The following is a 1,153,433-nucleotide window of genomic DNA, read 5'->3' as shown; positions in this document are numbered from 1 at the left end:
ACTACAGACTGCAGTGAACACAACTGAATCAAACAGAGGTTTCTTGAAGGTCAAGCTATACCATGATGAGAAACTATAACTACCAAGTTACCTGGGAATTCAAGATCACCTTGAGTTCTGTAAACTTTCAACCATAAAGTTCAGTCTCTTCAGTACTAGAGGACAAGCAAAGTTCAGGAGTCCAACTATAAACCTTGGATGTGTTTGCTCTCTTAAATCACTTCTGTCACATTATATTTACTTTTGACTAACTGCTGCCCTCCAGATTCCAGCCTGAAGTGGGAAAGGAAAAATGGTGCTGAAGAAAAGATGACTGATTTCCAGAAGTAATGCAACCTGATTGCTACATTCATGCTGACAGCTGACCTGAAATGAGCTCAGAAATATCAGATTCCAAATTGCCCTGAACTTCATTGGTGACAGACCAGGAGATCCAGACTCCCTGAAAGAGTGAACAGGATTCTGTCCTGTATCAGATATTACCAACTGATCTGTCAGATATGTTTAGAAGTCTTGTATCACCTATGTAACTCAGTCTGGAGAACAGACATAGTAGACCTGAGATCAAAAAAATCAACATTGTGATTAGCAACTATGAAACTGATCTAATGCTTATAACAATTTTGTTTTAACGTGGTCTGGTCAGATATGTCGTTATCTCAACCCTTTTAGCCCCATGTTGGGCACCAAAAGGATTGTTGTGGTTTAACCCATCTGGCAGCTCAGCACCACACAGCTTTTTGATCACTGTTCCCCACCCACCCTGTGGGATGGGGAAGAGAAACAAAATAAAACAAAAAAAAAAAGTGAAAACCTTTGGGTTGAGATAAAGACAGTTTATTAGAACATAAAATATTGGATGTTAATAACAATAATAGTACTACTAATAATAATATGTACAAATCACGTGATGTACAATGCAATTGCTCACAACCCACTGGCTGATGCCCAGCCTGTCTCTGAGCAGTGGTCCCCCCTACCCTGGCCAGCTACTTCGTATTAAGTGTTCAGCATGATGTCCTATGGTATGGAATATCCCTTTGGCCAGTTTGGGCCAGCTGTCCTGGCTCTGTCCCATCCCAGCTGCTTGTGCACCCCCAGCCTCCTCACTGGCAAGGCAGCATGAAAAGCTGAAAAGTCCTTGGCTTAGTGTAAGCACTGCTCTGCAACAATTAAAATATCAGCATATTATCAACATTATTCTCATCCTGAATTCCAAACACAGCACCATACCAGCTGATAGGAGGAAAATTAACACTATCCTAGCTGAAACCAGAACACTTGCCTAAGAAAAAAAAATGCAATATTATTTTCTGTTTTCATATGACTTTTCACTGCTGATAGTTATAAATAAATAAATAAATAGTTTGGCTTGCAAACGTATAAATTTATAAACTAAACAAAATCCCTGAGAAATTACTGAACATGAATAAATTATCATAAATCATACCTAGAGCATTCAGCTACTATGATAACAGCACTTACATTCTCCAGGCATTATAAATGCATATGCATTATACATAAATCACAGAAGATAGAGTAATATTTTTCTCTTTATTTTGGTCTATAATTAGACTGTCACAAAATTCTCACTGACAAACTGATTGTAATTGTAACTATCCTGTTTAGAAGAAGTGTGTGGAAACAGACTCTCTTCCCCTTTTGAAGGAAAACAAAAAAAAAAAAAAACAAAAAACAAACAAACAAAAAAAGACAAATAAATAAACAAGCCCCAAAAACAAAACAAACAAAACTAACAACAATAACAAAGAAAAACAAGACAAAACAAAACTGTTCATAGTTTGGAGCATTTCCTAGGCAATTTTGAGTAAGAATGGTAATTAAGAAAAGTTAAACTCTATCTGGATCTATTAGAAATAACGTCAATTGAATCATGATTATGAAAATACATTAGCAATGCTGGTGTAATCCTAATATAATATTACACCATTCAATAACCTGTCATTTTTTCAATTACTGCAATCTTTACTTTCTGCAGGTTTTTTTTTGTTTGGTTTTGGTTTTGGTTTAGGCTTTATATCTAACAAATGCCTTCTAGGTTGATTTATTTTCTTTAAATTTCTCAAGATTTCATTGCAATTTGTCTACCCTTCCTTTGCATAAATTTCATTTGGGGTTAATTTATTCACAATTTTTAAAAATCTAAGCCTAGTTTTAAGATTCATTTATTAGAAATAATGTTTAAAATTTGAGGGAAAGAGAATTGAGAGGTGGGGTGCTTTAATTAAATGTAACCCACAAATTAGAACTTGCAAACACATTTTCCAAGATAATGAGAGTGGTGTTTTTTGTTTTTAGTTTTCCTCCTGGATCTATACAAAACTTCTTCTACTGCTCACAATCATTTCAGCTCACCACCTGGTTGCATTCCTACATCTCTCTCCAACAAAATACTGATATTCCAAGTCCAATTATTTTGCTTTGGTAAGATTCACTTTTCTGTTTCTTTAGGGAAATGGACAGGTTATGTGTGCAGCAAAGTGAAAACTGCCAAAGACAATCTCTCTGAGGCCTACTACTGTGCTGCAGTCACATCATGTTCTTTTCTGGAAAAGTTCCTGGAAATATCAGAAGGAATAAGAGGAAAAATAAGAGGAAAGACATCAGCAAGATCTTGAAGAACTTACAAGGTAGAGTTTTTCCAACAACGAATAATAACAATATCATATTATTGTCAAGGAAAGAACTATGTAAATCAAATGCTGTATCAATGGAGAAATTCTAATGTGGTATCAGGCTTCTAGACATGCTCAATATCAAGACTTCAATTCAGAAACTGTGCAGTTTGGCCTAAATCTGCAACATTGGACCCTACCACAATTTATGTGTTATTTTCAGAAGAAGATTGAGGTTAATGCTGAGTTCTTTTGGAAAACAAAAACAACAACAAACAAGTCCAAGTATTTGCAGGAGCCTAAATATAGTCAAATAGTATGGAATGCTTACACAGCTAATGCAAGTAACCTGATTACCTGTCAACAGGGAGATTATAAAAAAAAAGAAAGAGAGAGAGAGAGAGAGAGAGAGAGAGAGAGAAGTGAACAGGGGAAAAATGGGCTATGGTTTATACTCAGAAAGGAAAATTCAGACAGACCACAAAGAATTTGGTAAAGAAATAGTGGAAGTAATGCTTTCCATTAGTGATAAAATTCTGTAGATAATTTTATTTCCTGAAGCTGCAGTGGTTATCCCTTTGATCTCCCTGCTTCCTGATACACATTTGAGTAACTTCTGTTGCAGGTATTTTCTGGAACTACAATGACTTTATAGAAATTTTATACTGAAAACTACAAAGCACTGATGGATAAGGCAGATTGAATACTGGTTATTTTGCCATCTGGTGGCTTAAATTAAGAAATTGTGAATAAGAGATGATCTTAGCAGATTTTAAGCTTTGTTTTCATTTTTGAAATAAGTCATGCAAAGGATACAAATAAATGTAGTTAAATTCTGAAATAAAACCTTCATTTGAAATTAAAGTGTATGAATAAAACAATGTAAGAAACTTTCAAACCTGCTTTCCTCATATTTTCAGAGAAAACCACATAATGAATATGATTTGGCTGACCTAAAACTGCATTTTCCAGTTAAGATAAATAATTTTATAAAAGAAATATATGTTATTTTAAGAAACACATACACTTGGGCAGTAGATGTGGAAGTTGTTGAGTTCAGTGGCTTAAGGAATCATTTTTCAATTTTTTGACTACCAATATTTTGAGTATCAATATCAGTTAGTGTTGATGGAGAGTTTTGGAACTCATATTCTGCACTGGAAATACTATTGCTCAGCATTTCCTAATCAAAATTTGTTAGAATTCTATGTCAAAAAAAAAAAAAAAAAGAAAAAAAAAAAAGTATATTTTATTCACCTTAAGGATTAAAACAAAACTAGAAATTCAGGTTTTGACTCCTTGATTTTTCTTCCAATTTGTGTATAGTATAATGAAACAACAAAAAATCTCAATAACCATAAGATACATATCTCGCTTATAGAAACACAAGCTGAATGGAATGTTGCATAAATGAGGACAAGAGTAGCAAGAAATAATTTATCACTTAGTTCAGCTCACTCCCTTTTCAAAAGTTTCTAAATAAATAAAAGTCACATCTTTCAGGCTGATCTGTATTTGAAATTACTGAATGTCTTCTCTTCTTTGGTTCAGTAACTCTGTAGGCATGTTACTATACTTTAAATGGTAGCAACCATTTATTTAATACTTTGTCTAATGAATTTGTATGTAGTAGAACTTTATTACCTTTTTCCTTGTAGAACACAGGTCCCAAAACATGCTTAAAACTATGATTGAATTAAAAACAAACAAATAAAAACTGTTTTCCAAAAGAGTATATTTTAGATTCATTAAGATTTAACACGCACTGAAAATCTGACTCAAAAAAGACTGAAGAACTGAATTTTCCAAGTGAGTTACCATCAGTCATTCATATAATTTAATTATTAAACATTGAATCAGGCATCAATATCAGTCTGTACAGGTTTCTTAGAAGGGCTCTAGGAGCTGCCTAAGACCCCAAAAACAAAACAAAACAATAACAACAACAACAAAATTGATTATGTTTGATAACTATTTTCTCATTTTGTCTTTTAGCAAAGTAAATATATATTTTAAAAATTAAGATTAATATTTTGATATATTTGTAAATATTTATGTTTGTAAAGACATTTTTTCAAATGAGTTTTTAAATCCATGATCGCACATCCATCTAAAAATTTATGTATGGATTAGGTCAAAAATTAGGCCAATAGAGCAAGTGAGCATATTTCCATGCTCAACTAGGCTATTAAGAGCAAAAAACTATTCAAGGATTTGCTGTTTCTGTATGGCTTTCTACTTTGAAATAGTTTTCATTTTTCTTACAGAGAACTTAGAACTGAAATAAAAAAGTTATAGGTAAAAAGCTAAAAATATACAGAACAACAATACAATATAGATGTATAGATAAAGGTGCATTGTTCCTTAGAAATATAAAGTAAGTTAAGTAAAAAAAAAAAAAAAAAAAAAAAAAAAAAAAAAAAAAAAAGGTTAGATTGTGGTCTTTGGAGTTTTATGCTTCAATTTTCCTAGTCTTTTGGTCCTATGCTTTCCTTTATCACTGATGACAGGAAAACAATCGTTTTTCCTCCCACCTCCACTATTAAATAGCCATTGCCTAAATTATCATCTCCCACAGTAAATCAGACTTTGTGGTTCCTGTAACATTTGTCTAAAGAAATGTTTACCTTCCTCTGTTGGAAGCTAAAAACCTAAAGCCAAATCTTATCCTGTTTCTCAGTAAACAGAGGATGGTGGACATGGTAGACTGCTATGAGCCCCTCTCTAGAGCAGAAGGCTCTGGAGACTGCATGATGGGAAAATACTCTGGAACATGACTTGTTCAGACAAGGGCCAATAAGTGGCTTCTGCCAAGAGATGGAAATTTCTAGGCAAGCAACAAATGCCCTCCTTACATTTAAAGATCCTTAAGGTCTTCTTTTCCACATATAGCTGCACTGTACCGTCTGATGAAGCATATGGCTCTATTTAGGATCGTTCCCTACCAAGACGAAGATACTCGCTCAAGCAGAAAAGGGGTTTGACAGGTGTATTTGAGAATGAAAACCTTCGAGAGGGTAGATGGCAGAGAACAGACAAAGTGGAAATACTTTTTTCATGCTATATTCAATTCTCTTCCTCCAGCTCTTCTGGTACTTTGTCACAATCTCTTTCTTTGATACTACTGGAGCTCTACCTAGATAAATGTAAATGGGAAGCAAGAGTTCAGACAATGTGATTTATACCCTACTAGGTTCACTTGCCTGAGATTGACTTACCCTACATACGGAAGACAGGAAAGTGAAGATTAACACAGATTAATGAAGGCTAGTTTATAAAATGCCTTACCATGAGGTCAAATGCAGAGTATATATACTTTTAGAGTGGCACATGCAGATTACCTTGATTTATATTAAAGATGCTTTTCCTTGATTCCTTGTTAAAGATGCAAGAATGCATTTTCACAGTAAAACTTGTACCACATTAAGAAAGAAAGAAAGAAAGAAAGAAAGAAAGAAAGAAAGAAGGAAGGAAGGAAGGAAGGAAGGAAGGAAGGAAGGAAGGAAGGAAGGAAGGAAGGAAGGAAGGAAGGAAGGAAGGAAGGAAGGAAGGAAGGAAGGAAGGAAGGAAGGAAGGAAGGAAGGAAGGAAGGAAGGAAGGAAGGAAGGAAGAAAGAAGGGCAACACTCATCCCACAGGTAAAACCCCAAAAGTCTGGAATTTTTGGTAAGATGTTGGACTTGTATACTTTTCTCATTAGCACAAATTCTTTACTGGAATAGGCATTAAGAAAAAATCTTTCTGAATCCATGGGACAAGAGTTGAGTTTCTCCATTAAGTGACTGATATACACAATTAAGATGCGCTATTAAAATCTGTCTCATAATGTCTATACATAAGGAAAAAAATGCTCAAATTTTATCCATTCAGTTGATATTAAAACATTATATAAAATAACAACATTTTTTGAAAGAACATCAGACTCAAAATTGGATAAATTTTGTCCATGATGCTGCCTTCTTGAAGAACTACCATGCCACTTGGCTCATCTCTGGCATTTCTGAATGCATATTTTGAAAGGCTATTCACACTTCTTCATTGTTAAAAAGAGATGCAGAAACAACTATTTTATGTTAGTAGAATGAACAGAACTTGGTTTTCTCATTGCTTCTGTCCCTACATTCTCCTAAGCATTTTCCTCTAAGCCAACTTTGTTTCCTCATATACCTCTGAGCCAACTTCATTTCCTCATATACCAACTTCACAAGTTTTTCCTCATCTCTCATCTCCTCATCTCTTCCTTAACAAACATGTTCATCTTGATAAGCAAGTGTGAGGTATATGCTTGGGCTAACTTAGAGTTGTGAATCAACTTCTGAGATGGACAGTATGCATGTGCTACTTTTTTGGCTATTCTCCCTTAAACTTGACTAGAGTTTGAAGTAAACTAGTTCTGAAGGAAAACTCATCATAGCTATTTTTTTATTCCTGTCTCTTGGACAAACATGTTCAAACACCAACAGATTCAATATTTTTTCTAGGTGACAGGGTGCTGTAGGGGGAGAAGAGAAAATCATGTTATTTGCCTCTTTCACTCTGCCATAAAAACTCATTTCCTTAAAAAGCAAAAACAAAACAAAAAAAAAACAACAAACAAAATCAGGTTAAAATGCACGCAAACTCATATTTTCTAAATGAAGAAAAAAATAAATAAATAAAAAATCAAACCTCCAGACTATCTCTAAATCACCAAGTAAATCGTGAATGCTGGTCTATTTCATTTATTTATTTATTTACTTATTTATTTTGTTAGTGTGCTAATGATGCCTACATGTTGTGTAGCAAAAGTTCATTAGAAATGCTATCGTGTACACAGCTCATGCCTCTTCTCTGATAAACTCCTTAATACCATTTGGGGCTCAGAACAGTTTTTATAACAGACTGATTATGGCTTTAGCAGAATCAAGATTTGAAAAGTATGTAAATGAGTTATTTAAGTCAGAAGTCTTTTACCTATGGAAAAACAACTATTAAATTGATACATTTGTTAGAAAATGGGTAAGCAAGTAACTCAAGTTTCACAATCTCCAGTTTAATGGGACTACTGAGTTTACAAAAGGCAGTACTTCCATGCTTATAGAAACACATTCAATAGTTGCAATCTTTCTCTTGAGGTATTACAGTTAAGTAATCAGATATGCCATAATTTATGGCAGCAGCAGTTGAAAGCAGGCTACCCACCTGGCCATAAAAGCCAAACTGCTTGTTTTTCCTGTCAGCCAGAGGGTTTTACTATTTTTCTTCTAATCTGTTTCAAATATGTTTACCAGGTTATCAAAAGAGAGCATTGATTTTAAGCGTAACTAACATAACTTGAGCTTCCTCCTACTGACAGCTAGAAGCAGCAGGCTTTGTTCAACAGAATTGCCCTGCCTGGGAGCTGACTTAGAACACAGGAAAGCATCTCACATGCAGAGACAAAGCTTCAGTGGGTTTGCATATTGTTCATCTCAAAAATGAGACACGTGGAAAGAAAAGGTACTCTGTACAGACAAGCAGTTTTGGCTCTGTTCATCTCACTCACCACCCTCTCATGCTACAGCATAGTGGCTGACTTGTCAAAACTAACTGTGTGTATCCATTCAGAAAGCCAAGATCCATAGGAATTTAATTTAGACACTGAGAGCACATGAATGATATACAAATCCCCATCTTCAAAGAGAGATTTTTACTATTTTCTATTTGCAAAGATCCCTTTGCAGAACTACTAATAACATTACTTGCCTATGTTTTTATGTTGCTTCCTAATCACAATAAAAGTATCATTCTTGAATTGTATCATATCGAAAAAAAATGAGTTATTGCCATTCGGTAAAATCATATCACTAGATATAATTGTCACAGGAAGCTTCTGGACAGAATGCAATCAGCATAGAAATAAATTTTTGTTTTCAGACACACTAAGTCCTAATCTGCCTCTAATCTTAAAAGAGAAAAAATAACAAACAATTTTACTGCTGAAAGTACAATCCAATGATAAAACCAAAAGTGGCAATTTGATGATTTCATTCCTCTGCTTTGAATTAATATTCAAAGAAAAAATCTCATTTTCAATTCTTTTCTCATTCACCTAGACCTACCTAGCATGGTAGTTGTCCTGTTGTAGGGCAGAGCATAACACAAGGCATAAAGAGTACATGAATTCATTTGCATCATAATGAAACATGGTAGTTAGAAGGGGAGAACTTTGCAACTTAAGATACGACTCCTTTCCTTAAATATTAATGCATAGAGTTTTGTTAATATTAGTCCAGCTTTAGTAACAGAAGGAAAGAACTTAATGGTGTTACCATTATAGGCACAGACCCGCAGTTTATTTCATGCTGGGCCTTCAGAATCAATCACTGTGCATTAATCATGAGTCCATAAAAACCTGGCAGTCAGAGAGCACTTAAATCAACTTCATCATGTTTTTTGCATATAGTAACTTGTTTGCACAGGTGTTGTAAACCCAAGTAGCTAAAATGAAAATGTGAGTGTCATGAGTGCAATATTTCACTCACTAGAACACTTAGTAAGTACAGCAGTACATTTCAATGAAATACACAGAACATTCATTAAGGAATTTTATGAAGTTTTCCTTCTCTATTCAGAGCACTTGTAGTTTTCACACGTAGGAAAATGTCAAAACAAAATAGTTACATAAAATAATTAAATCCACTAAAGTTTGAACCAAACCAAAGTTTGAATCTCAGTATTAAATTGCTTAGAAACTGATCTCAAAATACTTCAAACACCAACAACAAAAACTTTATCAAAGGTCAAGAATTTCTTGAATGCTAGGAAGAAAACAGGAATTTCCCAATCTCCTAATATTTAATTCACTTCAGCAGTACCATTACTTGACTCCTATTTTTGGCAGAGCTACAGAGCTAATACCAAATTACCTTCATATCTTAATGTCAGGAGTTTTAGTTGAAATTTGGGCAGTGTGCAAAGGAAATGTAGAAGTTCATGAATATGAGAGATAACCAGAATTTTGAATGCAAGTGGAACAGATTACTTTCTCCAGTAATCTGGAAAAGTAATTCATTTCCAGAATTTCATTTCATTTCATTTCTCTTCATTTCCAGAAAGGTTACAGGACACTGAAAATAAATTGTTTTCTTTGAAAAATAAAATAATAATAATAATAAAAAATTAGAAGTGCTATAAAATCTGAGGCAGGTCTGAAAAATAAAGAAAGTGATTATACAGGAAAAAAAAAACAAACATATCAGCAACATTTTGTTTGTTTCCATCAACTCTGTACATTATAGAGAAGAATTATGTGATAGGCAGAATAATATGATATTGGATATTTTCAGCATATGTAGAAATTCAAATATAGTTTCTGATTTATAGGGTAAATATTTTAAATCTCTGCTAATGCCTCTAGAGTAGAATGATCCTAATACTCTGAGGCACCTAATAGTCTTTGCAATACCCTGTAACTTATATCAGAAGCACAGAAGTATTAGCATAATTTGTAAGAAAGTACAATATTTGTTTATTTTTAAAATCAAGGGAGATGCATTTTTGCAAGAAGCATAGATTGAAAGGTTTATTTGGTTTATTTTATTTTGTATGAGATGCTAAACAGAAATGAGGAGAGGAAGAAAGAAGGACAAGAAGGAGAAGGAGAAGAAGAAAGAAGAGGCACAAAAATTCAGTTAGCTCCTCAAACTGAAAGGAAAAGAAAAGAAAACAAAAGCCACAATGGCCAACAGAAGGGATTGAAACCTTGCAGAGAATTTTTTACAATTTTGCCTGCTCTGCACATTGCCTGGTTGTTTGGCACAATCTTGCGCTTGCCATTCCTCATCTGTCACTCATCCTTTCTTGCTTAAACTTCACTCGGTTTTTCTTTCTTTTCCCACATTACTTAATATGTAATTTATTATATCCTAAATAAATATAAAGAAATAAATACACATTTCATGGCACCAATTTTCCACTGCGTCTCAGGCATTCCTCCAGGAAGAAAATGATAAATGCCTAGTTTAGTGGAGTTCTTTTTCAGAAGAAGAAGAAGAAGAAAAAAAAAAAAAAAAAAAGGTATGTATTAAAGAACCATTCAGAGATGTTTCCAAAGTCTGGAGTCTTTTCACTATTCCACTATTCTCCTTTTTCCTATAGTTAATAGTTATAGAAAACTGGCCAAATGCCTAAACAGAAGCTGAGCCATTGAAAATTTGAATTCATTTATTACTGCTGTACTCTTAAATTCCCTTCATGACCTCATGAAACCTGTCATCATGTGAATATTATGCTGTTCATTTCATATAATTACCATATGTTAGGCTGCTTCTCCAAATGCCTGATGTGAAAGTTCTCTTGAGTTTAGTTATGAAGCTTGTTTATCTTAAATATTAATATTCCTTTTGTATTGTGCTTCACATTTTCTAAATGCTGGGTATTTAAAATCAAATATGCAGAAAGCCCTTGAGGGTTGTATGGGATGAGACACATACACAAATAAGAGACTAAATCCAGGCTTTCAATCTGTTTAGCAGTTCAGGCAGTTAACAAAACAGTGACTGTTTTTACCGAATTCAAAACTTATCTACAGTTCTCTCAAAGTGAGAAATAAATTTGTATCTGACATAAACGTCTTTGTAGAAGAAATTTACAGAGACATCCTTGAATATAAGTATTTAATATACACCTTTGTGTAATGTCTTGATTATATAACATAGCACAGTAGATTAGTTAAACATCTACAAGGCAGATATTAGTCTAATTATTTTTGATATAAATTGTTGAATACTGATGCTTGCTCATATTCACCTAAACTTTGAATGACAGCAGATTCCCCCTTTCCCCCTTCCCCCCCTCCCGGATGTGTGCCATCAAAGTATCGATACCTAAACCATTTCATATATAAATGAACTGCTCTGGAATAGACAATAGATGAATTTCTGTATGTCTGATTTTTTTCTATTCTTAGATGCAAAATCTTTTAACTAGAGATATCAACAAACACACTGGAGATGTGCAAGCGTTACAATAAATCTATATCTTTCAGAAAACAGATGCAGCTATTTAAATTGGGCACATGTTCAGAGTCTGTAGGCTAGAACCTACATAATTCAGTTCCACAGAGCTCAGCAACAAACTAAAGGTTATCTCCCATGACTGGAGCAAGCTGAGACATTATTTGTGAGATCAACTACTATAATAAAAAATCAAGCATACTGCTGCTAATTAGGTAGCACATTTTCCAGTGGGTTAACATCTCCAAAGTAAGAAAGTGTCTTTAAAAATCTTTGTATATACAGACACATTATGATATTTGAAGTAATTGTGAGCTACTTATAATTAACTATGATTGTCTCTTTCCATCCTACTCACAAAATTCTCAGGACAAAGAGGCAATAGAAATGACATTTCTCACAGATTTATTTTCACTGATTGCTGTAATAACTAATTAATATCAAAGGTATTTACAGATGATTGACTCTCCCTCAGGAAAAATAATAACAACAGACATATACATGCACACTCACAGAAATACATACAGTTCTATTTGCAGAATTTTCCAACTGCCTCTTAGATATAAAATACCTTATCTTAAAAATATCTACTTATGCTTCTGGTAAGGATAGGATCGGTACTTTTTTTTTTTTTTTTTTTTAGGGGACCCCAAAGTAAAGTGCAGTTTGACACGCAATCTAAATCAGAAAAAATTTAAATAATATTCACTTCATAAGATGATTCAGCTTACATTTAAAAATAATTAATGGTAATTTCTAACTTCTTTATTTCTCATATAGGAGAAACAGGAGCATATGGTGAAAGAAGTTGTTTCTGAGACATTTCCAGAATGATATCACCATCCCAAGAGATGTGAAAAAATTGTTATTTAAAATGCACACCCTAGGACCATAGATATTATGCACGCACTTCAAATCTCTTATTGCACATGGAAAGAAGATTCAATTCTAAATATTCAGTGTACACTTGCAGACACAATGGATACCAGAGGAAAGTTAAAGGAAGAGAGGAGTTTACCAAGGATTTCTAATATATAACTACATTGAACTTAGGGGAAAAAAAAAAAAAAAAAGAGAGAGAGAGAGAGAAACAGAGAAAGAAACCAGAATATAGAGGCACAAGAAAAGTAGATTTGGATTGCCAATGGAATAGAAATGATGAACACTCTTCAGTATCAAGGTGCACATAGGGAGGCAACTGTAAAACATCTAACTCTTAATCATTTTATGCAATGACATTTCTATGGAAAGCATTATAATTCTGGCATTCAAAAATGTAGGACTCCAAAGCAGCTAACTGATTTTTGAAAATATCGATTTGTTAGTGACTTGGGCGTGCTACTGCAGCCTTAAATATATAGAGAGCAGCATAATTAGTTTGTTAAACCTTAAGAATTCTCCATTTTCCCCACCCAGACTGAATAATGGCATGGACATCCCAGATAAATTTTAACTGACTATATTGTAAAAAGTTTAACAAAAAATAAAGAATGTAACCCTCCAGGCTGCTAGAAGATAGCGATAACAAAGTACACTTATTTGGGCTCTAGATGCAATTGATTGAGATAAAATGGAGCCTGAATAGGTAATAAATTCAAAATGCAAGGTAGGAAGAAAAATTCCTACCTCAGGAAAAATAAATAAATAAATAAATAAATAAATAAATAAAATAAATAAAAAAGGTTTTCTCTACCTTTGCCTGCAACTTGTGAGCACTTTGTATTTTTTTCTATAAATTTGATGGTCCACTCAGCCACCCATGAACTGGAAGATTTTCTGATCCATTGAATCTAAGAGAAATATGATGGGTCATTTCTGTTATACTACATTGGCATTTGCACAGATTGCCATATTGTCTGAAAAGGTCATGAGCCTATTTAAACATAGAGATTTATTTCCCCTAAGTTCAATTAGATCTGGTGCAAGGCCTATACTGGCACAGTAAATGTAACTTCATTGAAAAAGAAAGCAGAAGAACATTGAATCCTAAACCACTTGCTGAATAAATATAAGCAAATAAAATGTAAATGCACTTCAGAAAAGACAGGGGAACTATATGACCAGTACTTACCATGAGTTTAATTTAAGTTACTTTTTAAATTTCTAATTTTCTCTTTTAAAGAAAAAAGTGTGATCATGAAATATAAGATCAATAGCTACTTACTTACTTACTTATTTATTTATTTATTTTGCTACTACTCTTTTGAGTCATTTCATGATACGCCATTTGACTTCGTATATTTGTCTTTTTGCACTTTAATACTGATGTTCTTCATTCCCATTCTATTCTTTCCTCTGCCTCTACCTCAATACTCTTCAGAAGTAACATGGGTGAGACATTGGCAGAGGACAAGCCTCCTCCATTTTTGTTTATCATCAGTTTGAGTTTCTGCTTCTTACACAAGGCATGATTATTTTGCTTGGATTCACGGTACAACTGGGAAATGGTTTGGTTTTTTTTGTTTTTTTTTTTTTTTCTACAGCATATAAATGCACAATTTTAATAAAACTTCCCTTTTTGAATAAACATGTAAGCAAAACCTTGAAAAGCATCTTAATTCACATTTTCTAAAGAACTTTTTACTTTAAGAAAATGGACAGTTTACCAAACCGTTTGAAGTTACTGCTTTAAGATAGCCCAAAATGAGGGTAGTATCTCCCCTCATCACAGCACTAATTTATCAGCTACAGGAGGAATTATAGTTGCTTGAATTCTAGCACAGACAGAGCCCTGGCTGGCAACTTATATGTAATGCGCTATTCAGATGGTATTTCAGCTGATGAGAGCACGTCTGACCACAAGATCAGAAGATTCACAAGAAAACATGTACAAGAATGGTACTGGTGGTTTATTTCTATTATCACTTCCCTCTGAGGCCAAAGAAATAGGTGTTAAAACAGGTCTACAGTATAAATGGCAGATGTCATTGTCTAAAATGAAAACAAAAACTTTTGGTGAGTGTAATGAAATATAAACATTTGAGGACAGTGACCAAAAGAATGCATAATAAAGTACCCTATATCTTAGCAAACCTAATGCCTTTTTTCATTCCTATGCAAAATTATTTGATGTGTCTATTACTCTCTCTGGTGTAAATAAACTTTACAGTCAGAATCTTCTCTAAAACAACAATTACTGTAGACCAGCATGACATGGAAGTCTTTTGACAGATCTGGTCTCATAATAACTGTGGGAGACAAAGTTTTACTTTTGGTGGCACATACACTAGGTTAAACCAAATTACCATATTCCTGGGCTGAAAAGAATATTTGGTTTCATTTGTTCAATATAAATAATCCCTGAAAAAAATATACAGCAAATTGTGGCTTTTAATAAGGAAACATACCAAATGTAATTTAATATTTATCTCCATATTTTAAAGTGACTTTTAAAGAAAAAGCCAGTAGCATGAGGAAACTGCATATACAGCTCATATTGGCTGCTGCTATTATTTACTTAATATTACACTTGTTGTCAGGAAGAAAAATATTCCCAGACATGCCCCATGTATCAGTGACTTCAAATCAAGGTACTAACTTTCCCCAATGACACATTGGTTGATAAAAGCCTGAACTCTCATGAGGGCAACACGGATGCAATTCTACACGCTGGTTTCTTGGTGACAGTGCTTTCTTACAGACTTCCTTTTTGCCTGCCCTCAGCTTCTTATTTCTAGGCCTGTACTGACCTTAAAGATGAGCCAGCACAAGAGCGAATTTCCATGCCAGGGCATATCCATGATTATTTTATGTCTGGTATTTCACTACTTCATTTTACTGAGTACTATACAGTGTACTTGTATGCCCTATATAAAAATATAAATATGGAAATATAGAGCATACAAGATATGCTTGCATAAATTAAGTGGCTGTGCAGTAACAGCTACCAGCACCATTGCTGAGAGAAAGGTACGTAGTATGGCTTTGTAGACTGTTAAGAGTACAGATGTTGAACTCACAATTTAAGAGAGGCAACAAAATTACAGGGATGCTGAAGGTAGCTCTGCCTGGGGTAAAGGAATTGGTGGTAACTGCTAGCCAACAGTAGTATCAGCTAGAACAAGTATAATAATACATGAAGATAACCCAGGACCCAAGAATGCTCAGATCATTCAAAAGAATCTTTACAACTTCCCAAGATAAAATTTTTCACTGTCACTAAAGCCTACAAAATCAGGTTTGCATTTTGATATACTTGACCCTATTAGAATTATTATACTTGACCCTATTAAAATACTATAATTTCCTCAACAAACTATTATGTTTGAAAGCACTGCTGAGTAATATGAAAGATAAATTTAAGCATTCATCTTGCTCTTTCTATGGTGAATGTAGAGCAGTCTAAAATGAATGGACTAGTAGATAATATACTCATGTAGAAGATGCAAGACAAGCTGTAGTGGTTTTACCCTGCCAGGCAGCCAAGCTCCACTGCAGCCATCCTCTTACTTCCCCTCCTCAAAGGAAAAGGAGGAGAATATACAATGGAAAAGGCTCAAGGATTAGATAAGGACAGGGAGATCATCCACATCATCACATGCAAAATAGACTCATTGAAGGGAGATTAATATAATTTATTGCCTTTTATTAACAAACTTGAGCAGTGAGAAACCAAAAACAAAAAAAAACACCTTTCCCCCATCCACCCTATTCTCCATCCTCTCCCCAAGTGCTGCAGGGGGACAGCCTGTTCAACCACAGGCCATGGAGGAACATCTGCTGTAGCACCAGGAGCACCTCTTGCCCTCCGATTTCATTTTCTAGTTTCAACTAGGGCCTCCACTGTCTGTTTAAAACTTTAATTAAGCTGTATGCCAAGCAGTGTTTTCTAATAATGAAACATCAGAGGGCCATCTTCCTTTCCAGAGTCCTCTTTCTGTATGTCATTGTCAGGAATTTTCCTAGCACTCTATTTTCTATGCATGTGTCAAGATTAATAAAGCTGCTATTATTACTACCACTAAATTATATAAATTTCCCAACTATAAAAAAATAAAATCAAAACACCCATTCCACCTATATCTTTGATTAGATATAAGATATTCTGATTACCTGCAGCCTCACTTTCTCAATTGTTTCAACCACATTCCTGACTGTCATATTAGAACCAGAAATCAATTTGTTCTGAAATTGAATTTAAACAGAAAGCTCTTGTTTTGCACTGAGAACATAATAATGAAAGTATATTCTCCAACATGAACACACATAAATGTTATAATGCTAACATGCATTTAATGTAATTTGAGGGCTCTTCGTGTATCTCTCTGAATTCTTTATGATTATGGACAGATAAATGAAAGGTACCTGAGAAAAATGTTGCAGCAGAGCAAATGGGGTGATGAATGAAGACAAAACACTGTCTAAAGAAACAAGAAACCCAGCATGTGTTTAGATACTACTGCCAAGGATTCTGTACATAGATGGCCCCAAAGCTAGACAAATTATTACCTTACTTTCTGGTGAAAAATGTCAAGAAATATTAAAAATAGAATAAAACAGAAACTTAGCTGAAATTTTCAATGGATATTTTGGATTTTATTGAGCATCTCAAATACTGAATTGCAGAAGATTTTCAAGAGCCCTGCACTAAAGAGTTCCTTTAGTAAGTAAAATCTGAAAATAACGGAAAGGAGATTTAAGAATTGTTCTAGCCATATAATGTGCTAGACATAATATTCACTTCCTGTTTGTACCACTGTAAACCACACAGAACTTGGCCAAAACAAACTCCTTCCTGGGATCTGCTTTTCTATTTCTTTAGTCTAATGAACTGTCTAGAACTTGAAATCCTAAATTTTACTTTTCATTTCAGTGATAATAAAATAAACCATTTTACCACACACACACACAAGAACAGTTCAAATTCAAAATAGGACTGTCTAAGCATTTTTTAATCCTTGCCTCTACATCCTTTTCTCAAGGGAGTGATTCTTATTATTTCATATGCTAATACTGAATATGTCCATTTCATCTGACAGTAGAAATAATTAGCAGAGCAAAACTATTTATCCTAGAACATACAATATAGCATGTGGAATGTAATCTGTTTATTCTGCAAATAAAGCACATTTAAATTAAAATGGAATTAAAAGATCAACAAAATAAGAGATGGTTGAAGCAAAGAAGATGGCGTAGCCAGGTGCAAACAGTTGGAACAACCAAAGGAAAATAACAAATGAAAAAGAGAAAACAACTGAAGACTGAAGCATATATTCAGGAAAAAATAAAAAATAAAAACAAACAAAAAAAAGACACAAATAAACATTGCCGAAAATTAATATTGACGAACTGCTGAAATGAAACTTGATCAAGACTACAAAAGTAACCAAATATATTTCTATTTATAAACAATAAACATTATTCACATTTTTTCTTGTTCATAAAATACTCAGAATTACTCCTGTAGGAAATCATTGAAGTATAGATTCCTGTAAAGGACTGTGAAATCTAAGAGCAAATCTAATTTTCCCTTCACTCAAAACAACTGGAAATTAAATATTGCAACTATAAATATGAATTATTATAAGTATAGCTGCTCAAAATAAAACAAGAACCAATCCTAAACTAGTTTATGCACCATTGAGTTAAAGCTAACATAATAACTGAAAGCAATAATACAGAATGTATTAGTCAATATCCAGGTAATTTCTAATGTTAAGAAAGTTTTATCAAACCCCACAATCTCTGTTTTTAAGTGTACAAGATTGGAAAGTGAATTTGAGTTAGCAAACATTTTTGCACTGTAGCTTAAAATGCCTTAAGCCAGCCCTATGTGTAAGGGTTGTTTTGCAATCACCTGCATGGCAATATTGCCCAAGCTGCCTTCCTCTTTTAAGGAGGTCCTTTGTCCATATAGCAATGCAGCAATCTGAGCCTCATCTCCTGAATGAAGATTTATAGCTAAAGATATAATTTCTCTATTCCTCCTCTATACTCTCCAAATGTAAAGATAGTAATTTTGAAGTAGTATGAAGGTAATGGCAGTAGCTCACAAGTAACAAGAAGAATAAGCTTGTTTTTTTTTTGTCACCTAACTGATTGGATGACTGTTTTTTTTTCCTTCCCCTTCTAGATCCCAAGCATGCACAGCCTAGTGCCATTAGACAGTCTAATTAGCCTGACTTCCCTTTGACTGCAGCATTTTGCCCATGTTTTGCTCCCAGATACTGAATCTGATCCTGGGTTTTCTATTGTTTATTTTTCTTTCTTTTATTTGTTCTCTCCCATTTCTCAGTAATTCTTCCACCATCCTCTCCTGTAAATTAGTGCCAAGATCATGTGCAAGCAAAAAAATCAGAATAAAATGCAAAATTGCATACTTAGAAAGTATTCTTTTTAATCGTGAGAGCTGCAGAGGAGCATGCATGCTTGATTCCTTTGTCAGGAATTCTGTGCATATGAATAAATAGCAAATTTTTAGACCTTAATGTGGTCCCTTCTGTTTGGAACAAACAGTTGAGAAGAACTCTGTCTCTTCCAGAGACTGAATGTTCTATGGACCTGTATTAAGAAAATCTAAGAAATATTGGATTACATATCTGTGCGTATGAAAGATAATAAGCCATTCATATAGAAATATCTTAGGTCTAGGTAATGTTATTATGTAATTTGTACTACTCAATTTAAGTCTATAAAACATATATGTAACTAAATTTGATCCTAACTGTGCCAGATTATCAGTTTTGGAAATGAAAATATAGCTTCCTTGCCATAGAACTTTTGGGCTTTCCACAGTAACATAAAATTTCCTTTCTTCTGAGTTCTGCAACAAGACCCCTCGCTACAAGAAGGACATCGAGGTGCTTGAGCGGGTCCAAAGAAGGGCGACGAAGCTGGTGAGGGGCCTGGAGAGCAAGTCCTATGAGGAGCGGCTGAAGGAGCTGGGCTTGTTCAGCCTAGAGAAGAGGAAGCTCAGGGGTGACCTTATTGCTCTGTATAAGTACATTAAAGGAGGCTGTAGTGAGGTGGGGGTTGGCCTGTTCTCCCATGTGCCTGGTGACAGGACGAGGGGGAATGGGCTAAAGTTACGTCAGGGGAGTTTTAGGTTAGATGTTAGGAAGAATTTCTTTACTGAAAGGGTTGTGAGGCACTGGAACGGGCTGCCCAGGGAGGTGGTGGAGTCACCATCCCTGGAAGTCTTCAAAAGACGCTTAGATGTAGAGCTTAGGGATATGGTTTAGTGGGGACTGTTAGTGTTAGGTTAGAGGTTGGACTCGATGATCTTGAGGTCTCTTCCAACCTAGAAATTCTGTGATTCTGTGACTGAGGGGAGAGAAAAGTTAATGATGCCATAAAAAGAAGTGACTGGCTTCAACAAAAGGAACGAAAGCTCCTATAATACCAGCACATTTCCTGCCACAGTACTTCACTGAAGTATTATCAGAAATTATATGGAATGTTACATAATTCATGTTTGAACAAATTAAATTATAAACTTGCACAGGGTTTACAATGCTTAACTTTCCCAAGCAACAACAAATAACCACTTAAATGATACTTTATGGCAATCTGAAAACACAAGTGAGACCTTAGTTAACTTAGCATCTAGTACAAATAGTAGCAGCAAGAGGAAAAGGACAAAGTTCTCTTCAAACACATTTTTTCATTTCACAAAACACAGAAAAAGCAAAAAGGAAAACAAAGAGCATGAAGTTTAAATCCTATCAGAAATAAAAACGTGTCTCATTTGATACAGAGAATCTTTTATTTTCCCTAACTAGAAGGGAATAATTACAATGATCAAAGGAGACCAAGAATCTACACAAAATATTTACACTTGGCTACTTAACCAGTCACAACAGCAATTTTGCCAGATTTTTTTTTTTTTCCAGAGACCACAGTTTTTATATATATATATATATTTTTTTTTTTTTGCCATTTTTGTTCAAAGAATTATGGGCCACTGCCTACACAGGGAGAAGAGTGGATTGGGTTAAATAATTAGTTGAGTGTCATGGCATCATCCTGAATTTAATTATCTGCTCTGCCTAAGACTTCCATTAGGGTCTTGAGCAAGATTACATCCAACTAATGTCCAGGTTTTTGTTTACCTGTGTTACACAGTTAATCAGATGAACTGGGAACAAAAAGCAGGAATATTGACTTTCAATCTCCTGTTCTCCCCAGACAAACTCCCAACTTAACAAAAGAAGAAATTGTTTGAATCACAGGATGTATTGCAATGTTTCTCATGTTTCCCATTTTTCTTCCTTGCAAAGGAGACAAAATACTAAAGGTAGCTGTTGTTCTCCAGTAGAAGGACTATTTCCCCAATCATGATATCTCCTTTGCTTATCCGTATTTTAGCAATCTAGTGTTTTTTTTGTTGTTGTTGTTTTTTGTTTTTTTTGTTTGTTTGTTTTTCTGAAGCTTCATTTTTTTTTCTAGATTCTCTACGCAGGTTTTTTGTTTCTCACAAATTTCCTCTCCTCTCCGCTCCTCTCCTTTCCAAACACACTATTTTGTACTTTCTTTGCTAAAACTAACCTAAAACTAATTCTAAAACTAATTAACAGGGTGTCTGGTAGCCTCACAGAGTGGGCAAAGAATATCTAAGGCCTTTAGCATTTAATTATTTGAACTTTTGAATGGAAATTCTCTTTCAGGAATTATCTTGGTCCAGATGTAACTTCCTCTTTTTATTGTTCTGTCATTTCTTGACACTCAGGTCTTAGTAGCTTCCTGTTCTGTTAGTTAAATATTATCTTCAGAATAATATTTGTCATTATATCACATTCTCATTTTCTCATTTTTATATTGTGTGTATGTGTGTGCACCAGCAAAAGATTCTTTTCCTTCCTGTGCCTATATTACAAAAAAAAAAAAAAAAAAAAAAAAAAAAAAAAAAAAAAGTCATTTACCCCACTGGCATCTTTCTTTTTAGTGTAACAATGCTTAGAAACTTCATTTGAAATTTGCAGCTAAGAATTTAAACAGTTGAGTGAGAAAATTAAAAAATAGCCCAAATAAGTGAAGTGATATGCTCATGCTGCCACCAACATATGACTAAAAGTAATCATTATAAATATCAGCCATATAATCGGTTCTGTGCTCATTTCTCAAGACATGTTTTGGAAACAATGCTACCCCACTTTTTGTGCATAGGGAAGCTTTTTAAAAAATGCTTTTTAAAGTACTTTTGAATTAATAGATAATTTGTAGTGAAATGCCAGCCTTCATGTGGAGATTGCCAGCACTGTAACCACTTACTCTGTCCAGATAAATAACGTCAGTATACCACTGTCTTCAGTAGTGTTTAGGTGACTGAAACATGTTAGTACTAGATTTTCAAAGCTGGCAGTGCAGTGCCTACTTAAATCATAAGAGCTTGTACTGCAGGTATCCACAACCTTTTGTTTCATGCCAATTACTGCATGAATGATTTAGTTTATTTTAGGACTTAAAAACAGCTAAAATTCCTTTTTTACATTTTGCATGAATACACATGAACTTTATAAGGTCTAAGGGTGCAGTCACTGGATAAATGTTTAAAGCTCCTCTTATTGTTTTGCAGCTGGTGCCTTTTTCTGAAGGATATTTCCTGTGCTGCAGACTCTGAATAAAAGCATTTCATTTTAAGAATGCAATTAGAAACACATCTGTTGTTCTAGGACCTTTATATTGAGCAAGTCCTCTGTAAACCAGGCAGGAAGATTTTTTAAAACCCATTTTCAGCATACATAATCTCTCTGTCTTCCACCACCTTATTATATTAGAAAACACAATTAAGCATCAAGCTTCCCGTTTTGATCCCATAACATATAAGACCTGGCAACTGACATCTCATTCACTTCACTAGACTTCGAACACAAACAAAACAATTCTTTTTCAGGTGATTTATTTCTCTGGACCTTCAAAAAAACACCACCATATAAGGAGCCTGGGGCCAGGTAGTGGGACCTAGAGTCCTATCCTTCTTCACGGAGTTTCAAATGAATCATAGACTAACTTGCAGCTTCACTTTTAGCCCAAGGAGTCTCAAGCCCTGCCAGTCTTTTCACAAGCAAATGCAAGCTTTAGCTGAGGGCGGGGCTGATTTCAAACTTGCTCTCTTCCTTTATTCCACTACTGGGCAGAGCATTTCCATATCAGTTAAACTCAGAAATTAGTAACTAAATTAGAAAGATGAGTATGAAAAACTTCCTAACCTCATAACCCTTAAATGTTTCCCACTAAGACAGTAAAACTGAGCATATAATCGAGTGGACATACTCCTGATCCAGTAACACAAGCCAAGTTCAAAAGATTAACTGTTTGAAAAAGAACATACGAGACTGAAACTTGGGCACTGTTCTGCACATGAGGTTCTTGCAAGCCAAATTACAAGGTAGGAAGAAGATAAGTAATCTGAGTCTTCGTGTTCTATCATCTTCAGTTTAATACACTATTGAATATAATAGTGTGTCTTTAACTTCTCTTCATGCTGGTCAAAAACCACAACACTGAGAATAAAAATGAACAAACATATGGGTAGCTACAGAGTTATTTTCACTCCTAATACAGAACCATTAACTATGTTCACTCTCGTGACTCCTTAGGTACCTCCCCAGATAAACAATGGATTCCCCAAACATAAGAAACTAGCTTACTGATCAGCACACTGATGAGCTTAGGAGTTTCCTTGCTCGGCAATGCACCCAGAAAAAAAAAAAATATATCACTAAGACTATTTATCCTTAATTCAGTCCTTAAAAGTCTAACATTAGAGCAATTTCTCTGAGAAAGTAGTGCTCCTGGTACATTTGATTAGAGATTCTGATTTAGAAAGGGGTGCCCATGAAGTCAGATATTTTAGCTTAGAAAATTAGCATAGAAAATTTTAGCATTAGAAAATGAACATGCTATCTAGGCATGAGAAAATAAAAGAGCTCTAGGGATCTGGGCCAAATCTCTCATTTTTACACTCATAAAGGCTATTCAATTCACACCTAGTAGAACATTCTCTTGCACACCAAGGAAGGATTTCCTTCTGTTACTGGTTTGATGCTTTAGATATTAGTGGTTCACTCTCAGATTTTGTAAAAGACAGCTTCTTAAACTCTGAAGGCCTCCAAATGTACATGGTTTAGTGGATAGTCACAGGGTTAATTATTCTTTGCAAGGTGCCATGCTTATAAGGGCTCTCTAACAGTGTCTCTTAATCAGCTTTGCATTGGCACCTGACTAAAAATATCTAGAGGATAGAGTTAATCACTACTAAATACCCTTCAAAGAACTTAAAGAAAATATTTTTGCTTGTTATTAAAAAAAAAAAAAAAATCTTAACATAGTATCAGGTATTTTTATTCACATTTTTTTCTTCTAATTCAAATAATTCAAATAAACATGTATGCATAGAGTTTTCATTAGACTATTTAAACCAGAAATTTGGAATGTAGAATATTCTACATATATACATAGAATATCTACATGTAGATATATATAATATCAGCAGAATCTCCTGCTGATATTTCTCCAAATCAAAGTAGTGACTTTGTGGATACACTGCTCCTTATATTTAGAAATAAAATAATTCTTTAATAATTTGCTAACTTTTTAAAGAAAGTCCATAAAAGTCTACATTACTGTAGTGATGGTGAATAGCTATGCAACGAATATCATTATTAATTGCAATATTTTAAATATTTTATTTATGTTGTATGGCAATGTGTATTAGGATATTCATGATTTTTAATTGTAGGTTCTGACACTCATATGATGCAACATATAATAAGGGTATAAATTTTTTCAGGTAAAAAAAAAATCTTTCCTTCTCAAAGTACTTCTTGCAGTTAAATCCTCTTCCAGGTGAGAAGTTCATGTGCTTACCTTGAGCCTGCAACAGTAATTTGTTCTAATATTTTCTTGATTCAAACTTCTCTCACACTGATGTTCTTACAGTCTTACTTCTTACCATTTCAGTACCTCATTGTTCTTTGGTTTGTGTTATCCAGAACATTGTTATATATTACAAAACTTCAAATACCACTTACAGATACAATTACTGCTTTCTTCCCTCATCAGTTCTTTCCTTTCTCACACTAGCCAGTGTTGTCATTGTTTAGCGTTTGAAATGTCTCTCTTAAAGCAGGCTCAGTTTTTAAGTGACTTCAAATACAGGACCATTGTCAAATTTCATTGTTGGCCTATGGTCCAGAAAATAAAAGAAGGAACTGATCTGTTAATTGAATGGAACTTGTGTGAAGATAAATGTTTCCCTTGTTAGCCTGTGTCTCCTGAAGTGCTTGAATGAGAGAATGGGAGCCACCAGAGTACCTTGGCTCGTGACTATAAATTACAGCAGATGATACACTGTTTTCAAAAGGTCTTCAGCTATCCAGCAAATAGTAGTGCAGGAGAAAGCCCTTTGCAGGGTGAACTCCTTAGCATTACAAAAGTAGTTGTAAGTTTAATTAGTCCTATTCACTCTCCCAGACACCTTCTTATGAGCAACATTACCTACATGCCTAAGTCTTCAGACGAAAAATGGTTTAGGTAAATAAGTATGCACTATGCACTTTTTCTTTTAAAACAGACACACAGACTCGAAGACCTAAAAAAAATATGTTTAATAATGTGCTGGGAAAAAAAAAAAAAAAGTACTCTTACCTTTTGACCAATAAAAATTAATTAAAAAATAAAAAATGAGTAGGAGTTGTCACAAATTAAATAACTCTTTTAGTAAAGCAAGTAATTTTTTGCCATTTTGAATATGAAAAGAGAGTTTATATAGAGTCAGTGAAAACAGATTTTTATATTCCGCCAAGTGTAAATTTTGCAAAGGTAAGTGTGTTATATTTGGCATTAATCCACAATTTTATCCACACATCATCAACATAGATGAGCTGAGGTTCTAAAAATCTATCCCTGGAGCTCTGGCACAAAGCATGGCTCATTGCCTCTTTACTTGACTTATCAGTTTACTGCTGGCACTGTATAATTTATCTGTGGTAAGTACTGTTGCATAGTAGTGAACTTTAGGATCCATCTCTGCTTTGGAGATCTCACTAAGTTAGAAGTAACACTTTTCTTTCCTACAGTCACTATACTATATAGTAATAAAAAGCTTTGGTTTACTACATGAAAAACAGATTTGAGAATTCTGACTCTCCTGTTTCCAGGTATGTGTTTGGAAAATCATGTTATTCGTCTGTGACAGGAAAAGGATAATCATGTTTTCCTTAAAGAGATGATTAAATTCTGTGAAGGTGTATTCACAGCACAGACAGATTAGCAGTATCAGTCTCTATTCAGTCATCATTTACTTTTCTTTACTTATCCTTTATTTCAAAGATGAAGCAAACATTGTTATTAGATGTTTGTACTAACATGCAAGTACCACAGATAGATGTGGATTTTAATTATCACAACATATGATTGTTTTCAACTGCATCTATGGATTCATCATCTGAGTTAGCACACCACTGTGATGTAGCTTAGAGAAGCAATCAAAATGCAAGCAACTGCCACCAGATCTGATGGCAGTATGCAGCTTTGAGGTTACCACTCATCAAAACACTTATTTTCTTTTTTGCCTTGTTCTATGTGGAAATGTTTACTTCTAAAGAACCTCTTAAAATAATAACAACTTGCTTGCTTCTGATGCTCTTAGATCAATTAAAATTTCCAGAGGAGTCTCAGAAGAATGCTTTTCAGAACCTGCTGTCCTGGGATGTGTGATTCAAATTGCCTCAATTACTTGGAATTGAAGGAAAGTCTCAGAACTTCCTTTTTGGTCCAATTGCCTAGTTAGTTGCCTAGTTTCTATAAAGAAATTCAAACACTTCAGAAAAGTTTTAACTAGAAGTATAACCATTAGAAGCAAAGGCCTCTAACTATTTCACATACTGGATAGCATTTCCCCCTCACACGTTTTTCTGAGATTAAGCTGCCAATCCTCTTCTTTGACTTGTTTTTCTATCCCTTAGATATAAATAGATCACTGTAGACTTCCACAGAGGCAGAAAATCATCCACCTGTATGTAATTACACCACGGAAACCCTGAAACTCAACAGAACTAAGAGACTTCATTGTTTTGTACCCTTCTTCCATGTACAAAGTTAGCCTTTCTGAAGGCTTCTTTTCCTCATTTCACTAAAGGTACAGGTCTTTTTCCTTGGGACAAATGATATTACTGTATTATCGTTCTGATCCTAGTAGGTTTTCAGTCAGCTACAGCCTTAACCGAATCACTAATCTATCTTCCACAAAATCTTCAAGCTTCCTTTCTTGTTTAGCAGTTCTTTACAGTGAGTAAGTGTAGTAAGCTGGCACACAGCTGGTAACATCTCCATTTAACCCATGTAAGTGGATCCCATGCTTTTGTAAATGAGATCATTATTGTGATATAGTGTCTGGCTTCAATGTTTTCATTGTTCTGGAGGTTAATCATAGTTCTTATTGAAGTAATAAAACTATGTACAGCTTGCTTGCTTTTTGCTGTTCATTCTGTCAGTCATCTATCTACCTATTTAACTTGAAAGCCTAGAGTCTTTGTTTCCTTTTTCATCACATAGTTTTAGTTTCTTTACTCCTGTTCTGCAAATTTCTGTGCTTTACTTACCTAGAAAGATGAGGCTGCAGTTCTTTACTGTCTAGATTGTATAACTAACTAATGTAGATTCTTTACTTTTCATTTTTCATGACGGGCTTACATATGTGTACATAACTGCTAAATATTTCCTGTATCATAAGGCAAAGAACATCCTGACTTTGGAAAATGGCCTCATACAGAGCAGAAAGCTATTGATTTCCATCACTGTGGGATAGCAGCTATTTCATTTGTTCTTAGGCATAAGAAGCATGGAAATAGAATTTATTAGTGCTAGGAATGTATCCATCTTTCCAAAAAACATTTCATTATAAGTCTGGTAAGCAATTTTAACCCAGATTTACCATTGCTTTAAATATAAACCCATTTTGATAGTGTTGTTCAATGTTACATATTCCTAAATTAAGAAATTAATAGAAATTATGATTATAGAAGTTTATAACTTGCAAAAACATCAAATATGCTATTTTTCTATGTTATTCTATTCTTAGGTCACTGATGGTTAGTTTATCAATCATTTTTCTTGGATTTCAAATTTTATTAAGAGCCAGTCATAGAACTCTTAGCTCAATATGAGTAACAAAATTTTAAAAAATAATCCTCCATTTCTTGTGCTTGCATCTTTTAAACACGTCTGGACATATTATGGACATTTATTTTTCAATTTGAGCAATGGAAGGTGAGGCAAACAGTGCATGGGACCTGGATAAGGTCCCATGTGCCTTGTCATATTTAGATTTCCTGATGAGAAACAACTGTACACACTTTGTGTTTAATACCCTCATTTCCACAAGGGAACATGAATTCATTTGAGGTTCATGTTTGTTATCAACTGAAGAAAAAAAAAAAAAAGGTGTATATATATATATATATATATATATACACATATACACATATATGTATATTTTGGTAATGACAGAAGTGTTCTTGATGACTGTGGCTGCAAAATCAAAGTGCTATTTCTGCTTCTGCATTGGGAGAATGTAAAGAAGAGTTCATAACTCAATTTTCAGGCTCATAACTCATTTAATCAGATTTCTCTGATTGGATATGTGGCTGTGACTTTGGGGTCTAAACAGCCACAAGAAATCATATTAAAAAAAAAAAAAAAAAAAAAAAAAAAAAAAGGTATTTTAGGAATTCTGGTTCTTAGAAGGAAATTCTTATTTCACTAAATTTAATGGCAAAATTCTCTCTGACCAGGACATTGAACAGGACTTCTCTGGGGGCCTTTACTATGTGGGGTCTCTGTTCTAAGTGTTAAATCACATATCCTGCTTTATTAAATATATAGATTCACATATTTTGTATAAATATAAGATGTATTTATATATATACTAAGCTATGTTTGTTTGGAAGGTGAAATTCACATTGTCCCTTCATTAGGCATTCATTCCTTGCAGCAGTTTATTTGCAAAATCCAATCAGAAACACATCTGTCATTTCCAGATACCTTTTCCTGTAAGCGATCATAAACTAAATCATTCCACAGTAATTTACCCACTCCTGTTCCCCTCATCACCAACATTCAGTCTAAAGCAGAAAATGCCTTATTAATTCCACAGCAGTATATTTTTTTCCTTTCTTTTAAAACTATGTCAATCACACTGAAATTGTGAATATAAAGCATTTGGGAAAAAAAAAAAAAATAAAAAATAAAAAAAGTCCAGCTGGATAAACGTGTTTGTGAACAGAGAAGCATCAAATATAGTGCTTCAGAAAATCCTATCAACACCTAAAATCATGCAGAAGCCAAATCAAAGATCACAGAAATCTCTGATTTTTGATAAAAACAATTCCAGAAAGAATCTCTAATTGCCACAAAAAAGTCTAAATGTGTGAACAAGAAAAAATGACAAAACATATATGTGCATCTTTTAAAATGGCATGGGGCATGACCAGCCCAGAAGCATTCCTGGAAGTGCAGAAAACACTTACAGATGTGTAAAAATGTTGACAGAAGACTGAGGGACATTGTTTAGACATACAGGTTTCCATTCAGTAGGCTCTCCCTTTCTTTTTGGACTTTGTTACCTGACCAGCCTGGTTTATGATCTGAATATTATTGCATTTTTATCTTAAATAGGATTAGCATGTTCTTCTAATGAAATGAGACTTTGTGTATTTCACATGTGAAAAAACAAACAAACACTTTTTTATTAGGAAAAATTAGGAAAATTAAAGATAGAGATGTCTTGGGATGTGCAGTTATTCTAGATGCAGATACCATGGAGGAAAAGCACAATAGAACACAGAGATTCAGAGAACAGCACACACATTTAAGAGTTACAGGGGTGTCCTGGTTTCAGTTAGGACAAGCACGATGTAAAGATAATTAGAGTGTGCTTCTCATACTAACTTCAATCAGAAAATTGTCACATTATACCATGTTTAAGTTCCACTTATGAGCTCAATAAAGTATTCTCTTCAGGAGGTAGGCAATTCAAAATTCAAAGGCATATGGAAGAAAGCATCAATAGCGGTGACCAACCAGCAACATAGTAGCCAGTTAGTGATAAAATCACACTGCTTTTTTCATCTGCCCCTGCAATCTGTTTCTAATTTGATTAATTGCCAGCAGTAAGTTAAGTCAGCAGTTACATTTCTATATGCATTGGTAAGGTAATCATCATTCTGTCCCCCATTTCGAATGAGCTGGAATTTAGTAGCCATATATAGTCTAGAGATGCTCCATGAGGGATGGTTTTTTTTAATATATTTTTTTATTTACTTATTTTTTTAGATTGCTACCATAGTTTTAGGTCAAAGGGAATCTGATATATACTACCTATAAGGGGTATATTAGCTATAAGGGGTAGAGGCTGTTTGGAGAGAGTATTAATTTGTCACCAACCACAGAGAAATTTATTTTGTTTCCACACCCAATCATTCAGCACTCAGTGAAGAAAGACAAGGAAATGAAATCTTCACACAGAGAAATTTTGAAAAGGTTAGATTTTGAACTTCCTATTGCCTGAGAAGAATGTATTGATATTTGGGCATTTAGTATTCCAAAAATTCAAGGTGCATTTGGTGGGTAGCATAAATATCTGCATTTTAAAATGGAAAAACTGAAGCACAGGACTGCTCATAGAAAAATCAAGAATCCTAATATAGGTGTGTATCCTACCTACAAAATCAGGTAGTTTGTTAATTCAAACAAAATTTTAGTTAATGGGTAATGATTTCTTATTTCTTTGATTAGAACTGTAAGACTGAGAAGTGATAAAGTGCAATGTTTTTGTTTGTTTGTTTTGTTTTGTGTTTGTTTGTTTGTTTTTAGTTTGATTGACTGGTTTGTATCAAGGGATTAACAAACACACGAGCAAGGAATAAGGATATTTTGTTAATAATTTGTTCAGAAGTTAAAAAAAATGTATTAAAAAATCTTTCAAGCTGTTATTTATTATTTGGAAATAGTGATTAGATAAGGATATTATGATCACCTTTCATAATGGAAAGGAAAGAAACTCAGCTTCAATGATATAAAAATAAATGTTTTTTTTTAATTTATTCAATATGAACCAACCCTTTACCTCATTGTCTCACACTGCTGATCTACTTAAGTTTTGCTAAAATGGTTCAGTTTTGTGATAAATCAGTTTAAAATAGTTGTATACAAACTTCTTGAGTAATAACAATGTGATATTTATAATACCCAATTGCAAAACTATACTTCAGTTATTCTTTTAAATTGACTAAAAAAGAACTATTTTTTGATTGAAATATCCCCTTTTCATCTAGCTTCTCCAGAAGGACAGTTTTGATTTACACAATTCCAGAATATGTGATACCTGTTTAACTATGTTTATGAAATAGATTATAGCCTCATGAAGGACTGGACTTGGTGGAAACAAGAATAATAAAGATTACGTTACATTAGGCTTCATTTAAATTATTAGGATAAGATTGAGATAATAATCTCAACTAATGTATCTTTACTTTTGTTAAGCTTCTAAAACTGCCATGTACGGTATAGCATTTGCAAGACACTGATACCATTTTCATTCCTTGCTAAGGAAAATAGTTTGGTAACACACTTATGAAGAAAAACCAGAGAGAAAGTGGACATGTGAAGGTCCTTTTCAAGACTTTATATACCTTCATAGCCATCTTTTTTTTTTTTTGATTTTATAAATTGAAGTGCTTTGGGGTCTTTATAATGAGTACCACATTCAATAAATAGCTTTTTAATACTATTTGACTTTTCATACTAAGCATTTAAGATGAGAAGGATTTTGTCTGTGAGCTAGAGAGGTATCTTCAGACACATGAACTGGTGTTATGTAGTATTGCCAGAAGCAGGATCAAACTTTGAAATGTTACTCATCATTCTTAACCTGGAAGCTTTGCTGCTTGCTATTTAGGAAATTCTGGTAAAAGATTGAGTTAGTGATCTAGGGTTTCACAGGTTAGAACAATATCTGAGTCAGAAGTCATTGAATTTTTCAAAAACTGTTATTTTTCTTTTTTGTTTGCAGGCACCCAGGCTCACACAGGTATGCATGCAGTATACATATAACTGTAGGTATGCACATGCAGTTAAACTTCCATCTAATCTCTACTCTCATAGCTTGAATATAGAAGCTGTATCTCCGTGTGTTACAAACTACCTGTGTTTTACTATTTCTGTCCTTATTTTTTTCCCCTCTTAATTAAGTACTGGATTTTACAGGTTTCTTAACGATGGTTCCTAGTACTGATTCTGAATAGAATTTCCACTTTCCGCCATCCTTAGTTGGTTCCATGCTGCTGATAGTAATCGGACATTTCTCTCATCTCAGAGCCTATTTTGTTCACCTCCCAGAAGAGTGGCCATACCTCATGAGAGGCTTTAATAGTCCCTCTGCCTGTGTCTCTTTCTTTCCCCTACCAACTGTTGATATCTCTGAACTTTAGTGTTATTTGAAGTTTTTCCACAACTAATACTTCATACTAACTAGCATCCCAGTCACAATGCATGTCCATAGGGGAGTACTGAAAGAACATATTTTTATTTTTAAAATACTCTGCATATCTCAGATATAAAATCACTTTACCAATAAATAAATAAATAAATAAATCTATTTCTGTCCTTCAAATCTCGAGGGAGCAAAATATGACAAAATCACTCCCAAATACTTAGGCTCAAACAAAGATGAAATGAATACACATATATACTGTCTCTCTTTTCCAGTTAATGAACAGATATCTATAGAACCACTCACTGATTTCAACATCAGGCTTTTTATTGTGGCAGAAGTGTATGGACCCTGGGGCATTCTGAATCTGTCAAAACTCCTAAGCACTTTAGTCTCCAAAGGCGGCTTTGAAAGCCCATCACTCTCTCTTGCATAGACAAAGACTTAGGGCCACTAATATAAATAATATATCAAAACTATGCAAAAGAAGAATATGCCAAGAGACAAGACAAGCAGAAGTATATTCGAGATGTTATTATATCATCACACAAAGGCCTAAGGCTCTCTGAAGGATGTTGTTTTGTTTTATTATGATACTTTGTCAAAAAAAAAAAAAAAAGTCATTCAATTAGAACTGATATTCATCCACATATATAAATGAGCATGTAGTACACTGTGTCAGCTCTATGAACAAAATTACAAGGAATCCACGTAGATTCCTATTTGGTTTTATTTTCCTCTAAGATGATGAAATTTTTCATCTTACCATATAAACCTTTATCAGGATCCTGATTTTGTATTATGAGTAATATGTTTCTGCTAGCTGATTAGATAAAACCCATACAACTTAGGAAACTTGAAAGGACTACAGATGATGTCCATCCTCCAGACCCCTTCAATATTTCCTCATAACTTAATGCAGTTCCAAGCCTTACAAAAACAGTTCTTCATGGTTTGGCACTTTTTCAGTCTCAAATGAAAGCTAGCAGCCAAAATATTTTCTACTGTTTGCATTTTAATGTTTGGCTTGAAAAGCAAACAAACAAAAACAAACAAACAAAAACCCTTTCCTTTTTATTTAAGCTTAAGAGATTTAAAAATTCAGGCCACCATTCATTTTCTCCAAATTCACTTCTCCATTCTCATCCAATATAATTAAAATGGTTCCTTTTCAATTCTTTTCCTTGGAAATCTCTAAGAGAAGATTTCTGATTCTGCAAAGATGGCAAAGCTAGCCCATCCTCCCATGCAACATATGTCTCTGTAAGATCCTACAGTCAAAAAATCCTTTCCTTGCCTGCCAAGCCAGGCATCATCACCAAGGGGTGGAGTTTTCTTTTGTTTTCATTTCAGCTGAATTAGACATATCTAGTAATTTTTTTCCAAGTTCTTCCAGAAGCTACAAGAAAGCTAAGTGGGCTAAAAAAATTCCTGGAGGGGTTTTGAAGATGAAATAATCTTTTTTGTTTGTTTCTTTATTTGTTTTGGACTGGTAGATATAAGACAAACACATGAGCTAGTAGAAATACTCAACTCCCTGTAATCAGCATTCACTATGGTTTTACTCTCCTCATTCTCTCAACTATTATTTGTTGCACTCCTTGGTATTTCTTTTCTCTTAGCTTTGGTCTTGACTTTACTTTCTTCTCAACCTCTTCTTATATTTGCTTATGCAAATTAAATTATACATTAAGATGGAAGGAGTGCTAAACAGGTTAAGGGGACAGTGTTTCAATATTACAGAGTATTGTACACAATTACATGTTGTGGTTGTCCTTGTAGACAGAAAAGTATGCACCTGGAAAACAGCATCATGATAAAAAACCACCACAGAGAAAAAAATAAAAATTCTGAACAAAACTGTATGTATTTATGTGTGTTGCCTACAGTGAAAATCAGGAGAAACCTCTGTGTCACATGTCTAACAAGTCTAAAACCATGTGAACAGTCCACTCTAAATATTTCTAATTTCACTGCATACATATTGATATAACTGAATATACAATTAATGACCACCAAAATCTCATGTGACATTTGGCTACTGTGTACCACTCTTCCCGTGTTTGTAAGACTGGCACATAATTAATGTTTTCATACAATTTAGAACCTGTTTGAGTCACATTCTCTAAAATCTAAGGCTTTTACTATGTTGTAAGTATAGCTTAGTATGTGAACTAAAGTATTTCTGATTACAGAATAGGTGACGTATTTGTCTCAACAGAAAACTGAATTGATAACTTCTACTAATTAGGAAAAGCAGGATTTTGTGTTTTAGAAAATATAACTTTCTCAAGAAATTTGGCATAGAATGTATCCAATATATACTATGTCATTCTCACTACAAGGGAGTTCTTAGACTCTCATCTCCTATCTCAAGTTGAACCAAACTCACTATTATCTCTGAAAATTATAACTGACTGAAGTAAGTGTCCACTAACCATGTCAGCTTTCACAGTTTCCTTCAAAATATCCCTGTCATTCTGCCTTTATTGCATTTGTAGAGAAGTATACCAGCATTGGTTTATGTGACAGACTTCTTGGTAACAGACTGAATTAAATCACCTTTCAAAATATGCTATGCATCCTAAAGATTTCCTAACCCTACCACGTTAAAATCCTTGAAGTAAGGTATGGAGAAATAATTGTGTAATCTCTTCTTACCAACCTCCAGTGAAAGATATTCTACTACCCAGTAGAATATTTTAGCTGAACAACTCTTGCAGTTAGAAAGTTCTCCTTAATATCCAACTATAATCCTCTTAACTGCAAAGCAAGCTAATTAACCAGCTATTTAACCACTCTTCATCCAAAAACATTTAATAATTCATATTTTACAGCCTGAGATACGTATCAGGGTAAGAATACTAAACAGGGCAGTGGGATGTATTACTGCTTATAGTAAAGACAAATGTCACTTAAGCCAATTTCACTTGAGTATTTTATCTCTTAAGATTTATATGCTTCAGACTGACAACAGTTCTGCTGTAAGCCATGCTGTGTGAGATGCAGTATTAATTTATGTAGAGAACGTGTATATGACAATAGTTATACATTGAATATACAGTTCTGACTATCCAATTAACTACAAGACACATTATACAATACTTATTTATACAAAAATGAGTGATAGTTGAGATTAGCTGAGTTCCCCTTCTTTTCAACAGGAAGAAATGGGGAGATGGGATTAACTTCCATTAAAGACTTTCATTAAAGACCTTACTAGGAGCATAATCTTCAATAAGCAAGAATATATAAATTCTTCTATGACTAAATTAAGCATAAGAAAAAAAGTACTCAGGAGGGTCAGCAGCTGAACAAGAAATAGATTCAGAAGCAGGTTTTGAGCTGTCAGTTCAACAGCAACAGAGAGTGCCAGAAAACAGATGCTGCTTTCATGGTTTGGTATCCTTAGCCCACATTACCCAAACTTGTGTCACTGACCTTGTGACTTTACAAAGTGCCAGTAAATGCTCACAAAACTTTGCATTCTCAAATGTGAAGTACATCTACAATCTAGGCATCTACAATCACACACAATTTGTTAGCTGAGAGTGTTGTACACCATCATCAACTCAGTAATTATAGTCATAAGTGTGAATATCTGAAATAAGGTGAATGCTAAAATTTTTACAGTGTTGTGGGAAGGAAGAAAATCTCATTTATGATGTTTGCTTATGGCCAAAGGTAGTTCCACATCTGCACTAAATCTCAGGAGACATCCAGGAGGAAAGTAAATGTTCAAATTCAGCTTGGAACTTTTTTGTCCTTTTGAATCTGCTTTCCATAACCATTGATATTGCTTCTTCTCACTGGCCCAGCCCTGCAAAGGTTTATGTACAAGTTCACCTTTACACATGTGAATAGCACCATCAAATTAGTACTTTCAATGCTACACTCACCTGTGTTACAAAGCTGAGCAGGACTGAGCCATAACAATGTGAATAATATAAATAAATAAATAAATAAATAAATGTAATATTGCTATCTTTAGCATGGAATTAAACATTACTTTTGTGATGTACACCCAGACTACCTATGCCTCATTACTTTCTGAAAAAAAAATATATATATATAAAAAAATTACCATAGCTTTTTACAACTCGAGAAAAAACTGAAATAGACTATCATTGTTTATTCAAATGATATAAATAAAAAAAAAAAAATCTATAACCACATAAAGAGTTTGAAGAAAGTGAAAGAAAATAAGTACTATTTATTTTATTGTGAAAAATGAGTATGTTCTAGGAAATGATCAGATAGCAGTTTCAAAGGCAGTACTTCAAAGAAAATACTTTTTCATGCTTCACACTTACTAGTTATTTGCAGAGCACTTTGTCATAAAAGTTCAATAATAGGTTCAAAGGTTATCTCTGGTTTTGACTATTAAACATAACAGTGTGGATGCAATTTCTATATCCTAAAATTTTTACACCATTAATTCCAGAGAACTGAGTTAGTATTCCAAGGGAAGAATCGCTCACATGTATATTTTACCTTTTTTTTTTACTTTATTCTTTGTTCATCTGCTACTGAAAAATGTCACAGAGAGGATATCCAGACAGACTTTTAATCTGGTCTGTATGATTAATTCTCATATTCTAATATTTACATTTCTCACACCTGCTTAACAAGTTAAGTAATCTAAGTCCATGAACAGGTCACAAACACTATTAATCTTAGTCACACGGCATAGTGGTCTTTTGATGTTTCTTTTTTTATTGCATAAACACTTAAAAGGCCAATCTCTCAGACAATCAAGTGTCCTGGCTATACTAATATTAAAAACAACGTCTAATAAAACACACTACAGATAAGATGTAGTATGAGATGTCAACCATTAGTGACGGTTGACAACCCTACTGATCAATACCAATAACTCTATTTGAGTATAGAAATAATAGTTTAAAAGCAGAGTTAAATACTCTAATTTATAAATTCTAGTTGACGTTAATCTCAGCTGTTGGTATACAGCATTTCAGAAATTGTGTTCCACAAGAATTAAAAAAATATAATTTTTTTCCTGTTGTCTTAAAAGTTTTATTTACATCCAATTTATATGAGATTTATAACTTCAAGAATGTTCAATGACTTCTATGCAGTTTGTATGACCATTTTGTTACTACTACTTGCCTTCCATGGGCAATTGACCTTCTTTGCTAAAATGCAGATCAGGTTAGGATTAGTACACTACTATGTGGTCAGTATAGTAATTCCTATGTGAGAAATGAAAATAGTAGATAGAGTAAAAGAAACATAATAATTCTAACTAGTTTATTACACTTAAAATATTACAAACACCAAAAAGTATTTTGAATATTATAACTTCAGTCCATATACAGACAACTGGGAAGCACACAGTAATGCAGTCTTTTAACTCAGGTTGGAAAATATCAAACTTTTTAAAATGCCTTTTTTTTTTTTTTTTTTTTTCCAATTTCAGTCAGCTCCATCTAATCACAGTGGCTTTTAAACACTTGAAAATTTTAGTACAGAAAACTAATTAAGGTCATTACCCCAAACATCACATACAATATCCTACATTTGATATTACATGTGTATCTTGTGTATTACATTATTTTAATTTATATAATATATATTAGATATTATTTATCTAGTATATTATATTCTAATATATGTTTTCTATATATAACTTTTTTACTTTAAAGCCCACCATATACTTGCACTTGAATGAAAGAATAAAATCTAATTAGAAACAGAGTTAGAGCAATGACACATTCAGTTGACTACTAACAGTTATGGCATTAAATCAATCAGAAAATATATCTGAAATTGTTTTTAGACTTGGAAATAGCATGGTCAATTCAAACAGTACTGATGCATAATATTACTGGTTCTTGTTTGTTTGTTTGTTTTAAAAAGTACTCATTATACTTGCATATGCTGAAGCTTAAATGAATAAATATAGGATTTCAGGTGAACAAATTATCCTTGAGGAGAAGGAAAGATTTCATTAGTCTTACATGTCAGTATGTGCACCTTAACTTCTACTTATATATAAGCAGTTGACTTAATTTGAGGCTTCCTCTCTGGTGTGAATTTAATAACTTGTGAAAAAAGGGTTTCCTTTCTTCTCAGTTCCTGGTCAGTAGGACAAACTGCACTTTGCTTAGTGTAAATAAGACAACACATCAAATATTTCTATTTTATTATTACAGATGATCGATGAATTTGCATTTTCTTCTCTGAAATCATTCTGCAGTTTGTCACTGTTTAGGTCAGAGCAATGTTCATGGATGAATCAGATGGAAAAGATACATGAAACTCAAAAGGGTACCTAGGGTACCTAACTGTGGCTCATTTTTATCACTTTGGAAATTATTTGAAATTTTATCACTGTTGTGAGTTCTGAAAACAAAGAAGCTACCATATGGCTGCATAAAGTTGTAAATGTTGATTTATGGCACTCACCCTAGGCAGTAGCATACTCAACAAAAAATAAAGAAGGAAAAAAAAAAAGTGAATAAAAAACACACTGTCATCCTGTCATCCACTAATGGACATACCACAGCTTAATCGAAATTGTTAAAAACTGTATGTCTTCCTCATTTTTGCTACTGTCCTGAAAAACGCTTGCTCTTCACTAAGGAAAGAATGTATGATCCTTTATTTTGGCATAACTACCACGTTTGCAGTGCACAGTGTTCTTTCTTAAATGTCTACGCCTTTCAGTTCTATACTATTGAAATCTGACATGTTTTATTGGTCAGGATGTACTTGGTCAAGTTCTTTAAAAGTTACTATTTATAAAATTCTAATACATTTGAGAAAATGTCTCAATTTGATATTTAAAAAATGCCATTTGTTCTGATAAAATCTCCAGTGTCAATTTCTTCCATAAGAATAACAGAGTAATAGAGTAAAGTATTTTCGCACAAATATGTCATGGTCATGTTTTATTTTTACAGACCTGTGCAATATCAAAAGTGTCCTTCCTTCGTAAATAAATGAGTTCATATTACTTTTTTTTTTTTTTTCCCTTGCCTTTTTAGTGTAACAGTGTCATCAGATGCTAATAGTGACCATAAGATATCACTATCCTATACCCTGGGTATCAGCTCTGTGACACATCTCCACATCTCATTCAAACCATTACATAAATTAATACGATTTTTATCTGGGTAACAGTAAAGCTGTTGAATCTGCTTCACCAGCATGATTTCTCTCTTGATTTCAACATTCAACAATGCTTGTGTGTTTTTGAACTTGTGTTTTTAATTCTGCTTGTCTCTATGTTCTCTCAAAAACTCTGGACAGCAATCACTTTCCATATGAAGGCTACATGATACACAGGTCATGCCTGGAGAGGTGTACTTCAATAATTCTTCCCATGTAACTTTGCATTTTTAGGTGAAGATCTAGGCAAATCAGCTACACATAACCTGAAGGGTTTCCACCCGCACAAAAAACAAAAAAGCATAAAATAAGTAGAAATGGCAAGTTGTTGTTTATATGTCATCAACATGACAGAGGAGAAAAATATGGTTAATTGCACAGATATCTATCAGTTGTGCATAGATAAAAATCATACTTAAAGAGTTGGGAAACACAGATATTAAATGGTATTTGCTCTTCCCTTCCTTTTCATTTCTTGAAGTGCATGCCTAATAGTCTGTTATTTAGCATTCAGGATAAAGGAAAAGATAAGAAATCTTGGCCATGGATGACATTGAAGAGTACTGAGAAGATTTGTTGGTCACAAAGGTGATCTTCCTTTAAAGACATAATAAAATGTTGCAGATGTCCTGCTATATTTAGTACTGAGGAATCACTTTAAAAAATAAAAAAATAAAAAAAATAATAATAATCAAGTAATAAAGGAAGCAAGGAAGATTATTTGTTGGACTGTAACACCAGAGAGAGTGTTGCAAATTAATCACAAGGGAAACCTAATTTTCCCAAGGGCTTCACTGAAAAGTTAGCATTCTTTGCTATTTGTTAAGTTCTGAGAACTTGGTGAGGAAATCTCATTAGAATCCATATAATGAACCTTACATGATTGCATTTTCATTTACTGTCACTCAGAAGATTACTGTCAAACTCACAGTATTTCCAGTATAATCAGAAATGGGAGAAGGCTGAAACAGAACCTTATTTTTGAGATTAGTCTAAATCTCTCAAACTCATTTGTGCTCAAGAAGCTAAAGCTCATTCTCAGAAGGGAGACTGCATCTACCTGCTACATTTGTGAGCAGATGAAATTTCTTTCTAGACACTCTCTGAACAAATCAAAAGCAATAAGACTGTACAATGTCTTTCAGTGAAAATGTACTAATACTAATACGGCTGGTGACAGACAAATTATATTAGGTTACTCTGAGCACTGTGCCGATGCTGCTGGCTTAGGTCATTTTCTGGTAACTCAGAACATGAGTTCAGCAAATATTTCTCTGCACAAAACACAAGGAGTAAGAATAATTTACTTATTTCTTAAAGATGATGAAATATGTTATTGTATTTTTCAAAATGATTCTTACGCTGTATTTAGGTACTTCAGAAAATTTTACACTTAATCACGACTGTCCTTTGCTGCAGTCTATATTTTCTTTGTTTATCACACATTTAAGATAGTAGACATGCACTACCACCTGCCATCTCTACCATAGAATCATAGAATCATGGTCCCTACAACACCAGTTTAGTGACAAGCTATTCTCTGAGTAAAGGAGTGTTCTTGATGAGTACTTTTAACTGGCCACCTTCCAGATGTTAACGATGCTGCTACTCTCTATAGCATTATATACCTCTTGCGATTTATATTGAATTTATAAGAACAAGGACAAGAGTTTCAGAATTAAAGCAGCTTTGAAATCTCTAACATAAGTGTATATCAAGATGAGTGCATTGTGGCTAAGCATCTCATCCAGAATTTGTGAATAAATTTTAGGAGTAACAGATGTTTGAATAAGCCAAAACTCTGAATCTCTAACAATAGTATGATGACTAAACAGCAATGCTTTGACTGAACATTTTTTTCATAAAGTGGCCAGTTGGAAATGGAGAAGGAAAAAATAAAATGAAAGAATGACTACTGAGAAAAAGCCAATTTCAGTTATGACTGATAAACATTCATCTTCATTGACATGAGTTTGATGGCTGTACCTTAATTTGCTCACATTTACCCTCTGCTGTAGTGCTTTGTTTCCTCAGATGAAAAAAACATTTTAGAGGATATATGTCATTGTTTCCCATATTTCACCATTTACTGACATTCTTGACACTGAACATTTATGTTGCCAGATAGATGAATTTATAAGACTTCAAAGAAATCTACATTATCTAGAGGGAAAGCTTTTAACAGCTCTGTTTGCTGCTTCTCTCTATCTAATAATGGATATGTTCAAGTTTGAGTAGAAGTTTGAAGAAAACATGTAATGTGACAATGCTGCCTGCTATCAACAATATTCTATACTGTACTTATCCTGCAGGAGGGAAAAATAAAAAAATAAAAAAAAAAAATCTAAAGCAAATCAGACTAAATGTGATATAATTTTTCATATCAAATTTACTTATTTAACTGCAAAGTTTACCAGTGTCTTTGTAAATAGCATGACCTAAACTAACATTCTCATGATTTACACAAACTTAGATTGCAGTCCTGCCAATTCCTATTTCTGTATATATAATTTTTAATCTATTTGAGTCCTTGGATGACAGAGATCTTATGCCTGAGGGTACAATGATGGTGATTCTCACATTCAGTACTGAGCCAGGACCCAAGGCTATTAAACAAAACAGCACGACTGCAAGAGACTCACAAAATCTTTAAAAGACGGCCACTATTCCTGATGACTTTACAAGATTTAGATTTCAAACAGTCACAGGGGACATATTTGAAGGAGGATATATTGCATTAGTGAATCACTCTGCTTTTTTGTGTTTTACAACGTTGGATTCCATATCTAAATTAAAGTTAATTAGCTGAATCCATGGACCTGGCGCATATTTGAACTCAAGTCTTTATAAAGCAAAGTTGTTTGTTTGTTTTATATACAACAGATAATTATTTGTAGTACTCATAGCCCAGGAAGTTATATGAACTAAAATTGCAAGTTAGTCCAAAATGAGATTAGGAAAATTCATAGAAAAAAACATTCTCTGTGGTTCCCTATTGACTATTAAAGATATTAGTCCAGTTACAGATCAAGATGAGGTCTCCAGCCAGGAATAGTACATCAGAGGAAATATCACATCAAATACATCCTGTTCACAAGAACTGGTCCCCACTAGGGACCACAGTAAGAAACACATTATAAGACAATGTAGATCTTTGATCTAAATATAATTACACAATATTTTAAATTCCAAAATGAATGTTCTTTCTCTCTTTATGCAAGTGTACGTTTAATCATGCTGTTTTTCTTCAATATTAGGAAACTGATCCAGTGATTATCAGATACTCAGAAATGAGGATTAACAGTTTTCATGCCATATTCTATCCACTTCAGTTCATAAGGCTTAAGAATCACTTATCATTCAGAAAGTGGGGTTTCTTTGTTACAGAAAGTCAATGTCACTTGGTGGAATTCATCCTGAGAGAAATTCATCCAAGCACACATTTAAAGCTTCAGGACTAAAAATGACACTGAAATCTATGAAAAAATTACCAATACCTAATTAAGTTTACAGTATAGGAGAGCACACTAGCACATACACGGGCCTGCCTCTGAGTTCACAAGGGAGCAGGAGGACTAGGTTGCCTCCCAAGGGAAGACAAGCTGGGTGCCAAGGGTGTATAGGGTCAGCTATATAGTTACACAGAAGAGATATCTACTTCTTAGGGTAAATATTAGAATATAGGCAATTCTGAAACTACCAAAAACAGTTTAAAAATTGTTCTTAAAGAAGAAACTGCTTCTAAGTGAAGAACCAAGTCAGGAAATGTTTAAATTGTTTGTTAAAATCACATGCTGGTCAGAAACAGTCAGCAGATTCATAAAATTAATATATTCTAATTGTAATTAAACACTGAATTGATTCTTATATCCAGAGATTCTCCTGGTTCTGGGGAATAAATCTTTTTTCCCCTTTCTAACGTTCATGCTGTTATAAGAAATGATCCTTCTTTTAGGTGCTTCCTTGCAGTTTTGTTCCTCTCTCTTAAACAAGACAAACTGAGGTATGTAAAGAAAATATCTGTGTATTCATTTTAGCACTGATGTTCTCTCAAAAATTTCTGGGAGAATGGTCCTTTCAGGTAAGCAATAAAAAGAACAATAGAATTTTAGATCAGAGGTTATGACCCCAACACTCAGATCATTAACTATCATTTGCCCTTAAATAGTATTGCATACACACAAAATTAAAATCTGTATTTTTACATCAAAAATTATCAACATGATGCATCTCATCTGAAACTTTGCTCTAAGGGTACGCTCTCCCATGTAAAACAATTTTTGTAATACCTTTCTTATTCCCACAAATGTATCTCTCTCTGTAAATTAAAATGAAAGATGTTATGCTTAATTCAAGAGAAATCTAAATGAGTATAAATTGTGATTCTTCATTTCAAAAGGTTTGAAGTTTACTTTGACTTCTTAGAAAGAAATAGTAGTACAGCAGGTTTTGAATCCAAAGAGGAAATACTGACAAGGACTGAAACGCTTGAGTGGGAAAACTAGAATATGAAGAGCCCAAAAATAAGGAAAGGAAAACGAATCCTAGAAGTACAATAAATATATTAGAATACAAAATCAAAGAGAAGTTTATTAAGAAGACAGAATGAGATTCAGTGAAGTGAACTTTTCCATTACCACGCACACCATTAGCACATCACCAGTGCACCACTGAAGACTGTCCTTGCAACAGAACCTGTTTACTGATGTAGCTTTCTGGAGAGGAATGCATTTCTTACAGAATACAGATAATGTTTTAGAGGCATCAGAAATGGTAGATACATTTTACTACTGCTTCAAACTTCTATAATGGTTCAATTCATCCATCCCTACATTAAAAAAAAATAAAATTAAAAAATTTAAAAAAAAATACAGAGATTGGTGGATCTGCTAGAACTGGCTGTCAGAAAAAAAAAAAAAAAAAAAAAAAAAAAAAAAAAAAAAAAAACTGTGTTTTGATTATAAATAGGACGAGCGTACTAAATTCAGGAAAAATTCAGGATGATGTAGTAAAAATTGAAACCTGAGTAGGAGTGACAGCTTGACTTTGAAGCTTTAACATTTTAACAATCTATATTATAGCAATCTTCATTAGCCATTATTGTTGCTTGCTTGGAGTTAGAACAGGATCATAACTAGGACATGCCTGCACTGCACAAAGATCCTTCAGAAAGTGCTGACCCAGGCTTCTATGTCCACACACAGGGGTAGCTCTTTCACTGAGAACATGAGTCCAAGGCCAGCACTCTCTGTCTTTGCAATAAGCATAGACTTTGGCTCAGCAAGGCAACATAACCACAGAAGAGGAAGTACTGTTCCTGTTCAACAGTTCTTGATTTGGGAGTGACAGAACTCAACAGCCATAGACCAAGTCTGAGTAAGCACCAGACAGGAATCTGGAAGTAGAAATCCATGCGAAGGACTCTCTGCAAGAACTAACTGTTGTTTGTACACAGTTTTGCACTTTTCTTTCAGCACATTATCTGTTTGGATTTTTTTGCACAGAAAATGGGGCATTTTCCATTGTTTAAAGTAGCGTGAAAAATGGTATGAACGCATGTCTTCTGTTTTCACTTGCAGTGGACTACAACAGCTCTGAAAACAAATGCTTGGAAGTTTTGTGGGAAGTATCTAATTATACTTGAAATTAAAGCTCTGGGAAGTCTTAAATGTGTAAGTATTTTGGGGGGTTTAGAGCTTTTCTCCTAGCTCTCTGAGAAAAAAAAAAAAAGTTTTCTAATATGTTTTCTAAAACTAATATGTCTTCTTGTCAAAGAAGAGATGTACATGTAGAGCTTAAAAACATATTACACTAAGAATTTAAGAACTTTATGAGGATCTTTGGTACAAGCTGAAAAATCTCTGCTAAGGAGACTATCACTGGAATATGGATGTGTTTTGCAGAAACAGCTTTCTGCAAAACTACTTTGTTCAATGTACTTATTGGACAAAATATATTAGGCATTCCTACAGTCATGTGTTGGTGGCAAAACAACACATCACTGAGCGCGTTAGTCCCAACTGTAAATCACTACTGCATGAGTAAATAGTAAAAAACAGTATACAGAAGAGTTCATCTGTACCAGTTGTAGCTTTTTTCTTCATGAGAATATTTTGTTAATAAAATATACATTCATGCAGTGTATTTACAAATTTGGCTACATAATGATTAGTAGCCTATAGATTCTATTCTTTACCAAATGAAAATCTTTGTTAAATACAAAATTGAATGAAAGAACTTGTACAACAAATGAGGAAGCAGCAGAATTGACTTCTATGCCAGGAACAAACTGTGGGACTTATCAAATTTATCTGTAAGTTACACTGGACTCTCTTTCTTTTATCATTTGCCAATGCCAGAATATATTATAAAACCTTCAGAACCTCTTGAATAAAGCAAGTATCATTTTCTACTTAATCGGCAGTTCCTATTCAAAAGATATAATAAAACATCAGGAAGCAAGAGGTCTGACAGCTAAAAATGTACCCACTGTTTTATGTTATGTTGGACACAAAATTTAGTGTATGCATAAATGCACAAATGAATGCCCAAAATACTGTACTACCTGTTTAGTCATCTGAAACTAATACAGTTATACACATGTATTAGAAAGGAAATAGCTCCTTGTGTGCTCAGTTGTCTGTTCTGAGATTTGTCACAAAAGAAAGCATCTTTCACTGAGTACAGACTAGGAAATGGATTTGCAAGTAGAATTTTTTAAGTCCCTCATCAAATATATATTGATAATTTAAATGACACTCCATTTTGCTATATTTCTGTGATATCCAGATCCTTTTAGAGAAACTAATAGTCCCTTCTTTTACCTTTACTTTATCAGAAGGGCAGAATAAATGTCAAACAGCACTTTCAACCCTCCGATCCTTTGGTTAGTCTTTAGATATGTAGACACTGGTACATGTCAAGAAGTTCAAACAGAATAATTAGCTATCATTGTAACTATTATTTAGATAATCTTTGCATTGCATTAGCACAACTCCCAGTTAGGTCTCAGGGATCTCTGTTAGAAAAAGCAGAATTAGTGCATGCACCATTGCCTACTCCAATCCTTTTAGGCTCCATCAGCAGAACTTTCTTCAAGGTAGTTTTTCTATCTCTGCAGTCAAGTATGGCATTAACTTCTCCTCACACTGTGTGTAGTACCAACGGGGTTCAGCTAGTACCAACTGGGATTATTTCCCTCTAGTACAAACTCAAATTGGAAGCTGACTGAGTTTGACAACTTGGCTCTCCATTGTGCTAAAATCCATGCTTGGCAACTTCAGGTTTTAAGTAAGTGGGCTGCATTTGAAGCCTAGACAAAAAGGACCCAATTTCCTGTCTACTACCCATCCATGAATTCATCTGAAATCTGTCATTTTACAACCTCTTATGTTAACTGTCATTAATTAATGGGAGAAATTGGGATATGAGCCATATTAGAATAAAAATTTTCTCCTAATGTTAGCTCAATATTAAGTCAATTTACAGTGTTTTGCTTTTCAAGCAATTTGTCTACAGTCAGTCAATATTTGACAAACGTCCAGTTCTCTGTAGCACTGCTTTTAGAATTTACCTGTTTTAAAGACAGAGACTCTTCCTTCATTCTGTACACTTCCCATTGCTTTCAGCTTTGTTAGGCAAGGAGGTATGTTAAGTAACACTCTTATTCTATGACCCTCTATACAGCATAGGCTTCGATCTAATTAATGATAATAGGCAACTGCCAGGATCAGATAATTGAATCTAAATTTGGTACAGTCCCCAGATAGTCTTTGCAGCCTGCCATTGTTTCTGTAATGGACTGAGGCAGCATTGGGTCTCCTCAGCTCAGAAGTGCAGAGATATTTTGAGTTTTGCAGCTTTTACTGTCAGAGATGATTAGGTGCCAGTACAGCTAGAGAGGAGGATAGAAGACAAACAGATTTTTTTCCTGCAAATAAAAGTCAGAAACTACTGTGCAGCTGATATCTGCAACTGATTAAAGGAATAGATGTAAGAATTTAAAATATTTTTATAATCTTTGTAAATAACAACTTTTTTTTTTTTTTTTTTTTAATTACTCATCTTATGATGCTTGGGTTTTCTAACCCTTGGTGAGGGAGAAAAGAAGAATAGTAAAACTTTACAATCTCTAATCAGTTAATACTCCAGAGAAGTTTAGGCCTGTGTTTGGTCAGCCAGAATGGCTGAACAGGCAACAGCTGCTCATCTGTGTTGGGAGTCTCAGGACAGATTTAATTAACTTTTTTTTTCTTCCTAATTGCTTCTGGACTACCTACTGTGTCATCTCAACAATGAAATTTTTCTCTTCAAGCAGACCATAATGTAAAAAGTCTGTGAATAACAACTTCATATGTATAATGAAATAATTATTTTTTTATGAAATTAAGGAAGCATTTATTTGTTTAATGAGGAATTCCTTTTCCCTCGATTTAATAGGTATGGGAAATGATTAGAAAAGGATACAGGAAAAAATATGGTGTTAACTTTGTTGTGCGACTTTTTTAGAAGAATACCTATTAGCATACTATCTATTTGCCCAGAGATATGACTGGTATTTAAAGATTACTTTCCCTTTAGTCCCTTTTAAATCTTTTTTCCTCCTTTTATTTTTTTTAAATCATAGAATCATAGAATATCCTGAGTTGGAAGGGACCCTTAAGGATCATCAAGTCCAACTCTTGACACCTCACAGGTCTACCCAAAAGTTCAGACCATGTGACTAAGTGCACAGTCCAATCTCTTCTTAAATTCAGACAGTCCAATCTCTTCTTAAATTCAGACAGGCATAAAAAATCCTTTTTTACTTTTTTTTTCACCTTTTTCTTCTGTTCACCCTTAGTGTTCTGTTCCATTTCTCTCCCCTCTTCTCTCTTGTTTCTTTCCCTCTCTCCTCCTCTTCCCCCATCTCTTTTTTCGGCTTTTTGTTCCTCTCCTTTTGTTCTTCTCCCTCTGTGACTAGCCCATAAAAACTGCAAATTTTCCTGTGTATTCATCTTCCTTAAGATCTTTAAGAAACAAACAAGTTTTTGTTTGTTTGTTTTAAGAAGTAAGCACCCACCTGAGATAAAATTACAAATAAATAACTTTAATTAAGACTTTCTTTTTAGAATAACAGAACATTACGATATCTGCAGTAAGGGAACACATTCAAAACAAACTCTCACATAGTTGTAAAGAATGGAAAGATTATGCACCTGGTAGTAACACACAGATAAGGTACGGAGGGAAAAACAAATTGTGAATATTATGTCACAAAAAATATTCTTTTGTTCTGAAAGTAACAGAAATGGGTATGTTATTCACAAAGCCACTAGTGTGAATTATCTGCCACATATTTTAGGAAACATTTTTTCTATTTTTTTTTTTTTTTTGCTAGATACAGCCAATTTCATATATATGAGTATATATGTATATTCACTATATATATATATATAGTGTAAACAAATAGATAACCTCTGATTTGTTTGGCTTTTCCAGAACCAAATAACGAAAAGACACCAAGAATGCTGCTGGCTGTTTCTAAGAATTCCTACTATTTTTTTTTTTTTTTTTTGATTATATCATTTGTGGTTGATTTTAAATGTTATCTTAACTCACATTTCTGGAACAGAACTATTCAGTGTTATATACAAATAACATACAGGAATACTGAAAAGCAAAGAGGGTGTTGTGTACTTATGTCTCATATTTTGCAAATTTTGCAAATATATATCACAGTCTAAACAAATTTAGTTCTTCAACTGAATAGTACCATTAAAGAGGAAGATATCACTGTTATTAAACTGGGAGTCTGTATGATTGTGTTTGGGAATATTTGCTTATATTCAATGTTTTTGGGTGCTAACAAAACAAAAATCTTGGAATAACAATGACGCTGAAATGAAAGGAAATAAGGCTGTGTGACAGCACTCTCCAAAGCTACTTGTGATCTCTGGCTATTTAAATACTGAAGTTATTAGAGACAAAATCAACATAATAGGAATATTTTTTTATTTCATGGATAAGGGATAATTTTGAAAGGACAAAGAATGTTCTTACTAATGGAAAAAACTGTCCTACTCATCAAAAATCTGTCTTGGGGATTACTACACATAACGCACATGGAATATGAAAGGAGGATGGAAATCGTAAGATACAGCTAAGCAGCTGTAAATCTGACATCATTTTATTAGGTCATATATGATATGGGAGACCTTTTTTGTCAGGAAAGAGAAAGGATAGGAAGAAGAAAGAGAATTAAATATATAGATATATATTCACCTATTGAAAAAGGAACCACTGTTTTGATAATATTATTTTTATTTTATTTAAAAATTTCAGAGCCCAGTAGATGGATGAAGAGAAAATTACTCCCACCCTTAGGGTATCTGGAGCTGATTTAGCTGTGGTGGAAGACAGAGCAACTACATGAAATACTTTATTTTGCAGTTCATTTCTGAAGTGCAGCCATGCTATAATATCTTTCTATACCAACATGTTCCTGTCAACACTCTCTCACTCAGGTTGCCAGAGTGGGTGGGCGTATTGCCAATGCAGTCAGCTCTGAATCCCTTGAAAGCCTTTATGCCCTCTGGAGGGGGGGACAATCTGTACTTTGATAATGTGATATTAACATTGCTGCAGTTACAAAAAGAGCTGCAGAAAATACTTTAATCTCCACAATGACATCCCACATTTTTCTTTGGGCAGTAGACACCATTTTATGCACCCCACTGTCATGGGTCTACAGCTCCTCTTTGTGGATGACAACAGTGGCTGCAGCAGAAATAGTTAGTGGTTTTCCAGCATTTTGCCTTGGCACCCATTCAGCTTGCACCTCTGTTTAACACTGTGAGCAACCCAGAGTCTGTGTTCAGTGTTGAATTTAATCAGGGACATGGCTTTTACCTTCCATGCACTTATTACACTTCCAGAGGGCCCAAATACTTAAGCTTCTTCCAGAAACTGTGTGTGGTCCTTGTGGGTAGTTGGTAACAAAAATATTCCTTTGTGATCTGTTTGTTCCTTGTCTTTAAAAAAATATCCAGAAGAGCAAGAATAAGCATATACTGCATATTCATTCATTCAAATAAAAAAAAAAAAAAAAGGCAGAAAAAAGTTGTGTTAAACAGTGTACTTAGTATATTTCACAGTCCAATGGATGCCATTTGTAGAATATTTATATGTCAAATGCACTTGCAATCAGGAATGGCATTTTATACATTCCTCACATAAAGAAAGGAACAAATTTCTCAGAAATTTTCACAGCACAGCTTCCAGTCACACTTACTCAGGGTTCTTCTGTTATTTTATCCAGACAATACAACACAGTGCTTATTTCTGACTTTCTTTTTTTTTTCAATAGCACTCTACACTCTGTATGAATAGTTACTTTGCATCTATCTTTCATCTGGTACTAATCCAATATCGCTAATGTCATTAGTGCCTGTCATGTAATTTTTTAGTCTGTTAAGAAATAGAATTAGAAATGAACATATGTGCAGAAACATTCAGAAGTGGAAGGTTTTGTCTCAGTGAAAAGGTCAAATACTTGTAAATCTTTGTCAGAATTGAAGCAGCACAAATGCACTGCAGTGTCAGTGGTCCAGAAATACAGTGTTTAATGACTCGGGAACGAGACCAAGGTTGTTCTTGAGCCTCAACAGTGGAAAAAAAAAGCTGTAGTAGCTTGTTATAATTTATAACAATATATATATTATATATGAATAAAAAAATGTTCATAATCAACAATGTAGCTAACACATGATTCAGGTGTCCTGAGTAGGAAATAAAGGTAAAGCTTCTTACTGTACATTGAGGCTTCAACATACAGACTGGTACAAGGTAAATCGGCAAAAAGGTGCAGGAAAAATTTAAAAGGGGGAATTCTACTCTGAGTATGGGAAATGACTATCCTCATCATGCCTGCATTATTATTCAGATTCAATACATGTAGTGATGGTGAATGTTCACTTTTTTTTTTTTTTTTTGACATATTTTGAGATTCTTATTAGAGAGGTTTCTCTATGATGAGATGTTTCTCTATGATTAGAGATGATTCTCTATCATCTAAATGTATGATAATCAACATTTAGGTCTTTAATCTCCAAATAATTTTAGCTTCTGCAAATAATAAAGAATATAATTAAGTAATTTGTCCAAGACAGAAAAATGGAAAGAATGTTATAGCATGTACTCTTACCTATCTTTACATATCTGTACTTAGACCAATAGATTATAATAAAGCATGTGTAAAATAATTTGTGGAGTTAACATCACTGACATGGCATATCATCACAATCAGTAGTTTCATATTCTATTTTATATTCCATATTCATAAATGAATTGATAGAAATAATTTTAAATGATACTTTTTAAATGGCAAAGCACAGCAATAAATTTAACTATCTTGTTTCATCTGGTTAGCAACTGACTGGAGACTAATTATTCCTTATTGGTTTACATTTAAATTGTACAATTGTTGTTAATCTAACTACTGAAAATCTTTGCTATGTTTTCTATACTATGATTTATACCTCTCTCTGAAATATCTGGCAAAAATCACCCAGACAAGACAAATGGTTTACCTTACTTATGAACAGCTAAGCATTTTTGCTTTTAAAATTTAAGATGTCAAAACTCCACAGAGACTGTATTTCTGAAACTGGCCTCCTACCATTCAGTGACTACATCTAGTGTAGAAACATTCCACAAGCTTAAATTTTCTCTACCTTTACAGAGTGCAAAGGTTGCAAAAAGATTGTAAAGATCTCAGCCCATATCTTAAGAAGCAATGATCCTCTGTAGAATTAGGGGTCATTAGAGAACAATTAAAAATTAAGATAATATGTTTTCTGTATAATGGACAAACTATAAGGAATGTCTAAGAACACAGAATGGTTTACAGAAGTTATATAGCTTATATATAATATAGTTATATACTGATTCTCTCTTCTTACTTTTGTCTTAGAACAAAAGAATCACAGAATCATAGAATATCTGAGTTGGAAGGGACCCACAAGGTCAAGTCCAACTCCTGGGTCCCCAAAGGACCACCCAAAAACTCAGACCAAAAAAAGAGTAACAGCTATTCAATAAAAATGCAGTAACGAGGTGTAAGTATTGTATATAATGTGTAATTTATCCTGTATGATTGCTACAAAAAATAAGCAATGCCATCAACTGAATACATTTTTAGAAAGGAATGGCTATACTTGTGTGGAAAGAGGTATTAAACTTACATCTGTTGCTGTTTACTAACAATATTAAAACTTGTGCTTCTCAATTTAAATTCATGAACTAACTAGTAGATGGACAAGACAAAACAAAACAAAGCAAAGCAAAACAAAAAACAAACTATCCAACTAGGACATGCCCTAGCAATTTTGTTTCACATCTATGTTATAACATACCAATGTTGTGTTTTCAACACCAGTATGCTTGGGATTCTACTTTTATTCATTAGATGACTTCAAGCGTGATCTACGGTAGTAAATCCTATTCTCAAAGTAAGTATGAAAAATACTTCCTGTTGGAAATTGCAGTACAAATACCCAAATATATATATATATATATATATATATATATATATATATATGTTCATAATATACATATACATATTTTAGTCTCAGTCATAATTTCTGTCTTGGAAATCTGACATCTCTTTTGGCAGTGGAGAGTTGATGGTGGAAATTTCCAAAAATGTTCACCATCAGCATAGCACTGCTAACTTAGACAATGAAAATTTAACCATCTGGACTCCAAAATGTTGAAACATTTTATTTCAAGTGAAAGTACAAATATTTTGACATGCTAAAGTCACTTATCTTTACTGTTTTCTTTATTTTTTTTTGCTGCTTCCCGTTAAGGACAGTGTAGTCAGAGCATTTATCACATAGAACTTTGTTTATGGTTTGTAAACTAATTTTGGTAAGTTTTTGGTTTTCATTGCTTTTTTTTTTTTTTGTCACTAATACCTCCTCATCCGACATGAGGGGAAACAGTATTCTTCTATTGGTTATACAAAAAGTAACAAACAGAAGCAATCCATGAACATACATCATATACATTTTACAAAAGAAAAGTGTTCACAGACACATTTTTCCTTCTTATGTAATGCAATTCTTCAGTGTCCCATTGTCTTCCTAGATTGTAAGGGACATACAGAGGTGTTTATATTAATCCATGGTAAACTGATTAAAATACAATTGTTTCTTTCTATCATTTATTTGCCAGTTCTATACGGCTAATTTGTTAAAGGCAGAAATAGTATCTTTGGGTATATTTGCAAAATATCTAGAGAAATTAATGAAAAAATTATTATATTATCATAGAATAAAATACAATAAATGAGTTTTCAATAATATTATTGAGAATTTATTTAACGTTCTTGGAAAATAGATCTGAAATTGTTTTGGTATCCAAGAAAAGTCTTGTGAAAGAAAAAATGTGAAAAAAAGCTTTGAAAAATGAAATCTGCTTTTCTCAATTTTTCATATTTCAGAGTTGCTTAGTTCAACTCAATGTATGTTCATACATTGCATGCCTATGAGCAAACCTGCACTCAATACAGAATTTATAATGAAGAATCCTTCACTGCAAGATATCCTAGAAATCTTAGACCATCTGGTTTCACAACAAACTTGTAGCTGATTATCTGCTTAAGAATTAATTAGGAACACATGTTAACTGTTGTGATAGCAGAATTGTTGACATTTGTCTTATATGTCTTTTGAAAAGCAATCATTGTCCAAAACAGATTCCAAAATAGGATGAAGTAATGAAATAAGAGGCTTTCTTCATTGGAATTAAGATGTATTCTCCTTGTCTGAGAATGATCCTTAAAAGCATTATGTTGTAGTTTTCAGTGACTCAGGTATCAAAAATATGGCATTCATATTTTTCCCTTTCCCTTATCAGTGGCATCTCTCCTCAACATGACAAACATAATATACCTAACTGTAACTGACACCATAAATAAGGAAGAAAAACAAAGTAGCAGAATGTAAACTAGAAAACTCAATGAGACTCAGCTGCTAAAGGATCACTAAAATATATTTTTATTTTCTTGTTGCAGTTAAATCTCTTTTCACTTTTTCACATAGAATAAATGCTTGCAGTACTTATATAATTGCCCTTAGAAATATATCAAATATGGAATTCTCTAAAAATGACTTCTTCTATTAAAAGTTATTTGTTATCTCCCACCATAATTTGACTCTTTAAAGAAATGACTGAGTGGAGATTGTATTAGTACTAATAATAAATTATTGTGACAGTAGATGATCAGACATCAGCTGGACTATTGTAACCGGCCATTTTCATATTCCTAGGCACTGTGTAAAAGAAAAGTAAAATGCCTGAACTTAGACTATCATTCAATTGCTACTTTTTGTTAATCTTCATAAAAAACGTATCTCAGTTGTACTGAATTATCTTTTGAAACTGGTAGAAAAATAAAATGTTTAAACTCTCTCCTCTACAAAATTTCTTGTTAATCTTCAAATAGATTCAGCTATATGATAACATTTGTGCATTCTGGGGTGAGAAATGTTAAATGCTGAAAACGTTGGCTACTTATGACATGCATTAGAAAGAAGAATGCTAGCATTTTATTGAAGCCTATATAGACAGTAACACACAAGGCAGGACAACGGAGAATCAAATTTTCTTTTGGTGGGCAGGGATGGAAAAGGGAAAAAAAAATCATCCTAAATTATGGTTACTTAAGCAGTATTTACAGCCCCAATCAATAAACCTACTCTGCAAAGAAATTTTCTACCAGTATATTTTATAGTCAAGGACAGGAGAAAGCTCATAATAATATACATATATGTAAATGTACATACACAAATTTATATTCACTTAATTCATATTTATATGGATATAAATCCACATTCAATATGGATTTATACACTTAAATCAGCTATATTAGCCGATCAGCTATAGGATTTATATCAGCTTCAGCTAAACCAGCTATATGTTTTAAATATCCTTATTTTTCCTACTTAAACAAGAATAATTGTACCATCATAAAATCAATTCCTTCGTAATGCCTACTCTTTGTATAATAAGTTGTCACAATTTAGCTATGTTTTTATAGTTAAAGCCACAGTTTTACAGACCTCAGCTGTAATGTGTAGGATGCCTTAAACTGCCAAAATCTACATTAATTACATTTATAAGATAATGAATAAACTTTGATCTGATAAAATATCATAAATGCTTACAAACATGGAAATGACTAAACATGATATAGACAGATGGAGATATAGATATATATGCCAAGGAACACCAGTATTAATAGCCTTGCACATCAGGAAAAAATAAAATCACTTAAGTAATTCTGACATATTATAGGCTTACACAATAGTTGGTATAAAAGACATTTGCCATTTTAAATAGATCTCAGAATGACCGTTAGTACTGTCTTTCTCCTGGTATATTAAAACAATTAGCTATGTTCTCTCTGGCAAGAAAGATAATATTGTCATGTCAAGGAATCCATTTAGAAGAGTTCCTCTATCTGATTTGTCATAACACAGCATTAGTGTTTTGCCTGGAAAAGTTATGGAGAGGGGAAGGGAAGGGAAGGGAAGGGAAGGGAAGGGAAGGGAAGGGAAGGGAAGGGAAGGGAAGGGAAGGGAAGGGAAGGGAAGGGAAGGGAAGGGAAGGGAAGGGAAGGGAAGGGAAGGGAAGGGAAGGGAAGGGAAGGGAAGGGAAGGGAAGGGAAGGGAAGGGAAGGGAAGGGAAGGGAAGGGAAGGGAAGGGAAGGGAAGGGAAGGGAAGGGAAGGGAAGGGAAGGGAAGGGAAGGGAAGGGAAGAAGTTATACTTAAATTCTCATAAGTGCAAGTCCATTATTGTAAAATTATATTTCCCTTTCACCATCTTCCATCAAGTTGAGGGTATTTTAATCTGCAGTGTAGATTAAGGCACTTCTTGCTTTTTAACTGCCATTACCCAGTTTATGATCATGATTATTGTTGGAAGATGCTATAATTATAAAGATTAATTAGTAGTCAGAGCAAGAGAAGCACATATCTTACATTAGAAATTCAGAGGACTTGATAGGTCAGGCAAGAATATGATAATGTATTTTTTCATCATTAGGAACCTTTGTGCTGGCATGTAAAAATGGTAATAAATCATTCCTCTTCTTCAGAACATCTTTCTTAAGTTTGTAAAAACTCTTTAAGTGCTAATTAGGTAAGAACCCGTCAAAAATCAAATTAGGAACAATTAACACTCATTGCCTTGGATAAGGAAAAATAAAAGAAGGAAACATACTTGGCAGCATGGAGACTTTTGTTGAGGTGTTTTATGTGAAGTTAGTATACATCAAAGTACTTTAATGCATAAGAACTCAAAAATCCAAAAGCATAGTTTTCCCTTTGTATAAATTAATCCTTATTCAAGCAGAGACCAGAAGTTCTTATGAAGAATAGCTATATTTTTTATTGTATGTCATTATTATTAGAAACAACAATCTCCTGAGTAAGCTCAAACTTTTGGCAGTATTATACAGCTATAATTTACTACATGGTCTTGTCACAATTCTCACATCAGTGATCCCTAATACAATTTCTCTGTTTATATTTTCTTTTCCAATTACCTTCCATTTCCTATGCTACTTTGTGGGTTGATATTCTCTCTTAAATAAATCGCATTTCAAATACTTAGCTTTGTTAAAAAGAGACTACAGAACATTTCATTTGGAAAACCATATTGTTTTGGAAGCTGTTCTGTGTCATCAAGTGTATCATCACTTACACTTTCTGTATGTTGTGCAGAACCATATATCATGTAAAGCGCCCATTCAGCATTTTATAGCTTTCATTTGCAGGCTCTTGTCAGCCTGAAGTTCTCAGAATTCTTTCTTCAAGTTCCTATGTCTTCTAAATATAATCAAGTCATCCAAATTAATTAACATCTATAGGAATTTCATGTCCTCTACAATTTTTCTAAGAAACTATTGAAGTATTGAGAGTGTTTGAAGCCTCCCTTCAGTTAAGCAGTTGAACAGAAGTCCAAAGGACAGATGAAAGCTGTCTTCATTTTATAATCATTTACCAGGGGTTCAAGGCATTCTCACTTCAAAGTCCCAGAACTGGAAATCACTCATTCCCTGAACTATCTAACAAGCAGACCAAGGAATCACCTACATAAAGAATGGGATACATATACTTAAGGTCAAGTACATATATGGGAGTTGATCAAAATTTTACAATTTCTGTTTCTGAGAAGTTCAAATATAAAGGTTTATTTCAATGTGAAATAAAGGAATTTAAAGCTGTTCATCAAAACCAAACATAATTCTTTCCCAAGCCCCACCATCATAAATTGAATTTACAATGAAGCAGAGCCTGAAGCCAACTGTAGCTTCTATCTATCTTTGACAGTGACCGCTGACTGTCATTGCATCAGAATCTTCAGAGTCTGCAAATGAGACAAATTTCCCTGATAAATGCACCTGTGAAGGCAACTTTAAATTTGTTAGTCTTCAAAGAGTGTTAGTCTCACAAAGGCTGTTAGTGTTCAAAAGGTGAATCTGAGCAATGGAATGTAGCCTCACTCACTGTCCCATCCCCAAATCTTTTTAACAATGAGAAAATAAGTAAGAATAATATTAGCTTTCTTCCTAAGAACAGTTACCTTTCTTAACTGTTAACTCACAGGATTAGAGAGATCAACTATTCAGATAATATATTTTCAGTTTATGATATTTTGTTATGAAGACAAGAAATTTGCATGAGAAAAAAAAAAAAAAAAAAAAAGAAGGGTTGGATCAACAAACTAGAGTAAGATGCCACATCACATTATTTTAGAACAGCTAATGCATTCTAAAAAATAATAAATAAATAAATAAATATAGACTTTTAGTACTCTTTCTCTTTTCATTTTACGTTTCATTAGAATCCAAAGCATAGATTCCAAAGCTTAGGTTAAGAGTAGATTCAGTACTTTAGGTTATTGTATTGTTATAGCTTCAAGATAACATTTATTCTACTTAGGCTAAGAGATTTTTTACTCAGTTTAAGAATACACTCCCAAATTATGAGTTCTCGATTTCATATAACAGCCTAAATATTGGAGGACTGAATTTTTGTAGACTAGAAAAAAAAGACTTGTTGGTGCTTGAAACAAATCCAAACTACCATAGGAATTTCCTACCCCAAGTTTTCAATAATAATTGCTTGTCACCAGGATGGGATTTCAATACAGCTGTACTATATATATCCAGTTTTACCATTTCTCAGGGGGAATTAATTTCTGGGTTCATTTTGTGAGTTTATATAGAAGAAATATAGTTGAATGGATACAGAAAGTTGTCAATCATGCAAGTTCTGACAAAGCAAAAGGTGCAAATTACACTGTGTATTTGTGTGTATTAAATCATCAGTATTATAGAGCTGGAAATAATTGTGTGTTAGCTGTCAAGGTCCATTCTTAAGTTTAGACAAGAGATAACTGAGAAGAACAACCAGTCCGGTATCACTCAAGCTACTTCAGACTAAAATCACAGATTTACCATCTTGACTAGTAGCAATGTCCATTGGAACAGTAGATAACAGTATTTATTGCCAGATTGCACATACTACAGGTTGTTAACCTTGGGACTATGATGCTGTCTATAAATTTGTCTGGGAATAGATATTACAAAGGGGATGATACAGAAATATTTTGTGTATGTGAAATGGCAACTCTATGTCAGCAGCCTCAAAAAAGAAAAGTTTGTTTTATTGCTACCCTCTTTTTTGATAAGTGAAACATCTGCAAATTAGCATAACATGAATAAGATACTCTACATATAAGCAGATTTCAACTTTATGAAGAAGGCTATATCAGATTGTCTAAGCACAAAGACCTGTAGCTGCTGAGACACTATGTTCCTTGTGGAATTACTTGGCAAATCATTTTTCTCCTACTCCTGCTACACCTTGCAAAAGATCACCACTACATATCAAGCCAATGAACAAGATAAAGTCCAATGTTATCACTTCTAATATTTTTGTAAATAGAGGCAATTACCATCAAAACTGCAGAAAACAGTCATCTGTTGGACACATATACTTGCTGAATACTTTCTAGCTTGAGAAAAAAAGCAAACGGACATGAAAAACTAGCTTTATTTTAGTTCCCTTCAGGGAAAGACATTTTAATATAATTAAATGAAGAAATACTATTCTCATATAGATCTAAATTGAGCGAAGTTTGTCAACTAAACAGGCAAACTGTACCTTGAAGAACTGTTGTGCTTTAACCTGGTGGACAGCTCAGCAGCACACAACCTTTCACTCACTCCCCATCCCAGTGGGATGGGGGAGAGAATCAGGAGGAAAAAAAATAAGATCTCATAGGCTGAGATAAAGACAGCTTACTAGGACAGAAAAGGAAGAAAAATAATAATAGTAACGATGGTAATGATGATGATGATAGAATCTACAAAGTAAGTGATGTACAATACAATTGCTCACCACCCACTGACTGACTCCCATCCCATTCCCAACCAACACCCCACATAACCAGCCACCCCATCTTCATTATTCAGCACAATGCCACATGGTGTGGGACATCCCTTCTGCCAGTGTAGGCCAGCTGACCTGGTTCTGTTCTCTCCCAGAAAGTGTGCACCCCCAGCCTCCTTTCTTGCAGGTCAGAGTGAGAAGCTGTAAAGGCCTTGGCCCTTTGTAATCACTGTTCTGCAACAACTGAAACATCAGTATGCTATCAGCATTATTCTCACCCTAAAACCAAAACACAGCCCTGTATCATCTGCTAGGAGGAAAATTAACTCTATCCAAGCCGAAATCAAGACAAGAACCTAAACAAAGAGAAACTAAGTCAGATCCACTGAAATGTTATTACTCTACAGCTAGATGAATTACATAGTTCATTTTATCTGCAGCCTTTATTAAGAATTAAGTAGTATTATACATGTATTGTGGACTACCAATAGAGCTGTCTATGTTACTGATCTAATGAATTGATTATCTAATGAAGGCATAGACTTACAAGTACAGTGGGAGATCATAGCCTGCAGTTTTCACTCTAACTACCTATTCTGAAACACTAAGCAGTTTTACTTCTATATTGACCTATTCTAGTCACAGCTACCAAAAATACTCGTATCTGAGGTCATGACAAAACTTGGGAAGCTTTGGGAACTGCCCAAGATACTATGATTTCATTATACCATAGTAGAATGATTGCCTATTATAAACTGAAATTAAATTCAGACTTCCACTACAGAAGCCCAAGCATTAGTCTTGAGTGTCATAGGACAAATAGTACTGAGAGGTCAGCAGCAGACTGACATAACTATATTGCATACGATTATAAAACAGTGTTTCAGAGTAGCCTGCTTCAGACAAGACTGATCATGAATTTTGGTTTTCTTTTATAAACATGCCACATTTGAGAGTTCTGATGCATATTTTAGCAATGATCTAGACTGAATAAATGACTTTCCTTTCAAAAGAAATGTACTGACTTACACTGTTGGCAAAAACTTGTGGCCTCTTCAGTAAAGAACTAAAAAACCCTTGAGGTTCTGACATAGACTGTGCTTAGAAAAAAGTCAACATGCAGTGTAAAGCTCATACTTTCTCATATCAGTCTCTCGACTCTCTCGCCAATCTTTTCTTCCTTTTTTTTTTTTTCCCCAACATGTCTAAATGTCTGCATTCCAAATGCAATCAATTTTTATACTATATTAGACACTGACTACACTCAGATCACTCAGATTTTATTGGCTATTTGCAAAGGATTTTGCAAGAGGAAAAGAGACTTCTGAGGAGATAGAGAGGATGTAAAGGTAACAGCCAGAATACATAACATTTTGGGACTATAAACAAGTATCAATAGGTATTAATTAAAGTGTTTTTTTTTGTTGTTGTTTGTTTGTTTGTTTATTTGTTTGTTTTCCCTTTGGTTTCATTTTGTTTGTTTGTTTGTTTCTGGGACCAGACAGAAACAAAGACTGACTTCTGCAAATGACAGTTTTACAGGTTTGCAAATTCTAAGCAAAACTTTCTACACTTGTGTAAACCTTGACATTTCCCAATATCACCTTTGATCATTGACACTGAAGTAATCCTGAAATGAACACAACAATTAACATTGCTTTAATCACTATTATAAACCTCCTGAGAGCAGTCACTGCAATAAAATTGGCATATTAAAGATATGAAAAAATAATTGCAGGTGCAACTAAACATGATTAATGATCAGACAACAGCTTCCACATGAAAAGAATATTAAATAGTGTTGTACTGTTGTCAGAAGCAAGATTATTAATGTGTTGGTTTGTTTATTTGAATAAAGCACAGGGCAAGAGGACAGATAATATTCGTAGACACCAAGCACTATTTGTGCACTGTTTTATAAAGTTTGTTTTCCACACAATTAAAACCATGCTGGATACATGCAATGCATGATAGGGAGTATCTGAGATTCTGTGATGCAGTTTACATATGAACTTTAATATACTATACAATTTCCTTTATGGAAATAAAGATCCAGCAAACTTTGGGTAGAAATTACATACTAGCACATACTAGCTTCAGGACTGAATACAATGTTGAATCCTTGTTATCTGAGTCTGGGTTATTTTAGTCTGGGTTATCTGAGTCCTTCCCTGCTTGTTTTCCTAACTATTAACATTGTTACTTGATATTGGAACAAAAATCAAGTCTGAATAATATGTTTAAAACTTTTGACTAAGCACACGGAATTTTAGCACTCTCTTTAGACTACTAACATGCAAAAGGATAAAAATAGATTCATCACACATTTTCATGCTGATACTTTCTCAGATACTTTCTCTTCATTCTGGGTCATACAATTTTGACATTGAAAAGTTGTATTGGGGTCTTTTTTCCTTTCAGTCTACCTCTCTTTTTTTGGCCTGTAGCTCTCCTGCAAGCACAAATCTCCTTAATGCAACCTAATATTCAAAAAAATGTTGTCAAGATCAAGGGGAAAATATAGGTGGATTAAAGCAATATAAAGACCAGTGGAATTTACATTATCGCTTGACTGTCTTAACTTTTTATCTTGCAAAACCAAAATCAAATATAATTTTCATTAATATTCTTCTTCTTCCTTTTTTTTTTTTTTAATTTGATTCCTTTTGGCTCTGAATCTATATTAGTCTTAGTCACTGTATAACCTACAGTAGCAATATGAGAGGTTATGATATGAATATTATTTCACAGAGCAAAGTTAACAAACACTAATTGAATCCCATATAAATCACACATGCATGCATGTGTTTTGAATATGTAAATTATTGTGCCTTACAACTTGCAAAACTTTGAAGAAATACATGCAGCTTTTATCTTAGAAATAAACATGGCTAAAAACTTTGATGAATGAGAATAAACTACTGAATTGGAACAACATGGAACATACTATGATACGGTGGACAACAAAAACATTTTTTTCAGAAGTTAATCTTAATTAAAAATGTACTCTAAATAAATGTACTCTAAATCTATTAAAGGATTTAGAATATTTGCTTTAATTGTATAAAGAATTATGAATATGTCTAAATGTTGGATAAGGACATAACCATCATTCAATGCAAAATTCAAAAATACATGTATTTCTGTGTAGTGGGTAAGACAATGTTAGCATATTTATTTTAAAAAATGCAGTTTCACAAAGCTATTATTATTATTATACATCTACTGGCTTAATCTAGTTCCTACACAACCTCTTCAACAAGATTTGAAAAGACCCTCACCTATACTGAGCATGCAGGTATAGCAACGAGAAGAGAACTTGTCATGAAGAGAAAACATTAGTTTACATATGTTAGTGCATTTTAAACCAGACTTTATTTATTATTATTTTGAGTTATATATAACATAACAACTGAAAACTGTACTATGGTGATGGATTTTTCTACTTTTTCACAGTATCTACAATGAAATGAACAAATGTAGGCTGATTCAAATGATTTTTCTAAATCAAGATGCATGCTGTGGAAGATTAAAGAACTTAATGAGAAATAGGAAATTAAATTATTTCTACCAAAACTCATGTATTTCCTCTTCAACTATGACACTTGATAACATTTTATTTTATTTTATTTTATTTTCAAAGAAAAATGGTGTTGATGAGTATTTTTTATGGAGTTACCATCACTTGCTACTAAAAACAGACTTAAATAGAGAAGGTAGAGCTAAAACACAGATTAAATTTTTAATTTAGCTTCAGATTTGCAATTTTATTACTATATTAATTTTTAATTTACATAAAAAAATAATGCGGCACAGGACTGACAACTTTATATACTCTATACATTCTTCACAGATGCTAAAACAATCACTACATTCTGTGATCCACTGTCTTTTCCTTTACACTGTCAGTCATGTGCTTTGGGACATCAGCCCCCATAACTGCAAAGCTGTGAACTTTGTTATACTCAGAATATTGCATTGAGAGGATAGGTGTGAAGTGTGGTCTTTATTAGAGAAGAACCACACGCATATAAATATATACACAAAAAAATATAGATGGAACTTCAAAAATGGAACGTTAAATATATATGTATATTGGTACTATCTACTTTGTCTGTGGGACACATTTGGAAAGGTGTCACATTTGTCACATTGGAATGGTGACAAATTTGGAAGCTTAATTGACTAGCATGAAGCAGAGGATATTTAATTTATTTATTGGTTGGTTGGTATATTTTTGTTGTTCACAGTATTGTCAACTTCCTCTAAAAAGGCAAAAAATTGGGTCAGATGAAATATGAGGGAAAGTGCTGTTTCTTTTGGGAGTAGCTAAGCTACTAGGAAGACTAAGAAGAGTTTCAGAGACACAGGATTATCATACACAAAGAATGAAAAGCTGACATGAAGAAGGGTGCAAGTCTGCAGCTCATGAGTGAGACAAAGACTTTTGGAGAGAGACAACAGACAGGTGATGAAAAGGAATTTCCTAATGTATTCTGCAGTAGTTGTGGCAACTCAGGAAGTCAGATCTGGCTGAAAACAAGTTTCAAATCAAGGACCTGATTTGAAAGAGTGCATGATATAAAGGGAAAGTTATTTCTTTACCTTTGTTTCTTCTTTATTTTTGTCTTAACCTAGTCAGTTTGAGGTTTTTGTTTGGTTGGTTGTTTTTTATTCAAATGTTAATGCTAATAAGCATTTGCTTTAGAATAAAAGTTCTTTTTGCCTTGTGGTCTCATCAGAGCAAACCTATTTTCTTATATCATCCCGTCTAGAATTACACCCATTACTATGAGTCCTAACAAACCTTGAGAGAACTGTACAAGTACAGTTGTAGAATTTTTCACCTTCTCTCATAGTTAAGTGTTTTGATCAATTTCATTTCTTTTTCTTTTTCTTATTTATTTAATTTATTTATTTTATCAGTTTTAATTATGTGGTCATCTATTTGACAAATTTTATCCAGCAGTTCATAAATGACCATCAAAATCATGTTGTATAGCTTCATAATAATTATGACTTGTCAACTAGTTTAATTTGAATTGGTGACTATGTCAAAGAAAATGTTTGGGTTTTTAATAACATCCCATCTATAATCCATTAATGATATTCCTAATAACATAAAAATATGTACCCCTGTGTTAATGATATTATTATTATTATAGGAAAGGTAGATCAGGTCTTATAGTGTTTTGAAACACGAAAGATAATCCTGGTCTTACAAAATACACTAGTGGAAATAATTTCACTAAAGGAATTAAAAAGGCCACGGATGCATGCCTTGGGAACAAACTTGCTTGCTTTCATGGAAGCAACCATAAAATGCCAAACAGTATGTTGCTAAATTTGTTTCCGGTTTTGGAAGCCCCTTGCAATGTAATGAGTCTGAACCAGTTTTTTGTTGTTGTTTTTTTTTTTTTTTTTCTTTTTTCTTTTTTCTTTTTTTCCAACCAACAATCATTTTCAACTACTTTTGCTAAGTTTTGCAACTTCATTCAAAGAAGCCAGATTGTTCTGGTCAAAAGTGTCATCCACACTTTATTAGTGGAATGGAAACAATGTAAAGGCTTTTACATATAATAGGCACCCAGAGAGAGGATGTACATTTACCCATAACATTTACATAGATAGATTGTAAGCATAGTAAACAGCCACAGGAGGGAGGGAGAGAATAACAATTACTCTAATTGAGAGGGATAGATTGTAATTAACATTAAATACTACACAAAGTGAGATTTCTGTGGTAAGAATGACATATGAGAGTTATATAAGACACATTGGCTTTTTTGAGAGACAAGGTAGTGAGAAAAACAGGATATTTTACATCAGCAGAAGTAGTTCCATAGACTAATGAAGTTGTAAGAATAAATCTGCTTTCCACAAAAGCCAGAATGACTTATTTTTGGTGAGCCTTCCTTTTGTGTCATTTTCAGTTCACAGAATCACAGAACTTCTATGTTGGAAGAGACCTCAAGATCATTGAGTCCCACCCCGACCTAACACTAACAGTCCTCCACTAAACCATATCACTAAGCTCTACATTTAAACATCTTTTAAAGACCTCCAGGGATGGTTACTCCACCACTTCCCTGGGCAGCCTGTTCCAGTGCCTAACAACCCTTTTGGTAAAGAAGTTCTTCCTAAGATCCAATCTAAAACTCCCCTGGCGCAACTTTAGCCCATTCCCCCTCGTCCTGTCACCAGGCACGTGGGAGAACAGGCCAACCCCCACCTCACTACAGCCTCCTTTAAGGTACCTGTAGAGAGCAATAAGATTGCCCCTGAGCCTCCTCTTCTTCAGACTGAACAAGCTCTTTCAGCCACTCCTCATAAGACTTGTTCTCCAGACCCCTCAACAGCTTGGACTTGCTCGAGCACCTCCATGTCCTTCTTGTAGTGAGGGGCCCGAAACTGAACACAGTACTCGAGGTGCAGCCTCACCAGAGCCGAGTACAGGGGAACGATCACTTCCCTAGCCCTGCTGGCCACAATGCTTCTTATACAAGACAGGATGCCGTTGGCCTTCTTGGCCACCTGAGCACACTGCTGGCTCATATTCAGCCGACTATCAACCAGTACTCCCAGGCCCTTCTCTTCCAGGCAGCTTTCCAACTACTCATCTTCCAGCCTGTAGCTCTGCTTGGGGTCGTTGCGCCCCAGGTGCGGGACCCGGCACTTGGCCTTGTTGAACTTCATGCAGTTGACCTCAGTCCATCGGTCCAGCCTATCCAGATCCTCCTGCAGAGCCTTCCTACCCTCGAGCAGGTCCAACACACGCACCTAACATCTGCAAACTTACTGAGAGTGCACTCGATGCCCTCATCCAGATCATCGATAAAGATATTAAAGAGGACTGGCCTCAGTACCGAGCCCTGGGGGATGCCACTAGTGACCGGCCTCCAACTGGATTTGAATCCATTCACCACAACTCTTTGGGCCCGGCTATCCAGCCAGTTTCTAACCCAATGAAACGTGCGCCAGTCCAATCCAAGAGCAGCCAGTTTCTTGAGGAGAATGTTGTGGGAAATGGTGTCAAAAGCCTTACTGAAGTCAAGGTAGACCACATCCACAGCCTTTCCCTCATTCACCAAGTACGTCACTTTGTCATAGAAGGAGATCAGGTTCGTCAAGTAGGACCTGCCTTTCATAAACCCATGCTGACTGGGCCTGATCGCCTGCTTGCCCTGCAAGTGCCGCGTGATGACTCTCAAGATAATCTGCTCCATGAGCTTCCCTGGCACTGAGGTCAAACTGACAGGCCTATAGTTCCCCGGGTCTGCCCTCTGGCCCTTCTTGTAGATGGGCGTCACGTTTGCTAGCCGCCAGTCAACTGGGACCTCCCGCGATAGCCAGGACTGCCGATAAATGATGGAAAGCGGCTTGGCCAGCTCCTCTGCCAGTTCTCTCAGTAAAGTATAGAAGTTAGGAAATAAAAACTAGCTGACATTACAAACAATAGTTGGAGAGAAAGAGAATGGAGAAGAAAATCCAACACTAGAACCCTAAAGTAGGTGATTTTTTTTTTTTTTGGTTACTTATTATTGATCACACTGTGAAAGCCCATCGTCTTATCATTAATATATATGAGGTAATAGGCATATTCTTCCACAGAAAATTGGATTTCTGAAAACACAGAAAACATAGGAAGAATTGAGCTTCACAAAATTAAGGGTGAAAAAGATATGACTTCTCATCAACAGCATGATTTATCACTTTATCCATGAAGGCTGATAAGTTGAAAAGTGCAGACTAGATCTCAGAAAATGATATTTACAATGATAGTGTTGTTGTATAATATTAAACTCCTTCCATGCTTTACTAAATTAGTAAATTGAATCAATTTTCTTCCGATAGACTTTTTTTCTGAAGTTGTGTATGAGAGAAATTAAATTTTGTCACTGATCTGAGGTAGCCTTCTGCAATGAACTCTTGTTTAACAGTACTCTTTTCACTACCTGAATATCTAGCCACGATATTTGTCTGGGATTGCAGTCCTTGTTGCTTTGTTTACTACCATTTGATGTATAACACAGTTGGTATCAGAATAAGTTAGGTAATTAGCATGCAAGCAGAAAGGAAAATCTGATCTATTTGCCAGTGCTTATAATTACAGGCTTTTCTCAACAAAATCTGGAACACTAAAGTATAAAACAAATGCAAGATTAAAACAATGTATTTATTTAGACTAGAAATATATTTAGCAAGTATGTATATATCATAGTTCTCTTTTCTATTTTAATGCATTTATGCACAAGGCCAACAAATGCAGAAAATACTCCATAAGAGAAGACAAGGCCCTGCCTTCATTACATCATAGGTTCACCCTGAAAAGTTCATGGAGTTTTTTTTAAATGTGTACTTGGATTACTCAAGGTAGAGCCATTTCCCATTAAAGCAAGTAAAACCATCTTAGGAATACAGTTCACGCAACCCCAGCAACACCCCAAAAGCAACCTCCTTTACATCTAAACTCTTATTAATATGAATTAAATGTGAACTAGATCCAAAATCAAAGCTAACTTGAATTAAGTCTTTCATTAAACATAACAGGATTTTTTTGGGACTGGATTTTCATTATTTCAATATCCTGAAATGCATATCCATAGCTAAGAGTATAAACAAAAATATGGGAACATGTAATCTTATTGAGGTTAATAAACCATCATCATTTGATTAAATAGTGTGTTATTGACAAATTCCCATTCACAAAAATCTGCTTTCTTTTGACTATTTAACTAAAATTAGGCTGTTATACTTCTGTGGCTATGGATGGAGATATAAATTCTTTTTTCATTAAAAAAATAATAATAAAAAAAAAAAACACTATGAAAACTGATAAATAACAATAAAAATAGTAAGGAAAGGGGCTTTAAAAGTGGAAGGAAATATAGACATTTTTGATTGTATTCAAATTTTCACCTATAGTACTCAATATAGATGCATACAGATGACGTCATTGAATAACAGAGGTAGACAGAGAGAGAAAATTCTAATGGGAAATCAGAAAAGAATGCCAATTCAGTCTATGCAAGAACCTTTCTTTCACCTCTGTGAGGACTCTAAAAATCCTAGACACAACACTTGGATGGTATCACTAATCTCTAAAGCTGCACATTTAGACTTTTTTTTTTTTTTTTCGGTTATTACATATATATACACATAAAAGAGCATCTATAATGTCCTATTTTTATTTTTTCTTTGTAAGGCGTACAATGACTGTTGTGAAAAAGCAGACAAAAAAGAAAGCAAAAACCTGTTTTTCCTATAGTTGCTCACTGTCATTGACGGTATGCGTAATGGATCCACACCTTGCTCTAAATGTTGTGTCCTATGTATGCCTGTGTTGAGCAAATCTGAAGATGCCAGCGTAGTACAATTTCTTTTTGGTGGTGGTGTGTTTTTTTTTGTTTGTTTGTTTGTTTTTTGTTTGTTTGTTTTTAATCTTCTGGATTTCTAATACTACTATTCCTCTTCAAAGTATTATTGCCAGATAGCCTAAGCTTCTGCATCCATTACACTTTAACTCAGTGATGAAAGCAGTTTATCTCAAGCAAAGTGCTCGTGTATAGCTTTGCACATAATGCTAAGAAAAGGTTAATGATATCTAATACTGACAACTCACAGACAATCACAAATACAATTTTTTAAAATTCAACTGAAGAAATGTTATAACTAGCAATGTTATAACTATAACATTATTTTCATCTTCAGGCGTTTGCTTGCTAGGCGATTCTGGATTCCCTTCTTAAAAAATAAAAATAAAAAATAAAAATGCTGTCAGTCTTTGGTAATTAAGAGCTGATTAATCACATTTGTTGCAACTGATTTTGCTGATTTTCCTCTGTTGAAATGAATCTTGCCTTTAACTAATGGATGATAGTGATGATAACAGAGGACGTTTTAATCACTAAACACTAGTGATAGATGATTTGCTTGTTTAATTGAATTGTTACTTGACTGCATATTATCTTTGAGGGTACTGTGATTTGAATTTAAAGGCAGAAGGCATATTGTAAGGTAAGGTGAAAAATATGTTTATTTGTTGGAATTGTCGCTAAGTCAGAAACTACTGACTTTATTTTCTAATTGCATTTGGAAAACTGAGCATCAGATACTGGAAAATAGAGCATATTTCTGGAGATATTTTTCTCCTCTTGCTTCTCTGGAGGTTTATACATAAAAAGATGGAGAAAAAAAAAGAATATTTGGGTACTGACAGTGTTTTCTAATTGAAATACTTCTATTGCACAGCTACATAGTTGATTAAGCAGGTTTATAAATTCCTTTGTGCAATGCTTTAAAAAATGTAAGCGTTATGGAAGAATTATTGTCTTCTATGTTCTTTATTAAGATTTCTATTACCTGTTGGTTGTGTTCTTTAATAGGCTTTCAAAGCACATTCAAATCTTAAGTCGGAGTCATTACTATTTTTGCCTAATTTGAAGAAGTTAATAAACTTATTTAAGAGAAAATCAAAGGGGGACAGAAAATAAATCTATCCTTACAACTGCACAATAATTAAACATCTCTATTAAAGAATGTAGGAAATATGGAGGAAATGCAACAGCTATAAAGAAACTGAACTATGAAATAGATAATATACTATTGTGAAAAATTATACTTTTTCTTTCTCTAAGATTCCATAAGTTTGGATAACTGTAACTGATAAGCCAGATATTTTATGAGGCTAATTAATAGGACCTATAGAAAGAAACAGAGTTAGGGTACCCATAAATGAACAATATACAAGTAATATTTGTCATGATGTTAAGAGATCATAAATCTTCTCATAAATCATCTTGTCTCATAAATCTTCTGCAGTTCCTTAAAATAATTGGAAAAAAAAATATTATACGGACAAATTATATTTTTTTAAACAAACAAACAAACAAATAAAAAACACTTTTTGTAATTTTAGTGAACTTCTGATATGATCGTCATTACCAAAGAGAAAAACAGGAATTACAGAATAACACTAAATTATCTGTTCTCACAGTGAAGGTCACTAGTGACCTTCCATAGGATTTATATCACTCAGTGCACACATGCACATGTGAAAAAAAGCTGTGAATAATAGTGACAGAATTTGCTGATAATCTTAATTTATTTGGTAGAGACAGAATCTGAATATGAAGAACTGCAGATTTTCCTTAAAATACCCAGTGATTAAGTTATAAAATGTCAATGTGAAAATTGAATGTAGTTATGTGCAAAGTATCCCTTGCTCCACTCAATCAATTTTAAGTTTACACACATAGCAGGGGCTCACAGCCTATTACCATTCAAGAATAAGACCTTTGAGTTAGAATAAGTAGTTCTATCAAAATACCAGTTCAATAGCAGCCAGAAGAATAAACCGAATCCTACAAATTATTGGAAAAGAAATAGAAAATAAAATAAGATGATCTTTGTGCTGCTGTTGAAATAGATGGACTCCGTGGAATACCAGTAACTTTTCCTTTTCTCTCTCAAGAAAGATACAGTAAAGCCAGAAAGGATTTAGAAAAGGACACCAAGGATGAGAAAAAAGTATAAAGCATGTTCTATGTGGGAAATGATCAAATAAATTAGGATGAAAAATTCATGAAGAAGGAAGAAGACCACAGAAAGCTATTTAATGATGAGAGACCTGGAGAGCTGAACAGTTATAATGAACCATCACTCCCTTCACTACGAGAGGGGTCTTCTCACTTGTCTCTTTGTTAAATATTTTTGTATTCTTTTAGCAATGTATGCTTAAACATGTAAGCATAAACATACTTTGTATATTCTACTATCTAAGCCTTCATACCACTGGGGTTTCAGCTTGTGAGCTGAATATTTCTAGAGGTATATTAAAGAAGTTTGCTGATGACAGACTATAGCTTTTCCTTTTTCTATCAGAAATCCCAGAACACTTATTCCCTGGACAACAGCTAATACTACTTTTAGGATATTTTTTTCCTGACTAGTACATAAAAAGAAAGAAAAAGATGTATTTTGTCCTGTTTCTTGTTATATTATGCCATCAAGGAATAGACTAGCCTTAAAGGGGGGAGAGGATGGGCAGAGGCCAATGGGATGAGGTTCAACATAGCTAAGTGCCAGGTCCTGTACTTTGTCCATGACAATCCCATGCAGCACTACAGGCTTGGGGCAGAGTGGCTGGAAAGCTATGCAGTGGAAAGGGACCTGGAGGTTGATGCTCACCTGAGCATGAGCCAGCAGTGTGCCCAGGTGGCCAACAAGGTCAACAGCATCCAGGCTTGTATCAGTAATAGTGTAGCCAGCAGGACCAAGGAGGTGATCATCCCCCTGTACTCTGCTCTGGTGAGGCTGCACCTTGAGTAGTGTGTTCAGTTTTGGGCCCCTCAGTACAAGAAGGACATTGAGGCTTTAGAGCATGACCAGAGAATGGCTACAAAGCTGGTGAAGGCTCTGGAACGTAAGTCCTATGAGGAACACCTGAGGGAACTGGGTTTGTCAGTCTGGAGAAGAGGAGGCTCAGGGTAGACCTTATTGCTCTCTACAGACACCTGAAAGAAAGTTGTGTGGAGCTGGGGGTTGGCATCTTCTTGCAGACAGAACTAGAGGGAATGACCTCAAGTTGTGCCAGGTTGTTCAGGTTGTAAATTAGGAGACATTTATTCTCAGAAAGAGTAAACAGGCATTGGAACAGGTTGCCCAGGGAGGCAGTGGAGTCACCATCCCTGGGGTTGTTTAAACGATGATTAGGGACATGGATTAGTGGGTGATATTGGTGGTAGGGGGATGGTTGGACCAGATGATCTTGGAGGTCTTTTCTAATCTTTATGATTCTATGATTCTAACGTGTTGCAGAAACAGTATAATTTTTCCACAGAAGGCTAGCTAGAAATATAAGAACAAGGAAATATGTGTAAGAAAAAAGTGTGAGAGAGATAATAGCTGCAGTTTTAGAAAACTGTCCTAGAGGGAGGATTAATGTCTAGAAATAAAATTCAAGAACATTTGATTTTGTTTGTTTGTTTTTTACTGGCCTTATGAAGACTTCTAGAGGGTTTTTGTTTTCCTTTTTCCAGATCTTCAAACAGTGTCTTTGTTCTAATTACATTCCTTAGTCTGATGGGTAAGGAAAGTAGAGTTGAGGATCTAAGTTAGTTGCAAGTAACATAGAAAGACCTCTTCATACATGTGATGTAAGAGGAGGAGAAGCATGGCAACCTGTAGCCCTAGCCTCTCAGTTATCTCTTTATATATGCATACAACTTTGTGAATGTAAAAAAATGCTTTCCTTGTTTCTCTTGCTGCAAATGGAAAAATAAACAAACAAAACCTCAGTAAGTCATTAACAGTTTACTTGCTCTTTTCTGACCACATTTTGGTATTCATTATATTTCTTTGGAAAGGTATCTCAAGACTTGCAATTTTAGCGGTCACTGGAAATTTTTGTTCTGTTTGGTTTTGGAGTAAGTGAAGGCAGATCCTATATCTAAGAGGTAGCTCTAAACACAGATGGTATTTAGAAGTTATCATTCATGATGTAGATAAAGAATGCGCAAATATTTTAATCTCTTCTGAAAAGTCCAGTCAGTCCTTTCAGCTCTGAGAAGGTATTCAGTCTCTTCAGAGTTCTGTTTTTATTCCTCTTTTTTTTTTTCCAGTTTTCTCCAATGCCAGTCTTAGAGGATCTGCCTGATTATTGTGTGATATACCTAAAGATGTTGTAAAAGGCATCCCATGCACCACAAAGGCAAACTACATTCATTTTTCTAAATTCTTCTGACAAAGAGGGGAATAGGCAGAGTAAAAATCTTATTTGGCGTGTTGTCCTAAAATGTAGCTTTGCTGACTCACAAAGGATATTTTGGTACAGATATCTGTACTCCACAGAACTGTGATTTATAAGGCTCTTGGAATTGCTGAGAATATAAATGAATTTGAAATGCTGTGTAAGCAAACTTTAAGTCCAAGCAGTCTTCATGATCTAAACATTACAGTTGCATCATCATTCCCAGAGTGGTCACTTGCTGCTGTATTTTCAGCTTTGACTAAGTTTTAGGGTTTTCTACAGTAAGTAATAGTATGTTATAGTACTTACATTTATGACACTGGGAATTAATTTCTTAATAGAGTTAATTCCCCAGGCTTATTATTTGTTGATATTATATTAAATTTATTAGAATTTATTTAAAAAAATATTCAGAGTTTAAAGCTTTGTGAGTATTCTTTCAAGCCTATCAAAGACAGAGCAAAGCAGATGTCTTCTGATTTAGGGAATGGAGAGAATAGTGACATTATTGTTTTAAGGGACAGCAGGATAGTGCTCCTCTTTTCCCCCATCTTCTTTAGCTGACAGTCCATTTCAGCAACCACAGATACCTGAGATCCAGTCTAATAGACAGCATGTCTGCACGTACTGCTATTTTTATCTGTCTATCAGGGGCTAAATCTACGCTAATCCTGACCGTAGAACTGGAAATGGGATTTGGTCAGGAGAATTCAGTCAATTAAATTACTAGCTAGGGCTCACTGAAGTTGCTCTGCTACTAACTAGGACTGACTACTTTTCAAAAGCACAAGGTAGGGCAGAAATTATCTTTGTTTTTCAGCTTAAAAGTCTGAGGTATTTGAGGATTTTCTTCTTAAATATATGTGTATACATATATATATATATAAAGACTTTCTAAAAGCAGCTGTAAGCAATGTAGAAGAAAGGGAATAAATAGATTTAGTATTTGGTATAATACCTTAGTGCAAAATATGTTCTAAATGCCTTAGTTCTAAAATACGCACTTAAAGTGCCAACTACTACAAATATTTAGCAAAGATTTGCTTGAATCAGAATCCTTGTTCTAAATACATCTAGGAAGCCAGAATTCAGATCTGAAATTAATACTGGTGTTCTCACAAGGATGAGAAAAGCAACTAGAAGACAAAACCATTTGTTTTAAACATGTAGATGCATCAGGGTTTAAATGAATATACATTGCGTTGTGCTAATGCATTTTAATAAAATGCACATATATATTTGCAGAGATGCTTTAGAAAAAGTGGTGGTATATTGGCATATGTATTACCTTAAGAGTCTTACATTAATGTAAAATCTTACAATGAGTTACTACAAATACAAAGACTTGACACTGATGCTGGGGGGGGGGGGGGGGGGGAGCCTTTAATAGATAGTAAAAGATAAATCCCAATGGAATTTCCTGTTGTCATGGAAGAACAATCCCACAATTGAAATGAATATTTTACAAGAAGGGTTACTCCACTCTAAATTAGTAATGCTTTTAATATGGAGGATAATCTTGGATACTGTGTCTATGTCAATATGGATTTTCCATTTTCAACACAAGAAAATATTTTCTTCTAATTAATTTAGGGAATACCTCATTTGAAATTTTATATTGAGTTGTCTGTGTTTACAGAAATAGAGGACATAGGAGGAAGAAGAAAGAGGTGAACCTTGTAAATAGGTTCACTGTTTAAATTCACACTGCTGCCATTTAAGATTTGTACAAAACTGGAAATGGTTGCCTGGCTAAAGATGCATGCCATCCTTCTTCTGTGAATTGTTTAGGAGTTTATAAAAGATCTAACATCATGGCACTGCAACTTCTAAGTGTTATTCTCCTGTTAATACAGATAAAATAATATGATAAAAGGAAGTCTAAGTGCTCTAGACACTAAATGTTAACTTGAAGTAGACTATTAATTTTATTAGTATTCTGTATGGAGGAGAGGTTCATTGAATGGGATCATCCAGCAGATCCAAACACATACTGGAGTCTTAAATATCCAAAATGGCACAAAGCTACCCATAACCTCCTTAGTTTCTGTGCTAATTTTGGGAAAGCAGTATAACTGAATTCTCATCAGTTATATGACTGATTTAGCATATCAAAAAGCCGAATAAATTCTAATGCCTTTTGAGGCTGTTGAAGGCTAAAACATCTAAGAAATTCTGTTTGATAATTTTAGAAAAAGCTTCCAAACTTTGACTGTACAAAAAAGACAAAGCTTTACAAGATCTACCTATTGCAGACGTGTTATACTTAGACCATTGCCTGGGGGAGGAAAGAAAGAATATTAAAGGTTTCTTTGTTAAAACCTTTTTGAAAACTTTGCCATTTCATTCTTTTATTTTAAACTCATTTTTGGGAAGCTTACACAGATAAGGATATCTTGAAATCATACTAGGTATGAAGCGATTCCACTAACAGCTGACTGTGTTGAGGCCATTAAATCCTTGTTCATCTATGTACATCATAATCCTTGTACATCTATGACAAGGGATGTCCTGTTGACCAGGAAATTAGTAAATTGATGTGAAATTAAAGGTAATTAGTCACCACACTTTCACAAACCCTCTGAAAATGTTTTAAAAGCATCCAGCAGCTGTTGACTAATAAAGACAAATAGTGTAGTTGCTGGAGAATGTTTTAAGTGCTACTAACAAAAACGTTAGCACTCTGTGAAAAGGAATACATGACAGCAGCAAGATCAGAAAAGATGGTGCTGAGGAAAAGGAGTCATGGAAACATGGGTATCAGATGTGCGAATCTGAGCAAGTACCTGCCACAGACCACAGCCTGAGTTTCTCCAGAGTAGCTATACATACTGACCAGCTAAGCTCATGTGAGAGCTTTTTCCCTCTTGTTAGTATCTTGCTAGGTGTACTAGACTATTTGACACACATGACTCTTCCCCATCTTCACCCCTCTTGGAAAACAACAAACAAAACAACAACAACAAACAAAATAATGCTGCTCTATTCTTTGGCATTGATTAGAATAGTCCTTCAATTGAAAGGCTGTCTAGGATAGCAGTATTCTTTATCTTGATAGAGACTGTTTATTATTGTCTTGTGTGAATTCCTAAGGATCATTCTATGGACAATATTGCATGTTAGCTGAAGAAGGAATATAATGTTTATAGAACAAGTGTTACCACTGCTGCTTTAATTTACAGTTTAGTTTTGTTTTCTTCTTTCCTTGCATGTGCTACCAGCATGTTTGTATCAAGAATACAAGCTCCCAGGATAAACAGCTAATTAAAGAAAACTTGACATCCCTCTCCAAATCCCAAATAAAAACAATTCTTACCATAGGCTTATGCTGCTTTGCATGTAATTAGATCTTTAACTTCATTGTTATTACATTTTCTTGGCGATTCTCATGATCCTAGGTTCAGATCCTCCTGAATTTTGCAGAGATTCCTTGTCAGAACTCACTGTTATGTAAGAATCAAATCAAATCCAAACACCTCTCTGTATTGAAGAATATTGGATTTAAATATTTAGTTGGGCTTTGAGGCCTTTGATACCACCATGTATCACTTCAATTAGTGTTATAATTAGTGTTATAAGTCTTAGTTAAAATAACTTATTTCAGCTGACGTGAATTGGAAAGAATTGTGTAAAAGTGTTGGGTTTTATTACAAAGGGAGATCTGAGAATGTACACACTCCAAAAACAGTTTTTGCACTTATGAGATGAAAGTTCTGTGATTATACTTGGTCACTTTAATGGAATAAAAGTACATAGAATAAGATTTCTGGCTTTCTACCAGTGCATGTGTGTGTGAGCAATCATCCAGTGCAAACTGGTCTGATACTGGCAATCGTGAAAGAATTCAGAATCTTGTTTGAAGGCAGGGTTCTTTTTGAAATTCTAAGAAACAAACATTTATCAGGTGTCTTGCCCTACAGCTCCTTTTAATTCCCATACTCATGGAAATTCCCTAATCACTTTATTGTGATATATGATATATGATTATATGATTATGATATATGACAACAGTCATATTATGTTCCAGCAAAATCCTGGTCAGAGTGTCAATCAAAATATGCTCATGTTGTGGCTGCTAGTACTTCTATTAATTATATGGGAAACTATGAAGAAATTTGCTTCTAAAATATAGGTGGGAGGTTTTTTTTGTTTGTTTCATTTTGTCTTCAGCAGATGACAGTACTTCTCTGGAGAAAACATTCTAATGCGTGTTCAGACTCAGTCTCTCATACAGAGAAAATTAAATATCTATCTGCTTTCTATAGTGAGCAGTTATTTAAATATATATATGTATATATATATATATATATATAATATATATATATATATATATATATATATATATGTATTATATATATATATATATATACACACATATTCACTCCCCTGCAATAGCTCCTTCAGGGACTGGAAAGTTAGGTGTATTACGATACTGATACACTACCTTCCAATTTTCACATTTAGCAAAAGGGTTATATGCAGTCAGCGACTGGCAGTCAGAAAAGCTAAATCTAATTTTCCGAGATTTCTTGTAAAACTATTTTGAGCCTTTATGCAAACTGATTTATGAAACTGAATTAAGCAACCTGAGTGTTAGTTCAAGCAGGAAGCTTCTACTGAGAGAAGGAAGACTGGACAGGGAAAAGACGGAGAAGATTGAAATTTTAATTTTAAAAAGCTTTAGCGACCCCCAGTATTCAAGAATTGTTCTCTGCCTTGATAACGTTGTCCTCCTAAACCTGAGAGCAATGCTGCAGGAGGTGGATGTTACTCTTCCTTTCTCCAAGGTTTACTTTGCTCACACTTGAGTGTCTGCTTTGAAAAGTCCAGCTATGAGAAGGACAGTTGGTAATTTGGCCACCAATAAGATAAAAAGTAATAACAGGAAGTGGGAAAGAAATGGGACTGTATAATAGATTCCATTCTGATATTCACTGTTCTTCACAAGACATTCAGGATACGGAAGCCATGACAGATCTGGTGTTCTCTAGCTGTGTCTGTGACTAACTGAAGTCAATCTTGTAGCACTAAAGGGTAGTATAGCCACATGATCGTATGCTTTATATCCAATGAATACACACCATGCTGAGTAGTGTGTTTTTTTTTTCTGGTTATGAGTTCCTTCTTTCTTTTCAGATAAATTCCCTAAAAAATGAGCTTCCTGTTCTGTAAGGCTTAACTTACACTTTAAAAATATGTTTGCATTTTTACTGTGAGGCAGAATAAACAAAAATATTCAGTAAATCTGTGAAGTATTTACAGTGAAATAGAAAATTATGAAATTTTATTGAATGTTTAAATTCTGATTCAAAGGAAGTACTACCCACTGTTACTACCTAAGCCATATCTTAGAAGTTTGAAGTTCTTCAGCATGAATCACGGTCTTCTGCCTTAAAGGATAAAGGACTTTTTTTTTTCCTAACAGTAATAACAAATGTCTGTATGGAGTAGCTATAATTTATATATATAGCCACTCTGCTTGCTACCTATCCATACAATATGAAATTGAAATATTGTTAGTTAAAAGCTAACTTTTTTTTTTTCTTTTTACAAATTGCTTCTACCAACCATCTTTGGAGAAGAGAGATCATCCTTTTTATTGCTGAAAATCTTTCTGTGGAAATATAGTCTTGATTAGAAAAGGGCACTTCCTGATTCAATGTGCACATACCTTTCATGAAAACAGTTGTACTCATTTATAAATAGTAATATGGAGCTTTAAATAGCAATTTGTTTTCTGAATGCCTCCTCGTTTATTTGGATACACATGCTGTCTTTGACTTGTTCTTTTTTTTGTTTGTTTGTTTGTTTGTTTATCTAGTATTAATGAATGAAAGGAAAAGGTCTGTGGGTTTATCTGAAGCAATGATGAACTATGGAAGAGAGAGGATTAGAGAGACCTTCCGTTGTTATAATATTTATTTTGTTTTGAAGTGTTGGGAAGAAGCTCAGCAGATCATATAGCCCTCAGTTCCCCAGACAAACATTTCTTTTAATATTCAGGACAAAGGCTTGTTTGTTTTGCAGAGAAGGACTTAGAGGTTCTGGAGGACAAAAGGCTCAACATGAGCCAGCAGTGTCCACTGATGGCCTAGAAGGCCAACTGCATCCTGGGCTGAATCAAAAGAGGTGTGACCAGCAGGTCAAGGGGGGTGATTGTCACCCCTCTACTCTGCCCTTGTGAGGCCCCACCTAGCTGCATACAGGTTTGGGGCCTGCAACACAAGAAAGCTGTGGACCTGTTAGAGAGAGTCCAGAGGAGAGCTAAAAAGATGATCAGAGGGCTGGAGCACCTCTCCAATGAAGAAAAGCTGAGAGAGCTGGGCTTGTTCAACCTGGAGAAGAGAAGGCTCTAGAGAGACCTCATTGCAGTCTTTCAATACTAAAATACCTATAAAAAGGATGGGGGAGGACTCTATAGGAGGAAATTCTTCACTGTAAGGGTATGAGGCACTGCACCAGGTTGCCAAGAGAAGTTGTGGATGCCCCATCCCTGGAGGTATTCAAGGCTGAGCTGGATGGGGCCTTGGCCAACCTGATCTAGTTGGTGGCATCCCTGCCTATGGCTGAGGACTTGGAACTAGATGATCTTTAAGGTCCCTTCCAATCCACGCCATTCTATAATTAACATCTTTAAACTTTCCAGTGATGGAAATTTCTTAGGCCACCTTATTGCCACTTGATAATGGAGAATTTATTATTGTAAAAAACAATTATTGTAAAAAGAATCTGCATTATCCTCTTCTCCCCTTCTATTCCCCTGCAGCCTGTGGTAGACAGTTCACCTTTCCCAGCACAGAAAATAACATTTTATTTTATTTTTTTCTAGGAGTTGTTCTACTGTATTAATATCATCTTAGTTACCAGGCATCCTTCACCATTGTCTACTACCTGACCAGTTAACACAACTACTACTAATGAAGGGTATTTAGCAGCAGTTAAGAGCAATTTCTGATTTGCTATTAGACAAATTTTGTGTAAAAAGCACTCTGATCATATGTACGGTGTTTGAGCCTATGATAGAACTCAGAAAGCATAGTTAGTAGTAGTTACAAATGAATGATCAATGGTTGATGGTGATCATTTCATCTATCCACTTGTGACGCTACATAACTAAATGCAGCATTTTAAGACCAGATTTTTAAATCATGTGTTACTTATTAACGAGAAATTCAGATTTTTTAAATTTTCCATTAAATGACCTCCACAGAAGTTTGTCTACCTTACACTACTTTTGAGTATACATTTTAGGTACAATGAAAACTGATATCCTGAAATTAGAAGGAAGTCTAAAAGCACTGAGAATAAAATCAATTTCTGGGCTGGTTTGTATGGTAGATATATTTCTCAGAACACTTAAAACCTTGATCACAGATCATGACTTTCAAAGAAAATAATTAAAATAAAGTACAAAATGGCAATGGGATTTTCATGAAACTTAATATTTTTTATCATATGGACCAAAAAAACAAGATATTATTAAGACAGTAAATCATTCAGTTGTCAGAATTTTGAAGATGTATATCCAACCTTCTCATCTGTTTAATGTGTGCATGACTACGTACTTCTATTTTTCTGCTTTTCTGAATGCATTTCTTGTATATCTTTTGCTCTTAAGGCTCACCATTTGTAAAAGCACAGTGCAGTTATTCAGATGACAGATTGGTCTGAATCCAGACTCTGTTTTGCCAAAAGGATGCCCAAGTTCTGTATTTCTGTTGTCAATCCTATATCACTCTTTCAAGCTCTCCAGAAAGAAGAAAATAAAATAAAATAAAATAAAATAAAATAAAATAAAATAAAATAAAATAAAATAAAATAAAATAAAATAAAATAAAATAAAATAAACAACACACAAAGACACACTTAAAGGATGCAAACACTAACTATAAAGTCAGTAAGGAAATGATAGAAAATAACAGAATCAAAGTCACGTATATTCAGTCTTCATAAGATAGCATTGTTACCAACTACATATTCAAGTCTTTGAGGAAACGATACTTGAAGACAGCAGAAAATATGTGACCTTGAGATTCAACATGTAAAAGCAGGGATGCTGGCAGATTATCTATAAGGGCCCTTGATCTGGAAATTAACTTTCTTATCAACTAATTGGTCTAGGATTCATTTTTTAGAAATCTATGCCTTATAAAGTCTGTCTTTTGTCTTCCAGTTCGTATAAGAGAAACTGAAGAAATGATCAGATAAACTCAATATATTTATATTAAGATTTTATATTCTATGCATTCAAAATTTTGAACATATAACAATAGTTTTCTTCTAAAAACGGGAAAAAACATTAATTTTAATAAACTAATGTTAATACTATTATGTAGATATTCATTACAAAATTAACGTCCTTTATTTTGTTGTATTTGTTTTCTTTGTATTTGCTTGTAAATTTCAAAAAACAAGCTTATATGCAGGAATAATTACTGAAAAAGACCTATACAATCTATTATTCTGGAACAACAGCTTTATAAAAAATGTGTTTTACCAGAAAATAGCTTATGAAACGTCTGTTTCTCCACTTGGACAACAGAAACATGATATACTGGCTATTTCAAATATATAAGCATTATGTGATTAAATGCTTATTTATAGCAATAAAGTATATAGGTTAATTTTAGTACAATTTAATCTTAATTCACTTCAATTTTTGTCTATCTTCCCTAAGTTTTTTCACCCAATTAATGTTATTTTTTATTTATAAATTGCAGTAGCATACAATACGTATATATTTCAATACACAAAATATAAACCTAAAAATCATTTTTGACAGATAATTTTTTTTTTTAAAAAGTTATTTTTGGCAATAATTATTTTGTAGACCTAACTTTTGTCCACAACCTCAGAAAAGCTTGTCACTGACCTCAAGGCAAAGATGAGGTTAAGTAGTGATTCTGCTAACAATTAATGCCAGAACAAGTAGCTTTGAATATTTCAAATGATACAAAAATAAAAAAATCTGGTGATCAAATACAATGAATATTAACTTTCCTCTTCAACTGCAATAACCAGGATAATGTTAGCTCTGTGCTGGCTTTGCCATTTAACTTTGACTCATAAGAGACAGCTCTCACTGGCTTTGGAAGAATTTGAGCAGGAATATTTCTTTACAGATAAGAGTTCTTAGCTAATTACTCTGGAACATTTTTATTGTCTTATAGAATTTCTGCAATGAGTTTGCTTCTATTTTAAGTGGAAGAGGTTATTAAGATTTGCAGAAATGTTGGACTGTGGAACATTGTGATGAGTTGATCAGGATTTTGATTAAACTCTTATGACTTAAGGTGGAGACTGTATGCTGAGCTCAGTGCACTACACACTTTGCACTAACACACTAGCATGACCTTTAAACTGTCCATGCATCACTCAGTATAAAAGCAGCTCCAGATGCATGAATAGGGGAAGATCCGTTAACATCCAGATTAGAAAACAAATCCTGTCTTCTACTTAGTTTTAATATCTTCTTTACAGATAAACCTTCTCCCAGGGAGTGCTGGATCAGTTTTCAAGATTTCTCTCTTACTTTTAACATAAGATTTGAATCCTGTGTCTATTAAACATCTATGCCTAAAGAGCTGCCACAACAATAAACCTCCCTGAGATTCTGATGTAGGGTGATGAAGACTCTCTAAGGAGTATTACTGTTTCAGTTCCATTTCAGTTTCTCTGTCACCTGCAAAATCTTCAAGCACTTGGGATGTTTTCTCATGAATGCATTAATTGTGCAAGACCAAGTACATCACTCCTTTTAAGCCTGTTCTTCCTGCCACACTATTGCAAGATGCGTTTTCTTCTACTTTGCTATGTTTGACGCATTCCATTTACATACTATTTTAATTTACATTACAGGCTAAAGATTTTTTTTTTCTTTTATTGCCTACGTGTTTTCTCAAAATCATGGTATCTACTATTGTGCACCTCTTTGCAGTTGAATGTAAAACATTTCTGGCTGACAGTTCTCATCTTCTGCTCATGACTCTTATGAAGAATTTCTCTGAGGTAACAGACCTATTGCATTCTGTTGGTGCTTGAAAAATTTGTTAGCAATCAGCAAGTTAGTATTGCATGGTTTTCTCCTTTGCATAACACAACAAATGGTTTCAGCTTTGTGATTTTTTTTTTCAATGTACAGCTCCCCAGGCTTTGCAAGGAGGCAGCAGCAGAAGAGGAGGAGGAACTTGAGGCAGCAGTGCCTTCTGGGGTGACAAAAAAAAGGAGGAAAATTCCTAGCTTTTTTTTTGTTTGGTTAAGCATGTAACTGGAGGATTGCGCTACCTTCCAAAAAAAATTTTAACCAGTCTGAATTTTATCAGAGACTATCTAGTTTACTCATGAAATACAGCAAAAAAGTGTAGAAGAAACAGACAAAACAATTTAAGAAGAGATATGTCTCCTCTTTATGTTGTTCATAAATCAGCTATTGCATTATCTGGAGGTGTTTGCAGGCTGATTTTTGTTTAACCTTGCCTTTAGGTCTTCCTTGATACTCTTTTTAAAGAGAATCTTTGTAGGAAGTACAGCAGTTCCACAGGTACTTCACTATGAGTTAATAAGAAGCTTGCTTTGTGTTTTATTTTGCTTCATTAGCAGAAACTTCATATAATGCAATTCAGCCTCATTTATTTAACAGCCTTGATGGAAAATAAGTAGCTCTTTGGATAAACTGTCAAGAGAAAGGGGTTGGCTGATTTTGAAGGATGCAAGCCAGTTAGTATTACCCTTCAGTGCCATCTGGTCTGGAAAACTAGCCAAAATACGGTCTGCCAAACTCCTGGAATTCAGATAGGAATCCCTGATCTGAGGAAACACAAGAGATTTCATTGTCCTCCACACTTTCAGAAAACTATTGCACAATGATGACAGTTGTGCAACTTGCTTGTGTAACCCCTTCACTTCTGAAAGGGTTTCATTTTGTAAAGATATAATGTACCTGTGTAAACAGGGCACAGGTGGACTATATTGTTAGAATAGAAAAAGCCAGTACATTGGCTTTTAAGAAAAAATTATCTCATGCTCAGAGTACTAACAAAGGAGAGTGACAGAGAACACATCATCACCAGCTGTCCCAGATAAATATTTTACACCCATAGTAGTACTATGTTAATATTGATGATATATTGATATTTTCCACTTTTGCTATATAAATTAATGAACTACTGGAACAAACAGCCAGAAGGAGTGGGATGATTTGTTACTCAGTAGCTTCCCCAATTTACTGTCTTCCCAAGGCTATACGTTATCAAGAATAACAAATGGAATTCATATGGCTCCTTCATTAGCATGCATTAGCTGTATCACAGTGTGCCTCATGGTTTATTAGGGTCAGTTCAGGAGAACCTCCATATCTTCAAACAATCTTTCTCTTCCATAAAGAAAAATAAAAAAGAATTAGGATATCTTTAAGGAAAAATCTTTTCAGTCTGTTTTTAGTCTTTTGTTAAGTTGTAGAAGAATTGACAAAAGTATATAATTTGATTATATACATTTTATTATATAAAATATATATATACTTTTGTTGCCAATCTTTATTAAACAGGTTCACCCTATTAAACTTGTATTTTCTAATTATTTTGTTTAGAAATGTACTAGATGATTAGCTGTATCACTTTTTAGTCAAAAGAAGTTTCCTGACTTCTAGAAGTTGCACTCTGTTCTTCCTGTTTACAGTGTCAATAGGGGTCATTGTTCTCAGTCTATTTAAATATATTCCATAGAACACAGTCAAGTTTGTCATATCGTGCTCTGCACAGAAACATCACAAAATGGGCCTTAGCTCAGTTCATAATCTAACCTAGGCAAAAGGTGGAGAAAGACAATCCCCCATTTTGCCAAAAGTTTTATACAGCTCAGCGTCACCTCAGGAAAGAAGACTTTCACTTGTAGCACTGTTAATCACTTAGGAGAAAAATAGTGAACAAAACAATAATGCTTTTTACCCCTAAATGGTCAAATATGATCTTGAGTTTTCTTTGTTGGTGGTGGTTTGCCTTTTTCTCCACTGACCAATCAAATTGCTAATATTTAGCTAGGAGGAAAACAAAGAAAACCTTATATTTAGCCTCTCTCAGACATGAGATTGAAGAACAAATGATGCTTTTACTGGCTTAATGGCTGAGCTACCTGTGAAGAAAGAACCATAAGTATGCAATCAAGCCAGGCAATCCAGCATAGTTTAGCTATTGGGTTGTTTTTACTGTTTTTATAGACAGCTAATGGCTGATGAAGATTTTTAATCATAAATGTTACCACATAATTTGATGTCTGTGGACAGTGTATTTGATTTCTTTATATTCTAGAGACTTTTCCTATTCTACTGAACATTTTTGGAGCTCATTAGCACATTGCTGTAGATATGATTACACTTTCAGTTGGCACAGCATTTTTCTGTTGATTGCAGGGTGGTAAATGGCTCCCTTCAGTGCCTTTCTCTCTCATCTGGAGCACAGAGCCTAACTGCTGTGACCACTTATGTGACAAATTTGGCAGATGCAAGATCCCAGATGGAAAGCTCTCAAATCTGTATTTTCAGTGTAGCATCTGGGTATTTGATTGGCTTCCTGGCTGACTTCTTGTAAGATCTCATGGTCATCTTCTACACATTTCAGTTATAATAGCTGCAGTGAGAGTTGTGGAGCTGGGTAATACTGGACTGGGTAATACTATAGACTGGACTTCCAAATTTGCATAATCTATTTAGGCTGTAACTTAAATAAATAAACTACCTTACAACATGATATTGATCAGTGAGCTAGTTAAACTTCTGCTTCATTGCTTGAAAGTGAATGTTTAATGAGGAGGTGGAGCATTTGCCCATCAGTTAGGAGTCAGATTTTAGTCTCTATTCTGTGACAGTCCAGAGAATTAATAATTTTAAAATACATTGACATAGAATGAAAGATACTAAGTAGGTGCAAGGAATTATATTATTACAAATATTCCTGAACTTTCCATAGACCTGTTCAATTGCAAGTGATGTTTTATGTTACCTTTCTCATGAGCTAAAAGGTGCCATTTGTTTTTCCGTTGTCCATCAGCTGGCAAATAAGATACTGAATATACTAATATTTTAACTAAGCTAGGACAAAACATTAGAATAAGCAAAGGAATTTCAAATGGATATTCAGTAATCTTTAAATCCTGTTATTTTGTTTGTGACAAACTAGTTTGTGTTCTTTTAAAATACAGTATATGTCTAGAAAGCAGTTCCTTTCAGATCCTTCAAAAAAAAAAAAAATCTCTACACAGACAATGAATTAAAATTTGTGTTCAATATCATAATACTACCTAACAATAATAATCACAATAAGGTGTCACGATAATACTATAGAATACCTCCTCAATGAAACACTCATTAAGTTCAAAAACCATGAACGGACACATAGTACACCATCTGTAGCTCATCCAAACTGGACAAAGTTTTCATGCACTTCACGCAGTATCTTCTCTTGTTAAATAAAAAAACTACTAGTATCAGTAACTGTAAAAGAGCATCTAATAAATATTATTCCTTTATTTCCAAAGTTTGAACATCCTTTTCTTTTGCTATTTAGAAGAATACAATTATTTTTTAAGTATGTTGTAATGGTATTCTGAGCATGATCATTAATAAACATAACAAGTAATTTAAACAGCATCAAACACAGTGATGGAAGTCCTGATTCCTCATATGATACAATATAAGTAATTCAGTAAGGGGCAAACTTCAGGATGCATTCTGGATTCAGAACAAGTATAACTGCCTTCAACTACCTTCATATATATATATATACAATTTGAAGATCCAGCAAGTGTTGATATTAAAATGCATAAACTTCCTCCTTTGGAACATGTCACAGCAGAACTGTGAAAGTTACAGAACTGTCACATTAGTTCAAGCAAGGCTTCAGGCTGAAGTTTTTGTCAAGTGTTCAATTGCATGTGTGCCTTCCAGGGAAATGAGACCTCTCGCTCTTTCCAGTTGTTACATAGGGTTCTCAAACCACAACCACTGGGGTGCCAACGACTGAACTGTGATGACTACTCCTAAATGACTTTGTCTCTTTCCAGTAGGTTTCTGTTTTGCCTTTACAGTAGTCAGGATGACAAGGATGCAAATAAAAAAAATCCTTCCTCACCGTGAATTGCTACTGCTGTCCATAATGTCAGACTACTTTATCTTATAATATGATTAGGCCCTGCATAACTTATGGGGTTTATGCTTATTTCAATAGCAGCAGTATTTTTCAAAACACTTAAAATTTTACTTCTCTCTTCTGGATTTATAAGTAGTACCACAAAAAAAAAAAAAAAAAAAAAAAAAAAAAAAAAAAACATGAAACTATTTAGCAGGGAGTGCTGTAGCCAAGATTTTTATATATATATACAAAATAAGAAATATGTATAGAGATAAAATTTGCAAACTTGTGAAGATTTACCCATAATAGGCTTCCACAAACTGTCATGTAGAGATTAAAAAAAAAAGCAACAACACAACCTCAAATGCTTAACTGGAGGAGTAAGAAGGCCCACAAAAATTAGCTTGCAGTAAGCAATGTAAGCATTATCTAGTCAGCAATGCTGAACAAATCACTAATCAATTTAGAACCATTTGTTACCGCTATAAACTATCAAAATCAGTAACTGACTGATGCTGAGGATAATTTCAGATAGATTACTGCTGTTGAATTAATTTTCAAGGCTTGATTTATTCTCACCAAACATAATGTAGTTAAACTCTCATTTCTCTTCATCTTGCCCTCCTGGTGGTACTAAAGGTAAGAAAGCTTATGCAACAGTCACATGAGTTTAAAAAATATTCAATTTATTGTCATGTTTTTTCCTTTATTTGAAAGGTACTTGGGGGATGACAACATTTTTGTTGGTTTGCAGTGTGTTTTAAGTGGACAGTTTGTACAAACTATGAACCAACCAGAGTCATGCTAGGGTGTAATGTACACTGTGCTCTTAAGAAAACAGAAAACTGTGTAGGAATCAACGTTTATTCATTACTTGATATTTCAACCAAATTAAGTATTCTAGGCTGTGTCAGAATCTGGCACCTCATACAGTGATAGAAATCCACAACAATTTCACTTAAACTAAACATTTTTTCAGAGTTATGTTGGTATCAGTGTTTAGTGCCTTCTCATGATCAAGCTGTTTTATTACATTTTTAGATATTTAATACTATCCTTGTCATTCAGTGGTTGACTATCTTGCATTAATTGCACCTGCTAAATTTTGGCAGTTATCTATCTGTGGTATTGTATTAAAGGCTACTGTGCTGCTGAAAGTTTGCAGGTGAGATGTAAAACTGAAGTCTTATCACTCTTGTCTGTAAAGATCTTATGAAGTTGTTTTGCAAGAATAATATGTTACCATCAGTTTCTTGTATAAACTGCAGTTAGCTTAATTACATTCTGCCTTCCTAAATTCCTTCTGTTGTGTCATTTTGATAAGACATTTTTCACTTTCTCTCCTAAAACTGTTGTGTAATATTGCTTTATGCTGTTAAACATCTGTTGTATTCCACCCCAGTGGTGTCTGATTCACTGGTAGGTGAAGTGACTGCTGTGTGCTTGGTATATAAAACACTTTGTTATCCTTTGGGATAAATATAAATGCAGAGTGTTGTAACAAATCTGTAGTCACCAAGGACTTTATGGTTGTCACTACGCTGCAAGTTAGCAACTGGGAACATCACAAGCAGCAGTGATGGAACACTAGAATGTTTTTAAATTTGATGCATCTGACTCTAAGCTAGAAGAATTCTTAGAAATAGGAATTATGACACACAGTGGAACAGCTGTTACCCATCTCTTAGCAGAAACTGCAAGATTTCCTGACAATGCTGATTCCTACTTTTCTCCTGACACAAAATTACTCTAGAGGCATCCTAAGAGAAAGAATGTGTCTTGGAGACCATGGGACAAAAAAGTCTAAATCTACCTTTAGTGCACTCAAAATTTCCATAAGCCAACTGGAGATGGGGGAAGTGGTATACCCCGGAGAGCTCCACTTGGAAGCATCACATTTTACATAATTGCCACAAGAAGGTGGCTCAGTGTTGTTAGTTATCTTGGTAACAGAATGCAAATACATTACAAGAGAGTTATTTGCCTTAGATTTTTGCACATACTTCTTTTGAGAATTTCTCCAGAACTCTCTGCTTTAATGCTTAGTATTGTCCCTCAGAAGACAGAAAAGAACCATTTCTCCACTCAGAGGACTTGGCACAAACATTCCTCCAAGATTGGCCAATTGTTGTTCATTTGTTATTTACTTCTGTCTGTTTGCATTTCTTTCTCAAGTGCCTATGAACAAAAGTGAAAATAAACCTTTTTGATCAGATTATAGCTGTTTTTTCAGTGAAGTGTTTATCAGACAACACTATAAAATAACTTCAGTATTCCTGATTAATCTGAAAAATTATCCTTGACTCAAAACAGACTTGAAAGCAAAGACATTTATCTTTTGTTTCAGTGAAAGATAAATCTATATAAAGTCTACTAATTATTAAGGAGTATAGTTCATAAAATTCTACTGCTGCCCATTGAAATTTGGAGCAGTCTTGCTGCTGATGTGTTTCAATTATAAATGAAAAGCTCAATTTCAGCTGCTTGAATAAACATTCTATCTTTCTTAAACCGAATCATAAATTCATTTCACTGTAGCTGCAGCCTTTTGTAGCCTACAGTTCAGTGCTGGTAAATCTATGTATACACACAATATACTTGTGGCTGTATAAAATAACGCATGAGAAGGAAACCAAAGAAAAAAGTGACTGCTTAAGCAAGTACTAGAATGCCAATGATATCAGGTCCCCTTATTAATATTAAGATGAGTAAATGGCTAGTAATATGTTGATTAAAGCAGCTCAGAAGATGCCCTATTGAACTCTTGGGATAATAAATGCCAGAAAAACTACTCATAAATATAGGGAATTTGTGAGATAAAGGGAGGCAGAAGCAGTGACTTAATATGTTACTTTTTTCCTGACTTTTAAGGCAAAGCAGAAGAACTAAATGTATCATATTTATTATAAAAGCCATTTTTTTCTTTGTCTAGTACAATAAAATGGTGCATTTAATATATACCATGATATAGTATGCTACAAATGTATAATACATCAAGGAGAATGTAGACACAGTACCCTGCTGAAAGCATAATACTTTTGATTTAAGAATATGTTTGTTCTCTGTAGTGTTCTGAGGAAAAAAAAAAAAAAAAAAAAAAAAGATTCCTGTACTTAGCAAGTTTATTTCATTTTTTTCCTTTATGTTAAGCTCTCTTTTTTCATTCTCTTTAAGAGAACATCTGACAGACAGCATGCTAAATTGATCCTTATGTTATTGTGCTTCAGTCAGCATAACAGGATGGTAATTTATTGATTAAACCTTCAAAAGGAGTTTGTTTGGAAGCTCTCATGATTTGGAAATGGGTTATTTGAACCATTTGGACCTCATAAGTCTCTCTAAGGTAGAAACCTAGTGTTAACTTGTTATCCTTTAAGATATCCAGTCCTTTCCTGCAGAAAACACAACAAGGAGTTGCTCTCATTGTCTCCCTCATTTTTGGTGGTTCTCACTGAACCTGATTGTGGCTACTGTTATAGCAATAGCATGATCAACATTAAGTAAGCTCTGTAGCCTAGAGAATCATACAGGAAATAAAACCTTTATGTTTAGATGATTTGAATTTATACATAATATTAATACACCTTGGTATGTTTGTTATAATCAGTTATGAGCAACATTTTATCATTTCTATTTTTGGCTTCTAGATTAACCTCCTAGATTAATTCCTCAGTTAAAATAATACTATTTTTCTCTCCCCTTGCAGGCCCTCTATCCTGTATTTTAAGTTTCTCTCTATGTATACATATACACATATTTTGCCAGGTTTTGACTTTTACAGTTTTTATGAAAGCAGTTCTTACATATGCAATATGCCCTATCTGCACTAATATACATAAAATTAGCTAATAGCTTATTGTTCTAGCTTTGTTTCAGAACAGTTTTGTGAGAGACATACCTTTAAAAAAAATCCCAAACCCCATTTCCTTTTTTCTTCCTCATATCATGTTTGTTCTGAGGTTCCTAAGAATTAAGTGTCTTTCCATATTTATCTTTTTAATATTAAAACTAGTAGGGCTTATTAGGATGGCTGTGAAATTAAATCACAGTTGATAATAAAAATGGGTATAATTCATTAGTAAAGAAAACAAAAGATGTTATTCCAAAGGTCAGAATTCATAATGTAAAATTATTGGTGTGTGAATTCATGGAAAATTGGCTAACATACTTTGTGATGCAAGGCTATGACTTCAGGCTACAATACTTAGTCAAAGGCAATTTTTCAAAGTCATGCTCTAGCTGGTACTTTGTTTTTAATAAATGTATCTAAGCAAGATAAGTAATTAATGTTCTTAGAATTTAGTTGAGAGATGGGGCTACTGAGATTTTTACCTACAAATGCAGAACAATAAATTATTCAGAAGACGATTATTTTTTATATATTCTTCCTCCAACTGATTTTAAAGTTTTGAGCTCCTGAGGAAATGATTTAGATCAGCATCAGGTGTAGTAAAAAATAAGTTGCCTACTAATATTAAGAGGCTGAAAGTTTTGATTTGGTATATTCCAAAAACTTTTAGCTTAAGTCAAGAAATAATTCATATTTTCTTAAAATTGAGAACAGTGGAATTCTCATTATTTTGAGCAATTTGCCAGATTTATGATTCATACAAAAGCCTACATTATCCAGGTCCTATCTTACTTCCCTGTGAAACATCTCATGTTTCTAAACTATTTCTCTGCATCTTTTGCATCTTCATCCAAGAAAATCTCCCATTGATCTAGAATCATGCCAGTGCTCCTCCCATCACTTGATTACCTTCATATCTCAGATTTTGAATATGCACAATTTCTATTTGCAAGGGCTGAATGCTGATGATCATCTTTTTGGAGATGTATTTGTGAGAGCCTCTCTGCCCTTTTGTAAATGATGTTAAGAAATTCACTGCTCCTTTACCAGTAGTAAGCTTTCCTGAGTTTGCTGGTATTTGTTGTTGTTTCCCCCTCCACCAATCCCCTCTTACTCCCCCCCACCCCTACGTATACTGGTGTTCCTCCTGCCAACACATTTGAAAATGAACATAGATGCAAAGAAGCAACATCAACTCACTAGAGAAACAAACTTTCAGTTAGATGAAAGAAATCTCCTTTGAATAGTTTCCCAACACATTTCCACCTTATGACTTAAGTTAAAGTTTCATTTTAAGTGTGAAGTAATTGCCTAAGGTAACTAGGAAAATTAAACAAATATTCACATTTTAAAGAAAAATGTACAGCATTGAAGAGGTTTCCAGGGTAGGGTGTAACTGCATTACCTGAGCATTCACCAGGTATCCAACCTTAGATGTTACTGTACTAGGGGAACCTGGTGTGCTGACTCTAAGGAATAATATAGAGTGTAGAGCAGAGTGGAGACACCATGGCTAGGCTCTGTGACAAGAGAACTCGATTGTTCTTGTGCACTCCGAGACCAATAAATGGAACATTTGCTACCCTGACCTGTAATGTTTTTTGACAAAATGTCGTACTCTAGTGAACTTTTGCTCATTATAATATTAGAATATCAAAACACCTCCATCCCAAAAGCTACCCACCTCCAAGGTGCAGCCACCCCTCAATGACAACGTGCTCTGAATTTCTCAGAGCCTATACCTTTGAACAAAGGTGAGAAAACTTTTCACATATCACAACTAAGATATGCTTGACTAGAGTCAAAGTTCTACCTAAAAAATAGAAAATAATATAAATTGGCTTAAGAGACAGGGGATGTCAGGAAAGATGCCATCCTGACTTCTGGGATCAGTCGACGGGCTGAGCTTCTCTTCCTCTCCACCATTGGGACACTTCTGGGTGAGATTTGAACACTTGGTTATACCAGGTGTCCTCATGGAAACTTAAGAATCTCTATAGAATCTGTGTGCCTTTTAACATGTTAATTTCTAGGCTGTGCACCTGTGTATTTCATGCATGCTAGCTTGCTTTTGTGGAGTAAATTATTGTCAGCAATCCAAAGAACCTATCTACCTGTTGCTGTAATAAATTGCATTTAATTGCATTGTTCCTAGCCATAATAGTTCTCACTGAACACGACTAGAGTGAGGGCATGTTACATTGTTGGTGAATCCGTGACCGTAATAGTTACCCTGAATCCAGACAGACCCGTAACAGTTAATTGGCTACATCCCTTAACACAAAAGTAACTAGTAAAAAAATAGTGGTGACTATGAAGAGATTCCTGAGGGCAAGCAAATGGGAAACACAAACATTACAAGTCCATCCCTGCAATGATGGAACTGGAAACTTTCACATATTTTGACACTCAAAGCCTTATGCATCAGCCACCTTTGTAGCTGTAAGTAGGTAGGGAGTCACCATTCTCCAGCATGGGATTTGCAAGGAATTGGATTGTTACAAATAATGATGATCAACCAGAAGATAAACAATAACAAGCAGGCTTAATGAATCTTGAAATGTTTCCATCAGCACCAAGGCTTTGCCCACTGGCACAGCACCCCGGATCTGTTGTTTTTCTTGTGCCAAATTGGAATTCACTCCTTAATTACTTTTCCCCCTCAGTCATCTTTATAATCCATTTTACTATCCAAAAATTAAAATTTAGTTCATCACCAAAAGAGTCATTCAGTTTTAATTTACTTTGGAGATAGTCAGACACATTTTTAAGAATTACATTTCTTCCCATTAAAAAATCCATACGCATATACAAACCACACAAAAAGAATCAAGGTTGTATTACTATGCATGTTTGAGACTGAAAACTGTACATTACAAATGCTTAGGACCTGGTGTCAGTCAGAGACAAAAGTGATGCCATGTGCAGCTAAATGCAGTGGGCTAGCAGCAGCATGCTCTGATGGGTTGTGATGTTTAGTTAGGAAGAAAGACCAAAAGACCCAAGAGTGAAGAGATGGAGATGGGTGAAAGAGCTGGGAAACAGCATATGGGGATGTTGGGGATGCAGGGAGAACTGCTTTGTTAGTGCTTTTGGACTCCTAATCTTCCTTCAGATGAGCTCACTGGCTTCATCAATTTAGTAAGCAAAAAAATCACCAGCTACCAATAAGAGAATTAATAGAAAACACAGAATGCTAAAAATTGCTGCCTATAAGTATGCACATCACTACTTTATGCTTTGCAATGTCTGTAGAACTAGAATTATTATAAATCTATCTATTTGCAATAAATACATAAAAATATGTGGAGACTGGAAGAAATCAAAAATTCCTTTACAGCTTTGGAGACTGGGTAAGCATCCAGCAAATAAATAGCATGGTAAGACCTTCATTAAATATTCCGCACTGAATCTCAAATCACTTGAAAGGAATTTGAGATCTCTCACTAAATTTATAGAATAATTCAGGCTAGAAGAAACCTTGTTAAGTCATCTAGTTCAACCTCCAGCTCAAAGCGGGGTCAGCTATGACATAAGACCACATTTCTTGGTGTTTTATCCAGTCCAGCCTTGAAAGTCCTGAAGGAAGGAGGCTGCACAACCTCTGGACAACCTGTTGCAGCATTCTCACTGTCCACACAGTTAAAGTTTCTCCTTAAGTGTGAGGTTCAGACTGGCTTTAAATTCCCACAGGCTGTCTCTCATCCTTCCATCATGCACTTGTGTACAGCCTAGCTCCATCTTAACTTCAAAACAACCTTTGAAAAAAAATCTCATTCATAGAACTTCACATAAAACCTCGGTTTATGACTTTTGTAAGGATGGGGAAAGATTCTTAAGACCTGTGATCCTGAGATACAGAAGAGCATAGCACAAGAACAGAATGCTGAAAAATATTGGAATAATAAAAATGAAGTGACTAAATGCACCAGTTACAGTTTAACATACATGTTTCTTCTTTGAGTTAAGTTTCAAGTTGGAAAACATAAATCTTCAAGAGTTAAAAAGTGATAAAGAAAATGTAATTAGACCCTTTGACTGTTCCTCTTTAAGTGTTTATTCAATGCCATATTAATCTGAGGATCAAACATCTTCCAAAGGAGGAACATTTTTTTCCTGTTAATTCCACAATCTTTGTTCAAGATACAACTGAGTTCTAGAAATGAAACCTGCAAAAGTTCAATTAATTCGTGGTAAGGGGAATTAACTGAGTAGTTAATAAGAATGGAATTATAAAACAGAAGGCAAGTAGATGCTATCTCTCATGAAGAACAGATCTGATTGCAAAGATTAGATTTTCTCAGATTATAGACTTCCATTTAGAGTACTTGGCACATTTGTTGCTTAAGCAGTAAGGTTTAGCAGTAAGGGATCTAATGCCAGAAAACCAACTGCAATAAAACATATTGGCTTTTACATAGTTAAAGAAAAACTTTCATGAATTACAAAAAATAGAAAATTATGATTTTGTCTCTCCAAAGAATGTGTTATTCTATTTCTTCACTCCTCTGCAATATGATAAAAGACTCTGTGACAGCACAGCAGCAACAAGAACTCCCTGAACAGTTGGGAACTTGCATTGAAGTAACATCTCACTATGTTCTCAGTCCCAGCATCAATGCCTGTTGCTATTCCTCACACACGCTGTACTTTTAAACAGGGTATACGAATATTTGTGTAACCTTGCATTTACTTAATACCTGCTTGGATAAGGTAGATCAACCATGCACTTTTCAAACTAATGTTTTTTTCTTAGTGGTAACGCAAATACTTCTCAGTTATGTCAACTACTGATTATGTGTTTATATTTTTATTTACTTATCTTTATATATGTTACCATTAAGAGTTAACATTATCCTAAACTTATACCTTTCAAACTGTAAAGATGTGAATTTTTTTTTTCATTTACAGATCAACATTCTTCAGAAGAATTTAAAGCTATTTATAACTTATGCTAAATTAGCAAAACCCATTGATGTAGTTTTCTTCACTCTACAGAAGATTAAATTTTGATATCAGTATGTCAACATACTGATAACATAACAGAACATACAGAATAGGCCTAGATATGTTAGCATTACCTCTAACTAAAGTTTAAACAAATTTTATGTAGAGAGTTACTCGTTGTAGAAGTAGCAAATGACACTGAATACAGTACAATTCACAAGTTATCTAAGTCTCTAATCTCCAGAATTTTCTTCAGACAAAGTATTTTAGAAAGGAATCGGTAAAAGGACAACACTGATTAACTTCATGAATAGCTGGAAATAAACAGAATTATAATCTTTCAGAAAGCCTAAATTAAGTACTGTCAAAACAAACCAGCTCTAGCTTGTCGCAACCAGCTTCAATAATATGCATCTTACTGCCTTTCTCCCCTTGTTACATATGTATATTCACTTGCTATACACACATCCATTTTGTCACTCTAATACAATAACAAGGAAGCAAGCCCTGAATGCCTCAAAGTGTTCAAAACGAGCCACAGAAAAGCATTAATATTAAAGATATAGTATTAAAATAAATTAAAATGAATGTAGCTCATAATCTGTTAGTTAATAAAAGTACTAAGTGAAATCTTTTTTTTTTTTTCTACTTCAGACAATGACTTCACTGATCTATGCACTGCTGAACTGTTAAACTGAAACGCTATGTCACCAAACCAGACACATGGCTATCAGGCAAAAAACATTTATCTCAAGTCACAATGTAATCTATGATTTGCGTGGGATCACATTCATGATGATTAACAACTGTAGCTGCAAACAGGAAATGTTATTTTCCTGACAGGTAATGGAAATGCACTCTTCAACGCATGAGTCTTCCTTTGAAATAGGAAGATCTCATTCCAGAAATGTATAGTTTGGCTGACAATTACACTTTTGACATTAACAACTTTGTTTCAGGTAAAAGAAGGGTAAATTGCCTGTTCTCAATACAAAGTCATCGCAAAGAACTGAATTACAAGAACATTCTATGCAGGGAAGGAATGAAGTTCTGTATTTTAGTAAAGCTTGAATTCATCGGTGGGAACCATGAACTCCTGCGCTGTAATCTGTTTTATTGCTGTGATGTTGAGCAGATCCGTAAAACTATGCCTTTTTTCAGATTTCCAGTTAGAAAAAAATTAGTTTGTCCAAATTGCACACCATCCTCATTAAGAAATGAATTGGAATAGCATGTCTAGAACACAGATTTCCAGTATAAGGCTTAATTAGAAAAAGAGTTATCTTGCAATAAATTAACCAAACTGGGTAAGATATATAACACTTATATAAAATGAAGTCATTGAAAGAGCAATGACTACAAAGAAAGTGATTTAAAATTATTAAACGAGAAAGTGACAAAATTAAGACAGCATCCTTAACTCTTTCCTTTTTCTTCATATACATACATATATATATATCTCCAATATATATATATCTCCAATATATATATATATATATATATATATATCCAATATATATATATCTCCAATAAAGGACAGCCAGCTATTTTTACAATGAATCCTTCCTTTCACAAGTGTGTAAACTGGATAACACAGAATATTCATCGTGTGGCTCCATTACTAAATTGTTGTTTGCCACCCAGACTTTGCAAAACAAGAATTTTAATCACTTCAATTATTTCCTTTTTTTTTTCCTATTGCTAAAAGCAAAACTAAAAAAAGATAACTGTATCTTTAAGTACCCTGAGAGAGTTAAATTATATCAGTGTATGCTCATGTTAACTATTCCCACTTTTGTATCTGAAATATAAGATTGTAGCTGTTTTTAATGTACTCCTAAACGTCATGCGCTTAAATGTTAAAGCAGCAATTCTCTTCCTCTGTAAAGAAGATGGGAAAATGCATTTTTGTAAATCACTTGCAATTTAGTTAGATTAAATTTTCCTTTATTCGTGTAGTTAACCAGTACTTCAAGTATTTATTCTGGGACAAATAGAGGCATACTGAGGAAAAAAATAGGAGAGAGTATAGGAAAGAAAGGAGACAAGCAACTAGAAAAAAAATATCTATCTGCTGGATTATGGTCTGTCACATTTTTCTCCCCGTTTCTCTTCTTACAGAAAAACAGTTCTTACAGTTCTAGTTACATGGTGTACTACCTACATGTATTACATCTAAACAGTATAGATTACACTTAGCTTTATCTCTGTTAGCATGATATATTTGGCCCTAGAGTAAGCACCATACAGATGAACAAATAATAGGGATACTTTACACTAAGCAAGCATAAGTCTTTTGACATTCAAAAGTGAAAGTTCATTTTCAATTGACAGTTACTGTCAGTTCTTTCTAAATGTATATATGATCTACAGAGTCCAATAGAAACAATTATTAGGCTTAGTACACAAATTATTTGGTGAAATGATCATGTATATACACAAAGTCCAGAATCAGTGTCAAATTTAACTGTTCTGTTTGTAGTTCTGTTGTTTCTGGACTTTTCAATATATTAATTCAAATAATCTAGTTCAAATCAATTTTTGGTGCTGTTTCATTTAGACTATTTGAGAACATAAATTTAAATTTATGTCTTTTTACTACACAGCAGTCAGAAGCACAACTGTTTAAGGACTGTATTATACAGATGGGAATAATAAACACTGGAACACTAGGTCTAGTGATGAAAAAAAGAAGAATCATCATTTTAGCTTGACCAGAAGGTATAATGAGAAATAAAGTGTAAAAATAGAAATAAAGTGTAAATTTCTGTGTATATGCTTCAAAAATATTTTGACAAGTGAAATTTCCTTTACGGATTTATTATCCTTATCACACTTACAATGATAGCCTTTAGAAAACAAAGCTCTTTAAAACCAGCACACTTACTTCTCAGCTGTTCCAATGTGCCAAGTTTTCCAACATAATTATTCACATAATTCATTAGTTATTCACAAATAAATGATTGATGGAAACTGAGAACAAAATATAAAAAATTATAATAAAAATATGTGGTAAATTGTGTTAAAAGTAAATAAAATTTGAAAACTGGCTTGCTTTATTATCGTCCTGCCAAGTGACAAGTGACTTCTAAATATTTGTATTTAGTACCCACTCAAAACAGGAATGCAGTTATTTGGTAATTTCAGTTACAGAAGGTTTTTTTTTTTTTTTTTTTTTTTTTTTTTTTTTTTTAAATGTGAGGTATAAGAATTAACAACACCTTAAAAAGATCAAGCATATGAGGGATATGAGCATGGATCTTCAAAGAAAGTAAGCACATATAGCACATTTTCTATATTGACTATTTTAGACTCTGGTTCATTCAAGAAGTCTACAGCAGACTTAAAATTATCTACTGAAGCCAAAAGGATTCATGAGGTGTTTCATCTTAGGGAACTGTGTAGTGTCCAGTGAAAAAAGACATTCTGGGGGAAACTGCAGACATTCTCAGCTGTTCATCCACATATTATAATATTTTATTCATCAATATGAGTCTAATACCTTAACAAGAGTTTCCAAAAAACTCATTTAAGTAAAGCTTTGAAACCAGTAGCTAGAAGATTGTTCTGCCATTTTTAGGGTTGCAAGGCTGTTTTCCTTTTTTTCTGGGAGGATTTCAGAAGACAAAGTGATACAGAAAAAAGATATGGATGAGAATCTCCAGTCTTAATAAAATTAAGATTAGCATTACACAAACTGTTTACATGATTAGCAGTAGATTCCATTCATTTTCTGCTTTGTTGAACCACTTGTCAAATAAGAATCTCTTCAACAGAAAATTCTTTCTTTCTTAGAGTGTATTGAATCTGCAGCCAGTATATTACTTGTATTATAATACATCTAAGCTAAAAAAAAAAAAAAAAAAAAAAAAAAACACCAAAAAGCTGCTTTAAAGATGATTTCTTCTAAAGTACTTCATAATTTCTAATGTACTAATCTAGTGTGAAATACACCTGCTCTGATTTTTCCAGCATGTTATATATTTTTTCCTGTGTAAAGAAGGGAGAAAAATACAAGGACAAGCTGTGATATGCTTCAAGACTGCTTTAATTAATGCAAGCCCATAATTCTCCTCAGTCTCCATCATTCTACACCAATTCTCTTCCTTCTTTTCCCCTTCAGAAAAGATGGAAAAGAAACTTTGTCTTTGCCTCCTTCCTTCACTTGGAAGCTCACAGCTTGACTGAGTAGACACACATTTGTTAAGGAAAGGACAAAATAACAAGGGTAGAGAATGCAGTGCAGAATCATGTGATTTTAGGAGCTGGGCCTCTTGACTGTGATATAAATTGTGACTTCACTCATTTCTCTCAGATCAGAGACTATTTATATTAATTCAATCCAGTCCATCAAACTAGCACAGTACTTTCCTGACTGCTGCAAATGCTGTAGGGAAGACTTTGATGCTCAATGCAAAATGTCGTAAAGCAAATTTAACTTCATCAGCCACGACTGCTATTGGGGCATTCAATTTTTTTTTTTGTTTGTGTTTTTATTTCCAGCCCCACAATTCAGGAATAGAACAGCACAAAGGATGTTTAGGCTTGTGTAATAATCTTTAAGTTAGAAGTGGTTTACATATGATCAAGCCACCTGTTTTCCTGTTAGTATATCGTGGTAACAACTGTACTGAAAAATGAATGCTGTGAAGTTGTCAAGAAGACAACTGAAGATAGCTATTTCTGTCTTCAAGAAAGGCAACAAGATATTTATATTTCTCTTAATATATTAAGGTACTACACAATTATATTCTCTCAATTCTCCATAATTATAATTCTCCCAATAATTACAATGTATTAAGATATTCTCTTAATATCTTAAGATATCTATATTTCTCTTCACTCAGCTTTTTCTGTTTCAGCACCTTTTGACTTTATAGCCACCTGGTTATTACCATCAGTTTTTAAATGTATTCTGAATTCATTTCTGTCATAGACATCTAAGTTTAAGAACTGGAGCCCTCTGTAAACAAGGCCGTTACTTTTGGGTAGTGCTCAATGCTGAAAAGCAGCTCAAAGAACATTGCCTTTTTTTTAAAAAAAAAAAAAAAAAAAAAAATCGTGCTTGAGCTGGCAGAGTTGACCTGTCTGGCACACACTAAACTGTAAGGAAAGGGAAACTGTATCAAGTTAAGAGCAAGCTTTAGGCAGCTAATACAGAAAGCACTTTCTGCCTGCCTGGCCAAGAAAAGAAACAAAAAATCTATCATAGATAGCTTGTGAAGTTTCACGAATTTTAAATAGACATCTTACTCCATAGTGACTTAAAACACTGAGGAACTCTTCTCACTATTTTCCATTTGCTTCAGACACAGCAACTTTGAACTACATGCCCAAAGTCAGTTTTGATAAGCAAAGCGTCATCTTTAAGGTAAGAGAAACTTTTTTCTTAAAGTGAGCTCCCTTGGCCCTTGATTTCAGACAGTGGTTCAAACTAGCCTCCTAGGCTAACTTCTCAAAAAGAGAAAGTGCAGGATGAAGCAGCAGTCTCTACAATTGCTTGGGAAAGTAAGTGCAGTTAGAGTTTTAAGCAAACCAAAAGCCATTAATATACAGGGACTAATCCAGGTCTCCTCAAATGAGTTTTTCTTTGGCTTTACTGGGATACAGTGCAAACTCAGCTTTATGAAGAGTTTGGAGAAGGCCCAAACACTTTTTTTTTAACTGAAGGATTTCATAAACAGAACTTTTATCCTAGGCTGGCTATTTCAATAGAACTTTATTATAAGACTTTCTGTGCTGAAGATAGTCCCTAAATGTATAATCCCTGCTGAGCCAGCTGGTTAGGGGAAGCTGCCACCCTGTCTGTAGTTCTCAGCAGGCATACAATTTAAACACTGGGGAGTTTAGGTACTCTCTGTAACGCTAAGCTTTCTGCTCCCAAAGAGCTTAGAAGTGTAAAGCCAGAGCATGTTAACATGTCTTCTGTTAATACCGCACTTGGGTGTGCTTGAATTCCATAAAAAGAATTTATATTTTACTTTTCCTCTTGTTTTCCCTTCAAAAATGCACAAGTAAATCCCTGTGAATATAAAAGAGCCTATTTTTCATAGGCAGAGACCCATGAATAAAATACAGTTTAAAGGAAATTTCAGAAGACACACTGCCAGAAGTTGCCAGAATACTTCAGAGAGAAATCAAGCAACTCTTTACTTATTGTTCAGTCAGCTGTTTATAAAAACACCTTCCCTTTTTCAAAAATTATCTACGTAGAGACATAGTAGGAAATTATAAAATTTTATTACTAAATTAGGAAGAAACTATCAGGAATTACCATGGGGTATTTACTACTTTATCACTGGATAACACAGTAGTGCCACTGTGACTAAATGTGTTATTCCTACAGTTTTCAATAAAGTAAACATAGTACTTTGGTAGTGTTAAAACACATTACTCCTTTGACCAGAGATCACTCCTTTAACAAGATTTTTGGTATTTGTTTCCTCTTTTATTAGTAGGGCAAGTATATATTTAAATGTGGGATTCTAAAATGAAATTATACTCTTTAATTTGTAATATAATTAAGAGCAGCCCTTTTTAGCCACAGACCTTTTCAATGGTAAAATATAGCTCTTGTCCCACCACAGTTTCCAAACTAGAATTTAATTATCAGAATAACTACCACATTTTGTTCTTTTACACTCTGTATCCACAGTGTCCATTGATTTCAGACTGAACTAGGGTCCTGGACATTGAGAAGAATAAAACCGATATTCTTAGTTAAGAGTAGCTTTAAGTTTTCTCAGGTTAGCTCAGTAGCAAAGGAATCAGTGAATGCTGCTTGAGGCAGGAGGTTGCAAGTGAGATCTGCCATTCTCTTATTGCTTATTAAAAAATGTATTGGTATATGCTGTATAGAACAAACTACATGGGCTAAATACAAGAATTCAAAGTTTAGGTGTCAGGATGCACAGACCTCTGTGATAGCCATAGAGGTTCTCTCCACTGCCAGTGAGTGCCTCCTGCCAAGGCATGGGCAGATAGATTGGGCAAGGAGATGCAAAATACAGGTGCTGTTGACCTTGAACTTACAAATGCTGTATGACAGCTCCTTATCCCTCGTCAGGATTTTGTCATGTGAAAACAGGATTAACTTCTGCTTAATTCCCAAGGTACCCCCCCTTGGAGACAGATACTGATATTCTTTCCTTCAAAGAACTGAGCAAGCGTACCTGCTTCTTTCCACCCTCACTCCAACTGCAACCAGATTAGGAAGAGAAAGAAGATATTTTCAGGAAGTGGTATTTTCCTTTATGCATTAGATTAATGGACAGAATACAGGCTGAGGAAACAGAAGCCCAGACTTCTGGTTGGGAAGGTCAAAACACAATATACCACCTTTGATGACACCACTGTAAGTATCAAAGACCTAGTAATTAGGCTGCACTGTTGTGCACCAAGGGATTTATCAGCACTCTTTCGGAAATCTGGTTTTCTTCATTCATTACTGTAAAAAGAGACTATAAAAGCAGGCATAGTTTTGTAACCTATCAAATAGAAGCAGGTTGTTTAGCTAACATCACAGTTCACAGCTGAAGAGTTTCAGAGTGCCAGACCTAATGCAGACAGTGGCTAAACTGATGGGCAATAACTTCAAGCCACATTAGTTTGATTGATCCTGATCATCCTGCAACATGCTTAGTATCAGAAAAAGTTAAGATTCAGATTTGCTTTAAAAACTTGAGTTTAAATTTATGTTTACTTCTTCCAAACACTTCCAAATCTGAGTTTAGGATTTCAGCAGCCCATTATTTGCTATTATAAGAGTTCATCTATACTTTTCATTTTGGAAGCAGATATAGTTGTTTGCCCCTGTTCTAGATTTCTGAACAGACACATTCAAATAATGTGTTGATAGGCATGCTAGGGGCAAAATTTATTGTGTTATAGAAAGGAGAAAATGATTACCTTCACTAAAGCAGGAGGATTTGAATAAAGACTAGCATAAACTCTACCAATTTTGTTTGTTCACAACTAAAGAAGATTACCAGTTCTTATATATTGTAGATCCTGGTGTAAGATGATTATTAGCTGAAGACCTGCATGATTTAAAAAAAAAAGAATACAAATAGCAACTTTGCCAAATAATATTACAAAATACCATTATTGTACTTGCACTTTTGGGTACTTTTAATTAAAAATGAATGGAATTACAATTTGATTTCAGAAGACAGTCAATAAAAAATGGATGGTCACCTAGTAGAAGTTTCAAACATTAGCAACTCCAGAGAAAGTGATACAATAACAATTTATGGTTTACTGGAATCTTTGTATTATTTGTTGTAGACTTTTAAAACAAAGGGAACATCAGCAATTCAGTTGAGCAAGGAGGTACTGAAGTTACTGCTGTATGTGTTAAATACAGGGAAATGCAGTGGGATTACCTGGAATTTGATAGGGAGTAAAAATATGATGTGGTTATTCTTCCAGAATGACAAGAAACAAGATTTACCTAAGTATGAGATCCTATCAGGGATTACTAAGGGGCTGTTTCAGTGGAAATAAAGTTTGAAGCTTCAGTGCAGATAAAAGCTTTGACCCAAAGGGACTCTTTACAGGATAGTTAACCACTTACATGCCATGTTCCATATACCATGTTCCAAGTAATTTTAGAGGAAAACCAGCCATTTCTTGTTGAGTTAAACCAAATCATGCAGTAGTAAGTATAAACAAGTCTACTACTTTTTGGTTTTGCTTTTTTCCTTTCCTGTACATCCTGCTATCCCACCATTCGCTTAATTTCTATGACTATTTGTATACTGCACTAAATGAGGTTAAATTTGGTTTGCTCACAATTTGAAATGCTTTCTAGCACTGCAAAATTATAAACTGTGGAATTTATATTCCACAAATTTATTTAAAAATTCTTTAGTAAGTGTGAGCGATCAATACAAATACAATTGGAATGAAGGGAGAACCTCAATTAGATTGTAGTACAGTATTTTTATCCTTTAATTAGCAACTAAAGAAACATTACCACACATACAGCTAAGCCAATACACAGGGCTGAGGGGAAAAAAATATACCATGCAGAATGGGAAGATTCAACTTTGCAAACCGTTTTCGGTACTAACTTTAGAAATTTGCCTATCAATAAACAGCAACCCCGGATTTAAGAGATGTTTAGAAACAAACTGTCACCAAATGCACTACCAAATTCATTACCATGAATGCACTGTTTAGTTTGAGAAAATCCTTTCTTCCCTACTTTTCCTCACAATAATCTTCTTCCTCCTGAGCACAGAAATCCTGTGCTGCATGCTTTGTACGGGTCTTGGGAAGCTGACCAATTCTACAGACAGGCTTTGGAACCAAGGGGGACAGAAAAGGTCAAGTGACACCAGAAGGATCAGAGGAACCTAAGAACACTACTGTCCTCACACAGGTGCAAGAGAAAGTCAGGGAAAGGGATTTTTCACAGTCAGCTTATCCTACCACATCGTCCTACCACAAAGATATTGAGTTGGGTACAGAAGTGGGATGACAATATCATAACAGTCTTTACCAAATAAAGAAAAACACAGTTTGGGAAAGACATAATGAGAATGGCATACTTACAACACTGAGTCCTATGCAGGTTACCAAACTCAGATGCTATCTGCACTGGCAGAAATATGACAACCTAATAGCAGACATTAGAAGTAATAGGTCAAGTCTGATTTTTTCTTTCCCCTTAGAAAGGCTGAATAAAGGTGAAATTAATGCCATTTATATACCACAATCTATTTTCACCTTACTCTTCCTAAAAAGACTTAAATTAAAAAGCACAAATTCACAGAATCACTTAAACTTGGTCAAACCTAGATTTTTTTTTTCTGCATGTATAGAAACGTATAAGATATACATAGAAAATTCTGCAAAAGTGTTCTCTTTTGTTCAAAATGTTCAAAAAGTATTACTGCATAAACATCACATTTTTCCATATTACACTGTGATATTGTGACATACCAGTAATAAAAAAAGCCTACTGAAATCTCATAGTAGACTCAGTAGGAGTAAATACTTAAATCCAAACTGCTGAGTAATGGAGTCCACACACTTAAAAATCAATGAGAGCTCAGAACCTAAGGAAACAGCCCTTAAAAGACAGCTATGCAGACAGCTATCCAAATTGTTTTGGAAGAGAAAGCCCAGAAAATAGGACTGGTTTACGAATAAAATATAGAAGAACTCCAGGATGAAATTTAAATTTAAGCTAGTCTGTTCCACAATGGATATTAAGCTATCCAGAAATATTCTTAGATAGGCATTTTGGGGGAAATAAATATCATTAATATGACCTGGCGTTAACCAATTTTATATAGAATATGGAATAGAATTTCTCCTTAAAGTAAAATTTAAGCAAATGTCACAAGAATACACGTTCAGGTGAGCTATGTAAGTCCTCTGTCAGATTTGCCTTTTGGAACGGTCTTAGTATTTTTAAATAGCTATAACAATAAGGCTATGGGAACAGATGAAGCATCATGTTACCTGCATGGGACACATCACCAGATTTAGTTTACATTAGGGGTGTACTTTTCAAGGAAATCCCTATCATTCTCATTTAGTACACTTTGGTTCATGTCACAGAGCAGCCCAGGAACACGAAAACAGGATTCTTGTTTTAAAGTACTGAAATAGGGTTGTACCCAATCTAATGCACTGCACCTACTAATGGTCATTGAACTACTTTGAGACAAAAAAATCCTCCTACCTCAATAAGAACCAGAACAAAATGAGAATGCTGTAGTTAAGTTTCAAGCACAAATTTCTGCTGCCTACAGACTGACTCCTTATGAGCAACAGAGCTTGCTAATGAAGACAAAGCCTTTTTTTATTATTCAGGAGGCTTGCATTTCTTACTTAGCTAAGGAGGTAGACCATATAATGGGTTGGTTTAGAACAATTCTCTAATATAAAGGCTTAAAAGAATAAAGTCAAGTACTATGACTACACATAAATTGCAAAATAGAACTTTTAGTCGATAGTAGCATCAAAATAAGCCACGAGTAGCTTCCTCTAACAATATTAAAACTTAAAACAAATCAAGTATTAATACTTTACTGTCCAAAAATATAAAGTCAAATATTTTGTAATTTTACATCTTTGCAGCCATTAAGTGTACCATTAACTGCCATTTAACATTTTGCTTTTTGTGCTCTTAACAGCCAGTAGTAACACAGATTTAATTTTGCAGTAATCAATGCAATCCTAGGCTTATACTTCAAAATATATATTAGAGTGCAATAAAAACATAACTTTAAAGCACTCTCACATATTCCTTCCAACCTAAGTTTAAAGGAAGACTCTAGAAGATGTATTTCTCATATGAATTATAGCAACATTGACAACATAAATACACAAACTAATATTTTTTTTCAAGGTATTTAATCCAAAATTTTCTGTTTCTTCATATAAAATGAGAATCATCACAATTTAGACATGTGGATGTCTAAAGTACCTAAGAAAAAGCAGGTGCAAAAGGAACCTTGCAAATGGATTTCATGAAGAAGTTATAATGGAATTTCAAAAATGCATGCAACAATTTATTATTGAATTGAAGCTGAGACTAATAGCTACACTTGGGTAGATCACACTTGACTGAGGTAAAGCCTCACTTCTATACACGTGTTAAAAATCAGAAAGAATCAAATAGATACCACCAAATTGCATCAATCTAGGCTTAAGTGGACCATAACATGAATTTCATGGATTTACCCTTTAATAAACTAAGCTTTGACAATATTTCTGCTAACATCAGGAAGAAGAGGGGCTCCTGATAAATGTAAGATACTATTTTTAGCTCTGCTATTAATTTGCTATGCAACCTTAGTAGGTCTTTTCATCTGCATCACCAAGATTCTGGTGAAAGCATGCAATGGACACAAAAATGGTTTAGTTGCAAAACATTACTTTTCCTTTCTCCTATGTTTTTAGGCCTGGTGCATGGATATAGCATACCCCAGCCCCCAGTAGTGCTAATATCGTGATTACTACTAAAATTCCTCTTACTGGTTAAACACCATGCTTTAAGAGTGAGAGAAGAGCAAACCACAGAAAAAGAAAGCAACACAGAGATCGATGTTTATTCATAAACCTTCACCCTTCAGAGAAACCTCAAGGCCTGATAGGGTATTTCCTGACCTTAGCTGCTGCTGATTGGCAAGATCTGCCTATAGTTCTTCACTCTGGTCCATCACACTGGCTCTGCTTTAGGTGCTCTGATGTCCATTCTTCCTTGTTACAGTATTTATGACAGTCAAACCCAGTCCATTATAGGATTTTCCCACTTATCTAGTGCTTGTTATAAAAGATGGATCCATCATGCCAGAACAGATCAGCACACACACCATGTACTAATAAGGGAGTAGAGCAGTAGTTGGACTGATTGCAGAGGGGAGGGAAAGAAGAGCTGTTGCCATGGAATCACTACTTAGAGGACCTAAAATTATTTTATCTTGGGTACCTTAATCACCAACTTTAATCTTTGCAATGAAGCAGAAGTAGCCCCTCCTGTTCCAAGTGAATGAATGCCAGACTTTCTCCAAAACAATTAGTGGAGAAATGACTTTCTCCTTAGTGCTGCAAATTTATATAGAGGTAGACAGTTGCTATGTAAAATATCCTGATTCCATGGCAACTTGGAAAGTCTTTATAGGTGAGGACCACTGGTTTACCCAATTTGAAACTCAGCTTTATCCTTCTGCCCAGCGATCCTCACCACAACTGCAAGTTGTGAAGCATTTTTTTGTGCCTCACACTTTGCCAATTTACATTGCATTGTAAAACACAAGTTGCTGATGCAGAATCCCCCTTTTTTTTTTCCTCAAAAAGTTCAAATTCAAGAAGAAAGTCAATATTTTTATACTTTTACATATATCAACTGTGGAGCCAAAGTGGAAACCTGCAGAAAAACTTTTCCCCACTGATTTGTTCAGGGAGAATGGCAGTTTACTGATTAGCTAAATTCACCATTACACATCCATTTTTTCTTTAAGTCATCTGTCAAATACAGGAGAATAGAAAATATAAGTCTAATACTTCTGCTGTTGTTCTTCTCAGATACCTGGGCACATCATTCCACATTACACTCAAATCTTACACTACAAAATTCTCTTATCTCTCTCATTACTCTAACCAGCTTTTATCGGATTAAGGATGCCCAGCCTACTTTACTCCATCTTTCGTGTGGAGATCTTACCTGTGAAGGTCGTGTGTTACAGTATTATTTCAGTATTTAAGTACAGGTCCTGAATCTGAGTTTTATCCCTTAAGTCAGAGACATATCATTTACACACCTAATTTCCTGGTCATACTTTCAACATACATTGATCCATAATGAGAAGGGGCAGTCCTTCTCTGATGGGGTACTTCTTACCTCAGTTGAGCAATTCCATCTCCTGATAGCAAGATGATAGCTCCTACATCTTCTGCACTAATGCCCATTGCAGTCAATAAGCAAGGATGGTAAGGAACAGCTTGAAGCTTCCAGATTCTGCTCTCACTGCAATGAATATGACTTGAAGTCAAGTGGTGGAAAGGCAGTTTCAATGTAAGATGTTCACATAACACAACTAACATATGTTATGCCAGCAGAGAATTGATTGGCATAGCCTCTGCCACTTTTCTTCTGTCCTGACATTTCAGCTGACAATTTTTGAATGTTGAACACTGGAGCAGTTCTAAATAAAGCTCACACATTCACATAAAGGAACTGTGACAAACTCATTGTAATTGCAATAATGAGTCATTATCCATGTATAGATTAATTGCAGTATTGCACTTATACATGTAATGTATCTGCATGCACAGAGCAAAAGTTTTGCCACAGGTCCCGCAGTCCAGGTTGGCAAGCATCTGGGAAAGCAAATAGCTTCCACAGAAACACCGGAGAAACTTCATTTTCTGTTACACAGGATTTTGGCAACTCCCTTTGATAACAATTTGATAGCAATAAGCACTTATATGACTATCAGTTCTTCTTGAATGCAAGGGATTCTCCAGAGGATTTCTCACAAGAGTTGTCTGAATTTATCAGTGCTAAATATATAGCGTTGTTCTTCACTTTCCAAATTCGTATCCACATGGAGTGACTACTAGGTTGATCTGACTGCAACTGAATGTTGTTTGTAAATCACCAATCTTTGCTTGCAGAAATATGCAAGCCAAATCTTTATCCATTAGAGCCATGCAGAATACCCTGAGGAGGCTGGACACTACCAGCACTGCTATTCTGCCTCCCACTGCAGCACTCCAGAGCTTATATCCACAGCCTACAAGAGCGTTTTTATTTTCATTTCAGCCACCTTATGCTTAGTCTGTGACAGCTTTCCTCCGTGTCCCGAAGCTCGCTGGAGCCCGCTCTGCGAGGCAGGGAGCGGCCATCGCCTGACAACGGCCGGGAACCTCTAACGGTCGCCGAGCGACCGTTAGAGGGCGCGCGCACGTCCCGCCTTTCACAACCATAAAGAAAATCGCGGTGGTGGAAAGACATCTCTCCTATTACCACACACACACACCTCCCGCAGCTATTTTCTTTTAATTTTACAGATGTGTTTGTCCAAACCACAGAAATTCTTGACAGCCGTTGGTCTGTGTCCCTAAATACTTGATTTCCATCCTTCCATTTTGCTCCAACTACAGCCTTTTGCCATTAAGTTTTGCCACAAGAAGAACAAGAAAATCACAATAATAAATATTGGTCACATAGCCAGAACATTTATAATTGACTATTTTCAAGTGATGCAGCTTCACCTATCTTACTGAAGTGTGGAACAAAAGACTTCCTTATTGTTAATGCAACCCTTCAGGCCAAAGGTTCTCTCTCATGTATGCCAATAAAATCTCATTAGGGAGTAAAACCAGGACCGCACTTCTTCCAACTTCTCTCTCCTCCAAGGGAGTTTCAGAGGCTTTTATTTTTCAAGCAAGCTTCCCACACAGCCTCTTGAAAATAAGGGATGAATCAACATCCAGAAGTTCAGTCTGTTGTACCACATTAACGTTGTTGAAAGCTGATATATTGATCACAATTCAATCACTTCAAGAAGAGAAACATTATGTGCTCTCTATGAGCCAACAAGCACGAACATTAAAAAAAACTCCTTAAAAAGGAAAAATCCTCTCCCAACATTTTTTCTACCCCTGGTAGAAACCCAAAGCAAATAAAACTATGTTGAAAACTGAAAGTAGCTCAAGAAGAGAATCTCAGTCATAACTTGCAATTTTTGAGGATCAGAAAAATTAAGGCTGCTTATGACATCACCAGGTTTCCTAGCTCTGGTTACTAAGAATTAAGTGCTGATTTCTGTCTCTGTTCTGCACCTGACAGGCAGGAAAAAGTGGCCTAGAGATAACACTGGTGTCAGTAGGTAGCTCAGCACCCAGGCATCCTCCCTGCAGAGGATGTCTGTTGGAGAAGCATCAGCATTGGGCACCACCATAGGGTGCAGTGCCATCACACAGAAACCTTCAGAACACAAACAAAAAGCAATGCCATTACAGAGGAGCCTCCACTGGAAAATCCATTGGCATATTGCTCTGAAGGAAACACTGCACAAAGAAACACTAAAGTGAAGAGTAGAATTCCTTTTTTTAAAAAAAAAAAATATATATATATATATATATATATGTAAATTATTCAATGTTATTAAAATGCAGGCATTTAATAAGTCAGATTTTAAACCAAGCTTTCATTCAATGATTAGTATTAAAGTGGCTTAATCATCTTTATAATTTACACCCTCTTAGCAGTGTCTTTCATTGTGATATCATCAAAAAAAGGGGAAAATCATGTAATAAATCTTCATATAATCACATTGAGCCTCAAATCTTGAAAATGACTCACAGTCACCAAAATCTGGAGATCAATTTAGACAAGTTACTTAGTGAATGATACAGTCCTTAGTCATAATCTATAGATACATCTAGTCTCTAGCATAGCCAGTCAACCCCCTATTTGATGGAATGATATCTGGTAACCTTTCACAACATTTGATTGCTCACATGAACAGAAAAAAAGTCCAGATACTCATTTTCCTGTCTTCCTCCTTCTGCCATCGTTGCTGCACATAACAACAAATTGACTTATTATTTGTGGCATAAGAGGCTGGTTTTAATGTGTGTAATACCATAATTAATAAAAATTAATTAATAAAAATACATACTTTCAGACATCTCAATAGCCATAGCTATAATTTTACTGGGATAAATTGAGTAGTAAAAAATCCTTCCAGTAAATTAATTTTACAGGTGTTTTGTTGAATGTTCTAATGAGACATTTTATTAATAAGAATATTACCATACTTAAAAGCAAGCACTAAATAAAAACGAGCTCACAGCTGTTTAAAAAACAGCTGCAATTATAGACACAGTGAAATAACCACTCTTTCTTCATCTTTTTTTTGTGGGCTGCTTTTAGGTTCTTTGCCTCTCCTCAGGTGTTATAGTTGATTACTATACGTATCTATAACATGAAAAGCACCTTCTGAATTCAGCTTTAGATCTCACAGTAAATATATAAATGCTTCTCTGAAACAGTCTGCCATGTGATCCCTCCAAAATTCTGAACTGATTCATATTGCAACTTGATTCATTGTGTGTATCTACACAAATCCCTTCATAGTGAGGAAAAGTATATTAGTTATGCTTACAGTAAATTAAGTAATATGAGAGGAATTCATGGAAATGGTTTATAAAAGGAAAAGACAAGTGTATCAAGACAAGTGTATCATTGGAGTCTGGAGAATCTTTGCCTGTGACTCTTTTGGAAGTCTGCTTCTAAGTTTAATCATCTCCCCCACTTCTACTAGTGGGAATGTAAATCAGAAAATGCAACAGTGAGAACTGTTAGGTTCAATCTCTTCCAATACCCTAACTGTACTTGCAATTTAGCATTCATTCCAAATTAGGATTTTTAATATTTTTAACTGAATTTATTGGATTTGTACCTGTTACTCTGGAGAGAACTGCAATATCTTTATACATGGTAGGTTACTGAGGTTATATGCTCCATTCCACCTTAACACATCACCTTCCCCTCGTGCTTCCCCTGAAAAAGCCTGCCTCAGAGTTTGAGCAAAATACGTATTTCACTGGCAATGTGAACGCGGCTCACCTGTACTGCTCACCAGTTTCACTTCCAGGCACATTCTTAAAACAAAATGTAAATCTGTCACTGCATTTCATAGAGTAAAATTAGGCTGTGCACACGAGTTTGCTCAAAGACTGTCTCCAGATATCACAACTTTCCATGTTGCTCATTATTGTAGGTGTACATGAGTTGCTGAGCTGGCCCTGCACATGAAAACTGAGGTACAAAACTGAGGTAAATCTATGACTTACCACAAACACCAACTAATCAACACTGTGTAAGATCAAACTGCAAATCCAGAGCTCTCCTTTCATTCACTCCTAGGGTATTTATCTTCTTAGATTTGAGACCTTAAAATCCCTTTTGATAGGGACATAAACACAAAGCCTTGAGGTAGATGCACTTAGTCACTATTTGAGCATACTGGATAACTAGCACTCAAATTGCATCCCTGTAAATTAAAATTCTCTCCAAGATCAGCTTATCTCATTAATTCAGGTAAAACTAACTCACATCCAGAAAATGTAACAGCAGCATCTGATCAAGGAATCAGAGTTGGTTTGTGTTTTTTTGTTTTTTTGTTTTTTTTTCCAGTTTTCTTATAATAAGACTGCAGATAGATAATAGTTCTGCTTTACCCCTCCTGTTCCATAAAGCATTTCATCATTGCTCTTAAACAAGTCTGAGTTGATTAAAAGGTTGCACTATGAGGTCATCAGGAATATTTGTGAGAAAATAACTGCTTGATAAGTCTTTATGATGAGTTATAGGACAGAAGTTAATCTTCCATCTTTTGCATAGCTTTGAGGACATTGCATTCATGCACAAAATAACATTACTTGCAGGCTTCGCCAGCAAGTCTGGTGACACCGCAATGGACAACATCACACAAACAGTAACAAGTGAGCCAATAAAAAGCTATGTGTACAGCCTCTATTAAAAAGATAAAAAGAATGGGTGGAAAGGACCATGCATGAGGCATTGTCTTTTTTTAAAGAAAAATATATATATATATATATTATTTTATTTTGTAGCCATTCATGGGAAATAAAGCACCAAGTAAACAAGAAAAAACGAATTTGGTGATGCACAGTTTATATACAAATCCTGTGTCTGGATTCTTCCCAGACTTTGGGAAAAATTAGTTAATATAAAAAAAAACATATGTGTTATTAAGTAGTACCTTAGGCACTATCATACTACACTTGTTAGAACGCACATGGTTGTTGGCATGCAGTGAAGCAAAGAAAGCAATACGCTGTGGACTTCAGCAGTGGTATCTCTGGAACAGCACAAGGCTAAGTTGCAAGCACTGGCACTGATGCAGCTGGTCTTCAGTTTTCAGTTTATTCAGTATGCCTTTCCTCTGGAATATTAAATACATTAAGTATTTTGTCTGATGCAGTACTGGACTCCTCTTAGGCCAATAATAAGCTGGAAACATTCTGAGTTAAATCAGGTCCCATCTCACCTATCTTCCCCATTGCATAAGCATTTTTTCCTGTGTCCCCCACCTGAAGTTGATCAACCCTTGATGTTCCAGCACATTAGATAGAAGGCTCAAGTAATTTAATAGCATGACCTGAAAATTAAAGCTTGAAGGCAAAGCATTTTTCATCCAGCCATTAGCTAAGGATGGAATTTATTCACCTCATCTCTCCTGCATATATTTAACTCCTTTGTTAACATCACCAGCTAGAACTGCTGCTATGGGAAGATACCATCAGCAGTCCCTAGACCACAGGGTCTTGAGTTATGTTTTACAAAAACATCTGACAGCTCCAGCAACACCACTCATCTCTTGGCTGCCCACAAGCAGTGAGGACAGAGCTGGGGTACAGCACAGGGCTGGGGGCCTCCAGTACCACACATGGCTACCAGTGCCCTGCCACTCACACTGTTTTGGCCTTCAACAGCCCCTGGTGCTGCAGCCCCATCAGGCTTTGGAGCTCTTTCAACTGGCTTTTTTACAGCAGCATTCAGTATGTTGGTCTGCTGTGTAAGGCTAGTTCCCATACTATCTACTTGCTGTAGGTAAGTTGCATATTAATACTAAAAATAAGACTTTGTATGTGTTGTTAGTTTCAGCTGTATTGACCCAAAGATAAGAACTTTCTGAATTAATGGTAACTACTTTTAACAGCCTTATCTTTTTATATTTTTAATAAACATTTTTGTTCTGTTGAATCACATGTTGAAACGAGACTACAGTTTCACTGTGTTTTACAAAATTCTCAAATCACAGTTCTCAGTTCTAGCCTTTGATATCTTTCACTACTGTATTTTAGAAAAATACTTTATATACCATTTCTGAAATTTCATGTCTCAGTGACAGGTAATTTACCTTTTGTTTTAAGCTCACGACTGTAGAAAGTACAAGCAGTTTTGGTCTTCCTGTCTGTTGCTTTCGTGTTCATTTATTTTCCAAAACTTCAAGGTTTGTTTGTGTTGTTTTTTTTTTGTTGTTTTTGTTTTTGTTTGTTTTGTTTTGTTTTGCTTGTTTTTGAAGTGGGTGGCGGCACTAAACAGCTTTATCTCTGTTCCATGCTGCATTTTCTTGCAATGACAGTGGTGAGCTACTGCATGGCTCTCTCCACTGAGAGTTCTCATTCTATAAGACACATAAATGGCATTCCTTGTCAGTAAACCAAAATAATCTCTCATTTGTTGGGTTTTTCTTTCTATCTGCTGCCAGCTAAATGCATGGGGCTTAGTCAGTTTTAATGCATTTGCCATATCCAAAGTGTTTGTCAGCTGACAATTGCATCTAGGAACTGCCTGTGCAAATCAAACTTCCTAGCTGTCCTACATAGACTTTCTATACAGTTATACAGTTGAGACCTGCTTTATTCCATTCATATGCCCTAGAAATTCAGAGGGTTTCTAATATCAGAGCCTAACATGATACTATCCAAGGCTCTCTCTGATAAAGAAGCCTGAACCAGAATGTTTTTTCCCCACACACAGAAAGACATCTTCAACACAGTTAATGGCAACTCTGATCCACACTAAGCTAAGTTTTCTATCTGCCTTGAAAAAAAAAGTCCTGATTTCATGACTCTAATGAAGTTGATGGGAATTTTGCCACAGCTTTGGTTGGGCCAGGGTTTTATTTTTATTAATAGAGGTCTGTTTTAGCATTGTCTTCTCTATTCTGCCTCCTATATTTAGCATATCACAAATTCAAAATGCTTCAAAGCCCCACAGAAGCCTTATCAAAAAGAGACACCTTATGAAATCTCAGGTTACAAACAATGTCAGTAGCATACCTGCAAAACTCAATTTCTGTGCTTGCCCAATGTTTAAACTCCTTCAAACTCAGCTGTTACATTAGCCCTTTTAATCAGAGCTGTTTTTCATTTTGCAGTGTAAATACCAACTCTCAGTTCCCTCAACCACCCAACTCAGAGCCATCCAGAGAGAACAAGAAAGGAAATATAAAGCACAATGAAGATGCAAAGACAGGAATAGGAAAAAGAAAAAGGGTTTCAATTATGCAATACAATCAAGAGCACCTGTGCTGGAATTCATTAACTCCATTGAGCAGGCAGCTGCATATTTGCAACATCCTGATGAGGCAAGGGAAAAAAAAGAACAGATCACTGACTGTACAGATTGGAAAACATAACAAAACATTTAAAATACCTTTTTTTTTTTACTCAGACATTTGATTATCCTGTTCCCCTCTCAGAATGGCTGATTTCCTGTATTTGTGCATATAAGTCTGTGTAGTTCATTTTATAGGTTTCTTCAGTATAAATACAAAAGAACAATGAAATAATATTCTCCAAAAAGTACAGTTCATACTAGTGTTTCTGTAAAGTTAAATACTTGAAGCAATGCTGAACACCTGTCTTCTGAAGTTAATCAATTGAGAGACCATTCTGACTAGCCTAATATGGCTGATAATTGTGGTTTAATTTTCACCCTGGTATAAGTTCTTACCTATAAGAATTTATATTCTTATTTTCCCTGCTGCAGGTTTGTGTTTTATGCTAGGTGGGTAAGTCTATAACCCTTGAAACTTTCCCTTGTACCTCTGTAATCACTTTTGGCTGTGGAGAAAAGTCCATATTCCCGATTCATACACCTGTGGCAATTAAGGGACATTAGGTGGATCTTGACCTCACTGGCTTCTTTTGGCCTCTGCTAACAGTGATCACATAGGTTATTTTCAAGTGCTTATTGGACTTTTCAAGGGGAAATTCTGAAAAAGCAGATCACAAATGTCTCCTATGTGCAACTGCTCTGATGCTGTGGGAGGACTGTAATGCTGCCTCAGATTATATTCAATTCTACTCATGTTGCTTAATGAATGAGGTGTGTGAGGAGTCTGGATTCAAACAACGGCCTCTGCAAAGCTGGAACATCACAAGATTCCCATGAACAGATTTCCTCAGGTTTGGCAAGGGAAGACAGATGCATGCTGTTAGTTATACTTCAGTGGGATCTTCCAGTAGTATCTTTAAAAATGGAAGACTTTAGCAAGAATCCATTGTGCACCAAGTTTTTGATCTCTTACTAAAATATGAACAAGGCAAGCAAGAAGAACTGACAGTATTTGGTCTGTGCGTCTGTCTGCCTGGATGTAGTGTCACACTTTGCGTTATGATTTGTGTTCTCCTTTATATTCTGGAGACTAATTCATCTATCTTGAGTACTCCTTCTGTTCCACTTGAAGTGCAATGGAAGTGACTAGACATCCAGAATTCCTGATACTGAATTCACATCTCATATCTGAGTGTCAAAAATCTCTATTGAGTTGAATCAATTAATATTGAATTTGTATAACTGAGAAGAAAATTAGGATTTGACCTCTTTTCCTCAGTTTTACTATAATATCATGCTTACTAATGTAACATACTGTACAAAAGAATTCTAAAACAGAAGAACACTATTAATAGAACAGCTGAAACTGAGTTTCAAGCATTGAAATACTACCAGACAATATATTTCCTTAGAAGTTGGTCTAGGCATAATTCCTTTCCTCAAAATTTCTTTATTCTCCTACTTCATTCATTACTTTAATGAAATAACACTTGCCTGTCCTTTAGAAAAGGATTCACATTTCTTATATATTTATTTTTAAAGACAAGCATATGATTAAGATGGCTTTATTAGCACATTTGAGGTCAATGACCTCATTAGATAAGTAATTTCCAATGAAAGAGCCTACTACAAGTTATTCTACTAAGACAAATATAGCATTGAACAGATGACAAAGAACAGCTAGTGGCAAATTGGAAGGTAAATAAAAGATGAGCATAGCAGCATCCACCAACCATTTGTTACATGATGGCTATGACTAAACAAACATAACAGAAGTTCCACGTCTTGAGCAACTTGTTTCATATAGATTATTTATACCTACCTCACCTGAAAAATATCATAATGCATTGTGGGACACCAAGGAAGTTTAGGAGATGTCAAGGACATGTTAAGAGACTACTTTTGGGATCCCTGAAGGGATGTGTCTGAGCTGGTACATTTGCCTGGATCCAAAAGCAACCAGCCTGTATTAGCGTGACACTGTACCTAAGGTGGCAGACCCAGTCTTTCTGTGAGGCTAATTAGCATGATCATACTGCTTCCAGTTTCAAAGCATGTTCAATCATCTCTTTGATATCTCACTGTACAGGCATAATATGTAGTTCAGTGCTAGTCACCCACTTTTGCTCAAATTGTCAGTTGATAGCCCTCTTTTGGTGCTAAATATATAACCAAAGCCTGCCCTTCCTTAAGGAAACAAAGACATCCCTCCTTTATATCAGATTAGACAGAACACTTCCAAGGATCCTCAGCCTGTCTGATTCAATCCCAGTTCTCTATCTTCAAGGAATTTACTACTCCTACATAAAAACTCTAATTAATGATATAGATGTGCCTATATACTGACTTTTCTTGCCTGCTTGAGAATCTTCATGCTTGAGGATGTATGACCATCAGAAATAGAAGAAAATATTCTGGGCCACAATTTAGAAGTGATTTTTATCAAATTCTATCTTGTTTTCCTTATTTCTAAATAGAGAACTTTCTGCTGGAAAGTCTGACAGATTGGTAGGGTCCAATGAGGGATCTCATTTTAACCTTGATCATCTGACTGTCAAAGTCACCTTCCACTAGTAAAAAAAAAAGATTAATAGGTCACAGAAAACATTTTAGTATCCAAGGTATCTTGACTGTCTATTAATAGAATAGTTCAGTTGAAAGGTCCACTTGAAAGGGAACTTTAAAGATTGTCTAGTCCAAACTGCCTGACTTCTTCGGTGCTAACCAAAAGGTAAGGAATGCTATGAGGGCATTGTCCAACTGCCTCTTGAACACCAACAGGCAGGGGACATCAACCACCTTCCAGGAAGCCTGTTCCAGTGTCTGACCACCCTCAAGGTAAGTACATTTTTCCCAGCATCTGGTCTGACCCTCCCCTTGTGCAGCTGTGTGCTATTCCTCACATCCTGCCATCAGTTCTCAGGGAGCAGAGACTAGCACCTGCCTCTCAGGAGGCTGCAGAAAGCAATGAGGTCACTCACAGCCTCCTTTGCTCCAGGCTGGACAACCTAAATGTCCTCAACCTCTCCTCACAGCACATGCCTACAAGCCCTTTTACCAGCTTTGTTGCCCTCCTCTGGGAACCTTCAGGTACTTTAACATCTTTTTTATGTTTTTGAACCCAGAACTGCACACAATATCCAAGGTGAGGCTGCACCAATACTAAATACAGTGGGAGAATCACCTCTTTTGACCAGCTGGCAATGGCATGTTTAACATGTGTTAAAACACTGTTTGTCCTCCTGGCTGCCAGGGCACACTGCTGGCTCATGCTGAGTCTGCTGCCAAGCAGCACCCCCAGGTCCCTTCCTGCTGAGCTGCTCACCAGCCACTCAGCTCCCGGTGTGTGCCTGTAATCAGCATTACTCCATTCCAGGGGCAGCACCCAGCATCAACCTTGGTTGAACTTCATGCCATTGCCAATTGCCCAATGATATATTCAATAAAATACTAGCCCCAGCATTTGCAATAGTTTGCCAAGCAGTTGCTGGATGCTTTACATTTCTGATTTGTTGGTGACACCAGAAGCTTCAATGAGCATCTTTAGCCTTGTTAAGTCTGATTGAGTGAGCATCTCTTCCATAATTTATCAAAATGTTTGCAAAAAGTTGATATAGTACATTTGATTTCCAAGGTGTTAGCTTTGAAAATTTAAGGGTAAAAAGGCCATGCTATCATGGGGTAAAGAGGACATTTTCCCTCATGAATTGATAACTGACAAAGGTAGAAAATTTGTGGCAAGCATTAAAATGCCCACAGAAATCTGCATCGGGACCTCTGCTTTTTAAAGTTTAAGACAGTAAAAAAAAAATCAGTGAACTACAAAGAATAACAGAAATATCTCAAAACACTAAGTGACTTTGTGATAAAATGGCAGATAAAATCCAATGCAAAATGAGTGTTTATGAAGAAAGTACTGTTCTGAGGAAAATATATACAGTGATAGCTCTAAATCTACTGATACTCAGAAAAGTGATTAGGGAGGCATGGACAACTCTTTGAAAGTATCATTCAATATTCATTTGTGGTCAAAAGAAAATTGAATGTTGATACTTACTAGAAAAGAAACTGAGAGCAAAAAGAAGATGACACTACATGTATATAAATCCCTTCAGTACTGTTTATTACAAGTCCTGTGTAAGTTTGCTACCTCTTAAAGGCAATTTTGAAAGAAACTATAAAATATACACAAAAAACAGCAAGAATGGCCAAAGAAAGAGAATGACATTGACTTGAGGCAAACCAGAGATATTAGGATTCTTTACTTTGGAAGAGAGATGCAAAAAGATGTGTATGACATGGAGAAGTTGCATTGGGAATAATTACTCACTGTCCCTTAACACAAAAGAACTGGCAGGTGCCTCATTAAGTTACCAGCATCTCATTTAAAATAACCAAAGGATTTTTTTCATATCGCACAAAACTGCACAGTAGAGCTGTGTGCTGTAATATGCTATAGTGTAAAATATACATGAGTTTAAAAAACAAAACTAGTCAAATTCATGAAGCACAGATCAACAGCCCCTTTGTTGTTTTCCAGGTTGCATTCATCCAGTCTCATCCTCATAAGTGTTCAACCTAGTTTTAGCCCAAAGGAGATTATAGTCTCCACTGAAACGTTCATTCTGTGTCACAAATCTGTCAAGGACTGTATTCAATGCTCTGAAAAATCAATTTCATGCATAAATTTTGAGAAGTTTTTCTTGTTAGAAACTAACGCACAACAGCAGTCTCTTTAGGCTAACTTTGAATCTTATTCTCTAACAGGACCTAGAATGCTTACAGAAAAATCCTCTGCTGTTCTTCTCTCCAAAGTGTCATGCATGTTAACTGCATGACGTGTTAATCAGTAGGTGTCAACCTGGGACAATTAAGAGCCTTAAGTGCAACTTTCATTCATTTTATACCAAGCTACACACACACTTGCATTACATAATAAAGACTAAGGCTACAATGTCAATAATTCAAAAGCTGCCAGAATAAGTCCTCATTCTATAACCTTCACTGGTCCCTCTCTAAATATGCTTTATGGTAAAGTCTTGATTACATAGTTGTACATGTATATTTTTTCCACAGAACTCTCACCAGGACTGTGATATGACATGATGTTCCTTAGGCTTGAAAACCAAAGGAATTAAAACAGTGTATTCACAGCAACTCCTGACACTTAGTATTTTCAGCATATCAGAGTTATCTGTGATATCACCAGCATTACAGTCTTCAGATTCCTGCTCTTCCTGACTAAGCATCTGGGACATGAGCAAGGGGCTGCACTGCTATTCATTCTTATTGTCAGCACTGTCTCCTCTGGGAGATTTAGTATGGAATTGTAATTGCATGGCAATAATCTATGAAGAGATGGATATACTTAATATAAATGGATATTTTTATACCAGTTTCAGCTCCTAAACACTAAGATGCATCTGCTGCACCTTTCAAAAATAAACACATTTCAAATGACCACCTTTCAAAATAAACACATTTGAGCAAGCTGTCATGAAATAACAAAAGAAATCCGTGACACAAAGGTGACTAAGCTAAACTTCATCTGCTTGCTGAAAAGTCAATGTGGTCAGCTGTTTTGAAAGAAATGATTGAAGAAGTGTTATCCTGGCAGATAGATCTTTGCTATAGAAAAGTCTCAGCCTTAGCATATGAAGTTTGACAGTGCTCTATGCACACAAATTTTGGATGATAGCATTAATTTTACATAATAAATGTAAATGCATACAACCAGTAATGCCTAAAAAGCAAGAAGCTAAACTATTTTATTGACTTAAGATTCCAACATATGGCAGTTTTACTACAACATGACACTTGGAAAAAGTTAGTATTCTTTCTATGGAAGCTAGTTGGAAATCTATGTGACAAAAAGCAATGAGGACAATGATTTTATATAATACAAAACACTGATTATAAATTAGTATAAATTAGTATTTTATTTCATGTAAAGACATATTCTTATGGTATTTTTTATTCTGATTATACTTCCTCCTCTGCTCAAACTAGTACATTTAAATACTTTATATACCTAAGTATACTTAAAACATTTACAGATGTTCAGAATACCTGCAAGTACAGATACTAATTCCAACTCTGGTGACACTGATAGCCATGTTTTCTCAGGAACTTCTGTCCTTTAAGAATACTTACAAAGAGGAATACAGCCTAAGAGAATGCAAACTATCACAGATAATCACTGGCCAATGCTCTGCTGTTTGCAGTGTGTGTTAGAACATGTTTTACCTAACCTTTTACCTGCCCTAGCATATAAGTAATAGGATGAAGTGGTTCCTTACTTTCATTTCCTGGTTTTCATACCTGTATATGTGGAATCCCAAGGAATTTTAATTGAAAACATGCTGTATATAGTAAGAAACTCTTTAGAATTTTAGAAAATTCCCTCAAGCTGAGGAATGATCACTATATAAAGGGGAACTATCTTTCGTGTGGCTCTTGTGACTTAATGTTATTATATACTCTAAATTCTCCCTGCTGATACTGGTACTCATATGATCTCTGAAACTTGTTTACAGTACCATAACTAAAAATAAAACATCAAAGAATAAAATAGCCTATAACTGCCAATGGCTAGAAGATAAGTTAGAATAACAACAGCCATGACTCACTATGTCTACATGTAAGGTTCTCCAACTCAATTTCATCACAATTTATATATTTTTGATATTTATTTATTTTTTTTACAAACTTTAATTTTTGTGACCTAAACATTAAACCCAAATCAAAAATCCAGAAGTACTCACCACACTGAACCTTATCACACATTCACACTGGGCAACAGTCAATGGCACTATAGGGAGGATAGAGAAATGGTGGAGTGGGCAGGGAAGTAGAGGATATGGGCTCACATCCTACTTCCTTCTTCTGGAGCAATTAACAAGTATGTGTTTATCAATCAGTGAATAGGAGACTTTGACCATCCCACAAGGCAATGTCCCCCACAAAACATCCGTTTTTCAACTGCAGGTTGAATGAAGGCTGCATTTTGCAGTTCAATTTATATGAGACATTGTAGTGGCTGTTAAAACAGTTAACTGCACTCTTGGATTACACTCTTATTAGAAAAACCATGAGTCTTCAAATACATTAGGTGACAATGCAGTCACTTTTCTCATGCTTTAGGGTCAGAGGAGGAAAAAAGCCTTTCCCACAGCTGTCAGATATAATGCTCTTATAAATGTCCTCCATTCCTTACAGGGCCCATAGGCCACATGCAAAGCTTTCCCACCCCATGCATCTTCAGTTGAAAAAGCTTTATTCATCAGGTTTATTACTTAAAGGACTGTAAACACAAATGCTAAGCTATGAACAAGTCCATATGAGGGTGGTGAGACAATAGTGAGCATTTATCAATTAAGGAGTTTTAACAAGTTAAACATTGTGATGAAGAGAAAGTGCCATCTAGTGAAAGCAGTAACTTAAATAATAAAAAGTGAAGTTCAATGTTATCAGTTTCTAGATGTGTGAAAATAGCCAGTGTTTCATTAATACAATGTCTCAATCACAGCAAGCTAATTATTAAAGTCTTCCAAATTTGAGTACACTCCATGGTGTGTTTTTTTTTTCCCCAGTTTTAGAAACAGATACACATTGTAAACCCATTTTATTCTTAAAGCAAAACATGAGCAAATTGTGCTGGAAGTGCTGTGGTTTCTCTATAAGCTACTTTTCCTTCTGGAAAGTATGAGGCAGAGTGCAACCTCTGAGCCACTATGCAGGACTGAACTGCTTAAAGTCAAGCAGTCCACAGACTTCTCAGAAAAATGAGGGAAATTACCTTGAGGTCATATCTGTTTCTATTCTACCCTCTCTTCAGCTCATCTGGTCTGAATAAATTCATGGAGACAAACTGCATAGGATATTAATCTCTGAAATCATTAATGCTCAGAATCATTGCTTTTAGTCTATTGCCCACTGGTAAATAAAGATTCCCAAATAAATCATTGGAAGGCAATCTGGAGTAATTAAACCTCAGATTAAAAAGGTAACCTGAGACACATTAAACCACTAGGTAAATCAAAGATTACCTTTTGATTTTCAAGCATCAAGGAATGAAAAAATTTGCCTTAGATTCATGATACAGAAGTTTTTCAAAGGACTTCACTGTAAATGTGTACTTTTATATAGATTTTTTTTTTTTTTTTCAGATTGAAGCTGAAGCACAACGCTCAAATCCAGAGTCCTTCAGTCCTTCATCCTGGGCTCCTGACAGAAGTTTCACAATGCTTAACTCTAACTATCACCCTGCTTTCTAATGGTAATGCTTCTCTCTGCCCCTTCTGCTACAAAGAGGTGGGAAAACATTTCAATGTCACTGTGAGTGTTGTGAATGTCACCTCATTGTGAAACATGAAACAGGCTGTGAAAATATGTTCATTATTTATTGAACTGCTAACAATGTGCTCAGCATTGAACAGGATATTAAGTCAAGCCTTCCCCAAACTGCTTGTAACTGAAATAGCCAATGTATGTTTATAAATCCCCACTCCTGATACATATACAAACCTCCCAACAGCAGAGTTAATATACCAAAAATTACTTATAATCTCCATTTCAGATCTTCCTACTAATCACCCTTCTGGAAATTTCAAATTGAACTTGACCACCTGAGCTACTGTATTCCTCATCTCTGAAGATACACTGCATAACTTGATACTCGGAGTGACAAATTTACTTTCTCCCTGTGAAACATTGAGGGAAAAATCTGAAAAGTGCAAAACGCTGACATCTTTTGATAACTTGCTCTGGCCTTTTATTATTTACTCTATATTAAACAGTGTAGTATTTATACTACCAACTTTTTCATTAGAATAGCAGTTATAATTACTCTGGGTTTTACAACTGTTATCTGCAAGTTCTCATGATAAACATTATCAAGGCCATATCCCTTTACTTGACAAAAAGAAGCTCCCTTCCTGTTAATTTATTTACTTGGGGTTTGGAAGAACTTGAACAGCAGAGTAAGCACTGTAAGCAAATAAGTTATTAAAAGCATATTAGGAATGATTTAGAATGGTTCCACAAACTGGAACCTGTAATGGGAAAGATTAGAGGATGACCCCTATGAAGAACAGTGCAGAGCAAGGAAGAGTGGAGATATCCCAAGATATTTCTGTTAGTACATCCCAGAGCACACACATCCCCTGGCACCTCAGAGCAATGCTACAGGACTGGTGCCAAGACTGCTCATTTATTAATTTATTCTACCTGCAAAAGGACATGAAGAATCTGACACTTTGGGGTTAGTGATTTATTTAAATTCTTCCTTACTTCTATCTTCATTTTATTTTGTTTCCTCTTAACATTACTTTTGAATGAGATCAAAATATGCTTAATCATTAAAAAGTACCTGACACTTTCTGTAAAAGCAGTAATATTTGCTTTTGTTGTAGCTTCTGCTGTAGAAAGAGTAGAGTTAGAAGCAATAAATATTGAAGCTCAAGGAGAAAGGCTGGGGATTAATTTGAATGATTTCTACACACAATAGAGTTTCAGTACATAACACCCATCTTTCAATATGTTTAATACAATGCAGCTGGTATTAATTCTTACTTGCTGTAGCATATATTGCTAATTAAACAGTTCTGTCCTGCTCTAATTTCTGTTTAGTTGCTTGCATATATTTCCTTATTTTGTGCTGGCACATTGAATTGGTGATTTGTCCCCTTGATGTAAGCAGAATTGAAAGAGGCAATAGCTGAACACAAGCTGCATTGGGAAAGTGTTGGGGAAAGGATGGCCTACCATCAGCAGGAGCACCCAGGCATCTTGTCTGCCAGATGGGGCATATGCTTCCTCAAACCCAGACCTGACCTGTTCTATACCATATCATATCTTTACATTAGGTAAGCCACACCATCTTGTTACTTGAGCTACCTTCATAAATATGCCATCTCTGCCTGCTGGGGTAAGGATCTAATAATTCATTAGGAGTTAGGACACATCTTTCATACACATGCTTAAAATCTTAAACTGTTTATCTGCTGAGACACCTAGGAGTAGGTGTGGTTTTACACTTTGAGCAACTGTGGTCCTGTGGCTGTACTTTAGGATGTCAATAAATTTGGCTTGGTTTAAAGCCCAGTCAGATGTCAATGGAGGAATTCTCATCTATGGTAGATAATTTCATTACAATATCACTTAAAAATTGAATACATAATTTTAAAATGACAGTAAAATGTTTTTCTATGTATTTCTGTAATATATATAATCTACATTCCATAAGAGTAGTGTCCATGCTTTCTATATGCACTTTCTTGATAATGAAAAGTCACTGAACTCTCACTATTTATACAGCATATTTGAAGAGTTATTTTTGGAGGAATGAAAATATAAGCTAATGAGTTGAAAAGATGAGTTTCTCTGTGTTGTTTTGGGAAGACCAGTGCCTGTGGGTTGGTTTCATAATGCTTTCACAAAATTCCTGAAAAATCAGTTATTAGAAAACAATTTAAAAAAAAAAAATATTTACCTTCTCTGTTGAGCAATCACTTCATAAATCACCTCAGATCACACCAGTAGCATCAGTCTGCCCATGTAAAGCAACACAACTGATTCAGGCTGACAAGACACCACACCTAGCCATGTATTAATTGCATGGAGGTGAAAGAACAAAAACATTTCTCAAAAGATGATAAAGGAATGCACAGACAGAATCACCACTTGTCACAGCCATGGTCTTCTGATACTTCCAACATCGAGCTGCTAATTGCATGGCCCTTCATTTATGAAGCTAGACCTTTCTTTATAGGCTGGAGTCGCAAAGGAGAGACTGAAAAAAAATCTCCCTGCTTCCAGTTTGATTTGCTTCAGTGAGGCGGCCCCAGCCAAAGCTTACTGTGCATTTTGTACTGCTTCAAAACCCATTCTGGATATACTTCAATGAGACTTCAGTCAGTGCAAAGGCCTTACAGAAGTTCTCTGCACACAGGAAACTTGCATGCTGTACAAACATACTCTAAACTTATAGCAAAAAACACAAGTATTTGATTTAAAAGTTTAACATCAGCAATCTGAAGGTTGAGAGCTCTTCTTTGAACTCAAGTGACTCATGTGAATTACTTTGTGCTTCTAAGTCACATCACAGCTTTTTGCAAATGGTTTCACATGATTGTTTACTGTCAGGTGAGTACAAGTGACTCAAATATAGGCTCGCATGTGAAGATGGAGACATGCAATGAGGATCTGTAATTTAATTTTTTGGCAAACAAGCATTACGCCTATTTAGCTTAGTTTCAGTAATTCAGGATAGAGGCAAGGTGAGACACCAATGAGCAGTACTGGTGTGTCAGGATGGCGATTCTCAAGTCAATCATTCTGATCACAAATAACTTGCTAAAAGTCAACAAGTTACCTAATATGCTGTCAGAATGCACTGATGCTAGTCTGACACCAAGAAAACTACATCTGAACATTTTATGTTAAAAAATGAAAGGAATTTCATCTGCATATCAGTTTACCTCATCACTCAAGGCTTTTAATGAGTTTCCTTTTATTAAGTGCTCCTTTACTCAGGAGTACTGGGGTGCTTGACACAAGCTAAGCCCTTTAGCCTTTTGTCTCCTGAGGTTGGCAGCCTTTGTGTTGTGTTGTCCACAGCACTGTAGCATCTGAGTTTAATAACCACTGAACACATCACCCTTACAGACTAGGAAAATAAATGAAGGAATACCAAGATTAAAGTGATCTGGGTTCAAAGTCCAGAAAGTTATAGCAGGGTTGGGACCTCAAGCACAGATCTACAAGCCAAAAAAATGTTTTTTGAAATTCAGGCAGTAAGGGTGTGTGGAAGCAGACAGTAATAAAAATAAAGCTGGCACTCCTTGCATCTAATCGCTTGTTTTAACTTCTAAGCACCATATCAAAAACCTTAGTGCATTCATCCCATACAATTACAAGGTGCAATACCTACTTAAATATTTTAAGGATAACTAAAAACACCAGGGCATCTGTAGCTTGAACTTCCCTTGGCACTTGTTGTAAAGAATTAGATTCTTAGCTAGCTTTGAAAACATTTGATAAGGTGATGGTTTGGCTTAAAGTTTACATTGGTGGTTGCTTCCTTTTCCTCCTTATTCATAGCTAATTAAATGCATGCTTAAAAACATTTTTCACAATAGCTTGGAACTCAGAGCAGTAAAATTATTTCCAATAATAATACATAAGTAAAGGAACTCTCAGCAGTGGCCTAAGATATTCTGCACATTTGTAATAAAGACTGCAGCAACCAAAAACCCATGAACTCCTGCAGGATAATGCATGCTTGAAATCTGCCTAATAAGAGTCAAACACATAAGTAATGCACAAATGCAATAATGCTGTTCTGATTTATGCATTGATTTTGGAACAGATTTTTAGTTGTCTGCTTGCTGTTTTTCCCTAGTAGATACCTGTATGCATACCATAGGTGTGATATTTTAGTATGAATGTGGAATAGTAATTTTAAGTTACTCTTCACGTACCATCCTGCTTCACTGCTTCAAGATGTCTTTTCAACAGTGTTTCTATCAGTGAAACTGCTAGAATGTACTACCTACTCAAGTATTATGACAGACAGGGTAATACAAGTAAGATAAATATAAACAATATTAATAAAAAGGAAAGACACATTAACACAGTAAGAATAATTCACTTGCAAGTGTGGATGAACATCAAAATCTTTGAAACACTGCCAGTCTTTTCCTAGAACAAGGGGAGGGTTTTATAGATAGAAAAGCCTTTCTCTAATTACTTTCCCTTCCAATTGTTCAGATATATCTTATTTCTAATACTCTATGAAATCGTGATTTACAGAGGAAGACAGTTTATCAAGTACCACAAAGAACATTTACTTATATTTCTCATTACAAATTTGAGGTTTTCAAATCATTTATCTGGACATAATTAGGCAGAGCAATATGCAAAAAACATTCTCAAACCCCCAAATGCACCTGTCTTCCTTTCATTGCACATTTTGAGTGATTGAAACTGAATTTTATAAATGCTACTTAAACTATACATGTCCATAGCATGCAGTTATTGCTTTAACAGGAAAAATGCACCCTTTCTACTAGGCAAAGGTTTCTAGCTGGAGTAGCATTAGCAGGCATCATTAGGACACTACTAGGTACAGCTGAGTAAGCTTTGCCTCAGTTATGTCATCCATCTCCCAGCCATTAAAAGTAACATTGTAAGCTGTTACGTAGTTGTCATATCAGGAGGAAGTCCTATTCTGCTTTAATTAAAATTTTCTGGCAATGGATAAAGACATGGAATGGAAATAATTAAGCCCATATAAGTTATTCTCTTTTGCTCTTAAATCATTATTCAAGAGGAAAACCTCTAAAGTTTTATCCTTCACTGTGCCTTTTTTCTGAGACTATTTTCTCAGGTTCCTGCCATTTATTAATGTGTTGATTCATTTTAGCAGGATTAATATCTCAGGGGGGTCATATTTCATTTCTGTTGAATTTCCAACATGCAGAAGCTGTTTCAGAGAATCCTTACCAAATAGTTACAGATGAACTATCTTTGGAGATCAGTGTGATGTATTTAAAATTGAAGGCAGCTGCAATGCACAGATTTAGGTTAAATGGCTTGGCAACTGCCCAGCCAGCCAGCCATTTGGAAGATTTTCAGTCACAAGTGGTATGAATAAGCTGTCCAAGAGTACTCAAGGCCAGAGCCAGCAACTTTGAAACCCAGTACCCCCTTTTAAGGCAGATGAAGCAAAAATGGAGCCCAGAACCCTCTGTTAAGCTCTCGCTACGCTCTGCTGAGGCTCTCAGAAAGGCATCTGGAACCATAGAAGGAGCAGTGAGAAGACTTAACTCAGTCACAAACCCGTTAGCTTCTTATTGCCAGTTCATCAGAAAATGCTGAGAGTCAAAAGAAAACTGGCATTATTCAGATAGGGAAGCAGCATTTGCGTCCCTTCTGCCTTCTCTTCTTCCCACTCTCCACCCCTCCCCCCCTTCTTTAAATGCCTAAGTGTTCTTGAAGGTAGAAGGTAAGCCAGCCCCTTTTTATTTAAAACTTTTTTTTTTTTTTTGCTGGACTACACTAATGAAGTGGGGAAGCAGCTTTTTCCTCTCCACATACTGGTATTCGCTGTCAGCTTCCTCACTTCCATGCTTCATTATCTGAAAACAAGCCTACTCTATAATTATGTAAGAAATAACATTGCAACACCACAGCAAGCTTGTAGCAAAGCAAAACAAAGAGGGAAGTAGATTAATTTTGGAACTAGACTGGTTTCATTCACTTGCAAGAACTACAAGTGTCCTTCAGGTGATGCCTGGCATCCAGCTGGGGGCACACCTCCAGGTGGGTTTACCAGGATCTCATCACAGAATCATCTAGGTTGGAAGAGACCTCCAAGATCACCAAGTCCAACCTCTGAACTAACACTAACAAGCCCTCCACTAAACCATATCACTAAACTCTATATCTAAACATCTTTTAAAAGACCTCTAGGGATGGTGACTCCACCACTTCCCTGGGCAGCCTATTCCAATGCCTAACAACCCTTTCAGTAAAGAAGTTCTTCCTAAGATCCACCTTAAACCTCCCCAGGCCTTCCTCTGCCATCCATCTCCTACAACCAGTCTGTCCTTTCTGTTCCCATTTTCATCCATCACAGTGTCCCAAATCTTACAGATGCAGGGCTATACAGGAGGAAGACGCCAGGAGATAAAGGCAAGAGACACTTTCCACCTGCCCTGAAGTTCTGGTTGTTTGGCAAAAAATAAAATGCAGACTAAGTAATGAGTGACTTGTTTGACAGCCTAGCGGTTAGTGTGACTTGCTATCCTGAGTTCAATTCAAACCCTTGCTGCAGTTTAAATTCAGGACAGAATAATATGCCAGTCACTTGCACCAACTTGACACTGTGTGCACAAAATGGATATAATTGATACACATTTGTTGTTTTGGATTTATTCTGGAGTGAAAGTGAGTAATATCTGAATTGCAACTGCAAAACACCTGTTCAAGCACTGACTGAAATTGATTCAGCATTATATAAATTAGCAAGGCCTGTGTTACCTTGTAGCCTGGCTACATAGCTTGCACATAACTGAGATCTCCTTTCACCTTTGATTTCAGGGGACCCCTTCCAACATTACAGTAGAAGGGCCAGGAAAAGAACAAAGCTCCTAGGATGAGTCACTTCTCCAATGCCCTGGGGCATCAGCCCAGCACGTGCAGTTTCATTTGCCCCCTTCCTTGTATGCACGGATCCTAAGCATGTTTCTGCTACACATGAAATTGAGTGTATTTTTGCATCAAAACCTCTCTGTGAAGCTGAAAAGGAGCTCATTTTCAGCTCATTCCTCTGCCAAGCAAGCTATTGCTCAGCTATGTGCCAAGAAAATACTTGATTACTTTAGAGACTATATTGTTCAGGGAATCTGATTAACAGAGGTGCATGGCTATAGTTGCATTCTCCCCATCTACTTGCAGAACTTCTAAATTCAAAGTTTTACTTGACAACCCTAATTAAGAGTACATTAATTTAACAAGCACAACCCATGAGACATTATAGCACTGAAGCTAAAAGGTTTGAGATTACAGTAACAAATGTTTTAGCTATGTACAGTTTTTCATCTTGCATGGTATCAGTGTTCTACAAACTAGTGCATAGAAGAACTACACAGGCATTCTTAGCTAAGAGTGTAAGGGTGGAAAGCAAAAGTTTGGGCCAAAGATAACTCTGCAAGTACTGCTGTTGTGAAAAGTTCTGCTGAGTCCTTGAATAATGCAGCTACCTCAGAAGCAACAGCTGCTTTTTCTGTTTACAAATAATTCATTCAATAAACCTTTATTTTACGACTGTCTACCCAAATATTTATAAAATACTTTGCATATTATCTGACGGAATATTTCATGCAAGCAGCACCACTACATTATCTTGCAAAAATTAATCTGTGTACTTGTGTAATTTAATTATTAATGTGCTGTTCCTGTTTTGAATAAGTGATTTAAACTTCTTAAATTGTAGACTCGTGAGCAAGGAATAATACACTTCCTGGCAGCCTATTTTTTTCCTTCTCAAGTACACTTGTCCCAAAATTTTGAGTAAACATCTATTTGATTTCATTAAATAAGGGATTTTTTCCTCATTTTAACCCTACTTCAAACACATGCTACTTTATATCTTTGTTTGAAAGCATTTTTAAAGGTATTAATGGCAGGAGATATGCACCTCCAGCCACATTTTTCACCTACATCTTCCCCTAAAAATAAAAACTTTTCTTTAGGGGATTATTGCCAGTGTAACATGGGTGTTAGAAGCAAGCTAATCCTTTCAGTTAGAATGCTTATTTTTCACAGAGGGCATGTTAGGAAGAATGTTTAAAATAATGTTCTTTATTTATGCATCCCCTTGCTTCTCCAAGCCACTAAAAGCCTTTCGGAAGCCAGATTACAAGTCCCCACGCGTTTTCTCTTAAAAATAATATGCCTCCAGCCTATGTTCTTGTTAGTTTACTCTCTCACTTGGATCCAGAGTGAAAGCTCTACCCTCTGATCACCCTGGCTAGCAACCTGCATCAGGGCTGCACATCTCCAGCTCCAGGTGCTTCCCCCTACTCCCCTTTGCCAGCCACAGGGCGAAGGGATAATCTCAGCTCATAAGGATGGCTGCACTGAGGTGTATTGACCTCCAAAGCAATAAAACAAAAGTATGTTTTGCAGCATGTGCAGACTGCTAACATCATTCATTAGAATTCTTCTCAGCTGTGTTAGTCCAGAGTTTTAGCTACTAATTCAGGTTAACAGCTCTCCAGCTTTTGAGAGAGGCAGTAAACAAGAAGATGGAATTCAGCAGGCATTTGAGAGGAATCATTGGAAGAAGGAAGGTATGAGGCAGAGCACAACTTAAGTTAACTTTTTGTCATATACAAACTTGCTTTATTAAACTTTTAACTTGTCAAGATCTCAGCTGAAACGCTTGTAAAGTCCAGCGCCTCAGTGCAACTAATGTTCTTGACATTTTATACATTATATGAGGAGCTTCAGGTGTAAAATGCATTGTAGACAAAAGACTTCCTTGTCTCTGAAAGAAACTCATAAAATGGTTGAATTGTCAGAAAAGTGACAGCCAGGAAGAGACAAGAATGCAAATGGATTTAGAGCTGTGAGAGCTCCTGAAGGACACAGAGTTAAGTAGCAGCCTGGAAGAATCTGAATTTACATCCTCCTCTCCAGAATTCTCTCACCTGTAGTTGTGCCATACAGTCTGCAACGCCATCAGAAAGCAAAAGGCTTGAACTGAGTTAAAAACTCAGTCAAAGTAGGAAAATAGAAACTATTGACATACAACACTTAATAACCCAGCTCAGAGATATTAAGTTCAGGGTAAACTGAAGTGTACTTCTTTGTACCATCTTTGAATCTTTTGACATGCTTATTTACTCCAAGCAAAATTCAATCAATATTTATGCTTGCATATTAAATAAAATCCAGTGACATACCTGATAGCCATAGATACTAAGAAAAAGTATTCCCTTATAAAGTAAAGCTAAATAACCCTTATCATCTACTCCCTAATACATTAATATATTTGTTTGCTTTTTCACATTTGTTCTGCCTGCTTTGATACCTAGGCACCCCAAATGAAACAGAGCCACCTGGATTCCTCTGTGGTACAGCATATACATCCATTGACTGGGGCCTCTCTAGTCTTCAGTTGTCCTATACTATGCTCAGAATCTCCTATTCAAGGCATACAATACATTGTTGTATCTCTTTAATCTTTCCCAGAACACACAGTAGGTTCTCTGCTGAACCAAACACCCCTTGCTTTTGGCAAGGACACCAAAATTCTGCTCACACTTCAATTAGCAGCCATGCAACCTTTCCCATCATTCCTTCAAGCTTCACCGTGTTCACAGTACTTCACAAAGAAGAATACATCAGTACAAACTTTACCTCATTCAAATAAACACAAGAAAAATAGCTTCTATTGACATAATACATTTCTAAAAAGCTCTCCAAGCAGTTAGCTTAAATAGGGGCTACTGACTATGACACAGCTCCACAGGAGCACAACCCTCCCCATCACATCAGCATTGGTTTCAAGTTGCAACAGCATAGTGGTGTGACCAAAATCATCTGGAGAAGGAGTATTTTTTTGAAAATCATGCATGTACTTGTTACATCTCTGCAGGAACCTGCTCATTTCCCCCTCAGAGAGAACACAAGAAGACTAAGCTTCAAAATCAGAAGATTAAAGTCAAGCGGTGAAAAATACCCCTTCAAAATCAGCTACATAAGCTTGCCAGCTAATCCAGGTATGATTGAGCTTCACAAGTAGAGACTGCCACTGCATTTTCCTCCATTATTAGAAGTTGCAGAGTACCTCTCCCTTCCCTCACCAATTCCTTAAGCTTTAGTTAAATTAAATTTATCTAGATTTAGGATTACCCTAGCAAAATAACGATAGCAACAAAAATAATTTCTTACCTCATCCACAAGCAGCAAGAACAGTCACCAATGAAGGGAGGCCTGCAGTACCCAGTACAGCTTTACCCTCCCTGAACAGCAGAGCCCGATGACAACCCCCAGAACTATGACCCAAAGGAGACCCAGGCCCGCAGGCGGGGAGGCAGGGAGCCAGGTGGGGCTGCTCAATCTGTTGAGGCAATGAGTGGTCACAGCATGCCTCAGGTGTGTGCAGCAGGTGGGGAGTGTGGGGAGAGCTCTAAAAGCTGGATTCATAGGAAGTCTTTTATTTTCTTCTAGGGAAGTTTCAGAAGGTATTGGGGAGTTTTTTGTTGTTGCTGGTCTTTTTTTGTGTGTTACTGTAGAGAGCTAGAGAGTTCTTCTATTCACTTTTTTAATTTAATGCAGCTTGTATGTTTTTGTATCATTATTATGGGTTGAAGTATTCAAAGTTTGGCTTTTGAATTCTTAGTACTCAAAGTCTTACGCTCAAAGCACTTTTATTTTCCTTGTTCTGGCTTTATCTGATGCTTCATGAGAACTGAACGTCTACATAGGACACCTCCAATTCTCAATATTTAACTGTGTACATGTATATAGTAGTAAACAAATGTCAGAAGACAACATGTTTTATAATTCTGTCAATAGAGATAAACACTTCTAGAGTCAAACATAAACTTTACTAGAAATGAGGACTGCTTCAAGCAGAGTGCTGTTGTGTCATCTATATCACTTAAACTGCTTGTGTATTCTGTGCTAAGCAGAAGTGTACAAAGCAGCAAGATTATTGATAGTCCAATTAATTTATATGCATGCATATACATGTACTGATGCATGTGTATAATATGTGAAGTGTCATTTTATGAAGTTACTTTATTAAACAGCAGATAGTGAATTTGAAGGAATTGTGATATGTGCAAGGGTTGGGAGGGGAAAAAAGCAACACACACTTGCAGTCTTAAGTTCAGGCTTTTAAATCTACAATCAAGTATCAAAATAAAAGCTACCTTTTTTTTCCCAGTTGGTGAAAAGCCATAAACATACAGAAAAATCAATGTAAGGAGCAGGTGTTCAGGTACTGTTCTTAAGCACTGCTAATACACTTTCAAGTACACTTTTTCCACTCATAAAACGGTGATCCTACTGTGCCAGCCATGTTAGCTGCACAGGCTAATTCTGCTGTTGTTAAGACAAGAAATGTAATTTAGCCAGGCATGATGAGCTTCTGTCGGCTTAAATTGAACTGCCTACTTATTGTGTGTCCCTGCACTTCAGAGAGTAAAGAACTGCAAAAGCAAATTGCTGAACTCTTTGGATACTTGTTCAAGCCAGATGGAGACCCACTTTGTATCCTTATGTAAGAAGGACATAAATGATTATTTGGTGATCTTTTTTGTCCTTTGACTCTCCCTCATTTACTGAGATTAGGACAGGATATTGAGCAAATACCCTAGGTTTTTTTTTTTATGGTCAGAAATCTGCAGGTGCTAATCTACTTTACCACCCTTTTAGTATTCTTGTGCAACAATGATAGATTGAAAAAATAAATTTCATAGTGCAATACTGATGTAGCAACCTCTTTCTGATGTTATCACTTAAATCATCTCTTCCTCTATCTGAAACTATCCTTGCAATGTTCATTTTCAATGCTTGTTTTTGTTTCCAGCAAATCTTGGCTATTACATGAAGATACATGATAGGATCAATGTGAAAGCTTTGTTTTTGCAACTCTACATGTGTTCTTCCACTCGCATTTGCTCTGTCAGTGCAGTATGGCATGCTTTTGTTAATAACCCCTGAGCAGATACTGGTAGCTCATTCTGTTTTACTCTAACAAAATTCCCTGCACAGGATGGTATGATTTTTTTTTTTCCTAAAAAAATAAAAAAAATGAAATATAAACAAGTTTCTGTGGTTCTCCTGGAGTTTTGCTTCCACATAGACTATCACAGATGTTGTTTCTTTTCATCACTGGCTTTTAGTACTGTACCCCATGACATTCAATAATGTTACCCAGTAAAAAGGTAATAAAACTGGTATTAACCTCAGAGACCACTGAAGAATAGAGTTAACCAAGTAGGGGTCAATGACACTGATTATTTCTCAACAGTTTACCTCAGGATCAAAAGTAATAAAACAAAACAGTGATTTGAGTGGGTTAGAAAGACCTGTGTAATATAGTGCAATAGCAAAAGGTTTATGCCTTTTTTTTCTTTAAGATTGCAGCTGTCACTTCCTCACTGAGCTACCCGTTGCATCTAAAGTGTATGTACCTCTCCTCAGCACTATATTTATGTATTTGAAGTTTGATTACCTGTTCTCCAAAATTCAGTGATGAATTAGACAAATAAATATTATATTTAAAATAAATTCATAATTATTTTTAAACGTTAAATATAAAATGGTTTTGTGCCACCTAAATTGTTAATGAGTTTTACTGACATTGGAAGTAGTATTTGTAAACAGTTCTTGATATGTTTTTGGGCTGACGATGTGTCTCATTCACTTTGTCTTTTTGTTGTTGCTGCATGGACTTCTTAGGAAACATCAGTATTTACAACATTTCTGACTACATGCAAGGTCTGATTTGATTAAGATAAGAAAAATTTCTCCGGAGTCTACAGGGATTATATTTTACATGTATGCAACTTTTCCAGTATACATATTAGTATTTTCAGTGGGAACACTGAATACTATGATGAAGAAACTGTAGCTTAAAACAAATAGGAAAAAAGAAACTTGTTGTGGAAAATTTTGGAAAATTACTAGTCTGATTACACAGAATTGTAAAATTCTTTTTTTTTTTCTTTAAACTTGAGGACTGTTTCTTGTAAAATAGAAAAATAAAAAGGGAAAAACTTAACATAAATAAGTGCCAGTTTATGACCTGTTCCTTTCTCAGGACTCTGTTTTAGTTACCTCAGGAAACCTCAAATACTTGAGCTGACATGAGAGCAGAGGCAGACAATATCTGACCCTGCAGTATGCCAAACTGCTTTGAGTGCATAGCATTAGGTGAACAGATCACCTGCATCGCAGAAGGAGATGTGCAGTGACAAACGTTATGCCTTTTCTCTGTATATGCCTTTTAACTTGGAGTCCTGCCACTGTGAAGAGGTCTTGGCTATACATGGTGTGTTCCCTTCTTAAAGTGCGCTTCCTGGATGCTTTTATGTACTGTTCAAGAGCTTTCTGATATGCAGTAATACCTCCCCATATCTGTGCTAGAAGTACTTTTTAACTGAAAAAGTATTTTTCCAGACCTGGTGATTTTGCAGGTCCCACAAATTATTTACACCCATGATCCCACCTCTACTCTCTGCATAAAGCAGTGCTTCTTTCTCAAGCCCATAAGAAATTTTTATTGTTTTACATGAAGTCTCAGATGTTGTTGTTGGTTTTTTTTTGTTGTTGTTGTCCATTCGGTTGTTTGTTTTTGTCTTTAGAAAGCCTTACTGTCTGATTCCAGTGCTTTCAGATCAGAAGACTGAAGTCACTCCTCCAGACTAATTTAGCTTTGTGGTCCAGAATAAATCATTCTGTTTCATACAAGTGTGGCTGAAGGAATTTCTTTCTTTCCAAACACTCTGAGTAAAGGCCATTAATTTACCATCTATCTGCCTTTGGGTACTGATTCTTTTTAGTGATCTAGGTAGACCAGTAAATTTATTTATTTTTTTGCCCTCAGCTATAGCGTTTTTTTCTTGGTCCCAGAGTCCAACAGAACTGCCATCAGTTGTTCTCCCAAGTTTGAAAAATTGGTATGCCCCACTAAAATGTCTCTGTATCCTCCACTGTTTTACCTGCACAAATCCATTCTGCTGCAAAGGTCTGAATCAGTTGCTTTGTAGAGCTTGTACTCTACAGCTGAAAGTTGAGGATTTCCAAAAAACATCTATCTTTCAGCATTTTAGGATAGGTTTCTCTTATCTCTTGGACAGTTTCTACAGCTTTAGCTGTTGCTTTTGTCTTCCAGCTTCACCATAAACTCCTGCTTGATTTTTGTTGCCCTTTAATGATGAATTCCTAGAACTGGCTTTTTTCTGGGGTAATGTCGTGGCAGGAGGAGGGATATATTACACCCAGAAACATCAACTTATTAATCTTTCTGTTACATATGGCTACATGGTTAAAGAAGATGTTCTTACTGTGTGATGCACCAGAACCCACCTGAGCTCCAAACTTGATCTAAACTATCTCAATGTCATTGACAGAGCCTTTACTACTGGATTTTTTTTTTACATATTTTTTTTTTCTGGTGATTCCACCTGAGATAGTTTTACACTATTCTACTCTAACTCGTATGACCATGATAAGCTTATAACTTGTGCCAGACAAGAGACAGGTCTATGTACTGTCTAAAATTGGCACTACATGTGTTCCCAGCATATGGTACAGCTAGAGTGACTGACACATGATGTGTGCTGAAAAAGCACGCTAGATAAACACCTTCCTGTTTCCTGCTGTCATATGACATGCAGAAGAAAATGGGAGGATATATAAGACTCCTGTACAATCTGTTGCCATCAGCATGGATAATGTAACTTGCTTAGACCAACAAGACACCTTTGTAGTGCTTTATTTTTTTTTGGCAAGCAAGACCATACTACTCAAGTCATATCTGATATTTTAGTGTCACACACAGTGAAATAGCAGTTGCTACTTTGAAATGATCTGCTTGGGTTTGGGGTTGCAGATTTCAAATCAGGATACAGTTAACAAGGAAGTCTGAAGAACAAAAGGCCTCCCTAGGAAGAGGCTTGTCACCCACTAGTTTCTTGAGCAGTGAAAAACAGTTTAACAGAAATCTGCTAACTACTTGAACGTTCATTGAAAAAGAGGTTTTAGAGACAAATTTTTATTTTGTGTGGTCAAAAGTTATATAAGGAGGTAACAAGCTGTCATGCCCAATAATAAGTCTAAGAAGAAGAAAAGAAAAGAGAAAAAAAAATAAAGTGCATGCTTCTTTTTTTTATTATAGCCTACCCCATTTGTTTCACTTTTGTCCTCAAAATCATCAAAACAAGGAGATTGTTATGGAGGTGCTACGTGTGCTAGCCAGAGTGCTTCTGGGGGCAATTTATGTCATGCTCTGAGTAGTAATATATTCAGTAATCTAGAAGGTTTATAAAAAGCTTCTGCTCTACTTTTGTCTGGAAAACCAAAGAGGATGTTGAGTGAAAACTTCTGGTCTCTAATAATGTGAGCACTGATGGACTGCATGTTGAGGAAACATTTTATATAATAAATCCAGATAATTTCTACCTGACATAATAGCACTGAAGTGGCATTTGTGCAAGAAATCTACTTCTGAAATTCCACAAAATTATTCTTCAGAGAACAAGATGCTTTTCAAACTGGTGAGAAAAAGTCCCTTCAGTCTCTTTTTTTTTTTAGGTTTTAAAGCCATAGCATTATTTCTAAAGGCTTGTTTCAAGAGTACTGTATTTTTATTTTGTAGCTTTACTGGTATCTATGTTAATTCACTGAGCAAAGAAAAAGTAGTATGTTTTCTGGAGCAGAAAGAGAAGGCAAGAAATAGACTGCTTTTAATTCTGCTTGCCATAGTGGTGAGGAAAAGTGCTTAGGAAGATTACATATCAAAATGAGGTTAGAAGAACAGTAGCAATTTTATTTGAAATGTTTCATGTTTACTGTGAGTTGCCTTACTTAACATGACGGTACTGAAAATGAGAAGTAAATCTGATGAACGGGATAGTAAATTACTCAGGTAATATATGTAATATATGTAGGTAATAATACCCAATAAACAACAAAGTGTCATCACAGTAGAAAAATAGTGAAACAACTATTTGATCACTAGATAAAAATCATGTTAGTCCGTCATTCACTCTGTTTTGGTGATGGGAAAACCAATCTTTATCCTATAGTCTTTACTCCTGAAAAATGACTTATTTCAAAGAGCACAAAAGTGACTTGAAACTGCAGTGAGGGTTAATTAAATACTCAGTTTTTCATATTGTCTAGATCTTTCAGCACTGCTTGAATTACCTGCTGACACTTATTGTAAGTGGTTAATGTAGTTCTTGCTTTTGTTTGACCGCTGTGGTGCCATTATAATATCATACATATTTGGAACACATGAATTAATACTTAGATGTATGAAATGGTACATGCATAAGTCCTAGTTTAATTATTATAACCTATAATTGCCAAGAGTACCTCTTTTTTTTTCCCCCCAGATATTTTATTAGCTTGTATAACAATCAGTATGGAATGAAAAGCCATTTAAATAGCCCTAGCATTCAAGGTTTTAGTTATTTGACCATAAATTCAGCCTTCTGAGTGGAACACTGAGAGATATATTGATAATTTTTGGAAGGAGAGCTGCTCATGGAATAGTACTCAGTGTTTTCAACCTGAGAACAGAACTGCTGATGATAAGCTGGAGTTGGAAATGTTCACTAGCAAGCATACTGTCTGCAGTGTAATGCAAGAATAGACTGACAAATTTCCCTTAGTCAACTAATTAACCATGAGTAAATTGTCTAACAAACACATCAGTTTGCAACCAGAGAAGTACTGATTTATTTTTTTTTTACAAGTAATCTGTTTAATTGTTATCTAAATGTTAATCTATAAAAATAACTCCAAGAACAGTCATCCTGAAAAACAGTTTTGAAGTGTAGCTGAGGATAAAAATTGCCCTTAACAGCAAATCAGCAATTAAAGGGAAAATTTAGTCTTCACACTATAGAAGTGTTAATTTCATTGTCATTCTGATGTGATTGGACACTAATGTCATGGAGAAATGGCTATCCCGTGACTTGACTGCAGAATTTCAATATTGTTGAATTACAGCTCTTCTGGATTAGATTAAAAATCCATTCATCATAAAAAAAACATATCTTTCCAACTGACAGCAAATCAGAAAATAGTGTCCAAAAAAGTTTGTAGCAATACTTTTCTACAGTACCCTTCCAGACTTAATAATTTGCATCTTGCATCAGTGTTTTTGCAAATATTAATCATGGAGACCATTTCAGGTATCAACCTTTAAATGTGTGGTATACTTAAAAATTTTCAGGACTCAGTAATATTTTCAAGGAAAGCAATAGGGATGTAAATACTCCAGCAGTGATTAACAGGGCTTTTCCCTCATCATTTATAAGACTTCTTTCCATAACATGTCTTAACTTGGGAAATGATTAAGAATAGATATTTCAGAAATCTCTTCTACTGCATAAGCGTATTACAGCCCATCAGTGAGGATGGGAAGGTACATGGAAATGCATTTTAAAATCTTTAATGTATTTTGCTTGTATTAGTAGTGACACCATAGAGGACTTACAGTAATGATTTTCATCAGCTCTTCCAAATGTTTTTCAGTACAAGGCTGTATGGGCAGCTCTTTATTTAAAGTAGACTACAGAAAGATTCTGTTTCAGTGAAGTGTTTTTGTGTTTTTGTGTTTGTTTGTTTTTGTTTTCCAAAAATGCAGTTGTGTCAAAGCTGATAATTTATAATTAAGTTATTTGAATCAAACTCTCACCAGAAGAGACAGTTTTGGACACTTGTCACATCACAGCCAGTACTGTGCAGTACTAGGTTAAAGGTTGGACTAGATGACTTTAGAGGCTTTTTTCTACCTGGATGATTCCATGATTCTATTGCTCAAACTGAGTTCTGTCAAGATATGAATCCAAATGTGGCATATGCTAAGTATTGCTTGAATTCTTTGTAGGGAGTAAATATCTACATGGTTATAGTAGTGGCTATATAAGGGTACAGATAAAGCAGGATCTGCATGCAGAGGTAATACATTCTACTCAAATAGTTTATTTGGAAAATTTAAATGGGTATTTTGGGCGTACATGATATGTGTGGGAGCAAGTCCATCATGTCTTTTATGTTGTCACATGCAAACAGTTGTGATTTCTAAAGATCATTAAGGGAAATAAGTTCTTTATCAATTTATTCAAACTATGTGTTCAAGTCTGCCAAAAGCAGAAACTCTATGCTTATTTAATCACAATGAGATTTTTCTTATCAGCATAATCAACTGTAATCAAAATTAGAGCTATATATTTTAAAAGCATATTCAACCAAATAAGCAGTTTTACTTATGTAAAACTTATGTTCATATGGATACACAGACATTCAGATTATTTTGCTTCTATCTTAGCTCAGTTCTTGATGCTAAAACTCCGTAAAGCCATTTTCTTTTGAAGACTTACATTTTAGCTCCCTTGCACGTTTCATATTAAGTTGTATATAGCTCATGGGGTGACTTCAATTCAAACTTCAACAGTTGGTACCAAAAAATGCAGAAAAAGGTTTCTATAGGCTGGAGTAGTCAAACACTTCTCAAAGCCATTTCAAATATTTCCATGCTTCATTTCAGCAAGTAATTCAAACTACTCAATTTCTGTCTTTGCACAGTTGATATTTAGTGGCGGATATAATTGCCTCTGAAAACTACCTCCTTTGCCACATTCAGATGGCAATATAAAGGTTTGTAAAACACATCCTGAAATGGTGATGCCTCTTGGATGCTGCTTAAAATGCAATCATCATGAAATAGGTACTTAGTCAAACAGCATCTGGAATGTTCTTTTCCATTTTGAACATTTTGAGAGACATTAGCAGAGAAGAAATTCAGGAAAGAGCAGTTGCAGATGATTACATATCAGGAGGAATAAAATTATAACATACAAAAATGTTTTAAACTTGCCCAAATGAAGAAGCTCTGATGAATTTGATAACTGTAGTGGGACTATTTGTCCCTTCTAAGCCTCCTTTCAGTAGTGGGAGTTCAGGAAGGATTCTCAGAATCAGAATTTCTTGCCTTGACAAACCCTGGAAGGAAAGATTTTGCACAGCCTTTGAACTCTGGGACTGTACTAGAAAAGAAAATGAAGCTCTTGGAAAGACCTTGAAGAAAATGCCCTCCAGACAGATCAGGATGGCATGCAGGAAGAGATCTTTAGACAGTGAAAGGGTAAGTTTGCTTTGGAGTTCAGGAGCAAGACATATCATGGATTCCCATGGCTGAAGAGCACTCCTGGCCAGGAGATGAGGGTGCCATGTTGAGGCATTATCCTTGACAACTACCAGCCCCTCTCTGTTCAAGGGAGGAAGGAAGAGATGTTAGTGAGGTAGTGATGTGGCAGAAAGCCAGAAGGATGACATGTCCCACCCTCACTTCTGTTCAGATGGGAGTGGAGAGCTCTAAAAAAGTTCCTGGAGGGCCTAGAGTTCACCTGGGGTAAGGACGTCTCTGAAGAAAAGGTAGGCTCTTAGAGCAACAGACATTTAAGTTGATGCCTGCAGCAGAGAATTTCATTGCTGTGTACTTGTTCTGCTATTTGGAAGAAGTGATATTTTTGTATCCAGATAGATTGTGAGTCACCTGAAATCAAACTGTCAAAGCAGCCAAGAGAAAAATCATGGTTCATGAGAGGCTGAAGGAGGAACCCTTGATCTGCCAGGATGCAGAGTGCTTTTGAACAAGAATCTACAAATTGTTATTTATCTGCATACCAAATTAAAAACGACTACTTGACTTCTATTGATGTTAAAGTAAGGGTAATGTTATGGAAGAATTACAAGCAATGAAAAGAAAATAAGTCTTAATATTGAAAGCTAGGAAATGTAAGTATCACTAGAGTAATTGATGTGTATTGCATCAAATGATTCACTAAAATAACACTGGACAAGGCTTTGAAAATAGGCCTGCATTAATGGGAAGATGAAATAAATGATCCAACAACAACAGTTTCTCTACCAAGCTCCTCATGGCATAAACTATTGATATATCTGTACGCATCTTTGCAATTCATCCAGAGTATTCTTTGCCAAACTAAAATAAGGGGCTCAATGCATCTTCTGTAGTATTTTAAGCGGATTTATTAGTACTTCTGGAAATATCTCCTGTGTACTTCTGGAAATATCTCCCATTCTTTTGAAAAGCTTATTGTGCCATGAGAAAAAATAAAAATAAAAACTGAGAATTTACCACAAGTCTACAAGTCTTCATTACTTGATTTAAGTTTCTGAGTGTGTAAAGATGCTAAAGCAGATTATTTTACTCAGTAAATAACGCACGTTCCAAACTGTATTGTTACTGTGATATTTTAACCACTAGTACAAGCTCAGTGCCGATTATTGTTATTATTATTATTATTACATTATGAAAAATTTCCCAGTATCCTGAAATTAGGCTCATATGAGAATAGGGCTTCTGTGGCTGCTCAGGTGAAGTGAGGGGTGAATTGTTGCTAAACCTGTGAATGGCATTGCAGTGCCATCTGTGCTAGAGCCAAAGACATCAGATACTCACAAGAAAACATTTTTACTTAATTATTGAGCAGTGTCTGAATCCTACTTTAAGAAAGATTAAGTTTAAAAATATTTAAAACAATTCGTTTTTAACATCTCAGTCAGTAAAATAATACAAAATAATATCTAAAGGAAAAAAAGCTAGGCGTACTTCACTGCCACCCACAAACAGAAGGAAAGAGGATAATCATGATGTGTAATTAGTAGCAAGAAGAGAAATATACTCATTACCTTCACAAAATGTAAAAGGAAGTCCTGATTAGGATTTATAATTAGTGCTTTTCAAACAGAGATCTGTGAATCCTACTTATTTTATGCTAAAATATTCTGCTTGGTCTTAACTCTTCAGTTTGTTCTTGATTTACTTCCATCTTTCTATCTGAAAAATAACTGCTAGCTAAAGATGCATTAAATATTTTTTAATTAATTCTCCATATCAATATTCTCTAGATTTGCCACTGGAATGTTAGGAAATTGTGGAAAAAAGAATTCACAAGATAATCTTTGATGAATTAGATTCAGCAGATAAAACATTCCCTAAACTTTTTAAAATAACATTGTATTTTGCTATGCTTTCTTTTCCTTTTCCTTTAGTTTCTTCAAAACTACAACTTTAGTTATCCTAATGATAAATATAATGAAATAGAGAGATTTGATTATACTGGTGTTAACACACGGGAAAGCATTCTCAACTTTGAAAGGAAATACAGAAACAAACTATATTCGTCTATAATTCCATTTTTCTTTTGAACAGTGACTTGAAAACAAGTCAGAAGTTGGATTTATTCTGTTTATATAGGTTTATTCAGTTTATATATCCTTCAGGCAGAATGGTGACTGCAAATTGCCATGGTAATGATGCAAAAGGAGCCATTAAGACCTGTCTTACATGTGGGTGCACTTTTGGTCTCAGGTCAGTCCTATGACATGAATTCTGCTGTAGCATGAAGGTGGACAGACCCTTCTTCTCATGACTGCATTTTCTCTCCAGCTCTTCAACATAACAAGGAATTAAATTCACTTCTGGAAGAAATCAGTGGGCCTTCGTGGCAGATGTATGAAATTCCAAGGATGAAAAATGTAACTAAGTATTTTATTATTGCTTAAAACAATAATCATAAAATCTTTGGATAATCTGACCTTAAAATCCTTGGAAAACCAGATGATGCCAAGGGGTTCTCATGCCATCACAGAATGATCCCTTGCCGCAGTCAAAATCTAAGTGAAAAGTCCCTAGGCTTGGAGCTTAGCACATGTCAGACTTATGATCTGAGTAACTACTGTAATTCCTTTTCCTGTTTTCTTAAGTAAATATGCAAGCTAATTTAATGGTAAGATATGTTCAGATGTAAGTTTAGTTTGATACTTTCTCCTTTCTCACCTAAACAATCATAATAGGAAATAAGTCAACAGTTATTCCAAGCACATATTACATCTTTCTGGGTATGAATAAAAATCTCCTTTTGACTGATATTGGTGGCTTGGAGAAACATCACCAGCAGTAACAGAACATGAAAGCATATAAGCAGTGTAAGGTCATTTACACACAGAAGTCCAAGTTCTTTCCAAGTAGCAGTTTCCTGAGAAAATCTGCAAGATTACTACAAAATTGACAGTTCTTATGCTCCTTTCTTCGTTTCCACAAGTCCAGAGTGATTTTGTAGCTTTCAGTATTATACAGCTGGAGGTCTATTTTTTTATACTTTTTTAAATTTATTTTTTCCCCCACCAGGCAGTTTTCTAGGTATTGTTTTTGCTCTTAGAGTTCTATTTTACTGGTAATTGTAATGGTTTAACATTCTGTATAATTTAGTGGAAATAATTATTAAAGCACCTCAAGTTAACCATATGCACAAAAGCTGGCAGGATGAAGCTCAAATGATAATGCAAAAGAGTGTTGATGGGGATTATCTACAGTTCGAAGGCATAATATCTTGCGCTGCTTTCCACAAGGGGTATCTGTTCTGACTTTTTGCAAATTTTAAGATGTGTCCACTGTATGCATCATACCTCTCAACTGATTCCTAATGGAAACGTTACTGTTGGGTTTGTCGGAGTTGGTTGTTTAAGCAGAGCCTAATGGCTTTGGAATAATTTATATTTTAACATCAAGCATTGTGCAAATAGGAGGAGAATAACGTACAAATACTGTATTTGCAATAGTGATGGATCAAAAAGGAACAATGTGTCTGAAATTTAAGATTTGAATCTGAAAGAGGATTAGTAATGTTTTTGAAAGAATTGGTGTATGGTTTGGGGGAGTTCAACCAAAAAAAAAAAAAAATGTTGCAAAAGTTTGGACAGTTGATATTGGTGATGCTAGTCTTCACATAAGTGAAGAAGAGAGGTTTCCTCCCTGAGTTATGGTTCTTTGGTATCTCTTTCTGAGCCAGTAAATAAAATGGAACAAACTGGCTTCTGGTACCCTAAAATTCAGTCCTTCCATGCTTTGAAGTCATTATGTAATTTTATCAGTTATTCATTTCCATTCGTATTATGACCATTAATCTTTCCTTTCATACTTTTTTTAGCAAGTAAAATTATAATGTATGCACCAGAGTCATTGGTGCAGAATCCACTAAGCTCCTGAAGGCACATCCTCTCAGTCCATGCAAAATTGATTTATTATGCTGTATTTCACATGGAAAATTTACACTATAATTGACCTGTAATAGATTGCTTTTGATAAATGCTTCAACGTACAGTGGAAATTGAATGTAAATTTGAGATTACCTTAGGGTTCTAACTGGAGTTTTCCCAAATGGAAAGACTAAAAGAAAAATGTCACTTGCAAATTTGTTCTAAATCTGCAGTTTGTAAACCTATGTCTGAAATGGGGAACGTGGAACTAGAAAATGCAGCAATGCATCAGGATCAGACCATTCTTTTCCTCGAGACCTATTGTCAGTCTAGTTTGCAGATCCAGCTGCAAGGAATTTTACAGTACTTTTCAAGAAATCATTCCATTCACCACTCAGCAACTTTTTTCCAGTATCAGAAAAAGCAGTTGCCCCAATCACATTTCATTTACTTAGCCAAAGATTGAGATTTCCTGATGATGGGTTGTTATGGTCACCATTTGACATTGCAGATGGCTAGGGCTAATGTTTAGAATATTAGTTGTATACTGATAAATACAGTCTTTGCTCTGGAATTACCATTGGTATGCCTATTGTAAAGACAGGCAACTTTGTGCAGGAAATTATGCTTGTATTTCTCTTTCTTCCTTTTTGGTCAAGAGGCCAGTAGGAATAAATGCAGCTAGTTACATGCAAAAGTAAATGAAGATCAGGTGTGATATATCTCTTTTATCCAGGATGAAGTTTTTCTTATTTTATTGGTGGTGTCTTACCCATGACAATAAGCAGCTTTACAAATTGACAAATTTATCATTTTGACATGCAATTTTCTGTGCAATGTTGTTTTACAAAGTTGCAGTTAAGCTGTGAGGATATTTCTATTTGGAAATATAAACTGATTATGAAATTGTGCAGATTTTTACACTACATTCAAATTTTTCTCTCAAACTCTAACCTTGGTCTGTTGTACTGAGGTGTCTGGATTTCTGGTGCCTGATAATATTAAGTGGTTACGAATTGGAGCAAAAGTCATGGTGCTGTGAAAATACTGTGATTTAGTCCATCTTTGAACAAAAGTACGGAAGCTCAGATGCATGAAATGTTTTCTCCAAAATGAAGCTATGAATTTAAAACTTGGTAACACTTTGGCCATGGAACAGCAGAGTTATAAAAGTGATGTCTATGCAGTGAGCAGGAGAAGAGGAATGAAATGGATGAAATGGGGGCCTGCCTAACCAAACCTGTGAAAACACAAGACAGATTTAAAAATCAGTGGTGAAATATGACATATACAATTTTCCTTATAGATGCTTAAAATTGAATAACACTTTTAGAACAGTTTTACAGGGATCTAGACGTTTTACTTTTCAGAAAGAATCATTTCAGGAAAGCTTAAGCTATTTGTGTATAACTTAAGGTATTAGAGTCAATAGAGACCGTTTGTGACCAAGCTTGTAACTCTCCTCAGGTCAGTTTGCTCTGAACAAAATTCACTGAAATAAGTGCACATTGTGCTATAAAGAGGAAATTGGATTTGTGAAAATAGACATGAAACGGCAAAATAAGTTAACTAGCTATTATGGATTATTAGCTGAAGCAGCTTCAGCTTATGCTGACTACTTTCCAGTGGCACTTCAGTGAAATGGATTTTTGTTCTGTACCCCTTTTTCTTGGGAAGCTGGGGCTGAAGTGGTCCTGTGGGCTGAGTCAAGCTCCTGGTGAACTTGCAGAAGGAAAACTGGGTGAAACAACTTGTCATAATGGCAAGAAGTCTAAGGGAAAAGCTGAAACAAGAGAAAAGGGTATAATAGATGCATGACCCCAGGTAGTTGTGGGTGCAGATGTTCAAAGTGGTGCCATCCATTTGATCTCCATCCCTTTGTGGAAGATGAAAGGTAAGGGTTCAGTTTAAAATGCAGTGTAGGTTCTAATGATTGACAATGCTATTATGGGTGACTTATTTGCAAGCCATGCAAAACCAGTAGTGTTCTTATGCTAGGTAGTCCTAATGTTCATAAAAATAGTGGGCAAGTGTTAACACTGTTTTCAACCTCTAACTGAAGTTTAAAATAAATTGCTCTGTGGATGAACAGAGGACTCAATTCTCTTGGGCTGTCAACATAGCACCCTTCCAAAGTATAAAATTCACTTACGCAGAAAGAAAACAAAGAAATCCAATAGCTGTAAGACCTGATAAAGTACTAGCTAAAATGGGAGACCCAGAGGAGTGCAAGGATGATTTAGTGTGAAAAATATCATTCTCACATAGTAGTGCATCATGTCAATGCTGTTACTGCCAAGGTAAAAAGAAGTAAACAGGTAAGAACGTTTTAAAAAGAATAAAACAAATTACCCAATCCGAGAACCAATCTTCTCTTCATTCTTTTTGGTAGAGCAGCTTTGATATAAAATCAAGGTTCAGAATAGGCTGATGTAAGGTCAGAACTATTTACTAGCCTAGATGACTTCATGTATCTGCACCTGATGCAGATATGGTTGAAAAACAAGCTAGAGAAAATTCCACCTATCTAGGATAATACCAGGTTGGCTTTATGCATATTATCAGTAGTGGTAGAGGAAGCACAAAAGGAATGCATAGTTCAAGTTAGAAAACATAGTGAACCGTGTTTTCCTTTGTGTTAAAGCAAATAACCTAGTTTACTAACATGAAGGTAGTTCCCTAGTACAATTGCATTTCAGTCTGGGCCAGAAAGGGAAGGACTACCAGACAGAGTCCTAGGGCATGGAAAGCCGTGGACCTTCACCTTCTGTTTCTTATTTCTGATGCATCTGAGGTCTGGTAAGGTTGTAGCTTACAATCATGAATACATCCGCTGTCATTAATCTGTTAACCTTCAGAGCCAAAGCAGAAATGATCTAATTCTAACATATCTGTGAAAGGGTATAAAGGAGCTTAAACTTAGAAACCAAGGTTAATGTCCAACAAACTGATGAAATAAACTGAGTATCCTTGAAAAGTAATTCACTTAAATGGTTTTATGCCCTCAATCCTGTCAACATCTGCCTTATTCAAAATGGATAAAAATATTGGACAAGTTCCGTTCATTTAGTACAATAAATACTAGTCCTGCAGTGATTTATGGAGCAAATAATTTAAAAACTGACTTTCTGGTATTGCAGCATTGTAGTCAAAAGGAATTTACATTGATAGTGGATTCAGTCTTAAATGGTTTGAAAGCATTTCAAAGAGCAAAACGATGAAATGGCTTTCCTGAATGCCATTTAGATCCTTATCTTTCCACTTCCACCTTTCTCTAAAACATGATGAAATTTACTTTAAGTTTGGATAGCTATAGCAAATATTTCCTTGCCTGTCGTCACTTTTTGTCTTTAGTCAGCACCATTTATCCTTTCTGTTGGTCTGACCAGTTTCTTCAAGCCTGATAACAGAACAAAAAGTTCAGCTCTATGAATATAAAAATATGAATTTATGTTAATCTGTTTAGGAACCTATTTTAGGCAACTAAGTTTAAAATTTGATTTAATCTTTTTCCTTTAAGGCCTAATTCAGATATCAGTTGTTTGCTGGAATTGTACTGACCTCATATCTCTCAAATTAGATCACAATCAGACTAGTCAGCCTCTGAAAAGAAAAGTTTTATTTCCTTGTACATAGGATTCAAATTGTTGCAGTACCACAAATGAAGAATAACTGGATTTAAAAAGAATGATTGGAATGTTAAGTAATGCCAACACCAAAAATTTTCAGTCATGGATAATATCTTCAGCAGCAGTTTGGCCTTGTGTTAGCTAATCCCTGCATAGCTTTGTAATTTTGTTAATGTATGACTACACCAGCATTTAGAGGACTAATTCTTAGCTGAAATCCTGTTTGTATCTGAGCTGTACACCTGGGAACAACCCAAACTCACTCTCTGGTGGTAACTTAGTGTTCTTCCACTGGCTATTCTTATTGTCCTGAGGTGACTAACAAATTAAAAGCATAACAGTCTAGACAAAGACTGAATGACTTTGTTTGTACATGCTTGGTTGTTTGGATGTCTGACTTGTGAATCACAGAATCACAGAATTTCTAGGTTGGAAGAGACCTCAAGATCATCGAGTCCAACCTCTAACCTAACACTAACAGTCCCCACTAAACCATATCCCTAAGCTCTACATCTAAACGTCTTTTGAAGACTTCCAGGGATGGTGACTCCACCACCTCCCTGGGCAGCCTGTTCCAGTGCCTAACAACCCTTTCAGTAAAGAAGTTCTTCCTAACATCTAACCTAAAACTCCCCTGGCGCAACTTTAGCCCATTCCCCCTCGTCCTGTCACCAGGCACGTGGGAGAACAGGCCAACCCCCACCTCACTACAGCCTCCTTTAAGGTATCTGTAGAGAGCGATAAGGTCGCCCCTGAGCCTCCTCTTCTCCAGGCTGAACAAGCCCAGCTCCTTCAGCCGCTCCTCGTAGGACTTGTTCTCCAGGCCCCTCACCAGCTTTGTCGCCCTTCTTTGGACCCGCTCAAGCACCTCGATGTCCTTCTTGTAGCGAGGGGCCCAAAACTGAACACAGTACTCGAGGTGCGGCCTCACCAGAGCCGAGTACAGGGGGACGATCACCTTCGTAGCCCTGCTCGTCACAGTTTCTGATACAAGCCAGGATGCCGTTGGCCTTCTTGGCCACCTGAGCACACTGCTGGCTCATATTCAGCCGACTGTCCACCATCACTCCCAGGTCCTTCTCTGCCTGGCAGCTCTCCAACCACTCATCTCCCAGCCTGTAGCTCTGCTTGGGGTTATTGCGCCCCAGGTGCAGGACCCGGCACTTGGCCTTGTTAAACTTCATGCAGTTGACCTCAGCCCATCGGTGCAGCCTATCCAGATCCTCCTGCAGAGCCTTCCTACCCTCGAGCAGATCGAGACACACGCCTAACTTGGTGTCATCTACCAACTTACTGAGGGTGCACTCAATGCCCTCGTCCAGATCATTGATGAAGATGTTAAAGAGGACCGGCCCCAGCACCGAGCCCTGGGGGACGCCACTAGTGACTGGCCTCCAACTGGACTTGACTCCATTTACCACAACTCTTTGGGCCCGGCTATCCAGCCAGTTTCTAACCCAACGAAGCGTGCGCCAGTCCAAGCCAAGAGCAGCCAGTTTCTTGAGGAGAATGCTGTGGGAGACGGTGTCAAAAGCCTTGCTGAAGTCAAGGTAGACCACATCCACAGCCTTTCCCTCGTCCACCCAGCGCGTCACTTTGTCATAGAAGGAGATCAGGTTCGTCAAGCAGGATCTGCCTTCCATAAACCCATGCTGACTGGGCCTGATCGCCTGCTTGCCCTTCAAGTGCCGCATGAATGAAGATTTTTGGTTTCCAGAACACTTAATAGAAATTTGCATGTGTATATGTATTTCCCCCAATATATAATCTTAATAACAGGTGTTCGAAATTTATTTGTTAGAACATATGTTTCAGTTCTACAAAGTCATAGAGTTGCATTCAGTTTAGGTGTACACCGCTGACATTGTGCGTAAGGCAGAATTAATGCAGATAGGTTGGATTGTGCTGTCAAATTAAGGACTGGTCAAATGCTGCATTAAATATTAAAGTTTAATCCTTCCTAAAGTAAGCTAGTCAGCTGTGTCTATAAAATTCATCCACTTTTATGACTGTCCCTTCCATCTATTGACTCATTATTTTTTCACTATGATAACCAGAAGTTAATTCACTCAAGTGATCAGTCAAGATCTTTGTGAGCTGAGCATATCATATTTTAGGAAGGGAGATTCCTGGAGACTATATGCTCATTTGTAAAGGAAACAAGCTTTACATATTTCAAAGTCCAATTTCCATATCCAAAACTAGCTAACTCGAAGAAATGTTCTTACTATTTATGGATCGTGTGTGTGTATGTATATTTATGTGACTGTTATGTGACATGCGGCCTTTAAATTGTAGATTGTACCCAGTACACACCAACCTGAATTTCAAACATTGTCAGGATTCACTGACCACTAAAATAAATAAATAAATAAATAATCTGAAATTGAGGTTATAGTTCAGTGTTTCCTAATATATTTGGTGTAATATTTTGGGAATACATGATCTCCCTCTGAGCTCTGACCAATAAGGCTTTCAGAGAACTGATGATTTAAGACTTGACCTAAAAAGTCCTATCTTTCTATAAGGTTTAGTGGTGTGCTATATTACACAAAAGTACAATTTTCAATAATTACATCTGCTGTAGCGTAGTTCATAAGTAGATATAATAGCATTACTTTTAGTTCTTCCATCCTTGCATGCTTCACTGTGCATCAGCAAGCATGCAATGACACTTCTCTTTGTATAAAGTTATTTTCAGCCAGAGAGCAGAGGACTTCTGAAAGGTATCACTCTTTAAGGTGGAGAGGTCAGCCAGATCCTTGATAGAAGAAAGGTAAAAAAAAAGGATGAAGGGAAACTTCAGAATAGATTTTTTCCACTTAAAAGTAGACTAAGCCAAAGCTTTATAGTATCAGTAGTCACTGTTCTTGAAAAGGTAAAGTTAAAATGGAACATGCACCTACAGCACTAATATAGTTTCTGGAGGGTTAAGAATGTGTTCTGTGGGGAAAGCCTTCCCTGAAGTTGTGAATACTTCTGTAATGGCATACATATTTTTGGTTTCAATGTGCACTGCTTTTTGTCAAAAGCAGTATTCAGCCAACAGTCTTCTAGGAAGTTCTCAAATGTTTACATGACTGAAATGCAGAGGTCTTTATCTTTCCTTATGACAGGTTGGTTGAATTAGTGACAGAGTTTGAGTCTCCTCTGTTCTATTGCAACATTCAGTGAACCACAGTGATCTATGAAGATGATACAAAAGACCTAGTCACAATTTTCGTTACTGAATGTTATTTTCTTTGGCTCATCTTCCACAAAACAGCAACATAGAGAAGCTGCTGTTGGACATAAAAATCCAAGTTTCTAACAACAACAGCAACAACAACAAAAATCAACAAAACAATTCAATGTGTGGGGGGTAAAAACTTGCACAGGTCATCATAAAATGTGAGGTCATAAAAGGTCAATCATAAACCTTAATCATAAAAACATTAAGGCTGGAAAAGACCTCCAAGATCATCTGGTCCAACTGTCCAACTGGTCCTCATACCACCATCATTACCCACTAAACCATCCTATTGCTACTTATCTATTTGAAAATCTATTTGATGATATTTATAATAATGTGTCCTAATAGCAGTTGTGATAGTGGGGAAGGACAATTATTAAGTCTTAGTGAATATCCAGAAACAGCTGATAAGCAATGGATGAAGAATCCTAATTACTTTAAGGTGCCCGTTTGTACAGACTAAAATTTATTGAGATGATGTTTAGGGTGATTAAAAAAAATAATGTAATAGTGCAAGTCTACATACTACAAATATATCAAGATTTATTTGGCATTTAACCAGAAAGTTCTGTTTTAAAAAGTTGTAAATATCTCATGTAACTGTTAATATTCACTGACAGTCAAGGCCCATTTTAATAGTAAATGAAACTGGTATTGGCTAGTGCAGACGCAAATGAGGTTCCAATCAGTTCTTCCACTCATGGGCATTATCTTATTCTGCAACTATATGGCATCCAGGTTTTGATTTTCTTTCCTTTCCTTTCTATGTTCTGGGTGACATTAGGGTTTAAGCAGTTAAAATTCAAGTTAGGTGGACTCTATACCAATTTTGGAAAGGTAAAAGCTATCCAGCATTAAGAGTTTTTTGTTTTTGTTTTTGTGGTGGAGGTGTTTTTTGTGTGTTTTTTTTTTTTGTGTTTTTAGTTTTGTTTTGAAGTTCACATTAAAAATACTATCAATATTAGCTAATTGCCAAGAATGATAGTGATAAACAGAGAACATATAATTTTTCCTTTATCTTTACAGGCCTTTGGAAGTTGTGAAAATGTATTGGTTATGCAGCAAGGTGAGAAAATGATGATAAAGTTAATTCAGCTGGCATATTTTGGTAAAGAGAAGGAGGGGATTCTGAAGCTATATGGGAAAACCTATGTGCTTTATTACCCCCACTACTCCTCCCCCCTACAATAAAAAAAAAAAAAAAAAGGAGGAAACATATAAGAATCCAGAAAAATGCAAGAATGGAAATTGGCCTCAGATAAGGGTCAGAAAAATGCAACAGTGGCAAATAAATTCTGCAGGCTAATGCTAGCATTATAACACTCTTGCATTGGCCATGTTTTGTGAATTAATACTGAAGTCACTGAGACTCCTCATAGATAAGGAGAGTTGCATGGGTTAGACTTGTTAGGTTCAAGTACTGAAAGAATCTGCTTTAAATCAAAAGGGCATAGATGATATAAGTTGTGCATCCCATCTAGTTTGTCCTTAAAGGGGGTGGGTAGTAGAACCACTATAAAGGAAATCAAACACAGAAATACAAGTTTAGTGATGTTAGATTTTGCAGGAGCATATCCCCCAATATTTATGGTTCCACACAGCTGTTTCTCACTGTGGCACCACAGAGTATGCTCTGCAGCACTGCCTGACACCACACACTGACAAATTAGACTCTTCCTGAACACTTGCCTCTAAAAGACTGTGCGAAACACATTCTCAAAGACTAGTGACTTTTATAAGCTGCAGTGTTGCTAAGGAAATTGGTCACTTTGAATTGTAGTATGAAAAATATGTCCCACATCTCAGTTAGAATGTCTTATTACACTGCTAAGCTATAGTCAACTCATTTCTTTTTTTCTTCAACTGATCTTGAAGCAATCAGCATGCCATACAAGTCAAAGTGATTTTGGGGTTCACAGAATATGGACATGTCAAATGCTCTTGTTCCATAAAGGACTACAAAGATGGAGATTGCAGTGCACTGTAGTAAGCCTGTAGTGAAAGCAGAAACTTATCCAAGATATTTTCTCATTTTGCAAGATTGACTTGATTGTTCTTTTCTTCAGAAAAGCTGTTCAGGAAATGGCATTGCCTTTAAGATATCAGATATGCAATGTACTTAATGCATTTTTTGTTCCTTTATTTGTAATAGAAAAACACTCTTCTCTTCTTTTTTCAGAACCTTAGCCTTAATATATTCTACTGAGTTTTCCGTTTGAAGACTTTATATATTTTTCTTATCTCAGTATTCATTGGGCTTTATCTGTCTATAGTAATCTTTGTCAATTTTAACTTAAAATTCAAAAATGTTCACATAAAGCACTACACAATAGAGCATTATGACAAACTGTAGTTTCCTCAAAACTCATAATATACAACTGTAGTTCACTTCCAAAACTTACTTTAGAATAATTATCTTTTTATTAAGGAAGATGAGTTACATGCAGGCACCCAAGTTAATGTTCTTTTTTTTTCTTTAATGATATTTCTTGGAAGAAAAATATAAACATAAAAATAAAAATAAACAGAACTAATATTGCTTATACTTAAAGCCTAGCCATAGGCTGAACACCCTTGTGACAGGCAGAGCACTGGCATTGGGCTAAAAAGTACACATGTCAAAGAAAAGAAGACTAGGATTTAAAAACAACAACAAAAACAAACAAACAAACAATGAAAAACAAGAAACTGCAAATGTTGTATCTACATGATCAAGGTATAATTTTCTCTGAATGCATAGTATGATGTCCCATGCATGGAATAACTAACTATACTATATATTTTCCAAGTGAGGTTCATTCTTTCTAACTTTGTATTTTTACTGTCTCCATCTGTACTTTCTGTTAGAGAAGAAAGAAATAGGCACATTCAGGGTGTGGTTCATCTCATTTGAAAGTAGACTTCTAAAATGTTATAGGAATTGCTCTCTAAATATATTTAGATTCTGTTTCCTTTAAAATAAATAAATAAATAGATAGATAAGCCCCTTTATACTGACTCCAAATAGGGACATCTACAGTATAAATGTTTCATTGTTCATTTTTCTTTACCATCTCAAGTTAAATACCAGAACTCACCTAATATATGGTGAAGAGTGGGCTACAACTAGAACATCTCAGGGAATGTATGTTGTTTGGTCAATACCAGCACATGCCCCTCTACTGAAGGAGGCAGCACCTTCATTAAAGCTCAATAGAAGGGTTTCTGGGAGACTAAAAAGCCTGACAGCTGTTTTTATGTGAAATTTGACTATGTAGTAATACCAAGAAGTGAGTAGGGTAGGAGGGAAGAGTTTTGCAACCAAACTCTTTTGTGGAGGCAATAACAGTTCCAGGTTAAAAAAATAAATAGAAATAAAATACACATATATATATTTTGTAATTATTGTTTTGGGAACAGGACAATACCTCCCACTCTTCTGCAGTGTTATGACTTTTAACACATCTTGAATAGAGAACACCTGTCAGTCCTTTCTTGTTCTTCAGCACATGAGCTAATGTAGTAATTATGCTTAAACACAGAAATTATTGATGCTGAAAAAGACAGGTACTCAAGTTAAAGACCAGAACTAACCATATTTTAATTTGGCTACTCTGTAGGTATGCATTATAATATAATCTCTGATCATATAATTATCATCCAGTTTTTTGAAGAAACCCATCACACTCATGGGAAAGAGGCACCATACTCATTGGATAAGCATCTATTTAATGTAGTCTTTTAATCTTGCTGTCCGAATCCTTCATTCATTCTAATTCTCATTCTTAGTTACTATCTAACAGGACATTTTACTTACTGCTTATTCCAATTCTAGAGAACAACTAGAACTTTTGAACAACTTGAAAACTTTCCAGCTGCTGTTGATTTAATTTCTATTTATCTGTTCTTTCAATGTTCTTGTGAATATTATAGTAGAAATTCAAATATGACCTGTCCTTTGAAAGATATAGGCAACAACAAAACACGTAGGAAAAAGCTCGTGAAACACTTTCCAGACTTTTCCAAAATTTGACACCTAAAGTGGATGAAACATGTAACTTGCAAATTTAGAACAGGAATCTTGTCATGCAGTAGGTGAATAGATGCTCTGCTGCTCATGTAACTATTTTTCTTTTGAAAGAACCACTAAAGCCTGTGAATAAGGCTTATTTTAAACAGGCAGAAACTTTACCTGATGTTTAATGTCAATTTTGCTTTAGAGAATAAATATCTGTATTGCCTTGCCTAGCTTTTATCAAATTTATTCCTTGAAATACATTGTTGATCTAATAAGCATTTTCATTCCCAGTTAATTGAAGTTACAACCTTTGTTACAGATGAGCATTCTCCTTTCAATGAAAACCATATGTAAGAGGGCTAAGCCTTCAACCTTGGCATACTTCAGTGCATCTGTATTCTTTATCCTCCCTTGACTGTTCTCCTGGGACTGTCAATTCCCTCAAAGGGAAAAATAGGTTCTCCCAGATTAAGTCTTCACCAAGCCTCCCTGTCAACCCACTGCCTCCTACCAAGCTTCGTACAGCCATGAGAAAAAAACTTCTATAGGAGAAAAGGAGATACTGTGTAGAGCTTTATTGCTTCTTTTTTTTTTTTTTCAATTCATTTTTTCTCTTCCTTGCCATAGACCCATGTGTTAGAAACTTATATAAATGAATATTAATCCATTTTTGCAGGTGATATTTAAGTCTTCTCATAATTACCATTTTTTGTTAGTAAATTTTAAGTGTTTGGCTGACTACATAAAAGGGGTACAAAAATTATTTTTAAGATAATTCTTGTAAATAGATTTTTAAAATATTGTTTATCTAGTTGCTTTTCTCCATCCTTACTTGGATATACTTTGAAAAAAAAAGGGGGGGGGGGGCATATTATGTGATTGAGAAAGACTAACTAAAAATACTAAGCAATTATGAGGAAATTAGATATCTAAATGAGGGTAAAAAGCTTATAAAATGAAAACTAAAATGTTTGTTTTTATTTGGATTTATTTTGAAGGCTGTTTGCCATATGCATTAAATTTTTTCTAAAATTTTTCACAAAAATGGAGTTTCTGGAATAATCTATCATGAGTGACAACTAACTAGAGGTTTTTTAATTTTCAATCCTGGTTGAGTTGAGGCAAATTTCCTTATTGTTTTCAACTCCTCTGTTCTTCGTACATGCACAGAAGATGAACAGTTTCCAGTAAAGCTAGCTGAGTTCTGTTTAATCTGAATTTTGAAGTGTCCTTACAAAAAATAAATAAAATTGAACTGTTTAAAAGTGGGAGGTTTTGTATGTTTTTGTTACTTAATTGAAACCATTATCTTTTTCATTCTTTTCACATTTTTCCATGTGATAAACTAATTTTGAAAATTTAAAGAATTAATGAAATTAGAACAGTATGGGTAGAAACTGAAAATAAAAAGCAGCAGAGAAGAAATTAAATTTAGTCAAACTAAATCAATTAAATCAAAAAGGATTAGGGAAGGAATGGAAAAACAAATGTGAAAACTTTGTGAAATGTGAAATAACAAACACTTTCTGTCTTGGAAGTGTTTAATATATAATTACGTATTTGACTTCTAAGCAGCTTTTCAAAAAGGATTGGCCATTTTAAGAGGTAAAACATTTCTATTTGAAAATCTTTATCTGATCTTTACCTGCTATAGAGTATCCATGATTTAATCTGTCTACCAGTTATGTCACCATTTCAACAATGTTTTTGCATTGCTTATTGGAAATGAAGTGTTCATTCAGATTGCAAATTTGCGGAGGAAAAAAATAAAATTGAGTTAAATCTTAAGATTTTTCTCATTGAAATTCTGCTTTCACATTTTTGACATGTATCCTGTATCTTCTGTATTTTAGTTGAACTAAAAGCTATATATTCATAAATGAATAGATCAGCATCAGAAAGTAAACTGTTACATTACTGCATTCCTGGTGTGACAACTCATGACACTTTTAAAGGACAAGCATAATGGCACTGCTCAAACAGGGTGTAACAAATGTTGTATGGAATTGATGCCCACTCGTTTTTCAACCTAACAGGAAGAATGCCAAATGAGGAAAAGGTGCAAGTCTGGTGGCAGCAATGGGTCAGCCACGGGGTCAACCATATCCTTCAGAGTCAGAGGCACCTCTAGCAAGTTCTGCATCTAGAAAGCTCCTCCTGTTGCAATAGGTGGGAACAGAGTATGTCTAATTAGCTACCCATTTGCTTATCAAAAGCAAATGGTAATTGAAGCAGTTTATATGATAATGTATTTGCTTCTCTGAACTCTACCTGCTTAGAACAGGGATGGTTGAGGTAAGGATACTCATGAACAATTAATAACTTAGGAGAGAGAAATATTGTTCACTGAACTACTATTTTTCATTTTATTCCTGTAACTAAGTTGCCCTTATTTCTGATGGCAAATACCAGACTCTTCTGGATGTTCTGCATGCTAAAAGGAGTTACTAAAACTGTCAAACTCCCTATGTTATCTTGTGCCATCACGTTTTCTCTTGGTTTTAGGGTCCTCTGCAATAGAAACCCAGAAAAGCAATAATTAAAATTCCAAAGGGAATTAGAATTCCTATCACTTCTTATATACAGATAAAAGGCTACTGTAACGTCTCCTAATGTGTCTAGTGTAGGTGAAGGTTTTTCTACTATTCCCATATAATTTATCCAGAGAAAAATGCCTAGTTCTTTTTCTTTTCCTGTTTGTGTTATATAACAAAAGAGACATAGGCAGTCCTTGATTCTGTACTTCAAATGAAGTTGAAATAAATAAATAATGATTTATGCATTTAGTTCAATTAAAGTCTTGTTATAATACCTCCGGATATTCCTAACCCTTACCTAAAACCTGGGTTGTGCTAGCTTGGCCTGGCGTTTGATGTGGAGTAACATGACATCTGGCTTGGCAGCACCAGAAGAGCTGAGAGCTCAGGGCAGGACAGAGCCTGTAAGGTCTCTGATGTCTCTGTATGGTTCTGCTCCCCTTGCACTACTGAAATACCATGGTAGAGCTTTATAGCTCTTCTTTACATCAAAATATGATTCTGTTCACAGCACTTAAAAATGAAGACTATGTCAAGTATTTTGCCTGTTTCATTTACTCCATATAATGCAGAGCATGTGTTTACATTTTATGTCTGGTTTTGACAGAAGTTTTGGCTTAAATCTTGTTTGTTTTTTAATAAGTGTGCTTGAGATAGACACAGTTTTACACTGTTTGACATAATGTACTGTGTAGGACAGAATATAGTTATATGTTTGCAAGTAGTGTTTGATACAAAATCAGGATGGTAGTTACTTATGCCCACTTTTTTTTTTTCTTCCATACTAGTCAGTACAAGAATCAGCCCCTATATCTTCTGCAAGAATATGCAAGGTTAATCACACTTAAAATACCTAAACAGGCCATTGATTGTTATATCTAATGTAAAATGATTAAATATTAACATAAAGCCAGTAACACAGTCGGATGCCCAGGTTCCCACCCTGATGTAAGCTAGAAAGGAAGGGGAAAGCAGCAAAAGAAGAAAAATATCAGGAGTGAATGTAGAATATGGCAGAATTATTATTATTATTATTATTATTTTCCATAAAAAGCTGAGCATACAGTTCATGTTGCGTATTAAATACTTGATAGAAAAGCTTATTTTTGGTTATTGGAAGTACAATTTCCCAAGTGATGGGAGAACGTCTGGATTGACCTCAGTCTTTTGGGAATCACTGCATTTTCATGTAAGTAAAAATGCTTAGATGGCTTTTTTTGAGTGGAAATTTTTTAGGCAATGTTCCTTTTGCCTTATGAACTATGTTAAAACAATGATGTGGTTAGACTGTGCAGATGACAGAGCTGGTCTTCTGCACACTTTCCTTCTGCCTTAGAGGAAATCATTTAATTTTCTTGATCTTCTGAGTGGAAATCGTTTGAGTTTCTTGAGTTTCTGAGTCTACCTCTACAAGACTACTCCTTCAGAACTCTTGAAAAGCATACTTTTCTCCTGGGGGAACTGCTGGATCCAATTTGATTTTATTTTATAGCAAGTGAGTCAATGACAGTAGATTAGAATATTTTATTTATTTTTCCCCAGTAAATCACTGGTTTCTCTTATTTCCTTTCTCTCTAGTCATCTCAAATATCCAACATTCTTTTATGTTCAGAATTTCCTACAGAGGTAAGGCATGGGCATGCAAATATCCTGAGATGGATGAGGGAGAGGAACCATGGTGTTTCTCACTCTGGATGATGAGATGATTCACTAGATGATTCATTTGTTCCTTCTTATCTTCTATGAAAATAGCCCTGATCTATCTTTCCCTTTCCCTTTCCCTTTCCCTTTCCCTTTCCCTTTCCCTTTCCCTTTCCCTTTCCCTTTCCCTTTCCCTTTCCCTTTCCCTTTCCCTTTCCCTTTCCCTTTCCCTTTCCCTTTCCCTTTCCCTTTCCCTTTCCCTTTCCCTTTCCCTTTCCTTTCCCTTTCCCTTTCCCTTTCCCTTTCCCTTTCCCTTTCCCTTTCCCTTTCCCTTTCCCTCTCTTTCTTTTTTATTCTCTTTTCAGCACTTAAGCCAAAACATGTGGTTGCCATGCAAATATGAGATGTCACCAGATTTGTTTTGACTTTTGTACTTTCTTTAGTTCAGTTGACATAATCAAACTGCTAAATAAATGACTTCTGGAACTAACCATGTTGCAGCTGTTTGCATAAGGCACTCCAATAATGCACCTCATTACAGGGCTTATAGTAAGGTAGCTGCTCTCAGGTCCTTCTCAGTTGGAGGAATGTGATATAATTCTGTGCCTTACTGGCTAAAGCTCCTTGCTACAATCTAGATGGCCTTGCTGTGCTCACATCCTCACTTCAAGCCTATCCTAACCCAAGATTGCTGCTGCTCGTTGTTTCTTTATTCTGTCTCCGTTTTCTCCTTGGACAGCAGGTTCCTCCTGCTGACAGCTGTAGCAGTAGTCATGGTAAGACTGAGTTTCTAGGTCTGTTGGTATTACCCATATTGATTAATTTTGGAAGAATGGTGGAGAAATACCTGGTTGACTATGGTCAGAGCTGACAATTTTGGTTGATAGCATTTACTCAGGATTCCCACTGTGCCTCTCTTGCAGTGCACATCCACCTCTTTAAGTGAGGCCAGGGAATGGCAACAAATGGCTTTGAAAATATACTTGCACATGTATTGTGCAGCATTCTGTATTAATTTCTGGTAGTATGCCGTATTGTGGAAACATAGGACCTGTGCAACCTCAACAATCCAACTAGTAATACAAGTAGTGCAACAGAGACTTTGTAGTTGGCATTCTTCTGCATAGCACAATTTGTCTCATCGGATCTGTTCTGAGTAAAACCTTGTTGGCAGATACAGTTCTTACCATTGACTTTTATGCTGTAAATCAGTCTAGCTGTCACTTCATGTAGTTTTGACCTTTAGTTTGAGCACTAGTTAAGTGTTAGTTTATTTTATCTGTAAACATGGAATATTTATTTATACACCACTTCATGTACACAATTTGGTGTTTAAATGTTTAGCCAACATTAGCCATGTCTTTAAAATATATTTTTAAACTCATAAATAAAGGTAAATATTGTAGAACTAATTCTGTGCCATCATGCATGTCTCTGATAATGGTGAAAGGGTAAGAGCAATTTTTATCATCAGACAAGCCACAAAATCATTAATGTTCTGTATCATTCTGGGTATGATTTATGAGGGGGAGAGAAGTGCACCAGGCAGATTTTTCATTTTTTTCCTGCTTTGTCTTAACTGTGTTGCAATGAGGCAATGTGGTTGTATTATCAAGTGTAAGAGAATTTTTCACATACTGTGTTGTACATATGAGATCTCTCATTATTTAGATGTGATTGTACCATTTGGATTCATACTGATATTATATTATTCTAACAGTAGTCCTATTAGAACAGAAGGGGAGAAGAGGGCAGAAATAAATCCTTACAGTGTGCCTGAATTCTGAAGTTATGGTAGTAAATATGTGAAAATGAAAACAGAGATTGAGTTGTTCTTTTATGGAAACTACTCCTGGGTTTAGTTCACAGGTGTTCTCTCCTGCTAAAGCTTCATGGAACATGGGGTTAATGCTCTGTACAGCTGTGAGGTTCCCTTAGAGGAATACAGAGATACAGAGCAGTCCTATATGGATTGGAACATTTCATACCATCTTGTACATGACTGAACTGATGGGCAAATGTATCCACATTCCCACTGCTGTCTAGCCTCATGACCTCTTCTCATCTCCCTTTTACTGCACCAAAATGAAATCTTTTGTGTTGCTGTAATCTTTCAGTAAATCCAAATCAGTTTGAAAAAAAGTGTCAAGAAAATGATGCATAGCATGCACAACTCATAGTCAAGAAACAAAAGCATACTTCCATGTTTTTAGTTCTCTAAAGAGTAATAAATGTCACTTGGAACACAGATAATATTTATAGTGACATAAAACTAGAGCAAAATGTCCTGAAATTTCATTTTTAAATTGACACATATTGTATCCTTCTTAGGAAGCAAATACAAATCTTTGCTTTCATCTCCCTCCATTGTATTTCAGTGAGACAACCTTGCTGTGATTCAAGACACCACAGCTCTTTGCCAGAGTCAAAAAACTACTGCAACAGTCATCTGTTTAGGAATGGGAGGGGCTGAAAGGCACACTTAGTGCTTACTTCCATTCAAACTTTTGTTTCTTCCTCTAACTCATATGTAAAAATTGCACTGATTGCAGTTCACAAATTAAATAAGCTCACAAGCTGTTTATAGATCAAATATAGACCGCCACATTTGTATGATCTTTCTTTGCTCTTATAGACTTTGTGATCTTTGTTAGTGACCTGGAAACCTAGCCAACATTGTAAAAAGGAAGTTTACTTGCACAGAAATGTCAAGTAAGTGGAAATGATGAAGCTTGCACAAAGCTTGTGAAAGTCATCTAAGCTGTTGCTGAAAAGGTTTGAAGGGATGACTGGCCTATTCTTTCTCAATGAGTTCACAACCCTCTAGTGGCCATCTATTACAAATATGCAGGTTCACTGAAAACTGGAAAATCCTATTGTTTGGGTCAAATATGGAAATTGTTACTGTTAGAGACTACAATTTTTTAGTTATTCCATTCATTCACGTTTTTTAGGGGTTTTAATATCTACTTCTTTGAAGCTGTTAGGCTGAATCAGTTCACATCAGCTCCTCAGATCCAACTTTTTTTTTTATTTAAACAAATGGATTAGAAGACCTAGATATTCTACCTTATACTAAACTGCACGTGCTGTAATTATGATGATAATTGGCTGTATATCCCCACTTTACAGTAGGCATTGAACAGCAGATGGTGGCTTGATGTCTCATTTTTCAAAAATATTATAGTTTACATTCACTAGTGTGCTGTAGAGTATCATCATAAATAATTACCACTAAAGGAGCTGGCAAATTAAAAACATGTATTATGACATGCATTTCAATAGAAGTTGCAATGGTTCCTACCTATTCGGAGAAAACTTGCAAGGTGCTGTAGAGTACTTTGAAACAGACGAAACAGACGTTACATATTAATAATTGCTTGTGTAATACTTCTGTCTGCCTGTTTCTAGACTGTATTTTGCCTGTGACTTGCCTGTGTGATATACTGCATCTGCATACACATTACAGTGCATCTTTATTTCTGGGCTTTTAGTTGCAGGATTTAAATCATTCTTTAAGGTTTATTCATTTGGCTTTGTCTTTTAATTGTATGCTCTTATATTTAATTAGGCTTTTTGTGGCATCTGCTCCAGTAGTGCTATATAAATGTTATGATTCATACATTTATGAATCATAAATATTTTGTTCCAGCAAAAACCAACACACAAAGCTGCCAACACCTACACATAACTAGCGGAGTTATAAGATGCCTAAAGCTGAAAGTGTTGTATTTTTTTTTTCCAGATTTTGTGAAACAAAGTTAGAAAACAGTGCACCTATTACTAATTCTCATTATACCACTCAATTTGTTTTTAACATTAATATAGTAACTATTTGAAGATCTGGTATATTGTTTTCCTTTTGAACTTGTAGAACTATAATTTCCTCCTTCAAGTAGGTTAGGAATAAACTTTTTTTGGAAATGATAGTGGCTGACTTCCAGATAACTAAGTATGGTTTATTTGCCTGACTGATACCGTTCCTTTCTAGGACTTTAAAGTTCACAGGTAGCTTCTTGTTGTTATGTGGCAGCTTGTTGTGATACCTGACTTCTTTCCCTAATTTTGCTGGGAAGTGCCAGGCAAACAACAGGGAAGACACCCAATGATTATCACTCTATCATTCCATATAATCTCTAACATTTAAAAATTGACATTCATGGTGTTTCTCATATATCCACGTAAGCTGCTATGCCCATACAGTAAGAAAATCAGATAATAGATGTGAGTACTAAAAAGACTATTATTTGACATGGACCTTCATCTGACTCTGACTATTCACCTGCTTTAAAAGACATCTTCTAATCATTGCTCAACTCATTGGCAGACATAGTTTCATTTTCATGATTCCCTAGTTTTTAATTCATGCTATCACACTAAACACAATAAATGTTCTAATCTTTATGGTTATTGTTCAAAATTTATCTGCAAAAGCTTCTTATAGACTAGGAATTAGAATACAGCATAAAACACACTGCCACAGATCAAACAGGATTGAATCCCTGAAGTCCTCAAATGTCTATGACAAGCATAAAGGTATGCCTATGGAAAATGCACTGGGCAAGCATAGTAGCTGGATGTGTAATGTGTGTATTCTGTAACCATCTTTAATTATTCAATTAAATTGTCCAGCGTCTCTCTGAACCCATGTAAATATTTAGCAACCCCAGCACACTTTGGTATAGAGTACTAAAGTTCAACATTCAAGTGTGTGACAAATCACCTCCTTTTTTGTGTTTTTGAATTTTCTCCCTATCTGATATCTTCTAATTCTTGCAATGTAAAAGGCTATTTTCATTGCATTCTTATCCACACTTTCCATGCCCTTTATACTTCATAGTATATCTCATCTCCAGTCTTCTGTCTTCTAAAATGCATATGCTTGTAAGTTCAACTTGTGGATGTCATACCATATCTCTTTCTTAATTTTTTTAGTTCTTTAGATCAGATGCCAAAACTAAACAACCAATTTGCTATGTTAGACAGAAACACATAGAAGCATAACTGGAGGATCATTACTTCAAAAAAATTAATAGCTGTTTTTGACCCAATAAAATAATAATTACGATAGAATTTATGAAAGCGTTTTAGCAGGGGAAAAATGTCATAGGGAAACTGAATTAAGCTATGCTTTCTTTCACCTAAAGAACACGTTAAGGTATTCATACTGGCCCTTTGTAGAGCTGTTTGTGTATTTTTTGGTCTGCTTAAAGATATCTAATACTCCTAATTCTGGAGATGGTGTGCTAACTGTTGGTCTCCACAGCTGGTCATGTTAATAGGGCTGAACTAAGCTATTAATTCTTTGAGAGGGTCACTACCTTAGGCTTGATGCTTGGCTATGCATTTGCTAGCATGCATGTCCATATTAACTTCCCAAATAATAGGTTTAACAATACTGAGGTGTAATATATGAATTGCTGTATACCCCAAATGAATCTCTAGCTGCCTTAACAGATTCCTGGAACTGATAATGCAATGTCTTTTCTGGGAGTATCTGAGAGAAAGGGTGACCCTTAGAAAGGAAAACTAATTAACTCATGGATAAAGCTTCATGCTGTTATACACCTCTGCAAAATTTTGCTTCTAAATGTTCAAGGAAGGTTACAAGCAGAACTGGTACTAGAAGGGGTGGCAAAGATGACCAAGAAGGTAAAGCTTATTTCACAGAAGACATCTGACAGATTGGCTTGTTTAGTCTGGGAAAATGAAAGATGAGGAGGAACTGATTCTCTTTATCAACTCATGAGGAAAATAAACAGAGGAGAAAAGCACTACTGAGTTTAAAGAACAATGTTGGTGTAAGAAAAAACTCTCTGTGAATAAATCTAGGATGGAAAGTAGAAGGTTTCTGATTTTCATAGACACAGCATTCTTAAATAGATTTGATTTTAATTAGAAACAGTAAAGACAAAGTCCAAGTCATTTTTAATAAGACTGTAATAGTTTATGAAAGACTTACTTATGACTGCAGATGATCAGGTAAAAGATTTAAAGATTTCCTGTTTGATATTCTTAGTTCAGCTTCTGACCTTTTTCCAAGTCTCTTAAGACTTAATTCTCAGAAATGCTAAAAAAAAAAAAAAAAAAAAAAAAAAAATCAGATTGGGTTAATCCTGTTTGTTCTTCTGTAACAGTCCTTTCACCTGTATAATAGCTGTGCTACCTAAAGTTGAATGAGTACATGCAACCCTAAGGAAAATTTTAAAATATCAGTTAAAATTAAAAACTCATCCGTTTTTGTTTGTTTGATTGATTTTTTTATTTTATTTTTTGACATAACGAAGGAATGTCAGGTTTCCAAGGTTAATTAACCTGTAATAGATATAGGCAGCTAAACTGATAAGGGTTTTTTTTGAAAATCTTCTTATAATGCAGAGGTAAGTCTAAACCATCACCTAACCTTCTTCCTGCTGGGGCTCTTTGGATACTTTGAAACTTGTCTTGGAAATTCTGCTAGCACAGTGCACAGCTGAGGAGCACACAGAAATTATTTATTAATGAATACTTATAGTGAGCAGTCGGTAGTAGCATACCACCGGGTTAAACACTTGCAACCTCACAGGGCAGGCAGTTACCAGCCAGGAGGGAGAGGGTCTTCTCTGTTGCTCAAAGTGCTGCTGGATTGCTGTGTCCAACTGAACACACTTTTTCCTAGGCTTTTCTATCTTTTCATATCGATGCTCTTCTCTCAAGCCCTTGAGTCACTAAGTATTGCCATCTGTGCTTCTGTTCTTTGCTATCTTGCATAGAGTTAGCTTTTGTTCCTTCTCACAGCTCAATGACCATTTTGTCAGTAAACCTAAGCCAAGGTCAGAAAGCTGTGTTTTAGAAAAGGCAGGTTTTAGATCACACACAGCTGAATCCTCAGGCTGAGTTATAGTAGTATCAGCTCTGAATGATCAAAATGTCTATAGATTCAGCACAAAGTGTAAGAAACCGCACTCCTCCAGAATCTGTAGTACTATCCCATTCTGAAGATGCTCAGAGTAAAATCTAATTTTCTTTCTCCATCTCCCTCACTGTAATTGTAATCTACAGACTAAAGAAACAGAAGCTTTTCAGTTACTTCATTGCAGTTTTGCTGTATAAGTAGATTCCATTGTGTGTGCATGTTAGGAACAGAAACCTTTCTGATGGGAATTATTATTTTGCTTAATTATAAATATACAAATATAACACGTGACAGAACAATAAACTACCTGGGTAGGGAAAAGATTACATTTGCATCATTAAAAAAATAATAATAAAAAAAATGTAGTTTAGAGTTCACTGTAGTCTTAGAAGTGCCATCCATCCAGACATTTTAATTTTTTTCTAAAATGGACAATTGCATTATTTAGGAGTTGTTTTTCCATATGACAATAGCAATCAGTGTTGTTTGCAGAACAGTGATGCCCATACACTTAACTTCTTATTTATTTATTTTTTTTTTGTTTGATGGTTACCCCTTTCACATCTGTGGATATCAGGAAAGTAATTTAAGTGGTAGAAAGTTTGACAGCAGCATATTTGGCCTTGGCCTTGGGCTTATGTTTACTATAAACAGAGACAGCTTGGGCTTTAAGCATAAGTTATATTTATTTTAGTTTTTGTACTGCTTTGATTTTGGTAAAGTTGCCATTTGAAGTAATAGCTCTCCTTTCTTTTTATAAATGATCCCTTTGAAAGAAGCATGAGGTTACTCCAAATGGGAGTTTAAAGGTTCTTAACTGAGATTAGACTTTTGAACCTTGAATGTTCATCAGAAACAATGTACTCCATTTTGGATTGACAATATTATTATGCATTAAAAAAGAATAATAATGGTTGGGCAAAAATTCTGTGCTTTTAAATATAAAACCCATTTTTATTAGGAAAGTGTTGACTGATCTGCAGGCTCAAATAAGGAGCAGTGTGTGCCTAGTCTAACTTGCCAATATGGAGTGGTCAAATTAATTTACTTTTTACATGTGGCTTATAACTCCTGAAACAGATCACTGCATGTTAATTTGTGCAATTGCACACAATTGCACTTCTATTGCAAAGTAATAAGTAATGTCATAAATAATGATCTCCCTCTGTGGTGTTCTTCCTGGTAGATGTAAAGAAGATAGGTAGATATATTGAACTCATTGCTACATTTGATGTTAGGATACTTAATGGATCAGAGAGTTTTGCAAGATTTCTCTAGTCATGACATGACATCAGCAGAGTCCCTTCCTTCATTTCAGATCATGGTAATTTCCATGTCTTCAGATTTGCTACAGCTTTGCATGAACAAGATCACTAGAACTATGAATATTAACAATTTCACATGAACAAACTTATTTAAAGGGAAAACTCTGATCTGCATCAGTGCATCAGCATATTTTTGGATAAGTTTCTCCCCTCACCTTCCCCCCCCCCCCAATTTACTTATTTACTAACAGTTTTGTGTTTGTTTTTTTTTTTTTTTTCCTCATCTGAAATTTATTGTACTGGCACTAAGTAGATTTACATCCTTTTCTGTTCAAAACTGACATTCTCTTTTGTCCTCAGGACAAAAGCCATTTTCTTAACAGGTGTCTTAATGCTTGGGGAATGTCAAAAGACATTTAATGAGAAATCGCCTGTTTGAGAAGGGATGTCATGTTTCCAGGCATGATTGAAAGCCCCCCGCCCTCCCCATACACACTTCTTTGTCCCTGATATCTTATTTTTCTGCCACTCTCACAGCTTCATGTTAGTCACACGCTGCTAGACACAACCATATTCATCAAACAGACTATTTTAAGCTATTATCCAGCAGTTTATATTGTCCAAACTTGTCATAAACTTCTTAGATATTTTTACTTCTTCTCACTATAATGAACAAAATGGTAACAAAGCTTACTGGGACTATAGCCATAGAAAGAAATCTTGCATACTCGATGAGAAAGCTTAGAGGATTACAAATAACAGTTGTAGCAGCAGAGCTTGAATATTTAAAGTTGCAGAGAAGTTGTACTCCCAGTTCTCTCAAACCATACCTTGCTGTATATTCCCATTGGTTATATTAGCATCTACACACTGCATATTTCCACAGTGCTAGCTGGCAATTGCAGAAGGCATTTCATTGAAAAACTCCACCATTTTAGATACAAAAGTTAGAGGAAATCTTGGACAGAGGCTACATCAGTTCATATATGTGCACATAGGCACTTGGTGCATGCAGCAGTAAGTACTGCCTACTTTACTTGCAGATAGAATTTCTTAAAAACAGCTAGATATCCTTTAACGATAACAGTCCAAAATGGACCCACTAGTTATCTATAAAATTCAATCACAACCTGTTTACTTTACAATTTATATGAAACAAGAACAAACCTTTAGACTCATAGACTTGTACAGGTTTGGTCAAATGACCATTGCATCTGAAGCTTCTTCAGAAGAGCTTCTTGTTGATGTTACATGCCTAGGCTATAATAAAGCACCTCTGCTTATAGCCTTGCCTTTTAATATTTGATATAACTTGGCTCAATTTATGAGTTACTTCCCACAGCATGCTTCATCTTGAAATGGGAAGTTCGTGACGATCCCATGACATCCCACTGATCTGATGTACTTTTACACTGAGGGACAGAGGACCTAATCTGCATTAAGGATGACTGTGGAAGACTGATTATCAGCAACAGTGATCAGCAGGAAAAATGATTATGATTAATTCAAATGCCAGCTCCTGATAAAGTGCTTGTAAGAAACCGAAAATACTCTTGTTTAGAAGACAGTACTAAAAAATGTCTTTCCAGACACCTAGATTTGATTCTAATCAGATTGTAATGTGTTTGTCACTATTATAAACTAATTTTTTTAACCAAGTTGTTACTAGCTATTAAAATTTAGGCATTTTTCTTGCTTTTTGTGAGTCTGCAGTGAGCATGCAGAAGATAGCAGAAGAAGAAGATTCAGAGCTTACTTCCATGTTATCCTCCCTGTTTGCTTTGATGTTACTAGCACAGAGTCCTACAGCTTTTTCTCTTAGGTGTAATGGTAGATACAAAAGTAAGTAAACTATAGGGTCTGGTATAAACTTGAATGACACCTCTTTTTGTTGTTGTTGTTGTTTTGTCTTGTTTTTCTGAAGAAATGTGTGAACTCCATTACCAATGTTTATCTTATGCTACTGATTCTTGTGTTTATTTTCCAGTTGCATGAGATATTGAGATTGATCGGTTCACCTAAGTTAATTCAGCAAATCTGTGACAGGTTGGAAAACAGAAGCCAATGGTACTCTTCCATGGCTGCTAGGTAAAAAGAGTTGACGTAATGTGATGTTTATGAGTGTCCTAAAGAATTTGCGTCTGGTCTTGCTGTTTGTTTTTTAAATACCTACTAATTTTCATAAAAGAAAAATGGGCATAAATAATGTAATTAAAAATAATGGTATGTTAATCTTCTATCCCTAAGCTTCCATTTAATTGCTTGAAGGGTGATGGGTTTGGATCTGATACTTACTTACTAGGGATGATTGCTTAGCCACTTACCATATTAATATTGACAGATGTCCCAGAGGGATAATAAGTGAAAGCATATCAGTGGTTTGCAGTCATTTAATGTTAGCATATAATGCTACTTAATACATGTTGACTTCTACATTTAGCTTCTCTGGTGAACAGAAGAACAGCATGAGAGACTTTTGCAGAGTTATTTTCATCAAATAAATGTAAAATGACATGGAAATAAACTTGCTTTCTAAAATGACAAATTTAATATTTTATTCCACTAATGTGAGGGAAAAATTGTAACATTAAACTCTTTTACCAGTTGCATTTACAAAATAGATGACTCAACATGGTTTTTTAAAAGCTTTTGAATACTCATTATGATAGGAATTGTGTTCTAAAAGGCTATACAAAATTCAGAGAATTAGGGGGACACGAGTTTTTCAACAAAATTTCCCTCCTAAAATTTCATGGGGAAAGGAAAGAAGCAAAGATTAATAAACTCATTCATTCTACCCCTAGAGGGTGTGTTGTATTGTTCCATGATACATTTTATAGCCTTTCCTCATCTAGATATGAAAATGTTGAGTGATTAATCTGTACAACTGCCCTCGAGTGATTCTCTCATTCTCAAATGTGTGAGAAATTTTCAGTACTTAGTTTTGAATGTCAAGTAAATGCAAATATGTTATTATTAATAGTTAAAAAAAGAGGGGCTGTTTAATTATTTTTAAGGATTGTGAAATGGTATGAAAACAAATACTGTGCAGGTTCATGTTTCTACCACAGTTTTTAATGCAGTTCACCTGACATGCAAGCAGTAAGAATTTAATTATCTGTCTTAACACTGTTAACAACTCTTTCCATGTAGCAATGGCTAAATTAACATGAATTATCCTGAAAGGTATCTGGGAGTTTGATATTTATATGGCTTTTCTTTGATTCATATCAGATCTGCAAAAACATAGCTAACAATGTTTAGAGAAATCGGCTTGTTGCCAGACGAGTGTCGTCACCACTATACCCTTGTTGCAGAGTTTTAAAAATATTCTTTATCCCACAGTAGTGATAGCAGTTGACATAATTATTCAGGATTAGCAAATGGATTTGCTTTTGCTTTTTTAAAACATACGCCTGTTCTGTTTCCTGTCATTCCTGGTTTGGCTGATGTTCATCCATTACCTTTGAGAAGGGCACAGACTTTCAGCAAGGGGAAGCTACTCTGGTTTGCTGTATCTTTCTTGCAGATTAAAGAATCAGTACACCTGCATAGTAAATAATGGTCTGCTCTTATTCACTACGGTTCTTCATCTGTTGCTACAGAATACAGCAGTGACTCTGGAGTATCCATGAGTCATTTCCTGCCACTGCCTTGAGGAAATCTGTATCAAATGAAGTAGTACACTGAGCCGTATATCAAACTGTGATTGAACAGAGCAGAGTAAGTGCACTGAAGGTGTCTGTAGAGGAAATAGCAGGAGGGGTTGGGTTGAAACAGGTCAATGTGTGAACAAATTATTCAGCAAATGAAGCCTTTTGTTTTGTTTCAATGTAGAGCACCACTGTGGACTGGAGCCCCAACACAGTGAGCACAGAGAGGAGTATGGATAGAGGTCAGTTATTACAGGGAGGAATAACTTGATTGTTTGTTATTGGAAAAGAGCAAACTGTAAAACAATTACAGATTTTATTCATTAATTCAAAATATAATTTGATATAAATCAATCCCAGAAGAAAAACTCTGTGGGCAGTGAGTGACTGCTTATTAAATCAGGATGAGTGGGAAATAGCTACATGCTTCAAGCTAAGTATTGTTGTGTCATATAAGCCCCTGACGTCTGCCAGAAGTTTTGAGGACCTTTTTTTATCAGGAACAACAGAAAGAAATGACAGTTTTAGAGAGAATATACAAGCATAGACATCCTCGTAACACCCTGTTGTCCTCCGTCTGAAGGAAAAAATTCTGACTGAAAAAAAAAAAAAGAAGAAGAAGAAAAAGCACAAAGGGAGCAACTTCTTTAGAAGCACTTTTCCGTCTGAAAGAAGGTGGCTGATTTTCTCATGAAGCTGAAGAGGTCCCCAAGGGATTAGGATGTGTTCCACAGAGAGACTTAGATCTGTTTTTATGAGGACTAATCACTAGGGATACTTTTAGCTGGGTGGTAGTCAGAAAATAAGAAGAATCACAATTTCTATATAGAAACTCATATTCTTAACAAAGTGATCTTCAGTTTTATGCTGTGGTAAAGGAACATATTGGTGCAAACTGTTTACAGTGTTAAAAGGGAAAAGAACATCACAGATGTTAAGATGCACTAGTTAGAGTTCTCCTAATTTTCTGCAACTTGTATATTCAAGAATAGGCTGACGGACTATTAAGACTTAGTGATTAGTTAAAAATTGAAGTCCATTCATAATTAAAGGTATCAGTATGCACAGTCAATCCTCTTTTCCATTTCTGCTGTCAAGCTGCTCAGTCTTGGGATTTTTTATTCATTACCATCTATGGATAATTGCACATTTTGGAAAATGTCCAAATATCTGTTTTCTTATGGTTTTACCGTTATGTCTTTCAGTGGTATGATCAGCATACAGCCCTGAAAGTCTTCGACCAACAGATTTTGCAGTCTCCTAAACAAACTGGCCAGGGAAGATTGAGTTCAACTCGATCAGTAACAATTAAATTTACTTGTTTTTTAAAGGATAGAAAGAAAAATGATGGAAATGTGTGTCAAAGTTGGTTTTGTATTTATTCCTGTCATTTTGTTCATTTGTCTAATTTAATGCTTTGTGTGTGATGGCTTTCTTGGAATGTGCAGAAACGTATGAAATGCTTGAAGGTGGTGTTCCTCCTGTAAGTAGCTAATAAATTAATAGGTGTGATTTTAAGTTTGGCATCAATAAAGCAATAGGCTCTGGGAAGATGGCTACTATTTTACAGCAAAAGTATTAACTTAAGCTGCCCTCATGTCAGTATCTCAAAGAAAAGGAAAACTGTTCTTGGGCAGCAACAGTCAAGCAGCGTTCTGGAAGAGGTGGCTTTAAATTTTTTTTTTTTTTTTCAGGAAATGTATAGAAGTAATTGGACCTTGCAGGTGTATTGCATTAAATTAAATGAGTAATAATGCAAACAATTCTGTAAGACTGATATTAAAAAAAAAAAAAAAAAAAAAAAACAGCTCCTTTTTCACTGTTCTTCCTCACTTTGAACATGAAACAGCAAGATTAAGACAGAAATATTTCTATTTCTTCAAGTATAATATGTGACTGTGATAATCCTACTGAAGATTAACTTCGTTTTCAATGTTCCTCAATGCCAATCATGAAGGAACACTCAATCAGAAGTGCTATAGCATTTTTTAAAAGACTTTGGAAGATTCTGATTGTGTTAAATCTGGTCTGGCTGGCAATAACAGACTTGATGTGAAGATAGCTCCTCTGCTTAGTTGTGTTTTCTCAGAATTCATTACTGTCTTTTAAAAGATTTATTTTCCACAGTTATTTCACTCTGTTGTACCCAAGCATACAAGGGGAAAAAAAAAAAGAAAAAAAAAAAAGAATATCCCAAGTTGGAAGGTGCCCACAAAGATGACCAAGTCCAACTCCTGGCTCCACACAGGGCTACCCAAAAATCAGACCACATGTCCAAATGCTTCATGAACTCCAGCAGGCTTGGTGCTGTGACCCCTTCCTTGGGGAGCTAGTTCCAGTGCCCAGCCACAAATGAGGAAAAGTAAGAAAAATAGCATATAGGCAACCAATACCCTTGGTTGCCAACCCTTCATATTACTTATTTATTATATCTTACAAAAGAGATTTTGATAGCTTCTGGATCTTTTACCCTTCATACTGATCCAACGTGCATCATTACCATCAGAAAGCCAGCAGGAGAAAGCAAAGTGAATGTAATTGTATAACATTCTTTAAAGCACAAAGGCAGGAACATATGATTTTTTAAATTACATAATTTACAGATATTAATGGCTAAGATTAAAAAAACAAAAAAAAACAAACAAAAAAAAACACTAGAGTGTTTAATCCTGCATTAAAATCAGTTTAAAGCTTGGCAGCAGTTCAGTAAAGCATCTGAATGTATGCTTAACTACTTATTTTCAATTTTATGTCTTGCCTTGTTTTAGGCATATTTAGTTTGAATTGTGAAATGTGTCACTTGCTGGATGATTAAGATAAAAAGGAAGAACGTATGTCCCAGGGACTTGGTTATCACTCTTGACACTATTAGTTTAATTCCCAGATATAGCAGAAAAAGGCTTCACTCTCTCCTTTTTTTTTTTTTTTTTTTTTTTTTTTTTTTTTGGTAGAAAATGTCCAGGTGACCAAAAAGAAACAACAACAACAACAAAACACATACGTTTGTGTCCCTGACAAAATGTCTGGATGTCTGGGGCTATACTACTAGAATAAATAGTTCTTATTAATAACACCTTTCTTCAAACAAGAAAATTTGCCTTCAGTACATCAAGGGTTAGGTGAGAAGAAGAATTTGGGGATTATCTGTCCTGTTTCACAAGTGCAAAATTTTCTTTATTTAGGCTGAATCCTTAACTTTGTTAATTTTTTTCTCTGATCACTGATGGTCTCCCTAGCATGAACATACTCTTGCATGTGCTGCTCTTGAACTAGCTTTTCCTACATTTATGTTTCTGTTATGTTCAGGTGAAAAAGAAAAGGGTTGGTTGTTGTCTCTCCTTAAAATTTCTGGTGTGCTACGTCAGTCAGTTTGATTAACCTTTGGGTTGGGAGTTAACTTCATACCTGATGATTATTTTGATAGTTCCAATGCTGCCATTTGTTCTCACGTCACAGAAATAGAATAGAGAAAATGTGCCTTCAGTTTATTCATAATTAAACACCTAGCTGCCTGTCTGGTGTCTAGCTGTTAAGCTTCAAAATCTAGAGATGTAGTCAAGTAAATTACAATAACAATATATTTTTAATTCAAATCTCTCTCTCTCTTTTTTTTTTTTTTTCCTTTTAGTAGACTCCTCATTAATTTGCCATCCCTTGCGGAGTAAAATCTACCACAGGTTTTCCCTTGGCTTCTGACATACTTTCCTGGAAACACGGCTCTTTGGTAAATATGAAATTTTTGAGGAATGCTACTCAAAAGCCAAACAGTTGTCTCTATCCAAAAAGTTACAATCTGTACCCAAAAACTTGGAATAGCACTCCTTCAGACTGCTTCACTTCAATTTAGGCTGACCTTGGTCCTCTCTGTCAGCTGATTTCACTTACATGAACACTTATGTGAGTCAGTAAGGCTCTGAGCCAGCATTCTGTTAATTACAAATGGTAACAAAAATGGAAAAGACTTATTTTATCTGTAGAACAGTCAATAATTGCAGACAATGTCTTCTGCCTTGTTTTTCTTTTTTTCTCCTATTCTCTGGAACCATTTTGGACCATATCAACTTGGTCTTGCTATACAATTCCAAAAGGTATGAAATACATTCCTTTATAGCCGTTTCCTAGACAACATTTACAGATTTCTAGCACTGCCTCTGCCTCTCCTTACTTAAGTAACTTTGTTTGTTTTGAAGTGAGTAGTTTAACAAATGGTTTCACGTGAAGAAAACAATTTCAAGGTAAATGTGGTAAGTGGTACTAACTAAAGAGAAACACAATTAAATTGACATATTTCTTTTAATACTGACAAATGATGTTCTGAGGAAAAAAGTTCCCAGTGAAAACTTACTAACAAATTTTGGCTTGTACAAAATATTTTGGGAAATATGAAATACATTATTTTGCTCAATCTGAGATGCCATTATTCCAGTAAATTCAGCAGGTCCTTTTTCCCCCCACTACTTTCTCAATTGCTTTCAAAGTGTTTTTGTGTTTGTTTTTCTTTTAACTGGTAGAAAGTGATACTAAAGGTGATACTACTAATAGCAATAATGGATTAGAAAGCAAATTGCCTATCCCAGGAAAGAAACAGTAACTGTCCATTGTACAGATGTATAAAGTGCATGTAAATTCTTAATCTAAAATGCTTTAATGTGCAGTTCAAAGTTCATGTGAGTGAACTCTTAAGTTTCTACATGTTTTCCTATTAAGATGCTTGAAACTTTTATGAATATATTTTTTTTTCAATCAAAAGGAGTTAAACTGTGCCTAAGAAAGACTGAGAAAACAAGTAGAAACCCTTCTGGTGTAATGGATAGATACATAAGTGTGGTGTGGTGACAAACTGAGAATATTAAGTGAACAGAAATGACACTTGTGTTGTAAAGATGTACTGTATTAGATACAGGCAATTTCATTCAAACAGCTTCATTCCATTGCTTATGTTTAAAACAGCAGATTAAATAGAAACATTCAAGGTTATCAAGTCTCAGTTGTTTTACATGTAATGTTCTTGTGGAATACAAGTAATAGATGTAACAGGAGACACACCAGGAGAAATCAGAGTTTGTAAGCTGTAGCTTTCATGCTGCATGACATTTCTTTCTGTGTTGTCTGTGTTGAATTTGGGCATAAGAGTTGCAGTCTCATTACTTTCAGACTTATTTCACATTACATCATCACAGGAATTTGGACTTTTCACATGACTGATCAGGAAAGTTAAAAATCGTTAAAAAAAAAAAAAAAGAATATGACTTCATCACTGAAAAAAACACCCAGAAATTCTTTTTCCAGTGAACCATGTATCGTTTTGCTAGCTAACAATGAATGACTGTTCAATTTAAAAAAAAAAAAAAAGGCAGCATAATGTTTTTGCATTGTTGGATTAAAGGAGCAGAAGCACAGACATTGTGTTATGGAGCATGAAGTGCTGAGAAGAATATTTAGATGATTTAAAAAAGAAAAAAAAAGAAAAAAGAAAAAAAGAAAAAAAGGTAGGAATGGAATAGCCTCGTTGCTTTGTAATGCATTCATGGAACACTGCTCTTTGCCGTGCTTTAACAGAGCACCTGTTAGTGGCTTTATTTTCATGCAGCAAGAAACCAGACTATCTTTTGGATAATATGGAATACGGGATATACAGTGTATACTTCCAAGGAAGTTATATCTTCTGGCATGAAAACTACTACTAAATGCAGTTGCACTGCCAGTATGTTTGTGAGCTGACTATTAATTCTATGCACTAGAAAATAGATTTAGGAAGCACATTATACTAATTAGATCTCATTTTCATATTGCTCTTAACAAAAATTTGAGGTTTACACTGTCTACGGTAATATCTTTTGATACACAATAATTTCTCCAAGTTTATTAACTGGAAACATTAATTTGAAGATTTAAACAGACTGAGAAAGCAAAACTATTTATGACGCAGGTAAGTACATTTGTAAAATATTTTTTTAAAAAAATAAGATGAAAAAGGAATCAACATCCCCATTAAATTATATTAGACTTTTTTTGTACAGTTTCAAACACCTTGAAAATTATTCATAAAAGCCAATTAAAAGGTAGCCTGTTGGCTCAGCAGGGATTCATATATCCCTTCAACACAATCCTCACTGAGGTATGATGAAATGGGGTGAAGGTAAAGAAATAGTGAGTTTCCAAACTTAAAAGTGACAAAGTATCTGGTTACTCCTTGCAGCAATTGAAGGGGAAAAATCAATTATAATGTCTCTGTATCTAAAAATGCAGCTCATACCTCTGCATGGTGTATGATCATCAGAGCTGAGCAGATGAGAGAGCAAAGAGGGAACGGGAGACTGAGGAAGTGATCACCAGCGGATACATTAGAAATTTTGTGAGCTGAAAGCAATTTCATTTGGAAACGAAGAAAGAAAAATATTTTGATGTTAATCCATTCATGCTTCAGCAGTCAGGACCACCTGCTTTGTAGCTTATTTACTGAGAGCAAGTAATTTTTTTATGCCTTATTCTTATCTCTCATCATGCTGAAGTAAGTTGGAAATGAATCCAGTAAAATCAGTCCAGATGTATTTATTTAAGATTAGTGTAAATATCAGTCCCTTATATTCAGTGATATTTGTGTGACACAAACCTGTAGGATTTATGACTTTCTTACAGATATCCTTTAATTCTTTGGACAGGATGCATACGTGCCATTGAGAAATTCTGCAGTTCCTTAAGTACTTGCAAGTGGCTTTATTCCTGGCTACATCCTCTTCTAAGAGGGGAGTCAGCACTTTGCCTTCCTTTCCTGAGGGGGATATATTCATTGTAGACAAACTCATGATTGTAAGAAGTATTTGTTTTCAGTTCTGGATGAAAGGGTCTTGGCTCTTACTGTTTCCCAGCCAGGTCAGTCTGTCCAATTAGAGTAGAAAGCAAAAGGCTTGCCCCAATAATCATACCCACTCTTTGCCTATGAACACTGCAAGCATTGACTGCAAATGAATGACAGCACTTCTGCTCTCTCTGTACCATGGGCAATTATGCTTTGCTGCAGCAGCATTTGGACATCTAATACTCTTTAAGTCCCTCTGCAGAAAGCATGGGCACTTCATACAGAAAATTCAAGGGATGCCATTCTCTGATGGTCAGACAAGGCAGAAGCAGTTATTTTAGAGATCGACACCTAACCGGTTTAAGAAATGCTTCATTTCAAGCATGACACTAAATTAGTAGAAGATCCTGAAGTGCTGAATAGGATGTCTAGCCACTAGGTCTTGTTCATGTCATTTTGGCAATGTTTCTTTATGACTATCACCCTGCCTATGTTCCTCTGAAAGATAGTTTGTCTCCCCTTTTCAGGCTTATTCACCTCTCACCTGCAAAACAAAAAGCTTCAGTTACCTTCAGAAATATAACTCAGAGAAATCCATTTTCTCTGTGAAAAAAGACAGCTAAGCCACAGCCATTAAAAGGTTGAATACAAGGCAGCAGAACTACAGCTCTGAAGAACCAGAAGCCTTCTTGAAATACTGTGCTTGTGGTGAAACTGCTGCAAATGGCTATTTTCCCGTTGACTTAATTGGTACTTCACCCAACCAGAGCAGGATCTTTTCTTTCATATTTTTCTGTTCAGTCACTAGGAAAAGACTCCATTAGCTGCTATGATGTATACCAAACCGTTAGTCAATGAACAGAATCTAGCAATTTGTTCAGTCCAACTAGTTGAGGCAAAATCAGACAAAACCTTTAGTCCCCTTTGGTGCTGTGACTAAGCTGCAGATAGAGCTGTCAATAGAAAAGGACTCAAACAGTGTATTTGACTTAATATTTTGGACTCCATTGCTACGGCCAGAACTGAAAACACAAAACTCAAAAGGCAGCTCACCTCCCCAGTCTCTCCTGGGCTAAGACATATCTTCCAATAACATGCTTAGAAGAATTTGAGTTTTACAACCTTTCTTTTTTCCACAAAGTTTGCGATTTTTATGTTACAGAAAAAGGTTTTGGTTGGCATATGATTATATTGTATAACATTGTTCAGACAAGGTATTGACCCATCTATAGCAATGGTAAAACACCTTTTTAGAGTGAAATGAGGATGAAAAAATACAATCTTAAAGCGAAAGTATGATATAAGACAGTCTTTGCTTGATGCTTCCACTGAAAAAAAGTCGGGCTGAGGACTTCCACAAGAAACAGTACTTTTAACGGAACCAGATACCTGAAAGCAATGTGAAAAAGCTGTATCTAAAGTATGTCCACCAGGATTCCTTCTGGTATTCCTTCACTCTAGCTGATAATAAATAAATAAATAAATAAATAACAACAAACACCTAAATTATAGAACAGAAAGTGCCAGAAATGATATGTGTATTTATCTTTAAGTGAGATTTCTGGTTTTAAAAGCTTCAGAGAAGCAAGGTCTTCATTCAAGATCAATTACTGTACTGTAGCTTGAAGCTATATTGTGCTACACAGCTTGGCATTTAGTGTAAAGACTGGATAGAGATCCTCTAAAATAAGATGCTTACTTGATCGTGGCTTCTGAATCATTTGAGTTTTTCCTGTAACAACTTCCTAGCTTATACTTGTCACAGGGGAAAAAATAACTTAAACTGTAAACACTAACAGCTGTGTGTGTGGGGTGAATGTCCAAAATTAAACTGTTGAACTCTCAAGCAGAGACTGATGCTCGCTGGCTGCAAGTGGTATGGGCTATTTGTAAATTTTGAGAACACCGGATCTAAAGAAAAGTGACATGCCCTGAATCCTCCATTTAACAAAGACATGAGACAGAGCTGTCAATTAGGAGGCTGCTCACACGTTGCACTTTCTCATACAGATTAATCAGCTTGTGAAAATGGGGGCTTGGCATTCTTTAAACAAGAGCAGGTGGTGGAAAATAAGAGTTCCATAAATTAAGTGGTTTCTGTAGAAGATAACCTACAAAGAAGGTAAAGATCCTGGCTGGAGGAACAATCCTGGAAGTCGGGGAAGATCCTGAAAATCAGAGAGCTGTATGGAGACAAATGCCAAGGGCCACGCAGGGATGATGGCTGGTGGTGCCTGCGATAGGCGACTCTGTGCAGCGGTGCAGCAGGAGCTGACATGATTTTCTGCCTGACCATCCTGGGTCAGCAGTGATCTCCCTGCGGGGAAGCCCAGACCTAGTAAGCAGGGAAAGAGCGTGAGTGCACGAGATCAGCAAGGAGAAAAAATACTGTTGGTTCTTAAATACACCCCAGTATCCAGCTCTCTTATGGACAGTGTTTTACACTATACCATCCATAATGTAAGTGGGGTCAAAACTGGGATGCTGATAGTTCAGGTAGCCTTGATATCAGGGCACTGGGGGGCCCTCTAGCTGAGCCGCACGTGTGCATGAGCACTACAGCACTGATAGCTGTCGTTCTTGTGGGTGGCAGGTGCACAGCTTACCAGCTTGTTGGGGTCTATTCAGCTTGGTGGAGGATTTAAGATGCTGGTAATCATGATGCTTCTGGAGCCACAAGTGCAGGTGCTGGGCATTTAAATCAGGTCATCTATTCTGCATAGAAAGTAATGACAAATGAACTCTGGACTCTAAGATAATGAAAGAAAGCAAAGCAGGATGAAACCAGTGCATTGAAGTCATCCATATTAGTAAGCACATAAATATTTTAGTCTTCAATTTCCTTGATGTTATTTGGATTTGTGTCCATTGTTGCTTTCTCAGGAGGTAAACTCATGTTTCCTCATGTGGCCAACATAATTCCTCAAAATACGACTGAAACTGAGAGGAACTCATATTCTGAATTTATCCACAGGACTAGACTTTGTTGATTACACACACAAATTTAAGCATGGAAAGGAGAAACAGGGAAAATCTGGAGGGATAGATGAAATTCCACAATATCCACATCAGGAGACTGAGTAGAAATAACCTGAATAAATTCAAGTTTTAATTAAAAAAAAAAAAAAAAAGGAAAAAAAGGATGACAGAAAGGAAGGAAGGAGAGAAGAAGAAAAACAAAAAAGAGTAAGAATAGGTTACACAGAGGAACATGCTGGTGCAAGGCAGGCATGCTGTCTTAAATTAGACAACAAATACAGGGAGGGGTTGTGTGAGCTCTAAGTCCTTTTTAGGACTTAAAAAAAAAAAAAGTGCACTTTTTTGTGGCTTAGCACAGTTTTGCTGTATATGAAGAAACAAGCTTTAATCATTTAATGCTCATCAATGCTTTATTGACTTTTTTTTTTTTCCTAATATTTGGTTCTCTTTGTTGTACACTAAATTTTTACTGTAGGGTTGCTTAGAAGTGATGGTAATGTTGATCTGTAAGCACTTAGCTGTTAAAACAAACAAACAAACAAAAAACATCTGGTTGGCATTTTTGGAGGCTTACAGATTTTATATTATAAGAAAAATACAGAATTGTTTGTTTGAAAAATGTGCTTGGAATTGCGTTAGGATTTGTAAAATTCAAAAGCAGAAGATCTGTTAAAACGTGGACTGGTCGAACACAATGGTTGCTGTTTAGGTGTCTGCCAGCATGTGCCCGTGCACATAGCTCTGCAGAGTGATCCCAAGATCGTTCTCCCGAACCTCTCCAAGATTATTGCAGAGAAAGCAACTATTAAACCATTTATGGTGGAAGCAAGGCAATTTAACAGTGAGTTCTCTAATGGTTCCTCTTAATATTTTTCTGCACCTCAGAGACTAGGGATTTGTGTGTATTGCCTTCAGGGAGGATTATTCAATTTTTGGGATGCTAACATGCATCACAATTTTTTTTATTTTTTATTTTTTCTTCCCATTGAGTTATAGGAAGATCAGCGTCCCCATTCTTAGAAAGGAGGGCAATCTGTTTAAATAATAAGCAGTGGGAAATTAGTTTATGACTCAAAATCAAGTTTGGAATCTGTGCTAGTGAGCCAAAAGCTGATTAGATATATCCTTAACAGGAAGTATTGCCATAGAAACTGAAGGAATCTTTTCTAGCTGTTAGAAGCACAGAGATAGGACTTATTTTAATTGTTTGTGCTTTTTTATTATTATAAAATCCTTGCAGTTTCAGCAGAAGCAATATTTATAATCCCCTGAGATTTATGCCTTTAGTTTAAACGTCATCCTTCATGATGTACTAACCTCTATAAACTTCCCTGGCCTGCGGAAGCATTCTAACTTCAATCCACTACTTCATCATAATAAAACTTATTTCAAGGTACATTAGGCTTCTCCAGCCAGAGCTCTAATATGATATGTTTGTTTCCAAAACAAAACAAAACAAAACTGACAGCGATGGGAGGGACCTCTCTTTCTCTCTTTCATTCAGCAGTCAGTGAGCTGAGACTGTGATGTCCCAAAATCTCTAGTTTGTTTCTTAGTTATTAACTGTGCTCTGCCTTGCCCTCTGCATTAAGTGAACTGAAAGAGTAGGAACAAAGCGTAGTTCACGTAGTTTTAGGGGCAAACCTGATGTCAGAAAAATATCTCAAGAAAAAACAATTCAAACAATATGAAAAAGGTAGCAGGGCAAAAACACCTGGTACTTTCTAGTTACTCTCTTGGTAACTGCATACACGGCAGACTTTTCAAAGGAGTTAAATATATATATGTGTATATATAACAAAGGAGTTGATCATCTCCCTTCTGTTTTTCCCCATATATTATTTTGTCTAAAAGCTAATCTGTCTCTGCTCTTCAGTCAATTCCCTAAGTCTGTAAATGAACAGTATATTGTTAACTTGTGGACTTGGAGTACAGTCCTCAAAGACCAACTTTTTATTTTTCCTGAGAATCTCTTTTAAAATAAAATAAAATAAAATAAAATAAAATAAAATAAAATAAAATAAAATATGGACCAGATCCTAATCTTAATTTTATATAGTATTATGGTATAAAGAAGATATCTTCTAGTGAGACTCTAGAATTTTGTTAAATTATATAGTAATTTTGAAGAGATATTTATCCTGAAATTGTTGGAAACACATTCCGTTATTTGAGAAAATTGAGGAAAATTAGCTTTTCAAAAATGTTTATTTTTAAAGTTTTTACCTGAAAATGTGTGTACATATTAATTGTACATTTGCAAGTTATCTGCAAATGTACTGCTGATAACAAATGCTGGCACAAATTCAAATTTGCATAAAGAAGAATTGGAATATACAGTTTTTAATCCATTGTGTATCTGACCAAAATATATGAGCTGCAAATACTGAGATGTCTTAAAGTGTCTTGCTGTGTGCACATTAAATTAACAAATAGTCATGTAAAGTCAACTACAAAATTTGTTTTTTAACATACACAAAAGATACACTTTGTGTTTCACCTATGCAACTGAAAAAGCAGGTTTTAAATTGCTCCAAAATAGCATTGAAAACTATGTTTTTTTGTTTGACAATTAGTCTATCTTGCATGGCCTTTTTGAATGCTTGCTCTGTAAATTCTATACAATAGCCAAAACTAGATTTCTGAAGCAGGAGATTTACATTCAGAATTTGACCCTGGATGCACTGGTTTACAGTGGCTTTGGCATACTTTGAGTACAGAAGTTAAGTCAGTCGATCGGGAAGAATTTCAAAGACATAGAAGACTACATTGGATACCATTCTGACACAATCACTTTTCTGATCCAAAATGACACGTTTAAGAGTGAAATGAAATGAGGACATTTGGTAGATGAATATAAACGAGTAGAAGTAACTGTTCACTACAATGCTACACGGTGTCATTTTCTGAACAGAACAATAAAACCATACATTAAAGGACCCCTTATAGCATGAATGTTAAATAGCTTCTTTAGTTAGGAAAACTGTCTTATCTTTCAGTTCTATGAGATCTAAACTGAATGCTCCTACCTGCCTGGATAACCTGTCTGTAGTAATAGAAAGTTGTGTACTTTCCCAAGAACCATGAATAAACTTCATTGTCTATGACACATGGGTGAAAGATAAAATGCCAAGAATATGGCTTAATTAGACAGCAAATCTATTAATCCAATTTATCAGAAAACTTCCAGGCATTATTTTATACACTGCAAGTATGGTCCACCTTTCAGGAAGATAATGTCAGCCTATTTTTGGATCCTTCACTTCTATCACATGTAGATATAAGAGACAGGGAAAGTGTTCTTACCTCCTTGCTGTGTCAGAGATAAGCAATCTCAACTCATTTCTCAAATTTTTCTGCTTAGTTCATTACCAATTTTAGCTCCAGGAGATAGTTCCTCATGAAATAAATACACGTGCACAAGAAAGTTCCATCTATTAAATTACAGAAACTCAAACCTAACCATTTGGCCAGCTGCCTTAGACCCGTGACTTGCTGAGAAAGAAAACAAAATAAGAAAAAAATAAAAGGATGTCCCTGCTATGTTGGCAGTAAGTAAATAATCTCTTTCCAATCTCTACGTTATTTCTCTTTTTTGTTCTTCCCTGTTACAAGAGATAAGGGGCAGCATGCCTAAGAGCTAAGGCAGAGTTTCTTGTCAGTCCATTATTTAGTTCTTAATTTTAAGTGGTTGGCACAGCAGAAACCATTAAAAGAGGCACTTCTCTTTTCTGCATGCTTCCATGAGGGTTTCTGAAGAGTTACATTTTATATGTCAATAAAAATGGAAAAGGAATTTTAAAATAAAAAGTTTGCTTTTCACAACTATGTGACTTCTCATTTGATGAAACACTTTGTTCTGGAAGAAAATGGTACACATGTAACTCGTAAACTGCATCAGGTGAAATACTATTGAAAATATGATTTTGTTTCTCAGAACAAAAGCTGTCGGCTTATGATGTTATTGGTATCTCACAGTAATAGAGGAGTAGGAGGTAAAATGTTCCATAGTCACCTTCTTAAAGAAGTTGCCACCAAGCCACCCCTGTGAGCTATGTAGAAGATTGATCACTATGTGTAACACCTTCCTATTCCATGAAATACAATCTCCTGTGTGCTTCAAAAGGGAAACACAGACATATGCCTACCCAAATCCTATAGCCATTCACCTCCATTCACTTTAACTGAACACTTACACGTGTTGGTCTCAGCTCTCTGCATTGACAAGAAAACTCCTTTCAGCTATGAACATGAAGCTATGAGTGGTTTCTGAAAAGCCTGCATCTTTGCTGGGCTCCTTCTTCAAAACCCATCCCACTTTAATTGTTGCCCTTTTCTTCTCCAGCCCTGCGCAGCGTTCCAAAGATTTGTCTTTCAGCTTCCTAAAGAGGCAGAAGGAGGCTTCTCTATTTCCCTCTTTTTTTTCCCTGTGGTGAGATAAACTTGAGCGGCAGCCAGTTGGGGGGATTAAAATGGGAAGGGAATAATTTCAGATCAAATATTTAGCTGATATCTCTTCTCCTAGATTATCAGCAGGAGGTGTGAATACGTGTTTCTGGGTAAGTCACTGTTCCGCAAACCCTTTGCTTTTGATTGCAAAGCGACTTTAAATTTTTTTATAGCGTGTCACTGCTAGCAACTACACTTCAAAACAGTCTGGGAATGACTGACTATTAGAAACACTGATAAAATACTCGCTGTTTCTACATCTATGCTAAAAAAATATGGTAAACTTGCCTCTTTGCCACTTTGGCGGGATGGTACAAGCCGCACAGTGTACTGAGGCACGCTGCTGGCCATGGGTCGCTCTCTTCGTGTCCCCAGCCACCGGGGGAGCCCGGCAGGGCGACCTTGGGCGGCACCTCGGGCTCCGCTCCCTGCCGTGCCCGTCTCTCACCGGGCACCTGAGGCGGGCGAGGCCGAGCCCCTGGCGCCCGAAGCGGCGGCCCATCGGTGCGGCGTGCATCGCCTCGCCGCCGTCTCCAAAACATGGCGCTAATGGCCAGGACAGGCCGCGCCGCGCCGCGCCGGGGACGGAGGTACGGGGCCGGGGGTGTAAGCGGGTCGTGTCCGCCGCCCGCTGGTGCCTGGAGGCAGGAGAGCAGCCGGTGGCTTAAGGCGGCCTTGCTCTGGGTATTCTGGGGTGTGAACCTCTGGTAGACTCTGTCCTGTGGGTGCGTGGAGCTGGGACCCGAACCTGCTGGTTTAGTCAGCAGGAGGCAGCCCTGTGGGGGGTCAAAACGTGCGCCTTTTGTCAGCCAAAAACCGACACTGCTGGGATGTCCCTGCAAACCACCACAGCCAGAGGCTAAGACCTTGGGCTCCATAATACAAGATAATTACAGTGTCAAACACAATAATTCACACTTTGAAGATAAGGAGATGGAGATTGTAATGGAAGTTTCCACTGTTGTAACCTTCTTGGGCATGTAGGAGCAAGGGGTAAAACTCCTTACAATGTTAACAGTGTGTTATACAAGTGTTTGTGGTGGCATTTGTGAGGACTAAATGTGATAGGATACAGAGTAAATGTGTTTATCAGGGCAAGGAGTGGAGTTTTGTATGTACACGCACATGGTACCAATGTCTGTTCCCATTGTCTGGCAGGATGAGTTTATAAGGTGTATGTGTTAAGGTTGCCATGGCGGTAAATTAGAGATAACAATGGATTTGGATTCAAGCAGTTCTAAAATAATTTGTTTCACAGAGGTGAAGGGTGGAATGTTTTGGGTAAAAATAGCAGGGTTTCAGTAGTGGTGTCCCCAGACCGTGGAGGGGGAGTGTGGGCATTATAACTGGTGTGAACAGCCACAGCTTGTTCCAGCCAAGGTTTCCCAAAATCAGAGGAGCACATGGAGCTGTTCAAATGTGTCTCAGAAAGGGTGATAGCTGTTGGGGTCAGGAGACAAAGGAACAGATCTGAGGATGTGATGTATGGAAGGAAAGATGTAAGGAGACCTGAAGAAATTTTGGAAGAAAAGAAGAAGTAGAGGAGACAGGGAAGGGGATATTGTTATGCATACAGCTAGAAAAGACCCTTTTGAAAGTGGGTGCTTCATACCAGAGGCAGGTACCTCTGAGGGGGCTGCAGTTCCTATGCTAGGGCAGGGATATCACAGGGAGCAGGGATGCTCCCAAAGGGAATGTGGCCTGTAGGTAAGCCATACTGGAACAGGTACAGCACTGAAAGGACTGTAGCCCATGTGGGAGAAAGGAAGCAAGGAGCAGTGGAGGAACAGGGTAAGAAACGTGAAGGAATAAAAGAAGCACTGAGCCCAATCTGCTGTTTCACCTTTGTCTCACCAATGGAGCTGGGAGCATCTGAGTTTTATATACTCTTGAAACCAAGAGATACTGACACTAGAAAGGGGAAGAAGAGTTTCCCTAGTGTTTTTTAACTTGTTTGTTGTCTTTTCCCCCCTTTTTGGTATCTAAATCAATCCTTAGATATTTCTGTTAATTAACAATAAATTAAGTGAAATTTCCTTAGTCATGACTGGCCATGTCTAATTGTCTGAACTCTCTAAGACCGAGTTCATCTGTGACTCTGTAGAGAAGCACTGGAGAATGTTGAAGTGGGAAACCTGGGCATGTATCCCAGATCATGGATCAAAGTTTCTGCATATACTGGCCTGAGTAGACAAGTTGTGGCACAGTGCCTGTTGTGCTGTCTTGCAGTGAATGTGACCCCTGTGGGAAGCAACTGATGTACAAACTGGCCATGCTTTGAATGCCTATCTCAGGATTAATAACTTTCATTGAGGAATGGTCATTTCTCTCCACTGAGTCTGAATAGCTAATGCTGTTTTAAACATTTCCCCTTGAGCTGTATGAGGAGATCAGATGAATCTCACTCTAGGAGCAGTAACTTGCATTTCTATGTCTGTTATACACACAGCTATCAAGGAGTAGAGCAAATTTCAGCTGTTTTCCTGCCATTGGTGAATAAAGGTTTTATACATGGATTGAGAAACCTTTGACAGGTCAGAAACCCTATTCTGAGACCATCAATAAGAATTTCGCAAATGACTTGAATCAAGTCCATGTGAAAACAGAAGTTATGATACTTGCTTATGCTGTGGAGTGTTCTGAGGTTTAAGATACTCAGAGGAGGCTTGTTCGTATACATAGTTCTTGTGTAGCAGGTAAAATCCTGACTGTGCTGTAATCAATGGGAGTTTTATTTTTCTTAAATAGGGCCAGGATTTCACCTTGAGGTCAAAGGGATTACTTACAGGGTATAAAGTGAATTACATGAGTAAACATAGGGAGCACTAAAATCAAATTTATTAATGGTGTCTTAGAGTACTTTATGAATTGATTTGGGGTCGCTAGACTCTAGTTACTACAGAGCTTATTTTATCACATCAGTTAGCAGGTCCACAGAGTGGTCTAACACTGAGACTAAAGGTATATTTAGGAGATTTCTTTATTCTACTGTAGGCTCTTAAATTGCCTATAACATTGAAGTTGCACAAAATGCTTTTTTTCCCTCAGTTCACTTTAAAAAAAAAAAAAAAAGCAGATGACTGAAACAGGTAAAACTGGGATTCTGTGTTTCAGGTATGTGAGACTTAGCTTGCTTGTATTTCCACATACTATCTATGAATACTTCATATTTTAGAAACGTGCCCACACTCCATAATTGTCATTATGTTTCACAGGCAAAATTAATTTGCAAAATTTGTGTTCTTTTATAACTCATTTAGGAGGTGAAGTATAGTTTGTAGAATAAGTAATAAAGGTTTCCCGGGGAGGTGGCATGACCCCACAAAAATGAATCATGACTTCTGTTTGTATGCTGAAATATGGTGGAGTTAACCCTGCATGGCTGCATTATGAGAGCAAAATGCGATATAGTGACTCTAAAATGGCTGCAGATCTGAAATAACTTCAGGTTAATCATCTGTACATGAGAATAACTGCAGTCATACTGATTATGAACTGTATCAGATAATTAGGATTAAAAAGCATCTGATTGGTGATAAGTGAATGTTTTGTTTGGTTTCTGATTACCATCTGATCCAGGTGCACTAGCTAGGCCCAGTAAGTCTTTCCCTGTGCTGATACTAGAGCAGCAATAACCTCTGCTATCTTTCCCTGCACTTTCCTTCCCTTCCCTCCCCTTTTGTTCCACTCCAGCTTCCTGTGCCATGGCTCCTTTCTTGTAGTCAGCTTGCTCTTTCATCCCTCAGCCTCGATTTTATGGAGAGGCATTCAGCTAGATACAGAAAGGGAAGGCACAAATGAGGTAAAAAACAAAGCCCACAAATGGTGGCTTCCTGCAACTGCCTTATTCATGTTATTAGTGTCTTCCATATTAATGAAAACTTGGTTGCCAGCAGTAGAGATGATTAACAGAGACCAAGTGAAGCATGTTTCAAGAGGAGATTTCAGACTTACGGCAAACTACAAGCTTGTGTGTCAATGTCAATTTACCTAATACAGTTTTAGGCCGCACAGTAAAGTGGATTAAGGAACTCTGCCATCAACAAACACTCTGGCAACTTCACAATCTGTCAGCAATTTTTGTGTCTCAGCTGAGCTGAAAATAAAGGAATTGACGGTAAATCAATAGTGTTCAATTGTCATATGCAATAGTGTATAATGGTAACACTTAACAGCCAATGTGTTTATGATAGTCCTCTGCTTGGAGAGAGGCACAGAATTCCTTCCTAGAAATAGATTGTCTCTGGGTCTGACAATTAAACTGTTCCTTTCCTGCTGATTTCCCAATATGCGTGGGAAAGGGATCTCCATCTAGTACTATATTGAAATCTCAAACATAGATGTAACCATCTGCAGGATCTCCAGTACATTTCTAGATACTATTACTAGTCTGTAAGAACATGTAAACAGATTTACAGTTCATTCATCTTTGGAAACAGTTGCAGCAGGATGTACTCTTACCTAAAGCACTGATCCTTTCTGAGACTACATTTTGGTTTGATTTTTTTTTTCTTCCTTTTGATCTTTATCTTCCTGAATGGTGTAAACTGTTTTCTTCATCAGTTCAGAAATGGCTTAAGATAACACCTTTCAGCCCAGAAAAGATGGTAGTAATGTGTTATTTGCCTGACCATATGTCTGCAGTCTGATATGTCATTTGGAAAGCAGAGCTGGAGTTTTACTTTGTGTTCCATCCTTAACTTTCAAATGTTAAATGTTGTAGCTTATGCTCCACAGTAAACAAATTTAGGCTGAGAATCTAGAGAGAAATTTTCTTTTATACCATGAACTTATACACTTAACTCTTAACAAAAAATACCTTGGGCCTAAGGCCTTTTTGCTTTTCTTTAGGTTACCAACAAGATTTCTTTATTCTTTCTTCCTACAATTTTGGTTACAGCAACATCGACAGAGTAAACTTCTTGGTACTTCTTATTTGTCATTTAGCCTTTCAATCCACTTGTGGCAATGGTCTTGCAGGTTTCCATGGGGGGCACAATAACTGCACCTATAGTTCTAGTGACTTTAGTGATGTAAGTCCTGACTAAGTCTCACCTGCCTCTTCGAGATGATTTAAATACTTTATCTCCTATTATCAGATAAATGATGCATTCTTCCACATATGCCTGTGTATATATGCACAAGTATCCATAATGTTCTTATTTATCTTGTATCTTTTTCAGGTCATCAAAATACCCAACACTGGCCTGGGATGATCAAGTTATTCCAGGCTCTTGGAGATGAAGCATCTCTTCCTAGTCTGTCAGTTATACTTTGGGAGAGTCCATACAGTGAGTGTAGGCTGTGGTCTTGCAAAAGCACTTCACTAGGGTTATAGCTGACATTCATGGTAGGAAGTGTGCCTACCTGGTATGACTTTAAAGGAACATCAATTTTTATTTTTTTATGAAAAGTAACTAGTATGTTTCTATTGCTATTAAATGTGCCACACTGACAGCTAAGGAACCTCATTGCATTAGGCAATTACACACAGAATGATCTTTGCAATTACATTTTTTTTTTTTTAATTATTATTTTTCTGGAGTACTGTAGAGGTGACGAAGCTGTGCAAAAAAAAAAAAACAAAAACAAAAACAAAAAAACAAAACACCTTTCTCCACCTTTTCTTCAGCTTCCACTTTAATCAAACTGCAACAAATCTTATTATCTTATTTAACTGGCATAACTGTAATCACCTGTGTGAAGATATTCCCTTCTACTTTTTGCTTTTTTTGAGTGACAGAAAATACAGTGAAGACAAAGTGGCCTTCACTGGCACACTGAGCATATCATGAAAATGTGTCAAAGATGTTTCTGTATATCTTGACTGAAATTTATATGGATACCAAATTTTTTATTGCCCTAGTTCGTTGTGTTACCTGAATCAATTTATTGTAGTTTTTCTGAGATATAAATTCACTGAATTCACACTTGAGTACTAACACTTCCTATGCAAGCTTTTATATATATACATCAGATAAGAATGTACAGCCTCCAATTTCTCATCTCTTCCATTACAACACTGCACTCCATGATTTTTCTTCCTTTCCTCTCACTACTGTATACTTGATTTGTCTTTTTGCTTCCTGTCTTGAAAGGGGATTTATATTGATGGACCACAAACTCAAATGGGCATTTACATAACATTCTATGATCAGTCTTTTTTTAGTGGCAAATTACATGTCTTCCTTTCAGAATACTTTTGCTAGATTTTTAGTTGTATTTGCTCCTTTGTCCAGTTTATCCTCAGCTTCTCATAAGCACTGAAGGGGAAAACCTAATGAGTTTTCCTTTTCTGAGTTGCCTGTGTGGTATACAGAGCACAGAAATAAGACATAGTGTTACCATTACTATGTTTTTCTAGAATGTTAGCATCTCAATTTTCTCACCTGCTTTCAAAGATAACTGAATATGTTGGGCTCCATTTCCCTAATTGTATTTTACTTGTAAAGCTCTAATGAACACGAACAATTGCATGCATCATGTGGTAAACGACATAGCACAATCACTGTAACACATTGTGCAAAAGATTTCTTTTTTTTTTTTTTTTTTGCTTCGAGTTGCTTTGTACCAATTCACTTGACAAACAGGATGTCTCTAAAATTTGCTTACTGTGATCCCTGATTTAGTGCTGTCTCGAGCTGGTTATCTAGGGTGCTGAGTCACACCACACAAGAGTCTCTGCTGATAGGATCCTGATTCATAAAATCATTGACCTTATGACTCACAAGTCTTTCTCTGCTTGAGAAACTGTCACATGCCAATGTCTGAAAGTTAAATCATATCTTATTTTTAAATTTTTAGTCCCTTGATAAAATGCTTACCCTAACTTTTAGCTATTCATTTGTGCTGTTGAACTTAAATCAATGATAACTTAAAGTAAGTGAACCTTAAATTCGGGAATTGCTTAATAATTTCTTGTTAATACATTCAAAATTATTTTTAGTAGTTTCATCTTAGGGAAAAAAGTCACTTTATATATGTACACATCATATATCCTTTTGTAATAAAACTCAGACATTTATCCCTTCTGATGAGTTTCCATTTACTGGTGTTCAAATTAGCATATGTGACTGTATTTCCTTGGTGACATCCTTGATTTAACTTTGAATTTTCTTTATAAATAGGAGAAATATACGTATTATGATGTCAATACCTTATGTCCTTCACTATTAACAACTGTACCACATGAAGTGAGGGGCAGTCCAATGGGATGTCCCATTGCCATTGATGTGAACGCAGGGATTATTAACTGCGCTCTTGTTTAGCACTCCATACATTCAAGTTACAGGGGATTTTTCTGGAAGCCTGAGCAGAATTATCTGGTTTAAGAAAACAGGTATGGCATCTTTGTAGGCAAGATGGAGATTGAGAGATAATTATGTATTTATTAATAAATACAAAACAAAACTGAAATACCATATAGTATTCTCCCATCAAGGAAAAGCAGAATGACCTGTAGATGCTAGACATTGTTTAATGTACTATTCAAAGGTATTTAAATATTATTAGAACAAGGACAGTTAAGGAATCTGTGTAAAATAAAACAAAAAATATGCACATTTGAATAGTCTTATGTTCCTATTTTTTTAAATACCCAAATGAGCTAAGGCTACTATGTATGTATTCTGTCTATTAAAATTTTATGTGTTATGTTTCTAAGTCCCTCCTGGATTCTTGCTTTCATACAAGTTTTCTTGTAGGAACTTGCTTGCCTATAAATATACAAGTGTGTTTCTATTAAAAGAAAAAAAAAAAAAAAAAAAAAGAAAGAAAAATCTAGTTGAAATGGTGTACTTTGCTTCTGTACTACTGGCACCGAAAAGCAATTTCTCTCCCAAACAATACTGAGTAATCTTCATTTACAATGTATATAAAAGTTAATTGTCACTGCTGAAGGCAGTGGTATCACTTTCAAAGTTCATAATTCTAAAAATGCTCTTTGAGCAGACTAACACTGCAGGTAAAGTTTAAGGGGCTTCTCAGTGTGTGATAAATCCGGGTGCAGATTATCTTGCTTACTGCAAAGAACATAAAGGAAAGCATGCAAAGCATGCTGTATAATAGCTATTGAATGCAACATTAGGAATACTTTCATTTGCCTGCTCCTCTAGGTGTTTGGGACTTCTTTATATTTGAATATGTATTCCTATATTTATTCTCTTGTGTTCTTTTATAATAATCAGTAGTTCAGTCTTTCCTAACTGTGGCTGGTTTGAGCACTGGCTTGAGCTTTATTTGCTAGTTATCTGTCTATACTTTGGGGTGATGACATTGTTGAGTCAGCATGGCAATAAATTGCAAAGAAAGTCTCTGCAAATGCATGGTTCTTGCATGTCTCACCAGCGCTTACATACTTGAGTGACTACAGCCGAATGCCCTTCCTTAGTCATTTTGAAATCCCCATCCCATCTCTTACATAATTCTAGTCCAAGCTACTTCTAATTCTTAAGGTTTTGAGTAATTTCTTTGAAGCAATGGCATGAGAATAGCAATGATTCACTCTCCGATAAGCCCAAGCAACAGCAGAAGCTTGCCAAGTTAGAGAATTAAATGTTCAAGATCAGTGACAGTGCAATGTAGAGACTTTCTTTGTGAAAGAGAGAAACACGATTCAAAGAGCTCATATTTCAGCAGTTGACTAAGCTGAAGATGCTACTTGTCACTGAATGTATATTTCCTTGTGGTCTGTAAGGGCTTTATTTTAGAAGTTCTGTAAAGGTGCATGGAATTTTCAGTCTTTCATTCAGAGACGCAGTTAGAAGTACACAAGTCCCTAGACATTTTTTTTTTCATATTTGCCTTTATAGTCTGACCTTTGTAAAGCTGAATAAAATGCATAGGTAAACATTGCGACATGGGAAACATTCCTTCCTAGCTCAGTGCCTTAAAAGCAGAACCATAACATATTTTGCCTGCTTTTTCTATTCCTGTGATTTGAGTTCTCTTTTACCATGTTCCAGCTTCATTCCAACTTCAATGGAAGGGGTCTGTGCTTCCATTATTTAAACTGTTCTGCAGCTTACAAACTGGGGAAATAGTGTGGTCCTTTGAAGTACTCTGCTGGAGAACATCAAGTTAAAATCTCCTGTTTGTCTTGTGAAGACTCAAAATATTATGATGCACTGTGATTCATGTCTCTACTTTTTCTCTTTAAGAGAAAATAACCTTTGAAGAAGACCTTGCAATCTGAATTCTGAGTAAAGGAAAAAAAAAATAATGCAAATGCTTAGACAGGAAGAAAAATTGAGACCTTTTTTGCCCACCATCTTCACATCTACACTTCCCTATTTTTTCTCATTGATCAATTCCTCTCAAATGTTTTGAACTTTCTCAGCTGGTTTTAGATTAGCCACTTGCCATAGATGCTATAAAGCATCCATATTTGTCAGTTCAGGGCACAAGGTGGGGTCATGTGCCAGGGTTTTGATAATATTTTTCATGTAACTATTGCATAATACCCAATTTGTGTTAAAATTACATATTACAAATAAATATTAATGGATTTTTTTCATGTAAGTAATAATGGCAACAGTAACTCTCCCAAAAAGTCTGAAATACTATTAGAGATTGTACCAAACTGAAATAATTAGGAGTATTACTTAAGCTCTAAGAACTGTTGAGTTCTTTTGTCAAGTAAGTCAAATTTTAAAGTATAAACCATTCTGCAACATTTCATCCTGGAATTAGCTACATCTCTGGAAATAAGCATGTCACTATAATACAGGATTTATTGCCTTGTGTGATAGGTTTTCTTTGAAATTCCGTGCAGTAGAAGAGTTATTAGCTATTTTTAGATTCTTTAACTGTAATCACAAATTATTACCCACATGTAATAATGGTGGGTGTGTGAAGATTTATGAAAATAGCAGTATATGAAACTGCTATTCATTTGAATGCTATTGAAGTCTGTTGCTAATAACCATATAATTTCTTCCTAATCATACAAGAAAAAAAATAGAAGATGACCCTAAGTAAGTGACTGGTAAACCTGGAAATAACCTGGAAATAATACACAATACAGCTCCCCTGCTAAGTTCATTTTATTCTATTGATTGTGAAAGAATGAGTAAATAAGAAATAAATAAAACCCCAAAGGGTTAGAGATACCAGCACTTGAAGCAGAACTCTTTGAACTCTATTACAATTTCACAAAATGTGAAAAGTACTCAAGGGATATAATTTACATATCAGTGACAACCAACACTGCTTTTATGTGGTACACCAAAGTAACATGAAACTTAGATGTGAAAACTTGCAAAAGCAAGAATAATATATCATGCAGGGGTTTTAGAGGAATGCAGAAGACATCAGCATATTTCACCAGGTTGATATAATTATATAAATAAAGCCAAGTTTTTGATATAACTTATGAAAAGTTACAAGCTATTGTGCTAAGTGGACAGGACCTGTTGTTGTAACCCTTGAATAACTAAATGTCAGATTACCTGCACTAAGACTTGACCTTCTAATACAATCTATTTCTCTTGCACATTGTGAAACACTTGAGTTATTTTGGCTATAAAAAAAGATCCTTTTTTTTTTTTTTTTTGTATGAATCAGACCTACTAAAATCTGTCAGTACAAACTGAGTAAAATCTTCCAGGTTATAAAGTGAGATATGTTAAAAATAGGAAAGAATGATGTGAATTGTGGAAATATACATACATTTTATGTTAGATATGAAATATAGGACTAATGGATTGAAGCTGAAAGGGGGAAAAACAGGAGCACTACATGCTTTTGCCCAACTGTGTTGAAGAGCATTCAGTGTATTCATCTCAGGTACTATAAGTAAAGCTTAAAAAAGGTTCTTATTCATAAGGAGCTATATTCATAAGAACTTTAATTCTGGAAGGACTAGATTATAGGGAAATGCTGAATACATACTGGCTATTGAGGATTTATTATTATTATTATTATTATTATTATTATTATTATTATTATTATTATTATTATTATTATTATTATTTTACTAAGGATTTTTGCCTTGGCTTGAAAAGATAAGAGCTCATTAAAAGGTTGGTTAGGAAACTACTTCAAACCAGTATTTAATAGATAACTGGTATTCCTTTTTGCTTTAAGCATGTCCCTTTTAACAATGTGTACATCAGGGCATCTTTTCCCCAAGTAAAAGACTTTCTTTTTCAAATTAAGTTCCTATTTTAATTACTGCTTGAATACTACATTAATCAATCATGCAATACAGTTCATAGTTGACTTTAAAGGAATATGTAATTTGATCAATAAAGCCCTTGTGCCCACATATGGTGCTTTCAATTCTTCTATTTTATGCACTTTTTTAGCATGCTCTCCTACTATTTTTTGTTAAAGTAATTATTGTGGCCTTTTAAATATATTTTAATGATGTAGATCTTTGTGCAGGGCCTTTGTGTATATTTGGTGGGTGAGCGAAAGGTAGCTTAATGGATGATAAGCAAAAAGAGAATGGCATGTTACACTTCATTAGCTGTCATATTATTTCCCAGCGGAAGGGGATTGTTTAAATGCTGATGTGAGAAATAAGGGCTTCAAGAAGAGGAAGAGTTCTGGCATTGATTTCGATGAGTAGGATAGGGTCTGAAGTTACTTGTCGAAATGTTCCATCAAATTACTCATCAGGAAATAAGAGGTAAAAGGAAAATACTTTAGTATTTAACATGATTATTTTAAAAAAGCAACAAAAAAATCCCATTAGATCAAGTTTTGGATATGTTTCTATTATGAAATATTTTGAATGTGGAAGTAGGGAATGCATGTGGATAAAGCAGTCTTACGGAACTTACCTGAGCACTGATATGTGATCACATGCCAGCAGGTCACTACAACCATTCTTGATGTGGCTCCAGCATACTGCCAAGCACGCTACAGAACCCTTTCCTGGCTAGGGGAAGGGGATTGCAGCAGAGGGCACATAGCCACCTAACCCTGGAGGATGGGGTTGCTGGCAGAGGCAGTCTATTCTGATCTTGCAACAGTTCTGGATTTAATTAACTAGTACAGATATAGCCTGCAAGAATCAGAGATCCAATATACAGGATTTTACATAGGGAATTTCCCTGATCCATAGATCATTTAGGGCTCATAGAAGGGTGTCAGTCTGTTTTTAAAGAGTGATGCTTCTGCTAATATTTCTCTGGTTTCTGTGGTGCCTTAATAGAACTGGAGAACTTTCCATCAAGAAAAATTGCTGAGCTTGAGCCTACTGAGTTGTTACAATATTCCTTGCCTTCCACTCATACTTTAATAATAAAAAAGTGACAGTGCTGATGGTAAACCCTAAAAACCTTACTCAGCACACCTTTATATTACATACTTCCACTAAAGAGCAATGAGCACTAGTAATATGCAGTAAGTGCTGGCAAGGGTGCAGCAGGCTAAATGCCAGTTTATTTGACTAAGGAACTAAGCCTCAAATCAATTAAAACTCAATTGTTCCCTGCTATCCTTCTGCATTTTTTACACTTTAAATTCTTTGCTGATTTCCAGTCAACTCTAAGCTTACTCTTTCCTGTTCATAAAAGATGGTGATTGAAATAGTCTTGTCTGAAAAATAGAATAGAAAGGGAGAAATTGGGAAGGAGGCAGGTGCTCCTCATGGTTGTTCTTTGTTTTGGAAAGAATGGTCATCTCACAGGCTTTTGTTGGAGTCCCTTTACTTTTTCTTCAGCAATATATATTATTTTGTTCTTCATACCTCTACCAGCTCTCACATCAAGCAACACCAAGGAAGTAAGGAAGGTTGTGTGTATTGCACAGGTTTTGTATATGTCATTGTATTTGTGCACACACATTAGCTTAGCCCATGGACTCTGAAGCCTTCCGAGCCTTCTACAAACTCCTTAGTCTTCCAGACACCCAAGAAACTACCCCTACACTGTGTATTCTGTAGGCCAAGGGCACTCCTGACAAGTCATTTTTTCCCTTTTTTCTCTGTAAAGTAACGTGCTTGAGTGCATTGTTTGAAATTCCTCCAATTGTTTGTCAGTGTCTATACTTTGGGGTCAGAAATCCTCTTACGTATATTTTATATTACTTATCTTCTTACGCAGTCTAAACTTTGGGTATATTATCTCAATTTTTATATGCACTTGTATGCTTTTGATTGTACAACAGGATATACAGAATATAAATAATTAAAATTAAACATTTAACTATATGGAAATCTGCTGTTAATACTTGTCTGCCTATGGAGTTTTATGGTGTACTTAGATGGTGTCTGTAGATAATTTATGCTCTGTCTTAAGAAGAACTGCTCTATTCTGCAAAAATTAACTTGTTCTTAATTTGAATGTTATTTTATAGTATTTCTGCTTAAAAGTAAAGTGACAGCATTTTTCCTCTGTTCATAACTAAAAAAATAAAAAATAAAAAATAGCCATGGAAGGATAGCTATAGGAACCAAAGGAAAGCTGAAGTCTTTTTTTTTTTCCTTTTTTTTTTTTTCTTTAGTTATTTTTTTTTTGCATGCCGGCAATACTTTCTTATATGAAACCTTCTGATGAGGCCAACTGACCTTCAGTGTTGTTTTACCTAAGTGGAATTTGCAAAATATTCATAATAATTCCCTAATTGTAAAATGTAGGATGTCTTATCTAACTTGAAGTTTTTTATTCCAAATGATTTGGTAAGTCATCAAGAACTCTAAATAGAGTCACCTAAATTTAGACGCATTGTGTAAAATAAAGCAGTTAGAGCAAAAAATTCATGCAACTTCAAAATATGTCATACCATACAGAGAAATATTTATTAAAAAACAACTTCCATTCACAAAGCAGATCTGAAGGAAGGAAGAAAAACTATTCACCCCTGAGAAGAAAAAAAGCCTGTAGAAATAGGTTGTGTGAATTGAACACTTCAGTGAGGAAAAAGCCTTCCATTTAATTGTCTATAAAGTAGCCACTACAATTGGTCTCATTCTGAATTTCTAAGTACCACGAACTGTTCAGAGCACCAAAGGCAGTGCCAGCGAAGCACTCAAATTTCAGTTGCCTATTTTATAGCAAAAGATACCCTCACCACTGGGCATTTTCTTGTCCGAGTTCATCTCCTGAATGAGGCTTAAGGGAAAAACAATGTTTAAACGTAAGTAATTGAACTTATTTTTAACATAATCTTTTCTGAATTTGTTTATAGTTTAAACAATTTTGCATTATTTATACCATCCAACTTGAACTCCCAAGTACTTCCAAATAAATTGTGTATCTGCGTTCTTATTTTTATAGATAAATATTGGTTAGCATACTGATTTTTTCTTATTTTGTTGCAAAGTGCTATATTGTGGGAAGAACTAGAAACTGTATAATCCTATGCCGTGAAAACCAAACCATTAGATTGAATAGAATGAAAATAGAAATCTGTCATTATGTAACACTCTTCAAATGTGTGAGCTCTTAATCACTGGCATTATAAATATCATTAGGAATCATCAGAATTGACTAAGTTTCAAAGCTCTGAATAATCAAATGAGAAATAAAAATAAATGAGGAAGTCAGTGGTCCTAATCCATGCTATCACTCACTATTCCTAGTTGGCTGAGAATGCAGAGTGGATTACTTCCAGATTTTATTAGCTATTTTTGCTTGGATTTTTTTTTTTTTTTTTTTAGCACAAGTTGTTTCCTGAAGAATATCTGTATAATCCTTTGTAATTAAAGGTTATAAGCTAGACAATAGAGTGTTATGGGGTTAGAACAGCAGTGTATGAGATGTGTTTTATTTGTTGCTGTGCCTGAAATCTTCAAGATTCCTTTTTATTTGAGTAAGAATGGCTAATTTTTTAAATTATATTTTCTGAATACTTAGTATTTTCTGACCTTGAGCAGAGAGATCATGGTCAGAAGCTGCTTAGATGTTTAGATAAGGAATGACTTGAATATCCTTTGATTTGCTTTACCCATGACCAGTAACACTTAAGCAATCCAGACTGAGCAGAGAGGCAGGATGACCTAATAGATCTCTTCCATCTCTTACTCCTATGGTTCTTCTATTTCATAATAAAATACATTAAAAATAGATTTGCATAACAGACTGGAACAGCTCCAAGCCAGCCATTTCAATCTCTCAGGAACATAATAAATATGTAATTTAAATACTGCCTAAAAATATATTTACTGATCTGTCTGCATTTATTCTTCCATTGGAGATTACAAAATGCATATTTAACAAAGAACTCTCCCTAAATAATGTCAAAATCTGTCTTCATTGACTGACATCATAGGGCTCATAGGAAAGACTGAGGCTTTGTCCTTCGAGCAAATTGCTCGTGCTTTATTTTTGAATCAGATCTTAAGAGCAACTTTTCAAAGTAGCACTAGCTTCAAGTTGCTGACGAATTTCAACAGGAATCTCTTTGACCATATTCCCCTGCTTTACTTTGAAAAATGCATTAATTATTTAAAATTGTTTTAACTATTTTGCTAGTGTCAGATACAAGTAGTTTATCGAACAAAAATCAACCTCAAAAAACATGTACTACCTTTTGAAAAGCAAGCTGGTCAAATCTCCACCTAAATCCCATCCTTGATGAAACAAAAGCTCAGCTATGTACCATGGCTGCATCCCCTAGAGGAGGAACTAACCTGCCTCAAGGAGCAGTGAAAGGAACAGATGCATTTCTACAATGCCTAGAGGACAGGTCCACCCCCTGGTGGGTGCCTGCCTGCCAGCGTGGTATCTTTGTCGCAAGCCCTCCACCTGACTCATTGCTTCCATGGGATATTCTCATGAATAGTGTTTGCATTCCCTTGTTTACTTACCTTTGCTTTAGAGCTGTTTAATTACCCTTTGTCCAGTACCAACTGTGCTGAGGCTTTATTTGACAAGAGTTGCAGCCCATTCTTCAGCTCAGAGTCATTGGAGACTGGGATACGTCAGAACCCAAATAATATACATTAAGTCATGTAGGGGCTGGGGGGTTGTGTCTCTGTATGATACTTTATCACATGAAGATGGGTTGAATGAATAGTACTAAGTGATTCAGGCTCAGCATTGGTTGCCTCTGCTGATTTTGAACTGATTTTTGGAAGGATTACCTGTACATTCCTATAGTGAGTTCTCCATCTGTAGTTACCAGGTGGATCTCTTGGCTTACGTTTGGCTTCATTGTCTCCTTATGCTCATATGAGCTCCTCATTTTATCTATTTGTTTTCTATCAATTTTGAGAGAAAAAGAAACATCCTAATAACCAAGCTTAAGTAGTTGAACCACTATTGGAAATACTAGGAGCAGAGGTAAAAAATGTAAGGTAAAAACTCTAAATGATGCATTTTCTCAGTCGATTAGAAAAAAATAAAGAGAAGAGGAAAATTTAGTGAAGGAGACTTGGGGTTTGTATTAGAATGCATTTGGAATAATAAACAGGGCTGTCTGGTACAGTTAAAGCAGGATATTGCCTAGCAGGGAATGAGGTCCACAGGATGCTCTCTAGTGATGAAGCAGTGTGAGTTATGTACATCACATTGTATCATACCATGTGTATTGCTTGGTTTAGTCCTTTCTGGACAGAAAGAACAATGTCTTTTGTAGATATTAGTTTCATGTTGCTTTTAAGCATCATGTTTTAAATGAATTAAGTTTTGGGGAGTAAAAGTAGGGACTTCAAAATTCCTGTGAGGAAAGCTTATTCAGATGAGGATTTTGCCTTGTCTTACCATGTTGATTATTTCTGTTCACCTGGTTGTACACAAGTAAAACTGTAATTGTGATGGCCAGATAACACTTAGCAGAAATAAACTGAGGACATTGTGCTTCCTGAATTGTCTAAATGCTTGAAATACTATACTTCCTACCACCACAGAACAGCTTGCACTGTATCTTTTTTTCCTTTAAGTTTTCTCTTAAACTACAAGGTCTTAAAAACTACTAGGTCTTCTCTTAAACTACAAGTCAGTGACCAGAAATCCTAGGGGAAGCTTCATTCTTGACCAATGTCAGATTTTAGAAATAATGTATGTGTTTATGGGTAAATATAAGAAGGGCTAATAGGTCTTCTACAGATAAGTGTAGTAGCCATAAAAATATGCAACAGGATCTGAATTATTTCTAGGGGGCTGTAAAATCTATTGCACACAGTAAAGTAATGTCATAAGTTCTGAATATCTTAAGCAATTAAGTACTCTTGAGTAGACCTGATTGAAAAATACAAGATTTTTCTCACACTTCTAGAGGAAATGTGATCTTGTATTTCACAAAAAAATAAGGAAATATGGGTGAAAATAAGAGGAACTTTAAAAAGAATTTAAAAAGTTACACGTCGACAAAACTGTCCCATCATAAACATTTGCGTTGCACACCTTTCTGTCATTCTGTCTGGCTTGTTCTCTTGTGATGGACAAATAGATACCGGCACTCACTCCTTACCTAACGGTTGAGGAACTTAGTAAAGAGTTCTTTTTGTTGAAAAGACCAACTCTGTAACTTTGTCTTTATGTTCTTCCAAAAATATGATGGCAGCTAAAAGAAAAAGAATTGGAAATAGAAAAGGAATGAAGGCTAATCCTCAATTTAGCAGCATGAATTAAAAAGATCACTTTCAAGGCCTGTTACTTTCATTGCAAAGATCTGAATGGCAGTCTCTTCCCCAGTGTGACCCTTGTTATCGTTGAATAAAGGAGTGTGGTCTTTTTCTTTCTTTTTTTTCTTAAAGAAAAAGAAGCAGAAATGGAAGCTTCAGTAAAGTCATCAAAGAGCATGCTGTTCTCATACAAACCAGAAGAAAAAGATCTCTTCATACAAATCTCTCTGAAGAAGAAATTAGGATTTCAACAGCGGCTATGGGCTACGGTTTCTATCAGGCTAATCAACTTAGTGAAATGTTCTACTGAAGGATGTTTTTAAATGATGTATTTCTATATAAATACAAGGTTTTCTGTTTCTTTCTACTTTCTTCCTCGTTGTATTTCATGAAATACTCTGAGACAGCCTACATACGTTGGTTTTGTGTCCATGGCCAACTGCAGGTTTCAGAGTAGCAGCTGGCTGCCGCCGGACTCTCCTTCCCTCCTCGGTGTCAGGGACCTCCTGCTCCCCGAGAGCGGTGGCAGCGGCTGCGCTCAGGATGCTTTCAGGATCACTTTGATTGTTCAGATGCTCTGTGGTGTTCCAAGTCCTATCAGCTGATCTTACATTTCCGTTCCGTGTTACTTGAGGACACTGTCAATTTCCTCCTGTTCCCCAAGATTTAATTTCCATGTTACATATTTGTCACCAAATAAATGCCATTGCAAAGCATTTCTGTGGAAATCCTTAGTTTAGTGAAAAGTAGGAAAGAAGCACGGAAAGAGATTTCCCCAGATAGCTAAGGCAATAAAAATAGTATGTATCTCTTTAAAGAGTTTCATTCTGGATTCCAATAAAACTGACAAATTCATCTTTCTCCCCTCATTTCTTTTTTTCCTTTTTTAAACTTTAATAAAGGGTTATGGCAGTGTGGTTTCAAATAATATCAGAGGATCTAATTATTTTTAAGAATCCTGAAATACTTCTAAGCTGTACTTTATTGCATTCAATTTCAAATCACATTTAATTATTATCCCCTAAATAAAAGGAAGGAATGAAAAATTATGAAGTCTGCATAGAGTGAGTGTATCTATTTGAATTTACTCCCTAAACCTTGAGCTGCTAATTTGATTATGAATTGAAACATTTGTAGGGACTACTAATTCCAGTGCAATCGTCATTTCAAATACCCTGACTTCTCTGATAACTTTTTGCACTCTGTGAGATTCCCCTGGAATTTTTTTTTTTTTTAACTTTTTAACAAAGGGAGGAGTCCTTTCTGACCTCATCAGATCTTGACTATTCTGTTAACAAGAAAACAGATGAGAAAGCTGAAATCACAACTACGCCTCCTCTGGCTGAATTTCTAGGAAACCTTAGTTTGGTGCAGGGCTGGGGAAGTACTATGTGGCAGAAAGGGAACCATATTATTAGCTGGACCATTTCTATGTGCTTCCGAGTACTTGAAATTGAATTAGTTGTTCTGCTTCTCTGTAAATGCTTTGGGACTTTCCAGCTTGGTTTGACTGAATTTGAAGGAGTGATTTTTCTTTTCTTCCTCTTGTAGATCAATATTCTCTTTTTCCACTGTATTTTTTTAACCTCTCCCTGCCTTCCTCCCATACCATGCTTGAAACTGTTTGCTGAGTGGGTAAAATGGATGGCTGGGGTGGAAATATTCAAGAGCTGCACACCAAGATACAATGGGCTTTTGTACTGGCTATTAAAAGCCAAGGGAATAACTGGAAAAATTGAATCAGAGATGAATGGGAAAACAAATAAACTGACAGGTGCATATAATTGAATTATGTTGTAGCTCAGTTCTCCAGCACAGATTCATTGGTGTCCTAAGAACCTTATGCTACTAAGATCCCCCAGAAAGTTAGGATACTTTGGAATCTGCTTAGAATACCATGAGATCTTATTACACTTGTAGCCTGTGATGATGTTTTACAAAGGATGTACAACATGGCAGGTAGACACTGTTCTTTTTTTTCAGTGCAGCAGACACTGCCTACAGTAGAATAGGGTTACTTTTCCTGTGTAATTGTTCTGTTATGAAAAGCATGGATTTTAGTTTGTGGATACATGGAAAAGGTTATTTGGTTACTGGTATTCTTGAGTCTGCCTCAAAGAATTTAATTAAAAATTAATTTTAGTTACATTTTTCATAAGCAGACTTTCACATCTAAAGATATTAAAGATGGGCCTTGGTTCAAGCTGTAAAGAATCCCGCAACTATCTTTATCTGCTGGTATTGGTGCCACTCTGCTTTGAACAGAAAATAACATTGGCCGATAGAGCAACAAATGTTGGCCTGCAATACTTGAGCCTGCATTGTCAATGTAAAGAGCTGTTACAACCACAAACTATGTTAGATGATGCAAGTACTGGTGTATTCAGGAGCCTTGAATAACCAAGGTAAATAACCACACTCCAAAGTGAGGATAGGCCTCTAGCATTCATGTGAAATATCCCTGCTGTTTCGGACTGCAGCTTCAGTGCTTGCTTCCAGCAGTATTATTTTGATTATGGCTTAATGGAAATGAAACTAATGAAACTGTTTTTAATGGGAAGGAAGGGGCTGCCTTGTATTCTTTTCAAAAAGTGAGTAGTCTCTTGCGGATGCTATCTTCATTTACCTCCAACAGTTCAATTAATCTTAATTAGACTTGTGTATTAGATTTCTCTGTATGTTTATTTAGCTCTGAAGCTTTTAGGGTGCTTCTGTCCAAACAGACTGAAAAAGTGCAATCAAATGATGTAGGGAAGAGAAAAACAAAGACTGTTTCAGCAGGATGTAGGCAATATGTGATTCTAGAGATTCATTTTGCCTTTAAGTCTTCATTTCTTACAAACCAGACAAAATGCCTCCTTGAAGTCACTCTGTGATCAGAGGCAACGCAGAGAATATATTAGTCTCAGTATCTCCATGACAGCGCCTGTATTAAAAATGGATGGACAGCTTCCGAATAGCCATTGTTTGCCGTCACTACAGATAGGATTCGGCTAATGAAACAGCTAATTAGATTTTTGTAATCCTGTCGTCATTGTTTGAGAGGTGACATTTCGCTTGAATTTCTCATGTGGATCTCTTTAGCCTAGGAAGGAATACGCTCCTCTGGCCAATTTGGCTCTTGTCACTTTGCTGGAATGGCAGTTCCCTCTGTTGGTGTAATGAAATTACTGCCTTCCCAAACACAACTATGTCACTCGACATTTAAATAAAAAAAGAATAGGAAAATGACTATCCGATTAGTCAAACAGGCCTGTGTTCAAAATCCATTTCAGAAATCAAATAGTAGAATTGGATTGAGTTCATAATGGAAGAATTACTTAGGTATTATTACAAACTGTATTACATATTCATCGACTTGCTGAATGTGCATGGATTTGCCAGGCGTTCCGTGCTCCCCACTCCTCACTTTTATCCTGTGCAGATGCAGTGAAGGGGATAACAACCAAGTTTAAAGCAGTCTAAATTAAGGAGTGATTAAGACAAGTTTGGGTGGATGCTGAATGTTAATCTTACAGGCCACATTCTTCTGCAACTCTCACTGATAGCTCTGACTTCAGCAGTGCATTGTGATGAGACTAATTTATATGAGAATGTAGTCCGTGAAGCTTAACTGAGTTGTGTGTGTGTGTGTTGTTTTTTTTTTTTTAAAGCCTCCTTGCTAATAGTATTTCTGCTAGTATTGATTTCTAATGGGATTTGGGAGCTTTATTCCCTTAGAGATTCTTATAAAATCCTTGCAATTAGAGAAATAAAATTACACTGACCAGGGAAGCTGTATTAATTGTTAATTCAGTATAGTTTGACCCAGATCATCTGTGTTTCTGCCTGGGTGGTCCCCTGCCATCTCTGGGGCTTTGAGTTCTGTCCACAAGAAGCCCAAAATTTTGTTCAGAAAAGTCTTAATCTTAGAAGAATCTTAAAAGAATCCCTGTTTGTTACATTAACAAAACAAAACAAACCAACCAACCAAACAAAAAACACCATGGATAACACGTTACTAACCTTCAGGGGAGTTATAGGTTGTTGAACGGCTTTGTGATGTTAAGCACATTCTCCAGAGTAACTCAAAAAGTGTTTATATGAATCTATATGGCTCTTGACCTGTATTACTGACTAAGCTATTTTGGATTGCTTGATAAAATACCTTGTCTGCTGCTGGTCTATTAACATTAACATTATTTAATGTTAGGCCCATTCAGTTTAGTTACGTAAGTGATATATTGCAAAGCCCTTCTTTTCTCTAGCACTTCTAAATGCAGAATCCTACTGAATTAATGAATGCATTATAACATATATATTAAGGATTATATAACATATATGTTAAATATTACATATAACATATATATTAAGGAATGCATAAATTGTATCATAACATCTCCAATGCAGGATATGCCATCTCCATGATGTTCTTAGGCAAACTTCATTAAACAAAGTCTTGAGCCAAGTCAAAGGCCAGGCTGGATCAGAAATTGGATCTCCTTGCTCAGCTCCAGCTGATAGCGAGTCCTCCTTATATGTTACTCATCATGGTATGCATCCGACAATTTTGACTCCCAAGTTTTTCCTTTAATCACAAGATACGTGATTTCCAGGAACTTGAGCCTAATCTTGGAGAAGGGGTACAACTGCCTTCCAATGCCTTCCATTCTCACTTTAAGTGAGAAGACAGGTATTCTGCAATCATATATGAACCATATAATTAGTCCACTTTATTCAAGAAAAAAAAAAAAAAAAGGCTAATTGCAAAGGACATTCAGAAAGCGTTTTTCAACCAGCTTACAATAGATTTTATTTCTGTAAAATTTAATCAAATTTGAGTTCTATTTTTCATGATTTTTTTCTATTGTAATTCCTTATGTGTATTTAAAACTCATGTGGATAACTGTTTTGGTTTCTTCAGATGCTGTCATCCACATTTTGTGTAGCTGTGATGTTCTGCTTTCAGAATACATCTGAAATGGACTAAATTACATGGGTTGTTACCACTTTCACATCATTGTTGGAAACCTGCTGCTCTTTTGCATAGATCTCTAAATGTTTGAACATTGTACTTAGAATACATATGTCTATAAGGGATCATTTCATGCCTTTGATTTTTTCTTGTAAATTGCCCAGAGGAATTTTGGGGAAAACAAACAAACAAACAAAAAACTTCTGTAAATAAAACAATATTTACTTTTACATGGGAATCTGGCAACTTCTAGTCATAAACATCTAGTGGTTATTTCAAAGAACAGTTCTTCTTTAGGCACTGACATTTGGTTTTATTTTGTTTTTTAATTTCTTCCCTAAAAATAAGAATGGCTCAAATAGAGCAAGATGAATTTAGACCTGTTCTTACCTAAAGGGCTTATAATTAGCATGTGTGGGTCACGTCAAGGTTTCAAGGACGCTGAAAAGGGCCAAGTCTCCATATTTTTATGGGGATGTTGGTTGATTCTTTAATTATGGATATTTTTCTGCTAGGAAATAGAAGAAAAAATAATTTCACATTCTTCTTGAGTTTTCATGTATAAATGAGTTTGGTCACTACAGTCCTTAGTAACATAATTGTAACTTAAAACTCTGAGTCATCTAGTCCTACTGCCTAGCTGTTCGTTATTAGTGATAATTGCATAAAAAGGAAGTTGTTCATCTTCTCCTGCTGCTTATTCTCCACTGGAAAGTATAATCCTTTGTTTGTGGACAGCACAATTAGCTGCTTTGGAGATCATAATTATTTCATACCTGGGGCTTATGAGAAACAGGAGGAAAGGATGCTCTTAAGCCTTGTGTGAAAATACTGAATTTGTTTATACATGTAGTTACTCTTAAGTTTCTGAAGTTTTGATTGCCTATGAAACATGGGAACGTCTACAAAAGATGTTCATCTATGCACTTCACAATGTGTGAATGAATGGGTTACTGCAATACATGTATGGAGGAGTGCTGGTTTAGTCATAGTATACAAGGGAAAACAGCAATAATGAAAAGAAAAAAAAAATGGTAGAATGGTAACACAAGGTGTAGCACAAAAGTATGTACCCAAACAGTTTATTATCTGTTAATGGCAGTAGATCTGACTGGCAGAGAACAGATTAAATCTTACAAAGTACCTCATGAAACTAATACGAGCTAGCCTGACAATTTTGGGAAAAGAGAACCAAACCCCTGACCAAGTGCTGGTGGTGTTTTGTTGTTTTGTTTTTCTTCCCCTCTCATAACAATTGTCCTTAATTACAATAAGTGTTGACACTGTATTCTTGGCCACATTTTCAGTGTAAATGTGATGGTGTGCAGGTATGTTTTTTCTCCTAATACAAATTCAAAAAAAATTTACATGATCCAAAAGGCAGGGATATGTATTTTAAAACTTCTAATTTACCTAATGTATCTAAACTGAGAGGGATATTAAGCTACATAAGTTACACTTTCAGTTCAGTTAGGGCATATTTTAGTATCCCAGCTCATACTGACTGTGTGCATTCTGGCAGACAGCAGCTAATGCTGATTCTAACCCTGAAAGAAAGAGACAAGTGTGTTCAGAGACTGGAATCTGCCAAAGTTAAAAGGCAAATCATTTAAAAACTTTTTGATTCGGTTTAATTTCAACTTTACTGCTTTTGAAAACTCTTTGGTGACTTTGGTGCCAGGGATGAAATTTTATTTCTGTAGGCCCAACACATTGTGAAAGAGCAATTTTATTCTACTTTGATTCCTTCATTATCAGAAAAATAACCTCCTAAATTGCAGCTTTTCCATCAGGGATAGTAATTTGTGAAGAATACAGCTCAGTTTTAAGCCTTGAGCTGAGCTGCTGGTGACTAGACAGGAAAAAAAAAAAAAAAAAAGTTCTCCACTGAAGCTATGCATATGTGATATGCAGTTGCTGGAATGATTAATGTTCAACCTTTTCTTAAGAGTCACTTTAAAGTAGATAAACATTCAAATGACAGTTAAATACATCAATTAAACCATATGTCTAAATAGATTTAATAGACGCTGACACGTCTTTCAGAAACCAAAGTCAGTGTGCTAAACATAGCAGTTTGGTCTAAGAAAACAGTCCAAAAGTTAGTACTACTTCAGAGAAGAAACTTGACTAAAATCTGGTTGTGAAATGAACTTGTATCATCACTTCCACTGAGGTGCTTATGGGAGCATTTCATCCCTTAATTTAAAACAAGTAGTTTAGGAATCCAGATCGTTCAATATTGTGAATTCTCACTGCAGTGGCATAACAGAGGAAAAAGTAGCCTTGAGAGTTTTGGGTTTATGGTGTGGAGTCTGCAGCTGGGACACCTAGGATTAAAGAAACCATTGCCCTTATCACCAACTTCAGAAACTCAGCAAATTCTGAGTGATTGCTGAAGTGATTAATTTCCAACAATAATGTGTGCTCACATAAACAAATGCCCCCAGCTTCAATCACAAATGATAGTTGTCATAAAATGACATTCTTGTGAGACCTGCTAGAGGCCCAGTCACCAAAACTGTACCAGCTGATATTCTGTGTGCTCCAGCTATTTGCTTCAGTTGCCTGTTCCCCTGCCAGAATGCCTTTCAAAGGAAAGGACTTTCTGTTCTTATTCTATATTCCACAAAAAATACCACAGGGATATTTTCCAAAACTTATTTTCTTAGTAGTAAATTATTTAAAGGTACCTTGAAGGTATAATTTAGGGTGAGTTTAAAAAAAAATAAAAAAAAAATCTCATCTTGTAGAGTATCGTAGCTGGTTATTTTTCACCTAAATCTATTTATTTTTGCTCAGAGCTCTCAGTTACCTGTTAAAGTGCTTCCTGAAAATATCGCCTTCCATTCCATTGATGTACTCATTGGTCAGAGTATCTTGGAGGCACAACTGGCTGTTTACTAAGCACCTTTTAAAGACAGACAGATGGCTGAATAACTGGCTTTCTGGAAATAGACTTTATCTAGTTCTGGTAGGGAAAGGCTTTTTTTTATTTTTTTATTTTTTTTTAAAGCCTGTTTTGCTTTGCATCTCAGCAGAGGAAGCTGCAGTTAGATGTAATTTCTAACAGGTTAGGCCCTCTGTATTGGGCTGCATTTCACAAAATGTAAAACTTCAGCTGAACAATGTGGTCTGTTTGAAAGTGATCATTCACTGAAGCTGTGTAGCTGGGTACAGCACATAAGTGTGAATTAGGTTTGGGGCTTCTGGAGAAAAGCAGATAATGGTGCTTTTAGAATAACTAAGGGCACCTAATACAGTGCAAACATTCGGCAAAGCAGAAAGAGCCCCGTGGGACAGTCCATGGGAACAGCTGTGTTTTACCATGGTAAAAACAGGCAGCTCATTTTGTTGCTAATATTCATTGAAAATAAATACTGTGAGGGACAGAAAATGGTTTACCAAGTAAACAGACTGTGGAAGAAAGCTGCTTTCTTTTCTTGCTTACAATGTGATGTGTTGGACATCTCTTTAAATCCTATCAGGATAGAAGTCTTTTTTTTTTTTTTTTTTTTTTTTTTTTCTTTAATAAAGGAACTGTCCTTATATTGTGTAATTTGGCTCAACAGTGACTGTGATTTCAGACACTTTGTCTTAAAGGAATGTGTCTTGTCTGTAAAATGGGTATGATAGAAGTGATACAGAGATATATACTACTAAAAAAAATACTATTCAGAACTTTTTGTAAAAACCTACTGTATAGTTGTTTAATGTTAAATGTGATTATGATAACATAATGAAAATCAGTGCCTACCAGGGGAGAGAGAAAACTTAAGCACAGACTCATTCACAAGTATGAACTCTCTTGCTTGCACATTGAGTGAACATTGCCCTCTGCTGATTGTGAGGAGAAAAAAATGCTAAAAATCTGGAAAAATACAGCTGAGACAAAACTTTCAGATAAGGTAAACTAGAATAATTCTGTTGCTGCTTATTGACATATCTGAGGCTCTGACTGTGATGTGTTTGCTTGCTCCAGATTGTTAAAAGTGTGTGATTAAATGTTTGAAGAGATGTTTGTGAAGTCTTTGTATATACTTGTATTTGTATAAATTAAACCTTTTGAATAATCTAAGAGATGCCAATATCAATGCATTTTTCAGCCTAAGATGACAGTAGGTCTTGTACTCTCATCCATCAATTTGATTCTAAAAATGAATGGCTTTTGATGAGACTGGAAACCTGGAGAAAAAACAAAGAGAACAAGAATTGTCGGTACATTGCAGAGTATTTGCCTACCTGTGGTGACTGCATAAAGACAGAGAAAGACATGACAAGAGCAGTAGCAGTGAGGGGTATCTGTTGGAGCACCTCTGGGGCAGTCCCAGTAATAACCGATTATCCGAGACCTCCTGGTGCTGCTGCCCTCACTGGGTTCAGGCCACTCAAAAAGAGGGTGCTTTTGCTCTGTTGAGTGGGAAGGAGACAAGAACCAGAGACTAGGGGAAATTCTCTAAAGAAGGAGAGGAGCAAAATGTCTTTCAAAAATATTTTGGTGTGATTATTTTTCGGTGTCTGACATAATATTGGAGAAAGCAACAAAAGGCTCAGTAGCACATTGTACAGTCATACTTCCTGAAGCTAAGCCTGGAAGACCTTGAAAAACATGTCTGGCTAAAAGACCAGAGCTATCCTGGTTAATTTTCTTGATGAATGGAGGCACCTGTTCTAACACCCCCAAGCAGATAGCTATCAGGTGTTTTAGAGAGACACTTGCTTTTCAAAAAGATTAAAAAGAAGACTTGGCAATGCAAGGAATGCACATGGTCTTTTTCCTCTGTTCTCAAACATCACCACAATATTTTGAAATGCATAATGGAAGATGAAAGATAGAAGTGTGAGGTTTTGGGCTTTCCTGAATGTTTTTTTTTTTGTTGTTCTGTTTTTCCACTTTTTAAAAATGTTTTGAGATAGGTTTAAATTTAAATAAGTTGTATTTATTATTGGTGGGCTCTTTCACTTCAATATGTTGTTTGTAAGTTTTTCTTATTACTAGTTTTTAAAGGATTATCAAGGATATAGTCATTCTGTCCAAAATCCAAATAGATATACAAATATTTATTGATCGTTTTAAAAATGCTGTACACACATGAGGGTTACGTACATTTAAAAATGAAGAAGAAGCTTCTCACCATGAACCTCTGTATTGATTGTATACTAATTACTGTTTAAAAAAAACAAACAAACAAACAAAAAAAAAACAGAAGCAAACTAAAACAAAAACAAACCAACAAACAACAACAAAAACATACATACACACAACACCAGGCTGATATAAGGATTGCCAGATCTCAGCCTGAAAGTGTTCTCTGATTTCATGTGTGAAATGGACTATTTAAGTTAGAAATATTTAATATAGTATATATAGCATTTCTAATGTGTGTTTGTATATATATATTCACTATATATATATATAGGAATACGTTACTATTTCTAAAATCAGAGACTTTCCTTTAATCTTTTCAGAATTGTTTTGGTCCGTCACTGCATGGAGCACTGCAGTAATTTGCTTTGCTGATTAATGTGTGTGTCCGTGATTCCAGAGGGACAACTTGCTGCATAACTCTCCAGCTGATCTTCACTGCTAACTTTCCAGCTCTTTTTCTTTGCCAGAAATAGGAATTAGAAGTAACACTTAAGAAACAGTAACTGCACTCCTGCAGGCTGGAATTCATTGGTGGTAGCGTTGGTCTATTGCATCTCCTTCTGAATTGTGGAGGACAAAAATTAGTGTGTCATTTCTGTGACCTGCTGACTGGAAGCTCTTGTGAGCAGAGGAATTTCTAAACATCTCAAAAATACAGTCAAAGGCTGTTTGTCTTTGACAGCAATCTTCTTTTTTTTTTTTCTTTTTCCTTTTTTTTTTTTTTTAACATTACCTCATGTTACTAAGTGCTTATTATAGGATTTTAAATATATATATTCATTTTTTTTTTTTTTTTTTGAGTTGGGACATACTATAACACTTTGGTGAGTAATTTCTTTTTAGTTCTAGCATGATGCTGACCTGTCAAATAGGTGTTTGATTTGCTCCATACATTTCCTGAGGCCTTTGTGTCATTAGGTTTATTCTTTCCAGTTTTCTCAAGTGCTGAAGAATTCAAATAAGGCAATGTGCAAAAGCTTTTGTTGAGATGATATGTAAAAATCAATATTTAGTCAGTCATCTTTGTCTTATAGTTGTAGATAATGCCTAAACAACATTTCACAATGACAAAGGGAGTAAGGAACTATTACTCAGTCCTTTCCTGTTACTGATTCAGGCTAACAAGTGTTCTGTTCAGGACAGAAAAATGCCCTGGGATGGATCTGAGAGTGCTTAGCAAATGTCACTGCAATTCTGAAGATGCTTTTGCCACCTGCTTTATGTTAGCTTCTGCCAAGAATACCGACAGAGTGGGCTTAACACATGAGGTACATCTTAGAGCTCAGTTCAATGAGAAAAAACACCAACACATAACAGCAAATGAAGCAACATTGGATCCTTTCTAGGCTATTATGATGTACTCTTCTATCTGATATGTTTCCTGGGTTTGCTTGCTTTCTTAGGACTTTTAGAAAATGCTTTTGGCTCCATTCAGTAGCTGTTTTGTTCTTTCTGTTGCTTTTATTTATTTATTTATTATTTTTTATTTTTATTTTTTTCTCCAGATATTACTTAGCTTTCTTTTTTCAACAGAGGAATAAACGTCCAGAGCATCAACTAAAATATATGAGGAGGAAAAAAAAGCAGTTAATGCATTTTAGGCTTATGTCTCAGAGGAAAACATTCTAGTAAATCTCCTATTTGAATCTAAAATTATATTCATCTTACTGTGTTTCTGTTTTAATATGAAGGCATAAAAATAAATGGCTAGTTTATGGAAATTTGCATCAAGCAAGTGTTGTGCATAGGTTAAATATGGTTTATAAGTGTTTTATAGTATAGATATTTTAATGACTGGACTATATCTCGATCCAGGTTTCTTTCCACAATGCCAGTACCGGGGATGGTAATGTGAATGGAAGAGGTCTGGGGGAAAGGCCTTTGTGTCAGACTGGCATAGTTGGTTCTTCAATGCTTGCTTCTGCTGCTCCTTGTTGCAGCAGGTGCAGGAGGATGTGTAAGATGTATTTTGAGCACTTGTAGAAAGGACTGTATTTGCTACTTCTAGCTGTTGTCAAAATCTGTGTATATCCCAAATAGTCAGATGAATTTGTTAAAAAATAAATGTATTTTCACTGGTTCAGTAGGGGTTTAAACTTTGAATTCAACCCTTAATCATTCACTTTATTCAACCATTATTATAAGCATATTGGCTTATACATGGGTAAATATGTAAACATTGATGCCTAGTTTGGTCACAGTGATCAAAAAACTGCTGTTACATGCAGTATATCACATAGAGGAAAGAGTATTAATGCATTGAACTGCAGGGGAATTTTGTAGAGGCCAAATATGTAAATTTAAAAATTGGGAAGGATTCTAGGAAGAAATGACATAGGGTTTCTTAGAACTAATAACTTTAGCAGTACATTGTGTCTATATTGCATCTACAGAACAAAATATCTGCAAATGTAATTTGCTGTTGCCTAGCCATGATTTTTCTATTCATTCTTCTTTGGACTTTAACTGTTGTAAAGTTTCAGTCTGTGTTAGAGAGAATTAGTCAATATTGGAGCTCTGTGCAGGCTGCTTGTTAATACTTTGCGCGTTTTCAAATTTTTTGAGACACATAGAGGGAGGGTCATTTTATAGCTTGCCTGGGGAATCAAAGGCTAGTGCCTTATTCAGGGTTTTTTGTTCTATTTAGAAGAAAGCAAATACTGTTGTGCTGATGGAATAACAGTTTGCTATCAATGTGCTTGTGAATATCCTATTCTAGGAGAATTAAATCAAACTGTATTTTATTAAAAAAAAAAAAAAAAAAAAAAAAGAATTGAAACTAGGCACTGCCACTTAAAACCTAGTTCACCTTACCCACTGTGAAATGGATGTAAGAATAAATCATGGGCAAAGGAATTGTTATTTTCATTGCACATCTTGACTGTTCCTGCCACTACTGTGTGATTACCAGACATATCAAAAAGACTTAGTGTCTTTTGTACTGATACAAAGAGCTGGAAAGAGTTTGGATTTGGAGAGGAAGGATATGCTGAATATGTAATAGCAATGTTTTTTGCTAGGTTTTATGAGAAGGAACATATCCTACATGAGTTTATAGTCTAAAACTAAACATTATACAAGAGGAAAAAAGATATTTATAAACTTACGAACAGAGCAAGACTGTTTAAAAATGAGTCTATGCTGCAACATGTACTAAGAGTATTGTTAATGAACAGCACATAATGTAGTAAACCAATACAGTTTGTACTCTAATATTATGGTAGTGAAAATGCTGTAAGTATCAAAACAAATTTAACATAAAACTCAATTTATTGCCCAAGAGTAAATCTTATTTCAAAGGAGCTATGCTGATACTCATATCTCCATAAGTACAGGACAAATAAAAAATTTTCTCAGATTTCAGACCTGTCCGTTTGTACTTTCACATATTCCCTTTGAGAGATTCATTTGTTTTGCTGCTGCTCACACTTCTGTGTGCTGTCTTTTCCTGCTACAACATGAAACTGTGTTTGTACTGGAGGCATAGGGAGACAGAAAAGATTACTTAGTCTACAGGATTATTAAAGATCTTCCAAAATGAAGTTCTATTTTAATACCATGAACAAAAACAGTCACCCTAACTAGACTATCCTTTTCACTAATTGGGAGGAGGAGAGGGGTTGCTGCTAAATCAGTGATGAAATTTTACTAATTTTCAATCCCTTTATAGGTTGCTGCAATGGCAGATTGACTTGTGTCTGTGTTTTGAAAAATAGTATCACAAATGTGTCACAGAACTGATCTTGTGTGGTGGAGATGCTGTTAGATCCCTTCCAGAAGCTGACCAACTATATCAGGAACTTTTGTTACCATATAGATCATTAGAAAACTAGAAGAAGGAAGGAAAGGGAGGGAGAGGGGGAATCACTGGTGAGAGAAGCCACCTAAAACCCCTACCTATTGCTAATATTGCCAACTCATTTGGTAATTTTTTTGGGGGTGTTTCTTTTCAGACTCTGAATAATTGTATCTTTTAATTGTATTAAAACAGCTTTTTAAAATTGTTACTTGAATTACCATGCTCAGACAAATGTGAAAACCTTTAACATCCTGGCACAGCCACGGGGTTATCTGGATAGAAATACATGTATGTAGCATGTGAACAACAACCTGAAATCTTTTAAGACCATGTGTGAGAGTTATTTCAACCTCCTTCTTCTATGTTGCAACCACTTGCTTTCATGCCCAGCCTCTAACAGTTCCACTTTTTCAGAGCGCATCACTCTAAGTTTGTTCAGAACTTTTGCTTTCTTTTCTTTAAGAGAAATCTGGAAAATGCTCCCAAACTTGTGACTCTGGCTTTTGCATCATTATTTTGATCACTTCCACACTTTACCCACCACAACTTTATCGAGATGTTCTTGCAATGTTGTCAAAAGTTGTGGGGGGAGTTGCCACTTATGGTACAGCCTTTTTATATGTATTTTGTAGAAATCATTTGGTTCTCACTGCCATTGGTGTAAACCAGCAAAATGGTATATTAAACCACTTCATCACAATCAGATTGCAATTTGTTCACGTAAAAAAAAAAAAAAACAACAAAAACATATCGTTCTATACTTGTATCCTCACGCTTTCATTCCACAGTATCAATGGAAGTTTTCCAAGATCAGCAGTTTCAGGAGAGTTATAATAAGCCTAGAAAGAACAAATCTGTGCACTGCTGTAGCTAAGTCATATGCATTGAGAAGACCTAGTGTGAAAAAAGGAAAGAACGTTACCTAAAGTCAAAATATTAGTAAATCTAATTTATTAGAGTGATAGAGAGAGGAAAAATTCATCTTATGCAGAAAAAAAAATAGTATTTCTAAATTAATATATTTATCGTTTGGTGCATTTTTTGTTTTTTGTATTCAAATGATTGCTTAAATTCATATTGCTTTACAGAGTTTTGGTCCAAATTCCTGGACATACTGATTTCTTATGCAGCTGTGCACACAGTGATCTCAACAGAAGTTTAGCTGTGCTGAGGACTGAGTAAAGTTCTAAAAAAAAAAAAAAAAAAAGACCTTCTAAATATTGATACAGTACAGATATGCTAAAAATGATTCACAATAGTAGATTCAATGCACCTAATAAAAGCATAAGGCAGTCTGAAACTATGAAATACATCTGTTGTCCAGGAAACATTTTATCACACGTGTTTACAAATGCAGAACATGCAGTGTTGTAGGGCAGGAGAACAGAGCAGATATACCTTCATTTCTAAGGAATATCACAAAAGATCTGTCAATTTAGATAAGCTTTGCAGAGATTGCATCAACTCCTAAGGGCATATGAACTGCTGATGGCCATCATTTACTCTTGTAAGCTTATTTGCTGCATTTTCAAAAGTTCTGTATACATGAAATTCTATTTTTCCATCCCTATCCATACAGACATAATAATGTCAACACTATTGCGCTGTTTGTAAAAATGTGCAAGTGCGAACACAGGATTCTGAAATTTCTGTGAGTAACTTTGAGCTCATTGGCAATTCTGCAAACTAGAAGTTGTATTTCTTTGAGATCTGTTTGAGCTCTCTGAAGTATACAGCAAACTAGAAAGCAATAAAGAAAAAGATCAGATTGTATGCTTTGTATTTCATAGAGTCATAGATCACAGCCTTACAGAATGGCTTGTGTTGGAGGGGACCATCTAACTCCAACCCCTCTGCCATAAGCAGGGATGGTACCCACTAGACCAAGGTGGCCAAGGCCCCACCCAGCCTGGCCTCCAGAGATGGGGCATCCACAACTTCTCTGGGCAACCTGTTCCAGTGCCTCACTACCCTTACAGTGAAGAATTTCCTCTTAACATCTAATCTAAATCTCTCCTATTTTAGTTTAAGGCCATTTCCCCTTGTCCTATCATTATTTACCCAAGCAAAGAGTCCTTCTCTATCCTTTTTATAGGACCCGTTTAAGTATTGAAAGGCCCCAGTGAGGTCTCCAGGTTGAATAAGCCCAGCTCTCTCAGCCTTTCTTCATAGGAGAGGTGCTCCAGCCCTCTGATCATCTTTGTAGCTCTCCTCTGGACTCACTCTAACAGGTCCACCCACATCTTTCTAGTGCTGGGGTCACAAAATCTTTTGAACTTTTCTGAAATAACTTCTACTATATAAAAATGTTTTGAGGAAAAACAAAACACTTACTGAACTCTGAAGTGATGTTGTAAGAATGAATTAAATGTTCTTTCAAACAGTAAGTGTGTTGGACATTAAGTGCTAGGCTCGATGTCTTTGGATAATAGTTGGATGCTTTCTTGATCTTACCTGAATGCTTTCTAAACTGGATCATGAAAATTAGTTCCGCACTATTTGTTTCCATTGAAACAGTAATTTTAGAACAGCTGGCCTTATATAGTATTTTACATGCTAGTGGAAACGTGAATAGAGCAAATGTCTAATTTCTGCTATGATTAAATAGGTGTTCTTTAGTGTAGAAAAACTTCATCTTTGTGTGGAAAAAAAAAAAAAAAAGTAGTAGCTGTATCACTGAGACAAATGATAGACTTGAGAAAACACATTCCGTGTAGTTACTGGCTTACTATATAACTAAGGAGTAACACAGGTTTTACCTCCGTTATTCATTTAGCTCAAAGCAGGTTCGTATGCACTACAAAGTATTATTACTTGTCAACCACTCTTTCTCTCATTATTGTTCATCGATCAAATGAATGATATATGGTATATATATCATTCATTTATATCATATATATATGATCAGATAGAGCACACTGTTTTGAACTACTCCTGGATATTGCAGATTTAGGAGGCCACATGCAGTCTACTTTTTTCTTATAGTGCCACTTCTCATCTGCAAAGCCATTCAAATTAGATGTACTTTAATGGCAGTTTCTTTGTATTTGTTGATTCCAACTCTCCCTTGGTAAAAATATTCCTATCAATAAATTTCTGGACACTCGAAAACTGCCCCCGTATACTCAAGTGATTTCTTCCAAACTTTACTTTTGTTTATTGCTGCATGGCTCAGTGTTTTACTGATGTCTTCAAAGAGACTTCAAAAATGGATACATTCTCATCTCTTAAGTCTAGGACAGGTATTCTGTTAAGAAAGCATTGTTTCTGATCAAAACCCAAATAAAATAAAAAGCAGGTGACACACCTTGGTATGTATGATTTTAGAATATTCCAATGTTTTAGCATTATTACAGTTTTCAACACTTATCTTTGTCTCCTTTTAGCTATAGAAAAGATAGCAACTGGCGATAATGCCATAGTATTGTGAATTTCACTTTCTGTGGTTTTGCTACAGGTTGGATGAGGAATGCACTTTTGGCTATGGTCCCTACTTGTGCTTTGGTTCTCAGCACAGAGCTTTCCTGGAGTATTCAGGTGGAACTTAGTTAAAAGATGCAGTACATAATAATGAGAATCCAGGAAAACCCTTGCAATTGCTCAGAATGTAGCTGCTGAATCTTTAGCTTTCTGAATGAAACTCTTTCATTCTACAGATCTGCTTCTTCTATGTAACACTAATTAACAAACGTAGACACTGTATTACTTGAACAGTAATTTGAAAACCTGTCATTTCTAGAGACTTACCTTTCTTTGAAAAGAAAAGAGATGCAATCTTATATGTTTTTGATTTATCAGGAGTCTGCTTGAGTGATGGTCTTTTGACACACCATTCAATTTTTTTTTTTTTCTTTGTAAACATTCTCAATCACTTCCAGTCATATTGAATCACTGATATTCTTCTCTTCTCTTCTCTTCTCTTCTCTTCTCTTCTCTTCTCTTCTCTTCTCTTCTCTTCTCTTCTCTTCTCTTCTCTTCTCTTCTCTTCTCTTCTCTTCTCTTCTCTTCTCTTCTCTTCTCTTCTCTTCTCTTCTCTTCTCTTCTCTTCTCTTCTCTTCTCTTCTCTTCTCTTCTCTTCTCTTCTCTTTTTTTTGGTGATTTGGAGAATAAGAATGTGACTTGTGATCTAACTAACTTTCAGAAAAGTCTGGGAAGTGACACTGGATCGGTTAGATCTTCTGAAGTGATTCACCTACTATGTTTGTTTGTAGATTGTCACCTGTCTTTTTAGTTGCTTTTTAGCTCTGTAAATTTGACGTGCTTGCACTCTGACACAAAAGAATTACATTTACTCAAAAGAAATAAAATAATAATCCTTTTATAATGCTATAAACAAGATCAGTAGTAGCAGTTAAACAAAGCAAATGGGCACTGTAGCATTCAGTTATTTCATTGACCATCATAGAAAAGTCATTTCTGTAGAAGAGTTAACATGCTTTAAAAGACTTTACTAAACTTAATGAATAAGTATGTTTCACTTAAACTTGCCTTACATGGCACTGATTATAGAACTGATTTGTAGATCTAAGTGGAAAAAAATATTAAAATTTATTTCTCTTTATTTTTTTTTCCACATTCCTTGTATACCTTTGCCAGGTTTCTGAAACTATTTAGAACAGCTAAAGATAAAATTAAAAAGCTTCTGTTTAAAAAAATCAAAACAAACTAGATGATGTGCAATTATGTTGCGTGAAAAACATATCACAATGCAGCTACTGGAGAATCTATAAATATATGCAAATCTTTCAGCTTGTTCTCATAATTCTTGTAATTATAGTTGTGTTAGATGAGTGTATATTCTAAGAGCAATCTAAGTATGTATAAGTCACTGTCCTGGTTTGCTCTGTAAGTAGGAAGTCCAGTTTCTAAAAAAATAAATACATAAATATATTGGTGAGAGGGACTGCTTTTTTCCATTTTTTTCCCTGTTTTATCCTACTTATAAAACCATTCGATCACTGACTTGTTACAACAACCTGAAGGTGCATTGCTGTCATTATTCAATACAGGCAAACAAATAGAAGCCTTTTTGTAATTGTTAAATATGAACTCAAGAGTATTTAAAATATTTACTGTATTACCGCATGTAGATATCAAGTATAATACTCCTTTTCATTGGGTTGGATATTTGCTTTAATCTACCTTACAAATTCAGAACCTGCAAATATATGTATCTACTAGGAGAAAATTATCATATCTTTGCTTTTTTGCTTAATCCACAAGGCTGGGAATTTATTGCTTTTATCTGAAGAGACAGGTTTCTAGCTTTAACTTTGGAGGTTTCATATTCAAAGAAAGGCCAGGACAGCAGCTGTTACACTAAGAAAAGTTAATCCAGTGTACCAACCATGGTGGGCATTTTATCCTAAGGATGATCTTGAGTGGACACAAAAGGCTCACATTTCCCTGAGGAAGCAGAGTTGACTGGAACACATTTACAATTCTAACCTACTATTTTCATTTTCTGAAACAGTCTTACCAAAACACAATAACGATTTTTTGCTACACTTATGAGAAAAATTCCTTGCTTCCCTACCCTAATGAGGTGACCTTTGTATTGATGCATCTGTTTCTTTGCTTGGTAATGTATACCTGACCTTCTGAGAATTACCACCAAGTATGTGGCTGTTATGAACAGACATAAGTTAGATGTGGAAGAACTACCTCTTATTAGCTCCAGTCCAACAGCTTGAAATAGGATACACCAACAGCTGAGAAAGTTTGTAGCGGTAGATGTTGGTTCATAACTAAAATGATTTAATTATTGCATTTCACTAATTAAACATTTGTATTCCACAGAAGAGGGGATATTGTTATGAATATATTTAGAGGGAAACAGAAATGGGATATCTACTGTGACAGAACCTGATGTGTGAGTAATGAGTTGTCTGCAAAAGTGTTGAGTCATAAATCTAAAAAACAGAAAAGGAAAACAATTGGAGGATCCACAACTGTTTTACAATCATAGGTTGGATCAGAAATAGCCAACAGCAGTGCTGTCACCTGCTAATATCTCACCTTCTTATATGGGTCTTAATTTCAAGAGCACAGAGTGTCAAAAACAGCAGTCTTACAGCTCTCTGCTAAGAACTAACTTTAATGTTTGCTTGTTAGCAGTGGAGAATTTACAATTTTAAGCCTTACAGATTTATTTTTTTTTTAAGAGAACGCTATATTTGAGATGGTTTGATGAGGCCCTTCTAAAAATTCTGCTTTGCAGAGGTGGCTAGAACCAGTTACTGAATACCAAGTAATTCTTCTAAGCACTTTGGGCAAAGAGGAAATCAAGGTTAAACTAAAATTATGTTCAAGAAGTCTCAGCTGTTTCACACAGTAGCCACAGTAAGAAATGATTACATTTCCAATGATGTTTCCCTATCTAGAATGATATTCCATTTAGGGAATTTGTTCTACTGCCAGTTGTGGTTTAAACAGTGTTGAGTAGAAGCTGGGGAATAACAACAAGAAGGTTACTATCTTTATTTGAATTCTACCTCTATTTCAATAACTTGACCTACAATGTTGAAGTGTTTGGGCTGAAATAGTTGCAAAACACCTCTGAAAATCTTGTCCTCTAGACTACTTTCATACTCTCACAGATGAATAACCTTATCTAGGAAGTTTCAATAAAAGTTTGTAATATGTGTGCTTGCTTGACAGTATGTTGCAAAATTACTAGTGATGGTACAAAATCCTCAGTAATTCTAACAGATTTAGCTCAGTTTTCTTTTCCTGTTGTATTTTTAAGTTTGACCCTAAATATATGCACTTCTAAAACACGTTGGTGATGCATGATACAATTGTGCCATTAACTCAAATGGACTTAGGAGTACAACTGTAAAAAGGCAAGGCATTGTATGTGTTGAAAACAATTTCAGGAAAGCTGAAGACAACCAAAGTGCACATAAGCTCTTACTGTATTGTTGCTGTGTCATTCAAGGGAAAGCATGTTTTCTATATTTGAAATCAAACTGCCTTGAAATTTTCTGTCAAAACAAAGTTTCACAAGGTAGTGCCTTTGTTAAATGTGAAATGCTTTCCCTACCACCAGTTTGAACTTTCACAAAACAGAAAGGTTCTAAGGAAAACTCTTCTGTATTCCTAGCAAAGTTGCATAATGGAGATTGTAACAAGAATTTCATCTTCAGGATCCGAATGATGTGTTCCTGGTAAACTTAAAGAAATATGGTGGTCAGATTTAACAACCTCCAAAGATTGAGTATATACTGTGGGAATGACTTAACTTTGATGTCAGTCACACTGAAAAAGAAATCTGTGTTATCTGAATGACATTTTTTTTCTATAAACATCTTATTTGTTATTTAAATTCAGCTTTGAGTTAAAACATGAAAAAAAAAAAAAAGAATGTAATGGTCATTCTTTTTACTGATTCTTTAAGGGTAAGGCATTTGCACAACAGTTTATTTTTTTTAATGAGTACTCTAAACTAACCTAAAAATATAAATTTCTTGAAGTAGTTTGTTTAGTTACTTAAGTCTGAGGTGTTCGTTTTGAGATAGCACAGGTGTTATATAGATAATGGCGTGCATTGTGTAGTCAAAAGCTGTGTTACCAAAAAGTCACTGATAACTTTTTAAAATCTAAGCATGAGCTCATGGTGTCTTGCATTAGAAAATTAAATAATCCAGCACACTTAATGCTATTTTCAGAAAAATCTGATTTTGATTAATTTAAGCTTTAATATTTATATGCAATATAGTATTCTTGAAGTCATGTTGATAGGAGAACTGTCTTTCAGAAAAGGACAAAATCATGGAAGGTTTAATAAATAGGATTACAGCTTTTTGGAAATCAGACTGCCATCATGCACCTCACTGAGATATATGAGTGAAAGAAAAATGCAAAATATATTTTGATATGACTGACACAAATAGAGTGAGGTAAACAGTTGCAATTGTGATAGTTGCTATGGCAGCAAGTTCAAAAATTTCGTTATGTGGTGTCATTAATATGAAAAATAGATTTGTCTCAAAGCTGGCTGGGGCAGACAGTCATTTCCTTGCAATAGAACTGTATTTGTATAAAATATCTATTTAGCTAAATATAATTATGGTAGAATGAATAGGAAATACGTAAGCCGAATGTAACTCATACAAACCTCACAGGGGTGTTCATATCATGACATCCTTATTTTGTTGAACATCTCTTCCTTAGTCCATATCAAATATATGATTCTATTGAGCAGAGAAAAATTGGGTGATACATCATTAATGTTTTGAAGGTGCTCTGAACTGCAAAAGCAGTTCAGAGGATAAGTGAAATGAGACTGAGTAGAGAATAGAAGTCTGAGTCTTGACTGTGGCTTTTGTGCAAATACCAAATATACAATATATATAAATCCTTGCTGAGTTTTATATAATTTCTATTTGTACAACTTTCTTATCACACAGCCATACCCTGGTTGCAGTTTGACAAAGATTGCTCTCTATGGTCATTCTCCTATTATGTCAAATTAGAGATAGACTTCAAGACTCTCAGCTGTAACCTGGTTGTTATCCATCGCTCACTTCTATAATATCAATTGTTTTCTCTAGTCATCCAAGGATCTAATACTGCTTCCCATGTCAGTGAGATTTAACAGTTTATAACAGATAATGAAAATTGCACAACTTTAAACCTTTCTTGGCCAACATGTCTACAAAATCTAAAAGAATAAGGCCATTAGTGCACTGAGATTCATTTCTTCTGTTGACCAGTCTTGTCTTGACATCTCTTGTTTCTTCTCTTGTACTGAAATTGCAAATATTTTGTGTAAGGAATGCTACTTTTTATATTGTAGTTGCATAATTCTGTTATATAGGAAGTGTAATGAGGGTTGCACATGCCCAATAAAGCAAATTGCATATGACTTAAAAATGTTATATGTATAATGATTATTGATATCAAATGAAGCTATTATAAGCCTCTGATGCCAAATTATCAGAAGATTAAGAAATTCTTAAAGAAGAGGACATAGTTTTCCAGGATTGCTTCACCAGTGAAACCTAGATTTACTTGCCAAAACAGTTTGTAGATTATCACATAGACTTTTTTAGGATATAACAAAGCAAAAAAAAAAAAAAAAAAAAAAAAAACCAAAAAAAAACCAGAATGCTTGCTAGAGGAGAAAGCTTGCTTGCTTCTTTAATTGGAAGTATGGATTTCTTCTGATAAAGAAACCAAACATTAACTTGATGCTAATAGCATGAGTTTTGTTAGTTCCGAATACACGTATAAATACTCGAAATGTCAGAAACCTGGATAATGCAATAAGATTTATTGGTACAACACAATTCTTTAACATAAAGATATTATGTATGCAATTACAGTTGTAGTGATCATACTTATTCTAGTTTGTTAATGAGCCAGTAAAATCAAGTTTAAATATTTTTCTATATACAAATTTAAAAGTTTAATGTTTTCAGTAACAGAAACCTAGTGTTCTTAAGAACATGAAATTGATAGAAGCAATAAAATATGGTGATTATAGAACTGGAGTGTTCCTTCTGTAGCTTTAATTGTATAAATTAAACATCAAAAAGATGAACATATAAAAACCTTGCACTGCAACTTCACATGATGTTCATCTTCATCCTCATCTGATGATACAAATAGTGCTAAAATGTTGAGTATTATAGTTTCCAGGCTCACAGGTTTTAATATGTAAAGTCTCACAAATCCCTGCTGTGGAAAGGAGGTAAGAGTAAGAGTATCTACTTTAATAGTAAGAGTATCTACTTTTATAGGTAGGTAATTTTACAGTTAGACAGAGAGAGAGGTGTGCTTGTCTGTGCCTTTGAAGGAAAAAGTAGCTGAGGTCAATCATCTGGAACCTCAGTAGCTAATTACTAGTCCATCTTCTGTGTAACTCCTGCGAAAATGATGGCCAGCCTATTTTATATAGGTTACTTAATTCCTTATAAATGACCTTAATGTCTTTGCTTTTCTTCCAATAGCTGCAGACAATTAAAATTGAAGGACTAAGTGTATTTTGAAGGACCCACTGACCTGTGGGAGAGTTGATTAAATATTTAAAATAAAAGATCTTTAATTTTGTGATTGAGTTAGAGGTGCTTTTGTTAGGAAAGAGTAAAGTGGAAAGATGGATCCCACTCCATCTCCCAGTTCAATTTTACAATTAGAAAGTTACAATTATAATACCCATCATTTTGATTTCTGGGCAAATACAAAGCGTTTAGAACAAGAAGAGGTCATTCATATTTTTTGTAGCTGAACAGCCATTGATACCTTCAGTGTATGTGAGAGGAATTGACTTCTGTGATCTAGACCTATGCTTATTTAATCACATAACACATATCTTTAGTATCATGACATGAAAAAAAAAAAAAAAAAAAAAAAAAAAAGAATTTAATTAAAATTTAAATTATAATAAAGCTTGGTATTAATTAAAACAAGCTACCTCATCTTTCCAGAAATGTCATCCATAAAAATGTCTCTTAGTGAAGACAAATGAGGAAAAGTATCTGACAAAACTCTGGGGGTAGCTAAGTCACAAGAATTATAAGTCATACCTATTGCTGTCCCATACCCATTTCAAAGTCTATAAACACTTCATCTGAAGATCTGGCAGCCCTTATGCAAGTAGCTCTTGGGACCCATAAAGAAAAGCCTTTTAGAAGAATGGTTAAATTGATTGTTAAATATTAAATATCTACCTGTAGGATGGACTCCTAAGTGCCACTGGGCTTTGAGAGATTTAATGTTGGTTCTTTCTGAATGCTTGTGTTTCTTTCTTACTCAGATCATAGGCAGCCCTTCATCTGTTCTACTTCCTCCTCAGTGGATGGCCAAAGGGTATGGCAAAGTCAGTTAGCAGACAGATGCATTGAAATTCCACCAATTATTAGTGAAAATCACTCGATAAGTTCTCCTTGCAGTGGTTGGCATATTGTTTTCCATTTTGAGACTGTTAAGTAAACTGTGACAGAATTAATAACAAGTACATAATATCTCTTTTTTTTTTTTTTTTTTTTCTTCATTATGAAAGCACATTTAATCTCGCTTTCTATCATGCGTATTTAGGAATTCTTTGGACTACCTAGAGTGGATAATACTAAAATAATTAACAATATAGAGAATGTTTCCTGCTGAGTGAAATCACATTTCGTGCTTCAGAAATAAAGCATTAAGACTAGCAAATGTGAACTGCTTGTCACAACACAAGATAATGATATGTAGTCACTTTGTGGAGAATCTGTAGCCCTTCCATAGGATTCTGTCACGGAGAGCAGTCATTCTCCCTCCTGGGTGACCTCTGGCCAGATTTACCTCAGCAAAGTAGAAGGTGTGGTCTCTGCAGTGGGTCTTCATCCTTTCACTGAAAGTGAGAGAATGCTGCTTTGCCCTTTTACCTTCCTCTTCTCTCTTTCTTAGGAAAGGTAAAAGAAAAACCTTGGGGATCGTAAACAGTAATAATCACCCACAGAGAGATTCTCTGAGGAAGAGAAATGTGAGAAGCAGTAATGGTAGGAAAAAGGCAGACAAATGGATCAGTGTAAACTAGCTTTAAATGTGCAGGTGACTTACGCAAGGAAGATAATGGTTCTCTTGTATACTTCTGTGAAAAAAACATACATAGAGTGGTACATTTCTCTCTCATGTGGCCTTAAGGCCATTCATTCCCATTCAGAATTACTAAAGTTAAGCTATTTCACAAGGAAATTATAAAAGTTGACATAAGTATGAAGAAATATAATTAAAGGTGAAATTGTAGCCAGGCTGGCAGTGACGGCTGATGAGGTGATAACTGTATACACGTGTCAGGGTACAGACTTGAATAAGGGCATTTTTATTGTAACAAATTAAAAAATCAGTATGAAAAGAAGAATTAAACTAGAAAGGAAAATTCTGGTAACTGAAGCTTATATAAAATGTTTTGGCAAATGGCAAATTTGGCATTTGGTACGTTTTAGCTAGATTCGTAAATAAAATGTAGAGCAGCAGGAAGTCTGGCACTGAAAAGGAAGTGGTTTGCATAAGCTAGATTGCCTTTTTCATCTTTTGAGTATTTAGTTCTATTTTTTGCTTGAACTGGCTAGTTGGGACAGGCTCTGATTATTTCTATTTTTGCTCATGTGATTTTAACTTTGACCATCTCTAAGCTGTGTCAGCGGAAGCAACACCGACAAAGAAATTCTGTCTTTTGAGCTGTATTTTTAGATCCTGAATGATCAAATGAGAACTGAGCTTTTCCACAGCTTTTCAATATAGCAGCTGGGCCTGTTTCAATGTTGCCTTTTAAACTGCTCACTGCAGATAGAAGAGTGCAAGGCCTGAGCATGGGGATTAGCCATGCAAACCGCCGTCTGATGGCTGGGGCATTCATCCATTGCTAGCTGGATGCACAACACTCCCATGGTGTCCTCAGTAGGCAGCCTCCTACTTACGGTCAGGAGGCATGACAGGTTTAAAGTGTATTTCCCAGCAAATATATGATAGATCAGAAGACTGTTATACTCTGAGTACTGCCTAGAGACATGTATTTTACTAGAAGTAAATATCTATGTAGAAATTATCTGCTGTCACTACTTGCTCCAGTCTTGTCAGCTCTCACACATTAAGTAGTGCAAATAAATAATTAAAATGATAATATGAAGGCTTTTTACTTATAGTTTCCTATGACAAATAATAACAATTCAGAAAAATAAAATAAATAAAAAAATACAACCACTACACTTTTTACTTTATTACAATTTTGTCTTGGCTTGTACTGTATAGAGCAGATGTTCCTTGGTTGAAACATTCAGGTCCTGACCACCTGTATACAGATAACTTTGTGTGCCTAGAAACCTGCAGGAATACTTGGACAAATGCCATTGGTGAGAGGAGGTGGAATATTTTATGTGTGAAAGATTCTGAAATGTGTACTTGATACTGTCTGGTCACATAAAAGGAAACTCAATTTCGTTATCATCTATAAAAGTCTCAGAGGACTTTTCACAACATACAGAGATACTCCTTCTAGCATATCATCTAACAGCTCTAAATTCAGAGGAATATTATTTTTCTACTCTTCTCTTTGTAGTTCTGGTTGCATAGAGCACTGTAGTAATCATGTGTGATATAGCTGGTTCTTGTTCATTTATTACGTTCCACTTTGGTAGCATAGTGCTATATTCAGGAGGAGGTTTTTTTTAATCCATGTCTTGACACGTAGCAAACATTCGAGTGTCTCTGAAGATAAGTGCCTGAAGGGTTGTTTTGTTTGTTTGCTTGCTTGCTTTTTGTTTTTGTTTTTCACTTTTCTAGAATATCCTTAGACTCAGGCAGCCCCACAGGTGAGCAAGCAGAAAAACAGGCAGAGTGCTATTTGCAGCCTTTCTGCATTTCATCAGAATTCATCAAAAACAATCTCTTTCTGCAAAATGCTTCAGTTTGGCATATGAGTGTTTTATGACAAAAGCACAGTTTTGTCAGAAAAATCCTGTTTAGCTCTATTCATTATATAATGCGATAGAGATGAACCAGATGCATTTCAGGCTACTAATCACAGAGCATGACTGACTTTCCATTTCCTCTCTATCATCTTTCTCTTAATTGCTGTTATACGATACCAAGATGGGAGCAACAAAGTCTGCAGACTACATTGTAACTTTTTATACTGGTTTATATTGGTTATATTTATGCTATCAAAATTAGCATCTATTTACTTAACACTCATGTGGAACACCATTTTCTGAGCTAATGTTGCTGGTGTGTGCTTTGCAGACAGCATTTGCACATCACTTAATACTTCAGATGAACCCCTATGCTTCCAAAGTACATACGAAAAATTATGCATTTTTGAAGTTAAGGCTCTGGTCAGGGCAGTATTTAAATATAGTGTTAATCAAAATGAAATTTGGTTTGTGACTACAGATGGATGAATGTACAGAAATCTCTTCTTGAATTAATGACTGAACACTGAATAGCTAAAGAAAAGTACACTCTTCCAAGAATAGATCTTAAATTGTGTACTGAACTTGATAAATAAGACAGTTTTGACCAGATATGTAAGTGCCTAGTCAGAATAACTGAATGAAATAAACATACTTGCTTTAATATTTAATATTAATTATTGGGAAAACATTATTTAATAAAATTGGTCCAACATGAAATGTAACAATGAAGAAGTCTCATACTGAAATACTCTGACTTTTTTTTTTTTTAGTCTTATAGCTTTCTGTGTTGATGCTGTTTTCTTTTTTTTTTTTTTTTGGATGACTATTTGTTAAAAAAAATAAATATGAAGACTTCATGAAAACTAAAAATTTCAAGAAAACAGATCAGAAACTTTCTAAGGCTGAGGGAAAGAAATCATCTTTTTGTCTTATTCTGGAGGTGTATCCCTCCTTAACAAGTAATTGTGTGATTAGAACAATTGTGACGGATACAAGAAACTGCAGTTCAATTTATCACTTTGCCTGGATTCATTATCACTTCTGCAAATGATTTAGTCACCTTGAAGCACAGCACTATTATTATATACCTCTCAAGTAAAGTATACAGAAAAATGTATGTAAAGAGCTATTATATATATATATATTTTTAAGATAGAAAGTTGTCCAGCTGGTGCAAAGGAAATACTTAATAAAACCTGAGGGCAACTTCACACAATCACTGCTCTGAATAACTTTCAGCCAGTACCACACAAGAAACAATAAATGAAGTTTCCCTAGTGTTGTTATATCTAAAGAAACTGCGAAAAGTAGTATACAGAGGAATTGCACTCTGAAATTTGATAAATTGCTAGAAGTCAAGAGGTCTGACTAACATATATTCCTTCAATCTAAAGCCTAGTTTTTGTTTTATGTACCAAGAAACAATAAAAAGTGCTTCTCCTCCTGGTCTCTTGCTGATTTGTTAGTGATTCAAAGAAAGAGCTGAATTTGTGAGGTCATTTTTTTTTTCCTTAGCCCTGAATTACCAGTGGGTAAAACATAAAGAAAAAGAAGGGGGGATAAATAGGCACATATGACTTCATTAAGGCTTGTTTTCTTTCTTTGTTCAGGTTGGAACATAAGTTTACCTCTAACTCTTGTCTGAGTCATGAAGAATGGAGAAACAGAAGAGGTTTTATAAGCAGACGGTACCTACTCTTACTACTGGACTTTATGGTATGGCTTCCATCTTTAATTTATATTTTATGGTAAAAGCAAACAAAGGTTGTGGTGGTAATAAATCAAAGGTATTTCCATTTCCCACTTTTTTTTTCTTTTTTTCTTTTTTTCTTTTTTCTTTTTTTTATTTTTTTCTTTTTTTTTCTTTTTTTTCTGGCTGTTCACTTGTATTTCTTTTCCACGTCTAATTTTGTAATTGGAAAACTCAAAACTCAAAAAGTTAGAACTTGGTTATACTAATGAAAGATATGATGAAAAGTGGTAGGTTAGTTACCTAATATATGCCTATAGAAAATATATTAGATGATAGACAAGAGTTGAAGAATATATATACAAGAAGAATATATACACAGTACTTAGCCATTAAGATAGTGGAGTATTTTCTATTAGTGTTCTGCCTTTGAAACTTGTATATGCATTAATGTGCATATATTGCTCAATAACAGGAATAAAGTGTTTAAAATATCTAGAAAGAAATGAGATAATGTGGTGAATTACAGACCTCTTAAATTCATGCTGCATCTCTGGTTCTCTGCCTCATCTGGAAACGCAAGAGGAAAAAATAAATTATTTTATATCCATGAGTGGAAAAGTTCATTAAACTTCAGGCTTCCTGGGAAACAGTTTAGTATTGATTGTGGTTACAACTGGAGGGCTAAGAACTGGAAGGCCTGGCTTCTGTATTAAATTCTAACACAAATTTGCTCTGTGACCCTGGGCAAGCGAATTACCTTAATACATAGAACAGCTCAAATCTAGTCAGTTTTTTTTTTTTCCGTCAGTCACTTAAACTGAAATGAAGAGAATTTAATTTCTTGATCTCTTGAGTATATGTACATCTGTCTAATGTGGATGAGAATTGATATTGCTGGCTTGTCTCTTTGAAAGTTGATTTTACTTGCTAAGAGTCTAAATATGGCTACAGATATTAGTGTAAAGCCTAAGGCACAAGGGTGCCATCACTGGGTACTTGAGACTGAACACTGCATTCTTTAAAGTCTTGACTGTAATCAGTTTTCTAAGTTAGGATGTTGATACAGAGTTTGTGCCCTTTTCAGAAGTGACTATAGTTAGCTTAACAAAATTCTCCTGAAGCCAGCTACAATCTCTCTAAAGTGTTGCAAACATTTTAGCTGTGGCAAAAATTTTCTTGATCTGTTTTTGGATTGTGGGTTTGTTGTTGTTGGTTTGGTTTGTTTTTTGGTTGGTTTTCTTGACTCCTGAGTGCTGTAAATACTGTCCCATTCGCCTACTGAAATAACTGTTGCTGAGGGATTCCTTTACATCAGAGATGACATATATTCATGCATATTATCAATATAGCTAGTGATAGTTTAAGCCGTGGTTTATAGCACAAGATTCTGCAGTATATAAATAATAGCTTTTGAGAAAGCTTGTTTGTGCTGTCCTTTGTAAATTCTTTTCATGATTTCATCCAATTTCTTGGTAGACGTTGTGTGCACATATATGAAATCTCTACAGATCAAACAGGGCTTTCACTGCATCTCTTTTTAAAATCCCCAAACAATAAGCATGTAAAAACTACTGATATAGCAACACAGAAAATTTGTTATATTGAAGCACTTTCCCTTATTTTCTGATATCAGAAAAATGAATGAGAATCGTATCTTACACTGTGATGGAAATTTGAGTATTTGTCTCATGATGACAGCCAACATCTTTGCTATTTATTATGCAGGAAACATAAGCAACATCGTGTACATGAAAGGTTTTGTGCTGTATTATTCCATTTCATAAGAAATATATCGGCCATACTATTCCAGAAAAAAAAAAAAAAGAAATAGATCACAGAATCACACAGAATCACAGAATCTCTAGGTTGGAAGAGACCTCAAGATCATCGAGTCCAACCTCTGACCTAACACTAACAGTCCCCACTAAACCATATCCCTAAGTTCTACATCTAAACGTCTTTTGAAGACTTCCAGGGATGGTGACTCAACCACCTCCCTGGGCAGCCTGTTCCAATGCTGGAATATAATCCATTAAACACACATCTAGTTATGCAGTTGTGATTACTGTATAAGGTTTGCTTATTAACTCCTAGTGACCAAATAAGCTATTCATATGTATGTATATATACCATCCCTGGAAGTCTTCAAAAGACGTTTAGATGTAGAGCTTAGGGATATGGTTTAGTGGGGACTGTTAGTGTTAGGTCAGAGGTTGGACTCAATGATCTTGAGGTCTCTTCCAACCTAGAAATTCTGTGATTCTGTGATTCTATATCTAGAGAGATTTTGAAATGTATAGCAAGAAAATATTTTCTGTTGTTATAGAGCTAATAAATGAATCATAAAAATATTAATATAAAATTTCTTTCATTCTTAGTTACAGTCCTCTGGAAATCAAGCTGATATTTATGAGACAGGGTTTTTAGGACCTGGGGAGTGTTGCAAAGACAAAGGTATATATATCTTTTTTTGTTATGAAGTACAGAACCCTGAAAACAGCTACCTTTGCTATTTTCTGGTCAATACCACAAAATTAATAACCATTTAAAACATTAAATATCCAGTGCTACTGAAGCTACTGCAAACTCTACCAATGATTGTAATGGAGCTGAAATTTCATCTCAAATGCCCAACTTTCAAGTCCTTATATAGTCTCATGTTAGCTCAGTTTTCAAAGGAAGACCTTGATGGTGGTTCTTTCCTTACACGTCAGTCCACAAGATGAATGCAAGCAAAGATTTTTTATCCTCCCTACACTTGTAGCAAGCACTATTAAGCTATTAATAGAAAAGCTTCCCAGCATTTGTAATTCATGTAATTCATGTGCATTGTTTTTGGAGATATCTCAATAGCATGCAGATTATATGCATAAGCACTATTTGACACTCAAGTCACCTCCCAAGACCTAAAGTATCTGTAAAGTTTGAAGAAATTCCAATGTTTATCTAAATTCTACTGCTGAGGAGTTTCTCATGTAAATTTGCAGTAATGCAATTGAGATTCAGTGTATCTGGAGATGGGTGGTGTTAAACTTAGCTTCTTCTTGTGTTCATTGTTCAGTCTTCAGTAAAGCCCAGTTTGGCCTTAAAGAGTTACATAGGATTGGAATTTTGGTTAGGTTTTATCTATTGCTACAGCTTCGATTAACCACTGTTTTTAATGAGAAAGAATGCTGACAGAATGCTACTTCAGATTATATTCAATTCATTTGTTTTTCTTTACATTTAAAAGGAACATTTCATTCGTTTTAGAAATCTTATTGGTTCTCTTTATTTGATTCTCCAGGCTATACATTCAATGCAAAATTGTATGTAATGTTCAGTAACATTCGTGAGGTGGCTGTTAAACTGCCTTAAGTGTACCCTTCTGTAAAGATACTCATCATTTCACTGCATCTTTTTCTTTAAGAGTTCATTGCATAGCTGCTTTCACACTGAGGCAGTGTTTCACATAGTGCTTGACTACAGTTCAATCTTTCAGTTCCCATCATCTTTAGTTGAACTAGTACAATTCAGTTGTGCATCCATCATTACATATTCAACTATCCCATTTTAGTTCATTTCCTTTTATCTTGGATTCCCAAGTCTTTTTCTCTGCAGTCTCTATCCATCTGCCTTGGGTCCAAATCAATTTCAACAGCTCTGAATGGAAATGATGGCCTGAGGTTGCAGGTTGCTTTCTTTCAACAGTCCCTTTCTACATTTATCTGTTGATTTCACATTAAACAACAGCCACAATATATAGTCTTAATGTATGTACCTATCACTTTGTGTTATTTTGTTGAAAGTTTGAAAGTGCCCACTGTTTATGTTACCCATATCACTAAGATTCTCTCTTAATTTCACAGAATTATTTTGCAGTAGTTTCAGTGCAATTCCCCTCTTGTAGGCTCACGTTCCGTCACTTCAGATTTAATTAAATTTATGATTGAAGCAGGTATAATTTATTTAGCTATATCTTTAAGGTAAATTTTACCATACTCATTTTCTATACTGGTACATTTTCTCAGGTTTCAAGCCATTTAATCTTTGATTATATTTTTTTCTAGTTTAAGTCTTAGTGTCGAGTAGCATCATTTCATATGTTTTCAGAGGTGATTAACTGTTACTGTGGATTCAGTTTCTATCTTTCACTGAAAAGACTCAAGATCAGTAACTGTTTATCTTTTTCAGTTTATTTTTTCATAGCTGTAGTTAGTTCTACAATTACTTCTAAGTTTTTTGTTTTTGTTTTTGTTTTTTTTTCCCTAAATAGCTTTATAGGTAACATGATGAGCTTTATTCTTCAAAGTGTTCTTGGCAACACTGGAATTCATTTGCAGCTTAGGTTTTCCTTTTGCTTGCTCTGTGGACCAGATCCACTCTTTGGTAAGGGAATGTAATTCCATAGGTTTATACAATAAAGAACAAAGTGTACATACAATCCACAGTACATTATAACCAGGTATTTTAAAGATTCCTTTATTATTTTTTTTTTAATGAAAAAACTCATTCATGTTATTCTATCTAACTTCATGTCTTACAACATAAATGCCTCTGGGGAGAGATTAATTCTTGCTTGAAGGGCAAGTACTTGAATATTAATTTTATGACTGTAAGGGGATTTTTGGGGTTCTGCTGAAATGAAGCTTTCAGTAATAATATTTTGTGAAATTTTATAATTTTTACAATCTTAAACTACATCATTTTAATGTAATGGTTTTGTACTGCTGAGTTCAACAGCATAGCATCATTAGTTCAAATTAAGATAGTTCTCACTAATGAAGCATGAAATATCCACCAGCCAGACTGCAGTTATTAACAGCTTAGCTTTCTATACTTTTTTCCAAATATGCCAGCTTGCTATGTTTTACTCTTTTTGCATTAATTGTATTTATCAAAACATAGATAGGCCTGTAGATAAGACAAACTCATTCTGTATTGAAAGTAGAATCCAAAAGCAAAATTATGTGTTCTTTTACATTACCCACATTTGTGAAAAGTCATGTTAAATGCTGTAGAAAAATTTTGTACTTATGTGAATTGATTTTCCTATTATATTTCAGGTTAACCAACTATAGTATAGCAATTTTACTTAAGGAATGGAATTATACAGTTGTAGGTAGGAAAGCATTGTCAAAAGATTGTACAATGAAGCGAATAGGCCAGTCTTTAATTTACGAAGAGATTACCTTGTGCAAAATTTCAAGTGCTGTAAGATGAATGCATGTATCAGTATTTTAAGGAAAGGGTGTGTGTGTGAACTTTATTTAAAAATAGTGAACATGACATAAAAGAAATTCTCTCAGCCACATTGACTGAAGAATGGAGCTAATGAGTATATGTGCTGAAACAAACTCATGGTCCATGCCCAAATGCAGCTCAAGTGCTCATTAACATGAGAGAAAGCAGGACAAAACCCAGAAAATTCTTTCAACGTATACAGTCTTACACAACATAATTGCTTTTCTTATACATAAAGTTTAGTCAAGTTGGATTTTTTTTTTTTATACAAAAATTGTTGCAATAAAGTCAAAATAAACAGCACCAGTTATTAAAATAGGCTGATCACCTGCAAAAGTGGGTCTGAGTAAAGTATTTATGTGCCTGGAGCAAGTAAAATTGTTGTGTTGCTGCTTGGTTCTTTGGGTTGTATTTTTACCACATTTCTTAGACAGGTGTGTAAGCAACAACTTAGTAGAAAATAAAGACATCAAGTTAGTAAAGAACGAATGTGTCATAGCAGAAAAGTTCATGCCCTTCAAGGGCAACAATTTCTCATTAGCCTGATCTGTAATTTGATGAAAATTTGAACATACTGAATTAATCATGTTTTTTCAAGCAGACTTTTCTATTTTGGATTTTCAGTTTCTCATAAATTTTACACTGGGCCTGACCAAATTCCCACAATGAGAGTAGTGGTCAATAACAGTACTCATTGTCTCAATGGTACCCAAAAATCAAAGACATGAGCCTGCATTTCTTCTTCTGTTCTTTGCTGTAAAGAAAAGGCTGCCCCTGCTCAAACTGTATCTGGCTGAAACTAATGAATACAGGTCTCCAGACCCCCAAATAAAACTGGAATTAGTAAAACTGCAGAATTTAGAATTTCAGTCCTAACCGTACACATTAAGAAAACTCTCACAAAAGTGTTGTTTTAAGCAACACTTCTCAAATGATGACTCTATCCTTATCCTGTTTTTTTTGCTATTACAAAACTTTAATGTGAAGTCTTACTTTCCTATCATTTATTTTTGATTATAATTTGATGAGGAAAATGTCAACAAAATTAAGTCAAATCAAGGTACTTTTCCCAGGAGGAGCAGATATATATCAAACACCTGTTATTTTTATTACTGTTTCTTATAGCAAGAAGGTGAATTTCTCTTCTAGAAAGTCTCACACATCATGTTTTCTTGACCAAACAACTCTGTGGTACATAGTAGCAATGATATTTAGGAGTGTGCAAACTTTGTTTAAAGATGGACTGTGGGTAGCACCCTGATAGCTGTTATGCTGGTTAGGAGTAGGAGCAGAAATTTAGTAGAAGGAGAATGCATTAATTCCCACCCCTGCTGCTGATCAGCCTGCCATCTTTTATTCCCATAGGTGATATTTATAAAAGAAAATGTAGCAGTGTTAATGTTTCTAAAAGTACTTTAACTGTCAGCATATTTGAAGGCAGTTACTCCATCTGTTCCCATTAATTCAATTTGTTTTTAACTTCATATTTCTGAAATACTTCTGTATGTATACTTTTAACGATTATAATACTATACAGGAACGCGGTTTAGAGAATAGATGTTACATTTTATGTTAAGTGGCAAACGTAAAATTCTAGCAGTTTGCAAGAGTACTGCTGTCATCTTTAACAATGCTTTAGACTAAAGCCACATAAAATATCCTTACCGAATGTCAAATGTTATATAAACAGTGTGAGTTTTGTTGATACAGTTAAAAAACAGGTTATATATTCACCACTGGGAGAGGTTGTACAGCTGCCAAATATTGCTTGTCATATTTAACTCACAGACCTGACTTTCAGAAACAGTGAAATGTCACTATCTTGTTATCTGATACCAGGAAATAGAGATGGCAAAGCATTTGTCTGCTATTCTTTCTTCTTAAGTACTGACAAGCAGCTTTTTCCTCTTAAGTTCTGCATATTCTTCCTACAGCTCCCCAACAGTGTTCTATTACTATTTTATTTTCTTAAACATCTGCATAGGAAAAGCATTGCCTTTCTTTACATAATTACCTATGATGGTTGAAAAAAAGTCTTTTTCATCATTTTAAGAATGCTTTGTTGACCTGCACCCATAATCCTGGCTGGAGTTAAGGAGAAGTGGAACTAACTTCTTTACCTACGCTACTCCACTGAATGTTCACGTTGTGCTGTTGCCCAAAGATATCTACCACAACCGAGATGCAGTCATGCCAAATGCTGTACAAGTCTTATAGTAGTTATGATGCTTCTCATAAGAACTTGGCAAAAAAATCTTACAGTACTGAGGAGATTACAGGCAATACTACTCCAGCTATAGGAAAGGGAGATACACTTTTCCCTAAAGAAACTATTTGTTTAATATCATAAAACATGTGCCCAAGGTCTTAATATTGAGAGAACTTGAGTGAAAATATGATGCAATAAAAGTAGAAAGTCAGTTGTAGGAAAGAAAGGAACAGGCTTCTATTCTCCAGCAGAAAACACTGAGATGTGAAATTAGTTTGCATTTTTTGGTTCACTTTTGTTAGTGAAATGCAAGATTCATTTAACAAGCTCCTTCTGAAACTTGAAGGTTTAGCAAAGAGTTACACTAATAAAAGAAGAAAGAAAAGCCTCTCTCCAACCATCATGGTGTCCTATTATTAACCTTCTTTCCTAAGCTGTCACTTTACTGGATGAAAGTACATAACAGGAGAAATGAAACCTACAGATGTATTGTGCACACGGTGATACTGCTGGATTATTTATAGAACTGATGATTCAATTAGGAGGACATTTTTCTGTCTCAGGTGTGAAAATCCATGCAAGTTGAAAGGAAGCCTTAAAAATAGTAATGGGTGCAATTAAATTTGGAATACGTCAGATAATCATGCCATTTTTCAATAATGAATTAATTAGTATAGTAATACTTTTCATAAGCACTGTCTAACTGCTTTTCTCTGAGGATCTCAGAATGATACAAACAGTATTTAATTAGGCCTCTAAACACCTATTTCATGTAATCATTGTCTTTCTCTACTTATAGGAAAGTGAGGTAGCAGGAGGTAAAGTGATATTCCTGCTAACACACTGAGAAGACCAAAGCATGGATTTGTTTTCTTGTTAGAACAGAATATATTTTAATTAGTAAAGTTTAGTTAAAGATAGGAAAACATAAGTACTTAAGAATTCAGTTTCCATCGTAGAATAGATGATGCATCTTCAGGAAAAAAAAAAAAAAAGGACAAAAGGGGAGGGGAGGGGAGGGGAGGGGAGAAAAAATGTCTTTCAGGCTTCTGGCAGGCATTTTAAGCTGAACAGCCCTAAAACTAATAACCACAAAACCCAGCTTTATTCTCAGTGGAAGCCACTAAGCACTTTGCCTCATCTATAAAACTTATTCATCTAATAATTTCTGAAGACCATCTTATTCTCCGCACCTGAAAAGATGGTACCTTTTTCTTAATAAGAGGAAGAGGCCATTATTTATGTGATCTTTTTCTTTCTCCTGTTTGTGGTGGTTTTACCCAGCTGGGCAGCTGAACTCCAGCACAACTGCTCTCACTCCCCCTCCTCAAAGGAACAGGGGGAGAAAATAAAATGGAAAGGGCTCAAGGGTTGAAATAAGGATGAGATCACTTGCCAGTTATCGTCCCAGGCAAAACAGACACAATGGAAGATTAGTATAATTTATTGCCTATCACTAGCAGACAAGAAATAAAAGCAAAAACCACCTTCTGTTCCCAGCTACCCTCTTCTACCTCCGCCCCCTCAGAGGCACCGGGGGAATGGGGTCTTCGGTCAGTCCCTAATACATCATCTCCGCTGCTCCTTTATGGTCACTCTCTGTCCCTGCTCCACATGGGGTCCCTCCCACGGGATGCCATCCTTCCCAAACAGATCCTGCAGGGGCTGATCAAAGGCAGCAGCACTTCAAGAACTGCTCCCACATGGCTCTGTACCACGGGGTCCATCCCCCAGGGGGTCCCCCACGGGTGGCAGCTCCCCCCAGACCCCCTGCTCCTGCATGGTCTCCTCTCCACGGGCTGCAGCTCCGGCCCAGGGCCTGCTCTTTCGGGGGCTCTCCATGGGCCACAGCCTCCACCAGGCCACATCCACCTGGTTGTCCGGGGGCTTCTCCACGGGCTGCAGCATGGAGACCTGCTCCATGTGGGACCCATGGGCTGCAAGGTGACAGCCTGCTCCACCGGGGGCCTCTCCACAGACTGCAGGGGAACTGCTGCTCTGTGCCTGGAGCACCTCCTGCCCTCCTGATACACTGACCATAGGGTCTGCACGGCTGCTTTTCTTTACGTTTTCTCACTCCTCTCTCCCAGCTGCTATCCCACATCAGCTCCCCACACACCCCTTTTCTTCAGTGTGCTCTCCCTGAGGCCCACCCAGCGTTGTTCCCTGGCTCAGCTCTGGCCAGCAACAGGTCACTTTCAGAGCTGGCTGGAGCTGGCTCTGGCCTGAAATGGCGACAGCTGCTGGGCTCTGCACAGAGGCCATCCGGCAGCCTCCCTGCTACCAAACCCTTGCCACGTAAACCCAATACAATGTTGGCTTGGCATGTATCTGAATACTGATGACTTTGAAAATACAGCTAGCTAATTTAAATATGATGAAAAAAGAAGCCAAAATTCAACGGCTGGTCAAGTATAGGAGCGGCAAATACCCTTTAGTCATAAACCAGGTATTTTTATATCAGTTGTAGGAAGCGTATTGTATTTGCTTAGCATTGATAACAACATACAATCAGTTAAGTTTCCATTATAGTTTCTCACAAGCCCAGTAAATTTAGCCACTCATGCATTAGCAAGGTAATCATCCCGTGGAAGAACAAAGCCTTAAATCTGGGTGCACATATCACTGTTATGCAGGACGACTAATTAAGACAACTTATTTCCTAATTAGCAAGGAGATTCTGGCTAGTGTCTTTGTCTGACACATTATTACAACTTGATTTTTGTTCGTTCATCACCAAGATCAGCAGTCCTCAAAGAAATTTCATTCTTATGCTTCAGAATTTGTTTCTATTATTCGTTTTACTTCACTTCTTTGTGAACTCTGGGAGTCCTATGGTAAATATAACATAAGCATAGTTGTAAAACGAAATAATCCTTGTCTACACAGAATATTTTCTATTTTTTATCAGAAATATTTTTTTTTCTAGTTATTCGTCTTTACCATATGTGTCCTTATAAGAAGAGACCTACAAAAAAAATGTGCATGTAATTCTCAATGCTCCAATCAAAGTGAATGTAGCTGCATAGCAAAAAAAAAAAAAAAAATAAAAATTATATACATATAATAAATAATATAATATATATATTAAATATATATATATATAATATATATAAATATTTAATATATATTAATATATATATTAAATAATATATAATATATATACATATATTGTTGCTGTTGTTGTTTTAGAAAAACACCTATACAAGTGCTAAATTTTAGGTATACTGATGTGTTCTGGTTATGAGAAAGTATGTAGGTTCTCCTGCCTGATAATTCAATCAATGCTCAGTTATCTGGTACTTACCTGTATTCCAAGACTTTTTTTTTTTAAGGAAATCTGGATGCCTCACAGTATTTTCAACATCTTCAACATTTAAGTACTGCGGTATCTCAAAAAAAAAATAAAGGTTATCTTCCTTTGCTTCTGTCATTTCTCCTGCCATTTAAAAATGGCATTGAAAATGGCAATTAAAACCACAAATAGGACTTAAATAGAAGAAATTCAAATACTTCAGTCTAGACAGTCTTACTATTTTTCTAGCTAATGCCAATTTAGTGTTACATAAATCCAAATGACAAGGAATGACATTTTAAGGGCATGTTTTATGCAGTCGGCAATTTTCCTCATCATAGTTTATCTACTTATTTTTTCCATCTAAAATAAATCCAAACATGGCTTCAGTTATTTTAAGATTTTTAGTTTATCATGAATAATTTTCAGTTTAAATTGCCTGGATAATTGAAATAGTCCATAATATTATTAACCCATTGAACCTTTTCAACAGCTTATTTACACAAATTTAACTGTAGGTGGTAATAATGTTGATAAAAATGCAAGGTGAGTTTATCCTGAATTTCTTAAAATCATTTGTTAATGTTTCAGTCCAGTACATAGATATAGGGTCTAACATTTTTACTGTGACTATTAGTTTTGCAAAAAACAGGAGGAGAAGGGAAAAAAATATATTGATGGCACCAGAAGGTTAATTTATAAAAATTGCAAAATGAACTAAAGGCAGGAAATAAATGTAACAATGATCAGGGGAATCGAAAGCCTGCCTTACAAAAGTAGCATAAAAGAGTATGATTTAAAGAATGATACATCCAATTGCTCTGTTTAAATATGTGAGTAAACTGTGAGGCACACAAAAAATTGGTCCTTTAAACAGATGGACAATGTTGAAGGAAGGGCACATGGATAAAATTGACCATAAGGCTGAAAATTAGGTGATTAATGATCAGAGTAACAAATTTCTTGAAAAGTCTTTGATTCAGATTGCCGAGATCAAAACCACAAAAAGTAGTAACCTACAAAAATCTGAAAATGATGGCAAGACATCATTGCCCATGATCACAGTATGCCATGTCTGTTAAATCTTTTGACATTTCCAGATCTCATTTTCTTAGTGATTAATGTGAAATGCTATGTTTGCATTTCATTAGATAAAGCTAAGGGCATGGGAATCTTTACAATTCTTATTTTACCTATAAAACAACTACAGTGAAAATGAAAACATTGAAATATCCTTAGAAAACAGCCAAGGATTTGGACTTCCAGACTGGAGTAATTATACATTTTGGTTAACATAAAGTTAAAAAAAAATAAAATCTCAGAGGCATATGTGTATGGAAGTGAAAATCCTGAGTTTTCTTAATAAGGAAGTGTTCATAGGAAATTCAAATACTGAACAGCATCAGCAAACCTTCTGTCAGTAGGGGATATAAAATGCAATACATTTTAATTATAACATCTAGTAATTTACATCAGTGAAAGTTAAAGCCAAATGGATCAGATTCCTATGTCTTTTTCGTTTGTTTATTTAAAAAAAAAAAAAAAATAGAATTATGCCTTTAAAAGTTCAGAAGCATTTGATGGACCTGTAAATGCAGTAGATTAAGATGTGGATTTAGAAGCAACATCACCTACCACTCATCCTTATGGAATTGCAAGCACCACACTGCCTGTTTGCTTTAACTTAAGAAACAGGATACAAGCTGTATAGATTCAGATGAACCACCTGCTGGATCATAAGAGAGGTTAACAGAGAAAAGGGTTTGACAACTACTTGTTCCAGAGACAGCAAATTAAAAGTTGAGATAATAGAAAAGGGAAAACTTAGGCAATAGCTCATGCTCATACTTTCAAACTTTCAAACAAGATGTGATATACAGAAATATAAGTTCTGAATGAAATATTTTTAAAAAGGAAGAGTGACAAACAGAAAGTCTTGGTAATGAATCTCCTACTGAATGTCATTAAAATCAAACTAAGACTCTGCTAAAGGACAGAAAGAATAACAAAAAAGCAATTAAATTAAGCTTTGTTCTCATTAAGGTCCCATAATTACACTTTCAAGATGAAATGTATTATGTGTGAGGGTCAAGCCATTTTATCTGAAACATTTTATCATCCAGATTTCTGTCACTGAAACTATTTTAAGGAAAGTCAGACTGCTTGTCTTAAATGTTAACAAGAGACAAACACAAATCCACCTGGAAGTGAACCAAAAAGGCCAAAATTCTTAGCACAGCTCCTTTCAAAAGGTTTTGCTGCCAAATTTATTTATTTTTTTTACCCTACAGTGGTGAATTTTGTTTGCATCCATTAAATTTGCAACAAAGACTGGAAGGAAAAATACAGGCAAGGGGAAAAAGAGGTTCAGAATTTACCTTGATGCTAATTTCAATGATCATGAAAGTAATGCTCCCACAATCACACTGCATTTGAAATCGTGAAAAAGAAAACCATTGAACCTCTTGAATAGATTTTGCTGAATGGAAAATTCTGTTCAAGGAGGTTTGGTGAAAATGGTTAGAAATTACTGAAAGTACGTTTCAAACTTGGTTTAAAGTTCAGGAATTGATCATCTTCAGAAAAGTCACTTTTATTTTGTCATACAAATTTTTATCATTGTTTGTTTGAAATGAGAACACAGAGAAGAGATACTCTAGTAGTATAAAGGTGTGCTCCTGAATTTTTTGTTTAATGGTTCAGTTCTAAATAAATAAGACACTAAAATATGCAGCTTGTATTTTATTTATCACATTATAGAAGATCTGTGTTTACCTCCACAGTCTTATTATCCTATCAGTACAACAGTGAGATGGCAGAAGAAGGAATTTTAAAATAGCAATTTCTGTTATCAAAGTATTTACAGTAAAATATTATTAGTTTCATGAGCTTGACTCCTTTTCAGTGATACAAGTGAAATTAACTCCTTGCACTAGAGTACATCATGCAGACAAACAATAAAGGACAGGAATGTCTAATCGCCACGGGGGGGGCATTTTTCACAGAACAACTCTTCCATCTCTGACCTCTCCAGTCCTGATTCTTAGAGGAACATTGGCAAAATACTCCCAGAAGATGAACCTGGGAAATAAAGCTTATAATTCTGGATACTAAACATTTTTATTTCAATAGAATTACATCAGTTTTTATATTCCATTACAATTCTTTTTCTGATCCATCTCTGTTATGTGAACTCTGAGAGCTCTTTTCTCTCTATTCTAGATGAGTTTTTCTCTCTATTCTACATGAGTTAATGATGAGTTAACTTATCTCCCTGTTAATATGGCCCTCTTTTCTAGTGTTGTTATCTACTCATCCCTTTCATTATATAACTTAACAAAATTAGTAAAGAACAATAGTGGCCTATTCTCTATGAAGTCTGTATTCTTCGCATTCCTGTCAGACCTGAGGTAAAGACCTTGGAAGCTTTTTTGACCCAATTGTATGGATGAGTCTAATAAGAAATAAAATTTCTCCTGGAAGATCTTGCCTCTTGTATCCTTACACCACTCTGGTTGCAAGAGTATGACTGTAACAGTTCAAATTAACATAACTCAAAAAAAAATTGGATTTGTTTTATGCCTTATTACTATTGTAATTATAGCAATGCAATGAAAATATTGAAATCAACTGTTACTGTAAGATTTTCAGTTTTTATTTTTATTTATTACATGTGCTCAAAACATATTATGCAATATTGAGTCTTTGGATTAATATTCCTCTTGTTGATGCCACTGAGACATTCATTTTAGTTCTGAAGTGTTCTTTCTGATTCATAGAAGAGTATGAACAGAAAAAAGGCCAACGCAAAATATTATTTAATACCAGAATCATTTTGATAATTTAATAGAATTATAGGTCCTGATGCCATCTCAGTCTGCTCTATCTAGTCCACATCTACTTGCCCTGCCCCACGACAGCCTGAGGTCTTTCCATGTCACCCTGACAGAGATTTATCTAACCTGTTCTTAAAATCCTTCATGTTGGAGATTGCAGTCCTTTTGTATATCTAACCTTTTGCTTTGCACATTTTGCACCGAGAAAAAAATTAATGTGTATCTAGACATTTCTTTCTAGTTGTACTTCTAAAATAAATATTGTATTTGTATTTTTCTAAAATAAATATAATCTAAAATAAATGCAATCTATTTCTAAAAGATATCCTCAGATTTTCCAAGAAGTCTGTAAAAAGTTTGGTATGACTATGTCAGTGCAATTTTATACAAAAACAAGTCACCAATGGATATATTTTAAGCTGTTGCAAACCATTTCAGATTTATTTTTTAAAACTTATTTTTAGTTCAAATCACTTTTTATAGTTTTACTTAAACATAGTCCCACCAAACATCATACAGCCCAACTGGAAGGAAAGTGAATTGCAATTGCAAAAACGGGGAGTAAGTAAACGGAGATCAAGTTTCCTGGTTTCAAAGGCAATACCAATATTTCATATCACTATATGAACCTGAGATATTATTATTATTATTAGACCTATTAATGAAGTGCATTAGGAGTTATCTAGATACATATATTCCTGAGAAAGACTTAGTACTATTCAGTCACATTGTTACCATGCATCCATCTTCTTTTTATATACAGCATCAATCTGGAATTCTGCCTCTTTTATGATTAGCTACCTGCATAACTTTTGTTACAGAGCACTCTAAGTAACCGGGCTACACAATTTTCTCCAACAGAGTCTGATAATGCTTGTTTATTTTGTTAGCTGCCCATTCCTATATTAGATTTTGTTACTATTATTTATTTTTATTTTTATTTTATTCTTAAGACAACTTGATTATTTCTTAATATAGTATAAATAGAATTCTCATATAATATGTCAGGCTATGCAGAAAGAGAGACAGAAAGAGATGGCATGACTGAAAAATAGAAAGTAATATAATAATGAAAATGAGAATAAAAGTATAAATAAGGATAATAAAAAGAGGATTAGTCTCTTCTATCATTGTGGCACCACTGATATTTGCATGAAGCCATCTACTGTTTCCACACAAATCATTCCATCTTTCACAGATTAAAATAATATTTTAGATTAAATGGCTTTGGCTTATTACAATATCACACAATGTGGAAATACTTAGACTAGAAAAAAAAAAAAAAAAAAAAAACAGACAGATGGCTCAGTAAATTAATCTATAAGCAGCAACAGAGCATAAGGTTAGTTGCTGACATTGACTGAATGTTGTGGAAGAGGGTAGCAATATGACAGTATTAATTAGTAGCAAACATATGAAGGTGAAAAAGGATAGTGTAAAAGAGAATGAAATGGGTGAGGAACCCATCATTTAAAATGAAGCTGGAATTTCACATTTGAGATTTATAATTGTACTTAAACTTCCACATAGTTTTTTAACGTTTTGATTAAAAGCTCTGGTTAAACACATAATGAAAATAGGAACACATCTCCAGTATTAGTGACTCCAATTCTTGACTCCAATTTAGAATTCAGATTAATTTTGAGAGTGCTCTGATTTATTTATTTATTTGTTCGTTTGTTTTGCTGTAAACATAATGCAGTAAAATATGTATTATTTAGAAAATAGGTCATATGATGTTACAAGGAAATTTATTGTTCTGAAAAAGGTATTCCCACATTCTTCCACATTTCTGGGCAAATACTCCTCTCCCAGTGTTTACAGTTGGAGTAGACTTCTGGGAAATATATTAGTATGACCATGGAACTGGGGGTGATCCAAACACTATACCTTTCTATTTGTGGTGACTGTATCTCATGTTCCAAGCTATATAGCAATGCATCTTTGCTTTCTAGCACCTGAAGTCAAAATCATCCTAGCTATTTAAGCTCTGTCATTACTACAGCTGTAAAAATGATGGTAGATATTTTTTGTGTGTTTTAAATAAACTAAACCAAATGGACTGACTTTTCTGGACCTGTATAAAATCATGCTATCTGAACACCAGGCTAAGAATATTTTAATTTATTTTTCTCTTGTGTATATGAGCTTGCTGAACATGATTTTGAAAAATACTTAGCACGTCTGTAGTAGTAAGTATCACTTTCAATTGAACCTATGTGTTTTAAGCTCTTCTGATGGAGGAACAAGTGTCAAAAAAAACCCTACAACAACAGAATATAGGCTCTGTATGATTTTTTTTTCTCTATGTGATTTAAAAAAAAAAATCTTTCAAAGTTCTGCCAGCCTTTTATTCCATGTTAATACACTTATAGATATCAGAAATACATGTTACAACAGTATGTACATGGCATGTTTCCATGAGGGAATGGAACCAATGTACATATGGGTGTGTCATCTATTTATTTTCTTACTCCTAAACAATATATATTTTCCAAATATATTTTGATAATGCTGATATGTAAACCTCCATCTTTTCCTGTTAGGTTTATTAACTGTGAAAGAAGTGAACAGGCTTGATGCAGCTACACTGATGACAAATACTTAAACCATTAACTTGCTGCTAAATTGGAAGTCTCTGCTATTTTTAAGGAATCCTATGTGTTATTTTCTTATTGAGATTTGTATCTTGGATTTAGAGTTTCCTGTTATACCCCGTTGATGAGATACCTAAGAAGAGTTGCACAGAGAAAGTGATCCTGGGTAAAAAATGTTCTTTCATATAAACAATGGTACTTTTTTCAGCTTTTTGTTTGTTTGTTTGCTTGTTTGTTTTTGCTTTGGCTTTAAAATTTGAGTATTACCCTGAAAACTTTAGGTTCACTTTTACTGGGTATGATAATCATTGTAGTGATTTCATTAATGATTTCAGCTTGCTTTTCCTGGTTTTGCTCTTAGTTTAAAAATATCCATGCAACCCCAACAATAGAGATGACACAGATGTGGAGGTAGCCTCCTGTAACATCCTTGAGCACTGAATTGAAATATTTGCAATAATATTGGTCTCTGTGAAATTTAAAATTAAGAGCACTTTATTGCAGCTCCTTTAAATAGTCCGCCTTGCAGACTGGAATGATTTTTAAATTAACATTCATATTCTGAATGTGATTGTGTAAAAAACAGAGGGTGCTTAGAAGAACAGTAGAAATGATTATTTTATGACTCTTTATAATGGATTCTTCATTGAATTAAGTAAGTTAAACTTTGGAGAAATATTTTTTCAGCAGTTACTCTGAGTGCATGATGCAGGCTACTAAAACTTTGCTCACTTATAATAATGCATTTCAAAAGGTCTAGTGCTTAAGTCACCATTTAAATGCTGCCTTGAGTCTTTCTATCTAGAGAGCAACTTTGTCTGTGACTTGAGTCCACAGCTCATGAATAAAGCATGCCATGTATGTGAAGGTTTGTAGGGCTGCAAGTCAACTGGGAAACTCAATCTTTCTTTGATAAAAACATTTTGTTTTTGCAAAAGTGCTGGAACAAGAGCCCTGCAGTTGGAGACTTCATTTTATTCTTTTCATTTTATTCAAAAGGCAGTGTGAGTTTTCCTCATATTGTGCTGCCACTCTGCCCCTGTCCTAACCTCAACAAAATGAACTCCTGGGAGATGGGGTTAGAAGGACAGAAGTACAAATTTTATTCTACGGAGATATTCTGTTGCCTTCACCAAATGAGTTATCTCTTAGTGTTGTTTGGGACAGACAGACTTTCTGATTGGGAAATTGTTGGGACTGGAGTGAAGGAAAGGAAAATCCTTAATTTTATGTATTTTCATACTCTCCTTAAGGTGTAAAACAAGTAAACAGCCCCAACACTTTATATTCCCAAACAGCTTCTCTAATTCTCCAGTATAGTGAAATTTCAGGAATAGTATTATTAAAGAATAATTCTAGAACAGTAAGTCACAAAGAAGATGTGGCAGTATTGCACAAGGAAGCCTTGTCCATAGGGCAGATAGCGCAGCCTATATAGAACTCTGAGATATACATGTATGAAGCACAGATAGAATTAGAAAGTTTCAGGACTGCAAAATAATACTGGAGTAACTTGGATTTGACTTGTAATCAGTAAACATATTTCTAAATTGTTTTGCCAGAGTTTGTGGCATATGGACCTGTATGACAGCTTTGGGCATCTCTCTGTTAAGGTTTTGAACTCTTGACCATTTGCATATTATCAGTCAAAATTTTTCCTCATACTTTCAAGGTTGCATTTCTTACATTACATGTTAATTTTCTGAAAACTTAATACCAGGCAAGTTTACTAGCTAAAGATGAGACTGAAGCTGTAATTCAGAATGTAATATCAAAGAATAGCCATGGTGGTTCATAGTAGAGTCTGATTCAGCAATAACATTAGTTCAAGTAATGAACAGTCACATATGTGGATACATTATAAGAAAGGGATGATAAAACTCTTATATATCTTATATAAATCAATATGGCCCAGTCAGTTTCAAACTTTTGAACTGGAAATAACTTTTTTGTCATTCAGTTATTTTTTGAACTCATATATTCTCCCTTTCAAGCAGGAAAATATTCCTGGCTCAATGTAATAAAAGATCTCAAATTTTTATCCAAATAATGAATTATCTTGCTTTATATCTGGTTTAAAAAGTAAACATTCCCTCATCTGTTTCCTAATGACAGTTGACATCACTTTTCTTCATTAATAGCCTAGTTATTATTTCTAATGGGTAAACTAAAAAAAAAAAAAGTCAAATACCTTGCCGAATAATAACATCTTTGACGTCAGATGAAGAATTCTGCCAGCAAGTTTGGTTTGCTGAATGGGAAAAATTATCCCTTGAGTTGTCTTGATAGACAGCTATCTTAAGTGCTCCTCTTTGAAAATTTCACTCTTTTCAGAGATAACTGTCTATCTAAATTAAATGAAACTGTAAATAATATTTTCTTACGTATACTTACCAAGTCAACAAGGGTGAAATTTGTCAGAAAGTTTAAAAATGCAGTTGTCTTCTGCTTTAATCATACTGTACCTCACTGTCTTTAATTCCAGGTGACATGTTTTGAGTGTATATGCTCACACATTTTTCATTAGCCCATTTCTGTTTCTATACATTCTATTACTTTCAAGTTAAAAAGATTTTTCTCTTCAAAAAATAGAAGCAAGAAAGTAATTTCTCAGCCTCATCTGAGATTTACAGAGACCAAGATTGACCATAGGAAAGCAAATGCTTGGATCTTTTACTGTTTGTCAGCTCTTTTATTTAAAAAAAAAAAAAAAAAAAAAAAAAAGGGGGGGAAAGTAAAAGTATGTTTAATTCTGTTTATACGATAGAGATTTTAATGCAAATATAATGCTTGAAAAGACTAAAGCATTTGACACTAGCTCATCAGAGATTTAAAATTTTCAATTTGCTTATTCATTTTTTCTCAGCTGGCACTTCAGTTTAATTCTGTGCCCTTAAATCCAACTTTAAAGTCTCAGAAGAATTTGGCATGGTCCATGGATCAGACAGACATGAGAGGAATCAATTTGCAGCAGAGGCTAGAGAGTATTTAGGAGATGAGAAGGGAAGGAGATGATGGACTGTGGGACGTGTTCCACCAAAAAATGTTTGATGCTGAAACTCAGGTCCTAGAATGGTGTGTTTCTAAAAAGAAAGTCATTTATAAAAGAAGGGATTGAAGGCATAGCAGTGGTTGGATGCTGATATTAAGCATACAGAATGAATGATACATCATGGTTCTGAAAAAATAATATATGCCTCCATGTGCTGGGGTACTTTTCATTACCTAGTGATTGTTAAACATTTTAAAAGAGAATCTGGCTTCAGTAATTACATATGGGGAAGCTTATGCATATCTTTGCACATTTCTAGTTTTATTTAGAAAAATATACCAAATTTAATATTTTACAGTACACTTTTGACCTAAAAGGATATTAGATAAAAACATCACCATGAGAGAGCGTCCCTTGGGATGGTTTACATGAATGTGCAATGCGTTGCTTGCTTATACCCACAGAAGTATATTTAGAAAGCAAAGAGTTACTGTGTTGAAACAAAATCAGGCCATTATGTTTTTTGTTTTGTTTTCTTTTGTTTTGTTTCATAGCTGTTAAATTTCAGGTAGCATAAAGGAGATGAAAGGAGATGAAAATAAACAAACATCCTGGTGTTTCAAAAAGACATCAGCAAAAAATTGTGGCACATTCTAGCCTGAGTCATGGCTGAATCTGCAGCTCTAGGAGAGGGTATGGAAAGCTATGTCTGGGGATGTGAATGCCAAAAGCAATAGCTGCTTGTATATTCCTGAAGAAGAGCTGTGCTGTCTTTCAGTTCAAAGTGTTTGTAGACATTTCACAGCTGTCAGTCCTATTCAAGTATTGCTGCCAGAACATGAGAAAGAGTAAGAAACTGCTTATGGCTAAACCACACAGACCCTATTTTTTATGTGCTTACATAGCTGGTCATCTACCTGACATACTGAATTATCTGTCAGGGGTTAGTATTGTACATAACAGTTGGCTACCTGCATGTTAGAATGAGTGTAATAGTCTTTTAACATTAATAATAGCCCATATTTGGAACCCTGTTTCAAGTTGTATCCTATTATTTCATTAATGTTTTCCAAATGCATTTTTAAAGCTTTTCTACATAAATCTCATTGAGAACTAACACATTCTTTTTTTGTTTCCCTGACCCCCTAAATCACACCCTTGGGTTGGAAAGAATTAGGCATTGTTTACATTATTGCTGAAAATCTTTTATAAATTCATTCCTTTAAATGGTTGTAGTTAGCAATGTTTACCTCATAAAACAAATGCTTTGTATCCTCTGAAGACTAATTTACCCATAAATACACACATTCCCCAAGCCTAATGTGCATAGTTCTCTGTGCACTAAGACAGTATGCAGTATAAATAAGCATGTCTCAGTAAAACTGAATTTCTAGTTCTAAAAATTGTTTATAACCTTGACTTTCAAAACTCTATATGACTTTACAGAGATAATCCCTACAGATAAAAACTATTACCTTTGCTTTTTCTTTTCCTTTTATCTTGCTTCAAAATACTCTAAGTTTTAAAAAAGGCCTTCAGGTTTTTGTATAAATGGAAGAAGACACAGACGCTCACGCACGTATACATGCACATACGCACTTTGATTTTTCGTGGACTCTCCTCAAGAATCTGATTTGCTAAAGCCCTTAAGGTTTATCTCAAAAGTGCACTGAACACATTCCAAGGATCAAAAGACCTGGGTTCTGAATGTTGTTTTTTTCCACTTCCACTATTTCAAACAAGAGCAAGTATTCTCCTGTAATAGACTCAGCGCCAGTCCTGGTTCTTACCAGCTATTTCAAGGGCAGCTGGTCATCTGTAGCCTAACTGTTCTTTATCAGTGATTTGTGCTAAACTGAGCAATTAAACATCCTCCTCTTTTTTTTTCTAGAAAATATATGAACACAATATATTTCTTTTTCTTGAATCTGCTTGGCATTATCATCTTCATCAGATTTATATTATTAAATTAGAAAAACATATAAAAGAGTGGCAGTAATCTAGTTCATTACTGATGAGCCTAACAGGATCTGTGATCTTTGAATACAGTCTTGTTTTAGAAAAATATCTAATCTATTTCAGACTAGGCCTGTTATTTTATTATTTGTCAAAGTGTTGGTAAATTCTGTTACTTGTAAATAATTGTTTGGTATACTTGATCCAATTTACTAAATTATTTTTCAAATTCCTCAGTAAGTTTTCCTTTTCCTATTCTTTGATATGAGGAGACACAGAATAATGAGATATACGAAGGATTTACTGCCAGTTGTTCATTATGACTTCTGATGGGATCCTGTATTAGTCAAGTTTTTCTCTCTTTTCTTATGATATCATCAAAAACTCTTGACTGATTTAGGAGCTGGTAATACATCCATTCCCAATTACATTCCATTATCCAAAACACATTGATAGTAAAAAGGCCTTCTCCAAAATTACCAGCATCACCTTGATTTCTGCAGATGTTATTTAACAGTGATTGTACTTTTCCAGTTTTATTGTAGAACAAATTGCTTGTGATCTTTGATGACATGCAGCAGGTAATGCAGCTGCATTTATAACACAGCCTAAGGAAATAGATTGAATACTTGAAGCAATAAATCGCACTTTGATCTCTGTAAGAAGGATAATGTCAACTCTTTTTCTCTCCTTCTTTTCTTCATCTATCAATGAGAATTTATAAATGCAATGATTTGAAAGGCAGTTTAAATTAGGAAAGGAAATAGAGAAAAAGGCAGGTGGCAGGCAACAATGCATCAGAATTGGCAAATACAGTAAATAGACTATTACTGTAATAAACATTGTGAAAGCTCCAATGTAATGAATATTTTGGACCATACTAGCTTTGCTTTTACTTTTGAGATTATCCCAGGTGAGTCTATTACATGATTTTGCAGTAGCATTCGGGAAATAACCAACCATTTATCTGAGGAAGTAGTGACTGGTTTCTAATGTTTGTACAATGGATTTTCCTCTGCACATTTTATCTAACTGTTGCAGGGGATACTGAAGAAAGAGCCAATTGCAAAAATGAGGGATATGTAGTTAGCAAACCAGTGCCACTGACAAGCAGCTGCAATGTAGCTCGGCTTCAGTATTTGGGAGAGCTGCATGATCAGTAGATCAGTCCACTGGCAACTGGATGTTAGCAGCAGAGACAGAATCATGGTAAACATGTTCTCAGAGTGGAAATGCTAATTGACATGGAGGCTTGAATTACACTCTCGGTTTCCTACTATAAACCTCCAGCAGAGCTTTGAAAGTGCCCTTCACTGAGGACAGTATGCTGTGCAAAGGATAATTGGCAGATAATGCAACCAAAGCTGGAAATGTAAAAGCCAATCCATTATAAATGTCTCAATGATCATTCTTGATCACTCTAAGTAAATCAAGCAAAATTAAATGTTTCTACATCATTTTGTTAGCAGTTTTAAGATAATATTTTGTTGATGATCACTTTTCTATTCAATTTTACACTTGTTCAAATTAAGCCCTGACAATTAAGAATGGATAGGTGACAGTGCAGTGCAGTCTCTCCTGTCCTTGTCTTGAAGCATTGTGGGAACCACCCAGCGCTCAGGGAGTGATGTCAGAATAACACCTTGCTCTCAGGAGGAATCCTCTCTTAGGAGGTATTTGTTTTGCTCATTTTTAAACATTATCATACATAGATTCATAGAATCATTAAGACTGGAAAAGATCTCTGAGATCATCTGGTCCAACCATCATCCTGCTACCAATGTCACCCACTAAACCATGTCCCTAAGCACCGGGTCCAACCTTTCCTTAAACACCCCCAGGGACAGTGACTCCACCACTTCCCTGGGCAATTCTGTTCAAATGCCTAACCACTCTTTCTGAGAAGAAATGTCTCCTAATTTCCAACCCGAACATCCCCTGGCACAACTTGAGGCCATTGCCGCTAGTCCCATCACTGGTTATTTGTGAGACTGCCACTAGTCCCATCACTGGTTATTTGTGAGATTGTCCCATCACTGGTTATTTTTGCTCCTACAAGGAGCAGCTGAAGGAGCTGGAGAAGAGGAGGCTCAGGGGCGACCTTATCACTCTCTACAGATACCTTAAAGGAGGCTGTAGTGAGGTGGGGCCTGTTCTCCCACGTGCCTGGTGACAGGACGAGGGGGAATGAGCTTAAGTTGCGCCAGGGGAGTTTTAGGTTAGATGTTAGGAAGAACTTCTTTACTGAAAGGGTTGTTAGGCACTGGAACAGGCTGCCCAGGGAGGTGGTGGAGTCACCATCCCTGGAAGTCTTCAAAAGACGTTTAGATGTAGAGCTTAGGGATATGGTTTAGTGGGGACTGTTAGTGTTAGGTTAGAGGTTGGACTCGATGATCTTGAGGTCTCTTCCAACCTAGAAATTCTGTGATTCTGTGATTCTGTGAAGAGGCTGATCCCAACTTCCCCCAACTTCCTTTCAGGTAGTTATAGAGAGCAATAAGGTCTCAAAGCTGTTTTTTTTTTTTGTTTGTTTGTTTGTTTTTTTTATGTGTGTGATTTTGTTTGTTTGTTTCACCTACAGATTAGACAAAAAATGAATGGATTTTCAAACAAAATATAGAGTGATCAGAACTTGGAAGTCAGTGAGCATCAGGAGCATCTTTCAATAATTCCTTTGTTAAAATGTTTAAAAGAAATGATGAAAAGAAATGATAGAATCTCACAGCACATCTGAAATGCATTATCTGGTTATAGGAACTCAGGTAGTTCAAGAAGAATCTAATGTCATCTACCTCATTGCATATTATATTCAGTAAAGACTGAATATATTAATGATACTTTGAACTGTTATACCCTTTTTGTAGATTTTTCTTTTTCATTGTAAATGGACTATATGAAGATAAAAATCAACAAACTCATTATGATATTCAGACATTCTTTTTCCAAGGACCATCCTTAATTTGATTTAGCAGTGTGATTTAAGCCACCAAATAACTTAAAGATGTGTTATTTAAATATGCAGGACAAGTGAAACAATTTGTGTTACTTTTCTAAAACATGAGCTTTTACAGATACTTGAGATGACAATTTGTACTGCAATCCTTATAACTTAATTAAAGAATAAAGCAAAGGAATTAATTTCTAGAGTGGGTTTGATCTCACTTCACATTAGCTTTCTCTGGTTAAGGTTCCTCATTCTCAGTTAATCATCTAAGTTCCTAATACATTCAACAGAAATATGGTCAATATAATTTATGGAACTTAGGGAATGACTCTTCTGAACAAATGTATGCATCTAGTTTAGTATCAGATGAGCTGCTATCACAAAGTTAACTTCTGTAATGACAAGGTTTTGCCCATAAGACCCTTGGAGTACCAAGCATCTCTAAAGGAGAAAAAAATAGGTAAGACCATGTTCTAATAACAAGGGTCCTGTGCTCCAGGTGTTACTTTTGTATGTTGTTTTCCTGAGGTTTGGCTTTTTTGAAAAGAAGCCAGATGATAGGGTTCAGTCATGACCTTGTATCAAGATGGCCTCATTATGTTGCTGTACATGTTGATTAGGTTAACAGCCTTGTAAGTGTCTTGAGATAGATTTGTCTCAGTATGCAGAAACCCACAGAAAAACAAAACAAAACAAAACAAAACAACGTCAGCAATTGGCAGCTCATACATTAGACACTGAATGTATTGGCTGGTTAATTTTACAGTTCAAAACTCATGTTAAATATATAAAAGGTCATAGGTGGCCTAGCTACAGCACATCATAATTCAGGGAGTTAAGTATGGAGAGCCCCTATATTTATATATATGTATATGTGTATATATATATATATATATATATTATACAAAATATATAGCCCATTATATATATGTGTGTATATATATATATAGTGTGTGTGTATTTACCGTCGTTACTGTCTTTAGAATAAACAAGGCAGGTTCATCAATCTCGTATCTAATATTTATGCGGTGTCTGTTATCTTATTGAGATTTATAAACATTTAATCCACTCTATGTATTTTACTGTTAGGTAACTGACACACAGAGAAGATAAACTGACTTTCCTAAAGATTTAAGAATTATTCAGAAGTAGATCTCAATGACAGTTACCTATCTGAATGTCTTTGAGGATCTGGGCCTCACCATTTCATTGCTTCTAATTCTCTGCTCTAGCATTACTATAACGTTATGTGATTGCTGCCACATGCCTGCCACTCTTGACTGTTACTTCCTTAATAACAACAGAGATGTGCTTCATCTTCACAGTTTGTTATTAGATATACACTAGGGCTACTTTGCCACTTGAGCAATTGCTGTTGAATTCTGAAGTGTCTTTTCGGGTGAGGTACAGATAATTATCTGCTAAATAGGAACCTCTAAAGAGAAATAACCAACCTCTCCAAATTTCCAAGAGTGCTGTGAAGCTGTTAATGGAACCACTGCTTCTGTCAGTTATGATATTGGACTTAAACTTGGAGCGAAGAATACATTGCCATCTTAATGTAGTGCCATACACTTTCATATATGGCACAGCTTGATATAAAATGAGGAGAGGAGCAGTGTGAGACCTGCTGAACAAGCTGCTAAGAGAGAAGTGTGCAATGTCAGGTGGGAAAAGCACTTTCAAGCCAAGAAAAGCACTGTAATGTATCATGTTACGAAGTGGCTGCTTCTTCGCACATACAGCTATGTTGTTACACCATTACAATCAGTAGAGAAGAAGGAAAAGAATATTCATGGTCTAGTTTTTCATGTTTTTGTGCAACTAGTATGGAAAGCATAACGTGTAGCAGATAAATAATTCAAAACAAAGCAGAATTTAAGAAGAGTTTCAAACTGGAATGATTACAGCTGAAGTGGATGAAAGAGTGTGAAATCATAATCATTACTATATTTTCTCTCATTTCAATATTATTATTTATGGGACTTTCTCATTGCAGTCATCTAAAACCTGTACGTTTGTAGTTGATAGAATATTATGCTCAGAAGACACTCAGAGAATCTTGATTCACCAGAAGTTTCAATTTATAACTGTCAGTCTGCAGATATTTACAAATTATCTATTCAATCTTTTTCCTTTCTCTTCAACATTTCCAAGAACTGTGTCACTAGTATCCAATCACCTTGTGGAGTTTAATGTTTTCTAGGTTTGATTATCTCACCAAAGTAAACTCAATCAAATAAACATTAGGAACATTTTGAAGCAATTTTCCTAGAAATATTTTCAGTTGTGAAAAATTAAGGAAGGAAAAATGAAGGGAAAAAAAAAAAAAAAAAAAGGTCCATCAAGATTTTCATTTTCTTCTTTAAAACTGTTCAGTATTTTGAGACTGAAGTAGGAAAGATGGATTCATATGGCCAACTATAGCTTTTTGAGGAGACTCAGTAATAGCATATGTATATTCATAAGGAAAAACATTCATTTAGTTCATCAGGAGGAGGGTAATCACCTTAGTATGCAGATTTTTGCAAAATCTTGTTCAGTCACAAATTAACATCATCTATATATAGCTCAGATATGATAAATCCACTGAGCTTACACATATCCATTTGTGTAACATTTGAGAAAAAAAAAAAAAAAAGAACCTGCAACAGGCAGTTCAACAAAAGGAGTATATCCACATATATTTGACTAATAGAGATGCCAAATCACCAACAGTATTTCTGGTGAAAAATATTTTAGTATTACTTCTGATTGCTGTAGAAATTAGTTTAACAAATCTGTATACTTTCAGTGTAGTTTTCAATTAAAATCTCTAAAACCAACTTTCAAATGTATTTTTAATCTCAGTATACTTCAGATTTGAGAGATTGTACTTCTGAGAATAGTTAGGAAATATAAAATCTAAATTCAGTTTTGAAAATGGACTTCTATTTGTATAAAGAGACATTTTCTTACGGTTCAGTACAGTCTCACTTTATGACCTCACAAGTGACCTGCTAAAGCATTTTCTCACTTTCTTGGGTGGATATTATTGTAGTGACAATTGTGAATACACACATTAGAAGCACTTTTAAAAAACTGCTTAGATTCTCTAAATGCCTTTGAAAAATCAGTATATACAATTTATGTTAACACCATTTGTTCAAAATTTCAGGTCCAAAGAACAATGCATAGTTGTGCATTGCATATTTTATGTTTTAATAGATTTTCATTATGAAGATGTAGGCTTTTTACTGTAGTCATTGCCTGAAAAAAGAGTAATGATAGCTAAGAAAAATGGTAGCCTTGAGTAACATGGTCATTCCAGTGCCATTCATTTCTCTAGTGGGTGATTTTAAATACAAAATTCTGGACCAGACCATCAGCTGATAAAATTAGCTCCACTAATTGATGCTTTGAGCCAGGATGTGTTAGGGATTGCTCCGAATGACAACAGGCAAGAGGTTCACTAATGTGCAAAGGCATTGAGGCATTTTGCCTTCCCCTTCCACATATGAACCTTTCATAAGAATATGAGAATGGTGATAATATTATGAAAAATCTTGTTTTATTGCCAGTGTTTGCAATCAAAGTCATGTCTTACTCTCCCTTTATTGGCTACTGCACAAAAATGTAATAAAGGAAATAGATCTTATAGAGCAAACTGATCACATATGTGTCTAACTTTAGCTGGGTGAGCAGGAGCGTCAGCTTGAAAGAAAATTACTTTTATGTTTAAAATCAAGATCTCCTTCTATGCCTGTACTTGTGGCTCACAATGGAGATAATTTAGTAACTCTGAAGGTACTGAACCCTTTAAAATATTGCAAATTGCAGTCAGTAAATTGTGTTCATTATTTACTCACATAACTGTTTTAGTGTTTCATAACACTAAAGAACAAGACACAAAAGCCCTTAGAACTATTTCATTATCTTAGTACATGAATTCTAAAAAGGTCTACAGATTTTTAATGATGACTTAGGTATTTTTGAGAAGCAACTAGATAGGAGCGTGTAATTCAATAAAATATCTGTGGATGGTGAAAAAGGAGGGCAAATGAAGAAAGAAAAAACATATTTAATCTAAATTGCTCATAGGACTTTTTATGCCATCTGTCAAATACGACTGGTGTCATTTGACTGATGCAAATTGCTGTTGATTTCCTGGATCTGATAGATCTCTTAGGCCCTGAACAATCAAAGCTTTCTATATTTATTTATTTATTTATTTATTTATTTATTTATTTTTACGTGGACTTTTTCTTTTCAATTGTCCTTTAAGGAAGGTTTATGAAGTCATACTTTTGATTATCTCACAATAATGGCTGCAGTTAAGGAGTACATTCACAGAAGATGAGAAGGAACTGTCTTGACAGAAATAATTTTACTTCTGGAAATAAGGCCCAATCTGTACAATACATATTGTTGTCAGTAAAAAATTCAATTTCTCATCAGACTAAATGAAAGCATTTGATAGAATTTTTGTATCAATATAATAAACAGTAACTCCTTGGAGGAAGGAAAATCTAAATAAGTTAACAGAATTCATGGACCTAATATAGCCTTTTAAGAATGTGTGATAAAAAGGATCTTGAAAGCCATCTCCAGAAGCAAACTCCAATATTTAGGACTCTAAAAAATGTCCTGAAGGGGTGTTCACAACCTGATGTTACACTGTCTAGATTTAATCCATAATGGACCACATCATATCCAGCTGTAGTAGTTAATATTCAATAGACTAGCAAATATACAAGCACTAGACTGGATTGCTAACATCTGTTGGCTGTTTCTGTCAGAAGGCTGGATATTGCTCATTCCTATTTGAAGCTATGTGAAAGGAGAAGCCAGTTGAAGCACTGGTGAAAGCATTCCTTCTGGAGGAAAGTCATGAACAAGTCTGGTCTGTTAACCTGCAGAACTTGGGAGTTAAATGAACAAGTATACACAAAAATGTAGGATGTTTGAGGACATAGGAGCTTTAATCTATAAATCTGGCTAAGCTTGCTACAAAAGAAGAGTAACTTGGAGGTCACATTGTAACAGTCACTCTCATGATCTATAAAATATCAATAGGAGTCTGTCAACTGACTTTGTTGAATTTTGGATAGGGTCCCAGTTCAACAATAGCCTCTTATCTGCTGAAATACACAAGCTTGCAAAAGTTGCTGTGAAGCATCACCTTCTGTACATAGATTCTGTAAATTTATAGTAGCCATATTTCAGCCATTTATAGTAGATCTTAAAGGTAATGGCTGAAAAATTTTCCAGTGTACCTAAGTCAAAAAGCCCTGCAGATCAAAATAAGAATTTCAGTAGAAAATCAGAGCTCCAGAAGGAAAGTTGGCCATTTCAATAGGAATCAGCAGAGACAGAGTTAAGTACAGTTGATGTTGCTATGTGAAACATCAATGCATGACATTTCACAGCAGTTAGCGCGCCCAGATGCCCCCAGAGCCCAGCTCGTTCCTCCTCCATTCTCCACTGCACTTTGAACAGTAAGACACCGCTAACAGGCAGCTAGCCCATGTGCTTTTGAGCCACTTTGCAGTAAAAGAGAGCAACACATGAGCTGGACTTTTGTCAAATCCTTTCTGGAAATCTGAACATGACATGTCCATTGAATCCCATTTTTTGTCTCCTACGGTAGTCTTGTCTTCAAAGAAACCCAACCACATGGTGAAGCCTGCCTTTCCTTTCTTAAAGGCCATCAGTCTTTCCTCACGCTGTGTATTTCTAAGTGTTTTTCCTGTTTTGATCTCTGAGAAAGACTTTGTAAGACACTTCCTGCCAGTGAAGTTTAACGAGATTCTCAGGTATGTTCCGACTCTTTTGTTAATCCATGGTTTCATGATAACTACCTGAACCTACTGAACTTCAACTAAGACATCTTGCAAAAGTAATATGTGCAGAAGCTTCCTGTGACTGGTCATATATCTCAGCTCACCATGAGTAAATAATAATGACTTCCTCTTACATGAGCACCTTTTAACCCCTACAATCCCAAAGGTTTTAAACTGTTGTCCAGATTCTGCAGTCATTTAAGTCTCAATAGAGAGAGCACAAAGTCCTACTCCCACAGATGGGTAACTTCAAACATCTCAAAATCATAGACAGGGTAAAATTTTTGTGGTACAAAGTAGCATAAAATAACTAGTTAGGAATAAATTTATATTGCCCTCATTTTAGAAATTTCAAATGCAATTTGTTCAGCAAATTGAAAGTTATCACTAAAGTTAGAGTTTGGCTGAAAAGTAGAAGATTCCAACATTTACACTGAATCCCAGTAGTTCTTGAATGACAATGCATTTTAAATGTAGTCTTTGAACTTATTTTTCTGTATTTCCTATATTTCATAAATATATGATCAGTGAATACTCAAAGACTGTCCTCTACTACTGAATTATGTTGCTATGTCAGAGCAATTACATGTTCTTGTGGAATCTCCTATTCAGATACCATCAAGGCCAAACCCTTGTTAGCCTTTAAGACTGTCATCAGTGTTGAATATTGTTTGATCATGTTATTCTTTCATGACAGCATAAGAACAATACTAGTGGTGAAATTTTCTCCTTATTGCTTTTTTTTTCTTATTATCTTTTTTCCTTATTGCCTTTTTTTTTTTTTTTTTTTTTTTGGTTTTGCTTCTCTTCTCTTCAGTCAGAAAACAAATATTCTCCTTGTGGAATTAAGGCAAAATCAGAATTTAAACTGGGAGATTGTTGAGCAATGTGAGTCCATTTCATTTCCTTCAAATAATATAAGCAAGTGCATATTCTATGCCAGCATTTTATAGTTTGTAAGAGCAATATTATCTCTTAGAGATATTTCATAGAAAACTAAGTAAAGCTATATTGCTGCTGACACTTCATTGCAACTGAAACAACATTCTTCTGTGAGATAGGAAGCACCCAACTGCCATCATTACTGGTAGAGCTAGATGAACTATTTGTAATGAATAGTTTGACAGTTATAGCTCCCTACTGTCTTTGGAATTTATCAGTAAATAGAACACAGTATCATTGTCTTTATTCACTGTAATTAGTACAATTATCAAAGAAATATTGATTTGAATTTCTGTTATTGATTAAGTCACTTAGGGTACACCGTATTGCTTCTGTTCTATGAATGAGCAAATGGGATTCTTTGGTGAAGGTGTAACTAACGGCAATACAGAATACAAACTGTTTATTCATGCACAAATGTCCTTGTTTGTAGGCAAATACAGGCACTTTGAATAATAGTACTGAGAAAAATTTGCACTCTTTCCCCAGATGACTGTTTGCACAACTGTAACATATGGTTGATAGCTACTCAGGTGACTGAGGAGAAAGTTGTAAAAAGACTTAACTGAATGACAAGTTAAGTTTCAGCTATTACAGCATGGGGTGGAGAAACCTCGGTTCAGTTCTGTTTAGTGCCCTCTGTGTCCATGTAAACTTTCAGCATCTACAACATCTTTTACTTAGAATGAAAAAATACAAATAAGCCAATCCAAACAACTCATATCCAACTGTTCAATTAACAAATATAACAAAACAAGTTTTCCTTGACAAAAATAGGGCTAGTCAAAAACTACAGTTCCTGCAATTATAACCCAAGACGTAGGACAAGACCTAGTAGTATTTATTTCTCAATCCATCAAGTTGCAGCATGATGGCTGCATGGAAAACTATATACAGGGAAAAGCAAATATTAGCCTGTGTAGAAGTGTAGAAACACTTTTTCTTTTTTTTTTTTTTTTTCTTTGACGGAAATGACAAGGCTTTGCCTTAGAAAACTGGTATTGGTGAGGTATGTCCATGTGGAGAACTGCATTGTCTGCTTGTTTTCTTTTTGCCTCTATACCAACATAATTTTATTATCATGGTGCTTAACCTGCTTTCAGTTTCATTCCAAGTCTTCCCTATAAGCTGAGGTTTTCATGTAACAAAGCTTCTACATCAAGATCTCTAGTGATGTTGGTATGGAATTCAAAAAGACAGTGGAAGGATGTGTCCTGCCCTCTTTCTACATATTCTTTTTAACTAGTACCTAAATGAGGATACTATCTGATACCTGTCATCACAGAATAATAGTCATTTGCTGTTGAAATTTATCATTTAGGCTATACAGATCTGCATTTTGAATTCTTACAAGTACATCCTTTGAATTCACACATTTGTGGCTATTGGAAATGCTGTAACACATCTGGAACGTGACTATCACTTACTGCTTCATCATATCACCTTAGCATATGCATATTTCACATTTACATTAGCACATTACTTCATGTTTTGCCCTGGCTTGATTGACATTCAGCATACTAAATTACCTCAGTTCTTGAATATCTTTAACTGATTATAGCCTTGAGACACCCTCTGATAAATGGCTGTGTTCTAATTTTCAGAAGCAAACACTCTGATAATCAAAGGAACCTTCTGTTTATGCACTTCTCATCTGGCAGTATCACTGAACTGCTTTTAAATTAGTCTGGGAGCTTTAAAATTTATAGGCTTATAAATACTATTATCTAGTTTCATGTTTGAAGTTATAAATCCTTTTTATTCCATGTCACTTATTTTGTTTTAAGTTTATTCAGATTTCCATATCATGTGATTGGCTTCTATTCCAAGACAATTCATAGCCTGGAGAAAACCCTTTTAATACAATTTTTAGAAAGATCTAATTATGACAGTAAGATCCAGCTAGTAACCAGTTATAAGAGCCATAAATCATCTTTCTCAGGATGATGAGTTGATGTAAAGACTATAAAGCATTATAGAGTAGTGCATTCCCTGAAAGCCTCTCTATATATCAGCCATCTATTTCTGAGGTGCAGCATAGATTTTAGGGCAGACCAAAACAAGATTTTTACAGTCAGTTGGCAGAGAAGTTTTAAGAAGCAACTACCAGAAGCAACTAGTGGTTACAAGGATGTTACATTTTATTTATCATTTAGGGCATGAAACTTGCCCATGAATTCTGATCACTGTTTGGAAGATCCTTGAGTGTAGTTGATTACTCTGCTAATTTTAATTTTAATTTTAATTTTAATTTTAATTTTAATTTTAATTTTAATTTTAATTTTAATTTTAATTAATTCCTATTACAAATAAACAATACTTTACATTAACTGTATTTTACCATTTCTATAGGCACCATGTTGTGTGTTTGGAAAAAGCACAAACTAAAGAGTAATGTCGAATCTGAAAATACATTTCCAAAGAAATTACAGGGAGATAGAAGTTTTAAAAGGTAAAGAAAGCATAATCTTGAATCTTCTGCATGGTAAGAGTTGTAAAAATTAATTAACAGAAATCATGCTTGGATATCTCTTCAAGTCACCACCTTCTGGAACTGGGTGTTCTGAAGTTCTTGAACTGCTTAGCCAAGGCTTCTTGTGAGCTACTTCTGGGGCAGTCTGTTTCAAAAACTTTTTTGAAGAACCCTTGGAAAATTTAAATAAATAGTCTACAGAGGACACAGGAGTGCTAGGGGAAAAAAAAAAAAAAAAAAAAAAGTCAAGAATTTTTAGTTTGAAATTTGTATTTGCTCTTCATCATGACAGAGTCAAATCATTCCCAGGTGTGAAAGTAAATCCCTTTTGTTATTACTTGTTATTCAACTTCATATTTAATGACACTTATCCAGCAGGTGCAGGATACATCAGTTTAGGTTTTTACATCGGTATGGAAATTAAAAAAAAAAAAAGTAAAAATGATAAGACTATAAGGGAATAAAAAACATTGAAAAAAGCTAGTAAGAGTTTAACATCTTCAGCATCACAAAGAAAAATAGTGCAGCAAAAGCTGTTCTCTCCATGGTCTTTCCTTTCAAGCAGCAATAATGATATGTTAAAAATCAGGTAGTATGGTGTCATGATCTGAATAGTTACAAGGCCTGTGCACGTGTAGAGATGACAACAGTGAACTTATGTAATTCTGTTCCACACAAGGACACAGAGGCTTTATTTTCAAAGATTTCTATTTGTTGCAGATTACCACAAATCGACAGTAACATGTATGTAGATAACAAACTATTATAGATATTACCAGAAAGCAAATATATATATGTAGATACTGAATGAATACCATTGACTAATAGAGGCAATTAGAGGTAGTAGGGAAGCAATTAGATGTAGTAAAACTCAGTAATATAGCAGCAAATATAGATTACTATTATAGGTTCAACAAATTTATCGATACTCCAGCAGTGAATATACTTATTATGGTTAAACAAACTTATTGATACTGTAACAATGAAAATACTTATGATAGTTCATGCTTATCAAGATAATGTTTATGACAGATTATGTATATATGTATATATTTCATTAAATTACCAATACCAAGTGCATCACACTGATCCCAGAAGTGGAGGTCAAACCAACCTCAGAAAGGTCTAATTATGAAAACTGGTCTCAGAAGAGATAGATCTCCAGAAGTGGGCCCAGCAGTGGAACCAAATAAATAACAAGCAAGGTCTCATTTCAAAAATGATCCATGTCAAGTTTGCAGTCAGCCAGGCAGCACTAGTGAGGTTTCAATTTGTTTAGGAAATGTGGTAAGAGAAAAAAAAAGAATCTTGCAGCACTGGAAGTTGTCAGAGACAGGAGTGCCATTATGGATCATAAATGAGTCATTTTTTTATCATAGAGACATAAAAAGATGTAGGACACCACCTTTTAGCAGCCAATAGATGCTGTTAATTTCTGTTTCAGCTGAAACAATCAATAGACGATGATGTTTCCTATTCTCTCAGAAAAAAAATAATTTCTTTTCCAGGCTATTTTCTCCTTCTCAGATGATAAGTTGCTGTTACAGTTCCTTAGTTTTGCCCTTACTGATGGTACTTTTAAGATGTCTCCAGTTCTTAGGTACTCAACTGCACTTCAGAGAGGCCAGCTGCACATTTCAAGGAAGCTGCTGGTCTAGTTCTCAGACTGGCAGGTATTTTCCTCTGACAGTGTTTCAGCAGGCATTTTCTGTCAGTATTTTTCCTGTTGTAGCCAGATCAGCTTTATGGCTGCTTCCATTACATGGAGAAACAGAATAATATTTGTCAATCTATGAATCTAGTAACAGTTGAATTTGACTCTTTTTTTTTTTTTTAAGAAGAAGAAATCATACAAATTTGATTTCCAAATAGGAGTGAATGAAAAGAGCAAATTAGCAAATTAGGCTGTAACTTTGTTACTTTCAAAGCATGTGTGGTCCTGTCACATTAACCTTTACCTCTGCCATATGACTAAATGTTTGATTTTGATTTTCATCTCATGTAATCTTATACACTTGTAGCAGCTTTCATCTGTGGAATTAGGGAGTGATTTACGTATGTTAGAAAGCCAAATTTCACTATGCCTCATGAAGCTCAGTATCAGAAGTTCATTACTGTAGCAATACAAATGATGATGCTTTCATCAAGCAGTATTTCTGGAAGATCCTTGTTTAATTTAAGCTAGCAATTACTACTTTCTTTACAAACCACAAACAAGGCCTTGTTCTTGTGAAACAAATCTCAGCTTCATGATCCTTATTGACTTGTATATAATTCGAGATTAGATTTTCAGTGTTAGAAAAATTACGTAGTTTGTTGGTTTATTCTGACTATTTTGCAAAGCACTTGTAGAATCATTTTTAAATGGAGCTTGAAGGGTGTGATGCCAGTTGGCCTAACTTTTATGAGTTTACGGTTAAAATGAAACATGAAATATTTCAGCATACCACAGTAGAGTGCCATTCGGGGATAACTAAACTAATTCTAAAGAAAGACTGGAAGGTATTGTCTAAAAAGCAGTGTAAAAATGTTACTGTCAGTGTATATGATCTGTTTCTGTATTAAGACAGATTAAGTGCTTTTCTTGAGGTCATCTAATCCCTGCCCAAAGCAAAGCAGAACTAATTATTGTCTTGTTTTGATATGAACAGTCTGTCCTTAGGAACACCATGCGTATTTTAAAAATCTCAAAAATATTGCAGGATAAAACAAAAGCATTTAATCGGTTTCATTCATCTACACCCTCAAAAGCAGCTCATGTTGTACCATATGCTTGTAAATGCAACACAATTGGGCTAGAGCTGGACATTTAAAATGTGTTTCCTTTTTTCTCTGCTCAAACTCAAATAGATCTCAAAGTGATTTACAAAGCTGAATAAGCTGATTTTTTTTTTTTTTTGTGTGTGTGTTTGTTTGTTTTTCTGAAAGTGATAAAAAACCTGAGGCTTAGATACCTTAGAGTGACTTGCTAAATTTCAAAGAGCTTATGACCTTGCTAGTCAGTCATGGAATTACAATAGAAGCCAAGATCACTGGCACCCAGAAATTGCCACTAGGCTATTCCTTTCAGTAAGGCATGTGGTGGAATAAAAACATTATGGAACCACTGAATACAGAATTACCAGTTCAGAGAAAAAGCAAAAATATTAGGTCACCTAGTCTGTCCTCCAACTAACATGGGATTTTTTAATTTTTCAGTATTTTGTAGAGTATGACATCAACTGTTGATCTTCTCAAATGACAAACATTTGAAATAAACAGAGCAGTGTTTGTGATATGAATGCACCACACAAATACACTCTTTTTGACACTAAAATTCAGAAGGAAGACAAATTAATTTAGTGATTTCCTTTTTCAATCACAAACTACTGTCCTCTCAGATTATAGTTTTTATAGTTTGTAGATGAACTGAAATCCCAGGTACTTTACAACAATTACTGGAAGTTGCTCTTGGTTTTGCTGAATTCTCTCTTATTTCAGTTGTTACTTTTCACAGATGACACTTTCTGTTATGTCCCCAGAGCCTGGCTTTTATACTTTTGTGTTGAAAACAATAACAAAATAAATAAATAGTCACCAATCTTAGTTTCAGATAAAATGTCTTCCTCCTTCTGAACACTTTTGAATGAATTTGCATTTTCAATGATATCCAAGGTCCTATGACTCCCTTTACAGGTTTTTTTGCCTTCTTACCCCCAGCAATTCTGACAGCCTAGGAAGAAGGGAAGCTCAGATTTCAGCCCAGTAATTTGAAGTGTTAATTAGGGAATAGTTCTGTGCCCTTTTCTCCCATATTTTCTGTTAGGATGGTCTAGGAGAGTATAATTTCACATCATTTTTGTTTTTATTACATTTGTTAGTTATTGTGATTAAAGATCACAGGATCACAGCATGGCTGCTGTTGGAAGGGACCTCTGAAGATCATCTGGTCCAACCCCCAGACGAGCAGGATCACCTAGAGCACATTGAGCAGGATGTCATCCAGGCGGGTTTTCAATTTTTACAGAGAGGGAGACTCCACAACCTCTCTGGGGAACCTGTTCCAGTGAACTGTCACCCTCACAGTAAAGTGTTTTCTCATATTCAGATGGAACTTCCCGTGGTTCAGTCTGTGTCTTGTCCTGTTGCAGGGCACCACTGAAAAAAGTTAGGCCCCATCCTCTTGACACCTTCTCTTCAGATACTTATTATACACATCAATAAGATCCGTTCTCGGTCTTCTCCAGCTCTCTCAGCCTCTCACAGAACAGATACTCCAGTCCCCTAGTAGCCCTCTTATGGACTTGCTCCAGTAGTTCCCTGTCCCTCTTGTACCGGGAGCCCAGAACTGGACACAATACTCCAGGTGTGGCCTCTCCAGGGCTGAGTAGAGGGGGAGGATCACCTCCCTTGGCCAGAAAGCAGTACTCTTCCAAATGCACCCCAGGATACCATTGGCCTTCTTGGCCACAAGAGCACATGAAAATGTTGTTGCACATGTACAAAACTGAATACTGTCCTACTATAAAAAATAATTTCTGGTTGATTGGTAAGATATCAGAATCTCTGAATTGTTTTCTTTCCATGTTTATGTTGATTAAACAAAGATTTTAGCCACAATTCTTGATTTATTATTTTGCAACTCAGGCAACTTTTAATACCTGAGTCTTCTGGAGCACAAGTGCATATGCAGCCCTAGTAATTATACCTTATTTTATTTTATTTTAGTCTATTTCAGGAAGTCCATTATCCTGAAGTTCCTGTGGCAAGCAGTTGGTATAACAGCACAGCTGGTACCTCTCACATTGAATACTATGGCTTAGGTTAAACACTTTATTTTCTTTTTCTTTTTTTATTCCTGTGCTAAGTAGGTCAAAACAGGAGTTTGTAGAACAAATTAAATCAATTTCACACTTAGAAGAGATTTCCAAACAACCGTAACCATTTATTTCTGCCTTTCCACTTAGCAGAAATGAAATTGTGTAGCTTGCTTTCTATCATTTTTTTAAGCATTCTGGGAAGCCCAGATCTGGCAGCCTCTGTGAAAGATTCCATCTGCTTTGTTTCTTTTTTTTTTTTTTTTTTTTTTCCCTAGCAGAGACTTTCTTAATCCAACTGTATTTTATATTGGGAAATTATTTTAGGTTCTACCTTCAGTGCATGCATTGGCTTAGTCTCCTGTGTCTTCAACACAGAGTTGTTATTCTTTACATCTTTAGTATATAGTATATTTACAGTTTTCTTTTTTTTTTTTTTTTCTTCTTTTTTTCTTTGTGTTTCTGGTTGATATATTCTTGTACCATTAGGGATAAATATGTATTAGCTGTAATGAACTCTCATGTGTTTTTCTTAATAATATAAATAAACCTAAATATTACATTAAAATTTCCACTAAAAACCCCTGTTTGCATCAGTATACATGACTTGGATTAATCTGAGGAAGCAGTAGGGCTACAACATGCAAACCTTGAAGGGTTGCCTTAGAAAAATAAAATAGTAGAGTAGAGAGTGAGCTACCAATAGTGTGTAAAGTTTCTTTCCTTCTCTGAGAATGGTCAAAAAAGATCGAAAAAAAAAAAAAAAGAAGAAGAAAAAAAATCCAGACCAACAGTATATTTGAAATACTCCCTAAATTCTACTTGAAGGTAAGGTATCAGACTTATTTTTTTTGGGAAACAAAGATTTTTTCAACTTTACTCAGGTTGTAAGGTGACTTTTGCCAGCCTCAACAGCTCCTAAGCAAAACTGCAGTTCATGGTACATAGATAAAGCTGAAAATTTTCCTTTCCAAAATATCGTCTGGGTGTGAAAAATGAAAGAGTAACCTTAGCAGCTGTGTATGCAAGGATCCAATACGCTTACAGAAGGGTAAATTCTCAAGTTTTTTGCTGTGAGCATAATTCATCACTGGTGTGCATTTAAAGCCAGCCTCACCTCTCCATACAGTGAATTTTCTAGGCAGCCTAAGGATCTGAATTCAGAAATAGCAGCTTGAGTTGTGATTTCCTCTCTTGAAATGTGTTTGCTTTTCTATTGGAAAAGAAAGGAGTAAAAACTACCAGAAAAAACAACACTAGAGAGAAAAAAAAATCGTAATTATCATAACCATATTCATACCATCCAGTGTCCCCCACATATTAATTTTTCAGTCTAATCTTAAGTCACCAAAGCAACTGAGTATGATATAGCTGAGTATGATATAGATGATTTTCCCTACTATGCCACAATTAGGAAAAGAAACTGCATGGAACCATTTACTCCTGGCCCTCTGGATGAAATCACAAAGAATCACAATGACTTACCACATAGCAGCCTGTACGTGTTTGACTAGTATCTGTATTCCTCTCAGTGAAACAAATGACCCTCCCAATTATTTTCTTAGCTTCTGACTTGAACCCATCAACACTCAGTAACCAAGAGCCAAAAATACTCTGACTGTGAGTGAATGTTGTCAAAGCTGTCAGTCAATGACAAAAGGCACCATAGAAAAGTCCCAGGTACATAGTGCAATATAACCAAACAGAGTAAGTGGAGAGTATAGTCATTCAAGAAGACTTTTTGACACAATGACCCATAGTATCCATTTTCTTATGTAGTTTTTAATTTTTTTTTTAAGTGTGTAGAGCTTCTATCTCATGTTTAGGGAGCACAAGTCATTTCCAAAGTGTCTGTAGCACATGCAGCTTTCAGAGGCAAAAATGCTGAGTGTTTGTCTTCTGCAATTCACACTGCAAACAGAAAAAAACCCCTGAAATCTCTGTAGGATAAAAACGGTTTCTTGTATTCCCTTCCCCCACAGCATTTTTTCCCAGTAGGGTGTATATTGCTGTGCTTCACTGCCCACTGACACTTCCAAGGAAACTATGAATTCTAAGCACAGAAAAGCAAATGTTCAGGAAACTCTGGATAGCGTATTCATACCATACTGTTTTCCTAGTAGCCCAGAGACTGCAAATCACTGCTCAGAAAATAGCTAAGTCTCCTTTTAATGCTTTTAGTTATGAGATGAGGATTTGGCTGGGATTTAGCTGGGCAGTGAAGAGCCTGATCTGCAAATATGCAGATTTTTAATTTGTGGCAGGACTGTACTTCTACATGCTCTTCAATGCTTCTTTTTTTTTTTTTTTTTTTTTTTCCTTTCATTCTGTCACATTCTTTAACTAAAGAAAATGTAGCAAGAAAGTGTATATATCATCTTCATTATTTGTATACTGTTATTTTTGTGTGTTGAACACTAAATTCACTAACTTTTCCTATGTCTCATTATCAATTACTAGTGTTCACATTGTATATGAACGTGAACATCTGGAGTAATAACACTTGGCTTGCTGCCACAATTTTCTGTCTGTTGGTTGTCAGAGGTTGAAGTCAGAGAGAAAAGCCCACCAAGACCACTGCAATTATGCCTTTTTCACTGCTTCTACTATCTTATGACCCATTTACCCAGAATGGATCGCTAGAAGTGAAATAGCCTCTAAAAGATAAGTGAAAAGAAGCTTGAAGCAAACAGTTTAATATTTACCAACTCTAAGGACACACCTTTAGAAGAAAATGTAAATACCCTTGAGCACTTAAATGGATAACTACCACGGAATTCTTCAGTGCAATATTTTAGGGAATGACAATCATAGTTAAAGGAGGGAAAGATGTAAGAAGAAATGTACTCTGAATTGCACAAGAGTAGTCTCTTATTGGAAAAAGATCTCTTGTTGCTGAAAACTGCTAAAGAATGAAGCGATGTCTATGAAGAAGTAGTGAAAAGTTCATTGAGTTTTATATTAAAGAGAAAAAGCCTTTAATAAAATGTTCTGATGAATACAGTGAAAGAAATATGGATTTCATATAATCTAATATATTTATAAGCTTCAGAATTCTTAGAGGTTATAAATTAATTACAGAGATTCTACTTCAATTGTGCAAAATATTTTGTTTTGTTTTGTTTTGTTCTCTTCTGCAGGTTGTCAGTCAAAATATAGGAAATATTCTGAATTTTAAATAAGGATAAAATAAATACCCATTCTTTTCTACATGATAGCTCTTCACTCTCTCTCCATATCATTAGCCTGGAAGACGACAGGAAGATAAAAAGAAAAATAGCTCAACAATCAGGTGATCTTAAGTAGTATAATGTTCTAATTTTTGAGAGAGTCAACTGACCATGAAAAGGCAAATTGCATTGAACTGCTTCTACTACTTTCTGATTACAGTTATGTAAAAGTCACTAGGGCTCTTCTGAAAATCTGGGAAGCAGATCTTGAAATGTCAGCAGCTGTAATTTTACATACACTTGATGATCTTGAGCCTGCACTGGGGTAACACAGGGAAGCGTTGAAGTGTTTAGTTCAGAATTCTGCATATAGCTGCAGGAACATGTCCTGAAGGAGACCTTTGGATTACTGAAGTCTTGTCTTCAAGTTGCAAGGTGGAATTTGGACTAAATTTTTCAAATATTGTAAACTTCTAGTTTACCTTATTCGGACTTACTAGCTTTGCTTATTTTTTTCCTTCCAAGGTTAGGATACATTCTTACAATATTTGTAGAAAGCAAGATGCTTCACTAAATACAGTGGACATGAAGGCATCTCATCTTTGGTAGTACATTCAAAGCCATCATATAAAGAAAAGCAGCTAAGCACTCAGATTGCCAACAGCTTTGCCTGCTCTGCAGGCAATAATATTTTGTGACAGGCACTATCTTTAGAATACTTTGTCCTGGAAGCTCAAATAGCTCTCTGATTTCTTTGTAGGCAGCAATACTACTGTACATGACTTTAGTGAACTTATCTCTCTTGAGAAATATTATTGGAAATGAGAACAATTCTTGCTGTGATTGGAGAAGTTTGCAGAATACATGCAGTAGTCTGACATCTGTGGTTGCACTTTGGCCCTAATTTATATTTAACACCTTTGAGCTTATTTTTAAATGGTTCTTTTAAAAGGTTTGGTAAAAATGGTTTGTATCAAATGGCTGTAACAGAAATATTCTCTTTAAAGTCTATTTTATTCTTTTTAAAACTTACATGTTTGAAACTTGCATTTGGGTCACTTCTGTGTTTGTGTGTGTGTGTTCATATATGTGTTTCTGTGTATGAAGCACGGGCATGCGTGGACATCCTAGCAAGCACACATCTTTATATAAGCATTGTGTTAGAATCAGCCTTTAATTTCATACCGTAGAAGCAATGAAATAGCTCATTCCATTTGAAAGGCTTTTGAGATCTTTAGAGATAAGGAAGTAAAATATTTAATAGAATTACACAGATCCATGGCCTCAGTAATTGGCTTTTATTGCCATAAAACGATCCTTTTTCAAAACAGAGAAAGAAAGAGGGTAAAAGGCAAATGTATTATCGTCAGCCTCAGAAAAACCATTTTAGTTCAGCATAGAACAATGATTATATATGAATAAACATGATGGGATTTTTTTACTATGTGAAAATGTGATGTATAGAACCAGGGAACCTTGGACAATGTAACGTGGGGATGCCATAGTTTACCTCTAGTAACCAGATAGCCTCACATTAAATTACATAACCTTTTCCTGATTGAGTAAATAGTGTTCAAAGGCCTTATTAACACAATAACAAAACATAATTAAATTGTTAGTATTATAGAAAAGTTGTCTTTTAAGATGTTATGCTAAGAATATTGATAGTAAACCTCCAATATGATACAAAGGAAACTGCATATCATAGTTGTCATTTTAGTGGATTGAGGGGGGCAAATTAGAAAAAAATGTGGCATCTGATTGATTCTACTTTCACAGCTCTCTCCTTTCTGTGAAAACTGTTCTTTAAAGCAACCTGCTCCTTTGCTTTTCTCGTGCAGACAGCAAAGACAGCAAATTTACAAGTATACTAGCAAAAAGACAGAAAAATCAGACTTCATACATTCAGATAATGTCCTTTCAGAGGATCAAAAAAATTATCATTGAAAGGGAGCACTCTTAATATATACATTGTCAGGTCCAATTACAGCTGCTACTATTTCAGAGTGTGATTTATAGCCTTGATAAGCACTTAAATTGCTTGATAAAAGGTGACATCAACATAGCTGCAACAGCAATGTTTTCTTTTTGTTTCTCATCTTCATGTTGCTACAAAATATATTTACAATTTTGCTTCTTTCTTCTTCATATGATTGTAAACACCTCCTCCTCCTTTTTTTTCCTTCTTTTTTCATTTTTTCATTCTTTCACTTTTCTATTTACATGGCAAATATATCTCTATTTCTATTGGCATAAGTATTCCATAAATATTAACATTGCCAGAGAATGGTATTTTTCAGCAATGTACATGAACAGAACTCCTTAACAAAACAAACCAGTAAGTCTGCTTCTTCTCTCTCTGCTACCAATGCTATTATTTAGGGAGCTAGAAATAGGGTGCTATAAGTTTGTCCTGTTCAGTTTTGTCAGATTACATAATAAGGAAGTTTAAGTGCTACCATACGTGATGAGGAACCAAGACAGAAATATCTAACAGGAAACACAGCTATTGTGATTCCTTAGAAAAGATACCAGCAAGTAGAAGGTACTTCACATTGTCATTGCTTTCTGTGGTTGAGAAGTAATACTTAGAGTTACATATTGATTGTGTAGCTCTGAGTTAAAGGCCAAGACCATTAAAGTAGTATGAGTGAAGAACAGTTAATAGCAGAAGTAGGTATATCCACCGTATGCATGAAGAGAATGGACATGTCAACATCTGAGCTGGCAAGCTGCATCACATGGAAGTTACAAAAAAAAATAAAAAAAATCAAGGAAATCAACCAGAAATCAATATTTCTAACTAGAAGTGATATCCATGCTATGAGGCTGATGAATCCAGGACGATTTATAATCAGTGTTTCTGACCATGATCTGAAGAGTTGCTCTGAGCAAGAAAGGTAACCATTCACGTGGTATTTCTTGTCCTTGGAGATTTTACATTTACTTTTCCTTCCTCTGTCTTCTGTGTTTTTATTTACTACTTTCATAATCATGGAAAACTTTGAAGGCTTGAGTCAGCAGCAACACATAATCATTGGTTGTTGAGAAACTATGTAAGTGCATTTATATGAGTAAAGATATGAGTAAAATTATGATCTTTCCTGACCTGTTACATGCAGTCTTTTAAATATTTTTCTTAATCTGTTGGAATACTGTAATTGTATTATAGATTAGACTAAAGTATCAGCACTGCATATACTATTTTAAAAAATTCTTTCATATTGCTAAAATACTTTTTATTCTTAAGCCAAAATAATTGCCTGCTCCTACAGTTTGGTAATTTCTAAATGTGTTCACTTTAGAAGATGAAATAACACTAAACTCTTTCAGATATGTCTCATGCATGCAGGTACAATTCTGGATTTGGCTTTTGAACATATCTTTTCATGTCTTTTCAATTTCTAATGGCTATTTACCTGGGTAGGTACCTCCCTAAATGTGTAGACAGCATGGACTTAACTGAGGTCATCCTGTATTCCATTTACTATAATTTAAATTAATATCCTATCAAAATTTTAATTTTATCAGCATAGATTTAACCTGTATTTTAGGGTAAAATGTCCTACCAACTAAGTATTTTAAAATAAAATGTGTTTTACAGTTCTTTATTCTGTTGAACTTAATGCTAAGAAAAAAAATAAATATATATAATCCTCAGAGATACATTTCAGCCATGAAGATTAGATGAGAGTTTATCCTTTTTTTTTCTGCCATTAGTAGTGCTGGTAAAATGCTATTTTTCACCTTGTGACCGTTTTAATTGTTGAATCATTCAGGTTGGAAAAGACCTCTAAGATCATCTAGTCCAACCTTTAACCTAGTACTGATAAGTCCACCACTAAACCATGCTACAAAGTTCCAAATCTACACATTCCTTGAAGATCTTCTGGAATGTTGACTCATCACTTCTCTGAGCAGTTTATTCCTATGCCACACAACCCTTTCAGTAAATAATTTTCTCCTAATATTCAACCTAAATTGCCCCTGGCACAACATGAGGCCATTTCTCCTCGTCTTATCATTTAGAAAGTGATACAGTCACAACTTAAAGGTCACAAGCAATTCTTACATTGTAGACCTTCCCAAAACACCCAACATGTGGTAACATGTTCAAACATTTAGAAAGTGTTTGGGGCTCCAACATGGGTTATCTGCTGATGTCACAACAGAAAGCAGTTGATTATGTCATAGAACCCGACTTCCACTCATGATATAATAGCACTGTGAGTGTGGCCTTGCTGAATTCCAGTAAAATGAGATGCAAGGATGAAATACAGTCTCTTGCAGGGCTTGTATAACATAACTTTTTAGTTCTGTTGCATAAATTTCCATTTTCATGGCTCAGGAATTCTCATGGCTCACTGAATTCTGTTTCTTATTCTGTCATGTTTCAGTCATGATATTATTTATCTTCTTCATAACGTAATTTATGTTGTGTTGATGGTTCTGGACAGTAATTTCCTGTCAGCTCATCTTTTCTTTTTCTTGATTGTATTAGTCTTGTTTCTATCTACTCTTTCTTCACAGATTACATTTTTCAAATCTTAATCCTGTTTATCTCCTCCAAACAATTACTACATTTTATTGATAAAGATTTTGAAACATAAAGCTATAATACTTCACATGAAACCTACTTAGTATTGCATGGAAAAGCATAATTACCTTGTTTATTTTGTGAGTGATGTTACTGTTACCATATCCTATTACAGTATTTTGCTTTTTTTTTTTTTTCATCCACAATCCCATTTTAGACTTAAGAAATTTGTCATGTGCTATGATCTTCAGTTTTTCATAAGAGTGCTAGTAAATTTGGTTTTCTTTCTTCTCTCTCTGTTTTAAATTCTTATTTAAAACTATTTCCGTCAAAGATAAAATAAGAAATATCTGGTTAAGAATTCTAGATTTAGAATACTGCCTGAGAATCACAGAACAAAGATTAGTCCAAGATAAGACTTGCAGTTGAATTCAGTAGTATTAAAATCCTAACAATGATTTCATTTCTCATTTGTTCTGTCATTTGGTTCCTTGTCTGATTCTAAACTCTTCCCAAAGTCTTTATTCTTTTTAATCTTACTTGTAATACAAATACCAAGAGATGGCTGAAACTCCAAGAATTGAAATCTAACTTATCTGGTGTCAATTATATGGAAGAAAATTGATTTCCTTTATTCCTCTCTGGTCTTCATTTCCTACTGTCTATTATTGGGCAACTTTCTTGCTAGGACTTGTCTGGGCTATGAACTGGACATATGCGCAGAGTATGGGTGTAGTTTAAAATTAGTAGTATGTATTGATACAAACATACTTGTTTCACAAAGTTGCAGTCATTCTCTTATTAATGAAATAATGCTCCGTTGCATACAGTAACCAGAGCTGAAATGTTGCAGATTTATTGAAATACATATCTCCTGGTAGCCTTTCCAAGAATTTGCTGAGTTATGTCATTTTTTCCCCTAAGTTAATCTTGTTTTTCAGTTAGTCATCACTGCTGTACTGAAACAAAAGAGGGACAAATTTGCCTCTGGCCATCTTATCTCTGTATGTCAAAACTGTAAACTTTGCCTGCTAATGGTGTTGAGCTACTTATCCAATTCATATACAAAGATTGTATGGAAAATACAGTAATATAAGATGCACTCCCCTGATGCTTCCTGTGTGTACAACCATGGTACCCAGCCTCACAAAAGAAACATTTATTTTTATGAGATTTCAATAACAGATATTTTGGGGCGGAGTTGTTTAGATCTAAGCTCGGAAGTTTAGAAGGCAATTTATGATAGGGAAACTGCTCAGTTTCAGAAATTTCACATTTTCAGCCTGGAGGTACATTGAATTCAAAGGAATGTGCATATAAAAAGCACTGGCAAATCTCCGCAAATCTCCTTCTCTATGGAAGGTGGGCTGTGAGTGAAAAAAAAAGCTGTTCAATCAGAAATGGAATCTCATTGCGATAAAATCATAGAATTATGCAATCATTTAGGTTGGAAAAGACTTTCAAGATCATTGAGTCAAACCATCAACCTGACCTACCCAAGTCCCAACACTAAATCATGTCCCTAAGTGCCACATCTCCTAAATACCTCAAGGGATGGGGACCCCATCACTTTCCTGGACAGCCTGTTCCAATGTTTGACCACCCTCTCTGTGGAGAAATAACTTGATGGGTCCAAAAGCTCTGTTGTATCTCTGTCCCGTTATAGGAATGTATCCGGGTGTAGGATGTTTGGAGCACTGCACACTTAGATCTCAGAGACCAACAAGAGGGTTGGTTAGACCAACAGGATGTGGGGTGACACAGGAGTGTGTACAGCTGAAGTTAAACACAAGCATCTGGTAGGGTTGATAATAAAAAGAGAGAGGAAGTCGTGGTCTCTTTGTATCTGATAGATTTTTTCATTGACTTCATGAAGTCAAAATTACACTTAGATTTCTTTAATATAGACTTTTCTTTCAGGAATGTAATATGTTCACAAAATCTATTTTCATAGTTTATTCTCACCCATAGTTTTATTATAGTTTAAAGAAAAAAAAATAGTTATTTTGTTCTTCTTCAGGCATCAGTATTTTACTTTGTTAGCAGGGCTCCATCAATTGTACATCAGTGTAAGGTAATGCTGATCTCTACAAAAAGCTGTAGCAAACTGCTCCTCTCCTTCCCCAGCACCTCAACTTAACTGTAGGATTAAGATTAGTAAGAGTTAAACCTTGGTGGTTATGAGGCTTAAATTCAGATAGTTTGGGTTTCTGCCCATCACTTGGAGGTCAGAGCTGCATTACAAGCAACTATTGACACCCAGAGGTGGTATCAACATTGCTGGGGGGCAATCAGCACTATATACGTAACAGCTCAATTTGCCCTCTGCTACACTCCTGGCATATTCTTTTTAAAACCTTCTTTCATAGATCTTAGTTTTCCAAATATTTCTTTATGCTCCAAGTGTTATTCTTGCGAGTAATGAGAGGCTCAATGTTATCTTGTTCACAGGATTGGGTCATATCCATTAGCACAGGACAAAAATGACTGAATGTCAGGGAGGCAGGATATGGAGTGGCCTTTCAATGAATATTCATAATGCAATTTATCTGAAAGACAGCTATAGCGTTTACTGAGCAGATAATAATGGCAAAAATCTTTATTTTTTACAACTGAAAAGTTTATGAAGGACTGGAAAGTTTAAGATATCATTTTATTATTTACAAATAGATTCTTTTTTGACAAAAAAAAAAAAAAATTAAAAAATAAAGGCATTTCACCAGTGTGAAAGGCTTCAACATTCCATCCTGAAAAGCTTGAGAAGAAAAAGATAAAAAGAAAATCAAATAAATTAAGAAATGGTGTTCAGTTAGAAATAACACAGTTAAAAACACAAGATATTTTGGAAATATGAAGTAGCTTTCCAGTGTTTTATAGCAGTATTTTTATATTTCTTCTAGTCACAATTGGGAAAAAAAAAAAAAAAAAAGTGTTTTCTCCTAGATATGTGCATCTCTTGAAATATATATTACACAGGAGGACAAAATCAAAGTCACTGTGGTACAAAACAGCTGGAAGCAAGTAAAGCCTTTTAACAAAGTTAACCTAAGACTCATTTTTTAAAAAAAAAATGCAGTTGTTAACCTCACTGTCAAGATTTTTCCTACAAAAAATATCCACCTGACAGGGGGTGGGGGATGGATAGCAGCTAAATATTACTTCTCCTGATCTGCTCAGAACTCAAAACTGATTCAAACTGCACGTGGAGTTATTCAATACAAAATCATTCTTTTTCCTTCATCCTCTTTTCTCATGCCTTATTGATACTTGATTGTTTACACATCCTGTCTTCTCTTCAAGACTATAAAACCCCATAGCCAAGAATTAATATTTGCTTTGTGTCTAGGGAAATCTTCCTGATCTAGCTAATGCTTCTGGTCACTGCAGAAAAATAAAAGATAAATATTAAGTAATAATTGTTTTATTCATATGGACAATCGCATGACAGAAAAGGGAAACAGAGACTGCAACAGAGACTGCAACACTCCCCCATCTATAAGATGAATGATTTAAAGCTCTGTATTCTAATTCTTCTTGAAATGACAGAAAAATGTCAAGACAGGAAATAGACAAATGAGTAGTAAATCAGGAGGAGGGCTAAGAGGGAAGATACAACATCAAATAATTTAAAATTAACCATTTTAAATTCTACTTCTTTTTGATTTAGCATGACCTTTAAATCTGTTAATAAAATGACAGTATCTCTGAGAGTGTTGATGTTAGTTTAATATCCCTTATGACAGTAAAAAATGGACTGAGGCTATGGGCTATGTCATTTGCTGGTGAATTAGATAAATCTTAAAGTTTATTTTCTGACTGTATACTTAGCTTTTGCAGCTACCCCTAAGACATTAATCTATCGAAAAGGAGAAGATATCATCTTTCAGGAGAAACATGTCATAAATATTTTGATAAAGTATTTATAATCCTCAAAAACAGATGGCTGTTCCATAAAGATTGCCAGCTGAGAAGGTTTGCTGACAGAAACATGTTAAACAACTGCTTTTTTTTTTTTTTTTTTTTTTTTTTTGTGGAAAGGGCTTGCACCACAAAATCAGATGCATTATTCTATTAATCAATCACAGCTGGGTGATTTTTGACAGCTGGAGCATGCTAGACCTAATTTGATTGACTTGCACTTTTTCTGATTAATAAATTCTGCATAAGGGCAAACCTGATGAAGATGGTATAAAAACAGATCACTTGCACAAAGTATAGGTGGGATGAAGGGAAAGAAAATAATTTGACATGGGCAGATAAAGGAAAATCCATAGGACTGTGTTCATACATACAAAAATTAGTTCTGTTTTGTCTGAGATGCTAATAAGACAGCATTTAAAATTTCAGGTATAAATTCCCCCAAAGAATACATGTTAGATAAGCAGGGTATTTTATATAAGATTTCACATAGGCTTTGAATCTTTTCTGTGTGTATTAAGAACCTTTTTGATGGAAATCAAAAGTAAGAGAAACATATGGCAAGGCAGGGCTCAGTATAAAATGTCATATCACTGCATTCATTCCCATGATCAACAAGATCATGTAGTCTAGAGCACAGAAAGATACTGAGAGTGAGAAACATAAATCAGAAGAACAGTAACTGACATATATTCTCTTCCTTGTGTGATACTCGACAGTGAAAGTCTTGCCATTTGAGAATATTGGTGTTTCCACAGCTAAACAGTCTCAGATGTCACCTTGGAAGATCCTCACATTTGTCTTTGACATTCATCTCCCTAAGGTGTTTGTTGTCTCTTCTGGGTGCATTGGAGGCTATTCGACCACTGAATATTGATGAGTTGTATGAAAAAAATCATAGAATCATAGAATCATAGAATCATAGAATATCCTGAGTTGGAAGAGACCCTTAAGGATCATCAAGTCCAACTCTTGACACCGCACAGGTCTACCCAAAAGTTCAGACCATGTGACTAAGTGCACAGTCCAATCTCTTCTTAAATTCAGTCAGGCTCAGTGCAGTGACCACTTCCCTGGGGAGCCTGTTCCAGTGTGCAACCACCCTCTCTGTGAAGAACCCCCTCCTGATGTCAAGCCTAAATTTCCCCTGCCTCAGCTTAACCCCGTTCCCGCGGGTCCTGTCGCTGGTGTTAATGGAGAAAAGGTCTCCTGCCTCTCGACACCCCCTTACGAGGAAGTTGTAGACTGCGATGAGGTCTCCCCTCAGCCTCCTCTTCTCCAGGCTGAACAGGCCCAGTGCCCTCAGCCGTTCCTTGTACGTCTTCCCCTCCAGGCCTTTCACCATCTTCGTAGCCCTCCTCTGGACACTCTCCAACAGTTTCATGTCCTTTTTATACTGTGGTGCCCAGAACTGCACACAGTACTCGAGGTGGGGCCGCACCAGCGCAGAGTACAGCGGGACAATCACCTCCCTTGACCTACTAGTGATGCCGTGCTTGATGCACCCCAGGACACGGTTGGCCCTCCTGGCTGCCAGGGCACACTGCTGGCTCATATTCAACTTGCTGTCTACCACGACCCCCAGATCCCTCTCTTCTAGGCTGCTCTCCAGCGTCTCATCGCCCAGACTGTACATGCAGCCAGGGTTTCCCCGTCCCAGGTTCAGGACCCAGCACTTGCTCTTATTGAACTTCATGCGGTTGGTGATCGCCCAGCTCTCCAACCTATCCAGATCCCTCTGCAAGGCCTTTCCACCTTCAACAGAGTCCACAACTCCTCCAAAAAAAATAACCAGAAGTACTTTGTCCACATTGGTAACTTCCATGATACATTGTATCATTGCTGTTAATCTTGGTCAAGCAATGTTATAATTGGAAACCTTTTAATTATTGCATCACTGAAGATGAACAGGACTATAGCGCTAACATTCAAACAGCAAAGACATTCAGAACTGTAGTAAGACATGTTGGTACCTAAGTCTCGTCTCCCTCCCCCTTAAGAGTCTGAGGCATTTTCATTCTTTCACTATGAGAGAGAGGAAATGTAAATGTGGTAAACCAACTTCTCTTGATCTCATCTTGATATAGTTGTGGTCATGCCTGAGACTGTTGCTTTGAAGAAGATTGGTAAAATAAATTTCACTGTGTTCCAACAACAAATTTTCTCTGGGCCTCGATGGGACTGCCTTGTATATGACTAAAGAGCTCTGTGCTTATAGGAAAATATATTTTACCAAGTATTGCATAACTATAGAACATTTTTGCTTTTTAGATAAGAAAAGAATGCAACTAAGTAACAATAACCAAATACTTCAGGGAGACTTCTTTGCCAAGCAATCTCTGAATGCAGTAAAGACAATACTGTTTTTGGTTTTGGAAAAGAAAAAAGTGGTCCTACAAAATTCTTGTGGTTGATATGTCCTGAAAATATTTTAATTTTTGGTAATTTTTTGACTAATCAAAAATATGACTAAGGTTTGAGACCTTTCAAATGACTTTGTTGTTGTGGAAAGAAAAACATGTTTTAGAAAACATTGCTAAAACCATTAAGATTACTTATCTTTCTTGTTTCCTGCAGGGTATCTTTTAGCTGCAACATTATAAATATTTGAAGTTCCTAATTATAAAAGAATGAAATCATTTTAATTAATGAAAAATGAAATTAACTAAAAGGTATTCATGACCCCTCCATAATGTTAGATAAGCAGACATTCTTTGGTTCCCATTCTTAATTTCTACCTCTCTCAGTATGCAAAAATGATTTTTTTCCCTGTTATGTGTGTGGGATTCTTCCTGCTTTTTACATCTCAGAAAATTCAAAGATTACTAAGTCAGATTTAAAGTATTATTGCCTCCTGGCACTTCTACATTTAGAAACAAACCTGGAAAGTATTGGATATTGTTACATGTAAAAATGAAGCTCCTGAAGCATTTGAAGTCAAAGCTCAGTTTGATCCATTGCTGTACTAGGCTAGAGTGCAAATATTCAGGGGAAAAAGTATTATCTATATATATTCATAATTCTTTACTTTGTCTCCATCATTTAAGATAAACCCTCAGGGGAGTCAGTTATTTGAACACATTAGCAAGCTAATGCCATAGGCAAGAGTTACAGTATTACCCAATGGAGCTCATCCTGATCCCAGGGAAGTTAAAAGGTATTTGGACATGAGCTCCCATAGAAACAGCAGCCAGTACGATATTTGAGATTCCTGCAATAAACCAAGGAAAAATGCAAAACCTGTTTCTGCATGCTTGTCTTTTACAAATATAGCAGATAAATCTTAAGAGCTGCTTTATATACTCAAATATTTACATAAAGTTAGTCTATTGTTTCTATAGATGTTGATGTAAGCATACTGAAAATAAATTATTTGAGGCACATAAAAGAACTCCAATCCCCGAAAAAATAAAGAAAATCATGATTTTCTGTATTAGAAATGCATGGAACTGATATGAATGGACTTAGGTTAGCATAAGAAGACCATATCTGTTGTCAAATACTAGCATGTCAAGACCTTGATTGATTCATTGTCAAGAAGCAGTTTTATATTTTTTGACATTTTTGATATGGATATAGGGAACTCTGGGTCCTATTAACTCCATGTTTGCTTTATATTGAAAGCTCTTTTAAAGCTGTACAAGGTTTTTGAAGGAGTGGAAGGATGCTCTAAGTAAAGAAGAAAGGGGAATAATGTCTGTGATGTGAGAGCTTTGCCTTTCATTCACCTGTGTTTTTTCTTGTTGTAAACAGAATCACAGAATCACAGAATCACAGAATCACAGAATCTCTAGGTTGGAAGAGACCTCGAGATCATCGAGTCCAACCTCTGACCTAACACTAACAGTCCCCACTAAACCATATCCCTAAGTTCTACATCTAAACGTCTTTTGAAGACTTCCAGGGATGGTGACTCAACCACCTCCCTGGGCAGCCTGTTCCAATGTCTAACAACCCTTTCAGTAAAGAAATTCTTCCTAACATCTAACCTAAAACTCCCCTGGCGCAACTTTAGCCCATTCCCCCTCGTCCTGTCACCAGGCACATGGGAGAACAGGCCAACCCCCATCTCGCTAGAGCCTCCTTTAATATACTTATACAGAGTGATAAGGTCACCCCTGAGCCTCCTTTTCTCTAGGCTGAACAAGCCCAGCTCCTTCAGCCGCTCCTCATAGGACTTGCTCTCCAGGCCCCTCACCAGCTTCGTCGCCCTTCTCTGGACCCGCTCAAGCACCTCGATGTCCTTCTTGTAGCGAGGGGCCCAGAACTGAACACAGTACTCGAGGTGCGGCCTCACCAGAGCCGAGTACAGGGGGACGATCACCTCCCTAGCCCTGCTGGTCACAGTGTTTCTGATACAAGCCAGGATGCCGTTGGCCTTCTTGGCCACCTGAGCACACTGCTGGCTCATATTCAGCCGACTGTCCACCATCACTCCCAGGTCCTTCTCTGCCTGGCAGCTCTCCAGCCATTCCTCTCCCAGCCTGTAGCTCTTCTTGGGGTTATTGCGCCCCAGGTGCAGGACCCGGCACTTGGCCTTGTTAAACTTCATACAGTTGACCTCAGCCCATCGGTCCAGCCTATCCAGATCCTCCTGCAGAGCCTTCCTACCCTCAAGCAGATCGACACACGCACCTAGCTTGGTGTCATCTGCAAACTTACTGAGGGTGCACTCAATGCCCTCATCCAGATCATTGATGAAGATGTTAAAGAGGACTGGCCCCAGCACCGAGCCCTGGGGGACGCCACTAGTGACTGGCCTCCAACTGGACTTGGCTCCATTTACCACAACTCTCTGGGCCCGGCTATCCAGCCAGTTTCTAACCCAACGAAGCGTGCGCCAGTCCAAGCCAAGAGCAGCCAGACGCCAGTCCAAGCCAAGAGCAGCCAGGCCAAACATCCTTCCCATTATCACAAGACCATTTTACTTTGCCTTTAGTTTTCACAACTTAGTCCATCACTAGTATCATCCCTCAGTTTGAGTGATGGATGGCCTGTGCATGGTGCTTATTGAGTGCTGTACATTTTACACAGGTCATGTCAATTAGGACTATGATGATTATAATATTTGACACTTACAATGGACTTAATGTATAGGAACATGAAATCAAGATAGCCAAATACCTACCTGTACATCAGTATTCAGCAAGGGAACAGGAAGTCATGTTATTCTCATGGGTTTTAGTTTCTTCTATCTTCTTAAAGCAAGGATATTTAGTACAATTTATTGGAAGTCACTGCTTTAAAATTATTGTTTGTTCTTAATTATGTTTTTATTCTCTGCTTATCTAGCAATCTACAGATATAGAGGATTTTTCTTTGTCTCTGTAAATATGTGATGACTCAATGTATGAGTAATGCTTTTACTGTGATTTTGGCATGATAATGTCTAATTTCTGAATCACTTGTTTAATGTAAGATAGGCCTTAGGATAAATTAATTATATGAATATATTAGTATCTAGCTGCCTTAGGTAAGGATTACAGACACAAATTTGATCCTATTGTAGTCAGAGTTTGGGCCTGAATTCAGAGTTACATGGTGTTATAAGAGAAAACACAAATATACATTATTAACCTCTGTGTTTTGCTAGTGTATTCCAAAGAGAAGTGAGACTAATACTTGATTGTCTTCACACCTTAATATCCTGTTTTACAAGTGTAAGTGGGAAATGATCAAGGATAATAAAAAAAAAAAAAAAAAAAAAAAAAAAGGAAAAATATAACTGCATCAGATATATGATGTAGGAATGGTTGAGAGATTAAATAGCAGTAAACCAGTGGGTTGAGTACTCTTACTTTCATTTTAATAGGCACGTGAAAATAAAATGTGATGGGTAAATTTATCCCAAATGTGCACTAGGAGGCAGAGATTTTTCAATCAGACTCTGGGAATCATAAATGCAGCTGTTTGCCTTTTGTTCTTTAGCTTGTAGCATAAATGGAGTGACCCTTTGTCTTGTCTCAATGCAATTCAGTTTTACTTTCCCTGATGCCCATACAGTCAGTCATGACCGATAAGCAATACCATATTGTTACGTTTCGCAGACAACACCACAGGAATTAAGAAATTACTCCTAAGATTGTCCTAAATTGTAATAATAGAGATAGTCTCAAGAAAATTCAGAACTTACTTCACAGTTCATTGAACCACCTATTGAGATAATGTTAAATGTTGCAACAATGGCTATTAATAAAATTATATAAATTGCTGTATCTGCTGTTTGGTCAATCCTCTTGAAAAACTTAAAATGCATCTACATTGGATTTGTGATTAATTTGATTTTTAATGTAATAATGAAAACTACTGTTACTATTGTTATTATAGCCTTGAAGACAGTCTCAGCTATCTTTTGGTTGTCTTTTCAGTTTGACTCTAATTTTGGTCTATTATTTTGTTATTAATTACTTGAAAAAGAGAACACTTCCATGGCTAAACTCATTCTCAGAGGTGGGTTCAACTTCCTGAATGAGTGATAGAGAAAATATTAAAACTTCAGTAATTATTGTTATGACATAACGTTCTAACACAAATTTTTAATCTTTATTTCTTGAATAACAGACTTATTTTATCTTTACTCATCAAAACTATAATGGCAATTGAACTCTTGAAGATTAAGCAAGAGATTTCTTAATCTCTTGAATTAATCCCATTATTTCTGCAAATACCCTATATAATTTTAAATTATTTATACCTTCTCTTTTTATTATTGTTCTTCAGATCTCATAAACCGTTACTGTCCATCTTATAGCTTTAACCATGCTAATTTGTACTTGGTTATCACTTTTCCTTCCTCGAGTTTTCAGATTTGTTTTGGTAGAATTAAAAAAAAAAAAAAGTGCAATATATAGAGCACAGTCATTGATTGCCTTCCAAGTAAATATGTATCATCATTAGTATGGCTTATGAAAATTAAATAGGTGTATATGGACGGAGGTGATTTATATTAATAGATTAATGCACAGAGCTGTAAAAAGCAATAACAAGATGAAATTAAGAACAGGAAATTATAGAATGAATGTCAAGAAAATATATGGTCATAGCAAGCTATATGTTCGTATGCAGACAGAATTGCTGTACACTATCATTTGAATCAACTGACAGTGTAGTAGAATAGTATTAAATAATATGTTGAACAGAGTAACTTCATTGTCAAAGGAAGATGACACAAGGGATAGGCCATTCAGGTCTCTTATCTATGCAGTTCACTGCCTGAAAATGAATAATTTTCTCACGGCAAAAGACTTCTAATCCACATACCAGGTTCAAATCATCTCTGGTTTAAGCAACAATAATTTAACAGAATGTTTCTTAAGCAAAAATTTATCTCTTCATCTTAAATGATTAAAAAATAATCAAAATTATAGTTCAAGCATAATTCAGCTGTAATAGTAATGCCAACAAGGATGTCTTGAATTATGAGCAAATCCTATCAAACAAGGATGTATTTACCTTGGATTAAAATGGGATATAATACATAACAGTGACTCTAGGACATCTTCTAGATGCACTGTTTCAGACAAATGCCAGCAAACAAAGATATGATCTTATTGCTGCATATAATGTATATCAGATGAGATAGTGAATATCACACCTTTCTACCATGTGCAATTTTTTAAATATTCTTACTTTTTATTCCTGCATTGGAGGTGGACAAATTACTACATTACTCTTTAGAAAAGCCTGCTACCACTGACAGGGAAAAATATTTCCTGCAGCCAGCTGGCATCTTGTACAAAGCTGTATGAGTGCATACTCTTTCTTCCTTTGGAGTATGAGAGAATATAATAGTGTTCAGGCACTAATTAACTCATTTAAACCTTGCCTTTTTTTTTTTTTTTTTTTTTCTTCTTTATGACCCAGGGGCCCTCTTCTAGATAAAAATAATCACAGAGAAATAACAATTTCAAAGATTTAGAAAAATGATCGGATATTCAGACAACCTCTGGTACCAACACTTGCACAAGCATGTGCCTGTGTGAGTGATGAATACAATGGAAAAACTCTCTGTTATGACAGTCATTAGCAGGAAAGTATGTAGTATTAACAATAAAGTGTTTTTTTTTTTCGTTTTTTTTTTTTTCTTCTGCAGTTATAGAGAGAAATATGCATGTTTTTTCCTTTGGTAAGAAGAGAGTTTTCTTAAATGTGTTTCCCCTGTAGAACAACTCAGCAATCCATGTATAAGTAACCAGACAATGCCAGAGGGAGGGTTATTTTTTTTATATTTTTTTTTAAATAAAAGAAGTTTAAAAGTAGGTTTAAGGAAATGCATTCCATTTGGGAAATAAATAAATAATAATAATCAAGTCCCAAGCCAGAAACCTAATGATTGGGCAAAAAATTGACCTGCACATGTGAAATATTACCATGATATTACTACTAGCCACACAGATGAAAAAAGTGCCTCAAGCTGGAAGGTAAAGCAAGTGTACCTAGAACTCACAGGAGGACTGATTGTGGGTGCTTGGCTTTTACCATTCAGCATATAAGTAGCATGGAAATTTTACATTTTTAAGATAAACTGATCTGAAAAGCTGTTATTGATCATCATTGTATTTATAGGAAACAAAATTTCCCAAAGTCTGGTTAGCAGTTTTCAGTGCTCTCATTTGCTCATGTGTTTTTCAGCCCTGGCAGTAAAAGCAGTGGCTTCACAGAAGCCCCAGTATTCACCCTAAGTGACTGTCCTCTTAAAGAGGAGTGGTAGTTTATCCAAGGTACCAAAATGTTCTGTTCTGTGCTGCTCCCCAGTGAATATGTTCCTTCACAAATGTGGTTATTATTTAAACCACACATTACTTTTAAAAAGGCAATGTTCTTAGGGAGAAGAAATATTTCACTGCATTTCCTGAGATACTTAAAAGAAAAAAAAAAAGAAAAAAAAAATCAGGTTTTCAGGAACAAATGCTCTTTTTTGGATTTAGAGCAATTATATTTGTGATAGCCACCTTCAAGAAGGAGCAGATAAGCACTTGGAACAACAATAGTAAAAATATGATAGATACTGCACTCTGCAAAACTTTCCCAAACTGCAAAAAGTCAAGCAGCCTCTACCCCTGACACATGCTCTCAGGTCTCAGGGTCGAGTTAGAAGACCTTTCCTACAAACATCTGGGACAATGCAAAGCACTGACCACAAGTTTGCCAATACACTGACATTTCAGCTAGTCAAGGGGTGAGCCTGTTATTTTTAAAACTCTTGTAGTGACGGTATCAGTTCTTCCACTGTGAGCTGAGCCAGGTATGGTTGTAAAACAAAGCCAGAGCCTGATTTCTCAGCTTTTTGTATTATTTTTGTGTTAAATTCAGAAAAAGCAAAAAATGATGGGGTTTGTCCAGACAACCATCAGGAACTTTGTGAGCATTTTTGTGCATTACTGATTTTCCCAGTAATGGTCTTCTATTAATCTAGTTGATTAGATCAAAATTAGATAAGCCCATCTTACTGAGACTTTACGTGTGAGTGTTGGTTTCATGTAAGTTATCTATCTGTATAAACACCTAATACTTCTTTATGCATTGCTATCTTTCCAGATCTTTGCATAGTAGTTTTTTCTTTGATACTAATGGTATCTACAATCAAACAACTATAATGGAAGTTATATGAAATACTTCTAACCTATTTACTTGGTAATCTTAACACCATCCTGGGGGTACTCACTATTTTGTCTTGAATAGGCTCTGTAAATTCCTTACATGCATGTATAATATACCAGGAAAATGGTTTTGTTATTCAGTATTTTCTGTCTTTCAATCCTGAAATGGTTCTCCCATTCTTTTCTTGGAAATCTACCCAGTCTATTTGCAATACTTTTCTACTTTAATTTTAAGCTGGAATGGAAAATGGCTTGCATCTGTAGCAGAAGCCAAAACTGCAGCTAAGACTACTGTGTCTTATGAAAGCAGATTCATTTTAGATGAGTTTCTAGTGAATGCAAACCCACCTAGAATAAAAGGAAAGGATTTTATAATCAACAGTGGAAATGTTGATGAAGTGCTAACCAAAATGTGATCTCTTCAACCCTCAAGCATTCAGGTTACTTTCATTGGCATTAGCAGGATTTTTGTTCACACATTAAGGAAAAACAAGTCTATAGAGCATTAGCAGCCATTATTACATATTAGTCCAAAATGAATAGTAATAGAAACTAAAGCTACCTTATGCTTTCCTTTCCCACAAGTGGTGTACAATCATTGGTAGTAAACACAGAATAATACAGGAATGACCATTCACAACCTTATTCAAACGGTTAGTTTTGTATGTTAGCATGCTTGTTTCTCTGGTGAGATAAGCTTAGTCTGTTCTGATGATCCTATTCTGTAGCCTTATTATTGTCAAGATTTCTGCAAATGTTCCATCATACCAAATATGCATTTTTGAATTTTGAAAAAGTTGCCTTTGTTGCAGCCAGGGCTGTAAATCCAACATTTATATGTCACCTCCTATCTTTTCTACAAAGCAGTTTCTACCTTTGTTAATGCACAAGGAATTTATATCCACAAAACAGAATCATGGGACTTGTATGTTCCTAGAGTATGAGGGCTAGAACTGGTTTTATTATCTACAGGAGATAGATATAGTTCAGAGATCTTCTGAAACATCCATGTACATAGTTTACCTTAGTGCAAGAGATGATTAAAAAGAGTATAAAGAAAAGAAAAAAAAAAAAAAAAAAAAAAAACTTGCATAAGAAAAAAATCTACAGCGGTTTTAAAATCTCCATGGAAACAGAAATTGTGATCATTCAGACCTTTAGAAATGATGAACGTTTCAGTGTTTCAAGCTTTGGCCTTAATTCCAGCTGAATCTTTATGCTGTCCTAATTTTGAGATCTAGGTTGTTCACAAGTGAGTGAAATTCATCACCATGAAATCTGTCTTAGAAGACCTTTTTCTTTTGGCTTCCTTTATAACATACTGTGGCAGGCAGGTAAGGGAAGTGCAAAATAGAGAGTGGTCTCATACAGACCTCTCGATGTTCTGACATTATCTTGTCTCCAGACAAAATCTGCATCCTAGAATGAAGGATTGAATAGATACATTATGCAGTTGCTTATTGGTGTGCCATCTCTGAAGTGGTAATGCTAAAGAAAACATTCAATTCCTCCTAATGATCATTTTCTCCTGGGGAGGATATCTACTCGTACAGGAATATTTCCAGCCGTACCCTGCAAGGTAAATGAAATATCATCACACACACAGAGCTGAATCTCAGGTCAGGTGTGGTTCAAGTAACTAAATTTAACGCTGTTGTTATTGTATAGTTCTTATGTGCCTTTAAAGATAGAAGCTGGGTCTCAGGGCTTGTGGTGAAGGGCAGTAGCAACAGAGTGAACATCAGGTAGCCTGTGACAGGATTACTGTGATGAGCCACCTCTGTTGGCAGGCTCAGCATGGGAGCCCCAAAGCAAACAGACACAGAAGGTAGGGAACAGCTTAGTTCCTTTTGAATGACTAGTATGAATAATCACTAGAAGTGATTTTTTTAGATAAACGTGTGTGTCTACAGAATCTGAAACAAACTTTGCAGGATCTAACAAACAGCTTAGAAATATTTACCTGACTTGAGGAAAAGATACGTTTTAAGTGGCTTTGTTTCGGTAAGTGACTTGGTGACGTAAGTGGCCAGACATAGCTATCTTAAACACTGAGAATTTGACAGTTTACAGATTTTCCCCCAATTAATCAAGCAGACTGTTGTTCACCAAAAAATATATCTTAATCTGCTTTCAGTATTAAAAAACTGCTAAGAATTTTTCCCGTGAAAAAAGGTCCAGTTTCTCTAATATCATTCTTTAGCACAATCTAATACTAGAATGATATTATTATTATTATTATTATTACTATTATTATTATTTACTCATCTAAAAGTAGGATTTTGGTCTCAGTTGATCACATATCCTCCAGTTACAATCTGTACGATAGATGGATGTTTCTACATGATGACTTGTCACACTGTACAGAAGATGCAATACAGTGTCTCTGGTGTGCTTGTTCCCTCCTTTGACTGGATGGGATCCAGATGATCTGTTACATGTTTTTCTGCCTTTGACTTCCTTACATTAAAGATAATCAATGCCATCTAGAGTGCTCAGTTTTGTATACAGTTAAGCATGTATCTTTCCAGTTCCAGCTTTCTTTATTAAAGATGTGGTACAGTGCTGCTTGATGCTGTTTATTTACCTGAAAAGGTTCAGGCAAAAGAAGAGCATAATTTAATTAAAAAACAAGATATCGTTTTTTGGAACAACAAGGTTATTCTCATAGATAATGAGTGAATATCTGTATTGCATTTATACATTGATTCAAGTTGCGTAGTCTTCTAAAAATTTTAAAGCTTTCCCTCAACCAGATGAAGAGTCTTATCTGTCTGTCTCTTTGATATGAATAGTTACAACAAATTGTCTTTCACAACGGGTATGCATTCAAGCACTGCAGGAACGGGAAGGAAAGCTTGCAGAACCCTGTGGGCATCGCAAAAGATTTTAGTAAAATATTATAAATTATACAGTCACTAGAACTGTGTGAAATACTCTGAATCTCTAGCGAAATCAAAGTGAACATTGGGTATCAGAATTAATGATTTTTGTGAGCATCCTGGGCTCATTAACACAAAATCAGATCATTAGCAGGAATTTCTGACTCCTTGCCTATCCTCCTTATCTTCTTTGAGAGGCACTTGTCTTCTCTTCCCAGCAATCCAAGTGACACTTACAGGCTTTTGTGGTGTTCTTTTAGTTGTTGTTGTTTTTAATGGGGAAATTACTGGAGCTAACTTAGGAGGTCGTTGGCCCTAGGAAATACTCTGTGGAATATTGCACTCTCAATCCTTTCCAGCCAAAGTGATAGTATTGTAATTTAGGATGGCAAACAAAGTGTGAGCCACAAGTAGTCTGGAAAAGTATTCAACTGAACTGTTTAGCCTTGCAGAGAAAGGTGATAAATGCATGCTCGTTATGTGTGTTACTCTGTTAAAAACTACTTTTCTGCTTTATAGGATGGTATCAGGTACAGTGAAGCCTAAACCAAATGTTTTCTGTAAGTAAACAGAGAGAAAAAAAAAAAGAAAAAATCCTTTGCTAAGTCCAAAGATCAAAATATACTGATTTTGATTTTTTTAAAATATAACTATCATAGAAAATAAATGTGAAAATTAATAATGAAAATTAATTTCTCATTTCACTTCCAATATGTAAAAAAAAAGAAAATAAATACTAATACCGATACAGAAAATAAATGGAGGATTTTAGAAAATTCCAAGAGATTAGGGTTTCGTCTTTTTTTTTTTTTTTTTTATGACCATTAAATAATAAATAAGCCTCTTAACATGAAAAAAGAAAAAAAAAAAGAACTTTTGCATGTTTTTCCTCTGTATTCTCTGTTTAAGCTCTTCTTGAAATCAAGTTTAGGAGATTTATTACTAACAGGTTCATGAGAACTTTTGTCTCATGACAAAAAAAAAAAAAAAAAAAGAGAGAGAGAGAGAAATGTGAACACAAAGCATTTTCACTGTCTGCTTTTCACAGCTGATGTCCTCTGGTTCCATAACTTTATTTGCCTGAAAGTCCCTGTTGACCAGGTTTCACGCTGTGGTTTGCTTGAAAATTATGGAATATTCACACTCTGAGTGTGACTCTAGAGACTTGTATTTTTGTGCACGCACTCATATCCACTGCAAAGAAAAACCTCCACTGACTCTAGTAATAAATCACCATATTACAACCATCAGGGCATTTAATTTACAACTCAAATCAATTGGGACTTGCTGATGCTAGACAGTAATATACTGTCAGTTTAAAAACCTGGATATTGCAGCTCAATGCGGATGGGCTGCCAGTCAACAGAGTGACAAAGCGACAATTTATGGTTTGTAAAAATACAGCAGATAAATTGCAAGAAAAATGCACTGACTTCAGCAGCATAGTGTGTGCAATATGTTTGTGCTGAAAGGACTGGGAAAGGTGGGAAAAAAATACCTCTATGAAACTGAAATATTTTATTCTCTTTAATATATGCTGCTTTAAAGGATCTGTTTACTGATTGAGACATATAAAGAAAAGTAGTAAAACAAAATGTATATGCTGGATATTGTCCTTTGAACAATAGGAACACCTGGATAGTCACCTGATGTAAATGGATGTAGCTTCACTAGAGCTCACCTGAGCTGTATGTAGGGGTGTGGGAAAGGAATTTGCAGGTGGCTTCACACTATTTCACACATCCCTGAATTAGAGATAATGAGGAAACAAGCTGTAGAAACAAAAACTTGAGCAAGGTTGAGATAAAGTATATTTGCTACAGTGTTAAAGATGAGCTTTGGGCAGTGGCTGGCTGGCTCCAGGCGCGTGTCTGAGGGTCTCTAACCAATTGTATGATAAGTTTGGGCACGTGGACAGCGCGTGGGGCTACGTGGGGGAAAAGTATATGTAGTAGTGAAAAGGGGCAATAAGTGTCTCCTGTTCAAGAGCCATCGTGAGTCTGTGTCTTGCATCCCTTCATAAGAGTACTAAGCACAATGCAGAGGGTGCAGATGGATGTAGTTCATGTTGCAGCCTGCTGCTATTTCAAGAAAATAGCTAGGGGTTTATAAGAAGCAGGATAATTCTTCTTAGTGGTAAAGAAACATGAAGAAAACAAGAGAAACAGATCTGTACCTAGACAAAGGCTTAATATCTTAAATGTCATACGGTCAAAAAGAGGAAAAATCCTTTTGCACTCTTGAAAATGTTTTTCATCTTGAATTGAAAGAAAAAATGTACATACGGCTGCTACTTCCAGTGTACCTCAGTTTTGGACAGGAGCTCCATATAACTTTTGGTTTTCTGACCTTGTTTTTTTGTTGTTGGCATTATTGGCAGGGTTTTTATTTGTTTATTTATTTTATTTTTAAGTGTGTCTGGAAATGTAAAAATAGTTTTAAAATAGCTGTAAATTTTCTCTACCTCAGCACTGGCCAGGCCTGAACAAATGGCTTCAGCCATTAGATGGCTGAATCACATCACTGCATGTGATTTATTTTCATGAGATTTGCTGCCTTTTCCCTCCTTACAAACAATTTTGAAATAAAAGAATTGATTTGCTTGTGCATTTATGACAAGGTGAAATGTTGAAAATAATAATGCGTATGGCATGCAAATTATGAATTATCATGTATAGTGAATATGCATAAACCATTCTTTAACCTAATTTGTAGGAAACTGATTTTTTTAAGTAATCTGTAAATAGGAAAAGGAGGCAAATTTGTCAAATACCACTTAATTGGTGTATTTTTAAACAATGAACAATCTAGTTAGTTAGAAAAATCAGCAACCAGAGTTTATATAGAGTCATTTTACATTACCTCTTGGAGTATACATAATTCACATCCTAAACACATATTCAGCTGCATTGTACATTTTTAGTGCTGTTCTGGTCTATTGCGTACTGTAATTAATGTGCATTTTCTTTTTTTGATTGAATTCGACTGCCTTCAAAAGCTATTAGAATATCAAGTCCCCTACTACACTCTCCAAACAAAAGAATATTAAAAAGCACATTAAACGATTCTTGCTGTACACCACCTCACTGTAACTCAATCTTGACCCTCAGTGTTATTTAGTTTCTAAATTAGAATAGGAGGGTTGTTATTTTGTACTCATATTTTTTCAAGAGTTAGCCATTATCCTGAAATTCTCAAGTCTGATGACAAGAAACATGACTTTTTTTTCATGTGAGTTATTTCTGATAAGACTGGTCGTCATAGAAAAGTCACCATATAGCTGTTAGAAGTGGCACAGGGAATTATGTAAGTGGCATAGAAGTGGAATTATATGAACTCTCTTAATCCAGGACTATTGTCATCATTTACGCATTGGGACACAGTAAACTATTTAGCTGTTATTTATTCAAAATATACTTTTTTTTTTTTTTTTTTTCCTGGAGAAGTTATAAATCCTCTAGATATTTGAACCATAATCCTAACTGCATAAGTAAGTAACACGGGGCTCATGAAATTTAAGTAAATGCTTAACAGTCTCACAGTGACTCCAAGCAAAATGAAAAAATTCTGTGTCATCTGACTACTTCTAAGTGCAGTGGACATTTTTCCATCATGAGATGGATTGTAATTGATGGCATTTTTCAATAACAGATAAAAGGACCTTTATTCTTCAAAGACTTACCTAGGTGGAAGTCATATTAAATATGTAATCCAGAAGCTCTTGAGGTCCAATAATTCTGTTTTAAATCTTATAACTCTTTTTAAAACATTCAGTATTCGCCAAATTCCAAATTAAATTCTAATACGTATTCTGCCTAGACACAGTCTCGCATTTCTACTGAAGCCAATTCTTGCTGAGAAAAAAAAAAATGCTGATTTGTATTTTTGAATGCTTGCATATTTCGTTTTTTAATATATATATTCTGTTTTATTTCAGAGGGAAAAAACACATTCAGTAAATTCACATGAATCAGGGATACCTGAAACACAGACTGAAGTGTTTTTTTCTTTCTCTGATTTTTCTTATTCAGCTAAGTGAAGGTTTCTACCAGATGTAGCTGAACATAGTCATTAAGAGTTAGGGTTTTAAAAAAAAAAATCCAGTTTCACATCAATACTGGTCCTTTCTATTGTGAAATTACTTTTTCTACCTCATTTAGTGTTAGAAACTTGGCAATCATTACACACTTTTATTTTTAACTTCATTTTTGATAGATGCATGTGTGAAAAACTTCTTGAAAATTACAAAGATGGTTTTGCTGCTTACTCTGTAGTAAGCTGCTGCTTTTTGGTTTGCAGGAGGAAACTGAAATAATACAACAAACTACAAAACTTTCAGTAACTTACAAATGAATTCTCAAGAGCAGCTGACAGGTGCGTCTGTGCCAGTGATACATTTGCACTGTAGTGCATTTGTGCCAGCAGCCTAGCAGTGACAGCCTTTGAGGAATCAAGATTCCAGCTCAGAATGCCACAGCCTTGCTAGGGTTTGCAAGCATTTGTCCCAACCTGTGCAGGACATTATGTGCGCAGCTGAGCCCTTCTAGGGATCAGCCAAGCCCACCTAGTAGTAATGAGCTCATTAAGGGACACTATAAAGGAAGCTTGAGGAAATGGAAGGTTTTCCCTCCCTCCTTGTTTAGCAGCTGCTTTTTGTAAGACTGTATCCAGGAATTACTGCAGAAGCTGTACTGCACAAAAGGACGTAAGTTTTTTGCTTATAAAGCCTTGGTGAAAAGCATGGTGTGTGGTTTATCTGTTCTGAACTTCTATTGTGAACTGGTAGATAAGGGCTTTTGCTTATTTTCATCATAAGAATAGTAAGGCAGAAAAGAAACATAATTAGTGGATCAACTGGGGCTGTACCAGGGGGAGCAGTGGCAAGGCCGGAGGATAAGGTAAAGGCCCAGCTGAAGTGCATCTACACCAATGCACGCAGCATGGGTAACAAACAGGAGGAGCTGGAAGCCATCGTGCAGCGGGCAGGCTACGACTTGGTTGCCATCACGGAAACGTGGTGGGACCAGTCTCATGACTGGAGTGCTGCGATGCCTGGCTATAGGCTCTTCAGAAGGGACAGGCAGCATGGAAGGGGTGGCGGTGTGGCTCTCTATATTAGAGAGTCTTTCGATGTTGTAGAACTCGAGGCTAGGAATGACAAGATCGAGTCCCTTTGGGTTAGGATCGGCAGGGACAACAAGGCTAGTGTCCTGGTCGGGGTCTGCTATAGACCGCCGAACCAGGATGAGGAGACGAATGAGGAGTTCTACAGGCAGCTGACAGAAGTTGCGAAATCGTCGGCGCTTGTACTCGTGGGGGACTTCAACTTCCCAGACATATCCTGGAAGCACAACACAGCCCAGAGGAAGCAGTCTAGGAGGTTTCTGGAGAAAGTGGAAGATAGCTTCCTGACGCAGCTGATTAGTGAACCTACCAGGGGTGGTGCCCTGCTAGACCTTCTCTTCACAAACAGAGAAGGACTGGTGGAGGATGTGATTGTCGGGAACAGTCTTGGGCAGAGTGACCACGAAATGGTGGAGTTCTCTATTCTTGGCGGGGCCAGGAAGGGAACCAGTAAAACCACTGTATTGGACTTTCGGAGGGCTGACTTTAGGCTGCTCAGGACACTGGTTGGTGGAGTCCCATGGGAGGCGGTTCTGAAGGGCAGAGGGGTTCAGGAAGGCTGGGTGCTATTCAAGAGGCAAATCCTAATGGCACAGGAGCGGTCTATCCCCATGTGCCCAAAGATGAGCCACCGGGGAAGACGACCAGCCTGGCTCAACAGAGAATTGTGGCTTGAGCTTAGGAGGAAAAAGAGGGTTTATAATCTTTGGAAAATTGGGCAGGCCACTAGGGAGGACTATAAGGATGTAGCGAGGCTGTGCAGGGACAAAATTAGGAAGGCCAAAGCTCATCTGGAGCTCAAGCTGGCTACTGCCGTTAAAGATAACAAAAAACGCTTTTATAAATACATCAACACAAAAAGGAGGACTAAGGAGAATCTCCATCCTTTACTGGATGCGGGGGGAAACTTAGTTACAAGAGATGAGGAAAAGGCGGAGGTGCTCAATGCCTTCTTTGCCTCAGTCTTTAGTGGTAAAACCGGTTGCTCTCTGGATACCCAGTACCCAGAACTGGTGGAAGGGGACGGGGAGCAGGATGTGGCCCTCACCATCCACGAAGAACTGGTTGGTGACCTGCTACGGCACTTGGATGTGCACAAGTCGATGGGGCCGGATGGGATCCACCCAAGAGTACTGAGAGAACTGGCAGAGGAGCTGGCCAAGCCCCTATCCATCATTTATCAGCAGTCCTGGCTATCGGGGGAGGTCCCAGCTGACTGGCGGCTAGCAAATGTGACGCCCATCTACAAGAAGGGCCGGAGGGCAGACCCGGGGAACTACAGGCCGGTCAGTTTGACCTCAGTACCAGGGAAGCTCATGGAGCAGATCCTCTTGGGAGTCATCATGCGGCACTTGAAGGGCAAGCAGGCGATCAGGCCCAGTCAGCATGGGTTTATGGAAGGCAGATCCTGCTTGACGAACCTGATCTCCTTCTACGACAAAGTGACGCGCTGGGTGGACGAGGGAAAGGCTGTGGATGTGGTCTACCTTGACTTCAGCAAGGCTTTTGACACCGTTTCCCACAGCATTCTCCTCAAGAAACTCGCTGCTCTTGGCTTGGACTGGCGCACGCTTCGTTGGGTTAGAAACTGGCTGGATAGCCGGGCCCAGAGAGTTGTGGTAAATGGAGCCAAGTCCAGTTGGAGGCCAGTCACTAGTGGCGTCCCCCAGGGCTCGGTGCTGGGGCCGGTCCTCTTTAACATCTTCATCAATGATCTGGATGAGGGCATTGAGTGCACCCTCAGTAAGTTTGCAGATGACACCAAGCTAGGTGCGTGTGTCGATCTGCTTGAGGGTAGGAAGGCTCTGCAGGAGGATCTGGATAGGCTGCACCGATGGGCTGAGGTCAACTGTATGAAGTTTAACAAGGCCAAGTGCCGGGTCCTGCACCTGGGGCGCAATAACCCCAAGAAGAGCTACAGGCTGGGAGAGGAATGGCTGGAGAGCTGCCAGGCAGAGAAGGACCTGGGAGTGATGGTGGACAGTCGGCTGAATATGAGCCAGCAGTGTGCTCAGGTGGCCAAGAAGGCCAACGGCATCCTGGCTTGTATCAGAAACACTGTGACCAGCAGGGCTAGGGAGGTGATCGTCCCCCTGTACTCGGCTCTGGTGAGGCCGCACCTCGAGTACTGTGTTCAGTTCTGGGCCCCTCGCTACAAGAAGGACATCGAGGTGCTTGAGCGGGTCCAGAGAAGGGCGACGAAGCTGGTGAGGGGCCTGGAGAGCAAGTCCTATGAGGAGCGGCTGAAGGAGCTGGGCTTGTTCAGCCTAGAGAAAAGGAGGCTCAGGGGTGACCTTATCACTCTGTATAAGTATATTAAAGGAGGCTCTAGCGAGATGGGGGTTGGCCTGTTCTCCCATGTGCCTGGTGACAGGACGAGGGGGAATGGGCTAAAGTTGCGCCAGGGGAGTTTTAGGTTAGATGTTAGGAAGAATTTCTTTACTGAAAGGGTTGTTAGACATTGGAACGGGCTGCCCAGGGAGGTGGTGGAGTCACCATCCCTGGAAGTCTTCAAAAGACGTTTAGATGTAGAACTTAGGGATATGGTTTAGTGGGGACTGTTAGTGTTAGGTCAGAGGTTGGACTCGATGATCTTGAGGTCTCTTCCAACCTAGAGATTCTGTGATTCTGTGAACTTCTAAATGTTGTTTAGGGTGAGATTTGGGACTATGGAGTCAGAAAACAAAAGCTTAAAGCTACAGAATAGAGGTTGGCTGCCATAAGAATGGCTTGGGTGCTGCTGTTTGGTTACTGCAGGCCCACATTTACACCTGGGAGGGCAAAGCACCCTGTGCTGGGCTGGTGGGGCTGCTCAAGTATTTCAGGCCAAGGTGTTCATTCAAGTTCTTAAAAATGATAAAGGAAAAATGTCTGGCATAACATAACAGATGGTGAAAGGGTCATTCCTTTGTTTGATAAAGTAAGGACCTATCTCCTGTCAGTCAGTTGCCTGTTGTTCTCTTGATTATTTTTTTTTTTCTGTAGCAGGTAACTATAACTTTCTCATGGTTGCATAGCAACTGGACCCTGACTGCATTAGTGTTTAGTGGTAATTACAGCTTTACTGAAATGGTTTCAACAGAAATAAGTCTTCTCTGCCCATCTCAGCCCCTTCCCTGGATGTAGGTTACTTACCAAGATTTTGGCTTCCTCTTTGAGATGAATGGCTATCAGAGAATGAATAAAAATTAGCGGCTGTGCAACACCTCATTAATAAAGCAGGTCTGTTGTGCTCTGTCCATAAGTGATAAATGTGTAAAACTTCCCAAATGATGAGGGTACAGACAGTCCTTTGCTCATCTCTGTATACACATATTAGTGGTACAGCCCAATTAAAATTTACATGGGTATCTCTGAAGACTACCATTCCAAGTATCAAGAGGCATTTATGTCTCTAACTTGCAAAGTGGAGAGCGTTAGTAACTGATATTGTTGAATTATCAGTTGTCCCTGGAAACAAAAGTCTTTCCAAGCTCTGTGCATAATGATGAATTTTAAAACAAAGTGCACCGCTAATATGTATTACTTTATCCTCCAGTTACATTCCGTAATTTAAAAATTTGCATTGTGGAGGCATAGTCTTTCTCCTAAGTGGATACAACTTCCACTGCATTTTGAATTGTAAGCAATCAGACTTTTAATAAAGTTGTCCTGATGTGGATGAGACAATCTCTGCCTTTCATTTCTGCAGAACTTTCATTTCTGCAGCATCTCTCTACTCAAAAAAAATGCTTTGCAAGACTTATTTGAACTTTTTAACCTAAAGATTTAATTGGCCTGCATTTTTCTCTGTTCTATGCATTATCTTACCTAAGGTGTCAAACATCTTAATGAGCTAGGTGAAAAATACCAACAGCATCTTTACAGTTTCTATCTACATCCACCTTTAAGTTTTTTAACTTGTGGAAAATCAGTACTAAAACTTGTTAGGATCACTCCACAAAAAGAACAAAATGGTTTTACAATAGGAGCTGATGTATAACACAAGAAAAATAAGAAAAAAATATTTTAGTACCCCTTACCTGCCTGTTCATAAATGACTGATTCTTTCAGTTGATTATGAATCAGTCACTAAATACACAACAAATTCATATTCAGAGCATTTCACCAACCTCTTCTTGAAGGTAGAACAGTGCTTTAAGATTGTATCTTACATTCTCCTGCATTCAAAATGAGATAACAGTAGGAGGGTTTTTGTCTGATTCTAGCTAGCAAACTGTGTTAAATATCTTCCTTGACTGAACATGGCTTTTCAGTCACATTTGCAATATAATTTGAACTAAAAGAGAATACTGGTGTAACATACTATTTACTGGACTGTTTTACTATACCATCTCTAATGTGACTGATACCAGGAAACAGATTTTTCTTCCCTTGCCCTTCTTTAATTAGTGATGAGCTTCATAAGAACTTAGAAACACAACAAGTAATGTTATAGTCAGTGTGTTCCTCTGTTTTCTCGTTATTAGACTTTGAGTAGAAAAAGGGGATAAAATGATTGGCAATGCACTTGGAACCCTTCTTATTTTCAAGTTGATTGATACTTCTACTACTTATGTTAGGGTTGGAAGGACAGAGACGAATGCTGCAATCCACTCAATAAAATTATGTAACTAATGCATAAGTAACAAATTGGCTGCAAATGTGCTTAAGTAAAAGCAGACCTTTTCTTTTTATTCATTGGTGTACATAAATTTGGAGGAAAATTCAAATCTCTGGCAGCAATAATACATCATTTTTATCTTTGTTTCCAATGTCCTACAGCTGTACAGAAAGGAGCTCTGCCTGAGGTGATATAGAGCAATATAAAGAATGTGCTATAAACATAAATTGGAAATATAATTGCTCTCTAATCAAAAAGACATTTTTGACGTCTTTCTCTATAATTACATTACTCCTGAAAAAAATAGTGTAAACATCAAATCTGGGATTGAGCATGGTTTAAAAAAAATACCCCACAGGAAATACTTTTCATGAGACTCTCACTCCATTTAAATAAAAGGTAGTATATCTCAGTGAGGAGCAGAGCTCAAGATAGACTCATGAGGGACACTACTGACTAAGTGGATTTTGTGGGCTCAGAACAGCAATCTTATCTGTATAAATGGGTCTTTTGATTTAAGATTGATGCATAATGGAAAACCACTGTGCTGGGTGCCTCTATAAAACCTAATTTTCGTTAAGGTTTCTGGCTCACTCTTCGGTGTTCTGTACTGATTTACTTATTTTGTTTAAAATGTACTCCCCAGTAAGCAATTCCATTCTGTCTGACAAGTGCTGCAAAATCAGAGCACAGGGACACCTTTTCTTCTGATCAGTGTCTTACTAGACAGTATGTGTTATCTGACAAATAACTGCATAACCATGGTTTGATCTCTTCTTTGTCAGTGTGTTTTATTTTTCCCATAATGCTGTGAGACTCAATTGCTCTCTCCTCTATGTCCATTACTTTAATCTACTACTGCTGTAACTATGCTTTGCTTTTGTCTTCTAGGATCAGTGTAGATCAAAGTTCAGTTTTTTGTGAACAAGGAAATACTGAAGTGTTCTTAAAAACAAAAAAATCAGGGAAGAGCTCTGGTACATGAAGTTCATACTTCTATCACAGACATTACTAGCAAATTCCTAGATATTTAAAAATTAAAGCAAAACCACTTTCCTCAAACTGTTTTGTGTTCTGAGAAGGAATGAGTTTTCTTGAAACTTGGAGCAGTCACTTCTTATTCTGAAGCACAAATAGGAACCTTAGCAATCACGCTTGAGAGTCAAAGATATACAGAATAATAAATGTACAATTCAGTTGTGCTACCTCACTTTTATCTGTTACTTGTATGTCAGTTGGAGCCTAGTTTTCAGTCCAAAGTGACAAGTTCTTTTTTATGTACACTGTTTGATTTTATTTTATTTTTTCCTTCGGTGTTTTTCTGCGTAGTCTCGCAATGCTGATTTGCTGAGGTCCTGAACTCCTGCTGTTTTCTGTAGTTGACAAGGCTAATCCATACTATTCTTCTATAAATACTAGTGTTAAAGGAACAATCACTTTCCTCTTATCTTTACTACTGTGTAAACTCATCAAGGAGACTGAGTGATAAGGAAGTGTTGATTCGTCCTTTACTTTGGATATCAAGGCAGAGGCCATTAAGTGATGCACAGTAGGTTTACCTTAGAAATACAATGAAGCTTGCTTGGGTTTTACTAGAGAGGGATGTAACCCATATCCCAACAAGCTGTTTATTAAATTAGGTGTTTGATGGGAGCTCACTGCTGTGCTAGGATAGTGGCATTGGTTTTGACAGCAGTAAGAAAGCTTTTTCAAATACAAAACTTAAGCTATGGTTAAAGAACATTGCCTCTGATTGACTAAACTTTGGAGAGGAAAAGTAGTGTCTTACTGTGATAGAAACTGTTAAACATGTTGATAAATAATCCACATAAACTAATAAAGATTATCTTTGAGGAATTTTAATATTATTTCAATGTGAACAACAATTATAAAACTAAAGTACTATTCAATAGGAAAAATGGAAGGCTACTTTACACATGAGCTATTTTTTTTCTGCTGTATTCCTTTATCCATAAATACAATGGATTTCGCTTATTTCATATGAAATCTAGAGGAAATAACATGCATGAGAGAGGTACTAAAGTGGAAATCGGAAACTGTTTTGGCTACTGTGTTCTCCTCTCTTGATTTTTCATGCAATAACAAACCCTTTTTCAGTGAAAATAGGCATTATGCAATAATACAAACTGACAAGAGAGCTGTAATAATTATGCAGGATTTGAAAGGCCTCACATACTCAGATGACAGGGATATAAAGGAAATGCCATTTAATGCTACATATCATGATTTTATATTCAAGATAAATGAATAATTAACAATGATGGAACAGCTAATGCATGCATCTTTGACCACAACAGAAAGAAAATTCCTAATGCAGATCTCAGAACCAAATTAGACTGAAGAATGCACAATGCACTATTGACTTGCACACCAAAATGTTCAACATGTTAGATTTTAATAGGAGTTATCCAAGATAGTGACTATAAAAGTTCTAGCTTCTCCTGATGAATGAACATCTGTTGAAGTCTGATGCACCATAGTTACAAAAAATGTTACCTACATTTTTTAATATTTGCAGTGTTTTTCTCATTGTAAAGTCACACAAATGTTTAGACAGAAGGGAACAGGAAGATCTAGCTAGATCTCCATGCCACTGATGCTGTTATGATGTGGTTATTTTTTTCCTGGAATTGTTCTTATAGTCTAATAATATACATTGTTCAAATATCCCAAATTCACCCACCCATGGTTAATGACTTTTCAGTAAAAATGCTTTTTCCTAATGTGTGTACTTAATGTTCGTCAAGATTACTATTACAAAACTGTGGTAAAACAAAATCAAATTAGAGCTGCTATAACCACCTTTCTATGCATGGGAGAAACACCCTGCATGGTTTTTTTTGCTTTTCCACTTCTGTACATTTATACCTTGGTATGGTAGGAAAACCTTAGTATACCCATTGAGGCTGTAATAATGCTGAGTGGGTGAAATAAGTCCCTTGAGTAACTCAACATCTTACCTCTTTTTTATTTTTATTTTTTTTTCCCCCCCTGAGGCAAACAACTCATGAGTTGAATTGACTGAAATCCACTGAAATCTGTAAGCCTTTTCTTCACGCCATCTATGATCATATAATTATTCTCTATTTCTGCTTTGGAGTTGTCTTTTAATTGACAGCATTCTATATTTACCTTGTTATGTTTCCTTTTCTTTATAGATTATTTTTTCGAGTCCATTTTGAATTCTTATCACTCTTCTTGGAAGTGTTGAAGCTGTTTCTCAGGTGGATGACATTCACCACTTTCTGTTCTGTTCTGCAAAACTGTTATTCAGAATATAAAAGAATTCAACTAGAAACAAAACTGTAATGGATCCCACTTGAAAAGCCTTCTTAGCTTCTCTAACAGTTACTAGCTAGATTTCCAGCCAGCTGTGCATACCTTATTTCACCTAGTTATATTTCTTCCCTTCGCTTAGAAAAATGTCATATGAGACAATGTCAAATATCAGATTGATTTGACTGGATTTGTCCTTGAGAAATCTTTTTCCGTTATTTCTTAGCTTAATTTCAAAGGAAATTAGGCTTCTGCAATCACACTGTGTCTGTTCTTCCTGATTAATAACCTCTTTTCAACCAAATTTGACATTGACCAGAGGGATAGAAATCTCAAATATAATTAAATCTCTGTGCACTGCAGGGAAGTAGGCAGCTAGGTAAATGAAAAGTGCCTTTTATAAGATAAAGAGTGAAGATTCAACTCATCCAGAGACTAGAGAATCCATATAGGGAAGATGTTACAAATTCCCTGACCTTGGAGAAGTTTCACTGAGTGCTCAGCATCTTATGGACACCAGAGCATAATAGCAGAGTGCTATTCTATATAAGAGAAAAACCACACACTTCTGATCTTATTCATGTTTGAGTAAAATAGCTCAAGTTTTAGTACTTTCTTCAGGCATCAAGGTTAGCGATAGGTTTATAACTTTTCTGAAGTATATATGACTGTTTACTCTTTATTTCTCTTGAAAGTTACCTTGCATTAATTTAGTAATGGTTCAAATACCACTTCTGAAAGTTTGTTAATGACTCTAAACAGGAATTTTAGCAAGTTGTACCAACATAAATACAATTCATGTTCATATGTCTGAAATGTTATTTTACTCTATTAACCTTCCTTTTCCTGAAAATTAATTTTGTTATCTGATTACTTTATTTCTATTAAAGTTAAACTAAGAAAGTTGGCTCTGTTCATATATTGTATATTATGTACATAACCAAACATGGACAGAAAGAATACGCTTCTGCTTTCCTTCATTTTCAGGAATTGTATATTTTTGCTTTCTATTTCTCTTATGTTCTTTACCTACATTGCAGCCATTAGTCTTTTTACTTTTCCTTTGATAGACAACTATTTCCATTTACTACTGAATCAGAGAATTATTAAAGAATTCTTCTTGACTTTCAGACTAATAGTGAGGCTTTGATGCAGACATACCTCTGAATTGTGGTTCTACCATGTGTTAGTCCATTATTCTTTTTAGAGTTGATACTATATTGATTGGCTAACACAGAGCTTGAGAAAGAAGATTAAGAGGCAAGTCTTGATGCTGTACAGATTACAGTTTACTTAGATATATTCAAATATTTTCCAGATGTCTTTTGTTTCTCTAAATGTTAGTTTCTGTGGGTGGAATAGAATTTGATTTTAAGTTTATCAGGGTTTACAACAGCTATGTTAGGCATCAGTACAGATTTAAATAAGTTACCTTATATCTATCTTCAGAATATGCACATATAACAATGAAAAAAATAACCTTTATGCTTATACAAATAATGTTTTGTGTAACAACTCCTTTGATACTTGCTTTGTTATTACCTGCAATCTACAATAGAAAGCAAAATATACATAAGTAAAAGGTATATTAATTTGTTTTATTTCTAATATTTTACCAAGGCCAAAAAATACAGAAAGAAAAATTTACATATTTTTGTGTATTTCTGCTCAGTTTCCTGATGGCTGAAGAAAGTTGTCTGCATAGCAAAAGGGCAGATGGAGCTGGAAAATTAGTCTGCAGAGCATGGCTAGTAGTGCAAGCTGCAGATCAGAATCACATGCTGTTAAACTGTCCCCAAGTCCCTTTCTTGCTTTATTTTACAGTCTGCTGAAAGATGCACAATTCAGGAAGGAGTTCTGGCAGTTTGAATTAATATAAGCAGAAAGAAATCCTTTAATTTTGCCTAGTTAAGTTAGCTGCTTGTGGTAAATATTTTCCTTTCATCCCACAAAAATGCATTTTGTTTTCCTCATGGAAAGTCTTTACTATATTGCCCTAACTAAAGCATAAGATAATGAAGGGGGGAAAGAAAAAGCAGCTTAACTCTTCCATAAAAGTTGACAACATTGACTATACATACAAAAGTGTTCTAATAAACTGGCTTCAAAAGGCAATCAGAAGATATTCCTGAGACTGAATAACCTGGTTTTATTTTCAATTTTGGGTTGCATTTCTTTGTGTACATACAAAATCATTAGGTTATTACTGAGGTTCTCAATTTACATTGTTGCTTATTGAATAGATGGTCCTGTTACTTCAGGAACTTGGGCAATGTAATTCTGTACTTAGGTATTAGTCATTATGACATAGATAGCATGGCCAAAGTATGTCAGAAATGGCAGGGACAGTTTAATTTGTCAACTCCAGTTCTGTTTAATACAGATAACCATATCATGCAATCCATTTCAGAACTGATGTTTTTTCCTTAATTGTAGTTCAACTAAGGGGAAATTTCTGACAGGAAATTGCACGATGCCTGCAAAATCAGCAGTTTTCTACTTTTTCTTTCCCTTTTAAAATACTCATGTTCTCACATGTTGTCAGCAGTATATTTCCAATCAGCCCTTCCACTGATTATTTTATTGTCCTTAATAGCTAGCTAGGTAAGTGAACGTAGCAAAGTTCACTCATAGCAAAACTATTAATTTAGAGTACATAATAATATCTCCATTTCTGATTGTAGGCTAAGGAACCACACTATGCATTTGAATGTACAAATCATTTTAGGAAATACTTAATTATCCAGAAATTCTTTAACTGTAGTTATTTGAGGTTAAAATCAGAAGTCCATGCATCAGTACAAAGAATCCAAGAAGATTGTTAAAGTTCTGAGCTTGATGGCCTTTCTACAACCTTAGTTATTTTTGACTTTTGGAAACTGTGATCTATCTGGTATACTCATACTATCCTGTAATACTTGCAAGTGTAGAATAATATTTATGTAACATTCTGAGAAACTACTGATAGAAGAATACTTGTAGTTATCAGGCTTTTCAGCCAAGTCAAGGAGTAATCTTGGTACCTTCTTGTGTTTTTTCCAGTCCTAGATGTCAATATGTTCAGCTGGAATTGCTGCTATGGAGGAGTTTCATATTAAGTGCTTGAGAAGAAACCTTGAAAAGTTGGAATTAAAAAAAAGTGGAACCAAATAGTTAGAAACTTTCTAAATGCAAAACTTCCATTACTAAATTGTGCACGCACAAATAAAAGGAAAAAGGTGTTAAGACTCCAGAAGATATGATTCAGTTTTATCCCTGATAAATAGAGCTGCGTTAAAAATACATAAGGAAGTGAATGAACTCTTTCCTTTTACTGATTAGAAATGTTATTTATCTTATTCATCCCAAATGAGTGTTAAATTTGTTTTTAGCACAGCTTTATAAAATGATCCTCTTTGTTTACTTACCAGTAGTAATCTAGGCCAGAGTTCAGGGATAATAACAACTCCAACTAGATGACCATGCTTCTGGTAGAATATCATGAATTTATTTGTACAAGTAACTTCACTTACAGCTGTGCCTTTTAGATATTCATCAGTAAAACAACTTTTCCATATATACAGAAGAAAAAGAAAAACAGCAAAAACAATGAAATTTAGTTTTATTATACTTAAGCCAGTTCTCTAAAGAATATTAACTTTTTCCACTATTTGATCAGTTAAAACTACAGTAGCAAGTGTAATACACATTACTAAATATTAGAAGGCATTAGATTAGGAAGGCTTTTTCAACATAAATTTGCCATATTTGCATTCAGCTGGCATTGTTAATCTATTTACCTCTATGCATGTACATATATTTGTATACATACATATTTATCTGCTAGTGTATATATATTAGTTGTATTTATAGAAACTATATTAAGGGTAAACTATATGATCAGGCTGATGGAAATGTGGCTTGGCAGAATGCTGGTAGCATCCACTCTCCTTTCATAGTGGAATTGTTGCTCAGTCTCTGCCAAGTTTCAAGGTGTGATTGAATGGACAGAACATGCTGTGGCTCAGTAGATATAATGTGCTGTTATTTGGGGAGTTCACTATTGAATTTGGTTTTTAAAATCAGCAGCTATTCATGAATTCAGTTGCAGTTCCCATGTCTTAAATTTTTACCTGGTAGGGAGGATTCAGGACCTAATTTATGGAACTAAAAGATAGAGAAGAATTGGTCCTTGCTCTCTAATGAAAACCTACCCACAGAGTATCTCTGCAGCTGCACTTGCTAGAGCCAACAAAGCCCAACTATACAGTACATTATATACCTTTAGAAAGATGAATGAAGAGTAAAAAGCTACTTTATGGCCCAGTGGATTGTTTTTCTCTTGGACAAAGTGCTCTCACTTGCAGAGACATGAATATGTTCCCTTTGTACTTAGTGAATAATGAAAGTACAAAACAAATGCAGGTTTGAATACACAAGAAACATTTTTTTGTGAAAAAAGTGTTTCCTTCTAGATGATCAGTTGCACTTTTCTAGATTATTCGAACTCCTAATTCATTTAACAAGATTTTCCATGCTCTTTGTCTGGAAAAGGGAATTACAGTGAAAAATACTGGAAGTTATAAAACTAGAATGAATAGTAGATATAGATATTATCTGTACCAGAGTATATTTGTATATTTGTGTAGGTGGATTTGTTTTGCTTTTATAGAGCCATTTGCAGGATATTCTTCAGTGTATTTTATCTCTATTTTATGATTCTCTAATGAAACTCCAGAAGAAAGTGCTAAAAACTACTGCTTACATCCTCTAAAACCTTCTATAGGGATACATATTTGTATGGCTTTACAGTCTTAGGGAACTATACTTTTGATGTCTAGAGATTTCAAAAACTGTATCTGTTTAGCCCTATAATAAGAGTTCATTCAGCTACAATGAGATGTAAAAGCAGTGCTGTCAGAGGAGGAGAGTATAGTTTTCACTCAGATCCTGTGGAGATGCATACCAGTGTTTAGTCACTGAAGCTACAGTGAAATGGTAAAACTGATGCCCTTCTCAGGCTTCTTGATTAACTGGTCTGAGACTTAACATTTCTTTAAGATAAAAGTATATGGGGAACTATTGTTTTGGGTTACCTGTGAATTTGGATATGTCTAAATTGGCAATATTTGGATAATATTCAGAAACTTCTAAATGTTGACACAACTATTACTGGATTGGGATTCTAAACATCTTTGACTCCCTTGAGAAAGAGAGCAGCCCCCTGTAGATATAATCATGCAAAGAGCTTATTTTTTTTTACTACTAGTGTGTGCAGATCAGAATGATATCTTTTCTTTCTATAAAATTAAACTATTTTGACAGTAATTTTTTTTTTCCGTAGTAGTATTGCGATATGGAAGAGTTCTGTATAGCTTTAATGACCATAAAAGGGGTAGGGTGGGTGGGGAGGGAACATTCACAGTTCTTTAATACATTTACTAGCTCTTCAGGTGACATCTATCCTAACATCTATAATATATTTGTCTGACTTCGCATTTATAGATTCTTTACTTAAAGGGACATTGTTAATATAAAAGATTTGCATATCTATCTTAGCCCTTTAAGGCAGAAATTCATCCACTTTAAAATGATATAAAAAAAAAAAATCCATGCAATAATCACCAAATACAAATCCCCCTCTCCCACTTTCTATGTAGAAACCTGAGTAGATCAGTAAAGCAATGTGAACAAAAGACGGAATATGCTCTGGAACAAGAGGGGTGAAATCTGTTACATATGTGAAATGCAAGATTTTTAATCCTTTCTCACTTTCATGTCACATATCATTTAAATACTAAATGGAGAATTATATCTTGTTTTAATTTTCGGTACATATTCAAAATTCATGAGTTTTGATTAGAGGTAGATATCTGATTTGTACAACATGAGAACTGCATAGTTCTTATAAAGGAATGACAGAAGCTAGAGCTGTAAGGAACTGTTATATTGTAAATAATTTGTAATTGCTATGCCCATGTTAAGTATGCCAAATGAACTAATATAGCAGCTCTTTAACATAATCATAATTTAATATTTATTTTTTTAACAAGGGCAGTGGATGTCTAGCACATAGCTTGCAAATAACATTCTGGTACCATTAGGTGAGAAAATCACATTGGTTAATATTTTACTGCAGTGTAATGTAAGCCTAGTTAATTAGAATGTTTAAATGTTGAGTTTAAATAAAAAAACTTTAAAAAAAGATAGATGTTCCCTCCCCTCCCCACCCCCCAAAGTAAACACAAAAACAGATCAAAAGTAGAGAACTCCAAACAGTTGCACATTTGTCTGCTTCAAAGTGGGTTTCAGTTACAGTTGTAATTTCTGTTGGTGCAGAATCTTTCATTTCAAAGATTTTTTTGAAGAAATAATTTAGGAGCAGTGCTTCTCTGTGTTGTGATATAGGAGGGAGCCAGCTCTGCTTTGAGCTTGGTGTTGGAATGTATGCTCTCCAGACATTGCTCCCAATCTGAATTATTTCATGAGTCCCTGAAGTGTCATGGCTTTTTGCAAGAAGAGGCACTGTTTCGTTAGTGGCAACTTCAAGGTAGCAGAAGCTTAACTCCATTTGTACTTAGTTGCTTATCAGAAGCAAGATTTTGTTCTATATTTCATCAGTAATATTTTCAGTTAATTTAAATGCAAATAACAGCTATATGATGTAGAGAAATGTAATTTTGTCAGTATGCTGCTGGGATGAAATTGTTTTCTTAAACACTAAAAATAGTGCTGATAAACATGCTAGCCATAATGATTACCAAAAAGTTTGTGGAGAGCAAAGAAGTTTGGATGAGTATTAATCTAAACAAATGTACTAAAACAAGTAACCAGTAAGAGAAGGTGAAGTAATCAGTACAACAGGTGTCTATAGCGAAGATGTTCCTTCTGGTGTGTCCATACACCTAGAGTTCTGAAGAGTTGGCTTCAGTCAGCCCCAGGATAATCCAGAAAGACAACAGTGTTGGTGATATAGACCTGGCCAAATATATTCAGGGGATGTTTTTTTCCTTTGAACACCGGTGACTGTCAATGAATTGTTAGATGCAATAAATCAAGTTTATGGGAAGACACAGTAATCTGTTCCTTGTTTATCTAATGGTACATCTTTCTGCCTTCATCAGAATTAAACTGATCTTCAGATTTGAGACAAGGAACACATTTGCCATTTAGAAAAAAAAGGCGTTTACCCTGTATGTTTCAGTGTAGGTGTTTCACCACCTCGCTGCTTCTGTTTGTATCTCATTTAATCCACTCATTGTTAGGCATTTTAGTGTCTTAATCTGCCTGCCTGAAGCTGTATTTTTTCGAGGACTGGTGTTCTTAGTAAAATTTTAAGTTGAAACAGGGGTGAACAGGTGAGATCTTATCCTCTGCATATCATAGCTAGTTAATTGAGTCAGTTTATTTTTGTCTTAAACTACGAAATCGATAGTTTCAACAAACATTTTATCATTTACAGCAGCCTTTTATTTGTCCTTGTATTACCGAAGGTAATCACTGATGTCACTACACCTGAATCCTTGTTTCAGCTCAATATTAAACAGTAGCGATTAGCATCTTCAAACCAAACTCCTCTGTGCATCAGTTCTTTAAGAAACAATTCTTTTGTTGCAGAGAACCTTTAAAGTAGTAAATTTTGTGTGCTGTATGTTTCCCAAACATCCACAGTAGAGACCATCTAATTTGTTACACATCTTAGTTGTAGAGGTTGACCTACAATAACAGTTCTTATATTTCCTTATTACAAACTACAGGATTTGCAATACAGCAATCATGTTGCAAAGCCTGAGAATCTAAACGGATTTTGAAAGAGGGAGGGGGAAGAGGTCAGGGGGGAATTATGAGCTTGCTGCCTCTGCTCTTTCTTCTGAAATTCCCTCACTGGCAGTTAAGAACATCAGATGTTCTGAAATCTCCTGGTTGGTGCCAGCTGATTGTTCTGCCCTGCAACCTGGGTGATGTGCAGGTCAGCCTCTTTACTGCACCTGACTGCTCAGCTAGAAAAACTGAATAGTACCTAAGATGTACAGGAAGTCTAAGACTGAGCCCCAGGTGGCATTTGTAACTTAGAGGAAAAAAAAGTGCTTTTTTTGGTGGTTTAGGAGGCATTGTTTGAAATGCAGCTACTTCAGTGAGTAAACAATACAGTCTGGGAAGTTTTTCAGTTATACGTCAATAAGACTTTTCATTTAAGCCAATAAGTGATTTAATTCATTTCAACTCTGTAATTTCAATTCAATAAATACTAAAAAATTTTGCTGTTTACTATGTAAAATAAAACCTCATACCATCTAGCCCCTCTTGCAGCATTTCTAGAAATCCTTGAGCCAGATATGTACAACAAAATCTAAAACCTCTCAAGTCTATCTAATTTACCTTTTAATTGCTGTTTACATGTGTACTGCATAAGCACATCTATCAAAGGGGAAAGCAACTCTCCCCTACAGTCAAGTAATGAAGACAAAAACCACAAGTAAAGAAACAGTAAGAAACAACTCCTTTAACTTTTCAATTTCTTAAGATCCTGCTTGAGAAGATCTCCTTCTCCGGGGACCCACTGCATATCTTCAGGTTGCCTCTAGGGCAGAAACCTGAGTTTCTTATCAACAAGCAAGCAAAGAGCTGGTGAAAACATTAGATGCAGCATGTGCCCTAAGCATGGAAAAAATAGGATGCTGTAGCTGTGTTTCTCAGATTCTGTCACAGTTCTGTCTGGGCATTGTGTGGTCTTAAGATGAGCAGCTGCCTTTTCAGCAAACTTGTTGCTTTTTCACCTAAGTACTTAAAAATTTCAATGTTGTCCAGGAAAATCACTTGTTTCTGGTGTTGGTCACTGCAGTGAAGGATATTTGAGTGAAACATGGTGGGGAGGCAGAAACTCCTTACTCACCATGGGTAGAGGGCAAATACAGACTGTGTAGTTATGTGTACGGACACATGTATGTAGGTATATTTGTATTACATATGTAAGTAATTGATTTAAACCATAAGTTTCAAGGCAAACTTGTATGTAGCTTTATTTTGGCACATGAGTAAATTAGAGCTCTGGGAATTGCTACGGTGTAGAAAAAATCTGGCACAAAATGGACCTGTACCAGTGCTAATAAACTTGCTATCCTCTAAAACAAGGCAAATGTGCCCCAAGTGTAAAGTGGCTGGAGTGTTATCTGGCAAGGAATGTTTTCCCATAAGCCTTTCTGTGCTCCAACACCTTGCCAGCAGCACATGCTTTCTTTTTTGTCCCAATGAATCTGTAGTCACTTCAAGTGACACCAATACGTGCTTCCTCCTGAGACTGGCAATCTGAGTGCTCAGTGCTGATAGCTACTATTTAACATCAAGATCTCGAATACAAGAATGCCATTTGTTTGCATCTTTTGCTAGGCTTATAGGGAGGTAAAAACACCTTCCTTGCCTTTGTCAGCTAGTATAAGCTTCTTTCATAGAATGGCTTGCATTGGAAGAGACTTCAAAGATCTAGCTTGAACCCCCTGCCTTGAGCAGGGACACCTTCCACTACAGCAGGTTGCTCAAAGCACCATCCATCCTGGCCTTGTTTCTTCAGAATGAGTGAGCTACTCCTTCATAGAGCCTGCACAGCACGGCGTGCTTGCCTCTACCTGTCTTCTGTGCAGGCACCTGCATCACAAACTGCTGTCTGCAGCAGTAGCTGTGGGGAACGCTTTATTTCTCTGCAGAGTACTTCTTGGGAGAAATCGGATCATAATGGGTTTCCAGAGGTTGTTACGAGTGGGTGGCAGCACTTTTGGTGTTGTGCCTAGTCACAAGGACTTGTCTACAGCATGAAGAGAAGCAGGATTGGATTAGGGGAGGTGAAGATGGAGCCCATCCTTGTGGTTTAATGTTTCCCCAATGAGCCTTCTGGACTGCTCTGGAGAGCCACTGAGCCCCTGGTGTCTTTGCAGGCTCCCCTTGGGAGCATGTTACTTCTCAGCACTGCCACATGCGCTGGCACAGTGTGTTGCCAAATACAGTTTCTACAGGCTACACTGTTTCATTGTTTTTCCCTCTGCTATTACCTCTTCTCATAGAACTGCAAATATGCATCAGAAATATGCAGAAGATTGAAGATGAGGTGTTTCTTCTAAAGCAGTAAAGTTGGACCGAAGATACTAGAAAACCCTTTGAACCGCATTATTAATCTTTGTTATGCAGCTGACTCTTTCTTCCTTTACATAGCTTGAAGGAATTGTCCTTTCCTTTTCTGTTGGGAGGTCTTTGCTTTATAATTCTCTCTTCAATCTCCTCTGCCACTGTAAAAAGACTGTTTCATAATACCCTTGAAGCCATTCTGTCCCCAGCAGGTGCTTGACTTGAGTTTAAATTCACCCCCAAGTAGATATGTTATTTTTTGTACTTCTGGCTCTTTGGAGAGCTGCCTTTGTAGAAGTCTCTGAGCCTAGGGGAGAAAGGCCGTTGTCTTGTAATGGGCTCTTTGATTTCACCAGAATGGTTGCGTATACATTTCTGGGAAGTTGGTGAAACTGGATTTTAATGCATGTCTTGGGACAAGGACGTAGACTATGTCCACTACAGCAACTTAATATCATGTGAGTTTCAGGGTAACAGTCTTTCCTCTGATGCAGTGATTCACTATTTATTGCACAGAGTGAATTTCTGAGAGACACCTTAGAGTGGCAAAGAAAAACATAAACATGAGGGTACAGATCAGGAAGGCAGTACATGCCATCCTTCAACAAAATTGTCTCAACTCTATCTTACAACTTTAAAAACCTTGGTTTGAAGCATATTACCTTATTTTATTAACTCACTAGGAAGTGGCTAAATGTTTCACTGGCTGCCTAAGCTAGAAGATTGCCTATCCTTGATTGTAGGACAGCACTTAAAGTGGCTTCTGAAATATATGTGTATGTGCAACAAGAAACCAAAAGCTTGTGTGGAAAAATTCAGAGGAAATGTGCATGAATAAAGTTCATAGCCAAAGGAACAGAGTCTGTGCTTGCATTTTGGAAACATTATTTGACACTTCTCATTTTCAATATGCTATTGAATATATTAACAAAAGATTTTCCCAACCTGCAGCTTCTGATTTTTGAACAGCATCTTGTTATCATGCAAAATGGTCTACTATTTTTAGCAGTCTAACTGCAAATGACCTAAAGGTTTAGCATAAGTCTTATGTATTATAAATGAGGTACCATAGACTTCCACTGCGCAAATGAAACAAAAGTCTGTTAAGATTGCTCTCAGAAACTGGCCATGGTGCTATTCTACATAGGGATATACTAATTCAATGTTGATTACAAAAATAATCATAATATAAAAAAAAAAAAAAAACACTTCATCTTTGTAGTGTGTTTCATAATGAATTAACATGAAGATAGCACTTCCAGCAATCTTACTCTTTTGCAAGTCATTACCTTAGAAATAAAAGCATCCTTGGAAATCAAAGTATGGATGCAATTTGAGAAGAGGCAAGCAGAGGAGGCATCCTACACAGTTAAATTTCTTTTCATTTTTATTTAATAAAATTATAAAAAAAAAAAAATAAAATGCCCCCATGTTGGATTTGGATGCACATGAGGTGATTTACTGTAATGCACTAGTCTCTTCTCTGTGACTGTAGGCTATAGCCCTTACTCAAAATGAGTTAATCAGCTTTTTTCTCTGCATTTCTCTACTCTATTTTCCATAAAACCTTGGAATATCAGGAAGAAGGTGGAACTATTTGAAAAGGTAGCAGGCATGAATGTCAAGATCTGGGATCTATTGCTCTTAAGGTCTCTTTCCCATATTCTACTCAGATAAAACAAAAACACTGTTCAAAATTGTTGGCTGGGGAGTGCAGCGTATCTTGCCAGCTTAATTTATGAAAACATAGGAGTTTATGTGCATAGATCTTGCATTAAGATTCTGATGTAGTACTGGAGAATAATGTAAGGGAACAAAGGTTAAAAACTCAACCCAAAGATGCAGTAACGTTTTTGTTGCTTCAGCAGCAAATTTGCATAATGTGCAATCCTGTCAGACACATTCCCTGGACAGGGAATCCAAAAGACTAATTTATAAAAGCTGGCTACAAAGAAAGCAAGAGTCTATTTGTGTGAAACAAATTGAATCTGACCCTCAAAATCCAGAGGACTGTTTTGATATTGCTGACATCCACAAGTTACGTATTTGCAGCTAGTGAATATTTGAGAAGTAGATAGGCTTAAGCTTAATACATGAGCCTCAGAAGACGCAGAGCTTAGTTTAAAGCTTCAGGAAGGGGCCTTCAAAGTATAATTGGTGGAACACAGTTTGTAACATATGAGACAACCTTCCTTATGCTAGCCATTCACTAACATTGAGAAGAAGTTACACTAACATTCACTAACATTCACTAACATTGAGAAGAAACAGGACAAAATTCTTGGTTTCAATAATAAAACAATTTAGGTCAGGCAAGGAATGACATCAGGGTGTCCATTCTCCAGAAATAATAATCTCTCTTCAAATGATAGAATCTAGGGAAGTGATTCTAAGAGGTGCCTGCCATGTCTCTCTTCTGTGGGGTGAAAACCAACTATCTGCAGAGAATCATTGATCCTCAATGTCATCTCTAATACTTTGGATTTACTGAGGCTTTGAAATAGTTTCAGACAGCAGCCTCAAAAGTAAACCAGAGGAAAATATTTTTTTGTGAAGTTAACACTAGATACCAACTTGAAGATAAATGTTGTTTTAATGCTATGAGGGTTGGAAGACAGGCAAATGAGATTTGAAAGTAGAGTAACTATCTCTTTAGACCAGTTGATAGAATAATTAAACAGTCTTTGGGGCAAACATACCTACTTTTTTAGGTCTGAAACAGAAGGAATGATTTCAAAACTCAGCACAAATTGAGGAAAAACTGCATACTTGCTCAGATCTTGGGGTTTTTGAAATAAAGGTGGCTGGTGCATATGGAGCAGAATGAGTGGGGAGAGCTTAGAAGTTATAAATTATTGAAGCAAGTAGACAACAGGAAGTTTATGACATGCAAAATGGAGAAGGTAGGAGGAGAGCAAGATTATAATGTATCGAACACAAATCATTAGTTTTCTAGATATGAAAATAACACAAATGAATTTTAAGTTGCAGGCTTTTTTTCAAAAGCTTTGCAATATCTCCTTAGGGCTCAAGACTAAAGACGTTATGGAGTGTGAATTTCACAGTAAATGTTTCTCAAAGTTTGTGGTCCTATGCAGATTTTGTATGAGCTATTATTCTTGTATTGGGGAAGTTGCTTAACTTCACCTCCACAATTCTGTGAATGTGGTGTATGAAGAATGGAATTATGAACAATGTGGATGGAGCATCCAGGAAGGGTGGTTGTAATATTTACTGAGTACTAATTGTTTTGCTGTTGAGAACATTTATTGTGGTATGACAGAGATATGTTGGTAGATCCATTCTTTACTTAAGCAAAATCTATATTCACTTAGCATGCTTGAGAGCACCAGGAATTCCTTTTCAAAACAAACTTAGTGAGGCTGCAGGGCTGTTTGAAGAGCAAGACATTTCTTGTAATACAAGCTGTAATTATTTAATGACATTCTGCGTGATATCCTGGGGTAGGATGGGAAGTGACAATAGAAGGTGCATGTTCAGTGATGAGGGGAAGTGTCATCTTGCTAAAGTAAACACCACGAGTATGCTCCTATTGGGTGTGAAGCATAGGTTTCAACTGCATATAAAGGCTTCTGGAGGGCTACTTCTGATGTCTGCAGTTGTGGTGGCCTTCAGTTTTCTGTTTATCACACTTGCAGGTTACCACTGCTGATGTTGCTGTGGGAGGGTGGTGCTAGTGTATGAGTGTTGCAGTCACAGTGACAGTTTGATGGAGAGTGGTGATTATTGAATTTGTGGTAAAAATCAATAAGGGAGTCCAAATTTCCAATCCAGATAATAAAGATGTCATCTATAAATCTTAGGTAGAATGTCAGCTCAGTGATACAATTATTTAAGAACTGTTCTTCATTGTAGTTCTTGAAGAGATTGTCATAATGCAGGGTAGTACAGAGGCTATCAAAAGAGAAGGATGTTTTTGTTAAATTTTGCAGATGGCTGTGGATTGAGTGCTATTCAGTAATTTCATTGATAGTCTAGATGATGGAATAGAGAGGATGGATGTCCTCTATTTGGTGCAGATGTGAGTGATATTAAACTATTGAGATCTATAAGACTTGTACAGGGTTGGAATATAAAATACTCTAATAAAATTAGAATAAGGGCTTTACAAATCAGAATATAACTTAAAAAAAAAAAAAGTGCAGGGTTTTATGCTTAGGAATAGGAGGAAACAATAGTTTGCACAAATAGAAGGAAAAACACAGCTAGGGAATGGAAAATGACAGAAACATACCAGCTCCCAGTATTAGGATGTTGCAAAAAGGGGAAATATCATTCAAGGTAAGACTGAATTCTACTTAACATTAGAAGTAGAAAAAGAGGGATTACAGACCAATACATACAATTAAAAAAAAAAAAAAAAAAAAGTTTTAAAATCTAGAATTGCACAATTTCAGCAGAGAGCAAAATACTGTTCAGCTATTTTTTCACTTTTTGTCCACCCTACTTGTAGATTTGGTGTTGAACTGTAATTTACACAGGGGCAATGTACATTCAGTTGTCTATCGACAAAAGTTTATTGCTGGTAGTCCTTAACATAACACAGATCACTTAAAGATGTGTACTTTTAGACTTCATGAATTATTTGATTTACATTGACCTTCTTAAAATCGAGTGCAATCAATCTACAATACTTGTGTAATGAAAAGCTCTGTCCTTAATATTACAACCCCCCTTATTTTTCATGGCAGCACTCAGATTGCTCCAACTGTTCATTTAGATTACTGATTCATCTTTAAATCTCATTCATATGATGAATAATTGTGATAAATAAGTAGATGTATGAGCAATTTACAACAGTAAATAAAGATTCTTGAAGTGAATTATTCAATTTTGGCATATATAATGACTACAAATATTCATAAATATGAAGAAATTGTTTCTTTTATTTACATGTGTATACACTTTGTAGCTTATTACATCATAATTGCTCCATAATTGCTCAGTGACTGTAATATTTATATTTTCTTCTGTTAGATCTATTTGTGCTGATAAACACTTCTTGCAAAATCTGTTTCATAACTCAATGCAGAGCACTCTGCATAGTATTCACAAAACAGCTAATTTTAAAGGAATTCTGGATGCCACATTGAAAACAGGAGGGGCAAAAAAGAAGATAATGTGTCTTTTTGTTTACATTTGTTAGTTTAGGGTGCTTAATGCTACATTAAAAACTCTTATTACCTCAGTGTCCATAAGCTCTGGTTATCAACAATGACCTGTGGCTTTCTGAAGCCCACTGCCTTAATTAGCTTCCCCCTAGTCAAACAGCTAATGTTAGAGAAAGGGGTTGATTACTGGTAGGCAGAGAGGATATAGAAAGAATATTTGGGACTAATGGAAAAACTTTCAGAAGTTCTTGATGTTATCTAGTTAGTCTAGCTTCAAAATGCTTGATCTTTCTGTAATTTTCAATTTTTATGATACTATATATATATTTCCAATATGCATTCCAATGTATGGTGTAAAATAGGAGTCCTAGAGAATTGAGCCTGACATGGTTGCTGCCTAAGATATCACCAAATTAGAGTTTCATACATCTGTTTCAAAGATATTGAGATAATTTTCTATGTTCTTTGTGTCTAAGTTTTTTACTGATTTTTGCCACATCTCCCAGCACAAAGAACATCTTGGCATAGAGATGACTCCACTTGGAAGGGAAGGGGTGGTTGGGAGCTGGGCAGAAGGTGACATCCCTGTATCCTTGGTCCCATAAGATGGCATAGGAGCAGGTAGGGTAGACGAGGTTGTATTGATAAATTCTTCCTGGAAAGCAGATGCTTGGATGCAAGGAGTTAGGAGCTGTGAATACTTAGGATTCTCAGAAATGCCCCCAAGGTGAAGTTGTAGTGAGTCTGGCTGGGATTTATTTTCCCTGCAGTGTAGCTTGACATGGCAAAAACAATTTGAACTGTACCAGGACGTCTGTAGGCATGGAAGACATGATGACTTTTTTTTTTAGCTAATGTTATTGCTTATTTACTTCTGTGTATGTAGTCAGCCTGACCAAGGCATAGGTAAAGCTTCCTCATTCCCAAGCCATTTTGTGCTTATGTTCCTGATCTCTTTGGCCTGTACACTGGCCTCCTCTGTGGCTGGAACATGAGGCATTCAAAAAAAACCTGCTGACGGCTATGAATTTGAAGCACAACACTTAAGCTGCATTTGGCATGCCCAGGGGCATAATGTGAGGACACACAAGGGAGTATAATGATACAAAACATATCGTTTGAGGACTATGCCTGGCAGAACAAGGGGAACCTGATTGCTGCTTGGTCATACTGGCTATAGGACATAGAATCTTAAGTGATTTTCTCCTAAAGCTTCATAGGGTTTTGGACTGATTCTACCAACAACCTTCATGACAAAGTAAGGCTCAGGGTGTTCAGGGGATCTACACCTGTGATTTCTTATGAGTGTTATTTAATTTAGCAAGATAGTTGTACCCATATGGCATTTCAAATGTGGTACTTATGTACACTATGGAGGAGTAGGATGAAAATGAGATCCCATCACAAAATATAACATTATCAGTAGAAAACAAAGTTTCAGAGTGTTCAAGAATTATCAAAAGCTTGAAAGTAAAAGAAAAAATCCAGTCTTTAGTAATAAGGCAATGAAAAAGTATTCCAAGGGGTTATAAAGGAAAAAAAAACACCCTCACATGGTACCTTTCAGAAACTGAGAAAGCTGTGTTATCTCTTAATGCAGTTCCTTCTAGTGGTAAGAGCTGACTCAAGAACTCCTCCCCTCCTCCCCCCCTTTTTTCCCGAGGCTTATGTGCCTAATTGCATTTGGTTCTCCCATTTTCTGAAAAAACAATATAGGTTTTCTCTTCCATTTTTCTGCTTCTTAATTTAGAATCTTCTATATAAGCACTTCAAAAAAAAAAAAAAAAAAGGGGGGGGGCACATTCCCATGACTTCTAATTAAGAAGTCCTTGAGTTAACAGTGATAGTAACATTTTAGTCTGCCAAGTAGGCAGTGTTTGTGTTCATCTTTACAATGCAAAATGCAATACTAATGCATTATTCCTTCATTGTATTGTCACAACTGAGTGGTGAGGATTCTTGTTGTTGTTTATGGGGCCATATTAACCTTTAAACTAAACACCACAGTTGATGAACTGACCAGGTGAGGATCATCTGCCACTTGAAATCAAAAGAAAACTTACACGTGATTTTAGCGTAGCAGAACCCAGCAGATAGAAATTCATGTGTTTTTTTTTTTTGTTTGTTTTAACTTCAAGATTCTTACGTTTATCAGCAATCTTGATAGTACAGAGTTGAATACAATGCTTTTGGTGTTCTTATTATGGCAAGAAGATAACTTTGGTGGTGTTGGTACTGCTGAAACTTTATATAATATTCTTGGCTACTTAAGCTATAAAATAGCCATATTAAACTCCAAATCTGAGTAATTCAGTGACTTACATTTTCATTAATTTAAACCTTACTTTTACTACTTTTGAAAGTCACCTGCTCTAATTTGGATGCAAAAAAATCGTCTGACTCATTCTAAACTGGAAAAAGTGACTTTCTTCCATTATCCAAGTAATATGTTTTTTTTAAATCGTACAGAAAATAAGAAAGATTTTCTCCTCTTTCTCTCATTCTCTGTTCTGTTCAATTTTAGCTCAGATTTGTCTCTTACTTTACCAATCTGCCATCCATGATTATATGGATTTTTTTTACTGGCCTGTGGTACAGGTGACATTTGATCTCTTAAGGATAGTAGTTGATTCCATTCTGGTGTGGTGTATTTTACCCAGAAATATTTTTTTCACCTTGAAATTCTTGTTACAGATCTGAATAGACTCATCTCTTGTATCAAGTTACTGATACAAAGCTTGGCATGCTTCTGGAAAGTGCAGTGTATATTGTTACATTGAGGGTAAAAAAGATCACCTAAAAGTCTGGTGTGTTCTTATTTGAATAAAAATGTATTCTTAGGAAGTTGGTAATGGTATAATAATGGTATAAATCTGTCTCAGAAATGAGATTAGCATTCAAGCTGCATATTAAAATGCTATCAGTTTGGATCTTTATTTCATACTGGTAATACATACAGTGTTCTCTTCTCACCAAGGACATGGCAACAATCTAAATGCAAAAAGGGAAAACATCTGCTTGTGTAGTTTAAACAAAGAATACATACTTCAACTTCACTTTAAATTTAACTGGAAATCTACATGGAATTCAGAAGCTCCTACTCTTGGAAACAGGAGTAATTGACTGGTTAAGTCATACTATGTGTAACTAAAGCATAAAATTATTGAGCATATGTGTACCAAATTCTCTAATGAATCGTTTCCAAACTTCACACACAACACAAGCACTGAGTTTGCAAAGAAGGATTTTTTAAAAACACCAATCAAGAAAGCTGTGTTGTTCTTTTGTTCTCCAAGTGTCCACATGTCTATGAAAGACGATTAAGATGGTAGCATCGTGATATGAAAACTAGCTATGCAAATATGAAAACCACACTTCTTTATTGTTCATACTACTGATTAGCAATTTTTTTCAGAGCCTACGTACACGCCAGTTGTAGCGTTCCTCCTGTTACATTTATGACTGAAGTATAGCATATGACCTATATTATAAAGGTTTGAAGTGAACTGTCAAATGGGAAAATTGGTTAATTTCTAAGTAACGTTAAATTCCATTTCAGTTTCCCTACTTATCTCTTAGTATCCTTGTCTGTGCATATGTGTGTTTTGCTCCCATTTTCAGGCACATTATCCTATGCTGTTGTGTGAAACACCCATACAAGCAGCAGGAATAATGGAAAAATTAAAGCAGGCAAAATACGTTTTGCTCTAATCTTTTGGCTACTATCATGCCAGTAACTTTTGACTATTGCAAGTAGATGGAAAACAAAAACAAGCTTCAGTAATTTTCATGTATAAATTGACAGCATGCCTTTAAATTAGAACTCATATTAATTAGTTTCTGCTGTCATATAGCCAAAGAATGTTATTTTTCATTCCCTTGGCACATCAAGGTTTAATGAGAGATTGTCTGCTTGAATAAGCATTGCCAAAAGTCATTAAATGCTCCCTAAGTGTCTTTTTTTTTTTTTTTTTTTTTTTTTTTTTTTTTCCTGAATAAACCACATAAGACACATTCAACAATCTATATAATATCTTGGTCATGGATCATCCCATATAATTACAGAACACTGGGCTGTCTTAGGTATCCTTTCATTCCTTCCATGTGAGTAGATGCAACGAAGTCATTTTTAGGCAGTTAACTCTGCTGGAACACTGTGAGATTGTCTCAGTCTTTTCCTTCTGTTTTCTAGCTACCCTCTCCCTTGTTTTCTGGGGAAATTGATTCATGTATCAGCACAAGGCCAAGCTCATTTTAAGTTATCTTCTAAGTTTGGAAGCAGCAGATATTTGTCCAGTTTTCTTTCGCATTTTATCACTACTTCTGTGATAATGTCAGTAATTCTGAGAATGTTTTGCAGACTGTTCATTAAGCTGCTTGTTATCACTGACTTTCAGTTGTCAAGTTTTGCTACAATACAATAATGCTGAAATTATAATTGCATCAGATAGTTTTATCTCATGTTGAAGGATTTGTGCTTCGTTCTCCAAATGTCCAAAGCAAGTAGGCACTTTTCATATTCATGTGTTTTGTTCCTCACCTATGTTCCTCTCAGCTTATAGCAGTATTCAAGTACTTAAGAGGGCAGTAATTTTGCTGCTGCTCACTGAATAGTTATTTTGACCTCTTCTTCAGGTTGGAAATAAATGCTTCTTACAAAACTGTGTTTACTGCTTTGTCCCGGTATGTCAGCAGCAAAAGTCCACCTCCCAGACTCCATGTACATCTCCGGTATAAAAGAACCATATGCCTCTATGAGGATAGCAAAGCTGATGAAAGTAGGTTTTTGTGTTGGTTTGAGAGGATGCTCACCACACTCTTGCTACCCTGAAACCCTATTAAGTCTGGCAGTGATCTATGAACTGTTGAAGGTTTCACTGTGCATGGGGCCAGAAGTAATCATGTCAACATCCAGCCTCACCCTTGCATACCATTGCAGTTCATTCAGTTACCTTTGTGTTTCAAAAAAAAAAAAAAACATTATACACTCACATAAGTGCTTAAACTCTTAACTCAATATATCAAAATATGAATAATTTGCATTTAGCTATATCCATTTTCTGTTTTTACAGTACCATTTAATATCTGAAGCCTATTTTAAATACAGTGGATGCAAGCAAGAATTTTTCTTCAAAATATCTATCCTAAAATTGCTAGGAATATCTAATAGAAAGGATAGAGGACTCCTATGTCCTGTATTGAGGAAACAAGACTCTCTAAGTAAATATTCTCCTAAGACATTGATTTTAGCTGAATACTTTGTGGATTTTCTATGTCTCTTCTAATTCATTTGTGATAAATGTAGAAATTGGAAAAATAATTTACTATAAAAATAAAGGTCTAACAGAACCTTGTCTCAGACAAATCTCTTCAGAAAGAGTAGCTTAGAAGCTGCTAATACCTCCTGAGATCTTCATAAGTATAATTTAATTGAACTAGAATGTTTCAGACATTTTCATGCCATAGGAAACCTGGTCTGCTCATTCAAACTTTCTAACTTGTGTGGTATAATATTAGGGAGCTCTTTCACTCAAAAAGAAAAAAGATCTCCAAGTTCAACAAATGCCTTAGCATGTGAGAACTTTTAAGCAAATTTTGCATTTACAAAGAAGGGGGAGAATACTTAAACATGAGTAAAAGCAGAATACATCTGTTGTACTTTCTATTGTCATTGCCTTCTATTTGTCATTAGGATGCACGGTCATGATATTTGGGAATTGTACTAGCATGGTGACTACAATTAGTGAGTTGAGAGCAGTGTTGATTTAACTTCTAGCCTGCTTATCAACTCAATTCACTTTTGTCTTTTAGCCAACACAATAGGAATAATTTACCTCACAATAATCTATCAATTGTATATAGTTCACAACAATAATAAATGTGAACAGATCTTTTTTTCTCTAGTGCAGGTTCATGATTCTCAGTTACTTCTGGAAAATGATGCTAGTACATGTACTTTAGAGGACATTGCACAAATATGAGGAAGCAACTACTATTAAAAAATACAGACAAAATGGTTAGCATAAACAGAAAGATTGCTGTCCTGACAGTTACTTATCTCATGTTCCCTTGGCATTTATATATGAGAAGTGCATTGCTGCTCAGTGTAATGTTCAAATTTCAGTTGGGAAATTTTCCTTACTAGTAGCAATCTGAAATTCTTTGGTATATAGTGTCCTATTCTTCAGCTGGCTGTGGGTTAGTGAAAATGAGGAGATTGCCTAAAAGACGTATTTTTTTTTTTCAGTAGAATTATCAGGATACTTGTGTCGTTTCTCCCCTTCCCCCTCCACAACAAAATAAAAAAAAATATATAGAGAGAGATGTGTAAAATCTATAGCAGAATAAAACTAATCTTTTAAGATCTCCCTCTTCATCTTTTCCCAACTTCTGAAAAGCCTCCAGCTACAACAGGTCTTCTCTCATTTAGTCAAAGTGTTTTTTGTCTCTGGTGCACATTCCAGCTTTACATGGATTGCTTATATTGTATTTTTCATGTCAGGACCACACAGCTTTGCTTGCAGGAGAGTGTCTGTGATGATTATGTAATACACAGGATGAATTATTGAGGAAAAACTGGTGGCAGGGTCAGAAGCTGCTGCTCCTTAAAGCTTTATCTGTGCTGTAAGGAGCTACCAGTAGAAGCTATCTCCAAAGCATAAGGTCCCCAGAAATTTATACAACTGAAATAAAATGAGTAGCATAATGCTCACCTTGATTTCAAAAATGTCTTTTACAATACTTCTCACTGAAATCTCATTAAAAAGCATAGCAAAACAATTATGGTGTAAGAAGAAAGGTTCTATGTTGTTTGAAATATTGGTTGAAGTTAAGAAATAGCAGAAGAGTTAGTATAGGGTAGTCATCAGTAGAAATTCCTGAGGAATCTGTGCATATCAACATACTCATAAACAGTCTGGAAAAGGATTAGCAAGGGAAATATCAGAAGGAAATATTACTAAGACATTCAGAATAGTGAAGACAAAATCTAGGCATAAAGAATTTTGGAGGCTTTAAAGACTGTTGCTGATCTGAAAAATGGTAGATGTAATTCAACAGGTTAATACTAATTAATAATTAATGCAGGGAAAAAAAGTAATCATTTTTAAATGCAGAATGAAATTTTAAGTCTGTAACACACAATGCTAGGAAAATGTTAGTTTGGTGTTTAGTGGCCAGTAACCAATCACATAAGGAGAGCAGCAGGAAAGATGACATACAGACAGTCATTAGGGTGCTATAAATACTTAGTGTCCGCTCTTCTGATACAATGTGCAGTATCTGTTATCACATCTCAAAGAGGATAAATAAGAAGAAAAGTTTCAGAAAAGGTCAATAAATGTGGTCAAAGATACAGAATAAATCATATATAAGGAAGAATTGCATAGAGTAATTGCATAGAGACTTTTCAGGCTGGGAAAGGCAATACAAGGGAGATATGTTGCTGGAAGTCTATAACATCCTGAGCAAAAATGAAAGAGTAAGAACAGAGCTTTTGTTAACTACATCTTCTAATACAAAAACTAGGATATATCAAAACATAAGTTTCAGAATAAACACAAGGCAAAACAGATAATATTTTAGCATGTTCTCTATTTTTTTATACTTATCAGACAGTATAATCATTCAAATTTCCCTCTTTATTTACTCAAACACCGTCTTTTATTTCTAAAACTTTCATATTTTTCCTTTAAACCTCACCTTTCATCATGTTCATCCTTTCAATTTCTTCCAATTCTCTTTTTTCTTTTAAAGAATATTTATTCTTTTGTGAAGAACAGACTTATTTATTATTTTAGTGACTCTCATAATTCAGAGCAAGAAAAAAACGGGAGATTTCAAGCAGCCATTTCTGCATCACAGAAGGTCACCTGCCTCATCTGCAGACAAACCTGTAGATGTTTCACAGGTTCAGTATGCAGAAAACAAGATCACAAGAGTTACAAGTATTGTCTATTGCAAATATATATATTTATTTGAAGGGACCAGACTACCAAAAGGCTTAGTTTCTTTTTTCCCTAAGCAAACTGACTATATTGTCTTAACCTTTTAGTGCTGTCTGACATATATTTACTGTTGTGGGGGGGAAAGGAAAAAAATGTTAATCTGTAGTGATGTGTCATGTTCTTCTGTGCCTAATGCTGTTCTTTAAATCTATTCTTAGAGTTCTTGCGCAGACACCTTGAATACCTTTGTGTTAGTAAGGTCAGACACTTGCAAAAATTCTCAATAAAAAAGGCGAAAGTTCTTCTTGACTACACAAAGTTTGTATATTCTGTAGGTTGTAAAACTGACAGAAAACTGGCAACTTCCACTAAAAAATACCAATCTGTAGCTGCATCTTGAGATGTATTTTTAGCTAACATTTGACAGAAGCTACTTTTCAGATGTCTCTTTCGATTCTGGCTTTCTGTGTGTAACTTCTGTTTGAAGATGAGTTGCCTGGGTGTCTCAGGGATCAGGATAAATCATCTGAAAATACACCTTTTTTTGGGTAAAGGTAGTGATATGAATAGCCCTAACATAAAACCTGACCTATACCCACTTAGTCTTAAATCTATCTGTATGAAGGCAACCAGTGAGACAGGGAGTCCATCCACTTATGAGACTCCACCAGCAGTGTACCCATTGCCTTTTTTGAAATATGTAGGAGCATAACAGGAGGATCCGAAAGGAAATGTGCGTTTGCTGTCAGGCATTTGATCCTGTTTCTTCTTCTAGGGAGGTCATGCTGGTGCAATGACTGAGGTAGAATCCTTATCAACAGCTGAATTCAGAGACAGTCAGGGTCCTTGAATCTGTAACTGTGCAAACTAGTTTAGTCCCTAAGAGAGATGGGGCCTGGAGTTGTAAATGTAAAACAGATACAGGTAAAGCTTGCTGTAGCAGCCCTGCAATAGCATCTGCCATGCAGTATGGAAAATCTTTCTCCCTTGCAGGCCATAAGTGAAATCCAGTTCATCTATAGTGGCTGTAACTATGCCATAGTACCACATGTGCACATCTGAGCAACTGAAAATTAAGTACCTATTCTTACTCTAGAAAGTCATGGTACAGGCTGTCATTTGTTTTCTTGTGAGCAATTAGAGACTTGATCATTGATTTATTTTTTATTTTTTTTATGGTGTTTATCATTAGCAAGTCTTAATCCATGTAGATGTAAAACAGTCAAGAGAAAGTATTTCAAAATGTTGTTTTGTTTTTTGGTTTTTTTTTCAAGACTGAAAAACTAGAAAAGTTGGTATAAGCAGAGAATGGGTTGTTGTATTTGTTTTGAAAGACTATTGGATGCCATATAAGATAGTGAGGAGCAACAATGACTCCTGAAGGCTAAGGATTACCATGTATTTCAGCACAGAATATCTTTGTAAGCAAATTCTCCAGGCAGCTTAAAAAGTACATTAACAATCTGGCTTAATTCAATGATTTTCAAGATTTCCTGCTTTGTCAACACAAATGCAAATTTAGTTTAGAGAGTCATCATTTACTGTAGTGATTAACTTTTAAAAATTCATAGCAGCTTTCTTAGCTTTATGGAACTTTCTTGTGATGAGTTGCAGGTCTTTGCTCTGTTCTAAAATTATTAGCAATTACTAGCAAGTATATATATAAAATATATATTCTCCAGATATATATGTATATCTGGAGAAATGTCTGGAAGCACAGATACTTAAGTACCAACCAAATTGTTATCCAGTAGTCCTACACAAGTTTGAGTCTTTTCATTTTGATCCTTCAAATACCAACTAAAAAGTTCAAGTAGCTGTTTGCTACAGTGAAGGCTTCAACGATGACCACAACTGAATGGAGAATAGACAGGATATTTCTCTAAGACATATGGACCCTTACAAATTAACACAAAACTTTCCACTCTTCCTTGGAGTGAACAGATTCATTCAATTTCATTATTTTTGAAATTTAAAAATAATTTCATTATTTTAAAGGTAATTTTCATTACTGTTATCACAGAATTTTCCTTAAGAAAGGGGCCTATTTCATTTTATGTATTAGGAGGAACTACAGGCTCATGCTTCTGTCTTATAGCCTGATTGGAACTGGTTAAAAAAAAAAAAAGTCTGTGCTTTTTGTGGTATGGAATAAAAGGCAACCATTGTTTTTAGAATAAGAATCTTGTTGTTTGTTGTTATATAGTATAACAGCGGTATAGGTATCTCTACAGAAAGAATCTACAAAAGTAAAGATATATTAAAAGTAGGGAGATATAGTTGAAAGAAGATGATTTAGTTCATAATGAAATAGTATGAAGGACCTTCAAACATGAAGAGAAAGTATGCAGATAGAAGGTAGGAATGATTATGAAGAGCAGAATATACATGAATAGAAGAATATACAACAATGCAAACTTTGCTTTTTCTATGACAAGGTTAGGCTTTGGTTACAATTCATAATCCTTGACAGTTCTATTTTTCATTGATAGCATAATAGCTACATGTATTACAGATAGCAAAGTTGTCTGGCAAAAATCGATGGGTTACTGTAGTACATTGCTATCAGCTCTACAGGAAGGACATTTAGGTCATGGAAATGGGGAGTTTTAATTCAGACCAAAGATTCAGAATTTGAGATCAACTTAGCAAGAGACTATGTCATGGAACACCCTCAGTACAAAAATACCACAGCACAAATCAGCACAAATCTATTATCCAATTTCTGAGGAGAAACAGGATATTGAGTGTATAATAGGAATGAAAATGGTACACATTTCCACATCTGGCAATACATTAATAACAATCTGTGAGTATTTGAGTTGTTTGGTTGGCCACAGATTCATGGAGAAGTTGCTTATAAAGATCATCCCATCCCACTTTTCCCTTACAGTGAGATTATCACACAAAATAGATCAGGTCAGCTGAGTACTGAATGTCTGCACCTTCCTGGTATTTATCAGTAGTGCTTTGCCTTTTAGACATTGTATTACAGAAAATGTTAACTGCCTCCTATCTATACATGATGAAATCAGTTTTGGATTGAATATTTCCTTATAAGCCTGTGATACATTCTGTTTAACTTCAAACTGAGGAATTATTCTTGATCTTGGCTGAGGTTCGTATTTTAATATTACAAACAAATTAATGGTGAAAATATTTTGTGGCAATGGACTGATCTGGTGATGTTCAAGTACTAACTTTCCAAATCAGAAAAGTTGGCAGGTTTGGTACCAAAGAAGAAGTATGAAGTCAGTGAAACATGGTAAAAGTGAACATCTGTATGACTGGCTTCTTTTAGCCTAGAGGACTTTGGTACCCAACTCAAGGACTTCAAAATAAACTTATTATGTAGAACAACTACTTACTTTGATAGACGGCTAATAAAAAAATTGCATAAAATCCTTTCAACAAACAGTAAATATTTAAGAATTTATGGGAAGAGCTGGTGGAAAGGGCAACGTTATTCTCATTTAATTGAGTCTGCTGAAATAATTCAAACATTGCATGCTTTTTTAAAATAAAAATATTTATTTATTAAACTACATTTAATTAAAAGTTTTATCTTAATGTAATTAAAATTAATTTAAAATAACAGTTAAAATTAAATGCTTCATCTCATACTCAGACTTCCATTTCAAGTCCTATAAAACTAAAATATTTTATACAAAGCTGTCACTAAACATCATTTCTGGTAGATACAAAACTGCCTCTCAACTATTTGTCATTAGATTTTTGCGTTGTTGTAACATATTTCTGTGGCAGAAAATATAATGAGATTACTGGATTTGATTCAGAAATTTTCTCCTCAGGAAAAACTGTTGCCTTCTTAACTTTGCTGTCTATTATAAGGAGTAGAAAACATCACCAAAGCAGCGTAAGAGAAGTGACAGTGACATGTGGTAGAGAACACAGCTAGCCATGCCACAGAAGATGATGTTTACAGCCATTTCAGTGACTCCTGTTCAACGCTTGTTCAGCTTCAATTGGCAGTAGCCTGTCTCTGTGCCAGGGCAATGTTAGAACACCTTAGTATTATGCAAAAATCTCATCGATCTCTACAGAATATCGCTGTTACCTTATTTATTACTTCCAAGAATTATGTGGAATTATATAATATATGTGAAATTATGTAGTGTCTTCTCACAACACTGCCACCTGAAACATTACAATTTTGAGCCCTCAGGAAGTTAGGTTTTAAATATGGTTATGAATGAAACAGAAGAGCTAAAGCAATGTCCTAATGAAGGAATGCTTAATGCTGGCAGAGATGATAATCTTTTGCATATACGATGCCAACCGTATCCTGGGATGCATCAAGCACAGCATCGCTAGTCAGTTGAAGGAGGTGATTGTCCTGCTCTGCTTTGCACTGGTGCAGCCTCACCTTGAGTACTGTGTGCAGTTCTGGGCACCACAATACAAGAAGGACATGAAACTGTTGGAGAGTGTCCAGAGGAGGGCTATGAAAATGGTGCAGGGCCTAGAGGGGAAGACGTATGAGGAGCGGCTGAGGGTGCTGGGCCTGTTCAGCCTGGTGAAGAGGAGGCTGAGGGGGGACCTCATCACGGTCTACAACTTCCTTGCGAGGGGGAGCAGGGAGGCAGGTGACCTATTCTCTGTAAACACCAGTGATAGGACCTGGGGGAATGGTGCTAAGCTGAGGCAGGGGAAGTTTAAGCTGGATATCAGGAAGCGGTTCTTCACTGAGAAGGTGATTGCACACTGGAACAGGTTCCCCAGGGATGTAGTCACTGCACCAAGCCTGTCTAAACTTAAAAAGCGATTGGGCTGTGCACTTAGTCACATGGTCTAAACTTCTGGGCAGACCTGTGCAGTGCCAGGAGTTGGACTTGATGATCCTTATGGGTCCCTTCCAACTCGGGATATTCTATGATTCTATGACACTACCATCAGAAATAAGGCCCAAAGTAGTGTTGTCCCAGTTTCATCCAGGGAAGTCCGATCTACTGGAACGATCTTAAGAAGGGTCTCTTACTTCAGGCCTGTGCAGGAGAATTGAAGATTCCTGTGGCTTAAGTCCTTTATCCATTTTATTATTATGCCTCCAGGATGCAGCTCAGGACCTGGACTTGGGTGTTTGTAGAACAGCTTTTTGTGTTAGCCTCTCCTGTTGCCATGGAAATCTCATACATTTTTGGCAGTTTTCATCTGTTGTTTAGCATTCCAATCTGCTTTCATGCCATAAGCACAATACTCTTCTCTTACAAAATATAGATTTTTAATATCAAAGCCCTTGTTTCTTTGCTGTCTATACATTGGCAGCCAATGTTCTCTGTACTTCCTTTCCCTTTATCTTTGTAAATTATCTCTTGCAAAATTTATCTTGTTCATTGAGTCCTAAGCTGAAGTGGCATTTGGTTTTACATATGAACCAAGGTTTCTTAGGCTTAAGACGAAAAAGGAAAGAAATACCAAATACACTACTATAACTTGGGTCAATTTTTTTTATGCTAATTGTTGTACTATATATGAGGATATAAAGTACGCAGTTACTATATGGGAAATAGAGTGTGAGGAAATAAACGGCAGATTACAGCAAGTAATATAGATATGCTTATGCGCTCATGAAATAAGACTTCTTGATATGCTTAGGTACAGGTATCATCTGAAAGAAGAGTACTCTGCGTTCATAAATGAAGTGATAAAAGACCTTTTGTTCCTAGGGTAAGGCTTCAGGAATGGACAAGCAGGGAAGTATGACTGTCGGGATTTAAAATGAAGTGCTATTGTGTCAAATAGAGTACAAAATATTTAGCCATATTCCTCAAATGAAGCAAAAGCAAAGTAAAGTGTTCGTTTTGCTTTAGTGAAACAAACAAATCTACCAGAGCTGCTTCTACTTATTCTCATACTACTTGATCCAGATAAACATACTGTTTTGTTTTCACCTTGTTCACTTTGTTTATGAGCTTTAAAATTTCAGGAAATGAGTGAAGTAACAAGCAGGAAAATCATTACATAGGCAAGGTATCTTTTCATATGCTCATGCATACTAGTGTGTCCCTAAATTGAAGTACTGTGTATAGATTCTGCTAGAATTTGAGAAGACTGTAGACTGATAGAAAAGATTCCAGAGATTTTATTAGAAAGTTGGAACAATTATAGAACTAGAAAATATGACCTACAATGAAGGATTGAAAGAGGAAATATTTTTCAGATATCATGGGAGACTTTTAAGAAAAGTTCAGACTATTAAGCAGAAATGATGCAGGCATAATTAATCTTGCCTACAGGCAGGAGAATGGACCCTTTCCAGTTTGTCCTTTAAGGATATTTGTCATAGATGTCTACAAAGCTACTCATTTCTCTTTCAGACTTCTGTTCTGCAGGATATCTATTTTCAGCAGAACACACTCTTAAATCCCATATTGCTTGCCTTTGATTCTAACACTGCTCCTTGGCAAGTAAAGAATTAGGCTTTAATTACAGGTGCTACATCTTACAAAACACTTTGCTTCTGTCTATCTGTGGCCATTAGGAATTTCATATATATAACTGTCTGTAAAAATGCCCAATTCAGTGTTTCAGTACCCAAATGTGCAGCTCAGACAATGGTGATCAGAAAACGATTCAGTGATCAACAACAGGAGAGGACCTATTTCCAAAATCCATCCAAAGCCAAAGTATACTTCCTCTCCTCAGGAAGGTGTAGAGACACTGAAGTGCAGAAGGTGCTTTTTTTTTTTTTTTTTTTTTTCCCCCTGGTTACTGATGACAGGAGACTTGGGAATAACATAAAGCTGAACCTGGGGGGGGGGGGTGGATTCAGATTAGATCCAAGGAAAACTCTTTACTGTGGAAAACTTTCTTACTGATCAGTCACTGGAACAGGCTTCCTAGCGAGGTGGTTGATGTCCATGCCTGTTCAAGAGGCAGTTGGACAATGCCGTCAATAGCATGCTTTACCTTTTGGTTAGTCCTGAAGTGGTCAGGCAGTTGGACTTGATCTTTGGTCTCTTCCAACTGAACTGTTCTATTCAGTGAATGTAGAAACATTATCAGATATTCATAATGCTCCAAACCACAACCAGGAAGGTCATATTGGTTAGGGGCACTTTAATCCCCTAAATACTAAGATCACTATTTCTGAGTAGAAATGATCTATTGGCATGAGAGAGCTGTGAAGGTTTGTAATAGGAGTAAAAGCCTTGCAGTATTATCTGGAGTCCTCTTGCAGCCAATACAATCCAATATATCAGTATCATTGCTGTCATTAAATTATATAAATATGTCATCCTGTACATTCTTCAACTATTACAAAACATGGTATCCCTTTTGCTGTGAAAAGACCACAGACACTTTGTCTACTGAATGCTTGTTAGTGGCTAGAACACAATCTGTGATGTGGGACTGCATTTTTGAGTTTACTTTTTCCTCAAAGAAATTCAGTTCATGCACTCAAAGACTTCTCCACAATGTGAACTGAAGCATAGTAAATGGAGATGATTGGGACATTCACTTCAAAAGCACATTCCTTCTCCAAACTAAAATGCTAATGTGCATTCACATTTCAGATTTTTCTCTCCTGTTTAGAATTGTAATTAAGCCTACAGGTCTAATATATAACTTTGAAATACATTTTTCATGACAAAAAGGGTTTAAAAACTTGTTTAATTGTAGTGCATGTATTTTCTTTGCTGTAAAGTCAGGATCTTTGGAGTATGAAGAACTTAAAGAAAATTTTCCATAAAAAGAAATTTCTTGATCTGCTGAACAAATCATTTAACCTATTTTCTTAATGAATTGATCAATTCTTGTTTCTGTGTGTGTACTCACACCACTATAATTACCTGCCCATACCATTTCACTGAGTGAAGAAAAAGGATTTTAAAAAACATCATTTTTGATGTTTGCTACTGGGTCATCTACAGACTTGAGGTAATAAAAAGATACCTTTTGTTTAAAATTGTTTGCTGGTTGACCTTTGAATTGGTATAAATACATGATCTTCAAATTTCACATCAAACAATATTACCTGAATGAAAATGATAACTTCTTCCATTACTGAAATGCAGCTCCAATTTTGCCATGTAAAGTGACAGTCTTTACACAGTATTAGTTTAGGGGATAACAACTGGAGAGGTTAAGTGTGTCTAATTGAAACTTTCAAGGAAATGTAGGTCAATGCTTAACCAAGGCAGATGGACCTTACAAGAGGTGTAAAGTGCATTGTTGATGTTTGTTTTATATCTCAACTGAAAGAAAATGCATGTGGTCATAGGCTAGTCCCAAATTAAGTTAATGAAGAAGTAAGATTACACAATCAGAATTAAACTTCTTGTGTAAAGTTAGGGGTATAAAGTCTAGAGAGAGAAAAACACAACCACTGTGAAACATGGGAGGACACACAAACAGGAGCCTACAGACAAGTCAGCAGGCTTGATCTGAAATATTTCCTGCTTTCTGCTGGACTGACTCAGTTGTTTTTTGCATATTGAGCATAGACAGATAAGAGAGTCCCTTTAAATTTCATCACTGGAAGCCTGTGTGTTTGTCAAAGGCAGGTCAGAACTCAACTTCCACTTCTTTTGTGGTGATGCTCTGTAACATAAAATTACAGAGTATTTGCTAAGAATCCTCAATCTGTTAAAAATTAAGAAGAGAGAAAAAGGTTCACTCTTTTTTGTATTGAGTGCAACAATGCTGTACAAAATCCACTATTTCAATACTTGTCCCACTTGGATGTTAAACCTGGTCAGTTCAGTAGGAGAACACCATTTGACTTGCTATTAATTTAGTGCCTGCTGAGTGGAGAAATCATGAGTGTGTGAAAACTGACAAGAAAAAGATTGTTGGATTTCTTAAGCTTTCTGTTTTTTTCTGTTTGTGTGCATTTACTAGTGGCTTCTTTCATATCACCTTTTTTTTAGGACTTAAAAACTAAAACATAAGATGACATCTATGTTGGTTACATTAAGAGTTTACCATCATAGAATCAAAACACAGAACAAGGTTTACATACAAGATGGTTATTGACCAGCTGAAGCTCTGTTTTGATTTGTTTTGTCACAGAGATATCCAGATTATGATTTAGGATTGTCATGAATCTTAATATTAGTTTCCAAAAACTAGTCACATAGTTTTATCAATGTAGAAAAAAATAAGTCTTAAGTGGGTATGCAACTGTCTCCTCCTAGCTTACGTCCAAAAATGTATAGTTGGAAAAGTTAGAAAATATTAACCCCATTCTATGTGCTATGCCACCTCAAATTGTTTATACCATTTTATAATAACATTTTTCACAGAAATGTGACAGCTTCTAATCTTTTTTTGTAGGCATTTGAGACTGGAAATAAATTTATGAAATCATTACAGAATTTCCTTCTATCTGGACTATAATGAAATGCATGCAGCAATGCTTCCATTATGACAGGTTTGGGGAAATAATGTTCCTGAAGATAGAATCAACAAAAGCATAAATCACTTCTATATAATTCTGATCTAAAATGGTAATGTTTCCTTTTTTCAAAGGGTGATCTACTGATAGAGCATCTCAATCTAAATTTAATGTTCTAAGAACACAAGATAGACCTATTATCTTTTACATGGAGCTTTCTGAAATGTATCCTAATTGAGAACCCTGGATGGTTCACTGCATCTTTAACAAGCTCAAAAAAGCTTTAAAGTATTGAGCGGGGACAAGGGTAAACTTGTTGAGATGGAAATCAAGTCATCTTATTTCCCTAAGAACATTTTCCTTGAAACAGACATCTCTGCATGTCATTTTTTCAAATATTGTTGAGACAACTTAATGATCTCAGTGTATTCAAAGTAAAGGCTCTTTCAAGATCAGGATAACTCCCATTTTTGATATTTTTTTTCCTCTGGGCTTTTGTTTTTCTTATAGTGCTGGTAACCTTCTCTCTCTAGGTGAATAAGTTCTTCCCCCAGCTTTCTATCATTCACACTGGGAACACTTAGATCTCATTTAAACTTTTTTTTTGTTAAGGATTTTAAGTGAGTTAAAAAGAATTAATGGAAACTTACAGATGTTTGGGGGAGACTATCTATTATTTTTATTGCATCAAGTGTTCCCTTCCTTACCATCTTTAGCCAACTGGGAGAATTTTTAGAATTTTTTTCCCCTAACTTGTGTTTTTTGACTTGTGTTTTTTGTCTTCAGAATTGCTACAGAACCTTCTTGTAGCCATAGACAGGAAAATTTCAGTAATAGAATTATTTTTCTAGGGGAGTTTAAAATCTCCAATCAGATTCATGGTCTTGTTGCATCTCTTGCATATATATATATTATTAAAATTGTACTTTCATGAATTGAATTCCTAAAAGGCAAGTTCTTTCAGCAAATCTAGACAGATGAGTAAGTAAAATGTGAAAAGCATAAAAAGATTTCACTGCTTCATTTCGTTTACTCCGTGATTTGCAAGATGGAACATTATGCTATATAGATGTGAAACGTAGTGTGTGGTACCAACAGACTGGCTTTTGTGCACAGTGCTCTGTCAGTTTGTTTCCAGTAAGGTGTGCAGCACACATTGTGTGACCAGCAACATAAGTCTCTTACATGTGAACTGGCTTGAGGTGAGGAGAATATGCAATTGGGCTAAAGGCAGGAATGTGTTGCTTGTCTAAGCTTCTTCTAGACTTGTGCTTACCACATTTGTTGTTCATATGAAACAAAGTCCTTTTTACATACAAATATCAGAATAATTTGTATTACAAGATTTTAATAAATAGCTAGGGAGGAATTACTCCCCTCTTACTGTCTCTTCTCTTCATTTTTACATTTACAGATTGTCTAGTCTGATTTTTCAAGGTTTAACCATTTATTAGGTAAGAGAGTAAAATTGTTTGGAACATAACAGACTTCTTTAGAGAAGCATTTTAAAATTATCATAAATTACACTATGATCCTCCAAAGGAATTTAGAACTTGAGAAAACTTAGGAAAGTGACCTGAAGTTAAAAAGGAGAAATGAAGAAAGATACTCAGTTACTATCAGTTTCTTAAGGCATTGGTAATGCTTTAACTATTCATTTATGCAAACTTACACAGCAGGGACAGATGTTGCTAAAATACACTCTCTGGGTCCTGTTCTCTGTTGTCCGCCAGAAAGTTGTTCAAAGCAAATTCTCCTGCATAATACTGGGTCTGTTGACAGCTAAGTTTATCTCTTCTGTTCATATCATGACATCTTAAACAAATATCCTGACAGCAGTTGTAGACTGAAGTGAGGATGGATCTTTTTAGGTCTGTTGCAGTTGTTTCCTGTTTTAAAAATTATCAGTATGTTAACGCTTAGGCATCCAAAGACCATCATTCAGAAGAGCCATGGACTGTAATTTATTTTGAGGCACGTAACTTTAATTCACAACATCTGGTAGTAGAATACAGCTCAAGATATCTGAGGCATTTATTACTGGAGGATATCTGAGCAAATAATATTTTAGTTCCCCACTCTAGTCTGTGCCTTTAAGCCTGAGGTGAAAAACTGAGAGTTTACTGGGAAAGAATTACTTCTTTATTAACCTTTATTTTATTTTCAGTTATTTATGTAGTAGCGTTTCATCTGAAATATTTTAGTCAATATTCAGTGATGTTTTTAGAAGTATTTCCTTCTCTTCCTATATTTCTTTTTCCTGAGGTTGTTCTAATGAAAGTTACAAAACTATTTTTGCCCTTCTTAGGAAAGAGTACCAGATACTCTCTCTAGTACACCTACAGCAATGTTTCTCCAACTGTGGTCCATGAGACTTTGACAGAGGATCTGCAAAAGAGTTTCAGTAATATTTTTTGCATATACAACCAAGAAAAAATGCAAACAACAAAGAAAAAAAGGGGGGAGGGGAGTAGAAAGCAGTGGTAAAAGACAAAGTTTAGCTAAGTTGCCACATCATATATTGTACTGCCAGTATATGGAGCAGTACATAGCACAAGGATTTTTTCAAAAGGCTAAGAAAACCCTTAGTTTTAATAGTTGAGAATCTCTGGAGTAAAGCATTCATCAGAGTCTCCTAATTTTGATTACTTTGCTAATCAGATTGCATCTCACAATTAGACTTAGTATTGATCAGGTGAGATGGGTGGTACAAAATTTAGAGGAAAAAAAAAAAACACCTAGCTCTTAGGCAGCTTCTGCATTTACACTTGGATAACTTTCCCAGTAGCTGTACTGAAAAATCCAGCCAGAAGTTATTTAAATTAGTATTTTATACCTCACTTGTTCCATGTATATTTTTCTACTTTGAGCATTCCTACCTTGTACTTCCAATTTAAATATTGGCCTGGGGTACATTACCAAGACTGCCCTTCCTTTATTCCGTTCAAAGTGGAAAAAGCAGTTCAGTATTTCTGACTTACAGACTGGAGAAGTATATGGATCTGACATTTCCCTTCATACAAGAAAGTTTACAGATGAATGGTCTTTTACATAGTAAATAGTTTTTCGTAGCAACTGCGTCAAATCAAAAATGTGTGAAAGATCTCTTCCTTGCTAAAACATTTTCAAAGTTATCAGACTACTATGAATATATCTCTTTTCATTCTTTCTCTCATACCTCCCACTGTTAAATATATTCCTTTGATTATGCACTGAACAGGGACTTAAAAGTGTCTAGAAAGAGTACCTTGGCAAAGAAAAGTTGGAATAAAAATGGAAACTAACACAAAGGCATCTTTTGGCAAGTAAACTTCTGGATACCCTTTTACTTTTACCACCATGCTCTTGGGGTTTACAATACAATTAGATTTTTAAAAAGCAGAATAAAAGTATATCTCAAGATCAGATTCCCACCTGAACGTTTTGGAATTCCAATTTCCTTGAGTATTTACATATCCAAATTTAAAGCATGCTTTGGAGATAATTCACTTTCAGAAAAGTGTCACAGGCTGCTCATCAGATAATATTGCAATTTTATCTTAAGACCAAAAGAAAAATATTCTAGGTTTTCTTCTGTGCCAGTTTTTGAATCTTCTTTAGCAATACCTGCTTGCTGTAGATCAAATGAAAACAAATCATTCTGAGAATGATTGATATGCCTGAAAATCTGTTTCCTATTTGATAATTCTTACTTTTGTTTCCCCAAAGTATAAATCTAACCAATTAAAACCATCATAGAGATTTAACCAAAACAAAAACACATAAAGCTTTGTAGATGGTTTATTAACTGTTGTCAGCACCTTCCATGAGTTCAGTATATTTTAGGTGCTTTAGATGAGATTCAGATGTAATGTATATGTGAAAGCTTTTTTGTCCTTGACATGCGATGTACAGGAACTATTGAAATAGAAAAGTTACAAGTCACTCATGGAACTTTTTATGTTTCTTGACTAGCATACAAACAGTTAGAAATAAGAAATTTCTCCTTGGAAAAGTGAGAGGGAAATAAAAATCTTAAAATCAGAACTCTACTTCTAATGTAGACTAAGAAGGATGTGTAATATCACTGTAGATGAGAGTCCTTGCTTTCTAGTGTATAAATCTTGGTAGGAATATTGGAAAAGAGTTCAAGGTAGAGAGGTGTTTTTTTCCTCCAAATATCCTTCTGATATCATTCTACTGCACCAAGTAAAACCACATAATGATGTTTTTAGAGCCTGCAGTTTCTGCAACTGCTCTGATAATAAGTAAGAAAAATAAATAGCATGTTCAACCAGCAGCATTGCAACTTGCACGGTTTCAGCTTTAAAAAAAAAAAATTAAAAAAAAAATTAGTCTTCTACCTAGAATCTGGTGTACTTAATTTTAGTGAGTGGATCAAACTGGATTTTTCTTTTTTTTTTTTTTTTTTTGAGGTTTTGTAGAAATTGGTATTTACTCCATCAGAAATAGTTTATAGGGATATATCAGTTTGATGTGATATAGAGGATGTTCTGTGCCCAATGGAACAAAGAGAACACAATGAGGGAGGTAATATAAAAATAACTTTATTAACACCATAATGTAACAGAACTTTTAAAAAAAGATCTTTGTTTGGTATTGCGAATGAACAAAGATGAATCCATCCTGAGTGAACACTAGGCCAGTGTTGCTCAGATAACATCTCACTGACTTCACATACAGTGTTCTTAATGTAGCAGATCAAGAGAAGGGTACCCCAGTGAAGAGTATGATCAATGTGAGGCCACTCCAAGCATGCAGAACAGGTCAGTGTATCTGTCTCCATTCACTCTCCATGTGGCCTATATATGAGTATAAAGTATTAAACTCCATTAGTCCTAGTGTTCACCTCACCACTTTGTTATGATTATTATTGTGGAAAAAATACAGAAATGAGTTTGTGCTTCTGTAAAACTGATTCTTCTAAGTTCAGGAAATACAAAAGAATATGAATTCCTGGTAAAGATCAAATTCTTGGTATCTATGAGAGAAGACTTTTTTTTTTTTTTTTTTAACTATTTTGGTTTAGTCAGGCAGGATGGGAAAATAAAACTTGTCAACATTATTTACTTCTCTGCCTAAAGTGTTTAATCCATCTTTCTTCTTGTTGTGTTACCAAGTTTCATCAGAGTATCCTTACATGTCCGCTCCTTTTTCCAAGGTCAGTCTCATGATCTTCTTCCATTGGTTTGTATTCCCTAAAAAGTAGTATGAAGCATTATTCCCTGCATTAGTTTCAATATATGAATGAAACTACCTAAAAGATCTTTATAATTCATTTGCACAAAGCTGCTCAGTGTATCTTCTGATAAATCCCCTATTTTCAAAATATGTATGAACCCTTTCCATTTCAAAAGGTGCCATTACAGAATTGAAGGGAGAATAACATTTCATATCCCCATATGATGCCCTTCTCTACTTTGTGAAGACAAGACACAAAATCTAACATTGAGAACAGAAATCTTTACAACAATGCATAGATTATAACATATTATAATAGTGTCAAGTGTAATAATTTTGAAATAAACCTCAGATTTTCAATGTCAAATCACATCTAATTTGGTATTTTTTCTCAGCATAGAATTAAATACCACTGCATATAGAATATTAGTATGTAATCTAATTTAGCAGGTAATTTAAAATAATAATTTGATACTGGGAAGAAAGGAAAAACTTTAATTTTCATCACTGAGAACAAATATTTTTCTTTGGATATATATTTTCCTTGTGTGCTATCTTCCACCAACACACCTGCAATGTGGTGTATGAATATCAGTGTACATAAAAAGGCTTGCCATAGTTTAAAAGCAGAGACTAAATTAAATCCCCTCTAAATATCTATATTTATAAATATAGATAACTTCCTGTAGTCTGCTAGAAAGAGGAGATCTGCACAAGACCAGCAGAAGCCTTTGCTTTGTTAATGGGTGCATGTGAAAAGCAGCTTGGCTCTAAAGCTTGAGCAGTGGAAAGGGAGTACAGATAATTCCTGTGTGGTTTGTTTTCAGTCAAACTGCAGGTACCATGCTTGGCTGTCAATATTTGCCTGCAGGTAATGGGTTGGAAAAGAAGTGTCTGTGAAACAATGTCTGGCAAAAAATATTGCTGGAGATTAAGAGCTTTCTGGATATTGTGTTATTGTCTTATCAGGTTGTGAGAGCAGCCCCAGTACTTTTGTTAGATAGGTTTGTGAGGTATATCCCAACAGTGCCTATACAGACCTTTGGAGTGAAGCTCCTAATCACAGGAGATTGCTGTCCATCCTGTAGCATGCTGGCTACTAGAGAAGCTTCTCCCATGTAAAATTTCATTATGAAATCTGAGCTGTTTCTTGATACATCTCCCACTAAGGCAAATGTTGGCAGGTAATAAGAAAAAATGAACACTTCTGTTGTACAGCCTGCAACAAATTTTGCCGTATAGAATAGGAAATAGAGGTAGCAACACAACTTCCTAGACTGGTTAGCTTAAACTTTGGGCATGATTTTTTTGATATCTTTGAAGTCCAGATAATAACGTTTAGTGCTGCTACCATCCCATTATACTAAGAACTGGAAGAAACTTCTTTGAGACTGAAGGACTTTCTGGAGTTGTGTGTCCTCTTTTTGTTTGTTTTAATAAATGGGCATAATCCCATAAATCCCTGCTACAAATAGTCACATTACAGTGGATTTTAATTTTGAACTGAAGTATTCTTTAAATAACATTTATTTTAAATGTACTGTTCTCACTTTAGCGCAGCTGCCATTTTAGTTCATCTGGAAAATATACTAAAACTTGCAGGAAAAGCAAAATGCAAAGAAATGAGAAAAGCTTTCTTACAGATAAGAAATTGTCAGGAAACACCAACAAGGGCAAACAGCAGATAGTGATGAACCTAACTCTTACCTTTTGTTTTGCGTTCTGTTAGGGTCTTTATCCCATGAATTTTGGTTCATAAAAGTGGTGCAGACAATCAGTAATCTGTGGTTTAAAGGAACACATTCATCAGTGCGAAGTCCTATCGTTTTTCTCTGACATGGTAGCCAAATATATATCCTCTTGAGTGTGATGCTGTGACAGACAATCTGCTGCTACACACTTATTTTCTTCCCATTCTGACCTTGACATTGCCTTTACCCCAGTGGTAGCATGTTTGATGAAGTTCATTTGTAATTCCAAGAATTTCCTTGCAGCTATCCAACCTAGTCATTTTTTATTGATTTTCGTAAAGAAAATGAGAGCAAAAATTCTGAATTCTTGTCTCATAGTGGGATTTTAATGCCTAAATCTCTGGTTGTCCCTGGTCAGAGCACACAAAGGAGGACATGAAGAACATTTTAATGTTTGTATTATGCTATCTCATTTTTATGCATTATATGATACAGGACCCAGCATGCACCCTATCTGCCTTATTTTATCATATGTAAATGGGACCAGTCTCTTTTCACTTTGACTTTGAAAATAGTTTTCTAAAAAGAAGCAAGCACATTAAGAGTCATTTTGTAATCAATTTTTTAGATTGTGGTGTGGTGTACCCATTAAAAGTGAGAATCAAGCAACTTATGATATGAATAGGCTGCTATGTTTTTGACATTACATTTTTGTGCAGCACAGCTGGATTATTTTTTGTTTTTCTGAAAAACATTCAAAAACTAGAATGAAAAGTAGACTAATGATATTCAGTGTGAGTCTTTTAAATAGCTATCATAGATTCAAGCAAAGACAAAGCCATTGCTCAAACACTGGATTTGTTGTGATTAAAAGGAACATTTAATGTTTGATTGAAGTTCCGTTCCATTAGTTTAAAATATCCAATGAATTTTTCATGGTATACAAGTATGTTATATTTTTTATTTATCCTACTGAGTAGCTTTATTGTAGATCAAGGTGTCTCCTCCCTATGCAGTGATATCAGCCTTCATGCTCTTATGACCTTTAATACAGAACACTAATTTCCTTTGTAATTCCAGTATTTCTTTCATCGTAGTCAAAATGCAATGGGGATTTAAGCAAATACTTAAACTTTCATTTCTTCTGATACAATAAAACAATATAGTATGAATAGTATCTTTATTCTGAGGAGGAAGTATCAGGGAACTCAGTGTTAAGAAGCAGTGAGTATAATTCCTTACGTGTTCTGAAATGCATATTTTTGACCCCTTGAAATAATGATTTCCCTCTTTATTTATATGCATTTTAACCATTGCCCTCAATCTCATTTTGTGGTAAATTTCTACAAACCAGATATGCAGAATGTGTTTTTCTCTTTGATTTTAATAGCCTCTACTATTAAAGAAGTATTACTGACAATTGCCGTTTTCTTATTTTATAGGAATCAAGCTAAATGTCTTTAAATGTAAATATTGCTAGGCTAACCTTCATTTTTCAAGGTATCCTAAGACACAATGAAGCATGTATTTTCGTAGGTAGGATGGCTGTGGCTGAGCATGATAATTGTGTTAGTTTTGATTTTCTGTTTCCAAAGCATACACACTTGGCTCATAACCTTTCCATTTTCACAGTCCTTTTCACTTTCATTTGAAATTTCAGTTTCTTTCTGTCAACTTTCTGTTTCAAAGTAACATCTCTCTCTTGTTTAAGTAGTCCCTCTGCTGAGAATAAGGATTTTAATATCAACACTTGACTCAAAGGTCTGTAGCTAGCTTTGTCTTTTAATTTCTAAAAACTACTTCCCAAGTTTTTTTCTACAATATTAGGTATGGACTTATGAGCAAACAGGCCTTTATAGGCCTATTTTTAGTTTCAGTAACGGTCTGATCATTATTCATATTCTGTTTCCACAGAATTCAGATTGTGTTTTACAGCTAGTGTAAAGCTGAAGCACTTGATGAAAGTGCTAAAACTAAAAGTCGATATCATGTAATTTCCAGACTCATAGTTTTGTGGTCTCTTGTCTGAGGATCTTACCACCCTGCTATCTTACCTCTGCATCTGGAATGGCAAGTAAATGGCCACTTCCCATCAGACTCCCAGGTGTCCTAAAGGAAAACATTCACCTCTGTAATCATTTTGTACACTGTGCTAAGAATAAAAGATTTAAAAGGATTTCTTTGTTTCTGAAGGGCATTCCTAAAAGCCTATAACTTCAATTTTTAACTGTCCCAGAACAACTTCACATAGAATATATTGGCTTTGTCTCAATTAAGGATTATCAGGAATGTTTCTTCAGCAGATCTTGAGATTCACTTGATGTCATTTCCCAGTTTTGTCATTTGAAATTGAAAGCAATGACAAAGAAAATATCTTTAAACATAAAATGAAATGCTGTTAACTTCATGTGAATTGATGTCATTCATTTCTCATAATAAGATGCTGTTCAACCTTGTATAAAGTAACAGTACTTTGTGTAACTTTCAGTAAAGCAAGTCTTAGTGCTTGGAAGCTTTATTTTTCTATCATGTAGATATACTCATGCTACATGGTCATGAAGCTATGTTTAAAACCAGCTGACTGTATATTAAAATTCAGGTGGATTCTGGCCTTGCGGGAATCAGACTATTACAACTGTTCAAGAATGTGCTTGAAGCAGAAGGGTAGAGAGTGCTCCAGGGCATCTCCAGGGTAATGGACACTGTTTTGAAGTCGTCAAGATATGGTGTGCACAAATGTATCCCATCTTCTGAGCTTGTGTTCTAGTTGGTTAAGGAGAAAATGCTATGACCTATGATGTAAAGCTGATATGTTTTTGTCTGATTAGTGCTGACAGTATATATTGATTGTGCTGAAACCATGCATCTTTCATAGAGGATATTCAGGCTTAGGTACAGGGCAGGACCTGTTCTGTTTGTCTGAATTGGATTTAAGCATGAGTTAGGTGCTAAGATATCGAGCTTTGTTAAAGTGGAAGTGCTTCTGGATGTGTAAAGGAATAGAAGGCTATATCCTTCCTGATTGTTACTGCAAAAAAATTGAAAATGTCTATAATCTCTCAGATACTAAAAAGATGGGAATTTCTTTTATTCAACTCTGAGATTTAAGCACATGAATTTTGTCTAAGTTGTCCTTAAAGTGTTAAATGGTTTCAAGTGTTTATTTTTTTATTTTTATCTTCTTGCTCTTCTATTTAGATGAATGAACTATAAGTATCTCAAATTGATGTTGGCTTCTTTACTTTGCAGAAGTCTGTTCTTGGCCTTGCAGAAAGTGAGTCAATGTTAGAGCACTTCCTGGTTGACAGATATCTGTGTCAAATATAGTCAAGATTTTGCTAAGTCTCAGTAGAAAACCTGAGAAGTGCTCAACAGAAAACAACCTGACCTACCTACCCTTACATTTGGAAATTGACGCACACAAAAGAAATCTCACTTCATACCTTTGATAGGAGGCATAAGAAAAATGTTTACTTTGTAGTTGTTTTGTGAAAGACTTCAGTCCAAATGATGTTGCTTTCTTTATTTCATCATCCTTCCTATATATTACAAAAGAAATTCTCCAAAAGAGAATAATAGATATATGCTGAAAAGTTTTGCCAGGAAGCAATTCTACCAAGAGTTGTCTCACTCTACACAAATAGCTGTTCATGCGTATGAGAAATTTGGTTCTGCAAGCACCTTCAAAAGCAGTAGGATTCACCATAGTTTAAATGGAAATAAAATTTTGAGAATTCTCAATGCCTACTGAGGAATATGAAATCTGTGCTGTGAAGGTTTGATGTCTCACAGGCAGGGAAGATCATGATTAAAATATTTCCATGAGAAAGCTTAAGGGTTGGTCTAAAAATGAGCATAGATAAGACCAAAGTCATAACAGAGCAGCAGTTGGAATCAAAGGGATTTGTCAATGAAGGACAGAATTAATAGGCTTTGTATGTTGTAGAAGAGAAGGTATGCATGCGCCTAATGTTTAAAAGAGGTTAAAAAGAATAATAGTTTTAAAAAGTGACAGCATATTTGAATAACTTTATTACACTAAGATATAAATATATGATCTCCATGAACAGCTGGTACTTATTCTTCTGAGCATCTGTCCTATAAGACAAGATCAAAATACTAGCATGCATTTATGTTGACAAAAAAGACTTTTATATTTGAATTTTGTGTGTGTATATATAGGCAATTCATATGTACATGTTGGAATAGATGTATATACTTACAAATACCTATTTCAAGTGCAAATCCTGAAAAAAAAAAAAAAAATCAACCAATGAAGTATCTAGTAAAACTTGCTTGTTTAAAATTGTTCATTTTTCCTTTTCGGCCTTTCAGTAGCTGCATTTCTGCCACTTCATTGCCAACACAAAAGAGAGAAAGGACTAATATGCATTTAAATGGTTACTAGGGGAATAATATTGCCTCTATGTAATCTTCAATGGTCACAGCAATGAGATATTGATGGAATTCATAGTGCGTCAATGCATTTATTCAGGTGTGTTGTATGTTTGTAAATTAAATTCACCTACAAGAGTCAATAATGTATGTATGATTCTTTGTTTTCTGTTAATTTAACTTATTCTTAATCTACCCTGGAAAGCCTAGTACCCATTAATAGCTCCCTTTTAAAGTTTATAGATGATTCCCAAATGTCATGTCTTTTCACTACAAAACAATAGCTTGGATAGTAAACAGTAATGCAGACTCACCTGATGCTTGTTTCCAATTAATGGTAGAATGTCTGAGAGCTTTTTTTTCTTTGAGCATTTTGAGTCAAAGTCTGGAACCAATAGCAGTAGAACTTCAAACATTGTGTCACTTCTCCCTAACCGACTAGAATATTTTGCAAAGTCAGTTTCATGTCTTAAAAATTATCCAAATAATTGGAGACAGTTTTCTAGAGAGGATATTTTGTGTATCAGTGCTAGTGAGGGACTTTCTAGAAATGAAATAGTGAAACAAGTTATTAAGGGAGTCTACAGGTCTAGGCAGTAGTCCACTTCTACAAAACTTCTTGGATTATTAGCAGATACAGCTAAAACTTCTTGGATTATTAGCAGATACAGCTCTTTCCATGTTTTTACCACCACTGGTGTTACCTGGGAGAGTAAACAGATGCAAGTAATATTCATTTGAAGACAATTTCCATGCACCCGGTAAAATGGTTTTCATTTTGTTTCCTGACTTTCATTTCAGGCTCTTTATGCTTCAAGGCTTCTCCCTATTTAAACCTTTCTAGGTTCTTTTTTGCACTGCTGAATTGCCCCATCTGGTTCCTGTGGGAGATCATAGCTTTGAAATTTTCTCAGATGCTTGACCAAGTTATAGCTAGATGAAAGGGACAGGGACTGGGCATAGGAGTCACGGTTCTACAGTACCACTTTCACTTTGCATTGGGGAGAAACATACAAGCTTCACAGCTAGAAGATGCTGAGGTGATAAGCAGTGTGAAATTAGTGTAGGAAGTGGAGAAGAACAATAGTTTTCATGCCTCATGTTTAAGAGACCTTGTTAAAATTTCTGATGCAAGTCATCTGGTTTTGATCTGCTGAACATATATAAAATGTGTCCTATCCTAGGACAGAATAGGTAAATGATTAAACTGAAATACCATCCCTTGGACAATTAGAATATACACAGCAGGATAAAACAGAGAGACAAGCTCAGGAAGAATTACTAGAAATAAATAAATAGAAGTTAATGCCAAAAAATATACTGGCTTTGAGTCATTTTTAACCTTTGCAAACATTTTTGTCATAACTTCCACCATCTAATAGATTTTTAAAGATTTTCATTAAAATCTCACTTTCTGGCCAAAAATATTACTTAGTTATGACTAGCTCTACTATTTCATCTTTAAGAATCTTTCTATCTAAGACAGCCTGTCTACATGAGAAATAGGAAGGATCCATCTTCTGTAAAGCTCTGGCTATTGTAAGAGCACCTTCAATTTATATGAAAACTCAAGCAAAATGAAGTAACCGTCTTCAGACAGAATTCAAATAATAATGATTCAGTGTTGCCAAGAATTTAACTAGTGTTTCTACAGTGCTTGTTTCTGTGAACATAATTTAAAAAAAAAAAAAAAAAAGGCAGTAATATCCTGGTATGATAAAAACAGAGTGGTTTGTTTTGCTGTATTTAGTCTTCTCTGCAGCTACTTTCCTAGCATAACACATTCTGCACCTGTTTCACATGCACCAAAAGGAACTTTCATCCTTCTAGATGGCATATCATGAAAACTAAGTGTTAACAACAAAAAAGAGTTATAACTTAAAACTGTGATTTATTTATAATCTTCTCATCCAAAAGTACTGTTTGTGGGCCATCAAGATTATGCCAGGCACAAATATATCATGTGCCATTGTGTCAACACTACAGTAAGTTAGCTATGCAGCCAGGTGCCAGCACAATTATGCAAATAGCGGTACTATTGGCTTATCAGTCAAAAACACTGCCAGAATGCCTGGGAGACAGATTTCAATAAAGGAGATACACTCTGTCTCAGTGAGGCTGACATTAATAATTTATGATTAATCAGTTTATGGAAACATGTTAACAGCAGAAAACTGTGGAAAGCAAGATGGATCTCTTGCCTCCGCTTTTCCCATTTCTTTTCCTCTTAGCTGACTCCAATCTTGTTATTACTAAAAGCCATACAGAGTCCTTCACAAAAGAATGGATTAGCTTGTAAAAGAACCAAATTTAAGTGCGGGGCTCAGGAAGAAGTGATGAGAGGATATCTGCCTTCTTACAATAAGACTGAAGTGGAGCTAGGTCTTAATTTGTCCCACAGTCAGGCCTATTCCAAGCTGTGTTACTAAGAGCTGAATTAGTAGTTCTAGACCTTAACTACAAAATTTAAAACACCAGAAATCTTAGTGTTTGCATATTTCAACATAACCTTTGTCCATTCAAATAAAGAGAAATCCATGCAATGTTCACTCAACAATGAACCATTGCCAAGAACATTTCTTATTCTTGGAGACCATACATAAAACAATTAAGAAAATGTGAACCTGGAAGCTGTGGATAAGATCTGTAATTCAGAAAAAGGAAGATACCCCTTGAGAATGCTTCAAACACTCCACTACTGAGACTACTGAGTTGAGCCTCTGAATTGCTTCTGCAAATTCTTTAGTTGAGATCCAAGCGTAAAACCCCTAGACCCACCTGGAGCTGGATAGCAGGAATCTCTAAGTAACATGCATGGACATTCACTTGAATAGGTTGGTTTTTCAGTCAAGCTTGCTTTGAGAAACCTACCAAAATGATCTGTGCAGATGAAACTCATAGAACAATACCAGGTTTTTTATACCTACTAGGTTCTTCTGGAATTAGCCATGAGATATTCAGTTTTGTATGTTGATAAACTCGTGTTTTGGGAGAGGGAAGCAATGATATTGTTGTGTAAACAATCAGGCTGTCTGAAATTTATTTAAGCATGATTTTTCTTTAATTAAAGGAATGTATGATAATAAATGTATCCCATAAATTTTTTTCCCTAGTATTTTTACGAGTGCAAACTTTTTTGAAAACTCAGTTTTATTATGTAGTTTCATCTTGTTTGATGCTCAACAATATACAACACTGCAGAGTATTAAAAGAGTGAAAAGCATATCAAAATGCGTTAAATAAGAACTGAAACATAAGTATATCAACATCAGGATATATTTTTCACTATACTCTTGTGCTTTGTAGTATTGACTTTTGAAATTCCTAATTTTTTCAAAATTTCTAACCTGAATATAGTTTATTACTATTAGCCAGCAGAGATTCCTCTGAGAGCCTTAAAGCACTAATAGACTCTGATGTGATTAAATTGAACCACATTGCAATGCAGAATGCTTCTGGAACCATCAGTGACAAAAGTAATTGATAAATCAACCAGTAATTGACTTGAGATAATGAAGGTACTTTTAAGATGGATTAAGATTGTCACCTAATTAGCTTTTTAGAAAAAGAAGTAAGGTTATGTTTACTACAAGAGCTGAGAGTCATTGATTTAAACAAAATTGGATAAATATGCCATGTGGTAGAATGGTATATCATACAGGTCAGGATTGTCTTTACGTACAAACAAGCTTAGTAGCCGTCAAGGTCTATAAATTTTATTTTCTGATTCAGACGTGTATATCAAGAGGTGAAGTCTTATATTATGTTGTGCTTCTTAACTGTTTAGAGGAAACCTAGAAAATGTGATTGTTTCAGAATTTCCTGAGGAGCTTTTTATTTTTTTTCAATATCATCTTTTCCTGGAACTCCTTCTGTAGATAAAATGTTCCATGCATTTTAAGGTGATTTTAACTTCTAAGTGAATGCTTGATCCTCGTGGACTGATCTTGCTTATTGCTAATTTTAAGAATGCTAGTAACTTTAATACACCTTTTAATACAGTTGAGGAGGTTAAGGTTTCAACAGATCCTTTAGAAGCTACTTGGACCTGAAGAGATATAGGCATATCTGTAATTGCCACTTTTATGAGTGAAAGAGTAAAATACGCTATTGCTTGTTACCATTTTTCAAAACTGATTTTCCCGTTTCTAAAAATTTCTAAAAGGATCAGCTGAAAATGTGTCAGTTACAAATTAAAACAGACTGCTCCTAATGGTAAATGAAGATATTTATTCTTGATTAGTCCACAAAATTGCTTTTATTTTAGAGCAAGGCTGAGTTTCAGTGAGCAGCTGCCTCTAGCCCATAAGAAAGACTGCTGCAACATCAAAGAGAAGAAGAAGAGAGCAGGTCTTCCTCCAATCTATAAAAAGAGCATTCCTAAGTGTCAGGGCATCTTCTCCGAATTGTTTGTCACTCTTAAGTAACTTGCTTTCTCCTTCAATGGGAACTGTTCCATGCTTTGAATCCTGCTGTTGTTTTCTGTTTCTTGAACATAATGTTAAAAGCTTTTTCACAAAGAGAACTCCAATCACCTGTTTTCAAACTTGAGTATAACAAATGGAAGTTGACTTCATTTATAAAAAGTGGAATTTAGATTAGATTTGAGGAAAGCATTTCTGCTTCTCAAAACTGTTTCAAAACACTGTAACCCACACCTCACAGAGATTTTAAAAAGACAAATTTGACAAACATCCTTTCAGTCATGGTTTAGTTATATTAAGCCTGTCTCAAAGCCCGTAAAAGTAAAAGGATGACCTAGAAATTTATTTGGGAGCTCTTTTCAGCCCCATAGCAAGGAATACATAGCTTATAATGTATCATGTCCTGGCAGAAATTACTTTCTCACCAATTTAAATGTCTGTAAAGTCCATAAAATAGGTCCACACGAGTGAAAGTGAACATTTCTTTTCTGTTAGTGCCAAAATCTTTAGATCAAATATTGAAGCTACTCTATAAGCTCAGCTAAGGATTACATTTATAGCACAGAAATAAAATAAAATTTAAATGCAAAAAGCCATTACTCTTTCAACAGCTATGTGACCCAATGCCTCAGACAAGTTCATTACCTTCTATTCATTTCACTATCAAGCTACAGATTACCCTTCCTTTTTTTTTTTTTCTTCCCCTCTGATACTTTGTGCATTCTCCATGCATTTGGCTCCTATCAAAACACAGATTTATTCCGTATGCATTGTCTTTCTCTGGATCTCATTATCATAAAATCATAGAATACGATTCCAAATACCCTTCCCAAGTTGGAATGGACCTACAAGCATCATCAAGTCAAACTCCTGGGTTTCTACCACCTCTACTTCCTGTCTCAGGTTCTTATCTCACCTCTTTCTTGTCTTTGCATTGAAAAAAAATATAAGAGCATTAACTGCACAAAAATCATTTTGTTTGGATAGTAAGTGGGAGGTCCACATGTCAGTCGAACTTTTCTACTCTTTGTTCAAAAGTGACATGGTCTCTGAATGCTATTCTTGTTCTGTACATTTCCTAGCACATGTGAAGATAAAATCATCTTGATACCTTTTGATAAACTCATTTTCTATGTTCAAGGAATATGTTGCGGCAGCATGAGTTGTACACCATTTTATTTCTCCCTAGAAAGAAGTGTTGTAAATCATTCATCATAAATCTGCACTTTGGTGATTTAGGCAGAGCTTGAGTCAAAGAATTCTCACCGATAGAGTACCTGTTTCTTGCAAAAAAAAAGAGCAAATATTTGGAGCAATGTTCTTTCTTGATGCTGTGCTCTATCTTCACAAAAAATTCAGTTGCAAAAACAAAAGCAGAGAAGTTGTTTCCTGCATGTCAGATGAAAATTAATGACAAAACAGTTGGACAGCTTGATACAGATTTTCTGACCCTGTCTTTTTCACTTTTTCTAACTCTTGCCCTGTAAAAGCAAAATTACAAAGAGTAATTTTGCATTTCTCTATGAATAATCATTGTAATTGATATTTTAGTATTATAGAGATGTTTATTTTGAACTAAGAACTGCATTTAGATTAGTACTTCCCAAAAACTTTTAATAGGCACTGAAGTCAATGGAAGAATTTGGAGTGATTTCAGAAAATTGAGAGTCAGGCCTTAACCCCCCATGAAATAAAATTATTTCATTAGTTATGTGACCAGTTTTCTGAGACTGCTCCTTAGTCTCTAATTTAATAAGGCTACCATGTCACAGCTGAGAGAAGAAGTGAAAGGCAGCTGTCCTAGATCAGCCAGCAATATTCTCGGCTGATCTGAGGAATGATATAATTATATTAATTTCACAGAGGAGTACAAATTTCCCCTTGAAAGGGTATAAAATCCTACTTACAGGACAGCATTTAAATCAACTGATCAATTCTACATTTTAATTACTTAATTTTTTCATCTTTGGTTTCTTTCACAATTTGCCTCATTGGAATAATCTGATGTTTGATTTCCTGAACCAGTGATTGAATTACTAGCAACATCTGGAACTTAAAGATAGAAAAAAATATCTTGTCAGTAGGCTAGGAGCAGTAGTTCAAGGGACCACAGTCTTGGTGCTGTTTCCTGTTGCCAAAAAAAAAAAACATGCTCACTGCAGGTCATGTCAGATTCATGTTTAGGAACATTACCGGCTTCCACAGTGGTGTGAAAGCTCTGCTCATGGCTGATATTATATGCCAATAGCATATCATTGGTGGCTGTACATGCTTTTGTCACTGTGGTGGTTTTACTCAGGTGGGTGGCCGAGCTCCACAACTGCTCTCTCACTCCCCCTCTTCAAAGAGAAAGGGGAAGAAAATACAACACAAAGGGCTCAAGGGTTGAGATAGGGACAGGGAGATCACTCAACAATTATCATGACAGGCAAAACAGACTCAGCATAGGGAGATAGTAAGATTTATTGCCTATTATTAACAAGCTAGAGAAGTGAGAAACAAATGAAAGAAACCAAAAGCACCTTCCCCCTATCCACCCTCTTCCACCTCCTCCCCCCAAGTGGCACAGGGGAATGGGGGTTATGGCCAGTCTATAGGGCTCCTTCTCCATCACTCTTTTCCCCCTGTGCTGTGGGGTCCCTCATGGGATGCAGTCCTTGATGAACTGATCCATTGTGGGCTTCCCACAGGCACAGTTCTCTTCGAGAACTGCTCCAGATATGGGTCCATACCACAGGGTCCATCCCTCAGGAGCAAACCGCTCCAACCTGGGCCCCCTACGGGCAGCAGCTCCTGCCAAGTCAGCTGCTCCTGCGTGGGCTCCTTTCCATGGGCTACAGGTCCGGCCTGGAATCTGCTCCAGCGGGGATCCTCCACAGGCCGCAGCCTCCGTTGGTGCAGGGCCACCTGCTCCACCGTGGTCTCCTCCATGGGCTGCAGTGTGGAACCCTGCTCCACAGTGGTACTCCATGGGGACAACCTGCTTCACCATGGTCCTCACCACAGGCCAAAGGTGACTTCTGTTCCAGTGCCCAGAGCACCTCTCCCCCTCATTCTTCACTGAACTTGGAACCTGCAAAGCTGTTTCTCGCTCCTCCTTCATCTTAAATATGCTCTCACAGAGGTGCAAACAACATTGCTTATTGGCTCGGCTCTGGTCAGCAGCAGGGCCCTTACCCCCCAGGGCCCATGGGGCAGCTTCTAGATTCTTCTCACAGAAACCACCCCTGTGGCCCCCTGCTACAAAAACTTTGCTATGTAAACCCACTACAGTCACGTCTTTGCAGTAGAGAAAAGGAACCACAGAAGGCTCAAACCTGAGCAAGGACTCCAGTTAGTACAGAACATTATGGCACACTTCCTCACAGGAAAAGGAAGGCTGTGAGCCGACACAACTGTTGTTCTCAGGCCTACAGCACGACTTCAGTCTTGCTAAGTCATCTGCTTGTTTGAGTCTTTCTGTAGATAACAACATTGCTTCATCATATATGCAATGACACAGGAACGTGGATGCTTTCTATCCCTGAAAAACTTCACCACAGGTACAAATACCAAAGCTATTGAATATATGATATTAAGCCTTAAAGCCTTTAGCTTAAGTTATTGCAGACAAGCTTGATGTTTTTTTATGGCTTCTTCCTTGACTTAAATGATCAGTCATTGGTTCAGAGTAATGCTTGCCTCAGGTGGTGGTCATTTTTCTTGTAATCTATTCAACAATAAGCTTAATCTTAGGGACAATTAATAAGCCTTGTTAGTAGTCTCTTGTCACATTACTTCTACTAATATAATTTTAAGCAGCCAATTGAACCATTCATCTCAAATGGCTAAAGATGTGGTGAAAATATAGATTACCAATGCCAATTAAGTATTTTTTGTCTCACTCATCTGGGATATATTCCACAGATGGATGACAAATTAATTTTAAAATCTTGGAGATTATCTATTCTATGTGCCGTATAAAACTCTTTTCTCCGGTATCTGAGCATGTGTATTGTAAAGGTGACTTTTAAAGAAAGCATAATTCAATTTCCTATTTTTGGGTCTATAGTAGGACTACCCAAAACAAAACAAAAACCATGCAGACAGTTATCTCTTTTAAGTACAGATAGGAACAAGTACTAAAAACACTTGTGGCTTCAAATCTGTACAGTGCCCCACATGCATAGGAAAAAAAAAATACCTGCAGTTGCAATTAGTCTCTTCAGCTTGCTTTTTTTTGTGTTTTATTTTCAGGGGGAGGGAGGAGGGGAGCAGGGCAGGTTGTTTTTTCTTTTTCTTTCTTTTCTTCTTTTTATTTTTCTTTAATTATGTCATAAACCTTGTTTAGATATATTTCATATCAGTATCTTAAAGTATTTTATGGTTATGGACCAGTTGTCTAAAAATGCATAAATTTATTTGATATAGTTAAACTTGAGAAATAAAAATATGTTGAGGGCATAAAGGTTAACACAGTCTGTCAAACATAGCCTGAGTGACATGAAATAACTGAGCCTAACTAAGGGCTTTTAGCACTTTTCATATTTCACCACTATAATACTTAAGATCATGTTATCTTCTTTTTTACCATCTTATAAATAGCTGTCATGTCCTATAACACATGGCATGTTTTTAGAGTTAAGCATTAACTTAAATGCTTTGACAAATCAGAATCTTAGTCTGTGCATGGAGAATGCACATGGAAAATCTTAGTTCTGTCAATACGAACAAGTTCAGTTCAGAGAGAAACTCTGTAATCTACGCAGCATTCCAGAGTGGAGATAGTTGAACATATCTGATTCTTCTCACTTGTACATTTTCTCCACTGTAATTTACGCGTATCCGTTAAGTGAAATGAAGATAATGTTAGCAGGAGGTGTCTGTTACATAGAGTAAACACTAATCATTTCCTGTTTTCTACATTTGTATCTGTAGTGTTCAGTAACAGTAATGCAATGTCCTTCATTATTTTCCATATAATACTCAATTTGTTTCTTGTTCTTGTCACGATTACCAGTTGGCTGATTTGTTAAGTGAGTGTAAGGGATGACTGTGGGATTGAAGCAGCTTTTGTTTCCCCATGGAGGATGTGATGAACGGTATACAACAAATCTTTTGCTTGATCAGTCTTGACTTCAAGAGATTTGTACAGTCAACTGCTCTATTGGTACTCTAAATTGTTTTTTTATCGTCATTGTTTCTTCTCTTGAATCTTCATGACCAAAGACCTCTGTCCATAAGAGGTTATCTTTAAACACATGTTCAAGTCACTGTTTGAAACCCTAACTCATCTTCTGTTCAAATTGGAAAAGTTCTGCAAAATACACTATTCACACAATCTTGAAACTGTGAAGAAGTCTCAAGGTTAACATTTTGGAGTAGGCTGTTTGTTTTTGTTTTTGTTTTTTTTTCCACTTTTCAGTTTGAAAGAGGATTCTCTGAAATATTTAAATTGCCAGCTCATGCTAGTCCAAAACGAGAAGAGAATAATTTCAGTTGTAATTCACGATGCTTGTAAAACTAATTATGGGTAAGATTTAATGCAAGCATTCAAACCAAGTATTGGTCTTAAGTGTATTTATTTATCATTCATTCAGGACAGTAAAGATTAAATACAAATGAAAACCTTAAGTTTGCATCATCCTCCCAAAAGACCTATGATACCTTCTCAGTTCTGCGCATTGAAATTTCCCTTTTCCTTTACTTCTATAACTGTAAATTACTGTTTAGAGATAAGCCCAGAGCTATAGATGATGCAGTAAAAGTTTGTATTTATGACATTTTCAAGTTTATTTTGCAAAAGCTACTGAGGTAGAAAAATTAACTGGAGGCAAATTCTGAATCCTGAACTCTGAACTTTCTGATTCTTCTGTTTTATAGATTTAGATGATTCTGAAAGATTCAGGCCAAAAAGAAGATAAAATCACACACAAAATTAAAGTTATAATTTCCTGTTTACTATAAGATAATGACACAGTGGTGACTGAGCTGTTTTCCTAACTTCTAAAAAAAATGAACAGTGTAAGCCATAGAATATTTTTCTGTGCACGTTTATTAAATTCAGACTTCAAAACAATTGCTAGAAATTAATCACAGAAACAGAGCACAGATATGAAGGAGTTCCAGAATGCTTTCTACCCAGGATCATTATTCCTATGTCTATAAAGTCAATTACTTATTGTAGACTCTTGTCAGATGACATCTTCCCACATTTATTCATTATTCTTTATCTCCTAATTACCTGAATGGCAGCAAAATTAATTTGCATGAGTGAATCCTACCATGCTCTAAATCAACTAGAACAGTAACTCTGTTATAGTATACTTCTGAACTAATTATTGCAATTAGCTTCCTAAAAATGTGTCCTTATGCAAGTAGGTACAGAATTTTTTTGGTATCAGAAAAAATAAATTAAAGTTGGGAACCTCAGAGTCATTTCATCTGCACAGAGGGCAAATGAAAGGAAGCAGAAATGTCTGAAGTGTTCAGTCTCCTATATTGCTTAGCCTTTTAGGATGAAGACTTTTAATTTGAAGGTACCACAGTACTTAGGAAATACTCTGAAGTAATGTCACCAAATATCTCTGAAGTGGTGCAGCACAGGACTTATCCTTAAGCGTGAGCAAGTCTACCAGAAGGATCTTAATTTATCAACAGGAGATCTTTGTGTAGAAAAGGAAGCTTATGATCTGTTTGGGGGAAAATCTTAACATGAATCAGAAGAAGAAATCAACATCTTGAATCCATGCACCTTCTTTGCATGCTGCTGTGTAATGCACACAAATGTGGAAAGTCAAACAATATCTTAGATTTCAGCTGGAAAAAACTAAAAAAGGGGAATTAAACAGTTTGGAAAGTATGTAACAGCTTTCTGTGCTTCCACTTCATGTAGAGAATTCCTCTGTGATGCAATTAGATTCTTCACTATGGCTATTACTTTTGACATTTCACATTTTGCAGTATTATTATATAGCTCTGAAGAACCTGTAGGTCGTTTTTGTGCCAAATACATCTCTACAGATTCTTCGTGGAGTTTAGGGGAATTTGATTATTACGTTTGAATCATATCAGAGAGGAAATAAGATAGAAGTCTAACTAGAAAGTGCTGCTCTGGGCTAATGGCTCAAGGTGTAATCATTTTTTGATACTTATAAATTAGAATTATTAGATTTCTCATCTTTACATCTCTTCTTGATTAAGTCCATGAATCTCTATGGCTATCTCTACAGTACTTTACAGTACTGTCTGTGATGAAAATGTTTTAAGAAAAAGATGGTTTGAATACTCATGGCTTATTACAGTGTATTTTAAATTCTGCAGCACACAATTTCAGAAAATCTTTAAAAAATACTAGTATTCCTGCAACAAGTCTCTAGCAAATATTTTTGCACTTTTGTGTAGAACTTGTTATCTCAGAAATTCACAGCACATTAATTAAGCTTAACAACATTCTACTGAGTCAAATAAATATTTTCATATGCAGTAAAATATTTTTACATGAGGCTGATACAATCAGATTCCTCCAGTGGGTCAATAATGAGGCTGAATATAAGCACGGTGAAGTTCACATTCTCAGTGTCTTTGCATAATTCTCTCCCGTTTTAATACTGTGGAAGCATTTTTACATCATAGGAAAACAAATGAGACTTTATTCCATCCTAGAAATGCAAAAAAGTCACAGTGAATTTGTACTGGGCTGCAGCTGCAGAGGCTCCTGCCAGGAGTGCTTGGTAATACATAAATTGTCTCGAGCCTGAGAGATTTAAAGAGACATTAATAGCCCAGCCACTGTGTAGAATTTTAGATTAGTCCAAAGATGCAAAAGAAAATTTGAAATTCCAAACAAAGAAGGGTGATTTGGGTAAAAAAAAAAAAAATAAATAAATAATAATAATAATAATAATTCTGTGTTGAACTGAGAAGGGCCATGTATATGTCATAGATTTAAAAAAAAAAAAAAGAGAATAATGTTAGAGAATATATGAGGAAATACATTGAGAAATTAATTTCAGAAATTTAAATTGGAAACAAAATCACTTAGTCAATATTTTAATAGTCGATATTTAAACCAGATACAATGAAAACTCTACACCTGTTCTACGTGTGTACAAATGTCTACATATTTCTTAGGTAAAATCCTAAACTGTTCAGGTATGTGCAAATGAACCAGGAAATAAAAGGGTATTTCTGAACTCTTCCTGCAGTCGAATAGGCTGCCTGAAACCTGTGATTTTAAACAAGGTGTTCAGCATATGAAAAGTATTCTCTGGCATTAACAATTGTTAGATTAAATTTAGATATGTGCAGTGATCACCTGAAATTTTAATCTTTTATAATGTCAGTGGCATTTACTGACTTCATTCAAGGAGTGATGAATCTGGCTTGAAATTAAAGATCAAATATTATTTGCTGGTCTTACAGGGTCTCACAGTATATAGTGCCTAATAGAACATCCCTTCTGTCTAATAAAAAAAAAAATCTGCATAAATTGATCTAATTCTTTTTGAAACTTATAAATTGAAAGAGTGCTGAAAGTACAGCAGTTCTGGTGTTTCCTAATGATTTGCTTAAATTATTGAGGGTTTGAAAACCACTGCTGAAAGGTGGCTGGTGGTTTTTGTTTGTTTTGTTCTGTTTATTTGTTTGTTTCTACTGGCCTTTATGATTAATTACTAAATAAACTCAACATAATTAGCTTCTTTAGCATGTGAACAAGCTTTCTGTTCTTATTGTAGCCATTTAAATAGTCCTTTTTGATCATGGTTTTTGAGTGCCTCCAACAGAAATACATCATGGCTTCTCAGACTCCAGTGGTGTTGCAATCCATTTCCTTGGACTTGGGGAAGGTTATTCAAACAGCAGGAAGTAGTAACAATCCTTTTTTTTTTTTTTTTTTTTTTTTTTAACTAACTGATAGAAACTAGTTGGGAGTTGTCTACATACTACAAAACACACTGCACTGGGGGCTTACTTTTAGCTAAATGTTTGTAAACTGTGCAAGTAGAGATCAATGTCTCTAAATGCTTTGCTCGTAGCACTATGAAATACTTTACTCTAAAGATACTGGGTTGGTTGACCTCCCCTGCTTCAGAAAAGAGAAAACGTCATTATTCGCTGATTCTGAACATGCACTGCAAAAATTGCAGCAGTTCAGAAACTGCTGAGAATGTCTCACTGTTTTGCCTGCCCTAATTGGAGCAGCCACTTTTCAGAAAATTCAGCCACTCTTCCTGTCTCTCAATATCACAGGAACTTTATTTTGAAACATATTCTCTACTGAGACAGGCACTTGCTGTTCCTACTGTCAGTTCTCATGTTAAACGTTTGAGGGAATAAGGTGTGTGGAAAAATTCATTGGGAATTCATTCCCCAATTCCAATAATTTTGTCCCTTCTTGGCTATCTATCTATGTATATCTTCAGCTTACTGCCATTTGTTATTGCTGGAATGAGCCTAAGATGGATACAGAGGAGTGTAAGAAGGCAAAAGTGTGGAGGGAAAAAAAAAAAAAAGCAGACTAATGAGGAGAAAGAAATTGAGACTGTGCAACAGAGACAAAACCAATAAATATTGAGCCTAAAAACGTGGTTTTCATGGTCTAACTATACAAGCAACACAGTATGTGGATGCTAAAATTGGTCTATAACTTAAGTCTGACTTTGTTAGTAAATGGAAACAGAAATTTGAATCCTTAATTTCATTTCTGAACTTTGTCTTTCTTTCAAATACTTCATTTCATTTAGTTTCCCACTTCTTTCTAACTAAAAAGTGCTTTCTCACTCCAAGCCTGTCTGAAATTAGCTGGTAGGTAAGTATTTAGTAGATAATACATAATGTGGTTCAACAGGCACCATGACAAAAGCTCTTTTGGCTAGGGGAATATTAAGATGGAGGACTTCTCTGTTGTCCCCAAGCAGCAGGAGTTTCAGTGACAAGCCCAGTTCTAGAGGGAATGCATCTTACCTTGTTAGAGGGAGAGATAGCACTGAAGTGGGAAACATCTATAGTCAGATTTGACAGCAGTTTGTTGTTTTTTTCCAAAATTAGCTAGTTTCTCATGGGCTTCAGCCAAAAGCTCTTTTGTCCTGTAACAAGCAGAGACATGACCTCTGTCTTGCTCTGTTTTTGTCTAGAGAAAGGAGATTATGCTTTCAGCATCACTGCAAAGACCAGATGAAGTGCTGTGTCTCAAGGAGAATTGAGCAGTGCAAGCTATACCTTGAACAGCCTGCTGCTGTTATTGTTGCTGCTGCTGTCAGACTACCTGTCTTGGTAAGTAGAAAGGCCTTCATGGCAAAAAAACAACTGGTATTCATTAAGCAGTCATGATCATGAACCTGTACTGTTGCTGAGATACTAAGTGACATTCAGAAAACACAAAACATTACTGAAGAACATCTTAGTATGACTGTCATGCTGTTATTGCATTAGAGGATTCATGCTTCAAACTTGTCCAAAAGCCTGCACAGAGAGGCTGAATTCATAAATCTGTTGCTCTCATTTATTCTAGTGTTCGTCCCTACATCATATATCACTCCATCTCTAAGTTTACATCCTTTTCTGCTTCAGTCTCTCCATGTTTCTATGCCTTGCACATTTTGCAAGTTATTTCCTTGTTGTGAATATAAATGTCTTCACCTAAATATGTAAAAATTGAAAAAACGTCTTCATTTTAGGCAAAGCAAAGAGTGTTAGGATTCAACAATTTATAAGCTGGAGAATATTAAAATATAGCTCTATGGATCTCTAATATGTTCTTACTGGAATCTGGAAATCTAGTGGTGAGCTCTGACAACGTTACTGCATATACACATATGTACCCTAAAAGTGAAGTTAAGGTTAACTAACTTAACTTCTTTCTAACCATTAGAAAAAAAATCAGACAAGCAACAAAAATGAGTAAAATATTTGTTTTAAAGTGGAAATTTTGAAAGATATACAAAACAATGGTATGAAATGGGACATCCAGAATACTATTTTCATTATACATCTCACATGTGCAAGCAAATGTAATAGATAGCACATATTAAGTTCATATCATATTGTCATTCACAGAACTGTATTTGTATGCACAGATGCTAAAATTCCTTGAAAGTGAATCAGCAACAAACCCAGTAAACAGTTTTCTTGTTATTCAGTCCTTTACACTGTCCACTGGACCATGATGACTTCTTGATGTTTATTCAAGTAGCTAAAGACCTTTCTATGATGAGAATGCTGTTTGCCTTAAGCCCATTCCAGTAAATATGTAACATCTCTTCTAGCTGCAGACAAGCCTACAAAATAATTTTAAATGATTAATAGCATTAGTAGAAGTGACATTGCTTTGCCAAAGGGATGACAATTCTTCTCTGTTGTCTGAAAAAAAAACCAAAAACTATTTTTAACAGTATCATAAGTGCTAATTGTTTTCCTGCCATCACACATGCACAAACACACATTTCTGCAGAGTTTATGGGCTCAATTGGGTAGGAGAAAACATTCCTATCAGACAATGGCGTTTTGAAGATGGGATAGCCTACTTAATTCTTAACATGCAGCAGAGTTTGACACCACCTTTGGAAGCACTGTAAGACAATTTAAAATGAAGGTAATCTTTCAACAGCTTGAAAGGTTTCTTTTTTCCTTGAAACAGACTATGTACAAAGAGGTAATGACAAAAAGAATTAATTTGAAATCCTTCTAAAATATCATCAGTTTAGCTATCCAAAATATGCAATTTCAGAAAATGTGAAAGGTAGTTATCCTGCTGCAAAAGCAATTTAAATAGCATACTAGAAGCCATTCAAGTGCATATATTTCTCTAATTTGTCAGTGCATTATATACATACAAGTCTGTTTGTTTGTTTTCCTGAAGAAAACTATGTTGTTTAGGTTGATAGCAAAAAATTGTCCATTAAGTATTTCATATCTTTGAGAACTTAGTTTTGGTTTTAGATGTTTTTAACATTTTAATGAGAAGTAGTGTGTTTTGTTTTGTTTAAGAGATATAAGGAAACTCTTACAGTTTCAAATGATACTCTCTTTCCTTCCCTCTTACCCTTGTCGTCTATTTATTCAAAAATGCAGATGGAATCAGCTGTTTAGCTGTTACGGTCAAGATCTTTAAAAAAGATTAGACTACTTTCTCATTAGTTAGAAATTGTTATTTATTAATGCAGTCTTAAGCAATCTCAGACAGCAGCAAGGATAGACTCTCAACTAAATATTTATCTTATATCTAATTAAAACAGCAAAGTACAAAAATAATTTCTGTAAGTGCATTATCCTTCTTGAATCAAATACGGGGTGGCTACCTAGGGGACTAAATAATATGTCAAAGGCTGGGGTCTCTCCCTATTTTTTATTTCATGGAAAGGTAAAAAATAAAAATAAATAAAATCTGTAAAAAGACCTTGAAAAGAGGGCTAAAAATACTGATGCAGGCAAAGGTAATGATGTGTATTATGTTTTAGTGGGATTAGGGTATTGAAATATTATCTCGAAATGCTTCATTGTAAACGTCATAGAAAATAATTTCTGCTGCAGGTTTTATTTATTTATTTTATTTTTAGTGGAAAAGACTGTTCTGAATAGTGGAGTTAATAAGCAGGTACAGACAAAGAGCTGGGTTTGCTAGCACAGCGTTATATGGACAGACTAACAAGGGAAGTTCAAAAAAAGGACAAATGCATACATCTTTCGCAGATGGGGGAGAGGGGGTCTGTAGCAGAGAAAAGAGTAAACTTCCTCTGTATATGCTTTTGCTAAGCTGTCTTCAAATACAGTATTCAAACTGCTGCTTTGAGTTTACATGGGAAGTGTGTGCCAACTGACCTCAAAGATCTGAAGCCCCCTCAGCTGCTAAGGAAGCTCTGAGGGTAGTTCCCCAGGTATAAATCAGGTAGTGGTAACAGCAACATGATCTGGGCTAAGTGAAAGGCATTGCTGTATGGAGGAATCCAAAATTAATTCAGGCATCATCCCCCAAATCCCAGTCTGGTGCAGGTCCAAAACTGATTCTGGAGGAATTCCACTCAACAAAATCCCTGTCCCGAACAGAGCCATCCTCATAAAACTGTTCTTCACTGGTGCTATCAATAGCAATTTCTATCTGACTTCAACCATTGTCCTCTCTGCTTTGGTTCCACCATTGATGGTTCCTCGACCAGTCTAACTGGTATCTCCATGGAAACCATCAGTCTGAAAAGACCTCTTTGTAGGCGCTTTCACAAAACTAGAGTCAGCACATCCAGACCAAGAATCACAAAGCCACTGGTCAGATTTTTGTCTTTATTAATATCAGCTTTGACCATTTTTGGCACAAGTTGTCTCTTCAGAAAACCAAGCTCCATCAAAAACAAAGTCCATTCCTGTATTCTCAGGGTGACCTATCATTTCTATGTTCATAAGACATTTTAAGAGCTTAAGGTTTTAAAGGGGCTTTAGTACTTAAGCACCTTTTAATCCATAAAGCAATTTATGCACAAACATCTTTAAGGAGATAAAACTGGCTTTGTTTCTTAAATGCCACATGTTTAAGCTTTCTCACTCTTAAATCTTTTAAAGTGGTTTATGTATTAAAACCACTAACACCAGTATTGCTGCTGAATCAGCCTTGGACGTACCCCTTGCACTTCGTATCTGTTTCTCTACCTGTGAAATGGGAGTAGGAACATTGCAAGTATTGTGTTGTGTAAGTGGTTACTGCCAGTGCATGAATTTAAATATGGAAAAATAAAATATCTAGTGGCTTTATTAAACACCAGAATATTAGTGGTCAACTGATTGGTGCTAAATCAGTGCATGTATACAGCATTAGAAACCATTTTCCAGCAACAGAGAAATTAATTCAGTAATGTAAAATAAAATAGTCTCTTGCCTGGTACAAAGAAATGCTACCTGTTGTCAATACTGTTAAACAAAGTTTCCAGGATTATGTATATACCTACATTTTGAAAGACAGGATCACATCTACATGTACTCTCTTGAAAGATCTCTTGCAACTTTAGCCCTGCCTTTCCTTTACTCTTTTCCTGCATGAAACCACATAGCTGTTTTAGATAGTTGTCTGTCCTTCCCGTGAGAAATTATGATGACATAAGAATGTTGTTTTTAACACAGGAGCTTATTGCGGGTATATGCAAAGGTCAATAGCATTATTTTTGGAAACAGGTTAACATATGTGTCTGAATGTTTTGGTGTGTTTTTTGTTGTTTTTTTTTTTTTCCCCCTATAAAAGTTTACTAGAACTTGTGTTGCAAAGTAAAGGGACAAAGAGCTCATTTTTTAAGGTTATGCATAGAGTAAGAGATGACAATTCATGGAGAAAGACTGACACTTTATTCAACAACCTTTTGAGAAAGAGGAAGAGTCTACAGGTGGTGTAATGCTGAGAGACAGATGAAGTGACTTTAGGTAATCAAAGTAAAAATTGCTGCCTGACAAAATCCCAGCAGCAAGGCCCTTGTTTTCTGAGATACCTGATGAGTTTTTACAGGGTTATAGTGTTTGAGTTTTATGTTGTGTGATATTCACCAAGTGACAGGGTGACCCTCTTCTCCCTCAGTACGTTAGCACTTCTCTGTGGCAAAGTAATTCTGTTGCTGTCTTACCAGAGATGAACTCATGAATCAGTGATGTGGGCAGGGGTGGCAGTCCAGATAGCACTCTGTCAAACCTATAACTCCTTCAAAGAAGACTGTTTTTCTGCTTCTAGCAGTTATTACTACATTGCAATCAGGCAATTTCATTCTGTAATATTGGGTGGCCTGGATTTGAGTATTAAAAACAGAAGAGCTACCAGAATCAGATGGTTCAAAATTTGGCAGTGAGTCCCCCCCTATTTTCATCTGCTCTTTCTAGTTAGTAGTGATCACTACTCCAGTGAACACTGTGTTTTCTTAAAGTTTTCTTTCTTTTCTAACCCTTAATCCTATCTAGCAGAAGTTGTCAAAAAGTTTTAAGAGAGAACAAAATAACTATTTTTGTTGCCATGTCTTTTCTTAACCATGGATTCAGTTGCAGTTTGTAAATTTTCAATAATTAAGCCACGCCATGTCCATGAAAGGTCATTCTAAAAATAAAGCTTTCAACTCTTTTGCATGCTTAAAACTCAGATAGGTCAATAAATCCTCATGGACTCACTTGTGCAAGAGTAATCAGCAACATATAGTGAATTGCTCAGTCACATGCTGTGAATCAGTGTGTACACACACCATGAATAGGTGAAGATTATTAGGTTTGAGGACAGATACACTGTAGTATTTGATACACCTACTCATGACAGGAAATTGCTGATTTTAAATAAATTACGTACTTTGTCTTACACCAAAGAGCAAGTGAATTGTATCTCTGAATGCACAGAAAGGTGTCCTGAATCCTGAGCCATTGTCATGCCCAGTAGACTAAAGTCCATTTGACTGCTGTTCTGGGTTCCTCCAGTAACTCTGTCAAGCTGAGTTTCTTCTTGAGCTCAAGCTGTCCTTAGCTTTCAAGAACATCTCACAGCAAGATTAATCTTAGTCTACTTTTAACTGTTCTTTTAGTAAGATTGAGCATATCAGAAAGAGGTGCAAAATAAACTCTCAATGTGTTTTCAGGGCAAAATCAAGCACATCTGAAGTACATCTTGAGTATCATAATACATACTTGCCAGGTTGAGAATTATTCACTGCTGATATAAAATAATTGGAATTAAAAAGCCACAAAGGATCTCTGCAATAGGTTAGTCATTTCTCCACAGTGATTAAAAACTAGGTTTCTTCCTTGCCATAGGAAATGAAAAGAGAATGAGGGTTCACCACTTTCCTAAAAGCTTGAGGAAGAAAAAGAAAACAAAAACAAAAAAAAAACAACAACCCTACGTCTTGTACTGTGTAAGTTTAAAATATGTTATGAGCTATCTAGAAAAAAATAGGGAAAATGAACTTCTCTAACATAGGGGATTTAACGAGCACAACAGCATCCATATTAAATGAGTCATTTGTGAGGAAGTCTATTAGAAAGTGGAGCACTGAATACCTGTTGCTGTTGTTTCAGTACAAAAGGTTTGTTCAGAAGGATTCACCCTTAAAGGACTTCATGCTAAAGGTTAGCACTTGAGTTTAATACAGGCTATGTTCTTTTAAGGGGCAGTGTGGCCAGTATTTTGCAAATACTGTAGTTTATGGGCCTTGGCTTTTAAAGGCTATGGCAGGTGTGACAGCAAGGTTACAAACTGCCTATACACTGCTGTCTGTCAAGAAAAAGGGTGGACTTTGTCCCAAAAGGTGAGTGACATGAGCTGATACAGGTTAGCAAGCAGTTTACAACTGCAACTGGAAGCAATCAGAAGATTGAAATGCAGCTATCACCTCTGTCAGCAGTACCCTTCAGAAAGCCAAGCTTATAGCAGCTTTCTCAGTCTGGATTTCTGAAAGGAATATCTCCCTGGGGTGAATATCCTTTGCTAATGCAAAGAGATGCCTTTGGGGTTGCCTGTGACCCTAAGGCTTTATTCTGTTTTCATTCTAGCACACCATCAAACCCCATGAAATATTTATAAATGCAGAAACTTCCAAATGATGTTCTATTTATAACAGTAATAAAATGACATCTCTCTAAGTACATTTCCTCTAAATTTTTAAGTCGTGTCATACACCCAGGCTAAGATGATAAATTAAAGAGTACTCCACAACTCATGGGAAACAATGAATAATGTTCAGCTGAATAACACTTCCGATTCCTTATCACTTCTTAAAACATTTCCTTCCCCCTTCAATTATTTTAGCACACTTCCCTGCAAGTGGGATCATGTTTAGCTCATATTTAGGTTTTTACTCTTTCACTGTGGTAGCTGAATGGTAAAAGGTTTGAATTTAGTGTCTTTGTGCTTTTGTTCTACATACATGTACATATAATGACTCTATAAATATGATTCAATTATTTTCTGTAAAAATGCAAACAATAATGCATAATTTTTTGAGTTTTGGAAAGCTTCATAACTTCTGAAAAACAGGGTAGTGAAACCATTGGAAAGGGGCCCAGTTTCAGTAGAAGCTATGTACCACTAGAGACTAAACTAAACCTCTAGATCAAGTCATCAGCATTTAAAACATACTGGAAGGAAGAAGTGAAGGCGGCACCTTTTATTTGTTGCCTGATTTACACTAGATGTCAAAGTATATATAATAGTGTTCCAAGTCAACCCAAAGCAGGAAAGAATTTGATAAAGGTTATGCTACTATAATTCATCCACGCAGAACAGCTTCTGCAGGGCAGGCTGCTTGTTGACTTCTGCTTTTGAGATGAACTTCCCTCTCACAGACCCACAGGAGCTTGTGGCTCTGGTGCTTATTGACCTTTGCTGAGGTCTTTTGGAGGCCAGGTGATACTGCTGAAGCAGAGATTACTATCTGTTAATAGTAAATCTGTCTTTCTTTTTGGATTGCCAAGACACATGCCAATTTATGAATCTGAAGTAGTTGTTTGAACTACTGAACTGGAAAACCAAAGTTGTTTCCAGTTACAAATCCCAACACTGTCTCAGGTGGGAACGGTCACAATTTACCAACAAAGATACCAGAGGGAAGAGTGAGAGAATATGCACTGTTAAATACAACATGTTTTTTATTGTACATCAGATGCAATCATAAATCTATTAGCTCTAATCTATTTTTATTATCTGAGAGAAGCAGCACAGTGACAAGCTCTCAGCAGAGCCTGGATCATTAAACTTTACAATATATTTACAAATACCACTAAAGAGGTGATTCTCAAGAACATCATAACCAAGAAAGAAAAGACTCTTTGATGTGCCTGTGATGATTAATACCCCGCATGATGATGCAGATAACTCTAGTTAGGTTTCTTGTCATCGTCCAAGTCAAGGAGACCCCACTATTGTAGGAGTAACATTTACATTTGACTAAGGATTGTAACTCTACAGGGAATCTTGTTTGAAAGTGTTGATGTTCAAGCATCCATACTGTTAAATGAAGAAAATGGGAAATGACTGTTCTCCATGAAATCATGTAGTTTAAGAGAAAGCCTCAAAATTTTGCCCATCACTGTTCACCCCTTGCTTGCAGTGTACACAGAAGTGTATCAGTAACTAACAAAAAGCCTCAGCGATGAAAGAGAGATGTGAATTAAGCACAGGATTACTTGTCATTTTCTGTTAGTACACAAGACATGCTGACAGAAGTAATTCTCCAGGGTCATCAAGCCCCACTGAAAAGCTGGGGAAGCTTTTAGCCTCATTTTTAGAGGTCAGTAATAAGTTTTGTTTGAGAACATTTATAACAAGCTCAGTATTGTGAAAAGAAAAAGTCTGACATGACATACACCTTTATAAACATCATTGAATTATGTCTGATTGTCTCAATTTCATCTCACAAGGATATTATAGACTGTATAGTCACTAACACGTCTCTTACAGTAATTTTATTCACAGGCAGAAGCAAGCAGTAGTCCAAGTGCCAAACAGTGCATTTACTTTACTTTTCCTCTGCCAGCTTTCCGTGCCAGGACAAACCCTTTTGAACTCAGTGACAGGAAAGTAAATAAATGGAAATTGGTCCCTAACAAAGCCACTGTCATCCCTCCTAATAAACTGCAGACCTCTGTACTAACTTGCAAAAACAAGAACTTTCCCCTGGCTGTTCAACAGCTGACTTTACACAGGGTTAAGCACAAAATGCTGTGAATGTTCATCAGTTTCATGCCAGCTTTCATTCTAGTTTGTGTTTATGTAGCTTAGTAACTACTGGACCTCTCTTTGGTTTTAGCTCAGAGTCTGACATGAGCCCAAACTAAATAGCTCTACTTTGTCAGATATGCAAAATGCAAAAGTGGTATTTGCTGAGATCAGTAAATATCTCAAAATCAGCTGACCATGCCCTTTGTGGCCTAGAAGTTCAGTAATGAGACTACCAAAATTATCACTCACAGTTGGCTATTCTTTCCAATGTATAAGAGTATTTGAACATGAACACTACCTCTGAAGCATATTATGAAGCCAGTTCTTTGAGGATGGTTTTGGAGAAAGTGCACTATTTTGTACTTATTACTCAAAGAAGGTCATTGAGATTGTCTTTCTTACCTGATACAACATACTGACCTAGTGGGGCTGTGCATTTCTAGCATCAGTGAAGATTTTATTCGTATGTGACTTCCTTTGTGAGAGTAAGAAACACTGGAAACCTTTTGTAGTCTTGTGCTTCTCTTTCAAAATATTGTTCAAACTTGAAGCAGATGAAGGAATTCTTTAAAAAATAATCTCCAAGTGCTCTAAGTACCTTCTCAATGGTTAGAGTTAGCTGTTGTGAGCCTTCTTATTTTGAGAGGTTTCTTTCAGCCAGAACTAAATTCAGGTCAATTCTGTGAATAATTTTCAGAACAACTACAATAATACTTCTAGGGAATTTACTATCCACTGGTATTTGTCCAGTGCTACTTGCAAAGATCCCAGTTTGTGCTTATTACTGAGAGCCTACCAAATTTAGTATAATGTTTTCACCGCTGGTACTGACAGCTCCTGCTGAAATCCAACAGGAATCGCTCAGTAGTTCACATTCAGCATTTCTGAAATCAGAGCTTTACTCTGGAAAAGCAAAGTGCTACACCTACACACTTCCTTTACCTAGTGATTGTTGCCTATGCAACATACACAGAATAGGCTTTCAGCAGCAGTGAATACTTTTTCCAGTGAATTATCACATTCATTTTATTAATGGAAAATTCTGCTAAAGAAACTTGTCCTTTCTGACCTCATGCAGAGTGTAATGTGCTAGTCCTACTTGGGTTAACGGAAATTCTTAAGCTTTGTCCTGTGTTTATTAATGCTAATGAAATTCAACAAATGGCTGTTTTCAGAGAAAGCAGTGAAAGCAGAGGAGAGGGTAATGGCAGTAATGAATCTGTAATTATTTGTAGAAATAGAGAGTTCTTACACAAGAAAGAATTCTTACGTAAAGACAATATCAACAGACATGGCAAGAATACATGCAAAGTTTTTTTTTTTTCAGAATTGTGTAAGGAAGAAAGGGGATTAAAAGAGGAATTAGCAAGAGCTGAAACATCTGCTATTCATGAGTTAAGAGCATTAAGAGAGTCAGTACATTATCTGTGCTACCACCAATCTTTAATGTAATGAATAGAAACTTTATCTCATTAAATATCAAGGAAGAGGCTTTCTATCTCTAGTTTAATCTGTATACTGTAATAATGCAGCTATTTTAACAAGATACATTAAAGAAGGAATTCAGTAAAAATTAAATTTTTAAATGTGAAATTAAAGTACAATACTGGCTGTGCTGAAATAGTAAGTAAAATAGGAAGATAAAAAGTATAAACTAGATAAAATAGAGATTTAAGCCTGCATTATTCTTTACTAGAAATACAAAGGTGTGTGTAGTAAATTGCAAAACCTGGGTAGTGAATAAAACCTGGTGGAATAAGATATCCAGTGAAGGCTTGAATCTTTCTTGGTCACCTCAGTATGCAACTGACCTGCTTTCTTCTCTGAAAGCTTCTCACCACCTCTCTTGTTCTGTTGATTCTATGAACTTTGATACCTATGTAGTTTGAACAATATAAGTAGGTAGCATAGTGCCGTGCCTCCACCTAATGCCTGCTATACCAATACATATAAAGACACTAACAAATGGGTCATTATACATACCACATAGATATTTTCAGTGATATTTCATGTCTATGCACAATTATTTTGCCACTGATATTCATATAAGATAGATCTGTCTGTGCACTCCTTTGTGTTGTGTGCAGTGCCATTGCATCTCTGTTCTTCAAGGGAATCTGCTGAGAAATACCAACATTTATTTTGCTCTGATTCAGAATGCTGAGTGATGGTTGTGTATTTTTTTAACCTGAGACATAAATTTTTTTGGGGGAAAAAAGTGATTTCATCATGGTGTTGCATTCCAATATTTCATTTAGAATTTCACATTTAAATATATTTTTTGAATGTAAAATGAGCGTATACTTCAAACTGCAGTATTTTAAATTGTTTCAAATACTTTTTGGAACATTAGTTACAAACTAGGAACCATATAAAGGTTGACACATTTGTTCAGGTTATTTAATTATACATGCAACTATTGAACTCAAAAGATCAGACAATGTAAAACTCTACGTGCTTGAAAAAATGTATAATGAAGCTGCTTTTCAACAATGCAACATTCATGAAGGAAAAAAATATTCTTCAAATTTTACAAATCTATTGCCACACCAAAGTGCTTCCCTTTTCTTTGGCCTAGAGAGAAAATCCTAAAATGTTCTGTGAAAACAATTCCTAGCTAATGTACAATGTTGCTTATTATTGTGTTGAAGAAAGCTATGATTATTAATCACTTATGTGTCCATGATGGTATCTCTGTATTACATTGTTAGGATCTAAAGCTGCGTCAGTTTCAACAAGATCTGGAGCTGGCACACAATTTGCAGTGCAGGGTTAATATTCCATCTATATATATTCTGACCTGAGCCTTCATAAACGTCAAGCTTTTTTTTTTCTTTAATGTAATCTCTCCATTGTTGTACCATTCATATGTGTCATGTCACTTTGACTCTCTTCTGGCTGAGAGAGCTAAAACGAGCTTCTGCTAAAGTTAGGTTAATGCCACTCCTGATCAGCCAGTGCTGTGAAATGATGCAAAACTAACACCTCTTCTTGGAAGCTGAGGTCACTGCCAAGAGCAATGAGATTTTTTTGTACCAAAAGCGAAACTGACACTTTTTTCCCACTTTTCAGTGTTTCCAGCTGGGAGTGAAAAGGGGTTTTCAGAAATGAAATAAACCACCTGCTTTCTCCAGTCATATACAAATAGTCCTTTCACTCAACTGGGATGCCAAATATATTTTGTGTGCTTTTAAGTAACCTGTACAGTAGGGAAAATTAGGAAAGAAGGTGAGCGGGACTGGTCACCATCTATCTTTTCTTTCCCCCATTGGATCCTGAATATCTTTAGAAGTAATGGGTACTTTTGGTTTTATTCTACTTATCTGTATGAGAAGGTGAACAGGAGATAATAATTTAAAGTAGTCAATTAATTTTCTAATTTTAAGTATTTTCTTATGTAGGAATACCTTCCATATCACCCTCTACACAATAATCTCAGAACAAACTTTAAAACTAGGCTGGGATTCCCACCTAGCAGATGGCTGAATATGCCAGCTTTGCATATAATGCAACAGAAGCAGAAAAAAAGGTTATGGACCTACTGCAAAGGTATCTGTGACAGACAACAAATTTTACTGCTGACTATCATGCATTTTCTTTGATGTATCTTGGACGGGTCATTTCCACCATGATTATTGCAGTATCACTCGGTATCTTTCCAAACTTCTTTTTAGAGTTTGGAAACAACCAGAGAAGAGTTTCTCCAAAGGATCTCTGGCAGGATTTATACTGCCTTATGTATGATGTGACTTTGTAAGTTTAATCAGATCTGAAATAATACATCTCTTCTTCACTACCAGAAAATCAGTTATTTGATTTTGACTCTTTTAATCTCCCGGATAAAAACATTCTGACTGTTGCAGAAGGCAATTTGATATCCAAATAACTTTCAGGTCAGTGTTTGATGTAACACTAAAGGAAGCCATCAGCCAATATTTCCTCAGGAGGAAGACCGAAGTAACAAATATATTCCTCAAGCTTACTTCTCTGTAATAGCGTCTTTGAACCTGTAGTCTTAAACCCTGGTGTTCACTAGAGATAACTAAGGCAATGTCTGCATTAACAAGTAGTCTGGTACAACAGCAAGGATCTGCAGAGTGAAAGAATTGGAGCTGAGGACCTGACATGCACGCTCAAGCAGAGGACAGGATCCTGGGAATTTATTCTGACCACCATTGCGCTTGTCTCTCAGACTGAAAACCCACTAGCAGCTGGTGCATATCTGTTTTCATCAAAAATAACCAAGCGCAGACTGCTATGCGATGCAAATCATAGCATGCAATGTGACGACAACTCTGAGATTGCCTTAAAAACCACATTTTTCACCCTAAAGCTATAATGTAGATACAACATAGCCGAAAAAAGCAGGTTGTTAAAATTCCCTGCATAGGGCCAAAACACAAGGTTACAAGCAAAGTTTAAAACTATTGCAGTAACAATATTATACTTTTTTCTGAAACAGTTACCATGGAAATACGACAGATGCAATATTTATGAAAAGAGCGTATTTACACAAATCTTATGAAGTAATATCATACTTCCACCAAGGTTTCTCTTCGTTGTGACTCTATTTCCAGTGTCTTCCAAGACTGAAGGGAGAACTTAAACGTAAATTTCAAACCTTGACTCTTTAATATAATTTTCTCTAGTCCCGCTGGCCTTTGTTTCCTATCTCTACATGGTTACATGTTCTGACACACCTTTATCAGCAACAAGTCACTTGCACGGTGATAAGAGAACATTGCACTGTTGCAGAACATACTTGTCCCTGAACTAAAGGGTAATGGTTAATGATTGCCTTCACTTTTAGGCTTCTCCTTAAATTTCCATTTGGTTCAACATCCTTTTAAGTGGAATCAGGCTAGTGAAGTGGGTAACCTTGGGCAGCTAGCCAAAAGGAAGAAAGCTGAAGCAGATGATGGGAACATGGATGTTCATTTACCCTTGTTAATATACCAGTGATTTCAGCCTACTTCCTAGAAGTAGGCTACATAATTTTCACATCATCACAGTAAAAAAAAAAAAAATGAAGAAAGTCTGAAGGCTCAGGCTCTCATTAAGGCCACAGGCACTGAAGGCTCAGGCTCTCATTAAGGCCACAGGCACTTCACCTTGTTCTGGAAGCATAAAGGCAAAGTGGGTTTCATCTACCTCCTCTTTCACATCTTTCTATTCTGCCAGAGTAATGTGAAATTGTTTTAAATTCACAAAGACCTGGCCTGGACTTTTAAAGATATGTAAAGATTAAAAGAGGGTAAGGTTTTATGAAGTGTTTAGAATTAGAGAAAAAAAAAAGAGAGAGAGAGGTAAATTATCCTTGTATTAGGCTGAAAAGTGATGAATATAGATCTATCAGTGGGGATAACTCCAAAGACTTAAACTTCAAGAGCTGATATGCATCATCTAAGCCTGACTGTGATACGTACTCCATGCAGCAGTATCCCCTTAAATCAGTGCACCATTGGGCAGGTGCAAGAGTTATGAACATTCCTTGTATATGTAAATATATATACTTATATATACACACACATATATACTTATATATGATTGTGCATATGTGTGCCTAAATACATATATATAAAATATACCCTATTCTTGCATCAGACATAATGACAGTTCTCCTGACAATGTTTGAAGACTAATGAAACACGTCAGCTCCTTATCTGCATATGTTTATCACAGCTGATCAATCAAGAAATAGAGACATGGATTGCTCTAAATGGGGCAAGAAATACCGCAGTCCTCTGAACAACAATCTCAAGAAACCGTTATTGTACCTCAGTGCTGGCCTATATATATACTAATTCTTTCACAACAGATTGTCAGATTTTGTACTCAGTGCAGAAGTGTGGATTTCCTCAGTTAAAGAAAACTTTTTTTTTTTTTTTTCCATTTACTGAGATCTCTAAAGCTCCTCTTAAGTGCTGTTCATTATCTTGGTTTCCTAGTAGAATTAACATATATAGGTGTATAAGAAATGTAATTTGGATGCTGGTACAAAAGATTAGAGAATTACCTATCACAATGGAAAAGGCTAAAATATAAAATCCCTTGAAGCAACAGAGCTCACACTTCCTTCCTTTTGATATTTCTTTTTCTTTTTTCCATTTAATTTATTTATCGAAGTGTTGAATTCCTATTAGTCTTTTAAATATTTTGCAGCCAGCTGTAGGAAAACATCTGAAGTAAGCTAACACAGATGAGACTGGCTTTTTCTGCTCCATAATTATCCACTGACCTGATTTCTAAAAATAATACCACTTCACCTTAGAACATTTGTCAAACAAATTGTCTTGTGCTAGTGCTAGCAACTGCAGTTCTAGCCTATGCAAGCTGAAAGATACATGTTAGCATTTAAATCTTATAACAATGGTCTAGAGTTATACAGGCTCATAAAATAGTCAGCATTTGGACAATTATATGAAAAAGTAGAAAGGCAATCTGATTGCAGTAGGTTCTGATTCCTTGAGAGGGAACATTTTGATGTTCTTGTGGCTGCACATACTGCAACAGGAGCAGGTAGCACTGTGAAATGAGTCTAAAGATAGCCGCCAGGCTGAGCCTGTGCTGTATCCATGCTGAAGACTGAACAGACTTCAGAGGCAACTAAATGCGCCTATGTACATGCTTCATTTATATAATTGTGAGTGATTCCAGTGTATTATTTGGGTATTACATTGGCACTGTAACAGACTATCTGTAAATTGTATACAAGAAATTCAATGCATGGAGAAGTCAAAAGCAACTATGCATTAGATCTTCTGGGACAAGAGAAGATGTCGTTGAAGGATTTACCTCAAATATCATTTCCTCAACTGTGATTGGCAAGTCCTCAGAAGTGGTTGGGTGTCATTTATGGAGTGATGAGAAAATAACAAAGATAAATCAAAAAAAGAAGCTCTAATGAATATGTGATGCTCAGCTGCATCAGTTCATGGCAGTTTTCAGGTAAGCAACAGAGCCTGCTAAAACAAATCAGAGTAATTAGAGCACCATAAAATTTTCGGTGCACTCCACGTGTTCTTCACAGAGGGTGACTGAGAAGAAGTTTTCATTCATTCATTTTTGTTTGATTTAAGTAGCTACTTGATGGCACAAGGGTGTCGCAATGCAGCAGTTTTCATTTCATTTTTGAAAGAGAAGTACGTCAATTTTTCTGTTGACCTTTTTGTAGTTTTTCAGTAACGTACCTTCTGAGTAATTCATCAATTTCCTTTGAAAGGATCCCAACTTAAGATCGTTATTATTGAAATCTCATACTACTAAAATACACTGGGTAGAAGTTTCTGTTGATGGCACTGAATGAGTTATCAAAGTGGTAATGTCATTTCTGTACTTCCAGAACACGAACTCTTTTTGTGTGGTAGACAGAGACTGCTGACAGTGCCCAGAAACAGCTATCATCTCATGCTTGTGCCCATTAATAACTGACAGAAGAGTCTTTTAGAATTCAGATAGAGGGAAAGTCAAATACTAGCCCTGAAATCAGCGTTATCCTGACAGTTTTGTGTCTGATCCAGAGCTGGAAGAACCCTATGAGCAAGTTTCATTCAAACTAGCACTTTTATGTATAACTTCTCAACAGAAAGGGGAACAACTGTCCTCTTTTAGCACTACTTCTACTAGAGGCTTCCCATTAGGAAGGTGTGACAATGTACAGAGGCAGGATTAGGCTCTTCTCCTGAAGGATTCTGTCACAGCACTGTGAACAACTTCCACAGTGAATATAGAAAGACCTGCAAATTGCTATTAACTGTGTTGTACCCATACCTGCACATATGAAATGGCCTCTTTTCTGCCAGATCACTTTATTCTCAGCTACTTTTTACCACCACAAAATGTCTTAGCTTAAAAAAGGAATACACACATCAAGTGAAAGATGCATCATTACAATGGCAAAAACAAATAAAAAGCCCTTGATATGTAATGTACACAGTGCAAATTATGTTTCATCTATTAAACAAAAACAAAAAACAAACAAAAAAAACAACCTAGCTTTTCATTGTTTTGAAGTGAAAAGCAACTGAAAGTTGCCTAGCTGAAAAAAAATAGTAAAAACACCTCCTGCCCATGTGCAAATCTATTCCACAACGTTGTTGGGAGCTGCCAATTTAAAGGAATAAGCTTGTTGAAAGAAAATATGATATCCATGTAGCAAGGTTGGGTGTTAAACAGACTTATTTTATGTTAGGTTGGTTCATTTTGAGAGGCTGCTGAGACTGATTGTCAGAAGGAGGCGAGTTTTTTAAATAGGTTCAAATGGTACCTAATTGAATAGAGCTATGGAAAAAGTCCAGAGTGCTCTTTCCAACTCTAATCTCTATAATTTCAGTAGTGAATGTTTACATAGCATTTTGAACATATAAAGTGCTTTTCATGAAGAATTGTTGTTTACTTAGCGTATATAGTATAATAGTGGAGTGTTCAAAGCAGATGTAATTAAGCTAAAATGTTTTAAAAACGAAACACACACAAAAAAGAGAAGACAGTAAGTTTCTCTCTCAAAAGAAGAAATGACAATTATAATTGTTATAAGAAAAGAACAGTGAGCTATTAGGTCTGTAGTGACTCTAACCGAAGAAGAGATTTTTTTTTTATTTTTTTTTTTATTTTAGAAATGAGCAATATGGTTTTTGAAAAAAAGTAGCATATGGGTCGTTCTTCTATATATATCTTTCTTCTGCATCAAAATGTTGCAAATAGCATATCTACTTTCCTTCTTTTTACCCATCTTTCTGTTATTATTTGTTATGCTGCTGAAATAAACTCCATTAACTTATGTATGTCATCTTCTTCTGTCTGTCAGGTAGACCTTAGATATTCTGTAGTCTATAAGAAACAATACTAGCCACCTGCTGCAGTGGAATTTCAATAGGTGCAATGTTAGGATGTGAGTGACAGTACTGGTAAATATTTACATTTCAGTAAACACCATGGAATTTAATCATGAGCTGGAATGCATTTCTATTAGCTAACCTAGCCAAACATTTAAACTACTTTTCTTTTGAGCAGTTGGAAACAGCATAGTTGGAAATATGAATTTGTGTATTGTTTAAAATGTTTTTCTCCAACAACAACAAAAAACAAACAAACAGGAAAGTAGGGGGAGAGGCATTGCTAAAATTTCAAAGTCTTTTTGCCTGCTTTTTGATTTTTTTTTAATTTATTTTTTGTCCTTTGTGGCACTAGGAAAATGAGGTGATAGTAACGGGTAAAAGGCTTTGTTTGCTGAACCAATAATGTGATGGCATTCTTCTTTGTCTCAGTACTTCTGAGCATCTTATAATCAATTTTCAATCTCAAAACAGAAATTCTCTTCTGTAAAGTAGTGAAAATAAATAGAGAAAAAAATTGGTGCTCTTCAAAAGAATAAAAGTGTTATTAACTACTGTGTCCTCTTGAACAAATTCTGATGAGGATACTTACTTATGCTTTATACTAAATTCTCCTTGAAACTCCAACTGGGTGTAATAATCTTCTTCACTTCCTCTCCAAATGTGCTCGCTGATGCAAGTCGTAGGAGGTATTAAACATCTGCCATCTTCCACCCAGTTCCAAATACTCTTTAGTGTTTCAGGAGTACAGATACAGCTGAGTTATGGCTGTTAGATTTTTGTTTTTATTTTTTTCACAAATGTAACAGAGGTGACAGGTCTCAAGGAAGCTTTCCAGTGGATTAGTTTGTTTGGTCTTCTTCAGCAGGGTGCAGGGAGACTTTGCAAGCAGAGTATACCAAACTTAAAGATACCAAGCAATTATTTATTGCTCACGTCTTCTGCTACAATACCTGAAAAGTCTTTGCTGGCCAGGCAGCCCCAGTCAAGTGGGGAAGGACTGGCCTCTGAAGCTCTCGTGAATTTGCTCCTCCATGTTGTTGAGATGTAATTTCCAGCACCTTGTCGACATAGGTGATGTTGATAACTTGATGTGATGACCCAATAACACAGCCCCAGTCAGACTCTCATTTTTTTCTCCAATAGATATTTATACCTTCCTATGATGGAGTTTTCCCTTTACCTGCTTGATACAATGATTTTATCCTAATGGCCCTGTCTCTGTCTAATTTCTAATCTATGAACTTCCTCACAGCTATTCCTCAGCAATCAGAGTGAAAGCTATGCATCTGTGCAGCATCAGAGCTGGGCCTTTGGTCCTTTGTGCACAGGAAGCTGGAAGCAGGCAGAGGGAAGGGTATCCATGGATTAGAGAGAGAAAATAATCAGAAATAATGGTCTGATTTAATTTCCCTATACAAGAAAGCTAAGTGAAAATCTTAGGCTCCTGGTGGTGATTTAATGAATACAGGGAAACATGTATTATTGCTGATCTAGGGAGTATATATGTACATTTTTTTGCATTATTAAATGCCTTTTACGCTTAAATTAAAAGATACTTCGAGAGCGGTCCCAATTTAGTTATTACAGAGTTCATTTGGAAGATATAAATGGATTATTCTAGTTAGAATCAGGTGATCCTTGCCAAGCTCTGTGCTTGGTTTCTAACTGATGTCATTACGTGACACTGGTATTACTATGCACTAGCAACAGCTTCACTTGCAGCCTACCTCCAGGCACAGAGCGTTAAGCTTCAAATCACACTTAAAAGTGAGACAAACTCAGAAGCATGGCTCATCTGAAAGCAAAGGACTCCGTTCCCTGGTGAACCGAAAACAAAGTTCAGTGTTTTATGCTCTTAAAACAGAAGTCGTTACTGAGAAGCAACAGAAAGGCATGCGTGCAGCAAGGCTCAGGCTGCACACTGCTTCTGTGCATAGAGATCTCCACTGGAGAGCAAGTCCTGCATGTGCTACATGGAGGTTTAGCTTCGTCTATGTCATGTTGCACTGCATTTTGGCACTGCATATATACTTAATTTTCCTCAAGTCTCTGAACATAATTGAATTGCTCTTGCTGTGCTCTGTTGAAGAGGGTAACACAAAGAGATGACAAGCCTGGAGGGAATATCTATTTCAAATGACCCAAAGTGCATAACTGACACTGGGCACAATCAGTTATTCTCTCAAGAGTTACATGGATAGTCACAGCTCTTCATCTACCAGCTTTGTTCTAACATGAACTTGTATTGGGCTACTGGCAAAGAAGAAACCTGTATGCAGGATTCCAGACTTTGTATTTTCAGTGCTCTTGACACAGGAAAATAAGCGATTGTCCCCAGAGTCAGTTGAAGAACTTTCACTTAAATAAGAAGAAATAAGAACAGATTTCTAAAGCTTCATTTTTAAAAAAATGTGTTGTAGCAAATAATTTAATATCCCTGTATTCATATGTTCCTTTTTTTTTTTCTTTTTTTTTTCTTTTTTTTTCCACTAAGTTAATTATGCTATTTGCTTGGTTCGTAGTCTTGCAAACTTTTCTGGCACTGCAGAAATAATTTTTCTCATCATTTCTTACATTCAGCTGTACCTCCTTCCTTCAGTATTCTGTTCTTAGGCAGAGGGGAAAGTGTTAGGATTCAAAGGCCCTTGGCTTAGTCTGGGTTCAGTCTGTGCAGTTTTCTCCCCAAACCTGGATTCATACATTGTTTAGTTCTGTCTGCAACACAGAGTGCCTCTGGAGTTTCCCTATGAGAAGGATGTTAACTGTAATTTCCAACTCTTTCTTTGCTGAGCTGGAAGCTTTTAGGAGAGTGACTGTTTTGTCCTATAACTTTTTTATGAGAAAAAAAGGACATGGTACAGACATCCTCAGGGTTCTGACAGTGAAGTTGGCAGTAGTCTATAGGCTAAACTCTATGTCATACCCAATTTTTTAAGGTAATTTCCCTTTGTAAGACGAAAAGCACAAACTTTAAAAGTGCTTGTTGTGAATATACTAGTTTATCAGCTATAGAATTGATAGATAAGATATAGGCATGTTACTGTAAATGTGTAGCTATTCATATACAAAGACTAAGAAGCAAAGACTCCTACAGCTACATAAAAATGCATGATATTCTCAAGTTTCTCTGCATCTACATATCTTTCTTAATAGTTTAAGCAAAGGTCTGAGACCTGCATGTGAGTAGGGCTAGTAGTGCATATGGACTGCAAATTTTCTGTATCACACAGAGAAGATTGGGGCATGGAGCTAGACAAGAAATTCTGATTCATTATTACAGTCCTTGGAAACTGCAGGCAACAGTGGAACTGCTGATTGCAAACAGAAGTAGCTCCTTCGTAAAACTAATTACATTTTTTTTCCTCGTTTTCTCTTGTTTAAAGGCTTTTTTTTTCCAGAACATCATTCCCTTAATGGTTAGAAACTTACTTCCAGTATCTACCTTATTTATTCATAGTCTATTTATACTCATTTATTCTTTTGCCAAAATTGTCCTTAAGTTTTAATAGCTTTTCCCTTTCCCTGGTGTTTATTCCCTTGATGAACTGATAGAGAACAATAAACACCACTCTCTTTCCAGACTATACAGGCCAAACATTTTTAGTATCCTAAGTTAGACTCTCCAATTACCTGTTTATCTTTGTAGTGTTCTTTTGAGGGTGTCCTTTTCCAAACTAATCTTTCTTGAATGACATATCAGCTTGAATATCAGAACGTAGGAGTTCCAAAAGCTCTCACTTGCAGCACACAGTATTTATTTACATTAAAGGATGAAAGTTGCCATCTTCAGTGGCAATGTTGCAGGTTTCAAGTAAACCAATCCTCAAATGTTTTGAGAAGTGGGAATCAGTCTTAAAGATAAGGCAGGAGTTAGAAGACTGTTTCTGCTCACTCATTTAAATCTCAATCATATCTATTAGCTTATTTTTAATAATAGATATTTGTTAAGATATTTGAGACAATTGAATCTCTTGGTTAAGTGGCTTTGCAGTTGAAGCATGCAGTTTTTACTACATTTAACTTCCTAATTCAATAAAAGATGACACCTTGTTTGTTAAACAAGCAGACCCCTAAAAGACATCTACTACTTTGCAACTGAAATGTGGTTTTAAAGCAACCAACCCATCTTTTATAGCTGAATAATAAAGACTTCAACTGTTGTTACACAGACAGAAAATAAAGACTTTAACAGTTGTTTAACAGGCCTTTCTGCGTCTCCTCTGATTATTGATGCTAAATGCACGGAAGTCTTCAAAAAGCCCTGATTACAGCATTCATCTATTAATTTCTTAGTTCAGCTTTATATAAATACAATGCTTTATCAGTAGAGGGGATCAATGTACAGAGATCTGAGTGCAAATGATATACCCTGTATCAGTCTGAAATCAGATGGTTAATTATCATATTCTGGAATAAGACAGACAATTCAAAGAACAAACAGTTTTGTTTTTGACAAGTCTACAGAGTTAACGTTAGTGTCAGAGTTTTGATATTCTGCACAGTTATTCTCCACACGGTGGAGAATCTACCTTGCAAAGGCAAAACATCATTTCAGTGCAGCAGCAGCACAGACAATTTGATAATTTTAGCCACATAATGAAATTTTTTAAGTTCTCTAGTCAGTTTTCACAAATATATTGTCTTACAATGATCCTTATTTGAGCAAAAACATTATGCTATGAACTTCTGTTTTTTGTTTTGTTTTGTTTTGTTTTGTTTTTTTCCCGCTTATTCAGTTTGTAAATATAAAAAACACCTACCACAAAAGAGTTCTAAGCACAAGACATGCCAACGCCTTTCATTTCCACAGCTTGAGAGCTGACACACAACTATTCAAGACTGGCAAATATGGACAGAATATAAATGGAAAAAAAGGCTTTAAAATCATTTTTTATTTTTATTTTCATATTTTCTATTATTCTTTTATCAAGAAATAATGTGCATCACGCAAATTGAATCTGTTTTTCAGCAATATATTTATATAGTTTAATCATTGACACCTCCTATTCAGCTTTGAAAGTGGAGGTTACCTGAAGACATTTCTTCTGAATAGAGACTCCTCTGGTTTGGAGGGATGGGAAATCCAGTTGTTTCATCCTTTTCACATTATATATATATATATAATATATTGATATATATTGATATATATATATATATATGTATATCAATACATGAAGTTTTTAAAATCAGAAACAGACAACTTTCACAATATATTCTACCCTTCTCAGCAGCATCCTCACTAGTTTTCACTTAGTTCTCTTTAAAAAAAAAAATATATATATATATAAACACCATTAAAATCTTAAAACTCGTGCTACAAATTTTATTCCTAACCCTGTTTGGCTTTTACCAAAAACAGCATATGGGCTGTCATATCAATCGACTTCATCCTCCATAAATACATACAGCTGTATGTATACTTACTAACTTTTCCTTTTTCTTTTTAAGAGACAGAAACCAGATGAGTTGTGAAGACTCTGGGGAACTTTTCATAGAGCTAAAGACAGAATATGCCCTTAAAGCACTTCGAAGAAGTGTTAATTACTTTATGGCTTTTTAGAAGCTGTGTCAAATACACCCACTAGCAATCTCACAGTGACGAAATCGATACAGTTCATGAAAAGTCTCCCTTTATTTTCATTTTACATGTTAAATGAATAAGACCCTCAGGCAGATAAATACTGAAACAGTGCAGTTCATTTGCCATAGCTGAAACTGTTGACCCTTGAAAGATGGAGGAAAAGCAGGGGATTTTCAAGGTCTTGCTGTAACTTTCCAAAGCAAGGCAAAACACATCTGATAAACTGTGTCTTCAAGGCAGACATTCTTGTACTGTAGATACTGAACAGCTCTGTGAACATGTGTGTAATTAGCATTTGCTGTAAATCAGAGCAAGACAAAAAATTAGTAACAACAATTCAAGTAAATTTAAAAAAATAAAATATCAATCTAGGAAAAAAAAAAAAGATAAGGACTATGTGGCAGATCCCTATTAGTAATACCACCAGGCATTGATACGCCATGATAGCAAAACATAAATAAATAAATAAAAACATAACAAAAATAACTACTAAAACAATTTAAAAAATAAATTCAACATGTTGAAACAGCAGAAGCTTAAACAATGTGGAAGAAAAACTTTCTGAAACAATATATTTAAAATCTGAGCTAACTGAGCTATTCCATATTGGATGGCCACAATCCCAGATCTAGCCCAAGTCCAATGTCTCTTTCCAACCTTCCAGGAGAGGCAAGCTAAGAGGGTGGTATAAGCCAGAGGACATATTTTAAGCCTTCCCTTGATCCTGCTGCCTCCTTTTCTGCTTCTGGGAGGCAGTAACAGCAGCCATGTTAGTTGCCTGGGCACCACCCATTGCTCTCACATCAATTCCCCATCTCTTCCCAAGAAAAGACAGTGAGTTACATGGAGTGGTATACAGGCTTGAACCTCATTTATGTGTTGCCAGTAGACTTTGGATGGAGAAACTAAATACAAGAAAGTCTACAGGACATGCCTTGCTATTGCAGAGAGTACAAAAAGACCCATGCAAGAAAAATGAAAACTTGCAGATTTAGAAATAGGAAAAACACATTCACCTGGAAAACATGTGAACCAACTTGTTACAGGAACATTTTCTGATATCTGTGAATATAATTTCTTTTTTGAATTCAGGACTAATTGTGTATTTCTTTTTTTCAACTTCGTATATAACCAGGTATATTCTTAAGGTAATAGCTAGGGAAATTTGGTGAAATTCCACGTAAACTTTTTGAGCTATATGTGACAGCCTAAAAGAAAATGTTTGTAATACATTTCCAGTAGGTGTAATACCCTCTCATAACAGTATATGGAAAAAACATCTATATCTACAACTTAAAACTAAAAGCCATACAAATGATATTTTGTTCAAATCATTGTAAAGAAAAGATTACTATGTTCATACATTCTCTCCCTAGAGTTCAACAGGAGGGGCCAGGCTAAATGCAATCCTTGGTTTACCTAGCAATAAGGAATGAACATTACTAACATTTGTTTTTGTGAATATTCATAGACTTTATTTGTACTTTTACTGTCTTCAGCATATGCAAGATAGGTTTTTATGTCCTATCTCTGCATCATATAGAGGCAAAGGGAGAGGAAAAGAGTGTTTACAGGGAAATTTTGTCTGGAATTTTAAGAGAGATTTTATGAGCAATCTTGTTACCAAATGCATTTTTGCTATTGGCATTACCTAAGATTATTACATTAATTGCATCCTAAGGCAAGTAATCCAGAGAAAAATAGAAATGGATTTGACAGTGAATAACAAAACTTGCACATGAAACTGAGAAATTGAAATTGTTTAATAGATCATAGAATTTCCTGCCCAACAAACTTACGCATTTTCATAATTTGGGAGTTTTAACCCACAGATTCACCTCTATTTCACCCAGGAGAATTTACTGTGTTTTCATTAAGGCTTAGAATCAGGATTTATTAAAGAAATTACAATGTGGAGAAGAGATGCCAATCTGTGAACTGGCAGCAAGCTAGCTGTCAGAAACCTACCCCACAAAGAGACTTGGCGAGTTTCTGTCACCATTATGCAAAGAAAGGCCTACCTAAAGCTCAGAAATGAAATCACCATTGTGACCCAGGCTGGAATTGGTCGCCTGGATCTCTGAGGAGGCAATAACAGGCTGCTCAGCTGTGTTTCAATGCCTACCTTGACATACAAACCCATGTACCAGCTTACATTTTTGGAATCTAAACAGCACACCATTCTGGCCCCTTGACAATAATGAGTAAAAAGAAAGAAAATCCACACCAGCTGTCCAGTTGCTACCATACAATGCTCACAGAGACAATCTGCAAATCTAACATGGCTTGTGGGATTGAAAAATGCCACTATGTTGTTACATTTGGATGGTTATGCTCCCTTCAACCAGATCATAGAATATCTGAGTTGGAATGGACCTACAAGGATCATCCAACTCCTGCAGATACCATTAGATTTGAGTTCAGTGGGTGTTTTTTCCATGTTTGCCCAATCTGTTACTGGAAAGAAACTCCAGTTCTGCGACAAAGTGACATATGGCCTCCTGCATGATCAGGGAGATGGAATATTTTTTTTCAAACATAAAAAAAAAAAAAAAGGCAGAACAGGGAGCTTTGCAGGGGTTTAACAGGGAAAAAATGAGAAATTTCATATTATTGAATCTAACGATCTCTTATGGCCTTTGATATGCTGAGATGTCCTTTGGGGAGTAAATGATGATTGTTGGATTGCAGCCCAAACCTAAGAAAAAAAAATCATTAATAAAAATATACTAGTCCATGTTCTTTCATCAATAGATATGTCTTATTGAATATCCTGACATTATTTATGCAACTACTGAGGATTTTAGTAATCTGAGTTGGTTATGGCTAAGTAAGTGTAACTATTCGTTAGAGTCTGCCTCCTCATCATCCTACTAACTCTTTATTTTTCATCTTACGTATACGTAAATTAAACTTACAAGAACTTGTGCATCTGAAAGCAAATAAAAAATGTGAAATGTTATACAGCATATAAAATGCAAAGTCAGATAGACTTTCTAGGAGTTTGAAATATTAGTCAAATATACATATAATGGTTTCAAAGTATATGCATTTAGAAAACAAAAAGCTTCTGGGTATGCCAACTTCTGAAAGAATGAAATAAAATATACATCAGTTTAGTATTAGAAATGCTGCACATGATAGTATCTAATATCCATGGACGGTGTTAAGATATGTTCTTCATATCTATGTTTAAAATTTAGATAGTAGATAAGCCAGTTTGATAGAGATCTCAATATATGTTTTCTTTTATTTCCCACTTATGCTTTAAGGATCTTCATATTTTGTGAAAATTAAATGGTTCTGCTGTATTGTACACATGCACTAGCCTTCAACCTATTATCCTCATATCTAGTTTACCATAGTATAAATTCACGGCTGAATATAATTTGACAAAATTTGTAATTTTCTTACAAGACATATATCTATATCAGAGTACAAATGTTGTATTTTTGGGAAGCAAAAGGGGATTTTGTTCTTGTCTCCTGGTGGCTGTATCATGTGGTGGATGTGAAGATTATTCTTGGAGCCACTGAGAGGACCAAAAACTTATTTGTAGAAACACCAAGGGAGTAACATCACTAGAAATATGAAATAGGGTTTCATTAATGTTAACAAACAGCCAAGAATAAACTTACAGATTTTTAAATCCCAGAAGATCATCTTGATCCAAAAGCCAACCATTATGACAAGTGTTCAATAGAAATCAACATACTGAAAAATCCCTTAAGGTCATCTACAACAACCTTTATCCATTTTGGGAAGTGTTAAATGTTCCTTCAGGTTTTAACTGCACTGATGCCTTATGTGTGGACATACCTTCCTACTTCATCAATCACATAGATTCCAGTGACAAAAGTCATTTCAGAAAAAAACATATCCAGAGAATGGAGAGCACATTATCATGTGCGCCTGAATATAGAAATGGTGACATGGTTTTTGGTGATGTTTTTACAAATCTTATAAAAGTCTATGAAACTTGTCAGGATGATGCTCGCAATTTTTGACAAATGTCTTAGTCTGCTTAATGGAGCAGACTTTTACTGGTGAATTGTTGACCTCCATTTATCAAAAAGATAAGATCAGGAAATCTTTGATACAAATACTCTTACAAAACTTAATTATAGTTCCCAAGCTTAATTGTATGAATTGTTCAAAATGTAGGGTGTTGTTTTTTTTGTGGTTTTTTTTTTTTTTTTTGGAGTGAAAGCAATTGTACTGTATTACAGAATTAGATCTATGATATTTTGTAATGGTCTGAAATCAACTGGATTCAACCCTTCTGATAAAACATGCTGTGATACAACTACAGAGTGTTCCTTTGTGCAACTGTTCAGCTTGCTCCTTCACTGGCTAGCTGACCTTCATCCCAAAACCATTGTTCATGACCTCATTTTTGCAGTGGCAATGAGTCAGATATTAACTTGGATTTCTAGTTTAATCAGCAAATCTCTTGATAAAATAGGCAGTTGAAACAAGCAGCACATCTCTATTGATATATAAATTACACATAGCAGTAGCTGCCTGCCCTTGCTTGGGATGAACATCAAGGCAAGTACGTTTCCAGCAGTGGTTCTCCTCTAACTCCTTATAAGACCATATAATGGATATAGTGAACACTGAGGGTTTCTGTTGATCTATGGTGGAAAAAAAAAAAAAAGAGCAATATTGTTAAAAATCCAAGTTTAGTCATTCCCAGATGGGATGCCAGGAAAGGATTGTCCTTGCCAGTCTCTCAGCTTGGTAGGTTACATGGCACTAGCCACCACAGGGCCTTGTCTTGGCCCAGGCCCACAGACACTAACTTTATTGTCTCTGTTAAGCCTTCACTTTGATTGTAGTTGATGTCATCTTCCACATCCAATAGAAAGAACGTGGCTATAATGAATATAAACATCACACCAATGTTTTTTTTCTCTTTTTTCCCCATTATTACCTAGAAAAATATGTCACTCTCAAAAAGGATCAAATAAATCCAGGTATTTGCTCCCAGATGTTAAGACATACACTAAATTACCAAAGCCAGTATCTTTTTTTCTCTTCAGAATATCTCTCAAGAGTATCATTAAAGAGCAAACCATAAATTGTGCAGCAAAAGTAGTGATGTCATTTCTAGTGAAATGAGACATGCATAGTCGTAATTGTCACACCTATCAACCATTTTGATATGTGCCACTGTGTCTAAAGAAATGGACTTTGTTTAGACTTTAAAAGGATTGGTGACTTGTTTCCTAACATTTTAAATTCTCAGCTACCTGTAGACCTTGATTCTGCATGTAATATGTGGTCTTATTCAGGAAAGCAGTTTGTTAAGGATTTCCTGAATTGGAGCTGAAAGACTTCTAATCCTTTGAATAGTTTCACTGACTTAGGAGAACTTTTCAATGTACTGAGTTCACAAAAAAATGTTTTTTTTTCAATTTCACATTTCTAAGTATTTTCTTCATTTAACATTTGCTGCAATGAAAACGAAGGAATATTCCATAAAATTACAGAAAGTGAACTTAATAAGAATAAATGCAACATACAGCTCTTCTCATAAGAGATTTGATAGAGTTTGTAATTTAGATTCTTCAAGACAGTCACTATAAACCAGAAATATGTAGTATTGTATCCAAAACATCCTGTGTATTACTACATTCATAGAATCGTAGCATGTCTCGGGTTGGAAGGGACCTTAAAGATCATATAGATCCAACACCCCTTCCATGGGCAGGGATGCTGCCCACTAGATCAGGTTGCCCAAGGTCTCATCAAACCTGGTCTTCAACATCTCCAGGGATGGGGCATCCACAACTTCTCTAGACAACCTGTTCCAGTGCCTCACCACCCTCTGAGCGAAGAAGTTTCTCCTAACATCTAATCTAAATCTCCCTTCTTTTAATTTAAAACCATTACCCCTTGTCCTATAGTTATCTGCCTGAGCAAAAAGTCACTCTCAATCTTTTTTATAAGCCCCCATCCTTTATAAGTACTGAAAAGCTGCAGTGAGGTGACCCTGGAGCCTTCTCTTCAGGCTGAACAACCCCAGCTCTCTCTGCCTTTCTTTACAGGAGAGGTGCTCCAGCCCCTTGATCATCTTCCTAACCTCCTCTGGGCCCACTCTAACAGGTCCTCATCCTTCTTTTGGATGGGGGGCCCCAGACCTGGATGCAGCACTGCAAGTGGGGCTTCACAAGGGCAGAGCAGAGGGACACAGTCAACTCCCTTGACCTGGTCACAAATCTTGGTACAACCCAGGACGCAGTTGGCCTTCTGGGCTGCAAGCAGACACCGCTGGGTCATGTTGAACTTTTTGTCCACCAGAACACCCAGATCCTTCTCTGCAGGGCTGCTCTCAAAGAGCCTGTGCTCATGTTTGGGATTGCCCCAAGCCAGCTGCAGCACCTTGCACTTAGGCTTGTTGAAAAAAAGAGCATAAAGTTTTTAAAAACTCATTTTATTTGGAATCAAAAGAAATTTTGTACAGTTTAAAGTATAATTTAAGGAGTATAGGAATTTATGGTAACACAAAATTTATTTTTTATATTAACATTTTTTAAAGTTGCTCAAATTTATTATGTATTCTATGCTATAATTAAAAACCTTAAGGAACCGTTTTTCAGTGGGAACAAGATGAGATTTTAATACTTGTTCTAAGTAAGATATTTTTCAAAGTAAGATATTTCAGTACTGTCAAACTTATTTCTTGTTTCTTCTTCAGAAAACAAAGATGTAGTAGCAGCTTTACTATATGCAAAGACGGATTTCCATCTTTCTGTTTTACTTTTTTTATCAGTAGTTCCATCCTCAATTTCCTTGCAACATGATGAGAATGTGAGAAGTTATATTAGTTTTGAAATTTTCAATGATAAAAGCTTATCCGTAAAACTCCTGTTCTTTGATTTGTGCACAGAGTATATGGCTTTTTACCCCATATTTTGATATCATTTTTTTTCTCAGGTGTGTATTTCACAGTGCAGCATCTTACATTATTCTATATCATTCTGAAATATCATATGTTCAAAACAGGCAATGAATCATTCATATTAATGTACTAGTATAACTTGAACATCTTGCACATCTTTGAATTTAAGCAGGTCTACTTCGCTCATGCTGCTTAGCTGCTGGTGTAGCACATTTTCATATGACAGGAATGACACCAAAGACCCCAGACAAGAAGGTGCGTGGGCACTGGCATGGCTAGAGGTTCTGTGGTTGTGCCCTGATTTTAAGTAAACTGGAATTTCTGAGTTCCAGTAAGACGTAGGCAATTGGCAAAAAAATGCAGTACAAATCTAACCTCTTAACCTTGCTTCCTATCTATCAAAAAATAAAATTTATGTGTTCCAAATGCAAATAATTTTTCCCACTATGATAATTATTTCTTCACAATTAAGAAAAATATATGTACATCTGATTTACCTGTTATTCTAAATTTGTCATTTTTAACCTCTTCCTACCCACTTCTTATTAGGTCTTCTTTAATTAATACTATTACAAGGTTTTGTTTGTTTGTTTGTTTATCTGTTTGCTTCTGAATTCCTGTGATAAATACTGTAGAGGTTCCACATGAAAAGCAGTATGAATTTTCTAGGCAGGAAACAGTCAGTGTTATAAGTGATGCATACACATTACAGATAATTTCATACAAGTCAGCATTCTTCTTATCCAGAACTTTGAACCAACCTAAACATTCTAAACAAAGTATACATAATGTCTATAAAAATGCACAGTACACACGCTCCCTGCTCCGAAAACTTGGTACATTCACATAGGCGCTGTGCAAAGATGCCCAAGCTGCAGCAAGCAAATTTCATGTCCATTTGTTATCACAGGCTGTTTGCAGATAGTAACCGTGTTCATTGTGCAAATTGCAGCCAAATTTCTCTGCAGCTCATTTAATTACGGGGAAGGCAGAGGTGGACCAGCATCCAAGTGGAACAGTGCCCTCTCCTGTTCTGCCAGTCTGTGGTTCACCCTGAAAGATTGATTCCTTTGCAAATAAACAGGTACTTCATGCGAGCACTCAGATATGTAAAGCTCAGTCACTCAGGCCGTCAGCAGAAGAATACATAAAAATACTTAAAACTAGCTTTTTCACCAAGTAGAGATCATCTGTAGGTTTCTTATAGTAGCATTCATTATAGATACCATAAAGTGTAGACACAGTTTTTTATCCATTGTCTAGCACAGAGACTGGGTCATGATTTTTAGCATGTGAAGATCATCTGTCTTTAAATAAATATTAAAAACAAACAAACAAACAAAAAAACACACAGTATAAACCTACAGACTGCAATTGTCTTTGGTAATGCTTTTGTTCTGTTTTGATGCTTTGATGACAATTTGAAAAGCCTTGGCTGCTGTGCTTTTTCCACAAAGCAATTGTCACACTTCTTGAATTCTTGAGCACTCACAGGACCAGCTGTTGATAGACTCTCTTTTATCTTTCCGTTGAGGCTCTGACATTACTTTTTGGTATTATTCCTTCAAAATGCTTTTGATGTTAGCCTCAACAACAACAACCAAAAACTATAGTAAAAATGGCTAGGGAAGAGGTTGGTAAGGGTGAGCGAGAAAGAGAGATTGCAGTGTAACAATATTCTGACTCCAGTTCTGAAAACAAATTAATCCATTTATCAAAAGGCCAGTGTCACCTTAGTGAAAATTTTCCCTAAAGAATTTGCATTTCTTCTTTTAGTTTTTAATTTTTCACTTTTCAGGTTCATATACCAATGAGATTATTGTGTGATGGGTGCAGGGGAGAAAATGTGCAGGCTTTGAAGTAGAACAGCTGGAAAATAATAATGATAATATATATATTTTTAAGAAAAACAAACAAACAACAAAAAAAAAAAACCACTACATATTCAGAGCACACGCACACAATGCAAAAGAAACCTGACACTAGGAAATCCGAGTTTTTCTAATCTCTAGCTGAAGTCATTCTTTGACTGTTAACTGGAAAATAAGCTGCACCTCCCCAAAAACCTCCCAAAATATCATGCAATGAGGACTTTGTTCTGGGCAATAATTAGAGGACGACAGAGTTCAGACTTCAATCAGCCTGTCAATCTATCACAAGCTCTATGTTGCTTTCAAAGGAAATATAATATTTTGAATGAATCTTGGGACAGTTCTCTGTATTTCTTGATATTTCATCCTTTACTTTGTCAGCTGAAATCTGCTGCCTTAGTCTTGTTAACTTTAGTTGACTCTACTGTAATCTACTTGCCTCAGAGCAGGTCTCACAATTTTTTGCTATAGATAAGCGTATAACACAGTAACAGTGGGCTGATGCTGTTCTTGAACAGAAACAAACAAAAATGTGCTGATAGTGCATTTTTCTTTAAAATTCTAACAGTATTTTAGCACTTGTAATGTTGTGTATATGCAGTGAAAATTATTCTTTAGGTATTCGACATAATCAGAACAACTTAGCTGTATCGTAGGTCCAACATTGGCAATAATTCATTGCAAATTAGCTTATTTTGTTGCCAGGTTGTTTTTCGTGGTGAATTTTTTGTTTGTTCTTTCTTTCTTTGTCTAAAGCCTAACTACCTGGGCAAGGTGGTTAACTACCAAGAAGTAACTGATTTTTACTGCTAGTTAAGTGGTAGTGAAATCTGAGCCCTTCTGACTGGATTGTGCTACAATTCTGTAAAATTCTCAGTGGACTCATGGGTAGGATTTTTTGATAATTTCTCAGCAGCTGGTTTGTGAAAATAGACAGGTGACCTTGAAGACATTTATGTATCTTCTTTCTTCATTTATGTTGATAAATATGTATTTAGGCTTTCATTCTTTTTTCTCCAGAAGTTTTCTGTTGCTTCTCATTTTTTTGTGTCTCTTTTTCCTATCCTTATTTTATGTTGAAGGTTTTTCATACTTGGTGTTCAACATTAGGTTTCATTATTATTTAATATTGCTTCATTCTAAGTGAATAAAAAAACCATGGAGCTGTTCAGACTACGAATATTTGAACAGTGAACGTATGATATGAAAGTAAGTCATCACAGGTGCCTAAGTTTATACTAAAATATTCATATACCTGCATCTATACCCATTTGTGAACACAAAAGCTTGTTTTTCACAATTTATAACTGACGTGAACCAGCTCATTCAAGTACTATAAATCACATTCAATTAACTCTCAGTCCCCTATAGACAAAATGAAGCTTTTTTTTTGTTTCATTTTGTTTTGTTTCTGTTTGAGTTTGAATTATTCAAATTCTCATCCTTTTTTTTTTTTTTTCTTGTCAGTAAGCAGTGCAATTGGATTCATTTACACCAAAGCCAACCTGTTGAGTGAAATAGGGTTACTTCTAATGCTTTTTTTCTCTGACTGCCTGCAGACAAGAAATATTGAAAAGCTTATGTTCCAGTACAAGCTGTAATGAAGTCTGAGTTTGAAATTCTTCTGTATCTAAGAGGTAGCAGGTTTATTTTGAAGACATTGGACACTTGGTAGAACTGTCCATAAATGTAACTCTCCAAAGACCCATCTTTAAATCAGTGTAATTTCCACTCAAGCTCAGTCTGAAGCTCAATCTTTAAAGCAAAAATGTCTTACAATGCCTTGAAAAGGCAGAACAATAATATACAGACTGCAATTCCATGCTCTATTATACCACTCTGTTTTCTTGATTGTGCTTTCAAGTATCTATCCAATTATTGAAAAGGATGGAAAAAAAATCCCATGTGGTGTGGAAAACACTGTTAAATTAAGATGTGATATTGAGATAGATTTGAAGAGCCCTTCACTTAAATCAGATTTATTGCTTCCACCTTGTTAACCTTTGTCCTCAGTCACTGACCATTTTGTTACTCACTGGGCCATAGGCTTCACATTTATGGCTTTTTTAAAGTGCACTTGTCAGCTTCCACTATAAATCCTGACATTTGTATCATCTCAGAAGCTTAATATAAAATGCCGTGAGTACCCAAAATGGTGTCACAAGCGTAAAAAAGCATTTCACAACACTAAGGAGCCACCACAAGTGTCCTTTGCTAATTATCAATTGAACAAATGGAATTAGATTAATGTGGCACAAGGCAAACATTGCAGCCTTAACAGACTGGAAAAATAGATAGTGCTTTGAAATGCCCATTATCTAGAGATAACCCTTGGAGTACGTCTGGCAAAATCATTTTTAAGCAAAATGAAATAATTAAAATAAAAGGCTGGTCCTTTCATTGTCCACAGAGAGCCACCAGAAGAAAGTGGGTTTTTCCTGCAGCTATTTATCATAAGGACTCTGTTCCTCAGTGCAAATGGTCAGCCCAGAACTCATCATTTTATATGTGAAACTAGAACGCCTTTTTCCTATGTGCTTCACAATTCCTTACACTAAATTTCATATGCTATTTTCATTACTCAGCCAGTCTTCTGTAGTACTTTAGCAGTGCTTCACTGTCTGCCCTTATCCTTTCTATCTTGAGTAAATTCATATCAGAAGCAACCTCTGTTACCTTCCTGCTCACCTCCTGTTCCACATCCTTTACAAATGTGTTAAGCAGCACAGACAGTGAGACAGCACCCTGCAGAACTGCACCAGGGACCCCGTTCCAACCCAACAGGTGACTAACTGTTCTTGTTTCCTGTATCTTCTGTGTTTGAAGCAGTTATTTGCCTATGACAGGTCTTCCTCTTTTGCCCCATCACTTCATGGTTTCTTTAAAGACTCTCAAGAGTTGCTGTGGGAAAAGTCATTCAAAACAGAGGCGTCAGGGTATGAAAGAACTAAGGGTGAAAGTAGGAGGCCAGTACCTGTTTCAGGTCTCATGAAGTGAATTCCCTCCCATGCGAGTACTGGCCTTTGAAGTTCATTATTCGTTTTTTCCATAAACTTTGCCATAGAAGAGAATATTTAACCCGAATGTGCTCAGATAGAGGGGAAGAGTTCGGAGAAGTGAAAAAATACATACAGTGGAAAATAAGCATAACGAATAGTATTTGCTTTCTATTATTACTGCTTTGGCAGTGGTCAAAGTCGTTTGAGAATTCTGCACTCTTGGCTGTCTTTGAACAGTTCTCTATTAGCTGGGGAAGTAATTGACTTCATAGTGTCAGGGGTTTTTAAGTCCTTTCACAGTGTTCTTTCTGCAAAAGCTTCTGCCCTAATTTTTCCTCACGTCACCTCATCCCATCACGCTCTCATTTCCATCCACTCCACTCATTTGGCACTTCACCATGCTACTTCCTATATTTGTATTTTCTCCTGCATGCCAAGAGTTTTCCATTTCCTTCTTCATCCTCTTTCTTGTAGCTTCCTGGTTTTGTGTTTCTGATTTCTCTACAAGCTATAACCATTCAATTTAGTCTCCTCCGTACAATGTACTAAGCAATTCAGTATTCCTTATAACATGCACAGAAATCAAGTGTATACTTGTTAAGAGTGTAGCCACAGGACTCTTCTGAGTGCATTTCAGGATGTTCCTCTCTCTGTTCCTCAGAAGGCTGTGCTTGCAGCTACTTAGGAAGATTTCAGTGAATACTGAGCACTGCATTCAGTGTTATGTGAGTAAGATGCTGCATTCTAGGAAAAGCCTAGGGAGTTCAAAGCTAAGTTCACCTTCATTTACTTGAGAATCAAAACCAGTCTTTGTTCTCAAGAAGCTTCTTGCTTGAAAGGAAATAAAATGTGTAGGCTTCTGAGAAAATTCATATATATATTGTTTGTTCTTAAGACGTGGAGGAGTTTGTAAACAGCTTTGACCTTATATTAACCACTTAATTGTACAAAAGAATTGCAATGACAGTATAAATCACAACTAATCCAGAACAGAACATTCTGCAGGTGTCAGATACAATGGCACCAGTCAATGCCGTAAGACAGGAGATAATATAGTTTGTTTTCTTTTGTTCTCTGAAAGGTACACAATATACTCTTTCTCTGTTTCATCAGACAACACAATTGTGACTGTTTTCATCGTGTTGAAAGTGTTTATTTTCAGTTTTCAAGAAAAGGTTTTTATTTCCCAATGCAACCTCACATTCTTATGAAGCAATGCAATTGCAACACATAGTATGAGGATCAGGGGTTCAATAATCAAAGATTTAAATATCACAGTAGTAAGAGCTGTACTCGTAGCTCAGCTGAATTAATTCAGTGAAAATGAAGTTCTTCCTTCAAATTCTCATATCGTAGTGCTGTATAATTCTTTGTGATAACAAGTTTACAGCCAGGGTCACTGCAGTGAGAATCAACTGCTGCTCACCCACGTGAAAAAAGAGGCTGCTGAATCCCCATTAAATACAGACGCCTAACAGAAATGCAGAGGTCTTTGGCATAAAGGGAGTTTAGCCTATTTAAGGTTTTATAGCTAAGGACTGTGATCTTCAAATGGATACAGATCTGAAGTGAATCTTAATTTAACGATGAAGTAATTAATTCACATGGTAGAGAGTGGTTTGTTGTGTTTTTTTGTTTTGTTTTGCTTTTGTTTTCTTTCCTTCTTTCTCAAAGCAGCCTGAATTTTATGTTATCCTTACTTTCTAGAGAGTATTATAAAAATTCAGGGATAATGTACCTGGGTGTTATTAAATATGTCGCCCTTCTATTTCAATCTTCAGGTTGTTTTTGTTTTGTTTTTATTTTCACAGATTTTCTGATGAAAAATCTAAAATATATTAATATCAGATTTCAAGCCTTTTAAACAACAGTGGAAATTCTTGAGGAAATCATTAGGTTTATGCAATTTCTATTATAATATGAATGCTTGGATAATAACTGTTCTGGGGGAAAAAAAATGGAAAAAAGAAAAGAAAAAGAAAAAAAGAAAAGAAAAGTGACCAAGTGTATATTTATTTTGCAATTTTATATCAAGCTTGGCATTAATAAATATTAACATGTAGCCTTCTATTATTTGTCTGTCAACTCTAGTGCCCGTAACTCTTTTCCAATCTTTAGCACTGAAATTAAAATTGTAATTTCAGTCCTAACCAGGCTAGCTTTTAGTGAGTCTATCACGCTGCAAGTCCAAAGAGAGGATGGCAAAAAGCTGTTCTCACCAGTCTTCTTTCATAAGTACAGAAGTGTAGAGCTAGTTTCCAGACCTACTGTCCCATTCAGATCTAACATAAATATTTTTAGCAGATTTCTTCTCTGATTTCCTGTCCATCAGGAATATATTTGCAGGTTAATTAAAAGTTTATGCTTAGCTGAGATTTATAAAGTCTAAAATCAAAAGCTAAGGAATTCAAAGAGAATGTGAAAACTGAGTGAAGGAATTTTAATTGTTCACAACTTCCTTAGCACATGATGCTCTTCAGAATGAGAACTATTTCTGTGTGAAGAGCTTTCCCTCCCGAAGACCTGCTCTCCTACAACAAAAGCATTAGGCTTGCTTTGACATTAAGCAATGTTAACAGGTTATATTAGCTTCCAGAGGCTTTTCTTAATATATATATATATATATATATATATATATATATATATATATGTATATATATACTGTCCTGCTTATTTTCCTTATCCCCAGTATCTCTGTATGGCATTCCACACTGTTTTAAAATTGGCTTGTAATTGATTTTTATATAGCCATCGGTGTCAACAGAAAAGACTGACACAATAAAAGCTTTTATTTTTTGTATGTAAGAATAAGAATATAGGAAACACTGAAGAACACACAGTTTTGTGCTAGAAAAAAAAAAAAAAAAAAAAGAAAAGAAAAAAAAAAGAAAAAAAAAAGAGAGAGAGGGAGAGATTATTCCACATTAGAAAGACAACAATAATTAAAATTCAGAACTAAGCTAATTGATGGTCAGAATCCATTCTTAATTTTGATCATCACATTATACATACGCTTTCTGATAGCTTCTTGATTATTATTGATGCTTCTTTTAAATCTTATCAAAGAGGAAAAAAACACCAACTTTCTTTTGTCTGCTTCTTAACTACTGCTTTCAAACCAAAGCAAAAACAGACCAAGAACAGCTTCAAATCTATCACTACAAAAATTTGAAGTGTTCAGCCACAGGTGTTTAAGGACATGAAGCCTGTTGTAGGATGTTACTGGCTCAGAGAGAAGGGGTACACTTGGGGCTGGATCTTGTGGGGTCAAAGGGGTGCCCTGCAACAGCCAAGGACTGAGGTCTCTGCTTTCTCCTCTGCCCCTGCAAGTCAACAAAATTGCATTTTCAGTCCTCTTTAATCTCAGCACTATATACGCATTTGTGGAAAACACCTCGGAAGAAGGAAGAAAGCAGTGTACTAACATCTAGTACACTAGCAAGGAGTGAGGGTGAACTCCCCAGCAGGGACTGACCAGAATTTACAGTGCCAGGAGTTCCTACCGATGGCATGAAAATGTTGACTTTACAAGTTCAGCACATAAATTAAATAAGGTGTTTCTTTCAACAACATCCCACTTTTCTTTTGAAAGTGTAACTGATGTACTGGCAATCATCACCAATTCTATGTGAAGAGCATGCTGTTACTCTCAACGACTTTCTGAAATGAATATGCAGTTAACCAGTGGTGTAAAATGAGCAATACTCATGCGGCCAATATTCATTTTAAGACATCTGATTAAATTTCCCTGGATCATAAAGCAAAAGATAAAAGTAATCTTAAATGGTTATCACAGTTATAAACATTTTGCATTAATTTCTAGGCTCTTGTATGTATGAAAACCAGATTTTTAATAAAAAATCAAGTGTGAGAAAATGGATGTTTCATACTAAAATATCTAAGATCTTAAAAAAATATTTTTTTCCAGATCTAAAGACTAATTATGCTAAAACTTTTATCTTTTAAAGTTTAGACAATAAGATTTAGAATAATTATTTCAGCTGGAACAAATTATAATGTTAATTATTGTTTAAAATGTTTGAAATGGGCAGAGAAGTTGATAACAGTTAAAGAACATTCCATTGTTTCAGATAAATTTGGAGAAATTCCCTTTAGTCTTAAAAATAAAAAAATCCATGACTTAACAATTATGGACTGCTTAACTTCAATTCATATCTTAGGTTTTACTTACTCATATAAATTGTTTTTATTATCGGAAGCTTCCAATTAGGCACATATTTGAGTGTAAGATATTATTACAGTACAAAATAAAAAAAAAAAAAGAAAAAAAAAAGAAAGAAAGAAAAATCATAATCATCAACTTAACACTCTAGGTTTCTAGTAAATTTAAAAAATAAAAAAATAAAAAAATTACTAATTTTTAAAAGCTGGTGGCTACTTATCATTTGAAATGACTGCTGTGTGGTTGGGTTGGCTTCTTGTTAGTCAGAATAACCATCCATGATTCCTAACCAACTTGTAGAAGAAGTTAAAATGAACCACTGTGACAGCACATCTGAAGTAAATGTATTTGTGTGATACAAAAGACCTCTAATATGATCTGCATTATGCCATGAAATGGAACTTTGCTGGAAGCCTTTAAAAATAAAACTAGGTAAAGCATTTTAAAATAACAAAAAAATAAATAAATAATAATAATCAAAATTAATTGTATAGAAATGCAAGGAAAGAAATTGTGCATGTGTACTATTCCTACTTCATCCAAAGGATTTGCCATAACTCAAGAGATATCCAGAAATGTTTCAATTCTGCTAACCAGTTATTGTTTTCATTTAAAGGAACTGTCAGGAAAATATACTGATAACTACTTTCATTGCATTTTTTGCTGTTTAATTCATTGCAAAACATTTGCATAGTACCACAAATTTAAAGGTAACTTCAGAAACACACTGATAAAACATGTTTCCCTCCCAGTCCTAATTACACTATATGATTTGTTACCAAATATATTACTGTTTGCAGAGGACTCACTTTTATGTAATTCCAAGCAGTCTCCAAGTTGGTGTGCTAATTTTCTGGTCCTGGAAACCAGGCAAGGAGCTGCCTACATGAAAAGAAAAGGTGACTCCCAGGGAAATGTCTTCCTAAAATGCTGTCCATCCACTCTTTAATACTGTAATTGGTGCTGGAAAAAAGGTAGAGTGATCTGTTCAAAATATGGGGTACAGAACTTTCTCTTTTTTGAGGATACTTGCCAAAGATTATTATTTTTTCCTGATGATGGGACATATATTGAAGCTCCTGTTCAAAGTCACAAACTGCAATTGAAGTCAAGAATTTTAGAAGAAATCGATTTTAAGGAAAGATAGAAGAATTAAATTCATATGAAGACAATTAAAAAATGTTCTGAAAATACCGTTCTGTGAAAGCACAGAATTCTGATTTTCAGAATCTTTTGTTCAACAAAACAACCTTGAAAGTTTAGCAGGGTTCAAACAAAAACAAAATCTCAGCTAACCTGGAGTGAGCTTTATAAATGTCAGCCTGTCCTCTATTTAGCATTGAATGTTTTCATATTCATTTTTAATATTTGTAAATATCTACGTTCGGCTTGCTACCCCGAACTTCTGAAAACTCTACAGATAACCAGGGAAATGATTGTAGTGCAGCTATGGGAAAAGTAAACAGTGCAATTTGATTACCTATTCTACAAAGGCATACTGATGGAAGAATACAAACAAGGCAAAAAAAGCACTGCAAAGCTACTTTTCATTTAATAGGTAACAATTATTAAGGGCTAAATTCCTGTTCAAATCACGAGTTTAAAGTAAAATTCAATTATTTTTAATAGTGCAAATAATTAACCACACAGTGGAAAGAAAACATTGAATCTTTAACTCGATGGCTTCGTATGAAGGCGGATCCCTTTCTGACAGATAATCTTCAGCCATGCAAGAGTCATGTCTTTATGAAACCAATTTATTGAGCTGAGTAGAGGAGTAAGTGTGTCAAATTTAAGGATTGCTCAAACAGAAAGGCTCTGATTAGATGACAATTGTTTCCAAATACAAGCTTCTTGAACCAGAGAAATGAATATATCTTTTTATTTTTTTCTTAATTTGTCTTCAAGTTTTAGCTTTTTCATATTACAGCCATATCACTAGCCTTTTACAATAAACCAGTTACCACTAGAAGATACGTATTTTGTTCACATCTTTGAAGATAAAGCTGTTCACTTCAGCAGTCTTTTAGGCTTTGTGCCCCATTATGTATCTGTAACTTGAAAGCATAAGTAATCCTGCTGCATTACTTGGTACAGCTATTTAAATGATTTATACTAATGTGCATTGATACAATCTCATTTTAGATTTCTTTACAGCATTTGTCAGATTTGTCTATCAGACCTGCTATCAAGGTCCCATTTATCTGTACAGCATATTCACAGTTCTTAGTAAAATTACCTAATTCTTCAATGCCATTTTATTACTGCTATAATTTTGCTAGGTCAAAATTCATCCCATTTCAAGATTTTTTTCCAAGCCTTGAGTACCACTGAAGCTTTCAATATAAGGGTTTGTGCCCATGGATGAAGTAAAATCCCATCCTCTGAGGCTATTTGTCAGTTGTTTATAATTATTTTTGGGTGACCAGTTTAGGAGTCTTTGAAAAACATCTATTCATCATGTCTATTAAGAATTTGTCCAACATCTGTAATTATCCTTTTCTTATTCAGAAATTAAATATCTATGTCAGGACTTGTTAATCTTGTATAAAACTCATTTTAATGGAAATGCCTAGAGAGCTGTTTTGTTAAACCAAATATTGTTTAGAGCTGAAAGAACCCAGCTACTACCGATCTATTTTCAGTAGAAGTTAAAAAAGGGCTCTCTATAAGGGACTAGATACTCCTGTTTTCCCAGTACACAGTAGTTAATGGTATTTTTGTTTGTTTGTTTGTTGAAATTAAATTTGTCACAGAAGGATTAAATAAAACTTCTGGACCACACAAGTACAATCTTTTAATCCCATTTAAAAAGATTATAATAGAAATAGATTTGAAAACTTGTATAAACATTCCTCCAAAACTGGGATTAATTTTCAGTTTTGGCAGTCTCCTACTCTGTCCTTCAGTTACGAAGTCATTCAGAATGAAATGCTAGCTTAGATTTCCACTCATCTACTCTGGGATTCAGAGATTTAGTATTCAGTTATTCTGACATCACACAGAAAACACAGAGATTCCATTTTCTGTTAGCTGTCTTATGGTGCTCCCAAATAAATCATTGGCATTTACACCCACGGATTTGGTGTCCTGAACCCAATCAACAGACAGAAAAGAGGGATCATTAGATGGTCCATTAGATTGTTCAAAAGAGAGTCCATTAGATGGACAAGGAGAAAACAAAATTGTTATTTAAATAGAATATATTTCAGTTTATTTAAGCATAGTTGCTTCTATGCTGTAGTCATTTCCCTCACACATGCTTATTTCTTGAGAAGTCCACAGTAATGACTGGGGAATTTAGTAGTATGGTCTTCCTAGGGAATTGATTTTGTCTGTCTAGAGAACTAGCATTCTTTTTAAATCACATCTTTACAATGTTTAGTTAAAAATTGGACATCTATGTTACATGTCTTATTTCAAGTAAACTTTACCAATTTCCCTTATATTTTCTAGCATAAGATGATAGATAGTATTTTATATTGTTACAAATATAACCTTATAGTTAATGTGTTATGCATACATATATGTTGAACATCGTTTAACATACTGGATAGATCAAATAATCCACGCACTTCACTGTGCATTTACCTATTAGAATAAGTGGCTGATATATTACTAAAGCAGAATAAATAATGAGATAAATTTAGTAATTGTCATTAGCTACTTTGACAGTAATGTTGAGATACCCTGATCATCCCTCTTCTTCCTTTAGAATTGCTACGTAATCTTATTTGGAAAAAATGCTAAAGAGATGCAATAAAATAAATAATAATGACAGTTGATAAGTCTATTAATTCACTCAACTTAAAGCTGATTTAGGTACTGCTGATGGGCAGTACCTAAATGTCATCAGCTAGAGGTATTAGTGAATTCAAATTCTGTGAAATAAAGAAGTAAGGAAAGTAGTTCTTCCCTATTTATTTTATTACCCATGATATAATCCAGTTGAAAAACAAACACCATGACCCCAATATTTTTTCGAAAACACTTTGAGAGATTTCAATATCAGTTTTACCTTAATACGTGCTTCTTTCTTATTCTCTGTATAATAATATAGATTCTTGAAAATGGGGAATCATCATGTGTCTAGGCAGGGCTATGCTTGCAATATGGTGCAGAATGCCACGAGGTTCTCTTTCACAGTACTGAAGATTCAAAAGTATCACTTTAGCTGTAGCACAACGTTGTTAGATAAAGTATTTTTAAATATTCTGCTGAAGAGATTCAATTATTTCTTAACAATATGTTTATTTTTTTATGGAATTTGGGAATGTATGGAATTTGTGAGTTCTAAAATTATTTGATTCCTATGTGCACAGTATGGCTTACTGATGCCTTACAGGAAATTGGGGGTTAACTGCCTTCTCAGTGGTGCACTAAAAAAAACCCTGGCTTTGGAAAGTCAAAACAAGCTCTCAGAAGAGTATAGAAAACTCGTTAACAATAATAATGGTGGAAAACATTAAAATATTTTTATAAGATGCAATGGTAGAGAAGGCGATTGTGAAAGTACTTCTGTAGGATACAACTATTTAATTACAGCGACAAATCTGTCTAGAAAGATACGGGTTTTCTTTTCATAAGAGCAAAATAGCACAAATTGTCTGAATTACTGTTGAACCAGTTGATCTACTACATTTCTTTTCTGTTATGTGCTAGAATCATCTCTTTCAGCCAACAAAATTCTACCTGATTTGAAACTAGTTCTGCTGAACATGAGTCACTTTTTCACACACCGTTCATTTCACCTAAATCCATTATTTTCATCTTTGAGTGAAAAAAAAAAAAAAAAAAAAGGAAAAAAGAAAAGTGTGTATAAAATAGAGCAGCAGATTACTTTTCTTTGCATGGCAGACACAGTATATATTTTGCATACTGACATTTGCAAGCCAATGTGCTTTGCAAAATAATGTAAATTGTTGCTTTTAAGGGGGAAGTTTGTGTAAACTTATGTACATGTCAGATTAATATAGCGATTGTATTAACAAGGACAGAATTGCTTAAACACTAAAGAAAATAATGTAAATTTATCTAGGTGATACATATTTATAAGGCACATACTGATGCATATCATGAGCTATATTTATTTAATTTAATAACAAATAAGCAGTTTGCTTCAACACGAATACATTTCTCAGACTTTCTTTATTAAAGGACATTCACCTGAAGCCTCTTTTGGCTGCTGCATAAAATATTTGCAGCATGTTTTTATCATTAATTCTTTTAGAATACTTGAAAACTTTTTTTCTGGCTAGGATATAGAATAAAAAATATAATTCTAGCCAAAATAAAAACCGTTGCTGAAAATGTCATGCTACAGATGGTAAATTGTATCCAGTTTTCCTGTGGCACTCCTTACATCAACACTTCTTATCTTCAACACATCTTACTTTCATACTTTTCTTTGCAGTCCCTAGTCATGGTAGGGCATTATCAAGTAAAGAGAGCATATTAAATCACTGACCATACCCTTATTCTGGGTAAGAGTTAGCCATAATCTTAAGATTTTCTTTATTCTGTCTCTGTCCCATTGCAAAGGCACATTAGTGGTATGTACATACACACTTGATTTTGCCCAAAAGCTGCAGTTAAGTTCCCAAACTTTCAAATTCTCTGTGAACCAAGTCCAAACTCAGAATCTTTTAGTATTGGTTCCAACTCTTCTATAAATAATTGCTTTACTTGCACAATATGTACTTGACATTTCCTGCAGTGCCAATGTTTGATACCCAAAAATATTTCAGGGAAAAGAATGAAGGAACTCTATCTCATTTAAGTCTGTGTGTAATTTTGCTCTCTCCTTTCCAAAGGTCTCAAGGGCTATTTCACATATCCCTGAGGGGACTAAGCCTTGAGGAAAAACGACCCCTTTGTTGTATCTGTTTGTTGTTTTTGTTTTTTTTTTCCTAGTTGTGTTTTACATCTTGTTGTGTCATCAACCAGTATATCAAGAGCATTACTGCACTTGACTTTCCTTATTTTCTCCTGACAATATCCTCAGGGTTGATAAATGGTCTTGCTTTCATGTAGAAGGGAATGTATTTATTTGGATCCTATATATAAGTTTATGAAATCATGACATTCTGAAACAGCAACTGCAACAACAAGCAAAGGCTATTATATCAGTTAACCCTTAGGGGACAATTGCTGTTGTATGATCTCTTGTCATCAAGTTCTTTAGACCTGAGATTGTGTATTTCTAATAATGACAAGACGCAGTACAAAAATTTCCAGAGAAGGATAAAGATTACTGTCATGCAAGCGAAATATATATATGTATATACACATATATACATACACATATATACATTTGCCCTGTATTTTTAATTAGTGTAAAATAACATACTTGTTTCTGGAAGCAAATATGGAAGACAAATGTTGCTTATAGTATCAGGAGAGAGCACTGAAAGCACAGAAAGTAAATATAAGCTTTCTGTCTTGCTTACTTTTATGTTGTAGATTTCTGTTTAAGCTTAATTCAGCTGGGACAAGTATCTTGGTGGTTATGTAAGGAATCAGAAGATGAGCTTCAGGGAGTGTAAAGACTGGACTGCTTGCAGTAGCCTTTGAAACAATTTTCATTTAACTGCATTTCTCAGTTCTGTCTCACACACAAAAACAGCTAAATTGATAATGCATGTCAGGTGAAGCTGAAGTAAATGGCAAGCAGAGCATTATTTCAAAGTCATAAGAAAATGGATTCCAACCATTCTGACTCCCTATAAGGTCTTGTGCCAGGGCTGCTGAATATCCATCAGCCAGGCTCTCTGACCATCTCTGCTACTTGAGATGTAGCAGTCACGCTGTGGCACATCTCCATACAAAGTTCAGTTCTTCCATAGTTTGAATGTCCGTTTTATACCAATGTCAGTCCTTTAGAGGGGCTCTAAAATGCAGCTGTAAAATACATGTATTGGAACAGGGAGTAGCTCTTCCTAAATCAGTTCCTCGTCTGTAGACAAGAAATCACTAACCTATCCTGCTTTACAATAGAAATGACAAGTGCTACTAATAAATGGAGGCACATTTATTTTACAGATGCCAAACCTGCATCTGCATGTCGCAAACAGATGGGTTCACAAATCAGTTGGCTGCAGTTTTGGAGGAGTGCTGGAAATTTATCCTATGGAGAGCTGGTGTAGAGCCCAGACCTGTCACAGGAGTGCCCTGAGGAGCTGCTCCACAGCAGCCCTCACTTTACCCGCTGCAACCAGTGGGCCAGAAGCAAGGAGCAAATGGGCCAGGAAACCAGCATGGGTTCCTCACCCTCTTCTGCTGCTACCAGGGATCATATGCTTTAGATTATTCCCTAACCAAAGTTGTGCTGATTATTGATGCTGTGCCAAATGCATGTTTACTAACTGTTCCTCTCTGAGTATAACCAAATTAGGAAATACATTTTTATTTGTGGTGTCATTTTATTATGTGCAGTAATTGGGTTTCATGTGATATGTCACCCAGGGGGTTATTTGTACATAAAAGGAGAGATGTTGAGCTCAATCTCTCTTATCGTGTGTGTTAATGAAATTAAACCACGGTAAATAAATTGATGTAATTTACCAGCACACATAAATTTCCATATCTGGATTGCTGAAGAGTAGTTTGTGCTAACATGTACCATTAAAAAATGATCAAATATTAGATTTTTGGATGGCCTAGAAGGAAGTGCAAGTAATTAAGCAGAGCCCTGAATCACTTTTGAAATATTTTGGGAAAGCTGATACATTATGCATAATGGAGTAGCACAATCCTTACAAAATTCAATTCAATTATCACTTCCAGAGTTGTTGTCACTTCAGAGCCTATGCCAGGAGTTCAGGTAATTCATATCAAAGAAGCTATTATGGTGTATTCCTTCAGCAGCCATCTGTATCATGTGATAAGTTGATCCTCAGTTTTACTCCTGTAACACAAGTGGCAGCCTTGGTAAATTCGCTGGGAAAAATTCCCTGTGGCCATAGATTTGTCCAACCAAACAAATGGCCCTGCTTGAGGCAGGTGGCAGATGCTGTCATCTGTATAATATAATGATCTTTCTACTGTAGCCCCCACTGATTGTGACTCCGAACATTTAAAATATATATAGAATAGATGTAATGTAGCTATGTAATCCATCCACTTAAGCTTCAGTGGCATGTAACTGTTAGTCCTTCTCTTCTGTTCTTCCCTTTTACTCCTCCTGGTCTACATTTTTCCTTCACTGTACTCATAATAGTGTTATGCTACATGCTGGTGCATGGGTACTTATTTATTTATTTTGCTAGTGATTTGCTGCCCTTGAATAATTTACACAGCACACTGCTGTAGTTTTGCAAAGGTCTTGTTTGGCTGGAGGTCTACTTTGGTGCCTGTGGCTTCCCTTTGCAACTCCACAGGTTCTTTCTGTCCCGACCCAATGGCTGAAAGTTTAAATATTAAATGAATGGCATGCCAGATCTTAAATGCCTGTGATTGTAGAATAATGGCTCTCACAGTTAGTAGTAAATAGTGGGGTCTGTTTGCACCTGCAGGTTTCTTTCCATTTTTTTATAACCTTCTCTACCTGCACTGAGTGCACCCAGCTGGCTGATTTTCCAAATATTAATAAAACTTTTCAGAGAAAAGAGACTCTTAATTTTGTTAGGTTACTATATTTTTTTATCAACCCATTTGGCAGTTGTTTCATAACAGAAATGAAACTGTAATTCACCTCTTGGTGACATAAATCTCTTGGCATTACAACACAAATTCTCCTTTCCCTGTCCACAAAGGAAATGTGCTGCCCACACCCGATGTGTCAGCACCCTTGATTCATTGCATGTCATGGCACGGCCACTGCCTGGATGGCCCAGCTGTTTGCTCATTCCTCTGTGGCAAACATAAGCCTCTGGGAAACTGCCGTAGCTGTTCCAGACTGGAAACCTATTTGTCAGCCAGCACTCATGTACAGCCTGTTCCCTATATATATATATATATGTGTCATTCACTGGAGTCAAGCACTGCAAGGAATGCATTTTAGTACACACAAAAGTGTTGGTAGCTGTTAGTGGTAATATCGAGTGGAATTTATACTTTGGTTTTAAATTGTAAAACACAAGGGGTCTAATTCAGATATAAAATAAAGTATGAGCTGGAAGTCAATGAATCTAAGGGCAACTAAGTTATCATAATAAATATTGAAAAAAGCTGGAAAAATTCATAGACTACACTAGTTAAACACATGGTCCAAGAAACAGAGAGTGGATAAAAGGTTTTGTTGAACTAAGTTGGCTTTGGATCAGTCTCTACGAATATCTTGGATCAGAGGGAAAATCTAAGGATCTGTGTATGTAGCTCTGTTTTCATACAGAAATCAAAGGAACTACCACAAGGTATTTGACTTCTTCAGCAATAGGACAGTGTCAGAAACGATGCAAAGCCTTGTGCTGCCAAAGCTGCAGACAAACACGTTTTACCTGAGAAGTTGTTGTATGAAAATGCCAGCTACTTGTTTAATTGCTAGCAATGTTTGCCAAATTCCCTTCCAAATCCACAAAATGGATAGCAGAGATTAAGTATTCATCTTAAGTGCTAATATCAAATGCCAGACTTGGGCTGAAAACTGTAGTGTGCTTAATGGCTTGAATATGACTTCCCGAGGCATTGCTTGGGATTTCTACAGGTGCTAAACAAACCTGCCATTTTTTACGAATGTGGATGTGAAAAGGCACTGTATTGTTGTACTGGAAGATTGTATTTATTTTCAAGTCCACTAAGCAATTAAAAAAAACAGTCATTCATGCTTTCAGCTAAAGACATATTGCAATTATCTGACATCTAGTGCTGACAGTCATTGTCTTTTAGTAAGTAGTGCTATATTTTATACACATAAAATGTCATCAGTTTATAACCTTTTACAGTTAAAAACAAAAAACAAAAAACAGGAGGGAATATTTTGTACTGCTTCTTCGATGTTGGCTTCTGCAATTTAAATCCCTGTCACGTTGGCATGTTTGTTTCAACAGGCATTTTATTTCGTTGCTTGTGAGCTACAGATAGGATATCCAATTTCAATTACAGAAAATAAACTGTTAACAGTACACTGTTTAATTTGTCCAACTGGGAAAGTGGGACAAACACCCATACTTTGGAAAACCCACAGTAAAGTTTATTTTTTCTTATGGACTTCTGTTGTGGTTTAACCTGGCCGGCAGCTAAACACCACACCGCCATTTGCTCACCCACCCCCCTCCCTCTCTGGGATGGGGGAGAAAACAGGAAAGTGAAGCCTGTGAGTTGAGATAAAGACAGTTTGTTAAGACAGAAAAATAATAATAACAATAATAGTAATAACAATATTAATAACAATAATGATGATAATAGTATTACTAATAACAACGTGTACAAAAAAAGTGATGCACAATGCAATTGCTCACCACCCGCTGATTGATGCCCAGCCTAACCCCAAGCAGTCCGGCCTCCCCACCCCAGCTAGCCACCCCTATAAATTGTTCAGCAAGTCGTCAGATGGTATGGAATACCCTTTTGGCCTCTTTGGGTCAGCTGTCCTGGGTCTGTCCCTTCCCAGCTCTTGCTGTACCCCCAGTCTGCCCACTGGCAGGACAGAGTGAGAAGTTAAAACATCCTTGGCTTGGTGTAAGCGCTGCTCTGCAACAATTAAAACATCAGCATGTTATCAGCACTCTTCTCATCCTAATCCAAAACATAGCACCCTACCAGCTACTAGGAGGAAAATTAACTCTGTCCTGACTGAAACCAGGACACCTTTTGATTGTTGCAGTAACAGCAGACCAAGTGAGAGAACCAAGGTATGTAGGCTGTAAATTAAAAGGATATACAGCTACAAAATCATACAGCTGCATCACACCACATGTCAAAAACCGTGTTCATATTGCTTGTATATATACAATAATAGCATTAACATTCAATTGATTCTTAAAGCATGGCATCATTATTAGGGGAAATTACTGAAAAAGCTTTTTAATAGTCAAAGAAAGAAAAATAATTCTTAAGAGATGCAATTACTAATATTACAATTGCTGAATTACAAATATTCTGTATTTTCTCCTCCTCTAGAACCTTTCTTCATTTATAGGATGTACCCTTTTAAAACGTAGAGCAGACAACATGATGACAATGTGTTTGTCTGATTGACACACTGTATTTATTCTTCAGGTCAATTTAGGACGTTGCATGGTTTTGGCTATTTATCTAGTAACTTCCAAAAGCATCAAATACTTTAATGTGTTTTAAGACTTCTTACCCCTTGACAGAACACTTACTGGTTTTCATCAGGTTAGTATCCCAGTACCTCACAATAATTTGTGTTTGCATCAGTTTGCAACTGTTCTCCTAGGTAATAAAATAATACCTTCACTTTAAAGAAGCAGGAGATAGTCTATGCACCTTGCAAACACTCATGGGATAAGTCTGTGGTAGACCTACATGTTGCACTTAGGCATCTTTCGAAGCATGCCAAACAGAAAATTTGTAACTTGTGTCAGTGAAGTATTGAGTCATACTCTTACTCACTAGTCAGTCTAAATAAAATATAGAGATACTTTAAGCTTTCTAGTTCTATACCAGGCATATGCTATAACAGGTATCTATGGGGACCAAATAGCAAGCAGTATGCTGCAATACAAAGAATATCAGAAATTCCTAAGGCTTATGGTCAGACATCAACACATTTCTCTTCTTATCTGATATTCAGCTAAAAATACTTTTTCATTAATGACAGGCAACTTTTCTCTCAGTCAATTTTGTGTCTGATTTGGGCAGAAGAGGGGCTGTTGTTAGCTCATTCTCACAAGCATAGAGGTAAGAGGCTGAAACACCAGAACATGTGCATCCCCTACAGCCAAACTGCTGCTTGCACCAGGCTCCATATATCAGGAATTTACCACCGGCTACAAATATGTTTTACCCACTGCACTACACACACTGTAAGACTGAAATAAATTTATATCAAACCTATTTTTTCTTTGCTCCCTGTCTAGCATAATGTTCCATAATTTATTCCAGAGATATGAAAGTATTGAAAAAATTTTGACACAAATATGCTATCATTATTTACAAACAGAGCTCTTGAAGAAAAAGTTTAAATGAAGTAAAAGACAAAATGGAGGCACTGATTTATAACAAAGCTATTTCACACATTAAACTTATAAAGCATTAGCACCGATGTGTAACTAAAAGCAAGTAAGCTTTTAAAAGTGATGTGGCTGAGTGTTAGAGTAAGATTTTTTCTTGTGCCCGTTTTGTGTGGGAAGAATAAAAAAAATCATCAGAGGACATTTTTCTGTATCATTTTTAATGGCCTAGTTCCTTAATGAGAAGATATGAAGAAAGGTTGCTCAGTGCAAAAATTATGATTTTGCCATCTACTTCATATCAGTTTATGACACCCATATTACAAATACTTAGCAGCAAATAATAAACAGTGGGTTTATCCTGAGTCATCCATCAAACAGAAGGGGGAAGAGTCATTTGTCAGACAGCTCATCGGTGGCTGCTGCTTGCACAGACCTCTCCTTTCCCACCTAGTACATATATTTTAAGCATCAGCTGGAAAAACGTTCCCTCTAAACAGCCTCAAGCTGCAGTCTTTCCTTTGAGGCTGTCTTGCTCCTAGATCTCAATCCTGGCTCTTGATCCTGCCTTTGCTGATTACAAATCAGCTCACCCAGCCTTGATCCACCATTCATGACTTCTGTCTGACCCTGATCATGCTCTCGTGTATGTCTTTAGGCTTGGAAAACACAGATATTTTTTCAACCCTCAATCCAAACTCCAGTGAAATTCCTGCTCTCTTCCTTAAAGAAAATGTTTGCTAGCTTTTCTGGCACCTAACCCAGATGCTCATAGCACCTGGGTTTGGTCTACACAGTAGCAGGTGGCAGATGATTTCTATTTCCTTAAAGACTTCATTTTGTGCATTTATAAAATTCATGTTTGTATGATTATTCAATTGTGTTAATATAAAAAGGAATTAAAATGACATTACAGATGCTACTTGCATTGTCCCCAAGTGATTTATCTCTTGCATTTGTTTTGCACTTAAAACATTGGACTATTTTCTTCCACAAAAGTCAGGCTTGCAGGCACAACACAGCCTCCATCCCTTGAAGGTCCATTTTTGTGTCTCAACACTAGTAGTACAGTGGCTGAATTTAACTACAATCAATATTTAGCAGTTTATAGTCAGTTTTTTCAAAACTTGATGACTGGATGATCTTGAGCTTAGTTGAAAAGTCCCTGTTTCCAGAAATGCCAGAATGAGTGGTGTAAAAGTAAGGTGGTCCAGACTGCTTCCCCTCTGCAAAGAAAGAGGCAGGACACTGTATGATAGACTATAGCAAAATCAGAACTGAAAGTAAGGAAACAAATTTTACATTAGATATACCGTAGGGGGAAAACATTTTAACAAATAATTTTCTTGTGAAGCCTTCTTCAGTATACCTATGTTTAGAAATCCTATGAGCCATTGCAACTAGGGGATCAAGAAATAACAGGTGAAAATTTCAGAAGAGACAGAATAATTGCAGAAGGATTTGCTTGTTTGTATAACAGTTTGTCAATTTATTTGATGTCTAGTCAGTGGGTGAGTAATAAAGGATGAAGATCAGAAATTTCAGAGCTCATTTTCCACTAAGCTGGAGATTGCACTGCACTGGAAATGTCCTTGAAGGTACAGTAAACAAGCAAACAGAAATGTAAATGCAAATAATTTATTTTTTATTATATGCAAACAAATATGGACATTCATGTATTTAGAATCTGTTTTGGCTAAATTGAGAAAGTCATATAACACATTCTTTCTTATTTCTTTGATAGCAATACAGAGATGTAAATTCAGTCAAACCTTTGAGTATTGCCAAAAGCATGCAAAAAATACAAAGGTGTGACACAATGTAAAATAAAGGTACAAGTTATATTATGGCAAACAGAAGAGAGAGTATCTGTGACTAAATTGTTTAAATATAGTCAATTTAATGTTAATAATATTTTAGTTTGGAAGCAAAAACCTGATAAAAAGAGAATCTGAGCACAATGGAGGTAACATCTGCAGACTGAAAAACCTCTCTATATTTATAGGAATTATTCTTGGCTTGTAACCCAAACTCTAGCCAGAAAAAACAGTAACAAGAGGTTACTCATCTGATATGTAACATGTATTGCTTCATTACCTTATTTTATTTAATCTGTCAGTAATTGAATACCTCTATAATACCACTAATACTACAGCGGTCAGGGATCTTAACTACTGTTAATGCTTGTCCTCCTGTAGCCATTGTGTAGCACACCTATGGCAGGAAAAAAATAATAAAAAAAAGAAACAACTCTTGTAACTGAAGAAATCTTCTATTCTATTTTGGAAAATACATACGTATTAGTTAATCTTAGGCTGAGGGAGGCCAGCCTCTTTTGCAAGAGGAAGATTGTGATTTTAAACCAATGAATGATTATGTCAGCTGAAATGTGCTGAATACTTCTACTTACATAAAATCTGTATAAGAATTACTATGGTCTTTAACTCCTTTTTCACTGTCTTATGAAATTGCAAGAGAATAGGAGCACACAGTTCCATTTCCAGGATTTTGCTTTTCACTGAATGATAGGATAAGAACATTTTCAGTGCTCTGTAATGTGGCACTGCTTACATGCTCACAATGTCTATGCCCTGACCTAGATATAGGCATCCCCCATAATATTAGCAGATGTGCACCCATCTGAAAACAGGAAAAACCTGGATTTTTGTCATGTGGCGAATAGATTTCTGATTCACGGATAAGGGAAGGGGTCAGACTAGATGGAGTTCCTTCTTGGTGACTTTTGCTGCCCTTTCCACCAGACCTGGTGGATACTGCAGTGGAGACATCAGACTTGCATGACCTCAGGATGTGATGTGCTTTCTCCCATGTCTGAGTTGCACATGGCATTCCTGTCTTGAAACTCATGTGTTGAGACAAATAGAAGACAGAGAGAATATCAAAGAGGCTGAAATCAAGAGGCTGTTAGGTACAATACACATTAACAAAGATTTCAGATACTGAATATAGCTGCACATCACAGCTGTTGTCACAGTTCTTGAATGACATGTTCCTTACAACCCTGCTTACATAACCCTCTGGACTTGACTGGGAGCTGTTTCCCTCAGAGGCATGTTTTTCACTTAAGGCTCTTGCTATTTCCAAATTATACTAAGGAGACAGGACCCGCACTACTGGGATCTATCCAGCCTTTCTTTGCTGAGACCTGTGTTGATTAAAGCGACCCAAGAACAGAATCTTCAAAACAGAGAAGTTTTATTTCTTTTCTCTGAGTTGTGAAAGCGTGAATTGTAAAAATTAAAAGCAACTAAAATCTATGTGCTTGCTCTTAGATTTTAATTTTCCTTACTAGCTTTCTCAATCCATCTAACTTCAGTCTCTGGCCAAAAATGCAGTTGCCCTGTTGACATCGTAGCCACAGGATTCGTTGATAACCAGTGCTGATTCCTCAGTTTTCTTGCTTTAAATATATCCAGAACATTTACAAATTTTCTGCTTTGTGGTTTCATCCTACGCTTTCAGTTTAATACTATAGCCAGTCCTCGGTCATCAACCTTTCTGATTCAGTGCATTCATGTAATCAACGCACCCTCATCCTAGTATTTCCCACTTCATCACATGAGTCTGTTCCCATGCGCTCTTCCTTAATACCTTTAAACAAGTGTGAATAAGAATCCTCTTGAGGTTTATGTGGAGATTTGAGGTGGCTGATATTCAGTATAAAATGTTTTCTCCTTTTTTTAATTGAAAAGCCAGTACTGAGAAGACTGTTGCACCCTAGGAAATGTTTGTATTCCCACAGACTTTGAATACTTGTTTTATTAAATACATCCCTAATATATACATGCTGCTAGTACTTTTAATTTTCAAAATTCACACGACTCATCTCAAGACTAATATTCCCTCTCATCTGAAAATTGTTTATCACTAAGTAAACATAATATTTTTTCATCTGGAAGGCAGTTTTACCGAGGGTGAAGATACGCTCCTTGTAAATGACAGCAATAAACTGTTTGTACAAAAACAGAAGCAGCATGTCTTAGAATTTGATTTTAGGTAAATAGAACCTATATCCCCTTAGTGAAATGAATAAGCTTTTTGCTTTATTGCCTTTTGACAAAGCTGTAGATACAAACAGACATTTGCTGAGGCAGCAAAAAAAATACAATTTATTTTGAATGTGAATTATATTGCATTTGGTGTAACACACAGGATGTAATATTGCTTTCTCATATTAAATATGTGCTGTAATTTTAACTAAAATGTTCAAACGAGTCCTGTCATGCCTGAGCAAACTTTAGAAATCACAGTGACTTGCTAAATTCATGTTATATTGTCACCTACTTGCACTATGTGTCTTTCACATTGATGTTTATTATCATACCTTGAATTCTAAACACACTCTTATCACTTAATAAGCTCTTCTTCTCTTGCCAGACCTAATGGTAACATCAGTGTCCATAGCTAAACACCTCACACTTCATAACTAAATGAGAAATTCTCATCTCATGAGCTCCAAATATAAATCCAAAGATGAGAATAGGAAACAATTTTAATACAATTAGTTTGGCAGACTGGCTAAAAGGAAAAACAGGAAATCTGTAGGGCCTTTACAAGAGTTTTGATCGTGGAATTTGAACCGAAGTGTTCCTGGGGTCCAAAACCAGAGACACAAATAATTTGACCGCAACAAATAAAAGATGAAAATTTGCCCCTCTTGAATTTGTTTAAGTATTTTCCATTTATCACTCTGTTAACCTGACTGCATATCCAGTGCTGGCATACTCATAGAGTAAGATATGAATGTTGTAGCCAGTCAGTGGATGGCAGAGCCATTTATCTTCCCCTGGGCTCCTTGGACCTTATATCGTGAGAGTGACACAACCAAGCATAAGGTAAAAAAGGAGACAAGCAGAGAAGCTTTAGCTACTGGGCCCCTATTCCCCACAATCTTCAAGGAGTTTCTACATGCTGGAACAAAGGCAGAGATCTCAATCCCTTTTTATTTATTTTCAAGTTTCTTCAAGGTTTATACATCATTATAAAGTTATTATTATAAAGGTTTGTGAGTAACTATTGTTATAAAGGTTTGTGAGTAACTGTACTTCCTCTGACATTGGCCAGTATATTTTGTTCTGGGTATTTTTAATAAACTTTTACTAGTCTTACTAATTCACATGAAATGCTATTTCCATTTTTTATCTGGTACCAACTTTCTGTATGCCTAGATTTGTTGTTTTCCTCAAAGCCATTGTTCCTAGTAGCAAGTGATTGTTCAAAAGACTTATTTTACATTTTCTGCAAACTTCTAACCTTCGTAATTAAGGACAGAAGTTTAAAGCATGTCAAAAGCTACACCCAAATATTCAGAAGCTCAAAGGAAACTGAAATAATCTGAAAACGTACTTACTTTCAAATGTTCTTAGTTGTAAACCAGCTTCATAATTTATTCATCAAGTCATGAAATGGCAAGTTTTCGTATTGCTTCATCTTATTTACTGTCAACACTTCAAAACTTTTGGACAATAAAAATGTCTGTCAGACAACTTCAATTTCCATCATAGTTAGCTTTATTTCCATTTTATAAAGCCATAGTCAGAACGATGCTGTTTCTGAGTACGCATGATTAAATATATGATATTGTCTTTGCATGCACATACATATATATAAAAACAAGCACACTCCTTTAACAAGCAGTTACAAAACCATTAATTTTAATGGTATGAATTAAAATACAGTATTATACTGTAATAATATATGGTATTATAAAATATGGTATTCTATTCCTACTCTAGAATGGCAGTGTATGGAGACTATTTTCTATATGGAAATACTGTAGAAAACTAATACTAGTCAGTGTTTTGAGTTTTGTTTGTTGTTTTGTTTTTGTTTGTTTTACAACAGATCTCAAACTGCTATGATTTTCATCAATTAATAAATCAGCAATTAACTATAAATTTAGAAAAAAATATATAAATTTAGAGTGGATCTTCAGGTAGCTTGGAGTACAATAGAAAGTTGTACTCAAATAACTGGAGTAGTTTTCTGTAAATCTTCACATAAAGACATGTTGCATCTAATGAAAGATCAGGCATAGTCCTGTCTTGAAGTGAAAAGACTTGCTAAAGGGAGATAATTGTATCTCTTCTTGTATGTCTTCACCATTTGCTACCAAAGGCAGTGTTATTATTGCATGCAAGGACCTTTGTCATGACGGAGAAATGTGCATATGATACCCCTTGTGTACATCTCTCAGAAAGGAAGGATGCTGAGGAGGAGTATCTGAGGGCCTTGCTCACTCATTTGTGTTGCAGGAAGATTTCATTTAATAAATTATTATATTGCTAATGGATATAATGCCTGAAAATCTTATCTTTTCCACACCCATTTTTTCTTCATGTATGACCCTCACTCTCATCAGTGTGCAACCTTGCCTGATTGTAATTGAAGCATTAAGAATTGATAGATTAATTGCACTGACAATGACACTGAAATTCTCATGTCTCTTCAGGACTAATGATTGTCATTAGGAGCAAATATTACAATCATTCTCATCTTTTACAGGTTGCACTGGGCAGCCCCCCTAGCTTATTTGTTAGTGCACTTCCACATGCAGAAAAAAAATATGCATCAAGGCTCTTAGTCGGGTATCAAGTTTTTTTATTTTTTTTTCCCCTGCCAGATCAGCTGATTATCAAATGCCGTTAATTGTTCTGCTGATAAGTGCTATAAATGGTGATTGTCATATCTGGTTAAGAATGGTAATGAAGTTCTTCTGGGAACCCTAACATTTACTTCTAATGACAATGTACGTGTCTTCTCCCTCACTCAATAGCAACTCACTCCCTCAATAGCAAAGCTCTATTGTGAGAAACCTACTGCAGTAATGTAATGATGTGCATACATTATTTAGGAAGCATGATTAGATTCTGCATTCTGACTTCTATTGTCCAACCCATGTAGTTATTTCAGTCAGCCTTTTGGGCGTGAACGAGACAAAGATAATTGGAGAAGGGCTATCCCTGATGATTGAGAGTTGTTTTTTGTTTGTTTGTTTGTTTGTTTGTTTTAAAAAAAGCCATAGACCACAATATTAATATACTATAATGAATATTACACAATGTTTTGAAAAATTGTCTTAGAAGGTTAGGATCTTTTTTTTTTCTTCATTAACTTTCAGCAAACTATTCATATTTTTCAAAACCTAGAGCCAGCAGAACTATATTTTTAAGTATTTATATGCTATATTGCCTTCCTCCAGTCCTATTACATAGAATGACTGAAACTAATATATTCCTATTTGAAAAATAAAGCTTAATATTATCTATAGTATTTGAATCTCGCATTTATCACCTGTGCTTTGATCTTGTGATTAGAACAGTTTCAGTGTGGAATCCAGTGCTTATAAAATTGATGAGATAGCTAGTTTATCTTTCATTCCATTTAATCCAAACATATTTACTTGTGTTCAGGATTCAGGACAGGTGAATTTAAACCCTGTCTCTGACACAATGTTTTACTGTAAGACCACTAATTTTTATCCTGAATCTTTTCTATTCTTACCCTGCCAAAAATTGTGTTAGATGATATTCATTTTCTTGAGATCTAAAAACACATGCATAAGTAGGAATTCCAAACCATACATCTTCTTTAGCAGGATAAGCAATCAACACTTTTTCATCATTTAGCATTTTCATCATTAGCACTTTTTCATCATAAAGCACTTCTACTCTACTGTTGGAGAGCTTCACTCAAGATATGCTGAATAGCTTCAGAAAGCTGGTTTTATGATTGACTTTGGAATAAAATTCTATAATCTTCAGAATCATTTTAGAGGAAGGGTAATCCCAAATTTGTCTGCAAGAGTTTAATCTCTCTTAATATGGAGGTTCTGTAACACCTGTGGTAAACGACACATTTCAATATGGTATTCTGTGATCAGAAAGCCAAAATAAGCGGGAAAACAAACCTGTCTGATGATTTATCAGATTCCAAATAATGGGAAATCAAAGCAGCCAGCAGAGTCATAGCAGATGTCCTACTTTCCTGTGAGAAATGCAGAGTGGGATTAATGGAAAAATTGACAGCTAAATGAATAAAATAATATTTGTGTTGCTATTAATGCTATTAATACTATTAATAGTATTAAATATTCCCATAATTTTTCTCCATGTGTAATTCGTCTCAAGTCTGGGTTCTGTTTTGTTTCTTTCTTCTTCAGAACAACAACAACAACAATAATAATAATTAATAATAATTAATAATAATAATAAAAAATCTGATTCTAAAGACTCAGAAAATGATTAGCATCAGTTCAGGGATACTGTGATACAGTGCCTGTTCATAGCAACAGAACTAATCTGCTTCCCCAAGTGAAAAATGAAGACTTTTGGGGTACTGACAGAAAAAGCTTGCTACTTCATTCTGCCTATAATTCTTTTTTTCAGAGGTGCTTGCATGAGATGAGATTTTGTAATATTAATTTTAGAAAAGACAATTCAGTGGCAAAAAGAACCCTTAATCCTTCAATACAACCTTTGATCCAAGAAGAAACTTTCAAACCTCAAACCCTCATTTTTGGAAATCTTTTTCCAAGACTAACCAATTACGTTTTGCTTGTATTTTTCTACCATAAGACTGATGAAATGAATGATAACTGAGGTCCATTATTCAGAACTTCTTTATTTTCTTCTTATTCCTTCCTTCCTTCCTCTTTGATTCCCTTCTCTCTTTCTGCTTCCTTCTGTACCCACAATTTAGTTAGAGAGCTACTACACTAATGTTTACTTTGGACACAGTACTCAGTGTACTCACTTGGAGAGATTTGCCTGGATATGTTATCCTCATACAAAGCTATCCACTGACCAGAAAAAGGCCAGAAAAGGTAATGTGTTTCTGTTGTTCCAAGTGTTGAAAATATTGCTACATCATCATATTGTCTATGAAACTGACCAAGCCGACAAGCTATTGCATAGGATGCTTTATATTAAGTTCAGCATCTTCTTTACAGACTTCCTAATTTGTTTAAAGAATTGCTGATCAACAAAGTGTCTTGAAACCCTGATACCTGATTAATGATCTTGTTATTAAAACTAATCTAAATGCATGCTTCAGGGTACCTTTAAAGGAAAAGAAGGTTTTTAGTTAGGAAGGTAAGGAGAAATTGAAAACACTGTTTATGTGTAACAGATACATTCATTGACTTACAGATTAAATATTTTGCTTGTAATAATGTGTTTTAATTGTGGTAAATAGCAAGCATTTTCTGAGAGAAGATGTTCCCCACCTAAATTATTTCAGTGTTCATTGACCTCACTTATACTATCAGGATCAATAAACCCTCTCTGACCTGACAGTTGCGGTAGGAATAGCAGCCTAATGTCTTTTCTAGAGATGATAAACATTTTGCAAACAGGTGGTCTGATTGCTCTTTTGGGGCATAAGAGTTCTACAAGGAAAGTTATAATTACAAAGATGAAAAAAGGTCAGATTTTCTAGAGTTCTTCTTGAATAGCCAAATATGCGCTGAGAATGCCAATAATCTTTTTTCTACCTTGTGAAAGAAGCTATCTAGCAAGTTTATTAACTACATTAAATATATATAGCAGGTAGAAATTTTCTTCAAATCGAATTGAGATAAGTTTCGAACTGTAACACAAAACTATTTAGTAAATTGACTCTTTATTGCTCTCTCATCTTTCATAAGCGGCCCTATTAGTTTGCCTAAAACCCTCCTCACTATATTAAAATTTCATTAGCTAGAAAAAAAAAAAAAAAGGATAAAGCTTCCTTTTAAGCTTTAACTTTAAGCTTCTCTATTCTTATTCAGCAAATATCATTTTTGCTAGACATACAGAAGTGTTTGTTTAACTTCATAGAATAGCTACAGGTGTTATTTTCCATCTCTGTATGAATTATTTTTTCCTTTGTATGAATTATTTTTTCCTTATATAGAATATATTTCATTTGAAGCGTATTATCTAATATTAAGCAGAGAAACAAGCCTGAATTCAAAGTATTTCAGAAGTTAGAAGAGCTGATCTGAGCATCTAACCAGGAGCATGGCTCCAGCAACAGGAGTTAGAATTAAAATCCATGTGGACAGATTTGTAGGTAGTGGAAAATTTTCTGACTAATCAGTGTTAGCTAGAAGGTTTAGTATGTTACAGAAATCCAAGTATGTGCCTGTTTAAGATTAAACACACTTTTAACTGCTAGTAATATCTATACTCTTTCTTTACGTAGGACATAGCTGCAGTTATAAAACCATTTCTATCAGCACACTGACTTCCAGACCCCATAGTGAGTTTCTGGATACCACAACTAGAAAAAACATTTGTGTACCTGTTGATCAAATAATTGTTGAAATTAATAAATAGATAATTGCACAATTTCAGATTGGAAAATACACACCTAAGGTTTCTGTTCTGAAGATCGGTTTCTTTCAATTCTGGTGATACATCTACCATTTTATTTTTTTATTTTATTTTATTTTATTTTATTTTATTTTATTTTATTTTATTTTATTTTATTTTATTTTATTTTAATTTTATTTTATTTTATTTGTGAAGGTTTGAATGTATGTGGTTCCTAGAGAATATTTTTTGCAAAATAAATGCTTCCCTGGCTATCATCATAATTTCCTAACCTCTTAAATTTCTTTGGTACTGCCAGATATCAAGAGTTAAAAAATATCTAGGCACAGTAACTCAGCAGACAACTTTTATGTGAGCTCTGCTTAAATTCAGCGTTTAATGGAATAAATGGAAATGTTTCCAGTGATTCTGGATGGCCTCATAAAGCCATGTGACACAGTGGTTCCTCTTACTTTTGCAGTACTCTGTTTCATATTGCGTATGCATACCTGTTCTAGAAATGGTCCTTCATTTGTGGCACTTTGAAGATTCAGTAAGTTGTATTACTTAGCTGCACAGCAATTAAACTATATGAGCTCTACAGTTAAATGATGTGGTCTCCAGAAGAGCAGAAATGTCTGCTCTCACTTTGCGTGTAGTTTCAGAGTCTGTGTTTCAAAACTGCTGGTCACTTGGCTTCGTTAAGCAATGTCTTGGCCAGTGTAATTCAGTTCACTGCATTACACACAGCATCTCAAGTGAAAGGGTACAACTAAACCGAACACTTTGTCATTGCTGTTCACATGAAAAAGTGTTTGTCAGCTTATCACAGCCAAAGACCCATTTTGTCTTCTCCCCTGCAGCCAACCCCTTTCCAGCAGTGTCATCAGCACACATCCCTATGTATGCACATAATTATTATCTGAACAGACTGGAAGGGTCCAGCTGTGAAAGGTGTTTTCCTACAGGAAACATATGGCTCTGCAGAGGGTCCCACCTGTGGTGGCTTCAGCAACTGCAGACTGTCACATGAAAGGCTTCCAAGCAGCTCAGCATCCTGCCTTCTTGTGACCCCTCATCCTGTGTTCTGGTTTCATGCAGCTTTGATTCAAAGCAATCTGCGCTCTATCTCATGAGCTGTTCAACAACAATAAAGGAGGCACTTAGGAAACGGCACCTGTATTTGTTCTGAAAGAAGATGAAAATGCCCAACACTCTATCTTAACACCTACACAAACTTTCTCCTTCACTATTACGTTTCATACCTTGTTTTTTTTGAAAAAAATATTTCAGGTTCCTCTTCACAAGGTCACTCATAGGTGACCTCCTCACCTATGAGATAATAGGGCAAACAGTCTTGTGAATTGAAGATAGTTCATAACTTTTCACATAGATTACTGCATGGGGACTTGGGACTAGAAGAGGTGCCCAAGTTTACTTAGAGCTCCCAGCTACTGTGAAAATTAGACGTATCCAGCAGGATACATTCACTCTTCAGTGTACACAGCCCCTGACACTGGCACATCAGGAGCACTAGTAAGAGACAGGTAAGCACAGTAAGGATCTTTTTTCCCTTCCAAAACAGTATTCACATCTTCTTTCAAGGCTCTTTATGAGGTATTTATTGTATTGTCTTTTCAGTAGCCAATCACATAAATGACATTATGAATAATTATGAATGACAACCTCCATCCCTCTCTCCTTTTTCAGTATTGTAGCAGCTTGTTGTAGCCTCACAGAAACTAAGCCACACAATTTCTTATCCCCAGTTTCCATTACTAAAGAAGCTAAACTGGACTACACAGACTGAAACACAAACTGGCTAGCATTCAAAGCTATCATTCATTCCTTGTCAGACCCAGAGATCTGCACAGCAATGGCAAAGTACTCAGACAGCATTTCTGGCTCCAAAGACTGCAAAGAATCCTTGGAGCTCACATTGCCTCTTTCTTTCTTTTTCTCTTCTTTTTGTTGATTATTTTTTTTTTGTTATTGTTGTTCATTTTTTGTGTTTAGCACTTTTATGAAAGGATGTCTTCTTGTTTTCCGCCATGATAACTGAGATATGACCTGTTTTCCTGTGGAAATATTCTTTTAGGAGACAGAACAATTCTACCAATGTGAAATACTTTTGCCCCTTTTTATCAGCAGTGTTTTACTATTTTGAGTTGAACTGACTTATGCTGAGACAAAACTTGGCCTAGCACCTTTCAAGGTACCTAACTAGGTTTAGTATCTTCTAAAATTTCCCATACAATTTTGAGATATCAGATTGTAATGTGCAACTGAAACAGAATAAACTGTGTTAAAACAGCTCTGTTTTTAAAAAAGAACATTTTTAAAAGTTTTTATTGAAGGAACAATGGCAGGACATTAAAATTACAGGGCATCAATATTATGTAGTCTCTGCATGTAGTTACTTGACCATTTAATATCTTATTTATAACCAGTAGAGGTTGAATTGTAAGCATCATCAAATTACAGGTTTAATAAAACAACAATTTTCATCTCCACTGGACAGATATATTTTTTCAAAGTTAAATCAGACACCATGACTAGGATGAAAGCTGTCAAGCGCTTTAATGTTTGCCATTGTCTCTGGCAATAAAATATGATGCTGCACAATTTTGTAGCTCAAAGCAGGATGTAAAGACTTGTGTCTGTAAGTGCAAGCTAGTGCCCTGAATATTTGCAACCTAATAAACCCAAACACATGTCTCTACTCCAAGTGCTTTTCTCCTTGTTTCTCCAAACAGAAATATATGGCTTTATTAAGTGTATAAATTGTCCTGTGGTAAACACACTAGACTCCATTTCCTTCTGACACTGTGTACATATCCTGCCTTTTTTCACATTTTATTAGGATTGACTAATCCTCTTGGAAAGCTTAGCACACCTACTTAAAAAGAAAGAGGTAAAAAACTTCTGAAACAGCCTCCTTTTCCCCCATCCTTAGATGGTGACCCAGGCCAACACAGTATCTCTCCAAACCCATTTGCAGCAAGCATGTCCTCATTTATAAAAACAAAAACATACCCAGTTGCATACTGCTTCCCCGTGCAAATCTCAGAGTAATAGGGCTTAGCTGAGATCTCTGCAGGAGATTAAGTCTCTCCCTGAGGTGGGAATACATCCACAGCTTTATTTACTGCCATACAGGAAAAGGAAGGGTAAGGGGAAGAGAAAGAGAAGGTGAAAGGCAGGGCAGAAGTCCCTCACCAGCTCTCCTGTGTGCAAAGCAGTGGTGGAGTCAGGCAAGTTGAAAGGTGTGTTCCATGAGTCTGGGGCTCTGCAGATCCAGTGGCTTAAGAACAATCTTGTGATTCCTCACCATGAGTAAAGAAGTCAGAAAAATGAAACTCCCTAGAAATACAATTCCCCTGTCGTATTTGATGCTGTGATGCTGCATATTTGTGCCAGAGAGGAATCTGAATTTTTTTAGAGAAGTGTGTTTATTCAGATGGCTCAGATATGGTCAGTAAATCTCTTTGTCCTACACATCTCTATAAGGATCCTGATTTCTGCAGCCCCAGGGTACGTGGATATATATGCAAGCTAAGCCATCAATATGCAGGCAATGCAGCTCTACTCCATAAGCTTTACTGTAGCCCTTGGCTACACCACCAGCTGCTACCACAGTAATCCTTCCTATACAGCTATTTTTTTTCCCATGGCTCTGGATGTTATTGGACCATTGTTCATATCGGTATCTACTCCAGGCAGTTTCGCAGCTCACACACTGCCACTGAGAGAAGTGCCCTGCAAATCATAACACACAGCACACTCAGAGAGACTTCACATATCCTTTTTATGCTCATCTATGTGGTATCTCAATTAAGGTTCAGGAATTTAAAAGGCTCACCTATGTGTATAATTGAAATAGCCATGGACTCCAAGTGCCTACCATGCCGCAACAAATTGATATGCAGGAAGGCTTCCCCAGAGCTGAATCTCTCGCTCCTTCCCCTGCTTAGCTCCTCAGGGCTCTTTCACTCTTGCAGATGCAGGAGTACAATAGCACTAAGTCTTATTCGTGGTTGGCCAGTCACTTGCTGTAATGGCTTCCCTACCTGTCTCCTTACTACCACCTCCCAGCTGGACTGCTCTTTCACATTTACCTTTCACCCCCACTGTCTTCAGCTTTTTCAGCATTTGCCTGAATAGCAACGTTTCCTCGATTTAAAAAGGACTGAGTAGCAAGTAGAAGATCCCAATGTGATTCACAATGCTGCATGTGACATGGAACACAATCAAATCATACACACCATCAAAATTATGCTTTGTGTGAGATTCATCAGGTTTATCAGAAAGAAAGCCAAGAGATGAAAGAAGAGGATGAAGAGATACAGCCAACTAATTAAGCAGTTGTTTTCTGGAATGATTGTAGAACAGACTGCCTTCAGGCACTGCAAGATGAAAATAATGTATAAAAAGGCCTGAAACAAAGCAGTCTGCAAATGAAGCAAAGCATAATAGAACATGGCAAGTTAGTAAATACAAATGAAATATTAAAACTTGACAAAAAATATGAAAAGATTTTAATGAGTATTACAGAATAACCTGAAACAAATCCTGTTTGTTTTTAAAATGAGAAATATTTAGTCACGATGCAGGCTTCTATCGTGCTGCATACAATTTTCTTCTCTGTCCTGTTCCCCTGCCTCCCATTCCAATAACTTTCACACCCATTAACAAATGTTGAGCAAATCTGGTATAGCAATAAGGTTCTCCTAAGATAAGTCAATCACTTGTGTTTCCTGAAATAGATCTATGGATATAAATTGGTTACTTTGATTTCCTAACGGAAATGCCTGAAATACAACAATGCAATGCAATGAAATGAAATATAAAATAAAATAATAAAATAAAATAAAATAAAATAAAATAAAATAAAATAAAATAAAATAAAATAAAATAAAATAAAATAATTGCCCTGCAAATTCATGCAGTATTAAGCACTGGAGAGTACACAGTGGAGAGAGGGAGAGAACTTGTAATTATGGAAAAAGCTTTGGAGGGACCTACCAAGAAACCACAAGTCACACATGAATGATATCAGAGTAGTTAAGCAAATTCCACATTCAGACAAGGTTGTCAGAAAAAGACAAAGGAAGCCATTGGTGTTGCATCAATGGAAATAAGGAAATCGAGAGTCTTAATTACCAACTACGCAGAACAAAAATTAAGAATGGAAGATACATGAACTGAGCAAGTAGAAGAAATATTCTGGGATTGTTATAGTGACTTGTTCTAGTGATTGTTATAGTAGTAGAAAGTATTTGTGGTGATCAATAATGGAGCTGCAGGCAGCACAAAAAAATAAGGCAATAGGTCTAAGGATCAGAGTTATGAACCTCAGTTTTAAGATGTCATACAAAGACAGAAATATAAGGGAACTAGAAAAATGCTAAAGGTGAGAGGCATCTGCAAGTGGCACAGGGAGAAAGATCAGGACAGCAACACCACATACCATGATACTCAGTTACAGGCAGGGCTGTAGTTGTAACCCAACTAAGCATGTCCTGCATTTTGTGATCTAACTGGTGACTTTCACAATATTTTTATATAGTCTGGGGATTAAATTTCAAATTATATCTAACCCCATAAAAATAGTTTTAAGGATCTTGTGAACAGTTTTGCCCACTATTAATAAAGGAAAAATAAAAATTTGTAAGTGTGACACCATTCCCTTACTAATTGGCAGGTTAGGAAAACAGAGACCCTCTAGTTAATGAACAAAATGACATCCCCTTGAGTTGGTATGGCTGAAGAGAAACTTCAAATTCATGTGAACAGAGCATAGTCCGTCTAGAATGACACACTGCAAGAAAAAGACAGCAAGGAAGCAAGACTGCTTTTTGATTTACAAATGCTTCTCAGCAATGAATTCGTTTCAGGAACAGAAGGCAATCTCTTCTGGAGAAACAAATAAGCAAAAAGCAAAACAGAATAAAGAGCCAGAATGTAAACTAAACACTTGGCTGGCTCAGAGCCTCCAATCTGACGTCTCAGGTTATAAATAATCGAGGGCACTTGTATTACCCATGTTGTAGAGCACTGGTATTCATGAATACTTAAAAATCCTTTGACAACTGGTAATGTTTCATCAACCAGAAAGTACAAAAGGCAAATTAGTGTTGTTTTTTCATCACCCTTTGTGGGCAAAAAGATCAAAGAAGAGATTTTCATACTGGCATAGACCTTGTCAGTCTTTTTCCCTGCTTATACATAAAGATGTGTTTCTGCAATATGACAATGAAGGCTGGCAGATGTTAAAAGGAAAGTCACCCCCTACAGAAACTGAGCAACTTCAGGATATGAAGTCTCTTATGAGTTTTTTATAGAAGGATTTGGTCTTATTTCATGTTTATTTTATTATTTTATAACGAGAACTGGACAAGTCAATTTTTTTTAGCGAATCTTGCTTTTGGCATCTTTGAATATTTTGTTTTTTAACATAAGAACAGGATATTAATAGCTCTGGCACAGAAAAGAAAAGGAAAAAGAAAAAAAAAAAAGAAAAAAAAAATTCCCAAAATGTAGCATTATAGATACAATGTTTAATGGAATTACAATACTAATAGTATTACAATATCAAGTTTAGCAAAATCAAAGTAGAACTAAAATAGTGTATACTAAAATAAATAAAATAAAATATTGTGTACTCAATTACTATAGCACTATATTACATATACAATTTAAAATATACACTTTTGAACAGTATAGATTCCCTTGATGGCACAAGGATCTCTATGAAGTATTTCAGAGTATTACTTTGTATTTCAGTATTTCTTCATCCCCAAAACTGTAGAATAATATTAGCAGAATCTGAGAATTTTTCTTCTTCCATTAAATCTCCATCTCCAGACAAAATGATATCTTAAAACTGCAACTCTGCATATGACCATGTTTCCTATGCAAAGTACTCCACAATACAATTTCTACCCTAAAAAAGAAAATATGTGTATGATTTTCTTTAACTCACATTTCCAGAATTATGTTTTAGTGATCATTTTCTAGATAAGGAGGAAATTTAAAGCCATATCAGCTGCTCACTATCCATTGTACTACAATTGTTTTCTCTTTTACCAGTCTATCCTCTTTCCTCAGCTGCTATCTCAAAATATGCAATGCCGATTCATCCATACCTTTAAAGACTCAAGGTGAAAGAGTGACCTTCACTTTCCTCTTGTAACAACCCAGAGGTGAAAGTAGCCCAGAAACCATGCCTGTCCCCATCCCTGGCTTGGGGCTGCTGCTCTGGGTGACATCGGCTTTTCTTACAGCCATTTCTATGGGATATTGTGGGCTGGATGTGAGTAGCCTGGGGTGCCATGAATGTGCTCCCAGGGTGCTCCCAGGTCTGTGTCTGGCTGCATCAGGACCTGGGTAGACCACACAGAGACAGCTGGTGGCTTTGGGCCTCATGCCACCCTCTGAAACCAAAGCTGCACCCAGTCTGAAACAGCGGTGTGGCAGAATCTATGAGCAGTACTTTGAACAGTTGCTTACTGAAATGGGAGGCAGACCATACTATAAAACAGGATTAGATGCTGCAGTAAGGTTTTTGTGGAAGCCTTCAGACAAGTATCCACTCCACCTTGTATTTAATATTCATCTGATGAATTTAATCAAGACTATAGGCTCTCTTTGTGGGACAAATTGGCTCTTGCTAGCATTTCCTTTCATCGGTCTTAAGAAGAAAGGACATTAAAATGAAAATGCAGTTTTATAAGAACTGTAATTCTAAAAGACTGCAAGGTACTCAAAACCTAGCAAAAGGTGCAGAGCTAAAAATAAAAATGGCTACAGATAGAAATTGCTTTTCAGATTTCAGCCATATAAAGATTATTCACTGCCAGTGATATGCGGCCACTTCTGAGTAATTCACAAAATATTCTTTGCCATATAACATATGCAGAAATGTTTTTCCTTTGGTGTTGGAAAGGGCAAGTGAAGAGCAGCTGCTGTCTTCCGCCCAGCTGAACCTACAGGTAGAATTTGAGGTAGATGGAAAGCTGAGGACAAGTTAGAAAAATAACACCCCTATTCTTCCGAAATGAAATGCTTGTAAGATATTTAATGTTAAAAAAAAAAAAAAAAAAAAAAAAAAAAAAAAAACAGAGACTACCTTTCTCTCTCATTAAAGACTGTTTTGACAAATTAGTGTCCTTATTCTTAACAGTAAAAGTTAATATACCAAAGTTTATTACTTTCAGTGTTTGACATTTTAGTGACCCATGTAAGAATACACTAGGATGTATACTTAAAATGCTAATTTTATAGAATAGGAGCTTCCATTATTAAAACAGCAAATCTTCTCTGGGTGATGAGGAAACATTTATTTATTTTATCTAGGTCACAACTGTCATCATAGCTAAAGAATATCCATTTAGGTGTAAGGAAAAAAATCTTGTTTAAGTATTTACAGTAAGAACAAATAAATGAACAACTGGTGCTTGGCTTTTTAGTTTGCTTTGATTTCAGTAGCAGAAAGGACTTGGTTTCCCAGCTGTAAGTGGCATGCAGTTGACAAGTGATGAACTGTCCCTTAAGGCTTGGGACACATTTCAGAACAGATATTTGGTGTTTTCAGCCACTTTAATTTCTGTGTTCAAAAATGGAGGCTGTTGAAAAGAATTTATTTTCAAAATATGTTTACTCTGTAATTTTATTAAAACAGTCCAAAGGATGTGTCTAAAGTTGGATATCCAGAAATGATACATCCAGCACTTTCTATGTGTTTGGAAGCTCTTGGTCAGGAATCTAATATCTGGCTGTGATCAGAAAAACAACAGACTTCCCACTTCAATAAAACACCCTAACATTTTACCAGGATGAAGAATAGATCAGTTCCAAATAATACTGTTGTTTCATCCTCAGTATTGCAAAGTATCTCTGCTATTCATTACTGAGACTGCACTTTTACAGTTTTTATTTGATTTAGTTACATTTATTATTTCAGTATTGACTGAGGTTTTCCTCTTCACAGTTTCTCTCTTGTTCTCTATTGTGTAGGATTTCTTCTTGGGTATTTTTTCTTCTATTATTATTATGCTTTTTATATTTTCTTATAATAACTTTAAAACCCCAACTCTACAAATACTATTTTAATTTATCTGCCCAGCTAAAAAATAGAAATGTGTTTTCTCCCTGAGAACTGGTAAACTAGCTGGAAATGAAGTGGTCACTGTCATCTGCAGTGATGGGGGAGAGAGGCACTTTTCAGGCTGTTTATTCACAGCTAGGACCAAGAGGTGTCTTGAGGACACCAACTCCAGTGTCTTAATGACACCAAGTCCAATGTCTTGACCAACTCCAGTGTCTTGATGAAGACTCCATCTGCAAGGTGTTAGGCTGCTCCCCCTACAGAGCTGACAGAGGATGTTTACAGCTTGATCTGGGGTTGCCTATCTCACAGTGCCAAGATCTTGACCTTTCAGGCAAGATGCCAAGCTTCAGTGCAATCTTACTTGTTTGAGCAGAGTGCATTGACACAAAAGACGTGTCTGCAAAGTGCTAGAGGAAATAATGGGATACAGCCGGTGTGCTGGAAACCTGATTTCAGATATTCTCTCAAGCGGGTAATTACTCCTTGTACTAGTCTTACATAGAAAGCCTTATCCAAGATGTTCTAGCAGTAGGATAAAGCTTGCTTTATCCATATACAAACATATCAGAATTGTTTCTTCATTATCCAATCTATTAATAGTTATTAGCAGAAGACATACAAACACATCCTAGGAAAAATTGCACACACACACACACACACAAAAGACAAACATCATAAGACCCTTGACCAGAGCTTGAGCTTTATTGCTTGAATAATGTATGTTAGTTATTTGTTAATTTAAGGCTCCCCTATATGAAAAGGTGAGCTTGGTTTATTCGGCGGATTTTTTTTAGAAATTTACATTTTTCAAAATTGACATTGTCAACAGCTTATTTTTAGGGCTGCAGCTTTAGAACTGTTGGCCTTAACCCATGGCTGCTAAAAATTAGTATGCATAAAAGAACCATTTGACTTTTCAAAATAAATAATCAGTATTACTTTACAATGAATTTATACATCTGATTTCATTTTTACCTTTCCCCCTCTTATTAAGGATTAATAAGAAATATCTCATTGTCTGAAATGTCCTTTTTATCTATGACTAGACATTTTACAATCACAATTTTGCTGGTCATTTTTGCCATCTATTTCTAGTATTGTAATGAAAATCATAGACAAGCTACACACTGAATTACATCAGTATAAATCTCATTTTCATTTGTGAGAACTGACACAATGTAACGGGAGGCAAATGGTGCGATAACATCACCATTTCTGCAGCAATTGGGACTTTAAAATCTGTGGCAGGATTTTGAAATCCTACATGACCACAGAGGAGTTAAATTCAAGGGCATTCACAAAACACCTGAAATCAGATCAGGTACAGGGAACAAAAATGGTTACTTTCAAAAAGTGGGGAAAGGAGGGAGAAGCTAGCATTAGAATTGCTAAGGAGGAATAAAACTGGGGAAGGCAGAGCTGTGGGAGAGCGTGCCTTAGCCATCTATTGATTTTCTGATGTACAGAATAACACAAAGGAGAAAGGATATAGAATTGAGCCTAAGAGAATGGTGGTGTTCATGCAGCAGTAATTAGAGGTGAATTATCAGGCTATAGAGAGGGGAATACCTGTGGATAAAAGTACCAGGCTTTTAGAAATTATTATTTGTAGGACCAGTGAAGAGCAGTCTAGCTCCTGAATGGCCCATTAAGCTTTGAGCAGTGAGGGGAATTGGCAGAAAGACGTACATATAGAGATGGCACCTCATCAGGTTACGGTGAACACAGGGTATGAGATCCACTTACCCCATCACTAATGGAGAACTCTAATTTCAGACAAGTTAGTTCTCATCTTTTTGGAGGGGAGGGAGTGATGGTGTTTTAAGACCTTATCAGCTGTGCTATTTCCTTTCCCTCATTTTAAGAATGGAGAAAGCTACTTGTCTTGTCACTGGAGCTCTGTTCCACTGTGGACAGTCACCATTGAGCACCTCAAGCTACTTATTGGATTGCAACGGTACTGCTGGGAGAATATCCCTCATACTTCATAGGTGTGGGGAGGGAACCCAGCATAAAATAAACTGAGGAAGCTTAATTTCAGCAAGATTAGAAAGACAGCGGGTGGTGTAAACTGGCTTTTAATATCCCAAACTTAACACTTAACTTTTGTTGGATTTTGTGACTTCTTTCAAAAAGAAAGAAAAAATTTGTGCTTTTCATAAACTCACTGCATCCATACTATGCTTACTGCTATGCTAAACTTGAGTGAGGTCCAAAATTGTTACTGGGAGGGGAGGGATTTCACTTGGATTGAATGACTTAGGTAAAATGCATTACTTAGGAAAGAACTTTGCACTGACTTCAATGATTTTTGTAAGATGCCTAAGCATTGTTAAAAAAATTAAACCCAAAAACTTTTAGTGATAATTTGCATGTATTAACCCCATGTTTTGTTTTGTTTTGTTTTTTATGAGTTATCAGTAAACTGTCTTTAACATGGCCATAGCTGATTGACTTAAGTGAATACATTTGAACTATGTAAAAGATTTTTGATGTTAATGCCTTGTGAGAGCTGTTTTCTCTCTGTGGGGTTTTTATCGTTCCCTGCAAGCCATCAAAGTTTTCAAGCTGTGTCAATGCCATTAAGAGTCGAAGAATAGGTTTCTACAGCATGTGAGACAGGGGCTGGCCAGATGTAGATATAAGGACTGTATATCTTCATCACTGGAAATGTTATGCCTATTCTCAAGTATGTGTGTGCATTTACTGCCCTGAAATGGTAGGATCTTGAATTAGATTCTTATATTCCCATGAGAAAACATGGGAGGGAGTAACATGAATAAATCAGAGGGAAAAAAAAAAAAAAAAAATCAAAACTTAAAAGAGGTAGGGGCATCTTTTTTTCCTGTACAGCATAGGAAGAACAAAGTGTTACCAAAAAAAAAAAAAAAAAATTTGGCCCATTTCTGCTTCATCTCAAAATGATAACAGTAATTTTTTCTGTCTTTTCTTTAACCAACCTGTTTGGTACACGAAACTTAGTAATTGAGAGAGGTACTGTCATTCTGTTTTGTGAGTAGCATTTTTAAACCATACAGGACTCTACCTACTCACCTGAATGAATCACTGGGAGACAGATGTGGTTTTTTGTTGTTGTTGTTTTCTGCTCCAGTACTATTAAGTACTATTTCTGCTCCAGTGTTACTAAGCATGTAATTATGCTCCTTTCTATGAAAATAAGTTGTTTCCCTAAGCTTAAAATAAAACTTACTTGCTTGAAGCTACACACTTACTCTTAGATATGAGAGCTACCAAAAACATTTTTTTTCTTCTCTTGAATATAACTTCTTTATCTCTATTGAGTTCAACATGGAGATTTCCACTGATTCTCCTCCTGTCACTACCAATACTCCTCCCTGTTTCCACTCTCCAAGAAAACTCAGACCTTGCTGAATAGGAGACAAAGATGGTATAAACCAACTTTCTACAACTATGGGTATAGTTAAGAAACAGAAGTACATTTTACATATGGAATAGAAATCGAACTGTTTTTGAAATGTGTTTTAACAGCCCTAGAAGAACAATTGCATTCTGCCAGCATATTATACTGCCTGGAGGAAATCTGTCTTATATCTAATTATAGATTTTGCAATTATGATATTGCATAGTTTGGATTTTTTTTCATTCCTGTGCTTCATTCATAGTCACTGTTGAGGTGGGCTCCAAGCGTAGTCATTTTTTAACACTTACTGCCCATATTTCATATAGGTTTAAGACATGAGCAGTAAAATTTTGCTGCCAACATTAAAGAGAATTGTGATCACAAGACAGAACTGCTTTGAACCAAAATTCTTCTCGTCAACCTTTCAATGCAAAAGTTGCTTGAATAAAAATCTCTCTAGAAATGTGATGTGAAAGATATACTTCTGAAGCATAAAAACATTAGAAAAGAGTTTATTAAACCTCATGCTTCTTGGGAGAGAGAACTGAAATGGGATTCATCTTTTTTAGATGAATAATCAGGAAGGGAGGGTTTATAAAGAGAAAACATGCAGCATATCTCTCCATTTAAATGTGTGTGAACAAGATCCATCCCTATAGTAAGACAATGAAATGCAGATGCAATCTGAAAAGACTTTTCTACATTAAGTATAAGAAGACTCGATTTTTGACTCAGAACTGTTAATGTCATAGAAGTCATGGAAAATGAAATGTGGCAGGGGGGAGGAGGAAAGACAATCCTCTATTTCCAATAATGGTCTCGAATTAGAACTATAAATGGATATAAACCTGCAATTTGGAAAGGAAGCAACATGAGTTTCCATGTTGCATTGCTCATTCAGCAAGAAAAGCATCCACTTAGCAGCAGTACTACAGCTCTAAGCATGGCAATAAACCTTTTAAAGTGTCACTTTTTTCAACATTAATCTAATGATAAGAGAGAGAGGCAATTGCAGAAGTCATTCTTTATTGCACCACTTAGCTCCCAGAAACTTCATCAAAATCAGGAGGGACCCCTTTTTGCTCTGATTGCCTGACCCAGAATCTTTAATCCCCTTTCATTAAAACCATGCCGCTTTGTTTCCTCATGAATTGCCTTCTGCGCTTTTGGAAATCAGCAGGCACAGACACAGCACAGATCAGAAGGCTAGGCCAGAGAGCAGCCCTGGCACATGAGTAACAGTGCTCTGCACTGAGCCGGCTGTCGTTTGGATGTGAGACATAAAACTGACACCCTATTAATGAATGATAGCATTAAAAATTCCACCATACTTGATTAAAACATCTGCTTAGACTTCAAATGAGGTATGCAGTTTTCTTCAATATTTCAACAGTGCTTAATAGCATGTCACTGTAATTCAAAACTGATAAGAGAGGAACCTGCATCAATGTATTTGTTTTTACATTCTCTTTCCCTTTGAAGAGTTTCCATTTGGCTTTTTTTTTTTTTTTTTAAACAACATTGAATGTTAACATTGAGAAATAATGGGGATAGTGAAGGATTTTTAATATTTTAAACATCTTAAAGCAAAAAAAAAAAAAAAACTTATTTTCTTTCCTCCTTTCCCCACCCACAAATAAAAAGGGTGACTGGTATTTTAGTGAACAACCACGATGAAAAGAGGGTCTGTGCAGTGCCTCTTCTATTCTCTATTAGTTTTCTTCTATTCTGTAATAATTCTCATCTGTTTTTCTAGAAAAGAGTTTAAAACATCTATATAGCTCTAGCTGGTAGTAGAAAAGAGCAAGTTAAAACTGGGTATAAAAGATTAACAGTGATGATACAATCAAGCAGAAATGAGTGTTCCCCTGTTTGACCAGCTGATAAACTCCCATTGACATGACCTTCTTGAGGACATGCTAGAGTAGGTGTCTGCATTTGGCTGCAGGACTGTCCCACCAGCAGTGGAGGTGACAGCAAGCAGAGACCCTTCATCCAGGCTGCCAGGGACACCAATTACATTTTTATGGAGAGGTCAGCTCCTAGTTAATGTCCTCCCTTTGTCCCTTGGACTGAAAATCAAATGCATTGCCCATATTGCCCTTCTCTATATGCTTCTGTTCTACCTATTTTCATCAGTTTTTTTGCTGTCTATCAAGATCCATAAATCCCTCACTAGCAGAGTGAGGTAGCGTTCAAGGCAAAGGGCACAGTCACAACAGCACAAGCAGAGCAGAGACTTGAAGGTCCTCACCTTCCCTCAGTAATACTGAGCAGGTCAGCTCAGACTTGCTGGCCAGAAGCCAGCTGAAAATGTACATTTCACAAGTGCTGTTGGTCTTTCTGCTGGTGAACTGGTGGGCTAAAACACATCTGTGTTACACATTGACCACTGGATGATAAACTAGGTGCACTCTCCAGTTTCACAGTCATGCAAGCCATAATTGTCATAGCAGCACACTGATCCAGTTTATCTTAGAAATCAAGAGCATCTGAAGATTTGCCATCTGGAAGTGTCTACAGCTCAAACTGTCTGAAGCTCTCACTGCCCACATGGGAAAGGGCATGTTATGTCCATTGCCAGAAGGTTATCAAAATTTGCATTCCACTTCAGAGCCAGAAGTGCTCAAGGCCATAATATTACTCTCTCTCAAAAGACTGTTGGAAGCTGAGTAACACTGCTGGACTCAGTGGTGAAATGACGGCAAACAGTGATGGTGCCAATCTGCGCTGTGTAGAAGATCCAGGGATTTTATGATTTTCTCCTAAGCTAAACCTTTTATGGTAGGTTTTCTCTGTGATTGTGGTCCATGGGTTTTCAGCATGCCTTATGTTTCTTCTCACTCCAGTTGCAGCTCAGGATAATTTCAAATCTCTAGAACTGGCAAAGGGTAAGGCTGCTGCCCCAGCACCCAGTCCAGCTCTCCAAACTCAGAAGCCTGTTTACATTGGCGGAGAAAAACAAGATTTGCAGTTGGTTCTGATTACACTCTGGTTAAAGATGGTGTGAAAGAAAATGTCTGAATTTGCCGCTAAAACCATATTCAGCAGAGTAAGTGATCTTATTTTTCACCACTCTGTCCCTTGTGAACACAGTATGCAGAAGCCGGAAATGAAAATGTGAGACAAAGTTTTAAAGCAAGTTGTTGAAGGGTGCAATCCTTTTGGAAGTGAAAGGTCCACTCAGGGCAGTGTCCTGTTCATAACAAGAGACACTACTCCCACTTCAGAACTAGTTTAAGTTTGTCAGAATACAAACAATCATGGTTTCTTACCATGTGAAATTCAGGGCATGTTTTGCTGCAGGTTTCAAGTGCTCAGATTTACTACAAAGTTACATCTGTGCAGAAACATACATAAAACCAGGCTGAACAATCTGGACTATAGCGTATCCACTTCCTTGCTAGCTGTTTTGTTTTTGGTTTTGTTTTTTTTTTTTTCCTTTCCTATCTCCTTGGCACAGATGGAGCAATAGATGCTTCAGCAGTCTAAGCATATTCTAAGCAAAAGCTGAAAGAAAGACTGCCTCACATCTCCTACCTGCCTTGCAAAATTCAGACTCAGGGAATTAATGCAAGTGTGAAGCTAAACCAGGACTTTTAAATCCAAAGAGACTAGCCTAGACTCCACAGGATGTGTTATAGATGAAGAATTGGAAATGATCTTACATGCTATTTGACCACTTCTAAGAATTTCTTGGTCTGCCAGTCATAATGCTTTGAACTCTTTGAACATTGCTAGAAGATTTTTCTGATTGTTCTTTGAGTAGAAGCAGGTATAAGGTTCCTGGTAAATATATGTGAATACATGGTTGTTTACTGGAGGCAGAGGCTCTTAAAACCAAATTCCAGAGATGGTTGACTCACAGAAGTGCAGTGTCTTTGCATGATTCAATATAGTATGCAAAAAGTTATCCTGTGAAATGCTACTCCAATAGAAACATTTTTGTATTATCATTCTGATATTTTGTGATGTTAGAGAATGTAATGATGCTATATATGGCATTCTTGGCATTTAACCGGTTACTATTGCAAATCTCTGTCTTGACTTCCCAGGACCCATTACTTGTATGGAATGATCATACTGGGATGAAAAATCATATTTAACTTAAATTTACCAAGTAGCATCCATGGAGATGCATATCTCTTGGTGTGACTTTGCAACTTTCAGTGGGAGATTCTTTAAATTGATCACAGAGATCACTTAGGAAAAGACTTTGTCACACATAAAGATTTTAATCAACACTACAAAATGATCTCAGTTTCTAGACCTGTAAGAAGATATTGGTCTGACTGAATATGATACACAGATACGTGTTTGATCTAATCTTCAAATCAGAAACACTTGAGAATGGAATTTTGATTCAACTTACTCTGCTTCTAAAACTTTGAAGCCTGCTTTTCCTGTCATACTTAAGACAAATGAAAATTAGCTTCAGACAATTCAATAGCAATTCAAGTGTGCAGCTGGATTCCTATATTATGGGATTGAGTTATGAATGCCTTATTAGAAATTTACACATATTATGTTAAGTCCAAAAGAAGTTGTCCAAGAAATACATTTTTTCCCCATATTGGTATAATGATCCTTTCCAGATGAACTAAGAGAAGATTAAAAGCTCACATGGGTTTTGGTTTATGTGCTGAGAGTCAATAGATCTGAGCATTGCTACTCTACGCAGAAAAAATATGGTAACAGTCTGCTCAACATAGCATTTAACATATTTTCCATTATTTCTGTTTTAAGTGCAAAGAACAATTTTTTGTCATACAGGACTTAAAAAAAATACCGTCTCTTTTGATTAAGATGAGAGAAATGAAAACCTTTTCTGAAGTGAAGCTATTAGAGATGGCAAAATATGAACTATAATAAGGAAATAAATGGCATACAAAGAATTTATGAAAGAGAAAGTATTCATCTGTCACATAAATTAAATGTTTTCTTCCATGTATGAACACCTTCTTATCTGGTTTAAAAGCACACTGACAGACCATCTCCTGCTGAAGCTTTGATAAGAAAAACAAATCTTCATATACAATCTAACCGAAAGATGAGAGACAACTTTTAATATTATCTCCATTCATCTTTGACATTTTCTCACTTCCATATTTCCATTAACAAAATTTGGTCTCTGAGAAGTTCTCTACCTGTAACATTTCAGGGACCTATGAAAGGGAAATCACTTGCTACAGTCTTCAGGAAAGCACAAACACAATCAGGCCTCAAAGTCTTGGCTTTGTCAGCCATGTTAGTTTCTTCTAACGTCCTTTCCAGTATACAGTTAAAGCAGTAAACCGATGGACTTCTAAAAGTCGAAAATACTGTGTATGATGTATAAAAGTTATGAATTAGTAATTTTTAATTTATCCTCAAGTGAGTGTCATGTGAAATCATCATGCAGTGGAGCTTTATCACAGTTGCTTTTGGAATGATTCGGGATGATTGTCAATAGTATGAATAGTGTATGATGTTTTCACAGACATCAGCTATGATTCACTACTTGTGCTTACCTTTATTTTTACTGGTGTTTTCCCTTGGTTTCAGTAATATAAGGTAGTTTCTCTCTCTTTCTCTCTTTTTTTTTTTTTTTTTTTTTCTTCTCTGCACTAGTAGTTCACTATTACATTTTCTGTTCAGTTTTGACAATGTTTGTTTGATTAGCAGAATTTTAAGGTCCTATGATTTCCTTCTCTGTCAGAAGACACAGTTAGTTAGTTAATTAGTTAGTTAGTTAGTGCTATATTGGCACCACTTAATTTTTATTGTCTGCACCATACCTTCTAGAAAGTCATCCCAGCCTGATTTTCAAATTTAATGCAAGGTTCATAAAAACTTTATTTGTTCTTGCTGTCACTGGTGTATACTAGTAGGTAATACAGAAGCTAATTATTATGAAACTGAGAAAGTAGGACAGTTCTCAGAAGATTAACTACAATCAATTAACAGGGGGAATGAAGTCACCAGTGGCTTTTGACACTCATCTCCATCAGTACAACCATTCTCCTTCCAGGACATGGAGGGATTATTTTCATGGAAAAGAATAGCTGGCTTGTGGGCTTTGACTGCCAACAGGAGAGTCAGTTAATTTTGAAATCCATGAAGGATTTTGTCATTTAAACATTTCTCTCCAAGGGAGTACAATGAAATAACTGAGGTATTTCATATTTTAAAATGAAAGTGTTCTAATATCGATAGGGTTTTTGCTTTAGTTATTGTTTTCAGTATAGAACTTGTTTATTTCATTTTGAGAAAGGTTTATAATGATGAGCATTTTGTCCCAAATATGTTGCTTTCAATGTAGTCAGAGTGCAAAGTGATGGTAAAGTCAGTATTATGTGATGTTTTGCTGAGCTGGTAGCAATGAAAACCCATATTGTACTTAGTTAATGCTCTGCAGTCAACTAAATGACTACTTAAGAGCTTATGGGAAATAGGTAAACAAATCCATTCATTTTCATAGGACTTTTGCTTGAGAAGGGCCCTTGGCTATGGGTGTTTTTTGCTTCCTCTAATCATCCTTTCATTTTCTTTTCCTCTTTTACATACCCTTTATCTTGGGTGCTATTTTTTTTCTTTATCTTCCAAATAATAAGCAAATGAAAACCTAGCAAAATACCAGTTTCCTTCATATCAAAATGTTCATGTTTTAGTTACTTCATATGTTTTAATCAGATTTCACTCTGTTGTTTTCACTTTGGATTTAAGGTCACATAATATTTTGCATATCAGAGGGAGAGCCTAGACATGAGAAAGCCATTTGTGTTATTTTCAATGCACTATCAGCCCACTCAGCGTATGTATACAGTATGTCCATTTCGTAGTATAAATATAATCATTGGACAGATACCACATATGCTATGAAACTGAGCAAATGAATCTGATTTCCACATTTATCACTACCCCATAAGTTGCTATGCACTTCTGAGAGAAGAGCTTCACCTGAGCACCTGCTGGTTCACATAAGTTGTGACTGATACATACCATAAGACTTAATCAAGAATTTTAAGATTTAAAAAAAAAAAAGCTTTTTTTTTTTTCATTGTCACATGTATGTTACTTCAAAATATATTTTCTGTATTATGCTAATTCAGATACAATAGTGACATTAAATATTTAAGGGTAAATTCTCATACAACTTCTTTTTACTAAGACTGGAAACTGGAGAAATGCATGCAGGAAATATTTCTCTGGGGTTTGAATGTCCCTATCGCAGCAATAGTGAAGCTGCCTGGCAGTCTTTCCCACATCTTCCATATACTTCTTGTGCAGATTAATTTGGCCACCAAGTTGACTTCATTGAAATTTGAATGCAAGAGACTGAATTGCTTCCTAAATTATTTCCAAGAAAAAGAACGACAGCTGAACAGAAAGCAGCCATGTTACTAAGGCTCTGAATTCATACACCAAATTGTCTAGATACATTTCTCCAAATTTCCCTCAAAATTCCTTTCAGTGACTCACACTGAAAAAGCTCATATGAAGCTGGAAACCTTGGTCAAGCTGTCTGGTTACTTGTGGTGGTTTCACCCTGATGAGCAGCTAACTCCACCACAACCACTCCCTCTACCCCTTCTCAGAAGAAGAGGGGAAGAAAAGACGATGGAAAAGGGCTCAAGGGTTGAGATATGGACAGGGAGATTGCTCACCAATTACAAATGTGGGCCAAGCAGACTCAGCATAGGGAGATTAATATAAATATTGCCTCTTACTACAGACTGTAGCAGTAAGAAACAAAAAGCAAACTCAAAATGCCTCCGACCCAGACACCCTCTTCTCCATTCTTCCCCTGAGTGCAGGAGAATAGGTAATGGGAGCTGTGGTCAGTCCCCAGCAATTCATCTCAGCTGCTCCTTCACGGTCACTCTCTGCCCACGCTCCACGTGGGGTCCCTCCCATGGGATGCTGTCCTTCCTGAACTGAGCCTGTGGGGGCTACCCACAGGCAGCAGCTCTTCAAGAACTGCTCCCACATGGCTCTGTACCACGGGGTCCATCCCCTGGAACAAACTGCTCCAGCACGGGTCCCCCACAGGCAGCAGCTCCCCCCTGCTCCTGCTCCTGCTCCTCTCCACAGGCTGCAGCTCCAGCCCGGGGCCTGCTCCTGTGGGGGCTCCCCATAGGGCTGCAGCCTCCTCCAGGCCATGTCCACCTGCACCACCAGGAGCTCCTCCACCACCCATGGGTGGGGCTGCAGCGTGGAGATCTGCTCCATGTGGGACCCATGGGCTGCAGGGGGACCGCCTGCTCCACCAGGGGCCTCTCCACAGGCTGCAGCAGAACTTCAGCTCTGAGGCCTAGAGCACCTCCTGCCCTCCTTCTGCACTGGCCTTGGGGGCTGCAGAGCTGCTTCTCACTCCCCTCTCCTAGCTGCAATTGTGCACCTTTTTTTTTTTTTTTTTTTTTCTTTTTTCTCCAGTGTGCTCTCACAGATGCCGAACCAGCATTGCTCATTGCCTTGGCTCAGGCCAGCGGTGGGTCCTTTTGGAGATGGCTGGAGCTGGCTCTGGGCTGATATGGGGCAGCTGCTGGGCTCTGCTCACAGAGGCCATCCCTGCAGCGCCCTAGCTACCAAACACTTGCCATGTAAAACCATCACTACATTTGTCTACATTTGTCTGGCAGTCCATGAACAAATGTAAGTTTCTAATGCCTAGCTAAAGAGACGTGGGAAAACAGCTTTGGGAGTCTATTTGCAATGCTCACAATGACTTTAATAAAACCTCAAAAACTTTCTGACTCATCTTCCCATGTATAGAATCCATGCACAACAATTGTGGTGTCTTAATAATAGTAACACTGTCTATGCTGTTGTTGTTATTAAATCTGTGGGATCAATCTGGAACAGTGGCAGTGTTTACAGTTTAAAGGAAACTCCTATCGCTCAGTGATATCATAAATCCTAAGGCTTTGCTGACAACTGGAAGGGTATATCTTAAGCTCTTGTGAAATCAAGTTACAGTTTGGTAAACTCAAGAATGTGTGGCATAGGGGCATAATATTAAATACAATATTACATTCACATATTCTATCTTGTATCATCACATCAGTGTGACATTATTTAAGAAGGAGCTCTCTTTTAATTTGTGTGCATATTTTCCTACCCCTAAGCCTTGTTTATGTTTCTTCTTGGTATTATTGTATTCAGATTAAAAAACAGCACCAAATTATGATCACAGCTACCAATCTAACATACAGAGCATGAATATTCAGAGTTAACAAATTTTAAAAGAGTTAAAATTCACACTGAGAAGGAACTTATGAATGTATTTGTGAATACAGTCTTATTTAAACCCCGAGGAGACATTTAGCACAGAGATTGCTACTTGTAAATTTTTTACATGGCTTTAATTCTTATTATTTTCATCTAATCTTCCAGACTGTAAGAGAAAAGTAATAATACCACTACTCTGTACAACAAGGGAGTGGGAATTTTAGCTGAACTCTGTAATTAATATCTTGTTAAAGAAAATTAAGGGAAAAAAAAAGTCCTTAAGATCCCAGTTTATTTTTGCTTTTTCTCTGCTACTTCTCCTACCTGATTTTATCCGAAGGCAAAGCATTTCTCTCTTTCTCCCTCCTTCATACTTAGACTAATACTTTTCTAATTTCAACTGTTGCTACAAGATGGAAATCAAAGCTGCTTTGCAATGTTTCAAATGCATAATTAATGCTTGTAGGTGGAATTAAAAAGTCCAGAGGACTCCATCATTTTGATGTCTAATTGATGCCAGGAAGTGTGTCAAAAACAACCATCTTGGGAAGGTTATTACATCATAACAGGATTCTGTTTATTACATCACAACAGGATTCTGTTATTTATTTTTTTTGAAACTCTGTATATGATGTCACTAGGTAACACAATAAATCTATTTAAACCAGAGAACTCAGAGATGTATGCCATAATCCTACACATCCTGGAACTGTGTTGTCAAACCAAAAATATTAAGGATGCCAATGTACATACATCAAGGTCGAAGATACAGGGAAGGACACACTGTTAATGTAACATGATGGAAAGAAAAATATCAGGCTCTTCAGTGGTTCTGTAGAAAGTAGTACATCCTGGATTCAGTGATGGAACAGGAGCAAAACTGGTATACATTGGAGCAATCTGGCCTTTGTGTCTCGTTTTCAAAAATAAATGCTGCATTTATCCTTACTCACAAAATGCGATGTTGAGTTACTGACATAAATGACTCCCTTTCCTTTAGACTCTTCACAAGCATTCAAGCCTTGCTGGCTTAAACAATAAAAGAGAACAAATGATTGATCTTTATTATATGATTCAGCCCTATAATAAAATATATCTGTCACTAATATATCCAGGCAGATTTCACAATTTTTACTTAGCCAAAGGAACAGAATATTTAGCTGTTGCCGTTCAGCCTAGGTGCCTTTACACTTCCTCTGGAGTTATGATTTGACAATTTAAATCAACTAGTATTTTTGTGCTTAGTTCAATAATGCACATTTTTCCATTAAAAAAAAAAAAAAAAAAAAAGTTAATTCCCCTTGCTGTTCATCTACTTCTTTTTAATGTAAAAGGAAGGTGAGCAGCAATTATACAGTGACTAAACACTGAAACAAGAGAAGGACAATACGAAAACAATATGAACTTTTGCCCTTGCTTGGAATATTGTTCGGCAACTAGAACAGGGCAAAACTGTTTTTTTCTATTCTGATGTACAGGCATGCACCCATTTACTCTCATTATCTTCAGAAAGACTTTAGAAGTAGTCATTTTAGTGAATCCTTTTGTAGGACAGCAGAAACATAACCTCCCTGTGTCTTTCCATGCAGTTTCTTTGTCTGAAAGCCATTACCTCCATCATTCATGCTAGACCTCCCATGTCTCTCTGTGGGAGCTCTGCCTGTAGTCTAAGCACGCTTCCAGCTTTAGTGCTGGGACTCCGCATCTCTGTAGTCCACAGCATATAAAATTGAAAAGTGACCTTATAAAGCCATATATTAATCTATTATAAGAGTAAAGTCATATTTAGAACCCACTTTACACACTGTTGAGGGCACCTCTTTCTTTTGATTGCACTCTTTTTACATTTTTATTTGTATTCAAGATACATAATCATATAGTCAAAAAAAAAAAAATCAGCCAGATGTTTACAGCAGATTGTAACTGCAGAACTAATCAGATAAGATGAGAACAGCTTATAAGGAGGGTAGGATAAAGTGCAGTAACAATTTATGCAACTCTGGGCTGTATATGAATGTGGTTAAGGATTTTTCCTGACTTTGAAAAGAAAAGATAACAATGATCCATTTTTGAACATCATATCAACCATTCACATTTTATAATGAAGTAATAGGTAGTGTATGGGTTACATATCAAAGAACAGCATTTTCAGGTAGAAGTTGTAGAAGTCAGTAAAGATGTTTTCTTTTGAAAGGATTGTTAGCATTTAAGTTTAGCCTTATGATTTACCTTATATTTTGCAGAGGTTTTTCAAGGCAGAATAAATTTCATGAGAAAATTGCTTCTGAATTTCACTTTCCTCTGACTTCCAAAAGCAAAGATGTGGTCAGAGGTTTTAGGACAATTAATCACATGAAGGATCAGTTGAGCAAATTGGTTTCTTTCTGACAATGAGACTCAAGTCTACAAAGTTAATTTTTTCATGAAACTGCCTCAAAGCAGATTATATTTACACTTCAGTTCTGAATTCTGCTTTTCTCCACTGACACACAGAAGTCCATGATTCCATTTCAGACACTCAGAATTAAAGTAATCAGTTGTTCTTCTCAAGCAAATAAAAGAAAGGACAAGCCTATGAACACCTCAGAAAATGCCTGCAATTTTCAATGATGCAATCACTTTGAATTTTTTACATTATGTACTGTCTGAAAATATTTTCCTGAGAAAACAAAATTTACCTCTTGTTGGGCAAGTCCTTCTTCAAATTTACAATGATGGTCAACTCATGTTTGACTTCTGAGGTTCTAGGGGAATAAATTTAAGATGTTTTAACTCAATTTTTAATAAAGTCTTCCTATACACATATATTTTTAGACAGCTGTCTGATGTGAAATGGCACATTTCTATCATCTTCACCAATTCTGTATCAATTTACTAATGCTGAAGATTGGTCATCTGTACACATGCTCATAAACAGATTTGCAGGGTTTTTTTGCATGTCCTTTTTGACATTCAGAACAATGAGTATTACTACAGGATAGTAACTCCATGATCACCCATGTGCAGTGCCAAAATAAAAAGACTCTCATAGCATATATTTGTGGCCTGCCTCATTTTGATTTTATTGATCTGTGAAGTAGTTAAGCAAAATAAATTATAATAGAGATCATTAGCTTTCTGAAGGGAGAAGGAAAATTGTTCATACTTACAGCTACTTTTCAAAGCTCAGTACAGTTTGATTAAACATTTTCAGTTAATACTGTTGTTGTTGATGTTGTTTTTGGGGGGGAAGGGGCTGTTGTTGTTGTTGTTGTTTTTCCCCACTCTATTTCAGCATGAAAGCTTCTGTTTCTTTGAGTCCTAGACTGGTGCACAAGTTTTAGCATTCAGGTTTGACTGTTCTAAAGTAATTAAATGAATACAAGGAGGATAAATCCAGCTGTGTGTTGTTAAACACAATTACCCATGCGTACTATTAGGCTCAGCGAGCCTAACTAGAAACTGATATAATAATTACTAGCTGGAAACTGAGTAAGTATACACATTTCTCTGTATATTTGCTGTTCTTTTTGCCACACTTCTCCTAAATTCCATTGCCAGGTACAGAATATTTGGCTAAATTAATTTTTGGCCTAAGCCAAGCACCCTGTGCTCCAAATCAGAGAAAAGAATATTGTAGTCTCCTCTTATTTCAGACTTGAAATTGACCCAAATGCACTTTTCAGAGTTCTCAGAATTTCAGAATCCTAGGGGAAGAAAAAAAAAAAAAAAAAAAAAAAAAACAGGGGAGAAGCAATACTGAGTTGGTCCTTGCCTTCAAAACAACTTCACACACATCTGTGTCACTCCTGAAAAATATTCATCTAATCTGCTCCCTGCAAATTGTCACTGGTTAAAGCTTCTTAGCCATTGCAAACTTTAATATGGTACTTCTGTGTGCTTAAGATTCGTTCCTCCCCTCACTCCCCCGCCAGCGTCTAATCTGTCTCTTCCTTTCTGCAATTGAGGCCACTATTTCCTGCTCTGTTCACCCAGGGACAGTAAAGTAGATTATTCATCTTTGGCAGAAAGCAGAACATATTTGAAGACGGTTACAGTGTCCCCCCTAAATTTTCTTTTTTGTAAGCTTAATAACTCTAGTGTGTTCTCTCCTTCTCCAAAAGTCATAACTTCTAGAGGGTTGATCAATCTTTTTGCTGTCCAAATGGTCCAGTTCATTTTTGAATTGTGGTGCCCAAAATGAACACAGTACATCACCTAAGGCATCACCCACACTGAAAGCCGTAATTACTGTATGTGTCTTGCAGTCTGTATGCCTGTTTATACTTCCCAGTATGATGCTTTTTCACAACAGCATGACATTGTTGACTGTAATGTGTTTGTTCTCTGCAGAGATTTATTATTTGATAAATGACATGGTACCATTTGTAGTCAAATACACACTTGCATTTGGGACAAGAGTTTCTACAGGGTCTTTTAATTTTTCAGTAGAAAGCACACAGTATACATTTTATTGAGTTATCAGCAGAAAATTAAAGTTTTATTGACTCCTGCATAGGAACATTACTATTCTAAGTGGGTGGGAGATTTGGTCTTTGAGTATTATGTATTTTCCTCGAATTAATTATGCACATTTTACTTTGTAAATATGTTTTGAATCTTCATGTAAGAATAAAACTATTTTTGCGGCCTGAACATGGTATGTATATATACATGTATGTGTGTATATGTATATATACACACATACCATGGAAAATGAAATCAGGAACTCATCTGAATTCAAGTCATTTGCTTTTCAGAAAGGTATGATTCTGAAGGAAGTTTGACATCTGTGATAGCCTTTCTCATTGTCCAGGATGGTTATGGGGCTGTAAGGTTTCGTTTAAATGGAACACAAGTAAAAATGATACCCAAGACCAAACCATGGAGAAAACACACCATTTCTAGTATTTCTTGCCTCTTCCTCCCCTTTTCACACTAAGTTTGGTCTCCCTACCTTGAAGCAGAGAACAGGTTGGTTCTTCATTTAAATCACTGCTATTAATCTACACCTTTCCTTAGATCCTGCATGTATTAATCCATCTTAGTATTAGTACAGGTAGCCCTGTACCAGATCACACAAAGCAAGGAAATGGTGGTGGCTTCTGCCTGCCAAAGCTTTTCCTCCTTGTGGAAAGAAAAGCTTTGGTCTTCAGAGATCATTAAAGCAACATGGTACCTCTACCCCGGCTGCTAATGATTGAAGGCTGTGGTTTAATTTCATGGTTATTTTCTTCTGCCCATGGTGTATGTTTTGCCAAAAATAGGCATGTGTAGGTGTGGGTAATTACTTGGTGTTTCACTACTTTTCAGGGTGAAATAACAGTCATGTGTTAAAATATTTCAGAAGAATGTAATTATTAAACAAAAACTTGTGTTTTCTAGTTCCGATAACAATGAGATGGTCACCCGTGTATATGCACGTAATGATGCTCACACTTTACCAGTTACTGCTACTTGGCTGGGTCTGCTCCCAATCTTCCATTCAGCCATTTGTATACCTCTGAGTAAAGATATGACTAAAGATAAAGAAGGCTAGTATAATATTTTAAAACTTTCTTTTATAAAAATATTCAGTGATAAATTGCTGCAAGTTTGCCAGGGCTCACACCTGAGGTTTTGGGGTGAAGATGCAGCTCATTTTGGAACCGATTGGGCAGTCTCACTTGAAAAGGGGTTAGAGGACTGCAGTGCTAGAAGAAAAGCAGTTTCCATCTCAGAGGACAGCACAAATAATTTTTTCAAGGGCTGCCTGGGAGGGGTGACTCGGTGATGCCAGTCCATACATCAGTCTTACCTCTCATTTATTTTTATCGATACTGATGTGGTACTTAGCAGGATGTATCAAGAGCTCTAATCTATATTCAGTGCTGCAGAATTGCTAGCCCCAAGATGTGATCTACTTCTCAGTTTTTGTTTTCCTCTGTTTCATTGCAACAATCAAGGTTTAGAATAATGGAAGAGGTTAAGCAGATGTTCAAATAAGACTGAAACATTTGTTTGCTGACTATTACACGCTGATGGTGCAGTATAAATAACAAATAATGCAGCCAGAAATCACAACAGCATATCCCCAGGGAACAAATAATGATATCTAAGCCCTATTTCAGCAAAATACTTGTACACACACGTACTTTCTAGAATCCATGTCTAATCTATTAAATCAAGATAGTCTTCAGTGTGGCAAGAACACCGGAAGCAGAGACTTGCCATGTGCAGAGCTCAGGAAAGGGGGAGGTGGAAACAGTCCGTGAATAATCTGTGAAATTTGTGGAGGCTCCACAGAAGGGTGCTCCTGTCCCTGAGGGCAGCCTGCTGCACAGGCTGGGAGGAAGTGGAGGGTGCAGATTGTTATTCCTGGGAGCATACAAACAAGCATGCTCCTCCAGGCTCCCTGGGCTCCTGCCCCACTGGGACAGTGGGAAGAGAAGGGAGGAGAAGGGGATACCCCCTTTGCTCTCCTGCCAGAGCAGCAGTACGAGTTCCAGTTAACAGTGTCAGCTTTAGGATCAGTGCATTTTTATTTTGGCAATTAACATATCTCTAGATTCCATCTTACCGAAATTATTAAGTTAGTTAATTTTCAGTGAGCCACTGGACATTGAGCTTATCCCTGTTAGCATAAATAAAAATTAATCAGCCAAGAAAATGTACTTTCAAAACACACGGCTTGTAAATGCAATGAATTTTTAATGTGAAGATGAAAGAACAGTACATAATGCTGACAATTCACTATCTGGACCTTCTTTATTCCCTGCCTAAGTAACGATCTAAACGTTACTGTAAATCTATGCCTGGAAATATAGACAGCTGAAATTTTTGAAGGCTTTTATTACTATCCTTCTGTTAGGAGGGCAGTCTTATCCTTCTGAAGTCTGACTGAAAGCTATTAATTTAGTTATTCCTCAAAACTTACAACTAGAGTAGTTCGCTGCTTTATTCTTCCTTGAAAACCAATTTACCTCTGCTCTACTGAGATCTGACTTTTTTTTGTATTGATTGGTAAATTAAATGAAAAATATTTCATTCCATAGCACAATGTGGAAAATACTAGTGAGGAGATATACAGCATTTTATTACTCATTTTTATTTACTTTATTGTCTTCTTTTATTTCATGTTTGCTTAGAGCTTTGTCATCTTATTCTAGCCTTCTTGCAAGGTTTTAGAGAGTGATCTGTAAATCAGGATAATAAACCAGACCTTAGTGAGATGAATATTCTGTGCAATGGTAACCAACTCTGGACACCCTTTAAAATCAAATTGGAAAAAGAGTAGGTGCAGCCTTCATTGGTCTGAATAGTATTCCTTACATCACAGATTGGTGACATGTAGGTGATTAGTGCAATGTGAATAATGACAGAAGAAAATACATCTTCTGTATCCGCAATAGTGCAATGTCAAAAATGACAGAAGAAAATACATCTTCTGTATCTACAATACTCAGCTCACTCATGTGAAATCTGTTTTCAAGGCTCAGAAAACTTCAGTATTTTGAATCACTCATCTATGCCTTGTGTTTTTTTTTCCAAGTAGAGGTACATTCTAAATATTCTCAAGTCAAGTTCTTTTTTTTTTTTTTTTCCTAATACAGGCATACAGGCACATAGGAGGCACATTTTAATCATTCAAAGCAGCATGGGTACTTGAATATTTAATTTAACGATTAGGATGGCTTACTTTTCTTAACAAGAAGAAAAGAGAAATGGGTTGATCAGAATTGCAATCATTGGCCACAATGGCAAGAGAAAATCCTTGGAACAGATCGGTGCTAGACTTACATTCCAGGTTTTTATGTAGTTGGTGGATAGTTCCTCACTCTGAGATTTATCATTGTTAGCATTTGTTCAGAAACTGCAGGTATCATTCATCTCTTCCAACTTAGCTATGTAAAAGCCAGTATACAGTTTATGTGTCTCCTAAGTTTTCTTTTTAGTCAATGGACAAAGACATGTCCAGACAGGTATCTTCATTTTAAGGCTTTGTCTAAAGTGAGTAGGATAAGGCTTGTGGAAGCGCCTCTTTCCGTTTATTAGGCATAGCTAAAATTAGGTGACATGCATCCTACTTAGTGTGTCTTTGTCACTCCATAAGAAAATCCATCTGATTTTCCATAAGACCAAATCTGTCATTAAACAATTTTCAGTCATTCCCTTCAACACTAGTATTAATATAGCAATTGGAAAAAGATTTTAGTAATATGACAATTCTGCTTATAATGAGCGGATTGAGCTGATCTAGACCACAGAAGCAAAGCGCCCTTCCACTTAAGGCAACACTGAATTCAAAGAGGCGATGTCTGAGATTTTATTAATGAAAATATTTTATATAAGACATGGGATAAAATAGAAAGGGTCAGTTGTAATGGAATTTATCTTGCAATATATGGATTAATTAAAAGTGATTTGAGATGATGGAAGATAGATGGGTTTTGCTAATAATAGCAGTGGTGGTAACTCTGGACCTGACTTTTTGCAGCATAAGAATTAATTTTTTAAAATATTTAATTCTATTCTTGAAAATTGGGTTGGAAATGATTTATATTACAATGTTGGACTCAGAGTTAATGAACCTGAAGAAGTATAACCTGGTTTTCAGAATTTCTTCCCCCAGACATGGATAATTTGTCTTATGAAATGTTCAAGCATTTAAATGACAAGCATTTGAAGGTAATTGTTAAATTGTTTAATTTCATTTTGGAATAAATGTTGGATCCCAGCCTTTGAGGGAAATACAAAAGAGAATATGGATTTACTGCTAGTCCTTTAGTTCTTCCCACACTTTTTATCCATCAAGCTAACTACTCTAGCTGGAGAAAGTTATCTTAGAAATTCATTGAATGCTTGTTTCTGATTATGAATTATCTGCAATGACTTTGAATTCCATAAATGAGAACCTCAAACAGAATGAAAATTTTATGCAAATGCAAAACAGGAGACAGCTTGAGCTTATGGGGTTTTACGTGGCTTGCAGGCAATTTAGTGCTTCTGTTACTTCATTCTGTATCTTTTTTATTTTATTTTTTATAATTTATTCTTCTTCTTTACTGGTTCCATATCATTTCATACTACTTTTGTGTCTTATCTGGAGGATTAAGAGTTTATAAACAGGTGAAGGATAGTCAAGAAGAATTCATATGACAACATAAAAATTCTAGCAAAATGTTTCCTAAGTGAGTGTTCATAGGAGACTTGTTTTGTGTTAGAAAAATACCATTTCAGGACAATAAGAGTATTTTTGTTTGATGGCTGTTCTGTTGCCAGTGTGATGTGAATGGATTGTATCAGCTTATTTTCCAGGAGAAAGTTATGTTTTATCATAAAATGCACCAGCAACACAGTCCCTTTGATGTCTCTGTGGTCTGTCTCCTGAATATACTGTTGTGGGCAGCATATAATACCATCAAAACTGAACTCAACTTTGATCATAAATCAGTCTCTCCAAAAGAAATCAGGAGTCTGGGATAGACAGAATGAACTTATAATACAACCATCTATATTGTATTGACATTAAGGAAAAAAAAAAGAGAAAGCTTATTTTTTCCTTTCTACTAACTTGATACTTTTCAAAATTGACATTCTCTTGCAGAAACCTAATTTCTCATTAATAATTTTTAGAAGCTAACCAAACTAAATGCAAACTCATGCTGTAGGCTTCTTAGCCCTTCAGGTTGAAAAGACTGAAAAATAAGTCTGACCCCTCTTGATTTGACATGAACTAGCTAATCTGTTGGTAGAAATGAATATGAAAAAAAAAAGTGTTCACAGCTGAGTATTATATTAATCAAAGAGAAAGATTGTTCTTACATTGAAAGCTATGAAGAGTAATTTGAAATAAAGAAAATGAGTTTGTTATAGTCCAACACTGACACTTCCCTTTATCAGTGGGCACTGTGGGTGAAGAACCACCTATACCAGATGCACAGTGTGAGGGGCATGGCATGCCAAACATCCTCTGCAACGTAAAAAGAAAGAAGCAGAGCAGTGGGTTTTGCCCAAAGACTGTGAAATACATTACCCAAATATTGTCTATCACCTACAGTCCTAAACCAGTCTGAAAATTGATCCCAGGTTGTGATTTAGTGTGTGGCCCTCCATGAAGTTCACGGAGTCACCATTGAGAGCCACAAGAATACTAGCTGTTTCTCATTCTGCTGAGGTTCCTCAAGAATTAGCTACTTTAATGCTGTTCTCTTTGTCACTGAGGTTGGATTTCCTACTTCCTACTGCTGTGCTGTTTGTGCATCACTCTGATTTTCTCAATCACGTGCTAAATGTTTTAACAGCATGGTGATATATACTTGGCATGAAGATGGGGTAGGGGTGGGGGGAGTAGCATAGCCTCCTTTTTCACATTTATTGTTGGTGCTTCATCCAGAACACATTTAATGAGGCTTCAGATGAAATATGTGAGTCTCATCCCTTCATGCAGTATTTGCAAGCAGAGAAATATAAAGGAAGAGATTACACAGTCCTGATTGTTAAAGCAAGTATAATTGCTTGTGTTTTTTAAAAACAAATAGAAGTGAGAATAAATTATGTTTCTTAAAGTATGATATTCTGATCATTCAAGCACAGCAAGAGAAACTGCTCATGCACACATTATTACCATGCAGGAAACAATTTGTATGCATCTACTGTACTTACAGTACTATCTTTTCCTTTTGTTACCACAAAAATAAGTAGCATGTATTACTACTGATAGAGGAAGTATGTACTGTAATATATTTTTTGATGTTATATTGTAAGGAAAAACAGAGGTCAGAATGCAAATTGGTGATTTTACAGCACCTTTAAATAAGAATTGTTGAAGCATGGCTAGATTTAAGGCTTGAGTGGGGTACTGCCACAAGTCATTTTTTATAGCTGCCCACCGCTTCCAGGGTTTGCAAAATCATCATCTATGTGCAAGGTTATTGTCTGCCTTTGCAAATATGTAACTGTGTTTTAATGAAACATCCCAAGCATGAGTACAATTTATTTTCTGCCCACACTGGGACACCCTAGAAAGATGTCTGGAAGCAGGGATGTGATCCTAAGAGGTTTAGAGCATCTTTAACTCATGTTGCAACTTGTTCTTAGGTTCAAGTGAGTTTCCAGTCCTATTGCTCATTACTGAACTCCCTGGTTAATGTGCATTCAGAAGCGGAGGTGCTGAGTGGGGGAGAGAAGGCTCTGACAGTACAGTCATGCCAAGAATTTGTCGCTGCAGGGTTCCCACAGGGAGGCCCAGTTTCACTTTGCCCCCTACCAAGAGGTCTGTCAGCCTGTGGGATAATTTCCCCCCTGGGGATGGTTTGAGTTCTGTCTCTGGAGGCTTCTAAATCTCATCTGCACTAAAACATGAGAAAATGTCTTGTGGAAACTATGCTAGAAAGATAGAAATGATGAGCTAAGCAGGCTATTCTCTGTCCAAAGATGCTTGCAGATTCAGATAGTTTGAATTCAGATTTCGAGTTTAAGAAAGGAAACAGATTCTTAAACCTTCAGAGCCCTAAAAGTCTAAATCATTGTGAATGCATTTCTTAGAAACTCGCATGTCCACAACAGCCTTCCCACTTGAGAGCTGTTTTTTTTTACAGTCAGGGAAAATAACCAAACAAAAAAGCACAAGAGCACAAATTAAAAGGTTATAAAAATAATTTTAAGTCATTTTAAGACAACTTTAAATTACAAAACATAAAAGGTCTGAATGAAGATAGATCTATGAATGAACAATATTTGGGAAAAACAGAATTGAAATACATTTCAATGATATAAAACCTGACCTTTTTAATACTAAAAACCAATCCAAACATGTCAAAAGCAAAGCTTTGCTTCCTCCCTTCCCCAATGGACAATATTTTTTTCTTGAACTTTCAAATTGCTTCTTAACAAACTTCAAGATATGCTTTTCCTGGACGACGTGTTTATTAAGTTAGGACAAGTCTCTATCCCAAAAACCAGTGCATTAAAGAAAGTAGCAGCTCAGGATTTCATACCTATATAAAAAAAGTTTTGTTTTCATTGTTACTTTCTCATGTGCATATTTTAAAGCTGCTTTTCTTTTTCATTGATTTTCTGTATTAAGATTTACAAATGTAAATCATCCTATTTATTCTGAAAGTTTTCTCTAGTAGGCTTTGGCCACTAAGTACTTTCTTAGGAGCTTAGCTGATTTTCAAATGACTGCAGTTTAGCTTTACCATGGCTAGAGAGTCTATAGAGAGTAATAATGTGCTCTTTTATACATTAAGCAAAAGACCGCAACATATTGATGACATAAATTACAAGTATTCAACATTTATAATGAAAGAGTTCAGGATGAATGATACATGCAGTGAAGCAACAACACTAATTCTGTTCTTGATTTTCTGAAAGACTGATCTGAATACATGAGGCAACAGCTGCCTGGTCAAATACCTTCAAAAAATCAGCCTAGTACTATTAATCAGAGCTCTCAGTGAAGTGCATCGTATTATAACAACATGAAGCTGTCACCATACCCCAGCGAGTAACACTAAGCACTGTTCAGACATGACTTGCTCCAGTGGAATTCTTCAGTTTCCTGCAGTAAAGAAAATGAAACCCATGTGTGTAGTTTGAACCAGCTGGCAGCTCTTTAAATTAGATAGGCATGAGCTACTTATAAGATCGGACACTCCTCCAGATGCTGCCACAATTAAGAACAAAATAGTTTTCCTTATATTGAAACACCCACATAATTTCTAGCTGTCAAGAGATTGGCATATTTTGACAATTTAATTTAATAGATGCTTTCAGGGAAAAATATAAAAGCTGCAACTTTTCTTTTCAAGGAACTTTGTTTTTCCCCTAAAAAATGTGTTGCACCAAAAAAAAAAATAAATCAATTTGCCGTGAGAACTTTAATAGAAATTATTAAACTTGCTCAGAATGTAAGAGAATAAGCTGCTCTCTTCCCTAGATACACAGACATGTGAAGGCATTAAAATACCCACCATCTGCTTTTACTTGTGCTTTGTTTAGCATGCAGAGTTGTGACAAGGAAATCTCAGAAGGCTCCCAGATTTTATTTCCTTTTCAACCATGGCTACAATTTTTCTGACTGAAAGCAGTAATCTGAAATTGAGTGAGACACCTTGTCCAGACTAGATGCCTGGTTTTAGTCACCATTCAGCTGCTCAAAAGACAAGTGTCCTTCTCGCCTGCTTACAGAGAAGGAGGAACCCTAGGTATCTGGGATGTCAGATGGAGAAATCACCTTCCTGCAGACCTTTTTATGCCACTGTACCAGTGTGAAAGAGGTGTTTCCAGAGCAGACATGAAACACCATCCCTTAATCTCCTTCTTTGTTTGTAGCTCTACAGAAAATAGTGTTGCTCCTACCTTATAACTCCGACTACATACTACTTTTGAAAGAGCTTGGAGACTCATACACGTCTGTGTCTCAACAAGGCCTTTGCAAAACGTTAGACTCAGAAATCAGCAGGAGTAACCTGCACAGATAGCAGAGGCATAGCTGCACCCTCAGTGATGAGGAGGGCAAAAAAGACTGTTCCCAGATCACCATCTCTCTCGGGAACTAGATTTGTGCCTTGATTCAGTCCAGTAGACACATTTCTTAGAAAATCACAGGCAATCTGCCACCAACAAGACTGAACATTGTTTTCACCCTGTGTTGTTAACTACATGCTCTCAGGACCTCTCCAGAATGGGGATGCAATGTACTGTAATGCACGGCCAAGGAGAGGCCTCTTGCTGGTACTGGATGGGAGTCATAGGGATAAGGTAAGACAAAGGGATAGGCAAGGGTTATGGGCTGTCTTACTGGCTGTCAGGCAGGGCATCAGTTCATATTGTCATAACAAATGCATGGAACCAAATTCAAATTCTCCATTCAACTTTTCTTCTTCTTTTATGGAAGAAGTAGATGTTCCTTGCTGCTCAATGATAGAGCATTCTTAGCTAAAAGATTGCAAATATCCTCATTAATATAGTGCATCAGGAGGTGTCTCACCTGTGCTAACATGGCCTCCACCAGCACTGATAGAACTGTAAGCCAAAGGATGATGCCAGGATTCAAAACAAACAAATAAAAATAAAATAAAATAAAATAAAATAAAATAAAATAAAATAAAATAAAATAAAATAAAATAAAATAAAATAAAATAAAATAAAATAAAATAAAATAAAATAAAATAAAATAAAATAAAATAATAAAATAAAATATTAGATTACTTCACATTGTTATAAATAGGCATGAATTTATCTGCATTATGGCGGTCAGTAGCCATGAATTTTAATATCCTGCACCTCCATGAATTTCTGCTTTATACTAATTAATTTATTTATAGTGTTAGAAAAAACATGAATATAGCTATTTGAGTATAGCTTCTTTCTGTGGGATTGCATGCCTTTCATGCAGACTTGATCCTGCAACATCACTCTATCCAAGTCAGTGGGTCAGCTCTGGTGTGAGAGAATAACATCAGCCCGTAACTGACCAGCTTGACACAAATGCTGTGCCTTTAGCACAGCACAGTGACACATCTCCAAACGCTTCCCTGGCACCACAAAAGAGCAGCTGTTCCCACTCTTTGGCAAAAAACATGTCCCATGAAAGCTCCTGTCTGGTGTCTTTGCAACTTTTCCAATACCAGAACCTGAATGAAAAATATATTTGTTTTTAAAAACAAAGGTTAACATAACAGCTTGAATTTCATGCAGATGTGATAGCATGGTATGATAGCAAAGACAACGTTAAATATTCATCAGACAGCTGAAGTCACTAGTGTAGATCATCAGTTGGAGACAGATTACAAGATATGTTATTATCTCCTGTAAATAAACAGGATTTAATGCTGAAACACTGACATCTGTTAAACATGAAGTAATTCTGTCCTTGTGGTTCACATTTATGTGAACATTACATAAATGGTCTTAAAAACAACGAAACAAGTCTTGGCAAAGCTATGCTAAGAAATTCCCAAAGGTGAAACAGACCACCGGGATCCATCTCCGTTATTGGCTTTTAGTTCGTTTGATTTCAGATAAAATACCATTTTATCAAAACAAACAAGCAAACAAATCACATGAATGCTGATTTGAATTTTATAGCCTATCTAATCAGCATTCTAAGCTTTTTAAGAGACTAAAAAAAAAACGAATCTCTCCTTCTTAAAGTGTGTTTTTAATTGTTGAATAATTTAGCTCCTAGATAAAGCTATTAATCAAACTCTGAGTCAGCATTTCTATTTTATGAACTCCACAAAGATAACTCTGCGATAGCCTCAAAGTCAGTAAACTTCATCATCTCTTCATCAGTGAATTCTCTGCAACTCTGAAGTGCCAGTCATCCCAGAGACTCATTTAATACATCTCTCCACACATTCACTGTCTGTTTTTAATGTTCCTAACATCTGCTGTCAACACAAAAATAAAAAAAGGGAAATGGATTTTGATTTGCATCCTTTTTATGATAAAGTATTCCAGGCGTATATTGTTACTAGTCCCGTTACTGATGGCATTTGGAAGAATGCCTTTATCAATCATTTCTTTTTGTTCACTTTATTTGGATATTTTCTCTCTCTCTTTCTTTTTTTTTTTTGTTTGTTTTCTTTTTTTTTTCTTTTTATTGGGAAAGTTCTCTGTGTTTCTTGAAGGTAGTAACTAAGACAATTTAGGTGAAGATAAAAAACAGAGTGTTGCTTCTTGGAAAGTGATTGTAAAAAAGGATGACTCAGGTCAGGGAAAAGAGGGAACTACATGGGGAGGCATTTATTATCTAAGCCAAGGAATCAGATGATTTTCAGTTTAGATAGTGACTGGAGGAAAAATCAAAGCAAGAGTACTAACCCTGCACTTTTGTTGCAGGCCCTTCTATCTGAGCACACAGAGGGAAAGCAAGCCCTGTATCAGCACATGTGAACAGCACAGTCAGGCTGCTTGGCCATGGCAGGTGAGCTGGAGACTAGGAGTCCTCCAAGAGGAGCTGGGAGGCTGGTCAGGGTCAGGACCCTGACTGGGGCAGTGCTCAAGGTCAGCCTCAGCCCAGCATTCAAGACTGCTGCAGTGAGGCAGGTCCCTGGTCCAGCCAAGGAGTCAAGTCAGCAGGTTGGGAGTGGGGTCAGCGCAGCTGGGGTTTGGTGGAGGTGAGCAGCATGGGGAGGAGGCAAGCTCTTGGTCCCACCTCCTTCATGGGGATCTGCAAAATAAGAAAGAAAAAAAAAAAATAAAAAATAAAAGCGAACACAAAATATAAATGGAGAAAAAAGAGTAAGATAACAAAGATACAATACTATCTCGCATGATAAGCATCACTCACAGCTCTCACAATTATTATTTTTTCTGAGCACCAAAATAAAACCACAGTGCAATATGTTTGGTTTTTTTTGTTGTTGTTGTTGTTGTTGTTTTTAAAACTACTGCTCCCAAGCAGTGAAGTGCTAGAAAAAGTAAGAAAAGTACTCATCTGAAGCTTTAGTGGAGTTATATGATTAATACATAGTATATTTTGACTTCTCAGTGAGTTTGCATGGAAGCTCAGTGAAAGTAATGGTCCTGGTGAAATTCTTCCCTTGAAGCTGACTGCCTGTCCCCAGGATCTGAAAGGTGGTTTTCCTGTCCCACAACATATGTCCCATAATATATCTTACCCTCCCTTGAGTCCAAGGGCTAACAAAGTCCTTATGCTTCTTCAGTAAAGGGAAAAAAATGTATTTATAATACTGAAATAGATGTAGCAGTACAGACATATAAACCCACATGAGTCCAGCATTTGAAAAAAGAGTTAGAATAATTGGTTTCCAAGATTTTTGGAAGCTTTAGAATTGATTTGATATGACATTTGTCACGTAGTTTTGATTTCTTATAATGTACCTAAGGTTTTTTTCTATTGTCACTTGGTTATCATGATTTGTCCATTCAGTTATGAAGTATTCGGTGTCATTTATGTCTTTTCAAGTTCATTCTCTATGTCTGTAAATTATAATCCTTTATTAGGGTTGGCAATGAGCTGGAATTTCACTAATGACTTCAAAAATGATGTCTATACTTCCAACCTCTTCACATCAGTGCCAAATATGGAAAATTAATTCTTCTTCTTTACACCAGCTGTCTGTGCCAGAAGACAGTTGAACAAATGATAGTGCAGGGAGAAGAGAACAGAGAACAGAAAAGTGGAGAATTGGGATTGAAATTAATTTGATTGTCATTCTGAGAAAGGAGTACTTTTATGATGCTAGCCTACTCCATGCCAAGAATTATTAAATAAAGATAATTCCAATGAAAAGGTCTTAAACCCAGACAGAAACCAGAAGCACCCAGCACTTATTATTGCCTAAGACTAACTCCAACAGGAAATGGAGATTTAAGACCACATTTTCTCAAAGCATATTTTCTGCTAGATTGAGCTGAGTGTAGGACATCAGCTGGAGCCCATGAAAAATTACACCTCTAATAAAAAGATGATAGGACGATGCTTTCCAGGAGTGGGAAAGATGAGTTTAAACATTTAGTCCTAGCTCTACAGTGACATGTTTTGTAACAGCAGGTCAGACAGCACTCTACAGTGCAGCTCTCAAACAGAAGTCAAGGCTCCTTCCTTCTGACTGACAATAAAATATGCCCTGACATATTTCGATTTACTTTTTTTTTCTATTCCATTTCATTCTGTACTTCTCTATGCAGTCAACCAAATTCATGTAACCTTTCCTCTCAAGAATAATTTTTCAGTTTTCAGCTTTAGTGATGAAAACCACAAACACAGATTAGCATCTTTATAAGGACAGTAGACTTTGCGTGTAAGCTTACTGTTGGTGCTCAAGCAATGCACAAAAACTGCTAGATAGAATAATTTCTCATTTCATATCAGGCTTGATATTAAATACTTTCTGATTTGAAGTTATGGATTCTCGTCTCTAAAACAATACCAAATCTTAGCTATATCTCATAGCTATTACCCTGTTTGTCTTTCACTGGCAAAGTTCTTAGTTGTTATTCTAAGAATTTTGGATACAGTGCTGCACATTTAGTTGATTAGAAATTCTGATTTACAGGCAGAACAACAACAACAATAAAATAAAGGAAGATATGCCAAAGTCTACCTTTTCAGCCTCCTTTTTTAAATTCATTTTTATTTTCCTTCTCCATCCCTCCCTCCCATAGCAGATATGCTTGATGAGCAAGCTTTGGTAGTCCAGGAAAAATTTTCTTCTTTATGAACTGTACATGGATTTCAAACCTTCTATTCTTGTGTATTTTGTTTTGTTTTGTCCGTTTGTTTGTTTTTCCTAACTGGTCACTATATAAAACTTCCAAACATGCTATAGTAATTCATGATGATATCTTGTATAGTCCCATTCTTTATTATCCTAAACATATAGCCAGTAAAGAATTAATCAGTCTAATAGAAATATTTACTGTTATTCCAGGTTACAGTAATCAGACAGTCCAGTCCTTATCACTTTAGAATTTCTTGATCCTTTCAGTGTAAAGTCTGAACTTTTTTTTCCTCTGAACTAATTTACCCCAAGGAAGGTTTGGGGAATAAGCATAAAAGCATCACAGACTAATCCCTGCAGATTATCAATCTTCAACCTTTTGCATAAGAGCATCACAGACAAATCCCCGCAGATTGTCAATCTTTAGACTTTTCTGAATTAAGTTCATTTTAAAAAATATCTTGAATATTTTAATGCTGTGGTAGACTCATACTTTTTCAGTATCGGTTTCTATCAATTTTAATGAGAGGATTACAATTTTCAGGCTTGAATATTCAAACCTCACCTCATAAATGCATCTGAGAAGCTCACTTAGCAGATTAAAAACAAAATGAAAAAAAAAATGGAGGAAAATTTTAGCCAAGCATCTCTTGTTGACTACGTGTTTGGTGACTTGATGTTTGTTTGTTTGTTTTTAAGTCCTACTGTTTTATGAACTTAATTTCTGAGTTTTTTAAATAGACCTATGGATGTGCATCACACACTTACAAGTACATGTTACTGCCTGTAGTTTATAACTAGATGACAGAATTTTGACAAAAGCTGGGACAGAAATAAGAGACAAACCCCATGACACAAAATAGAAGACAAACATAGAGAAGAAAAAAAAAAAGTAATTGAAAAACAACAAAAAAAAAAAGAATTTAATACTTCATTATTTCATGAATGACAATCCTGAAGATAGTCCACTGCAAAACTTAGAGGAGGTCTTTGGGCTGTTTTTAAGGTTTAGAATAAATTTTGTTTAGTCGTTATTTTACCTCACTTTAGAGGTGAAATCCTGTAAGTTTGGATAAATGGTTATATTTATGCAAATATAGTTAGATTCAAATTTCAGAAAAACAATTGAACTAATTTTTAGTATTAATGCATTTTGTATGCATAATAGACCTTTATAGTCTGTAAAAGTCATCAGCCATTTAGACACGGATTTTGCTCAATGAAGTCGAAGAAATGGGTTAACATGCAACACGACAGGATCAGTTTCGGAACATTAGTTTATAACCCACACAGCAATTATTTAAGTATTTAGGTGGATTTAATAAGCCAAATAGCCCTGAAAATCTTCACAGAATGTGGCCCATGTTTGAACCAAGTTGAAGCCTTATTACTCTTCCATCATGGTGTGCTCCCTTCCCCTTTTCCTCAAATCATAATAGAATTTAACCAGAGTAAGTTTTAGAAGAACCATACACACAGGTTTCCTTGTGTGCTAGCAGACTATTTTGAAGTTGTTTCAACACAAGACCATATGACAATTTAAACTCCTTTATAAACTAGAAAATGTGTATTAACCATTTTGTCTTGGTGTAACTACTCTAGTCATATTGCACTACATCTTCCTCTTGCAAGCATCTGCATCATAAACCAAGTAGAACATGACACATTGTTCAAACAGTTAAAAGGAGCCCCTAGCCCAGAGACACTTCTCTTTGGTCTTTGCAGTCCTCTGCACAACAAAATTGGATGCAGCAGATGAGCTAATGAGATGGAAGTAACACTGTTAATGACCACAGATGAATGAAATGAGACTCTGATTGTGATTACATGTTCCTGCAGCTGCTTTATAAGTTAGGTTGTGCTCCACTTTCTTTTTAGTTGGAGGAAAAACAGTGTGTTGTCTATAGCTGTTATTTCACTGGGTGTGCTTGTGTGGGATTTATGTGGCAATGGTTTGGTAGCAGAAGGCTACAGGGATGGTTTCTGTGAGCAGAGGCCAGTAGTTGCCCTATGTTAGAATAGAGCCAGCTCCAAGAGAGACCTGCTGCTGGCCAGAGCTGAGTGAGTGGCATGTGGTGTACTTCTGAGAGAGCGCACTGGAGAAATGGAGTGTGGGGGAACTTCTGTGGAACAGCAGCTTGGAGAGAGGGGTGAGAAAAAGTAAAGAGAGAACCAGCCCTGCAGAAACCAGGGTCAGTGGAGAAGGAGGTGCTGTCAGTGCCAGAGCAGAAGTTCTGCTGCAGCCCATGGCAGGCCCTAGCGAGGCCCCTGGTGGAGCAGGCTGTCGCCCTGCAGCCCATGGGTCCCACATGGAGCAGATCTCCACACTGCAGCCTGTGGAGAATCCCCCAGTGGAGCAAGTGGATGTGGCCTGGAGGAGGCTGCAGCCCATGGAGAGCCCCCGCAGGAGCAGGCCCCAGGCTGAAGCTGCGGCCTGTGGAGAGGAGCTCACGTGGAGCGGGGATAGAGAGTGACCATGAAGGAGCGCCAGAGACAGAGTTAGGGTCTGGCTGCAGCCCCCGTTCCCCTGCCCTGCTCAGTGGGAGGACATGGAAGATGGTGTCTGGATCAGAGGTATTTTTAGTTTGCTTTTTGTTTCTTACTGCTTGAATCTGTTAGGCAATAAGCTATATAAAATTCCTTATGCTGTCTGTTTGGCCCGTGTCTGTAATTGGTGAGCAGTCTCCCTGTCCATATCTCAACCCTTGAGCACTCTTCTATCATCTTTTTTTTCCCTCTTCCTTTAAGAAGAGGTAGAGGAAGCAGTTGTGGTGGCATTCAGCTGCTCATGGGGGTGAAGCTGCCAGAATGCTAGAAATTTGGTGTGTAATGCTTCCCTAAATGAGTTAAATTCTTCACCGTTTCTGCCACCATTCCAGAACTTACTCTGTTTCGACTGATGCCTTCTCTGTGTTGTGTCTCCTGTTGTTGAATTTTTAATTTTGTTTCCCCTGTAACTGAAGTACTTCTCTTTCTATTGCTGTATTGTTTGCTCTTTGTGCATAACTTGCCTGGGTAATTGTAATAGCTCTCTATTCCTCTAGTGTTTCCTTCAAGTCATGCTTTCAACAGGCTTTGCTTCTGCTCTCTCTCTCTTAAACAAAGAGGAAAAAACTCTTGGATGTGGTTTTTTTTTTTTTTTTTTTTTCCTTATTGTAGGCTTTCCAGTGGCTTGTTTTCCCAAGTTGTTTATAAAAACATTTGCTAAAGGCAGATAAACTTGTAAATCTGACATTTCTAACTTTACTTCTCTCTTTCACATCTATTTCTTTTAGGTACTTGTCATAACTTCAGTGCTAACAGTTATTGGTTGAAACAAAAGTCTTGTTCACCTTGTATTTACTAAATTTTTCCTTATTCCAAATAGGTTTTGTTGTAGCACTGTGGTGTGAAAGTATTGCTTTTCACCATATACTCTAGCTCTTGAAATGTCCCTGATTTTCAAACTTCTTAAAAATTGCCTCTTGACAGAAATCACTTTGGAATGCAGGAAATCTATGTAAAAAGTCTCAGAAAGGAACAGGAACACTTCTTTTGTGATGGTAGTCTCCTACACATACCAAGTAAACTGGGTTACATCTTGGAAGTAAACCTTTTTTTTGCAGGCTCTATATGAGCCTCTTGGTATGTAGGCTCATGTGAGGTTCCTCTACCCTATGCTAGTCAGGTAACTATTGTTCCCCGTCTAGGTCTTCTCTTCTGCTGCCATATTCAGCAAACTCAATGTCAGAATGTTTGTCGTAATCTCTTTGAGGCTGAAGAGTCATATAATCTTTGGGGGGAGGGTGCAATGAGCAAAAAATAAAACTGGTTGATGGAACTTGGAAGTCTATAGAAGGAAAAAGATGACTTTCAACACATCCTGAATTTGTAAATTCTTTCCTCCATTTACCTTAATAATTCTGTTTGCCATTACTGGAACCTAACTGTCTCTGTGGACTCTAGGGGCTTTGGTCTGATCCCATCTGTTAGGTTTCCTGTCTTTAAAACTACTGAAGATCAGTCTAGCAGGATCTGATGTACATATCCAAAGGTTTTCTGGATAAAACTGCTTTCAGGCACTGAGTAAATATATCCATACAGTAAGTGATGAGTGTTTTATGACTGGTGTTAAATTTGCCCTGAACTTAGTCACCGTTACATACTTGTTTGGTGTTTCAATGTAAGCAGTATGCACTTATAAAGTTACTCTTACCTTCAGAAGAATGAATCTTCAATTCTGAAGTTTCCCATGTTAGCAATGGGTAAATTAAGATATTGTTTATCACTAGTCATTTAAAAAAAAAAAACAAAAAAAAACTTAGCCACTTTCAGTTATTGTTTGCTATTTGATAAAGTAGCTACTCAGCAGTTGAGGTTCTTAAAGTTTAATTACCTCCATGAAGCTTTGCTATCAATTCTACAGCTTTTATGCAAGACTGTAAATGTTAATTTCTTCTACCACAGGCAAGTAATTACTGTGCTACTGAGTACAATTTTTTCTCTACCAAAGATTTAAACCATTCTGGAAGTTTACACGTGATTGCTTAGAAGCCAGAAGTATATATGAGGAAAAAGGAAGCTGTGTATAATGTTTTATACTCCACCTACTAATTCCTTTAAGTCATCATCTTATAGTTCTTCCTTCCATTGTGTTTTGGGGATAGTGAAAAAGGAAGTCATATCCTGAAATATATGTTTATTTCCTCTTTCTATCACTCTTTGCTAACACAGTTAACAACTGCGTGAGTTTTTACTCTGTCCAATAGTAAAGAGCTGCATTTCTGTGTTCACCAACAAGAGTTAATGAAAGTAATCAGTTAATTCCTTTTTGACTTAGTTATGATTGTGAATGTTGCAGGTAAGGAATTGACAACTTAGAATTCTTTAATCTTAAAGACAAAAGTAAAAAGAATTTCCAAAATATTGTAGGAGGCATTGACCTTTTAATTTCCCTTCTCATAAAACTAACGTATAGAAGGATTTCCTAGCTAGCCAACAGCTTTATGAAAGTTATTAGAAGTCTTGTGTCCAGCCTAACAAGAACACCATAAAAGAAGGTATGTGGCAGGGGAGCAAGGAAGCTGTTCCTGAAAGAATGAAACGTAGATTTCTCTGGAGAAGTATACAGTTTTATGACTAGTGATGTCCAAATGGTCTATTTACATAGATTGCTTTGTGTCTTTATGGAATAGCTAATTCCTTGTTGGTGAGTATGGCTGCTACATGCTCCCCAGCACAATTAGTATCTATATACTGTTGTTTTTTTTAACTTGTTAATAGATATCCTTCTGTGAATTGAGAAGGAAGAATGCATTTTGACTTTTCTCAGCATAGCAATTTCTATTGCTTTCTTGAATACCTTGCTTTCTCAAACAGAATTGCATATTCTTTGAATCTATCAGTAAATCACTTTACAGATGTTCTCTATAATTATCTCTTTACCCTCTTTGACTACTTTTTCAATTTTAAAATTCTTAGAGAAAAAGGGTCCTAAGATTTTATGTATCCCATGACAATGCAAAAATATCTAAATTAATTTAAATTATTTTGTTTCTAGGAACTAAGTCCACACAGCAGTGAAGAACTTTTTTAAAGAAGGGTTGAAGAACTCCAAGGTAAAATGCAACATGGCTTTAAATAGAAGAAAATATATATCTAGAACTCTAAAGCACTTTCTTTTTTATTGAATCTTAATATGACAAAACTTTTTTTTTTTAAGGCAATGGAGAGCATCATGAGCATGTCATGGACTTCATATGATCCAAGTGCTTACTCGCTCCAATTCTTCACTTCTGTACAGTAAGTAGTTATCTGTTGGTCCTTCCTCTAACTTAAGTCCTCTATGGTTTTATGAAAAGCTGTTTCTGACAAACAAAATCAAAGCTTGGCATTTGCTAATTTATTTTTTTTAATGAAAGATAACCTGCAATTGATTATTGGTTCGCTGTTTGAAACTTGAAGGATGGCGGAGGTTCTAAAAAATTTTAAATCCTAATACATCTATTTTTATCAGTATCCTCAATCAGTGATATTTTTTCTTCAGGTTCATTTCATGTTCTATTATCGGCAATAACACATGAATTCAATATGTTTCTGAGCAGTACATCCTCTTCCTTTCAGAAACTAGAAAAAAAACTAATATCACTAGCAGTTGCCATCCTCACAGTGGCGAACACAGAGGGGTAGCGGGTAGGCTGATCTTCTTTGTTTCCTATCTGTTTGCAATATAATACATTTAGCTTTTTGTCTAAAACTTGAGAGAAAGGGGGGGAAAAAAAAGCCATGAAGGGGGTGCCATATATTTCTTCTTAGATAATGCATGAATTTGGGACCTGAGAATGTCATTGCTCATTAGGTAATTAGGATGTGGAACATATCACTGAGAATATTTATGTTGGTAACCACTTACTAAACAAATGTGTAATTTCATCTTGTCTTATTTGCATGTTCAAGTGGAAAAATAAGGGAATCTGCATCTTGTTTTGTTGTTTCAAACTGTTGGTAAATAGTACTCATTCATTAGGATAATGCAGCTAGAAACAACAGTAGCATTTGGTTCTTATCAAAGTTATTTTGTCTGTTAATAAACATCCTTACAGAAGCAATCACTTACTTCCTTAGGGGAGAATGCTATTACTAAAATAAATTCCACTTTAAAATGTTTGCTTATGCATTTTTTTAAGATGCTTTGTGTTAATTCACTTTGGTGCTAAGAGAACATAGTGTTAATTTGCAGAATGTAAAATAAACTATTCAAAAGTTCAAATACAGTGCAAAAACAAAACCCATATCATGCCTATGATAGATTAAGTTAGTTGGTATTAATATAATCACTTTTTTACTCCAAGCTATACGGTCATTCATCTCCTGTACAACATAATGATAAAAGTTCAAGAACAGTATAGGGTTTTTTTGCGGACAGAAGAAAATGTGTTGTTAGTGGACATCTTTAAGGTAGTTGGTGCTATTGAAGTCCAAATTGCTACTGTGTAGGAGCAGCCACTAAAGAGAAAGTTTTAAGGTTTTAATTTATCACCCTTAATCATCTTTCTGACTAAAGGTAATCAGATTGCTGCAAGCAGTCTTGTCCTAAATCTTAATTCATATTAAATGGTCTGTCATGCATGCCCAGTGTCCTCTGCACAGACTTTTCAACTTCTGCTACCTTGACTTTAAGAAAAGTCACTGATATGAATAACGTGGCTATGGAGAAACTAATAGAAAGTCTGAAAAGGGTATATTTCTCCAAAATGAAATACACAAACTCTGGATTTCACTGTTACTGTATAATGTATTGAGGGGGGATGAAGCAGGTGAAAAATGTCCTTTGCTCTTTGTATACATTTTTGGTATTTCTGACTCTCTTATTATTAGAGTGGCACTATATTGGTGGAAATTAGATGCAGTTGAGTTAGATTAACAGGTTTAAATAGGCTGATTTAGAAAAAAGACTTTTAATTGTTTAAAGTCAAAGCAATGTTACAGGTAGGGTTTGTTGGTCTTCATTAGCTTGTGCTTAGAGTTCAGGGATTGTTTTTTCATTATGTCTAAGAAAGGAAATAAACTGCCAGTCTTCAGACGTGCTAAATTACATTAGAGGTAGACTAGTTTATTGCTAAAGTATTTTGAAGAATATTGTCTTAGCTTGATCAAAGAGGTAAGCAGGCTTTAGCCTGATTAACCTATAATAGTAATAATCTTTTCTTCAGAAATATTTTTTCTGACAGTATGATCTTGACTACTCATTTTCCTCTTATGACAATATTTCACCAACCTTAAAACTAATTTAGGAGGAAATAAGCTAATTGTTTTTAAGAAGTCAAGTAGGAAACTTATCTTTTCTTACATGCATCGTGAATAGCCAGTTAGACAATGTTAAGTCAGATGCTCTCAAATTACCAAGTGAAATTTAACCTTTAGTATTCCTTTTTACGCTGACCTCTACTCCTAGGATTCTTAGCAGTTTTATTTCTGAAATAAAAAATACTATGTGAAAACCACTTCAAATGACTGGTATGAAAAGAAATATACCTGTCTTACAAAAGATCTGAGGAATTACAGGTTAATTCACATAGCTTCATTTTTCAGAATGAAACAAAACTAATCCATTTTTAAATGCCCTCAGGAAAGCAAAGAAATAATTATCCTCTGATGTTTGACTGAAATATACTGCATCAAAATCAGCTTTTTCCTGACAAGCTTGCAATTCCTATAGGTAAGCATGGCAACAATCCTGACTTCAGTAGGACTTTAGTATGGCCTCCTATAATGATCTTAGGTGAGCAACCTAAGCAGTTATGAACTAGGTAATGCTGTTATGAGAGTTTTGAGTTACGTTACCCGCAACTACCAATGGAGCACTGTCAGACCAGGAGGATGTGAACGGTGGATTTCTGGAGGGCTGCCCCTATGTTTGAGAGTGAATTTTTGCCTCTTCTGTATGAAGAGCATTGTGTCTCTCCTAAGATAATAGGAAAAAGAGAAGGAAATGGAGTTTGTGGCTTGGGATCTGTGAATTTTGCAAATGCAGTAGCTAAAATCAGAGCAGAGGAGTCTAATATAAAATAAAACTCCAAGAACTTCCAGAATGAAGAATAGGAGTATTAAACTTGCAAATGATGCTAAACAATCAAAATTGGAAAAAACCCAGAAGGACAGGATTATGATAGAAAGTAGTCTCGATAAACTGGAGACATGGTTGAAAAAATAAATATTAATATAGAAAAACATGCTTGAAGTGGATCAATGAATGGCAAGCATAGTACACAGTTGCATGTAGCATTTCTCCACTTATTTCACATGACTTGTAAAATACTTTATATTTTGCTTCATCAGAAGTACTGTGTCCCTTTTGAGCACAAAATATAAGTACATTTTCAGGCCACCTTCCATTCTTGACCTAATAAAAAAAATAGATTTGTTGAGTTTAAAGAAAGAGAAGACTCACTGAGATTAGGATAAGAAGGGATATCTTTAAACTGCAGCAGTGTTGTGTTAAGCAAGATCTTTTTAATTATAAAAGCAGAGGAGCAACAGAGTTTACTGCCTATAAGGGCTAGGGATATCTGCTATTTGGAGACTTCTAGCTATAGATTAGGCTGATATCTTCCAGAAATGCTTTTGTTATCTTCTACCTTTTTTTTGCATTGGACCATGAGGGTGACTAATGACCTCTGAACACCCTTTTCAACCCTCCAGCCTCCAATTTCCTAGTGATAAATCTGAAAGAATCTCACAAAGGGAACTCTGAAGAATTACTCGCTTCAAAAGAATAGAAAGTTTTTTTTTTTTATATATCAAGTTACTGGCTTATACTGAAAAACATATATACACATCTTATGTATTTTCTGCCAGTATTAGTTTTATTTTGAGAGTATTAATGACACAAATCTTCCTTCACAAACATTTTCTATTCTTTGTTAGTTTTGTTGTTTCTGTGGGATCTATGATGTTATTTAGACCAAAAATATAGTTAAAGTTAGTTTTGACCTCAATAAAATTCCCTCAAGAAAGCAAAATTGAACAAACTACGCACAAGTGCTTCTACAGTCAAAACTGATCGATAACAAAAGACAATCCTGAATTTGTTAGTTACAGATTTTCATTATATCAATGATAATTTGTACTTCGGTCAGTACTTGGAATGGACTTTCTTTTTGCTAGTGTTCTTAATCTTTAGATGATGGCAACATGAACAAAGAGCAACTGAAACCAAAAAGACATAGTGTACAATCTCTTTCAGTCATACCTTCAAAGTTTGTTCTTGTCAGTCATAAAATGTAGAATTTAAAGAACTTAAACATGCCTGCTAGAGGGATTGCCGTGATTTATGAGGCAGTCTACAGTGTCTGATTCTATCTACTGTTATTTGGTACCCAACAGTTTTTGATAGTTCTATTTTCATTTCCAGTTCATCCACACAGATTCATGTAACTGCACAAAAGCAACTGTTTACAGTCTTTGCTTTCATGCTGATATACTGAGTGCTTCAGTTGGCATCTGCTGTTTTGTGCTGTCAATCAGATGTTCAGTGGTAGGGCACTTCCTACTCTGGTTACTTCTTTTACATACACAGATAAATGTTACGTGTACCAATTGATTTAAATACTGCCTGTTTCATTTGTAAAAGTTTTTCTTGTCAGAAAATAGTTAACTATTCAATCTCTTCATGTGCTAACTTCTCTTGAGTTCTGCTGTACCTGAAGTACAGCCAAGCCTCCTGGGCAGGAGGTATCAGATATGAAGAAGCAATAGGCTGCCTTCCTGAACACAAACAACAGAACACAAGACAAAATGCAGATACTAAAAACATTTTTCTTTAATAATAGTAAAATAATGCTTCACAGGTAGACATACAGAGACTGGATACTAAAGTAATTAGTTTTTCACACATGAATTTCTATGTGGCACAAGCACAGCTGATGTTTTTGTTCTTGTTGCTGATGACTATGACAACTGTCCACCCTGTAAGCAACTTTAAGCTCTTGCACAATTCTATATGTAGTTGGGTTATGTCATCCCAAATAAGATTTCCGTGTTTCCTTTCCATCCTGTGATATGTAGTGTCCTGCAAATGTGAGATTCTTGTTTTCTCTCAACACTCTTCAGTATATACTGTACTGATAGTATAATTAAAAATTTCATTAGCATAACTAAGTCACATTTGTTACTCTGTATTTTAAGACAGGTCCAACTCTAACTTGAATTGAAACTTAATCCTAAATTGCCTTCTATGTATATATGTACAGGTTCACTGAGTTCAAGCTGTTCCTTTGATGTATACATAGGATTAAAAACATATGGAACATTGAGAGCAATTATGTTATGGATTCAAAACTGAAAGCATCTAATAAGATGGATATGCAATCTTTTCCAGAGCAGTTATTTTCAGAAGTACATGAAAAAAGATATAGTTTTAAATGTCACTACAGAAGTGCAGTCATTAGGCATATCTTTGGTAACTCTGCAAAAATACATTATTTGGTGGTGTTGTTCAAATGAAAAAAATATTTGAATACACAGTTGAAATTCGGGAATTTTAGGTAGAGAGACAATGATTTCTGAAATCAACAGCTCACAGGAGTTTTAGGGTCAAACTCATTTGACAGCTATAATTTTTAGCAAAATAGCCCTCATTTGTATCTGTCCAGGACGTGTAATTTAAAAGGAATTCCCCAGTTCATGAGTCATTAGTTACACTACAATTGAGTTTATCTACAGCAATATTTCAGTCAAAAACTTAGTGCAGTTTTAATTGTTTCGCTTTATGGAGGGAATCTCAGTATTGTTTCCTAATCCTGACATTCTTATTAATTAGTACTATTGAAAGTCTAAACAAGCAAACAAAAAAAAAAAACAACACCAGTTTCCATCAGAACTTTATTGTAGGCCTGGGTCAACTGTAAAAGACAAACATTATCCCAGCATTGCAAGCTTTTTTTTTTTTTTTTTAAAAAAAAATAAAAAAGGAAAAAAGTCTAGATATACTTAGAGACTGTATCAAAGGAAAAAAAGGTCTTCAGTTATGCTGCAAAGTGTGAGATCCCAGCTGTATCATTTAAGCTTGGCAGTATGTCGCATTAAAGGGGTGTAGCTGATTAACCGTCACGGGCCCGTTTGGATTCAGAGTACTGAACCAGTCGGACATTCACCAAAACTGGGGGTCCGTTCGGACATTCACCAAAAACGTAATAACCGCCTGGGGGGTCCGCTCAGACATTCACCAAAAACGTATTAACCACCTGGGGGTCCGTTCAGACATTCACCAACAATGCATTAACCGTCTGGGGGTATGGTTAGATTCAGAACACTGAACTATCACGGATAACCACCCTCACCCTAGTCGCATTAATGAGAGCTATCACAATGCAATCAAGTATGGTTTATTACAGCAACAGATAATCAGGTTCTTTTGGATTGCCGGTGATAGTGACTATCTGCAAAAGCAAGCTAGTATGCATGAAATACACAGGTGTTACAGGGGTTCTAGGTGCGGGTTCTAGGTGCGGGTTCTAGGTGCGGGTTCTAGGTGCGGGTTCTAGGTGCGGGTTCTAGGTGTTACAGGTGCGCAGCCTAGAAATAAACGCGTTAAAAGGATCAAAGACTCTATAGAGATTTATAAGCAAATATTCAGATCTCACCCAAAGGCGTCCCAATGGGGGGGGAAGAGAGGCTCAGCCCGTCGACTGATCCCAGGAGTCAGGAGGTCCTAAGGATGTTGTATGTCCTTGGGATGGTATCTCCCCTGACAATGGTATCTTCCCTAACATCCCCTCTCTCTTGGTCCAATTTATATTATTTTCTATCTTTTAGGTGGAGCTTGAGTGGCTCTAGTCAAGCATATCTTAGTTATGATTGGTGTAAAGTTTTCTCGTTTCCGTTTAAAGTAATAGGCTCTGAGAAATTCAGAGCGCATGCTCAGTGAGGGGTGGTCGCACCTTGGAGGCGGGTAGCTTTTGGGATGGAGGTGTGTTTTGGTATTATAATGATATTATAATGAGCAAAAAGTACACTAGGGTACAGCATTTGTCAAAACATGACAGGTCTTTGGCTTAGGGTGGCAAAAAGTGCAGCTTTGTGCACAAGAACAATCGAGGCCCCACCTGATTACAGAGCCTAGCCGTGGTGTCTCCACTCCACTCCACGCTCCGTGGTGTTCCTTAGAGCTAGCACACCAAGTTTCCCCAGCGCGATAGCATCTAAGGTTGGGAGCCTAGGGAATGCTCAGATAATGCAGTTATGCCCTACCCTGAAAGCCTCTTCAATGCTGTACCTTTTCCTTAAAAGTGTGAATGTTAGTTTTATTTTCCTAGTTACTTCAGGCATTTACACCACACAGTAAGAATATATAGCTTTTAGAAAGTAAATTCAGTTTCATAGCTAATGGTCTGAGCATCATGTGTAAGATCTGATTGCGAGGAACTAAGATATAATTTAGATTAAACAAAGTATTTCCATTTGCTAAAATAATTCATTTCCTCTAAATGGAGAGCAGAAACAACTGCTGTTACTGTGTATCATTAGCAGCAATTCTAGAAACGACATCATAAGCCACTTTTTTTAAGAAAGAACTGTACATATGTGGCAGTTACATTTAAAAAATAAACAGGAACAAAAACAAATGGAATCAGTAGATGCTGTACAGAATGTGATATTGATTATTAATCATCAAGATATTAGAGTTGAAACAAGAATTGTGTATGACTGTGGGGGCAACTGAGGTTTATATTTCCCAAGGAGTGGCCTGGGCTAGCTTGTACCAGTAATAGCTCTACCAGAAACCCTTGTACTCCGGGTGAGTCTCACCATGTGTCTGCTACTGAGAATGTTTTCAGCTATACTGAAGAGAAATGTACATGCTGCTGTTGGATAATAGTGGTTTTAAATTTATAAAAAAAAAAAAAAAAAAAAAAAAACCTGCTATCCCTACTATTGCAAAGGTAGAGAATTTACTGTCTGTGAAAACTACAGCCTCTTAACTTCTGCTAATTATTTTTGTGTTTTGTAAGAAAATAATTCCTCTGCCTCTCCCTCATTTAAAGTACCAAAGAAATAATACTCTGGTACCTATGTTGGACTCCTCCATTTCAACAGGTGAAATAACACTGAACAAAAATACAGATGCTAAAAGTGAATAAATGTGTCTACATATAAATAAAAGTACACATATCAATAATGGAGTTAGACATTTCTGTAAAGGGAAAATTTAGACTGCTAGATTAAGCCAATTTTAAACTTCAAAACAGGACTGAGCTAGGCTGGCATTCATTAACAACTCACTTTGTGCTAATGGTTAGTTCCTATACAGTCAAATCTTAACATTTGAATCTTAAATTAGCTGTAACTACACCCTACCACAGAGGTGATGCTAGGAAGTAAGGACTGATAGCTGAAGTCCATTGTGTCCCGCAGTCCCTGAGGTCAAGATGAGCAAGCTACAGAGCTCTTCTGTGAGGACAGCCAAAACTGAAGAGTGACTTTTTTCTCCCATCTCTTTTCACTTGAGTGTGGTGTTCTTATATTGCTTGCCCAACCAGAAGGAGGATCTCATCTGTTCCCAGTGGATCGTATCTTGTTTATGGTTTTGCCAGTTGTCCTTCTTGCGTGTTCAGCAAGATGCTGATCTGCTCATTTGCAGTCCCCTGTGTTCAGTTTGTTCTTTATTCTTGATCTTGCAAATTGTTATTTGTGTTGCTGTTCACATGTTTTCTTATGCTATCTGAGTGCAGCTGTACAAGTCTTTGCCTTCTTTGGAGATCACATTGCCCACATGTTTATGCAAAACACTTATACAGTGGGTCTGCACTAACAAAATACATTTGGTTACAGTATTTTAGTATACTTGGGTTCAAGGCAAGCTAATATTGTTTCTACTCTGATTAATGCATTTCTCAGGTAGAGATATTATGGGCCTCTGTTGAATGTACAGCTGTATAAGTAGGCTGCTGCTGGACAGAGACGTATTTGCTGCTTCTAAGAAACAGTTATTCTCTGTGGGGATCTGCATTCATATTATCTGTGAACAGCTGCGGAGCTCCTCTACTAGTTCAGTAACCACATGTTTTACCCTTAATAAATGAAGTGAATAATAGCACAACACAGAAATCAATACTGGAATACCGATTCCTAGTCCTTAATGCCACTGAGTTCATAGAATAGCAGACCATGATGGCTGATGATCCTGATTAAAATAATGATGATACACATGCAACTGCTGAACAAAATACTTTGTCTTCACAAGTAGTGGTAATACTATAGGTAGCACAAGGTTCACCATAGGCTCTGTCACACATGCATAAACTTCATCAGGAACAGGAAATCTGTCCTATTAAATGCATGCCATTCTTCATATTTAGAGGTTATATCTACCCAAAACATCCCTGTATCCAACAGATCTGACTAACTCTGTTTTTGGTGATATACTTGAAGAGATCTGTTTAATAATTAGTCTTTTTGGTGTTACTCTATTGGGTTGGTCTCAAATCTACTGGAAATACTAGGATAGTATTTTTGGCAAGGATAATTTCTTTGAATAGTGTCATATACAGCCCGTTAACTTTTCTGAAGTACTCTCCTGATGATGTGGGTGTAGAACACACTTATAGATTGATTTTCATAGTTGTCTCCGAAACACTTCTCCTAGCTCTTCTGGGAGTGTTTTCTTTGGCTCATTTGGCTGAATTTGTTCAAGGGAACTTCTTCCTAGCTTTACAAATGCCGTTTACCCCACAGTCAGTGGAATTCATCTAGATAGGAGAAGAGATACATATTTGCCATCACTAAAAGGACACTTTTTTTCCCTTGAAGAATTATGTTGCAAGGTTCAAACACAAAAATGGCTTTATTGGTTCATTATGAGACTTAATGTGCTCAAGAAACCAATAACAGTGGTTCCTACATAGGCAATGGCCTCTGCATTGCTGCTACAAGCAATATCCGAAGTACAGTAGATGTTATGTTCCCACATTAACATTGCAGATCTTGCAGAAGTCCTTGAGACCTGCTAGCTCGCTTCAGTTTCACTCAGAATACGTAACATGAATGCCTATGGAACTCTGTGTAGGAGTGCCAACTAATGTCATAAACTGCCTAAGCTGGCATGACTTGTTTCTCAAACCCCTTTTCTAAAGTCAGCGTAGTCCTGGCTCCAGAGCTAGTTTTGAAAATACCCTTAGAGATAGTCTCAGCAGCCAGAGTTTTATTATAAAAAATGGTTTATTAATGGCCCAGGGAAAAACAAAAATGTTTATTCGCTAGGATGTTTTTCATCCCTTGTTTCTGCCACAGGGTCTTAGCACACACAGGTGCACGTTTCCAGGGAACAGAAAAAAAGATGGAGAGTTAGTGCAGCAATCATAGGTTTATTAGCCATTTCTGATATTACACATCGCTTTAGCTACTCAGAAAAATGATCATTTAGGAAACATGGTGATTAACAGCTGAGGAGTCAGGCTGCTGCTTAATATTCATCTGTATTAAATCAATTCCACTGTACTGCAGTCTGGATCATTAAAATAAAACCCTTTCATCAAAATAGATTTCTGGTGTGTTCAGTAAACCTGGTGCTGAGGGAAGAAGAGATTACTATGCTTCTTTTTTGCATCTTCTGAATATAGCGCCAGTCACTAACTGTTTCAGCTTTTACCAGGAATTGGAATAGGCTTAGCCTCTTGGTCAGGACAGTTCTTAATTTGAAGAGTTCAATTGAGGTTACATAAAATGTGAGGACTGAGGAGCTTTTTGCTGTGTGCTGTTATCATTTTTATACCTGTTAAGCTGTGTTTTTACTAACAAGGCACTTAAAAAGGGGTAAATTTATACAAATATAAGTCTCTTGCCTAAGAATTTGAGTAGGCTATTGCCTGGTTGAGCTTCGAATTTTGTTTTTGCGTGCTTTGATCCAGCTGGTAAACAAGTCTTTTCTTTAAGCAAGCTGTTCATTTCATCCAATGATCTTAAGCTTGAAAAGAAAGCCAGGTGTCAAAAGCCTGTAGGATCTAGAGGAATATGAGAAACAAGACCATGAGGCCTCTGCCCAGGTGCACTCCCCTGGTCAGGGTGGGACCTCCACCTACTGGCCATGATGGCACGTTCAGCAACAATATGCCATGAGCATTTTCCTGTACGTGACATCTGCAATTATAAAAGTCTCTAGACAAATAATTTTCCACATGCATTAAAATTATCTGACTGCATTGATTATCAAAGGCAAATTTAGAGGACATCTATATTTAATATACTACCAGCACTTTGATTTCTGCCTTTCTGTTTTGTGTTGATTAGACTGCTAAAGCAGGCTGCAGCTTTTTATTAAATTTAGAGAATGCCAGTCAAACAAAAAGTGTTTTATCAGTTTCCTGTGTGAAAGGAACATAAATGGGAACATTGGATTTAAAAGAAAAAGAATGACAAAAAAAACTACTCATCTCTAACCATTCAATATCGTCTGTAGTTTAGAACTGGAATATATATATATATATATATAATCAGATAAAAGGAACACCATTTAGTGCCTTTACCCTAAACCATAAAATTTTACATACAAATATATAGCAATTTTTGAGTCCTCAGTGAAAATGTTTAAATGCATCTCCACGAGGGTTTAGGTATACTCTATGTTTTGATATGTAAGGTGATACGAATATAGCTAACCTTGAATGTGAGCTGCACAGTAAAACATTTCTGATAACACTGTTGGCTGAAAGGCTCATAATGCTGAGTTATCTTATCATCCCTTAGATTCTAATTAGGGTCATTTTCTGATAACAGATTTCATGCCAATACTGATATTCCAAATGTTCCTAGAGTAAATTCAGAGGAATAAAATTTGCAATGAGCAGGAGGACATTTATGTCACCATTGTCTATGGCTATATTAGCAAGTAGTATGGCATAAAAGGAGAAAATCTGTAGAGTGTTATTAAGGAGGATTGGATATCTGTAATACGCTTTATGGGAGAGGAGGTGAGCTGCTTTGGACTAGTTTTACTCTGGTCCCAGAGACTGAGCATGGATTAATTACTGGAGTGCATCAAGTGAGTACTGTGTGTACATCTTTCAGTTTTGTTTCACCCAAAAGAAATAGAGTTCATATGCTCTGAGACTGTTCTGTGAGGGAAGCCAAAGCTCTGTGACCAGGCACAAACATGTTTGTTTCAAAACTGTACCCTGATCCTCACTAAAACACTGATGTATACATTGCACTATTTTAGTCTATCAAAGACTCAGCATCAGTTGTTGCTAAATACAACATCCAGACAATTTATCCAAACAAAGACTCCATTTGCTTATTTTACTAATTGCCACAAGGTGAATCAGAGAAATCAGCTTTGTAGCAAGTATAATCTGGGGGCCATATTCATAATTATAATGAGAGGCTAGGAAGCTCTTCAATTTTTATTTGCTGCTGCAGCTTCAACTTAGACTGGAAGAAACTTCTTATAGTGGCACCTGATCTCTTTGACTCAATAGTTAGAAATGAAATAGGGTAAGCAAAGCAAACCTCCTGTCACCTATCAATCCTCATTGTTCACTGGATCAGGACTGCTGCTTTCATACGTTAGCAATTAAACATAAAGGGTTAAATTAAAAAGCTAAAAAAATATTAAATATGAACCTTCTGTACCATTATCTCCTTATCAGACTCATGAAAATTATAGGTGTAGCCTATAAAATAAATCTATTTTCTGAGAGTTTGTTTTTGATGTGTGCCAGTACTAACAACATAGTTTTGTTTTCAAGGATCATTACTCATCAATATATTTTTTCCAGATAATTTGCAGGAAAATAAAGCCATTCAGCCCTTATGGGACAAAGTTAAGACTTTAACTCTCGATTCTTCATCCTTCAGGCTACCTTCTTCCATGAACATATGATATGGAAATAAAAACAGATGCTTTCCCTGTAAGGCTCAAGTAGACATTTCTGGGTGATAAGAGCCACTGAGAAATGAGGGAAATCATGCTTTACACTGACAAGAAGCAAGAACACAGAGCAATAGAAAAGGCAAGAATGCATTCAGGCAAACCAGTCATTTTGCCTAGCCTTGTTGTTGATAGGTAATGCAGCACCAGGTGTTGATGATTTACTAATCATGTTTCAGTTGTGAAAAATTATATACAATTATCAGGGAAGTGTTCACTATAATTGCAGTGTTAGCTTCATAGTCTTGATGTCTGTCTTAGATACGCTAGATGTAGAGATGAATTTTCACGGCTTTCTACGTTTCGTCAACAGCTCGTATAATATGCTTACAGGCATAATGAGCAACCAAGCAACTGGAATAGTTTGAAGATTGCTAACCCAGCATTTCTGGAGATCATACCAAGCTTCAAACTGCAATTAGAAAGCCATGGTTTGGCTTAATTGATTATCATTTCCAGCAGGTTACTTGTACGTTTGCTTTGTTGATATTTTTCTTCTCTATTTCTTTGTTTTCTTTTGGCTGATTTTTGAATTTCATCCTGGGAAAAAGCGACTTGCAACCATTCATTCACTTGGAATGTCTACTTTAAAGGTGGACAGTTAGTGTAGGACTTCGAATTTGTTTTCAGGATTTATTTTTGTAGTATGGTTAGTCATGGTTCATCACTTGCAGCATCTTTATTTTTCTCAGTTTATCCCAGTTTTAAAAGGATTAGTGTTTCTGTGCTACACTGAGACCCTTAGAAAGACCCTGTTAATATGGATTGACCTTTTAGGGTACTGTTTTGATTGTTGTGACAAACAGGTATCTTTTCTCAAGTATTCATATTATATTTTCCACTGAAAATTAAGAAGATAATTCAGTGTTCTTTCTATACCCTATGGATGGTTGGAGGGCTTGACAATTATTCCCTCATTGTATCAGCTTGAGATAGTGGAACAAAGGGTATTTAGTGTAGCAGTCATTTAGAGATTCAAGTATGACTTTAAAATAATTTTGAAATGTAATTTCTCATTTTTGATAGAAAACCAACTTCTATCTGTAAACACAAGTAATTCTGCTGTTTGGGTGTCTATTCTGCTCTAAAACTCTTAAATAGATAGCTAATTGAAGTCATGCATCTAAATTGCAAAGAACACAAAACCTCACTAGCTTATCCCTTGGTGTTGTGAAGGAATAAAATGGGTGATTGGATGAAGCTCATTCCTAATGCCGATTAAATGAAGGATTACTGATCTCCCTCTCTATTTCTTTATTGTTAATGTCCATTTCTGGGTATATTTTAATTAAACTCTCCCAATAAGCTCATTAGTAAAGCATGAGAATTTTTGTTTAATATAACAATATGTAAAAAGATGGTTTATTTGTTTAAAGAAATAAGCTGGTCGAAAAGTGCAAAATTTATGTTTATTCCATTAATGACAGATCAGCAGCATTTTGCTGATCTAGAGTTCAGTGTAACTGTGAAATTATTCAGAGAAATTATACATGTTTAATCAGCTACCCAGTCTGCACCATATGAAGTACTGATTTAGTTCCTGCAGTTCCCAATCATTTGAATAACAGTAAGAGTAACGTCACTGTAAAATGTTTCCAAGGGGAATCTGCTTGGATTTTAGAAATTTTCAGAGTAAAATGGTAGTAGTCATTAAAAACAGAATTTCATTGTAGATTAGGGTAAGATTAGCTGTAGATTAGTTCTCTTCAGAAGGTTTATCTGAGTGTCTTTTCTTTATAGTTTGAAAGCAACCACAGTAATTATATTAAATAGTACTAATTTTATGTTTACAAGTTTTCTAAAGAAAGAAATACAGGGCAAATTTTCCTGTAAACTCCAGATCAGTCTCTATCTAATATGGAAGAGTCTATGATGTCTGCAATGGTAGTTAAACAGTATCACCAGAGTGAATACGGATCATAGCAGAGGTGGGGAAATTTAGCTGAAGTTCTTGATTTATCACTGTACTTGCATTTATCACTATAACTTGCAATAGCTCATTGAAAAAAAAGAGAAAAGGGTAACATGGATTAATTGATTACAAGTATACTTGATTACAAGTATAGCTATCATTAAATACTCTCTATCATGTGTCTGCTATACACTTTACACTTGGATGTTACATGGAGGTTTCAGCTTTTCAGTTACAAGTTTAGGAGCAGGATACATAAAGTCAGAGTGGAAGGCAAGGAGATGGGTAAAGGAGAGGTAGATCCTCTTCTATGTGTGTTGTGTGCCCTGCAGCTCACTGCACCAAACAGTTCAGTTCCTGTTCTGTTCTCCTTCACCCTGACACAGAGATGGAGGGATAGCACTGGAATCACAGTTTGCAGTTTTTAAGCTGAGAAATTGTCATCTCCTTCAGCACAGGGACAGGAATTGAAATAAGAAGCCAGCATTTACAGAAAATCTTGAAGACTGTTTTCATGAACAAGAATAGTACTGTAGAAGGACAAGAATGTTTACTTGTTCTTTACTTGTTCCAAACTCTTGGTCTGCTATGACAAATATTTTTATGACTAATAAGAAAATATTTTTTCTACTCATCAGGTTTTGCCCAGAATCTTTTTCATCAATAGAATTTATAATTTTGTCTGAAATACACTTAACACTGCATAATTTTTTTTCAGCTTCACATGAGTTTGGTTGTTGAAGTGTGTTTCCTAAAAGAAATCATCAAAACTGCAGATGGGTTAGGTCTGCCATTACTCAGGATTTAGGTCCATTGCACTGATCCAGCTGGCAAAAACTCTACCTTGGCACTAATATTTATCACTAAATATCACTGAAGTAGAGAATAATCACGTGGTTTAGCTGGAGAATTTCTTCTGCTCTCACAGATCTGCTCTGGTAATAAACCTTGGGTTGTGCCTGGTTGGTTGTCTGTTGCAGTGACTCTTGAAGTTCATTGTGTCTTGTCAGAAGTTATAGAACTTTATGAAAACTTGAAAAATATTCTGTCTGTTCTTTTTCAAAATATCTAAAGTGACTAACGTTTGATTGGGACCTGGCCCGCTCTCTTCACTCAGTGTTTTAGAGAATAAAGAAAATGTATTTTACTTCTTTTGTATATGTTTGAAACTTTGCTTTTGTTGCTAAATATGTTTTCATGAAGACAGGATTTGTGTCATGTACTTCATTCACTCTTGCTGCCTGTTAGTCTCTGAAAGTCGTAATCCTGTGGATTTGAATCCCACACTTCTCCACTAATTGTGATGTGGCAGACAGAGGATTATGACTTTGAGGGAAGAAGAAGCAGCTGGAAAAGATGACCACTTAAAAAACAAAAGTTGTCTTTGCATGAAAACATATTTTTTATTTTCCTTTCCATTTGCTTTTTTAAAGATCTCACAGAGAGAGGACATGATTATAATCTGACAGCTCTTAATACAAAATACTGGCTTTAATACAAAAGAAATTAAGCTATTGATTTCCACAGCAAAGCACTGACAAGGGAAAGGGAATGTCCAGAACTTGAATGATATCTGCTTGGCTCAGGACACAGGCTTCTATAACCATCTAAAGTTTCAGACATGGCAAGTTAGCCAGAATTTAATAAAATGTATTTCTTATGTCATGTTCCAAACTCATTCAATAATTTCACCCATTTCATCATTTAACTTTTGTATACATAGAACATAACCGCAGGTCAAAGGAACATGAAGAGAAATGCAAGTTTTTAAAACATCCACCTTCATATCTGCCAATCCATTATACTTCTATGAGAAAGTGTTTCATGCTGTAACATGCCTGGGTTTCATGTATTCTTTTTCATATATTTTCTTATCACATGTATTGATCTAACTGGTGTTGTATAGAGGAAATAAAGGAAGCTGAATCAGTGGCCAACCTTTTCAGGAACATTTGAGTAGAAAGTTTGTGTAAATCATTCAGGTCAAAGTTGAATGTAAGAAAATCACAAATGCCTCTTTCTGTCCAAATATAGCTACTATATACTTGTCCAAGCACTTGCTTTACCCTGATCAGTTAATCAATTGGTTATTTGCTATATCAGTTATATCAATTAGTTATCAGCAAATAAATTAGTTAAAAAAATAGAGACAACACATGAATTTCAACTAACACTGCTTCCTCCAGGGACCTATAGCTGGTGTTCCTAGAAATATCTTCTTTATTTCTTATTTCAGTGAAGGATAATTTTTGCTGTCCACTTCCCAGTGCTGCTCAAATCATGAGCTTTGACACCCAGATATAGTCTATTTTATCCAAAAAGGAGGGAATTTTTAAGTTAGCAGACAAGTATTACTAAGTATTGATAAGGGAAGGGCAAATATTTGCTATATGCAATAGCTGTTAGTAACTTAGACCTCCCTTTCTTCTCTTCCTTCCTTTCCTATAAAAGAAATGTAAAATATTGTCTTCCTCTTCAAATCCAAGAAGTTGGAGGTCTCCCTCTCTCTTTTGAGGAGAAGAACAGAAAGAAGAACGGTAAAAAAGCTTGTCTGGAAAGTCTTTTTATTAGTGACAATTAACTGCTTTCCATTCCACATGTAGAGAATTACAATACAAAAAAAAAAAAAAAGCAGAATGGGATGAACTATAAAATGTACAATGCAGAACTTGGAGAGGTCTGACAGTAATGTCAGCAAATTGGTGTAAGTTATAGTGTTTTGCTTTAGTTTATAGGCTCAGAGCTGGATTCACATCTTGCCAGTGATGAATCTGGCAAAAGGACTAAGGAATTAGGCACAGTGGCTGCTTCTGGCTGTCAACAGCCTATTTCAGCAGTAAGAAATACATGGAGCATGAAAAATGACCCAACAGGACAGGAACCAGGAATCTGCCTGGCATGGCCCCTATGCAGAAACCTTATGGGGTGGCAGTGAGCCAGCTGTGCTGGCCATTCTAAGACTGTAAAGATTTTGTGAGATTTTTAGGAGATTCAATTTGGATCAAGCCCAGAGGACACAGTTCTCTTTCACACTCAGTTTGGTTTATAATTTTTATTATTTCTATTGTAATTTTTAAGTAGAAAAATTAGCTAATGGAGTCCGGTTAAAGAAGTGATTATAGCATATGACATAGTTTTATAGTATGAAAGATATTTTTTTTTCTTTATTCTAGACTTAGTCAGTCCTCACCACAAACTCTAACACTTTGTTCCTGAGCACTTAAGTTGCATTCTGGACTCTTAATTATGGCAGTTAGGAAGGCCAGCAATTCCTGGTACACCACACCCAGCAGTGACATACCTCACCTGTGAGCTCAGCCTGTACACTGAAAGTTGTCAACTCTTAAATATCATTAGCAAGAGCTTGGCATCATTTGTGAATGTTTACAAACCACTGTATATTATCCCCTTGGAACAAGACCCAGAATTCTGTTTGCATTGTTAAAATCCCTAAAGAATGGGACTCTTGTCCAACAATATGGTTCTCAGGACTGCTTGGGGGGAAAAAAAAAAAAAAAGAAAAACATGAGAAATTCAGATAAGGTTCCCACAAATCTTCATTTTCCTCTGTTTTGCTGATGGGAAAGTGCTAGGTCCTTCCAGTGCTTCCCTTAGCCTTTCCTAAACTCCTAAACCCAGGCAAGATTCTCTTTCAGTTTAAATTCCAGCATGCCTTGTTCCTTGTTTATTTTTCCCCATCATTTCACAACAATGCTTTTGTCAGATGGAAATGACTCCAACAAAAAGCCAGGTGCATGCACTGGCAGCTTCCCTGCTAAAAGGGATTTCGTCAGATGTTCCTTCCACCTGTGAATTGGCTGCCTGGTTTCAGCCAGCTCCTGTGAATGCAATTATTATGCTCTATTTCAAAAAGCTGAAACAAGTTCAAGTTGGTTCTGTCAAAAAAAAAAAAAAAAAAAAAAAGGCTACCATTACAATTTCTCTCCATTTCTTGGGCCTCATTATCAATGAAATAATTTCTCTGACTAGTAGTTTTGTTATGAGTTTGAGCATATATCCTGATCTAAATTTCCGTAATGTTACTTCAAATTTACACCACAGTAATTGCGATCTGTCTCTCTTCTGCACACTTTAAATGATAAACAGATATTTATATTCACATCTTTAACTCTGTTCCCAAACAGTAAAATCCCCTGTCTTTCTCTGTGAAGGGATGAGTCAGGCAGTAATGAGAGACTGCGTGTACGCATGGCTTCATGTAGAGCTCTGCTACCTGGAGGGAAGGCTGCTGATATCAAGCAACTGTGGCCTCCCTGGGTTTTTTAAGATCCTTGGGCTTTGAGACACCCCTTTCCTTTATGAGGAGGAAACCCATTTTCTCAAAAGGACAAATCAAAGCAAGATTTATTCCTTTTTGTGAGTTTTCTAGACTGACATGAAGAGGCCCATTAAGCAGCATGAAAAGTTCAAAATGAAATAAACTGCTATCCTAAAATAAGATTAAAAAAAAAAAATCAGAGAGAAATGTGAGACGTTCCCCATTAATGGACTGAAGCACAAAACTTCATATATAGTAACAATGCAAACAGCATAGCACTCTTTGTTGCTGATCAAAAGCACTTGCGTAGAAGCAGCAGTCTTCACACAAGTGTACTCCAAGACAGATTTGTGGGAGTTACAAACTGAGAGCAGAAAAAAAAGCAACAGCCCAGCATGAGCAAGGAAAACTTGCAGCCGAAGCGCTAGGCAAACTGTGTAGGGCTAGGATTTTCTGATGGCTGGTTGCCCAGCCCTGTGCAAAGAAAGACGGAGCCCTGATGTTACACGGATTCCCAAGAAAGCCAAGGAGGACGGGAGTGTTCACCAAGTAGTCTGATATGGACTGTATGTCCTTGAGTTAAATCCTGTTCAAGTTCCAGCATAACAGAATCAAATGGCCAGTCTTGCTTACAGGCCTTCCAGTCATAACATAATGACCACCACAATGTTTCACGTGTTCTGTGAGCCTGTTTTCCCCAATCTAGGTAATGTTCAACTTGCCTGGTTTATTATAGTCTCAGCTTCACATTTCAGCTATAAATATATTTTGGTTAATAAACAGTTGATCAGCTTCTGTATTTTCCCAAATATTACCCATGTTAGTTTTTGTAAACTGACCAAGTTGTTTGTTTTTTTCTGGGGAGGAATAAGTTAAATGCATTCAGGTCTCCGTCTTTCATTGAAAGTCATGGTTTCCAGTTCTCTAATTGTTCCCATGATGGTACCTTGAAGCCTTTCTCTGCATAAATACCTATGCCTGTTCTGTGAACTATTTCTTTATTTGACCAACATTATGGTTTAGACTTGCTGAAAAGTCATTGGTAAGCGTTTTCAAAGGTGTAAGGCCATGACCACAGTATGGTTATGAATGGTCTGTTGTGGCTTTTTTTTTTATAGTTACATTTTCATGCTATTAATCAATTTGTCATAAAGACTGTGCTATTCTAAATTGTAATCAAACTATGGCCTGAAATGGACTCAACCTTTTAAATATCTTGATGTCTTCTATACATAAAATATTTGAAAAGTATTTTTTTATTACTCTATATTTGTAGAGTCATATTATTCAAATGTTTTTAAAAATTGAGAGTATGCTGTTCACATGCCCACTTTGATCATATAGTTTGATTGCAGAAAAATAACGGAAGCATTTTACATAGAGAAAAGCAATATTTTTTTTTCTCTCCTTTCAGTTTCTTTTGTCTTTGATGGTTAATAGTGCAGAGGGCTGTCCTGAGGTAATTGTGCAATAGCAATACATGTGGGTAAGCCAGGATGAAAAAATGGAGTAATTCCAGATATAATAGTTGTAGTCGGTGGAACAGGAAAACATGAAAACAAACACACTTCCAAAATGCCTGAGTCTGTTTTGCATGATGTACCTCGTGACAGTGGATATGCTATTTGGTCATGAGTCAGTGCAAATGCTGTGGTTAGAATTTTAGGTTTATCAGTAACTAAAAGTGTATTATTTATATATATTTTAGTGTAGGATGTCCTACCCGATACCTGTTGTCTAGTGCATAAGAACACGTGAACGGCACTAATAGGAAACAGTGTACTGACCTAGAAGTAACATGGATTGCTTATGATTGTGCTCTTTGGATAGCAGTTAGAGCATTTTTCCTTGTTCTGACATAAGAAAAACTTGCTTAACCCTATGTTTCTTGCTTTCATCATATTTTTTAAAGACAGGATAGATGCATTTTATTTTATCTCAGAAATAATACGATGCAACATTCAGAATTTGTTTTAAAGCTCACTGCAGTCCTTTTTAAAGGTAACTTTCACGTATTTGTGGAGGTATTATGTCCATCTGGTCGGCTGAGCATGTTCGTAGCTAAAAAAGGTTTTCTTTCCAGCTAGAAAAATTAAACATTAAAACCATTGCTGTCAGCAGCTCAGTCGAAAGTGACTCATCTTTGCAGTAGAAAGGAGAAGCAATATCAGAACTACCAAACCAGGGACTGAGCTTTTGGGATATTTACTGGTCAAGACATATCTATAATCTGACTCAGGTTTCTGACAACGTTTGTTGCTCATAAGTATTTGTCCATAATTTATATGAACAAATGTCAGACCGGGGGGCATTTGTGAACCGTTCAATTCGTTTGCTATGTAATTGGTTATTTTGTTTGAATGACTGAAACATTTAAAACAGGTAAAGAAGCAGCAAAAAGGCACATCCCAATCTGAATACAAAGATGAAACAATGTCTAAATGCACTATACTTTTGGAAAATTCTGAGAAATTTCTAGAGCGTTTGGTAGCCCATCTTCATCCTTTCATGTATTGAGTAATACAACAGCAGCATAGTGCCCAATTTGTTTATTTTACTTGGTAGAAGTAAGAATTGCATGGATTCCTATCAAATTGCCAATTAACAATAACTTGAAATTCTGTGTGAAAAGTAATGGGAAACCTTCCGCTCACTGCAAGGGAAGTAGGGTTTATTTTCTGAAGTACTCAGCCATAATAGGCAGAATGTGGCAAAACATGCTGAACTGCATTGTGCAGTTCAGGGATACTTCTTGAGCGTATAAAGCAGAAACACAGTATCACTTTTGGTTTTTTAATACACTGTGTCAAGACTGGTGATGTTTATGCTGAAGGTATTTTTCTCGTAAGAGGATTTTATAAGAAGAAAAAATGTTAGCACTTGGAAAATAAAAATAACATCAGCTTTTCTTTGCACAGTATCTTGCATGCGCCTACTTCTTAAAAGTAAAAAAGCAATCCAAGCTTAAAATCATATTATTATAATTTTAATAATTATAATTATTATATAATTATATAACTATTATAATTTTTTCCTTTGTTGGTTTCTGTATGTAGTGAAACTAGCTTGCACATTTTTGTTATGTATTCTAATTGGGTTAGCTGATACATATTGATCTTTTTGTTGCTTCTTTTCTTAAACAATAAATAAATAATTAAATGCACAAATAAATAGAAGAAACAAGGAGAGAAAGCAAGTTTGGTAACATTTTACAGTTCTTATTAGTTATTAAGGCAGATTCTGGACTTTGGCTGACTTACAGTCAGGTCACCACTCTGTAGTTGCACAGATTTAGTCCAACTGAGCATCTGCTGTGTACTGGCAAAAATCACCCTTAAAAACAGGTTTTTACCTCCTGAAGCATGTTTTGAAGATGTCTACAATCTGTTAGGAATCCTCTGTACAATATAAATCCTTATACATTGTGCTAACAGTAATTTGATATTAACCCACTAATAATTTTCTGAGTGTCAAAAATGTGCACACTGACCAATTGATAGACTGCTACTTTTTTCAATTTGAATAGCTTGAATTATCATCAGTGTCTTTTTCCGTGAAGATACTTGAAATGTATCTTCAGTCTTGTTTTAAAAGATAGTTAAATTGTGTAAGGTGCATGACATTTTTAGGAAGACGTGGTATTTTTTCTTAGACCAGCTTAGACTAAACACTGTGCCTGTTTACAGACCTCAGATCTTCATGGTTACAGCATCACAGCTGCTACAAGGAGAGACTAAGTGAAACAGTAGGGCACGCATGTCTCATCTGTTTCTGGCCTTTGCTAAAGGTGTGAAAGTATTGACAGTGATAGTTTGCATCTCTCCGTGTGTAGCTGCATGTAAAATGCTTGATATCTTTCAACAGTTAATTCTGTTTAAAAAAAGCCTCTCAAAGAGTGGATAGGTTCCATTAACTGAATGCTGTAAATGGGAAATTCAAAGAAAAGTGACTGAAGTCAATGGCATGCAATAGCACAGATTCTCTAATGTTGTCCGGATTTGAAGTGTTGATAAAGCTGCTTTGAAGCTGATCGTTGAAATAAATACATAGGGTCATGACCTTGCCCCTTCTAAGTACCTTATCACCAACCCTCTAGAACAGTTAGCCAAGGGGAAACATTTCCAAGCAAGGAGGAAGGCACAATGGAGCCGTTTCAAATGCAATCTCACATGAGGAAATATGGATTGATTTGTTGATACAGCCTAGCCAAGAGTATTGCATTTGTTCAAGACTAAGAGACTCTCTTGGAAGCAAAAGCTCTTTCCTACGTTTTATTTAGCATCTCCCACTACACTGCTAAGGTATAACTGAGCGATTTGACCCCTATGCTCTCACAAAATCACAAGATTATTCTTCCTTAATCTGTTGCCACAAGCGTGTATGCTTCAACCTCCGTGTATTCCATGGAGGCAGGCAGCAGTGTGCAGCAGGGGATACAGCTGTGTCCCAGACAGTCAGTCATGCCACCAGTGAAAACCATCAGTAGCCTGCAGTGTAGTAGCTACTGTATTTACTTGTTTTGCTAGAATAAAAAAAGAACAAATGATTAGGACTGAGACCAGATGGAAACAAATGATCTGAAGCAGTTCTAAATGTACCAGATAAAACTTCCCCCAGTATCTTTCTCAAATTTGCCAGTGTTTTAGTCCACACCCTTTGTTCCCATATACCTGCCTTAAACAAATCCAGCTTCTTGTGCCATATATATCTAACAGAAATTCACACTCAGTCTATATTTAATGCACTGAATTACTCGGCTAGAACAACCAAAGGATATCAACATAAGTTTATCTGTATGAATGAACATCTGATTTTTGAGTCCTGTCATCTGTAGACAGCTAGGACTCTCACACCACCACCATCATCCTCCACCCCGTCACTCTCCTCCCAACCACCCCCCCCCCCCCTCAAAAAAACAACAAAAAAAAACCTTCAAGAGATCTGTCAGTAGTCAGTAGAAGATGTTTATCTCAGGAATTAATCATTAGCAAATATGTTTATTTTTATCTTTCAGTTCTTTTTATCTACCTGGCATTTCTCAACAAAGAGAGCATGACTTCCTTCTATTTATAATTTCCAGGGGGGGGAGAAGAGATAATTTTTGTCCTGCAGTTTGTTTGTACAGAGATCAGTCAAACATTTGAAATTTAAGCAGTGTTCACTGGACCTGTACCAGAAGGTCACAGCATGTGTTTCTGTTTGCAGTTTGGATGTATATAATTACTGGAACTAGGTTTCTGGAACAAATGCTCATAACTATATATTAAGTTTCCCTTAAATTTTCTAAATATTTTACAGCATTTGCATATATTTATTTCAATTTCCATAGTGAACAAGGTAAATATTATTTATATTAATATTATTTAATATATTCATAGGTAATATAAAGTTTGGAGATACTGGTTAGTCATTAATTATTATAAATACATGTAACACCTCTGTTACTCATGATATTCAGTCAGTTCTGTTAAGGGAGAATATGTATTTCATTTATTTACTAGCTGAGTATTAGCTGAATTAGTTGGACACAAATCAGTCACAGCAATGCTGATTGCACAAACCACAGATGGTCAGTTATTTCTACTTTGACCAAAAATCACCCTGATTTCCTTTCTCTTTGTTAAAAGGCCAACCAAACATCATCAGTCCTGTCTTGTAGGTGATTCTTTATGTTTTCTGCGATGTTGGGAGCACCAAGTGACTACTTTGACCTTTCCCCTGTTATGATTACTGCACATTTTCTGTCAATAGATGATACCTGTCTGTTTCCAGAGTGAATAGTGCTTTACAAATGAAAGGAGTGAGAGGTATTGATATTTGTGCATGGACCATTTGATGGTGTATGAGGATGAGCCATACCTTCCAGGGAAAGCAAAATTGAATCCTGTCTCTGATGGTATTTATTTGACATGTGGCATGAAAGAGTGTCCTGGAAGAATAAAGGGTAACCGAATGAAATGACCATACTTCATTTGATGATCACCACAATAATAGTCCCAGCTGCCTCACACCATAATATAAATGTTTTGGACTTTTTCTGTTTTTCTTTTTTTTTTTTTTTTTTTTTTTTTCCCTTAAATTGTCCATGCAGGTATGTCCCTAATAAAGGAAAAATGAGCAATATTTTGGCAGCTGGTGCTTAGGGTGTTAGCTTTTGAAAAAATATGCACAAACTGGAGCCTGCCATTTAATGGGCAAGAGACTGAGAAGGAGGAAATTTGGATCAGCTCTGTCCAAATCTCATTCGGGTAGCAAGCCATCCTCAGAGACAGTGTTACATGAAATGTAATAAATGTTGGTGAGGTACCATTACCGCTGTTCTTCATGCTTGCTACATCAATTACAAGAACAATATATTTGCAAATAAGTATTTTATTCTTGCTTCTTAGCATTAAACAATAAATCCAATAATAATAATTTATCTGTTATAAACCACATCTCAGCAGTATAGTATTCACAGCCCTCAAGAATATATTTCCCTAAAACCCAAATCTTTGAAGTTCATTGTACTGATGATTTCAAGACAGCTCTAAACTTTACACAGGAACAGTGTTCTGGGCCGTAACTCATACTGTGTGACTCAAGGTCCAAACTTTGCTTGCTTCAGACTTGGGTTGGAGATTGTGATCTGTTAATTTTGTTACTTTAGTTTGTGGATAAGACTAAGGTAATAGCCTATTGATTGTATTACATGCGCGGCATATGGAATGGCTTATTACATGGAATTTGGCCTCCTATATGCTACCGCATCTCTGGGATCTACTTATGATCAATGGTGTCCATGAAGATAGTATTCATCCTGAATCTTTGTAGGCTTATTTTTCCCTGCTGAAAGATGTAAGAATGAAATAAAGCAGGGAAATGAAACATTTTTATCTGTGTACTGTTTTTTTCCTAGTCATTTAACTTTCCAGATTTTAATTCGTCTACTGAGGCTGTAGCCATTGGTAATGACATACTCACTGCTCTCATGCTTAAAGTTAGTGCTGTCCAGAGAGGCTGAGCCAAATACTGCTTCCAGTAATAGCAATATAAATCAACCTACTTTGTCTGGGCCCATTCTATCCAAAATATGACACAAATTTCTGTGGACTTATTCTAGATATACTCCAATAAAGCCTTGAAGAGAATTTGTCTTTTATAGCTTAAATACTGCAATGGTACAAACAGTAACATAGCTTATATATTAGGTGTGATTAAGTCATAAAACAGAATTATAAAACATTTGCCCAGTTAAAAAGCACCCGGTAGTATACTTAAATGCTCAAATGGTTGTGGGGGAGCATAAATGGATATGGGAGGTTATTCAGTCAAAAGGAGGTTGGATCAATGGTTCATCAGTGGAATCCTGCAGTGATACAAACTCTAAGAAGTAGCACCAGCAAAAACTGCCTTCCCTTCATGCTTGTTCCCTTCATAATTCATGCTTGTTCTATCTAACTGTCTTTCCTGTGGCTGATACACCACATCTTTTCTGGAAAAAATAAATAAATAAATAAATAAAGATCTACCAGTACAGCAGCAATTTCGATCACGTGGAAGAGGAAACTGGATCCCTGTAGTTTAATTTGAATCACTGCAGCATGCCAGCACTTCAGCAATGTACCTGGAGTATCACAAAGGACCCTGATGATCCAAAGTGACCACCTTTGTTTTCCATGCAAATGAAAAGCTTGAGCAGGTTTTGGCTTTTTTTTTTTTTTTTTTTTTTTTTTTTACGCATTTGTTTCTCCTTTTCTCTTTGTTTTTTAGAGTTCAACTCTTCTATCACAAACACTGCATGTCATTTTCTCCCCAGTTAGATCATACTTTTTATTTGTTACAAGTTGAACATTTCTCTGTTTTCTAATTTTTCACGGATTTCTGCTAGTTAAACCTGAGCAGCAGTAACAGTTGTCTGGAGAGAGTACATCTTTCTTTCAGAATGTATAGTTTCTTGGAAAATAGTTGATTATTTTGACTTTTCACCTTTAATTTTACTTCCATTCCAGAACTAAGCCATACATCTGGTTTTAATTGTCTTTTTAAAAAATGGGGGAATGGAAAATGATGTGCACAAACTATTAGTGGACATGTGAAGGACCTAAACAGGGGAAGGAGAACTTGTTTGTATTTATGTGATTCATTTCAATAGAAGAGAAGCTGACTGTTCTGAAATGACAAATATTAAGCTGATTGTGCTTCGGGGCCTGTTTGCAGTAATGTTTATGATGATCATGACTGCGAATGAAAATGAAAGGTCGGTCTTTCCCTGCACTCTGTTTTTAACCTCTGTCATATCATGTATCTCTGGATTGCAATTTGGATTCACAATCTAGGAAGCAAACATGTCGTTTCTAAGTGTTATCCGAGTGAAAAAAATCATTCTTGTCTCTCCTCATGCAACAAATCCCTCACCAAATACCTCTATGCTTACAGTATGTCAGGTAGCCACTGTGACTGCTCTCTCTCATTCTTTCTTCCTTCCCTGCATGTGCTAACCTTTACCCACGTAAGTTTGCATAAGTAGACTTCTGTTATCCATCCTTTTCTTAAATGTGGCTGGAGTTCTCTGGAAACAGAGAAATGCACCTTAAATAATTGCTTTAAAGAATGTACTACCTGTTTGAGAAAGTTAATGGGAACATGCAATTGCTTTTCTCCTACCCCTTAAATCTGGCTGGTAATTTGCAGTAGTCAGTAACTGCAAATGATACTCTTTTTACCTTGTGCTAGACTAGCTGTTCTGTACATTTGATGAATGATCAAAAAAAAAAAAAAGAAAAAAAAAAGAAAAAAGTGGTAGATATCGGGTGCTTTTCAAATCTCTGGATGGAGATATGGGTAAGCATGTAAAATGTGTTTGCCCCTTGAAAATGATAATCTGTGCATGGTACACAATGCTTTACAAGCTATAAAGCCAAGAAAAATGTTTAAGACATTTCTCAACATTATCCTGAGACACCAATGATAACATTAATTTACTGAGTATTCTGTTTCACTAAGTATAATATGAGAAATCATGTTTTTGTGAGATTGTTTTAAATTGCTTTTGAAATAATAACCAGGAGGAGGTGGGTGTAAAACTTTTTCTTGCAGTGTTGAAAGCATGAACACAACTTTGTGCTTGACAAGAGAATTGGAAATTTAAATGTGAAAATTACAGTGATAAAGCAAGCGAAATATTTAATGTTTAAGTTAAACAACTGAAGCTAACTATTGCTTTGCAAATTTTTTTTTCACCTGCTGGAAGTTACTTATTAGTACATCAGCCTATGGAAGAAAAAGCACCATTTGACCAAGCAAAGCATATCTGTGCTTCTCTTGGACATACACTCCAGGGAAGTCAAACAGCTGCTCTTGAAATTCATATTACAGCCTGTACAAACATTGTTCTACCAGTTAGCTCTGATTATAAGAAATATATGGTCTAAATAGCTTAATTCTTCAGTATATGGGAAATTAAAGATCTAGAGAGGTGATTTTTACTAATTTCAGTTGTCAGGTATAAAATCATAAAATTTTAAGTCAAGTATTGCTATAAGAGATGACCTCAGATGGGAATATAGCTATTTTTTGAAGGGAGTGATTAACAGATATTTTGCAATATTTTTCAGATGAAGTCTTCTATTTAAACTACTTATGAGATCTTGTTTAAGTAAAAAGTATACCAATAAAATTGCTGTAGTCCCCCATGGAATGAAAGTCTAAAGACCTTTCATTCATTTTCTTTACATGAACATACTCGCAATGAATCTTTCTATTATATTATTATATTTAGTGCCTGTTCCCTTCCCTTTATAAGGATAAAAAGTATAATATTAAATAGAAAGAAGGTATCTTTAACATCAGTGATTAACACTTTCAAAAGTGGCTATTTGTTATGAGACCTCTCAGAAACATGATTTTCAGACAGCGTTTAGGAACAGTATTCTCAGAAAAGCTTTAGAGTGTAACACAAAATACAGGGCACGTACACAACCTTACTTATCTTTTTCAAAAGTGTCAGTCATGATCTATGGATCTCCAGAAAAACAGCTGAAAGTGTGCTGTTCTAAGGGTAATATACAGGAAAATATTGTGCAAGTACATGAGTGAATGCAGTTGATATAGATTGGTTCTCCACTTCTAACAGCCGTCACTTGCAACTTTCAAAGTAGACAGAACATTGCACTAAAAAATTAATCCAAGCAGTAGGCCTTTTACCGTGAGCAGAAGTCATTAATATGTTTTCCTTTTCTCTGACTTTCATCACTGATATCATTACTAGAGAAATGAGCTGGGTTTTGCCATCCAGGATCATCTCTCTGCATCCTGGTCATACCAGTTACTATGCTTGTAGATATTCCTGCTGTAGTCCCAGCTCCTAGAGACCCGCCTCTGTTTTTATTTTATTTTTCCAGAGCTTCTAGCTGCAGAGAAAAGCTTGGAAACCCAAGGTAAATGGAACTGAAGTCTCAAAAGGCCATTACATTGGTATTCATGGTGAGGGTGACGGAGCACTGGGACAGGCTGCCCAGGGAGGTTGTGGACTCTCCTTCTCTGGAGATATTCAGGGCCCATCTGGACGCCTACCTGGGCAGCCTGCTCTAAGGAACCTGCATTGGAAGGGGGGTTGGACCCGATGATCTTTTGAGGTCCCTTCCAACCCCTTCAATTCTCTGATTCTGTGATTATAATAGAGCAAGCCATAGCCTAAAATCAACCTAATTTTTGTTGTCTTTTGGTCTTTGAATGCTGCAATTCAGTTAGACTGAAGTGGCCCTTTACTTCCTGCTAGTAACTTTAAGATACAAGTTTTCAATGGGTATTTCTTATGAGAAGTGCTTTGCTACTGCTTAGTATAAGTCTGTGCTTATATCCTGCTCTGTTTCTCTTCTGTTCTTCCTCTTTCTCTAATGAAATCTGTGAATTTTAGCAGTCTATGTGAATGACAGCTCCAAAAAAAAAAAAAAGTCTAAACCTGCATTTTTATGCCTTATCAGGAAAAGGTTAGCATAAAGGTTACCATAATACAGAAGTACTGAACTTCCAGAATTATTTCTTCCATAAAAATAAATACATTTCGGGCAGGCAGCAGAAAGTAATTATTTTAGAATTTTGAATGTAATCTACCTTCTAATCGTGTAATCATCAGTCACGTAAGGGAATGGAAGGACACTGTAGGCCTCTGTTAAAGGCGGCCTTACATGAGAATGTCTTTTCCATTAGGCAGTGTTTTCCTGTCCCAGAGAAGAAAGTGAAAGGTGCCAATCACATGGAAGTACAGGACATTTATGATGTGTAAATATTAATCTTTAGTAGTGATGAAAAGACAGCTCATGAGATTTATAATCAAGACCATGATGGAAAACAGGGTGTGGGAAAACTAACTGCTATATCCATCTCAATTTGGGGAGTTTTAGTGTACTTATTTATGGACTAAATGTGCAGCATTTGGTTAATAGTCAAATGCTATTACAGACTGCATCTGATTCATATGGGTGTTGTCTGCCTGCTACCCATTCTTAGCAATTCAATATTAGCAAGTGTCTTTAAAACAATTGTAAACATGCCCAGAGGCTCAGACAATAGGCACAAGTTTTGTAAATGCAGATAAAATAAGGAATTATAATAATCATTCATATTAATACATTTCAGAGAAGATATAAACAAAACACAGCTTTAGCCACACTTGCTGCACTAAGTCACTAAGTCAAACATCAGAGAAACCTGGAAGGATCAATTAAAACATTTTTCAATAGCACTTACTTATTTTAGGCCATCCTAATTCAAAATTCACCCATGTTCCTGCTGCTTAGGTTATCGATAGACCTATTAAGCAAATTTTGTCATTTGATAGTAGAGAACTTCTTAAAATCATATCTTGTGCTATCATGAACAATGAATACACTAATATGAGGAGTATTTCTTCAGTAAAAGTAAAGAAATATCTGTGAGAACAATATTTGATTTTCTAGTTCTATTGCTAGAGGCATTTCATCCTGTATCAGGACTATACAGGGAGGAGCAGTTCTACCATGACCAGCAATCGAGCACAAAGCAGCATCAGTTCTTGACAGGGTTTTTGGGCATAACAGATATGCAAACTGTAAATATCAGTGATGAGTGATGCACTTGATGAATTTACATTTTAAATACAAGTTCGTTTGTTTTCAGTGATGTGTATGCATGAACTCCTTCACATTTAGAGAGGGATTTGAAATACTGCAATAGATAATGGAGTCAGGGTCTGCCAGCAGGAATTAGGCCTTACGGGGTTTGGATACTGCCTTTTTTTACACTAGGCTGTAGTATTACACCATATGCCAGTTCTATTTATTTGCTTACCCATATGGAAATTTCTTTTTTTCCATCCTTGTTAGCTTGTCATGACACTGTTTATGCTAAACACGCCTGCGTGCTTGCTTCCTACCTTCTGTAGCAAGAAATAACTCTTCTAGATCAATTCCCACGCAGCTAAACTTCCAGGGTTTCCAGGCAGTTTTCTGCAGCTTTATATGTGCAGTGGTACCCTGTGCAAGGTCTTGTGGGAGAAACCTGTTTCTTCAGAGATGTCAAACTTGATTCTTCTTTCACTTGCATTCAGAAGGATAACAGTGAGGCCAAGAGAGTCCTGTCAGCAAAGAGCCAGTGTCCAGGCAGATTGCAGATTCGGGCAGTCTGGGTTGTAAGATTTGTCCCCAAGCTGGTGCTGGATGTAGATAAAGTTTCAAGAGCAGAGAAGAAACTTCCTCTTTTCCTATCAAATCCGTACCAAGACTTTTGCTGTTTTCCCATTTGAAGAAGCAGTTTCCCTGTTCGTGTAGAAGAGCTCTCCCATGGCTGCTGCCCAGCTGCACACCGGCCTTGTATGGGGCAGCAGGGGTGATCTGAGCTTCCACAGCACCAGCAAAGTGTCTCGCCTTCTCACCACCACCTTGTGACTTGAGAAAAATGACAAAGCAGTGTGGGGCTGTGTGTTCTGTTCAGCTCTCCTGTCTTTTCTCCTGTCTCAGAAATGCAAGGTTAAATCCATTTCAGAGGTCTAACTGTGAATTTCCAGCTACTGCTCTGGTGAACGTTTGGCTTTGCAGAGAAAGACCCCTTTTGCACTGTTGTTCTACTTTATGTTGTACTGGGCCACTATTAAATTTTAACAGCAACTGGTAAATACATCTTAGCCTTACAAGGAATTTAATTTCATTCAGTACAAGGAAATGTAGAGGCTAGATTTCTGTATTTTCAGGCAGGATTTCCACAGAATATCCTTGAGCCAGACAGATGCTGTGTATCGGTCCTAAATCAAACTCATCACCCTTATTATCTTTCTTCATGCACAGGAATTCATCCATCTGGTGACAGCAGCAATTTCACAGATAAACAGGTCATCTGGGCCCTTATTAAGGTCTGCAAAATGTAATGGGAATCTTCACATTGATTTCAAGGATCAGCTTCTTTATCACTTACTGGCTGTTTCTGATGTTGGAAATGACCTAGGAGGGGGAGTACTTAAATCATCTGAGGCTATATCTATACTGCTGAGGGAAGGGTGACCATGGGGCAGTTCCTGGTGCTGAAGCCAAATGGCCCAAACTGTTTCACAGCCACAGTGCATAGAGATAGTTCTCTAAAGGAGACTGCCATATACATACATATATAGTACTTATTCTATAGAAGTGGTGTATATACACCACATAGATGGTATGTACATATACCCAGAAGGTGCAATCTTCTTAAGATAACTTAACTCTTAACTTCTTAAGATAACTAAGGTGTAAGGTGTAATAATCTTAAGATAACTTTTCCTATGTTTTTTTTTACACTTAAATATCATCAGTGGTATTTTTATAGCACAAAAACTGAGGGCGGATAAGAGTCCAGATGAACATTGTATGAACAGGCCATACAGATTCATCTGGGTTGGCATGAGAATCCTAACATTCCTGTGGTTGTCTCCAAGTATCTAAATGACTTGGAAAGAGAACGATGAATCATATATCATTGGGAATAGACCTTACACAGCATTTTCCTCTTCCAAGAACGGCATAGCTAAGCAATGCAAAGGAAGAGTGAAATATTGCTTTTATGCCTTAGGCAAAGAATGACCTTTGCAGTCTACATTTTGAACCGGAGAGCTTGCCCATACCTTAAGCAAAGTTGGATCCCGTCCTATACCTTTGAGTTAGGTCAGAAGTGCAGAGATGCAGGGTCAAGTGGGTAGACTACATATTAGCAAACAGAAAAACATCCAAGGAAGATCTGGAAAACAAGTTGGCTACCAAGAAACTGTTTTCCATCATGGCTATTTTTGTCCCTAAAAAAATAAATTCATAAATAGCTGGCAATGGATTAACCCCAAATATACATACAGAAGACTGAAATCTGCTTATATTGGCATGGACAGACTGTAAACATAGAAGAAAAGCAGCAGCTGAAGAAGCATTAGCGGAATTATTCCTCAGAGTCTTTTGCCCCATTTTTAAGCTAACACATTTCTTTCAGTGATGCTGGTGTGAAATTGGCCAAAGAAACAGATATCATTTTTTTTTTCCCAATCTTCATATTGGATTTTTTTGGCTGACCTTTACCTTGTGCCATAAAATATTACCACACACAAAGTTTTTGTTCTAATAACACTTTTTTTTTTCTCTCTAAATAGTAGGAAGCAGTTATCCAAAGAGAATGCATTTTATACTTGTGAATTACAGCTGCATTGCTGCTGTGAAATGGAGCAACATTAATCCATTCCTTGGCAACTATCACAGCAAGAATGAGAAATGATGCAGTAAACATATGTAACCTATTCCTCTTTACAAGCTAAAGAATGTCTCCTCAGAGTCCTTCTTGGATGCTGCAATACAGAGATGTTTCAGCAGTCCTGTCCTGAATGAAATATAGCTGGAGAAAGAAACAAATTCAAAGGACTTCCATATTTAACTTTCAAATATACTGGTTATTCTATCACTGTTCTCATTCCAAATGATTTCAGTAGTTTGAGGACAACAAAGCATTGTTTGGCTATGCAGCTTTGAAAAATCTCTGATTACACACTCTGCAGCCTATCAAAATACTGTTTTTTCCTCAAAATGACAAACATGGTTGTTGCCAGACGTAGCCTTGATTGTTTTTCCTTTCACTCTGGCCATAAAATGCTATGGCAGAGAAATAGGAGGGGGTGAAATAGCTATTCTGTTATCTTTGAAATAAAATGGATATAAATCTATACATTGAAATAGAACTACAACTATTTAGCTGTTTCAGCATTGTAGGTAGTTGAACTAATGTGCAAACAATATATGATGTGAATCACTGAACATAAAAAAGAAATCCAGGCAATTTAAATGAATCCGTTTGTAAACATTGATGTTTAGCAAAAATCTTCCCTGAAATTAAAAACTGATTCTAGAATGTTTTTCTAGCCCAAGTAACATTATGACAGCATATGTGAACAATGTTCCAGTGGTTTCAGTGCAATGCCCTGGTACTTCTAGCTAAACATATATTTAAGCTGGATACGGACCAAAATGCCCCTTGGCCTTTAATACACTTTATGCTTAAAAACAAAATTTTGAAATTGTTTATTCTTCTTAAATTAAAGAACATACTGAACAATGTTCCTTAATATAAAAACTTTTAAACATTCAAATAATCAGATTATACACCCCTATAACAATTACTTCATTTTTCAAACTAATGCAAGTAAATGCTTTAGAAAAATTATAATGACAATTCATTTTCAGACTGGCATTGTGAATATCAAGTTCTGTCCCAAATTAAATGATAAAAAAAAAAAGTTAACTAGGCTATCTTGAATTATATACATTTTACATTTTTCTTAATTTAAACCGAATGGAATTAGACTACTAAGGATAGTGAAACAAGGGTCATGTTTGGGGTGCTGTATTTGAAGTTCAGTATACTATTTTAACACTATCTTTGTTCTTTGCATGAACGAGAACTTTTAAATCGCTAATTCTGTGGCAGCATTCTCATTTGCTGGAATGCAGAATTAAACCTGGGTGAACATGAAGAACTCTACCTTCATTAACAGCTATCCAATTAAACTGTCCGGTTTCTCAGGATGCTGACTGATGACGGCACATTAAGGCAGAAATTATTCGCTGCAAGCAATTCTGACTAATGCCATCCTTAGACATGTACCTCTCTGCCACTGCTGTGTGTGTGTACCATCCTGTGTAGCTTGGGGTTTGCCGCCCTTCCAAGCCTCCAGCTTGTCACAAAAAGCACTTTGTGTCAGCTGCCCATGCTCGGCTTCTTAGATGTGTCTGTACCTGGTGCAGGTTGTCGATTCTCCTTAATGAAGGGAATTAAAGGTAGATTTCCAGTCTCACTTGAATGGGAGCATGAGGTAAACATACAGCACCGACTCCAGATGTTGATGTAGACTCTGGGTTATGGAAATGCTTGCAGTCATTTCCTGAGGTTTGGAGGAAAAAGCTTTTTGTGCAAGTAACTGCAAAAATAAAAATGAGACCCAAACCTCACGAGGCTGCAAACCCAAAAGAACCTAAGGAAATGGGGAGAGGGCAACAGATTATTGTACTCAGCTGATAAGTCAGAATAGCATTCAGGTGGGAGTAGGGATTGGCAGAAAGAGAAATGGGGCATCTTGCCTAATACTTCATCCACACTGGAGCAAAACTAAAGCTTCCTTGCAATAAGCAGATAATAAATTCCTTGAATTCCAGTTTAAGTGTATTGTTGGTGTGATCCTTCCAAAACAAGTTGAGCATTTTAGGTGCACAAGCTACTTTGCAGTGCAGACATGAGCTGTTTCTTGCTCATATAAATCAGAAGTACTTTTATTCTAAGCAAAGTGAAGCTATGGTACTTGAAAAATTGTAGGTGAGAAGAATCAGCTTCTGACATTTTGATGTGAACTCAGGCAAGATTTCTTGCATATGTACTACCTGTTAATTACCTTAATTGTCTTTTCATTAAGTACATCCATCCACATGTCAATCACATTCTTTTCAGTTTTCACCTCATATTTAGCTTCAGAAGCATTAACAGGAGAAAAAAATTATCAAGTTTAAAACAAGATTTTGTATTCATACAAAAGTAATCACTGGAAATGTTATGGCTGATGCTGAGTAAGAGATCAAACAGAATGGTTGTAATGGTCATCTCTGGCCCCAGGCACCCAGCTGCACTCCAGTGCAGGTCTGGTGTTAACTCCAACGCTGTGTGTGATGGTATGTGTTTGTGAGATGAGAGCAAAGCTCTACTGCTTGCTGGGCATCGGGAGCCCTTAGCCTTTTGGCTATTATTTATGTTCTTTATGAAAGCAGAACCTCTATAAACTGTTGTATAAAGAGCTGTGCCTGATAAGGGAAACACTTTGAAAGTTGTTTCAGGATGAGACACTGACACCAGAAGAACCACCTTCTGTTTGATGAGGCCATTTCGGAGTCTGCCTACAAGGTTGTTTCTTGAGGCAAAAGGAAGCAGCTGGCAGGAGCTGGTGTAGAGCATCTTTTTATATTTTGTGAGGCTGTTGGGAAAACATAAGGGAGTTCTTAGGGTATGGAAAGTGTTCCCAGAGCAGTGCCATGGGATATCATCAGCACATCCCAGCACACACAAAGGAAGATGGCTTAGCATCTGTTCTGGAGATCCAGAGAGTGCAAGCCAGCAGTCCTGGATACTGGCAATCAGGCATGGGGCTGGATAGCAGTATGCAAGCCAAGACTCCTCGGATACTGGTAATCAAGCATGGAGAGGGTTATTTTGATAGGAGGGCACAAATGAATAGCAGTAAAATTGTGTTTCCTCCCAGTGTTTTGAATGTGAACAAACTAAAGAATATGCTTGTCTTATGGTTAGCTCAAATATTTCACGAAGAAGGAAAGAGGCAGAAACAGAGCAGAATTTTAAATAAGGGGAATTCATTTTTTGAGATATCTGTTCCTCTCAACTCGTTTAACCTTTCTGTGCCTCCATTTTTGTTTTAAAATACAAATAAATGATAGTTATTAGCACTTTATATATGCAGATAGAAATATATGCCCACATAAGCAACCACAGTGAAGCCAACACAACTTAGCATGGTGTAAAATAAGAAACGAATCCCATTCCACTCATTGTAACCATATTTCAGACTGCAAGGAAGTCTGAAGACTTGCTTTACAGCAAGACATAAATTGTTACTGTAATTTTAAAAGTAAATAAATAAATAATTCTAAAGGAGAAGAAGGTATGAGTTTTAGGGTCTCATCTCTTCCACTGCTATACCACCTCTCCTTTTGAATGCCACCGATGTGTTTGCGTTGATATCCACCGGGTGGCACCAGTGGGCGCTGAATTAGCTCCAGGGAATATTTGACCTGCAGCAAGCCCATAGCAGTCTCCTGGAGAGGAAGAAGTGGATGCCACCACTTCCAAGATTTTGGGCCATCAAGTGTCCTAACCTGCTTGAGGTACGCAGAGCTGTTCAAGTACATGGCAATGTTTCAGGAATGTGTGTTATAAGGGCAGATTGTGTGGGTTTTGAATGCTGAACAAGGAAGGGTCCATTTTCCTGGCCTGGTTTTAAAAGCATTAAAAAGTAAGTGCTCTCAAGTAATGTGTTTTCAGTGAATTAAAGACTGGAATAAAAGGGATATGGTAGCAAGTGACGATGTCTTCTAATATCCATTGAGCTATGAACATTTCTAACAGCACGTATATATGTTCAAACGTTTATTTTAATGGGGATAATGTATCCTAATGCTGGAATGATAAAGACATGTTGAGCTGATCAGTGCACACAAGGACCTGAGCCTTGGCAGGAAGGGGTTGCTGTCAGTACAGAGATGTGTGTATTTCAAATGGCAGAACTTCACAGCACACAATTTTATTTATTATGTGGCTGATTAATTGTTTCTGTTATTATGTTATCACCTGAAAATCCTGCTGCTATATAAAGTGCCAGCCTTGTGCAGCTGAACTGTATTGGTAGCAGCTAATGGATGTCTGGGGTAAAGCTGTCATTTTACAGCAGATGTCATTTACTTGCACGTGGTTATCCCCTGCTGCCCTTGCTCAGCAGAAGCAGGACAGCCGCCCTGCCTGCATCACTTGCAGGTCTGCAGGTGCTCGACAGAATCCACCAGCTGCTGTCAGTATCTTGGAGGAGCAGGAGATGCACCAACGCTCCTGCATTGACTTTCGGATAACAGACATTGAGAAACTGGATGACGGTCTGAGCAAATAAAGCAAATGGAAGAAACAAAGAGATTAGCACAGTAGCTAGAGATCAAGGAACTCCAAAATGAGATTAGATGTGTTATCTGATTTACATTTTGTGAGAAAATCATCAGAGATCAGACAAGTCAGCAATCCTGTTTCTTCATTACATCAGATATGAAATTTCAAACAAAACAAAACATGCCCTTCCAAAAAGCCCCAGACAAATAAGATTTTGGTATTTAGTGGAATTGATCAGATATTTTTGATATCATTCAAAGTGAATTTGTTGCATTCAAAGCAATAGATTTCAGGAGATACCTGTGGGTCTTGTGCAATTTACCATTGCCTACCATGTCCGTTTTGTTCTGAGCTTCCCCACAGTCTCTACATTACCCTTGTGCTTTACTTTTTAAATACAGTAGGAGCAGGATTCTTGAATTGTCTCTTTAACTCTGCTGTTGAATTGCTTGGAGGCCTTGAGACAATCATCCATTCTCTCTCTCCTTCCATTTTCTTACCTGTGAAATGTACGTAATTTTATTTTCTGAAGTGCTTTGAGGTCCTTACATGAAAAGCAACAAAGTAAGTGTAAAATACTACTGGCAGAATGCCAGGGACGCCAGCTGGGAGTCATCAGTAAGCACTAAATAGATGAAAAGCCACTAATAATCAGGCCAGAGTTGAAAAGTTACCTGAAGTATCAGGAAAAATTCTGAAATTGTTAATCTATTTAAATCAGGACTTGACTTATTTTCTGTCTCCCACAGTATCAGCCACAAGCAACCCTTATTTTCATGCTTAGATTGATATTTTAAAAGGTCAGACCAAACAAACAAAAAGTCAAGCCAAGATCTTGCACAGAAAGGAAAAAGATAGGAGAAGAGATTTGTGCCACATTTTCTACATATAGAGGAGGTCCTGAGTAGTTCAGTGACAGGGACAGAACAGAACAGAAAAGAAAGCACATTTTCAAGAGAGTGAAATTTATCACCCTCCTGAAAGAATGTTGAAGATCGGGTAATATAGCTACAATTTCCCAGCCACAAAGGCACAGTAGCTGTCGCGTTAGATAAAGACTACCATGATTCAAAATCATTTGGTCACATCAACAATGGAGCATAGAAATACTCAGAGAAAATACAGCTATCCTAAACTCCTTACAAGCCACAGACAATAACAACTGCTATAAATGAATAAGGCAGGATAATCAGTCAGAGAGAAATCTCCTCTGCCTTGATGTTCTTCTGAAACAACAACATCTTTTCACCTGTGGACAGAAACTCCAGTCATACATCTTTGTGGGCTTCAGAGCTGTTGTGAGCCCTGCCATCAGAACAGTGAGACGTTTCTTTCATAATTTACCACACATAAACTATTTAATTTAAGCTTTTTAATAGGACATTATAATTAATTTCCATTCATGAAGCTGTATTTCACAATATTCAATGACTTTTTCTGATCTTCTAGTGTGTAAATTGTAAATGGCAATAAAATATGGGGCAAATATCATGAAAATAGCAATAGAATCATCATAATCTCCAAGCTAAAAGTTTGGACATAAATGTCAAAAAAAACATCTTATAAGATTTCAAGCATGTGAACTTCATGCTATGATTGCATGAATCCAGGGTAGCCAGTCCTGCTGTATTTTGGACCATCTCAGCCATTTCTGTTTTGATGTGTGTCTCTCAGAATTGCAGTAGAGGGGAATTTCAAAAATGAAAAAAAAAATATGTTTTTTTTCCTGTATTTTAAATAAGTAAAATAAAAAATAAAACGTCAGTTGGACCTAAAAAGCATGCATTTAAGTTGGAATGCATCAACTAAGAGTAACCATCTAAAATTAAGCACATATTCCTCTTCTTTTCTTGGGCAGCCAATGGAGGAACATCCACTCCAACTATTTGAATATACTCAATGGTTATTTAAAATCATTAAGCTGGTATTATCAGTAGCCTACTTTAATTTTCCAACACTTCTCTATGTCAGAAACACGCATTTAATATGAAGACCTTTCTGCTAAGTAATATTATAGCGCTTACATATTCCCTATTCCAAACAAAATTTTCCGTCTAATTTGGTCTGTTACTGGTTACGTTCATAAACAAAAGGAAAGGACCTCTATTAAATTTAATTAGAGATATTTATTTGATTTCAATCCAATCAAGATACTGGGCACAATGTTCAGGTGGCAGATGTTACTGTAGCTACAGCTGCCTGATTTGTATCTGGCCCAATTTGTATCTTGACTACATTTTTGTTCAGTCACCCACCATACTGTTGGCCAATGTCATTCATGGCCAAACAGACATTTTTAATGCCATCCATCAGTTAATATTATGACAGACAAGCAATTAGCAGGAATTATAACATTCATTTTTCTTTTCTTTGTTTCTTAATTGTAGAAAATCACTGTTCTCAAAAGTGTTGTTTTTTGTTGTTGTTGTTGTTCTGTTTTGTTTGTTCCTGAACATTCTACCACAAAAGCAGGTGGATGCCTTTCTGATGCAATAGCAAGTTCCTGGGTTTTGTCCTTCTTAGTTCTAATATCCCTGCTGTTTTCTTCCTTAGGAGGAATTAGATTTAAATATTAAAATTAGAATGTATAGAAATATATAATTCATACGTGTAACAGAAAATAACCTGTAAACAATGGGCTTTAGGGAAAAAATAATAATAATAATTCTGATGGACCAGTGGTTTGATAACTCTATTCTAAAATCCCTTTTTGGATACAGGCTATTCAATTAAAATAGTTAATGTATTTCACTGGGGAAACATCTGTGCTTGTTCTTAAAACTACAGAATTCAATATCAAATCTCACACTTCACAGATTGTATGTTACCATTCTCTCTGTTTCAGCATGATCTTTTATTTTTTTCTGTGTAGATTAATAGACAATGACCATCCTAAATATTTGGTCCTATGAAGATCTGCATGATCTCCATGATCTGCAATAATGGAATGACAGCTAAAAGACATGCAGCCTTGCCTGAGTAGTGGATGGTTAAATCTAGTTTTAACACTTTAAGCAATAACATGTCAGGTGAAATGTTAGCTGCCTTTTTTTTTTTAGTTTCTCCTGTGTTTTGTAATCTATATAAATCTACCAAGTCTCTACCAGCATACAAAAACAGATAGGTAGTGGCAGAACAAGGGAGGTTTTTCAGCCAGACTAAAATTGTGAATGGCCTCTCCCAGGTCAAGAGAATGAATTTATTTATTCATTTGTTTATTTATTTATTTATTTACTGAAGTGATGTTTGTACTATATGCTTCAGTTAATTACAAATTATCCAAAAGAGTAAAAATATTGTAGTTAGGAAACTCTTCTTAATCCCTTGGAACTGCGCTGAACAGCACTAACTCCCTTGCTAGATTACTGGAAGGCAAATATTAAATTCGAGCAAAGAAGCAATTACTAAATCCATGTTTGTAGTTCATTCACTACTGATTAGTTCTGACATGCAAGTGGTCTCATTAGGTCTAAAAAGACAGCCAAAATAAAGTAGAGGAAAAATGTCTGTGACTAGTGCAAAAATGCATTTGTTACTTCTATGGGCAGAAACAACGCCACAAAATGAATGCTGATTATTTTTTGAGATGACAAGATCTGGAACTTTGTCTTTCTCCCATACAGAACATTTCAGAGAGAAATCTTGCGTTGCGTTCAGTTCTTTCATTAGAGACACCATATTGTATATCAGATCCCAGCCTGGTGAAAATCATTACAGATATATTGAGGATGATCATTTCCCTCATAACACTTCAGCTAGAAATGTGCTGCTTGTTTATTGACAGATTTATTATGATTAAGCATTCAAAAATACATTCTGTTGTTCACAATTGTTTCTTGGCAACAGTACTAATTAAAAAGTTTAAGTAATCCAGTTGTACAGCTTGTGTTTTTAAGTGCTTAACAAAATGCCTGTAAGTGCTAGTACTGGAAGTGACCAGTTGGGAATGCTGTCTGTATTAGCATAAATTACCTGGTAAATATCAACAAATGCATCTGCAGAAATAAGATTGATGTAGAGCTATTTTAGTAGCTTACAGTGATCAAAAAAAAAAAAAAAAAAACACCTTAAACACCTCCAAGATTCTATTCTGTAAATCACAGCACCTCAGTGAAAAATAAAGTATCGTTTTTTCATTCTGAGGGACTGAAAAGATACATTTTTAAGTTGTCTTAACATTGCCATTCTTCTTGCTTCCTTTTCTGAAAGCTTCCTACTCATTAAAACAATGTTGTGATCTTTACATAAGAATAAACTGTTCCTGTGGCAAGGCAAGGAGTCAGTACAGGTATGTGGATTTACATATCCTGTTTGCTCTTCTCTGGCAGCTCTAAAGACATCCAACAGCCAGGCATGTATTCTTTCTCTTCTTATAGCCCCCACATCTCAGCCTGACCCCCGTCTGACTCTGGAGCTGCAGTATTCAAAAGCAGAGAAACAGAGCAGCCACACAGAGAGAACTAGAAACAAAATACCTGATTAATCTATTGATCAGCCACTGTATTAAAACAGGTACTCCTCCGTTTGGAATTAAACTGTCAGATGAGCATTGCAGTGAGGTGAAAGGTCCAACCCAGACACAGGACAGGCACAGAGATTTGGGGTTTGAGATGCACACAAGGAGAGATCAGTCAGGAAAAGCTGGGATTGTGAAAGGGAGAGATGGCACACACTTTCAGTAGACCTGTTTCTGGTAATTCCTCTCTGTATGATCACTGTGCCCAGCAGTCCTAACCTAGAGCAGGGCTCAAGAGGAGCCCTTCTGTAGAAACCTAATTGATGCTAGCAAGAGGTAACATCATCCTGGTGCTGAATGGGGAAGATATGGACAAGTAGCCATGTTGAAAGCAATGGAGACAGAAGGAAAAATACAAAAAGAGTCAAGGCATTGTCAAAGGGATTGAACAGGAGGATAATTCTTACAGCATCAGCACTCTGAATGAAGATGTGTAGGGTATGGCTGCATTTGTCACCCAAAATGCAAAGATGCAATCAGAAGGTGAAGTACAGATAAAAGGAATGGGCTGGATCTTTCAGCAGTTTTGAACAATGAGTATTAGACAAAGTTTCATGGTGACAACTTAGAATGAGGATGGGCCCAAAGAAGAGGCCACACTGTGAGATACAGGCACCACAGCAGAGGCCTAGCTATTTGCCGACTGCAAATGAAGAGGAATGTAGACATGACTGAGAGCTCTGTTACAACCTCCAACTATGCAGTAGATGCCATGGACAGACCAAGGGCAGGCTAAAGAGCTGAGTTTTCAGGGAACACACTGCTTTTCCACGTGCCTTGCTGTACCAAATGCCCATTTGTCAATGAGTCTGTGAGTCTGCACAGTGCAATATTCATGCCAGCTCTAAAAGTAGTCTTTCCTATCCAGACTGCTTGCTAAATACATCTCCCCTGAAACCATCATGAAGTGAGTTAATTTAACACAGTATGCTAGTGACTGCAATTCACAGGATCCCTGTTTTGTCCTTTCTTCTCAGTATCTGCCTTTTAGCTTCTAAACTTTTAAGGTTAATATTTCCCTTAGTTTGAACAGTGTTAAGGAGAAATGTTGTCATCTATGTTGTCTCTTAAATAATAAGATTTAATATTTTTTTTCCTTCTTCTGGGAAATCAAAAACGTTTTGCCAGCAAACATCTCACCTGCAATTATTTTTCTTGTACATAGCACTATGCAGCCAGCTCTAAAACACCCCTTCTTCTATCAGTGGTCAAATAAAATTATATAAAAAGGTAGAATTAGGAATGCATATCATATAATTTAGCTATCTGTAGAAAGCAAGAGAAACAACACTTTACTGTTCAGTTCATTGCAACTTGCCTATGCATGGTCCATGTGCTGCACATAAAAATATTGTGTTACATACATGATTTACAGTTGATCTGAGACAGTTGTGAAATATCTTCAGTATATCTTTTTTCCTACTGTTTATTTATATAAACAGAAAAATTAGGTATGGTAAATAGTGCTGTTCAATGTATTCATGTATGAATCTTCACTTTTTAGATGATGCTAAGCACTTGAATATTCAAATTGGAAGCCATTAGAATTAGAAAGCCAGGAAGCAATACTTTCTGTGAATATGAACCTAACCTCATTGAAAGCATTTCTTAATTAATATTCCATCAGCTGGTTGGTGGTAACTTGTAAGCTAAATTAGCTGATCTGGGTGTAATTAAATCCTCATAAATGGAATGTGCCTGTACACTGTCATAACTGTCTCCTACAAGCACTGACTACGGCAATGCACAAGAAATCTTATTTTATTCTTTCTCCTATGTTCCCTCAGTTGGTTACTCCTTCTGAATAGTTAAAATAAAATAATTTTACTATACTCTTCTGTGGACTGAGCCCACTCTTTAGAGTTGCATTTAAGTGGTTTGACTCAGCACAGAAAAATGCTTGAAGTGACAAAAAATGTACAAAAACTTAGACCTGGAAGGACTTTTTTTTTTCTTTAAAGGAACACAGAATCATTGGAACACAGCATTGTTATCTATTTAAAATTACAGTTGCTTTGTTTTCTGTCAGCTTTGTGAATCAGAGGGATGTGATGAGAGAAAATGGTTTCTTGGTTGTAGGTCCAACCATCAACTATTCATGCCCACTCTACTGGATAGGTGGCTCAGCTGCCAGGCTACTAAACTGCTGCAAATCACAGCAATTAAGCTGCTGCAAATTACATGTTGAGGAAAAGAGAGGTAGATGCTGCCTTATTAGAACTGGTTGGTAGGGAGCATGTAAAGAGTCTGCTGGCCTCCATAAACAGCGAAGTTATCCCTGCAGTAGCCACAGTAACCTCTGCGATGCATTTCTTGACAGCTATGTTGCTAACCATCATGGTCAAGCTGAGATCCCCATGTGTCAATCACAGCTTTTCTTCCTTTACTGCTTAATGTCAGCTGTGGGTCTGAAGGAACAAAGGAGCCTTGGGTTTAGCCCTGAATTCTCCAGAAATTAAACATTTTGTTAGTGAAACAAAGGGAAGCAGCAAAAGTTGAATAACTTCATGAGAAATTCAGGTTGACCTTGGTAGGCTTCATTTCATTGCTGAAAATCAATGCTAGATAAAGTTGCAAATATTTTTCTGTGAGGTATGCCGTGATTTTTGCTCTTTTTTTTCCCTAGTACCTTCCCTTTACTGTTGCTTTCCATAAATCCAACAGTCTGAGATTACTAGATTGAGTGCAACCAGCAGTGGGAAAGAAGATATTGAAGAATTTTCAAAAGCTTCATTTTGAAATCAGTATTAATATGACCATTATGGAACTGACTCAGAAAGATTGCACCAATGTGTTATGTGAATCCAGAGCCAAGTGACACTGCTCACATTTTGCATATCAAACATTCACACTCAGTTGATTGTAAATGATCTGTAAATGGACATGCCTTTGCAGAATGCATTTAAAAAATAAAAAATCTCTTCATATATTTTGCAAAAAAAATAAAAACGGGGTACTTTTAAGCAAACTTGTTTTATTTACAAATGATCTATTCCTATAAAGTGCTGTGAGGAGATGGCTGAGTGCCCTACAGTTGTGACAATTCAGGACTTGTAGGTATCCATCTGTCAAAGATGCTTAAATAGCATAATTTCCCTGGCAATCCAGCAATCATTTCACAGATATGGTCCCTGCTTTACAGCTGTAAAGTGGGGCACTTACATGTAAAGCATGTGCCACTTACAGAGTTACAGGGAAGATTATTTTCTGTCTTTCTGTTGGTGGGTGAGGAACAGAAATGGGAAAATCAACCCTGACCTCAGCAAGAGATAAATACAGCCCCTTTCAGTGGTCAGGACTGTACTTCATGGGGTGTTAATCTGAAAGAAAGGATAAAAATAAGGCTTGAAAGCAAAACCTGTCCTTGTTACCATAAACAGTGCCCAAAATGGCAAACTGCAAAAAAGGAAATGTGGAGAAGAAATAACAAGGTGTTTGCATGGTCTCCTGTCTGCTCCCATGGAGCATGAGGTCAATGGACTGCTATCACTGATCCCACTAACTCTGAATCAAACCTGTAACTGAGAGCCGTGCTGAAAGGCAGTATATAGAATTGTATTTCTTCTTTAACTGAATTTCTCTTTTTTGAGACTTTCAACAATATTGAATTATTCTCAGCACAGAAGATAGAAATCTATATCAGCTCCTAGAAGAAATAACCTCTGGTCTTCTGGATACTTAGTAGATAAGTCATTAAGTGCCTGCAGAAGTGGCTTTGTTGTCAGTTGTGGGTTTGACTTTTTTTTTTACAGATGTCATTGTAGGGATCACTTACGTAATGTAACTGTAGTTTTATTCCAGAGTGTTTATAAATGTTTTCCTTATGAGCAAGTTTTATAAATGTTTTGCTTATGAGCATGTTACTGGAGAACTCTTTGAGAACATTCTGATATAACCAAACGTCATAGAAAGTACGTATTTGCCCTCTTAAAGAATTCCAGTTAGAGGTACTTTGGTGTTCGTCCAACTGAACAAAAGAGATTTGAAGTAAATTACTTTATTCAAGAATAGTTGGTAGGAAAAAAAAAAGGTTTATTATGTTTCTTATAAGAACAATCACATCTATTAGTAAATATAACATCCTTATTACTCTGTTTGTTTCTTCCAACTTCTTCAGTTTATTCTTGAATTCATTTAATTCTGGTTGGGTTATTGGTCTTCTAAGTATATTGGTATGTCTGCTCTTATTTAGCACCTCTCCATTTCTCTGTATCAGTTTAGTTGTTTTGCATGTTGAAAGCTACCAAATTACCCATTTCTGTGCTGCAGGGAAGAATGGCTTCAGTTTCTGCAGTTCTTTCTTGAACGACTGGGAGGATTTTAAAAGAAGTAAAAGTCACTGGATAAATAATGTTCAGTTTGCCAGGCACTTGCAGTTCATCTTTTGCGGTTTGAATTAGGAGACTGGCCATCAACTCATGAGATGCCAATTCCAATCTGTGCTCAGATAAGTAGAGCTTCTGAAAGGATAGGATAAATAATGAGAAATACAAACAGTTAGTAATAAAGCACAGATATTCTCCTCATGTATGAATAGTCTTCTGAAAATGTATTTAAAATACTTTTGTCTCAGGTGACTGTCAGAAGATACACAGTTTCTCTAGGTAGTTTTTGCTGACAGATGAAAGTAACATCTGGCTACTCCACTATAATTCATTCTTCTGAAATACTGTCAAGAAACAAACAAATTATTGAACTATTAATGGTTTCATAAAGCAGGAAAAGACTGGCTCACTGATTCTGTTCATGGTGCAACCTTCTAGTTCTTTAGGGCTTTCCACCTCAAACTCATCCTTTATAGTTAGTTTAGTTCTTTAACATTAGAACTAATTGCTAGTTTGACTAAATGCTTCTCTTCTATGTACAAAAAGGAAGCTTAAATACTGTCATTATTAGCTGATGAGTAATATCATTATGTTCTCCTGGAAAAATTGTGAACAGCTTTCTATTTCATTGCCTCTATGTTCCTAAAAACTGATATGCACCTTAATCCACAGTAACAGAGGCCAGCTCTTCCCTTGCAGGAAGATCTAAGCCCCATCCACACAATCTGATTTTTAATGCTCACATAGCAACAAGCAATTATCCTGCGACAGGGGTCACAGCGTGTGATAAGAGTTCACGCAGCAGAACACACCCGCATCTTTTTAAAAATGAGATAAGGGATAGTTACAGTGAGCGGATTATGAAGCCAGTCTGTTAGGTTTCATGACTTTTAACAAGGGAAAAAGAGAACAGTGCCTTCCCATCTGTCTGTCTTTTATACCTGAAAATGTGCAGTGTACTGGCATTATGGCCAGTACTTAGCAACTGCTCTACAAGTGGTGGTGTCTGGGGACAGGGGAAAGGTGCTTCAAAGGAGTCGGGATTTAAGATTTCGTATGAGAGACCCAGTGACTGGAAAATTAGAAATGCCCACATGTGTTTTCATTTTCTCTTTTCTTTTTCTGTTTGAGCAAGTTGTCTTCCCAACTGTGATTGATGGGCTGTGTGGCTGACATCTGCTCAGGAAATCAGCAGAGACGTGCTACCTATAAATGACTGTATCAAGAGCACTGCTTAGACCAAGCTGAGCTGTCAAAGCCAAAGTTCTCATGGTGAACTGTAAAACTAAATCTGATGCACTTCCTAGGGATCTATCAGAAAAAAAAAAAAAAAAAAAAAAAAAAAAAAGCAATTCAAATTGCTACTATTTTCTCCTGTTAAACAGATTCAGTTTTCACATTGGAAACCACAGCAAATAGATTTCACTTGCATTTTCATGCTCTGTAGGATTCATTGCTCGGTTTCTAGGGTGTGTATGACATAAGCAGAACTGGACTGTGTCTGTAGAAATGGACTTAAAATTCATCTTTGCACTCTGTTTTTCTAAAAGCTGATCCACTGCCCTCTCACCTTGCTCTGAGTTTTAGCTGATGAATTCTGCTAACTACAAAGTGTCACAAGAAATCAAAGTACACTGGAAGATCAGAATAGTGCAAAAGCATTTTGGCCACGGAGCCTTTTAAAAAACTGTGCCCTAGAAACTCTGAGAGCAGCATAAAAGCCCCATCATTATATAGTGCTGAAGGAATACCCTTTAATCTGGGATGAAAAGAAGCGTCAAAAACAAGAATTCAAATGTCACAGGTTAAGCCTTCTTAATCATGTATTTATTTATTAATTTATTTATTATTGAATAAATGGAATAGAGGTTAGGTTTTAAAAATAAATTTTAAATAATAATGTCTTTGTGATCCTCTTTAGATTATGTTTTTGAGACTTCAAGTTCACTTGGAATACTTTTTTTTTTTTTTCCTGGATTTTTGTCTGCAAAGACAATAAAACAAAAATCAAAAGATAAAGAAAAAAAGATGTGATTGATAGCCTCAAGTAATTGTTGCATTTAGATATTTTGGTGAAACTAACATTTATATGTTTCATTATAGAATAACAAAAGCTGGTAATGCTTGGGGTCACTCCACCATCCTGCTGACATCTTTACATTCAGTCTCAAAGACCTGCAGAATCCTTAATAAGGACTTGCCTTGGCACAATAGTAACATGACAGTTTTAGGGAGATGTGGACTACACACCCATTCACAGATATATCAGCTGCTTTATTTCTCAGGTAGTAGATGGAGATCCAAACTTTTGGGAGCAACTCTACTGGGCCCATCATTTCTAAGACTAAATAGTTTATTTTTCCTCCCTTCAATTTCGGATGTACAAAAGCTTTTGGATGTGGAGTTCTCTGAGGTAGCTGGTCTAGGAAGTGTGGAGTTTATTATGTTAGAAAGCAAGCAAGCTGTGACCATCTGACAAATGAAAATTCTCCCCTGTGCTCACTGTGCTCACATGTCCAACCAGTTTCACGCACTGTTTAACAAAGCATCATCCAAGCCCAGCAAGACAGGAGATACCTGAGAAACACTCTCAGAGTCTCCGGCACCAGAATTCAGATTTCCTGCTAGACATGACATCTTTATTTGGGAAGTAAAGTCTCAAAATAAAGAGGCAATTTTTAGTACAAAGAACCAGGCTCAGCAAACTGTGACAGACATTCAGATACTCAGCTCATATAACTCGGTTTGGCTCCATTAGTTTCAATGACATAATGTCAGTTTATAACACCTAAGTATTTTACCAAGAAGGCTAAAATCATGAATAGTCACTCCAGAGACAATACTGGGCACTTCTGAGAATAAAATTGCTTAGTCATTCATACCTGAATTTAGATGTCCCATCTGACAAGGGTGTGTTTTGTGATCAAACTCTGGCTGCTAATACAGTGAGGATAGTGAAATCCCTTCTTCTCTACTTCTCCATGTAAAGAAAACCTCGGGGACTCCAGTGCCTTTCTTATGCCTCTTTTTCCGAGATGCAAAATAGCATAGAAAAATAGATTTTAGCTTGAAAATCTTTCTTATATTTTTGAAAATCAATCTAGCCTTCATGTGTAAGTGCAGTTTTGGAGAAAGAATTCATGGGTGCTTTATGCCTCCCCAGATCTAGGAAAACCCAATTTTAAACTTCTTTAGCAATGTGGAAATTATTAATCTTTGTGATAAGGTAGTATAGATTGTTGCTCAAGACATGCTGACATATCTTCCATCAGTAGGAAGAAATTGAAAATGATTATTTAAAGGAAAAGAAGACAAAGAAGGAAATCAACATAGAGATCTAATTACCAATTGCTGCTTTAAATGATTGGCTGAAGAAGGGCAAAAATCAAATTAACTTTAATATGATAACGATCTGTAATTGAACAGTATTCATGCATTTTTCCATGGGACAGTGTGGAATTCAAATGGCCAAAGCCACAGTAGCAGGAGTTCAGTTGCGTGGAGAACAGGGATAAACAGCTTTCAAGGATTCTTGGTTGAGTTGCCCTATTAATTGAATAGCAGAATCTGGCTTTATTATAGCAAATAACATATTCATTAACATGTTTGAACTCTCAAGAAGGGATGAAGAAGACATTAACAAGCACTTTACCAGCATAAATGGCAAAGCATTTAAAAATTTTCAGTAAGCTAGGAGTGTATGCTGAACTGTTAACTTTGGTGCATTTTTGCACCGTATACAAAGTACACAGCTGCCTCCTCAAAGCAACCATTAAAGGAGTACTGAGTCTGACTGAAATCCATTTAGAAAGCCAGGCAGAAACTGATTCTTGTATCAGTAGGCAAGAAAGAAGGAAAAATATATACCTATGACATAGGGCAGGACTACAGTTCAGATGTTGTTCATTTATATTGCTATAGCAAATTAAATTCCATTGCTGTATTTTCCTTTATGATTTTTTTTTCATTAAATGTGTGCAAGTCATAATAATTGCTGAGTGCTGTGATAGATATGTGGTGTAGATTAGACTCGGGGCTACTGTGATGTCTGTAAATACAGATTCTGTTAGATTTTGGTCTTGAATCAGTCAAAGTGCACCCACCATGAGCTTCTGGATATGATGGCTGTAGTGAATGTCTTTTCTCGTCAGGTTGGGAAAAGATGCAAGAAGCATCTTTTCCCCAAAAGTGCAAATGGGAGAACAGGAAAAGTAGAACTAAATCTTCTCTCCTATGATCAAGGTTGCAAACATGCATTAGACTATCTCCCCTGTGCAGAATGCAGAGTATACGGGACACTTGGCAGTAAAGGAAGTAGAATACAGAACATAGGGCTGTATCATCTGTGCTGTGCCTGCAGTACCTAGAGAGCTTTCAGCAGGAGGCGTTCTTGACTACCAGATATATCGTGTTGAAAATCACTGGCTATATCCCCATTTTGCCAATACCATTCTAGTGCTGAGCATGCAACACAGGTATCTCATCAGAGGATATCCCATGTCCAGAGGATTTCCTGCATAGAAGAAGCCTCCAGTTCAGCTGCATCCTGGCCCTTCAAAATACACTTTATTTTTTCCCCAACATTTGTTTTCTAAACTAGATTAAGTGTAATTTCTATTGTCAATAGTTGTCTCTAATAAGAACATGGGAGCTAAGGAAAGGTTCATCTAGGGAATTACTGGCCAGAGATGTGCATCTACTTGTGAGGTAAAAAGATCATTCTTTTCTTTTCTAACTTCAGCTGCCATCATTTTCTGACCACTGCCAGTGTGAAGTGTACATACTAGTGACAAGGACAGCATAATGGGTGTCTGAAATCATTGTGTCATGCTCAAAAGGATCATTTTTTTTTTTACGTGTTCTTCATAAAACTTTGTCGATTTTGAGTACGAAAAAAATCTGATTCATCACTTATTTCTCTCTGCAGCTAAAATCAAATAGCAAAGGAAATGATACGTTTGAAAAAGTCCTTGTGAAGGTACTGTTTATTTGCTCTAGGAGAACTGTAATAAATTATACCAACTACATAATTATATGGCTGCTCTCTCTAATAACAGCTTTGCTGGCAAAGTCCTCAAAACAACAAACCTTTCCTCAATATTGTCTTCATTGCTTCTTGTACTCCTCACTTGCACCTACGCACTTTCAGATCATAAATTCAGTGAGATGGCAGCAATCATTTTCTTGGGTATTTGTACAATACAAGAGTCTTTCTTGGTTATTCTGTGCTTTTTCACCAAATATCATGATAACGTGATGTCCCTGCCTTGATGTTAATTCTCTAGTTTCTGTGATTTTGATTTTCTTTTCTATGACAGAAATCACATGAAAGACTGCTTTGCATCCTATTAATCACTCATACATACATGCAACCCTTACGTATGTGCCAGTGCACATTTGAAACAGGGTCCCCTTTAAGTAATTTACAGGTGTTAATTATCTCTGTGTCCATATACATAAATTTTATTATCACTTCCATGAATATGTTATCCAGCTTAGTTTTAAATCATTTCTACTTTTATTCGTTATAAATTTATTGCTCCTCACATACTGCAGTGAAGTTTAATTAAGTAAGGGTCTGCATCTTGATTACCCTAATTATTATGCATTATGGTAGCAGCTCATTCACACTAGCAGTGTTAAGTGGGTGGTAGGGTTTTTCGTCCCAGTTCCTCTACTTTAAGGGCTCACAGACATTACCCGGTCAGAATCTGTTCCTAGCAGATATTTAATAACCAAAAACTCAATCCTGTTTCCGTAGCTCATTCTCTTCCTTCCAAATGAATATCGATTTCAAGAAATGTAGGATGAAAGCTATATACATCAACATGAAACTGATTTTTTTTCTCTTGTATTTGAAGGAGCTTTTTATTTTGCCTTTCTTTATTCTATTTTATGAGGGGAAGTGTTCTTTTTTTTTTTTTTTTTTTTTCCAGCCTGCAAGTAAAATAGATGTTAAGATGTTTTTCTGCATTGCTCTGGAGGGGAAAGAAAGTGATTAATTCAAAGCATAATAGCAATAGCTTACATTTCTGCACTACCTTTCATCTTGAAGGATACCTATCCCAAAGCACTTTACAACCTAAATAAAGCTGGAATCATTAAAATTCAACATTTGCTATTCTGCAGGGATTGTACTGTACCCTTAGTGTTATGTATACAACAGTACCATGGTTACTGCAGCTACCTAGAGCAGAGAATAGTGAGCTTTTAATGATACTTTTTTCTCTTTTTTTTCTCTCTTTTTTTTTTTTCTGTGGGTGTTTAACAGGTCAATTTTCTATAACTGAAATGTAGCCCAGTTTGAGGTAGAACACATTACTTATTCCATAGCATTCCACTAGTCAACAGCTAAGCAGAGATTTGAAAAAACACAACTGTTGGAAACCATATATGAAATGGAAACAAATGGAATATGATTTCTTGTGTTGGAACAAGACACTACATGTAGAGTTACCTATTTCTCGTATATGAAGAGTGATAATTCATCATCACATGTCAACCACAACAGCATAAATGCTAAAACTTTTATTTTAATCTGAATCACAGTAATTAGTAATTCACCTTGATGAGTTACTACTAGAGCACCTAATTTACACACACATGTACACATACACACACACATAAAGCACCCCAAAATTTTCCTTCTAAACATGACAGGCCACAGACCATGAGATCTGGTGAGGTCATTGTCTTTTACAACTTGGCTGCCAAACTGACCGGAACTGTTTCCCAGCAAAAGAAATTAGTTTGTTAAGAAAAAAGAAGTTTCTTAACAATTAGTGTAAGCTTTTGTTAGGGAAGTACTGGATATTGTAATAATGTTAAATGAGTATTTAGACAATGAACTGTATACAGTACTTGCAGGGAGAAAATTGTCTCAAAAAGAGCCTTTAAATTGTCAAAAATTACATAATTCTATTTTAAGAGATTGAGGAACACTTCAGAAATCTACTGGAGCAAAAGAACTATTGGCCCATCCAGAGATCACCTTTCATTTGTACATATTATTTTAAAGGACATGAATAGCATAATACATCATAGTATGGGAGGATCCATAATGTCAGCTGATTCAGATATTTTCATAGGTCAGTAATTCAGACAACACAGCGGTCTGAAACAGGTCAAAAGGAATAGTTTTGCTTCCAACCAAAAATGCTCACCGTGTTTTATTTGGATGTTTTAAAAGTTCCATTAGTTGTTAATGGAATAAGAAACAAAGCTTCTTATCAATATTCAATATCTACATGAAGATGTACTAAAGGATAAACATTCAGAGTGCTCCAACAAGCTTTACTAAACCAGTATCATTTCCAAGGGACAGAAATACACCCACCCACTCCATGAGAGAGTATAAGGCTCTTAAGAGTATAAGACTTAAGAGTATAAGACTTGTGCTCCTTTCAGGTGTTTCTAAGCCTCTAAAGCATCTGTTGATTTACTGGAAGAATTAACACAAGATATGTAGGATCTGTCTTTCTGGTTAATTTATAGTTTTAATAAATTTGTGATGCTCAGACTTGTTGACTTAAGACAACAAAAATTAATTCCTGACATAGAATTAGGTAACTGAGTCTTAGCTGTATAGGTTACTACCCATGGTCTGCTTTAGGACCCTTTTACTGTATTTATCACTTTCATTAATTTTGTCCCTTGTATTGACATTAATTTTGACTCTTCTTGATATTTCCCATTGGGCACAAACTAAGTTGACAAATGCAATAACAGATTTAAATAATACTTTTTAACTTGTGACATGCTTTGCCCAGATCTGACAGTAATTATCACTTTGTCATATATTTCTAATAAGCTACTTGGGGGGAAGAATAAATCAGGGCTTCAGAAACATGCAATACAACTTACACAAAATATTGTCTTTAAATAATAATAATAAAAAAAAGGAACAGGCATTTATAAAGAAGTGAGGAAAAATAGCAATTAGCCATCCTGTTATTAATCATAACTACATTAATTATCATCCCAACTAGAGCAAGCAAGAAATTAATAAGATTAATTAAGGTTTGTAACGTATCAACTGTGTCGCTAATATCTGGTTTGGTTCAGTTTGAAGCTTAAGCCCTAATTCCACCAGCATTGCCAAATTCTGACATTCATCAGCATGATGAATGAGTCTGCTGATTGGCTCTTTTAATCCTTGCTTGGTGTTTAGTATTCTGGGAGGAGGCATTTTAATAAAGGATGGCAACTTGCCAACAAATTTTGTGGAGATGGATTTAAAACAGAATCTGAATCAATAAAGACTTACTTCAAAAATATACTTGAACTTAAATACTGCAGCTTGCTGGGAGAAAAATGCTTTTGCTCACACCTCAGCTCAGTGACAACAGCCCCAAAATATGGAAATAGATGTGTTTATTTGACTTTTTGAAAGCACTTGCAAACCTTCTTGCTCCTTTGCTTTGCCTCCAGTTTTCAGAAATCAGGTTGCAGTGAACAAAGATTAATGTTCTTGGATGATCTTTGGTAGCTCTGGTTTTAGACAGCTCAAACTGAATAAATCTTCATTATTAATAAAGAAAACAAAAGAAACGAAAGATTAAAGGTAAGCTGATTATGATAGTTGCAAATGAGATACACTTTCATTTTCACCAAGTCCTTAAAGAAGTACAGATAAACCTCTGCATCTGCTGGAAAGTGAATGTAACTAGCTACCTTGTTTACCTTATAGATTGGTTGAAGCTAGTGCTTGTCTATCATCATTTGTCTTGAGAAAGATTGTATGTGCTAAGAGTCCAAATATAACTCCAAATTTTAATAACGCAGAAAACATTGACTCCTTTCTCCTTTATAAACAACTCAGTTGCACCTGAAATTTATAAGAAAAGGAAAACATGCTACCTTCTAAAGATACCCCTGCTTGTCTAATTACTCCTAGGGCCCCCAAGTCTGTAAAATTAGCACTGATATGGGTCATGCCTCCAGGCAAACACTCCATCAACTGTTCCTCACAAGAGTGTAGATCTGTGAGTGGATGCAGCATGCTGGGCACCCCTCTGAGTCCTGTGAAATTGTACAGAAGTTTCTAATTTGGCTTCTCTGGATTTCATTAGGAAACAGCCCTTCTCAGTTTCATTCCGTGTTGTGAAGTGCTTCACTAGGTTATTTTCTTCTGTATGAAGTGAAAAGTAGGCTTATTTTCTAAGAATGTTAACTCAGGAGGTGTCGTAGGTTTTGTTTAGCATTTCATTTAATTTTGAGACCATTTATCACATCTGTCAAAAATCATCCTGGAAAGCTGTTCTGCTGAATCATCTGGGCTAAATTCTGTCCTGTTCAACACTTCAAAATTGTGTGGTGTAAAATTAAGGGTAAAACCATGCTACAAGTGGTTAACATGATTTCTCATGTGTCACATTTTAAAGACCACTTTCAGAGTTGTTTTAAATTCAATGGTGGCTGGTGGTTATGTGACTTTTCAGATCTGAAAACTGGCCATCCAGGACAGAAGCTGGAAGATTTGCAGGTCCTGGGTAAATGCTGTCTCATTTCTACCAACAGTAGGGGGGTCTGCTTCTTAGGATGCTCTACAGGGGAGGAATATACAGTCATAGCTGCATGAACTATATTACACACATAGAGCATAATTGCATATCAACATATACATGAAACTTTTTTGCAGGTTACATTCACAGATGTTACATTTCCAAATTCAGCTAAGTTTAGAGTGCTATATTCAGATTTAAAAAAAAAAAAAATCACTTCTGTTATATTCTCACTTCAACAATTTCTGTCAGGTTTTTCTATTGCTTACTGGCATTCAGGAATGATTACAGTATGGACTATGAAGAAAACATCTGCCTGTCTGATTCTGTCATTTTATGTTTCTCTCTTTAATGTTTATGCCACATTCATCACCATTACAGTACGCTTACATTTTCATCACCTAAGAACCGTGAGATAGTATGTCAGCTCTGACAATCAAACAAAGGAGCATCATATGTTAGCCTGATGTAAACCTCATAAAATACATTAACACCTGAACATATGAGATCTACTTGAACTTATTTAAAGACATGCAAAACGCTAGCAAATAACTGCTGCAGCAGATGACTGATAACTGATCTTGGAAACTCTGAATCCTCAGGACCAGATGGTTAGTCCCTTTTTGACCTGACAGCAGATGTAGCTTCCTCGTGGGCAGGAATTCATACTGCCCCTGAGCTGTCCTCTACAATTAAGGATTAAGACAAGGGGGAAGGGAGCTCACTCCAATCAGGGCAATTTGCAGCTGGGTTGTGCTCTTTCACAGGTGATGTTCATATTGGGTGTAACACAGTCTGGAGTTTTAGATGCAGACGTTAAGAATAGTGCTTATGGGAGTGAAGGTTACTCATATTTAAATGCAGACAGAGAGCTCAGATCTGGATAAATACCACTGTGGTAGGCCAGAAGAATTCATAACATTCATAAACCATTTGCAAAGATCCTTGACTCACATAGGTTTCTTCAATATTTCTGCAGATGGCTTTCCTCTTTTTCAGGACTTGTTTAGAAAATTTCTGTCCGTGGATCTTAAAGAAATTTTTACAAATGATTATCTACCTTCTGTAAGATTTCTATACTAATTGTGGAGAACTTCCAAATTTCAGAAAATAACTGGATCAAGTTTGTGGAGGAGTCAGGCATGATCACTCATTATTTGTGACTGCTAGGCTGGTGTTCTGACCAGTGGAAATGGTTTCTAATATTTAGATCAGCATTTGTAAAACATACTTGTTTACCTCTGAGGTTACTACAGTCATGGTAAGTTAATGTTACTCAATTCTGTTCTTAACGTACCTAAAGGGAATGGACGTGCTGCTAACTAATTTGTATTTACTGGAGATGAACAAGACAATTGACTATCACAAGAGATTTTGTTCCCAGCTGATATCATGTAACTTCTTTTTCTTAAAGTGAGATTAAGCATCTTTCATGGATTATCAAGTAAATATATATTTTTTTCATCTCTAATATAACAACAAAATAGAATTCAGGTTTTTCAAACAGCTGCCTGCTTTGACTTCCCAGTGGTTTTGAGGTGAATACATTAAAAATGCAACTTATTAGAACACACGTATGTTAATGGAGACTGCTGTGTAAACTCCAAAGTAGCTATTATCACATAGTACAATTAAGTTCCTATTTAATTCATTTAGATCTTCCTCATTTTGCACACCAAGCATTTCTGGAAGCTAATTGGCATGAAAGGCAGGGTAAACTAAGCACAACAAATTGAGTGTGAAATAATGTTAATTTAGATAAAATCCATTGTACAAAATTGCTGGTTCAGCAATATTTGCAAAGTGCAAAGGAGAAGAGTGGCTGGCTCTTCTTTAATGTCATTGACTCTTTGCACCGTGTCATAGTTGAGATTTCACACAGGAATGCACTTGAAATCTGCATTTATTTAAGCCCGAGTCTGAATGCAAAACTCTCTTCTATGCTCATAATGTAAGAAGATACAGAAGCTACTTCAAAGTACTACTGACATTAATAAAAAATAATGAAAATTAGCTATAGAAATGGTTTTAGTTTTATAGATAGTTTGTAGGTGTGATCTAGCCTTGTCAAATCCTGACAGTCTCCTGAGGTCAATGTTAAGTATGTCATATTCAGCCTACATATTTTCATAATGATCATCACAAAGGTAATTCATTAATGTATTTTGATACATCTAAGTAGTCATAACTCCTCTAGAAATGACTTTCTAGAGAACTGAGGAGGCTGGGGAGGTGGGAAAGAAAAAAGATATGAGATTGTGATTCTAACTTGAAACAAATGAAAGACAGGGCTGTTGTACTTAACGATCCATGTGGGTCTCGTCCACCTGAGATTATTCTGTGCTAAGGATTAGAGCTGAGAGTATGAGTCAATGATTACTACAAGGAACTTTACAAGTGGAAGTACAGCCATCTATATTCTAGTACAGAGTATGGGAACTCACTCCATAGCAACTAATGTATTTGAGCAAATTTTCTAACATAAATATTAAAAGTTACAATATATATTGGACAGGGAATAAGAGAAAGCGATGAAGAATTGCATGAAACTGGATACTCAGATGAGTCCCATAGCCACTTTTGTGTGTGTGTGTGCGTGTGTTGTAGAAACCCATTAGTAGAAGCACAATGTGGTTTGAGTCCTTAGCTGAAGCCTGTGTACTCTCGTGTTCTTTAACTTGTGCCTTTCTGTTTGCTCAGATAATAGTCTTCTCATATCTTTTGTCTACATTTCTCATTTACTATGCTGTTCTCGGTAGCACAATGCAAAACAGTTTTTATTCCTGAGCAGAGAAACATCTCCAAACTACTTGATTTCAAATAAAATGGATAGCATAATAGACAAATGTTTGATATTGTCCTTCCAAAGGATTTGAAGATATGCCTGTTAGGAATGACAATGCATAAGAAGATTAGTGAGGTTAGGCTGAAATGCCTTGTGTATGTATTAGTCATGGAGAAAAACATATTTTAAACTACTGCACTGCAGAAGCTAAATGTGTGTATATTGTGTAGCCCAACATTATGAAATATTTCCTACAGATGGACAAATTACTACATATATAGCGGACTCCATACAGCACAGAAATACTTGAAGGTAAATCAGTGGAAGTAATATGACTGTATGTGTTACAGAGAAATGAAACATATTATATTTATTATATTCTACTTTATGGTCATTATTATACTGAAATTTATGGGGCAGATTAGCTAGTATGTTTTTGGCCATCCTTTTTCCAGCTGCATAATTGATTTTATACAAATATTACACTCTAGTTATGATCAAGTTAAAGTGGTTTATGCTGCATGAGATGGCCTCACTCAGGTTTGTCAATCTGTTGGGAAAAATCATACTTCTTTCTGTATGAAATTGTTCTGTGCCATTTTTCCCAGTTAGCTAGTGTTCAGCACAAACCATGGTGTAATAAAGCTGCAAAATATGTGAGTTAACGAGCACTTTTGAGAACAGGATTGGAGGCCACGTTCACGAAAAAAGAGTATCAAGATTCTTCAAAAGTGTCCCAACAAATCTACTATTTTGTGAATATAATACCATCAATGAACAAATTGCTGCTCACAAATTTGGAGCTGGAAGTCAGGCAGAAGTTATTTTGATTGCTTCAGTCACGGGAGTCAGTTTGCATGTCTGTATTCAAGACCTTTTTCAGCAGTTAATAAAAGTCTGAAAGAATTCAGACCAGCGTTGGTAGAAATTAAATTCTTCTCATCCGTCACTGAAAAATTGTTTATCAAGATGTTGCAGATGAATTAGTGTAATCCTTATCACTTAATGTAGCCTGGCTTGATACCTTTACTGGAATTACTTCTCAGAATTAATCAGCTTAAGAAATTTAAGGGAAGAGAAATGTCAGCTATTAATTTGCAATTTCAAAAAAAATAAATTGCCCATCTAATAAAAAAAAAAAAAAGGAAGGAAAAGAGCTGCTCTCTACAAGTACAATCCTGTGATTTCTATCTGTACAGCATAAGTCAAACATCACCAATTTGAATACCGTGCAAACATGCACTCTGGTTATTTGTTAGGTTGCTTTTATTTTGGTGTAGCATGCTGCATGAGAGTCCTTCTTAAATGGGTGTGTTGGACTATACCAGGTACCATCTTCTTTTGAAACACTGATATTCTTTTTGTAGAAAGCCAATCCATTCAGAAAGCTATTAACTTCAGATGTTAGGCTGTCATTGAACTTTAAGACAAACGACAAAGCAGTTGACTGGTTTCCAGTCAGGTTTTAAACTATGCCCTATATCACCTGCAGGGATACAGGTTTGTGTGTCAAACTGCTTACGTACCTACAAAAGATTTTGCTAATGTTCTTGGGAAAACATTACTTCCCCATTCAGTAGTGTGCTAGGACTTAGAGAACAGCTTCATCAGACTCATCATTGGGTAAGGAAAGACTCAGGAAATTAATGTTTACAAAACTTCCTTTTTTTGTTGTTTGCTTGCTCGTTTGTTTGTTTTTAGCTCACAGCTAGAGCTGGGCAAAGAATTTGCATCACAGCTGGAAAGAAATAATAGGAAATATACTAACATGATAGCATTATTTTACATCAGAATGCCACAGAACTTTTTTTTACATCAGAACTTTTTTTTTTTTTTTACAACTTTTTACGACTTCTTTTACATTAGAATGCCACAAAAACTTCAGAAGTTTTCATGTCTGTAATTTCATTGGAATTCAGGGCTGAAGCTGTGGCAGAGGTGTTTCAGGCTGAGTGTTAGGAAAAGGTTCTTCGCTGAGAGGATGGTTGGGCACTGGAACAGGCTCCTCAGGGAAGTGGTTATGCCACTGGATGGAGAAGCATTTGGACAATGCTCTCGGACATATGGTCTGCTTTTTTGGATGGTTCTGTGTGGAGCCAGGAGTTGGACTCGATGGTCCTTGTGGGTCCCTTCCAACTCGGAATACTATGATTCTGTGATTGGTATTCCTACTGGGTGCTAAGTGAATGAAAGCCCCTCTGTGCAAATACCTCTCAAATAGGGCAGACATATAGTGAGATTTAAAGGTTTAAGAGGCTTAAGGTTTAGAAGTTTAAGACAACCATCAGACAAAGACTGTTTAAAAATAAATAAAAATTGAGCATGGCGTAATTGTCTAAGGGGTGTGAGGACTAGGATTTCATTGAAAACTCTAAGGGATGATTACTAGCACATAATTAGATATATACTGAAGGAAAAGAGTTGGGAAGTGATGGACACTTCAGACAGTGACAGAAAGAAACAAGTTAAGTTGCCACATTTTCTCCTGGTCATAGCCAGGATGGCAACACGGCCTCTGCTAACTGTGGCATGTGTCATTCAGAGAGTGGGAGCAGAAGATGAGAGTGAAAAATTGATCTGAGCAGAGATGCAAAAAAAGAATATGGAAAGATATACTTTCTGGCTGGTTTACTGGGGAGATTTATCTATTAGGACACTTCTTAATTATATTTGATTTGATTGAACACTTTCAATTTCAGCTTGGATTCTTGGAGGAGATAAAAACTGATCTTTTCCTGACTTGTATTAATCTCCCAAGCACAAAACCTTCTTTATTCTTATCTTCGTGTTAGGAGAAAGAGTCTCAAACTTTTCATTTGCTACCTGTTCGCGTAACAGAAGAATGATGCCTATTAGACATGTCAAATTGTTTTCAAAACGGAGTGAAGTTTAGTAATGTATGTTGTCCCAAATAATATCGAAGTTATTTCCTGAATTAATGTAACTATCCTATCTGGGGACCAAACATATCCTGCCATTGTTTGGAATTAAGGTGGAGAATTCTGATCCTACTTTGCAGTTATTCTTTCGATGGTAGTATTTAAAGTGCTTGTGAGCTTTGGGTTTCCCTGCTGCTCCTATCCTTGCTGTAGGGTAAAAAAGGTCTATGGAAGGGATTTTGTCATTCTCTGAAAGGAATGAGCATAATAAGATTACTAATGCTACCCTCTTTAAGTTTTTCTGGGCATTTTACACTTTTCATTCCCTTTGACCAGACATTGTAGTGGTGTTGCTGACCCTGCCAAGAGGGGCCATATGAAATTGCAGTGTTCATATCACACAGAGAATTAGATTGAATTTATAGATGGTTTGTTAGATTGCCAGACTCTGCAATAGGACTACAGATGAGGGAAGCAATACTTGAGCAAAACATAGCAGAAAGGAGGGATTGATTCAGAATATTGCAAAATAAATAAATAAATAAATAAATAAAAGTGATGTATAAAGACATAAGGAGTTAAAAGGAGTTAAACTGACTATGAATAAAGCCTTTGGGAAAAGCTTTCCAACCTATTTCTTCCTCTTGGGATCTTCAGGTACATGCTTGTCCAACTGGCTGGACTTGCTCAGCCCACTCCTGTTAGAACAATTTCATGGTGACATCAGAGAAGACTGCTCTTAGAACAATTTCATGGGGACATCAAAGAAGTTATGAAGCACAGAGGATGTTACAATAATTAGAGGAAATTTAAGGCAATGAAGTCCAGGAAATTATACAAAATTTTCTATTTGTAGTTAATTATCTGAATGCAGGCTCCACAGCTGCCTTGCAGGAAATGAGTGCTTGCTTGAAGAGCTTTATCGGTTCTGTCATTTTGTAAGGAAAATGACCAAGAGCAGTAGAGAGTTTGGAGCAACACCCATGGCATAAGCCTTTGTCTCCTGTTGCCAAGACTTTTGCAGTATCTGAGACTGAACAGGTTAAAAGCAAAGATGCCTTTTTTTTTTTTTTTTTTTTTTGAAATAACAAGAACTTTCATGAATTCAGTATAGCCTACATATTCACAATCCGTGAGATGGTTGTGAATGTTCACAGACCCTATGCTATAAGGTAATAATATCCTTTACTGTTTATAGTTATGGTTCTCAGGAGTGGGCAGTAAATGTGTGAACTCATAATTTGAAGGCACATTGACCCATGTTTAGCAATAACTTCCACAATTGCCACAAAAGTGCAGAAGAAACATCTCTTGAGATTCCATGACTTTATTATGATAACCTTAATGGTGAATTTTGCCACCTCAATATGATTTTCCAGTTTATAAATAACACAGTCTAGAAGGTAATGAATTCTCTGGGGATTGGATAAGGGTCCTCCAGGTTGCATGGGGTCTTGTGGAGCAGACTTCAAGATAGGGCACTGAAAGGGAGTCATTTTCATACAAATGTTTTGTGCCCTTTGACATCAGCAATTGCCCTTTGACAAGAGCAATTCCAGGCAAAACAGACTGACAAGCTACTACCACCTGCTCAGATATTAGCAATAATACAGGAACTTACATCTAGTGCTACACCCAGCCTTTCCCAAAAATCTAAGCCTGAAACAAATCTGTTGGCCCTCAGGGATCTCCCTAGCAGGGGAAGCACCACGTGTGCAGCAGTATAGGCTGTACCAGCAGACCCTGGGCTGTGCACAACACAGACAGCAAGCAGAGGAGCAGGTTTCAGAGGGGACCCCTTAGTCACCAAGAATACCCTTGTGAGGTAGGCAGGTGTCCTGAATTTGGCTCTAGTGAATTGAAGTGCAAGAGCCATGAGCAAATTAGGGTCAGCAAAGTAAATGCACGTCAGCCCATTGGAGCACATCTTCTAAAGACAATACAGCTGGCTACAGCTCCAAAGACAAGCCTGCCTGAAGGACTTGTCAGGATCAGCTCTTCACAACTCCTACTGATGTATTAGTCTAATATAACTTCAAGTCAGACCTATTCAGTCTGATTGTATTAGTAGTCACTGTGCTTTCAGTGAAGTGATTTTTAATTATCCTGCAGTATGTTTACTCCAAGACACAGAAACAGAAGAGCAGAAAAAAAAAAAATCAAATATTTGAGCTCAGCTACTTTCAATTTCCTCCTGTGTTTTTAGGGATACATCTGTGGGGGCTCCAGCTCATGGAAACTGGAAGGGGAAATAGCTGATAGTAGGCCATCTAATCTGTCACTCTTCCAGTACAGCCATTTCTTGTCATATGCTTCCTATTGTTTTGGTCCACATCAGATATGGGTTTTCCAGTATTTTTTTTAAGGGACACTGTTCTACAGGTTCATATAATTGCTGTCAGAAGTTTTTTAGCAAAGACTACATTTCTACTTTCTTAATTTCAATCTGTTATCTCTATTCACTTTTTTTTTTTCACTTTGCTAATTATGTTTCCACATAAATGTTAATAGTTTGGCTTTTAACATAGCCCATAGTGTTTTCTTTGTGTATGGCTACAGACCATTGACTTCTGCACCATGTTGGCTTTCAAAACTCTCCCTTAACTCCTTTAGTTTGCCTACCTCTGTAGAATAAAAAGTACAGAAACTGAATACAGTATCAGAGCTGCAGTAACCAGGTTTTACTGCAGATGCAGAACAGCTTTTAACACTGAGCTGTGGCATGGTTCACTACATAGTCAATTTATTTTTCTCTCTTCCTCTAATTATGCATGTCATGTTTACAGTCCATAGTGAGATACAAGTATACTATAAACACTAGACCATTCTAAAATAATTTCCCCATGTAATCACAGGTTTGAGATCAGAAAGGCTTTAATACAGTAATATTTTTTTGATTTTGTGCTGTTCTCCAAAAATGCTTTGCAATAATCATTTTCCATTCCAAATTCTCCTACTATGCACACACGTTAATTGACTGGTTCAATTTTTCTTTCATGAGAGAGATTTTATTTTGGCTTAGGGGACTAATTGCTCTGTTTGCTGTAAAATACTTGCAGAAATTTTGTAAATTCCATATCTAAGATAGGATTCAGGTGAGTGATATGAGTTGGTTATTATGATCAAATGAAATGAAAATGGAAATCACAGAGAGGAGGATATATTTGGTTTATGACACATCTCTGTTTTAAATACTATTCCAAATGATGTAAAGCTAGGATTGTTCGTTAATGACTGCTGAAATACCTTTAGCATCTCTGCTACCTGCTTGTGGTTGTGAGTGGGAAATTCGTACAGCAGAGCAGTGCAGAAGCTCTTCTAATTCTGAATTATTGGCATCAGAGCAAACAGAATCTCTGAGAGAAAGGAGGAGAAACAAACTAGGCTTCAAAGTTAGGCTGCTCGGTTGCTGAGATCATTCTAGGTTACATTAAATATATTTAATATAAACATTTATGATGTTAATATATTCTGTAACATGATAAATGGCATCAAATTAATGAATGAAAAATCAAATTTAATGAATCAAAATTACTGAATTAGAGTGTTAAGTTTTGATACCATGGCATTAATGAGGGTGATTCAAAGTTTGTTCTGAGTTTGATATCCACTTAAATCCATTGACTTAAGTTCATTAGAGCTATGTGAGCCAAATTTAGGGGAAGTAGCTTCTTGCTAATAGTGAAATAACAATGAAAATTATATATATATATATAAAAAAAAATCCTATCTCTTTAAGGTCCCTTGGAAAATGACAGCACACAGCAGAACAATATCAACAAATACTTTAATTACTAAATAGGCAGAATTTAGGGGCAAATCTAATAAATCTAATAAGAAAAAAAAAAAAAGGATTTAGTTAATATGCTCAGAGTAACACTTTCATTCTTCATTAAAGCGATTTTGTATCTTTTGGATGCTGGCTTTAATGTCTCAGCTGAAAACAGCTTCAGTGCCTGTTGCAGGCTAGGATTTTGATTCGGTGCTCATTCTGAAGGAAGAATGACCCTCACAGTGCTTAATTGACCACAGCATTTCTCGAGAATGACCTGGGGTAGTCTCAGAGGTCTCCCATGCAAGCAGGAGCAATAATCATTGCTCACAGATGAAATTGAGTGTATCATTACAGAGTGCAGTGATCCTACTCCTAATGGGCTAAGTGAAAAACGAAGGAGGATTTTTAATTTGAAGTTTCACTGTATTTGTCAAGAACAAAACAAAACAGAAATTTAACCTCTTCTGATGTTATTTTTCAAGAAGGATTTTTATTCTGGAACTCTTTTTGGCTCTTACCACCTATCTGGGTTCACAGCCATGATCTTGCTGCCACAAAAAACACCAAGGTCACATGAAACTACCCTGTGTAAATCCTAAAGTCAACCTCTGTTTGATTCCATGCCCTGCAAAGACCTTTCTGGCAGCATACACTCTCCTAAGCCTGCAATTACTGTGCTGCCCACATCTATTTATTGTATTCACCCCAGTGTGTATGTTGTTAGCCGGTAGGTCTGCAATATGCACAGTGACCTCCACAGACAAGTCATGCCCCTGATTAATACAAAATTCCATCAATTTTCTGTTCAGTTTCTCATCTCTAGCTCCCTCACTGGAGCACATTTGCTTTAATTCAATTGGATGCTTGATCTCTTTGCAGCAGGCCACCACCAGACAACCAAGGACCCCACTGCAATTACAAGAAATCCTACCTAGAAATGAATAAAGACTCAATTATGAGGCATTTTACATGCAGACTGTGCCATGGCTCTGCTAATATGTCACCCCCTACAAGCGCTGTGCAATGAGATTGGAGATTGGCTCAGTAATATGAATTGGATTTCTGTGAGATCACTTGCAGGTCCATTTTTACCCTTCAAACCAGCCTCTGTGTTGATTATCTGCTCCTCTCACTCTCCACTCCCATTTAATTTGATTCCTTTTAAATTCTTAAGTGTCTCAGATGTTTTCTGTGGATTATTCTTTAGCAAACTGAAGAGATAATTTTGGCTTTTTGGCAAACATATTAGTAACATATCATTTTTGATGATAGTAGAACCCTACCCATTTTCCTGAACTTTATTCTCCAGTACTAGCACTAAACATATCAGGCAAAGATAGTTTGATTTGTACCATCCTATAATTATCTTTATGAAATAAACAGAAGAAGGGGTTTAAATTTCTTCCATTTCCCTTCCCTTCCCTGAGCAGGAAGGGCATGTATTTCCCAACTAAAATCTGGAATTAGGACTCAAGAGAGAGGTTCAGGCATGAATATTCTTGCATAATGCTATAATTCTGCTAAATTTTATTGTTTTGGATATGTAAATTCATAAAACGGGAATGATTATCTGTTTTTCTTCCTTTTTTTTTTTTTTTTCCTGTAGAAGCTACTGAAATACCCCTCCCAACAGAGAAGTTTTGCCCATGCAAAGTCTTGAAGTTGACCAGTGCTTCTAGCAGTATCAGAATACATAGAATTCAGGGGGAGACCTAAATACTTCTATACTTTGTTATTTTTAAATGAAAGCATTCATGTAAATTTCTAATTATGACAGTTATCATTTTATTCACTCAACAGATAGCACTTTTTTTTTTTTTTTTCTGTTCACGAATTGCTCCCCTCCTCCTTTACACATATAACTTTTTTTTTTTTTCCCCGGGGTGATTTTTACCCATTCAGTTTGGTCATTGAGCAGCAGTTTGATATTTTATTTACAAAATTTTGTACTCTTTCCAATGGGCATAGCAGTTGTCATATTCTTTTGCTTTCATCAGTCATGTTTACTTTCTCATCTTACCTATTTAAGCTTAATTTTTAGAGCAAATACTGACAATTACCAGCTGCAAATCTTATGACAAGTTTTCTGATGTATTCATTTTTAGCTGTCTGTTCCAAAATGCACTGCCCAGAAATTTGCATATTATATTAATTAAAAAAAAAAGATGGACTTATTTAAATTTTGAAAAAATAATTTGTATTTTGGTGAATGTTTGTGTATTTAAATAATTCATATGCATTTTATTTCACTGGATTTACAATTTAATGTATTCATATTTGTCTGGGATGCTCCATAACTCAGCTGTGCAAATACTTAAAATTTCCTTGAAGTCACGATATTAGCCACATTAGCCTCTTTTCACCTCTTAGTTTGCAACCATCTTACATTCACTGAAATTTGAGTTCAGGCTTCACTTCAATTTGTGCTATTCTCTGTGAAATGGAATTACAGAAGACTTGAGGGTAATATTCTTGATTCAAAGCCTTTTTATCTCTTTTTTTTTTTTTGAATTTCAAACACAGTTGTTTCATGTATAAGAGGATAATTAATACTGTGACAGCAGTTGCTATTAGAAGAGGGAAAAATCATGATTATTGTATCTTATCTTATTATGTTAAATCTTGGGATGGCAACTCCCTGACAAGAAGAATTTTGGTGTTTTGTTTCAAGTGCACCCAATTCTGCTCTTGCTACTGCATTGAAGAACTAGTCTGACACTCAGAAAAGCAACAAATGCTTTAAAAGTCCTTTAAAGAAGTAGGCCAGATGCTCATAAAAGACGCCATTAGATTACCAGGATCCAAAAAGACACTAAATTCCAATAGGACTTCTCAGGCTTACTGTCCAGGTCTATTCAGTTGTCCATGCCATGCTTCAACTATTTTCTCTTGTGATGAACCAACCAATGATTTTTTTTTTCTGCTGCAATTTTAAAAACTCTGGTGTAATTACCTGCATCCTTTTTCCTTTGAACTTTTTATCTCTTCACTCCTTGCACACTTTCATCACCCATACCTCCATTTTCTCATTGTTTTATAGAGATAAGGTAGAAATAAACACTGAAGTTGTTCTGATGTTGTTACCCTGATGGTCAGTGCATCTTAAACTTTGTTCAGACCTCGTTCCAAAGAGACATAGCTGCACTCAGAAGATCTGGTCAGAGTTTATAGAGACTGGGACCAATATATCGACAAGGTGAATGTAAACGAGTACATTTTGTTTAGTTTTGTGAGAAAAACAAGTCAGTTTTTTGGACGCTTGTGATACGCAAAAGGACATTAAAAGGAGGACATAAAACCAGTGGAGTGTGTCCAAAGGAGGACAACAAAAGTGGTGAAGGGTCCAGAGAGCAAGACACGAGGTGCAGCTGAGGTCCCTTGGTTTGCTCAGCCCCGAGCAGAGCAGGCTGAGGGGAGGCCTCATGGTGGCCTGCAGCTCCCTCACGAGGGGAGCGGAGGGGCAGGCGCTGAGCTCTGCTCTCTGGGGACAGCGACAGGACCTGAGGGAACAGCATGGGGCTGGGACAGGGGAGGGTCAGGCTGGGGGTTAGGGAAAGGGTCTGTACCCAGAGGGTGGTTGGGCACTGGGACAGGCTCCTCAGGGCAGTGGGCACAGCATCAAGCCTACTGGAGTTCAAGAAACATTTGGACAGTGTTCTCAGACAAATGGTTTGATTTTTGGGTAGTTCTGTGTGAAGCCAGGAGTTGGACTCAGTGATCCCTGTAAGTCCATTCCAACGGGATATTCTGTTACTCTGTGGTAAGAGACATGACAAGTAGAAGTTTTTGTTTGCTGTAAGTAAAATAGAGCACTTGTTAAAAAGAAAAGCTGATCTATGAGGAACTGATTAAAAAATACATTTATAAACAGTGTTAAAAATACTGACTCTAGCTCACAGCCATAGAACAACTTCGGATTTAGGACTGTAGTAAGAACTTGTAGTTATATTGCATAGGAAGGCTATGTAATCAGAAAAAATATATAAACTTCTGTGACTTATGCTATGAACTACTCTCTACCTAAAAGCAGCTATAAACATTAGAAATGACCTCTAAGAACAGATTATTCTATAATTGTTTAAAACTAGTGTATTATCATCTTTCTCTTGAAGCATCTGGTACTAGTCACTGTCAGAAAAGGGATATTGGACGTGGCAGCCTGTAAGTCTGATTGAGTAAGGTAATTGTTATGATACTGATGCTTTGTTCAAACAGCTAGATAGTATGTTTCTTAACCATAATGTGCCTTTCTGTAAAAATGGTTATTGTCATGGCAACAGGAGTAGGAGGACCATTTTTCCTTTCAGAGGGTTTTAGCAGAGCAGCCGTGTGACACACTGTACCCTTTTTTTTTTTTTTTTTTCCAGTGTAGGCACTATGCGCCTTAAAAAAAAGAGTTCAGAATCATATATGACCCTCTGGAGGCTGAGGGAAAATGTTCTTTGGGAGGAATTGCACAGACACAGAGAGGAAGCTTCAGAGAAAGTTAGTGGTATGAGGGAGAAGTGCTTCAAGAAGGACATCCAGGATCCTGCAGCTCCAAGAGCAGCCAGAGTATTGCTCAGGAGAACAGGACCTGGTGATGCTGATGGGCCTGAGATACTGCAAGGTGTCCAGAGGGATGGTGCAAAGTTTGCCACGCTTCAGAAAATCATGGAGCTGGCTGAGACAATAGTCTGCCTGCAGGATACAGTGGGCATGGATAAATTGGCTTACTATCCCATTCTATTACTACTCTTAGTTTTTCTGAATGTAAAACATCATTTAAGCTACTGTATAGTCTAACAGTTTGTTTGTCTGTTTGTTTAAAAGCTTTTGGGTCTTTAAGGAACCCTCTGTGAGATTGTGGATTCCCTTTACAGCTGTGGCTGTACTAAGGTCACATCCACTCCTTTCTCTTCCATCTCAGCCATCAGATCTCAAGGCTGTAACTCTCCCCAGACTGAAAGCTGTCATTAATCTTCTCTCAAACCACAGCTGGTACTTCAGCTGCATTGGTGCCAGCTATTGTTATTTCAGCAGGTCCAGATAGGTTGAATCCTGCAAATATTTCCATACAGGAACACATGACAGAAGTGGATTAACATGATGCCTAAGTAGCTTCTTCAAAATTCAGTGTGGTTTATTCATTCCTCAAAGGCACAACACATTCAGACTAATGCATAAACATAGTAAATGGCCTGTGTTTACACCTTTGGAAATTCCCCCCAGCCCAGGTATCTTCTGCATTGATGTAATGAAGCAACTTGATTTCTTCAAAGCTTTAATGTCTGTAACTTCCCTGTCAGTTCTTCTCCAGTGTCTCCTCTTTGTTTAGGCTCTGGGAGCCCACAGCCCTCCTTTGGCACAAACCTAATGCTTTGATAACAGAAAGCCACCAAGCCCAGATGAAAGCAGATAGGTACCTTCTCCTTTCAATTAATAACCCAGCTACCACTGTCATAACTCCTTTGATGGCTGGTGCAGGAGGTTTTATTTGAATCCTTGATGTTGTCTGCTAATACTCAACCCAGAAAGAAAACTAAAGTGCCAGTTTCCTTTAAGAATTCTGTGTATTCAAAGGGTTGCACTTAAAACTATAAAGGTTAGACAGACAGTTCATCACAAATACGAATACTTTCCTCATGCATTCAGTTATGAAGCTTGTTATTTTCTATGCTAGAATGAAATCTTTATCCTGCTAAAATAAATTAGACCTTTGCTGTTACCTTGCACAGAGCTGGGAATTCAGATTGGAGAATTCAAATTACATGTGAATGTTTTAAGACATTAATGTTTCAGTTAAAACAAACAAAAACAACTAATAAGGCAATGAAAGGAATTACCAGATTACTATCAGCAAATTCAAAACTGAAGAATTGTTAATTTAATAAATAAAGAATATTTTTTTTAAAGAGATAAAAATCAGGGATTATAGCAACTAGCTACTTCTCAGCAGCTTAATTAAACTAAAATGAAGATAGGCTTTTTTTCAGCACTATTACTTGTGCTGTGTATATTTTAAATACCAAAAATAATTATTGACTTCCAACTAGATTAAATTTTGTCATTATTTTTAACAAAGTAATTAACCTAAAACAGCCTCTAAAATCAACTTACTAATTATTAATCAGTAATATAATTGTTTAGAGAAATTTACTTAGCAAAACAGAAACTAGGATTAGATGCAATGTTTTGGCTGTGAGGCTTTCTGTGGGCTGAGGAAGAAAGCAAAAGTCTATGTATTTTATTTTCTTCTACTGCCAGAAGGCCAGGCAGCCAAACATCATCTTTAATCTTTTATTTCCTCTGTTAATTTTAGTTAATTTGCTTCTGACTTTCATTCTGTACATTCAAGGGTATCCCTGTTATTCCACACTAAGATTCAATCAGAAAATTCCTGCAGATCTGGCAACTTCAGATTGCTTCACTGATGTGCAGCCTTCATGGAGATCTGTTTGCAGAGTGGGTACACCTCTCCAAGGCAGTACCACCCCATACATCCTAGTTTGGGATTGCTGGAATAGTATCCCTTATGCAGAATGGCAGTTCTTTTAAATTTATTTCTTTTAAAATTCCTCATTGTTCTTCTTTGTAGTCTATTTTCAAGGCTTTATGCATTATTCGTAGATATAACTAGGAAGACTTAATTGAAAGTAATTTTGTGTAGTTTCTTTGTGTGAAAGTGAGCAAAAAAAAAAAAAAGGCAAAGGGATATTTAATCTACTGGGCTCTGACAATATCTTGCTTCCAAATAGCATAAATAAAACATCCTTTTCCTTGCCAAATCAGGAGAGTGCACAATTCACTGTTCATTTCCCTGCTGCCTATGGCATGCAAGAACTATTGAAGCTCTTCCATAGAGGGGAAGAACTTGGTCCAAAAAAGAAAACACAGCATGAAATACCATATTCTTGCACGAGAGCATAGCTTTCTTGCAGAACCTCTCCACAAATAGACTTGAATAAAAAGGCAAATCAGGAACAAAGGCAAAGAAAAAAGCACAGTGTGGCTACCAGGGTCACTGACTTCTTTCTGTTCAGTGTCCCAAAATACAAGACATATAATGTCCTGCTGCCACTATTCAGCACAAACGATGCTCCTGCTCTTGCGTGTTTCAGTGCCTGAGTTCTCTTCTATTCCTCTATTGCACTACTCAGACTCTGGAGGATATTCTTCATACAGTCTTCCATACTTTCCATACTTTTTTTTTTTCCCTGCAGAAATAGCCTTTTAGCATATTTAAACCTTAATTTAACCATGAAGCCATGAGCACCATGAAAACACTAAACAAATAAATTAAGGAGGTATATACAATTTGAAAAATTAAGGACTTCCATCCTTTGCTAGGACTTAGGACTTTGCTAGTGCTTCCTCTGATCTCAATGACTTCATTTGATAACACGTGTTCAAGACTTGCTTCTTTCCTTGTTTTTGTTGTCTCTAGCTAGAAAAATAAGATTAAATTTGAGAAGAGAGTAAATTATGAGCCTAATACAAATATAAGCAAGAGGTAAAGTTCATGAAGTCAACACATTTGGACTTTCATAAAATGGTGTGATTTAAAAATAGGTCTTTACCTGGAAGTGTTTTCAGTGCACTGAAAATATATGAATAATTTCTAATAATATGAATTGACAGGGAGTGAACAAACTAGCTGTTTTTTACAGGATATTTTGTTCCTGAATTTAACATGCTGTTATTTCATAAGGCCAGAAGCCCTTGAAATGGATGAGGCAATGACCAGGTTCAGAGACCATTCAGACCAAATACAAGTACACAGGTGCTAGTGAAAATAGTAATTATTTGCATGGATTTACATCATTTATATAATTTTTATATAATTTAAGTAGGGTATGTTATACAGTTTGCAGAGAAGCATCGGTTATAGGAGGACATTGCACGTGAATTGTGTCTGTCACAGAGATGTCCTTCAGGGCTCTTGTGGCAACCCTGAGTATTGTGGTTATCCCAAAGGGATCTTCTCTGTGGTAGGACATTCCGATTCAGGCACAGTGATTTCTCTGTGACATTTCTCTTTGCCAGAGTACTTGAAAACTACAGCTCTCATTCAGCAAGCAATGTATAGGAAAGGAATCTGTAGCATTTGGGAAATTATACAACCCTTTCACACTACCAAAGCAGGTGGTTACCATACTTATACTAGTATATAAGTATATATGTATACACACACACATATATATGCACATACATATACTAGTTATACTATTCCAGTTCTGTACTATGCATTATGGATTTTTTTTTTTTCTATAAAGTCTACAATGCTGTTGTATTTCTTAGTAAGACTTCTGCGAGTCTGTGGCTTTATTTTTCCTGTTTAATGCCTAAGGATGTCAAAGATTTCACATTTCAGGCTACCTTGGTCTTTTAGGCAAGGTTATATTAATGTGTGATGACAAAACTGAGATAATAACCTAAATAATTATCACTAAACGATCATTTAGGTTAGGAAGGAATTTTTAAAGGAAATAAACCCAAGTCTGCCCAGCTAAGTCTTCACCATTGAAAATTTTTTTAGAGAATTTGTTTTGGATTCAAAGTACCATTTACTTGCAGACTGTCTTCTCCTAAAACAAACAAGGAAATACTTCTCCTGCCTTCAGGCAAGAAGTATAGCTACTAAAATGTGTAGCAAGAAGATGAAGGAGGCTGCAGTCATCGGAACTAAGATATTTCACAGACTTTTACTAGTAGTGTTTTGTCCCGTTGGATGGTGCAGCTGGCATCTCATGCTAGTATGTTAAGGACCCTCTCTCCTATGGATGTAGTGTCATTCAGTTGCATTCTTGCTGAAGTCAGCCAGTTTCAGTGGGAGAAGAAGTGGGCCCTTCTCCAGTGAGACATGCTCCATCGTCTCATCTAAACCAAACATTGACTTATGGACTGCAAATATAATGACCAAGAAAGCTATTCACATTAGTAAGGGTGCAGAACACAAGAACAAAGTGAGAAGAGCAAATGAAAAACTGTATTAAAGGGGTATATTTAACAGATTTTTAGGATTTTTATTTGCTTAACATTATCGCTTCCTTATTTATACACGATACCTGTCATTTTTGTATCTATATAGTAACTCTTTAGATGTATTCACGGAGTTACTTGTGGGTATCACAGGCTAGGTAGAGCTACCTCATTTAATGGCATCAAGTTTTATGCAATAATGGTAAACTTGCACTAAATTGTTGTAGGTTGCCTTGTGATATGCCCAGATTAGCATTATGTCACACAATTTCATTTTGTTTAAACGTCATTTCTGATCAATATTATAATTTTCTTGTTACTACAGTCCTGTTTCTTTATCGACCTCCTGAAATTATTAAGAATCCTTAATAATTTCAAAGATTTAAAAAGCTAGTTACTCAAGATAGAGACCATGTGGTTGCCCTTGTTGCATATCCATCACAATGAATACAGTTACAATCAGCTGCATTTTCCAGAACTGGGGTAGTAATATCATAGAAAATACATAACAGAGTTTTATCTTTCCTAAGGAGATTTACAATGCCAAAATGACCTCGTGAAAACATCACCTTTTATGTCTATCATGAATTGCATGAAAAAAGTGTTAAAGGAACTAATTTAGATTCTTAAACTGAAGCCAATATAAGCTTGGCATGGCTGAGAAAAGGAGGAAAAACCAAGGTGGCTATAAATCTCTTTTGTTGTTCTTCACTCTCCAGTGTAATTTAGAAAAGCCTTGGGGCTCCTTAAATTATGCTCAGCTGTCTATAGCCTTAAGGGGTATGTCCTGCTTCTGGAAAGTAGCTCCTCTCTCTCCTGGAGCATACCAGGAGCAAACCAGGAGACTCGTAGCCCATAATGACTTGGGAAAAAGAAGAAAACACTACGTTAGATTTGTGTGTGTGTGTGTGCACGCGCTTTAGAGAATGTGTAGCATGTTTGTTAAGCAGCTATTTACATCTAACCCGGCTTCTTTCTACTGGGGTTATTCACAGTACTCTTGCCTTTATTTTCCAATTACACATTTGTCATCCCATCCAGAGGAGATGGAATCAGCACATAATAATGGTCAGATAGGGGTGCAATTTGTAGTTGCAGGAGAACAGAAATCCGTATGTATGGAGATATAATTAGAAGGATCACTATTTAGATATGACCAGAATTCCAGGTCAGGGTCAACAGTGCTTCTGACAATTGTAGCTAATTATTTTTGTGCACAGTGTGTCCAAAGATACTGTTATGATTTTCACAGATAGTTAAAGTTTATATTTTTATAAAGTTACACATGATTTTTTTTAATGGTGGAAAAACTTTCATCCTTTTTTTTGAGAAGAGGGGGGATGAAGAGTATAATACAACAAATCAGAACAAAACATTTCATATATCTTCACAAGGGACTAACTCTGTTTCATTTCATTTCATTATGTCATTTTTCTAAGCCTAAAATGTCACCCTGCAGTATCCATATGGAGAAAGAAAAATAATTGTGTTGTAATCTTCAGGTAGAAACTTCCAGGGAACCTCCTGGAAAATGCGCATCTAACCCAAGAGCTAAGGATCTCTGGGCCACTATACTAATCTGTGCATCATGGTTACTGGCAGCTTGGAAATCAAGTAGAAATGGCATCAGCATAACTGCCTAGAAAACAGTAGGGAGCAGCTGCTGCTATAAACTTCAGGAACTTCCTTAGACAAGGTTGGACAGAATAAGTTTTGCTTTCAAAGCTTGGTAACTATTCCTGTTTAGGCAGTCTCATTGTTGAAAGATTTAAAGGTGACCTAGATGTTCAACTGTGCTCTGGGTATTTATGCAGGCAGATAGTTCAGAGGAAAAAGAGACAAGGGAAAGACCACTGTCAGTGCACAAGGTGCACCCACACTTATTTGTTATGGTCAAAGGTCACTAATTTCTCTGAGGAGCTTTAATAATAGTAACTTCTTAAATGAACTAAAGCAGCAGCATCTTTGTCTATATATACCTAGGTATATAGATACATCAGCTACACATGGTACCTAAAGTCTTACTCATTGCTTCATCACTCCCCACGCATTTGTTTTATTTTTTTTTCCTCTACAGAATATGCCATACAGCATGTATTATAGATGCTGTCACAACAGCTAGGTAAAGATCACACAACCTGTGAATTTCAAATTCTGTAGATATATCCTGTTGTGAACACACCTTTTTTCCCACTGAAAGACTCATTAATGAAAGAGTCAATAAAGGTGTAATAAATATTTAATATATCATGCCCACACATGCATTTTTTTTTTACTTTTGTTTTGTTTTGTTTTATTACTGGTCTGTAAGTCTGACCCTACCTCTAGGACAGGGCTCGCTTCATTCTTAGAGTCTGGAGTAGCACTTATATCTTGGGACTTTTACAGGAGATTCACCAGGACACAAAGGGTGGCATTTTCAAGTATAAGCTACTGATTAACATATCATGTAGTTTGTCTTGATCAACATTTCCATCATTTCATGTCTGTAGCCTATCGTATGAAGGCATGTAATGAGCTAAATCCTGCCCGCAATGAATATGTATTCACCTAATGAAAAGAAAACACTCATCTGGATCACATCAGCATGCCTGTTCATCTCCCAGCAAAGTCATGAAAGAAGGTAAAGGCTGCAATAATTTCTTTAGGAAAGAGTTGCACACGAGGCATATTAGTGTTAAGAAAGCAGGCACTGCCACTTCTTGTTTTCTGAATAAAGAATTTCCATCTCTCTGGCCATCAGCATGAAGCTTTTCAAAAGTCATAAATTCGCTAAAACTAAAAAATAAGACTGAAAATCTCTGAAATTTATCTGTATAGTCCAAGTGTTGAATTGTGCAGTCCCAAAGTACGAGTCTGCAGCCCTTCCTAAACTGATTCTTCTGATCTCTGCCAGGGTTTGATGTACTTTGTTTTCAATTACCCTGTGGTGACTGCCACCACTTGGATTTTTCAAACAGCAAGAACTGTATTACTACCATTGATATTAGGCTCCATAGGGTAGTTACAGAAGCAGCCATGCTACAAGATTGTCAAATTAAGCCTTGCAGGTGTACCAAAATGATAGTCATAGGCTAAGCTTTTGGATCTAGTGTACAACCAAGTCTTTAAAGAGCAGATGCTGTTAGAGTGAAGGTGGCACGGTACAGCAGTAGGACAGCAAATGTACACACAATCACGCAGATGTATTCCAGCCCCCCTACAGTGAGCGGAGATTCACTCCTCAGCAACAAACTACAACAGTGCCCTTATGCACAGACTGGGCTGTGACAGCAAAGACACAGGGGACTCTGTAGCTGCTGTGCAGGAGGTGCTAAACTTGAAGAAGTGCATTATAAAGGCCTAAGGAAGCAGAGAAATCTGGGCAAGGGCATCTATATATGCTTATACAAGGCCTCCCTTTAGTATATGAAAAAGCCAACAGTCCTTGCTAGAGAATGAGTTTCCTCTAACAGCTTGCAATGCCAGTGGACCTTCTCAGGGAGAGGTTGTCCCATACAGTATTAACGTATTCAGAATCTCTGTGTCATGAAAAGTAACACCAACCCATGTAGTTCAGTACTGTGGAAGACAGGAACTAGAAAAAGAACAGCTGGAGGCTCTGCACACACCTAGACTCTGGCTTACTGCTGCCACCCTGTGTGTTGGTGTTTGGTCTCTTCAAGTGGAAAAAAAATGTAAAACATGTTTTGCTGTAGGAACAGAAGAAATATAGCAAAGTCTGAATCCAAGACAAAGACCAAGATCTAAGAACTTGAATCCAGAAGATGCAAGTACCACTACCACACACAAAAACAAGTTGCTTAATTTGAAACCATTGAGCCCAACAAAAATGGCCTGAGTCCTCTTCACGTGATACAGAGTTTTTTAGAGGTTCTTGTGGAGTGTGTCACACCATCAGTGGCTGATTATTTTTTTGATGACTGTGGGACTCAGTCCATAGCAGTTTAGGTCTGGCCTTTGAATGACTGTGAATCCTAGGTATGAAGCTGTTTTCCTTAAAACTGTAAGAATTTAAAATGGCTCAGGAAGGAAATCCCTGTTCCCTCCAATATAGTTCAGTTAGCTGTTTCAGGCAAAACAGTTGCTGACTCGTGATGGTATCTGGCTTGGGCTCCAAAGGTCAAGAGCTCTTGTGAACTGAGTTCTACCTTGTATAATTGCAACAGCTGATTTTATTTGATACACTACTTTCTCTTTACATTCAAAAGGGTTTGCTGTTATTTCCAGACAGCCTCATAATATGTATTCATACAATAATAATGAATATCACTCTTACTATCCTTATATAGTTAAGTTTATAGACTGAGAGCTACACAAAGTAATTTATTAAGCCAACAGCAAAGCTTCAGTAGGAAGAGACAGCACTGCAAACAGGAAGGCCTTGAAGTGTGCGAGTAATGAAGTAATGATGAGGCTTTCAGGCTCAGTTGCCCTTGAGAGGACATTCTGTAGGTTAGAAATCAAAGCAGAGGAAACCACTTTTAAATTTACTAAATGCAGAAGCATATTTTGATAAAATAAACTGAAAAGAAGGTGTGATTAATTCAGTCACTTACATGGTCAGTCAAGGTGTAAGAGAGAATAGAGAGTCTGAAAATAACCAAATAAGAATAATAAAAATCAATGTAATACTGCACAAGTATTCAGTGGAATAAGTACAAAAGCAGAAAAATTACAGTGCTTACACCTGAAAACCTCAGCTTAGCAGTGACCTTTGGAATAGACAACACAGGTTTGAAGAAGACATATTTCAGGTGCTAGTTAAATCTGGAAAGGCACTGGAAGGTCACTGTACATATGCACACATTGGGAAAAACAGATTATTATTTTAAAAAAACCTCCATAAACCAATGTTATTAGTTACATAAGTGAAGATCAGATGCCATGACAACCTGACTGGTGTAAATGGCAAGAGGTAAACATGAATATAATCAAAGTGCCTAAGTAACGTATAATTGACTTGAAGACAGAAGTGTCTGCAAAGGCTAGAGCAGCTTATATGGTTTATGTCTGTACCTCAGACATTCACCTCCTGGACCTCAACTGGTGTAAATCAGCATGAACTAATTGGATTGAGGTTAGCCACACTGATTTTAACATCTGCTGGGGATTTTGCCCTCTGCTTTGCTCTGTCAGTTTGCAAGACTGACTAAGGGGTTTTTATTACCTTTTGTATCCATATTCCCTCTGTTTTGTTTCTCTAGGGATGACATTAAACTTGTTTTACCACCTAGCCGTACTTATGAATTAGTATGCCCAAGATCAAAGCTGAAGCATGCAGCTGACTTAAAAAGAAAATCAGTGGAATGTTAGTCTTCAGGAACACAGTTTGTTGAGCCTAGGAATATTGTGTACTTATATGATGACTTAAATGAAATTTAAAATTTTGGAAATAAGATTTTATGCAAAAGGTTTGTTTCAATGACAGTCTTTCTGAAATAGACCTGTGTTGTTTGCTTTGTTTTGAGAAAGCTTTGCATAAATGAGTTCTAACTCAGTTCTCTTGAATTGAATTAGAATTGCTCTGCTTGATCAAAAATATTTTTTTTAAATACTTTAACACTGGAAATTCTAAGCTTTTGATGTTGTTCATGTTCAGATTATTAAAAAGTAAATATATATATATATATATAATTACCAAGTCTAGTACTTCTGGTCCCTGTACAATTTTAAGTGACAGCTTTTTGAAATGAAGCATCCTCACCGCTACTTATAAGAGTTATTTGTTAAAATATTTTTCAAAATAGCTATGGGTATAAAATCTATCCAGCTCCATAAAACAAGATTTTCATGTAAATTTTGATTATCCATGTTCTTTGGACAATAAGTTAATTCAGTAATGAATTCAGGTAACAGTGAATTCAGTAGATGACCTTAAATAGAAATATTTTGCAACTACCAAGCTAGCCTATGGTCTTGTTTGTTAACAATGACCATCCATGAGCTTTTGTTTTCTTTTTCCATGGACACGCTTATTATCCAGTCAACTGTTTCCTAGAAACTGAGCATCTAACTTCAGAATAAGCAGTTTGTCATTTTAGGGTTATTTCTGTAGAACATTTTCTGCCATCTTGAAGTTTGTCTGTGGGTTTGTGGCTTGTGTGGTAAAACATCTCAACTTTAAAGATATTCAGAATTTCGCAAGACTTGGAATGAATCAAATTGCTTATTGTATCATACTGGCAGATGGGTTTCCCTGTCCTAAAAGAAAACATAGTCTGCCACCTTTATTCATGCTGAATAATGTTTTACTTCTCAAGCAACGTCCTATTCCTGTTGAAACAAGTGGAAATATCAGAGGAGTAAGATCGCTTTAAAATGGCAAAAACTCTTGCAGCACATTTTACCAACACCACTACATTTTGATGAGAATACCAATAAAAACATAACCACATCAATACTGTATTTCTACTTCAGTCAGAAATAGTCTGTCAAAAGTGTGTGTGACTAATGAAAATGTTTTAGATTATTCCTTTCTACATTTTCATTCACAAGCCCTCTCTGAAGTTTACTCAAGAGCTGAGCTAGTACCAAAACCATTTTTCTATGGATATTTGTTTCAGCAGTTACATGAACTCATGAAATATTATTTTGAGTGCTTTGCATCATTACTTTAGGCAAGCATTCAAATACCTGAATTTTATTAACACCTGCTCACGAAAGTTATTTTTAAACAGACATCAATAAAAGGTGAAGCATTGAAGATGATTTTTTTACAGTACAGTTTTCATAAGATATGGCTACATCACTTAGCCCTTCAGCTAAGCAGGGCTTCAGAGACAGAGTAAACATTTAGAGGTTCTTGTCGCTACTGAAACAAAAGTTTGGAGCATTCATTACCTGGAACTGCCTTGACACTTCCTGAGTAAGTGAGAATACTGACTCTGCATGGGAGAGGAAGAGGGCTGAAGACAGGCAAATCCAGAAAGGCACATCCAGAAAGAAGGAAATTTACAAGTGAATGAAAGACAGCTTCTCTCTAAACAAAATCTTCTCTGCCTATGAATTTCACCAGATTTAACAACTCTTAGATCGATGATTCTGGCCATCTTCTTGGTTTTCGTGAAAATGATGACTATGAAAATTCAAGTGAGAACAGAAACATCAAACTTTTTACTTTTCCAGGGGTTACATATGGGAGAACTTGTAAGAGTCAGGAAACGGGTTCATTGACAGGAACAGGTTATTAGAATAGAAGGATAGGTATTTTCATCTATTCAGATACCTGTTGTTTCCTTAAGAATTTAAGAATTACTGAGGCAATATGACTGCCAACCTAATTGTTAAATTTATTGTCTTTCTATCAATCATACCGGGTTTAATCCAGCTCTGTATGAAGTCTCTGAAAAATTATCTTTGACTTCAGGGGAAGCTGGATCAGGAAGTAATAGAGATGCCAGTTGATGAAATATGTGTAGAAAATGCAATCATCTCCTAAAAACAAATGACATCTCATCTCAAAAGTGATAAAATGTCATTTAATTTCTGTTGGCATTCCTACTCACTTCTGCACCTGCAGAGACAATATTCTCAGAGTTGAACGATATTTAGAATGAAGACAAAAGCAGAATGTCGGCAGGTAAAGTAATTTGGCTCTCATATTGACTAGAGCAATTTGGGTGGCCACTGCTGTGAATCAGATGAATGACAGCTGGAAAAAAAAAAAAAAAAAAAAAAAAAGCACTAGCAATAAAAAATCCTATTGATAAGAGAAATATATCTAAAAAGTATAAAATATTAAAATGTGTGATTACCTTTCTACAGTTACCTGGCAAGCTCTCATTTTTAAGTGTTGTCCTTAAAAAGAACCGTAAAACAATTCCCAGGGAACACATGATTACTCTTTCTCTTTTCCCATACTGTATATTTAAATATCTACACTTGACAGATTAACAAAAAACTGGAGCTCCAATCACAAGGCACTGGCTGGCTATTAATCAAATCATGGTGAAAGACTGGGATATAAAAAAAAGAAACACACAAGGCAGTTAAGCTAAATGAAATCAAAAGACAAAGGAAATATCCTTCTAAGGAAACGTTTGCCTTGAAGGAGATCTGACAGATATGTACAACTTTCTTTAGCCTTCAGGTTTTAACCTATGGTATAAACCACAGAGCAAGGTAATCAATTGCTCAGTTGTCTGTATGTTTTGCCCTTAATCCATACTTTTCTGGGTGCACAGTAAAGCCTAGAAGATGGGTTGGAGAGAAGTGAGAAGAGAGTATTATGGCAGATATGCTTGGTAAGGATTCATATGTTAGCCTATTTTCACCAAAAGGCATAGCCTAAATGCAACAAAATCAGTGTAGACTTGCCACTGGCTTCCACGGTAATGACATTGCACTGCTGGGATGAGAGCGTTGTGCATAAAACCAGGATTATCCTCTTGAAAAGTGCATGCCAAATACATGTATTGATATAGGGATATATATGATACAGGTATAGATGCAAATGATAGAGATGATTAGATATAGATATGGATACGGATACATAGATATAGATTATGTAGAAGATATGTGAACATATACACATATGGCAATTTGGAATCAGATTGTTTTGTCAGAACATATATATGTAGATTTTGGGGGGAGGGAATAATTTTAACTAGATAATGGCAATATATTTTGTTGCAACCTGGTAGGAACAAAGCCTTTAAAAAAAATTATTTCAATTCAGTTGCTTTGATTGTTTATATTTTATTTATTTTTATTGTATGAAAAAAGACAGAAATAAAAGCAGCCATTTAAACATGTCAGTAGGATCTTCCGGAAATTTCTAGAATAGCTTTTTATTGTAATACTTATTGCAGACAGTTTTAAGATACCTAATTCTGTTATCAATGTGGGATGAAGAGAAAATCACAAATGATAGAAATTTGTGATATAACAAAAGGGTATAACAAAAGCATGGAGTTCCAATTAATACTAAATATGCATTTAATATTGCTGCTTACTTACCTCACAAGGTTGGTGGGAGATTTTGTTAGGTTTCCCAAGCTCTGAAGACTGCCTAATGAAAGGTGCTCTTTTGTGTTATTACTGCATTGGCTTCTAAAGCCAACACAGAGGCAACTCCCATTCCAACAGAGGCAATTTGAGATCCTCATCTAAGTAACCAACTTGCATACACAGTTCTCCCCTTTGGGGAGTATTTTCTATAAGTATTTTACAGTCTGCAGCTTTATTTATTTATTTTGCTAGTAAAAGGTAACCTGCATCTGTGCAATAAGCAGTAAGAATGATGTTTGGAAAAAGTCTGGGTTGTTCAGGATTTTCTCAATTCCTTCAGAGTGAAATACGTACAATAGTATGTAATGACTTTTCATCTCGGGGGGTGGGGTGTCAAATGGTACTGTGTTATTTACTTCAGCATGTGAAGAGTAGAGTGTTTTATTAGGAATATATGGAGCGAATCAATAACCCAACCTCACCTAGCAGCAAATGACAAGATCCCCCTCTTGTGATTCTCCCAGTGTGGCAGCCTGATCTAACCCTTTCCATAAAGCTGCAATATCATGTAAGCCATTCTCTCTCTCTCTCTCTCTCTTTTTCTTTCTTTTTTTTTTTTTTTAATACCAAATGTTTAGTTTGTGTCTCATATAGGCAAGATTTGCTTGATTGATTGCAGTTCTTGAATGAGAAGAAAAGAGAAATTGTATGGATTTTTAATACATGTATACATTCGATATAGGTTAGCAAATGTACTACTAATGAAAGCACAGTACTTAAAAGCACAAAGGCAAATAAGCTTTGTTCTTGCATTTGATCTTTAGGTCTCCCAAGCAGGGTTCTGCTAGTATGCCTCAGCCTGGTCTCATGCTGAATTTTTTCAATTCCAAACCCAAATTTGGGACAGCTCCTTCTCTCAATTTCAAAATTCTCATAAAGATTACCACAAGGCAGATTAAAAAATAATAATAATAATTAACACATCTCTTTCAATTTAATGAAGAAGGTAGGATCATGATTTTCTAAGTGCCAAACTGTGCTTGGACAGGGTACGTCAGCATCCTCAGGCACTCAGTGCTAAGCTTCTGGTAAAAATGACCACTCACAATATCCCAAAATATTGTGTCTGTGCAGGTGTATAGTAATTGTAGGTCCCCATCTTTCAGTTCCAAGCACTTTTATAGTATGTCTGATCTAAAATGAGAAAAGGCCAGCAAGAACCCACATAGCAAATATTATTGACTTCATTGCTATTATTGATTCTTTTGGCCTGTTTTTCAGGAATTTTTGCTCATTTGTTTGTTTTTGTTGTTTCCATTATCTGGAGAACACTAAGTTATTTCATATCAGGGGGATTTTTAGTGCTAGAGTTTGCAGTTTCCGCTCTGCTTTATTTTCTATGCTAATGTTGAAGCTATTTTTCTCTAGGACTCAGTGAGCATACTGACATCCTGTATATTCCCAAGAATAGGCAGAGAACATTACTTCCTGGAAAGCCATACATGTATATCCTCTATAATCTGAGGGACCTTTAACAAGCTAAGAAAGATTAAATCTAAAGTCTATTTTGCCACCCCACATTCCAGAATGCATTGGAGAACCTGATATCTACTAACATTAATCCACAGTAAAAAAAAAAAAAAATAGTTTATAACAAGCTCAGGTTCTTCCATAGTTTTTCAAAATATATTTTAGAAGAAATGGAGAAAGTGGATGAAGAAAGACACCAACAACATATTCTTTTTTATGAAAACCTCCTATCTGGACTGACATTTAAAGTAAAATTTAAAAGGTGACCACAAACCTCTTGATATTAGATCATCGTTCATGGTCTGAACTTTTGGGTAGACCTGTGCGGTGTCAAGAGTTGGACTTGATGATCCTTAAGGGTCCCTTCCAACTCAGGATATTCTATGATTCTATGATTCTATGATCATTCCTTGAAGACCATACTTCAGGAGCCATTTCTTTGTTACAACGATACAATTGAGAAAGCATAGAGAAAATGTTGTGTATGTAATTTCAAACACTTCCAATGATAATGCATTTAGCACTCTTTCCAGAGTTGCACTAATGAGGAGGATTTGTTGATTTCAGATGATAAAAAGGTTATTCTTTCTCAGTATATTGTCAAAAGATGATATAAAGGCCTGCTTCAAAATCCAATAACTCCTCAAATGCCCAAGGGATAAGGGATGGGAGGAAATAAATAGCTAGGGGAAATAAATATCTATTTGATTTCTTTTTATCTTTTTTTTTTTTTTTTGAAATAATAGGACATTATACCTATATCAGGATGAAAACCAAATATATACAACTACTTCAGCACTCTGTGGGTTTAATATTTAGAGATGGCCTTTCAAATGATACAGTTAAGGCAACAACAATATTGACAACAGGGGACTCAGGCAGGGAGGTAATTACTTCCATACACATGATTAGGAGTGGGAAGTAGTGAGGGAGTAGTATGTGAGGGAAGAGTCTCATGAATGATCTTGCTTAAACTCCGTTTCAAATACCAATGTCTTGGGAAAAATCAAAGGCACCCAGCTTATGTGTTACACATTTCCCAGGGAAGTTCTGAGGATTTTCCACTTGAAGTGGTTAGTCTGGGAGCTGAGTGCAGCTTACCACCTGACAGGACCAGTCAAACTGGAGCCTTTCTGTAACTTGCTATATCAAAGCTGTGGGCTGCATATTTCAAAACAGCATTTCCCAGGCAGAGAGTTACTGAAAGAACAGAGGTGATGTGCCCCAAAAAGTTTGAAGAAAATAGGAATAAAGAGAAAAGAAACAAATAAAGTTTCCATTTGACTGGTTATATTGCTAAATAAAGAAAAGCTTTGTTCAAGCTAATGTTCTTAGAGTAGTTTTAAGATTATCCCTTAGAGCAAAGTCACAAAGGTTGATAAAAATTTTTTGCAGGTAAACCGATAATCTCTTCATAGCACATCTTATTCACAAATGTTGTACCCTGGGATGAGTTTCATTTGGCTTTTTAAGAGGATGCCATGCAATTCAGATCTTTTGAAGGCAAATTGTTACTCATAATTAGCTCCTTTGCTTTTTGTACTAGTTTCTTAGTCCAGCATTGTTCATCTGAGGTTTTTGAAATTGTATATATTAATTCATCTTTTCAATTGTATCCCTCTGATAGAGGTGAGAGTTGCTCTGACTCTGAGGTCAGAAAATGAAAAATTGAAGTATTTTTTTGCTAAATTGTAGAAAGTAAAATGTGGACTGGAACTGATACAAAAAGGCCCAACTTTTAACTACAGGGCAAGTCTTCAGGAACAATCTGAAACAATAGGATTTTTTTTCCCCTTTCATGGACTGCAGTTCACAAAACACACACACACACATACACACACACACACACACACAAATAATAAAAAATCCCAGTGTTTATAGGCCTCTGAGTGCTGTGCAGACTTTACTGCATTTGGAGGATACCCTGAAGGTTACCAGTGTGTCCAGGTCAGCAAGACCACCACGTCCTCTCCTCCTGCACCATCCTCAGGGGCAAGAAGTATCGGGACAGAGGGCCTTTTCATCTACCTGTGCCTGGCATCAAGTGACCTCTAGCAGAATCTCCAGTGATACATATTGAGCTTTTCCTGCTGGCACAAAGCTTTAGGATTCCACAGGTGTTTTTTGTTGCCTTTTTTTTTTTTTTTAATTATTGCATTTTTATTATGTCCAATTTTGCTGCTGAAAGGGAACAGCTTTGTCTTCACATGAGTGTGTGTGTGTACACAGTGGATAGTTAAAACTCTGTTCATTTATTTCATCAGTTTGACTGACAGCCAGTTTGTGGACTGAAGAAAAAGTGGTCTGGTTTTCAGTGTCTCTTTCAAGTGGCCTGACCTGTCATTTTGTGGTGGTTTTACCGTGCTGGGCAGCTAAACCCCACAACCGCTCTCTCACTCCCCCTCTTTTTAGATGAGGAGGGGGAGAAGTAAAGCAAAGAACAGCTCACAGGTTGAGATAAGAATAATTTAATTAAAGGGAAATAATAATAATAATTAAATAAAGATTATTATGAAACAATTTAACTAAAGGGAAGTAAAAAGAGAAAGGGGAAAAGGGAGGGGGAAAGGGAAAATAAAAAGAAGGGAGGAAAACAAACAAATAAAATAAATGAAGGCTATGTGGAAGTGCAGAGGAAAGAAATTGCTCTCTACTTCCCACAAATGAGCGATGATTGACCACATCCTTGAAGCAGGGCCTCAACGCATGTAGCCGGTGTTCAGGAGGGGTAACATTGCCATATTTTAAAACCTTGCAACATGATTTCAGTGAGACCTTAAGATAAGGTCTAGAAAAATGCATTCTAATGTAATTTAAATTAACTGGACACGTGTTTGTACTGGCAGTTATGTTAATATGTTAGAGAACCCTTAGGGCTGAGAGAATAATTCCTAAAATCCCTTGAAAAAAAAAAATAGTGTGTGTTTCAAACAAGTGTTTTTATTGCTAAATCTATTTTAGCAGTAAAATTAACAGAAAGATTTTTCCAAGCACTGAGGTCAAATTCATGCAATACAATTTCAGTGTCACTTCTGATATACTGACTTCACTGACTTCAATACTTACCCTGATGGTGGTTTTAGATCAATATTTATAAGATATTTTATTGGAAAATGTCTCCTTTAAATAGACAGAAAAACTTTCATTCTAATTCAGAGTATTATCACTACTACTGAAATCGATTAACAGATTTGGTATAAGGAATTACCTCCGTTTCCACATTATTTTGGGGATAGGATGGTCACCAGAGATTATGCTGATGAATACAAAGGAGCTAGATGCTGTTAAAATCAAGGTAATCCTGTAAAAATACAAATGCAGAGTCCCTAGGAAATAAAGGGGGTTGAATTTCATGGAGTTTGATTATACAGTCCTTGACATCGGTAGTAAAAGTCTCATTCACTTGGGACCTTACAGACCATTGGAAGATGAAAGTTTCTGCAGTAACCTTTCCTCTACATAAGCAGCAATATATTAGTGAAGTAGGTCTTTCAGCAGATACTCTCTTTGAAGAACAGTGTAAAAGGAAATGAATGCTCTTTCTAGGAATATACAGAAGACTTTAATTCCCGAATTTGATGTTTAGATGTTCTAGAGCCAAGGCCGATGAAATCACATACATATCCCATACCCAGGGACTGGAGAAAGGGTTTATTTTGCAGCAATTTGCTCCATATTATCCCATTTTCTATCCAAGGATTGGAATTTACACAGAACTACACTGATTCATCAAGTACCGTCTTTTCTCCTTGGAAATGACGCTATATTTGCATACATATAGCCCTTTCATACAGGCAAAATCACCATGAAGTTTGGCAGCATTGAATTTTTATGTTAGTACCATTACCAAACTCCTTTGTCAATCAAAGAGAATATAAGTAAATCTAATCTTTATAACAACAGTAAAGTATTTCTCAACCAGAACTAAACAAAGGGCAATATTAGCAATACTAATAAAGTTCTGTGTCCATGTATTCAGCTACTCTATCTGGGCTAGTCAAGAATTATACCTCTGGCACAACCACACACATTGTATGCAAACTCACTAAAAGCCCATGAAAAATGAAAAATCTGGAAGGAGATACTGAAGAAGAGAAACAGATTGTTTTGAGTTTACAAATTTACTTCTGCTTCTATAAGTAACATAATTTATGGAAATTGATGGGAGTTCTGCCTTTTTTAAGAACAAGAATTCATCAGCATACAAGAATTCATCCATACAAATGTGCTTTGGGGTCGTTGATAATATTACACAGAACTGAAATGGAATTGCTGTCCACTGTGATGAGATAGATACAGCTAATGAAAGAGTAATAAAAAAATGGTTCTCTTCATTCTCTCAGTGAAGAATTACACAAAAATTTAAGATGAATGTTACAGATCCCTCTAGACCTCTCTTTTGGATCAAATACTTTGTCAGGTTAACTCCTTTCAATAATAGAATACTTTTTATTCCTCTAGCCAGAATTCTGAGTTAATAAAAAACACTTGGACATTGTACCATCCTACGTTAGTCAATTATTATTAACATAGACATGTTATACATACATTATCACCAGAAAATGCTTGGGTGATTCATTGTACACTTCTGTCTATCCATCTGTCTGTTCATCCTTCTGTCTGTCTGTCCTTGTCCTTACACAAAGCAAGAAGGCACAGCCTAGGAACCAATAGAAGATGTCAGCCTCTCTATTTTATGTGGAAGACATGAATTGGCACAGTGAATCCCTCAGCCCTGTTGTCATCCCTCACAAATTGCCCAGACTTGACTTGTCCATGAATGGTGCATTGCTTCTTTCTTAATTTACAGTTTGGTGTCAGGATCTATAGTTTTTGTTTTTATTCTCATTTTGATGGCATCCATCCAATCTGCCACAGGCACTGGGAACAAGCTTCTCCACCATCCATATGGATGGGATCAGAGATCACAACATTGCTGACAGAGGAGCAGAAGAGGCAAAACATGGCAACCTGCGAAAACATCTGTCTCACCATTTTGTGAGAGATGTGTCTTTCACAGCCAGCCAAACATTTCACATTTTGGTCTTCTGAAAAGCAAAATAACTCAGATTCAGATTGTTACATTAAAAAGTCAACTGGCAGGCACACAACGCGGGGTTTCATGCCAGGATACAATGTGCAACACTATTTCTGAGACAACCACAGTGTCAAACACGTTCTTCAAGAAACAGTGACAGAAATCTCTACACAGAGAAAGACAACAAAGAAGTAATTTGTCACAGTTGTTATTTTCATTTAAACATCTGGGTGTGCATTAAAACCTCCAAGAAAAGTAGAGAGAAATCTTTCTGATTTGAGTGGGATTTCAAAGAGACAACTACTGGTGTTGACAGATACTAAACTGAATTACAGACAAAGAGGATGAATGCATCTGGTAAGTTTCTTTTCACTCGATCCAATGTTTCTAGTCTTTTATACATTATTAAACATTTTTTTCAGAGACTTACCACAATAGCAACTGATTTCTTGACGTGGCCTGAATTTAATATCTCCCAACATTTTCCTAAGAGTCACAGGAGAACGCCATGAATTTTGTCATAAGAAATGAAACTGGAGTGAGGTTATAGTCAATCCCATGGCACTTTTCATAGCAGTGAGGACATATTAGAGCTAGGTCATTGGCTAAATTCCAAGTTGGCTAATTATATTCTCTCTCCCTAATGTTTCCTGCAGTTTCAATTATATAAGTTATTAATTACTTCCACTCTTAAAAGCTGTTAGCAGTACTCCTGGCCCAGAATAACTTCTACATTTTGTCAGTAGTATGTTTACGCACCAAAGTACTTTGGGATCCTTTGAAGAAAGTCACTATAGAAATGTGTATGTTTCTGGGTTTTCAATCACAGTGTCAATCACAGTCAGTCATGGTGTCAATCACAGCACTCTTGGATTATTTATACTGTTAGTAATGAACATATTTTATTTTTATAATGCCCAAGGAACATTATAATGAAAAGATGCAGCCAAAATTCCAGCAGAAAACCCTCTTCTTTAAAGTAGCAGATATGTAATGATTTTAGGATGTAGTCTGGATGTAGTATGAGTATACAGATTGTTTGTGATGGCTTTCAGCTTACAGTGCATGAAGAGACTCTTCAGACTATACAGTCTAGCTCCAAAAACTCCAAATCATGGTGTTTTTACATTCCTGTCATAGTCCAAATCTTGACACATTTCACCCACTTTAATTCTGCAATAAGTTTTTGGGTAGGCAGAACATTAAGTGATCGTTTCAAAATCAGAAGCATTTTAAATTTTCCCTGGTCTTTTTGACCAGCTTGCTTTCATTCTCTTCCATATGCCTTTATATGAGACTTGTTAATTCCTGATACTCCTGGATGTTTCTTCTTTAAAATAGTACAATGTTATCTGTCTTCACTCAGGCATACCTTAGCCTAAGTGTAATCTTTCCTCATAAAGTAATTATTGAAGGCCTCTAACCATCCCTGATATTGTTCTCTCTGGCTCCACTCAGACATCACCGCTCCCTCTGACCTCTGGGATCTCAGTGGCAGAGATACTAGGAAATGGGTGGGACACACAGTCTTTATTGATTTATGAAAACAGCCTGAATAATTCAAGAAACATATTACAAGGTGTAGGTCTGCATCTCAGGAGCTGACACAGAAAGCAGTCACCCGAAACTGAACTGAGGCAGAAAGACTTGGAAGGGCTCACCCCGGATGCGAACGAGCAAATTGATTCTGCACAATTTTCAGTTCCCTGTGGCAATGCCATTCTTTGATGCCTTGACCTCTTTGCTTCTGTCAAGTTTAATGAGTAATCTGCTCAGATCACTGAAGTCTGATGTTCTTTCTTCCCTTCTTTCAAAGGACACAGTAACTATAATACTTTAGACACATTTTCCTGGCTTGCCACCTCTTGCTTCCCTTTAGAATACAGATAGGGAAAAAATCAAAAAGCCCTGAAGAACTTTTAAATATGCAACTCTAACTAAGCATTTAAAAGTTGTTAACCAATATTAAAGCTAGGAAAAGTTTGAGTACTTAAACTAAATCCAATTGATGTACAATTCCTCTTTCTCTGGAAATGTAAGAATTATTTTTTCCCTGTATCTGCTGTCCCCAGTGCAGCTTCAAAATATTTACATCAGGCATTCAGGGTTGGTACACAATTGTTTTGTGTGAAAACAGTCATGAACTTTTTTGTTTGTTTTTAGTTTTGAAATCAAAATAAGTAAAAGCAGGTGACAGTACCAAGTTCCAAATACAGAGGAAACAAATATTTAATGTATTATTTAACAATAGAAGGCAAGAGATCCCAATTTGAGGACCTAGTATTTGGACTCAGAACTTCTCATGGGGCAGTACAGACATTTAGGCACTTTTTTTATGTGGGCAGTGCTCTTAGGAATCAAGTACAATCTCAGACATTTTGACATATTTTCGGTGAAAGGCTTTCTTCAGCCACATTCATATCAAGCAGTAATTATTCAGTTGAAATCCTGTTAGTATGTACATTAGACTGTTATGCTAGGTGGCTGAGTATAAAATCAGATGCATGTTTAGATGTAAGGATGGATCTTCCAGCTCCACATGGTGCGAAGAGTGTAGAAATACAAAACATGAGGAGGTGATATGGGGGGAAAGTAGCTTGTATGACTTCGCCTCCTAGAACTTCTTGAGCAACAGTCAGACCTGCCATGATGCATTTATGGTTTGAAAAGAAAAATAAAATACTGTTTGCAAACGTTTTTTTTCATTACAAAGACAATCCTATTTTTAGTTCACAATAATAAATCTTTTAAAGTTTAATGGAGACGTAGGGATACAGCACGAAGACAGACAACCACACATAAACACCCCCAACAAGTACCCTTTAACCTTTGTGCTGCATCCAGGTCTAAGATAAGGCTTTATATCTGAGTTACGAGGAAAAAAAAATTAAAAGCAAGACACATCACCATAAATATTTTACAAAGTTCTGCTACCATTCTGGGGACAGTCTGCTATGCAATATATTTCTTCTATGAGCTGTAGGTGTAGTGCATCTTAATTCAAATATTCTAAGTGGAGAATATAAAATCATTTTCCATAGAAAAAACAAATACAGTGACATTTTAAAGGAAGTGTAGCACAAAAAAATATTCAATATAAATTGTCAGGCTTTATTTATAGACTTTGCATTGTGTGAAACATAATTGAGTGTTTTCTGAATTATAGTTGTGTAAAAATATATGTTAATTATGTGTCCAATAAATGACAACATATTTGTTTTAAAAAAACAATTCTTATTTAACTTAAATGCAATAACTGGTGAACATATATATATTTTTTTTTTATTATTTTATTTTTATTTTTTTTTCTTAAAGATTCACTAATACTGAAGGAATTTTTGTCCAGTCCTGTTTCCACTTCATTTCAGTCTTTTTGTGGGAAGGCAATCAAACCTTGTAATAGAAAAAAAGTGATGACACTGAATAGATTTTTGCTATATAATCATCAGATAATCAATGTGCAATTTACATGATTATACCTGTTACCTACGACATTTTCAAATCTTTTAAATCTTGATCTTTCAAATAATTTCCAAATGATTCGTTTAATTACATGATAGCATGCTAAAATAATTCTTATATATTAAAGCATATGATATGTGTACATATCACATGTATATGTATATCTTATATATACATGTCATAACTATGGAAATAAGGTCTTTTCCCAAATGCTCCTTGTGTACAGTAAAACTGTATAAAGCCAGATGTGATTTTTATGGTAAACTGAGTCAGTGCTTCTAAGTTGCTGTCCTCATAAACAATCCCATGCAAGTCATCTGTGATCTTCAGATATGTATATATGCAGTCAGAGAAGAAAAGGAACTGCAGATTTCTCCTACAAGGTTAGCAATGCATTCAGAATCAAACAGGTAAATATCTCTAGCAATATCATAACCAGCTGCTTTGATACGTGCCAGAGTAATGCTGTCTGTGCCTGCTGAAGAGAAGTTTGCAGAGCAACAGTGGTGTCCCCCCCCCCCCTTTTTTTTCAGTATCAAGACAAATCTGTGGAAAGAAAAAAAAAAAAAAAAAAGAAAAAAAATGAGTGACAGTTTCTGAGAACATTAGGTTCAGCTTAAGAGGACTTCTCAGCTGTTCTTAAATGTTACACATACCTTTATGGCAAGTACATCATGCTATTAAAAAAAAAAAAAAAGCTGTGATAAACAACTGTTCAGGTACTACTCTCTGCTCTCTGACGTGGTATAATGTCAGAGAGTAGTACCTGTCTTGCTACATGTCTTTAGGTGACTTTCACACCTCACAGTCCATCTTTGACCAGAGAAATTGATGTCATCTATGTGTCAACTAAATGCTTTTAATTCATCGAGCACATTTTCTGTATCTTTTATGCCATCCTCTGGGGAAGGATGCATTTCCATGTGGACATGTAGGAAGAGAACTGGACCTACATGTATGTTCTCTTTTCAAAAAGAAAGGAAAAGATAATATTCTTTTTAGGAAGCAAATTGCTCCAACATTAGGGTATTTGAAGCATTTGAGTTAACAATCTTGATATAACTTTAATGTTGTTATCATTTTTGCTATTACTATCTGTGAAAACTGGAAATATTTGCAGGTGGATGGATTTTGCTTTGGTCAGTGACTCACTGTCCAAAGAGAGATGTATTTGCTTTGTGAATTATCCCAGTTTGGTTGGCACAGAAAAGCACTAAGTGTGGTCTTGAGACAGGCAAGAAAGCACAGAGAAATAAGCTTCAAAATCCTTCACTCTTCTCCACAGTGAAAAAAACTGCAACTTTACAAAGAACAAGCCTAATTGTATTTTTCATGCAGAAATCAACAGGTATCCTCATAAAAACATTTTTGTTACATGTCAGCTAAAATTTAAATATTGGTTTCAAGATACGGGAAACAATTTGGTTTCTTAAAAAAATATATATATATTTTCCCTAAACAGTTTGAAAATAGCAGATCCAAGCAGATCCATTAGTGCTGAAACATTACCAGCTAAACTGCCCAGCATGGAACGTTTCAGCCCAGATCCTTTTTAAGCTCGGTCAAGTTATTAAGTTATCAAGTTGTCAAGTTATTGTAACTCAGAAGATAATGTTTTATAGTGGACAGCATCAGCCTTATAGAGAAATGGTCTCTTTACAGTCCAGAAGAATGACCTTACTTTATGTGCTATATATAAATAATTTCTTCCATCTCTGGCATATGAAAGAGAAGGGTTAATTAATAAGCACTTACCACAACTTAAAACAGTTTAGGACATTAATTAACAGATGGGAAAGCCAATTCTGTTGAGACAATCTGAATGTATCTGAAGAAAATTTTGTACATCATGAGGTAGGGTGGTCAGCACAATTCTGTGTGGTTTCCTGTGAGTCACACGATCTCCAGGATGGGTACTTAAGGTAATAAAAAAAAAATGAAGAGCTTACATTCCCTACTTTATGTCCTGAAGCACAGGACAGGAACTATCATAATTACTGCTCTCTGCTAACAGAAATGATACATGCAATTTGAGGATGAGGCTTCTGCAGCCAATGAGACTCCCATGACTCCCTACTCTTCCTTTCAGCGCTCAAGATAAGGGGTGAAAATGACATTTATGCTCTGTGGCAACCTCACCCTGAGCATGACACCTCTGAACTTCTTTCCTTCTGTTTTTCCTTTTGTCTGTGGTTCATAAGTGTGAAGCCTTAACAGGTCTATAGAACTATCAGCAGGATAGTTTTAGTATGTTCCAAATTGCTAAATAAATTGGGACTATTGCCAAAGTAATAACCCAAATAACAATGCTGGACCATACTTTACCCGTTTCAGTCTTTCTGCAAAGCTTGATTAAAGTAGACAGGGCAGAGGCCCATGAGTGTGCTATTTCAAGTAGTTTTTAACATGATTTGTTGAAATTATGCTGGCCCTGAAAAGAAAATTCTCATCAGAATCAAAACAAGCCTCATTAACTGTGAGGTTATAATGTCTTGAGCAGATTAGCTTTTGGGTGATTTTAAATAGTGCTGATCAAGTTTAACCAGGAGCCTACAATTTAAATCACTCAGTTCAACCTCTGGAAAATCTTTTTCAATGTACACACTACTCTTTATTTGAAAAGAAAGATTTGCAGTGAAGAGATGCCTTTGAAAGGCAATGAAGACCTCAGGAAAAAACTGTGAACCAAGCTAGTCCATTTTGCCCCCATCATTTACCTCACAGAACACTGAGACAGCAACATAAATACCTTTTTTCTTAATGAAGTATGAGTTACACATTTTCCTTGTGTAGTTTAATTTATCATTAAACTCTTTCTACCATATCTGTGAATAAGCCAGGTTGCGTATGTTTGAAAATTCACAACGTATTTTACCAATAGTTTTTATGAATCCAGGAGTTAGTGTTGACATTACAGTTAAGTCTAGAAGTGTCTGTGTAATTGAGGTACCTGTCCTTTAGGAGCTATACATAGTAAGACTTTCCTTTAGTAATACCTTTCAAGCAAGTTTTATGAGCTAATTGAGAATTAGAAGAGAAAACCCCATAACAAAGAAACAAATGAGCAACAGGAGAAAAATGCTTGTAAGAGCTTAAGAAATATGCTACTGGGACAGCTCAGTCTGGCCAGTGATTCCAACCCGACTATAGCTACTGGAGCTTCTACTGAGGCAGGACATATAAGCCTGTCACTAGAGGGTATATCCTGTCTATCCATTTTATTCACCTATTGCATAAATCTGTCTGATCCATTTTTGAACCTGCTGATACTATCTGTCACCACAAGATTCTGTGCCAGCAAATTCCCTCAGTTCATTAGCCACTATGAGAAGAGCAGGTATTTAGAAATGGGTGGATAGAAGCAGAAAGATCCGAAGATGCTTTTTACCTGTTACTCTATTTTATCTGTTTTAAATAAATGTAGACTGGACAAGCGACCCCTAGTTGTATAACGTTGGCACTTGGTGGCTAGCTGCTTCATTCCCTTGATTATTTTCATTTACATTCTCTGTAGTCTTTGATTCCACTAGATACTTCCTGAAATGTGGGAGGTAGAACTGTGTACAGTACTTTTAGCGTGAGCACATTAAGGTCTTAAATGCAGGAAAAAAGGCATCTTCTGACTTTGTTCTTAGTATTTGGATGATGTCCACTATTTTTGTACGGTTGCTGTCACTGAGCCATTAGTTTTAATGAACTGTTGGTGATGATGATTACTAAACCTTCCAATTTGTAATTCTCTGATTAGCATCATGAAGTTGAACTTATCAGTGTTATATACATTTTTGAGATACTGTATCTAAGTTTTTAATCTCATAAGATACAGTAAAACAAGTGATATTAATGATACAATTTTAATGATGAACAAGATAATCTAGGTATTCTTTCAGAAGTAACTGCCTGTATGAACTTTTCCTTCAGAGCACTGTATATTTCCATTTAATTATTACAAAGTGTTACTGGTTTTGTCCATTTATGTCCATTTATGGTATTATGTCAAAGTTAAATTCAAAAAAAGGTAAGACAACATTTGTTTGACCACCCAGGAAAACACTCAACTATAGAAAATGCTTAAGCACGGGAAAGCCCACAGTAGAACAAAGCCACTGAGGATTTAACTACAACATAAAAGAAAGAAAGGATTACAGATTTGTGCACCAACTGCAAGAGCATTGGGAACAAGAAGGTGAAATAAAAGACATGTGGAAGTGCTTGGGTTTGGAAAATGAAAAGACTAGGTCTGCCACTGAATTCTGCTCCACCAAAGATAGACTTGGTTAACTTTTACTTCTGTAAAAGGGTGAATGTTCAAATAATTTCTCACATCTCAATATCCATCTTTTTGCTTACAATGTGAGGGACTTTACCAATAATAATAGCTTAGATTGCTATCCAAGAAGCACGCCTAATCAGTTTAATGAACTTCTGCCAGATCTGAGAAAATACTCTTTTATGACTAATTTAGCCCTAAGATATAAACCCATTCTCCTCTCTCCGGTGAACTGCCTGGTCTAGTAACCACCATCATCTTCAAAAATCCCATATAATGTGAAAAAAATTGAATTAGACTTCAGCGCCTGCAGCCATTATAATAGTAAAATCATATTTCTCTATTTTGAAGCCAAGCATCTATATTTCTGCTACATAAAGGCGTTGGAATTCAGTGATGAGACAGGTAATAAATGAGAGAATATTCTAAGGTAATAACTACAATTCTCTTTAAAGGTCATCGATAGATGAGAAATTATTATGTTCTGTTAATGTTACTTGTCATGTTCCGACTGGGTTCCAGCCATGGTCAAAATGAAAACTGGGATGCCACTCATTCTTTTATTACAAAAAGTAAAAAATAAAATAGATCAGCATCTGAGTAAGCATTAATAGTGAAGAATGCTCTCCTGTGTGAGGAAGTAATTTAAAAGAAAAGTCAATTGCAGAGCAAGTGACTACTTTGCCTTCAAATTTCAAATCTAGAGTCTAAACTGATTGACCGATTGTTTGTTCACTGTTGCAGGCAAAATAAATAAATAAGTAAATAAATAAATAAAATTCAGAGAAGAACCTTGATTCTGGAACAATGTTCTTCATATGAACAATACTACTTCTTCAGTACTAATTCTTCATTTTCACATAACTTGTTTATAAGATCAAGTATAAAAGAGCAAAAGGAAGAAAATTATTCCTGTGTGTAGAAGGGATAATATTTTAAAACATACTCAAAAATCACAAAAGGAATAATAATAATAACAATAACAACATTAATAGTAATGCTTTTAATTTTGATGTTACAGCTTTTTTTCATTTACTAATGTCTAATATTTGCATACATTAGTTAATTAAGTAATTTAAAGGTAAAATTATCTGAAGTAAATATTGCTATTGATATTGATAAATAATTATCCCATGATCTGATAGAACTACATCAACAGCAGAAGATTCATCTACTTTAAGTCCTTTTTTTATCACAGAGACAATACTTTCTCTTGAAGACCTGAAAGATGCCTAAAGGTTGTTCTAGGCACATGGGAATTTTCAAGCTTCTAAACATTAAGTACTTAAATAGAAAGAAATAGGTGCATCGGGAAAGCATTTTCCATCACCCATTTTATAAGCCCAACTATATGCAATGTCATTGCTTTGAAGTGCAACCTAGAGCTAGGCTCAAAGACTGGCCAAGCCAGAGGAGTTTTCCTTTGCTTGTTTCAATAGCTTTTGATGGATTTCTTTCGCAAGAATCTACTTAATCACTTTTGAAATGATTATTTTTCTGTGGAGAAGGAACATCAAGTGGCTAAGGAATAGGAGTTTCTTAAATTTTGTGTGACTTCACAGTCGCATGAAGACTCCAAATACCTAATTATGCTCAAGTACCACTAGCTACTATTAGTACCACTTAAGGCTGTAAATGTTTTAGAGGAAAGTAAATGTTTTCTTGGAGGGAGAAAAAGAGAAGGAGGTTAAAACATACTTTTAATGATTTACTAAGGTAATATGAAAAACAGAGAGAGAAAACCCAGTTTGGGATGAAGATCATTTCCACATTGGAGTGTACAGATGCAATACTGTTTTCATATTGATATGAATGGTTGCTGCACAACTTAATTCCTTAAGCATTTTGCTTACTGCAATGCTCCTTGCTCTCCTTCCCATCAAATATATGTTTGTTGAATGATATAAACACAAACTGAATGACAGTCACACACATAGCACACATGGTGTGGGAATGAATTCAGGCCTCAGTACAGGTTCAGAATATCACCTAATCTCTTCTTGTTGTTCTTTGATGTTTGGCATGGGACATCAGTGTTGCAAAAGGCATGTATCTTCCTGAAGAGAGGTTTCCATTTTCCTGAAATAAAGTTCTGGTATTGTTTCTGCATTTTTATACTATAGTTTAAGTGACTGGCAAGTTAAAGCATAAAACATAAAACTTCTTATTGTGACATTCGGCTAATTAGTGCCTTCAGGGACTCAGTGCACTTAATACAGAGAGAGAAGAACTGGTGCCATTTTCATTTTACATTCCTAGAACAGATAGACCTCAAGAACATTTGGTACTTTGTAATCTAGTGGGTTCTGTAGCCTCTTACTTAGGCAAGAGTTTAGTACACATATGTAAAAAGTAAGGAGGAAAGGCTAATCTTTTTCCTCATATAGTGGGATTTATAGGTCAACAATCTACGTTACCCAAAATGAGTAATTATCCTTTGCCATTATTCTGTCTAGATGACATTTGCCTATATAATCCACCTACACATATTTTATTTTCTGTTTTAAAAGAATGCATGTGTTAATGCAAAAAGACCACTGCTTTTTCTCCCGGCATTTCCAATATTAAACCAGTACTAATCAACCTTCAGATGACATGAGTCATAGGTACCAGGGTTTGCTCCGCATGAAAAAGTTAATGTAGGTACCAGGGTTTGGTCCGCATGAAAAAGCTAATGTGTCCTGGATAAACAGTGATGACAGAAAACTTTTCTTCCTTCTATTTTTTGACTGTCTTGGAAAAGTGATGAATCTAACATGACCCTGTAATTGCAACCTGTCAGGTGAAGTTATCCTGGAATATTCGGGAAGTATTTTCTTCTTTTAAAAGGTATTTCAGTTTTCTCTTTCTGTAGAAAGTCCAAGCCAGCTACTATTTTGTTTTAATATTTCTCTTTTTATTTATTTTATTTGTTTTATTTTTTTTTAATTTAATTTGTTTTGTTTTATTTTAATTTGTTTTATTTTTATTTAATTTTTGATCATTGTGACGTGCATGATGGAAGATGTCTTCTTACTTCTGAAGACATGAAACTAGGTGTGATTTACTTCTAGCTTCTGCAACTACCAGGAAACCCATGCCTATTTTAGATGGTAGCTCAGCAGGAAAGGTGGACAAGGATGCCTTTAAGACATTCTAGGTGTTGGAAAGGCCTTCTGTACATTAAATAATTTAAATATTCATGAAGTATTTAAATCAGGGACCTTTACAGTCCCTTAACAACACTAGATCCATTTAACCTATGACAGCCTGGAAAGCTGTCAGGCAAAAAAAAATTACACTGCCCAGGATTGAAGAATGCAACTAGTTCCCTTGAAGATCAAGGAGCCAGGCACAGTTCCTTGCATGATTTTTCTCTACTCTATGCCCAGCAGACCAGATGCATTCCCCTTTAGTTTTTATGCTGCTCCTCCTTACATGTCAGTTCTCTAAAAGAAACCTGTTGTTCACATCCTTAAAGAAAACTTCAGATAAAAACAATTAACTCTGCTGATCCTTTTGACAAATTTGTAAATTCCTTAGATGCTGGCTCTGAATTGAAAATAAGTACAACTTACTTTTAACATATTTCTTTTCAGCTACTGCATGAAATATTTAATACCCAGGAGGATTTTTTTTCTTTTCCATAAAATATTACAGACCAAAACATATCAATTTGTCAAAATTTGTAGCCTGCAGCAGATGTTCAGCTGTGCAAAAGAAATTTTCTTTTTTCCTCTTATATTTGAAGAAAGTTATATGAATACAGCAGATATAGTCAGCTCTGAACCAGACATCATTATGTTACACACATGTAAATTTTTGAAGTCTAACCTTTTTATATACCTTCTGTATGAAATAAAGTGTTTATATAGCACACTTGATAAATACACAGTCTTCAAGGAACTTGAAAAGCATCTTTCTTTTCTTACAACTTTGTAGAGATTAATATTACTTTAATAACACTACATTTCATTGTTTAGATGCATTTTTATCCCTCACTTGCCTTTACGTTTTTTTGATACAATTGAAAAGAGAGAAGAGAAGCACATCAGACATTAGCTGTTCTATGAGATTAGTCCTAATGCATACCATGACCTAAATATGCTGTGTAAACAAGGCACTGCATTTCATAACATTGAGCATATTGAACAGTTTATCTGAGATGGGAAACATTTGTATAATCTCCAAAATAACTCTCCTGTTATATTAAATGAGAGGAAAGGTGGTTCTATTTGGTGATTTTTCATATATCATTTCAGATAAGGGTTGACATATTATCATAAATATCAGTAGACAAATCTTGTTTTCTTATATTTTTATACCCATTTGCATAGATATAATGTATATGCTAGTGAAGGTGAGAAAGACTCAGTCCCAGCATCCTTTTATTGCAGCCCGTATGACTTCAGCTGTAGGCATACTTTCTGTTCTGACTCTTGCTGTGCCAGCTGGAGATATTACAGACTTTCCCCCACCCCAAGTTATTCATCACTCTCTATAAATTGATTTTGACCTCCAGGCATAGTCACTCAAGTTAGCCCAAACCACTTTCATATGGTGTTTATTCTAACCTGTCTGACTGCCTGAAATGCTCTTTTTTTTTTTTATTTTCTTCAGTAGAACTGGGGGCAATCAAATCAGCTTATAGGAATGCAGTAGGTGGTAGAGCTGTTTGCAGAGAGAATGTCTGTCTTGCAGAGTAAGTGATCAAATAACTGCACCAGAATTTGTAAATGTGTCCTCTATAGAATTAAAATCTCTGCTTCTTTTTGTTGTTTTTATATGTTACAGTAGCATTACAGAAACTTTGTCTAATTAGAACTGTTAGTCCCCCTTTCTCAGAGAAGGCATGCAAAAGAATTAATACTATCATTTTGGAGATAGAGAAAAAAAGAAGTCATCTCTCTTTTTTATTAAAATCATAATTTGAATCACATCTTTGTGTAGATATTAATGTTTTTAAACTATGATGTATGGATAATTATATAAAAAAAAAATAGTAAGATATGTTGGCTTTCTGCAGAATCTGGTGTATGTGATTACACCAGGAAACTCAATGTTTGTAGTTGGAATCTCAGAACATTGTACTATAAGGACATAGGCAGGAAAACATTTTTTGAAATGCAAACTGATCAGACATGATATGTAGCCCATGGAGAACAAGAACAAATATGGAAAGTCACATCATGCCATTTTGGATAGTCACTTATCTGTTAATCAAAGACGTTAACAAGATGCTTTCACATAACTGAAATCTAAGGGAAGAGCTGCTGCCAGGTTTTTGTGCTTATTCTGACTGAATTGGCAGATTCCCTTTGGGCCAAAGCTGATGTCATTAACATTGTACTTACTACAGGAGGGCACAGGATTTCAATATTAATTAGTGCACCAATAATCCGAATGTTTAACTCCTTAGCTGTAGTTAAAAGTGAACATATTTAGGAATATTTTTAAAATTTATTTTCAAAGTACAGTTCATATGATATTGGTAAATTCACTGATTAAAACAAAGTAGACTTAAAAAAACTGTTTCCCATGAGAACTGTAGAAAAGTCTAGTGACTTTCTCTGCAGATGGTGCAGCCAGACACAATAAGCCATTTTAAACACTCCGGCATGCATGCTAAATTACTCATAAACAGTTTTATCATCCAAATTCATAAACATTTTATACATCAAAATTAAAAACTCGGAAAGGAGCAAGTCTGTGCTGGGAAATATGACAGACAAGGCTAACAAGTGGAATGATGGTTATGTACCATGGTGAGATGACTAGATCAAAATGAACTGAGCAGTCAGTGAAAACACTGAATGGATTATTATCAGACAAATGCATTATTCAGCAACTTTTCCAATGCCATAGGCCTAACCATCTGGAGGTTAGAACACAGAGAAAGCATAGGAAGAGGTGAGAGCATAGGAAGCATATGCCTATTAAAGGACTTTCCTAAACACAAATTCGAGAATGTATTCTCTCTCTCTCTCTCTCTGTTTTTTTTTTTTTTTTTTGTTAAAATCCATCGATTAAAAAGCAAAACGATAGAAAACTTTCCTTGGGGGGGGGGGGGGAAGTGCAATACAGAGTTCATTGATTCAAGGTGAAAATAAAACTTCCCACTGAATTTTGTTCCACACTGTCAAGTTCTCTTAACACTGTCCCTTATCCACAGCAAGCATTCAAAGAAATCTTCAAGTCTTCTCCCTTCTGAACTGTCAAAACTGGAAGCTGTTCTGGAGTATGATAAGGTCTGTTTGATTTTGCTTGCTGGGGTGCCATCTGCACTGAGGGAATAACACAATCTTCTATCAAGATTGTACCGCATGCAATTGCCAATGTACGTTGAGGCTCTGCAGGAAGACTCTCACTATCAAACAGGATCTTATTGCTCTGTACTAGTGCAGAAATATTTTTTTCAGCTCATCTCTACAAAACCACATTGTTACTGTGTACTTTGCCTCTTTGAACTGATACAAAAGGAAAACAAATTAGAATTTGGATGATAATCCCCATATTCCAGGACTATACTTGTCCCTATCATTCTTAAAAATTGTAAGACATAAGGTAAAAACACTCTGCAACCACTTTCAAAATGACCTTTCTCTTAGCATGGGTTAAAAAACCAGCAAGGGAACTTACTGTAACCATATATTGAGCTGTGCCAAAGAATGTGACTGCAATAAATTTTTAACATCATTTGATTGTGACATTTTTTCAAAGCTTGCATTTCCATCTTAAACAACTCAGATCTCTACAGGTCTTCTTTAGTTAGTCATTTCTTTAGCAATCCATCTTTCACCGATTGGTGTGTGTCCATACTAGTTAAATTATTCTGCCACCAGAGCCAGATGATTAGAAAACCAAGTCTCTTTTGAAACCTAGACATTCCCAGCTCCAGGGCACAAAAATGATTTAAACTTTTATTCTATTTACTGTACTAAAATTAGCTACCTTGTGATTTAAATTACATTAATTATAAATTTCAACATTTAAAACTTAAAAAAAAAGGTATCTGCTGCCTGTGGAGAAGAGAGACAGTAATGAGCTAGAGTTTGCTAGGCTCTGAGTAATAATGATTTCAAGGTCATGGACTGACAGATCAGCAGGAAAAAAAAAAGGACTGGTAAATATCAAAGACAGATGAAATCACCTTATCCTCAGGATTTGTTGAAATCATGTTAACTACAGGAATTTGTTTAAATAGCCTGGCAAGACTGAAATTAGTGAGTTCTGCTATGAATGGCTTTATGGGTACATATTTTGAGATTAACTCTTTTCTAGATTTCTTTGAATCTTCTTGATGCTAAACCTAACCATAACGGGGAAAGGTAGGAGCTAAATAAATGGTATTTGTTCTACGTAGATGTTGTCCAGGAAAGAACACCCATCCTTAAACCTAAAGCTGCTTAACAACTGTTCCTTCTTTAGTCCCAGGGCAATGAGACACTGTCTGAACAATATCATAAAGTAGTGAGAAAGGTAGGTTACCTGGAGTTTGCTTTAGTTTTATTTTTTTTAATCAAATTTAATGTTTTGTAACATTTTGCATTACAAGGCTTTATTAAAACATATAAAATAAATCCAGTGAAAATGCTGTATAAATGGTTGCAATTACATACTTTATGCATGTTTTCAGAAAAAAAAAAAATCATTTATGCTAAAGTAACAAAGCTGTTCATCTCTCCTTCAATCAGAAACATAGGTTGGAAGAGATAATGAGTCACAGAGGCCAGACCCCTGGTAAGAGCACCATCATCCTTGAATTTATATCCATTCTTCCTCACTTTTCCTGAACAAAGGCAGCCAGCCTTACCAGAGTGTTGTACAAAATACATTGTACACATTTCTGTGCCAGACACATCCTTTCTGATATTCCCAAGCATGGAATTAATCTTTTTCTACAGCCACATCATGTTGGTTGCTCAGAGTCATTCTGTGACTGATTCATACACCCACATCTTTCTTCCACTCTGTCACTTCTGGCTGATCAGCTCTCAGCTCATAGCAGAAATTCCTTTCCTTCTCAGTACATGATCTTGTACTTCTGTACTATTACATTTGATCCCATTTGCATTACTGCATTTCTCAAGGCCATACAGTTCTTTCTTCTGTATTTTTCATTTCACAGTTTACCATTAGCTACTCCTCATCCTTGCTGCGGCACTATTTGTGTATCTGGCAGCAGATTTCTCTTCTCATGAGACAGCCTCATCCTTGGGACCAGCAGGAAAAAATTGGCAACAAGAAGCAATACATGGAGAATACTTGATGGGTGCCCATCTCCATTATTTCACTTCTTTTCATACCTGTGAACTTCCTACCAGCTCGCTGATGCTGACATCCTTCAAGGTTATGCCCAGCTGGCTTGTTGCACTGATTACTGTTGGAAAGAGTTGACCAGAGCCAAGGATCTTGTTATCAGCCAGCCCCCCTGAGGGAAAAATAAACAAACAAACAAATAAATAAATAAATAATGATAATAATCTTCCACTGCTTGATATCACAGATAAATGAGGGCCAATAAATCTCATGATATTTGACCATATGGACCTGAAAATAGAGTAATTCCATTCACCTTAACTTCTGTCAATCACGAGCTCAATAACTGAGTTTATTAAGGCAGAGAAGTATTTCTTGCTGGGCTTGGAAGGACGCATTAGTGTAAAGCCTCTCTTTAGAGGCTTCTGGTTTAAGCCACCTACGAGTATGTAGTGTTCTTAAGGAATAAGCAGGTCTGCCAAGGATTGAGTCCTTGATTCCTCACAGTTCAAGGACATCAAATTTCTTTATTTGTTTTAGGTCCTTCTCTGTTCATAACATTTCTTAGTAAATGTTAAAAGATTTGTCTGTTTTGTGGTTTGTGAAAAGGGATCTCAGAACTGTTGATGCTGAAAGTGTGCAGGCATTCAGGATTTTTGAGAGTATTATTTCTCACTGGGAGTTGCAGGTTTTCTGGCCATGTTTACTAAGGTCTGTGAGATCCCTCTTGAGGACTGGCTAAGCAATTGTACACATTCAAAGTGTAAACTCTTCAGGATGATTTCAGATTCCTTTTTCACTTTGACATTACAGCATATATGGGTGGTCCCCTGACACAATATCTATCTTTCAACCTAATACCTCGGAGAAGTTCCTTGTTGCATTTAGGAATCTCTAATTCCCTGCACACCTGACCTGTGACCCTTCCATACTGCATCACACTGCTGCTTCTAATGTATTCGATGGTTGAAACCTGCATACTGTTGGTAACAGGCAAAGAAAAAAAGTAGGAAAAAAAATAAAATACAAAACTTGGTCATTGCAGGAACATAAAGTTCCACATCACTTTTAATATATATTTAGCTAACAAACTTGATAAAATATCACTTTAAGTCTAACTCTGAAACACCTCAAAAATTCTGGGTATATCTCATTATCACCTAATACACCTAATAGAGGGTGTAGGTTGACTAAAAGCGGGTTGGTAATTTTCAGAAAGACCCTTGTGTCAAGGGATGACCCAGCCGTGCGGCAGCAGCTGCATACCTGTTTTTACCTTGCACTCTGTGCTGTCCTGCAACTCCCTAGTATCCCCCAGAGACAAGGTATACCCCATTGTGCTGGGGTGGACGTATATGTCTGCAAGTATTACGCCAGGCAGAGCCTGTGACTGCTGCAACTGGGAGGAGCACCAACCCCACCAGAGTTTGCAGCACTTTGCTAACTACCATGGGGATGTATCACAATGATGACTACAGAGTGTTTTGAAACCTATTGTGTCTCCCAAGGGATAAAAGAACACCGCGGCATATGAAAAGCCTAGAGCACAGGGTACCATCTGTATAGATACCCAATAAAGAGCATTTGGGGGTTATTTTTTATTTGGTTCCAGAGATGTTTAATTCATCACAATTGATCCTGTGCACATTTTAAAAACTTTTGTAACCTATTTAAGAGTTTATCTTTGCCAGCACCCCAGTGAACTATTATATCCACCTTTATCTATCCACTTGGTTAACTGTTTCAAACAACTCTGTAAGATAAATGAGTCACACTTCTCCTCAGTGAAGCTAGATTGGCATGACTATATCAGGTTACACTTACTTACTTTATTCCTTAATTAGGCTTTTCAAGGCATTCCCCAGAGTAAAACTACAATTTGCCAGTGTGTACTTCACAGGATTTTCACTGGGTTCAGTTTTGATTGGGGGAACCGAAGAAGTGACCTTCCTATTTCAAGCACAGTCAACATTTTAAGGATAAATTCCTTTCCATTACTCTTCTACTTCACACTTTCCTTACTTCAGGCCTCTCAGATGAATATACTGCTGTCCTAGTTGCTGAGTTGCTCCATAATTTCCTCCTCTGAGACTTCAATCTCTGTCAAGACCATGCTGTTATTTCCATTAAAAAAGTGTCCTTGGATTAGGAATTTCCCCAGTGACTTCTACAACAGGGACAGAAATAATTTTTTTTTCCATCAACTTCTGAGCTACTTCACTCTCTTCTTTAATTGCCCACAATGTCACAATTCCTCTTGGTGATCTAGAGGTGCCTTCAGCCACACTTGCAGCTTTTTTGCTCTTAATGTGATTTAGGCATGTGCAACTGTTTCCCTCCTGTCCTCAGCTCTGTATCTCTGACTTCACCATTTTGCTGTTGCACTAACCTAACATGCAGCCGGGTCAGCGTAGCCGTAAAAGAACAACTAGCAGTGAAACCTTGCTGACCTAAACTGTCCCCATAGGGACCCACAAACTTCCTTCAAAATGTGGATTAAGCTAAGACAAATGGCATGTCCTGGTGAACCAGAAGATTCAGAAAGGGGCTCCTATATGGTCTGCTGCTTGTTAACTATATATATTTAGCTAATTTATGTTCCTGAAGTGTCCCAGCATGAACGTTCAGACAATCTTTATATTATCAGGATATTTTCAAGCAAGGCATCAGAAAGAGTTGAATAGAGAGCACAGAATTTGACCCTGTGCTTGAAATTTATGTGACTCTCTTTTGCTGCCAAACAAAACCTGAAGAGAGACTGTAATATAAAGCAACAAAGCCATCACTGTCTTTGTAATGAAATATCCATAAAACTAAATACAAATTCTCTCTCTCTTTCTCTCTCTCCTCTTATGCTCTTTGAGATTTACACATTAGTTGTAGGAGAAACCATTATGACCAGTACTGCAAAAATATTCTCTCTCTATTAAACTGGTAGTTAAACCTCCATGGAAATTTGAATTCAACAGCCTACAAACAGTTGGATTACTTAAGGAAGGGCAAAAATATTAAAAACAAAACCAGGAAAGGGTTTTCCCTGCATGTATCTAGATAGGAATATATAGCAAGTTCCATTAGACTCCATTTAATTTAATTTATGATTTAGACATGGTGAAATGTGATTATTTCAACATGCAGTACCTGGGATTAAAGATAAACTAGTTCCAAAGTTTAAAATGCAATATGGACCTGGTTGGAAGCACTTTCAAGGATAGAGGCAAAAGGAGATTTCAAGGATGTTCAGGAGTTATGAGAAGGATTTTTCTAAGAGCTCGACATTTTATTTTAGCAACTCAATAAAGAGGGCATGCCTTTCTTTTTCACTCTTCAAAATTATCTATAATTCTTGTCAGAATTGACTGTTCAGAATCTCCCTTATGTTAGGAATGCCTATTGTGAATTATTGCTCATGACAGAACAATGCAAAATCATTGCCAAGGTACTGCACAGTGCTTGTAATTTGTTAGGAGGAAAAGTATTTCTTAGAAGGTTTGAACAGACATAACGCTGGTGATTTCTTTAGCCATGTGTTTATGCACCTTTGTGTGTGTTTAAGTGCAATAACAGAAGCCAAGCCTGTATGTAGCTCATCCTTAACTAAGTCTCCATTGTACCAGCAAATTTGCAGGGCCAGTCTAGCTGATTTAAAAAGTCTCTTTGGTTTATTTTCAGATGTACGTATGCAAGGATAATAAATAAATACGTTGCATTTGTAAAACATAATTCAACTTCCAGTCATATAAAGGGGAAGAATATTATTAAGTTGGAACATGGCAGAAAGGAGATCAAGCCAACAGAAATCTAGCTAACCTTGGAACAAAAAGCAGTATGTGTATTTCAGTGAAGTGTGAAACAAACACATCTTTCAGGATTAATCTAGCATCACCACGTAGTGCTTCTTGCCATCATCATTAATAGCACTATTTCCTTATCTTCTCATTATTAGCAAGTATTAGTAATTTGCCTCCTCAGAGTCATTACAGTCACAAAAAAAAATGTCATGTTATTTAGAATTTTATTGATAATAATGCATCTACATAGCTGTGTCAAATTTAGGTCACTCATTAAAACTTGTATCCAGCATTTTTTAACACAGGAACATTTGATGTACAAATTGCTATATGGTAGACAATAATTATCAAACCATGTTAGATAGAAAGGTGAAGAAAATTCCTGGAATGATAGCAGGTGGGGAAAAAAAAAAAAAAAGTGTAGGTAGGTTTAAGAAGAACTCTATGTGCTTTTGTGAAGAAAATCTATGAGCTTTATTTTCAAAAATGAATTTTCAGGGGAAAAAAAAAAAAAAGAAAGAAAAAAAAAAAACACTTTGTTTTTGTTCAAAGGGAAGCCTAATGAGTAACCTATGTGAAGCCATTAACTGGAAAAGGCACAGATTCTTTGGTAAGTTCTCCTAGGATGCTGCCAGCACTCACTCCTTTCAGAATAAGCTTTGGTGGCTGCTTCTTTTGAAGCTTCTGGAAGTCTTTATCCCTGGATATTTTTAGTCCTAGATTGGACCAATCCCTGGCTGATGCTATTGTTCAAGCGACAATAATAATAATAGCACTTGGCAGTGACATGGTATGTGAAGGTTTTGAAAGCGCTGCTAAACATACTTCAATTAATTTTCAAAACAGCCTTTTAAGTATTATTAACTACTATTTTTCAAAATACGAAGATGAGATACAACACACTAAAATCACATATCCAAAGTTTTTATTGTGAACTAAGTACTGAAAGCCCCTAGTTGCTGGCTATCTGCTGGGCTTTGTTTAGGCTGTGAGACCTGCTTTGCTAAACTAATGAAAACCTTTCTGCAGAAATCCTTTTTTCTTAGGAGCTTAGAAAGTATTGAAATTTTGGGTACAACAGTTAAATAATTTTTAGTGTTGAAAATTTCTGTGCCCTATACGTGAGATATTCAAGTTTGTATCTAGACATTCATGTTAACACTGGGAGTCGAAGATTGGGCTCCAGTCAAAACATTTCCTTCTTACTTCATATTGTGTTACTGCAATTAGTACTACACTCAGGTACTGTATAATATTCTGTACCTTTGGTCTCAAAACACATTAATGGCAGTGGCATCACATTTACCTATTGTATGTTTGCATAGATGGACCAGAAATTTGTAGGAATTATGAAACCACCAGAACCACAACCACAAATCGAGACCTCAGAAATCGCAACTTAAGTTGCTTTTGTTTGAATAATACATCCATTTGGGTTTCGGTTAACCCTTCTTTGCTGTAAAACAGACTGAAAAGCTAAAGGATAAAAATGGTTGCTTTTGTTTCACAGCTCCAGAGCAGCATGCTTTGTATTGTATTGCCAATTAAAATGCCATCATGAAACATTTTGCATTCTGTAATGCGGTACACATGCAACAAACAGCCCTGAAAGCTAGCAATTTAAAGTAGGCTCAAGTCCTAAGTAAGAAGGAGTTAGGCCTCTCAGGAGACTTTACTTGCAAAAGGACATCAAAATAAAAGCATGGATTTGCAGTGAATTTGAGTTGTTGAGATCCCTAAAGATACGGTAAAAATAAATAAATAAATAAATAAAAAGATGTCCTAAGAAATTAAAATTCCAGTCTAGTGTGAAAGAAAGTAGTAGCAATTATATCAGATACTGGTAACAAGCAGTGTGGGATCAATTTTGTCATCCATTGGGAGAAACGTATTCTCCATTTCCCACCCAGCTGGATCTGTGAGGCACACCACTTGAAGATAAAGATCCATGCCACTATTTGCAAGTCTATAAAAGAGATATTCAATAATTCCTAAGGTAAGCATATTGCATTTTTGACCTTATTTCCTCCTGCCACTCAGTGACATCTCTTGATTGATTGTCTAATGTAAACAGGAATAGAATCTCAAATGAGGGATTAAAATAAAATTACTCCCAAAGCAAACATAATCCTAGTCAATATTTTATAAAGCCTTGACTTAGGTGATCATTTCATTTGCGTTCCTTTTCATAAAAGAAGATTTACATGGCCTGTGATGGCACTAACCTTTTCCTTAGATGGGCAGCACACCTCATATATTTAAGTAATGATCTCTTGAATTATCACCAGGAAAAAAAAAGCATCAAAACATGTCAAAATTATTTAAAGGTACTACTACATGCAGTTATCTGTCCTTGTCTTGTTTTCATTTATGTTTTATTAAGAAGATGTTACAGAAATATCAAAACCTTTGGACTGAACTGTCACTGCCAGAAAAAATCTTCTGTTGATTTTTCACATGATAAAAGCAGAAGAAATTCAGTGCCACTCCAAATCAATCTTTTCTTTTACTAAAAAGAAAAAAATAAGAAATATTAAAAAAAAAAAAAATCACTTTTCAAATTGCTTAGTCAGATTTCAGTCCATTTTGCATCCAGTTTTGTTTTTTCCTTTCTGTTTCTTTCTCTGAATAATGAGGCTTGCTATTCCCTCTTGAGCTAGACTAACTCTTACACAGCAGGCTGTAGGAAAGGGCAGAGGTGGGCACAGCTTAAGAGGTATTTAAATGGAACATTGGTTGAGGGCTGGCCTTCTGCACAGGGGTTATTTTAACCCATTGAAAAGTGAATTATGCAGCTGGAAATGGACAGTGTGTACAAAAGAAATCTGGTCATGTTGCTTCATACACTGTGGCTCTGCTTGCAAATGTAGTAATTTGCAAAGGTGACAGTGTGTTCGTTTGTCCTTTCTTTCTTTCATCTTCTGCTACTGCTTGATGTTAAAAGTAATCTATGTCACACTAGAGAGAAGATGTGGTAGAAAACAATTAACAGAATTTAAAACACAAGAAGCAGCAATTAGATGAATTGTTTCCACTTAGATTATCAAAAGGAACTTTGAAAATTCAACGCTTTGATTTTCAGTGCCTTGCTTCATGCATTTGTAATGCGGTTTCAGATATGTTGTGAGGCCAAAGCTTTTGTACCTCCTGGAAAAAAATGTTGGAAGTGAAAGCCTGTGTGTGCAGATACCCATGTATACACATTTCACAAACTGCCATTATTAGATGTATAGGCTGGAAAGGAAAGATATTTAATTGAGACAAATCACATTTTATTTTTAAGAAGAAAATACACATTATAAAAGAAAAAATATTTTTTATATAAGGGCTGTTTTATTAATTTGAAACAATAATCGAACTGGACATGAAAAGATCCATGGTTTTACTATTCTTTTCAGCAAACTGGAAGAGAAAAATGTTTTCAATTTACAATTGTAATGTAATAATAGTAGACTTATTTTATGATTTTATTTTTAAAGCCTAGTTGCAAAGCAGTGTATCTGGTGCCTAGCCTTTTGAGTACTTTCACATGAATAGAACACATTTCAACTAAATATATAATGTACCAAGTAACTTGATATATACACTTTTATAGGGAAGGCAAAGGATCATGCATATATAATATTGCATTTTTCGTCATATCACAAAGTCCATCTTTCCAGCACCTGCTTAATGTTCTCCACCTGAACTGGCACACATTTTCCCACACAACCTATTCTGAAGTAGCAGTAATAGTCCTATGCTAGGGAATTTGATTTTAGCCAGCTGTTCTGTACTGTCTGAAGGTGCAATTTTCTTCTGCTGTGCCCTGTGTCAAACAGTACCTAACATGCAAGCGTGTGGCTGTAGTGCTGCAGTAACAGACTTGATTGGATGCAGAGCCTGAAGACAGCTTTTTCAGAAACTTTGCCTTAATTTTACTAGCTTGCAACTTCACATTTTCTGATTTGGTTCATACTATAGCATCCATCTCTTTTCAATACCTTTGTGGGTTGTATTTCTTTAGTGAAATTAAATACAAGTTTGGATTTTTACATCTTGCAACAGCCTGAGGATTGTTTCACTTTATCCCTTAACTTATACTGTCCCTTGAACCAAGTCATTTTTGCCTGTGAATTCTTCAGGGAAGTTCATCAGTAAAAGGGACCTTGGCAGCAGTTAGATTCTGGGACAGGAGAAGACAAAATACTAACCACTGGCCTGAGCTGTACCTTTTTTGTGACATAAAAAATTTGCTCTCACTAAAAATGTAGAGGCAAACCAATGGTAATACTAAATTCCAGAGACATAACCTATGATAAAGACACAGAGGGGGTAGTCACAACCCTGCCCAGCTCAGGGTACTTAGACCAGCCTCCAAGGTGGAGAGGATGACAGAGAGCAGGAGCATGTTCCCAGCCCAGGAAGATGTTGTTCCCAGCAGCAGGGCCCCTAGGACTCACCATACAGCCAAAGCAGGTCTCCTTGTCAGCAGAGGAAATACTTGATTGTCAGAGTCAGTAAAGAGGTAATTTAATCAGTTTTAATTATTCCAAAAGGGTATAGGACAATAGCAGGGAAGAAAAGGAAGGGAAGGAATGTCAAGGCAGGGAAGTGAATTCCTCAGCTTTCAAAGACCTTTGCTCTGTCACATAATAATAGAGCCATGGTTCATACCTATCAACAAAAGGATTGCTGGACTTGAAATGTCTTTTTGAGAGTTACAATTGTTATTAATAGGAAATGTTTAAATCCTTCTAGACTTTTCAGATCATTCAAGTACGTGGGTTCCTAATGTTCACATCCATCTACTTCAATACCCACAAGTTTCTAATAAACAGGTAATTCTATTCTGCTTCCTATCTGCACACACCCCTTCTCAAAAATTGTATTTTCCCTGAACTTTTCAACACCATTTTTCTGCTCTCTGTCTCTGAAGGCAATCACAGATTTCATCAAGTTCTCATTTCCCCCACTCTTTTTCATTCATCTTGTATTCACTTTTTTTTTTTTTCCCCAAAAAACTTCAACTACATTTTATAGACCTGGAAACCTTGAAAAATCAGCCTCTTATCCAGATTTCATGATTCTTGTTTGGGTGTGTCCTCCAATAGAGAAAGGATATCAAAAATAAGGAAGTTATCTATAAAATGCATCAGGAGCAATTGCATTTCACATAGCATCAATATACTGCCTCTGAATACAGAGCAAATGGGCTGTCACGTTATGTTAATACAGTTGAATGAATACAAGGGAGCTATGCTCCTACTCTTCCTCCATCACTTAAAGGCATTGAATTTGTGTGACTTTCTGACTCCTGCTATTTGTTTCTTGTGCTTTAGTGCTGTAGTAATAAAGATCATCTCAGCAGCAAGAGTGGTTGATCAGAGTGACACGGATAGTAATGAAAATGTTACCTACTGAGCTTTATCAGCCCTGCGTAGCATAGACTTTGCGACAGTGATTCATGGTTTGAAACTCAGGACCATCTGCTCTTTCAGAAAGTTCCCTAGCCAAGGTGAAAGGTGAGGCTTAACAGCTGTACTATCTTCGCTTTCGGAAGTCCATCCAGAGCTGTCCAAAGGATAGCAGAATCCTCACACTAATAAGATCGTGGCAGACAGCCTTCCGTATGTTCCTGTATCAATGAACTCACTCAGCAACTATCCTTAGTCTTGTCTTGTGTGGGCTGAACTACCAAAGTGAAGTTAAAGCACTACCAAAGTCCTGTTGCGCTCTCTGAAATGCCTTTTATCCAGTGGCACCCGTTGCAGTTCACTGTCTGACTGAAGCTGCTGCCACATTCTGCAGACGCAGTGTGTCCCCTGCAAGAGGTACAGAGGTACTGTTTCTGGTTCATAACTTATGCCACTTCTATGGAGATACTGCAATAACCACTGTTAGTGATTTATTCTTTTGAATCAGTTTCCTGACCTGCAGAGGTCATGGAGAATATGTTAAATTGGATTCACATTTGGTCTTTTAGTTCTCTCTCTCTCTCTCCTCTCTCTCTCTCTTTTTTTTTTTATATATATATATACAGAAAACAACAAGAACAAAATCTTCCCTTTTTATTACAGGTAGCAATGATTATTTTTTCCATAAGCTGGATAAGGCTGCTTTCAGGGCTTCACCTTTCATTTGCAAAAAGAGATAACTAAGTGAACTAATATTATTTTTTTAGGTAGCAGCAAGGCTCTGTAACTAATATTTTCCAAGAGTAGTAAGAAATGTGGTTTTTAAGTCTAATTTCAAATTGCAAGTGCTTTGCTCTTCAAGAAAGAAAGAAAGAAAGAAACAAAGAAAGGGAGAAAGAATGTTGGTAAAGACATAAGCAATGCTGAAGAGCTTTGGAGAAATAGGTGCTTCATACTCTTTGTTCTGGCATTTAGCAACTTTTTGTGTATGTGTGTTTCCAAAATTGCTACACAGAATAGCATTGCTTATAGGAGTAGATTTCTAGTGGTATCTAAAAAAGACAGAATGTTAGAGAGTCAAACAATTAGTCTCTAAATTAGTCTCTAAAACAAAACGAAACATAGTAAAAAAAAAAAAAAAAAAAAAAAAAAAAAAAAACATAGTTAAGAAGTTAGGAATAAAAATAGTGATGCAGAAAAATTTTGGTTTATATGCTTTCCCTTTTTAGTACAGATATTTTTATTTATTTATTTATTTATTTATTTTACATAATACTTGCTTTTTTATAACTTTAAGTTTCTTGATGAATGAAGTTTCTATCTCATTCTCCGGGAAACTGCTCTTCACTTTAGTTGCTAAGCTTGTCCAAAAACCATTTTGTAACACAGTCATCTTGAATCTTTCTCTCTTTTATTGCCCTTCCTGTTTTGATCTTCATACTCTAAAATTATCCAAGTGATTCTTTTAGGTTATTCCTTCCAAAATCTTTTCTTTGCTTACAAAAGCACAATATATTAAAAGAGGTGGAATACTACATTGACTAAAATTATGTGAAAAAAAGGTCCAGGTGTCTACTGACTTCTAAAAACATAGTAATCTAAATAATTGAAGGTAAACCACTGTTTCTACACTATTAACTATCACCAAACCAGGAGATTACGTTTCTTACGAGGAAAGCAATGAACTCTAGATGCTGACTGTAGACATGCCCCTTACAAGAGAGATGAAACGCCTGTTGTGGTTATTATGAGATGGTGTTTTATTTTCTATTTTCTTTCCTTCCTTCCTTCCTTCCTTCCTTCCTTCCTTCCTTCCTTCCTTCTTTCTTTCTTTCTTTCTTTCTTTCTTTCTTTCTTTCTTTCTTTCTTTCTTTCTTTCTTTCTTTTTCTTTCTTTTTTCATTTATTTTTAAAAACATCTTTTTTTTTAGAGATATGATTAAAGTAAACAGATATTGGATGTGACCAATATGGGAGTTTCTAGATTTTGGAGATTATAGACTAGCTCTATGAAAACAAAACAATATAGTTTGAAAATCCTTAGTTCTGCTAGGAAAGTAACAATTTCAAACCATTTTCTCAAGAAAAATTGGCACATAAAAATATAATGAGAGTTCTCTCAGTGTTTCCAAGCCAATCCCAAACCAAGATGCACTGAAAACAGTCATGGAAATGGGCTTTCCTGACAGAGTTTCAACATACACAGTTTTCTCAAAACTGATCTGAATTACTAAATGCTTATTCTTCACCTTTTAGAGGTCTACATCCATTATTAAGATTATGGTTGCAATGTGAACTTCCTTTGGGGCCTGCATTAGTGCAGTACAATCTGCTAGGGGATAAGAAGTAAAGGAAACACTAAGTGGAAGTGACCTATTTTCTTCCTATTGTTTCAGCCAGCTGGCATGGCCCCAGGTCAGCCATACCACAGACAGCCTTTTCATTTGCTGTCACTAGCTGTGGTATTTCAGGAGCTATATATATATATTAACTCCTTCATGCTGCTTTGAAGCTTCTCTAATGCTCCAAGACTGACCAGAACCAGATCATGATAAGTGCATGCATCTAAAAGAGGCAATAGCTGACAACCTAATGACCTCCACGTAGCCCACGGTCAGTTCCTCCTATTTGGCAATTGATTTATTTTCTGCCAAATGCATTGATAGTGTGACTTATTTGTCAGAGTTGATACTCTCCATAGATCAGTCTGTCCTCCAAAGGTAGAGGACAAATAATCCCTCCTATGGGTTTTGCGTGATCCCAAAAAACAGCAAGGAGGGATAGAAAATGGCCTTTTCTCTTACTGAACTGAGACTGAGCACGTCTTTTTCTGCAGCAGCCAGCATATTGCATTTAGTGTCCTGTAGCAATTGCTTCCACTCCCTAAGTCATCATGAAAAAGGTAGCTGTGTAGAGGAGAAACCAGAATATAATATTTGAGGATATCTTCATGGACCTAAAGGTGAATTGTAGTGATCAGAGTGGCTTCTTGTTGCCTTGGGTCTCCCTGATGCTCTGCCTCCCACTACATCCAGTGATACTACAGATATTCTGCTCTTCCCCTGCTCCCTGCTACACCTAGCTGATTTTTGCACAGAAGTCAATGCTACAAAACAAATCCCTGTCATAAAAGTGTAAAGGAAAATGAACATGCAGGATTCAGAATGGCAACAGAATGAGAGGAAATACAAATGCGAACATCTATCATGTAAGGCTGTTGCTTGTATTCAGCGGCTTCTTAATTGCTTTGTTGAATACCTGAAGGAAAGCCCTGTCTCTACATGATATAAATTGTACAGCTGAACAAAGCATACCCAGTGGTCTAAATCTATAAAGAACTTAATGAGCAATGATCTGAGAGAAAAAGAAAAAAGAAGAAAAAAAAGAAGAAAAAAAAAAAAAAGATGATGAATGAGATTTTAAATATATAGTTCCATAAACATCATTTCTTTTCTTTGGTGAATGTTAACACCAAAATGAATATTGAAAATTCAGGAAGTAATTGGTAAATCTTGTCATATTTAAGTGGTAGTATTTATTCAGGTTCATGACTGAAAGGGAGCTATGAATGGAGCTCCAGTTGAACAAGACAATTACATTACACAGCAGCACACCCTAACAGCCAGCAAAATCCCACACAAAGGGCAGCAAGCTGTCCTCTCCTCCCATATGCAAACCTCATTCTACATGTCTGGCAATGTATGTATGTGCTTCCCAGACAGCAGCCTGGGGACACCAGCTCTTCTGCAGTCAGCTGGTGATACAGCATGGCCCCAGAGTGTGCCAGGACCCAGGCCTGTGCTCCAGGGATGTGTCCCTATCTCATGCTGCTGCCAAAGGGAGGTGGCAGACATAGTCCCAATCATTTCTTCAGCTGCTGGAGGTGCAGGGAGAGGCAGGAGTGCTGGCCTTGGTGCTTGAGCCCAGCTGCTCAGACATCATCTGGGACACAAGTCATGCACACCTGGTTCAGTGCCTGGAAATGATCATTCACACAAAGCAGAGCAGACTTCACCTAGGAGAAAAGTGAGACCCCATTAAGAATAGCTGGTCCACAAGCAACCGAGGAACCCAGGAGTACTATGTGGGAGAGTTGTGATAACTGTCCCCAGACCTCAGTCTTGTCTCTTGACAAAAATCTCTTCAGAGATTTTCTCTCAGAAAATGTACTTGTTGAACCCATCAGAAAAAAACGCACACTGATGCTGCTGTTTTTAAGTGATGGCTATAAAATATTTTCCAAAAATCTCCTACTGAAACAGAAAATCCGTTCACCATCTAATATTTATTTGCTACATAACATAGGTATACATATATCTATGTGTTCCCCACCACCCTTCTGCATGCAGAGGAGCCCAAACACAGGCTCAGTTGCGCAGCTGGGGAACTGGGCATGGACCAAGTTCAGAAGCCTGAAGGTCTGCAGGAGCATCCCAGCCCTTTGCCTTGGGTGACATCTGTGATTTTACCTAAGCCAAAATCCTGTATTGAAAATATACTGATACATACACACTGTTCTGCCCCCAACATCAGGCCTTATATCTGTCCTCAAAGAAATACTGAAATAATTTCACCACTGTTAGGCCAACATCAGGCCCAATAAAGGAAGTCTAGCTGAAGAGCAAGGATAGCTCTTCCTGCAGAGGAGTGTACATCACCTTACTGTAGCCTTAACTTCTCCTCAGCTTTTCTGAAGAGAACAGACACAGGACAACTCCCTGCGCACAATACATGTCAAAATGCCAAAATCGTTCATCCTGTGAAAGCTGCTTCATCAGCACTTCGGGTGCCACTGCTTGCCACAGCCCCACCACCAACAGAAAACGAGAGCATCGACCTCCCACCGCCCCGCTTCACCCCGTTTGCCTTCACAATGCTGCCATGGGAGAGCAGTGGGATGCCCAGGGCCTGCCGTGGGACCTGGTCCAGCACTGCTGGTGCTGGTGCCAGTGCCAGAGCTGGTGCCATCGGTGCAGGCAGCAGTTGCCTGGCAACTCCCAGCTCCAGCTGCATCTCGTCTTATCTGCAGCGGAGCCCATTAAGGAAGCTCAGTAAATAAAAACTCAAATTCAATCAGCCACAGGAAAGAATTGGGTGTGACACATCTTACTCCCATCCTTCAGCTTTTGAGCCTCTGGTGGGGCACAACAGCAGTGCAGGGGCTCAGCACACTGCACTGGCTTCTCCCATTGATGTGGGAGGCACACAGCCCTGACCCCAGCCAGCCAGATAATTAGAGCCACAGCACAAGCAAGAGCTGGGCTGAAATAACAGGCAAGGTGGATAAGCGCACGGTTGGGATTTAGAGTTAATATCCGTTGGAAGAAATTAAATCTTGTTTGAGTGAGTGGGTAGCTGGACCGTGGTGCGAAGGGGGGAGGCTGGCGTGTGAGAATGGTCCGGCGCATCAGCCACGCTGAGAAATTCACAGATTAGGAAAAAGTAGTCCACTGCAGAAAGGACTAAACACCATTCTCTGATGAAACAGGGAGGAACTGGTGTTAGGGATCTGACACAGAGAAAAAGAATGCTGAACAGCTAGGAGGAAGGCTGTGAAACTGTGATATAATGGCTCTGCTGAACGTTATATAAAGATTTACTATATACTAGGCATGTACTGAAGCTGACTGATTTAATACAAACTTCAGTTCTGTTCGATATCTACCAGATAATGACATATCCTGAGGTAGAAGCATTTGAAGCCTTTTTCAAATCACTGGTGAACCATCTGCATGCATGTCTCTTTGATACATTCCCTGAGTTTGTCGTATTGCAGAGTTACTCTTTTTCCTCTTTTATTCCTTTTTCCTCATTGCTCTTTACCAACAGCAGAGATCAGACCATCTTCTATGAACTTAGACTTATAGAGTTATTTTAAAAGCTTTGGAAGGAGCTACTTTCTTTCCACTTCTTCAGAAGTAACTTCCTTGGCAGCTGGGTGTTCCTAAGAGACACACACAAAAAAAAGCCCTTCTCTTAAGCAAGTACATTTAGGATCAAATACCAAAAATTTCTTGGCTATAAGATACACTGGAAAAGAAGGGGAACAAAAACATTATATGAGTTTTTCAAATGAGATTAATTGGGATCCAAGTTAAGTGTTTGGCTAGAGTGGAAAGACCAAGGGGAAATATTACTGCAGAGAGGCGGAAATGTTTCATAAATCTTTCATAAAGTCTGTCCTAGAACATGAGGTGCTTGTGCACAGCATCGCTAGTAGCACCCTATACATTGCAGTGTCTCATCTGCAGGAGGAGCCTGCATTAGTGAGATGGCTGAATAATGTAATACTCAAGTTTTATCGTCCAGGGAGACTAGATTCCTAGTTTTCTGCATAATGTTTCATCAAATACTCTTATTAGGTAGAAGGTTATGTTCTACTGATGCTCAAAAGCAAAAGTATTGGGCAGTTCCTTATGGATTAAGCTACTGCTGCATTCTGATGAAGCCTGGCACTGTTTACAGCCTTAATGAACAGTGGGGTCCTGGAAGCTCCTTTCATTGATTCACTATGACATTGGAGAAGACCTTTAATCTTATTTTCTCACTTGGTAAAATGAGGATAATTATGTTTGTCTTCGCCATGGGGCACTAATTAAAGTTAGTTTCTAAAGAGCTTTGGCGTTGTTGGATAAATGATAGAATAAGTTCTCATCCATTGGATTTATTTGGTGTTTTTTCCTCATTAGTTAGCAACCAGTGAATGACCATCCAATGTGAAAGATCCTGATTCAGCAAGCACCTTCAGCACTGTAAGGTCTTTAAGGCCGCAAGAGTTTTAACAGACATGAGTGGAACAACTGATAGGAACACACACACAGGCCGTGACAAGTCAAAATGATGTAGTTTCCAATTAGAGCCCAGAAACAATGCTCATCAGATTCTTTATAATGGCTCTACATGTGACCTTTGGGGACAGTCTGCTGCTGCCCAGTCACAGAGGGAATGTTACTTGGGGAAGCTGCGAAATGAATGACAGTACACAGAATAGAAATTGTAATTAGTTCACCGTACATTTCTCTTATGTGAATAGTGAAGTTCAGCAATATCCATTCATTATACAGAGCTTCAGCTGGTCCTTCAGCCGGTCCAGTTTAATATAATTCATATGATTATATTGCTGCTAGGACTTCTTTCTTGATGCTAAATCCAGCAGCTTACAGAGAATGACCTGAGAAGGAGAGCCCTGATTTATCTGCAGGATATAGATAGCCATACTCTCCTTAGAAAGCACATTGACATTTTGACATTGCTTTTTAAGCAGGTTCTGTGAAGAATTGTAAGGGAACAAAGGATAGAAGAAATAATATAGTCCTACACTATTCTGTATTTCAGAGTCAGTGCTGATTATGAATTAATTGAGGATTTGGGTGGTTTCCTTGAACTAATTCAAAGTATTTTATGGTAACTGATGTATTTCCATGCAATGGAAATACTAGTAAATTACATGACGTATAATACACATAATAGAAAATGTGTTCTGGTTTCACTGCATTTTTCAGAGTTTCGTTGTTGCAGAAGTTTTTGTGCTCTGCTTTAGGGGAGAGAGGGAGTTTCTGTACTGCAAGTTGTCTTCAGCAGGTGTTCAGTTCACACTGCATGTTAAAGAAAACTCTCGGGACCTTTATAGTGGTCTTTTTAGGGTCTCTACATTTGGAGTTTTTCTAAATAATATTGAACCTTGAAGCTTTTGGAAATTAATCCTTAGCTACTCACTGCAGTAGTTTAACTTCTCAAGGTAGTGATGCCTAGATGAAGTCAACCAATTAAGAACATTTCCAAGAAATAGGTTTTTATATGAGTTTATTTGCACATGAAAAGCACCTCTGTTTTGATTTTTCTCCTTTCCTTTACATATCCCTTGAAACCTCAGGTTCAAACACATCTGAGGTAGGAGTGAGATCTTCTTTTTAAATATCTGCAGTGCAAAGCCTGATCAGGGTTTCTGGGCTGTAGCTGAGTGTAAATATGCAGTGACACATGTTCTTCAGAAGTGATTTCAGCTGCTAGGTCAGTGTGGGATCTGAAGCCAGCAGCAGACGCCCTTCTCTTGTGAAATTTGCAGAAGCAGCACACATTCTTTAATGTAATAAACATATGCATAGCTGACATGGTTACTACTCACAACCTGAAGGATCAGAACCCTATGTGCTGAAAGGTTTGCTGTGCTGCATGTGCAGGGGCAAAGAGACTGTGTTACAAGCTTAGAAAAGGTGCAAATGTGACCATGAGAAAACCAAAAACTTCTTGACACAGAAACCTCCAAACCAGCGAGCACAGAGGTATCTGAACTCTAGTGGGCTCTATTTAAGACTACTGGGCTTTTTGTGATTGTTTTTCTAAATAAAGGTCAAAGTGTAAGTCACCTGAGAAAACACAGCACAATTTCATGTCTCATCAGATTATATGGCCCAAATGGATAATAATAACAATTAATTATGCTAATTGCTGTGGTGATAAACAAGTAGGTTTCAATATTCTTCCCTACATTATTCTTCTAAGTTTCTGTGGTTGGTAACATTCTGAGCCATACCTCCTGTACTTCACTCTCTACAGAAAAGTCTTCTTTTAAACAAAATGTCTTTTATACAATTGCATTAGTTCAGAAATGAAACTGCAATATATTAAACTCAGATTTTAAATTGCCAAGGGAATACAGAGATTCAGGATTTTTATTGTCATTAGTCAGAGACAATTTGTACAATTGTTCTGGTGAGCAGAGATCCTGAGCTAGATGGGCACCTATATTTCAATAATAGCTCTAGCATATGAAATATATCCCAGGGATTTCTTTCACTATCCCTCTTGCCTTTCACACTATTAGTTTGTTTCTATTGGAGAGTTGCACAGGAAATCTATAAACCTCATTATTCAGTTCTTGAAGGAAACAACATTACACTTTGACACTTTTGTTACTCCAAGGGTCCCACAGTCTTATTGTGGAAACTGAATTGTAAAAGGTCTCTAAACAGGATACTAGCCATGTGGTTTGCAACAGAAATAGCAGTAAGTCATTTTTCTGTCCTTCTCTTCCCACATCTGGAAACCAGAATGGAAAACAAGCAATAATTGTTCCCTCTGGAAACAAGCATAATTCAAAGCCCTTTGTGGGAGGCAGACAGTCATTATACCAGTGAGTGCCTTGAATTCTACCCATCATGTTTCTTAGGCAAAAGGGTTTTCCTATTACAAAGTCCAGAGTACAAAATAAAAAATAACAATAAAATAAATAAATAATAAAATACAATAATAAAAAATAAAATGGGCACTACCCAAGTATTTCTTTCTGTAACAAAACGTATTTTTGTCCATCTTTCCTGGTACTTCTGACATTTACCTGTTATGTTACTCTTTAAACAGATCCATTATTTGCTCTACCATTTCCGTTGATAAGAGAAAGCTGTATTGTCTCTAGGTCCATCTTCCCAGTGAAGTTGGTCATGCTGGCGTTACATTCCAGTCCACTCTTTGTGGGGATACAAGCTGCCTTCTCATACTCATGCTCTATATTTGTACATAATTGCAACTCCTATCTGTCCCAGAAAGGATTCCAAAAGTCTAATTGATATTTTAGTGGAATGTATTAGTGGAACGTATTTAGTGGAGTGTCTTGCAATTCTTGCCAGGAAATGTATCACTTCAAGTTCAAAACTTCATAATACAATGAAAAAAGTGTGTGTGTGTGAGAGAAGTATTGTTTTACTTGAGCTGTGCAAGTTCAATGGAATATACTTTCTGTTGGTCTAAAGTGTCATTGGCTGTCTACTAATTTCACTGAATCTGCCATATAGAGTTGATGTTTTGGGTTTGAATCTGGGTTTTCTGATTAAAAAGTTATTGATTTATGAAGAGAAGAAAGCTTTGGGTAAGCCAAACTTGGAGAGTATATGTCCTTTCCACCTAAGATTATGCTAATCAAATCACATTGGTTATCAGCCTAAATAATCCCATATGTAGTAAAATATTTACCTAAACACTTGCTCAAAAGTTATAAACAGCATTGAATTATTGTTTTTATGATTTTTTTTTAATTTGAGAAAATGACGTAGCTTTGAAAATAGATGAGTTAATGAGATGTTTTGGATCAGATTTATGAATTCAGTCTAATGGGATCAATCAAAGGACAAGCATGGGAATAGTGCTATGAAGACTCTAACTCACTTTACTCTGGGAGATCATACATCATCTAAAACATAGCAGTAGTAAATGGTGAAGTATAGTATACAAAGAAAGTGATCTTCGAGTTTTAAGCTGAAGACAAAGCTATACAATAACAACAAAAAGAAACCATGAAGAGATAGCAGTGAGATTAAGTTGATGGTCTGCTTTAGCTATGATGACCAAGCAAGCTTGATAACTGAGTACATTTTCTATACTGCAAATGAAACTGGTTCAAGTTCCCACTAAATAATCATCATCATCATCATCATCATGTCTTCTGATAAGTTAGAATGATAAGTTAGAATGCATAATCTTTTTTTTATTATTATTATTATTTTAAATGATCTCCACTGTATGTATTCATTGGATTTCTTCACAATCCCACAGGAAAAAAATCCCCCCTACTTGTTGCTTCTCAGAAACAGGCTATTTATGATAATACAGAAGGCTTAGCTGACATCCAGCAAATAAACCAGACTGATCTATGAATTAACTGTGTCATCTGGTTCAGGTAGATCTCTTAACTAAGCTGTGAACAAAATGGAAGAGTTTTGGAACAGGTGAAATTTTGTGTAACACTAAAACACTGTGTTGATTTCTGAGAGGTGTTGCCCTCTGTTGTGGGAATTTTAGCTACTTGGCTCCTGAGTATTGACAATCTGCTGTCACCCAATTAAGTTTACGGTTTAGTGAACATTTTTATTCCACAGTACTTCTCTCTTGGGCTTGAGGAAATGTGGATTTAATTCTCTGCCTTCTCCATGACGAATCTGCTCAGAATTTTTGCTCTACCTTAGCCATACAGAAGAGTCATTACATATTAGGTGTCTGTGAGTGGATTTTACAGAGTGGAAATGAGCAGTTGCATACAAGTGACCAAAGGGGAACAGAGAGAATGAGAGTCCTACAGTCAGCCTGTACTCTCCCAGGCATTCCCACAGAGTCTACTGTACTCCCATAGCAAATGAACAGGGAGCATAAGGCTTGAACTTTTCTAGTACTCTACAATGATAGGAATACCTACACTAAACAACTGTAAATGGATTCAAGGGGAAAAGGTGTAACATTTGCACATTCCCACAGAATGTGTATTGTCAGCCCGGTGGTGAAAAGTTTCTATGGTTTAAGGTGTGGCCATAAATTCAGGGTAGATAGAGAAACTTGGGGGGAAAAATAGGGCTAAGCATTGTCTATCTGTAATATAGAAAGGTTTGATAAGCTGGTTGGCTGCCTCTAAAAATGAATCATGCCTGATGACTGGGGAAGACAGACAACTCTCATACAGAATAATTGTGTAGCCCTGTGGCAGACCAGAGATGCAACTAGAAAAAGAGCTCTTCCAGTTTGCTTATGGTTAATAGCCCTGCTTCAAACTGGAGGTCAGACCAGATGACTTCCAAAGATCCCATTCAACCAGGTAGTCACTGACTCTATTAATTAAGCACAAAGACTGGCAGAGCATGTCACTGCTCCTAAGCACGTCAAATAACTTCTTGCTAAGGTGTATTAAGTACAACAGTGTACTTGCTGTGTTTCTCCTTTCTCCATTATGTACTTTAGAAGAAAAAGGGTAGCTTTTCTGGTGGTCGTGGTAGCCTAATGGAAATTCAGTCCCTGGACTGTGCCACAACTCTCCTTTAAAATACAGCCCAAGGAGAGGTGTGTTGTTTTCTGTAGACTGCTGTTTTGATCTCTCTTTAAACTCCTTGCTGGTCAGCTTATATGACAATCAGGGAAATGGAAAAGACAAGAAGAATGCTATAATTGGTTAATTAGAAAGGAGAAGACATCCTAGGCTCAACAGGCATAGCAGAGAAGTCAGTGATGAAATAATTACAAAGACAACTACAAATTATCTTTCAAAGAAGGCATGGAAAGAAGATTGCATTGCTGTGTCCTGTGCTATATTGGAGCCTATCTTTCAACAGGCTGTCTTTCTACCTGTCTTTCCACTGCCATCTATCTGCTTATGCACTATATATTTGTACGTTGTGGCTAGTGCGGTCATCTGAGGTTTAAAGCTGCTCAAGTTTTTAGCATAGTATCCAATTGCTCTTTTCTTCATTTTTTATAATTTACTTAGCTATGCTAAATAAGACTGGTTAGACAACCTTGACATTGGTTGTCCTCTTACTTCGCTACAGAGCAGTGTGCTGCCTTGGGGAAGGCTAAAATAATGTGTCCAAACTTATTTACACCAATTTGGCTTGTAGCCTAAAACTTCTGTAGAGAACAGTTTGGAGTCAGATTTCCAGAAAATAAGCCAACAGGTTTGTAAGCACGTATACTTATGCTTACCTCTGATTTTGAACATTTATACAGCAGGACAGTTTTATGGGAGGATCTTTAGAGGCAAAAACGAGTGACAGGTATCTAGCTCACAGTGAAAGACTTGATTAGAGCTGCTTGATATTAGCTTCTGTTTAAGCCTTTGAAAATCTCTTTCTTAATAGCCTAATTCCAACTGCCAGTTGTTATTTACACTTGTGCCTGTTCCCCTCTGAGTGCTAGAACAAATGTTCTATGCTGTGAATTTGATCTTAAATAAATCAGATATGATAATCAATTTGCAGGCAGGGCAGTACAATTTGTGCAGAATGAACCTACATGCCTGAAGAGATGGCTTAACAGTAGCTCCATCACAATTTTTTACAGCAAGAAAGCAGGTAAAGAGCTTGCAAATAGAAGAACATACAGGCCACACAGAGATGCACCCATTCGTTCCGCTTCTGCAACTTGTGTTCCAGGTTGCCGAACAGGCAGAGAACGGCAGGTAGCTCTGCACCAGCCTGCCCTGCTCACAACAAACTTTCTTCTATTAGGAGCTTATTTTCAGGATCCTGCAAAGCAGAAAAGGTAATCCATGCCCATTTTATTGTCCTCTGGAGACATTATAAGTTACCGGATAAATATTTCTGCCACATCTGACACTACACAATCAAACTGTAAAAGCAATGACATCCAAAATGCACAGTAAGTAAGATTCAGACAGGAGCTGCCAGAGTTCCTAATACTGTTTATAAAATGCACCAAAAAGGAAATAAGTAAGTCTCTGATATTTTTCCTTTGCCAGTGCATGCAGGGCAGAAAGTATACCTACTAATAACTTTCAGAGAGGTTTTGATTCGTTATTTTTTACTGTTGCTCTATTCTGGTGTACCCTTAAGAGGTCCAGAGCTGAAGTTAAATATAAGTCAAGTAATAGTCGTTCGATAATTTGTGTCCAAATGAATAGGTGCTCTAGACAAAATTAAACAGCCTGTGGCAAGATTTTTATGTAAATAAGTGTACTGATACACTGTATATTCAAATAGTATTCATCAAACCAGAAGGAAGAATGAACACAACTGTCTTCATGCTCATATGCAAAAGGTAACTTATTTAGGACGAGATGATGTTGTGCAATAAAAAGATTTATTGTGTGACTAAAATGAAAATTAAATTCCTGTTAAAATATTTATGTAGATGTAGCTGAAACATTCTGCTTAGAGATAAATCAAAGAGGCCTTTGGCATTTCACAGACATATAATTCCAACATTCTTCTGCTGCAAATTTAGTGCTTACAAGATGTTAATGGCAGTTCAGTTTTCAGGACAGTCTCTGCAGACTATTTTTGCTCAGCAGGTGGTGAGGATTTGCATCCATATTTCAAATATACTTCTATCTCATTACTGGCTTCTTATTTCTTTGTGATTTATATCTCTATAAAATTCTGGCTTGCACAATGGGGAATGGGATTTGAAAAAGGCAAATTCTGCATAATATGAACATTTATCATATTCTTCCTTGATTTTTCCCTATTTTTGAGAGACTTGGTGGAAGAATGGCATGGCATGCTTAACCAAAAAAAAAAAAAAAAAAAAAAAAAAGGAAAGGAAAGGGAAGAGAAAAGAAAATGAGACTTTTCTAAAATCAAGCACTTTAAAAGAGTTTTAAATATTGGGGTATTTTACTCAGATATTATATGCCATGCTAAGTAGTAGTATTATTTGCACTGCTACCTCCATTTGACTAAACTGTGATCTTTAAATAATATATGTACACTAAGAAGTAAGTTCGCTTGGGTAACTGTTAATTTGTAAGAGTTGTAATCAGTACAAATTCAGTAAGTGTTTTTTGTAATAGGGCTGAATGTAATGAATCGATTTGGTATTCATGCAGATGTCACATGTAATTTCAGAGCTGTTACACTGTAATTTTGTAGCACTTAATAGAGATTATGGTGGTGGCAATTTTGTCACTGTAGATAAGGGGCTCTTAGTGCTTCTCATAAATTTCTAGCTCCCCCTTTTCAGGTGTTTATGATATAGTACATAGCTAAAATCCTCAGCCTAATAAAATCAAGATATAATTGATCAAACCCTGAATAACAGGTAGGCCCAAACAGCAAAATTTCAGATCTCTAGTTGAAAGAAAAATGTACAGGCTGAAGGTTTTGGTTTAATCTATGATAAATGCAGAAAGTCAGAACTCCATTAAGATTCTGGAAACCTCCTGCTTCCTCTGGTTGTCCCCCTGCAGGCAGCACATGGTATTCACTGAAAGGGTTTGCTGGCCAGAGCTTGTCACATTTGGATTTCAAATCTTTCAGTCTTTCTTTTGAAAACATTTTATTATTTTTTTAATCATTATAATATCTCCTGTCTCTGCTTCTACTGTGGAAAAGAAATGGCAGATTTGTGCATTAGGATTCTTCTTTTCCTTGAAGCAAAAGTATTGGGAAATATTTTCTGCTGGAAAAGGGATCAGTTATATACCCCCAAAAAAAGTAATAACATATTTATACTTGGCACTTATGGACTTTAGCTTTTTGGCCTGGCATTGCAGGTGAGCTGGAAAGACAGCATGTGCATTACTTATGGAGAACAGGTTTTCACTACATTTCTTTTCACTTGGTTTCCATGCCCATAGGCTATTTTCAGTGCCCTTAGATTTTTATCTGTAAGTTAAGATCTGCATTACATATAAGCTCTTAACACATGGTCTGCTTTTTGTGCCCTATGCAGGCCAGGTTCTGCAGAACAAATAAGATAATTTTATAGCTTGTGACACGCCAGAAACTCTTCACATATTCAGCAACACAAAGGAAATGTTAGATGCTCCACACTGTTCATGCCATGTATTTATATCCTCAGTTAGATAATCAAGAAAACAATTTTCTTCTGCCTTCTCTTTTGAGATTAGTAACCAATAAGCACTGAACAGCTGAGGCTAGAAAGAAATTTCTGGTGCATTTTCCCTACTCCAATGGTCATTAAAAAACAATTTTTGATTTAGTATCAGCTTGAATTGAAAGCTTTTTGAATGCTGTGAAAAATATCCCACTCTATTGACACTCAATGAAAGCATAAATGGTATAGGAAGTTGCTGGAGTTTGGAGGCATATGCACATAGCTGTCTTTCCCATATAAATAAAACAGTCAGGGTCTTGTTGAAGAGCTGTTAGTTTGAAGTGGATTATATGCAAACTGTAATTTCAGACAGAAGCTTAAATTTTACGATTCCCATTCTGGTTTGACAGCACTGGTTTCTTGCACCATATACTCACAAGATTTTAAATGTGTCCAAACTAAAAATTAAGGATACCATCAGTTTGAAATTGAATGTGACCTAGAATCAAGCCTATTTTCTCATAATATTAAAATCTGATGAAATCCATAGACATTTCCAGATACTAAGTATTATTCTCTGTTCATGTGCTAGCAGTACTTTGCCCTGGATAGAAATAAGCTTCTCAGTGTTATGCCATTAGTCCCAAATAACTAATAAATGTTTTATGGTATGATGTGAGATATTTGGCCAGAATAAATTTTGTCAGGCTGGGGACTGACTGGGGAGTCCCAGCTGGTTGTAGCTAGCAACATGTGAATGTGTAATTAATTTTTATCAGTACATAATACTTCAAGAATAGAGTATTCTTCAGTTATAATTTGAGCAAGTCTTACTACTATTCAGCATAACTGGCAGAGAAGATGTAAGAAAACTCTGTGAGAAGTGGTCTACGGTATTGTTCACCAATCTCCATTTATGCCACTCAGACTTAAATTCTTTCCCACACAGTAATTCACATTCACATTCTACATTATTTCTAAAATTAAATTAAATTGTCATGGACAACAGTATTACAGTATGTTTTAGAGAAAAAAATATATGTATACATGGTATTATTTTCTTTCTGCAGAAAGGTCTGTTACATTGAGCTTCCTCTCCATGGCAAAGAAGTCAGAAATTGCTTAGGGGAAAGCAAAAAGTCTCTTCCTCTTTCTCAAAACCCCTGCTCTCCTACATCTCCTTTCCAGAATTAATCCCATGGAAAAAAAAAAAAAAGTCTGAAAGTATTCAGAACTGAAACTTGTTTTCAGTGCCATAGTGGTAAACCTGGGACTCATCTTCTGTCTTCGGAAGAAGGGCTGAATCAATCAGCTACAGGAGATTTAATGAAACAAATAATTGAGCATGGTCTTATTCAGGTTATAACCTATGGAAAGGCCCAGAAGATCAGCAAACTGCTAGTGCATTGGTTGAACTATTAAGGAAAAGATTGGCCCAAGCTCAGTTAGAGAGAAGCGCCAGCACCACCCAGGCTTTCTGGTAGTGAAAAGGCAGCAAGTAACAAGTGCAATCACTTCCCACTCTATCAGTCACAGTGCTTCTAAGCCTCCACTGTTTCCTCTCTAATAACCTGGAAATATGGAACTGTAAGGATGCTTTTTTCATCTGCAATAGCAGTACATTTTTCTTTCAGTACTGATTAGCATTTACATTGTGTTGGAATATGTGGTTGCTAAGACTATTTAGTGAATATATGTGATGAATCGAGGAAGCTCAAAAATATGCATGGGAAATTATAAGTTGAGAGCTGTTTGATTGACACAATTGGAAAAATGGGAAAGAAGCACAACATTTTCAAAAACTGTGCTAATATAATAAAACATAACACAGCTCACGATGCCAACCTCTGAGCAGGGTGTATTCTTGACTTGTGAGTACAGAGAGCTTCTTTTCCCAGGATTGAACAGAACCAAGGTAGAAAGGTGGTAATCATTTAACCAAGGTGGTTAAATACCTAGACCAAGAATAGTGCATTTCTATTCACAAAACAGACTGCACAACAGACCTCCTGTCCTGCTACTGACCTGACATCTCTGAATTGAGGGAGTTGTCTTTATGGTGCAAAAGATCTAAAAGGCCTGACACAAACTCATATTTAAAGGCTGGTGTAATTCAACCACCAGTGCTACTCTGAGGGATTAAGCACTGCAGTGTTTTTGTCTGTTCATACACTTAGATCAGACTAAATGAAAGGAGAGAAAAAAAAAAAAAGGTGAATACCTTCTTTTGAAAAGCATCAGCATCCATTCTCATTGAATATTTATTATTAAATACAAAAAAAAAAATCCCGAGAGACTGAAAAAAAAAACCTTTGAAACATCTGATTATGAAGAATTTTGTGAACTGGATGTTTATTTCAAAGTTAAAAGCAAATATTTTCTTACATTGTTTTCAAGTTGATCAAATAGCATTTTATAATATGTTGTTCATAATGTTTGCTCCAAGGTAAGTATGTTGTTTTCATGTGTCTATTTCAAATACAATTATATGAATAATTTAAAGTAAGAGTCCTTTTCAGTTTCAGAATATAGCCAGAACTATGACACTTAATGGGTTTTATGGAGACACACAGGACAGATCAGAGGATTCAAATTATGGGTGGATATAGCTCATTCAGAACAATCGGGGAACAAAAATGAATTTTATTAAGAAAATTTATAAAAACAGTTTATAAAAACTTGAGAGCCAGGTTTCGTGAATGTCTCTGTGTGTTCATTTCATGAATGCATTATAACATTTTAAACAAGAAAAGGCTGAATTTTGAAATGTACTGGCTCAGTGGATCACAATTTTGAGAACATATGCCTTCAGTTGGAGAGCCTTGGACAATTAAGGACAGGTTCATTAACAGGCAAGAGAAGGTTGCAAAGTAATTAAAGCAAGATCACAATCAAAGGAAGTAGCCAAGTTAGCCCACTAGAATCTAAAATTTCTTTTGCCAACTATTTTCTTTCAGTCAGAAAGGCAATTTACTGAAATTTATGCAGAACAGTTTATTTCCACAGACAGAAACTGACATTTTTTTTTCAAGATTAGTAACTAAAAATACAATCCTTCAGCACAGTTTCTTTATCATTTCATACATTAGCTGTTGAAGGTAATTGGTCGATTAGTAGTGCCAGATGGGATTCCAGTGGGGAATAGGAAAATAATTCTCCTTATATTTACTTCCACAAAGGCATGTATGTGTGGTAGAATCATGATCCCTATTAAAACACACAGATGTCTTTGTACAGGCTTGTAGATCCACAATCTGATCACGTTCATAAAAATGCAAACATAAACTTTCTCTCCTTGGCAGAGTCTATCAAAATTTATACAGAGATTGGGACAGTGATCCAAGTTGTTGTCTTCTTCTTTTTTAGTGTTGACACTCTATTTGTCACCATTATTTTGGGCCTAAAAAGAGAAACACTGAATAAAATTTATTGAATATGTCCTTGCAACCCTTCCCTACTTGGGCTTTTATTTCTTCTTTTGATTACTTTTGTGTGGTAATAAAATGTAGGTTTGAAAAAAAAAAAAAAAAAAAAAAAAGAGTTCTGTGAAAAAAACACACCACAACTAGATTCTAGATGAAGTAAGAAAACTTGAAATTTGCACATACACAGAAACAAATGGACAGACTTTTTCAAAATGAGCTATTGGATAAAACTAGTGAAAAAAAAATCTTTGGAATGCGATGTAGAATATTTGAATCAGGTTACTCTTTTGTGTTTGTGAATCAGTCAACGTCATAATCACCACATCATTATACAGTAGTAAGTGATTTGAAGTTTTTACTAGAAAACAGTAAGACTTTGATACCTAAACAAGATTCCCAGCATTTGAAATATGTCATCTGGTGTTCAGTCTAGACAGGGGTGTCTATAAGGCATAGGAGATGCCCTGCTATATCTGGGATGCCCACAGGGTTTGGGCAGATGTGAGACTAATAGGAGCCCTGCATACCCCTGGAGAGGTGGCTCTGGACACGCAAAGGCAGATAGCCATAGTTTTGTTTGGTCAACTGATAGGAGCTTCTGCAGGCTTAGGGCAGTAATGCACAAGTCACCCTTGATCAATCTGACACTAGATACCAGCTTGCTCATACAGCAGTGAATTCGCTATGTTCATTTGAATTCCTGTCTGTCCATGCTCTTTTTGAAAAAAATACTATTTCTTTTGTAGCAATTCACTGAAAGTCACTGCCTGACAATGAATTCACATATTTCTTTATGCAGGCATGCAAGCTTTCTGTTGAAACAGTCCTTGAATTTCTCCATCTAATCCAAATCATTTTAATAATTACCTCTCACTCAGCTTTTCATATTTAATTTATATTTTAGCCTCAACTCCATGTCACTCAAGTGTTTCCTTCAAAGAGAAAATGTCTTGCTGGCAAGAGACTATTTTTTCTCTTCCTCAGGCCATAATGTTCTTTAAGCATTTCCATAATCTGATATTCTGCAGCTAATGTTCATTTACATATCTGCAGAGATCGTGGTAGGGAATTCAACAGAGCTTGCAGCTAAGTCATACATTTCCTTCAATCACGATGGAAAAGAAATTGATTGTGGGATAAGGTACATTGCCAGTCCTCAGGACTATGCCAAATGCACGCAGAAAGTAAGTGGTTCCCTAATTTTGATGTATTCCCTCACCTGTGAAACCTGATGCTCTGCTCAGAGAAGCCCAGCAAGGTTAGAGGCCACCTGTCATGCAAAGAGGCTTATAATTGCTGTTGTGTGACACCAAAGGAACCACTGGCTGAGCTCTTTATATGCATGGCAAGGCATGTGCCTCCCTAGTGTAACTCAACTGGTATGTTCATTGGCAGAGGCAAATTTTTCATCTGCCATCTATGATAATAATCACAGATGGTGAAATTTGTGTTACTAATAAAGAAATTATAAGAGGAATATATGCCATTTATTACAAATGTCATTTTAAAAGGCAGCAGATATTATAGTAATATATCATTTCTTGACCCCAAAGTCTATTATTGTGTATGCTAAGAAAAGACATTTCTATTCCTTCAGGCTTTCATAACACTGTGCCATTGATTTTAACATTAAATATGATTAGTTAGCATTTTGTTTCTTTCCTGTGGCCTGCTGCCAAAAGATTTTTATTTTTAATTTTATGCTTAAAGTAAAACAAACTCCCACCACACACTCAAAAAGCTCATCTCAACTTCTTAAACTGGATCTAAGGAATCTCTCTATGTTTTTTTATGCTAGCCTCAAATTAAAATTGTTATTGCAATTAAGCAATTGCATTCTTTCTCACTGTCCTCAGAAAGGAGCTGTATCATAGGATCTAGAGAGGCAGCCCAGGTCTCTCCAGAGCTAGGTCTAGCAGATGTTCCTGCAGATGCTGCTACTCCCAGCTCTGGCTTCCACAGCTCAGGCCAGCAGAAGGGTATTGTGTGCACTCCTCTATTTCACTGCAAAAGCACCTATTTAGATTACTCTGTTTGATAGAGAGTGGTTTAACTTCATCTCTTTGAATTTTGCAGTGTAGCAAATTAGGAAGAGTTCTTCAGCACCAAAATAGATGTGGTATCTCTCAGCATACGTTGATAAGAGGCAACATCTTTAACTGCTACACCATTTTATTTCCAAAGTGATTTATGCCCCTGCGTAACTCTCAGGTAGAGAATTCAACTGTTTGTGATCCCAGAACTAATTCTGCACCACTGGTTCATAGATAACTCCCTCCACCTACCTCCTGGACAGCCTTTGAAACAGTTCATATTCTGCCACAGCAGTACAGCATCTACTTATCTTATTTGTGGATGCCTGTTCTCTGTAAAACAAAGCCATATCCTCTTTTTCCTTATAGATCTTATAAACAGATAGAGTTGTTCTCTGCATATACAATGTATTGAAATCCCAAGAACAAATGAGATTACAGATCCTGAAATTAATGCTGAGGAAAGCAGCATTTAAATTAAAAATCTCTACCGATAGATTTTTTTATTACTAATTACTATTTTGAGCAAGCTCTCCATCAGCTAGAGCTCTCATTTCAAGGTTATAGTCAGGATTTGATAAGTGAATCCATCTATCCTACCAATGTGATATATTGCTAATTTTCAATGTGAGATAATACAGTCTTTTGGAAGGAGATTGGAATCTTAGGTATTACATTATTTGTCTTTTAGGAAGTTTATACAGCCTAAGGTGAGAGAAGACAAAACCAATAAGAAAAAAAAAAAAAAAAAAACTGTTCAGGTATTTGTGCATGTGTATAGGATGGCTTTAGTCTTCTGTTTGAATTTTCAGCTACCTCTATCTTCTGCTATAAATCCTGCTTGAGATTCTCTTACTTTGGTACTTTTTGGAGTTTATGAAGTCAAGGGCAGTTGTATTATGGTTTATAAAAAAAATTAAATCCCTTTACAGGACCTTTCAGCTGATGTATAGCTACATCAATATGTATTATATATATTAGAGTACACAAATTTTCTCTGTACTACTTCTGTTGTACTACAAACAGAAGTCACTGCAGGCCGAACAACGTCTGCCCCACAAGCTCTTGACCATTTGTTCCTTCAGCACTCACGAGCCCCTGTGACAGTCCCACAAACATGTTTAAAGTGCAGGACTGGAAATCTGTATCTTTGCTTAGGAACAGACCCTGTTTGTATTTTACACTTAGCAGTGCAAAAAGTTCAAATATTTGGGTTTTGTGGAAGGAATTTGAGTGACTATTGTGTCACTCCCAGATGTCTGGGAATCTTGTAATTCCCCTCCATGATTTTTGAAAATCATTGCCTTTGTATCCTGTCTCCCATTCACAGAAACTTTAATTCTTTCCTCTTCATTCATTCTTCCTAAAGTAGCAATTACTTCTCTGAGCAGAAGAATTGTCAGCATGCATCTCTGAAGTCCTGCTAGGGTTATGGTTCTGTGACTAGACCCGGTAGAGCACTGGGACAGAAGCAGGTGTCATAGGTTATATGGCAGTATATGCAGGTGGACTAAATCTTAAAGAAACTAAGAAACAGGCCTATAAAGCTGAGAACTCAGGTACTGGAACAGGCTCCCCAGAAAAGTGGTCGAGGCACCAAGCCTGATAAGTTCAAGAAGCACTAGGATAACACTCTCAGGCATATGGTTTGATTTTGGAGTGGTCCTGTGTGGAGCCAGGAGTTGGCCTCAATGGTCCTCGTAGGTCCCTTCCAACTCGGGATATTCTGTGATTCTATGAACAGATATTTGAGGATTTCACAGGCAGATTTTAAACCTTCACTGATATTATCACTTTATTTTGATTGGTTATGAAGGTAAATCACTGATTTTCTTTGCATATTTGCATATAAATGTGAAGCCAATGAAAGCCTCTCACGTTTTGTTTAGAAGCTTTTGTACCCAACCTGCAATGGAACTTGCTGGACATGACTGTGGCTCCGACATTTGCACCGTGCAAAGACTTGAGGAGGCACTTCATCTCCCACAGTCTCAGTCTGCTCTGTTTTTAAATTGAAGATGATAATCCTCCTTTTCTCTTTCTGATCCTCACTAATTTGGATAATAAGCTCTTTATGGGCACAGACTATCCCTTAATTTGTGTTTGTTCAACACAGCCATCTCTACTGAGACTTATAGGGTCAGCCATGTTGGCAATAAACAATAATAGCGAGACAGCATATAATAGGCTTATCAATAGTTTGGGCTGACAAACGCACACCTTCACTGTAACATTATTACTTACAAGTAATGCAGATTATTATATGATCACCATGCCAGTAACACCTCTAAATATTATACATCCCAGCATTTTATAGATAAGACCTTTGTGTCACTCTTCACATGGTCATATGTTTTATAGAGGTAGAGGAAAATGCTGTTGTTTTTCGATCAGCATAGTTCAAGATAGTTTATAAGCTAAATACTATGTTGTATGAAATCCTTTCCTGGGAAGAAGGCAGTTAAGGGCCAGGCATTTTACAGACTTCTAGGATCCAGCAGCTGAGCCTACGGCCAAATGAGAAATGAGAGGAGCAAAAAAAGCCTGCACCGCTTTGGAAATATTATAAATGGATAGAGTTACTCTCTATATGTGAAATTTCTTTAAATCCAGAGAGCAAATCAGATTAAAGGCTAGCATAATTCGTTCTGGATGAAACAACATTCTGCCCACAGAATTCTAGGTGATGGATTTTGATCCCTAAATACTGCTGTACAGAAACATTTGGCGCAGCTACCATTCTGAGGGCATTTGAAGGCAACAGCTTTATAGGATGAGGCTGGGCAGACATAGTCCACAGAGGATCAATCTGCTGTGTTTAAAACTGCTTCTGTACAAGTAGAATGGGTGCAGAAAAGAAATCATGAGGGTCCAAGAATTATTCAATTGAATTAAAAACCAAACAACATAACCACCTTACAGTTTCTTTTTGGTTTATGCTACAGAAGAAAGTGTACATGCTGAGTTCTCAGGGCAGTAAGTTAGAGAGCTCAGAAAAAGCTCTAGTAAAGTAAGAAAAAAAATGGAGAAATTCTGTCCTTCATTAAAATGTTTTGTTGTTGTTGGTTTTGTTTGTTTCTTTTTAACATTACTCATTATTCTTTGATGGGTAGGAAGAAAATGGCTTCATATTTATTTATTTATTTTAAATATTTATTTTTATTTTATTTTTATTTTATTTATTTTTTGAAAAAAAAAAAAAAAAGAGTTTTCCACAATTACACAGGCCTTTTGGGACCTGTTTGTGGAAAACTTAAAGTAATTTTAGAACCTACAAAAAAAAAAAAAAAATAAAAATAGAAACTACCTTTATTTTGAGTGTTTCTCCTTCAAATTGGCAAAAGAAAAACAGTCAGAAATATTTCAGAATGGCATAGCATTCACATGCTTTACATTACAAGAGCTGTGAAAATATGTTGATTAGCATATTTTGGGAAAAGAATTGCAGCTTTTTGAAACTAACACACATCTTCTGTGGAAATTTCAGTTTGGACTGGATATGTGTATTTCCTGATGAAAAATACTTTAATTTCACTAAAATATTTTTTAAATAGTGTCATTTAAATTTTATGCAATGAATTGTAATCATTTCTCACAGAAAATGTTTTGTTCAATTTTTAGTATGATAGCTCTGGTCCTTTTTTAGCTCATTCTGGTACCAAACCAGTCTTTTACTTTAGAATTAATGTCTGTTCTAAAAGAAACTGCACAATGGAAGTTAAGTAAACAATAGCTATCATATCTAAAAGAAGTTCAACGATGACTTATAAAACTACTTAGTTATGTGAAAATTGTCTGCTTGTTTTTAAATCCAAGTATGAAACCAAAGAAAATCATCCTTCCCTCACCTCACGTGAGCTTGAACCTGAAAAACTAATCAATACAAATCTTATCTTGCAGTTTATATTCACAAGAGTAATCCTGTTGGTGCAAATAAGGATTAGGATTAAGATATACAGCATATCTTAATCCTAATCTAGTGATCCTTCCTGTGTATCAGGCTACATACTCATTTGTATTCTTCTTAGTCCAGTTAAAACCAACAAGGGAAGTGATCTTTCAAGGCATATTAAAATACAAATGCCTTACCTGACATCTTACTATCCATTGGGCATTTGAATGATGGATGGTTTATTTTAGTGCTGCATGAAGGCAGATAACATGAGAAAGAAAAAAAAGAACAAGAGATGGATCTGCTGGACCACCAGGGCCATCTCCATAAAATGGACTCAAGCAGAGGTACTGCTTCTTTCTGCTTCTTTCTGCTTAGCAAAAGCCACTAAAGAAATGGAGAACTACACAGGGAAAAATGTGCCTGGATGACAAAGATCATTCCTAGGAAGTATACTTTCCCTTCCAAGGAAATGACATGAGGATTTCTCAGAATGATTGTCTGATTGTCTGAAGTCTTGTAATGTGCATGAATACGAACGTGCATGTTTCATGTGAGTGGGACATGCTGAGCTAAATACATAAATAAAATTCTCTTTCTACTAATGGAATATACATGTTAAATCTGACTCAATGGGGACTTCCTGTACTGACAACATTGTAATTAAGATTTTATGTCGTTCAGTCTATGCTGTTTCTCTTTCTTTGCTATTTGTGAATTTGGCTGCAGAGTAAAGACCAGCACACCTGAGCTGTGTTCCAATCTCTTTTTAAAGCCTCAAGGTTGCACGTAGCACAGATGATTTGTTGATTTCGACTTTTCTTAACTTATTCAATATCTGTGCCTCACTAGCTCTGAAGTCAACCGTGATAGTGGATACAACAGCCAGTTTCAGCAGGCGCATCTTTTAGTGTTCTTGCTTGTAAAGTATTCATTTAATGCCTCAGCTCTTTCAGCATCCTCTGTGACTTCAGTTCCCGTTCACTCTTGTAATGTTGTGACTTCCTTTCTGGTTCCTCCCTCACTCTCACAAGAGCAACAAAAACCTTTTCAACCTTCTGGCATTTCTGCCCATCACTTAAAATTACTTTCATGCCACAGCAGCTGTATATTTTCAGAGTTTATATCAATGCAGATGACAGCATTTTGCTGAATCAGCTTTGGGAATCATGGGTCAGTACATTGTGTCAAGCTGGAAAAATCACTTGAAATAAGCTCTGGATTTTTTGAGTGATTGGAGTGAGTAAAGCAGTTCCTAGTATCTTACAAAGTACTAGGAGAAAAAAAAAATAAAAAGAAAAAAATGTTGGCAAACTCTCTGAAAACTTAATGAAAATATTGTTGTCCTATTCATCTAAAGATATATGGCATTTATGGCATGTTCTTAAAATTCATTTTCTGTATAGTATAAAACTACTGAAACCCCACAACAAAACTGTGTGGTATCAAGCTGATATAAGTAACTTTCAGTTGCTTACTTCTTCATCCCAAAAACAGCTATTATAGCTGAGATATTATTCACTAGAGGCCTGTATTGTATCAGAAAACAACCTTTCTCAGAAGATTTGGGACCTAGTACTGATCTTTTTATATTTTTCTTCTACAACTCAGCAGACTTGCACTTTGGAGCTGGAGATGAAAATGAACTTCTGTCCAACTGAAATAGACATTTTCTGCAGAATATAAGCACAAAGAAGCATGTGGTACACAAGACTTTGTTCAGAAATAACATGTCACAGAAATGCACAAGGTAGAATTCCTGTTCCAACAGGACAAGGGATTAATATACATGAGGAGTATAATTACCACCCACGCAACACTGGAGATAAATTAGTGAGAATGATTGCCTCAAGGGAGTGTGATCTGCACATTGGTATAGACTCAGTATAGCTGAGCATTTTCAGTCTTTTGACATTGCTGTAGTCACACTCAAAAACACAATAAAGCATCTGCTGCCACTCGTGTGTCCACCTAACCCTTACAAAAATATTCTTTGTATTTAAAGAGCTTGCTTATGCCCCATATGGATCTTGCTCACCAAGTATCATTCGCAATGTCTGAGGATACTAACAGCACACTTGTGATCTTTTCCCTCAATTCATGTTTATGTCTTTTCTCTTCCTGAAGAGAAAAGTCTATAAAGATGTGCTTATATGTATTTAATTATCTTGTGTGTATATGGATATCCATGAATAATATGTTAGCTTTTAACCTTGGCTTTCCTTCTGTCAGGAGTACCTGTTGTGCTCTAAGCACACCATTTTGTTTTTTGTTTTGATTTCCTTCTTGCATCTTCCTTTTAGATAAGAATGCAACAAAACAAGTTTCCTGTGGTCCTTGAGAACTAATGAATAGAAATGAGGATTAACTCAAGATTCTTTATGCCATCAAAGGCAAGAAAATACAACTAGGTGTCTCCATGCCAGATGTTTCCTGAGTTAGCTGCCCTGGATTCTTTAGGTGGATGATGTAAATAAGAGCAGATAAAAGTTTTATTTCATTAGAGCGACTGATGCATTGCAAAGTTCACTGTCAGAAGACACATAGGGTTACTATGTGCACCTGCAACCCTTCAGCAGCCATAGGTGCACCTGAAGCCAATCTAAGCATCATTCTCATCCTTTTATTTCCCGATATGAAAGGCTGACATCTCCTCCATTTTGCTTTCTTTACTAAGAGGTAAAATTGATGTTGCTGGTTCTGTTACTATTTCTGTGTTCTCAGATAAGATACCTCAGATTGTTCTGGAAAAGCAAAGGCAGAGAAAGAATCCTTCACATAAAAAATTGAAGCCTTATCTCTAATACATAAAGCAAAGTCTTGCTCTTTTCTACTATGCCATACATTTCCCTACAGAATGTCCTCAAGTCTGGCTCTAGAAAATTTTGATTGATTTGTGAGTGAAGTATTGCTGTCCTTTAATAATAAGATTTTTTTTAAAGGAATTTGTAAAACCTTTTCTTCCCATCACTCTTTTAAATACTTTCTTTCCCTCAGGATGTCACCTTGCTGGTTATATCAATTCCCTCCAGAGGTTTTGTCTCAGTTACTTGTTAAATTGTACCACATTTCTATTATTCTTTTGCATGAAAAACTGCTTCCACCTGGCTTTCTGAATATATTTATCTTTAGCTTCTGCAGTGACTTTCTGTCCCACTCCACAGCAGGCAGGCACAGCAGCCAAGGAAGGCCATAAAATTACAGTCTGGAATGAGTGCTGGAGAAAATGATGCTATATTCTCTTCTTCTTCCTGAAGATGGAGTCATGAGGGAGATGGGGAGTTTTTCAAATCCCCTTTGTAGCCCTGTTCAATGGAAGGAATTCGCCTTTATCATTTGCAGGAAAGGAAAATAAGTTTTATTTTCCTGACCTTTCATTATCTGTGACAGGTTTGGTGTAGGCAGAAGTTAGCCGAAAGGAAGTTAAATTTCTTATTGCCAGGATGATAGAAGAAACCATCCAAGCACTCATTAGGGTGTTAGAGGACAGCAAGGCGATCACCTGCTGCCCAGGCACTCACATGAAAGTCCCATGCTCAAGGATGACCGCACTTGTGGACATTGTATAGTCACTCTTACGTCTGCCACTCAAGGGCTGCGTAGAAAGCATTCTTTAAAAAACATACAAACACCAAATATCCGTTGAGGTACCACATTTCTAAAATGGTAAGGTACATGGGAAAAGGCAGATGGGGTGAAACAATCAAATTGATGAGAGAAAGGACAAAGAAATGAGAAGTCAGTGTCAGAGTCCATCCCTGAAACATAAACCTGACATTCACTTCTAAGATTAAGGGGTTAATGGAAACAGCAAATGGCACAACTTTAATCTCGCCTTGAGACAATGCTAGTAATGAGAACAGGAACTGGCTGAGACTTAACCCATTCTTCTAGTTGTTTTAAAATTGTAATCTCATAATCCTCTTTAGATGATGGAGTTTGTAAGGCAGGAAATAGCAATTTCTAATGACATTTTCCAAGCCATTAAGAATGTGTATACCTCAAGAGAATGCCACATGTCATGGCCTTTTTCCAGGCTGGAAAGTGCTTGGGATTATTGTTGTTTTGGACATCTTTCACATTTTATCTCTTATTCTAAAATGTAATCTGTCCCTGATCTTTCCTATATGATCTTTCTTTTCTCTTGGAACTGAAATGTCACATTAATAGAAAGAATAGTCTGTTCTGTTCCACTTCCCTGAGCACTCAGAGCTTGATTAACATGCTATCAAGGCAACAAAATTCTTCCCAATGACTCTGATGGCAGCTGAGCTGGGCCCTAACTCATTACAGAGCCACACCAGCAAATTTGCTGGGACAATAGTAAATGTTCCTGATTTTTTCATGCCCTGAAGCACTGGATCCAGATAGATGAGAGTACAAATAATGCACAAGTGCTGGGAATCACTGAAGATTTTTTCAGAAAGTTCTGTGATTTGTCTTTTCGCCTAAAGGCAAGGACAAACACTGTCACACAGTCTCCCATCCAATATGTTTTCAAGCAGTGGATATCTTGCTTACTATTTTCGAAGAGCTTACATTCTCATTTATTTGAGCAAATCTGGGCTGGAGTTCTTTAAAAGGTTTCAAACACTTGCACATTTTGATCTCATATCTGACTATACCCTGTTTGGGGGGCTCTTTTACCCTTTAGTGCTTCCTAGGGCTAAACACCTGCATGGAAGAGAGGTAATTAGCTGCAAACTGTACTTTCATGGTGTCTGCATAAGTCTAACATTTGCTGCACCAATTTGTTTTCCTATTTGAATCTATTACTTAAATTTTCATCAGACAAAAATTTTCTCAAGCTTAATTTATGGGTAAAGAAACAATGGGTAAAGAAAGGGGCTTTGAAATAATAATATAAAAAAAAATTAATAATAGTATTTTAAAAATAACACTATTGCTTCAAGCACAGAATAGCAGCTGTTGGTTGATAATACAATTAGAAAGTTTCAATAAGGGGGAAAAAAAGAAGGAAAAAGAAAAACCTTCACAATAGAGATGTTCAAAGAGAATTAAATTTTATTTTAGATACCTAAATGATTCACATCTGTTAAGGTGGATTGGTGATGGGATCTAGGTAATTTCTTAATTAGTAGCTTCACCAAGGCAGAAGAGCAGGTCATTTTGTTAGGTCTGGAGGGCTCAAAAGGATCTGTAATAGGGTAGCCCCTTTTCAGATCTGTTCTGAAGCTGTAACACCTTCATGGCATTGCATAAACAACAACCAAACCAGAATCAGAATGGAAGACTGATTGTGTGCTTCCTTCATGCAAAAAAATAGTGATACAAAACCTGACAGTAAGGTTTAAGCTTTTGTAAATACTTTCAGTTTTTAGATGTGCCTAAATTTCAGGAGTGTGCATAAAAGAATATCTGTGTTTTGTGGGGACTTTAAGATATCCTTAAGCTAAATTCTGTGGCTGGAAGATGAGTGTCTTTAATTTATATGGTGGGAAGATTTCTTCATAAAAATGTCATAAACTATACAAGTTCTACAAATCTTGTTTCAAAGCTTCTAGACATGCTATGGAAAGATTTGTCTTGTTTTCAGCATGCTAGCATAATAAGTTCAAAATTATTATTCTAGCTAAAGAACATGATGTCATGTAAAGAAGTAAAAGAAAGTCATACCAGATCAGATGTCCTCTGTCATCCACTTTTTGGCCTTTTTGCCCATGATATTCCTGTAACATGGCTAAAACACTAAATGATTTTCTATCTTCTTACTAGCAAATGTATTTCTAGTATCCTTCTTTCAGAAAATGATTTTTAAATCATTTTCTAAAACTTAAAACATCCTTTCATACCCCAAGGACAGCCATAAAAACATTTTTTTCCTCCTTATTTACATGCAGGGTATATGAAATAATGAAGTTTATTTTCGTACTGTAATACAGATAAGGGAACACATGACTAAAATGTAGGATTTGTGAATTAAAGCATTCAGCACCAAATAATCTTTATTTTCTATACTGTTATCATTTATTCATTGATGCTTTTTCACTTAATATTGAATTTGTGAAAGTAATTAAAATATATTTATCTACAGAGAAACAAAGTGGAATCATATACAAGTCACTGGAATAAAAATATATTCTCTATTTTACTTACTATTAAAATTGAGAGTGATTTTTTAATAGGTGAGACAACTAAACTAAGGCTGAATTCTTTAGTATTTTGTGTCCGGTGTGTCACTATGTACATCTACAATACCAGGAATTTTTCATATATGATAGTCTTTTTCTTTTCTTTCTCAATGTGTGGATCCAAACTGGATCATTCAGTCATTCAGAAAAGAAGTCTGCTGGGGACAAGGAAAATAAACAAAAAGAAAAAAAAATAATAAGCACATTTCTAGTTAAAACATTATGCAAAGCAGAACTACCACCTTACCATTCATAAATAACGTTTCTTCTAAATCTGGGTTACAACATCTTTTTGTTTTGTTTTGTTTTTGTTTTGTTTTGTGTGTGTGTTTTTTTTTGTTGCTTAATCTTTCCCTAGAAGAAACAACAACATTTTCTATTGATAAATAAACAGTTGTTGAACAGCATGCCAAATCTTCAGGGATTTAATGATCTACATTATAATCAGCTCAGTGAGGACGTAATTCCATACTGCTCCTTTTATAGTCCCAGTAAGGAAGGAATTTTAGCTTTGGGCAAAGGGAACCCACTAAGCCCTTCATTTCATAGCAATAATAAATATATATATATATATGATTAAGTAAAAGTGCATGGGAATTTGAAAATGTTGCTTCCTTAATACAAAGAGACAGTTGTACAATCTACTAGTTAATATCTCTGTGGTCCTGATAGCCTGCGTGTAAGTTTAAGACAAGCAGCAGGCATACCATTTTTACTAGGAACTATCCAGGTAGTCACTGATAGCCAGATTTCATCCTCAGATTTCTGTGCCTGGCTATTTTCATGTTGTTCCTTGAAAACATGTTTAAACTTAGCTCACTGATCTGTGCTATGGGATCTGAAAGCATTTTCCACATCCTGACTCCAGCTGTGTGCCCCCGCTGCATCCCACCAGGACATCGCAGTAGTATCTCAGTGCAGCTATCCAGTACACCACCCCTTCACATCTGAAGTTTTGCATTCCTTCAGGCTTACATAGGAATCATGGAGATTTACCAATGAGAGATCACATCTGAAGAACCTGGTTGCTCAACAGGGCACGCTGACAGGAATTTCACCAGGACACAAACTGTTCAACAATCAAGTCCCTGCAGGAGCACGAATCGACCTAGATTTTCTATGCAGGGAGGCACTACTTAAGTTTCAGGATGACTGCTTCCAACCAGAAACAATTCTATCACAATTCTTTATGAAAATAAAACTATATGAAGACAGGTTTTTTCCATATTGCCACTGGATTTATTCTATCTTCCTCCAAACCTTGGAGTAAGAGGCTGTACAATCAGTCTGATGACAGTTTTGGGATACAGCATGGCAAATTTTACAGCAGAAAAACCAAGCATGAAGCATCTTAAAGGGGAATGTAAAAAAGCTGCTTGAAGACAACCCCAGAAATAGAAATAGTGTCCATACAGCTCATTGTTCAGCAAATAAATGATCTTGTAGATCATGGACCAATTACACCAAACCAGAAATCTTTCTGAAAATATTACAGTGTAAGGAAAACTATTTTCCAAAGGAAAAATGTAAAGAGTAAGCATTTGTTCAGTGCAAGTGTTGCACTAAACAAGCAATTATTCCATTGAGACACTGCACAAAGCCATCAATTAGTATTTCATAAGGCATTATGCACAATGTGAACAGTCCTTCTGTTGCAAATCTGAGGGGCAATTATTTAATACTGTTCAATAGGAAAATATGCAATTTATTAAGCAATAATGATATTCTAGGAAGAGTGGTTTTAGCCTAGGAACACTAGAAATAATTGTACCAGATTAGGTGGTATTTGCCAGTGATACTGAATATCTTCAGAATTCAAACTCTAAGTCCATTGTTAGGTGATCAATATAATACTGAGATTCAGACAAAAAGGTACTCAGAAAAGTGATTAGCATACTTCTGGGTATGATAAATATGTGTGCTAAGTCTGGCTGGGATGTAGATAACTTTTTTTGTAGCAGCCTGTAGGGTGTTGTGTATCTGTACCTAAAAGCATACAGATAAGCTCCATCCCCAGCCCCTTGTTTTGGCTATTGCTGCACAGCACCAAGGCAACCCCATGTCCCGTCCTCCCCCATGGAGAGTAGACTGGAGGTAAGCAAAAGCTTGGCAGGATGGGACAAACCACAGAATCATAGAATCACAGAATGGTTGAGAAGCATTGGAAGGTTGGAAGGGACCTCTGAAGATCATCTAGTGCAACCCAATTGCTGAGCAGGATCACCTACATGTTGTGCAAGATGGCAAACCCATCCGTTTTTGCTTCGCTTGTGGGCACAGCATTTGTTTTCCTTGCCAAATGGCCAGTATCTTGATCCATGGGTCTTCTCGCATTCCTTCTTTGTTCTCCCCATCCTGCAGGACAAGGAAGTGAGTGAGAGGCTAGGTAGATGTTTGGCTGTTGGCCAAGGACTGCCCACTACAACATAGGATAATTTTTGAAGATTAATGTGATATCAGCCATCACAGGGAAAAGAATGAGCAGCCCCACAGTGGCAGAAAGTAAGGTGGAAAGATTGTTACATTTCCTTTTTTCAAGAGCTACAGAAGTGGAGGATTGTTTGTGGAAGTTGGCTGGATTAACATTAACAGCCTAACTCAATGGACTTTTTGGCTGAAAGGCTTTTATGAGACATGGAAAATTTACCTCAGTTTATTTTGACAAATGATTTATCAACATCATCATCAGAACATAGGAGTTTCCAGTACAGAGTTGGAAACTTTTGGCTTGCTGTTCAGCAAACAGAACATTTAAAGACATATTCCAAAAGTCACTGAAGTGGAATCTGACTTTGCTTGATTTAAAGGAGTCTCACCAAACTCTGCTCCGCCATAGTAAAGTGTTAAGCAACAATCTGTAGTAACCTTCACTTTCTTGAGGTCATTTCTGTCACCTCTTTCTTCTGAATCTCTAAACCAAACTAAACAGTACATTAATTGGGTAAAAAATAATTAACAATAATGTATATTTATAACCTTTGAAAGTCAGTGAAAAGGTTACTAAAACCACTTACAAATTTACTAACAAATAAGTGCACAATGATTTTATAGCTTGGAGATTACTTGTTTTTGAAACACCTACAATATGTGAGGTCAATATTAAAGTTTTCCAAAATATGGTTTCTTTTAAAATGCCACTCAGAACCATCAGAGATGGAAAAATCCTATAGCTGCACTTATAAGACAAGCAGCAGATTCCCCACTTCCTGATAATTACAAGTAGTGTTTCCTTTGTAGGGTGCTACTGATCATACTGCAACAAAATGATAAACTGTTTGGGGTTGCTGAGGAATGAGAACATGCCAACAACACTTTATAAAACCATAACCATTGAAAGTAATCGGACAGTTGCCATTTAAAATTTCATCCTACGTTTTTAGAAATTGTTTCAAAGTATCTCACCAAATGAAAACAAACAGAAAATTCAGTAGTTTATTCAAAAAAACTGAACTGGGATGAAGGCAATCATTTCTACCACCAAACTCCAATGTGACTTTGAGAAAGTTGTTCAATCTTTCTGTACTTCTTTTTCCTATATGTAACGTGAGAGTGGAAGAGGAAGCTAGAGAAGAACAAATTTATTGATGTCTTTAAGGGATGCAGTTTCTATAATGACGCAGGCCATTGAGTAGGCTGGTATCCATCAAACCTAATGTCTTCTAAAAAGAACCAAGAAATTCAAAATATAGATGAGGAAGAGTGAATCAGAAGGTTCAATCAAAATTGGGTTCACTTGTCAAACATTAATAAGTTTAAATTTCAGAGTTTCTTTAAATCAAAAATCAGAGTCTATAACAATATTTAGATTTTTCTGATCCATTTGGGAGTGTTTCAGTCTGGGGTTCTGGTTTTCTTCTGATTTCTTTTTTAAAAGGCTGAAAAGAAAAGATACTGCAGTATTCCAAAAACCACGTTGTTAGATGTTCCAGCAAACCATCATGGTTCAATGCGGCAAAGCAAACTGCTCTTTTGGTCCATAATTTATATACAAAGTTGTTATTGTTGAAATTTGCCCTGTATATTTCTCCCTTGACAGCACAGTCTGTTCTCAGGATATGAACAGGGCAAACATTTTCATCTTTTTTCTCATGGTTCTCTAGCAGCAGCAAAGATAAATACAAGAAGAAACATAATCAAAGACAGACTGGCCACTACACAGTCATAAAAACGAATCCACCATTAGCCAACGTGCAGAACTAAAAAGGCACATGAAGTGTGGTAATGAAAAAGAACTGAAAAGGATATTGTGAGAACCTATGTGAGATACTTCAGGGTATTTGAGACTTTGCGTAAAGTAAGGTAATCATCTGCGCAGCCAGGAAAGAGCTTCTGATTTTGCAAGCCAAGATTAAAACAGCTGCAATGAAGAAAGATACCCAGCAGCGTTCCAGCTAAGCTCATAAAAGAAGCTCAAGATTGCACAGCAACATGAGCTCAGACTCTCTCACTGAGAACGGGCAGTGAGTGCAGAGAGTGAAAATGAACACACCTCACTCCAACGTGGAGGGTGAAATGGGTTGGAACATTGTATTTTATGTACCTGCTGAGTCCATGCCAGCACAGCAATATGAAAAAAAATCCATTGGCAGTGCATTGACATCTCACACTTTCAGGTCACTCCTTTCACTGCCACTGGCAGGGTTAGATAATTTCAAAAGAGGTGCAGAAATAGATTTACAACAAAAATAATAACCATCATTGTGTTTTGAAGACCTTATTCATCTCACTTTCTTTCAAAACATAGTCCAATTAAGCTGTTTTTAACAAAAAGCTATTCAAATATGCTTCTCTTGGGAGAAACAGAATTTTCAAAAATAAGCTCTAAAATCTAGTTGTCTAAGTGTATACACAGAGAAGGCAGTACACAACACAGTCATCTGAGTGTATGTAAAATAGGTGTGAAATGCAACCACTGTCAGATGAAATCATTCCCTCAAAGTCTTCACAGATAGGAGTAATTACGGGGGAGGACAATGTGCTTCAGAGCATTTACTGGCTTTCCATTACAATTCTCACCTGGTGCCTGACTGGTACTGCAGCCTTTGAAAACATCTCCAGAGGCCCATGATCATTGCAAATCCAACCAAAAACCTCTAAGACCTGAGAGGGGATGACAGCTACACAGAACACAGGGCTGGAAGGGATATCTTTGGTCTGCGGTGCTATCAGCAGTATTGAAATTAACCTTGTCATATAAAGGGTTACAGCCTGAAAGGAAATGATCAAAGTGGGGCCCTTGGGGCCAGAGAAAGGAGCTTCATGAACTCCTTGGCTATTGAACATCTCATGCCTTTAGCAACTGGAATTCTGTCTGCTGTTTTCACCTCTGAGGTTGAAATGGTGCTAAAAATGTGTAACAAAGCTTGATGCCTTTTTCTACTAATGAATTAAAGTAAGAACATCCAATAAAACTTGAAGTATTGACAAAGTTAGAGAGACACTACAATTTTTTAGCAGCTCATTAATAGTTTAAATGACAAGAAAACAGAAAGAATAGGTGGGAAGTGATAATCTATGTCCATCAAGTTAGTGGGATGCCACTCATTTCAGTGAATTTCCATCTGTGAAGAATTGATCTAATGAAGTGGATAATTAAGTTTAGCCCAGAATAACCAGAAGAAACTACAGAGGAAATTTAAGCCAATAGCAAAATGCGGATACCCAAATCATAATTTAACCATATAACTAGAGCTGACAATATTATACCTTGTAAACTCTGCTGATAGGTGGCTTACAGGCCTAGTGGTAACAAGGTCCATGACAAGTACAAGGTATCTGTTTTGCACCAACTAGGAGGAAAGAAAGCAGCTGACAGGCAGTAGAAATGTTTTGTGTCCTTCATAGGGTGACCTTCCTCCAAGTTCTGGGCTGGACTTTGCTTAGGTTGTGCATCAGCTTTTCAGGCAGTTTTACTTTCTGTGAGGTTAAAGCTTCTTTCTACATATGGAATTTATCCCTCAGCCTTACTAATTTCCAGCTCTGGTGTATCAGAGTTTGCTGGGCTGAGCACACTGCACAGGTGTGAGCTGAGGGGCTGCAGTATAACTGCAGAGCACTTGGCTTGGAGCTTTTGCAAACAGCACACACTCCTCAGGCATGGGAAGCTATTTCTCTGCCTACTTACAGTGTAATAGGGTTCCAAGATTTTCATCTATATGAAAACATGCTTAACAGCTACATATCAGTCAGTAGCAAATAAGCATGACACATTTACTAGTTATGACTTTTGTTACAGCAAAGAAAATCCAACAGGACATTCAACAGCACAGGAGTGATGGCTACACAGAACTCCAGTTCTGCTTCCCAAAATAAGGCTGTAAAATGGAAAATTGATTAAAAATGTAAGATATACTGCTGTGGTTATGCCTCCATCGAAAGTAATATAAGAATACTGCAGCATATCTGTTTATAACTGTTTCTGTATTACTGGGGGTCCCCCTAATGGTTTATATTTGTGGCACTGGACACTCAGTTTAAAATATATATATTTTTTTACACTGTAAGAGGAGGAGGTTTTCATCTTGTGCTATTTTTATTTCACTAGCAGACCATAAGGCACCTAAAATCCCCTTTTCCAAGGCATGGTAGAGCATAGCAGTCCTCACCAACCCGTTCAGTTGGAGTCACAATGCAGATGCACCTGAGAACATGCAGATCCTCCCCTGGTAGTGAAGCAAGCACTAAGCCCTCTGGCATTTACTGCTTGCAAGAGCTGAGTGCCAGCTCATCTTCTCAAGAAGTATGATTCACATGATTTCATTGAAGGGAAGTATTATGCAAGGGTTCACCAAAATGATGGGTACAAAATCTGACTGCTGTTTCATGTGAATAGAGCCAGGAAAAGCTTACAAAAAGTAATACTCAACAGTTGATATTCTCTTAGCTTCCTGCCAAGGGATTTCATACCCTCAATTAAAAGAGGATGACACACACAGTCAGTTTGTAATTCAACATTCCCATAAGATAAGAAAACTACATGGGTGGAAGTGCAAGACTGAGTGGGTTGAAAAGGGGTGCAAGAGGAGAACAGGTCCTGCTGGCAGCAGTTCTGCCTCCCTGGTCACCATCAGGGATTTTGCCAGGCCACACAGATATAAATGTATGTCGTTGCTGTATGTAACAAAGCCAACGACTTTTACAAGCATGGGGAAGGAATAGGAAGGAGAATTGGAGGCCAGGAATCTCTGAGACAATAATGAAAGTGTAAAACAATTTATTTAAAATGATAATCAGTAAACTTGTGTCTGTTGAGCAGCAGTATTAGATGAGATGGTGACATAATAAATAAATAAATATCACTGAGCACGGAACTTGGAGCATGACTACATACCTAAGTCCCTACCTGCATATCTTAACAGATTTTTGACTTACCAAGATGTTGTTCCTTTTCTATAGAAAATATGCTAAATCTTATAGGATACCTGTTGCTGATTGTTATGTAGTGAGTGAGGATGGAAGGGAGGGTAATATAAACACACACATACTTCTCACAAAATAATCATGCCAAGTTTCATCTTGGTTTTGGCTTTCCAAATTTATTTCCAATTTACTTTTTATCTGTGGGGTTAGTCTTACTAGATCCAGTACATAATGTGTGTGTAGATCTGAAATTGTTTAGAGTTTCTTATCTCTGTTTCATTTTCTACTTTCTTTCTTACCTGATGTGCTTTTTGATATCTTTGATTTAGAAGCATCCAAAAAACTGTTATCAGCTTCCGTTAGCTGAGACTGAACAGCAAAGTATCTTGGTACAGTTATTACTTATAAGTGTTTCCATGCTGCTAGAGGAAATCATGAACAATTAGAAGAGTGGTAATTTTCACCTTTTAATTCCCCATTGTTTTACTAAGCTGTAAATGTTACAGAATGAAATAACCAGAGCTACATCAATTTACCAGATGAAGATCTGACTCCCTGATTTCAATTACTAACAGGTCTTTTCTATGCAATCTTGAATTTATAAAGTTATGTCTTTCTATAGGGTGATATATTAGAGAAATACAGGCTTACATACTGGAAATCTTGAACAAAATGGTTGCCTTTCCCCAAACTGCAGATGCCGTTCTTAAACGCTGCTATGTGAAAAAAAAAAAAAAAATGATACTTTGGGATTTCAAGCCACAGATTTTCCTTCTAGCTTTGTGACACTGAAAGTACACATTCTGCCAAGTCTGAAATCTTTAAAACTAATGCGATCCTTTAAATTTATTACTGGTTACTAATAGCTTCCCATGTTTCACTTATACATTTCAAGGTGGAATCAAACATACATACAGAACAGGCCATATTTTTCTCCTTTTTTCTCTCCCAAATTTATAATGTGAAGTCATGCATTAAAATAATTCATGATGGATAACAGAACCTTAAAGCTTATAGCAAAATTAAGTCTCAAGAATGAGGATAAGAGTAATTTCATAATAAAACCATGAGGCTGCCATCACAGTGCTGATTTTGTAGAAGATAATCTGTAGGCTCATTCATTTATAATAGAGAATAAATTTCATCTTTTCACATGTTTTCTTTTACTATTTTATTATTAGTAGTATTATTATAGTCTTTCTATGCCTTAAATATTAAAATTCTGTTTTCTGCTGTGCTAAATATATTTTCTGACACTCCAAAAGCTGTGGATTAAGCATTTTGAAATAAATAGTGTACTAAAGTGTTGGGCCACTTGTATATAATCACCTTGTAAATACAACAGAGGAACTTTATATCATCATCTACAACATTGTTATTGCTAGATAAAGAACTGGGCTTCCAAGATTTCAGAAGACTGCTGCTGTTGAGTAACTTTAACATGCACTTAATGTTTTGTTCCTACACCTTCCTTTAGATGCACTGAACAAAATCAGCTCATCAGAAAATGCAAAGACATTATTTTAATAGCAATAACATTGTGAAACGTGTTGGAAGGCTATTTTGCCATCACTTGCATTAATGAGCACTGTAAATAAGCAGGATACTTAGTAAGACTCTATAAAAACTCAAGGATAGCCAGGGGGGAAATAGTCCCATAAAACCATGATGCACTGTAATTTACCAGAGAATTTTGGTGCTACCAGTACAGCTACTATTGAAAAATCTTTGAGATTTTTCAAGTCTGCCACAGATCTCTTAGCAGTATGGTTTTAGAAGGCATCACTACTTTTGTGCCTTTTTTGGTCAGTTTGCCATATTAAAATTAATTTTATACATTTGCTTTTGCAAATACATATATATATAAATATTGTATATATTATATAATATATATAATGCATTTATATAGAGCAAAGATTGCTGCAGCTAAGTCACCCATACTACAACTGCTGAGTGGGAGATGAAACTCAAGGTAACAAATTTACAACTTTAAATGAGGAGAAATGGATCACTCAACTACAATCTATCTGATGTGCTAAACAGTAAATTACAATTTGTAATAATTTCAATCCCCATTTTTAAATGATATTTCACATTTAGGTAAAGTGAAATGGGAGCACTGTGATAAACATCTGGGCTACTCTGTAGCAAGTATTTATGTACAAATATGACATCTATTGTCATAGCACAATTTTAATTATTATTTGATGTATTTAGACATTTCTTCTCACAATGTAATGAAGTTAGTGCTGTTTCCATTTGATAGACAGATACACAAGGTCTACATACCCTCTTCTGCAACCCAGTCTTCCAAGATTGCCATAGGGACAAAGTGACCAAAACCACATCTTGCCACAGGAGCATCATAGCAGTGCCTACAGAGGGAGGCATGAGTAACATGGGTGTTTCAGGCTTTGGACTCGCCTGCCAGAAACTTGCAGCTTCTTTCTCCCAATGGGCCTGGAACAACTGTGTCCCCATCTCATCCCAGCAGCATCTCCATCATTCATCTCAAACACCTTCAAAAGCTAGTGGTTAAGACCACATGCAGCTTTCTTATATGCTAATTCCGAGACAAGGATAGCAATGGGAAGGATGACTAAGAGCCTCTCCAAGAAATGTTGCATGCTTCTTTCTGCATGTAAGCACTTCATCTTCAACCAGGAATTCATCAAAAATCTGTTGAATAGATGCAGAGGACCAGCTGCAGCAATCACCAGATGGATTGATTACCACAGGGCCAAGGATGACAAACACAGTGCAAAGAGTCACCCCTGTTTAGTCTTGGCTGCAATAATTTCTTGGCAGGTAGACTGCTGTAAAATGTGTGGCTGACAACAATGTTGAAGGAGATTAAGCCTCATCACAAACAGGCCTGTCATTCCTAAGGCCTCTGAAGTCCATGTGTATTAGTAATGAAAGGTGGGTTTCACACCTTTTGTATGGTCACTTGGCTCCTGTACTCTTTCCAATTGCAAACATTGCATCTGTTTGCATGCCACCTATGCTGTATTTTCAGCCTAACAGAACCCAGACTTGTCAGGGCAAGAGCTTCTGTCTGGCAACTGCCCACAGATGTGTCTGGGATCCCTCTCTGACTAACCCCATCATATCACCAAATTTTGGAAGGAATGAACACATTGTGTCATGCTCTACAAGACCATGCCTAACAGGGGCTGGAGCAACACAATTCTCCTGCCTTGTCAGAGGACTTTTCTCAGGAAGCAAAGACACCATTCAACTGTGAAGGTGCACAGTTACTATTATTACCATTATGCATTGCCAATAATTATTCATGCCAGTGACAGCATAAACTCTAGTCCAATTAAAAGCATCTCATAACTGAAATTCAACAGGAGAAGCTGCAGTACAGCTCTGCAGTGCCAATGCTCTGTCCTACCTGTATAGCTTTCCATGCTCATTCCTAGCCAGCACAGAGCTCCTGGTGACCCTGAGCTGTTACAGTTCTGGAACTGGGAGTCTGATATGGTCTATAACAACATTGACCACTACTTGAGATCATATCCTGCAGTGCTTTTATCACTCAGTCTTCTTCAGACAAACTTCATTGTCCTTAATAAAGGCACTAAGGTGAAAATCTTTCACAGGAAGGCTAGCATAATATTAGCGTATCCTAAGCTCTTAGATGTTGGATCTGTCTATTTGGTAGGCAGTTTTAAAGGCAGATTTCTTACCTTTGTACTGGCCGTAGACTTGTAAGACACGATTCTGTGACCTGTCATGTGGCACAAGACCTGGAAAATTCATGAGTTGGGAGAAATAATTGTGAACATCTAAGGATAGACTAGTCCTTGCACAGCACATTGCAAGGGAGACTGGAACTATGGCTTCATACATGTATATCCAACAACTAGGAGTCCATGCTGGTTATGTGGTATCCTCAGATTGCTTGATCTCATCAGTGTATCCTGATACTGTATGTCCAAGTCCACTGCAAAAGAACAGACATCATCATGTCAGGCCCATCAATGACATTATTTTTTAATCTGGTAATATTTTTTTAACCTAGTAAATAAATTGTTATTTTATAGGCTAAAATAGTAAGTATGTGAAGAGTTCCTAAATTCTTTCTAAATTCTAAATTGCACCTATAAAAGCGATTATTTCTGTTTCACAAGCATAGCCTGCTGCTGATAGTTGTACCCTCAGAAGGTGTCACCTGGAGGGTTTGACTCACAGAGCCTAAAGGAATCTGGACAGGGATTTTAAAAATCACTCATAAGGCAGAATAGTATGTCTCAGTTTAATGACAGAGAAAAAAAAATCAATTGAATAAAAATATTTCAGATCTAATTCCATATATTTATATTAAAATGCCTTTAAAAAAATCTGTGGAAATGTCATTTAAGAATACATATGTAGCACACAAAGGTAGTAATAATGTAAGTTTTCATGTGATGCTTCTTAAGAAATCTCATTCATTATTGTAGGTCTTTTCTTGCCTTTAGTTTCTAATTGGCAGTAGCGCTGACTTATTGTGCTATTTGTAAGATGTGAAACTTATTCCCAACAAAACTGCCTGCAGACAGACCATTAACTGTCAAAAATATTAATTCCTACCAATTGCAGGGTTTCAGATCATGATCCAAATGTTTAGAGATACCTTACCCACTTCTGGTTTCCAACAAACATTCATTTTCCACATGGAATCCTCTGATTATTCAAATATGTTGCATAAAAGTTGTTTCTAGTTGCTCAATACCAGGGCTAGCTCTCTGTGCAAAGCAGTAGGCATCCACCCAGCCCAGCAGGCTGCAAAGTGATACTGGTACCACTGTCCCTTACCAGATCTCTGTGAGCACCTACCAAAGACAATAGACATCTTTGTTCATGTAGGGTGATCGTTAAAATCCAACACAGCCCAGCAGCTCCAGCCACTTCCCTACTTCTCACACCCATTCTACAGAAGCAGGAGAAAAAAGCTCTTCTTCCTCCTGTCCAAGCACACCCTGGGTGAGAGACACTATTCTTTGTTCTCAAGGGGCAAAATTCAAGGGAATTTTTGAATGGACTTTGTCTGGTATTGCATTTAAGGCATCAGCATGTTTTATAAGGTTATTCATGAAGTAAAGATGTTTCTGAATTCATCCTCTTTGAAGGAAAGACAGAAGAATAGTTCTAATGAAGATTTTTCTTCTTTTGTAAACTGTTCTGAAGAGAAGTGGGTGGAGATATAGAATTAAAAGCTAAAATATTGTGTCTTCTTCTAAAAGAGTTATGGATTTTCCTTTAAAAATTAATGTTGCAATTCAGTATAAAAGCCATGTATCTGAAAATAGCAGAAAACTGATATTTGGGAAGTCTTGGCAAATGTTAGATCTCTTGACATAGAAAATGCATGAATTGTCCATGAAATATAAATTGCGCACTTCTTATAACATTCTCCACTTATGACTTTTTAAGCCATTTTTTAAAACCAATACTCTGTATAATATTGCATGCATATTGTATTGACAAGAGTCTGAAGACAAGAACAAAGAGGATTGATATGTTTCAGTCGTCTTTCAGAAGTAGATTAGTACATTTTAAAGTTATAAGAGGAATTATTATGAAAATGTGCCCTTCAGTCTTCCCTGAACATCAGCCACAGAGATCCATATTAGAGTCTGGTGGGATCCCATGGAATTACCCATCAAATAAAGTGTCATTCAACAGGAGTAAGGGTGGCAGACTCTGCTCCTCTTCAATTAGGCTAAACAAAGTTCCTGTCTGATCCCCTAACATAGATTTACCTTTAAGAAAGTTAAATTAATCATCTTTTATTCACTACAGCTCCATATAGATACTTTTAATTAGCACGTTTCCCCTTGGCTCTTCTCCTCCTTTAAACTTCTCAACATGTTCTTGACGGAACAATTGGTCTTTATTAATGTGTGACAGCTTAGAGCAGCAGCGAGCTGTTTGCCAGATGTTTGAACTCTGGTGAACTGCTGTTCACTTGTCAGACTGGCAATGAGGAGCGAACAAATATCGCGCTATTCAGCCTCCCTCCTGAGCTGCCAGAGAATTTCAAACAGCTTCAAGTGCCAGAGCCAAAGGATCTGCTGAGAAAGAATAAGGTATGTTCCTAATGAGATCAGTGAGCCATGACTTTTCTAGAAAGGCATCTTGATTTTTTATTATCTGCTGTGCATAGGTGACAGAGTCAAGGGCTGGAGTATCAGAGGAACCCATGCTACAGGGAGTGAGAGGCTTCAGAAAGACACAGCTTTCACAGATTCTTGGGTTCTTTATGGACTGTTAAGTACAGCAGGGAATAGAAGTAAGCAGACTACTATAGAGCATCTCCAAATAGGTACATTTGACTCTGAAGATGTTCCTATCTGCGAGCATAAGAAGGAGAGAAGTCTTTCATGAAACATAAGTTTCATTTCTCCTTTTTGTTGCAATTTCTTCCTCAGAGTTGCATATAAAACACAGAGGGGCAAATTACCATGGATCTAGTACTTTAAATTCCAAAAACAGGTCCCCAGTGATATCAGTAAATAAGAAGGGGCAGATGTTAAAATATGTCCCACCTGTTCTGCTAATAAAACTTACACACGTGCCTTGGATATGACCACCTTATTTGAAGAGCTGCACTGACTGCAGCAGCAGCTCCATGTCCCACCAGGACATGTTTATAATGCCACTCAAGGACAGTCTCTCTTACTTCAGCAGAATGCCACCTCCTACCTAGAAGCATTTGTTTGATTCCATTCTCACATTTCAAAAACACCTCATCTGAGAGTAGTATCTGTTCAAAAGCACTGGTATTTTTATATACAGAGAAGAGTAGTGTGGTTTGGGTAGTTCCTGGCCCAGTGTTTTATTGCAAACAAGATGAAACATTGTGTGATGCATGACCTTGAAAAGCCTCAGAATTGTTAAAGGGTCTGAAATCACAACAGTTCAGCATTGCTATTTCATAATAAATCTCTTGCATTATATTGTTTACACTGCACTGAAGGACACTCAAGTAGGCTTATACAATAGTTGTCCCACAGGAAATTCTTGGGAAAAAATGCATATCTCCTGAGACTATGACAGTAAACATAAGTTTTCATAAGTGTTTAGCAGTCATAGAAACTCCAAGTCAGTAAAATGGACTAATTATCTTTGCTGGATTGATTTCCTTTTTATGAGGATCTCACTGAAGTATCCAGATTTAAAAAAAAAAAAAAAAAAAAAAAAAAAAAAGACTAGGCAAGTAATAAGTTACTTTTATACACAAATAATAAAAGAAAAACAAAGAGGGGGACAGGGCAGGGGAAGTAGATGAAAATTCTTGCATGACCACATTCTCTCTCTTTTTTTTTTTTTCTTTGTGTGTATGTGCATGAAAATAAAGTAAAAAGAGGCAGATGTTATGGAAAATGTTCTCCAGCAATTATTTTTCATTTGTTCCTTACTGAAGAGGAATTATTTGTGTAGGAACCACAGTATGTCAGCCCTACCTTGACTATGTAGATTACAAACTTGAGAAAATGGGAGCTACATAAGCTTTGATGGAACATAGAGACTTTAACTAGAACTGTAAACTTGAAAGATCACAACTCTTTTACTGAATTACCAGTGCAAATGGAATAAGGAAGACAACTCAATTGTTATTAATTGAGTAGCACTTTGCTCTAACTTCCAGCCTTAACATTCCTACCATGTGGAACAGTTGGGAATACTTTCATACAGATTTGAAGAAACAGAAAGGATTAGTAGTAACCCCTTGTAATTGTCATGTCTAAAAGTCTAACCTGCAGAAAAGACAGGAGTATGAAAAGACAGAGCTAAGCCGCAGTTCCTCTTAAGACTTCCATATTAAAATTAACAACAAAAAAACCTTCTAAATCCAGCATGTTTTCTACTGTGTTACTACTCAATCCTTAGGCCACTGTTTTTGAGCCCTCGTTCTTCAGGGTTTACAAGCAGACCGCTAAAACTGCCTACAGATGGTTTTATGTGTCGCTTATGATGGATAAATTGCTTTCACAGCTTTCTAAAAAAAATCTACACTGTTTAACAGTGCATAAAATCACATCCAGTTACACCAGATACCACTGAGAGATTTTGCTTGTTTCTTCATAAAATGGACTGATACTATGAGCTCACTTAATCCCATAAACTCTTGATTTTTATAATTTCCCAAGTGACAACAAGAAAAATTGCAAATGATGCTGCAGCTTCACCCATCTTTTATCATTATACCTGGCTCAATAAACTTGAGTTAGCTTTTCCCAAGTTCTCTCTGAGCTGAAATAATATTTCCTTATTTGTAATTCACAGGTCTTCTTGAAATGAGCAGTAACATCTACAGCTCTGAGCATCTAGAGCTCTGCGTCATAGTTTCTCTGTTGCTCTGTGCTGACTCATTCAGTTCCAGTTCTTTCAGAGCATTATTTTAAAATATACTCTTTTTTTACCTTTCTTAAATTGAAGAATATTGGTCTTTAAAAAGTCATTTTCTCACACTTTTAATTAGTTGAAGCCTGGTTAGCAACAATACACAGCAGAGACAAGATCTATCAGGACAAATAAATCAGCAGTTCTTGTGAGTTTTCCTTGAATTTTATTATATGTTCTTTGGTACTTAGATTCAGTTATAATACATTGGACCTTGTTATCTATGCTATAATTGAAGGTCCCCCTACAGATGTCCATAGCAAATCAGGTGAAACTGTGTGTGGTAAATGAAGTAATTATGGTCTGTTTAGCTCAGTCTACTTTTTGACAGAGTTTAAGGGAGTTCAAAGACAATAATGTCTTATCCAAAGCTTCATTTGTTAGCAAAGAAAAAAATGGTGGGTTTTAGTTATTCTGTAGCAATAATACAGCCAAAACATACCGTGTTGCTTCCTTCAGAATTATACCTATTATTTCATATAGGGATTGTGCTAAAGTTAAAGTTAAAGTTGTTGGTTTGGTTGGGGTTTTTTTGGTTGTTTTTGGTTTTGTTTTTTATATATTGAGATAACTTGGAACGAGTATTTCCTCTATATACTGGGAATTCAGATATCTGAGATATTAAAGGCTGTTTTGTGTGCTAAGGGATAATGACAATAATTCAACTTCGCAATTGCAAAACATGCTGCTGAATGCCATTATGAATGCCACTATTCCTCTAAATGCTTGTGTTATTAGTAAAGCATTTCCCTGAAACACTTCCTTGTACAGTTTTAAACTACTAATAAAATCACATCATCTTGGAAGCAAACCCTGCAAAATATGTTGTAGATTAGCAAGTGACCATAACATGCAACTAATCCAACAGCTTTGGGCAATATAAAAATAAAATGGATAAACAAATAAATATATACATTCATGCTATTCTCTCCAACACTTGAGAGAGTGCTTCATGGCTACTAGTATGCAGATAAAGCATAAGTATTTTTCTGTTATATTTAAATTGTTACCCTATTTTTTTCTTTCTCTCAGACATGTTATGCACAATCTCTGCTATGCTTTCCTCTTCAACCTGCATAAAACATATCTGCCACCAACCTGAACTGACCTACAATGACAAGCAGAGAGTGATGACTACCTGTCAGCAATTACAATCTGACTCTGATACTTATTCTCCAGTGTTTTGCTAGAACTAAAAATTATGTAAAGGTGTTTGATCTCTGCAGGTATGATAAGAAACATAGTATTTCAACACAGCCACCAAAGTAAGGGATGCAAGGAATGTTTGGTGTCAATATTCACCTAACATTTTCACCCCAAAACAGGTCAAATGAAACACAACTGACCCACAAATAGGACAAATGCAAATAACATCCCACAAAACTTTTCCCACTAGATATTTGCTTATATGAAACAGCCATTAATCCAGTCTTGTCTACCTGCTGCAGCTCCCTGCAGAAAGCAAACCGCTCTCTTTCTTCAGTTGCTTTGGCTGGAGTGAAAGTACTTTTCCCTTAGTAAATGACAGAATTATTTTACAATTGGTAATTTGAGAAGCATTGACATAAAAAACAAACAAGGATTTAATTAGGATTATATGAAGGAGGAAAAAGTAATAGCATAAGTGGGATTGCTAGAACAAGAAGAAGAAAATCACTCTGGTGGTGTTGACTTTTTTCATCAGATTTTGGGACATAACTTCTTTGAAGGTTTTCTGTCTGAATAATGTCAGAGCCTGGGAAAAAAGAGGCACTGCAGGAACAAAGTATTAGACAACAACAAAATCTCAGGGTAGGATGCTAAAGGAAACTGAGTCCAAGGGAACAGTTAATGAAATTTACATAAGTGCAAGAATCAGTCAGAATCTATATGACACTACTGGGATATTTATACATCTTGCCCATCTCTTGGAAAGGCAGTGGGTGTGGTGGGGGAGGCTACAGAGTAGAAAGCAATTAAACTACATCAGTTTAGTTAGCTGAAATGTTAAATAAAGGCAAAACCATAAATTACCTAGATGAATATGTCAGAAAAAAAAGATGGCTACAAGCAAATCAAGTAATAGAATCCATTTGGAATTCATTGTAGACTTTGACAAAGTCCTTTGTAAGATGTGGAATAATTTCAACATGGAAATCACCAAGTAAAGGGTAGAGTGCTAAATCAGACCAGATGCTTTCTGCCACAAAACTACAAAACAAAATATTTCAAGGATGAAAAGTGAAGCTTCAATATGACACAGAAAATGGTTATAATTAGAATAGATCATGATACATTTTCAACACTTGAATGTCTAAGATTTCATACTACAACAGCTTAAAACACCCACACATAATGCAAAACTTTTTCTACACTGATTTTAGCCAACAAGTAGCATCTAATCAAACAAGGTAAATGGTTATAAAAACTTAATCAAGTTCTATGCCACATCAAAAGTCAATGATGATCAGAAGAAAAAGAAAAAATTCAGAAAGGATTTTCAGAATGAATCTTGAACTTGAATGGCTTCTATATTAGTTATAATTATTAAGAAAAATAAATGGGAATCAGCAAAAAGAGAACAGTGAAGATCTCTGCTGAAGGTGTGTTACCTGCTTAAAAGAAATTTGTAAATAATTTTTAAAATTACAAAGATTAGGATTAAAAACAGAGGGGCAGTGACTTCATAATATGAATTAATGTTGTTAGATCACATTTTTATAGCTGTTTTTCAATCTGATTATTCTGTCCGGAACAACAACAACAACAACAAAAAAGTAAATAAAACCGGTTGTATCCCAATTATAGTGAGAAGGTCTTGTATCATGAACGGTGGGGATTTACAGAAGTCACATTTATAGATTTATACGAGTCAAGTTTATGAGATTTATAGAGGTCACATAGATGTATGTATGAAAGAGTCAGCTGTTCTCAGGACTTTCAGGATCAAAACCACCTAGACCCAGCCATTTCATACATACTGTCAGTTCTGAGTACTTACAAACTTTTTAGCCATTGCTATGGCCTTTTTCTATCTCCTAGTCATGGTTTCATCTCCTACAGATTGAATTGTGTCACATGAAATTTTGGATCATAATCTCCTTGGCTCTTTTAGGCACAACTGCCTGTATATTTGCTTGAATACAAGTACACACTAACAACACTACCAGAAGCAAACCATAGGCTTTTCTCGGCCACTCTTGAACTCAGCACACTAGCTTTCATTTTAGCCTAGACTTCCTGCCAATCTTAATGGTCGCACTCTGGCACCAAGGGAAGAGCAAACCTGGCAGAGCAAGGAGCTGTAGGAGCCAGTTTACCAGCAGGGCAGAGAATTTGCTGCAGTTCTAATTGAAAAAAACATCCTCATTTGGGCTTTTGCCTTCCCCATCACTCTCTCCCTCTCTCTGCTAGCTTCCTGTTAAGTTCTATTGTGTTTCTCCAATGCAGACATTATATTCTCTAGATATTTGATTTACATAATTGAAGCAGTCCAGCTTATTTTAGGAAAATTACAACTTTGTGGAAAAAAAATAACTTATACAGTAATTATGGCAAAGATGTTCTGCTTTGTATCAGACACAATGAAATTAGTGGGTTTAAAAATTAAGAACAAGGGCCTCTAAGCTCTCAGTGTCATTTTTAAAATAAGAGTGAATACTGTTAAGAAACAGCTTTGCATGTTAATCACAGTGGCTTAGACCATTTCTTGCTAAGTTATATGATGTTCAAAAATTTTAAAAGAAATACTGGAGGAAGAAAATTGATTTTTTTTTACAGTAAAATTTACCTGTCATTCTTTAAGATAAGTTACCATTATATCTGTCCATTAAAGAAGATTATCGTATGAAAAGTCACCTACTATACAAGAAGAAATATTGAGTGCATGTTGATTTCAGCCAGGATTTATGCAATCTATTTTAAGTCAGAGAAGCAAGATTATGAGTAGTTTGGTTCTCATTAGTGTACAGTTCACCTGCACATAGGGCCCATTTTCAAAACAAAAGGTACAATAGGAACTGTAAAATGTATATCATAGAAAAATAAAGGCATGTGGAAATGTAAAAATAGGTAGAGGCTGCTATACACTCCAGAGATCATGCATATTTTAAGGAGAACTAATGTGTCTGGGAGACAAAGACCTATGGAATAGCAGGAGCTGCTGTGCATAAACTAAGTATAGACCTGAAGAGCATCCGAACTTTTTTGTGTCAGACAGGTCTCTATGAACTTCTGAATTTTCTTAGACTTCATATTATTTTTCTCCTTCAAAGGAGCACCATTGCACTAAGCACTTTACAAACATAGGATAAGACACTCATTCAGTCTTGCCTGGATGAGATCATAATCGACATGTAGGAGACAAAAATAGCAGCAAGGAAAAACACAGCAAAGGAAATAGGCATGATCAAGTTGATAGAGTGGATCAGTTGTAAAAATAAATAAATTTAAAAAAAAAAAAAAAAGTGAAACTTGAGAAGAACAGAAGTAACATTTTTCTGAATTTCATCAAACTGGGCCAAATACTTGGGTAGACCTGTGCGGTGTCAAGAGTTGGACTTGATGATCCTTAAGGGTCCCTTCCAACTCAGGATATTCTATGATTCTATGAAATATTCTCTCAATCCATCACACTCACTCTAATAATTCCCAGGGAAATAACATTCTCCCTAAATATCATCACAAATAATAGTCAGAGCCTATTGATTTGGTTGTATTTATGCTGCACTGTGTAGTTATTTGGATATTGTAATACACCTTACAAAAACATACTCCAGCTTAAGCTACATAGGAGATTCAGTTAACACAAACTCATAACTGTTGATAGCATATTATATGCAGTTTAACTGCTATGTTTCCATATGAAAGAAAGTACCAAGTATACATATATACATGGAATGTATACAGGACATGGAATGCCCAAGTCATTACTGTACATAGACAAGATGTGATTTATCATATATATTAATAATATTAAAAAGTACAATAGAATGTGCAATTTTCACAAACACTGAGATATTCTACTTGTATGGTCACCCAGAGATGATTACTCATTTCTTCTGCAGAAAAAAATACATTTACTGGAAAGTTAATGTTACTTTCCCTGCTGTTGCTAAAGTCGATACATTTTGCATATCTTTGCTCTTTCTTTTTCATGAAGAGGTTTTGCTCCACATGTAAAATCATCCTTAGCCCTGTTCCTGAAAGTGTCTTTCCAGCTTTTTGTTCTGTGACAGACCAGAAACTAGCTGAGTGTTGGCCATCTTCCATTTTATGATCCCCTTTTCCCAAGTTCTAGAATAACAGAGAACCATATATATAACATCTATAAGCTAAATGACACCAAAAATGTCATCTCTCTCCTATAAGAATGAAGAAAAATCCACTAGTTAAAATTTCCCATTGCTACCACCAAACTTTTCTCCCATCTGCTACTGTTTACTTCCTAAATTAGCCTGAACTCAAGCCATCCCATGTAGGTTTTAGCAGAAATAGTTGGCCTCATGCACTGATCATCAAAATCTCCAGGTTATACTCAGCTGAGCTTCAGAATTAATTCTACATTTGAGAAGTTCTCTCAGAGAATATCCTTATATTCCAGGAATGCTTGAATGTCTCAGCTAAATAACCAATTAAAAAGGTTTTGCTAATCACCACTGAATCTCCTTAAGACTGTCTGCAAAGATGTGTCTAGAAGCTGGAAGGTCAGTTCATGTCAGACAGGAATTGACTGTTTCATGCCATGTTCATATCCCTTTCTACAGCAAAACTGTGACACAGTTAGTGACATAGAGCAGTACCATGTATTTTCCTAGCATGGTGTTCAGGAGCTACCATTTCCAGTGAAAATGCTGCCTCTCTTCACCTCTCAAAATGATTTAACAGTTTCATTGGCAAACCTGCTAGAGAAAATAATCATATAAATAGTCTTCATTTGAATAAGCTACAAAACCCAAAACTGAAATGAAACAATTTCAAATACATTAATTCCTGCAAGTCTATATTTTGTTTCTCTTAGTGCTTCTGTTTGCTTTTGGAAAATGTACTTTGTCTCCTGTACTTTATTGCCCCTTTTTAACAGCAGAGGAGGTTTTTTGAGACGTACAGGAAAGGATTTGTGCTTAACAGCAACCTATTCTTTCAGTGTTTTTAGTGGTGGTTTCAAGCTCAGTCCTGACAATAAGAATGGATTTCAGGGATATCAGATACCTCTGCATCTAGCTGTATGCGGTATACCCAACCTCATATTGCCTGTTTTCTTTCTCTTCATCAGCAGCCATTCTTAAGCCTATGGGGTCTGTCCGTGGTGGGAGGTCACATACAAATGTATCAGAATCTAGCCTAAATGTAATGACCTGGTGCTTTTTCCCTTTAATCCAATTTATGATTTATTTTATCTTCCATTTAATTTGATTCAATTATTTTTATGATGAATAATACAATGTTCACCCTTTAATCATACCATTACCTAATTAGCTCATTGGCTAGACAAAGATGCTACATTTTAATTAATTAAGGAGACCACATATCTGTCTGTAATAAAGGCCAAAAGGTGTTCTGCACAGAGTGGCTAAGCAGATATTTCTTGACCTTATAGGTACTACTGCATAATGTATAAGCTGCAAAATGCACTCCATTTCAACACATTAATGCAATCACAAACTTAATGCAAATTGAATTGAATGAATTTGCTCCAAATAAAACCAAAGCTGCTTTGTTTCATACGTGCTTCCAAGTGTACAATATCCTGTAAGTTTTGAAATATGTCTGGGAAAGAAATACAGCTCACTTGAAGGACATCACCCTAAAATGAATAAGATGTGGAGAGCACAAGGGAAATATGCTCTCTCTCTCCACCTGCATGCAACTAGGCAAGCCCATAGAAACAAAAGTGTTACCTTAGGAATGGATTGCTGATGTGTCCTGACTACGTGTGTTACACACATAAATTGGATTATTTTATCCAACACACAGATGAGGTGTGAAAGTTAGTGTTTCCTATAAACATGTTAGAAATAATTTCTTTTTTCAAACCACCTGTAAAATTTGAGAAAAATAGCATAAAGCATTGCTGAAAATTCATTGTCACAGGGCAAAAATAAGGGTGCACAGAATTACGTCAGGGTTAAAAAATAAACTCAGCTTGGGTGAAGACTATAGAATATTTACCAGCAATATGAATGGGCCATATCCATCTCTTAACCCCATTTGCAATTGATCATTAGTGATTACAGCTAAAACAGTAGCCAGCACTCCTTAGCTAATGTCTCACATTAGCCATCAAGAGGAAATAAATAGCAGACAGTTTGACCTTTACTGTCTCACAACCTTGTCCTAGCTTGCCCTGCTGAGCATCGACTTTGTAATTCAGGCTCATATTTAATCTTGGAAATTAGTTTTTTCATTTCTCTCTGTGCAGGCCACTGAATATATTTGGGATAAATCCACTGAACTTTTGTTCTCCCACACCAGGAAGGTGTTTGTTTTTTGTACAGGTATTCTTTTTCCTGGTAATTTAATTAGCAAAAATGCAAAGGCAGCATACATTATATATCAGCTTCTATCATTAGGAGTTAGTGACAGGCTATCCAGCCCTATTTGGTAAAAATTCATTTCATGCAAGTGTTGTGCACAATGTACAGACATCTACAATCGGTCTTAATGTATTTGATGTAAGTGGGTACAACCTGGTAACATATGGTTTAAGGCCTTTTTACATAACCTCGTTCTTGCTGATGCATTTTGAAAATAGCTCAAGGGGAACAATCTGGCTTAGCTAGGAAGTAAGTGCTGCAGTTTGATACAAATCCTCATGTTTACCCCGTGAGCACTAAGCAGTTTGATTTCCTGTCTATCTTGTGTTGATTAGTGTTGCGAACTGAATACAATGATAACTCGACATTGCAGAAAAATAAATAAATAAATAAATAAATGAGATGCAACCTAAAAGGGTTATTTATCCAAATCCAGTCTTTGGGCATGCTGATGTCTTCCCCAACACCCCCCTTGTTCATTTTTACTGATGTAACTTTATCAGCAGCTGCTCTGGGGGCAGATGGCCTTTAAAGGTATAAGAGAGGATCTCACTGTGCAATTTGTCACCTACCTAGCAATAAATAACAGAGGACATGTGGAATGGCTGCATGTGATTCTTTTACCTCTAGCACATACAGCAAGCTGATCAGCGTTTGTACGTATTTGAGCCAGATTATTTTTACTGATTCATTTATGTAATGTGTGAAAGACAAATTATATTCCAAGAAATTTGAAGACTTGTTTATACCCTTTCTTCCACTGCCCCCTTATTTGGACTACTGTTTTAATATAAATGGCATGCTGTAAATTGGAAAATCCTGCAAGTATTTTTGTCTATCCAAAGTTTAAACTATGTCCTTGTTAGGGGTTTAGGAAGCTGTTTAGCCTCTTTAGATTTGCCATCCAGCAGAACTCAGTGCCACCTAGCTAGGTATCTGATTATAGGACTTGTGTCTATACAAACCTATTCCCTTGTGCAGCAGAGAAACCAGAAAGGAGTGGAGGAGGGCCACATGGCACCAACTTAACAGGTCAAGGAACTTTATCCCATCTTGGGCATCTCTCCCATTCTTCTCTCTCTCATTTCGGACTAGTCTGACACACTAGGTTGTGCCTTGCAGCTCCAAGCTTTCCCCTTTAGTTCTCAACACCTCCCTTTGAAACATCATGGATTTTAAAAGAAAGGTGACCATGCACCTTCTGCACAGTTTTTTTACAACATAAAGAAGCCTTGAAACTTTAGATGCCAGGAGAAGAAGAATGCTTTAATCTGAGCAGCATCTTCCACCAAGGTCTGAATGCTTGTAAATCAGCAACCTGGGCATAAACCATTAGCACCTTTCAGTATAACACATCGTTTCTATTTAACTTTCATACAACCAATACCAGCAAAAATGCCCCTAAAAAATCTTTTAAGCCACAACGAAGATTGTGTCTTATTTCATGGCACATCTTATTGAAGACATGATGTGTTTCCCATTTTTTAGCATTCAGGGTACTGCAGTGAAAGAATTGACTGTTTGTCTCCTTTTACAAATCCAGAATTGAAGAGTGTTACAGATTTCAGACACAGTTTACATACTGTGGTTGTCAAAGCCAAACATGAAGTCAAAAATGGTTGTGCAGGGCCAATACAGAGGTAATTTGGCATGTGGATAATTTGCAGTGTTACTGCATTTTTCCACATGTTTGGTACAAGACTATTTCACTTAATTTGTGTGTGTAAGATGGGGGGGAGGGGAGGGAGGAGAGAGGGTTGGAATTACAGTATTTTTAAACATTTTAGTGTGATTTTTATTGTGTTAGAATTTATAACAGAAATCACGACATAAAAGCTGGTCTGACTGGAATTTTCTTATAATGGAGGGATTTCCTCCCAGTCACAAATCCACGTGTCATCCATATCCACTTACTGCTGTTATATTAATATTTATAAAGACAGTGTAATTCTGAAAATGTAGTTCTTGTCAGTTACGTTTTTTAATTAATTTGATCATGAAAGATCCAAACTGGCTTATGCTTAACACACTCTCCATCAGACCAGCTTTAGAGGAAAGTCTACAGTATTAAATTCACCTAAGCTACCTCATAGAAAATTCAGAATATCTATACTTTTGAAGCAAATTAAATTTTGCAAAGTAGCTTTTTTCATACCTACATATCTATATACCTTTTTTTTTTTTTGAAAAAAAAAAAATAAGGAAACCATAATTAGTTCTACCTAACTATCTGTTCCTCAAATTATCCCATGCTAAAATGTGAGTATGCATAGCTAACTCCAGGAGGTTTAGGAGCTAGTGACTACAGAGTGAGAGGTGATTTCAGATGAAAATTGCCATAGGTAAATGTCATCATTATTAACTGGTTAGTTCTGGTACAAATACAGACCACTGTGCCATATGCATTTGGAAACCTTTCTGTGGAGCAAATTCTAAGCAGGCAATAACCTGATTCCAGACACTGTACATAGACTGAAACCATCCTGTTCTTCCAGAATCAAACACAGCACCACCATGAGTCATAGCTTCCCCTCTGACAGTTTCACTGGAAGGTAGTTTTGAAGAATGATGAGATTTTGACTTGCATCCACACTTTAAAACCCTCTTAAACCATTCAGCCCCTCTTGGGGTTCGTCTTTCCTGCCGTAAAGGTGTGTTTCCAGCATCAAGATAATTATCTTGATATAGAAGCCAATTGGAGACAAAACATAGGTACCTTTTACTTTTACTAGACTTCGAGCAGCTATATCAATGTAAAAAACTACAGTTCCTTCCTTCTGCTAGGATTTTTATAGGTTCACTATTTTGATGTAACAAAACGAGTAAAAAGTTTGATGCAGAGGTAAGTTTTTACTTTTCTCCAGTAAAGACAGGGCTTTAGCTATTGGCTATTGACGTTACTAGGCCATGATGAACATCATTCCACATCTCCAATAGATGGTCTATCTATACACTAATTACAGGTGTGAGAAGAATTGGTAAATACTGCAATTGTGGGCAGTTTCAAATTTTTCTAAACCGTTTCTTATGGCTAACTCTGTCACTAACTCTGTCACTGAGGAGTTCTCTAACGCTGTGTTGCCATGTTAATTAAAAGCTACACCACAATTCCCAGGTTTTCCACTTCTCTTCTAAGAAAATAACTACTGATGTGAAATAACTAGTGGAATAAATATTTAGGGAAAAAAAATAATGTATGCACTTGGCTAATATGTACCAAAAAGCTGCAACTTGACATTTAGAAGTCATTAAGCATCAAAGGTAACACACAAATTATCTGGGCTTGAATCCAACTTATGTGTTTAGTGACACTATAATCAGAGGGCACACTATTCAATGATCTTTGCTATCTGATGCAATTCAGTTCCGTTTCTTGGTCCTACCCTACAGTATCTATCACCCTTGTGGTTTGCGTTAATTAATACTATGGATTTTGCTTAAACATTAAAAGATCAAAACACCTAGCCCGATGCTGATACAGTGGTAACAATGGTAACTTTACATAAATTATTGCCTGTGTTTTCAGGGCTGTAAAATTACCACTACCCACCAGAATTACACTCATAATAATACATTAGAATAAATAATACATAAATAAAATAAAATAAAATAAAATAAAATAAAATAAAATAAAATAAAATAAATAAAATAAAATAAAATAAAATAAAATAAAATAAAATAAAATAAAATAAAATAAAATAAAATAAATAAAGAGTTGGGAATGAAATACCCAGAAAATATTCCATAACTCTGTATTTTTATAAAAGCTCCAAGTTCCAGAGAAATATTTTACACGTTGGTAGTACAATGAAGGATGAAATGTCTCATTACCAGTGAATGTGGGAATGAAAATCCATCAGACAATCTAGGGTTCTGATCCGTAAGTGTTCAGAAGGAACACAGAGGCATTTTTGCTTCCTCTAGCACAAGAGCATCCTGAAAGTGAGAACACAACAGGAGACCATTTTTGACAAACCCTAACTGCAGAATTGAGCCGGACACATACTGCATGGTCCCTCCATGGACTTATTGGCCTGCCTGAACTGCACTGGTCAGGCACAGGGCTGCTCAGCAGATACCTTCTAACAATCCTGATCACATTATTTGGTTTTCCTTCTGCTCCCTCTTTCCCCTCCCCTTCTCCCCAAATAAGCAGCTCACCCACCTTTACTCTCTTCCTATTGACTCCAGGTTGGCTGCTTTTAAATCCATATTTAGTAGCTTCAGCATCTGTCAATGACCATCAGAAGCCCTCACCTCACCAGAATACCTTTGACATTTTTCACCCAGCAGAAGCTCCAATTACTCCTCTTTCAGTAGCTATAAAATCAGGTAGTTTCTCCCATTGTTGTTTTATTGTTGTCTTCTCTACTACAACCTCTTTGTGTAAAGATAAATGTATTTTCTCTTTAAAAAGTGCTCTGTAGGAAATCCACTCATTGGACATCATTGGTAGGCTGCTGAACTATATTAGCTAAAAATCATGGTTCCCCAAGAATCCTAAGAACTTGCTAATGAAGAGATAACAAGTGATCCTGGAGAGAATGGACAGATATAAATCCCAACACAATTTTAAAAGAATATTTTCATTAATGATATTGGCAAAAAAAAAAAAAAAAATGTACTAATGAAATTCACTGCCTGCACTGTTTGGGAGATAATGTCAGTACAGGAAAAATATGGAATATTGCAAAAGAGCTGAAAGACCGATGGGACCAAAGCATGAGATAAAAGGACAGAGTACAAAGTCATGCGTGTAGGAGAAAAAGAGTTTCTGCTCCATGATAGAAATGAGTTATCTATAGATAACTGGGTAACAATGAGACACTAAAATGATTCAGCCTTAGTAAAGGCAAAAGTGAAAAAGAATGCTTTGTTTATTTCTAGTATGAGCATGGAAAATTTGTGTAGTAAAAGCACTAAGAAAAGTCTTGTTTATTACATGCAGTTCTGGATACTGATGTTGAAGTAAAATGAGCTCAACCTGAAGCAATTCAGGGAGGAGTAGGAGGAGATGGCTGGAGAACAGAGCTTATGAGTCTGACTTGTTAGGCTCAGGTAAAACAAAAATAAAGAGGAGACATGACTGCTTTCTACAGGTAACTCAGACATAAATGTCAATGTGAGGAGAGAGCCACAGCTAAAGGGCGTAAACAGCCAAGGAGTTACAAACAGGCCATGACTGAATTTAGGCTGGAAGCAAGAAGGTTTCTAGCCATTAGAAGACTAAAATTCTGGAATAGCCTAATTCTACCACTATCACAGCAACAGAAGTATTTTGTTGTAAGATGAGGCTGGAAAATATTTTGAATGGGTTTCTAGACCATGGCTGTCCGCAGCAGGAGATTCAGCTGAATCTGTGTGTCTGTCAGCATAAAACCGGTCTGGGTAAAGCCTTATTTCCACTAGAATGCCACACAGCTGTGGACATGCACTGACAAATTTATCCTTGCCAAAGAAAGAGGCAGCCATTTCCAGCAGCTTGTGAGCGCCCCTATGCTGAAGGTCTCACCCAAACTGGGCAGGCAGCCGAGCAGCCTGTGTGGGCACCCCTGACTCATCCCAGGCAAATTCAGGCGGGCCACTGCTGGCAAATTCTTGTACACTGGCTGATTTTGCATGAAGTAGTTTAGGGAATGCTCATGAATATTATTTTGCTGGTCAATTCCAGTGACTAGCAGCCAGACATGGTAATTTCTTCCACCAACACAGGTGGATCAGAAATGGGACGTTTTTCTGCGTCTTATAACACGGTGTCACAGAACTGCACAACTGCTTATTTTGGACCCAATTATAACAGAACAAAAACACCTATGCTAATACGGTTCACTCCCACAAGGCTTATTGTACTAGGATTTATAGTGATATAAATATTTCAGTAAAATACAGTGTTTCTAATCTAAATACTGGTATGAAATTTATGTATAGATGAGGCCTATAAGAATCAGGCACTAACAATCTACTATTTCTCGTTCTGATGAGACCAAAGCAATAGTAATCATATTACACTAAAGTCCTGACACAATTAGCAAACATGCTGAAATGAAAAAGAATTCACTTTAGTGCCCCTGAAAGCTTTACTGTAGTTAGTAAGTGTTCATTTTCATAATAATATAATTGCAGGAATGGGAAATTGCAGGTAATTGCTGTTGTTGTGACCTTGATCCTTTAGTAATGAAATTAACGTAATTGCTACCATTTTGATTCCTACCCATTCATGGGCAGCTTCAAAGTTTTTGAGGAGAGCAATGAGGGCAAAAGTACTATTTGTTTTTTTGTGATTTTTTTTTTTTCTTGCATCTCAGCTACCATATAGAAATCTCTTACTTCACTGGAGTTCTGTTTTGGGGTTGTGAGTTTTTCTCTTTGGTTTGCTGTATTCTGACTTTTTACATGGTGTATAAATCCTTACAGAACACTGTCTGAACACTGGTGGCAATATTGACAGTCATTGTTAATGAAACTGAAAACTTTCAGATCCTTTGGTTCAATGGCTGATAAACAACTCCTAACTTCCACAGCAGCCATTGAGAAATAGGGAGTTTAATTTCTTATTAATTTCTTGAACAAGCTTAAAATGACTCAAAAACCTGTGTGTGTTTGCCTTTCCACATGAAGAGTGGAAGGTTCAACCCTGTTACAACAGAATGGCCATGTCCACAGTTGTACACAAGCCTGTAACATGGAGGTCTCCAAAAGCAGCCAGCTGCAAATGTACATGTAGAAGAGTGCAGGGACTAAGATAATTCAGTACTTCCCCAGAGCATTTTGTCAGACTTCAACAAGATACACTTAGAACTTCTTTACCTACCCTTTTCTATATTTAGCTGTTGTTACAGGTTTTCCCTTCAATGAAACTATTAATCCAGGTTTTGAACCTATGTAAAAATTCAGCACCCACAACATCTTGCAAGAAAAATAGTTAATGCTCCAAATATACACTTTTATTTACTCTGTGTTCTTAAAGTACCATACCACGTTCGCAAATTCTTGCATCAGAAGAGCCACTGCACAGAAATTTTTTGGACCCTATGGACCTCTACAAGAGCCCTTCTCCAACATCTTCTTCATATGATGTATGATAAAATAGAACCAAAAACTAAGAACCTGGCATTTCTGACTGTGCGCATACTGACAGCACACCCACACCTGAACTATTCATTATTTGACTTTAAATTCATTTTTTTCCTTCAGCTATGATTTTAAGGGGGGTTGTTTGGTTTATACCATGTCTCTTCAGGTTAAGGTCTCTTTCTTCTTCATGACACTCTCATCCATTTCTCTGTCACAGCAGCAACAAGTAGCACCGAGGCTCCAATTTACTGGAACGCTGGTTCTTACAGACAGATCTCTTGGCCTTAGTTCCCCAGATTACATGATTATACCCCCAGGTGAAAGAAAATTGAGATCTATTTCATACTGTCTATGTATTCATCCATCTGTTGTCAATGCAGCTTCCTTCTCTTCAAACGCTATTTTTTTTTTTTTTGCATTGTGCTCCAGTAAATGGTTCTTTTTTTGTTTATTTTGTTTTGTTTCTATTTTTGATAAGCCTTCATTATAATCTAAATCTGCTCAGAGACAGTCAGAAGTCATATAACCATGGAGAGAAGTTAATTAAGGAACAAATGACAAAAGCATATTGGATGTGCAAACAAACCTTGCTTGGCTACTAGCCCAAAATTTGTCCTCTGAAATGTCAGTGAAGTCAACAGGAGTCCCTACACAGAGGTCTGGCTTCTATTCTACCTATTTTCCATAGGACTTATGTCAAAAACCTAGACTAACCAACCAACCAAGTTGCCCCAGCACGAAATAATCCTTGGATAGTAAAGAAGTTATCTGGCAAACAAGAAAATCTCATTCATTGTATCCAGCAAACTTCTTTGTAGCTGAAATATCTCTTTGGGCTACTGTACATTCACAGGGGAACTTAACAAACTCAGCTAAACTGTAAAAGCTGTTTAAAGCCAGCCACTTTTTCCTCTCCAAACCAATACTCCCACTATCACAGAGCCCAGGGACATAACTCATCACTTTCTCTTCATGTGTTCATACTGTACCCATTTCCTTATAAACCAAGGAATACATGAGAGTATGTTAGCATGTATACAATTTCCCTGTGTGTATATTTAAGTAATTGTATGTGTTTGCTCATCTGTATGCATATGTTCACAGTCTGTAATCTCAGCCAAGGCTCCTTCCCTGCAATAGCTTACTCACTGCTTACGGAAAGGGGGCAGACAGAGCACACACATAATAACACTAATGCTAATTATCTTCTACTTTAAAGTTTCAAGTGAAAATTGTTTGGTAAACAGATGGAAAGCTCTGAAAATATCTTGAGGACACACTCCAGCCCAAGGGAAGCATTTAAAAAAAAAATAAATAAATAAACCTTTCAAAATCAAGTGTACTCTAAATGACTATATATTATCGTTATGACAACCACGTCCTTCTCTTTGTCTGGTCTTGCTTTCTACATTGTCTCTGCTGAAAGCCTCTTTCAAGATCATCTTCAGTCAAATATCACAGTCTCAATATTTTCTCTGCTTTTTTTTTTCTCTCCTATTAAATTCCAACTTCTCAACTTTCTCAGTTCCCTCTTCTCCCAGTGTTCCCCCATTATTCCTCCTCCTTGCTTCACTCCCCCCCATTTCTATCAAGGCTAATAGCTTTGTGTCTTACCCCGCTCTTATTTCCACACCTTCTCCTGATCACCACATATGGCATTGAATTTTCCTTCCCCAAGTGTGTCAAGCAATCTTTTCCTGAACCTTCACTGAGCAAGGTTAAAAGCAGTCCTGTCAGCTTCACAGAGTGTTATTCTTCTCAGACAACAGCATAGATACAAGGGTGGACCAAGGTCTCCTGTGCATGTTTGTTGTTTTGGTTTTTTTTAAGGACATGCTGCAGAGCTGGGGTTGGGTTTCACATCATAAGGATCTAACTTCCCAGTGGTTTCCCTTGGTCTCCAGTCAGTATATGCTCCGTTTGAAGAAATTACACTTCTGTTGCCAGATATGGAAAACTTCCAAAAAATCATTCTGAATTCAGATATAAATGGCAGCAGAATTTGGCCCCAATGAGTGCAAGCAAGTTTTAATTCATCTTAGATTTGGCACCATAAAATCATATTGTTAACAGAGGGATGAGATACGACCTGAACCTTGGGATGAGTGAACAGAACAGAAAATTCGTCAGTGTAACAGACCTTGGAGATAAAGCTGGATTTCTCACACATGCACAACAGCAGCCAATGCTCTTAAATCATGAGGGTTTATGACACCCTCCTGAGCAAGCAGGTAAATCTACTGATCAGAATTGATTTGCTGCTGCCTTGTCACAGAAGAAAAATCTCAGATTCTTTTGCTCTTGAAAACAGACAAAGAAATAATTGCACTGATTTTCAATTAATTCTAAGCTAACAGACAAAAATGATCAGGATTAATTTTTTGTTTTCAACATGTTTTAATCCCTGATGCACTTTCTGTTTATAATTACAACGTGCTTCAGATAGGAATGTATTATAGCATGATGCAAATTTTAATAGTTGAAATTACATGAAAAGAAGTATATGAGTGGGCTCCAAACCCTTACACCATTCTAGCTATGGTGAATTTATTTTTATTTTTAGTGCATTTGCTGCCACAAAAATAATAATACTAATATATAAGTATATATACACACTAGGGATACATCTTAACAAATATAAACTTCTCCATTAAATTCTCCAAATATAAACTTCTTCATTCTTCAGTAAGCTTCAGTCATGGTTTTGTTGTGTGTTGGTGGTTTTTTTTTTCTTTGTTTTGTTTTGTTTTCTGGTACAAGCTTTGCCTAGTCTGCATGCACCTGCCAGGCAGCATGTTCTCAGATGACAGGAGAAAAACATGTCAGGTGTTCCCTTATGGCTCTATGAGCCCTGCACGTGCTGTTTGCCTAAGGCAGTATTCTTTATGTTAGAAAAAAAAATACTAAACAATGGCTTTCAGGAACTGTGGAGCAAGAAGGAGGATGTAGTGTGAGCATTGCTGTATGTTTAAATGTACAAACAGACTTGGAAAGAAGCTCTTATAACCATTGAAAAAATGGTATACACACTGAAAAGATAGGCAAGTATGCAAAAATGCATAGGAACCTCCTAATTACCTAGACAGTTCTCGTTTTGATGTTAGAGATAAGTGTTTGGGAAGACTCTGGGCCTTCTGTATACTACCAGATTTCTGTATAACACTGGACAGACTATTTGCATATATTTTTAAGTGTTTACCCATTTTAAAATGTCTCCACTGATTTCTTTCCTTCTGTAGCAGCATTTATTCAGTACCATTGTTTCTCAGGATCCAAAACACTGCCACCTTCAAAGCCCTTGCATAACTAGAGGCAGGGGACCAAACATTCAGCTCTGCCTCCTCTTATGTGCAGCTTAAATACACATCTCTACAGTTAATTGCAGGGCTATTCAAAAGAGCCTGACCCGTCAGAGTAGATGCCATATGAAAATGTGACAAAAAGCAAAATACTCCCCAGAGAGCATGCAATGTAAGGTGAAATGTAAGATATAAGCTTCAAAAAAAAGATAGAAAATAAATCTTCAGGTAAGAGAGTAATCACTACCTGTGTTGTAAGTGGTTCATCATATCAGCTATGTGATTAAATTTAGAACAGAAGCAGCTGCCAAATAACCACCTTCACTGCAGTTGTGTGTGTGAGCTGCTGCTATATATTCTTTGCAGTATTGTGTCTGTTCCTCATCCTCCTGCATGTTACATTTTGCAGAATAAGAGTTCTATGAACACACAGTAATGATACACAATATTATCATTTGGTTTCATTATGCAAACAAACATTCGTACACCTTAGCAAATAACACAGACCCCTATTTTGATGGAATTTCGATTTCATATCTAACTAAAAGGCTTTTGTTGATGAAGTATTGTCTACTCTTTTTTTTTTTTTTCCTGCTTTGTTCATAATATTCAGAAATGTGACAACCTTAAATTTCCTAATGTTCTAAAAATGTTCACCTTGGCAGTAGGACAAGGTCTTGGATTCTTATATATTCAGAGTCATGTCACAAATCCACATTCATGGAAGAAATAAAGCCCCAAAACATCAGAAAATTAAAAAAAAAAAAAAAAAAGAGAGAAAGAGAGAAGGGGGGGTAGATACCTAATTTAAATTCATTCAGTAATTCTTCATCTATATGCTTGGCTTCCACTTACAACAATGAAAGGATGTGCAGAAACATTCCTTAAGAATTTTACATGCCATTTATACTAATCAGAGTAAAAGTTCACCTGAATACTAACAATATTTTTCTTCAGGGAGAAAAATAGCTAATAAAATTCTATTACAAGCACAGTAAAGTAAACAAACCCATTTTTTAAACAACAAAAAGGGCTTAAAAGTCCCAAAAAATGAAATTGGCTGTCGTAAAACTGAGGATTTGCCTGCCACAAAACCTCACTTTCAGCTTGATTATGCTATTTAAATGACACCTATCTGCATTTTAATCCTTGTGTGAAAGTCTGCTGGCAGAATTAATAATTATGATCAAAAACCATGAAAGTCCATGCTAATGATAAGATAAAGAACTTACTCCCACCACCTACAGTGAGAAGCTAATCTTCCTCAGTGTCCTAATCTACTGACATACAGGGTTTGATCTGAAATAAGCTCTTAATAATGAATAATCTGGCTATGAATATGATTCTGCTGAGCAGAAAATGGAAGATTAAAGAAGGAGCTCTGATGAATTAGTTCTCTCCTTCTTTCCAATTTTAAGGCTCCCTCTCTAGTGTGTCCCCTACTACCTGCCCCCCCCCCAAAAAAATAAAAATAAAAATAAATTTAAAAAAAGGGCTTTTTTGTTAGTTGCTGCCACCTTAAGGACACAAACTGCCAGAGCTGGTGCACCGAGGTGCCCAAAGTGCCTGCCTTGCCAGGGCTAAGGGAGGCACCGCTTTGCATTTATCTGGGTAGGGAACAGACGCTGCCAGCTGACATTTCCTTCAGTGCACAGGCTCTTTAATTGAGAGATGTCTGAAAGCCAAGCATATTCTTTTGACACACAGTCAAGGAGTTTGGATTTGGCACTTGTGGGAGCCAGATTCCTGCCTGTTCGGTTTAACGGAATTAATCTTTGTGTGCGTGTACTTTACAAAGCACAGGGAGGCAAAACAAATTACAATTAATATTTATTTACTTGTGTTTGAAATCTGTAACTAGAGCAGAGGTGTTACTGCGGCTTAGCAGACGTTTCACTGCTGCAACCAACTTCCTTAGCCAGATAAGGCAGACTTGAATAAACAACAGAGGAGCAATGCATTTAAAAATTTTCGAGTTTCAGAAGTATTAGGCACCTCCATGTCTGGATGCTACACTTGGAACACCCTTGAGAGAATGTATGCCTTCATGGAAATGCACATCATGGAAAATCAGTCATCTCATTCCATCCTTAATTGAGCATCCAAATATTTCTGACAGGTGATCTCCCTGACATCCTCTGAGCTGTGACTGAGCCCCTTCATGGGTACAGAAGATACCCAGGGACAGCTAACTCTGCAATCACATAAAGAAATGTCAGTCATCAAAGACTGTACTGATTTATTTTTATTTTTTACACACTTTTGATGAAGCAAATGTGTCCAGAAAATCAAAGATGTAAACATGGCCCAGACCATCTGGAACATTAAACAGTTCAACAAACCCTGGAAATATAAATACAGAAATGGAAGCATGTTTAGTTTAGCAACAGAAACACTACAAAGTTTCTGTACCTGTATTGATTTGGGTGTACAAGAGAAGAAATGGGACAAATGCAGCATTAAGCTTCCAGTAAGCACCCTGAGTTTGTTAAATCATGAGCTGGAATCGTGATCACTGCGCTAGACCCAGCAGGCCCTGACTAGGTTTTGCTCTGGTCCAGAATTTGGCCCTGAGAAGCACGGGAGAGGTGAACTTCAGACACAGACCAACAGAACGTGACAAGCAGAGGCTGCTTAAAATAAAAATAAAAATAAAAAATAATAATGAGAAGAAGAAAAGCAGTGCTGCCAGCAGCCAGGCAGCAGCAATGGTGGCACCATGCAGAAGGGACCAAGGCACAAGCAGGTGAGATGCCGATGAAAGCTGGGGTAAGGTTTGGCTTGGGCCAGGCCTGGTAGTACCACCTGAGGAGGGAGAGAAGGGGCCAGATTTGGGCTGCTGTGGGGCCCTGGGTTGTCATCTCCTGCCTCTCCAGCTGCTGTGGTGAGCTACAAATGTGTATTCTTAAACTTCAAATTAACATTGAGTAGCTTTTTAGCAGTTCATTAATGCCACCCTAACTTAATCTACAGTTCTGTTGCAAAGACTTTAACAGGACTTTATTTACAGTTTAGTTGAACTGTGGGGATATTCTTAAAATATCCAGTGGGATCATCAAAGATGTATTTTTTTTAATGGTTCTTTTCAGTGATTTTCAGTTTAATTAAAATCCTAAGGCAATTTGCTCTACTAAAAAATTTAGTGGGCTTGCTTCCCCACCAGAATGATTATTTAAGACACAATTTGCTCAGCTTAGTAAATTTGCATAGAAACATTACCTGCTAGTGAGCTCTGCCTTATTCTTCCTGCCTGGTTCCTGTCCCATTACGACTTCTAGGAGGTGTTTTTTCTATACTTGCAATAATTTGCCACTCTTCTCTGTGCTTAAATGTGACTTCAGAAGTTTTTCTGAAGTGTCACTTCCTGACTATAGAAGAAGCCATTTCAAGCAGAATATGTGTAGTATGTTTTTTTCAGCTGCTCAGTGTTTTTTTTTATTTATTTATTTCAAGAAATGCTAAATAAATTTTTACCTGTTGGAGTTTATTTCTGCATACTACAGAAAAATATTTTTAAACCCAGTCTGAAGTTCTGCCATTCATTCTTGACAATAAGATCAGGTCACTTGAATGTAGTCTTGCTGTGGAAAAATAGTAACCAATAAGTATTTTTCCATCACCTTGAACATACATTTTAATCTTTGGTACTCTACGGGTACTCTTCTGCCTCTGAAAATCTCTGTTGTCTAAGAACAGGGTAAAAGAAGCAGGAACTGTTGTCTATAGGATGTGCTGAGGTAAAGCTTAATCAAATCCGGCTGTGGCCCCACTTTTGGCTTTTTGGTTCTTCCACCGGTTAAGGTGGTGGATCAAAGCAAGTGATTTCTCTGCTGAAAGGCTAGGGGACACTTGGTGTCTAGGCTAGGTCTGCACTGGAAGGCGATGGGGCAAACTGAAAGCAGGCTGTGTTCTGCTGCTTGATGCTGGTGCCCTGGGCCCAGGAGGACGTAACTGTAGAAATTCATACATTACAAAGCAGTTTTGGATGTCTCAGCCTCGCTCAGATCATGATTTCTATTCTTTCCAATGGTAAGTTTTACTACATAGGAAATCTTGATGTACCATTCTGCCCAAAACAAACAAGGCCCCTAGGAATATATTCATAATGACTGTTTGGGAGCTTGTACTTCTCTGAGGAATTACTTGTTTTCTTGTTTGCAGCAACTTGAAAATGAGGCAAGCCTGAAACCTAGCCCAGAGCTTTCAGATAAGCTTTCTTAATAGTTCTTTAATTTGCTGAACACATCTCACTAAATCACCACCTAGTTGTTTACAAATGGAATTAATTAAAACCTGTGATAATCAATGAAATAGATAGCTATAGGTATAAAATGAGGGATAGAGGCTAAAAAATTGTTTCAGGTGACAGAACAAGAGCTGGGTATAAATCTCAGCACTGTTAGTCTGCCTCCTTTCTCATCACACTAAAACTTATCCAAGTATTTTTCAAGGTATACAAGTCACCAGCTAATGTGTTATGGAAAATATTTGTGCCCACTCCCCCCAAAAAATTCAATTTTCCTAAGTAGCAGGTGTAATTGTTTATATTGGAAAGTTCAGGAAAGGAAACTAGCTTTATTTTCAAATTAAAGGAAGAATGAATCTGAGGGTTGAATTTCAAACAAGGAAATAAGTCAGGAAGAAAATTCTTACAAGCAAACAGTGTCAAACAGCAGGTGGACAAAAAAGAACAAAGGTAACACCTGTCCATCAGGGAGCTGCACAGGGCATGGGAAGATCAGCATCAGTCACTCACCATTCCCTCATAACACAAGGGATCACCGTTGAGTCAGTAGGTGAACAGGGGAACTGAAAGGCTGAAACAAGTGGTGAATCTTTAGATGCATACTGCACCTTATGAAATTATGCAGAATCATAGAGTGGTTTGGGTGGGAAGGGACCTTAAAAATCATGTAGTTCCATACCCCCAGCCACGAGCAGGGATGCCACCCACTGGACCAGGTTACCCAAAGCCCCTTCCAACCTGGTACTGAACACCTCCAGGCATCAACAACTTCTCTGGGTAAACTGTTCTAGTGCTTCATGACTGTCCTGGTGAAGAATTTCTTCCTTTAATCTAAATCTACCCTCTTTCAGTTTAAGGCCATTACCCCTTGACCTTGTAAAAAGTCCCTCTCCAGCTTTCTTGTAGGCCCCTGTTAAGTACTGGAAGACTTCTATAAGATTCTTAAACCATTCAGCATGTAAAACAGTCAACTCTGCATGATGTTTGCCTCTGGCTTTTCAGAAATTTGGAGTGGGGAGTAATATTACCGGTTTCTCTTAATTTTGAGTTGGTATAGTCTTGTGTTGGTGAGTAAGGCAATACATCTGCCAGTATGGCTGTATTGCAAAATACAGCTCACCAAAGACACTGCTGCATTGCAGACATGGTATGGATTTGGGACCGCATAAGTCCTAGGAAAGCAATGTATGATTTGGTTGCAGAACTTATAAATGGGATAGGGAAGCTGTCAATCTGACTAAAGAGATGTTTTTAATAACAGCTAAACTGCTCTGTTCAGAATGGCTGTAATCACAGCAACTCTGTCATTTAGAGAAATTGGCAAAAAGGACATGAAGACCAGGATACCTGTAACTGATCTCCAACTGCCTTAGCTAACCTGCAGTTTTCCTAACCATGGTGAATAGTTATGCAAGTAGACATGTGAACAGATCAGAAGCATCCTTATGGTGTTAATTCAATCAGAGAATTATGGAGATGGTTAGAAAATGTTTTATAAGGTAGTAGAATACTGCACAAAAAGCCAGATTTCCTGTTTCCATCCAGCATTGATGCACAAATGATGCCAGCTTTAGTATCATTAGAATACTCCAGAAAAACTCTGCTTTGCATGAGTTCTTAAAAGCTTTGCTATCTGGCAAGTCCCACCTTGTTATCCCATCCCAGATAGTGTTGCTGTAGTATGACTACAAGGATACTATCTGTAAGGGTTTGTGATACTTATAACCAGCCTGAGCTGAAGCTGCCTTACCACAGTGAGTCAGATGCTGCACTGAACTGCAGGCTGCCTGATTCTGGTGCTGTAGATGTGCTGAAAAGGGGAATGCAGTGGTCTGGGCTTTAGCCCACATGCCACATAGATTACGAAGAAGAGTCTGTATGAATGTGGTAACAGGTACATTTCCAATTCCTTCTAGAAATGGATGAATTTTGTGACTGGGTTCTGCTTGAATAAGCATTCAAAATTTTATTCTGTAGTGCCTATGAAGAATGATAGTATTGCCGGGTACTATTTGAATTATTGCACCCTTTAATTAGTATTTTTTCTTCAAGACTTCTTAGTGGAGTCATAGGCAAGAAAATGAGCGACCTTGCAAAACACCTATTGAACATGTAACCACACATTTGGTGCTCAATGTAATCTGTTGGTGGGGCATCCTGGGAAGACACTTCGAAGCTAACGGTCCTTCAAACGATGTCATTTTTGTGGCAACATTGTCTTCCTGAGGCAAAGGAAACCGTGAAGAAAAGTTAATGCTGCTGATATTCTAACAGTTTATGAAAATGATATTTTTCCTCTGATAAGCACCAAAAATGTTCCCAAACTGTGCGAAGGGAATTTACAAGTTCAGTCCAGCAGCACTCAGGAGCAGTACTCAGGCACAGTAAACGATAACTATCAGTGTGGAGGTGTTGAGCATAAAAGGATAGAACAAACTCCTTGGCAAAAAGTTTTTAGGAAGAAGAGTTTTGAGCACACCTTGTATAATGGAGTTTTAGTAAGAGGAGAACATGGTGTGAGGGAGAGCAGCCTTAGAAATGTTTTTGGTGGTGTCCCGTTTTGGTGGATGTCTTACCCAGACAGGGTGAGAAGACTAAAATCCCTAAATATCTGTTTCCTCAATACAACAAATGTACTACAGAAAATATGAACTCTAGAGTGTATGCAAGACAAGTTTGCATGTTTATTGCATGTTTCAGAAAAGGTAACGGGGTTCCCTAAATATTTTTACAATTCAAAAATATGTATTAACACGAGGAATATTCGTCTTGAGGGTGATGATGGTAGGTGCCAGAGGCTTTGCTGAAGTTTTAGTTTTAGACTCCTGGAAAGCCAAATCACACTTCTGGTTTGATTGTATTCATTTACCATTTTATCATAATTATGTGGGTCAAACACTCCACTTTCCATGAAGGAAAAAAATGGAAATGTTGAGCATAAATATGCAGGAGGAAAATACTTCTGTGATCAGAACATTGCAAACTACCTTGATTCTGGATAGTTATCACCTGGACTACCTATAATCACAAGCAATAGCTGATGATGATAATGACTTACAAGGCTGTTTCACACTATCAGTTTCCAAGGTAAGATATGTACTCATCTGGAAAATAGCTGCTTTGTGGATGTAGACTTTTGGATGTGATGTGGAGACTTTTGGGTTCACTCTCACACATCACTCTTCTCACTGCACTCTCAGATGCCATCACTGCTCTCTAGTTCAGACTTATTTGTACAAGATGCATTTCCTACAAGCAGCTACACACAGCTAAAATAGCCATGATATTGGACATAAACAATATTCCTGTGTAGTAATATTTGCATTTTTGAAAAACAAAAGTGAATGACAGGCAGAGTTTCATGTTAGAAGTAGGATACCATGCATATGGAAGAAAATCCAGTAAACGGGATTTAACTGCAACACAACTTATAGACATGAGCTGATATAACTCACAAATGATCAATAGATCATCTAGAAATTCTTGATGTCAGAAGATAAAACAACTCATTCTACGTTACGTCTTTCATACACTTTGCAATGCATGAGTTAATATTTTAAGCAATATTTTATTCAAATGTCACCCCTTTGGCATAACTAAATCATAAAATAATGTTTTTCTGGTTTTGTTTTGGTTTGGTTTTTGTTCTTTTCACCTCTCATAGAAAAGTTGCTTGATCATCTTTGTATCTGGTGTTTGCATGAGTCTCATTGACTTTTCTTCTTGCCAATTTGTATACATGATAGATGTGTTTGGCCATAAAAATGCTGTTGGAGGAAAACAACTTCAGATGGGCAGGTTTAAGTTTCACTTCATTGGTTCCCATGAAATAAGGCTGATGTAAAGCTGTTAAATCCGGTTTGGTATGTTGGATTCATCCAGGGCTATCAGGCAGAGCTACTGCTTAAATAATCAACTGGCAATCATAGGTGCTTAAGATGGAACAACTAGAATGTAGTGAAGTGGGGAGGAGAGAGGAAGGGAAGGGGACACTGCTATATCAGTGCTGAATGTTCAGGTAATTTTTAAAAACTTGCTAAAAATAATACTATGACAATTACAACAGTAATTACACATAAGAACACTTGGACCAAAATAACAGTCAAATTTGGTTATTTATTACCAAACCACTACAAACATGTCAGATTTTTTCAAGCAAATAATTATAATCTGAAGGTTACAAGTGTATTGATGACAAATCACCACAAAACAAAAACAAACAAAAAATCTGTGATAGGCAATCTTTTATTCATGTGAGGACATGAAATGTTCTTTTTCTTTTTCCTTTGAGGAATTACATTTTTCAAATCTTCAGGGTTTTTATCTCCAAGTTTAAAGTGTTTAGATTCTTTATAAAACTCCTGATTTTAAGACTAACACTAATTTGCAGGGAAAGATACCTGGTCTTTACATAAGTTGACAAGTCAAATGAGATCAACTGGTCATAAAATAACAGCAGACCATAACTAGTCATTACCACATGCATATTATGATTGCTCCTGTTGGTGGCTGTTGCAATTGGAAATAGCTACAGGAATTGTTCAGCTGTTCCCTGGTTATGGGAGTTTCTCAGGTGAGGTAGCTGATGTTAAAACCCTCTGGACAGTGCTATTTTGTCATGTAAAGGGTCTTCTATTCAATGCCCTTGATGTGGTTAGGTTGTCAAAAGTTCAGGATTTTGAATATATTTGTGACAATACACATTCAGAGTAATTCTAGCTGTCTACATTTCCAGACTGAAAAACATGATTTCATCTTCCAGTACCCTAAGCTGGAAACAGGTGAGGGCTGGGAGCTGAGATGACTTTGTCAAGAATTAATGTGGCAGCACAAGTTTAAAAGCACTCTGAATTTTAGGCTAACAGCTGATACTTTTCTTAATGATTAGTTTTAAAATTCATCATTTAATTATTAGCTTGAAGGACACTGCAAATGAACACCATAGGTACCACATTTACATGTTTAATTGGATTAGTCTCCTGACTTTCAGATTCTAGCAATTAATTTCTCTTGGCATTTTTTTCCACATAGCTAAATGATCAATTTTTTTTTTTTTTTCAGTGCAGGGATTCACATCATACATTGTTACCCTGAAAATTTTACTGTTCCTATGCGATACTATTCTGCTGTTACTGTATCACCTGTTGTAAAAAAAAAAAAAAAAAAAATCTTCTTGAAATAAGTAGAAGTTACCCTTAGCTGTATTTTAAAGTTTGGAATATTTGAATATATATAAATATATATATACAACAAGCAAATGTTTGTTCTTCCAATTATGAAATCACCTAAAATGAGGAATTTCAATGCCTAATGTTGTGTGAGCAGTCAATAAATGAACATTTTGTATGTTCAATCATACTCTTCTGTTTGAAAATTATCATAGCTATTTGGGAAAAATAAGTTGCAGTTTTCATGATCTTCTGTTAAAAACAAAATATATTTTTCAGAGGTTAGCAGTCCATGGCTCCCATTAGACCCTTACCTGACAGACATGGCATTTGTATGCTTAAACGTATCTAACACAATGAACTCTTAACTCATTTGATTTCTGGGATAACAATATAAACATTAATAATGGAAGTGTCAGGTTAAGATGTGTCCAGAAATTTCCATTACTTAAGGCTCTTCTCAACTCTTCTGCTTGCCAACTTGGTTGTGTGGTTGGAAACTGGCAGAGAGGAGGCAGGTCATGCTTAGAAGGTCAAGAGGTCCTTCAAGGCCAAGAAGGGCAAGAAAGCACATCAAACTTCTTTCCATACTTTTTGATTGCAAAACCTCATCATGCAATGTAATGAGCATCTGCAGTTTCCATAGAAGTCAGTGGATGGTAAGAGCTGAGTCTCCCTACTTAATATGCAGTTATTGAACACTTTGGGGAATTAGGCAATAAGTAAAATATGTTGCAAATAAATTTCTGAAAGCAGATTACTTGAATGGTGAGGTGATTTTATGGTTATTTCCATACTACAATTACTACTGGAAGAAAAAAAAATCTAGCAGTATCTAAGGTCCACTAGACAAAATGAGGTACCCCTCTGAGTATCTCAGTTCAGTGTCACTTTGTGGTTTAGGTAATAGCTGCTTGATAGGTTTTGAGGTGCTGTAATGATTACTAAAAACTATTTCATGTAACTTACTCAAAATAACTGATGGCAAGCAGGTAACAGCATGAGAAGCATTGACATATTAGTCATTTTTAGTTCAAAAAGCACAGTGGCATTTAATGTGCTGTACGAAAGCATTTGCAATTTATTTGTGACTGCTGTTAATTACATGTTTACCTGTACTCTTGCAGGGCAGTTTCTGAAAATCTGCATGTTAAAATGAGATGTACCTGCATGACAATATCATAAGTTTTTAACCAGAGAGACTGGATCGATGCAAACTCCCAAAGAATGTTACCATATCCACAAAAGCTATGAATTAGTAAAGCTATCAGTGTCTGTTGTATGGCCAGTGTAGCAGTTTGTCTTTACTTCTGAAGGTCATGGTCAATTCTTGTGTTATGGCTTTTCACTGCTGTACACTTAGGATACAGCCAAATCCAAATTAATACTTGTGGTTTCAATGTTGGTTTCAGCTCCACCTCAGCTTCACCTCTACAAGTCTCTTCCAGTTCTTTAGTGTCTCTGGGTAATCACATGGGTAAAACAAAATTAAATCAAACACATGCATGTTCATAGTGTATATAGCAGGGTGAATATTTCTTTAGGAAATTTTATAAATTTTCAGTAGTTGTTTTGGTTTGTTTTGCTTTTTGTATTTATTACTGCTGAACAGAATGCAATAACCCTGGTAACAAGTCAGAACAGATTGTTTTAACAGTGGCAGAATTGAAGATGTGAGACCCAGGCTAGATAACATGAAAAATTACATCTTTTAAGACATGTTGAGGCTACAAGCTTTTAGCCAGATCTTAATCCTTTAATGCTTGCTTTATGTTGATTTTTTTGTAATAGACAGTCCTTCTGGCAAAAGGCCAAACCTGAACTGTTAGAGGAATATGAAAAATCCTGTTACACAGGTTTCACAGAATTTCAGGCTTCAGCTCTTAATATATTGCTCTTTCCAAGTTCATTTCCTTAGGGGAGGTTTCTAGTGTCTTTACCAGTAGAAAATGCCTGTTTCTAAAGATGTGCAATGGATTTGATTCTCCGCAATCATAACTGAACAAGATCATTCCTACAGGGTATCTTGGGGCAGGAGCCCTGACTAACATCAGAAAGTTCAACTAATATTAATAATCTTATTGCAGGTATTACTATCTTACTGTAGTCGTATGAAAGTAAGGCAATAAGTTTGCATAAAACAGTACCAAAGGAGTACATAGGGAAACCTTCTTAATGATTTGCTACTGAACATGCCTATTACAATTACTTGGTGTTGTGCAAAGTTTCTTTTACTCCTGTTGTGTCTGTAACTGAACTTCCCAGACCACGTTCACTAGTCCTTTCTTCTCCCAGGTGGCAGCAATAATTTGAGGTGGTGTAAATTTGCTTTCTTCTAATTGGAGATGATTACAACAGGTATAAAACCTGCTGAGCTAGTGCCTGCCCTCTCCTCTGTTAAGATGAAGTTTGAAATAAGGGGGAGGCACAGCTATGATGCTGTTATCTCATTATCTCCCTTGGCAGTAGATCCTTGGAGGATCTACCCAGAAGGAAAACTTAGACCAGTATCTTCAAGCTGCTTGTAGCCCTTTCTGCTGGCTACTGCAAGAACTGTGAATGTCAGAGTGGTGATCATGCTAATTGTACAGGAAGAAGCTGTGACCTCCTCATCCTCTGTGAGCATCTGTGGTCGAGCTCTAATTTTGTCTGTTGTAATTTAATTTTTTACAGTGTCTCTTTCATCAAAATGAAAGCCGATAGAAGCTGTACTAGAAATTCAGAAATCTGATTATTGTGGCTTATTGGTAAAAATTACAACTTGTCATGCTTGGGTTTAAAGCTTATAGGTTCTGAAAATGTGTTCTAATTGATTTAATTTCCTAATCAATCATAATTGATTGATCTGGAGGACAGTTATTTATGCATTTCAGAAAATGCTTATTTAAATGTAAATGTTTCTGTGCATGAAAGACTAGAAAGCTATCAAATCCTTCCATTTTGGCTTTACTGAAACAGAAGACCTGGGAATTCCTTCAACACTGGTAAAACTAGGCTAGGACTAGGTGGAACCTGAAAGCTATAGGCCATGTCCTTTTGTTAAGCTAGTGAATTGGTGCTGGTGGATGGTATACGAGAATGAGTGAATAACCGAAATAGAATACTCTTTTTTTCTTCAAGAAGGCAGGTTGTCATGTTGGTGTGGTGGCAAAACTAGCTTGGGACCTTGAGCACTGCTATTAGCTATCTAGCAATGTTTGTTGGTTTGGGCACTATGCCATGCTGATGCAGCTGTATGACTTCCTATTGTAGGGCTAAATCACTTGTCTCACTCGCTTGGGACTCTTGTATACTTAGGCAGTTCAAACAACTCTTAAGGACTGTGCAAGGGAAAGAATACTGTTCAATTCTTCAGGCCTAGACTAGTGTTACTTCAGTGATTCTTTCACTGTTATCTTTGGTAGTTGTTTCTGTGTGTTGCATAGTTCTGCTGGGATAATCAAAAGGAGACATTACTGATGCGATAAGCGCCTTTTGCTTGAATTAGATTTCAGTAATCTGTATACTTAGATATATCCTGTTCCTATATTTTAAGTATGTTTGGTATGCCTCAAAATTGAGGGGGCAAGAACTAATTAAGCACTAAGATAAAAAGGATGTCTCAGCTTGGATTTAATCTTGTACCAGCTGGAGGGAGGCAAAAATACTCTCCACGCTCCCTCTCCCAGGCAGGCAATTTGGCTCATTTCCACATAGCCTATGTGCAGGGTGGAAGAAGCTTAAAAGAAGTTCACTGAGGACTCAGTAGTGCCCTTGGTCAGAATTGCGGGTAGATGCATGAAGGCCATAAATATTAGTTCAATATACTTATGGCATCTTGTTACCGTGCTCTGTACTCCTTGTGTCTCCCACCCAAATTGTGTATGCTGCAATGCACTGACATAACCAAACTTCAGTACTGTCAGCACTTCAGAATCGATATCATTGCAGAAGAGCAAGCTGGATTCCCCTGAGCCTCATGAATCATAACCAAATTGACAGCTTAAGTTCTGATCACACAGTTTGTTGCTGTGGCTGATGGCTGATAATGACAAAGGAAGAGCACAGTTTGATTGGAAGTCACCAAAATGAATGAACCTGCTGCACTGACAGATCAGAAATGTTAATTCTGACCTGAAAAGAGAAGCAGCGTGACTGTGGCTAAGCCTTTTAAATGGAATTTTTTCTCTCATGAATTGCCTTTCACAAACAGTGCATTTGTTTACTTGCTGAGGAGATTTGTAACCTAAATCAATATTACTCTAGTCTTTGCTTGATGCAAGGATGTAAATACTAGTAGCAACAGTGTGAATCACTGGCATGCTCAGACAACATAAATTTATCTAGAGAATCAGTGACCTTCACCATTTCAAACCTAGCCCTATTCAGTTATAAGAGAACAGTGTTTTGATATCTGCATGTCTGCCCATCTGAAATGAGTGATGTGAGCTCCCTATGCAGTCACTAAAGTTTAGTTCCTAGGTTTCTATCAAAACCATCACTGATGGACAATTCATTTGTAGCCTCCAGAGACAGGAACGATTGCAAATGAGCACAGAGCCCAGCCCCTGCCTAGCTTCTGCAGATGGTCTCTGCATGCCTCTGGTGAAGAGCTGAGTCACTGGTAAGCAGAGGTGACTGGCAGGATGGTTTTGTTAGCGGGGAAATCCTGTGCTCAACAGTGGGAAGTGGAGGACTTCAGTCAATAGAGCATCACATGGCTAATGTTCTTTTGGAATATATGCCACTCAGTCTGTCTAGGTGTTTTTGTCATGCTGTCCTGAAAAATGTTTCTCATGCATATTTCCTGTTTTTCATATATACTATCTGTTCAAGGTTAGATAAAATTGTTTCAAAATTAGTTTGTAATTGTTTTTTGTGAATTATTGCAATTAGGCTGCACACTACATCATTCCTTGGTTGGGGAAGGTTCATAAAACTGCAAGAGAAACGTTTCCTCTCTTACAGATTCACACAGAGCTCAGAATTGTATAGGATACAAGAAAAATATTTTGTCTTCACTTTTCTACACAACATTTCTTGAATGATTTCTCCTCGACAGACTTGCTGCGCTGTGATTTGCAGACATGGCAATTGCAAAAGCTCAGCTACATCTCTATCCTAGGGTGTGCAGAAAACTCTTTTCTTTGTGCTTACAGCTTGGGTTCAATGGTGATGTTTCCACACACTGTTAATGCTAGCCAGAAGTAAAATTTTGAATGGGAATGGTGTCCCTGCTACTATCTTCTGTTCCTGAAAGCCCACAAATTGCATTTTCTTTAGAAAGAAATGGACGCAGAAATGCAACAGCAATAACTGATCAGAAAACTGCAAAGACAGAATTTTATGTCAAAAGAAAAAGGAGTCTTTTTGCCTTAATATTTTACAACTTCATTCTAGAAGAAAAAACAGGACTCTTGTTGGCACAGGTTTCATGCCTGATGCCTTAGAGCTGGATTACCACCAAAGGTTAGACTATAAGGTGTTTTCTTCATATGTCTGCATTTTGCAGTGGGGTTGCTTTCCCTGAGATGTGGTTAGCTTGGTGGAACTAGCTTCATTCAATGTTCAGATGATGCCACAAGCCTAAAGAAATATTTTTGATGAATTGCCTGTGGTTCCTAATCTAAGAACTAATTTTGAGTCTTTCAGGTATTAATACTGACAGCCTTCAGGAATAAATACTAGCATAATTCAGTATTTCATAGATGTAGGTTTAATTACAATATAATACAAAATTATATAATTATCATAAATCAGTTATTCAGAAATCTCAACTCTTTGTGAATTCAATACTTAGCCTGGATTCTGTGTTCAGACCTAACCCTCCAGGAAATCTGAGGATAATTTTTAAAAGATTTGTAAAGATATTGAAGTGTTTGCCTTCAACCCTACACAGTGACATCAACAGAGTTGTTTAGGGAGCAGAGCAGGGCTTGGATTTAACCATGTTGTCTTGATCCCGTTTGTCATTCGGACTTGAGATTGTAAGGTCCAAATACCATGAACTGACTTGTCAGTGGGAGGATTAGCTCCCAGGTTGAATTCATTTGGAGAGCTGTGTGAGAAGTCATCTTGATAAAAGCCATAATAATGAATCATATTCTTTTGTGGTAATGTTTTGAATCTTTATTCAGAGAGCCCACCCTGTAGGGGCTTTTTTGTGTAAAGCCTTTTAAATGTTTTTAGCTAATCTTTATTTTTAAAAGAACCCTGCTCTCTATTCTGCTGTGCATATTGTGTTTGATCAATGCTTTTTGTGCCTGAAAAGTGGAAAGTGTATTTTTTCTTTGTGATTTTATTATTGTAATCTGCTACACTGTTAGAATTTAATACCAAAGAGTAGCATGTTATAACTTTTTATATTTAAAGTGACACTACTGTTGATTTTTTCCAAGTTAATTTTATTGTTGATGAAAAATGTTAGACTGGCAGCACCAGAGATTACAATACAAGCCTTACCCAGTTTACCCCTATTTACTGCTAAGATCCAGATGAATAACTGAAAATGCACACAGCAGGGCTCTAAGCTGCTCTGAACTGAGGCCCATTATTCCCAGTCTGACTGATGGAGAGGTTACAGTGAACAATGGACTGGAAAGGGATTCCCAGAACTAATTCTGCCCAGCATCCATCAAATAATGTTAAACCTAAATGCCCATGTTGTACAAGTGAATGGTAGCTTTTACATTGTTTTGCTATTCTGTTTTTTCCCCTAAAACAATCCCAGTGAAGCCATACTATATGTGCACTTAAGAGGAGGGGTGGTAGACAAATACTGGATTTCTGGTAGATTCCTGAAAGTTCTGATTGGACATCAGAAAGAGAAACTCGGATGTTTATGATTACCTTTGCACTGGTAATAACCTCTTGAAGAATGTTCCATGACTTCTAGATTCTACATCTGCAGAAAATTTTGAGTCTAGATGTTTTACCTCAAAAACATTGGTCTACTTCAAAGATGAAATAATTAAAGAAATCATTACTTTGATTTGTCCAGCTCAGACAGGTATGGGTAATGCCCATTTGTGGCTCTGCAGTTAAAAGACTCTTCTGATATTGCTAAGGGTAAAAACTGCTTAACACCTAGGATGATGCAAATTAAATTGGAAATTGGGAGAACATGCATGAGGTTAGAAGGAAACTTCGATTTCACCTTTAGATTCAAACTTAGGTAATTGAGCTGCTTTATTCCTAAATGCAAGTCTAACATCTCTATTCTAGCTAATGTTTAGACAAGCTGTTTATGGGAATTTTTCATATGTGTGTCTAACCACCCTGTTAAATTGATCCCTCACCTCTGGTAATTTTTGTTGTCCCTCATGAAACATTTGTCAACAACTTTTCAGTGCAGGAATTCCCAGAAGTTAATGAGATATTCAATGCACACCCCTGTTCAGTGGCATAATGTCTCCAGTTATGCAAACCAGTAGTACTCAGTTGATGACTCTAATTAGCTGTTAAACAATTCTCTTCAGTTCTTTTTCTAATCTTCTTGCTGTGCTCCTGCTGTTTCTTATACCCTCAATTTTCACAAGAAATGCACTGTTATCCACTTATTTCTGCATAACTGTATACAGTCCTTAATCAAGTTGACATTGTGCACCAAAATTCAACCCATTTTAGTTGAACAAAATCAAACATTAACCATTTGCTGAAGGTTGTTTCCACCCACCCAGACAAAGTCTAGTGGTTTCATGGTGCCATTTAATATAACAAATCAAGAATATAACAACTGGGTAATTGGGAGCAAGCTTCTAAATTCTTCTGTTACTCTTTAGCAGTTCTTGCTCCAATTTAAGTCAGTGAAAGATTTTCTTTTTGGTATGAACAGAATGAGTCCTTTTGATACAAGATAAGAGATGTTGTCCAGGTACCTGAATGCATTTCTCCCTCAGATCAAACAAGTAGAAACTGTGCAATGGGAAACTACTACACAAAATAAGGCACTTTACAATGGTGTAAATCCCAGAGGAAACATAGTGCAAGTTCTTTCAACAGTTCTCTTTAAGAAAAGCTCAGAGTGAACATTTACTGTTCTAATGGTTTAATTAAGGTGAAAGATTAGCATGGCATGTAGAATGTTTTTTAGTGCTTTTTAGAAAGAACAGAGTGAGCTAGTAAAATCATTAATCTGCTTAGTGTGAATAGATGTTAAAATCAGACTGCGTAGTGCCTAGTGTTGGCAAAGTGAATTATTTGTGGCAAGCTTTTTCTTCTGAATGTCACTTGGCTCTATATACAACTAAATTCTGCAAGAATCTTTTCCTTCATCTGATAAAATGCTCTGCCACGGCTGTTCAATCAGGGATTCACACTGCAAGCCAGAAAAGCACATCAGCACATTTAGAGATACGATTTTCTTTGTGGCCATCAATTGAACCAGCTATGTACACATGTAAAATTAAGCTCCTGCACTTCTAGATCAAAGCATTAACAACATTCAGAAAAGACTCTGCTCCATGACTATGCTTTTATTAACAGACAGCAACGTAGTCCAGGCCTCTGACTACCCAGGTATTCCCCCCTTCCCACAGAGCAAGTCCAAACATACTGTACATACTGAAGAGGGGTCCCTTTATTTCCTAATTCTGCATATGAAGGACTTTTTTATATGCATGGGTGACAGAATTTGGAATCCTTATAGTTTTCATTAAAAAAAAAAAAAAAAAAAATAGGTGGAAGTTGTCTGGCTTTCTGACATTCTGCTGCCTCTAGAGAATCCAGTGAGGAAAGCAAGGTGCTTTCTCAACCTCTAGAGAAATTTGGCCACTGGAGAACAGGATGCTCAACCTCAGCATGGGGGCATCAAAAGCATCCAGCATAAAGAGAGAATGCCTTAAAATTGCCTGCCCTTGAGCAGCTGACAGCACAGTTGAGAAAAAGCCAGGGACAGAGCTGCTGTTCGCCCTTGCTTTCTTCTGCATTCAATACAGCTGAGAGCAGGTGCTGGGACAGGTCCTGAATTCCTTTTGCTACACGCTCCAGAGATGCTGACCCAGGATTTTAAGTGTCTGCATTTTGGATTTAAGAGATTAGAGATGCAGGCTGGTGTGATAATATAAATCCTTGTGAGGATCTGTTTGAAAACATGACTAAGCCCAAAGCAGTAAAGAGCCAAAACATTTTATCTGAGGTATTTCTTTTCTTGCAAAGATTCTTATGGTATCTGCACCTGATAAGGAAGAGATGCTTTGGACTGAAATGTACTAAGACTTGGAATGAGGGACTGTGGTGACCTGCTTGAAGCTCTTAGCTCTTTCTTCTTGACCCATAACTCAATCCTTTCCAATCTTTTCTTAGATGATAATTCCAGCAAAGTTGCTAGCAGTTACGCCTAAGTAAAAAGTAAGCAGTTATTTGTGGGTCTACACCAAGATCTCTCCAATCTTCTCCAGAATTCTTCAGTTCTGTATGCAGATTAACTGAGTTTTCTAAAGGAATAATTGCCTTATGTTAAATGTGTTTATAAGTCCCGATTTAAGGTTTCTTCACAGGAAGTAATTTTTAACCTGTCAAGGATAATAAATATATAGAGCTGTTCTTTAATGAACACCTGGCACATGCCTGGTGAAAGATGATGTATCAAAAATAGCTATTAATTGATTTTTCAATTAAACGAAACAAAACAAGGCACTCTCCTGGAGTAGCATGATATTTCACAAGATATGCTTCTAAGTAAATGGTTATACAGAATACATTATAAATCCTGTTGACAGACCCAACTTTCCATCTTCCACGCAAAATAGTTCATTGCATTCTTTCTGTGCAAGTTACCATTTGACAAAAAGGCAGAAGACTTCCCCCCCCCCCCCCCCAAAAAAAAAAAAAGAAAGAAAAAAAAAACTCTGCTCTTTTGTCTTGCAGAATGAATTCTACTCTTAAGACTTAAAGGGATTGTGTCATTCTTAAGCATTTTGTCACCTTTAACACATCCTAAAAGCATTTCTTTGTATTTCTCTTATTTCCTCTAATTAGGAAAATGTTTCCGCTGAGGATGTGAGAGTACACAAATGGTGCCAAGCAACTGAATGCATGCAGAAGTGGTCAAAACAGCGAGTAATAGGAAGTGTCTGCATCTCCTTACAAGATTTTGCTGCAAGGTAGTGTTCTTTAAATTCTCCTGGCACTTAAAATGTCAATTTGTTATAACAAGTTTTTTATAATATGAAATCATTCAATTGTTCCTGAGATTTACTGGGAAAGCTTTAGGCTGCAACTAATGAATTGCTTCTGGCCCCAAAATCACATTTTAAATTAGTTGACTGAACTAAGATATTCACACTCTTTCTGATTTTATGTTGCATTTTTACTGCAAGAAACAAAATGTTCTCTTGAGTCTGACAATACCTTCAAACCCTGCTGCTTGCTGTCACCAAGCTTTGCTGTGAAGAGGTCGATTATGTCCCTCTTCAGGCCAGTTCGATGCCTACAGACTTCTGTATTTTTGTACATGAGAAACAATGTGCAGGCATTCCCTGGACAGCTCCCTATCCCACCCTGTGCCCCTTGAGAGGGTTTGAAGTGGCTTCAGTGCCATGGCAGGGAGGTAGTGTTCATGCACAGTGAAGAGCATGAAATTCTAAGCTGTGGATACCAGCACAAAGGGCAGTCCTGTCTAGCTTTACCAGTCACCTAACTGTTTTCTTTAGTTTACAAGTGAACTACAAAGTACTTTTTGCTAATTATAATCTCCCTCAGGCACAGAGCCTAAAAGTTGTCACATCAAGCATATCATTCTGTCTCAGGACCTTTGGAGAGGCATAGGAGAGGAAACAGGATTTCAGTGATGTAATTTGTTGCCACAATAGATGGTGGAAGTAAAGTCAGAGGCCTGGGTAAAACTGCACAATTAGGTCTGAGTCATGGGCAGTGTATGTGTTTATATGCATTGCACAGTCCATGGGCATTGTAGATGTGGTATTTCAAATATCCTATTCAGATTCTCTAATTAGCCATTTTCATAACAAAACTCTAATAGCCGTTTTTCCTCTTTCATATTCTCTCAAGAGTATGAACAATTATAGTGACACTATGAAAGAATGTTGCTTTTTTGCATACTTTGGTCAAAGTCATAAACCAAATCAATTATTCTAAATTGTTCTGAGCATAACTTAATTTTATTACCCACTTGTCAAGTACATCAATCAGATGTGATTTTTTTGGAACCTATTTTCCTTTCTGGTGAGTGGTTTTGCAATTACCCTTACTTTAAAGAATACATTTCTGTACTGAAGAATGGTTATATGTGTTTGGGGCTAATGCTTTTCCGTCAGCAAAGAGAAACTATCTCATTTTGGCCTGTTATTCAAATTCAACATGCAAATTCCTTGTTTTTGAGCACATTGTATATAAAAGGACACGTAGTAATTTACTGTACAAAGGGTTTGTGCTGTTATGCAAAGCTAGGCTGGATTTTTTATTTTAACACTCAGGAGGGCAGATGTTTCAAGAGTGGAAAACTACAGTGGGCATTGCATTATTTCTATATGAAACAAATACAGTTGAAATATGTCAATTGAGCAAGACATCTACATATATGAAAACCATCAATAAATCATGTTTTTCTCTCAACTATGCTAGTTACCAAAACTGTACTAATTATCCAACAGTTTGTATATCAGAAAACAAATCCATCACTACTCTAATGGGTGCATGACTTACAAAGTTTGTGTTGAGACGACACTTTTAATTCTAGGTCTTTCAGATCACCATCTAATTCAAGTCAGTGGCAGTTGTGAACTACTTCCATCTAATAAAGTTTGAGAACTGATTAATGGTTCTATTTCCTTGTTTCTCCTCTCTTAGGATTTAATAGGCAAGCTTTTACAGCCAATTGTTACAATTGGCAGAAAAGACAAGGTTTTGACTGCCATAGACTTAGGGAGTTTACTGTAAATCTGGACATATTGCCTAAAAGAAAATAGGGTATGTTAAGGAAAAATGGTGGGGTACCTCAGTTCTGGCTAAATAAAAATGACCTGCTTTTCCATGAATGTTCTCTAATTACATCTTTACAGATTAGTGTGAAAGCTGCAGTCATACAGAGTGCGAATGTGTCAGGTAAATCACACAGCTGTGTTGCTGATGATTGGAGTGAGCAAAACAGTGCTGTGCTCCTGCCATTGCTGCAGCACCTCTGGGTGCCACTTGGAAGAGGGAACATACTGCAGCTGTGAGGAGCAGATAGTCTGGCACTTGGCATTGGCCTAACAGTTGACAGTATCTGTAATACTACACAAAGCCTCCTTTTTTCACAAGCAGTTCCAGATCTGTCTGGAGGAGCTGAGTTAGATTAGCATGCAAAAAACCCCGTGCTGCAGTTGAAAGGCTGCTTTTGGTGCTGAGGCTGAATCAGCTCTGCCAGACTTGGTGAGAGTGCAGTGTGCCGAGTGCTGGGCAGCAGGCAAAGGGTGCCAGGCACCAAAACTGCTGGATGTAGAACCTGGGGGTTTGCGTTCTGTCTGATTCTCAGCAGGGTTTTGCTCTTTGTGTTTTGCTCTTCAACTCTGAGACTTTATCTCAATGTAGCTTGTGGTCTGCCTGAAATCTAGAGTCAGGACTGAAAGGACTACTGAAGGACTTCATTTTCCTATGAAAGTTTGTTCATGGATACAGGAGTAGTGGAGTCTGAACCTGTTGTCAGTCTGTTCTTAATCTAGCCTAAATAAATCAGAACCAAAAGTTAATCTTGACTGCTCAGCAGGCTGGAAGGTGATTTTGGTGATCTAATGGTTGCCTAATAGTTGTGTCCATCAGTGTGCTAGCAGTATGTGATATTCCTGACAGTAACGAAGGCAAGAACTGGATTGACTTTGTTTAGGTTTTTCTACTGTACAATCAGTGCTTGCCTGCCTTATTCCTGAAAATCACTCATGGATTGCATCTCTGAACTGAATGAAAAGAGCTATCAAAGAACAAGCACACTTGGGTGAAGGCAGGGAATGGAGATTATGCTGGTGCTGCCCATGGTATTGTTGAAAAATCCTCCTGCTTCCAGTTACAAATAAACATCTCTAATATCAAGTGGTTACAGTTATAATCTATGTAGTTACAGAAGAGGCATCGGAACCAAAATGATAACCCAGGGGAAAAAATGATCCTTCTGTGTTACCAAAGGATAAATTAGGTTGTTAATCAGATACAGATACTTTTAGTTGAACAAGAAAAAATTGTCATTGTGTGCTTACTGCCCTCTGTAAAGCTTTATGTTTGCATTGGATAATGCCTCGTATCTTTCTCTGTTTGGTACATACTGGCATTCCATGTTAGATGAAATGCATCTATTTGAGCTTCCAAGGTGTCAAGTACTAAGTGAAAAATACAAGTTCCTTATCCCCACCTGTTCCTGTTGCCTTAACTTTTTTGCTAAAATCTTTTCCTCCTGTCTCTAATTCATAGACTGTAGTATAAAAGGTTCCTACTAAATTCATCAGCTTTGAGTTATCTGTGCTCTTGGTGGTGTTTGCACAGTTCAACTTTACTGATATCCACCTTCATGTATACAGATCTAAAGGATCTGAAAGCACTTTACAGCCTACCAGCTAAATCCTAGATGATAGAAATCTTTCATCCTGGGAAAGACTCCCTTCATTTGATTTGTATCCTTGCACATGACCCAGAGAGGAAGCTGCTGCTATCAGTTGGTGGGCAAGGGTGGGTGGGCATGAAATCCATGAGCTTTCTGTTCACATCCATTGTCACTTGCAGAGCTGCCTCTTCACAGCAAAAAAAATAGTAACTGTCCTGTGAATGCAGTTAACTGCTGTCATTCTCAGAGCCTTCCTCATACATAAGCCATATGGCTCATCCACTGCATCTTGCTTTCCCCTTCCCTCCTTTCATTCCACAAAAATAAATGTTTCAGCCCTTTTTGTACTAGCATGATTTTATGTCTGCTTTTTGTGCTGTGGGGATACCAGGCAGAAAGGAGGTAGAAAATGCCAGGGATTTTTAAAGCCAAGAGCTGAGAGAATATCTTTCTACCAGTATATGTAATTGTCTGCACATTGCTGATGCTGAAGTTTGCACGTGGCAGTGATGGAGCATAGGTTCCACATGATACATCTCAAACCCTGGATGATACAAAACAAGTACAAAAATATTTTACAGTAAGTAGCTATACACGTGTAATGCAGGCAGAACTTGATTATAAAGCAGCTCCAATTTTACAGGGGTAAATTAATTCCATTGTATTACATGTCCATGTACTTTGAAAAAGAAACACAATTTTACATTTACCTTGTAATTTTTTTTTTTGTATTTACGTGGAAGAACTTTGAAATACTGAATGTCTTCAGAGTAATAAAACAGATAAAACCTCATTTTCTATTATTTTATCTAGCAAAAGCCCCTCCTAAACAATAATTGGAGCCAGCTGGAGACAGGGGCAGTGAACCACCCCATCTACTCATCTGAATATGATGATATTTCAGCTGTGTTTTAATTTTCACTCCAAATCTGGGCAAGCCATTTTCCCTTTCTATCCTCCCTAAGTAGAGGGCTAAAGTTTGCTTCCAAGGAGATCTTGGAAATGAAAACACTTTCAGAGTCTGAAGTATGTGGAATTACAAGGCTAGGTTTTACTTCTCATTTTACAAATAATGCATGCAGAAACTTTACTGAGCCAAACTGAACCTGACTAAGCTATTCATAGATGCTGTCACAAATCTGAACATGAACTTTGAGAGAGAACATCGCTGGTGCCTTGTAAAGCTGTCCAAATAAGCCATTTGATAAGTGGTGATTCTTCAGAGAACCACGAACATATATAAATGGTGCTGTGGTCTATTTACTCTTGGTATTGTGTAGTTACAGTGACATTTCTCTTATGATTCAAGTAACCATTGTTAAATCGGTGAATTAATAGAAAGAACAGCTGTGCTACATTGCTAACAGTTATTGACGGTCTTGCTGACAGTCATCTGTCAGGTTTTGATATTAATACCAAAAAACAAGCCTTGGAATTACATTAGTTATTGCTCCTTGGAAGTGCTCTTTTACAACTTGATGTGCCAACAAGGCAGGGGTAGCGAGGGGGAAGGGAACAGGAGCAGCTGAACTGGAAAGCTGAGCCAAGGAGATGCTGGATTTTTGTTGGAATACATCACTGAGTCCATGGCTGCACTGGCAAACGCTGGAGTCCCAGACAGTTTCAGCCTCATAAATCTCAGGCAGTCTGGAAACATGAGGTCTGAGAAGTAGGGAGATAAAAGATGGAAATAAAAGGATATTTGGGGGGGTGGGGGGTGGGGGAGAGAACGAGAGAAAAGATCTTTGTGGAGAGCTTTGGCTGTAATATTGCATCTTACATTGCTGTAAGATGGATCTGATTTGTTAAAGCGTGCTGCTATTAGCTCACATCAATAATCTGTAAGTTTAAAAAAAAAAAAAAAAGGCAAGTAGGGCTGTCTTCAAAGAAGTTTGAGGGGCAGAGTGGAACGGGTTCTGGGAACAGGATGATCCCATTATTTAAGGCCTCTAGAGTTGAGGACCTACAGGAGAAGCCTGTGAGATGGTTACAGAATGAGGGGAGAAAGTAGCAAGTTCTAGCTGAGGAGGTAGCCAGTAAATTTGGGATATTTTGTTTCAATAGACTATCTGGTTTGTGTTATAGGAGGAGGAAATTCCTGCAAACTCAGCATTTGCTTTCCTCCTTTGCCAGGAAGCAAGAGGCGGGGATGTGTTGCTGGGCTCTAAGCCTAATTGAGAAAGTGCTACCTACAAGGTCTATTTTCTGTTCCTTACTTCCTTGTAAATACATTTTCTCAAATGAATCATATTTCTCCTCTACTATATGACAAACCTCATTCCTCTTCATTTTACTCTTATTTTTCTCCTGGACCTAATTCAGCCCTACATCTTTGGTGTCCTGTCAATTCTATTTTTCCCAATTTAAAGAGACTTTCATAAACTTATTTTCCTGTGTGTGTGTGAAATCCTTCTTTTAAAGCTAACTTGTTCTGCAGTGGCATGGTAGAGAGAGATGTAAGAAATTTGTTGCACTAACTGCAGTGGCCTGAAGCCTGCTAATGAGTGCTGTTAGTATAATGTAATTGGTGCCTCTCTACTGGGGAAAAATAGCTTCGGTCCTGCCCAGGAAACTTGTGCTGTATTCCACCAGTAATTTGAGTATGTTGTAGTCTAGGAACAGCAGGTATCTAAGTTGCATTATCAGCATAATGCTAGGACATTCTTCTACCCAGATTGGACCCCTCTGCAGGATTTTACAGATTAAAGTCCAGCCCTGTTTAATGGAGAGAGAACTACTTATTTTCACTAGGAAATAAAAATGTGAAAATGATTGTCTAATGACTAGGATTTAAAGTGTGACATAGGCCTGATTTGTGTCTCACCAGGAGGAAGACTAGCATCAATTCACTTAGTAGCTTTTCTCCAGGCATTGACTAGAGCAAGGCTGTAACAATCAGGAGTACAGAATGAAAACTGTGGGTTTGCAGTCTAATAGTAACCCCATCAAATAATTTAAGCTGCAGAGGTGAAAGCAGTCAGGTATTATTTTTACCTAGAGGAAATGTGTTTTGGCTTATAACCTTCAGAAGGACTGGAAAACATCAAGAAAAAAAAAAAAAGGAGAAATATATTCTCTGCTTATCTTTACCTGTCTGCAGTTACTATTTCTCAAAACTGGTGTGCAATGTACATATCAGACAATAATACTTGAGTGCTGGCACAGCTAGAAAAAAATCAGATCCATGATTTATGTATGCCATCTTCTAAGACTTCATTTGCCAACCAGCCCAGAACTGAGCAACTAAGCCAGTACCTGAAAACAAATAGTCTATAAAATATCACATGTTGTTTCTGATAACCTTAGTATGACTTGGAAAGTCTCAAGAATTGAGAACTATATTATTAAATGAAAATCATCGACCTTTGACCTTGATGTAACATTAATGGTTTTGGCCTTTATTGCCTTCTGACTGCTAGAAGAGTCTGCAGTTAAACCAATATAAACTGGTGAAAAAGTTGAGACTTCTGCCTGCTTCTGTGTAAAAGACAAAGCAACTGAGAGCACCTGCTAAAATGCAGTTTCCAGATTCACAAAGCATACCTGTTGTCAAAAGAAGAAGAGACAGAAGAAAGTTTTTTAAATTATTTAATTACTTTACTAGACACTTGTTTGTTTGTTTTAATTTTCTATTCAGGGAGTCATTGAGTACTTGCATTAAGAGCAGACAGAGCATGTTTAAACGCTTGGACTGAAACTCTTCCTGCACAAACAACAGAAAACAAATCACCTGAAAGTCACTTCTGCAATGCTAACAAAAAAAAAAAAAGCTGTCAGTAAAATCACAGGTACTACCTAGAAACTGTTGTGCAGATACATCATCAAGAACTTTACTGTCTACATATGTACTGCAATTATATGCTAGGTAGACCATTCGAGTAACATACCCCTTTTGTCCCTCTCTCCATTCCACCCCTGAAAAAAAAAAACATGTATATGTATATATAAGATCTGTTTTTACTAGAAAAGCTTATTCTGAGTCTAAGAAGTAAAATTCTACCACTGTCACTGAGGCTAAATTCAAAAGCCTGTCTATAATATTAAATCAATAATTAATATCAAACCAATATTTGACAAAATAGTTTCAGGCAGTCCAGGCTGTGGTACACATTTGTACCAAGGAAGGGCAGTGATACTTTCACTATGTGAAAACAGTGTCCTTTTGCTGATAAACATCTGTTCATAGGAGTAATTGTGTAATGCAGCTTTGTCATGGAAGCATATAACTATGTAGAGATTCTGTTTGACTTAAAGCTGAGACCATCATTCACAAAACTAAATGATAGTTTTTGTTGTTCACCTTAAAATATACATCTGGGTAATGTGGAATACAGAGCAAGTGAAAAGGTATTGATGATATCTTTAAAAGCAGAGCAAGTTCTTGCAAGTCAAGAAATACAAAAACAGTACTGAAAGCTCAACTTGAACTCTGACTTCTTCTGTCTTACTTTACAAGTCCCTTGAACAAGATTTTCTTGCATGTCTTTTGTATTTTCATTCGCTAAATAGTGCACAATGCCATGACTCCACTTCTTGCTGTTTGCAGTTTAAACCACACAGAAGAGTGCAACCTGAATATGGATCATCCATGTATGTGGGACCTGAAAGAGTAATTGCTTGATTTTCAAATCCATCTTGAACGCCTCAAACCTAACACCAAGACTTGAAAGATTATCCCAATCCACTACCAGTGGTCTTTGCTTTTGGTAGAGACCAGGGAAACTTTCTTTTCTCTATATCTGCCTCACATCAATCAGCATATGCTAGGTAATGTCAGGGAAGAAGTATACCAATCAATACCAATGAGTAGATATTAGCAGTGATACTACCAATTTTCCAAATGTGTATCTCTATGTACTATTTTAATTTTAAAATGCATGTATGCAGAAGTGATAATAGGGATATAATAGTATAGATTAGTTTAATGATACAATACTCTTCCCTAAGGGGTGATATTTTTCCTCCTCACCATAGAATAAAACCAACATTTCAGTGCATGTAGCTGACCTAAATATAGACAACTATTTGTGCACATTAGTGAAATACTTGCTAAAAAGACACAGCAAGGAATCAAAATAGGGCTGTTATCCTTCAAGCTAACAACTAATGTGTGGCTTGTCAAAGTTATTTCAGTGCTTAATTCCCTTTGAGATCAAGAGACAGAAGTGAGGCTCCCATTGTGTTTCCAAGTATATCCATGTGAGCAATGACAACAGAGATCTGCATAGAGCAAGTTAAAGATTGGATTGTTACAGCAGCTTTCAGGTCATGTTCTCTAAAATTAGGAAATACAGAGTAAACTGAAAATGAAAGCCTAATGCTCTTACGTATAGAGAAATCAGGTAGACACAGGTAGGTGTTACAGGAGAGAACAGGGGAAGATGGTTCCTGAGGGGCTTTGCTGCCTTAGCTCACCTTTGCAGCTCCTGGTAGCAGTCTGCTCTGCTCTGCCCTACTCCTCAGTTTCTTTCACACCTGAAGTGTTGTGTCCAGGTCTGGGCTCCTGAGCACAAGACTGATATGGATTTACTGGAGTGAATTTGACACAGGGCCACAGAAATGAGTAAAGAACTGGAGCATTTTTAATATAAGGAAATTCCAAGTGGGCTGAGACTCCAGCCTGCAGAACAGAAGATTCAGCATAGGGAAATTAAATGAGGGAACAGGACTCTTAGTAATGACTGGTGACAAAAGGCACAACTTAAAAACCAGGAGGTTCCCCCTGGACACAGGGAAACACTTTTACTGTGAGTGTGGTCTAACACTGGAGTAAACTGCCTAGAAAGTCTGTGGAGTCTCCATCCTTGGTGACGTTCAAAACCTGACTAGACAGGGCCCTGAGCAACCTGTTTTAGCTGACACTGCTTGAGTTGGGAGGGTTGGAGGAGATGATTTTAAGGCTCCTTCCAACCTAAAGGATTCTGTGGTTCTTGTAAATATAATTTTGTATCTATATGTACATATTCTAAAGAGAAGCATGAAGTTGTAATGTAAAGTATCACGGGTAGTGAATTGATGCAACTGAATTGTTCCCTTTCACCAAAAATAAATAAATAAATAAACCGGGACCTAAATTTCATGGGATTGCGTAAATCTTAGAATGTGGCATTTTAAGAACAAAATACTCTTCAACCTGGCCTTTGCCAACCTGAAGATTCCCAGAACTTTATTTTTTCCAGAGAAAAGATCTATGTGTACTTTATCTTTCCATGGAGAGGAAGTAGGGGAAGAGCACATGTATGAGTGACATTAATCAAGTCACATCCTACATTATAGTGTGACTTGATTGTGTGCTACCAGAGGATGGAAAATCAGATAAGAACATTATAGGTGTGGGAGAGGGGTGGGCTTCCACTCGAGTGCTATAATTAGCTGAATGTGAACCTGTGAGCTTGCAACTGCTTTTAGCTCAAATTTTGCTGTTGAAAGGGCAAATAGCATAACAAGTAAAGGTTTCCTATACTGCATCTATTGGTTGAAGATGTAATACATCAAAGCAGTGCAGAGATGCAATCGTGCAGTAAGCTATTTAAAAAACTTTAATGAACCATTTAAAATAAACTCATTGCAAGGTAATTTAACACCACCACTTTTACAATTAAATATACTATTTTAGCATGCAAATGCAGCACATTAATCGCATGTCAGGATAGAAAATGAAGTGAAACTGAGGGGATTCTGATACATGAAAGTCATCTCAGTAATTTCTCATCACTTCATGGCACTCTTAAGCGGCATAATGAAAGAATGAATTGATTTAAACAACATTTTGTTGGAGCAATGGGGTTTGCGGAATTAAATTAACTTGATGGTTTGCTGTAAGAGCAGGTCTGCATGGTATTATGTTGTTCTTGAAATTAATTTCTTTTCCTCTCCAGAGTTATTTTTGTTTGGGTTTGAGGTTGATATTTTCTTTCTTATTTCCACAACATTCACTAAGGAATTCGGTGCGCATCTTTCCACATTCGTCACTTCATTAAAATGTATTTAAAAAAATGCTTACTCAGATCCTTGTTATCAGGTTCTTAAAGATAGGAATCAGCAGCAATTCTGCAAGCAGTTTTATTTCTTGAAAATAATATACAGCTCCTCTTTCTTTTTTTGTATTAAATCTCTTTTCTCTGTTATGAGATATGGTTCAGAGAAGGAAGAAACATAATATTAACCAGAAAAATACAAATTTGGATTACACGGGTCTATCAAGAGAAAAAATGCTCTTATGTAGTATTTTAATGAAGCAAAACATAGCACCTTTCAATATATTCAGTTTAGTCACAGTTATGGGCAATTGTGGTAAATGTTGCAGTATTTGTAAGTGTAAGCACATAGACTAGATAGGACTCCTGCATTTGTCTAGGCATAGCTTTAGCTCAGTAAAACATCAGTAGCATTTAGATGGAGAATGTGATGCTCAGAGTCCAAAGAACCAGGTCATAAACTGCGTTATTGCCAACATAGTAAACAGCTAATGAATCCTTTGATATTATAACCGAGGTCATACGCTACTCCTTGCACTCCTGTGGTGGCACAAATAGCAGATATACAAGTGAATTAAAGGAGCTTTGTTATGATCTGCCTTACCCTTGATATTGTAACTTCCAACCCATATTGTTTGGAGGAAGGGAGAGGCTGGGCAGGTTAGTTCTCAGGCTGGAAATAATTCATGTCTGCTCTAACTAGAGAGTAATCTGGTGAGAAATATCAGGAATGCTTGTAAAGAGTTCATTTGTGGTGTAGCTATTTCTTGTATTGTAGAAGTAGACTAACTGAAATCATTACTTTTAATAATGATTCTTAGGTATTTGGCCTTTCACTGAGACTTGATGCTCTACTATTTCTAATGCTCCAAGAAAAGCAGCTTTAACATTTGGGATGCTCATGTATTAGTCATACTAATAGTGCCGTTTCCTTAGCTTTATATAAAGGGTTTCTTTCTACTGAGTTTCTTCAATAATCACAGAAACCTCACGAGGTTTAGCAAGGCCAACTGCAAGTTCCTGCACATGGGCTGGGGCAATCCCAAGCACAAATACAGGCTGGGCAGAGAATGGGCTGAGAGCAGCCCTGAGGAGAAGACTTGGGGGTATTGGTTCACAGAAACACTTAATGTGAGCCAGCAACAGGAGCTTGCAGCCCAGAAAGCCGTGTCCTGGACTGCATCAAAAGAAAAGCCTGTACAAGGCTCTTGTTCTCACCCTCTGCATTTCTCAGTTTGATGAGTTGGCACAACTTCTTAAGTGTCAGCTTTTGTTAGTGCGGCTATTTTGCCTTTGGATATGTCAGTTCATTGTTTTGGTCAGTATCTGGCCACCAAAGCCAGTCTTTAAACCCTGTCAGGGCTTCCAGCCCAGTATTCAGAGCTGTATTTCCTCTCCTTACCTCTACCAGAACACATCCTACAGCTCTCCTCTCATTGGGGCAGCACAGACCCATCATGCTCATCTGTGTAGCACAATTGCAGAAATAGTATGAGAGGTTTAAAACATATTTCAAGCACTACCAAGGACATCTTCCTTGTGATGAGAAGGAAATGCTAAGGGGGAAATAACAAGTTACACCCTAATGTATATTAGCTCTTAAGTATGCCAAAGCAATTAATTAAGTGTTGGACACTTAACATTTTCTACACCCTTTCTATATTCTAGAAGTATTAGGAAGAATATTCCCAAAATGCTTCCCCCATATTGATTGACTTTGCACCTCAGTAGCAAACAGCCTAGCTGCTACCTTTCTTCGTAACTTACCTTTTTAGACATTTCATGTTTCCAAGTGAGGAGAACAAAATATTTTTAGAAGACCTATGGAAGAGGCTTGATTTCCTTGCAGGGAAGCTTGCTTTGTCAGGAATGATCTCTAGAATTTATCTGAGTAATCTTAGAAGCTCGTGACAAAAGATCAGATGTTAAAGCCTTCTAAATTGCAAAGCTCTGCTTCATAATATCACATTAGAAGAAAGCAAACTTGAACATTAACCACCCGCCTTTTTCTTAACATACCTGCGTGGTAATGCCAGCTATTTTTAGCATCTTCTTAGTTCTTTCTGCAGCTCCGCTTCAGGTATAATGTGATATATTTATAGAAATAGTGAACATTATTTATAAATAATAGCTTAATTGAGTGTCAGTGACTTGCTCCTTTTCCTGCAGATTTGATGCTTACAGATTTTAGCAGGGTTTTACTGAAGCACAGGAGGCCAAGTGAGTTGCTGAACTCAAACAAGGGGTCAGTGACTCTTCCCAAGATTAGAACTTGTGATATTGCTGTGTTTACACACCAGAGACAATTATGTTTGTGTTAAGATAATGAGTTACAAATTTTTCAGCCATGTTCTGGTAACAGATGTGCACTTATGGCTTTCAGTAGGCACAATATAAGTTAAATCTATGTGTTCAGGGATAGAATATGGCTTGTGATTTGTATGTATCAAATTTAATCAATAAGCTCAACGGACCAAGTTTTTTCATAGTTTTCCTCTATCGACTTTCATACAATTACACCAGAGGTAAATCTGTCTCAGTGAGAACAACTAATTCAGAATAAATATTCTAACCACCGTTCAGCAAAATGTAAAACTTATGTGTTAGTGGCAGTATAAAGGAGCAATCTCTAAGAAAGTGATGTGCTACAGCCATGCCTTAGACCATAAAAGTCATTCCAAAGCAGTTGAATAATCAGTGGTCAACTACACTTTATATATGTACCAGAAGAAAAAGGATTCACCACCTCTCACATAACCTGTTGTGATTTTCCATTACACAGCTTTGACTGTCTCAAGAGAGGAGTTCAAATTCTCTGTAGTTTAGACTCTATCTTCTTACATATGCATACTAACTCAGATGCAATAAAACATTTATTTTAAAGTGTGTATGTAGATGCTAAAAGTGAGATTGTATTAACTGTTAATGACCATATATATTAAAATGCACTACAATTATGTATTCCACAAAAATGAAAACAAATTTCCTCACATTTTTAATGTTTAAGTAGCAGGTGTTTTTCTTTAACCCTATTTGTGAGGTTTAAGGGATTTTGTTAGTCAATAGATGTAATAACTGAAGTGCAATAAATGAAATGCCAGTTCCACTGTTCACATCCACTGCTGCTGCTCCATTCAGGCCAGTATGGCAATAGCTGGATAAAGGGTGTGACCAGGTGTCTTTAATTGTTTTTACCATGTAGTAGTAGAGATTAGATTAGTTTTTGAAAATAATTATCACTGTATACTCAATGTCCTGCTTTAAAATACTCAAAGTCCTGCTTAAAATTTTGTCATGCCACAGTCTTTTCTTTTTCCAAATGAGGTATCCATTTTAATGAATGTTTTGCATCTGCTGTGAAGCACACACTAATCAAGTATAAGCTTTTATGCAGACAGCCTAGGACTAAACAATAGCAACAGCAAATTTTATTGACCAACACTTACCTCATACAGAGGACTAGCATGAGACTATGGCACAAGTTTTCTAAGAAATGGGGTTTAAGTGGTATATGATGTGCCTCTAAATAACTCTTTTGAAAGAGATGAATTTATGCACTGTGTATCTTACCAAACAAATGTCATACCACAGTAAATCATTTTATTTGCACTAGGATCATTGGTGCTGAAACTGACCCTAGACCTAATGCTGAAGCCTTGACTATTAATCCAAGCATAAGCAAGAATTTTTCTAAATGCGAATTTCAGAATTTTTCTTCACAGAAATCAAATAGGATGTGTGGCTGTGGCAGAAGTTGCTCTCTTACAGGAATGTCCTTATTTCAAAGGATTCTCTCAAGTTCTCATATGAAGTTGTTGAGGGTGTTAAATTAAGCCTTTGGGTATTGAAGAGTACCAGCTACAATAAATACAGAGAAACCTAGGATTTTCTGTGCTGGAACAGATCAATGAGCCATTTAATTTGTTATCCTTTCTCCAGCAGTGGCCAGCACCAAACAGTGTAGAAAAAAATCTTCTGCAGAGCATGTGTTTAAAAAAGTCTGCTGTATCTTCCCTGAGAAATGTAGGGTTGCTAAACTATAGCTCAAGCTTCCTTGGAAAAATAAATGCTGTGTCGTTAAAAGTTATTACTTCCAGAGCTTTTCAACATAATCAATTGTGACAAAAATATAAGTGGAATGTATGTCAGAGCAATCTCACAACTCTATACTGATATTGAATGCATCCATAATACTGTTTCTGCTCCATCGTGATTTTAAATACCAGAGATCTGCTAATGAATATATCAGAACTATCATTCATCTGATTATTATTAAGCAGCATGGTCCATGCCAGTAACTTCAATAGCTATAAACAAAGATCTTCTCTGAAAAGACCGATATTCTTCTTGGTTAAATATGCATCAGGTTTTAGAGTTATGAGTTGGTTTGTTTGTCTTTGTTGGTTTTGTGTGTGTTTTTAATAACCCTGAGCTTTTGCTTAACTAATTAACATTAGTTATTTTTATTTGATGACTTTTTCAGCTGCCTATGGTTTGACAAGGCCTGCCTGAAACTGTAGTAAATATTCTGAGAGGCCAAAGTCTGTTGGAACTATCAAGTTCTCTACTGGAAAATTTAAATTGATTTAAAACATTAACTTCCTCCTCATTTAATCTTTCATTGCTGAGGGTTTACAAGTGATTTTACAACCTTGGGATGATTAATTTTAATGCAATTCTTTCTTTGTTCTTTGATCAACTTTCTCCATTTTCAATACCGATTTAATTGTACTTTTCTAAAATCATCTGTCATCTTTCTGTCTGAATATTCCATTCAAAGTAGTAAAACCTTGTCAAGATACTGCTGTGGCTTGGTTTATTGGAATGTGCACCTGAAAATCGTTAATGGAAGATATACTGCCTCTCAACACTTTTAACGTTGCCCCGGTTGATCATCTGCTCTCTTTTTCATCAATATATCTGCAAGCTCTGGGCATCTGTTATGACAGCACCTTCTCTTTGGGGGAAATCTTGGTAAATGCTATTATTGTCACTGAACTGAGTCATTTCTCTCAGTGTACCAGGGCTTGGTGTGAGGCACACCTTTTGGACAAAAGGCTTAATGAGAGGTTCAAAGCAAACTAGCAATGGGAGGTAACAAGTATGTGATGTTTTTATAGCTAGTAATTTTTTCTGCATTCTCAGCCACATGATTCTGCTCCTCTAGACTGGAGGAAGATTAAAGGATGGAAAAATAGCAGTAAATTTGTCAGTAAGGGGTTTCCTTTATGAGCTGTCAGATGGCAACAACTCATTGAGCACCTTCTGTCAGAGTTTATCTCCATGCAAGAGAGAGCTTCAGTCATAACCCAAAGTCATGCAGTCCCTGCTCCACACCCTGTGTGTGGCAATGTAGTTTGCTCCCAGACCTTTGCAAGGTACCATTCACCTATCAGCCAGATAATGGTCAAGGACTACCTACAATGATGAATGCTTAGGCAAATACCACCAACTAAAATTAATTGGCTTCAAGAGTCCTTAATTCTACTTTTGGAGGTGTTTATTATTTATATACAACTATTATCACTATACATGATAATAGTTGTTTTTTCATACTCATATTTTACTGCCAAGAGAATTCCATTGATAGACATCATCTCCAGACCTCTGCACAAGACAAACCATAATACCATACACAAGGATGACAAGTTGAGACACTGGCGCCATAAAGCAATGATTATTCTGAAGATATTAATAATAGGATTTTAAAAGTACATTTTCTTCTAAGAAAATACTTTGTGTATTCATTTTCCACCTCGTAAGTCCAAACAGATTTATTTCTAACTCAGTGTTTTTAATAGCAAACAATTACATTAAGAAAAATAAGCAGAAATAAATGTTGTGGCAAATAGGTTTAAAAAATATTCTCATGATAATGATCAAAGCTAGCTGTTTTTCTCCGAATGACCTTTATTAAAATTAATATTATTTACTCTTTACATGACACAAAGTCCATTTCTTTTAACAGAAGGGAATTATATTTAGTGGTACCTAGATACCATGACGATAGGCACACCAGGGAGGCCAGCCTGTTTCTGTCTGATTCCTAGTCACAGCAGTAGTCATAGAAACGCGGCACTGAAAGGGATGTAGAGTCCATTCTCCTACTCTCACAGGCAATCATAGTATTCAATCCCATTCATCAGACCCCATTTTAAAAGTGGTTTCATTTAATGAAGTCAATTAGGAGCAGAGATGGATGGACAGATTACATAGATAACTGCATATTAACCTTCTCTGAGTTTAATCTTTGCAGTGCAAGGATCCTCTTTTTTCCCTTTTTACCTGGAAGATCTCCAGTGTGCTTCTGCTTCCTCACTGGGTTGGGTTCCTTTATATAGAAAGAACAGAGTGGCAATTAAACCCTGAAATCCTCTGGGGGTCTGTAGCAAGAATGCATGCTTTAGAGGAAAGCAATTCCTGTGACATCTTTCCAGCCTAACAAAAAGATTATTTTCTTATTAAGTGATTTTTCTCTGTTGTTTTAGTAACAGCAACCATCAATCACATCACAGGAGTATAACAGACATTAAGAAAATCGTTTCCTTTTATACCTGTAATTGTACTTCATTAATGAACAATGAACAGCCTTTTCCATTTTCTCCGTAATATATATGAATTTCACTGACACACAAAATTACTTGGGGAAAAAGAAAAAAAAAAAAAAAAAGGTTTGATTTTTTAAAGAGGATTTGGGCTTTGTATTTACAGGTTGTCATGGCTGATGTAAAGCAAGCTCTTCAACCTCCTGATGCTAAGCCAAACTCCCAGTAAGGGATTCGAGGGTCTTCATATTTAGTCCCAGGACCACGGAAGAGTACATTTTTTCAGCTGTCTCAGAGCCTCAGCTGGCATTTGCTCTCTTGGCAGATTTCAGGTAGTTACATTACTAAGCATGGTAGGCTGCAAGAAACATGTAGAGTGCTTTTGAGGTGGTGCCTAGTTTGATTCTTTCAGAGAGACCAGCCATTTCAGAGTTTGTTTGGTATCTTGCCATCAGACTTGGGAAGGCTTTCCCACCTCCGGTTTCAGGATACAGGATTTGGTCCCACAGACAGAGGCAAAAAGAGACACCAGAATGGCAACATTAACATTATAGATTTCAGGCAGGACTTTTTATTTAGCCATTTGTCAGAAAGCAATTACGTGCCCATGTCAACATTTTCATCGCTAAATGTCTGATTTTAAATTCCAAGTGAGTAATTTTCCTTTCAAAATTAATTTATTTGCAGTTACAGGGGCTACAGGCTATTCCTGTCAGACATGGATTTGGAGGGCTGGGTCTAACAGTTCTTCAAAAGCTGAAAAAGCTTAACCAATTAATCCCTGTAATATGCAATCACCCACTATGAGAGCATTTTTTTATTATTATTTTTAACTTTCCTCCCAACTTTACCTGATTAGTATTTTATTTTCTCTTGTTTAGCAGTTTGTTTTCCTTTAAGCCATTATATCGAGTTATTTTATGTGGTATATATTATTTTGGTTCTTGGCCTACTCTGGAAATCTGTGCTGCATTTTAATTATCAATTCTGAGCTTAAGAATGATTTTTGTCCACTTCCTTGCTTAGGAGACCAATGTGCAGAGGCACTACCTTGAAAACTCTGTATTTGTATATTCTTTAGAAAAACAATGTGCAGTTGTTTAAATAAAAGCAATAAGAAGCAAATATTTGTAAGCAATTTGTAAATTTGCAATCTGTCAGTGAATAGTAGCCCAGAATGAATTGCCTGCCACCCTGTGTGGTGGTCACTACAAAATGCATTTTATGACTTCAGCATATCTCATGAAAGAAAATACCAAATCATAAAAATAATCCCAAGAGAAAGAAAAGTGGAAACTACCTACCAGTTTTGTTTTTTTTTTCTGACAGACTCATGTGGAAAACAGGACACAATGGAGATTAGTTTTTTCTGAAGCGTAGTCAGCAGAGTGGGCTCATGGGCCATTAAATGGGAAAATTTCAGACTATTCAGGTAGTCGTGTCACACTTTGGGGCATATCTGGAGAATTTCATTCTGCAGGATTGCTGCTTTTCACAAACATATTAACTTACAAATGAGGAAAAATAACAATAGAATACAAATAAATAAATAAATAAAAGGAAATGAACACTGCCAAAGACGTGCTTTCTCATGCAAACAGTGTATGAGTGCATATGATGCTCAGACACCCCGGATCACTTATTAGCTTCCTGCTGCCTTCCGTCTCAGTCTCTGGTCCTTGCCATCTATCTCTTTAGCAAAGGGATGACTGTACCCTCTTTTTGTTCAGATTTTCTTAGAGTCCTGTTTTGTAACTTCAGCGAAGGTCAATATCCTGCTGAGAAAGAACTTGATTGATAAGAGATCCAGGTACTTCTTCACAGACTGTTTCTGATCACAGCATGTTAGTTCTGTAACTTTCCGTTTGTGTGTGTGCATGTACTTGTACATTCATAACAGAGAAGGCAGAGGAGGTCAGAGTAAAATGCTACCCTATAAGGCTCCATAACATAGAGGAGTTACCTATCCAATGTTTTTCACACTTTCCTCAGTGTTGCTTTGTGTCTAATCCTGTTGTAGTCTAGACCAGGTTCTAGAGCAAGGCTTGAAATGTCTCAGGCTTCCCTGATGTCAGCCATGAAGCAAAGGCTATACTGGTGTTTCAGGGATCTGTTTGAATAGGGTATACCTTACTCTATACATTCGTAAAGCAAATATTCTTACAAATGTTTCTAAATATTTCCCAAACCAATGTATTTATCCCATTGAAAGTCAAAATAAATTTTCTGTATATTAGGCAGAGAAGCACATCCAGCCAAGGATCAGCTCTGGAGTTCTCTAATGCTGAAAATTAGGAAAGCCCATTTGTTTCCATTCTTATTAATTTATTTTATTTATTTATTTCTGGCCATTATTCTTACTTCAAAATACACCTCTTTCTGGGAAGGCCTAATTGTAGAACAAAAGGTTGTAAGTATACATGCAGACTGTGGGAACACACAACAGTTCTTTCTCATGGACACTTTTCCATGCTTACTCCACACATGCTAACAAAGACACTGTTCTTTTTACATAAGTAGTAAATATTGTCATCACTGCATTTGACTCCTGGTCACTGATGCAATGAGTATTTTACAGTTTCCTCCACAGAGTAGATGAATAGCTTTTGTTGTACTAAGCCATTTCTACTACGCTACTGTAAATACACACCTCAGAGGTGTGTATTTACAATGTACAAGACATTGTGCCTTACCTCAGAGGTGAAGGCACAATGTCTTGTACAAAAAGATCCTCTGGCAGTTATATGATTACACCCACTCCCCGTAACAGCCCACAAATTTGTATTGCTGCATGTACCACAATCTTAATGTTACTGATGTGAATTCGTTAACATTGTTCACTGTCTTGTTTGCAAAATAAAGCCAATCAGCAAGCTAACATTAACCCAATTTATTTGCAAGAGGTATTTTCCAAGCAAGGAGAAATTACAGCAATTGTTCATCATTAATTTTGTTAATAGATGTGTGTTCATTCGTACTACCTTGTAAACAAGGCATTGCATTATACAGTAGGCATACCGCTAAACTTGGGATGCTGTTTAATGTCCTCGTTTTATTATGTATACACACAACATTTTCCAAGAAGCCATGACTAACAACCTTGAGGCAAGGCTCTTTGTGAATTTTGAAGTACCAAGAAGATGAGCTTTGGAACGAGTGCTGAATATTACAAATCCTCACCTATATTAGAACCAGAGCAAATGTAAAGTGAATTGTTGAGGCAACTAGCTTAGCAAGATTCTAAAAGAGGATTGTATACATATGAATACTGTAAAAAAAAAAAAAAAAAAAAAAAAAAAAAACCTTCTGTAGTTACAGTAGGTAGAATAAAATTATAATAGCCATCAGTCCATAATCTTCTAAGTATAAACCAATCATCAGCTTGAGTCAGGAAGAAAAGTTCTTGCTTCGGAATTATTTTTATCTATAACGCAATTACATGGATTATAAAATTATTTAGTTCCTGATGAATCAATCATTGACCACTATTGAGTAAGGACAAAATAAAATAGACTAATTGATCTGGTTCTGATATGGAATTTTCTAAACACCTAGGTTTAAAAAGAAGAATGACTAGCTTTTAAAGAAAACTTTCAGCCAGGAAACTGAGACCACTTTATAACTAAAATAAGTTTCAATATCCCTCTTATATGTTAGGAAATAAGGCCAAGATAAGGTAAGCAACTTAACTGGTCACCAGTCAAGCACAGTCAGTAGTCAAGCATGGTCCGTGCCAAGTGTATCCTGCAGTCTTCTGAGTCCTACAGCAGTGTTCCTCCTGCTGGACCAGAATCTGTTAGTTGTTCAGTTTGGTTTTGTCTTCACAAAATTGTCATAATGCAAGTTCTTCATGATTCTGTTTAAGTGTAAGCGCTGTGATGAGTCAGTTTCACAGAACTGTCTTCATGTAAGTCATTCAGAGTCTTGTTTGTTTATGTGGATCAGTCACTCACCAAGATTTATCCATGGGGGGGGGGGGGGGGGGGAACTGTCACCACTATAGCAGAATAATTTTACCATTCGTGTAATGCAGACAGGTCTCCTCAGGGCAGACACTGTTGCAAATATAAGTGGTTTTGTTCACAACAATCATTCCACTTTTAATGATGCTGGCATCATTATATGCTATAATTATGGTGGTGCATTAAAACAACAGTTATCACTGACCTTTGTCAAGAACCTGAGAGAAAGTCAGAGGTAAAATATTCCCTGACCTTTCCCTTGAAAAGAATGTGGAGCGAGAGAGGGACAAGGCAGGACCACTGAATGTCCATGCCTCTTAGACATTTTCTCCCTTTCTGATTCACACAGATTCATGGTAAAGAAGTCTTTGAAGCTTTTGAAAACCCTAACAAAGGGCTGAGGGGAGCTCTGTTTTTGTAGAGAGGCTTGGTGATAAGCCTGTTTCCTGGATGCAGCTTGTCTTGGTTGGTCATAGCAGCTCACAGAAATGTGCACTGTGAGTCACACAAAACTGTGTGTGGAGGCTGTTACCTTCTCTTGTCACAATTTTTTGTTGTTTTCTCTACTAAATCTTTCCCATACTTGCTTCAACTACCAGATTGCTCTGTCCTCAAATATATGCAAAGAATTGGGTGTTGAGGTAAGAGGTTTATGTCTTTCCTATATATGGGATGGAAGAAATTGGTTATGATAGGAGGAGATCTTGTAAGATGCTTGGACTCAAATTTGGTCTCATTTCTGCAGTACAGCAAGCCCAGCAATGGTTGTTTATACAGTTTTTCTTTCCAGTTGGATCTGTCTTCCTTGTGTCATTGTGCATTTGTCATGGATTTTGCTGGGAATAAATATTGGCATATTCAAATATTGATAGTCCTATGCTTAATCCTGTTCCTGTTGAAATGAACACAGAAAGTCCCATTGACATCTTGAATGTAGAATTACAGTATACAGCATAAGCAAGCCATCCTCCAGAGCTGGAGCAGCATACCAAAACCATGGCTTTGTGAGTGCTCAAATCGTTCTTGTGGTAGTAGCTCCCATTTTCAAAGGCAGGTTCTTGGGCTTTGCCAGTGTAACACCTGTTAAAAATCCAAATAAAAAGCAGTTGTGTCTGATTTAGACTCTACAGCAAATTTGGTGGTTGTGCAAGCACAACTTCCATTATGAAAGCTGGTCTCTTAGGAGACCATCTGACCATGAAGGGACTTCTGTAACAAAGTGCTTTCTGTGACAAGAATTGACAAAGCTGAATGGTCGTACTACAGCTGGGCACTACAGAGAGTGGCCTGTGTATTGTGCTGGGTGTGTGTGACCTCTTCTGTATTTTGACCATGTATATGTGCTCATTTGTCCTTGCTCTTGATGCAGTCTAACTGCTTCACGTGTTCTTTTGATCCTGAAGTCACTGCAGTGACACTTTGTCATAAGATTAAATATCTTTCTTTTCAACTGTCTAAAGGAAAAATAATAACAGTGTCATATTTATTGGAACATGGATGTCAAATCAAATCAATTGGTTTGTCCAATGGTCACTAAATCTGTCATTTAGTATTTAGGAACTGAGGGAGACAGGAGGAAAAAGATTGAGCCAAACCAAATTGAATGAAACCATATCAATATTAAAGTTCTGCACAAGTCAATGAAAACAGACATTTGATTTTATGGGGTTTGTAAATCATTGTACTTACTACGTGATATATAGCACAGGAATGAATGTAGGATAACCATTTACAAAAAATAAAATAAAATTTTAAAACTGTTTGAGAACTCACCCAAGCATGAAGAATGGATGATTTGGAATGTAAATGGATTTACTCGATGGTCTTGTGGACAAAAGTTAATTAATTTCTAATTTTACATACACAGTCTTTCCAGTGATGAAAAAGGTAATTTGTTCTTGCTCTTGCAATACAATTTACACAGTGTTTGAGGTGCTACTGCATTTCTTTGAAAACTCATCTACTAGAGAACCCCTTTTCATTTGATTCTGATATTTATTAGGTATGTAATTCTATTGATGATGTGTTTCAATTTTAACATCAGCATTTGAGTATAATGTCCAATAACCCAGATGAAAATAAACTATGCAATGGGTAAGTTCTTATTTTTGCATAGTGGAGGAGAAGCACAAAACTTTCAACTGTAACATAGCAGCACATGCAAGGAAAAACATTGCAGAGTATGAAGTATCTGAAGTATCTGTCAAATGTAGAACCTCAGCAGACTGTCTTTGTTACTGTTCTCATATTCCAACAGTTGAGGAGATGTTGTTAACCACTCTTGACTATATTTTCCTTCTACATAGGCTTTGGACAGTGTCAACTTCTGTCAAAATATCTGTAATTAATGTAAATACTCAACAGGCTAAGATTAAACCCTGTTACATAAAGCCCTTATAAATAATACATTTTCCTTTAAATCTTTTAATTTGATTAAGGATGTAAAACAGACAAATCATGCAAATGTTATTCAATAACTAGTTTATATCTGCCAGAAAATATGGAAATCAAAGGGTTTTACTTTAAAGCATTCTTGCATCATAGTTAATCAGCATCTTTAACTTGCAGATCACAAGCCAGTATATATCAATTGACTGCTGTGCTAGGATATTACATTAAAAATTCTTTTTGAATTTTAAAACAACTTGTCAACATGCGTGTTCTAGTAGTGAGTGCACACATTTACTTCAATGCTTTCTCTGATGTTGCCCGCTTCCTGTCAAACACAAGGGCAAATTTCAATCATGAAATAAAACCGCTATGTTTGAAATCAATCGTGAAATTATTAACAATAGTGGCCACCACCAGGCTATTCTACTTTGCATTTCTGTAAGCTCTTTCTTGCCTCAGATCCCGAAGGGTTATTTTTGCAAATGTGCATTAGTTGAGCCTCACAGCATATGGCCTCTGTGGCATTGTCAGTGCCATTAAAGGCTGGTAAAGCATGGCGCAGAGGGTCTGCGTGCTCTGAGAATCAGCAGGGTTATTGGCCACAGCCAAGAATTACACTAATGTGACAAAAAGATGGGTTCATCAGGCGAGCTCATTCCCTGGGGACAATGCCGTGCTGTGTCTCCTTGCCTAGAAAGAGCAGAGTTACACAGCTGCTGTGTACTGCAGCTGCACTGGGAAGCTGAGCTCTCACTGCCAGCAGCTTCATCCATGGTCAGTCGAGGCACCCTGAGCACGTGGAGGCCTGGTTTTTAATGACTTTCCTTAGCAGCCACTGTGGGGCTGGGAGCAGCCGCTCCGAGTCACAGATTGTGAGGTCCTGTTTAAATAGTAGAACTGCTCCAGATCTCTAGCACCCACGTTATTTTGGCAAGGCATGTAAACACAGAGACTCATGTCTTCCCTTTGAGAAAAGATCAAGGGAATTTTAAATGGCATTTGATCAGATAATGAAGTCAGAAAGCACTGTCCTTAGTTTACTGTCTCATCCACAGCACTGAAAATCCATGTCTGTAACTCTTCAGAAAATACAGGGTTTATGATGAATATTTGAACTGGAGTCAGTTTTGTTACCACGCCTAACCGGGCCAGGAAATAAGATTACTTTATTTCTAAACCCTTCGTCCCCCAGTTGGCACAAAATGGTATTGTGCTGTAAGGAGTTGCTGTGGAGGGGATGCAGATGGTTTCTGTTAGTGCAGTCATCACTGTCTTGCTTCCACCTAGAGATGTCTATGTCTCAGTCCCTTTTATGGGACTGGGAGCAAGTTTGTCCAAAAGATTAGCAAAATACTTAGAAATCTTTGAATTTTGGCAGGTATTCAACAGGTTGCACTACTTAGGTTCCTTACCCACAATACAGAAAGAAAAATCCACTTTTGAAATGGAGTAATGGCTATGATGGAAGTCCATGAAATCACCCATGGAAAAGAAGTATCTGTTTAGACACATGAGAACAGCACACAGAAAGTAGTATTCAACTGAAGCCATTTTAGCACATAGGCAAAGCTTAAGTTACATGAAACCCTCTGGGAAAGGATTGCTGTTGATAACTGGCCAGCTTCTATTGTAGAGCAATTTAGCTTTGAGAGATTAATGAGAAGGCTAAAGCACTGGCAATGGTTCCTCTCCAATATTTTTTTTCAGACACCTTGATCTCTGTCATATTTGTGAAAATACAAATGAAAAGTAATACCAGTGCCATGGGCAGAAAACAGCTATCTCTCTACTGCAGGTACATATGACCACAATAACACTCCTTGGAGCTTTGCAAAGATCAGCACTTCTTTCTGAAGAATATGTCTGTGCTTGAGCATGTAGTGTACTACTATGTCACAAGTTTAATGGAGGGCTGATCAGCAGGTTGAGGCAATGTCCAAGTGGCTGTCCAAAATAGCACAGCCAGCTTGGCAAGAAGCTTTCTTTGGACAGCTTACGGGTTACAAGGTGAGCTCTCACTATTGTGGAGCCATTGATCGGGTGCACAAGGAAGATCCTTCTACACCTGTCTATATGCTTAATAATGTGAGAGGTACCCTGCAAACATTCTGAGAAAAATAAACCCTTACTACTAAGAACTGCTGCTGCTCAGAGGTTGGTTGTACTTGCTGGGTGTTCCCACTCTGACACATCTCCAGAGATAGTTTAGTGGTGAGCTGAAGGCTGAAGAGAGCCTAAAAGGCATGTGGGAGGCAAGGCATTAAGAGCAGAGGAAGCTTGTGATATATGCATGCCAGCTATTCCCAGATGACCATCCTCGAGGGACTATAGACTTAAGTTCACACTAAACTGCCATAAGTCTGGGACAAGATAGAGTGCAAGAACCATCTCTCTAGTGTTCCCTTGCCCTGATCTTCCACAAGAAAATGGGAAGCTGCAAGTTTAAACACTGCCACCCACTTATATTTGAAGAACAGAAGGATATGCCCCCACTTTCTGGACAGATTTAATTTGCAAGAGTTGTATCGTGCAGATATCATAGCATCTGGCTTGATAAATTATGATTGTTATGGTGTTGATGTGTCAGGCCAGCACATTTTTCTAACAGATTTTAAAACAATAGAATAATAACTAAAAAGAAATCCCTCAAGACGTTCCTGAACAAAGCAAAATCAATCCTTCCCATTTTATTTTAGGCAATTGCATAATAAACTTTAAATCTTGGTTTCATAACCATGAATTAGATACCTTCTCCCCATTATTCTGTGGAAGTGTGCAAGAAATTGGTGTCAAGGGGATGAAGGAGAGAGGACAGCATCCTAGCTGCATCATCCTGTTATAATGTGTTTATAGCAACAAGATTCTGGGCAAAATGAATAAAAGATAATTCAGCGCATATGTCACTTCTGTATATGGTGAAGGCTTGATTTGATATTTATTTGAAGAAGGCTCCTGGTGATTGCCTATTGTCATAGCATTAGATGAGAAGAGAGAGCGAGTGACTCTTTGAATGTGACTGCAGTAACAAGGAGAGCCTGCAGTCATGTCTTGTTAATTTACCAAGGAGAATGTCACATTTACATTTCAAATTATCCCACTGCACAGCTAACAACTTGCTAGGATTATCCGGAGTTTTAAACCACCAAGATTCAGGTTTCATTGTTTACCGGACTACATTAATCCTTCAGTTCACCCTCCCTTCCTCCCTGCTACCCCAGCCCCAGAAAAGAGAGCCCTCTCCAGAAAATCTAGCATTAAAGGGAGTTGTCAATCCTGCTCAGTAATTATGAGATGATTCCTCCGAAAGAGCAGGGTGAAATGTCATTTGTATTATTCTTCCACTTCCTCTCCCTCCCTGCCTCCTCCCCCACACACCTCCTTGCAGGCAGGCATCAGGAGTAAATTTTCAGTGTGATGTACAGGGATTTAGCTGTGTGAATCCTATTACTGCTGTTAATTAGAACACATTAGCACAACCAGCTATAAACGTGCACCCTTTCATGTTTATCTGCTTGCTCTCACTTCTTAGCCATCCTGGGCCTGATTCTGATTTCTCACTGGTATTTACCTAAATAGTAGTGATAATCTGTGGCAATCATTCCTGACTTACATCAAAGTAACAAGACCAGAATTTTTCTCACCCTCCCCTCTGTGACGTGTACAGAAGCCACATCTTCTCCTTTATTCTCCTTGGACCTCTAAGGGTTTTTTCTACATCACTTGTTCACCTGTGGGCACTACCAGAAACAATTTCCACATGCATTTCCCAGGGACTTCTATCATACAATAATGTGGAAAAGAAACATGGTCCTACCCCTGATGTTTTGTTGACTTGAGGGTGGAATTTCAGGATGCACTTTAGACAACAAGGTGTTCATGGCTCAGGTTTTAACCCTATGAAAATAAGTTATTGATTCATGTATACAATTTTTGTTAAAACACAGCCAGTGGCTTCCTACCAAGGGAGCAGGGCTTTGTGCTGAGGGTTTCCCTCAGGACTTCTCTTAGATCCAAGGTTTTTTCTTTCTGTCATGGTGGGTTCAGCCCTTGCCCTAATTCTGCTCATGTTTTTACAAGGCAGCATTTACAACTGAGCCCAGCTGAGATGGAGCAGGGCCAGCTCTGTATGCTTTTGAAAATCCCATCCCTCCCAGGACCCTCTCACCCCAGGGGTTTCTCTTGGGCTACCTTGTGCTCTAACCTGGCTCCAGCTGAGGAAGAGCAATCCTCTGCACCAGCCTCAGCCCTGAAGCTGGAGGAGGGGGAACATCCACCACTGCTCTCCTTTAATCTCTGCTCAGAGGGCTTTGTACTAATTAAGCTTTACAGCACTCTTTAGAAGTCAGAGAAAGAGAGCTGTGGTTGGACTGCAGATGAGGGGGAAAGGCGCCCGGTCAAATGACTTGGTGACAGCATCAGCCTACAGCAATCAGGATGACAGGGCACAGCTTCACCGTCTGGCCTTTTTGTTGCTACTTGGAAATGCTTCAGTGGAAAAGGAAAAAAAATCTTGATACTTTTATAAGACTTCTGTACAAAAGCTTGCCCTTTCCCATCCCTGTCCATTTATCTGTTCACCCTGCCCTGTCACCCGGTCAGAAGAAAGAGAGCCAAGGCACTGACATCGGTGATGCCAGTGTTTTGTGTCCAGAGCTGAATTTGCAGTTCATTTTGCCTGCTTTCAAACAGAAATTTCAACACTGTCAGAAAGCTTCTGCTAATTGTTTACCAGTAAAGGATAAATACCATTCATGTTCTCTTCTAAAGAAATGTGCCTTTTTCAGCTGTTCTTCAAATAACAGTTGTGCTTCGAAACTTCTGATTGACTCCACAGGAGTCAGTGCAGTCAGCAAGGGGCTGGGCGAAAGTGTGAAGGTGAGAGAGGGGAGCAAATAAACCTTATAGTGGTCATTTTTAGCACTCCATGGAAGTATTTTTTCTCCGTGGTTCTGCATAAGCACAGGTGGTTTTATGATGCTGTTTTTCAGCTGCCTGCTGAAATTTTAGCATTTAATTTCTTTCTTGCAAACTGTCACATTACCATGGTGAGACAGAGAGCTAGATGATGCTCTGAGGTAAATGGAAGAATTCAGCAAATTCACAGCATTAATGACCCAAGAAATAAAATTGTTGGAAGATAAACTAGCCCTATATGAGCCCATTCATGCTGTTTAAACAGAGAAGCCCTAGTCGAGCTGGTGATTCTGAGTGAGGAGCAAGTTTGGAAAGTCTGCAGTCAAAAAGGCCTGGGGCTCAGCCCTAAAAAGCTTTAACATGGTAAATGCAGTCCAGTTTCCAGTCTCACCCCCCATTTCTGCCCTGAACACACACCCCACATTGCAGTGGGTCCAGCAGGCCTTGCTCAAGGCCAGGGGCTCCTAGCTCTGACCAGCCTGACAAAAAGAGGACGTTTTTCCCAGGGAGAGGATGGCAGGAGGCAGGAGGGGACATGTTGGGGGTCACAGGAAGGGACATGGTGGGGGTCACAGGCAGGGACAACACTGCAGCATAATCCCACAAACTCTGCTGGCATAAGGCAGTGGTACCACAGCTCCCAGCCCTCCTCCAAGAAGCATTTAGGTAATGTTATTAAAAATGGCAAAGAATGCAAGTTCTGCTAGATCCCAAGCTGTCCTTTAGCCAGAAGTGTTTCACGAAAGTGAAGATAAGCATTATTATTATCCAAGTAATAATTAGCTAATTAATTAGTCTATCTCTAGACATGCCTCAAGATCATACTTACAATACCTTGCCAGACCCACAGAGGGTTGGCTTTCATTCAGATGAACGTTTCCAAGTGTCTTCTGCAATGTAATACGAAGAGGTTCCAGGGATTTAGCACATGCTTTTCCACTCCAAGCTTTCTTCACCGCATCTGAAAGGCTGTGCCCTACGCCGCACTCCCCAGCATCCCTCCCCACGGCACCCAGGCAGTGGCCAGGCTCGTCTTTGCTGTGTGCATCTCTTCTCGGCTGCCCTCGGGCTGCAGAGCTAAAGGCAACCTCTGAGACAGCCTGTTGTGGCTGGAGAACCCCTTGAAATGAGGAACTGCAGTGCAGGAGTAACAAGAAGGGCTTCATTTAATCCTTCCTTCAAGAAAGTGATTATTCCCATAGATTTTGACTTGAAAATAGACAGGAACAAGCAAGTAGTCTTAGTCCCAGTGTAACTGGACTTGTGCCGATAAAAGACATGTTCTCAAAATATGCTGTACAACATCTTTCATCTATTTACATAGTTCACTGAAAGCAAAGAAGATAAAATTGCCTAATAGACATGATCATATTTCATATGCAATGAAGGTCACTGTAGATGACAATTTCTTTGTAAATATGTAGAGACTAACCAGGTATTGCAGCAATTTCCTTGTATTCACAGATGCTGGTTCCCAAATTCAGCTATGCATCACAGGAAATGAGAGATGTTATTTTCAGGGTGCTTAATTGTTACTGCAAGCATGTTTACCACACAGGAGAAATTCAGGAGGAAAGTACAACTCCTCTTTTTTTTTGTGCCATTTGGCTGTTTATGAGATAAATAATCGGGATACATTTATAGCTTAAGGGACCGATTTGCCTGAGATAGAATAGTTGATTGTATTATTCTAAAGAAATAATATGTAGTATCTCAAAATAATTCCAGCTTGTTGCTCTCAGCTCACTAATGCATAATGTTCCTTGCAGAAAGAACAGCATTAGACTAGCACTAATCTGACAGTACATTTTTCATTGACACTTCTTTCATTACTTTATAAATCAGAACTTGGGCTTTTTACTAAACATATATATCCATCCATTTGCTAATACAATATTATTTTTTTCTGCAAATGAAATTCATGTAGTTTCGTTTATTCCTTCATATTAAATTTCAAAAGCACATAACAGTGTTTCTGAGAATTTCATTTTCCTAGGCTAGCCAGTGCACAATTAAGTGTTTTCTGTGATATAGCAAGAGAGAACTAGCTGTACTTTTTGAAACCGTCAGGTGTAATTACGTACTGGCTAAGACTTTCATGATATCCACCAAAATACAAGTTTTTGAGTATAATCACACACATAAAATATAGCTGACCTGAGAGGTGAGAACCTGTTACCTGCTATGTATATGGAGAAAATAAGTAATGAACAAGATTATATTAATTACACAATGTCAGAAAACAAGTTTGTGGAAGAACATTCCAAGTCAGATAACAATTCTAGTAAATTCAGTGAAACTACTAAACTGTTAATGAAAAGAGAGATTCAATTCCACTGTATGTGAGCTCTGCAGAACTACAGTTATGATAAACTATGTTACAAATGTGGAAAACCTTAGCTTTTGAAATGGAAGAGGGTCATTGATGAAGTATAAGATTTGTTGGTTCCTATGGTAAGAGGCATAATTTAATAGCAAGAAAATCTGAAAGATTTTCAGATTTTAGAAGAAATCTGATCTGAAACTTCATAGATAATACGCACAGGCTGGGTCCATAACAAGCAGTTAATTTTTATAACCCTGCAAAGCTCATGTCGGATGATAATTCAGTACTGACTTGTTATGTATGTCTAAATGGTATTTTATTGCTGTAGTATCTTTAAGGCTTTGGAACTCCATTATGCACTTAAATTTTATCCTTTGAGGGAGAAAATACTTGAATCAAATTGGTTCTAGTCTGCTCACCAGTTACATACAGCCTTACCTGGAGATGCCTAACACTGCTAAACTCTTTGGCTTTACTGACTCAGTGCCTTCAAGACAACATGCAGCTGTACTTGAAAACAGACCCTTAAAACAAAATGGATTTCCTTAAATTATTCCTAGTGACAGGGGTACCCACTAATTCTTCTCTATCTGAAGGTAAGAAATCCCTTCAGCCTTAAATGAAAATATTGCTAAAATTGTATATGTGTTTTTCCAGTGGTTGGGAGTAGAGTGAAGGAAGGAATGCAATTTTATTTTTTATTATTATAATTTTTTAGAAATATTTAGTACCAAGTGCTGTTTTCCATCATTCTGATGCACTTATTCGAGTCTGATAGACAGAGCCCACAGCACTCGGTTATGCACTATCATTTGCATTCCAGTGGTATCCTTCCTAGAAATTAAATGTGAGAATCCTGGATTTTCTATGAGATATAGTCTACCTATAACTTGAGAAGAATTCAGTCTGTTTCAAACAAGTTTTTTTTCACTATGGAGTGGTAGAAAGGAGCTTTCTGAGCAGCTCCTCCCACTCCAGTACCAGATTCGGCATGGTGTGGGATACTGAGGCTGGGGGCACATGGAGGCAGCCCATCAGCTGCTGCCCCCACTTGTCTTCCACAGAACTAAGCCCGCAGGGCAGGGTATCAGAATCCAAAGCCAGTCTAGTGCTGGGACCGAGCATACTGCCAGCAAAACAGTTTGGAAGAGAGAGGGCAGCTGATACCAGTTATGTGCAGGGAGGACATGGTGACTAAGAACCTTAGGCTGTGGATGTCCAGGAATTAATTCAGGCTTTGATACTGGATAAAAGTCACTGCCACCATATGTAAATCCATAAACCAATACAGAGACATTCTGTTTGTTCAGATGTAAGTTGTTGGTTTGTGTTTTGTTTTTGTTTTTTTTTTTAATATAGTGTAGTATATGTTACACTACATCAGTCTCTTTTTCCTTGGTACTAATGTGAAGCAGAGAACTGGTTTTGATTCTGATACTTGGTTTGGCTTTTAACAGAAATGTCTGCTAGAAATGACATAGTAATACACACATCCAGCAGCAGCAAACATGATATAATGGGCTAAATTCCATTTTACAGGTGGTCTGCAGAAACACATTATTCCAACTGCTAAAATCCAGAGTATCCATCTATCCAAAAATAACCAGTGCAAAATATTTCTTAAAGGTGATCACACTTTTGGTAAAGCAGGTGACAGACAGGCAGCAGCTGCTGATCAGCACAGCCTGCGACACAGGTGCATTTTCAGCTGAAGTCTTGATGATGGATTGATTATGTGAAGGCTTGTTGTTGCTTTTGCAATCTCTTTACAAGGTGATCATGACCTTAGATACCTATTATTTGTGAATAAAACATCCAAAAGAGAATTTCCCAAACATATGCAGCATTCATTTTTCCCCTATGGAAGAATCAACCCACATCAAAATTCTCACAGCCCAACTCACATCTGGTGTTGTAGCTTAATGATTTCTAGACAATTAAGCTGGTTTACGCGCACATACATTTAAAAAAAAAAAAAAAAAAAGAAAGAAAAAACTTTTCCCTGTCTGTCTCTCCTCCCCTCCCAAACAACTCAAAAGCTTCTAATTGGATCGCTCAACAAACAAATCAGCATTAATGCAATATCCATTGAAGATATTCAACTTTGTGAGTTCTTAATAGGAATCCTGGTTTGCTACAGATGTTGACTATTTGGCAGCGCTGATAACAGGGGAGCATTTCTGGTCTCTTGGGCATCCTCGATTCCACGACCACAGTTATTGTTTCAGGTCAGAATAGAATAGCTGGGTTTTAACAGGCATAGGGGTACAGGGTTGCCTTCACATAGAATTTAAGTAGGTAGTGGCACACCAAAGTGCAGCCCTGCTGAGAAGCAATACCCTCATCAGTAATCTCTAAATATTGTAATTATGCAAACTTGGACAGGCAATGCTGCCCTGCACCGACTGCTCTCCCTATTGATTCTGATGGGCTTGGGTGACAGAGTGTCAGAATTGTTGAAACTTCATCTCTCTGAAACTCTGTGATTTATCTATTTTGTTCATTTCTGTCCCTTCTTTCACCCATGGTCTTTATGGGAGAATACACACAAAGAAAAACACATACATTTGAAATACAAAGATTTTTCAAGAGAAAGAAGACAACGCTGCTTTTTCTTTCCTCCTGGTGCTTTTAGTCATTGCCTTTAGGCAGCAGTCTTCCTCAGTACTTTTCAAAGAGTGAACCTGCACAAAAAGGAACCTCCACAGTTTCACCAAAAAAAAAAAAAAAATCTGATCTTACCAGATTTGAAAATTAGCTTAATTGATTGAAGATTGGGCCAGTGTTTGCCAAGATTCATTGATTTATTTATGGCTTTGTAGGTTTTCTTTCTTTTAGGGAAAAAAAAAAAAAAAAAGCATAAAATCTCTGTATAAATGAGATTTTTCTTACAATCTCCCAGTGTGGGCCTGAAGGTAGATCAGTAGTTTTGTCCCTGAGGTGAAATATGTCTCTTCCTTCATCTTCTGAGCTGCTCAGCTTTATTTAGGGTGTTACATTCTGTCTGATCATTTTCCAGAATACCTGAGGTTTTATTGGAAACTGTAAATGTGTAGGAAGTGTGAGGAGATTCCAGTTAAGTAGTCTTATGGTCTATAACTTGTATCTTAGCCAAGATGCTTCTACTGACGTCTGTTTCTTGTGTAGCTTTCTGTTATGTCTGATCTATTTATATCACAAAACAATAGGAAAACTCATGGTTATCATACCACAGGTCTCCCCTGAATTCAATTTAAGTTTTCAAAATCACCTTCAACAGCTGGAGTAATTATTGACACAGTTGTCAGTATGCCAAGGGGAGAAAATTCTAGAGAATAGGTACCTTTCACAGAAACAAAAAACTTTTGCCTTTTATAGATTGCTGGCCAACTCCTTTTTGATTATTAGTAAGCCACTTGTTCTCTTGAACATTTTCACATATTTGCAGTAGCATGGTTTTAGCAAATATTTCTTTCTCCATCTCCCATATTTAAATGAGAGATAGAGAAAAAGCATGGGGAAAAGCTAATACACTAGTGAAACTAATTATGTTCTCTGATTTTTATTGTGGTTCAGAAAAAAAAAAAAAAAGTAAAAATCTGCCACTCTGTGACATTCCTAACAGGCCCGCAAAGTTCGAGATACCATAAACAAATACTGTAATAGGGAGATTTGAAGTTTGTCAGGCAAAGTCTCTTGCCACTATCAGTGGTATTGGATTGTATGTATTCCTTTATTGTCTGCTTTGTAGCATTGTTAGCAACGAACAAAGGAAAAATTAATCCCAGGAAAAAAAGCCGTGAGTTTTACTGGGGAAAAAAAAAAAAATCTTTATATCAACAAAGAATATCTTCACAGGATTGTTAACCAGAACTACTGATACCACAGGGTGGGAAAACCCAAAGCTTTGTTGGTTACCTTACAATCTAGGTTAAAAATACTAGGCAGAAGCAGACTGAGTTAGTTGTCTTATATTCTACAGTTTTGCTGTGAACAAGTCCTTTTCCTAATCCACATGATTTAATAAGTGTTGTGAGTCCTTCACTGTACTTTAATGAAAAGGATCTCCAATCCCAGCAGCTGATGGCATAACATTCCTTTTCCTGTTGAGTACAAAGGATGTTTTTCTATCCATTTTGACCATCTCTCTGCAGGAGTATAGGCAGGCCTTGTTCTAATTACTCCAAAATAATTTTAGCTTGTTACTCATGCTGCTTAGCTAGATTTTACCAAAATAGAATGCATTGTTACATCCCAGTTAATGTGAATCTGTCACCAAGTAGTTAAAATGATCAAATTTTGACTTCGAGTTTAACTGCATTTCTTACTTCCATTTTCACCTGATCATGCTGGAAATGCCAGCTGCTCCCTCTAGATTTATTGCACTCCTAAGCACTTTTCTGGCTCTCATGTAGGAAAGAATATACTGTTCCCTGGGCAGGGATATCTTAGCAGGATATAGAGTCCTAGGGCATGAAGTCAATGGAGACAATCACCTGTAGATGGCAATTCAGCATACATCAGGCTCTTTGGCATACATCAGGCTCTTCAAATCCAAGTCCGATACTGACTGGAGTCACAAATATACAACAATAAAGTATCTAAAATATCTGGGACTAGCTTTATCCTGAAAATTAAGGATGTGTGACTGTCTCTCTAGTAATCAGGACTAGGTTCTGACAAGAGCAAGTACAAGATTCTGTACCTAGAATGGGGTAGCCATGAATATATGTACAGACTGGGGGATAAGAAGCTGGAGAGCAGCCCCACAGAAAGGGATTTGGGGGTTCTGGTCAATGGCAAGCTGAATCTGAGTCACCAGTGTGCCCTGGCAGCCAAAAGAGCTGACTGTATCCTGGGGGGGCATCAGGCACAGCATGGCTAGCTGGTTGAGGGAACTGATTGTCCTGCTCTGCTCTGTGCTGGTGCAGCCTCATCTTGAGTACTGTGTGCAGTTTTGGGCACCACAGTATAAAAAGGATATAAAACTATTGGATAGTGTTCAAAGGAGGGCTACAAAGATGGTGAAGGGTCTAGAGAGAATGATGTATGAGGAGCTGCTTCATTTGTTCAGCCTAGAGAAGAGGAATCACAGAATCAGAGAATTGAAGGGGTTGGAAGGGACCTCGAAAGATCATCGGGTCCAACCCCCCTGCCAAAGCAGGTTCCTTAGAGCAGGCTGCCCAGGTAGGCATCTAGACAGGCCTTAAATATCTCCGGAGAAGGAGAGTCCACAACCTCCCTGGGCAGCCTGTCCCAGTGCTCTATTACCCTCACCATGAAGAAGTTCTTTCGCATGTTGGTGCAGAACTTCCTGTGCTCTATCTTGTGGCCATTACAACTTGTCCTCTCCCTGCAGGAGACTGAGAGGAGGTCTAGACTAGGCCTACAGGTCTAGGTCTCTGCAAAGCTAAGGCCTACGAGGTCTTCACAAAGGGAGCAGAGGGGCAGGAGCTGATCTCTGCTCTCTAGTAACCAGTGGTAGGAACTGAAGGAACAGCATGAAGCTGTGAAAGGGGGCATTCAGGTTGGTTATTAGGAAAAGGTTCTTCACTGAGAGGGTATTCAGGCACTGCAACAGACTCCCTGGGGAAGTAGTCACTGCAGCAAGCCTGTTGGAGTTCAAAAAGTGTTTGGACAACACTCTCAGACATATGGCTTGATTTTGGGGTTGTCCTGTGCAAAACCAGAAGTTGGACTAGATGATCCTTGTGGGTCCCTCCCAACTTGGGCTCTTCAGTCATTCTTGAAATCATGGGAAGTTGCCACATTAAATCATTTACTATATATTAAAACAAACATTCTTAACAAGCAAAGTGGTTCAGTTGTACTAGTTTATGCTGAAAAAGACATTAAGATCTTTGAGTGAAAGGCACTGAATAATTGCAAAATATGATTATATAAGATGAAGAAATGCTATGAATATTATAAAAGCAAAAGGCATTATTTTGATGGTTACTCCTCAGGGACAAATTACATTGCAGAATACAAGCAACATCTTGATCTTGATCTAGGACTTGACTGGAGTTTCCTTGCACTGAATAAACGATGCATTTTCTTGTCACTATTGTTGCCTAATGACTAGAACAATCTTATTTTATACAGGCAAAAATTTCCAAGATCTCAGTGTGAAATTCAATAATGCCTTAGGATGCTGGTATCATTTGATCATATCGAAAAGGTTCATTGACAAAGTTCCTGACAGGGAATATGAGTATCTTCACACATAATGATCACAATTTGGGCTTATTTTCAGAGCCAGGTATGTAATATTCTTCATTAGTATTACACTAGAGCGCTTTCACGATGAGGTGTGCTAGGGCAGAAGGTTCTTTTAGATAATCAAGAGCTCAGTATCCACCATTCATCATCTGTAATTACCCAGATTTTTGTTACCGTTGCAGCCAAGTGCAATATACAACCAAGTATTTCTGCATATATCCAGTACGGCAGAAAACTTCATAAAATAAATTCAGTAATAACAACAACATCATGTTTAAATTATAGTGACATGAATTACTTTGTAACACTTTAGAAACCTATAACCCACCGGGAGCTTAAAGGTCTATTATGGTTAATGAGGCTGGTAGATGTGGTACTATTCAGGAACAAATGAATAGATATATGAATCACAAGAACAGATTGCAGTCTTCATAATTTTTCTAATCTAAACTGAAATGGTGCTCCTATACAGAACATCTATCTGAATGAAACTTAAAGTACTGGCCTAGGTGTTAAATTACAGGACAATAGCTGGACACCTACCAAATACTAAAGGACAATTAACAGATAAAATCCTCCTCATGGGTTGTTCCCTTATGGCTTGAAAAATACTCAGTAAAAGTATTGATGTTGCCTGTCTATGGCTCCATTTTTATCCATTTGAAAATAAAAATAAAAATAAAAAAAGATTAGAAATCATTCCTTCTGCCCCTTTGTGTTCATCTGTTGGGAATGTTAAGCCCGTGTTGCTGAAAATATTTCCTCCATACTATTTTTAGACTAATATAACCTAAGAGTACAGTTCACCACTTCAAAGGAAGCATGGCTGCATTCACCACACCCCCAAAAAAATCATCCTTTCTTGCTGTACACAGGTAGACCTCACCCTATCAAATGAGGGACACTTGGTCCTTCTACTGCCAAAGAAGGCCAGTCTCACCCTCCTTACACATACCCCACCTCATGGGGTGGGGGATAGGAGGGTCCAACTACTGCTTCTTTCTGCACCGAGAGCTGAACGTGGGCTGGGAGAGCTGCTGGTACCATGTGGCCACGCATAGCGTACAAAGAGATGGTGAGGGGTCCTCTTCGAGCCAGAATTGCACAAGACCCCTTGAGTTATTTGGATAGCATCTTATATATATATGTATATATAAAGCTGGAAACATGAAAACCTTGTATCAGTGTGATCTGTCTCCTTCAGTTCACTTCTGAGTACAGCCACAGAAACATATCAGGAATGCACATAATTTTGTATATTGTTACTTTAATTAGTGCTGTTATTGTTGATAAGAAGATTGCACCACATCTATTTTCCTGTCTGTCCAAGATTGTTCCTGGATATTAATTATTGTTGGTCATTTTGAATTTTGGGCCTTCTGTAGGTCTGTAAAGAGACATATTTCTCTTGTATTTTCACATATGTCTACTGAATAGTTTCAGGGTGTTACACAGTCTCTTGTCTGCAAATGGGAGTTCTTGCACAACAAGAAAGTTGAAAGTAAGATCCTGACCTTACATTTTGTTCAGTCAAGGAGCTAAAAGAGCAGGTGGCATGGATTCAATTATATTTAAGAAGTACTATGTAGTTCTATTGTCTGTGATTAAAAAATGATACTGTTGAAGTAAAGACAATGCAAAGAAGGGCAAGAAAATGACACTTTGGAAGGATTATAGGCTAACACATAGGAGAGGGAGTGATTGAGGAAACAAAATTAATTCTCTCTGCAAAAAGAAGGACTCAGGGGAACATGAGCATAGTCTATAAATATTTCCAAGGAGATAATACAAATGAAAGAAGGGGATTATTAATGTTATCACAAGATGGCTGCAAAAGAAGCAATGTCCTAAATGTAAGACAGAAAAAATCTGTAAGAGCAAAGATAATAAATAATTAGGAATAGGCAATCTTTGAGGGTTTACAAACCTTTCTGGGTGATATCTTCAATTCACAGTGTATCACAAAACTAACTTAAGTATGTCAATGCCCTCTGCCTCTCCCTGTCAATTTAGATGCTGTTTCACCAATGAGACCTAGATTTTAAAAATCTCTTTCTAGCTGCAGGGTAGCCTGTGGCTCCTCTTGAGGCTGGAATGGCGATCACCTAAGCCAGGCTGATGCAGGTGTCTGTAATTAAAGTTGTCCAAATGTTTCTAGGAGAAATGTTCACCTGGCCCTCCAGAACCCAGCTGAGGGATCTCCTTCAGCATGTGGCTGCTTTTCCAGGAAGGAGCTGACTCAGCTCAAAGTTTGGCACCGAGCCACAAAAGTTCCTCTAAATGTGTCCCCCATCCACAGTGCTCTCCAAAGCCTCATCTGCTCACACAGGTTTGGCCACCTCCTTACTTCCAGTTACTTAAGCAACACATCCCCCTCTCCTGCCTCAACCCACCCAAGTATCTGCAAATCGTATAAGAAAGGAAGGCACAGATATTCTCTTCTGACTTCTTTTAAAATGTTGTGTTTATTTCCATTTCCTCCTGAAATCAGGTCTCTTCTTGTAGCCTTTCTTTCAGAGGTATTTTGAGTGAGCTGGTGCTACCTTTGTACTCAGCCTCCTAAATTCTTGCATGACTTTCCCCTGGACTGACCGACAAAACTGACAACGAGCAATCAGAATCGGTGTCAAGACATTCTGCTTTCACAGCAGTACCTTCACTGCCTTTAATTGAGCCAGGCAGGGCAGGTCTAATCCCTGACCGAAGTCTGTGAGAAAACTCCCACTGACTTCAATGGGATCTGCAGCCAATGAGTGGCCTTGACAGTGAGTCCAAGGGCATTTTTCCACAGTCTTATCTGAATCAAAAATAATAATAATAATTTCATTTTAAAAGGACTAAAAAATGTTGATTTGGATGCTTTGAGGATAAGAGTGTGTGTTCATAGGACAAAAATATTTAATATCTAAGTACCTTGTAAGTAAACAATTTACAGTTACATGAAAGGAAGTTTTTCTATTAAATTGCTGAATTTAAAGAGAATCTAAAATCTTTATCTCTTGGAGAAAGCTGCAGTAATGCTTTGCATCCCGAGTGAAAGATCTGTTTCAGAACTACTGGCTTCACATTTTTCTAGTGACTCTTTAATAGCATAAAAAGAGAAATTCTCACTTCTTGCATGTCAACAACACCAGTTGCTGTAAGTGATAAAATAGAATCAGAACTATATTCATTATTCTCTTCTATTAAAGGCTTTCTACCTCTTAGTGATATCCCCCAAGGGTACAAAGATTTTACTACTTCTCTGAAATGCCTGTGCTTCAGTGCTCACCCCCAGTCCATCATTAACCAACCCACAAATGCCAAAACATTCCCTCTAAGTCACACCTCTTGGTTACTACAGGCTTGTTTGCTTTTAGATGGTGGCTTGTGCAACTTATCTCAAGCTCCAGTGCCTCGCTGGTGTAGGGATGTCTCAACAAGCCAGAAAAGGCTTGGGCAGTGCAGCCAAAGCAATGCAGTGCTTCACAAGCGCTGCTCACATGTTTGGTCCTCCTCAAACTGAGAAGGGAAAAGGTACAGGTAACCCCTGCAATGGAGACAGGTCTCCCAGGACATGGTCCTGGCAAAAGCTCACATTCCTGTGAACTCCAGGTATCTAAGGAGTCAGGGAGCAGGCCTAAGGACCACAGTCTTGGACTTCAGGCCCATCAGTGCCACTTTATGTCACTTGGGACACACAGGTCTTGGTGGTGGCTGAGAGCAAAGTTCCAGAATGCTTCTGTTCCCCTGAGGCTTAAATATCAAAAATTCATTTTTGCAAATGACATTAAGCGTCACCTTTAAAAGCTTTGAAAATTTCACTCTGTCAGTGCAAGGCTCTTATTTCAAGCCAAAAGATAAAGAATACATGGACACTTTACATGTTATCTTACAATGTATTTTCATAATATCAGAAGAAATCAGGATTGGGTGTCCTTATGCCTTGAGCACACTGTGTGCAACTCATCATGAAAGTGTTTCTGTTAATTGTTACAGTTATTCAACACATTTTTTCCGTAAGACAACAGTACAAATGAAGGAATCTAAGAACTGAAGTAAAAATCTGTCTGAGCATCAGGCAAGCTGGTGGTGCAGTACTTGCTGTAGTAACTCAGTGTCACTCAAGCTATCCACTTTTTTTTTACTATTTACAAGCTATCCACTATTTTTACGGTCAGTCTCTCTTTGTAATCACTTTTGAATGCTAGAAGCTGGTCCACTTCAGGGACTCAAACTTTTCTGTATAATAAAAGAAATAAATTGTCCAGAGAGCAAAGATGAAACTGTTTAATGAGAATGAGTATGAACTTGAACTACTGTTGTTTCATAATCTGATCCCTAGAATTTTTTGCTTTGTTCCTGTAAAATGTTTTCACTGTGCTGTTGGGAATGAGAGTGCTTACAGATTTTATTTCTTTTAAAATAAAGCCTTTGAAAGAGTATCCTACATCCTCATCACATACGCAATAATAATAATGTCTTGACTAGTAATTGTGCTGAGGGAGGAAAGGCTGCCAAAGGCAGATGTTAAAAAATAGCAGTATAATTTGAAGACATTTTTAAAGAATGTCTCCTGGTTTCCAAGTTACTGTCTTTTCTTTTGTCTGTTTCACTTGCATAAATGAGTTGATATTAAAGTCTTAGGAAGCACAGTGTATATGAAATAGCAAGTATCAATAGCAGCAATGATTTCTTTGGTAAATAATGCATTAAATATGCTAATAAACAATAATATCTTTTGCAGATGTAATGCATATAATCCTTAAGGATTCTAGAGTGTTTTGCTAACCCATGTTGGTGAAGTATGACACAAAGAGGTCTTTGGCACAGGACTGAAATTATAGTTATACAAATGTACACCATTTTCATCCATTGTCAGTTAGAAAAAGACTATTTCAGGAACATTTCAGATAGTTTTAAGTAGTTATATGAGATTTTTTCTAGCCCATCTGGTAACGCTGGATGTTTCAGTAATTTTGAATCAAACGGCACAGGGCTCAGCATGTGTCACAACATCTTTTCTCAAAATCCTCTTTTAACCATACTCGTGTCATGACATTGCATTTGTTGTTTCTACTCATTCCAGAGTTTAGAAGCAAAAGCTAGCAAACTTGCAATTCTCCGCTTTCAAAAAGGATAAAAATCCTACTTTCTGGCCCACAAGGGCGGAGAGAGAGTGGGCTTCAAAGTCATGGCATTTTAATGGTTAGGAAACCCATCACTGGCCCTGGGCTCTGACTGGATGGCTTGGGAAATTGTTCTCCTTTGAGGGGGGAGAAAGGATATATTTTCTGTCAGAGAGATTTTAAAAGAGATGCTGGGTCCTTGAAGCTGCTCAGGGGGCTGGAATAGTACATTTGCCAGCATACTAATGTACTCTGGAAAGACAGGAATAAGTAAATGGAATGATTGCTGTGCCCAGCAATCATCCATGAGGTACACGTACTGGTTTACAGTGAACAGGCAGAGCATGCCCAGCAGCTTAGGGCAAGACGTGAAAATGCATCCTGTATCCAGCTGAAAGAAGAAAGAGGCAATTTAAGATTTTGATGCAGAAAAATGTTTAATCAGCAGCTGACATACACCGGTGTGCATCTTTCCTTGCTTCTACTGAAGATTTAATTATGAGGAAAGTAACCTGGCCCTTGTTGAGCACATGCGGTTAAAAACCCCAACATGTGACAAAGGACGAGATGGCTAAAGTGACCATTAATCGTTGGGGTCTGGTAATTTATGCTCATGAATGAAACTCAGTGCTTTCAGCAGTACAGCAGATCCCAGACAGTATGCTGCCCTGACATGGTGATTCTTGAACAAATTTCATGTTGTAATGATATGCGTAGCCACACCAAAGTCACAGAGTCTGCAGTTTTGGCAGTTAATGTCAAAGCACAATCAGGCAATAAGGACACATTTTCACAGGGTGGATGTACCCATACTCTCTGAAGGCCAGCCTTAAGATTCACCAGTTCCATTTCTCAAAGGATGCTAGCCACAGATTTCCCAGCACCACACAGGTAGCAGCAATCTTTACACCATATTTTACCCAGCTGAATCCTGTTTAAAGTCACTAGTATGTAGCAGCTTTAATATTATCTGAATACAAATGGGATGCAAAATCATTTGCCAGTACTGTTTTGTGTGTGGCAGTAATGCCCATTAAGTGCAGTGTTGTGACAATTTACATTCATTTCATTGATAACAATGTGCTTTTTAGGCAGTAAATTTGTGCAGTTGTTGATTACTACCCCTCTGAGGTGGCTAATAAAGGTAATCAGGCAGGCTTTTCCAGTGTGCTCCCACCCCACGCAGGCGATAGCCGCTCGGAACCTGACCGCCTGCAGCGTGCTGCTGCTTAATTAAGGATTCCTCAAGTGTTCAATATTCAACAGCTTGAGATATTTAAACTCTATCTGATCCATCTTCTAATGCTCATCACTCATCAAAGAAAAAAAAAAAAAAAAAGAAAAAATAAAGAAAATGAAAACAAGCAGCCCCTTAAGAAGATAGCATTAGGTGGAGAATGACAGTCTTAATCCAGACAGGAGTGGGAGACTGTGAACAAAAAAATGTCTGATTGCAGAATTCTAGGGGCATAAATCACATAGTTTGAGTTAATGAAGGAAAGCACTTTTCAAAGTCCAAGACAAAACCTGTACATTTCATGATCAGTATGTGAAGCCTGTTTCCATAGGCATGTTTACACATAGTTTCCTATTGAAGGCTCCCAGTTGTGGCATTCTGTAGCTGTAAGCTGTATTTATGTGCAGTTCTGCTAATCCGTGGTCCCAGGGCTGCCTGAAGTCTGTAGAAACACTTTGTCTCTGCAGACAAGTCCTTGTAAATCTCTCCTTGTCGAAGGATTTAGTTCACTGATTGTCAGCCATGAGATACTTCATAAAACAATTCACAGAGGAATATAGCCTTCTGCTGCTGCCTTTTACTGGCTAGGTTGTTACACTAGATAACCTTTTAATGACTGTATTCCATTTTAACTTGACTCCAGAGATAGAGAAAAAAAGAAAGAAAAGCTCCTTCCTTAATTCTATGCATTTTTCACTTTGCGTCTGCTGCAGCAAATTAGTCAAGATTGATCGGGGCTGGCTTGGTTGGTTGGTTTGTTTTTTAATTCTGAAATACTGTCTTCTATGATAGAAACCAACATGGAGCTCCCAGAGGGAGCTGGGGGAATATGGGAATTGTCAGGCTCTCAGCCCTAGTACCAGGCAATTTCTGTTTTCTCAAAACACCTTCACTCCTTAACCTAAGCACGTCCACTTCAGAAAAAGAGATGTGGCAGCGGAATTAAACTCCTGGTGCCGAGGAACTAATTAAGCAGTTTCCTTAGCAGAAATTAGAGGCAGTTGTTGCTAGAAGAGGCTGGAAGTGGTGACAGTTCCTAGCATGGTGTGAGAAGGGCACACAGTGTCACTACCTTGACCCAGTGTCCATAAGGGAGGTCTGCAAGTCCAGATTTCCCTGACGCTCCTGGGTGTCAGACTGCCTGCACTGTCTGAAGCATCACCACCAGCTCCAACATCTCTTGGTCTCACCAAATAACTGGAAATGAGGTGCAGCACCGGGCTTTCTTACTGAGGCCCATTTCCAGTAGAATTAAAATACAAACCCCATTAACAGGAGCGTCTACCTAATGGCTTGAAGCTTCTGATTATGATGGATATGTAGGAAGCGCGTACCACAATTAACATTATATATTCACTTGACTTAGGTGATCAGACCAACTGGATGGTGATCACTCCCCTGAAGGAGTGAATGATTCATATGGTCTAATATGCATTAATTTATATGTAAATCACTTGGTAATACTGCAGCTTCTGCTTCAAAATCTGTCTGCATTCAAGAAAGGAAAGTACATTTTTGTGACTACAGGAAACTTTATATTATAAGACTGTGTCACCCCTGTTTTAAAAACCTATCACAGAAGTCCAGAGGTTCACTTTCTGTAATTCATGAGAGCAGTTATTTTCACACATTTTCTAATCTAGACCCCTCATCTGGCCCTCTTGCTTGATGAATGTTTTCCTGTGAAGACAAGAGTTGACAATCAATCAGCAATACACATCCTTTATGACTTGTTGAGACCAAGTTGTTGTTTCAGCACACTGATGATTTTTAGCACATAATTCACACCATGAAGTCAGTCGTCAAGGTCACATGGTGGCCTTTGGTTCCCAGATTGGTTAGCACAAATTTAATGAGAATTCTATAAAAGATTTTACCACTTCCACTAATCATTAGGAATCTCTCTATTACCTGTGAAAGTAAGAAATTGTTCTACTCAAAATGTCAGACATTTTAGGTATGAATACTGTACCGATATTTGTGATGATAATATTAGGGATAATTTTGCTTTAACAAACTTGTTTGTTAGATAGGCCTGGATAAGGATCCAAAATTCCATCCAAATGAATACGACCTAAGAGGAATTTAATCATAGAGATATCATAATCCTTTTTTTTATTTCTTATTTTATTTCACTAATCACCCTAGCTCTTGAGAGTAATAAAACTTCTGCTTCTTCCTCTGCTTCTGAGAGTGAACAAATGACAGTATTAAATATGCCTTGCAACAATAGTCTATTTTCAGCTTTAAGTGTTAAGTATATGGGGAGATATGTTTTCTTTTGTTTTGTTTTTCAGTCTATTTTTAGTGCCTTGCAAATTATAAAGGCTGATATAAGCTGAAATGATTGGCTGAGTCCAGTGTTCTTTTAATTTCACAATCCCACTTTGCCAGAACACATTATCGATAGAAAATCATGTGAATATATTATTTAAAGCATCAGACTGAAATATTTCCTTAGAAAGGATTAGTCTCGGTATTTATTTGAGATCACTGGACAAAATCAATGCTCAGAAGGCAGCTATGCTTTACTATAGCTGCTCTCACTTACTACAGCTCCCTAAAGGACTCTCCAACGGCTATCAGGATCATAGGTGTTGTTTGGCACAAGTAAAACAAAGAGGTCACGGGATGTGGTGGTCCATATTCAAGGTCCTGCCAGTTGCCAGTGTTTAAGGACGTCATTTTGCTTGCCTTCTGATAATCCCTATCAGCTGCTGAACTCCGAAGCTTTTGTTTAAAAGCATATTGATCTTCCAGTACTTACGGATATAGGCATTACAGAGCAGAGCCGCTAACTTGAAACATGCCTTGAGATTTAGAAAGGATATACTAATAGTACCACCTTTCACAGACATAGCAGATGCATTTTCACCCACTCCAGCTTCAGTCACCTGACAAAAGATAAGCTTGCTTTTAGTCAACAAAAAGAAGTGAGGCATTGCTGGTGGTGTCAGACAGACAGAGTTTGCCGTTGATTGTAAAAGATGCCTATAACTACTATATCCCTAACTTAAGGCGCTTAAGTTGTCCAAGTGAGGTGTGATGAATCCCAGCTGCTGTCTTTGCGTTGTCCCTCAACAGGATAAAAAACGAAGAACTATTCCTAAAAGGACTGGCTCAAGGGAACAGGTCAAATTCCTGGGTCTGCTGCAGACTCTCCTTTGCCTAGGGAAGTGTCTTCCCTGCAGCACACTGCATGACTGGAGCTTCCCACTCTCATTAATACAGCCATGGTGCTGTAAGCACACCTCTGATGACAAAGTGAAGATTCCCATCGTAATCAGAGTTCAAATCAGCATTTCTTTCCATTAGGCAGTGAGGTGGCCCAAGAACTGCATGATTAGAGTTGGGCTTGGTGATTGTTTGGGGATGCAGCTTCTGGGGAAAGAGGGTAAAATATTGTCTGCAATGCCATCTGCTCTTATGAGTGGAATCTACAGCTTTCATGTATCTTCCCCTCCACTTCTCTTATCAAAGAAGTCTGAGGTAGTTTACTGACAAGGAAAGGTTCACGTGTTCAGTGCAGGTGCTAGCTTCAGCTAAATGCCAATTTATACCAGTCTTAAGTAATGAGGAAACATTACCTGTGCCAGGAACACAGGTATCTCAAATCTGATTAGAGGCATAAGTGTCTCTGTGGATTAATTACCAGAATTTCTTGTGCTGGATTTGGCAGAGACACTCTCTGACTAGAATAACCAGAAAAATCCTTCTTGCTAATGGTTTAACATCTCTGGTGTAATGTATTTCTCTCCTTCCCCGCATCTCCATTTCTAAATCCTTTTAGCCTTACAGTGTCATTCCTTCAGTGTTAAAAACGACTGGTCCTTCTGGCCAAGCTAGTTCTTAAAATTTAGAGACGAAAAGAAGTTGTACTCCCATATTTTTTGCTGCTTCTTTTTGCCTACCTGTAAATTATTTCCTTCTATCTTAATAACTGTGTAACTAAATCACAGGATGCAGCAAAGGCAACAGCTCTCTGCAGTGCTCCCCTGCATGGCCAGCAAAGCAGGGGGACTAGCATTTTTCTCCAGCTTACCATAGTCCTGGAAAGCCAAGCTGGCTGCTGCTTCTCTAAGGGCTGGGCCACTGCCATGGGTCACAGGCAGGGCTGACAGCACTGCCCTTGCCACGCTGCACTTGCTGTCTCAGCACCTGCCCCTGCTGTCCATGCCCAGCCCTCACCCATGCCAGTTCCTCAGTCCGAGGGCAGCAAATCTCACTGTGCTTACAGTGTGTGCTAAGCCTGAAGGGTCCCCTGAGGAGACTCCCTGCGTGATGGAGAGCTGCTCACCTAAACAGTTTGCAGAATCCATTTTATGCCCCTGGCTCTATGAAAACTTCTCCGTGTCCCTATAAAACATCAACCTACACACACACACCAAACAAATCTTGCATGAAGTTTGTCTACGCAGCGTTGGCATACGTGCCATAACTTGCTATCCAGTCTTGTTTTTCCCTGTAAGCCATTCATTTCCAAGTTTAGGACTTTGAAATACAACTTCTGAATAGCTCTACTGCAGAGCAGTTAATATTGGATGTTTCTGTCATTTAATTTAATGCTACCAAGTCCTTCCTATTTCTCCATGCTCACCTCTCACACACACTGAGTGCCTCTCTCTCTCTCTCACTTCGGTCCTACAGCTTTTGAAATACACACCATTAAATAGATACTGTCATGGGATTTACTCCTTGCAGTTTGTCCCTGAGGACTGTAGAAATGAAATTTTCAGTTTTATAGCAACCTGGGTTTGGTAGGACTTCCATGTATCCTACGTTTCCCTCATTTTTTCAGAGGAAGAGGGGTACTTAAAGGCTCCGTATAATTTTTTCTTCTTTGGATTACTAGAAGTCTCACAGAGAAGCTTAGCCACACTAAACTTCAAAGGGCCTTACATTAATGAATAAGACACAGTACATGAATAACATAGGCTACATGGAGCAGAAATAAGGGCTAGTGACACTATTGTAAACTACCTGCTAACAGCACGGTAATAAAATGAGGCAGAAGTGAAGTAAATCCTTCTGTGTTTTGTGTCTGATTAAACTGGCTTATAGGAAGAGAGGAATAAAATATAATAAAGCCATAACTTTGCAACACTGTATGACAAGAAGGGACTATGTCTCTTGCAGGAAGGCCAAATGACATGCCTTTCTAAAATGACAAGGCACTTTGGAAATCTTCCTTACTCGGTACTCAATATGTATATGCAGAAGAGCAGAATGCTGTCCCAGTAGAAAGCCTTTCAAAGGTCTAGCAAAACATGTAAATATAGATGCACACAAAGTCACATTCTTCATAGGGAATTCATCCCTGATACCTCCTACTGCAGCTCTCAAGTTCAGGGCCTTACCCTCAGTATCATAAAGATTGAAATGTTACCATAAAACACACATATTCTTGGTTAAAAATGAAGCCTATTCATGAAAGGCAGAGTATATTTCAAAATTGGTAGGTGTTTTTACTATGCATATCAGTGCATACTTTAGAAGCTGTCACCAGTATATGTTTTATGAAACAGTGTGGTAGCTCCATTGCAAATCTGTTGGATTTTTTTACTCTTTCTCACAGGCTAAAAGTGCACAGCTCAGTGTACACTGAAAGTCAAGGCCGATAGTTTGTTTATGTACAACTGTATGCCTCCTGATACTGTTTTATCTTTGACCCCAGACCTTGTAAATTTGTAGGGCATCAGTTCACCCCTTTGATATGTCTTCATCTCTTCCAGCACGAAAGACAAGTTGGCTGTGCAGGCCGGGGAGACAGTAGGCTCTGAATTTCAGCAAAAGCCTCTCTTGCACTCCCAGGGAAGACTGTAATATATTCTGAGCCCTGTGGATGTCACAAGCTAAGCAACTCTGACAAATAAAACATAACAACAATCTGATGTGAATTTTATGAAGCCACTGCTAACATTCATCTTCCAGCTTCATGGAAACACAGAAATATAGAATAGCTTCTGTCTGTCTGGTGAGGAATAATTAAAAAGCTTGAAAGAGATAAGAGGAGGAGAACAGGCTAGACTAAAGCTGTCTTTTTGAGGTCTCTGTGTCTGAGTGCCAGTGTGAAGGTGGGAAATGCTTTGTGCACACAGACTAAATAGTCCTGCTTGTAGGCAGCAAATTTGGTCTCTTAAGAGCTTATAGAGCAGCTCAGCTCAGAAACAAAAAGGATAAAAGTGAACTTTGCTATGGGAAAGATCAAGCTCAACAAACCACTGCTGTTATCTGAGGAACAAATAAGTTGAAACAGCATTACACCTCTCTTTCCCAAAATTGCTCCAACTACCTACTGCACTTGAGAAGGCTGCACAGCAAAGCCGGGTATTACAGAGCTTATTACCCAGGCAGTCACAACACGTGTGGGGAGGAAGATCCTGACCTTTTAGAAGCCATCCGCATTACTGCTTCTGTTTCCATCTCCCAGGACTTTGGCCTGGCGACAGCTCCCTGCTTTCTGCCACCAAGTTTGTTTTAGCTATCTGTATGTATTAATTTAACATGATGGCACAGGAAAGACCTAATCTCGATTCAATTTCACTGTTTCAAATCAGGAGTAGCATCTTTGTTAGTGATGCTGCCGTGAGGCTGGGCATTCAGCTGCTTCATTCTCATCCTGCCAAAGCTTTGGCTTGACCCTGACATGGGCACAGCGTGGGGCAGAGGAGGCAGTGCTCAGTCCCCTCACTCCAGGTGGGAGCTCAGCCCAGGAGCCACCATGGGGCCACAGGGCCATCCTCCAGCATGAGCAGGCTCCGGTTGTCTTTCTCCCTTCTCCCTCTTTTCTTCACCCCCTTGAAAAAAAAAAAAAAAAAAGCAAAATGCAAATATTTTGAAAAAAATAATGATTGATTCATTTTGGAATGATTGAATGCTGTCTTCCTATGCAGATCTATTAAAAAAAAAAAAAAAGAAAAAAAAAAAGAAAGAAAGAAAAGAAAAGAAAAGTGAAAAAGCCCAGCTCAAGCTAATAATGCTGCTCCAGGAGCTGCTTGATAAACATGCAGTTTTCCTATGCAGTATGACAAATCTCCCAGGAACTGATGTTGCTCTTCTAAGCACTGTATAAAAAGTTGCTTTATCTGCTTAATAATGTATCTAGATTTAACCTCTCCTTTGCAACAGACAAAATTAAACAGAGTAAATCTGCCTTGGGATATGAGCCTATTATTAATACAGATCTGCTAACTGTATTTTAAAATACTATTGTGTTCCTCGACACATTCTCTTCCATATGCATTATGGAAAGCTAATGCATTAACTTGGCAATAAAAACGCATGGCCTTCTGAAATGAAAGTATTGGATGAATGAATTCTGCTGGTTCTGCGCACAGTCTCAATGCATTGCTCACATGCCCTTGTTTTTTGCAAGGGTGAATAATAGAAATAGTCCCATGTTCAGCAGCTCATTTTGCAAGACTCACAAAGAGTAATAAAGCAATGGTGAATTTATCATTTTACAGGCACCTCCCTATGTGGGAAACTATTGTTGGATTTTTATTTATTTATTTATTTATTATTGCTTTCTTCCTTTTAAGGTGGCATATGGGGTTCACTGTGCTAAAATGCCTTCATGTCTTTGCTATAAAAAATGACAGATATCAGAAGCCCCTTTAAATATGACTGTCTGTGCTTCACAAGCTCTGCTTTCAGCCTGCAGAACGGTTTAAGATATTGCAGCAGCACTGTTCCAGGCTGTGATTATCCAGGAAACTAGAAACCAGACACATTTACTGTCTAACGTTCACTGCATCTCATCTTTTCAGATTCACTGCTTCACTGCCTGTTGAGTTCATATGTTTCAACATGTGCCCTTGAGAGGCTTCGAATGAATCAAAAACATTAACACACCAGGGTATACTGATGTGCAGCTTCTGAAAGGGTATTGACGGCCTTGTATGTACATCTCCATACAAAGTTCTACCTGACCTAAACAACTCACTTCACTCCCCAGATGACAGGATAAATGGATACTCAATAAAAGACCAAGCGTCTCATATTTGTCAGAGCTGTAATGCTCAAACTGGTATTAACACCTAAGAAGCATGGCTGCGTGAGAATCACTCTTGCCTGCCAAGTCTCACCTGGTCATACTGCAGTCCTCTTGTCCTAAAGTAACAGACCAGGGCAGGCTGTACCCAGAATTTCCCCTTTCCCATGCATTTACTTCAGGAGATTGGTCCCTACCTACAGCTCCACAAGACTGCAATTTCAGTGTTGCCTAAGTTACCAAGCCCTATCCTCTCTCATTTTTGCTAATACTGTGGCAGGTATAGGACAAAGTGGTGTTATACCTCTCATAAAGCTTCTAACGGCTTCTGCAAGTGATAGGTTTCCTCTGTGGTAAAACTCCCCAGGCAGGCTTTGCATTCACACTGCAAACACAAGCACAGGGTGGAGACCCACCGGAGTTCACTTATATGAGCAAGGAGTGCCAGGAACAGTGCATTTACAGCAACAATGAACTTCCAGAGAGATGTGACATACTTCATTAGTTTGTTCAAGGGGAGCCTTTCACCTTAACAGCATGTTTGAGCTTTGCTCTGCCAATTAATAATTATCAACTGCTTTTCTTTTGTTTTCCTGATGTTGCTCCTCTCCAAGGATGGAGACACCAAAACCTCTTAGGGAACCTAGGCCAGTGCTTGGTCACTCTCACAGTAAAATCCTTCCTGATGTTCAGATGCATCCTCCCATCTTTCAGTATTTGCCTATTGCTTCGTGTGCTGGCACTGGACACCAATGAGAAAAGCCTATCTCCATCCTCCTTGCACCCTCCCTTCAGGTATTTATGTACATTGGTTATTAATCACAGTCACAAATAATTGCACATTTTTGGAGGCCATTCCCTAGGTTGCAAGGTTGTCTCCATCTTCAGCTTCTCCTGTCAAGCCAGGAACACAATGTCCCAGTCAAGCAGTCCTGAGAGCCCCTTACTTCATTTTGGGAAACCAAGCCTTGGCTTGCTTGATCAGCAGATTTGCTTCCTCTTGCCATGTCAGCAGAACTTCCAACTGACAGTATGAGAGAAATGGGGAAAAAAAAAAAAAGAAAAAAAAAAAAAAAACAGCAATAAAAACACTGAATGTCATTCATAAAATTTCCTTTTTATGCAGATCCTACTTTATAGGATATTTCAATCCCTTCAAAATCAATCCCAGAACTATTCAAAATAATAATGCATTATGGTTCAATTTCTGGCTATAAATAAATAACATGAAACAAAACTTACAAGCTAAGTAGAAGGAGTACACACAGTGTTGGCACTCTGGATATGTTTGAACAGAAACAAAGGGCACTGAGTTATACAGTTCTCTCTCAAATATTAATTCTAAGGAAAATGAAGGGAATTCATCAAGTAATAAAATATTTACCCGAAGTGGTTTGCCCTTTTCTTAGCAGATAAAATAGAGATAATTGAAATAAAAGTTCATGAAACAAAGTTTTCTTCCAGCATTTTTCACTATCGTTCCTCAAGAAACAGAAAGAAATGGAGGATAATTACACATCAGAATTCAAATGAGCTACAAGGCCAGGCTGGATGAGGCCTTGGCCAACCCGGTCTAGTGGTTGGCTTCCCTGCCCATGGCAGGGGGCTTGGAGTTAGATGATCTTTAAAGTCCCTTCCAACCCAAGCCATTCTATGATTCTACAAATTGTGGGATACTGTGCAGGCTTACTGGGCAAAGATGCCATTGTGGATGCTGATCCAAGTTTATAATGAATGTGGATAGGCATAATGAGATCAAAATGTTGCATATCAGAAAATTAACACAATTCGTACAGCTGTATCATTTATTGGTCAATTAATCTAGGAAAAATCACAGTTCATTTAGTGAATAGAAGATAAAGGAAACCAGCACCTTTGGTCATTGTTAACATCACCTCTACGACTGACATCCATTTTCACAATGCATAAGAAGGAAATGGATACAAAAAACATGTAACTGTATAACCAAAACCAGAGGCTGATCTTTTTTAAACTTACTGATTAGAAATGCCTAATTGATCTTCAAATTGCACCTCATAAGCTCTGTCTTATTTCATGCATGCAGATGCAGATGCAGATGCTGATCTCACACTCACTTGGTTCATTTGTACTTCTCTGTAGCCACACTATGACAGCAGCCTCTGACCAGGGTGGGCCTCTGTCCCCCAGGGAACTCATCTGGCACTGGGTGTCAAGGGAGAGCAAAAAAGCCTGTCCACTAGGGCTGGCTATGAAACCTTTATGTATCTGTAAGCCAGCAGAAAAACTGGAAACCATGCAAGCAAAATAGTGTGGGGACCTTTTAGCAATCTTGCCTGAGTGCTCTTGACCCTCCTCGAGAGGACCAAGTGGTTCCACTGCAGTGGCTGGGAGCGAGACAGGCTGTCCCTGGGGGGAAAGAACCTTGTTCTGGGGGAGTCCTCGAGACAAAACTCAACAAAAAGCACAGAAAGCACAATAATGCAGCATGATTAAATGTGAAAGGATTCAGAGTACCAAGTTTGTTTGACAAAATGGAATGAGGAACAGAATATCAATAGACATACATTAATAAAACATATCTTAAGGGTTTTCATTCATTAAATATATATGGCTTAATTCTCTTTATATATTTTTCTAGTATTAACCCCAGTGTGAGTCAGAAATCAGTTCCTTGAATGGTCTTACATATCCTAAATATCCAGGTCTTATATATTCCTAAATAATCAGTGAAGAGTTTAAAATCAGTTAAGGAGTTATTCCAAGGAGGACACAAAAAGAAATGAGATAAACAGGCTCTAGTTAAAGTTAAAAAGTGTTTGTTTTTTAACAATTTTCTTTTGAGAACTGTTATATCAGCCAGCATGGATATCATGAGGTTACTGTGTGGAAAAGAAATGAACCAGCAAATCTCTCCAGATTGCCAGATGCAAACAATACTGTTGTCAGTATAGTTTCTCCCTTGTGGAGTAAAAAGCACTTGAAAATTATGATTAGATAAAATCATAATGATCATATGATCACAATAGCTATTGTACAAAAGGCAGGAGAGAACACATTGTAAAGAAAAAGCCAATTAATGATTTTTTTTTAAACTGAGACAAAAGGTAGCCTTCAGAGCATATTTAAGAGGGATATGACCTCTCTTTTTCTGTAATATGTGCACAAACTTTTGAAATACATTAGCTTAGTGGCAGCTGTGATTGTACGATACATGGACTCCTTACTTCATGCATGAGTAAAAAAATCGGTACATGGCTTTCACTGAAGAGACTTCACCGAATCGTGGGCCCAGAAATGAGCTGCTTAGAAACTTTAAACCTACTGCTTGACACTAGCCAAGCTGACTTTTGGTCTTGTTCATCCACCCCAGGCAACTTCCATTCTGTACTATGCTGCTTCTACTTCTACTTCTACTTCTAGCTTCTACAGCTACTCTTCTGCTCCTAATATGGAAAATAGTTCCTGTTGTTCTCAATTCTGTTAATCACCAGTTAAAGTTGGGAATTAAAATAGGAAACATTCTTTAATGTTATTTTGTTTGTTTGTTAACTCATATATATGAAAGGATAAAACTTGGTTTCTCTGAAACTTGGATAATCTCTATATTAGTGAATAGTAAGATTTAATATTTACTTGCAGGTATTCAAGTTATCAGTGTCTTAATATTGTCACAGCCATTGTAAAAGTATTTTCCATAAGGGGTCTTTGAGAACATTATCTGTCAAGAGGGACTGTATCTGAATGGGTAAGTATAAGATTTCACTTCAAACAGCAATAATGGAAATAAAACTATAAGCAATGATAAAATACCATGGAAGGAAATCTTGATTTCTAGTGGACATCCTATGGTTACAGTTTTATGATTTCTGGTCCAAATTCCAAATGGAGAGAAGTCATTCAAACAAGATTATGTTATATTTGTCCTTGCCTCTAAAGTTAGGGTATGTTTTCAATATATTTGATTTATTTTAGATTAATATGTACTACAAAGACTTTTAGAACAAGGTATTGTGCATTTCAGTGTAGCAGGCAGCATCTGCTCTATCTCACAGAATGGCAGCTACCTCTGCGGACTGCCAAGTCCCATAAATTTAATGGTGCAGTCTACAGAAAACAGGTTCCTAATGGTTATATATCTATAGACAGAGATTCATGGTACTAGAAAGGCCCATTCAATCATCTAGTTGGACTTTCTATATATTGAGGGGCTCTTAAATTTCACACTGTAGCCCACAATGCAGGAGTAAATACATAGCTAGTCATCTTTATCACCCATGGCAATTTGTAATGAGGTTCAGAAACCACACCAGCAGAGCCTGCAGGGTGCACAGGAGGGACTGCCACAGCCTCTAGGTCAGAAGAAGGACATCAACCAGAATAGATGCTTCTCTCTAAACCTGTTTCTTCAAGCTCATTTCCTTTCATATCTCCCCTGCATTCCCATAAAGACCTGGGTGTGCTGTGTCCACAGTATCTAAAAAGATACTGAAATACAGACTGGCTTCTTCTGTAGCCTAAAAAGCTGTAACATTTGAGGAAGGGAGGAAAATGGCGTGAGACTATGTAGGAAGAGTAAGAAGGCAGGTCTGCATTTGATGATGTTTTTTTGAGGTTCTGATGGTCTTCATTAAGCCTAAGCTTACTGGTGTCTGTAAAAGTTGAAATTAGAGTGTACCAGTCATAGGAACTAGTACGGTAAGTAGTGTCAACACAGAAGACATCAGGGAAAACACCTGACTTGAAGGTCAGGAGATTTACAGCATGAATTCTGATGTTATCACAAGAAATATTCTAGGTATAGAGAGAAAGCAAGAAACCTAGAGCCTTTTGAAGCAGACTTCAGTATGGACCACAGCTACATATTCAAAATTTTGCAGTTGTGGTTTTACATATGTGCCTAAGGGTGTAAGCAGATCTTTCCCAAGATCTCAGAATTCATTAGAAATGTGTAGATTTGAAGACATGGATTGGCTTACTTTTTCTACTAATCTGTGTTGCAGAAATGAAAGTTAGCAGAATGAAACATGGATATTTGCTTTAAAATGTTGCACAAGCATGCTTTGAAAGGTTATACCTTGCATCCAGGAACAGAGTACGTTTTGCTAAACTCAACCTTCAGCACTTGGGTTTTGATGATCAGGCATAACTGGCCCACTCTAATTACATGACCGTCCCTACCAGAGATGAGTATCTGTGTACTTGAACTCAGAGAAGAGCTATTAATTCATAGAGGTCCCTATATTAAATGCATATGCTATATAAAATATGCTGTCACCACAATGCTTTTTTCTTCCTGTGTTGCATTCATTTCCCTCTTTCATTAAGCTTGCTTTCCAGATAGTTGGTTAAGTTAATGTATTTGCACTTGGCTCATGCATTAATCTCTGCAAACTATATGACATTTTACATACTGCACACCTTGTCATAAATTATTACTTACTTCATAATATGTATCACTCTATATTTCTAACCACTCTAAAAGGTAAAGAAATGCATCAGCTACTGGTGACTCACAACATAACGGTGACAGAAGGAAGCCATTCACAAATAGAGAAATAATGAAGATTTCTTTTCAATCTAATGGGCATTAGGGAAAATATTTTAAAGTTCAGCAAGTAGTTTGAATTTTAATATACAAGTTTACTAACACAACTCCTAGAGCTGGCCACGAATTCTAAGAAGGATAAGAAAATGTCACTGCGCTATGAGATAAGGAGTCATTTAATCTTCTCTGTCTTATTCCATCCTCCGTTCAATTCTCTTTTATTAACACAAGAACAACAGGTTTCTCTAGGTCTCGAAGTATTCTTATTTATTTCCCATTGCTGAAGTTTACTTCTGCAATGAAAAACCAACTAGCTGGGGGTTCGTGCAGTGCCTGTCATTCCTTGCAGCTGGTTGCTGCGATATGAAACAAAAAGAGGAGCTCTCAATATATGCAGTAAGGAAGATTAGATAGCCATCCTCCGCTCCCCACACAGGAGGCCCAGCACACCACTCCCTAGTTACAAATTACCCTGGCGTCACTGATCGTCCCTCTGGGCTCTCACGGCTTGTCCTCCTTGGGAAGATAAATTTCCCAGTCCCACGCTGCGTTCCAGTAAAAAATAAATAAATCAACAAAAAGCCTTTTCCTATCAGTCTAATTTATTTGACAGCCTTTCATCATCAAGCATATGGAAAATTATATTTACCCTGATAGTCTTTTATCCGGACACACAGTGGTAAAAAGCTAAAGATGCAAGGTAAGATAGAAAGCCTTCAGGACACCAACAAAAGCCTGGTCTTCTTGTAATAGTTGCAATGAGATTTGAAATATTCCTAATGTCAAGGGCATGATGTTCAAGTGACTACCCACCTGTGCGGTTTCTTGTGCTTTGCACTGTCTGAAGGTTGCTTTGCTGTTCCCCATTTTGTAGAATTCCCACACAAAATGTTTCTGAATGAATTGAACTGCAGAGATCTGCGGATTCAGAGATGCTCAGGTGGTTTCAAAGCAAATTATAATTTCTTCTTAGGAGTGGGTGACTAAACTAACCACTGAATTAACTGCTCAGTGCTTTAATTGGTATTTTTTCTCAGTAATACTGACAAAAATGCACTCAAACCATCAGGTAGTAAAAGAATGGAATATGAGGCATCCTCCTCTGCAATTCCAGGTGCAAGTTTTGTGATCCAAAGTATAATTTCAAGTCTTTCTTTTCTTAACAACACAAGGAAACATCCAGCTGTGAGGCTGCGTATTTAAACAGCTGTGGCATGGAATGAAGCTTAATACTTGAGCAATGAAGGGACAGGACAAAAAAACAAGTATGATTCAGTCCTTTCTGAGGACAGAAGACTTACTGCAAACTTGGGGAACACTACTTATCTGCTCCGGCTTCCTTGATGAATTGTCTGTTCTGTATTTTCCTGCATTCTCTCTGATACATTGATCTGATACACTGCCTAGGTAGGGGATAAATTTGGCTCGCCCTTGCTTCTCACCAGTATTAATGCAGTGGCTTTTCATATGCTTGTTTTCCTGAAGGAATGGCTGTCCTCAGGAAAAAAGATCTATTTCCTCCTTTCCTTAGTTTGGCTGTGGAATAAAATTGAAACTTTGTTTTATTCTGTGGATTCTCCCACATACATTTTGTTTTATCTCAGAAGTCAATTACATCAGTTAATCATAAAGATTCTGGCAGCATTATGTGATGTATGTGTGGAGCAATATATAAATGTCAAACCTTGTTGCTGCGGGCTAGGAAGGAAATGTTGCTTATGAATTATGTTTTAGGAACTGAAAAGGCCAGAGTATTTCTAGGCTGGAGTTTACTAGCAACTTAAGTGCCCTTATCCCTGAAAGTCAGGCAACACATAAGCTGAAATCAGAGTTGTGACATTTGCAATTATTTTCAAACAAATACACGCACCTTCAGGGATAACATTTAAAGAAAACAAAAACTTAGACAATAGCCTTTTCTCTCCCTCTGTCTTTCAAATGTTTGGAACAGCAAAAATCCTCTATTGCAAAGACACTGCCAAGCCATTAATAAACTAAACAAACAGATACACAATTTTATCATAAAATTGAAAGAGAATACATTATTTCCCTGTTATTGTCCAAGATGTTACTTGCCAAAGGAACCTGAATTTTAAAGGCCCAGGACAGAAGATCGGACTTGAAGCCAGGGTGTATTTATGTTGCACTGGCATGGTCAGTGTTCCCTTCCCACTCTTCTTACTTGAAGTCTGATGGTTTCCCAGGAGGTTGGTTATTGGCAAATCCCCACAGGAACTTCCTTTCCCTCTGTGTTACTGACTGCTATCTAATTCATATTGCTCCTATTCTCAAGGGAAACCAATGCCTCCTGAGTGGTGTTCTGATCCTTTTCCATACTGAAAGCACTTCCCAAGCACAGTCACCAGTAAAGTTTATTAGCAGATGCATCCTTTTTGTGCCCCCAGATATTAATGAAAGAAGAAATAGAATCATCATGCAGTGGGCAAGGAGTATGGCAGGGAGGGAGATCAAAACCACACTGCAGCCCACAAACTAAATCCCAGTCTTGGTTTTCAGTAGCAACGTCAATGCTGTGCATGTGGGCAAATCATGTTGGCTAATGGAACTGAGGATCTTTAAAATAGTGGCTTCTGGGGAAGAAGAAATCCCCGAGTGATCTCAATAAAGGGAACCAGATGCAGTTCATCCCAGAGCTGCAAGAAACCCAATATATTGAATCGCAAGCTGAGTAGTAAGGATTTCTAATAAATTTTTGATTTGGAAAATATTGTATGTCTGGGAACAGAAAGATAATACAGTTATGGAAAGGGGAAAAATTAATGCAGCCTACTGCTGGTCCTCTTCTTTGACCTCAATAAAGCATTAGAACAGTTATTTGAAGTAAGGAAAAGTGCTGAGGAAACTGAGGTCAGGCGTTTTCTTTAATATGAACTGATTTTCAAGATGATAGATTAATATGACTGGACAAAACATCTGTCGCAGAACAGCATGGAAAATGTTGGAATATATATTTTAAGCATCTTGCTGGAGCTCTCTCCTACTGCTGCAGATGCCCAGAACACCCAAAGCAAGCAGCTTCCACTGTTATGTACTAAAGCATGAAATGGAAGTGACCCAAAGACAATGCAGCCTCAAATGGTGTTTGCTACAAAACAGATTGCTTGCTGATTGCAGGGCAGTAGAGAAGAATAAACAGAAAGGTAATCAGGACAGCAGAGCCATTCTCTCCACTGGCTATTTTCTACGCCTGTGTCACTTCAGATGAGGAGAAGCTGGTTTTAGCAGCGAAGCAGGAAGGGCAATTGCATTTCCTCCTTCCTATCTGAAGTACGATTGTTGCATTTTGTCCACACTTGCACAGGTGAATGGGGAATCTGTCCCTTTGCCTCTGCAAGAGCTTATACTACATCTGAAACCCACCCAATAAATCCTTTCTATGTACTTCATGAAAACGGGGTTGTTAATTCAGCACCTGTATGTGAACTTCACACATTTTCTGTGTTGTTCCCAAGGAAGAGAAAATATATGATGTACTATGGATTTTGTTGTTTGTTTTCATCAAACCTTGACCACATGAAATATTATCAGGACAGGAAAGTAAAGGTACATGAGCTGTGAACTAGCAATGACTGTTAAACATCGTGATCGCTGTAACTTCCTAGCCCTCAGTCAGTCCTCTACAGCATCTGCCTTTACTATCTATAGCTACTGTATTTCTCTCCAGTATCTTCCCTTGCTGAAATACTTCTGGCTGCTCAGAGGAAATAAATCTGCACACCGAGGAGGCCTTTCTGGGCATCCTGGGGACTCAATGCCTCAGCTGCGAAAATGACATTTGTACCGTCCTTTAAAAAAGATTAGCAGAAGGTGGTGAAGATCATCATGCTATTAATACAAGACACAAAAAGCATAATTTTTTATCTTAATCGATAATCGAGTGACCAATAAATGTTTCTTTTTTAGCACTTGAGACTAGAAAGCTAATATTTCACTCGTGCAAGGGGACATAACCAAAAGCCACCAGACTTTTTTTTTAAGAAGTGTAAGTGTTTTGAAATGAATCTTCTTGACACCCTTCTTTTTAAATTACGAATGTTTAGCTTAGCCATTTCTCTGCACTACACAGAGATGATCATTTTTACAAAAGGGATTCATCATTTTCTTACTAATAGTGTTTAAGTTCATTTCTCATCAGTTCAGGCTCAGATTTAAAATAAAAACAGAAAGCAGCGGGACACCAAATTGCTTAGGCATGTAGGCTTGTGCACTTCTTTGCCTTCCGACTGCACACTGTGGGGCCAAGCACTCAAGAGGAAAACATCCCGGCTGTTACTCCTCAGCAGCGCAGCCTGTACTCCAAGTGGTGCAGAGGACCACACGAAGCAGTACAGCCGCAGAGCAGTATTTATGGTGGTGCTGTGCAAGAGGGGACTTGGCAGAGCCTCAACAGGGAGAAATAAAAGCAAAACAGCACTGGCTGAAGGGCTATGGGAGCTCTCGCTGTTTTTTCAGAGGCAGGGAAGATGGCAAATTGGAAAGCATCTCACCAGCCATGCAGAGAGGCTGCTGGCAGGGTGGGTGATAGGTTCAGAGACTGGCAAGCGTGTCGGTCTGGAGATCTCCACTGTCAGCTGCATCCCTCAAGAGCAACACATCTCGAGAACATTCATTGCCATGGCCACTTGTTCCTTTTCTAGTTAAAAATTACTGACAGTAGAAATAATGATAATAACATGTAGGTTATGTTACGCACATAAAAAGGAATTATATGGCTTTTGTGTTTCCTCCCTGAATACATTTTAAGGCTTTGGTCTTGGTTGTTATACTCAGTGAAAGGAAGAATCTACCTACATCCCAAACTCCTGCTTAGCAAACTTCCATTCAGATTATTTTCTACTACAACTCAGTCTATACCTCCTGTGAATAAATAGAGAAGATGTGAAATTACAGGGCTCTTGATCTTCATCCTAGAAATGCATACTGAGAAAGGACTTAATGCATTGTGGAAAAAAAAATAAATAAATAAAAATAAAAAGGCTTAATCAATGTCACTGCTATTAACGTATCAATTACTTCAATACATTTGCAGTGTTTCTAGACAGCTTTTATTTATAGCAGCCCTAGCAGTGACATGACCCAAATACTTGTTTAATTCCCAGCGTTTATTCTTGCTGGCCTGTGTGGGTATGTGTTGCTCACAGGACTCAGCCTATACCAACCAATTTGACACATGAATCTAAGCAGTTGGTTTTGTGTGGCTTACTTGGAGTGCTTGCTCTCATGCTTTGGGGGTTGTTTAATTCGATTTATATTTGTAGCTGGTGAAATGGGGAGAAGGGAGCAATTACAGCACAGTGCTTTATTATTTGCTAGCCAAAGAAACCAGCGTTTTCCTTCCTGCAGAGTAAGAAGGTATTTTAAGACCTTGCAGCTTTCCTGCTCCCCTGGGCCTCTCCCCCCAGCGAGTAAGGGAGCGCTGCAGCAGGGACCTTGGGGCACTGCTGCTGAATTGCTGCCCCTGTCACTGGGACCTAGACTCAAGTCCAGGTTCCTGGAGATAAGGACAACAGTGATTGATAACACGTCTGGGCCTAGGAGACTGAAAAATGGAAGGCAAAAAACTCATTAATTTTGTGTTTGTGAACTGGAAATCAGCTGAGCCATGACAGAAGCGCAGGAAGGGTTTGTCTACCAAGGCACGGAGCCTGACAGAGGTAGAAGAAAAAAAAAAAAAAAAAAAACGGGGAAGACCACGGCTTGGGAAGGGAACTAATGGGGCGGTAATAGCAACACCAAAAGCAGGACAAGAGCGAAAGATGAGAGCCCCAGAGATCCAAAGTCTGTTGCCTTTATAGTGCAAGTCCTCTCCTACTCAAACCTGCCCCTGAGGGCCCTCCTGTCAGACTGGAAGGAGCAGCAAGGCCACAGGTGAACAAACCTGCAGTTGCTTTATGGCCAAACCACAGCAACAGCGAGGGGTTTGGCAGTGCCAAGAGCCCTCCACAGCTGCTGACCCCAGAAACTCACCCTGAAGTGGGCCCCAAACTTGTCCCATTCAGCATTTCTGCAACACTTCTGCCATTTCTCTGTAGCCATTTAGGGAAGCTGATATTTAGGCTAGAGATCTTTTTGAAAGCGAGAGTTTGTGGTTAGCATGTTTGAATAGCAAAGCTTTCTTTCGGGAGAGAGAAACCTCACCATGTCAGAGAAACACAGTTCCCAGTTTCTGTGTGTGTGACGGGTGGAGGCTTTTATTACCCAAAGTGTTCCTCTCGGGCAGATACGGGTGATTTTATGGAATGAAACTAATTAGTCATATCTTTTTCCTATACCAGCTACATTATTGCTGCAAAATTTAAATTGCACCAGTGCTTAGGATGCATGAAAATAACACATGCAGTATAAAGAAAAACTATTTTTTTCCTATACCTTGCTCACTATTTTAATAGAAAACACAATCAGTACTACCATGTACAAGTATAATGTTCCCTGGGTAAAGCACCACTCTGCTGGATCCAGCTATTTATTGCTTAGTAAATGAACGCTGGCTGAGCGAGGGCTGCACGACGGTCCTTCTGAAGCAGTGCAACATTGCCACCACGTGCTCTGTGCTGAGAATGGCTTTTGTAGTGTCAGTAGTTACTCTCTGTCCCCGTTATTTTAGAAAGAAAAAAAAAAAAAAAAAAAAAAGAATTTTTTCCCTAAACAAATACTTATTTTGGACTTAGGTACTGGAAAAGAGTAGCCAGAGCATTTGGAGCTCTTGCATGATGCTCAGCAAGCCCCATACCAATTTCCAACACATTTTCCCAAACCAATTCATGTATTTGCTCTCACCCCTTCAATCTTCCTTGTCCAGAGAAAAACACTTTTTAGTTACTGACCCTTTATTTTTTTTCTCTCTCTGTGTCAGCTTTCCCTTAAGTGCTGCCCACCATCTGTTGGTCTCGTGGGAGAGTCAGTCAGCTGGCAGCACTTGGGATTCTCTTACTGGTCTGTTGGGCTCAGGGGGCACAACCTGAGTTATGAATTAATGAGCCCAGGACTTAGAGGAAATTTCAAGTACTGAAATAGATCTTTTTTTTTTCTTTTTTTTTTCTTTTTTTTTTCTTTTTTTTTTTTCTTTTTTTTTTTCCCTATGAATGTTGTATTTAATATTTTGCTGAAGCCAGGAGGCAGCACATTTCCTAGAGTAACCCAACGGAGATGACATTGCAGTTAGGGTGGGAATGGTTAGACATGCCTGATTGCCTTTACACTTCAATGAAGTTCTCAGTCTTTGACCTGCCCCTTCCATCTTTCAGAGGGGTTAGGTCTTGGTTAACTGTGATGTTGATCCCAGCACTAGCAGCTGTCCTAAACTATCTGACTTTGCCTTGCAGCAAGCAGACAGCGTATATTCTTTCTCTTGATGAAGAGACTAAGCATTAAAAATAGAACCTAAAGGCAATCAAAATACAGTACTGTGAATGCATATTATATTTTTGCTATTTTAAACTCAGGGAACTAAGGAAGTACATAAATGCATGGCACGGTGATGAAAGAAATTTAAATAATGCAAAAGGAAAAATATTTTTTTGGCATAATTGCTATTGATGGGAAGTTAGAGAGCTACATCAGACCACTCATGCCACAAACACAAAGAGCAAATACATGTTTGTACCAACAGTGCGAAAAACAAATACATTTGCTTTCTCAAATACATCCACTGACTGCACTCAGTCACTCGGGCCTGAGCAGCACAGTCCAGGTCACTGAAGCTACAGCCAGTCCCAGAGGCAGCCAGCAGCCAGCAGGACCAGGGCAGGGGCAGGGGCAGCCCTTGCACCACATCGGCTCCCTGTCAGCCACCAGTGGAAGTGAAACCTGCCCTCAAGGAAGTGAATCTTTACTGAAGTAAATGGTGCTAATTGCATCTCTCTACCTGGTGCCAGGGAATGTCACGCAGCCGTTCAGGTTGCTGGCCTTGCCATGCTAGTCAATACGAAGCATCTTTACTGGTACACAAGTCTAACGAGTGCATCTGACCACGCTCCTTGCATACTGATGTTTGCCAGCCCAATTCTGTCACAATTCAAAATGTTAGCTATTAAATCCAAGATCTCTAATTAAATTAAATCTCTAAATAATGCAGAACCCACTAGCTCAGAACATACCAATCCTGTGGTACAGCATTTGCAGCCGCGATTCGTCACCTCTAAAATTCATTTCTAGCACATATTCGCCCTCACACTGCTGCAAGAAAACTTCCTCTCCCATCCTGAGTCTCTCCCAACTCAGAGTTATAAGTTTCCTTTTATAAACAGATCCCTCACCAGTCAGCTCTTCTCTGCGGAATCAGAAAGAACAGAGCACATACAATGAGAGTATTGCTCCACACTTGCACAGTTTTTTATTTTTCATTACTTATGATCTTGGGATATTAGAAAAATGTGTGATCATATATTATCTGAGTTCAGACAGCTGTGAGAGAATTCATAAAAGAGATTCTCTGGTGGTGGTGGACTTTTTCCTTTATTATTCAGCTCTTGGATATTTGCTTCCACAGCTCACCAGGAAAGAGCCAGCAGCCCTCCATACAAAAAGCAGGCCAACAGGCAAGGTCCACCTCGATACAAGAACACATTATTTGTAAAGAAGAATGTGTTATATTTTTAACATTTGCACGAATAGTCTCATTTAAGAATCTTATTCTCAGTAAACACAACAAATGTAATTGGTTTTGGCTAAGAGCTGGAAGAGAACATTGGTTTTAAGAAGCAGCTCATGCACTGTAGATGCTACTACAAATTTACTATCACTAGTCCATAACTGAACAACAGTTTGAGGATCATCTGTCAGTACATGACAAACAGAATCACTTCTCATTTCAGTCCAGGACCAACAGAAATCAGACCTGAAGCCTGAATATCCCCAAAGTAAGGGCTGCGTTAGGGCTCAGGGGTCTGGTTCAGTCCCCAGTGTGGGTACAGGCCCTGAAGTTCAGCTGAAGTTCCTCCAAAATTTTGGCCAGAGGAGACATTTCAGACTTTCCCCTGAAACTGCCTTTTTGTTTACTCCATTTAGCCTCTCTTATATACAAACAGCCCTAATAGCTTTTGTGTCACATGCTCTGCAATGAGCAGATAATTGCGTCAACCCAGCAAGAGCGTGACTCACTAAGTGAGCAATATCCATTTTCAACAGGGCAAAAATATCGGTGGAGGCCCACTTAATCGTTCCATGATACAATTTAGCACTGCTATAGCATGTATTAAATTAATTAAAAGGCTTTCCTTCCCGTCAAAGGTATAATCAAGGCAATTTGCTTCCAAACATAATCAAGGAACTATGCAAGAAAAGCTTAGCAATATGAGCTATTTTTTCATGTGGAAAGTTAATTGATTTTCTATCATTTTTCCCCTCTGGGATTGAAATGAAGCTTTGCAAAAGTTGTTGTTCTCTAATGTGTAATTGGTCCACTTGAACTTTTAGAGGTTACCTGAAAGTAGGCCAACAAAGTACTTTTTTTCTCCCCTTCTTGTAAGAGATTGTATCAACCATCAAATAAAAGAAAAAAGAAAAAAAAAAAAAAGAGAGAGAGAGAGAAAGAAAGAAAGACCTAGAGGCCCCAAAAAACTCTAAGGTGCTTTAAAACAATTAACATTTAAAACAAAGAAACTTTTCTGTGAGGTAGGAATCTGTTTCCTCTCTTACTGAATACATCAGCAAACCCCTTTCTGAATGTTAACGCTGTGATGGTTTAAAGGAACACAGATTTTTGTTTTCTCAGTGCTTGGCACTAGAAATAAAATCCCATCTGGAAAAGAAAGGTTAGAGAAGGTGAACTGAAAAGCAAAATTGAACACTCAGTTAAACCAACAAGTGGTAAATGGCCAAGGCATTGATAGTCTGCTCTAGCCCTTCCTTTGGGGAGGACAGGGTGAGGCAGGGTTATGTGGAAGTGTGTTTTGGAAGGGAAAATACATAAAAAATACAGTTGGCTCCAGGGAGCCTCCTGGGAAGCTGCAGTTCATCCGAAGTGTCCCAGCGAATTGACAGTGTTTTACAGGAGCCCAATTACCAGCAACTGCAGGGAGGGTCCCTATGTTGTGTACGTTGATGCTGACAGAGCTGCATGGGGTGGGAGCATCAGGAGGAACTTACAGCGACCAGCACACAATGTTTTGGAGTTCATTGAACTGAGTTTTATTCCTAATTATTTCAACTAGCAGCACCTCCCTGATTTGTGTAATAAAATACATCATTAAAATATGGGCTTAAGTCCACACAGCCATTCAAATGGACAAGTGGCCAACCAAAGGTGTTTCAATAGCCTCTGCAGCTCTCGGCAAGAGGAAGGTTCCCCCCTCCTGTTGAAAAACTGGCAAAGTCATAACCTGTCTTCTGTGTGTGATATGATATTGATTGCGGTGTAGTATGGCAGTCAAGACTGATAGAGGCATGGAGAATAAACAGTAAAATAAAAGAATTCCCTGCAAATATTAACTTGATGGCATATTTGAAATAAGGAAAAAGTTTAACTTCACATATTCCAAATTAAGATCAAAAGAGATGTCATTTACTCAGGCAAAGAGTAATGCTGAGCCACAAAGTCATGAGACAGAGAGCTACATGCAGATACAGGTTTTCTCAGAATCCTAATGTGGTTCTGGTCCTACATTCCACTTCAAGCTCACCTCTAAAATAAGCTGCTTTTTTTTTTTTTTTTTTTTTTTTGGTAAGAGCAGAAAAAAAGCCCTCTCCTCTATCTTACTGTACAATTTTAATGCAACTATGCTGTTCAGAAAAACAGAGTATTTAAATAATACATCATTTCTCATTTGTGCAAATGCTGGCAGTGATGCCTCATAAATGGATCGTCCAGCCTGTGTACAAATCAAGAGCTTGTAGAGATGCTCTGGAAGTGAAACAGTCAGACCAAACCTGCACCATTGCACTGAACCAGACTTTTTTCCATTACAAGAATTGAAATCCCGAGATGACAACAGTCTTAACAAGTAAAATTTTTCAGACTTTAACCATTCATTTTCATGTATATTGTTCTGACAGGGAAAATATTAATCAAATCCAACTCCAACTGATGCAGTATTTTGCTACTATAATATGCTCCAATATTTTTTTCCGACTATTTTTAATTGCCCTTAGCAAATCGGCTCCACTAACTTCAGAGCTACTTGCAAAGTTTGGCAGATAACGATTTCAGCAAACTGTTTTCCCTAAACTTAACATTGCTAAATTTTACTTCATTCTTAATTTCATCACTTCTGTTCAGAGCACTCCAAGTTATTTTTTTCCCCTATCATCTTTGAAGGATGACTTTGATCTGATGGTTCTGGGGCAGCAAGTGAAAAGTATTAAAAAGAATACATATTTCAAAAATGAAATTTTGAGAATTATAGCTTTACAACCAGTACCGGAAAAACACTTATTTGAACATTTGTGATCAGGGCCTAATCCTGTCATTTGGAAAATACCTTCAGCTGCAAGCACCAAAATGTAGCCCACATTGAATACTATTACCCATGGAACAGTAACCATTTGAATTTGGATTGCTGGTTTGCCAGCACATTCATAAATCTGGGGGTTGGGATGTAGGAAGGTGTATTCTTTTGACAATCAGGATTCTCATGCCAATATTGCAAAAGAATGAAAAGCAAGGCATGAAATGTCACATTCACGGCCCAGGTGATATTTGGCTGTTCAGCCAACCTCTCTTCCCATTATCTCCTTTCTTCCTGATCTCAGCAGAAGGATATCCACAGGCTGTTATTTTTTGTACAGTTTATGTTATTAATGTTTATAAGTGTAAAATAAATCCGTGGAACTCAAGAAGAGTTTCACAACCCAAAACAAAGAGCCTTAAACAGATCACAGTTTTGTTGTAGGAAATGCTATTCAGCTAGTGCTAGCTGTCAGTATTTTTGACAGTCTGGATTCTGAAATATGTTACTTAGCAGAATCCTTGGTGGGCAGAGGAACCGGCATGTAAGCAGCTGACTTAAACAAAGGCAATTGGGAATTAAATTTTCATTCAGTAAGCCAGCTGACCATTATTTGTATTTTCCCAATTGTTTGTTTTTTGAAAGCTTTGCAAATGCTAAGCTTGTGCATGAAATGTTAACGGTGCTTTGATGTTTCCTGGCCCAGGCACCAGCCTTCCATCTTTTTTACTGTAAAATTTTATCCAGCAGGAAAGTAGCTCATTGGATTAATGCAGTGTCTTGTCAAGTGTAGGGAAGCCAGCTGTAAATCTCACGTAGGAAAAACAAAAACAAAAATAAGGAAAAGAGGAGAAAAAAAAAAATGCACAACAATTTCAACATTTCACCCTCAAAGAGCAAGTGTACAATATTCAGCAAATCTAACTGGCAGAGTCAACACTTCCAAGTAATCGGCAGAATTTGTCCTCTAGCTAAGTTATTCTGAGGAGCATAAGCAACATAATAAATGACACTTCTTTCTAAGAATTATGCCTATCATACTGCCTAGTAGAAGGCTTTATACATATGCACAGAAAAGCAGATGGATTCAAGAAAGCCTATTAAACATGAGGTTTACTTGCTGCAACTACACACCTGCACTCCACAAACAGTGCTGCCCAAGTACTCAACCACAACAGCCACAAAAGAACAAACTCTGCTGAAACATATGATATAATGAGGCTAAAGCCCTAATTTATGGTGTTAGCACCGCCACAAAATACACTGAAGAATCCCACACATTTTTAATCTCATTTTAATGGCTCAAGAGATAACTGTGTTGTAAATCCACATGAATTACTAAATGATTACGCTCATTTTTCAGTTGGACATTGAAAGGTTGTCAGGAATTGTATCAAGTCAACAGAATATTTTAGTATAGTTCACCTTCTAGAAAAATATCACTTTCCATTTCATTCTTTAGAATACCATTGCCTCCTTATGGAATGCAGTAAACTTAATAGTTATATTCTATAGATTATTTTCATATAGACAAGTCTCCATTTGCTTTGGTTTGGGGTTTTTGCTTGAGAAATGTTTGATTAAAGATTTTTAAAGAATCTACTTCCCCAAAGTTTGGGGATATTGAGATGAAAGGAGGCTTTGAATATTCAGAGAGTTGAAGAGTATTCGGTGTGAAGTTAGATTTAGGGATTTTGTTCAGATCTATCTTTGCTTATTATTTTGAAACACATTTATGTGGATAGATGTTCTGAAAAAGACACCACAGAGCACATAAAATTATAGATTGTTAATCAGGGAAATTTTATTATATGTCCTTTTTGGAAGTGCTGTAAATGAGACAAATATTTCTGCATTTTCATAAGGCATTAAAATTGATTTCCATTTTAACTGTGGGGCACTGCGATTGCAAATAAATTAGCCTGTCTATAAAAACGACGGTACCTTCTAACACTTGCTTTTCTTCTTGCAAACTTCCCATAAACAAGCAGTAAGGAAATCTCCATCCTAACTCTGTGGCATTTCACAGCTCGTACACCTGCAGCGCTGGCAGTACCCTGCCAGCCAAACCAAGGCATCCCCTCCAGCAGCCGGCAAGCACAAACTCAGCAAACCCATCATCTTTTCAGGTGTTGCAGAACTTACTCAGGGCCATTTCAGAGAAAACTGCCTGCCTTGTTTTCCCAGGGGAGAGGCAAACACTTAGCACCTGGGAGAGCCGCGTGTGCCTGGGACTGGCGAGGGCGGCCCGCCGTCAGGGCAAGGGCCCGTCCCTTCCCCACGCGGCCCGGACACATGTGGCACCTCAGGGCCACCTGCGTCAACTGCCGCACCGCCACAAGAAAGCGCACTGTGGTGGGAATGCCCTCCACTATCGCAAGCATTCAGCTCTGTGGTGCAGGGAACTCGTTTCATGAGGCCGGCAAGAGCCCTTCTCGAGGGTTTCCTTCTCGAGGGTGGTGAGCCTTGTGCTCTGCACAGCCCCAGTGAGCCAAAGGGTCTAATGAACCTCTACCCCAGTCCTTTCAGCATGCTTGGAGACCCGGCATAAGGCTCCTGGTTCAGTGTCCTTGGTCAGTGTAGCCAAATTGTCCCACAGTCTTGTAGCCGGGGGGACCAAGGTGCTACTCAGACCCCTGAGTGAAACTTAGGGTAGAGGACAGCAGGGTACAAATCAGCCTGCCAGCCAGGCAGCCCCCTTGATACAGAGTGGCTGCTCAGCCAAACCAAAGCATACATAAAAATGCTGAATAACAAAGAATTTGGTCCTGTTTTGATTTGCAAAGTTCCCGTTCCACCACAAACTGACAGAATGCTCCTGTATAGCAGTGTAAAGTATATGTTTTCACAAAGGATGTCAGATCGTTTTAAAACAATTTTGAGATAAAGCAAAGTCCATTTCCAACCCTTTCCACGTCACAGAGGGAAAAAAAAAAAACTTCAAAGGAGTTGAGAATTATTAGTAATATATATAATCAAGTTTCATGATTTGAACATGACGTGAAAGCATATTTGATACTTTTATTAAAGCAAAAAAACAGTGTTCTAAGCACACACCACCAGAGAACCTCCAAAATGACCTGCGTAAAAATAGCAACTGAACAATTAAAGATATCTTTTTTACATTTAATTTGCACTGGCTCTGCATTTAAATATTTTCACATAAAGATAATGGGTCATATACATTGTTTTATATTGAGTAAAGTTAAATCAGCAATTGATTTGGCTTTGTATTCTTTCAGCTAAGACTGTAAATACCAAGGCCCTGTCTGCTCTGTATGAATACAAATGGCCTCAGTGGAGCCCTGCCAGTTTATAGCAGCAGAAAATGAAGGCCAGAGGATCAAAGGGTCTTTTCCATAAGAGCAAGGATTTGTTTCCATGCCACCTTCTTCAAAAGGCTCTGAATTATCTGGTGAGTACTCTCCATACTAAAATTATTTTCTTTCAGTGGCACTGTGTGTATACAAGTATATATAATGATACCTTTGTGCATTAATAGAAGTATATTTAGAAACATAATGTCTGCCAGACAGATTTGTCTGTATCTCTTTTCACTTCCTCAATTTTTATCTTATTCTTTCACGGCCACTATCTCATCAAATAGTTACTCTTCTTTTTACACCCACAAGGAGTAACTCTGAGAATTAATAGCTAAGCTTGCACCACAACCAGCAAAGGAAATAACCCTTCAGATTCCTGCCCGAGTGGAAGTAGTACTAACTTCCCATAAGACTTAGAGTTCCACCCCATTACTCATGATCCTTCAAGACTGTGAAAGGAAAGAGTAACAGCCCAGTGAGCAAAAAATCTAATGCTGATAAGCTCTCTGACTGATGTGGGTGCAGGGCTCTATTGCACCTTAGACATCAATGAAATCTTGTATACAAAGAGATTAGAGAGATGCATCACATAGGCCTGATTTCCAGTGAGTTTTCCCAACATCAGAGATTTTGCATTTCAAAATCCTCATGAGTGAGTTAGAAAGCTAGTACCACTCCCTGCTGCAACAGTCGCAAAGTTGACTCCAAGTAGCACTCAGTTTCCTGTTCCACATGAGAGTTTTGTCTTAAATGCTTGTGGAAAATAGGAAAAGTGTTTAGAAAAGACCATAAATAGGAAAGGAGAATGTCTTTTTTTTCCTCTTTAATATTATTCCGACACCACATCACCTCAGAAATACAGACACAAATCCAGGTAACTAATTCCATGTACATGTATAAAATTTAACATGCCCATAATATATGTTCTTTAAAATGACCGTTTGGTAACAGAAAAGAGGAAAATATACCTTCTCTCAGAAGTATTATCAAATAAAAGGTACAAGCCAAAAACAAGCCCAAGGGCAGGCCAACAGAACGTCATGCTCAGAAAATGTAGCTGGCATTGGCTAATCTCCACTGTGATATTCATCTCTCTTAATAAAGAGCAAAAATCTAACTCATGAGTAGTGTAAATGTAAGTGAATTATTCCCATTTCTCTGCATAAGATAAATGTCACTAAAGAGTTCCAATTTTGTTGGGTATTCTGCAGCAAAGTGTTTCTTTATATCAAACGGAACCATATAATGACTATACTGAATGACACTTATGGAGCATAATAGGTACTCTGAACATTTGGTAAGCGAATCATCTGCCTGTGAGAGAAGGAAGTGAATGGCTGGATGTATCCCTAATGCACAGAGAAAAATCGTTAATGAAATGAATAGAAAATGCACTTAAGAGTTTCCAGAGCTGATTTGGCCTGAAGATCATTATGAACCCCTGGACAAGTTCTCATTGACTGTACTGGCAATAGGACTCCAGCAGGACTGATCTACAGCTTTTGTGCCTCATACCTTTCTAAAAGAATATAAAGAGAGTGCCAAATTCATTATCTTCATTAAACCATTCCACAAACCCACAAAAGACCATCTTTATTTATGGCTGATTCTTTGTTTTCAGAATAGCAAATTATACACAGAGGTCTTAGACTAAAGGTTCCTTTGCTGTACCTTTGCTACACATACATATGTTAAGAGGTTGCATTCCTTGTTTTTCTATTGATGCCTTTAAAGGCTGACCTTGATATCTTTGTACAGCAGTTCTTTATTTCTTCCTCATGGAGCTCTACAAGAGCTTCTTTCTTATCCCTCTGATTCATACACATCATCTACATCTTCAAGAAGATAATTTAAAAAACAGACCTGCTCAGGATTTTTTATACGAACGTTTCATTGGAAAATTCCAGTTGGTCAGATCTCAAGCACTTCATTCAAAATATCTTGGGTTCAACAAAATGCTTCATTGAATTTAAGTCTGTCTGATTAAAAAAAAAAAAGTTTCCCAAACAACAGCAAAATCTACTACAATCAATTTCATCAAAATCTATTTTAACTACAGCACAGGTATCCTTTTGAGTGTAGATGTTAAGAAGATATTTCTCATTACCTTCTACAATAAGGTCCTGTACAAATCAGTTCTTCTGTACAATATATTTGTAGTTTTACAACACTCTTCTTATCATCTTACCTGAGCTTACTTTTGTTGTTATTGTTGTTGTTGTTGTTAATCTACACCTTAAGTTACATCCCTCTAATTTAGGTAAGTACCATTCCTCAAAACAAATGCTATTCAGATTTCATTGGTGCAGGGTTACAGTCTAGAAAGTTACTGATCCAAAAATATTTCCTTTGGAATATCAAAACACTTTATTTGTTTTCTTACATTTCTGACAATGGAGCAGCCAATCAACTGCAGGGATTTCATCCAGAGTCTTTTTAAACAACTTGTGGTTTGGTCTCTAGTTTCTACTTAGGCACTGTTCCCACATTCATCACCTTAATCACCCACTTCAGAAATAATGGAGATAAGCCAAGGGCAAGATGTTGGTCAATCAACTTTAGCTAATGGAGTAATACCAGAAAGACCAGTCATACAATCCAGAATTGTGATGTTAAATCAAGCCGCATGAGCAAAGCTTCTACAGTAAACTAAAAAAATAAATTCTAAACATCTTGTGGCACAAGTTCATACTATCTTGTGCCAGAGATGCACATTCTTCTCTCCCACTCATACTGTGTGTACTCTACTAAGCTCCAAAGCTTACTGTATTTCAATGATGCTGAGTATAAGCCATAAACTAGTATCTGGAATCATCTACTGAAAAAAAAAAGTTGACAGCCTTTCAATGCCAATTTCTTTAATGGATTAGATCACTATATTTTTCTCTGTCTGGAAGGGTTTTTGTAGCAGTACATGTTTAGTTGTCAGTAGTTATACAACATCAATTTTGATCAACTTGTTCAAAAAAGTTTATTGGAAACAGGACTATTTATTTCTCTGCAGAACTAAAGTAACTCAGAACAGAGGAAAAAACATCCCCAGATTTATTCCCTGTTATAACTCAGTATCTTTAAATCTTATAATGACAGGGAAAAAGTCTATAGACTGATATGTCAGCTGTAAAAAGCTGTTACTTGCATTACTGAAAGAACAGGCAAAGGCAGCTTTAGGACTAGCTCTGGACTAGTCAGTACCAAATATAAGCCAGAGTAGCCATACAGCTATTCTGAATCATGCTAGCTTGTTTTGGTCCAATGAAGGAATTATTCCAGCATGCCTAGACTGAGGCAACATGGGCTTCACTCCAGTAAAGGATTTTTTTTCTTTTTTTACAAAAGAGAATTCATAGCTGTTGTTTGAGACATCTTTCCAACTGCCTTGTACCACCTGGAAAACAGCAAAGAAGCTGAGCACTGGGGATAAGAATATTAAAGGCCACCAATATATTCAAAAATCCCATGGGGTTTAGGTACCAAAAGAGACCTTCTTAGCCAACCTGAATGCCAAGGCAAATCAGCGTACAGAATACAAAAATATAGTAAAAGTTCTTCACTGGCTGAAGGGCTACTAAACAAGCAACTCTGAGCAAGCACTATCTCCCTGCTTTGTGCTTTCATTTGGACTAGAAGGAGGTATACAGAAAGGCAGCCTCAGGCTCCAAGGCACCTTGGTGAAACAAATAAAAAAATCCTAGTGATGTCATTTGCTGCCCACACAGATAAAAACCCTAAATAAGACTAAAACAAGAAGCTAGATTTACCCCCTAAAATGTTATTTCACTAGCACTGCACACAATGTCACTCAGGGTGCATCTGATTCAGTCTTCAGCTCCTGCTGGACTTGACATCTGTCCTCTCTTCTTCTCTTCAGACAATTCTGTAATGGCCTTCAGCTCGGCTTCAGAGAACTTTGGGGTCAATGCCACATTGTCATAATCAAATTCTTCATCGAGTAAGAATGGTTGAACATCATCCCCTAGTAGCTGTAATGAACAAAAACAGATGCATAAATAATATTGCTGCAAGTAATGATAAGGAAGCTCAAAATATAAACTTCTAATTAATATTTAATTAAACTATTTTTTCTGACTCCAGCACTCTCAGCTGATTAAGCTGTTTTTAAGTAAAAGAATAAATTCAATTATTCAATTTGACCTAATTTAAGTCATTTAATGTGCCCCATTTGTACTGCACTATATCTGAATGAATATCATTAGCTAATTTTGCTCGAGGCGAGGAATCTAAAAACCTTCCTTGCACACATCTATTACATTTCTGCCACTTGTAGAGTCAAGGCTGTGGGGATATGGGCAAGTTATGTACAACCATGTTAAATTTCAAAGACAGATTCCATATCCTTAAAATTTGGGCTAGTAACACAAAAAGCCTCAGTGTACATCTGATGTTAATGTAACGTGCTGCCTAGAACACAGTTTCAACAAAAGAGAGGAGTGAAATAAGCAAAATGACATATATTCAATGTTCAGACTCTAATCATTTTCACCATTTCAGAGATACGCAATTTGATGGTTTGGACTTCTTACATGATGAACACAGGGTGTTACTGTGCTTGCTGATACTTGCTCTCCTGACATATTGTACAGTGTTTCTATATTGCTTCTCATAGAAACATCTTAGAATAAACTCTCTGCCTATAAAATAAAATAATGAAAACAAATAACTATGGCAGGCTGTATGCTGAAAAGTAACTGCAGCAAGCGACAGCACAAAAGGTTTATGGTGAGCATTTACATAAAATGAATTCCACAACTACACAAGAGACACATCCTCACTGGCCAAACTGTACAGAAATGTTCTCTATCTTTTGAGAAATTAAAATAACATATCTAGAAACTTCAGCCATGACAGGTAGCACACCTCCTCAAGGGCTTTGTGTTTCCAAGAAGTACTCCAGTACCAAATCAGCCAAACATTTAAACACTTATTTTCAAACATCTGATGAATCTTCATTGAAACATTACAGTTTACTTAATGATGCATCCTTTACACAGACACTTACAAGATATTCACTGCTGTGTCTGGTGGGTGCCCTGTTACTGGAGAGGAAACTTCTCTGACTTCTTATTATATAATAAGAATAATATATTATTCTCTGTCATTAACTGTGTCACTGCAGCTTCTTACAAAATGTTAACAGAAAGTTTGTGGGGTACCATGTCTTCTAAATTGATCGGTGACTCTAAAATCCTGATTGTCCTTCCTTGCATCCAACAAAACAAATAAGCATATTCTGTCTGACTGAACAGGAAATATTTTTCCAGCTTTGTATAATTTTATTAATCACCCACATTGCTTAATGTTCCAGGGATCTGGCTTACATTGGCTTTGACAGATGCTGGAGCATATAAATCATCTTAGATACAGACCCCTAGACCACAGGTATTTATAAATAAGATAAATGAACTTTGTAGATAATGTTAGTCTAGGAAAAGGTATTTATTCCACATGCAAACATTACCTTGCTCATGTCCATAGACTATCCCAGGTAAGCCATCATTAACTTTTATAAACAGCACATTCAAGAAATCTTTACGTAACACAAAGCCTGCACACCACAAGCTCTCTTTCCCATTAGGGCTGTGATCAACTCTTTGACCTCTTCACTATATTTATGGCCAGTTTCATCTTTCCTACAGGCAAAGACTCATAAAATTCCATATAGTATGAGTACTAGCAATTGGGTTTCATTACTACCTCTCTTTCCTTTGGGGAAATACAAAACACTTCTAAAATATAATGCAACATACAAATATTTTGTGGTTAGTTTGGTTGTAAAAATATTCACATGTAAAGGTATTTAATCTAAGAACAGTTTAAGTTACAGTAAACCTTCATAGGGATTCTATAAGAACAAATCTATCTTTCCTCTTCTAACATGGTTATAGAAAGCATATAGTCATTCGCTGTGCCATTGTGTTGAACTTTGTGTCTTTCCAATAACTTTTAATGCAGATGCAGAAAAAAAAAAAATTGAAATTTTTGTTTAGAAAAAAAAAAAAGGAGAAACCCAAAATGCTAACTGGAGATAGATGCCAAAGTATAACATACCTGATTTCACTGATACCTATTTTTCTATTATACATTCATTGCACATTTGAAAAGTTTATTCACATTGCATATTTATCAGTGTGCTTCATCTCTCAAATGAGCATTCAAAGCAGTAGGGATTCTTTTCTTCTTCTCTCAGGAAGCTATTCACTTCAACCTTCCATGCAGACAAGCAGTATAAATTTTTTATATTGCAAACTGCAATTTTGATCTCTTTCAAAAGGAAGACATTTTGCAATAGAACACCAAATCCTCTGAGCTGATCAAGTTATTATCTTGTTATTTTTGCCTAAGGAGCTGAGATAAATATGTGAATTTCAGGTGTCTAATTTAACATCTAATTGAAATCTTTTTGAGAGCTCTCTGGGAATAGAATTCTGCTCTATTAGAAAACTGCCAGTTTGCTTAAGATTGCTCCTGTGATTTACTCTCTGAAGAAAGAATCATTTTCATTTACAGTTCCTGCATGTCCAATTTAAGGGAAAAAGAATGCAATATTCATGTTAATAACTGAAGTATTTTGCTAGAGGCTGTTCATAATAATTTTGTAAATAAAATACCTTAAAGTTGAGACTTTCAAAAGTCTATTAATAACTGGCAACTGAGTTCTTTTTATTAATCTGTGTGGAGTTACAGTTAACTGAACAGCTTTCCTCTCTTCTAAATCCTGTACTTCTGTGTAATTACGGCACACTACAATTCACTTGTTCAAATTATGTAAAGGATGTGCATACACTCACTGATGATTTCATTGTATACTCAAAAGAAAACTTACCAAGTCAATAACTATGAGTAAAAAAAGGGGGAAAGGCATGTATGCTTTTATATCATACAAACTTAGTATGGGTTACTTGGGGAAAAAAAAGGTTTGTCTTAAGCTAGGGGCACTGGACTGAAAGTCAATAAATCATGGCCCATTTTCCACTACTGCTTCATCATCCTGGACAAGTCACTCAATCTCTGTGTCTTTACCAGCCTCTGAAAAGATACAACTCTTCCATCTTCCTTCACTTTGTCAAGCCTGTCTTTAGGTTACAAGTTCTTCCTTGTTCTTGTTGCATTTATACATAGCACTTAGTAGAAACAAACATCAGTTGAAGCCTAACTGTAGAATCTTAGACCAAAAGAGGTCAATGGAAACTGCATTTTAGGTTTTAGATGCTGCCATTCCACAGTTAAAATGATAAAAAGGGGCATGTTAAATACTTTTTGGAACGCTCAAACTGAAGACTAACTGGGGAATAGAAGGGTAGGATTCATCTTTCCTAATCCCAGCTATACAAAAGTTAGGCTTCTAGATTAAAGCAGCCAGCCAAAAAAGAGCCAGCCTGAGAGTCAGCCTCTGATATCAGACAGAGATATATTATATCTTAGGACAAATGCTGACAGCAAGTGAGATGAATCACTTACTGGAGGTGCTTCTCTCTCCCTCCTGATGACAGGACTAAATTAGACTAAATTCAGAGCTCAAATTAGGTGAGATGAGCCCCACTTTGAATGAATGTGAATAATAAGTGTGTGAAAAATATGCATTCAAGTGAAATTATATACATGCAGGGGGGAAATAAGCACAACTAAAGAACCTAGACATTAACACATACAGTTAATAAATAAATAAACATAAAATCTATCTTTTATGAAAGTATTAAGTAGAAATAAAGAAGAGAATAAATGTCCGGGTAGGGGAGGTAAATGTTATGTGATAATGTATTTCAATCATGGAGAGAATGCTGCTTCCACCGTTTCAATTTGTGGTAGGTCATGAATGGTGCACTGTCTATATTAAAATTTCAGAATATATATATATATATATTTATATATATGTGTGTGTGTGTTTAAAACCAGGGTAGAAAGAGGAAGCAAAATTGCTGGCCAAATAATTTCTTGTGTCATTGCTGTGTCAACAGCTTTTGATAGAAGAAACATGTTCAGGAAGAGCTGTTCTTGAATAATTAGCCAAGTTGTGCACTGGGCTTTAACAGTGCTTCTTTTTTACATTAAACTTTCCCTAGCAATACATTCAGAGATGTACAACTTCCACTGAAGTCCCTCACAAGTATGTCCATAGCACCGATATTCTGCTCCTCCATCGCACTTGTTTATTTTTCAAAGAGAAGGGTTTTCCCTTATGCCCTACAAAAAACAAATACGCAGCCACATTCTGTTGCCCTTCCCTAGCAGATTTGTTTTGATGGACAGGGAACAGTCATTTCAAAGCAGGGATGTCTTCAGGGTAAATCTTTTTCTCTTTCTCACGTAGTCCTGCCATAAGCAATGCAAGACTTAATTTTCACAGCAATGACAATTTGAAGCACTGAGGGATTTTAAAATAGACCTGTTCAGCTTTGACAGTTCTAAAAATCAGGCCACATTTCTATTAAATAAGTGAAGGCACTAAAACATGCATAATTTAGGGGAAAGACTGCCTTAATTTTGAGTATTGCAGAGTCTGGCACCAACAAAACAGTTGTGAAAATCTTAAGTATTTGTTCTTGAAAAATGCAGCAACCCTTAACCAATGTAATAGTAGTCAGTTTCCCTTTCAAAACCCAACTTTTCCTCAAACAGAAATGAATTTTGCATGCAGTGGGATCTTCATCTATTTTTCATGAATTATAACTTAAAGAGTCATATGCAATCATTTATGAACACTGCAGGCTGCTACAACTCTCCTTCTTTGATTTTATACAGAAGTTATCAAATGAGCAAACTATAAAACCTCATTCTATTTTTTTTTGTGTGCCAATGGATATTTCTCAAGGCAAAAAACTTTGAATTACGTCAATCCTTAGGGAAAAGAGCAAATATTTTTATTCACAGAATGGAAGGTATTAGAGCTTGAAAGGTCATTTTAGAACATTTACTTTTTCCCAAAGCAGACTTGTTCCTTATAGTAAAGAGTTTATTGCAAAGAACCAACTACAGTTCAGCTCTGGAAATGAGACACCATATGCCCTGCCATACCATCAATCCTTCCTTGGTCACACATCATTTATAAACTTGGTTTAAGCCTCATGGGACATCAATAAACATATGAAGCTATCAAAACTGCCCCGTTTTAGCCAGAAGCTAACTTCAGCTTTTATTATGATGATCAGGCAAGGGAAAAAGTGTTGTGAAAAATTCTTTGCAATATAAACATCCCAAAAAGTTGATGCTCACAATGACTACTTGGATAGGAAGTTTAATGACTTAAAGTAAGCCTGTGAGCAATCCACACCTTCTGTTCTAGTTTGAAAAGGTCTGAAATTCTGAGGGAAAATAGCAATTCTAAATTAAAACGTGTATTGATTGTGTCTGATTAAAAGGCTGAGACTCCATGCCACAAAGCCCTCCATGCCAGACCAAGATGATACAGATCCTCAGCGGCATCTTGCTACTACTCATTTCCAAAAGAACAAATTCCAATTCTGATCACAATATATTCTAAAACCTTTTTCAAATGTCACATTAAAGTGATCATTCACTACCTCATTGCCGCAGAAGATAGTTCCTATATCCAGCTCAATGAGAACTGCACAATGTTGTAAGACTATGCAACCTTTGGAAAATTAAATGGCCCACATAAGTTATGATTTCTAAAAAGGTCAGGAAGTGCAAGAGTTTGTTTGAATAATTTGCAAATTACACCAATTAAATATTAAAAAGCCCACAAACAACTTAGAGTGTTGCAATCTGTTGGCAATTTGAAAATATAGGATTATATAGCAGCAGTCTGCAAGATAAAGCAGAACCGTTGTATTATTTACCTCAATTCTTAATGTATTTCAGAATTCATTAATTCAAACATTAAAAATGTGATTTGTAAACTCACAACAGTTCCACACGATCCCTCTGCCCCCGTGCAAATAACACTAGAAGCCAACAGGTTTTAAAAACTATTAGAAGCCAACTTTTTTTTTTTTTTTTTTAAAGAAAGGGTTTAAATAACTAAATCTGACTTCCTACCTCTTGCGTTTTGCTGTCCAACGGCTGTGGCACCGACAAGGTTCTGAACTTCCGCTGAACAGGCTTAACAAAAGCAGGTGTACAGCAAGTCACTGTCTGCTCCACCTGTCCTGGAAGAACTAATGACCCTGCTGAATAAAAAATACTCAACTTTATCCTTCTATCAATGTACGGTAATACAGTTGAGTGTAAAATCCTGTAGTGCTTAGAGACAGACAGAAGCTTGTTAGTCAAAGTGTGTTGTACTTATTGTTGCATAATAAAAAATATAGGCAATTATCTTGCAAACAGATGCATGAAGTCCTGAGCTAGAATCTAGATAATAAAATATACTATACTAAGGAAAAATCAAACTTGATTAAACAGATGGCTAGCTCTTTTTTCCTGAGGACGCTGAATTAAAATTCTGGATCTAGATATTTCTAAACTCAGAGAAAACTTGGGATTAGATTTCTCTCTTTCATGAGAAGGAAGGAAGGAAGGACCTGAGCAGAAACTTTGGCAATAGGAGTTATGCAAGATTAAGTCTGGTATTTTCATTGATCAGCTGGGCAGCCCATTTCAATTCTCTTTACCTGGAGTTTCACCATCTTATACGTTGGGCATAAGGAATCTTTGCAGTGCTTCTGCCTTAACATGAATCTCCTGAAGCATAAAGTAAAAACACCTGAAAGAAGTAATAATATTTCCCACTAGAGTGCCAGATGACTACTGTCCAAGGATATTTCAGGGATGTTTGTCCCTCCATGAACTTTCCAGAGGCACCGAAGAGGACTTCTACATATCCGGGATACAGGAACATGTAACCTTTTCACATTGGCAGGATTTGGCCCATAGTTCACAAACACACAGATTTCTGAATCACTTTGCCTTTACACACTTAAGCAAAACATTCATACTGGGAAAAGTAGATTTACTTTCTGTGACAGCTTAGAAGGATATGCCTTAGATTTCAGAAATATCTTTTAACATGCATCAATCTCAGCTCAGCTACAGCACAGATGTGTCCATCTTGTCTCAGTAATGCTTCCACGAAGAATCTTAAGGGAACCATATGTCTTGCAATTTAGTTGAAGGATTACATAAATCAACCTACTATTTTTTCTGCCTGGTACACAAATTCCTTACAACTTTATACTAGATTTTAGTAGCTTGATTTCCTCTTGAAATATCAGAATAAACCTTCAAAATGTTGCTTGAATGTTACTTAATGCAACCAACAAGTGGGTACATAGGTCCACAATGAAAAGAAATAAATGACCATTTATCTCTACCTGCACATGTTTTCACCACAGCAGTGTGGTCAAGGACCTGTCATCCCCCTGTAAATCTGCATTTAAAAATAATGATTTCCTAACTATGCCTTAAAAAATCCATGATCAAATACTTCATTTAGATTTTCTCTCGACAACTTTATTTCAAGGCCTATCTACTTTGGGTTTGTAAAGTAGAATGTGTTTATTAAACATCTGAATTTATTCCCTTGGGTATCTTATTCCTGGATTTTTGTGTTTTGCTTTGTGATTCACATATAAGTGGTTTACAATTTTCATGCCTACACTCTTGGTTGCATATATCTATCTCTAGCCATCTATGTGCTTTCAGTCCTTGTTCTCAGCATAGCATTTGATCTTATTCTGCATCAGTCATATAGGAAAGCTTTCTGAAAAAAACTGTGCAGTCCACAGGAATATATGCTAGGGCTTCACATGTTCTACAATTGCTTTTTTTATTCCTTTATAACTGGTGTCAAAAGAGGACAGAAGGAAGATGTGAATGCTCATTTAAAGGCAATGGCATCTTCTGCTATTGTTTCAAACTTGCACCCTAAATATATACCCTCACTGAAGAGAGGAAAGCCTGGACATCAAGAGGTTTGTATCATCTCCTGATATAAACACTGCACTTATTTCTGTACTAAGAGCAGTTTTTCCCCCACAACAGACCAATCTGGAGAAAAGATGAGGAGGAAGCACCGTTATGTAACCACCTGGCAATGGCTCAAAAAGACAACTCTTAAAAATTGGGACAACAGAAGGAAATTTATTTTTGCTTTTAGCAAGAAGTGCTTGTCATACTTAGAACGTCAATTCCAATTTTTTAAGGCTCGTTAGTAATGCAAACAATGTTTGAAATTTCCTTCAATCACCCCATAAGAATGTGGTAATCAAACTTTGTTTGCCAGTAGACATGCCAGAAATGAGCTTTGTCTCTCTATCCTGGCTGCATGACAGCATATGAAAGTCTAATCGGTAAATGCTGCTTTGCCTGATAATGTTTAATCAAGAAACTCCTTCAGAGAGAAAAATTAGGGAGTTTTGACAATCCTTCTCAGTGGGAGCTCCCAAAGGAACTGTAGGCTATTGTAAGTTCTAGCCAGTACCTCACAGCTGGGTTAGGCTGATGCTACAGCACTAGTGGATGATGATCCTAATTAAGCTGCTAATTATGTTCTCTGTGGAGGTGATTAATTAGCAACAGGAATGCCTTGAATACTGCCAATGGCACCATATATAGAGATAATTGAGCAGGCATGATATCAAAAATCTGAGAAGAGATCTTGAAATGTACCTTCCCTCATACCAGGAAGAACCAACTTCCTGGATGATGTGGCAGTGAACTTCTGTAGTTTTACTCAAGTCCTGCACAGTGCAGCAGAACAGATTAGGAAACTGAGCAAATCTTTTTAGTTCTTTTTCTTCCCGTGATAGACCCACAGAAAAGCGACTACTAAATTTGTGAACACCGCTAAATTGTTTTGTTGCTGTTCGTTTTGTACCATTGACATTAATTATAAATAGAGAAACAAATAATAAATTAAGTCATAAATTGGATGTGAACCCTCTGGAGTGAAGTTCGAAGTCTCATCTTTACCATTACGGAGCCAACTGATGCACAGCTCTAGATAGGCTAAAGCAAGCTTTACCACTTTCAGACACTGCATTTGACAAAAATTCTGTTGATGGGGAGCTGAGAAGGAAGGTAGCACTAACAAAAAGTATTAAAAGCTAAATTTTGCTCTCTCCTCTGTTTCTCACACTTCAGACTGCTAGCCCCAAAGAGCTGTCTAGTGTGAAATCATCTTAGGGCAGTGTTAAATGGGTTGCAGATTCTTAGGTTTGGTGGAGCCCCATACTTGAAAACATCTGAATCCTGTTCCCCAAGCTGATTTTTCTGGATATAAAAATAGGCTCATAATATATATGGGAAGACATACATTATGGAAAATAATATATTGATATGATTTGCCTAAAGGATGGTTTATTTAAATAACCAAATAGCTATGTTTGCCCTCAAATTCAAATTGACTGAGTCACTCAGGTTCTCCTAAACTTCTGTGGGGCTACGGCAAATTGGGACCTTGATAAGACAAATTTTCAATTTCAGTATCAGTGTTCTAAGCCTGATGAGGATGAGACTCCTATATCCTTGCTTATGCATCCTCATTCATGCATTGAATTAGTCCTATTTTAATATTCTCCTGTATTTAAAAAAGACCACACTCAAGGTCCCTAGCCATGCTTCTACATATCTTGTATTTTATACAAGTAGTACCTACTGTTGCCTAAGTATCCTTTGAGCCCTGCAGCAAGTGATTTGTCTCCAGTCCTGGAAAGGAATTCTGTTGCCAAAACACAGATACTAGGCATTCTCCATCTGTCCCTGGAGAAAGCCTGATCATTTCTATTGTTGCCTTAAGCCACTTACAATTATAGATTAAATTCAATGAGAAAAAGCAATTAAACAGCCCACCATACGCATACTGTCTCTACGCTATGGGTTAAAGCTATGGTTTAGGGCAGCAATTCTACTTTGCCAATCAAGGTTTACCGAGCCAAAGACACACAATGAAAAAGCACTGCCTTGGTTTCAGGCTTGCAGCCCAGTGCTGTCTGATGAAAACAGCTACAACAAATTTGTATAGTGGCCAAATCTATGGGCTGCTTTTTCCATAAGAAGCAGCTGTGTTCACACCTTAAAAGATACTGGACTTAGGAAAATTAAAAAGAAGACCACTGCTAGAATGATTCTCCCAGATCACCCTCCAAAAGGCACTGGTTTAGACGGGATGTTTTAACACCTATTTTCTACCATGATTTTCACACCTTCAGCTTTGAGTCATTTCCCCTTAAGTGTGACTATCTATTGTATTAAGGTACAGCTGAGAGCTAAGTGATCTGTCCTTAAAGCTACATGAAGTACAGAGATGCTGAACAGTTGCCAATAACAAGCAGAGATAAAAGCCTGTTGTAATTGTACTGGCAAGGTGTGTTTTCCAGTGGGTATCCCAGCTTGTTGTGCCAATATGAACTCTATCGTTTGGCACGCAAGTGGCAGCATTTAAGGAGGCCAGCAACAGCACGCCTTTCAAATTGGTGCCATACTTTGCCTCACTTATAAACTAATTGGAACCCTTCACCAGTAATCCTTTATTAAAGTAGCAATATTATGTTACTTCACTATGGCAAACAATAGTGGCAATATCATTTTGTGTTTTAATTTGCATTTTGTTGTTATGTTTTCTGTAAGAGTAAGAATATACTACTTACAATGAAGCCTATCAAGTGGATTTTAACATATAAGGGAACTATCCAACAAAGAGGCCTGTTTTCAGGCACACTGACTTAGTAGTCCATGAGATTATTTTTTTCTTGGCTGAATAGCTGTCTCCATTGAAGCACTGCGCAAGATCCAGACTGTGGGTTTCCCGGGTAGAAGTTAGGTTGCTGTTTACTTTCTTTACACAAAAAGAAGGAATAATTAGCTTCTGGCCGTGCAGTGTTTCAACATTATAAAATACCATCTAAATGCTTCATGTTGTTACTGAGATCTGTTGATTGCTTAGGGGTTGATGTGGCCTCTTTCTGAGCTGAAGAAATGTGTGCAGGGAGTGCTGTCTCATGGGAGGAGCTGAGGACAGCAGATATTGAAAGCCAAATCAAATGTCATGTAAAAAAAAAACTACTAATAAAACTACTAAAAAACTACTAAAAACTACTAATAATCTGATTACACTGAAAACACTGATAATCTACAGTAGAGATGGTATAATGTGATGTTTATTATTTTTGATAATTACCAATCAAAGCAGTAACAAAAACTTTCCTGCTGCACAATGTGATATTCAAACAGTACAAACAGATGATCATTTGTGTAATTCTCATCTTGTTCAAATGCAGTCTGTGTCACTAGGTGTTTCTGGATGTATGCGATTAGCATTTACCCTCACACATACACAAATGCACAGAAACAACTTAAAAGCCTGTAGAGAGGCAAGGTCTGACATGGTGCAGAAAGTGGCAACTATCCCCAAGCTCTGCCACAACTCTTCTTTGCTCACTGCCCTGCACAGTGTTTTAGTGTTGGGCTTATTTCTTGTCATCCAATTTGTGGCCTGTTTCGAGCTCGAGATACTTAACAATACTTCCACCAAACTAGATATTGAAAAGCCTCTTTGCATCAATGAAATGTGAGTTTCGGCTTCCACTAGTGAGTCCCAGTTTTTAAGATATTATGACAATATAAGACAAACACAGAACAATGTCCTAACAAAGGGAAAAACGGGCACATGAACACTGCACCAAAAATAAATCTTCAATTCCTGGATCTGATGTAGGACAGCTATCTTACTCCCTCCTTTCTGAATGCCCAGTCTAGGAGGAAGAACATTTGCTGTAAATAAACTTGACTTAGGGGGGTTTATTGTTTTCTTGTGAGTTACAACCAAGCTCAATATTCATCAACGGGAAGTCTGTGAGCCCTCTGGACTTCATAAGGATTCTGCACATACTGAGAGAAAAGACTAATCAAAGAGATAATGGATTAGACAGACTAATTAAATGGCAATAACTAAGGACCAAAGCAGTGCTCTGTCACAGCCTCTTGCAGTGACCTTAGGCAAATCCCTTAATCTGCATGGCTTGGTTTCTTTGTGCAGTCACAGATCCAGATGAGGAAAATAAATTTAATCACCAAAAGGTCTTCCATTTTGGTGGTAATAAAAACCACACAAACATCTATGATAGACAAATACCTATAAACACTAGATTTTTATTTACTTTTTAGAAGCAGGAGAGCTAAAATCATTATAGGCATAATGGAGCAGTTCAACACTATGTGAAATGCTCATAATTGGAATGCTAAAATAAGTTCAATGTGCTTTCCAGGTCAGTCTCATTTATTACAAGCCCAGGACGAAATCACTATAGTGTGTAGGTACAACATTTTCATTTTATAGAACTCTCTCAGCACCCAATTTACTTTGTGGGTTACACTGTAATTAAAATAATTTCCATACAAACAGAAGTGTGGATAAATGTAGAAAATTTGCTAGCAAAAAGTTGAGAAACCTTGAAAAAAATCACTGCTCACCAGAACAAGGTATAGTAAATAATCTTTGTAACTTTATATTTCATTAACTGGAATTAATTAAGGAAATAAGTAGTTCAATTCTGGGAGTTTGGGCAATTGGGGGAATTTTCTGGCAATGGAAGAACTGAGAAAGAACATCATTTTTAGAGGAGAAATGGTTCTGTTAAACAATGTTTCAGAGTCACTAAAAAGAAAGGAATATCCATACACTTCAATCCAAAGATAGACAATCTTTGTGACTATGAAGGAGGAAAAAACCTACCACTGCATGTCTCTTCATCTGTGTTTATATCTAAGTTCACCTGCAGTAAAAACATAAAATTGGAAAAATAGATTAAAATGTATTAATTCCATTCTTTTTAGTACAAACTAGGGAAAAGCAGAGAAAAGCATTAAATTTCCTCCTTTGTCACTTCCCTTCTCCCCTACGTTTTTATAGGAAAGTGATTATGATTTTTTTTTGAAATGCAAAACCCAAAGGAAATGTTTGCAAGTGTAGGGAAAGAATTTGTTTCATACCAACTACGGTGAAGAGAAAGCTCAAGCTGAACAGCAACTTCTTGAGGAATTTGGTGGGAAGCTGAAGAAGTAAAGTTGTCATACAAAAATCAATATAAATTACTCTGCAGCTTTGCAAAGACTACATATTACACAGACACAGCATTTGTTGCAAGCAAAGGAGAGCTGGATCTTTCTATTTTGATATTAATGATGATCTGAATGGAAAATTAAAAAAGCTAAGAATTATGACATTTTTGATATTTTATCTGGGACATTTCACTACTGCTTTTACCAGGCTGATGTCCCTTGAAAAATGGTCTAAATTATGTCACATACCACAAGAAGAGTTGCTTCGTATTTCAGGTAACACTGAATAAATGCATAGGGTGAGAGTCAAAAGACTTTCCCAGTCTATGTGTAAATGGAGGATTTACTATATGCATTGAGCAGTTTTCTGCGTTTCTATGCAGTAATCACAGATGCTCTTAGTTCATTTTTTCTAAACTGATTTTACACGATTATCTTGCTCAACCTTTACACTCTAATAGTACGTACTCACTAAAACTTGGAAAGAGATTTGGATGATGACGCTCTCATTCCTTTTTCTCACAGGTGTGAAAGAAATACACTGACAAATTGCAAATACTTTGTAAATGCATAAAACAAAATTGTAAGTCATGTTCTACTCATAATCCCCACCTTGAAGAAAATCAAAGAAAACCTCACCTTCGCTCTTTCAGATAGACCAAGATCATTTCCATCAGAGCCACCAGCTTTCCAGTTCTCATTCATGACTGTCTGTAGATAGACACGTAGAAATATTCACATGCATGAAACAGAACCAAAATCACAGTCAAAGCTCCTACTGATTTACACAAACCTAGCCTTTATGGTGCATTTCAATTTTTATAAAGACAGAATGCAATGATGCTGAAAATAGAACATATGTAGGTAATCCTCTGAAATCCTACACAGGATCAGACCGAATCAATTGTAGCAAGAGTATAAGTAATCATAACAGGCCTAAAAAGCAGCATTTAGAACAAAAGCATTGTTTTCAATAGTATTTTTTTCCCTTCTTTCCTCAGGGCAGGTTTAAAGGTTATGGTGGCCAACTTACCGCATCAAAGTCTCCTCCCATTACTATTATAGCAGCTTTTCTAATGCATTCCACTATTGCCATATTTATTTCTGAAACCACTAGTGTGACAAAAACATGAAGTCGTGGCTGAAACTTTCTTTTTGTAGCAACAAAAGACAAGTATTAAGATGTTCTATTACATAAAGGATAACAGAAGCTGCACATTGCTTTATGGGGCAGAAAGCCAATTCGAAGTGGCTAAGGAAAGAGACCCAAAGGCTGTCTATCCCAGTGAGGCAATCATATTCATACGAAAAATGGCAACAAAGATTTTTGTCATTATTGTTATACAATCAACTGACAGAATGTGATTGTTTTAAAAGCCTTGCTTGATTCTACCTCAAAGGCATGTGTTAGTAAGGAGGAAAACAACAGCTTTTTCTCTTTGACTGAGGCCTGGCAGCCCCATCATTTGAAGTCATTAAGTGCGTGGCTCTGTGTATTGCAAAAATGACCTGCTACTTCTTTTTTAATAAGAATCTTAATGAAGATAGTGGGTTTTTTTTCTGTTTGTTGGTGTTTTTTTTTGTGTGTGTTTGTGTTTTTGTTGTTGTTGTTTTGTTTTATTTTATTACAGGCAAGATCACAGCTTTATTATTTGTTATTCAGGCGAGAGGGTAGTTCTTAACAAGTGGACTCAGATTTCCATCTTGCTCTCTCCAGATGATGCCTGTGGCTTTCCTGTCCCTACACATTCAATCCCTAATCTCATAGGTTTTAGAAGATTAAAAAGACCTCTGGTTTGCCAACTGTTTTCTTCAGGTAGCTGAAACAATCTAGCTTTAGTAATGCAGGATTCAATACTTGGTAAAACCCTCCAACAAAGCAAATCTGTGCATGCTGGCATTCATACTCTCAAGCCTTTTTCCCTTTTGCCAACCCCTACCATTAACCGCAGTCTTCAGTGAAAACCTAACAATGGTCTTTGCAGGGCTCCTTATTTATTAGTCAGATTATGGGGGCTCTGCAAATGCCACTGCCAAATGTGATCCCTGCAGGTGCCTCTGTAAGCATTACACACTTGGGTAGTATTTTAAATATTTGCCTCAGATGGGATAATACCATTAGCCTCTAACATTTAGACAGTATATCTCCCCCCACACCTTTTTTTTTCTTTAATCTTCTTGAATGTGATGCTTGTCCACACGGACAAATGTTAATTCATTACCTCATTCTCATTTGGCGTCTGTGGTGGGAGGCGCACTGATATTTCTTTGCTTCTTCCAGGTGAGCCACCCTGCTTATCTCTGTTTGAGAACTCAGAAGTAGAAAACGTTTTTCTTAAAGACTTTTTACATCCTTGAAGTGTTTTCCCCTCTTCCTCTGTAAGGAGAATCACACCACTTCAGATAACACAATACAACATCCAAGAAAAAGAAAAACATGAATTTCATTAGATCTAATACTGACTTTTACATATTCATTTCTCTTCTCATGCTCGGAGCCTCCATGATATACATCTATTTTGCAATCTTTATCATAAAGCTGAATACGCAGTTTGAACTTCCAGTGCACAGAGAATGACCTATTCCTTGATACTGAAAGATCCATCATCTCAAAAGTTTATGCAATATATAGAAAACTTGATATACCTTCACATACCTGATGGATTACTTTCTTATCAGGCACAAGAAAATACTTTGTTTTTTATCATAGTGCAGTGATTATCAGGCCCCCCAAAAACGTGTATTTTCTACCTCAATATCTTTGTATCACCAAGACTTACAAACAGCCATATGCCAGTCATATTTAGCTGTCAGAAGTTTAGGTCCTGAGACTATATATTAATTACTAATGTTCAAGCAAGGTCAGTTCCCTTAGGGGATTCCTCTGGCCTTCAAAGAGGGACTAGGAAACCAGTCCCTCAGAATTACAACATGGCTAGGCCATCATCAAACAAAAACTCAACAGTACAGATTTAGCTAAGAGCTGATCAGAGATCAAGACAAGTATATGCACAGAAGTTTGGATTTCCAAACTCATGCTGAACAGTTGTTTTCCTACAAAATAGAAAAAAAAAAAAAAAAAAAAAAAAAAACTAATCATGGCCAAAATAGAACTGCCTTTTTATTTAAAAAAATAAAAATCCATTATCAAGTATGGAGCAGTTATAGTACAATAAATTCAAGTGAATTTCACACTACATGTTCTTAATGAAAAATAAATGCTGATTTTAACAGCGTTTCTTGGGTTTAGCTTGAAAAATCTACTTTATAACAATAAGAAACACTGCAGTGCATTTCTAAAGCATAATTATACATTATAGGCATTAAAGGAATTCTTGCGGAGAGTCTTAATGATGCCCTTGGGGTTAGTACATTCAGCAGTCCACTTTCCCAAAGACGTATTAATCCCCATGGACAGCTCTGTGCCACGGTTACTATGACTCACCGAAAGGGCTGGCATTCTGGACATAACCTGAAGTCCACACTCACAAAAGTCAAGGTTCATAAAAAGTAAATTGCACTAGATCAGAACAGCCTAGCAAACAGTTCTGCTCTCAGACCACAGATGGATCCTCTGAATAATTCCTAAATCCCAGGTCTCTTGATATGACATCTGGCTTCTCCTTGCTTTTTTAGCAAGCACTTTCCTAAAACAATATTTGGAAACAGCACTACATATGTGCAATGTCTTCTTCCTACACGTTCTCTTTTTCAAGCCATGGAAATGAAGCTGTATTACATCCAAAACCCTCTTTTAAACTCTAGACAGGTAAAGTGATCATCCACTAATTGAAAATGTTCTTATTGTCACCCTACTTTATAGGAAGAACTAGAAGAGTTGCTCAAAAAGTTTCAAACTTGTGTTATTACAAACGTAAACAAGATGAACTTCCCGTTTCATACTAAGAACTGAGAAGTTTTATATTTAAGATTGACGAGACACAGAAGGACGTTAATGTCTTTATGCAGCCAAATGTGTGCTGCCCTATAGAGCAACTAACTATAGGGGCTGAGGGGCCAGTATCCTCACTGTGCACATTTAGGGGGCCTTCACTATGAAACCTGGAAGAAAGCTCCTGGAAGCCATATACGTTTCTCATCACAATCAAGACAGAGGCAAAAGGAATCATCAGTGTGTATGATCAGCATCGTAACTCGTATACCAATATGCTCTGAATAAGCATAAGATTCCTGCACAAACCCAAACCAGTGCCTATCATGGGTGGCACCGTGGTCATGCTTCTGGGCTACAATCAGACCCACCTTCTCCAAAGCGTAGACTCTGAATACTCCAAACAGAAGAGTATCACTTAACGTCAGAAGGCATATGACACATGGTTGAGCAGTCGTAATTAGACAGCACACATAAGCCCACTAATTTATTTTATTACGTTATATATTTTCTGGACAGCTGAGCTATTGTCACTGATAAAAGGCTGATAGATTAAGTGAGCTAACAAGAAATCAAAAGCGTTCACAGCATTTCTGTGCCACTCACTCACCCGAGACTACAGCTGGAAGCACTATATCCCTTTTCTGAAGAGATTAGCCATAAGCGGCTCTCAGAAACTTTTGGTTAAGACCTTTGCAGCACTGTTGGGTTGGATAACATAAAACACCATATTTGATGAAACATCCACAACTGCAATTTGATACTAGATTCACGACTGCAAGTAAAGAAAATTTAAATGAAAAACGTGAGCAGCACAAAGCAGCTGTGAAACACATGCTGCAGACAGACTGCCAGCCATGCAACCCTGTGCATGATGAGCCTGTGCCACATGAACAGCTGGGATGGGACGTAGGTGAACCAAACCTAATGCTGCGAACACAGCCCCCGGGGCCAGTGAGGCCCACCCTACAAGTGTCTGAAGTAAGCACTGGTACCTGCAGTTTCTCATCCTGCATCACGTAACCAGCTCTCTTGAAGTAGCAACAGTTCTGATCTCAAAAAAATACATATGTTAAAAATAACACAAATTGACCTAAATCTAAAGAAACTGCAATTTGCAGAGGAATATCACAGCTTTATTCCTTTGATGGTGTTCTCATTTTCAACCCTTTCTGTCCCTACTTTTGCAAGAGAATGGGAAGGAGAAGGGGTCAGATGTAAGGCAGCAGAAGGCTCACTCAGCCTACCCCTGGCCAAGTGATAATTAGCTCATTAGTCACAGTCTCAGTTCACAACCTGCCAAGACCTGCACATACAACACTGGCCTTTACCACAGGTGACAACGTAAATAAATAAATACGGGTACAAACACAATAAAAAGTAGCAGAACGTGGAAATGATGCAAAGATTCATATATTCACTCCACAGGCAGTTTTTCAATTTTACTTTTTAGAAACTCCACTGTCACTACCGCAACAATGAAATAACAAGCAAGCTTAGGTCTCTAGAAAAGTAAATCTCAGTCCCTCAAGAGTAATATCCATCATAATTGTGTGTCACTGAAAGGTATGCTGCAGACTTCAGAAACATTTCTATCAGAGAGTATATCCAGCTTGATACATCCTTTCTGGCCAGCTATCTATCCTTTCTATTGCCTAAAATTCTCTTTGTCTTCCGATTTGGAAAGAAACCTTTTGAAAACATCCAGTGATCACCCATATATTTCAAGCAGTGGAGACACTTATCACGAAGCCAGAGAAGAAAGCTACCAGGAGTATCAGGAAAAACTTCCTGTCAGTAAAATCTATTAGATGAAATAGGAGTCCCAGAAGAATGATAGAAATCCCATGGTTTAAAACATTTCATAGCAAGACCAGACATGGCAATCAATAATATGCTGTAGAATACCTGGCTTGGGACAACATGCTGGACTAAACGATAGCAGCTACCAGGTATTTCCCTCCTCCTTCAATTCAATCAATGAATTCCAAAAATGTTTATAAATAATTGGCTGAGAATGAGAATAAGGCCCTTTTTAATTGTAAAAAAATTAATACAACAAAGCTACTATTGTAAGCTCCAATTTGCTTCTTGTCCTCCAAACACTGGACAGAGGGCCAGCAGAAGGCCTGTGAATCCCTTAAAACCTTTCCAAATTATGCTTTGATGGAATACCTGGGATTCAAACAACACAGCGCCTTTGTGCAGGGTTCCTGAACAAAAAAGTAATTTTACTCACAGAGGCATGGTAACTGAGTACAAGAGGTACATGGTACTGAGGTACAGAGGCATGGTAGAGAGGTCAAGAGCACGAATTTCAATTTCATTTACTGTCTCAAACACATCAGCAAACTGCCACATTTAAAAGCATGAACAAACCCTGTCACTGAAATGTTCCCATAAAATACCACTTTGGGATGTTCAACAGATGGAGACAGAGAAGGGGAAGAGCCTGGATTTACCTATTTGCAGCTATGTATACTGTTATATGGCGCTGAGATAATTTACCCTAAATGCCAAGCCATAAGAAAAAAAAACAGATTTAAAGCCTGAAAATCCAATTTGTTGGGAGGATAAGTTTTAAAGCTTTCTATTTTCTTTCTTTTTTTTTTTTTTTTTTAATAATTCATCCAAACCAGCTCCCAGATATAATTCTGCAGTACCTCAATCTAAATTTGCAGCCTCCCCCTGCTTGTGTAGTGCACACTGAGAACAGAACTTGGTGTTTTCAGTTACTTAACCAAGCAAATCTGCTCTGATTTACATTCTTGAGCTATCTTCCTGTTCCCATGTATTTAAAGGCATAAATCACTGTAAACCAATGCAGAGTTTGTCCAACTTTTCATGACAAACAAAAAGCCCAATTACCCCACGTAGTACATAGCAGGAGGATTTCAGAATTAGGCACCTATATCTGTCCCAGTACACCTCAAGCACTTGAGCAGTAATCTAGTGCTCTTTTAAGAGCATTATGGTATCCTGTCTAGCATCCTGCTGCTACTCAGAAAGGCGGTGGATTTTCCATAGATACTGCATCTTATCTGCCAACCCTGAGCATCTGAAATACCTATCCCCTAGACATCCAAATTCCTAAAGTCCTATTCAAATCTTGCTCAACCAAAACCCTCACTGATTTCAAAGACACTGATCTCACTGTAGCATGAAAAGCAGAACTCCTCTGTCAAAGTAACTCAAGCTATAAAGCCAAGAAAATAACAACTCACTTGCCTCAGTGTACAAATTAATATTCATAACACATCTTGCAAGTGCAATACGTAAAACATCATGGTCTTCCATTTCTACACTTCACCTCCTATTCAGTTAACAAGGGCATTTACACTGCTTGATCCCCTTCCTTCACTGCAGTTTTGCATCACTGTAACTCATGGATGCCTACGGAATTCTCTGCAGTTTATACAATAGCAGAGATTCACTTGGTATAGCCTTTCCCCTCATGTCTTTGATCTTACCCTGACTAAATCACAAATAATTAGCAAGAAGTATTGTTTACTTGCACTTTCTTTTTCTTCTTCTTTTTTTTTTTTCATTTAAAAGGTCAGCTTTTAATATATTCACTAATAAGGGCTTGATTCTTTTTTTCACCAACACCAACTTACTAATGAAATTCCACTATGTCAGGTCCTCAGCTAGAATAAATAAATAATCCATGGACTGGGACAACAACTTCAGTCAGACTATTTCTGACTTAAAAAGGGAAACTCTCAAGTCCTAATTATTACTTTCAACTGCCAGTTTTTGACATTTTACTATAATATATTTTAAAAAATAGACAGGAAAGGACTTTTTGTATGTGCTTCTTCAGAGGAAAGAAGAATGACTGTTACATCAAGTATATTTCAGCCACTTATACACCTGCTTTAGCTTAATGTGCAGCAATATTTCTTCATAACTAACTCAGCTCTGCATTTTCAAAAGTTGAACTGTTCTTTTACTGTATCGGTATCTCTCCCGTTTTCCTTAATGGAATCTATATGCTGTGTTTTTATGTACTGTTTTATCTGTATCAATATCTATATCTCTGTTGGGCTCTAAATATTGTCAGTGTTAGAAAAGGGGCAATATTTCCTGTTTACGCCACATTCAGCCCAGCTGATCATTTAAAAACATACATTATTCTGCCACGGTTCGATAGTGCTGTCGCCAGATACCTTCTCCATTTGAATACTATAATGCAGTCAGTTAAGGAATGCAGCAAATGTGCATTTGACCATCTCAGCAGCCTTCAGGAGCAAAATCTTGCTTCTTCCAACAGATGATGACCAAAAATAATCTTTTAGAAGTTCAGAAAACCATGACAAAAATCTCAGTGTAGATTCTCATCTGACATTAACCAGTTCAATCCTAGGAAGGGAGCTGCATCTCTTAATATCTACCAGGGATCACGTGGCATCTACCACAACCAAGTAGTACCAGTGGACTAGATGAGCTCTCTAGTTCCAACAATTTTTATTTATTTATTTATTACAGTCAAAGCAACCCCACATGTGCTTAAATTCATCCTCAGCACAACGAAACTACTTCAAGTACACATCCTGGGAACACTTTAAAAGAGCAGGTGGCATGCTATCAAATCAGGACAGAACTGGTTTTGAAATCCTTCTGTGTAATTGCATACTAGAAGAATTCAACACTAGCTGATAAGTAGATAAACACTGTAAAAAACAGGGGAATGATACATTACTGAAAGCATCTGACAACTCAACACGAAGTATTCCTTTCTTAACAAATAGTATCAGTAAAGAGATTGCAGCAGGTAGGAACTGATTAACAAACATCGGACATCCCAAGATTACAAAAAATACTTGATTTTGGAAATCATAATTGAGAAATAAAGGTATCTTCAGAGAGGCCTGATTTTAAAAAATCACAAATACTTTCTTGAAATCAGGCATTTCTATGGGATTTTATACTGGACACAGAGAAAAACAAAGGCGAGGTCACTTGACTTCTGTTTCTGATTGTCCTGCCAAGCCACTCCGAGCTGCCAAGCTCTGACCTCTGACATTATTTGCTTTGTGTAATTTCCACTCCTAGAATAGAGGGCTAACAGATTGTCACCTCACTGGAGTGTCATGAAACTTAGCCAACAGATGCATTTGGCACAGTTCAATGCTTTTCAAGGCAAGGTGATGAGGTAGAGCAAGGGTTCATTTCATGTTACTGTTTTATATAGTATAACAGAATTTAACCATAATCAATATACCACTATCAGATGAAATCTGTACCAAAATACCAACAGCAAAGCTACTAAATATTTCCCTTCCCTATATTCTAGGCAGAGAGAATCTAAGATATGCAACAGAATAGAAATACTTTTTTTTTTCCATCTGAAACAGACTTTGGAAATTCAAGTAAAATTGACATCACAAAAAAAAAAAAATGCTATCAGGGAAGCACCATTGTTCACAGGCTGTCCAACTTTCAGGGAGCCAGGGTGCTTTGTCCTTACCCGGTGCTGCCAGTGAGTTGCTGTGCTCAGCAATTCCCCCTCTTCATGCCTTCCTTTTTTCTGTCTATACAAGGGAAATTAAGTTCTTTACTTAGCAAATACCACTGAGATCTAAGGACAACAAATAACCATAACACAGATCTGCACTATTTCAAAAATCATCTATTATGCTTGTACCCCTATGTCTTTTCTTTTACATTTAGGGGCTCTGTATGGTATTTGATTTTATACTACATTGAATGAAGGTTACAGAGAGATGGCTACTACATTTATGATCAATAGAAAACTGCAGATTTTTTCTCCCAACCAAATCTTTCCAATGATCCAGCAAAACACATCAATAAAAAGCTCTGAATTGACGCTGTTTCCCTATTTCATGCCCTGTTTAAGTTCCCTGGGGATGACAGATTAATTTAATTAGTTTTATTGAACTGCCTAGTTGTTTTTATTGGCAAATCCACTCATACAAAGAAGGCTGCAAATTTCTCTTGGGGTTAGCATTGTCCTACTGGTCCATTTTTTAAAATTAAAGTAAATTTACTGTCATTTCTTATATAGTTTTCTGCTATGCTTTCTGTGGTTAGACTCAAATTTGTAAAGTGCCTTTGCTGACACTTACGTAGGAAGTTTAAAGTTGTTGTTTTTTCTAAACATGATTAACAAAATAAGGGGAAGGAGACAGCTACCTTTAAATGGACTGTGAACTAAACATCACTAAGCTTTCACTGGGGAATTAAATTAATCTGATCACAACACAAAATATGGCTCTTGTATGCCACCTGAAAGCAGAGAAATGGTCAGCCACTTCCAGCTTCCTTTGCCTGACAGCCTGCTGGGCACAGAAGCATCAAAAGAGCAGCACTGAGGCTATAAAGCACATAGCCAAGGTTCAGTTTGCTTAGAGATGGGTCTGATGAAAGCCCTCAGACCTCAACTCAGCGCCAGGCAGGATAAAGTAGATCAAATGGAGCAAACTTAATAGCAGGAATGGACTGCATTTAATCCCAGTGGCCAAATGGCCAGGAGCATGGAAAAATTGTGAGCCGAAACTTGGGTTTAGATAGTAACTTTTTATTCTAACAGCAAATTTTATTCTAGCAGCTGACTGATCCAGGATATCCAGGATCGTGGACTCTTCTTTCCCTCTCCTCTCTGTCTCCTCTCCCTCTGCTCTCCCTCTCCTCTCCTCCTTTTCTTTTTTCAAGTGAGAAGAGTAATTTAAAATCTAGATGAAAAACATAAAGTTTGGACTTCATTCTTCTATGCTTTTTTCTTTGTTTTGTTTTGTTTATAGAAGGTCAAAGGAAATATTTTATGCTCCAGTGAATTTGCCAATCTTCCTCTGAGTTTAGAAGCAGATGCTGTTTTCTAATTTTGGACACCTAATTCTTTCCACCAGATTTCAAGCATTCTTTCTAAGATCTGAAAGAACCCTGTGTAGCATCTTTTTAAAAATTGGAGATTGGGTCTATTTCAATGAGATTTTGTCCAAACATGTTCTAGTGTTTAGTTTTGAAGAGATCACTCACTGACCACATCTACAGAAATCTGTATCACGAATTCTTTTGTAAATCCAACTCTTTTGAGGCTTCAACTGCATTGTCAAGACATTCACAATTTTTCATTGGACTTACACAACATAGCAGAGTTGTACAACCTCAAAGCAAATGGCAGCTGGCTGTTCTATTACTGGACTTTTTTATAATCAAAGCTAAAAGAGTAAACTAACAAAAACTAAATACGTTAATTTGGCAAAAGCATACAGATGTTCAGTGATTCTAAAACCAATACAAATTAATGCTTTGAAAAAAATTATTGTAGATAGCCCAGAACAGTCAATGGTGCTTGGGTTTTGTACTCAAGGTATATTCCTTTCAACTTCAACTTGTGTGTAAATTTAATTGATCAAGACTTAGTTAGGAAAACAGATTCTTATGAGATGCTTGTAAGAATAATAAAGAAACTCCTGGTGAAAATATTCTTGCAATCCAATCTGGGAGCTAGTACGAATTCATGTACAAGTGAAAATCACCTTATATAAATACAGTACTCTGTGAAATCAGTGGAATCCGATTATTTCTCTATGCTTCTTCTGTTTTCAATGTTACAACAGTCAAAAATCTATCAGACAGTGATGATTTTCCATTTTTTTTAAGACCTTCTCTACATTTACATACACAACTGAATAGGCTGGGTCATTTGTGTGTACAAACAGGTATCTCCATATCTAATTACGCAGGATGGCAAACTCTAATGCTAATGATAATTGTACTAAGAGGCAGAGTATGGATCTACAGTATTATCAGGCCAAATTCAGAAAGGTAATCTGTAAACAGTCAGATTTTACTTGACACTAACCACAAAATGCCACAGTGAATATCAGAACTCATGACACGAACGAGAGCATTTCTGGAGCTTATTAACAGACAGTCTTATTAAGCTATCACAGTTGCTTTTTTAAATTATATTTTTAGAAGCCAAATGACTTATTTTTCAAGTGCAAAATTAAGAAACTAAGAATGTGATATTTTGCAGAGTATTTTGCACTGTTCTGATACCAAAATGCCTTGTACCTTAAGTGGAATTTTTGCAGGTCATTAGTTTATAATGCAAACCAGCACCTTTGGGTATTTTTAGAGGAAAATGAAGACAGGAGAAAAACAACCTGAGCTATTTTGCTCATACAAACATAGGAAACTACATTTCTAAGCATTTGACTCAGTTAAAACTCTACCTTTGATAAGCAAAGTTTTAGTGGCAGATGCTGTAGCGACAATGTGAGCAACTGAAATACATGCTGAGGCTTTTTGCAAGTAGTATCATGATATGCAGCATGCTTCTAAGCTAGGGCCTATCCCCAGTGTATCAATCATACATAAAAGAGACCAGAACCTAATTTTCAATCCTCTTATCTCATCTCCCAGCGCCTCCTTTCTCTTCTATTTTTTACTGGGAGGAGAGACAGAAGGCTGCCACAAGATTATTTCTACGGCAGCTTCAACTCCCCCACTGGTTTTCTGCTCAGTGCCTGTGACTGACACTTAGTTCTGCCTGAAGGACAAGGACAGGACAGACTTCTGAGTGCCAATCAATGGAGCATGCTGCACAGTGTAATTGGAAAATACAGTGCTTCTGCAATAAGATGAGGATATTATTCCAAGTAGAAACCTGTGGTAAAGACAATTATAACTGAGTAATATGTAACTCCCCTTTATCCTTATTGCTCCTGACTTAAAACAGACAGAATAAATGAACCTCAACTACATAATTTGGTACAGATCGAAACTTCCTGTAATCAGAAGTGCTCAGATCAAGGTTAAGCCCCACCTTTTATTTTATCTTCAAAGCATAAAGTCTTTTCAGCCTAATTACCCTATAGGATTATACTTACATATATATAATATTATACCTATATATCATAATAATATACCTATATATTACCTTCATCCGTGTTAGTTGTACAGCTAGCTCAGTGCATACCACAGCATAACACAGCAAGCCAGTGTTAAACTGCACAACCCTGGTCCTAGGCCGTCATGTACTATGAAATACTTTCCTTAGGCTCTTCTTGTCTCAGTATTTCGCTAGCAAAATGACATGGGACTTACTTGGAGAGTCTATCCTTCCACACATTGCCCCCCACAACCTCCCTAAACTGAGCAAAACATGGTTAACCATCTGTAGGGCCCTACCTGAGCAGTCTGTGAACCAAGCCAAGGAAAGTTGTCATGAGAGATTTCACTGCTGATAGGAAAAACAAAAGCATCAAAAGGATTTGTCTAAGGTCATGTAGCAAGTGAGTAACAGAACAAGACTAAATACTACTCCTTCTCTTGTTACCTTCCCTTCTGGCTGCAATTTCTAATGGGAAATTTGGGTGGTACGTACCTTTCAAAAGATAAGTGAACGAGTTTAGAAACTCGTCATATGACTGCTCATGGCTATTAATAAATTGATCAAGGACGCTGTTGTTTAAGGATTGTTCTTCCATGATCCACACCTTGACAGTCAGATGGTATATCTGCTTTAGCAGGCTTCTTCTGTAACAAAAATAAAAGAGCCACATGTATCTGTAGGGAGAAACTATGTTAACTGAAGAGTCCCTAACCCATATTTATAAGCACCAGAATGTCAATTTTTATTTCACTCCTTGTGAAGTACTGACCGCTGCAGTGGGACTTTACACATTTTCCCAGAATTCAAGGAAACACGGTAATTTTAAGTGCAAAGGAAGACTGTGAAGATGTATGCCCAAAATTTAAGTCCTCGGGTACCATGGGCCATAGAAGTGCCTCTCTCAGTGGGGCTCCTTCCCCTCATTGTAAGTTGCTTGGTGTTAAACCTGCCAACCCCCTGTCTTCTTTGCAGAAATAGTGACACCACTCGCTAGCACGTTGGATTTTACAAGTAGGACACCTGTACATTCAAAACTTGGACTGAATCCATCATCTCGCAGGTGCATTATTCACTGTACCATCAAAGCCACTAAACCCAGATGTTGCAGGGCACGTTAAATGACGGTGATGTGCGCGTGCATGCTGAGGCAGCACAAAGGCTGAGACGAGCATGATGGAGCTGGGCCACAGAGGAAGGCCAGGGCCTCATCCTGAGAAGGGAACAAATGCTGAGAGCTGAAGACACATCGTGGATGCTCTTCTTAACCTGTATAAGCACATTTTAACAGCTCTGTGATATTAGTTAGTTAATATTACTAATTTTTATACATATAGAGACAGAGTACTAGAAGTAGAAAGACACGGGTGGAGGCACGGGCAGACCTAATTCTCTCACACAGTGGCAACCTAACTAAAATAATTAAATGACCAGTTTGCATACATTAATATGAAAAAGATACAAGAATGCAATAGTGACCTAGGGCATGATTTTTACATGTTCCCATGTTTCTTCCCCTGATTTACCACAGCATTAGGAAGTGTCTTTGGGGAATGAAACCTTAGATCTTCAGCAAAATCTCAAATCAACTACACTAAGGATGGGCTGAGAACCTGATTTTAAAGTTAAATAAGATCGAACAAGAATTGTTCCAAGCCCAGCAGGAAAATAAAGCACGATTTCTAATGTCAAACTCTAATTTTGTTGGACTGCCAGCGCGTAAAGGCAGCTGATGTTCTGAAGATGTAAAAACACCTGCACAGCCACATAACCTGAAGTTTAAGTCTTCTCATGTTTTGCAAAAAACAAACAAGCATTAATCTCTCTGTGGACTGACCAAGAAGAATATCATTTACCAGAGTCTCAGAGTGGTTTATGCAAATTACAGTAGTTTTAGAGGGAAGCAATGCCTTTCTATTCCTCATTACTGTTCAGTTATTAGAGTCATCATTTGAGGTAAATTTCATTATGTGAAAGACTGCAGTGATTTGTAAGGCCAGTGTCAAAGGGAAAAATATACATACATATATTTAATCAAGAAAATGGTAATAATTTTTAGTTTTTCTTTGGCGTCTGGCATCTAGGATCTCCAAGTCCTTTATAAACACTAATGAAATAAACTTCACAATAGTCCCATGAGGAAGAACAAATATTATTCCCAATAACAGATGAGAAAAACTGAGTCACAGAGAGTTCAAATGACTTATTAACAAATCAGAGGAGGTCTGGCAATACAGCTTAGATTCCTTTACCCTAAAATGCTCTAATAAGATAGAAAGTTGATAATTTGGGGAAACAGTTGTATAATTAACCAAACTGAATGGCTGCTTTCTCAGTGGCTACAGCCACCCAGCCAGCAGCTTAGAATTAAGCATCCAGACCAGGTGCTAGCAAAGTGCTCTAGCTCAATTCTCACCCTCCTGTGCAGCCTTTACTTTCTGCACAACTTGGGAAACTTCCTTTGGGTTTTAACATCCTGTACTGGACAAGCTGTGGAGGAGCAATAGTACAACACCACCCTGGATAAACACCAGGTTTTGACTCCGTATGATTAGCTAGGGAATGCAGTGCTGAATGCAGCTTGATAAAGTTTTAGCCATATTACAATTGTAAAAACCTGAATATCGGCCTCATGAAAAAGCCAGCAAGGGATGCTGCTAGAATATAATCTAATATTCAATACCTGGAATCTCCTGATATAACCTACAAAGGAAGTTATGCCTAAAGGTTTTAAACATACATTTCACTGAGCCTATGCATTTTCATCTAGCATGTACTTCAATATGCATGCACCGGGAGAAGCTTCACCAAAATAGTACTACTTTAAAAAAATAAAAAATAAATAAAAAAGCAGAGAAAATTCCCTGGATAGTCCAAGCATGGGAAAAGATGTCTTTCTCAAGACTGACAGGGTTTTTTACTGAAATATGGACCAAATTTTTACCCAAGACAAAGCCGTAAATCCAGAGTATTTCTCGTACAGCCAATATAGTTGTTGCTGGCTGACACTAGTATATGAGGTCTGCTACCAGAGGTGTCAAAGCCATTCATCATGGTTAAGGAAATAACTTATAACTCATAGGTGGCATTTCCTTATTTTTTCCTTACAAAAAACACAGAGAATATATTCTGTAACATGAGTGCACTGAATTATTCATATTTTAATAAAACCTAAATTGGAAAAGAGGGGAGAAAACCCTATTTGTAGTTTTGGCAGTCATCTGCTTATTTTATCTCCATTGCTTTTTATGAGAAATTCACAGTTTTGTTTAAAAAAAATAAAGCAAGAAATAAAATGCAAAATGGAATACAGAAGTAACAGTGCAACACAGTCTTAACCTTTCCTTGCACAGCCACAAAGCTGTTATTTAATTCTACAGAACCAGGATATCAGACAGAAGAACCAGCTAGGTCCTAATAACAGCTTAGCTTCCATCAGAAGAACATCCCTTCTCTTAACCAACGGAGAGGAGAGACTGGCAGCTAGACCTACCTGTCCAACCTATTTTCAATTACTTTGAAGAACGGCAGGGTGCTATTTCATCAGCCTAAATGAAAGCACAGATGTCAGTATTTGGAGAACAAGTACTATTCCTGAAACTGAACATATGGTTAAGATGGATGATACCATGGTGAGGTGTTCAAAAACTTAGCTCTCAGACTGTTCAAAAACTTAGCTCTCAAACTGTTACAGTTTTTATATTTTTCATTTTCATTTCACTTTGCTTTTCTGCTGTTTCCCCATCTCCTTTTTATCTGAGTCTCTCTTAAATGAACCCCAAAATGTATGAGGTGCAGAGTTTTGTGATGTAAAGAAACTACAATCAAACTGACCAGAAGACTCTCCAGAATAAATAAATTAATTAATTAATTAATTAATCTAGGTTATTTTAATTTAAAATGATGGATTGGAATCACCTGCAATGTATGGACTGGATACAATCACACCTCTAAGAATGAAACAACTGTGTTGTTCTGCTAGACAGTAACTACTACCAGAACCGAAAACTTATCTTTCTCCCAAAGGGCATCAACTTTCATCAAAGGTTTCAAGGAAAGTAAGACAAAGATATCCGATCCTTTCCCTGTGCTGGCTCTGGATAGATTTAGAGTCAAATTATCAGTAAGAGATGCATTCAAGCAGCAGCTATCCTTTTCTCTTTTTGCATTTCACTCCTGTTCACTCATCCAAATTACTATAATGAGGTTTCTTGAGGCAATCATTCATTCAGTCTTGCTGATCGTCAGCAGATTGTGTAAAATCAATTTTATTTCTCAAAACGCAGTCTTCTTTCCAGCAGTTTAAGCCAAATCAGAAATCTCTGTGTTGAATCACAAAGGAAGGTCAAGTGAGTATTAGTGTGATTTCAATTATGCAGTTGTTAGTTCTATTAAACAATAGAGAAGTGTGGTGGAATATGGTTTTCCTGGTGTATGCTGCGTTTTGAATGTTTTATTATGTTTCTTTTATACAGAACATAGGTAATGAATGAAAAATCAGGATTCTGAATTTTTAAATGGGAAGAGCAATGAGCTACTCCTCTCTACAAAGTCAATAAAGCCTCACATAATTTTATTATACTGAAAAAGAAAAAATAAAAAAACACTTCTCTAGTCCTTTTGGCATAGGTTAAAGTCAGGTTGCTACAATATGAACTTGACCTATCAAAAATCATTCTTGATTAAAATAAGAAATATTTGTTTATAGATCACTTGCAGGCTCATGGGAAGCATCACTAAATGCACCTGTTCTCAAGATTTTATAGACTATGCCTGTACAAATCAGATTGAACACAAATACATTATTGTTACTTCTTCTATGCTGGACACTGCCTGATCTTTTTCCCTGTGCAGCTAACACAGCAACTAAACCTCGCACAACCTTTTTCAAAGGAGTCTTTAATACTTCAGATTTAACTAACATCTCATAAAAGCAACCACACTGTCTTACAACCCACAACACAGGACAAAGCAACAAATATTTCTGTAGCAGCTCTCACCCACAGAGCATTCCCATGCTGGTCTGCACTACGACGACCTGGCTTTGCAGGACTCTTTTGCCCTGGCTAGTTAAGCAAGGAGGCATGCAAAGCTGGAGCTCCTGCATGTCCTTAGATAAATGCCTTTTTTGTTGCCTATGGACATCCTAGGATGTCACTCTAAGAAGCATCTCAGGATGGCACTTGGAAAGTGGGCTAAGGGAAGGGATCGATCCTGTGAGTTCTTGAGTGTAGTGAGAAAGGCACCAAACGTTTTCAGTGGGGCAGCACAGAAAGGTTACCCACTCTCCAGTAAGCTGTTCCCTTGTTGCCTGGACACCTGCAGAACTACAGCCACAGAAGCAAGCCATCCCTGCCCGCAGTCCTGCCCTACTTCTCCCTCTTCTCCTCCTTCTCCTTCTCCTCCTCCTCCTCCCCCTGCAGCCCTCCAGCTGTGGGGCGGCAGGGCCACACCAGCCTGACCGCAGGAAGCCCTGGCCACAGCCAGCTGTGGGTCTACCCAACCACAGGGACAAGCTAACTAAAAAGTTTCGATCACAAAGCACAAAACCTTTCAAAGGACATTTCTTGCAGTGCCTCTCAATTCAGCGTGATCTGCAACAGCTAATCCCGCTTAAATCAACTGGACGTTTGCCACTACCTTCAGCGGGATAAGGTCTTAAGGGCACGCACTTAATGCATCAGCAATTTGCTCGAACAGGAGCTGCGTCTGCTTATGTAAGCTCATTACCGAGCCCCAGACCCGACCTTCGTGGTGGTCAAAGCCCCGCGCCTCTCACACGCAGCTCCTACGGGCTTTTAAGGCCTGTATCTGAGGGCTCTAATTGCCAGCAGGCACATTGATCCTGGGGGATTTCCGAGCTACTGTGTCTGCCCCGGGCATGATCAGAGGGCTGATTTTTTTGTTGCTGTTCTTGTTTTTTGATGAGTTTCCAATCGCTTCAAGAGTGCTGTGCACTTTAAAGCCGGAGGCCTGACAATGGTAACGCTTCCTGCGCACCAAACACCGGTGAAGCATGGGGGCCGGTGGGATGTCGCAGTCAAAGCACAGCTGGGTGTGATCAGCTGCCCTAAATACTGGCTACTGGTGGTTTTAGATGAGATTTTAGGACACTGGACGCCCCGTGCCATTTGTTTCTCCACAGGCTTCAGCCCCAAGGTCTCGGCTAAACGTCCAGGCGGGCACTTGCAGGCGAGGCTTACACAAGTCAGACGGCCTTGCCTTCCTTGGCCTCACTGGAGCACGTTGCTGCCACCCGCAGAGACCAACCTCTGCCTCTGAGCTGACTGCACTTCACCCACAGAAAATATGCTGAAAAGCCTGGAAACACCTCAATGCAATTTGGAATGAAGACGTAAACCACACATTATTTTAACTAATTAACTGTAGGAGAAGAAAATCAAGTGAAACTAAGCATTTCCGTGACAGTGAGCAATCTGCTGAAAACATACTACCTTGGTCAACGCTATTAAAACAGAAATTGTGAAGAAGAAGTTTATTTTTTCATTTTCATATTGGTTCTCTGCCAAAGAAATTCAGGATGCAAATCCTGAATTCTGTTCTTGCTATGAGCTGGACAGCTCTAAACATGATTTTTCTGCCTTGTACATACATTACCCCACAGCTACTTGCTGCCTGCAGCTCCTCCAAAGCAGTTTGTCACTGACAGTTACAGAAGACCAGCTTGGACAGACCACATCCTCATCCAAAATTGACGTGTCGTTGCCAACAAACTTTAATTTCTCTGTCTTCCCATCCACAGTAATTGGAAAAAGAATTTCTAAAGATAAGACATCAACTGGCAGGAGGAGAATAAAATGAATGTATAGTATTAAATGAGACAACTGAGGTTTGGATTTTCTCTCATTTCTATCTCTTTTGTCAGTAGATCTTTTGTTTGCAGACACAGACAAGGGTTATACTATGTCAAGCACTCGGATAAGCAGCTGTCAAATATCATCTAAGCACTACCAAAAACACAAATAGATCTGCTCTGAATAGCCTTATATTTTGGGGAAGCTAAGTTCTTTAGCCTTGAACTCTGCAGTGCAGTTTACTTCTGCTCTTTGTTTCACTAGAGAAGTAATAGGCCCGTGTGGACGTTACAGGGCACAGTGCCTCAGAGCTGTTGTATTTCAGCTGAGAAACACCACCACATCCTACATGCATTACAGTTATTCAACGTCTCAGGATGATTTTCACAAACATTGGGTATGTTTGCTTTCCTGTAATAACCAAATTCCATTTCAAGCTCTTCCTATTTCTATTCTCACTGCAGTTTCAAATGGGAGATGAGATATTTCTAAAATACTGTGTAGCAGATGTTGTAACTCAGGAGTGGGTGAAGTAGGTCCAGGAAAGCAGAAGCAGGGAGCTATGAAGAGTGAATTGTTTTCCAGGTTCATCTGTTTATTTGCCGTGCAATGTTATGCAAGTGGCTTACCCTCTGTGCCCCAGTGCTGCTAGCTGCTGAAAGAATATGCTCCCATAGGACTTGGCAGAGTCTAATTGCATTTTGTAGGAGAAAAGCTCTGTGAATCTGATGAAAACTGCCACAGAAGTGTGCAAACTTTTATTAGTCTCTAAAATCTGATCAGAAGACCACTAAAGTAGGGGGAAAAAAAGCATTTCTGCATTTCTAATGACTTCAGTGGACTTTGGATTGGAATTTTAGTCAGTCCTCACTCACTTGGTTGCATGCATTTGCCATTTCCTTTGCTCTGTTTCAATGTCACTACCTCCTTGCAGCTGAGCCTTCCTGGGAAAAGCAGTTAGTGTGCCAGTCAGCACAAGGTTATTTCCTTTTACTAGATATTGAAATGATTTTGCCTTTGAACTCAAAAATTACTTGTGTTTATATTCTCCATTACATTGGCATTGGAAAATTCCAAAAGAGAGCACAAGCTTCACAGGTTTAGCAGTGTAAAGAATTAAACTATGCCCTACTGCAAGCTTTTACAATCTAAACAACAGACATCTCCTGCCACTCTGGTCTGGTTCAACTGCAAAGAGTTAACACTTCTAAAGGCTGACGGGTTTCTTGTTGTGCCATCTGAAGACAAGAGAGGAAAGACAAAAAAAAAAAAACAACAAAAACGGTCACAGCCAGTTAGCCACAGCAGACTGAGTTCTCAGGAGCACATCTGCAAATTAAGCAGACAGATTCCCCTCCATGCCACAAGCCCCCCGTGCTGTCAGAGAAGATCCTCAAAGTGCTCACATTTGAATCCCAATAACATAGAAATCTTTCGGAGGACGCAAAAGCACTCAATCAGCCAGGTACGTCTGCCTTATTGTTTTGCCCAAAGCAAACTTGGTTGATACACTTAGCAAATGTTTTGAGAAATAGTATATAGAAATTTCCTGTTCTTAATCCTACTTATTGGGCGCTTCTAAGTTCTGTAGGTGTCTGGATGCTACTTTGACTGTGAAGAATTTGGGAACAGCACTTGCTTGTCAGGGATATGCTCTATTTCCTTTTGCAAATGGAGACCCCACAGATCAGTCAGACAGAAAGAAAAGATACACAATACTGCAAAACAAATTTAATTCTACTGTAGATTACTGTTTTTCTTGCCAAGTTACAAATAACTGTAAACTAATGACAGAATCTGATGGTTAGCGATGAGCATTTACCAACGAAGACTCCAAGCTATGCTGCAATCCATTTTTTCTCCGTATCTACTCGGTGCTGTTGAAATACTTCATTTTGTACCTGGGACTTTTGATTCACTATTTGGCAGCATTCAGACTACCAAGAAATTATCATATGGTTTTTTTAATGGTGACAAAATAAATATTAACATGGAAGGTCATACTAAACAACAGTATTGATGGCTCATTGTTCTCCTGTTTAAAATGCTTTCATTGCCTAATTGGGGAGCAGGCACAGCACACAGGTGATCAATTACTACATATGGTCAAAGTGAACAGTATGTGGTAAACACACTCTGGGAGTGACTCAGTGCCTTAAGAAGTGACATTTTCTAAACCCTAGACATGCTAGGACCTAGTGCACAGATCCTATGGGAGACCTGCAGCCTTCAGCAGCAGAAGCTAAAAGCCAAGGATAGCCAAAGGCATCTAAGTATCACTCGATGTTTAGGCATCTGAATCCTACTCTTTCTTTCTAAGGCACACGCATCCTGTAATTCTTACTGAATGATTAATATACTTTCTGAAATAATCCCCCACACACCAGATTTTAAATATGTCCCTCTATTTCCATAGCAAGAACATTTCAAATCATATTAGCTAGTGCTTTTAGAAAAGCACCTTCTCTCTTAATTTGATCCTCCTTAAATAGATCTCCCGATGAATTTATCTAAATCTCAATTTCTTGTAATATCCTTTTGCAATACAACTATTAACTGAAAAACTCAGTTCAAAATAATAAATTTGATTTCAAACTAAAATAGAGAGAATACTTGTTTTTCTCTTCTTTTTAGCTTCTAGCTCAGATCTCCACAGTTCACTTTTCAAATTCAGGGGTTATAAAATTAATGCTGAGATTCTCACTTATTTGTACAATCCTTGGAGCTTGGTCTTTTAAAAATATACCAAATACAATAAAGCATGACTCAAGTCACCGTAACCGGTGGTTGTTTATTTAACTCCATCCTTCTCTCTTCATCCACCTCTTCTTTTTCTTCCTGTAGTATCCTTTCCTCTCTATCTTGTGCTGCACCACGGCTAAGGCATTTGTGTTTCCCTTCACACTGGCACTAATGCCAAGCCCGCTCCACAGTGAGATGGTTTTAAGCATAAAGCCACCAAAAAAAAAAAAAATTTGGCTCCCTAAAACTGTTCAGGGTCAAAGAAGCATTGCCCCAAGGGCATCAGTGGTGTTGGAAGGCCAGAAGTGGAGGTGAGCACAGCCCAACCACATGGTGTCACCACAATTAACATGGGACAGTCTCGAAAGCCAAAGCAATTCCAGCAAGTCCCTAAGGAGATGCATCTGTCACAGAATCTAGGATAAATATTTTCTGCTTTATGTACTGATGTGCTTGCTTATATAAAATGCAAGGAACATTAAGGGATGACAAGGAGGAAGTGCGCTTGTGTTTATTTAACCTGTGAATTTTGTGTGTCTGTCAATCTCACATTCACCTCAGTAAACCCAAATTAGTGCATACTCCTCTAGAAAGACCATGTTTGAGTGGTGGTAAGAAGCAAGCAGCAGAGATTTCTGTTCAACATCTTGCCTGCAGGAAAACAACCTGGCAAATCTCTCTTCATGCAAACAAGTACAAAACCTGCTGTATACACCAGCATCCTCAGAACAGAGTTAACTAATTTAATTACATCCTAACTGAACTTCATCTACAGTGCAGTACTTCTGAACAGGAATCTAAATTCAGAAAAAAATACCGCCTTTAGGACAGAGGAATTGGCTATACAGCGAACACTGCTTGACTGTGATCCTTCAATGATTCCACAGTGTACAAAAAGACTGGTGTGTATATACACTATATATTTTCATATATATATTTAAATAGACTCAGTAGTGGCCACGTCAGCCCTATCCATGTGCTGTGGTCCAAGCACATCTGACCAGGCCTACCTACATTTGAAAGCATTGACTAGCAGACCTATGCACAAGCTTGCATCCTAGAAAGTGGAGCTGGCAGGCAGTGCAGGAACGCAGTACAACAGTTCTTGCTGTGCATGAGAACATACTCGGATGGTGATTTGATGTGGCCGGCGCCGTCAGTTCCCATGATTTCACAGGAATCTCACTGCACGCAGCTGTCCTGGAACCCCCAGGTTTTGCTGGCTCACAACTAGAAGACAGGCGTCCTCCCTGAAAGAAGAAACCTTACGCTTCTTGCTTGTGCTATTACAGCAAAATGAAAAGCAGGTACAATGAAAATATGAAACCTGAAGATATCCAAAAAAAAAAAAAGAAAGGAACTATATTTTAAGATGCAATTTTTATTTTTGTTTTGTTGTTGCTGCTGTTTGTTTTGCTTGCTTTGTTGTTGGTTTTTTTTGTTTGTTTTTTGTTTGTTTGTTTGTTTTTGATTTTTTTTGCTTTTTATTTTCCAAATATTGTACTTGAAAGACGGTTTACAACCTGAAACCACACAGATTTGAGAAGGGCTTCACTGAAGGATCGACTACAAGGCACACCCCTGCTGTCACCACAGGCCAACCGAAGGGGCCGGTTGTTTTCCTCCCCTAGCACCTGGGCTGTGCCAAGCTAGCCCGCAGCTCCTGCCCAGCCCGGCTGCGCAGCGCACTGCAGATCCGTGAACACAAAGCAAACCCCGGCCCGCGCAGCCTGCTCGGGAAGGCACACGCTGCACAGCCGCTGGATATGCACCCCCGAGCGGGCAGCTTCCCCCCCAGCGGCTTCCTAGCGCCGGCAGACACTCAGCAGGGCCCCTGCTCCTGCTCCCCGCCCGCCGCCCCACTCACCCCGCCAGTCCCGCTCCTCCGGCCCGGGCCGGGCCTGCTCCGGCGGCCAGGCGAGGACTACAAACCCCAGCAGCCCGCGCGGCCGCTGCCTCCATGGCAACGGGGGGCCCGCTGAGGGGCCTCCATGGCTGCGGGGAGCGGCCCGAGGGGCTGAGGAGTCTGTACCAGTCCCTGTCCCAGTCCCAGTCCCTGTCCCTGTCCCGCCCCTGCCCAAGTGTTCTGCTTTTCAATTCCAGGCCGTGTTTTTTACAGAATTCCGCAGAACTCCTACACAGTTCTCACAGAACCAAAAATGCACACTTCATTTATTCAAGTCAAGTTAAACGCTTTCCTAGAGCACTTACAACACGCTTCCTTCACGCCTTTTTTTTCTCTCAGATACCAAAACATGGCCCAGTCAGCGGACGCAATGTCACTGCAGATGGTGTCAGCTGTCAGTAATTCCTCCTTGCTTCAGCCAGGCTGTTCGCTGCTGAATTTTGATGGGCATGTCTTCTTTTTTGGGCAGAAAGGGTGGCCGAAGAGATCCTGCCCCACTGGTGTTTTCTTTCTTGATATAAAGCAGAATGAGCTCAAAATGAAACCTGTCTTCTTCTCTAAGGATTCCTGTTATCTTCCCCCTCTCCGCTACCCCGCAATTTGCACGTTTAGAGGCAATGAGGAGTCCGATAAGCACCAGTATATCATTCATGGTGGGAAAACGCCTAACAATGATCTTTCTGACAAGATCTACATTATGAGTCTAGTAAGCAAAACTAGCAAGAAAACCACTTTTCAGTGTGTTGAGAAAGATCTGGGTGGAGATGTCCCTGAAGCTAGATATGGACATACAATTAACGTAGTTCATAGCCGGGGAAAAAGCATGAGCGTTATATTTGGAGGTAGATCATATATTCCTCTTGCACAGAGAACCACTGAAAAATGGAACAGTGTGGTTGACTGTTTGCCATCTGTGTTTCTTGTTGATTTTGAGTTTGGATGCTGTACATCATACATACTTCCAGAGCTTCAAGATGGACTTTCTTTCCATGTTTCAGTTGCCAGGAATGACACAATCTACATTTTGGGAGGCCATTCACTTCAAAATAACACCCGGTCCCCCAGTTTATACAAGCTAAAAGTTGACCTCCCCCTAGGCAGCCCAGCTCTGACCTGCAGTGTCTTGCCAGGGGGAATATCCGTGTCAAGTGCTATTGTGACTCAGACCAGTGATACCGAATTTGTCCTTGTTGGGGGCTACCAGTCTGACAGCCAGAAACGGTTGGTCTGCAACACCATAGTTTTGGAAGATGATAAGATAGAGATTGTTGAAAGGGCAAGCCCGGACTGGACACCAGATATTAAACACTGCAGGATGTGGTTTGGCTGTGATATGGGCAAAGGGTCTGTGTTGCTGGGCATTCCAGGGGCCAACAAACAGTTAATCTCAGATGCAAACTACTTCTACATTTTGAGATGCAAAGGAGCAGAAGAGGACGAGGAGGAAGAACTGACAGCACAAATTTGCAGTCAGGCATCTACCGAAGACCAAGGAGACTCCACTCCGTTTGAAGATTCAGAAGAGTTTTGTTTTAGTGCAGAAGCCAGTAGCTTTGATGTTGATGATATTGACACTTACAATGAAGATGATGAAGAAGATGAATCAGAAACAGGTTACTGGATCACCTGCTGTGCCAGCTGCAATATTGATATTAACACTTGGGTGCCTTTCTATTCAACAGAACTCAATAAGCCTGCAATGATCCTGTGTTCCCATGGGGCTGGCCATTGGGTCCATGCACAATGTATGGATCTGTCAGAGAGCATGCTCCTACATCTCTCAGAAGCAAATATCAAGTATTTCTGCAATGAACATGTTGATCTTAATAAAGGGCTACAAACTCCCAAAAAGGCAATGCATCTGAAAAAGCAACCCATGAAACCACTGCGCAAAAAGAAAACCATGAATTTAACAACACCAGTGAAAAAGTCCTTTCTTCGGAGATTATTTGAATAGATTTACACCACTGATTTGTATTCAACTGGGAGTCAAAGACATGGATCTTTTATTTAATTGATTATAATTATCAATTAAAATAATCAATTATCATTGCAATTTAATTTCAAAGCTCATTAATTTATTTTGTTTCTTATGTATATTTTTGCAATATCCAGGCAGGAAATTCATTACAGAGGGCATTGTGCAAACATACAGCCAGATAGTGTTAACTTTGTTCTGTATTTTATACTACAACCAAATCCACAGTTACCCCACTGAATTTAGTAGAACTGCTTGTAGGATAAGACCTTATCCCATGTACTCAGTAGTGTTAGCATCTGTCCATAATAAATAAATAAATAAATAAAAACCACATTGTCCATTTTAATGTTTTATCTTAGTGAGTAGTTCTACAAATATTTGGCCTAATTTATAACTGCCTTACTCTGATTTTATGTTAAGGTAATGAACTAGAACTAGAATAATTAATCTGGTTTTAAACTGAAGTGATGGCTTAAGTCCCTTGTGTCAGAAATAACGAAATATTCAGACACTGAGGGTCAGTTTTCTTCAGGGACTTCCAAAATGAAAAGCTTACATATCATAGAGTCATAGAATCAAAGAATCATTAAGGTTGGAAAAGACCTCCAAGATCATCTGGTCCAACCACCACCCTACTACCCATGTCACACATTAAACCATGTCCCTAATCACCAGGTCCAACTCCTTGAACATCCCCAGGGACAGTGACTCCACCACTTCCCTGGGCAGCCCGTTCCAATGCCTGACTGCTCTTTCTGAGGAGAAATGTCTCACAATTTCCAACCTGAACCTCCTCTGGCACAACTTGAGGCCATTCCATTCACCACCACTCTCTAGGCCCGGCCATCCAGCCAGTTTTTAACCCAGCAGAGTGTGCCTGTCCAAGCCATGGGCTGCAGCTTCTCCAGGAGAATGCTGTGGGAGACTGTATCAAAGGCCTTGCTGAAGTCTAGGTAGACTACGTCAACAGCCTTTCCCTCATCCACCAGGCAGGTCACCCAGTCATAGAAGGAGATGAGGTTGGTCAGGCAGGACTTGCCTTTCATGAACCCATGCTGACTGGGCCTGATCCCCCCAAGTTGTCCCACATACATTGCGTGATTGCATTCAAGATGACCTGTTTCATCACCATTCAAGATGACCTGTTTCATCACCTTTCCTGACACCGAGGTCAGGCTGACAGGCCTGGAGTTCCCTGGGTCCTCCTTACATCCCTCTTGTAGATAGGCATCACATTAGCAAGTCTCCAGTCATCCAGGACCTCTCCAGGTGACGGAAAGCAGCCCATCAGTCACATCCACCACCTCCCTCAGCACCCTCAGGTGGATCCCATCTGGCCCCTTGAAGTTGTGACACTCCAGGTGGAGCAGCAGGTCTCTAACTGTTTCCACCTGAACTGTGGGAGGTTTCTTCTGCTCCCCATCTCAAACTTCCAGGTTGGGCAGCTTAGCACTCCAAGGATGAGTGGTCTGGCTAGTAAAGACAGAAGTAAAGAAGGCATTAAGAACTTCAGCCTTTTCCTTATCCTCAGCAGTTGTGTTCCCCCCTGCATCCACTAAAGCATGGAGATTAACATGGAGCGTTTCATTCTGGATAATCCATTTTCTGTTTTGAAAGGTACTGAATGTTTGTATGTCAGTTTTGGCTAGAGTTATGGACTATCACCTCACAGTAAAAAAAATAAATTCCTTTTTTAAACCACTGTGCTCAACAACTGACTTTTGTTTGTATTTTTAAATATATATCAGCTAATAAAGTTTATAATAAAAATGGGTGCTGTTTTTTTGTTTTGTTTTGTTTCTTTCCCATCTACTCATGGGCTAAACCAAACATTATAAATCCCAAAGTCTATGACAGGACAACATGTGTGCATGTGTGGTTGGGAGGTCCATCTGAAATCTAATAAGGAGTCTGGCTTCACAGCCGCCCCGTGCTGTGAGTTTCCACTGACTTCAGAAGAAGTCCCTTCTGATCAACACAACTCTTATTATTACTTCAGGTACTCCACTAAACTTTCTCTGCTCCCCCAAGGGTGACTGTGTAGAGTGTGAAAGTACGAAAGTGCAAGCTGCAGCTCAGAATGAGTCATTGAGCCACTGGAGCATTGTGAAGGTGGAAACAAATGCAGCTGGCTGCTCAAAGCATGAGGACAAGATTGGATTCAGATTGAAAAGGATGTTGTCAAGGTTGAATAACCCAAGAGTTTACTAACTTTTTTTGTGGATCCTTTTATTGGCTATCTGTAAAGCCTCATCACTCTTGACTATTTTTTATTTTTATTACTGTTCCAAACATCTTTTCAAAAAATCAATACTATCCTCTGAACTTTTGTGAGCCAACATTAATAGCTCAGTATCCACATTCTAGTTCTTGTGCTGGACCCCTGAATAAAACAGAAGAGCAACAGGAGCAGCTGTCAGCCACCAGAGCAGTATGTGCAGACCCTGAGCAGCCACTCCTTTGCAAAGCACCGATGTGTTCCCATCAACACAAATGTGTGTGCACAGTACTCCCCTTGACACCTTCACAAGTCAACAGTGGAGGATAGTAAAGGGCAACAAGACAACATTTCAATTTCCAACCTATTTATATGCTGAGGGAGGTTATAATATGGGAAGAGCTTAGGAGTGGGAGGTAGATCATCCCGAGACCCCTCTCATCAGTTTGATAGTAGTATAAACCCATAGAATTTAATGCCAGTTTCTTGTTTCCTTTGTCATGCTCCTTTCTGAGCTCAGAGTACATAATGCTGTGTTTTCCGAAGGAATACATGAAAATTATGGCCATGTGAAGTCCCTTCAAACTGGTGAAATTCAATAAACAACATCCCCTTACATGTCATAGGTCTTACTCAGCTCAATTGTCTTTAAAATATACATTTAGCACACGTGACAAACTTCATTTGCATCAAAAACAAAAAATACCCTCAGCAAAAATTAAAGAACATCATCACAACACCAACAGGTGGACACTATGCACACACAACAACAAGCCCCTTCCCCATTTTAGAACAGCAAAGCACTCCTCACAATTATTCCACTCCCTGGCGATGCCCAGTCCATGTTTTGCCTGTTACCTCTCCCAATTACCATCGATATCTCAAAGTCCTGAGGCCCATCATTGAGCAACGAATTTGTTTGGTCTGTGCCTTCTTTTTTTTAATGTATGTGTTACTTGGCAAGGAGGGAGAAATTGCTTAGTCAAACCATGTCCCAGCCTCACAGCAAAGGGTAGTACAACAAGCATTAAATCACAGCTTAGAGTTACTGCTGGAAAAGAAAGTAATAAGAAAGGTAAAATGTAATATTCCTAAGGACTCAAACATACAGAGTTACATGATCAACAACCTGTAGTGAAGACACTTGACATAGCATTCAAGATTGCAGAAAATATTTAATTCCCTAATAATTCTGATGGTGCTTTTGAGGCATGTGCTTGTTAGAGTATTGATCGTCTTCAAAACCAGCTGATCAATACAAGATGTTTCTTCCTCATGCAGGGTAGAATTAGAAGATAAAATGAAGCAGATTTGAGTGCTGAAGTAAATCGCTGTTGTATCTGCATCCAACTGACCTATGTGTTTTGTAACCACAACAAGCAGCATCAGGGTTCCCAGTCACATTTTAGTAACACTATGTTGTTATTACCAGCTTTTAAGAGAATAATATATGGGTTTTACTGCTTGTGAAAAGTACTTGGACCCCGAAGCACCTGATTAATCTAAAGGAAAGGCACGGAACAAACTTTAGTAGTAGCACTAAAGCATGTGTCATAGTTTGGGGTGACTCATTGCACCAATAGACCACTGAAAGGAGTGGAAATAACGCTACTGGAAGCCCAAAGGAAAAGATTGAATTCAGATTGAAACAGAATCTGTAAAAATATTTCCTGGTAGATTCGGTGCAGTGCAGACAGGACTTGCTTACTTCTGTGTTTAATGATAGGTGACTATAGCTTCCTTCACATTTTATTCCTACCCTGTCCCATTTCAAACAAAACTAAACTTCTGAGAATCTATTGAGCAACAGCTCCTGAAAATCAAACTCCAGCTTGGTATCCGTGTTTGGCATTTGAAAATTGTGACACCAAAGCCCCTCTTTTCTTTAACAAAAAGCAAGATAATCATGTTATAAACCTTCAAATTTCTCAAAACACACGTGTACACAGGAAGAAAACACTGGCCACTACCACGTGTGCAGGGCCACCTTCAGGTGATAGCTGTCCTTGTATTGTCCACTGGCTCAAAATGCCCATCTTCGCAGGAAGGGCCAGGCACTGAAAATACAGCGATCTCACCTCTTGGACTCTCTCCTGGTGCTGCTAGATAAAGTACTGATTAAATCCTTTCTATTGTGTCTTTTCGGACTACAGATGATATTAAGCTTGATGCAGAAGGTAGAGAAGCTGCCCCACTCAGGAGTTGCAGCTGGTCAGCTCTGAAAATCGTGCCACACTCAGTCATCTGAAGCTGTGCGCTGAAGAAGAACGATGTTAGGCCTCATTATTCTTCATCTGATTCTGGTTCTAATGAGAATACATGGAAAGTAAAGTTCAGTCAGTTATTATGGATTTAGGAATAAAGGAATTAAATCATCCTAATTTACCAGGAAGCTCTCTGGGGATTGGGTTTGTTTGTTTTTTTATGGTTTCCAATTTTTTCCATCCAGCAAATTTTATTCACGGTCAGCTGAAAGAACTAAGTTGGTTACATAAAGTCTAGGAATTAGATGTCTAATTACCTGATTGCAGCAGGAAATCAGGTAGCTAATAATGTAAATGCTCAATTTGCTTATCATTAATTCCATCCAGACTAGTTGGTTTATGTACGTTTTTTGACCCTGAGATATCATTGCAGGGGAAGTAAGGTTTTCCTAACTGGAGTAAAGGGGAACTAAAAATCACAAACTAAAAGGTAGATTGAAACTAATTTTTGCAGCTAAGTCTATGTCAGGGAGACAAAATTGGATGTCAAGGATGCATAGAAGCCAGTAAAGAAGCTTAACGTAGCAGTATGGATGTAACAGTGCAAGGCTGATTTTAAACAAACACCAGGGTGGCATTTGTAAATGAAGCAGAAGTAATTTACAGACTAAATGAAACTGGTTTTATTTTTCTCTCAAACAGCTGCCTATGAAGAAAGGTGCTAAAAGGACTATTGAGATGCACAGAGCAATCTTCATTTATGTTAACTTGGTAACTTTGGAACAGGACTGGGATCTCAGCTGTACTCTCTGAGTATTAGAACTGTCCAAATATGAAACGCATCCAAAGTTTGAATGAAAAGGGAGACTGTTATCATGAAATTATGTGCACAGGTGAAAAACTGATAAGAAATCCAAATCCAGAAACTTCAATATTTACAAGGCTTTTATTTTAAACAGATTTTATGAATAAAGCAACTGGTACAATAAGAAAAAGCAAAATGATGAAGCCGTGCTGTGAGACATCACACAGGACTCAGAGCAGTCAGAAATTGGGATGCTGTAAATATCCAGAATTTGTGTCCAAACTACCTGACTAGAAGTCAACGCTGATTTGCTTAAAGTCAATAGAATTAGTCCTGTGAGGAAAAAATGTGTGAAACCAGAATCATAGCTTCCAACATAGTTCACATCGTTTCATAACAAAGCAATTCACAATATGGAGCCCTTGAATAAAACCAAACAAAATAAGATACATAATGTCATTGTATAAAAAAAAAAAATGCAGTCAATACAATTTCAAAACAAGAAAAGCATTCACCATGAAGTAATTACTGAAGGATTTGTACCAAGTATTAGCATTAAAAAAGAAAATGTGAAGGTTTGAGAGAGTGCCATGAATAAAAGTGTCTCCACTTTTCTAAAGCCTCTTCAAAACCAAAATGCTTAACAATAGCCTGAGTAAACAAATGATGCACCTGTCTGCAGTCAAAATTTGTTTGCCTTCAGATGCATGCCAGTGCGCAAGCAGCATTGTTATTTTATTCCTGTTTACAAAGCTTCACTTGCAGGTACCTACTCTTTCAATGCTGTTTGTTTTAATGAGTTCAAAAGTCTCAAAGAGAGTCTCTTGATTTACAGGAAACGTCAACAAGGGGAAAAAAAAAAGAAAAGATTAAACTAGATTCAAGTCTAAGGAAAAGGAAAAAGAATAGTAATAGTTGTCTGTGTCAACTGTTCTTCCCATACTTGGTGGAATGTGAAGTGTGTCCTGATGGCTCAATAGCATCTCACAAAAGAATAATTTTGCATGTCCCTGAATGCCCATGGCCTGTCCCGTGCACAGTTCAGCCTGTTGAGTTCAGCCAGGATCTAAGGCTGGTCTTGAGAAATCATACATAAATGGATAACATTACACAGCCCTTTTGAAGGCAGTGAGACGAATCGCTGGCTCTTGTATAAGCGGCTTGTAAAAGTGAATTCGGAATTTGAAAATGTCAGTGAAGTCACTGAAATTACATGTGCAAAATGACCAAAGTCTGGCCTGTCTCTCCAGTGGCACATATGCAATGCAAGGAACAGGTCAAGATTTCTTGTGGGTGAAGTTCACTCCTGTGCAAAGGCAGCATGAATATATAAACCACTTAAAGGCAGTGAAAACCATCATGAGCTGAGTCAGGACTGTTAAACCAGGCTTTGGGTTATTGGTTATTCAAGTAGAGGCAAGAATAAAACCTAAGGTAATATAGTTGCCCCCAAATAAGCACACAAAGAAGAAGAAGAAAAAAAAAGCATGCAAGTATTTGCATAATTAAACACTATAGACAAAAAAAAAAAAAAAAAAAAAAAAGTTTTGTCTGCATTTACATCTAAAGGATGTTCTTTATCCTATACCTGATATTTTTACACTATGGGAAACAGCAGTACTTGTTGTCTGCATTTATTGGTAAAAAATGATACTTATGTAAACCTGGCAGTTATGCTCTCTGGGAAATACTTGTTTTATTCAAAGAATTGAAAGAAATAATTTAATCTTGAAAAGAACACTCAGTAAGTGCAGATGTATATGGTAAAACCTACAAAAAACTGCAGTTCTTATGACTGCTTAGACAAGAAAAACTTTTAAGCAAAAGGCATTATTTCCAGCCCAAAATTTTGACTTAATATTAAACTATGTTTAAAGACAACATATAAAAACCAAATCCTAAATTACAAAATACTTAAAAAATTAGGATTTAAAGTAATAAAATCTAATGAAAGGCATAATCAGAATATTATTAATATTTGTACTAGTTACTAACACTTAATCCTACTTTTTCATAGTCCATAAACAGTAAATACCAGACCTTCAAAGATGGATTAAATAACACGAGCAAGATGCTACTACTCAAACCTCAGACCATCCATTCTTTAAACATGTTGTATCTCCACACTCACAAACCAGCTCCTGCCACATCAAAATAAAAACAAAATGCAGGTTCTTTTAGATCTGTGCTTTGATTGTTCAAGCATTTATTCTTATTTCAGAAAGGCTAAGTGGTTTAGAGTTATCTCAGATACTTCTGAGTATATTTCTTGACCAAATCATTAAATTAAATTCATATAATTTTAATGTTTTAAAATATTTTTAAGATGTAAGCATGCTTGCATTCAATGGTCAACTCACACGCTTGAATGTAAACTTGCACTTGAACACTTTGCTGAATGAAGGTCTAGACCTGTTCCCTTACAAAGGTGGTAAGTCCAGAAATATTTTAGTTTCCAAATCTCAAAGCTTATACAAGTTAACTTTGAAACCCTTTTACCCATAGCTGCTAGTGAAAAACTACTTTATCCACAAAGATTACCAGTGCAATCTCATCTGATCGAAGCGGCCTCCAGTCACGTAGCAATGACACTTCAGAAAGGCAAATACCACCAACGTAATGGTGCTCCTAATATAGTGTAAGATATGTAAACTGCTAACTAAACATTGTTGTAATGATGTAAAATACTATCAGCTGCAGTTCATTGTTTTCCCACTACGCCTTTATGCAAACTATCCTTGAGGTTAATAAATGTCATTCCCATTTTATATATCTAGAAAATGAGACTGTAAGTGACACATCCCAGATGTGAAAAAGCTCAGTACGGCACACTGTCAGAGCACGTCGCAAGTGGTCAGTGAACTATTCTAACAGAGAAAATCTGAACACTGACATGTACCTGGTCGAGTTAATGCCCATCCCCTAAGAAACCACCACTCTGCTGTGACTCGTAGTCACCTGGTGAAACTGGGGGTATTCATGACGATTTACTGGTGCCTTCAGTAAGGCCAGGAATCCACCCATTAAAATTACAGATACAAATTATCCTATATGCTGAGGTTACCATCAAAATCTAAAATGCATATCAAGCAACAAGCTGCACAGCAGAGCTTGAGTGTACTTTGAATAGTGAGATAAGCACAAGGCACTGCAAATGCTGATTTAGGAGCACAAAAACTGGTTTGCATTTTAGAGTAAATGGACTATGATAAAAATATCTTTAAAATATTATAGTTACCTTTCCTATATCTTTATATAGTAAATTACCTTGCCGATACCACCACCTGCTCCTAAGCAGTACTACAATCTAAGTGTTAAATAATACTTTTAAATGTTTGAAATCAAAGTTTGCATCTTTAGTCAATATATCATATAAAAATACCTGAACTTTATCCCAGAACAATTACCCAACTGTCTCACTGCCAGACCTTGACTTATAAAAGCCAAATAACCATCAATAAAATAATCAAACCCTCTTGAAAAGTAAATAGCAAAATAGTTTAAAAAATGCAAACAGAACAAATAGCCATGCTCACTTCTTCAGCAAGTGTCATAACTCTCCAGAATCATATTCATTCCGAAGTATTGCTCTCTATAAAACCTTGTTTACTTTGGCTTTCTCATGTATAAACAATGCTGAGACCAAAATAAACTGGAGATGCTTCTTTGCAATTTGTTTCCACTTCCCTCTCACATAATAACTGGTAAATGCACCACTGCATTGCCTCCTTTGGAAGCTCCCAACAGACACAGTATTTTATTAAACTCCACTCAGCACCTTTATACAGAGTATAGAGATGATAGTTTCACGCTTCCCTGTACCTCTACAGGCCTGAGAAGGAAGCTGTCTCCTCACAGGAAGACCCCATCACAAACCCAACGCCAAACACATTTTACGTTTAGAGTTCCTCTGAATCATTGCTTTCCATAGAGACCTCCAGCGGCAAGGAATCACCTAAACTATCCTCTGGATCGATGGTGAAGCCCTGGCTTCTTAATGTTTTATGAGCATTCATGAACTTCTGGAGGTACTTAGATGTATATAGCCAGTGATGCTTCAAGACGTCCTCCATTTCATAGAATTTGGACTGCCTGGCATTCATTTTCCGGAACCTCCTAAACAGTTTGTTTCCAGACTCGTTTCCTTCACTTGCCCAGGCACCAATGGACCCATCTCTTTCAATGATTTCAGGAACATGAGCAAGGGTTTTGTGGAAATAATTGGTGATCTTGCCTTCATATCGGTACTTGAACTTTGTAGACAGGAGCTCAGCAAAACGCTGTGAATTGTAGCTGTACTGGCACAGCAATTCTGGGCACTCCTTGGCAGGGCATGAAGATCGCCACACTGGTTTCATTTTCAGATAAAGGTCCATTAGTTCCTTCAGGGCTTCATGCCTTTCCTCACACTTTATTAATTCACATACTGCCTCTACCGTCTCTTTAGACATGAGCTTTCTCGCAAAGTTTCCACTCATCCTCATCATCGGTTTTAAGTTCATCTTCTTCCTGAGGTGTTTGTCAAGAGTCAACTGCCATCTCTTCCTCTCCTCTTTAGATACATCAGGATTCTTGTAGACTTCACCAATCTCCATCTGGAAAATCCTGTAGAACTCTGTTGCATTGCCAATGTCACAGTGCAACGCGTCTATGGAGGGCACAGTCTCAATAAAAGGCTTGGCTGAAACACCCTTCACTCTGTCACGGAGCTCATCAACAGATTCATGATAAGGGTTAGACCTCCATATTTCATACCTCTCCAGATTTTCAGCGTGGCTCCTGGTGATGGAGTGGAAGACCAAATTCTGGGACGCCTCCAGGCGGGTCGCATCACAGAGGGTACAGATGTAGGTGGAACCTGAGGCCTCCAGCCCTTCCACTTCCCGTACAAGTTTCTCATCGTATCCTGTACCCCGAAAGATGAATTTGAATGTTCTCAGGATGCCTCCCATTTCGAGTAGCAGTTCGCTGTCCTTCATAGCCTCTCTTTCTGCTATGAGAGGGCTCAGGATCGCCGTCAGAGTTTCATGATCCGATTCGTCGGCCAGCATAAGGCACAAGGGCTTGCAACATAATTCTGAATTGGGCTTTACTTCTTCAAAGATCCTTACCTTTTCGTTCCCATGGGCTATAGAAATGTTCATAACTGTAAAAGAAAAGCGAACGGCCTTCTCTGGGACTGCAGGCCCATTTCCGTGCTTCTCGCTGACATCTCCCATTCCATCACAGGACTCTTTTACTACCACAGTGAAGGGACCACTCAAATAGTCATCCAGGTTTTTTGCTTTCATGCCCTCCAAGATCTCTTCTTCCATGTCCTTTAAGGCAGAAACCAAGGCTGTATCATATCGAAATCTCTTTGCAATTGTGTCTACCGGGTAGTCATCAATTGAGAGTGGCAATCCTGATAGTCCATCTATAATTCCCACTTCTGTGTTAGCGGAGACGCTTTTCAAGGGAGGTTTCCACTCGAATGGATGATAACCTGGTAAGAGAGCTTTCTCAGCAGTGCGAAGAGCATGCAGTGGCTGGAAAATCTGCCTCCCACTGACAGCTTTTACAGTTCTATACATTTTGTGATATTGGCTACAGCTGAGGAACGTGTTGACTCGGATTGCCAGGCAGACAGCAGGGTGGAGTCCAGATCCCCTCCCTTGCATTATAGCCTCCAATTCATCTGCTTGTTTGTGTTCATTTTTTGCTCTTAAAGCTAGCAGGAACAAAGTCATGCATACGGCCTTTATATCACCACCCTCTTCTTTCTCAGCAAAAGCCTTGACTTGACATTTCAGTTCTCTCAGACGATGTTTCTGAGCTCTCCTGGTCAAAGACAGAAGATGCTGCCTCGGTCGGCCACCTTTATTTATGTGGCTATAGAGCTCTCTATCTTTCATCTCCTTGTGGCTGGAGAGGTGTTGGCCATATTTTCCATGCAAGATCTCTTCATCACATTCCTTTACAGGGCATCTTATGCTCAGGCTATCAAGGATGTTCAGGAACGATCTCACTGGGGTAACCAGATCAGTAGGGAAGCAAGGATACCAGCAGGAGGGGCAATAGCTGCCCATAACTTTGATGCATTTAAGGATGCAAGTTCTGCAAAACAAGTGTCTACATGTTGTTTCCACTGGATCTGCCAAAATATGTTCACAGATCTGGCAAGAGATGGATTTAATGAAATCTACTGGATAATCAACCGCAAGCAGCTTGGTGCTGAGATGTGTATTCTTGCAGTTGGTGATCTCTTTCATTACATTTTTGTTATTCATCTGTGCTTGGTTCTTTACGCCTCTGTTAACTCGAGCACGTTCTGCAATGGTCTTCACACGTTTGCCATGTTGTACACTGGGTAGCTGGCTTTTTCTTTTGACTCCCCGGCTGGTACCATGGCACACATCACAGTTTGCAGAGTGGGGTTGCCACTCCATCGTGCTGTTCCTAGGAAAATACACTTCACAGGGAGTGTTACTGAATTTCCTGTGGATAATACTCCAGCAGTTGTGACAAAATTGAGTGGGATGGATAGTGTCAACATCCCCTCTCACATCAATCTTAAAAACCTTAGCGATAAGATCTGGCCAAGAGGTTGCTTTTTTCTCTTTCTTTCTCAGAAGACACAGAGTTTCATCGTCCACTGGCCCATGTACTGGATGACTTCTCTTGTTACAGTCACTCTTAAATGAAACTCCACAGATGCGGCAAAGTTGCTTCAGGTTGTTCTGATGCTCTGTGTTGTCTTGTATTTTCATGTCGTTGGCATCTTTCCCAAGTGCCTGCCTATTGCCCATTAAGTCCGTCTGTGTCAGAATTTTTTCTCCTCTTGGAACTCCTTCATCTTTATGCAGCATGATGCCTTTGTCTGTAGAAGCTACCTCTTCTGCCTGATCCTTATTTATGCACTGGCTGTTATCAGAAGATGTTTTTTCAGATGGTCTCACTTTAAACAGCTTGAATTTCCATTCGGAAAATTTTGTATAAGGATGCTGAATCTCTTCAGGCAGGTCCATCTGTGATGCTATCGACATCTCCAGTGTGTCAGAAACCAAATCACCTAAGAAAGAGAAGGAAGCTGTAAATTATCTTATTCTTCAAAATGAGAAATAATGCCAGTACATAAGCACATCCACTTTAACTGAGAAATGCTTTGAAGGTAAGTTACCTTCTCGGCCAAGACACCTACTGACCTGAGGGGCCCACATGTGGATGTCCACTCAGTTCCTCAGATAAGCACCTGACTGTGTTTTGTCTTTCATGCTGAGGCATCCACAGTCCATTACAACACCAATGCACACTGCATAGAGCCATTAGACATCAGGTACTAATATCCCAGTCTGCCTTTATCTTCTTATACCTGATGGGGCTTGCCATAAGTAAAGCTATCAGAGAGCAGAATTACATTCTGAAAGTGTGGTGACTTTTTCACATGGAACCAAACCAGAGTGGCCAATTCAAGACACAATTTTGTCTGTCTCACGCTATATTATTAAAGTCACTGAGACCACTGCTCTCACACCACTTCTTAGTCCTCGATTCTGAGCTCAAGTGTCTAATGCATGCCCTTCTACACAGGCGGAGCAGCACACACGACTCAGTCCCTGTGTAGACTTTATTCAGACCTCAGTTTTGTAAGGTACTTTAGTATGTGCATGCTGAATGTGAGTGGCTCCATTAGAGCTGTAGGAGTGTATCCTCTGTCGATGTAAAGCACTATAGTTCCCTGGATTCTAAAGGAGATACGGCAATTTATACTGGCTGCATATTTGCTCTAGAGAGAATATTTATACATTTCAAGTTAGTCATCTGTTTAAGTACCCTGCTGAGAACTCTGTTTGTAAGGATTACTGGTACTGGAAAGCTGTAAATGTCTGCTCAAATTTGACCCCAATTTTAGCTTCCATAGAGACGCAACCAAAAGTAATATCAGTGTGGTTGCCATGGGAATATGGTATTGTATAAAAATAAATACAAGACTTTCACTTCAAACACTGAAACTTTGTGCTACTGCATCAGACTTAGAAAACAAAATCTTGTAGAAACAAATACAAAAGTGACTAACCTGTTTTTCATTACCTGACTATGAGAAGTGCTGAAGGTGAACAAACAGCATAGAGAAGATTAAATTATATTTCCTAATATGATTGGGGTGAGGAAAAAAAAAAAAAAAGAGAGAGAGAAAAACTAAACATTAAGACTATATACGCTGAATGAGAAATTACATGGGTATGGCTTTGGTTTCTCTGACTGATTACATCCCCACTTAGCCATTCAATTAACTTGCTAGAAATCTCAGTTCTGTGTCTACTTGGAAGGTGTCCTTCATAAGAAATACATCCAAGCCATGGTCTAAAGTGACAATGCTCAGGGTGTTTCTGAGATTATTTCATTTATATCCCTTCAATAAAGCAACACTTCTGCACAACCTTTCAGAGTCAGTTGGGAAAGGACAGCATGCTTTGATAAAGTTCCAGACCCAGAATGACAAAAAGGTCTACTCAGCTTTTTCCTTAAGAGCTCTGTTTAAGTTCAAAATTGTTCATTAGGCCTTGGCAACTAAAAGTAAGGTTTGTTTCCTTCCCAGCTTCTCTTCATTTCATCCCAGTGAGAACAAGCTGCCCATACTGCTGTCCCCATCTGCCTGCATTGCTCCATCTACCTGCCCGTGCTGCTGAACATCACTGTCTGCACTGCATCCCCTGCTGCCATCGCCGAGGCAGCCTGGCAACATGCTTGCTTGTGCTCTGCTGCCCACAGATCTGCCATGCGCAGCTGTGCCCAGATACATCACAGCATTGACAATGTCCCCCTTTCTTGGCTGCGTCCTGTGGCAGACGTGGTAAAATCTGTCCACTGAGCAACAACCTGCTTGCCCCTGAATAGTCCTGCTTTGCTACAGATAGCACGGACGCTCTGTTAGCTGCAGAGCTAGGTGCCCTGTGCTGGCCACAGATCCCTTTCTGCCACATAACACCTATGCAAAGTCATCTCCCGCAGCAACTTCAGAGTGTCTCAAACCACAAGCAATGCCTCCTCAGGGTGATATCTATTTCATTGTAAAGAAATAACCAGCACCAAATACATTTAGAGCAAAATATTTAATACTTTCTCTCCTCATCTGGCCTTTTGACTAAGTGCCACCGTGGTACCATGCTGACCTCCAAACCCATGGCCAATGCTATTAATCATCAGCTGAATCAGACAGGGTTTACTTCTGCTCAAGAAAAGTTCAAACAGTTTCTTGTGGGCTTTGTTGTGTGTTTTTTTTTTCTTTTCTTTTCTTTCTTTCTTTTTTTTTTTTTGGTTGGTTGTTTTTTTTTCTTTTTTTTTTTTTTTTTTTTTTTTTGCTTGTTTGTTTTTTTGGTTTTGCCTTCATTTAACATGCCCCACAATAAATGAATGACCAACAAGCCCTTTCAGGTCACCCGACCTTCATCTTCTGCAGGAGATAATACCTGCCAGCAGGCTACTCATCAAACACTTTGAATTGCCTGGCTCCAAGGCAGTGGAGTTTTCAGCAGCTCTCTCAGGAGAGCTAGAAATATTCCCAGTGCTGGGAATATTTCCTGATGGATTTGCCTTTGGTCTGTTATTCTAGTTGAGGGTCACAGCAAACAATCTTTCTCCTTGCTATTTATCCCGCTCAGATTCTTACAGAGTGAACCCCAGCCATGAACCCCAGCCACGGTTATTTAATCAACTCTGACAGCTGTGTTCAGTATCACCTCTTTTTACCTTGAAAGGGGAAAAGAAATCCCTTCCCAGCTCACAATATTTCATACACTTCTGAAGAACAGCAAGATTATAATACTTTTACTCATGCCAAGGAAGACCTTGCTTTATGAATAGTCTCACTGCACATATAAAATAAAATCATTGACCTGCACATTAAAATGGGAAAAATGAATCAACACTCGGATGTCCTACAAGCACCTGGGTTGCTGTCATTAGTACTGCCAGCCTACCTTTAGCTCACTGTCAGAGCGCAGAGCTGCGGCTATGTCTGCTCGGTTTGCTCCAAATGTCAAGCTTGCGTGCTCTGTCTCATGCGTGCTCTCGCTCCTTCTTTGCCCCTCTGCTTTTTAAAGACACTGTAGTGCTGTTTATCTCACTTATCCCTGTCCCTCCGAGCTCCCAGTACCACCCTGCTGCTAACCACAGGTTACTTCAACTAAACACAATAGAGAACTCTCAAATCCAGGTGGCACCTGGCAATTTGTGAGGCTTAACCACAAAATTCATAAAAACAAGGTCTTCTCGTGTGAGGCTCCTGGGCTCTGAGATAAGTATGCAGAGCCCCTCTGAGGAGCACCTGCACTGTTTGTTAACACAAAGTTTTGCATTTGGCTTTCTTCTTTGTAGCTTCAGAGCTAGATTCTTCTCTGTCAGCTATCAGAGAGGAGCCCCTGGTGTCTGGTCACACTGCTGTCACACACCACAGCTCTCACTGAAGGCCAGCTGCCTGCTTTCTAGGTCAGCCAAGCTTCTGGGCTTTGGGTAGACAGACAACGGTGTCCTTTCTGCTGATCCAAGTATCTCACCTTCTGGGATATTACCCAGCTGGTGACATCTTGAGAAGCCCAGACAGGAGAACAAATCACCAATGTGAAAACCAGTTGTATATTCCGAGTGACTTGTGTGACATACTACACTGGGTGTAGGTCTCAAGTGTCCACAAAGAGTGGGCAGTAGAGCTGAACGCTCATGCTTAGTTTCCACAGAGCTACTGTCTGAGAAACTGTCTCCGTGTGAGAAAACCATTCTGCCACACAGCAACACCCTGAAAGATTTCGGGCTCCACGCATAACGTTGTGCAACAGATTTTAATGATCCACCAAGCCCTTCCAACTCACGCTCCGGAAGTAGGAGCTTGCAACAGCAACACTTGCTACAGGTAAAAAAGGTGGGAGGATTCCCGCCCTATTATCACCTTTGATCTTGTAGAACATCAGTTGCTCCTGGTTGTAGGATGGTTGTAAGACTTACAAGATGACAATTCTTAGAGAAGTGTAGTTAGACCCGAGTCAGTCACTTGTACTGTGCCACATGAGAGGCCAACACCTCCAGTAGCCAAGTGCAATGATTCATGCCGAAACAAGTGATGTAAGGGCAAAGAAAACAAAGTCTGGGGCCAAACCCTGATAACCTTGCTCAGATTCTGACTCACACAAGGTCCCAAGGTGGCAGTAGGAACAACTGAATGTGTCAGGGCAAGGTGGAACAGAAGTCCCAGAGGTTGCTCCCAGACCAAGGCAGGATAGGACAAGGATGTCCTGACTGAGGTGTTTCTTGACCATGCAGAAGATTGTGCTGCTCGGTCCTGAGCCCAGCGATTCTGCTCCCCCTGTTTTGCCAGGACTTCTTAACAACCTGCTTGTTTTCACTACCACTCCCTGGCATTTGGAGAGACCTTTTCAAAAAGATATCAGGTCAGGCTGCGGCGCCAGATATCAATCAACATCACTCACTGCAGACACATGCTGGTTTCCTCCCTTATCTTCAAACAGCAGATGCTGCTCACTGACAATATGCATTGTTAGCGCTGAGGGATATGGGGCTCTTTGAGAAGTAGTTTAGCAAATCTGTCCCTCTGGGGTGCTTATTCAAAACTTCACCTTGGTAGCTGGCTACTGGCCCCATTCCCTGTGAGCCCGAGGTCTGGTGCGAACAGCCCCAGACCATCAAATCAGCCAGGTGAGCACACGTGAGCGTAGTCAAGCACTTTACTTCCAGTGTACCCAGGAAATCGTGTTGAAAAAATATTGTCTTGTAGGGATACTGCAGGTAAACAAGGCTTTAATTGATCTCAAATTGCTACAGCTTTAGGTGTGTTTTATGTCTGTATGAGCATAATTGCTCAACAGCTCAAATGCACAGATCCACTGCTGGAAAATATTTTCCCTGTGCAACTGGCACCACCGCGTGGAGAACAGGATTTCTGCACTGCTTCGTGTTGCAATATGGGCATTGATACGTGACTGTGGGCCTAAGCTTGCCATAAACCATATACAGATTGGGCAACTGCACTGAAAAAAGGCATTTCATTTACATTTGGAATAGGAACTCCAGATCCGTTCCTTAGATTCCTTCCAAATAAACCGAGCATCAGTGCTCTGGCTGCCTAACAGATTACTAAAAACTGTAGATTTGGGCCATAGAAAACTGTCTGTCTATGGGTATCTGTTTTACAAAGCTGTGGAATGATACATTTCTTAATTTTACAGATGATGAAAATAACATAATAGTTTGTCCATTCAGCAGTGAAAAAAGATGGCTCTGAAATTCAGCCAGTTGCCCAGCAAAGGGCCCATAAATATTGTGATATTACATTCAAAATAACTATTTGTTTCTTGTCACATTTTGGAGTCCCTGGCTGTATAATTTCTGCCTCTCTTAACTGTTCGCTCCCTCATGGATCCTGGCAGATGTCCTCAGTAATCCTGAGGACAAAAGCAGTGCCCAGAGGGGTGTCTCAGGGGCTGCCCTAAGCCTTTTGTCCAGCGGCAGCACCCTGCAGCTCAGCATTTGGGGCAGACGGGCAGTGTTGGTGAAGGCAGGATCCCACAGCCCTGTCAGGGACCCCTCACATCACCGCAGAGCCGTGCCCCCAGTGCCTGCTCCCCAGACCTAGGGAACAGGAGCACCTCTTGGGTTGGAATCCGTGCTAGCCGGGGGTGCTGGCCCACGAAAGCCACCGCGGCAAGCAGCGAAATTCCCCCTCGCTGGGAAGGAGCCGAAGCCCGCCCGCTTCTTCACTTCCCCGGAGCCTCCCTCCGGGGCCCCGCTCCGGCAGGCGGCGCTGCCGCTGGGCCGGGCCCTGTGTGGGGCCGTGCGGCCGCCGCCCCGCTGCCTGCCGAGGAGAAGGCGGAAGCGGCGCCGGCGGGGAGCGGCCGGCGGTGAGAGGGGGACGGGGACCGGGGACGGGGGGACAGGGGACGGGGGGGACGGGGACGGGGGCTCGGCGCTGCCCGGGCGGAGGGAGCGGGGCTCGGGGCCCGGGGCCGGCGGGGAGCGGGCGGCGGCCGGGGCTGGGGCGCGGCCTGAGCGGCGCCCACACGGAGCGGGGCTCGGCCCGGGCTCCATGCGGGGCCGGGAGCTGCTCCGCAGCGCTGTGCTCCTGAGGAGCCGCTGGGACCCTGCTCGGCATGGGAAGGGGTGAGGGAGAGGCCGAGGCACGGACAGGGCTGGGGTGTGCAGCGCTGCAGCCTTGCAGCCCTGCTCTCTGCTTAAATGAGCTCGTAGTGTGCTTAAAAAGGACATACGCACAGCAGATGCCTGCTGCCAGAACTTCAGAGTGAAAAAATGGCCGAAAAAACACGCTTTTCCTTCACCTGTTGAACTTGCTAGCACATCAAGAAGCACAGCTTCTGTATCCGAGGAGCAGGCATTAGCTAAGCGAATATAAACAGGCTTTAGATCCGCAGTGTTACAGCTAGGGATACAAGCTCCTGAGTATAAAGCACATCAAAAAGAAAATAAAAGTAAACGTAAGGCAGTGAAAAGGGGAAACGCTTGAGCTGTTTCAGGATGTGTGCCTAGCTCGCTGTTTACTTTCCCAGTGCCTCAAATAATTTTACTAATGCCACGTACAGGCTGACTGCTGGTTGAGGTAGATGATAATTAAATCCACTCTGGAGCCCGTGCCTTGCAGAAATGACATTTGCTCGTAGCTCTTTTTTCCCTACCTCTTTTTGAAGTACTTTCTGTCCTAATGTTCACCTTGTCTGCATTCTGACAGCATCTGAACTTCTCAGCAGATCTGTGGAGGAATACAGAAAGGCACGACACATGTCACTATGTGCAGCAGGACGGCAGAGGCCAAAGAGGGCAGAGAGTCTCTGCCAAAGTAAAGAGTTGGAATAGTGCTGTTTTCCTCACTAATAATGCTTGCCTTGTTTTTGCTAATCTGGACGATTCTCAGTGAAATATCTCTAGAATTTAGTCAGCTGAAGAAGGGCTTGGGGTTTTGTTTTGCTTTTTAATTAGGGAAAGACCCATGGAATATTTTGGTGTTAAACACAGCGTGTGGCACTTCCAGTGCTCAATAAAATTAAATTTGTTTTGACATAGTTAAGTAGGATAAAATGCAGTTGTAACTTGGAGTATGCCTCCCTCTAGTCTCCTAATGTCAGTGATACACGTGACTAAGGTCTGACAGCATTCTCTCCAAGCTAAGAGAAACCACATACAAAGGTTCAGAAAGCCCCCAAAGGTCACTCCGTGCCAGTGACTGGAGCAGTGACAGTGCCTGATGAACTTCCCCTGTTGTTGGTAGGCTGTATGCACCTCAAACAGAAGTTTTTATTTAATGTTTAGTTTCACATGGAGGAATAGTAAGCATATGGGTTCTCCAAGGGACTTGGAAGCCTTACTAGGTATGGATATTAGAGTGGGGGGAAAAAAAGGTTGATAACAAAATGCTTGTAACGTGCTTGCAGGTTTTTACAAGAAACAGAAGCTGCTTTTCGCAGCTATGAGTCCTGCCTGAATCTGCTGCTGCTTTTTCTTGTCCAGCTATTTGGTTGCTTTGAAATGAAAGTGCTTTATAGGTATTAATTCAAATGAACTTTCATCATTTTATGTTTTTGCCAGGATGGGGCCATGGTGATGATAATTGTAAACCTGATAATACGAGTGCTGCCGAGCGCAGTGCTTATCACTTGTCAGGAGACCATTGATTGATACGCCTGAGAATCAGCATTGCAAGTATTGCTTCATAAGCAAATCACCCAAAGTCACTCCACTGGTCTGTCAGTCTCACGAATCTGCATTCTGAACTGTTCTTAATGAGGCAGCAGGAGAAAAAGCAGAGTGTTGCCTGCAGGCATTGCCCTCTGCTGGCTGTGTGTCGGCCAGGCCGAAAGCAGTTTGGTTAGGTTTATGGACTTCAAGTACGGAAAGGGATGTGGGATAGTTCTCTGTATTGATTTCCTTCTTTATGTGGCTACTCAGTATGAATTTTCTAGCAAAGATCATGTAGAAATTAATTCTATTCAATATTTACAGATGAATATTTAAATTTTTCTGCTTTGTGACAGCTGCTACACTCCCTGTACAGTGTTCCTTCATGTTTGTCAAATGCGCAAAGATATGATTTCCTGTTTCAGTGTAAATAGGGTACAATGCCTAGTCTTATCCCCTCCCTGTTACTCAAATTGTTGTGTAATTGTCCAGGCAATTGGAAGATACCTTCTGTACCACTAATGGCTTTTGATTTAGAAAAGTTTATAAATTCATCCTGTGGCTCTTAGGTGGAGCTTGAACATCTCTAAAAATCCGAGCTAAATTCCATTTTACTTTGGGGCTTCACGAGTCAGCCTGCAGAGCTTTATTGGACACGGTAATTTAAAGCGTAGAAGGTTTTTAATTTAATTGTGAATTGTAAGGTACATTATGCGCGCAGGAGCTCACTGTTCTGGCCTGACCGTGCTATCACAGATTAACCTTATTATTTTGTAATGCAGCAGTGTAAAAAGCAACACGGCGCAGAGTACCTACTGAAGACAGGTTTCGCTATGGTTTAGTCTGAAATTTGGGAAAGAGGGGTTGGGACTCCTGTGTCTGCTCTGCTTTGGGGACATGCAGGTTTGATCTTTAGAGATGGATCATTGCAGGTTTCTGCAGTATAAATCATGATCAAACATTCTGACCATTACCAGTTAGCCTGGAAAGCACCTTCTTTTCTGTGGCCAAACGATGTAAAGCTGTTGCGTTGGAGAGACAAACAAAAACAAAAACTGGCCTTTGGTGGACCAAGGACTTTGGGTACCCCAGACGTACAAGCCAAAACCACTGCCCGACTGCTCAGCAAGTGTGGTGGGGCTTCCTAGCTCTAGGGAGCGGCGCTTCAGGTGCGTTATCAAACATTGTGTTCAGGTTTCCTCTGCCAGAGAAGCTTCATCCTAGCAAGAGTTAGAATTGCCACGCAGTGCTCCCTTTTAATTTCAGTTGCTCCTCGAGGTGAGGGCTGCTAGGTTGGTGTTGTCCAAACAGAAGTCACAGAACACGCTACCAGAGTGTGTTTATTGTGTTACACTGCCTATGTCAAAAAGCTGGATGAATTCTAAAGGCTCTGGTGTGGGCAGGGTGTTCAAATTAATATGTACATGTAGTTACACCTGTATTTGACTCAAGATTCAGCACAGAGGAAAAAGAATAACTACTGTTTATGGTACAAGAAGCTGGTGTGGTTTCGGGGGGATGTTTTGGTAGGTTTTACTTCACTGGTAGTCTATTGCATAATTAAAACGAAAGCAATTTGATGTAAATTTTGGGATGTACACTGGGTTTTAAAGGCCATCCTTTTCTAACCTGAAATTTTTTTTAAATTCCCCAGGGAAGAAACTTGCATAACTGCCACAGTATGCTTACAAATTGTCTTCTACATCTTGGTCAGGGGAAAGACCTGCCATCAACATTAACATTTTATTCTTCTCTAATTGGTTTTGCCCTCACACTGCTTTGTTCAAGAAGATTGAGTCTATCTTCTGCTCCTGGAGGGCAAAATGGAACAGAAAATTCCCATTACAGCATTTACAACTTGTGAAGGAATTGCTTTAAACTGTGATGAAGTAATTGGGCTTTGGTTACTAGTCTGAGTAGCAGCAGTGTGTGTGGATTTTGATTTGGAAACCTGTGCCTTGTCCCATGCCTATAAATGCGTATGGAGGAAGAAGTTTCCCTAGAGATAAAATGAAGTGGAGCTGAGTAGCAGGAGGAATCCTATTACACACCTTATGTAAAACATGAACAAGATTCAAGATTTGGCTCTTAATCACCTTTTTTAATTTTTACCTCTGTACAGATAGGGAAATTCGGCCATAAAGAGATAATGATACTTGCACTTCTTTTTTGCGAGCCCTTTGGTCATAATGCGGACAAAAAGCTCCATGTAGGAGTGGAGAGAATCACTGAATAGGGGGATTTCTGTGCAAGACTGGGATGTTGACTGGTTGCACTGACTCATTCGTTAAAATGACTCTGGTACAGGATTTTTGTTTCCATAGACTGAATCTACATCTGCTCTGTCTGTAGAAACAGTTTAAATGGGCAAAGAGGACAGCACTTAAATCTACAAAGCGTTCAACTATCAAGAGTCAGGTCCTGTTTTCTTCCTTACAAGGACAGTATTTCAAATTGTAGGTTTTATTTCTAGAAACAGCCCAAGGGAAGAGCAGCCCGCTTTGCAATGAATATGACAGCTGAATTTAAGTAAAGCTGTGATATTTTCCTCCTTGCGACTTCCTGAATTCCTTTGTGACACGGCTAAAGGGATGCGTGTTCCTCTTCCCTTTCTTAGCCTCACTAAATATACCCTTGTGGTACAGAAGAATGCGAGGTCTTCAGACCGAGCCTGGCCTGTGGGCTCCAGTGCAGCATTGCTCTGTGCAATATCCTGCATACCCACATTCACCCTCTGTTGGCCCAACTTAGTCCCTGTGATTTTTTTCATGAATTGTGGCCTCTGGACTAATTATCCTCCGCAGCAGCTCTTAAATAAAAGAGACCTGTTGGTGACAGCCTAAAAAAACTTTCTTTCACAGGGCATCTTTCTAAGCACTGATTCTTGTCTTTCTGTTCTGGGTACTTGTGTTCAGTTCCATGGGATTAAACTCGTAATTCCGGCACTGTGCCTCAAGCAACTGCTGGAAAGTTGTTTGATGGTTTGGTTTGTATTTGCTGTATACAGGAGCCTTGACTGTAAAGCTTGTTGAGGTAGATGACGTAGAGGTATAACAAATACGTGGGGACAGAGAGCTGGAGAAGAAGTAAGCTTCATCCCTTGGGTGCAGTTCCAGACGGCCGTGCGATGGAATGATTTCTGCGTGCAGCAGGCATTGCTGCCTGGTGATGTACAACTCCAGGCTGTCAGACGGTGCTTTGGAAATGGCAGGAACGCTACTTTTCAGGTACTTCAGACCCTACTCAGTCTGCATCCTCACCACCTCGATGCAGATCAATGGTCCCTACAGCCCAGCTCTCAACTCATCCTTAGGTTTCTACCTCCAATAGGCTTTAAAAGGCACAATGAGTGCAGTAGGTGAACATCTCCAAAGACCTTTGTCTGCACTGCTATTAGTGGGCACCTGGCTTTGCGTGACTGGCCCTGCAGCCCACAGCCTGCTCATACTGCCTTACACCTCCAAATAACTTAATTGACAACTTGGTGCTGTTAATTAAAGACAATTAACCACAATAGGGTTCTAGGGTAATGTTTGCAACAATTAAACAACTGGGATAGAGGAAAGTTTCTTGGAGTTTTGCAATTGGTATTTCTTTAAAGTTCCTTCATTCAGTGTAGAAATACTAACAGGCTTTTTTAATTTTTTTCATTTTTTAATTAACAGCATTTTTTAATTTCATACCCATGAATTCAACCAGCTTTTTGAGCTGTATTGTAAAAACAGGTCTTACTCTGCCATTCACTCTGCTTCAGGGAAGTGTGATTTTTATCTTCCCTTCTTACAGTCATGTCACTTGTCCTTCCTCCCAGCTACACCAGAGGAAAGCAAGGAACCTGTTGAGTACTGCTCGTTTGTAGATAACTTTTTGAGCCGCAGAAGTATTAGCCTTATCTCATGTGCAGCTTCCTACTCGATTTGAAGTCCTGTTGATGGTTTTAAAATGTTACTAACAGTGCTGCGTATCTGAATTTCTTTTGCAGCGTGTCACCTGCTAGGTTTGGGTACCCAGGCTTACATTTTATTTGTGGATATGCACCTCGACTGATTGGGAACCTATACTGCACATCTCTGTATACAGAAAATACAACGTTTGGTCATTGCAAGGAAAACACAGAGTTGAGCTACTGCTGTTGCATAAAACTTGTATTTTTCCAGCACTTTTCAATGAAACCAGGAATGCTTTAGAAGTAAATAAGGCTGAAGGGGTAGAGGCATTTTTAGTAAGCGCAGCAAGGAGAGAGAATATTCCTCCGTTTACAGAAATTGGGTAGATGAAAGAGATTACAGAAAGGTGTTTGTGTTTTTGACCCAGGCTGACAGGATGCGGTGCTCTTTCCTTATATCACAAGATAAGTAAAAAAGATATACAGCAGAGAAACTGGGACAATTCAAAACTGGTGATTGTGAGCAGAACCGCGTGTGCAGTGCTGTTCCAGTGCTTGTGGCCAGAAATAAGCTCTGTTCGCGGTCTTGGAATATTTTAAATTAACACATCTTTCTGTCGTCCTGCAGAGCGTTTCCGTGTGGTCCTTGATCAGCTACTATGAGCTTGCTACAGAGCAATAACAGTTGTGGAGCCCGAGACCTGGAAAGTGGCTGCTGTGCAGCCATGGCCAGCGCCTGCAGCGTAGGAGCGAAAGAAGACAGTGTGAGCGTCAGCAGCGGGACTGGAAACCCTCCGAGTTCATTTACAGAGGAAACACAAGGATATGACGTGGAGTTTGATCCGCCCTTGGAAAGTAAATATGAGTGTCCGATCTGTCTGATGGCCCTTCGGGAAGCAGTGCAGACACCGTGTGGGCACCGTTTCTGCAAAGGCTGCATTGTCAAATCAATAAGGTAAGGGAGAACTTGGGGAAAGTGTTTTTGAGAAGAAATTCACTTGATTCAATAAATGTTAAAAATTATAATAACTTGGTAGCCAAATCCTCCAAATAAATCCCATCTTCAGCCCGGGATTAAAATACCCATCCTTCCCCTCTGATTGTTTCTGTTGATAACTACAGGCAACTGCCAACAATTTCATTTCTTGGCACAGATGGGCAATTCATGCTTTCAGTTCGCCACTTGCAATCTGCTGCTTTGTTGGTCTGGAGATTGTAAGGAGGGAACAGTCTGGGACAAAGAGTTGAAAGAGGAACTGGCATATGGGGAGGGTAGGAATGAGATGTGAAGGCAAGAATAAGCTGAACTCAGAAAACTGAACGGTTGAAAGAGGACACAAAATCAGAATGCACACAGACCTGCACAGCGTACTTCCCTCAGACCTGCAGTACAGTTGTCACTGTCCCACACATGGCAGTGAGTACTGGAACACATTGATAGAAAGCTAGATAGTATGCTGGTTTTTCTTCTCGGCATTAGCCAGATTGTTTTCTTGTAAATCGCTCCCTTAGCTCAAATGTCAGAGTTTGGGAGGAATCTGTTTAACGCTGTGTGACCCATCTGTGGAGTTGGTTAATTTCCCACCTTACTTTGCACACCTTTGTGTATAAGATCATTAAACCATCTTCAGCATTACCTCAAAATGTTTTTTTTTCTTTCCCACAGGCACCTATTTTTAGCATGCAAAATGAGCAGTGCTTTCTTGATTGGTTTTCCATACCATTTATTCATAGTTCTGTTCCATTTCTTTTTATCCATAGTTCATCATTTGTAGCTCACCAGATAGATGGTATGCCCACGGCGGTATTCTCTGAATACAAGAGGGTTTGTGGGTTTTGTGGGCTTCTCTGTAGTTTCTGCACTGTGGTGTCTGATGCTAGTGTATTTCTTCATGACATCCCTTTTACATCAAGGACGAAAGTGTCGGAGCTCAGTACAAGAGGATGAACTTAATTTTGCATTCCCTGCTTATTACTGTTATTCCCTACTTGCAAAAGTTCAAGTTATTTTCCTCTAGGGAGCACAAAACTTTGTGTCTGCAGCACAGTTCTTTTTAACATTTAGTTTCATCAGCATTTCTGAGAACAGGATGCAAGTTCGTTATCCAGAAAATGCAGAATACCAAAATCGTTCATCCATGAAAAGCAACTCTCCTGTGTGTTCTGCTGAGGAAGCTAAGAGATACTCTGCTCTCTAGTAATCATGCCATGAGATCACCCCAGTCCCACAGTGTCTTGCCTCATTCACTACATCCTTTAAAAAAATAAAGGGTAAGTCAGATCTTACCCAACTGCATCGTTCAGTGGCAGTCGCCTCAGCCAGAAGCATGGAAGAAAGCAAAAATGAAAGTAAACTTGTCGGCTTTGATTGTGTGTATCCAACTTCCCAGGCACAAGCACTTGGCTTCACTTTCTGGCCTTCACTTTGCAGATTCCAACCTAAATTATTTCAATAGATTATTATACATAAATTCATGTGTCCTTGTAAGTATCAAATTAGACTTTTGTACTTACCCAAACTGTTACATTTTGGAATTCCTTACTCTCTCTGAGCTTGCTATGCTTTTTTGGCAATAGTGGTTGTTATACTCTTTTTTAATTTGGGAATATCTGGAAGAAAGAAGAGGTAAGAAATCTTTAAACCTTCTCATGGGAGGATGATACCTGCAAATCCTGAAGGTAAATTAGTCAGTGCTGAAGTATTGTGAGCATTAGCAATTTCTATTCACTAGGCATTTCAAAGACAGTCATATTCCTATGCTAACTAAACTTAAAATGACCAAAAGTGGATGTCTTGCATCCGGCCTCCTAGATCCTGCATGGTGATCTTGTTTTATAACACTTCTGCTGAAGAGCTGCACAGTTGTGGTCGTTGGTCAGAATTTTCCGTGGTACTTAGTGAGGAACTGCAGCAAGCTTGTGCTCGCAACGTAACATCTCAGAGCAGGTAGAGAAACTTCCTTCTTAAACCTCAGGCATAGGAAATGGTTTCTCTTCTCTTCTCTGTTAAATTAAGAGACTATTTGCTCTACTCACACTTTTCGGTCTCTAAACAGTTCTCATAACCAGAAGTTTTTCCTTCCTGTATACTTTCTGCTTTTTACTTAACCTCCAGAGGTAAACTTACAATTCAAGTGAATACAGAGCACAGATGGCAAGTTTTTTTGATCTTGGAGACGATAGATCATCACTGTGATATTTCAAATGTTTCAGTAGTAGTAAATATTTTCCCTCATTCCCCACTGGAATCTGTCTTTGGAGTGCAGTGAGAGCTTGTAAAAGCAGAGCAGAACTTGGATTGTCAGGGCCCTACTGAAGGGCTGAATCGCACGCTTAATTGGGATACGTGGACTGAGCTATTGATTTGGGCTATCGCTGCAGTCTCCACAGTACAGTATTGATTTGGAGTACGTAGTGTCTACAGTACAGTATTGATGGATGTCATTGAGAAGTTTGTACAGAACTAAAATGAGAATTGAAAGTGATTTTTACATTGTCTAAGTGCTATTTTTTTCATTAAGTGATTGTCACAGCCTTTATGTGGTCAGGAAAAAAGTGCTTCTGTTTCCTTACTAATTTTCTCACTGTCTAGTCTGATTGAACACTGACTGAGGACTTTAAGTGATACAGGATGGACACATAGCTGTTGAGTAATTGCTTCTTGCGACTCAGGCAGCAGTTGTAGTTGCCCATGCTGACGATGCTGTGCCTGCAGCTAGAAAGATTTGTATGTAAAAAGGGGACATGATGGGTTTCAATCACAATAAGCGTTTGCTTCCCAGCAAGTCCTGTTATCATTTGAGGTAAGGCAGCCTGAAGTGCTTCAAAGTGCTATGAGTCATGGGAGTGAAGAAGCTTATCTACTGTAGCAACTACAAATAGTAGTTTACAAACATTGCTGTCTACAAAGTAGTTGAATAGAAAATTTGGAAGAACTAAGTTCAGATGCAATAGCTAATTAAACTTCACTCTCGTCTTTCTTCTCCTGTCTTAGGTCGAAGCTAACTCTGGGCTTGTAGTAGGGCTGATCAAACAGCAGAACCTCTTTTATCTGATAAGCAGAATCGTGAGCTGACAAGGGGCAGCAAGGAAAGCTTCGGGTGTAGCAGTTCATTAAACAACCTACATGGCTCCAACTAAAAGTATATGCCGGCTATTTTGCTTCTAGGCTAAACTGGCTGAGTTGTTAAAATCACGGAGCAGTCTTTTTCTTTAAACTAAATTATCCTGGCTTTACTTTTCATAACTCTGTTTAAAATAGAAATGATAGGAATATTCATTGTACTTCATGGTAGATAATTACTGTTTCACAGTTACCGTTGTGGGTGGCACAACTCAACGTGATAAATAATTCCAGCACAGGAAAACCTCCACTCTAAAGCACCTTAGAAGAAGAAACAACAGAGGTGCATAAACTCAGTTCTGTGACAGGAAATATCTGGCACTTCTTTGTCTGTGGATGGATCTAAGCAGCCTTTTAAACACAATTCCAATACTTGTTTAATACCTGTTTAATATCCTGCAATGTGTCTTTGCTCTTTCCTTTTTATAGTCTCTAGAAAATTGCCATTCGTTCTTATTTTACCCCTAGACTGCTGGTTATTTGAGCTGGAGATCTAGTATTATTAATTATAATGACTATATTGCTGGCTATTATTTTAGGTGGTTATCTTTCATGTGTAGAAGTAATATTTTAGGTGGTTATCTTTCATGTGTAGAAGTAAAGCTACTGTCTTAGCAGCAGGCGTGCCAAACTACCATTATGCTGCATCAAGCAGGGTGTTTGTAACCAAGTTATACCTGTTAAAAAGTGGCTGCCTGTGGATTATGTGCGACCTGGGGGAACGTTTCCGAGTTGTGACAAAGATCAGCACGCTGCTCAGGGAGCTATGACACAAAATGGCACGCGAGGTTATTTTCTTTTTTCCATTTGTTTAGAAGTATGACTATCAGACTTGTGGCAAGCTAACTCTTGCGAGCAAAACCTCGGAAAGGAAGTTCATTGTCTCCTTCTAAAGTCTAAACATTACCCCCGCTTCCTCTAGCAGCATTGCTAATGAAGGAGGTGCTGACCAATTATTTCCTTTTCCAACAAAGCACAAATTCCCTCCTGTCCTCCACAGCCCACTACGTTCTACTTCCTCTCCCACTTGCAAGCAACGACAATGATCTGACACTTGATCTTTGCACCACAAGTGCTTTCTCACATTTTTCCACCCCATGTATTTTTCCATATCACTGATATTTCCAAGTGAGAAGAAAATAGAATCATAGAATATCCCAAGTGAGGAAGGAGGGAGAGAACGTCTAAGAACCTTTAAAGAACTGTTTTGAAATAGTATTGAAATAATACTTTCATGTTTGAGCTATGTGAAGTACTTACAGAAACGAGACCATAAGGTCTTAGGTTCCCAACATCCTCCTCAAGTTTATGTGCAGTGTATCTATCGTGCCATTTGGTCAATTAAAAGCTGCTGAGCTAGAACAGCTCTACGATCCCAATAGCTCTACCCCAAGTGAAATTGTGTACTGTTAATTTTTCTGATTTACATAACTTCTGGTAATTGTCACATAAATGCCATTGTTTTCAAGGACTAATTTAATGTGTTATTAATTTGCCCACTTATGTCTTGCTTGTGTAAAAATATTTTAAAGTAAAGGCAAAAGAAACTCAATCTCTTTTTCCTTTTTTTTTTTTTCTGGCATTGTAGAGATGCAGGTCACAAATGTCCAGTAGACAATGAAATTCTGCTTGAAAATCAACTTTTTCCTGACAACTTCGCTAAACGGGAAATCCTTTCATTAACGGTTAAGTGTCCCAACAAGGGCTGCTGCATGAAGATGGAGCTGAGGCATTTAGAGGTGAGAATTAGTTCAGAAAATATGGAACCTTATTTTGAATTTTTTATGTGTTCATGAAAACATCTTAATATAGATGAGCATACCTGATACCTCTTCATGCTGATTCAGTGTGTTGTTCATTCAACCCTATAGCTGCATGTTTGTTTGTTTGTTTTTAATGAGTGTTTAGTTGCAATTAGGTGATTCTCAAGTGAACATGATAGTGCGTGAAAATTGTACTAATGCAGCTAGCTCTTTAGGATCATTCACATCTAGCTTTTGATCAGCTTTATCTGTACTTCACACAAATTCTCTAAGGTCAGTTTAATAGTCCATGAAAGCAGCTAGATTTATGAGTTGAAGTAATTGTTCTGGAAAATAACATATCCAGTTATTAGGAAAAAACCATAAAGCTGAATTTTATTGGAGAGTGCTCTTAATATGTGAACGTGTTCACTCTGAATATGGGAAGTCGTGATCTTACTAATGCCACGCTGCCAGTAAAGTCAGGATAAGCATCTGAGGGTTTTCTTGGAGGGAAAGAAGGAAAGATTGCTGTTTGTTTTTCTTGTACTGTGCTTTATCTGAAAAACGGGTGAGCAGTTTGTACCTATTTGTAGTATGAGATCCTTCTTTTGCCCACGTTCAGGACCACCAGTCGCATTGTGATTTCTCCACCGTGGAATGCCCGCAGTGCCAAGGAGCCTTTCAGAAGAACCATCTGAAAGAGCACATGACACAGGAGTGTCTGCGGCGTCAAGTCTGTTGCCCCAACTGTGCCACATCTATGGCTTATGAAGATAAAGAGGTACTTAGTCTTCCAGCCTCCACTTGCATAGGTTTGCTTTTAAATGTGACATCAATTTAAAAAAAAAATGGTCTAGAAGAGCTCTTTTAGTTGCACAGGTGAGAAGCTACAAACTCCAGGGCATTAGCCTAGGACAGGCAAAAGCCGGGCAGAGGCTGTGCTTAGATACACCATTCTTGGAAACCCTGTGGTGCAAAAAGACTTGTGTAACAACCATTGATCTTTGGCTGTACCACCAGAAAGGGGTAGCATCTACTGGCAAAGTAACATACAAAGCAACATCAGACATTTACAGCTTTCATTCCTGGCAGAAAGGATGTCAGGTGGTGCATCTTATGGGGAATACGTGCTAAAATACAAGACAAGACCTAGGTCACTTCTAATATTTTCTCCTTCCTATACTTTTTTTAAACTTTTAGAGTTGAATTCACTTAAGTGCAAAATTTGAAATGTAAATAAAAACAGAACGTCTCATTAGAAGTGATTAGCATTCTTTTAAATGACATTATTAATTCTTTTTCCTCTCTTTTTCTCTGTTTGATAACAGCTTCATGACCAAACCTGTCCCCTTGCCAATGTATTTTGTGAATATTGCAACACAATGCTCATCAGACAGCAGGTAAGAGACCAGCTTTCTATGCGTAATCTGTATCAGATGTTTTGTATTTACATTGCTGCTTTAATCTCAAATTAAATTTGAAGAAACTGGTTGATAAATCTCTCCTTGCCTCTCTTTGAAAAAGTTCATCCACTGCAGGTGTAATATTAATTTAAACACTGCATCTGCTTGCAGTTGCAGTCTGGTAAGCCACCGTAGGATTTCTAGGTGCAAATCACATTGTTTGGGAATGCTGCTTCTTTACAGTTGCCATGCTGCGTGTTTCTGATCTTGAATGGAGGTTAAAGAATACCAAATAGCAGCTTGTGATTATGGCTGATGTTAGAGGATAAAGCTTTAATTTGGGCAAAGAGGGAGAATATTTCTAACTGGAAAGCCACTATTGGAAAGTAGCTGTAAATAATTCACTACTGAACTGTAGATGCTGGGTAGAATTATGCATGTCCATTACTATCATAATAATCATTGCTGTTTCTTCTATTCAATAACAACTGAATACAAAAAGGTTCATTGATAGGATAATAATAAATGTTACTTAATTTGCAGCCTCTCTGTTTGAGTGGAATGGCAACTATGTTAATTAGTCAGATTAAAATAAAGAATGAGCTTGAAAAATCAGGGAAGTACTCTGAAAAACCGGAGTGAGTTCAGTAATGACAATGGCAAAAATGTGTCATTAGATCAAATAATGAGTCGTGAAACTGTGAAACAGAGAATGCTAAAATAGGTATTGATTTAGAATTAATGGATGACCTGTGTTAAGCTTGTGCTCTACTGCATCATGATATTTAAACAAGACATTTTGGGTTACATAAGCTGGTATTTTGCCTGAGAAACACGGAATTATCTTTTGCTCTGATTAGGGCAGGTAGGGTATCAGCTGCAGCTGTCCAGCTTTTAGGGTGTGGATGAATAGGGAGGATTCAGGGTAGTGAGATAATTGGGTCTGGAAGATATGGACCATAAGAAAAACTGAAATAAATGTGGACTTTCTGAAGAAGAAGATAATGAAAAGTGCCAGAGTTGTTTATAAGTATATGCAAATAGTGCTGCAGAAGGGAAAGAAATGGACTGTGATCTAGTTTGAGTATAGGTTAGAAACAAAAGGCTTACATTCATGTGAGGAAAAACCTGAATGTTTTCTGATGCATAAGGTAAAAACTATAAGGCAATGAAGTGTTAAAGTACATGCAAGGAGGATACAGAACTTGTATCATTAGCTAACATTTTTGTTAAGGCTTACATGTTTCTTTGAGAACTGATACAGGAATAAACAGATCTGGCTTCAGGTACATAATCAGAGTCCATCCAGCCCTATTCTTTTAGGATGTTATAAGAGAATACTCTTAATGGGAAAATTAATTGCGAATCTGATTTGTTTTAGATGCCTAACCATTACGATAATGATTGTCCTACTGCCCCAGTACCATGTTTTTATAGTGCCTTTGGGTGTCCTGAAAAGGTAAGCCTTTTATCATAATCATGAGTTGCAGACATTCTGCATGTTTCTTTTTTTAATGTCTTTTTCTGTTCTCATCTCATCTGCCTGTCTAAATCTTCAGTGATTTGTGGAGTGTTTTTTTTTTTGTTCTGAAGTATTTTAATTATAAAGCAATATGTGCTGATGCAGTGCCTTTCAGAAGTCCTTCTCAAATTTAGAAAAGTGAATTATTTGCTTGATGGACATACTTTTATTAATCCATGGGTGTATTCTCAGCTTTCATACCAATAAAGTAGCTTCTTCTAACATTTCTTGCAAAGTTGTGACCAAATACAATTACGGCTTTTAGAGTTTGGTAGAGAAAAATTGAGAATGTTTTAAATTTGCTTAAGTACAAAAAGTATTTAATCTAGATACTCTCATTTTTAGTTGTGCAATAACTCTAAAAATCTATCTTTTCATCTTTCCCCACTGGTTTTCATATATCATTATCTGGTACTGTGGAGCCATTTCAACAAATCAATGAAGGAAATACAGTGCTGACTTAGCACACAGAAAAATACCTGTTTATCACTAACACTTTTACACCATGTCAATTTTGAGTTGAACAGTATTTGCCCACTGGCATCTGAACATATTTTTTCATTTGACATAAGTGATCTTAAATTTGAAGCCCTCCGTTGGTAGTGCTCCTTCGTCACATCACCTTTCTTTGATTTACATTCCAGTTTTTCTCACGTAACAGAAGCAGCTTGTTTGATTTTCTTCAGAGCCACATTTAGGATGTGATTAGAGATGATGTGTGATATATTTTTAATGCTACGTCTCTTAAATTCTAGATGCAGAGGAATGAACTGGCACGACATATGCAGGAGTTCACTCAAGTTCACATGAGAATGATGGCTCAGAGTTTTCAAAATATCAGTGTTACTGCTACAAATCCTGTACCCTTTATCAATGGACTGCCATTTGAGCCTGCCCTCTTCTCCCATGTGTCACATGCCCCATATAATTGTAACCCAGAAGTTGAGAACTTCAAAGAAACTATTCAGCAGTTGGAAGGTCGGCTGGTGAGACAAGATCACCAGATCAGAGAACTCATTGCTAAAATGGAGACGCAGAACGTCCACATGGCAGAACTCAAACGCACTATTCGAAATTTGGAGGGAAAAATCACTGAAATGGAGGCACAGCAATGCAATGGTATTTATATATGGAAGATTGAAAACTTCAGTGGACTTCAGAAAGCACAGAAAGAAGAGAGACCTGTTGTGATGCACAGTCCTGGCTTCTATACTGGAAAACCTGGCTACAAGCTGTGTTTGCGCTTGCATATCCAGTTACCAAATGCTCAGCGCTGTGCTAATTTTATCTCTCTGTTTGTCCACACTATGCAAGGAGAATACGACAGCCATCTGCCTTGGCCTTTCCAGGGCACTATACGACTTTCTATTTTGGATCAATCAGAAGGCCCTGAACGGCAGAATCATGAAGAAGTAATGGAAGCCAAGCCGGAGTTGCTGGCCTTCCAGAGACCAACAATTCACCGCAATCCTAAAGGTTTTGGTTACGTGACTTTCATGCACCTGCAGAACTTGGAGCAAAGAACCTTCGTAAAAGATGACACCCTTCTGGTGCGCTGTGAAGTTCTAACGCGGCTAGATTTGAACAGCCTTCGCAGAGAAGGATTTCAAGCTCGCAGTACTGATGGTGCTGCGTAACCTGTAAGTCTTAACCAGAGGAACGGAGCCACTGGTCAGGCTCTTCCACCACAGATTACACACGTGCTCCGTTGTCCAATAGGCTGAATGTGTAAAAAAAAGATCATAGCTGCGACATAGTTGATCTTCACCTGAATTGAACTCTGTTGTTGCTACACTTTCTTTTTTCCTATGAGGTAATGCGTTCAAATACTACTTAATTGTTCTCTATTAAAGTAATAAGCGAGTTCTGTAGCAAGCTAACTAAATGAAGTGTGGTTAATCAAAACTTAACTGCCTACAAGAAAATCCTACTGAAGTACCTAGACATTTGTATTTATTTGGCCAAGCGTACGTCATATCAGAAAAGACCGGTAAATCTCTGAGCCACAGTGCCTTGGAATAGATACTGTAGCAGGGAAAGTGCCTAATTAATAAAGAGGAGGGTTAGATTGTTCTGTTGTTTTTTTTTTTTATTATTATTTATATAGAGCGTGGGGAAGCTTTGTTTTGGAGTTCAGACAGTTTCTCTATTGGCTTACCTAGAATTTTGAATTGGCTACGCTTCTCTTGAAAGTCAGGTTATGGCTTTGCTGACATCACCTGCAGGGAGACGCTTTGACCCTTCTCTGCTGAGAAGTTCCAACTTGCTGAAGATAGCTTCAGGAAGTTGCATGTTGATAAAAAATTGATAATAGAATTGCTGAAACGTGTGTGGTAGCGTTGTGAAGAAGGTTAAATGACTATGAGTCGAGCTCACTGAAGAAATGTCTGAAAGTGCCCCCCGAATTCTCTGTTTTGACCAATCTTTATAAATGTGTGAGCCAAGCCCAGAATGTGGATCACTGTCAGCAGAGAGGTACAAGCATGGCATTAGATTGAGATACCTTTGTGCTGATAGGGTCTCCTGATAGCAGTGGATGTTTTTCAGGCTGTGGGTGGAGGATATATGAGCAAAGGTGTATAGTAGCTAATTGGCGTCTTCCAGAATTTGTTTAACTGTCATTGAAACCTGAATTTATACCAAGTTTAACTTTTGATCTGCATCTGTTTGAGTGATGCCGTGATGTTCTGGGTGATGTATGTCATCATTTCCTCTTAATTCTCAGTGGACAGCCAGCCATATCAACGTCCAGCTGTTGTGGCCATTTCCTGTCCTTTAGACAATAGGAACTGGGCCACCCTCAGCACTTCAGAAAGGAAGAAAAGTCTATTAATTAGTTTGAGGAAAACTGCAATCCCATTTGCTCCCTGGAAAAAAAAAATCTGGCTTCCTTTGCATCTCTTTAACCAAACACTAAATTCAATATTTCAAGGATTCATGAGCTTCCTCGTGCTGCACGTATTAGTTTCCCATACTGCTTGTTTGTACGCCATACAAATGTTAGTTTTGACCAATCAAAGCTGAGTAGGTAAGCTCACTGGTGCTAGTAATTTACCATGGTGCTGATAAGGTTCTGCATCTTCTCCTTTCAAAAGGGGGAAGAAGAAAATTTTGTTCACCCTATAACTTAAGTACACAGTCTGATACAAAAGAAAGAACTAAGCCATATATAAAAGTCCAATGAAACAATACTGTAGGATATTGATGTGGGGTAATTCTCTGCCTACCAGCATGAGCATAACATTTCCAGGACCCAACTTTACCAATTGTTGATCGTATCCAGCTGAACAGAATTTAATTTTCAGGTAGAGCCTACTGATTGAAGAGGGATTGTGTTCAGCCAAGCACTGTCACTACTGAACGTCCTGGCTCATGGAAAGTGTGACAGTCAGGATTGACTTGGTGCGTTCTGCGAGTTCACAGGACAGGTGAACATGTATTACTCGAAAACAGGAAAGGATCTGTGATTTAAAACTTTTAAACCTCTTAAGTAGTTTTAATACTGAATAGCCTCATCCTGTTAGCTGAATTGTTTTGGAGTGTCTCCAATTAGAGCAGCGTTAGTAGTTAAACCATTCTTAATGAAGATCTTTTCATACACCTAACAGTGCCCAGACGCGCTGCATACAGATGACAGTTCCTAATGCTGTATGCTAGTTCTCCGGTCATTTTCAGGCTGTTTGGTATCCATCTTTTTTCCAAGGTGCTCAGAGATGGCCATTATCCTTTTTTTTTGTGTGTGTGTTAGGGGAGAAAAGCAGAAGGGCTTGCAATTTGAGAGCTTCTTCCTGGCACAGTTCCCTTCTCAGCCCTAGTGTTGTTAACAAAACCGACCTCAGTCTGTGTGCTGTTTATAACCAGGACCCACTAAGTGCATTAATACTTCCTGTACTTTTGAAGCTTTGTATTATGAACCTTCAAGTACAACACGCTGAATTTTTGCTTTGAGCCTTATCTGCTACATCTGATGCAGTTCTGCTTTGGGAAGAAACTCAGCTTGGTGGCAGGTTCAGGAGTTGAAATGATTCAGGTTAGTATTGTATGATAGCACAACCCAATAGTGAATAGAAAGCTAGTGCATGTATAATTCTGTATCGACCACAGTAATATGAATGCTTTAGTCACTGCTGCTATTCTACTGGTTTTGTATTTTAATATCACCAAGTAGAACTCTGAGTGATGTCAAATTACTGTAATGCCAGAGTTTTACATGAGAAACTTTGAGAACTAACTTGCTAAATATGAATTTACTTTAAATATTTGTGTCACATAAATGTCAATGAAGTGTTTATTCTTATATTTGTTCCAGTTTCCTCATTCTTTGCCCATCTTCCAAACTGCTGTTCACTTCAACTGCAGTTCCTAGGGCTTTCTCTTCCAAGTAAGAATCTCACCTTCAGCTAATGGAAGAACTTATGAGTCCGGATTGGTACCATCTCAGTGTATGGTCTTCACGACTATTATCCTTAATACAAACTTTTCTAAGCAATTCAGTTTCTATGTGAAAATAGGTTTGTGTGAAACAGCATCTTGCCCCTTCTTACAGATTTTTTTTTTTTTGAGAAATCATTATACCATGGTGGATCGAGGTATAATTAGAACTCCTTAAATGGAAGCAGAATGGTATGCAGGCTTGATAGTTGTCTCTAAAACAAACATGAAGAAATACAAAGATTTAATCAGTTTCCTGTATAATTTCTTCTGGAATGGTGTTCTCTAGGTCTGTCACTCATGATGCTTTGCAGCATTGTTAGATCTCAAGATGTTTTAGTAAGTGGCTTAGCTTCTTTTATCTTCCAAATTTCTGTTGTCTTGAATGTGTTAAAAGTCAGATACTCTTAGTATATGTATTTGCACAGCTGCTATGGCACATATTTTCCAATTATAATATATTGCAAATGTGTTTTCTTTTTGCCTTTGAATGTCTTCCCCTGCAGGGCAGGGAAAATTATTTTACTAAAAATGTTGGTATGTAATGTATATGTGGGAGCTCAGATAATGTGAGATATACAGACTTGTTTTTTAACTGGTCTCATGATATGCCTGGTCATGTTTGCTGTCAAGGGATTAAGAGTTGCTAATGAAATAAAATGAGGGTGGCCTTTCTGTTCTTATTTAGAGACACTTTCTTATCAGCTATATGATGATGGATGGAAAAGATTATTCTGGGGTCAGTGTTAAAGGTTTGCATTTGAACAGAATGAAAGTACTCCTGTTCCCTTCGAAGTATCAATAGATTGTTTAATATATTTTGTAATTAATGCACAGCTATATTTCTGACAGGATTTTAAAAAAATAAAGTAATTAAACTGTGCAGTGTATCTTGCATTTTTATTCAGGTGGAGGGCTGCTTAGAATGATGAACTGATAAAGGATTTGCGTGGTAGTCTCTGTCTTGTGGATTTCAGAGTTGGCTGGTTTAAAATTGAGGGTGATCGTGTATCAGAGAGCGGTCAAACACTAAAACTGAAAAGAGTGTGTTTCAAGATTAAAAGATTTCTGTAATTTATATAGGGTAGTGATAGCTTTAGTCACTACTAGAAGATACAGCTAGTGCAAGTCATTACTAGAAGATAGAGATCGTGTAATTGATAATAAACTGTTTGTGTGATCATCCTGTAATTTAAGATGCAGCTCTGAAAAGTAATTAACATTATCACCTGCGTGGCCACATCCTGCATGCTTGTTACATTAGTAGCAAAGACAATGATTTGAAGCTTTGGTGCAAGATGCTCAGAAGTCAAAGGGAGTTTCTCTGTCAGTAAGAGAAATAAATGCTTGTTTTGTGACAATCTGCTAATTTATTTCACCTGCAGCATTCTTCTGGACTTTTTAACAGCAGCTGCAGGTAGGAGAAACTTGATCTCTGATTCCATGCCCTTCAGAGTGTATAATTTTCAAGACTCAAATTCCTGTGAGGAAACTTGGTGGTATTTACTAGAGATAATGTCTAACACAGCGCAGTTAAGTATGATTTATATTTCAGTCTGGATGAAATAAGGATGATGGCTGGTGAGTTATGCCTCTTGCACCTCTTGGCTCAAAAGAGAAAGAAGAGGGAGAGAAAGAGGGGGAGAGGGAGAAAACCACACTCCTACCACTGAAAGAGGAAATAGCTAGCAGGAAGAATGACCGTGACCAAAGGAAACACTGCGCTGTCACCACCCCAGTCTCACCCTCTTAGTTTTCCCACCACTGAGCCTTTGTCAGTTCCACCTGGAAGGACTAAGTCAGTCTGTCCTGGACAGAGTGGGTTCTGGTGCCACCGCCCCCATTACACCATTTGAGTCTTTGTGACCTGAAACACAAAACTCCAGGATCTGTGGTCATGTATTTTTTTCTTCACTGGCTTTAATATTAAAAAAAATTACATATTAAACCTCACTTACCTGGTAAAAATACGTTCCTGTGAAACAGGTAACTATTTGACAGTTCCTATAAGCTTGTCAGGTCTCAGAATGTGTGAAGTTTTGCCTACTGCTGTCTCTTCCAGTTCACAAGTAACAATAAAAATAAAAAACTGTCTCTCCTTTTTTTCTTTTCCCCTTGTCTGCAAGGAAACAGAAGGGGATTCTAGTATAGTAATCATTGCCTAAGTCCGCCCTAACTAATGGTTATTCCAAGCAGAATCATTATTACCATGGCTTCTCATTCCCTCTAGAAGCCTGCACTTTTTCTCCATTTGTGAAAAATACACAGTACTGCCTAAATGAATTTACCTTCTTGCTCTGTGATGGAGGGGGTGGGAGGAACAGATCAAGACAGCAGATAATACAGCCCTGTGAAGCTGTTGCTGAAAACCTGGAGCCCTGCTCCCCTATCTTAGTTTTTTGGGGCTTCTGACTGAACCCATTTGTTCCATTCAAAGAAGCACTTGGGATTTGCAACTCTAAAAGGTTTAGGTTGTCAGGTGTCCCCCCTGCCTCAGATGGAATGGGGAAATTTCTCAAACTGTGAGAGGAGGAGGCAGTCAGTGAAAGAGGAAAATCATTTCCCTGGTAGCTTTAGACTAACCTCCAACGCATGAGCTACCTTTTCCTTTCAGTTTGTGCTCTGACTCATCTGAGCCAATGCAGCCCAGGAAGGTTCCTGAGATCAGTGGTTTTGTTTTAGTGGAGGAGGACAGCTGGAGCTGCTGCTTTCCTGCTCTTTTGTCACGACCAGATCTTAACTGCAGCTGAAAGTGAGCTGCTCGCTAATGTGACCGTGAATAATTATTTAGGTTGGCACACGGCCCTCTCCTCAGCCATTCTTCAAGAGCTGCAGCACAGGAAAGCCCTGGTCTACTCAAATTCCTAAAGATCCTTGAGACTGGTTGATAGTTTTTCTCTGAGCTACCAGCTGGTTTGACTGAGCTCAGCCAGATGCAGGCCTGTAATTAAATGAATTAATAGGCCATACGTATATTTTCTGGTGGCCTTTTTTGAGAGTCTTACTTAAAAATGAAAGGTCAAAGGCTCCAGGAGGGCAATGTTTAACGGGAGCAGTGTTTTGGCAGTTGGGAGGTGACAATTTCGGAAAAAAAAACCCACATTCTCTCACCTTATTAAAAGTAGAAGTGCTAGCTCGCTAAATACCTTGTGATGAACTGTCCAACATTTTTTCTTTCCTTATCCCTCCATACAGAAACCGGTTTCCACACAACTTACTTGCTATTTAATATGCTTTAAAAAAATAAAGCAGCAAGAGAAACCTTACCTTATCTCAGTTGATTTGCAGAGAAGTGTGTCTTTTGCAGAGTTCTGGCAGTTCTGCTGCAGACTCATGTTTATTCCTTCTTGGATTTCCTTTCTGCCTTCAGAAGAAAACATCCCTTTCTGGGACTGCCAGCACCAGCTCCGTAGCAGTAGGCGTGAGGGCACCAGGGTGCCTACAGTTTGTTCTGTTCCTAAACGTGAAGTGAGTGAGTGTGACTTGTCAAGCCCTAGAACAGTGTGCTATTGCTTAGACCTGTAATTTCCATGTTGGTATTCAGTCATGCATTCACTGTATTGTTTCATCCAAGATTTACCTTTGTTTCTGTTGATGCTTTTAAGAAAGGAGTAGTACCAGCTCCATGAATCGTGACTCTGCTAGCACTGCATCAAGGAACCAAGCTACTGCTAAGGAATAGTGGCACACGCAAGTTCTCCCAGTTTCCATATTACACCAGATGTGATAAACTTCACGTAACGTGAAGTTCAGACTTACTTCAGTAAGTGCCTCCGGTATGATTCACCTCCTAGAAACAGCTCCTTGGGCTAAAGCTGTGGATTCTTCATGCCAATACTCTTTGCAAAGGTGCATATGCCTGTCCTCATGCATCCTTCCAGTTTTAAAAAAGAAAAAAAAGTGAATTGATATTTAAAATTTAACTCAAGACAGTACAAGAAAATGGTGCCTTTGACAGGGAAGATTTAGCTGCTCTTAAATAGGTTTTAAAAATAAAACTGAGTTCTGTCTTTCCTCACAGATGAGCTGATTTGGGGCAGAAAGACCAGAACCATTTCAGACTATGACAGAAGCGAGCATGTGAATGCAAAGAAACCACACCATAACTTCTGCCTGTTTCTGATGCTAACAATATTCTCAGTCCAGCCATAGGCACAGATCGTCCCCAGGTCTGTCCCTCTGAGCCAGATCTGTGCGTCCCACACCATCACACATCCCTACCTGAATCAGAGAAGGTAAAACAGGGCTAAGTCCTCTTGATTCTTTTCCAGCACCTGCAGTGAAGTGCTTCACTGGAATTACGGAGTCAGACTGCTGGAGGGTATCAAAATGTATTTCAAAGATCCTGTGCCTAAATTTTCTCTCTTAATTTTAATCATTGTCACTGGACAAGGCTTGTTGCTCCTTGAAAAGATAGCTGAATAAAGCACCATCAGGCTGCATGAAGTGAGGATGATGCCAGTTACAGAGGCCACCTCAAGGAATGGAGCAATGAACAGGGTGCACAGACCTCACCCTCTCTCTGTTACTCCTGACATGAAAAGTTTTGTCTATTTACTACTACCTTTGCACCCGTTTTGGTCTAGGATTCCTACTGCAAAATTAAATTCAACTCCTGAAAGTCTGTGAATGCTAACAAAGAGTCAAAGTAATGAGGCCTTTTCAGAAAGAAGGTGTGCTGGCCTGCAAAGTTCACTGCCAAAACACAAGTACTTGTCCCAGGACAGAGAATCCCAGCTCACAAACAATTTTCTCCAGGATCTGGCAGGATGTAGCCTGCAAAACCATAAGCAGGTAACCTACACCCATCCCACTGTCCCTGCAGACAGCATGGCAGACAAATTCTAACAAAGTCGGAGCGGGGGGTCTTCCAGCACACCAAAACATCAACAGATCCAGCTGATGCTGAGTAGAAAACACACGTTACCAGTGAAGTAACCTGCCCTTGGTACGTCTTGACCACCATCATTCACACTAAATATCTGTCTCTTCAGAAGACTGCTTAAGCAGGCCTAATTTAAAAACACCTAAAACTTCCCTGACAAAAGAGATCATTTTCTCAGAAGTCATTTCCAGAATAGAAAGGGCTTGGTCATTGTCTAATTTGTCACAATTTCTCTAAATAGCCCAGAAAGATGGTATGACTCGATTTCCCCTCTCATTTAGGCCTCAAGGTCTGAGATGTGGAGTATTTTAGTTTGGTCTCAGCTGCAACAGCTTTTTGCAGCCTGGGGCCCATCATGCCAAATTTTTCTCATCAGCTGAGAGCTGTTAATTTAATTTAGCCCTGAAGATACAACTGCCAGCCCTTTCAGCCTGCTTCAGCTCATGGTGCTGATCGGCTTGAGCTGGCACTACAAGGCCGCGTGCCCGGCGTGTCACCACAGCACTGCCGGCCTACCCCGCAGACCCGCCAACCGCCATCACACCCCATCTCCTGACAGGACAAGCTGGCGCCCAGCGGGGAGATTTTTACTTTTGCTTGGGCAGAATGTCTTTACTGAGTTGAGTTTTTCCACACACAAAATCACCCTGATGTTTTTTTAATCCTCATCTCCTCCAACAAGCAGCGTCTCTTTGGGCTGTGGAAAAAAAAAAAAAAAGCCAGGAGGCCAGGCCCCTTTCCTGTGCCGTTTGATCCAGCAGCAGTGAGCTGCAGGCACCAGCACACCTCCGCTGCCACCAACATGTGCAAAACCCATCCCCAGCCCTGGATCTCCTGCACGGCCGGAGCCTGGGGCTGTGGGGGAGTGTTCGTTCTCCCAGATTTTCAGTGGATTAATTTCCTAACCCATTTCCTTCTCTAATTTCCCAGATGCTCTTTCTCTGAGCAGGCCCCAAGGCCATGGCTCATCCCTGAGCTGTGGTGGGAGGCACAGGAAGGGACAGCTGTGGATGACCGTTTCTGACACAAAGTGAGGCAGGAGCAGGGGTTTCCCCTCTGTTGTGTGCAGAGCTACCTGTGCCTGCTGCCGAGCTCCACCAAGTGCCCTTCAGCCGATCTGTTACAGCTGGTTTACCCCTCCATTTGCTTCTTCCCTTCAAGGCCATGAGGTATCCTTGTGTACCCTGCACGCTGAATCCCTGAGGGGGCCAATGGATAATTTCCTCTCACAACAGCGTCCCCCCACTGTCCAGGGACCCAAATAATAGGCCTCTCCCACCCAAGCTTTTCATAGTACATTTCTCACTGAGATTTTTGGGTAACAGCAAAGTTTGGGGTGGGGAGGAATCAGGCAGCAGCACTGTGTGACCCACTGTCACCCTGGCGCATTGCTGCCTCTGGGGAAGCTTACCAAGCCACAACATAATTATTTATCGTGATACGGCCGCAAAACCTCATGCCTGTGTATGCACAACCCCTGCAGCCCGCCACAAGCAGAGCTACTGGGGACCTTACCTCCTTCTGTCACAGCCCCAGCAGCCCTGGCCAACAGCTCCGGCTGGTCTGCGCTCAGGACCTGGGCATCCATCTCTGCCTCTCCAGCCTGCCGCCAGGTCTCAGGGAGAAAGACATCTCACGTTTAAGGCCCTCAGGAAAGACTGATAGCCAGCACCAGGCTGGACAGCATGGAGGAGCTCCATCTCCTATGAGCTATCAAAACATGTGTTGCTCAGCATGCGATAGCTGTCTGCCCTGCTATCTTCTGAAAAGAAACAGAGGACAGGGGAAAATCACAAGAAATCCCCCTCCTCTCTCGTCTGCCCAGCACTCACGCAAGTTTGTAAAGGAAAGTCATTCTGAATCCCCACGATTAAAAGTCCCAGATGCTCATCTGAGCTCCCATCTCCACCAAGGCAAAAACCAGGATTAGAGCAGGGTATTTCTCGTAAACACAATGCATATACACGTACCAGCTAAGGTGGACTTTTTGCACACACTTACTCCTTTTTTCCCCTCTGTCTTCATTCATGACCTGGACCTTCCTCATTCAACCTGGTGACACCCAGGTGTACTCAGACACAAATCTGAGTATGTGGGAGCTTTCCAGCTACATGTGCCATCAGTTCCCTCCTTCAGAACAGCCTCTCCCGCCTTTTCATTTGGAACCACACAGCAGATAAACGATAATTCATTGAGCTGCGATGAACCTGAAGAAAGGCAGCAGATAGCTCTTGTAATAGTGAAACTGCCCCTTTGAGACACACAAGAGTGAAGGGAGGACTTCTCCAAGAACCATCAATATAGGTTAGTCAATAGCTGTTCGGTGTGAAGTGGATTAAAAATCCACAGTGGAAGAGGGCTTGCTTACCAATAATGGTTATAAATCATCCTAAGAGTCATACAGCGAAGAGGATGTATGGCACCAATCTTGTGGTTTCTCACTGACATTTAATATACATAAACTCCATTACTTTCCAGCTAGTCCTGCTGCATCACTGACTTTAAGCCTGAGCATCTCATAACCAGCCTGTCTACTCTTTGAAGAGCCCAAGCAATCCTCACAGAACTCATGTTCTCAGGTTTAAAGAAAAAAAAGAAAACGAAAAAAAAAAAAGATTTTTCTTTCCAGTGATAATAGCAACTGCAGCAAACTTCTGGGTGTGAGCCAATGCAGCTGTCTTCATAAATATTTAGCTCAGAAAGAATGATTCGGTGACTCCAAGCAATTTGCCAATGTAACAGAGGTTGTTGCTATACAGTCCATAATAATTATTCCACAAGAATTATGAACTGGCTCTTGGCATAAATGGGAGTTAGCTCTGAAGCCTAATAACAGACGATTTAAAGAGCAGCTCCCTGAATATTGCTACAATTTACAGCTACTGCAAAGCTGCTCTGTACTGTGGTCTGAGTTCAGGGTAGATGAGACCCTTAAGCCATTGTTTTGGTTTGTTTTGGGCTTTTTAAAAGGTTTAATTTGCTTTTGCTGATTGAAAAGTCTGATGACCAAACAGTAATTAGGCTTCTACGTCACCTTGTGCTATGTCAGTTCTCTGTGAAAAATTAATCTAGCACTCTATTTTTTTACCTGCATGTATTTCTTCTTCCTTACCCTCTCCTGATACATCCTCCCATACGTGGAGGTGTCTCCTGCACACACGCACCCATATTCATGGCCCAGAGAGGGTGTTGGCCATATCCATCTAGGAACTATTGATTGACAACAATTGGTTTTCAATTCATTTATTTCCTCACTGTAATCGCTGTTTCTTTTTATCATTTGGACTTGACAAACACAGCCCAAACTAGTCATACACCCTGAGCTACCACTCCTGTGCTTGGAACAGCTCTCACCAGACCTGGAGAAGAGCTTGGGGCAGGCTGCATCCCCTGGAGGGGGTCTAACTATCCCAGGGAGGAGTAACCTGACACAACAATTGTACAGCACACTTTCTTAGCTGGGAACAGCGACTGGATGTAGCTCACACAGGTGCTCAAGGTATCTTAGGGTATATTCTATAGGCAAGGAAGGACCGGCAGCCACTTTAAATGAAGAGCACAATTCACAACGACATTGCTATGGAGGTTGGTGTTTGTGAGAGGGAAGGCAGCTGGCTGTGGGTGAGCCCCCAGCCTTGGTACAAGGCGCACAGCTCTCTCACAACAGGGTGGTTTGCCACAAAGGGCAGGCTCATGGGAACGTGTACGTTCCCATCTCCCCGCAAACATTGTTGAAACAGGCTGCTCACCAAAACACATGGAGGATTCACAAGTCTGTGGGGAAGGGGCTGGCTCGTGGCTCACCTGCTTTGCTGTTCCCAGCCCTAGGTGGGCACTGGGGCTTGTTTGTAAAGGAAATGGCAGCCTGTGGCTCCGAGATTGCTGCCCAGCCAGCTGGGGGCTGAAGAAGCTCTGCTTGATGGCCATAAATCATGCTGCTTGCATGTCAGGCAGGGGGAGAGGCTGGTTATACTGGGAACAGCCTTCTGCTGAGGTCCTCTCAGTAAGTGTCTGACAGAGTCTCATGGACATAGAGAATGAATCACTTACCTTAGGAAGAGAAGGCAGCAGGGGCTCACACTGACAGAAGGAAGATTCAGTGAGATAGGAAGTAACTTAATCTAGATACGTGTCTAAGTAGAAAATAACACACAGGCATTTGGAAGTGGTGAGAGAAATCCCTTCTTCCCATCCTGACAGCTTATTCAGGAAGTTTCCTAAAGTGGATGAACACAGGACAGCAGAGATCTGCCCTGCACCCTAGCCGTGAGTTGAGAGGAGGTGCAATGCCAGAGTAGATAACTGTGTGCAAAATGAAAGTTTTTCTCGTGCTGCACTCACCCAGGGGCAGGCTCTGCTCTTGGCTTCCAGGGGCTTGGCCTCAGCAGGCTGCGATCATCCTCACCAGAGCGCAGGGCGCCGAGCTGCCCCTCAGTCTTCCCCAGTGGTCCTTTGGTGCCAGCCTTCTGCCACCATCACGGAGCCTTTCCAAAGGCTTCCAGGTGCACCCAGTCTGCTGGTAACAGGTAGGTGCCGGCAAAGGCTTGTGCCTCCCACGTGCCTGTAGAAGCAGTGCTCAGGACCAGACCCTCAGTGTTGTTTATAGAACAAGTTTCGTTTACTTCAATTTACAAAGGAAAGCCACCAGCTTTAATTTTCCCTAAAAATCAAAACAACTGGGGAAGTGCATGATTCAGAGTGGCTCGGTGCAAATTTTTGCGAAACAACAGGTACAAAATCAAAATAACTCAAATTACACATACATGTACAATAAAAGAAATTCAAGTTAAAACCAGGACTGGATTCCTATTAGCCCTAGAGATGATCCAAGAGTATGGCAGGAAATAAATAAATCATTCTTATTTTCATCATAAAAGAGGGCGCTGCTCACTTATCCGAACGGTTTGGGTATTTACAGAAGGGGAAGGAGAGGAGAAGCAAAGAGAAGACAAGCATTTGTAGGAATGAACTGAAATGCTGCGAGGATGCCACTTCCCCACGTGGCCCCCCACAGCTAAGAGACAACATCAAATAAGTTGGCCTGATCAGTCCAGTTCAGAAACAGGAAGTTGCACCTAGAATCCCCCTAAAGGAAAGGCTGGTTACAGCCACGTCTTCCTGCACCCCCAAAATGTGTGCGCTCCTCCTAGGAGGCAGGCAGCTCGGCTGAATCTCTGTCCTTCAGCATGTCGGCACAGCTGGCGGTCAGAGTGCTGCGTTTCCACAGAGGCCAGTAGCGAGGGTGCCGTAGGTGACTGCAGAAAAACGCAGGCCCGGGCAAGTATCTCAAGGCTTGCAAACCACAGGAAGCAAAGCAACACCTTTATTTATCAGTGCGAGCTGATGCTCAGCGACACTTTGCTATTTCAGATGCTTTGTTACAAAATAATCACCTGCTTGTGTTTTGCTGCATGTGCTCCTGAGGCCAGTTCCTGACGGGTCTGAGCTGTCCTTTTGATCTTGAGGTCTCTTTCAACCTAGAAATTCTGTGATTCTGTGATTCAGTGCAGCAGAGGTGCTTAATGCCCACCAGCAGCAGGGCAAACTCTAACTGATGGCATAGCGTGCGAAAAAGAAACATCCTGAAGGCTCTCCACCTAACCTTCTGTTTCCTTGTCAGGATAGATTTATGCGCAGTCAGTAGCACAGGGACTGGTTTCTAGTGGCACTGGTGTTATGTCCATATTTTTTAATGGGATTTGACGTTTAAGGCAGCGTTTCAGTTCACCTCTAAGCCCGTAATTACACTTGCAGATCTGCTTAGCAAGACATCAGCAGAGCATCCTGGGGGACTGCTCGAACAGATCGGGTCTGTTCCCACAGAAGCAGCGTGTGAGCGCCGAGTGGGGCTACACAGCAGGCACTGCGGGCTGCAGCGCCTGGCACACACAGACACTGCCAAGCTGGACCCACTCCTGATCCTCAGAACAAAACCAGAAACAAAGGCTGCAAACAGCCCTCGCTTTACCTTCAGAGACAGGCTGCACTGAGCCAGACACCACTGGAGGTCAGAAGCACTTCACGAATGGCCTACAGAGACGGGCTCCTCTCTGCACCCCGCTGGTTGTCTTCGGTCTCACCAAATCTGCACGTGGCGGGAGCAGCAGCGCAGCCAAGGATGAAATCCTGCACGTCACCTTCTGGGCTGGAACCGGGACGGCCCAGCCTGGAGAGCCTTCAGTTCTCTCCCACACCAGGAGTGCAGACACTGCTGAGCACTGCCTTTCTGAAGGGATCCGTTTAGGTTTTTCCTTTCATTGCAGCCCTACCACTGCCAAAATTTGGAGAGAAAATTAATGCCAAGTGCCAGGATGCTCAGGACTGTATTTTGTCCCTAATTTACACCTCCCTCCTTTGCATCCAATTTACACCAGCACCCCCCAAAGACATTACTGGAACTAAAAATACATTTGAAGTGCTCGTCTGAGATGCCACGTATATTCACTTCTGTTCAGGTACGGGGGGAAAAAATCTGGTTTCTTCAGATTTGGACTTGAAACCCATGCCCATGGGAGGCAAGCAAAGGATCTCCTTCTCTCAAAAGCCGTCTGAGCAGACCTTACTGCAAGACACAAGTTGTTTCACCCCTGAGATCAACTTAAAAAAAAAAATGCAGTCCTCAGCCATTCCCACTCCAGTGCCAGAAGCAGCCAGAGCATTCAGCATGGGGCTTTCTACTGCAGGAGCAAAGAGCAAACAGGTAGCATGAAACCAGGAAAGACAGAGAAAAGCAGAAAGGGGCTAACTTATATCATACCAGGGAAACAGAAGGAAACCTGAGCTCAGGAGGTTTGGGCTAGTACAGAACAAAAGCTTATATAAAGTAGGCTGCAATGCTCAGCTTTGCAGCCCTCAGTGCTCGTTCGGGAGCAGGCTGGTACCTCTGTCAACAACGATCACAGACAGGAAAGAAAAACAAATCGAGCATTCCCAAACAGACATTAGGTCCCACGAGGCCGTTTCAATGACAGGAGCAAACACAAGTTTTCCTCTTTCCCCAGCAGGGACAAGACTGTTTGTCCAGCTTAGTGCACGCAGTCCTCCTCTCCTCAGCCAGACTTCTAGCTGACCGAGGTGCAGTTCAGCTCTGCAGAGTCCTGCCTCCCTGCGGCCATGACCGCCTCAGGCCCGTCAGCAATACTGGGCTCGCTGGAGCACTGCCTGTGGCTGAAGCTAGGCTGCAGGAGGAGGCATTTGTCGCTGCTGTCTGACTCCTCGATCACCATCCCCGTGTGCATCATGGAGGCCATCGCCAGGAGCTGAATATCCGAGTGAGCGTTGGCGACGGTGTGGCGCCGGATGCTGCCGCATTTCTCCAGGTAAGCCTCCCCCTCCTGCTCTGTCAGCGGCGTCAGGGCCATCTCGCTGGGCTGCCGACTCGTCACCAGGTGAGACGAATAGCTCAGCGCGCCAGCCTTGGGACGGGACCTGGAGTAGCGCCGCTCTGGAAGAGAAGAAGGAAGCAGGAACCATCAGCAGGGCTCGGGCAAAGCCTTGTCTGAGCTGCGGGGCTGGCCGCAGGGAACGGAGAGCGCTCAGCTTGCAGCCACGCTGAGTTTGCCATCCTGGTGCCACTGCTCAGATGCTCTGCAGGGCATCCTGCCAGGGAGTTGGGAAGGAGGGCTGCCTCTCCTGCAGTAAGGAAATGCCCCCCACTGCAATTTAAAAAAAAAAAAAAATTGCTGCAGATCCCACTGCATTTTTTTAAAGATCACACAAGGAAAAGAATATTTCATCCACTTCTGAAACACGCCTGCATTTGGGGCTAGACACTGAAAACACCTGACAGTGCACAGCACAACAGCCTGGAGGGGGGACAGACCATTCAGGGGGACAAATGAGTCTCTTGGTTTAAAACTTGAGCCCCAGGCATGGTCCCCAGCCCCGCTTCATGAGCGCTGTTTCAGTTCTGACACTGAAAATTTTAAGAAAAGCTGGCATCTGGGTTTTTGCCTTGGGTCCCCTGGCAGGTTTAATCAGACAGCATCACTTCTCACCTCCTGTCTGCCACCGCCACGCAGCATCGCCGTGTGGTGTTGAACACCCCATGACCTGCCCCCAGGGCAGCTGACAAAGCTATTCCCAGCCTGCGTGTGCATCTCACCAACTTCCTTGAAGCACAGGGTCTCGTTTCCTGAAGTCAGAAGCCTTGCAGACTACGTACAATACTTCCCCCAAGACCGCAAAGCGTAAGAGACAGTAACAAAATTCAAAGCAGAGCACTCATCGCGGAAGGTTATGAAACAGTTTTGGAAGCTTGCATCAGTGAGAAAGGCAGAAAACAAACTTGGGATTGTTACAGGGAGGAATGGCTGAGCAGCCAAAACCCCACCACTGGCAGCAGCCAGGCGATGACAAAGCTTCACCCTGCTGCTCTCAGCCGTGCTCATTAGGATGGTTTGGTTCATGCTGCACTTCAGAGAATGAACAGACGAGGTTTTGAGCACCGGCACTGCCAGACCCAGACCTGCTCAGCTCTGGGGCTGAGAGGCTAAAGGGAGGCCAGTAGCTTCCTAAAGTTGTGTTCATCACAATGCCCCATTCCACAAATGAACATTTCCATTCTGCCTGTCCTGCCTTGCCTTCAGCTGCGCAGAGGTTTCTTGGCTAGCGAGAGAGGCCTGAGGAGATTCAGCTGAACTGAGCCATGCACCAAGCTGCCCATTCTCCGGACTCCATCACTGAAGGTTTTGCAGGCAAAGGCAAAATCTTTGCTCTTCTCTGTTCCTAAACAGCACATTTAAATAGGAAAACATGCTTCATTTAAACAGAGACAACTTGCAGCACTTCCCCAAAAAGCTGGGATACACAGGGAAAAGAAAAATCATGGCCATGGCCTGATGTTCACCTAATAAATAAAAATATTCCCGTGAGAAAAAAAATGCCAGCTTGTGTGTAAACTTTTAGTGCTGCTGAAACAGCCGAGCCCGATAACCTGAGAGATTAAAGTCCACTGAGAGCGAGCACAGAGAAGGAAGCAATAACATTTAATTACTCCTGCCCAGCCTGGCTACCCTGCGGGCACGTACGCTGGAAAATTGGTCCTGACATCCTCTGCTGCTACATCTCTGCTTCTGTGGCAAAATGGTCAACAAGTGTCCCTTGCGCCATCACCTACTGCAGCAGTTTGCACTCTTCCCCCCAAAACCTATAGCAGCACGGGAACAGGCGCGCTGTGCTGCCTGCTGTGTGCAAAATAAAGCAAAGGCCCTGAGCTCCGTGAGGCTGAAGTAACCACCGTAACCCAGATACACCGCAAGGGCAGAGGAGGCACACTGCAGCTGAGCTTGCAAAACCACCCATGAATCAGGGTGAACATGCATCCACGTGTGGTATTTTCTCCCCACAACAGCAAAGGCATTAAGCAATGCCTTTCACCGGTGATTTTTGTGCAACAAAGGTAAAATCCTTTATGATGAGAGCCAGATAAAAATTAAGCTAAGCTCTGAATATACATTTACTGCTTTACTTTCCCCCCTTTAATTGCTTGATAGAGCAATCACAGTTCCCTGTAAAATTTCAAACAGCCTGCAGCTCTTGCACAACCTCCAGCTACGAACCGATGGCCGAGAAGCATCAGAATGTGCGACACCTTCCAGCTTTGTTTTCTGCGAGCCACCTGTCCTTTATCTCTCTCTTATCTCATTACGCAGTGGGGCACTGCCTCACCTCTGTAACGCTATGTATGCATCGTACCAAGTCACCACAAGAGCTGTAAGGCACAGAACTCCATCCAGGTAGACAAAGTCTGAAAGGAAAAGCAGCACAAAGCAGCTGAGCGCTGACATAACGCACTCTGATCTTGTCCTAGGAGCTTTCTCATTCAAAATCGTCCTCAGAGTAGTCCTCTGGAGAGAAAAGCATCTCAGGTTAACGTACCCAAACCTCACTGCCCAGAGCTATGCTCCGGGACTGAAGTTCAGCCACAACCACATCGTGGTGCAGAAGGCAAAGGAGCTGGCAGAAAACTCAAACATTAATTCTCGGGTTCCCGTGGGCTTCTAGAGGAAAGGAAGTCATCTCACCTCTCAGGGACCGCTGTGCACCTTGCCAACGGCCACAGAAGATGCTCTCTAAAGGGAACTGTCATGCAGTTTTTCAGGAATTTTTGCAGGCAACCTCAAATCAGCAATAATATTATGTTTAATATGTGGGGGAAATAGGGTGAACGTTTTATCTTCTTCTCCATTTGTACTTTAAACATTGTTTCTCAGACGACTGGATCCACCCGGCATACATCCTTACAACGCAGGTTGTGGCTCATTTACATGGCAGAAGCAAGAAGGGTGGGTAACAGGAGAGCACCACAGCACAGCAAAAGGAACACAAAACAACTGAATCAACTGCACCCTGATGCTCCTGCCAATGCAGGGGTAACAAGAGAGCTCAGAGGTAAAAGTGGGCAGAGTGCAGCCTGCCTTTGGTATCTGGGTTGGGTTTGGGGATACAGCATTCTTCTCCACACCCCATCTTGACTTTGTAATTTGTGACTTTGCTGAGGGAGGCTGCCTGCCTCGAATCCCCTCTGTGAGCTGCTCTGCTCCCTTGCACACCTATTCCTGCTGCACTCCTCTCTTGGTTTATATCAAGTTTAACATACTGCAGCCTTGAAGGCCGAAGCTTTGTGTCTGTTTGCAGCCACGACAAGATACCTCCTTCAGTCACATTTCCCAATACCCGTGCATCTTGAAGGCTGCAGTCCTGATGGCAGTTTGGACTCCAGTGAGAGAACACAAGCACACCTGAGGCCCAACTGCGTGTTTCACAAGAGCTGCTACAGAGCCACTGTATGGCAAGGAGCCTAATGTGATTCCCATCACTACTGACTGCCCAGCGGGAGAATAAACTCGTTCTGAGAAAGCACAAAGGTGACAGAAAGAGAGAAAGAGGAAAAGAAAGAAATTTGATGAGAAATGGCAGTTGCTAAAAGAAACGACCACCACAGGAGCACTTTGAAAGCGACACGATTATCTGCAGAAAGGTGCTGCTCTTTGTCAATGCTCTGTAATGCAAGCACAAGTTATTTCTTTCCTTCTGCTCAGCACAGGGTGGAGCAAGGGCAAAAGGCCACCCTGGGAATATACACAAATAAATCAGAGCTAAAATCAAAGCAAGCACAATGATTTTGAGGCACATAAACTTTACAAGGCCAGTTCTTGTGGATTTTTGTTTCATGACACTAGTGCTTTGTGCAGCTGGCAGGAACCCAGGATGGCTAGGAACTTCAGCACGAGTCAGGCAGCTACACCTCACACTATCCCAGCAGCATGCAGGCATCCATAAATAGCCGAACAAATTTGCTCAACATTTATGGGGGTTTGTGGTCTAGATCTAGCCTCAGATGAGGTCTGCAACTCAATGCTGAAGAATCTAACCATGTTAACTTGTATAAAAGATATCTTATTTATTTGCCCAACAGCTACAAAAGCTGACACAGATCATCCGAGTCCTGAAAAGTCCTTCTGCCATGAGACCATCCTTCACCCTGTGCTACTGAGGCATAATACAAGACAGGCTGCGTGTCTTCAGCTAACTTAGGGCTGCCACGGGTGTATCCAAGTAAAGGCTGCAGCTTATAAAGTGCCACAGAACAGGAGGGGGACTGGAACTTTCTTCACTTGCTCCATTTAAATCTTCATGGTTACCAAACCAGGATTGCCAGAACTATTCCTTAGCTGGTCGATCCTTTCTTGCTCAGCATAATTGTGAGCAGAGCTCCTGGATCATGTCTAAAGTTTTCCACAGTAAGCACGCCCTTTCTGAAGTGCAGTGCCAGTTCTCTCTCCTAGCCCCATCTATCCACAATTTAAATACAGATTTTCTTTTTAAAGAGTCCTCAGATTGAAGAAAGACTCCATGAAATAAATAAATAATAAATAAATAATAAAAAAACAAACAAACAAGTGTAATCTCTCAGGATAAGTAAACAAAAATTTAGCTGGCTGTAAGGGTGGTGGATGCAGCAGTGAGTGCAGGAGTTGAGGCAGTCAGTGCAGGTTAGCAAGCAGGAACAGAGAGCAGTCAGACAAGGAACAGGTGCAATCTCTCACCAGCAAGAGAGGGTGAGGGCAGCACATCAGGCATGGACCAGAGAGAGCAGCTTTAAAATCCCAACGGCCTTGAGAAAGAGGCATGTGTGGACAGTGGCGGGGCCTTTACAGTTCACTCACTGAGGGAAAATAAAAACCACACCATTCAGAAACATTAATCAGGACCTTCTTGGGAGTGCTTTAGCCTTTGCTTTCTCTCTCACGTAGTCATGCACTGTCTCCTTTTCCAGCACCTTTCTAGACCTCTTCTACACGTTAGCTGACATATGTACCCCAGTAAGAGTGTTTGAAAGAGCTTGTGCATGGTGCACACATCTTACCAAGCAAGCAGGTGCCACCAGAGAAGCTGTGGTCCTCGCACAAACCCAAGTACGGCGACACCACCTGCTTCACCAGTTCTTCCAGCTGGAGGTAGCCCTCACTAGGGCCAGTGGGCTCGTGGACACTCTGAAATTCAAACACGAAAAGCCAACGTTATCCTTACATGACTTGGAGTAGGACTCACCAGGTCATTACAAAGCTGACAAACCAAGAGAACTGGGGCACAAAGAGGCATTCGGAGAAGCTGGTAGATGACAATGTGGAAATAAGAGTTGTGGGACTGTTCCTAGCTGGGGAGACAAGGCACCAAGGAAAATGCAAACACAACAGAGCAGACCCTGTCCCTCCCACAGGAATATCCTTACCCATTTCCAGAAAAGTGCAGGGCATTAACTATTCAAATTTAGCTCTCATTTCTATGTTCACCATTCCCAAATAAGAACACAATTTACCCTTCATTACACCCTCTGACTTCCCCATTCTCCTTTCAAAGATTTGTTTCGGCTAGGTGAGGACAAGAATCGCTACTGGAGTCAGATGAAGCAAACGAGAGGCTCCCCACCTGCAGAATTAACAGCATCTGGACAATGGAAGCTGGGAGCTTCGTCTGGACCAGAGGAAGAATTTCTTCCAACTTCACTTTTAGCAACACCAAGTCGCGGAAGCCAAGAAGAGCGATCTGACGAATAGTCAACTCCTGACCCTGAAAAACACAGGAGGCAAAAACCCAAGAGTTAGTAAAGGACCATGGGAGCACCACACTGATACACACATGCACACGGACAGAAAGGGCCTATCCTGCCCATTGCTGCTGTGGTGAAGCCCCCCAGCTGCTCAGTGTGAGGACTTTTGGCACTTTGGTAGCTTCCCACTCAGCCTCTGTCCCACATAAATTCTGAAAGGAGTAACACCTCATCTGAGGTGCCACGAGGTTTGGAGTGAAGCCAAAAAGGGACCTGTATTTCACCAAAAGACTGCATATTCATGAAACCCAACTGACAGCAAATCTGGTCACAAGCATCTGAAGACAGCTGCAGCTGGTGCATTTGACACTTGGAGCTGAGAAACCACAAAAAATTTGGTAGAGGAAGATGTTGGTACAGAATATTCCTTAACCAAGCCTACCTCTGGTCTGTGTTGGATCCTCTTTCTGTTCAACATCTGCACTTTAGACCTTGCTGATAAGACAACAATCCAGAATGCAGTCCACTGCAGATGTTAGGATTTAGGCTAGAACAAAGCTAATTTGATTGCTTGTACCAACAAAATTTAAAATAATAAAAAAAGAAAATGAACATAAAATGGAAGCAACCAACTTAATTTCCACCACAAGATGTTCTTTGGCCTTTACCATCAACAACATGAGTGAGCAGGGCTAACAGATGAAGACGTTGTAGTTTTTCTTAGCACACTTAGACACTGTTGGACTCCATTGGGCATTCTGGTGTTTGTCTTTCCTTCTGTAAGGCTTCACCTACGTATGACTTCCTCTTGCCCCACTTAACACAGAAATTTTCCTCCCAGCCCTGCCCAGCGCTTTCCAGCCTGAAGAGTTTTCCTAGTTCTCTCCAGCCTGTTAATCTCTGCCCTGTGCTCCTTTTTGGAGCCATTTTATAGTCTCCATAACACAACCACCGAGGCAAATATTTAGCTGGAAGGAATTAACACCAGTTAATCATTAATTCATAATGGGTTTAATGTCATAATTAACAGCTTCATCAATATGTAAATATGACCTAAAGCAAGTGGTCTGGCAGGCAGCTTGGCCACAGTGAAAGCACTTTGCTGTTTAAACCATCGCTGCATGTTTGGAATCATCAAGGTGTAGAAAAGACTGGATTCATATCTCTGAACTGTATTTCAGCAGCTGCACGCTTTATTTATATCACGCAGTTTAGTCCCATTAAGTTCATATCCCATTTCAGAATGCAAACACCTTGCTGTGCCAAACAAAACAAGACTTGCTATTCTTTTTCCACACCAGGTAGTTACATCAACAGCTGAAACTATATAAAAGTCAGTGACCTGTTTACATAGTTTCCCTCTGCACAGCAATTTAACCAACTTGGCTGCTTAAAGGTCATATTTCTGCAACAGCTCTGAGCCTCAGGTTTAAACTTAGCTGAGATAGGAAGTTACTTCTAGTTACTACATTTGGTAACAGACTCACAAGTTTGGCTGACTTACTTTCATTCTGAATGGAGAGTTGCTGGGATCACAGAAGGCACAACAAAACGCTGACGTTGGCGTTGGCATTTACAGCAGGGGAGTCACAGGTGATGGGGAACCAACAACGCAAAGGCCTCCTCAGCTACCAGAGTAGCTCATGGAGAACTGCAGCTTGGTGAAAGGGATTTGCTAGATGACCTCTTTTTACACTTGGTGATGCACCAGATAAATAGGCACATACAGTTTCTTAATTGTAGGAAAAGGCCAACCTTGTTATCAGGGCACTGCTCTGGAATAAGAGCAATCATGATTCGGTTTCTCGTGGCACCAGCAGTTCCCTTTGTTGTAGCCTAAGGCAGCTTACTTTGAGTCAGATTCTTAGACGTATTTATTTAGGGTGTTTAAGTCATTTGTGGAGGACTTAGATACTTGCAAAGCTTTAAATATGTGGTCTGTAACCTTTCAGTTCCTCATTTAGAAAATAACAATATGCCCTTAACATCACAGCTTCTATAAAATTGTTTGGACACGGATTTTTTGACGACTTTCTTACTGCATCTGTGTTAAGACTTCAAAGAATCTCAGCATCCCATAGGCACGGCTTCATCACCACCACCACCAAGCTACTTCCAAAAGCTGCACCAACCGTGCAGTAGTTTTTGTTCAGTTTCTCATTAGAGACATTTAATAGCACCAGAGGAGATTTTCTGATGAGTGGAAGAATTATTAGCATCTGCACACATCACACACAGTTAGCTCAGCTGTTTCTACAGTGCACGGATAGCTGCAGTGCAGACAAACCCCTTCATAAATAGATTAGGTCACTCTATGACTGGGAGATAGTTGCAAAAGGAGAAAAAAAAAAAGAGGATGTTATAATTGTGCAGTCTGAGCTGCCAAGCACCTACCTTTAAGCATCTGCAGCAAGGAAAGAATAAAAATAAACACAGTAAAAAGGTTAGTGTCTGTCTTTACAGAAGTCCTTTGCTCTTTTAGGAAATGCCAGCTTTAATAGGATTAGAGAAAAAGGGCAACCTTTGAGCTTTACATGCTGCCTTTCAAACAATACAAGGGGAAAATAATATTATAAATAAATTTTTAAAAAGGCTCCAGAAAGCACATCTCATGGAACAGGTAAAAGTCAGGAGGAGGCAGCTAGCATTTCCCAGAATGTCTACTCATGAAGTACGTTTTTGCTTCTCCTTTGATGGGACAGAAGATCAAAATACACTGGGAAGGTACTCAGACTGCTTGTATGGAAACCCTCACCAAAACTACAGGAAAAACTGACACAGCTCAACAACTCCAATGGAATAATCAGCTGTAAAATATCCAACGTAAATGGGTCTTACATAAAGTTGTTCATTTGTCCTCTACCCAGAAGCTTACTTGCCCCTATATTAAGAGGCTTTTCCAAAGGCACAACTTGGATATAAGCCCTCCAAAAGTAGTTTGGACAAGTCAGACACATTGGTTTCTGTTCTAGTATTCAGAGGAACAAATCTGAAGACAAATTGTCAGTGCTGTCATGCAGAGCTCCAGAGATTTAACAATGGAAGAACTTACAACTGCAAATGGTCCAGAGCTTCAGTCTAGACAAAGTACAGCCTGATAATTTCGGTGTACAAGCTTAGCTAAGAACAGAGAATGGGCAGACAAATGGGAATAAACTCAGCTCAAAAGGCCTGGTCGATTTTAGCAGTCCTTCTCAGATAACTACTGTTGACTTGTGCAAACTCTGCTTCCTCCCAGATGTAGTTTAAAGGTTTTGAGACCTGTATAGCCACCAGACAAACAGTACTGCTGAAACAGAAGCTTTGGTGCACTGTTAGGAGACATCATAGTTACATTGCTTCACCTGAAGACTGAATTTTAATGGAGATTACCTGGACAGGGTAGAATATTGCCTGGAGCGTTGGAAGAGTCTCTGTAAAGAAGTGATCCCAAATTTCAGACAGGATCTCAATGCGATCCTCACCTACACAAACAGAGATTGGGAGAAAGAAAGAGCTTTAGCAATAAAGAAACTAAAATCAGGCTGAATTTTCCCACTGCCCTCTGTGTCCCCAGGTAAGAGATACAAACCTACCCTTCATGTTCCCAGTTTCCTCCCAGAAAGGGGACATAACCCAAACTTTGCCTTAGCTGACAGGGACACAAGGGTGTAACCACGCATTGCTCCATCACTTACTGCAGAGAGGACAGCTCCGAGCAAAACGTGAGACCAGCTCCAACAGAAGTGGGAAGAATGACTTCAAGAGGAGGCATTACCTCCCCAGCAAAGGACTGGGTAATCTCGCTGTTCTAAATTACCAAATTAGCTAATGACTAAGCTAGCACGGCTGCATGCTAACAGTGCATAAAGCCAGCATTAGCTGTCCTGCAGCAACCGAGTTGGACCATTTATTAAAGCCAACCCCTCTCCAGCATCCAAGCAGCCTCAAGCACAGCCACAGAAGTTGTGAACTCCTGCAGGCTGTTCCCCCACTGCTCTGACAAGCCACAAAGCCACCGTGCTCCTCTCAGGGCTTCTCCTCTCAAACGTGGCAATTTGGAAGGCTCCCAAGTGAAATCCACTTGTGGTTACCCCTCCTGTGAATCAGCCTCCAACAAACATCCCCGAATGTAAGTGGATATTTAAGATGAAGGCAGACTACGTTATGCAACTCATGACTCCCATAATAAGAATACAACTGTGGTCAAAAGCCTATTATTAACAAAAAATGCTTTACTGAACATAATAGTTTGTATAGACATTTTAAATTATTCTCTTAGGCTTGCGTTACAGAACTGTATGTTTCTCAGCATTTAGGCCCAAAAAAACCCCTGAGCTTTTTAGGGGATTTTTCCAACCCCAAAGGCCAAAGTTTTGCAACATTTTTTCAATTTTTCAATAAAACCCTCAGAAATTTCAGGTGCAAATACAGACCCATGTTTAATAACATCAGTTTTCTGGCAAAATCATTTTCCAGGACACCTTTCACAGAGCCTCAGACGGGGCTCACAAGCAGTAAAGACTCAAGGAGCAGCAAGGGAAACAGCTGCTCAAGGCAGCTCTGGAGTCTCAGCCTCAAGCTTACATGAGGAACTGGAGCACACACAAAACTGCAACTGGAGGGAGCCTTATCGCTGTGTGCTGAAATGTTTTCCCCATCTGGAGACTTCCATGTGGGCTTTCAGTGTGCTTGGCAATGGGTCATGTCGTGTACAACACAGCCGGAGGGCAGAGGCAGCAGGACCAGCTTCTGCAGATGTTTCCTTTCCAGCAGAGACCTCACTGACTGCAGGAGGGCTGAGAGGGAAGCATCTCTCAGATATGACACCAGCTTCACAACTGGAGCTCCAGGCACACAAGCAGCTACCCAACACCCCCGTAACAACCAACCGTAAATGAAAAAGACAACAGGAAACAGATGAATTGAATTCTTAACCTTCTCCCTCTTCTGCCTCCTCCCCACGACTGTAATGCTTTGGTATGTGAGGCTAGAAATGAAGTGGCATAGACTCCTTTTCCTTCTGAAGGGGAATGGTTTGTTCCTTCAAGAAATCCTAATCCTACAGGCACTGAGATTCTGACAGGCTGTATCAAGAAAAATTGTATTAAATAAGAGGATGAGATTTGAAAAACAGACACAGTGAAACACTGCCATGCCCTGCAGCAGGAACATGATTCCATCACTGAGTGCTGGGACGGGAGAAATTTTCCAGGAAGACAGCACAAGCTGAGAAGCGCGTGCGAGTTCTTGCTGCTGAGACCACAAGGCCTGGAACAAGCCTACGTGTTGTGAAAGAAAGATGACAAGAGTCACCTCCTGCAGAGATGCCAGCTTGCACAGGTAAAGTGGCTCCGGTGTCACTTTAAACTGGGGACAAAAACGAGGCACAGGAAGGGGGTTTTGCTGTCTGCCTGGGAAATCTTATCCTGACCAATGTATCTGAGCAGCTGCAAACTACTCCTGGGCTGCTCTCAGCTTATTGCAGGCTGGAACTCGATCTTCTTCATGCTAAAGCAGAAATCAGAACAATTTTATATGAATACACATAAAACAAAACCTACGATAAGCTGCATGGTGCCTTTTCTGAGGAGCTGGCAGCAGCAGAACAGGCACCCATGTCCATGAAAATGCACAATTCTGCTTTTCTTCCCTGCATTACAGAGCCTGTGCCAAGAAGCACACACCAAGCAGGAGGCTGGCAACCGCACAGCTCCATCAAGGTCCCACAGCGTGCTGGCCAAACGGAGAGCTCCCTCGATGAAGAACAGCGTGGAGGAACCCAGCGCCAATAATGACACGAAATTATAAGCATCGATTGGCATTTAATGACCCAGATACAGCAGGGTGACGATTAGCAAGGGATCTTCCCTACAGGCTACAAAACTGGGTCAAATCAGATGGCAGCCTGGTTTTGAATAAAGCCTTGCTCTGAGCAGCACTCTCTGCTTGAGGAAGGCATTCAGGGCATGACTAACTCCCCCCACAGCCACCCCCGGGAGTCGCTGCTCCAAGCTGGCCTTGGTCCACGGGCTCTGTGGTAGCAAGCGTCTGTGCCCCAGTGGTTTGGGCAGAACTTCATCTGTGGTTGGCTTCTTTACTGAAGGACCTCGTTCCCATCCCAGTGCCCGTTTTTTCTTTACGTTTACACAAGGCCTGTTGGTTCAGCTCTCTAAAGCATAATGACACAGTGTTGCTGTAACCCAAATCATGCTTCCACGAGTGCAAACTGCCAGACTGCAGAGCTGCGAATCACATTGGGAAATACCAGGTAGAAGGCTCTCAGCACAGTTTCGCAGCAGGATACGTGTCCAGCCTAGAACTGATTTGAGCTCAGGGTCAAATGTCACTCAGGACACACACTGCTGCTCTTGTGGTGAAGCCATGGCTGATGTGGCTTCAGCCACATGGGTATTCAAACAGCCCACCATCCATAAACAGCACAGACTGAGTGCAGCCTGGCCCCCAAGAGGTTGTGTGACCCTCTCAGACGGTACCGGACAGGGCTGCAGGCATTTCAGCCATGCAAATCATCTCCTCTGGCCAAACATCAAAGTGTGATTCGAAAGGGCGCTCCAAGAGCCCACTCCAAAACGGGTTTCTTTCTGTACTTGCCTTCACACAGCTTAACCTTCTCCTCTATAAACAGCAAGCCTTTCGCAAGGAGCTGGTTCTGCCAAGAGAGAAGAGAGAGACACGCATTTGCCTTTTCCAAGATTTAAAATAAACATGGAAGAATATGTGTTTTTTTCAGATGTTACCCTCTTCACATGCAGTTATCCAACGATTACTCATGCCACAGCTCTAACTCCCAGCACCACCACCAGACCTGGTCTCACTGTGAGCTTTGCACACTGTTTGCCAAAAAGACCCTGTCCCGGGTCATGGGGAGGGAGTCAAGAAAATAAAATGGTTCTTAACCTAGAGTGCAGCCCCATTAGCTACACCTCAGCCATATGACAGAGGTGATCAAAAGGCCAAATGCTACCATAAAGTCCCACTTCCTTCTTCACTAGCTCACTGCTTGCCCGCACAGTAAGCCAATTCAGCTCCCACATCTTTCTGTCTTTCCCTACCTATTCCCTTTCTATGAGGCTTTTTTCTTTTTTCTTTTTTTTTTTTTTTTTCCTATATTGAGCAGTTGAATCATCTCAGTGTGCCGTGTCAAGCTGCAGAAGAAAGAGGCAGGAGCTACAGTCCTTCTAGACAGTCTTAACTATCACGGATCAGACAGAACGAGATATTAATTAATTAATATCTGTAATTCTAAATATCTGATAGGTATTCAGGTCTCCTTTCCCCAAATGTAAAATTGATGCAAAAAATGATACCCACCTTTTTGTTCTCCCAAAAGCATGAGGAAAATCAGTTATTCTGAAATGCTCTGAGAATCCTAGAGGAAGGAGCTGCAGAAGGGTAACATGCTCTTACTGCATCCCCAAAGGTTCAGTCCCACCACAGAGATCATACTGATAGAAAATAAAGCCTTTGAAAGGACTCAATACCAGGGTAGCACACAATATTCAGAGGTCTCTTGCTCTCTCATGTTCATCCTCTGGCTTTTATTGTTAATGGCTAACCTGGTCAAAGTTGCACCTCTCAGCCCCCTTATCAGCCTAGAAGCAAGGCACATCTGTTCTCAGCCCCCATGGACATTGCCTTTACAATATTCTGCCACAGTGCTGCAGCCTCCTGACAGCTGCCATATCACAAACCTGCCCTTGTGCTGCTGCTCTGGGCATCAGAGCTGCTTCCCATTGTAACCATGCACCAGCCTGGTCATGATACACACAAGCAGGTCACAGCCCCAGCACAGAGAGCAGCACGCCTCCGCATCCCCCCTACAACAAGAAACTACACTGAACTGAGATACTGCTGAAGGGGGGAAAAGTAATTAAAAAAAAAAAAAAAAAGAAATATTGCTCTGTGATATTCTCTGCAGAAACATTGCTCTGTGATATTCTCTGCTTGCACTTCACTTTCCAGAACAAGCAAAAAACTTTCCACTTACAAGTCCTACTTGTTAGCATCAGGTATCATTGAAATGTGTAGAAAAGGAAGGGCTCTTCTTTAAGTAATGTGTCTAATCAAAAGTCTTTTGCAAGTAGATTGAGGCTAATGGACCGAAGAGACACCCCCATATGTCCTACCAGTAAGGAAACATCTCGGGATGCACTGTACTGGTCGGGAATCCCCTTATGTGATTCCAGACTTCAGTCACGACACAGGGAGGACTGCCCACCCGTTGTACCAGTGGTGAACTCCGTGAGTAGCAGTGATGGTTAAATACCATACTGTGCATCCAAGAGGGAAGCAGTCAATGGTCATGCTTGGTTTAAGCTAATTTAGTCCTGCTAGCAGGAGTCCTCTCTTTTTTGGAATTTGAAAACAAAAATATTTAGAACATTTTTATTCCCAGAGTGACGTAGAATGTAGGTTCCTTTTAAATAAGTTACACAACAAAACCAGAGCACTTTAGGGTCATCACACAGGATGAAGCCGTATTTGAATTGCCCATCCAAGTCACAAGACTTTGACCTTCCCTATTGCTGGCACAAGTGCAAAAGCAATCCTATCCGTGCAGGGCAGTCAAACTACTAAAAATTTCCAGTCTCCCATCCACCAACACCAACGATTCCAGCACAGGAATCAGAGTTGACCTGAACAGTCCTGTCTGGCACGGGAACACGCTGAAATTGCCATTCTGCACACAGGCGACTACAGGGAGACAGGAGCCCGAAGGACTTTTGCATGCGACCTTCTGAACCTGCTCACGAATAGTGTACAAATGACTCTCATTAACCGTGGTTAAAACGCAGCGCCTGCCAACACAGCGCTCTGGTAACGCTATGGCCAGCAGAGCAGCTGCTTGCAGGTCTCAGGCCACGCGTGGTTTCCAGCTGAGGAGGGCGGGCTCTGGTCTCTGCTGCCACGTCCACGCAGAGGTGCCCACCTGCCCAGCAGAAACTTCTGAAAATAAATAAATAAAAGCCCACTTGTCCGGACTTTCGATATCCGCAGATTGAAACTCTTTTTGTGTTTTTTTCTTTTTTTCCCTGCAGATGCTGATTTTCTGATTTAGTCATCATCACCGAGGTGACAACAGGCTGCCAAAGGAAACTGCGGGGAGCAAGGGGAACTTGTCGGTGAGAAACGTTTCATCTGGGCAGCGCCTGGGAGCCTTGACTGAGGCTGGGGTCAGGGTTGAGAGAAAGGGAAAGCCCAAGTTCCCACCAGAGCAGGGAGCAGGGGGCTGCCAAAGGATGGGGCAAGCTGCAGAGAGAAGGTGGCTGGGAGCAGCTTGGCTCCTGGGCAGGGACACCAGCAGCGGTGGGATGAAGATGTTGATGCAGTGAAAACAATTGCAGTGCTTCCAAACATTGTGCCAGCTAAAGGAAGGTAACTATTTTGCAACTTTTCTCTAGCAGAAATAAAGGTTTTGGAAAGAGAGGTGAAAATTGTTGGGCTCTCCATTCAAATTTTAGATGGCAGAAATAATTGACTATGTGTGTCGGGCTCTGGACACACACACACACAAAAAGCCTTAGAAAACTTTCCAGGAAAAAAAAAGAAAAAAAAGTGTGAAAAAGGAGGGAGGAAGAAATCTGGAATGAAAAAAAAAATATGGGGAAAAAAAGAAAAAATGAGAGCCACTTACACTGTAAATGTTTTTCTGCCTGATCAATAGGGTAATGCTTGGAGTGATATTGCATTTTAATTCTCCCAACTGCTTTCTGTTTATTAGTAAAATATGTCAAGCCTTTATTTTCCAACCTATAGCTCGAGGTAATTACAGATCTTATATACTGCAGGGAAAATTTACAGTTAGTCTTTAATAATGTGGCATTTTAAACTATTACATGATAAAAAGGTATATATAAATATATATGAGGATGTCACGCTTATTTTCCTGTGTGCGTCTCCAGAAATATGAATGCCTTCTCTGTTTGCACCAGAACATTAGGTTTCAATTTACGTACTCTTCCTGAGCACTGTAGACACAATTTTCCAGCTACTTTGGTTATAAGTTTGTGTTACTGATGCTTTCTACTTTCAGAGTCATTTTTGTGTTTTACAGCTCTGCCAGCAGATACATCTGCACACCTTCAGGGGCAGCACTGTTTTATCAATTAAAAATAGCTATATTCATCATTAGCCGGATACAAAGAATTTATGATGGTTTTAATGAAACATCTCTCATTTTTTCCATGTGCTAAACGGGTCGCATAATCTCATTCTTAGGGCTTCTAAGAAAAGGCTGAGTTCCCCAGCACACAGTTACTGCAGATGGTTCAATCATCCCCTCTAATTTTCCTTTTTCCTATGGAACAGAGAAATATTTTTTTTTAATGACATCAACGACCAAAAAAAAAAAAAATCATTTCCCTTCTCCCCATCTTAAAATTTTCTGGAAATTTTATTTCTTTGTCTTTTCTACTGAAGTCACGGGCTTAATAATGGCTTCAGTCCAAACATTACCCCCTCAGATCACGCAAGACAGGTTTTTTCATGAAGCAATCCTACACGGCTTGCTGAGTAATCAATACAATTCAATAAATGCAGCCCCAGTGGAGGCCTGCACCAGACCTTGTCTAGGTTACGTGCCTCATTACTGCTTTATTCCTGAGGCAATAGAGGGGCACAGAGCTGAGAGGGAAAATAAATGTTACATTTACAAGCAGGACCAGGTTAAGACTTGCACCAAGCAAGCCTGAAGGATGCATTTACCTGAAAAAGTTCAGCTGCCACCTCCCAGCTCCGTGCAATAATCACGGGCCAACTGGAAGCAGTTATTCTCTCCTTTCCCAGACCAGCTTTCCCCGGCTCCCCACCACGAAGCCCCGGCTGTGTGCTCTCTCTGGGTGCCACAGACCCGTCATTGCTCCTGCTGCAGCGCCTGCCCTGCAAAGCACAGCCCCGAGCTGACCCCCCAGGGAAGTGCAGCTGCTGGTGCATTGGGAGAGAGGTGCTTTGCTGCTGGTAAAAGCAAACTGGTGAAATCCTACAGGCTGAAAGCCGCCTGTTTTCACAAAGCGCAGAAAACCACAAGAGCTGTTTCGGGTCCACCGCTCGTAAATGTGGCTAGAGCAAAGCCTTCATGCAGAGCCGGCAGGAGCTGCTCCGGGCTGCAGCCCTGCCGCTAGCGGGCCTTGCTCGGCTGTACTCGAGCACAGGGTGGGCAACAGCAGCCGAATGGGTTTTGACAAAGCTCCACAGAAAACATCGAGGAAGAATATCGAGAAAACATCTCTTGTCCCAGGAGATGGCACATCTTGTCTGAGCAGCAGGACTAGCAACCTCAGCAAGGCAAAACAGGATTCTCCCAAACCAACCAAATATTACTATTTCCCAATAAGCCACCATGCTTGGGGAAAAAAGTTTACTTGAACGTCCATTTAATTACAGAGAAATTTTAGTTTCCTTTCAGCTCTCCAGGCTGAACACAGCCAGTATGACTTTTAAAAGCCACATTAATATTAACAAGTCAATACTAATTCATTAATCAGAAACAAAAGCTTAGAACAGAAGTAAGCTGGTCCAGAGCAAACTCGAAATAATTGACCTGATCTTGCTGGATGGAAAAAGAAAAGAAAACAAAACAAAACACAAGCTTATCATCTAAACATTTCACCATTTCTGAAATGCAAGCTCCCCCTTTGAACCAACTGGGGCTAAGTAATCCAGTGTTAAGCTACACTTCTAGAGGCTCTACAGGCACACTGCCACTCTTTCTTGGATGCTCTGACATTAATTTGAGAAAAAAGCATCATCCAAACTTATTTGCCTGGTATTTTCTAACCAGTTATTGCCAGTAGCACACAAGCACATACCAAGTTTTTTCCAGTGTTTAAGAGAAGCAAATTGCTGTGAGCTGCAGAATTTCATACCTGGAGCATGTCCCCATTTTGTTCTTTCTAGAAAGAGGTGAAAATGATGATAGAAGTAGGGAGGTCATTTTGATTCTACATAGAGAATAAATTGCAGGAGACAAATGACATAATGTCCTAAAAAAGACTCTAGAGATAGCTGTGCTCAAAACACAGATTAAAAGAGAAACCCCACACAAAAAGAGAAAGTGAAGCAGGGGGAGTAAGAAGGAGAGCAGACCAGGCAGACGAGTGGGCAGCACTGCTGCAACCTAGACCACAACGTCCCCGCTCTGGCAGCAGCTACAGGAAAATCCCATGCCCGTGCCCACGCAGTGGGGTGCTGTGAGCACGGCTCCGCACGGAGCCCCGCTGCAGGACAGCCCTGGGTGCAGCCCCACAGGAAGTTTCGTGTGGTAACACCCAGTGAGTGAATCATGCACGTCCACGGAGCAGAGGTGCACGGGGCCTGAAGGCAGGTGCATCTCCTGCCAGTGCCACCCAGGATCGGGTCCTCTGCTGGGCTCATGGTAAGGGGGCGAGCTGCCTCCCCTCACGCTGACGAAGCTGGGAGTCGCTGCGGAGCCTCTGGAGCTGCTCCGTGTGAGTTCTGTCCTAGAAAGCGCCAGGAGAAGCAGAAGCAATGAGCAGGCCTGCCTGACCAGGGGAGCCCAGCCAGAGAGCAGAGAGAGACAACAGCAGCGAGCAGCCTGAGCCAACAGTCCCTTGCAGGCTGAAGGTCCCTCCTGCCTTCATGTAGGGGCTCCAGCTGCCGGTGCTCTCTGAACAAGCACCAAGCAGCCACGGTCATCTCAAAACCCACACAACTTTCCTCACCTTACGGTGAAAAGGGCACAAATTGGAGCCTGGCACCAGGAAGAGAAATGTCACGCACGACAGCTTTCTGTTTGACTGGGCGAGACAGAGGGACATATGATGTTTGCTGCTGCTGGCACGAATTTAAAAAGCAGGCTTTCAAGGGAGAAAAAACATCAAGAGACACCGGCCGGGCTAGAGTCCTGGGAAGGGATGCAGCAGGGGTTTAGGAAGGGGCCACCTGGCACAGGAGCTCCTTGCTGACTGCCTGTGAAGCCCTTCCAGCCGCGCTTCTAATGATGCTAAGGGGGGACAGAAAATCGATTTTGACTTGGGTCAGGGCTTGTGCTGTGGCTGTTGCCACTTGCTTTCGCAGTTATCCACTCTGATCTTGTTGTTCTGACTTTGACACCCCAGTGACATGAGTCTTGTACACTGTGGTTAATATGGTTTTGCATGTAAACAGAAAGCCAGGCCTAGCTCTGAGTCAAGACTTCTTGCCTCCTGGGGCCCTCCACTGCAACTGGCTGGAAATTATGTAATAGCCTCACTTCTGTGTCTGAGATGCCAAAGCTCTCATCGAAGCAACTGAGCAAACACATCCAACTCGCCTCCTTCAGCTGCCTGCTCAGGCAATGGCTCGGTGGGCTCCTGGCCCACACGCGCAGCCCCCAGCAGGGATGGGGTCCCTCTGCTTTAGGAGGAGACAGCTTGGAGTTAACATGAGCAAAGCAGGCAGTTCTGCTACAGCAGTTAACTGAAATGGCTAACATTTCCATTTTCCTCTGTGAGTTTCAAGATTAACAAGCCCCAGAGAGTGAAAAGAAACAGTTGATCCTCACCAAAGGTGCTGGTTCAGGCTGCGTGCAGCATCAGGAAGATAACGCATCAATTTACCAATGCTTGCTAATTTTATATGTCAGAAACCTTCTTCATAACCACAAGGGTGAGACAGGAGGAAAATGAAGGGAACCTACCTGAAAAATCTTACAGTTGCCCCAGATGCCCCAGTCCCCAGTACACCACGTTCCTCCAAACCCCAGCCACCTACCAGGGGACTTCTCCCTGCTGCGGCTCAGCTCGCTGCCCGCCAGCTGCTGGGTCACTGAGCAGGGCAGAGAGAGGAGAGGATGCAGAGTGCCCCTCGGCAGCAGCAGGAAACCTCTGACAGCATCAGGTCATGGGCAAAATCAGCACTGGAAAGCCTGGAGCGTGGGAGCACTGCGTTAAGGCAGATCTGCAGCAAATACCGAGTGTGCTGAGCCCCAGCTCTCTGGCATTCACACTCAGACTCTGATCCAAGGATACGGCTTGTATATCTAATGGGGTTGCTAAAGCAGCAGATTTATAAACACACATCTCCTTCAGAAGGAAACATCTGAGTTTCCACCAGAACCCTTGTAGGAATTACATTTCTCTTTCAAATACAAACCAGACTCTGGTATGATGAAGGTTTGGTCACAGAGAACAACTTCTTAAACCTCATCAGATTCCTAAGCTTGCCTTTAGCAATTTCAGGAGTTAAAAATTGGTAATTTCCACAAGCACTGGTGAAAATGGCTTGTGAGCAATCAGTTCAAATTGATCCCCAAAGCAGCTTTGTCTCACTAAAAAAAGCTCTGTTCCATTTTAGTCTTAGATATCAATGGTTATAAAAAAAAAAAAAAAAGTGTTTGTATGGGTATAAAATATACATTATGTAAGAGCCAGGACTCTAAAACAATGGAAAATGTGTGCTACAAAAATGAGCTTAGTGGCTTCCATTACAAGTGCTGTGGCATAAGAAATGGAAAATATTTAGTCATTTTGTCATGTCCAAGTATTACATGATCCAATCAGATGTTTGAATTGCTGCTAGAATATTTAAAACTGCCTGGTTACACGTGAGAGCAGATCTTTCAGTGTTCATTTCAGCCTAAAAGAAGAGTAAATTTGGATCTCAGGACAGTTTCTCGACAGGCTTTAAGAGATGAAGGAGGAAGTTCCTGCCAAAAGATGTACTTCCACTCCTCTCCCCACCCTGGTCGCCTGCTCCCATCACCTCCCTTCTGTCAGAGGGAGCCCAAATGAGGTAGCTGACCCAACAGAAAAAATATATATTTCTTTTTTTTCCCCCCTTTTTCCTTTGTTTTCAGCCAAATAAACAGGCTGATTGCTCATTTGGTGCAGCAATATATCTTTAAATCAGCTGGCATCAACAGTGAAACTGAATCCACAGACAAATGAAATAGTTTTGTCAGCTCTTCTTTGGCACACGAATAGCCTTGCTCCATCCCACAGCCCTAGGATTTTTACTAATACGTTCAGGAGGGAATGGTAACTTCCACCATTGGCACATGCTGTCAGTGTAGAATCAGAAATATGCCTGCCTCTTAGCTCAGAGCAGGGAAAAAAGCTCATTTCCTACAATAGCCTTTATCTTATATTGTTTGTCTCATGTCTTGCCAGTACTGAGAGTTTTGCTTCAGGCTAAGTCAGCTGGATGCCAAGTTACTTCTTTTAAAGTAGAGTTAAAAAAATCCCCCCCAAAATAAATTTTAGTCCCAGTGACTTCAGTGGGAGAACAGCAGCTGCAGCTGAACTGCTCCATATAGGCTGAGGTATTTGCACAAGTGTGAGCAGACAGACTGACAGAAAAACAAATCCAGAACAGACTGCAGCCAAACCCCTTCACTGCAAGCTCTCTAAGGCAAAGGCCACTGCAACAGCACAGTGCTGAGTACATGCATGGTGATTGCGGCCTTCCAGTGAAGTAATACAGCCCTGCCATTGGGGTGAAAGAGCACTTTTTTACTCCTGCTTTTGCAGGAAACAGTGCTGGTGATAAGCTCCCTCTCCCAGGACAAACTCAGGTGCCTCCTGCTTGCTAGCAGCAACACAAAGCAGGTCCAGCAGCGTGGCCCCCAGCAGCAAGCAGTCTCTTCAGTCCTTAGCTCTACAACTACAAGCTCTAAGGGGTATCAGCTAACACCACTGGCTCTGGCATGATCAAAAAAGGCTGGAGGAAGAGAACAAAAAAGCATCCAAACCCCAGCACTCAGAGCCGTCCGGTCCCCAGGCCATGCTGGACCTGTCCTGCACAGCAACACAATGCAGCTGCATCTGGTCGGTGCTGGAAGCCACCCAGGCCTTCTCCAGTACGCACTGAATCTTGAAAACCAGATAACAGTCGTGCGTCAGCACCTTGCATCCCTCAGGAACACGCATGGCCCCGTGCTCTGCTCAGTCCTCAAGACGCACAAAGCTGTCTCTGGAAATTTTCTGCTTATTCCAGACCTCCACGCCTTGCCTAACACCGCAGTAGCTCAGTGCCTGATGAAGCATTTTCAGATTTCAAGTTGCCACGTATATATTTAGCTGCAAAATTTCAACTGTACTCAAGCTTGCTGGAGCAGCAGCAGCTTTCCACTTCAGCCTGCTGTACTACAGGCTTGTACCACAGGCTCACCGCCTCTCTGCTGTGCTCCCATTCTAGGAAATGTCCCACCAGAAGCTGCCTCTTTCCAGTAAATGACTTGTGCAGATAGGGCCTAAAGAAGTGAAACGTAACTACCCCCAGGGCAGGAGTTTGCTTCTCACTTGACAGCAGAAGTGTGGGGGGATTTTTTTAAATCAAGTAATCTAATACTGATAGGAAACAACACAAGTCTTTTTTTTTCCCCTTTCTAAACTATTGGCACGCTACACAGCGGTGTCAGCCACTTCAGAAAGTACTGAAATTCTCTCTCTCTTACTCAAAGGGAATAAAACTGACACAAAAATCCCACTTGTTTTCAGAAGCCTCCTTCTTCTTTTTTTTTTTTTTTAAAATCAACTGAACAACTTGCAATATTGAAAGCCATCAGCATTCTCGCAAAATCATCTTACACAGGCTTTGATGTGGTTGCACGTGAACTTCTGTCTATCTGGACAGTATCAGGAAAAGGCAATAACAGATTTGTGATTGATTAGGTCTTCCCTCATCCTTCATCTTTTGCTTTTTCATAGATTGCATTTATATTTATAGGACTAAAAGGCAAACAGTAACCAGGTTGATTTCCTGCTGATAGGGACTTCCTTCCCTGCCCCCTCCAAAACAGAAAGCCGTTATCTTTTCTCTTCCCCTTTGCTGGCCCCTGTTTCAGAAAACCTACTCCAGAATTCTCTATACTACAGAAATAGAGTGAAAGAAACTAGGAATAGGCACCCCATCCTTAAAAAAAAAATAAGCAAATTCCTTCTTGACCGTGGCAGGCTGTTAGCAGCCTTTCTTTAGTGCAAAGGAAGATTACTCCTAATTTAGCATATGCACCCATACAGTTACCCTCATGGCTATATGGTCCATGTTAAAAAAAAATCAGGATCTCCAGGACCTTCTGTGCAAAAACAGAAATGAAACTTGTAGGCTACGTGCTTGTAATAAGGAGTTCTGTATGCTACAAAGCTGAAGAGACCAAATCTTAAAGTAAGCAAGTAAATTGTGTAACACTACCTGAAAGTAATCAGTGATGAAGGATCCCAGTTCACTCTTCAGCAGCCGTCTGTAGACAGAAGGAACACATCCATGAAGCAGCAGCCATTGCTGGTCATTCTAACAGGCATATCCCCGCTTTACTACCAGTCATGCCAAAGATACATGAATATATGTGAATGTGTCATTATGGCCACATTTAGATTTCTTTTACATCTAAGTATACTTTTTACTAATGCTTACAAAAGCTATTGTAAAATTATGAAGGAATGAAATCGTGTCCCTGAAATCTTCTATTTATAAACAATGCACTTAGAACAAGAAAAAAAAAACAGCACTGACACCCCCAAATCCACAAAAAGCTGGGATGATAACTTCAAGTTTTCATTTAGTTTGAAATTCATCATTTCTTCTGATTTTTCTTTAAACAAAGCAACCTTTCGTTTCATTGAAAATAGCACATCTCTCCAATGTAATACTTCCTTTTCTCTTGGAAGTAGAAGGTGGGTAAGGAGAGGAGCAACAAAGTAAACAATGCAAGCAGAAACTGCAGTTTCCCCATGACAACTGCGTTAAAAAATAGTTTTTTAAAAAGGCACAGTTTTCAAGAAAAGAGTTCTAGGAATTTAACAAAAACTGTTTTACGTACATGCAAGCAGAAGGCACTCCTAACGAGCATTTTTAATTAAAAACCGTTGGATCTTAAATCAGGCTATGATAAAGGTTTTTAATCCCTATATATATTTTATAGTTCAAAATTCTGCTACGAGAAACAAGTTTGTTTTAAATCAGAAGAAGCATTAAAAAAAAAAACTCACAAAGTTCAGAGCATGTCAACTTTGAGCTTTCAGTAACTGTGATGGTAAATTTTGCAGCAGTAAATTCTGCCTAAAATGTAAGAGGTGCTCAACACTTCCCTCTGCAAAACATCGCATTTTCTGCTGCTTTAGGAGTTTCACTTTTCACCAAAGTGAAGCATTACCAAGAGTGCTTGAGTCAGGGACCATCCTGATCTCAGGCTGGGATCTTACCAACAAGCTACAGCTCTTTTTTCTAACCTTCTGTGAAAGCAGCTCCTGACACTGAGCTTCCCCCTCAAACATTTTGCAAAACTTCTTTATTATTCAGATGTAAACACACCTCTACTCTTTCTCTCTCAGATCAGTGATATTCACCCCACCCACCCCAAAGCACATTTCTATGTCTATGAGATGGATGAACCAGATAAATCTTTGAGGGCCTGTTTGTGAGACTCTCTTCTACTGGCTTCAGCAGACTCCTGAGGGCTTTTGATCAGCTAATTCACAGCCCCTGGCAGGACTTTGGCTCCCTCAGTTGGATCATCTGCACCTGCAACCAGAGGCTTGTGCTTCAGAGAGAACCTGGGGCAGTCTCCCCCTAACCATGGCAAGGTCACCCCTTCGTTCCTGAAAGCCCACGTCCTGATGGCATTGCTGACATTTCCTCTTGCAGTCACAACCAGCTTTCAGAGCAGTGGAGGAAAAAAAAAAAAAAAGTATCCAGTGAGATGATATCAAATCACAGCAAGATAAAAACTTTGTGGCAGCGATCCAGAGCAAAATGTTACCACCTGCTCGTCTCTGGGCCTGTCATTATGACTTTAAAACTCTCCTGTGCTCCACTGTCAAGCAATTAAGCACTGTGCAGAGTCTGTGACTACTAAAGTACCGCATTTGCGAACTCCCACTAATGATCTGAGTAGAGGAATACAAAGGAGGAAAACGCAGCAGCTCAATCTAATGGCACAAAAGAGCAGGCTGACAGCTTTGGCTCCTTGCCCAGCGTCAGGCCAGCAGCTCACCTCGTGCGCCCAGCACTGACACTTTGTTGGGAGCTCCGTCAGGATCCACAGGTGCGCAGCTGCAGATGTGTGCACAAACACACGTGCAGATGCACGTCCTCTGCTCCCTAGTGTGGGGCTAACAAGCTGCTCGGATGGTTATGCAGCCTATTTAGAGAGAGACATTTTGAGACGTAAGCAGTGCTCGGAGCACCTGTAGGAACATCAATCATGGATTTCAAGGTGAGTGCTTCCAAGTGCTGCCTGTGAGTGGAAAGCCCAACTTCCCATCCCACCACCAGAAGTGCTTGCAAAGCACACGCGTCTCACAAAGAACTTCCTGCTCTTCGCCCAGCTCTTGACAGTGCAGCCTGACTTCAGTGATCAGCACAGACACAGCAAGGTCCAACCACGGGGACCAAGCCCAGTCAGCGAGCTGTTTCTCTCCGGCATACCTCTTCCCCTCGAGGCTGGGAAGGAAGGAAGGCACCTGCATGCACCGGGGTGGGAAAGCAAGCTGCAGCCACCCCAGCGGGCAGCAGCCTGGGAGACGAGCCACAAAACCCAAAGCCAGTCCCCGTGTCTGCCAGTGGGCTGTGGGTTAGGGTGTTTCCAAAGCCTTATGACATTTGGTTTTCCTTTCACATACAGAAATCTTCATCCCATGGAGGATTTAGACTGCTGCCAAGTACTTAAACCTAACTTGATGACTTCTGCTTTGAACATACTTAAATACTGTTAAGTAAGGGCACAAGACACTGCCCTTACTCAGCTGTCAAAAGGGATTTTATGAAGCTTTCACCTTTGGGACCAGGTCAAGTAGGACAGAGTCTCATGTCCTGCAAGCTGCATTTATGTTGAAAGTAGGGAAAGGGGTAGTTTGCTGCTGAGTAAGTGCTTGGCCCTAATAGACACTTAAACTTTAACTTGGCACACAGCTAAAATGCAATAGGGAGAGAGCAAGCACACAAACATGGAAGTTGAGACCCATATGACAACATTCATGATGGATGAGTATGGATGGAGTTGGAAAGAGACAGCAAGGATGGACTACACTCATGACCTCTGTCAATATTCCTCTGAGCACCACTTGGAACCAGCACAAGAATAGATTGCTCTTTATCTGCTCTATAATCCTGTCTATTGCTAACTAAAGTTTCCAAATAATCAGAATGAAACCACAGATAACCACGAGAGCTGCCTAAAATAAAAAAACGATACTTTTATTATCAGTGCTAGAAACTGTTTGTTAGAATTCTAGTTTTTTAATCTTCAGGGTTTGTATTTTCAGGCCTTGCTCTGCAATCATCATATGAAGATTAAGCTTTTATATGAAATGCTGTGTTTTACTTTCTTTTTAAATGCTCCGTGGTTCTGAGAAATTCAGCTTTAGAGAAGAAAAAAAAAAAGAAAAAAAAAGAAGTAATAAAAGAGAAAGAAAAAAAAAAAGAAATAAAAGACCTGGAACAGGAAAACTCCCTAGGAAGGGGCAAGACCCTTCAAATCCAAGTCAATACATGTCCTCTACTTGTCAAAGCTACACATCCACATAAGCTGGAGAAACATCACCCAGAAGCCCCATGCTGTTCACATCACCCAATGGCAAAAAAGAGGGCAGATAGCTCAAAACTCTCAAGAGTTTTTTGCTCCCACCCCTCTTCCTCCCAGCAATGTCCTCTAACTACAGTTCTGTAAGGAAACAAAATCAAGCAAATACTGAACAAGCAGCAACAAAAATCAAATTTTCCACACATTTTAGCAACCTACCTGATATTTTCATTGAGGGTGTAAAGTTCATTGTTCTGCAAGCCTCCCCCTTTGAACACATTTATCACTGCTGTTTGAACACTGCCAAAAAAGAAACGAGACAGTACAACATCCATAAATAACAGCCGCCAGTATGATTTAACACAGAGAGCAACGTGAGCTAGCCAGCAAAAGCTGAGTGGTTATAATGGGGTGGAGAGGTTAATTGCACTTAAATACTTCCACTTTTTCTCCCCTGGAAATCATCACTCTTATTTACCTACATCTCTCACGGGAGACAGAGCAGAACCAACCTTAAACTGTGCCTAGAGTAAGCAAGGGAAAGTCATCATAGGGACACCAATATATCTTTAAAAGATCATTTAGGGGATCTCTGCTAGGTGCTGCAGGCTAGTGGCTATGAGAAGACACAGATTTTTGGCAATATCTGCCAAACACATCACATTGCATTATCCAGTAATGCTGGCAGGACTAGCTGAGCCACCCAGCCTGCAGCATTTGGCAGGATCCTGCCTGTGCTGGAGCACATTCTGCAGCCAGCATCACTTCAGTCAGACACAACTTTAAGCCCTGCTAATGCTTGTAAGGTGTGGCAACAGCTGTTGGAGGATCTTCTAACTAATACTTCTCGGATCGGTGTAGAGGAAATGATGAAGTGACAGTATACAGGACGGTTTGCCAGGTCCAAAAGCTTGCCACACCCAACAAGAGGAGGTGTCATTCCCTTGACAGGCATTCCCTTTTGTGAGCAGGTCATGGCACTTGTACACTTCACTGACCTCAGGTCACTATCCTGGCACAAAACTGGATTTTGCTGGGCTGCTTCTGTGCAACATCATTAAGCTGAGTTAGGTCAGCAAGAGAAAGGGCAGAGCACAGAGCTGCTGCAAAGTAGCAGAGGGAAAGGTGAGAACACCCAACTTTGGTAACAGCAGGCCATTAGATCAGCTCAGGACACCTCACACTTCACCCTACACATCATTTTTCCAGTGGCCATTGCTGCGTGACATGCACTGCAGGCAGGATTGGACTGTCGGTATGAGGTGCTGGTAGAAGTAGAAGCCACACGCTTAGTACCTGCCCGGAAGAACTGGACCGTAATAAAAGCTTCATAATATGCAAGTAAATGTCTGCTTTGCATTAAGAAACTGACCTCTGTTACATTAATAACAATGTGTTCATCTAAAAGGTAATGAAGAAAAAGGAACTGTTAACACAGAGCAATTCTGTTTTGCTTCAAAACAATATCTCCAAAAAATACTGGCCAAAACCAAGGCTGGCTAAACGCTCCTAGGTCTAACTGGTCACCTCCAAAGAGGTTTTAAATGCTGTTAAAGCTTGGGCATGCCAGAAGCTCATGCGTGCTTATAAACAAATAAGCTTGGCCATAAATGTTGTGAAGTACAAAGACCAGCCAGGCACAGTCCTTGCGGAGGGGCTGCTGCACAGGGAGGGCTTGCCCTGAGCGGGTGCTGCTCACCTGTTCCACGCCGAGTTGGAGCTGAGCTGCAGGGCCTGCCGGGCGGCCTGGAAACGTGGCAGGTCACTGAGGACAGGGGAGCTCATGAAGCGAGGTCGTGGCCTTCTGAACGAACCCATCTTGTGGAACTGGACAGCAAAGGATGGAGCTATGGTGAACCCCCCAGTCATAGGGTCAGGCGGAGTGGAGCAGGGCTGTCAGAAAGTCTCTCCTCTTGAACGTCCACGTGTGAATCTCACTGGCATCAACAAGTCGTCAAATCCAAGGACTCAGCCTGCAACTAAAGCAAAGAATCAGCCTCAGGCTAGCAGTTCTCCACCACGTCAGCTTGTGACATGGACTTGCACTGCAAGAACTGAAGCAGTCCTGCAAAGTGAAGAGAAAGGAAAAGAGTAAGACAGAAAAGGGAGGAGTGAAAATATCCTAACCCCACCAGCAGCAAACTTGGGCAAATCTTCAGGAGCTCTTCAACAGCAGCTCCCTTTCCCATCTTGCCCCTTAAAGAACAACCTGAAACAGCCAGCCAGAAAAACAAGCGTGGTCTCTCTTCCCACTTCTATTAGCAGAGGTGCCTAAACTCTTCAGCCAGAGGCACTTTACAAATAGTTTTTAAACACAATCAGCCATTCAGCCAGTATAAAACCAGAGAAACTGGAGAGAAAGAAATCTATGGCATCAGAAAGAAGAAAGGGACAAAATATGAACAACAGAAGTAAAGATGAAAAGACCAACACTATGGTTTTTGAGAAGGGTTGTGCAAGGGAGTAAAACTCACTCGTTATCAGTCCTTTACCAAAAGATACAGCAAGGAGCTTCTGTGAAAGAGGTCTGACAAGCAGATATTTTGAGAGTAAGCAGGACTGTTTTCTTTGTTTAGTTCTCTATAAAACGAGAAGTAGTTGCTGGCCAAATACGAAATACCCGTACTTTCCCCTCTGATCATCATCTCCATATAGATGAATACGTAGCCCCAAGTAAACCACAGAAACAGAATAAGTTAGAATGAACTTGGATAAAAACCACACAAAAACTCTGGCAAAGCTTCTGCACTTCAAAATCTTCCCACTTCAGACGAATACAAGCAGTAGATGCAGCCGGCAGTTAGAAGAATGAAGATGTGGGAGAAAAGAGAGAGACAGAAAAAGAAAAACAGTTGTGTGACTGAACTGCACATGGAAGATGTAAAGCAAAACCTTCTCTTTTCCACTACATCTTCAGCACAATGGGGGAAAGAGATACGATCAGCTGAAGGCATGTTGTGTATCTGCACAGTGCTTCTAATTTAGCTCCTGCTCAGCTTCAGGACATTATTTTGCACTCCACAAACTTTAATTAACCGTTTTACATCTAAAAGAACAGCTTTCTTCCCACGTGGCCAGGCCAGCCCCATGTTGTGCTGAGCTCACCTCAGCTCCCCCGCCTCCACCTCGCCTCCTCGGTTCTGCTCACCCGCCGTGAAGCCGAGCAAAGCCCTCAGCCCGGCCACGGCCACCACAGGCCCCGCCGCTGGGGATGTTACACAAGAAAACAGAGCAAACACCTCACTTATTAGGCACGTGAGGTGCTGTCATTCGTGCTGCTATTCAAGAAATAGACACACTTGTTATCCCCACAAGCTGAGTACGGTTTGGATAGACCTTTAGACAACTCTTCGCTGTCTCACGAGATGACAAAGCCCAGACAGACTTTCATGAAGCACACGGAGCCCTGACAGGTGTTGCTTGAAAGGGCAGCAAGCTGCCGACCTGGTGGCTGCTCTCTTCCAATTAGAAAAACAAACAACAACAGCAACAACAAACCCACCACAACACTTACAAACTAAGAACAAATATAAAATAACACAACCGAATCAGCCCTGTTTGTGTGCATTTTGCAACAATATTCAGTTCACTGCACATTGCCCACACATTTTCAATCCGCCAGCAATGTCTCGCCTGGCAATTCTAACCACATCAGAAATTGTCAGAGGAAAAAAGCTACAGCACCTTGGAGAGCTGAGGGCAGACATCTCTCATAACACACCAAGAGGTGTCTGGGAGGCAGTCAGTGTAATGGCTGCTTCTGCTGCAAAACAAGTGATCGTGCCAGTATTTGTCATCTTGAAGTCCCAAAGCTGACAGCGTGAGGAGCTGAAAGAGTGGCAGCTGACTTCTGCCAGCAGTGCAGTAAAGTTTCTATTTCAATCATTTTTTATACAGGGAAAACAGCGTATGTATTTTCAGAGCTATATAATAAGGTATTTGTTACTTTAGAGAAGGCATAGAAACTTAACAGGGCTAGAAAGCAGTGGTCAAGATGCCTGTGTCAGCCCTCAATCCTCCTCTCCCTGCTCCAGAGGCTGTAACTGCATACAAGTACCCTTATCCCCAGCAAAGAAAGCATTTTATAAAGCTGCATTTCTATTAATTTCAGTTAGACTGAGCTGCAAGGGGACAGTTTAAATTCAGAAGTGTAAATCAGGAGAGCAGACCTCGTGCCTCTACACTGAGAGATTCAAACTCCGCGCAGGAAATTCTTGGGCGCGCTCTGTGCGGAGGTGAAGCAATGCCATCACGAAGGTCCTTCCCGAGCTCGGCCTACGGATTTACGAGACTGATTCCACATCAGCAGAACGCGGGGCCCCCCGGCAAATTTCCTGAACACTTCTTACCAAGGGAACATGCTTGCCTCTGCTCGCGGAAACATACACGTTGTTTTCCTTAACCTCTGCTAAAGTCACCCGGACAGATAATAACAAGCTCCTGTCTGCGAGGAGCAGATAAGACGCCTCTCTTCCCCATTTTTCTCCCAGCCTCGAAGTCTGCAATCCCGTGTTACTGTCAAGTCAGCTTTATTTCAGTTTCTCATCAGGAATTTCAGAAAAAAATCTTCAGCATTAGGCCAGATCCAAAGTCTGAATTTAATTTCTACAGGATTCAAAGATACAAATCTCTCCTGTCTTACCTAAAATGGCACTGTCAGATAGCAGGCATAGCAAACTGTTCCTCTGGATGCCAGCTAGCCAAATGGTATCCAAATATAACTGACAGTTCTGTTACCAGAACCGAAATGCCAAGGTCTGTGAGAAGAAGTGTCCTCTCCCCATGCCCACAGCCTGCTTGGACTATTTTCAGAACTTCCTAAAGCCAGAGGTAAGAGAGTGTTTACTGGAAAACAGACTTTTGGCACAACATGTTTGCATTTTGCAGATCCCAGGCACCTGCACATACAACAAAGCCCCCGAAGCAGACCCCGACCTGATGTAGTTTCTCGGCAGTCACTGCAGAAGCACTCCATCGCCCACACTCCCATCAGACCAGGTCTTCCTTTCACAGCAACTTGTTTCCACTCAAAGTTTTCCCAAGAACGAGGCACCCTTGTAAATGCTGCTCCATTTTTGCAGGGAAGTTCCATTAGCAGTTTGCTGGTAACGTCCGTGCTGTGCATTCAATAGTTTGTTGGTTTTTTTTCTTCCTTTTTGCTGAGAGAAATCTTGCCTTGTGGCAAGTGAAGCATTAATGCAGGTTAGTAAGAAGCTCTTGTGGTATTTGGGCTATTTCATCTAGTGGGAATGAACACTATTAGGCAAAGTGCTAAGTACATCAAGGAAAAATTTTCCTCTCCAGTTTGCCCTGAAAACTCTGAAAGAATTATGCAAAACTATTCAGAAACGGTTATTGTTCTCCTAGAGGCCTTCAGTCCAACCTCCCTCACATCTCCTCTTCCCAAGATTAAAGTGGTTTAGAAGATCATAAAACAAAACCTGCATCTAATAATCACGGTCCTACTATTTATCTACCACAGAACTAGAAAAAGCTTTAGAGATGCAGTTACTAAAGGAGAAAAAGAGAGAAGGGAGACACCAGGATCACTTCCACAGAGAGAAGGGAGACACCAGGATGGCAGTTGTTGTAGCCACTGGGCAGCACTGCCTCTCACCACTGATTATAAAAGGTACAAAAACCTTTGGCAAGAAGTTTGTTGTAAGTTAGAGGACGATGTACTGCTCTTCCTTCTCTTCCAGCTGTCCTACACCGGTCTCTTTTTCACTTATCTGTGATTGTCAGCTCAAAACTCGGCTATCAAAACCCACTAGATCTCTAACAAGGCAGATGTCAACTGTGTAAAACCAAGGTCTTGGCGTGAGCAAATGATTCAGAGCTGGATGTCAGTGTTCAAAACTGAGGGAGAGAGCAGGACTATGAGGCAATCTGACAACAATGTAATTTTATCCACTTTTAATTCATCACATCTGAGTAAACACTTTGAGAATTAATTTGAATCTTTCAATAGAGGAATCAAACAAGGAGACAAATCTTTTTCCAACACACACACTCACACAGATAGATACAGACATATATAAAAACATTAGTCATCAAACTAGGAATTTTTGTAATTTGTTTCCTGTTAGCCATGAAAACAAACAGAGAATCCATTATGAAATGATTTAATGAAAAGACTTTTTCTTTCCAGCAGACCAAAACACCAGTGTCTGTCTGGAGGAAAAGCAAGATCAGGTAGTTCTGTCACCTCGTTCTGTCTCTAAACAACAAAAAAAAGTATAACCCAAAGAATAGGTTGGCAGCATTTCCTCCAAATTACGAATCTTCTTGGTAATCCTGGGCCAAGGACCCAAAAGCCCCCTCGCTGCAATTGTGACATTGATGGCCTACAAGTCTGGATACTGCAACGTGTGCCAGAATGCTTTTGTAATGACTTTGGGCATGGAAGAAGCATAATCTTAAGAAAAATCAGACCGTACATCTGACAAACCTACAGATCCATCATGAGCAGTTTCACCCCACCTCAGACACAAAAGTACACAGAGGACTATCTAGATTCTTACTAGCTGCTTCTCCCTCCAGCCTGGTAAACCTTTAACAAACTACGTGATTGGCAAAACCCTTTTTTCAGTTCAGCTAGCAAATTCTCAAGCCAACACTATTTCTGACAAAAATCCCTCATTTATTTGTTACACAGCCATACTGAGAAGTGGAAAAACAGGGCACAACCTGTAACTTAAAGGCTTTTAATTCATCACAACTACACACACACATGAACTTAGAAACTAAGAACTAAGAAAGCAGACAGCATTTGCTACCGTTAAATTTGCAACACATTTGGTTCCTCTTATAGCTCCCAGTTGCTCCGATTCTTAATAACAATAATTAAAAAAAAAAGTCTTGCTTTTCAGAGAGAGAGAAGATGAGCAAATTGAGATTCACCCCATAACTAATAAATTTCCTTCTGGACAGTACTGATCAGAAGATGTGTCATATATGTCAGAGGTTACTGGGAGTCTAAAAATGTATTTGAAGGCAGGCTGGATCCCAGTCTCAAGGCACGGTCTTTCCTACATCCTCATCATGCCGTTATGCCGTTGGAAATCTGATTCATGAAAATTTTAGTGCTTAACCCGCAGCCCATCAAAAGCAATAAGAATCTGAATATTGGCGTTTGTGTTTTGGATCAAACCCCAGAACAACAAGGCAGAGCGTGGACAATTTGTCATATTAGCAGCCCCTCAGATACGTAGCAATGTATCTTGGGTTGTGCTCATGCCAGCAGTGGGGGCACAGCCCCTGCTAAGAGACATTCCCAGTTCAGAGAGGAAAATGGAAGGTGCAAGGGCAGCCTTCAGGTCTGGCAGTCTTTTCAGCAGGACTGACTCGAGTTACGGCCTTTAGAAGACAGCTTTTTCCACCCGTATGTTAATGCTGCCTCTTTCTGAGATCCCAGTGCCAAGCCCAGCTCAGAACTTCAGCAAGCACAAACTGGCGTTAAGCTGCGATCGAGAACCACAGCTCCAGCATCTCACCGGGCTGTGCCCGAGCTGCTATCCTGCAGGGAACCCGGTCGGTTCCTCAAGCTCTCGGAGCACACTCCAGGCCAGCTGGCAAAGGCAGGACCTCAGCCAGCCAAAGCGCACTCACTGCAGCCCCAGCACACACCTCCCGGCCTCGCAGCCCCGGCTGGCCCCAGTGCACGCAGTGCCAAGCACCGCAGGGATGCCTGCCTGCCCCACGCCGCGCCATGGGAAAGCCCCGAGGCGGCCCAGGCAGGCTGAGCCCCGGGTGGAAGGGCCACTCAGCCCTGCAAAACGCTCCTTTCATCGAGAGCTCTAGGAGGATTATTAATAAGGAGAGTAAAAATCATTATCTCCATTTTCTGGCTGAGGAAACGAAGCTGCAAAGCCAGTGAAATGACTCACCCAGGTCTTCCACCTCCCAAGCCAGGATCCTATTCACCAGAGAAACACATACCTCTAAGCTCCTTTAATGAAACTTTTCAAAGGATTCCACACTGTTGTAAGGAGCGAGGAATCACCTGATCTACCTCTTCTTTCCGCAGCTGGCTCAGTACCAAAAGGTGTCAATTTTTAATTTATTTTTTCTGCTGCTGGGCCACCCACCATGAAGGCAGCAACTTGGTGCCCTATAAAGAGTCTGGAGGTGTTCTACTGTGCTCGCCTATCCTTAATTAAACCTGATAGATTTTAAGTATGGAGATTAAGTACATTAAAAAAAAAAAAAAAGTGGCAACTGCAAAATATGGGAATACGCCCCTTCCAGTAGTGTATTTGACCCTCTGCTATGTGCCCATATAGCCGTAATTTTGTTGCTAGTCTTTAACCACTCAAAACAAGATCTCATTTTCCCTATCCTCCCATTACTTACCCACCTCTCACAAATGAGCCCAGGGTCCCTGCTTCCTTCTGCATATTTCCTTCCTCCAACTGGAGCCACATCATGTCGTTTTTCATTATGCATCCCAAACAAATTACCCAACAGAAAGACCTCTCTAACTTGGCTTTGGTACCAGAGCCATGTAGCATTCGAAAAGAAACTCCGTGGTTTCCACTTAGTTGTGCTTTGAGTCCTTGAGGTTAAAGCAAACCTGAAACTCAAAGTGAAACTCTGGTTAGAGTGAGAGGAAATATCTGAGAAGAGGAGGGGGAATAACCTTTGCTTAGAGCCCACCACAGTCTGAAAAGCTTCTCTGTAATTTGGAGACCATTGCAGCCCCTTTGGAGTTGACGGCCTGTTAGAAGTAAGACAAATTCAAATAAATACAAATGATTGTACAATTTCTTACAAAAATATATATATGAAAACAGGACTGGCACAGAACAAGCCAGTATAATGTGGACTAAAGAGATCAAGTCATAGGAAAGAACATACAGAAAAAGAAGCATCTTATAACATAGGAGTAGCATCTAAGACGACAAAGTTACTTAGTTCTCTATCACAGGTTTTCTGTATTATCTTAGAAACCATACTTAATTCTTTGAACTCACATTTGGAAATGGAGAAAATTGTTAAAGCTGTTAAAAGGCTCCACACATTCATAAAACGCTTTGAAATGCTTGGGTGGAAAATAGAAGAGAACACCTCGTAAGAATCACTTAGCTGATCAGCATGAAGTTAGATACCAATTTGAATGAGATGCATGAACAAGTGACTTAACCTGGTTGAAGACTATTGTACTCCCCATGGAAGTAACAACCACGCCAAAAACCCAGCTAGGGGAGGCAAGAAGCAGAAACGTAGCAGTTTCAGAATCATAGAACTGATGGACTGAGTTGGGACTGAAAAAATACACTCATGTCTTTGGTTTAATAAGAACCACATCCACAGGAGAGGAGGAGGGGATAAGAGGGAACAAATGGAGAGGTATCACCATTTCCTGATCAACTGAAAGCCTATCTGCATCCCTCTACGGAGCTTCACCCATAACGATGCAGCCAGCTTCCAACAGAAGAGTTAAAGTCACCATTGTTTTTTCTCCAGTTCTATACTATATATTGCTCATGTGATTACCCCCTAAAAATCATAACCGATGTAATAAGAAAATAGTACTCCAAGTTGCTCAGTCCTCAAAGCTGCCTGCAAGTTCAATGGGCTATTTTATTCCTAGGCCTAGAAGCCTTAAACTCTGCTGATCACCAGAATGACTTTGAATGAGCCCAGCTACACTGGAACAAGCAACAGCATGAAAACATTTATACCAGGAAAAAAGGATGACACACACATAAATAGTTATTTCCTTCCACTGTCGGGAATAGCATTTGGTAGATGCACTAAGTGTATCCCTCCTGCAGCACAGCAGGCCAGGAATGTATCACTTGAATGACAACAGTGTGAGCAAGCTATCAGGCTTTCTGCTGTAGCAAAGGCTTTAAGATTGAATTGACAAATGTGTTTTCAAACCTAAAAATTAACTTGTAGCAGCTTCAACCTGTTTCCAATAACTCCCCAGTAGCATCTGCTGCAAAAATCAGGAAATACTTGTATTAACTATTTCAAAACAAATTATAAAGTACATTGGCAGTCTGTAGAGACCATAGCAGTTTTGCTCGCCATATGGAGAAGCTTTGGGCTGTTGTGGGAATGAAAAATGTAGCTGTTCAACAAATAAACTGTTCATATTCACCAGTTACATGAGCAGCAGAACTAAACCAGGCCTGATCTCCCACATCACGCTCCCTCCTGGGTTTCACATGTGCAGGAGGGGAAAACCTTCCCCAGAGCCCTTCCTTCAGCAGAGGCACTAAAAATGCTTTCACAAAGCTCAGAGAAACATTATCCTTTTAGACTTTTCCTTCTTTGGTCAAATGCAGTGAAATTCACTAATTCATAAAGTTACTAGAGGGGAACAGACAAAGGAGAGCCACGGCAATGCTTTCCTAAAGGCACCAGGCAGGAGGTCACTCATTTTGAAAAGATGAGGCAGAGGGGAGAACACAGGTCCTCGGGGGAAGCAAAAAGTTGTCTCAGTCTAAATGCAATGACATGTTTAATTTTCTAGGAATGTTAATCAGGAAGCTGGCAAGATACACCTCTTTAAGACCAAACAAAACATCAGCAACTGCAATTACTTTAGGAACTGTCTATGCTGCAAGTAGAATGACAATCTATCTTCCCGGTGCTTTCTTGCACTTCATACTTTTTCCTTTTGTTTTCATTTTTGTTTGTTTGTTTTCAGAGTTCCTACTGTTGTTGTTAGAAACAGAAGTACACCCCATATTTTTAACCCTAGGACTACAAAACACTGCATTTAAGTAGCCCGATTTTACATTACAGCCCACCCTCAGCCAGGTCTTGTATCACACGGCTTTTGCTAAAATCTTCAGCACAATCTTCTTTCCCCTAAGTTACACTTAGCCCTATCTCACGGGGTAAGAATGGGTTGCTACGCCCTACTGAATAAGCCCTGGAACCCAGAACATACTTAGTCAATGTATATTTATGCTTGAATTCACATCAGCAGAAACAGTGGATACAAAAGGCCATACATTACAGAAAGAGAGAGAGAGAGAGAAACGGAGGGAAAGGAAGAACACAAAAACTACAGATGCACAGAAAATGAGTTTTGAAAGATACCCTTCTAGAGCATATTTGCCTGCTATATCTAAGCCTTTGATGATCTATTCAACTCCCATCCCTCCATTCTTTCCAGAAGAAAGGAAGCTACATCTATTCATTTCTCAAATAAAATGTTAACTACCTGTCTCACCTATTCTGTGTCTTTCATTGCTGGAAATTTAGGGTGTTCAAATTCTTCCAGAAGGAGTCATGGAGTCAGTTGATGCTACCTGTGCTCCAGCTGAGCTTTAAAAGTGAACCTTGGAAGTGTTATCAGAGTCTGAGCTGACATTAAACAGTACATAAACATACTGCATGAAAATAATTACAGAGAATTTTATCTTGAAGGCTGAAGACAAATGTGATACACAGCTAAACTGTCACCTTAAGGCTGCTGTAAAACTACCAGAAGGAAACACTACTAAACTGACATGAAAAAAAGAGATTTCACTACGGGCTTGTGTGCTTGAACTCCCCTGTCCACCTTCGGCACTGCAGTCCCATCAGTGCAATGTACCCTACCTGACTGGACAGCTATTTCAATCAGAGATTCAGAACAGACCCATTATAGGCAAACACAGAATAATCCACCTCTAGAAAAGTTTCTCCCAAGCTTTACCTGCTGCTTCACAAAAAGCAGCTGATTTTCGACCCAAGCCCAAGCGTTTTCCTCCCTCCACTATGTTATCAAAGTCCACGGCACTAAAATCTTAGCAACAATGCCATATGTTGACTATGAGCTGTGTATCGTGAGCATACCTTGTCTTAGATTACTGTGAAATTTTCATTTACGTGGGCTGTTAAGTCTGCTTTTTTTGTGTGTTTTGGAACACAAAATAATTGTATTTACGTCCTTCAGTTTAGCACTTTGGTGGCACTTTTAAGATGATGAATCTCCTGCATGTTACAGCTGAATGAAAAGTCACAGACCTGCTGCGGGAATCCCTGAGCGCTCTGCACCCTGTGAGACAAGTCAGTCAGTCACAGTGGTCTCTCCTGGCTGCGAGGCATATAAATAGCATGAATAAAAGAAATTGAATCTAAAGAGCAAAAAAAGAAAGCAAAGTGCTTTTGCATCGCAGTTCTCTACTTACCAGGACAGCAGTGGCATTAGATTTGGGTTACTGCCACAGATCGTATTCTCAAACCCAACATCTCTCACATGGCTGTAAAATAGCTGGCATATCTTACTGTACATATTTTCAGCTCTAGGTCATTTTTTGTTGCCAAAGCACTAACAAAGTTCTTCACAGGGGTCAGAGGACAGGACTTTACCCCTAGCTTGGTGGCTTCCGAGTTTAAGGAAAGCCAGTTCATCAGGACAGCGCAGCGCCTTCTCTCCCATGGTCTGTCTGTACCATTGGGGACTACTGCACAGTCGGACTGCAGCTTCTGTTTTAGAAAAACAAAACAAAACAAAACTACATAGCCTACACATCAGCTTCTGTATCTAGGACATGCTGCCTCACCGTGAAATAAGAGCTATGGGTGTATGCTTCAAATATGCATGCACACACAGCGCTGTATGAAAGATGTAAACAGCCCTTGCACTCTGATCCAGGTACCTTCGAGTTCTGCATAACTGAAACCTCTCATACCACAGAATTGCAGCATCGCCTATAAATACGTTCAGCACTTGTTGCTGACAAACAAAAAGTCCCTCTGCTTGAGACAGCCTGCTTACATGAACAAATCATCATATGACTGGAAAAGGCAGAAGAAAATAGCCCTGCTTTGGACTGTTCTTCCAGCACGGACAGCCAGGAGCGGCGTCGGCTGGGGTCACTGCTGGCAGGACCCTTGGCTGCAGCTGACATCCTGCAGCAAAGGGGACAGGGGACGGGTTTGACAGCCGAAGGAACAAACAGAAAGCAGATTTCGTCCACGAAAACGGACAGCTCTGGGCACAGAGGCTCCCAGCGCTTCTCAGGAAAACGCGGGTGGCATCGCCACCAGGGAGAGGCCCGAGGGAAGGGGGAAAAGGATGGAGCTATGCCTCACTTTTTTTAACAGGCAGCCCGCTGCTCACGGCTTTTGTCTTCCGCAGCGGCTGCGCGTTAATTCAATCTATTTAGAAAAAGAGGGGAGGGAAAAAATCTCTTTCCCTTCACCCCCGGTTTCAGAATTATTGTGTCTCCCGGGGGGAAGGCTGCGACTGAGACATTCGGTTTGGAAATGACTCACTCGGCAGCACCGTGGAGCCGGAGGGGCTATTTTTAATATTTTTTTAAATGGAGAACTTGCCCCGGCGGCACGGCTGGGCTCGGCCCGGCCGCCTCCCGCGGGTCCCCCCGGGCACGACCCCTCCTTGGGGCCGCGCTGCCCCCGCTCCCCGCTCCGCAGGGACCCCGGGGGCGTCCCCCGCACTCACCCCGCCGCTCTGCGGGGCGGGCGGCAGAGAAGGGCGCTGATCCAGGCTGCTCCGGGCTGCTCTCCGGCTGCTCTCTGGCTTCTCCGGCTGCTCTCTGGCTGCTCTGTGCTGCTCCGTGTTGTTGCTCCCCGTGCTGCTGCTCCGCACCTCTCCGCTCCCCGCTCCGCGCCCGCCGCGGGCTGCAGGACGCGCTGCGATCTTCGCCGCGATCTGGCGAAATTTGCCACCAACCGGTCAGGATTTTTACACTTCCTGGCTCCCGGCCAGCCCTTCTTTTTTTTTTTTTTTTTTTTTTTTTTTTACGATCTGCCTTCTGCTGGCTCCTCCCCCCCCAGACAAAAGGCGGCCGGGCCGGGGGGCCGAGCCGGGTCGGGCACCCCCAAGGGGTTGCGGCAGCGGCTCCCTCCCCATCCCTGGGCTCCCACCCCACAGTTTGGATCCCTCAGCCCTCGAGGGAAAGAAATCGGGGAGGCTGGGGGGGCTGGGGGCCCGTGCCGGGTCCGGCGGGGCGCACGAAGTGGCCGTGCCTTTGGGGCGTGCCGGGGGTTCGCCTTACCTTTTGGGGTTCCTCCTGCAGCCCCGTGGCAGTGCGAGCTGCTCAGCCGTCGCCGTCTGCAGCAGGTATCGCTCAGGAAACTGCTGAAAAGTTCACGAGATTAAAGAAAAGACACGAGTAGGTGCAAGCAGCAAGCAGTTGCATCAAACGCATAACTCGGGCAGTCACAGTGACTTTTGGAGAGCAAATCCTTAGGTTAAGGTGCTGAGATTTGAAGTGCTTGAAGGAGGAAGACCGAATCAATGGGACAGTGTCGTTTGCTCCAAGTGTTTAAGAGGATTATGTGAATTAGTGCACAGCGTTGCTGATGCCTGGCAACCCAATGCACTGTTTTTGCAGACAGTTTTATGTCTTCAAACCATGATTTTACAACAGGGCTGGGTCTGCTCTGAACATCAGAGAAGCTGGTGCTACTCTGGAAGCACTGGGTTAACCCACCAGCCCGTGCTGGGATCCTCTGATGCTCTGAGTCGTTCTGGAAGCAGATGCAGGGAGCTCAGATGACACCACTCGCCACACGTCCTTGTAGGAGTGGTGTTCTCATGAGGCTGTCCCTCCTTTTCCATCTCCAGATGTGTAAAACTAAAGAGTCACTGAGGCACTGCGAACCTTACGTACTGCCCACTGGTACTGCCAGAGCTGCACAAATCGGAGGTATTCTTATGAACATGAAAACCTGGAACTTGCCTTCTGACAAGCTATATGAGCACATACAGGAACGTGCTTCCAGTCCCAGGGCGGTGAGGCACATGATGACAGCTGGTGTCTATCCAGCACTTAAAGTTTTAGTGCATCTGGTAATCCACTAGCAATTAAAAGCACAAATTGTCTTTCATTTTGCATCTGCTTTTCAAGCCAACAATCACTAATTTTTCAGAGACAGCACTGCAGAAATGGAGTGTGAGTGGTGGTCTCCTATCGGTGGCTCGTGATAGGGCCGGGAAGTGACGGCTGCTCTGAGACTGGAGAGGCAAGGGTGTGGTTTATCACAGCTCAACTGTTCTCTGTGGGCCAGCAAAGATCCTAAAGAATTTACACACAAAGCAAATGGTGACCTCACGTACCTGGTCAGTGGTGTGCTCCATCTGACAGAAACGCTGCAAGAAAAAACAAGCAAGAGATTTAGGGCAGGAGTTACCTAACTTTAGAAGTTAGGTGTGAGAAATGAACATTCAGGTAAAAGCAGTATAGACCCTGGGACAGATCTCAGATTCTGACATTATGTGAGTATAGTAAAATCGCTAGTTTTTTGTTGTTGTTTTGTTTTGTTTTTAAAAAGTGTACAAGCCAGCATCTTTCCCCAGGTTTAAACTCACATGGTTATGACTCACAACTTGAAAATACATTTCAGGTGTGGGACGAACACCTGAACATGCAGAGGTCTGAGACCCCACGTTTAGGAGGGGAAAGCCGTTCACCAGACCCCTGGGGCTCTAGCTTCAAGACTACCACCAGGAGACATCATTGCCACAACACAGACTTACTGTGAGCATCCTGTTGTATTGCTGGACTCCCGCTTGTGGGAGAAGATGGAGGAAAGAGCCGAAAAGATCCCTGCCACCACAACAGGAAGAAGGTGGGAGCCACTTTAGTTTACTCTTTAGGAAGCAGCGAGGCCTCTGTGTCTGTGTAGAGACAGCCCTTGTCACTTACACAGGAGCGTATGTACTGGGTAGACTTTAATACACAGCAAGGACAGACAAGAAAGATCATTAGAAACGTTAGCACAGAAGAGAAAGATAAAAGACTTACACTGGGATTCATCTCACCCAACTTTATCTACCTAAGAGTACACAAAACCTCTTGTAATCTACTTGTCTGGGCCCCTTTAGTAGGGAAAGAGGCATGTCCAGAGGTAATTCACCTCACATAGGTCAGACAGCTCTGTTAGGTTAGGAAGAACTGCCCTCTGGAAACGACTCTCTGCCCCAGCTGATTATGAAAGGTGCTGCCCAAAACAACCCACCTAACTTCTAGAGGCAGGTAACTCCTGCCCTAAAGCTTACCTGAGTGGGACGGAGTTGCAGTGGAAGGGATCTGATGAGAAAAGAGCTGTCTGCTAGATTGAGAGGTGAGGAAAACGACCTTCAGTAGCTCAAGTTTCTCTTTAAGCTTTGGTGAGACCAAAAAGAAAATAATTTGGTTTCTGAAGAAAGATCCTTGCTTCCCACAGATAAGTGATAATTTACAAATGTCTGCTGAAGCACTGGAGCCAAGAAGTGGTGTGAATGAACTGCTCTTCACTTTATGTGCAAGGAATTTTCTCTTCTTTGGCCTTGCTCAAGTCTACAGCATCATCCTGAAGAACTGAAAAGCAAGCAAACTGACAACATCAAAGATGTTGCTACTAACATTCAGATTGAACGGATATGTGAAAAATAGCTGCAGCCTTAATTTTGTTTTTTGACACTCTGCCCTGACACCACACATCCTCTCTGCAGCACGCTTGATAGCAAGACAGCCTCGAGCACACACACGTCCTGCTCTCACACAGTTTGGTGTTCAATAAGAGCCAAACCACAAAAGTTGTGACTAACAGATGTGACCTTTAATTGGCTTGTTTTATAATGCACTTGATGATGGGAAGAATCCACAGCATAGAGCCATGGCTTTGTGTGTGTGATCTGACAGGTCTTCAAGATGATCTGCTTCCCAGAAGTGAGTTCTGGGGAACAAAACACAGTGTGGTCTAGCAGGGCAATGAGGACAGCCATAACATCTGAAAAACATTCCTAATTCTGGCACTGATTTTCAAGGGTCTGAGGGCTGCAGCTGAACCAGGTTAAGTGGTTGCCATCACTCAGTTTGCTCTTATTCTAGCCACCAAAGGTCTCTTTCCCTTGCCATCTGCTGGGACAGCATGCATTTGCTCTAGCTGTCAAATGAGCAAGCGAGACAGAGAGCACGCAAGCAAGCAATAAAAAATTGCCTTCCACTGAAGTGGATGGTTTAGATAGAAGAGGGTTAGGGAGTGGCTATGCTTGAGGTTAACTTGCAGATTCTAGCAAGGAGTGTGGGGCAGATGGCTGGGGATGCGCTGCGAACAGCAACCTCCTATCCCAGCGCAGTCACTGTGAGGACAAGGAGTTTAGCAGTGCTGGAGTGACACAGTGGAAATTGTCTAACAATTTGTTTCACCTTTCTCTTTGAGCAGCAGAGAGGAAATTCCATGTAGCAGTGATGCTATGAAGCTCAAAGAACTCATGCAAAAAGATCATTTTTTTTTCTTTAGTTCTTTCTTAATATTAATTTTTATGGTTTCAAACTCGGAGAAGCAAAGGGAGGAAAACATCTCCAAGGCATGGGGTTGAGAGTACATTATTCTACTAATTTTACAATTCAAAGCTCTGGCACAAATGAGGTTCAGGAAACAATACCTAATTCCACAGAAGAAAAAAAAAATGCATCTCTATTATATCTGGAGAGAAATAATTCAAATCACAACTATTCATTGGGAAGGAGGATTCTCAGAAGCTGTAACACCGAAAGTGACCTAAACTAGCAGGACAGCAGACAGTAAATTAGACATGCCTGTAATATGAGATGATGGGTGGATTGGGGGTGAACAGAAATAACAAAAAATCACAATGGGCAGTATGCTTCATAAACAGAAGCTGTAACAAAGGCCTGTGTTAGTGGTATTATAGTATAATCTCCTGGAATATTGCATTCAGTTCTGAACACCTCATCAGACGGGCATTTACAAATATAAAGGAACACATTTTTAGAAAGTAGGAGTGATAAGGACTGATTTACAGACATTATCATATGAGCTGAAAGAGCTAAACACATCTGGTTGTGCTGTGCACGAGGTATAGGACACAATGCTACAAAAATCAGGAATGGGATAAGGCACCGTGGGAGTCTGCAGAAGTAAGAGCACTGTTATTGTGAAGAAGGAGAAAAGAGGATGAAATGAGACACCGAAGATTAGGATAAGTATTGTTACAATGACTTGGCTATAAGATGCACTACCTGGTGGAGCAGTTGTTCAGGAACACTTCTTCTTGTGGTATTTTAAATAAGCACAATGCTAGTGTTTATGCCTTGGCTTACCAAGCACAGTGGGCTAGTTGATCTTTTACAGAGGAATTTTCCATCTCCAATTTCTGTGTTTCTAAAGCTTACTCTTCCGTGGAGTGCTGTTTGTCACGTCAGTGGCAAACCTCCGATGGAGAAGACAAACAAACCAGCCCTCAGGGAGAGAAGATCTAAATGAAGAAAAGAACTGAAGCATGTTTGTGTGTGATGCTTTACAGTCATACCACGAATCACAGTCAGGCAAAAAGAGTGGCAACAAGCCTGCTTTATACTGACCTCTGTTAGAAATCATACTATAAATTTCCAAAGGGGATGAGCAAGCAGAACAAACCCTTTTTTCCATCCTCCTGCTTTAATTCTTCCCATCCCACCCCCGACTTTGTCTCTTTAGCATCTCCATCTCCCTGTGGCTTTTATCCCCAAAATTAGTAAACTAAATGTTTAAATTAATTACTTAGAATCCTACACATCCATCCTAAATCCTCTCAAAGCTGATTTCGATACTCTAGACCTGAGTGTTATGTAAAATTTTCAAAATGCCATGTTTCAGTCAATCCTCAGTTCAGCTCCCACCACCTCTGAAGTGTTTGTTGGCCATTTCTGAAACACACTGCTGCCCTCTTGTAAAATCCTTTTGTCCTGCATTTTGGAGCAATTACCTCCTTAATTGCTTCATCATTTTATCTTCCTGAAGGAGGGTCTTTTGTTTTGGTCACTTTTCCTTCATCTTGTCTCCAGGTAATAACACACCAAAAAAATTAATTACCAGTGCATGGCTGTACTCTCTATTCCAGTCCTAGCACTTCTTTTTCTAGTTTATAATATTATATATATATACATAAGATATGACCCTTCTGCGTCTTCATTTCAGACCTTTCCTCTCTAGATTCTCATATTTGAACAATGCCTACATTTTCCAGATACTTTGTGTGGTTTCTTTCAAATAATGTCCTCATTTATTCACAGAGCAATATATCTCAGCCTGACTTGCCACTTCGTATCAAAATTACTGATACCCCCTCCTTCAGCTATCAAAAATGATACGGGTCTTCACTCATACCCATGCAGAGTACTGCTACAAATATCACTGCCCTAGACTCTCACTTCGGGTGTGATACTTTTTACTTTCCATCCCTCTCTTGGACAGTTCTCTGCTTATCACCACAGCTCTCAGCCCTGCCAAAGAAAGTCCCTGCTGTTCTACTCGCTCTCTCCTTCCTCTGCCTTCTGACAAAGCTGGCAAGGAGGAACCATGCTTGTAACAGTGTCTCTGCCTGCCTCACTGAGAACTGTTTGTGAAGGTCTCATACCTCACTTCTACCCACTCCAAATCAACTATTTTCTGTAAAATTAGTCAGAGCTGATGAGTGATACCAGCCTCAGAGCCCAGGATAGCTGAGATCCTCAGCGTGTGCCCTTAGAGCAAGGAAGACCCCAGCAAGCAGTGACACAAGTTCCTCTGCTGCTAGCACTGCCTGCTTGTGAGCCTGATTTATGGGGCCACTTTCAGGTCGTTCAGGACCTGCCAGTTGTGACAGCAGAGAGGTCACCGCAGCAAGTAATTTTGGCAAGGTGGCCAATGGCTCGGGTACCAGCTGCACAGAGTTCTGACATTTCATGTATCAGCTGTCTGCTGGCAGCAGCTTGGGGTTATATTCTCTTTCAGAGCTGCACACCCAAAAGAGTATGCACGCGGTATAAGGCATGTGGTATAAGGCATCTTTCTTATGGCAAAACAAGTGAATCACTAGGTGTTAGATGACTTACTGGTGAACAAACGCCAAATCACACAGTTCTAGTAACAAGAGGCTTCTAAGGTGCCTTCCTGTATTCATCCCTGCTTTGCTGTGATTCATCTGTTGGTTTTTGGTTTGTCTTTTTTTTACTTCCCACATCTTGCTCGCTGACCATGCTACGCTCTGTGGGTATAAAATGGCTGAGACAGAAGCATTCCGATGTGGTGAAAGCCACTTACTGTGGGTAGATCTCTCAGTCAGAAGTACAGATTTTCTTCCTTAAAATGTCTAAATGCATTCAGCACCACTGCTGTGCTTTTATGTAGCTCTGAGAGCCAGCTGAAGTCAATGATTCTGTGTGAACACAGCAGAAGGACACATTCACCTCCTGAGCTGACTGGCACAAGGAGCAGCTTAGTCAGAGGCCAAGAAGAAGTCATGTGTTGCATCAGAAGTGATCAGAGTGGCTCTGATGTGTGTATTTTAGCCTTCCCACAACCGGTGGGATGATGGGCAGACGTGCCTTTTCCACTCTGAGCAGGTTTCTCATCTGTTGTCACGTGGCATGTGCTGCTGAACTAGCACAGTCACTGACAAATCATCCCCACCTCCCAGGGATGCCTGGAACTTGCTTGATGATGGGAGGAACTACAACACCCAGCCAGGTGCCACAGTCTGAATTTACTGGTTTTTAGTTCAGTGCTTATTTTCTCTTCTACTCTTGACTCCTGCTGCAAATGCCAGGTCCTTTCTTTCAGACTTAGCAGTACTACTCGAGCTAAACTGGACAATGCCTTTAGTAACTAAAGGATCCTAGTTTGTCTGTCCAGGAAAGGGGTCATGCTGTGGGGGAGCATGTTGTGGTGGGGCACGAAAGGGAAGAAGAAAACCCTCAGTGATTCAAAGAGAAAGGGACTATCAGAGTTAGTGTGTTGTAACTCTGCAACTATACCCCTTTTTCTTGACCAGTTAAACTCTATGTATATAGATACTCTAGAGTGGCACAGAAGTGATGAGTGAGGCTATGTTTTAAGATTAAAGCAGAGAGGCTGAGAAGGCTCGGTGCACAAAGGGAGGGATTTGACTGACAGACTACATTTGAATACGCGGAGTAAGATGCAAATCCCCAGAATATGCATGGCTTGTGAAAACTACAGGGATGGTCAAGTGAATGACAGCTCCAAGGAGTATTCCTCTATGTTATCAGACACCTCTGATCCCAAATTATCTCTTGTTATGAGATAGCTCTTTTGTAGCAAAAAGCTATAAACTACACCAGCGTAGCTGAGATGGGTAGTATTTGTAGGGGAGAAAGGATATAACATGACAGAAGAGCTACTTCACTTAAATGAGGGTGCAGACTGAGCATCAATCTTCTGCGTATGAGAACTCTGTAAGCTAGCGGGGCCTGTGTGCTTGTGGAACCCAGCTTGTGATTGCGAGGATGAATGTATGGAACTAGAGAAGCCCATATGCGTGTATTCGTACTGCTTATGAGCAGTACTGCACGGTGGCCAAATGGCTGTGTGTACAGACATGCTCTCCTGCAGAGAGCTTACTTGGGTGTTTGAGTGCCAGCTGTGGAATTTGTCTAGGACTGTACATTTGTGTGGATGAGAGTCGTATCCTAACCGTGCCAGTAAGAAGCTGGGCAATGCGGTTTGTCACATCTCCAATTCTCAGAATTTTTCTCAGTCTCTCAGGTTTTTGATTTATTTTCAAAAACTCTCCACAGAGGCTGTTCTTTATGTGAAACTTACCCTTGTGCCAGGCAAGACTGGAATTTCAGCTATTCATAAAGGAAATCCAAGTCTGTGTGTGTGTGTGCAGTGCCAATTCACTAGAACAGACATAAGGCCAACACTCAGGCTTTGCAATCAAAAAAATACAACAAATAAAATGGCCTCCCTTCCCCACCATTTGCACACCTTGCTGAAATGTGTGAAATCCAAATGGCAAAACCAGTTCAATTAGACAGTAATTTATGCTGGATTATCACTCACCAGTGCCAAGCGTACTATGCCCTGAGCACGTGCCCTCTCTCACATCCTCTTTCTGCAACACAAAGTGCATCTGCTGAGGTCACAGCTAAGGAAAGGCACAGTCCTGAACTGTGGAAAAAATACCTTTAATGAGACATCAGTAATGCAACACCTGGGCTAGCACTACGTTACATCACAGGTCAGTAGCTCTATCAAGTAGGGCACATATGTAAATAGCAACAGACTGATGCTCACCTGTTCTCCTCATGAAGAGATACTGTGTCAGGCTTTATCTAGTGCATGGGGTTGCTCCTTGAGAACGAGGTGATGTTCAGGCCTACGCAGGATTTTTGAAGTGAAAGGCAAAAGTGAAAGGCAAAAGTGAAAGGTATGCAGTTACATGTCGTCAGACAGATCCGACTTTCACCATGAATGTCAACCTGTTTATAAATGAGTAGTTCTACCAGTGACAGAGATTCTTGGTTAGTCTAATTTTGCTGTCGTTACAAGCAACTGAAAACTGGCAACCTGTCTAAGTGCGTAAATCTCAGCTCAGGCAGACTATCCAGGACCCCAGGTACCCTGTGTTTAGTTAGCAGGCAATGTACCATATTAATGGCCAGAAAGGATCTCCACCACTATTTTTACCTGTGTTAGCCAAATGAAAGCTAGCAAGGGATGTTCTTTGTTCTTCATTCACTCTGTCTTTACAATTGCAGACATATTTCTTTCCATGTCTGTGTTGTCCAAGTCTGTGAAGGGCAGATGTCTTGCTGAGGAAAATTCCATGGCACAATGATGGCACCTGATTCTGGGAGGAGGCAAAAGGAAATAACTGGGTTAAGATGAGATAAGCAATGTTGTCGCCAAATATGTAGTCACTGCCTCAACTGCAAAGATGGTGAAGCTGATTCTAACTGACCATAATCCAATTCCACATTGTCCCTTTCTATATAAATCTAAATCATAAATTTAACCCCCCAAAATCTGCAATAAATACAGAAACTTGAGCAATGAATTCTTCTGTCACCTCCCTTACCCCTGAAAGAGATATTTTGCTGACAGAAAGATATTTTTTTCATCTGATGAAAGTTCCAGCAGGCAGCAGTGCTCAGGGGAAAGAAAGTCTGTGCGCACAGGATACAGGCTGTATGCACATACCTTCTTGTGTGAGCCTGGCAACAGGGACGGGAGGGCAGAAGGAGCCCAGATGAGCAGCTGACCCTAGGAAGATATGGATGCTTATAGCTGCAACATGTTATTACCACTACAGTGAGCCTCCAGTGTTTACTGTACACATACAGAACAGTATGCAAGGCGGTGGGGCTGTTTGGATAAATAAACAGAAAAGGCCAGGGTCCGAGTCTGACTGAACAATAGACTGGGGAGAATGTGAACCTCCTCTTTAACTGGACTTCCCTCCAGGAAACCTAACTTGTAATAAAATCCTCCTGTATCCTGTGCCCTAGGCTGGGGGTGACTCAGTTCCAGCTAATCATGTAGATTGTATTTGGAAGAGATGAATGCATGCTGCTGAATGCAAGTAAGAAAGTATTCTGGAAGAAATCTTCCTGCACTAGATGAGAGGAGAGTTGGCCTTAGCATTTGGGAGAGGTTCATCTTTTCCTCAAGCCCCCATAAATCCGACTGCTCCTTTAGTCAAGTCATGTACCAGACCTAAACAATTCAAACATCCACTCCTGCTCCTTTATCTTGAGAAATAGGAATGGTTTTACAAACATGGGAAATATCATGACTCCAAGGGAAGGAGAATGTTAGAATTTGAGGCTCAAGATGCTTGGGTTTTGAACTGCACAGTATTTGAGGCATACCTATTTGGATTAGAAATCTATCTGGTTCTGAAAATTAAGCTTCCCTTGGACATCTGAAAATCTAAGGCATCAGTTTTTCAAGCTATGGCTTTACGTAAGCTGGCCAAGAGAACAGAGAGAGTTGGGACAGGAAATTTCTAACTCAGAATCAATACTGGAGCCCAAACCTGGAGCGTAAGAAAAGCAGTTCTCAACCTTTTGTAATTAACAGCCCGACTAATTTTCTGGAAGAAAATAACAAAGGGGGACAGGAAATCTCTGGAACATTTTTTATGCTGCTGGTGTTTAGCAATCAGGAGATTAATAAATAATGTGTTTGACATCTATTTAATAAAATGCTAATATTTTAGAAAACAATTACATGTTGTAGTTACTTTAACTGGAGTACTGATAACACAAACTGGCTTTCAGCAGGTGGAGGTCAGCAAGCATTCCACGGACTGTACTCAGATGTCTTACGGAGGGATGGTGGTCCAGGGTTCACAGACTGATAGCCACTGTTTGAGAGCACGTGACAGCAATCTTGAAAATCAAGATAGTTAGGATCTCTGTGTGCTCTAGTGTTTACTATGACACTTAAGAAAAAAAAAAAGCAAATAAGCATATTTACAGCTGAAACGGATTAGGTCACTAGACTTGACTTGTCAGAACTAATGTAGAATCCTTTTGGCAAAAAAAAAGAGATATTTTCACCTCTTTCCATAGGATTTGGAAGTAGACTATTTCTATTTTCATATTTCCTGTTCCAGGAAGGAAAGAGGGCTTTTCTTTTTATTTTTTTTTAAGTATTTTTTTTTTTACTCCAGACTTTTCTTTCCTAGTTGAATCAAACTCAAAACAGCGGTGATACCAAAAGAGTTATGCTTCCTGTTTCCTTCTGCTTAATAAGAAAAAAAAAAAAAAAGAATGAACTGCTGAAAATGCAGCATATTTAATAATATATTTAATAACTAATCAACATCCCACTTTCTTCACATGCTGTTTAATATGTACTTATTAATGTAAGTCCTTACATTAACTAGTATCTCAAATGATTATTTCTTTGTTTTTAGAATGGCAGACAGGAAAAATATCAAGGATTTTTGCTTACTGCCCCATTTTTTCTAGTTCTGACCCTTTCTTCAGTTTACTGAGTTAGATAATTTCCACACTGTATTTCCCAATTACACATAGCAGGGAGGATCCTGAGTACTCAAAAATTCACACTGACTTTTACTATAAAAGCAGAGGCCAATGCTAGACTAAATCCAATTTGGGCTGCAATACGCTGATTTTACCTAGGAGGTAGGATTTGTTATGCAGTTGCTTTTTTCTTCTCTCTTCCTACAAGTATAGTGCAATTTCGTGTGCCATAAATCACCTGACATGTTCCACTCCAGAAGTGGCTGCAACAACTGCAAGTGTTTACCAGTTATATATGTTGCAAAATATTTCTGGGGCTATAAAATACAAAGTGTGACACATTTTCCTCACTGTTATCAGAATGTCCTCTACATTTACAGCAATGACACGGCATTTGCAGTGTACACACCACCTCACTGATGACTAAATGGAGGAACAGAAACTTCACTCAGTCCATTTCATACATGGGTGAGATAAACAAAAAAATTAGAAGCCTGATTTTCAGAGGCCAGCTGCAGGCTGTCACACCTCCTGCTGAAAATCAGATGAGGTTACATCTGCATTGTAAAGTTCAGTAGACCAAGAATCTGCAGAGCTACAGAGTTGATGCTGAGGATCTGACATCCACATTACACTTACTGAAGATTTTTTTTAATTCAAACCATCTTCATTTGGGTCTCCTGGGCTGAGTACCTACTGAGGTCAGAGCACATTAAGTGCACTTCTTGAGAACACTTTCCAGTTTAGTTTCACTGCAACATAATCTATTCCATGCACTCCAAAATCAGCCCGAGAAGCAAAACAAAACAAAACAAAACAGGAAATGGAGCTGACCAGGAGACCTGAGATCTCTCACAGCAATGAGGACACATCATAAGCAGTTCTGGCAGGACTGCTGCGACGGGGTTTCTGATATTCTGTCCCACATTTACCTTAATTCTCTACAGGTTACAACCACGTTGTAGAGAAAAGGCATAAATGACTGACACATGCTTAGTTCTGCTGTTTTCAGATTGGTTTTAAGCTCCTGCCTCTGGGCACAGCTCCTGAAGGACTAAGTAACTGTACTTGTCTAAACTGTAATGGTTTGTATCCCAGGGTACGAGAATTCACTCTGCATCACTTCCAGACACGCTGATTCAGAATAGCTGGTGTCACTAATTTGACTTAATACCAAAAACCTGGGCTTGTGTTGATTTAAGTATCATGTTTCCCGGTGGAAGGAATTTTTCTTGGAAGCACTGCTACAGCTCCACGGTATTTGTGCTACTGCATAATGAAGTTGCACAACATTACATCACTCTGTATTGGCAAAGTATCGTGACAACATGAGGATTCAGGCAGTAGTGCTCCCATGTAGCACTGGCGTGAAGAGTTACAGGCAGAACTGGAGAGTCTGTTAAGACCTCGTTTGCTCTACTATATTTATATTGCCTGGTGTAATCACAGCTTTCTATACAGACACACTGAAACTATAAATGTCAGCTACCAATGTACAGCCTTTCTGTTGCACGAATAAATCCTCTTCCTGAGCTGACACAAATCCTCAGCAAACATGTAGGTGCCAGAGAAAAACTCTACCGATGAAGCTGTGTCTGCAGCTGTCTTCTCTGAACTCCTGCTCCCAGGTAGCGGGTGCTCTGCCAACACAATCTTTCACAGTGAAGGTACATGGCTTGGGTAAAAGCAACCAAGTACCCAATGACAGGGCAACACCAGTAGCTATAAGCCAAGGAATGACTTCCTAGAGATGATATTAGGCTCACAGGCACTGGGTTTACCTATCAACTAAGGTAGTTTTATAAACTTGTAAGAAGCAGATGTTTTTTTAGAGAAATATTGGGGAGTTTGGTTTAAACAACAGGCATTAAAAAAAAATAAAGGATTAACAAAACAATAACAACAAAATTCTAGGTTCAGCTGCACCATTCTTAAGGCTGCGACACTCATCAGCACCCCTTCAGTGCAACCTCTGGTACCACGAGGCATGAATCCCATTGTTGATGCTGATTTGTGGCCTCATTCAAGTGCACAGTGCTGTCATTGTGGGGAAAAGGAATGAAGTCAGCTTGTTTGCCGGATGTACCATCTCGCAGGAAACAAAACAACAAGCACACCAATACTTAGGTGCTCTGCTTGGCATGGCAAAAGACCCAGGCTATCACATCAACCTACCTAGCTGAGGGGTCAGGACTACATATAGCATGTCCCAACAGAATGGTTTTTTTTGCAAGCTCCATTCTGCATGGTCCTTTTGCTGAAACACCACAGATAGCCACATCCATAACACATTTTGAATAAAAATAAATAAATAAACCAACAATTAAATAACATTAAGTCAGTGAGAAACAATGGGGCTTAGTAAACAAAGCAAGAATTTTGTGCTTTCAAAAAATAATCGGTCAACGACAGCTCCCATCTCCACCAGCTTGCTCTCTCCCCCTTAGCCAGCACGGTGTGTGCAGCCAGGACAGCGCTGCCTGAAGCATCATGAAAGAACACATGGGAAACAGTTTTATTTGTTTTCAGCTCCAAGAGCACTAATCATTCTCATTACTCGGTGCCTGTAGCCATTGTAGAGCCAGCGTCCCCCAGTTCAGAAAATGCACATTGGTTTTTATCTTAATGTACCTGGTTCTTCCCAGTCTGCTCCTTTTCTTAAGCAGGACAGAACTTGTACTGGTTCCTGCAGAGGAAAGGCAAAATGGACATCAAAAGCTGTCAGAGACTGAAGTGAAACGAAATACTTTACATTTGGGGCAAATCTAGCTTTTGTGTTTGCTTAGTAAAAGTGTAGTCCCTGTGGGGCCAGGAAAAAAAAAAATCTAATATTATTTTTCTGTCTGCTACCAGGTTTCTCCATGACCCAGGCAAAGTCAACAGGGCAATTTCTGCCTCAGCTCCCCAAGGCGTGGTACAGCAGCCCCGTGTTACATTGCCAAGGGCAGCTCACACACAGAAGCTCTCCTCCACCAACCACACTGTGCTCTCCAGGGCAGAGCTCACGCCCTGCTGGCCCTGGGGGCACTTGTGCTGGTATTTTAGCTGTCTGTTGGCTGTTCTGCTTGGCGTTTCCTGTTGCAGAACGCTCGCCAAAAAACCCCAGCCTGTTTTCGACTAAAACAGTCCCAATGCAGGCATAATGCTGGCAAAAGAAATGCAAGTTTGAGGGCTCCCGTGCTTTCAAATGTAGCTCATTATGTTTCCATCCAAACCACATTTTTGGCAATGAGGACTGTGAGGTACAACAAACGCATACACAATGGTAACAGGTACTTCTTCTGGTGAAAGTTGGCACTAATTTCTGTTAAACATGCTTCATTTACTGTGTAGTACATGTTGTGGGCTGGGGGTGAAGACTCTTTCCATGTACCTCACATGCCCCACTCGAAGAGCTTTCCTTAAAAGAAAGATAATTATTTTGTACTGTTTCATATTTCTTATCCCATTGGTAAGAGGCCAGCAGAGAGCTACAGGAATTCAATTTGTTTGTGGCATAATGTTTGGCATTAACATAATCTGAAGTCTTAAAGTAATTAGATAATTTCTGCTGTTCTGAGGTGACCAGAAATATAAGCACAAAATTATAGAGCTATCACAGCAAACAACGTGCTCTTAATTTATGGTCGGTACCAAGTAAGGAAATGGAATTATTTCTTCTTTTGACTACATAAAACCATTTTGTTTCGTACTGCCCCGGTCCTTATCCAGCCCTTATTCCCAGCGTATGTGTGCAAACAGCCATAAACACAAAGGCTGTAGACACAACTGGCCAGCCATGGCAGGTTCAAGAAGCTCAAAGTCAGCTCTTGCTCCAGGATAACTTGAGCTAGGAGTTTCCATGACAGAGTGGACATAGCATTCACCACAGCATTAGTGACAACATGGTCACTAATAGATATTTTAGAAAAACGTATAAAAATTGGCAGAAGACAGTAACAAATAGATTGCCTACAGGAAGCATCTTTTTGTAGTCTCATCTGTTAGAGGCTGGCTCATATCCTGAAATTGTAGGTGCACAAACACCACTACATTTGTGCTATTTCTAAAAGGCCAGAGGCGAAATATCCGATATATCTAGGATATATGGAACACCCCCTCTGGGGATTCACTACCCACACTTAAGCAATAGCAGATAAATAATGAAAAATCAATTATGTTTTAAAGTGCCCTTTAATTTTAATAGTCCATGGCGATGTTAATAACAGAGGGAAGGGCATTTTTACAGCATTTACCTTGACATTTACCCTTATGATGCCTTAGCAATTTAAGAATGTGGTTGTGATGAGGTAGAGCAGAAGAAAGAAGGATGACATTTATATTCTGGTTTCTTAGTATTTACAGTACTTCTTGTCTGTTTTGAGGCATTTCTACAGAGATTTTTCTGAGTGTATGGGGTGTACCTCATCTTGTCTGGGTTTTAAGCCACCCAAAGCAATTAGAGAAAGAAACTTCTTTTTGATTGTTTTCTTTTTTGTTGTTGTTTCCTATGTGTGATGACGGTATTGTTGAAATAAATTGAGGTTTTATGATTTTCTTGATTATTATTTCTTATTGCTTAAACTTGGACTTCTTTGAACTGGTCAGTATACATGTATTAACACAGAACAAAAAGACAATTCCAACCCATAAGGCAGAAATAAGCCCTATGTAATCACAATTTCAAACCAATAAAAAGCAGGAATTGCAACCATAGGGGCCTGACTGACTCCTTGATAATGGGATATGAATCCTTTTCCTTACTAAGATGCAATTTAAAGAAGTGACTCTTCTGTCACCTGCTCTGACACAAAATGAGCTGATGGGGTTCTTGTTGCAGCCAAGATCCCAACTTTCCAGCTGTCATTACCTCACAGCTCTGCAGGCAACCTAAGCCACAAGACCAGCCAATTTCTTGAAGCTTATGAGTGCGTGATGCCAGCTCTCTCTGCCACTGCCCACAGCGCACCTAACAGCCTGCGTTTATCACAAGCACAAACTGAGCACAACCACATCTAGGTGAAGTGCTTGAACACTGGCCTCTTCCTTGGAGCATTTTGTACAGTGCCCTGCAAATTTACAAGCAATTCACATTACAAAATGAGTAGTTCTGTGCTCTCTACACCCTACATCTCGCTTTGAAGAACACTGCACTGGTGTATTCACAAGCCTTTGCTTACCTGCAGGCAGCATTCCCATCCCAGGAGGATGAGTTGGAGCATGAGAGGCTCCCTGCTGGGAGGCCCCACGGCACGCAGTGGTTAAGGCAGGCAATGCAGGAGACGGCGATCAAGTGGGGTTTCGACTGGAAAAGTGGAAGGAAAGCAAGAAACTTGAGCAGAATAAAAATGGTTAAGCAGAGATTACAGGTTGCATTACCATAACCTTGGCTTGTGCCTGCAGCTGACTCCAAAGGGCTGTGCTGTAGCAAGACTTGGTAATGAATACAGAATTTTAAACTGATGAAATATTTCTAGTCTGTTTGTTGATACTGGCATCACTGCATTCTCAGAGTCAGCCCTTGATGTTTCACTCAGTTTTGAGGCCTAAACTGGCCAGAGGTCACCAGAGTGGCTGGGACTGTCTACACAGAAACTACTCTCCTGCTAGTAATGTTTTCCAGTGACAGAACCTACTAACCACTTGCCTGCTGGAGGTAAGTGCCTCTGTTGGAAGAAAGAAACCATGCAACTGAACAGCACGTTTAAGTTTTGCTGCTTTACATATCAGCCTTGAAGGAGCCCTTTCTGGCAGCTGCAGCTAACCAATGAACTCTGACAGGTTCGAGCCTTTCCCTTTCTGCCTTCTCCCCCATACTGTGATCGGCAGGGTGGGGCAGGAGCCACATTAAAGGGGGAGGCCGGGAGCCCAAACTGGTGTTGGCCTTTGCTTCACCGCCCAACCTCAGCATGGCCAAGTCACGTTGAGCGACAGCAACAGGCTAATGTATTTAAAAGGAGAGAAATGTCCCCTTCCATGAATTTTAAACTTTGTATTTATCCTTTGCCAGCTCTGTGGTTTGTTTGCTTCTTTGTTTTTACAAGAGAGATTAAATGTCTCACTTTTGTCCCTGGTGGTTTGCTCCTTCTGTCTTGCCAGTACTGACTCTGCTATACTGTCGGGGTTGTGAACACCTCGGGGAAAATGTTTCAAAGAATGCTTTAATTAGCTTTAAAAAAGCAAATGAAGCTCCACTGCTGTAAGATACGTTGCATGAAGTTTTCTCCCAGGAGTTTTGTGAGCATTAATGCATAGTTGTTAAGTCTGGATGAGATCTTGGATAAGGAAAGTTGTAAAGGCTCGGTATTATGCTTGGCCAAATGCTTTCTGCTGCAAAATGTTCAGCTTCCTTTAGCTCTTATGATACTTTACTGTTTGAACACATTCATAAGCGCAAGAACTGACACAGTCTGACCGGTCTATCAAATTTTATAGGGACAATATTGCAGCAGGGGGGAGAAAACACCTTAGATGAGCGACTAATGTGCAGTGGCTTCTTCACAAGAGTGCTAAGCTGCTCACTTTCCAGTTTTAATACAGACAAGTGTCCACACACACAGCACATGGAGAGTATCTGTTAGCACAGAGCTTTACAGATCGCATCTGTCAGCAGTGGTCTCATCCTCTAATTAGCAGTCCCGTCTGAAGAGTCTCAAGTATCAGCAGTTGAAGCTGGGAAGGCGCTGGCTGCTTCAGCACAGAGGGCAGGGAAGAAGGAATACTGTCATCTGGGAAAGCTGATTGAGAACTGACGCTGAGCAGTACAAACCTGAGTAATAACCATGTGGTTTTAGTCCATCCCTAAAAAATTCATAAGAACATTCAAAATCTGTCAGGATGACAGCTATCTAGTGAGCAGAGCTGGAGCCAAATGCCACATCAGTGCGACCAGGAAAGATCTCAGTTCTACACTGCTTGGACCTCTGTTAGCCACTGGAACAAATGACAGACTGACAATGCACAGGGCACAAAGCCATGCAGAGTCAGGCCAACACTGCTAATGCCAGCAACGTGCTTCCAACGGTTCTACCCTACTCTTATGCTCCCAAAATCTGGATTCACCAACAGACATAAGTAGTGGAAATTTCAAGAGGAAAAGAGTCGAACATAGACAAGTCCTTAAGGCAAGAATTATCTGTCAGGTGCAGTGATCAATACAGATTTTTTCCTGAATCATGCAGACCAATCAATGTCTCTGAACTGGAGAAATATGTGTCAAAACGCTCAGTACAAGATCCCTGGTTTTGTGCCTGCAAAGTTTTAAATCAATGCACATTCAAAGGTTGCTGTCAAGTAGCATTATTTGCATAACTTTTCAATATTTTAATTGCTTTGTTTCAAAAAGACAGCCATACTTAGTACTCGCCTGATGTTTTCTATCTTTAAATCTCAAAATTTTTCACAGAAGTAGATACAAGTAGTTTTGTGGATCTTCTACCTAGGAGAAATCTAAGAACTTTGTCAGGCAACTTGTAACAAATCTTGCTGTAGTGTCCTGAGAAATCATAGCTCCAAGCGTCTCACCCTCTATAGGATACAGCTATTAGAGAAGCACTGCCAGCAGGGAAGGTATGCCTGACACACAAATACCCCCATGCAGTATCTCCTATCCAACTGCAGAATCACAGAACATCCCAAGTTGGAAGGGGCACACAAGAATCATTGAGTCCAACTCCTTGTTCTACACAGGACCACCCAAAAATCAGACCACGTGTCTGAGAGCATTGTCCAAATGTTTCTTGAACTCCAGCAGGCTTGGTGCTGTTACAGCTTCCTTGGGGAGCCTGTCCCAGTGCCCGACCACCCTCTTGGTGAAGAACCTTTTCCTGACACCCAGCCTGACCCTCCCCTGTCCCAGCTCCAGGCCATTCCCTCAAGTCCTCTGGCTGGTGACAAAGGTGTCCTGAAGCTGTGTCAGCCTGCACTGCAGTGGATGCTGCACAAACAGGCATTTCTCCTGATGACTCCTCTGTGAGTGGGTAACTGCTGACAGGCAGATAGGTGGCCATCCTAAAACCCTGTGCCTTGAAATTCTGCAGGACTTATTTGCCATCTGATTGGGGTACAGAGATTGTCTCTTGGTCACCATGTAGCCTACCTCCAGTTCAACTGACATATACACGATGCCATGCCTCTGCTGCATTAATTTAAAAGCTAGGACCTCTGTCTTCCAATTTAGAAAAGGACAAGCAATTTTATTACTAAGAATATGATTTTTCTTATGGGCATTAGGATGCTGTTGATGCTGTACCAGCTTCTTAGCTTGTGACACAAATGTAAATGAAAGAAAAAGGTACAGGCAAAGCCCATTTTTCCTTTTCCTTATTCTTTTCTCTTTTTTTTTTTTTAATGCAAGACAATTTTTATTTTATTTTATTTTTAATCCATGTAGTCAGCCTGCGGGCTGATAACCCACGGGTAGAAAAAATGCCTCACACTGCACTGTTGGGCTCCCCTACAGAGCTCTGCCAACATGCCTAAAATAACATGGGTTTCATAATCGGAAGATTAAAGTCCTGGGTTTTAACCTTTCATGCCTGCTTATGTGTTGCAGTCTCTCTCTGCCCTTAGGCACAGGAGCTTAGGAGGACTGTTGTAGCTTCTGCTGACTGATGTTCATGTCGTGGGTTAGATGGACTAAACAGAGACCAAGTCTTCTGGAAAGCTCATTGCAACTGGAGCAAAAGAAGCGAAGATAAGAATGTGAAAGTTCGATTTGTGCTGGTAAATTAAACATGCTGCCAGTAAATTAAACATGCTCTGGAGTGGTTTCTGTTGCAAAGACCAACTGACATGGGACAGTTTTCATCAGTGTGGCTCTCAGCCTCTTTGGCTGGGTGGCCATACACATACTGCTCACTGGGGTTACTTCCTAGTCCCTGCTAACTCCTGACCCAAACCCTGGAGCTGCCTGGGAGAGTGACAGTCAGTATGAGGGGAAACAATGCCAAGAACAGCACGAGAAATTTAACAGCAATGGCCTTAGGAATGTTCTTTGTCACTGTTTAGTTCACTAGTACAGAAGTAACCAAACATCTAGGGGGAAATTTGCCCTACCAGTAAAACATCTAAGCATGATTCCCAGTAACAACAACAGTAAAAGAAATTTCTGTCCTAGCCCTGGCATGGAGAGGCTAACACGTCCATCAGTACGTAAGATGGTATAAAGGGGACTTCAGAAAGTTGGAGACATTTCAGGAAAGTCCTGTTTGGAGAATCTGATGAGAAGCAGGCAGCTAGTACTAGTAAACCCAAGTATGCATGCATGCTCTGTGAAAATTTCTTTCCTATTATTTGTTCATTTGTTGCTAAAGAAACACTGTTAAAAACACAAATAATGCAGAAGTAACTAAGGAAAAGATGTCTCTCACGCTTTATCTCACTTGCTCTGTAACCCAGAATCACCTACTATGGAGCTCTTTTTAGGCAAGGCAGGAGAACAGCTTCACTTTTCCTTGCAGCAGGGAAGCTGCACACACCCAGCAGGGTGCGGTTATACAGCACAGCCCTGCCTCGCAGCAGAAAGCCCACAAAGAAGAAACCATTGTTCTGCAGCAGATGCTCCAACGAATATAGGCTATAAATGCAGGGAAAAGCCTAACCGTTTTTCCCATCAGAACCTTATTATCCCAAGGATTTCTCTCTGAGGGAGCCTTGAACAGCCAAACTGAGCTAGAACTGTCAGCATCTTTTCCTGGAGCGTAAAAGGTTAAAGTTCTACAACCAAAAATTGTAAGGAAGCTAAATTTATTCATTTCCTTTTTTACATCTTAAAGGAAAAAAAAAAAGAGAGAAAGAGAGAGAAAAAGCTGGCAAAATGGGTTTTGTCAAGTTATTTGCTTGCTTTATTATGTCTATTTTTTACCTTGTTAGGAACAGCAAGACTGACTTTTTCCTCACAACACATTCCCTCTCAGCTACATTTATTTTGGGTGCTCACTCTAGTTGATGGACTGTAACAAAGATGACATTTTTGCAAAGTGTTTATCTGTCACTGGAGTTATATAGCTATGTCTAAAAATACAAGGCATGTTTTACACTGACTTACTGAAATTCTTCCATTCAGTTTTCCATCTCTTGATTTTGTCTTGCGGTTTCATGGAATTTATTCTGTCACCATGGCTGACTTCTGTAGAAGAGAAATACTTTGGATGTGAAATACACATAGTTCTTACAGTGCTTCATACGTGAGATATACCCAGCTCTTCCCGTTAGCTCCCCCTCCTTTCTCTCTCTTTCTCTGAAAAACAGGTCAGCAGTTTCTCTCCATCAAGAAAAAAAAAAAAAAAAAAAAAAAAAAAAGGCAGACAAGCAACTTCCCTATCTTCCCTCCCAGTATTTTCCAGGTAGGAATATTTAATTACCTCAGAGATATTTAAATACCTCAGAGACCAGTGGAGAGAGCTGCCTATGCTTCTGATAACAAGGCAATTCCCTGGGGCTGCTTCTTGCCCGTTGTAATTACCCATGTTCCCTTACAACCACACGAATTTGTGAGGACACAAAGACTCTCATGACCATGAAGCCTGCTAGCCAGGTAGCAGTAGATACAGAAAACAAAGATAATTTGCTATTTTAACTGAAAAGGCAAATGAATAACTATTCTCCTACTCCAAGCCCCAGGAAGTCTCCAATTCCCCCCAGAAACCTCCCAACTACCCTTCCAAATCCATCCCTTCCCACCTCACCTCCCTTCTCCCTACTCATTCAAGTCAATCCCAGCCAAGAAGGTCACCAATCCTCTCTCCCCATACGAATTACAAGTTCTGAAATGTTTTTGTTGTTCCTTTTTGTAGATACCCAGGCTGGCTCAACCAAGAGAGCTCCAAATCACTACAGCTGCATCACCCAGGCCTAGGCAGAAGTGAATTTGCCCTACACAGAAGCAGAGCTTAGTTTTCCGGAGCTTAGTGACCGGACAAACAGCAGCCTGAGAGCCAAGCCAATTCCTGCAGAGTGCTGAGCAACAGCATCGGCAGGCTCAGAGCTCTCAGCTGGGTCCCACTGGGTGATGCAGATGTGAAATCATGGAAAAAAAGGGCTGTGAGAAGACCTAGGAAGGTCATCCACGCTGCCTCGCTGCTTTAACTGATTTTTTTTTCACACTCAGAGAGAATTGCCTCTGGCAGAGCAGATAACTGAGCTGGTGTTTCTCAAAAACTTCGTGATAAGCACACTGATCACAGGACCAGCTTCTCTTACATGATGCAACCTCACCCTTCACCCTCTGCTGCTTCAGGAAGTCTGACTTTGGAGGCCTGGTCCTTGCGGACAGCTACAGACAGTAGGAAAGGAAGGAAAAACGGTGACAAAACCAAACCAAACCGAAACAAAACTTTCCTCATCCTCAGATAAGGCATGTTAACTAAGCACTGCTGTTGGCTTCTGACCACCCATGTGCTACACAAGGAGTGCTTTGATTTCGATATGAAATCAAACCTGTCGTTATTTCCTCATAATTAGAAGGTCCCCACAGCGAGGAAATGACAACAATAGGAGGAGGACTGAAGAACAAATACAGCACGATGCCAGCAGTGCTTACTGGCAGGCAGTATCTTTGTTCTGAATATGTGACTCACGGGTAAATGTTCTCCCTTGCCTTGCCTATCCTTCTTCACAGCAGTAACAGTTATCTACTCCCTCTGCTCCCCGCCCCCAGCCGCCCTTTGCATCCCTCCACCTCTTTGTCTGACAAAGTTATTCTGTACATTTAAGTCCTTAACTAGGCATCAAAATCAATCTGACTTTTATGGAAGTGTTTTAAAATGATTGCTTTAGAAGAGCCCTGCCAAAACTTGGTGACTGTCTTCCTCAGCAGGGGATGGCATTTCAGAAGCTTTAACAGTTAGAAAAATTCTGCTTACCTCTGGTTGTAGAAAATGCTGGTTTTATGGGTTTGTAAACAAAACAAGCAGGAAGAATTTAAGAGATGAATGATACAATTACAAGATTAAGTGATAGCCTGTATTCAGTTCTCTTGTTTCCCTTGAGGCTTATTTGTCCAGAGCTTGTAACACAGTGCTGCCTTTTTATACCACTTTCATCCAGTTTATGCTTTCACAACCTCTAATTTCACTGCTGATGTTAATAAATGCCCGCATGTGTTAATGCAGGGCTTCACGTGCCACAGAAGTTACGTTACCTTTCTGTCATTTGGGTGACAAAAATGAAGCTACCTGGCTTCATGTGAAAGCTGAAGCAGAATCAGAAAGACATGATTCCAGTTCCCTGGCTCTTAAATCCTGACCTCTAACCACTGCTACAATTTTTTCCTTTGCGATGCAATTGTGTAGATCGCTTACTTTGCAAACCTTTAATTTTGCAAACAAAAACGAGGACCTCCTTCCTTTCACCTTCTGGTCTGTTCTAACGTGTAGCTTGCAGATACTGCCGTATTTGTGTAGGTGGAAATGACAGCTGTGGCACCAGTGGAAGAGGGACCATCATCAAATCTTCCAGGTTCTTCCTCTTGGGAAGGAACAGACAATGTCACAGTTCCTGTAATCTGAACCCGTGTAGCTATTTTTCCTTTTCCGATCAGAGTAAGGAGCTACACAGTTCTACCACCTGGATAAGCAAATGGCATCCACAAGGCTCACTGCCCACTCAGTCCTACCACCTACGTTCAGCAGCACATCTTTTCTGCCAGGAAGGCATCTCCATTCAGAAGACTCCATACGGCCGACCTTCAGCCTTCCACAATGTACTGCCTGCACTGGGCTAACCTGATCGGTAACACAGAGCTAGAGAAAGCAGCACGAGTATACTGCAGCTCTCTGAACTCATCAATCATACTAAGTAATTTGAAGAGGCCACAGATGGTACACTCATACCCCCAGAATTGTTCCCCGAGACTCATTTCCTGTTCCTCACGAAAAATGCTAGAAAATAAAATACTCTCCCTTTGGATTCTACTGCTCTTCATGGTTTCCCAGCTTGAGAAAGTAATAGGAATCCCTTTACTTTGCCAAACCTGTGGAGCCCAATGCAAATGACATCCCATTAGCATTTCTTACCATGCATTATTCTGCCTACAGGAGAACAATGCAAATGAAAATGAAGATGTTTTGACAGAAAAGGTGATGAGAAAGCCCATAGATTACACAGATATTCTGGCACCAGATGTGCTGTGAATTATACAAGACAAAAAAGAGACAATTTCTCTCTCGGAAAGAGGATTTATTTGAATATCTTTTATAAAGTGTAAAATGCACACAGTTTACTAAGGTAATGGTCCATATCATTACAGCAATGCTATGATAAATCTTTTGCCTCCAGTTCCCACTGGCTGAAAACAGCATGTTTACTGCTAAACTCTGCATCCACCAAAGGGATTTGCACTGACAGTAAACAATTGATTACATCCGAGAGGGAAAAGCGGGAGAAGGGAGAATTTAGGGCTTGCTCTCACCCCAGCGATCTCACTGTTGACACAGGTCACGACTGCACTGCCAGGTACCCGAGGCTCTGACCTCAGCCCGGGCCATGCACCACTCACATGGTGCACATCCTACCTTGTGCATGCTGCAGAGCAGACTTTGCCCAAATGCCTGCAGGCTCTTGAAGGACGGAGGCTGGTCCCCTCCACGTGCGCTCTTGCTCCTTGGAGCTGCACGGCAGCAGGCGAGCTCTGGGCCGGCACAACATCATCCTAGCATGGCTGTGCCAGGTAGTTTTCCTCTCAGCGAGGAGCAGACACCGTGCGGGTGGCCTGCAGCCAGAGACCTCTCGGTGCCACCCTTGCCCTTGTGGTGAGGTGGTTTAAGGCACTACATGTGGCTTAAGCTCTGGGTCTGGTTTCGCTCTTCATTGCACTGACAGAAATGACCAAAAAAAAAAAAATAAAAATCACGTCAGGTATTTCAGAAAGGGCACTGCAGTGTGGGTCTGTAAAGTTTGACGCAGGACGCACGCTAATTGGGTGCAAAACGTTATCCTGCACTTCAGCCCCGATAACTGTCACAGCAGCTCGCTTTACGGACTGGGAGCTGAGGCTGAAACACTTCACAGCTTTCAGTTTTGTTTTGTTTTTTTCACTTTTATCCCGCGTTAAAGCCAGGGCCAGGACCAGGACCAGGACCAGAACCAAGACTACACTGCCCGGCGTGCCCGCCCTGCCCCGCCCCAACAAGATGGCGGCGGGGCGGGAGCTGAGGCGCGGCTCCCGCCCCCGCTGAGGGCGCCAAGATGGCGGCGCTGCGTGAGGGGGAGTTCGCCGCCCTGCGGGGCCTGCTGAAGGTGAGCGGGCTGCGGGGCCGCCGCCACGGCGCTGCCGGGGGCCGTTCCCTGCCCGGCGGCGGCGGCGGCTGAGCGCGTCCCGCTTTGCTCCCCGGCAGGCGCCGTCGAAGGAGGCCGTGCGGCAGCTGTGCCAGGACTGCTTCTCCAGCCCGCCCGCCGGGCTCGGCCCGCTGGCGCAGCGCGCCTGCCCCGCCATCGCCGCCAGCCCCGAGGAGGCGGCGCAGGTAGGAGCCGTGGCCCCGGGTGCGAGGTGGAGGCGAGCCGCGGGGGTGGAGGGGGCTGGGGGCTGCTCCTTGTCCGGGCTGGAGCCCCCTTCTCCCGTCTGCCTGTCCTGCAGCTGGTGGCCGCCCTGCACAGCCTCACCAGGCACGTCGTGTACCGCGGCTTGACGAGGGCGGAAGATGTCCTGGCGCTCTTTCCAGAAGACTTCCACCAAAACCTGAAGAATCTCCTAACTAAGATAATCCTGGAGAACGTGTGAGTGTTACCGGCCGCTTTCGGTTGGGAAGTTCAGGTGGGTTCGCCTGGTTTGCTACGTGGGTGCTTGGCAGCGCAGGGTTTTGGTTCTGGCCGTGTTGGGCACGCTGCGGGCTGAATCGCAGCGCCCGCGATGAGCTGAGCCCAGTGCTGATACCATTTTTTCCCTTCTTTTCACAGCTGTGCTTGGAGGAATGAGGCACAAGCAAGTCAGAGTAAGTAGCGTCTCACGTTCTGATAAAATTAACGCTCCTGAGGTCATTTGAGCGAGCTTGGAGTTCAGCACTGTGCATCACAGAGTGTTTCAGTGCGGTGCAGCACAAAGATAGCACCCTTTGCCTTAGATGAAGCTGTATGCTTGGGGCATCATTCAGCTTAGGAGCAGCCAGTAAGTTTGTATTCAGATCTGTGCTAAATTGTTTCCAGTCTGGGAGCGATTTCACTTAATGCTCGATCTGTTGCTACATGGCAGAATGCAGTGTGGACATGGCAAGTATTTGCCGAACTTCTGAATATGAAGCACTCTGACCTCCCAATTCAGGTCTTTAAATGATGTCCATAGCCAACAACTATGAGCTGCAAAGCATATGTTTGTATTGGGGAATGCCTTATCTGTGCACATTCAGTCACTTCTATGCATTCTTTCTCTTCCAGATGTGGCACACTCATAACTTGCTTTTTCCTCACCTTTCTAAAGCGTGATGTAGTTAAGCCGTGCAAATGTTATCAGTAGCATCAGTCAGTGAGTAACCTCCTAGTTAAGTGCTCCACACAGCTATACTCGTTTGTTTTTTCCCTTAAGAGGTTTTCTTTTCAGCCGTAGCACTTAGAAATGAGAGCTGATTCATAACAGGAGTACTCTGAGGTCTGCATAGATCCTCTTGGCCTTTCTCTTAGCCTGCAGAGGAGATGATGTCCAAGAAGTAAACACTATAGCAAGACCCGGAAAACCACTGTCCCTCAAAAATCTTAATAGTATAAATGGTAGAAAATAGGGAGGGGGAGGAAACTATTGCATAATGCTAATACAGTAAATACAGCAGCTGCTTAGTCTAAACATTGTTCTAGCGTTGCCAAGACACGCAGTGCTTTTTCCTGTATCCTTAACACTATCATGCCTTAGAGGAAATGAGAACAAGCATGACATGCCAGCGACACACTAGCTAGGTCTGCACAAAGGAGAAGCAAGGCTGGGTGTATGGCTCCTGGAGCTTTGCTCCGAGATGAAGTGTTTTTGTATTTATTAGATTTAGCCCTGTTGTAATTTATTTTTTTAAGAAATGATGGATTATTTTAATGTTATATTCATGAAATATCCAACACATATTACACAGGGGCCAAGGCAGTGCTTTAAAGAACCGACACTCCAACTGATAGTTCTGTGTTAATCTGAAAATGTGGATGGCTTCCTGTCCCTCCAAGCTGCCAACAATCAATCTTTGCAAATTAACATACAAGACTAAACAGATGCATTTTATGTTGTTGCAAATACTGCCAAGTGCTGGTCCTGATGGACTGTAAACTGGAATTTCTTCCAAACACAAGAGCAAGGCAGCCAATTCTGCAGTGCCCCCTGGAGTTCTGAGGGGAGGAGGAGCCTTTTCCCGATAAAGACAAATTCCTCTGAGCACCAGGAAGCAGAAGGAAAGCTTGGGATCACATGGGATCGGCCCTCAGGGAGGAAACTAGCACCTTATGGCATGCAGAATCCAGGCAGGCTGCAGTTGCCTGTTGGAACAGTTCTTTCTGCAGCATTCAGTACAGGTTTAGTCTTTGCTTCTTCATCCCCCTCTGATACCCTTAAATAGATACCAAACCTGACCACCAGCAGTTATTTGCCAAGGCTTTGCAAAGATGCTCAAACTTAGCAAGCACCACAGCTGAGATTTTAAACTGAGTTTAAGAATAAACGATCATCTGTCGAGAGGCAGGAGACCTTTTCTCCATTAACACCAGCGACAGGACCCGCGGGAACGGGGTTAAGCCGAGGCAGGGGAAATTTAGGCTTGACATAAGGAGGGGGTTCTTCACAGAGAGGGTGGTTGCACACTGGAACAGGCTCCCCAGGGAAGTGGTCACTGCACCGAGCCTGTCTGAATTTAAGAAGAGATTGGACTGTGCACTTAGTCACATGGTCTGAACTTTTGGGTAGACCTGTGCGGTGTCAAGAGTTGGACTTGATGATCCTTAAGGGTCCCTTCCAACTCAGGATATTCTATGATTCTATGATCTCTCTACAGATCTTTTATGGGGTTGGTCCTACGTTTCTTTCAGACTCATTTCAAAAGCCTGAGCCACACAGGAACAATGTTTCCCTGTGTGCCTGGTTCTCATTTGTTCTGACACAGTAGTTAAGCCTACTAGCTGCAAATGCCTGTTTCAAACTGAGAGGGTTTGCCATTGTTCCCATGTCCCTAGTGTAGACTTCCTTCTAGCGAGAAGTTACTGGTTTTCCCAGGAAATTGGATGCTGCACTGTTGAACACAAGAAGCGTAGCTCAGCTTTTACCAGAAAATAGAGTTGAAAAAGATGCGAGAGGTGTTATGTGTCTTATAAATGCAACAGCTGCAAAGTGGGGATGACAGGGGCTCACAGCGCAATGTGCAGTACTCCATTAAGTACATGCCATCACCAGTGACTGTCCCCATCTCTTCTCTGCAGCAAGGGCCAGCTGCACAAGTTTCCTGGCAGGGCAACCAAGTTGGACCTTTTCCTTCCCAGTGGAAGGCTGATGGAATTTGCAGCCCCAGCACTATGGATGTCGATGTTGCATCAGACTCCTCAATGATTTCTCTAATGCGAGATCTGACTAGGATGGAACTGAAACTACATCTTCAATATTTTTAACAAATTGGCAGGACGTGTGAAGATTCCGGTTTCCCAGTTCTGTACTGCTTGGTTTTTAAGAAGATTCCTACGTGCTTTCTTGCCAGTTACAGAACAGAGTATAGCAGGTCCCAGAGTAACTCATGATTAAACACTGAGTCTTGCAAGCAGGGTATGAAGAGGTGAAGATAACTTATTGCTCCCCTTCTCTTAGCTGCTCTGTGAATTTAGCTGTGCTTGTCTTGCATTTTAGCATCCTTGCTTGTGATGATGGAGAACCCTGTTTGTTATTCCAGCGTCACATGGAGGCCTTATTGACTGGCTTATTACAACATAAAAATGATGTGAAGCCAGGTAGTAGCACTACAGCCGTACATTTTTCACAGGACCAGCAGGATTCTGTTAGCAGAGAGGCATGTGTATGGTGACAGGCACGGGTTCTGGAGGCATCGTGTGCTGCCAGGCCTAATTGATCCCTGTTTTTTAATCCCTCAGTCTCCTTGCCTCGGCTGGTCGACATGGACTGGAGGGTGGACATCAAGACATCGTCAGACACAATCAACAGAATGGCAGTCCCTACTTGCCTGCTGCAGTTAAAGGTAATGTCAGGACCTGTACAGGACCAAAATAACTGAGTCCAACACCTGATTTACCAGTGGCAGCACAAAATAGTTTGGACAGGCATCTGGTGCTTGCTTACTGCCTGAAGGGTAGGAGCAGTGAGGCCCCTGAGCAATTCACAGACTTTCTCAGAGGTGACTTTGACATACAGCAGAACCTGGGAATGATCTCTGCAATGAAAGCCATGTTTTTGTGGTGAGGGAGAGATTTCTTTGCATGATGATGAGAGAAAGCAGCGTACTTGTGCCTAGCCACCATTGTTCTCTACAGAAAGAAAGATAAATTACAGGGAAGCCATTGGCCTTTAGTTCTAAGTCACTCAGCAGTATGTTTTAGTTGGGAGATGTCTTCTGATTACTAATAATTTCCATCACTGTCCCCATCTGTCATTCAGGGAGCATAGCCAAAGTTAATGCTCATATTCTACAGAACTCTTGATTCCCCCAAACCAGTAAAAATGGGATGGGTAGGCTTCAGAGGAGGAGGAACAATTAATTTCTGTGTGTGGGATGTGATTACGTGTTGTGTGGGGTATCTGCTAAGATGCTTCTGATAGGGATGTGGCTTCCTGCCATGAGGCTCTTCAGAATTCCCCCACATTCACGGCTCAATGTGCTTACTGGCGCTCTGCTAAAGGGAGTGCACTCCACGGGTAAGGCTGACAGCAAGAAAATGGGCTCTGGGCTTCAGGATGGAGCTGGATGCCAAGTTTTTCTTAACCTGTCCATTAAGCACTGACTTTCCTAGTGGCACTGGAAAAAACATCAATGGATTTTTCATACACCTAACAACTGCGTTCCTGTTTTCAGATTCAGGAAGATGCTGCCTTATGTGGAAATAATCCTGTTGTTTCTGCACTGACTGTGGAACTGAGTAAAGAAACACTGGACACTATGTTAGAAGGTCTAGGAAGGATCCGGGACCAACTTTCTGCTGTTGCAAACAAATGAATACCCAAGGACATGAACTCCAGCAACCAGGAAGGGAAGTATTCTACACCAACAGCTTTCCTACGTTGCAGCATTGTATAACACGGTTTGTTTTAAACCCCCCAAAAAAATCAAGAATATTTTTGAGTTAATAAGATAGCTTTTGAAAAGCTCACACTTGCACATTCCTTTGGCCTGGTGCCAGGAAGTGTTTTCATACTGTTGTTGAACAAAAATTGGTCTGTATTTTGGAAAAGGATTTAAGGGCTCAGAGCTTGGTTTAATCACAAGGGTCGTAATTGGAAATAGCAAATAGCACTTGCTTCACTGGTTGCAGCTATCTCCCTGCCCTGAAATTAGGATCTAAAAGGCTCAAGCTGGTTAATGGGCTGCCTTCCAGCATTAGCAGACAAGGAGGGTACTTCCCTCTGGAATGTGCATGCACTGAGGTGCATGCTAGATGTAGCACTCTCTCCCTTTCAATGAAGCACAGCCATGCTGCAGACTGTTATTACAGGATAATGCTTTGAAATAGGGCAATTATGCTACAACACATTCCCTTCTGATCAGCTTCATAGCACCATTTGCAAAATGACTAGTCTGTACATCTTTAGCAGCAAGTAATTTCCTCCTTCTGTCTGAAAAGAATAAAGGAGTTCAGATAATTCATGTTTGGGTTTATTAGGCTTTGGGCTTTGCTTTCCCTGCAGAAAAAAACAGACTGGGAAAGTGAAGAATTGATGGCCTTTGTCTGAGATGTAGGAAACCTTTCTATGGCAATTGGTGCCTATATTTCCCCAAAGTGTTCTGATATTTGTTTGTATAAATCTCCATTTAATTAAAAAACGAACTGCTAATTGATTTTTGGAGTCCTTTTCTGCGTAGAAGAGATGTTGTCCTGGGTTACCTCAGCCTTTTTGTGATGGTGCCTAGTTTCTAGGCTGATGTAATGGATGTTCACTTTTGTTGCTGAAGAGGGATTCTTTAGTTCCTGTTCAAATGGATTCATCTTTTAAACTGTTTTCTATCCCATTTTAGTAACAGGGCACCTTTTAGCACACGTACCAGCTCTGTGCTAGGTACAGGTAATGACCCTGACCTAAACCTTTACTTCCCCATCCGTAAGCACAGAAAATGAACAAAATGCAGACTCACCTCTCAGATGATCTGGTGTAAGGCACCGAACTGGAACACTGTATCCAAATGCTTTGTTTGTGGTGAAGTCCCACCTTTCATAAAACATTTGGCTCTCCTTCAAGACAAAATATTATCTCTTGTGTTTACAAACACGAAATCAAGTGGGATGTGTACATAAGCTACAATGTTTTGTTAATTATTTTTACACATCTCCCCGCCGGCTAGAATACAGATGTAAATAAAGCCAGTGCTTTTAGAAGACTGAGGTAATATAGCTTGTGCATCAAGCTGTATTAGGGTATTAGCCCTGTGTTAGGGCCCACTTAGCGAAGATTGTAACACTTGCACTATCAAGATAACCCAGTAAACTTCCTATTTAACAGGGAAATCCAAAGGGACAAGACAGATACTCAAGAATCTGTTCCACAAGTTTCAAGCTATGGATGATGTTTATAACCGACTTCTTCAATCTCAGGAAGTTTTGTTGCTTTCCAGCGTAGCCTTAAAAATTTCAAATATATCATGCTATTTATTTTAGAAGGTAGGAACAACTGAGGAGGTGAATAATGAGATGAAGCACTCATAATATTAGAGGAGCAGAGGAGGTCAATACACCTTTGAGGTAAATCTTGAAGTTAAAGCCAAAATAGTGTAAGGACTAATGAAATAAAGAACTGATAGGTGCAGTCCTCATACAAACCCATTACACAACTAGAGAATAGCTGTGAAGAAAAGTCTTAGAACTGAAGAGGCTGTCCCAGTGTCTGAGCAGCTCTATCTGCAGGTAGCTAAAAAGTGCTCATGGAGATTTCATAAAGGAGGCTCTCCGCTGAATCAGAGGTATGCCAAATATCTAATGACTTCAAGAGGTATTTCTCAAGTCATTCTGCAAGGAGATGCCAGTATTTTCTAGCTCAAGATGTAGGAGGCTACAAGAGAGCTTGCCTTCAAAGCTTTGCATGAAGTGTTAGGCATTTTTTGCTGGTTCTTAGCACATTTGCCAAGAAGAGCTGAGACTTACCACTCAGAAAAAGATGTTTAAAGCAAGAGAGGCTGAGTAGGACTGTCATTACCCAACCAGCAAGAGTACTTCATTAAATGTTCCTAAAGTCCTAGTTATGGAGGTTGCTGCACAGATAGAAAATAGCATGCCTGCTCTTCCAGGCAATTTGATTTTTTTCCATAACGTGATTGCTCTCTTAAAACCATTTTTTTAGCCATACTCCACATACTACTGATGGTTGGAAAGCTAGCCTAAATGTGTTCAGCGTGAGTTTATTACTGGCTTGTTCCTGTGCCAACACTTTCTTCTTTAGCTTAGTTCTCTTCCAGATTTCCCTATTTCCCTTATGCTTAGAGACAGTGAAATTCCCCTGCTTTTGTGACAACTAAGCAGAGTAAGCTCTATTTTCTGTGCCTTTCCGCATCACACTGGCCATTGTTTACTTACAGTTTGCATCTCCCTTGGATGGGGTCACCACGATTGTTCATTTCTGGAGAAGTCTGGTCCAAGGGCATTAATAAAGAATGGAGCTGTCGTAAGTGAATCACCTGAGTGAACTCCTCCTCTTAGGAAAACCCAAGATCTTATTGTGAAGTGGAGCTCAAAAACTCCAGTATTATTTGACGAGTAGAAAAACACCACCTACACATACGCTGTTTGTCAAGTGAAAACTCAGTTACACCAAGCAAAGTAAAAATGAGTTATCTCTAAGAAAATTTCTCTTAGTGAGAAATTTGTTTGTAAAATACAAGTATGCACATTCAATTTAAATGGTAAACTCATAATTCAGACACTGTGTTGGACCTAGCTGTATCAAAGTCTTGGAAAAGCATTTAAAACATGAAATTCTACTTTCATAAAATTAAATTTTGCTTCTTCTTACCACAAAGTGACAAAAAAAATTATACATTAGGGCATTCAGGCTAAAAATTCTATAAATGATGTGGGTGAAAGCATGAAGAACATAAGAAAAAGGCCATCAGTTGTGGAAACTAGGAATCATAATGCTCTCTAAACAGTGTTTTAAAGTAGCAGAGGAATTTACAAGATTCATGATAGTTTGGTAAAGCTGTAATAGTTACTCTGTGTTTAAATTTTGGGTTCAACGTGTGAAATTTGTACATTTAAGCTCATCCCAAACTATCACCTATAAAGTTTTTGCTTTGTATTTAACTGAGGTGTCAGTCTTTCACTCTATAACATTACTGGTAACACAATGGCACATTTGGAGTTTTGTCTCAAGTGCAATATGTCAGTTTCACAACACGTTGGGTATCTCATTATTTCACTGGAGATAACAGTTTATATTTAACAATATAAGACAGGCCCCCTGACCAGATAAGGGCTGAAACAGGCCTTTTTGATAACAGATCTGAGAGAGATCTCTTGTTAAACGAACTCTTTCAAATATCACAGAAGCTGTGCTTACTGTCAGTTCTTGGTATTAGGAACAACATATTTATTTAGCAGCATCATTTCCTCAGCTGCTTTATGACTGTAGTAATTCTGAGTCCTAATAATTTTGTTTACAGGCTAAAGAATATTTCAATAAAAAAAATAACAGCAAAAACCCTAGAAAAGTAACCTGGTTAATGCTTATGCTAATCTTTATCACATATTCCTTACAAGATTAATCTCACTAAACTGTAGAGGGGTAAACGTAGGTGCGCAAGGTTGTAGTAAATCAGTAGAGGCACTGGAAATCCCACCTCCCCAGTTTCTTTTCTAACTTCTCGACCCCTTGTTGGTTCGCCACTTTCCAACACCCACATCAGGAGCATCACTGCGCTAGCAGACCTGCAGTGTTACAGCACGAGACCTGCGTTTCCCCCTGCCAGCATCCAGTAATCCTGCCCAGCCTTTTCAAACAACTCTAACGTTTTGCATCCATCGGGCCTCTGCTTGCGGGCACTACACCCGCATCACAACATTGGTGAGTGAAACCTCGCAAACCCCAGCAAAGGGACTTCTGTAGAAAGCCTGATGAAAACATGCTCATGAATTTTGGAGTTACACCCCAAAATCCATAGATATCCATCCAAGCCTCATGGTAGGCACCAGTTTTTGGAGTGACACAACAATGAAAACTACGGTGTTTGTTTTCCCATGACTAAGCAGCAACCAGACCATCCGCTGTAGCTTTTGTCGTTTCCCTGTGCTCCACAGGGCAGTCACTAAGCAGCGCTTGCCATTTTAAACGTTTGAGAACCACCTTCTGCTACAAGCTCAGCCTTTGACAAAGAAAAGAGGGAGAATGAAAGGAAGGACACAAAACTTTGCTGGACGCGTGTACGCCTTTTTCCCAGCAGATGGCGAGCTTGGTCTCCCCTCGCTGTCCCACAGCAGTTCCCGCAGGCAGCAGCAGCCTGTGCTGGGAGCAATCGGTGCCTGCAACAGCCCCGACAGAGCCATTTACTCCAGCAGCAAAACAGAGGCGACAGGGATATCAGGCACAGGTTAGCAAAAGGTCTGTCTTCTGCTAACACCGCTGCGGGGGGAGGCAGCAGAGCACGCTCCATGGGATGCCAGCAGGCGATGGTTCCCTGCAGCACGCCAGTCGTTTATCACAAAGAAGCAGGAATCCTTCCTTTTTTTTTTTTTTTTTTTTTTAAAGCCAGGTTAGATGCAAATTCCTCCAGGGACAGGTTTGGCACCACAAGGAAAAGATAAGTGTTATATCTAAAGAGACGCTGACAACTTGGAATATGTCAGAGCTGGCCCAGCTCAAACAGTGCCAGTTCTGTCACTAAATGGCAGCAAAGAGTGCTGCAAGAACCGTGTCTGGAGAAGGAGGTCAGATGAGGGGCTGTGGGGAGAGCTCCTTTGCACCCAGACATGTTGCAGACCATTTTTGAATCCTGTACTCCTGTACTGAGCACAACGAACGGCGTCCTACACAGCTGATGTCTGTTCTCTGTGTATGTGCACATTTTCCTGATGTTTCTTCACCTCGCTTTTGCTGCCGTTGTTAACCCAAGGCTGGGAACAACAGTATCTCCCCCCCCCAAAAGGCATCAAGGCATCGTCTGGCTGGTTGGAGAGGAGGTGCTAAAGCACACCAGCAACACTGACTCACCACAAGTGCTGTCAAATGCCCCAAGTAACCACCCGGAGCAGAGACAATTAACCAGAATCTCATTCCCCTCCTTTTTCTCTCCTAGTTACTGCTGTTGCAAGGCTTGGAACAATTGTAGGTATAGCTTTTTTTCCCTCCAAGGAAGACACGATTTTTCAAGTTGACAGCGTCCCTTTATGCTGATGAGATAGTGAAGGTTCAGCGCCAGCTAGCAGCAGAAATATAATAGCATCCATTAGAGCTGTTAGCTAGAGTCTGCCAGTGCTTCTGTTTGTAATTTAGAGTGTTATAACTCAGCCATGCAAATAAGATGCAGGCAAAACTTTACATTGAAAATCCGGGCCTGGCAGCAGGCTTTCTAGTTCCTCACAAAAAAAATAAATATCGAATTTGCTTTGACGCTCTGGACCACGCTGTAAGAATGAGATAAGAAACCTAAATGAGAAGGCTGCAGTACACCCCCGCCTGGCCTTTGCACTGACAGGGAATCGGGCTAATTGGCAACACTGACGTCTTTACAACTCTATCAGCGCCTGTAGCTCCAGAGGTGTCCGAGCCCCCATTCTGTACCTGGAAGACTTGAGGCAAATTTCATCGCCGCTTCCACACAAAGCACTGTACAAGTCAGCACGGCGTGCTGAGCCCTGCCTCTGCTCTGCACAGCTCAGCCTGGATAATAAAGTTCACTTGCAGATTTAGGAGCAGAATCAGCGTGTTACGCGCTGTCAGAAGTACTCTGCTTCCCAAGCACTTTGTGGGATTTAGGCCTCAGAGCCTCACTCCCAGGCCTGTTTCTGCAGTCCCCTCATTTATCTGCCCACAAAGACACTTGACCCTCACTTTTGATTATTTTTGTGGGAAATCCACTAATAACAGTCCCTGTTAGTCCATGCTCTGCTAAACCAGAAAGGCAGAAAGTCAGGGAAAATCTAAAAGTTTGACTTGGATGTCAACAGACAGCTGAAGGCATCTGTGCAGACGTGTCTGCTGACAAGTAAATAATCAGAAGATCAGAATGAAATGAAAGAAACACAAAACCACCACTGAGTGCACTGCATAACATGAAGCTGAAACGTGGATTTAAAGGATTTGAAGACAACTTTTTTTTTTCCCCCCTCTCTGAAAAGGACGGCATGAAAGCGCCCTTGACCATCTGTCTCTCGGAATGCTTTCCTCTGCCTGGGCACAGATGGCAAACTTCAAACATCACCATCACTCGTCTGCAACATCAGCCCTGTAAGCAATCTTATTTACCGTTTCTATCCATCGCTTTCCAGTGACCTCGTTTCTCATTTTGGTGCCAACTTCGAAGTTCCTGGCTAATATGCAAGGCACTGAAACTGCCATGTTCAAAGCCGCCCTTGTGGGTGTGGTAACAGCTCCCAGGAAAGCAAAGACCCTGGAAGTGAAATGAAAGCTGTACACATTTTTACCTTGTCCTCAGGCAAGAAACAAATTAAAAACCCGTCCTATGCTTTAAAAAAAAGAAATAAAAGCAAACCTAAGTAAAAAATCTAACCAAGGTGCAGCTGCCATCCTCTCTTTCGTCCCAGTCTGCCCAGCACCTCTTGAGACCGCAGGTTCTGTGAGGCAGAGACCTCACCTTCAGAGCGTGCCGCTGCTGCCCCCAGCACTGCCATCAATAACAACACGGATCCCGCCTGTTGTTTGTGATGCATCAACACGACAGTTTAGTTATTTCAGGATCAGATTTCAGTCTTGCTCGTTGCTTGACACAGCAGTGGTCTTTTATCTTTTGCTAGATAAGTAAGACAGATCTGTGCAGTGTAATGGATGGATTGAGTCCCCAGAGACAGCTCGCGGAGCAGCAGCCCCATTTTCAGAGGCATGGAGCCCTTTGCTTGGAACTTCAGATGCTGCTGACAGACTTGCGATAACCCTCCCTCTAGGCTCACCCAGCCTGCAGGGATGAAGGGATCCCAGGACTATTCCCAACAAGAGAAGTAATTTGTGTAGCATTTTTGGTTAAAACTTCATCTTCCCCAACGTTTCCAACAAATCTTTCTGTATCAGAACGCGCTGTCATCCTCCACTCCAGAGCAGACCGCACTCTGGCACTGAAAGGACATCATCCCATTTCGAGAATTCAATAATAATAAATGGAAAATGCCAACATTCAAAATTAAAAAAAAATAATACACAGACTCTCCTAACGCCTCCGTTAAAGCAAAGAAAAGAGCTATGAAGTCTGCTAGTGACTGAAAATGAACTCGACTTCCAGGTGATGAATTCAATTTATTGGTAATTCTCCAAAGAGAGGGAAATAGCTTTGGGGATGATGGCTGCATACAAAATAAACACCCTGGTCACTAATGATACTCATCGTTAAGCAGCAGCAGCTTAACATCAGCAGGGTTTGGGGAGGGAGCATCATCTAGCATAGGGCTGGTTCTGATGGCAGGCATGGCTGCAGCTCCGGCTCTCAGCCTGGTTTTGCTCAGAGCTGTGCACGAGGGAACAGAGAGGGCCCAGGGGAGCAGCTGCAGCTCCCCAGGCACAGCAGTGGTGTGCAGTGCTGGGCCTGGCCTTCATGCAGGACTTGGGGACTTGCTGTCACCGCTGGGGCCCCAGGAAAACTGCAGAGGGCAGCCTCGGTGGTAGTGGAAGTGCAAACTTTTGAGCTGCCTGCCTGTGCCATGGCTCACCTGATCTCTCTGTCTCCTGCCTAGCAGGTAGGAAGGCAGTCACACCTATTTTAGGGGAGATGGGATAATTAACCAATCCACTTGGTATTAAGCCTCTTGAAGTGTGTAGGCAAAGGGACTTACAAGAGTGCTGAGCATACTGCCAAGAAAAAGATGTCAATGCCAGAGCATTGTGTTCCCTATGACAGCGCAGGCAGCAGAAATTATTTTCTGCTGCCTACAAAGAAAACAGTGTTTTGCAGAATTTATCACTCTCCCCGGTTCCTTAGAAGCACAGCACCACACAGCTTTGAAAATACAACAGGCTTTGACTCCTGAACTTAAACCTAAATCATTATTACAATGCTCTTCAAAGGAGTCGTGTCCTGCTGGGGTTTATAGCTGAGAGCAAGTCTTCACCTCTCCCTGACCCACTTTACAAGTTTGTCCTTCCACCTCATTCATATGGAAAAGCTTCAGAAGGAAGCTGTGAATAGAGGCCACAGCGAAGGAGCAGCACATTTGTTTGTTTCGGAAGAGGCCCCATTTGCCTCATCTCGCTTTCAGACCTTCCAGGTAAGCTGGCAGCTGCTTTCAGCAAGCAGCAACCACCGAGATGGTTCCCCCGAATACAGCCCCTGCTCTTCTCCCTACCTCCAGTGCTTTTTGTGCTTTAGCCTCGCCTCTCCTTTCACTTGTCTGTGACTGGGGAGATGAATAGGCTGGGTTGTAAGAAATTTCATGTATTTGAATTCCCGCAGTACTCCTGCCTGTGATGCATGTGCCCCTGCAGAGCAGGGGGGCTGTGGTGCCTCCGAGTGCTCTGAGCCTGGATGATCCAAGGTTGACTCATGGACACAAATTTCATCCACACAGCTAGGTCCCTGTTGCCCAGGGTGGTTCGGTTGGAGCTGCCTGGTTTTCCGCCCTTTGCTGTGGGATTTGCTACAGGATTAATCTGTCCTGGAGGGCAGTACGGCTTGGGCAGGCCTTTGGGAGGGGCCTGCAGAGCCTGCAGATCCAGCAGCACCTCAGCGGTGGAGAAGAGCAGGGAAATAAATATAGACTTCTTTTTTTTCTTCTTGTAGTCAACCAGGGACCTCATGATTGCCATTTATTGCCTTATTAACCCACTTTTATTACCGCATTTACGATGTTTGGAAATCCCACACCTGACGGAGAAAGGCCTGCGATGAACCAGCTATGCTCAGGTGTTGTCCTTCATTAGGGCTGGCCCACAAAGAGGTTTACGGGTCCATTGCTCTCCCCTCGAGATCTATCGTGTCTCGACTTGGGCAGAATATGTCACAAACCTTTTTTTAAAACCCTGAAACAGCCCCTCAGACTGCTGCTGCCTCTCACATCTTTGGGAGCACACCAAGCACACCACAGCACAGACCAAGCCCCCCCCAGCTGCTCCCTGCCATGTTGCGAGCACCTCTGGCCTACAGCATGCTGCTCTTTCAAAGCACGTCCATGGATTGCTAACACCTGGCCAAAATTAGACTTCGCAAAACCTTTGGCTTGGAGGATCAATACCTATAGATCACCAGAAAAAACGCAGCTTGCATTGAAAATATCCCCACTAATCCTAGCCTGCCCCCGAAAGGTCAGACCCCCCGAGGCAGGCAGTGCTGGGCGCACAGGACGTGTCTGTGCCCACGGTTTCGGTGCCTGGGTCACTCAGCCCTGCCTCCAGCTGGTGCAGCAGCAGCACCAACTGGGCGGCAGCTCAGAGGAGCTTTTGACGCCAGGCAGTGCCTTAAATCGTCGGTCGGTGTTTGCAATTCAGTGGGCTGTAAGCAGGAAGGTCTCCAGATAAGACCATTAACTGCTGCATAAGGGCTTTTGTGCCTAGCTCCTAGTTGGCAACAAAATTGTGCTGATTCTGATGCAACAAGCTTTAATCCTGTTACGTTATCGACTGGATATTGCTGGGTTTAAACATTCCCAGTAGACACAATGTCCTTGAAAACTCATTGTCTCACTAATTCCCAGCGTTTCACTTGAAAGCATAATCCTAAATATCACAGCAACCAATGGCCACGGCACCCTGCATCCACCCTGGGACCTTGTTCTGTCTGGTATTTCCTACATGACCGCAATCCACCGATCCAGCCTCAGCAGCGCTGCTAAGAGACCCAGCACGGTGCTGCTGAAGCTGGATGATGGATCACCCTAAAACCACACACCCTGACAGTCGGGGAGGCAACCAGGGAAGAAATACCTCAGGAAAGGGAAAGTCTTTCAGAAGAGCAGTAAGAAGGAGAGGGCACAGCAGCCATTGTCATGCACCTGAGTTTGATTGCAAACCGAGACTGCTCATGGGTGACTCCTTCAAGTGCAATGTCAGCCCAGGGCTTTGAGCTCCCCAAAACCTCCTGGTTCAGCCACTCAGTCCACCACAGTTAAGCAAGCGCCCACATCAGTGCATTTTGGGAGTGTGATAAGCACATCACTGCAGCGGCACGGCGTAAGGGGAACAAAGAACTAAAGCAGGAACAACAGCACCCAAAGATTCTTTCTGTAAGACAAAGGAAAGGAAAGGAATGAAAAGTAACTCACGGTGTTTTCAGAAGAGGGAGCCAGAGAGAATCAGACAGCCTGGGAAGACACTTTTGTCTCTCAAAATGAGCTGCCTCTGCCATGCCTCAGTCAGACAGGACCTGGTTGGGTTGGAAGTGCCAGGTGAGGCCGTGCTGTGCCTCCTGAATGGCCGGGGCTGATGTGTCTCACCGCATGCTGTGTTTTAATACGATTTAATAGAAAATTTAATAGAAAATGATTCACAGGAGGTGAACCCACTCCAAGCACCCACTCTGCAAGTTTCCCAGCCCCAAACCCTGAGCTGTTCACAACCAGCATCCACCCCAGCAGCCAGCTGGGCTCCGAGCTCTGCAGCTCTCAGGACAAGATGCAGTTTGCGTGCAAGCCACCGAGCCCCTGTTGCAGCAGCAGCTTGCACAAACAAGCTCCTTGAGTATGCCAGGGAGTCAGCTCTCACACCAACATTTTGCCTCGCACTCTCTGTCCCCTGCTGAAGATCTGCAGCTCTGTGAGTCTCCGCCAGTGCTCCTGCCCTGCAGGTGAGCAGCAGCCCGGAGTGACAACTGGCTCAGCCCAGGGCAAGGATCACCACCTCTGCGAGCAGATCCCCGCGGCTTTTGGTGCCTTCAGCTTTATCAAGAGGAGCCAGGGAACATCAAATGTGATGGCAGCAGCATGAGTGGGCAGCAAAGGCCAGGAAGCACAGAAAGGTTTTGGGGAATCTGGGATGGAGAGGTCAGCGTCTGGTATGTAAAACAGACAATTTCAAGATTAACTCCCATGGGATGCAAAAGGCCTCACAATTAGCTCCAACGCTTGCCTCAGGCTCATCAGCCAATTTTCTCATCTGCTCCTGCACCCACACACTGTGCAGTCCCCGTTGCTTAGAAAACACAGCAGGGGGGCGGAGGAGAGAGGCCCGCCCCGGTCACACACATTCTGCTCCCGGGGACAGCACCTGACCTGAAGGGGATGGGGAGCCTGGATATAAATACCTGGTCAGCTCAACCATTCCCAGCTTTGTGCATAAATTACACGTACAGAGCAAAGGTACTTGCAGGTCTTGGATTCACAGCCCTGTAATTTTGGCTCTGCAGAGAAGACTGAGCATGGCAAACATCAGCGACAGAGCAGAAGGAACAGATACGCTTCTGAGCTGGTCGGCAGCAGGGACTGGTGCTGGGGTTTTCAGCTTCGCCTGCAGGAGCTCCCAGCAGTCAGGCACCCAAACAGGACCCCACTGACCTCTTTGGTCAGCTTGAAAGCAGTAAACACGTATTTCCCCTTTTCCACCTCACTTTACATTGCTCTTTCATATGTGCTTAACAGTGAAAGGGTTAACGTGGAGGAAGAAGTCCCCCGATACCTTCCTTTGAATGTGATGGAAATGTCGAGTGACCCCTCTGGTCCAGCGTGCTCACTCAGACCAGAGCAACCTCATTAGCAACAATAAATTCAAAGCAGATGCTTCCTCATTAGCAACAATAAATTCAAAGCAGATGGGGAAATCGCGCTCCATTCTCTGATCCAGCTTTCAAAGTCCTTTGATTTCGGAATCCCTCAGCTGCTCTTTGACTTTCCTCACCTGTCAAATTCCCTGGCAAGATTGATAGGGTCTGGACAGGGGGGACATCAGTGCAGATTCTGGTACCGGCTCTCTCCCCTGCTGAATCTCCCACATCTGACCATGTTAATTGCGGCTCCTCTCTCTGCCTTTGATGTAAAGACTTGCTTTGATTTTTTCCTATCCTTCTTCCATCACCAGCTTATTACAACACTTTGCAAGGGTCAACAGCCAACTCCTTGCCATGTCTGCATAGCTTCCTTTATAAATAAACAGCTGCCTGCGTGTCACGAGGCCAGGCCAGAAACTGCTCAAAGTTACTGAAAGGTCGCTTAGAGAGTTCTCTGTTTTTTCCACACCATAAGCCGAGAGGCATGAAGCAAGGGAAAGTTTAGAAAGAACAGCAAAACAGCACCTAAGCATGAAAGTCTCTCCACAAATGATGCCCCAGCAAATGTACCATGAGGACAGTGTCAGTGGATGAGTGTGATCTCTCATCTCTCCACATCAAAGCTGGCACAAAGCTGGGCTGATGGTCTCCACAGACCAACTCCAGCAGGAGACTGATAAAAGGTCATTTCTGACGCCTCTTTCTCTGAGCTGGTACTAAACACTTCCCAACCCCGTGCCCCTCTACTTTTTAAAATTATTAAACAAAGTTATGTTCCCCAGTCGCCAGCCTGGATCCAAAATTTTAGCCAATTTCTACTTGGCAGTGGGAGAACAAATGATCCTTTCCCTTTTTTCAGCAGCCTTTTACATGTTTGAAGTTTCCTCGCATGCCTCCCCTCACAGCATCCGAGGCTGCTTGAAAGGGCGCAGTGAAATAGAACCACTCACACCCACCTGATGAACAACGCTGCCTCCACTCTGACCCTGAACAACCTGCAGCCTCCCACGGGTTAGCGTTAGGCTGCAGCCCCAAGCCTTTCTTGTGCAGCCTCTCCAAACACAGAGCAGGCTTTACCCGCACAAACCATCACGTTTTAAGCTGCGTGCCGTGTAGTTGTTAACAGACACCTCCTGCCAAAGGCGCTGAGATGAGAAGGTTTTGCAGAGAGGACACAGAACCCGAGTGATTTACATTGGCCACGTCTTCACCGCCTTCCTGGACTCCAGCTCAGCTCCCAGGCCCACTGCACCTGTCCTACGGACATCCCCCAAGCCTTTACCTCAGTGAAAGGTTTTTAGCAGCACTCCTCTCTGCACTGCAGAGGCTCCTTCTCACCTGCCATCCCAGAGGGCAGCCACACGTCCTCGGGGAGCTGTGCAAGAACGCTTCTGGAAGGCTGGAGAGGTCCCAGCTGTCCTGGAGTCCCACTGCCTGGTCCCATCCCTTTGCAAAGGCTCTGGAAGACCACAAAAAGGTTTGTCTAAGCAAGGCAAGCTTAAATGAAGAGGTTAAAAGCCACTGCACCACACCCAAACCTCTAGGAAAGCCTAGGCAATAAAACCAGCCTCTAATAACATTCTCTGGAGGTTTTACCACACTCAGATCTGGGGAACCAAGAGTCTGCTAAAGCATAGCAAAATTCACTTTTAGGCATTACTGTGATGATTCCCTATTGTTTCCAAAAAGGTGGCAACACTTCTTACTATTGATGGCTACTTGGATGCCTCAGCTGCCACTGTGCTGCACGTGGCAGGCAGTGAAAGCAGGGGTAAATCGGAGACCTCGCTTTAGCTAGAAGCCAGCTCTCCCGTCTCTGTCAGCAGTATTGGGCTCACGATGCACACATCAGCAAAAAGCTAATTCCTTGTAATGAAAAACAACCGTGTCTTAATTGTGCTTTGGCCTAGACATTCAGATACCCCGGTGCTCGATATCCCAGCTTTTGTCCTCAAAACCACGGCAGGCAACCTAAGTTTTGACACAGCCTGTCAGAAGGCCAAGCCTTAGCGCTGGTGTATTCAGTGTGCACAGGGCAGCAGCACCCTTTGGAACACACTTTGCAATTCCCAATCCCGTGGGTGCTTTGGCAGGTCTCCCTGTTGTGACCCCTCTTCTCCAGAGGGCGCACGGACAACACGGGCATCTGAAACGCCAGCCAGGAGCCACTGGCCCTGTCCTGCTCCCGCAGCTCAGGCTGTGGCTCCTCTCTCTGCCTGTGAGGTACGGGAGGATGAAAGCCGGACCCATCGCTTCTTCCTTGCTTTCACAGAAGCTGAAATGCTTCAGTTCTCTGCCAGGGACTGCACAGCAGTCTGCGTGATTTCAAGGCAGGGCTAGCTTGTTGTTTCAGTCCTCTCCAGAGAGAGCAGTGGATGCTGTGCTGAGGACAAGAGGAATTTGCTCTTAAGTTACATATTTATTATTCAATAAACCTAGCAGAAAGCACAACGTGATACTAAAGTTTCTCTGCAAGAGTGAGCAGCTGTCACAGTTGTTTTGGCACAGAACTGAGCTGCAGCAAGCTGGGCCATCGGGGCAGCCGGGGCTCCTATTTATTTCCTCTGTGGGAGATGTGATCATAACAACTGTAATGATCAGAGAGAAGGGTGCAGGAACAAATCAGGAACTTGCCACAGAGCAGGGGAAGGTGCAAGGTGATGCTTCCAGGCAGGCTGCAAAACTGTCCTTTGATGATCGCGGAGGCACTGAACACGGCTCTGCCTTCCTCCAGCCTTTGGGGTGCAAGGAGGCACCAGAGACACGAGGAAGCCTTTTGTTCACAGCAAACAAAAGCCAAGCAAACAAAACAGATTTCTAGTCCAGCAAGACAGAACAAAGAAAAATTTGGCTGTGTGCTAATGAGGGTGCTGCGGAGACTTCAGCCAACAGAAGGGAACAATTAATTTTTACTGGCTGTATCACAATGTCAGATGCTGAAATAACAAAGCTCTGGAGATGTGCTTGTCTTGGCTATTGATTTGCTTGTCACCCTGCGTGTAGCTGAGTGCAGATGAGGGAGGGGTTAATCTGGAGCTAAACGTACTTTTAAATCTCATTGTTTCCCTCCCAGCCTTAGTAGCTACGCCTGAAACAAAGGTGTCACCTCGCCTCCCCTCTTCCCACCCTGAGGAATTTCATCCTAGTCCGAGCGAACCACTTGTAACTTCCCAAAGTGCCCAGCAACTCAGAAACTGCCTCCAGCACCGTGGGAAGGGCCAGCAAAACGGGCTGCAGGGAGCTAGGAAAGTGGCCATAACGGGGAGATGCAACAACAACTGGGGTGAGCAGCAACAGCATCCCTCACGGGCTTCCCCACTGCCTGTCCTGCAGTCCTAGGGCACAGTCCACTACCTGCCTTTACCCTGGACTCAGAAGTAAATTATTCCATGTCATTCTGCCTCCTCACAGAGGTTTATAAATCTTAATACACGGCTCACAAAGCGCTCAGCTGTCTCCAGAAAGCAGAGCTGGAAGGCCAGCACGTTGCAGCACCAGCCTGCCTGCTGGCACGGAGCGGGGACAGCCCAGAGATGGTGCGGAGGGAGCAGGAGAGGGGAGGGAGGGAGGGAGGCAGCCCAGGAGCCATGCTCTCCCAGCCCTCTGCTTGACTCCGGGAGAAAGATACTCTGCCTGCTATAACACCGTCTAATATCCAGAGGGTCACAGCTTTAACACTTGCCCCAGGCCTCCCAGAATCTCTAGCACAACATTTCAAATTGCATTAGTTTGGGAATGGAGGCAAACAATTTTTTTTCCCCCCAGGCGATGTTAAAATAGAAAGTAAACAAATGTCACTGCGAATACACACAGCCCCCAGGACAGCGGCGAGATGCACAGACACTGCCTGACCCCCGTGCTTGGACAAGTCTCTATTTCCCTATCTATCACCCCAACACTTTCAGGACAGAACAAAACATCTCTTTTTAATATCAGATTATGAAAAATCATCAAACACCTTCCCACTTGCATGCTGGTCCAGTTGGTGAATAACACGAGGAGTGGTGGTGGTTTGTTCTCAGTTTTGCATCACCTTCCTTCTCCCATCCTCCTGCATGATTTGCTCTGTCTGGCTATTTCAAAGCACATCTTTATTATGTACTTTTACTCTATTCGGATCGCCATCTGTTTGTTTCATTAGCTGCCTCATCTGTGGGGTGGGTGTATTTAGCAGGGCATTCAACATTCAGCAATTAATAGCCTTGGAAGCAACATCATCGACTGGAAAATGACAAAGTGCTTTTCTTTGACGTTTTTCAGAGACCTGCCTAAAAGCAGCCCAATGCCAATTTCCCGATTCTTTCCCCTCCTCTTTTACCTTTAACTGAGAATCACTGCTCTACTTGCAGACCAAAGAAGAAATGCTTCACATGTTTCAAAGACAGGCTGGTAAATAACCAGGCTAATCCTCGATGGATTCACTTATTTATCCGAGTGTTCAGCTCTCAGAGAAGCACGGTGTTCCTGCTGGACACCATCCCAGAATCACCAGCCCCTCTATCCCACCTTCACTGGGGTCAAACCTAGCAGGGAGCGCTCCGGGCTGGCGGTTCACGGGCGGGCACTCATTAGATTAACGAGAGGGCCGTCACAGCCCATGGAGAAAAATGCACCATGCCATAAAATAAGCAGGCATAAAAAGGGGAGCGTTTTTCAGCCACAGTGCCAGCGCCACACAGAAGACAAAGGATGATTTTTCTTGTCTCTAGCAGGGAGTGCAAGGTTGCGGGGACGTGATGGCGATTCATTGATCTAGGAAAAGATCTGAGTCATTTCTTGCTGACCCAGATGGAGAGCAATGAATTCAGCCTCATGTCCATGTGCCCCCTTGTAGCATGGGATGAAAAATAAACCCGGCCTGCGAAGGAAAAGGACACTATTGCATTGCATTTGATTATATTGGATTGCATTTGATTAGTGAGGGCAGCCTGACTGCCGGGGAAAAACAGAGATCAGGCAGATGAGAAGCATGAAGTGGCACACAGTGATTTGTTTCTTCACTGGGCCATTAACTCAGCAGTAACCATCCCAGATGTTTTATAGTTTCAGATCCTGGATTTGAAAGGTTCTTCCTCAGGCTGTGACTCCTAGACTCACCAGACTAGAGCCGAAGCTATAATTTCCTACCGGATAAGACAAGACACTTGAAAAACACAAACACGTCGTAACTAACATGCTGATAATCAGCCTGAACCCGGGCTTCTCACAGAGAAGGATGCTCCCACTTCTATCTGCACGGGCCGCTGACTATGACAAATCCCTGCATTAAGACAGGGTAAGCAGTGTCTCAACCCCCAGGGATGTCTGGTGCTACCAAGCCATAGCTGATGTACTGCTGGGAGATGCCTCTCCAACCTGCTGCCTCTGAAGAGACGCTTGCTTCTTTCTTCCCACAGGCCACCTAAAGACAGGACAGGCAGGATAGCTCTGGTGGGACAGGAGAACCAAGCAGCTGGTCAAGTCACAGCAGCGCAGGAGCCCAGACCAGCTCCATTGCTGCAAGCCAGAGGACAAAACCCATTGTACATGACAGTACAAAATCCATACAAGGCTGCCTCATCCCATGTTCTGATAGAACCACGGGCAGATGTTGGGCTGTGAGAACATCCCAGGAAAGTTCAGCGATGGTCTTTTAACTGCCTGAGTCACCTTCCATCAGCAGGGCACTGCCCAGCAGTCCCGAAAGAAGATGTTAAAGGACTGCCATGGCAGACTGCAGTCCTCAGGCTGAGCACGTTGCTGAAGCACCAGGTCTTCACCACAGGGCAACGCAACGGGAAGCTGACAGAGATCTAGCCACGGGCCCAAGTATGACAAGAAATTCTTCAGGGCCTCCTTCATTAAACTCGCAGAATAAACAGAGATGGGGGCAGACAGACCCAGTGACACTTCCCTAGCAGAAGAGGGAAGGCTCCCCACCACCTCTGGGGGGCCTTTTGCAGGCCTCTCACTGCTTGGCTGGTGGTGAGAAGTCAGTTGCTCTCCAGAGACTGCAGCACGTTCAGGACAACATTTCATGTTAACGAGCAACAGCTCCAAGCTTTTGTTAGGAGATATCACAGCCTTAATGCCACCTAAATCTTACCTCTCCCTCCCCTTCACTTCTTCCCCTTTCCCTTTGGATCTGTCATGGTCCATTTGGTAAAGATGAACAACTTTGCTTCTGTTTAAGGGGGTGCTTGGATCCCATAACATGGTGAAGGGCTTTCAGACTAGCTTACCCCATGGCTCAGCTGCCATACGCAGTCACTGGAAGAGGCCTGAAACCCTCAGTGGGAAAACATCCAGCAGTCCATGATCTTCTCTCATGCTGATCTCGTCTCAGTGACCTGAAAAATAAAAATCCCAGGAGTGATTAATTACTTAAAGGCTTTCTTACTTCAGAAGTAGGGCAGCAGGTCACAATCATCATCAAAGGACAACTCAGCACAGCTCAGCAGGACAAGGGATGAACCAGTTGGAGGTGATTGTCTAAGCTCAGTTCTGCCTCTGCTTCCACTGAAAACAGCGTCTGTTTCTTCGAAAGAACATAAAGTCCTCAGGTGTGCCTATGCCATCACGCTTTGGGTCACTCAGACATCCTGGCACCCTGAAGCTGCCAGTGCCACCCAGCACGCCGCGTGGCAGCACCAGCTCCATGGGGCCCTGACACACAACACCCACCTCAGCCCTCGCTGTTGCATGTCACACACCACACCTGACCTGCGCTGGAAACTGAGCTCCTCTGCTTGCTTTATCAGATTAATACACACAAAAAATGCTATTGGCACAGTGGCAGGCTCTTAATAATGAGTAATAGTTGCAACTGAGGCTTGATTAACGAAGGGAAGGGTTAATGTCAGCATCTGTGTGACTGAGACTGCGAGCAGAGATTAGGGGAAACACCCATCGCATCTCCAAGCTCCTGCCTGCTTCATCTTCCTTTTAAACAGAACCTTTTTGAGACAGTATTAAGGCAATTGGGCTCATTACATTTTTGTATTTTTTTTCTTTGTCTTTTGCAGACCACAGATTTTTTTCTTCCTCTGGTCACCATCACCATGGGAAATTTGCTCCTAAGCTCCTGTTAATTCTTTGCTCGCAGTCTTTAATGGCCCCGATCTTGCAAGGCTTTTCATTTATCCAGCCACCACCAGGCCACGAGAGCACCGGGGCGCTCCCCACCATGCCCCTTCCTCCAAGCAGAGATAAGAGCGCAGTGATTTTAAAAGCAGGAGGTGAGATGAAAGCGCCTGCTTCAGATCAGACACCGCTGCCATTCCATAATTAACTTCACCTAAATTTTCAAAGGATGAAAAAAAAAATCCAGAAATCATTTCAAACCACTCTCTCCCCCACACGTTAGTCATCTCATTCTCACTACTGGTATCAAGGAAAGAAAGTGGGGACTTTCTTCTTTTTCTTAAATAATATCACCAAGCCACCCTTCAAAGCTCTATCTTGAGCTCATTTTTCAAATGTCAGCATAAAAGGCAGCCGGGTCGCTCTCTTCTCTCTGGTAGTTTCCCATATCACTTTGGGCTACCTATATAGTTGGGTTAAAAACAACATCTCCTCCTCCTACTTCCCCCCTTGCTCCCTTTCCAATGGTGTAAAGCAAAAGCTGGTGGCATCAGTCATCTGGCAAGGTGTTGCTACAGCCCCTGCACCCATAACCCTACAATTCACACACAAAGTGCAGTTTGCATCTATATCAGCGTTATTTATGGCATGCCGCTTGCAATACACCCTAGCTCCCTTCCGGGAGACGTTCACAGTCCATTCGTATTTGTTAACCTGTGGAAACCTCCCAAAATACCTACTCAGGATTAATTGCAAACTTATTCTAGAACAGAAGCCTCCACGCAGAGCTATACAGAATAACTGTTTCAGTAAGTCTGCAAATATAAATAATGCAAACAAGTACCTAGAGGTTAGGCGAAAATACAGAATTTAAATTTTTGTTTCTACTGCTGCCCTAATTTTTCTGAAAAAGAAGAGAACTTGAAAGAGTTACCTGCAGGTCCAGACTTCCCTTTGTCTTTTTTCTTAAATCTGCAAGCGATACGCTTCTGTAAAACTGAATGGATTCAGAAGATTATAAATGGCTGGATCAGACAGCACACCCAACGGTCAGGAGGCTGGATCTTGGAAGATGACAGTTTTGTTGTTCCCAAAACCAATCTTGATGTCTGTCCCTGTTTCAGATGTTCTCACTTACAAAAAAGTGCAAATCTTTCTCACACCCCTGAAACAGAGAAAAAAGAAGAGGAGTCAGCTGTTAAGAGTAACAAGAGCAGTTAGTTGCTTGAGAAGCATGACTTCAGCACAGAAGCCAGAGGATTTCTATCTAGCTTCCTAAAAGAAGGTGACAATCATTCCAATTATTTTCACACACTAGACAGACCAAGATGTGCTGCAAAACCCATAACAACCACAGCTTTCACAGCTGTGACTGCTGTCTCAGCACCAGGCCCACCAGGGCCACAGGAACTTCGAAGCCTGGGGCCAAGCAGCTTCTGGAGACAGGCTTTGCTAAGGAAAACCTGCTTCATCTCTTAGGTGGGCACGCTCTTTTCTTTCTGTAGAAGCTCAGGTACTGTATTATTTCACCTAATCCATGTCTTAACCAGCATATCTAACATGACACCTCAGAAGCAGGTATTTAAGGCAGCTCCATTACTTCTGAAGCAAAGCATTCTCCAAATCCACTCTGGATAATTCATCGGTTCTGCTGGCTCCTCTGCTCTGCACAGCCTACCAGGGGATACCAATAAATGCAGAACCAGATGCATGAAGAATTTTTGCTCTCACCTTTGAATCATATTTGAGTAAACAGAAAACAGCCAAATATCAGTGATGTTTTCTTAGTTTGCAAACACATTTACTGTGCAGCATTTAAATATTTCTTCAGGTACACAGGTGGAATATAGAAACAAAAGACAAGTTGGAAACACCAGTTTTCATTAAACGTAAGGGAAAAATCCTCCCACGTATAACGATACACTGGAAAGACAGCCTTCTCCATTGCAAATAAATCCTCTCAAATGTACCTGTTACCTCCTTGTGACCTGAATCTGGATTGTTTCAGTGAGCACATCCAGGGTCCACTACAGCACAAGGCCACAATACACAGCAAAGGCTATATGAAGAGCACTGCCTCTCTCTAGAAAGTCTTGTGCAGTAAATTTTGTTCTGTCCCTCTCATTGCACATTCAGCAGTCACAGGAGATGGTTCATCTGTGATGTGAAAAATTCAGGTCTCTCACTTCATAAGTGTTCCTATGCATGGAGATGTATAATCCCTTTGGAGGTTTAACATGTACCAACCAACCAACCAGATCTTCCTCTCCCTACCCCAAACCTGTGCAACCAAGTGTTACTTTGGATGCATTGTTGAGCAAACAGCGTTTTCTAAGATAACCCTGTCACAAATAAACGAGAAGAAAAATCTACTCTGTCAAATAAAACATCATACTTCTTCATCACTGTGCTGTGACATGGCTCACATTTGTCAAGGAAACAGCAGGTATTCCACACAAATGCGACAGACCACTCATTCATTCAATCAAACTGACACTGCCAGGGTGCTTTTCTTGAAACGAGCACTTTTGGGTCAAACTAGACTATTACCCCTATTGTTCTTACACTGATGAAGGCTCTTGTGGTTTTGTGCTGAGAAATGACCACACTTAAATTTGAAGGAGTTACAGGCTATGGCATTAAGTAATGAGATTTTGTTTTGTTTTGTTTTTACCTCAAGGTGACTGGTACGAATTAATCTTAGGTGAGATCTACTAAGGAAAAAGTACTTGCCTCTACACTGGCTGTTGAGAAGAACATAGGCATTGATGGTCCCAAATCAGTTCTCAATGAAAAAGTGGTCTTCTCTGTGGTCTTCAGCAACTGTAGGACTGAAACTCTTTGGGTGCACTCCCACAGAAATGCTAAGGGTCGGATCAGCAGCGGTCCCCTCCATGTGGCCTTAAGGAACTGTTGGGATTTTGGGAAGCAGAGAATCACGTTTCAGTTTAGCTATTCACACTATGTTTTGTGGATAAACAGAAAATTTAATTCCCTAGAGAGATCAATCCAGTACTTTTCCAAAGGGCTTTATGCAATATGCATACCCTCAACTCTCCTTTGAAAAGCGCACTTGAAGAGCCGTGAATTTCCACATGAAGACGCCTCTACTTCAAGTAATAACAGCACATCATTTTGGACTATAGCTCCCCAAAAGGTGAAAAGCCTCTTAGCTCTCTCACCAGTAGATAACCGAGACTGAAAGATTAGGAGGCTGCCACAAATCAGCAAGAAAAGATGCCATAAAATCACTGCTGAAATAAACTGCATATTTAATTTTTGAGGTGTAAAAATTAAGGTCTTTAAACAAATTGGAAGCAGAAAGAATAAAAATGATTAATCAGGGAGCTTAGCTGGAGAGCATGCTATTTGTTTTCATAAGCGGCTGTCTTCTGAATCAACATTTCTGAAGCGTAGCCCTTGCTGGGACATGACTGAATGAGCCGGCTCCAAGCTCCCCCCCCGCAGAGGACGCATTGTGGCAGCATCAACAGATCCTTCTCCCTTGCGGTGCTGGAGTGAATTCTGAATCCACCGCTCTTTATTTTGGGGGCAGTTTGCCAGTGTCAAACAAAGATTACTGTCTGAGCATTTTGGTGAGGGTATGTGACTTAATTAACTGGGATAATGATAAAACTGACATGCCTTTGCCAAGGTAGAGAGTGGAGATGAGTCATGGAAGTGAAATATGTCAGCCTCCATATTCTTTTTGAGACAGAAATATTTTGACATGGTATTTGGAGCCATTTTCTTCAGACTGTGAGAATAACTTTGTAATAGAAAGGGTATTTCTTAACGCTAGCCCTCTGAGAGGAGTGTGGCTAATCACGTACCTCGGCAGGAAGAGTGGCTATGATCCAGACACAACGTGGGTCTGGGCTTGGTGGGCTGAGCAGTTCCCACGATGACAGCGGTGCTCGCAGCAGGCGTGTGCTGGGGGAAGCGCCCCGACGTGGGACTCCAGCCAGACACAAACCTTCCACAAAGTGTCTCAGCTCGATCCTGGCTCACGTGTCTGGCACGTGGATCGCAGAGCTGGAGATACACAGGGATGTTGTACCGGGGGTGCACGTGGTGGGAAAGGGGCAGGCAGAAAGAGGGGGGGTAGAAGCTAATGCTAAAGGCCCTGCAGCTCTGCTGATAAATCTGTATGCAGCACCAACACAGAGCACCGGGTTCTGCCAAGGTCTCCGGAGCTTTGCTACAGTCCAGAGAGCAACTGAACAGGGCTTCAGGGCCTCCTCTCTGACACCACAAACTAAATGGGAAGATAAGGAAGAAATTAAGCAATTTTCATCTGTATAAATACAAGACATACGTATCAGTATGCTTTTATACACATATGCACATGTGGGTTTCCATTATCACTTCCTTTCTTAAAATAGTGTTTAAAACCCACACCGATTTATCAGAACTTCACAAGGAATGCAGAAGTTGGAGACCACCTCAGGTAGGTGTCTGTAATGCTAACCCAAACGAGACTTGATGAGATAGGGGACATCTGCACTTGTGAACAGTATTAAAACACCGACTTTATTCAGGAATACAGAATACATTTTCAAAGATTTCCAGTTTACAAAAGTTTAAGACAAGGTTGGGTGTCAACATACAACCTCCCTTAAAGCTCTTACATAAGATCTCAATTTCAAGTTGAAAAAAAAACTCAAATCAGTTTAAAAAAAAAAAAAAGAACAAATGAAGGCCACAATCCTGTACTTGGATACATTCGAGCAGAATCCAGCATGGTATTGAAATTCTTTCTGCAGTCACATATTTTAGTCCATGAGTGAGTTACAGCCTTGTGCTGATACAATACATTTCAGATCTAGTACGAACTGCAAGAAGAGCACTTGTCTTACAATTTTAGTTCCCGGCATCATATGTGAAATAGCTACCAATGAGCAACAGTTAAAAACAGTACGTGCCATTTGATCACCACTTTAAAAATACAGCATTAAATCCCTCCTTCATTTAGACATTTTTAAATATTCATTAAAAATTAAATTCAGAATCAGTGTCCCTCTATCCTTTTCATCATTAATAGTTTTTCTTATCTACTAAAACCATTTGTCTTCTCTAAGATGTCTAAAAAGTAAAACGCACAAGATTAACAAGCTGCAGCATTAATTAAAATGAGAATCATCTCTTTCCTCCACCCAACTTCTAAATCTATCACGAGGGCCCTATTAGCTGTATCAAAGTGAAGTGGTGTAAATAAAACTGATTTGACTTAAAAGGAGGAGAAGAACGAATGCAGAGTTATTTAAAAATCGCATTGCAGTCAGTGTTGTCATGTATGTCACTGCAGACAAGAGCAGAGAAAATTATTCAGAGGCTCTCTTTTAAAAACATTACTGCCAATTTTCCATTAGCACAATAGCACCAGAGAGGTAAATTGCAATTTGCCTTACAAGGAACTTCAGATTACTACCAAGCAGATTCACTAATGGCCTAATTTTAAAATACACAGCACTCTGACTTCAGCAGAGGTTACACACACTCAGAACTTCTGAAGTTTAATTTCATTTTTTTTTAAAATAACCCAAATCTTATTTCTAACAGGCTAAACCTAATTCCTTCATTTACCTCAAGCAGTCAGTCGTTTCTTCAAATTGTTTTGTTGAAACAAATCAAATACATTAATCCCTGCTCTGAGTGGAACTGCTCATTCCAGTGGTCACTATTCAACACAGATATGGAACCAGAATTTGGCTCTGGAGGAAAACTTTAATCTGTTTTACTTGTGCGAGAATAGATCTTTGAAAGACCATTCATTTGTTTAAATATTAAGTACAAAGGAAGGCTCCTGGAGGACTCACCTCAAACTCAAAGGTTAAGAGCAATTGCAAACAATGGAATGATTAATTCCAAGTTTACTGGCTACAGAAAAGAAATCCTACTATGTGGTATTTCATGAACATTTAGCTTCAGCCTTACCAGGCGAAGATCAAGGAACTGCAGGATTTTCAATGAAATATTTAATTTAATCAGCGTGGTTGTTGCTACCATGCTTCTCCAAAGATTCCACTGAATAATGCAGTATAGAGATGTATTAACACTACCAAAAGTGACACGTTATAAACAATTTCTGTGTGATACTACAGCAATTTCCAAAGCAACCTGCTAGCAAATCTGTTCTACATACCAGGAAACTGGAGTAAGATGAAAACCTTCCTTCAAGTTTTAGCATGCCCTTTTTGGAACAAGGTACTGAGCTCCTGTACTCTTCCAAGGTCAATGGTCCCCAAAAGTAACAACAGAGAGGAAGACAAGACTTGGTTCTCTTTTTGGATCTCTAGACAATGATATGTAACAACACCCAGGAATGTAGTCAACAGCCCAGCAAATCAACATTCAATCAGAAAGGCACAATCTCCTTTTATAACTTGCATAAAAACTAAAAGATTCCTGTACAAAGATAAATACACCCTTAGCTGGAAGGGAAAATGTCACACCATTTAGAATGCTTTTTCCTCCTTTTTTTCTTTTTTCCTTTTTTTTTGTAAAGTCCAAATGGATTATCTTAATGCAAAAGTTACATGAATATATACAGCCTGAAAGAGTATCTTATATATATAAATATGTACACGTACAACAGTGACTGACACAGACAGAAGCAGCAGGCTATGTCCACTCTTCTCCTACTTCCTAGCAATGCAAGGCAATGTTTTTCAGATGCCACAGGCAAACATGTTTGGTTTGCACACACCCTGGTGACTCTGAACACACATGGTGAAATGCAGCCCCCCACGGAAGGCCTGCCTGAGGGCTACGTGCCACATGATTTACGCTGGACACAATGATTTAGTTTCACTAGTGTAGCTTTAGGGCACTTCAGCAGGAAACATAAAACTCTAACGAAACCACTGCAAACTTTTCAATAGTACAGTTGAAAGTATAAAACATTTTAAAAACCGCAACAGAAAAATGTTAAGGCCAGTTCTGAGGCTGTATTATGTAGCTCTTACAAAAGGCTGAGCAGAACCCGAAAGAAAGGCAAGGCGGCGCCAGGGCCTGGTGCTCACCCCTGTGCCACAAATTCAGCTACGTACCTGAGTTTAACCCACCTGCAGAACACAGAACAACCATCTGCGGTGTGACAGGAACAGCTGCCTGCCTGGTGAGTTGCAAGGAGTGATTAATGAGCCAGGTCCTGCTTTGTGCAGGACAGCATAACTGCATTGCTTGAGCTCCCACCATGAGTGGAATCTGCCCCAGTACTACACATTGCTTTACAACGATTGCTTCTCCGGTGCACTGCAGGATAGGCTGCCTAAGCCCATAAGAAAAGGCTGCTGTTAATTTGTTTCCAGAGTAAGACAAGACCATAAGCTCTAGAGCTCTACAGTCTCCCCACAGTGCCATCTCACTCCTGAAGGACCTCTGCTTGTAAATCGCTCTGGTGCCTGCCTCCCACATACCATGTCAGTTGACTCCAGACATGGAAAAAAAAAAAACAAAACACAAAACCAGTTCAGGATTGTGTGTGGAAACTAAGACTGAACTTGAGCCATTCTTCCACATATAGCCATGCTCAAGAATTCTTGAGTCCTGAACATCTAACCTTTGGGGGAAATAATTTACCTTAGATACGGTGGAAAAAAGCAGAGGTTGTGGGAAAACAGTTTCTGTCCTTTCCATTAAACAGAAAATCCTGTTTAATGACACTGTTCGTTACATGGAAGAGAAGTGGGAAATGTGTCTAATACACAAGTGGAAATAATTTTTCAAGGCCAATTTCTCTCTGGACAAGAGAAAGGCAGTGCATTATTTTCTGTATACTAAGCACAAGCACAGCACTGCGGTGGAATTTAAATTCACAGCTTACCTTCCCTCTGAATACCTTTACCTTTGAGTTGCTTTCTCAAGGGTGATTCAACACTGTGCACTGAAACACATTTCATGGGAGAACACTCTAAGAGTTAAGAAAAAAAAAAAGACAATGTTTTTCTGAAAAGACCAGAATTTCAACCAAATGAATATGAATAATGGCAAACCATAAAAAGCAATGAGAATATCATAAGAGAAACTTTGAAATTTTAGAGTTCTACAGGTACAAACAGAAGTAAACCTATGCAGTACACTACTTACATACATAGAGTATTAAACACGTGTATCCGTTCAGGTACATAGGCACGGTCTAGATGATGCTAACAAGCCCCAAACCTTTAACTACATCACCTGCTTTGAGTTATTTCAAAGATTAACAAACTAGTCATTCACACTGAAGCTTTCCACGCTGGGTATTTGCTTCAGGATGGGTTTGGTGTTTAAAATCTAGCTGGAAAAGCGTTCTGGGTTTTTGTATGTGTGGTATTTTGTTGTTGTTTGTCCAAGAAGAAACGCATGGAGCAATGTTGTTTTGCCATGCTTGAAAAGAAGTCTTGCGCTGGTTTGTTGAGAAGCTTCAGTGCCTCTGTGCTCAACCGTGAAATTTGACAGATAAGCCAACTTTTGTGATTTTCCTGAGGAAGTCCATGAAAATTTGGCCTTGATACTAGCATCTGGGAAAAAAAAAAACACATGCTTGTTTGCTCATTTAGAGAGCTGTTCTGTCGCATCCTCACAAGTTTAAACTTTGAAAATTACATTCAGAGTGAGAATGTTCCAGGCCAGGAAGAGAAGGGTCAACTGTAGCATTTTCTGCAATTTGAGCACTGCCAGTGGGCTAGGACTGGGCTTCAGACCGCCAAGGTGAAAGACTGCCCCTCTCGTGCTTCAACGACCACCAGTTGGCACTTGGCAGTAGGAAGAAAGGGCTCGCACAAGGCAGCAGACAGTCTGCAAACAAGAGTTCTCTGGCATAGATTTTGTGTGCAACATCAGTATACATTATACATGCACGTATATACATTCATATACAGTACACATTCCAAGAAATACATCGCATCAGTTCTTCAACGTAGCACTGTTTCTCTTGCTAGTCTGAACTGGAACCTGCTTGCAAGAATACTGTGGAGAGCTGACGTGACTCCAGCTCTGTCTTTGATGAGCTCAAAATGCTGAATTAAAAAATTAACTTAACATGGATTCAAATAAGTCATCACCGAGGCACATTCCTGCCCAAAACCTTTTAGAAACAGCAGATTAACCAACATAGACAAGAAAAAGTAAATCCCTTCCAGCCCATCCCAAATGGGCATCCAAGCTGGAGCAGTTACACTTCTCTTTCATCAACATGGTTGACCAGAGGATCACTTGGATCTGTTGTCCTCTCAAGAAGAGTCCTGTGGCCATCCATGCTGTCATGGACATCTCTTCTCCAACTGCTGTCCGTGCCCTGAGGGCTTCCAGCCACGGGGGTGTCTGTGCTCACCAAGCTTCCCGTCCGTGAGCGGTAAGGAGGAAGATCTGGCTGATTAGGGGATTCAGACTCAGAGCAATAAGGGGGTGGAGGAAGGTCAAACCAAGGTGGTCTGCTGTAAGACACACAACACAGTGAGAGTTACTGAAAACAGTAGCATGGAGTATAGAAGAGTTTTTCAGTTAAGAATAAAAGGAGCAGTATTTCTTGGCATTTCCGTGATGACTCCTATCAGGTGATCTCAAACAGACCTCGGTGCCTTACAGCACTCATGTCATTCCAAAACCTCCACAGCACCATCAGATTTCTGGTCAAGATGCAACACAGCTGATGACTTCCTGCTTAACAAGCCACACTCGGATTTTCATTCATGTGTTTATGAACAAGTCTTGGCTCACCCTCAAAGAGGGCTGCAAGAGGTGAGATTTTCCCTCTGTAACATTTACACAACCTGAGAAAGCACTCTAAGAGAAAGTAAGTAAATTAAGCACTGGATTTATAGGTATGGTTATAGATATAAACACAAGAGAACTCTGAAGAAACCTCTGTTAAGTGACAGAGATTAATGGCTTACAGTCTACAAATAAATAATGAACTGTATTCTACACAAGACGAATTATTTTTGTTGTCATGATATCACATGAAGAGCAACTGCTAAGTAGGCATAGACAAAATGAGCACTGGATTCAGTAAAATTGTTTTTTTTGGTTCTGGAAGTAAACAAGTAAAGGGACTGAAGGGCTTAGCAGACTGATGTGAGGTCTCGGGAGCAATTAGCTCTGAAATTGCTGATGGTTTGTATCAGCCCAGGTGCGAAGCGATTACAATCTGGACTGCTGCTCATTTAGTTGTCCTTACTAATGAAAAGATATCACTATTATGAATGTCAATATTAAGACAAGGAAGCTGCTGCCAAATGCAGCAGAGAAAAGGAACATAAATTATTATATTATCATTCCCAGAGTTTGCACTAAAGAATGCCGACAGAGTGCAAGTGAACGATCTGGATCATCCAAGTTCATACCATGCCCTTTTTGTGCACCGAGGATGTCAGTTTAGCAGTTTTCTTTGGAAAGGATTTACAGATAGGGTTAAAACAAAGGTTAATGACCTACAAATAAAACCAGTATCGCTGCTACAAAAAGTAACACACCCACAAAGCTTCAAAGCACTTTCAGCTACTTAAAATAAGAATAGAGCTTTCTATTTGAGTACTTCTTTTCTGTGGGTGAGAGGGGAAGTGGTACAGAGCAGAGGGACAACACAGTTTCTTGATGCCAAATGCAGATCTCAACTTCATATACTTATCACTCATCTCCAGCGTCATTTTTTTTTTCCTTTTCAATAATATGTCCTGCAGCCTAGCTGGCTTTGGGCAAAAATCCAAATTCAGTTTTCATGTTTTGATTTCAGACCAGCACAGGATATTTCTATGAGAGAAGCAATACATTTCTTTGCATTGTCCTGCAGTGCTCAACTGCACGTGCAGAGAGAGCATGACCTACATCTGCCTTACATGCCTTTAATACTAATAAGAGCAAGGGGACCTGACAGAATAGCAACACAGTACCTCCATCAAAAGGAATAATAAGGGTAAACAAGAAGCACAGGTACACATTCACAGAGCTGCAACCAGCAGTGTGAAACTGGTGAGAACAGAATCGGCTCCCATGTACATACCTTTGGTCTAGCACAGCCTCTGAATAAGATGGCGGAGAGTCCAGATCCACGGGCCTGTGGTAGGCCTGGTTGGACATGTACTGGATCCCGTTGTTGACGTTGTACGTGACGCTGCAGTGGTGTGGGTGATCGAGGACCACCAGGCGGGACAGCAGGACGGGGTGCTGCAGGCGGTGCACCGGCAGGGTCATGAGGTTGTTCCGTTTTCGTTGGTGGTGCAGGACTAAGGCAAGAAAGGCCACCACGAGGACAAAAATGACAGAGCTGCCAATGATGGCGTATGTAATACTTGGGTAGTAGAGGAGCTGATTTTCTGAGGTCACGTAATCCTGTCCGCTGCCTGCCTCTGCAAAACAAGAGAAGGAAGCCTGAGGTAAGTTTCACGATAAAATTGTGTTCTTCAGCCTACGCTGTGCTTCCCATTAGCATGCTGTATGACAAAGCAAGTTTTCCTTTCTTCTTCTGGATGGAAAGAAAACGAGCATATTAAAACCACTCGCATGCAATTCAGAGATTGGATGGCCATCACTTGATCCATCTTCACTCGCATTCAGTGCCTGCAGACAAACAGCGAGAGAGAATCAGAAGAACGGGAAAATACACACCGGTATGAAACGTGCACCACCTTGAGAGTATCTCCCACAGCCTTGCCTATCAATCGTAACTATTTTCCACAGGTTAGAACATTCACTTCTGGGACACAAGCACGCTACCTTAGCTCTTTATACCTTGCAAAGCACACTAGAATCAGAGATCTGAGAGCCCAATCTTTAATTTTAGTGATAACGGGCAGTGCAGCTGAAGGTTACGTGGAGTTTATAAAAAAAATTTAGGAACTACACGCTCCGCCCCGGAGATCTAGCAGTCCAAAACAAATACTAGAGAAAACACAAGTAGGTGCTCAGGTAGGTGTGCTTATTTGGATGTTTGTGATCAGCAGACCTCCTGCTGGAAGAAACGCAAAAGGAGAAAGGGTGTTGGAACTGCAGACAAAAACAGTGCTGTCTGCCTGGTAAGGTGTGATACCAGTAAGAGGTGTGAAAGCTTCAAAGCAAAGTGTGCAGTCTAGGAAATGAATGGTAAAAACAAACAAATTAAAAAGATGGGTCAGGGTATAACAAAATGAGGAAATGTCAAACATGATTGGAGCTGAGGCCGTGCCAGATCACACAAGTGAGCTTCAATTTGACACAGAAATGGTCCGTAGAAAGGTTGGAAAAGGTGAGAGAGAGAGCCAGGGAGCAGGAGCATGGCTGCAAACAGCAGCGGTAGAGGGAAGATTGATGATGAGAGATGAAGACCAGATCAGAAGAGGTCCCTCACACACCACGCAGTCAACGCTTTATGTGCAGGAAGCGCTGAGGAAGCAGCAGTTACCAAGTGTTATAAAAAGTTAAAATAGGGTCTGTTCGGAGTCACGATACAGGAGAAGGAATTTCTACCCAGGCTCCTGGCCCAGAGCAATAAAAGGTAATGGGCTGGTTTTGGACAACATCCACGTGGATCTTGAACAGCATGAAAATCTTAGGAGGGAAAAAAAAAATAAGAAAGCCAACAAAATGCAAAGGAGGAAAGACTCAGAAGCAAAATGCCACAGACACACCGATGCGACTGTCACACTTCAGACCAGCGCCAGATCCAGCAACCACGTTCTCCTGACTCCACTTCAGCACCCTGCTGACAAAGCCAAACAGCATTTAAGCATCACCTTCTCTTTTTGGAGAATTTCCATTTTTGTGGAGGCTGTAACCCCTTACAGTCACAAAAATAGCAATGTTATTCTGACACAAGCCGTTCGCCTTCCTCAATCAAGCAAAACCAGGAGGCTGAATAGAAACAAACAGGAAATCCCAACCCCCTGACCCTCCAAAATCCACACAACTACAAAAACCTATCCAGATTTTTCATTCCCTACAGCAGAAGGCCGGGACGGTAAATCTTAATACATGATTTTTCCTTTCTTTCACCTATCGACTGAAAACATTTCTTGGTCACTCACGACTGCAGCTGAGCCACTTACAAACTTCTCCAGCAACAAAATAATGAAGTAGATACATAACATACCTGGAAGAACAGAAGAGCTTTTAATCAAAAGGGATGAGAAGGGCAAGAAAGACTTTACCAGAACTAAGAGAGCATGACCACTGGCCCAGTGACCGACTACAAAGGGAACTACTGCTCCGAGTGGACGTGCCTTACTGATGACGCCACGCTAACTGCAGATCAGAGAGCTGCTCTGCGGGCCAGCTGCAAGCCACATTTCACCACAGAATCATCCAGTTTTCATGATATCTAGTGTCACACCATAAATTTATTCCCCCACACAACAGTGCTGGAAAGAGAGCAGATCTCCTTGTCACCGCACAAGGCGAGGGCTCTGCCTCGCTCAGCAAAGCGAACAAAGCCTGCGTGAGGAATGTGCGCCGGAGCAGAGGGGAAGAAAGGAGCGTACATGCACTAGGAAATCTAATTACAGCTCATCACATACCGCTAGGGCTTCTCTAATACGCTGCCTAAATTCACCAGCTGAGCCATGAAGGCTTGTCACATACCACAGACAAGGGCCAGCGTAGGGATCGGCCTTATGAAGACACCACCGAGTTGATTTGCAAGGATTGATCCGTGGATGAACGCCACCGCCTGCGATTCTCCAGTGCAAGGACGGTAAATGTGTCATGGCACCCCAGTAACACGGCACAGGACTTGCATTCAGCTTGGCTCACCAGTTACGGTGCCTTGGCATAGGACTGAGAACAGGATGCCTTTGCAAACTTGATGAGACCTAATTAGTTACCCTGGGATCACTCTGCAGCAACACAAACCCTTCTCTTCATAATCACCATCTTATTAAAAGGGAAGGAAAATGTGAGCAGTGAAGTGTGTGTCAACTTGTTTTCAAAACTCTTCGGGTTATCTGTCTGCTTAGGATAGCGTCTTCTAGGTCCCGCATGGAAAGCTTCCACAGATCTAAAGACATTTTGCCAAAAGTCAGATGTCTTAAAGAGGGATCTGACAACAGCTTTAGGACGACTTGAAGAAAAAAATAAAAACCCCGTTTGCTTCATCTGGTTTTATTGTCCTTTTCACACAACAGCAACCTACCCATCTTACAAAGATGTGGGTAAGTTTGCACTTAACATTCAGGTTTGGATCTCTGGGATCACTGCGGCTAATCAGTTGTTTGCCACTAATGGTCTGCTCCTTTTCAGGATTTTAGATTTATTGCTCATATTCCCACTTAATTCACTGTATCTTTGAGAAGAAGAGCAGTCTAAGGGCAGCGTAGATCTCTCTGAACCACAAGCACAGCCAAGACGGTGCGGCTTGGAAGAGCGCTCCCTGGCGAAGGCTTTGTTTGCACTGCGGGTTTTGCTTTGGGGATCTAACTCAGCAACTCATCAGCTCAGAGAGTCTGTGCATGCCTAACGTGATGCTGCACTGAGGAGTACAGATACAGCCTCTGAAGAGGGAAAAAATCAGGCTGTGTCTGTCAAGTGCTCTTTCTTGAGCCCAGAGCAGTGCTGAGTACTTGGCCAGAGATGTTCTCCCCACACAAATAATCCAGCTCCCCAAACAGGCAGTCTCTATACCCACAGAGTGCACCGTACCCCCAGAAACAGAGCTCTGCCTTGAAAGATTTGGCTAACACTGAAATGCCTTCTTCTCCCACCACACAAACAAACTTATTCTTGCCTCGGAGGTGAGTTTCCTGGCTGAAAACACGAAATCCTAAAGTCTCTTAGCAAAAGACAGTCACAACTAAAGTCCAGGGGTATTCCACTTCCACTGTGGTGCAGTTTAAACCAAGACCAAGTTATATCTTGGCTTCTCCTTCCCTAGCAAAATCATGAAATGAAAAGCTGTAAAAGATGAAAGTAACGTTACCTGAGCCTGTCATCAGTGCTTGACTTGCAGTCCTAGAGAAAACACTTGCCGTGCAAAGAAAAGAAATGAATTTGTCTTAATGGTCTTTCTGGAACATTATTTTGGAAGGAGACAACTAATCTCTATGGCACCTGGAAGCAGCAGAACTACGAGACAGTTTTGACTACACGAAACATTTAGAGCATGTTTTTTCTTCTATTAGCCAATCCTGTTGAAATGAGTAACTTATGGGTGATTCAGCACCTTCTCCCATGCCCTCGCAGTGCCTCAGCCTTTCTGTACCCCTAATGTGCAGAATAGAAGGGAAGGTACACATGCTCCCTCTCCTCTTACTCCCTTGCCTTGACAGCACCTCTGACTGTGAGGAGAAAGCTTTGCACAGAGAGAAAGGGGGTGCAAACAGCTGCTTCCAAAATGTGTCGTCCCAGTTTGCTGCGGAGTGTGAGAGCACACAGGGGTGTGGAAGGGAATGACGGGAAGCTGAGACTGCTGCATGAAGCCAGACACATTTTGTGTGCCTTAGAGGGAGAAGGTGAGATACAACACCTGAGAAATCTTAGCTGGACATGCAATACTGCTTCAGAAAGAAGAAGCTGCAAGCCTTTCGTTCTGCTCCAGTAACTTTCAGCAAATGTTTACACATTGCAGAAGTCACTGAGCTGAATTTCTTGGTAATTCAGTCATCTTCTCCCAGAAGCAGCAGGTCTTATCCAGGCAGGTTTTAAAAGTTTCGTCTGCTCTTCTATTAAATGCAAATTCACCAAAAAAAGAGGTGAGCAGGCAGTCTAATTTAGCTGAAATTCATGGAGTATTTATTCTTTCATGTTTTTTTCCCTGAAGAAGATCTATGTTTTCTAATCACACCACGTATAAACAGTTTATCAATGCCACTTATGCCTATTAAACCTTATTACCTGGGAAATGCTGAATCTGCAGACTGGAGATTTTTGGAGTGTAAAAACCTTTGTGAATAATTTAGGAAAAGAGTGATAAAGGAAACGTAACGGGCTGTGCTCAGAGGGCCATCTTATTGACTGTGAACAAATTTGCTGTCTCAAAGTTTTTAAAAAGATCTGAGTAACTGCATTAAGCCTGCCAGACGCTGGGATGAGGGGCTATTATTTTATCTTTCGCAATTCTCTGCTCAAGCCTGGCTTTTCACAGTTCATCAGAGAAAAAGCTTTTGAAATACATAATCTGAGCAGACATCTGTAGCCTTAATGAACACAAGTCACGGTCCATCTCCAACAAAGACGCTACTGTAACAACACATTTAAATTCCAACTGGTTAAGGAGCAGATCTGCAGCTTGGAAGGTGAAAGACGACAGAAATCAAACCCAGACGGGCAGAGCCCCCACCCTGCATTTACTTTTTGTGCCGCAGTACTTCCCAGGGCGTCCAGCTAAGTCTCCAAACCTGGAATTTCTCATCTTTGATGACTTGATGTCCCACTAAAATAAGCCTTAAATCGATCTTGCGCACTGGACTTCCAAAATATTCTTTGTCCAAGTGATGACCTTTCCAACCTTGTCATTTATTTTCTAACTCCCCCGACTGTCCTTTTCCAAGCTACAAATACAGCCTCCTCCAGACAGCACAGGCCCTTGGCTTCATGCAGTTTCATGCTCAGTTATTGTTTCTTCTCCCTCCCCCAAACAGCCTCATATTTCCCTTAGACACCTGAGAGAGGGATTTGTTTTCAACTGCACTGAAGGAGGAGCATTCCTGTCCTGCTTTGGCTTTCTCTGTTTCAGGCACAGAGGAGATTTGTTAATAGAGGTGTTACATGTGCTGAACAGACGCGAGCTGTGGGTATTGGCCAAAATAACACGGTATGATTACACCTTATTAGGTACCTGGCAAACAGAGAAGGTTTCTAGGAAACGAGCAGATTGAAGGCCCTGATTCCTTCCAGGTTCGTCTGCAAGAGCGATGGCTTCACTTCAAGACAACACCGAGCTGCACAGATGTCCTGGTCTGGAAGGGCCCCAGGCTGTTCTGTGTTTCAGCCTGTGCTGACCGTGGTGTTTGAGAAATGCTGGATACAGAGATAACAGGAGTATGCAAAATGTAGTTTTTACTGCCCCTCTGCACTGCTGCCCCTTTCCGAGGGACAGAAGCTATGCACGGATGGGATGTTTTGGTTTTGTGCTGTCTTGATCCACCACCATGCAGACTGCCCCACAGCTCCTGGTCTGTAGAAGGGCTCTCAGGACCTTCTGCACTGAGAATTGCACCTTGTGCAGAAGTGCAAGCATTTCAAATATTAATCAGAAGCCTAAATAGCTCTGCGTGCTCTGTCTTTGCCTGTTCTTTCAGATGACTGAAGAGACACTCATGACCTTGAGTGCCGAAACAGAGCAGGACATCTTGCTATGGAAAGCTTCTTATCCATTCATAATTATATTTTTTTAAGTGTTATTGGTATCAGTGTAGCACCTTGAAGCTCTAGTAATGAAAGAGGATTTCCCTGTGTTATGTCCTGTCCAGGCTCTGAGCAAGATGATGGCCATCATCCAGCAGAGTTTAAGGCGATGGCTAAGCCAGAGGACACACAAACACACATGGACAGACGTACAACTGGCCAGCAAAGCACAGATGAGCCTCCAGGCAGCATTAGTCAGCAAAACCAGTGCATCACAGTGAGTCCATTACCCATGCCTTCCTCCCCAGACTGCAGCCCCTCACCCTGACCACGCTTTCAAGGCAGTGCAGCTGCGGAAAGAGCAGCTGAGTCATCAGCCTGTGGATCAGGAGCCTCACCTCTCACGTGCCCTCCTTTTTATCTTCTGCAGGGTTGGATAATTATTCCACTGCACTTCACACATCGCAGTTTAAACATTAAAAGGAAAAGAAAGAAACAAAGAAAAAAAAAGCAGCAAACTGAGCAAATAAGTAGAGAACTAAGAAATACTTTGCAGTAGCCATGGCAACTGAAGTTCTAAAATTAACTTGACAGCAGTGTAAAAACCTGCAAAGCCAAAACGTGCCATTGAGCATGGAAACAAAAGGGCCAGGCCTGGCACCTGGATGGGAGCCAAGGAGGAAAGAAGTGTTACTGGAAGGCAATTCACTGACATTGATCTAAGCAGCACTTCCTGGACATATCAGCCCTAAAGGCTGCTGTCACTTGCTTATTAATTCAGTCAGAATAGAAACTGCATAAAAGCAGGGAAAGAGCACTAAAGGGATGAACGTTCTCCTACCAAAGTCCTCCTCTCCAGGTAAGAGGGGTTTAGCCGCTCCTGTTGGCTTCCTATTTCTCTTTTGAAAAGGGGATATCAAAATCAAGGAGACTGGCAGGGAGTTTGTTACTGCACATTTCTCCTAACAACGTTTTATGAAAGAAAGATGCCCCTCAGCAAGAGCCTGATGCACTGAAAGCTCAAGGGGCTTCCACTGTCATTGTCCCCCTCCCAGCCACCTAGTTAAAACACTTCTGGAGAAGGAAAATGTCAAACAGCACCACTACATCTAAGGCTCTTTTGAAATGCATGGCATTGCTGGCCCAAGCTTATCAAATAAAGCAAAAAGTGCTTCAAAGAAAAACCGTGCTCTCTTTGTGTGACAAACGGGCTCTTGTCAAGACCTGTGACAACCAGCAGCATCCCAGGTACCAGCCCCAGCCCCAGCACTGCATCCAAACCGGAGATAAAAGCCAGTGATCCTGTGCCACAGCCTGCTCCTTCCCCCCCATCTCCCAGGAGATGTTCCAGTCTTGCCTTGTGCACGTCACAAGCAGCATTCCCCAGCTGCACAAAGAGTCCAGATTCTGATTATCTGCTTTATCTGTGTAATCCTCAGCGTACAATTAATGAGTAGTATTGTATAGTCTTGAAAGTTAACGTGAAAAATAATGAAACAGAAAGCACTCGGTCCTAGAGCTGGAACAAAACTATGTCACCTGTGTACGAGATGTCTCCAGGACACCTCCCCCCCCCAAACCTCAGCAAGGTCACCAAGGTTCTTGTGAGGCAATATCCATAATCACCTAGGCTCTAAAATATTTTGGATTAAAAATAGCATAAAAAAAAGAAAAAAAAAATGTTTCAATGGAAAAGTTAACAGAGTTGTGGAATTCAAACAGGAAGACCAAAGGGGACTCAAAGTTAGTCTCCAACATCAGGTTCATCTTTACTTCTTTAACTAAATAAAGGTATTTGGTGGAAAGTTCACTTGTCATATCTTTGGGAACACTGGAAAATTTATGCATAAGTGCAGAGTCCTGCCTTCCGTAAAGGTTAATTGGCGTAACAGAAGCCTGAGGTTGGTAAGAGCCTGGACACTGCATCAACTCTCTGCTCCCTGCCAGCACAGTAGCACACACCACCTAGATTCATTTTGAAAGGTCTTACGCAGTTTCAAGTTGAAAGAATGAAGGAAAATAGATTTATCAAAGGCCACGGGTGAGCTTGCCTTTCCTATTCCCGTCTGACCCTGAGAGTTTGGAATCTAAGCTGCCATGAAACGCTCAGCTGACATTCCCTGCAATTGCTTTAGCACCTAAAAAGAAGAAAACAACAACAAAACACCTCAAAACAAAAATTTGATTAATTAGAATGAAAATCAGCAGATTAAATGTTTGCATTTTTATCACCTGTTGCCCCTGAAGCTTGGTTACACCATGTTGCCAAACTGATACTGCTATCATGGCTGATCTAAATCCACATGCCTGCAAAAAAATGCATGTTATTTCAGCAAAATGCCTGGAAAAAGCTGAACGTGGGATGCTGCCCAGGACAGGCAGATGAATTGCATTTTACAGAGTTTCTACCAGCGGTTGGTGAGAAGAGAGGCACACTGCTCAGCGAGAGCGTGCACATTAACTTCTTCCTAGATGCTGTATTGGTAGGGACAGCTGGTGTGTAAGAGGGATAATAAGGCTTGAAGAGACGTGGTGCAGGGTTTATGGAGCCTGCAGAGTCAGCTGTACTTTGCAAGGAATATTGCTAGCTTAAGTGTGATTTAGATACACTGCAAAGTAAGTTTTTTAATCAGCTTTTAAATTTAGTCTAATCCTTCAAGGACTATTTGAAAGGATCTACTTTCTGAAGAACTGCTAGTCTGAAGTCCACGCGCTCTGTTTCAGATATTACTATTATGAATCCCATTTTTGCTAGAATTGTGAAGAGGAAGAAATGTTAACAGATAAGCAGTCCGTGCAGCTGTCATAGTTTTAGCTGGGACAGAGTTAATTTTCTTCGTGGTGGCTCCCACAATGTTGTGTTTGGGATTTTTGATGAAAATACATGTAGTGGTGGCAACTCACCCACTTTCCAGTTGCTGCAGGGCAGTGCCTGCACAGAGCCAAGGACTTTCCAGCTCCTCGAGCTGCCCTGCCATCAGGCAGGCTGGGGGTGCCCCAGGAGCTGGGAGGGGACAGAGCCAGGACAGCTGGCCCACGCTGGCTGAAGGGATGCCCCACACCGCAGGGCAGTGGTGAATGAATTCCTGGGATGGCTTTGCTTGTGCACACAGCTTTTGCTTTACCAAGCAAGCAGTATTAATCTCTACCCACGAGTTCTCACGCTTTTACCGATCCAATTCTCTTCCCCGTCCCACTTGGGGAGTGTGAGAGAGCAGCTGTGTGGTGCTGAGCTGTAAAACCACCACCACATGTCCTAACAATTTAGGAACCGTTAGCAGGATGTGACCTTGAGGAAAAACCAAAGCAGAAAGCAGAGACAAGACCTGCTAGGTCACCTAGACACCATCCCAGCACACCACACATCACCCATTTGTACCTACCCAACACCCCTCCACTGGGTGCATCTGGGATGCAACAGAGGAAACCAGCAGCAAAACCTCTCCAGCCAGAGCCCTGCAGGCTGCCCTGGCCTCTGCCTGCCAGAGAGGAAAGCAAGACCTCAGCAACAGAGCGCATTTGGGCAGACAGTTCATGCCAAGACAGGATGCTGCGCTTCGGAGCCACCCCAACTTTGCATCCCAATTGTTCTATAATCAGTGCTTCCTTACAAGCATCACCGTCTTCAAGATGGACCACTAAAAAGGTCTCAACAAATGTCATACTTGGTTGCAAATCAAAATCAAAATCTTTCCTTTAATATTATAAAAAAAAAAAAAGGGAAATAATGGCTAAAAAGCAACAGCAAAGATGACAACAATTGGTTGTGACAGCAGTTATAGTATGGTTTGGCTTTCCAAGTCACAGAACAGACAGCAAAGTCTGAAAAAAAAAAAAAAAAAGTGAAGAAAAAAAAAAAACAGAATCAAAGAAAGAAAAAGAGAAGCAAGTGAAGCAAGGTGGGGAAAAAAAAAGAAAAAACTGCCTTTGAAAGTGAGAGCGTACAAATGGGACATCAATGAGCATCTGGAAGGCATTAACACCAGGAAGAAGAAGATAAACTTGTGCTTTTCATCATCTGCTCAAATCTCACTTGATCAGAATATGTGACAGGGAAAATAGGGAGTGGGAGGGGACCATTCAAAGGCTGTGGTTGCCAGTGGTTCACTACAAACCAGGGAGCTTTTTGGAAGGGCCCAAGGGGCTCTGCTCTCAACCTGCTGGTGTTTGGTACCTACCTAAATGGCAAAGCAGAGACAACACACCTATTCAGTTCACTGTTAGGCAATGCTACCTGCGCCCTGCTCGACAAGATTAAAATTCAAAACGATCTGAAAATAGCTGAAATGGTCTGGGGCAGATGTAGTCAGGTGTCAGCACAGAATACGGTGTTAATTGGCGATGAAATATGCAACCCCAACGCTGCTCAGCTCTCGCAGGGTGTCTCTGCTGGAGGATTTAGCAAGCTCAGGACATCGCACTTCAAACAAACAAAACCAATAAAAACCAACAAGAAGACAGTTTGGTGGAGAACAGCATGTCCTGAAGACACAGTCTACCATGAAAGGTTGCAAGAATCAGGCTTGTTCAGGCTGAAGAAAACATGGGAATTAAGCTTTTAATATTTTCAAATACAGAAGCATTTTGGTGTGGGTTTGAAATGAGAGAGAAAATCGAAATACCTGATTTAACAATATAAACTCAGCGCCTTCAAAAGCTGCAGGGAAGTGTCCCAAATGAATAAAAAGAGAGATCACATCTTTATTTCATACGTCTAATTGATTAGAGCTGCTACCTTGTGTTTGAGCTGCAGTAGCTGTAATACCACCACGTACCTCCATGCCTTGTGCTCTCTGATTTCTGGTTGCCCTGCGTGTTCTTGTGGTTTCCTCACGTGGATGAACATCCCTTTATGTCCTTAGGAGAGTTTCCCAAAGCTTTTCTACAGAATATCAAAGATCCTACAGCTTTCAATCAAGCCAGGTTGCATCTGAGCCACCTACCCCAAAAGGCCAAGCCCCACAGCAACCTCCTGTCAACTTCCTAAACCATGCGTGTAGTTTGGTGTCACAGGCAGCTTTCTAAGTAAGTGGCAGGGAGAGAAAATAAAGCATGAGAGATCACCTCCAGAGACCCCACACCTGCATCACCTTCAGAACATGGTCTCTTCAGAGACCTTCAGAACATGGCAGGTACGTGTGCCAAGAATAACGGAGATAAAGATGACTTCAGGTCAGCCAACGATGGTCAAGATGCCTCTCTGGAGGTCCCCTGAGACCTGAGATAGTCCTGAATATATCTGCTAGCCTGCAGCCCAAAATACAACAGACCCTGCCAAGTGAATATCCCACAACACCCCACAAGACCCAAATTCGGGTTATTTTTCCAAGCAAGCTGACAAGCCAGCACTAGTTTCGCCAGATCTGTCTTGAGAGAAACAGAAAAAACAACTGAAAAACCCCTCTAACAATGACCATGGATCTTCTCCTAAATAATTTTATTTAATTTGTTGCATGATCTCATCCCACTGCCAAGTTCAGTGGAAGTTCATACTTCATTGACAAACCTATAAATTGTACAAGCCTTCCAGGCTAACCACGCATTAATAAAGGAAGAAGGAGCTCATCTCCTCCTTTCATGTGCAAAGGAAACTTGGACATCTTTCCTTTGTAGATGAATCCAGCATAACATTTCAGACAGTAAATCAAGATATTATAGTACCTGGGACTTTCTCCAGAACCTTCATTGCTCTTTGTGAAATATGCATTGTAAAAATTTTGGTCTCACTTCAGCAAGTTTTCACATAAATAAATTAAGCAAAAAATATCTTTAATTACAGAACGAAGAAAATTGCTGCATTTGATGAAAGGTTGTTTATTCAGCACTGACAAACACAGCCTAATGAATGTGAGAGTGCCAGATTTGTTCTCACTGAAGATGAAGTCTTGCTTTTTGTTTCCACAGAGATTGGGGAAACATTTATCTTCCCTTTGACCCTGGCTGACTGACTGAACTAGTCATACTAAATTGTGCAATCCCAGATATGAAAAGCATCTGTGTACAACGCAAGAAAGAAAAATGTATTTTAACGTTTGCATTAAGAAGCAGGAATCATAATTATTAATAACGATGTCAAGATAATTACTGCACGCAAGGACAAATGGAGAGGTTTTTGGTAGCATACTTACAGTTCACATTCTGTATGGAAGGACCGGAGGCAAATAATAATGATTAGTACAGCTAAGCATAGTTTAAAAGGCCCTGAATTAGCTAATGTGTCACATGAAAACGAACCTTTATTGACAGATTCTTGGTCTAATGCATAGCAGTGGTAAAGAAGGTTAATAGAAAACTGGCTTATCACAAGCAAAGGATATTAAAGTATTGTTGCATGGTTCCACAAAACCCCAATGAAACCACGTTTGAACTGTAGCATCCTATTTTGGCCAGCTTACTTGAAGACAGACAGAATTAGGTTGGTGAGAGTACAGCATCAGAAACAAAGATGATGAATGGGGAAGCGGAGCTTAAATATCAAGAGAAAAAATGTAGGATTTATTCGGTCTAGAGAAAAGATGATTAAGAGGAGACATGATTGAAGTATTTATAATAGCCATGGGTTATAAAAGCGAAGCTGGGTGACTCATTTTTAGACTGTTGGGCAGACCACAAATAAAGGCAACAAGGGCAAGAGGGAATAGATACAGGACAAATTTAACAATCCATTTCACAGATACAAGAGTAAATAGGTGACACGACGTTGCCTGACTATAAACAAAAGCTGGGTGAGTGTGCAGAATTACGTGCTGGGGAATAACCACATCATGTGGGACAAGCTTCTTGGGAGCAGCTTTTGTAATAGCTGGGACGTATTATTTCAAACCGTAAGACACGAAACCATTTGCTACTCCTTGATAGTGCATATGCAAATAACTGTGCTGGTTCTTTTATAGTACTCTTCCTTCAAGAATTGACAAAGAAATCACAAAAGCATTACAGCAATGCAACAAGATAGGCAAACATGCTCCCCGCCTAAAAAGCAAGGCTCCAGCTGATGAAGTAACTTACCTGAAGCTGCTGAATGCAACATCAGGATCAGAAGCAGGACTTCTCAGCTTCCATCACACATACCCTCCTCTCCACACATACTTTTATAGGTATTTACTTTGTCTTTACTACCACAGAAGAGGTAGTTTTATTGCTTTCCTCTAAAGCAAACCTAATTATTCTCAAGCAACTCAGAGCTGTCCTCCCCAGCACTATGTTGTACGTTGTATCATGTAATCTAAAGTGTCCATCATTCAAGACAGAGATTGAGTTAGCATGTCTACATATGAGATTAAAAACTTGACTGGATGTGAACTAGGAATGAAAATACTAAAAAAAAAGAATAAAATCAAATCAGATTCTAGACTAAGTGGAACATATCAAACATCTGGAAAGTATCGGGGAAAAACACACACACACTTGCTCCTCATGATGCCTCTCTCCTTTTCCAAACCATTTTCCTTGAATCTTTCAGCTAATTTCTATTTCTGTAGATAAGGACCCCATCAAAAAGACCTCTGGAGGCTAAAGGCCCGACTCTGATCCCAACATCACTGAGTGAAGCGCAGTCACTCCTTCCTGGTGCTCTCAAAGATCAGGCTGCTTCCTTGAACTCGCACTCACCTGTGCAACACTACGGCATTCTCTCCGAACTTTCTGAACACCCAAACAATAAAACGGTGCAATTTGCTTTGATCGGGCTTTTCACACAAGTTTCAAGAGCAGGAGAATTAGAACATAATGGTTACCTACGACTCTTGAAGTGACAGATGACCTTGGAGACCTCTACATGGGAAAACCAGATCCTAAAAGGCCATTTTCACACTCTGGGGTGCAACTACCCTGCCTCACGAGTTTCACGGCAGTTCTGAAGGAATTAAAACAAAGAACAGCCTCCATAACTAAGCCAGCTAAAAGTTTAATTAAATACAATTGCTTGCTGTGCTTCCCTTCCCCAAACAGCCTCATGCATATTCATCACTGTAATTACAGGAGTAAAAAAACCTCCACAACTAATTATGCCACGCTTCTCATCTTCTGTATGCCTGGAATTTTTTACATAATTACTACTGAAATTAATTGCAAGTTAGTTAATTTTGCACTTTGTCCTTTCAAGCTTAATTGAAAATTAAAATTTCTCAAACCAAGTCATTCTTGTAAGCCTGGTGCTTTTACCTCTGATGGTGCCATACACCAGAATGTTCTTTTAATTGCTTTTAGTAACGTAGCACGGAGCACTGCAAATTTTAGCTTTTAAAGTAAGAGACTGTTAGCTTAATACATATTTACTGCGTGCTGTTCAAAGCACACTCAGCCTGCCCACTGCCACTCGCCATCTCATGTGATGCATGAGCACGTCATCCCCCGAGACACGAGCTACTCCATCAGTGCCACACTCAGTTTACATCAAGCTCAACGCTGGTTTTGTTTCTTGTCTGTGGTTCAAACAGTCTGCCTAATATTTCAAGGGCGACTAATGATTTTGGATGTCCAGTTCAACAAGAGAATCTGAAAATATTCCTTCTCTTGGGAGGCAGGGGGAAAGGAAGAATCAAATGGGAAAGCCAAATTCCAGCTTGGCCTAGAAAAATAATTGACTGATTATTTTTTTTTGACTTTGCCTAGAAAAATAATTGCCTAGGAACACATGTTCCATGTGGCAAATTTTTAAATAAACAGTTTAAGTCTTTCAAAGCTATAAGCAAATGTTTAACAGGGTCTCCTCATTTGCTGGGGTGGTCTGCTTCATTTGTACGTGTGGTGGTGTACTGATTTGGGATAGGCCTTTTATGAAGGACCCAGTACAACATAAAATCTTGCTGTCTACGACAAGCCCTAGATGGGGACCCCAGAGGTTTCCATAATACAACTGGTGGTCAAACAGGACCAGTAATATGCCTGTACCACACAGCCCTGTGAGAATCAGCCAGCTATCAAGGTTATTTCATTTAAACCCATATCCCTGCTACCTAATAATGTCAACATTAACTTTCTGGCCAATTAAAATAATTCAGCAATGAAAAACAAACAACAAAAAAAGTCAGCCTCTCTCTTCTTCAAATACCTTCGCCAGCCTAATTCCAAAGGATTTCTTTCTGGGTTTGATCAAATTTAAGTTTTTTCTTCTGTCAGGAAAACTTGACAATGTCTAATCAGGCAGTAGGCTTTCAAAAGGACAAGAGAAATTTGCAGACAAAGCACTTGCTCCTTACTCCTCCGCAGTCTCTAAGCCATTTACCTAACTCAGCTCCATGGGTAAATTTTGTCTTTTGTGGTGAAGATCCGCAGGGTGGGCTATCCTGACAGAAGGGACTCGTTACTGCTGACTTTTCCTTTACTTAGCAAGAGTGAAGACGCAAAGTGCTGGAGAGGAACACCTTAGTTATAGCACGATGTCAATACAGGAGGTATCAAGAAAAAATGATACAAGCAACCTCAGTTGTAATAAAACCAGAATGTTTCAGGACCTCTCTGCAGCAAAAATCAGATCCCAGACGCTTAATCCCATCTCCTGTGTGGGAAACTGCCTCTCGGAGCATGTGACAGTAGTGCTGAAGTCAATAAAAAGTTGTATGAGGGGGCACGTGGGTAAAGCAGCCTTGGGCCACCACTCCAGTAAGAGACAAACGCATTTTCATCACTTCAGGGAGACACACACACTGTAGTCACTGGAGTTGCTACCCTACGGAAGGTGGAACCTTAATTGCTGAAAGGAATTCCCTGTTTTAAAACTCCTCAGTGTAGAGCAAATAGCGAGTTCCCAGGGTAGAAAGGGAGTAATTAAAAAGGTAATTAAGAAAAGCATGGAAAGTCAAGAGCCCAAGAATGCCAAAAAAACACTTTCAGTAAGTGTTGTAAAGAGCTATGATCAGCGATCCCTTACCAGTGCAGGAAATGAGCCTGGTATTTGTTCTGTGCCTCTGTACCCTATGAGCTGTTGAAGCTGTGATCCACGTGTGCATTGTGAACCAGGGGGTTCTGAGCAAACTAGACCTGGTTACAGTACCACAAAGTGACAATTTCTCTTCCAGAAATAATTTGAAATTCAATGATGAAAAACCCCTGCTTGTTTACCATGTCCAATGTAAAAAGAGATGCAAAAATTAACTTCAGTTGAATACCTTTATGGACTGCCTGTAGTTAAATACTTCAAGTCACTTAAAATCACAAAGCTTTGTAATCAAGTCTAACATTTTCTTAAATAGCTTTTCCTCATTCTGCTAACAGTTAGCAACAGCATTACACAGACACACACACAAAAACATAACCAATGGTTTGGTATGAAATTCTTCCTTATTTTTTTTTTTATGTACACTTCATCTTTCACGTAGTGAGCCTTCAACATCCTACTCAAAACTTGGAAAACAGGTGCCAGGGACGTTCCAGGCTAGTCCGTATTTTCTGAGGATTTCTCTATGCACACACTATATTAACTACATACTATAATAAGATCCATTTTTAAAACCTCAGAAATAAAAAAGGAAAAAAAATCAGATGTCAGTCTGGCAAATGTTGACTGTCATTTATCTCAACTACCCACCATAATACTTCTGCTTTAATTAAATATCAAATCGGTCAAGTAGGTATGCAGATTTAATTGCTGCTGCGGCTTAGAAAGAGGCTGCTTCCCCTTGAGACCCAGTGAAGGTTAGCGGGATAACCTCAGTCAAATGGAAAATCCTCAGTTTGGCAAGTTGCTGGACACAGGAATTTGTCCCCTCCGGCACAGTGAAATGCCATTCCCAGCAGTACAGCGCTCACAGAGAAGTGCTGCTTTAACAAGTGAGTACAAATACACCTGAGATTTATGACATCTGAGCACTTGATGGAAATAAATGAAGAGGACCGTTAGAGGGAAATGGCCTGTTCAGCACCAGCTCTGTCACTTCAGTAGGAGCGGGCTCAATGTCAGAAGTCGCTCAACATCCTCAGCTCTGACTGGCATTTTTCTCCTCTGGCTCATTATTCTAAGCAACCCCTTCACACAGACACCTTGGCACCGCAGCCAGGGGTCAAATCACTGCAAGGGAAACAGCCTGAGCTCTCACAGAGGATGGCAGGTGCTACAGTGAAGAGAAAAAAAAGAAGGGGAAAGCGAGGAAGTAGCTTCAAGCCAGAAGTGAGAGTCACTGCACCCGAGGGACAGAAGTCTTTCAAGGCACACAGCATCCGTGCAAAGGAGTGCTCCCCATCAAACGTGCAGAACGAGGCCAACACGATCACAAAAAGCTCTGCTCTCTCCTCACCTATGTCCAAACGGGACTTCCACACTGTCTGCTGGCAGCCTGAAACCCACCTCACCCATCTCCAGTCCTCTGTAAAAGCAAAGCTACGTACATCTGCCTCCTTCTTCTGCACTAAGATTCGGGACCGAGAATCTCAAAAGACTCGATCAGATGGAGACTGCGATTCTGGTTCTGGGCAGGACCCAAGCAGCAAAAGCCACTGCTGGCTCACTGATACCTGAGCAGCTGAACACCAAAGCTGTTTAGGAGATAACAGCAGGCATTTGCCTCTATTCAAGAAAACCATCCGTGCGCCACGGAAAACAGACAGCGGCTGAGAAGGCACTTAGTGACACGGCCCTCTCGCATTTACAAATTGCAGATGTTGCCGAGTATCTTTATAACCCTACTCTAATACACTGTCTAGACAAAAACAAAAAACCAAAGCCCCACAGAACATAACGGATGACGCTTTCTACATCCTCCGAGGGATATTAACCAATAAATCAGGTTTTGAAGAATTGAAAAAACTGCATCTTTTTGAAAGTGACTTGCCAAACTTCAGTAAAAGAGGGGTTTTCTGTGCTTGGTAATTAAACCACGACGCTTTAAGGATAAGCAGCAGGAGACCATTCCCAGGACAATAATTAAACCAGTAGAGAAGTAACAATCTGTAGAGGTGAAGGGGAAATCAATAAGAACTTCTGTGCTGCACGCCCTCTTCTCAATACGGCAGCTTTATACAAAGACTTTAAACTCGAAGCTGATTGCACAAAACACGTACTTCACCTGCTCTTCATCGCATGCTAATTCCACAGGAGGACGGCAGCATTACGACATTTAACACAAGATTATTTTTTTCTATTCTCCCTCACCAGCACCTGACAGCAAAGGATATCAGGCCTGTGGGATCTTAACTGCTCAAGGGAATTCAGACCCGTGCCCTTTGATCTCCCCAAAGCTACCGAGCCTACCTGGGCTGTGATGTGCGGCCTGGCAATTAGAGGGTTCAGCTGGGAAGCAGGAGATGCCAATTCTGGTCTCTCACCCAAGGACTGCTCACGGTTTTCTATGCAGTGCAACCCACAAATGCACAAGCTGTACTGAAGGCCGAGGACAGCATACCCAGCTGCCTCCTGCCCAGCCATCTTTGCAGCATCCTGCCTCTGTCTCACCCTCGCCAGCACAAAGACTCTCAAATACTCTCCTGCAAAGAAGGAAAAGGAAGGAAAAGAGTGTTTCCACACAAACAGCCTGAGGACACACACTTAACAGCTCTCTCCTAAAGCATATTGGTTTTAATCACCTTAGGATGAGGGCAGCAATGTGTTCCATACCCTTGGACAAAGATTTGACTGTGATAGTGGATGAAAGGGAAAAGCAGCTTAGCCTGGGTCTTTCTGAGGCGAGTGGATGCAAATGCTCCGTTTCAGGTGGAATTTAATCCTGTTTGTGCATGGCAGTGCTGCACCTTGGGGGGCTGTGGTAAACAAACTCCTGCTGGGAGCACCCCGACCAGACGGAGGTGTGAGGCAGATGACAAACTGCTTTGCCCTGCCCAAACGGGAGCAGAAACAGAACACCTCATCCCCATTAACCTATGCAGATTTTTATTTTATGTTTTTGAATAACTACTTGTCAGGCCTCGGTGGCAAAAGCAAGTGTCCTTCTCATCCTGCTGTCTCCACCATTGCCAGCAGTGTGGCCCTAAACAACAGGGGAAAGATCAGCAACAAACTTTCTTTATGACTTTGTCTTTGAGGCAGTTCTTGGCTGAAACTCCAGGTACAATTCTTCATTTGCTTACTGGTTGCTGTTCCTTTGCTAACCGGATATGAAGAACTTCACTTAATGAACTGCACATCCTTCTTTAATGATCCTTCCTAATGCAGTGCATTTTTTATAGTGGGCTGAGCAGAAAAAAAAAAATCCTGCATTACATCACCCCAGGCCAATACTTCCTTAACTAAGGGAAACGTCCCTTAATCTGAAGCCCAGCAGACAAACTTCATCTCTTCTATTTACTGACACTCAGCAAATGCATGCCACGAAGTGCAGGCGTTTGCCATGGCAATACATTCCGTTTTAGGGCTTCTGGTGTAAGATAAACATTTTAAATACTACCTAGAAATGCCTTCTTTTCCAGCAGCAGCAAGCTGCTATTCGTTCTTCCATTGTACACTGCACAATTATTTGTAGCAGTTCAAGGAGTTGTGTCAATAAGCGCTACCCCAGATGCTGGACAGACACCACCCGAGCCTCTGCCTTCCTCCTGTACCTAACAACACTTTCTCCTGAAGCACCCAGAGCACGTTTCCATGTCCATGGTCTCTTACTGCAGACCAGCTACGCCTGATTTTTTTCTTCCACCCCTTCCTGGCCCACAGAGAAACCAATCCGTCTCTTCCCATGGGACCCGAAGTTTCTCACGCTGCAGGAACAGCTCTGGCACGCTCCTCCTTGCACCGCACCAGTAACTTGGAAACTCCCGGTCATTAAAATGTCCTAGAAAGAGGCAGGCAAGCTCTTTCACCTGCCTAGAAAGATATTCCAACCTAGGGTGAAAGGCTGGAAACGGGACACAGACCTGCACTTTGAAAGCCACGACTTGGCCATGGATAAAGCCTGCTCCTTAATACAGAGCTCTTTTTGGCAGGAAGAAAACCTCCCAGGCACTCTGCTCTCCAGTAAGAAAGGCTCAGGCACACCATGCCGCCTTAGCAGTCTGCTCCTTTCTCATTTTCACTTCTGTTTGCTCTGGTCAAACAATTAACCTACTCTGCTGGTTAAAAAGCAACTTTCTCCCCCTTCCAGCGGGTACAGCCTCCTCCCCCTCAACAAAAGCCCACATTCTTCTGCAGGACACCCAGGTCCAAGTTTAGTGTCCTGCCTCGGGGTTATGCATTTTGAATCAGAAAGCATTTAGGCTAAAGCCAGCCTTAAGTTTATGATCCGGTTGGTTTTTAAAAGCTAATGATATGTGCTACTTACAGCAAACGGCAAACCCGGTGGGAGGCATTTTAATTAATACAGTTTGTTCAAAGAAAAACAAATGCAATTCCCCCTCATCTGTCAGCCAGCTGCACGGCAACCTGAATGCAAGCAGCGCAGAACAATAAAGCAAGCCTGTGAGAAAAAGCAGACAGAACTGGGACTTGATACCAGAGCAGGACAAATAAATACACGCCAATTTCACCACCCTTAGGTAGGAAGTTTTGTAAGGTCTACCCTTTAAGCGCTATACATTTCAACCATCTTCTCTGGTTTCAGGTATATCTTTGCTGGCGGAGATTAGCAGTCTGTTTTTAAATACTCCCCTCCAAGGAGGGCTCTTTAATTGTATCGCAGTGCTCTAGGTTACGAGAGCTTGCAAGTTCAGGCACAGGCACAAAGCACGGTAGCAAACGTGGGAAAGAACAAAGAGAGGGGTTTGCATGGTGGAGCTGGCTCGGAGGATTTCTCCCCTGCCCCTGAAGACACACTCGCTCCAATCAGGGGCCTCCCATTAGCCACTAATCTGATGCTGATTTTAATCTCATTTACACAGTATTAATTACAACAATACCAGATGACTTGCTATCCATTTCAAACAGAGTAAGTTATGCTGAGAGCAGGTCCTTAACATTTTGGTAATCCTAATATTGATTCCCCCGGGGCAACCCGTCTTGGAAAATTCATCTCAGCGACAAATACAAAGCAATTTAAACTACTTACACACACAGAAACCTTGGGGCCGGCTGACAAGTTCTCACAGTGGAACAAATACTGTCACACCGATTAGTATTTTGTACGAGCTTCATGCTCCAATATTGGCATCGAACTTAGAGCACTTGCTGAAGCCTGAAGTGAGATGGACATTTCATTTTTCAGACTCATGCAAATGTAAGTTTATTAACATCCCGTGCTGTTAAAATAAGGCAGCCTCCATCTGAACGTGATGCCAGCCTTACAGCCTACAGGTTAGCTAATAGTTTCCAGTTAGGAAAGGGGTATTAGGACAGACAGACTTTGACAAAATCAATCTAGATGATGAAAGGGAAGCAGCCTCTTTCCTTCCTGCTGAGATCAAGTGACCCAAGAGCTGTCAAATGATTATTTAAGGCTCAGTACGTACACGTATGGATGAGGTTAACTTACCATTTGGTAGGATTATTAGGCTGTCTTCACAGACAAAGCTGCACAGCTCCATTTTCCTTCACCTCAGAGCTCCATCTCACAATGCCCAACACTTGTTCCTGTCTCAAGATGACTGATACTTAATTTTGGAAAAATGAGGAAAAGATTCAACCAGTTCTCCTCTATAAGACAAAATTCACCTGGCCCATGAAAAGAGCATTTGCAAGAGAGGTAATGTAATGGTTCTTCCTCTCAGCACATTTCCCCTCAAAGCAAAGGGGATGCTCCTGCGGGCATTTCTTCTCATTTGACTGAAGGGAAATGAAAATGGGGGGGGGCACCGCTGCACGCTGCAGGTCTGCCTATGAAGGTAACAACTTTATCTGGCATTAGTGAAATTTTAATGTAAGTATTCTTTGCATTGTTTCTGCTTCTTCCCTCCCTCCACACCTCTACAGACACTGAAAGAAATCAAGAAATGCAAATCCCAAAATGTCTCACGGTATAAGGCTTTATAAAATACACCGCTTTTCAAGGAAGGGGCAATTCTAAGCCCAAAAGACTCTAAGGAGTTCAGGACGGTGTCCCACCAAAGCGACACAACACACGACCAGTACCCAAACAACTGCTGTCACCGCCAGCATCCAGCCTTCCCCGTGGAGTTGATGACCAAGCTGATGTTGGTTCGCTTAGTATTACAGAGATAGGTAGGGAAGCTCCGTGATAAATCATACTCACTTGAAAGTGTTCTTACCATGTGGAAAGGCAGTAATAGCTAACTGCTTTATTGGTCATTGACTACCATAAATTCCATTAATTGTTGCAACCTCTATTCTTCTCGCTTGGCCTTTTCTATTTAGAAAATGATACTCTGAGGTAATCTTTTCACCTCACACAGTGTCCTGACCCTTTCTGCTGGATTTTCCATCAACTGGTGTCTTTGAACTGATGATCTCAAGTAGCAGAGGTTGTACTTCTATCACATTTATCCAATAAATAATTACTGGCATCTTATAAAATGATCAATGGCAAATTTGGGTAACTTGAGGACTGTTTCACTTGGTTATCCGAAGTAATTGAACAGCAGCAGGTTGATGAGTAGCACTGCATATGGAATTCACATCAATGAACTGCGTTATCTCCCATGTTCTGCATATGTTTTGCATGGTGTGTTTTATATATTATTTCTTTTTCAGTACTTACAGAATCATATAAACTTCAGAAGTGTCTTCAGAATGGAAAAAGACTTTTAATTGTCCTTGCAGACTCAAGCTACTTTTGGAAGTGCCGAAACAAAATAGCTTCTTCCCATGTATTTATTAGAAAAACAATCAACAAACTCAGGATGATCTTTGTGGAGTTGAGGGGGGACAGGAACACTGCAAGCATACGGCCTTCAGATCATCACAAAATCTAGTAGCAAGGAGTCGTTGTCCCCTGGTACCTCCGCAGCCTTTGCATCACCCCTCAAACTCCCAGGGGCTTGCGTATTTCATCTTCAGGAAAACAGAAGCCAGCATGTACCCAAACCATATGAACATGATCATTATCAAGACACCAACAAAGCAATTGCTTTGTAAGTAAAAGCCTTCTCAGGAACACCAGACACTTCTTTCTGCTGTTAATTACTAACAGTGAGACTCCTCCCCTGCTGCTGTGACAAAACAAAAGCTATCCTGTCAAATTAAAAAACAAACAAACAAACAAACAAAAAAAACCTCAGTCCCACCTTCTTCTGTGCTACATCTTGTGTTTTACTTCATGTGTTGGCCCTTCCTCACTAACTTAAAACTAGACATCCGCTCTTTCTATATCATTGACTTGTAAGAGATGTCCTGAATGAGCGTAAACTTAGCTCTTGAAAAGGAACCCTGTGAATCCCTTCGTAATGCATCGCGTTACTTGAGCTACCAGGTATTCTCCTCCTGATGAGCAGTGCCTTAATAAAGGCAACCTTTCAAAGAACTAAAATCTGCCTTTCTAATGCACACCAACTTTTAAACAAACAAACAAAACAAAAGCAAAAACAAACAAACCACAAACCCATGAAAAACTACATTGGAAAGAGAGGACAAAAATATCTAGACTAATTAGAACTGTATGTCAAAAATAGGCCCTACCTAAGCCCTTCGTTCTCTCAAACACAGAGAAATCTTTAAGTTTCCTACCACTGTAAGCAAAAAAAGAACAGCACACAGAATAAGAGACAACTGACAAACTTCATCATTATTCACTCGCAGAGTGGAAGCAAAGCAGTGACTAAATTATGTTCTGGGATTCTGATACTTATTTTACCAACTGCCAGGTGGATATCAAATGAAAAGGTATAAATACAAAATGGGATAAGATAGGGTATGTTCTCATATTTTGCTAGATGAGAATAAAAAACATTTTATGGAGAGATTTAGAGATCAAAGTGAGTATTCTGAGATCAAAATGTAGATGTGTATAATATCCTTGTCTCCATGTTTTCTCCATACAACTCTCATGTGTAACCTTCTAGGAACTCAGAGGTGACTGGATCTTCTTGTCCTCTAATTTCTTAAGAGGATTAACAATGGATAAAAAAAGTCGTGTTAAAAACAAGGATAAAAAAGTTAGCACCAGGCTGTATTGATCAGCAAGGGGAACTCCATACATCTGTTTCTTGCGCTTCTAAGAGCCGAGTGATACAAGTATACAAGTGTTTGCATATGCAGAAAGATCCCCCCACCTCATCCTCACAGCAGTCAGACAGCAGTTCTGTTTCACATTTTGGGTAATGAAGTTTTGTTATCTGCTGGGAAACCCCACATACACAAGCTCTGTGCTCTCACTGACATAATCTGCGAGCAGAAGCTCAAGTTGAATCAAATCCCAAAACATACAGTAGGATCCCAGCACATGGATCATCAACCTACTCCAACACACCTTGCAGTAGATGCCCTGGGAAACTGCATGCATTGGCTCTTAGTCTTTTCCAAGAGTACGTCCAAAAGACACAAGGATTCCCAACGTGTACTTCATCAACTTCTTCATGAACAGTGTGTTCAGGTGAACTTGTGACAGCATCTTTCTGCCCTGCTGGATCCTAGAAGACCAGATGTTAATGCTCAGGCAGCCTACTAAAATGCACCTACCGGGCATTGTAAGACCACTGCCATAAATACTTTCAGATCTCAGTGCAAGATATTGCCACAATTCATTTAGAAAAAAATTCAATGAAATGCATTTTTCCCATTTCTAAGTAGCCCTGCTCTATTTAGACAGTAATTTCTTGCTTTGCAGCTTGTGTAGGTAACACAAAACCTGCTGCTAAAAGCAGACAGAGATACAATCTTTCAGCAAATAGGTAACCTGCTGCAGGATCCGGATACCACATTAAGGTGCAAACAGCATTACCCAAACAGCATGCCTAGGAGATTTTGCCTTTGTCAGCACTCAGTTGACTGATTACCTACAACAGAGTTTTGGTGGGTGTTTTTTTTTTTTTCCCCTCTTTTTTAATTACTTGAAATTACAGCTACTCTTTCAAGCTTAAAATTACATAAATGATTCTCCTCCTCATGTAAAGCCTGTAAGAGCCCATAAGGAGAGAGATGAACCTATTTTATATGTATGCTGTCAAAAATAAGTCAGTTGTGATGGTTGTAAGCATGAAGAGATACTTGCTGGAAGAAAATCTTCGGACTGCAAAGAACAAAAGTGTTTCCTACTAACATAACGGTTTGGCAATTAAAAATAATTTATGCTGCCTCTTGAAAACACTAAATCAAATAATAAATCTGTTAAGTGCCTGTGATCAGATGCTTACAACTGTGTGTTTATCACCTGTCATTATTTTCTGACAGCTCGGAGAGGAGTGTAAAAACAATGATGTTAATTCTAAACTTGCAGCCCCACTTCTCTAAGCCACACAGGCATAATGTGCATGTAAAACAGCACCATGGTCACAATCTTATGAAGATCAAAGATCAAGCGAAAGTCTGCTGAAGATGGGCATCACGAAATCTATCAAGAGTGAAGTCCAAACACAGGCTGAAGTTCTCATCTTGCTGCAGCAGAACAGCCACACACAACTGGGGATCGCTACAAGGTGTGCTAACCTAGCCATTTAGGAGCTGTGGATGCGCACGTTACTTTCAGAAAAAGAAAGGCAACTCTTCTCTGCCCCTTTTCTTTTCAAACTTTTGCTAGAAAAAGAGTTAGTAGATTGGCAGGTCTGTGCTTTGCTTGCATCTGTGGTGGACAGGGCAAATGCTGCCCTTGCTTTTGCTGACGTCTGTCATTCGGCAAATACTGAACAAACACAGCAACATGATGACTAAGAGACACTAATAAATCTGGGGTGTCTAGCGTATTCATCCTTCAACAACTAGCTAGATACAAGCACCACGCAAACGTGAGTCAATGCTAGAATACGCTGGTTTGGGTGTCATAGAATAATGTTAAAAATCTCAACTTTTTGGACTGCTGCAACTCTCATTATCTAAGAGAAAGCATTAGTAAACAATCAACAAAAAGTTTATATAATCTCCAATTACATCTTTGGGAGATGCAGGAGCACTTTTCTTATTTTAAAATTTGAAAAAGAAAAAAAAAAGAAAAAAGGAAATATCAAGGCAGAAACCTGCTGTAAACCGCATTGTAGGATCACAGATGATCAAGGAACTGCATTCAATCTCTCAGTCCTTTGATTAGGATGGCCCAAGTGGCAAGGACGCTTTCTTTGATCCTTACCTTTATGATCTGTGGTGACAATTAGAGCTATGCCAAGAAGCCCACTGACAGATCATCCCTATATTTATACTCCAGCTACCATAACAGAAGTCTTTCTGAAAATAGAAACGACACCTTTTTTGACTTGCAAAATTAGTTGCCGACAATGCACATCATCCTTTATGAGCACTGAGCAGTTCAGCACTGAGACAGAGCCCTGTGCATTCAGCCAGTGAGCACTCCGAGTCACAGCACCAAGCTGTGACAGATGCTGAACCCCCTGCCACAGGCTCTGCTCCTCCTTTGGAAGATCCTTTGGAAGACGCCGTCATCGAGCTGGGCTCCACCGAGACTCATAAGGAACACTCCCAGCCACAAAGAGGCTCGTACGGAGGGATCGTTACAGCCAGAGCATCAATACAGCAGCAGATTACAACGAGCACAAGACGTATCACCGACACCCTGCTCTGGAGTCCATCAGCAAAGCAATTGGCCGTGCTGGCAGGAGCAGCAGAGATGTTCTCATCTCCCTTGTCATTGGCCTATATCACAAACCACAACAAATTCTGAAGCCACAACAGACTGGAGAGGTAGGGATGAAGAAATGAAATTACATCATCATTCTTTACATCTCTGAGGATTAGGAGGGTTCCTCCTTTCAGGCAAGAAGGACGATTTCAGCTCAGGATTTCAGTAAATGGAACATGCAGCAAACCTCTGCTCATCTGTGTGGCTTCAAATACCCGTGTGCCGGATTAGACACGTTCTGCTGAGCAGCTCTATCTCCAGTGCAGCTCCTGGGGATGCAGACAGTAATCTGAAATCAAAACCACCTTGGCCACATCATACGAAGTGCTGGTTTAGAATAAAACTCGCTGCACTGAGGAAATTCATTGAAAATGAGTAAGTGACTGTGCTTGAAGACTTCGTGCTGGATAGGTATCACCTGGCCTCCTCAAGCTGACTAAACTCAGCGTTAAGACTAACAACAAAGCTCCTGGTTGAGCAGGTACTGCTGGCTGCCACAGCAGCACACAAATCCAAAATTAATGCTGAGACCAACTTGAAACAGGAGAGTTTGAAGGCAGGCTGCATTTATCATCCATACCTTATCCATGGGCATCGAGTTTAATTCTTTGGGACTGAAAAGCAGGGGCTTTTTGTGTGTGTGTTTGTTGAAGAACTACTGACTGCTTTTAGCAATTCTGCTGTGGTTCAGAAGCAGTATTATCCACTTTCATCAGGAAAAGAAAGAAACAGAGGGTACAGAAATAATCACAGCCACTAAAATTTTATGGGCAATTATTATGGGAAAAGTACGCAAAGAATTAATAGTGCCAATGGATGCAGCGACGTCCTGAACAAGCTGAATGTTAACCTGACGTGATACCAACTGAAAGAAAAAAAGACTGAAAATATTTGACAGTACATTCTCTGGATTATTAAATGTCTAAAAATACCCTTGGTCAGCAGCTTTCCCCAACACGAGCGATCTGTTCAGAAAGACAAGTCAGCCTCCCACTAAATCCTGATCAATAGAAAATCCCCATGATACAGAAACATCTCTTAGCAAGTCAAACAGCCAGTGCTCTGCACATCCACGCAAGCAGCATAGCATGGGAACCAGTGATTACAGCACCAGAAAGCTAGGGAGGTGCACAAGGAGGCAGTGCACAGAGAAGTCCAAAAGTTAGCATGCAAGCTGCATGTTACTGTGCCTCTCTGTTTACATAGCTGCTCTGAAAACTCACGTAAAATACATGCTTCCTTTGGAAAAAGTGGCTGCTTGGCAAGCAAGAATCAACCACGTGGTTACTTGTTAATAGATAGAAACAGAATGCTCTGAATGCATCTAATTACAGTAATGGGAACCAGAAGGGAAAACGTTATCCTCTGGAGTGACAGAGGAGATGGCAAGTTGTTCCGATAGGAAATCAACCATATTATTCCAGAGCTTTCTACGTGCAGTCCAAAGAAGAATGATCTTCCCTGTGCCATGGTATTCTAAACACAAACCACACCCAGCATGTATGGGATGCCTTTGGTAGCAAAGCAGAAACTGCGCGTATAAATGGTGTAAGCCTGGCATGGCACAGATACATTACAGATAGCACAGTCACACACAGCATGACACCACCACACATAGTCACACAGCGCCTATAAAACACTAGAAAACCCCAGCCAAAACAGAACCTCGTTTTCTTTACCCATACAATGGAAGCACAAAGCTGGTGAAATGCAGACAGACTTATTCAGGAATGGCTCGGTGTGTTTCACCTTTCCGTGACAGAGACTATGTGCTAGTAGTCATGGCAAATTACACACAACTTAGACATTCAAGTGCAAAGTTTCTAATTTTAAGGTTAATCTTAAGAAAGATCTAGCTCAATTTTCACATAGGGAGGTGTCTGAAGTGGCCCATTTTCAAGTAATAGAAGTATGAAGGAACAGGTATACCGGCAGCTCTGGGGCAAAACATGGGAAGCAGTCCAAACATTAGTTCAGATTTCAAAGCAATGACTATATCAGACCAGGAAAAAAGTGTTTTGAATGTCAAAATCCATGGTGGTGAATTGCATATGCATGAATCAAGCCATGAAGCCATGCAAAGGAAACCACCACCAGCAGAGTTGATCCGGATCTGCTGATTCCCACAGGGCTGTGCCCGTCACAGACGAGGATATTACTCCAGGAGGCAGAGCCCTGGCTGGTGACGGTGCTGACAGCCAGAGTGCATTTGCTGAGATGCTGGGATGGCTCACCTCTGAAGCAGTATTATTAGCAGCATCTGGCTGCAAAGACCAAGCCAACAAAATTCAGGTCCTTACCTTGCTGGTGTGAGAAGGAAGGAAGATAAAGCATTATCAGAAGGATGCGCTGTAGCACTAGTAATGGCAAAGTAGCATTCAAACCAAACCACAATAAAGATATTGCAGAGATTATATTGAGTAATCATCAAGGTATTGTATGTTACTCTAAGGTTTAAGCCTTCTCATTGCACTGGAGAAATATATATACACATGAAAATGAAAAGAATTCATATTAGAAAATGGATAGACATCTCTAGTTACACATAGCTTATTAAATATTCTGTAACGACCAAACTACAAGTCTTCTAGTGCTGAGATGCCCCATTGTCCATCTTCAGGACACAACAGAGAGGTGGAAGAAAGTTCTTCACTGACAAACAAGACTGTTTACTTTAACACAAAAATCTTATCTCATACCAAGCAACAATCTCGCCTAAGGGTTTTTGGTGGTGGGTGTTTTGTTGAGGCCGCCACGTACTCAACTTGCCCCTGCCGGCTCTCTGTAACCATCCCTACTTCTGCCTTTCCTTTCTGATTGAAGTTTGTTCAGATCCATTCTAAAAAAGCATACTTCCAGGGGAGGAAAACAGCCACATAGTAAACTTTACCAAGGCTTCTCTTCTACCTTTTGGTAGGTCAACTACCTTAAGCAGGAGCTCCAGCAACTGCCCTGCTTCAGGCTTTGGGTTTCAGCAGTTACCCTCTGTCCTCCTCATGTTGATCAGCTGTGTAACCAACAACAAGCACAGCTGGCCTTCAAAAGTGAGGGGAATAAGGTTTTGTCAAGTATCACCCTCCCCACAAACACATCCTGAATATGCATGGCAAAGTTAAGGCTCCAATACTGTTTTTTGTTTGTTTTTGTTTTGTTTTGTTTTGTTTTTCTTCTATTTTTACCAGATAGCCAGAGATACACGTTCTTAAAGCATGTTCCTTTTTACATATTTTCAACGAAAGCATGGCCTCACACACCATGCACCTTTTCTTCAGGAGAGCTAGCAATTACACAGCAGCAGTCCACCAAGCCTCAGTGCCATGCATACAATGCAATGTGGGACACTGCCTCAGCTGGCAACCACCACTGTCAGACAGTCAGATTTGTTTGTTTTATACTGTCATGATGCTTTAGATTCTTAAAGATTAATTATAAATCAAAGCAACATGACTCCCTTTCAACAGAACAGATAGTTCTGCCTGGCTTTTGCAGGATGCATCCTATGCAGGGCTCTAGACAGACACTTATTCTCATGGCAACTGCTCAAGTTAAAAAAAAATGCATTTCCATAATGAGATTGTGAGATAAACTCCTGGAAACCAAGAATTTCAAAGTTAACCATCAGCTCTTTGTCAATGCTAATGATGTGCATACTTGTGTGTGTGTGTGGATGGGCAACAATTATATAAAAAATGAAAAAAATTGCATTTGCATTAAATTTTGAATTTTCTGTCTTGCTTGGGTTGCGGATTTAATTACTTTTTAATACAGGCTTCTTGTCCATTTTCTGGAAAGGAAAAAAATGAGGTCTGTAAGAAATGAAATTTATTCACAGAACTTCATTGCTTTAGCCAAGTAATTATTTAAGCTGTTTTAATGTTTTGAAACCTGTGTCTCAAGTAATCAAACACCACTTTAAAGAAGCTGTTCACGATACTTGTGAATGCAGTTGCTACAGCAATTTACTCTCAGGTTATTAGCTCACTGGGTCTCGTGGGCCAAGCATAGGATTAGGGTATATGAGTTTCCTGAGATGCACGTGATGGTGTGAAGAGAGGAAGAAAGGGAAAGAAAAAGAAAACACTGCTGCAAAGAGTAGAAATAGGAGTTCTGCGGATGAGGCAGCCATTTTTAGAGAAAGCCTCAGCATCGCGCTAGAAGGTTCTGCAACGTTCAAAGGCTTCATTCTGACTGAAATACAGTCCTGTACTTCAAGGTTTCAATACCTGATCTGCAGTTAATTTTTGGCATTTTTCACAGGACTCATATTACGTTGGCTGTGCCCACTGCCCTCGACGCAACACGCCTGGCAAGCTACCTAAAACCAGAACTGCCACAGCACAAAGCGCTCACTGAGACCAAAGCGGCTTCTGTCAGAGCTCTCAGACTCCCACTTAGCCTTCTGGACTTCTCCAAACACATTTCTTTTGAGCAAGTTATTCTAATGAAATTAGTTTTTGGTAGTTCGTGAGGAAAAATTGGAAGCAAAAGGCATCCAACTGAGCATGGAGAGAACCAGCCCAGGCTCTGGAGGCCTACATGAAATACTGTGTTTTAAAAACATACATTTGACATATAAAAACATAAGCAACATGAAAAAAGGTGCAGTAATAGCTTTATCTACCTGACCGTGAGTCAGTACAGCAAGATTACTACGACCTGTAGGAACGAGCACCATGTTCTTGCCAAGACCCGCTGCCGCCGTGCCAGCCCCACCTCAGCGGGCACAGCCTCTGCCTCCACCACAGCGCGGGGCTCGAGCCGAGCCGGCACCACAGCCCTACCAGTGAGCACGGCCAAGGGGCAGCAGGCAGCTGCCTCCTCCTTGTGAGGTTCGTGGACTGGTGGAAGCAGAGGCAGTGGCTTTCTGCAGGGCTGGCAGAACACATGGCTAAGGTACAGGATGGAACGAATTGGGAAAAGCCGGGATGACGCCATCTTCTGCAAACGCACCCCCTCCGAGCATGCCAACACTCGCCACCCACACTTACCTGCCACAGGACAGCCCTGAAATCCTCGCCCTCCTCTCCCTGAGCCAGCACAGTGGGAAAGGGTCTCATCTCCCACTGATGTTTACTTTTCTGCTTTATCCAGTACTGCTCCTGCACCAATGGAGCCAAAAACACACCAACCACACGCTGCTTTTTCCCCAAAGGCTGTCTGCCATCTCTAGTGGCAAACAGCCCCAGGAACTCCCTCTAACAACTTCTAATGCCCACTTACTACTTCAGAAGTTTCTGCTTTACACTCCAGTATATTCTTCCAGCAGTGATACATTTATTAAAATCTCCCAGTAGCTCGCCAATTGGCAATGAAACACTGGGACGAAACAACAAAATGCAGAGAGCTGAGGACTGGAGGGGTGACCACAGCCCCCAAAGCATGGGACAGTGCCTGGTTTCCTGTGCTGACCCCAGGCTCTGGGCAGGTGTCCCTTTATCTTTGGGCAATGTACACGAGGGATGTACGCAGCCCATTAACATGTTGCACCCCAGCAAAGCATACAGCCTTCCCTCCAGCCTTCTCCCTCCTCTTTGCTATAAATGGCTCAGTGATGTGGCACCAGCTCTTCCTGACACTTTCAAACATGGCTTGTGGGCCTATCTGCAAAAAAAGGATCTGATGAGATGTCCTGAAAGCAAAACAAATGCTAGCAGGTAGCTGCAGTTCTGGAGAATGTGACAGCTCACTTGCACAGTCAAAGGAATTGCAGAAGTGGCACTTTGAAGTCTCACCACAGAAAATGTCTTTAAAATATATTAAAGAACAAAAAAGCCCAGAACATTTTCCAAGCTAATTAAGATACTTAACACTTCTCTTAAGCAGTATAAATACTTTGAAGCTGCAAATAAACCGTTCTGCAAAAGGAACTGGCAGAGAAAGCGATATACATAATGCTCTGAAGAACAAGGTCCCTCAAGTAGTATTACACTTTCTATTTTTTTTTCATTATTTATAAAATTACATCAATTATATCCAGGTTTGAAATGGAAACTAATGAGCCAGTAGGCAGACAGATTTAAGTATTTTATAAACTGTGATAGGTGTAGTTTCAAAGCAGTAAACCAAAACAAAAACAAAATGTAACAACAAAACCCCACAAATCCTATCTTCCTCTTCTCCTACCCTCCCAAGGAAGGTCTCCTCCTAACCAGATCTTCTTTCTGGACATTTCATGCAATACTTGGCAAGTAAGACACGCATGTGCTTCCTGAGAAGAAAGGAAGCTTGTTTTCATGCAGTTTAAAATGCCTACGACAATAGATACTGTCTTAGGACTTGCTGGGGCTGCCGCAGAGCTGCTGCTTTTAGCTTGCAGCCCCAGGCACAGTCCCCCGCAAGGAAAGACCTGGCCACCACCTGGCCAGGCAGGGGACAAGGGTCTGGACCCTGCTCCCCCATGCACCTCCATGCTGAGCACTGGGGTGGGCTCTGGCTAAGGGACAGCCAAGCAAAATGGAAAAGGGAAGCCCTGAGCAAAGCTTTCCCCTCCCCAGGCCCACAGGGCACACATTCAGCCTGAAACTCTAAATGTAAGCTGTGCGGGGCAGAAGGAGGCCTTGGAAATTGAGATCTAGCAAAACAGAAATAGGTTATAAATTCAACTAGACTAAGGGTGGAGTCATGTTTTTATTATCAGTCACTGACTGTGAGAACCAACTTAAGTCACTTCCATCCATGGGGAGAGAAACCAGTGCCAAGAAAAATGAAAGAGAATCCTTATTTGAATGTTGTTTTGAGATCCAGAGATCAAAAAAGCCCAAACAGTGTAATAAATAAATGAAGTCATAACATCTGCATCCCTCCTGTATTCCTCTGAAATGATGCACCTATGCAAACATATGAGACTTGGGAAAAAACAAAAACAGAAAACAGAGGACAGAAAGCGATGAGGACATCACGAACCACACACCAAATATTAACAGTAAGGTCCACATTTAAAGATGAAGCCAGAGAGCAACAGCTTAATAGGTTCCTAATGACAGAGTGGGCATGAATTCAGCTTGATCTCAGCACTGAAAAATTAGCAAGCCAGAAGGCATGCTCAGTCCTACCTGACCCTGTCTCAGGACAAGCAGAATCTTCTTGCAAGAGTAATTTAGCAAACGTCAGCAACAACCAGCCTGAGACCTTCATAAAAAACGCACGCAGAATGGGTGTTCACTAACACATGGTGCACATTCATGGTATGGGTTACAGTAAGAGTGGAAGTAACGTAGTGCGGCGGTGGTTTTTAATCTCAACATCAGTCTTCATCCACAAAACCTGAGGTAAATCCATTCCTTGATTTGGGTTCCAGGTATATCTAAGAACTAGAGAGTTTGTTCTCCATATAAAACAGAAAGGAAAGGTAAAGATTAGAGTCATTCCCTATCTGCAATAAATGACCTGCACTGCAGGTTTGTAGGGGCCCAGAAACCAAGCAGGGAATGTGATACTCAAAGAGTTTTATGGAGCTCTAGAGCAGAGGTGAAGTCAGAGCAGGAAAGCTCACTGTGAGAACTGCAGGTACAATAATCACCTGGGAACCGCAATGAAATCCTCACTACCTGAGGATTTGAAGCCTGCACTGCACAAAGCCTGGCAGAGCGGCGCTCACAGGGCAAATGGAATTGGCAAGGAGAGGAGATCATTTCTGAAGCCTCTATCTAGGAGGGAAGTGAAACAAAAGTCCACATGGTGTCTGCTCAAACTGGTGCTCTCCCAAGCGGAGAACAGTTCTGCCTGCATTAAGTTTTCTACAGTGCTTTGCTTTTTACCTCCTTTTTAAAAATCTGTATCTTACATAAAAAGGTGGTGTGTTCAGATATGCCTAGGAGCATAGAACCTACTAAAATTGGCATTATTTGTACATCTGAACAGGTACTTTGAAAAAAATCCACCATCACAACTTTTGGTTTTCTTGCTGAAACATAACCACAGCACCTACATAAGAGAGACATTCCTTTCCCTGTGTGAAAGGGATGGAGGTATGCAGCATAGAAGTAGAAGGGACAAGAAGGAAAGAGAAGAGGAAAAAGCTAAAGAAACCCCTTCAAACAGCCAAGAGAAGAGATGAACACATTGGGAGAGAGAGAAGAATTTGTTGGGATTACACTTCCAGAGGCAACAGCCATAAGGTTAATGCAGCTGTTTTGGAAAGGCAGCCTTGTAGCCTCTGGAACAGCAAGGAAGTAAAAAAGGATGACTTCCTCTGTTGGTGGTTTTCTCCCCCTTTTGCTCTCCTCAATCAGCTCCAGAGATGGAAAAGCTTAGGGAAGAGCAGTGCAGAGCACTCAACCCTGTTCCAAACGAAGAAGACTTGTGGTTGAAAAACATCAGAAACCCATGAGAGATTTTCTTCCAACACACCACTCATGGATGCACAGCCGTGACGAACGTTCAAGACGACTTGCAGCAGGAGCCTGCCTTCTGCCATACTGCAGGGTCTCCTCACCTTCTTCCCTTTGATATAGGACAGCTCCTGCTTTGCACCAACTGCTGCAATGCTTCGTTTGCTGCCACGCGCTGCATGTGGCAGAGGGCTGATCAACTGGTCGCTCCCAGCTGGCGCCCAGGAGGTAGATTGTTAGCCTAGTTCCTGCGGAAACTTCCCTCTCCAACAGAAGTTTAATGCAGCAGCTTCTTCCAAGATTCCCCCTTCCACTGCACGTGCTGGGTTCCGGTGTCCTACAGGAAAACACCGCTGCCAAAGCTCAGAGCTAATGGCAAAAGCATCAGGAGGCTGCTCCCACCTGGCAAACCGCATGCATGGAATCGCTAGCAGTGTCGGATGACAAATGCTATAAATCAAGGCAATAAAGCATACGTAGTACAAATCATGGGGTAAAACAGGTGGAAAGGAAATTCCTGCTCTAACAGCTTTAGCACAACTGGATCAGGAATTGACTCCTACTCTTACCTGTGACTTACAGGCTCCACTGAACTTGTAGCATTAAGTCTGTTGAAATTATAAACAAGATGCACATTTGCTATGAATACCGCCAGCTGGATGATATTCTCAGAGGGCCACTATCTGGCACTCATATCAGAGACAAGAGACATGTTCCATATCAGAGAGCTGTATGGAATAAAGGAATTTCTATCCAGTCTTCTCAGAGATGTATGATTTCTCCTTCATTTTTTTTTTTGTTTTCTGAATTTGTGTGTTCAAAGCCTACACCACCGCCTACCCCTCCAGGGTGACACTAGAACATAAGTACTGAATAGGAAAGATTTACTTGAACAGAGCAACAAAATTTGATAGTATTTTAACTCTGTGTAGGTGACCGAAGTCTGAATTCAGCTTAATGTAGAGTTCCCCTTGTTTGATGTGTCAACAAAAGCCAAAACCAAGCACATGAAGAAAACGTGACGAGAACTGGAGAGAGAAAGAAAGCAAACTAACAAGAGGAAATGGTTGGGATGGCTTATAGGAGAGAATGCAATAAACAAAACCAGAGAGAAGCACAAATTTGACATCATCTAAAATGATGAACACAAAATTGGAAGAACATGTTCAGTCTGTTTTTTCTGCTCTGTATTTATACTAGGTTTTCAGGAAAGATTGAACTCAAGACTGATGTACAGATAAGAAAGGCAGAGAACAAAAGCATTCTTGTATCTTATTGGAAAATTCATTATTAGAAGGTTAGCTCATTTCTCAAATGTTTTTCCACGTTGCTTGGTTTCCACCTCCGACAAGCCATACAGCTTGCAAAGGCATCAGGCTGCACCTTGCTGCAGTAGGGCAGCCCACGAGAATGCCTCAGTGTGCTTCCTCAGGCACCTCCAGCCAGATTCCCTCACGTACAGCGTCCTGAATTACATCCAGTTTGGCCAGGAAAGTACTCTCTGGATATTTTCTTACAGTTATCAGTCATAACTAGAATCTGATCTCTCGCTGCCACCAACTAATCATCAACTTCCTGGGATTTATAAATCAAGAAGTGCTGAAAAGGGCAGGCTGGAAGACAAGAGAGAGCCCAGCAGCGGCTTGTACAAGCACTCAGGGATTCAATCACACGGGTGTTGCAAGCTCAATGGAAAGAATAAGATGTCGGGCTCAGGAATGTAAACCTTGGCATCTGATTCATCACAGAAACAATGGTATGGGTGGGTGTAAGGGCTGATCGTTACCACCCTCTCAGTCTTCACTCTGTATCAGCTGGATACCACAGAAGAGCACGTAGCAAGACTACAGGACAAGTGATCCTTTCATAACACAAAACACAATTTTATAAACTAGGAACACAACTTAAATCCTTCCCATCATCTCCATCCCGTTTGAAAGCCAGGCTCTGCACACTACTGCCATGTGTCACGTTTATCACAACAGCTGCTTCAGTCCTCCCATACCTGCTGCAGCCACCCTGCTGTCTGAGCCCAACTCTTATGGTCCTCTCAGTCCAACTGATCACCAACATACCTGCTCTGGGGCCTGGTCAGCTGAAGTTGGATTTTCTAGCGAGCATAAACAAGAGCAGAAAAAAATCAGTTGGAATTTGCTAGCTTTTGAATGGACATAGGGTCTTCTCACCCCCCTGCCTCTTCCTGGTTGATTGTAGTCGTCCAGCTCCTAACCAAGGAAATAACCTCCCTCACAGCATTGTTTTCTTCAAGTCATATGCTTATTGTTTTCTACTTCTGGAGTGTAAAATAGGGAAATTAAATTTGACAGCAAGTTAGTCACCATAAGGGCATTCTCTTTCCCGTAAAATATTCCTATAGCTATGGCTTCTCACATGGTTCAGTGCCTTGCAAAGCTTCCCATATATTTGCACGTAAGATCCCTTTCCCTAAAGCCTAGTCCAAGCCATCTCCCCACAAACCAGTCAGCAAGGCTCCAGCCACTAGGGACTTCAAAATCATTTGGCATAATACTTCAAATTTCAGTTAAAGCGTTCTTGAAGAAAACTCTCAGTCCTAAAACTTGTCCTTTAGAAGACAAACCTTAAGTCTTCGTTTGTAGAGGGTAAATCATGAGCACCATCCACCACGGAAGAGCCTATCTCAAGAAATCTTAGAAGTGTTTTCCTGGACAGCCCTCACTACAATGAGGTTGGTGCTTCCTAGCTATTCAGCACGTAGGAAGGAAAGGGAAATGAGGATCTAGGAATAAGCAGCTGAACAAATGGAAAATGCTCGTTTAAATCCCTGAGGTTTTAGTACAGTCAAACATATTACCTAACCTCTTAACCAGAGCATCGGATTCCCAAAATTATTTCCACTTAAGAACTAGTTGGTAATTGCTGCATTTACTGTGGTGCAATAATGCTATTAAAATAAATTAAGGTAAGGGAGAGAGCAGACCTTGAAGGTCCTGCTTTGAAGCCTGGGAGGATGTAATTTGGCACCGATGCCCAGACCTCACAGTGACTTGCAGGTGCACAGCAGCTGACAGATAATATTCAGAAATGATTCATGATATTTATTTTCCTCACATTACTTTATAATCCTTCATAAAGCTTTCAAAAGTAAGAAGTTTGGCATTCTTCCTCTGTAAAACAGAGATAAGGCATACGACAAAAGTTTACCCAAAATGCCCACGGTCAACCAGGTCAACGGGAGGAAGAATCCAGGCGGCTGTCACTGCTGCTCCCTCTGTGCTCAGGACATGAGAAACGCACCCCGGTTTCCAAACCTTCAGCCAGGATAATATAAGTACTACTTAACTACAGGGTGTAGGTACAAACACAACTTTCTGCCCCCAGTGCTCACCAGATGCTCTCACCAGATCGCTGCTTTCCTCAGCAGCCAAAATCTACTTGGACATCTGATCTGGATTGGAACAGAGATACTAAGAGCTAGTTTGGAGACCAGACGTGATGGCACTCCCTCGCTGTTCCCTCTGCACTCCTCCCTCTGCTTGTTCTCCAGGTTTTACTGTTTGCATAAACTCCGTATTACAAATGAACAGAAAATTAATTATTCAGCTTCTAATTCCCATTGCATGTTGATGTTTATGTAATTGAAAACCATGTAATTGCTTTATGTTTTTAACATCCCTTATAAATATGGATTTTTAACGTAATCTTTTACAGCAAATTAGCACAGAATATCTGGTAATGTGAGATGGGAGCTTGAGTTAGTTTGGCAAGCTGAGGAAGCAGCACACAGACTGAAGACTGGCATGGTGTCTCTCACCACTTCACAACTTGCAGTAGGCAGAAAGCCTGCTGTGGTGCCCAGCTTTCCAAGAAAGCTTGATCAGACTCTGGGACCTGAGTTTTAACGCAAGAGCAGCGAAGAAGGTAAAGCTAAGAATTCAACAGCCCCATCCTTCACAGATTTACAGGTACTGAAATGCTTGACTGGAGATCAGTCTTGGTTTAATCTGAAGTCTGGCAACCAACTTTATTTGTGGTGGTAATCCATTTGCTTATCAAGTTTCATTTGCTAGTTTTAGACCAGGCAGCGTGAAATACCTTTCTTTGGAACCCCAGCTGGCAACTTCTTTAGGTTTTAAACATCACCCTGAAGCAATTTTTCTCCACAGTGAACACAGCAGACTGGTACAGCAACTGAAGCATGACCTGCAGTAGGCACAAAAGCCATTTGCTTCAGCTGCAGAAAGTTAACACTCCCACTGACCTGGCTGGAACCAGCTTTTCATGCCCACTCCTTCTTCCAGAAAGACGTGGAGATGTCTAGTAGCCACACAATAACAACATTGTTATTAACAATGTTAATAACAACACAGCTGTGAGGTATCCCTCAAATACATACAGCTTCCCACTCCCTTATCTTAAAATGTGTGAAGTTGTATTTTCTGTAAGGCAAGGTAAAATTGTGGCCATGCCAGCTACATAAAGCCTCTTACAAAAAAACAAAAAAAAAAAACAACAACAAAAAAAAAACACCATAATTATTCTAACCAAGAACTTCTCAAGAAAGCAGACACGAGCTGTCCAGACCTAACAAGGTCCCCCCAACACAGGGTTTTCTGCCTTTGAGGGCAATTCTGCATTTCTCACTGCTCTCCTACGAGGCAAGTGCAGTGCACCAGCACAGCTTCTAGCTGCAGAGACATCTGGCTGACCCAGCCGCACTGCTTTTATTCTTGCTGAGCAGATGTCAGTAAAACTTTTCAACAGACCTTGGTAACCCTGCTCTCGGGGACTGTCTACACAGAAATCATGCTGATTTGAGTCAATTACATAATTGATTCTGTATTAAACTGCTGCAACCTCTGCCTACAGACACTAACTTTTACACCTGGTCATGTGGACTTGCTTGTGGCTTAACATTTTAGTAAGAACACCCATATGAGCTTTGACAGAGCTCACATGTCGCAAATTATTCCCAGATATAACCGAAGCTGTGAAAAGATACAGATTTTAACCATGTGCAAAACTAGTTTCAGCTGGGGACAGCATTGCAGCCTGACATTTTAGGAGCCACATCCACCAACTTTACTGCAGCAGCTGCAGGAAAGAAAAATAAAAATAAAGATGATGATAATAAAAAGCAAAACCCAAAAGCCTCACACAGAAGATTCTGGGATGTTTTCTTCCTGCTCACGCAGGTCTGAGCAGCAAAATTGATCTTCAATGTAATCCTGCTGCTGACAAAAAGAACAACTCAACTCCTAAGGAGCAAGAAAATTCTTGTGCTCTCCGCTCAATTTCCTGCACAAACTTCTTAAAGTAGCAAGCTGCCCCTGTCATTCCCTTTAGGAAATCATTTCTAATTAGTGGTTACAGACACAAGAATGCCAAACTAAGATTTGTGAAGGCACTGGAGGTTAAATTAGCATTAGACTTCCTGCTGCCATGGCCAACACAGATAGGTCTCAAAGCTCGATTTATGCTGAAGCGTTATCAGCTAGCTCAGATCAACGCCAACAGTCAGGCTGAAGACCAAGGATTGCCACCTGGAGGAAGGTGCAGGGCTGATGGGCCAGACGTGGCAGGAAAGCCGTGCAGACCAGCTCTAGGCTGGGCTTGGAAGCAGAATTAAAGCAGCCAGGTCTGATGAATGAAGGTTAGGGTTAGAAAATGAAGAGGTGGCCAAGGTAACTCACTCTGCTAGTGAGAACTCTTCAATACTTAAACCAGAAAACCTGTGCGGTGGCCCTAAACCACAAAACCTTTGCTGTGGCCCTTTTCTCCCATTTGCTATGACAATGACTTTTTCCAACAACAAAAACAACAAAAGATCCTCCTGGTACTGAAACTGTGCTAACAGGAATTCAGGTTTCGTTTTAAATACACACATTATAATCCTTTTCCACCTTGCCTGGAACTGATGTCTTTCTACAGAGAGTCAAAAATCAATCTGTGTGCCTTTCATCTGGATCCTCTCACTGCCAGCGAACAGACTGGGGGGCTGTGTCTACTGCTCTGCAACAGGAGCCTTCCCCACAATTAAATGACACTGACACCTTTGAAAAGTTAATGCAGTTCAGCAGCCAGGACATTGCATGACATTGCCAAAACGTACGGTGTATTTCAAACACCCACATGCTGTTAAAATCTTGGGGAAATAGTATTTGAAAGGAATTGATTTTTACTAATGAGAGCTCAAGGGAGAATTTAATTAGCCTGAAGAACAATGGGAAAAAATGTCCTTTATTTTAAACTTGTCTTCCTCTAGTGTGACATTTTATCACCTGTTTTTGAAGTTTTGAAGCACAGGCAAAGAAACTGGATACTCATGTCATCACCTTTTTCTGGAGCTGTTAATGAGGCACATGTAACAAAGTGAAGATAAAAATATCTGGACACAATTGTTAAGAGCTCTTATTTCGTCTCTGCACAGGTGAGAAAAAACATGCCACTCACAGCCTCAATTCCCTAATCAGCCTCTGGCTGAAAGCAAAGTCGCTGATACATGGTTACAGCCTTCATGCACTGTTTTTGAACCTAGCTTGAGAACCTCAATTTCAGCCCCAGCTACCAAAAAAAAAAATTAGAAAAAAAATAAAAGTTTTGTTGCCGGTTTGGAGACCTGAAGTCACTGCTGGTCTGTGGATACATTACAGCTGCTTTTAGTGCAATAGCCACTCTCCCAACAGCGTTGGGCTAACATTTTGGCACTTCTGTTACTCTGCCAAAACGCTAGGTCAAAGTGCCCAGGGGCACCGCAAGGTTCCTCCCCAGGCACGTACGCCACTTCTGCACCAAACTTCCCCATCCCTGCAAGCTGCAGGAGCTGCAAGGCGCAGCAACTCGAACACACTCGTACCAGCTGCCCAGGCTTCTCCCTGTGATCCCTGCTGCAGCTTTTTACACTCCCGAAATTGTACAGCCCCCATGCGCAGTCAAGTCAGGATTCCTCTCCTTGCCCCACTCAGAAGTCACCATGCTTCTGAACTGGGCTGGGGCCATCTAAAACCTCTGTGTTATTACCTGCTGTTCAAATTACATGGAAAACAAACAAACAAACAAACAAACAACAAAAAAACAATTTTACAAAGGAAAAGCCTGGCTTGAAAGGCAGCGGGGACTGTGGTGTGAAACCCACTGCTGGAACCAGTTCACAGGTGAACTGATCAGCCATCCAAAATGCCAGTACTGACGAGTACCAACATGGGCATCCTGGAGCTCACCTTACTCCACACAGAGGCATCAGCCTGCTTTTTGACAAAAACCCTCTCAAACAATCTCACGAGGAGAGGAAAAGGGAAAGCAGCACCCTGAACTTGATCAGGGAATGGAGAAAAGACAGAACGCATGGTTGACAGGATGACTTCCATCCAGCAAGTGTTATAAAACAGGGTTATTAGAGAGCTAAATATGCTCAGGCACCGCTTCGATTTAATAAAACATTCAGTGACATTTTATTTGTATCCCTTCGTAAGTTTGTGCTTCTGTTCAGTCTGCCTCCGAGTATTAAATTCCAGCTGTAGGCTGAATTGGACTATGCTGACACACGGTAATTGCCAGTTGAGCTCCGCTTTACAGACTGAGTCAATAATGAGACAAAAAGAGACTCGATAAGGGGAAACGCGTGCAGCCAGACCCAGCTTTGGGCAGCCAAAGTGATACCACAGCACTGGGGAACTCCAGGATTTCTGGTTGCCATCTGCAAAGGGCTGGCTACGAGCTCCGCACGGAGCAGGTTGCTCTGAGAGCTAGTTGTTTTGTGGTGTTTATAGGTCGGGTATTGTGTTGTATCACTGAAATTTGGAGTGTTTGTTCCACTCGGCTGTCAGCTTGTTTGACACGGTCAGATTTTTCAATTTGCAGCATGCTGCCAGTTTTTACACAAGTAATTTATATATGCCACGGAAGAAAGATCAGAGACTTCTGGCAACTGTGTACGCTTCTAGATTTGTTTTAGAATATTGGGGTACCTCAAAATCCTAATGAGAATTCAATTAAAAATACACAAAACTAAATAAGGAAGCGTCCACATGTGCTACAGTGGCCGTTGCCAAATATATTGTAGAAATGTAGCACAAATGTGCAAATGTAGGGCACCTGCAAAACACGTGGTGTGCAACTTGACCGCGGCGGCACTGTTTGCCAACAACTGCGGAGCTCCAATTGTGGCCACGTTCCTGAAGCCAGCACCAGCCCCAGGGACTGTGGACTGGCTGCAAAGAAACCCTCTTTCCTAGGCAACGGGGTTAAGGCTAATAAAGGTATTTAGCAAACTTAGTAGGAAAGAAAAGAAGGGTCGTGAAAGGAAGAGGAGTTTGAATTCAAATAGCCAGTGTGCTTTTGTTGGGGCTAAATCTTTCTAGACCAATGGGACAAAATGGAGGAGAATTTTAAGGAAGAAACACTGTGAAAACACCTTCAGATTAAAAGCAATTAAAGGAATAAGCTAGGTAGCCCTAGAGCTGAACAAATTTACATGGTTGTTGAAAAGTATTAAGAACAAGGAATTCCCTTCTAGTTTGGTGGACGGCTGGCAGAGAGCGGGGAATCCCCCGTACTGGGCAGAAGGCCGCTGGGCTGGGTTACCACCAGCGGTGGAGTCAGGGCATGAGAGGGACTCAGAGCTCCAAGAGGAAAAAAGTGGATGGAGATCCAGTCCTAAAACCAGGCGGATACTTGGATGAACGTACCACAGACTAGACCAAGGGAAAAGTCTGGCCGTTCAACTTCAGTGCTGGACACCAGAGACAAGTGGAGTGTGGCTGGGGTGGGACTAAAGGAACAGCTCTGAGGACTACCACAGCAGCCCAAGGGTAAAATACCCATGCTGGGAATGAGAGCAGAATCATCTGACTTGCTTCTAGATTGTCATGGTTTAAGTTTTTAAACTCACCCTTTCCCCCATGACATACAGACCCTTTTAAGATATGCAGCACTTGCTTGCACCCTGAAGATGTGCAACAAGTGCTAAGGAGAAAGAAGGGCAGGAACGTGTTTCCAGAAATCTGACCTTCCTCCTGTTTTTGCCTTGGGGCCTCTGTCCCCAGACAAACCCAGCCCTATTTCTGACTGAAAGGAATCATTATAAAACCACAGTTTCAGGCTCACCTCAACTCACAGCACTCAAGCAAAGCCAGTACCCATCAAGGAGGGTGCATTTTGAAGTGCTGACCTGGCCTTGACATGGGACACACTTTTCAGAAGGGGGTTTCACTCCTCTTTTCCAGCCTGCAGAGCGACCGTGCTTGGCTGAAACGAAGTCTATGAGTGAAGGAGCACCTGACACAACCCAACCAGACATGCTACTGGAGTCTTCCAGAAATGACAGCAGGATAAAGGAGGCCTTTGAAGTCCATGGAGGAGTAGGAAGGGGTGTTAATTTAGAAAACTTGTCAGTATACCCAAGAGCAGAAGGAGAGCAAAGTACCAATTAATAATTCACACTTCTATTCCACATGTTATCATAGTATCTCTAAACAGTTTGCAAACATTGATTAAGCCTCACGACATTCCCCTGCAGCAGACAAGCAGAGATGAAGCTCTGCCACCAGCCCGGATGTTACTCTGCCCGCGCTGTGTTCAGCTGAGCTGTGCCTCTTCTTCCCCATCTGTTAAATGGCGATAATGACACTATCATACTACAGGGAGTGGTTCAAAAGCTTACTGATTGCTAAATCAACATTTTTTTAGATAGGAAAGTAGCACACAAGGGCAATCTCCTGTGTCAGACCGCACTCAATTACACTGAATTAAAGCTACTACATTTGACATGATAACATGCCTGGTGGAAAGAAAATCCTCCATCTTGCCTTTACAACGCCCTACAGATTTGCTTTGCTCTGTCCCTAAGCACCCAGAACACTCAAATTCCAGTTAATGACCAGGATTCTTGGGTGCTGTGTTAACACAAAACTCATCATAATTATGGTAATTATAAATTACCATAGAAAGAATTGAGAGAAATGAAAGAGACTGTCCACTGTAGCCTCTAATTCTCAATTAACACAAAGTACTTGGTGTGTTTGGGAGCCAGCACTGACATACCCATAGCTGCGAACTCCAGAGGGAATCTTCATTTACATTCAGATGGGAAGCTGAGCACATTACACTGTTTAATCCTCGCTTTGAAAGACAGGTATACAAACGTATCCCACTTACAGATGGGGAAATGGCAATTCCGGGAAGCTCTTCAACTGCCAAAGGACAGAGACAATCGCACACGCACCCCACAACCAGAATTTCACCTCTGAATCTCCTTATTCCCGATCTTGTACTTTGAGTGCTTTTTTTTTTTTTTTTTAATATATAAATAAAAACACTTCCTTGCTGCTCTGGTCCTAATGAAAGAGTTCCTTTTTCCTTGTGTGGGGGCTCTTTCACGCATAGAAGGAGGCAGAATTGCTTTGCTTAACCCCCTTTACTAATCTGACTTTTCCAGAAGGACCAAAGATAAAGACAAAGTAGCGGCTTCATGAAATACAGCTCTTTTCTTCTCCTGAGCCTGACAGTCACTTCCAAAAGCAGATTGTCATGACAACAAACAACCTGGAGGCAATCCAGCCAATTAATCTGCAGAGGAAGCAGCCATCCCAACCTTGGAAAAGAACACTGCTGCTTTAAGCTACCGATGCCAAAAAAACAGAAACCCAACAAAACCTTACCACACACATTAATCTTATTAGGCTGCCCTAGGCCCACAGTGAAAAACAATTCACCCCTCAGCACAGCAGCACTACTGCAGTAGCAATACAGAGCACAAGCCCTTTTTCCCTTCCCTTTCCCCAAGACAACTGCAGCGCAGGAGGCTCTCTCTGAGCTGAGTTACGTCTCCGGGACGTGACACAAGCTGGGCAAGTACCAGGCTGACCCAGTCAGCTTTTACATCCCGAGCCCAACACAGAGCTCGTAGGTTAAGCAGAGAAACCACACAGCAGAGCTCATCACACACCACTGCTGTAAACCCTTTTTTGTTGACATCGCTGCTGCTTGTTTTCCCTCTTCCCTTATGAGTTGTCAAGAATATTTATCACCGTGTTGAGCTCTGAATTATTTTCTCTTTCATGAAGGACTAAATCATCAGTGCAGCTAAATATTGAAGTAATTCTCCTTCAATTTCTCAGATTTCATCTTTCATACCCTGCCTTATCTCTCCCTTCATGTATCCTGCTCTCTATAGGTCCCAGCGCACTGCGATATCCCTGCAAACATCGACCCAGTCTCCCTTTTTTTCTACTCTGGTCTCTCAGAAGTAACTCAGACATGAAAACGTTTAGCAGCTGATGCCTGATACACATCATTCGTCACCCTCAGGTCATTCATATATATTTCATGTTTCATAAAGCACCATGGTACTAAGTTACAGAAAACAAATGCGGGGAACACCGTATGCAGAGATAGAGCAAAAGTTGAAAAGAAAGAAAAATGCCAGAGATTGTGTTTTGAGATTCTCACCAGGCTCAATACAAACAATTTTCAGTCATTAGTAAAAACTTTTTTCCTGACTTCATTTTTTTTCTCCTCATAAAACAGAAATTAAAATGGGTAGGAATGTGTTCTTTCACTGTAGTCTTGTCCCACAGTGAAACATACCCTGCAGAAAATAACTGAGCAACGAGGACCTAAAGCTTTAAGTCTGCATGGACTTACTCATCTGGTAAACGGACAGACCACCAAACTTACTCAAAGTGAAGTTGTATTATTGATCCCTCCGGGTCCAATCCGTCTCTCTTGGAAGTCACTAAATGCATTCCCAGCAACTTCAGCGAGCTCTGGATGACAGATTATAAACACTTCCAGCAGAAGTGCATTTTTATTAATCTGAGAAAGATAACAGTCCTTTGAACACCGATAATGAAATACACGCATACACACAAACACACACGGTGTTTCACTCATTTGCAGGATCAGGGAACCACAGCTCTAGCAAACACAGAGCAAGCCAACAGAATCATATTTTCTACTGTGCCTGCTCTGCATTAGTTGGGGTTGGGATAATGTTGCAGATTAGAATAAAAACCCTGTGCCTACCTTGAGGGCTTTCACAGCTTTCTTCATCACTGTTGTCTTGACAGTTATTTTGACTGTCGCAGACGAAGCTTTTATCAATGCAAAGACCATTTTTACAGTGGAATCGGGCAGTAGAGCAAAGCAAGGGATTTGCTGCTGCGAAAAGAGAAAGTGAGATCTTTCATTAGAAACTCTCCTATCGGGCAGTGAAATAGCCTTTAAGCAATCAACAACAACAGGTCACAATGCAACAGTTGGTCAATTCACTGAACATGTGGGAGTAACTTGGCAATCAAACACACCTTGTCTCTCTGAGCAGAGGGAGATGAAATTTCTAATTCATACAAGATTCATTAGAATTAACAGAGGTTTAGTCCACCCACAGCGTGATAAGCCTTCTGTTCACTTTCATGAGAGTCCCTGTAACAAGCACTGTGCTCAGCTTTTGTTCACCCTGAAGACAAACGGAAAGCAGCACTGCCTTTTGCTTCCCCTTATGACAAACTCAGTTTAGCTCAAGTCTTATAAGCCAACAGTCCCAGCTGAGAACTGCTGTGTAGAGTTTAATTTACCACTGGTTCTGTTTTTTCCAACTTGCTTTTTGGAATTGATACAATGGCAGTGTTGACACTTCTCAAATTCTCAGTTTGAATTTGAAACTCGTTTTTGAGGGTAATACACACCCAGAAAATCCTTTCAGGAAAATAAGGCCCTGTGAGTTAGGTGAATGCACGCTCAGTAAGAACAGAGCAGTATTTAGGCAGACTCATTTAGGTAGAGCAGTCTCTTCACCCACTGCAAACCTAGCACCTTACAGCTTATTTACTGCTCTGTCTAGTCTCATTTACAAACCTGAAGCAGCACAGTTTCAGCATTTCTAGAAGATTACATCACAGCTTCAATGTGTCTCACTGCCAAGGAGATTTTCTTGATACTCATCTTTGTTTTCTCTTTCCTAATTCCATCCTTCTACCCTTAGCTATCCCCCAGCATACATAACTACGTAATCCCTCCTTGAACAATGTTTGCACCCTGCACATACAGCGTAGATAGCCTTATCTTCCTGCGTAGTCATGGCTTAGCTGAGATATGCATAATTTAGCAGTTTTTAATATCTCCTCATAAATCAATCTCTCTGTCCCTTAATCATTTTTGTCACTCTTCTCTGAACTCCCGCCAACTTTTGGTAATGAGGTGACTGAAACCGACTGCAGCATTCCAACTGAAAATCTTAAAAAGCTGTTTAGATGCCTTGTCTGCTTCAAAGTGCTTCTCTGCCACAATAACAAAGGGGATTACAGCTCCCAAATACTGACTGGCTTCCTATTTTTTTATTCCTTAAAGTAAGAACTGCCCTTAAAGAGTCTTTCAAAAATAAAAATAAAAAAAAAGACCTTTAAAGTCTGCTGTGCATGTAATCTGCAGTATACATAACAAACACTCCCTACATCTGGGCAATTCCTCCAGCTCCCCAAAAGCACATTTATTATGAACATGCCAAATCTCCTTTGATCTGGAACTGCCGTGTACTTGCAGAGCATGTTGATTTGCAGGTCACTTCAGGGCCTACTGCGCTGTTTCTCTACATAAGCAAAGCTGTGACAAGACACTCAGGTATGCTGGAAAATACCACGAGTGCGCTTAAATGGCAAAGAGAAAAAGGAAGATCAGCGGCCTGCTGTTATCAGCTGGAAGGCCCTGCTGGAGCTACATGCCACAAGCACATGAGAAATTGAGGAATTCATAACTATCTCCAGGGTGGTTGTTTTAAACTGAAACCTGCCCTTTGTCTGTCCACTACCTAAAAGATATTCAAAGCATGCTTGTATAACCCATTTGTTCAAGTATAACCCAATGACTGCAATGTAATTTCCCTAGACTTCGATCTTCTTTCACTACCCTCATCCCCGCTGTAGAGGTGCTATCTCCCTTCCACAGCCTCCCAGGAGCCAAAACACTCTGGACCAACAACAGATGGCACCTTTAAAGGATGCTCATGCTGCCATAGGGACCTCAACATGTGGGGGAAGCACACAAACAAGAAAGGCAAGTCCTCCAAGAAGTAGACAGTGATAGATCACGGCGAAGACTGCCCCTTTTGTTATCTTTGAAAGCCAGTGTCTGTTGGCCTCCTCCTGACCTTTAAATGACATTAAAAGGAAAAACCCAGCCTGCTCCAACAGGAGAATGAGCAAGTATTTGCTTCGAGCTTCCGCCTACAGACCCACGCAACATCAGGGCTTTTACCAACTCCCGATAATAACAGCAGGGCTGCTGGATCGAACGTAACCTTTCCTTACTGCTGTGATAAATCCCTGCTAGAGTTACAGATGGAAATGGATCTATGCAGCCACACGCAAGGGTTTCAGCCCAAGTCAAGTAGTACTTCAAATGATATCTCTGCTGTGACTTCCCTGCAAGCTGCTGAGCGACTCAGGAGCTCAAGCTTGCGTCTTGGCAGGCACATCAGACTTTGAGAACCTGCTTCTCCTTCCAAGAACCTGTTTCACTAAACAACCCTTTCTTTGCTTTTTTGTTGTTTGGTAACACGTATAAACAGAGAAGTCTAAACGTTCTGATAAACAAATAATTAATCTTATTTGGTGACGAGAAAAGGGAAAATAAAAATTAAACAATTTTGTCATATTTGTACTATTTGCCCAATGTGAATTGCATTTGAGCACAGAGAACCTGTTAAAAGCAAACACGCAGCTTAAATCTCATTTCAAAATCACAAATGGGTCTTAACGTAATATGCAGACATTAAGTACAAAAAAAAACAGAGCTAGACCTTAGAAAAAGATCACTCCTACTGATTGGATCCTTAAAATGTCTTTTTTTTTTTTTTTTTTTTTTTTTAAGGCAAGCCCTGTTTTTGTGATGTAGATTTCACACATGGTTCTCTATCTCTGACAGCAGTGAGAGGCTACATTTTGAGAGTGTTGCTGATTTTGCTTGACAATGCACGCAATAGCACAGGCTCCATCCTGTAGCAATGATTGGCTCAGAAAACATCTTAAAATTAACCGGAAAAAAAACACTGCTGAAGAAATCATCCACTTACACTAGGAAAAAAATGAAGTGAAGAAGAGGTGGAGAATACACTAATGAAAAAGACAGTGTTTATGTATGTGTAGGTGGAAATTGGACACGACCAAAACCAAGATGAAAGCAGGTGAAACCTTGCCTTCCTTAGTTAGGCCATCTGCCATTACAAAATGCAGTGGTTTGCAAAGCAGTTGGATGTCACCCTACCATCAGTCTCGAGCTGCTTGTTGTAGAGACAGTTGTTCTGTTGCATAAGTCTCATCTGAGCTGCTGAACCAACAACCATGAAAATACACTCTGTAACAAGTTGTAGGAGGCAGTGCCAGTGCCTGACAAAACTAAGTAACTAGGTTGGAAGGGAAGATTTGCAGCTTTCCTTCTGCAAACAGCAGTGCTTCAGGATCAGAGAACACACACACGTCCTAAGGAAGATGAAGGTAAGGCAGTGATTATTGCAAGGAGGTTGATGAGACTCCTCTGAGGTGAGAATTAAAGCTTACATTTCCTTTTGAGGCAGATTTGACTTATTTTCTTAACACTATCAACATTTGATGCAACTGAGAGACTCTCTCAAAAAAGCAAAGAAAGTACACATCACCTAGGTTATCTAACTCAAGCTAAAGGCTAACTAGGCTTCCATTCTGTGTACTATAGATAAGGTAAAAGAAAACATGCTCTCACTCGTGCTTTTTACTTACTGCAGTTCTCCTCATCGCTGCCGTCAGGACAGTCCTCAAAGCCGTTGCAGCGGAAGCGGCCGATGATGCAGTGGATGCCGCTGGCGCAGGGGAAGAACGTGGCACCACACTTGGACTTGGCTTTTGCTGCAAGAAGAAAGGCACAAAAGAGGGTGAAGATTAGGGAAATGTCTTACAAAGGTTAAAAGACATTTTTGTAGCAGTACAGGGTGCTCAGAGAAGCCTACACGTGGAGAGGCCAAGGCAGATAGGGATAATGAACACGGCAGCAAGTTTGGAGCATTTGGGATCTGGAGGAAGAAATGTGCAAAGACAGGCATATAAAGATGCAGGAAGCATCCAGAGAGGGAAAGGGGAATAGAAAGATATGAAGTGAGTTAGAGTCTTTGTGAAAAGACAAAATATAAGAAACCTTAATTAAAGTACTTTTAAGGCTGTAAAAGTCATATTCAGTGATTCTGTGAAAAAAAGAAAATGCTATAATTAACACTGCCGTTACTTAGCATAGTTTATAGAAAAAATATAGAAAAATTATATAAATTTTATAGAAAATTATATAAAATTGGGTGCAAAGGGAACATGAGTTGCATGAATTGCATCTGTTACTGTACATCTCTCTATCGTATGGCTTTCATTATAAAGCTCTTCAGGACATAAACCACATCTATTTCTATTTTGTACTCGCACAGCAATTCATAACACTAAATACTAACAATGGCATCAAAACATGTTTAACAAATGATTACAGAATCTCATTTGATCTCAAGCACTTTGCATTTTTTTACTTCACTGCACAGCAACTCTTCATGGCAGGGAGAAGGGAACACTGCCCTGAGCAAGAGTAATGCAGATGCTTCTTCCACATTGCTCAAGGCAAGCACCAGTGCAGTCTTGTGTTATCACCAGCCTAGAAAAAAACAACTCCCAAAGTAAAGACAATTGAACCTAATTTAGATTTTTTTCTTCCTTCCCTTTTTTTTCAGATTAGCACACAACTTGATTTTCTGCACAGACGCTGCAGTAAGTGCCCTGGAAAGCAGAGCCTGGCTGATGGCAGGGAGGTGAGCACGGAGCACGCCAACAGGCCGTGATGCCGCACGCAGATCACTCACACAAGAACAACAGGAAAGAAGTCAGCTCTCTAACTTCAGGGATTTTGTGTAAATTTTTCCTTCTTTCCCTAATTCTACACCAAACGTACAAGACGTGTTTACAACTCCCAGGTTTTGAGATGTGACAGATCTGGAGATGGCGGTGGCAGGCAGTCTTTTTATGTAGCCATATGGCATACCAATCCGACAACGTGGGCAGTTTTATAAGGTCAGGACAAAGTCAGGGAACACAGAAGTACAGACAAAACAACAACAAAAAGTATACTCAATGGGGACAAGCAGCTTCGTTTTAATTTGGAAGGGAACCTCTCTTGCGGGGATAAAAACGAAGTGCAGCTGTAGCAGAGCCATCTTCCATCACTCAGTGCACTACATATAAACAGCTTCAAACCACAGCTACAGTAACTCTTGCTTGATTTAGTGGCCTCCCAAGGCAAATTCCTACAAGTTCCTCTGTTACATGTTTTTCTTCATTATTATACCACTAGTTTTAAGTTAGGATTATGGAGTGTAAAATGGGATGTATCACTGGGTTGCAGATATTCAAGTACTACACATTCTGAAGAGAATCCAAGATCCAAGGTCTACTTAGGGAAAAAAAAAAAAAAAAGGAACAATTACTTTGTAGGAAAACAGGTGATAAATTACTCTGAAGTAGCTGCCGTGCTCAACACCACCAGCGATGGCAAACCCTCAGCCAAGACACTCAAGCCCCTGAATGCTTCACACAGCTTCAAAGAGCAACTCCCGTGCTGGAGTTTTGTGGCAGACTGATTTCAGCTAAATAATTCAGTAGCCACAAGGTCTGAGGCCGTGCCATACCCCACCTCTTCAAACAAAAGCAGCAAAACAAACACTTCAGGAACAGATCCCACGACCGGCACTGAAGCAAGCCGGCCGTAGGAGCATTCGACACGCCAACCAGGCAACCAATGCTTCTACATAAAGAGGTTCCCAGTGCTTTGCCCTTTTTTTTTTTTTCTTCCCCTTTTTCTAAAAGCTAGCATCTCCTCCACATCACAGAACACACCCCAGCCCAAACGGCTGCCTCTGGACAGCTTCCTCCTTCAGCCGCGAGTATTTTGAGCCTGAAAGGTTCCAAGAAACGGAGGGTGAAGCAGCAGCAGCTGTGGGTTTGCCTCTGTTAGCACCTCCTGCATCCTGTTTCTTCAAGCAGGTTTACTTCCGTCACAATTTGGGCTCTGAATTTGGAGGCTATCAAGTTTCTGGCCGATATTGCCACCACTGAAAATCCACCCACCCCGCACCGCTCTCCTGGCCCCTCAGGCGAGAAGGCCCCAGGCACGCCTGGTGAAGGCCCCAAACACATCTGGTGCATTCCCTTCAGCTACACCAGGCAAACCATGAGCACTATTTAATGTTTCACAACATCTGGAGGGAAAGGGAGCTAGAGTGACCACAAATAAAGTCGCTATTTCTGGAAAATGCATTGTCTGTCTGTCCAAAGCATCCCAATACCCCATCAAAAAGAGGGAGAAACTATTCAGGACACTGATTAATGCATGCACTGCTTGGACAACTACTTACTTCAAAATTTTCTCTTCAAACCTTTTTTTCCTAGTTCCTCCTCCTCTTGAAACAGCAAGCCAGAGAACAAGATTTTTATTTTTTTAAATTTATTATATATTTATTCACCCCTGAAGGAAGGAAATAACAGCAAACAAAAAAGAAATGCACCTCTGCATACTTGCAGCAAGCATAATACATACACCAAGCAATCCCAACTCAAAGGTGCTCTCATGTTAGATACCCTGAAGAGATAAAGGACCGTTTCAAGTGCCGCTGTGACTCACTAGCCACACAGCTAGCAGCTGGTAGGCACAAAGCTCACTCCCTAAGAGAACTGCCTTCCAAAGCCCAATTCCAAATACGAAATGTATTGCTCATGTGCTGGGTATAAATGCAGGAAAAATGAGGACGTAGTCCAAGCCACGTACCCTGAGACTCTTGATACCTCTACTGGGGAATTTCTGCTTTATTTCCAATTTAACATCCTCGCTGTCCTCTGGCAGAGCTTTCCCGAGGTATTCAGGCAAGAGCTGTTTGATCATTGCTCACAAAACTTCCTATGGAAAACACAATTATTTCTTCCCGAGCAAAAACGCACCTTCTCGTTCTGCAATGCTACCCTGAACACAACGAGGCTATCCGTTTTCTTGAGGTCTTTGGCTCCCTCACGACTAACAGATACATCTAGCAGGCTCATACCTGCCTGTGGTGGATTCAAGCCATTTGCTGCACTCTCCGCCGCACTCTTCTGCAATTCCTACTCCCATTACACGACTGTTATGAAAAAGGTTTTCCTCTCCTTTGCGCATCACTGTGTCTTCTGCTGCACAGGCCTCAAGTTTTCAGGCAGATCTGTACGTGAAAAGCTTCACTTTTATGTAACAGCAGCTACTTATTTGGCTCCTTCAGTGACTTCAGTCTTGATAAGCTCTCAAGGACATCATTATCTTTGCAATCTATATCCTTCTGTCACACTTGGCTGAAATGGGCTCAGGATAATAAAAAATTACTTGGGTATCAGGAGATGGCAGAAGAGCGGTGAAAAAGGACAGACGCATGTGAATCATCTGACCTTCTTTATTCTTTAGCCTTGCTGTTATCACCAGCCAAGGGAAAGAGAAGGGAGAAGTTGGTTGTTTTCAGAGGAACTGGCAAATGCTCCTGAGCCCAGGACTCCCGAACCTAAGAAATTGAGGGACCACGAGCTGAGGGGAAGGGGAAAGAAACGAAGGCCACACTTGGAAAACAGGAAAAAAAAACACCCAGCAACTTACAAAACTGTGTCTAAAGAAAGGCAACTCAAAGAGTGGATCCACTCTGGATCCAGACGACAAATCTGTTGCAGAACTATAACAAGCACAAAACCACCCCAAACCTAGGATGGAAAAGGAGAGATTCACCTCGGTTCTTGTCTTCAGCTGTTACCTAGTCATAGCACAAGCAACCCAGGAATGAAACGTTAACACGAATCTGTATTTCCATTAAACAAAATGGAATTCCCATGGTATTTAAAGAAAAAGGTGCCACTGATCTGGCACGCACAGGAGCAGCCTCCCCTGACTCCCGCAACCATGGGAAGAAACTCTGCTCCTCACTGACACGCTGTTCTCATCTCCTGAAATTCAAACCTGAAGGAAGGGGATAAGATGCTCGCAGAGAACTGCTGGCCACAGTATAAGCTTGCCAAATGTTCCCCCCAGATTGATTTACTTAAGTTCAAGAGAACTATTTTGGCAGTTATGTGCGCGAGTGTGTGAACTCACTCCTTATGCTATGCAGAAACCCATCCTCCCACCCCCTTCTTTTAAGGCTCTAAAAAAAAATATATATTGGTAACTTCCAATCAGGACCGGCTGTACGTTCCCACCGAGGGTGTGACAGTTTGCAGGCACAGCTCTACAGCATTAACAGAAAAATATATTACTATCTTTAGGGGACCAAGTGTGAAACAGAAGTATTTTTCGAAAAGTGTAATCCATTTTATTATTTCTCAGCAAAAAGATGAACAGTGGGGGGAAAAAAACACAGATTCAGCATATGCTTTATGAAACCATATACTGCATATAGATACATCCTTGCACAACAGCAATTCTGACACCCCTGACTTGGCTACAAGGTTTTTAACCTGATTAGAAGGTTATAACAAATCCTCTTTAGTTACGGGCAAGCAATTTGCTTTCCATAGGTAATACGGCAATTGAGCAGCATGGCATCAAATGATTTCTCTATATATCAGCAAGTGAACTGCAGTCATGGACTACAGATTTGAGGGATATTGCCAGGGCAAAATGGTACAGCCAACCTCTTGGGGGGGAAAAAAAGTCTTATGTAACTGTGAGGAGATACTAAACTACTATTTTGAGAAAGTAAAATTTAGATCTGTTTGTCACTCTAATGAGACATTGCTTGAAAAGAAGCCATTATACGTTTATAACAAGTCAATTTTCTCTTACAGAAGCCAGTACACAGTCTTGCTAATGAAGCTTTGGGGAAGAAACTTTCTGACAAACCTTTACTGTTCAGCCAGCTCAACCACACCTCCGGCATTTCCCTTCTTTTCACAGCAGATGCAAAGATAGCGCGTAACATACCCCACACGATGCAGCCACTAGGACAAGCACGTTTCCTTCTTTTACCGCTACAAACGATTCTATTTTGAAACGCGTCTCAGTCATTTTGCAATCTGGAGCGAGGACAACAGGATGCAGCAGATCAGCAGCAGACATTTTGCGACAACCTGCAGCTAGGAGTGAACTCCACGGCATTTCAGCATCAGCAACCTTGCAATCAGACTGTTGCCTCAGAACCCCCCCAGGTAGCAATCAGGCAAAATAGCTGCATGCTGCTTCACACCCACACGGCTCAACCCAGCCATGGCCGGGGATTTATTCAGCTCATCAAAACCTGAGGACTTAGATGCAAGAGCAACTCTCTAAACAGAAACTGTTGTGTGTGGATGCTCACTACTGCCTGGCCACAGGTGTTTTCCTGGCTTTGATAGTGAACCACCTTACGCATCCCTGAGGTTAATTTGTGTTGATGGATGCCGCAGCCACATCAGACGGTGCTGTGGGTCCAGGAGTGGCTACGCACAGCATTTCAGTGACAACTCTGTGAAGGAGACAGGAACAGCCGTCTCCAAGTTCTCCTCGCTCTTTGGAAAAATGGGTTTTAACTTGAATTTACAGAGAAGGACTGATTTTTCAACACAATGTAACAGGCAGGGTGACACCAAGACAGCCTTTCACTTCAAGCACTGCTACAAATGCTAACCCAGCTAATACTAACTTTGGTTAATTGCTGCCTGGGCCTTATTTTCACTTTGGTTCCCAGCAGGGAAGCCACCACTACCTGCATTCGGGCAGCCACCTCAGCACAGCACGCCAATGCATCACCCGTGGGCTCACTGAACCCTCCAGCAGGGCAGCCCTGCAGAACGACGAGAAGTTTCACTTCCTCTTCTTGCTTCTTCTTATCTAGAAAACAGCTAGCACTCGAGCAATATTTTCCAGTATTAAATCCACATAAAAGTCTACTACACCAGAAGTTCTCCAATTCGAGACAAACCTTAATGAGTTTTGATCCAAAACACAGCCATTACAGAGCGTTTGTTGCACCTACAAACAGCCCTTGGGGCACTCTTACCTCTGCTCCCTATTTAACCACTCATGTGAAAAACTTGCAAGTCAGAAACTGCTAATTGAGACTCAGAAAGGGAGCCTAACAAGCAGCTTGTTTTAAAAGCAGCAACATTTTTATAAAAATTAGTGAAACTAATCCCCCAGGAAACATCAGAGGTTGCCTCCGACCTAATAAACCATCACCCGCTTACGTGGGCAGGATTTACATTATAGTTTATAGTAAGAAAGAAAAATACTAAAGTTAAAAAAACAAGAACAAAACCAAAAAACAACTCAGCTACCACAGAATCAGCTGCTTCCTTTGAAAAGGTGAAAAAAAGAAGGCTTTGGAGTACTGTGGAGACAGTGGCCTTTGCTTGTCAAAGTAATGTTTTCTTTAATAATTTCATGGACAAACACAAAGTCTAAGCCAGTTCAGGACTGGTATAAGCAGAACAGAAGGCAGTAATGGACTTCAGCAGTAGGGGAAACACTCCTGAGGACATCCGTGTGGCAAGGACTTGGATCCCTCACCCCATCCATGGCAGTGGCTGCCTGATCCGCGCTGCATCCTGCCACCGACTGCTCCCGGCTGGCAAACCCGCCCCAGTCCCAAGCTCTCCAAACCGGCTATGTACTGACCCCCATCTAGAGAGGACCGTCAAGAGGATTAAATACTTAGCGCCACACACCCTTTTGATCTCTTTGCATAAAAAGCCATCAAATGCTAGTTGCTATTGCATTTGTCCTTACTCATGTGTAAATTTCTGCAATTGAGCTTCACATGAGATGCTCACCGTGGTCACTTCATTATAAGCGGTATTATAACTAACTCAAAGTGTTTGGTTGCTTAATCATGAATGAAAGTAAGAGTTAATTCTAGTTTGGTATTCCAGGTTTGTGAGCCATCTCAGTAAGTGACAGAAAGATTAGCAGCTGGCTTGCAGCATCTTCTCAATTAATGCAGGCGCTCATTTCATGCATTGTTTAAAGTTCAGCTTTGTTTAAGAATCCCGATGCTTGTCACCTATCTAAGAAATTTGCTAAAAAACTTCAGTAAAGCTGATATTCCAGTGGTTCTGCTGGCTAAACGGCACTCCAAGCTATTTTTACATCCTGGAGAGCAGCATGTTCAAAGAGCAGTTAAGAAATCCTTTTGCCAAAGATGATGATTTTCCTTTCCCAGCTGAGTTTCTGCATTATGAACACCAGATAAAATACAGCACCTCTGTGCCTGCCCCCCTCACTCCGCGTGAATGCCACCAAAGCCCTGACATTTGATTGCTGACGAGTTGTGGCAGTGCACGTACACCTGAAGGCAGCCAGCAAGGTTTCAGAAGCCAATTCCCTTTTTGCTTCACTTCCCATGAGTGCTGTAATACAGGCTGGATTCTTGGGGGTATCTTACCTACAGCAGCTCTGGAAACAGCATTTTGCTGGAGGGGAAAATTAAGGTCCATAAAAACAGTAACGGCTTAATGGCAAAGCCAGCCTCATGTTGGAAATGTATTGCAGGTTGGGAGAGCAGGGTTCTCTTTCAGCTTTCAGGCTTGCCGTCTAACACTTCACAAATCACTTCAGAACTTGTTAGGAGACATTCCACTTCTGGAAGATAAGACATCACAGAAAAACACACAGGGAAGTAATACCTGTGGGCCTTCAGAGTACCACCATGGTGCAATGGGCAGCCTTGGGAAAGCAGGCCCCTGAGGGGACTGAGCTGGGCGCTGGGGACCTGACCTGATTCCCCCGAGTCCTTCCTTGCTCCTGTGGCCAGACACTTCCCCATCCCCTCCTGACCCTTCCATCACATCAGCTTTTTTGTTCCACTGAAGCAATTGGAAGGAAGACTCAGACCAAGCGACCCAATCAGTCATTTGAGCTGGATTTTTTTTAGTCTTCCAAAGGGAATAAGCAAGCAGGGCTTGCACCTGTTTCACACTGACCAAGGAGGCAGAACATTAGAAGCAGCACAGTCAAGGTGTAGCTCAAAGTCTCCCAAAGATCAGAAGCACTACAGCCAAAAGAACTGCTGGATGATTACTGAAAGCCTCCCAGATTTTAAGCATCAGTGCAAAACATTGCTATATGTGAGGCAGTGGAAGCTAAGCAGTGACAACATGATATACTGATGACTTGCAGGTGAAGGTTCAGTAAGCCTTGTGTTCTGCCTCTGAAGCCGGGTTTCCTTAGGAGCTTTGGTTTCCTTCCTGGATCTCCAGGAGTTTTTCCTGGGTCTGGGAACCCAGAGGTGTATCTGAAAATTATTTGCAGGTGGTGCATTAGCATCAAGCAACAAATATGTCAGGTCAACCAGGAAGCATAAATAAAAATACAAGGACGCCTAAAAGCACGCATTGATCTTAAGACAGAGGTTTTCTGTGCATATATACGCACAAGTGCTTTTACAGAAGAACTCCTAATTTCCTGCTATAGATTCTAGTTATTCAGCAATACCTTAGATTCATTAGCCTTTTACACACATTATTACGGGACTGTAAATAAGAACTGGGCCACTGAAGATTGTTTTTGTATAGTTTTGTAAGATTGTTGTTTGCACAATATCTGTCAGCCTGGAAAACTAGTGCATGACAATGCTTACTCCATTAACATAAATACACAAAATCTACTTTGGCTGCAGCTTTTTTTTTTTTTTTTTTTTTTTACTGTGACTGGCACAAGCTTTCCAGTTTGCAAGTTACATTTTTTCATCCCACATTTTCAAAAAAAAAAGTAAGTAGTTGAGGAAAAAAAAAAATACTTATCGGCTTTATTACAGAAATGGAATGGAAAAGTAGGAGACCACAATGGGAGACTGTTGTCCAGCTGATATGGAAAGTTAAATTCCCAGATAATTCCCTCAGAGGAGAAAAAAGAAAAGAGGCACTTCATACTTCTACTATTTCACATGTCTTTTATTAGCAGGAACACTGAGTTTTGAAGTCTTGTAGTTCCTGTAATCATATTAGTTATTTTAACATACTGCTTTTATATTTATCTCTATGTCTTTATCTTGCTTCTTATGCCATCCTCCTTCATGCTCATGGGGGACTGCAGAGTACTTTACATCAGCCAGTACTTGTCTGCTACCTTGCTTACACAGATCAGCTGTTCAGCTGTCTCTGGACACATTCACTTACAGCAGAGGCTCGTCACCATCTCCAGAACTGCACACAAACAACGCCTGAAGGTCGCAGCCACCTAAGCCTCCTGTTAGCACCATGAGCTATGTCACAGCCACTCCACACCTCCTGAAGTGGCGGGTATGGGTTTGAAGAACTACAGAGCACAAGCCCAGCTCTAATACTTACTTCTGCATCGTGTCAGACTCTTAAGGTAAAATCCTCATAAGCGTCACAGTGATTTTCATTCTGAAGTTCCATTTTTAAAAGTGACAGATTGCTAAATCACTTACCTGTAAGTATCAATTATTTGTTATCCATCTTTTCCAAAATGTGATGAGCTTCAATACGACACACGTCACAACTAATTAGCTCACGCTATTATAAGCTGTTAGCTAGCAAGAGAGAATCTCAATCTATCAGAAACCACCCATGGAAACCCCTTGAAGCTAAAAGTGCACCTGGCTAGCAGCAAGAGACTGCAGCAGGTGAGATGATGGGGAGTCCAAGAAGGTGCCGAAGGCATGCACTGCTGGATCTTACTCCTAGGGATCCAAAGGTGTCTCTTGAAAGTATCTCTCCTCCTCTTTCTCTGAGGCATTACCCTTAGTTAACACCAAGCTTTAGCGATGCCTTATGAGTAGCTTTGTGGTGACCACTGATATATTAAACACCACCAAGTCAGTAGCCTTTACAGATGGGTAGGATTAAACCTACTCTAGACTCTTGGCCTGCTGCTGCATTTCTAGGAGATCTCGGCTGGTTTGGACAATCCCTAGAGCTTACTGATCTTAATTCCGAACTGGGCAGACATTTCTTATTAACAAAACGCTGCAGCTCATTCTCCAGTGCACTGAGCTCTGCTCGTTGAGCCTAAAGCCTGGAATTTAAAAGGATAGCAGCCAGAGTTACTTTGTGCCCTTTGTTCCTTTACATGAAAGCCATTCATCAGGCTGACTCTGCTGAGTGGCTAAACCCCAAGCAAAACAACTGCAGCTGTAATAATTGTAGGATGGTAATAAGCAGCCATTAAAGAGCTTATAGAGATCGCAGAACCCACTGTTCTCCACAAGACCTTTTCTCTCCATCTTTTAAAGCGGCTAGTAGATCTGCTAACTTATTCTTAGCACTGTGGATGTCATGAATGTGACTGCTCTCACAGCAAAGCATAAGGAGAGGTGAGGACAAACACATAAATCCAGACTGTCACCAGAAAGATTTGGGTCAAGAGCAATGACCCTTTATTAGTAAATTCAATCCATCTTGCCATTTTAATTTTGAGACTTACACAGGGAAAAACACAAGTACATAATGTGCCTTAATGTAATTCCAGTGTGTAATCTTCCTACAGAAGAGATTTGAAGCATGCTCCTAATCTCAAGGGTAAACCCCATGAAACTTTTTTTTTTTTTTTTTTAAAGCAGTGAGAAGCACAAATCATCTAAAGGGCCTCTTCTGAAACCTACCCTGCATCAGCAAGAGGGCAGGACAAAGAGTTTGACCATGCCAACCTGAGGTTTCCACGCACATGACGTGTTTTATGCTGGTACAGTTCTCTCTCAGTCCTCCTCCTTCCTACCGCTGCCTGCGCTGGGCTTGCACAACCACAGAGCACCTTCATCAGTTATGACTTCAGTTTCAGCAGGCTTTTTGAAGAGGAAAAAAACCTTCCATCCCTCTGACATCATTTAGCTTTTAACACCCACAGTTCTTCATAAACTACCTCTTGTTGAAGCTGAATGTAATTAAGTCAGTCAACATACATCTGAAGTGCCGGTCTGAAGACGAAAACTGCACAAACCTGCCTTTGTTCTGCAAGATTTTCGGTTTTCCAACTGAAAAGGTTTCAGAGCACAGGAAAAGATCCAGCACATAATCTAGGAAACTCGGGCTGTTAATTGCAGAGTGTGGGTTTCCTTTAGCATTCTTACAAAAAGACTTTTTCTGTCTTATCCACAACTGTGTGTAATTGTTTGTTATGAACACTTCCCTGCAGAGACTCCATTCCTGGACACGCTGAGCAGTGAAACCCGTTGGAAGCGAACACCAGAGGGAGCAGTAAACATTTGTCTGGTAGGTGGGTTTTAAATTGGAGTTGCAACAAAAACGCATGGGAAACCTTTGGGAAACTAAAAAACAGTTACTGGTGCCTGTATTTCCAAATTGCACTGTTCTGCTAACCCAGCCTAACTCCCCACCAATGCAAGGTCAGTGAAGAACAAGAGTGCAGACAGAAACAGGTACGAATGATGCAAGCGTCGTTGTGCCGCCCCCTCACTCCACTCCTGACAACACCAAAAGATTCATTAAGTCTTCTGAGACTGTAAGACATTTATATAAAATGTTGTGTGCGTTTAGATAGATTACATGGAACTGAAAATATACCCAATATAGAGAAGATAGACGGAGTGGAGTGTGAAAATATACTGTGTTTATATATAAACACACAACTCAAACTCTACAGGGATAAAGCAAGAACACGGTTAAGAGACATACAAGAGAAGAAGAAATAAAGGATTGATATGCCAGCACCCCAGCAATGAACAAGTAACTACAGTGCTACCTCGAGTATTATTCTGCCAAAGATTTAAAAATGCTTGCAAGGGCAATGGAAGTATGGCTACGATCACAAAAACACAAATAGGTCAAGAAAACACTCCTGCTACACACTGCTCAAAGAAGTTCCCCCAGAAAACACTTCTTTTTTAAGGAAGAAGAAGAATGTGTCTGAAGACGAATGTGCTTTGCAATCAGGTGAGACAAGGCAGACCCTCAGCAGAAGCTTGCTTGGCAGGTGGCCTCAACACCTGCCTGGGGAACGCTAGTTAACATTCCCCATTTCCATGAAGCACTTCAGTTAATGAAGACACTCTCCCCCACAGAGAAGACCTGCATGTAAAGACTCTCAACTGTCTGAAGGACAACCAGAGTAAGACCTGCTGCTGCTGAACTGCTGGCAACAAACTGAGCCTTTTCCTCCTGCAGTCCCAGGCGTTCCTGCATGGGCCAGCTCCCAGCAGCCTGCACAGGTCAGGCTGTTGGCAGCAGTCTCACAAGCACCAGTGATGCCCTAGTGCTCAGCCATCTCTCAGAACAAAGCCTTTATGGTTGATTCAAGTAACAGTGGCAACTGGAAACAGAAAGGCATGAGATATGTAAGTTCCTAATACAAGAAACCCCTGCCCCGAGGCTGTCCTTGTGTGAGACCTTTTTAGCCCCCTACCCACAGCCTTCAGCCCTCGGACTAAGACAGCTGGTCACTGCATTCACTGTGCACCACGACTTGCTTGCAGCTGAATGCACCGACGTGGCTTGTAAGAAATGGCTTTTGGAAGACTGATGAAGGAAAATCTAGACTTCTGGGTGTTTGGTACCTCTCATTCTGGCTGCTGTCATGCCAGGCACTTAGCACGGATGATGTGCCATGCTCTGAATCTGCACCATCTGCTGCTCGTTAGCTGACAAAGGCAGCAACATGCCATCTCTCCACTAGCTGTTGCTCATTAGCTGACAAAAGCCGTTTTCAGTGATTGCATTGTTATTTCTGTAATAGTCTAATACAAAGGAGTACAAAAGAGCAAAGAAAGGAGGAAACAAAGATGACAGAGTACATTAGGAGCTGAACTAAGAACAGTATTGTACTCCCCAGTCTCCCAGAGAAAACCCTCCCAGCAGTGGGATGGAGGCCTTGTCCCGCAGGAACATCGGACAGCATTACAGATAATCTGTTCACCTCAAAATGCTTCCAAACGTCCAAAAATATTTCTAGGCTCTTCCTCTTCAGATTCTCTCACGTGTGATTCTGGATCTTCTAGACCCACGCCAGCGCACGCTCCAGGTGTACGCATGCCTGGGATACAGCCGGAGCAGGATCCAGGAGCTGTGCAGTCAACAACTGCACGCTCCCCAGGGAAGTCCTGTTGGTAAAGGCTCTGCTCCTGTCCAGAGGAGCCTCAGCCACCATTACAGATCACGTACACAGCTACAGAGCACCAGCAGCAGCAACTACAAGCCCACCAGCATTCAGAGGAGAACTGCACGAGCAGTACGCGAGGTCGCAGGCCAGCCAACAATCCAACGGGTGAGAAGTGGCAGAGCTGGGGAATGACTTACAAAAAGGTTCTCCAGTCTGGGAGATGCTCTGAAGGAAGTTATTTGCACTGCTGAGAACAAGAAATACTCCAGAACATTTACACTGACATGGTCAGTTGCTTTCCAAGCCCAGTTAGTGGCTTGGAGGAACAGCCAAAGAGATGCTCTGCTTCAAGGAGAGGCATTTCTCATTTACAACAAGTCCCCATCTTGGCTTCTTCCCTCCCTCTTATGCCTTTTCTCAACCCTCCTGCCTGGATAAAACTGGATTAAGCTTTTCTGCTGCCAAGTCACCATGGCATAAGGAAGAGTAAAGATATTCAGCATGCCAAACAGTGTACAGACAGCTGGCATAGGAAGTGTTAAACTGAGCACAGGTCAGGGCAGAGAGGAAGCCAGGAACATGACAGATGGTACGGGTTCTGGCGAAGGCAGAAGATGAAGAAAAAACCCACAAGCAAAGTGACGTGGTTCACAGAGAAGGTCCTCTACGCAGCAGACAGAAAAAACACAAGTGGAACAGAGGGAAGGGCAGCCACGAGTGGACCAAGCGCTGATAACCCTGCTTTTGCAGAACTCCTCCACACCCAGACCAGCATTTTTCACACCAGGGCTGCAGAAAACAAAAAGCAGAACCGCAGAGTTGTAAGTTTTCATCTCCAAAGGGTAACAAACGGAACGAAATGGCACAGTAATGGAACTCATCAGATGGTGCTGGGCACCCGTGTTCAACCATAAGGCAACCCAAAAGGGAGGGAAGGACGTTGCACTTGGCGGCACACGTGTGAAACTGCCTCCGTGGGCACGCCACAACACAGCTCGCTTCAGAGATATCAGCCTGCAGGACTGTCTGAATCCAGCAAGCAAGCTCTTATTCACACACAAACACTTTAAAGCAGGGTTAAAGCCTTTAAATGTGAAGCAGTTAGTCGATGAGGAATCACAGACAAAGCAGCTTAAAGCACGGCTCAGGGTAGTAACACACTGGGAACTCAGCCATCTCGTGCTGCTAATGCAACTCCTACGGCTTTGTCTCCACTATCAACAGCTCGGCTGATGCAAAGCAACATCTCAGCGGAAAACAAAGGGCTCTGCTTCTGCCGCAAGGTACGCGGTAGTAAGCAGAGCCCTATCCTGGTAGGAGGAAGGTAACAAAGCCTAGCCTAAAACAATTAAAATGAAATAAAGCTGTTCTACCTACACACAAACACACGCGTCCCTCAAGCCTTGCGATCCCAGAACGGCACTTTCAGGCACGGCTGCCCTCTCCTAAGCAACTTGGCACTGCTAACCACTGCTGCTGGTGCAGCGACACAGCCAGACGTGACACACACACATCTTGAGTGCCAACCTCCTCAATTTCCCACTGCTGTTTCTGCAGCCCAGAGGATCAGTTCTTAGGCTCCTACACCCTCTCTCTCCTCAATGCTACGGACCTGCACATTAACCACACTGCTTATCTTTAGAAGTTGCTTGCTTCAGCTTCAATCACTGTGAAGTGATCATATATTATAGAAAGAAAAAAATCTTAGTAGGGATATACAAACTCTGGAGCAGGATTCCAGTGAGGCTGTGGACTCTCCATCCTTGGAGATGCTCAGCCCTTGAGCAGACAAGGCTCTGAGCGACTCTGATCGACTCTGATCCATCCATACTAGTCCTGCTTTGAGAAGGCAGCTGGACCAAAAGACCTCCAGAATCCTTTCCAGCCTCAATTCATCCATGAGCCTCTCTTTACAGGTTGGCAAAAGCTGGAGAGGGGGAGAAGAGACAAGTTTCATCCACCACCCTTCCCAAACAAAATGCCTTTCAGTGCTTAGCTCTGACCTAGAAAATCTCTACCATCACTTTTGGGTTGTTGCAGCTGATGCAAATTTTCATCACCATGTAAGAGACTGGTTGGTGACAGCTATAGGAGTATCTCAGAAGAGCTGGCCCATTTTCAAAATTCATCATAAAAGCCACACAAACTTTTTTTGTGGCACCCACTATACCCACTTATACAAGAGACTGAATTGGCCCTCTTAGGCTATTAGGAAGTCTAGAGGTCTAGGTGTTTAGTGGGATTCAAAATGGGCTATTTCCCGGGTTAGAAGGATCATCCATCCTTGAGACAGAAAACCAGCCTCCTGAACTCAGACATAAGCCAACAACTAGCACCACGAAGCCTTTCCAGCCTCCTCCATAACTACGTAATTCTGCCTCCCAGGGACAGCTCTTGCCCCTTTGCCACACCTGCCAACGAAGGGGACCCTGGTGACGAGATCATTTCTCTTGTGAACCTTGTGGTCACTGACATGGTCCTAAACAGGAAAGCAAACACACACACCCCATGCCTCTGGGGAGGCACTCGGTGTAGCACCCCACAAACAGGGGCTGTTAAAAGCTGCCTGGTACAACAGAGAGGAAGGAGATGCAAAACAGGCAGCTTGAAGCTCTCTGGATGCATTACAGAGCCTTGTTTGCATGAATATTAATTTCTTGCTTGGAGATTCAAATGAGCAGTATTTCCATTCTGTTTTGGCTTATCTGACCTGTTAACAGCAAGCCAGCACAGGATATGAATCCCTTGCTCTCCGTTGTCTCTTTTCCATGCTAATTTTACATTTATGAAGGTGATCAGTTAGAGCAGATAGATGTATGTGAAGAAGAAAGAGCAGCCTAATTACCTCCATTAACTTGGGCATGATCAAAAGGATGCTCGTCCTGAAAACTGTTAGCCAATCGAGTGGGCTGATGGTCTTTAAATGAAAAACCCAAAGAAGAAAAATTCCGCAGAAATTCATAGTTGCAACATAACCTAGATCAGTAAGGCTTATTTGAGTCTGTCATGACAAGAATAACTTGTAAGAACTGTCATTTTGCAGCTATTTATATTTTATTGTCAGTTATTATGTTCATTATTGCCTGCAATTCACTAGACCCAACTGATTTTGGTAAGAAGGCTTCCGAACAGCGAGTCATGAGGAGTATTTTCCCATTACTGATTCATGAGCAAACGTCCAGCCCAGTCTTCATTAAGAAAATCTTCCTTAAGATTACTGTAAATTTTTATTATGATTTTCTAGTCTAACAAAGAGAAGTGAAATTCCTGCAAGGCAGAGGATGACAATATTCTTAGGAGAGAGACAGAAACCTCTGGGTTTGCATCCTATGAATACAGAGAAGTGCCTTCATTCAGCTCGTTTTAAGCAGCACACCAAAAGCCATGCCAGCAGCATATTCAACAGCTAGGTAATAAGGAGCCTGCGAGTCACGCAGCTGCTGTCATCAGGAACATCTGACCGAAAGGTGCACGTTGAACTCTGGACATTTTTTATTCTTGTCAAAGCTCCCCCTAATAACAATTCTGCTAGGGTTTAAAAAGATAGGCACAACTGATCAATCCTTACAACAACAATAAATTAACCTGTCTTCAATGTTGCAACACAGGTCTGATGCTTTAGAAAGACTACAAAGGATCAGATATTTTATACAGATACTTTTAATGCCTTAGAAGCAGAAAAAAGCACAGTGGTTTAAAGCAGGACTATGTATGTGGATTTCCACAGCATGGTTATTAAAGACTCCTTATTTTGAAAGGGATGGAAAATTGGAATTAAAGGTGAGGCATCAAATTAAAGAAGCAAGCATTTAAACTGAATTTGGAAGAAGCTATTCTTTCTTTATTCTGTTCCACAAGTGAAGCTAACGACGTCCTTGAAGCGTGTTGGCTGAAAGGTAAGGTTCTCAAGGAGGCTTAAGATTAATAAAAACCTCTGTAAAGCACACACGTAAAGGAACAACATTTGTTAGACAAAAAGCACTAACTTACTTCTCAGACACTTTAGAAGAACATGGCATTTGAGGGTTTTTCCCTCCCAACTGGGTTTCATATCATGATGTTATGCTGCAGCATAATTTTGCTGTCTGTGTATACCGCATAGCCCAGAAAGTTTCATGCTAACTAAATGATGCAGAATACTAACTAAAACTTAATTAGTGCTAACAAAGAGATGAAATCACAAAGCCTTTTTAAGCTCTCTAGAACTGGGAGCACTGTAGGGAGGATTAAAACATGTAAACATTATGAGCCAATTCATTCCTTTTATTTTGCAGAAAGTTACTATTAAGTTTCAAAGGGCGAGGAATTACAATTTGACAGGAGTGGAACACAAGTAACAGGATACAGCTAAAATCTGAAACAAAAAGGACTTCTCTTGGTGGTTGTGGAGGTCAATTTAGAGCAGTACACAACTAAGGTCTTTATTATATAGGCCTTTATGTTGAATCCCTGCAAACACACAGGGCATCAGTCTTCCACTGGAAGAGCCACAGGCCAAGTCTGTCTCAGTGTATCCATCTGTGAGTAGGGTTTTAGGTACCCGCTACCAAGCACTGAACTAAAATTGGCGAATTTAAAGAACCTTAAGACCAGAAACAATAGGAAGGGCCATATATCTTCTCAAATGATAAAGAAATTAAGAAACTGGCAGTAGCTTCATTGCTTGCTTAACATGTACTACCAAACACACCAGCAATGGTACCTAGCCAAGCCCTGTGGTGTCAGGCACACCAAGGTCACAGCAGGGGTCACTTACGGCATTCCTTCTCATCACTGTCATCGAAGCAGTCTGGCAGCCCGTCACACTGCCAGGCCCCCGGGATGCAGCGCCCGTTACTGCACATGAAGTTTCCAGGAATGTTGCATTCATTGGTGAAGTTATTCCCAGGCAACAGCTGGCTCTCTGCAACAACAACAACGAGAAACAGAAACTTTACAGGGTACTCAAAAAAGACAGCAGAAGCAGTCACAGAGCAAGATGTTGATCAGCAGTACAACAAACTTCAGGCAAACAATCTTGACGCCGGTTATCTTGCTTTATCACCCTATCAGCATCCTAAATGCAGTACTTGGTAGCACTTCATTCCTTAAATCGTGATTTCACCGGTTCTCCAGTCACACTCTGCATTTTACCGATTTCGTGCTGTTTTCTTCCTGGGTACGTATGTTTAGCCTTCTGCACATCCTCAGGTCAAAGTGGCTTGCTAAAAAAGCTCTCTAATTCCTCAGTAAAATACATGAGGCTACAAGACATCAGCTCCACACTCCCGTGCTTCTGTCAGATGGGCATTTAGCTTGCAGAATTACTTGGTGTTTTTTGTTGCTGTTGTTACCCAAGGGCTAGGAGCTACGTAGCACATTGACTAATTCATACCAGCTTTCCAATTAAGTTTCGAACATGGGGCTGTTGGTCAAAGTCAGAACTGAGCTTCTTGGTCTTAGCCTAATGCCCTGCCACACATCTGTCCACAGGCAAGTAAGGCAACTGGCACATTGGAGAGGCTGCCAAGTAGAGAGGGGATAGCACGAGGATGCAAGAGATAAAGAGAATAGATTTGCCTTTAATATTGTAACAGCTCCAGCCAGTAATTTTCATCTACCGTGCCTCCAAATTTGGTTGTTTTGGGAACACAGCTTACAGAAACATAAACCTCACGGAAGGAAGCTAGTGGCACAAATATTTTAATAAGGCAAAGAGATTCATCCACAGGGCCAAAACGCAGGCTGGGCTCGGGGACTGTGCAAGAGGACTGACACTCCCAACACAACTGCAGCACGAATGGCACTGCAAGCCATCGATCTGGAGGGAAGCAGCAAGACAAGGCAGAGGGCGAGAGAAAGAAGGTCCTTCTCCCACCTTCCTCTGCCACAGCCAGACTAGTCCTAGGCAGTGTGCTCCAAGCACACATACCACCAAAAAACAGAGATAAAACTCTTCCTGGCAGCTCACGGCTGCTGGCCCCACCACGTTCAGGGAGGAGCCTCTCCTAGCTCAGTCCTGCAGCTCAGAGGGGAAGGGGTTTGGTGCAGACAGTACCTGGAGAAATGTGCTGCCAAAGCAGCGTGCCCCTGAGCACGAGGCTCTCCTGAAGCTCCGGACCCAGCCAGGTGGAGACGGCTCCCCCACGGCGTAGTGAAACACTCTGCCCTTAGCACAGGCAACCCTGCTAAGGTTTACATCACCATTTCACAAGATGCATGACAGGAATGCTTCGGAAAGTATTTTTATGCCTAGTTCTGCCCCACACAGCGCATTTCCTTTCAAATTTCCTTCCTCACAAATGCCTGACTCTCCTGGGATGTTTTAAGACTCTGCCAGCACAGAGCAGACACCTTAATGGAAATTTGCCCCGAGCTGTTGAAAGACAAGGTAATTCAGAAGCGAAGTGGAAACACAGGCTTGCGAGGCAGATGTGGCAACCTTAACCACTGGCCACACACCTCGAGCCATGTGCAATGCTCCTGCTATTAGCACCTTGAAGGAAGAAAGCGACAGCCAGCAAAAAGCAAGCCCGGGCTACGCAGCTGACAATTTCATGTCTTTTTGCTTTTATCACTTCCATTCTCTGCATCACTCCTCTTCTGCCCAAGGAAGAGTGGATCTGCTCTGTGCCACGACGCAGAGAGGCTGCTTCTGGGTGAGGATGGGGGAAACTCAGCTCCGGCTCAGCAGCAACACAGCAAGAGCCGTGCCCAGCCCTTCTTCGTGCCCCAGCCCCTAACCCAGCAATGAAAATGGTTTGCCCTTGGCTAGTCCTGCAAGGAAATGCTGATCAGATACAGCACCGACAACCCCTGGGCATCTGCAGCCTTACAGCATCACTGGTAGCAACGTGCTGCAGTTTTACATTCAACCCACAAGCGTGGGATGGGTTTTTTTGTTTTCCTCAAACCTGGCCTTGAACTTTCAAATCCTTCTTTGTGTCACTGACCTGTACCTGATAAGTAGTCACCCAGCCAAAATCACCGCTCTCAAGCAGCTGCACAGAAGGAGAAGTTGTCGGCGTTACCCAACCTCCCATTAGCAACCCCCCAGCACGCTAACACCACGTCTGCCTGCAACCGCAGGAACCTCCCCCGGCACTGCACAGCGAGGGCTGCCTTCAGCACATCCAGACACAGGAGAGATCGGGACTTTCCTTGTGATGGAAAGGCACAGCCAATGTGCCACACTCTTAACTTTGCTGTAACGTGTCCAAGAGCTTCAGGAGCAGAAGCTAAGCTCTTTCCCTGCTCTTCGAAACAAACAAAAAAAAAGCTTTCCTGTCAGTATGGTACCACTGGCAGACTTCTCAGGTAGCTGACAAAACAGTGACCATCAGAGCAAGTTTACAAGTTTGCAAATGCTACAGATACAGATTGACAAAACTAGTTTCCAAGCTAAGACTAAACCTCTGCTGTAAACTGAAGGTGTTTCAAGTGCCACAAGCAAACTCAGAATCACTAAGGATTTAGTTCTCTGAAACCCTGAGCACCAGCAGCACCTTCAGGCAATACCATCAGAAGGTGCCATTCTCATTCATGTTGTTGCTCTTTGCTAGCTTCTTGTCTAATCCTCCTGCCTACAGCTCTCCCCTAACCTGCTCCACTTCCATGTGCAAGCTGCACCTCTCAAACTGAACCCCTGCTGTCAACACTCCAGCGAGACCTCCTTGGGCAAGCTGCTAGCTAACAACAGATGCCAGGTCTAGACCTGCCCTAGCTAGAAAACCATCTTCCCCTCTAAGCATCACGGTATTCCTGAGACAACGTGATAACTGGATGCATTTCCAAAGACTCTAACACCTCCTACACAGAGCAACCAAAGTTCAGCTCCTGGCAGATCTGCTGCTGCGTCTTGCCTGAAAGGCTTTCAGCACAGTCTCTGCATCTCCGTGCTTCTTTAATGAAAAATGTAGACCGAGCCAAACCATTGAAGAATGTTTTAGGTCTCAAAAAGCAAAAGACTCCAACCCAGAAACAATGTCCCAAAAAAGCCATCAACACCTTTAAATAAAGGCTGTACTCCAGCCCTACTGAACTGAAGGGGCATGCCAAGAACAGATACCAATTTTTGTTTAAGATTAAGCTGTTTGTTTATGTTTCCTTTGTTACACGATAAATATATCCTCGAATGTTCTGCTACAGTCAGGATGGAGCACTAACCTTTTTACTAAACAGGAAACAAAAGATACAGGCAGATTAAGTTACTCGCTGACAGCCCTGCGCAGGCTCTGTCGCGGAATGGGAAGGCTGAACTCTGACTCGATCCCATTTCAAAGCACGAGCACTTTCTCTTAAAATGTAACCTTCAGCTGCTGCTGGAATGGAGTCGCAGGTTGCAGACAGAGCAATTTCAGAGTCCCAGTCAATGCACCCAGCAACTGGCTATGTGCGTTACTCCCTCTCCAACAAAGGTGGATAAAGCATTGTCAGAGCGATGGCACACGTGGAACCACTTAAATCCTACAGCTCGTTTTGCTTCCTTTACTTTGGAAGCCTCCCCTATCGGATATAAAAGCCCTCAGGGCCCAGAAGGCAATCCTCCATGTGGCCATCACCTCCCAGCCCACAGGAATGCGATGCTCCTGCCCACTTGCTGAGTGTACGAGCACGTGGGGAGGAGCAGAGGTACCTGCGGGGAAGGGACAGGATTAGCTCACCTCGTCCCCTCTTCTGGAGGACCGAAGCAGGATTCTGGTGAGGTCTGTAGAGATGTCAGATTCTGTGCAGCCAACTTGCTACGCTGCTCGTTGGCAGGGCAGAAATTCCTTCAATCTGGCAGAGCTGGCTTTCCAATAGCTGACATATTTACCCTGCAGCCTCTCTGACTAATTTTGAATTCAGCCCAAATATGAGCTGCACGGATGTGTTTGGTTAAGCGAAGGAGGAGGGGAAGAAGGGGAAAGAAGTAGTCCATTTTCACTGCAGCACACTGCTCACTTTAAAAAGCATACCATCTGGGCTGAATGAAAAAAAAGGGACTCGTGTTTCACTTTGAAGGGGACTGAGTAAGGAAAGCCAATCTGTTTTAGCAGCCACTTCCAAAAACGCTGGCATCTAAATATTTAATACTTGCTAAACGAGAATCAGAGGAAAAAATAAATAAATAAAAGGACAAGTCACACTGAACACTTCACACTACATTAACAAAGCAAGTCAAGGATATCTTTCACCCAAAAAAAACGACACTTTACCTGAAAGCACTCCAGAGAAGTGCACATTACAGAACAGATCGCTGCTGATAACACTGCTGTGTCTGTATCAGAAAGCGTAATCAGGAAGAACAGGCAGTCATTCTGGCCAAGGAGCTTTTGAGGAAGAAATACAAGACACTTATGGGTTTAGCATCCTCATGAATGATGGCAGTAACTTCAGCCTCTTTGCAGAGAAGATCTGTCACCAAGGATGAAGTGGATGAACTCCACTGCCAAACCCCTGACGTGCCTGTTGTGGGAATCCTCCCCTGGATACCTTCAATGGATCTCTGTGCAAAATTTCCCAAACACGAAGAGATTGATTTTGATCCAGGCTGGCGTGTGACTGTGATGCTGGACGGGCACTTAGGACTACCTGCCTAACACATGATGCACAGTACGCTCCATACTTGAATGAATTCCTCCTTTCTTCCTGATCGCTCCCTTGCCTGGTGTAAATCCACACCCGGTTTGATGGCAGCGCATCAGCAATCTGTCCTCACTCCACTGAGATCTGCAACATGTTGTGAAAACAACATGAGAAAGAGAGCCTAGAACAAGTCAGTAGCTGGAATTTGCAACAAGGCGGTATCAAAAAGACACCTCCAGTACCTGCTCATCAGCAAACAGTGTCACAACTAAAGACGACAGGAGTTACTTTAACTTCCTCTTTTGTGATTGAAACCTCAGTTCATGACTTAACAGTTACGAACCTCTTTAAAAATGTTATTTTTTAGTTAACATAGGGATATATATTCTGTTGTGGGCTTTTTTGTTATTTTTTATTGGAAGAAACTAGAGGTGATCCTTTGTAGAGCCAGGAGCTGGGGTCAATGATCCCTGTGGGTCTTTCAGCTCGGGATACTCTCTGATTCTAAGATACCTGCAGACTCCAACAGCTGTTTTTGTATCTTCCCCAGTCATCTCAGACAGCAAACAAGCAGTGCTAAGTGCCTGGTAGGATATCACAGGACTTGTTTCTTCAGAGACTGCAAAACTATTTACAAATATTTACATTCAGGTCCAGTTGCTTCTGGGGATTTAGGCGGTGAGGACAGATGCATCTTTTCATACTTCTTCGTGTTGATATGAAGCATCTGACTCGCCAAATCCACATCTCCTTTGCAGATGTCTACCAACACAGATGCATCCAGCAAAGAAACTCAAAAGCTGAGCATGAAGAAATTCCATACATTACATTTCGCATACCAACTTCAGTTTAACACACACACGCACAAACCTCACTGGCTGCAAAGGTGTGTGGTCAGCGAGGGAACACCGGGGGAGTTAAGGGTGATGCGGAGTAACAGCTCAGTGAAACCCAAGGTACTGACGAGTTGTATTTGAGATCATACCGAAGTCAGGACTAGTGCAGCTGCCCAAAGTCAGTGACACGGTTACTCAACCTCTTCTCTACAATTTACCCATTGTTCAAATGAAAACAAGACACTAGCTTTTAAGAGCATGTCCCACGCTGGATCCATGTACATGGAGCATAAGTGTCCACTAACAGCACCAGCAGATAAGGATACGTACACTAACAAAAACTCAGTTTATTTTTCATCTCTTACATAAACACCTTTGATATCACCCAAACAATTGTTTGCAGCTGCATGTGTGTACCTCATAGATCCCCATAAATGCTTGTCTTCAGCATGATTTGCTTTCCTATGCGCTACTGCAAACATACCTTGCCAGAAGAGAAGAAAACCATCCTAGTGCACGTTCAGGATGGCTTTGGGAAGTAAAGAGTAAGACAAGCTCGTTCTTGCTCTGCTGCTTGACAACACCTAAGCCATCTGTCAGGAGTAAAGGACACCTGCCAGTGATTATCTGACAACTCAAATCCCCTTGAACAATTTTAATCCCTATCCTCCCCTATCCTCATTTAAACTGCCTGATGATTACATTGCTTACACAACATCAGAAGTTATGAGGGTTATTTGTAAAGACAGATTGACAGCTCCACTGCAATACAAGCTCTCAAAAATGTTTCTTCGCTGGAGCAGCAGGTAAGTTAGTGATTAATTCGAGGAACTGCTCACCGTTTCGGTTCAGCTTCCCCTCCCTCAGTTTTCCAGCTGTGATCTCTGAGATGCAGTAAGTTCTGTATCCAGCATTTTCAAGACTTAAAAATAGATCAGGCCCAGCCAAAGCAGCAGAAATTCCTACGGGTACTTCTGATGAAAACACCAAACGTTTCCAAGGCAAACCAAAGTCAATGCAAACAGCATTTCTATGGAACGGGTAGCTTTTTTCAATTTATACAGAAATACAGCGCTGAGGAAGTCAGTCTTCTAGCGGATGCCCATCCTTGACCTACTAATTCCTCACAGCAAGACACCTTTTATTGAACTGGAGGGCAATTAACACATCACCAGCTCCACCATAGGTAATATAACAGGGATATCTCTTTCTAAACATCCTAAGGTAGTAGCTGAGGCAATTGGCACATTCCACGTAGCAGGAGGCTGCCATTCAGCACTCAGCCATGTGAAATCCTGAATTAAATATAGCCCTCTAAATCACTCCCTAATAAACAACCACTTGCTTTTTCCTTGCAACACCAAGTGCAGAAAGGGAGCTGAGGTGAACAAGTTTATTTTAATCCTACAGCCTCGGTGGCTGGATCCTATATTTGGGGCACTGGGCATTTCCCTAGAGCCCCTGTATTTGTCTGTCTGCAGTGCAGCTGCTTGAGTACACAGCAGCAATAACACATCTCCCAAGTCTGTGGGCTCTAGGCACAGCTAGCGTGGTGGAAGAACAGCAGGCTATCAGCTGCTAGCACAGAGTGAACAAGGACTGCACCCACAGCCCCAAATCAGCACAAGTTTCGACAGAGGAGGAAGAGGAGGAGAGGCAGAACTACTCACTTAGATTACTGAGCTGGGTGCACCCTGAAGAAGGAGCATTCCCCAGCAAGATCCCCAGACACGCACTACACCCCCAGAGCAAGATCAATGCTCCAAATTTAGGATTGTTTTGTCTTTCCCAGACTCCTCTCCAGTTCCACCCCGAGTGATTTTAAGCAAACTGTGAAAACCATGACTGAACAGCAAATTGGCACAGGCACCTACACAGCACCCTCCAATCCAGAGGATGTTAATTGTTGGAAACATTTTCCCTAATTACGTGTTCTTTATATTTTCAGAAGAGCTGAAAGTCTCTGTTATCTCTGGGCACTTAAACGGAAAGTTAACACAATATAAAATAATAATAATATGAAACACAAAGAATATATTCCACCAGCCATCCTCTTCAGGTTACGGAGCACTCAATCTTCTCTTATCATTTCATCTCACCCACAGGTTCCCATCCCCTCTCACAAAAGAGCAGATGACGCTCAGTGGCACAAAGGAGATTCCAGCAGTGCAGCTGAACAAAAGCAGGCAGCCCCCAGTGCACAGAGCAGCCCCCCAGAAACAAGCCCAGAGGGAACCGAGCATCCGAGAGAAGGAAGCTGAGTGCCACCGCACCAGCTCCACGCTCTGGTTCATCATCAACCCAACCTTGTATAGCTTGATGGGGAGAGCAGCAAAACCAGTAAACTTTGTGATCACTTCAACATCATCTGTCCTCCCAGAGCCAACGCTGCTGTGTGTTATCTAACTTAAAAGATAGTGCAGGCTTGCTGCAGACAGCCTATCTGCTCATCTGGTACTAGTCATCCTGAAACCACAGCCTAAATTACTCTCTTACAGGGCACGGACATAAAGAGAGTGTATAGAGTAAGTAATCCCACTCTTGTTTATGTTCCAAACAACTGATCTTATCACAGCTTCATATCAAACTCCCCCCATAGGATTACTGAAAATCTCAGTTTAGCAGACCTCATGCTCAAGTTCCCAACCTCCACCATTTGGGAAGTTGGCCCCCACCATTTGACCCACCACAGAGGCTGCAGCCCCCCTTCTGGGCGGACTGACAGCACTCGCGGTCGGGGCAGCCTTACATTCCTCTATCTACAGCAGCTCTTCACGTGGAAGCTCCTTCCACCAGTCTCATCTCGCTGCTTGCTCTGCTGATAAGATATGGTGAGTGAAACATACTCATGGTCCACATCCACCTCGCGATAAGATTTCCAGGCTGATTCTTTTCTCCTTTCTTCAAGAGCAGGAAGTCAGAGGACTAATCTTGCCTGGCCTACTGATAGGGAGGGGAGAGAAGAAACAGGCTCCTATCAACAGATAAACATCTTAGAGGGGGGGAAGAATACTACCACTGAGTCTTAGTTTATTCAAGGATCTTCCTTCCCTAAGAAATTAAATACACGCTTGCCTTTATTTCGCAGACCACCGAGACAACTCCATTCTGTCTGCAAAACACAACAGAACATAAAATTTTAAAATGCTCCGGCAGCACAGGGCCTGAGCAGTCACCCATAAATCAATCCTTTAAATATTCATGCGTGATGAAACCAAACTGCTACGTACAGATCTGTATATAGTCACTTTCTGCTGTTGTGTCTAGGTTCAAGCTACTTGTTCTCCCAGCAAACACAGCCCTCTTTGTTTCACATTTTCCTTGGCAGCAGGATGCTTCCGACAGCATCGCCCAGCGTAAATCATAAGCTTGTGTAAACCGGTAGGGACAGCTGTCAGAGCAGGACAGTAAATCTCATACAACGTGAACACTAAGATTAAGAAAATAGTAAAATACATTGTTCAGTTAAATTATAGGAAGAAAAAAGAAGAAGAACAAAGTTTGAACGGAAATTATATTTGGAATTTTGATGAAGGGCTGCACAGCCTGGAGGAATCCCATCAGCGCAGTTTGGGTACATGCTTTTGAGACGAGTAGGTGAAGAAACGTTTTTCAAATACCACCTTAGCAGGTCTGCAGATCCAGAGAAAAAGTGAACTCAGTGACCAAAATTAACCAAATAGCCTGTAACAACAAACCTGGTGAGTGGGAATTCCATTTAACAACAAGGGCTGAGCTCTTTTTTGCTGTGTTTTCCTAACAATCGGAAGGGGCTAAGTTTAAATTCCCTCACACAATATTGCATTGTCAATAGAAATAAAATTAGAAAAACAACACACCTACCTAGAACAATTAGGCTTAAATTTCCCAGTCACAACATCTGAACCACTATATTCAAAGATCAAAGGTTTTTAATTGCTCTTTGAGACTTATTTCAACAAGGTTGGTTGTCAGGGTTTTTTGCACTACACAGATGCAACAGGTCATAAAATGCTGTTGTTAACCACATTTTCTTGCTTAAAAACGTGTATTGAATTACCTGTACTTAGGCACCTTCACAGATGACGATTAGCAAACTCTAGGACGTCCAGCCTTCCTAGCTGAACAGGCTCTGGTAGGTCAGGCTTACACCAGACGTAAGAAAAATCCTATGGCCATTCGGTCTGGAGAAAACTTATTTCAGTATTAGTTTATTTCCCTACTTTCAAGTGCTAGCTCAATCTGTGCTGTTGTGCCACGTAACAGTAACTTAAAAGATGCTCCTATGAGAAGTAATGGCAAGGAGTGGGAACAGTTAACTGTGAACCTATACCAGTAAAGGTCAGTAACAAAAATAAACAAAACAACTCTTATTACAGATGCTCTAGGGGCATTTCACTACATCGAATGGTTTCAGTGTGCTGTAATTTACAGGCATAAAAAGCACTGTAGATCTTCAGTGCTGGTAGCTCATACTGGAAGCACTAGCCCTCTCTACACCCCAGCATATGAAAGCAACAGTGCCTGAATCTGAAATAAGAACATAGGAGAGGAAAGAAAGCAAAAGCAGTAACAAAGGAGAATGCTGATCTATCTGCTCCGTCAGAAGGATGCTAGGGAGATATCATTTTACTCGGCACTCGTAAGAACATTCATTATTTCTGCTCTCCTTTCTCCCAGAGCACCGCACCGATGACACACAGGATCAACCTCTGCAAGTGAAAGCAGTTTAAGTATGAGCTACACATTGTAAGTGGCTCAGAGTAACTGATGACTGGTAAGCAGAAGAATATTTCTCCCACCAAGGAGAACAAAACAACTTGTGCACCTCCAGAGACCTTAGACTCCAAACACAGCAAAGGATGACATTACAGAATGATGCTGGTCAGTGGCAGAAGCACAATGGCAAACCTATCGTAGCTGCTGCTCGTACACAGCTGTGCTTAGCTAGCTAAAGGTACATCTCCTCAACAGCTTAAGCTGATCTGAATCAGAGCTCAGTAGTCCCTGTTTTTCCCCATTCCCTGGCTATAAGATCATCATCCCTCTTGATATCCTGTTGCGCAAACTCCTACATGTATACAGGTGGCAGCAAGCCCGAATGAAGTTATCACAAAAGCCTCTAGTTCTTAGTTCTGCATTTTTCAACCCCAAAGACATCACTTAGTCTAATAAAATCACTTGTCCCTAACAACCGTGCTCCAATTTCTTCTTTAAGCGGTGAGCAGTTTTCAAGAGCAATAATCGTCTTGGCAGCTGCATATCAAACTCTCTTCCCCAGCAAGGCAGACAGCCGCGTGCCAGAAGCAGACGAGCTGTGCTGTGTCCCAGTAAGCCTGCAGGTGGAGGAGGCTGGGATCCCACACTGACACCTTACCCAGGATGGCAGCTATGGGGAGAGGGCACCACGCCGGGCTCTGAAAGCAAACTCAGTGTAAGCATGAAGTGATTCGAGAGGCAGTAGAGTAAACAAAATGATGAATTTCTGATTATATTCTCCTCTAATTTATTCACTTAGGACTTGACTGCACATCAGTGAAGCAAAACTGCACGGGACAATAAGTGGCAGTGATAACAAGGGGAGCACCATGGCTGTGGGCGGGCAGAAGGGCCCTCCTCAGGCAGGGCACGCCTCAGGGCCCAGCAGCGCAGGAGAGGCCTTGTCCCAGACAGGCCAGGGCGACAAAAACAAAACAGCGACCATGTCCTTAACAAGAAGGAAAAAGCCCATAGCCTCTCACTCAACAGCACTGAGCTAATTTCCAAGTGTGAGGAGATTGATGACAGATAACCAAGATTTTAATCTGAGCGCAGAGAGAGAGATCCCCAGGCTCCCCTGCCCCGGGAAGGCAACGCGGCTCTTGCTTGGAAGTCCCGGCCTCAGAACAGAAACAAGGAGACCAGAAACCTCTCTCCTGAGGCTGCTAAAAAAGCCTGGAAGAGGAACAAGAATGTTTTTCCAAACAATATGTAGAAACGACTGCTAAAGTTAGAGGACCAGTTAGCAGCAGGCAATCAGAGCTGAGGAAAGGCAACAGTTTGGGAGGAGCGGAGGGACTGTGCTAGGTGCCTGTGGCAGCACACTACCTGTGGAGACAGGGCAGCGCTGGTCCTGCAAAAAACATCAGCTGGAAACAGAGGTAAACCTCTTCAAACAGGGATGTAAATCCAACAGAGAGATGAGACCAAAAAAAAGGCCAAACATGGACCTGGAAATGCCACATGGCTTGGGTGACAGAACACGATGCAAGGGGAACTGAGAGTATCCTTGAAGCTTCAAGGGGAAAGGCAAACTGTTCCTCTCCAGTGCAACATGGATAACACAGTGCATGCATGGTAACACAGAAATGGACAGAAGCACCTTTCCAAAAACCAATTCTGAAGTAACAAGCAAAAACAGAGCCTTGACTTCAGAGGATCACCAGGCTGGGTTATCAACAGCTAATTTTTAGCCACCCTACACTGAAAACGTGGCCAGCCATGGCACAGCCAACACCACTCTTAGACAATATAGGACTTTCACATCGTTCTCACAATGATATTTTGGAGATTGCTGCTCGAATACTGGTTTGACTCATCAGCAAGACATCACAAGGCACAAGCATCTTCAAACATCATATCGTGGGTCTACCCAAAGAGACTTTGCTTTTACTTTTTACTTTTGAGAGGTTTCTTTTACAGAAGATGGTGCACATTTGCCCCTTTCTGGTAGCTCTGGTCCTGTGTCCTCCACTCAGCAAGCCTCGGAGCAAGTTAAATGGGAGAATAGGATGGGACATGGGCATGACAGATGTATACAACTGGTTATTTAGTTGAAGTTGGGAATTTCCCATAATCACTACCAGAGACCTAGAAAATAATCACTTCAAGTGAAAAATAACAGTTTTTATAACCACCTATCTAAAATGTGATTTTCTCCCGTTCAAACCGAGTTCTTTGATGTGCTCTATGCAGTAATAATAAAAATATATACAGAAGATAAAGCGACTCAGAATTTGCTGCATGGATTAGATTGCTGCTGCTTTCTATAAGCAAATCAATAGCAGAAAAATAAATGGCATTTGCATTTTGTCAATGGGAAACATGCTGTTAGGAAGATACACAGCAGGGATTATATTGAAGTGAGAGGCTCATTCCTTTCACATGAGTTTAGTTTCACCTTATCTATTTCACTTACTTGCTGTAGCAGAAGCTGAGAGGAATTATTTCTCCATTACAGCGGAGCCCATGCAGTGCCCCCAGGCAGAGGGGAAGTTAACGTGGAGTAGGCAGCGTGGGTATGCCATCTTTTTGGGAGGCAGTTGTGCCCGATTCTTCCCAGCAAACACTGCCACAGCAAGATACCATCCATGCGTACCATATATTACAAAATGCTTTCAAGCTTGCAGTGAAGTTGGGCTTGTTTGCAATACATGCAGTTATGGATTTTGGCTCTTTCAACAGTTGCTACGTTTAACACCACAGTGAAGAACACTGGGACAAAGATGAGCAGAAAAGATTTAGCATAAAGCATAAAAACTTTTGAGAAAGTTTGAGAAAGAAATGAGAAAATTGAACACTCCCCCTAGAGAGCTGGAGACAACTGTGGCAGAGCTCTGGCCCAAGTCTCTGGAGCCACAGAAGAAACAGTTCAGTATTTAGTCTGCGTGACGTAACAGCTTTCTTCTTTTTCCACTTTTTTCTTTGATTCCTGCCAACTCCATTTCCTTTATTTCTTAAAATCCTCTGAACAGTATCCAATAAAGAGAAGTAGTACCCGCTTCTTAAATACCAATCCTGGCCTCAGAAAAAAAAAAAAAAAGAAAAAAGTTATGCTACCACATTCAAGGTGCCTACTAGACAAAAAATCTTGAAAACTCTCATAGTACACTCCAGCTAAGGAAGAATTATCTGTATATTTTGGGTGCTTCACTTCAACCACACACAGCTTCCAAACCTGGATGTGTTTTAGTAGGATGGACAGACAGTGAGTTAACACAAATTAACAAGTTTCTGGTTAACTACAAAACCGCTCCCACCTTTTAAGACTTCACTCAACATTTTTTTGCATCAGGTATTCTTAAAATGTGCCAAAATGCAGGAAATCTCTCAAACCTTGTTACAACTTCATGCATCATTTTGCTGGTTAAACGATCCCCAAAAGCTTCACCTTCCCCCTGGCATCTGTCATATTCATGCAGGCTGCAAGGCGTACTTTCCAAGGAAGAATGGCAAAGGCATGTCCTGACACACAACACCAAACTGGCAAATGCCAGGAGCTGTGAAGCAAACCGATGAGCTGGGGAAGTGCCTGCAGTTGCAGGTGGGGCCTGGAGAGAACTGACTCAATAATTTTGCAAAAACCTTCAACAAAATCGAAAGTCAATAATATTACAGGGAACTCAAGATACCTTGGCAGAAGACATGACTTCTAAATATTCAATATTGAAGTTTTTGATGTCAAAATGCCTATCTGCTTGGTTCCGTAACAGGATGTGAGGATGTGCTTAGTTTCAAATAAAACCAAACTGAGACTTGGGATCCATTAAGTTTATGGATTTCCCAATCTTTTCTCAAGGTTCTAGGAAAGCAAGCGTCATCACTTGCAGTAGCTCCTGAGATGGACCATAAAAAGGGCTCCTCAATGCCTTAATGAATATGCTAACGAAGAAGCAGTTTCAGCATGCTGCCATTAAGGGTTAATTTTTAATTTTGCATCTCATTGGCTTAGCTAGACATTGCCACAAATACCAACCCAGCGGATGTAATTGCAAAGCAGGTGTGTTTGGCTCCAGTCACTCCAGCCATTTAGTGGCAATGAATGTCTGAAAATTGCAGGGTGTAAATTTAACTGGGTGGGTCTCACACGTTGTGTTTATTTTACTGGTAGAGAATGTTATTTGATTAATCAGAATTAAAGAAAGGTATATCACATTTCAGGAAAGCTTGTTTATTTTTCTCCCTGCCTCTGGTTAGAAATAATAAGAAAACCCACTGTATTTACTGCATGATGACAAAGGCAGCACAGCTTGTGCATTGCTGAGTTTCAACAGTAATTTCTTTTAGGTCAATGAGCAGAGAATTGCTTGTGCCGAGCAATGCCAAGATTTCTGCAAAGCAGCTATCAAATCTGGGAAAGATGAGGCAAGAAGGAAGAGACACGTCTGGAATAAAGGACAACCTGAGTGCATTTTCTTTCTAACAACTGTGTTCAAACCAGTAACTGGCTAGCTCTGGCTACGGCTCACTGCTACCACTTACATGCACGTTGGCACTTTCCTTCCTGTCCTTCCCACACATTACAACACCTTACAAGAAATTCAGAAGACAATTCAGAGAACTGTACATAATGGATGGTTTAAGGGTACTCTGCAGGTGATTGTGCTAGACTGACAGCCACTGCCAAAAAAAAAAAGCCAGACCACCAGCAAGCCTCTCACACCCCACTTCACACAGGCTGGCAGCAAAAAAGGCAAAGGTCTCGTGCCTCTGCATTTCTGCCAGCCATCATATCCAAGTGTCGATGCTGTCACCAGAACTGATTTTTTTTCCTCAAGACAAGAAAAAAAAAGCCTCGTAAACTGAGACCATCGATACTGAGGTTTTCTCTCTTCTCTGAATCTGCTTCATTAGGATCACAGAAACTGGCCTCCTGGGTAGGGTGCAAAGCTCTTTGAGGCAGCAGACCCTGCTGTGAATTCTGAAAATTAGTTAAAAGCTTAAGAAAGAGATCCAATACTTCAGGCAAGATGCAAGGCAAATAGGAAAAAGTGAAAAGGAGCAGACTTAAGCACCAACAATTTTCCTCCCACAAAGGAAGTAGGAGGGGGCTTTCATTTAGCACAATTAGACATAATCTTCCCTAAATTTACCTTTCACTTCTACTTCTGTAACGTGCTAGTGACACAAAGTGCATGGAGATCAGTACTTTAGCACAGAAGTCAACCTTACAAAGGCAAAAATACTTGGCCGAGATGAAGAATCCTGCATTTAGATGACACAGACCATGAATTAGGGACCTTTTTTAATCTTGTATGAAAGAAAAACGTCACTGTCCTTTAAGATGCTTCCAAAAAAGGGACGCTCTCCTCTTAAACATTCCTTTCCTCATGGTCCTCAGAAAGGCTAATGCTGTGTGACACACTGCCACAGCAACTCAACAGGATGGCTACTCCAACCCTGACATCTGTGGGAGACAACACACGGCACTGCCCAGGGCACGGGACGAGCACGGCCAGGAGGCAGCGACCTGGCTGGACAACCTGCAGCCCCATGCCAGCCTGCATGGAAGAGGATGCCCCATGGTCATGGTAATGTAGAAGAAAATTCAAGAACTAGAAGTGCCGAGGTGTGTGAAAGACACCAACAACTCACCCTGTTCTCCTCTGTGAGTCCAAGGAAAGCCGGTCTGCACCTCGCACCGCTTCGGCTGGAAGGGGCTCCTGCCACACAGAGGGGAGAGCCCAAAGTGGCTTCCCTCAGCAGTGCCTCATTACTGATGTAACTGCTAATGGCCATGTAACTGGAGCATTTGCAGGAAAAACTAACTGCACGGTTGTCCATTATACTGAAAGCACTGCTCTTCTACTCTTTGCTTTCTGCTTGAGCAACAGGGCTTCTCTTTTGTTCACCGGTTAGGCCCTTCAAGAAAGGGCTAACGTGTGAAGGTCTATTAATAAACTGAATTCATTTTACTTAAATATATACCACTCAAGAAGAAAAAGAAAAGGCAATGTGATTATTATAGGTCTTTCCCATCTTCCTAGCCTCCTATGCAACTAATTTTCACATATTCGAACACGATTTAGTCTATAACATGGACATGCATAAATCTTGCCTTTCTATATCCTGTGAACTAGCTGAAAAATATAAAGGAAAACTAAGGTAGGGAAAACATAATGCAATGCTAAAACTTGTCTACAGCTTTAGGAACACACCACGCAGGTGCACACCTGCTTGCAACATCCCATCCACTCCAAACGCAAGGCAAACTCCCAGTTTTAACAGCAGCTTCACTCGAAGCAGCAGCACCTTTTATGTCCAATTACTCTCTTCTTCCCCTGAAGAGAGGTAAGAGTGACACTGTGTGAACAGAACAAATTACAGCTGGCTGAAATGATTAACTTCCTTCCGTTTCAATGAAATTTCATCTTTTGAAATATGGTTTTAGAAGCCAACATTTTTTAAAGACAACTTGCTGACTGGAAATTGAAGAAATGAAGTAATCTTTAGGAAATCCCACAAAGCAGCTCAGTGACAATGATGTTCTCTCCAGCCCTGTCATTTCCATGAAGTTTAAAGACACCAGAACACCTGAAAACAAAAAGACTCCTTTCTGAGAATCAGGCTGCTGATACACAAACAGGGAGTTGACCCACTGAAACACATTCGTGTAGGCTCATTTGAAGAACAGAAAAATCTGGACACAGCCTCAGAGATGTACAAAACAATCATAAAATAAATCTCGATGTGTGTTTCGGATAGAGCTAGATCTGTTTGGAATCTATGTAAGTTCATATCAAAAAAAAAAAAAAGCAATACATTCCCTTCCATTGCCTCCTGGGCAAACCAGACTCAGATAAAACACATGCTCTGGAGACTGTGCTATTTATTAGGACGCAGCGCAGCCTTTGGGAAGGATTCACATGGCTGAGTCCTACCCAGGTGTTAAGCAGTTTGGATTCTCTACGATAAAGAATTAAAAGTGATCAGAAGATAACGTGATTCAAGTCCTGGTGTACCTGCTTACCTTTGGACAGGACAATGAGCTGGGAAAAGAAAAAAAAAGCTTACAGTAGCACTAGGGAATAAACTGCTCGGGCAAACCAGAAGTCCTTTCCAACCTCTCATTTCTAGGCGTGTAAGATGATCACACCACACCGCTTCCTCATTTCTATTTTATTCCATATCCTGCACGGTACAGAGACCACCCTATGCTAATAAAAACAAGCACCAGGCATTTTCCTGGACATCTATTTTAAAGTTCCCCTCTCCAGCATCCAACCTGCTGCCAGAAGAGAAACTTGCCGTTCGCCATGCAGGAGGCTGGCGCGGCTGGGCAATGCTGATGGCTAGGGAGGAGAATCTGCCTGATTCCCACGCTGTGTCTGACAGGGGGATCTGAAGTGCGATCCTAGCATAAAAAGGGTAAAATAAAAATAAAAGTTGCAAGGAAGAAGACTGAGAAGGCACATGGAGAACTCCCCCATGAAGCATCTGCCAACGCAGCGGAGCAAGGCTGACAGGGGATGCTTCCATTTCCTCACGTCCCACTTACCAAATCAATCAGAAACCAGCTCCGGCAATTAAGTGGTAATGAATTATTGATAGCGCTCGCTTTGAGGAACTGAGCACTTCCCAGTGTTCATGAAGCCAAAGGGACTGAGGTGGGTGAGCGGCACCGCCCTCTGAGGCGAGGCACGAGGAGGCACAGCACGCCGCCTCGCCTCACATTATGCCTGCCAGGGATCACCGTGATCTCCGGGCTGTTATCCCAGCTCTGCTTGTACACGATCACACAACACCCTGATTTGTGTCCCTCTCTCCCCGTTCGTAAAAAAATTCGCACTTCAGAGAGGCACTGCGAGTGCGTCATGTACCAAATTGAGTGATTTCGGTAAATACTACAACCTACCACTTTTTCAGAGGAAAGAGAAGAGTGTTGTTCAAAGGAAAGGGCAGCAGAAAGGGAAGGCAGGGGAAAAAAAAAAAAAAAAAAACACTTTTAAAATGTGATCTGCAACATATGTTCAGTGGCAGGATTTGCCCTGAGGAAGCGAAGGTGGTCCTGAAGCCCTACTATTTCAAGAAAGTTCAAGTCTGTGCAAAGCATGCCTGCAAATTAGGTTGTTTTTTATTGGGTAACGCAAATAAATACAACTACGAGCCCAGTAGAAAGACAAGGAATTGAGTCTTGGATTCAAAAAAGTCCTGCCAGCCACTTGAGGCTGCCAGCAATGCCCCACAGGCCCATTTCCATCACTAATGCATGGAAGTAATGTAGGAAAGAGAACTTTGTCCACTCCCACCACACCTCACACCTGCTCCTTTATTCAGTTGTACCATTACAACCAAACAGGCAGCAGGTGACTTGGACATTCACCTCACACCATGTTACCCAACCTGTGGAGCTGCCAGCCCCACACGCTGTCTGTGCTCGCTTATTTCAGCCTCTCCTGGAGCTTCACCCTCAGAAGCAGCACAGAGCTGGGCCCAGGGCGGATTCAGCCCCTCAGGCCAGCAGCCCCATCTCCTCCGACCCGTGTCAAGTGTGCCAACTCCTGACCTGCTCCCTGGCAGGAATGCCAGCGCTGTGACTCCAGGAGGAGGCAGATTAATGCCAGGACTTGCAGCACAGCCCAGCCTCCCCGCCAGGATCCCTTTCAGGAAAGGGCAGCTCTCTGGGTGGAATTTGAGAAGGCCGGAGACAGGGTTCAGCCCTACCACAGATGTCTCGTGTGATCATATTACTCTGCTTTCCTTGGCTTCAGCTTTCTTTATCTGTTAATGATTACTAATGCTCTCCTATCCCACGGGAATGCTGCAGGCATCCATAATTTATGTTTCCATGCTGCTCAGATGCTGAGGAGATGGGTACCTGAAGACATATACCGATCAGCAGCTTTCCAAATAAGCAAACTGCTTTTGAAGGAGCATCATAAAGAAGCGCAGCGTATCAATATCAAAAGCCCACAGCCATATCCTGAATAATTTATTCCTCAGTAGTAAACATGCAAAGGCGTATGCAGAAATCTGGGAGCAGGTATGCAGCTAAAACCCCGTTCAGGGACTGTGATTCAGAAACGAGCAGCCCCCCTACAACACACCAACCTCACCTCCTGAGCCCCCGCCTGCCCAACTACCAACGAGACCGCCTGCACAGTGACTCTAGAGGGAAGTGAGCCCTGAACCTGCTGAATTCGAGTCATTGCACACAGAAATTAACTGCCCTCTTTTATTTGTGCTCACTGGGCCCCTGCTATGGTGTTAATTTTTGGTTTTCTGTTGCATGTGTACATACTTACACTCACTTGTGTTTAATGCTGGGCGTGCTTTGGAGGAGAAAGGAACAACCTGGGAAGCTTGTTTAGAAACAGAGGAGGAATCTGTATGTTTCACCTTCTCCAAAACAATTTCACCCTGGAAACATGCAATGACTGGCTCCTCCTATAGCTGCTTACACGAGGGTTTGATTTTGACAGCTGAGCTTGCTCTCACTCCAGGCACTCTCTAACCAAAACATTCACTACAGCACTCCAATAGCACATTTTTTCCAAAACAGGCCAACACAGTCCTTCCAAACTGAACCAACACTGGAATACTTCCTTAATCTGTGCCAAGTTAGGTTTCTTACAGGAATACAGTCGCTTGAAATGCTCGAGTATGCAAACCTGGCCCTTGCCGGTACAAGGAGCTGTGTGTTTGAAAAGGTGGAAGGAGGGCTCTGCTTCCCAAGGCACTTTCCCTTTGACGTATCTCCTACCAGACGTGCTTCCTGCCCAAAGCAGAGATAATCACCAGATATTTCAGAAGTCTAAGCCATGCAGGTTTAATTTTAACAGGATCTGACAGGCCTTATGCAGGTCTCTTCGGGCACTATACAGACCCAGAGGAAGTCACGTTGATTGCTTCTTAAATGGGAAAGTCTGCTCACCGAGGTGGCCAGTCTAATTTTGCAACTGTTGATGAGCAAACAAATGAAGCAGCAGCACTGCAGGGAAAAATCAGCTAAGCCGTGCTTTACAGGCTGAACACAGCTTCCTCCTGAGACCACTTCCAAGGAGCAGCGGCAGTCACCAGGCAAGCAGCTCCAGATTCAGCCTCAGCTAGGATGAGAATATCCTGCCAGTGATCAGAACCGCTTTCTGTATTTTCAGATTTTATTTCACTCAGCTAATTGGCTATTAAGCTCCAATAAGGTGGACATTTATCTCCAGATAACACAAGAAAATTGGAAAGTAAGCAGCCTGAGGCTACGCTGAAGACTGTTAACCAAATAGCAAGCCAGAGCTCCATTAAAACAATTCATCAGAAAGCCTAGATAGCCCCTTGGCAGATTTTCAAGGATCCCATTAGAAATTTTAAGGACACCCAATCCGATTAGACTCTGAAGTCTACCTCATCTAGCAGCCATTAGCAAGTAGCGAGCCCTTAACTTTGAAAGCTTGGAAGTTTTCAAAGCTGATTCAAGGAATCGGAGCAGAAATGCCCGCTGTCTCTTCCATGGATAGTCTGTGCAACAGCAGCAGGAGCTTCCTACCTTGTATACAAGGTGAGCCTGATGACCAGGTATAGCTGTGCAAGCCAATGCCATCATGTACCCCTAAATCTGGGTGGTCTCTGGTCAGGTAACAAAGAGACAGATACCGGTAATAGCTTACGTCAGGAGAGCAAACAGCCAGGAACCTCGATTCAGCATTTCTCCACGAATCACCTACTCATATCCTAGCTGTTTAAAGGACAGGCATTTCAAAAGTTCACGTGAAGCTGCAGTGCAAAGAGGAAAGCATACTATAAAATATTTTGTTTCTATGTTTTATGAAAATTGGAAGGAGGAAGAAAAATTGTGCTCTTATCCTTAATGGACACGCAATTCAAGTACGAAATAAGGTCATTGCAACTGTTCTGGACTCTCTTTTGGAAGATAAAGGTTGCAACTGAAAAATGTTTCAAAAAAAAAAAAAAAAAAGCCAGAATGTGATGCTGCCAGCAGTCCTTATAGGAAAAAAAGAGCTGAGAACATCACTCTACCTCAAACTTGCAATTCAGAAGCTAACACCCCTCATGGAAGATTTTTAGGGTTTAACAGGTACTGCCAATTTGTGAGTTTATGAACTTTATAAATAGCACCAGGAAATCTACCATTTTCATCTTCTGTCACTCTGTTAGTCACACAGATCTTTGGCCAGAAGCACACTCCCGATTTGTTCTTTGCACCTGGTGGTTCTTTCTTCAAGAAGCAAAAAGGAATTGGTTCCTGAAGCTCATGCACTGCTTGCAGATCAGCAGGGGAGTCCTCAGGCTGACTGAAGAGGGACAAATACTTGTGGTTTGTTTTTGAGCTCAGAGACTGAAAAATTACAGGGCATCCTTTTTCTCCTGCTTTCACGCTTGCTGACATCCAAACTGGTACATCCACAAGATTGAAAATGCCAAACAAGTGGGGGTAGATCTGACCTTTTCAGTAGGGGCCAGCAAACAAAAATTTCTTAGAGAACGTAAATTAGAATTCCAACAGGACTTGATTAAATAAAGGGCAGGTTTAACATGCGAGACCTCAGTTACACGGTAAGGCGAGTGCTCTATTCATTTAAAAGTTCAACATGTTTTTGTTTTTGCTTTAATACAATTCTACCTGTTGTTCCAGAGAGGATTCTATTTTGGTCACAATCCTGCACTTGAAATTCAGCCAGCACTTCATTAAGACACATAACTAACATCAGCCACGTGGATTTTTTTGGGCCCTCTCCACCTTCTTTCCACCTTTCAAAAGGTTGTCTTAAAAGAAAAAAAAAAGCCTATTTCGAGTTTGAATAGACTGCAATCAACACAAACACACTGCTGTTGCTTCTGTTAGCCAATTTTGAATTATGCCTAATTAGTTTAATGACACAGTCTTTTAAAACTGATTAAGCAGTAAGTACAGTTCTTCCAGACTCCAGGATTTGCCAAGCGCCGTTTGCATCCTGCCAGCCTGAGCGGATCTCGATCTCAGCGTCTGTATTGTGTCTTCCCAGCCACCCAAACGAGCAACGCTGTGGGCTCTGCTTCACAACGTGCCAGGTCCCCGATAAGGCACGTTTCTTAGCGTTGTCCAGGTCATGGAAGGCTGTTGGATCCCCAGCCCTTAGAGCAGCATCGTGACAAACCTCAGGGAGCCCTGAACTCCTCCGGTCGACGGCCGCTCTCTTCAAGACCAAACGCACATGATGCAGGTTCCAGTTAGACCAAGCATTTGCTGTAGCAGCTTGCACTCCCACCCAGCTCTGGAAACTGCCGATTTTCAGCCCTAGCCACAAGCACAACTTGTGCCACTGACAGCAGACAGCTTAGCAAGCTGAAGGAGTTCGTTTGCCTTTGAAGCTCATTGTCATTGCTGCAACGTGTTTCCTTCCGAGGTTTTAAGTGCCGAGTCTATTAATTTATCTATCCACGAAGAACTGATGTGCTTTGGCACACCGAGCCACGCAGGGATTCTCTGCATATTGAGCAGCCCGAGGAAGCGGTCTGGCACATTCGGTATCAGCCTCTCCAGCAGTGCTGACATCCACAAAACTCTGAGCCATTGAGACAGGCACACCTTGCGCTGTGTGGCAAGTAAATATTAACTGAACTTCATAACTAATCACCGAGCAATTCGTTAATCTGCTCAGGAGGCACAATGCACCTGTCAAACTGCATTGAAAAGCCAGGGAGAGCGAGGCCCCGCAGCCTGCTCTGAGCAAACACCGCCAGGCACAGCCACAGCAGGAGCTGCACCAAGCCTGTGCCTTCACAGAGCACTGGGTAAGGGGAAGGATGGATAAAAAGGAGCAGGTTCAGCACTGTAAGCTCATCCTGTGTGTCAAAGGTTCCTCTATCAGTGACACCACATTCTGCTGAATACACAACGTGAGATCCAAATCGGAAGGCAGATGAAGTGGAGCACGGCCTGGTAAAGGCGGTGTCTCAATGTGCTGCTCGCTACCAACACGAGCTGGGACACCAGTGTGCACCACAGAGGGGTGCAGAGCACCAGGAGGCACGGCAAAGACAACTCCCAGCTGCATGTTAGGCCGACAGAAGCATACTGCCCTCCTACATACACAATCTTAGCACATAGGTATAGGAACAACAAGTGTACGTGTCAGCTTTCCATTTAAAAGCAAGTATAGAGGAACGAGGAGGAAGCCTGTGCCTACAACTAGCACCAACAGGTACAATTACGGGTGAAGTCTTGACGCACAAAGCAAAGAAGACGATGGGTTACCAAGGTTCATGTAGGAGGGAGGTAAGAAGATTCAGGGATGGAGAGAAGCAGAGGGAGGCTAAGTCATCAAAACGCAGCTACACAATGAGAGAAGAGGGATACAGGCAGAGAAAGAAAGGGAAAAAAGTTGTAGTCTGACAAGAAACGGATTCACAGTGTAAGAAATAGCAGCTAGGCTTAGCTGCAGAACGCTATTTAAGCTTATGGAAAGACACAGTCCCTGACATAACTTACCCTTGTTTCAGGAGAACAGCAGCAGAAGAGCAGAAGGCTGTGTTGCAGCCCCCAAACTCACAAACACCACTGTGGGGGCAATGACCACACTCCCTGTGACAGCAACCAGCAGGTACCAGCTGCAGGGTCAGCACAAGGCACAGCGGGCTGCACACAGAGCCCTCCAGGCTACCAGTTGCCAGCTCTTGCTCTGCCTTACAAGAGGAAAACAACATGCAACTTGCCAATTGTATGGATCTTCATAATTATGTCAGTGTGTTTACATTGTGTTTCATGTTATGCTAAACCTGAAACTCTTCTGTTTGAAGAATCTGTACCATAACAGCAACAACGAAAAAAAGAAGAGAGAGGGGGAAGAGGAATACCTGAGAAAAATTCATAGTGTTGAGTAAACTACTTACGTTGTCCCCAGCTCCTACCAGGTGGACAGAACATGTCAAGGAGATGAGCTATTCTGCACTTCAGAAGCATGTCTGTAGTTACCTGCAGCATGTAGCTCCTGGCAAAAATTAGGGATCCACAGTGCCAATAGCACGAAGGAAGGCTGGGAACAAAGAGCTGCTTTCCAAAACCAAAAAATACAACAACCTGTGTGAAAGTCACGCCGTGGTCAGGAGCACTGCCCGGAGAACAAGGTGCTGCACCAAGAGCTGAGGAGCTCTGCCCAGCACAGCGCCCGTCCTCCACTGACAGGTTTGGCTGGCAACGGGGCTCTGCCAGGAGCTGTAGGTGTGTGTCATCTTAATTGCTTGTAATTTAGCTAATAAATTTGTGCAATATATATAAAGCAAGAAAAAGGACTCCGCAGAATGAAGGAAACGGCAGGAAGGAGAAAGTGATAACTCAGTAGGCAGAATTCACGCTTCAATATCAAATGGGACTGCAACCTACTTGCTACAGTAACCTTGCTGTTCTTGATCAAAAACCCATAAAACCAATTTTAAGTAACATTTTCTTGAGTGAACTCTTAATCCCACACACACAGTTACTTCAAAGTAAACCTCATCTAACCTACCTTGACTGGTCCAATTAGTCTCCAAACGATATTTGCAATAAAAAGAACCCAGAACCAAAGAAAAAACAAATCTCCATTTATTTCCCCCCCCCTCGTAATAAACCAAATCAAATATAAAAATGTCTAAGAGGATGACAGGGAACATCACAACAGCAAAGACCCATGGCAAGGTGAGGAACCTGGGGACTTTTTCTTTAATTTAAGGAAGAAAGAAATCAGGAACTCTGCTAAAGAAAAAAAAAAAAAGATACACCACTAAAAATTGAATAATTGTATTTTGGGCACTACAGAAAAAATGGTATTTCAAAAACACAACAGCACACTTTAATCATCTGCAGCCTAAGCACTTCACGATCATTAATAAATGAAGCCTCACAGGCCTCCTGAGAGGTACAATACCCATTTTAAAACGGGAATGCCCTGGATAAGAGCCATTCAGGAGCTCCCCGATCTGCTGGGGGTTCCCCAGCCCCTAGCCGCAGCTGATGCTGCACACCTGGGCGAAGGCTCACCCTCACAGCAAAGAGGATTTCAGCAGTGCCACTGCCACATCGCTGCACCTCGGTTCCCTGCTCACCCGGAGGTGTATCACTGAGCGACTCACGCCGCTGCTTACTCATGCACAAAGCAGCTCTACTCGGTGTGTTTTAATTGTGCTCAAGTTCACAGCTGGTCCGGCCATCGCAGGAGAAACGCAAAAAAAAAAAAAGCAAAGGTGCTGAGCAGCAGCCCTCCTGCAAATCGCTTCCATGCTTATTTCACTCACCTGGGCCACACGGGTTTCCTACCACATTTCTCCCCAGCCCCTCCACACACTTCTCGCCCTCCCAGGGAGCCTCTCTCTGCTCTCAGACTTTGAAGGGCATGTTTCTCTGAGCCGCAGCTCAATCAGAGATCTAACTCCACAGGTTTCTTTGCAATCAAGATGCAGCTATCTGTGCCAGCAGCTGAGAACAAGCATGAACAAAGAGAGCAGTGGCTCTGTTTAGAAACCTCCTTGCTACCTCACATGTGCAAATTAAACTACACACAAACGCACACCTAAACCAATTAGCATTACATCATCTTTTTTTCCCTGAAAAGGACCCTTCTGACCTGATGGAAAACACTGCATGCAACACAAGGCTTGCTTGAACTGGCTCCTAATCTCACAGGTTTACCGCGCAAGAAGATCCATTAAAAAAAAAAAAATAGCAGACTCAACATGATCAAGTTACTGCAGCTTAACAAGTTCTTACTTGTCAAATAAGGATCTGGATACACAATCTCAGTCCACGCCAAAAGCAGTGTAAAACTCTCAGACTGAATCTTCCATTCATCATGTGTAAGTTAAAAGTTTCATTAGAGGAGATGTTAATTTAGTTAAATGTTTTTCTGCAGAACTGTTTGCCCTTTTTTTGTTGTTGTTTATAATGACATACAAAGCTCCCCCTCAAAAATTCTTCAGCATTCAGTAAATTTACGATAAACTGATTACACTAATGGCTGACTATAAAATTACCCTCAGCCATGATCTACTTACATTTCAGGCAAAGGGCAGTCTGTCATTCAGTTTTTCATTTTAGAGACACTTCAAAATGCATCTCATCATTAGAACTGGTTTCACTTGAAATATTCCATTCTGCATCTTAGCATATCTTGCTAGGAGATCTTGCCAGAGCAGGAGAGTTTTGCTTTAATATTTACAAGACAAAAAACAAAAACAACAAAAAAAGAACAACCAGCTACTAAGATATGGATTTTTTTTTTTTTTCCTTCTTCACCTTCAAAACCTACCTGCTGACAACAAAATTGTTTCCAAGTTCAGGCTCTGAAGACACCAGTTTAAATACTCATCGCAGAGTGCCTGCCACCAAAGGTAGGACGTCCACAGCTTGTCTGCAACAGGTAGGGCAACCGAGCAATGACAGCCTCCAAGGCTTCCTACCAGCTCACAAAAGTCATCACGTAGCTCCCACAACAGAAATACTGAAATTTAAAGCATGGCTATCATCGCTACAGGCCTCACACTACGGATTTTTCAGGCCTGCTACGTTTCTGCCTTTCTGCCTGCACAGAGAGCAAGCACGGGACAGGGTGTCACAGAAGCTGTTCTGCTCAGATTTATTGGCTTAAGCAAACAAGCAAAAAAGAGAAACCAAAGTCTGTCCCCAGGTGATAAATTAATTTTGCATCAGTCCTTGCCAGCCCACTGCCCTGAAACAGAGGGATGCCTGAACGTCTGCTCGTTCCACCATCACTGTCTAACAAACCATCACCTCCCAGACAGTCTTCCACATTTACAGCAAAGGGAGGAGCCATTTTATTCCTCACCTGGTAGACAGGCAACATGCAAATGGCAGTGGGATGCCAGATTCCTGCTGTCACAACACGCGTCACACTATCACCATAATTTTTTTTCATCCGAAGAGCTTGCTAGCCTCTTGGTGCAACAGGCTCTGCGGACTGATGGTCAGCTTAAACATTTTATTCCCCATTTGTACAAAAGGTGCATTTTTGCAACCTGCTTTATAGTTCACAGGCTCCACTTCCTATCCCAATATGTGACTGCAACATCGCAGCCAGACTTTCAGCCTCCCAAGCCCAGGCAGCCGAGGCTACTGCTGAGATCACCTTGTCTCATGCGGGGTGGCTGGAAGCTCCTGGGCCCTGCAACTCCCCATAGCCCAGCAGCAACGGGAAACTTACAAACCCCTGGTCAAGGACAGGTTTGTTTCCCTGCCATTATCAGAAGTCCCTGACATTAACGTGAAACTCACGAAATAATCATCTGCTTACTTGAGTCCTTGCATCAAGAACCATACTTACAAGAGTGGAGCCTGGCAACTGTTCGCACCCAAAAGCAAAGGGAGCAGTGACAGACTTTGCAACACGTGGTGGTTCGGACAGCAACACAAGGAGCAGGGTACCAGTTGTCTAAAAAAGAAGTCTTTAGGCATCAAACGCCCCATAACCAGCGAGTGACCTGAGAGAACCTGCCTGTGGGCCCCGGCTCCTGCTAGAAATCCCAGGCATCCCCCCCCAGAAGGGACGTGGAGCTTGGCACCAAGGTAGCCCCTCCAGCTGCTCTCACCATGCCTGCAGCCGGGTTTACTCCTCCAGCAAATATCCAACACCTCTTGTGTAACACCTCTCTTCCATTAGTCTGCCAAGCTGCAAGTTTCTTGACTTGCCAAAGCTACTACAGGAATCCTTGTTCATCTCTCCTGTGCCCATGTGCTACACCACTCTACAGCTTCCCTGCGTGATGAAAGAGGAAAATATTGGTTATTGACTCACTAGTCCCAGTCTGAGAGTTTTTAAGAGGGCTGCATCAAGAATATGAAATGAATGTGCTGTACACACAGGACAGACGTGTGTCTCCAAGTACAGAGTGGTTTTCTTGCTCTATTTTACCGCAGTAGAGCTGTAAAGCTCTTCAGCTCCCATGCGGCACATGGAGGTTTTCAGCAAGGCAATTCCACACCAAGGCAGCTCTTCTGTACCTCAGCACAAATGAACACCTGCACAGGGAAATCCTAGGTATTTCCTTTGCAGCGTACAGAAGTTTTAAGCTATCGGGCATTGCAATGCAGAGTACGGATGGGGTAGCATTACTCTCCAGCAGCTTTCCACCCCTACTTGGTTTTGGGGGTGTTGTTTCTTTTCCAAGCCGTTGAGATGGAGTGGCACATTGTGATGACAGCACACGTGGCCCTGCACGTTCACGCTTTGTATGGAACAAGGTCTGGATGCCAACAGCATTAGTTCAAAAGACTGGGGGGAGCAGAACAAAAAAGCCTCCCCCTAAAGCTGAACAGGTTGAGTGTATTTTAAGAGGTATAATACCTATCCTATATATTTAGAAAGGTCTTCACTATGGCCTGTGACATCCCAGAGACCACACGTAGGCATTCCAGCTGTGCACTGCAGTCTGACTCCCCGGCCTGCTGAAGGCTGATGTTTGCAAGACTACCTCATACCCACACATGAACAAGTTTTGTAGCTGTCAGAAGAAACGCAGTCTTCCTTTTCAGCTCACTTTGTAATCACACCTTTTTAAAGCAGTTCATTCAGCTAAGTATGTGTGACTCCTAAGTACATGGACATAACCCACATCCAGGAACCCCCAAGAGGACACGGAGCCACCATAAAGCACTGGGAACCAGGTCCGAGCGCGGCACAAAGATGGCAGAGGGATGGGATCGGAGCCGAGCACAACCTGGGTATACGGGCAACAGCACAGAGAGATGAAAGAGCCTGGGTGTGCTCGCATGTGAGAGCTTGATAGGACTTGAAACGAGGTGGGGAGTGGAAAAAGAAAGCAAGGCAGGCGAGGAGCTCCTGCACTGGGAGCAGAGGTTGTAGCCGCAGATCAACAATCTCTTTCTAGTCAGCCCTCAGTAAAATTAAACGAGCCCTGTGTGAGTTCACACCAGGTATCGTGACAAGATACAACCTTTCCCATGCAGATAAGGTCTTCCAGGAGCAAAAGCAGTATTCAATCCAACTACACTGTTGAGAAAAAAGATGCAAATAAAGTGTTGAACTTTGCCTTGCAAGTCTTCACTGACACAAACCAAGCCACCAGTTACTTGTGCAAGCCACCAGGAACAATTGTTTAGGCAGACTGGAATCAGCGTTTATTTTCTGTTAACTGAAATTGATCCCCAGGGCTTCAAAGTTTCCGATCCGTACCCAAAACAGACTCAAAAGGAAAGAAATACTTGCAGGAGTTATCAAAACTAAAATCCAAAACAGAGCACAGGCTGGGCAAAGACCAACTAGCTGTCCCTGCGGGGAGGTTATGGGGGTGCCAAAACATACAGAGGAAGAAACATTTTTAAGAAATCCCCAAAGACCCAGTGCTTCAGCCTTCAAAAGCAAAACCGAAGGCGTTCAAGAAGTTTCAGAAAACTCTTTGAATCTGCCCCAAAGTAAGCCAGGGGCTCTGGTTAAACAACTGCAGCCTGACTCTTGTGCAAGAGCATCGGACGGGCTGCAGCGCTGAGTCCCAGATGAGAAACAGGTCTGGGGCTGTGTGGCCAGGGCCCTAAGGGGACAGGGGCTGGGGTCTGGGGAGCCTCCCCCTGCCCAGCCAGGGCGCTGGGGGCACGGAGCCCTGTGCGTTAACCTGATGGGGAGGCTGCATGCAGGTCCTATCAGCAGGTGGGCACCCATCCGTCCTGCGAGCCGCTGGGCCATGGTTTGGCAGCGTGATGGGGCTGGGTGAGCAAGGAGGCAACACCAGGCAGATAAACACCACCAGGCTGCTCCTGCATGCTCCCCAGTACGGCTCTGCTGGGATACCCGTGAGAGGGGCCCCCAGCCTGAGAAGTTCCCCAATTTCTGCAATTTCCCCCCTGCACCCCCCGGTGCCAAGTTCTGCTGCAGGAGCAGGGAGGCTCCAAACTTCCTCACGACAACAAACACCCCTTACAAAGCGAAACCGCGCCGCGTAACCGAGGGCTCACCCCCTGCAAGGGGCGACCCCAGCAGGGGCCGGGCTCCCACCGGGGAGGAGAAGGGAGGGGAGGGGAAGGGAGGGGAGGGAAAGGGAGGGCAGGGGAGGCCGGCAGCCCCCAGCCCGGCCCGCCAGGCGCTGCAGGGAGGCCCCGCCGCCCTCCCTCCCTCCCCCCGAGCCCCCCGCGGCCGCCCTCACTCACCCGCCGAGCCCAGCAGCAGCCACAGCAGCCACATGGCCCCGGCCGCTCCGCCAGCTCCGGGGCTGCGCCGCCGGCCCGGCCCCCACGCAGCCGGCGGCCGGGAGGAGCGGGGCGGGGAGGAGCGGGGCGAGGAGGAGGAGGAGGCGGCGGTGGCGGTGGCAGGGCCCGGGGGCGGCGCCCGCTGCCGCCCCGCCCCGCCGAGGCCGCCCCGAGGCCCCGCTCCGCACCTGAGGGGTTTCTGCTGCGGGACGTGGGGGCAAGGAGCGCCCTGAGGCAGCCTGCACCACAGGGGGGCTGCGAGGAGAAAGGGGTGACTGTAGGGCGCCCAGACTGCGGTTGGGTTCCCTGAGCCTAATGCAGGGCACCAGCAGAGAAAGATGGTCCGAACAAACAAGGAGATACACTCTGAAAAAAAGATTATTTCCTTCCTCTTATTAGCGTCGCAGTGAATGATGCCAGAGTAACGAAGAGCTGTGCTTGGCCTGTGGGCTTGGCAAGAGCCATTAGGAGAGAGCCACTGACTGCAGCTTTGTGCATGAGGACTGAAGGCTAGAAAGGGAAATTTTCTTCAGAGCCAAGTTGTCAGAGAGGCTCGTTTATATGAGCACAACTGCTACCAGCCAAAGCTTCTGGTGCTTCCTTCACTGCTCTAAAAGATGCGGGGTTTGTGCTGCTGGTGTTTTGTTTCCAAATCCACCTTTACCTTCTGCAGTGAAATCATCAGCCCTCTACTTCATAAACATCCCAATCTCTCTGAATAAGTCAGGTGTTCCCTCAGCAAACTCTTAAAGTCTGGGTGTCTGATGACAGCAGGATAGGTGTGAGGGTATCTGGCTTTGGCACCAAGTTCATTCTCCAATCTACTTTGCTGCAAAGGGTCAGGCATTTAGGCTTAGTATTGCAAGCCTGCCACCAGGATTGTGGGATTTAAACCCCTTTTAGTAATATATTCTTTTGAGATGCCCGCATGAAAGGTATCAGATAACTTAAAGGGTTTCCCACCGTAAAATTATGCAGGTATTTATTGAAATATAGCTAATGACTGCCAATTATTAACTGAAGAACTACTCTCTCTAGGTTATAGCAGACTATGGAGTGTCTTCATCTCGCATTGGCAGACGTGCCAGTCCTTACTCTGAGGGACAAATTGTAAATACGTTGCAGAGGATCTGCATCTCCACAAGCACCTGACCTCTCCAGGAGCTAAGGAGGTAATGGTACTCTGCACATTGTAAGCTGAAGCTCAGATCTTTTCCATTTCTCCTTTCTAAGCAGCTCCGTATACAACTCCTATTTAATTTCACAGTCATTCCTATAACCTAGTGGTTGATTTTCTAGGGCATTTGGACTGTTTTGAGGCACAGAAGCAAAATGCAATAATGCCTGTAGATGCAATCTAAACTTGCTGACTTCAATCTGGAAATAGTGCTTTGAAAAAAAAAAAAATAATTCTAGTCATTTATATGTGTCATGCCCACTGACAGGATTGATGAAAATGATGATGAAAATTCAGAAACATGTTAATTAAGGATAAAAATTTGTAATAATATATTGCAATGTTTTGTATATGACTGAATGCCACTTAGGAAGCCAGAGAGTTTGGCACTGTGCTTAGCAACAGCTTTTGATGGATTCAAAATAATAGTAATCCTGTTCTTAATATATTGCAGCAAAATGATAAATGTAGATCCAAATACATTTATCAATTTGTCATCACCATTAACATCTATCAAGTTAAACAGGAGTATTAGCATATCGCCCTATATCCATCTATCCATTAGGATTCATCTCCATTATGGCTCCGGAGTGTTTTGATCTTCAGCTCTGCATCAAGCTTGAAGCTCTCCTGAATATTGCAACATTATTCTCTTTAGAAAGCAGAGCTGGAGATCAGTTTTCAAAGGAGGAGCCATAATAGGCATTCAGATTCCCTCCTATCATTCATACGCTTCTCTGATAACATCTTAACATGCAAAAACTGTATGCCTTGATACATTGGGACCCATCACAAAAATAAGGAACTGTTTTCAGACATGCAATTCCACTGGCAGCCCTTTCAGAAAAGCAAACCCAACCACAACAAAGCTCAGAGAGAGCAACAAGCTTTCCCATCCCCTCACACTGTGGATAGCAGAGCCCACGACTGCAGGAGGCACCTGGCTGCACCTTTCCTGGAGCCCCAGAAGTGCCAGGTTTGGGGGCAGCACCTCAGAGGCACCGTGCCCAGCCTGCCCGCTCCCAGAGCACTGCCTGGGGCACGCACATGGTTAACGCCAGCTCTGGTCTCTGCAGATCCGACCTGCTCTATTTTCTGTGCAGAGAGGGTTTTAATGAGCATCCAGAAAAAAGTGTGTTATGGCAGACCCGATCTGGGATGTTCTGCTCGTGCAAATTCAGCTAGCTTAAGTGCTAACCCCCCTTCTTCCTCTCCGTGAGCCCCCAGGCTGTGGGCTCTGCATGTTACAAAATGCACAGAATCTGCAGCACTCCTTGCTCTATGCTAGCTGCTGGGCTTTCTGTCCCAGCGCGATGGAAAGGGAAGGCCCTGAAGCTCTGGCTCATTCCTCTTCATTTTATTCCTCGCCCATCACCCATCCGCAAAGAACCCCCTGCCGCGCAGCTCCCACCTGGCCCCGCTGTGGCTGTAGTGGCATTCCCTGTGTGTGACTCAGGAATTACGGATGGAAAAGGTGTGTTAGGTCAGTTTGTCTGTGCCCTTGACGGAGCAGAGATTGTTCTCTTTTGCATAGTCAACCTTTCTGTCTCCTGCCTAGGCCCCTCTTACAGGCCTGCACGGAGGGGCTGCCCTCCAGGAGATGGGAGGCCCCCATGCTGTGCCAGGCCTCCTCCACCTGCCTCCCATCCTTCTGATGGTGGGAGCTGGGGTGGGCCAAGGCCCTTCTCCTCGCCTTTTCCATGCCAAGGGCATAATTTTGGGCTTCACAACTTCAGCCCTGTCCTTCTGCTCTCAGCACAAACTGCGCACATGCTGGCACCGCTTGCTCCACAGTTACCGACCCAGGCTGCGCTGGGTTGTGAGCTCTCCCCTGCTGCCAAAGCCATGACAGGGAGCAGCACACCCCAGGGCACTGCCCAAAAGCAGGGCTCATCGCTCTGCCCACCGTGACACAGCTGGCTTCCCTTCTCCCCACTTCACTCTGACCAATGTTAAACTTCATCTGGAGCACTTTCAGAGCAGTCCTCGCACTCCTCTGCCTTGGCCACCCCATGCACGTGGCTGCCCCAGTCCATCCAGACAACTCCACATCCCTACGCCACTTCCCCAAGCCCAGCAAAGTCCCAATTTCAGCAACTCTGACGCAAAGGACAAAGTTCAAAATCAGAGATGATGATGCAAAGTTGCAATGCCTGTTTTACCTTTTAATCATTCTCTGGAGCATCAGGGACTACCCTAGCAGATTCAATTGCAATATAAAAGCACTTTCAAAAACCTGCCTCCTTGCCATTCCGCATATTTATGAATGTACATATAAATTAGGCAGTTCTGTACTTACAGTTTCTAGCTACAAAGCCAGACAGAGGTCTTCTTGTTTGCGAGCTCCTCACCCCCACCCCTCTCACTGCCTCAGCTCGCAGTTTTATTATACTTGACCTTCTGAGGAGTTGTATTTTCTGGAAGGACTGATTAGAAATCCATTGTGTTTGCGGGCTTTCTTTTTTTTTTTTAATTCCAAAAGTAATTTTGTTTCTTTGATGTGAGTTTTATTCATTACCCAACATGTCAATATTTTCAGCTAATGATTGTAAAATCAGTAATCATAGACAGGAAGTGGAGCAGCAGGATGATTATGTGGTTCCCACTTCTTCTGCTCACCTCCCGGACAATTAGCATATCAATACTTCCCATTACTGTAATGGGCAGTGTGTGAAATTTCCAGTCTGCTTCCAGAATCCAAAGCAGGTGAAGACAAGCAAACAAGAGAGGATTATTTGGCAGTAAAGTAGATAATCAATAAATGAATGCCCGGATCAATACACATCCCCTAGCAGGACCACAGCAGTTTAGCTCCAATTGTCCCTTAAAGAGGTTTTAACAAATAAATAACAAAAGGCAAATCGATATGTCTGGATGATGACAATTTGGTTCAATTTGCAGGAAAATGCCATAAAACTGCATTACGTGTGTAAATCCCCAGCTCAAGTAAAATGTTACACCACCTATCTGTGCCACCTGAAGGTCTGACAGCTTAATTCACGGCACTGGTTTAACACCTATTTTAAAAGCTGAGCGTCTCTCGTTTGCTCCAGGTCATGAAAAAACACATCATGAAAGCCTCTTTTTATGTGCAGATGTGGGATTTTTATTTTTATTTTTTTAATATTTTCTCAAAATATTTGTGCTATCTATCTCACACTGATGCCTTTGTATACAGGGTAGAGGGAACGTAGCAAGAAGCAGAGAAGTCATTAAAAATACAAGGCTGGGAGGGAATGGAATAGCCAGGATCCTAAAACCTTCACGCGAAAATAAGACCTGAGCTAAACTGCACTTTCTGAGTGCTGGATTTTAAATTTATTCTTTTGGAATTGAACCCTGAGGTCCTTAATCAGACAAACCTCCCCAGAGCTTGAAAGACGGTCTTGACCACAAAGGGACTTCAAGATTAGATAAGAGGTGAAAAAGGGAACCCATCTTGGCTCTTCAAAGCCCTCCTGAAATGCAAGGCAACAAGATGATGGGAGAAGAGCATTTTTATGGCGTTTGCAGTTCCTAACTGGAAACCCTGCTGGTGTTTTTTAAATTGTGAATTTAGTCATTTTGTGTTGCTACCAAGAGTAAATCGAATGTTTGCTTACATTAAAATGTTTAAAACGCTCCATTTTTAAGCAGCAAAAGGAACTTGGAGCTTGTCCAAAACTTAGACTTTTCAATGGCTACTGCTCTTCACTGATGACGTCCTCCTAGAAAACACTTCTAGGATTCATCTGGCTTTTCCACGTCTGCTTCAGGATGAGCTCAATGCCTAGACTTGCCTATTGAATGTTTAAGAAGCCCACAGTGCCTGGCTCTGGTGGAAACAACTGCACTGGAAATGTCTTGAGCAAAGAGGGGATGAATCCCTCGCTCACGCATTCACAGACAGACCTGCGACTGCCGTGCCTGGAAGGAAGCACATCCCCTTTACTTCGCTGCCATCCTCCTGGGGCAGGAGGGGTGCCCAGATCACTTCTGCTACCCCTGAGGTGCCGCTGGCTGGCAGAGGGGCAGCAGCGTGTCAGTGTAGTGGGGCACAACGAGCAGTCGGCACCCTGGGCAGTGCAGGAGACCCAGCAGAAATTTATGATCCACACAGGAACTTGTCCAGATTTCTCTGATTTTCTGAAGAGTGAAGGAGTCTCTGGTTATTACAAGGAGTTCTGAATGACGGGTCATTTTTGGGGCACGGGACAGAGGGAAAACTTCAGTGCTTGTAGCATTGTCAATGTGGTGGCTCTAATAGCGCTGATCCGAGGAAAGGGCACCTCCCGTTTCCTTGCCACAACTTCTGAAAACTTTGAGTCTTGCTAAGTGAGAAACAAGCTGGCCAAACAGAGTTGAACAAGTAAGATCACATCCCAGGCTTGTATGGCCAGAGGTGTGGTACAGGGGCCAGCAGTACTGCGTCTCTGTGGTCCTACTGCCAGCAGGAGAAGCGGAGTAACAGCTGCAGGAATCTGGCCCAGCAGCCCGGTTGTCTCACCCAGACTGCACGCAGCATAGGCACAGCTATAGCATGGATTTCGATACGGGATATTCCTCACATCCCTTTTTAGTCTTTGTTGCTTGTTTGTGATCAATGCAGGGAGTCGGAAGGGCGTAAGACCCCAAATTGTAACGTGAAGTTGTTCTTATTTTACACAAGAGAGCAATGGCATATTGAAACACTCACTTTGATGGTTTCCCTGGTCTGCAGGGAGTGCTCAGTAAAAGCTTTCTGCTATGTCTGGATCGACATAACTGGGATTGCTGGTCCCATATGAATTGAGCCAGGAAGTGCTGCAGTATGGAGATGGTCCAGATAGGAAAGCAAATGTCACTGACGGGCAAGATCTAATTTCAGCGTTAGGCTAACGATGTGACTGATGCTGAGCCAGTAGGAAATGATTATGGCCTAGATTAGATTACACATGCAATGTCAGAAGAGCCCTTCTCCACCCCTCACCCCCCTGCGTCCCTGCCCTTCCCCACCACACTCTATAGAGCAGCAGCCCCTTGCCTCTTCCCTCACACTCCTCTTAGAGCAGGTAGGTTGGAGAGCTGTATAAGCAATTACAGGCTCCATAATAATGTTCCATCAGCCACCTTCCCTCGCCCTCTCCTGAAATCTCATTAAAGAAAAAAAAGGAAAACCTGTCTGTATGGAAATCCAAAGTGACCTCTCCTGCGCGTGCATTGGTATTTGTTTCACACACCAGAAGCACAAAGGGGTTTGCAGGTCCAGAGGCTGCTAGGAGCATCAGCAGGGCCAACAGCAAAACACACGATGGTGCTGCAAACCAGAACCCGCAGCAGTGCAGTCACACCTGAAACTCTCCTGCCAGCAGATTCACCTGCCCTGTGCATCTCTCCCTGCAAAAGCCTCTGCTTCTTCTCTGTCCGACAAAAGGAGCAAGTGTGTGCTCCGCTGCAGGACAGCTGATGTTTGTGAAATGTGCCGTGCTGTGTCGCTGACTAAGAGAGAAGCTGTGTTTGCCCATAATCCATACTCACAGTACACGAGGCATCATGTAAGAGACTGTCCAGCTGACCTCTAGAGACAAGGTAGAGCTTTCATGGGTGTAGAGGAAGACCACAGAACCACTGCCAGAGAAGCTGTCACTCCAGTTTTACAGTATTTTATTTTTCATATTAAACCAATGCAAATTTGGATCTGAGCACAAAACGTCCCCAAAGCCCAAAGGGTTCCTTTTTTTAGAAGCTGGGGCTAACGCTCCTGAAATACATTCATTACTGTTTGTATTACACTTACAGTCCTGTGCTAGATGTTGCACAAATACCTAGCACGTGCTTTTCCTGCCTTTACATGGCCATTGGGTTGATTGATTTGGGTTATTTGTTAACTGCTGAGCATTTATTTATTCAGTGTACTATTAGAAACCTCTTAAGGGTGACTAGAGCGCCATATAGGCATTCCTTTGGGTTAGTTGTAAAAATTTAGTGACATAAACAGGGAGCACTGCCCTGAGCTTGCAAACATTAGAGGAAGTCAGGCCCTAGTGGAGCTGTTTGAAATGCTGGCAGCTGGACCTGCTGCAATGGCATGAAAACGGGAACTATCTTTATTAATCCTCACCTCAAAGCCTCATGTTTGAATCAGTCAGTTCTTCTATCTAAATTTGACAACATTAATGGCTAAATTGCAACGCGCACTGAGGTGTGGCAGGTCAGATTAGACTGGCCCAAAACCGACTAAGAAGTGTCATTTAAAAGACAGCCCTCCCTGCTCTGATTTCTGCACAAAACAGAAGCTCCAGTTTAGAAACACATTTGAGTACAAGTTTGTATGGTATACAATCAATCGGGATTATAAATTTTAGAAAATAGATAGGTAAAGAAATATAAAATTGGGAAAAATCTAGGGCAAACAGAGTTGAAGACTCTAACATGAGGAAAAAAATTATAAAGTATTTTTTCAAGAGTGAGAGGGATCCTAGTAATAGCATTAGTTGATCATGACAAATCTCCTGTCTTCATCTCACACCAATGCAGGAGGGCATATTTTTTTTTCTTATTTGTACAGAGGAGGAAGGAGTTAATGACTTGATCCCACATCAGGTCTGTTACAATACTTTAAAGCACATGGTAACTAAACAGGAAGCAAGGCAACAAGAACACAAACAAGCAGCTATTAACATCAGGCAGCTTAACATCACCACGTCAAGCCAACTTCTGTCCAGCATGTTATAACAGACCTTGCATCAATCCCATCCCAAATAAAACACGAAAGAGTTAAACCAATGCTTAGGGTCTGCCCTTCTGCTCTGAAGCAGGAGCTAGAGTTTCCACGTCCTCCACACAAGAGATGTATGGCCTATATGCAAAGACCTACCGAAGGCACTTACGAGCTTCCAAGAAATCCTTCTGGGAAAGGGACACACTCAAAAGATTGTAACACTCCATTAACAAAATTCTTTCCTGCAGCATGTAGGATTGAAAAAATCTCTTCCACTGTGATATTACTTTTTGCCCTTAACTCTTACCTCCTCCACCTCCCTTTTGGTAGCGCTGTCAGGGAATTCTTCAGAGCATCTGTGATTCATATTTAGCAGTCTGTCTTCCTGAGTGTCATCGCAGGGAGTCGCGGAGGAAAATCCCCACAGGAAACATCAGAGAAATGCAAAAGCAGACACCTGGAAAAAAAACAAGACGGTTATTAAAAATGGAGAAGACACCTTTGAATTTAACCTGCATTCCGAGGAGAGAGGGGGAATTCAACCAGGAATGGGAAAACAATTTCGTGCTGTAAGACTACCCCAGAAAGTCTCGGCCTTGGCAGAGTACTGGAGTGCTGGCAACCCTTTCCAGCACGAGTTATATTAGCTAACCAAAAGGATATCCTATTCCATTCATTTTCCTTCTCGGGAGCCAAAAGCTAACCCTAGAATTTCTTTGCAATCACTTCCCTTTTATTCTCTGTCTGTTTGGACGACCGCTCCCCGGTGTGCTAGCGCCATGCTCGGCCCCAGGAAGACCTCACTCGTGACCGAGGCCCCTGCGATGCCGTCAGGACAGACATGCTTGGGAGAACAGCCCCACGTGTGCCTGAGGTGATCACAGAGCCTCCCTGCCCCTGGGGAGCCAGACGGCCGGCTCCCCCCGCAGCCGGGTGCTCTTCAGCAGGAGGGCTCAGGTGGCCGAAGCCCATAAAAGTGGAGAAGCCAATCCCTCCCTGATGGGAGGAAAGGGGCTGTGGGACACCAGCTCCGGGAGGACAACTGGAGGAGAACTGGGGATCAAAGCGATGCCCCAAGTCCCACCTGGTCCATCCCGCAGCAGGGAGATCACCAGAGGACAGCCGTCAGCCCCGGCTCCACCTTGCAGGGCTTAACGCTGCTCTCAACTTGAGGAGCCTAAATACGAGGCGCTGCTGGTCTTTCTGTAACAGGCATTATGTTATTATACGCGTTTATCTAAGGCACCCAGCATCTACACGCTGTTATTAGGGAGCAGTTAAGGTCAGACAAGTGATTAGTTAACAATAGTTTTCTGACTCAGCTTACGTGCCTTGTTCGTCCCTATTCAAAACGATTCGGTTTGCCGACAGTCATATAATTTGCTGCTAGGTAATCCCCAACATGCGAGTGTTTGGCCATGAAATCTTTTCTAAAATTATTAGAAGCTGAAGGCTGAGTTATTGTTCTCCCAGAGAGCCTCTTCCTTAGCGCGCTCCCTCTGAGCTCGGGGTCTTAGTGCTCTCCTTTGCAAGCACACAGCTCTCCGTAGCTCCTAAAGCTCTACTGATTAACAAAGTCAATTAGGAAAATTTACATAATACTGCGGATTTAAGGCATTTTGTTTCTGTATGCATTTTGCTCTGATTCACAGATACTGCATTTATGTGACAGGCAGCACCCCGAGCTGCCTGTTTGGGATTCTTCTATGTGGACGTGAAGGAGGCGAGTTAAACGTGAGCGAACACAGCGATACTGAGCTGGATTGCCCCAGTCCAGCCTTCTGCAAAAGCATCCGTCATTTCCAATGTCAGACTGAGAATCTTACATTTGTTTTGACTGCGTTAGGAGAACAATGTCTCCTTATCCCAGTACTCTACTAGTAAAAATAAATGCCTATAGCAGGGAGGAAAAATATTGTCCCTGATTTCATATCCCATCCAATGCAATTATTTTCTTTTCATTTCAAGGCTTGTTTCTTTCTGTCTCCTTCCTTTTTTCCTATTAGCCTTCTCCAGTAAACAATAGAGGGCTCGAGAGGTTAGCAGAGATTATTTTCTTTGCTTTAGGAAGGGCACATCAGCACATTACCTCAGCAGACACAGATGTGTGCGGCTGCCCAGAGCACCACACCGCCAGCACCGGCAGCCAGAGCACTCCCCACCGAGGGCACTGCCCTGCTGCCCCCCAGGAAAACCCCTAAAACCCTGCCCAGAAGGTCAGGCTGCTCCTACACATGCTCCCCTGGTCTTCACCGCGTGTACTGGGATCACTTGTCTGGTGCCGGGGTGGGAAGGGGAAGCCTCGGGAGGCAGGGCAAGGAGTTATGGCTGGAGACTGGGGTTTGGAGACCGGCTTTGCTAAGGTGCAAAATAAAAACTGGCCTGACAGATCAAGAGCTAGCTGCACTTTCACACGCTCTGTTTTTCTTAGCATTGTGAGGGGTCATTAGTATGGGCACCGTCGTTTTGAAGCTCTCTTTATGCACACATATATTTACCTCTGCACCAACCCATTAAGTAAATCTATTAAAAATAAAACCGGCGAGAATGAATGGGGCCTTTTCCTTGTGTTTTATAGCTCGTAATAAAACAGGGCCTTTCCTTTGACACTTTCTTGATTACTCAAGTCAAAACGCATTTTTTACAGCTCTCAGATTTCACTGCTTCGGTGCTGGCTCAATGGGGACAGGGCAGGGGCTGCACAGTCCTGGTGTGGCTGCTGGTTGGGCTACACGTCTGTGGGGTCCCGCAGACCAAGCCTGCAAGGAGAGCGATGTGATCTGAAGACAGACACAGGCCAGTCCCCAGCACGTCCCCGCTGACCAGCACCAGCCTAGCTGGGGGAAATGGCAAGGTGAGCCACTGGCGTGGGGATCGTCCCAGCAGAAAGCCGATAATGGGAAAGCTTGCAAAATCCAAACTTAATCTCCTGCGCTGCAGAGAACTAATCCTCGCGCTTGACATTAATCTTCCCATGGAGATAAAACACCCTCATCGTCTGTGCTGCTCACGGAGCCTGGAAGCAGGGCCCGTGGTCCTCACGAGCTGCAGCTGCAGAAACTGTCATACAAATTTTGTCTTTCTGGTGTCCGGCACTGCAGCATGGACAGGGCTCTCCTTGATGACAGCCCAACCTTGCTCTCTTTTTAAGAAACACACCTTGTGTTATTAAAGAGAGGCTCCACGAGTGAGCACACCACCTTGCACCAACCACGTGCACTGGGGAGGTTTCGATGCTGGCCCAGCACCTCCGTAAGCAGCAAGGTAACACTTTGATATGGGCTTCAGTGGGATCAGGAACTGTTGAACTTCACCATTTGAAGCAAAACTCAAAGGACACATTCCTGTGTTCATCAGCAGCCACGCTGTGGCAGAGCAGCCCAGCCTGGCCAGAGCCTAAAAGCAAACCTCCAAACCAATCTGTATGCATGGCTCTTACCAGGCGTTAACTGCAACCAGAACCAGACCTCCCCACACTGCCAATGCTACGAACGCAGAACAAATTTCTCAGGGTTTCCAGCCAGCTCTAGGATTTGCGAACAGCAGAGAAGCAGGAGGTAGCAAGGGAAGTAATCGAAGCTCCTATATATCATATTGATTAAAACACGAGGACTGCCCTTCAAGGATGAACCTCGCATCGGGAGGGAGATATATCGGCTGGCCTGTAAGCTGCTTCCAGCTCTGCCTGCAGCCATCAGGACATCTGACTACATTGTCATAGATAAAAACAAAGCTGCATCTTCAGCCCCTCTGCAGACGAGAAATAGTCCAGGAGAGACACACGTCTTCATTAACCCCTCAGGAGCAGAAGACCAAAGCAAATAACAACCAGAATGCCGCACAGATGGAAAGCATTTTGACAACGAATCCTTTGAAGGCAGATGATTTTTCGGTTGTGTTCACACAAAAAGAAAAATGCACCTCTGCCTAGCAGAAAGGGTTGCACAGCACTCGGGTTGCCTAAGAGTCCAATTTCAAAGCCCCAGAGGACGGATTTCACCCACGGGCCACTGCTTTTTGTTGGCAGGAGTTCCAGCCGGGCGTGGGTTGCTCCTCTGCTATCCAGGCTGCAGGAGCAAAGCACAACAAGCTGACACCAGCACTTCCTCCGGGCAACAGCTGCCCAAATGTGGCATTGCTCGCATCTCCCACTTCAACATGAGAGCAAACGGGCCTGTCTGAAGGCTGCACCAGCAGGTGCACATTGCCCTTCAGCTGTACACACTCACAAAGCACAATTACAGCAAGAAGATAAAAAGTTGTGTGTTTTTTTTCTTTGCAGCCCAAGCATGGCACACCTGTGCAGCAAAGACTGGAGTGGGAGGAGCAGAGAACAATTCATACCAGCACAGATGGGAGATGCTCTTCTTTCCTGCAGATGGCAACTGGATCCTGGCGAAGCCCCAGCCCCGTGCTGCTGGAGGAGCTGGTGGATGCCTTGCAGCAGAGGAAATGCCTGCGCCCACCCTGGAGAGAGGCAGGCGCCCTCAGCCCGTAAACATCTTCTGAACTGGCCGGGTCTTCAGGCAAGAAATGTCAATGCCATGGTCATACACGGGTAGAGAAAGATGCTGGTGACCACAAAATGCAGCACTTTGAGGTTATTTCTTCCCCTGTTACCAATCTCACCTGATCTAAGCTTCATCCCTCCACCACGCAATTATCCAAATTGCATTCAGACCTTTGTTCTTCACAAGTGAAACCTCTCTTTTCAGGTGCAAAAAGAGGCTGAAGAAGATGGCATTACAGTTGGGCAGGCATGCAGTGGCTTGGCATGCTGATATGGCTGCCCCTTCATGGCTTTTAAAATCTCTGCTCCCACTCTTTTCTACCGTATATTTTCCATCTGTCAGTGTGTAAGCCTGAAGGACCATTTTGCAAACTCTTTTGACCACCTTTGACCAACCCACTTTGGCCTAAGTGATATTTTTGGGAGATTGATTTAGCAGCTCATCACCTTTCAAGTGCCAAGAGTGGCAAATGCACCCCTGGAGATCTTTCTAGCACACCATCACCTCACCCCTCTTATTAACAAGACTATCCGTCTCCAAAAGCTGCAGAGCTCTGCTTACGCGCCCTCTGCAAACATGATGGGGAGCAATTTATGGCCTTACTATTTTGAAGTAGCAAAGGTGCGGACACAGACAAGAGCCCAGGGCCAGGCTGTGATGCTAGTGAGAAGTAGAAACACTGAGGGACACCACAAGCCACTGCTCTGCACCAAGAGCATCCCCTGCCTGGCTGCAGCAGTGGTGGTCAGGGAGGTGGGGTCACCCAAAAAATGACTGTCCTCCCCCTGGCTGTCGGTGGCAAGGGGGCCCCAAGCAGCAGGAAGCAGGGCTACACCCAATTTATTCCCTGTAGCCAGCTGTCCTGCAGTAGCAACGACCTTGGCTTGTTTGCAGTTGTCTTTGAGACAGTGACCCAAGTTTCCAGCACATTCCTGACCTCCTTCATAACAACTTCCTGAAACTTTCTTGCTGCGATCGATGCCTTTGGTGCACTATTGCCTTCTTTCTGTTTATTTTATTTAGTTTCACTGCCATGCCTTTGAACCTCGAGTTTGCTGCCCTGCAGTCAGCAGGGACCTGGCTTTTTCATGTTTTCACAGCAGAGTCACTCCAGGATGACAAATGCTAGAAATAAATGATGGATCAACCCACTGAGCATCTGGCATTTTTTGGAACTCGCCTCGAGTCTTTGGCTTTCCATCCTTCTTAATACAAATTCAAATCCCCACAGCTGAACAGGGGTTTGGAGAGCTCCCAGCTGACAACCAAGGACACGGATGCCCTGGACACCAATGGGCTCACCACAAAAACATTCACCCAGCTCAAGTGCCGCTTGATCCCATGCTCAGATTGCTTGAAACACCGGGCCAGGAGAGAGCCCTGGGCAGGGAGCTCACCCAGGCCATCAGCAGCACCTGGGCTGAGCAGCTTCCCACCCACAACTGCTCATTGATGAGTTGGTTGGGCCCATGGCCATCAGGAGCCACCTGCCAAAGGGTCTTTGTGCTTTCTTACCCACAAAGGATAAGTGGCAATCTGGGAACCATCACTAGATGCATCCCAGGATCCAGCCAGTGTGAGACAGGAGGACAGGACCCAGCTCAACACACAAGCACACAACCCACAGGTCCAGGAGCTAGGACTGCCGAGGGGTCTTTGCTAAGCTGCATTTCACTGTGACAGCGAGAGCCTGTAAACTACACCAGCAGTACAAAGGCAGGCATAGAGCATCTAAATGCTCTGTCTCTGAATTTCCCCAGGAATCTGAAATCCTTGAGATCACACACGCGTGCACGCATGACACTTCTGTTCAACTGGATGAGAGTGGAAGCATTATGCACAGACAGCTGACATAATTTTCAATGAGAAAAGTAGATACTGTGACAGCTGGCTGCTGGTTAGGTCAGTAAGAGTTTGAGGGTGGCTGAGGACAAATTATGTTGGTTTTCTTTTTTTTTTTTTATACATTCATCTCTTCTCTCAACATGCACCTACTTTCCTTAGCTTAATCACCACGAGGTATCTCCTTATATCCCCACACCAAACACCTCAAGCCAAACTACAGCACGGATGGCCATCAGGTTTCCAGCCTGACTTGTGCCACTGCTCTTTACCCCCCAGCACAGCCCACGTAGCCCTGGCTGCATCCGAGCTGTTTGCAGGCGGCAACTCTGGTAAAAGCTAAACCCAGGTAAAAGCTGCAGTAGCCAGTTGGGGTGCAATGCATCAGGGCCTTTTCTAAGCTCTCAAGAAAAGTGGACACTTTGTGTGATTCCCCATCCTGCTTCTCCAAATAACCCTGACTTTCTATCTTATGGAATAGTCTCATCTAATAAAGCTATTACGGTTTACATAATAACAAAAATAAACTCCAACTGCCCCTTTTTGCAAGCTCTTCGTATTTCCTTAGGTGGTTTTACACCAAAACCATCCCTCATCAACAGGTGGTCGTTACTGGATCAGAACAAACAAACCTACCTTTGCTTCTCCAGTTACTTCCTAGGAAAAAAAGGAGATAAGGAAGAGGAGAAAAAGTGTGCGTGGGCAAGTGACAAGCGTAGCTGGAGTAAGGAAGAGCAGTGCTCATTGTTTCATGAAATTTGCCATATGTTGTGTGGCTTCATTACTCAAATCTTGTATGTGCTTGTTTGATGATTTGATCAGCTGTTGACTTCATTTCATACTGCTGCCAATTCATGACTTGGCTGATTAGATTTGAGTTGCAACCCCAACTCAAGGATCACATTTTGCTCATTTTCAGTCATTTTAGTTACTAAGAAAAAAAAAAATGAAAAAGAAAGCAGTCTGCGTTAGAGGTATTTTAAATGATTTGTGTCCCTACAGAGCCGCCCGCCGGGTGGAGGCACAGGCACAGGCAGCCATGGCATTCTGCTCCTCTCTTCCACAAGCTGCTGGGACATTTCCAGGCTACAAGGTAAATATTTTGAAGGTTTTGAAGAGTATAGAGAAGGGACTCAATGGGCCACCAAGGCTAGTTTCCTGCAACTACAGATAAGAATATTTTATCTTCCTTTATATCTTTCCCATGTAAATTTACTAACACAGAGCTTTCCAGAGTGACAGCATTCCCTTCTCCTGGGGGTTATGTGCTGGTACATATGAACCACAGGGTAAATGACAGCTGTTGCTTGTTCCCCTGTAAGCATTTTATAAAAATTTACATGAACAGATGAAACCTGTTTGCTGCTGCTCAGATCTAGATGCTTTCTTCAACAGCCACAACATCAGATAGAGATGGGCAGAGCTCCAGAGCCACGTTTGCCCTCACTGCCTGTAGGAGCAGTGCCCAGGGCAATGCTAACGTGTCCCCTGCAAACACAGACCTTCCAACAGTGGTGTGGTTTGGCCCTTCACTCCAGAGAAACCCTGCCATGTCACAGGAATCACCAATGTCAAAAGAGACTGGATGTTAAGGAACAGCAGTAGCTCCATCCTGCACTCGGTGTCTCTGCAAGGAGGGCACGGAGCAGCCCAGCAGCGACAGAAGGTGGCAGCGCAAAGTGACAGGGAAAAGCTGGTGAAGAAAAACTGCATCTGGAAGAGCTGCAATTAACATACACCAAGGGATCATTTACTCTTGAGATATGTTTATTTTTGCTGGATTTTGGATGGAGATGCAGAAAATGCATTAAACACGAACGTCTTTCATCTGAATGTGTGTGCCTGTGAACATGTAGCATGCCTGGAAATACACAGCACACAGATCAGAAATCCTCCCACGACACACAGAAAAGCGGGCAAGAAACTAAGGTACAGCCACAGTGGCCCAGTGTGTTGGTGTGCGCTGCTCACCAGCTGCTTCTGGTGAAACACAGAAGACAGCAAGGTCTACGCACCAAATAGACCACAAACAGCTGAGTGAGCCATGGCCACTTAGCAGTGGGAAGAAAAGTCAGGGTGGAAGATGGACGTAAAATATTGGGAAAATATCCATCCAGGTTCACGAACTGAAAACCAATCTCATGTCACTTGCCCAGTTCTCTGTTCTCACTTATTCACAGGCCTGGCTTTCCCAGCAGTAGCAGAGCAGGTCTAGCACAGTTACACAGGGAACTTGACAGAAATACCACCAGCCATCAGAGGGGAGCTGCAGCAGCACCGAGCTTAACGAGGCTCATGACCATTGCAAGGTGAACTCTAAAAATGGATTATTTTTTCCCTTAAGGCAGCAGGGATGAGGTATGCTCCAGATTTCTGATCACACCACACACCTGAAGGACAAAAGGATCTGAGCAACAGTGCCTTAAACCGTAATAATGACAATTAATTTCCAGACCCCAGAAACAATAGACAGCAGAGTTTTAATTAAAAAGTTTGAAAAAGACTCAGGTAGAAGGAGAGATTTATGACCTGGTTTCTGTTCTGCAGAGGAACCGAGCATCTGCAGTACCCGCTAAAGCGGGAGGGATTTATGGGTGCCCAGCACCTGTGAACGTGAGGCCATATTTGTCTTGTCTGCTCTGCAGATGGGGAGGAAGCCATGGAAATAACACTTTTCACTTGGAAATCTATTGCCTTTTAGTGGGAGCTCTCACTCCCTTCCTATCCTTTCAGTATTGGTTGTTTTTCTCTGCTGATATCCCCACAAGATTCAGAACAGAGAGGGATGGGAAAGGTTTATTCTGCATCCCTTTGGGCTGCCAGCTGTGCAACGGGCCATGCTGTGCAGTCCCCCTGCCCTGCCTTGCTTGGCAGGGCTCTCCTTGCAACCCCACATCACCCCCACCCAGCAGAGACATGCTTGTGCTACCCCTTGGTAGCTCCTTGATATCCTCACAGCCCCCATGTCTCACCCTGCTCTCACAGGCACCACGTCAACCTGTGAGCCACCCCACAGACTGACCCCATCCCATCCCTTCTCCTCCTTTTCAAGCTGGAGAGGAAGAGGAGAGGAACCAAGAGGCGAGCAGCCCCAATGCAGCTGACTGTCGCCCTCTTGGCTGGCCCGTTTGTGGACCAGGGCCCTCATCACATCTCCGAGTACTCACAGATTTAATGAACACTGCCTGGTAGCTTGCTGGTCCTCATCCCCTCCCTCGCGTTTGGATTCACACTTCATTAACCAAGAAATGTTTTTCCTTGGGGGTTTGTACTTCTTCCTCCTTTGACCCCAGCTTTCTACTCATTTTCAGTCTACTTCATGCCTGGCCCTGGGAAGAAGAAAAAAATGAAGCAATTATGACCCGGATCAGCAGCCAGGAGAGGAATCGGTGTGGGAGATGAGATGCCCTCAGGTCTGGCGGCTAATGACCGCCTCTGAGTGATGAAAGGAGCTCAGAGGGAGCTGACATCCATCCCAGCACACCCTCTGAGCTGCCCTGCTCAAAGGGGGCTGGGGGCACTGCAGGGCCATGGCCGTGCTGAGGCACGAGGAACCCAACCCAGGCTCAGCCAAGCTGCCAGCAGTGAGAGCCAGGCACAGGGCAATGCTGCCCCTGTCCTTCCCGGTGGAGGCAGGCAAGGATTTGCTTCTGACACTGCTGCAGCAGCCGCTGCTCTGTGCCTCAATTCCCCCCCCTCCAAGCACCAAAGACATCTGTGCCTGCTCTGGGACACTCTGTCTCTGCAGTGAGGCTCATCAGGGACAGGAGCCATCTGCCTGAGCCTCTACCCAGGGCCACACACACAGATACTGCCCCTGGGGAGCCAGCTGCTGACATGAAGCAGTGCTCTGGACTTGGGTCAGACCGTAAATCCATGGCAGCAGCAGGGCAAGGCCGGGCATGGCGGGCACAGCCCCAGCCCCTCACTGCGTGCACCAGGATCCGGGCACACTCTCAAGAGGGATGATTCCTCTTCTGGCACTTGAAGACAAAGCAGTTTGCCATGCACCTTGTCAGGCAGGGATTAATCATTTTTAATTTCTTCAGACTTGCACATCAGAGAACTTCTTTCCCCCCCCTCCACCTCCAAATACACCATGGGTGGTTTTCCTGCAACAAGTGAGGTGGAGGGAAGGGGGCAGCTCCTCATTTATTTACTTCCCCATGGAAAGCCCTCAGCTGTTAGCACTTAGCAGTGCAATCCTGTGTTATTTGGAGGGGGGATGCCCTGTCAGTGGCCAGTGCTGGGGCACCCTCCCCACGTGGCTGGCAGCAGCAAGGAGGAGTCGTGGCTCCCCGCAGCCTCCCCCTGTACTGTACAGCAATAAATCTTTTTGCCTGTGGTTCTGACATTTGGCTACACAGGAAAGACAGAGCCACCCACTGCGAACACGGTCCGCTCATTACTGCTGCTCTTTCAAACCTGTTTAGTTTGTGAGGGGTTTTTTGAGCTCCACTCTGGCATCATCAGGGGCCCGGAGATTAGCATGTGAATTTGGGCTTTCCCAAAGTCTAAGGAATTTGAAGTTTTGAAGCAGCACCACAGGCACTGAGACCCTCTGCTGGGTGTGGCCTGTGGAGAGGTGGTGGCCAGGGCTGGGTGCTCCTCGCCCCTCAGCGCCACGTGTGACAGGAGAGCAGCAGGGCGGGATACAGCCCTACAGACAAGCCTGGTCTAATCCCACAAGCCCCATTCCTGTGTCTCTTTGGACTTGATTTTGTTTCTGTCTTGCCCTGTCACACACGTTTCCCATTCAGAGGGGTCAAACGATCTCAGCAGGTCCGAGCCCACAGAGGAGGAAATCCCCAGCAGCTCAGGGAGGCCACAGCCCCACAGCCAGGGCAAGGCCCAGCTGCTGGGTCTTGCCCCATGGGTCCATTTCTGCACCCAGAGAAAGCTGTTCACTGGTGGGCAGCTTTGTAGGATGGAAAACAAGAAGCTAACCCCCAAACCACATCTTAATTTACAACCACAGAAAGGGCAGCTGCTCTTGCTGTCCCCAGAAACACACAGCCCGGCCCAAAGCAATGAGTACAAAGCAGGGGAGCTTCAGCAGCTGCACTGAAATTCTCCACAGCTCGCAGCATCCCTCCTACAGGTGGGCGGTCTCCTCTCTGTTGTTGGCCTAAATCACATTTCAGCTTTCCAACGGCAGGACCTGCTATTTAACATTGCCTTAATCTGCCCCCTCTCAACACTCCTCTCTGTCAGCCTTGCAAGAAGTAATTATTAAACATTCATTTAATCTTGGGGAAAGCTGAAAGGCAGTGAATTTATTCACCAAGGAGACACACACACCACACACCCTGGCCTTTGCTGAATTGCAGCTGTGCCACAGACTGCCTTGGAGAGCTTCCAGAGGCGCCTGGCATCCTTCAGGCACAGCTTGAACGCTCCCTGGAAAGTGGATACTGAGCAAAAGTGGGAGCCCAGGCAGGGTCCACCTCTTCTCCCTACCACTAGTTACACTGCCACTAAACCACATTACAATTAAACCCCTCTACCAGCAAGTGAGGTTACAGTTAATGAAGAATTTGAGAGCAGACCTCATTTAGCTGTACTGAAAAGCTGCCCTCACACAGGCACAACATCGCAGATGAAAGGAGCATCACATCCAAAAATATACTCCCATATCACAGAAGTGCTCATGCATATGACGACAGGACACCAAGGACACATGAAGAGGTGCATCTCCTTCCCGTGGCTGCTAACTCAGACAGATGAGCACAAGCCTGCAGAGCCAATTCAAATATTTGTGAGCCAGTGATTGAAGGCAGGTGTCTGTGCTAGTTTGCTTGCTGTTGGCTTGCAAATATAAGGCTGCTACAAAAAGAGTGGTCAGCTTTCTCTGCTACCTTCTCCTTCTTTCCCCAATAAGCATTTACAGCTACAGAAGGCAGAAGCTTCCTGCAAGGAGGTACACTTGCTTACACCACTTCTACATTTCTCCCTTGTTGAAATGAACAATTCTCGCTTACCTTTGCCAGTTTTGCAAGCTACAGAAATATACGATCTACCAGCTCTTAAAAAACCTTGTCTAGGGGTTGGTTCACAGACCGCTCCAAGAGAAACAACCACATACCTGCAATGGGTAGGGGCTTACAAAGTGTGCTCCTCAGGTTTTCTACCCCAGCTGGTAGCTGGGCCTGCTTCTTGCTAGAATCAGGCTGAAGGCTTATTATCAACTGAGAAATCCCTGAAGAAAAAAATAAAAACTCCGGATTTCATTGTATTTTTGTATAAAATGTAACTAGGGAAAAAGGTCCTCAAAACCACAGCCTAAGAAAAGAGCTCCCAAGCTGGGCACTCGCTGTCTGCTTAATAAAGCTTTGCCTGATGGGAAAAGCTGCCCCAGCTGCATAAAGGTGGCTTTCAGGCACTCAGTCCTGTTTGGTGGAGGGAGAGCACTGGCAGGGCTGGGAGCAGGATGAGCAGGGGTATGTCCCTAAGACATTCTGTGGGCTTTTTTTTTTTTCTTTTCCATTTTAAAATATAATTGTCAGCTCTGATCTCACACAGGATTCCACCTAATTCCTTGCATGTGAAAGCAGACCGCAGAACAACTGATGTGAATTTGCCACACAGCATTATCTTCATCTGCTTGTGTCCCCGCCTGCTAGAGGCAGAGCACAGCCTTGGCAGATGTTGTCCTGCAATGGTTTTGTGGTCCTCTGTGGTTTCTTTTCCCCTCCAGCTGCCTGAGGGGAAGGAGCATGTTTCTCTTCCTTCTTGGCTGGAGCAGAAGCAGAGGTGAATGTGACTCTTCTGCCTGGCACTGCTCTCCCCTGCAGCCTCCTGTGACGGGCTCTGCCAGCCTCACTGACAGCAGATGTCAGGACGCTACTGCCAGCCTGCATGAGGCACAGGCTGAGCATCACCACAGCAGATGATTTCTGTGACCTATGAGAGCCGTCAGCTGTCAGGGAGGTAAAGCAAGCAGGTGAGTTTTAAACAAAGATCTGGCATTTGGAGGGTTCAGAATAATGTCTGCAGCTCTACCAGATAAGGTAAAATTTATTATTAAAATAAAATTAAAAGGTTCATCAGCTCTTGTTTCCCCTCTGTGCTTCTGCACACCAGGGTACAAACAGGGCTTGGCTGTGGTGCTGCTCTGTTGGTCTGGGGTAATGAGGTGCCTTGGGCATCTTTTCACAGCACTCCATTTCTTCCTCAGCCCATGTTCACCTCTGTGCAAAGTACTTCACAGTGGGAAGCTCTACCAGAAATCACACTGCCCTAGGGGAAGGAAGCAACAGCAGCATGTATCTGTGGCACCTTCGCTGTAGGAGCACCATCTTGTAGGGCTTCCTAGCCAGCAGAGGAAACTGGATACTAAATGTGCTCTCATGCACGCCAATAATTCCCCTGCTTTGAGTCCCATTTCACGTATAAAGACCAGAGAGGTGTCAAGCGATTAGTAGCACCTTAGATTTGTGTAATTAGATCAAGTCTCCAGAAAGCTGTCTGATGCAATGTCTGCAAGGAAACCGGACACGGTGAATCCTGAGCCTCCTCAAACCGCTTTGTTTCGCCTGGAGATTTCCTTACTGAGGACTTCATGAGGGAACAGGGTGAGCGCTGCCAGCCTGTGTTCGGCTTCCAGTGCCTTAAACAGAAGTGATGTGGCCGTCGGGAGGGTGTCAGCTCCTATTGGGGTTATCTACAGAGCCAGGACAGGAGGGAAGGAGATGCCTGGGAGCACCAGCGCAGGATGGAGAGAGTGCCGCAGGACTTCAAGTTCAGGACCCAGAGCATCCTGTAAGGGCACACAGGGTTTTTATCCTCATTCCAACACAATGGGTAATTAAGGAGCAGCAGGTTGAGACTCTTAGGCTGCCTGCAGCTGGAAACAAACCTCTTGCAGAGGCTCATGTCTATGTTCAGCCCACAAGAGCAGAAGCCAAGTGAGTACAGCCATGATGGGAGCAGCAGTGCTTAAGCCATACTGAAAGCTTGCTACCGGGTCTATTTCAAGCAATACTTCTTCCCTTCTACCTTCCTCATTAAGAGGGGGACACTCCTTGCTTCATTCATATTCACTCCAGACCTCTGACTTTCCAGTAACTGCTGCATGGGCTCAGAGAGCAAACAGAGCTGAAAGGCAGTGCCTCTGAGCTCTTTAGGACACAGGCTCCAAATACAGATCCAGAAAAAGCAAAAAGAACCAAAACCACTTCAGAATTTGCCTTTTTGAAAAAGTCATTTCTACAACAAGGCTTGTTTCACCCTCAAGAGTCTCCAAGTCCACTAAAAATAGTGCTGATGTTGACAGTACTTCAATCTGATGGGCTGTTTGCGTGCCTCCTGAAACACAGCCTAACCAAAGCGACACCGTACTGTTGGTCATTTGGGACAGGCAGCTTGTTCTGTGCTTTTAAAAATCTGTGTTATGAAGTAAGAGTGGGGGTGTATCTGCACAACCAGGCCAAATTATCTTACTAGCTTTGGTTAGTTAGCAACTCAGGCAGAGGTTAAAAAAGGGGGGAGGGGAAGAGTTACAACCTTCTCCCAGAAAAAGAAATGAAACCTACCAGTCTTCATCTATTTAAGGTTCTTGGGATTCTTCCTGGTCTTTCTTTGGGAAATACCCTGTGATAACTTTGACAGAGAAAGGACATCAGAACCTGGCCTCTCCCCTTGCAATGGGATCTGTGCCTTTTGTCCTGTGTGCAGCTCTTGGCACCCGGAGGGGTGTGCTTCAGGGCAGCCGTCTGGCCCTCAGGCTAACTATAGCACAGGAACTACCATTATCAACATTTGCATTCCCCAAATTCCTTTGCAGATCTCCACTGGGATAATATCATAGTTATTCTTTGTTTGCAAATATAGATACTTTACCGGACTAATTAGCTGGGAACTGCATTTAAATTGATGCCACATGACACAATTTGAGTTTTGTTAAACAGTCATGTTATGAAAAAGTGACCTTGGCTCCGTAAGCCTGGGGCATGAGTGATTCGTGTTCAGCAGATGGGAGGAAGGAAAAAGGTTGAATGCAAACCAAACCAAGGGCTTGCAGAGAACAACAGGTTACAGTGAAACTGCTGCCACAGCCGGCCCCTTATTGGGCTCCATTGTACAGGTGGAGACACAGAGGCCCACGGAGATCAGTGCTGGAATTAACTCCAATTAGCTGGAATTAACTCCACAATTACTAACGTGCTCAGGCCAGCCCTCATTCTAAAAAGTGATAAAAATATTTTAAAACCTTCTATAAATAATATGCCTTGTTTTCTCTCATTGGAGGTTACAGACTGTGATAATCTTCTAGCAGCCCAGGTGCTGCTCCTGCGTGATTGCCTTCCCCTGCAACTCGTGTGATTAAGGCCGGAGCAGGGATGGGTTTCACTGGGGTAATTTCTAAATTAAGCCCTTAAGTATCCAACTAATTTTGATTTCACCAGGAGTTAAGCACCTGCTTAGCTCTAAGTACCTGCTTAAACACGGGGCTGAAGTGGGGCTCGGTGGAGGCTGATCCTGACGGTGCTGGGAAGGTTCAGGCTGAGCAGGGAACCTCTGCCTGCACGGTGAAATCAGAGTGGTGCAGCAACACGTTCAAAGCAAAGCCCGCTGCCAACAATTTACATTGCTCAAAAGCGTGTTTTCATCCCACCTGAGGGCTGCCGCATCGCCTTGCAATTTCTGAGACTGACAGGCTGCCAGTGTAAAAGGCCCTTGGCCGCTCAGGAACAATTAATTGGTGACACTGGCAATTATGCTGGGATTGATCACCTCCCTCCTCAGGTTCATTCAGACTGCAGCAATAATGATAGCGCACCATGCTCTCTGGTTATGACAGGACTTGATTTGTGGTCTTTACAGAAATTAATTGGAGTTCAAATCAACAGTCTCAGAAGCTAAGTTCATAATATCTACAAAGAAGTGGCAAAAATCTCCACTGCGGCTCTTCCATTTCATGCCAGTTTGCAAGTTGAAGGTGGTTTTTTGTTTGTTTGTCTGTTTTTAGTGGCAATATTAATGGGAAATGCTCTTTTCAGCAGGGAGGCAAAAATACGTGTACCTGTGCTGAACACCTCAATAGCACAAGGGGATATTTAAGATCTGTATGCCTAAAAAAAGTTGGGCAACATCATTTGTAGGCCAGAAGTACTAGCAGTGAACAGTGGCCAAGCTGAATATTGCCAAGTTTGAATCGGAGGGTATAAACAGCTCCATTTTAAAAGCTTTTTCCTTCCAAACTCTCCTCTGGTATTGTGTAAACGGTGAACCTGAAGCAAGAGCAAGGCAGACAAGAGTTGTGTGGCTGCTGCTGAGCACACCGTGCCATTGGGAGGGCTCTGGCTGAGGGCTCTGCAGGGCAGCGGTCATCTTTCTGCTGTGTCCTTGTGCAGCTCCAGATAACAAGTGGGCTTCCATGCTCCTAAGGTAAGAGCAATAACATTAATGATAAACTCGTGTGTTGATGCTGAGAACAAGGGAGCAGACCACTGGAGCCATCTTCTTGAAGGGAGGGACCAACCCAACAAGTCAAAGGCCCAACTTTTTGCTCCTCACTGTCAGCTGAGGTCCTGTGATGATCACAGAGGCTTTGTGCCTCAGTTTCTCCTCGTGGTATCACACATGTCACAGAGCTAGTAGCAGGGAGAACAGCACCCAATGCCTTGCCTTGCTTGAGGTATGCAACTGCAGTTAGGGACAGCTGCTGCAACAGATAATCCAAAGACCAAAAGCAAAAGGATCTGTGCAAGCTGTCCTGCTCAATCCGGTTACACCCACGTCCTAGGAACAGCAGGCCCCTCTCCTCCTGCTCCTGTTACTCACCTGGGGACACCACCTAAACGAGCCGTGCCCGAAGGAAGCTATTTCTGCTCTTGGGTTAGTGACCCATCAGCTTTACTCCGCTCCTGATTCATCCCAGAGGCTGTTGCCTGCTGCCCCGATAGAGCCCCGCTCGCTATTTCTGCAGGCAGTGCAACGCAGGCCGCGACAAATCAAACCATAATTCAGTCCAAATCTGAGCCATACATCTCTGCTTAAACAGCACGGTCTAGGAGCAAAATGGAAACAGAGTGATTTTCATGCTGAAGGACTAACGTGGCACCGTGGAGTTTGTAGGTACCTGCTGTAGCAATCACAGGAAATATCATACGATTTAAACTGATAAAATGAATAAACCAGAGGCCCTGGGCTTTTCTGTATAAGCCATTGTGCTGTATTTAATGTACTTGCTGCTTCCAGCTTTATCAGGTGTCCTAGACAGTAAAAAGCTGTAAAAAAGATTGGAACTCTCCCTGAGACTACTGTGGTGCCTCTTTGTCCAAATTACAGGTTTTTATATGCAGTTGCTAGATTGCGGTCTTTTATGTTAGGCAAATTTTAATTTAGAAGAAGTTGAGATGATTGATTCTGGATTCAAAATATTATTTTCTTTGAAATTTATCCTATTTCAAGCTAAAGAATTAGGCTTAGAGAAAAAAATCACAGTTATGCAGATAATTAAGAAGCAACCAAACCCACCAAATGCTGCAGTACACCCAATTAACGATGACTGAATGTGACCCTGTAAGGAGAGAGGGGAAGATTCAATCTAAAATATTCAGGACCCGGTTTTCCCCCTCCTTCCCATCACCAGTTTCATTGATCTCACTACCTGAGTAGCTACAGCAGAAACCACTGTCTCCCTCAACCTTCTCGTATAATTTCAAGTTATTCTAGAAATTAAAACGAGAAACAGATGTACAGAAATTTGGTAAATTCCGCCTGATATGCAGATGAATTCACCCCTCCAAGTCTTCAAAGGGACTGGGGTGGCCTATGAGCTTGGGCTCCCCTCCTCCGCTGTGCTGAACAGAAAATTGGGGATATAAACAAGGTACACAGTGAACCTTGCGGAGCAAGTGGGAGAAAGCATGAATAATTTCCATGTGTGTAATCAGTACGCTGAAGTCAGCGCTAGACACTTCACACGACATGTGCATTCCAGCTGCAAGGTGCGTTTGCAGGGTAGCTCACCCACCTGAAATACAGGCAGGAAATACGGTTTTTCCAGTGTCTGAGTGTAACAAGATAACGCAGCTGAGCTTAACCCTGCCTACACCAAGACCATGGCAGGGAGAAGCCCAGAGGGCCGTTCACATGCTTCAGGCATCTCGCTGAATCGGGAGCCGGAGTGAATCTTGCTGTCGGGCGGTGTTTTTATCTTCTGGCAGGGGAGCAAAATCGCTGGTCTGGGGCCAGCCTCTGACCGTGGCACGGCTGTTATGTTCAGACAGGATGACGGCCTCGTTGTTACCAGGGACGGCAGCTCCGGAGGGCAGGCAGGAACATGGAAGGAAGGAGTATTTCGGGATCAGCCCACACGCAGCTGTGAGTGGAGTCCCCCGCCTGGAGCCAGCTCAGGGCAGGGAGGAGCTGTCTGGGCTGCTGCATGCTGCCGCTGCATACCGCACGCGGCTCTTCGGAGGCTATTCTAGTTACAATTAGCCAAAAATGGAGCCCAACAGGCTGGAAACACAAGAATCACAATGGCCAGACCTGAGGAAACTTGCCTTGATGTTTTGGCCACAAAGAGGGAAGCAGCTGGGATGGTGTGCCACGAAAAAGAAGTTGACGTCAATTTCCTAAGTCCTTGTGACTCAGCAAGCACTTAGGATTGCCAGTTTGCTTTACAACCAGGAACGTTTGCATCCTTACAGGGGAACGGGGCAGCAGCATGTTTCATGTTTCCAGAGGACAGCACCAACACACGGCTATGCTGTAGCAGAAGATTTTAAGCCTGCCCCACAGCCAGACCTCAGGGCTGCCTGGCCTCACGTCTCAAATGGGGAATGCGATCAGCCTTCGTCTTTTGACAACAGACAGAAAAATTCTCATGAAACATATCCATGATGCTTAAAGGGATACACAAGGAGCTGTCCTGACATCCAGCTCCGCGGGCTACACAGAGCTAATCCTGAGCCTGTGGAAAGCTCCGGACTTGAGCATCAGAGCCACTGCCAGGAAGCCTAAAGTTTATTTAGTTTCAAAAAATTTTGTTAAGCCAAGGAATGTAAACAGATGGGGCTCACAGCCTCAACACCAGATCTCCTGGGTGAGCAGGACTCGATGCAAACTGAGGGATTTAACCTGCGAATGCTCTCCGGCACAGCACTCACAAAGATAACAAGGCCATGAACCCTGTGGGAGACTACGTGTAGGAAGAAGCATGTTTATAGTGTTTGTAAGATTTGCAGGACTGGACTCCAGCACGCAACCTTTTAACTTGCTGCTTGCCTGTGACTTGCTGCAGGCTACAGAGGGAACCAGTGTCCAGGGGTTTCCAGGCTTTTTGGCTTCCTCTGAGATGGCTTCCCTCACTTGGCACAGTCCTCACTTTGGATGCGTGCTCCTCCCTTTACAAAGCAGGCTCAGAAGTCTTAGGACTGCGCTGAGTTATTATGCAGTAACTCAGGCAGCATCTTTCAGGACGTACTAAATTAAACCGTTACCTCTACCTCCAGAATTCTTCTTCTTGAAAGACTGTTTCTACCTCATATCATTTATTAATCTCAGCTGCACTGAATTATTAAACTGAAATCCTCAATTACTCCCATCACTAAAAATACCAGTGTGGCTTTTAGACCCACGTTTCTACTTTTTACTGTAATGCATTCTTCATTTTAATTACTGGCACCACATCTCCAAAGGCCACTGTCTTATCATTGCAGGATATTTGTCAACCTAAAAAAAGGGTGACGAGTGAGTAAGTCATTAGGTGTGACAAGCAGCGAATTCCTGAAGGAGAAGGACGTGGAAAAAAAATCACATTTTCTAGGCAAACCAAAGACATGTCAAAGTGAAGGAACAGGAGGAAACATCAGCTGTGTCTGCTGCCGCAGGTGTGTGTGGCTCAAGACACTTCTTGTACTCATCACCAGACAGAGACTTAATAGAGAGCTTTCCACAGAGGGAAAATAATTTTTTTGGAAGTAAAAGTCAAGCAGAGAAACAAGAAGAGATTTACAGGGTAAGTTTTGTGCCTACAAAGATATGAAGGGCTCCCCAGGTAGTGCTCTTAAATGAAGAAATTAAGATCATTTGTTATCATACCTATAAAATGCATAAACAGCCCTAGCCCAAAGTAAGCCTCATGTGGCCGATGGCACCTGCCAGTGAAGTACCACAATCCTCTGCCTGCCATTTTTGTGATTTAAGAGTCTTTTTGTGATTTAAGAATGTCACAAAATTCCCGTCCCCAAGGCCAGCTGATGATCTACTTGGTGGAGGCCCACCATGAGAACTCCTCCGCACTTGTACACCACCCCACAGCAGAACTGACTTGGGAATGATAAAAGTTTCATTTGCACGAACCCCCCTCTGAGCACCCTACTGACCTGCCAGCTGCTCAGGGCAGACAGGAAGGTCTCCTGAGGAAGCAAAGGGCTGGTTGTGGCATGGGGGTGCCAGCTGTGGTAGCTTTTCTCTGACCAGCAGAGACTGGAAACCAGGACCCGCTGGCACACTCTAACGAAGGGCCCAGCAAAATCCCAGTGTGTGCAAACTGCAGCACTGCAGTCTTTACCTCAGTTGTTAGCTCACACTGAAGTCATTAATGCTTCATTTCATTGTAATGTAATTCAAATGTAATGCTACATTTTCATTTTTGCTACCTAGACCAGCTACCACTCCTCTGCCTTGCTGTGCAGACACACCTGCATGCTGGCTGTGACGCCCGCTCGGTTTGTGATACGGGCATTGCCTCACAGGAGCTAGCTTTGGGTTCTCTAATGTAATTCCTGCCGGCCAGTGATCAAGAGTAAGGATCTCCAGGCGTGTGTGTAATGTCCAGTACATTTCCTAGAGAGTCAAATGCAGTAAATGGGCTTTCTTCCTCCGGGAACATGGATGTATCCAGTCATCATCTCTTTAAATTCACTTGCACCGAGTAGAACAAGAGTCATTCTCTTCTGTGTAGTTCCTTTCTTATTTGTGTGCTTTCAATTTCACTACTTGTAAAAATACCGGGACCAGCAATGACTTCAGCAAGCAGAGATAAAGTAGAAAATGCAAGGGAAGGCTCAGGAGACCACACTGGATTTTTTCCTTACAAGATAAATAATGTATTGCATTATACCTCTCATTCCCCTTCCAACCTTCTTAATAAGAAGACACAAACACAAGCCCAGCTGCACACAACCAACATCTGACAAGGTCAAAAACTTTTAACCCACAGCATATGTGGTTGTAGTAAAGGTGCTATGAACAGTAGTTTTCGGGGACCTTTACCATCAGATGGATCCTCTGGAGATAATTTCTATAAAGGCTCTGTTAGTTTTTCAAGTTAATCCAGTGCCAGCTGGAAAGGCAGGAGTAACCACTCCGGAGGCTGAGCTTCTATCTACAGAGCAGGCGTAGCACAGGGTGGGAAACACAACTTTCTCTTGTGCCACTCCCCACCAGTGAGCTTCAGTTTTGACCTGGGACCCACCACCTGCAGGCACGAGCAGCGGTTTTAAGCCTTTGACTGTCTGGAGTTACTGGATCTCCGCAGCCATCTGTGCCCTCCAAGGGCAGGGCTGGAAGTTTCATTAACTCGCCTTACCTGTTGTCTTGTTTGTTTAGAGGCTGAATTTTGATAAACAGACATAATCATCTTTCCCCGAAGTGTTTCCCAGAGTAATTCTAGCCTACAGCCAACAGGGAGAAAATGTAAATTCCTGAGATCTGCGAGATCTGCTTCTGGCTCTTCTCTTTGGGGGAAAAGAACACGGAGAAAAGAAAGGGATCTTGTCCCACCTACACACAGAGTTCCCCGTGCCCACCCATACGACAACGCTACACCAGGAGAATGCCAGCCAACGGCATGAGGTTCGACATCAGGATCACACTGCAGAGCCAGCTCTGAATACCCGCAGAAACACCGCCTGTGGCTGGGGCAGGTGTGCCTCCTACACATCTGGTACCCTTGTGCTCACCACGGCCAGGTGCTTTTATGCTCTGCTCTCTTCTTCAGTCTCTGCTTTTCTACACAGTTCTGATGGAAACGTCAGCTTGCTTCTCATTTTAAACAAGAACAAGGAAAATAAAAACACAGCAAGCATACGAACAAGAAAAATGTCTGCAAAGACCCAAACTGCAGCTGAATTTTCAAGGGCCATCAACTTATAATTCAATACAGAAAAATTCCTTTTTGGAATTCATATTACTACTCAAGAAGGTGAATTTCATTTTTATTAATAAAAAAGGCTCTTACTGTTTATACATGCATTAACTATCCCCCCACTTTTACCAGTCACTATTGAACCATAGGAGCAGAGGGACTATGTCATCTTCCAAACTTTGCTTCTGGGGCAACAAAACTAACTGGGCCCTTAATCTAACCTGGTTGATCAACTCTTTTCTTTTTCTTTTACATCCCATTGCTTTCTAAAGCCCCCTCTTTCATTCTGTGCTGCTGGTTTTAGAGCCCCACTGCAGTCTTTAGAAGTGGTTCTCTGCTATTCAGCGCAATTGGCTTTTGAATGAAACATGAGGTTCTTTAGCACCTCAGGAGGCTGAGCATGCTTTAGCAGCCCAGACCCAGCCTCAGCACAAGGACTGCCCTTTAATTCCACTTAAATAAATTCAGTGTTGTTGGTTTTGCCCCTGCTCAGAAAGGAGCTTAGTGGGAAAGTCAAAACAGATCTCAGCCAAAGGGAAAAAATAATAAAGCAAGCCCATAAATTAAGTCAAGCAAGTGTATCCTAGGAACAAGAAAGAGCTCATGCAGACGAGGCAAACCATGCCATGCATAGAAAGCAAATCCCCACTGCTAGTCCCCCCTCATGCCATTCCAAAGAAGCAAATCTCTATGTGAAGTGTTTGTGAGCATGCTGGAAACAGAGGGGCCCTGGAAAAATAATTAAGAAATAAATTCCACCATTCGGTGGCATTTGTTCCAACGGAGACAAAGTGTCTTTTGTCAGACTCTCCCACCAGAAGTCTTACAGAGTTTGAACTGCATCCACAGCCTCCACTGGTATTAAACCTAAAGTGAGATCTTATTGTTTGCCTTTCCTTTTGCTACTTGAAATCCAGAAAGATTTAAAAATATCTGACTAATCAACTAGGAATGAGCTGCGCTTTTCCCAGGATGTGAATCAACTTCATTATCGTTAAAAAATCTGTTAGCATTGTTATGGCAAGAAGAGTACCCCAGAATGTAAGAGGAGCTAAGGTGCATGAACATGGTGAAGAGATTAGCCCTAGGCTCCAGTAATAAGCCCCAGACCGTTCATCACATCAAGTATTATCAGGTCTATAGGATTGTTTGCTAACTAGCACGTATTAGGTAAGGATGGGATTTTTAGAAGGAATTAAGGCCCTTCCAAAAACCCTTTCCAACTCTGGAGGATTTGGAAATCTAGCTAACATAACCCCTTACAAAATCCCCCGCTAAGCACCCTCATGTTTACTTTCTTTTCTCTGAAACTCTGAGAAGTCAACACAGCCCAGTTGTGCTGCTTTGCATACTGTGTGGTGAGGGACGCAGCAAAAAACCAAACCCAGGCTGATTTACAGACCTGGCGAGGGCAGGAAGAGGGGGGCTTCCCAGCCATCGCTTCAACACGGGTCCTAGGGAAAAGGGTCAAATGACAGGAAACATTTGATTCTTCATTTCACTGAGAGAGGCTGGTGAGTGAAGTGCAAGATACCTGCAAGGTCTCCTTTGCAGCCCAAATCGCTGCCTCAGCATCCATCTCATCCATCAGCTGAGGATGTCGTCATCATCATCTTGCCTCCTCTCCTGGGAAGGAGAAATGGGAGGGAAAGGCTGAGCTCTGTAAGCAAAACAAAGTAGAGAACGGGAAAGAGCTGAGAGACCAATTAAGCACTGCACAAATGTAGGCTCCCTGCATGGCAGCTGACCTACAAAGGATACCCGGTGCAGACAAAGGGCTGCAAACTGAACCAATAGAGCAACCAGATGCAAAAGCAACGCAACATCAAGCTGTGGTAAGGGGGGCAGATTACCCTCGCGTTAACTCGGTTATAAAGATAGGATTAATGGCACAGAAAGCAGAGCAGGTATGCTCAGAGACCTGAGTCAGCCCCCCTGTCTCACCTGTGCTCACCAGTGTGAGTTTGCAGCACAGCGAGTGCAAAGGGGGGAGGCGGCTGCCAGAATATTTCTCGCACTGCAGTTACACAGCTGGCTGGAGCTGGGCACAAGCCCTCCCCAGAGGGGACAAAGACCCAGCCCACGGGGAGACCCAGCCTAAGCAGGCCACTGGCGGCAGGTGAAGGCCTCGGAGCTGCCCCACGGGCTGGGAAGAGGTGAAGGGGGCGTTTTGCACGTGGGTGGGGAAGCTCCCACCTCTGTGCTTGGTTTGGCCCAGCGAGCACTGAAGCGTGCCCCCAGACAGACACATCACAGTGAGCAAAAGGAGCTCTTTCAAGTATAATGAGCTTTTAAAGGCGATCACTGGAGCTCTAATCTAAGTTCAGACGAGCAATTTTTCAACCCATTACATTGGCAATACTATGCTTTCCACCCCCCTCTGCCTCTCAAGAGAGGTAGGTGGGAAAGCTGTGCTGCTGAGACCTCTCACTTCCATGGGACCTGCAATAAAAATGCCATGACTAGAAGCCGTGAGGGTGGTGTGGTCTGAGGAGCAGGAAATTTGAGGAGACAGATATGCAAAAATGCCAGAGATGCAGCCAAGACAGCAATTTCGGGAGGAAAACAATACAGAGTAACGTAATTTCCCCCAGTAGCTGCAAGTCATTCAGCAACCTTGAATTAAGCTCACACCTCCGCTGTCTCTCCACGGCCTCATGAGAGATGAGCAAAATCCTTTATCAGCAGCACTGAAAAAACCTCCAAACAGCGTAAATGTTAGAAGGCCCCAATTAAAGTCTGCGAGCTGGCAGCTGCCCCGCGATGATGAATGGGTTCACACACCATCCCGCGCCCCGGCTCAGCCATGCTGAGCTAATGTTTGAGAATTTCCTAACCTGGGCAGCCCTTTCGCTTTCAAAGACACAGCCGTGGCTGTCCAGTGATTTCTCCAAGAGGCAGGTACAATGAGAGCTCGGTTTGCTCTTTCTCAAGCACCAAGGAGGTTAGACGGGGAAATCTGCTTCCACAAATGAGCAGACAGACACAAGTGGACTCGTGTCTGCAGCAGGTGGACGTGGAGCTGAGCTGTAGGGCCACAGGCACATCCACACTCCTCATTAGGGCACGCAGGGAAAAGAAAATGGAAACTAGCAGGAGCAAGCAAAGCCCCAGCAAGGAGAGTCCCAATTAGCACTTGCAGAGACCACCAGCCCGTGTAGTTCGTGCTCTGAGTCTAGGTGCATTTTGTACCCTTGAAATCAATTTCTAGCCCGCAATGACAGCTTCATTTGCTTGGTTTGATGCCTGACTTTAGAGTCATTGAAACACGCTGCTGACACAGCCTGGAGGCTGATGCCCCCGCATTAAGCCACAACACAGGCACCAACCCCCAGCCTGCTGCAGAAAGTCCTGTCAGCGACAGCCGGGTCTGGTGCTCTGGGACTTTTGGTCCTCTGACTGCTGCGGTGGCTACAGAGAGCTGGAGAGCATCACCCCAAGCACTGGTGGAAGGCAGGCAGCTCTGCCTCTACTGGGTCTTTCCCTGGATGATTTGCAATCACGTTAGCACAGCTGAGATGCTGCTGACCAGCTCACCTTTCTCAGCAAACCACGGAGCTCAGCTCAAACCCAAGGGATGTCCCCGTCCACTGCGCGTGAGCACACGGGGCTGTGCCACACGAAGCTTGGGCTGAATGTGTACGTACACACTGGGATCTCTGCAGCGTGCTACTGCTGCAGAAACGTGCCTATTGTACTCAATACTACTGTGTAGCCATTAAATGCATGCATAGAAATGGTGCTAATTACTTTTCCATTCAGCAGTTATAGTCTCTGCTGCTGTAGAAAGTGCACTCAGTACAAAGCAATTCATGTTTAGAAAACAGAGCCGCTTCCAGGAACCTACTGCATTTTAATTACCATCTGTAGAGATGTGGAATCCCCATTTCATAACAATGCTACCATCTCAGTTGCCTTTCCTACTCCTTTAACAGAAGTTTTTATTGCTGGCCATGTCCTTCAATGGTTGTGCCCGTGCCCAGGTACACAGGGGTCGGGTGCTGGTAATGGGAAGCTGGAGGCCCCGTCCTGAGCCGTGGTGCTGAGCAGCCACACTGGGAAGAGCCTCTTGGGGGGCAACATCTTCAAGGCAGCTGGGGTAGAAATTCACCCCATCTCTTTAGCTGCAAGCCTTACTTCAGCCAGTTTATGTGTACTTCTAATTGACAGCCTGCCCTGAAGCAGAAGCAACAGACAGTACTGAGAGCCGCAGGGCCGGCCAGCCACACACTTCCACAGCTCACACACGAGTTTCACGTTTGAGAGTACACCTAATAAATCTACCCAACTGCTTTGTGCTAAATCTCATCCGGGACTAATCTTTTCGCTTCTGTCAGACACGCTGCCCTTTCTCAGATGGATGTGTGCGTAGCTTCAAGGAAGGAGTTTCAGTAAATTTTTCCAATAGCTCCAATTTTCGCTTTCTGTGTGGCAAAGAGATCACCCCTCTGCCTCTCTCCCACCCGTTCAGAAGAAATCCTTTGACTGGAGACATGAGGGTTAACAGAAACCTGCCCCGTGTGCTGGCTCAGCTTTATGTCCGCGTACGGCTGCTGAACGCAGTTAATTTCCTAGCTCTGGTTTGCACCGCGATGGCTGGCACAGTACGACTCCCCGCCAGAAAACAGCAAAAAGAAGAGGTGAAATATTCATAGAGGAGAATGCATTATGTATCTCGCAGAGAAAGCAGGCAGCCCCGACAGCCTGTAGGAAAGAAAGAAGCGTGAGGTTTCCCTTTGTGTGAGCTAACCAGGGCTGTTTTCAGCTCGGTCCTGTTGGAGGCAGCAGCCACACAGCTGTCTGAGGCAGAGGCGGCAGCTCCAGCCCTGCGCTCACAGGTCAGGGACTCGGAGCCATCCCGCACCTCGCTCACAAGTGGGAAAGTGGCTGGAGGGACAGCACATGTGCCTCTCATCAGGCTGTCACTGGGAAAGGTATCTTCAGGGACAAGGCGATGATAAAATCACTCTCTGCAGCTCCCAGAAGTGGTGTTTCTATCAGCCTCTTCCTTTGCCAGAGGTTTCACACTTGCTTAGGAAAATTCAGATCGTGACACCTTTCCTGGTCACATATGAGGCACAATTTACCACAGAAACCAGCTCCGTTTCCTTTGGATTCCTTCCTAACTCAGTGTCCGCTCAGCATCGGAAGGAAACCAACGCACAGGAGCAGCAGTTTCTCCTCACTCAGCAGATGTCGTGCGGCCCTGGTTTTGCGCCTCAGTTACACATCTCTGTGTGGCTGGGAATGATGTACACACGGGCATGCTCCCTGGAAACAAATGGTCACTGAATAAAGTACATAAAGGCTATTTTTTCATCCATAGGCCTGCTGCAAGCATTCTTAACGGGACTGCTGGTCCAACAGTTGTGCCCAAGGCCCTCAGGGAGGTCAGGGCCCGGCTTTATGGAGGCCCCGCACACAGCAGCCTCCCACGCGGGGACTCAGCCTCCAGCAAACGGCCTGAGGCAGGCCCTTGGAAGGGGAATAATCAGAAGGGACATTTCCAATCCACAGCACCAGGCTCAGAGAACATGCACTTGCCTCCAGAGGTAAGAGCCTGCTCGGCCCCAGCCACAGGGATGGTGAGTGCCGACCAAACCCACCTTCGTTAGCCTAAGCTAGCAGCCTATTTCATCGCATTTTTCCTCTTTTAATCCGGAAAAGTACTATAAAAATATATGGCTCGACATAAAAACAACTCCATTAAAAATCTTCAGCAAAAGAATAAGATAAAATAGGTAAAAAATATATTAAAGCCACTTGGAATAGCAATTGCAGCATTGTAGCCTCTTATTAAGGGGCTGGAAAGAGAAATAAGGGACAGCAGGCACATACCTGTTCTTTACATCACTGTCTGCCCAAGTAAGACCTTGAAATGTCAGATGAATATATTCTGAATTTTCACTTTATAAATACACCTCATTTCTTTTTCTCCCCTGCTCTTCGTCTCCAGATCTCTGAAAAGTATGGGGCCAACCACAATTTTTTCTCACTTTCCATTCACTCTTGAGAATGTAGATTAGAAGCAGGAAGCCAGGGAGACCTCAGGATGATTTTAATTGCCTGCAGTTCCTTTTGGAAAATAGGAGAATAGATATGCAAGATCTCCTATGAAAGGCAGATGGATGACTAAGGCCTGCCTTATTATGGGCTGCCGCAGCACAAGCGTGGCGTGTGGCAGTGCTCGTTTGTGTGTGCACGCGATCTGGCCGTCTCCTCACAAAGACAGACGATGTTAGAGGCTCTTCACAGCCTGACAGCAAGTTCTTGGGATGAGACTGCGATGTGCATGCGGATACCCTGAAATGAATCACGACTGGACAATGAGAAAGGAGGGGAGGAAGAAGGGCAAAATCCCCAAGGATTAAATTCACAGATTCAGCAGTGATGCTTGCACTCCCCAGATAACATACCTCTGACTGGGCCCGGAGGAATTTTCCCTGTGATACAGCCTCTGCCCTCTCCCTCACACCGTGTCTGCTAGAACAAGTTTCTTCTTACAAGCTAGATCCACATCTCACTGGTGGCCTTAGGGATGCCACAAACTCCTTTCAGATGAATCACGGGAAGAAGTCACCGCCAGCAGGCTCTCTCCCAGCAGCAGACAGGAGATACAGAGGTAACTCGCATTGCTCATTTTAAGTTGCCATCGTCTTAGGCCACCAACATGTTGTTCCTTGCCCCAAGATTTGCTGGGATCTACAACGCCCCATTGCTTTAGGCTCTGGTTATCCCCTGTGCTGTTTGTGTTAGACTGACTGCTTGCTCCTGTCAGCGGTGCTCAGCGGTGCTGTCTCAGCTGAGGATACCGCTTCTCCTTCGGATGCTGCTTTGCCAAGCAGATGAGGTCAATTGAATGGTTTTCTCTTGGACTGCCAAGACAAAGTAATTACTCACTGATTTATAATTAAAAACATTTTATAAATTCATGAACGAGCAGTTTCACTGTTCTAAGTGTAAGTAGTTCTATCGGGTCACGTTTTGGTTTTTAAAGAAAGTGCAATACCGCCAAAGATATTTGACAGCTCTGAAAGAGCAACGTGAAGAGTAAATTATATATGGACACTAATGGATTTACAGGAGACATTTAAGCCTCATGAAGCCTTTGCAATTCTTTAATGAGACTCTGGTCTCCTCCCAGTGGAGTCAGTGTTGAGAACTCACACACGTGCTGCTTTATCAGGGCAAGCTGCACACGCAGGGGCTCTGGCAGGGAGGTAGGTGCTTGCTTGCTTTTATTCACCTGTTCAGTCTGACTTCCATAGTTTCAGTACCTTTGTAGCACTGCTGGGTCATCCAGTGTTATGATGAATGATTCCTAAAAAACAGGACCTAGGAACACCAATACCACCTGTGCTGTTTCTATTCTGTCTCAGCTTCTTACAAGAACCAGGATTCTGAAGCCTCTGAAAGCCATCACTCCCCCACTGCAATATGTGGGGGAACACTTGAGCTGTTCTGCATCAGTAGGACAAGGGCAGCTGCCACATTTAGGGATGGCAAACACCTTCTGCACCACTCACCAAATGTTTGTGTAAAGACACCTTTCTTAAACCAAGCCAGCTTCCTGTTTTTAGTTTGTATCACAGGTGTGCGTAAAAAAATCCAAACGTGAGGAGGAAAGACCGAGCTGGCCACGACTCTGTACCAGAGGCATTTCAAGGAGATCCAAGGAGACAAGCAGGACCACGAAGGTCCTGGCATGCCCACAAAGACGCTGCTGCCCCTGCAGAGCTGCCCACCTCACATTTCCCTGCGCTGGGGATGTCAGGCTGGCTGGGATGCACTCCCGCTGCCCGACAGAAGTGACCCGCGAGCTGACAAGCAGACATTTCATCGCCTCGTGAAAGACAGCCCCATGCCGCGCCGCTCCCGTCTGGTGTTCTGCTGGAACAAGAATGCACTCGTCGAAATTTTGAGTTCAGCATTTTGGAAAGCTGCCTCTGCCGACACAGGGCTGGAAGAAAAATGAATTATTGCACAAAGACGGCGTCTTTGTCTATTTCTACAGTATTAAGGGAAAAATGCAGGGACTCAACCAGATGACTGCCTGAAAGTGCATTTTCTACAATATTCAGGGCCCTGATAGATTTCCAGCACACAGACGTGACCAAGCTGTGCTTCTGCATCAAATGTCAGCCTATTTGATTCCTCAAAATGGTGGAAATGACAGTGTACGAGCTGTGCCTGCAGTGTTAGAAATCAGTTTGAGTTAGACAAAGGCAGACTAAGCAAGGCTTTATTGAGGAACTGCGACAGGAAAGAGATTTGTGATCATTATTTCTACACGTTCCTCATTTTTATCTCAAAACTGTTCGTGAATAAATGGGATTTTTTAATATTATTTTTTATACTATGCCTGGAAAATAAATTGTTTGCTAAATCCTAAGTGTTTGGTCTTCTTCCCAGGAACAATCACTTGACTTCTCCAGATCAGAGGAGTACTCAGGCTGCCCTTGGCTCATGCTCAGATACCTCCTTCTTTTATAAAACCGAACACCTACAAACTGTATTACAGCAATTATAATTATACCCGTTAGCAAACGGGGAGCTGTGAAATTTCTTGATGTGATCTAAAAGCTAGACAGACAGGAAACTACCGAAAGAGGGCTAAGGAAGATTAAAACAAAAGCCCACATCCCCCTCTAGCACTCCCAGCCATCCCTCCCCAGAAACACACCACGCACCTCGATGCACTGGCTTGACACAGATGCACTTCTCTACAGCCTCACCGTGGTGACTTACCACGTATTAACAGCTTTCAGGAGGTGCTGAGGCCACCATCACCACGTCTGCTGGAAGCCCAGTCGCTGCAGGGCTGCTCCAAGCCAGGTCAAACCGTGCCCTTGAGCACAAATGCAGAGCGATGCTGCTTTATGCATATTAAACTGAGATCTCCAGGAACACAGGGCAACTGCATTCACTCTTCACTCATCCTAGGATAAAAGACACGAGTCCCCAAACCCAGGGCTCAGAGGCTCCTCCCAAGCCCCGTTTTCTCCTGCCACAGGTAAACACACCCTGTCCAAATTAAGCTCCGTCTCAAACTAGCCACATTTTTGCCTCTGTTTTTTTTTTTTTTTATAGGAACAAAATCGTGCTGCTCCAAACTCTCAAACTGGAGGTCTGCTCCAGAAACTCACTCTTCCTACGGCCAGAAAGTTTATTCCCATTTCTAGCCTAAATACATTCATCACCAGTCCGTGCCCATTTGTTCCTGTGCCAACGCTGTCTGTTAGCTTAAATTATTCCTTTCCCACACACAGGGCAACCCCCTGTTGGTTTTACAGACAGCAATCACACTGCCTCTCTGCCATCGTTTTACTAGGCAACACAAATCATCCCCCCCTTGCATTACCTTTTCATTATCATAAACCACCACGGAGCATATTTCTCAGCTCATTTTTCTGGAACGTGAGTGACCGGACCTGTGCTCGCAATCCCAAACACTCCACAGCTTTCATGCCTCTCGCTGTCGACACCTCTCTCTCTCCAGCTACAACTGCTCTGGCCTTTTCCCCAGATGCGTCACATTGGCATCTCATGCTGCAAAGATCAGGTTTTCGAAGAAATATACATTGCCTAAGATTAACTCGCTCCTTTCCTGTAATAAGGCAACTGAATTTTTAGACAAAGGAAACGCAGCAAGTGTTACCCGCACCAAGCTACTCACATCTTTCTCTGCCTCACTCCCTTCTAATTCAGGAATCTGGTTTACATCAGAGTGAACTATGTTTAATCCTTAGGTGAATAACCCTGTGCTTTGTCCCATTCAATTTTGCAGCATTTCTACTGCTTAATCTTCAAGGTCATCCAATTCTCCTTGTACCGTATCTCAATCTTCCTTGTACTGATGTGCCTCACAACTTTGTGTCAGCAGCAGAAAGCTCCCTCCTTGAACTCTCTCCAGTTTCTGAGCCAAAGTCACTAATAAAAATATTAGAGTGTGATTGGTTCCAGGACAGATCACTGATAAAGATTTTATTAAAGTCTCCTCCAACCTTTCTTCCTGTTCCAGTATTACTTGTGCCATCTCCGTGTTACACAGCTGCTCGCACCACTTTCTAATTCTATTTCTGCTCTTTGAAATAGATTTTTTTAATGTCGAAAGTGGGAATCACCGTATGGAATAAGAGGAACCCTAAGGCTGAGATTCTCCATTTGTCACGTTCGCCACAGTTCAATCATCTGGTGTGGACAGGACTCCTCCAGTGTAATTGCCCAAAACACTGAGGAGAGGAGACAGTGAGCAGTAAACCCCCCAGCACAAAACCCACTCAGGTGGCTTCACTTCTCATTCAGCACTGCAATCTGATGTTGTTTAGGTTTCAGAAGTCAGCCGGCTGCTTGCCTCCATAACCAACCCTTCCACGTCTCCCCGTGGCCAGGCGTGAGCTCCGTGTTTATCTGCTATGCAGGCAGCACCGTGGCTCACAGCAAAGACAGAAACGCCTCCCTGGGGTCCCATCAATTCATAGGAGATTATTCTGCAACAGCAAACATCTCTTTTGACAACTCACACCATACAGCAAGTGGGGCAGAAAAACTGAAGGAGGGATGCAGGACTTTTTTCACCAGTAAGTATCCAAGAGATGTGGTTAAGGAAATGAGGAAAGTGGCAAGGGGGTAGCACGTAGAGATAAATGCAGGATGTAGATTTCCCTCTTTCAGATGCCCTCAGGAGAGTCAGGGAAAGTGTGCCACGGAGACATCTGGAGGGATTTCAGGACCTGAGTGCTTCCCATCTGGGACCATAAATAAAAAAGCAGCCTGCAAGAATTTTCCATTTCTAGACCAGACAACAAAATTACCTCCCTACAGCCATTAGGTATCAGAATGGAAACAAGGAAGCTGACTAAAATAGCCAACTGTTCATGTCTTCATTTTTAATAATTATTGATCAAAACTGAACTGCGTTTATGCACGACAGTAGCTGGGGGAAAACTGCTAGCGCTTGCCTGCACATCAGCCAAGAACCACAGCAGTCTGCAACAATTACGGACGGCAAACCCTGCCTGAAGTACTGACACGCGTGCAGGCACCGAGCTGAGATGCAACGAGCTAGCCCAGGCCTGATCCTGCTGCCTGTGTGTCCAGCAGAGTCCTCAGCCCAGGTGCTCTGGGGGCTGGCCGGGTGCAGTGCTGCTTCCAGGAACCAGCGATGCTGCTCAGAAGACACATGTGCTCAGATGTAGCTGGAAAAAGCAGCTGACAGTGAAACGCAGCCTGACCGATTTCTCAGCTGGCTGCTCTGGCAAGAGACTTCTGTTACACTGGCCAAATCCTCGTGTTTTTCAGAAACCAAACCAAAGCAAACCAAAGCTCCTGCTGAAGTAAGCGGATTCCTGATAACCAAGGCCTTCCAGGCAGCAGCTACTCTCCCCTTAGATCTCCGGTCCGTTTCTGGAAGCACTTCTACAAGTAATACTAATGAAACAGAGCAGAGCTGACAGCCACGGGTGCCTTTTTCTGTATCCGAAAGGCATGAAGATGCAGGAGCACACCTTTGGTGAGTCACCAGGCCAGCTAGGGCGAAGGTTTTGGGCAAAAGAAAGCCAGAGGGAAATGCAGCTGGCAAATGGAAAGGATTCTCTGCTATGCCAATGAGAGACGCTGCCTTTTGGTTTTTACACAGTGAGGACTACACATACCTGCAAAATATACCCTTCTTTAAACAGGGAGAGTCACTTAGAACTTATTTAGAAAAATGCCTCCCCAGGAAGCATAATAAGTATTTTGGGATAATGCCATCTTCCCCGTTCGTTTCCCATCCCTGGCAGGACCCGCAGCTCATGGTTCCCGTAGCCCACTGCCCCGGTGGGACCGTCAACCAAAGCAGCCCCATCCCCAGCAGCGAAACAGCAACTCCCCGGGCCTCTTGCAGCGTGGTTTCCTGAAGCTAGCTTGGCTCATCTGAGCAAAGCCAGAGTGGGAATTAAAAGAAAACAAACAAAAAAGCATGCAACAAAAGGAGTCAACACCATGAAATTTCTGTTCTGATTTTCACCCCCTACCTGACCCACCTGTGAGTGTGGCTGGACAAACACCACGCTGCTCTTTGCCCCCCTCAGTGCCCGGGGACATGTGGGATGAATTAGGGTACACGTTTTTCTCAGCAGGCTTCGCAGTCTGGTGCTACCAGGTCACCCAGGTATTTTGCAGAAGCTGATTGCTGTTAACAGTTCTGACCTCAAGGCAAACACAGATCCTGCCGGAATTAGCACCAACGCTTACGCTGCTGTCACCACAGCACTGGTATTTTCCTTCCCCTGCACATCACTGGCCTCACCTTCACCTCTCACCAGTAATCTCCAGCAGCTTCCAAGCAGTGCTCGGATCCCGTGTCTGTAAGGGCTGACACCAAAGGACTTGCTGAACTAGAAGACGTGGGCTGCTAACTGGCCCCCTGGCTGAGCTCCTCTGTCCCTTTTAGGACCATAAAAACAGATCATAAAAAGCATTCATGAAAACAAACCACCATATACAGGCATATACAATCTCCACCTGAAGATGCGATTTGCCTGAAACTCATCGGAGGTAATTAGTGAAGCTCCCCAGCCTCTGCCAGAATAGCAGACTATCAGCCATTATACATTTCCACCCGAAAAGCAATGAAGGACAGTGCCTCTAAGAGCCTGGCCACGAGGAAATATTCCCAAGCCCTTTCAGAATAACTAAGAGTCTATATTGGAGGCGCAGCAGCTGTTTTGCTTTCACCCCCATCCGCATGCTCCCCGTGCACATTAAGGACTCCTCTTTGCAGTTTATCTTCTGAAGCGATTGTGCCCAAACCACACCACAGTGTCTGTGGTGTGGAAAAAGCACCTAACACGGAGGGGGCAGAGGAGTCATTTCAAGACCGTGACTCCCAGCTAGCTGCCTGAGCCAATAAACCTTAGGAGGAGCCTTTCTCCTGCATCAAAAAAAAAAAAAACAAGCAGCAACAGAGCTGCCAGCTGCCCCCCAGAAATTGCTCTCGTGTACGTGCATATAAACACCGGGGTCAAATTATCTTTTTCAAGGTGATGCGGGGATTTCATTACTTCAAAAATGATGGAACCCAGTGGAGGCGAGTCCTTATTAGATGAATTGGTCAGGTGAAACGCATTGTTTTATTCATGATGAGATCGTGACTGCGTTATCAAAAGAGCCTACAGGTCTCAGCTCAGCGTTCCCTAATTTTGCTGCCTTGGTACAAACCAGGTCTCTTGTTGGCTTTTCAGCTTTTCCCTCTTCCAACGTGAAATCAAAGCCCGCTCCGTGTGGTGGCTCAGCGCTCAGGACACCCCCAGCACCACCTGGTTGAGGTGTGAAGGCACGGATAGCTTGGTTCTGAGATGGTCAAGTGGCACCAAGGCCTCCTGCTTTCAGATCCACCTACTGAGATTTGGGGAAAGAACAGAGGATCCTGAAAAGGGCAAAGAAACAGGGAACAGGGCCTTCCACATTCCCACCCTTCCTGCAGCTAACCCCATCTACGTCTGCAGACACATTTAAAAGCCTCCGTTTGGCACTTGGCTCTGTACTTGGGTCTGCAGGAGCGCTCCGGTCCCCCCGCACCTCTTCCCTTCTGTTCCCTCCCCACTCTCTCCGACTCACAGCAGCGTTTGGATGTTCGGTGATGCCTCAGCTCCAAGCATCTGCCACCAAATTATTTCTCTCTCCCGGCTCATCGAGCAGAGATTCTGCATCAGCGAGCTGCGGGGCTCAGCCAGCAACAAGAGGCTTATCGCCGCGCCGCCAGCCCGCTGATGCAAGGGGAAGCACCCAGAGCAGGCTGCAGAAAAGGAAGGGGACGGTTCCTCTGATGAATTAGGAGCTCCTTCTCCTCCCCCGGCTCGCAGAAACTCAAAGCAGGTATCAGACACAGTAAGCAGCCCGTTAAATTGAGCCAGCCGCTACAGGAGAGCGGAACGCCCACGGCACCAACCCAGCCGTGCCCCTGGTGTATGCACACGGTGAGTGAGGCCCGAGCTGTCACGGGGAGCAGTCAATCAGTCCTGGAGGGCCGGGGGCTGATCTCCAGCCAGGAGAAGCCTCCCAGCTACATGGGGGATTGTGCAAGCCCCAAGCTCCTCGCATGCTTCCCCCTTGCTCCCTTGGCGAGGCGATGTGCTTACGGATAATGCTTTTAATGCCCATTTACTGATGTGAATTACAAAAAAAAAACAACAATCCCAAGTGCTGATGACACAGACGCGAGCACAAAATGAATTCATTATGATTGGTGCTATTACAATGAATCGCAAATGCGTTCCTAATGGCAGGACATTTAAAAAGCAATGTGCTGCTGGATCCCTCGGCTCCAAAAGCAGTAACAAGGCGATGGGTGCACCACGGGAACTGAAGAGAAACTCACGTGCTGGCAGGCTGCTGCCAGAGGCTCCAAGAGGAACACAAGCATGTGTGGTTTGTAGCCCCTCAGCTGTGCAATTCCAGTTGCTCTGCACGGCCACGGAGCTCTCTCCACCTCTGAACCCGAGCCGGGTACGTCTCGTAGAGCACTTCCAGAGCAGAAGCGTTCCCCGTAGGGTGCTTGGTACGGCCTTGTCCGATCTCGTTTTCGGGCATCTGAAGAGAGATGCTTTCTCACAACCCCCGGGGAAATTTTACACAGTCTCTGAGAAGTTACGGGTAGGGATGAGGGCCTGTGATTCAACCCAAATCTCTTCTCTTCGTTTGTTCATCTACAGACGGGATTAGGTCTGGAGGACGTCCGAGGCACGCAAGCTTCATTCCCTCTGCTACAACAAATCCGCCAGCAAAGGGCACAGGCATCTTCCCCAAGGCAAAGCCCTGGCTGCTAACAAGCTCACCTAAGTGCAAAAAAATGCGAGGGAAGTTTATGAGCCTACAAGCACAGACTCGCTAGCCAGAAACACTCCCTGCGACAGGCATCCAAAGCCTCCCCTGGAAATGCCGAATGTGGGGCAATCCCAGCTTTGCACCCTGCAACCCTTCAGGCAGGGGTTTGGGATGAGTTCAAAGGGCATCTCTTCAGGAAGAGCACATCAGCAGGGCACGGGGCATAGGAAACTCACAGCACAAACTGCCCTCAAAAGAGAAGGCGGGGAAGAGGAACCACTGGCGTGGCTTTCTGCTCCTCCTCCTCCCTCCTTCAGGGTGCGCAGCTCCTGTGGGCACCCAGGCTCACCCTCCGGGGCTTCTCACCCCAAAAGAGCCAGAGGCAGGCAGGGAAGAGCTGCCCCGTGCCCGTGCTGCTTCCCTGCTGCTACGAGCTGGGTGGCTGCACTGCTCGGTACTGCTGGTGTTGATTTTGGCTCAGTGCCCCAGCATTTTATGGACGTTGCAAACCCCGCGGCCCTCACCACGGAGAGCAAGGAGTCAGAGCTCCCGTGAGCCTCCCCAGGCTTGCAGGAAACACAGGGGCCACCATAAATGTCTTTTCCTACTGTTCTGATGATGAAAAGCTTCATTTTTATCACTGACAGGCCAGAACAGGGTGATGGAGCTACATTTTAAGCTTTCTCTATAAATTGAAAAAGAGCTCGAAACCCTTTACTTTTTTGTCCTTGAAAAGGGAACAACCATTTGCTGGTGCTGTCTTAAGTTGATGTTCCTGAGAGCGCTTTGACAGCAACAGCATTTACGACCTTGGCAATTTTATTTAAAAAAATTAAAAGCTCAGATGCCGGGAACACGTAGGCTCAAGCTCTCATACACAGCAGCAATCTCTGCGTGCAAGTGCCTTGAAATTTCTGGAGAAGTTAGTGGGCTTCCTGCTGAAAGCTGCTTTGGGAAATGGGTGATTCAGGTGTTCCTGTGTGCTTATAAAATGTGACTCCATCCACAAGTAATTTCACAGGAGCTCGGTAAACTGACTTGAAAACATCTCCCTCTCGTATTTGCTACAGGGTGCTAACACACCAGAGACTTCCATTCAGCAGCTCTGCTTTCATGCTTGTAAACTCACTTTGCTTCAACAGCAATGTTTTTGTAGAAAAAATGCACGCGGCACTCAAGCCCAAAGAGGTGCTCTCGTGGATTTCTGAAAAGGCAGACGGAAAGCAGCCCGTAATAGAAACTCACTCCCAAGCTGTGCCACGGCTGCTATTGCTCGATAATATCCAAAATTACTGCTGCAGAGAGTTCAGCAGCAGCAGGGCACCCTCCTTTGTGATTTTTTTGCTGGCTTCCAAACCCAGCATGAAAGAAAACAAGGCATCACCACGCAGGTCTCCACCGTGTTTCCAAACGCAACCACGAAGCCATCCTGCTCCGTCCTGGGGTTTATTTCCCCTCTTGTTTGTGCCCGGTTTTTGATGCAGAGGGAGAATCTGACAGTTCTGGTTCGGCACTGGCAGGACACAGCTCTCCCTCTACCAGAGGACAGCTCCATGACCCTGGCACACGAAGAGCAGCCAGGAGATGCCAGGAGAGATGGCCAGGCATTCCCTTCTAACCTTAGTGCGCGACAGCTCACCGAAATCATGCCTCTCCCCTTCTCACTCCTTCCTGCGGCTGTCCAGCGGAGCACTGACACGCGCTTTTACTCCAGGCAAGCACTGCCCAACAAAAAGCAGCAGAGTTAATTGGCCTGAACAGCGAAATCCTAGGTTAAACCACAGACACTCCAGTTTTTTAGCAGGCGATGAAGCAATATTTACAGCTTTCAAACTGAAGAAACACGATCGGTGGTTTTGTTTACCCACTGAAGTGGAGTAAACTCACTGCTATCTCTGCTGACACAGATTCTGGCCTGGTTTATCCACACAGAAAATGCAATTGCATTACTTACTCTTTGGCACGAGTCTTTATTTTTTTTTTTTTTTCAATTAGACCTAAGTATGATACATTAGGAGGAAGAAACCAAGAGCCTCTGAAATCTGGAATTGAGATTTCTGAGTGGTGAAAAGCTACGCTGGCTATGAATTCCTTATAGGTTCACCAAGGAATCCCTGATCATCAGTCTTCAGTCCTCAGTGCTGATAGCACAGGCAGGATGAGCAGACACGACAGCATACCTGGAATTCCAGTGTGCCTGCAACCGGCTAAAATAAAGCAATAAAATACTGTGAGGCCACAAGACCTCTTTCCATGATTTCCCTTCCCAGAAGTATGAAAATCCTATTTGCCACTCAACGGAGACACACAAATATATTGAAAATCTCCAAAATGAATAAGCAGCCGTTCCACTCTGAGCTGATAACTCATCATGGCCTTTGAGAAAGGTATTTGGGGAATAAGAGAAAAACTATTCTCTCCTGCCCAGGAAATATAACTGTGGCACTAAAAAGATGACTGCAAGCCCTCCTCTGCTCACTTCAGGGCTCTTTCACCCTGCTGTTAACTTAACCATCTTACCATCTAAACAGATAAGCAAGATATTAGTATTTTAGGCATTAAAACACCCTTCAGGAACAATTTCTTGGGCACACAGACAATCTTGTGCTCTAAGCTCATGAAGTCAACCAAAATGATGTTCTCAGGCATTCCACCCTTTCCCTGGCTCAAACCATACAGCAATAACATTTAACTCACAATACCTTGCCCAAATCCAAAGTACTTTACACAGCAGCAGCGGCACAACTCTGCAGTTTGTTGCACCCATCCTATCCATGGATGCACGTGAATAAAAACATGACAACTTGGTGCTATGTGGCTCAGAAGTACATGGCATCAAAATATACTTAATCGCAGCTCATTACTGCTGCGCCGAAGGAGTTACAACCTACATAAATCTGAAGTACTGTTTCCTTACTTCTTTTGCTGCATATTATCTGAAAGGTAAACGAGATATCATGAAACCGAGAGGGTAAGCAAAGTTTTATTTATTTATTTTTGTTCTAAAGCAGTTAAACACACAACTTGTATGCGAGAGAGGTTCTGAATCCCCTTGGCAAACTCTCCAGGGGCTTTACGCCCCTGCACTCCACTACAATAAACCAGAACCTTTCAACTAAAACCAACAGTGACATTCAAGATTCCCCCAGCTGGCACCTCTCCCTTTTTGGGGCAGGGCTGGCTTGGATCAGGGTTATCATAGGACACTGGTGGGATGGGACTCTCATCTGCACCGTTAGCAAAATGAGAAGGATTCCTGACCCATAGCTGAGATGCCTCTGCAGGCCAGCAGTGCCAGTAATAAATACCAGCTGGTTTTCCTGCTCAGCGCTGGTCAGCATTGCTCCCAGGCTGCAAGGGGGAAGCTCCCAAGCTGTCAGTGCCCCGGACGTTGCAAGAGGATGTTTACAAGCAGCACAGCAGAGATGAAATGAAAACAGATGGCAGACAGATGTGAGCGGAGTCAGGAAGGGGAAAGCTGCCTGGCAATGTTTTTAGCAGTGTCACTCTCTGGCTCACCCAAAACCACCCCAGAAGCATCAGCAGAGCTAGGAGGAAGGCTTACGCTCCCAGAGGAAGCATCTGCAGTGTTTACAGGGTGTCCCGGAGAGGCCTGAATTTTCACACGTTGACCAAACTAAAACCAAGCACCTTTTCCCATTACATTTTTGAGCACAACAAGTCACAGGCGACAGCAGCACCCGTGCTGCCCGATGAGGGGAGCAGTAATCTCACTGGGGGAGCTGGAGAGCTGTTCAAACACCAATTCATCTTTGACCAGCTCCGGACAGCTATTGTCCACGTTACAGACAGACAGAGAGGGGCAGGCATTGAGGGCTACGCCTTCAGGGGAAAAGCTGCTGATGTGAGGGCTCCCAGGGGAGCCCCCTGTCCTCCGACCGCTGCCCCGGGCTCCCTCAGTCCCCAGTACTCACTGCTGATGCACGGCATCTGGGCAAAGGGAGTGGGCACAGGTTCATCAGCTTGCTGTCATGGAACGAGTAAATGTCACGTCTCCGTCTTTTTAAATGAAATCTACTCCTCGCATGCCCTTAGCAGACAGCAGAAGGTAATTTATTTCTTTAGAACAAAAGCTTGAATATATCGCCCTAGCAGCCTGCTGCATTATGACCCCCACGCTAATCTTATTAAGAGAGAGGTTACCGGGCTCTTTGTTGGTGAACAGCACATTAATGAGATCTCCTTGAAATAATCCCATCTCTAATATGCAGGGAAAATTACATTTTCCAGCATAATTACTATGTCAGTCAAAAACCCCAACTCCATCATTAATTGCTTTTCTCCAGATTCCAACAGCTTCTTGTCAAGCGGCACAACTCCGGGAGGAGGAGGAGGGGGGAAGGAAAGACGGGAAGTTTATCTCATGAAATCAAACCCACAGCACATGGGGGAGGCTGTGCCTGGATGGAGCCTGTTGTGTTAGAAGCAGGAGCTGCTGGCATCCCCAGGGCACTGCAGCGGAGCTGGTGCCTGGGCACAGCCTGGCAGGAGGGGATGCTGCTGGGCAGAGGCAGGAGGAGAGCGGTGCCTGCGCTCCCCAGTCAGATGGAGCAGGCTGCAGAGGACAGAGGGCTCGTGGCTGAAGGATGGCAGGGTGATCCTGCACCTACAGCACTGTCACTGACTCACCTGTGCTCAGTAAGGGTGCTCAGCTCCCTCCTTAAACTTCGGGTGTTGCACATTTGTCTTCAAATAAAAAAAAAAATCCATGGTGGTTGGCTCCCACCTGTCTGTCTGAAGATCTCTTTGAGGAAATCAACACGGTGATGTGAAATGGGAAGCAAAAACTGACACCGTGTGTGTGCAAAATATGGCCATTTCTCTGTGCTTCAATCTGCAATAAATGCATAATGCTTTGATAACAAAAGCATGCCATGACCGGAGACCCCAGTTCAGCAAATATAAAACCTGGGGCAGGACATGAGAACAAAAACAAAGGATGTAGGCCAGTGTTTTGGGTTTTTGGCAGCATTTGAATTAGACAGGAGAAATGGCAGCCTTCCTCTAAGAGTCCTGCAGGTCTCTGTACCCCCTGCATAGAGACCCTTTGTTTGGGGAAATCAAATCAATACAGGAGGGATCCTTGGGGGGGGCTCGCAGGAGCTTTGAATCACCCCAGCCGTATAAAGGTATTTGAGCAGAGCTTCTTCTCCGTATCTGACTCATTAACTTGTTACTGAAAGATAAATTTTATTATTTTTTTTAATCCCATTTCCCCAGCTTTTAATACCGAACTACATCAGAGGGAAAAACACAGAATAATGCAGACTACTTTGTCTTACTGAGGAAAAATGCATGCTTTTAAGACCTCACTTAGGCCTTCACCCCATACAGCACAGAACAACAGTGTTTTGAATAAGATGCCACAGTGTAAGCTCCCAGATAAACTTAAGTGATTTTATCTGGTTTTTCATTTTTTTTGGTCAGCACAAAGTCTGCCATCTGGGCTCCGTCATAAAACGAATATGAAATTTTATTGCAAACCATATGATACCAGCAGGAGTAGAGAAAGTTGAAAACAGCATGAATGTTTAATATTGGGCACTAAAGTAAAACACTCTCCCCTTCTCTATTATTTATTTTCTTGTGCTTTTGTAAAACCCAGACCTCCCTCAGCCTGCCTATCCCAACAATTGCTTCAGTGATGCCTATTAACAGGAACAGCCTCACAACCAAACCCATGCAAATAGAAGAGTCCACTGATAATTAAAATGGGTCAGATCCTCATTAGAGACGTTTGTCCCATCCTTACTGACAGGTCATCAAGTGGAAGAGCCCTTGCAAGATCGCGTTTGTTAATTATGTGCAAAGTGGATTGAACAACATTCGAAGACTGGAAATGATGTGGTCGTAAAAAATTGCCTGGGCATTTGAAGAGTCAATCACATCCATGGCAAAAATAAAATTAACAACAAAAACATGACGCTCTGCAAGGATTTTCATTTCGCCCGCACGAACTTGTGGGCTTTAATTTCCCAGGTGATGTATTGACTATTTTTGGATGAAATGCCGGATCATTTATAGCTTAAACTCTGCTCGACTATTAAAATGAAAATATATTAAACAGAAAGCTAGGTCAGAGCAAAGCGCTTCAGTCAGCTAACCGGCTGCTTGGTGGGAAAGGAGCATCATATCCTGACTCCCCAGTCAAATCCTACCTTTAAATCAGGCTGAGAAAGTAGCTCACTGATTCCTGCTGCTTGCCTATCACGAGCCAACAGATGCTAATGCCAGCAGCACCACAAGGCACTCACCGCAGCTCTTAAAGGGATTGCAGGGCGGTCAGTTCTCGTACTGAGTTCAGCAGCTCTAGAGGGATATTGTTTCAGGGCACAGAGCCGTTCTTACTAACAAGGATTTCATAAACAATTATCAGATGCTCTCTGACATAAGCCAAGCTCCTCGAAAAAAACACCACAAGTACCCAGAGACAGAGGTTTACCGTGTAGTTTTAATTGCTGCCCCCAACCTCTTCCCTACCCAGCCACTGTGGGATCACCACCAACAGACACATCCACAAGGCGCGTCTGAAAGCTCCCACGAGAGACGCAAGCTGCAGTAGCCCCTCCATTTCCACACAGCATGGCCTTCAAAACTAGCCAGCTTCAGCTCCAGAGCAGCACTCAGGCACCCCAAAAACCATTCACAAACCTGGTTCTCTCTCAAGCAGACAAGATTTGTCTTTTGGGAAGTGACTTCAGTCATACAGCACAGACCAAAGCGTGGTTACCTGGGTTTTTATTGCTGCCTGCCCGTTCTGAGCTGACCTTCCTTCCCTTCTTTAAATAACATGCAGAAGGTATGCTAAGAAGTATGTGGCATGTAGGCTACCACTAAAGATGCCAACAGAAAATGAAAGCGTGAGGATGTACAGAGAAGACTGCTGTTAAATCCAAGCTATCATAAATTAATATAGCCTCGCTAAATAAACACAATAAGCAATTATTAACAGACCACTTCACATGTTCTGTTTTGAACAAGAGCCTGTCAGAGACATGCTGAAGCTTACAGACTGAGAGCTGTGATTACTGAGCTATTTATTCCAAAACCCAGTTACTACTTTGCTTTATTAAAAACAAAGCCAGAAGACCTGCCTAAACTTATACAGAACTCTTTTGTCTTATGTAGGGGAAGAAGAGGCAACGAAAGGACTGAGTTTATCTGCCCTGCAGGAGGACTTCACATCAGTCCTATGTGAATGCCTGAACGATGAGTGGCTGTGTGCTCTCATACCCCATGCCTCCCTAGCCCCACACCGCATGCCTGTGTCTCTTCATAAGTGTAGAGAAATTAAGATAACACAACTACAGAGCAATGAATCCGTAAGCTGAAAAAAAAAAGCAAGAAACAGCTGAAGCATCGCAGCTGTTCTTTGTGCCACAAAGTGCCTGGAGAAGCACTCTGTGTGTCCACTGAGCAGCAGTAGACAAGAACTAATGAAATACTTGCTTCAAAATAGATGCTGCTCAGGTCACCAGTGTGAACGCGTTACTCAGTGTCAGCTATCTCTAATGAAAATGCTAACAGCGAAGCGAAAAGAGAAGCCAAAGTCTCCCATTAGGTATGCCTAGGGAAACTGGGAATTAATTTGTTTAATTTTAAAATTACACTATTCTCACCACAGCATGCGAGGAATCAGAACTTTGTTCCCAGTATGAGAAAGACCATCGGCTCTGAACGAACAGCGGTGGTATTTTAAGGCTATGCTATTCCCCCCCATGAGGAGTCCCAGCACAGGAAACACTGGAGTTCTCTGCATTAGCTAGTGGGAGCTGCTAAGATGTTATCATTTGAGTTTCCAACTATTTTGTGCCTTTTCTGTATACATTCTATTACTAAAGTAAAGTATAGCTTCCACTGGGAACAGGAAAAGTGACACGAGCATTATAGGGAGCCTGTGAGCTGTGATATTACTTCTCGATATATAAAAGACAGAGTAAATACTTTGCTTGCCTTCAAATCAAGCAAACCACTTGCTTTTTTCATCCCCACAAGAAGATTGGGTATTTGGACTGGTAGGCTTTTCTGTGACATTTCCCAGAGTTTAACATTTTCCCCTCATACAAGGTAAGGAAAAGATAAAGCCCAGCTGAACAGAAAGAAAACTCGGGAAGAATGGAAAGAAACTAAAATGTTGCTTCAAACCAGGAAGCTTCCTGTTTAAACACACACTCTTAAAACCCATTGTTTGCAAAACCCTTTTAAAGATGATTAAGCAGTAGTTAAATCCCCATTTCCAGCCACATCAATATGCCCCCACTCAAGCCATTTCTAATCAAACTGAGACAGAAGAAGGGCAGATGGAAAGACAATGGACAACTACTCCCCAGTGGCCCAGCTAAGCTATTAGCGCAGTATTGGTCTGTGTAAGGTGAGCAGATTGTTCTGGTTTGTAATTTATTCTTCTGCTAGGATCCTGTTAACATCTCTTTACTGTAATGGAGACAGCTTTAGCTCAGCTTGCATTCCCCAAAGGCAGTCCAGGGTTGAATGGGTGCCCAAAGTCACTTTTGGAAGGCATTTTAACAACAGGGATTGTCCTTGATACATAAAATTGAAGGGTCTTTGTAAATGAGGCCGCAAAAGCAGCCCGTGGCTGTAAAACCCAGCACTAGAGTCCAATATCACTAAGCCTCAGAAGGCTCTGTGCAGGCTCCATGCAGCACGTGCTCTACCAGTGCTCAAGGTTCATTTTGTCCTTGTCTAATTTAGACTGGCCCCTTCAGCTCTCTTAGAGACACGTGGCTGGTGCTCAGAATAACTACTGCTGGAGCCTGGAAAATAAGCAACGTGGAAGGAAAATGTTGTTTCCTGGCACACTGCAGTGTATGAGCATTACCAACACAGAGATGGTTTACGAAAACAACGCTGTGAGAAAGTCATTTGTTATGTTGCAGGGAGGATTGAAGATAAATGGCAAAAGCAAAGGCATCCTGAGCTAGCCATTAAGGCAGAGAAATTGCCTTTTGCATTTCCAGAGGAGCTTTCGTCATGCTACAGAACAGCAGTAAAACACAACGCCCATGTAGAAGGCAACAACACAAGGTGCAGAGAAGGGGGAAGACCAAGGACACCAAGGAAGCACCCACCCCACAAACTGGCTGTAAAGGTTTTACCTGTAAGGTGTGCACTTTTACACAGAGCAGGTCACACAGACCAGAAGGCTGGTGCTGTAGCCCTTTCTCCACCAGGACATCAGAAGAAAAGGTGCCTGTATGAAAGGTAAGAAGAAACCAAATGCCTTGGCTCTTGGGTCAGCACTTCCTGCTTTCAGATAGGTTTCCGTCTACCCGACCTCCTCACCTGATGCCATCTCAGCAGTACCTGTGGAGCCAGGCTGCCTTTTGCAATTACTCCTTGCTCTACTGCAGCAGACAGCCCCACTGACAGCTGCCACAGCCGACATATAAAAGGCCTCACATGCAAATTATTTCTCAAATCCATTGCAAGGTAGCCTCTGAGGCAGACTTGGAAAAAAAAAAAATCAGACGTATTCCATTTTCAAGGCGTATATTTAACTAATATGGTAAATCCTGATGATTGTTTAGAAGTAAGATATATGGACTCCAAACACAGTCTACAGAGGGAGAGCCTATGTTGGTATGCTGTGTTTATATAAACATACATATCGTGTGTATATTTCTAAATATAATTCTCAAGTTTCGCATTCTAACAAAAGCATCTTTAATGTTGGTACATAGGGTGAAGAGGCAGGGACAGAAGGAATAAACACTTCATATAATTGTCTGTAGCAGATAGTCTTGCACAGTCTGGGGCTCAAACCACCCAAACTGGTAGACGAACAGCAGCTGCAGTTCTCGGTGTTATTTTTAACACCATTCCCCCACTCAGGCTGCCTTGTCGCCTCTCTCCATCTCGGAGCACGCATTAAACCGCAGCCCGATAGCGTTATCGGCACCTTTGTCAACAAAATATACTTGTCTCCTCGGGATGGTGAAATGTGTGTCACAAATGAATGAGATTTCTGGAGTTCAGCAGCAATCTACGGGGAAGTGTTAATTAGAACAGACCGAGTCAGAAGGAAGCTCACCAGACGCAGACTAATTAGCACCGCCGAGCATAGCAGGGCAGCTCTGCGGAGGCAGCGCTCCATCACTGGCTTCTGAGAGGTTAGCACTCCTGCCTATTTCCGGGCTTCGGTCTCGAGATGACATGAAAACATATGTTATCAGACCAAGAGCCCCACGATCAACAGGAAGATCTGCTTTTTCTCCATCACTTGGTTACCCTCATCATCACATTCCTACCGCAGCATCCACAAAAGCACAGACCTTCAAGATTTCTCTGATGCGGGGGGCTGTGGGTCCCCAGGAAGGGAGGCATCCTGCTGAGCCTTGGCTGGACTCGCAGTCTGTAGCTGCCACCAGTTTCCCCGGGGAATTTAAGACCACTGGGCATCGATGCAGAATTCAAACAGACGGCTTCGGTGCGGAACAGAAAGGGTTTGTAAAAGTTTGGCGGAAATGTGGGAAAAGGACTTGAATGAACCATTCAGTATGTCAGCTTGCGAGCCTGCAGCTTAAATATTGCTGCCGAACCGACATTAGTCAAGTAAACAAATGCCTTCCAAGTGTTGCATCAGATGTTGTCCAGATGAATCCCCATTTTTCCCAGATGCAACCTAGCAGATGGACTGGTACACAAGCAATTCTGTAAGCAGACAGATAAGAGGCTGGAGATGCTGAAAACAATAGGATAAAACAAAGCAGTACAAAGCACAGCCAACGCTTGTTTCTCACATTCACGTACTCACTAATTTCCTAATTTTAGAAGAAAGAATTTCAGATTAAATACAAATTACAGATAATTCTAGTAAGCAATGGGTCAGCATCTATAGCTTCCATTCCTTCTGGCTTACTGTATTATTTTTAACTCTGATTATAAGCAGAGGAGCCCATGCCCACAAACATGTAAGATTTCGAGAAACCTATCTGCTAAATTCTGCCTTCGTACCATGGCTACCTCAAACACTGCATGGCCATCATCTGCAAGGCATTTCCCTCTGCCAGCAGCCCAAGCTCCATCTGAATTCAAACACGTAATTCTTTTAACAAACGTAACGATGCCAGAACTCTTCGGTGTCTTGTTCTCTTACTTCTTCTGCTCAATAACCTACTTCATCCAAGGTTACAAATTTTCTTTTCCTATCCTGCCTAAATAAAGCCAGCGTGTATATTGAGCATAAGAAAATCAAAGCTGGATCCTAAATAAACAAAAATCAAAGCACAGGTCCAGCCAAAGCTAATGGGAGCTCTGGAAGCATAGCATGGGCTAAGGAAAAAAAAAATTAAGCATGCTTTTAGATACAAACATTTGAGCATTTTAACCACAAGCACCTCTTGGCACAAAATGAATTACAACGATCTGGTTTCTCAGCATTAATGCTGTGACCAGTCCCCGCTGGCCCACTCAACTTTCTAAAAGCATCTGCTCTCAAAACTGAACTGCTGGTATCAAAGGAGGTAGGATGAGAAAAGCAGAACAAATTAAGTGTTCTTGCCTGCATTCCTCAGCTTGGCTCTGCCAGGGAAAAAAGAGAAGGACAGGACTGTTAGGTTCAGCACTTCACAAAACCATCCTTTCTGAACCAAGCACTTTAGCAACAGGAGTATGTACCACCTGCTGTCATGAGGAGAGACAAGACCTTACATTCTTATAGCTGAGGTCATCAGACTCGCATATGACTGGATCAAGGAGTTAATTGTAGAATCATTAATGTTTGAAAAGACCTCCGAGGTCACCTGGTGCAACCATTCCCCTACCACCAGTATCAACCACTAAACCTTGTCCCTAAAAGCGGGCCAAATGCTTTTAGTACTGCATTTAGATAGCACAATATACGATCGCAGCAGTTTACAAAGAATTTAAATACGTGCACACCCTCTTCAAGCCCTGTTTTCTTCCCTTTTACAGCAGTCAAGAACTGGGAGTGATATAATCCACTCCCAGCAGCACCACGGTACCACCAGCTACAGAAAAGAGCTGATCAGCTATCCATTGTGTACCGAAGCAGATGGTGTGTAAATACACAAGAGCCTAACGATACCCAGCATTTCAGAGATCCCATTTCTTTCTCATAGCAGAGTTTAAATATTGCAAAACACAAGGACAGATTCTTTCCTCTTACACCGTAATAAGAACGAACTCCAATCAAGTCAACAAACATACAGAGGTGTCAAACAAGTATCAGAAGGCAATTGTCATTCTTAAAAGTCATACGTGTTACAGAAGACATCACGATTACTTACACAGGGTGTTTATACAGTAGAGGACATCATAACTGCATGAATTACATGACCTTGCATGATCTGTGCAAACAATTTTTTTTTTTTTTTTGCAATAGGCACACACTAAAAACAACCCTTCCTAAGCTCCCCACTCCTTTCACCCAGAGAAAAGCCGAGCAACAGAACTGCACTAGGCAAGCTTTGATTTATAATTGCTTAAACATTCTGGAAAGGAATTATATTATATAAACCAAAGCCATCATGCAATTTAACATGTTTCACAAAATTAACCAACTAAACACACACAGCATACCTCAGATCACTTCAAGCATTTACCTTGTAGGTTAACTGAAGCCTTGTGGACAGCAGTTTGAAAGCCATTAAAACACCTTTGCTTAGAGATAATTTTCTTATTACTATTATTTTTGCATTTACATGAACTAGGATAAGGTAGATTGCTCTCTCTTCTCATTGCTAGCTTTTTGCCATCCATCAGGGACAGGACAGAAATCTGGCTGGGTATGTTCACACATCCCACAACTTTTTTACCTTTGTCTACGTGATGTCAGCAACCAGTGGTAGGCTGGCATTGCAAAGGACCTGAGATACAGAGCAAAGCACAAAGGCTGTGGTCAAGCTAAGAACGAGCTAGGCCCTTAAAAAGCAAATCCCTTCTCTGAGACTATTCACCAGACTGCTGGCTATAAGAAAGAGAATTGTAAAATCTGGTTTTCTTTTCATTATTATGCAGTCTCTTACTTAATTTCCTTTCTCCAAGGAGAAATGGGTAAGGGAAACACTGTAACTTTTGTTTACAATTCATTCTAATTCTGACCTCAGAGGGGAGCACAAGCAAGATCTAGGCATGCAATCCATTTCTTTGTCTTGCCTGTGCTAACACAAAGACTCTCAAGTCTGGGTTGCAGGCATCATTGCAAGAGTCACACACAGAGACTTATTTGAATGAAGAGAAGAAAATTCAAGAGATTTGCTGCTTCCACCCCCACCCTCACAAATTCCTTTTTTTTTTTCTTTCCTCTAAAACAATAAATAATAATAAAAACCCTCTGCATCCTCAATTGCACAGTCAGAAAAGGAGACCCCAGACACAAATATATTTATTACCTTACCAAAGGCTATATGTAGCCTAAGAAAATCTGAACATCAATTGCTAACACATCAGGGGGCAGTGAGTGAGACACTGGTATAGCTATTCCGAGGTGCCGAGGCATGTAATAATTTCCTCCTTTGGTTTTGGAAAGAGCAGGCAGGCTCCTGCATAAGCCTACCAGTTAGCTTTGTCAGAAAGCTGCACTAGGTCCACCTGACGATGCAAGATGCTTTAAACTCTCACAGCTGCACAAACTGATTATGAAATGCGACGATGAAATACGCTAATTATCAAACTCCTAGATCAGAATGGTGGCTTCATTATCCACTTTTACACAAGTGATCAGAAACAAATTGCTTAAACTGTCTTTGGAACTTACTGTATAACACAGCTGTTACGGTTCTCTGTAGCCACGAGGGTAATTGGGAGACCTTGTGTAGCGCACAGTTGCTGTAATTTGCTCCTCTCTTTATAGCCACTGGAAAGAAGAGCAGAAAGAAGGATCAGCTTTTCTTTATTGTTTCAGTCAGACAGAAAACTCCCCTCTGAATGTTCTTTTAGTTGTTTCTTTGTGGCATAGAAAATTATAAGGGCGTTAGTGCACCGTACCTGCTAACACAAGCCCATGCCTGCATACTGGAGAGCATGCGGCCTGCATGGTAAAACCATTCCTGACCCAAACACCTTTACAGTTCCTAGCCAGATGTAGTAAGGTAAAGGTAGCAAAGTACCAGTTCTGTTTCCCCTCGGCACGCTGGGCTGTGTACCACTCTGGAGCGCAGAAGGCACTGCAGGATGTGTGAAGCCTTCTTCAGCACAACCTCTGAGAAACGAGCAGGACAAGGCAGCTTCGTTCGCGGTGCTGCTCATGAACCACAGCCTGCGCATAAGAGACAATAATCCAGATCAGTTCACATGGCCAAAATGTGGAGATAAAATCACCAACTTACTAAGCTATTAGTTACTTATATTATGGAGGTACCCAAGGTCTCAAGCTCCAAATGCAGCACATTTCATGCAAGTCGTCTACAGGCCAATTGAAAAGTAGCCAGAGCTTCATACACAAAACCAGGATACCTTGCTTACCACTTGGAGACAGTCACTCGCTGCTACAGATTCTACCGTACAACCTTCTCTTTAAATGCAAAGCCCCCTGGTGCTAGCCGTAATGATTTGGATTAGCACTGTGATTCTCCTACTGCCAGGGAAATAAAAATCTCATAGTACCACTATCAGAGATTTCCGTGCAACTCAGTGAATAACAGTAAAAGCAGCTGCAAAATAGCAAGTGAACAAAGACTACAGAGATATAATGGTGACTCAACAGTCTTTCAATTCAGCTATTAAAGTGTCTGCAATTCCCTTTATGTTTCAGGTGAATCAAAAGTGATTGAGCAGAATTAATTTCTCCCTGGAGCATTAAAAAATGTTTCAGTCAGACTTGGCTGGGCTCTTTCAAATCTGAGTTTCTGAGTTCATCCCTGCTGTAACACCAATGAACTGAATGTCCAATGAACTCAATTTCAGCAGAGCTGAGTTTTGGAGGACGGAGTTAAAAGAATTATGTGAATTAACAGTGTGTATATTGAGATGATAGTTGAAAAATATAAACCTTCAGGAAATACCAGTACCGAACAGTAAATTCTCTTGGATTCTTACCATGCATCTGTGCAATGCCAAGCACATGAGGTACTCATTTGGGTTATGGAGCTCTGACTGACTGCATGAAAAAAAAATAAAATTCCATACTGAGACCACAGATATTCATGCATGCGAACGGGCACTTTATGGGTTTAGCACTAATTTAAACATCTATTTAGGAGCCCCATGTGAAGAACAGACTTCAAAGCTCTGGCGTGGAACGCCGAAGCCCTGCCTGATATGTGCATATCCATCAATTGTACTGTTTTATGATCTAAGTAGGGCAATTTTCCTCACCTTTTGACAAATACCGAAACTAAAAACAGCAAGGGTTTCATGAAGCTTTCACTGAGTGAAGGAAAAGGGAAAACAAAATGAGGAGTAAAATGATTAACATGGAAAAGTCAAACCTGTCAGGGAAAAAACAGAAGCCACATCACAGGGTTTTTAGAAGTTAACAAGAAAAATACGATCTGTACATTTTCCAAAAGTTTGGATAAGTTTCTCTTCTCCTTGTCACAATCATAGTTTCTCCTAAACATCTTTGTGTTTTGGATTCAGCCCAGGACTATAGAACCAGAACTGTCATATGAGACTTTCTCCAGGGGCCTGAAGTCTAGCTGTAAGTGAATTTTGGATGGCAGTTTATCTGACCCAAACCCTGGATACCCAATGCTTAGCACTGAAATGGGCAGGCACTAAAAAAGACAATAAAAGCATAACATTTCCCTTTTGGGAAACATTTAAAAACAAAACAAAAAAACAAACACAAAACACAAAGACACATACATTCTAGTATACAAGCGCAAACCTTAACATAACTAAGGATAACATCGGGACATGAAAGGTTTCTGTTTATATAGAGTGCTAGCTCTAAGGGCAAATTTATTAATGGAAGCTGATTAATAGATAGGCCTATTTGCAGAATAACAAGAAAACCAGTTGGTTCAGCTCCCTGAAAAACTATTTTGAGTTAAGATTTAATACATCTCTGCCAGCCCTCCTGTGTGGAACAGATTTGAAGAGAAAATTCAACTATTCCTCACCCACCACTCTCTAGCACATCCCAGCATCATTTACTGCAGCGAGACCAAAAAGGTAATACTTTAAAATACAGCCTCAGAGCTCTCAAAAACCAGGAGCAGCTCCTATCTCCACACAATCAGGATGATCAGCCTTACTATCTCCCTCTCGTTTGTTTAGCTCTGTTTTCTAAAGGTCTCATTTTCTTTTTGTTAGGGTTTTTTGGAATTTCTCCATATGTGTATCTGTGCCAGAAATCGAGTTTCTAGACATGCAATTACTCAAAATGACTTATAGCCTCCATGTGAAGAGCTGTAATATTAAGGGAATTAAATATCAAGGCTGCCTTGTGCAAATAAGAGTATGGACTGCTCAGACCTATACTTTATTGTTCTTATCTGCAATGGGCCTAAGCCGAATTCTGCATATGAAGTCTTCAAACTGTAATTGATCAAATCTATATGCAAATTCTGGCTTGCAGTAGGATACTCTATCAGACAAGAAGGAAAATCCCTCATTGATCTACCTACCAACTATCCAGGATCCAGGCGATGAGGAGAAAGCTTACAGATACGCAGGCCTTGGGGGATCTAGATGATTTAAGAATGGTGGCTGTAATAATAACAACTAGATTGTTTCTTTTTCAAGGGACACACATGCAATACTGATCTACAATAGCTCTTGCTTTCAGAAAGCGTTATTACAGAGAAGTGATTGGACTATCGGGAGAACTCTGAGTAGCTGGGAGTCTCTATTTGTCAACTGAGCTATAAAAAATGATAAAGCACTCTTTCAGTTTTTATGAAGCAACAGCATCCCTCAAGAATTTTATGTATGATACACCAGAAATCCTGTATTAAGTGTCTGAAGACATTTGGCTTTTTGCCCCTCATAACCACTAGAAATATGTGGCCATCTAAAGATAACCACATAACTTATCCTGCCTTATTACTCACATCATGGCTTATCACCCTGGATACTTAGTGGTGTTTATGAACATATTCAATGATACAAGCAATAGAAGACTCCGCATCTTTGACATCCAAATAAATGCTTTGCTGACTCCTGCTGTAATCCACTTTTTTTTTTATCTCAGGTTTGAGCAGAGCAGATCATTGAACGTGGGCGTTTGATTGCCTTTAGATGTCTGCCATCGCAGTGATCAAAGTTGCCAGGTGGACACTGAGGACCTGCAGGAAGCAGTGGCTGCTGCTTGTATCACTGAAGTGTTAGCTGAAATCAAAGTGGAGAACTCTGTTCCTCCTAACAGACCAGCTGCCATGCTCTATCTAATTTCTGCAGAATGCATATCCTTGCCTCTCAATAATTTTATTTTATTTTTTTATTATTTTTTATTATTTTATATTTTTATTTATATTTATTTTTCTATATTTATATTTATTTATATATTATTTATATTTATATTATTTTGTTTATTATTTTATTATTTTTTTTAATGAAGTCTACACTGTTCCCTTCAAAGGACAGCTGGGATGCAGACAAAGCACACCTGAAACTGATAACTGATCTTCTGCTATACTCCTGGACATAGCCTCTAAGCAGAGTGCATACCAGACTGTGTCTTGAAGGAGTCTGTTTCACCCTGAAACTCGTTTTCCACTTTCCTTGATTGAATCCTGATTATCCTCTAGAAACACAGCCTACATGGCTCATGGGATACAGCGCGGATTTGCTACCAGACCTAGAGGAACACCAACACGTGTTATCTGGACAGAACCTGTAAAAATTTTAAACTCTATTTTACTTCTGATTCTCTGTTCCTTGTCAAACACCACCACAAATGGAGTTGGATGATCACTGTATCAGTGAAGAAGAGATTCCAGAAAACAAAATCCTCTCTAGGAATTAATGTACTACTTGATAGTGGAGGTGGGATAAGCTAAACCTACCCAGGCTTAACAAAAGTGACGAGTTCAATTACCAGGTAGCGTCCACTTCCAAATTTACCTCAATTGCAAACAATGAGGCTAAAAGCAGTAAAAATAAATTTCATTCATGTAATTTGATTTTAACCAGGAAGGTTTCAAACAGTAATATAAAAGTTAGATTCTTAGTAAAAAGAAGTTACGAGCAGCTACAGTAGCTGTACTTTCCCAAAACTGTATCCTTCTTTCATGGGTTCAAGGCTTCCTACCTTGCCTACGAAAAAATTATTTGGTGAAAAATCCACTTTATTCATCTTGTCCTAGAAGAAATCATGCAAGCAAGCAGAGGCAGGTTGTGCATCCTAACCAGCAAACCCCAGCAAAGTTCCTATGGTCTGTAGGCACGAGATGCTCACCAGCACGAGGTTTGTGGTCAGAGCATCTCAGACTAGCCAAGCAGTAGAGCTGGGAGATGCAGAGGCTCTCAGGCACACAAACCCAAATCAGGCAATGTTTATGTGTTTGAAAGCATCTCTAATTGTTCCAGCTCTATTTACTCAAAGGACATCTCTTCTGCCCTGGACTGACAGAGGGAAGTGGCCCTGGCAGTCACCCACGAGGCCTACAGCGGCCCGTCCATCTTGTCGGCCCCAGGCTGCCCATATAGGCCGCAGCAGGTAATAACGGGTTCACGTCAATAAACCAACGCTTCTTAAGAAGCAAGTGGAGATGGAGGAACGAGCCTCAGCACCAGGAACAACACAACACGTTCATTACGCTGACAGCCCACTTCAACACCTCATACAGAAGGATCTGCTAATCCTGATGAATATTCACTTTCTGAGCAGGAGCCTGAAATGCAGTGCATAAATTCACACCTCCCAAATAGGACATCTCTCAGGATCCATCAAAATACAACAGTCTCTAACTGCTTTTCCACTTCGGCACGTCCTTTGTGTTCCAATTAATTAAAAGTTACCTGTATGTAATGATAGGTACATAGCAAAGAAATCCGCACTGTTCTCAATTTGAGGTCTCAGTACTACGGCCATATACATATCACTGGCACATCAATAAAAGGTATTTTGTATTCTCACCTTAACATACATTATTTATGCAACTAAACACTTCCTTGAGATAACAGAACTAACAGCACTGGATAGCAAAACACATGTTCAAGGGGAGATAAAAACAAATAACTAGCAGTTGGTAATGGGCAGCCAGAACCAGCCCCTAAAGGTCAGTGGCAACTGAGGCCCCAGCCTGAGCCCCAGAAATAGAGAAATCCTGTGGGCCTTCACTGTTACCACCTGGGCCAAGGGAAGTCAGAAAGGAGACATCCTCATGATCCAGAATATCTTCCTGTTAACAAGTTACAGTGCTAGCCAAAGCAAGCATTTTTGTTTTGTCCATGGCTGAGGTTTTGATGTAAATCACTTGCCTTGCAAAACCCCCCAGATGGCTTTGAGTAAGTCTCTTATTCGAAAAACTGTTTCTAACCAAGAATTTCATGTAATGACTCCTACAAACAGATTCTCCAATTGCTCAGCACAAAACATGAAGAGCACTCAGGAACCTTTTTTTCATTTAACACATTGCCTGAAGAGAAGTTTCTGTCCAGAGCCCATATACCATGACCACTTTTCCTCCCACAGGCATTGCAGCATGTCCTAGAAACGAGCAGCCTCAGATGCTGCTTTGTGAGAAAAGCAACAGCTTCCAGAGACACCAGGACTTACCCTGAACTGAACACAGACTTCTCTATCAAAAGATCAGATGTCACATCCGATGTCCTTTACTAGGTGAACCTCAGAGATGCTGTATCCAGACATAAGTGGTGGGACTAGGTTTGCCAGTACCAATTCTTTTTCACTGGTCAAAAGTAAGCAATTTTCAGGGAAAAATAGCACGACCACTCTAATTCTACATGCATGCAGGAGTACTAAACAGACATATTTTTCTTAGAAGTCATCTCAGAACCTAAGAATCCAGTCCCAGAAGGCTTATTTGTAAAACCAACACCAGCTTCTTATCCAAAACCACTCAGCTGTCTCCACCAGTCATGGCACAGTGTATTCCACACAAAAACACCACTAGGAAAGCACACACCACCGTTCTCTTTGGATGGAGTTTGAGTTATCTTCATGGGTCACCCCACAAAAAGCATCGTGTAGCAATCTTATAGTGCTACGTGCATTTTGCAAACTTACCTAAACTCAGGAAAGAAATCACAAACAAAAGGAGTGTGACCTTGCATCAGAGGGGTCTTCAGTACTCAGGGCAGAGACCATCTTATTTGTCTTGTACTTACAAAGAACAGAATCAGACTTGGCAAAATAGAACTTTTTATCTAATTTCCTCCTTTACCTACATGTACTTGAGCCAAGCAGGATATAAGGTAAAATCTCTTCTGTTCAGGGTCTTCTTAGAAGGACAATGGAGTGATAATATCAGGACTCAGTGTTCTGGACAAAAGGACATCACCTCCCAGCAGGGTCCCCTTCTTACTTAAAGAACTGAGGCACACATAAAAGGAGAGTCTTTGTGTGAGCTTCTGTGAAACTACCAAAGCTGAACGGTTTGAAAATGTAAAAAGAAGACTATGATGTTTAAATAATAGAATTGCTTCAATTAAGACTAATCAGAAGGAGACATCCAGTAGATTTGGGGGAAAGGGAAATCACTGACTGTAATGATCAACATAACTGCTCTAGCCATACCTTTAGACTTTTTTTTTTCCCTGCACCCTCTACTCACTCTTTATGAAAAAGCCTCTGCAACAAACAAGAAAGGACACAGCAACTCTCATCCCTCCATAACCCCTTTCATCTTCAGAGCAAGTCCATTATGGTCAAAACTATTTTTCTTTCAAGTGTTTGAGCATGAAGCCTCAATAGTGATCTTTTTAATACATGTTTCGTATATAAGTTAAAATCAAAATGAACTACAAAAGGAACTAAGGGAAAAAAAAGTACCATAATGTGACCTCACAATGCTATCCTCGTTGGCTATCAGCAGTGCTTAGCCTACCAACCTGCTCTTAGACCTCCTTTCTTGGGCAAATATAAAGACTTGCACAAACAACAGTTGGCCTGTGTGTTGACCAACTGGAGAAGGATCGAGGCAGCCTGTTAGACATACTCGCTGGCAACAGGTTCTGCAGGACATCTGCTTGCAGGGAAGTGCTGCCCTGTTCCCCCACTTCTCCTGAATCCTTTGAAATGCCATGAATACTTGTCACCTCATGGGGAGCCAGGACAGGGAGCTGATCCAGCAGAAAACCTGGGTTATCTTCCTGGACTTATAGTTAGGAATATGCCACAGGAGCAAGGGAGAGTCAGGCTGCCACCTCTGGGCAGCGGAGTGTGATCCTGGCTGATAGCAATGACGGGCTCTTCTCCAGAGGGAAGGATAGAGCACGATTTCTTGAAAACAGGTCCTCTATCCTCTTAAGTGCTTGAATCCTCCTAACCTGCCTCCTTCTCCTGTCTCTAAATCGTGCATGCAGTACATTTGCAGCTGCTTGCTCTGCTCCCCAGCAGGCTGGTCAGGACTAAGCGAAAGCACAGGTTTAGCCTTTCAGCAAACAGGCGGCCTTGGAGTTCAGCAACAAAACTTTGAAATCACTTCTGCATACACACGATATGGCAAATACAAATAACACTTGGTGATTCTTACAGCTGGGGCAATGCTTACACGTGAGCCCAAGGGCCGCTCCACCAACAAATCCCCAAAACATATTCCAAGCAGCTGGGGCACGGCAGCTTGCAGAGAAGGAGGCTGCCAGGTCACACTCGCTTGTTTGTTTTAATGTAAATGTAACCTGAAAATAATATCATGGTGAGAGAGATATCCCAGGCAGAAAATTCCAGCCAAAATATTTACAATTTGGTAACACTATCATCAGTTGAGAACTGCTTAGGATAGAGAGCTGAGGTGGTCTGAACAGATGTACTACCAAAATGTCTTACTGCAATTAGACCAGAGAGAGGAAAAATACACCCTTTACAGCTTGTGCTAGATGCCATCCGCAGGCATCAGTCTTTGAACCAGCGCAGGTTAACCCCGATTGACGTGCAAGGCTGGTACCAGCAGGTAGCTTTCTACGCTATAGTTTTCCTTTTAATTAACAGGGTTAGATAACAGTGAGAGCCTGCAGGGAAAGTTCCCTTGAAAACTGCTCACAGGGCGTTCTCCAGCAAAAACTTGCGAGAGGCAAGGGCAGGAAGCAGCGCACGCAGACAGCCGAACTGGCACATTGGCCACAGAAGCGCTCATCCTATTAACCAGCCTTCCTGCCGGGTACAAAGGCAGCCACTCAGCACCTCATCTCACGGAGTAAGGATTGAAGTGAAGGTGCAACTGGAGGCAGAGATCTAATAATAAGAATCAAGTCGGGAGCATCATCTCGGATGCTCATCTGAGCTGTCACTGTTTCGAAAAGAAGGGGGACGGCGGTAAAAAAAAAAAAGAGAAGAGCAAGAGATCGTCCTCTCCCAGCCAGGGCCTGCCCTGTCCCAGCCCACGCAGCAGCGGCAGTCGCTGGAGCGTTGTACAGCCAGGTTTTGAAGCCTGCAAGCCTGGAACAGGAATTTTTGCATTTGCTCTTAGTAGATTTATCCGGCTGCTTTCCAAAGCTGTGGCGATGCATTTTTGTTGTTGTTTTGAGAAGTTTAATTAGGTGACTGGAACCCAATGCCAAAAATACCCTTCCCAAAATAAAACCTGATTACTGTAAGGGCCATGCCTTGAGATAATTTGTAATCCTCATGTTATTTTCAGCCTAGTTTCTCTCTTCATTCATTTAGAAGGGGTGATAAAAATGTGAAGACTAGTCAGCTGGTGGTATTTCTCAGCAGTACTTACTGGTGTCTGCTCATCAGCTAATTGTTTTTGAAGCTTCAGATGCTCACACAGCACATACCTAGAAATTTGCTTCACACAGGGAGGTTGGCAGAATAACTATGTATTTCTGATCTGGGCTTTAGTATGATTCCTATTTTGCAGGAAGCTCTGTAAGCAGTAAGGCTGCTGTAAAGCAGTTTCCTGAGAAGTCAGGAAAACGGCAGCAAGATGCCAGCACCGTGCCTTACACGTTAGAGCTACCTACACCCAGTGCTACAGCTGGGCTGCTGCAACTTTCAACAGCTTTGGCTGCCACATTACTCTCCAACTGTTGCATAGTTAAATTCCGCGGTGTTTGGGGAAACTAGAGGATACTCATACCTACAACATTCATGGAGAAAAAGCAGGCAGTCTTCTCCGTTTTGCTGGCTACCTGGGACTTTCCAGACTGAAAGGTTAACCCATTCTTTGTTAGAAAAAGCCTGGCACCGATACCTCCCTGGAAAGGATCCATCTTTGCAATGTCATGGAGAAAAGCCTTCAAGCTAGTGAAGCACCTTTTCCCTACTCACTGAAGCTCCATCCAAGCTTTATTGCTTTGTAAACAGCGGAAAAATAATGCAGCTTCCTTTCCTTGTTTGTGTTCCTCAGAAAACAATGGCAGCCTGTCAAATAATAACTGTAAAAAAAAAAAATAGGAATGGAAAGAGCCAGATCTGTGCTGCCAGCACTCTGCTGAGCTCTCTGCTCCAACACTGGGAAGGCAGAGAGATGCCAGCAGCAGGTGAGGAAACACTGCTGGGCCCTACTCCACCAGATCCGTGCCTGGCCTCACTCACCAAGGGAATCCCCAGGCAGGAAAGTGAGAAATCCCCAGCAGTATGCTGCTCAGTGCCACGCAGCCCCGCTGTCTTTCTGGCTCCTTGCACAGTTTCTCCTCTCCAGCAAAGAGAGGCAAGAGGCCGTGCTTTCCCTGCCTCTCGTCACCTAGAGGTACTTCTTCCTTTCCCCACCAAACGGCATGGCCACCTTGAGCTACCACCTCCACGTACCTGGGCAAATTCTCCCAAAGGTCTCATCCCCTGAGTCAATGAGGGAATTAACGCAGGGACAGGGGTCTTGGCCCTGCTGAAAACACACCAGCAAGTGATCATGAAACCAAATTCTGTTTTGCTCTCAAATTGTCCCTGTCTCTTTTGCAGTACAACTTGTTGGCTGCTCAAAAGGGAATGCAGAGGGATACCTGACTTAGCAATCAAGTTTTTTTTTTTTTTTTTTCAGTTTTGCCTTTTCTAAATGGTGCTTTAACAGTTTTTTTATTTGGATTCTAAAAATATATTAAAGTCTGGCTGTGCAAAGGAAGGTTTATACCCAACCTGAAGCTGCATCCCCACAAGACTGCAATCACTCTACTTCCTAGAAAGGAAAGCTCTCACTTAAAAGCAGCAGATCATGTAATACAGGCAGAGAGGCACACAGCAGCTGCGTAAGCAACTGCAAGGCTGGAGAGGACAAACACAGAGGCCTTTGCCCCAACTGTGGTGCTGTAAAATGACAAACGCTGAGCAGCCTAGGGGAACGGAGGCACAGTCTGAGTGACTTCCCCAGGTCAGATCAAGTTTGTGGATGACAAGACGCTGAGTTCAGACCTCCAGGCTCGAGTACTTTGTTCTGTTGCTTTGCACCTCGTGCAGTCATTGACAGAGGGCAGGATAACCCCCCGAGCTGTTTTAGACGCTGACACTGTAGGACAAACAAACTTCTCAGCTGCTGTTCCAGGCACTCATGAGAGTAAAAAGCAGCCAAAGAAAAACACATCCTCCACTCTCAGCAATTTCAGGAACGGTCCTTCACAAATATCGAGGATCATCTGTTTAAAATGCAGTTTAGTACCCTCAGAAACAAGGCTCCTAACACCAGCGTAGCATCTCGTTAGCACAATGTGTACTTTACCTTTTGATGGCCACTTGCTTGGAGTACCGGGTAGATTGGTGCTATAAAAGAGGGTTAATGTATCACAGTCCTTTCTCAACACAGCTAAAGAATACTTCATTTTCTGTAGATGCTCGGCCAACATTTTGTATCTTGCTAGAGCATATCCATTTATTTAATATGCTGGAGCTGGTCCTGGTTTCTGTTCTGTGAAGTAATAAACCCCTGTAAGGAAATGCTACAGAAATGCATGCTCTAAGAGCATCTCTGCACAGTGGGCTTGCAGTGTGATGCTGCCCAGTCACCTTACAACCAGCACCTGAAACATTTAAATGCACACATCAGACCCGTGCAGTTTAACAGTGTGGATGGAGGTTTGTGTGGGATTAGCCATTCCTTCCTGCTCTGCTCCACAGATGCCACCAAAGCACAAGGGCCAGTAGTGAGAAACCCTCCAGCATCGTTCCCACAGCCCCTGTTACACTTGTGTGCTCTTGTCCCTTCCCGATAAGCACCTCCTCATCCCCTGCTCACCTGGACCTGCTCTCAGTGCATACATCCTTCTGTGGCACTTAACCTTTGTTCCCCAAATTCCCGTACAGTCCATCCTAACTCCTGCTGAAAAGCAAGTTGCTCTCTGCCAGCCTGCTCCCTGAGAGCTACGACCCCACACAAATTTTTTCTTATCTTTAGGGCTAACAGAAAAGATTGGGTGGAAAAACAAAACAACCCATCCCCACCTCACAGCTCTCAAAGAGGCAGTGCTCTGGTGACTTCTCTTTCCTTTGATGATTGCGATAAGGTACTTTTACAAGCATGAGAAGGGATTTATTTTCTGAATGAGCAGATTATGAGCACAGACGGTGACCGGTGACCGTTTCAGATTAAAGAAAAGGTGAAAAGTCTAGAGACAGTAGCAGATGAGATTAAAGCATAACAAGGCAGTCAGAGTTCACAAAGCTGAAAACTCAGCTTCTACCAGTGCAGGAGAGCAGGCTAGTGAGTGTTTTGGGTATCATATTGACCATCCTACCTGGGAACAGGCCCAGAATACTGGGTCTTCCATCATTCTGCCTGCTAGTGCAGGCGAATGGTAACAGAGATTTGTACATTATATCCCGCTAACGAGGTCTAGCTACAAGTGAAGACAAAAACTACACCACATATCCCCATCATTTGTTCACTTCTTGCTTACTTTCCCCACTAAATGGAATTCAAGATAATTCCAGAAGGGAAAATAGAGATAAATAAAATTTAATAACTACATATCCTATTTCCTCATTGCAAATATTAGTCACTAAAAAGGGAATAGGGTGCTAAATGCATCCCTCTGCAGATGCTGCTGTTAGTAGTTCAGTCACACCAGAGCCACAGAGCTCTAAAACAAGCGTTGAAGCACTATCTCTCTGTGAGTCATAGCTCCCCATGGCTGTATCAAGTGGTAAAAAAAAAAAACAAACAACAAAAAACAAACAAAAAAACCTTCCAGACCTCTTTGCTAGGTCTCTAGTTTCACACATTTCTTGGACCACTATCCTCTATGGCTCATTCAGGCGGAGAAGAAAATCTTACAGCAGTCTGTGTGATTACACTGAAAACTGGCAAACATCTTCTGTCTGCTTTGCTGTTTCAGTGAATTACACTATCGTCCAGTCTTTCTACGACCTAAAATATTTTCTAACTAATGCTGGTAACACAGCTGATTATTCTAGATCACTGTGGCCAGGTTCCTCCAATCCTTCCCCCATTTTACTTAATTAACCTGTCATTCATGTCAGAGCATCTCATATGAAGAGCCTCTGCAAGTGTGGACACTGAGCAAGCCACTTGTTAATAAGGAGTAAGTGCTTGCCGTGGTTATTCAATAAAAATGAAGGTTGCAGTGGTAACAGTATTCAAGAGCCAGCAGTAGCAGGTTTAAGTTACAGCCAGGAATATTTAGGACAGACATCAGGAAGAGCTTTCTGCTGCTCAGGATAGCAACAGGTTTGTATGGGCTTCACAAGGCCGTTGTGGAATTTCCATCACTGACGGCTTTCTGTAGCAGGTCAGACAAACATCTGCTGGGAACGGCAGATGCAAGTGATCCTGCCCTGAGGGAAGGGCAGACTTTGATGCTCCCTTTATCCATCTGCATTTTTGGTAGGTCTCTGCCTCCTGCTCTAGAAGCAGCCCCAGGATGGCTGCAACCCCCTCGGAGCCTGCTGAGGAGGCACAGGGGCACACTGGAGCAGAGGCTGCCGGGGAGCTACACGTACACCCCGAGGCAGCCCCAGTGCTCCCTGAGAGCAACAGCTATCTTCTAACCTCAGATTCCTCATCAGCTGCTAAAAGCCGGAGAGAAACAACTGCACTCCAGACAATTGTGGAGGAAGTGGGTGGCTGGAAGTGACACGAGGAGCTGGGGGCTTTCGTGCAGGCAGGCACTATTTTTAAGCACTGATGTGGAATCTGTTTGTTCTGCTCGGAGGAAATCCATCCCCCCGTGCTGTGCCATGCCCACTCACTTTAAACCGAAAGACTTCAAACATCATCCATATCCTTTCTGGCTGCTGCTGTAGGACTGAATTTGTAACTTCTTCATGGGAAGCACGTTAGATCCCAGAGACTGTAAAACATTTTTTCTTCCCTTAAGAATTTCCCTCCCAGTTGCTTTCCACCAGCAGCCGCGCAAGAAGGATCTTCAGCACAGACTCACTGCTAATATTTTAATCACCGCATGAAAAGCACAGCTCACCGTGGCGTTTACTCCCCACTCAGATAACACAAGTGACAGAGCACTCGTGTCGATCGCAGTAGCGCGTTTTTTTCAAACAGGGGAAGAAAACAAAAAAGTAGTTCACTGTGGTGCTGTACCTGCTGTTCCAGGAACCAGCTCTTCATCTGAGGACAAAACCACCGACCTGCTGCACCAGGCCCATCACCTCTGCTCCTGCCCAGTCAGACAGACACACGGCCGTGTCACCGGCGACGGAAGGCGCTTTGAAAAGCTGCCCCAGCATCCTGACCTCTCCTCGTGGGAGCCATCCGGCCACAGGCACAGCCAGCCTGACCTACTTCAGCCTGCGCAGCCGCAGCATGCCCCCGGCATGGAAGCGGACCAGGATGATTTAAAAAAAATAAATGCATTTAAATCCAGTTCCCTCTCCTCATCCAAACACAGCCTTGTCGATACTATTAGTGCCATTTTTCCTGTGGGAAATGCATTACTGATCAATAGAGTACGTGCTACTTTGTGAGCAGATGAGTAGTTGAATGAATTATGAACAGAAGGTCCTTCTCTTCAGCTGACATTATCCCTAACCCCTTCCTTTCTCTCTGCATAAATTCTGCGTGGCATCTTAGGGGTAAGACAGGGAGAGATCTCAGAGCCAGAGTAAGATTCATGATTAGCTCATTATCTGCAAGTCAGGTCTCTGCAATTCATAAAAATTCAGGGTTAAGTCTCCTCTCCTAATTCAAGTCCGATCCTTCAGCCCAAACCAAGCACGGGGATGAACTAGGAGAGCGGAAGAAAAGACTGTCAAATATAACAATATGACACTCGGCTGCTTTATCACTGTTATCACAGTAAACTTTTATATGCAGCCACCGAGGGTCTTAAATTAAATGTCAAATATCGTCTGGCACCAGGAGCACGAGGTACAGTTGCCTGCAGGGAAACGGAGCCTGACAGCTTGGCTCTGCTTGTCAAAACAGCATTTGCTTCATTCAGATCTTTGGGCAAATGAATCACCACTTGCCAAACAAATAGTTACTAGAACCTACTTACTAAAGCCTACAAAAAAGAGGTGGTGGTGATGGCAGGGAGTAGAGGCTTTCTTTTTTTTTTTTAATTCTATTCAGATTTTTGAAAATTGTTTTCTCCACTTGTACACTTGTAACAGAGGCACAGAAGAAGATACGGAGAAGGTCCTTTATTTTATTTTATTTTTATTTTTCTCTTTTTTTTTCCTTAAATTGAGGTTGATACAAGGTCATTACGCGTTCTCCCCTTTCAGCTGGCCTATGTCCTCCTCACCAGTTAAAGAAAAGAAATAACCCAAGCTGATTTCCCTCTCGGGCAAGCCAGGAACTGTTGCTGCCTTTTTGAATCGCCTCCAGAAAGCTTGCCAGCTGAAGTTTATGAAGTCTAGTTAATTGCTGCAGCATATTGATTTCATGTTTGTATGGGGAAATGTATAGCTACAGACACCCTGGCTGGTTACCCTCCCGGCGGCTGGCACAGCCACCCTGCTCCCTGCTCCTGCGAAGGAAAAGCTGAGATGCTCTCCTGCTGCTACTGCTGCTGCGTCCCGAGCCACAAAACAGCTTCCCAAAGCCTGCAGCTCTGCTGCAAAGGCAGACTGCAAGGAACTGCTGATAATCATGCAGATTTCACAAAACGCACGGAAGAGAGAAATCTAGTTTCCAGAAAAGCAGAATAATTTAGACAGTGACAAGTTTTCTCCAGCACCTGATTTTGTCAGCAGGGAGCATTCTGTGCCCCGCAGCCCCAGCGTACAGCCCTCACGGTGTCTGGGAAGCAATGCTGCAAGCTTCTGTAGTAGTGGCTGCAAGCAGGAGGAGGACACAAGGTGAAAGCAGCAGGTCCCAGCTGGCACAGCTGGGCACATTTGCACGCCTAAGCACGTGCTGGAAAATAAATGGTAATTAAAGCTGCCTTTACTGACACTTCAAGTTCATTTTAAGTGGGGTTTTGGGGTGTAAACTGGAAAGCAGACTTAGGTGCGCCAGGAAACAGCTATGGAGTAAGGCACGCCCGGCTTGGAAAAATGGGTGGGAAGAACTGCCATGGGCAGTAACTGCCCAGTTGTGCTTTGATGTGCAGAGCCCAGGAAGGGTAGCATGCAAAACACCAGCAGAGAGTCTCTGGAACTGCTGGCAGAAGCAGCAGGCTCCAGAGCAGGCAGCAGACAGCCTCTTCCAGCACAGGTCACCCGCTGCTGCTTGTGCCTTGGTCCACCTGCCAGAGAACTGCATGGGGCATGCAGTGCATCACGTGTGCAGCTACAAGGATTTGGTTCAAATGATCACAGAGCCACCACCACGCAGCAGTTTGCTGTTTCTCTGCCATCAGCACTGAGCCTCTCTCTTTCACTGCACGCCTTCTTCACAGACTGGGGAAGAATATGGTCTGGTCAAATTCTTGAAATTTCTTACTGAAAAGCCTTTCCCCGTGCCCTTGGAACAGCAAGCCCAGTACCAGCTAAAGTCAAGCATAAAAAGATATTGGCTACAGGAAGAAATGGAAGAGAAGACTGAAAAAATTCTTGTGAAGTAGAAAAAAAAGCAAGTTTCCACCAGGAAGGTTCTGTTTAAGCCACCTTTCTTCTCTCTCTGGCCTCCAACCTCCATTCCCTTCTCAAAATGGAAAGCACTCAAAAGGTTCTTTCCAGTATGAAGATTTATAAAGTTTTAGCAGCCAAAAGTGAGAGTGGAAATTCTAAATGTGCACAACTTCAAAATGTGGTACCTGCTCTGACCCATGGTCACCAGGCAGAATTGCTGCCCCAGTAACTTTTTAATTAGAGAAATAAAAGGCAACTTCGGGCATTGGGGGGTGGGAGGGTGGGTGTTTGTTGGAATCCATCCAAGTTTTTAGCAACGAAAGGAAAGGCTGTGAGATTTATATTAGACAAAATCATAAATCTTCATCCACCCTTCGCAGAGTGCGAATGTTAATGCTAAAAATAACTACAGTGCCTGCGGGATTCAGCGTTTGGATTAATCAAGTCTCGTGGAGCTAGAGGGGAAAAAGCACTATAGGAACAAAGCGCTGAAGGATTTCAGGACCCGAGCATACCAGCAAGGACGCTGCATCCCAAGAACAAGCTGCCATTTGTTTCTGGCTCAGGCAGATGTTCCATAAGGATTACAACAGGGGAAGGAAGAAAAAAAAAAGCAGGCAGGCACAAAAGCACATTGAGACATGGGTCAGGCTAGAGCAGAGCTGTCAGCCTTCCCTACCCACAGCATTAAAGCTTAATTAGCCCGAGATCTCTTATTAAAGTCCATGAAGCAGGACAGCACATCGAGGAGTCATATGTCTCCAGTCACAACTTTCTTCCCCATCCTTTCAGGTGTCTGGCATCAGCTTACCCCTGCTACATGATTTCTACACAATGCAAATTTTACAAGCACTAAAGTACAACGCTCAACAGCTGAGAAGTACAGAAACCATCATCGTGGTTAATAAACAATCAGGGAAAGATCTATTGGGTTATCTTAGCTGGAAGCTCTAGTCCTGCTATACTATTATTCTATCCTGTTTTTTGCATCAAAATGAGGCGCCTAACTTCTGGTGTCCTCCTGAAATTAAGACAATTACTGACTGATATTTGGGAATTTTATGTAATGTTTGATCCCGTCACCTTTCAATCATGAAAAGCTTCTCGTACAAACCATTGTAATCTCAATTCTATCAATATGCTTCATTTCACAAATCTGCTGTGGAGTACAAGCCACCTCCCTTTATTACGGTTGCTTATAAATAGTAGTAACACTCAATCCCAAGACCTCAGTGGAAGCTCAACAGCCACATCATTTGATATTGCCATTATTGGTTTCTGGTTAACAAATTAGAATTTACTCTAGCTGTAACCATCCGTAGCTTTTGCTCCAATAGCAGAAACAGGATGTGGTACTCTGCATGTTGCACCTTCTCTTCTATTTCCAAAAAGACCTTCCAGGCATTTTTGTCGTATTAACTCCACCTGATCACGTTACTCCTCTGAGACATTTCAAAGACAGTTTCTGACATTGCATGAAAAGTTGAAAACAACTTCTTTGACTTCTCTATGTTGTTCCAGTACGACCTTAGCTACAGCCTGGCAAAGTCTGGACCTTCCATGTGATGTTTGTTCAAAACAATTTTATAATTGAAGCTGACCCTTGAGGTAAACACTATGGTAAAAGTTCATTAAGCGCTTGTCTGCTGTACAGAGAAAAAAAACAAACCCACAATTACCAGTAGCATGTTCGTAGTCAGAAAATTGAAGGGGAAAATGTGACTTACCACTAGGCATATTAGAAGCCTGCTTTCTCTTTATTTCTGATTGGCAGGCTTAATTAGAGCTTAATGCAATGTTCGAATAGGCATTAACAATATACTACGCTTAGATCAAGGAGAATGAAAGGCAAGAGCAAGCAAGCAAACGTTCAAACAAGCAATCACTTCAGTAACTTACTCTGGGGTCTGTGAACTTGAACTTTAGCCTTTCCACCATCTCCAGTGTGACCAGGCTCAGTGTAACATGCTCTGTTCTGTAGGGAAAGAGAGCAGAGGTCACTAGACAGAACTTATTTCAACTGTACAAAGCACAACAAAGATTCTCCGTAAACAATGGGAGGCAGCAATTTTTCAGCTTATTCTATCAGCCAAGTTGCAGCAAAACTATGAATACATTAGCCTGCCCTTGTGGGACTGCTTTTGTTCAGTCAAAACGACCAAGAAAGAATGAAAAAAGCAAGCAAGCATGAATTAAGAAAGGAAGAAAAGAAGAAAGAAAGGAAAAAAGGAAGAAAGGCTGCCAAGTGAACTGGGAGACCTGCTAGAATGAAAATTAAATGCAACTGCACAAGCAATTCATTTTTCTCAAGGCTTCCTTGCATAATTGTTACTGAAGCAGGGCTCTGAGAGATGCTCATGGATGCTCCACAGACACCACCAAAGTCAGTGGCTCAGAAGCTTGTGGGAGGCACTCGGTCCTTTCATGTACAGGTGTTAAATTTGCTCTCTGGAACACAGATTGAGTGCCTGATAAATTAATACTCTGCATTTATATTTTGATTTATTTATAAATGTGAGCAGAGAGAGGTTTAAGAAGTACTAATTAAGGAAGCAATCAAAGATGCATGCTTCAGGAGAGAAAAAGTGAAGTGTGAAGTACTTAAGGAATACCTGAAATATTTGCTTCCTTTGCTTCATCTACTCCCTGAAAAAAAAAAAAAAAAAAAAAGAAAACAAAATGTTACTCTTATTTGAGAGGCAGCAGCTTGCTGACAAATAAAAGAGTTGGGGCAGTCTAAGGGAGGCTTTTTGCAGGAGCATTTTCTGATTTTATCTACAGCATTTAACAGAAGAGAATCTGAAAAATGTGCTGAGACCTTGCTAGAGGGAAGCTTAAATAACTAACCCCTGATTCAAATGCCTACATCCAAAAAGTAAATCCTAACCCCCCACCTAATCCTAAAGGCATTTAAGCACCTGCCTTCAAGAGAAGGGAGAGCTCTAACGCTTGGTGTGCTGGGTCTCTCTCCTGCTGATGCTCCTCCACTCTGCATAAATAGTTATCAGCAACACCAGGGGAAACCCAGGCCCCTCATCAGAGGAGTATTTGGCTTTAGAGTTGCCTGATGGCTCAGAGGCTGGGAGAAGCAATGCATACAGTAGGCAACTTTCTCAAACCTTGCCCCTCACAGACACCCCTTGCAACAACCCCCCTCCTACTCACATACTGAGGTGCAGGAAGAACACAGGAGGGCCTCTCTGCTCATCCCAGCTGCCAGCCCACCTCCCAGCGAGATGACTGGGTTTGATCATCGAGCTGTGGTCTTTTTTGCATTGTTTTGACACCAAAGGCCATGGTTTTTGCTTGTTGGCAAGCAAATCTTTTGCTTGTTGGCAAGTGAAGGTTAGTTGTGGGCCCATGGGGGTGGTCAGGGCTAGTATGGAAGCCTTTCAAAGTGAGCTTGGGGCAAAGACCAGGCTGCACTTGGTGCATCACTGGAGACAAGGGGAGGTGGGGAAGGAGATCTCCTCACAAGAGCGCTGAGGGCTTCCAATGACAGCACCAACGTGTGGGTTTTTGGGTGCATCTCAATCAGCCCTAATAGCACATCTTGTGGTGCCGGTGAATGCTCCTTCACCATACCACCAAATACTGTGACCTCCAGCCTTTCTCACTCCACAGCACTCATCTCTCTGTGGCAGCTCTAAGCTCCGTTCACCAGCCAGCCCCAAAACAGTGCCAAATCCCATTTCGCATGTGTTTGGTTTCTGGTTTGTGGTCCCAACGTTATCTTTCCTTCTGCCTCTGAGAGCTACCTCCTAAGTACAGAAACACTGGTGAATTTCCTCTGCTTCTTCCCTGCTTTCTCGCTCCAGGTTTGGAGGTGCCTGTGGCGTGCCAGCCCCCAGAGCTGCCGGGTACTGCACCCTGCGTCCCAGACACCTCTTGCAACCAGCCCGTGGCACAACAAGCACAAACCGCAGCAAGAGAGAAAATTTAAAAGCAACAATGCTTTCACACAGGTGCCCCGACTCACCAAACGAGGAAACCCTAAACTCCACCATATGGCACGCTGGCAGGATTGTTCCCAAATACATTTTTTTTTCCCTAAGCAGCATCAGCGGCGAGCGCCCTGAGGGACTGCTTATACTCGAGACAGACGGCGGGATGGCTCCAACGAGCCAAGAAGCATCCCAGCGGTCCATTAACACACCCCTGCCGTGACTGATGGAGGCAGAAAACAAGACCATTTCTTCCTGCCGGGAGAGACCGAAGGCAAAACCAGAGAGATTTATCCCCGGGCTCCACTTGACTTCGTCCCCGGCCCCTCCCTGGCGGCCCCCGCGGCATGGCCGGGCTGAGGCGGGGCCGGGAGGCTGCTGTGAGGCAGAGCCACGGCACGGCCCCACCTCCGCCGGCAGCCTCACACGGCTTAAAGCGGCGATATCGCGGCCGGGAGGGAAGGAAGGGAGGGTTATGGCTTCCCCACTCGTGATATTTCCCTGTCACGACAGCGGGGGCCGCCCCTGGCTGTGGCACACTGAGCCCCGTGGTGCCCGTGCTTGGTGGGCACAGCGGCGGTCACTGTGCCACCCGGACACCAGTGCGAGCCCCCAGTCCTGTCCCCAAACCCTTGTGCCCCTGAGGAGTGGGCATCACCCTCCTCTCAGAGGCATAAGGGACCATTGGGACCATCGCAACTCCTCGGCTCCCCCAAATTGAGGCTCGTCACGGAGGAAGCCGAGGGCCCAGGGGAGCCGTCTGATGAAGAGCGAGCGCGTTTTTATGCGCTCCAAGCCCTCCCACCCAATTTTTCCCCTGCCGCCAGGCGGTCCACCCCTTTCAGCACGCATTAGTGAGCATCACAAGCCTATTGGAAAAAGTGCTGGGGATGAAAAATGAAACGTACTCTATTTAGTCTTCAATTAAGGAAAAAGAGTTTACTCCGTCTCTCTAGGGCAGCAAAAACTGGAGCAGAGTGCTAGGTTCATTGAACATTAATGATCTTTCCCTATTATGCTAAATTATTGTTTCCTAAGCCGCTGATCAAATACAATAGCTTTATTAAAGCCCATTCCAGTGAGAAAAAAAAGAGAAAAAAGAAGGCGTCTTCCCACTGTGGTGGCTCCCAGGAGTGACAGAGGACGGAGGGCCCAGAAGAGCGCTGCTGCATGAAGCAGGGGGAGCGCCGGCTGCAGGCACCAGCACCCTGCCCGCCTCTAAGGGACATGTGGGGGGCTTGGGTGAGGAGCAGGGTGCAGGAGGTCCCCCCAAAATGAGAAAAAATAAATCAAAAAAGGTGTTTAGCTCGTGGTCTGGGAGGGACTGAAGTTTGTGCTCTGGGCTGCAAGGAGCAAGGGCAGGCCGTAGCCATGCGCTCCTGGGGGAATAGAGAATGAGTAGCAAAAGGAGACGGTTTGGGTGCGAGCTCAGGGAGACAGGGCTGTGCTCTTCAGACAAACTTAAATTAAATGATTTTAGAGCAGGCCATTGGAGGCCACAGTCCAGGGTAATTACAACGACAAATTGACGCTGTGATACAAGTATGCTGCTGCTGCAAGGAAAGGACATGGAGCCATGCCAAGTACAATGTGTGGAAAAAATAGGGTCAAAACTAAGTTAGGGGAAGGCTGTAAACCCCCTAATCACCCATCCCCTTCAGCACCCCTCCTCATGTTTAAATACCAGGCTGCATCCCTGGCCCCTGCAGGATGAGGGCCAAGCAGGGCAGGCTGCAGACTGTGGCACTTGCTTCAGACACCCTGTGAGATGCCGAGGAGGGGAGGGAGAGAACCGGGTGCTGCTGAGCACACCCAGCCCAAGCCCTGCAGCACCCAGGGGGCACGAGGCTCGCTTTGTTTCAACAAGAGGATTTCTTGCTATGGGAACTTCAGTTTGCAAGTTGTTTCTCCCCACCCCAGCCCATCCGCGCTGCGGTGCTGGCTGGCATTGAACATCCTGGTTGAAATCTACCTGGGTAAGGGGAGGATCGTTCGGCACGCAGCCCCGCATCCATGGCAACACACACTTTACATATCATTTTATCCTGAACAAAGGGAAATTAAATACTCAATGTGAGAAGACTTCAGGTTTCGAGTAAGGAGGGGGAGGCAGGAGCAGGCTTTGCCTCCAGGTGGAAGCCTGCCGTACGGCATCCTTAATGCAGTGCACTTAAGGAAAGTGTTGATAGAGCAAAACTGGAGGCTCTGTGAGGAGCATAGGAATGCCAGGCTTGTTTCAGCTGGCATGATTAGCAGCTTAGTACAAACTAACAGAGCCACCACCGACCCTCAGCAAACAAATATGCAAACAAGTCACTCTCAAAAGGCAATAATAGAAAAAAATCATCCTTCGTCCTACAAAAAAAAAAAAGTCAAAAGACAAAAAAAAAAACACAAAAAAAAACAAACACTGAGAAAGGTCAAAACTTTATGCTTTGCACTAATAGCTTTTGAAACCCAATTTTGATCTGACCTACTACGGGCAGAAATCTAGAAAACCAGTTTTGAAGCTGCAGTGGTTCAAATCCGCAGAAAATCCTTGCTGTGGCCCTGGATACTGGAAGGGTTACTAACACTGGGTGATGTCTGTGACTGCTTTGGGTTTCATATCTGGTGACCTACAGAAGCCTCACCTGCTTCTAAGGCTTATAGTTTGTTACTTTGATGTCTTAATAAAGGTATATATATATATATTTTTTTTTTTTCCCCAAACCCAATTATCCTGAAGTTGGGTTGAACATTAATTAAATTAGGTAGTTAACAGCATAAAGTGGCCTGATTTTCTTCTGCTGTATCCCATGGGTTTTATCTGCCCAAGCACTGAACAAGTAAAACGCATAAAACCCTACATTTCTTGTCTGGTGTAATTTTACACAAGTGACAAATGACGGCATGTCACAAGAAATGCAGGCTGTCACCGTGCACAGCTCCACTGCACCTGTGGGTACGGCTGAGGCTCGTAGCTGTAACCCTAGGACCGTGAGAGCTTCCCTTCACTCTGATGCCCTCCTGCTGTCCTTGGGGCATGAGGGGAAGTATGGATAGCTCAGGGACAGAGCTGTGCAGCCTGAGAAGGCAGCGGTGAAGACCCCGCCCTTCACACGGAAGAACTGAGCGCTGGGGACCACTTGTCTGCTAATTTAGCTTCAGTGGCCCTCCTAACAACATGCAACGTGCCCTTGGCTTCTCCATTCCTGCTTTCCTATCTGTAATACGAGGGCAATAATGATTACGCTGAAAGAGTGCCTGACTTGTCCTTGTGACGTGCTCTGAACCCACAGGAGAGGCTCTGCACAAGTGCAGGGCTTTGGTGGCACATCCTCAGCACTACCCCAGCACTGCTTGTGCTGCTCCCTCTAGATGGCACGTGTCGTTGTCATCAAGCATTATTTGTTATCTACCCATGCTATATCCTGGCTCCAGGTACGCAGGCGCTGAAGCTGCTTTCCTTACATTTGCCCTTTCCCAACAATATCAGGAAGATAAGCACACATCTGAAGCATTAGAAGTCAGAATTCTGTCACTTCTAATGCACAGAAGACTCCATCTGGCACACCTATATTTTTCAGCCTTTATGCAAACTGAGAACTGAAAGGTTAATGAGCTTTGTGAGTAATTCCTATCAGGCAGGGCAATTTTTAAAGCCGTTCGGTGAGCACACTTTGCTTTCTGGAAAGTAATTCTCTTGATGACCACGAGGATCATGCTCACGCTGATCACGGCCGCGATGGAAAGAATCGGACGGAGATCATTGCACTGACAGCAGATTGAGAAATGACAAGAAAGCAAGATGCACAGGGAAAAATATCCTAGATATTCTTTTGCAAAATACAGAGAGGAAAGCATGTTAATGATTTGTGTTTTCAGAGGAATGGCCTCCTTTCGAGGAGCACTGACTGTAGGGCCGCCAGCACAGCTCTCGCCGTGTCCCGCTCACATGGGAGAGGTCTGGGAAATGAGACTGCTCCGAGCTGCAGCATCGACAGAACGTGCCTTGACTCAGATGAATAAAACAAGCCAAATAACCATCTAGACTGCTCACTGACAACTAAATTACATTTTTAATTTAGTTTTAATTATCAGAAGCAATATTAGAAATATAAAGAAAGGATTTTTTTTTTTCTCTTATGGAAAAACGTGAGGCAACCCAGGAGCACCCGCTCAACCCAACTGTACCAGCTCCAGCCGCCCACCTTCGGCAAGTGGGAGAGCTCCGGGGCTCCGCATCCAATCTCTTCACAAAGCACAAGCAGAGGGCCTGGTTTCGGTCTCTGGTGGCTATAAAAGGGGGAATATCTCTGCTGAGCAGTCGCCTCGCTGCGTAGCTGGAGCAAAAGGAAGTAATACCATTAATATCCTCCAGATCTTTGCATCCAGGTTCATACATAATGTATGGCACCTGGGTTTGCACTGCACTGTTAAAAACTGAAAAATAACTCTTTGCCAGATGAGAAAATCCTGTGTGTTTTTAACAAAACAAAGGAAATGGTTACGGTTCCTTAGCTTGAACATATGAAGGGGCACGGAAAACTTTGGGGACTAGGAAGGTGACCCAGCTAAACTAAAGCAAATTGCCTGGCTGCCATCGCTTAAACAAATAAATAGGTGAGCAGATCCCTAGCTAATCTCCAAGAAATCAGGAACAAGAAAAAAGAATTCACACCAGCAGCTTTAACCCATAGTTTATTAATGCACTTTCCCCCCCCGGCAGGACACAAAAAGGAAGCTAGCAAGACAGGCGCATTAAAAAATGATGATTCCTCCATCTGAAATTTACAGATATGCAGAAATAAGACCGCTTTGTTGGGGATGCGATGGCTGTGATGGGGCCCTGGCACAAGCCCTGCCGCTGGTTAGCGCATCCCGTGCTGCAGGGGGGTTTCCACTGCTCCAGGTGGGTGCCCACTGACATTTTGGGGGCACCAGCCATGCGGTTGGGGCTTTTGGCAGCAGGGGGGCTCAGGGAGGGGTGGTGGAGTGTGTGTGGGGGCACTTCAGAGACTGTTTTGCTTTCTGTGAGGTATCTTCAGGAATAAAGCCTTTTAGCTGGATTGCAGCTACAAGAGGAAAACCCCACAGTCCCCACAGACGACGATGATGCTTTCGGGGCATAGCAGGAGCAGCAAGTGGACTCTCCCAGCCTCACCATGCCCCAGTGCCCAGCCTGCTCCTCAGCCCCCTGCCCAGCCCGACCCAGTACAGCACAGCGGTGAACTCCCCAGCCTCACACAGCCACAGGTGCCCAAAGGCTGGCAGTATCCCCTCCTCCAAACAGCTTGGGAAACCCCGGGCTGGTACGTGCTCGGATATGAAATTTTATATGCGTGCTTTATGACACTGAAAGTGAGCTTTTTAATGAACTGCTCACAGCTCCGAACTAGGGAAGGAAGAGCATTTCCAATGATGTCCAGCATTATTTACCCAAAGTTATGAAATGCCTTGTGTCAAATGCTGAGGGCAGTAAGGCCTGTTGAGTGCACATAACGCATGGGGTGACATCCATTAGCGAGGCACAATGAGTTAGATTAAACCATCGCCAGGGGTGCGGTGATATTTGTTAAATGCCAGTTGAATCAGGGCGAAAGACTCTTAGCAGCCAGGAGTCACCATGCTGGGAAGTTACTGCTGCTCAGGTCAGCAGCGCCCGTTTCCAGCGGTGAGAGTTACGCCAGCACCCAAGGGGCGAGGGAGGTTTCTGGGTTGTGGCCAACACTGGGCAGAGTGGCTCTGAGGAGCACTCGTGGTTTATGTTGTGGTAGCAAAGTAGGAATAACGTGCAATATGGGATTAAGCCCCGACATGATCTCATACCCAAGCTAGTCCTGGACCACCTAGTATGCCGGTGAGAAAATTCTCAGAATTATTACCATTAAAATATGCACTGAACTTCAAAGGGCAACCAAGCCACAACCACGGTGCCGGTGATGGTAAGAGCATGCTGTTTGCCCAGTAAGTCAAAGCGTAACCAGCTCCCTTTTCACTTTCTTCCAGTTATTCCCAGAACCCGTGAGGGGGCTGGCATGGCCCCAGCTGGGTAGCAAAGTACAGCAGGAACAAGTGAATGTGTGAGCAGGGGGAGCCTCGCCTGGAGAAAAGCACCACGGAAGCTCATCCAGCTTCAAAACTCCTCCGGACCCCTGCAAAAAAGGCTCAAGGAACGTGCCCTGTGAATGCCAGCCTTGTGGGCAAGCTCCTGAGCAGTGGCCACCCCCAGCCCACACCCCTCCCTGGTGTCCAGCAGCAGCAAATTTGGATGCTGCAGGAAGCCCAGCAGCATGGATCCTCCAGCGAGCTGCAGCGGGGCTGCCAGCAGCGCGTGGCCAGCTCCTGCCCTCAGCACCTCTTACAGCTCACAACTTCCAGGGCTGCAAGTTGTCTCTCTCTAAAGAGAAGCCCTCCTCGCCTGCCCCGCTGCTGGGTGCAGAGGGAGCCACAGGAGATGCTCAGCATTAGAGCGGCACCAGTAAGATTTAAGCTCAGGAGAAGCCCGACGGGCCCCCAGCCCTTTGTTCTGCTCAGAGACAGCCCGGGCTCAGGCAGCGCATCGAGCTGGAGGCACGCGAAGAATGTGCCAGGGCAAGAACTGACAAAGCTCTGCTTGCCCCGAAGAAGTCACGCAGCAGAAAGGTAGTTTCCTTAACGTGACGGTGATTGAAAGCGTTCTCCAGCACAGCAGCAGACGGTCTGCAGCAGAACAAAACGCAGGAGCTCCGCGGCACAGCATCGCGATCCCTGCTTTGCCCTGGCCTCTCTTCCCCACGGGACGCGGCTCCTCTGGCACGGTACCTCCAGCCTCACCGACCCCAAACTACACCACTTTTCAGTGCATACCCCACGTACAGCTCGAATTTACCGATCGACAAATAGAGCCCCGCGTTTCTTCTTGAAGGGTGTAATTATCTAGGGTCTGACTCTAAAGGCGCTGCAAAGGAGATTTATTCCCCATTAGCCATCAAAAGCGGGGTCGTGCCGATACTTGTAGAAATACTCGAGCAGAAACAAAACCTGGGAAGTTTGCAGCACAGCAGTTTGCTCTTCACCGTGGCTTACAATTTGTACCAGCAGTCTATTACTTAAACGCATTTTCATTAGGTGAATGCAACAGAGCTGCTGCTTTTGAGTTACAAAGCAAGGCTGACAAACAGCGCTAAAGAGGAATTAAGAATTACACAGCTAAATTGTGCATTATCATGTAAATGGCAAGGGAGCGTCACATGGGGTTCTGGGCATTGTTCGGAGAGATAAATGCACCAAACTATAAAAACGAGTTCAATAGAGAGCCCTGTCAGTTAAGCACTTGAATGAAGCGAGTCCTGGAGGCTGCTGTAGCATTTTAAGATAAATACACATATGCACAGGTTGCAACATCTAATACAGCTAACTAGCGGGTAAGTTAAAGCTGTTTGTAAAACCCTTGTCCTACTTGAACAAGCAAACCAACCAACCCACAACACGCACACCAAAGGAAAACACGGCAACGGCCAAAGAAACTTGTCTTGGTGTGAAGTTTAATCTAAATAAATGAATATTAACAGCCCGAGGACCCCCACCAGCACAGATGAAGGCGCTGCTCTCGCTGAGGTCCGGGGAGGCTGGTGCTCGCTGCGGGAAGGCAGCAGCCACCGCCTCGCATCCCCGCGGTGCTCTGCTGCCTGGGCACCAGGGGTTACGCTGCTGCTCCGTTACAGAGGGATGGGCACTGGCATCTGGGGCGCAAAGAGGATTAGCTTGTCCTTTGTCCCGATCCCGGCTGTGTTTTGAGCCGAACAATTGCCTCTTCTGTGGATTCCGGCACATAAGGAAAACGCAACAAGAGATGCAGATGCTTTGTTTTGTCCACCCGCTTGTGCCACTTTGCTGTACCTTGAACAAAACTTTTGTAGAAAAAAAAAAAATCCCACACACCTCTTTTAGGAAGACTGAAGAGCTCTCCTGTTCTTCACTTTGGCCTCAGCCCCAGTTGCAAAGATAGACAAAATGGAAACAGAGGGCGGAGAACCAGTGCAAATGCCTCCCAAAAACACCTGGCAGCTCCGGGGAAGCTTTGGGTACCTGCTGTCAGTCCGGTGACACTTGAAGCAAGCCATGGTATGAGGCTGGGACACAGCCTGGGCACCCTAAGGGGCTGCCAGCCCCTAAGCCCACACCACCTACATCAGTTTTCTGAAACCAGCCGGTGCTAGTAAAAGCAGATCTTTTCAGGCTTGGAAAAAAAAACACAACCAGCAACCAAACCCCACGAACAAAAACCACCAGGCATGTCTGTTTAGCTGAAGCTCGGTGCAGGAAGCAGCTGGGAGGCAGCGGGCCGTGTCACTCAGCGGGGCCGGCGGAGGTGCGCGCTTCCCTTTCCAGGCTCGGGCACACAGTTGGGACAAAGGAGGCGAAACATCGGGCACGCTTTACCGAATCATCAGTTTCTTTAGTATGTTACAGAAAGGCTTATGAACATTTATAATGTACATAAAAGGCAGACTTTGTAAAATAAAAAGGTCCCTTTTTTTTTTTTTTTTTTTATAAAAAATTAAAAAGTCAAAGTAAAGTGCATGGGACAGTTTCGTTCTCCGCTTTCACTATCACATCCAAGTCTTGGCACACAGCGATGTGTCTGGAGCCTGGGAGAGCCTCTTCCGTCCCCCACGGTCACGTTACGGGTCAAATCAAAGGATGGCGACGATCACGAACACACACCGGGGATCCGAGCAGTCGAACCAGGAGCGCCCACGACACAGACTAACAGCTACCGGGACGGGGGCTTTCTACACGCTTCCTTCTCGGCGGCCACATCCAGCAACCACCCCGGGGGGGTCCCCAGGGCACCCGGCTTCGGGCACCCGGCTTGGGGGGTCAGAGCGCGGCGGCCTGTGCGCGGCAGTGGGCGATGTGGCGGTGCACGAAGTCGACGCGGGCCTGCAGCAGCTCGGCCTGGCGCTCCGAGAGGAAGCCCAGGTGGGCCCAGAGGGGCTCTCGGGCGCGGTACCGGCGGCGCAGCTCGGCGGCAGCGCTGCGGCGGCGGTGCAGCTCGGCCACCCGCTTGGCCGTGCCCTCGCGGAAGACGCAGACGGAGCGCAGCAGCGGCTCGTGGTAGGGGTCCCAGACGGCGAGCAGGCGGTAGCCGTGCACCAGCCCGGCCTCGTTGTCCATGAAGACCAGCCCGCCGTCGGGCCCGCGCAGCAGGTTGCTGGTGGCGCGCCGCATGACGCGCGGGTCCCACTGCAGGCTGAAGAGGTTGCTGGCCAGCCGGTCGAAGTTGGCCGTCAGGTAGTCGAAGAGGATCAGGTCGCTCCACTGCACCAGCTCCACCAGCTGCGCGGCGGGCAGCCCGCCCAGCTCCGCCGCCGACAGCGCCCGCGGCCGCCGCCCGCCGCCCGCCTCGCTGCCCCAGGGCGCGGGGGCCACCACGGCCGTCAGGTTGTCCACCCAGCGGGTCAGGCTGACCACCGCGCCCTCGGCCCACAGCGAGCCGCGCAGCTCCTCCCGCACCGGCTCCCACTGCCGCCCGCGGGGCTCCACCAGCGCCAGCGCCATGGGCGGCAGGCGCTGCTGCATGCCCAGCACGCCGGCCAGGTGGTAGGACAGCGCCTCGCCCTGGATCTGCTCCGGGCTCACCCCGTAGCGCACGCAGGCCCGGCTCCCGTCCGACAGCCTGGCCAGCCGGTTGGAGCTGCGCCCGCAGCCGCCGCGCTCCAGCGACGACACCCGGGCAGCTCGGGCGGCCGCCGGCCACGCCGCCGCCTCCTCGGCCGCGAAGCCCCGCGGCACCCGCGCCTCCAGCTCCCGGCTCCAGAAGATGCCCCGCCGCACCGGCGCCGCCCGCCCGGCCGCCTCCTGCCGCTCCTCCCGCTCCTGCTCCTGCTCCTGCTGCTCCCGGCCCACGGCCAGCAGCGCCCGGAAAGTTTTCTGCCCGCCGCGCCGGGGCTCGCCCCGCTGCGGGCCGGGCTGCGGGGGGGGCAGCGCGCAGAGCCCCAGCAGCGCGCCCAGCGCCAGCAGCCCCAGCGCCGCGCGGCCGCCCCGCTCCATGCCGCCCGCCGCCGCCTCACGCCGGGCCGGGCCGGCGCTGCCCCATGGCGGCGGGGAGCGGAGCCCGGAGCCGCGAGCCCGGCTCCAGCCCCGGTGCCGGTCCTGGCTCCAGCCCCGGCCCGGCGGCAGCCCCGCGCCCTGTGCGCCCAGCCCCGGCTGCGGGGGGCCCCGCGCCGCCCCCGGCACCGCCCCTAAAAGCGGCGACGCGGAGCTGGGGCCGGGCCGGGCCCCCCCCGACCGCCCCCGTGAGGCGCCAGCGCCCCCCGCAGGGCCCGGGGCCCCGCTGCAGCCGCCGCCGAGCACCGAGAGCAACAGGAGGGGCTCAGCCCTCGGCCTGCTGCTGTCCAGGGGGAAGAGCTGGGGCTGAAAAAGCCTCCAGCACGGATGAAGGGCGGCCAGGGAAGCAGCCTGGTTCTCCCGGGGAAGGGTGGGACTCCTGGAATAAGCCCTGCTGGCAAGCACACGGTGTGAGAGATGCTGTGTGCTCGGTGCCGCTGTACGCTACACGAGCATCCCTCTCCACACAAGCAGCCCTCGTGGTGAGGCGTCCCAGCGGCTGAAGGGCAGGGTTGGCTTATTTCCTTGGGAGGCAGGGCTGGAGAAGGCATCGCAGAGCAGGGAGGTGAGCATTAGGGACCTGGCCCTTCAGGTGCGGGGCAGTTTCTGGAAGTGTTTTACAAATGTGTCTCAGCCCGCAGCAGGGAGCTCTTCTATGGCTTAGGCTCCGCTTCTGGTTTCTCAGAAAAGCTCCCTGGCAGATGGGGCTCCTGAGGTCTTTTCTTGCAATCTGAAGCACCATGTAGGACACGAAGCCGAGCAATTTCCGCATACAGCACAGATCCTATCTCCCCGGTACGCTGCCTCTCCCTGTTCTTAATATCTGTGACTCTGCCTTTAATATCAAGGCAATAAATGAGGAAGTGCTTGAGTTCTTGAGCCCGGCTCTTGTAAGCATTCACAAGACTTGTCAGGTGCCTGCCAATGCTCAGCCAGGCAGGGGATTTGTTTTCAGCCCTGCTAAAGGTGAGCTGCCAAGATGGGAGGTGGTGGGTGATGCCCTCAGCCCCAGGGTGCCCAGGAGCAGGCTCTCGTGACAGAATTGGACCAAAACACTCTGCCAGCAGCACCCCTTGCGCCAGCCCAGCCCCAACAGAGGCAGATGGCTCAGCCGGGAGGATTTTCCACGTGAGCATTCAACATCAGGCTATGGCCTCACTGCTGGTGGCGTGGGGGACACCCTCAGCAGGTCCGGCCCAGCCAAACCGTGCCGTGGTGAGCGGCTGACCACAGCCTGCAGTCCCTTCTGGGGACAGGCGTCTGTATCCATCGCACAAAGCACATTTTTTCCAGGCCAGGAAGTAAAGAGGCTCAAGGAATGCTTTCAAGTGAAATTGCTGAGGCAATTCAGGGAGATGAAAGGTAATCGCCGTGTGAGAGGATAAATAATGCATCGGGTGCATGCCCCTGCTTTCTGATGGGGCATCCTGAGGGGTCAGGTCCCGTCGCCAGCAATTTTCATGCCGTATGCACTGATAGCAAATCTCCTCTCCTCCTGGCTGCCAAAACATATGAGCGGAGAACACTGCTCAGTGCTGCTGCCACATCTAGCCCAGGCACCTGCCCTGATGTAGTGTAACAGAAGAGAGAGGGGAAACCCAGTGTCTTTTTGGAAGAGAAACGCCAACCATGCTGACCACAGACCTCCTGAGCCACCCTGCAGACCCATTAAAAATACGCATCGTTAGATAGATACTGCCTTTAAGGAGAGAATCTGTCATCTCACTGCAAACAGTGCCCCCTTCCCCTCGATGCCCCCTGCAGGCACTGGGTAGCCCCGGGATGGGCCCAGCTGAAGGCTGGGATGGACCAGACTTGCCTGGAGAAACGGGGCCAGCCTAAAGGCAGAGTTGCTATTGCTAGAGGAAGTTAAAAAATGCTCATAAAATGTTAAAAAATGCAAAACTACACCCAGGACACATCTTAAACTTTTCAGCATGTCCTAAAAAGGCGCAGCTTTTGCAGGGCCGGTGAAAGCGCTCTAATTAGCCATGAGGTAACAACCCCAGCTGCACCAGCATAAGGCCAGCGGTGCGGCTCCCTCCAAGCAGCGCAGGGAACAGGGCTGGCTTAAATAGCAAGATGTTTTCCAGGCCCCTGATAACCTCTCTCACCACGCTGCCTGCAGGGGCAGCAGGAGCCCCTCCAAGGACGGAGGAGCCCCTCTGGCTGCCAGGAGCACAGGGGAAGGCACAGAAGAAAGTGATGTATGGATTCCCTGGACCTTCGCTTTAATTCCCCCGGCCTTTCCCCTCCAAGCAGGGACCCTCTGTCCCCATGCGAGGCCGGGAGGTGGGCAGCAGGGAGTGGGGTACCTGTCTCCCCAGGTATGGGCCCATCTCTGGTGCCGGTGCGCTCCTCTCCTCCCTGTGGGGGCCCTTCCTGCCCCTCATTCTCCAGCGTTTTTTGTCCAGTTTCGAGTGACTCGGGTGATGGGATTTCCACCTTGCAGACGTCTCCGCTGGCAGCCCTGCTTGCGGCTGCGATTCCTATTGTAATACTTTTCTACGCATTCCAGCTGTTAAGTTATTGACCGGTGCTCTCAGTCTTTGCTGCAGAAAATAAACAGGGTCTGCCGTGGCCACCCTAGATTGAGACTCACTGCATTTATCAGCTTGGCTCTCATAGCCACAGGGATCTCTGTGTGGTCAGTCCTGCAGTGGAGACATCTCTGTATGGAGCCCTCCTGCTGGGGGGTGAGAGGCAGAAAAAAGAAGCCCCCCACACCTGAGCCTCGAAGCTGTCCCCGTTTCGAAGGCCCCAGCTCATGATTCCTCTGTGACCGGGGCTGGTGACATTGAGAAGTTTCCCTGCTGTGCACTCTACATCTTAATGTGACCCATTTAAATTTCTAAGCCTTATTAAACACGGCATTAACATTCAATAAATGTCTCATTGATTACGTATTTACTTATCTGGTATTTAACTAGCATTCTCTTAAGGACTGAATAAAGAGAAGGACGGAAGAGAGCTGCTGCGTGGGATTTAAATGGCAGTGGGCAAGTACCCTTCAGAGGTTAAGGACTGCAGGCAGGAGCCAACTCTACCCAATATCTAAGCGCCATTTTTTATTCAATAGGCTTTATTAAAAATACAATAACACTTTTTTACATCCAAATGTGTCTCAGCTCCTCCAGGAGCCTCAGGCCGGCACAGGCTGAGGCATGAGCAGTGGACAAAGCACCTACCACGTGCGGCACAACGTGTGGCTTTCGTCAGGAGCAATGAAACAGAAAAGCACGGGAGCAAGTCTCTTACTCAGGTTTTCTTGCACCCAGCAGTTTGCCAGACAGGTGGTGCCAGGGCTGGTTTCTACGGCTGGCCCTGCTGCGTTTCCCTGCCACACGAGGGGAGCCACGCAGCGTGCCCGTGCTGCGGTTTTTGCCCTTGCAGAACGGGGTGCTGTAACCGTAACTTATCTGGTGACATCTAAAGCAGCCTCCGGGTTCTTCTGGACAGCTGGGAGCAGCTGGGGGGCTCTTGAGGAAGTCAGCACAGCAGAGCTGTGTTATTTCTGTTGTCACTATTCCCTGACATCGCAGTTAACTCCTGATTTGTGTTGCCTTCTCACTGACACCAAATTAAAGAAAGGAAAAAAGCAGAAGGGTTTGGGGAATACATGAGCTTCCCCAGTTCCTCCATCCTCCATCCAGCCTTGGTTCATTCAGCCCTCATCTCCGCTCTGCTCCCTCCTGTTGCATCTGAGCTCCCCCAACCTGTGGGTGGAGAGGAAGGGCAGCACGGACCTTACAGAGAGCTCTTCTTCCTCTGGGAAACCGACCAACGCTTTTGTTTTGATTTATCCCAGTTTCCTTGCAAATGACTTTCTGCCTAGCTGTCAAACTTTCTGTAAACACTTTAGCGAGAGTCATGAAACAAATCCCCCAAAGAAGAGAAAAACAAACACGGTCATGAGTTACTGAAGTCAGCTCTCTCTTCCTCCTGCTCTTTGTTAGCCATCGCGGGAGCTGACTTTCCACTGAGTCACAAAACACAAAAAAACAGAGCAAGGAGATAACAGGAGACAGCACCAATGAGCAAAAGCATCATGGAGAAAATAACACGTGCTCATTTTTTCAAGCTTTGCAGTGGGTGTGAGCAGACCCTTCCTGGACTCAGGCTGTCCTAGGGCTGAGCAGAGAGCAGCCAGCAGACCAAGCCCCCTGTAGCACCATCCTCTCTCCAGGAGCCGCAGCTCTCCAGGTCCTCAGGAGACCCCATGAGGTCTTTGGGAGCTTCCCCTCTCCTGCTGCCAAAGCCGAGGAAGGTGCGATACTCGCTAGGTGGGAGGGTGATGTTTAGGCTGTGCGGAGACAGGCTCAGATGGGCTGTCTTGTGAATTCTGCTCAGGAAGCAAAATAATATTTAACGTGCAACACCCACCCTAGCGGCTTTATTATGTTCAAATGTCAAGGTCGAGTCTAAGAGTTTCTACTCCCAGTCAAATGCTGTGGAGTGGATGGAAGTGGTTAAAATGTCATTAATGTATAGCCAGGAATCACCAGTTAAATCCAAGCTGTTCCAAGATCTATTGCTTTTAGTAGAGCTCGATGGTCACAGTGCCAGCATAGAAGCAAAGAGCTCAGCTCCCTCACGACTGGCCCATGTCAGCCTCCTTCCCTCCCCAGATGAAATCAGGTCAAGGGTGCAAAGACAAATGAAACGTTTCATGCACATTGTGCCCCAGGAACAAGGAGGTGAGGTTTCTTTACATTGGGGCAGAACAAGGGCTGCGGGGTCGTGTGTGTGGTGTGTAGGGAAGTCCAAATCTCACAATCAAAGCCGGACCCCATGCTGGGAGCTCTGCAGGTCGGGATGTCAGCTCTGACACGGGACAGCGACTGCCTCCCGTGCACACACGGGGAGCCGGGAGCCACGGGGAGCCGGGAGCCAGCTGGGACATTTCCTGGAGCTCAGAGCCCCTGACACCCCCTCTTCTTGGACGGGGCCGGCCGTGCTGACAGGGGTGTAATTGGCAAAAGCATGACATCACCCGGGGTCTGCGACTTTAAAATAAAACAACAGCAGATGAAATCAATCCCTGCTCCAGGAGAGCTGGCTGCTTGCAGCACTTCCCTTCAGGCAGCCGTGGCAGGAGGAGAGCTTTGCTATTAAATGTCTGAGATGTTTCTGTCGGTGAAAACCAGAACATTGAATTTGGCTTGGCCATTAGCATAGCAGGTGAGGGGGCAATTAGCTGGGCAGTGAGGTGGGCTGGTGAGGGGGCAGGAACAGAAACCCTCCGCACCCTGGGGCTGACAGAAGGGAGCTCAGGGAAGAGAAGGGCACCCTGCATTGCCCCCACCCCACATCACCTGCGGGGCAGCAGCAGAGCCCTGCACCAAGAGGAAATGTGAGGCAGGGATCTCCCACATGCATCTTCCACACGTGGTTGTATGTCTCTAATCTTTGTGAAATTATGCATCACGGATCCTTATTTAGGACCCTCTTTAGGATCCTTTAAAATCCACCCTAGGATTTTGCATGCGGCTTAAGTTTTTCCCAAGTTGTGATTTGATTTTCACAACCACAGTTCTGCTACGCAGAGCCAGACGGCACTGCTTGAACACGCATCTTGATTTTCCAAATACTTTTATATTCCCATGGTATTTACCACGGGCTCTAATTTGACTTGCCTGGAAATGGGCAGGTTCACTAGCTGCCGGGGAGCCTGGGGCAGGATGAGATCCAGATCTCCTTGCTTAGCGCTCACTCTCCTCTAGTTACTTGATGCACTCCGTGTTGGCCAGCTGAGCAGGCTTCATTACAGATCCTGGCAAAGCTGGAGAGATGCAATGCCGTGGGCCATTCAGGTAGTAAAAATCCCGGCTGGGAATCTGTCGGGAAGGTCAGGGACTGTGTCGATCTTTTGTATGGCTGCCCTACACATGCACCTGTAACCCTTCCCCTGCTTTGGGCTGTGCCAGGACTTATCAGCCGCTGTTGAAGAGTTTCCGTGGGGAAGCCAGGGCACTTGGCTGGGCTTTTTCAGAGCTGTGGCTCTTTGCTGCTGCTGCAGCGAGTTTCTGCACGGTCACACAGAGCCCTGGCAGCGGGGCCCGGGGATGCTGGCTCGCTGGGAACAGTACGGCTCATCAACCTTTTCTGCCTCCCTTGCCATGATTTATTCAGCTCCCTCAATCTTGCTGCCATCAGCCCTCTTTTCTCCTGGGCTTTCAAGAAAGTTCAGATATGAGACCTTCACCCTGAGGATTTTATCAGTTTCCCCTTTGCCAGAAACATTTTTTCCTTTCATGTGCAAAGTGAAAAGAAAAAGAAAGAAGAAAAAAAAAAAAAAAAAAAGGATTCTAGCACTAGCGGTAATAAAAATAAATCATGGTAGTAGGGCCGACAAGCTCTTTATTGAAATTCCTTTCTTTCAAGGGTTTTGCCTGTGCAGCAACATGGCCCATGAGTATAAGACAGGAAGTATTCATCCAAAACCGCAAGAAAACACAAGTGGGTAGGAACCAGGAAAAGCATTCGAATTTGGCACCACGCTTCCCATTTGAGTCTCATGAAAAGCCCTTGGATTTGTTTCTCCTTGAGGTCCACGAGGCTCACAAACAGAACTGGAATGAAAAAAGTGTTCAGAATTTCACACAAAATAGGACGTTATAAAAAAAAACACTATAGAAAGTGTTCTGTTTTACATCACAGTATTGCTTCAAACTTGATTTCCCCCCACTTTTTAAATTATTTGCATTTCTCATGTAATTTCCTGACCCGTTACTGGTATGCACGGCTGCATCTGATGGACTACAATGACACAATACAGTAGCTGAAATGCTTTATTATTGGAATGTAATTTAATAGAACACATAATGTTAATAATTAGCGGTAGCTGTTACTCGGAGCCAGTTAAAGCTTCACGCCGTATTCCCCAGAGCATTTTATCTTATTCTTCCAATCTGTGCTGCAATGTGACAGATTGACACTTTGCGCAGCATAAATAATGTGTGTGCCAGGGTGAGTCAATAGCAATGATTTGCGCGAAGCAGTGCTAACAATGCTGTAAGAAATAGCTTAATATTAGTGGTACTTTGTGCTTAGCTCATATTTTCCATCCCTGTATCAGCAGACACTTTACTACGGCAATTAAATATCCATTCATTACTTCTGTGTTCCGGATAGGCGAGCAGAAGCTCTGGCCAGCGTGGTGATTTCAGGGCAGCATTAATGTCTGAGTGCAAGGAGCAGACTTCACTCAGTTTTATGAGGCTGCAAAGGGGGGATGTCGCAAGGGAGGGGGCTCTGGTGCCACGCTTTGTCCCGTGCCCACCTCATGCCCCAAGTCCATATGGATGGGCTGCATCTAACCAGGGAGCGGCACCTCTGGAAGGGCTGGATGAGCTCCTGCTGCCTTGGGCTTTGGATCTGGCCCAAACTGAGCAATTTCTTTTGTCTCAGAGTCACTGCACTCAAGCAGAGGATATCTTCTCTCAGCTGCAGCTCAGCCCAGGACCTCACAGTGGGTCAGCACTGCTGGTGGGGCTGGTGGCCTCGGCCCTCTCAGGCAGGTGCAACCCAGAGGCAAGTGTCCTTCATGCCAAAAAAAAAAAACAAACAGGGTTTGCTACTGTGCTGGAAGATTGGGAAGGCCCATTCTTCTTCCTGGCCTGGGGAGGACAGGTTGACTCGGAGGAAGGAGATGAGACGCGCAGAGGTCTGCTTGCTCCCTCCTCTCCTCTCCTCTCCCACTCCCCCAGAGCTGTGCTGCTATTCCTAGACACGGGGACCTAGATCCGAGCCACAGGCATTTACATGGCATGATACTTTTATAGCAACAAGAATTAGTTTCCTCTTAGCCAAAAAGTGGCTGGAATCCCAGGTCTGGAGCTGTGCTGATGGGGTAATGTCTGGAAAAAAAAAAAAAAAAGGAAATCTCCAACATGGAAACACTAAATGCTATGGCAACGAGAGGAGCAACAAACAGGGCTTAAAGACACAGGCTCAGCATTAGCTTAAGCATTGGGACTTAGAGGGAAATATCAGTAGCTTGTGATGCTGTGTCTTATCTGGGATGAGGAGATGGGATCGTATGCCCTTAAACACCGGGGTATAGGCGCTCGAGGTAGACAGACAGGCAGCATCCTGCTGCAGGCTGCTGGCTTTCATCAGACTCCCTTCTGGCCGTCCAGCTGACACTACATGTGGAAACTGAGCTCTTCTCGCATTATCCCTTCCGACTGCGCCTTCTTCTTTCCAGTCATGTGCTGTAAATACAAAGCGGAGAGCATATCTGCGTAATTTGTTAATCCACTGACAGGAGTTGGCCGAGCCGCCGCTGCCAAGCCGTCCGCTCTTGAGTCACGGAGAGATTCCTCCCGTCCCCGAAGAGCAGAGATTTTTCTCCAGTGATATCTGACTGGCTCTGTGCTGTTTGACAGCTCCCTGTTGAAAATGATGTATGTGTTCAGGATACGCTGGGTCTTGGCCCAGTTTACGCTGGCCCGGGCGCCAACACTTCACGGGTCTCCCTTCAACCCCTGAGTCCCTGGCAAACAGATAATTTCCATATGTAAACCTTCTGACTTCCTTCCAGAGTGGCCCAGAGGAGGCTTTTTTTGTGGCTTTTATTCCCTCTGTGGATCTCAGCCTCTAGCCACCATGGCACAGCAGCTTCCAGCAAACATCTGGAGAGGAGAGATAGGTAACGTGGTCTGACAGTGCTCAGCTGAAGGCAGGGGCTGCTGAAGGCAGGACACCGGCTGCAGCTCAGCAGATCTGAATTTAACGTGTGTGCCCCTCTGCCTCAAACTTCCTTTGAGATCTTTCACGTGTCACCCCCTTTCCCCACACCTCTGAGCTCTGAAGTGTCTTCACTAGAGGGACCGTAACCCATTTGGGCATGGCCTCTCTCTCTCATTATCTGTCGTGACGAGGCTTCAGCACAAGCTGAGGCCTGGCAAGGGTACTGCCACGAAGCCCCAGGGTCAGCCTGTTGGGAAATGTACTGAGAGGATGTTCCCTCGCGAAGCTCAGCGCCTGGGCTTCCGGGCCCTGGAACTGCTGCTTCCTCATGAGCTATGTGTAACAGTTTGGAAGTCGCCGTGAAACAGACAGATCTTGTAAAAACAGAGCAATCCCCGACTTGTGTAGAACTGTTTTTTTAATTTAAGAAAATGACATCATAAGATCCGCTCCTCAGCACCCGATGGGAATGACATCTGAACCTCGGGCAAGTGACTCCGTCTCTTTTTCTCATTCAGCTGCTCTGAGCATCCCTTCCCTGGGCTGGCCAATTTTCCCCTCCTGACAATTTGCCTTTCCCCTCTGTCCTGGCCCTTACGCTGCGGCCCTTGCTGTGAGCCCGTCCCAGGCAGAGGAGTCAGGATGAGGACTAGTAGCAGGAGAAGGATTAGGAAAAGGGATGAGGATTAGTGGCAGCAGGGAGGGAGAAGAAGAAATTTCATGGCTGTGAATTCCTCCCTCTGAAGACCAGGCTGAGGAAGCAACTCTCACCTTCAGCACCATCGTGGGTGGGCTGATTGCAGGGGACAGGACCAGAACAGTGGTTATTTCTCTCCCCTCAATTTACCTTGACTTATCTTGGACTAGTTTCTTCATTCTTTGTTGCATTAGTTCCCTTCTTCTATAATGGCAGGATAAGAATGCCATCCTTTGTGAAGTCCTCTGGCAGGCGAGGAGGAAAAGCATCACATAGAAGCTGCAGATTATTAGCTTTATCAGCGTCGCAGCCATCGTCCTCTTGGACAAAGCCTCTCACTTGTGCAAAGAACACCCTTGATGAATAACTGCCTGGTGTCACACAGCAATATACCAGCTTTCATTGTGCAGAAAGAAAGGGAGTTGTGTTCCTTCCTTCAAGGACTTGCTCAGCATCTCGACGTGTGTCCTGGCAAGGCATCGGGAAGAAGTGGGCACAATGGCAAGTGAGAAGAATGACAACCTTTTTCTTTCACTTCTGTCTCAGTGGATTTGTGTTCCCCGAGTTTCAGCAATTTCCAAGTAAATGAAAAAAAAAAAAAAAGCAGTTTATGGTTTTCACAACTTCATCCAAGTTTCCTCAGAACCGTGGCCAGGTACATTCCAGCCGAAGGGATCCTTTCTGACCAAGCCGCCTGGTTGCAGTGTAACATTCATTCCGTGCGATTTTGTGTTTCAGCTGAGAGCATTTCTCACAGCCCTGCTCAGGGCGAGGGCTCTTGGCTGATGCCAGCTCATCAGGACACCTCAGTGCCAGGGCTTCACTTGCCTGCCTGTGTCACACACACACAGCTCGACAGTCTGCATCAGGCAGTGTCAGGGCGCTGCTCCAGGTGGAAATCTCTGACGCTATCTCCTGAGACAACCCTGAGACAACACGTTGCACAGAGGAACACAACACAACATGTTGAAATAGCAGTCAGTGGGATCAGAGTCTTTATCCTTCAGAGAAACGTCTTTTGAAGACCGAAAGACTTTTTTTTTCTTTATTTTTTTCTTTTTTTTTTTTTTTTTTTTTTTTTCTGTATGTTAGCCTACAGGCCTGGAACAGGGAAATCCACAAGCTCTTGCACTGCAGTGAGGGGGCTGCCATTGGCACAGGGGCTTAAAGCCAGAGGCCATCAGCTCCCAGGACAGCCTGTGCCATGGCACCGTGGTAAGAGCTGAGCTGAGCTCACTCGAGGAAAACACAGCTCTTTTCCCGGTTTCTGGAGATGATCTCAGGAGAGGACCAAACGGGCCCATGTCTTTTTATTTTCTTTCCTTCCCTAGCAGTCCTACATGAGTTTTCACTTTACAGATATTCTGAGGGAGTTTTTCAGCAGATATTTTGTACACAAAAATTTCAGATCTTGTCTCTACTGTTTTTCCTGCATGCACAGCTTGAGAGCTAATAGGATTATGATATCTCTGATAAAGGTACAGCGCGATTAACTGAGAGAAGTAAATTTTATCTAGGCTCTTTAAAATGCTGGGGTTTGTTAGTACATTTTTAATGCAGCCTCCCTATAGACAGCCGTAGACAAAAATACCAGTTTTCTAAAGATTGATCTCAGCCTGCTCTGTGCAGCCAATATCAGAGATATCCATACAGTTTCACATGAAAAAGCAGCAGAGATGAGTCTTGACTTTTCTGATGCTTCAAAGGCTAAAGCATAAGGAGAGAACGGAGCCTGTTTGAGCAGGAGAAGAAGTAACAATTTTCAGGCCTTTTTTATCCATCTCAGACAGGAACAAGAGTAGCACAGACTCCTCTTGCACTTCCTTTTGCCATTTCACCTTTCTGCCTCTCCTTGCAGCTCAGGAAATGTCACAGAAGAGCTGCAGCCAAGGCAGGAGTTTCTGGCTGGAGAGTCACCAAGTGGCAAGCGGCCCAGCTGCGTCTCCCCCTCAGCCCTGAGAAGCCGGCTGTGTGACCGACCGCGGGCTCGAAGCATCCCAGAATGTTTAAAGGAACAGAATAAAACCAAAACAGAGTGATTGCTCGGGCAGTGGGGCCTTTTGGGAGCACTGACGGTCCCGAGCAAAGGCGCAGCATCACAACAACCATTTCTGCCATCTGCTTTGCCTGTCTCGTACACAGTGACACAAAGGGAAAGCTTTTGCCAGATGCTGCCTTATAGTGTTTTACCTACGTGGGAAGTACTCAGACCTCTGCAATATATCCTGCAGGAATTAGTAGTAATGTTGAGAATTAAACTGGGGAATTCAAGAAAAGGTGGGTGTCTCCTCCTCAAAGAAGCAGGATCCTGTGGATTTTATCCACAATTCTGTTAACAGAGAGGCACCGAACACCCAAACACCTCGCCTGGGCCCTCCAACCAAGCTTTCAGCTATCTGCATTTGGCTTTTCGAGGTGCCCCACTTGCCACCCCAAGATTTGACCGTAGGAAGGTGGGCACTGACAGCGGTAATGGAGGCCAATGGGAGTTTGCTCTGATAGTGTTATAAGAAAGAATGGGATTTAAAACAGAAACAAAAGCCCCAACAGCCTGGGCATCTCATTTTGGGCTGCGAATACAAACACACTCCTTAGCTTAATCCCTCTGTCAGCCCATCTGTTTCAGCCCCTCAAGTGAAAAATGATGCAGGCTCTTCAAGTCCTCGCTCAGAGCTGTGAGCAAGCATTCATTAATTCTTAAATGGCACGAGGGCAAGAAACTTCTCCGAGTATGTTTGGAAGAAAGATCCTAGCAGCCAACAACCCTAAATTAGCTACTGTCATAAAGATTTTAATTACCCTCATGTCTGCTTTCAGGCAAATATCCGGTGAGGAGCTGTACACGGTTATCCCACAGAGATGCTGGTATCAAGCACGCTCCTTAAGGTACAGATTGCTGTGAAGGATGGGGTTCAGTGTGAGGTCAGGAGCACTGAGTTAGGCACGTATGGCAGGGGAGGGCACAGAAGGACACTTAATGAGGCTGTCCCTGCTCAGTGAGCATGGGGAAAGGCTGCCCCGAACCACCAGGAGAAGGACAGAGAGAAAGGGAGGGGTGGCAAAACAGGGAGCGCTTCCCTACTGCATCTCAAGCAGGTTTTTCCCTCCATTGCTTTAACTTTACCTTTTATAAACATTTTGATGGCACAGTCTGTTTTGGACCTCATGAATAAATATTTTATTTCTAGCTGATCCTACTCTGGCTTGAATTAAGAGCGATTGCAAGGTAACTGGATAATTACACGGCACTTTTCCCCCAAGTCTGTGCCAATGTATGAAGTGGGGTGCTAGGGACAATCGGTGGGCTCCCTTTCTCCCAGTGCATTCTCCAGACTGTGCCCCAGGCGGATCCACCCAGGCCAGCTCCCAGAGAGAGGAAATAGCTCTTGTTATATTAAATGATATGGCTGGGAAAAACTGACAGCCTTCTGGGCTCACTCACGCTTGTGTGCTTGAAAGCTTGGCTGTTTTTTCCAGCTATATCACTTGGCCTAATCAATAATTTTCCTCCTCCTGCGAACTGTGCTGAATTATTAGCCATGTGATTTTAATCATGACTTTTCCCTATGTTACACAAGAACAAATTGTTTAAAGAGGCTGAGTTAGTTGAGATGGAAAAAAGCAAAGGTTAAGGCAAAACAGCTGCTAATCCCTTCTATCAGGAATATAAGGTAATTACACTTCTGGAGCTTTGGCAAGCCTCACGTTTGATAGATCAATTTGAACTTGGTCTTGGTATGACAATTCTCCCCCTGGGGATACTGCAGCCATGACTGATGAACTTATTTCAGTCCGTCCGTGTTCAAGGAGGCATTTAAGGACCCATTCAGACAGAAACATCATGCCACATGAAGGCAAGCACCTCTTGGCGGTGCCCTCTTCTCCTGCATGTCAATTCCCATGGCAGGGAAAGTAAACTCTCAGGGTGTAAAATCTTGCAGAATACAATGACTTAAATAAAAACAAAAGTACAAGAAAGTAGTGGACAACGTGTCAAACATGCCTGTAAGAATACCTGTATCTTAGTTTTCTCTGAGAGGCATTTGACTCGAACAGCTAGTGAGAGCGATGTTGTTCTTCAGGCACAGTGTTCCTTTCACTCACTCTTTTCTTCCCCGCTACAGAACAGTTTGTTTTGACTTTGGCTATTCCCCCACACTAAGAAAATCCCTTCTGCTGTGAAAACATGTTTCTTTGATCCTCTCACCTCCTAGGATTTCCTGCCCTTTGTGAATTCCTCAGTTTTACAGACCATAACCTTTTGCTTTGATGGTAGGGATCTTCCACTTCCCTTCTCCCTCTCGTGAAGGAGCTGGAGGAGCTGACGAACACTTGCAGCCAGCCCATCCTCCAACAGCATTTCCCTCAGCCAAGCTATCTGTTGGGTTTAATGACCAACACTTTATGTTTCTGGCTGGCGCCTGCTGATCCACCACCGGGCCCACTTTCCATGGTGGAGCAGTTCTGGGAACCAGGGCTCCTGCCTGAGACAGAGACAGCTGCTCCAACCCTGGGTTCCTGCCTCAAGCAAAGGTCCTCGCAGAACGTGTTACAGAGCTCATTGTTACACTGCCCCACTACCTATTTAGTTGTATTTTCATAAATCAGGAGTTATTTTACACAGCAATTAATGTTCAGAACGGCCCTATGTTGGTTTCCAAAGAGTCCAAAGAGACTACAGAAAAGGTAAATGCCTTTCATGAGAAACCCACTATCTAGAAATTAATCTTCCATAGATAGATTTCTTATCCCGGGGAACTACAAAAAAATAATAGAAACGATGATGCATTTCTGTGGAGGCTGAAATTAAATGTTTATTGCCAGTGATCTCCAGGGAGTTTGTATTTATTTTGTTGAACATTTTACGAACACTGGGAAAATATTCTCTTTTCCTGAACATTTGCCCTTTGTCATGTTGCCAAAACTTTACAGAATGATGAATCATTCTTTAGTGACTGTGGTACTACAATTTTTCATTTTTAACCTGACCAATTATTTTGGTGCAAAAATGTCAGACATCTTCTAGTGATTGTGCAACGGGACCTCAAATGAGTATTTGAGCATATGAGGAAAAAGTGCATGAAGAGAGGAAAGAAATCGTGAGCCCTATGGTAAAATTTGGCAATGGCCTGTGGCATCATTGCTCACACTGCTTGACAGTGAGGTCCACCATGGAAATAATGGGGAATTGCACAGGTGGAGACAGAAGTTCAGCAGGAACATCTGAGGGGAACAGCAGATGGGGGCAGTGGTAGCCACATGTGAACTGTGAGGAGCTCTGGGCTTGGAATAGCAATGCCACTGCAGGGCAGAAATCAAGTGAATTTCCATGAGCATAAATCAGTGAATAGAGAGGAGCTGGTGGCCGAGACTTCCCCGCAGCCCTTTCTGAGGTGCCTTATGGAAGGAGAGAAAGAAATTTAAGCTGTTATGTCTGAGAAACAAGGTGTGTAGGTCAAAACTGTCTGAGAGAAAGGAAGAAGGAGAAGGAACAAATGTTCTTTTCTGATGGACATAATGGATCTTTTCCACAGCATGCCCCTGGGAGCAAAATCTTAGCAAACTTAAAAGGGTTACTGGACACACCGGTAGGTAGCCAGAGGTCAGGATTGCAATTGGTAAACTATAAACACTTTAGAGCTTGAATTAATCTTTATCAGTGGAGAACAGGATGGGACTGTGGGCTGGAGCAGATTATCCAAATGATTTTATTGTCTTTGTCTATTGAAATATATGGTCCTGGTCATTTCTGGGGGCAGGACACTATGCAATCTCATGTGGCCTGACTGCATTTATGTGACAATATTCCAACGAATTGATGAACCCTAGACCTTAGAGAAAAAGAGAGATTGAGGAGCGTGGCTTTTTGGCAGAGCAGTTTGGAGTCCAACACTGAAATAGCAGGGGATACTTCAGGTCAGTCCTGAAGTGCACTGCAAGAGCCATCCAGTAATAGGAGGTATCCATTATCACTCATGCACAAATATTTTGAAAGGAAAAATTCTGGACAGGCTCTGAAAAGCTGGCTGGCTCATCATTCTGATGAGATTTCCATAGAGAAGTCACAGTATTTGCAGGGTTGCCAATTTTTAAGCAGTCCTCTCAGCCAATTTCTTTATTTCCCTCCCCACACTACCAAACATGATTAGATCATATTATGAACATATTGCCTGCCAAATTTCATCTCCAGTAAATCATACCGAGCACTGTGACCTTATACAAGAATCTTAAACTGATTAACCTGTTTACTCTGTGCCTATGTACAGAGGAAAAAAAAAGTCTCACCAACTTATTTTGGAGTGCTATTGATTAAGCTTTCCTAATTAATATTTTTCTCCTCTTTTTGCAGTTGACATGCCATACTTTAAAGGAAGGGGCTGTAAAAGAAAGCTCTGGTTCCACCTTAGTTTTTATCACATGGAGGAAAGGGATGATATAATGCTAAAGACACTCCATCCATACCCAGGAATATGCAGAACTCTCTTATCTGTATCTTGTTGTTCCCTTTTATTTGTTTTCACTGTAACCCCTGTGGCTTGTTTTGGTCGAGAAAATCATAAAACATTTAATGTAGTTCATCTGTGCTGGCCAGAAAGGCTGTACCCTGATAAAATGGCCAAGAAGCACTGGAAAATCCAGTGCACTGAAGGCCAGATCCTCACGTGGTACTTACCTGCCAGCCTTCTGGCACCTATACACTGCAGAAGAGGTCAATATTTTGAATGGCAAACCAAACCAGCAAAATACATCCCATGAAAGTTTCCGGACTTTGCATTTTACTTTCTTGTATGGCGTGCAGTCCTCATGTAAATTCTCTAGATTAGGTTGGGGTAAAAGCTGCACATGTATACTACCTATCCATTTCAAAGTGCTGGTATTGCTAGGGCCTTGAGATGCCGCTGTTGCAAGATAATTGTCTAAAAGCCAGTGCTTGCTAGGTGACTCAGGAAAAATGCATAGTTCACAAATTTTAACAAACCAAAACATTTTGAAAAGATGTTTGAGAAACAAATCTCCAGAACATCAGCAAGAGAAGAATTTCCATCAGAAACCAAGTGGCTGGATATACTCAGTTGTGTTCCTGTCTTGACAGTGGCTACGGCTGAAAGCATAGAAAACCAGTTTGGGATTGTTATAACATAAACAGCCCACACGGGAGATTAATTCCTAATGCTTGCTTTGTCAGTGTTTGGGAAATTCCTGGTTCGTTAGCACGTGTAACACAGACAGAGTTATTATATTTCATTTGCAGTCTAGCCTGTAGTCACACGGATCTAGGTGACCAAGTTATTTGAAGAGGTGTGCTCATATTAACTACGCCTATACTGCCTGCAAAGGATGACCCCACAACTGCTCCAGGGGATTTATCCACTACAGGGTGAGCAACCAGACATGGCTTGAGGTACAACCAGAGCACCATTGCCAGCATCTACAGGACCATGTATTCCTAAAATACTCTTTTAGGACAAACTAAAATTCTCTACTGGATCCAAGGCTGGCTTTTCTGTGGTCCTTCCTGCAGTGTTTTAGGCTACTTGAAATAGACATTTCCACGTAGACTTTTCTCTCCTTGCATGATATTGTGTGTCATAGTGCAACAGAACTTTCAAAAGATCTCAGGGACCCATGAATGGATATCAGAAGTTTAAAGCTGTGCTGTCAGTAGGCACACACACCGTGGTTTCAAGACAGAGAGGTAATAACAAGGATGTAGAAATGTGGATTCTCTAGCAGGACAGACTGGAATGGAATAGGCTATTCCTTTCTTTTACTGCTTAAACTTGTAAGATCGAAGTGCTGCTGAAGAAAACAAGAATCACTATTATTTCTTTTCTACCCCTCTTTGTTGCTTCTCTTCTATGAAGAAATGTTTGAAGTAAAAAAATCAATACCCTCTCTGTCAGCATGCACACCACTAAATGCTAACAGTCCAGGGGAGAGACAATGGTATAGCAAAATCTTTCACTTTGCTTCAACTGAGGTTTTCAATCTTTAAAGGGAAGCGTCAGTGTTGATTTCTAATCCTGGAGGCCGCTACATAAATATTTACTGAAAACCCTGATATGCCTATTAACAATGAATGCTGAAGGCTGTCTTATTTAGAAACTCCTGTCACTCTTTCAGTGTCTACAACGCAGTGAATAGTCCAGTGCCAGTCTGTTGTTAACTCATTGTGGGAAATCTGGTCTGATGGAATCTCTTTCTTTTTATTCTCTGTATTAAGCAGGCAACGTGTTGCAAAAGGAGAGCCTGTCTGCTGCTTGGGGTAGCAACTGCTGTGATGATAGACTCCAGAGGTGTGGGAGGCTCAGGGAGCCCAGGACTCAGGCAGAGAGACTTCATGTGACTTCTGGCATTGTCACTTCCCTGAATTTCAGTTACACGCTAAGACCTTTAGGCTTCAAAGACTTAAAATTATGTAATTTAGCCCTGCTGAGTTCAGTAAAACTACTGATTTAAACAAAGTTAAGCGCATGCTGAAGTCTTTGCTAAGTCAGAGCTTAAAATACCACTGCAATCAGTATTGTGTAAGTATCTTCATGGCTATTTTAAACAGAGGCCTTATGAGCTATACAAAGTCTTCCATTAACTTGAACAAACTTTTTAGCTTGTGGGCTTTGTGCATAGAGTCTTTTTCCTTGATTAGCAGCTTATAAATTATCTAAACCTCATTGGCTTTCATTTACATAGCTATAAATAACAGAATTATACTAAGACACATTTTTTTCTGTTGCATTAGATATGCCAAGGGGGATTTCCTGATATAAACATATCCTACTACCCACAGGGTAAGCATTCCTGAGAAGTGTGACAGTGATTTGACAGATTGCAAGACAGCTTTTCCTATAAGAATTAATTTAAGGGTAGTGGGTGGGATGTGTGCTTAGGAATTACACGGTTTAAATTTACTCATGGACAGTATGTTGCAACATATTATCTGTCTCATTCATATCCTGATATCAAGGCCTAAAATATAATAAAAGGAAATTTAGCAGGAAACACTTTCTATGATTTTTTTTTTTTTGTCTTCTGTGTTTTTAAGTGAAAAATCAATAGTAGTCTGGCATGCCAGAGTTCAAAGATGACAAGGATGACAGGGAGAATACATATGTGGAAGCAGGATCATCAGGACTGTCAACTGCCACTTCAGTGTCTGACAGACAGAAGAGGTGAATGAGATGCTTCATCTCAGTGACTTGCCTTTCAGCACATGGTTTTGCAGTAGTTGATGCTGATGAATTTTAAAATAAAATTCAAGAGATGGCTGCATAATGGCCTGAGATTTTGATCAGTATATCATTTCATATCATGAGATCAAATTTTGCAATACCCCGGTGACCTTGTCCTGTTACTCTATGAATGGGTTACTGCTCTGAAAGATCTCAGTTGCTTCTCCTTTCAATTTTAGCAATCTTACTCTGTCTTTCTGAATGGGTACATTTTTATTGTCTTTGTCATCTTCTTCAGGTCCACCCTTTTCATCAAGGTCAGTCAAGTCAATCAAGGGAGAAGAACGGAAAAACTGCATAGCGATTAGCAGAAGACGGTATTAAGTGATTGATGGCAGAACTCCCAAAGGATGCATCAGGAGGAAACAGATAATGATACGTTACTGCACATTTGTTGATTATTTACTTGTACCACATATAAGGCAACTATATAAAGGGTGAATGATTTCATTACTCTTTGTAATTAGAATTTTACAGTTGTTCCTAGCTTGATTTCTTCATAGAACATTCATAAGGACATTTTGGCAAATTCAACCTACAGGGACAGAAATTGAGCCTTAATTTCAGCTTTAATAGGGATCAATGAAAGGAGAAAAGGAGATCACAAAAAACCTGCGCTTCAGACTAAGCTCTTAATTTGTAAGGTAGCACTACTCAGGTCTTACATCACTTATTATCTAACTGCAATGCAGTTACATCTCATTCTGAATCACATTTCAAGAAGTGCTGCAATTCTACACTTCCAGTTTGGAAATGCAGACAATCAGCACCTCTGAAAAGCTGGCCTTCCACCAATTGCTTCCAACATACATTTTTCTGAACTTTATTTCATGTAAATATTTTTCTGGCTGGACATCATGTTGCAGTGCTAGGCTGAGCTTTCCAGGTTGAGCATCATTAGATCTCTGACTCAAAAATGTGTCATTTTCTTGGCTTCCACATTGGCTCACATGTTAGCATGATTATCAAATGTCCAACTTCAAACAAACAAACAAAAGCAGTTGCTAATGTTCTGTGTCGTTGTTGTATTGGTGATCAGTTTGAGCCTACTGTACAGATTAAAAGTCTTATTTGTTAACCTACAAAACCTTATTTATTAACCTATGAAGCAAAATATGTATCATAACAACAACTGAATCTACAGATAGTTCATCTTCATGTAGGGAAAGATGTAACTGCAACCCTTTCCTGTTACCTCCTTAGAGTGTAACATCAGTGTCTGACTGATTGATAAGTAGGCTTGACTAATGGCTAGTTTTAGTTTCAAACCAAATCTTCCACCTGACTCTTTTTTTTTTTTACCCATTGCTATGGTGAAGATCATCATAGACTATATACAAAAGTGAAACACAGAAGGATTACTGAAAAAAACCCACAGACAGACAGACTAAGACATGTAGTACCAACTGAAAGAACAACACAAAACAAAACAAAAAACATACTGCTTGTTAGGTGCCATTAAGTAGTCATATTTTTCTGGCCATATTTTGTTGATCACCTGCCCAGAAACATAATCGGAATTATAAATTTTACCTCAGTTTTCCTGACAAAATCTTTTTAACAAATATGAGCTTTACTATTGCCATTACAAGTCCCATTAGGTCAGGAGCTGTAATGTGTGCTGGCACTACAGTTCCTTGCTCTTTTGGCTTCTCCCATTCTCATCCAATTTGCTTTCTTTGACTGTGATGCTTCAGTCACTGAGGATTAACATCCCACAAAGAGCTGGGAATAAGTTGTGGAGCTTAGGTCAGAAAAAGCCCCACAAAGTGCCCTTGCCTGCAGGTGCCTGTGCAGGAAGGCTGCCACAGTTCTACTGTGGTTTATAAGTGCTTGATATTGCATTGCACACATTTGGCAGAACTTGAAACTAAAAGGGCAAAGTATACTCTAAATATTCCCAGAAACTTATAAAATGTTCCTCGGATGTTATAGTAAGGTCTGTGATTTCTATTAAAAGCAGTGTTTTAAAGGCAAACGCTTTGTAATTTCTCCTCTGAAAGGGCTCCCTCATTCAACAACAATGATTTGAGGGAAGGAATAAAACATTACTGCTAATCTTTCATTAACTGCTGTTGCTGCTACTCTTAAAGCTCCAAGTCTGAGTTTCATTTGAACTTTATTTCTCCTGTGAGACACAAGCCCTTTCTAGCCTTTTAGAGGGTCCATTTTCTTTTACAATGTCTCACAAATGGTTTCTTCAGATTTTGTTCAAGTATGTTGGGCTTTACTGGGCAGACACTAAGTTCAAGACCTAACTCCACTGACTCTGCTAGGAGCACATTTGAGCTTGGGTGATTCAAACTCTTTCTCTTGCAGAAGACTCTACTAGTTTCAGTGGGAATCTTGCCTGTGAGAAGAGAGAGAAATGGGCTCAAAATATTTGTGTAAGAAGGATGCCTTGTGAAGGGAAATAAAAAGTTCACTAAACTTTTATCGAAAAAAAAAAAAAAAAGCCCTTCTGGCTCTGAAACAGTGATTTTATTTCAAACCAAAATTGATTTTATTCAGAACTGTACATCCATCCCTAATTATTCTTCACTGAGTCATCTCAAGCAGAACAATCTAGAGCTTTAAGTACCAAACAGGGGTGAACTCATTCCGGCACGGCTACAAGGTATGAACCTCAGCTCCTCAATTTTTCTCCCCTATAAAATGGTGGCATTCTTGCTCTTCTTACAGACTGAATCACACAGCGTTTTCATGTCTCATGTTTTTCATGGTGGATTATTAGAAGTCAGTGGTATTAATTACACATTAACTATTAATCTGGTGGCTAACTGATTAATTATCAAAGCACTTGTCTTACTCTAGGTTGAAGTGAGTTGCTAGGAAGTTTATAATGACTAGGAGATACATTAACTCTATCAATTTTTGCAGATCTGTTTTACAATTCAGTGTCAGTGGAATGCAATTTTCAAACCTGTACTTAAGTATGTTCAGCAATAGGGCAGATACAAACACTGCAGCCAAATGCTAGAGTGAGATTCCTCAGCAGCACAGACACATGGCTAAGAGCTTTTAGCTTTCTTTCGTGGAGAATTACATAAAGCCTGAAATATTTGGCTGGTGTGATTTGCCTGGTTTGGTCTCTGCATCTTAATAGGAATGCAATAAGTGCATTCAGGAGCACTGTGGAAGTTGCCCAGAGCTAAAGCTACGTCTCATCAAACAACCAGTGTAAATAGAATATATCTACTTGATCATGTAAAATCTATGGGATCATGTGTGAATTCACTTTTTTGACTGACAAGCCATTCTCTATAGATGCAGTGGATCAACCAATGCAACTTGATTTTGCAAAGGGCTAAATGAAGCACTCTAGAATAACACTGAGTGTGATTATATTCCCTGGTGAGCATAATTAACTTCCCTCAGAGACAAGAAAAATAAGAGATATCAAAGATCAGTTGGTTAGCTTTCCCATTCCTTATCCCAGTCCTCCATAAAATAGAAATACCTCTTTTCCATCTTAAAAGTGAAGGTGTCCCTGCAGAGCTGCTCCTTACACAGGACAGAGGCACAACCTCAGCTACTCCTTTTCCACCATATTGAATGACTTGCCACAGCAACTGGCTCAGATAAACAAATACTTGTGGCCCTTGTGGCTATTTTTCCCCCAATGGTTCTGGCCTTTATGAAAAACCTATGTATTAGGTGCTCTATGCTTGTCCTTAACTCTTTGATTCCCTGTATTCAGCCTTGTTCAACGCTCTGGGATTTCTCGACTTCACACACCAACAACAGATTTGGGTCTGAGTCCTCGTGGGGCTCCCCCTCAGTTTCAGCTAAACCTGAGGTATCTATAAGCCAATTTTCAGTCTTAAAATGACTTACTAGGTTAAATATTTTCATTGTTTATTAGAAATGACAGGGTATGAAATGAACTATTTATGATTTGATATACATTAAAAATCATGTTTCTTTGTGAAGGGGTAAGGGCCCTCTGTTTTCATCTGTTTTGGAGGAATTCTTTTTTTTTTTTCTTAAACACAGAGGAGAGTGTTGAGCTCCAGTTGTCTGGGTGAGAAGTAATGGAGAAAAAATAATAATAATAATAATAAAAAAAAAAAACAAACACAGGGGAAAGCTTTAGTCAGCTTGTCATAACTTTGTTTTCAGCCTGCTGTAGACTGTCACTGCAATGGCCACAGAGGATTCTCCACTTGTCTCCCTTTCTTTCTTCACCTTTTACAAGAGCTGACTATGGAGGTGGGGAACAGGAGCTACTATGACATATAGTCCTGTGTGGAAACTAAATGACTGTCCCCAGTGAGGTGCTGGTAGCAGGGGCTGCAGGACGGTTTCTGTGAGGAGCAGCCAAGGTTGTACTGTGCTAGACAGGACCAGTTCCAACCAGTTCCCGTCAGTTCCCCTCAGTTCCAGCTGGTTCCAGTCAGTTCCAGATGGTTCTAGCTGGTTCCAGTCAATTCCAGTCAGTTCCAGGCAGTTCCAGATCATTCCAGCCAGTTCCAACCAGTTCTCCTCAGTTCCCTCTGGTTCCAGCCAGCTCCAGTCAGTTCCAGCCGGTTCCAGTCAGTTCCAGCTGGTTCCCCTCAGATTCAGTCAATTCACAGAATCACAGAATCACTGAATTTCTAGGTTGGAAGAGACCTCAAGATCATCGAGTCCAGTTCCAGCCAGTTCCAGTCAGTTCCAGCTGGTTCCATCTGGTTCCAGTCAGTTCCTCACAGTTCCAACCAGTTCCCCTCAGTTCCAGATGGTTCCAGATGGTTCTAGGCAGTTCCAGCTGGTTCCAGTCAGTTCCAGAGTTCCAGCTGGTTCCAGTCAATTCCAGTCAGTTCCAGGCAGTTCCCCTCAGTTCCAGCAAGTTCCAGATCATTCCAGCCAGTTCCAACCAATTCTCCTCAGTTCCAGATGGTTCCAGCCAGTTCCAGCCGGTTCCCCTCAGTTCTAGTCAGTTCCAGCTGGTTCCAGCCGGTTCCATCCAGTTCCCCTCAGCCAGTTCCAGTCAGTTCCAGTCGGTTGCCCTCAGTTCCAGTCAGTTCCAGTCTGTCCCCCTCAGTTCCAGCTGGTTCCAGCCTGTTTGAACACCCCCAGGGATGGTGACAGCACCGCTCCTCTGGGTAATCCATTCCAGTGCCTGACTGCTCTTTCTGAGAAGAAACGTCTCCTAATTTCCTACCTGAACCTCCCCTGGCACAACTTGAGGCCATTCCCTCTAGTCCTATCGCTAGTTACCTGTGAGAAGAGGCTGACCCCCAGCTCCCCACCTCTTCCTTTCAGGTATCTGCAGAGAGCAATGAGGTCTCTCCCGAGCCTCCTCTTCTCCAGACTAAACAACCCCAGTTCCCTCAGCCGCTCCTGACAGGACTTGTGCTCCAGGCCCTTCACCAGCTTTGTAGCCCTACTCTGGACATGTTCCATGGCCTTGACGTCCTTCTTGTACTGAGGGGCCCAAGGCTGAACACAGTACTTGAGGTGCAGCCTCACCAGAGCAGATTACAGGAGAATGATCACCTTCCTGGTCCTGCTAGCCACACTATTCCTGATACAAGCCAGGATGCCGTTGGCCTTGTTGACCACCTGGGCACACTCCATGGCAGAGGGGAGATTCTCCAGCAGGCCGTGGAGCAGACAGATATCCATATTGCACCCTGTGGAGGTCTCCACGCCAAAACAGGTGGCTGTGCTCTGAAGGAAATTCGCAGTTAGCATCAGTTCCACTGTCACGCAGAAAATCGAGTGGCAGCTAAGTGCAAAATGAACTTTAAATACTATGTTCTGAGTAGGGCTGTGTGCCGTAATCGCCAAAATCTTGGCATCTGTCTCATGTCTTCTTACATCAGCAATCTCACTGGGTATGTTTGCATCCGTGTTAAGAGATTTAGAGAAAAAGACGGTAATGAACACATCGGTATTGTTTTATACGGAAGGTGCACAGATACTACAAAAACTGTTCACAGTTAAAAGTCTATAGGTTGTTAGACAAGGATAACCTAGAGAGATGTCTGGATAAAGGAATTCATCCCATGAAAGACCACCTGAAGGCGTAATGGATTTTCCACTGCAGTAAATTACT

The 1,153,433-nt window shown here is 39.3% G+C and overlaps 8 protein-coding genes and 3 long non-coding RNA genes across 32 annotated transcripts; 6 read left to right on the top strand and 5 right to left on the bottom strand.

Moving 5' to 3' along the window:
* The first annotated feature begins 114,914 nt into the window (after positions 1 to 114,914).
* LOC110351278 (uncharacterized) lies at positions 114,915 to 126,868 on the top strand. The gene is made up of 3 exons (XR_002398485.4): positions 114,915 to 115,401; positions 125,085 to 125,194; positions 125,495 to 126,868. It is a non-coding gene; the product is annotated as an uncharacterized lncRNA (long non-coding RNA).
* A 6,770-nt stretch (positions 126,869 to 133,638) lies between these two features.
* LOC110351279 (uncharacterized) lies at positions 133,639 to 135,510 on the top strand. The gene is made up of 3 exons (XR_002398486.3): positions 133,639 to 133,775; positions 135,086 to 135,209; positions 135,397 to 135,510. It is a non-coding gene; the product is annotated as an uncharacterized lncRNA (long non-coding RNA).
* A 168,089-nt stretch (positions 135,511 to 303,599) lies between these two features.
* RAG2 (recombination activating 2) lies at positions 303,600 to 792,904 on the top strand. 9 transcript variants are annotated; one of them, XM_038180252.2, is made up of 7 exons: positions 303,600 to 303,724; positions 370,384 to 370,522; positions 477,081 to 477,138; positions 477,243 to 477,322; positions 676,515 to 676,639; positions 747,896 to 748,068; positions 789,511 to 792,904. In XM_038180252.2, exon 7 carries the CDS (start codon positions 789,521 to 789,523, stop codon positions 791,126 to 791,128), a length of 1,608 nt encoding a protein of 535 aa, XP_038036180.1. In that variant the 5' UTR covers positions 303,600 to 303,724; positions 370,384 to 370,522; positions 477,081 to 477,138; positions 477,243 to 477,322; positions 676,515 to 676,639; positions 747,896 to 748,068; positions 789,511 to 789,520; the 3' UTR covers positions 791,129 to 792,904. The 9 variants fall into 9 exon arrangements, 6 of the variants coding, with proteins under 6 accessions (XP_038036180.1, XP_071895138.1, XP_071895139.1 ...); XR_011809782.1 differs by lacking the exons at positions 747,896 to 748,068; positions 789,511 to 792,904 and adding an exon at positions 684,614 to 685,181; XM_072039037.1 differs by lacking the exons at positions 303,600 to 303,724; positions 370,384 to 370,522 and adding an exon at positions 473,434 to 474,115.
* IFTAP (intraflagellar transport associated protein) lies at positions 748,783 to 789,321 on the bottom strand. Of its 2 annotated transcripts, none has more exons than XM_027458547.3 (7): positions 789,133 to 789,321; positions 778,204 to 778,355; positions 767,176 to 767,330; positions 765,593 to 765,664; positions 764,628 to 764,667; positions 757,994 to 758,124; positions 748,783 to 751,959 (listed from the first exon to the last, which is right to left on the bottom strand). In XM_027458547.3, the coding sequence occupies exons 1-7, from the start codon at positions 789,225 to 789,227 to the stop codon at positions 751,795 to 751,797; spliced, it is 810 nt and encodes a 269-aa protein (XP_027314348.3). In that variant the 5' UTR covers positions 789,228 to 789,321; the 3' UTR covers positions 748,783 to 751,794. The 2 variants fall into 2 exon arrangements, with proteins under 2 accessions (XP_027314348.3, XP_071895140.1); XM_072039039.1 differs by lacking the exon at positions 789,133 to 789,321 and adding an exon at positions 781,202 to 781,224.
* A 3,667-nt stretch (positions 792,905 to 796,571) lies between the features above and the next one.
* On the bottom strand, positions 796,572 to 803,448 carry RAG1 (recombination activating 1). Its single transcript, XM_038180731.2, has one exon. The coding sequence runs from the start codon at positions 803,402 to 803,404 to the stop codon at positions 800,279 to 800,281; it is 3,126 nt and encodes a 1,041-aa protein (XP_038036659.1). The 5' UTR covers positions 803,405 to 803,448; the 3' UTR covers positions 796,572 to 800,278.
* A 5,678-nt stretch (positions 803,449 to 809,126) lies between these two features.
* On the top strand, positions 809,127 to 829,048 carry TRAF6 (TNF receptor associated factor 6). Of its 3 annotated transcripts, none has more exons than XM_027457472.3 (7): positions 809,127 to 809,269; positions 815,570 to 815,896; positions 820,653 to 820,803; positions 821,432 to 821,590; positions 822,138 to 822,209; positions 823,594 to 823,671; positions 824,490 to 829,048. In XM_027457472.3, exons 2-7 carry the CDS (start codon positions 815,601 to 815,603, stop codon positions 825,369 to 825,371), a joined length of 1,638 nt encoding a protein of 545 aa, XP_027313273.1. In that variant the 5' UTR covers positions 809,127 to 809,269; positions 815,570 to 815,600; the 3' UTR covers positions 825,372 to 829,048.
* Positions 829,049 to 837,644: 8,596 nt separating this feature from the next.
* On the bottom strand, positions 837,645 to 905,364 carry PRR5L (proline rich 5 like). Of its 6 annotated transcripts, XM_072039036.1 has the most exons (21): positions 904,742 to 905,360; positions 901,276 to 901,356; positions 896,408 to 896,532; positions 893,880 to 893,934; positions 888,943 to 889,105; positions 888,550 to 888,631; positions 888,316 to 888,423; positions 882,542 to 882,842; positions 882,020 to 882,160; positions 881,600 to 881,632; positions 880,536 to 880,615; positions 879,980 to 880,189; positions 877,760 to 879,000; positions 868,265 to 868,544; positions 866,785 to 866,865; positions 863,238 to 863,286; positions 852,699 to 852,756; positions 849,477 to 849,568; positions 845,984 to 846,124; positions 845,421 to 845,547; positions 837,645 to 840,494 (listed from the first exon to the last, which is right to left on the bottom strand). In XM_072039036.1, the coding sequence occupies exons 14-21, from the start codon at positions 868,432 to 868,434 to the stop codon at positions 840,112 to 840,114; spliced, it is 1,101 nt and encodes a 366-aa protein (XP_071895137.1). In that variant the 5' UTR covers positions 868,435 to 868,544; positions 877,760 to 879,000; positions 879,980 to 880,189; positions 880,536 to 880,615; positions 881,600 to 881,632; positions 882,020 to 882,160; positions 882,542 to 882,842; positions 888,316 to 888,423; positions 888,550 to 888,631; positions 888,943 to 889,105; positions 893,880 to 893,934; positions 896,408 to 896,532; positions 901,276 to 901,356; positions 904,742 to 905,360; the 3' UTR covers positions 837,645 to 840,111. The 6 variants fall into 6 exon arrangements, with proteins under 6 accessions (XP_071895137.1, XP_038035059.1, XP_071895136.1 ...); XM_038179131.2 differs by lacking the exon at positions 877,760 to 879,000 and having other exon boundaries at positions 904,742 to 905,362; XM_072039035.1 differs by lacking the exon at positions 877,760 to 879,000 and having other exon boundaries at positions 880,536 to 880,618; positions 904,742 to 905,359.
* COMMD9 (COMM domain containing 9) lies at positions 905,315 to 911,179 on the top strand. The gene is made up of 6 exons (XM_027458516.3): positions 905,315 to 905,465; positions 905,564 to 905,689; positions 905,803 to 905,942; positions 906,123 to 906,157; positions 909,264 to 909,367; positions 910,199 to 911,179. Exons 1-6 carry the CDS (start codon positions 905,415 to 905,417, stop codon positions 910,337 to 910,339), a joined length of 597 nt encoding a protein of 198 aa, XP_027314317.3. The 5' UTR covers positions 905,315 to 905,414; the 3' UTR covers positions 910,340 to 911,179.
* Positions 911,180 to 933,755: 22,576 nt separating this feature from the next.
* Positions 933,756 to 1,118,187, bottom strand: LDLRAD3 (low density lipoprotein receptor class A domain containing 3). Of its 6 annotated transcripts, XM_072039032.1 has the most exons (13): positions 1,117,914 to 1,118,187; positions 1,117,361 to 1,117,394; positions 1,116,648 to 1,116,723; positions 1,098,862 to 1,099,010; positions 1,098,510 to 1,098,608; positions 1,071,477 to 1,071,602; positions 1,057,008 to 1,057,169; positions 1,047,795 to 1,047,944; positions 1,009,147 to 1,009,293; positions 991,091 to 991,216; positions 987,366 to 987,500; positions 940,227 to 940,572; positions 933,756 to 938,661 (listed from the first exon to the last, which is right to left on the bottom strand). In XM_072039032.1, the coding sequence occupies exons 9-13, from the start codon at positions 1,009,232 to 1,009,234 to the stop codon at positions 938,400 to 938,402; spliced, it is 957 nt and encodes a 318-aa protein (XP_071895133.1). In that variant the 5' UTR covers positions 1,009,235 to 1,009,293; positions 1,047,795 to 1,047,944; positions 1,057,008 to 1,057,169; positions 1,071,477 to 1,071,602; positions 1,098,510 to 1,098,608; positions 1,098,862 to 1,099,010; positions 1,116,648 to 1,116,723; positions 1,117,361 to 1,117,394; positions 1,117,914 to 1,118,187; the 3' UTR covers positions 933,756 to 938,399. The 6 variants fall into 6 exon arrangements, with proteins under 6 accessions (XP_071895133.1, XP_071895134.1, XP_071895135.1 ...); XM_072039033.1 differs by lacking the exons at positions 1,071,477 to 1,071,602; positions 1,098,510 to 1,098,608; positions 1,098,862 to 1,099,010; ... (1 more) ...; positions 1,117,361 to 1,117,394; positions 1,117,914 to 1,118,187 and adding an exon at positions 1,059,926 to 1,060,135; XM_072039034.1 differs by lacking the exons at positions 1,071,477 to 1,071,602; positions 1,098,510 to 1,098,608; positions 1,098,862 to 1,099,010; ... (1 more) ...; positions 1,117,361 to 1,117,394; positions 1,117,914 to 1,118,187 and adding an exon at positions 1,059,390 to 1,059,524.
* Positions 1,060,250 to 1,062,168, top strand: LOC113843757 (uncharacterized). The gene is made up of 2 exons (XR_005266192.2): positions 1,060,250 to 1,060,783; positions 1,061,018 to 1,062,168. It is a non-coding gene; the product is annotated as an uncharacterized lncRNA (long non-coding RNA).
* A 7,998-nt stretch (positions 1,118,188 to 1,126,185) lies between the features above and the next one.
* On the bottom strand, positions 1,126,186 to 1,128,874 carry FJX1 (four-jointed box kinase 1). The gene has a single exon (XM_027458710.3). The coding sequence runs from the start codon at positions 1,128,710 to 1,128,712 to the stop codon at positions 1,127,540 to 1,127,542; it is 1,173 nt and encodes a 390-aa protein (XP_027314511.3). The 5' UTR covers positions 1,128,713 to 1,128,874; the 3' UTR covers positions 1,126,186 to 1,127,539.
* Positions 1,128,875 to 1,153,433: the final 24,559 nt, after the last annotated feature.

The sequence above is a fragment of the Anas platyrhynchos genome, chromosome 5, assembly GCF_047663525.1.
Source record: "Anas platyrhynchos isolate ZD024472 breed Pekin duck chromosome 5, IASCAAS_PekinDuck_T2T, whole genome shotgun sequence".
NCBI lineage: Eukaryota > Metazoa > Chordata > Aves > Anseriformes > Anatidae > Anas > Anas platyrhynchos.
The sequence above is the reverse complement of the archived record's forward strand: the minus strand, read 5'-3'. Positions and strand labels throughout refer to the sequence as shown.

What these genes read in the sequence shown, in the direction of transcription:
- RAG2 (XM_021266755.4), top strand. Translation starts at nt 784,901, where the DNA reads ATGATTTTCACAAACATTGG. An exon ending in ATGATTTTCACAAACATTGG is followed by an intron (nt 784,921 to 789,510) that starts GTATGTTTGCTT and finishes TTTTTCTCTCAG; the next exon opens with ATACCAAAACATGGCCCAGT.
- IFTAP (XM_027458547.3), bottom strand. Translation starts at nt 789,227, where the DNA reads ATGGAGGCAGCGGCCGCGCGGGCTGCTGGGGTTTGTAGTCCTCGCCTG. An exon ending in GTTCACTTATCTTTTGAAAG is followed by an intron (nt 767,331 to 778,203) that starts GTACGTACCACC and finishes TTCTCCTTACAG; the next exon opens with AGGAAGAGGGGAAAACACTT. An exon ending in AGATGAAGAGACATGCAGTG is followed by an intron (nt 758,125 to 764,627) that starts GTAGGTTTTTTC and finishes TTTTTTATTCAG; the next exon opens with CAGGGTCATTAGTTCTTCCA.
- RAG1 (XM_038180731.2), bottom strand. Translation starts at nt 803,404, where the DNA reads ATGTCGATAGCATCACAGATGGACCTGCCTGAAGAGATTCAGCATCCT.
- TRAF6 (XM_027457472.3), top strand. Translation starts at nt 815,601, where the DNA reads ATGAGCTTGCTACAGAGCAATAACAGTTGTGGAGCCCGAGACCTGGAA. An exon ending in TGGAGCTGAGGCATTTAGAG is followed by an intron (nt 820,804 to 821,431) that starts GTGAGAATTAGT and finishes GCCCACGTTCAG; the next exon opens with GACCACCAGTCGCATTGTGA. An exon ending in CAATGCTCATCAGACAGCAG is followed by an intron (nt 822,210 to 823,593) that starts GTAAGAGACCAG and finishes GATTTGTTTTAG; the next exon opens with ATGCCTAACCATTACGATAA.
- PRR5L (XM_038179131.2), bottom strand. Translation starts at nt 868,434, where the DNA reads ATGACTGGGGGGTTCACCATAGCTCCATCCTTTGCTGTCCAGTTCCAC. An exon ending in TCCAACTCGGCGTGGAACAG is followed by an intron (nt 866,866 to 868,264) that starts GTGAGCAGCACC and finishes CTTTTTTGGCAG; the next exon opens with TGTTCAAACAGCAGTGATAA. An exon ending in TGGTGGCACCTGCTTGCTTG is followed by an intron (nt 840,495 to 845,420) that starts GTAAGATGTGTG and finishes CTTCTCTTCCAG; the next exon opens with AGCGGCGCTACTCCAGGTCC.
- COMMD9 (XM_027458516.3), top strand. Translation starts at nt 905,415, where the DNA reads ATGGCGGCGCTGCGTGAGGGGGAGTTCGCCGCCCTGCGGGGCCTGCTG. An exon ending in CCCTGCGGGGCCTGCTGAAG is followed by an intron (nt 905,466 to 905,563) that starts GTGAGCGGGCTG and finishes GCTCCCCGGCAG; the next exon opens with GCGCCGTCGAAGGAGGCCGT. An exon ending in GCCCCGAGGAGGCGGCGCAG is followed by an intron (nt 905,690 to 905,802) that starts GTAGGAGCCGTG and finishes CCTGTCCTGCAG; the next exon opens with CTGGTGGCCGCCCTGCACAG.
- LDLRAD3 (XM_027458143.3), bottom strand. Translation starts at nt 1,039,626, where the DNA reads ATGTGGCTGCTGTGGCTGCTGCTGGGCTCGGCGG. An exon ending in AAGCTGTGAAAGCCCTCAAG is followed by an intron (nt 940,573 to 987,365) that starts GTAGGCACAGGG and finishes CTTGTTTTGCAG; the next exon opens with AGGCAGGCAGCGGACAGGAT. An exon ending in GAGGCTGTGCTAGACCAAAG is followed by an intron (nt 938,662 to 940,226) that starts GTATGTACATGG and finishes TGTGTCTTACAG; the next exon opens with CAGACCACCTTGGTTTGACC.
- FJX1 (XM_027458710.3), bottom strand. Translation starts at nt 1,128,712, where the DNA reads ATGGAGCGGGGCGGCCGCGCGGCGCTGGGGCTGCTGGCGCTGGGCGCG.